Genomic DNA, 1,144,631 nt, shown 5'->3' with positions numbered 1-1,144,631 from the left:
AGTGATTGTCTAACAAAACTTTTAATAAAGTTTTATTTTAAAAAAATCAACTTCTTCGAGACTTTTTTTAATAGTTTTCAAGCTACAGAAAGCATTGTAAATTGTAATAAATCTATTACAGAGTGGCAGAAGCCACTCTGTTGTTATAGTTAGGGTGGCCGTGAAACTTTGCATACTTGCTTCCCCATTTCATTTTGGGAGGATTTGGGGGCATATTTATACTCTGTGTGCACTGAAATAGTGTAATTTGTTTTAATGCTATTTCAGCGCAAAATTAACTCCATATTTATATTTTGGCGCTAGACCCGTCTAGCACCAAAATATTGGAGTCAAAGTCATTTTTTGCCTGTGGAAAACTACCTTGCGTCAATGAGATGCAAGGTAGGCGTTCCCAGGCAAAAAATGACTCTAAGGCACAGGCACCTTATTATCCTCCTGTGCAAAAATGGTGCACGGGAGGGAGGTGGGCCTAAGTAATGGCGCTAAGCTTGCTTAGCGCCATTACTGAACGCCTGGGTCAGGGAAGGAGTTAGGGGACCTGTGGGATTTGTTCTGTGGTCAGAGACCATGGAAAGAGCCCACAGGTGCCCTTCCCTGGCCCCAGGGACAACCCCACCAACACCAGGAAGACTCCCAGGTAAGTAGAGGTAAGTATATTTAAAAACAAATGTAAGTGCCATAGGGGGGGCTAACTTGGGTCCCCCTACATGGCACTGGCCCCAATGGCAGGAGTCATGTCCATGAGGGTTGAGCACCGAAATATGGCGCTAATCAGGTTAGAGTCATTTTCTTGACTCTAACCTGACTAGTGCCATTCTTTGAGGCACTACCTCTAGTTTTCCCTAAACCTCTCCCACCCGGTTAACGTAAACTATGTTGACGCTAACCAGGCCTTACCGTCGGATACCGTCATTCTATACGTTTCTCCAACTCCGCACCAGTGAAGGCAGGGGCCCTTTCCCCAGTGACTCAAGCCGTGGTTACTTCCAGACACAGGTCACAGCAGCACTTGCAGTGTAGGTCCTCTCCTGTTGAAGGTCAGGTAGCAAGTGAGTGAAAAGATAGAAAATGGCGGTCACGTCTGCGGCGGTGTGTACCGTCACCGCTGGCGTACATCACCATTGGCCACTGTAACCCATAGAGCCCAATGATAACCAATGAGGAGTTGCACGGCGGTACTCGACCGCCTCCCGCAATGGCGCACAACTTCAGCGGCATTACCTCATTTCCACCTGACCCTCCACACAGGAAAGGCCTCTGCCATTTTTGGGGGGGGGCAGGCCATGGCACCTAATGGCGTCAAAGCCGATATAAGCACATTTAGGGAATAAACATAAAGATACTGTTTCTGTCACAACATGCCATGCATTGTACATTGAGGAAATGTTAAGAACTGACCAGATGCTCATTGTTTACCCCCCCTAGAGTACAACCGCTAAAGATGAATAGGAGATGGAAATATCCCTCCGTGTACAGGCCCCTGGTGGACTTGGCAACAATGGAGGACAGGCACATTATCCTCACCTACGGACTTGATAGGGCCACAATCCAAGAGCTGTGTGCCCAATTGGAGAAAGACCTGATCTCAGGTATCCGTCAGCCCACTGGGAACCCCCCTCTTGCGCAAGTTCTATCGATGCTCCATTTCTTGGCGAGTGGCTCCTTCCAAGTGACAGTGGCCATGGCAGCAGGAATGTCCCAACCAATGTTCTCAAACGTTCTAACCAGAGTGTTGTCTGCCCTGATGAAACACATGCACAGCTACATCGTTTTCCCCCAGGTGGAGGATTTGACCACAGTGAAAGCTGACTTCTATGCAATGGGACATATCGCCAACATTGTTGGGGCAATTGGTGGTATACATTTTGCCCCCCGAGAAATAAACAGGTGTTCAGGAATTAAAAGAGCTTTCACTCTATGAATGTGCAGATAGTGTGCCTGGCGGACCAGTACAGCTCCCATGTGAATGCAGAGTATCCTGGGTCTGTGCATGATGCCTATATCCTGAGGAATTGCAGCATCCCATATGTGATGGCTCAACTCCAGAGGCACCGGATGTGGCTAATAGGTGAGCACATGGTCCCCACCCAGTGTATGTTGGTATATGGTTATGGGGTTGGCCCTAAGGGTGAGTGTCTGGCTAACAGGTATCCCTCAAAATTTACAGGTGACTCTGGTTACCCCAATCTCTCATGGCTACTGACCCCAGTGAGGAATCCCAGGACAAGGGCAGAGGAACTTTACAATGAGGCACATGGGCAAACAAGATGAATTATAGAGCGAACCGTTGGCCTCCTGAAGGCCAGGTTTTGGTGCCTCCATCTAACAGGTAGATCACTGTGCTACTCACCCAAGAAGGTGTGCCAGATCATCGTGGCATGTTGCATGTTGAACAACCTTGCCTTGAGACATCAGGTGCCTTTTCTGCAGGAGGATGAGGCTGGGGATGGACACGTGCCAGTGGTGGAGCCTGTGGACAGTGACAAAGAGGAGGCAGAGGATGAGGATGTGGACAACAGAACATCTATCATTTGACAGTACTTCCAGTGACACACAGGTAAGCCAATGTAACTTCATCTTCCATTGCAGTTTTGTGTTGTAAATTATCACTGGCAATATTTCCCACTACTATGGCCACTTACTGTACCCTTTGACATGTCTATTCACAGATATCTGTGCCCTACTCTGGCTCCTGGTGTATTGACTGCAGCACAATACCGGTCATACCTATGTATACCTACTGTACAGTCTACTTGCAATGTCTACAGATTGTGAAAGGACTACATACTTAAATCATTTGACACTACCTACTTGTATTTTTTAAAGTGGTGTTTATCTACTTGCTGAAAATATAATGGGGATGTGCATTGGGCCGTGGTGATGGTGGAGGAATGTCCAGGATAGAGTCCATTCTATGTGGATCACAGGTGCATTGTCCAACGGGGCATAGGAAGAGGAGCAATGGCAGTTCAAGGTGGACAGGGTGACAGAGTGGGACACAATGGTGATATTCAGGAGAGTCTTATTTCCTGGCGGGGGTCTTGGCAATTTTCTCTGGCTTCTGCCTGGATTGCAGGGACCGTTTGCGGGGTGGTTCTCCTTCTGCAGGGGGAGGGGTGCTGGTGGCCTATTGTTCCTGTGTCGGGGCCTCCTGTCCACTAACGTCAGCAGAGGTGGAGGGCTGTTCATCGGTTTGGGTAGTGTCAGTGGCCCGTTGTGTGCCACTTCCTTCCTCATGGTGTTGGCCATGTCTGCCAGCACCCCTGCAATGGTGACCAGGGTGGTGTGGATGTCCCCCAGGTCCTCCCTGATCCCCAGGTACTGTCCCTCCTGCAGCTGCTGGGTCTCCTGCAACTTGTCCAGTATCTGGCCCATCGTCTCCTGGGAATGGTGGTATGCTCCCAGGATGTTTGGTGAGTGCGTCATGGAGAGTCGGTTCCCTGGGCCTGTCCTCCCCCTGTCGCACAGCAGTCCTCCCAGCTTCCCTGTTGTCCTGTGCCTCTGTCCCCTGAACTGTGTGCCCACTGACCCCAGGTCACAGATCATCCGGTGTTTGTGGTGTGCCCTGGGGTCCCTGTAGTGGTGGACACATTGCTAATTGACGTGTCCTGGAACAGAGGTATGGGCCCGCTGGGTGGGTGCTGTGCTGGTGTTTCCTGAGGCGGGAGGCTCTGTGGTGGTATGGGACTGTGGCTGGGTAACCGACTGTCCAGAGGTCCCTGATGGGCCAGGTTGGTCATCCTGATCCAGGAGAGCAGAGCTGCTGTCATCACTGTGGGCCTCTTCTTGGGGGGGACTGGATGTTGCTGGCACCTCCTCTCCGGTGACGTTAGGTGTGGGACCTGTGGGGATGTAAATGCAGTGTTATTGTTTCTGTGTGTGACATCTTGTGCATGGGTGTGTTGCCCCGTATGATTGTAAGTGTCCTGTGAGCTTTGCTTTGTGTGAGTAATTATTTTGTGAGCTAGGTGACTCTCTATAGTGTGCATGCTATGGTGTTGGGTGTCCCTGCAGGGCTGTGAGTGGTGTCCATGCATTGGTGATGGATGCAGTGCTGGATACTGGGATGGGTGGGTTGTGATGGTGGGTTGTATGGGAGGTGGTGGAGTGATGGGAGTGAGGGTGAGGGTGAGGGTGAGGGTGGGGGTGTGTGATGGTGTGCAGGTAGGGGGGTGAAAGTAGTAAAGATTTGACTTACCAGAGTCCACTCCTCCTGCTACTCCTGCCAGGCCCTCAGGATGCAGTATTGCCAAGACATGCTCCTCCCATGTTGTTAGTTGTGGGGGAGGAGGTGGGGGATCCACCGCCAGTCCTCTGTACAGCTATCTGGTGTCTTGCTACCACGGAACGCACCTTCCCCCGTAGGTTGTTCCACCTCTTCCTGATGTCATCCCTTGTTCTGGGGTGCTGTCCCACGGCGTTGACCCTGTCCACGATCCTCCACCATAGCTCCATCTTCCTTTCAATGGATGTCTGCTGCACCTGTGATCCGAACAGCTGTGGCTCTACCTGGATGATTTCCTCCACCATAACCCTTAGCTCCTCCTCTGAGAACCTGGAGTGCCTTTGTTGTGCCATGGGTGTAGTATGTGTGGTTGTGTGAGGGTGTGTGAGGTGATGTGTTGGGGTGTGTGCTGTGAGGTGCGTGGATGATGTATGGGTGATGGTGTTCTGTGGCTCTGGTTCTGTGGGTGCTCTTGGTGTGTCTCTCTCTCAGTTGTCAATTTCTTTGAGTCATAAAGGGATGTGGGTGGTGTGTGTAGGTGTTTTATAGTGGTGTGTGGGTGTGGTGTGTGTATGAGTGTCAGGTGTGTGTAGTTTGAATTGTCCAATGTGGTGTTGTCTTGTATGTGAATGTGTATTTTGAGCGCGGCGGTATGTACCGCCAATGGTTTACCGCGGTTGACTGTCCACCGCGGTGATTCGTGGGTCATAATGCTGTGGGCGTAGTTCTGTTGGCGTAACAGTATGGGTTTTGGTACTGCCAGTTTATCACTGACCTTCGGGCTGGCAGACTTGTGTTTGTGTCCGTATAGTGACAGATTGCTATGTGTGGGTCATAATATTGGTAGTTGTATACCACGCAGTAACTGTATGTTGGCAGCAGTCGGCATGGGAGTAAGCGGGACTTACTGCCAATGTCATAATGAGGGCCATAATGAATTGTGTGCATCTTCATCGCTGTAAGTTTTCTCTGCATGCCCTGGGGCTCACAGAATAAAAGAATAAAAGTGGTCCAACAAGCCAAGCAAAACCATCTTTCTTATGCACCCCGTACCACAAAATGAAATAATTGCCCTAGCAGTCAGCCACACAAACTGCTATTTGGATGACATGATAATTGGCCACTAGGAAAAAATATAATGATCTTATTTTTATAAAAAGAACAATGATTGCCTTCCATTCACTTTTGTCTTCATATGTAGCACTATCCAACAAAATGTAGCAAGCAGGCCCAAAGAATAAACTAGATTGCATATGTAAAGTTTCAGACTTACTACATGAAAAACTGAAAGACCCATTTATTGTCACCTGCTAATGGAAATCTATAAACAAATTTGTAACACATAGCATGCATCTTAATCTACATATGTTTTCTTTACATGCTCTTTGGCTTACAAAAACACTGTGCCTAACTAGGCAAACAAACAATATTTTCCTTATGTACTCCTATGCAACAAATTGAAAAACTGCCCTAGCAATGAGCCCCACAAACTACTATTTAGATGACATGATATTTAGGCACTTTGAAAAAAAATAACAATCTTCATTTTTATAACAAGAACAATGATTGTCTTTTGTTCACTTTGGGCTTCATATGTAGCACAATCCTACTAAATGTAGAAAGGGAACCCAGAATATAAACTCAACTGCATATGTAAAGTTTCAACATTACTACATGAACAATTAAAATACACATTTATGGTCACATGCACATGATTATGTAAACCAATAAACAAATACATAATCTGATTGTCATTCTGTAGTTGTACTTAGTGTTTCCAAAGATCAGAAGGCCTCAGATATTACCTCCCTAATAAGTTGCAACCCATTTGATAAATCACCACAAAACTTTCCAGACCTATAGTATTTTCTAAATTTGGAGATGAGGTACATTTTTGTGGTGAAACGTTAAGAGGGTGCAAAGATAAAAGCAGGTCTCAAATCAATGCACTGTACATAGACTATTGCATTTGACATAGCATAAAAGCAGCAGGATGGATTTACATTAACGTTGGCAGGATTAAACATTAAGGTGAAGAGATGATGCTTTTCGGCTACGGCATTAAAGTAGGGTAAGTATTTTTTTAAGTTATAACGCATTTAAAATTATTGACAAATGTCACCACAGTGCTTTGATGGAATTTCACTAACTTTTGTGAAACTACCACAATACATGGCAGTAAACTTAACTAATAATATATAAATCATTTCCCTACCTAATACCACTTTCATAAAGTGTAATTGTTAGGGGACCTACTGCTTACTTATATCTAGGGCCTTAACACTGAACACAGTCAAAGTGCAGTAAAAGCAATATGGCTGCCTTTTCATTCTAAAAATATAGCCACTATACAATGGTTTGTCCTTGCCATGTACCATGGTATACTACAAAGTTATTCCGGTATACCATGGCCCAAAATATGAGTAAGGACTACCTGTATTATTAGATCGTGGTATCCTTGCATCACTCATGGATTGGTAAATCTGGAGAAATGGAAGAGAGAGCAATTTGCTGCTTTGCATTACTCTGCTCTCCATAATCTACACTGCTACTAAATTTCATAGACGTCCATATGCACTGACTTTGTAGCCACTCCCCTATACACTATTCCTCTCTACACTACTCTGTGTCTCTTCACTGTTCGAAACTCCACTCTATGCCACTCTACACTATCACACTCTACACAACACCACTGTTCACTACTCCAATCTGTGTCATTCTATTGTATGCCACGCCACTAGACACTACTCTGCTATACACTATTCTACTCTGAACCCTTCTACTGTATGATACTCCACTCTATTAAACTCCACTGTATGTCCCTGCACTCTACATCACTCCACTGTACTTTATTCCACTGTATGCCACTCAACTGTATGCTACTCTACTCTATGCCACTCCAGAGTATGGCACTCCACTCTAAGCCACTTCATTCTACCCTGTTTGATTGGACCCCACTCCAATATATGCCACTCCACTGTATGCTATTACACTCTACCCCATGCTACTGTACGCCTCCTCAGTCTACACCACTCCAATATACGTCACTACAATGAACACTACTCTGCTATACACTATTACACTCTATGCCACTCCACTGCACAACGCTCTATACAACTCCACTCTATTAAACTGTACACAACTCCACTCTACACTTGTCCACTTTACACTATTACTTTGTAATCAACTCCATTCTATGCCTCTTCCGTGTACACTACTCCACTATATGCCACTTCGCAAAACAGTTCTCCAGTATTGCTATTCCACTGTATGCCAATCCACTGTATGCCACTTCACTCAATGCTATTCCGCTGTGCGCCACTCCATTGTATCGTACTCCACTGTATGCCACACCAGTGAATGGCACTTGATTGAACAAAATGGAAAAGTGACCTAGCAGTTTGCTACACAAACTACTATATGGAAGACATGATAATTGGCCATTAGGGAAAAAATAATAACAATAGTCAGTCAGTCAGTCAGAGAACTTTTTTCGGTAATTGCCATAAAAGTGCATACAAAAGACACATATTACGAATCTATAAGTATAATAACAATAACTTTTATAACAGTCATTGGCTTTCGTTCACTGTTGGCTTCATGTGTAGCAAAATACTACTAAAAATAGCAAGGAAGCCTAAAAAATTAACTACACTGCATATGTAAAGTCTCAGAATTAGTATACGAACAACTAAAAGACGTGTATGGTCACATGATTATGTAAACCAATAAACAAATAAATAACAAATACAATAGATAAAAAGAAACAAAGCATATTAAGGGGGTCATTCCAACCCTGGCGGTCGGTGTTAAAGCGGCGGCCAAACCGCCAACAGGCTGGCGTTAAAAAAAAACGCAATTCCGACCCTGGCGGAAACCGCCAACAGAGACCGCCACTTTAACACTCCGACCGCCACGGCGGGACAAACAAACAGTGCGGCGGTCACCGCCAACAGACAGGCGGGAGACAATGTACCGCCCACCCTATCACAACCCACCAATCCGCCACCTTTTCCGGGGGGGTAGCCCCGCTGATAAAAACACGGCGGAAACAGACATTTCAAACGGAAAACGCTCACCTCCATACACCCCACGAGGAATCAGGACAGCATGGAACCCGAACTCCACATCCTACCAGCCATTGTCTTCCAGCTCCTCTACCAGGAGCACGAACGCCGACGCAGAAGACAACGGTGAGTACTGCACCTACGACACAGGGGAGGAGGGAGGAGAAAATATTACGGGCACACACATACGCGATACACCCACCCCCACCCTCACCCACTACAACACAGACATCAATGCATAGAAATACATCACAGTTACCCCACCAAACCCCCCGGAAGAATGCAAAGGCAAAAGGAAATGATTATAAATATAGAATTATATTGTAAGACTGAGTATAAAATATATCACACATCTATAACTTTATATACATAAATTGTCAAGTCCGATATGTCTATCAGCCATTGTTCGTGGGCCACTGGGCCAAAACACATGGGCAAAGCCCACACAGGATACCTGCCTCCAACGGAGAGAACACTGCAGGGGCATCAGATAGGAAAACTACAGGCACCTCAGGGGGAAGGTAAGGGGGGGCACCTCAGCCAGATGAGTCCACGACGCCAGATCCATGAGGGGCCTCCATGGCCACTGTGCCATCCTGGGGAGTGCAAAGCCACAGTCTCACAAGTCTCTACAGTGGGTGGGTTGCCCACTGTGCCATCCTGGGGAGTGCAAAGCCACAGTCTCTCAAGTCTCAACAGTGGGTGGGTTGCCCACTGTGCCATCCTGGGGAGTGCAAAGCCACAGTCTCTCAAGTCAATATCAGTCTCCACTGGTACTGGAAGGGGACTAGTGCCCAGAGTGCTTTGTGCAGCCCTGCCCGACACAGATGCGGGCCTTCCCCTTCCGCCAATGGGCTGCGGTTCTTGAGATGAAGGGCCCTGTTCAGCGGTGCTTGAGACGGCGGTGCCCTGTTCAGCGGTGCTTGAGATGAAGGGCCCAGTTCAACGGTGCTTGAGACGGCGGTGCCCTGTTCAGCGGTGCTTGAGATGAAGGGCCCAGTTCAGCGGTGCTTGAGACGGCGGTGCCCAGCGGAGCAGTGCTTGAGATGAAGGGCCCAGTTCAGCGGTGCTTGAGACGGCGGTGCCCTGTTCAGCGGTGCTTGAGATGAAGGGCCCAGTTCAGCGGTGCTTGAGACGGCAGTTCCCTGTTCAGCGGTGCTTGAGATGAAGGGCCCAGTTCAACGGTGCTTGAGACGGCGGTGCCCTGTTCAGCGGTGCTTGAGATGAAGGGCCCAGTTCAGCGGTGCTTGAGACGGCGGTGCCCAGCGGAGCAGTGCTTGAGATGAAGGGCCCAGTTCAGCGGTGCTTGAGACGGCGGTGCCCTGTTCAGCGGTGCTTGAGATGAAGGGCCCAGTTCAGCGGTGCTTGAGACGGCGGTGCCCTGTTCAGCGGTGCTTGAGATGAAGGGCCCAGTTCAGCGGTGCTTGAGACGGCGGTGCCCAGTGGAGCAGTGCTTGAGATGAAGGGCCAAGTTCAGCGGTGCTTGAGATGAAGGGCCCAGTTCAGCGGTGCTTGAGACGGCGGTGCCCAGTGCAGCGGTGCTTGAGATGAAGGGCCCAGTTCAGCGGTGCTTGAGACGGCGGTGCCCAGCGGAGCAGTGCTTGAGATGAAGGGCCCTGTTCAGCGGTGCTTGAGACGGCGGTGCCCTGTTCAGCGGTGCTTGAGATGAAGGGCCAAGTTCAGCGGTGCTTGAGACGGCGGTGTCCAGCGGAGCAGTACTTGAGATGAAGGGCCCAGTTCAGCGGTGCTTGAGACAGCGGTGCCCTGTTCAGCGGTGCTTGAGATGAAGGGCCCAGTTCAGCGGTGCTTGAGACGGCGGTGCCCTGTTTAGCGGTGCTTGAGATGAAGGGCCCAGTTCAGCAGTGCTTGAGACGGCGGTGCCCAGCGGAGCAGTGCTTGAGATGAAGGGCCCAGTTCAGCGGTGCTTGGGACGGCGGTGCCCAGTGCAGCGGTGCTTGAGATGAAGGGCCCAGTTCAGCGGTGCGTGAGACGGCGGTGCCCTGTTCAGCGGTGCTTGAGATGAAGGGCCCAGTTCAGCGGTGCTTGAGACGGCGGTGCCCTGTTCAGCGGTGCTTGAGACGGCAGTGCCCAGCGGAGCAGTGCCTGAGATGAAGGGCCCAGTTCAGCAGTGCTTGCGATGAAGCGCCCAGTTCAGCAGTGCTTGAGACGGCGGTGCCCAGTGCAGCGGTGCTTGAGATGAAGGGCCCAGTTCAGCGGTGCTTGAGACGTCGGTGCCCAGCGGAGCAGTGCTTGAGATGAGGGGCCCTGTTCAGCGGTGCTTGAGATGAAGGGCCCAGTTCAGCGGTGCTTGAGATGGCGGTGCCCAGCGGAGCAGTGCTTGAGATGAAGGGCCCAGTCCAGCGGTGCTTGAGACGGCGGTGCCCTGTTCAGCGGTGCTTGAGATGAAGGGCCCAGTTCAGCGGTGCTTGAGACGGCGGTGCCCTGTTCAGCGGTGCTTGAGATGAAGGGCCCAGTTCAGCGGTGCTTGAGACGGCGGTGCCCAGCGGAGCAGTGCTTGAGATGAAGGGCCCAGTTCAGCGGTGCTTGAGATGAAGGGCCCAGTTCAGCGGTGCTTGAGACGGCGGTGCCCAGTGCAGCGGTGCTTGAGATGAAGGGCCTAGTTCAGCGGTGCTTGAGACGGCGGTGCCCAGCGGAGCAGTGCTTGAGATGAAGGGCCCTGTTCAGCGGTGCTTGAGACGGCGGTGCCCTGTTCAGTGGTGCTTGAGATGAAGGGCCCAGTTCAGCGGTGCTTGAGACGGCGGTGCCCAGCGGAGCAGTGCTTGAGATGAAGGGCCCAGTTCAGCGGTGCTTGAGATGAAGGGCCCAGTTCAGCGGTGCTTGAGATGAAGGGCCCAGTTCAGCGGTGCTTGAGACGGCGGTGCCCAGTGCAGCGGTGCTTGAGATGAAGGGCCCAGTTCAGCGGTGCTTGAGACGGCGGTGCCCAGCGGAGCAGTGCTTGAGATGAAGGGCCCTGTTCAGCGGTGCTTGAGACGGCGGTGCCCTGTTCAGCGGTGCTTGAGATGAAGGGCCCAGTTCAGCGGTGCTTGAGACGGCGGTGTCCAGCGGAGCAGTACTTGAGATGAAGGGCCCAGTTCAGCGGTGCTTGAGACAGCGGTGCCCTGTTCAGCGGTGCTTGAGATGAAGGGCCCAGTTCAGCGGTGCTTGAGACGGCGGTGCCCTGTTTAGCGGTGCTTGAGATGAAGGGCCCAGTTCAGCAGTGCTTGAGACGGCGGTGCCCAGCGGAGCAGTGCTTGAGATGAAGGGCCCAGTTCAGCGGTGCTTGGGACGGCGGTGCCCAGTGCAGCGGTGCTTGAGATGAAGGGCCCAGTTCAGCGGTGCGTGAGACGGCGTGCCCTGTTCAGCGGTGCTTGAGATGAAGGGCCCAGTTCAGCGGTGCTTGAGACGGCGGTGCCCTGTTCAGCGGTGCTTGAGACGGCAGTGCCCAGCGGAGCAGTGCCTGAGATGAAGGGCCCAGTTCAGCAGTGCTTGCGATGAAGCGCCCAGTTCAGCAGTGCTTGAGACGGCGGTGCCCAGTGCAGCGGTGCTTGAGATGAAGGGCCCAGTTCAGCGGTGCTTGAGACGTCGGTGCCCAGCGGAGCAGTGCTTGAGATGAGGGGCCCTGTTCAGCGGTGCTTGAGACGGCGCTGCCCTGTTCAGCGGTGCTTGAGATGAAGGGCCCAGTTCAGCGGTGCTTGAGATGGCGGTGCCCAGCGGAGCAGTGCTTGAGATGAAGGGCCCAGTCCAGCGGTGCTTGAGACGGCGGTGCCCTGTTCAGCGGTGCTTGAGATGAAGGGCCCAGTTCAGCGGTGCTTGAGACGGCGGTGCCCTGTTCAGCGGTGCTTGAGATGAAGGGCCCAGTTCAGCGGTGCTTGAGACGGCGGTGCCCAGCGGAGCAGTGCTTGAGATGAAGGGCCCAGTTCAGCGGTACTTGAGACGGCGGTGCCCAGCGGAGCAGTGCTTGAGATGAAGGGCCCTGTTCAGCGGTGCTTGAGACGGCGGTGCCCTGTTCAGCGGTGCTTGAGATGAAGGGCCCAGTTCAGCGGTGCTTGAGACGGCAGTGCCCAGCGGAGCAGTGCTTGAGATGAAGGGCCCAGTTCAGCGGTGCTTGAGACGGCGGTACCCTGTTCAGCGGTGCTTGAGACGGCGGTGCCCAGTGCAGCGGTGCTTGAGATGAAGGGCCCAGTTCAGCGGTGCTTGAGACGGCGGTGCCCGGCGGTGCCCAGCGGAGCGGTGCTTGAGATGAGTGTCCTGGTCAGCGGTTCCGGCCCAGGCATGGATGTCACTCGCCATCTGACATGTGGCTGGCGGGGCCTTCCTGCCCATCTGTCTGGTAGCTTGTGGGGCCCTCCTGGGCTGCAGTACCCGGCCTGTGGGTGTCCTCCTGCCCACCTGGGACGTGGCTTGCGGGGCCCTCCTGGGCTGCAGTACCGGGCCTGTGGGTGTCCTCCTGAACACCTGGGATGGGGCTGGTGGGGCCCTCCTGGCCAGCTGGCCTGCTGCCGGACTTGTCGGGCGTGCTGCCCTTCCCACCCTTCCCTGTACGCTTGTGGCCCTTTCCCACCTTTAGTGGTGTGCCAGGTGGCACCCGACTTCCTGCCGGAGCCAATGTAGGGATTTTGGTCCCTGGGGTCTTTGGTCTCTCGCGCCGGGCACTGGCAATCTTCGGATGCTTTTCCAGGGGTGGGCTGGCCGTGCCTTGGCTCCTAGCTGAACTGGATGCCTATGAGGGTGGGGGACTCCACAGTCCATGGACAACAGTCTTTACAGGTCCCGGTTTTGTGGTGGCTGAGGTGCTGATTGGAGTCTTATGAGATGGACGGGGTGGGGGAGTTGTTGGAAAGAGGTTAAGGTTGGCAAGGAAAAGCAATTTGGAAAGAGAGTGACGGGTAGGTGTAGTGGGTATGGGAGTGGAGGAAGAGGATGTGGTTGTAGGAGTGTGAAGTCTGGTGTCTTTGGGTGCAGGTGCTTGGGCTGGAGGCTGTCGTGAGGTGGATGGCTGTTGGGTGGGTGGCTGTCTGCGTTTGTGTAGTTTGGAAGAGGGGGTGACAGACACACTGGGAGAGGACACAGTGGACGTGTAAATGGTAGTGGGGGTGGTGACTGCACGTGTGCAAAGTGTTCTGGTGGGTGTGCTGGTGATGGACGTAGTGGCTGAAGATGTTGTGCATGCAAGTGTGAGTGGAGACGTCACAGGGAGGGAGGAGGGAGACGAGGAGATGGGGGACACAGTGGAGGCAGTGGCTGTTGGTATGTCTGCATGTGGATGTTGCTTGTGTGAATGCTTGTGTGATGTGTGGTGCTTATGTCTGGATGAGCTTCCCTTGGGTGTTGAGGTGTGTGCAGGCTGGTCTGATGGTGTGTCTGGGATAGGCAGAGGTACAGGGGATTGGGTCTGGGTGGAGAAAGTTGGAGGGGGGAGGCTAGAGACAGGGACAATTGCTGCCGTCAGTGCTGAGGCCAGAGCGTTGAACGATCGCTGATGGGCAGCCTGACCCGAATGAATGCCCTCCAGGTATGCATTACTCTGGTGCACCTCCCGTTGTACACCCTGTATGGCATTCAAAAGGGTAGACTGCCCAACAATGATGGTCCTCAGGAGGTCAATGACCTCCTCACTGAGGGCAGCAGGGGCGACAGGGGCAGGGCCTGAGGTGCCTGGGGCGAAGGAGATGCCCACCTTCCTGGGTGAGCGGGCACGGGGCAAACGCTGAGGGGCTGGTGGGAGGGCAGTGCTGGTGCGCTGGGTGGCGGCTGTACCTGTTGTTGCGGGGGGCACGGATGTTGCCGCCACCACAAGGGAGCTCCCTTCAGAGGACGAGTCGCTGTCACTGACATCAGCACGAGTCCCCGCTGTGGAGCTCCCCTCGCCCTCGTCCCACTGGTGTATTCGGACTCCGTTGCATGGCCCTCCATGCCCATGTGGGATGCAGCTCCCTCGTGCTCCGATGCCACTTCTCCTCCGCCTGATGATGCTAATGCACACATGAACAGGAAGACCACAAAAAAGGGGGGGTGGAAGAAATAAAGACATGTTGAGTGCATGGATTACCGCTACCGTTGGCGGACAAGACAGACACAGAAGCCCCCTGCACTACGCTACGCACTTGGGGTCCACTACGCAATCCGTGGGACATGGCCTACAAGCCTATGGACGACAACTGCACACATAGATGACACAGGGCCATGGATACCTGTACTTGGCACCCTACAGAGGTGGGTGGCGGGGGCACAGGGCCATGCCTTACGGAGGGGCCTAGCCTACAGAAATTGCCCTGGCCTAGGGATACCCACAGCCCTCCTCCCCCACCCAGACACCTCCACTGCGCGCAAAGTCAGCAGAATGTATTTGTACTCACCCCCTTGTGTCTGCTGTGATGTCCTCACGCACCCATCCAAATCGGGGTAGGCCACCGCCAGGATCCGGGACATCAGGGGGGTCAAATGACGACTGGCACCCCTCCTACGTTGGGAGGCCATCCCCAGCTGAGCCTCCGCCGTCTTCCTGCTCCAGCGTTGGATGTCCTCCCACCTCTTCCGGCAGTGGGTGCCCGGTCTGTTGTGGACCCCCAGGGTCCGGACGTCCTTGGTGATGGCACGCCAAATCATGACTTTCTGGTGGGCGCTGACCTATGTGACATGTACAGGGAGAGAAAAATTGTCATCACCTTCTGCATGCTCGATGTGAGTGGCCCCCCATCCCCACCCTTGCCATGTGGCACATGCTCTCATCTGTCGTTTGATGCATGCCTCAATCGCTCCCCTCCCCACCATCTTTCATCCACCCCACTCAATCCAGGCATTGCCCACTAAGCATGGTCCCAGTGTACTTACCTGTTAGTCTGGAGGACCGTAGAGTAGCGCATACTGGGGGAGGACCCCATCCACAAGTTTCTCCAACTCCTCCGCAGTGAAGGCAGGGGCCCTTTCCCCAGTCGCATGAGCCATTGTCTCTTCCAGACCGAGGTCACAGCAGCACTTGCAGTGTAGGTCCTCTCCTGTCGAAGATCAGGTATCAAGTGATTAAGCAGATAGAAAATGGCGGTCACGCCCGCGGCGGTGCGTACCGCCGGCGCACATCGTCATTGGCTCCTGAAACCCATAGGGTTCAATGTTAACCAATGCGGCTTTGCGCCGCAGTCTTCGACCGCCTACTGCCGCGGTGTGCCACGCCAGCGCATTGACCTCACATCCCACTGTCGCACTTCACAGGTCAGGCAGCCGCCATTTCAAGGGCCCACATGGCCTAATTACCAACTGCGTCACACATACTTAGGCCTTGCACCAACACTCATACAAGCCATTCAATGCATTGGGAATCGTGTCATGTGCAAGCTGTGGTTACGTACCTGTGGGTTGATTGACTCTGTGCTCGCTGTTGTCCTTCATAGGCACCGTCCGCTGGGACATGCGAGGAGATGGGGGAATCCTCCCGTGTACAGACCGCTGGTGGACCTGTCGACAATGGAGGAACGACATGTCATACTCACATACAGGCTTGACCGAGCCACTATACAGGAACTGTGTGCCCAGCTGGAGCCAGACCTGATGTCACCCATCCGCCAACCCACAGGGATCCCCCCTCAAGTGGAGGTGCTGTCAGTACTCCATTTCTTAGCAAGTGGGTCATTTCAAACAACAGTGGCCATATCATCAGGGATGTCCCAGCCTATGTTTTCCAAGGTGTTGTCCAGAGTGTTGTCTGCCCTGCTCAAACACATGCGGAGCTACATTGTTTTCCCTGAGGTGGGTGATTTGCCTACAGTGAAGGCTGATTTCTATGCCCTTGGACATATCCCCAACATCATAGGTGCCATTGATGGGACACATGTTGCTTTGGTCCCCCCCAGCAGGAGTGAACAGGTGTACAGGAACCGGAAGAGTTATCATTCCATGAATGTACAGATGGTGTGTTTGGCAGACCAGTACATCTCCCATGTTAATGCCAAGTTCCCTGGGTCAGTGCATGACGCGTACATCCTGTGGAATAGCAGCATCCCATATGTGATGGGTCAACTCCAGAGGCACCGGGTGTGGCTATTGGGGGACTCTGGTTACCCCAACCTGTCATGGCTACTGACCCCAGTGAGGAATCCCAGGACAAGGGCAGAGGAACGATACAATGAGGCCCATGGGCGGACTAGCTAGGTGATCGAGCGAACCTTTGGCCTCCTGAAGGCCAGGTTCAGGTGCCTCCATATGACAGGTGGATCCCTAATGTACTCACCAAAGAAGGTGTGCCAGATCATTGTGGCCTGCTGTATGCTTCACAACCTGGCTTTGCGCCGTCAGGTGCCTTTTCTGCAGGAGGATGGTCCAGATGGTGGTGGTGTAGCAGCTGTGGAGCCTGTGGAGAGTGAAGAGGAGGAAGCCGAAGAGGACGACATAGAGAACAGGAACACAGTAATACAGCAGTATTTTCAGTGACACACAGGTAAGAGTACACACCAGCATATTACATTTACTTAAAGACTCCTACCTCTCTACTGTCTGACTTTTTCCCCCAGTGTATGGTAACTGTGTTGTGACTTTCCCTTCCGTTTTCAGAGATGTGGGCCCCACTGCGTGACATCTGCTTTGTTTCCCCATGGACTACAGCTGTGTGACAGCGGTTTGTTGGCATCACAATGTGAATGTACATTTTGGCACGGTCGAGGGTTATATATGAATTAACTTTATTCGATCAGATGAGTCTTGTTCCCTATATCTTGGAAGTTTGCATTGCTTGGGGTAGACTTTATATATTAAGAAGAAGCAACAAGTGAGAATTATAGTACAGTTACATCTTACGAGAAAGGATTTTCAGTAGTTCTTTGTGAAGATTTTGATGTGGGTTATTTTTAGTGATCTTTTATGGATGACTGCCTTCCCCAACTTTGCCTATGCTGTTTTTGTTGCTTTTATCAAGTTCAGGAGGGACAGCTTTGTGGCATATGGAGAAAATGTTCCCTGTAAATATTCTTTCTCATGTGTGGCAAAAGAATGTTTGCATGCACACTTTTCTTGCTTGTGTGTGCAACTGAGTGATGAGATGTGCAACTAGGCAAATCGACCAGCTACCACTTGAATGTAGATAATAAGCATTGGCAATGCCAATGCATCTTTCTTTTAAATGAATGTTTCTCCCTAGGCACTTATTGGTTTAGGCACTTAATAAGCCATTCTACATTTACTCAGTCACCTGTACTTGAACTTGTGCATCCATTAGTCACATATTCATTCTTGTATTCACCAGTGGCATAACAAAGGCCCTCGCAGTGTGGGCCCTCGAGCTCCAGGGGGCTCCTTCAGCATAGTACCCTGGCCTGAGAGCTCGGAGTGTGTCCAGAGGGGCGCCTCTATGTACTTTGCAGAAGCCTCCTCAAGTTTCATCCCACTGGCATTCACTCACACAACCAGAATATAATGCATTAACAGATTCAGCCACAAATGAAAGATAAATGAACAGAATAAAAGTAGAAAAAAGAAAACATACTATTGTCTAAAAATGGTAAAGGTATACTTCCAATAACAAAATTAGACAAAGCAGCAGATGGAAGTCTTGCAATGCTATTGTACATTGTAAATAAACAATGTTATGGTGCACCACAAACAATTATAAATGAGTCCAAATCAAATTTTGATTGTTCCATTTCTTCTTTATTTCGAAACTGCTTAAAGCTTTATGTTCCAAAAGTGCCACAATAACAGATACACAGACAACGCGTTTTGTTCACTTCATGAACTTCTTCAGGGGTGTAATAAAAAAACAATAATCAATTTTACCCATCCAAAATAAGAACCCTATACACACCCATGCCCAGTTAAAAACGACTTAAAAATCAGTGACAAATACTCAAACAAGACATGGTGTCAGCTTCAACAACTATGGTGCATCTATATTACTTTTGATCACCACATATGCCCTTTTACATCGGAGGAAATGTTGCCCACCGTAAACAAATAAGGTACAAAAAGATCTTACAGCATAAGCCATTTTTGCTGCAAAGGAAGAACTTTCAAAGACAGTCATCAGACCCAACTCTGTACTGCATTCTTCCAACCATTGCATTTAATGAAATAGACTGTGCCTGCTTTGCCAGCCTCCGCTTGTCTTTCATTTATTTAAGGTAAATCCGCATTTGAGCAACATTTTTAGTGAGCCAGCCAGGAGAGATTGGTCTTCCGAGCTTAGTTCGCTGAATCTGCCGGGCGGAGGTCCATCCTGAAGCCGCCGTCAGTAGGTAAGAGACTACATTTAGGGCCAGATGTAGCAAGGCTTTTGCGCCTCGCAAACAGGGAAAACCGCAAAAGCCACATCACAATGGCCACTCCCATTTTGCAAAATGGGAATGCAAGTCGCAAATAGGAAGGGGTGTTCCCCTTCCTATTTGCGAGTCGCATCGCGATGCAGAATTGCTTCGTGACCGCGAACGCGGTCGCAAAGCAATTCGCAGTTACCACCAGTGTCACACTTGTGGTAACCCATTTGCAAAAGGGAAGGGGTCCCCATGGGACTCCTTCCCCTTTGTGAATGGCCCTGAAACATTTTTTTCAGAGCAGGCAGTGGTCCTAGGGACCACTGCCTGCTCTGAAAAAATGAAACTGACACGTTTCATATTTTCATTTGTAATGCATCTCGTTTTCCTTTAAGGAAAACAGGTTGCATTACAAAAAAAAAAAAAATGCTTTATTTAAAAGCAGTCACAGACATGGTGGTCTGCTGTCTCCAGCAGGCCACCATCCCTGTGAGTGCTGCGACTCACAAGGGGGTCGCAAATTGTGACCCACCTCATTAATATTAATGAGGTGGGCCTTTGCGACCCCCTTGCGACTCACAGATGGTGTCAGGGACACCATCCTGCATCCGGCTTTGCGAGTCGCTCAGACTCACAATGTGCAAGTCACAAATCCGGAATTTCCTACATCTGGCCCCAAATCCTTAAGCCCAGATCTAAGAACATTTTGTGCTTCCTTTGCACCATTTTTTTAATGCAAAAGCAGTACAACCTAGAGCCATATTTAGATTTTGTAGCTAGAGCAGTCTAGTGACAAAATTTCTGACTCTGAGTCATTTTTTTGGTGCACCACCTCACCTTGTGTCATATAATGACAATGATATGCAAGGTAGGCGTTCCTCCCAAAAAATTATGCTAGCCTGCTAGCGCCATATTTACAACCCAATGGAAAAATGACACACGCATAGGACTGGGTCCAAAAAATTACGCTTATTCTGAATAGCATAACATTTTTAACACCTGGTCAGACCAGGCATTAAAAAGAGTCCCAGCCACAACTACATAAGGGAAACACACAGAAGGAACACTGTCAAGCAACTAGATACAATGAACCTGTTACTCCTACAGCTCGGCACCCAGAGAAGACGACAGATATAACAACAAATGCCACCAGCACCACTGCAGCAACCTCAAACACCACCACTGCAGCCACAAAGGCAGTGCAGAAGGAGTGAGAGGATATTTCACCAACGAGCATCCATCCTTGTCATGTGGGAAGAAGAGGTCATCAGACTCTATCGTCTGCAGCTGGAGTCCATTGTACGGCTGCTCCACCACAATGTTCCTGACATCACCACAAGAGTGGAAAACCACACAACCATAACACCCATGACCAGACTCCTGGCTGTCCTACACCTGCTGGACTAAGGATCATTCTAGACCACTGCTGCACAAGTGGGTGGTCTCTCCCAACTATCCCTTTCTGCCTTCCGTCCTATGGTCCCAGACACTATCATCCGTCTCATACCACACCAAATCTGGATCCCCAATACACAGCAACTACAGCAGGAGACCGAGCAAGTATTCTATCAAATTGCTGGGTTCCTGTATGTGCTGGGTGCAATGGACTGCACCCATGTCCAACTTGTCCCTCCTGCTACAACCGAACACCTCTACAGGAACTGCAAACATAAACACTCAATCAGTGTAAAGGCCATTGTGGACCACCATGGAATATGCTCCAACATACTCACAAAAAATCCCGGCAGCGTCTCTGATGCCTACATCTTCAGACCCTCAACTATCAACCAACTATTCCAGGATGGACAATATGGCAGTGCCCTACTCGTGTGTTAGCCAACATACAATTCTTAGCACAGACAACACACCAAACTTGTGGGACAAACAATACATACACCACACCAAATACACATGGACAGGGAAAATCAGATGTTTTGACAACAGCACGTCACATGCCACACTACACCGTATTCAATGCACAGTTCCTTCACATACATCCATATGCACAAGTTATTTGCACCACCTGACTGACACTTTACATGATGGACAGGTGGAGCTATGTCCCCTTTGCATGCAAAAGCTAAGGTCAAATCACTACGTGTGTCCACAGGTTGACAACAAAATACAGATCCTTCACACATTACACTTACCAAGGAATAGGCCAGCTATGTGTCTTGCATTGCGAAGCCCCACGAGGATGGCACAGTTTTCCTCGGCCTGGGCTGAGCATCTATCTCTTTTTGAGCGGCTACACTGCTTAAATTATGCCGTCCACTCGGCGCGTACTCAAGCCTCTGCCGACAAATTGGGCAAACTTTTAGCCTGGCTGACTAGGTGCGATTGAGACTGGGGCCGGTAAATTTGCTTGGTGACTGGGAACATGCTCCACACCTCCTCAGAGATACACTCTGAGTTTATGCAGTATTATAGGGCACTCTATGGCTCAGCTTTTGTGTCAAATCAGCAGACCTGTGCAGACTTCTTCTCATCAATTCTCCTACCCCTCCTGACGGAGGCCCAGCGAGACACATTAGAGGAACCACTGGAGCTCTCAGAGATCCAGAGCATTATACACGACCTATCCGCAGGCAGAACTCCTGGCCCGGACAGTCTTCCGACTGACTTCTATAAAACCTTCTCCCCTATTCTCGCGCCCCATCTCCTCCGCCTATATGAGAAATCTATACAGAGAGAATCTTTGTCGGTATTGCAGGACAAGGCGCTACTGGTATCACTTCTCAAGCCAGGCAAAGACCCATCGGAGCTTGCTCATACCGACCGTTGGCAATGCTCAAAACAGATTATAAAATACTAGCTAAGACACTGGCGACACGTTTGGCGCCCATGATCTTGGGTCTTGTCCACTCTGACCAAAACGGATTTGTGCCAGCACGTGATACTTCCCATAACAACAGGCAATTATTCTGCGTCATGCACTACTCGAGGAGAGACTGGCCGATGGCGGGATGCCTGGTCCTTGATCTGGAAAAGGCTTTTGATTAGTTGGAATGGCCGTATCTTTTTTAAACCTTACGATGGTTTGGCCTCGGACCGCGCTTCCTACATATGGTTAAGCTTCTATATACCAATCCTCAGGTCCGGGTCAAGACGGGTAGGAATATTTCGGAACCAGTTGGGGTGTGTAGGGGCACAATACAGGGTTGCCCCCTTTCCCCATTGCTGTTCTCCCTTGCTATGGAGCCGTTGGCTGTGGTACTGCGCAGCCGAGGCTCCCATTGGGGTGTTGCGCTGGGCGACGGCCTGCACACCGTGTCACTGTACGCAGATGACCGTCTACTGTACTTTAGGGACATTACTCAGGTCCCTCCAGTGGTGGGGACTATTTAACAACACTTTGCGACTCCCTCTGGCCTACGTGTGAACTGGGCAAAGTCCTGCCTCTTCCCCTTTGACCCTGATCTTCCGAACCCGAGGTTGTGCCTTTCTTGTATCGATGTCCCTTGGCAGCCACATACGTTTAGATACATAGGCATTCACAAGAGGATTTACATGATGGAAATCTTTGAAGGGCGGTGGCGTCCACCCGGTCTCAGATTACCTTTTGGCAATCGCTGCCACTCTCTGTTGCAGGTAGAGTTGCTCTTCTGAAAATGATTGTATTACGACGATTACTATATTATATCTCCAATCTCCTATACATACCGGTCAGTTTCTTTAAGGAAATGGAACCCAAATTGCGCAAGTTCATTTGGAATAAGGGACGCTGTAGAGTTGCGCTTAAGAAGCTCTACTTGCCTTTGGAGCAGGGTGGACTTTCGGCACCCAATCTAGAGCATGATTACTTGGCCTCTCAGATCCAATGGGTGTCCAGATGGTTGGCGGGACTTCATCTCTCTGACACAGCGACTACCACAGAGCCCTGGTTTCTTGCACGATTAACGCACCTCTTCCACCCTCTCACTCACTCGGCGCCGCCGGAGGAGTTTTTCCTTAACGTGGCACACCGACATTTCCGTAGATCCTTACAGCTCACAAAGGGAACCGTCCTGTTCGCCCCAGCTTTGGTGCTGCTGGGCACACCTCGTGGCTCTGGAAACACATCTGTGGTTGAACTCCGGACGTGGCATGCTGCAGATCTGCATACACTGGGCGATCTGTACAGTGACGGCAGGCTGACTCCGTTTTCCACCCTGGTCGCCGATGCAGGCCTCCCAGTGGGACAGTTTATGTTGTATAATTCATTATTGAGTTAATTATCGAGTAGGTGGGGGGACCTAACGACCGTTCCTCCAACCAATTTGCTAATACAATATATGCAGGTCATGGGACAGGGCAGACATCTGAGCAGGTGGTTTACGGAGGCACTGCGAACTTATATCTCACATGAACACGGAACGTTGCATGCTGCCTGGAAGAGAGACTTGGGCGCGCCGTTCACGGACTCGCAGTGGACACCTGTTCTATCCAGCCACACAACCATTCCCCGCAACTCCAGATTTCAACTCATACCATTCTACATTATTCACAGGGCATATCTTACACCAGCTCGTATTAACAGATACTTCCTTCGCTGCGATGCAGCCTGCCCCCGTTGCAAACATTTGGACACAGATGTCCTGCACATGTTATGGTCCTGCCCCCTATTGCATAGTTCTTGGGGAGCTGTTGTCGATTGTCTGTCAATATGCACATTGTGCACACTGTTACCTACATGAGAGGCCTGCATGTTGGGTTTGCTTCCTAGAAGCCCACGCCACAAAAATACCGCAAGATTTTTAGACCTGGGGTTTATAACAGCCAAACGGTTAATAACCCGCAGATGGAAAGCTGCTGAAGCACCAACCGTGCTGGCCTGGAGACAACCCTTCCTGACCTGGGTGGGGGCTGAGGGAGTGGCGCTGAAATGGGAGGATGCGTTAGGCTTGCGTAAATACCCCTTCTCAGACAGTTGGGAAATGATGTTATCCTCTCTACGTACTCCAGAGACGGACTCTGACCCAGCGGAGACACTCTAGCCTCTTAGAGCAACCCAGTGATCATAAATCACTGGAGATACTCTGTAAATGTTACTGATACACTTTGGGGGTCATTCGGACCCTGGCGGTAATTACCGCCATGGCGGAGGTCGGCGGTAGCACCGCCAACAGGCTGGCGGTGCACCGCTGGGCATTCTGACCGCGGCGGTTCAGCCGCGGCCAGAAACGTAAAGTCGGCGGTGTCCCGACGACTTTCCGCTGCCCTTGAGAATCCTCCGCCGCCATGGGGATTCTGACACCCCCTACCGCCATCCAGTTCCTGGCGGTTCTCCCGCCGGGAACAGGATGGCGGTAGGGGGTGCCGCGGGGCCCCTGGGGGCCCCTGCAGTGCCCATGCCAATGGCATGGGCACTGCAGGGGCCCCCGTAAGAGGGCCCCAAAAAGAATTTCAGTGTCTGCCTAGCAGACACTGAAATTCGCAACGGGTGCACCTGCACCCGTCGCACCTTCCCACACCGCCGGCTCAATTCTGAGCCGGCGTCCTCGTGGGAAGGGTGTTTCCCGCTGGGCTGGCGGGCGGACTTTCAGCGGTCGCCCGCCAGCCCAGTGGGAAAGCCAGAATGACCGCCGCGGTCTTTCGGCGGGAACCGCGTGGCGGGCGGCGACCGCCGTCCGCCGCGGTCAGAATGACTCCCTTTGTATTTACTTTACTTCCATACCAAACATTTGGCTCGGGAAAATGACGATGCTGAGCACTTGGATCTAACTTACATGTTACACGCGCAGATACTTCTGCACATCATTCGGGGAACTCCACATACACGAAGGCATTGTAATACTGACATTGAATATTTAAATTCAAAGTACTCCTTTGTTATTACATGTTATTGTTTCACTTGTTACTATTCTAGGATCGGCATTTATATGTAAGTATACAATTGTGTTTACTGTCACACAGAGCAACAAAAGAGTAACAAGATAATTGGTGATCTGTGTTTAGACCCAGGTGACCACCGAATCACTCCAAGATTCACTGATGTTACAGCTTCGAAAAATATTAACGATTGTAATGTGTGGAGCACAAGTTCGGGTAATTACTATATTAATCTTCTATATTTGATGTTTACATACATACCATTGCTGATAAGGCCCACAAGCTTGCAAAATGTATAACAGCTGCACTTATCTAACGTATCACAACCAATACCGCCATTTATTTGCGCCGTGCGGGCGTCAAATTTATACTTTGATGCACGGCGGCGCAAACCACAGGTGTGAGTCATTTTTTTTTACTCAAACCACTGCATCACGTCGTAAAGGAAAACAACGTTAACGCAGAGAAAATGACTGTGAGCCGGTTTACAATGCCGCAAACCGGATACGTGCTGTTTTTTTACACAATTGCATCAAAAAGCGCCGCAAACACTGCAAAATGTGCATAGGAGAGCCAAAATGGATCCCAGATGATTGCACAGATCCCAGGAAGATGACAACAGAGCAGGAACCAGCCAGGACGACCCACACAAGACCCAGGACAGGGAGAAGAAGAAAAGAAAGTGTTGCTTCAGTGCAAAGGAGTAGGAAATTCTGGTGAAAGACGTGACGGAACACCAGCACCAACTGTTTGTCACCTCAAAGTTGCCAATTTAGTAGGAGAGAGGTAATATGGCAACAAATTGTTGACAAGATCAACAGTGTGGCAGAAGTTAGGAGAACAGTCATCGAGTGCAAGAAACGCTGGCATGACTGCAAGCGTAGGACCAAGGAAAAGATGTCCAGGAACAGGAAGGCAGCACTGCAGACTGGAAGTGGGAGTCCAGCACCGCAGGATGCCCTGGACAACATGGAGGAGATCGTCACAAGAATTCAAGGACAGGAATGCACAGACTACCAGGAGACAACGCAAATGCAGGGTAAGTCGCATGGGGAATTAAAATGCCTAATTGTTAACTGCAACCGGGAGGGGACATACCTACTACACAATGCATGTAAGTCATGATATTCAGGGCGTGGCATGGGTAAAGGGGCACGGCACGGGGCATGGCCCGTTCAGAGGAAACCTGGGGCGCAGTACTACACTACACCAACAACCTTTGCATGGGGGTATGCTGCCATGCCAAGGATGATGGAAAGGTAAAGCCAGGCCAGCAGGGTAGGGTACAACGTTAAACTGGCCTGCTGTCACACGTCAGCCTGTATTCCCCCTACATGAACTAGGGCCCAATTAACAATCTCAGGCCATATCTGCAAGTGGAATGTAACATTGACAACAGTTGCCACTACCACCTCTGCTGTGTGTGCATGTCAAGTAGCTAATGGCAGTAACATCCCCATGGATCAAATACACCTAAATTAGAGGGTTCAGGATGACAATTTTATCAATCCCCTGAAATCAACACAAATGTTCCAATCCTGTCAAATGTGATTGTCCAGAGTTGTTACAAACATCAGCCATTGTCATAAACATTATGAGGTACACAGCACTAATGTCATACCCATGCTGCATATGTCAGAGTCCACCCTATGCCTGGGTCACAATAGCTTCAATGACACCATGCAACATCCCAAATGTCATACTGCTCAGACAACAGCATTGAGGAGGAGGACATATGTAACTGGCTAGTGAAATACACCTGCACAGTCAGAGGAGGAAATGGAACACTGCTAGGACCATCAGTGCAATCCAATGTAGCACACATTTCCCAACATCAGCAGTACACACTAACAATTCTGACACCCATATCGTGCCATGCCAGTGCAATACATAGTATATGCTAGGTCTCAGCAAGATATAGGTGGATGTGAAATATCTGAGGCTGGGACAGTTCCAGAGTGTTAAGTGTGGTGCAAGTGCCATCAAAACACCCACAGCCAGTGAAAGGCCTCACCATGAGAATGGAATTAGACGGAGGGTTGAGTAGGACAAGAAGGTGGCAATTCACAATCTGGCCAGAACCAACACCTAGAGGATGTGATGCAGACACGTCCACAAACTGACCACACTACATGTGACATGCAGGTGGGGCATAGGCCTGGGAGAATGCTAATATGAAAGACAGGAACAATGAACAGGAACCAAGAACACAATGTTAAAATAATTGTAAGGCAGGCATGTCACATTACAAAGCCCACAACACAGACACACTAATTGTACCATATCTCATTGCAGAGGACGATGGATCTCCTGCAGATATGCCTGTAATGGACTTCCCTGATGACATGGATGACAAGCTGACAAACATCAGCCACCAGATCCTCCAAGATGTCCTTGAAACCCTCCAGAGCCCACCTTCAGTCACAAGGAGGAGCACAGACACCGCAGCCATCACAGAGGACCCACCCACCACCCCAATTGTACGACCTGCCAGCTCCAACACAGCTGAGGACTCTGACGACCCTGGCAGCAGCTTTGAGCGAACTGTAGTTGGAGTACAGCGGGAGCTGGCCAAGGAGGTTCAGGTGGGGATGCAAACTATGGCAGCCAGCCTGGAGGGGGTGCGTCTGTGCATGATGTCAACTGAAGAACAGGCAGCAGCTATGCAAGGGCAAACAACAATCATGCAGGAAGTTGAAAAAAGGTTGAAGGAAATCAGCACAGCTGTAATAGAGTTGACCCAACACCTACAACAACAATACTGTCAACACGTGCACGAATGCAATATTGAACCCCCTCAGGGCCGACCTGGCTGCCTACTACCGTGATGTGGCTGCTATTCTTAAGAACCAGCAGCTCCTCCTTGCTGCAGTACTGCCCTTAAGACCCCCACCGTTAGCAGCTACTGGGATGTCTGACTCCACGTCTTCAAATACTGAGGTGTGTGTTGCCCCTTCACAACCACCACCACCAAGGGCAGAGGAGACAACACACACATGAGAAGATGAAGAAGTGGAGCAGATCACCTTCACCCGTAAGAGTACCCGGTAGCACTAGTCCCTGCCACATGGCCACCTATCACCAAGGTCCTGTGCTTTGTAACATGCCAGTCTTGCAACAACTGTACTCAAGCACTGTTCTTCAACTCACTGTTTATCTTGTCAGCCTGCCCTGTGAATGTCTCTCACTAACTGATTGGCAAATCCTGTCCCTCTGCACTGTCTGACACTTCACCCCAGCATGTCCAATGATATGTCCTTTTGCACTTATGTAGCATCACAATGGAAGATATCACACTAATGTACTCACAATCATGGACAATGTACATATAGCACTACAGCACTTTTAAATAAATAGCACTTACACAACAAATTTGTCTCTGTGTAATGTGACACATCAACCGTGATGGCCATCAGTAATGTTAACCTGAGGTCAATGAGCATCGATTGTCTAGACACCTGACCTGAACAATTTTTGGCTGATAACTATGCACAGTGGCCTGGCTTGTACCATCATCTGCCCTTCCTGAGGGTTATTTCATAGCAAAATAGTAACTATGCACCAAAATGCTGTGTTGTACAGAATAACGCCTCCTCAAGGGATGTCTAAGCCAGAAAAAAGTCCATTCGATTGTTACTGAAAGTCCAAACTTACGTATGTGACATATTAGCCAAATTTTACCAAACACAAACCAAACAGCATGAAGGGATATGTATGAGTTACCATACTAATAAGTAACCGTGCTGAACATTGTAACAAATGATAGGTGTGAGTTATGTATACCATACTACATGAGGGGATACTACCACTCACCGTATAAGGATTTGCTGGGACATCAGGCTGCAGGCAGACTTTACACAGTGTCCCCAATACCAAATGTGGTAGCAAAGTATGCAACCTTGAAAACATATAGCACCAAATAACCACACTTTGGGATCCATAGTAACCGCGAGTGGTGGGTGCAATGGATGGCCGAATCTTAGCTAAGTAGCTTTAGTGGAGCTGCCAATGTAACAGCTCAGTTGGGATATGGTTGCAGCATGGGACACAAAAGCAAATACCAAAGAGACACTGTTCACTCATGGCAAGGCCCTGATCTTCAAGCATGTGACACATACTGTAAAGGGTTACCTAGATATTTATTAAACAGTAAAAACAGAAGTGAAAACCAGGGGAAACACCCAACCTATTCTACTCTAACTACACATTACCCACAACTGTCCCTAACTAACCTAAGCTAAACTTACTTATCACATTTAAAGAAATGATCTAAACATCAAGCCCCCCACCCCCCCTTATGAGACGGGGCACATGGAGGACCACAGATACTAACCTAAACACATACTATCTTATACTAAACAAAGATATATATATATATATATATATACACATATATATATATATATACACATATATATATATATATAGATAGATAGATAGATAGATAGATAGATATATTATTTGTTTTATATATATTTTTTTCATTTTTTAAAACACCAAAACACCAACATTGCCCACACACACACACCCACAAACATAATAAAAACAGTTGAAACAAGTATGAAACCCCCACCCCGACCCACTACCACTAACTAAACTAAACTAACAGCCTGTACTAACCTAACACTAAGCCCCCTAAACCCACTAAGTTAAAGAACCAGGAAAGAGGAGGGAGGGGAGGGAATCATGTCGAAGCCTACAAGTTGGCCCTCCTCAGGGTCTTTTTAATGGCACGCACCCTCCAGTTGACTTGTGCCACCTCCTGCTGCAGTCTGGTCATTTCCCGTAAGACACGGTCCAAGTTCCTTTGCATCTGAGCAAAAGCTGCAGGGCCTATGGCTGCAGCAGGGGTGGTCTGGATGCCAGTCGATGACGTATGGCCCCTTGTCGGTGCCATGTCCATTGGCTGAGGCGCAGGTGGTGCTGTGACCGGTCCTGGAGCTGTTGCTGTAGATGGTCCAGCAAAGGTCCCAGCTGCTATTGGGGCTACCTGGGTGGTAGTGGTGGTGCTGGTGGTGGTAGCTGTGGTGGACACGGAAGGGACCCCGTGTGCAAATGCCCTCCACACTCCGGAGGCTCTCTCATGCAGATATCGTCTTGCCATGTTGCGGTACCCAGACTCCACCTCCAGAATGTGGCGGTAATGCATTGCCCTGCATTGAAACTCTCGAAGCTGGATGGGAGTCATATTGGCTGCTGTTAAGACAAATAGAAAACCAAACATTAGGTACTGCATTGTGTGAAATGACTCAAAAAGAAAATCAGACAATACATCTAATGTACCTGTAACAGCCCATATCATCATAAAGATCACTGATAGTCCCTGAATAAATACATGGCAAGCCAGCCTACAAACGTCCTATCATCAAATAGCACATCCAAACCCTACAAGATGGGTAACAACTGGAATGACTTTGGCATCATAGTTCTGCCAATTGTCAGCTACAAATCATGCTGCATATCCTCCACCACTGGCAGGCCAACAAATTTCTATGTTCTGGATGGCAATCTAGGGCCACAAGATCTCCGAGTTTCAAATGGACTTGCCAGTATAGAATGCATGTGCCAATCATGAGTGGGTATCCTAGGTTTGGACAAGTGATTTACTGATTTACATGTCTGTGTACCAAACTTGGATCATCAGTCCTCGGTACACTAATCACAACCCTATGCCTGTGTCTGAGGTGGGGGGGTGGACATGCAACTAATCATTTCTAACAACAAGGACACCCAGGAAGCTTTGGAAAGCTCTACATGGTTTTGGCCAACACACCACGGGTAAGGAGGAAGTCCAAATAGGATACACCCAAACCTTGGACAATCCCATCAACACTTATCTTTGGAAAAGCAGACCATTGTCTACATCATTCCCTACCAGTAAGCCATGACTTACAACAAACAGATAGATGCAAGCACATTTCTGGCCATGAGCTGCATGCACACCTAGGCCATTGTACTCAAGTGCCTCATACTCGTAGCACAACATGTGGAGCTACATGCTGCTAGGAAGTTAAACATACAGTCCAACATGTTCATTAGTGATTATGGAAGCTGAAGTCTGTGGGTAAGACTTTGACATCTCTATTATGTGAAAATCAGGGTCTGACTTGCTGACTAATTAACTAATATGGTACACTGCTACATTTTCTGATTTCAAGTTTTATCCACATAACTCATCCCTATTCACATTGCCATGCCTACAGGACTGACCTAGGATCCTAAAATATGCCAATAGGATAAGGATTGCCCAACTCAAAGATGGTGATATAATGATACTCCACTCAAGGAACAAAACAAATGATTGACCAGCGCATCACACCTTGCTATGTGTCCAACACACAGGAGTCTATCACACATCATCAGCAAACACAACACAGAACAGAAATATCAACACTTACTGGAGATGTCTGGGTCCGCAAATCGAGCCACCTCTCCAATAGTGTAGGGTGCAGGTCCACCTGTAAGGCATGGAAGGGAGAAATGTGCTCAATGTATGTGCACTGTACAACACTTCAAAATACAAATACTATGTGTAATATTAACTCGGAAAGTCAAGCCTCTCAGACATGATGATACTGCATCCTACATACCACTGCAAACATGTACAGACCCAGGCACTCCAGTGAGTAATACAAACATATCCTCACACATGCAGTGGCCCTAACTATCATGTGGTGGCAAACATGTTCCTTCATTGGTGAGCAGACAAAATCATGGAGTGAATTCCTCTCATCATGTGTATCCATGAGAGACATCCAAAGCCACTTTCCGTGAGGACTACAATACCAGTCACCCGACATTGTGACTAAGACCAATTTTAGACACACAGTTACAATGTACAGAGGGCCATCGACAGTTGTCAGCCCTCAATTTGTATCATTTTCTTCATTTTATGTGCCACAGCTATGGTGAGTTGCACCAACCATAGAGATATGAACCTGTGTGCATACCTTTTGCCAGCCATCCCTAATTGAAAAGTGGCACTACAAACTCAAAATATCATTCTAAGATGTTACCTGAGGTAAGCTATTACTTGTTACGTATGTGTCAGAATCCAGTTCAGACATGTATCCGAAAACAATTGAGGGACACAATATCTACGAAAAAATTCTGGATTTCCAATATATGTTTGCTGATACACTCACCGACCACACCTGAAACATATGTTTGAGCCAAATTGCCATCATCAACTGACGTGAAGCCAGCACTAATTTTCAGGCTCCTGTTGTGTTTAGAAAGTTAGTCTATCTATTGCGTCAACAAATTACGGTAATGTGTAGGAAAGTTGTATACCTCACAGGCAACTTTGGCTCATATCTACACCTAATTTGCACCGCTTTTGTGTTGCTGTTTGACACAAAGGTGGTGCAAACTTCCAAAATACTATTGTATTTTGAAAGTTTGCGCCGCTCTTGCTTCAAAATAGGTCACAATTGCGGTGCTAACAAAGTAGAAATATGGCCCTGTATGTTTCACTAGCATTCCACAAGTTCAAAAACATTGCCAGCAGAATATGAACAATTCAGCTTCTGTCACTACAGAGCATTTAAACGTGCACATTACTCTGATTTGTACTCACCAACAGGGCCACCAATTACAATCCCAAGCTGTTCCAGCAGATCTTGCTCCCTGGCAACAAGGTCAGCCCTGCGGTGCTTCAGCTGGAGGTCATTTTGCAGTGTGTTGTATATTCTCTGCAGATGGTACAACACCTTTGCCCACCGGAGCCTCCTTGCCTCTGTGTGATAGCCTTGGATCACACAACCACCTGCCTCTATCATCAGGGGTAGGAAGTGGCACACCAGCCAAATAAACCCACCCAGCTCCTCCTCTCCCATCCTGCCAGGACGAGGCCTTCCCAACATTATTGTACCAAAAATAAAGAGGGGATAAAGGGGAACAAAGGAGAATAGAGGGAAAGTAGGACAGGAAAATGCAAAAAAACTACAAACACAGCCCAACTATACCCAAACTACCACTACCCACAACAGACTCCCAATACAACAAAGACAAATGTTGACAACACAACTGACCACAAAAACACTCAGACAGGATACCACAGACAGTTATAATACTCAAAAAGACAATTTAAAGACCACACTGGAGACAAAACCACAAAATGCACAAAGAGACAGGTCTATACACAGCCGCACAGTCAGGAAATATCACAGACTGCAAAGTGAAAGTGAAAGTTCACCCACTGTACCAATTCTGTAAACAGGATATCCTATTACATCCCTTCCTGCCTCAAATGTGGTGCGTTTTTATTGTTATGCGTCAAAATATGATGTGCGTCATTTTTTTTGCCGCACATGATAAGAAATAACCCCGCATCCATATTGTTAAATATGTGTTATACTTAACCAATTTCCGGGGGGACAGAGAGGAAATTACCGCTCAGGGCCAATGGATGTTTCAGGGCATTGTGCGTCATATTTCGATGCATATGCATAATTTTTAGACGTATGTGCGTCTTTTTTTGACACATTTGCATCACAATTTCTGTCATTAACAGGGTTTGGGTCATTTCTCATTTTGAATGGGACATGACAGTTGTGAAAATACAGAGATAGGCTGATTGCACCCACATTGGGCATTACGGTGTATGGACACATGTGACAGATCTTCCTACTGCGGACCATGATCCTCTACTTGGTGTACCGGATTTTCACGCATCACTGATGCAATACATGGCCAAACGTGTGGGATACAATTATGTATTACCCAGTTTGGGCATGTTTTGCATCAAGAGAGGATAGCAAGGCGACGCAACTCACTACAATAACTCAAAGCCTATGGGTCAATGTGTGTGAATTGGCTACTACTATTGTTGTTGACCCACTGTGAGAACATCACAAGATGCATTTTTGCTAATCTGCTGGTACGCATGTGGAGTCAGTGTGTCCAACCCTCAGATGCAAGTCAGTGTGGAAATGAGAGAGGACATGTGTTAGTCATACACATAGCAACAACTGCTGTGTGCACTTCCTAGCTTTTTTTAACATAAACACCACCAATGACAAAGCATGCACAGGATAGATAGCAGACAGTTGTTCATGTCAATGTTCCAAAACTTAGCCATCACATGTCCTGGAATGTTGGATACTACTTCCTAGGCACTTGTTTGTTATCCACCATGAGTGAGGCATGGGATCATACAAAGTGGGTACCGGGTTGGTGACAAGTAGTCACTTATATAATACACAATTGTAATGTTACGCCACAGTTGGAGTCATATAAATGAGCCATGTCTCTCCTGTGGCAGTGGAGGACCAGCAGACCAAGCAGCACATGTTCACATATGTCCAGTGGTAAAATGCACAGATGTGTCTGATTCATGTGTGTAGGCCAATGTTTAGCCTGTATAATTATTGGGGTCTATTTTGTCACAGTTACGTGCAGGTCTAGTCATGAGTCTGTGGAGCTATTTCCTGCATTTACAAAGTATCCTTCTCTGATCAATAGAAGAAAAGCCAATGGGGATTTCAGAACACAAATGGGGATGGTCCAACCCTGTCACTGCCGATGTGTTATGAGACTGTCAACAGGGCAACCTTGGTTTGCTGACAAAGTTAATGTCTGTGGAATCGTATACCGGCAGGTTTCCTGACAACATTTGTACACAGGTTGGCCTTTAAAATTCCCACAGCATCTGGGAACATCAGTGCCTCTGTGCTGATTACTTTCATAGCTATTCACCACACAAGCCCCATCAATATGTTGGGAGCAATGTGAAACAGCGTGTGGACTGTCCGGGTCCTAACATTCGTAGACATTTCATGCACAATATCTGACGTTGTTTATTGTGCTGGAGGCACCATACCCAATCCATGCATACAGCCATGGTACACTGTCACAATTTATAACTCATGCATACATGAGACCCAAACAAGGGATAGGCCCTGATTCGGCTAGTTAGAGACAAGTTCCCCCCTCCAATGGTGCAATAAATAAACTGATTATGCCATACGATGTATTTGAGTTTGCATTGTAGACCCACCTGACACAATACCCCAGGAGAATTATGAGGGTTGGGAAAGCAACTATAATACAAATGTAGGCCCAAGGAACCTTTAGGGTAACGCTAAGACATCAGCCAGTCAGGCTCACAGGATGCAGGGTCAATCAGGTTCCAAACATTTCACAAGGTAAATACACAGTGGTCAGACTGAGAGTGGTCAAAGGAGGAACAAGACAGTGGAAATGGAAAAGTGTGTTTGTCCTGTGTGTTGGAAAGTAACACATTAACCCAAGGGCTGTGTTACACACCTGATTTATAATGGAAGGCATAACAGTGTTATGGATGAAATGGCAGCTTCTATGCTGTTCCAGGCAGCTGCAAGGGCAGTGCATGTTCAAATGGCTGGTGTCCATGGAGGTGCTCACGGGTGTGTGCAGCATCAGTCTCTCACAAGTCCTGTAGGTGAGATTTAAGTTCAAAGGGGCAACAGTACCTTTCACATGGGAACCAATGTACAGGTGATAACAGGGCTTAGAGACTACAAGCCAGTGCACTATTTAACCTGACGTCCATGCAGACAGAAGTACAATGACTAGGGCATACCATACTAAAAAGGGTAGGACACTGGATTTACATTGCGAGTCTGGGAGTTGTAGAGGAGGGATTATCTGGGGACACATATTACCATTCCAGGAACCTCTGACAAAGGGTGGGGTGAGACCGGGAACATGTGTGTTTCAGGACTTAGGACATGGGCTGCCATGTGCAGGGGATGTCATGTGAGCAATGCTAGTCATACCTGGGGCACTTGTGCTATGACTTTGCTGCTTATATGGACTTCTACTCACACACAGTCTTGCAAAGATAGGGGATGTAACAGTTACTGCTGTCAGGGGTCTGGTCATACATTCCTGTTAATAATGCAATAGCACATCCACTGCCTCATGTATCAGGCAATTTTTAACATTAGCTTAGTTGTGTGCCATATGCTGCAATGAACCATGTTGCCAACATGTCTGTGTGAAATAGGTGTGGTCCTCTGCTATTGCCCTTCAAATGTGACATGTCCAGGATATATGTCATTTACAATGTGAGTGAATGTGGCTGTACATTCATATGCATCTAACTAGTTTAGCAATGTTCTGTGTCCTAATCGGTATGTCATCAATGCTCCATGAGGCTACACTCTGATTCTGATAGTTAGAGATAATGTTATGCAAAAATGATTATCCAGACCATGATATGGTGATTAGTATAGGTTTTTATTTATATATGGTAAGACAGTGGTGATGGGTGAGTAGGGTTAAAAGAAATTTTGGGTAATATGTTGTCTCCGACGCAATCCTGCAGCTGTGTTTGGATGGCCCCCCTCATGTTGATGGCCAGCATCCTCCTCTTCAGGCATTTGTGGGACGGTTTCATATAGGGGAATGTTCCTTCTTACAGATATGTTGTGCAGGATGGCACAGGTCAAAATTATTTTGCACAACATTTCAGGTGAGTATAGGAGGCTGCCTCCGGTGATGTCGAGGCACCTGAATCTTGACTTCAGGATGCCAAAGGTCCTCTCAACTATGATGCGTGTCCTCCTATGTGCCTCATTATAGGCACGTTCAGCTGCAGTGCTTGGCTTGGCAAATGGGGTCATAATCCATGGCTGGATCCCATACCCCTGATCAGCTGAAAGAGAAAATGAGTGAGAACATGTTGATGTACCTTGCCCCATAAATATCACTTTGCATGGCAGTAGTTCTCTTGTGTTGTCTGTGACTTATTGGTGTTTGTGTCGATTCCTAGGCCTCCAGGATGTACCATCAGCATTGGGTTGTTTCCTTATCTGAACAGGTATTTGGCTGTTGACCCGATATCAGCAGTATTTTTGTAGAGTTACAGTACAGTGTGTACTCACTTGCATTGTGACTTCTGAAACAGGTGTCCCTGTGTCTTAACTGGGGTGAGATGATAGTTCCATACACATAATCAATTCGACAGTGGTGGTAACACGGTTGCATCTATGTACCCTGGACATCCCATACAATTTGACATATGCAATAGATAAATTTAAGCATCAGTGATACCCTTAGATTTTGCAAGATGACAATGTGCAAAACATCTCCATACGTTGTGAGCACTGACGTGTTAACAATTGACTATGCACTAATTTCAAATGTGTGACAAGTTCACTGCAGACCTATTTCTCTGCCCTTGCCAAGTCAACTTAGGTTGTTACGTGTTCCTATACTACTGAACATGTTCAGGTTCCGATGGCTAACTTGGTTGTGAGGTTGTCATTTAGAGTTTCAGAAGGTCCGTATGGCAGCACATCTGTTGTGTGTGTGTTAATTTGTCGCAATGCGTATGTGTAGGAATGTGCACTTTCAATATTGTCCAATCAAGATTTGTTCTTCGCACAGTCCACTTGCTTATTGGTAATGTGCAATGTGAGAGCAGGAGTGATGTGAGATATTGGTACAGCCCCAATGATTGCACGTGACCTTCATTGGAGTCATCATCATGCTATGTGTGGTGTGGTGTTTGACCTGCAGCAAAAAACATTACAAACCTCTTGCGCAGAACGTATTGGTTTGAAGGGTATTGGATTGAATGTTATTGATGTGATATTGAAAGTTTAATCTTCCCCGATGTACTGCCAGTTGGGGTCATGTGTTTGTCATTGTGTTGTTTTACATTTTTCCCTCGTGTCTGTGGAGTGGCATCTGTTGTTATTTGGAACTGTCATTTGTCCCTAGGTGTGTCTCCGATTGGGTGAAGATATCAAACATGCCTAGCGGTGTCACAACCTCAGTGTGTTCCTGTCCATGTGTCGATGTCGTGGTGTATGTGTTGTGTGTCCTAGAGGGTTGCTGTGCAGTGTTTATAGAAGTACGTTTCTGTACTTACGTAGTCCATTTCCATATTGTCCATCCTGGAAGTGCTGATTGATGGTGCAGTGACGGAAGATGAATGAATCATGAACACTCCCAGGCTACTTTGCCACGATGTTGGTGATCAATCCCTGGTGATGTACAATGGCCTGCACATTGATTTAGTGTGTGTGCTTCCTGTTGCAGTATAGATGTTCGGTTGCAGCCGGTGGCCAATGCGTATATGTGTGCAGTCAATGGTACCAAGGACGTGTACGAAGCCATTAATTTGGTAAAACCCCTGGTTTCTCTCTTGCTGCTTCTGCTGTGTGTTGGGGAAGCTGATGTGGCGGGGTGTGAGTGAGATGATGGCATCCAGTACCTTGGGTAGGAAGGCGGAGAATGATGGCTGTGAGATCCCTGCAACCAGGGTGCCAGTGGTTTAAAAGGAGCCACTTGCCAACATGTGTAGTACAGCTAGCAGCTTGGTTTCTGGTGGAATGGTGCGGGGTGTCTGCAAGGTGGGTGCCAACTGTGGCTTAATGTTGCGCAGCAGCTGCTGAATGGCTTGCCAGTTAAGCCTGTACCTCTGAATGATGTCTTGTTGGCGGAGTCCCATAAGGGTTGTCCTGGTGTGGAATATCCTCTCCTGCCTTCTGCGTTGCCTTTGAGGTGCCTGCTGGTGTTGTGGAAGCTGCTGTTGTTGGTCCTGTGCTCTGCGCCTGTGCCTGCTGGATGAAAAGCACCTACATGTCTTCCTTTTGGAGCTCTGCTGTTGCTTCTGTGAGTTTTCATTAAATACAGGTGTGTTTGCCCCATTTTAATGCCTGCCCTGACCCAGGCGTTATTTTTTTACGCAAATCGGACTGTGCTTCATTTTCCGCCTCCGCCTCTCAGCCGTGAGTCATTTTTGCACGGTAGCATAAATAAGGCGCACAGGTGTTTAAGTCATTTTTTGGACGGGATCGCCTACCTTGCATGTCATTAACGCAAGGCGGTTTCCCGCATCCAGAAAATGACGCACACGGCGGGATTTTGGTGTTCGCGGGCTCAGGTGTCAATGTTTAAATATGGTGTGCGGTTTGCGCCGATTGTGCGTCAAAATCTTTGACGCACATTCGGCACAAACAGAGTACATATATGCTCCTTTGTGTCTCAACCAACCTGCATTCAAGAGAGGTCAACAATGCACTGGTTGAAGCCAATTTGCACATTCCCCTCTTTGTACCTTGTGTCTTGCATATACATATTGAAGTGCTGAGAATGGAACACACATGTGCAATGGTACAAGGGTTCATGTTTCTCAGGCACAAATGTATCTGTCCATGGCGAGCTTCACAACTGTGGAAATTTGTAAAGTAATGTTTAAGGATGACAAATATGACGCTGGGGTATTGGTAGTCATGGGTGTGTGTGTGTTCCTTGAATCATGTATGTGCAGAGTGACACAGCAAGGACACAAATGTAACAAGTACTCATTCGCTCCTACTGCAACATCAGTGTCATAATGTTTTGAAGGTAATGTGGCTGATAGAGGCAAGTATTGCCACATCATATGTCAACATTTGCACAATGCAAGCATCGTGGCCCTTTTAAACCCTGGTGCCACATGATGCCTTTGCCAGGAATGATGAATGCAAGGTGTGTATTCCTGCAGTAGGAGGCACACAAAAAATGAGCATTTAAATCTACTAGTTTCCACTGCGCCTTCTTGCCGGTGGAAGCTAACTGGCTGTAGGTGATGCAGGGGGACACCTCCTCAGGGACCCTCCCCAGGTCTATCAGTTCGCAAAGGAGGAGCTTCCGCACCCCACCACTCCTTGTCCCCACACAGAAGCCTCTGATGCCGTCCCAGTTCCACTCCTGACCGAGGCGCTCAGAGCGTCCAAATCAGAGTAGTCAGTTGAATGCATCAGAGCATATGGGCAGTCAGGTCAGAGGCAACAACCAGAGGTCCAAAGGTGTCTCAGCTTATGGTAAAGGGCCCTAAGCCGGGTTAGTAAGCATCTTGCCAAGGCGGGCCACAGCAGGGTGCGCCAACCGGGTTACCTCCATGAAGAGGAAGAACTGAGCACCCCCTCGCTACTATTGTGCTCCCCCAACTGCAGCCCAAATATCCCTAGGCCTTCTTTCCAGTTAAAGGCCCACAGTGCCATCTCCTCCCTTTGTGACCACGCAGCTGAGACCCCGATCCCGCAGCTGATCTCATTGGCACTGCTTCAAGGTGGGGAGGTTAGCCCTCAGTTCTAGTAGGTCTCAGGATCAAGGGCCTTTATGTGCACGCTGTAGTAGGGGGCAATGGAGATCCACCCTCCCTCTAATTATTCCCTTCCAGGACACCACCTGTGTCAGTGAAGGGTCTCACAGTCAGGACTGGGTAGCCCAGAGCACCCCCAAGTGTCAGTTCATGGCGCGTGGGGCTCGGGTAGCAGCAGTGGGGCTGCCACGGCCTGCCTCAAGTTCAGGGCAATAGTTAGAGAGACTGCTCCAGGCCTCTGGTCCACTTCTAGGTCCACTGGTCCACCAGTTCCTTTCGAGGGTGGGGGGAGGCATTCAACCAAAGTGCGCCCTCGAGTACCCGTACTCCATGGCCAGGCCCACCACATGAGTCAGGTCAAGCAAAGGCCCTCCAGGACTCAAGCATCGCCACATCTTCTTCTCGGGCTTCACCCAGCGTTCACAGTGGCAGTGGCCCTCCAGCATGCACAGCCCCAAGTGGTGGAGGCCCCAGTCACCACCTTGCTTTACTAGCCACCACAGTGGTCCCGATTACCCAATGCAGAGATAGGGGCCCTCCGGCACGTCACCGTCTCCCAGGGTCCCCAATCGCCGCTCTGCTGCTTGTTCTCAGGCCATTCGCTGCCCCGGCAGGCCACAGCAATCAGGTCAGGTCCGAGCAACAGCCATTTGAGGGCATTGGAGGTCACGGCTCGGGCAGCAGTCAGCTCAGCTCTCTTCTTCATGGCAGGCCAAGGGCACCAAAATCAGCTGCCTGCCCACACTTCAATGCAAAAGTATCTAGTGATGTCTTCTGGTACCGCTAGACCCTGTCAGGATGGCAGACGGTGGCCGATTAATGAATCAGGAGCAGGAGTTATAACTCGCCACATTGGCGTCTGGCCAGGCCCTCCCTGTTCTCCAGTAAAGATGTTCACATTACACCTATATTATAATAATTGTTGCTGAATGTTAGAAATGAGGTCTTTGGTTCACAGTAAGGTTACCCCCTGTTCAAGCAAGGACCCTCACTCTAGTCAGGGTAAAAGAGAATCAACCTCAGCTAACCCCTGCTTACCCCCCTTGGTAGCTTGGCAGAGCAGTAGGCTTAACTTCAGAGTGCTAGGTGTAAAGTATTTGTACCAACACACACTAACTTAATGAAAACAAGACCAAAATGACAAAAATCCACAATACACAAGTCAAGTTATTAATAACAACGCAATGAGAGTATTTAAGTAGTTTTAAACACACACTAACACTGCTAGCGTGAAAAAGTACCTTGGGTGCGTCAAAAATAACCCAGCACGGATGAGTGTGCTTCAAAAAGGGCTTGTGATGCGTTGATTCCACTCATGAGAGGGACCTTGCGTCGTTTCTCCTTTCCTCGGGTCGGGCGCGTTGTTTCTTCTCTCTGCAGAAGAGCGATGCGTCGATCCGGTCAGCACTCTCGGGTCCGGACAGGCCTTGCGTTGCCTTTACACGCCCAGCGGTACGTGAGTTGGAAATCCAGACGTGCGATGATCTGAAAACCAAGCAGTGCGGGTTACGATCTCCCAGCCTCCATCAGAGACTCTGCGCATCGTTTCTCCTGCTCCGTGTGTCGATTCTTCGATCGCGGAGCTGGCGGTGCGTCGTTTCTTCAGCCACAGATCAGAGTTGCGTCGATCTTTTCCATGCACGGTGCTCTGTGCGTGGATTTCCTATTCTTTAGGCTGCCAGCTTATCCTTTCAGGATCCCAGGAACTGGATGGGCACCACAGGGCAGAGTAGGAGTCTCTCCAGAGACTCCAGGTACTGGCAGAGAGAAATCATTGCTGTCCCTGAGACTTCAAACAACAGGAGGCAAGCTCTAAATCAAGGCCTTGGAGATTTATTCTCAAGATGGAGGGCACACAAAGTGCAGTCTTTGCCCTCTTACTTTGGCAGAAGCAGCAACTGCAGGATAGCTCCACAAAGCACAGTCACAGGCAGGGCAGCTCTTCTTCCTCAGCTCTTCTCCAGGCAGAGGTTCCTCTTATTTCCAGAGGTTTCTAGTTTCTAAAGTCTGTGGTTTTGGGTGCCCTTCTTATACCCAATTTCTCATTTGAAGTAGGCCTACTTCAAAGTAAAGTCTCTTTTGAATGTGAAATCCTGCCTTGCCCAGGCCAGGCCCCAGGCACTCACCAGGGGGTTGGAGACTGCATTGTGTGAGGGCAGGCACAGCCCTTTCAGGTGTGAGTGACCACTGCTCCCCTCCCTCCTAGCACAGATGCCTCATCAGGATATGCAGGCTACACCCCAGCTCCCTTTGTGTCACTGTCTAGTGTGAGGTGCAACCAGCCCAACTGTCAAACTGACCCAGACAGGGAATCCACAAACAGGCAGAGTCACAGAAATGGTATAAGCAAGAAAATGCTCACTTCGTAAAAGTGGCATTTTCAAACACACAATCTTAAAATCAACTTTACTAAAATAAGCATTTTTAAATTGTGAGCTCAGAGACCCCAAACTCCACATGTCCATCCGCTCCCAAAGGGAATCTACACTTTAATCAGATTTAAAGGTAGCCCCCATGTTAACCTGTGAGAGGGACAGGCCTTGCAACAGTGAAAAACAAATTTAGCAATATTTCACTTTCAGGACATATAAAACACATTACCACATGTCCTACCTTACCATACACTGTACCCTGCCCCTGGGGCTCTCTAGTGCCTACCTTAGGGGTGTCTGACATGTAAGAAAAGGGAAAGTCGAATTTACAGTTTAAACTGCACACACAGACACTGCAGTGGCAGGTCTGAGGCATGATTTCAGAGCTACTTATGTGGGTGGCAAAACCAGTGCTGCAGGCCCACTAGTAGCATTTGATTTACAGGCCCTGGCACCTCTAGTGCACCTTACTAGGGACTTACTAGTAAACCAAATATGCTAATCATGGATAAACCAATTACATACACATTTTGTAAAGGAGTACTTGCACTTTAGCACTGGTTAGCAGTGGTAAAGTGCCCAGAGTAACAAAAACAGCAAAATCAGAGTCCAGCACACATCAACAACCTTGGGAACAGAGGCAAAGAGTTAATAGAGACCACACCAAGGATGAAAAGCCTAAAACGTGTCCCCCCCCAGCTGAAAGTGGGAAGCAACTACCCAACCTCATGGGAGTTCTCATCACTAAGGCGGAAGAACCTGGACAGACCATCAGCATTGGCGTGTTCTGTACCAGGACGGTGTTCCACTGTAAAGTCCATCCCCTGTAGGGAAATGGACCACCTCAACAGTTTTGGATTCTCACCCCTCATCTGCATTAACCATCTGAGGGGCCTGTGGTCGGTCTGAACTCGGAAGTGAGTCCCAAACAAGTAGGGTCTTAGCTTCTTCAGTGCCCAGACCACAGCAAACACTTCACATTCTATGGCACTCCACTTATGTTCCCTGGGTAGTAACCTCCTGCTAATGAAGGCTACGGGTTGACCTAGGCCCTCTTCATTAAGCTGCGAGAGTACTGCTCCAATACCATGCTCTGAGGCGTCTTTTTGCACAAAAAATCCTTAGAGTAGTCAGGTGCCTTCAGCACAGGTGCTGTGCATATAGCAGCCTTCAGGGCATCAAAAGCGTTCTGGCAAGCCTCCGTCCAGATCACTTTCCTGGGTTGCTTCTTAGAAGTCAACTCAGTTAAGGGGGAAACAATGATACCATATCCCTTACAAAACCTCCTGTAATATCCTGTGAGACCTAAAAAGGCTCTCACTTCAGTCTCGGTCTTGGAAGGCTTCCAAGCCAGAATTGTGTCAAAATTAGGCTGTAGGGGTGCCACCTGGCCACTCCCCACTTGGTGTCCTGAGTACACCACAGAACCCTGCCCTATTTGCCACTTGATTGCCTTAATAGTGAGGCCTGCCTTCTGCAGGGCCTCTAATACTCTCCAGAGGTGTTGCAGGTGTTCCTCCCATGTGGAACTAAACACAGCAATGTCATCCAGGTAAGCAGTACTGAACCCATCCAGCCCAGCCAACACCTGGTTGACCAACCTCTGAAAGGTGGCAGGGGCATTCTTCATCCCCAATGGCATCACTTTAAATTGAAAGTGTCCATCTGGGGTAGAGAATGCTGACCTCTCCTTGGCCCTCTCAGTTAAGGCAATCTCCCAGATGTTAAATAAAACATACTGAGGTAATTGGCAGCTCCCCACCAGTCAATGAGCTCATCAGCTCAGGGGATGGGGTGTGCATCAGTCTTGCTGACAGCATTGAGTCCCCGGTAGCCACATAGAACCTGAGTTCTGGAGTGGCACCAGGTGCAGCAGCCATTGGGACTAATACCACTGGGCTGGCCCAAGGACTGCTGGAGTGCTCAATAACCCCTAGGGCAAGCATTGTAGATCCTCATCCTTAATGCATGCCCTGACCCTGTCAGTCACCCTGTAAACCTTCTGTTTAATGGGTGTACTGTCCCCAGTGTCCACATCATGTGTGCACAAGTGTGTGACTCCTGGGATCAGGTAAAATAGTGAGGAAAACTGTCCCAACACGTGGCGACAGTCACCTTGCTGCTCCTCAGTCAGGGAGGGGGAGAGGATCACTCCCTCCACTGACCCATCGTTTTCTCCTGCAGACAGGAGGTCAGGAAGCGGCTCCCTTTCCTCCTCTACCCCACCATCTGTTGCAAGGAGCATTGACAGCTCAGTCTGCTCAAAGTGTGGCTTGAGGCAGTTGACATGCAGGACCCTTAAAGGGTTTCTTGGAGACCGCAAGTCCACCAGGTAGGTGACTTCACTCTTGCGCTCCACCATCTCAAATGGCCAAGTCCACTTACCCTGGAGCGCCCTAGGCTCCACTGGTGCCATCACCCACACTTTTTGTCCAGGTTGAAACTCGACCAGAGTGGCAGTCTGATCATACCAGTGTTTCATGTCCTTCTGGCTTGCTTCCAGGTCACCCTGAGCGAGAATCCTGAAGCGGGTAGTCTGGTTTCCCAAAGCCAGCATGTAACTGAATACATCCTGGGGGGGTTTACCAGGAGCTTTCTCCAAAGCTTCCTTAACCAGACTCAAAGGTCCCCTCACAGGGTTGCCATAAATCTGCTCAAAGGGACTAAACCCAAGTCCCTTTTGAGGCACCTCCCTGTAGGCGAACAAAAGGCATGGCAAGAGGACGTCCCACTTCCGCCTCAAGAGCTCTGACAGGCCCATGATCATGCCTTTTAAGGTGTGGTTGAATCTCTCAACCAGACCATTACTTTGAGGGTGGTAAGGGGTGGTGAACTTGTAGGTTACACCACACTCCTTCCACAGAGACTTCATATACGTGGAAATGAAGTTGGTAGCCCTATCAGATACCACTTCTTCCGGGAACCCCATGCAGGTAAAAACCCCCATCAAAGCACGACCTACCACAGGGGAAGTGATTGATCTCAAAGGAATGGCTTCTGGGTACCGGGTGCATGGTCTACCAAGACCAGGATAAACCTATTGCCCATGGCTGTCTTGGGATCCAGAGGCCCCACAATGTCAATGCCTACCATCTCAAAGGGAGTACTGACAACAGGCGAAGGCTGGAGGGGGGCCTTACAACTAGGTAACACACAGCAAACAGCATGAATGGATGTGTATGAGTTTCCATACAAATAAGTCACCGGGCTGAACACTGTCACAAATGATAGGTGTGAGTTATGTATACCATACTACATGAGAGCATATTACCACTCACCTTATAAGGATTCACTTGGACATCAGGCTGCAGGCAGACTTAACAAAGTGTCCCCAATACCAAATCTGGTTGCAAAGTATGTGACATTGAAAACATACATCACAAAATAACCACACTTTGGGATCCATAGTAACCGTGACTGGTGGGTGCAATTGATGGCTGAATCTTAGCTAAGTAGCTTTGGTGTAGCTGGCAATATAACAGCTCAGTTGGGATATGGTTGCAGCATGGGACACAAAAGCTAATACAAAAGAGACACTGTTCACTCATGGCAAGGCCCTGATCTACAAGCATTTGACACACACTGTAAAGGGTTTCCTAGATATATATTAAACAGTAAAAACAGAAGCTAAAACCAGGGGAAACACCTTACCTAACCTAAACTACTCTAACTACACATTACCCACAACTGTTTCTAACTAACCTAAGCTAAACTTACTTATCACATTTAACGAAAGGATCTAAACATCAACCCCCACGCTCATATAAGACGGGACACATGGAGGACAACATATACTAACCTAAACACATACTATCTTCTACTAAACAAATATATATATATATATATTTTTTTATATATTTTTTTAAAACATCGTATATATCCACCCACCCACCCACACACATAATAAAAAAAAGTTGTAAAAAGTATGATACCCCCAACCCCACCCACTACTACTAACTAAACCAACAGCCTATACTAACCTAACACTAAGCCCCCTAAACCCACTAATTTAAGTAACCAGGAAAGAGGAGTGAGGGGAGGGAATCATGGCTGAGTATAAGCCTACAAGTTGGTCCTCCGCAGGGTCTTTTTGATGGCACGCACCCTCCGATTCACTTGTGCCACCTCCTTCTGCAGTCTGGTCATTTTACACAACACGCGGTCCAAGTTCCATTGCACCTGGTTAAAAGCTGCAGGGTCTATGAGTGCAGCAGGGATGGTTTGGGTGCCAGTGGAGGAAGTATGGGCTCTTTTCGTGCCATGTCTGTAGGCTGAGGTGGAGGTGGTGCTGTGACAGGTCCTGGAGCTGTGGATGTTGATGGTCCAGCAAAGGACCCTGCTAATGTTGGTGCTTCCTGGGTGGTAGTGGTGGTGCTGGTGGTGGTGGCTGGGGTGGACACGGAAGGGCCCCCTTGGGCAAATGCCCTCCACACTCCGGAGGCTCTTGCATGGCAATAACACCTTGCCATGTTGCGGAACCCAGACTCCACATCCAGAATGTGGCAGTAACGCATTGCCCTGCGCTGAAACTCTTGAATCTTGATGGGAGTCATATTGGCAGCTGTTAAGACAAATAGAAAAACAAACATTAGGTACTTAATTGTGTGAAATGGCTCAGGAAGTAAATCAGACAATACATCTAATGTACCTGAAACAGCCCATATCATCATAGAGATCACTGATTGTCCCTGAGGCAGTACATCCCAAGCCAGCCTACACATGTCTTATCATCAAACAGCACATCAAACCCCTAAAAGATGGGTAACAACTGGAATGACTTTGGCATCATTGTTCAGCCACTTGTCAGGTAAAAATCATGCTGCAAATCCTCCACCACTGACAGGCCAACAAATTACTATGTTCTTGATGACAATCTAGGGCCACAACATCTGTGAGTTGTAAATGGAATTGCCAGTATAGAATGCATGTGCTAATCATGAGTGGGTATCCTAGGTTTGGACAAGTGATATACAGATTTACATGTCTGTGTACTAAATTTGGATCATCAGTCAAAGGTATACTATTCACAACTCTATGCCTGTGCCTGAGGGGGGGGGGGTGGACAAGCAACTAATAAGTTCTAACAACAAGGACACCCAGGAAGCTTTGGAAAGCTGTAAATGGGTTTGGCCAGCACACCACAGGTAAGGAGGAAGTCCAAATAGGATACACCGAAACCTTGGACAATCCCATCAACACTTATCTTTGGAAATGCAGACCATTGTCAACATCATTTCCTACCAGTAACCCATTACTTACAACAAATTGATAGATGCAAGCACACCTCTGGCCATGAGCTGCATGCACACCTAGGCCATTGTACTCAAGTGCCTCATGCTTGTAGCACAACATGTGGAGCTACATGCTGCTAGGAAGCTAAACATACAGCCAAACATGTTCATTAGTGAATAGGGAAGCTGAAGTCTGTGGGTAAGACTTTGGCATCCCTATTCTGGGAGAATCAGGGTCTGACTGACTGACTAAATCACTAATATAGTCCACTGCTACATTTTCTGATTTCAAGTTTTATCCACATAACTCATGCCTATTCACAGTGCCATGCCTACTGGACTGACCTACAATCCCAAATTATGACAATACGATAAGGATTGGCCAACTCAAAGATGGGGAAAAAATTATACTCCACTCAAGGAACAAAACAGATGATTGACCAGCACATCACACCTTGCTATGTGTCCAACACACAGGAGTCAATCACACATCATCAGCAAACACAACACAGAACAGAAATATCAACACTTACTGGAGATGTCTGGGTCCGCAAATCAAGCCACCTCTCCAATAGTGTAGGGTGCAGGTCCACCTGTAAGGCATGGAAGGGAGAAGTGTGCTCAATGTCTGTGCACTGTACAACACTTCCAAATACAAATACTATGTTTAATATTAACTCAGAAAGTCAAGCCTCTCAGACATGATGATACTATATCCTACATACCACTGCAAACATGTACAGACCCGGGCACTCCTGTTAGTGTGACACACATATCTGCACAAATGCAGTGGCCCTAACTATCATGTGGTGGCAAACATGCTCCTTCATTAGTTAGCAGACAAATTCATGGAGTGTATTCCTCTCATCATGTGTATCCATGAGAGACATGCAAAGCCACTTTCCGTTAGGACTGCAACATCAGTCACCCAGACATTGTGACTAAGATCAATTTAAGATGCACAGGTACAATGTACTGAGGGCCAGTTGTTAGCCCTCAATGTGTATCATTTTCTTTATTTGATGTGCCACAGCTATGGTAAGTTGTACCAACCATAGAGATATGAACCCGTGTGCATACCTTTTGCAATCCATCCCTAATTTAAATGTGGCACTACAAACTTAAAATATCAGTCTAAGATGTTACCTGAGGTAAGCTATAAATTGTTACGTAAGTGACAGAAGCCAGTTCAGACATGTATCCGAAAACAATAGAGGGACATATTATTTCTTGAAAAAATCTGGATTTTAAACATATGTTTCCTGATACACTCACAGACCACACATGAAACATATGTTAGAGCCACATTGGCATCATCAATTGACGTGAAGGCAGCACTAATTTACAGGCTCCTGTGGTGTTTTCAAAGTTAGTCTAGCTGTTGCGTCAACAAATGACGGTAATGTGTAGGAAATATTGTATACCTCACAGGCCATATTTATACAAATTTTGCACCACAGTTGTGCTGCTTTTTGACACAAAGGCAGCACAAACTTACAAAATACAATTGTATTTTGTAAGTTTGCACAACTCTTGCTTCAAAACAGGCCACAATTGCGGTGCTAACAAAGTAGAAATATGTCCCTGTATGTTCAACTAGCATTCCACATGTTCAAAAACATTGCCAGCAGCATATGAACAAATCAGCTACTGTCACTACAGAGCATTTAAACGTGCACATTACTCTAATTTGTACTCACCAACAGGGCCACCAATCACAATCCCCTGGTGGTCCAGCAGGTCTTGCTCCCTGGCAACAAGGTCAGCCCAGCAGTGCTTCAGCTGGTGGTCATTGCGCAGTGTGTCTTAGATTCTCTGGAGATGGTACAATACCTTTGCCCACCAGAGCCTCCTTGCCTCTGTGTGATAGCCTTGGATCACACGACCACCTGCCTCTATCATTAAGGGTAGGAAGTGGCACACCAGCCAAATAAACCCACCCAGCTCCTCCTCTCCCATCCTGCCAAGACGAGGCCTACCCAACATTCTTAGACAAAAAAAGGGAATAAAGGGGTACAGAGGAGAATAGAGGAAAAGTAGGACAGGGGAATGCAAAATAACTAAGAACACAGCCCAACTATACCCAAACTACCACTACCCACAACAGACTCCCAACACAACAAAGACAAATGTTGACACCACAAATGACCAAAAAACACTAAGACAGGATACCACAGACAGTTATGAAACACAAAAAGCCAATTCAGAGACCACACTGGAGACAAAATCACAAAATGCACAGATAGACGAGTCAAAACACAGCTACACAGTCAGGAAATATCACAGACTGCAAAGTGAAAGTGAAAGTACACCCACTGTACCAATTCTGTAAACAGGATATCCTATTACATCACTTCCTGCCTCAAATGCAGTGCGTTTTTATTGTTATGCGTCAAAATATTATGACGCTTACAGTCTGTGCGTCATTTTTTTTACACACATGATTAGAAATAACCCTGCATCCATATTGTGAAATATGTATCATATTTGACCAATTTCTGGAAGTACAGTGTGGGAATTACCACTCAGGGCCAATGGATGTTTCATGGCAACGTGCGTCATATTTCAACGCATATGCGTCATTTTTTGACGCATGTGTTTCTTTTTTTGACACATATTCGTCAACATTTCTGTCTTGAAATGGGTTTGGGTCATTTCTCATTTCTAATGGTACATGACAGTTGTGACAATACAGAGATAGGCTGATTGCACCCACATTGGGCACTACAGTGTATGGGCACATGTGACAGATCATACTACTGCAGACCATTGTCCTCTACTGTTGTACAGGATTTGCACTCTTCACTGACGCAATAGATGGCCAAACGAGTGGGATACATTTAGGTATTACCCAGTTTGGGCATGTTTTGCATCAAGAGAGGATAGCAAGGTGACCCAACTCAATACAGTAACTCAATGCCTATGGGTCAATGTGTGTGATATGGCTACTACTATTGTTGTTGTCCCACTGTGTGCCCATTACAAGATGCACTTTTGCTAATCTGCTTGTATGCTGTGGAGTCAATGTGTCCAACCCTCAGATGCAAGTCAGTGTAGAAATGAGAAGACATGTGTTAGTCATACACATAGCAACAACTTCTGTGTGCACTTCCTAGGTTTTTTGGAACATAAGCACCACCAATAACAAAGCATGCACAGGATAGATAGCAGACGGTTGTTCATGGCAATGTTCCAAAACTTACCCATCACATGTCCTGTAATGTTGGATACTACTTCCTAGGCACTTGTTTGTTTACCCACTGTGAGTCAGGCATGGGATGGTACTATGTGGGTACCCTGTTTGTGACACCTAGTCCCAAATATAATACACAATTGTAATGTTACGCCACCACAGGAGTCATATAACTGAGCCATGTCTCTCCTGTGGCAGTGGAGGACCAGCAGACCAAGCAGCACGTGTTCACATATTTCCAGTGGTAAAATGCACAGGGGTGTCTGGTTCATGTGTGTGGGCCAATGTTTAGCCTGTATCATTATTGGGGTCTATGTTGTCACAGTTACGTGGAGGTCTAGTCATGAGTCTGTGGAGCTATTTCCTGTATTTACAAAGTATCCTTCTCTGATCAATAGAAGGAAAGCCAATCGGGATTTCAGAACACAAATGGGGATGGTCCAACCCTGTCACTGCCGATGTGTTATGAGACTGTCAACAGGGCAACCTTGGTTTGCTGACAAAGTTAATGTCTCTGGAATCGTATACCGGCAGGTTTCTTGATAACATTTGTACACAGGTTTGCCTTTAAAATTCCCACAGCATCTGGGAACATCAGTGCCTCTGTGCTGATTACTCTCACAGCTATTCACCACACAAGCCCCATCATTATGTTGGGAGCAATGTGAATCAGCGTGTGAACTGTCCGGGTCCTAACATTCGTAGACATTTCATGCACAATATCGGATGTTGTTTATTGTGCTGGAGGCACCATACCCAATCCATGCATACAGCCATGGTACACTGTCACAATTTATCACTCATGCATACATGAGACCCAAACAAGGGATAGGCCATGATTCTGCTAGTTAGAGACAAGTTCCCCCCCCCATGGTGCAATAAATAAACTGATTATGCCATGCAATGTATTTGAGTATGCATTGTAGACCCACCTGACACAATGCCCCAGGAGGAATGTGAGGGTTGGGAAAGCAACTATGATACAAATGTAGGCACAGGGAACCTTTAGGGTAATGCAAAGACAGGAGCCAGTCAGGCTAACAGGATGCAGGGTCAATCAGGATCCAAACATTTAACAAGGTAAATACACAGTGGTCAGACTGAGACTGGTCAAAGGTGAAACAACACTGTGGAAACTGAAAACTGTGTTCCTCCTCTGTGTTGGAACATAACACATTAACCCAAGGGCTGTGTTACACTGCTGATTTTTACGGCAATGCATAACAGTGTTATAGGTAAAATGCCAGATTCTATGCTGTTCCAGTCAGCTGCAAGGGCAGTGCATGTTCAAATGGCTGGTCTCCATGGAGGTGCTCACAGGTGTGTGCAGCATCAGTCTCTCATACGTCCTGTAAGTGAGATTCCAGTTCATACACATCAAAATAGATTTGGAATTTTCTGTGTCCTAATCTGTATTTCAGCAATGCTCCATGAGGCTACACTCTGATTCTGATAGTTAGAGATAATGTTATGCAAAAATGATTATCCAGACCATGATATAGTGTATAGTATAGGTGTTTATTGACATATGGTAAAACAGTGGTGATGGATGAGTAGAGTTAAAAGAAATTTTGGGCAATATGTTGTCTCCGACGCAATCCTGCAGCTGTGTTTGGATGGTCCCCCTCATGTTGATAGACAGCATCCTCCTCTTCCTCCTCTTCAGGCATTTGTGGGTCGGGTTCATATAGGGGAAACTTCCTTCTTACACATATGTTGTGCAGGATGCCACAGGTCAAAAATAATTTTGCACACCATTTCAGGTGAGTATAGGAGGCTGCCTCCGGTGATGTCGAGGCACCTGTGTGCCTCATTATAGGCACGCTCTGCTGCAGTGCTTGGGTTTGCAAATGGGGTCATGATACATGGCTGGATCCCATACCCCCTGATCAGCTGAAAGAGAAAATGAGTGAGAACATGTTGATGTACCTTGACCCATAAATATCACTTTGCATGGCAGTTGTTCTCTTGTGTTGTCTGTGACTCATCGGTGTTTGTGTTATTGTGTGGAATCCTAGGCTTCTAGGATGTACCATCAGCATTGGGTTGTTGCCTTATCTGAACGGGTGTTTGGCTGTTGACCGAATAACAGCAGTATTTTTGTAGAGTTGCAGTACAGTGTGTACTCTCTTGCATTGTGTCATGTGAAATAGGAGTCCCTGTGTCTTAACTGGGGGGTGACATGACACTTCCATACACAGAATCAATTCCACAGTGGTGGTAACACGGTTGCATCTATATACCTTGGACATCCCATCCAATTTCACATATGCAATAGAATTATTTAACCATCAGTGAGACCCTTAGATTTGACAAAGTGACAATGTGCAACACATCTCCGTATGTTGTGAGCACTGACGTGTTAACAATTGACTATGCACTCATTTCACATGTGTGACAAGTTCACTGCAGACGTATTTCTCTGCCCTTCTCAAGTCGACTCAGGTTGTAACGTGTACTTATACTACTGAACATGTTTTAGTTCAGATGGCTAACTTGGTTGTGAGGTTGTCATTTAGAATTTCAGAAGGTCCGTATGGCAGTACATCTGTTGTGTGTGTGTTAATTTGTCACAATGCGTATATGTAGGAATGTGCACTTTCAATATTGTCCCATCAAGATGTGTTCTGGGCACAGTCCACTTGCTTATTGGTAGTGGGCAATGTGAGTGCAGGAGTGATGTGAGATATTGGTACAGCCTCAATGATAGCATGATGATGACTCCAGTGAAGGTGACATGCAATGTGTGGCATGGTGTTTGACCTGCAGCAAAAAACGTTACACCCCTTACACAGTACGTATTGGTTTGAAGGGTGTTTGATTGAGTGTTATTGATGTGATATTGAAAGATTAATCTTCCAAATTGTACTGCCAGTTGGGGCCATGTCTTTGTCATTGTGTTGTTTTAAATTGTCCCCTTGTGGCTCTGGAGTGGCATCTGTTGTTATTTGGAACTGTCATTTGTCCCTAGGTGTGTATCCCATCTGGTGAGGATATCAAACATGCCTAGCGGTGTCACAACCTCAGTATGTTCATGTCCACGTGTCAATGTCGTGGTGTATGTGTTGTGGGTCCTAGAGGGTTGCTGTGCTGTGTGTATATAACTGGGTTTCTGTACTTACCAACAAGTAGGCCATTTCCATATCGTCCATCCTGGAAGTGTTGATGATGGTGCAGTGACGGAAGATGAATGAATCATGTACACTCCCATGATACTTTGCCACGATGTTGGTGATCAAACCCCGGTGATCAACAATGGCCTGCACATTGATGGAGTGTGTGTGCTTCCTGTTGCGGCATAGATGTTCGTTTGAAGCAGGTGGCACAACGCGTACATGTGTGCAGTCAATGGCACCAATGACGTGTACGAAGCCATTAATTTGGTAAAACCCCTGGTTTGTCTTCTGCTGCTTCACCTGTGTGTTGGGGAAGCTGATGTGGCGGGGTGTGTGTGAGATCATAGCATCTAGTACCTTGAGTAGAAAGGCGGAGAATGATGGCTGTGAAATCCCAGCAACCAGGGCGCCAGTGGTTTGAAAGGAGCCACTTGACAACATGTAGAGTACAGATAGCAGCTTGGTTTCTTGTGGAATGGTGTGGGGTGTCTGCAAGGTGGGTGCCAACTGTGGCTCAACGTTGCACAGCAGCTGCTGAATGGCTTGCCAGTTAAGCCTGTACCTCTGAATGATGTCTTGTTGTGAGTCCCAGAAGGATTGTCCTGGTGCGGAATATCCTCTCCTGCCTTCTGCGTTGCCTTTGGGGTCCCTGCTGGTGTTGTGGAAGCTGCTGTTATTGGTCCTGTGCTCTGCGTCTGCGTGTATGCTGGATGAAAAGCACCTCCATGTCTTCCTTTCGGAGCTCTGCTGTTGCTTCTATGTGTTTTAATTAAGTACAGGTGTGTTTGCCCCATTTTAACACCTGCCCTGACCCAGGCATTATTTTTTTACACAAATCCGGCTGTGCCTCATTTTCCGACTCCGACTCCCAGCAGTGCGTCATTTTTGCGCGGTAGCATAAATAAGGCGCACAGGAGTTTAAGTCATTTTTTGGATGGGAATGCCTAACTTGCATGTCATTAACCCAAAGCGATCTCCCGCGTCCATAAATAGGCTCACACAGTGGAATTTTGGCATTTGCGGGCTCGGACGTCAAATTTTAAATATGGTGCACGGTTTGTGCGTTGAAAATTTTGACGCACATTCGGCGCAGACAGAGTTTAAATATGCCCCAAACTGACTGAGTTGGACCAACAAATGAAGTACTGAAGACTTTGTACTAAATTTGGGAAGCAGGTTGTGTACTGTGATTTGTCAACTTGTATTTTGCATGAATAAAAAACTGCGGCCTTTTGCACCAAAATTGCAGCTTTAGTGGTCACTAGAAGGATGGTAAAAAGTTGCACAGAAGATGGCCAGGAAGATGAGGGGACTCGCCAATCTGGGATGTGTTTAGACAGGAGCGCTGGCGAAGCTCAATAGGGAATTTCTCAGTACATCTAAAAAGTTGCTCACTTTAGAATTTGACATCAAGCCTTTAGCAGATCAGTAAGAAAAATTATTTTCTCGTAAAACTTTGCGTCTATTTCGAATATTATACAATAATGAAGTTTAGAATGCCTCAAAGACTTGGGAATTTTTTTCCAAACATAACACATCTGACTGCAGTGGGATACTAAAGGCGAAATTGTGTTGTAGCAAGAAAAGCATTCACATTAATGGTTTTCCAACAAAGCAATATATTGCATTCACGTCCTTCTGATTACAGCCTGGATAATCAAAGGCAAATCTTGTATTGCAGTGTGAGCTTCACACATGAACAGAAAAAGGCAGGAACAGTGCTCTGACAAGTTTAGTCATGTGAGTGACAAAAATAAACCAACAGCCATATTTTTTTCAAGACGGAGTGTCTTTTTAACTGAGCTACATTTTCTTCATTCATTTTTAGTGAGCCACATGCATCACGAAAAGGCATCTGAGGACACAAGTTTCAAAACATAGAAACTAAATTAAGTAAATCTAACATGAGGGAAGCTCCTTAAACAAATATTTTTCCACCACATTCAAGTCGTCTACTATGTTCCTTTCTTTAATTACAGTGTCACCCAGTTCATGGTCCTGAGGAGATCCCAGCAATGAGGAGTTGGTATAAGTAATATGGGCAAAAAAGGAACCTGATGAAATAGAAAGAAAATCTGGGTCCCCTCTTTAAAGGACATACAAAGGCAGTTTCTCTAACCCCTAGTTGTGTTCTGTAGGAGTATAATGAAAAGTTAAAAAACGTACTCTTTGAACATTTGAATCAAGAACTGGGACATTATCAATAGTGTCATTACATATGTGACATTTTAATCTAAAACAAATCATTTGTATATACATTGTTATGATTTAAAGTTATGATTTGATTGTTGGTTATTGTTTAGTGTTTTTTTTTTTTGTGGCAGCCTTGCAAAGCAGCTACCTGAGGTTCACAATTGGTTCAGGTTACCAAAGTTTGACATGTTGTATTTGAATCCATTTGTTATACATTTGTGAAAGGTGTAAGGGAATAAATCTGTGGCCACGCTCATTAAGTTTTGTGCCAACTGCACAGAATCAAATGTGTTGTTAATTAACGTCAGGAAAGGCAACTCTCGTTTTCTATGACTTTTAGAAAGTTGCCATTTTCTTAGATTAGCCACTTGGTGCCTGCTGCCTGTCTCTGATCACTTGTTTGGCGTGGATGACGGGTGGTCTTTGTGTATTCCCTCTAAACAGCCACACACATAGGGACCTTAAGTGTGAGAGGAGGGGAGAGAGAAACTGGCCAGAGTCTCACTTACACCTGTGAAGGCTGTGCCCTGTCCCCACACAAAGGGTTGCATATCCCCCTCTCGTGAGTCTGGAGCCAGACAGGAAGGGCAGTACCTCTGTGCACTTCAAATGCCTGTCTTTGTAGTCTCCCCCACTTCACAGGCCCAACTGGATATAAATACTGGAACTCTGACACCACCAACTCAGTACACTTCTGGACCTGTCAATGCTCTGTCAGGAAGAAGGACTGCTGTGCTGCTGAAGGACTGTCAGTCTTATGGACTACTGCTTTGCTGGACTCCTGCCTTTCTGTGCTGCCCTGCTGCCTGCTGTTACCCTGCCTTGGTGAGAAGGACTGGACCTGCATCACTTAAACCCACAGTGACCCCAAGGACTAGTCAGATGGCCTCCTGATCTGAAGTCTCAGGGAAATAAGAGGCTTCCAACAACCCTACCCCCACACCTGGACTCTGCCATCTGTGAGTCTGCAGCCTCACCGCATCTCAGAACCGACATATCACTGGTGTTGCATGGGAAAAAGGAGACGCATCCATTCTACAGCGTGGTTCAGAACCAACACATCGCTCCACAACCCAGATTTGAGGTACTTGTGTTCAGCGGACCCAACTAGGTCCCTGTAGCTGGCCAGTGCTATCTCGCAGTCACCCTGAACTTTTAACTTTGCCCTGGTCTGGCGTGATCAGATATCCCCGATTTACGCTTATTGCTTCTAAGCACTATTTTACAGTTTAATCTTTAAAGATTCATACCTCAGGCTCTATTTATTGGACTTTTGTCATTTTGGTCTTGTTTTATTTATTACATATAGATCTAATTTTCTAACCTGGTGTGGAATCTTTTTTTGTGGTGTTGTCACTGTTTTACTGTTTGAAGTGTTGCATAATTACTTTACACATTGCCTCTAAGTTAAGCCTGACTGCACTGTGCCAAGCTACCAGACGGTGAGCACAAGTTAATTTAGGACTGGCTGATAAACTGACTAAGATAGTGGTTGCTGCTTGACTAAAGTTTATATCCCAGTCATTCAACAACCTAAGTTCTAACAGTGCCCCTTGGAAAATGAGTGCAGTCTCAGAAGTGCCTAGTTAAGATGGCGGTATATTGAAGTGGAATCAGTGCAACAACTTTAGCTGGCACACCACAAGTTGGTCTCAACTCAGCCTTTCAGGCGCTTGCATTGGCCCCAAGCAGAAACACTGAAATACAGCGATATGACTTTAGCCTTTTCTGCATGAGAGATGGGGTAATATCCTCCCAAACATAATGTATAAAAGCAAATTTGTTAATAGATAGAAAATACTGAAAACTTGTCTGCTTGATCAATGGTCCATTCAATTTACTATTGTTTGAAAACTGATTCCTTGTTTTTTCTGTTCCAGAAAGTGCCAAGATGCTTTGATAACATGCACTTTAGAAATTAATAAACATAATGAAACATTATATTCTCCCTACGTGACTGTGATGATATGGGCACCATTGACATGGCGGCTATCTTAAAAAAGGGTATTTCCCTCATATTCCAATGCAGTTTGCATGGAAGGTGATTTCAGTATGTCAGCACTCTAGCTCTTTCACAATTTCTCCTTGTTGCTAAGGTGGACTCCTTTGCCTGTCAGTGTTTGTATCTTCATGAGGCAGCCTCAGATGTATAGAGGCAAAATGCCATTACTCGTGATTACTGACATTCCCATCACTGACTGTCCTATTGGCCTATTGGCTGATCCCAAAAAAGGAAAATAGACTGCCAACAAAACAAGTGCCAACGGAGGTTGACCCAGAGTGCATTTCTATGTATTATATTTTGCTTCTTCGTTACAATAGTATAGGAGACCTAAAAAGGACAGACTCTCAAAATTACAGTAATCAAAAAACAGGGCAAGGGTACACTGCAGACCATTCAGATCAGCAACAGGAAGGGCTATTGTCAAGTATTGGAAATTGATGGAGCAAAAACAAGAGTATTAAGGTTTGATAGTCGATAAATAAAACAATAATACTGAAGAGTAATAATTATAGTTTTTGATCAATATTATTGCTCATAATTTGCTTCTTTTCTTTCATAGAGGCAGTTTTTCACAGAAGGTGTACTATCAAAAGACAATTAATTTTATGAATTTTGCCAGCGAACAGGGGGAGAGCACCCCAAAGACTTTGGGGGACTGACTGCAGCAACACTAAAAGTTTGACACATGACTCTTAGAGCACTGGGCTGGACTGGTAAGATTACCCAGGCTACTCTACGTTGGGACACAGCCAGTCTGGGTACGCTTGGTAAGCAGCTTTACCAAATGGCATCTAATTGGCCTGTCTAGGGTGGGAGACCTCTGGAAACATGGGCAGGCCTCGAAAAATCATAAAACTTTTACTAGGCCTGCAGGTCAAAGAACTTAAATAATAAACACGACCTAACTCTAATGTACTTGACCCATAAACAGGTTTCAAATTACGTGATCCTAGGCAAATATTTTATTTTTACAAAGTTCTATTTTTCTTCATTCTCTCATATGAATGCATCTTCAAATATGTGAATTCAACATTTCTGCTGTACAAAAAACTTTTTTTTTGATTAAATAGACTAAACGTTTGCTCCATGTATAATAAGAATCTAGCCGAAATATAGGGTACACATGATCCATGACTTTCCTCTTAGTTTACTAATAGCATTGACATCAGGCAGGAGTGTTTCTCAGTTTATATTTAAATACTCACTTGCAATATATTGCCAAAGCATGATGTTGTAGAACACTGTCATTTACACTGTCATTTACAGACATTACACATTTTCAAGAAATGTCCAAAAATCTTTCCACTAACATGCAGCTTTACTGATAAAGCTAAATAGTTTAATAACAATAATCTGTGAAAATTGGGTTTCAGAAAACATATTTATAATTTGCACATTAGCAAGTAAAGTGTTCTGATTTGTTTTCATCGTATTAAAATATTTGTTTATCACTCAGAAGTACAGAAAATAAGCTTTCACAACCATTGAAATACATTTTGAAATATTTGTACAGTTAATGTAGTTATTTAAATGTGTGATAGGAAAAACCTGACACCCTGCCGCAGCTCATTTCACTCTGTTTTTACAGCAGGTCAGACAGGTCACATTACAAAATCCTGGAACTCTGCAGTCAAAAGGGAAAGTAATCATCAGAAGGCAAACTGACTTTTGACCTTTGTCTCTGAAAACAGTGCAAATGTGGCAAGGTAAGAAGAAAATTAAAAAGGCGTCTTTATTGCTCCCTCACTTTCTGATTAAATAGAACACCTGGTCTTTGTCAACTCATCAGAAAGGGAGAGTAGATTCTAAAAATGTCTCGACCAAATAAAATATGACTCGCCACAGCAAGTGGGTGCATATATTTTTCGAGGCTTGAGGGGGAGCTATCCCTTTCCAGGATCTACAGACAGACTATCACCTAGCTCCAATATATTGTGACGTACCCGGTTTGAGCCGCACAGATCATATCTAGGTCACCCTTTGCTCAAGGTGGCAAAGCGCAATATTGTACGGCTTTGGGCACTGAGTCACTGCCACGACTTAAAGACTGGAAAACAGATTTGGACTGGTGCATGTTGGCAGAGAGGGTGGTGTACGAAGGGAGGGGATGTTCGTGTAAGTGGACCAAAATGTGGGGCAAATAGAATGAGTATAGAGGAAACCTGTGTGTAGCCGCGACTGAGCCTGGCATTGACCTAATAAGTAGGGTTTATATTGCTTTCTTGGGAAGTGATGGATTGGGGAGGGCTGGCTTTCCAGGAAGAGTCAAGAAAATGTGAAGGAAAAGTCTCTTCGCCTCTTTTATTATGTTCAATTTGTTGCAATTTAAGATGTTCTTCTCTGCTTTGTGGTGTTTTGTATTGTACTAACACATAAATTAATAAACAGAATTTAAAAAAAGGTTTGCCAGCAAACTGATTCAGAAGTTAGGTGGATTGCTTTGTAAAATGAACCTAAGTGTGACAAGACTTTCAAGAGCACCAATTGCATATCATATATAACAAGGATATCTTTAATTCCTTAATTCTTGCTAGGTGGCTGGCTAACATTCTGTCCTGAAGAAGATTTATAGGGTCACTTTTACTCACCATTTCTTAAATTTCTTCCTCTGTATGATAACTAAGAAATGAAAGGGGCATGTAAATACAATATCATTACATTACTTCAGAGAGGCACTGTTTAACTAACTGTTTTCACTAGGGGAGTTCCATACAACAGTTACAACTTATAAAAAATAGCAAAGCAAAATGGATTCCACTAACTGTTAAAGAACAGAAGAGCATGGGACTTGCTGTCCTTGAACTGAGAAAAGCCTGTCCCTCTCCCTCTTGTACCCACGACAAAGAAATAGACTTCATCAGGGCTGACCTCTCGTTCAAGATAGAGGGACACAACAAGTTTCAATAGGCCTTTTCTGGAACTGCAAAGTTGACCAGTTCCAACTAGACCTGCCCTGCAACCTCCTGCTGGTCTCTGCTGAAATGAGTCTGGACACCCAAGTGCTTTCCTAAGGTCCTGAACCCGTGGCTGTTGTCGAAGTGTACTCTTCCTAACTTTTCCAAAAATTTGGGACTAGAAACAGCTTGCCAAGTCAATCTGATGAAGATGCATTGTTGCTGGGCCAAACAATTAAGTTTCTCCCATTCAGAGCTTTTCATAAGCAACCCTCTATGCCACTCTATGACACTGTACTCAACTCTACGACACTCTACATAATTCCCCCTTCTCCACTCAATGCTACTTTACTCCACTTTACTCTATAACACGCCACCCTACTCCATTCTATGACATTTAACAACCTGCCACTCCACTCTGTGACATGACACTCCACTGTACGACACTCCACTCCACACTACTCAACTCTATCCCCCTGCACTCCACACCACCCACGGGATGCCACTCCACTCTACGCTACTCCACTCACCAGCGCTCTACTATGCATCACACCACTCTATGCCATGTTAGTCTTGACCACTCCTCTCTACAGTATTCCACTCTAAGCCACTCCATCATACTCCGCTGTATGAAACTCCACTGTATGACACTACACGCTCCAACAGTCTCCTCCACTGTACTCTTTGTAGCTCAACTTGAAGATTTTAAACACTTTTATATTAAAATATTTTAAAAAATGAAATTCAATTATAAAAACAAAGGTTAAAGCTTAGTTATAGTTAGGAAAACGTTATTAATTCTTTTTATACAAACCAAACTTAAACTACAGAAACATTAGAAAATCTAAAGTTATATCATACTGTATGATACACCAATCCACTCTACTCTATGACACGCCACTCCACTCTTCTCTGTGACATGCCACTCCACTCTACGGCACCACACTTTGACACTCCACGCAACTCCACTGTATGACATTCCACTCCACTCTATGTCTCTTCACTCTAGGAGACTCTATGAAACACCACTCCACTCTACTCCATGACATGCCACTGCACTCTACGCTACTCCAGTCTACAACATCCTACTCCACTCTATACCCCTCCACTTTACTCCACTGTACAACATACCACTCCACTGTATGACACTGTAATTCATTCTATGCCATGCTACTCTATTCTACTCTTTAACAAGCCACTCCACAACATGCCACACTACTCCACTATCTGACGCCAGTAGACCGCTCTACTTTATGCCAAGCCACTCTATCCAACTCTGCTCTACTCTATGCCACTCTAAGACACTCCACGTGACTCCACTCTAAGATACTGTAAGAAATGCCATTCTACGATATGCCACCCCACTCTACTCCATAATACACCACTCCATTCTATGGCACTCCACTATATAACATTATACTCCATTCTATGCTCCTCCACACTATGCCACTTTACAACACACCACTCCACTCTATGCCAGTCCACTCTACAACACTCTACTCCACCCTGTTCCCCTCCACTCTAAGCCAGTCTACCCCACACTACAACATTCCACTCTGTGACATGCCATTCCACTCTATGACACGTCATTCTACTCTATGACAGTCCACTCCACTCCACTACACCTGGTGCCACTCCATTCTACGACATGCCACTCCACACCTCTCCACTCTAAGACACTCTATGACATACCACTCTGTGACACACCTCTCCAGTCTATGGCACTTGACTGTACTCTAAGACACACCAGTTCACTCTGCAACATGCCACTCCACACCACTCTTAGAGACTCCACTTCACAACATACCATTGCACTCTACGCCACTCTAATTTCTACTCCTCCACTGTAAGACACTCTACAGCATGCAAATCCACTCTACTCTACATCATGCCATTCCAGTCTACAACATTCTATTCCACTCTTTCTTCTCCACTCTATGCCACTCTATCACACTGCATGGCATGCCACTCCACTCAACTCTATGACACACCACTCCATTCTACAACACGTTACTCCATTGGATGCTATGCCACTCCACTCTATTCCACTCTACAACACTTTACTTCACTCCATGCCACCATACAACACTCCACTCTATGCCACTCCATTCTGCTCTACTCTGACACTCAACGTCCCTGCACTCTTTGATATTATACTCCACTGTATGCCACGTCACTTTAAAACACCATAATCTACTCTGTGCCACTCGTGCCGTTGTACTCTATGCCACTCTATAACACTCTACTCAATTCAGTGACAATCTACGCAACTCTGTCTATGCCACTCCATGCTACTTTACTCCACTGTACTCTATGCCAGTGGTTCCCAAACCTTTTGACTCCTGAGGACCCCGAATGAATCATTACTGGAAGCCGGGGAACCCCAGCAATTGGTACGATTTAAATTTCAAACATTAAAACAGTAATTCGCTAAATATATACCAAGTACACACCAAACAAATACTCAAATTACTAAAGATAAAATTCTTTTATATTGAAAAAATATGCAAAAATCGAAACATTTTATTGGGAAGGTTGGTGCCTCATCTCGGCAACTACCTTGCAATGTTTGGTTTTATTTAGGAAAGGTGAATTCTCAGGTCAGATTCTACATTTCCGGAGCGATTTCTGTTTTTATTTTTTAGGTATGCAAGAACTGAGAAAGCTTTTTCACATAAATACGTGAAGGGGAAAGGAAGTAAATCATGAGGACCTCTCATCTCTCCCTAGCCTCTCTGTCACATGTACTTAATTTGTTTTATAGCACCTCTCATACCACTGCAGGGTGTCAGGGCACTTTACAGGGGACTGCAAGGTGTAGGATTCACGTCATCCACACTGGTAGGCATTTTCTAAGAGTGCTTGGTCCAGAGAAGCACAAACTTAGAATTCAGAACACAGCACAGTGATTAGTGATGAAGTTAGCACAGTGCTTAATGTAGGAGGCTGGACTGGCTTGTAGTGAGTACCAAGGGGTACTTGCACCTTGCACCAGGCCCAGTTATCCCTTATTAGTGTATAGGGTGTCTAGCAGCTTAGGCTGATAGATAATGGTAGCTTAGCAAAGCAGCTCAGGCTGAACTAGGAGACGTGTGAAGCTACTACAGTACCACTTAGTGTCATATGCACAATATCATAAGAAAACACAATACACAGTTATACTAAAAATAAAGGTACTTTATTTTTATGACAATATGCCAAAGTATCTTAGAGTGTACCCTCAGTAAGAGGATAGGAAATATACACAAGATATATATACACAATAGCAAAAATATGCAGTATAGTCTTAGAAAACAGTGCAAACAATGTATAGTTACAATAGGATGCAATGGGGAAACATAGGGATAGGGGCAACACAAACCATATACTCCAGAAGTGGAATGCGAACCACGAATGGACCCCAAACCTATGTGACCTTGTAGAGGGTCGCTGGGACTATTAGAAAATAGTGAGAGTTAGAAAAATAACCCTCCCCAAGACCCTGAAAAGTGAGTGCAAAGTGCACTAAAGTTCCCCTAAGGACAAAATAGTCGTGTTAGAGGGAGAATGCAAGGAAAACACAAATCAGCAATGCAACAACGATGGATTCCTGTCTGAAGGTACCTGTGGAGCAAGGGGACCAAGTCCAAAAGTCACAAGCAGCTCGGAGATGGGCAGATGCCCAAGAAATGCCAGCGGTTGGTGCAAAGAAGCTCTTACTAGGCTGAAGAACTGTGAATACTGCAGGAACGACAAGGGCTAGAGACTTCCCCTTTGGAGGATGGATCCCCCACGCCTTGGAGAGTCGTGCAGAAGTGTTTTCCCGCCGGATGGACGCCAACAAGCCTTGCTACACGCAAATCGTGCGTTTGGCGTTTTTGGACGCTGCTGGGGCCCAGGAGGGACCAGGAGGTCGCAAATTGGACCTGCAGAGAGAGGGGACGTCGAGCAAGACAAGGAGCCCTCACTGAAGCAGGTAGCACCCGGAGAAGTGCCAGAAACAGGCACTACGAGGATGCGTGAAACGGTGCTCGCCGAAGTTGCACAAAGGAGTCCCACGTCGCCGGAGACCAACTTAGAAAGTCGTGCAATGCAGGTTAGAGTGCCGTGGACCCAGGCTTGGCTGTGCACGAAGGATTTCCGCCGGAAGTGCACAGGGGCCGGAGAAGCTTGCAAAGTCGCGGTTCCCAGCAATGCAGCCCAGCGAGGTGAGGCAAGGACTTACCTCCACCAAACTTGGGCTGAAGAGTCACTGGACCGTGGGGGTCACTTGGACGGTGTCGCTGGATTCGAGGGACCTCGCTCGTCGTGCTGAGAGGAGACCCAAGGGACCGGAGATGCAGCTTTTTGGTGCCTGCGGTTGCAGGGGGAAGATTCCGTCGACCCACGGGAGATTTCTTCGGAGCTTCTGGTGCAGAGAGGAGGCAGACTACCCCCACAGCATGCACAAGCAGGAAAACAGTCGAGAAGGCGGCAGGATCAGCGTTACAGAGTTGCAGTAGTCGTCTTTGCTACTATGTTGCAGGTTTGCAGGCTTCCAGCGCGGTCAGCGGTCGATTCCTTATCAGAAGGTGAAGAGGGAGATGCAGAGGAACTCGGCTGAGCTCATGCATTCGTTATCTGAAGTTTCCCCAGAGACAGAGACCCTAAATAGCCAGAAAAGAGGGTTTGGCTACCTAGGAGAGAGGAAAGGCTACTAACACCTGAAGGAGCCTATCACAAGGAGTCTCTGACGTCACCTGGTGGCACTGGCCACTCAGAGTAGTCCAGTGTGCCAGCAGCACCTCTGTTTCCAAGATGGCAGAGGTCTGGAGCACACTGGAGGAGCTCTGGACACCTCCCAGGGGAGGTGCAGGTCAGGGGAGTGGTCACTCCCCTTTCCTTTGTCCAGTTTCGCGCCAGAGCAGGGGCTAAGGGGTCCCTGAACCGGTGTAGACTGGCTTATGCAGAATTGGGCACCTCTGTGCCCAACAAAGCATTTCCAGAGGCTGGGGGAGGCTACTCCTCCCCTGCCTTCACACCATTTTCCAAAGGGAGAGGGTGTCACACCCTCTCTCAGAGGAAGTTCTTTGTTCTGCCATCCTGGGCCAGGCCTGGCTGGACCCCAGGAGGGCAGATGCCTGTCTGAGGGGTTGGCAGCAGCAGCAGCTGCAGAGAAACCCCAGGAAGGGCAGTGTGGCAGTACCAGGGTCTGTGCTACAGACCACTGGGATTATGGAATTGTACCAACAATGCCAGGATGGCATAGAGGGGGCAATTCCATGATCATAGACATGTTACATGGCCATATTCGGAGTTACCATGGTGAAGCTACATATAGGTAGTGACCTATATGTAGTGCACGCGTGTAATGGTGTCCCCGCACTCACAAAGTTCAGTGAATTGGCTCTGAACAATGTGGGGGCACCTTGGCTAGTGCCAGGGTGCCCTCACACTAAGTAACTTTGCACCTAACCTTTACCAGGTAAAGGTTAGACATATAGGTGACTTATAAGTTACTTAAGTGCAGTGTAAAATGGCTGTGAAATAACGTGGACGTTATTTCACTCAGGCTGCAGTGGCAGGCCTGTGTAAGAATTGTCAGAGCTCCCTATGGGTGGCAAAAGAAATGCTGCAGCCCATAGGGATCTCCTGGAACCCCAATACCCTGGGTACCTCAGTACCATATACTAGGGAATTATAAGGGTGTTCCAGTAAGCCAATGTAAATTGGTAAAAATGGTCACTAGCCTGTCAGTGACAATTTGGAAAGAAATGAGAGAGCATAACCACTGAGGTTCTGATTAGCAGAGCCTCAGTGAGACAGTTAGTCACTACACAGGTAACACATACAGGCACACTTATGAGCACTGGGGCCCTGGGTTACCAGGGTCCCAGTGACACATACAACTAAAACAACATATATACAGTGAAAAATGGGGGTAACATGCCAGGCAAGATGGTACTTTCCTACACAACCCCCCCCCAAACGAAGGACAATAAGACTAGCCATTACCTGATGAGTCTTCATTGTCTAAGTGGAAATATCTGGAGAGTCCATCTGCATTGGAGTGGCTACTCCCAGGTCTATGTTCCACTGTATAGTCCATTCCCTGTAGGGATATGGACCACCTCAACAATTTAGGATTTTCACCTTTCATTTGTTTTAGCCAAAGTAGAGGTTTGTGGTCTGTCTGAACAATGAAGTGAGTGCCAAACAGGTATGGCCTCAACTTCTTCAGAGCCCAGACCACAGCAAAGGCCTCCCTCTCAATGGCAGACCAACGCTTTTCTCTAGGGGTCAACCTTCTACTAATAAAAGCAACAGGTTGATCCTGGCCCTCAGAATTAAGTTGTGATAGGACTGCCCCTACTCCTAATTCAGATGCATCAGTTTGGACATAGAATTTTTTAGAGTAACAAGGGCTTTTCAGGACAGGTGCAGAGCACATGGCCTGCTTCAGCTCCTCAAAAGCTTTCTGACAGTTTGCTGTCCATAATACCTTTTTAGGCATTTTCTTGGATGTGAGGTCATTAAGAGGGGCTGCAATGGAGCCATAGTTCTTAATGAACCTCCTGTAATACCCAGTGAGGCCTAGGAAGGCTCTCACCTGAGTCTGAGTGGTAGGGGGAATCCAATCAATAATAGTTTGGATTTTCCCCTGAAGTGGTGCAATCTGTTCCCCACCAACAAGGTGTCCCAGATAAACCACTTTACCCTGCCCTATCTGGCACTTTGAAGCCTTGATAGTGAGGCCTGCCTTTTGCAGGGCCTCCAAAACTTTCCAAAGGTGGACCAGGTGATCATCCCAGCTGGAGCTAAAGACAGCTATATCATCCAAATATGCTGCACTGAAAGCTTCCAGCCCTTGCAGGACTGTGTTCACCAACCTCTGAAAAGTGGCAGGTGCATTTTTCAAACCAAAAGGCATTACAGTAAACTGGTAATGTCCTCCAATGGTAGAAAATGCAGTCTTAGGTTTAGCATCTTCTGACATTTTGATCTGCCAATACCCTGCAGTCAAATCAAAAGTGCTTAGATACTTGGCAGATGCCAGTGTATCTATTAGCTCATCTGCCCTGGGTATAGGGTGAGCATCTGTTTTGGTTACCAAGTTGAGACCTCTATAGTCTACACAAAACCTCATTTCCTTCTTTCCATCTTTAGAATTGGGTTTTGGTACCAGTACCACAGGAGAAGCCCATGGACTGTCAGAGTGCTCAACCACTCCTAGTTCCAACATCTTCTGAACTTCTTGCTTTATGCAGTCCCTGACATGGTCAGGCTGCCTATAGATCTTACTTTTGACAGGTAAACTGTCTCCAGTATCTATAGTGTGCTCACACCAAGAAGTGGTGCCTGGCACAATGGAGAAGAGTTCTGAAAATTGTCCTAGGAGATTTATGCAATTATCTTTCTGCTCAGCAGTAAGACAATCAGCCAAAACTACCCCTTCCACAAGAGCATCTTGTTCTGTGGAAGAGAAGAGATCAGGTAGAGGATCACTGTCTTCTTCCTGTCCCTCATCTGTTGCCATGAGCAGGGTGAGATCAGCCCTGTCATAGTAGGGTTTCAGGCGGTTGACATGGAGCACCCTAAGGGGACTCCTGGCAGTGCCTAAGTCAACCAAGTAGGTGACTTCACCCTTCTTTTCAACAATTGTGTGTGGACCACTCCATTTATCTTGGAGTGCTCTTGGGGCCACAGGCTCCAAGACCCACACTTTCTGCCCTGGTTGGTACTGAACCAAAACAGCCTTCTGATCATGCCATTGCTTCTGGAGCTCTTGGCTGGCCTGAAGGTTTTTACTGGCCTTTTTCATGTACTCAGCCATCCTTGATCTGAGGCCAAGTACATAGTCCACAATATCCTGCTTAGGAGCTTTTAAAGGTTGTTCCCAACCCTCCTTTACAAGTGTGAGTGGACCCCTAACAGGGTGTCCAAAAAGAAGTTCAAAGGGGCTGAAGCCCACTCCTTTCTGGGGTACCTCCCTGTAGGCAAAAAGGAGGCATGGTAGAAGGATATCCCATCTCCTGCGGAGTTTTTCAGGGAGTCCCATAATCATGCCTTTGAGAGTTTTATTAAATCTCTCCACCAGTCCATTTGTTTGTGGATGATAGGGTGTTGTGAACTTGTAAGTTACACCACACTCCTTCCACATGGCCTTTAAGTATGCAGACATGAAATTGCTTCCTCTGTCTGATACTACTTCCTTTGGGAAGCCCACCCTGGAAAATATTCCCAGGAGGGCCTTTGCCACTGCAGGAGCTGTAGTGGTCCTTAAAGGAATAGCTTCAGGATATCTTGTGGCATGGTCCACTACCACCAAGATAAACCTATTGCCTGAAGCAGTAGGAGGGTCAAGGGGGCCAACTATGTCAACCCCTACCCTTTCAAAGGGAACCCCAACCACAGGCAGTGGGATAAGGGGTGCCTTTGGAGTGCCACCTGTCTTGCCACTGGCTTGACAGGTTTCACAGGACTTACAAAATTCTTTTGTGTCCTCAGACATCCTAGGCCAATGAAACAGTGGTACCAATCTGTCCCAAGTTTTCATTTGACCCAGGTGCCCAGCTAAGGGAATGTCATGTGCCAGTGTTAGGAGGAACTTTCTGTACTCCTGAGGAATCACTAATCTCCTGGCAGCTCCAGGTTTAGGATCCCTATGCTCAGTGTACAAGAGGTTGTCCTCCCAGTAAACTCTGTGTGAGTCACTGACATCCCCATTAGCCTGTTTGACAGCTTGCTGTCTGAGACCCTCTAATGTGGGACAGGTTTGCTGTGCCACACTCAGCTCCTCTCTGGCAGGCCCCCCTTCACCCAAAAGCTCAGCAGTGTCTGCTTCCAGCTCCTCTGGTGTAGGTTCTGCACAGGGAGGGAATTCTTCTTCCTCAGAAGTAGAATCCACTGTAGAGGGAGGGATAGTAGGAAGTGGTTTGCTTCTACTAGCCCTAGCTTTAGGGAGCACTTGGTCCATTGTTCCAGGATCCAAGCTTCCCTGTCCTTTTTGCTTTTTGGCCTGAGCCCTTGTCAAAGCAAAAATATGCCCTGGGATGCCCAGCATTGCTGCATGGGCCTCCAACTCCACATCTGACCAAGCTGATGTCTCCAAATCGTTCCCTAATAGACAGTCTACAGGTAAATCTGAAGCTACCACAACTTTCTTTGGACCAGATACCCCCCCCCAGTTGAGATTTACAACAGCCATGGGGTGGCTTTGTGTTATGTTGTGAGCATCGGTTACTTGGTACTGGTGTCCAAGTATGTGTTGTTCAGGGTGCACCAGTTTCTCAATCACCATTGTGACACTGGCACCTGTGTCCCTGTAGGCCTGGACCTCAACACCATTTATTAGGGTTAGTTGCTTGTACTTCTCCAAGTTATGGGGGCAAGCAACCAAAGTGGCTAAGTCAATAGCCCCTTCAGAGACTAAAGTAGCCTCTGTGGTCTCCCTAATCAGACCAACCCCAACTAAATTACCAAAAGTGAGCCCAGCTACTCCCTTGGATTGGCTATTAGTAGGTTTGCTCCCACCACCACTGCTATTAGTAGGGACACTAGGTGTAGCAGTAGGGGTTGTAGTGGTAGGAGCTGTGGTGCCTTTCTTTGGACAACTGGGATCTGTTGTCCAATGGCCTTTTATCTTACATAAATAGCACCATGGTTTCTTTTCCTTGTTCTGATTAAAGGAGGATTTGGGCCCACCACCCCCACCAGAGTGTTTTTGTGGGCCTGATGAAGACTCATTTTTAGATTTGTCCCCACCCTTGTCAGAAGACTTACCATCCTTCTTTTTGTTGCCATCTTTGTCACCCCCTGTATGAACTTTTCTGTTCACTCTTGTTCTGACCCATTTGTCTGCCTTCTTTCCCAATTCTTGGGGAGAGGTCAGATCAGAGTCCACCAAGTACTGGTGCAACAAATCAGACACACAATTATTAAGAATATGCTCTCTCAGGATCAAGTTATACAGGCTGTCATAATCAGTAACTTTACTGCCATGTAACCACCCCTCCAAGGCCTTCACTGCCTGGTCAATGAAATCAACCCAGTCTTGTGAAGACTCCTTTTTGGTATCTCTGAACTTGATCCTGTACTGTTCAGTGGTTAAGCCATAACCATCCAGGAGTGCATTCTTAAGAACTTGGAAATTGTTAGCATCATTTTCTTTTACAGTAAGGAGCCTATCCCTACCTTTTCCAGTAAATGATAGCCATAGGATAGCAGCCCACTGCTTTTGAGGGACATCCTGTACAGCACAGGCCCTCTCAAGTGCAGCAAACCACTTGTTAATGTCATCCCCCTCCTTGTAAGGGGGAACTATCTTATGCAGATTCCTGGAATCATGCTCTTTTGCAGGATGACTATGGGGAATACTGCTGCTGCCACCATGGGTATCTAAACCCATTTTCTGTCTTTCCCTCTCTATTTCTAAAGACTGTCTATCCAAATCCAGCTGTTGCTTCTTGAGCTTCAGTCTGGTTTGCTCCACTCTCAATCTATTGAGCTCCCTTTCTAACAATCTGTCATCAGGGTGGGTGGGAGGGACATTTCTAGATACAGAGGTATGATGGGAATGAACAGAAGGAGACCTGTCCCTTACAGAGGGCACCCTAACAGCTTGGCTACCAGTATAATGTGAGAGCACATCATCAGTATGATGTGATTCAACCTCTGTACCAACTATGCTAGACTGTCTAGTAATGGGCAGGCTAAGAAGTTTCTTTCCTGAACCTTTTCCTGGGGGAGTCCCTGGATCAGATTGAGAACCATTAGCTACTTTTTCCACAGATTGGGCACTTATGGCCTTATCCTGTACTCTAAGCATATTAATTAACAGTTCTAAGGAAGGATTCTTCCCTACACTCAAACCTCTCTCTATGCAGAGACTCCTTGCTCCTTTCCAGCTAAGGTGATCATATGCAAGTTTGGACAGTTCAACTTTTTGGCCTGTGCCAGACATTTTTAGAGAGAGTTAAAGTGATAGACAAAGAGAAAAAAAAGTTTTCAGAACTTTTTGGAAAGACAGAAAAAAACTTTTTAAACTTTTAAGAACTTTTTGAAAGTTTAGAAGTACTTTTCAGCACTTAGAAAAGAGTGAAAAGAGGAAATGCAAAACTTTTTGTCTATGTGTATATACACTGACCTTGTTTTGTATATTTTTCTCTTATGAAAAGTACAATGACAAGAGTGGTAAGTAGTCTCAAGCACTTATCCCACCACTGCACAACCAATGTAGGAGGCTGGACTGGCTTGTAGTGAGTACCAAGGGGTACTTGCACCTTGCACCAGGCCCAGTTATCCCTTATTAGTGTATAGGGTGTCTAGCAGCTTAGGCTGATAGATAATGGTAGCTTAGCAAAGCAGCTCAGGCTGAACTAGGAGACGTGTGAAGCTACTACAGTACCACTTAGTGTCATATGCACAATATCATAAGAAAACACAATACACAGTTATACTAAAAATAAAGGTACTTTATTTTTATGACAATATGCCAAAGTATCTTAGAGTGTACCCTCAGTAAGAGGATAGGAAATATACACAAGATATATATACACAATAGCAAAAATATGCAGTATAGTCTTAGAAAACAGTGCAAACAATGTATAGTTACAATAGGATGCAATGGGGAAACATAGGGATAGGGGCAACACAAACCATATACTCCAGAAGTGGAATGCGAACCACGAATGGACCCCAAACCTATGTGACCTTGTAGAGGGTCGCTGGGACTATTAGAAAATAGTGAGAGTTAGAAAAATAACCCTCCCCAAGACCCTGAAAAGTGAGTGCAAAGTGCACTAAAGTTCCCCTAAGGACAAAATAGTCGTGTTAGAGGGAGAATGCAAGGAAAACACAAATCAGCAATGCAACAACGATGGATTCCTGTCTGAAGGTACCTGTGGAGCAAGGGGACCAAGTCCAAAAGTCACAAGCAGCTCGGAGATGGGCAGATGCCCAAGAAATGCCAGCGGTTGGTGCAAAGAAGCTCTTACTAGGCTGAAGAACTGTGAATACTGCAGGAACGACAAGGGCTAGAGACTTCCCCTTTGGAGGATGGATCCCCCACGCCTTGGAGAGTCGTGCAGAAGTGTTTTCCCGCCGGATGGACGCCAACAAGCCTTGCTACACGCAAATCGTGCGTTTGGCGTTTTTGGACGCTGCTGGGGCCCAGGAGGGACCAGGAGGTCGCAAATTGGACCTGCAGAGAGAGGGGACGTCGAGCAAGACAAGGAGCCCTCACTGAAGCAGGTAGCACCCGGAGAAGTGCCAGAAACAGGCACTACGAGGATGCGTGAAACGGTGCTCGCCGAAGTTGCACAAAGGAGTCCCACGTCGCCGGAGACCAACTTAGAAAGTCGTGCAATGCAGGTTAGAGTGCCGTGGACCCAGGCTTGGCTGTGCACGAAGGATTTCCGCCGGAAGTGCACAGGGGCCGGAGAAGCTTGCAAAGTCGCGGTTCCCAGCAATGCAGCCCAGCGAGGTGAGGCAAGGACTTACCTCCACCAAACTTGGGCTGAAGAGTCACTGGACCGTGGGGGTCACTTGGACGGTGTCGCTGGATTCGAGGGACCTCGCTCGTCGTGCTGAGAGGAGACCCAAGGGACCGGAGATGCAGCTTTTTGGTGCCTGCGGTTGCAGGGGGAAGATTCCGTCGACCCACGGGAGATTTCTTCGGAGCTTCTGGTGCAGAGAGGAGGCAGACTACCCCCACAGCATGCACAAGCAGGAAAACAGTCGAGAAGGCGGCAGGATCAGCGTTACAGAGTTGCAGTAGTCGTCTTTGCTACTATGTTGCAGGTTTGCAGGCTTCCAGCGCGGTCAGCGGTCGATTCCTTATCAGAAGGTGAAGAGGGAGATGCAGAGGAACTCGGCTGAGCTCATGCATTCGTTATCTGAAGTTTCCCCAGAGACAGAGACCCTAAATAGCCAGAAAAGAGGGTTTGGCTACCTAGGAGAGAGGAAAGGCTACTAACACCTGAAGGAGCCTATCACAAGGAGTCTCTGACGTCACCTGGTGGCACTGGCCACTCAGAGTAGTCCAGTGTGCCAGCAGCACCTCTGTTTCCAAGATGGCAGAGGTCTGGAGCACACTGGAGGAGCTCTGGACACCTCCCAGGGGAGGTGCAGGTCAGGGGAGTGGTCACTCCCCTTTCCTTTGTCCAGTTTCGCGCCAGAGCAGGGGCTAAGGGGTCCCTGAACCGGTGTAGACTGGCTTATGCAGAATTGGGCACCTCTGTGCCCAACAAAGCATTTCCAGAGGCTGGGGGAGGCTACTCCTCCCCTGCCTTCACACCATTTTCCAAAGGGAGAGGGTGTCACACCCTCTCTCAGAGGAAGTTCTTTGTTCTGCCATCCTGGGCCAGGCCTGGCTGGACCCCAGGAGGGCAGATGCCTGTCTGAGGGGTTGGCAGCAGCAGCAGCTGCAGAGAAACCCCAGGAAGGGCAGTGTGGCAGTACCAGGGTCTGTGCTACAGACCACTGGGATTATGGAATTGTACCAACAATGCCAGGATGGCATAGAGGGGGCAATTCCATGATCATAGACATGTTACATGGCCATATTCGGAGTTACCATGGTGAAGCTACATATAGGTAGTGACCTATATGTAGTGCACGCGTGTAATGGTGTCCCCGCACTCACAAAGTTCAGTGAATTGGCTCTGAACAATGTGGGGGCACCTTGGCTAGTGCCAGGGTGCCCTCACACTAAGTAACTTTGCACCTAACCTTTACCAGGTAAAGGTTAGACATATAGGTGACTTATAAGTTACTTAAGTGCAGTGTAAAATGGCTGTGAAATAACGTGGACGTTATTTCACTCAGGCTGCAGTGGCAGGCCTGTGTAAGAATTGTCAGAGCTCCCTATGGGTGGCAAAAGAAATGCTGCAGCCCATAGGGATCTCCTGGAACCCCAATACCCTGGGTACCTCAGTACCATATACTAGGGAATTATAAGGGTGTTCCAGTAAGCCAATGTAAATTGGTAAAAATGGTCACTAGCCTGTCAGTGACAATTTGGAAAGAAATGAGAGAGCATAACCACTGAGGTTCTGATTAGCAGAGCCTCAGTGAGACAGTTAGTCACTACACAGGTAACACATACAGGCACACTTATGAGCACTGGGGCCCTGGGTTACCAGGGTCCCAGTGACACATACAACTAAAACAACATATATACAGTGAAAAATGGGGGTAACATGCCAGGCAAGATGGTACTTTCCTACACTTAATTTGTAAATAAAAACGTGCTGGCCCAAAGCCCTACTCTTAAACACGCGGCTGCTGCAATTAAATGTGGGTACACAGAATGCAGAGGCAGCAAAATCCTGAAGCCATATCAGTACTCTTCAATCCATATAAAGCCACTCCCTGCCACTTCAGCTCACTCTAGCAGGTTTTCTACTTTCTCCCTTTGTGGCGCTTTTTCATTTTTCCCCTCCTCCGTCTTTCCATTATGTGTCTTTTGCTCGCAGTAAATGCTTGAAGCAGAAGAATAAGCCCCGGCCCTCAAAAATAAGTGCTGGTGCTCAGCAACAGAAACAACAAGCACAAATTAAGCACTGTGTTAGCAAAAGAATGTATTTCTACACAAGCAAATCTTTTTTTAGCAGCATAAGGAAAATGAAAGACTAGGAAAAAAACAACTTTCTAATTTGTGCTATACGGTTTGCATGCAGCTTTTAAATGGCAGTTCACAGCTCACTGTGCTAGATTACGATTATGAACTGCATAGTAACAAAATAATCTCTGTGACAAAAGCAGTAAACCACTGTGCCATGCATGTTTCGTTGCATGAAACACATTCTTTGCAGCAGGCACATTAACCATCTGTGCTACCTTTGAGTCAAAACTGCCACTGCACAAAACTCCCATCTCCCCAGATACATTAATCACTTGAATTAGCTTGATGCTTTTACTTTTGCAGTACACGGAGCTGCATTTAAAACTGCTCAACAAAGGAAGTAATAAATATGAAAAAACACACGCACGTGTTTGTCAGAGGCCTCAGCTGGAGAAGTGCCTTTCTCCCAGTCCTGGCCTGCGGACCCCCTGGGAATGTGTCACGGACCCCTGGGGGTCCGCGGACCACCGGTTGGGAACCACTGCTCTATGCCACACTACTCTATTCTACTCCACCACTCCACTATAATCTACAACCAGGGTTGGATTTAGGGCGGTGCAACCTGTGCCACTGCACCGAGCACTGGCCTCGGTGGCTACTGAGTTGTCAAATATATTTTGGATTTCAAAGCACCTTCTGCAGAGTTCCTGGCCTTCAACAAGCTTCAGGCAACAATAAAATTGTCAAGATAACCCTAGTGATTAATGACTGTTTGGGAGAGATCAGTGTTTTCTGTAGTGGACGTTTTGACTCATTTGAAAGTAGCAGAGAGGGTTAATATGCCTGCTACATATGCCATGCAAATCACATAAGTACATTTAGTGTAGATAGTTCAGTGGGTTACTGCTTTTGTCAGAGAGCTGCTTTTGTTATTTGCAGTTTATGATTTACAAATCTATTATAGCACAGTTAGCTATTAACTGTCATCAAAGATCTGAATGCAAACTGCAAGAAATAGGGAGGGCCACTGAAATTATGCAAGAGGATGGCCAAATAATGCAACGGGTTTGAGTAAATTATGTGCAAGCAAAGGCAAATTATGCGGCGTACTGAACACATATTGTGATAGTATTACTTCATTATTTTGTAATTTGTACACTTCTTAACACTCTCTAGGAACTGTTTGCACCTCACTAGCACCATTTTAACACCCAAATAGCAATAAGCAACAGAAAGGTGAACACCCAAACCTTGCAACAGGCCTTCCACTGTAGGATAGGGTGCTATGATTTTTTCAGTATCCTAATGTTGCTAATTTGGCAAGAAATCTATTATTAGTAAAGCTGATTCCCAACGACGGTGTTACATTTTAACTCCTGAGTTTGTGCTTTTCCCAACCAAACATTCTTAAACTATACTGCCTACCAGTATGGATGACATGTGAAGTCTGCACCTTGTAGTCCTCTTTGTCTTATGTAACATTTCCTATGCGCTGATTTACACATGTATGATTCATTGTGTCTGTATAATGTGTGTGATATAAAGGGCTCTGACAATACGCTGGTTGAGTAGCACTAAAAAGAAAAAGAAATACATGTGAGAGCGTGGTTATGGAGACTTGATGGGTAGTATTGGAGTGTGGTAGTGAAGGAATTTTTGAAAGGGATGCGAACAATCATTGTTGCACCGGGCGCCACGAGCGCTAAAGCCGGCCCGGTCTACAACACACCACTCCACAGTCTGCCACTTCACTTTAGGACGCAATACTCCGCTTTACAACATGCTACACTCCAACCCCCTCTATGACATGCCAGCCCACTCTATGGTGTTCCACTCCACTCACTCTAAGACACTGACACACCCTGTATGGCACACTTCTCCATTCTACTACACAAATTTGTGATACATAGAAAAGGTTCTCATCCTGTGTTGGGAGCATCTAGTTATGCCCCGTAGATGGAATAATGTGTACACAGTGGATTTGGAAAAATACCAGGCCTTCGTATGTCATTAGCTGAGGGTGGTTAGGACCCACGGTGGGTCACAGACTTGTTAACTTGACACCTTTGGGCAATTCTAGATAGCTCCAAGTCAGAATCCTTAGCACCAGCAATGTTCTTTTCAGCCATTGCATACAGCGAGGGTCCTTGCTCATGCATCGAGAATTCTATGGTGAACGTATGGCAGGGCGGGAGGAGAAGGTAGGGACTACTGCCAAATCGTTTTTAAAGTTCAGGAAACCTTCTTCATAAAATGTTTCTAAAGGTTTGCATTTTTCCTTTGTCACTGGTGATTGAGAATGCTGAGGCTCAGGTCAGCAGATTCCATAAATTCCCAGCTAGAACAACCATCTATGTCCTGCTGTGTCCACTGCGTTTAGCAGAGAGTATTCTGTTGCTTCCTAGGACTGAGGATCCGGAGTGTTCCAGGAGGCTGAGAAGTACAGAGGACTCCTCCCCAGAAAATCTTGATGGCATAGACACGTTGATTGGGCGAAAATACCAAAGTTCCTGGTGCAGATGAGCTGTGGGTCAGATTACCGTGCTAGATGAGTGAAAACTGGTGGATGCTCCCTGGGGGTTGGCTGCATGCAGAGTTCAGACAGTGAGAACGCAATGTGATAGGTGGGTAAGCAACTTTGGAGGTAAGTGCCACGAGAAGTGAGGGAGAGCCTAGGGTTTTCCTACCACACTGACAGGACTAGTTTTACCAATATAAGGTCTGTCCAGCTTGTAAAATATGTGAGCTGCACCATGGACTGTGAATTATGTGCTTTCTGCAGAGCAATGACGTCAACCCTCTCTTTCCCCACTGCTCTAGTAATGAAGATGTGTGGCTTGTGTGAGAGATGCTTCAGCAGACAGGAGCCCAGTGGAGACTCGTGGATGGTCAGTTACATTTGAATTTTTGTCATTCTACAAACTATTATTGTCCTGGACACAGCTATGTCGTCTTCCTATATGCTCTACAAGCAAGAGCCAAGTTGCCCAATGCTGTTGGATTCGCAAGCAGTGGAAATGGGTAGAGGAGGAGCTACAGGCCTGCTGAGATCTAACTGGCACCAAGCTCATCATGTACTAATTCCCTGCTCTATAGCAGATTGTGGTGATCTGAATCTGCTCCCTTCTCGGCCTTGAAACATTATATAGCTGTACACTTGGGTTCTGTAGTGTAAACAGCCGTCCAGGTGGAGCTGCGTATGGGATTTCCTTGATGTGTTGCTTTGGGTTCTTGGGCTTTGTCAGTCTTCGCTCTGGATGGCAAGCTGCCACTGATGTAGCCTGTGGGTTGTATATGTGACCCTTACATCCTTTTCCTCTGAAACCCAGTCATCATGTCCCTGATGATGGTGTGTGACAAGAGTGGGCTCTTGACTATTCAGAACAGACAGGTCAAGTTTGCTACAGTGGTCCTCATCTGATAAATTGTTGCTAGCCAGATGGGCTAATCAAAGACTATGCTGCAGTTTCGCCTCTACAGGCTTCATTCTAAAGACCATCAGCGGCACGCAATCCACTGTGGATGCAATTCTAGCATTTGCATTCGATAGATTGTTCAAATATAATGTTGGGCTGAAAATGGTGAGTCACCTGGGTCAGGTTGCATGTGTTACTCCTCCTAGGTTATAATAGGGTGGTCCTGAGGCAGCACAAATCGTTGGAAGAAAGCAAGAAAAAGTTACGACCAATTAAGTCAGACTATATGCTTATTAATGCTGTCAAACTGAAGGTTGTCTACCATTTCTTTTATTCTAATTAAAAAAAACCTAGAGGTGGATTTTAATTGGGCTGCAGAACATAAGGACCTTGTACAACTAGTACAGTTCTTTGTTTCCTCTGCCGCTGACAGTATGGTCTCAGCAACGCTGAAGGGAGCACCGCTAATTTAAGTGGGAAGGCACTGCTCTGGAGCAGAAGAAAGGCCTCACAGAGGGTCAGAGGCCTCGACATGACTACAACTCCTCTAGCCTCAGAGAGTCCTGCATGCTTTGCTGATGGGCGAGGTGTCCGGTGGGAGACAGACTCTTGGGTGTTGGCTTCCAAAGCAATGGAAATATTTATAAATAAGCTTGTTTCATACACTGGCACTCATGATTCATTAGCTTATTTCTGACTATGCAACGCCTCGCTTTATTACATTGGTAGATCCAAGGGTGTTACGAAGGCCAGTCCACCCTGTGCGGTGTGGAGGGGGGGGTGGCAACCCTCCATGTGGCCCCCAAATCCTCAAGGGGGGGCCGCATGCAGCACAATGTCAATGCGTATTTGTGAGATATGGGAGACTCAGTCCCCTCATCACATTATGCGAGGGGGGTGGGGGCATTCATTTTCCATTACGCCATTAGGCAGATTACGTCGCTAATGGAGCATTCCTGCACTCTTTGGAAAATAGTATATGTGGTTACTGCACTTGTTCAGCTAGCTGCTTTCCTTGATTAGTGTGTTTGATCTCAGTATCAAGACGCTTAGGTGTTGAGTGATAGATCCTCCTGGATAAGACGTGTGGTGGAGCTGGACAATATTTTTTTTAGAAGTCATTTAAAGAACTGTTTAGTAGTTAATTAATATGTTGGCATGCTCTGCCTTCACTTTTTGTTATCGGTCTCTCTACTGGGGCCCAGTGGGAACAACACTTATAACTTCTGAAATTACGTTACTTTTCAGAACATGGTGCTCGTTATAGTTAGTGTTGTCTGGTTAGCAAGCTGAATGAGTTCTGCTACTTATAATAATTTGAAGGTGTTGGATACATTGTAAATAAAAGTTATAGCTTTAGAATTTTTAAAGTTTGTGTAGTTTAAACTTTGTCTGTATAGGGAAAATAGGCTTTTCTAGGTATAACTATGCTTTAACCTTTGATTTTTTTCATTAAATTCAAGTTTTTTTTCTATTTTTTATTTTATAAAAAAAATCAACTTGTAGAGTCCAGTGCCGCAAGTGGAGAGTTGTTTTATGGAGTGTCGAACAGTACAGTACAGTGGAGGACAGTGTTGTAAAGTCTATTGTCATAGGCTGGAGTATAGTCGATTGGAAAGTGAGTGGAGTAGTATAGAGTGGAGCAGTATATCATACATTGTAGAAAAGTGGTATTAAGTGTAGTGGCATGGCGTCTCATAGAGAAGTCAAGTATGGTACACTCGAGAGCAAGTTGTACAGTGGAATGGCATGTCAAAGAGGAGAGTGGGGTGTTGTTGATTGTCAGAGTGGAGTATAGTGTTTTAGAGTGCAGTAGGTTGAAGTAGAGTGTCAGAGTGGAGTACTGTCAAGTGGAGTGTCGAGGGTACAGTGGAGGAAAGTGTTGTGGAGTGCTGTGCCATAGTGAAGTGTCGAATTGTTGAGAAGTTGAGTGACATGTCGTGGAGTGTCGTGTAGTACAGTGGTATAGAGTGGATGGGCAGTTTTGCTATACTTTTGACTGAGCAAAGATATACACACTGAAAGGAGTCGAAAAGATTCCCTGCAATGCACTACTTAATGTGAAGAAGACATTTATAATAGCTTTTTGCAAGGTTCCTGAAGGAAGGTTTGAATAGTAAAAAAGTGTACTTTCAAAATGTGCATCAACAATGTAAGACCATGTATAAAGAAAATTCAATCTATGAACATCAAATATATACATGCACGGATACAAACACATATTGATATATATTCATACACAACGCAAAGCAAATAATAAAATTCATCACCGTAGGGCCTGTCAGATGCTTCATCGTTCTCATGCCAGCAAGAAGATTACCCCATTCAACTGCGAGAAAGCGATCTCGACCCTCATGGGGCAAGTGTCAGGCATTTGACGTCCAATCCTGACCGAAGTCTCTGAATTCACTGCCACTGAGCAGTGCCATCTTTTTATATCCGAAAGAACCGTAGAAAGGGCTTTCTGGAAAACCCCTCCCATAAAAAAGAAATATGGAAAATGCTGGCGGATGTAGGTCAGAGTTGAAAGAAACAGGTTGGAACTGGCCAGTTTCCCAAATTGTCTCTCTCAAGGCCAAACCGTTCCCTACTTGCACTAAAAAAACATCAGTCTGGTACATTCTTATTGTGCTGACGGCCTACCTCCTCCATATTGTGATAATATTTCCTAGCTCTTCGGTGAGAAAGAAAACATGCAGAAATAGAAAACACGTTACATAACGGGTTTGTACGAAAAAATACTCACATCTTTAACGTGGCAGTGAAGCTAAGCTGAACACAAAATGGAGTCTAGGCTGAATACAAAATGAAGTCTATAACCAGTGACCACTAGAGTGACAGTGGGCAGCTAAGCCAGGTGCAAAGTGGTGTGACACGACATCAGTGGTCAACACACAAATATCACTACATGGGCATAGAGTATAGGACAGTGTAGAGTGCTGTAGAGTGGAGTTGCATTGAGTACAACAGAGTGTGAAACAGTGGAGCTGCATAGAGACAATTGTTGTGTAGTAGCATAGAGAGAGGTAAAGTCTCATACACAGGAGTGGAGTAAAGTACAATAGAGTGTGCAGGTGGGTTGTAGAGTGGTATGGAGTGGAGTGTACTGGTGTAGCATAGGTCGTAAAATGTTATACATTGGACTGGGGGTCTCAGAGTGGAGTGCTATGTCATATAGATGAGTACTATATAGTGGTACAGAGTGCTGTACATTGGAGTGTATGGGCATAGAGCAGAGTATAGAGTTCGAAAGTGGAGTGTCCTGGGATAGAGTAGAGTAGAATGTCAGAATGCCATGAAGTGTGGTAGACATTTAAAGAGTGGAGTTATATAGAGTGGAGAAAGTGCCACCCAATTGAATGGCAAAGAGTGTAGGGTGTACACTATAGTAGTGTCAAGTGGATTAACAAAGTGGAGAAGCACACAGTGGAATAGTGTACAGTGGAATACTGTACAGTGGAGTGTAGAAGAGTGGAGTGGCATAGAGTGGAAAAGTGTAGAGTGGTGTACAATACAGTGGAATCGGAATAGAGTGGAGTAGGGTACAGTGAATTAGCGATGAGTGGGGTAGCATACTTTGAATTGACATAGTGCAGAGTCAAGGAAACAAATTTCAGTGGCATATCAAACAGTAAAGTGGAGTGCTGTGTCATATACTGCTGGAAACTGTTGTAGAGTGTTGTGCAATAAACTGTACGGGCATAGAGTTGAGTGCAGATTTTGACACTGGAGTGTACGGAGATTGCATAGAGTCTAGTAAAGTGACACAGAGTGTAGTACAGTTTTGTAGAGAGGAGTTATTTAGAGAGGGAGAGAGTATACTGAAGTGGCTTAGGGTTAAGCAGCACACAGTGATATGGCATAAAATTGAATAGTGTAGAGTGGAGTAGCATACATGAGAGTGGCATACAGTAATGTGGTGTAGAGTATAATATCATAAAGTGTAGTACCGTACAGTGGAGTGATGTAAAGTGGAATAGTGTATAGTGTAGTGGCATACAGTGAAGTGGTTTACACTGCAGTGTTGTACTGTGGGATGGGGTAGGGTGTAATAATTTACAGTGAAGTGGGGTAGAGTGGAATACCATACAGTACAGGAGCAAAGATTGAAATTGCGTACAGTGTGATACCATGGAATTGAGCAGCATACAGTGCAGAGTGAAGTACAGAGTGGCATAGAATTGAACAGCATGGAGTTGAATAGCGTAGTAGAATCGCGTAGAGTGGAGTGGAGAGGCAAACAGTGGAGTGGTGTAGACTGGAGCAGTGTACATTGGAATGATGTAGAGTGGAGTGGTGCCCAACGGACTAGCATAGAATGGAGTGGTATAAAGTGGAGTAGCGTATCTTGGAGTGGCATACAGTGGAATAGCATAGAGTGGAGTGCTGTATCGTAGAGTGGCATAAACTGGAATAACATAGTGGAATAGCATATAGTGGAGCAGCGTAAAGTGAAGTGGCTTACAATGAAGTGGTGTAGACAGGAGTTACATACACTGGAATGGGGTAGAGTGTGATTTCATCTAGTGGGGTGGTGTACAATGGAGTGGTGTCCAATAGAATAGCATAGGCTGAAGTGGTGTAGAGTGGAATAGCATATACTAGAGTAGTGTATAGCTGAATGGCACACACTGGAGTGGTGCACACTGAAGCATAGAGTTGAGTTGTATATAGTGTAATAGCATAGAGTGGACTGACAGAGTGGACTTGTGTACAGTGTAATATCATTGGTTGGAGTAGCATAGAGCAGAGTGTTGCACATTGGAGTGGTGTACAGTGTAAAAGTGTATAGTTGAGTAGCATACAGTGGAGTGGCATATAATGGAGTGGCGTAGACTGGAGTGGCATACAGTGGCATGGACTAGAGTGTAATAGCATACAGTGGAGTGTTGTATATTACAGTGGGGTCCAACTGAATACTGTAAAATGAAGTGGTGTAAAGTGGAGTGCCATACACTGGAGTAACAGAGTGGAGTAGCATACAGTGGAGTGGCACACAGTGGAATAGAGTGGAGTGGGGTGGGGTAAAGTAGAATTGCATACAGTGGAACAGGGTAAATTGGAAGAGTGTCTAGTGAAGTGGTGTACAGTGGAATGATGTAGACTGGAGTGGCATACAGAAGTGTTACATACAGTGTAACAGATTAGAGTGGTGTCTCGTACAGTGGAACAGCATATAGTGGAGTGGCTACAATGGCATGGTATATGGATATATGTGAAACTTAGCAGCAACTTAGATTATGGTGTGTAGAGGAACACAAAACAGCAAATTACTCTGCCTCGTGTTTCTCCAGATTTACCAATCAATGCAGGGCTACAGATGGTGGCCTTGCATTTCTTGTAAATCTGACTTAAGCATTGTATTCCCCATGCAACACCATGAGTGATGCAAGGGTACCACAATCCAATAATACAGATAGGCCTTCTGTGATAACTTTGCAGTATGCTGTGGTGCATGGCGATGACAAGCCAGTATATATTTGGGTAATGGCTGGTTTTAGAGAATGAAAAGGCATCCATATTGTGTTTACTACACTTTAGCTGTGTTCGGTGTTAGAGTCTTAGATATAGGTAAGCAGTAGGTCCCAATCTATTACCACTATATTTAAGTGGCAATAGGTAGGGAAATCGATTTATATTTTTTATACTATTTAAATAGGTTTCACAAACTTTTGTGAAATTGCACAAAAGAACCGCAGTGACAGATATCAGGTAGGTATTGTTCATAACTAAATCAATAACTATGATATTTCACAGCAGTAACCAAAAAGCATCATCTCTGCATCTTAATGTATAATCCTGCCAAATTTTATGTAAATCCAGTCAGCTGTTTTCAAAGTACATCAAATACAATAGTCTATGGAAAATGCATTGGTGGAAAAAAACATTTTGGGAACCCCTTTATATTTGCACTCCCTTTAGGATTCATAACAAAAACCTACATCATCTCAAAATGTAGAAAATGCTAAAGGTCTGAAACATTTTGTGGTGATTCGTTAAAAGGGTGGTAACTTATTAGATAGCTAAAATCAAAGGAATTCCTTTCTTTAGGAATAGTAACTGTAGCTACAGGGTGGCAAGCAGATTTAATGCATTTGTTTTTTATCTGTTGTATTTGTTGTGTATTTGCTTATTGGTTTACAAAATCATGGAAACATAAACATATTTTTTAGTTGTAATTCTGAAGATTTACATATGTAGTCTTGTTTATTTTTTGAAAATGGGTACTGTTAGTAGGAGTGTGCTACACATGAAGCCTGAAGTGAATGGAAGCCAATGATTGTTGTTATAAAAATTAAGATTATTTTTTTCTATTGGCCAATTATCATGTCCTACATATAGTAGTTTGTGCAGTTCACTGCTTGGTCACTTTTCAATTTTGTTGCACAGGAGTACATAAGGAAGACATTTTTTGTTTGGCTTGCTCAGCACAGTTTTATTTTGTGAGCCAGAGAACATGCACAGAAAAACTTATGTGGAGAAAGATGTACTCTATTTGTTATGTTTTTGTGTATAGGTTTCTACTAACAAGTGACCATAAACGGGTCTTTCAGTTGTTCATGTATTAAATCCGAAACTTTACATATGCAGTCTTGTTTACATTTGAACTTACTTGCTACTTTTAGTAGGGTTGTGCTACATCCGAACGCTAACGTGAATGAAACACAATCATTGTTATGAAAATGTACATTATTATTTTTTTCCTAGTCCCCAGATGTAATGCCCTTCAAATAGTGGTATCTGTGGCTCACTGCTAGGTCAATCTTTTATTTTGTTGTACAGCGGTGCAAAATCAAGATGGTTTTTGTTCGGCTTGTTGGGCACTTTATTTCGTGAGCCAGAGAACATGCAAAGTAACGTTATGTAAATTAAAGTGTATTCTATTCACTATATATTTGTTTATAGGTTTCCATTAGCATGTGCCCATAAATGTGTCTTTCAGTTGGTCATGTAGTAGATCTGAAACTTTAGATACGCAGTCTAGTTTATTTTTTGGGATTCCTTGAAACTTTTAACAGTATTGTGCCACAAGACATTATTGAGTTGAAAACCTTGTAACTTAATAAATACTCTACTTACATGCTGTACTCAAAGGAATCATCTGCACACCGTAATATATAATGCTGGCAAATTTCTCAAAATCCGACTGGCCATTTTCGTACTATGTGAAAGACAAATGTATATGTAAAATGCATTGGAATTCAAGCCTGTTTTGGGACCCCGCTTTATTCTTTGCACTGCCTAGGCCAAAAGCTGTGAATGAATCAGGGGCAGCAGGTCTACAAAGTTTAACTGACATATGTCAAATGGGTGCAAAGTTATTAAGTGAAAAAAGTAAAAATAAATCCTATCTCTGGTCACCCTAACTAACAATGGAGTGGCTACAAACACTCTGTAATATTATATACAGGGAGTGCAGAATTATTAGGCAAATGAGTATTTTGACCACATCATCCTCTTTATGCATGTTGTCTTACTCCAAGCTGTATAGGCTCGAAAGCCTACTACCAATTAAGCATATTAGGTGATGTGCATCTCTGTAATGAGAAGGGGTGTGGTCTAATGACATCAACACCCTATATCAGGTGTGCATAATTATTAGGCAACTTCCTTTCCTTTGGCAAAATGGGTCAAAAGAAGGACTTGACAGGCTCAGAAAAGTCAATAATAGTGAGAGATCTTGCAGAGGGATGCAGCACTCTTAAAATTGCAAAGCTTCTGAAGCGTGATCATCGAACAATCAAGCGTTTCATTTAAAATAGTCAACAGGGTCGCAAGAAGCGTGTGGAAAAACCAAGGCACAAAATAACTGCCCATGAACTGAGAAAAGTCAAGCGTGCAGCTGCCACGATGCCACTTGCCACCAGTTTGGCCATATTTCAGAGCTGCAACATCACTGGAGTGCCCAAAAGCACAAGGTGTGCAATACTCAGAGACATGGCCAAGGTAAGAAAGGCTGAAAGACGACCACCACTGAACAAGACACACAAGCTGAAACGTCAAGACTGGGCCAAGAAATATCTCAAGACTGATTTTTCTAAGGTTTTATGGACTGATGAAATGAGAGTGAGTCTTGATGGGCCAGATGGATGGGCCCGTGGCTGGATTGGTAAAGGGCAGAGAGTCTGACTCAGATGCCAGCAAGGTGGAGGTGGAGTACTGGTTTGGGCTGGTATCATCAAAGATGAGCTTGTGGGGCCTTTTCGGGTTGAGGATGGAGTCAAGCTCAACTCCCAGTCCTACTGCCAGTTCCTGGAAGACACCTTCTTCAAGCAGTGGTACAGGAAGAAGTCTGCATCCTTCAAGAAAAACATGATTTTCATGCAGGACAATGCTCCATCACACGCGTCCAAGTACTCCACAGCGTGGCTGGCAAGAAAGGGTATAAAAGAAGGAAATCTAATGACATGGCCTCCTTGTTCACCTGATCTGAACCCCATTGAGAACCTGTGGTCCATCATCAAATGTGAGATTTACAAGGAGGGAAAACAGTACACCTCTCTGAACAGTGTCTGGGAGGCTGTGGTTGCTGCTGCACGCAATGTTGATGGTGAACAGATCAAAACACTGACAGAATCCATGGATGGCAGGCTTTTGAGTGTCCTTGCAAAGAAAGGTGGCTATATTGGTCACTGATTTGTTTTTGTTTTGTTTTTGAATGTCAGAAATGTATATTTGTGAATGTTGAGATGTTATATTGGTTTCACAATTATGCACAGTAATAGTCACCTGCACACACAGATATCCCCCTAACATAGCTAAAACTAAAAACAAACTAAAAACTACTTCCAAAAATATTCAGCTTTGATATTAATGAGTTTTTTGGGTTCATTGAGAACATGGTTGTTGTTCAATAATAAAATTAATCCTCAAAAATACAACTTGCCTAATAATTCTGCACTCCCTGTACACATATCTATCTATAAATAGATAGATATTGAGATATATGTGGTTAAACACAGACATAAATATTTACAATTACATAATAATATGAAAGGTGAATTTAAAATTATTTTAACATTAATTTTACTTTAATTATAAATTAAAGAAATCATTAATGTATAAACATTTTTTATTATCAAAAATGATATACTGCTAAAAATGTATGGCCAGTTTTGTAAAATGCATATTAGGTTATTATAGCTCATAATATTAGTTAATAATTAATATTTATTTATCATATCCTTTTTAAAAAATATGTAGTTCCGAAATGTATTAGATCATTATTAAAAGATAAATGTAATGTTTAGTTTTTTTGGTGGTAATGGAATTTTAGGATTCAGGGATGAGTAGTGCAAAGGGATATTAAAGGTTTTTTAAGGGTTCAGGGATTGGTAGCGTACAGGGGATATAAGCTATGTTTAGGGTTTATGGAAGGGTAGTGTACAGAGGTAGGAAGGAGCTGTTAGGATTCATGGATGGGTACTGCATAAAGGTTTTTAGAGTTCCGGGCGGGTAGTGTATAGGTGTACTAAGGAGTTAGGGTTCATGGACAGAGTATGGGGTAACAGTGGGTGTTTAGGGTTCATCTGTGTGTAATGTATAGGGGTAGCATTGGGTTTTTAGTGTTCATGAATAGTATAATTATATTGTGATAAAAGATAAATATGATTAACTTAATATAATTTATTTTAAAGTAACTAGTACTTAAAATTAAATAAATATTAGCATAATGTCCAATAATTTTAATTTATCATTAGTTTAGTTGTAAAAGTAAATGTATGCCTATGTATATTTAAACATACATATGCAAATATATATATATATATATATATATATATATATATATATATAGCTATGTATAGACACATATATATATATATGCGCAAAAGAGGTAGGGGACCATGGATAGTTCTACATTCTACAACACTACTGAGACTCTAGATGCGCTTACCTCAAATATCTGCTCTTCTAGTAGAGATTTAGGGCCAGATGTATCAAGAATCCACTTTGCGATTCTCTAATAGCGATTTTTAAGAAATCTCTATTTCAGAGTCGCAAAGTGGTATGTATCATATTTGCGATTCGGTAATAGCGATTTCTTAAAAATCGCAAATGCTATTACCAAATCACAAATAGCGATTCTGAGCCCATTCGCACCTATAGGCCTGTAGGCCCATATTTGCAAATTTTTGGCATTTCCCAAATTGCGAATTCGTAACTGGAATTCGCAAGTTGGAAAATGCAAAACCCCAGGGTGCTGGGGGCCTAAGGCCCCCTCTGCTGCACCCCAAAAAAGTATTTAAAGACATGTAAGGCGCACACATGGCACATTTTTTTCATGCATTTTAAAAATTTGCACATGGTTACCACCAAGTTGTATTTGGTGGTAATTGCGATTCCTTAATGCCCAATTCGCATTAAGGAAAAGCTTGATATGTGTGCTTAAGATTCCTTTTTTAGAGAATCGCAATTTCCGATTCTCTAACCGGGGTCGCAATTTTAAGGAATCGCTATTTTAGCGATTCCTTAAAATTGCATAGCAAATGCCTTTCATACATAATGAAAGGCATTTTTGCATTCGCAAACGGCCATTGGCACCGTTTGTGAATGCAAAAACGCTTGATACATCTGGCCCTTGGTCTAGTTCAAAAGTGTAGCTGTCACCAGACCTTTTGTAAGAAACCATAAGAAGCACTAATTGGAGAGGGGCTTTAGCTCTGCCCAAATGTTAGTAGGCTTATTTACATGATATGAATGGGCAGAAATTGTATGCTTTCTTAGAAAGAATACTTGTATTATACTCCTATTGGCTGTTGGAGGATTCCCCACACCTAATATGGCCATCACATTAACGCATGTTGATGTGGCAGCATGCAAGGGAAACTCTTGTTAGTGCTGCAATTCCCTTGGATGAGAGAGAGAGATCCTCAGCCAAGACTGCTATCCCCTTGAAACTAGATTAGGGAGCTGTCTGGGCTTTTGTTTCATAGCTTGTTAGGTATATAATCTCAGGATACCTAGTTGCAAAGGAAACCCTGTTGAGCTGTTTCTGTGCAGCCATTTATCTCTAAATAGCATCTTCTGTCATGCCATATTGCCTAATTTCAGTTTACTTATCTTTGCAAGGCACGCTGCAACTCAAAAAACATATCTCACTCACCCACAGATTGTAGCAGTGCCTCTTGGGATCATTAGTTCAATCCCCAGCACATAACAAATGACAAATGACACTTTCTGCTTCACTAGAAGTTCTCATTTGTGAATATTAGAAGCCTGTGATGGTGTCTTCACTCATGTGCTATACCAGCCCAGCTCTTTTTCCTTGTGCGCCACCTAGTTGCTTTTTATTTACGGCGCCCTCTTACTTTGCCTGTGCACTCCCTGTAGAGCCCTAATTGACTTAAAAGAAATCAGGTACGAAGTGCTCCCTAGCCTACCTCTGCCTTTAATTTTTTTATTTTCTGTGAGTGGATTAAATAAAAGTAGGCATTGCACCAGGTTCTCTGGTCCATGTTCGGAGGAAGAGACATCGACCCACTACATCCTTTTTTTTCCCATTTGAAGCCTCACTGTTTGTGGGCATTCTGAAAGCTTCCCTGGGAACTCCACCCAATCTTCACAATACCTCAATCAATTCTACCTCCCTCCACTCTACCCTACTCCAAACTACATGACTCCAATCTACTCCACCACAGTTTATCCAACTCCAACGTAATCTACCCCATTCTATAGAAGTCCACCCCACTCTAATCTACCACACCCTACCCAACTCCAATCTAACCCACCTCACTTTATCTGACTTCACTCAAAACCATCCCAATCTACCCCAATCCAACCCACTTCAATCTACTTACTTCCAGTATATCCCACTTCACTCCAATCCATCTCAATTCACTCTACCCCAGTTTACTCAACTCCACACCAAACTACCCCACTCAACCCTAATCTACTCCACCCCAATCTACCCCACTCCACTACCATCTACCCAACTCCAATCTACCACAAACTATGCCATTCAAATCAACCACACTCCGCTCCAATGTATGCCACTCCAATCTATCCCACTCCAACCTACCACAAACTATCCCATTCCAAACTACCCCAATCTATCACACAACTCCAATCTACCACACTCCACCCTACGTCAATCCACTCTATCCCAGTCCACTCCAATCTCCTACACTCAGTCTACTCCAATCTACCCCAGTCCACCCAACTCCACCCCAATCTACCCCACTCTACATCAATCCACCCTATTCCAATCTATCCTACTCTACCCCACTATACCCTTCCCGAGTCCAACCTACCCCACTGCAACCTACCCCAATCTCCTCCACCGCAATCCAGTCTATCCCACTCCACTACGAACTAATTCAATCAACCTCTCTCCAATGTACCCCAGTTCAACCCATTCCCCTCCAATTTACCCTCCTTCACTCCAGTATACACCCTCCACTCTACCCATCTCCTCTCTACCCAGATTTACCCATCTCCCCTGCAATCTACTTTACTCAATCCAAAGCTGCCCCACTCCAAACCAGTCTACCAAACTCCAGCTCAACCGTCCTTGTTCAACTTCAGGCTACACCACTCCATTCCAGTATACCCTAATCTACCCTACTTCAATTTACTCCAATCTAAAACACTCCATCCCAATCTACCCCACTCCATGCTACCCAGTTCCTCTCCATTGCAATCCACTCTACCACCTGCAAACTAGCCTACCCCAATCTATCCACCATACCCCACTCCAGTTTATGCCACCACACTCCAATCTAGCCCAATCTAATCCACTTAACTCAAATCTTTCCCAATCTACCCCACTCTACTCCATCCTACCCCACTCCACTCCAACCTATTCCAATCCACTCCAACCTACTCCAATCCACCCCACTCCTCCTCAATCTACCCCACTCCCCTGCACTCTACTCCACTCCAATCTACCCCAATCCACCCAATCTGCCCCACTCCACCCCACTTTGCTTCACTGTACCCCAATCTACCCCACCTCACAAAATTCTATCCCTCTCCACTCTACCCCAGTCCAATCTACCCAACCACGATCGAACCAACTCTAATCCAAACTGATCCACTCTACCCCCAATCCATCCTAATCTACCTCACTCCAGTCTGCCTCATCCCACTCCAGCCTATCCCAATCGACCACATTTTAATCTACTCTAATCTACCCAACTCTTACCAGCTCTACCGAAATCCATTACAGTCCACCCCACTCCAATTTACCCCAATCTATCACACTCCAATCTGCCCTAATCTATCACACTCCACTCTGCCCCCAATGTATTGCAGTCCATGATTCCCCAATCCAACATTATCCCAATCCACCCTACCCCATTCCATTCCAATGTACCCCACTCCTGTCTACTCCACCCCATGTATCCAACTTCACTCCAATCTCCTCCACTTTACAACAATCCACCATACTCCAATGTACTCCCTCCTGCCCCACGCCAATCTACCCCAATCCACTCCAATGCGATCTAATCTACCTCACTCCACTACACTCTGCCCCACTCCAATCTACCCCAACTCGACCCACCATTCCAATCTACCCCACTCCAAACCACCATACTTGACTCCAATCTACCCTATTCCACGCTACCCCAAACTACTTTGTTCCACTCCAATCTAACCCACTCCACTGCAGATATACCCCAATCCATCCCAATCTATTCCACACCAATCTACTCCACTCCACCCCAATCTACCAGACTTCCGCCATCTACCTCACACCACTACAATCGACCCCACACCACCACAATCGACCGCCCACCACCACAATCGACCGCCCACCACCACAATCTACCTCGATCTACCTGACTCCAATCTACCACAGTCTATCCCATTCCACTCTACCACACTCCAATCTACTTTTATCTACCCCACAACACCAACCCAGCCAACTCTAATCTACCCCACCCGACTGCACTCCATTCTACCCCACTCCAATCTATCTAAATCTACCCCACTCCAATCTAAACTACCCCAATCCATTCCACTGTGATCCGGTCTACCCCACTGTACTACAACATACTCCAATCCACCCCACTGCAACCTAACCAGTCCACCCCATGCTACCTGATTCCACTCTACCCCACTCTAGTCCAGTTTACACAGCTCCTCTCTACGCTAATTTATCTGACTTCACTGCAATCTGCCTCACTCCATCCAAATCTACACCACTCTACTCCACTTTACCCCACTCCAAACTACTCCAAGCTACCACACTGCCCTTTATCACTATCAACCCCACCTCCGGGCTACCCCAATCGACTTTACCCCAATCCACTCCATCCTACCCCCTCCAGTTTACCCCACTCCACCCCAATCTACCCTACTCTACACCAATCCAACACACCCCACCCTACTCCATTCTACACCACCACACTCTAATCTACCACAATCCACTGCACTGTGTTACAATCTACCCCACTCCACCGGACCCCATCCGTCCAACTCCACCCCAGTCTACCTCAATCAACCCATGTCCACCTGCAATCCACCCTACACCAATCCTTCCCACCTACCCCACTCCAGTCTACACCACCACACTCCAATCCAATCTACCCCACTCCACTACAATCTACCCCAATCCACGCCACTCCTCCTCATCTACCCCGTGTAGCTACACTCTACCCCACTCCATTCAATTCAACTTCATTCCACCCAATCTGTTCCATTCCACCCCAATCTACCCCACTTCGCTTCACTGTACCCCAGTCTACCCCACTCCCCTCTATCCCAGTCCAATCTACCCCATCCCACTTCAGTCTACTCCAATCTACCCCATTTCACTCTACCACAATTTACCCTACTCTAACCCACTCCACCCAAACCATTCCAATCCACCCCACTCCAATAAACCCCACTCCAGTCTACTCCACCCCAATCCAATCTATCACACTCCACTCTGCCCCGATCTATAATACTCGTCTCTGCACCAATCTATTGCAGTCCTTGATACCCCAATCCTATTCTACCTCAATACACTCTACCCCACTTCATTCCAATGTACTCCACTAGTCTACTGCACTCCATCCCATGTATCCAAATCCACCCCAATATACCCTACTTTACAACAATCCACCCAACTCCAATGTACTCCAATCTACCCCACTCCATTTTAATCTATCCCAATCTATCCCACTCCACTCTACCCAAATTCACTCCAATCTACCCTATTTCACTCTATCCCAATCTACTTGATTCCACCCCAATCTAACCCAATCCACTGCAATCTACCTCACTCCAACCCAAACTACCCCACCCTACCCCATTCCGCACCAATCTACCCCAATCCATCCTAATCTACCACACTTCACCGCAATCTACCCCACACCACTACAATATACCCCACTCCACTACTATCTACCTCGATATACCCCACTCCAATCTACCACAATCTATCCCATTCCAACCTACTACACTCCAATCTACTCCTATCTACCCCCACCACAATCCATTCTACCCCATTCCAACCTATTCCAATCCACCCCATCCCACTCTAAACTACCCCATTTCACTCCACTGTGATAGTCTACCCCACTCCAGTACAACATACTACAATCTACCGCACTACAACCTACCCAGTCCACCCCACTGCCCTCTAGTCGTTTACACAACTCCACTCTACCCTAATTTATCTGACTTCACTGCAATCTACCTCACTCCAACCCAAACTACCCCACCCTACCCCATTCCGCACCAATCTACCCTAATCCATCCTAATCTACCACACTTCACCGCAATCTACCCCACACCACTACAATATACCCCACTCCACTACTATCTACCTCAATATACCCCACTCCAATCTACCACAATCTATCCCATTCCAACCTACTACACTCCAATCTACCCCCACCACAATCCATTCTACCCCACTCCAACCTATTCCAATCCACCCCACCCCACTCTAAACTACCCCATTTCACTCCACTGTGATAGTCTACCCCACTCCAGTACAACATACTACAATCTACCGCACTACAACCTACCCAGTCCACCCCACTGCCCTCTAGTCGTTTACACAACTCCACTCTACCCTAATTTATCTGACTTCACTGAAATCTACCTCACTCCATCCAAATCTACCCCAGTCCACACCACTCCACCCCAATCTACCCCACTCTGCTCCAATTTACCCCACTCCAATCTACTCCAAGCTACCACACTGTCCTTTATTACAATCTATCCCACTCCATGCTACCCCAATCCACTCCATCCTACCCCACTCCAATCTACCCAACTCCACCCTACCTAACTCCATCCCAATCTACCCTAAACTACACCAATCCAACACACCCTACCCTACTCCAGTCTACACCACTGTGCTCCAATATATCCCAATCCACTGCTCTGTGTTACAAACTACCTCACTCCACTGGATCCCATCCATCCCACTCCACCCCTATCTACTCAACTCCAGTCCAATCTATTCCCTACACTACAATCTACCCGACTCCATGCCAATCTACCCCACTCCACACGAATCTACCACACTCCACCACAATCTAATCTACCATAATCTATTCCCCTCTACTTTACTTCACTCCAATCCAATCTTGACTCCTCTCCACCTCACTCCACTTCAATCTCCCCCACTCACTCTAGTCTACTCCACTCCAATCTACCACAATCTATCCCACTCCAATCTACTATAATATTCACCACTCCAATCTACTACACTCTACCCCAGCCTACTCAACCACAATATACCCCACTCTGCTCTACCCAAATCTACCCCACTCCACTCTGATCTAATCTAATCTAACCCACTCTATCCTATTGAACTCCAATCTACCCTACTCAACTCCAGTTATCTCCATTCCAATCTCTATCTCTCTCCAATCAATCTACCTCACTCAACTTCAGTCAACTCCCCCACTCGACTCAACCCCGGTCTACCCCACTGCAATCTACCACAATCAGCCTTATTCCAAAATACCCCATTCCAATCTACAATCTACCTGACTCCACTCAAATCTACTCCAATCTACCCCATTCTGCCCAATCCATCTCAATCTAGCCCACTCAACCCATCCCACCCTGTCCAATCTACCCCTTTCCACTCCAGTCTACCCACTCTACTTGAATCTATCCCAATCGACTCCATTCCAATCTACCTCAATCCACCCCAAACCATACAACACCAATTTATAGTACCCCAGCCCACTCTACCCTACCCAACTCCAGTCTGCTCTCCTACTGTTTAATCTACCCTGATCTACCCAAATCCACCCCAATCTATCACACTCTACACCAATCCACCCCACTTTACACCAATCCAACCCACCCTACCAGACTCCAATCGACCCTACTCCACTCACAACTATCCCAATCTGCCCCACTCCTCTCCAATCTACCCCAATCCATTCTACTGCGATCCTGTCTATCCCACTTCAATGGACTCCAATCCACCGACCTTCCCATCTACCCCACTCCACTCCTTTCTACCCCAATCTACCCAGAGCCAGCCCAATCTACCCCAATTCACTACAATCTACTTGACTCCACTCCAATCTTACCCACTCTACTGCACTTTACTCCACCTCAATCTATCCCACTCTGCACCAATCTACCCTGATCTACCCAACTCCAACCTACAAGCTACCCCACTAATTTCTACCCCATTCCAATCTACCACACTCCACTCCAATCATCCACATGCCAATCTACCCCATTCTATTTCACTCCACTGCAATCTACCCCACTCCATCCCAAGCTACACCCCTCCTTCTCAGTCTATTCCACTCCCCAGCAATCTACCACACTCCATACCAATCTACCACACTCACAAATCTAGCCCACTCCACTCTACCCTGATCTACCCCATTCCAACCTACAAGCTACCGCACTCCATTCTACCTCACTCTAATCTACCTCACTCCACTCTACCACACACCAGTCTATTCCAATCAACCTCACTCCATCCCAATCTACTCCACTCCACTACAATCTAACCCAAGCCACTACAATCTACTCCACTCCAATACAATCTATCCCACTCAAATCTGCCAAACTCCACTCCATTCTAACCCATGCCACTCAAATCCACTCCAATCTATCAGAATCTACCCCACTCCAATCTACCACAATCTACCACACCCCAGTCTACGCTACACCAATCTACCCCACTCCATCCCAATCTACCCAACTTCACTCCAATCTACCCCACATCTCTCCAATATACCCCGATCTACCCAACTCCAATCTACCCCATTCCAATCTACCACACCCCAATTTATCCCACGCCACACCAATCTACCCCACTTCAGGCTACCTCAATCTACCCCACTCCAATGTACTCCAGGCTACCATACTCAACTCCATCCCAAACTACCCCACTCCATGCTACCCCAATTCCATTTTACCAAACTTGTCTACTCCAGTATGCTTGAATCTACCCTAATCTACCCAACTCCACCCCAGTCTACCACTCACTCTACTCTAATCCATCCCACCTACCCTAGTCCAGTCTACCTTATTCCACTCACATCTATCCAGATCTGCCCCTCTTCACCCCATGAACCCCAATCCACTCCAATCTACCCCACCCCACCCATTCTACCCCAAACTACCCAAAGCCAATCCAATCTACCTCTACTACAATGTACCCCACTCCACACCAATATATACTACTCTAATCTATCCAACTCAATCTACCCCACTCCACTCTATCCTTTTCAACTCTACCCCAATCTACCTAACGCCACTCCAATCTAACTAACTTCAATATACCCAACTCCATCCCAATCTACCCCACTCTCTCTACCCCCACTCCACACCAATCTACCCCACTTCCCCAATATACCCCACTTCAATTTAACCCAAGCTAACGCACTCCAATCTACCCCATTCCAATTTACCACACGCCTTTCCAATCTATCACACACCAACCTGGTCCCATCTATCCCACTCCACTGCAATCTATCCCACTCAATCCCAATCCACCCCACCCCAATTTCCCCCACTCCGCTACAAACTACCCCACTCCTCTACAATCTCCCCATCTACCACAATCCACCCTATTCCAATCTACCACACTCCTTTACAATCTATCACACTCCAATCTACCCCACTCCACCCCAGTTAACCCACCTCCACCCGAATCTAGCCCACTCTGCTCCAATCTACCTCACTCCAATCTGATCCACTCTAATCTACTCCAATCCACCATACTACACTCATCCCAATTTACCCCAGTCCACTCTACCGCAATCTGCTCCAGTCGACTCAATCTACTCCACTCCACCCTAATCTACCCAATTCCAACCCAATCTACTCTACACCAACATCCACCCCACTCCAATCTACTCCAATCCACCCCACTCAAATCTACACAAATTCACTGCAGTGTAGCCCAATCCACCACAAAATCTCCCACTCCAATTTACCCAACTCCACTTTACCCCAATTTACCCAACTCCCCTGCAATACACCTCACTCCTTCCAAATCTACTCCACACCAGTCTACCCCACTCCACCCCAATAAACCCCACTCTAATCTACCCCAATGTACTCAACTTCAATCTTCTCTAATCAACCACAATCCACTCCATCCCAATCTACTCCACTCCACTCCACCCCAATCCAATCTACCACAATGCTCTCCATCCTACCCAACTCCATCCCAATCTACCCAACTCCATCTCAATCTACACTACTTTATACCAATCTACCACACTCTACACCAGTCCACCTACCCCACTCCAGTCTACACCACTGCCACTCCAATCGACCACAATCTACTCTACTCCACTCAAATCTATCCCGATCGACCCCACTCCACGCCAATCCAATCTACCCCAGTCTAGTCCACTGTGACCCAACCTACTTCACTCCACTGGACTCCAATCCACCCACTCCATCCCAATCTACCAGACTCAAACCCAATCTACCCCACTGTATCCAATGCCAATCTACCACACTCCACCCCAATCTAACACACTTCACCCCAATCTACCACACTCTAAACTACCACAATCTACCCCACTCTACTTCACCCCACTCTCCACTCTCACCCTGCTCCAGTCTCCCTCACTCTACTCCAGTCTACCCTACTCAATCTACCACAATCCACCCAACGCCAATTCTACCCCAGTCCACTCCACCACAATCTACCCCTCATTCTAATTTACCCCACTCCACTCTACCCAAATCTACCACTCAGCACTCGAATCTAACCCACTCAAATCCAACATACCCCACTCAAGTCCAATCTAACCCACTTACCTATCTACTACAATTTACTTCATTTAACTCAATTCCAATCTCTATCCCACTCCACTCCAATCTACCACAGTCTATCCCATTCCAGTCTGGCACAATCAGCCCCACTCCAATCTGCCCTGCTCCACTCAAATCTAACCCACTCAGCTCCACCCAAATCTATACCAATTCAGCACAATCAACCCCAGTCACCACCGCACACCACTCCGCTCTGCTCTGCTCCAATCTACCCCACTCAAAGCTACCCTACTCTGATCTACTCCAATCTACCCTCTCCGCTCTACCGTAATCTACCCCACTCCAATCTATTCTACTGCACTCCAATCCATCCCACTTCAATATAGCCCTACACAATCCATCCCACTCCAATATACTTCGCCCCACTAGATGATACTGCAATCCATTCTACCTCAATCCACTCTACCCCACTAAAGTCTACTCCAATATACCACACCTCAGTGTATCCAACTCCACCCAATCAACCCAACTCTACACCAATCTACCCCACTCCAATCTACCCCACCCCAATCTACCACACTCCACTCGAAGCTGTCCACTCTACCCCAATTTACCCAACTCAACTGCAATCTATCTTACGACATCCAAATTTACCCCACTCCACAGCAGTCTAGCCCACTCCAGTCAAATATACCCTACTCCAGTCTCTTCTAATTTACCACATTGCACTCCATTCCACCTACCCCACTCCACTGTACCCCAATTCACTTGATCCTATCCCGCTCCAATCTACCACACTCCACCCCAATCTACCCAACTCCACCCCAATCCACCCGAATCTACCCCAATCCACTCCACTGTGATCCAATCTACCCCACTCCACTGGACCTCAATCCACACCACTCCATCCCAATCTACCCCATTCCAATCCAATCTACCCCAGTCTACATGATGCTGGTCTAATCTGTCCCACTCCATCCCAATCTACTGCACTCCACATCAATCTACCCCACTCTACACCAATCTACCCAACTCAATCTACCACATGCCACTACAATCTACCCACTACAAACTACAATCTACCCCACTCTACTTTAGTCCATTCCAATCTGTACTCTCATTCAACTTCGGTCTCCCCCACTCCAATCTACCACGATCTACCCCACTCCAATCTAACCTACTCCACTCTACCCAAATCTACCACACGCCACGCCACGCCACTCCAATCCAATCCAATCCAATCCAATCCAATCCAATCTACCTCCTTCAAGCCCAAGCTATTCCACTCAGGTCCAAGCTACCTCACTCCACTTACATCTGTTCCAATCTCTATCCCACTCCACTTCAATCTATTTAAGTACTCCCTGGTCTACCTCTGTCCACTCCAATCTACCAAGGTCTACCCAATTCCAGTCTGCCACATTGGGAGATCGGAGTGGATGGGTACCACCCTCCGATATACTCCGAAAGACCCTACTCCACACAACTCAACCCTAGTTTACCTAGCTCTATAGCAAGCCACCCCACTCCAAACTACCCCACCCCAATCTCCCCCACTCCACTCTACCCATCTCTACTCAGATTTGTCCTAATCTACCCCACTCTACTCCAAACGACTCCCCTGTGATCCAATCTACCTCACTGCGCTAGAATCAATCAGTTAATATTTGTAAAGCACTGCACTGTCACCCTTAGAGGAATCAGGGTGCTGAAGCTGCTGTGTCTCCATCAAAAAGTCCGGCACTGAGTTCTCTGTTGCAGAGCCAAGTCTGGAGTTCTTTCCTTTAGTCAATCAGAGAAGGTGCTGTTCGATGGCAAAGGGATAGGCAGCAAGGTAGGAGAATGAGAGGCACCTGCAGCAGCAGTGATGAATGTGGGGAGTGTGCGCTGGGGTGAGTGAGTCATCTTGAGGGCAGGTGGAATTTCAGACCATGGTTGAGGTTGGATGGTCCTTGATCGTGGAGGGCTTTGTAAGCAAGCGTTAAGATCTTGAATTGCCATCTCTTTTGGATGGGGAGCCAGTGGAGGTCTCCGAGATGGGGGGTGATGTGGGTCCTTTTGGGGAGGTCCAGGATGAGTGTGGCCACGGTATTCTGTATGGCCTGGAGTCTTCTGAGGAGCTGGGTGGAGATTCTGGCGTAGACAGCAGTTCAGACAGCTGGCGAAGAGGGTCTGGGGGACTATCTTTCTGGTGTTGGTTGGGATCCATCTAAATATTCTGCGGATAATGCAGAGGATGAGGAAGCAGGTGCTGGAAGCTGTGTTGACTTGTTTCATGGTCAGCTGGCTGTCTAGGATAATGCCCAGGTTGGGCGCATCGTATGTCTGTGTGGGTCCAAGTTCTGTTAGCTACCAGCTGTGGTCCCATATGGTGGGATTCTTTCAGGAAATCAGGACCTCTGTTTTGTCAGAGTTGAGTTTGAGGTAATTGTCATCCATCTGACTACGTTGGTCATAGAGCTGCAGAAGGTGGTTTTGGTGTTGACAGGGTCCTCGGTGAGCAGTGCGGCATCCATGCTATGGTTGACTTGAAATCTAGATTGCAAGGCATCAAGTACGTGGTTTTGATCCAGGTTCCTGGTGAGCTGTTGGTTGATGGCTTTCTCGAGGACTTTGGCTGGGTAGAGGAGCAGGGAGGTCAGGCAGTAGTTCTTCAGGTGGCTGGGGTCAGCGAAAGGCTTCTTTAGGAAGGGTTGACCCCTGCATGTTTCCAACAGGTGGGGAAGGTTGCTGTGGAGATGGAGCTGTTGAGGATGCTGTTACGTTATGTACTGATTGGGTTGCGTCTGAGGTTAAAGAGGTGGTAGGGCAGGGATCAGTGGGTGCCCCGGGGTGGATGGATGACATGATGGCTGAAGCATTCTGTGTGGTGAGCAGGGACCAAACAGTGATCATTGGGTTGGCATTTGCAGGTGGGTTGAAGTTGTCAAGGTTGAAAGTCTGGCTGGGGTATGAATTTGTTGCAGATGATGGCAAGCTGTGGAAGAAGTCCAAGACGGTGTTGCAAATGGTGTTTTCTGTGGCTGTTGGGTTGGAGAACTCCTTGACTATCTTGGAAGAGTTCTCTTGTGTTGTTGGCCACTGTGCTACAATCTACTTCAATCGACACCACTGAACTCTACCCCAAACTACTGCGATCTACTACAATCAACCCCACTCCACCCCTTAAATACCCCAGGCCACTCCAAAATACCCTACTCCACTCCAAAATACCCTACTCTACCCTACCCAAATTTACCTGACTCCCATTCAATCTACCTCACTCCACCCAAATCTACTCCACAGCGGTGTCTAGCAGACTCAAAACTCCCCCATGTACCCCACTCCAATCTACTCTAATCTACCCTGCTCCACGCTACCATATCCACTCTTCCCCAATCCACTTCAATCTACTCCACCCCAATCTACCCAACTCCACCCCAATCTACCCAACTCCACCCCAATCTACCCAACTTTACACCAATCCACCTCACCCTGCCCCAATCTACAAAACCTCACTCCAATCTACCCCAATCCACTCTACTGGGATCCAATCTACCCCATGCCACTGGACCCAACTCTACCCCACGCCAGTCACATCTATCCGACTCCACTACAAACTGCCACTCCACAACAATCCTCCCCACTACACTACAATTTACCCCACTCTACTACAATCTATTCCACTACAATTTACCAGTCAACCTACACCACTCCACTATGATCTACCCAAATCCAATCTACCCCACTCAAATCTAGCACAATATACCCTACTCTATTTTACTCCACTCCAATCTCCGCTCACTCCACTTTAATCTCCCCCACTCCATTCTATTATAATCTACCCCACTACAAACTACTACAATTGACCGCAGTCCACTCCACCACAATCTATCCCAACTCACTCTACCCAAATCTATTTCACTCATCTCCAGCATACCCCACTCAACTCCAATCCACCCCCCACTCCAATTAACTCCATTCCAATCTCTATCCCACTCCATTCTACCCCAATCCACACCATTCGAGTTTGCCACAATAAGCCCCACTCCAACCTACCCAACACCTCTCAAATCTAAGCCACTCCACTCCAATCTAACCCACACCACCCATATCTATACCAACCCAATATAATCAACCCCAATCCAGCCCACACCACCCTGCCCCAATTTACCCCACTCCAATCTACCCTAATCCAGTCTACCCTAATCAACCCCACTCCAATCTGCCCCAATACACCCACCTTTTATTTACCCCACTACAATCTAACTCACTGGTATCCACTCCATCTGACTCCAAGGTACCACACCCCACAATACCCTAGTCCACTCTACCTCAATCCACTCTACTCCACTTAAATCTACCACACCCCACCTCAGTGTATCCAACTCTACACCAATCAACCAGACTAAAATCTACCCCATCCCAATCTACCCCACTCCACTTGAATCTATCCCAATCTACCAAACGCCACACAAAACTACCCATATCTGCTCCACAGCAAACCAGTCCACCCCAGTCCACTACAATTCACTCCTATCCACCCCACTTCAACCTACTCCAATGCACCACAATCTACCCCGCTCCACTCTAATCTACCCTAGTTCACTCCAATCTACCCCACACCAATTTACCCAACTCCACTCTACCAGACTCCACTGCAATCTACCCCACTCTACACCAGTCTACGCCTCTCCACTTCAATCTACCCCACTCCAATCTCCTCTAATTTAGCACATTGCACTCCATACCAATCTACCCACTTGACCCGGATCCAATCTACCCCAATCCACTCCACCCTAGTCTACCCCAACTGCACCCCAATCTACCCTACACCAATCCATCCCACTTTACACTAATACACCCCACCCTAATCCACTCAAATCTATCCCAATCTACCCAAATCCACACTACTCTGCTACAATCTACTCTACCCCAATTTACCCCACTTCACTGTAATCTTCCCCACACCCTTCCAATCTACCACTCATTCTACCCCACTCACATTTACCCACTCTGCTCCAATTTAACCCACTCCACTAGAATCCACACCAATCCACCCCAATCCTCCAACCCAATCAACCCCAACCCCCACCCCAATCCACCCCAATCTACCCCACCCAAATCTACCTTAACCCATTCCAATCCACCCCACTCTAATGTACTCTACCCCACTCCACTATACCTCACACCACTGCAATGTACCCCACTCCACTGTAATCTACTCCAGTACCATACTACCGACTCCAGAGGCACCAACTGCATTCACACACACACACCTAGATTGGCTATATAGACTCTGGGACTAAATAAGCATGGTGAAGCTGACGGACACGGTTGAAAAGAGATTGCCCCAATTTGATAGAACATGTTGTTTGTCCCACCTCACAACAATATGTGGAACTAACTTACCCTGCTTATCTACAGATCCTCCGCCCCACAACCATGGAGTCAGTACCGGCCTAACTTCATACATTACAGAGAAGCATCAAGGCGTGATCCATATCACGCTCTGCATCCCAGTTTCATCGCTCTAGACACCTACTCTGCAGTATGGGTACACATCTATTTTCCTTATGTTTCTTTATCTATCTTTATTCCTTCTCTCTATTGTTCCTTACAGGCCAGTGGATGTAGGTGAGAGGTATGTACTGTTTATAAAATCAATAAAAATATTTTAACCCACTCCATTCCAATCTACCCCAATCCACCCCACTCCATCCCCAACCCCAACCTATCCCATTTCAATCTACCCCATTCCATCCCACTCCAATATACCACAATTTACCCTATTCCAGTATACCCCAATCAACCATATTCTACTCCAACCTACCCAACTCCAAGCTACCTCAATCCACTCTACCCCACTTCAATCTATTCCACTCCTGACTCACCTACTCAATGCCATCCCAATCTACTCCACTCTACACCAAGCTACCCCCTTGCAATCTACCCCACCTTGCTCCATTCCAACCTACTCTCCCCTCCCCAATCAGCCCCACTTCACCGGACTCTATCCCAATCAACCCACTCCAATCGACCCCACTCTACCCTAATCTACCAAACTTCACTCCATTTTAACCCACTCTACTGTACCCCAATTTAACCAACTCCACACTACCCCAATTTACCGACTCCACTGCGATCTACTTCACTCCATCCAAATCTACCACACTCCACCGTAATCTACCAGACTCCACACTGCCCCAATCCATTCTACCCCAATCCTCTCCATCCTTCCTCAATCTACTCCAATCTAACCAACTCTACCTAGTCTACCCCACGCTACACCAATCCACGCTGTCCTACCCTACTCCAATTTACACCATCCCACGCCAATCTACCCACTTCCACTCAAAACTATCCCACATTCCACTTCAACCTAACCCAATCCACCCCAATCTACCCCACTCCACCCCATCCCAGTCTACCTCACTCCACCACAAGCTACCTCATTCCACTAGACCCAATCAACCCCATTCCAATCTACCAGAATCTATCCCACTGCACTCCAATTACCTCCACTCTAGTCTGCACTCTACCCAACTCTACTCCACTCTAATCTACCACACTCCAATCTACTATAGTCCACCACAATCCAATCTACAACAATCCGCCCCACTCCACTCAAATCTACCCCATTCCAACTCTGCTCAACTCAAACCCACTCAAAGCCAATCTACCCCAGTCCCATCTACTCCACCCCTCTCCAATGTACCCCACTCAAATCTACCCCAATCTACTCCACTCCAATTTATCCAATCCAATGTACCTCAATCTACTTCACTCCATTCCAATCTACAGCACTCCGACTCATCCAACCTACCCCACTCAACTGCTAGCCCAATCTACCCCACTCCAATTTACCCCATTCCACACTACCCCACTCCACCCAAACATACCAAGCTCAACTACACCCCAGTGTATCCAACTCACCCCAAACTACCCCACTCTACACCAGTCCACCCCACACTACCACACACCTCTCCAATTTAGCTGACCATTCCAATCTACTCCAATCTATTCCAACCAAGCTACCCTAAATCACTCGTCTAATCTACCGCACTACACTCTACCCAAATCTAACCAATTCCACTGCAATCTACCATCCCACTACTGCAATTTACTCCACTGAAATTTATTCCACCCCACTGCTATCTACCACACTCCATCACAATACACCCTACTCCAAACTACCACTCTCTTCCAATCTACCTCTCTTCCAATACACCCCATTCTCTTCCAATGTACCCCCACTACACCCCAATCGACCTAACTAACCTATCCCACTCTATTCCAAGCTCCCCTAATCCACTACACCCGTTTACTCCAATACAATCTACCCCACTCCACTCTACCCACATCTAACCAATTTCACTGCAATCTAACCCCACTCCATCTCAATATACCCTACTCCAATCTACCCCACTCAATTCTAATCTAACCCACTCTACCTCATTCTACTTCAGTCTACACTACACTCTACCTCAATCTATCCCACTCCAATCTATCAAAATGTACCCCATTCCAATGTACCCACTCTACCCCACTCCAATCTACTCCATGCTACCTCTCCCACTCTACCCAATCCCCTCTACCACACTGCAGTGTACTACAATCTACCCCACTCCTGATCAATATACAGAGCTACACCCAAACTACCCCACTGTACACCAATCTACCCCACTCCATTAGTTTACCCAGTCAACCCTTTACTTTACTCCACTCTGTCACTCCACCCCAATCTACTCAACTCTACTCCGCTCCAATCCACTCCAACCCAATCCACCACACTCCAACCCAATCCACTTCACTGGACCCCAATCTACCCCACTGGACCCCAATCCACCCAACTATACTACAATCTACCCCACTACAGCCTAATTTACCAGACTGCACTTCACTCCAATCTATCCCACTGCACTCCAGTCTACCCCATTCCACTTCAATCTACACCAATGCACTCTACCATAATTTACTGAACGCCATCATACCCTAATCTTCTCCACTCCAATATACCCCAATTCACTTCATTCTACTCGTCTACTCCGCTTCACTCTACTCACCCCAATATACCCCCCTCAACCCCACTCCACCCCAATCTATCCCACCTCATGCAACTCTAATCTACTCTACTCCATTCAATCCCATCTCACTCCAGTCTACCTCAGTGCAATCGACCCCACTCTTTCTCCACTACAATCTACCCCACTCATTCTCCCCTAATCTACCCAACCCTACTCCTATCTAACCAAGGCAACTAAAAAATTACCCAATTCACCACACTTCAGCCTGCACTACTCCACTGGACCCAATTCCAGTCCACCCCACTTCACCCCACCACATGGCACTAACTTATAGCCATGCTGAGCTGGAGCCACATTGGTGTACAACATGGCTAAAACAAATTGTCAAAACCAATAGCTCTTAAATGTGTTAAGAGTTATTGGTTTTGACCATGTGCCATACTCAGTGGTGGGGTTCAGTTTTCTGTGTGTAGTACCCAAAAGTGTGCCCGTCTACTGAAGCACTCAATTAGGGGTATTTTAAGATAATACTTTCAGCTATTTTTGCAAGTTACAGCGTGCACAGTTGTGTACTGCTGTTTGAATGTATTGTATGTAAAAAAAAAAAATCAGGTGATGTCTATATTCTTTTGCTTGGGTCATAATTGCATCATTTTTCTACCATGCAGTGCATGGTGAGAAGTGTATTAGTGGTGTCTGAGTGAATGGTGTTCGTGAGTTGTTGGTAATAACAGGGTGAGCAGTGCATGTGCAAGCTGAATAGTATGTGCAGGGAGAGAAGTATGCAAGTGCGTACGGGCAGTGATGAATACCTGCAGTGTGAGGTGTGCGTACAGGGAGAGGTGTATAAGAAGTGGGTGAGTGCTGGGTGAGAGGTGTATGAGTGGTGCATGAGTGAAGGGTTATAGGGGATGAGTGCAAATTAAGGTGTTAGATCCAGGATGAGCAGTGTGAACCTGAGGTGTGTGAGCAAAGTGTGCATGCAAGGTGAGTGTGCGCAATGAGAGGTGAGCTTACGTTAACCATCTCCTTCGGCTGCCATTCATGTAGGGGGGCTGAATGTGCGATTGTGAAGATGACAAGACGCGCCCAGTTCTGGAGTGTGGGGTGGCTGGCAGTGGATGTTGGGGGATGCAGACAGGATGAAGTGTAGTGTGCTGCCTTTTCAGTGAGTTAGGTTAGTGGTGTGGGGCTTCCTTCATGGTTTTATTGCTGGAGTCACCAGGCAGAGTGAAGCCTCTGAAGAAAATGAGGGGTTGGATGGAGTCAGAAGAGACAAGTTGTGATATGTTATCTATGAAGTCACTGTTGGTTTCTGGTAGTCCATAGAGGAGATAAAAAGGGGCGATTCTGCATGCTAAAAGAATAAAATGTCGAGCGATTACCTCAGAAGACTAAGGTATGTCTTATGCTGAAGACAGTGCAGGGCCACACCGACATCTGTATGAAAGTCACAACTCCAATTTTGCATGCGCTGTATCTGTTGGATGCTATCCAGATAGAGGGAAATGCCAAGAATCAATGTGGAGGAGGGGCAAACAAGATTTGTGTGACAAAAACAGCACCTGGCTTGTGGAGAGTGATGATATTATCGATGTCAGGTGTAATTTATTGTAAAGTGAGCATTGATGAGCATTAGTTGAAGATAGTCTAATGTGAGTTATCTATTCTAGTGAGTGGTTTGTGGATGAGGTTGATGGTGTTAGATGTGCAAATATGGTGAGTATTTTTGTGAGGTTTTGGTGTAAGTGAGAACCGTGTCTGTAGTGGCGTTTGAGAAATACATGATGATAGGTGGCTTACTGTAGGAGCAGACGTTCTAGCTCTGGGCCTTTCAGGTTCAAACAGGTGAGGTACATGTCTTGGTCACCCTTAGGTTTGTCTGCCTGGGCACAAGATATCCTGTGGGCTTGCCTTTGATGGCTGTGGAGGGTGAGGAAATGCCATGTCACTTTCTTGACAGATGGATGATTTGAAACAGTGATGCCACTTTGTGTTGAGATGTGATGCAGGGATATCCAGAGAGGGCTTAAGAGCAGTGCTGGGAAAACTGGCACAGCTGCACTAAAAGATGTGATGTGAAATTTCCACTAAGGTTGTGCCTTTCATCTATTACAAACCTGGGCACTAAGGTGCATTGAGGCATACAACAGGTTATTCACAATAACTACAGACAAAGAACAGTGGCATCACTGGTTTTGCCTCCCTTTGGCATCAGCGAGCCAAAGAGCTTTAATACAAATTGTAAGACTGTTGAAATAGTTTACCCTTTAGTCAATAGCCCATACCAACTGACAAGTCAATTCTACATTTTAAATTCTTTCATGATTAAACTAGCTTGGGATGGAAAGCAGCGTCATATTAAATGGCTATTTGACCTTGCTGTGTTTACTGGGTTGGCTCACAGTGCCCAACTGGAGCTATACCACCTGCGTGCACAGGACCATAATGCAGACAAGTGGTACCATCCTGCAACTTATCTGCCTCAAACGGTGGTGAAACAGGATACAGCTCACTCACGCAACACAATAAACAGCACCATAGTAAGAGACCTACGGACATGTTTGACAATGTGGCCTTCACTAGGTGGGCATGGCATTTCATATGTGACATGAGAATACCATGCTATATGCACTGGTCCTGCCACTCACAGAAAACTCTGCTATGTACCATTTACCCTGGAAGTAAAAGCAAAAACCTATTTGTTAAGGCTGGGATTAAGTAGACCGGGAACTGGGAGACTTGTTTCTAGAATGTGCATTTCTGTCTCTTCATAAAATCACATCCCAACTTTGTTGCACATCACTGGGCACCTCCCTTTATTAATTACTTGCAAGCTAACTGCTAAATTAAATTTACTATACTCTCTCAGGAACGTTTGCTACCCTTGGTAGCATGATTTCTAACCACAGCAGACAATAGTCCCTAGACTTTATAAATTGATATAGACTCTATATCAATTTTTAAAGTCTAGAGTCCGAGGTCTCCCAATTTGTCCAGTAGTAGGAATAAATGGGAGAGCAAATTAGGCTTAAAATAACAGATTAGCTGATACTGCTGTGAACACACTGAAGACACATCCTTTAACAACAGGTACCCTCTTATCCAATACAAACTTTTTACACAAGTCCCATCACGCACCAAAGACCAGTGTGGCAAGAGGCCTGGAGGCTGCCTTAAGATGCCTTTATAGTTATCAGCAAGAGATGCTAAAATGCTAAACTGCTGGACTGAGGAATACAGAGTGGTGTCTCTTACGACAAGAATGCAACCTCACTAGACCTGCTGATGTCATTGCTGGGCTATGTAAAAGATATATCAGCTAAGCTACGCAAATGCACTGTTCTTGCCATACTGCTCACTCGATTTTCCATCATCCACCTGCACAGAAAGTGACATTAGTGGTTTCCCACCCTCGTTCCTCCCTCTGCACGGGACCTACTTAATGATGGCTGCAACTCATACTCTCCTTCTCGAACAACACTTCCCAAACACAAGAAACAAGTTCACCTACTGAACCAAAGTCGCTAGCTGGATGAATATCAACTGTCTCAAGCTCAACATAGACAAAACAAAAGTATTGATCTTTGCCAAGAACTCCTCACTATGGGATTCCAACTGGTGGCCAGCCAAACTCAGACCCACACCTACACCAGGAGCTTCGTAATAATCACTGACCGCAAACTAAACATGATCGTGCAAGTCAACAATGATACTGAATCCTGCTTCCCAACCCCGAAGATGTCAGGGACCATCTTAGAATGGGTCCCAAGCAACACAGAAAAAATTGTCACTCACGCCCTCGTCACTAGCAAGTTGTACAACAGGAACACCCTTCACACTGGAATCACCAAGCATCTCACAAGAAGACTACAAAACATCCAGAACTCAGCAAACAGACTCATCCTTAACCTCGCACAAAGGATGTACTTCACGCCTCAGGGAGATCTACTGGCTTCAGATACACAAACATTCTCATTTTAAGTTCCTCATACACTACCCAACTTAGGACCCACCTAACTGAACGGTCCCATCTCCTACGACCAACAGCCCAAATGCCTCAGATCTGCAGGAGTAGTCGTGCACATTCCACGCATACGCAGATTCTTATCAGGAGGATGGGCGATCTTATATTCCTGCTAAAGCATGGACCCACCTCTCCCTCCACATCAGAGCCTCCTCTTCTCTTCTTGAATTCCATAGGAAGGTGAAGACCTTGTTTCAACTAACAAACCTAACATGTGAAGAGCTAGGCGCACAAATACACTTGGTCAACGCCAGGGTACCACTCATACAGGTGATAGTGCTCTTTACAAATGCACATAACATTCCCAGCATTACCATGGAGTACTTTCCTGGATGAGATCTTGAGATGCTGGAAATTTGAAAATGAAAAAATTAATAAAACATACGGTTACCCAGCTTTTCAAGAAATAGCTAGTTCTTTTTTAACTGATGAAACAATTTAATAAATGAGGCAAGAAGCACTGGAAACAAGGAATTACATTTCAAAGTTATTACCACAAACTCCATTGTATAAAGTCAAATTACAGAACTATTCATCAATGTATTGAGGCATTTTAAAACCATTAAGCAATGGTGATCTAGCTTTTATAGTTGCAGTTTTTCCCCCTCAAATAAAGATAAGCAATTCCTTTCTCATAAAGTTTAATTATTTTTTGTATAAGTAAGTGACATGATTAGTAACCGATAAAAAATAAAAGAATATTGCTACCTGGGTTAATTCTGTTTCAATAAATAAATCAGTCCAAAAGGCTTTCGGAGCTCAATTATCAATTAAAATTGTGTCCTCGGCAGAACCAGAGTCCTTATTGTACTTCTCTTTCAAACGTTCATCAAAAACTTTGCATATTTCCCAACACATTTAAATGAGCAATGATCAAGACAGCTGAAGAGTTTCCAGCACCAAAATAAAGGTCTTCAGTCCGTAAACCCAATAGTAGAAATACATTTCATTTTGAGGGCAGGTCCTTAAGGAGATATTCAATGAACTGAGAATTTGTATGGTAAAGGCAATATTGTAACAGACTTCAATTCAATGTGAAAAAGCATGATGTTTAGCTGACAGATTTGTACTTGATCCAGAGATTTGACCCGCGCACCTCAAAGGGTGGTTCATTGGCAAAGATATGGTTACCCAGCTCTTCTAGAGCAGGTTCTGGGTCTGTGGTGGCAAACTGTGCTGCTTCTTCAATCTCTTTCCTTACTTCAACATCAATTTCCTGCAAAACAGATGAAAATGCATACTCAGCCCTTTCAGAAACAAGCTCAACTTTAAACTTTGTTACAAAGTCTTTTTGATAAGTTGTTGTGGGAAGTGTAAACCTCAACAATTTTTATATTTTTCCCCCAACATAAAATGGTTTTCCTAAATGTATCAAGTTTTGAAATTGTTTGTTAATGTGTCAAAAAAGCTGTTTTTTTTTTTTTAAGGAAATTAGAACACAAAATCTATAAATCAACATGAAATTATACGGAGGACAGACTGGAAAATCCATATTTCATATACTTATGTACATAGTTTAAATAAATGAAAATGTGCATCACATATTAAAGTGCATACCAGCAAGGCTATTAAAGAGCACTACATGCATACATGGACATAAGAAGACGGTAAAATGGTTGATAGCCAAGAAATGATTCAGTGCCAAAACTTCCCAAACTCTAATGTTCCGGGTGGCATTGTAAGATCAGTATACATCCCACAGATAACAACAAATTGGGACCACCACTCCTGCAGATGAGGGGAAATGATGTCCTGTCAGGCACCTGCAACACAATCATGCTACAAGTACCAAGTAATACAGAACACTAACAAATAATCAATGGATTTCGGAAGAAAAATCAACTATAGTAAGTTTGGAAGAGGGGAAAAAGAGCAAAACCAAACAATTTGCTTGTTTCTCTGACAAACTCCTCCCAATATGACTATCTTGAGGTTGTTACAAATAGATAATCCCCAACAGCCTCGACGTACGGGCAGGAGAAGCATTAAGAGTTTGCGTGGAAACCCGAGGCATATTATCTTTTGGAGGTAGAGCAAAGAACTAGATCTGATACGGATACTTAAGACAGGAAATATTCAGTATCTTGTGCCCAAGGGTAATAAAGTTGTGTATCTCCTCACTGAGTCTAACGATCCATCCACCTGCCAGATACTGTTAAAAAGTGTTTAACTTTTTAACTTCTGTGGACACCCACATAATAATTACTAGAATCCAGGGACCATGCTGAATAATTACTGCAGTCTGGGGACCCCCACTGAATCACTACTGGAAGCTGGGGAAACCAGCCTTAGCAATTTTGATTAATTGAACGACAAAACAATATACAAGTGATGCCATCTTTTAATTTAAAGACAAACGTAAAGAAAAAACATAAAAACAACATCAAATACTAGCAGGAATAAATCTGAGATGCATCGAACCGACCCATAACTGATCACTGAAGCTTATCTATAAATCAAAATTTTTGAATATTTTAGAACAGCAAGTGATAAGGGTTGTGTTGAAAGAGAGCCACATAGCTACATATTCTAGGATAGTTATTTTTCTTCAAGAAAATTACAAAGTATGTCTCCCTCTAAGAGGGGAGTAGGGCAGCTTCCATGTCAAACCAAATAATAAAGCTTATAAATACTGCAGTGAAAATAGTAGACCCTATAAGATTCAGAAGGCAGTGAGTCAGGGCTTTCCACTCTGACCTGTGGTTTTGCCTTGCTCAGTTCTTGCAATAGAGATTCTAGTATGTATCTGTGCGTCGCCTTATCTTAGAGGAACTACATGGCTCCAAGAAGGTATCTATTTGGTCATTTGTAGGCGAGCAGTTATCCTTGTATAAATGGTAATGGAGTGAATGAAATGTTTTAATGAAGACATCCATGCTCTAACTTTCAGCCCCCTCAGAGTCAAGAAAAACCTTAGCAAAACTATTACAGATCCGTTCTTTGACGTGAAGTGCCAAGGTAGGACTCACATTTGAGCATTTTTCAAAGCAGCTATGTCGTAGGTTACAAGCCACCTTAAACCATAAGCTTTTCTAAGGAACACTGACTGTCTCTAGCTTTTTTTATAAAGTAACCTCCACTTGCAGGTTGACTGCACGATTCTGTCTAAAGCCAAGAGGGAGTCTCAAAGTTATTATATCGCCAATTTGACACTTTCATCCCTTTGGAAGATAAATCTGAGGATAGCACCCCTAACCACAGAATTTCGACAATCCCACAATACGCCAACTAGAGAAGAACCCTCATTCTCGTTAACAAAATCTTTCAGAAATGTTGGTTGTACACGTGTGGAAATTCGCATCTATTGCTATTGTTAAATTGATATCTTCACACAAGGTTAAGAGCCCCTCCCACTGAGCCATTTCTAAAACAATCTCCTGAAAATCGGGTTAATCATTATTATGTGCAAATAGGATTTTGCCAACTCTAACTATGAGGCAACGCCCAGTCTTGCACTTTATATAAATAAATTGCCACACATTGTTTTTATAAAGTCAACTACTCTTACCTGAACTAACTGCTTTGTAGCTCACTGTGCATTAAACTCGAGCCGGTGCAATTTGTCTGGGTCATGCTTAGTCAAATATGCTTCTTGAAGGCACACGATTTCTACACCAATATTTTACCAAACAGTACATATTTTTGATATAGTTCTTAAATCTGTTAATTTCTATATAAAAACAGAAATACCGTTCTTTCTAGCATCATTAACCTACCTGGGCTATTCCGAAATCAATGACCTTCACCAAAACAGACTTGCAAAATCAATGAGTTCGAGTGATCGAGCCAGTGCAAAATGACCTCACTGTTCAGCTACCTCCTAAGGTGTGTTGCTATGGAAGGAGAGGGTCCCAGCTGTAGCTAGACTTGATTTTCGTTGTTTTTAGAAGTGCAATACACAAACATTTAAGTCATCTGAAAGGTGGCATTGCTACCATACATCTAACCACCGTCATCAACAGTGTTTTCACCCACCTGCCCTACTAGATTATTCAGCCTCAATCAGCTGAATGTCCTTTGCGATGTAAACCTTTCCTACTTTCTAACTCCAGCCGCACCACAGGTTTAGCATCTAGTTCATAAATTTGAACATTATGATTATGCCACATGCAAACGTCCTATGTAAACACTAAGCAGGAGTGTGAAGGGGAGAATCATCATACTGCCCCACACCCAGGTAATATTGAGGTGGACATAAAAAGGTGAAGATGTGCCAGTTTGATCCCCTCTTTCAATAAGTATGGGATCCATTTCTTTGCTGTCTCTCCTAGTTCTATTGAATAATCATTCTATCAACAACAAATAATCTCTATACTGAAAGCAACTGAAAATCAGACTAGAAACTAACCCAGACCCAGGCTCCGTGTTAGCCTTACACACCCGGTAAAGCAGTCTAAACCTCAGAACAATTCAAATTCTTGATTGGTTGGACTAAATACAATGTGTTCATTACAGTCAGCACCATACTTTCCATGACTTTCCCCACATACCCAAAGAATTGCCATGCTTGGAACATAAATTTACCATTTACACTAGCAGAAGACTGGAAATTTGTAATAGTGGTATAGTTATTACATCCTTCATCAATCCATGCCTGTAGAACAGACGAGCAATGTCAGAGAAAGGACTGCTGACATACGTTGCTGCAAAAAAAACAGGCTTGGGCCAAACGGAGAGAAAAAATATTTTCTTTAAAAAAAAAAATTTAAAAAAAGAAAAACACTTGCCTACTTTTTATTTTAGGTGAAGAAAACCAATTTTGACTGAGGCTACCTTCTGTTAAGTAATTTTACAAAATGTGCATGTTGTTATTAAGGATTTTTAAAGGAAGGTCAATCAATCAATTTATAAAGTGTGGCTAATCACCCAATAGGGTATCCAGGCGCTTTCAGGTCCTGAAGGCTTATTCGAACACCCAGGTCTTGAGGGCCATTTGGAATTTCAGAAGTGAGGTGATGGTCCGGAAGTGTGTGGGGAGGCTGTTCCAGGTTTTTGCTGTGACGTGAGAGGAAGAGGGTCCTCCACTTCTGCTTCAGTAGATGCGTGGAGTACGGGCAAGTGAAAGGGAGGCAGAGGGTAGTATTCTCGACGGTTGGTGGAAGTTCAGGCAGTGGTTAATGTACCCAGGTCCTTGGTTGTGTAGAGCCTTGTGTGCGTAGGTCAGCAGTTTGAATTGGCACGAGCAGTCTGGCTGTGGAGTTCTGTACTGTCTGAAGTCTCTACAGGAGGTGCATGGAGATTCTTACGTATAGGATGTTGCTGTAGTCCAGATGGCTGGTGATGAGGGCCTGTGTCACGATGCATCGTGTGTAGAGGTAGCAACTTTAAAATCTTACGCAGCATGCACAAAGTGAGGAAGCAGGCCGAGGAGATGGCACGGATCTGTGATTTCATGGTGAGCTTGTTGTCAATGATAATTCCGAGGTTTCAGACGTGGTCGTAGGGAGTGGGTCCTAGATCTGATGGCCACCAGGAGTCATTCCTTGTGTCGCTGCTGCCAAAGATCAGTACGTCCGTCTTGTCGGTGTTCAGCTGCAGGCAGTTGTTCTTCATCCAATCAGCAATGCTGGTCATGCATCTGTGGAAGCTGGTTCTGGTGGTGGAGGGTTCATCAGTGAGTGAAGGGGTGAGCTTGGTGTCGTCTGTGTAGGAAATTACGTTGAGACCGTGGGACCTAAAGATGTTGGCCAGCAGGGTAGTATATGCGTTGAAGACCGTGGGGATAAGCCCTGGGGGACACTGCAGGTGATCTCCTTGGGTTTGGAGATGAAAGGTGGGAGGCATCTTCTGCGTTCTTCCGGTGAGGAAGGAGGTGATCCATCTGAGTGCGCCCCCTTGGATGCAGAAGTGGGGGAGTCTTTTGATGAGTATGTGGTGGGATACAGTGTTAAAGACCGCCAAGAGGTTAAGGAGGATCAAAGCTGCTGTTTCTCCTTGGTCGAGGGGGGGTTTGGATGAAATCGGTGGCTGTGATCAGGGCAGTTTCGGTGCAATGATTGCTGTGGAAGCCGGATTGGAAGGCATAGAGTAGTTGGTTCTGCTCCAGGGATGTTATGAGTGGCTTGCTTTTCCAGTACCTTTGCTGGGAATGGAAGCCGGGATATTGGCCTGTAGTTTTTGAGTTTGCTGGGGTCGGCGGAGGCATCTGGAAATGTTTTGGTGCTGAAAGAGGTGTTGAACAGGCCGACCCTTTGTTTTCCAAAGTTGAAGATGTAGTGCGGGCATGGGTCTGTGGGAGCTCCCAAGTAGATGGATTTCATGGTGGAGGTGATGTCCTAGATGGAGACGATGTTCCAGGTGGTCAGTATGTGGTACTTGCCGATTACTGTGGTAGCGTATCTGTTAAGGAACTCCATAGTTATTGTAGGAAGTTGGCTCTGTATGTGCTATTTCAAAGTAAGGAATAGCATGCACAGAGTCCAAGGGTTCCCCTTAGAGGTAAGATAGTGGCAAAAAGAGATAATACTAATGCTCTATTTTGTGGTAGTGTGGTCGAGCAGTAGGCTTATCAAAGGAGTAGTGTTAAGCATTTGTTGTACATACACACAGGCAATAAATGAGGAACACACACTCAGAGACAAATCCAGCCAATAGGTTTTGTTATAGAAAAATATTTTTTCTTAGTTTATTTTAAGAACCACAGGTTCAAATTCTACATGTAATATCTCATTTGAAAGGTACCGCAGGTAAGTACTTTAGGAACTTTGAATAATTACAGTAGCATATATACTTTTCACATAAAACACAAATAGCGGTTTTAAAAGTGGACACAGTGCAATTTTCACAGTTCCTGGGGGAGGTAAAGTATTGTTAGTTTTAGCAGGTAAGTAAATTACCTACAGGGTTCAGTTTTGGGTCCAAGGTAGCCCACCGTTGGGGGTTCAGAGCAACCCCAAAGTTACCACACCAGCAGCTCAGGGCCGGTCAGGTGCAGAGGTCAAAGAGGTGCCCAAAACACATAGGCTTCAATGGAGAGAAGGGGGTGCCCCGGTTCCAGTCTGCCAGCAGGTAAGTACCTGCGTCTTCGGAGGGCAGACCAGGGGGGTTTTGTAGAGAACCGGGGGGGACACAAGTCCACACAGAAAGTACACCCTCAGCAGCGCGGGGGCGGCCGGGTGCAGTGTGCAAACAAGCGTCGGTCTCCCATTGAAACCTACAGAGAACCCAAGGGGTCTCTTCAGCGGTGCAGGCAGGCAAGGGGGGGGCTCCTCGGGGTAGCCACCACCTAGGCAAGGGAGAGGGCCACCTGGGGGTCACTCCTGCACTGAAGTTCCGTTCCTTCAGGTGCTGGGGGCTGCGGGTGCAGGGTCTTTTCCAGCCGTCGGGACTTTAGGATCAGGCAGTCGCGGTCAGGGGGAGCCTCGGGATTCCCTCTGCAGGCGTCGCTGTGGGGGCTCAGGGGGGACAACTTTGGTTACTCACGTTCTCGGAGTCGCCGGAGGGTCCTCCCTGAGGTGTTGGTTCTCCACCAGTCGAGTCGGGGTCACCGGGTGCAGTGTTGCAAGTCTCATGCTTCTTGCGGGGATTTGCAGGGGTCTTTAAATCTGCCCCTCTGAAGCAAAGTTGCAGTTCTTTTGGAGCAGTGCCGCTGTCCTTGGGAGTTTCTTGTCTTTCTTGAAGCAGGGCAGTCCTCTGAGGATTCAGAGGTCGCTGGTCCTTGGGAAAGCGTCGCTGGAGCAGGTTTCTTTGGAAGGCAGAAGACAGGCCGGTAGGACTGGGGCCAAAGCAGTTGGTGTCTTCTTCCCTTCTTCTGCAGGGGTTTTCAGCTCAGCAGTCCTCTTCTTCTTGTAAGTTGCAGGAATCTAAATTCTTAGGTTCAGGGGAGCCCTTAAATACTAAATTTAAGGGCGTGTTTAGGTCTGGGAGGGCAGTAGCCAATGGCTACTGTCCTTGAGGGTGGGTACACCCTCTTTGTGCCTCCTTCCTGAGGGGAGGGGGGCACATTCCTATTCCTATTGGGGGAATCCTCCTTCTACAAGATGGAGGATTTCTAAAAGTCAGAGTCACTTCAGCTCAGGTTGCCTTAGGGGCTGTCCTGACTGGCCAGTGACGACTCCTTGTTTTTCTCATTATCTCTCCTGGACTTCCCGCCAAAAGGGGGGGCTGTGTCCAGGGGGCGGGCATCTCCACTAGCTGGAGTGCCCTGGGGCATTGTAACACGAAGCTTGAGCCTTTGAAGCTCACTGCTAGGTGTTACAGTTCCTGCAGGGGGGAGGTGTGAAGCACCTCCACCCAGAGAAGGCTTTGTTTCTGTCCTCAGAGAGCACAAAGGCTCTCACCGCATGGGGTCTGAAACTCGTCTCTCAGCAGCAGGCTGGCAGAGACCAGTCAGTCCTGCACTGAACAATTGGGTAAAATACAGGGGGCATCTCTAAGATGCCCTCTGTGTGCATTTTTTAATAAATCCAACACTGGCATCAGTGTGGGTTTATTATTCTGAGAAGTTTGGTACCAAACTTCCCAGTATTCAGTGTAGCCATTATGGAGCTGTGGAGTTCGTTTTTGACAGACTCCCAGACCATATTCTCTTATGGCTACCCTGCACTTACAATGTCTAAGGTTTTGCTTAGACACTGTAGGGGCATAGTGCTCATGCACCTATGCCCTCGCCTGTGGTATAATGCACCCTGCCTTAGGGCTGTAAGGCCTACTAGAGGGGTGACTTACCAATGCCACAGGCAGTGGGAGGTTGGCATGGCACCCTGAGGGGAGTGCCATGTCGACTTAGTCATTTTCTCCCCACCAGCACACACAAGCTGGCAAGCAGTGTGTCTGTGCTGAGTGAGGGGTCCCTAGGGTGGCATAAGACATGCTGCAGCCATTAGAGACCTTCCCTGGCATCAGGGCCTTTGGTACCAGGGGTACCAGTTACAAGGGACTTACCTGGGTGCCAGGGTTGTGCCAATTGTGGAGACAATGGTACATTTTAGGTGAAAGGACACTGGTGCTGGGGCCTGGTTAGCAGGGTCCCAGCACACTTCTCAGTCAAGTCAGCATCAGTATCAGGCAAAAAGTGGGTGGTAACTGCAACAGGGAGCCATTTCTTTACAGTTATGGGTTGGGATTTGAAGATGGTCGCAATCTTGTTGTGGAAGAAGTGGGCAAGGTTGTCTCACAGCTCCTGTGAGGGTGTGATGTTGTTTTCGCTGGCAGTTGGGTTGTCAAATTCCTGAATTATGTTGATCTCCTCTCCAGCTGTTTGCGGTCTCGTTTCGCTGTTCTAAGATCTTGGGTGTACCAGCTGGTCTTTTTGGAGCATTTTCTCTGGATGTTGCTCTTGATGGGGACAATGCTGTCTATGCAATTGGTGATGTAGGCATTTAAGTTTTTCACTCCCTGTTCCCTGTCCGCACAGCTGGTCTCTGAGATTTTGTTCCACCTCGGGTGGGGGGGGTGCTGGTCATCCTCGGGTGGAGGTGGGGGGGCCTGGAGATGCTGAAGTGGACAATGGAGTGATCAGGCTATGTGAGTTCTGTAACATGACCGTATTTGACGCGATTGCTGGGGATGAAAATGGGATCCAGCATGTGTCCTGCGGTGTGTGCAGGGTCGTGGATGATCTGGGTCAATCCGAGGCTGCTCATCCTGTCGAGAAGTTGTGCAGTGTTGGTGTGGAAATTTAGGTCAACGCGGAAGATGTAGACTTTAGAGTCTAAGGCTAGGGGCAAAATTAAGTTTGCTATGGTGTTACGGAAGCTGGAGTGTGGGTTTGGGGAATCGGTATGCGAAGGTCCCTCTAATGGTTGTTTTGTTGTTCATGTGGAGCTTGAAGTTGAGATGTTCCATGAGGGGTGGTGGTGATGGAGCACTGCATGGCCTATTTGCGGATGATGGCTGATCCTCCTCCCGGCTTGTTGGTACAGTCCTGGTGAGGAGTTGCATGAAGAGAGGTACTGCTTCAGTTGAATTGATCACCTTGACATGCTGTCTTGTCGCATATCTGGAGACAGCATTCCTCAAAGATATTATTTTATAAATAGTTTCATCAATCATCCCCACAATTTCCGACTTCGAATCTGCTTTTCTACAGGTCCTTTTTTTTCCCTATTAGCTGGACCCATTTGTTTATTTGCTGGCCAAAGAAAAACATTTGTTACAGGAGTGGTACTTCTTTTCTTTTGTCAACTGAATATATGCAAATTTCACAAACAATTCAGACGCATCAACATTAAATGTATGCACAGACTACTATTAATTGTTGATGACTTGTGAACTACTAGAGCACCTATGTTTAAATAAATTAAAGGCTTGTCATAACATGATGTGTGTGGGACTCTAAGTGGAAATTGTACAATAAGTAATGCGTTACTGTTGAATCTGACAGCCCTAGGGTTGTCATCCCACAACTTTTTGCCTGCCCCCCTCCACTTTTCTGACACTGGCTTTAGGGCTCTGCACAATTTACCACTGCTAACCAGTGCTAAAGTGCATATGTTCTATCCCTTAAACATGATAAAATTGGTGAATTCCCAATTGGCATGTATGATTTACTTATAAGTTCCTACTAAAGTGCACTACATGTGCCCAAGGTCTGCTAATTAAATGCTACTAGTAGGCCTGCAGCACTGATTTTGCCCCCCACATAAGTAGCCCCTTAACCATGTCTCAGGCCTGCCATTGCAACGCCTATGTGTGCAGTTTCACTGCCACTTCGACATGGCATTTAAAAGTACCTCTCAAGCCTTAAACTCCCGTTTTTATACATATACGTCACCCATAAGGTAGGCCTTGGGTAACCCATAGGACAGGGTGCTATCTAAGTAGAAGGCAGGACATGTACATATATGTGTTTTACACGTCCTGTTAGTGGAAACCTCCTAAATTCATTTTCCACTACTGTGAGGCCTGCTCTTTTCATAGACTAGCTTTGGGACTGCCCTCATATACGTTTTGGTGGTAGATTCTGGTCTGAAAGGTGTAACCAGGTCATATTTAGTATGGCCAAAATGATAATAGAAAATCCTGCTTAGTGGTGAGGTTCGTTTTATATTACTATTTTAGAAATGCCCCTTTTAGAAACTGAGCATTTCTCTGCACTTAAAACCATGTGTGCCTTACAGCCTGTGTCCAATCAACGTTTGGTCTGGGCTGGTTGACAGCTCCCTTGTGTATTCCACCCAGGCTACCACAAACACAGGACACTCAGTCTCATCTGCATATCGAATGGGTCTTCCTGGGCTGGAAGGGTGGTGGGCCTGACACATTTCAAAGGCCAGTGGCCAACCCTCACACAATAGACTGATCAACCCCATGCTAGGACCCTGGCAAACAGGACCAGACTGAAAGGGGAACTTCTGCATTTCAAAACCACTCTTTGAAGTCTCCCTCACTTCAAAGGCATTTTTGGTATATAAACTGGGTCTATGACCCCACAGACTCAGACACTTCTGGACCTACATTTGCATTCTGTCAAGAGGAACTCCCTGGCTACCCAAAGGACTCATCTGGACTGCTTTGCTGTAAGGGACTGCTGCCCTGCTGTTTCCCTGCTGCTCTGTGACTTTGCTGAGAAGGACTCTGTCTTCCCCAAAAGTGCTCTTCAAGGGCTTGGATTGAGCTTGCATCCTGTTTTCTGAAATCTCAGGGCCAAAAAGGCTTAATCTCTTCAGGAAACTCCTTCTGCGTAGAAAATAGATGCACCGCCTGCCGAAACTGACACAAAGCCTGCACTGCGAATGAGAAATTGCCGCACAGCCGACAGGAAGGACGAAGCCCCCTACTTCCCAAATGGAAATTCGACAAAGTGCCTGCCTTGAGACAGAAAATTTGATGCATCGCCTACCAGATCAACGCAGTGCCTGTGTCTTCTTCCAGCGCATCAAGGATTTTCCTTGCATCGTCCCTGGGCATCAGAAGATCCTCGCATTGTAGTGAGGAACCAAGACTGCTCGTCAAAAAATGACACTATCCCCTTGCAGCGTGAAAGGAAATGACGCATCGTCTTGTGCCACATTGGAAAATCTGACACACCTCATTTTTCCATGCTTGTCCTCCTCTACTGCCTCCGTTTGGCATTTTTTATGCATACCAGGTAGTGTGTGTAACACAGAGACAACTGTTTATTTATAAAGATTAAGACTCTTTTCATCCTTCTAAAAAGTGATATTTCAACTTGTGCTTATTGAATCTTTTTTGGTTTGACCTTATTTTATTGAGATAAATATCTATTTTTCTAAACCTGTGCGCTGTTGTCACTATGTTACTGTATGATGTATTGCACAAATACTTTACACATTGCCTTCTAAGTTAAGCCAGACTGCTGAGTGCCAAGATACCCGAGGGTGGACACAGGATAATTTGGATTGTGTGCAACTTACCCTGACTAGGATTGTGGTTCCTACTTGGACAACGGTGTACACCTCTGCCAACTAGAGGCTCCATTTCTAACAGTTACATACTCATGAATTTTAAACAAGATGTATGTGAGGAAAATGCTATATATGATTAATGAGGCTATTAATGTTTGGAGTATAAATGCCAGTGTACCCCATTTTCCTCGCAGTGTAGGCTCTCTGTCTTTGTGTTAGCAGTACGGCAACGGTCTTGTACCATGCCTAAGAAGTTTGGACTATCCACCTCCAGATGGATTGCTCGGTGACCGGTGTGCCCTTGTTGGTTTGCACAAATGAGATAGAGAGCTGGGTTGTTTTCCTGATGTTCCTTGCTTCTTTTAAGTAGTACGATATTACATCTAGTGTGTAGGGTCTTTTCTACTTACATCTTTGGGCTTTAGGAGAAGGTTGTTAACTGCAATGTTTAGTAGACAAGAAAGTGGGAGATAACCTTTGGAAGAAAGGTTTGTTCTCATAACGACCATGCAGTCCATGTTCACTTGCACGTGGGTTCCTGTGTTCTGAGTGCTTGTAACTCTGCAACTCCTCATAAAGAAGTGACAGTGAATAAGAAGCCCGTATAGAGAGTTAGGTGCTTGACATCTGCTTTGTGCATTGGCTGAAATGGGTTCATTATGAACTGGGTTAACACCAGGTTTAGGTTCCATAGAGGTGCAGGCTCTGCTCTTGGTGCAGATATTCTTTCTGCCCCTTCCAGCAACTAGTAGATGACTGGTGCATTGAAGAAACTTATTACAGCAATTCCTTTAGTGGGTGCGACTGTGGCCGAGAGGTGCACCTTTAGAGAGGCGTATGATGATCCTTCATCTAGAAGATGGGTGATGTATTTGATCACAGTGATCTCCTGTGCCCAAGTAGTCGTTGACCACCTGTTTCCTACACCAATGTGTAAATCTGCTCAAATTTGCCATGTAGCACCCTCTTGTGGTTCCTCTTCTGCCCGGCCTCCTTGAGAACCTCCATAGTTCTGTGTGGTAGGAGTAGGTGGCCAAACTCTACGTCCTCAGGAGCCAAAGCTGCTAAGCTAAGGGTTGTTGGCACTGGGTGGTTTATCTGATGCCCTTATATAGTTAGCATGTGCTGTTGAAGAGGCAGTTTTATTACTCTGCCCTGTGCCATCTCTACCAGCTTTGACAACCATGTTTGTCTGGCCGACTGGGGACCGATCAGTTTTAGTGTCATAGAGACCTGTTCGCATCTATTCAGCATCAGATGCATCATTGGAGCTGCTAGAAAAAAGCATGCAAATAGCCCTGATCAGTGTATTGAGAGGGCAGTCCCCCTCTGACATGTGGGGAGATTACCTACAAGCAAAGCTTTGGCATTGGAAAACACCTGTGTTGGAGAGAATCACAGATAGATTTTTCCCATCTGTGGAAGATGAAGTTCACGATTTATTGCTTTAGTTCCCACTTGTGTGAGGAGTTTTCTTGTCTGCTTAGCCTATCCGCTTCACTGTTCACTAGGACAAGTGGACCACTAGTGATATCCTCTTTTGGATGACATAACTCCATATGTCCTGCACTAACTGGATGAGCGCTTGTGATTTTATTCCCTCCTATTTGCTGAGGTAGACCATTGTGGTTGTATTGTCCGTTTGAATTTGGACCACTTGATATGTTTTTGAAAGCTTTCAGTGCCAAGAAAACTACTTGATTTTCCAGGATGTTTATGTATTTGACCTCTGATGTTCAGTTTTGCCCCATGCATCCTCAACCAGGTATGGAATACATCCAGGATGATGGCTTTTGTTAGAATTGAGGTTTCTGCATGTCAGAGCATGTACCGGTACAAACAGGAACCATCACTTCTAGTCATGGTGAGCTAGATGCACACTTGGAGATAATCTGTGCTCACCCTTTGGTAGCCTAGTGCAGAGCAATCACGCTTTTCTAAAAAGGCAATGTGCAAAGTATTTGAGCATCACAAGTACACACAGTAACACAATGAAAACACCACAAAAGACTCCACATAGGTTTGGAAGAATAGAGAACAAGACTAAAACAACAAAAATCCAATCAATGGAAGTCGAGAAATGAATTTATAAAGAACAAATTAAAAATAGTGCTTACAAGTCACTAGCTTTCAAAAGGTCAAGGCAAAAAGACTTGGGGAAGACCATCCCTAAGGATGCCTGGTCTAACAGTCACTGAGCGAGCTGGGTGTTTGAAAGGCCTGCTCACCGTGGTGTTCCGTCTGTTCCACCACTATATCTCTTCCTGTACCTTTGCAGTGCCAACAACTAAATACTTTCAAATTCCAGTTGTCCGTAACCACTGTCCTTGTAGCCACTTCTGAAGTGGCCTCATGTTTAACCGTGCACAAGGTAAAAGGGGATGCACAATGCATTCATTCTCTTTATCTTCCCAAATGTCTTCACTATCAGAGGTCGTCCCTTTTGGTAGAAGTGATTTTGCTGTACCACAGCTAGGGTTGGAGATGTCTGCCTGCGCCATGGCGAAATGTGCCCACCTTTGCTATTCCATTGTTCTCAGAGTTTTTGGATCAAATTCAGCACGTGCTGCAACCCTCTTCGTCGTGGTCTTTAATCAGACACAGGTTGCAGACTTTGTGGCTGTCCTTTTAGGAGTACATATGGTGGCCCTTCAGGCAGTATCTATAGGGTGTATGTTCCATCCCTTTTACCTTCACTGTATAAACCATAGTTGTCAATGTCTCTAAGACAGTTTGCTTTTTGTCAGTGGAAACAATGTCCCTTCTTTAGCGTTGTTGGTGCAACAGTTGAAGTTTCTCTGAGGTTTTTCCCCAAAAATGCTTGGTAAGAAAAAAATCATGTTTGTCTAATTATTCTGTGTCTTTGCTCTGCTTTCTGGACCAAGAAAGAGAATCTGAAGATGACACCCTCAGAAGCAGGTTTCCTGGGGTAGGGGCCTGATGTTCCAGAATGAAGGACTAGTATCCCCTATGGTCGACACCACACAAAAAAAGAGAAAGGGGACTAAGATGAATTATAATTCCAGACCCAACCACAAGGGAGTGGAATAATGTACAGCATGTTTATCCAGAAAAGATTAATGTTTCATAACAATGTTTCCACAATTTAAAAAAAAACAAAGTGCTGGGCACATCATAAGATGCTCACTTTAACACAAACTAATGCCTTTAACAAGCTTTGGAAATAAAGAAGGTTAAAACTGAATTATTAGGGTGTGGAGGTCTAGGAATATAAACTATAAAACTTGTGCATAACAATGGAAATGACTAACCCATAAAACACGGATCATCATTCACAATGATAGTATGTTTACTATCGAAAGACTTTTTACAAATTCTATCCACAAGCTCTGTAAATTCAAGCTAAGATTGATAAGGCAAAAGTACCAATTCTATTTTATAAGCAAACAATCATACCTTCAATTCATCCACACTTGCAAGATTGTTGTTTAACATTCTGTCCTTGAGAAGAGTTATAGGGTCGCTTTTACTTCTTACTTCTTGAATTTCTTCTCTTGTGCGATAACTAAGAAAGAAAAGCAGATGTACATTTTACGTCATTAAAGAAGCTGATTTCCTTAAAGCTCTTCTGTGAAGCGCTCAAAGGGTAAAAGCATAATGCAGCAACATAGGTGAACATGATATAAACATTATAATTAATCTAACAAATACATCAAGCCTAAGTCATTTAACATTATGATAACTACGGCCTTTTATTCAAAGTTCTCCTCCAAAGTAAAGAATGACAGTAATTGCACGTCTTATGTCCATGGCATATGTTATGGATTGTATCATATATCAAGCTTACCTGACTCCAGGGTCACTCATGCTGTGCCCATGGTAACGATATGTCTGCAGCTCCATCAAAATAGGACCCTGCAAGTAGCAAAATATAACATAATTAAGCACAACAGCCTTACCCAGAAAATTCGCAGAGCTGAAACTCGTAATATTTGGTAAGCATATCAAAAGGTTATTTACTCTCCCATATGTTCCTTGGAGCTTGGAATAACACAACCGATTTCTACGTCAGGGTTCAAGAGAATTCATTTGACATTAGAAATTAGCTAAAAAGAGAAAAGGGGTTTTCTGCCTATCTCTTTCCACCCAAAAGGATAATTTAAAAAAAAATCTTGGACCAAAAAATGACTTATGAAACAGTAACTGGTACACATAGTACATTTCTCCACAGCCAGTTTACTTGATGATTTATTGGTAAAACTAGTTTATGTAAAAGTTTGTCTGTGAAATAAATTATCCTTAGTGGACCCTGCATGAGAAATGGAAGCTCGTCCTATCATGTGTTGAGACTAACCTTCACAATTACTTTTCCTTCCATGCTTAACACCGAAAAGAGATAGTACAAATGGATTACTCTAATTTGCTTATTTGATGGCTTGTGTGGGCTTTACTTTCCTGTTGTAACTTTAGAAATGCCTTTCTGTGTCCTTACACGCTCAAAACTGTGTGCGTTTTCCAGCTGTTTCCCTCATGTGATTATGTGCCCCACCCCAATCTCTGCATTGCTCTGTCTCACCATGTCCTTCTATGTTCTATCTCCTGTTTCCATATTTCTCGGACTTGCAACGTGCTTCTGTGCTTCTCTAGGCTGCTCTGTCTCACTGTGTGCTACTCTTCCCTCCACCGCTGCTCTCAGTAGTGCTTTGTTTTGCTGTGTACGTCTCCGACCCTCATGTGTTGTTTCCATGTCCCGGGTTGCTTCTCGTGACTCCTTGTTGCTCTGTTTTGCCACTTGCTTCTGTGCTTCTCTCCTGTATCATTTGTCTTGCTGTGTACTTCGCTACCCATAAAGTGTGGTTTCTGAGCCCTCATGATACTTCCACTCCGCCCAAGTCTCCCATTTTGCTTCCCCTTCCGCCTGGCTCCTCCATTTTGCTTCCACACCCCATCTTGTTTTTTTCTTTTTAGTTACTGACCCTAAAACCGCTCATGTTATTTTGTAGGTGGTAGGTGTGTGGTGCGCATATGCATAAAAAATGGTACAGTAATCTGTGTGAAAAGTTTTTTTTTTTCTCTTTTCAATTCTTTAGCCATGTTGCACAGCGTCAACTTATTGGCAAGGCCAATAGGTCCCAAAGCCATGAGACCTACTGGTTTTGCCAAAGCTTGCTGTAAATAGCCATTGTCATTCAATTCAGCCAAGATTGTAGCATTTAATATTTATTCATAGTTTCAGTAAACACTGTTAAGCTGGTACACCACCAGGCAAGGTCCCCCGGTCAGTGGAAAACTTCTCAAAAAGAACTGGTTACATCTAGTTAAATACATCTGTGGTTCCATCAGTGTTTAGCCATAACTGAGACTCCGAGAACCTTGCAGTGATCAGCAGTTCCTTTCAATTTGGACTACTGCTTTAGACTGTGTAGGAAAGTATCCTTTTTGGCATGGTTACCCCCACTTTTTGCCTGCTGTCAGTGTGTTTTGACTGTGTTCACTGGGATCCTGCTAACCAGGACCCCAGTGACTGTGCTATCTCCCTCTAAATTTGGTTGCCTAGGACTTAGCATACCCCGCAGTTGGCATACTGGTGTCTCCCATATAAGTCCCTAGTATGTGGTACTTTGGTACCCAGGGCATTGGGGCACCAGTTATTCCCCATGGACTGCAGCATGTATTGTGCCACCCATGGTAATCCATTCAAAATTTGTCGGCAGGCCTGCCATTGAAGCCTGCATGAAAAGGTGCATGGTCCCTTTGACTACAGGTCACTGCACCAGGTCACTGTAAGTCACCTCTAAGGCAGGCCCCTCTAGCCCAGAGGGTGGGGTGCAGGTACCTGTGTGTGAGGGGACCCCGGCCTAAGCAGAGGTGCCCCTATGACATCCAGCTACATCCCCCTGGACTTCGTAAGTGCGGGGAGGCCATTTTACCCGTGTCCTGCTACACAATGGTAACTTCGAATCTGGCATGTTTGTTATCAAACATGTCAGAATCATACCTCGATACCGTTGCCAGTATTGGTTGTATGATTTCATGCATTCTGGTGGCTCCTTAGAGGAACCCCAGCAGTGCTCTGACCAGTCTTCTAGGGTTTTTCTGGGCAGCCCGCACTGCTACCACCCCTCAGATAGGTGTCTGCCCTCCTGCTGCTTGACTATCTCAAGCAGAGGAAGGCAGAACAAAGGATTTCCTTTGGGAGACAGAGGCAACAGCCTCTCCCTTTGGAAATAGATGTTACTTGGCGTGTGAGGGGTAGCCTCCCCAAGCCACCGGTATGCTTTGAAGGCCACATTTGATGCCCTCCTTGCATAAAACAGTTTGCACCAGTCCAGAGACCCCTGGTGCCTGCTCTGGTGCGAAACTCGACAATGGAAAGGGATGTGAACACTCCCCTGTCCATCACCACCCCAGTGCTGGTGCCTAGAGCTCCTCCAGGTGGCCACTTGATTCTGCCATCTTAAATCCAAGATGGGCAGAGGCCCATGGGAGCATCTGAATGGCCAGGTCAGGCCGGTGACGTCACAGCCCCCTCCTGATTGATGGTCACCCTGAAAGGTGACCAATCCCCCTTTCTGGGCTATTCAGGGTCTCCCTTCCGGGTGGGTCTTCAGATTCGACGTGCAAGATTCCAGCAGGACTCCTGTGCATCATCTACTTCATCTTCTGGCCACCGGGACAGCCACTGGACCCTTCAGGAACGGACAATCTGCAACTCCAGCGATGACTACGCTCTGCAACATTGTTTGTCCGCCTCCTTCCAACAACTGCAACATTTTCCTTGCTGTGCATCCTCCGAGGGTGACGAGTCTTTATCCTGCACAAGATGCAAGAAGGAATCCTTCTTGGAGCGAAGTAGTCACTCCCCTGCATCTGCAGGAACCAACATCAATAACTGGCTGCGTGGATCCTCTGTCCTCCGGAGCTGCGTGGATCCTGCATCACAGGTGGTGGTCTGGATTGGTCCCCTTGATCCTCTCTACCAGCTCTTCAACTTGGGAGACGGAAAGCCCTTGCCTCTCCTTGCAGGAACGTACCCCTGTGCTCTGCAACTCTTGCAGCTACCAAGGCTTGTTTGTTCCTCCTCCAAGGGATCTTCAGGCTCCGTGTAGCCTCGGCCTCCAGAACTCTACCCGCAAAGCAGTGTCCTGCCTGCTGCTTCAGCGACATGGGACTCCTCGCTAGATGTGCTGAGTGGGCCTCATGGCGACTGCTGTGTCTGCTGCCTCTTGGTCGCCTGTAGAGGCTGCCTGTTCTTCTTGTGACTCTCCCAGCTGCTGAGGGTCACCTCGGACTCCCCTCCTTGGGTCGAGTCCCCTGGGCCTTGCTGGTCCTCTTCAACCTTGCAAAACCTTCCTCACCGACTCTTGGATTTGCAAGGCATGATGGTAGTTTTCCAGCACCACTGACTGACTGCATTACGACCACAGACACGGGTCATCACTTGCATCACTTCTTGAACTTCTCTTCTGCTACTGTGTTGCACTGCTGACTTTCTTCATCCACTGTCGACCTGGTCCTGCATCCACAGAAAGGTAGGTAGGGCTCCTGACACAGCCGGACACTCCAACTCCACCTTTGGTTTCTTCTGGTCTTGCACAGTCCTTTTCCAAAGTTCTCCTGTTGGTTTGGGGGAAACACCAGGTACTTACCTCTTCTCTCCTGGTCACGAGGGGGGGCACCCTGGTACTTACCTTTTGGTGTTCCTAGTTCCTCCAGCTCCCCTCTACAGATTCCATTTCCCTGGATGGTGGAATGCTTTCAAATTGCACTTACTTAGTACATGGTTTGGGCTCCACCAGGGCCTTCCCTATTTTCTATTGTTTTACTGTTTGCTATTGCTTTCAGTGCTAATCACTGACTTCTAATGTGTATATAAAAGTGCATTTACTCACCTCCTAGTGGAGTATTGCCTATTCAGTATTTTAGTATTTGTGTTACCATAATAAAGTACCTTTATTTTTGTAACACTGTGTGGTTCTTTCTTGTGTGCAAGTGCTGTGTGACTGTAGTGGTATTGCATAAGCTCTGCATGTCACCTAGATACGTCTTGGCTGCTCATCCATAGCTATTTCTAGAGAGCCCTGGCTTCCTAGACACGGTCTACACCTCACTAACAGGGGACACCTGACCTGGTATGAAGTGATATACACCATAGGTGCTCACCATACAGCAGGCCAGCTTCCTACGCACTGTAACAAACACTTATTACATGTTGCAAAAGCTCTGCTAAGCCTATTCTCGCTAGAGAAAAACATGTGTCAGCAGAGTTCTCAAACCTATTTGTGCAAAATTTAGGAAATAAATCTAAAACAAAAAAATATATATTTCATTTCTTTTAGACAAAAAGAAAGACAACCAACAAATCTTTATTATAACATTTTAACCACTTTGCTATAAACAGCTCAAATAATATCATTTTCACTTTGAATGTCCTGATTTCATAAGCAGGAGGGTCCAGCACCTGGAATCTCTAACTACCATCACTAATTTTCAATTAGACCCCTTGCAGCCAGGACAACTAGAAGCATAGATTCCCTTAGCTCTCAGAAGTATCCAGGTTGATATTAAAGGTGACAGGATCTAGCACAATTCTCATCCATGGGTTTCGTGACCTGCCACACTAGCAATGAAGGGAAATACATCAGAACTGCAGGGGTGGAGCATATCTCTTGCAGTTGAGCAGTCATTTCTGTGCCTCTACATCATAATACTTATTGTTTCTTGGGGCTCTTGAACACAACAGACCTACATAATGTAGGGAATGGGAGCATTAGCCTTTTACCCGTGAGAACTAGAAATCAACCAGACATTCAGTGTAGATCCGATTCAAAATCCAGTACATCTGAAAACACCCCTGACTGGGGCTATTGCAAAAGGTAAGCTAAGTGTGCGGGTGACAGGGTAGAACAATTCCTGAACCTTCGTGACTCAGTGGAGGCCGGTGTGATAAATAAGAACAGATGCACAAATGCATGCTAAAGGTGGATAATAACAACTGATAACCACTAGAAGACCGGCAGGAATCAAATCTGGAACTGTAAGAGATGCAAGAGCATCGTAAAGAGTAAACAATATATCTTTCTGGTCGAAGTAAGAGAAGCTCACTGAATGACTACATCCCCTATCAAGACATATACACAAATACGAGACCATAAAGTAGAGATGAAAATGTTTTACCCCTTGTTTTACAATCAGGTGGGTACCTCAAGTTTCTGCATCGAGTCAAGTAAGTCCATGCACGCTAGAAAACGAAAGCCTAGTATTTTCAATAACTGCATGAATGCCAGAAAAAAAAACAAGAAAAAGGTTTCCGCAAAGCAACTCAAAACACACACATGCACAACTGTTCTACACCACCCAGCACTATTCAATGGAAAAAAGGGGACATGAAGGAATTAGAATCTAGGATGCATGCTGCATCTCCTTGCTTTCTACATTAATTGCACACTGTTACTTAGATATAGAAGGGTTGAGCACTGTAGGCTTTGTTATCAAAAGAGAGCAATACATGATCAGTAAAAGCAGTTTCTACTGTTCATCTACGATCAAGACGCATTTGTACTGTATCTGCAGTCATGAAGTGGTATGCCAGTTGGTACAAATAACGTTAGATGATTCGTCATGGTGTCTCTCTCCAAGAAGCCCCAGCGAGTCTATCATTTGTCTTTCCAAGGATTAAGGGGTTGTGTGGTTCACAAGAAGAGGAGGTGGGAAGTAGGCTGTGAACTATTTTTTCCCTTGAAGAATTAATGCCGTTAACAGAATAGAAGGATATAAAAAAATAAATGTATTGTTCAGAAGCAACTCACCTTGCCAGACCTGCAGTGATCAGCAGCAAACTTTGTAGCCTCTCTGACACACAACACGTCCATACCATCGACCTAGCAAAAGAAAATAATAAATACAAACACAGTGAGCTATCGTTCAAACGAAATGTCCATTGTCCACTAAAGCTACTTTTAGTAAGAAAAATAAAATTAAACTGCAGTCAGTTCCAAATGTAGAATATATTGATTCTTCGTTGCAGCAGTGTTTTAGGCACATTTGATTGTTTGGAGCAAAATCAACTGTTCTTAGGCATAAGCAGCAAGTGAAAAAATAAACCTCTCGCAATAAAAATCTTTTTTTAAAAAGCACAAAACAAGCACATAAGGAAAAACCGAAGGAGAACCATAATTTAGAAACATTAGAATATGTAATGAAACTTCAGCGAAAACTATAGAGTACAGTAGAAAGAGAAACAATGAATCTAACAGCAGAAACTACTTCGGGAAGTTAAAAAAAAAAAAAAAAAAAAGCTAAAAAAGCTGGCTTGCACACGGTTTAAAAACAAACATCTGCAAAGCCAATTGGTCTTGCTTTGTTGATCTATTGGCTTTGCTCAAGTGTTTCACAGATGCAGTACAGTATTGGCAAAGCATGACGATGTATGTGTGCCCATGAACTGACGCAAGTGGCCCTTTTTTTTTTTTTTAACATTCACCACTTGGGTTTGCATATATAAACAAGCATTTGCAATGCAACAGGTCTCCGATTTTCCTGAGGTAGAGCTATTGGCATTGAAAAATTCAGAACTGGACTTTTCTTCCCAAATAAATTGGTCAACCCGGTCTCATAATTTTGTCTTTTCCTGTCATGTTTTGGTGGTCACTGGTGGCTACTGACATCAGAAATCACAAGCCCTTGAGGAGAGACGAGATGATTTCACTACCTTGAGTTATGTAAACGTCTGAATATAAATTGGAAAATAAGGCTGGAAAACTATTTTATTTTTATTTTAACAGAATGAAAAGTCTTTCAAGCATTCTTGCCTCACGTTTCAACAAGCAGAGCACCCTGAGAAGATTTATGGCCCTAATAAACGAGAAAAGTAATTCCCTGTGTGTGATGTCGTGAGTGCTGGCAGGGAGGAGCCCTAGAGAGGGAGACTTGAGATGCAAGGCTAAGCAAGTTTCACATCATTACTTCTAGGTTTAACTACCAGAAAGGGCATATTGTGGATTTTGTGAGCAGTGAACTAAACAACTGGGTCATTCTTTTATAAAACAAGCTTATTTTAGGAGCTAGAGGTCAACGAGGACAGCACTGGAATAAAACCAAAACAAATGACAGTGACGTGGGAGGAGATGGGAAAAATAAAATGCTGCAAAAAAAAAAAAAATTAAAAAAACGCAGGCAGCTACCAGCATAAAACACCCACAGTGAAAGGGGAACACCAAAGAAATAACAAAAATAGTCAGTCACAGCAACAGATAAAGAAACCAAAGTAGAATAATACAGTAGTTGGTCACTGCTCTGAAACTGAAAAAAAAAAAAAAAAAAAAAACAGAAAAAGGCAGAACTGGCCCCTAGAGAGCAAGAATTTTTTAAGGGCACTACAACCAACAAATGAAATCGTTTTAAGCCATAAGAAGTAAACTTAAAGTATACACGTGGTTGAACGCTCAACCTAAAAAATGAAATGGTGTTAAAACAAAAGTGCTTTTGGCATTTTGGAGCAGCCCCGCAAGCAAAGGGCACCTGCCACACACTTTGAAATAAACAAACAAACAAATAAATAAATAAAAATCTAAATTACCTCGATTGTGGGGGAGGAGTGGGTGTGGACAAGCAATGAGGAGTGGGTGTGGACAAGCAATGGAGAGTGGGTGGGAGGGAGGGAGCCACTAAGGCACCCACAACTGAAACTGTATTCAACTCCAGCTACTGCACAGAGGCAGAGGAGGTCATACACTAGGCCTCCAAAATACATTTACCCACTCCTACAAAGTTAGTCCGAAATCCAGCAGAAAAAATGTAATATACACATCCCTCAGTGTGTTATGATATACACCAATTTCACAACAGACACTGCTCTCAATCATCAGTTATTTTCCAAACTAGACGTAGGGCCTCATTACGAGTTTGGCAGGGGGGATTACTCCGTCACAAAGGTGATGGATAACTCACCCACCGAATTACAAGATCCAGAGGATAAAATGGAATTTGTAATATGGCGAGCGGGATATCTGTCATCTTTGTAACAGAGTAATCCCCTGCGCTAAACTTGTAATGAGGGCCTTAAAGCTAACACTTACATGGCTCAGGAAACTTCTGCAACGTTCAACAGGACGAATCCCATGTTGGTACATTATTACCTCACCTGTTTTACGCATTACAGTTTCTAAAATGGAGTGCAACTTAACCTTTCCAGTGGGCATGCTTGCCCCTAACCATAATAGTTATTTTTTAAATTATTATATATGCAATCACATTTTTATATTGTTACATTGGTTCAAAAGATCTACTTGTATAAAGCACATTCCCTTCCTTCGATACAAAAGGTTCTTTGAGATTTGACCTACAATTGCTGATTTAGGTTTTAATTTCTAGTTGTGGCATCTCGGACTTGCTTTTTCCTCATCATTTTTGTTGTGCTTGGGTTTAGGTTTGTTCCCAAATTATGCTACAGGACCCGGGCTTTGCAGCAAGCTGCCGGGATAGGCATGGCTGTGCTCAACCAGCATTGAATGGGGATCTTTGCCATCAGGCACAATCCTAGATCCAAGAGCACAGGAGAAACTTTAAGACGGTTCTCATTTATCCAATCCATGCCCTCAATCCCTACTTTCCTATGCTGAACTAGCCGTTTGGAGTTGGCAGTCTACTCAAAGGAAGTACCTAATGTCAGAACCAACAAAAACAGTGAAACAGTGATTAAGTAATGAGATAAACATTGTATTGCTCTCGCTCCCCAATTCAGTCACAGTTTCACTTTTTCACGACACAACTGTCAGAAGTTTCATGTCCAGGACAGTAACCAAGGGCAGTCGGTCTATATGAACACTGAAATTTGCCAGGAGTCACTCTCATGGTGACCTACTGCTGCAGGAGACACCTCCTTGGCTCAACTGCAGCGTTCTGAACTGATATGTCTATACTCCAGTGTATCACTCTGGGTTTACTAGAGAGGTGAATATCTTTCTTCAGAATCCTTTCTCTTAGCAGTGACTGATGAAAAAAAGATTAGCAGGGCCTGATATATTAAGATTTCTATTAAGAAATCGTAAATGCAGGTAAGGAGCCCCCTCATTGCAGATATACCCCTGCTTCTTCTTACCCCACACAGAAGGGGAGGCTTTTGAACAGCTCCTGACAATAGAGGAGCTCAACAATGCCCTATCAGAACTCAGCCCGGGCAGAACTCCAGGCCCATACACGTTCCCCACGGAATATTATCACAAGTTGTGTGCATGCATTGTGCCCCCTCTCCTAAATATGCTCCTATTGGCAACTTCCTCACCATCACTGGACCTGTGTGATCCTGCTGAAACCTGACAAACCCCCAGACCAACAATCTTCTTACAGGCCTATTGCTCTCATTAACACGGAGGTTAAACTTTACGCTAAACTACTAGTTAGGCTAGTGACTGAGGTGCTTGTCCGCTTAATCCACCGGGCCAATGCAAATTCATCCTCCGCAGCACTTTACACTGCATTCGCTGGGGTCACCTTGTTCTAGCCCCGGGGTCTCCAACCTTTTCTGTAATGAGAGGTACTTGTGATCAGTGAAAATCATTGATCTACTCAAGGCTAAGCAACTCACACATTGTTACCAGACACACCCACACCCAGCTTCATTGACTTTAAGCCTAATGTCCATAGAGCCTGATACTATGGTTTGAACAACTTACTTTGCCTAGGGGCACTATGACAAGACTGCCAAGTGTGTCAGTTAGAGTGTGGTCTTTGAGAAAATATGAACATGTGTGTAAAGGAATGGGATTTATGTGTTTGAGTGTCTGAGAACCCGTGTCATTGGGCATAGGACATACCTTTCACCACATGCACCAGAGTTACATGTATAACATAAACCCACAACCATTTTATTAAACGGGGGAAGTTTAAAGTGCAGACAAATGTTCTGCAAGAGTGTTTATAATATGGAAATATTTTCTGTACTTTAAATTTCTCCCGCCTAAAATAATGGCTGTATTTCTCAGTTATAAATATGGCACTGTGTCTACCAGCCAGTGGGAGCAAGGTTCCTGCTGTGTGTAAAGCCAACAATTTGAAATGGGAGAAAATTTAATTGAAGTGAACTTTATGTTGATATGGATTCCCAAAAACAAAATGGTTACTTGCCAGTAGGAGTAGTTTTGCAGCTTGGATAGTATTTCTGGATTTACATGTTGTGCATTATTCCGCCATCTAGTGGTTGGATCCAGAGTTGTCTTTTCTTCTGTTTTTCTCTGTGTGTGTCATCGACCATCATTTGGTGATATGACTAGACCCTCTGTGACGTCAAACAGCACCCCGGATGTTTCTGCGCTTAATCTCCATCTTCGGATTCTATTTTCTTTTTTTTTTTTTTTTTGGCATACTTCCTCCTAGTTATCTTCTTTCCCACCTGGTTGAGTCATCTCCCATTTCCGGGAAGGTGGGTCAGACATGTGAATTAAGCCAACAGTTAAAGCTGCAAAACTACCCCTACTCATAAGGAAACATTTGGTTTTACAGCATGAATTAGTTTCTGGATTCACATGCTGTGCATTAGATTGTTTAGCAATACCCCTCCCCATGGGTTGGTTGGGATGGAATGTGAAAGTGTTTGCAAACAGGGATTTTAGTATCTTTTATCCCACCCGCGCCTCTTTGTTCATCTGAATGTCCACACAATAATGTTTTCCAGTGGTGTGTGGTGACACCCATGTTGCTGCTATGCAGATTGTGTATATGGGTACGTTTGCTAGGAACGCTAGAGCTGCACCCATTTTCCTTGTTGAGTGGGCTCTTAGGCGTGTGGGCAGCATCATTCTTGCCCTAGAATAGCAAGTCTGTATGGTTTTCACTATCCATTTTGAGATTGTTCGTTCAAGTACTGGGGAACCCTTGGTTGCTTTGGCAAAAGAGACAAGAAACTGTTCTACTTTATGAGACTTCTTTGTTTCTTGCCGAAGAACATTAAAGTCTACTTATCTTCCAACGGGTGTAGTTTTTTTTTCTTTCTTTTTTTTACTGTGTCTTCAGCTATTTGAAGAAAGATGGCAGCTGAATATTTTGGTTGACATGAAAGTGGGTCACCACTGTGGGTAGAAACTGAGTTCTGAGAACTACTGTATATTTGTGCATCTGCAGGTATGGTTCCTGTACTGTTGGTGCTTGCAGCTCGCTCACTCTGCGTAATGATGTGACTGCAACTAGAAATATTGTCTTGAGTGTCAGTGGTTTTAGATCTATCCTGTGCATAGGTTCAAACATGTTTGTCATTAATTGCGTTAGCACAATGTTTAAGTTTTGAGCTGGAACTGAGCTTGGTGGTGCAATCCTTTTTGCTCCTTCCAAGAATCACTTCACCACTGGTGAGGTGAAAAGGCTGTTCCCTGAAGTGCTGTATAAGCTACTATTGCTGCCATGTGTACCTTTAAGGATGGATAGGTTAACCCGGTGTCTAACAGGTGAGTGAGGTAAGCCAATAATGTTTTCTGTTTTGTCCATGTCTCCATACTTGTGTTATGTGTGCACCAGTGGCTGTATCTGTTCCATTTTGCAGCGTAACATTTTCTGGTGGCAGCTTTCCTGGTTTCTTTAAGGATTTCCATTGTCCTGAGCAGTAATTGTAGATGCTCAAATTCAAGGTACTCAGGATTCAGTATTTAGGAGTCGATGGGTGGTACACTCTCCCCTCCTGTATTGTCAGCAGACCCTGCTATGCTTAGATTGCCATCATTTGTTCCCTGGACGCCTCTATTAAGTCCGAGTGCCAGGTCTATATGGCCCATCGTGGGGCTATGAAAATTAGGTTTGTTCCTGTTTGCTTTGCTTTTTCCAGCACCTATGCTATCAGAGGGATGCAAGGAAAAGCATATGCCAATCTTCCTGACCTGTTTACAGGCACGGCATTCCCTTCCGACAGGTCGTGTTTAAACCTGAAGGCTACGTGATAGCATTTAGCATTTGTGGCTGTTGCGGAGAGTATACTGTTGGTCTCCCTCAGACTTTGAATATTTTCTAGGGTGTTTCTTGTTTTAGGTCCCACTTGTGGGAGCGGATTTCTTGGCTACTTAGTCTGTCCGCCTCCATGTTCTGTATCCCTAGAAGGTGGACAATTGTAGCGTGATCTGGCTTGCTATTGCCCATTTCCATATTTCTTGGGTTAGTTTGATCAGGGTGAACAAATTTGTGCCTCCCTGTTTTCTGAGATAAAACATGGTTGCAGTGTTGTCTGTCTGTATTAGTATGGTCTTGCCTGGTATGTGTGCTTGGTAAGCCCTCATGGATGGAAACTGTTTTCATTTCCAGGTAATTCAAGTGTTTCAGCACATCAGTGCTGTTCCACTGTCCCTATACCTTTAGGTTGCTTGTGTGAGCTCTCCAACCTTTGTGCGATGCGTCCGCTGTGATGCTCACATTTGGAGTTGGTGTTTGATTGGTCTCCCATAGGTCACGTCATAATTTCCACCAGTGTATTTCCCTTTGTATTTTTGTTGTGACAACCACGAGATCCTCCTAACTCCCAGTGGCTTGTGACCATTTGTTGCAGATCTATTCCTGGAAGGGGTGCGTGTGCAGTCTTCCTTGTATATGCCAGTGGTATGCAAGATGCCATCAAGCCCATTAGTTTCATGGCAGTCCTCACTTTTCAGAGGCTGATCCCTCTTGTAGAAGTAAGTCTGCTTTGCAGTCACCTTTAATCTCTTTGGTACTGGGTATGTTTTTGCTGTCCTTTGGTATAAGGTTGCTCCCAGGAACATTGATACCCGTTCTGGTTGTGGAGACAACTTTTTTCTGGTTTATTGTGAAGCCCAGTCATTGCAGAGTGGCGATCACTGTTTAAATATACTTTAAGCATTTTTGTTTTGATTGTGCCTTTACTAGCCAATAGTCCAAGTATGGGTAGACATGGATACCATGTCATCTTAGGTGAACTGCCACCACTACAAAGCACTTCGTGAAGACCCTTGGGGCCGACTTTATGCCGAATGGTAGCACTCAGAACTGGTAATGTACCTTGTCTAATACAAAATTGAGGTATTTCTTGTGTTTTTGATTCATAGGTATGTGTACGTAGGCGTCCTTTAGATGTAAGGTGGCCATATAATCTCCTTTCCTTCAGTATAATATTATTCTTCGGGAAGTTGTCATCGTGAAGTGTTGGGTACGAATTAACTTGTTTATGATTCGGAGGTTTAGAATTAGTCTCGGGGTTTCACCTTTTTATTTTATTTTTTAGACCAGTCCGTATGGTGAATAGTTTCCCTTGTTTGCCACCTTTTATGGTTCTCTTTCTATGGCTTTCTTTTGTAAAAGTTCTTTGACTTCTTTACAGAGCTGAATGACCTCTTGACCTCAAAACCACTTAGGTTTTGGGGGAATTTGAGGTGGCTCTTTGATTAGTTCTATACATTATCTGTGACATATGTTCAAAACTCAACTGTCAGAAGTGATTTTCCCCACTCCTGTGAGTAATCTCCTATTCTGTCTCCCACTAGCGTTTTGTGGTGGCATGTGTTGCTGCAGGACTAGTCACTTGCCTGTTGTTCCTTCCCCTCTGGCCGTCTGGCCCTTTCCCCTCCCTCATCTACAAAAAGGCTGCCTAGCAATAGGTTGCCACTGCTGGTAGGATGTTTGTTGTGTGGCTTGGTGTGAGCTGTCCTGTGCCTGCTGTGAATGGTGTTCTGCTAGTGGGCCTTCAAGATGCTGTTCCTCCTTTTCTGAGGGAATCGCTGGAGTTGTAGTGTCCCCGTTGCCTTTCCCGTTTCATTATATTTTTTTGTTGTTTCAGGGACTCATCCACCACCTGTTCAAACAGGGCGTCCCCAGTGAACAGCATGTTAATTACATCTTGACTAGATGGTTTATATTTCTTCTCTACTCTGGGGGTAACAGCCCTTGCAGTGGCTGGCTTACAGAATGCCTCCTTCCCCTGGTCCAATATCCGGGGGGGAATGGGTAAAAAAAAATTCCCTTTGTTTGATAGCATTAAGGTTTCAAGGAGAAAACATGACCACACAAGCTTCTGCAGCCCTCTTTATGAGAGGGACAGGTCATCTGGAGCAGATAACCTAGAAGGATAGTTGTCCACACCTTTTTTGGGGGTCTGGGAGTCAAGATCGTGCCCCACTTCTTCCTCAAAGCCTGTTGTCTCTTTGGGCTCCTCAAGTTCATAGAGTTCTTGCTGCATCTCTTCATGAGGTTCTGGTGTTGCTTGGGCCTCCAAGGCAGACTGGTCATCCTCCATCTCAGTGGACGTCAAAGGCTTGGCTGGGATCTGAAAATCCTTCAAGGGGTCATCAAACTCCTTTCTTTTGAAGGAGTGCTACCATTGTGGTCTTCTGCCTTCTCTTTTGACCTCGAGTGGTCTTCTCTCTCGCCCCCTCTAGGACCGGATGAAGTTGAAGGTTTTGACATTGTCTCGTCTCCATCAGTATCCCTCAGTTGGGATCAATGTGGGTCCTTGGGTTTCAGCTGGCCTAAGGTTGAGGAGTGTTTCGATGCTGAGGCTGCCTTATGGTCAGTGGTTTTGCTACCTTCAGCGGCTTCTTTTCAACATCCTTCTCAGCCCTTTTTGCTGTTTGTACCCTCTCAGACTTGACCTCATACATCTCGACATTCAACTACCTTTGATGTGCTGTCCCTGCTTCTTTGACGTTCTCATCGTCGTCGCTGGACAGGCCAAGGTCCTTCGGCAAAAACTGTGTCTTCTGGGTGCTGACCTTTGTGGTGTAATGTTCCAGTCTCTGTCTTGAGCGTACCTTTAGTATTTTGAGTACAAATGCAGGGACGGCCTTGCAGTCTACGTCTCGGTGGTCTTTTGGGGGACAGATTGCAGACTTCATGTGGGGTCTCTCTGGACAAACCTGTGGTGGCAGTTGAGGCAGAATTTAAAGGGGGTGTTTTCCATGGCCCCTATTTGCCTTCATTCTCGGTACACGTGGCTGGTACCACCAGTATCCCTCGTCGGATGGAAGAGAGAAAAGGGCCCCCTTCTTTCTCATCGTCTTCCCCCTCGTGGCCTTAGACGACTTGGTTTTCATCCAAAAACATTCATTTAAAAAAAAAAATTTTTTTTTTTAAAAACTTTTGGTGCTCCTCCGTTGCTTTCAGTCCCAGAGACAGAAAAAAGAATCTGAAGATGGTGACTAAGCACATGAACATCCAGGGTGCTGTCTTATGCCAGAGGGGATGAATATACCACCAAAATGGTGGTCGACGAAGCCCATAGCACAGTGGTTCCCAAACTGTGCGCCGCGGCACCCCGGTGCGCCGTGACAAGTTGCCTGGGGCGCCGTGCGCATTTTTGAAAACATGAAATGCCACACTTCAGAAATGATTTATGAACGCGGTTTATACCAGCGTAACTTACGCAGGGAGGTAATTATTTTCCACTCGAGCAGTAGACATTAGCCTTTCATGTCAGGGGGATTACATGAGCCCCACCTGTCAACGTCTTGCTTTATGGTTTCACCCAGCGTGGTTACGTTCTTCGGCATTTACAGGCGCGCAGCAATTCAGAGACTCCGAGAGCCCCCTCATCATTCCAAGTCGAATTTCAGCTACTTTTGTCAGGTAATTACGGTAATTATTATCGATTTTTGGAATTTGGAATCTACATTGTAGACTCAGTGTAGACCTTGGAGAATATAACTGCGTGCACATATGCAAATGTTCTGCTAGGTTCAAAGGGTGAGTGTGCATTATCTTCGACTTCACACAGAATAGGGGGGAACGATTACGATGCATAAATGAAACTCGCAGAGTATCCCTTCTCCTCTCAAGCCTGTTCATAACTCATTTCTCTCTGCTAGATGGGGACTCTGATGACTGGCATGGAAACGGTGATAGCAGTAAGCCATTTCCCTTCCCTGCAAGGAGGCTATTATTCCGCATGCATAGGCCATTTGCAACAAAGGTCGCTGCAAAGTCATCCACAACACAGCCCAGGTTTACACAAACTTTTAACCCTCCCACGCTTCACCCCATTTATTTTCGCTCTCGTGCCGGTCATAATGCCAGAGCACACGTGTGTTCCTTGCTGGTTGTCACTGGCCCAGATTCTGTGTCCTCGTGCTCAGCTGGGAGGGCGGGAAGAGTCTCTGCCAGGGAGGGCGCTCCCAGCACTGAGTGTGGAAGGGTGTTTGTTCGTGTTTGTAATACAATCCCTGCTTAATTTGTAAAGGAATAAGTGCCAGGGTCCAACGTTTTGATTAGAACCTGCAGACTAACATAACTGTTAATTCTCCCGGAAAACAAACGCTTTCAAATGACAGAATTTTTTTCTTTCCAAAACACAAGACTAGTTAGGCCACACATTACAAAGGCGCTCGTGCTCATCATTATACACTTCTTAGGAGATTTCCCATACAAATTTCCCCAGGTAAGCAACATGGCTATACGACCGTTAAAGTCAGGCTGGACTATGCCCATTGGAGCAGGGTCAAGACTGATTTGCTTATGGCTGAATACAGTACAAATAGAGGTGGCACAGTGTGCAAAATAAAGATGGACTGGAGGGATGGGGTCCTGAGTAACTGCTAGTGGTTGAGATTAAATCAGGCCTTTTTTTTCTGTATACTTCAGTGTGCAGGCAGGGGCCCAGGTGTGGGCCCCTGGCACATTGTGGCACTGGAGCCAAGCAATATTTGGCTAGTGATCCCTAATAAGGGCAAAACCAGTCATGAGTTGTGTTGTGCTCTGGTTAAAGGGAAGAACTGGTCAGGCAGTTTGGGCTGCACTGTTCACACTCTTCACATTGGAGCAGGGTCAAGACTGATTTGCATATGGCTGGGACTAAAGACTGAAGTGGCACAGTGTGCAAAATAATGATGGGCTGGAATGGGGTCCTGAGAACTTGCCAATTTCCTACTGCAGCAGCTCTCCCCAGGGATGTTCAAGGAGTAGTTCCTAAAGAACGTTTTAAAAAAGTAGAATATATTGGCAATTTAAAAAAAATAAAAACATTTTCAAGCACATTGGCTTGCACCATAGTTGTTAATGCCTTCACATATTGCCCCTATCATCTTCTTGATGCTAAGAATTGCACCCTGCAGAAACCACCCCTTTTCTCAAGAAACTGCAGAGTGGGAGTGTGAACGACATTGCTTAATTTGTAAATAAAAATGTGCCAGTACCCAAAGTCCTCCTCTTAAACATGGGCTGCTGAAATTAAATGTGGGAAAACGGAATACTGAGGCAGTGTAATACTAAATCCATCTCAGGCCTCTTCAATGATTTTAAAACCACTTCCTTCCCCTTCAGCTCACTCTTGAAGCTTTCTGTTTTCTACCATTGTGACACTATTTCGTTTTTCTCTTCCTCAGTCTTTCCCTTTCTTCTCTTCTCTTCTACGTGTGAACTGATTGGCATCTTTATGATTGACAATGAAGAGATTTTTAATACCGAGTTCAAGTTCGTCTGAGCAAAGTGAAGTCTCAGGTTCTTCAGAGAAAAAAGAGGATGGGAAGCGAAAAACCAAGTACAGAAAGTATGATGACAGGTATCTAGATTATGGTTTCACATGTGTACAGGTTAATAATGAGGAGCGTCCTCAATGTGTAATCTGTTTAAAAGTTTTTGCTTTAGAATCCATGCTTCCAAGTAAACTAAAGCGTCATCTTGAAAGTCTTCACCCAAATGTGGTTGGAAAGCCAAGGGAATTTTTCCAAAGAAAACTAACAGAAGCCAAGTTACAAAAGACCACTTTCTCAAAACAAGCCAAAGTTAACAGTAACGCCCTCTTGTCTTCTTATAAAGTGGCCTATCGTGTTGCACAGTGTAAAAAACCACACACAATTGCAGAAGAGCTGATTTTGCCTGCTGCTGTTGATATGGTAACCATCATGCTTGGCGAAGATGCTGGTAAACAGCTGCTCAAAGTGCCTCTTTCTAATAATACTATCAGCCGGAGGATAAACGATATGGCTGACGATATTAACGATCAGCTCATCTGTAACTTAAAAGGCAAAGACTTTGCACTCCAACTGGACGAGGCAACAGACAACCAAAAAGACACCCATCTTATTTGCTATGTCAGGTTTGTTAATGAAAAAAAAATAGTTGAGGATTTGTTGTTCTGTAAGGAAATGAAAGGTGGAACTACCGGTCAAGATTTGTTTGCGGTTGTGGATGATTTTATGGTACAGAATCAGATTGACTGGGAGAGATGTGTTGGAGTTTGTACAGACGGGGGTCGTTCAATGGCTGGATGCTACCAAGGACTTCAAGCTCGCATACGGTCTAAAGCACCTAATGCTATTTGGACACACTGTATAATACACAGAGAAGCACTAGCAGCAGGAAACCTCAGTGAAGAACTGCATAATATTCTGAAAATAGTCACCAAAGTGATAAATTTTATTAAAACAAGACCAATGAAAGCAAGATTTTTTGCTAAGCTGTGTGAAGACATGGGTGCCGAACACTCATGCCTCTTGTTCTACAGCAGTTCTCGATGGCTGTCTCTCGGTAACTCCCTGCTTAGGGTGTATGAGCTTAGGAATGAAATATACTCATATCTACACAATGATGAACATTGTTTTGCTGACAAATTTATTGATGCAGACTTTCTAATACAAATGGCTTTTCTTTCGGATCTTTTTGAAAAACTGAACACACTGAACAAGTCCTTGCAAGGTAATAATACTAACATCTTGCAGCTCTCAGACAAAGTTTCAGGGTTTAAGAAAAAAGTAATCCTTTGGAAAGGCAGTGTAAGCAAAGGTGACAATAAATGTTTTCCTTCATTGGACAAGTTTCTGCAAGACAATGAGATGGCATTAAAGGAGGAACTGAGGACAGTTTTTGTTCTGTATTTGTCACAACTGCATTTTTACCTTCAGAAATATTTCCCAGAGGATGAAGTGGAGCCAATAAAATGGGTGAGAGACCCCTTCAATACTGAGATACCTCAGCATTTCAATAACGAGGAAGCAGAACAGCTCATTGACATTTCAAGTGACTCAACATTGAAAGTACAATTCCAGTCTCTGTCACTGCTTGAGTTTTGGTGCCAAACTCAAGATGAATACCCAGTGATTAGCAAGATTGCCCTGCGTGTTTTGATCCCGTTTGCTACTTCCTACCTTTGTGAAGCTGGTTTCTCAGCAGTTGCAGTGATAAAGTCAAAATATAGGGCAAAAATTCACCTTGAAAAAGAAATGCGTGTTGCGATCTCAAAAATAACACCAAGATTTGAGGAGCTTTGTAAAGAAAAACAAGCACATCCATCTCACTAGGATTTTCCAAACATAGGCCTTTCTATTTTGTTCACATTCAGACTCCCTGTTTTTTCTTGTTCATTAAAAAACATTTACTACAGAACTTTGTTGTGTGGTTAATCTTACATGTGTTCAAAAAAGGTTGCTAATTCGTGGAAACATTTTTGGCTCTTGATATTGTATTGTTTCTGACTTAACTGAATAAAAAAAAAAAGTAAACAACTTGTATTTTTATTTTGTTACCAATATGATAATACCTTCATCGCCTACATCCCAATTATTTGCAGGGAGAAAATTTGAAGTACTCCTGAGGCTGGGCTTACATCGCCCACCCGAAAAAAAATTGTACATAATGGGGAGCCGCGGGAAATGGCCAATGTAGGTGAAGGGAGCCGCCGGTCGAAAAAGTTTGGGAACCACTGCCATAGGAAAAAAAAAAAAAAAAGAAAAGGAAAGACAATTCTGGACCCAACACCAGACGTTGGAATAACGCACTGCATGTGAATCCAGAAAATGATTCATGCTGCAAAACTCATCATATAAATTTTCTCCCACTTCCAAATCTCATATTTTAAAACAGCAGCTTGGGGCGTAAATCTGACTGAGCACAGCTCATGTCCATGCTCTGCTATTTGCAGCACCATGATAATAATGTAGAATAAACACAACCTCCCCTTAACTTTAAAAATAAATGTGATGCTGTGCTTATTAAAAATGAAGTCAAGGTTGCTAGCTACTATGAAGGTGTTTGTAAGCTACTAGCAGCTCACAATCAACTGGCTGGAGGCACCTGCTCTAGCTAGATTCTGGGTACTACACTGTGCCACAGCACTGATGCTGCTCAACTTCGAAAAGGCCTTTGATTCCTTGGATTGGGCCTTTCTTCATGAGGTATTTGTCAAAAGGGGACTGGGAGTCCGTACTCTGTACATCAGGCTACACTCGCAGGTGAACAAGTGTGGTCCCCTCCAGATTCTCAATTAGCCGGGATACTAGACAGGGATACCCTTGGTCTACCCTTATTTTTGCCCTGGCTATTTCTACTCTCGAGGTATTTTGGGGGTGGGGGGGCTTATCAGGACTGACAGTGAACTATTACAAACCACTACTGGTCCCTCTTAGAGGAGACAGAGACAAAGAAACCTGGCACCCCGCCTTGTCAATCAGACCCCTTAGGTTCCGTTACCTAGGGATCCAGATGACGTAAGAGCCAGACCCAGCTGGAGTCTTAATCTTTGCCCCCTTAATCACACAATCCAGAATGATCTAGACAGATGACCTAAACTCCCACTCAATATGTTGAGAAGGGTGGCCCCGTACATAATGATTGTCTGCCCACGACTCCTTTACATGCTCCAGAATTTTCCCTTCCTCATCCCCACTCGATGGTCTGCTGCTATACCCTACGGAGCATGGAAATTTCTCTGGGCCAATAAACGTCAGTGGATTTCCTTAGACGAATGTGCCTGATGTGACATATGACAGCATTATTATTGGGCAGCACACACTGTAGTGGTAAATGACTTCCTTTAGGGGAGGGATTTTATTCATCAGCTTTGATAATCTTATGGGTATGATTTATGGTATGCTGACCCTCTAAGTCGTTTTCCTGAAAAGGGCAGTCTGGGATCGGCGGCTGACACTGGATACTCCACTTTGAGAGGGCGGATGCCTACACCAAGTGGCGCAACTCGAAGGGATTAAGGGGTGGGACCACATCAGCATTTCCTGATTGGGCAACATCTGGGTGGGCGACCACATTAAATCTTTACAGGACCGCCAGAGTTTTCCCTCCGCAAATTGCAATTCTTAAGATACCACTACCTTCGTCACACACTCTACGGGTACTGGGAGGTGCTGGCCCAACTCCTCAAATACAAGCCCTTGGAGGCCTTGCTACTTATGGATCCACTGGCCATGGAGGACATCTTCCAGACCTACAGAGCCCTGGTAACTTGTTCCTTATGTATACTGACACACTTGAGGGAGCTTTGGGAAGGGTGGCTGGGCCTGCTGGAAGAGTAGGAGTGGAGGGAGGTCTGCATGGCACCACAGACCTTTGTTATTTCAGCAAATCAATTGCCTCCACTGCTCCTATACTCCACCCAAGCCCACAAACTTCCTCACCCCGCCTACAGTAGGTGTGGGAGGGACATAGGAGACTTATCACACAGCTTGGGTATGTCCCATCATTCAGCGGTATTGGCTGTCTATATTTGCTGCCATGTCAGCGGTTCTGGGTCAGAGCCTTGAGGCATCACCAAGGGTTGCAATGTTGGGACCGGTGGGAGACAGGGGAGGCTCAAGGAGAAACCAAATCAAGGTGGGGCCAGGTACACTGTCAGCAAAAATAGAAGTGGCTAAATATTGGAAGTCACCAAAAGCTCCAATGATGGAGTGGAGGGCAGACATGGACTACTCCACAAAATTGGAGAAACAGATTTATTTAGCCCAAGGCTGCTCAACGGAACACCAGAAGATATGGGGGAAATGGTGGGCTGACAATGAACTAGATAATACAACTGTGTGTAACCCAAGGGGCGAGGCAAGTTGAATGAAGGCAACCACCAGCATTGTACCAAAGAACAAATATTAAAGGGGTACAGACACACACTGAAAATAGTGTTGAATCAGTTTAATAGTCCAAGATACATGCTTCATCAGAATGTTGATTTATTCTCCAGATGAGTGGCTAACATCACTGGCATGGTGGCCTGTTGGGTCAGCAGACCACCATGTCTGTGAATGCTTTTAAGTAAGGCATTTTTTAAAATTACTGACTTTTTTTCAAAAAGGAAAATGGGCTGCCTTTAAAAAAGAAAATGAATACTTTTATAAACATTTTTTTTTTTTTTAAACAATCAGGCAGTAGTCCCAAGGACCACTGCCTGATCATAAATTACGTTTTCGTTCACATTCACAGAGAGAAAGATGCCCCTTGGAGACCACTTCTTGTCTACAAATGCTTACCACCACTTTTGATTTGAAAAATTAATGTTTTGCAACTGGATTTTGGTTGCAAAACATTACTACAAAAGCTAAAGAATCTGTATTTTGAAGGGGTGCCCTTTACAACCCCCCTTCCAAATATTGTTTCTATATTCATTCTAAAAACCCAAACTGTGATTTGGTGACATATTACCGAATCGCAATATTTAAAAAAGCCATTTTGCAGTCACAAAGGCTCAAATTTGACCTGCACGACCATGAAATCGCTTCATACATCAGGGTCTTGGTGTCTAGCATGGTGGAAGGCCGTTCTAAGACATTCTGAGCTATTTATGCCTCCACCCCTTCTGGCACAGGAGACTTTAAGGAATATTAGTACCATGTTATTCAAAGCTCCACAGTATCAGTGCTGTATTTGTAAAAGAAAGAGTGCTGGTTCCCAAATCACTGCTCAGATGCATGCCGCTGGTGCAACTGAATGTTGGCACCTGAATACCAGGGCTGCTAGTCCTAAATATATCTAATGCCTCTTTAATCCACTCCCAGACACTCTTGGCCCCTTTATCCCCAGGTTCCTGTTTTCTCCCTATGTGACAGTTTTTCAGTCTTTGTCTTCAGCCGTCTTTCCGCTTTGTGTTTTTTCCCTTTCTTGCTCCACGTAAACAGCTGATGCTAACAAAAAAAATAAGTGCCGGTCCCCAAAAATCAGTGCTGGTGCCCCCCAACAGCAACCATCGTCTCAAATTTAGCACGGTCAAGAATGCAATTGTCATTGGGGAGAGGATTTTAGGGCATTGATAAAAACGTAACTCGAGACCTATAGGCTGTGCATTACTGGGTCGCATACGAAAACTCTCTTATCTGAAAGAGTGCTTTACTTGGGACTCCAATATATAGTGTTCTTGGTGATAGGCCGTACACTTACTTCTCAACATCGCCAAAGTCTTTTTCATGGCTAGACTACGTTTTCATACTAAGCACTGATGTGCCCCAGGTGTCACGGGGGTATCTTCCTCTGAAGCTTATCAGACAACTCACCAGTACAGTTAAAATGACATTGCTCGGGAGGTCTGAACACAAGATATGGCGGCTAAAATCGTGGTGATAGACTACAATGATTTTTTTATGTACTTTTGGGAAGAGACTGAGTCTGATCTGTGTCTTCAGCTTGCACGCTTTGGGAGGGCCTTAGAGCTGTTACTAGGGGGAAGGGAATGGCATGCCTTCTCAGAAAGGACAGACAGGGAGCTTGTAGTAAATGACCTGGAATCAAATACGCTTGCCTTAGAGTGCAAGTTTACTTCGACAGGAGATCACACTGCTTTGTCAGCTGGATTCTTCATTTGACCTGGATGGTGCCACAGGGGAGCTTATATGAGACCAAAGACAAAGCAGGCGAGTTGTTATGCCTGCTCGTCAAAGAGTCTATAAATTCTTAGCTGGAATCCAGGATTCTTCCAGGGAGCTGGTATATATGGCATCAGATAAAGTCAACTGCTTTACCACAAACCAAACTATAAACAATTATATGCTACCTTCCCTTGAGTGGGCACAAGGCAAGAGACTCTGATTTCTGAGTTGTCCGTGTGACTCAAAAGTGCAGCAGACTTTGAAACCTTGATTTACGGCTAACAGCAGACAACTTCAAAAGGCTGTATCACCTGTAAAATGGCGATAGGTTGCCATTCTACCTTTCTCACATCACACTCGTTGCTTTGTCCAACTTTTAAATTATTGTGTGTGATATTTCTGCACCTTTAACTTAACTACATTTGCTTCCCATTAAGAACCAACAGTAAGATAGCTCGCTGCTGGGTTTGATTTTACTTTGATCATTGGTCTTCTCTTTGAGAGCGACACAGAAAGTGCACATTCTAATGTTTATGCCTACCACTCCCCCAACACTAGTATGGCAGACAAAGTCAAGGAGACTGCCATCATCGTACGACTGCTAAAAACACAAGTGCCCCCTTTATGGAGCTATGTTGCATTCTATGCTAAATGCATTCCATGCTAAAAACGCAAATATATTTGACGATTCTCCTAACCTGTCCTTTTCAGACTACTCCAGCCTTCTTAACTTTTGTAGATTCTCTACATTTTCTATCAAAGACATTTCTGCCTCACTGAATTGTATCAAATCAGGCTCTCAAATAGATTCTTGTCCAACTAGAAGTTTTCAACCTCACCAGGGATACAATCTGTTTTGTCTTCACAGATAAATGTAATCCCTCTTCGAGATCTGCCATTGTTCCGGATTCTTTGAAACATACTTTTGTCATTCCACTTCTAAATGCAGCTGACCCCTCCATTCTACGTAACTTTCATCCCATCTCTGTCTTTTTATCGCTGCCCACTAAAATACTGGTAAAACAAGTCAAACAACTGTTCAGCTAACTTGAAACTAACCTCTTGCGAGAGTGCAGTCACTGGTTTCTGCGGCAGTAACTGAAAGAGCAACAGATTCAGTGCTGTATGACGAGCACAGACATACACTAGACCAGGGAGGATCCGGCCCAACGGTTGTACGACACCTTACAGCAGTGGTTCCCAAACTGTGCGCCGCGGCACCCCGGTGCGCCGTGACAAGTTGCCTGGGGCGCCGTGCGCATTTTTGAAAACATGAAATGCCACACTTCAGAAATGATTTATGAACGCGGTTTATACCAGCGTAACTTACGCAGGGAGGTAATTATTTTCCACTCGAGCAGTAGACATTAGCCTTTCATGTCAGGGGGATTACATGAGCCCCACCTGTCAACGTCTTGCTTTATGGTTTCACCCAGCGTGATTACGTTCTTCGGCATTTACAGGCGCGCAGCAATTCAGAGACTCCGAGAGCCCCCTCAGCATTCCAAGTCGAATTTCAGCTACTTTTGTCAGGTAATTACGGTAATTATTATCGATTTTTGGAATTTGGAATCTACATTGTAGACTCAGTGTAGACCTTGGAGAATATAACTGCGTGCACATATGCAAATGTTCTGCTAGGTTCAAAGGGTGAGTGTGCATTATCTTCGTCTTCACACAGAATAGGGGGGAACGATTACGATGCATAAATGAAACTCGCAGAGTATCCCTTCTCCTCTCAAGCCTGTTCATAACTCATTTCTCTCTGCTAGATGGGGACTCTGATGGCTGGCATGGAAACGGTGATAGCAGTAAGCCATTTCCCTTCCCTGCAAGGAGCCTATTATTCCGCATGCATAGGCCATTTGCAACAAAGGTCGCTGCAAAGTCATCCACAACACAGCCCAGGTTTACACAAACTTTTAACCCTCCCACGCTTCACCCCATTTATTTTCGCTCTCGTGCCGGTCATAATGCCAGAGCACACGTGTGTTCCTTGCTGGTTGTCACTGGCCCAGATTCTGTGTCCTCGTGCTCAGCTGGGAGGGCGGGAAGAGTCTCTGCCAGGGAGGGCGCTCCCAGCACTGAGTGTGGAAGGGTGTTTGTTCGTGTTTGTAATACAATCCCTGCTTAATTTGTAAAGGAATAAGTGCCAGGGTCCAACGTTTTGATTAGAACCTGCAGACTAACATAACTGTTAATTCTCCCGGAAAACAAACGCTTTCAAATGACAGAATTTTTTTCTTTCCAAAACACAAGACTAGTTAGGCCACACATTACAAAGGCGCTCGTGCTCATCATTATACACTTCTTAGGAGATTTCCCATACAAATTTCCCCAGGTAAGCAATATGGCTATACGACCGTTAAAGTCAGGCTGGACTATGCCCATTGGAGCAGGGTCAAGACTGATTTGCTTATGGCTGAATACAGTACAAATAGAGGTGGCACAGTGTGCAAAATAAAGATGGACTGGAGGGATGGGGTCCTGAGTAACTGCTAGTGGTTGAGATTAAATCAGGCCTTTTTTTTCTGTATACTTCAGTGTGCAGGCAGGGGCCCAGGTGTGGGCCCCTGGCACATTGTGGCACATTGTGGCACTGGAGCCAAGCAATATTTGGCTAGTGATCCCTAATAAGGGCAAAACCAGTCATGAGTTGTGTTGTGCTCTGGTTAAAGGGAAGAACTGGTCAGGCAGTTTGGGCTGCACTGTTCACACTCTTCACATTGGAGCAGGGTCAAGACTGATTTGCATATGGCTGGGACTAAAGACTGAAGTGGCACAGTGTGCAAAATAATGATGGGCTGGAATGGGGTCCTGAGAACTTGCCAATTTCCTACTGCAGCAGCTCTCCCCAGGGATGTTCAAGGAGTAGTTCCTAAAGAACGTTTTAAAAAAGTAGAATATATTGGCAATTTAAAAAAAATAAAAACATTTTCAAGCACATTGGCTTGCACCATAGTTGTTAATGCCTTCACATATTGCCCCTATCATCTTCTTGATGCTAAGAATTGCACCCTGCAGAAACCACCCCTTTTCTAAAGAAACTGCAGAGTGGGAGTGTGAACGACATTGCTTAATTTGTAAATAAAAATGTGCTAGTACCCAAAGTCCTCCTCTTAAACATGGGCTGCTGAAATTAAATGTGGGAAAACGGAATACTGAGGCAGTGTAATACTAAATCCATCTCAGGCCTCTTCAATGATTTTAAAACCACTTCCTTCCCCTTCAGCTCACTCTTGAAGCTTTCTGTTTTCTACCATTGACACACTATTTCGTTTTTCTCTTCCTCAGTCTTTCCCTTTCTTCTCTTCTCTTCTACGTGTGAACTGATTGGCATCTTTATGATTGACAATGAAGAGATTTTTAATACCGAGTTCAAGTTCGTCTGAGCAAAGTGAAGTCTCAGGTTCTTCAGAGAAAAAAGAGGATGGGAAGCGAAAAACCAAGTACAGAAAGTATGATGACAGGTATCTAGATTATGGTTTCACATGTGTACAGGTTAATAATGAGGAGCGTCCTCAATGTGTAATCTGTTTAAAAGTTTTGGCTTTAGAATCCATGCTTCCAAGTAAACTAAAGCGTCATCTTGAAAGTCTTCACCCAAATGTGGTTGGAAAGCCAAGGGAATTTTTCCAAAGAAAACTAACAGAAGCCAAGTTACAAAAGACCACTTTCTCAAAACAAGCCAAAGTTAACAGTAACGCCCTCTTGTCTTCTTATAAAGTGGCCTATCGTGTTGCACAGTGTAAAAAACCACACACAATTGCAGAAGAGCTGATTTTGCCTGCTGCTGTTGATATGGTAACCATCATGCTTGGCGAAGATGCTGGTAAACAGTGAATAAATAGTGAATACTATCAGCCGGAGGATAAACGATATGGCTGACGATATTAACGATCAGCTCATCTGTAACTTAAAAGGCAAAGACTTTGCACTCCAACTGGACGAGGCAACAGACAACCAAAAAGACACCCATCTTATTTGCTATGTCAGGTTTGTTAATGAAAAAAAAATAGTTGAGGATTTGTTGTTCTGTAAGGAAATGAAAGGTGGAACTACCGGTCAAGATTTGTTTGCGGTTGTGGATGATTTTATGGTACAGAATCAGATTGACTGGGAGAGATGTGTTGGAGTTTGTACAGACGGGGGTCGTTCAATGGCTGGATGCTACCAAGGACTTCAAGCTCGCATACGGTCTAAAGCACCTAATGCTATTTGGACACACTGTATAATACACAGAGAAGCACTAGCAGCAGGAAACCTCAGTGAAGAACTGCATAATATTCTGAAAATAGTCACCAAAGTGATCAATTTTATTAAAACAAGACCAATGAAAGCAAGATTTTTTGCTAAGCTGTGTGAAGACATGGGTGCCGAACACTCATGCCTCTTGTTCTACAGCAGTTCTCGATGGCTGTCTCTCGGTAACTCCCTGCTTAGGGTGTATGAGCTTAGGAATGAAATATACTCATATCTACACAATGATGAACATTGTTTTGCTGACAAATTTATTGATGCAGACTTTCTAATACAAATGGCTTTTCTTTCGGATCTTTTTGAAAAACTGAACACACTGAACAAGTCCTTGCAAGGTAATAATACTAACATCTTGCAGCTCTCAGACAAAGTTTCAGGGTTTAAGAAAAAAGTAATCCTTTGGAAAGGCAGTGTAAGCAAAGGTGACAATAAATGTTTTCCTTCATTGGACAAGTTTCTGCAAGACAATGAGATGGCATTAAAGGAGGAACTGAGGACAGTTTTTGTTCTGTATTTGTCACAACTGCATTTTTACCTTCAGAAATATTTCCCAGAGGATGAAGTGGAGCCAATAAAATGGGTGAGAGACCCCTTCAATACTGAGATACCTCAGCATTTCAATAACGAGGAAGCAGAACAGCTCATTGACATTTCAAGTGACTCAACATTGAAAGTACAATTCCAGTCTCTGTCACTGCTTGAGTTTTGGTGCCAAACTCAAGATGAATACCCAGTGATTAGCAAGATTGCCCTGCGTGTTTTGATCCCGTTTGCTACTTCCTACCTTTGTGAAGCTGGTTTCTCAGCAGTTGCAGTGATAAAGTCAAAATATAGGGCAAAAATTCACCTTGAAAAAGAAATGCGTGTTGCGATCTCAAAAATAACACCAAGATTTGAGGAGCTTTGTAAAGAAAAACAAGCACATCCATCTCACTAGGATTTTCCAAACATAGGCCTTTCTATTTTGTTCACATTCAGACTCCCTGTTTTTTCTTGTTCATTAAAAAACATTTACTACAGAACTTTGTTGTGTGGTTAATCTTACATGTGTTCAAAAAAGGTTGCTAATTCGTGGAAACATTTTTGGCTCTTGATATTGTATTGTTTCTGACTTAACTGAATAAAAAAAAAAAAGTAAACAACTTGTATTTTTATTTTGTTACCAATATGATAATACCTTCATCGCCTACATCCCAATTATTTGCAGGGAGAAAATTTGAAGTACTCCTGAGGCTGGGCTTACATCGCCCACCCGAAAAAAAATTGTACATAATGGGGAGCCGCGGGAAATGGCCAATGTAGGTGAAGGGAGCCGCCGGTCGAAAAAGTTTGGGAACCACTGCCTTACAGCGACGACTAACACAGTATCACATAACAGCCTGCGTCGCCACAGCATTCACAGTCTTAGCTGGGGCTGGCCCTCTCTTACTCTGCCAATCACCATTTCCCCTTTATGCTTCTTGACCTTTTCTATTTCCTTTTGGCATTCCACCGAGCTCCTGTTTGCGGCCCATCCTTTCAATATTTATATTACTCCCCTTGTCTCTTTAATTCACTACCTCCGGTTTTCAGATCATGTCAAACACAGACGATACAAAAATTATTGTTCTATCTTAAAAAACATTGTGTTCGTTCAACGATGATTCTGTGCTTCCATCACTAATGAAAGCCAGTTGCCTTAAGCTAAACAATGACAACATAGAGGTTCTGATGTTCGGTAAACAATCCTTCCTTTGGTCTGCCTCTTGGGGCCTTCTGATAAGATTTCTGGTCCAGTCCCTGCTTTTTCAGTCAAAAATCTGGTTTTTGAATTGATAATTGTCTGGTGTTTTACTCCGACATCAATCAGGGCGCAGCTATATGTTTCTTACTAACAAGGACTCTGATGAAAATGATCCCTCTTTTACCTGAATCCACTTACAAGACTGAAGCAGGGTAACAAGATATGCCATAGTTATGGCAATAGATTGTCTTAGAGGATACCTGCTCCAATCCTTCTGGAGGTGCATTCCCTTTAGCAAAAAGATCTCTATTCAAATCTCTTTGTTAGGTCTTAACAGCTTTATCCAATAATGTTCCCTCGTATCCGGCAATATAGCCAGTCCAAACTTTGTGCCCTCTATGGTCTGCCAACCCTAATTTAATCCACATTAACGTGTATGTACCATAGCCATTTCAGCACACTCCTTCTAGCCATCAGCTAAACACTGGAACTTTATCCAACAGAACTTTACACTCTATTCAGGAAAATAAAACTCGACTATCTACAAAAAAGATTCTCCCTCAACTTAGGCCCCTTCAATTACTGCTTAGGACCAGGATGCCTTTTGGGTAACTGCACTTTAGAAATTAAATGTAATTCATTCATTAATTTATATCTGATGTACAGCCTGGAAAACATTCAGGCACAACAAGGCATGGCGTCAGACCGGAGCAATTGGCTGTGGAAAGTGTGCATGAATTTCTGAGAGCAAGTGCCTTGATCCAGCTACAGTTTGAAAAGGGCTCCAACTCACTTCATTGGGACTTTTATTCACCCAACCCTACATAAAAATTAACTTGGACTCCCCTTTCTTGGCCTTTGCCAAACTTCTATATTAACGTCCTTGGGTCAGAAAATACGTTAAGGTAAAGTTTGGGTGGAAAGCAAGACACTCACCTCAAATGTCTGTTTATCTAGCAGAGTTGTTAAGCATATGATTAGCTCAGTGCCATACCTAAGGTTTGAGGATCAGTGGTTACCTTTCACATAAGCTGGCTTGGGTTCTTACCTAGTGGGGGATAGAATTTGGCTGGCCGATTGAAACATCACAAAATATTGGTGGTCATAAGAGGCTCCAGCGCTGGAGAGATTGAGGGGTATGGACCGCAGAATTAACATCAAGAAGCCAATATTTCAAGTCACCAGGTACTCCCACGAAGCACACAAACATTCGGTAGCCACTGTTAGAATAGTTTTACAGTACATTGAAAATGGCTGTCCTGATGTTTTGTAAATTGTAAGCGTAGAGGAGGATTTGACATATACCTGTTCTGAGGCAAGTGTTCTGTTTTTTTTTTTTACACAAACTCTTAAAAACATTTATTAATATATATGTTTATATACACACACAGACATAACAGTGATGGGACTCAAGTACTTCAGGGCAGCTTGTAAATAGTGGTTGTAAACTTCAAACCAAATTTCTGCGACCTGCACAACATTTTGCAATGTGAATGATGACTAATACGCGACTTATGACCAATAAGTTCATAACATTTATATTTATAGGCGCCGCACAAAACTTCCTGTCTCATGAATAGTAACAAGTCAAGATTAGATTTGAAATCTCCTCCAAACCGAGACGGAGGTGTGGAGGCCTGCAAAGGACTGCAGACCTTCTTTCTAGATTTTAGATTTGTGACAAGAACGCATCTTCTAGTGCGGCCCCCCTGACCTTTACATGTGGCCCTCTGGTGTACAGTAGCACTCTGCTGCTGTTTACTCAGATAGATGCTATCAATAAAAAAAAGATGTTAAAGAAACAGGCTAGTGTTTATTTAAAGGCTAATTTGTGTTAAAGAAAGGAAGTAACTTAAGTCCTGCATCCCTTAACTTTGGGAGCATCTTCATTCTTAAAGCCAGCTTGCAGCGAAGTGTAAACAAACGATTAAGTCTCTTCAAAATTCAAAAAGTGTATGTAATTCACACGCAGAACCTTTTCAGTTTAATACATCAGCGCATTGAGAAGTATCGTTTTAAAAGTGATGGTTTTCAAACATGAATTTAGAAACATCAATACTTCACCCTACCCTGACGACAATGCCAATAGTAAAATGTGGCAAGTAGATTGCCATGTGCATCCTTAAGATGATCTGGGTTCCTATTAAAAAACATTATAGTTTTTTAAATCAAACATAGGAGATTGGACATCCTGAAGTCATGTATTTTTTTAAGGTCCTCTTTATGTGATAATGAAGGGAAAAGAAATAAAAGTATTGCCTAAGATCACACTATTTGGTAAAGTGGGGAAGCCAGGATTAATCCCAGGTTTTCTGGTTTCACATTGTGCAATTCATCAACTACATGTATATGCTTTGCTTCTCCTACACACACCTTACCATCAATGCCCCCCCACATCCCAATCCCCGGCCTGACCACACCCCACTGGCATCAATGCGGCGCTCGGACACATCACATACCACACCTTTTGGCCCCTGGGAAAATGTTTGTGAGTACCCATGTTCTAAAGAGGAAAAAACAGCTAGTAACATTTAAAGGGTAGTTGCTGTTATTAAAGAGTTTTCCATTTCAAAATGAAATGGGGGAAGCAGGCATTGTGTTTGCCAAGAACTGATGCGTACCCCGTGACTCCAGAATAGGAGAAGGGACCCTCCTTTCACGACACCTCTTATCTGCAGTTCATAATGGATCGCAAAACAACTTTTGTGAGTCAGAAATAGTTTTCCTGCTGGTTAAAGCGATTTTGTAAAACATAGCAGAACACTAACTGCTGCAAAGCATGACATTTTCCAATTGGAAATCTTTCTTTTAATACTAGGGCCTTGATTCCTAAACAACTGAGTGATTAAAGCCGGACACTATCTATTTAGAGAATAAAATCTTAGAATGCATACTGAAAATATATCGTTTTTTTTTTTTATCATTACCAAGTAAGAACACAAGATCAGTATCAGTTATTTAAAAAAATTAATTAATTCAATGAACGTTTAGGTAGATCATTATATCTGAAAGCTCAAGAAAAGTGCAAGACGTGGTAATGTGCTAAAATGGGCCTGCACTACAGTGAAAATACGAGGCAGTTCAAGACTGGAAAGCAAAAATGTTATGCACACTCATACTTACTCTGAGACCTGGAATGTAGTCTCCTCTCTTGTAGTAGTCTGTGCTCGCTGCCGCCCTCTCCACCGACGTGCCCATACCGTATCTGTTATTTTCACAAATGAAAATGCATGGCAGTTTCCACAATGCAGCCATGTTATAGGTTTCAAAGATCTGGCCCTGCAAGTAACAACAGAAGACAAACCTGGTAGCTATTGTATAATAGTTTACAGTTCCCACATTAGCAGGAGACACTTCAACACTCATTTTCATTTTTCGATATGTAATAAGGAGACGTGAAAATAGTACCTGTACTTCTTCATTTCAAAGGTTGTCTGATTTAGTGGGTAATAACTGAAGTAGGTGAATTATTTCCAAAGACCACATTTTAGGTTAGCAGCCGGTTTTGGGCTTGGGTTCTGATAACAAAGGTTGCTCATTTTCTGGGGAAGGCATTATAAATAATTTTCCTATGCCAAAATAAATACAATAAAACTTCTCCGAAGCTAGATATTGGTGAACTGTACTGCATGTGTTTCCAGTACATTCAATTAAAAGAAAATAATATTGAGTTTAGAAAGCTTAATTCACGTTTTTTTCATACTATATGCACATTTTCTGAAATAAACTTAAACACCGACCAAACAGGTATAAAATGGCCTTCGCCTGAGAGCACAGCTAAATGCCAATCTGCTGTCTTTAACATAATAAAAGAAAGATAGCTTACCTGATTCGCTGCACCATCACCGTATAAGCTCAAACATATTTCATCTTTGCCAAAATATTTGCAGGCTAAGGCAATACCAGCTCCAAGAGGTACCTAAAAATTAATCATAAGACAACACTGCTGTAGTCAACCACATCAGTTACTTAACTTACTCTCAAGTATTCAAAAATAGAAGGAACATATCAACATTGTGGGCACCCATAGGTTTCCTCCCTGTGAGACCTGGTCTGAGTGCTGGGGCATTCTGCTGTTCTTGGAAAGTGTCCGTAGCAGGTACTGGCATTTATCATTGGCGGCCAAGGGGTAAAAATATTATTGCACTCAAATTGAATAACCCAGGTATGACATCTGGGCACTAAATTGTACAAGGATGATGATGTCAAGCATTCAAGGTTTATTTTAGTAGGGGTAAGGGGCAAGAAACTCAAATGCTTCATGACAGAGTAATTAACACTGTTAGAAATAGGGTTTTTGGTTGGCAGTCAGGTTACCCCCTGTCCAAGCAAAAGCCCTCACTCTAGTCAGGGTAAGTCACAAACAATCCAAGATTATCCTGTGCCCACCCTCTGGTAGCTTGGCACGAGCAGTCAGGCTTAACTTAGAAGGCAATGTGTAAAGTATTTGTGCAATAAATCATACAATACCACCATATAGCACCACAAAAATACACCACACAGTGTTTAGAAAAATATATAATATTTATCAGGATAATTGTAGGTCAAAAAGAATAAAGTTGCAATGGGAAATTGTAGAGATATCACTGAAAAATTATATAAAGTGTCTTAAGTCTTTAGAATATAAACAAAGTCTCTTTCAAGCACAAGTACCTGGTTTAGAGTGGAAAAATCTCCTCAGAGGGCCACAAAGGAAGAGGTGCGTGGAAAAAGGGTGTGTGCGTCGATTTCTCCCCAGCACACACGGACTCGCGTCGTTATTTTCCACGCGGGGAAGTCGTGCGTCGTTTTCCGGCGCGCGGACAGTCTCTTTCTGTGGATCAGAGGGATTACCAGATGTCCCGGGTCTGTGCGTGGATTTTCCTGCTTGTTCTCCGGCTGCGCGTCAGTCTGCGGGGCTGCGCGTCGAAATTACGATCTCACGGCAGGCGTCGCGTCGATTTCTCCTCAAGACGTCTGTCTGCAGGGCTGCGCGTCGAAATTACGATCTCACGGCAGGCGTCGCGTCAATTTCTCCTCTAGAGGTCGGGCAGCGTTGTCCTTGCGAAGCCATGCGTCGGATTTTCGGTCGTCCCAAGAGCGTCGCGTCGATCAGCGTCAGTGTGCGGCGTTTTTCTCGCCGCAGAACAAGCTGTGCGCCGAAATTTTCGGCGCACGGAGCGTCCCAGGGAAAAAGATAAGTCTTTTTGGTCCTGAGACTTCAGGGAACAGGAGGCAAGCTCTATCCAAGCCCTTGGAGAGCACTTTCACAGCCAGACAAGAGTTCAGCAAGGCAGCAGGGCAACAGCAAGGCAGCAGTCCTTTGTAGAAAACAGACAGGTGAGTCCTTTGAGCAGCCAGGCAGTTCTTCTTGGCAAGATGTAGTTTCTGGTTCAGGTTTCTTCTCCAGCAAGTGTCTGATGAGGTAGGGCAGAGGCCCTGTTTTATACTAAGTTGTGCCTTTGAAGTGGGGGTGACTTCAAAGAGTGTCTAAGAAATGCACCAAGCCCCCTTTCAGTTCAATCCTGTCTGCCAGAGTCCCAGTAGGGGGTGTGGCAGTCCTTTGTGTGAGGGCAGGCCCTCCACCCTCCCAGCCCAGGAAGACCCATTCAAAATGCAGATGTATGCAAGTGAGGCTGAGTACCCTGTGTTTGGGGTGTGTCTGAGTGAATGCACAAGGAGCTGTCAACTAAACCTAGCCAGACGTGGATTGAAGGGCACAACAAGATTTTAGTGCAAAGAAATGCTCACTTTCTAAAAGTGGCATTTCTAGAATAGTAATATTAAATCCGACTTCACCAGTCAGCAGGATCTTATATTACCATTCTGGCCATACTAAATATGACCTTCCTGCTCCTTTCAGATCAGCAGCTGCCACTTCAACAATGTATGAGGGCAGCCCCAATGTTAGCCTATGAAGGGAGCAGGTCTCACAGTAGTGTAAAAACGAATTTAGGAGTTTTACACTACCAGGACATATAACCACACAAGTACATGTCCTGCCTTTTACCTACACAGCACCCTGCTCTAGGGGTTACCTAGGGCAACATTAGGGGTGACTTATATGTAGAAAAAGGGGAGTTCTAGGCTTGGCAAGTACCTTTAAATGCCAAGTCGAAGTGGCAGTGAAACTGCACACACAGGCCTTGCAATGGCAGGCCTGAGACCAGGTTAAGGGGCTACTGAAGTGGGTGGCACAACCAGTGCTGCAGGCCCACTAGCAGCATTTAATCTACAGGCCCTAGGCACATATATAGTGCACTCTACTAGGGACTTATAAGTAAATTAAATAAGCCAATCATGGATAAACCAATCAATAGTACCATTTACACAGAGAGCATATGCACTTTAGCACTGGTTAGCAGTGGTAAAGTGCTCAGAGGTCAAAAGCCAACAACAACAGGTCAGAAAAAATAGGAGGAAGGAGGCAAAAAGTTTGGGGATGACCCCGTCAAAAAGCCAGGTCCAACAAACACATATTAGAACATTCTGCCCTCTAGTGGCAGAATGTTCTAATAGCCTTATAGCCCTTTGTAGCTGGGCTGTACCGGCAATTAAAGCCCTGCTCCCTTGTTAAAGGCCTTTTCCTTCGGCTCGGGCCTTTAACGCAGGAGCAGGCCTTTAATGGCTGATATAGCCCGCTACAGGTTGGGGGCTCTAGGCTTTAATACATTTAGTGTGTAGTCAGAATGATTGCTTCTACAAAGAATTCGTACATGTTTACACAGAAATTCAACAGGGGATTTAAAAACATCACACACACACAAGATCCGACCAAACACCTTTACAGCATGTGCTATATTTTTTACACTATAGCCTCTAATAATCATGCTACCAGGAAAGCATAGGGATTTTGGAAGAAGCATTTGGGTTTACTATAGTTGGTCTATGCCCATTCACTCCAGAGTGCAGAGATGCCAAACAGAGAAACAGTAAATGAAGTTGGACATATATTTTCTGTCCTTGTTTCTCAATAGCCATGGGGAAACTTCTGCGAACCTTTGTCAGTATGGCTGAGGTGTCCACAAAAACTGCCCAAAAAAAAAAAAAAAAAGCCCAAAAGGGCAACATCACACAAGCCGGAAAAGGGGCTTGCAATAGAGTTAGAGTTAACGCATATCCAGAATCTGGAGTTATGGTGCACCTGGCACAGTTGCTGTGGGCCCAGTTAGTGCCTTTGGTTCAATGACCTTGCATGCCACTGGGTGCTAGTTGTAGAAGGCACAGACAGTGAGGTCCTCCAGAAATACCAAACATCAAGGGTTCACCTCTCTGAACTGGTTAGTGTCAAGATTTGTGGCTTACAGCAGACCCTTGTGAATGGTGCATGGACTACACCCACATACAAACCAAACAGGAACTGGATTCATGGGGTCATGGCCACCCACAACTTGACACATGGATACACTGGGATTGGTTAATCCAGACCCATGCCATCAAATTGAAGCCAACAAGAAATTGCCATAAAACCTGGGGCGAAAAGAGAAGAAAGACCCCTCTGCAGATGAACTTGGGTAGGTACAAATGCTACAGAGGTGCTAGGCCAGTCGCTGGCTCGAAGAGCCAAACTGATAAGGAAAACTGAACGGAATTTACTGGGAAGACTCAGGCATGTCCTCTAGCCTCCAGGAATACACTAAAAGGACTGTGAACTTGAGAATAAAGTCAACTCCCAAGGTAAATGGCTGCCCTAAGGCTAGTACGAGACCGCAGTAGTTACCATCTGAACTCATTGGGGTACAAATCAGGCGCACGCACCCACTGAGAAAACTTAGATTCTACCGAGAAACATCTACCAAAAACATAGGACATTTCCATTACAATCAAACACAGTCAGGTGCAAAGGGAGAAAAACAAACCAAAATATTGAAATGGACATGGTGGCACAGCGTTTCCAAGAGAAATGTATACTTCTGTCAATGCCTTGCTATGGACTAAATAACAGCATGTTCATTATGCTCACAATCTACAAGCATTGACAACTCAAAATACGTTTGCAAGCTAAAATGTAATTTAATATCTACAGTAAATGGGATAACCGGAGTTCAGCTACATAAGACAGACTTAACTTTAACGTTAGGCATGTAATGAATTGCAACACACTACCTTATTCAAATAATTATGCCATTTATTCAGGATTCGCTTATCTGGGTTCAATTTCTATTTTTTATTAATAATCGGTGTGTTTTTTCATTGTGTTCTAATGTTTACAAAACATGTTAAAACCAATGGTTAAAAGCGATTATTCTTTTTTAGGTCCACAAAAACATAAAAATCATGGGGGCTAGTCTTTTTCCAGTATATATATATATGTATGTATGTATGTGTGTGTATATATATATATATATATATATATATATATATATATAAATCAATTTGGCATTCCACTTCCTTTCCCTTCTCCATTCTTATGGTCAATTATTCCTTCTTTTGTGCTTTTAAATCCGTTATTAGCACATTTTCCATGAAATTGATCTTAAAATTAACTTTGTTATTATTTCCCGCTTCTTTATGCCTGCTTTATTGCTCAGTACTCAAACTACTATTTCCTACACTCCAGTCCCATACCATGTCCAGGATGTGAATGGATTGTGGTATGTTTACACCTCATTGAAATCTGATCGCAGACGACAGAAGGTGAATGGTCAGCATTTAAAAAAACCTTCCTGTTGCTCCATGCTTCAGACAAAGCTCAACTAAAGTTTTTCAATTAGAACATGAGATATGCATTGTGGCTTGCTGTGGGCTCTGTTATTGTAAACGAGATCCACGCTGCTGTATTTTTGTCTCGAGATAGCAAGAAAATACTGTGATAATAAACATGGTTTTACAGTCTTAGACTTATTTCTGCTCTGCACTGTGATGGGGATAAGTCTGCCAATTAATTATTATGCATACTCCTAGCTATAGGGTCTTTGGTGACAGCAATCCATACTGCTGCATAAAGAAGCAGCTGTGGAAGTAAAGAAATTCCTCGACTTAGATGATACAATCAGACATTTGCATGTGTTGCTGACATCATGAATAACGTTTATTTTATATTGTTGGATTGTGCCTAAAAGTCTTTGTGTTCATTTGAAGGCCAGTGCCAGGACCACTAAGCCCAGAGTTTCACAATGCATATGGGCCTTTGTTTATTTGAATTGTTTACACAAGATGAATCCTTACTCACTAATTTCAAAACCCCAAGAGGGTACGCATTGGATAATTCAGTAATACCGTGCAAATAAATTGATTGACACCATTAATAAATGAAACAGTTACTATGTCTTTTTTATGTTTGGTAGCGAAAGAGCAGGGCACAGTGTACCAACTTTATTGTATTTCTTACAATTGTTCATAAAGAATTCTGAGAAGCAATCAAACAATGACGTGCCACAACTAAGGTGAACGATCTCAAGTGCTAAACACTCGTGGTTATCAAGTGATGGTCAAGTAAATACAGAAATTGACATTGAATATTTAAATTTCACACAATGGGCAATATTTTAGGACGCCGACTCAAATTAAGTGGTGAGCAAACGTGGAAAATACTCCTCAGATAAATCTTCCACTCTGAATGTACAATGGGGCTAAGTTGGTCAATACTTTTGCCCTTCCAAGGTTATTTTAAGAATATAAAGTCCATCATTCTAGGCCATAATATCGCCCATCAACGCATTTCGAACTCAGGACTTGGGCTGGAAAGATCGTATGGTAGAACAATAAAACATATTTTAGACTTAATTGAAAGTGGGAGGGAGAGATAAGGCTTGTCTTAGCTGTAGATGAATAAGTCTATTACTTATTTTTCGCAAAGGATCATAGGTTTTACTAAACAAAAGAAATGGACATTAGCCCAATTATTGTACCTGACAGTTTATACTCTTTTCAAACATCATCTTACTTATTCATTTAGTATATGTTCATCAAAGTCAGCAGTTTAGCAACAAAGAAACATAGGGGAACAAAGTTTTTTAGTTGAGAATGGGTTCTTCAATTAAGCGTTAAGCATGCAAATGTGTATACGTGAGCCCACACACTCTGTTCATCTTTCGTCAAGGGTCAGCAGGATGCACTTCATAAAAATAAACAGGGGAGCAAAACAGTTAATATCAAACCATCATCAAATTGTCCAGAGGTACTGTTGTAAATAAAATGGTTGCACGTTAAAGGTCCGGACATCTCACAAATTAGAGGGGTTCTAGAGACGCCTAGTTGCGAGGGCCGTATGGGACATAATTATGCTTGTGGTCATTGCGTGTATCTGGATCACATGAGCTTGTGTGATCAATCAGCATGTTTAGGGCTTACGTCAAGTGTTATTTTTTTGCAGCCATGACCTGCTTCACGTGTCTCTCCCACCTCGAAGTAAAGGAAATAAAAAAACAAGCATTTGCAATGCAATAGGTCTCGCGTTTGCTCAAGTTAGAGCTATTAGAGTAATAAATTCATAACTGGACTTTTCTTGCCACATAAATTGAAAATGAAAGGGAAAACAGTTGACGTAAGCAAGTCAATTCACAGTGCCACGGCCACCATGAGTGCAAAGGAGAGACAAAAAAGGAAAAATATAAGTTTGCTCGCAGTCAAACTTATCGGCAAACGTGCAGCTATCCATGTAACTGGGTCGATGGCCAAGGGGGTAGCAAAACTGCCCCAAGGAGTGACAAACGTAAAGCATTTAACAATGATAAAGGATTTTGAAAGGCAAGTCCACAAATGATTAATAGTGATGGGCTTGAGGTGGGCATGGTTAAAAGCCCACACAGAAAACAGCAAGTCAGAAAAGCAGCAATCCTGCGCTGCTATGCTTGATCGAAAAATAGTTTTTACAAACTTCTGGGCAATTCATCACAGGGACAATTTTTTGTACCTCTGTACATTTTCAAGATTCATTTAAAATACTAAAGCCTTCTTTTTAGAGACTTGTTCAAAACACTACTATTTTTTTAGATGTAGTCCCTGTGATGACTGTCTCTTAATTGAACCAACAGTACATGTAGAGGCTGAAACTGATAGGTGTAAAGCTACATGGATAGTTTTTGAAGAAAAACTGTATAATGCTGGCTATGAGGAATATATTAGAACTGCAGAAATCCCAGACATTTATAAAACAGTCAGTTGGTGGACAGACATTTCACAGGCTCTGAATTTCAGACATTTCATTTAGTCCATTTTGAATGGTACTGTACTTAAAAATCAACATGGGGTCCTTCTTAAGCAGGTCTCTTTCCGTATCAGCTCCTCCGGAGTCCTTTTGAACAGCAAAAATTACTGATCATTTAGGCTCATGGTCGCCATGCTGATTGTCAATATAATGCTTTCCCAATGGCGCAGTCGCCCCCCTACATTTGAGGCAGGATTTGTGCAGTCCAATCCGTTTCCAACCCTCCTGACCAGTCTGTCCGATGTAGAGCTTTTTGCAGAGGCAGAGACTTCGGTACACCACGTTTTTCATTTTTGCAGTTAGAGAGGACACTATGCACTGTTTTGATACCTTAATATTTGAATACATGGCCCTCAATAGTTTGGGTGCAATAAGAACAATCCCAACAGTGGTAGTCACCCACAATAAGTGGAAGATTCAACAAGTCTCTAGGTTTTTCACAGATTCAAGGAAGGGAGGGGTGTATGCTTGAATGACTTGATCCTTAAAGTTTCATCCCCTCTTAAATGCAAATATGGGAGTTGATCTTGGATTCTGTAGTGTTGATAATATCTGTCAATTCTGCCTGATGATTTTCTGAAACTCATCTCTAACTGTGCAAATGGTGGTCAAACACCATATTCTCAAGCATGTTTTTCTCTCCTTTCCAATAGGGCCTCTTGCAGCATGCTCTCTAAAGTGAGTTTAAGAGCTTTTTGGATAACCTCGTTGAAGTAATTTGTTTTTCAACGGTTTAAGGTTGTCTGAATTATACTTTAGTTGTGCAGATTTTCTGAACTCCTCATAAACTACCCATGTGGTAGGCTGTCTTGCACATTATGTGGGTGATTGCTGTCATATCCTAAAAGGATGTGTTTGTTGTCTTTGTGTATAAGGTGGTGAGCAACTTGCCCTCATCTACAAAGATCGTGGTGTTCAGGAAAATAAGGATTTTTTTTAATCATAAGAAATGTTGAACTTAATGTCCGGTGTTCACGCACAGAGACACACACACACACACACACACACACACACACACACACACACACACACACACACACACACACACACACACACACACACACACACACACACACACACACACACACACACAGAGTTGCCCATATGCAGACTATATCGTCAGTGTAACAGAGCAATGAAGCCATATTGTCATGAAGGGATAGTTGTTGTATAAGGAGAAATGTGTGTACAAGCCCAAAATGGCCATTTCAGGTGCAAACAGAAAACTCATGGCAGTTCCTTTGATCTGGAGGTAAAATTCACCATTATCAGAGAAAACATTCCTGGTCGAGGACAACTGGGCAAGCTTAAGAATGAATCTGACGGAGCCTCTCCCTTTTATTCAAATATAGCTACTTTCAAGGCTTCTTGGGGGATGTTAGTGTAACATGAAATGACATCCAGTGTTACAGAAGCTGAGTGGTTGCGTCAAATGAAATGCCTTTCACATGATTAATTACATTTGTGGTGTCTTGGATAAAGGATCTAGCAGTTTTGGGAAAAGTTTTTAAAGAAGAAATTGAGAAAGGTTCAAGGTCGGAGTCACATCCAGAAACAATTGTCTCCCAGGAGGTTTGTGATCGTCTTTATGGATTCTGGGGAGGAAATACAGTACCGGTGTTCTCAGATTCTTGTTCATAAGATACTCCAATTCTAGCTATCTTTATCAATGCCCTTATTTCAGAAGGGTAGTAATGATTTCAATCAGTTCTTTATGTGGGTCAGTGTTCAGTTTCCAGTAGTAGTTGGTGCTAGACACTTGGCGTATCCCTTCTGCTAGGTATTCATCTTTGTTCTGGACCACTATAGCACCTTCCTTATCTGCCACTTTGATCACCAGATTCTATTTTTTTTCAGTTGATCCAAGGTCTATGTTAATGACTGAGATAAGTTTTGGCTTGTAATATCTTGATTTCTGTTCCAAATGTGAAAGATTTGCCAGAACTGCAGTCTCAAAGGCTGTGATCTGAAGTGGCATTTGAGAGCTTGGGGGTGGGAAGCTTGATAGGAAAAATTACACCACTGGAGAAAGAACTTACAGTTGATTTGCTGATAAAAGTTTCATTAGAGATGTTATGGATAGAATTTTCTATAAGGTGTACGACCAGTGACGTGTGTGTATTTCCCACGGTTGTTACGGTCTCATTCTTCCTCAGCCTGTCCCTAAAAAAAAAAAAAAAAAATGCTGGGGAGTTTGTCTGTTAAAGTTTGTACTGGTAATACCTTCTCCCAGACCCTGATCTGGGTTTGATTTAGATGATGAAATATCCAACAAGGTGATACTCCTTTGCTGAAGCCTTCCTCCATAGTCCGCTAAAGACCTTGAGGCCTTTAGCCTTGTGTAAAAATCTTCTCGAAGGTATGGGTAGGTCTTATCTGTCTTATATCTCGTCTTATCCTTTTCCAACTTAGTAAACTTCTGATTGAGAGTGAATTCTTTGAACTCAATTTGTTTTTCAACTATTGCCAAAAATTCCTTGCTGTCAGACCAAAAAAAAAAAAAAAAAAAAAAAAAAAAAAAAACCCTTACCTGTTCCGGATCTTCTCCTCAAACCTGAGAATCTCTTTCAGTTTTCTCTCACAAATGCACTAAGTTGGTGTGTACTCGGAGAACTTGTGATTTATCAGTTTGGTTTTAGCATACGATTTTCTGCTTGCTTCTCAGAATTGTTATAAACGACTGTAATTCAATATCAATTGATACACCGTGCCCTGCTCTATGGTTACCAAATATAGCAAGCATTTGCAATACAATGAGTCTTGCATTTGCTTTTGTTAGAGCTACTGGTGGTGTAAATTCAAAACTGGACCTTTCTTGCCACATAAATTGGTCAACCCTGCTGCAGAATTTGGTATTTTTCTGCACATACAGGGAGTGCAGAATTATTAGGCAAGTTGTATTTTTGAGGATTAATTTTATTATTGAACAACAACCATGTTCTCAATGAACCCAAAAAACTAATTAATATCAAAGCTGAATATTTTTGGAAGTAGTTTTTAGTTTGTTTTTAGTTTTAGCTATGTTAGGGGGATATCTGTGTGTGCAGGTGACTATTACTGTGCATAATTATTAGGCAACTTAACAAAAAAAAAAAATATACCCATTTCAATTATTTATTATTACCAGTGAAACCAATATAACATCTCAACATTCACAAATATACATTTCTGACATTCAAAAACAAAACAAAAACAAATCAGTGACCAATATAGCCACCTTATGGAGCATTGTCCTGCATGAAAATCATGTTTTTCTTGAAGGATGCAGACTTCTTCCTGTACCACTGCTTGAAGAAGGTGTCTTCCAGGAACTGGCAGTAGGACTGGGAGTTGAGCTTGACTCCATCCGCAACCCGAAAAGGCCCCACAAGCTCATCTTTGATGATACCAGCCCAAACCAGTACTCCACCTCCACCTTGCTGGCGTCTGAGTCGGAATGGAGCTCTCTGCCCTTTACCAATCCAGCCACGGGCCCATCCATCTGGCCCATCAAGACTCACTATCATTTCATCAGTCCATAAAACCTTAGAAAAATCAGTCTTGAGATATTTCTTGGCCCAGTCTTGACGTTTCAGCTTGTGTGTCTTGTTCAGTGGTGGTCGTCTTTCAGCCTTTCTTACCTTGGCCATGTCTCTGAGTATTGCACACCTTGTGCTTTTGGGCACTCCAGTGATGTTGCAGCTCTGAAATATGGCCAAACTGGTGGCAAGTGGCATCGTGGCAGGTGCACGCTTGACTTTTCTCAGTTCATGGGCAGTTATTTTGCGCCTTGGTTTTTCCACACGCTTCTTGCGACCCTGTTGACTATTTTGAATGAAGCGCTTGATTGTTCGATGATCACGCTTTCAGAAGCTTTGCAATTTTAAGAGTGCTGCATCCCTCTGCAAGATATCTCACTATTTTTGACTTTTCGGAGCCTGTCAAGTCCTTCTTTTGACCCATTTTGCCAAAGGAAAGGAAGTTGCCTAATAATTATGCACACCTGATATAGGGTGTTGATGTCATTAGACCACACCCCTTCTCATTACAGAGATGCACATCACCTAATATGCTTAATTGGTAGTAGGCTTTCGAGCCTATACAGCTTGGAGTAAGACAACATGCATAAAGAGGATGATGTGGTCAAAATACTAATTTGCCTAATAATTCTGCACTCCCTGTAGTTCCAGTGGCCCCACATATAACTAAGGGCCAGATGTAGCAAAGGTTTTTCCCCATTCTGTGTCTATGGGAAAAAGTGTTCGTACATATGGCCCTAAATCACTTCCATTTACCTTCTTCCTCTATCTGCTGCCAAAAATGAAAATGTTGCCATTTAGCATTCTAATTTAAATCTGCCATGCTTATTCCAATAGAATACAATTTTCACCACCATCAAAGTTGCTGGCTGGCTAACAATTCCCCCCCCAAAAAAAGACGTTAGACAGCCACAGAGGTGTACCAAGAGAAAAAACTAGAAAGGTCACCCAAACATATCAAGAGTGTTCAGAGTGTAATAAGGATATTAAGTTGGCCTGAATTATGGTCACAACTGCAATAGGGAGAGATTAATAAAACATATAAAATTATCATATAAACCCAATAAAAACATTTATCAGAAATAAATCTTTGACAAATGGAATGCTCAGAACAGCCCCTAAAGGACACTAAAATTAAAATAGCATTTGTAAGAAACATGGTCATGTAACCATATAGTTATCCCCTAGAAGGCATAACCACATTAAAAGAAAATGACTGAACATAATGCAGTCATTCAGAACCAAAACACAATAATGGAAAGATATAGCACAATTCTTCTGAAAAGGCCACAGTGGAAAGACTATTCCACAAAAACTCCAAAAGGGAAGGTGCGCTTTGTTCAGAGATTTGCATTGCCAAAGTTAAAGCTCATGGATGCTGCACTCAGGACGACCACCTACAGGGGTTTAGCAAACAGCATAATCTAGAAGAACATTCCAAAATGGCTCACACAAATTAGGAAAGCAAATCAGTGTGATAATAAAGACAGCGTTTGCGTACAACCACGAGTGCAATGTCACAGCAGGCAGGAAATGGCATATACAAGCTGGTGGATCTCACTTGTCTTAAATTAGCTTAGTTAGTTACGTTCTGCTGCTGAGATCTGTATTAGACCCGTGAGTCAAGGGTTTATTTCTCACCTTTCATCCATCGATGTGGATTTCAGAGTGATAATAACATCAGTTAATTAGGGCGATTAAACAGCGAGGTTGGGATTTGAGTCTATATATTTAAGTAAAATTGTCACAGTCTGGCTCACTCTGGCAGAAAACTTTACGGCCATCATGATTTTTAAAACCCTCTTCCACTGCATTATTTTACTGGCAGTTCTGATTTTCTAAATTAAACGCAGAGAATTAGACAGCAAGAAGGCTTTTAAAAATTCCCAGGTTCAGCACCTAGGGACAGTATAATCTGAAGGCTGGTAGTCACTTAATGTGTGAGGAATTTCCAACAATACCTGTTGGTTTCCAAACCCACTTTTTTCCAGTGTGGGGGGGGGGGCTTCCAATGGGGCTGGTCTTCCATTGCCTCTCTGTGGATGCCATTTGGGGCTCTCTTGGTTGTTTAGTAAGTGTCCCATTAGTTTGAGCTTTCATATGCATCTGGGAATACTTGATATGTCCTAATAGGCCCAAATGAAACACATCAATTGTAATTTCCAAATATGATGCTTTCTGCCCCTAACCATAGTAAGCACATGCACGCTGCATCGATTTACACACTGTCTGCTATACCCATGCTCATGTGCATTCTGTGCCATATGCTTACACCATTTGTTCCAACTTCAGCACTTCACCAGACGAGTCCCAACTAGGACAAACTAAAACAATGCACTCCAAAGGCCCTCAAAGTATCAGAGGCAAATCCCCCAGAGGTATGAAGAGCTATATATATAAATATCAACTGAGTGACAACTTACTGGGCAAACCAGAAAGTACTTTTATCTTTACGAATAGTAGTAAAGCACTGTATAAACAAAACTACAAAGAATGTGTTTTATCTCGCAGACATCTTGGTTACTTTACGCCCAGCTATGGAAATGACCCCCGATTCACCTCGCAGTATAAAGTAAACCTTGGACTCATCAGCACTCCAAGGGCTGCCTAACGCACATGCAACAATAGATGCACCAGAACTTCCTCTATCTGGGTGCCTCCAACACAGATGTGTTGCGCATGCGTCTGGCACTAACTTGTTCCGCTATGAATGGCCATCCTCACTTATGTTAGGATTTTGAGATTTGTTTTGATATATTTATGCGATTTTACTATCATCCTCTGTATGTCAGAATATGAAGCACAACAATGCCTTGTGACCACAATATGGTAGTCAGAATATCAACAACCCAAATGTTGTGGAAGTAATTGCACATAGGTAACAGAAGACGCACGTATGTGTGAAGTTAAATATAATACACCAACATATACATACAAATACTTACCTTCACGATATTTCGGAAGTCAGTATTCTAGCTATGATATTTTGGGAGCACAATACCCATATTCTTGTACTATAGCTTCATATCTGTTGTCTCGTTAGTGTATGTAGGGAAACCTGAATCAAGATAATCATTTAAAGATTCAATGATGAGGGAGATGGTGTGTGAATTTGTATCTTAAAGATGTGTAGCCTGTAAAGGAGCAAAAGTAAAATGTTCAACTTGGACCTCAAAATTAGTTGAGGCAAAATGGTAAATGTGGTTTGGAAAAATAATGATTTCCGTTTAAATAACAAAAAAAACTAACTTTTTTCAAACGTGCATTTTACAAAAGGAAATTAGATAGGATTATGAAAATCTGTTGATTCCGGTCTTTAATTGCACAAGTTATACTGGAGACTGTAAGAGGAATACAAAATATGTACACAACCATGAGTCTGCTCTGTAAAAGTCGGTTTAGTTGGAACTCGTTCTTAGAAAAAAGAAAAACCCGTTTAGGCTCTGTGTTTGCTTTCTGCGGAATAACTGACCATGGGTTGGAGGTCGTGGGTGGCCCACAGGCCACAATTAGATAGAGGACACTGGGCTGCTACTTTCTAATCTACCTCACAGAGTCAGAAAAGATTTTCACAGACGCCAGCACCGTGGAAACGCCTAAGTGTCACCTAGAGTGCACAGAAGAAAAAAAATATATATCACTAAGCATTTGAAGAGTGAATATAGATTAGTCAATGCCGCCATCTTCTGGTAATATGCAGTAAGTGCTTCTTTGGATAGAATGTTCTCACTGTGGCTGATAACGTTAATGCTAATACATTTACTGACCTCGAAAAACTCCTTTTCCTTCAAATATAAAAAAGTGGCACGTCCGCCATGGAGCACGCACGAAAGCATGCAAAGCGCTCCAATACCGGCGTTCGAGTTTGCGCTGCATGAAACTTCAAAGCGATATGACGGCCATGACCGCGAAGGAAAGAGACAAAAGAAAACAAGCATTTGCAATGCAATGGGTCTTGTATTTGCTCAAGTTAGAGCTATTAGCGTTGATAATTCCTAAATTGACTTTTTTGCCACATAAATTGAAGATGAAAAAGTAAATCAGTTGACATAAGCGAGCCAATTCAAAGCGCCACGGTTGTCATCAGCATGAGCGTGAAGGAGAGACACAAAAGAAAAAAAAGAAGTTCACTCTCAGTAAAACGTATCAGCAAATGTGCAATTATCCATGTAAGAGGGTCGATGGCCAAGGCGGTAACAAAACTGCCCCAAGGAGGGACCAATGTAAAGCATTAACTAATGTTAACAAAGGATTTTTGAAAGGCAAGCCCATGAACAAGTGATAGTGATGGGAGTGTGGTGAGTTTGCTTGCAGTAAAGCATATCGGCAACTGTGCAATTATCCATGTAACAGGGTCGGTCCTCAAGGTGACAAAAAGGAAAGCAAATCAAACAAAGCAGCCTCAAGGCGGGACGAACGTAAAGCATTAACTAGTGACAGTAAGGGATTTTTATATGGCAAGCCCTCAAACGAGTGAAAGTGAGGTGGGCGTGGTTAAAAGCTCAAAATACTCATCAACATGGCGGAAGCGCTCGACCTTAAAAAAAACAAAACAAAAAAAAAGGCACAGTAATGGTTTCATTTATTGGTGTCAGGCAAATTATTTGCATGGTATGTCTGAATTATCCACTCTGTACCCTCTTATTAACGTTTGAAATTGATGTGCAAGGCACCCTTCTGTTCAAATAATTTGTTGTGTGGCCCAGCCTTAGTCCAGTTTTATATGGGCCCAACCTCATTTTTTGTTATTTGAAAGCAGTGCAAAAATTGTGCTCCTCTTGGACTTGGGAAAGACTTGGCCAATGCAGTTTACCTTTGAGGTCTCTGCATTGTTTACTGACCTAATATATTTTTCATCTTGGGAGTAAGAACAAGCGCCGCTCAATACGTTTCCATTAAATATGGTCCAAGGGGCTTGTACTGGTGATTTTATCAAGTGTGAAGCATAGTTTGAGGCACCATAGGTTCAAAGTTGAATTTTGGCTTGTTGACAAGAAGGAAGAAAAAGTTGAAATTGATGATCCTAGGGCAGTTTCATAAACATATTCTACTTCAATGTGCAGGCTCAGAATGCATGTCCTTTCTTCAGTTCAACTGTTTTCATTATCAGAGCTACATAAAAGACAATTATGCGGACCCATCACTTGCAACATACCTGAGCTCCCACAATGCCATTGCCACCATAGAAATGATTTGCATACATGTGCATTGAGCCTCCTTTTCCTTTGGCACAACCTCCTTTTCGGCCTTAAGTAGACAAAAGAAAAAAAAAAAAAAGAACAGAAGATTTAGACCTTAACCCACCCTCATCATCAACACCATCATCCACCTAGGTAACACAGCACACGTCAATGTTATGAAATAATTCACAGCAGAATCAGACTATGGTCAGGCAGCAAAGATGATTATAAATTAAACACCAGTTCCCCCCTTTTATATGCATGGAACTCACTAATAAAAAAAATAGACACAAGGATTGTGGTGGATCAACCACGTAAGAATTTAGACTGCCAAAAGAAAAATAACAAATGAAAAACTATGGCTGGAGCAATGGAAACTAGACCTAGGGTAGTCCTGGTCTAGTTTGGAATTTTTTTTGTCAGGCAATTTATGAGAAGGCTTGCCCAGATACGCAGCAGTGTTACAATTAAAAGTCATTTTTTTGTGCGCCCCAATTTTTGCCACATCATGCTGGAGCGCAGGTGCCGTTTAAGACAGTTGATTAAGCCATTTCAAGAGGCAGAAGCCATTCTGTTATCCCCAGCACGCTTAAAAACAATAGTTAAAAGGGAAAGATTATAATCTTTATTTCCGAGATGTAGACTAAGGAGTGGGGGGGGAGGAAGAGGTAGAGGGGGAGGGAGAGGGAGAGTGTGTGTGTGTGTGTGTGTGTGTTGGGGGATGTGGCAGGCAGACTATGTTTTGTGATTAACGGTGATTGAGTGAGGTCATAGCGACTAAGGAGGGGGTTTTCTTTTCTCCTTAGCATTCAGGTTTGAAGTATGATGTTAAGCTTTAGATGCTGTTTGCTTTGGAGTTCTTTATTAGAGGGGTGGCAAAGTTGCATGGTAATATGGGGGGCTATAATTGATAGTTATATAATATTTGCAAATTGGCCTGCCTCTTTTAGGGAGGTGTCACTCGTGTTTTCCTTGCCTTCTTTGCTTACAAGGTTCCTCTTGATTTTTGAGGGTTTTTACGCAGGGGGAGAGTTGGCCGCGGGTACACACAGGAGACATCACTCAGGCCATGCGTGGCTTGACTGCCTAATGTGGTTTGAGGGGGATAGGGACATGGGGTTTCAGGGGGTAGAAGAAGAAGTGGGGTGGGAGTCAGGCAGCTGGGGGCGGTTGTGGGTTGAGATTCAAATAAGTGGGGTGGGGGGCAGGGAATTTCCAGGGATGAATAATGGATGCGAGATGGCAGGTCTGAATATTTGTGCAAATAAATCAGGCTTACGAGCTATAATGAAGGATACATTGGGGGCAGTTTCAGTAGCATAGGTTATTGGAAGCAGTGTTATTATGTCTAATCTACACATAGCTACGGTTAATATTTGCAGCCTGAATGATGGGGTAAACGAAGGAGCGCAGATGAGGATATGAAAGCTCCGAGGGCAGATATTTATTACCTTCAAGAAATTTATTGACGGGGCTAGCAGGAAACTGCTGGAAACTTTAGGTTTAAATCTAACAACGTGCACTACCCAGGGTATGAAGAGTAGGAGAGTTGCTGTCCTTGCTAAAAGTAAGATTTGTGGGTTCGGCCATAGTGTGGCTGACAAACATGGCAGATGGGTAATTACAGAATGTGGATATCAATCAGGATCTTTCACATTATGTTCATTATATGGCCCAATTTTGGATGGAACAGGTATTTTTTATTTTTTTTCCACTAGAGCTGGCACTTTGGCCTGCACCTTACGTGCTTTGTGGTGATTTGAATTTCAGTAGGTCTGGTGGAACTTCTAGGTGTATATCGAGCATCTGTACCGGGCTTAAACATCGGGTATATAGGGCTCTTAAGAGCCTTGGGAAAAGGCGTTGGTAAATGTAGTCCAAAATGAAAGCCCCAGACCCTGGTTATACTCACTATTCAGCTCCCCACGGCCCCTTAGCTCAGCTCAATACATTTTGGTAACACCGGATTTACTGAAGGGGAGCCAAACAGAGCTATTTCCTCCATTGAAGTCTGGCCCTTTGAGAGAGGTCTTCTAACCGACTCTGCCTATATAGAGCATATAAAAGGAATAGATCCCAGAGTTTTTCAGCTTAAATCGAGTAAGTGCATCAGTTGGGGTGATCCGGGATGCCTTTATGGCAGGAGTTCATGGAGAAATGCTTTGATTTAGCCAGAATCGCCAGCAGTGGTATCAATCACTTATCAAAGGGCTGTATCAACAAGTTAGTACAGCTGAAGCTCAGCAGACTGCAGCAATAGTTTCCAGGAAAGGCCCCTCTTTTGCTCAGTATGAGACAGCTAGAGCCAAATCAAGATTGAATGAGATTACAGCAGAAACTTTTTTTTTCTAGAAGACAGGAGTGTTATGAACACAATGAACGTGTGGGCACATCTTCGCAATTCGAATTCAGCAAAAAGTAGCAACAGTATTGGACCTCTGGCACTTTTTGCAGGGTCATCCCCAAACTTTTTGCCTCCCTCCTTCTAGTTTTTCCTGATCCGTTTCTGTTGGCTTTAGGACTCTGGGCACTTTATCACGGCTATCCAGTGCTAAAGTGGATGTACTCTCTGTCTAAACTGTATTGGCGATTGGTTTATCCATGATTGGTATATTTGATTTACTGATAAGTCCCTAGTAAAGTGCACTAGAGATGCCCAGGGTCTGTAAATGAAATGCTACTAGTGGGCCTACAGCACTGATTATGCCACCCATGAGTAGCCCTGTAAACATGTCTCAGACCTGCCACTGCAGAGTCTGTGTGGGCAGTTTGAACTGAATTTTGGCCTGGCAAGTGTACTCACTTGCCAGGCCCACACCTTCCCTATTACTACATGTACGTCACCCCTAAGGTAGGCTCTAACTAGCCCCATGGGCAGAGTGCAGTGTATTTAAAAGGTAGGACATGTACTGGTGTGTTTTACATGTCCTGATGATGAAATATTGCCAAATTCGTTTTTCACTAGTGCAAGCCCTATCTCTCCCATAGGTTAACATAGGAACTGCCTATAAATATTTTTTTAAGTGCAGTTTCCCATTGGGAGCAGATAGAGATTTTGAGTTTGGGGTCTCTGAACTCACAATTTAAAAATAATTTTTTTGGGTAAAGGTGGTATTTAGATTGTCTGGTTACAAATGCCACCTTTATAATGTAATTGTATTAGAGGTCAGTGCAAGGGAAAAGTAACCTAGACATTCACGAAATATAACCAACTTAAAAATAATTCGAAAAGATCTCTATGTACCATAAATGTCAAACAAACGAGATTTATTTTTCACACATAATATTAATTCAGATTTTTTTCGGTATAAATCTTGTAATAACATAATTTTTAGTAACAGAGTATCATATTTTACATTTGTTTAGGTAGGTGCTCCTAAAAAGCAGTGAAAGTGCTAAAGTGCAAGTGAGTGACAGTGATATATACAAGTAGTGCAGAGTGTGGTTGTACGAAAAATATGGACGCCCAGTAGCTTCTACAATCCAGGAAGCTCTGAAGTGTCACAAAATGTCTTTATATTTATCTCATCTACTCTTTGGAAATGTGTCGACGTTTCGACCCTGTAATCAGGTGAGTCAGGGAGGGGTCATCATCAGGACAAGAGTAATTGCATTGGAAGCACCTAAGTTCCAGTGTAGGGAATAAATTAGAATGTGGGCATTTTCGTGCTTAACCATTCTGTGCCTCTGCCTGGCTGCTGAATACAGCTCTGGATCAAACTGACAGTTGGGCTGTTTGTAATTTCACTCTAAACAGTGACACAAAGGGAGCTGAGGTGTCCTGCATATCCCAATGAGTCTTCCTGGGCTAGGGTGGGAGGGAGGAGCTGACACCTGCACTTGAAAGGGCTGCGCCTCACCTCACCAATACAGTCTCCAACCCCCTAGAATGTGGCTGAGGCTGGACAAGGAAGAGATAGGGTCTTGTGCACTACAAAGACTTTATTTGAGGTTTGCCGACTTCAAAGGCAGAAATGAGTATAAGTATTGGACTGCTGACCCCACAATTTTAGAACACTTCTGGATCAAGCGGAACCACTGCCAAGGAAAAGAGCTGTGAGGAGGAGTACTGCCCCTCTGCTGTGTGTGCTTTGTTGGGTTGGCCTGCAGTTGCTGCTTCTGCCTTAGCGAGAACAAAGAATGGACTTTGCTGCGTATCCTGCTTGTGAAGATTCCCCAAGGGCTTGGACTGAGCTCTGCCAGCACCTGGGCTCTCTTGCCGAGACCCACCTGACTTGCCAAGAAGTGACACATTCAGTCCCTGGGCCCCTGGAAGGAGAAGCTTTCAGAACCAGAGTGAAAATCAACACATCGGACCTGAGCAGCATAAAAATCGACGCAGTGCCTGCACTGTGGCTAAAAAAAAAAAAAAAAAATAAATAAAAAAAAAACACATCGACGCAGCACCAGTAAAAACAACGCATCGCCAGCCCAGCGCAGATGCATCGCTGCCGTGCATCCGGATTTTTCTTGTGGCGTCCCTGGGTGCCAAAATCTTCAACATCACTGCACAGACCCGAGGATGCTCGTCTGGAAATCAACACTTCGCTTACTCGGCTGGAAAAGAATCAACGCACAGCCTCACCTGCGAAGTAAGGAATCGACGCATCACTTGCTTTTCCGAAGCACGCTCGCCCATGCGGCTTTATTTTTTACACATACCAAGTACTTTGTGCTAAAACAACGCATCCATTGATTTCTATGAACTAAGAGTCTTTTAACTTTAAAAATTAATATCTTTGCTTGTGTATGTTGTTTTTTTTTTTCATTTTAGTCTTGTTTAATTTTGCTATTTGGTATTTTTTCTAAACTGGTGTGGATCCCTTTTGCGGTGTTTTCACTGTGTTATTGTATGTGTTTGTGCAAATACTTTACACATTGCCTATAAGATAAGCCCGATTCTGGTGCCAAGCTACCAAGCGAGTAAGAAGGGGTTATTTGAGCTGTCTATCTAACTCACCCTGACTAGAGTGAGGGTCCCTACTTAGGATGCAAACTCACTGCCAACTGAAGATCCCATTTCCAAGAGGCAGGATATCATTAGCGAAATTAAAAATGATCAAGCAGTTTGAGTTTCATATCCAGCAGATATACAAGAAGTTTTTAGATGGTATTATGAGAAGTAATACAAAGCCCAACTCCCTGCAGGGTAAGAAAACTTGCAGCAATCTCTGAACCTCATTCTAGGACCAGGATTTCGTGTGGGCAGATTTTTCATCACAAGACACAAGCAGCACTTCAAGGACTCCCCTCTGGGAAAGTGGTAGGGACCGTTCAAATTCCTATAGAAATGTATAAAGTATTTTTTATGGCGCTATTGCCTGATATGCATGAGCTCTTTCTTTAAGTGAAGAAAGGTCAAAAGCTCCCTGGGTCCTGGGGTACTGCGCATAGGTTTGCCTTTTTAAAGAAAGGGAAGGTACTGTGTGATCCCGGCTCTTATGGGCCAATAACTTTAACAAACAGCAACACAAAGCTCTATTTAAAAAAAAATATTGGCTGGTTGGTTGGGCCGTATTATTTCTAAACTGTTCTCTATAAAGCAGCATGGTTTTATCCCTGGGAGGGGAACCACTGACCATATTCAGCAGGAATTTGCTCTTTTTGATGCAATGAAAGAAGCATGTGAGCCTGTGGCGTGCCTCTATTAGATGCTGAAAAAGCATTTGACAGGGTTGCCTGGGATTATCTTTGGAAAGTCATGGACTTGTTTGGCCTGGGCGGGCGCTTTATCATGGCAATTCAAGTATTATACCACAGACCTGTGGCTCATTTGCGAACAATGGGGAGTAAATCCAGGGTAATCCATATTGAGAGGCGGACCAGGCAAGGTTGTCCTTGCTCTCCCCTTCTTTTTGCGCTCTGTACTGACGCATTTGTCTATATGCTTGAAACGGATTCTGCTTTATATGCTAGTTAGATTACTAGGGTGGGGCACAAAAATCTCAGCTTACGCAGACAATATAGGAGTGGTAACTGCAAATCCAGGTGTGGTGTTGTGTAATATTGAGGAGCAATCGGCTAAGTTTGGTATGCTGCCGAGCTATCTGTTGAATAGAAACCAAATGCAATTGGTAATGAATAGTCAAACTGAAAACCGGGATCTGCGGGTGGTTGAACACGCAGTTTATTTAGATGTCAATAATAGTGCAAATCTGGATCAGATAGTTAAGTTTAATGTTTACCCGATTATTGGGAAAGCTAAGACTTTGGGAGATGGAATAATCTGCACCTGTCAATTGTGAGTCAATGTAACATAGTTAAAATGCTATTTTTACTCAAGGTTCTGTAGCTTTTCTGCTCAATTCCGTTGAGTTTGAAAACTCCTGGTTTAAGTTAATTGATGCAATGATCTCTAGGTTTTTCTGGGCTTATGGTAAATTAGGTAGGCCGAACAGGTATTTGTCTCTACCCAGACAGAGAGAGTGGGCTGGGCCTCCCCCCTAATCTCAAGCTGTATCAACTTGCTGCCGCCTTCCAATATATGCATCTGCTGGTAGAGTGCGGAGGGGGATATGGGTCCAGGCCGTATGTACCACACATTTATGAGCTTCTAACTGGAGAGGATGCTAAGGGCTGCCTGTTAAAAATGTCTGAACTCAGTTATTACAAAAAGTGTGGTTTAAAACGTTAACTGCAGCGTTCAAGAACTGGGCTGGCTGGCAGAAAACTACCAGGCTAGGTAAGCTCGATTGGTATATCTCTTTACAAAATGTGTGCAACTTTCTGGCATGATCCCCGTTTGTTAAGGTGGGAGAGGCACGCGCTTGCCAAAATGGGGATTTTTTTCAAGGGCCTTATTTGACATCATTTGAGGAGCTTTGGGCCGGATTTGACATTAGCCCTAGGGATTTCTTCACATTTTTACAAGTTCGAGATTTTCTGCATGGAAAGTCGGGGGCACTGCTGGATTTTCCAGGGCACCCTTGTTAGATATGTTATTAGGTCATGTGGAGTGTACAATTAGTTGTATGCAAGCTTGAGTTCTGACACCCCGAATTAAATAGAGAAACATAATACTGAATGGCAGCAGAGACTTGATTCCGGGGACTTCAGCTTTTACGAGCCTGTGGAACTAAATTCTTCTTTACTCCGATCCTCGAGTCTGCAGGTTCAGCAATATAAAGCAGTATTTGATTTATACTTCACCCCATCTAAGATAGCCAACTGTGGGTGGTACGGAGGGTGTAGATTGTCAACGGTGTCAAGCTTTGGAAGCAGATGTGATCCACATGTTTTGTTCATGTTCTCAGCTAGATGTTTTTAGCTCTGAGGTTTCTAGATTTCTGGGGGAAATCCTCAGCATCAACCTCGTTCTGACAAAAGAAATTATGCTTTCTGGGATATTGGAGGCAGGTATGGATAGAGCCGGGGATTTTATATGGCCATGGCAGTATATCGAATGTGCATCACTTCAGCTTGGCTGGGCCCTCAGCCCCCCTTCTTTTCGGCAATGACAAGAGCTGTTGTTCATTTTTCAACTGGAATTTGCGTTTTATGAGCATAACGGAAGGAAGGCCAGGTTGAAAGGGGAGAAGAATTGGAGACATCTGTCAGACTGAGTTCACGCTCGCCGACGAGCCCTGTTTTCTTCATGGGAGGAGCTGCAACAGAGACTAAAATGTTTTTTGCAAAATATTTGTTTATTGGATTTTTAAGTCTGATGATGTATTTGGGATGAATCATTGAGTCTGATTCAATTCCTGCTGGGTATGCCCTTCGACAAGTTTGTTTTTTGATTAAGTAAAATATTAAAAACTTTAATAAAGATGATTTTTATTTATTTTTATAAACAAAAAAAAGAAAAACTATTCCTTCAAAGTGTCAGAACATATACTCTGGGAAGGTAAGAAATCAATTCTTTACAAAAAAAAATGGATTCCTCCAAAAATCAAGATCTTTTATGTATGTTTTAGATAATTGTACCTCCATTGGATTGTAGAGCCAATAATGTCTCAATGTGCTTATGACAAATGTAAACATTATTTCGAGTTGGACCACGTGTCAAGGCAGTGCTCAATCAATGTCTACTATGTAAAAAAAAAAAAAAAAAGAACAAAAAAAAGAAAAAAAGCCTGGACGAGCAAGAACTCCTAAATATTCAACAATGTGGAAACTACAGTGCTTAAGCTGGTTGACACATAGGTCTTTTTAATTCTTATCATATAGCTAAAGGGTGTCGCTCGAAAACCCCAACAGCAGAAATATACAGTTCAGAAATATTGGACTTTCGTTTGGCCAATGGAAAACATATGAACGTATCAGTCAGGTTATGCTATGTGCAAACATGGTTTTTAGACAACAAAAAAAAATTGAATTCCTTTTACTTGCTGATACAGTTTTGTGAAGCGATGCTGCCCTATCTTTGTACGATTCGGTGCAAGACTGTATGTCCCAAACTTACACCTGATAGCTTGAAAATCATGCAAGCCCAATATAGTTTCTCCAGTTTTACTTGCTGAGACTGCAGACATGGGCTCTGTAGAGTTGATTCCCAAAGCACACGTCTGTTTGTGAGACTGGCTAATTCTATCCCACCTATTGTTGTGAGAGACTGACAGAGGTGTCCATGTGAATTCTAGTCAAAGTCACAGGCCTTTCTACTGGACACCTGTTGGGGAAGGGAGAGCAGTCTAGCAGTATACCTGGTGCATTGTTTTGGTTAGTCCCACCCTAAGCAGGGCCCTTTGCCTTTGTCATGTCTATGACATAGGGATGCCTGAAGTAAGAGTAAGTGTCTGTCTGTGTCTGTGTCTGTGTGTCTGTGTGTGTAGGCGTTCATTGAACTATCGAGGTCTACGTTGCATATTTTGGTCGAAGCCACTGTGCAGAGGAGACCCTGTCCTTTGGAACATGCAAACCAGTATGTGCACCACTCCGGTCTCCCTCCTCCAAATTAGATGATCTGAAAGCCCTATAATCCCTCACCCTTTTCCTGCTTGTGACCAATATTCCACTATGAGATAGCCTCTCAGAAAGGAGTCACCCGTCAACTATCAGTCAGACTAAACCGGTCTGAGGCCACACAGCAGGGCAGCATGCCTAAAGACAGAAACAACATGGTTTGATTTTGCCTCACCTTGTCTGGAGAGGCACCAAGGTGCCTAAGAGGTGCAAACTCTTACATTGCCATACATTTAAGGAAATTATTTAGTCCAGCAACTACCTCTGGGATCTTAGATTGCTGGTGAGCTGGTAGAGAGCCGGACGGAGGGGACAGTGATAAAAGGGTAGGAAAAAGCCTTCATCAGACGTAAATGAGATTCCGGGGTGGGACAAAATGCACCATATTCACATTACTCACTGGGTCCTTCTTCCAGAGATTAGACAGGGGGGTAAATAGACTTGAACAATGTACTGCCACTAATCCAAGTACTCAGGGTGTCAATTCAGATTTTTATGATATGGCGGTAATTCAAGAACCAGAGTTGGAAGCGTTGTGGGGTGATGTATAGGAACATGAGAAATGTGCAGAGTGAATACGTTCTTTAATACTCCATCCAGACTATAAAGGTATGTGCCCATCAGTAAGCTCCAACTACTAGAGGTGTTGTGGATACAATACATAACTTGTGGTGATGCTGTAAGTTGTCCTCATTTAGGAAGGAGGTTCTTGGAGCACTGAAAAATATGCTTATATCTTTGCCCAGCAACCACAGAGGTGGTATGTCCTAGAAGGGCTTTGGTCTCGCCATCTCTGAAGGGTGACAAAAAATGCAATTAGTAGACTGCATCACTGTCTCTGTGGCTGAATTGTTGCTGGCATTCTATGGGAAGAAAACAGAACACCAAAGGGTCGTTACTGGTGGAGGTGTCTTTTGTCCATCTAGACTACGGAGTGGCTCACCTTTGAAGTTTACTTGAAACAGTGCATTTTTCAAAAGACTTGGAAAACAGTGCCACACTATATGTAAATCTTTGTCTGTCTTGCTTTGTGAAGCTTTGAGATACAGGCTTATTCATGTGAATAATTGTCTTACACTAGTCAATACATAGCTGTTTTGAGTACTGGCGTCTGTGATGCACTTGCCTGTTGAGTGAGAGGGGTGGCCGAGAGAGAGAAAGAGAGAGAGGGATGGCCTGTTCAAGACGTTCTGTAATCTGCAAATTTTATGAATGCTGAGATTAGATGATTAACCTTCAGTTATCATGATTATTTGTGCGGAGGAGAAAAGATGTGGAGTTATATAGGAGCAGTTTGATTTAGTGAAAATGTTCTTGTGCCAGTAATTGTGAGGGGGAGTTCCTGGAAGTGAGAATAATTGCAAGGGTTTACAGTCCTCTGTAAGTGAAAGAACACTCATGGCCCTTAGCAATCGGTACCCAATTCACACAGTTAGCAACAGAAACTGGGAATCACTTAACCAATCTTGACTTCCTTAGTAGATGTGAGCCAATCACTTTAGTGTGCAACTCAAGATATTACATGTGGAGTGAGTGGGAGCCCAGCACAATACAGTACTCCAAGCAACAATGAAGTGCAAATTTCCAGTCAACAACTCTGTGTAAATGGAGCTCAATTGATTAGCACTTATGGAGTACGAAAGAGTGACTTGAACGAGGTATTCCAGCACCACGGATGCTAGGATAAGAAAAAAACAGTCTCAGTATAGGGTTAAACAAGAGGAGAGTCAAATCTTATGAGAGCTGCAAAAGAATTTGATTTATTATTGTTTTACGACGAAAAGAGGAAGAGGGCTGCAGTATGTTGCTGTCTGGTAGGAGAAAGATCTACTGAACCTGGAGCACTGAAATCACCACACAACAGCTGACACAGGTCTGAGAGTACAAGGAGGTATCCATCACTGAGCGATGAAAAGCAGTGCAGGCGACCAAGAGTGCTTTGTGACAAACACATAGGACTTCAAAACTGCATGTTTGTGCACTGAGGAACAATGTAGCCTTTGCTAGCGCTCAGAGGATATCTTGCAGGGATACTGAATACAGCGTGTGATGCCATATTTTAGATCATCTGTATGGCCTGGAACACATATTTAGAAAAGTACAGATAAATTGTGTTGCCATAAACCATGGGGCTAGAGCGATGGTTTTAATGTTTTAATACATGTTAGAGTCAGCAAAAACAATCATTTTCCTGAGGGGTTTTAGTGATAGCAAATAAAAAGGTACCAAGATTATTCATCTGGGGGTTTAAAGGCAACTTTGTGATCAAAACTAATCTCTGGATTACTGCTTTGAAGGAAACTCATTGAGAAGGGTCATAGGTACAGGACCAAAGGGGGCTAGTGTTCTCCAATCCCAGGTATTTCCATGCTCTCCGGGTTTTGGCAGCAGCTCCTACATTAACATAACAGTATCTATAGGCTGGCAGAAAATGTAAAGTGTAATGCACAATACACAATAATACTAAGCAATATGCCGGTGTCCCAGAATATAATACAATGAGTCCGGGTTCTCCAAAGTGAAAGTGGTAAACAATACAATAGAATCAAAAATACTACACGAAAGGCGAGGCCACTGGCAAACAACTATCATTTTCATGAACTACCCTAAGGCTCTAATGATCGTGAAGCACGGGGTTAACACAGGAGAATATGCAAGTAGAAGACAAAATGGAAATACAAACCTAAGCCAGCAAGAGGAACATATTCACCTGCGAGGCAAGTGGACAGTATGCCTGAGGTTGTACACATACTCGGTGGTATGCCAACCTTGGAGTAGCAAAAGGCACACAGGAGCACCATCTGAAGAGCTCACACGGCTCAGAGGGGGTCACAAGAAACACTAAGGTCCATGGATACAGCTATATGGCAAGGCAACTGGGAGCTGGAACACTTTGATCAACAAAGACAAGCGAGCAATGATGAACCTGATAAAAAATAAAAAAGGTGGAGCAAAGAGTAGTCTGTTCGCTGGGCTAAATTACTGTTATCCCAGATATAGTTGCATGGCCAATCTTTTGGGAAGCTATTCTCAGTCACTGGTGTGGGGTGTGAGGAGCAGAGGATGTTTAAGAACAACTGTTGTCATCAAGGCTAATACACCTCAGCCTGCCTTCATCTCCTGCTGTGGGGTATATCAAACTAAGGTTTACTTCAGGCTCTCAGTAGATGCAGGAATCTTTTGGTCTGGCTCGGGGCTTCTACACAAGGCACAAGCAGTAGAAGATCAGTCAAATGGAGCTTTAGCTGGTTTTGTTCTAGTCAGAATGAAGTTGGCAGAAGCAGGCTCCATACATGAATGCAGTTCAGAAACACTGACGTCCGGTAGGTCCAACTTCAGTAGCAGTTCCGTGAACTGCAGGGAAGTTCTTATCTATATGGGCAAACAATGGCAGTAGGCAGCGGACCAATGCCAATCAGGATACATTTATCTTCACAATTCAGAGATGTCAGATAACCACATTTCAGATGCTTCCTGAACACAGATGCAACTAACATGAAGAATAAAACCAAGGGGAAATTGTACAATTCACCCTATTACTAGCTAAGAGACGTATGAGATGTAATCCAATAAACTGGTTAACACTTAAGAAACCAACACTAGAGCACGGAGTTAAAGATGTTGCCGAGTGGACTCTGGTAGAAGAAATGTGTATGAAAATTGTTAGAACTGATTAAAAATTGCAGGAGCTCAACACCTACAAAACACTATCTGGGAACTTGATCTATCCACATATTGCTTGACCACCCCCCACCACCACCATATGAACCTTTCCATGTTGTGTTACAGTAACAAAATCCAGAAATTACAGTAAAATGTGTGCATCAGAAGAACAAGTACTATGCTGATGAGTTTTTGTTAACTTTATAAACCTGAAGGCACTTGTGGTTTGTTGTTTTATAAAATTCAGTCAATCTGGGTCAGTTGCCCTCCACCCCCTACACAAATGTTTGGGATAGCAATAGCCTTCACCTATGTGAAGAGCTCAGTCAGACCCCACTCCGGCCTTTTCTCTCAATAAACCTTGTGTTTTCTCTCCAGTTTAGCATCACCAAAGAGAAAGGTTAAATGAGGTTGTACTCTGTAAGCAACACCTCCATCTTGTGAACTCCATCAGTATATTTTGACAGATACCCATAACTTAGGCCACGCAATTCTTTGCCATAATGCATGCACACTGTTTGTAAAGAGTCACATCAGCTATAGCTGCATGTTATTGGTCGCAAACATATTTAATTATAGCATAGATGCTTGTAATCAGTAACAGCTAGAGGTTATCGGTTGCAAACATTATCTTTAATAAAACATACACACTCATGAAGAGACTGTGGATCCTTTAAGCTTCAGTTTTCACAAAGAGGCTGTAGGCAGTTTCTTTGTGTGGATCGGAGCACCCCAAAATACTACCTTTCATCTGATTCCACCCTGGGCTTGGTCAAGTGGGGTAATGCAGTGAAAGCCTTCAGAACACAGGTTGCAGAAGTCAGGGGGTCTTTCCACTCAGGGCTGACTTAAAAGGCATCTTTTATTCACTTAATCTGCAACCCCTCAAACAGTTGGCAAAATTAAAAATCAAAGGGAAAAAAACACTGGTCAAGGTAAAAATGGCAAGGACATCAGCTGCACCTGTTTTCAAGGAACTTACTTCCTTTTAGTGATATTCCCTGTACGATATATACCACTGAACTGTGCCATCTCTTAAAAACCTTTAATAAAAATCTATTTAAAAATAACAATGAAACCACTCTTATTGCTCAGGCTTGGCCACAAGAGGAGGATAAGGAGTGCCAAATTTGAGTAGGTGAGCATCACCTACACTTTTCTGCTAACCAGAACTCTGTATGTGATCTCATGGGCTGTGGGCCTGGTGAAACAGAAAAAAACATATGCTCCATTGTGCTTGCTACCTGCCTAACAATTTAGCCGATCCATGCCCAGACATAGAAATTCTGTCATTGGTCAAAAGATTCACAGCAAATGTAATGGATCAGGGCAGGCCATGTTTAATAGGTGGCAGAGTAGGTCATGAAGTGCATTATCATGTTCCTGACCTCACTATGCTGCCTACTTGCCTCTTCACTGAAATGACTCTTGGCAGAGGCACGCTTGGAAGCACAAAACTGTCTGTGGAGAACCTCCTAGTGCGGCACACTTCCTCATGACTGCTCCACTACTGTCCTGTACACGGTCCTCCAACAATAGTGTTCAACTACTGGCTCCATTGGTACTGCAGTGGACGTTCCTCACCAAGAAAAAGCTGGGAAAATGTACAATGGAGGTGTGCGAGGTGGGAAACAGAAGGGAAGTGGGACAGTGCCTTCCTTGGAGGTCATCGACAGATATTTTTTTCACAATTTAAGTACTGACAATAAGTATGGGCTACGTCAGCCAGTATGTTGTTCAGGTATTGTCATCACCCAAGAACAACCGCACAGACCACAAAACCCTAACTCCAGTCAGACTGGGTCTAATTCGAGAAAGCCTGGGAAACCGCTTTGATGCTGGTCATGTCAAAAGAAGAAGACCTATGTGACTCACAGAGTAGCGGACTGCACCCTATAGAAGTGACTGATTCTGAAAAGAGTCGGGTCCTGCAAAACTACTAATGCAAGTCTGTCTGTAGGTCTTTCCCATCAGCTCACACCACCGGCACTGCCTACAATTTCAATGGCTTAATGTGGTTCAATGTAGAACTGATATCAGAGAAATTCCCTAAAACTCGAACAGTAAACTTATATAAATATTTCCATGTTAAGCATGTCATACAGTTCTCAGCCCCCTTCCATTGTCACAAACCTGTAAGCTCTGCTAGAATTTCTTTGACTGGTACCCCACGAGTGTACGTATATCCGTGAGCACGGTAGGCTGTTATCAAATGGTCTGTTGGTTTGATTGCAGCCTCGAGTCCAACACAGCATGCTTCCTATAAGAAATACATTTAAGTTTGAAATAACTGAAAGCTTCAGTGTAAAGTCAGTAACACAAATAACATTCATATTTCGGTCAGTTAAGCATACTCAGTAATCAAGTGTTTTTGTTGCAACAGACTATGTCTGTAGAAGAACTTTATCCAGTGCCCCGTGGAAATGCTACTTTTAAAGTCTCCTCTCAAAGAAAAGGAATCGAAGCTATGACGTCAACAGACAATATGCAGAGGGACTATGCAGAGCAGACTGTGCAATGTCACAGAGAGCCCAAAGAGGTATTTTAGTAAACACTGCATGCGAGTTTAGCTAACTTAAGACATCCACAATCTTCTTCTGCACCAATTCAGATCTCACCTTTGCTCAAACATGCTAGCCCAGAAAAACATAAGATCTTAATCTCTTAAAGCCATTTTACTCCCGTTTTCATAATCGCTAAAGTTACTGCAGACAAATATTGGAACCATGGTTGTCTTCAGGATGAGCCACAAGTTACTGGTGACTTCTTACAGTAAGACAGCACCCACTTACAATTGGAAACGAACAGTGGGCTGCCTATAGGGGACACGGTGATTGGCATAAATCAAGAACACTATTACTTACAGCATATCCGCTCTACAACTTACTACACTAGTACTTGAACTTTATTCCGTGCACCGCCACGTGTATCATACATCCTGACCTACGGCTCCTACATATTGTATAACCTGCACCACTTTTCTTTACTCCCTGGAGATCAAACACTACCCACAGTGCCATCTACACCACTACCAACAGGATCTATACCTCCAAATATATTTTACAGTGCTACAAGTCCATACCAAAAGCAGCATGTGCAAAAAAAAAAAATAGCATCCCCTTGCACAGGCACAATCTCTCTCTGTACGTAATGGAAGTAAAGTTACCTCTAAAATATTATTTGGAGAGATAGCTCTCTTATCAATAAATTGGGTACATCCCTCCAATGTTTTATAAATGGGAGACATTTTCGAGTTAAGAAATGTGCTGGGTCAAGACTTGCAAGCAGAAGGCACCACCCCCAGGTAACGCATCAAATGCTATTCACATCTGTCATACTTGGTATCATTTTAACACGCTAGGTATTCTGTCTTAATACATTTTCCAATTGGGCTGAAGGGGTTTGTCCTGCTGGCAAAGTTTACACAAAGTGGTTCTCTATTTAACTCCACTTTCTCACAAAAAAACAGGTTTGAAACCTTTAAGTTCAACTGACACCCAAATTCAACAACAGTCTGTGATATTAAACCAGGGAGTCTGTTTTGTCACGCCTTCCGCATCCCCCAATCTACAAACTCTCTTGAAATATCCAACTGTGCCAAAATTTTCTTGTTCACTTTAGCAAAATTAAAACACCTATAACAAATGAGCATATTAGACATCTATATAAAGCTCACAGCCTCTCATGTACACCAGAGAACAATGTTGATCTCCTACTTACTCACACCATGTGATACAATATGCAGAGATCATGTGGCGTTGAAGAGGACCTGATGATTATCTGAGCAATCTTCGATTTCTAGTACACTGTGGATAGTTGTTTTTTTGTAAATAAGCAGGGTTTTGACAATTTGTTTTGGCATAACACAGAAACTGTATGATTTTTCTCCTTTACTGCTCTTTAAAGCGTAATATATTGGCAGTTCTCTTGGAACCAGCATTACTAAGTACAATCATATCTGTACATGTGGTCAATAAGAGTGGGGGTGTGGTCGCACAAACTTCAATTTCATCAATATTTGGAGGAAACACACATATCAAACTAAATGTTGAGCTAAGAAGACATCGTAGTCCTTGTGTATGAAGATAAACATGTTTCTGACGGGGAGCTAGCTACGACAGCCTGAAGAATGCCATTCGTGGATTTAGCTTCCTCTAAATATGAACGCTGAGGATCTAAGGCGAAATTCCATGAAGAAACTTGGAAGCAGTTGGGACATTTATATTGAAACACTGAATTTGGGCTCTGTCTGAACACTGCTTGCCTTCGAAAAGTACTGTCTTCACACAGCAATATCTTATTTTTGTTATTTGATATTCAGTAGCATTTTAATCGCTTCTGAAGAACATGCACCATGCAGCCTACACCCTTGTGATGTTTTGACCATTTTGTCAAAAAGGTCCATGCTCTGTTTTTCATACCTTTCATTTTTATACAAGGATTAACGTTTAGTATCCCGACATGCAAGATGACTAGATCAAAATTAATTGGCCCATACTGAACACTTCTATATCACCTAGAATCAAAGCCTAACTTAGGCTATCAAGAGTTCGCAGTTGGATTTGACTGCAGAAAAAGACATGCAACCCAAAGTAGTTATTCAGATGTGTTTGTGAATGAGCCATGTTTTCCTGAACTGGTACAAACCTGACCATCATACAAGTGGCAGAAACCACGAATAATCTTCTGCTTGTACAGCTGGTCTGATTTTAGCTCCATTCGACGAATTGTTTGCATTGTCTTGTAGTACTGTAGGCCCTCCTCCCTAGTCAGGACAGCTTGCACTGGAGGACCTTCTTCCAGGCGGTGAATGTCAACTTTCTGCAATAAAAGATTTAAACAATCGCATTATGAAGACAGGTTTATTAACATTACTGAAAAATGCTGCTGCCATTACTGTGTGCCTTTGTTATAGCCTTGAGACGTTGGTTTCAAAGTCCCAAGACGGTCATCTAACAATAGGTATCCACAACTCAATATTCTTAGAAAAACAATACCAGGCACAAAAATCATACAACAGACACAATTAATCATTGTTACAGATGCCTCACGTCTCTCTAGTGTTTAGGTCACGTTCAACCTTGGTTATCAAAACAATGCAGGATCTCGCAGTAGCACCTCAGGGACCTCATACCACTCAAAAGCTTGACAATGTTTAGAACATCTTGATTAAATTGTTAAGCGGGAAAAGGAAAATAGCTTGTATTTATCCTTCTGCAGCAAGTGGTTCAATACTCCACAAACCCAAATGATGGTCATACTAAGATAGAAGCAAAGATTGTCAAGTATTCACAATTTAGACATCCAAAGATCTGCAATTAAATCATTTTGCCAAAACCCCGACTTTTTGTTCTGTCAAATCAATGTTTTAAATTAATCCTGATATTATTTTGATAGTAAACAGCTAAATGAATTATGACTGAAAACATACTTCCTGGTTTGCCTCCAAATGCCTCTTATCTGTTGCATGGTTGGAGAGAGCTTTCTTGTTTATCATTCATAGGTTTTTTGTTTCATTGCCTTTTTTACATACTCTTGATTGTGTCCCACCAGCAGAGTTATATTGTATGCCCCCCCAATGGTACACCTGCTTCTCGAGCTGCAAAGTAAAGCTGTTGTAAAACAGACTGCAAGGCTGGGGATGTGTTGTGTAGTTTTGTCATTATTTTTCTTTACAGTGACTACTATGTACAAAATAAATTTTGGATATTTGTTCATCTTTTCAATGTTTTTTTTCTGGAGCAGCCTTGACCCCAAACTGCATTTTTTCATTCCATAAAATAACTTTTCGATATTTTGGTTTCAGAGTTATAGCGATTCTGTTCTTCTAACCTTCTGCCTTTTTATTAGAGCCACTGGGTTACTGTTCACCTTAGGATGATTTCACTCCTACTAAAGTTCAGTAATGTATAGTCATTGTTTTGAGACTATGACTACAATATTTTTGCATGAAGAGAGGCGTAGAGTATATTTCATCAGTCGTTTCCAACTGCTTTATTTGAATCCTCGCTTCAGTTTGCGCTTATGTTTTTCTATCATATGTCAGTCTTGCGATCAGATGTTTTTGTAATATTCAAAAAGTTACAGGATGCAACATTCATCCATTCTAATTAACTTCAACAATGGTTTTCACCAGAAAGCAATCCAAAACAGATGTACTGTTTCAGTGGCTCCATACTTGTGGTGCAATTCATCTGATAATGGAAGTTAAAAAGGAAAATATAGCCAAGTTAGAAGTTATACCCATATCAAAATTAAAAACAAAATCCCAACTCTTTCCCTGCTAAACAAAGTCTTCTTAGAGCTCTGGTGGAAAAGACTACCTTACAATTTAAGTCTGCCTGGTTACTGAGCGTCAAGTAAAGCAGGTATTCTACTTGGACTTAGGAGTTTACTAGCACTTCAACAGAAAACCAAGGTTGAATTATTGGACGTTACACCTACATTTAAATTAGGTGTAGTGTCCAGGTCAGTGCCACTGAAATTGCTTTTCCTAGTGGAGTATCTCATACATAGGTGGTGAAAAGTGGCGCTCACAGGGGGTGAGGGCTACTATTTCACAGTAGAATATATCAATTGATAGGAATACCTTCACCTAAAATTCAATGTATTATATGTATATATTTCGTATTCATCCACATGTCTTAGGACTACATATATATATGTATCTCCAAACCAAGCAGCTCCACTACAGAGCCATGGGCACGCTTGGATTCCACCTCCTCACCCCAGCATGACGCATTTTGGCAAAGTACCTTCTTCAGATGCCAGTAATTACAGGACACACGCCCACTAGTGTTTAAGTACGTTTTTACTCCTCCTTCAATTAATTAATGATTACAGACTTCATTTCCCATAATGCACCAAGCCGGATATGCTACCACTCTGATTTTTCTTAATTGTTTTTACACAGTCCCAATCATATTTTCTCTCAGTGGATAGTAATACCAAGAACATTTTGGTTTTGGGCGCTTAGCTGTACTGTAATGGCAAGTGCATTCCCAGCCTCCATCTCTTTCTTACTCAAATTTCAAAACGTGCATGTGTCCCTTCATCAGTAGTTCTAATGATCCATTTCACTTTGCCCCATCTCACCCCGAGACTCCTCACACAGCCTGGAAACGCCGATTATTGTAATCTGCGCCACTTCATGTAAATCAAGTCCTGTCTCCGCAGCAGGCATGTGTTTGAAAAGGGGACAATGCGGTTCAGGTAGCAAACAAAAGTACATTCACACAAATGCTGCTCATTGTTACCGAACTCTATCAGGTGGGTGCCTCCTTCGTGCAAGCAGCACTGCACGTAATTAATGTCCAAACCAAGCAGCTCCACTACAGAGCCAGGGGCACTCTTGGATTTCCACTTCCTCACCCCAGCATGACGCGTTTCGACGAAGTACCTTCTTCAGAGGCCGGTAATTACAGGACACACGCCCACTACTGTTTAAATACGTTTTTACTCCTCCTTCAATTCATTCATGATTACTGACTTTATTATATATATATATATATATATATATATATATACACACACACACACACACATACACACACACACACATTACGTATTGTTGTATGAAAAAAACATTTAATTCAAGTGCTTTTGATTGGGTCAATATACAACTTATTGGTAAATAGTATTTTACAAAACACTTGTTGGTTGGCAAGCTAAGTGTAACGATGAACGATGATTATTTCTGAAAACGGTCACATATTTCTTTTGACTATTTGGACTGCCTTGCCACTTGCTATGACTGTTTGATGGAGGAAGGCACTATAAAGAACTTTCAGAAAAGCATGCGAAAGAAGTTACAGATGAGTCATCAATTCAACTTTTATTGTGTAGGTATCATTTTAGAACAATACTGTTATAAGGCTTTGTTTACAGTGTGTTTGAGAGGCTTAGAAAGTGCAGAATCAAGATACCACAAGATATCAGACTATAGCTTACCGTGACAGTATCTGGCTAAAGAGCAAATGCAGCAAATACTGCGCAAAATAGGAGCACAGTTGAGGACAGTATGTGCAGCAACGAATATAGTGACAACTTGCACTACATTTTATTTTGGTGTGTTACTGATGCACGTGGAAAACGCATAGATTTAGTTTTCAATTCATAATTGCAGGGGAAAAAACACTTTTTTTTCTCTGTAATAGGAGCGAGAAACAAGCATTCAATAGTAAACTTAACAACCAGATCCATCCTAGAAACGTCTCCAAAGAACTAAGCTATGAAACACTGACCAAGGGTTTTTCTGCTATACAAAGATAAACGTCTCCTTGGTAGTGTATCTTGGGCATCAGTGAGATGGTACCTTTGCCCCCTTCTTTTAATACGATTTCACCTCCTCAAAGAAACATCAGCATTCTTTTGCACCCAGTGATACAAACTGTCACTCTATCCCAGAAGGAATGCACACCCCTGCCATAGTCTTCCAACTTCTTTCTCTCCATCATCACTCCATCCCAGCGGCAGTTTGGTAATTAAGGACAAGCCACAAAAGGTACTCAACTGACCCAAGAAGATAAATGCAGACCAATGGGCCTTAGAGGACAGATGGACTGATTTTGGTTAACAGTAGTAACTTGACCACAAAGTAGTAGTTTTCCCCAATCGACAGACCTGGCAACAGCAAGTCCAGAAGGCAGGAATGACGACAGAATCAATATGCCTTGAAATGCCCTTAAGATAACTTATGGGACATGGCTTATTTTATGCCTGGATTTGTAGTGCTCTCCATACAAAAGTCTACCATTATCAACAAGTTCCTAGGTTTCAGAACTATACAACAAACCATAAACATCACTTGAGCCTGCAGACTTTAGAGCCAACCAGGTAACCATCAGATGTTTGCAAAAGATCTATATTTTTTGTTTCCCTCTGCAAATAATGCCTGTATTTTTACTTTAGTGAGGTATCCCCTATTCCACAGGTGTCACTATATTTAAATAGCTCAACAAATGGAATCAGACTGGAATATTTCCATAACTATGTAATGAAGCTAGTCCGTAAAAAAAACAGTTAATTGAAGTTTATGTTTTAAGGTGTGATTGTCAGTTTTGCCAATAGTCTTCCCAAGACACACTGCAATGCACCATCACATTGCTACTTACTCACTCAGTGTTCACTAATCTTACCTTAATGTCGAACGTGGCTTCACTTGCAAAGTCTGCATAGTTGCGTGATGCTACCACCACACGGGTTACCTACAAAAAAAGGCAATTAAGCTGAAGAATCCTGCTCAAACAGTTGTACTGTGGCATCAAAAAAGCAGTCACATGTAAGTTAATGTTTATGCATACGCAAGAACTACAAAGTTTGTGATCACTGTCTCTTAAAGTTCAGGCAAAAAGCAAAATGTTGGTGGGTGAATCGATTGTTAACTTGTGCTTGATATTTTTAAGAAATATAAATAAAAGGTTAAAAAACAAAAAAAAAAAGTTACGATATCCATAAATAAGGTAACAAAAAATAGCACTCAGTTAAAACCATAAGACAAAAAACAAACAGGATGAATCAGACTTTTATTTTTTTTAGATTAACCTTCATCATGACAAACCCCAATATACTTGTCCAATACCTTATAAATCAATTGCTACATGGCCAGACCTAGAATACTCTTACTGAGCCATTTGTCCAGCCATAGGCACATACAGACTATATACAAAACGTTATTAACCCCCCAATTAGAGGGAGATTTATCTGCATCTGGGCTTCGTGCAAGTTCTTCATGGAAAGTAGCCCTAGTGATCAGAAATGATTCCTCAAATATTTCCTGCACTCTGTGATAGATATCTTTCAAGAACACAATTGATCAAAGACTCCCATTTATAGCCACACTTCCTACATTTCTTCCTGTCTTCGATACCACGTACCGCGTCCTTCGCAGCTGAAAAATTGGCAGCAGATAAAATATCTCTTAAATGTTTGTATCAAGAAACTCCAGCATGGTCGTATCCCAAAATACTAATGAGGGGATAACAGCTGCAATTGATGTTTAGTTAAACTTAGCTTCTTATGGTTCTCAATAAAACATCCTTTTTGAAAATAACTTTTGGCTGAGTTGTGAAACAGGCATCGAAGATGAAGGAATGCTTTATTGTCTTTGAAGCGGCTATCCTTAAACCACTACTTTTCTTCAATTGAAATCTCTTGCGATGACCATTTACAAAAGCATTAAAAATAAATGATTTACTTTCAGTATCCCAATGTTAAATAGTATGGTTGCCCACTTCTTTGCCTCTCTTTTACTGAGAAAAATAACCAAACAGCAGGCCATCCTGTTCTGCTATCATCCAATCTATGTAATCAGAGGCAACTCGGTTAGGGTGCAGTCTGTGCAGCCGGTCCTCCTTAGAAGGATGAGGACGGGATTCAGAAGGATATGAAAGTGACAAACTGGCCTCCTGGGGGGAGGGTGGGGAACACCATCTACGGTATAAAGGAGAGCCAAGTAAGCAAGACCAGCTTGTGTGAGTAACATGCTGCCAGACCAAACTATCTGGCGTTTTAGGCTTAAGGAATCACTACCAAAAAGACAGTCTTGGGAGTCAAGATGGAACATTCGTGCATCAGTTAAAAAAGTGATGCCATGAGGAAAGCCATAACAATTTTAAGCCTATTCCGGAAAACCAAATCTCCATGGGCAAGTGAAGTGTGCAAAGATTGCAGCAAAAACGTGATCAGTCTGCTACAAAAGATCTAATTTGTCAAAATATCCATAACAATGGTGCGCTACGACTGCAGAGGACAGAAGGGGCAAGACAGTTTAAGGGACTCCGCTCCTAATCAAGATTTGAAAGACCAGAGCTCAAGATTCCCCATGTGAGCTGAGAGATTACCCTAATGCTAGACCCACTGTCTGAGTAATCATTGGAAGGCACTTAAGTGACACCAAGATTGAGATAGTAGAAAGATGCATGATCCATCAAGCCTAAAAAGGTGGCGACCCTTCAGAAACAGAACCGGCACCAGAGTCCAAAATATAGGAATTATATCCTAAATGTCAGAGCTCTTCTGTGATAGAGGAAAAGCCCTGAGACAAGTAGTGTCCAGGGAATCAAAAAGAAGCACTCTCTGATTTAGGGTGCGGTGGGACTTCTGCTGGATTTTGGAGAAACTCAAGCGATGTAAAAAGGTCAAAGTATGAACCAAATGGTCCACCAGTAGTGGCGAAGTGCCTTTACCGACAATAGTTTAAGAACAAAAATACATGGGCTCTTACTGAGGGAGGTTGCCACCAAAGCCAGTAACTTTGTGTAGATTTTTAGAGCGGCCTTAAGACCAAAAGGTCAACTGTATGGCACACACACAACACGTTTTCTATTACCAAGTTAGCTTACAACCGGAAGTCCTATTAAGCTGCCCTTGAAAACGACAGGTTCTGAGTTGAAGCAGTTTGTTTAACCTCAAATCCTCCATTACTAAGGGCTAGTTACTGCTGAGAACACCACTGATTCCGTGAAGTCCTTGCTGGTCGGAAGACAGAAGCCAACCTTACAATTTTTTAAACAAGCATGAACTTCGTACGGCTCAAGTCTCACTTTTCTTGCATTTTAGAGGGAAAACGAGTAAGAAGAACTTAACAGTTAATGTTTGAGTTGCATGTCACAACTGTTTATTCCCAGAGTAGGACACTTCGGCTTTTTGTCGTACCCCATTCGCAGAACAGTTCTGGAGTGGGAGATGCTCATCCCATCGAAGTAGTGTTAAATCAAATTGGTAGAATCAAGAAGTGTACACGTAGGACTTCAGGGCATTCGTACTATTCTAGAAAGCACTTTAGGGTAGGAAATTATGTCCATGCTCAAAAACGGATTGGGAACAACTGCTTTAATATTTCTCATTGGGGTGTTTATCTGATCTTAGATTACCTCAGTATGTACAGCATGTCAATCAAAGTAGCATTACTCACGTCACTTTTCCACTATACAAACAAATGACTAAACATACTAAAATTGTTAGACTTACAGATCCCGAACAGTTGAAACGTCCATCTTGTCCTGATAAAAGAATTAATGCTAAGAGGGAGAGCACATGTATTGGCCAACCCAGATCCATAAAGATGCAGAAAGTCAGAGATCAATGCTCTATAATATAGCCTATGATATTTGGCTCGGCTTTTTAATACTGATGAATTGATGCGAGAAAGGATTATGTAAAAATAATTGTGTGTCTTCGTCATCGCTATTGCCCCAAACTAAGTTAAGGCTGAGTGCGTCGAAGACCAGACATTGGGTTTCCAGTGAGAAGGTGGCATTCTCTAAATGTTCAAACTCAAGTACGGGTTAAAAAGAACACCAGCCCTCCTTCATGTGTGTCTTGATGAAGGTAGTTATGCTTTTGTGCAGGTTTGGGTCTGGAGTCCGTGACTAGGGGAAAACTGGTACTATCGTCGCAAACTTGCACTACACAACACTGTTTTAGAAAACAGTAGTCAGCGGAGTACATCATAAATTGTTATCACTGTAGAGAAGAATTGTGCATTACACAGGTGCTTAAATTGGGCTTTGAAACTAACTGGCATATTCTCTTCTGAAACTGAGACAGAAGGTATATGACAAAGGATGACCAACACTGAAGGAATCTGTGCAGCATGAGGTGTCAAGACATAAAATGTATCAAAATGAAATCAGATTTTTTTTAACAAAAGGCTAAATGTTATGAGTAAAATTACCATTACAACTTACTGTTAAATTACTTAACAGGCATGTTCCTTCTTTTATTATTTGCCGTATTGGTATTAGCCTACCAGAGGTAAAGAATAAAAGACTGAGTACTGGAGAACGCTATGGAATGGACAGCACAGCTGTTTTGTCAGTTCTGAAGAAGGCAGGACATTTGCAGCTTTGTAAATTGGCTCTTTACAGTTTAGCAAAAGTTTATTTAGAAGTAGGCTGTTGATCTTTGTTGAGTTTAGGTGTTGGGGCATTGTGACTTGTACTCGTCACTCAACGCTCGACCTTTAGAAAATAAAGTTTATTTGCCAGGGGATTGTGTAGTTGCCAGATTTAAGCCACTTTATTTGTCCAAAAGATTTCTTCAAGTCAGAGAAAGAATGAAATACTGAGACAGGCAGTGAGCACCTTGGGGCAACAACTATGAGATGCCATGGGAAAGGCATACTCCCTTGTGCTTTACTGTCTGAGTCCATTAAGTTTTGACAGTTATGCAGATATATGTTTTAGGGATACCTGCAAGTTCTATTCTGAGACTGGTGCAAGTCTCTCACCTACACTGGAAAGCTAAACGCACCAACAAAGCCAATCAGTTCAGTGATGGCTGCCAGCCCTTTGGCTTTGTCAGTGCTTATTTTGCAGTGGCTTTTATACAATACTGTTAGGCAACTGTCTAGCCCTCGCCAATATTGTAGGAAGTTGGCTCTGTATGCACTATTTCAAAGTAAGGAATAGTATGCACAGAGTCCAAGGGTTTCCCTTAGAGGTAGGATAGTGGCAAAAAGAGATAATACTAATGCTCTATTTTGTGGTAGTGTGGTCGAGCAGTACGCTTATCAAAGGAGTAGTGTTAAGCATTTGTTGTACACACACAGGCAATAAATGAGGAACACACACTCAGAGACAATTCCAGGCCAATAGGTTTTTGTATAGAAATATATATTTTCTTAGTTTATTTTAAGAACCACAGGTTTAAATTGTACATGTAATACTTCAAATGAAAGGTATTGCAGGTAGGTACTTTAGGAACTTTGAATAATCAAAATAGCATACACAGTTTTCAAACAAATCACATATAGCTATTTTAAAACTAGACAGTGCAATTTTCAACAGTTCCTGGGGGAAGTAAGAGTTAGTTTGTTTTTGCAGGTAAGTAAACCACTTGCGGGGTTCAAGTTTGAGTCCAAAGTAGCCTACCGTTGGGGGTTCAGAGCAACCCCAAAGTTATCACACCAGCAGCTCAGGGCCGGTCAGATGCAGAGGTCAAAGTGGTGCCCAAAACGCATAGGCTTCAATGGAGAAGTGGGTGCCCCAGTTCCAGTCTGCCAGCAGGTAAGTACCCGCGTCTTCGGAGGGCAGACCAGGGGGGTTTTGTAGGGCACCGGGGGGGGGGGGGGACACAAGTCAGCACAGAAAGTACACACTCAGCAGCACGGGGCGGCCAGGTGCAGTGTGCAAACACGCGTTGGGTTTCCAATAGAAATCAATGGGAGACCAAGGGGTCTCTTCAGCGATGCAGGCAGGCAAGGGGGGGGGGGGGGGCTCCTCGGGGTAGCCACCACCTGGGCAAGGGAGAGGGCCTCCTGGGGGTCACTCCTGCACTGGAGTTCCGATCTTTCAGGTCCTGGGGGCTGCGGGTGCAGAGTCTTTACCAGGTGTCGGGATCCGGGAAGCAGGCAGTCGCCGTCAGGGGGAGCCTCGGGATTCCCTCATCAGGCGTCGCTGTGGGGGCTCAGAGGGGGCAACTCTGGCTACTCACGGTCTCGCAGTCGCCGGGGAGTCCTCCCTGAAGTGTTGTTTCTCCACAAGTCGAGCCGGGGGCGTCGGGTGCAGAGTAGCAAGTCTCACGCTTCCGGCGGGAAACGCAAGTTGTTTTAAAGTTGCTCCTTTGAAACAAAGTTGCAGTCTTTGGTGAACAGGGCCACTGTCCTCTGGAGTTTCTTTGTCCTTCTAGAGCAGGGCAGTCCTCTGAGCATTCAGAGGTCGCTGGTCCCTGGGGAGAGCGACGCTGGAGCAGTGTCTTTAGAAGTGGAGAGACAAGCCGGTAGAGCTGGGGCCAAAGCAGTTGGTGTCTCCGTCTTCTCTGCAGGGTTTTTCAGCTTAGCAGTCCTCTTCTTAGGTTGCAGGAATCTGAGTTCCTAGGTTCTGGGGAGCCCCTAAATACAGAATGTAGAGGTGTGTTTAGGTCTGGGAGGGCAGTAGCCAATGGCTACTAGCCCTAAGGGTGGCTACACCCTCTTTGTGCCTCCTCCCAAGGGGAGGGGGTCACATTCCTATCCCTACTGGGGGAATCCTCCATCTGCAAGATGAAGGATTTCTAAAAGTCAGAGTCACCTCAGCTCAGGTTGCCTTAGGGGCTATCCTGACTGGCCAGTGACTCCTCCTTGTTTTTCTCATTATCTCCTCCGGCCTTGCCGCCAAAAGTGGGGCCGTGGCCGGAGGGGGCGAGCAACTCCACTAGCTGGAATGCCCTGGGGTGCTGTAACAAAGGGGGTGAGCCTTTTAGGTTCACCGCCAGGTGTTACAGTTCCTGCAAGGGGGAGGTGATAAGCATCTCCACCCAGTACAGGCTTTGTTACTAGCCACAAAGTGACAAAGGCACTCTCCCCATGTGGCCAGCAACATGTCTCGAGTGTGGCAGGCTACTAAAACCAGTCAGCCTACACGGGTAGTTGGTTAAGGTTTCAGGGGGCACCTCTAAGGTGCACCCTGGGGTGTATGTTACAATAAAATGTACACTGGCATCAGTTTGCATTTATTGTGCTGAGAAGTTTGATACCAAACTTCCCAGTTTTCAGTGTAGCCATTATGGTGCTGTGGAGTTCGTGTATGACAGACTCCCAGACCATATACTCTTATGGCTACCCTGCACTTACAATGTCTAAGGGTTTGCTTAGACACTGTAGGGGCACAGTGCTCATGCACTGGTGCCCTCACCTATGGTATAGTGCACCCTGCCTTAAGGCTGTAAGGCCTGCTAGAGGGGTGACATATCTATACTGCATAGGCAGTGTGAGGTTGGCATGGCACCCTGAGGGGAGTGCCATGTTGACTTACTCGTTTTGTCCTCATCAGCACACACAAGCTGGCAAGCAGTGTGTCTGTGCTGAGTGAGGGGTCCCCAGGGTGGCATAAGATATGCTGCAGCCCTTAGAGGGCCCATGGTACCAGGGGCACCAGTTACAAGGGACTTACCTGGATGCCAGGGTGTGCCAATTGTGAAAACAAAAGTACAGGTTAGGGAAAGAACACTGGTGCTGGGGCCTGGTAAGCAGGCCTCAGCACACTTTCAAATCAAAACTTAGCATCAGCAAAGGCAAAAAGTCAGGGGGTAACCATGCCAAGGAGGCATTTCCTTACAAATATTTTGTAAAAAAAAAAAAAAAAGCAAAATATATTTTTGGTCTCAAAAAGCACATATTGACATAGTAGTCCCTGGCACTGAAAGGAACTATTTTGTGTCTGGATGTGCTTCTTGTGAAAGGGCAGAATGTCATCACTCACAGTGATGTTAGCCATGTCTGAAGTGTGCTGACCCACTCCTCATGCTGTCTGATTTAGCATGCAGAATAAAAATGTAAATGACTATAACTGACCAATGGATGAAAGGTATATGGTATATAATATATATATATATATATATATATATATATATATATATATATATATATAAATAAACGTAGTGGCAGTAGCCACTAGGTAGTTATAGTTCGGACCATGCTCCCATAGAAAAAGCATTTTTTGACTTGCCTATTTCTTTGGTGCCATTTGAGGAATCTTCATAAAATGTGCCCAAAAAAAAAATGTTGCGGTTATTCTTGTGTTGCGGAAAGTGTTGGGATGATTCGTCATGCGGGGGTAAAACAAAAATAATTGGTGGTTCCCATGTTAATTTCCAAAGGACCTTTAGACAAGTCTACAGGCCTAAGTACAGGATGGAATTACACCAAATTTGGCAGAAAGGTAGCTTTCAGTACACAGATCACGCTTTTGCTTATTTGGTGTAAACCTGTTCAGTAGTTCTTGAGAAATTTTGGAAAATCCAAATATGGATAACTCTTTCCACGGCGACCGCATGATTATTTTGCAAATAATATGCAAATATGCCTGCGAAAAGAAGCGCTTTAATTGGTTGACCGCAACCTGATAAGATAGTTGCGGCCGCCATTTTATTTCACAGGACACAGGCCCCGGGGATGAAATTCCAAATTGAAAGTGGCATAAGGGATCAGGGGTGTGATACAGGTGTATTTTAGGGGCCCATTATCGTTTTGAAATAATTTGACGCCATGTGCGATATTCCCGAAAATGTGTGAATTTCACAAAATATAAGTGAATATGGAAAACAATTATAAGAAAAACCACAGACTCACTCATAAACTAATTCATTCACTCATACATGCACTCAAGAGACTGATGCACCCACTCATACTCAAACATCCACTTACAGACCCCACTCAGACACTCACATACCCACACACAGATTCACTAACAGAGACAGGCCCTGTGGCCAACCTGCGCTGCACAAGGCCAAAGGCTGTGCGTGGCGCATGGTTGGGTGGTTATAAGGGCTTGGATGCAAGGCCTGTACAGCGGGGATTGGAATAATGTATAGTAATTCAAATTACTTCACATTTATCATTGATGAGATCTTGTATGGTATCTTTGATATTATCACTGCAACATTTGCAATACAATTATTGATAAGAAAACCGTGCATGGCAAGGGCACGAGTAATAGTTATCTTATGGGGCGAGTTATGGTTAGTTGAAAGAACTATAACTGCCAAATTTCTATGGTTTTGTACGAGTAAATTCAGAAACTAACTAGAACCTCGCTGCAACCTTTGTTTTTTCAGTGAATATATATATTACCCACACATAAATATCCACACACACATACAATAAATAATTTTACTAAAATCAGTAGGTCTTGCTAACTCCAGACTTAACAAGCATTGGTAAATCCAACAGGCCTTGCCTTTGGGACCAAGTGGCTTTGCCTCCTGATTCTAGCTATGCTGTATAGTATGTAGCATGGAAGAAGAAAAAAGAAAAAAAAGAAAAAAAAGAAAAAAAAGAAAAAAAAAAGAAAAAAAAGAAAAAAAAGAAAAAAAAGAAAAAAAAGAAAAAAAAGAAAAAAAAGAAAAAAAAGAAAAAAAAGAAAAAAAAGAAAAAAAAGAAAAAAAAGAAAAAAAGAAAAAAAAAAGAAAAAAAAGAAGAAAAAGAAGAAAAAGAAGAAAAAGAAGAAAAAGAAGAAAAAGAAGAAAAAGAAGAAAAAGAAGAAAAAGAAGAAAAAGAAGAAAAAGAAGAAAAAGAAAAAAAAGAAAAAAAAGAAGAAAAAGAAGAAAAAGAAAAAAAAAAGAAAAAAAAGAAGAAAAAGAAGAAAAAGAAGAAAAAGAAGAAAAAGAAAAAAAAGAAGAAAAAGAAGAAAAAGAAAAAAAAGAAAAAAAAAGAAGAAAAAGAAGAAAAAGAAGAAAAAGAAGAAAAAGAAGAAAAAGAAAAAAAAGAAGAAAAAGAAAAAAAAGAAAAAAAGAAGAAAAAGAAGAAAGAGAAGAAAGAGAAGAAAGAGAAGAGAAGAAACCCATGCTTTTTAAAAAAAAACAAAAATAATAATAATAATAATCAAGTGGGGAGAAGCAATGAGGGCATGGTGTAGAAGCAACACTGGGCAAAGCCGGTGAAGGGAAGAACACGATTGTTTGGGGAGGAGGGGAGAAACACACAGAAGCAACATGTTCCGGTGGGGCTTGAAATAACTTAAGGGTCCGGATGCAACTCAGGGGGCATGGGGGAGCAAACCGCCGAGATGGAGCGCAACTGGAAGAGATAAGGTGAGATAAGCATTGGAGCAGGCAAGAGGCAGAAGTACACAGGAATACAGCGTGGGGGGGGGGGGGGGGGGACACATGAGGGCAAGAACATCACGAAAGGGTGAGGGGGGAAATCAGGGAGAAGCACAGAGAGTGAGCAGCACAGGCCCAGGAAGAAAGGCACACTAGGAGGCAGTTGGAAAACACATGCACTCTTATAGAATGCTTCAACAAAAAAGCTAAAAGTAGCCCCTGAATAAAGTGAGCAGTATAACAACACAGAAAAGCATCTAGGTTCCAGGGGATCTGCAAGAAGAGGTTGAAAGACCACACCTGCTAACGAATAAGAAGCAAGCAAATGAAAGTGACAAAGTCAACCAATGGTAAGCAATGGGCGGGTGCTAAGCCCACTGTAAGCTAACAATACGTCTCACAACAGACAGCACATGCTTTGTCTAGTTGACAAGACCTTAAAATGGAAGTGGATTGGCTTACTTGCACAAGGGATGTCTTCTAGAAACGTCATTCTGACAAACAAATAGCCCCCGATTTTAATGCGACTTCTTTTATTGCTGAAAGCAACACTTTTTGGGCACACAAACAGGAATATATATATATATATATATATATATCATAACTGTTATGACGAACTTCATACTGGGATTCATTTATTAGAATAAAGTGACTTTATCAATTCTGGCGAATACCCAGTAAAGAGAAAAGTGTAAAATGAGCACTGAGGTTATGAAACAGAAAATGTATATGACCGATGTTGTGACAACTAAATTGTCATTGGTTATCAGGCAGGCAAATTAAAATGGTCATACAAAGACATTTTAAATTGATACGCTGATCATGATCAGTCACTCATGGAAAGCGTGGAAACGTGCTCTGCCCTTACCTCACTAACTGCTTCCTGAATCAGCAATCAATAAAAAATAAACAAAAAAAAAAAGGAAGAAATTAACTTCTTCATATAGATAGAATTTCCACAAACAGCTAAATAACATCTGTTAAAATGGCAATGTCTGATTACTAAAGTTAATTGTGCAAACTGGTTTGTAGTAATATGAAGTGAAAGAATGATAATACAAAGACTATTCATGTAACACTCAACTTTAGGCCTTGTCTAAAGACCGCTTTAAGTGTTTGGGGACAGGTTGTGTCATTTCATCACACACATAAATCTTTACAGATACTAAAAGGGATTTTGAACATGCCCTTTTAATCAATGGTTATTGTAGTACAGCTGGTACTGGCTACCAGGGTTGTCCATTAACGCTTTACCAGCCTTTGGCATTTAGGGCCTCATAATGAGTTTGGCAGGTGGCGAAGGCCGCCCGCCTAACTTGTTCCTCCAACAGGCCGCCTGTGTGGCCTGAACACCGCCGGCCCTATTAAGAGTTCACTGCAGGGCAGGCTGGCGGAAACAGCGTTTCCGCCCGCCGGCCCTGCGGTGAACAGGGCCTTAACCTTGACACCGGCTCCTAATGGAGCCGGTGACAATGTGGTGGGTGCAGCAGCACCCATCGCGCATTCCATTGCCCGTAATTCAGGCTGTGGAATGCGCGATGTGGCTGTGCATGGGGGCCCCTGCTCTGCCCATGTCAAGTGCATGGGCATTGCAGACCTCTCCCCGGAGACACCCCCGCCGACACCCCCATTCCACCAGCCTTTCTATGGCAGTGTAACCGCCACGGAAAGACTGGCGGTATGGGGACTTGTAATCCTCAGGGCAGCATTGTCCTGGCTGATTGCAACCAACGGGACCGCCAGGCTGAGTCAGCGGTCAGACTGTGGAGGCTCCGTCACAGTCATAATGTGGCAGTCAGACCGCCAGACTCATAATGAGGCCCTTAGTGTATATGGACTAAATAAGAAAGAAAAAAAAAATCCACAAACACTGACATTTATGCTTTACTTTTTTCATTGTATAACATTTTTAATGCCTTGATTTCCACCTATTTGTTTATTGGGATGGCAGTCACCTTTCACCCATCTTGTCTTTCAAACCTCCCCCTCTGCTCCCCCACCCACATATAATCAGTACTCCGCTCTTGGTTTATTTACTTTATTTCCGAGGGCCCGGCAGCTGCTGAAAAATGCAACCAGGACACTCAGTTAACTTTTAAGCAATAGATGTGCTTGATCTTTTTTTTAGTTTACCATTTTGATGTTGGAACAGTAAATATAAAAGTCAAATGGTTGCAATACCAAGATTGACATGGAGTGCATACAGACGACATGGTACATGTCTTGATCCAACGGCGCGACAATGCCTACAACCATCGGCAAACTAAATGGGTCATCTTTCAGCTGTAAAAGGCAAGATTTATTCGCTTCACCAATGTTTGCTTTTAAAATGGCACCTTATCAACAAAATAGGCCTGGTCAGGGGCCAAGCTCCTCCAACAGAATGATATTTAAAAAGAGACTAGCCTTGCAAAGGGAGCGGAAACATCTGTGCCAGATCTATGGTGTGGCTATTTTCACTCTACTTAAGGGAAAACTGAAAACATACAGAAAGTGCTGAAGTAAGTCAGAGGACCATTAGTCTGAAATTGTTAACAAAATGCAAACAGGACCAATGCTATTTATTCACACTGGAAACAGTGGACACAATCAGATTTGTTTTACATGGTGTGTGCTTATTAGATATCTACAAGATTGGCCTAAAGGCTGCAGCACCTCTCAGTGTTTCGGCCTCAAGCAATTCTTGAGGATTCTGGTTTTGCATCAATTAAACGTGTTTTTCCTTACTTTGGGATATTCCATCAGTATCGCCCTGTTCCCACTTTCAGTAAAGCAAAGTGAACAAGCATCTGCAAATCCACTGCTTTTGGCCTTTGTTGTCAATAGTTTCAGTGTAATGAGTATAACCTATTGACCAATTCTGCAGTTAAATGGAACTGTGAATAATAGGTGCTAATATCACAAAATTCAGTACTCCTAATAGTATCAAACTTGAAAGTATGAAAAAATGAGTCTGTTGTAAGATTTAAACTTGTGACATTCAAGTTGCTCACAAAGTTTCTTAGTAGGAGCATTAGCCCAGATTTACTTGAACTGCTAACACTGCTGGCTAAGTAATTCAACCGCAGATAGGTCAGGGATTTAAAGCATCATCGGCAGAGATCTATGTTAAGCAGCAAGACCCAGCACCTATTGTTGCACGCAGATAATAACTACGTGGAGTACAAGGCATGCAACTGCAGTCATTCTGTCAACCTTGAAAAGATGCAGGCCATTTAGGTCCATGAATTCCAACCTCAGTGCACAAACCTAACAGAAAAAGATAACCACTAAATGTTTTTTTATTAGGGTTGGAAGCTGCGTACCACAGATTTCATGTACATCTATACACCAGATAAACCCTAACCCAAATTTCTTGACAGCGACTGGGACATATCACTAGCAGGGGAAATGCTATTTATTATAGAAACACTAACATCCTGAGCCCCCATACTGTGATGGGAACTTGATACTTTTACACTACACACATCATTGCAGTAGCAATCAATCAATCACCAGAGTTTTCTTTCTGGCACTGGAAACTGCCATTAGCAGATCCCAGATATTTGCTATGGAGCATGAACCTCTTTAAATTATCTTACTGCCACTGGAAAGGCTGACCTTCAGGTCACACAGATATTAACTGCATTAAAATGACATGCTATATTACTGGTATCAGAATCTGTGACTTGCAGGTTACACTAAGATCTCTGCTGCAAGCGAAGAACCCACTGTGCTCTCATGTTTGGATGTAATTGATAATCTGAAGAATATATTTTTCTTTGCCACATATATTTTAGGTCACTGAGCTAAAGCTAATTTATGTTAAGATAACTGTGATGGAATGTCAATGTCTGGTGCAGGTCAGACCCTGTCAAAAAGTCAGTACAGCTACAACAGTGCAGGTCAGTACAGATTTGCAGTGCGAGAGCCCTCTAAATGTCTTAGTACTGGGATATCTGTTCATGGTGTATGTGAAAAAAGTGAATTGTGTAAATCGCACAGAGGTCATATAGCTAGGGACGTTACAGGTTAATATATATGTGCGTTATAACAGCCATAGAAATGTCTCTATATTGGTGAAAATCAAAACATAAAGATGTCGTCAGAGCTCTGTGTATGTTTTAATACTGAATATCAGCCCATTGAGCAGTTCAGTATGCACATTCATCACAAGAGCTGTGTGAATATTTCACTATTAAGATTTCCCTTCAAGGTGTAGGTCAGTGAACAGTGTGTAGTTAAAGTCCTTAGAAATTCTTAGGCATTGGATAGTAGTGCACCCAGATTCTAACCTAGTCATAGGTTTGGATAACATTACTCCCATGCTGCAGTAATGCAACAGAACTGTGTGGGGTGCACTGGTGCTGTTTTCACATTCTGTGGAATATCCAAACCCTCTCCTCACATTAGCAGGTTCTCCCTCATAACCCCTCTCCTCCCTGGAAAACAGTCAGTGACCACCTCCAACCGAGAAGCCCCCAATATGCCCCTTTATTTCACCTCCAACTGTTCCCATTTAATGCTTAGGAGCCTACAATCACACAGTCTACTGAACAGTTTGCAAACATTCACCTGGCCAAATAAAGCATTACAAGGTAACAGAAGCGACAGCCACGGTCCTAATGGCTTTCAAACATGTCAAAGATAATGATATAAAAATTACAGAGCTTCTATGTGGCAACCACTGTACTGTGACAGTGGACTTATACCAGCCTGCTCCACATGTTCTCTTTCAGAATAGCCTGGTATGATTTCCTGTTAAGGAACCTTATGGGATGAGTCCCTTGGTGGGTTCTATACATGACAGGGTGCTCACTGACAAAGTGGTACACAATGTTGGGTGACACTAGAAGCAATGCTCCTTTTATTATAGATAAATACTGCCCCTTAAATAGGAAATGCCATGACGAACGTCTGGTGGCAGCCAATTAATACATACTGAGTACAGGCTTTGATTTTACCTACACCCCAGCATTGAAACAGATTACCATTGAATGGATAGGGTGTTGTAAAGGAGTATTTGGGTGCATGAGATATGGGGTAGCCAAAACCGCCCACCTATTGTACTGAATTTGCTCCACAGGGCTTAGTGGTAGTCAGAGGTGCTGACTTCCTTTTCACCTGTCTGCACCCCTGTGTCGATATTTCCTTTACCCTCCTGCCACCAAAAACAACTGGTGTGGGTCTGTGTTGAAATTATACATGTTTGAATGAACGTGAAGGATCTTTTTTATCCACCTTAGGAGGACCAATCTAGGTCCAGCTACAAAGGCGTCACTAATGCAATACACCTAAACAAATAAGAAAATATGTCCATGCCCCACCCACATCATGTAACAATAAGGTGATGGATGGAATGCATGACTTACTCTCAACCACTGGCACTCGCTCAAGCTGCATCCCAGTCCAGCGTTTTTCACCCATCGTGACATCTTAGTTTGGACCCAGCAAGGTGCAAATCAGTCTTGACCCTGCTCCAATAGGAACGGTCCAGCTCGAATTGCCAGGCTAGGCCCTCCCTGAACGGAAGCATAAGCAGCCCAAGACCGGTTTCTCTCGGATAAGTGTGTCTACTGATCTGCATATGGCTGGGCCCAAACTGAGTTGGCATGGTGGGTAAAAAACAATGGACTGGGATGCGACCGAGTGATTGCCAGTGGCAGAGATTAATTCAAGCATTCCATCCATCACCTTATTGTTGTGTCCTGCTCTGCCACGATATCAGAATCTGATAACAACAACTGGCTGGACTGAGGCCATCTGTTTACAATCTACAGAGTGAGTGACAGTTTTCCTTGGTAATTGATTGCCATGATCCTGTGTCATAAAATGAAGGAAATGCACACCTGAATGATTGACCCCCACAAAACTTTACGGATCAAATTTTGAACTTGAGTGCCTTGAAGTCTAGCTGCCACTGGTTATACATGGAACCCCCACTGTATTAATAAGAGGTTTATCTTTTGGCTTGGAGGACATCTATGCTGAGAAAGGTTGAAACCAGAGGAAGGAACTTTGGCCGCTTCCAGTGGAGTGGAAGAGAACATACCCCAGCTCGCAGAAAAAGATTTTTACTGCTGCAGCAACCTGAAGAAGTGTAAGAGCTAAGCCATGTAGCATGGAAGGAATATGCTATTCCTCGAGCCAAAGCCCAGGTTTTCAGTGTGCTGCCGTGAGGCGCTTTTCAAGCCAGAAACTGCAAACACCATAAGCATGCCAAGTCTGCCCAAGAACACACCTGCACCAACCACCAAGACTGAAGAGTGGGAAGGAGAAGGAAGTCACAGGGTGTAAAGATGTTCCATCCAAAATGTATACAATTAGCTTTATTGTAGTCACCCCAGACAGCAGGGACATTGCCTTTTTGTCTTCAGTCTCCAGTGCCCTGTCATCAACCGCCCACCTCATCACTGGTTCTAAAACACAAAACCTAATAATGTCAAGATACTTTGCAAGCAAACACTACAAATATTTCCCTCCTTACATAACAAAGAATAATGGATAAGAACAATTGTCCTTAGTAAATGTTGTTCTCCCTCGTATTAGTACGAAAGTACTAAATCCAGTCACATAATCCTGTAATTCAATAACATATTTTGTACCTCACGGTCCCAATCCAGATTACTTGTTCCTGCCAGCTGTATCACCCCCAGTTTGACCATGTTAAAGCTACCAACATTACCAGCTAGATGATAATTTGATGTGGTGTTATATGTGATTACATTCTTCTTAAAATACCTCTTAACTACATCTGACACAAATTGTGTACTATTTTCACTGATAATCATCTTAAATTGGCAAAAACACCTTGTCCATAAATGTAACTACCATGTTAAGCATTCACATTTTCCACAGATTCCAGCTCACGCAACACTGAATATCCATTGGTACTATTGAAGAAACATTATCTTCATGCCACACTGGCCTCATGATATCAATTTCAGTCTTCTACTATTGCATATTAAAACATCTGATGGGACATTTAGGCACTCTAAATGGTACCTCAGACTTATCTGATCTTTCACACACTATACAATTCCTTACTAGTCTTTCAAATTCCATGTTGATGCCAGGCCACCAATACCACTCTATGACCCTTCTTTTTTATAACACCCAGATGACTTTTATGCATATATCCAACAACTTTCTTCTCAGTTGTTGTGTGCTAGAAAATAAAACTCTTTCCTACTCCTGGTATTCAGCAAGATTGTCACATAAATCATCTTACTTTGAAGTCAGAGACAGAGAAGTAAACAAGCACCCTCAGGAACACAGCGCTTGACATTTGACCTCAGTATTCAAATGCACAGCAAACGTGACGAAATAAGAACAAGATTAACAGGCCTATTCATAGAAAGGGAGCACTCAGGAGGATACTGTAAATAGGGTTTGGGCAAGGGAAGGTACAAACTCAAGCTGGACTACCTAAAATAAATCAAACCAGTAAATGGAAAGAAGGAAAAGTGCCTCAATCTGACCACAAAAATTGAGACCATCAAGTGTCAGCATCACCTCAAAGTTTAACTATCTCCCCCACTAAAGAATCAAATCTTGAGTCTCGCGTTTGCATTCATGTGTCATTGTATGAACTAAAAATATGTAACCGAGTGACGCACAGAAATGTTTTAGACTGCAGCGTTGCATAACCAGAAAAATCAAGTTGTGAAGAACGTGCCACCAAGAGCTGAGGAAGAACTTTATGCCACTAACAATTTGTACCCCCATTAGCTTAGGCACTGCTCTCGGACTACTTTTTAGAAAACAACCCTAAATTAGGCAAATATAGATTATGCCAGCCGCGGCCCGTCCTTTAGGGCAGAGGGGCCACACACCCCCACCTTTGCCCCTCATGAAGAGTAGCTGTCAGGCTGAGCAAAGGTCAGCCTGACAGACACTCTTCATGTTCAGCTCAGGCAGACTCCTAGCTCCCGGAGCTGAATTTTGCTGGGCTGAAGGAGGTCTACTATGGGCATGTCCTCAGCTCAGCAAAGGTGCTCGAGGCCCTCCCACTGAGTGACAAGTGGAAGCGTCACCCATTGACTTTGACCTGGGCGCTTCAGGTTTAAGCCCTGAAGCGCCCAGGGCAAGTGACAGTGACACCTTGTCACAGAGTGGGGTCTCACTGACCCCATCCCACTCTATGACGAAGTTGGGGCTGCTGCCTTCCCTCACTGGCTGATCTAAGGTCAGCCAGTAAGGGAAGGCAGCAGTCCCTATCCTCCTGGGACCTCCGAGCTGAAGGAGGGGGAGAGTTTTAAATGAATGTTTGGTGCGTGCATGTTTGAATGTTGATGAGTGATGTGCATGCGTGTGTGAATGAATGAGTATGATGCCCGCCCCCCCCCTCCCTCCTAAAATTACCGGCCGCCACTGGATTATGCCTAAACCAGCAGCCTAGTAATTTATAAAAAGAATCACCCGGCCCTGACGCAGACCCTAGCCTATTTGGGCTATATTCTATATTACTAAGCAAATTATGTTTAACGGAAAACAATTCTCATCTTTTCCTTTAAAATTATTACACTGCCTCAACACTAATTTATTGTGAACAAGGCTTTAACTGTTTAATGTTAATGATTTAACCTCCGGCAACCAATCTCAAAGACTTGACATTTCAACCTTGCTATCGGTAAAACACTTAAATCTACGTTTGTACCGTTCTTAGGATAGGACAGAAAAATTCCCAACCCCTAGTAGCACACCTTCGGCCGTTGATGGGGCGCTAACAAATATAAAGCAAAACAACTAAATTAAGACACACTAAATACAGACATTAATTAGTACTATAGATAATTGCGTCCCACCCCACACACAGCAAATGTTAGGAGGGGTCCTGCCGTAAGGAAACCAACCAACAATCTGCAGAAAGCTTTGGAGAGGTTAAGGAAATATATATATATATATTTTTTAATCACATAAAGAATCTGGTCTCACGTATGTACAGACACTTACAGGGTGCTGGGCTGGGCCCCGCAACACTCGGGAGAGGACTGACAGCATCTTCCGCATTGACTGCTCCAGGCAAGTACCGGGAGCTTCGGGTACAAACTCGTCCGCTCTCCGCCCTTTAGTTGTCCTCCGAGAAAACCCAAGCGCGTACTCGTAGACGGGAAGGCAAAATTCGGCGCATACTCAGAAACAGCAACCAAGAACAGCATTACACGCAGACACCGCCGGCGGTGCTGGGCGGAGCTGCGGCCATCTTAAAGGAGCAATGGGACGGGATAAATATACTTGCTCACGAAAAGCCTCGTATTTTTGCAAGGATTCATATTAGAAACAGTATTACTGAGCCCATTATAAGACCGAAAGCAACTCAAATCATAATTTAATTAATTCTTTTAATTACGAAAATACATGGCTGTTAATTATAGTAGTTGCTGGTTTGATTCAAAAGGGAAGCAAATAATTTTGAGTTATACACCATGAGCAGAGATTCTGTCTCCAATTCTGTTTATCTACCGCCAAAACACATTTTTAAGATGGCTGCTGAATTTCTACCACGATTTCAGCGCTAGGCCACACTACTCTGTAACTTACTTGTCTGTTCTTGAATATTAGGTTACAAATCGACCTTGCAATGTGCAGCCCCTCGTCCGTTTCTAACTTTCCAGCTCTCAGTGCTGCGCATAAAAATAGACCCCTCACGAAAGGGGATTAAGATAACTAGGTTTGCATCCTGGCTATTATTTTAGGGTAAAGTAATAGCGATTGCTGTTTGTTATAGAAACAAATCATGTATGGCACGTCTACGTGTATTTTAAAATTAAAATAGGCTGCATTTACAGCGAAAAAATATGTTTCATATATTGTATGACTGCTCATTACGGTTCTTGGAATTCATTCATTCTGTAAACGATTCTATCATACTGAGCTCTATTTTTCTTTGTTTATGTTGGATATTTATTTGCATAACAGAGAAAATGTGCGTGATAAGATGTCCGCCTTGTTTGCTATAGTCTATCTTCTGTTTAATTCGGGTTAATATCCCTTTGTTAACGCAAATGACTTAATCAGAAATTATTAATGAATGTTTATGTGTTTTGAATAATGAATTTGATAGAAAATGATTAAAATAGAGAAATAATGTGCACGTTTGAAATTGTGACCTTGGAGAATGGCCATGAGATTTCACGAAATGTACTAAATGAGTGATTAACATACATGAAATATTGAAAATGTACTAGAATTATGTAGTAATATGTCATATTGAGAGTTATAACCTATGACTTGCAATAATTGTAGGCCTTAACTTAGCGAGTGTCTTGGCCTAGTCATGCCCGGCCCCATGCAGAAAGCTGAATTTCTTAGCGTCTAATAGAAAAATGCTGACAAAATGAACTGACCGTAAACTGCTCATTGTTTCAATAAAATGTTTAACTAGACCTTCTTTGAGAACTGATGGACAGGAGATGATGTTTTTAGTAAATGTAACTAATAATGTGTAACGTGCAAGAGATGTACTTTCTCAGGACTCGAACATTGAAGGCACTTACAGGAGAAGAAGATGCAACATTTTTGATACCTGACGAGCCGGATGATGAGGACATCGTAAATCAGACCAATCAACAACATATGAACTGTGAAATATTAGAATACATAGATTTGGAATAGTACAACTATTGGGTAGAGTCATAACTTATGATTAATTGACCAATTAAAAATTGGGGGATAGTCTGGGTAACTTTGATATAACAACATGACCGAAAGGAGAGGTAGAGAAGAAGAGATTGATGCTAGGGGAGCGAGACTACGAGATCGTAGAGGTGATTCAAGATTCTGTCATTGGGCTTATACCCTCAGAGAGCCTGATGTGATGCTGATTGACTGATGACCTGAGGACGAAGACTGACTTTTACTGATCCATAAAGAGGATAGGTAAATATAACAATGTAACTGAATTATATTATTGTGCCTTTTCTTTCTAGGTACCAACTGCGCTGTCTAATAGTCTTCTTAGCTAGATGTTTTCAAAAAATTCCTGTTATAAATTGTTTTTGAATGAAGTCCCACATGCTGATGCTAATCTGGTTAGATGAGGTTTTCCTTGCATGACGTTGACAGATTACAGAGATAAATGGTTGACGGACTAAATTGCTGAACTTCATAATACAGTTTGACTTATTGCTCTTGATTCGTTTGTTGGCCAATGCTTATGCTTTAGTATGTACCCTGATGCAAGTTTTGATTAGGTTATGTTTTTGGCGCCTTCTAGTAAATTGAGACGGATTTTGAGTGAGGTGAATTGCGTTGAATTAATCTCATGATTTAGTATTGTAACTAATAGGGAAATAAAATCACTAAAACGTATAACGAGTTGTGGTTATTCATGACTGAAAGGTCATAGTATGACGTTCATTGATTCATTATTAATGGTGACTAATGTTTATTGAGTTTTCTGTATTGACTATTGGGAACACTGACCATACCCTAGCTAGGGCACTCCATGCAAATCAAAAGGTTCATCGACCTATGCGCTTCCCCTTGTAAGTTTTCTTATTAAGGACCAAGCGCGCTAACACCTGCGCCCCCCATTCTGGACTGCCGACCCCACGGGAATTTATCCCGAAGTGCGTGAGAGGCACTTGATGCCAGTGTCGTTCACCAATCGTAGCCCTTCCGTTCATTTTTGATGGCGCTTACAACCCGCAACGAGGCGTTGAAATTGCGAGGCAGAATGTAGAGTCAGTTGAAATATTTCTTGAAATTAATACTTTTTTAAAGATTTTTTTTCTTCACTATAACTACCAAGTTTTCTTTAAATGTGGGTGGGCACGTGTAATATTCCTAAATTTGCAGAGTCCCTAAATTGATTGATGAAAATAAGTGTTCAGCTGTTCTTTTTATGTGGTGCCAACGAGAATTGATGCTAACAAAAACTCCTATTCTGAGAGTGAAGCATATAGCAGAGGTCGTCATACTGTTTTGCTCTGAGATTTCCTACCCAAAATGTTTTGAAGTGGGGGCCCCCCTCCAAAACTTAATAGAAAGACTTGGGGGAGCAGGAAGGGGCAGGTCTGAACACATTGGGTGGTTCTAAGGAGACCATTTCAAGGATACTTTTTTCTTCAACTCATAATCCACACTAAGTGCGAGGCTTTTAAAATAGCAAATATATTTTAAAAAACTGACAGACTGAAAAAGCACTACTCCCTTTATGTGTGGTCTTGTGAACCCCTCACGCTCCTGGGCTGCAGTGCAACTGCAACCTATGCCCTAATGATAACTGCAGCACTGAGCAGCAAGGTATCCGCTCTATCTTTTTCACCCCTTCCCCATGAATCCTGGCCATCACTCCAATCTTGAAAACACACTGCCCCATTCAGAAGTGAGATCCCAATGTTACTCGCTTCTTTGCAGCATGGGTGCCTTTAGCACTAATGCTCTCCTTGATGTCTCTGTGCTATAGTAAGACAGTCATAATAGTGATTCAGTGGGCCCTTCACACTCCTGCTTCCAGTGCCAATGCACCAGCCTCATCAATGAGAGCCGCTGCCTTGCAGGGTTGGAGTGAGAAGGTGGGAATTTGGGCATTGAGGCAGTGCCTCAGAGTCGCTTGTGGGCTGGTTTTTAGGACCTCTGTAAACCAGCCCAAGATACTTACTTTCTTTCCCAGTCTCTGTGAGGCCACTTTAATGTGGTGCCAGTACCTCAGTCATTCCCCTGCCATGCTGTAAATTGCGGCTGGAGGCCAGGTATTGCTTTCGCCTTTGGGGCATTCTCACCTCGGTGCCCTGCCTTGTGTGCCTTGGCTGGCCAGAAATAATGTCATCCCCACCGGGCCATCACGTTTAGGCCATGATGGGTGTAGGGTGGGTGTATGAAGCGGCCTGCTTGGGGGCCAGGTGATTTTGTGCCATGCTCACCTAAGCCCCACTGGAGCAGCAGCAACGTGCTTTTACTGCTACATAAATTGAAAATTAAAAGTAATAGAGCAACATAGTAGAACTTTATTGCTTGATTAATAAAAATCATTGCAATATAAGACAAACGTGCTACAAATAATAAAATTAACACTTGCCAATAAAACGTGTTAAAATAAAAAGAAAAGCCGAACAGCTAAAAATAATTTCTAACCTAAATAAACGTTTAAATGGAATTTTTAAGAACTAACCTGCAGTAATTTTCCCTAGTCCGCCTTTTTTAATTTCTTACGGAGCAGTTATAAAAATGTTACCTCCCTACAGCAAAATTAAATTGACTCACCCTAGAGCCGGATTATTACCGCCGGTCTGCATGAGCGGATGTTATTAGCTATAAAATCATGTTTTAACAATTTTCTTCTTTCCAGACCGACCTAAAGCGGGACAAATGCAAAAGACATGCAGCAAAGATTCTTGGCTATAGCCACATAGGTGGCATTTTTGTTCGATATATTAGCCTTTCCAGGAAGGGCGTTTTTCTTTGGCGTCAAAAATCCCAAGTGATATAGCAGGAATTGATGTTTGGTGTGAACAGAAAAGTGCTCAGCCAAATACCCCTGTAGGGACAATGTCTAGTAGGACCCTTCGTCTGTGATGAGCGAGAGTGAGCGAACAGTAATGTTAACTAATCTGTTAAATAAATTCGGTCTTCCCAATATTACGCTTCCAGACTTCTTCCATTCCCAGGCTAATGATGACCTGGCTTAGGTAGCTTCCCCATGTCCCTTTCATATTACCAAGTTGGTGCGCCTGCACTTCTTGCCAGCAGGAATAGAGTATTGAAGATTTCTCTGCCGCACGTAACTTCCATGATGCTTTAAGAAAGCCACCCTAATGCTGGAAACTTAGATTTTTTAAGCCCATTTCCAGTCTAACCTGTGCCTGGGAGGTATTTTTCGGAATGTTAAAAACGGCCTTGTATGTTTTAACCTGACTATTATTCGGAGCACCGATTTCTCAGGGCCCTTCAATATTTCAGACCCATAGGACATGGCTGGAAGCAGCTGTGCAGACATAATTTTTAATAAATGGGACCAGTTTGAGCAATCCAGCTTCTTTTTGAGCAGGATAAAGCTATATGTTAGTGAGATGGCCTTTGCCTTGATCGACTAATTGACGCTTCCATTTCAGGCGTGGTTCAAGATGGACTCCTAGATGTTTGCACGACTGCACCATCTCCACTTTTTTCTCTCCCAGGTACCAATTAAATTGATTATAATTTGCCCCAAGGAACCTTATCAGTTTAGTTTTATCCAGATTTATATCTAGGCCTTGCTGGGCCATAAAAATGTTAAGCGCTGATAAAATTAGTTGCAAAACTTGGGGGGTATGGCTCAGCAGGACAATGTCATCTGCATATAGTAAACACCCAATTTTCTCTGAACCCAATGCCGGGGGAGGACTATTCATTTGTGCTAACATGTTGGCAAGGTTTGCCAGGTACAAATTAAAGAGAATTGGTGCCAGAACACAACCTTGCTTTAGGCTAGATTGTGTAGGTATTCTATTCGGTAATCTTGAACCGTCTCCGATTTTAATCTGGACCCAGGTATCAGTGTAGAGATCTACAATGGCCCTCAGTAGGTTGTTGGGGATACCCCAGTTAGCCAGCTTAGCCCATAACCTTTCCCTGGGATCCCGGTCAAAGGGCGAATTGGGGTCAATAAAACATGCATAGAGGTCCAACTTCTTGCAACTAGCTTTTTACACTATAAAGGAAAGTGCAATTAAATTTGATGATGTTCCCATACCTGCCCTAAAGCCTGTTTGAAACCTTGAGAGTAGCTTGTTTTCATCAGTCCGGGCTTGAAGATACTGCAGCAAACATGAGCCGTATAGCTTGACTTCTACATCAGTGAGGGCTATCAGCCTATAATTTGAAGGAAGAGTGGGATTTCCGCTTTTATAGATGTTATGTAGTATACTGCCTCTCCAAGCTTCTGGGATCCGGTTAATGTGGAAAATAGAGTGGAAGAGTGGCAGAAAATATTGCGCCCAATATACTGGGTCGGCTTTGAAGATTGCATTCAAAGTCCATTTGGTCCAGCTGCCCCTTCGGACTTCAGTTTCATGACCAGACCGACTAGTTGTGCTAGTTCCCAAACTTGCTTTTGATCATCCTTTTCGGCGATGTCTAAGATCCTACCCTTATCTTGGAAATTTAGCCAGCCGATTTAAAGAGCCATGCCATGAGCGTGTAGGAGCACACAAAAGGAAACAAGTTCGCTCACAGTCAAACGTACCGGCAGTTATGCAATTATCCATGTAACAGGGTCGATGTCATGCAAAGCACTCGACTACTGCCCAGCGCGATCGCGCTGCTTTTGAAATAAAAATAAAAAGTAGACCAGAAGCCATGCGGAAAACATTCAGCCTCATATGTTTTCAGTAGTTGGCCGGTGCACTCGAGGAGGGCTAAGTACTGGAAAAGGCATGACGTATGCATGCCTTTCACACATTAAATCAAGCGATTTTTAAAAGTCAAGCACACGAACCAACAAAACTGATGGGTGTGCGGTGGGAGTGGTTCAAAGCCCACAGAGAGATTACAGCAAGCTTGTGCGCTCGACCCTAACAATGACTTTTATCTTATGTAATGTAACTGGCGCTCATGTAAATTGCGCCCATGCCTTTGGGCAGAGTTCACACTATATAAAACTACAAAAAAGATCCATGAAAGGGACGATCAGGGAATGTGGGCCACATTTTTTGGGAGTGCCCAGGCCTAATTGTGATCCCAATCCAACCATGCTGCCTTGCAAAGCAAGCAGCCTTCACTGCCCCTTGTAGTCCCCCACCCATTAACCTTTCTGTCACTGTTCTCAGGCCGAAGTTAAGGTGTTACCTCTGTTTCAATTTTCTCTCTCTTGGGGCATTGATCCATTGCCCAAAAAACACTGGCATGGCACGGGTGCTCTGAGCCCTCATACAAGCAAGAAATGATAGTACAGCTGCCATAATAAGGGTTTATTTGGGCCCTCACACTAATGGGCCCCAATGCCACTGCAGCACCAATGATACCTACTCCTCTGCCCATTCCACTGTATCATCAGTCCTATGCCTGAGACCCAAAGTAGACTCCTTGCCCCTTTGTGTGAAAAAGGTGAACATTCCCACATCTCACTCCTTTGTTGCGTGGGACCTGTTACCTGTACAGCAACATCGATCTGGGCCCCAATGCTAACAAGGAAAATGGCTCAGCACCCCAGGGCCTAGAAACATATCTATACTTGGGGTGAAGTCACCCCCCCAAACCACCCCTAGAAATGTTGATCCAGTGCCAATGCAGCTGCTGTACTAATGGTAGTGATGGCCCACATTTCTCAGCACTTTCAGGGGATCGCTCTGAGGAAGCGAAGAAGCTGTCTCTGCACAATGGTAAATGAAACAATGAGATTCAGCATAGCATCTCCCTCTCTGGGTCACTATTCTGAGGCTCCAGACGATCAAGGCTTTGAATAGGATCCTTTTTGGCCTCCTCCCTGCAACCCCCTAGACTCACCTGAAAAGACATCTGCATGTAAACAGGTCGAAGTTGGCTGGATGTATGTGAACCAGGTGCCCATGTGTTTTTAATGTTACAAAAACACTTCCAGTACTTTTTGTTAAAAACAGTCATCCCTGAAGTGTAAATTGGGACCTGGAGGTACTGCTGTCTGGAAGTGAAAAGGGGTGGGTCTAAAGTGCTTTAATTAATGGGCTTACATGAAGCATCATAATGACAAAGATTTATTATTTTGAGAGGTAATATACAGTCTGGGTAGCTATTACTAATATGTATCCTTCGAAAGCACTTGTTTTAACATATACACTAAATCATAATACTGGGTGTAATATAATTTTAAAATAATGACTAACGTATTTACAGTGCTCTCTGGTACATGCTGGGACCTCATAGCACTATAAATACACAAGTCACTATTACCAACTGCACCAACCAGGATTCCTTTTTGCAACTCTGGCCTCTCAAACAGACAACTGCAGTTCTCACATAAACCAAGTGACGTAAAATGTAAAACAGTGCATTTCTCACCAATTAGTTTAATTTGCATTTATTTTTCATTTAAGGCGCATGTATTACTATATGCATTTGGCACTATACAAAACACTTAGAGGGTCATTCTGACCCTGGCGGCCAGTGGCCGCCAGGGACACCGACCACGGGAGCACCGCCGACAGGCTGGCGGTGCTCCAATGAGCATTCTGACCGCGGCGGTTCAGCCGCGGTCAGAAGCGGAAAGTCAGCGGTCTCCCGCTGACTTTCCGCTGCTCATTGGAATCCTCCATGGCTGCGGAGCGCGCTCCGCAGCCATGAGGATTCTGACCCCCCCTACCGCCATCCAGTTCATGGCGGGAAAGCCACCATGAACAGGATGGCGGTAGGGGGGGTTGCGGGGCCCCTGGGGGCCCCTGCCGTGCCCATGCCAATGGCATGGGCACGGCAGGGGCCCCCGTAAGAGGGCCCCAAAATGTATTTCACTGTCTGCCTTGCAGACAGTGAAATACGCGACGGGTGCAGTAGCACCCGTCGCACCTTCCCACTCCGCCGGCTCGATTACGAGCCGGCATCCTCGTGGGAAGGTCGTTTTCCCCTGGGCTGGCGGGCGGTTTAACTGGAACCGCCCGCCAGCCCAGGGGAAAACTCGTAATACCCGCCGCGGTCTTTTGACCGCGGCGCGGTAATTTGGAGGGCGGGATCCTGGCGGGCGGCCTCCGCCGCCCGCCAGGGTCATAATGAGGCCCTTAGTTTGATTCAAGAAATTAGCTAGCGCTTAATGGGATGCCAATTATAAAATGTCTTGGTGCTCAATGTGGAACAGGAGCAAGAGCCTCCAAAGCCCTTTCCCATGTTGGGGAGAGTTCATGGTATCAGGTCTCTAGGTTTCCAACAACTTTTTATCTGTACTGTACCTTGATGTGTTTCATTAGAAATATTGTTTTCCAAGAAGATCTCCCAACTCAAAATATGTTCATACCTGAAGTGATTTGCATGGTGTCTGTATTAAAGAAGTTAAAGTTTAATATGCTTGTTTCTTTTCAAATAGCCATGCACAGCTTTCTGCATGTTCCTTGAATTACAAGTTTGTAGTGTACTGACGAACACACCCTTATAATATGGCCATGCATCCACACTTAGTGGGAGCAGTGGGTGGCCACCAGAAATAATACATGGACCTCCATGGTGCACAGGCCATCTGTCCGGGCAGACTATAGTGAGTGGTGTTTGGTATTGGACCCCAGGTCTTCCTGAGATGGGCGATCTCCACACTTCTCTACAATGGCGATTATGGGAGAGGACTCTGATTCACACCTGATACGGGCACTGAGCTATATCTCACCTTAGGGACAAACCAGCACTATAGTTTTTTTAAATAAGATTTGGATTACATCTGCTGCATTGCCTCTTGGCTGAACCAAAGGGTTGGAACCGAGTTGAAAGTCTAGAGCTATGCAGCTGTGATTCCTTGTCAGAATAAGACACAGTATATGTTGAAATGTACTGTGAGCCCGCTAGGGCACTCCAACAAAAGTATATTTTACCTCTATAGAGGGGGAAAGACTTTACTCAAGCTAGACCTGCTCTGACATTTTTACAAATTCTCTAGAATGGTCCTATAAGTTGTAATGTTGCCTGTGTTTTTAATTTGTGCAGTTAGACTTAGATCTGCGAAGACCACCTAATGTTTTGGTATTAGTTGATATTTTTGTCTTATTTCAGTAATGAATGATTCAATTATCCTTTTATTTTAAATTGTATCTTAAATCTTCATGTTTATTGGGTCTATTGTGAATTTGATGGCCTCAGTGATTTTTGTTCCAGTATTGATTACTATAGTATGTTTTACAGCATTAGTTTGCACATTTACTTAAACTTTGCTCTGTATCTTTTATGGTTTTAAGTAACCGCATAAAGATTTCACGATGATGAGTGAAAGCGAACACATGAAAGGGGAAGATGATCCTATGTGCCCCCCGCAAAAGCAGGAACATCAAGACTGGACCCAGTCCCAACAACTGCACTGGCACATCATCACTTCCCCAGCAAGAATGCTAGAGAGCCAAGTTGGTGGGGTCACAAGTAATCTGCAGCCTCCATTTAGTAACTTGCAGATCTGGCAACGTAGTGCTGAGGTTGTGTGTATGGTTAGCAACGCTCAATAACTACTTTTGCATCTCCATTTTGCAGAGGAAGAGATATTTAAAATGTGCAAAAACCTCACAAACACATTGAATGTAGATGATTATGAAGAGCCTGTGGCAGGACTCAAATCTCTAGCTGTCAAATTAATCCAGACTTTGAACAATTCAAGCATCAACAAGCGAAGCATCTAGGCAACAAAAGCATTGATGGGATTTACACTCAGTTGAGGGAGATGGGGAACACATGCACGGAGGAAATTATCATGGACCGCAAGCCTTTAGTACCTCTCTTCAAAGGCATTACTTGTCTGGCACTACACAAAATAGAGAAATAGCTCCTCCAGCTCTAAAAGTATCGATTCAGCGGGGTCCAGTAGCCCTGGAGAATAATCAAAGAACCAGAGTCACCAAATATTGACTATTACTGAGTACACTGTGAAAAACGCATCGCCTTGGTGACTGAAGCAAGTGGCCCATGAACCATTTTATGACATGAAAAAAGTTAAGCTTCTGCAAATGATCCCACCCTCAAGTTAGAAAGTGACACAACACAAGGCAGCTCCTGGAAGACATTTCTCACTCAAGTAGAAGATAGAGACACAGGCAGTCAACAGCATTTTAAAGCCCTTCGGAGGGTATGAGATGAGCTTACTGGAGCCTCTGACAGACTAACTGCGTGGACACAAAAAGCGTTACTATACAAGTGTTAGAGCACTGTGTTGTCAATATATAAAGATGCGGATCCAATGTAGTTTTGATGCAGCATTTACTGTAGATAAATGTAGACACAATCACAATACGAGCTCCCTGGGTAGTGTTTGGCTCCCAGGCCCTGGTTGGATAACCACCCTCAATCGAATCCACCAGGCATTCTTAACATGGAACTGTCGGCATGAGGAACATGCCGAGAATTCCATGAATACAACATATCCACTCCCTTTATACAAATAAAACAAACAAACAAATTAAGATATACAATAAGAGTAACACAAAATACATGACAACATATCACATAAAATAATCCTACAAATATCTTGGAATTTTTCGACACCTAGGACCTAACTCATGTGTAGGAGAATCACAACTGGTGATTGGTGTCTGCCCATCACTTTCCCTGCAAATGTGATTATTCTGTAACAGCTCCTCATCTGACATGAGCAAAAAGCTGTCGCAACCATCAGCACATTCACTTCTGTTGTCAACGCCTCTTTCCTCACCCCCTCTACTATAAAAGGCAACTTTCCTTTTGTTCCATCGTTGACCGTTCTCCAACACAACATGAAAATCATGAACTTCCCTCACCTTATATGGTCCACGAAATTTCGTAAGCCCTCCTCTAATGCATCCGGACCTTATTTAAAAAAAATCTCCTTTCTTTAAAATGTTCCCAACGTTTGACATGGGGACTACCCTCTTACCCTTGAACACCTCCCTTTTCTCTCTTAACATAGACATCCATGAGTGATTCAGTTTTGTCCGAGCCTCCCTGCCTCTCATCACCATGAAGGGTATTTTACCTGTTCCTCCATTTTCAGTCGTTCTATACGCCCAAACTAAGTCATTCACCATATCGCGTACATCTTTCCCACTACTCAATGCCATTTGGATAATGCCTTTCACCATACGGTTACTCCTCTCCACTATACCATTTGCTTGTGGATTGTATAAGGAGGTGCAAGAATGACATATCCCACATGATTTTAGAGGTTAATTGTGTCCCATTATCAGTGATGACCTTTGCATGACACCCTTCCTCCAGAAATATTTCTTTCATCGCTTTAATCGTACTACTGGTAGTAATTTCTCTTAAAATGTTTACTGTCAACCATCTTGAATGGATATCCACCATAACCAATGCACAGCTCAATCTGAGGTAACCCCTCCAAACGGGCCAATAAAGTCCATAAACACTGTGCCATGCTTTCCCAGGGTCTGATATCACTCCAAAAGCACTTTGTTTCCCAACCTTTAACCTCTTTCCACCTTCCTTACAATCAGTAAACTTCTTAACCCAAAGGTCCACATCACTATCAAGTCCTGGCCACCAGAAATGTTCCCTCAACCTTCTCTTAGGGTTTGACCCTAATGGCCCTCATGTGCTAACTTAAACAATTTGATTCTTAAATCCTCAGGGGGAATAAATCTGCAAAATAATGTTATCAGCTGTCAATGACAACTCCTCCAACACCTTTGCAAAAGGACGAATTTGGATACTAAGAGTACTCTCTCTTCTCCCTCCTTCCTTGATCAATTTAATCACATCATTCATAATCACATCATTCTCCATTCTTCTACACCATTCGTTTTGGGAAATTGTGCCCCAAGTACACTCTAATACATCCTCAATACTTGCCACTGCTCCTTCCTCCTCACACTCTTGCACACTCTCACCATCGACTTTTTGCCAATCTTGTGGTAGGGGAGACAAACAATCTGCCCTAACATTACTCCAACCCTGAATATATTCAACATCAAACCGATATTCTTGCAGACGAGCCGCCAACCTGGCCAATCTTGCTAAGACCTTGCCTATACCTCCCGGTAACAATACCCTCAACAGTAGTTTATGGTCTGTGCGAAGAATAATTTTACTTTCCCACACATAGGTTCTAAAATACTCAATCACCCCAGTAGCAGACAAAATCTCTCTTTCAATCACTGAGTAATTTCGTTCCGTTACAGTAAAAGATCGGGAGGCAAACGCCACAGTTTTTTCTTTCAGACCATGCATTTCTGACAAGATGGCCCCCAAACCAATGGCACTTGCATCAACTGTAATGGTTGTTTTTGCATTCACGTCAAATGGTACCAAAACTTGTGCCTTACACATCTCATCCTTTATGATTTGAAACGCATCGTTTGTTACACGCCCCACTGCAATTTCTGTCCTTTGCGCAACAGCTTCCTCAAATTCTCTGTCTTGTCCACAAAATTTGGTATAAACTTCGAATAATACTCAATCAACCCAAGAAATGATCTAAGTTGTTCCTTATCCTGAGGAGAGGGAGCATTTTTAATTGCATCTAACAAACATTTTTTTGGCCTGACCCCCTGCTCAGTTAATGTGTATCCCAAGTACTCAATCTCACTCACCAAAAACTTGCACTTTTGTTTCTTTAACGGTAACCCTGATTTTCTAATCTTGTCCAAGACACATCCTAATACACTGTTATGTTTCTCCATGTGTCACCAAACACCAAAATATCATCCTGAAAATAAATTAAATTTTTCATTCCCCTGAATATCTCTGTAATCATCCTTAGGAATACCCCTGCAGTAGAAGCAAATCCCAATGGTATCGTTGTGCATTGGAAGATCCCCTCCATAGTAATAAAGGCCGTAACCCCCTTAGACTCATCATGAAGTTTGATTTGGTGAAATGCGCTCCTAAGCTCAAGCTTAGAAAAATATCTCCACCCTTGTAACAACAAAATCAACTCATTGATATTTGGTAACGGATAGTTATCCACCACAATGTTTTGATTGAGCGTGCGAAGGTCAACACAAAATCTTAAACTACCATCCGACTTTCCCGTTATAACCACCGGAGAAATCCAACTAGAAGTTTCAATTGGCTCAATAATATCCTCCTGTGCAAATTTTGAGATCATCCTACTCACTTCCTGACAAGCCGAAATTGGTACCTTTCTTAATTTATGTTGAACAGGGATTGCATTTTCTTTTACCACAATCTTATGTACATAACCTTTAAGTTCCCCCAATGTATCATTGAAAACTTAGTTATATTCATCCAAAATTATGTCAATGTTATCACCATCCACTAACATAACATTCTCCTTCGCTCGTGGATCTATCTTAATGTGAAGATCCTATTGAAGATGCCATCCCAGAATCGGTGGTCAATTGCTGGCCACATAAACCTTACCATCAATATGTATTTTCCGAAACTCAATCTTCGCCAACATATATCCAAATATGTAACTTTTCTCACCCTGGTAACCTCCTGGATTTATGCCTTTAGGCAAAAGTCTTACACCTGGCCACTCCTGTGAAAATAATTCTTTAGATATAATTGTATACAATGACCCTGAATCAATCATTAGTTCTATATTCCTGCCTCTTATCGTAAAGTTCGCTGAAGGTCTATGTGGCTTAATGTCCCCCAGCACTTCCTTGTTTTCTACTGACAAAACTCTATCCAATCCTTCTTCAAGTGTTCGATGATTATCATGCACCATCCCCACACTGTACTTGGTGTCTTACATACAAGCAAAATGGCCTTTTTTCACACTTCATGCACTCTTTACATATTGCAAAACATGTTTTAGATTCTGAATTGGGAAACTTGCGCCCACATCTTGTACACAGCTTATTCACATTTTCCCAGCATTACTGTGAATAGTTTTGCTATTATGTTTACGTGCTGAGTTTGTACCTGCCAGTACATCATTATCCTCACCCCCCCACTTTACTTATACAATTAACATCAATCCCATCTGCATTGTCCTTTTCCTCCATGTCTCTCATACAGTATTCTGACTGTTCAACAACCTTTGCTATTTCAATAGCATTCTTCAACATAGGATTTTTCACTGCCCACCATCTCTCCTGCATTTTTTTACTTCAGCATTGTACGATTAATTGGTCCCTGATTAACTCATCTGCCATTGTTCCAAATTGGCGTCTGTTGGACAATCCTCTCAATCTAGAAACAAATTCATCAATACTCTCCCCTGGTTTTTGGGGTTGTGTATAGTATTTATGTCTTATCATAACTATATTAGATTCTTTTGCAAACCGTTTTTCCAATCTCTTTAATGCCGCGGTGTATACATCCATCATTTGTTGACCTTCTTGTTGTAATATTTGAGGTAAGTATTATAAAGTCTGCTGTCCTTCTTGGCCCAACGTACTAAGGAGAATTGCTTTTTTCTGAGCAGGTATCTAAGTCTTGTCCATCCAGTGCCACTAATTAGTTTTCAAAAATGTCGACCCACTCTTTCCAAGAAATAGTTGGATTACCTGATTGAGCCAAAAATGGGGGTGGTGGTATTATACCTTGACTGTTATTAGCCACTGAAGCTGTTGATCATATATGTGATATATATATATATATATATATATATATACACACATATATATATAACCAATCCTTCTGACGTTGACGCGTTGTCCGAGGTGTCACAATGGTTGCTGTTAGGCTAACAAGCGTCTCCTAGCAACCAATCCTTGCTGCAATGAGCACGCTCCACTGGAAATGCCAGCCGTAGAGGAGTGCGCGAGGTAATAGGAGCACAGAGCACCGCTCGCGCTCATCAGCACACGTTTAAATAAGCAAGCCTCCGTTCATTTCCAGATATTCGAATAGAATTAAAGTAAGGAACAAAAACAGTACCTTTTGTTGTTTTTTTTTTTTTTTCAATCCGAATGGAAGAATTAAATCTTCTTGTGGGTCCGTCATTCCTCAGGACTATGTCTACTCCCGCTCGATCCGCCACAGTTAGCTAGCGCTCGTCGAACACAAAGTTGTTGTGAATATATAAAAAAAAGCAGCAGCATCAGTCCAAAAACTTGGGGGTGTTCATGGCATGCTTTGTTAACTTTCAGCTGAATCTACTTGATCATAATCAGAAGGCTCAAGTTTCCCAAGTACGTGCGTGATTAGCTTGTCCAAGTCAGCTTTTTAGGTCTCTCTTTTTCTTTATCTGTTACTGTCGCGCTGCGACACATGGCACGACATGAACACTCGGCTTTCGCTGCAGCACGCGGCGGTGGGATGCGCCGTGCCCACAGCCTCTCCTGCATTACTCAAGGCCCCAAATTAGGCATGGGGCATCATTTCTCTTCTAGCGTGGCTGATAGTGTTTACCCCACTTACCTTCTTTCTGTTTCTTTCTCTTGCTGTCGCCCTCATTTTTTCTCCCTTTTTTAATGTTTTTCCCTTTTTCCCATAATCCCCCTCTCTTCCCAGCATACCTTGGTTCCCTACTCACTATGGTGCCTTGTCTATTGCCTTCTGTGTATTGTTCCCTATCCAATATGGTGTTGTTTTACTTCCTGCTGGTCGTTTCCTGTCCTGTGGGTATTTAAGGGCTGTGATTCTTTTTCGTCTTGCGCTGCAACACTTCCTTTTGGATGGTGGTCTTCGCTCCTTCTCCTTTGCATCAGATACTGGTTCCGCTTTTTGTTTCAGTTTTTTCCTGTTTATTTTGGGTCTTGTGTTCTGAGATTATTGATCTTTTTGTTCTATTTACAGGAGGTCCTTTTTGATTTTTTCCCCCTTTTTAGGTTTTTTTTCCCTCTGGCACTCCTTCTGAAGGACACGGACTGCCCTTGGCGTTCCCATCGCCTGCAGCACCATGGCTACCAGAAAGATTCGCCCCTATCTGGGCCAAGGCAGAACCTACAAGAATAAGAACCTCGTCACTCGTTCAGCGGACTCCAGGCTGAAGCAACAAGTAAGTCGTGACAGTTACACCACAAAATTGTTTATCTGAAAAATGTATACAATATACACGTATATAATGAAGCTTTTAATGAATTGACTTCATCCATTGGTCGGTTAAGTTGTCATTCACATTTGACTTCTGCCCACCATAACATATTGCACAGGTAAGTGAGTCAGCCCACTTATTTCATTATCTTCCTTTACTGTGAGTGACTGCACAAAGCCTGTACATTATTCATATCCTCCTAAAACAATTCTTTTTTCAGGGACATATCTGGTTCAGTGTTTTTTTAATTTTGTTTATTTTTTACTGGCTATTTATTTGACCTGTGATTTAGCTTTCCAGTTAGATGACAATTAACTTTCTGTCTCCTTTTTTAAGTGCTGTTCTAAAGTGATTAAATGGAAATGTAGAATTGCAGCTGCCTGTGATGTGAGTGCCTGGTTTGGTGGTGAAATGTATCCTGCCTACGTCATTAATAAAGATAATAAAAAGAATGGCAAAACTGAAATTGCAAAGCTATCCATTTGGCACCAAGGGGTTTTCAAAATGAAGGCATAAACTACATGAAAAGCTGCGCTATGCAGCCATGGTTGAACATGTTGAAGGACTGGTCGCTCAGTGCTTGGACTGCCAAGCTACAGAGGTCAGGATCTATCTATTCCTGTGATAACAGAGGAGGCCTGTCAGGAATCCTGGAAACAGGTGAGTGTAGATTTCTGTGCTCTGCCAGAAGGTAAACTGCTTCTCTTGATAGCTGACTCAAACCCCAAATACAATGTATTAGAAATAATTAACTCCTCTTTCTTCAAGCAAATTTACCCCAAGCTTGAAAAGGTCTTTCCTGTGTTTGGAGCACCATCTTGGTTACAAGACTGAAATTAGGCTCTTGCTTCAAGAGGCTTATGTTAAAGATTACTTGACAAAGCTGGATATTCAGCACCAAAAAAATCACATATAAACAAATGGATAAGTGGAACAATTTTTGAGGTTCTTAAAGTTATTCATATAGGGGTTGAACACCAGTGGAACATTGAAGCTGCAGTACATCGGTTTTTGAGAATGTATCAAATCTACCCCAGCACACCTTCTTTTTGGGAGACTATAGAGTATGTGTTACTGCATGACTCTGAGTGGGCTTCCCCCACAATAAACAACACAATGGCAAAATGTCGAGGGGTGAGCAACAACATGCATGCTAATAGGAATCAAAGCTTTCAGCCCAGTTAACTAGCGGTAGAAGACCAAATACCAAGTCGGGATCTTTGCCATGGGAGTGAATTCAGAAATTTTTATGAGGTGGCCAGTGTGCAAGGAACTGTGGTCACTTCAGGAATAAACATTGCCAATGTAGCCATAAATATATCTTTAAAAGGATGAGGAATTCTCAAGAAGGTGGGATCCTTCAAAACTCTGTGGTGAGTTCAGAGCATGTTCTAGAGTGGGAAGGAGTGGCTGTGCTCTGTGTCAGTTACCAGAACAATACCCAGGGAGAGCGGGAGAGTGACCTGAGACCTAATGTGCCCAACAGTGCTGTTGTGGGGGCAGTATCAATAGACATAGACCCAACATTGCCCTCCAGTTGTGCTGGTAAAAGAGGGGGCGGCTGATAAAATCTGTGGTGAAATCCTCTGCCCTCAGTGAGGCAGAAAGAGTTGGTATTCGACATGTAGTAATGTCACTGGGTGGTGTTTGGGCTAATGTTTGTGTTTATTGTTAATAATATGGGAGATTGTTAAGGGATGTAGTGTGCCAACAGGCATACCCTTGTGGAGTGGTTACGCATCTAAGGCCTCTGGAGACGAGCACGGCCACCAGAGACAATAAAGGGGACTGTATGGCGCACAGGCTATCAGTCCGGATGGAGCATGTTGGGTGGTGTTTGCTATCAGTTATACTATGGCCTCAAAAACTTTCCAAACTGAGCGGTCTCTCCACCACTCTGCGTGGTTCCTGAATATCTTTACCTTTCTGGTCTGCATTTAGACTGGTTTGCAAAAAATGTTGGTTGGTGTGGAGACTTCCTTTTCTATCTTGTATCCCATTGTTTGCACAGATCCTCAGAATGAGAACGGTTGGTGGAATACCTGTTTAGGTTTATTCTCAGTAGGAGAATGTGTGGCCTGTCCATTTCGTGGCCCTAAAACGTAGGGTCAATGGATCTACTTATTCAGTATGAAATGCGTTTTTATTTAGGTACAGATAGCCCCACTCACTACAGAACTTATAATCAGATTCTTCACTATATTCGAGGTCCAGCCAGCGACTCAAGCCAACCATAACTTGCAATATATATATATATATATATAGCAAGTGTATTTCCAGAGTATACATTCATCCCAGGGAGTCCTGTTTGCACTATTGACAGATATCAGGTATTTGTTAACACAACTCAATAATACAGATTTATTGACCTCAGTAGGCTGAAAGGCTGAGTGAAATCATTGGAGTTCGAACAGATCTCAGGAGTAGATGCATTTCTCCACCAAGACAGTGTTTCCCAGTTGCAGAACATGATTTGTTTCTGACTCATAGCCAAGTGTCCTCAGGGGTGAAAATAAACCTTTCAGTTCAATTGACAGTGTAACCTAATTAGTCACACATTAAAATCCAGAAGGCGGTACTAAAAGGTTCAAAAGTTTATTACAAATGAAGACCAAACTGATATAAATTAATCTCAAAAGCATTCTTTATAAGTACAAAATCACCAAAGGGGAGGTAAAGTGTAGAAGGAAGTTAAATCATATAGTTAAATCATATAAGCATAAGATAACAACAATTTCAGTTGAGGCAATACAAAAGACGAGAAACAGAATCGGATGAACTGTATAGATATGTTGGTCTTCTTGCCTGATCATTAGAGAAAATAAATTAACCTAAATATCCTAAACTAAACTAAAAGGAAATCCTGTTTAGGTCTTGGTGAATACAGGAAAGTGTCAGTATGACAAAAACCTCAGTAGAAGTTCTGATAGAGAGTGGTTGCATAACATAAAGCCACACACAGGACTAAAGAGTAGAGTGGTCTGTATCTTTCAAATCTGAAGGTAATCTGCCATTGCCTAACTAAGTGAAAACCAATTAAACCTACAGAACCTTTGAGAAAGCCACGTCATCCACACCAGTATCTTTCCATCTTCCTAGCACAGTTGAAATTGGCAACTCCCCTCAAGTTCTCATCCTGGGAATCGAACATCAGGATGACCTTGAATGTTTCCCGCCGTCTGGTACACAAACAGAAGTCTTTTCTTCTCAGTTTGTTAGTGCTCCTTGTCCTTGCCAAAGTATCCTCCAGTTGACCACTATCTTCAACACACAATATGCCTTTCACTAACTGTAAACTTGCACAAAGACACCTGCAAAGAAAGAACATTGCAATTCAAAGAAAACTCCACATTGAAGGTTAAACACAACATACCAAATATTTCAGGCCTTTGGTTATGCTAACTTGATAAAACATCAAATGCACATTCAAAATACATGATTATAAGTGCATCCTGCAATTATAAACGAAAGCAGGAATTATAATTGAAACGCAATTCAACATAGCAATATAAATAAAATACATGCATATAAATGTGCATGAGTACAACAATTCAACAAACATTAGAACGCATACATGTAGTACTAATCCTCTATTGTGACGGCTCCTTCAATAATACGATTTATGTGCTCTGCTTTACACTACTAACTTTAAGGCCCACAATATATGTATTGTTGATTACATTATTATACCACTCCTATAAACGCATTGTGATACAACAAAAATTATGCCAGAGGCTTTGAAACTGTCTGTAAATAATCCCACACTGTATATCCACACAACGCGCATTCTTGATTTCACCTGGATCAGCAATGAGCTGTTAAATCACTGTAGCACTTTCATCCCCTCATTGCATACTCATTTATTTATTATGTACATCACATTCTTACATACATGGCAATCTTTCTGACCAGGCTGCTCTTCAAGAGTTTGATTCCTCCCATCCACCTAAATGTGCATAAGCCCCTAAGATCCAGATGTTGATCAAGTGCGTCTTTAACAAGTAGAAGTCCACCTATACCCCTTACTAGCTTGTCAGTAGATAAAATCTATCCCCTTTGATCAGCTTGATTAGAACATCCCATACTAAATCCAGTTAGCACTTGTGTTGCTAACCCATTTATGGATTAAATAATACAATGGACACAATACAGTTCCTTTCAAACTGGATAACTAAGATCAGTTTTTTTAATAAATGATTTTATTTGCATTTTAAACAGACATGTCAACATGCCCCGTCGGTCAAGGGGACAGTAAACGTGTGGACAAAAAGCAAAACAGAAGGTGGTCTTACAAATATAGCTTAGCCGTATCATATAAACTGAGGGTGGGGTTACCATCACATTCCCGTGTGTCATCCCAAACGTTTAACATATTAGTATTCATGTAAAGTGTCTTTGCCACCTACATGTTGTGTATTGTGCATGAAATGATTTGCCCTCCAAGAACCCCACACCCTAATAAATTTCCTTGGACAGCCGCAGGCTTGATAAGTCACTTTCTCTGCCATCATGTAGAGATTCATCCCTGCCCTCTATTCCGTCAATGTGGGGGGTCTCCGTGGATCCCCAGTGTTTTGCCACATCTCTCTTAACTATCACCAAGTCAGGTTTACTAAAGAGGAGTTTAGGGAACAGCACGTTGATGTCTGTTGGGATGCCCAACAATACATAATGCGGATCAGCCAGGATCTGCACATCGAGGACCTCCCCAATTTCTCTTAGATTGCTAGCCCACTATTTCTGGATATGCGGGCATAACGTATGCAAGAAGGTGCCCCTGTCCGCATCGCATGCAGGTCCGACCTGGGGCTCTCCCCATTTTGTGGAGTCTTGCCCTGTCATAGTAAATTCTATGCAAAATTTTAATCTGTATTAGCCATAGTCGGATATGTAAAGCCACTTCATATGGGTCCATAAGGGCATCTAGGGGTCCCAGGTCATCCTTCCACCTCTCTCTCAAGCGTTGTAGCATGTCAGGCATGTTGTTATTCAGGGTTTTATATGTCCATGATATAGCCTTCTCCTCTACTTGACCAATAAGGAGCCTCCCTTCTAACTGGGGATAGCCTGGAGGCTCGATATGTCCAGGTTTTCTGCCTGGCAGGCAAGTGTTTACCGGATGTATTGGTATTATTGTCTGTGAAAGGTGATATTCTTCCCTTAAGGCGTAAATGTCTTCAGTGCTCCTTCTTTTATGAGGACTCGCAGTTCGGAAATGCCTGTTATGTCCCATACTTGGAATCCATGAAGTTTCCTCAGCTCTTTCAAATAGGTGCCCTCCCATAACGGAGTTTCCCGTGTGAGTTTCATGTGCAAACCTATCTTTCTCACTGCTTTATTCCATGCCTCTGTCGTTAGTTTCGTGGTAATCAAGAGTGACTGTCCCCCTTTCCCTCCGTATAGGAAATGTAAGTGCCAGTTATGCACAAATTGACCCCTCTCCAATAGGTACTTTCGGTGATCCCCGGGTGCATGCTCCCAGTTGTTACGCGCTATGAGGTGCGCTACCCAGTAGTATGGTCTATATTCAGGCAGTGCAATTCCTCCCATTGTAGGGGTTACGCTGAAGTGTTTGCAAAGATATTCTGGGATGTTTCCCACCCCAGAGGAATGTACGGACCACTCGATCTATCTTATTAAAGATGTCTTCAGGTAGGCACACTTAAGTGTTTTGGCAAGAATATAATAATTTTGGGAGAGAAATCATTTTAAACATTGCCTCTCTACCGAATAATGTTAAGGGAAGCTTCTCCCATCGGTCAGAATCTTTATGGAGTTCTGCCAGGACCCTCAGGATGTTTTGTTCTCGATATCTTTAATGGTCAAGTGTCACCTAGATTCCCAGGTAAGTGAAGCCTTCCTTATCTATTTGCAGGTTGTCTGGAGGTACAATCTGCTTGTGGTGACCCCTCACCTGGTAGAGGCTCGAATTGGCCCAGTTAATTCTGTATCCTGAGTAGGATCCATATTCCTTGAATGGGACAGAATCTGGGGAAATGTTGTTCGTGGACAGGTGACATAAAGAAGGACGTTGTTCGTGGGCAGGTGGCATAGAGGAGGATGTCATACGCATACAAGGAAATCTTTTCTGCATCCCCCCTTCCCTCTTGTATGTGGAAGCCCGAAATATCTGGTTGTGTGCGAATAATACAGGCCAGGGGCTCAATCGTGAGGGCAAACAGCAGTGGTGAGAGACACTTCCCTGACTGCCGCCCGTTTACCCGGACTACTGCTATTGGGTTTGTGTGCAACACTGTAATCCACTCCCTAAACATGGGACCAAATCTGAACTTTTCTAGTGTTTTCATCATAAACGTCCAGTGGACCATGTCAAACACTTTCTGAGCATCCAGGGATAGCAGGAGATGGAGTTCCTCATGCTCCTGTATGGCATCAATCCAGGCATGAAGCCTACGGAGATTGAACCTCATCCATCTTTTTGGACATAAAGCCTGTCTGGTTCTGGTGGATCAGGGATGGTTTGACCACCACTAAAGTGTGGCAAGTACTATAGCAAGGATTTTCGTCTCTATATTCAAAAGTGAGATCGGATAGTAGGAATTACATTCCCTCTGAGGCTTCCCCTCTTTGGGAAATACCACTATTGTGGCCCTTTGTGAATCCCATGGGAGCATTCCTTTCTCTCTGCCCTCCTGAAACATATTGAGAGGATAGGGGCAAAGAATATCAGAGTTGCTCTTGAAGAGTTCTACTGGAAGGCCATTTGGCTTGGGTGTCTTACCAGCTTGCACTGCGGCCTTGGCCACATTGATTTCTGGCACGTATATTTCCTGATGTAAGGAAGCACTATCTTATGCCGATAAATGTGGCTGGGGTATCCTGTCCAGATTGTTCTCAATTAGGGATATGTTGTGTCTGTGGACATCTGCATATGGTAGAGTTCCTTGTAGAACTTTGCAACTTCAATGGCAATCACCAGGACAGTACTGTAAGTAGTCCCATTGGCCTCCTCAATGGTATGTACCCAACACACTTCCCGCCTCATGTTTCCCCAGCTAAGCTAGAAGTTTGCCTGTTCTATCCTCTGCTTTGTATAGGCGGTGTTGTATCACCAAATCTTGGGATTTTGCTTCTTGATGTGCTAATGCGGTGATACTCTCTTCGCAGGGGCATGAGCTTACCTTGGGTGTGCGGATCTGTTATAGCCCTGGGGTCTTTTTTCTAAGTCAAGCTGTTTTTGTTTCATTTTCTCCATGTCTTGCCTCTCTCGCTTTCATTTTTATTTTATGATATTTTGGGCCCTATCTCTGAGAATTGTTTTATATGCCTCCCAGATCGTGATTGCAGAGGCCACAGGGTCTTTATTTTCATTATAGTTCAGTTTCAACCCTCACTGCCTGAGCTATCCCCTCATCTTTTAACACCCATGTGATAAGCCTCCCTTCTTCTTAGGGTGCCGGGTCCTAATTGCAAGCTACAGAGGGGAGTGGTCTGACAGTCCTCTCGCTAAATATTCTGCTCCTCTATCACAGTTACCTCACCGTCAGGGGCCAGGATATAATCCAGAATTGAGAAGACTCTGTGGGCCCCTGAGAAGTACAAGAATTGTTTCTCCCCAGGGTGGAGGTGTCGCCAGAGATTAGTCAAGCCTAGGGAGGCCACCATGTCGGCTAGCGGGGTTCCACGTGTGGAAGTTGCTGTGTGTTGTGATCAGTCCATCTCAGGGCTAATTACATTGAAATCCCCCCTATAAAGTAAAGGGGCTAGTTTGATTCTAACAGGACCCCTACCACCTTAGTGTACATCTGCTTTTGGAGTCGAGGAAGGGCATAAACACTCACTAATGTCATCTCTTGCCTGCCCCATCGCTCTTTGACACAGATGTACCGGCAGGGTCTTCCCAGGTTCTAGTCATCTTAAATGGGGGGATTACTTGAGTAGGAGCGCTCCCCCTCTGGACCCGGTGGTGAGTCCTGCATGTTCTATTACAGAGTATACACCTCTAGCAATAAAGGTATAGTGTGGATCCTTGAGGTGAGTTTTCTGGAGGAGAACTATGTCTGGCTTGTGCCTTTTAATATATGGGGCTACCAACCTTCGCTTGATTTTATCACCCAGATCATTAACGTTCCAGGACAACACAGTGTATCTACTGCTCTTAACCATTAGCTATGTGTATTTGAAATTTGCTCTGCATGGATGAACTTTCCCCAACTTGTGGATACTATTTTGACCTACTATTACTGTGTAGTTTTTATTGAGCAATCATTGTCCCCATACCTCTAAGGATAATGCAACCATCAAACATATAAACTCCCAACACCCCCACCCCCAACTGTTCTCTGCAATTTTGGACATCCCCAACCAAAGAACTGTTCCGCAGAGAGGCTGGAGAGGTCTGTACTCCTACCCTACCCATACTAGATTACCACAACTTAAGGTGTATGTCCACTCTTCGAACCTAAAACACCAAAGGGTAGTCACTCAATGTTTTATGCATCTGGTACAGCTGTTGTGTCTGTGGCTCAAGCAGATGCTGCCAGTTGAGGGAGGACGTAATTCTAGTTCAGTGCCCCAAGATTAATTGGTAGATGGCCAGCGTAGCCAACCCCACTTAAGCAAGTGCGTCATCAGTGGGCAATGAGATTTCACAGTCCATCGCCCCTTCTTCCAGTCGGGCTATGGCTGACACCAGAGGATGCATTGAGACAGGGATCGTGGCTTCTTCGTCTCTAGATGTATCACCTGTCTGAGCTGTTTGCTGGCAGGTCGCTTTGCATCTCTTCATGGCTGTCATGGCACTTTCTTCCGAATCAGAGGGCTGCGTGACTGGTTGCGTTGCGGACCTGGAATTTTGACGTCTAGAAGGCCTACGCTGTGAGGCAAAGTTGTGTTCTCCATTTTGGGATGACTGCTGTGGTCTGGAGGGGAATCTGCTTTCCTCCTCGCATCGCTTGTGGTTAGTCTTGGCCTCTTTTTGAGTCTCTCCCTGGCCTTTTCTGGAGATTGGAAGAAATAAGCCTTACCTTGGAAAAGGACTTTCAGCTTGGCTTTGAAAAGAGGCATGTAATGTAGGTGGAGAGTGCGCAGTTTGGCTTTCATCGCGTCAAAGGTGCGTTGCTGGCATTGAACCTCCCTTGAATAATGGAGAAAGATTTGTATCAACAAACTTTCATAGTGCACCTCCCTCAGCTTCCTGGTAATTTATAAACCATTCTATCACTGGCCCTGGTGGGGTGCTGGGTGGTGGTTTATTGCTCAGCGCGCGGTAGGCGCATTCTAGCATAAAACAAGGTGAAAATCTCTCCTTGAGGAACACTTGGTTAAGTCTCTCAGGAACTTTATTGTGTTCAGGCCTTCTGGTCTCTTTGGGAATCCCACAAAATGTAAATTGTTTCCCCGTGCCATGTTTTCTGTATCTTTGAGACACCACATCACATGTTTATTGAGTGCTCGAACCTCTGTGACCTCTTTTGTGATGGCGTGCAAAGGTTCCCTTTTCAGCTGTTGTCACTCTTTCTGCTATGCGTTTCACAGGTCTTGTTGGAGGAGAGAAACCTCCATTCTGACTTCTCCAATCCCACCCTCCCAAGGCTATCCAGAAGGATGCATCAGTGTAACGTTGTCCGGACCTGTCTGTGCAGGTGGTTGTCCATCTTCACCTGCGATTGATGAGACCACTGTAACATACTTCCGCTTACGGGGTGAGGGGTATTGTTCCTGGTCTTTTGTCATGGCAGCAGAGTACTCTGGAGAATGCTCAGATGACACTCAGTTAGTGCAAGTCGTTTTATAGTCGCATACCTATGCGATCCGTTCCACCCCCTGTCCACATGGGACTATTTGAATGTACAGGTCTGGACGGCTAGCTCAATTTGTCTAGGGCTACTAATGTGGCTGGCACAACCAGTGCTGCAGGCCCACTAGTAGCATTTGATTTACAAGCCCTAGGCACCTCTAGTGCACTTTACTAGGGGCAAATCAAATATGCCAATCAGGAACAAACCAATCAACAATACAATTTACACATATGCACTTTAGCACTGATTAGCAGTGGTAAAGTGTCCAGAGACCTAAGGCCAACAAAAACTGGTCAGAAAAATTAGGAGGAAGGAGGCAAAAAGATTGGGGATGACCCTGAAAAAAGGGCCAGGTGCAACAGGACCAGTGGGCCATCTGAACATGGGCCGTGGATGTCGGGTGCAAAGTGGCTAGGACTCGTCGATCCGGAGCAGTTCTGGAGCCCTTTTTGAGGTTGCTTTGTGGACAGGGCTGCTGTTCTCAGGAGATCTTGGTCCTTGGGTAGGCAGGCAGTCCTCTGTGGGTTTGTAGAGGTCACTGGTCCTGGAAGATGAGTCTTGAAGCTAAAGACAGGCCGGTAGGGCTGGGGCCAAGTCAGTTGTCATCTGGAGTCTTCTCTGCTGGTGTGGCTCTTCAATCCTTCGTTTCAGGTCACCAGAAATCTGAAGAGCAAGGTTCAGGGGTGTCCCTAAATACTAGAGTTCGGGCTCTTACAGGGGTCAGTGGGCAGTAGCCAATGGCTACTGTTCCTGAGGGTGGCTACACCCTTCCCAAGCCCACTCCTTTTGGGGAGGGGGGCACATTCCTAACCCTATTGGCTATCCTCCTCCATAACAAGATGGAGAATTGTACAATGAGGGGAGGTCCCAGCTGAGGAGGTCACACCTCCTTGAGTTTACTAATTTTACCGTCAAATCTGCCACCAAAAGTGGGGCTTGGCCGGGGTACGGGCATCTCCACTAGCTGGAGTGCCCTGGGGCAGTGTAACAAGAGGCAGTAGCCTTTGAGGCTCACTTCCAAGTGTTACAGTACCTGCAGGGGGGAGGTATGAAGCACCTCCACCAAGAGCAGGCTTTGTCCCTGACCCTAGAGAGCACAAAGGCTCCCACCTCTTGGGGTCAGAAGCTTGTCTACTAGTGGCAGACTGGCACAGACCGGTCAGCCTTATAGGGTTGTGTGAAATACAGGGGGCATCTCTAAGATGCCCTCTGTGTGCACTTTTCAATAAATCTAACACTGGCATCAGTGTGAGTTTATTGTGCTGAGAAGTTGGATACCAAACTAAGCAGTTTTCAGTGAAGTCATCATGGAGCTGTGGAGTTTGTAATGACAAACTCCCAGTCCGTGTACTCAATATGGCCACAGTGCACTTGCAATGTCTAAGAATGGACTTAGACACTATAGGGTCATATTGCTCATGCAGTTTTGCCCTCACTTGTGGTATAGTGCACCCTGCCTTAGGGCTGTAAGGCCTGCTAGACAGGTACAGGTGAGTTACCTATGCCACAGGCAGTGGTTTGTAGGCTTGGCACCCAGAGAAGGATGCAATGTCGACTTTACCATTTTCTACCCACCAAAACACACAATCTGGAATGGCAGTGTGCATCTATTTGGTGAGGGGTCCCTGAGTGTGGCACAATACATGCTGCAGCGTTTAGAGACCCTCCCTGCCATATGTCCCTTGGTACCACTGGCACCGTCTACAAGGGGCTTAGCTGTGTGCCAGGGGTGTGCCAATTGTAGAGCAATGGTACAGTTTAGGGAAAGAACACAGGTGCTGGGGCCTGGTTAGCAGGGTCCCAGCACACATACAGTCAAGTTAGCATCATATATCGTGCAAAACGTGGGTGGGTAACCATGCCAAAAGGAGCACTTTCCTATACTACCCCCTCTTAAATGAAAGTGGATGAGACAAACCTTTCCCAAGAGATTCTTCATTGTCTAAGAGGACATCTGGCATGGGCAGCCCCAGGTCTATGTTCCAATGTAAAGTCTATTGCCTATGGGGAGATGGACCACCGCAAAGATTTAGGTTCTCACCCTTCATCTGCATAAGCCATCTGAGAGGTCTGTTGTCAGTTTGAACAATGAAGAGAGTACCTAACAAATATGGTCACAACTTCTTCAGGGACCAAACCACAGCAAAGGCCTCTGTTGCAATGGCACTCCAATGATGTTCCCTGGGGAGTAGCCTCCTGCTAATAAAAGCATCAGGCTGGTCATGGCCATCATCGTTGGTTTGGGATAGGACTGCTCCTATCCCATGTTCCGAGGCATCAGTCTGCACAATTAACTGCTTAGAGTAGTCTGGAGCTGTGACAACTGGTGCTGAGCATAACACCTCCTTTAAGGTGTCAATGGCGTTTTGACAACTAACTGTCCAGTTAACTTTCTTGGTCATCTTTTTTGAGGTATGTTCTGTGAGGGGGGTTATAATGGACCCATTTCCCTTCACAAACCTCTGTAATAATAAGTCAAGCCAAGGAATGCCCTGACGTGAGTCTGGCTGGTAGGAGCTTCCAAGTCCAGAATTGTCTGGATTTTGGGCTGTAAGGGTTACACTTGGCCTCCACCTACAAAGTGGCCCGAGTATGCAACAGTGCCCTGCCCTATCTGGCATTTGGATGCCTTAATAGGGAGGCCTTCAGATTGCAGGGCCTGCAAAACCTTCCCAAGGTGGACCAGGTGGTCCTGCCAGAAGGAACTAAAGACAGCAATATCATCTAGATATGCTGCACTAAAGGACTCCAATCCAGCAAGGACTTGATTGAACAACCTTTGAAAGGTGGCACGGGCATTTTTTATACCAAAGGGCATACCAGTGAACTGATAATGCCCATCATGTGTGAGAGATGCTATATTTTCTTTTTCTCCTGGTGCCATGTGAATATGCCAGTACCCTGCAGTCAAAGGTACTGAGGAATTTGCTGCACCTAGTTTGACTATCAACTCATCAGCCCTATTATGGAGTGAGCATCTGCCTTGGTGACAGAGTTGAGACCTCTGTGGTCCACACAGAACATCATTTCTTTCTTTCCACCATGGGGATGAGGCTTGGGGACTAAGACCTCTGGGCTAGCCCAGGGGCTGTCAGAGGGTTCAATAATCCCTAAATCCAGCATCTTGTTGACTTCAACTTTGATGCTCTCCTTAACTTGGTCAGGCTGCTGATAGAGCTTGGATTTGAAAGGTAAGCTGTCTCTAGTGTCCACATCATATGTACACTAGTATGTCTGTCCAGGGGTTAAGGAGAATAGATCTGCATACTGCTGCAGGACTTGCCTGCAGTCAGCCTGCTGTTGGGCAGAGAGTGTCTGAGTAGACAACTCCATCAACTGACCATCTTTAGGGTTGTGAGTGAGGAGGTCAGGAAGAGGTTCATTCTCTGCTTCCTGATCCTCATCAGTAACCATCAGCCTAGTTACATCAGCCCTGTCACAGAAAAGCTTGAGAAGGTTCACATGGATCACCATTTTGGGGGTCCTGCTAGTGCCCAGGTCTACCAAATAGGTGACCTCACTTTTCCTCTCAAGGATGGGCTAAGGGCCACTCCTTCTGTCTTAAAGTACCCACAGGCCCCAGAACCCAAACTTTCTGCCCTGGCGTAAACTCCACCAGTGCAGCCTTTTGGTCATACCACTGATTCTGGAGCTGTTGGCTGACCTCAAGGTTTTTGGATGTTTTCTCCATGTACTCTGCCATTTTAAAACGTAGGCCTAGTACATAGTCTACCACATCTTGCTTAGATTCACGGAGGGGCCTCTACCAACCCTCGTTCACAAGAGCAAGTGGTCCCCTAACAGGATGGCCAAACAGAAGTTCAAAGGGGGAAAACCCTACTTCCTTCTGAGGCACCTCTCTGTAAGCGAAAAGCAAGCATGGACATGCCACCTTTTGATCTTTTCAGGGAGCCCCATGATTATGCCCTTCAATGTCTTGTTAAACCTTTCAACAAGTCCATTGGTTTATGGACTAAATGGTGTGGTGAACCTTTAAGTCACCCCACACTCATTCCACATGTGTTTCAGGTAAGCTGAGATGAAGTTTGCACCTCTGTCAAAAATCACCTCCTTATGAGGGCCTTGGTTACTGCAGGGGCTGTAGTAGACCTAAGGGGAATTGCTGCAGGATACCTGGTAGCATGATCCACTACTACCAGTATGTATTGGTTTCCTTAAGCAGTGGGTAGTTCAAGTGGACCCTCTATGTCCTTTCAAATGGAACCCCAGCCACTGGTAGTGGAATTAAGGGGAATTTTGGGTGGCCACCTGCCTTATCACTGGCTTGGCAGGTGACACAGGAGCTGCAAAACTCCTTCACCTTTTGTGACATATTGGGCCAGTAGAAATGGCTGACTAGCCTATTCCAAGTTTTGGTTTGGCCCTAATGCCCAGCTAGGGGGATGTCATGGGCTAGTGTGAGAATGAATTTCCTGAACTGCTGAGGCACGACCACTCGTCTGGTGGCACCACGTTTGGGGTCTCTGGCCTCAGTGCACAAGAGTCCCTCCTCCCAATAGACCCTGTCGCAGCCACTGAAATCTCTATTTTCCTGTGCAGCAGCTTGCTGTCGCAGGCCTTCAAAAGTGGGACAAGTTCTCTGTCCCCAGCACAGATGATCCCTAGAGGGTCCCCCTGGGTCCAAGAGCTCAACCTGGTAAGATTCAAGACCACTGCCTGTTTCAGGCCAGTAACCCCAACCAATTGTAAGGTTACTATAGCCATGGAATGGACCTTAGTTACATTATCAGCATTTATAACTGGATATGTTTGTCCGGCCAAGTACTGTCCAGGGGAAACCAGTTTTTCTGTCACGAAGGTAACAATGACACCTGTGTCCCTCAGGGCTTCTACTCTAGTACTATTAATCAGGGGATGCTCTCTATATTTGTTCATATTAGAGGGGCGGACAGCAAGAGTGGTAACATCTACCACACTCTAAGAGACTAAAGTAGCTTCAGAATGAACCCTGATTTGCTCTGGGCACACTGTAGATCCCACATGGAGACTGGCTATACCAGTGCTAGCTGGTGCAGTACTAGGGGGATTCTTTTTGGGACAGGCCAAGTCTCCAGTTTGGTGTCCATTCTGCCTACAAATAAAAACCCAAGGCCTTTTTGTGATCAAAGTTTTTACCTTTGTACCCAGGAGTGGATGATGAAGAGTTTTGGGCCCAACCTCCTGAGCAGGTTTTTGGGGGGCTTTAAAAGACTCTTTACTTTTATCCTTAGGTGGCTCACCACCCTTTCCTTGGGGAGGCTTAGTAATCCCTTTCTTTTGGTCACCCCCAGTAGAAGTCTTGGTCACCCTGGTCTTGACCCAGTGGTCTGCCTTTGTTCCCAATTCTTGGGGAAAAATTGGACCTAGGTCTACCAGATATTGATACAACTTTTCATGGAAGCAGTAATCTAAGATCATAAACAAATATAGAGCCCATCATAGTCATGCACTTCACTCCCAGTTAACCAACTATCTTGTGTTTTCACTGAGTAGTCTATGAAGTCAACCCAGGACTGGCTTGAGGTTTTGTGAGTCCTCTCTGAACTTAATCATATGCTACTCAGTGGGGAGTCCAAAGCCCTCAATCAGGGTAACCTTCATCAGATCATAGGACTCAGCCTCTGCTCCAGTGAGTGTGAGGAGTCTATCCCTAAACTTACTAGTGAACAGTTCTCAAAAGAGAGCTCCACGGTGAGACTTTTCACTTTTCACATCCCACAAGCCCTCCCAAAGGCTGTGAACCATTTGGTGATATCACCACCATCCTCATACCTGGGGACAATCCCTTTGGGGATTTTAGGGTCATAAACTAACTGCTGCCTGTCCCTAGGTATTATGTTGCTGCCACCATTAATGAGTACTAGGCCCATTTATGATCTCTCCATCTCTATAGCTAGGAGCTGACTCTACAAAGCTGGTCTTTTGGCCGTCCTTGCTAAAAGGAGGTCCTGTTTACCAAGGCTGCCCTCAGTGTTCCCAGAAGAACCAGACTCCCCTTTGGGAGACCCAGGTCCAGTGAGTACTATCTTTGGTGTCAGGGGCACAGAGGCCCTGTCCTCCCTAGTTAGGTTATGAGGGGGGAGGCCACCCCCCTTATCCCTAACTTCTTCCCCATCTGAGGGGAGGTCTTCATCCTCAGCAGGGTGTTCCTTTGCATACTCTGCCAAGAGTTCCTGGAGTTGGAACTTGGTAGGATTGGAACCAGTTTTAAACCTTTTGAGACTGCAGAGGAAACTTAGCTCTCTCATCTTGAGATGGAGGTAAGGGGTCCGCTCGAGTTCCACAGCCATGTCCTCTGAGCTGCTCATTGTGTTACTACGGTTAGGGATTTATTTTAGCAACTAAGACTACTTCTAGGTACTTTATCCCTAACATATTTTTTTTTTAAACTTAAAATGAAATGCTAAAGGGGACTTAACCAAGGCCCTACATGACTTTTAAAAATTTTGAAAAATTGACAGTTCAAAAATCAATTGAATCTTAAGACAATTTTGGAACTCAGTTGTGCGATCAGATGTTGGCTGAGTAGTACGGCAAATGCAAAGTCGTAGACCCCACCACTGATCCACCAGTGTAACAAGCTGGCTCTGCATATACTATACCAAAGTAAGGTAAAGTGTGTACAAAGTCCAATGGATCCCCAGAGGTTTTATAGTGGCTAAAGTAGGTAATACTGAAGCTCTCTTTTGTGGTAGTGTGGTCGAGCATTTAGGCTTATCAGAAGGTAGTGCGAAGCATTTGTTGTACACACACAGTCAAGAAATGAGGCACACAATCAATGACTAACTCCAGGCTAATGTTTAATATGTAAATAAATATACTATGTTACTTTATTTTTAGAACTAAAAGGTTTGTTGCAGGCAAGTACAGTTCAAGAATGTATAGCTTTGACTATCAAATGCACTTTGTTTAGAATTCACAGGTAAGTAACACTTTTCAGTTTCAAAAGTGGACACTGCAATTTATCATAGAAAGCAATGCAGTCCTAGGGTCGGAAATGTATTAACACAATTTGCAGGTAAGTACTCGACTTATGATCCCAGCCCTTCCGGGGTTAGGGTGTCCACCAGGCAAGGTTTAGGAAGACACCACAGGTGCACCACCAGCAACATGGGTCTGGCCGTGTGCAGAGGTCAAATTTGGTGATGGGCGCTCCATGGAATCCTATGGAGGCTTGGGGTGCTTAGAAGAAACCAGCTTGCAGGTAAATACCCGTGACTTCAGGGCACAGACCTGGGGGTTTAGACCAGCACTGGGGGCCACAGGTCAGCACCCAGCCTCAGCGGCATAGGGGCAGCTGGATGCAGGGTGCAAACAGCGTTGGGTGCCCAATGCTTTTCAATGAGGGAACCCTGGAGGTCACAAAGATGCTGCAGGCTTGGTCCAGGGAGTCGACTGAAGAACACCAACTGCTGGACAGTTACGTAGAGTGCCCACTGGATGTTGCTGGAACGTTGGTCGGTTTCCCCAAGACCAGGGGCTGCAGATGCGGGGCTACCTTTAGGCGCCAGGAAATCGTCACCGGATCTGGCCACGGTCAGGGGGGTCCTCTAGATTTAGGCTTCAGGTGTCATGTTGGTCAGGAGGGGTCAAACCAGGGTGGACTTGAAGTTGGAATCAGCTGCGGCCCTTCTCTGGACCAGTGGACCACGTGTATACTGGCCCTGGGGGTCGGGTGCACAGTAGGCAGGACTCGTGGATCCAAGGAAGTTCTGGAATCCTTCCTGGAGGTTTCTTTGTGGGCAGGGCTACTGTCCTCAGGAGATCTTGGTCCTTGGGTAGGCAGACAGTGCTCTGGCAGTTTGTAGAGGTTGCTGGTCCTGCTGGATGAGTCATCTCTTAGTAGTAGAAGTCTTGAAGCTGCAGACAGGCCGGTAGGCTGGGGCCAAGTCAGTTTTCGTCTGGAGTCTTCTCTACTGGGGCAGCTCATCCGTCCTTTTCAGGTCACCAGGAATCTGAAGAGCAAGGTTCAGGGGTTCCCCTAAATACTTGATTTAGGGGTGTTACAGGATTCAGAGGGTAGTAGCCAATGGCTATTGTCCCTGAGGTGGCTACACCCTTCTGGTGCCCACTCCCTTTGAGGAGGGGGCACATTCCTAACCCTATTGGCTATTCTACTCCAAAAGAAGATGGAGGATTCTGCAAAGTTGAGGTCACCTCAGCTCTGGTTACCCTTGGCGTGGTCCCAGCTGAGGTGGTCACTCCTCCCTGTTTACTAATTTTCCCACTGACCTTCCGCCAAAAGTGGGGCTTGGCCCAGGGGGTGAGCATCTCCACTCATTGGAGTGCCCTGGACAGTGTTACAAGAGACAGGAGCCTTTAAGGCTGTTTTGCTTTCCTTTTATCTTATGACCGAGCTGACAAAACTTCTCTGGAATGCACTTCTTAGTTTAAAGAAGACATTTATTATTATAACTTCACCACGAGGTTCCTGAAAGACAAGATTAGTAGGTTGGAAGCACACGTTTAAAAGCAGTCACAGCAATGAAGGCAAAATATATCAAAGTACTTCTCAATTGCAATGTACACAGCAAATACATGTGATTATATTATAGCATAACTTAAAAGCAAAGAATAAAAGTCAAAATTCATCACCGTAGGGCCTATCACTTCTCGTCATCTTTCTCATGCATGCAAGTTGATGACTCCTGTTCAACTGCGAGAAAGAGATTTTCCACCCAAACGGGAGGTCAGGCAGCTGACGTCCGCTCCTGACTGAAGTGCTGGAAAATTCCCCCTTGCTGCTGCCCAGGGACACTGTCTTATACATCAGAGTGGGAACAGAACAAGAGTTGGAGAGTGGCCAAGTCTCCAAACCTCGCTTGTTCCCAGGGCTGAGTAGAGAGGAAAACACAAAATATACGCTCTCTTATCACGTTGGGGTTCGGTGTGAACACAATACGAAAAACACAGCTTTGTCTACCATGTGGAAAAACACAGCTCATCTGCAGTGTGTCAACTGCAATGTCGAACTCCACAATAAAGCCAATAGGCAGCTAAACTGAATACAAAATGTAATGTCTTATGCCTAGTTAAAGCCAATAGGCAGCTAAACTGAATACAAAATGTAATATCTAATGCCACGTTAAAACCAATAGGCAGCTAAATGAATACAAAATGTAATGTCTAATGCCACGTTAAAGCCAATAGGCAGCTAAACTGAATACAACATGTAATGTGCTACTGATGAACATTGAACAAGTAATATCATAAAGTCATTGGTCAAACACAATTAATGGCATAACATATTCACCCTATGACCAATGACTTTCTCTTATTCCAAACAAAAAAAAACAAAAAAAAAAACATTATAAGCAAATCAGATTTGAATGATAAAAATAATCACTGTAAAGCAATGGAAGTGGATTACCATATTGATCTCATAACCTTTCAAATCAGATACATCTACAATGAAAAGACTGAAGCTTATATACTCTGATTGGGATAATAACTGATTGAATAGTGTCTCTAAAGCAGCAAGTTGATGTAGCATGAGTTCTACTCATGTAAAGGTACGCTGTCCACCTGAAAGGTTTGCTGGAATGTAAGTGAAAGTCAGGGTTCCACACGAAAAAACACAGACAGTTAACTGGCAATGTTGCTTAGTTCCAGTGGAAGAATGTAATCAAACACGTTGACAAACTTTATATTGATCCCATTTAGAACTTGAACTGAAGGCTCCAATTGCGCAAAATGGATTCATGGGGTTTGTACTTTAATCAATCAGGTTCAGGTTGGGGGTGCGGTCCCTCCCCCGACCCCACACGTAAACACCTGAAGGGAGACCACACAGCACACTCATGGTCAGTGGCGAGTTGTGGTAGGATCTGCAAAAGAAAAAAGTATGACTTTTCTTGCAAATAACATTTGTCATCTGAAATGTGCCCTTCTTCTTCCTTTTTTCCTTGTTTTATAATCTTGTGGCCCTTTGTTATGATTTCTGCAGGTTCTGGAGGGCCATTTGGGGATTCAACCCACACCTTAGCACTGAGTTTTTTATCTGCTGCACCACAGCTTCCCTTTCCTTGCACTGTCAGAAGGGCTGGGGCAGACTCCTTCTTTACCAAACCTCCATTCACTGCACTTATGACAAGTTGGGCAATTCTATCTCCAATCTGTATGAATGAATCAGATTCTCTTCTAGTTATCAGAATAACATTGATTTCTCCTTGGTAATCTGCAGCAATCACTCCCCCTAAAACCTGATAAATTTGCTATATCTGTCCTGGTAACTTTCCTCTCCCCAACTGATCTTTGACTGTTTGTGGGACAGATCTCTGTTGTGTGTGCTGACAAATAGGACATTGCAAAATCACTGTTTTTATCAAATCTAGGGGAATGTGCTTCTCTCTAATCTCTGCCCACCTGTAAGTGGCTTTTTCTCCCAGATGTCCACATTTCTGGTGCACCCACTTAGCCATCCCCACCAAGTCAGAATTCTGGGTTTACACTTCTGTATTTGCACTTTTCTCTTTAACTTCTGCATGGGAATTGAACTAGTTATGTAAAAGCCATGTGGAAAACCAAACGGCTAATCCATTGGCAGTGAACCAAGAATCAGTGTAAAAATGACACGTCTCAAGCAGCTCTTGCTTTAAAGTCTGACACACATTGTACAACTCTGCATATTGTTTACTTTTTCCTTCTCCTGTGGTAGACAACTTTTCAGTAACTGGATTGTATAACACTGCTTTCCATTGTATTTTAGTATCCATGCATTTCAATGAACCATTAGTCAAACAAACACGCTTTCTATCCTCAGGGGACAAGAATTCAAATGGTGCACTCAATTTCACTGGTGACTCTTTTACCTGTGGTACTCCCTGCACCCTCTCCTCATCCTGTAAAGGGGCTTGTAACACCTGTTCATGTAGGGCTGCAGTGACTCGAGCCCTGCTTTGTATGTACCAGATCCAGTGTATGATACTAGCCTCTTGTGCCTGTCTTATACTGTGAGATTTAGGTGAACTCATCACCCACTGCAAAATTGGCAGTTCATGTTTCAGAATTACATTATCATCTAATGTTATTTGCTCAGTATTCACTAGAGCCCAATAACAAGTCAAAAGCTGTTTTTCAAAAGGAGTACAGCGCTCCACAAAGTCAGATAGTTTTCTAATCCAAAGCTCCAGGGGACCCTTGTCCTCCCCGATTCTGACCCATACTCAAGGTGGCATCAGTGTTTCCCTCTTGCACTGTGCACAAATCTAAAGTCTGTTGAATTATTTCATTTGCCAAATCAAAGGTACGCAGCTGCTTCATACTCCCTTCAAAGTCATGTTTTTTCCTAGTGACTTTGTACCAAAGTGTTAAGATTTTACTCAGATGAGGGCTATACTGTTTCCAAAAATCAAACAAGCTTGTGAAACTCGGTGTCTCTTGCTTAGTGCAAATAGTAAGAAACTCTAAAATCTTTTGTTTTACCTGTGACAACATCTGCCTATTTTCTGGATTCCACAGAATTCCCAGAAACTGCACATTTTGCGACAGTACCTCTGCCTTGTCTGAATTAATTTTACACATCGTACTTCGCAAAAACGGTCTGAATATAACATTCTCAACTTCATGCTCAGTGTAATCTTTTAAGGAATGCATTTGAACTCCTGCCAAAAACTGTGGGCTGCTCTGCACACGGAGATCTACACTCTGCTCCTGAGACTCACACTGGCCCCCACCTTTTTTAACCTCCTCATTACTGAAATGGGGAAAGCCAGATTCTCCAGTAACAACTTTATAAATTTCAGTTTTATCTTGCAACAATTTGTTCTGGCGAATTTGCTCACATAAATTCTCATTTTCATGTTCTAACTGCTTACATCGCTCATGCATTTTTTTGTAAGCAGACAAAAGTATCCAAACCCTTCAAATCAAGAACAAAAGGGACATCATTTCTTTCAAATAGCACATTTTCTAAATATGAAAACACTTTTGCTTTATCCGAGCACTTATCCCAAGACTCACAAAGTCCTGATAAATAAGAAAACATGTTTCTCACAGCACCATAAGGCAGTTTAACTTCACATGCATTTTCAAACTTGGTCTGCCATGCTTCTTTAATTCTCTAAACAACAAAAACAATTACACTTTTAAATCGTGCACCTCCAATCTCTAATTCACCTCCCAGACTGACGACTAACGCCTAAATGTTTTGCTTTCCTTTTATCTTATGGCCGAACTGACAAAACTTCTCTGGAATGCACTTCTTAGTTTAAAGAAGACATTTATTATTATTACTTCACCACGAGGTTCCTGAAAGACAAGATTAGTAGGTTGGAAGCACACGTTTAAAAGCAGTCACAGCAATGAAGGCAAAATATATCAAAGTACTTCTCAATTGCAATGTACACAGCAAATACATGTGATTATATTATAGCATAACTTAAAAGCAAAGAATAAAAGTCAAAATTCATCACCGTAGGGCCTATCACTGCTCGTCATCTTTCTCATGCCTGCAAGTTGATGACTCCTGTTCAACTGCGAGAAATAGATTTTCCACCCAAACGGGAGGTCAGGCAGCTGACGTCCGCTCCTGACTGAAGTCCTGGAAAATTCCTCCTTGCTGCTGCCCAGGGATACTGTCTTATACATCAGAGTGGGAACAGAACAAGAGTTGGAGAGTGGCCAAGTCTCCAAACCTCGCTTGTTCCTAGGGCTGAGAAGAGAGGAAAACACAAAATATACACTCTTTTATCACGTTAGGGTTCCGTGTGAACACAATACGAAAAACACAGCTTGGTCTACCATGTGGAAAAACACAGCTCATCTGCAATGTCTCAACTGCAATGTCGAACTCCACGATAAAGCCAATAGGCAGCTAAACTGAATACAAAATGTAATGTCTAATGCCACGTTAAAGTCAATAGGCAGCTAAACTGAATACAACAGGTAATGTGCTACTGATGAACATTGAACAACTAATATGCGCAGTGGTGAAACACAAAGTCATTGGTCAAACACAATTAATGGCATAACAAAGGCTCACTGCCAAGTGTTGCAGTTCCAGTAGTGGGGACGTATGAAGCACCTCCACCCAGAGCAGGCTTTGTCCCTTACCCTAGAGAGCACAAAGGCTCTCACGCCATGGGGTCAGAAACATGTCTACTAGTGGCAGGCTGGCACAAATTGGTCAGCCTTACACTAGAGGGTTGGGTGAAATACAAGGAGCATCTCTAAGATGCCCTCTGTGAGCTTTTTTCAATAAATCCAACACTGGCATCAATGTGTATTTATTGTGCTGAGAAGTTTGATACCAAACTTCCCGGTTTTCAGTGAAGCCATCATGGATCTGTGGAGTTTGTAATGACAAAATCTTAGCCCATGTACTCAATATGGCCACACTGCACTTAGAGTGTCTAAGAATGGACTTAGACACTGTAGGGGTATATTGCTCACGCAGCTATGCCATACATGTGGTATAGTGCTCTCCGCCTTAGGGCTGTAAGGCCTGCTAGACGAGTCACTTACCTATGCCACAGGCAGAGGTTTGTGGGCATGGCACCCAGAGAAGGCTGCCATGTCGACTTTACCATTTTCTCCCCTCCAACACACACAGACCCTCATTACAACCCTGGCGGTCGGTGGTTAAGTGGCAGTAATACCACCGACAGGCCGGCGGTAAAAAAAATGGGATCATGACTATCATGACAACACAGACAGCCACTTTAACACTCCGACCGCCACGGCGGGCGCAACAAACACTGCAGCGATAACCTCCAACAGACAGGCGGAAGACAATGTACTACCCACACTATTACAAGGCACCAATCTGCCAGCTTTTCCGGGGCGGTACCAATGCCATCAAAAGCCCGTCGGAAACAGTACACAGAAGAGAAACCACTCACCTCTCGACAATCAAGGAAGAACTAGGACACAATCGAGCCCGAATTGCAGATCCTACCCACGTTGCTGTATCTATTAATACACTACGAAGTGGAAAGAAGGCGGTGGCAACGACGGTGAGTACTGCACCTAGCACACAGGGGAGGGGGTTAGGGAAAAGAGAGTGACACACACACGCGGCACTCAACACCCCCACCCACAACAACATACACACACACACATCCAATAACATCACAGATACACCCTGTCACTCCCTGGAAGAACGCAAGGACCAAATGAAATGAGTTTAACTAGTGTAATATTCGAACAATCAGATAGGTCAAGAGAAGAGCAAATAAGCAGTTTACACAAATATTTATAGCAAGTACTCAAGTCCGTACACTGTCCCATGAAATGTCCGTGGACCAGTGGTCCCAAAAAGCATGGGCGAAGCCCACACATGACCCCTGCCTCAAAACGGAGAGAACACTGCAGGGGTATCAGGTCAAAAGAAGCACAGGCACCTCAAGGGGAAGGGGAAGGGGGCACCTCAGCCGGATGATGGTATGACGCCACTGCTCCTCGAGGGGGCTCCATACCCACTGCTTGGTCCTCGGGAGTGCAAAGCCACAGCCTCTCAAGTCTCTCAAGTGGGTTTACTGCCCACTGCTTGGTCCTGGGGAGTGCAAAGCCACAGCCTCTCAAGTCTCTCAAGTGGGTTCACTGCCCACTGCTTGGTCCTGGGTAGTGCAAGGCCACAGTCTCTCAAGTGGTTGACATGTTCCACTGGTTCTGGGGGGGCCCTGTGCCCAGAGTGCTTCATCCTGTAAAGGACTGTGTGAGCGGATGCATTTCTTCACTGGTTCTGGAGGGGGCTTTGTCCCCAGAGTGCTTCATCCTGCCAAGCACTGTGTGAGTGGGTGCATTTCTCCACTGGTTCTGGAGGGGCCTTTGTGCCCAGAGTGCTTCATCCTGCCAAGGACTGTGTGAGTGGATGCATTTCTCCACTGGTTCTGGAGGGGGCTTTGTGCCCAGTGATGCAGCACCTGGGGTGTGACAGTTGACATCCTCTCACCTGGGTGTCTTTGCCACGCGATATACCTGGAACAGGTAGCATGATACTCCATGGAGGCAGAGCCACACGCCATCCTGCGGCGACTTAGGCTGCCAATTGCTGGTTCGTGTCAGTGCTGGAGGTGGTGTCTCAAGTGGCGTGTCCAGGACATCACCTGCAGACTCTGACGGCTGCACACTGGGGATGGTGCTGACGTCCAACAGAGTGGCACCGGCTGTGACCGTGGCGGTGCTGATGGTGGTGCAGGTGGCGGTGTCTGCGGCAGAGTTGATGCCAGTGCTGGCCATGGTGCAAGTGACTGTTGTGGTGGATGGAGACACCATACCGTCTCCGGCAGCCTCGGATGGCTGATCCTTGGGGAGGATGCTGCAGACTGACGTTGTGGCAGCGGTGGTGCAGGTGGAGGTGCAGGTGGCGGTCGGAGCGGCGGTGGGGACTGTGGTGCATGTGGCTGCCATCCCTGATTTGGTGGTCACCAGCCCCTCACCAGGAGATATCGTGCCCTTTGTCTTGTCCTTCCCCATCTTGACAGTCACTGCAGGGACCTTGGCACTGTCCACTTGGTGTTTGGGTGAGGACTTGCTGGGTGGGTGGTGTGACTGTCCCGTGCTGGAAGCCGGCCCCTTTTTTTACCTTTGCAGGTGGTGGAATTGGGCAGTCCTTCTTTTCTGTTGGTGGCACACTGGCAGCTCTGACGGGTGCCCCATTAGATCATACTGGACTAGCAGAGACCACAGTGGATGCAGATTTGGGGGCTGAGGTGCCGGGCTGAGATCTAGACATCCTGGCCCTAGGGGAAGGACGGGGGGAGGTGTAGGGAAGAGGTCAAAGTTAGCTAGGAAACGTTTTTTAGACACACTGGGATGGGAAGATGGAGGGGTGTGGGAGTGGAGGACGAGGTAGTGGTTGTAGGAGGTATACGTCTGCTGAGTTTGGGTGAAGGTGCATGGGCTGGAGGCTGTTGTGAGGTGGACGGTTGTTGACTGGGTGTGTGCCTGCGTTTGTGTACTTTGGGAGAAGGGCTCACAGACACACTGGGAGAGGACACAGGGGACATGTGAATAGTAGTGGGGGTGGTGATTGCACATGAGCGGTGTGTAGTGATGGGCGTGATGGTGATGGAGGCAGTAGCTGATGATGTGCATGCATGTGTGAGTGGAGATGAGACTGGGAGGGAGGTGGAGGACGTGGGGGAGGGGGACACCGTGGAGGAAGTGGATGTTGATATGTGTGCATGGGTATGGTGCTTGTGTGAGTGCCTGTGGGATGTGTGGTGCTTATGTTTTCCTGAGCCACTTTTGTGTATTGATGTGTGTCATGCTGGTCTGATGGTGTGCTTGGGATAGGCTGAGGTAGAGGGGATTGGGTCTGGGTAGTGGAAGTTGGAGGGGGGAGGCTGGACACAGGGACAATGGCTGCCATCAGTGCTAAGGCCAGAGCCTGAAATGCTCTCTGTAGGGCCGCCATGCCAGAAGGAATGCCCTCCAGGTATGCATTTGTGTGCTGAAAATGCCTCTCGACACTCTGAATGGCATTCAGAATGGTTGACTGCCCAACAGTGAGGGATCCCAGGAGGTCAATAGCCTCCTCACTGAGGGCAGCAGGGCTGACTGGGGCAGGGCCTGAGGTGCCTGGGGCAAAGGAGATGCCCACTCTCCTGGGTGAGCGGGCACGGGAAACACGCTGAGGGGCTGCTGAGAGGGGGGTGGCGGCTGTACCTGATGTTGGGGTGGGCACAGAGGTGTCCGCCACCGCCAGGGAGCTTCCATCAGAGGAGGAGTCGCTGTTGCTGGTATCCCCTCCTGTGCCCGTTGTGGAGCTCCCCTCGCCCTCCGTTCCACTGGTGCCTTCAACTTCCATGGATTCACCCTCCAGGGCCATGTGGGATGCACCTCCCTCCGTCGCCGGTGCCTCTGCTGCTCCGCCAGATGATGCTAATGCACACAACGACAGGGTGACAAAACAAGAAGGGGGGGAAAGACAGAGAACACACATGGTCAATGGCAGCAACACCACTACCGTTGGCAGACACAACACACAGGGGGCAGCCCTATGCACTAGGCCATGCACTAGCAGTTAGTAGGAAATTCACTGGGCCATGGGGTACAATGCCTAACACCATTTGCTGAACACCTGGAACCCACAGGAGCCTGGCCAGTTGTAGATGCCCACTAAAAATATTGGGGTTGGAGTGCCCCAGAGCCTGCCCAAAAAGGGACCTACCCTGCCATGTTCGCCCTGGTCTAGGGGAACCCACAGCCCACATCCCCCACCCAGACACTTCGTAAAGCGTCCAGAGTCAGCTTAATGACATTGTACTCACTGTCTTGTGGCTGCTGTGATGGCCTCAAGTGCCCATCAAACTCCGGAAATGCCACCGCCATGATCCGGAACATCAGGGGGGTCATGGTGTGACGGGCACCCTTTCCACGTTGGGAGGCCATCCCCAGCTGGGCCTCTGCCATCTTCTTGCTCCAGCGGTGCAGGTCCTCCCATCTCTTGCGGCAGTGGGTGCTCCATCTATGATAGACCCCCAGGGTCTGCACTTCCTTGGCGATGGCACGCCAAATATCCTTCTTCTGGTGGGCGCTGACCTAGAGGAAAGCTACAGGCAGAAAGGACATTACTCACCCATCTGGACTGTCATACTCATTACCAACCAATTCCCACCCATGCCCTGAACCACATACATTCACCATCCTCACATGCAGCCCTAAGCCCCCGCATATGTATCTTCCATCCACACAACTCCAAACAGGCATTGCCCTCGCATGATGCTCACAGTATACTCACCTGTTTGTCTGGAGGACCGTAGAGTAGCGTGTACTGGGGAGGACCCCATCCACCAATTTGTCCAACTCCTCCGCAGTGAAGGTAGGGGCCCTTTCCCCAGACACTCGAGCCATTGTTGCTTCCAGACAGAGGTCACAGCAGCACTTGCAGTGTAGGTCCTCTCCTGTTGAAGTTCAGGTATCAAGTGAGTGAACAGATAGAAAATGGCAGTCACGTCCGCTGTGGTGCGTACCATCACCGCCGGCATACATTGCCATATGCTCCTGGAACCCATTGGGCCCAATGATAACCAATGCTGAATTGCGCGGTGGTCTTCGACCGCCTACCCCGACGCTGCACAACGCCAGCACAGTTACCTCATTTCCCCTTGTCCCTCCTCACAAGTCAGGCAGCTGCCATTTCAGGGGGGCATATGACATGGCACCTAACTGCGTCACAGCACTATTTGGCAGATATACGGACTAACTATGCCACACATGGATTTACTAACGTTACTGCAAACACACTTGTGCAACCTATGTGGTACATGACCCTCTGCTCACCGTTCTCCATAGGCCACATCCGCTGGGACAGATGATGAGATGGCGTCATCCTCCGGTGTATAGAGCCCTGGTGGACCTGTCAACAATGGAAGACAGACACATCATTAACACCTACAGACTTGATCATGCCACAATCCAAGACCTGTGTGCCCAATTGGAGCGAGACCTGATGTCAGCTATCCCCCATCCCACAGGAATCCCCCCTCTAGTGCACGTCCTATCAGTGCTCCATTTCCTGGCAAGTGGCTCCTTTCAAACAACAGTGGCTATGGCATCAAGGATGTCTCAGCCAATGTTTTCTAACATTTTGACCAGAGTGTTGTCTGCCCTGCTGAAACACATGCACAGCTACATTGTGTTCCCCCAGGTGGAGGATTTGCCCACAGTGAAGGCTGATTTTTATGCCCTGGGACATATCCCCAACATCATTGGTGCCATTGATGGTACACATGTGGCATTTGTTCCCCCCCGCAGAAATGAACAAGTGTACAGAAATAGAAAAGGCTACCATTCGATTAATGTGCAGATGGTGTGTTTGGCAGACCAGTACATCTCCAGTGTGAATGCCAGGTATCCTGGCTCTGTGCATGACGCCTACATTTTGAGGAATAGCAGTATCCCTTATGTCAGTGGTTCCCAATCTGTGCGCCGCGGCTCGCTGGTGCGCCATCAAAACTAGCCAGGGGCGCCGCACACAGTTTGGGAACCACTGAGCTATTTATAGCCCTTGGGCCAGTTCGTACAAAATAAAACTACTCAGTTGTAGCAGCTCTTTTTTAATTTTGTCCTTGAGCGCCCTCTGGTGGTTAAACACAACTAAAGGGATTCTATATTTCACAATATTTAAACAGTTATGTTATAACTACATAAAAATGAGACCTGCCCATTTTACTAGGGTTACCGTCAACCAATATTTTCCCCTTACTAAAAAACCCTATGCATGCTGTAATTAAACTACTGTTACATTTTTATTTTTTACAGTTATATATAGAATTACAATACCTTCATTGGCGTCATCCCAATTCTTTTCAGGGAGAAAAATGGATGTACTCCCTAGGCCAGGCTTACATCCCCCACCCGCCAACAAAAAGTAACATAATGGGGAGCTGCAGCCAGTGGCCAATAGATCAAGGGAGCCGTGGGTCGAAAATGTTTGGGAACCACTGCCTTATGTGATGGGCCAACTCCAGAGGCACCGTGTGTGGCTAATAGGTGAGCCCAAGGTCCCCACACAGTATGAGTAGGTGTTTGGTATGGGGTAGTCCCTAAGGGTTAGTGTGTGTCTAACAGTTATCCCTTGACATTTGCAGGTGACTCTGGTTACCCCAACCTCTCATGGCTACTGACCCCAGTGAGGAATGCCAGGACAAGGGCAGAGGACTGCTACAATGAGACACATGGGTGAACTTGGCGTATTATTGAGAGGACGTTCGGCCTCCTGAGGGCCAGATTCCAGTGCCTCTATCTAATAAGTGGCTCCCTATACTACTCACCGAAGAAGATGTGCCAGATAATCGTGGCATGCTGCATGTTTCACAATCTGGCATTGCGACGCCAGATGCCATTTCTGCAGGAGGATGAGCCTGATGATGGTCTTGTGGCAGCGGTGGAGCCTGTGGACAATGAGGAAAAAGAGGCAGAGGAAGAAGATATTGACAACTGAACGAACATCATCATGCAGTACTTCCAGTGACACACAGGTAAGAGACTGTAACTGCTCCTCACATTTCTGAATACTGTAGGGCATTGTATAAGTCTGCATCTTAACCTCCGTCTATGGACAGTGACAGTTCACTTTGGATTTCGATTTTTCAGATCTGGGTACCTCATTCTGCCTTCTGGTATATGTACTGCTGCCCAACAACTGTCATACATTGGTATGAGCAAATGAACATTTACATTGCTATTTGTTGCTGATGTTGTAATAATACATTTGTGAAAGATCAACTGACTCCAGATTGGTTTGTGATTAAAGGGTGTTTATTTAGGGACTAATGAGTATAGAGGTATGTGCAAGGGGCTGGGGTGATGGTGGAGGAAGGTCCATAATAGTGTCCAGTCTCTCGGTATCAAAGGTGTATTGTCCGATGGGGCATAGGTTGGGGAGTAATGGCAGTTCAAGTTGGACAGGGTAACTGAGTGTTACAGAAGGGTGACAATCAGGAGGGTCCTATTTCCCAGCGGATGTCTTGGCAATGTTCTGTCTTCTGCCTGAATCGCAGGGACCGTTTGTGGGGCAGTTCTCCTTCTGCAGGGGTTGGGGTGCTGGTGGCCTGTTGTTCCTGTGGCGGGCCTCCTGTCCACTAGTGCCGGCAGAGGTGGAGGGCTGTTCCTCGATTTGGCTAGTGTCAGGGGCCCTTTGTTGTGCCACTGCCTCCCTCATGGGTTTGCCTATGTCAGCCAGCACCCCTAATATGGTGCCCAGGATGGTGTAGACGTTGGTGAGGTCCTGCCTGATCCCCATGTATTGTCCCTCCTGCGGCCGCTGGGTCTCCTGAAACTTGGCAAGTACCATGCCCATGGTCTCCTGGGAATGGTGGTATGCTTCCATGATGTTGGATAGTGCTTCGTGGAGGGTCGGTTCCCTGGGCCTGTCCTCCCCCTGTCGCAGAACAGTCCTCCCAGCTTCCCTGTTGTCCTGTGCCTCTGTCCCCTGAACCGTGTGCCCACTGCCACTGACCCCAGGTCCCTGATCATCCTGGGTTTGTGGGGTTGCCTGAGGTCCCTGTAGTGGTGGACACACTGCTGATTGACATGTCCTGGGGACAGTGGCATGGGCCCGCTGGGTGGGTGCTGTGGTGGTGTTTCCTGCGGGGGAGGTTCTGTGGTGGTTTGGGACTGTGGCAGGGGAACCGACTGTCCAGAGGTCCCTGATGGGCCAGGCTGGTCATCTTGATCCAGGCGTGCAGAGCTGCTGTCATCACTGTGGGCCTCTTCTGTGGGGGGACTGGATATTGCTGACACTTCCTGTCTGATGACTTTGGGTAGGGGTCCTGTTGGGGTGTAAATGCATTGTTATTTTATCTGTGTGTGCCATCTTGTGCAATTGGTGTATTTCCCTCTATTACTGTGCTTGCACTATCGCCTTGGCCCTTGTGTGAGTGGTGAATGTGTGCCCTGGGTGAGTCTCTCTAGTAAAATTAACTAAAGTACACTGTTCCATAAAGAAAGAAAAATACAAAGATACACGGGGCTAATGATAGTCAGAAGAAATAGGAGAGCCCTCACACACCCAATAGGATGTCAAGCTTCATCACTGGGCAACCTCCTCGTCAGACCGGCGCTGCAATTTATTTTGCTGTAAGGGGTTGTGGGTATTTTGGGTGTGTGTTTTATAGTGATGTGTGTGTGTGTGTGTGTGGTGTGTGTGTGTCAGGTGTGTGTAGTTTGAATTGTCCAATGTGGTTGTGTTTTGTGAATGTGAGTGTATTTTGAGCGAGGCTTTGTGTACTACCAATGGAGAGCCCTCACACACCCAATAGGATGTCAAGCTTCATCACTGGGCAACCTCCTCGTCAGACCGGCGCTGCAATTTATTTTGCTGTAAGGGGTTGTGGGTATTTTGGGTGTGTGTTTTATAGTGATGTGTGTGTGTGTGTGTGTGTGTGGTGTGTGTGTGTCAGGTGTGTGTAGTTTGAATTGTCCAATGTGGTTGTGTTTTGTGAATGTGAGTGTATTTTGAGCGAGGCTTTGTGTACTACCAATGGTTTACCGTGGTTGTAAGACTGCTGCGTTGACTCGTGGGTCGTGATACTGTGGGCGTATTCCTGTTGGCGTAAGGGTGTGGGTTTTGCTATCGCCAGTTTATCACTGACCTTTGGTGTGGCGGACTTGTGTGGGTGTTTGTATAGTGGAGGAATTCTCAGTGTGGGTCATAATACCGGTTGTGGATTTCCACTACGGACACGGTGTGTTGGCGGCTGTCGGCACGGCGGTAAGCGGGATTTACTGCCAGGGTTGTAATGAGGGCCACAATCTGCAATGGCAATGTGCAGGTTTTTGGTCAGGGGTCCCCGAGGGTGGCACAATAGATGCTGCAGCCTTCAAAGACCCTCCCTGGCCATAGGGCCCTTGGTACCACTGGTATCTTTTACAAGGGACTTAGCTGTGTGCCAGGGGTTTTGCGAACTGTGGAGTAATGGTACAGTTTAGGGAAAGAACACAGGTGCTGGGGCCTGGTTAGCAGGATCCCAGCACAGACTCAGTCAAGTTAGCATCAGATATCAGGCAAAACGTCGGGGGTAACCTTGCCAAAAGGGGCACGTTCCTACAGGCCAGAGCTGCTATCCCACTGCAATACCCATTCCTTGTCGCCAAAGGCACCATGACCAACATAAAGCTAATTTTCCTAAATGTCCAAGAGCTCAACTCCCCCCGTAAGTGTGGACAAATATGGCGCTTTCTTCTCCAGCAAGATCACTATATCATCTTCCTGTATGGGACACATGTGCTTAGGGAAGACTGCCACCGCATGGCGGACCCCAGATACGTTTGCCAACATTGGGCATTCAATGATTCTAAAACATTGGAAGTTGCTATTGTATTTGAAAAGGGCTTCTATAAAAGATTCTAGGGACTCAAGCAAATGGTCTCTAACATTGATGGTGGAGAGAGGGAGGACCATTTTGAACTCCCTTAACCTATTCACCCCTAACCAAGCACAGGATGTGTTTTTTGCAGAGGGTGCTCAAAGACCAATTAGGCGGACCCTCAAATCTTTTGCCACCCTAGGTGCAGAATATGGCCTCCCCTCACGCCAAGCCTGGAAATACAAACAACTACACCACTACCTCAATCAATGCCCTGGCCCCCTCCCATGGTCCCTACCATCCTCCCCAGTGCTCTCTTATCTGCAAATGTGGGCTCAATATCATGGGGTGATGTCAGGCCTTCATGCACTCTTGATTCACCATCTTTTCTCCCTACCCCTCTTAAACACTCTCCGTACCTCCTGGCAAGCAAGCAAACCTTCAAACAGAATTCGACACAGAGGAATGGGCAAAACTCCTGGAGGCCCATGATCACGGAGCCAGGGAAGCATGCATGAAATTCTGCCTGTTCAAAACACTCCATGATTGGTATTGGACTCTGGCTAAACTGAAAGCGGCAGGCCTTGTGCTCTATGGCCAGTGTTGGCGTTGCCCTAATGCCCACTGCAACTTGGTACATATCCTTTGTGACTGCCCCTCAACCATGCCCTACTGGGAGGCAGTGGGAAGGTCACTGTGAGAGATCCTCCCTCTCCGGGTCCCACTCTTGCGTGCTCTGATCTTCTTACACAATACCGCTAACATCCCTGCACTGACCCACCCGCAAGCCCACTTACTCCACACTGCACTCGCTATGGCTAAACCTTGAGTCCTTCACCACTGGTGCTCCCCAACACCCCCTGCCCATGATGAATGGCTCAGAGCAATGTACCAGACGGCGACATATGAATGCACCATCTACATCCTACAAGACAAAGTGGATGTCTTCCTAAACACCTGGGTACCATTCCTACAATTGACCAGGGACTGATCAAGACTGTACACTGCTGCCTGGTAGCTATTGCCCCTGACTCCATTTGCCCACTCCCTGCCTGTCCTGGCCGTTCCCATACCCTTCTCCCTCCCACCTCTTCTGCCCCCTATCCCCACCCTCTTTTTCTCCCTTCCCACTCTGCTCTTACCTCCTTCCCATCGCCCAGACTTATCGGTCTTTCCAGGTCCCCCTATGTTAATGTTAGTGTGTTATAAGGTATCCAGATATTCCTCAGGCCCTCAACTGGCCCCCTTACTCCTCCACCACTATCACATTACGCAGGGCCCTACTGTTGTTCAGCTGGTATGCCCTACCCCCATTCAACCCAGCTTCTTTCCTCTCGCCCTGATGATGCATGGTGCACTTACCCCATGTGTCCAAGCAGACTTTGGGACAGTCACCGCCTCACCCCTGTGGATGAGACACCTGCATGAAATATCCGCCCTCTCCTTCTTTGCAGCAGGAGCTGTGTCTCCTGTCCTCTAGCCTCCCCCGCATACATCAGCATATACCCCCGACTAGGTTGTCTTCTAACCTCCCCTCTCAGATTTGGACCCATAGCAGCCGTATACAAAGTGTCATTGTATTGCCATTTCTTGAGCTTCGATTATGCATCTGTGACTGATGCCTCCTACTTTGTTGTACTGGATATGCCTTTTTTTTTAATTATGCTTTGATTATATATTCAATAAAGAGTTGCAAAAAAAAAAAAAAATACCAATAAGGCACTGCTAAGGTGGACCTTATAGTGGAGGTAGATTTCAACCTAGTCTGGGACCCCAAGCGTGACAGGAATACAGCACATTTCTAGGGAATGGGAGCTATGCCTGGACTACTTAGGAGAGGGCTGTTGGACACTGAACTGGTCTATGCATGGCGTTACCTGCATCCAGACATGAGAGACTACTCCTTTTATTCTCATGTTCACCTTTCCTATTACCGTAGTGACTACATATTCCTTGCACTCTCTTATGAGAGGCATGGACTCTGCCAGATATCTGATATCTCCATCTCGGACCATGTTCACTATGAACTTACATAGGCACAATACATGGACTGTTCACATGGCCCCTGCCGCTGGCACCACCTACGCATCTATTAAGGAGGCAATATCCCTATGCTTTGGGACCACTTTAAGCAACTATAAGAAGTGTCATCTCCTACTTCGCCATAGCTAGAGCTCGAGAGGCATGCCTGTTCGAAGCTAACATCACCACTGCTTGGAATGTACAGACAAGCATCACCCCTCAACATGTAACAAACTGCAGCTGGCTGTGCTGCGGGGCCAACTACACCAGGTAAGCAAAACAGAACGGTCCCTTCTGGAACTCAAACAAAAGTACTATGGTGGGGTTGATAAGGCGGACACCCTCTTATCCCGCAGATTGTGACATCAATACTCCCACACTCATATTTCTAAAATCCACATAGAGAACTCTGGCTGGTCAGTTGGGGAGTCGGACAAGCAAGAGGCCTTCAGGGCCTTCTAACAGCTCCTTTACACTAACTGGTCAGGAAGACCAATCTGCCATCAACTTCTATCTCCTGGACTGCACCTGACCACTCCTAGACCCTTAGTCCCCTCAGGAGGTGCCGTTCACAGCAGCAGAGCATAGTACAGTTCTCAGGGAGCTCCCTGTAGGGAAATCCCCAGGCCCAACTACCTTCTACAAAGTCTTCCTTCCTCACCTGAAAGATCACCTGCTTAACTCCATAACTCTTTTACTCACGCCACTGGTCTCATGCCAAGGATGTCCACTGAGAAAATCACACTCGTTCCCAAGCCTGGCAAAGACCATACTACCCTCTGCTCCCCCTATTGACCAATAGCATTGTTGAATACTGACGCTAAGATTTACACTGGAATGTTGGCAAACCGGCTCGAGTCCCAATTGTTGGGTCTCATAGACCTGGACCAAGTTGGTTTCAGTGAGCACAGACAAGCTCCTGATAGCATCAGACATCTTGCTCATTTAGTGGAAAAGGCCCATATGCACAACATCCCGGCCTTCTTTCTTTCCCTGGAGGCCGAGAAGACATTTCATAGAGTGAGCTAGGCCTCCTTATGGATGGTTCTCCAAAAGACTGATCTGGGTCCCAACATGATTAGCAAACATGACTTCCTATGCAGCTCCTTCAGCAACCATCTGAATAAATGGCCACGCTGCCCAACCCTTCAAACTACACTGTGGCACCACCAGTGTTGTTCCCTTATTCCCCTTCGCCCTCGTTGTGGAGCCTCCGACTATCCAGTTAAGGGAGGCCGGACCATCACCGGCATTCCCTTTAGGGGACACGACCATAAAGTCCTACTCTTTTCAGATGATCAACGGCTTTCCCTGAGGGAGCCAGAGTCCTTCCTTCCCATGGTAGTCCAAAGCCTACAAGCATTTGAAGCAGTGTCAGGATATAAAGTTAACAGGCCAAATTATAAGTCTTTAATCAAAATATGCTGTGGCAATTGCTCCTGCTCCTATGGGGGCTAGCCCCCTTCCATTAGGTGACTAATTCCATCCAATATGTTTTCTTTACCATCACAAACTCCTTACAGACATGGGCTCGGGACAAATGGCAGTGCTGCCTCAGAGCCCTCCTGGAAGATCTTAGGCACTAGAGGCCCCTCCATGTTTCCTGGCTAGGTATCAGAACCATTGTAAAAATGAATATCCTACTTGGACTGCTTTACCTCTTCTAGTTGCTTCCAACCCCAATCAATCAATCAATCAATCATCAGTTATATAGCGCAGATTATCACCCAGGCGGTCTCAAGGTGCTAACTGGGAGATGCGGGTTAGTCGAAGAGCCAGGTCTTGAGGTCCTTCCTGAACTGAGCCAGCGATGAGGACTGCCTGAGGTGGAGCGGTATCGAGATCCAGGTCTGTGCGGTGAGGTAGGAGAAGGATCTTCCTCGAGCCGTGCCCCTCCGGATCCTGGCAATGGTGGTGAGGGCCAGTTGCGCTGAGCAGAGTTGACCTAGTGGAGTTTAGAAGGAGAGGCGGTGATTGAGGTAGGCAGGTCTGATGTTGTGGAGGGCCTTGTATGCACATAGGACATCAAGCGTATGCAAAGAGATCTCTGATCTTTATTTGGAAAGGGAAACAACCCCGCTTCTCTAATGCCCTGCTCATGGTCCCTAAGAACTGTAGGGGCCTTGCCTGCCCAAACCTAGATTACTACTGGGCAGCTAATTTGCGCTACACCTCTGAGTGGATGGTCAGAGAGAGTGAAAAGCACTGGCTACGTATGGACAGAGTGGTGGCCTTTACACCATTGAGGAACCTGGCTTGGCTCCAGAAACAGCATTCTCCCCGTAGCACATAAGTAGCAACCCGGACGGCTCTTGACATATGGGACAGGCTAGCGATTGGGAGAGGCCTGACTACTCCCCTCTCCGAACACCCCAATAGCATGCAATCCTGACTTCTTACCCACACTCCCCCGGGCTCCTTCCTGGGCTGGGAAACGGGCGAATGCAGGATCCTATAAGACCTCTTTCAGGGATTGACAAACAATCTGAGCAATGCAAAACTGAATTTAGTATCCCCAACATGCTACAACACCAATATTTCCAACTGCGCATTGTCCTCCCCCCAACACTTTAGGGACCACTTGGCCCCTTACTCCCTTTAAAACCTTGGTCAGCAACTTAGAAGGCTCCTAATGCCTTATTTCCAAAATGTATGACATCCTGCAGCAATCCTTCTTGCTCTCTATCCACCCATATCAAATGAAACGAGAGCTTGGACGTATTCAGGGCATTTCACAAAAACAGTGGGAGCTTCTGTGGCGTGAAATTCCCAATACCCACCCCAGCATACCCCAACAAGAAATGGCATACAAGATTATGCTACAATGGTATTACACCCCGCCTGCTTATACTCTATATACCCCACAACCCCAGCTACTTACGGAACGCAGGTGGGAGATTTCCAACATATATGGTGGTCATGCCCTTCCATCAGTAAATTCTGGAAATAATTCTTAGGTCACATCAAGAACACACTGGGGTATCCGATTCTGGCAGATTATTTCTCAGTTTTTCTATGAATACGTCCTGTATCACTAGAAGCACTGACTCATGCAGATTGGTATCATGCACATCATAGAAAGGGGGCAGCGAAACAGCTCATAGCTTAGCTTGGAAATCCTGCATTGCCCCTCCTGTAGTGACCTGGTTCACACAGCTATGGAACACCCTAACCATGGACCAACTGTCCCATAAACTCTCACTCTCAGAAAAGAAATTCACATGCCTCTGGCAGCCCTTGATTGACTACATGTCCCGGATAAAATATATCTGCTTCCTCCTGCCCAGTCTTCGTGCTCCTCACTTGTTTGGTTAAATGCTTCACATGGTAGCAGTGGTGCCTCTGACACTGATGAGCTGTACAGAGGAGGACACCCTTGGCACCTACGGTACTCCTCCCCCTTTTCTCCCCTCCTTGCATATGACGGCACTGTTTCTTTTGCTGCATAGCTGGAGACTTGTTTATTAGGTTTCATGTTCTTTTATGAACTATTGGACCCGTTGGCCTTTGTTCACATGCCCAGTTGCCGCTAGATATATTCCCACAACCTTTCTTCTACTACTTTCTACCACCACACTCTTGAGGGGAGAAAGTGTGATACACAACAGCCTGTACCATCCTGATTGCTAGACAGGAAACACAGAGTCTGGGTTATATTTAACTCCTGCCCGTATACGCCATGGTATCCTCCTACATTCCCTCTAGATAATCTCTTTTACCACTGACTTGTTACAACTCTAATTTACCATCTCGTTGATTGTATCGCGCATGCCATGTCTGCGAAACACCGTAAGTGTGAACATATACAAGTAAGCTTTTGGCTCGACATCTGTTTTTTCACAATATTTCTGTATGTCACTGTACTGCTTGATGAAAACTCAATCAACAGACCTAGAGTAAAACAAAAATGCTATTCCACCTGGCCGAAGGCTTTCGCTGCGTCTAAGGTCACAAGGACCATTGGTAATGCCTTCTTTCACGTCCTCTTCAAGATCACATGGCTCACTCTATGCATATTGTTATGGGTTTGCCAGTTTTTAATTTTTTTTGACTGATCCTTGGAGATCAAATCTAGAAGAATGTGTTGTTATCTTGTGGGCTGGATTTTAGCATCTATATTAAGTAATGTGAGTGGCTTATATGATGAGCAGAGTCAGGATCCTTATACTGTTCATGAATTGGCGAGATTGTAGCTTTAGCCATCGTTGATGTCACATCTGACCCCTGTGCAAAGGTATTATATAATTTGATGAGGTTTGGAGAATGTTTAGCAAAGCCCTCTGGTTAAGCCTTATTCATTTTTATGGCTGCTTTAACTCCTTTCTCTGGCATGGGAGATTCCTCTTCATTTTGGAATTAAGTTTGGCAGTTGACATTTGTTTAAGTGTTAGAATGAGCAGTCTCTGAGAGTAGATCATGGTGTATGTTGATGTCCTTTGGTATTTTATGGTGTTGTCATGAAGCAAGAAGGGGCACTCTTGATTGCATCTGGGGATGAAGTCAGTAAGAAGCAGGTGATGGCATTGTTTGACAGGTGAATCCATGGCAGCATCTGCAATCCGAAGTAGAGGGCCCAGGCGGTTAGAAGACATGTCCTGCTTCTTTGCTGTTTCACCACTTCTGGAATGTCGACATTACCACCTAATACATCTCCGGGGCTGGATTATTGTGTCCATTTGCTTCATTGTTTGAGTGTTTGAGCACAGCTCTTAACAAGGTGCCCCAACTCATGAAGGGGCGGCTCCTCCTCAGTGGTGGAGGGGCGTTGTCCCCCTGAATGAGCCAGTAGATGAAAAATATAACAATAGCTTGCTATTATTTTATTTTTCATAATTTTTCATCTGCTGGCTCAGCCAGCAGCGTGTACATGGAGGGGCGGGTCTAAGGCTGGCCAAACACACATGTGCACTTAGGTTTCACAAGCCCGGCTGTATACACAGAAACAGCACAGACCCCAGGCTTGTGTCTGAGCGGCGGTCCGAGCCATTCAGACTAATCCTGATGCTGCTTTCATGCTATACTTAGCATGTAAGCTGCACCACGATTGCTGAGGAGCCTGCGCTGGTGTCCCAGCGAATGCTAGGACACCACAAGAGGAGCGAGATGGCTGGTGGTAGTGAGAGATCGGAGGTGCAACGGAACCAGTAAGTGTTTTCTTCTTTTTTTAGTTTTTAACGTTGTTTCCCCGTTCCCCCCACCCCTCCTTGACATATCCGGCGGCCACCGCTGATGTCTTGTACTTCACTGGGTCACCAGCACTCCACCCCTACAACAGTGGAACTATTGCTGAAATTGCCATTGGGGTGAGGGGTGCCCCACATATTTGATGGCTGTCCTTTCAAAACATAGGTCCTACCTCTTCACACCAATCTCAGACTTTCCTGTTCTGTTGCCCATCGAAGCTACTCCTATCTTCTTGCATGGATTGGCCAGTCTTCTTTCCAGGCCTCCTACCTCCAGCCTGACTTTGGCTCTGCTGCCTCATCACCGGGCCTCAGAACAGAAGGGCACCTCTCCAGTGGTCCTTGGGGCCCTCACGGTACCATTTTGTGCAAATCAGCAGTGAGAACAAGAAGCATCAAGACACATCCATTCCGTTTTCCCTGACAGGAGAGGAGTAGTCGTTCTTTTTTAGTGTGCAATAGTGAAGGATATTCTTGCCGTTTTCTCTAACAGGAGATGAGTCGCAGTTCTCTTTAGTGTGCAATAGTGAAGGCTAGTCTCTCCGTTTTCCTTCACAGCAGATGAGCAGCAGTTATTTTTTTGGCGTGCAATAGTGAAAGATATTCTTGCCAGAATGATTCATTTAGCATCACTGCTTCGCTAAATTAGACCGAGTGGAGCAGGCCCTGCCAGAGGCTCATCAGTGCACAGTCATGTTAATCTATTGTGGCCATGCACACCGTTGCAATGTTTCGAGTTCAGACAAGTTGCTTTTCAGTGCATCATAGTGTCTTCTCACAGGGCCGCACCTGATGTTTTTCCATCAAGATGCTAAAACCCATGTTTATTATACACTGTTACAGTGGCTAGAAAATGCTGGACCTGACTATCTCACAATTCCAGGGTTGTACCTACCAAGACATATGTGAAAAAACAGTGGTTCCTTCATGGTTATTTGTAAAATACTCATTTTTGCAAGGTCATTATAAATTATACCTATAGAAGAGGTATAGGTCAAATCAAGGATACAAAACAGGTGCCCAAAAAGAACGAGGTAAACATACTAAAAATGTTAATTAAGAATACTGCACAACAAAGTGCTACAGAGAAGGAAAACAATTGACAGCGTGGTGTGCTAGTGTTTCAACCATACAAACAGTGAATAAGAGTGGATTCAGCAGGTAAATCAGTTAACAGTTGCCTGACAAAAAGTCATACCCAGAGTTTACAGGGAATTTTTCTATTAAATCCCAGAAAGAACCATTGACTGTCCAATTGGAGCAGGTGCTGTCGTTTTGATCCAGGAAGTAATTTATGATGGGCCATCTTCAGGACGGTGTACTTGAGGAGCAGCAGCACTTAGCTTAAAATAATTTATGAGCAAGGAATAATTTATAAGCAAATTCGGAAGAGACTCTCAAGGCGCTATGCAGAGTGAAAGGTCACCTATTTACAGCAAAGCAAGTCGAAGCAGCATTACAGACAGTCACTGTCTATAAGCGGTGGGAATACAGCATGTCAAATATGCAGATTTGAGGTAAAGAAATGGCGTGGAAACTGCACAGGAAGGTACTTTTGACCCTGCACATATTATTTCTAGATAAGAGATTTACCCACTCCTTTCATAAAAGTTATAAATAACCTCCATGCAAGAATTTGGCAAACATCATTAGCATATTGTAAACATTATCTGGCAAAACTCACTGGCAGCACAGAAGTAATTAACAGTTTCACATGTACTGTAACATACGCCACTGGTAAATGGACAGGGAAATACTGTGTGAAGTGTTACGCATGCATGCAGCAAATCTGGTGGTCTCCTGGTTGATGAGAAAGAGCAGGTGAGTCAAAGTGCATTGTCCAAAAGGCCTTTCTTCCTGGGGTCTACCCTCAGCAAAACAAGAAATAAAGTAAGGGGATGAGCTGCTCCTAGTGATCCTTTCCTAGATGTCAGACTTGTCAACCAGCTGCACTCACGACCACCTCTCTGGCCGATTGCCTTGCGAGATAGAAACCCATCTCCTATGGCCTCACATTTGTTCTGACCTCCTGCTGTGACCTGCACTGCTCTGATTGATCCCTAGGGGTGCACCTTGAACATGTCCATTGTACCACACTAGAATTTCCTGCAGAATGTGTAATCTTCAGTTTTCTAAATCTTCCTTCCTGTTTGTGGAAAGTCCCAGTTGAGGTCACCAACCAACCTGACTCCAAAAGATTAAGCAGAATTGTTCTAGTTTCACTTTCCATGAACTGTTACATCCTGAGATCTAACTGTCCAATGGGTGTACAGGAAACCTGAGCCACAAATACCTCTTTGATATGTGTAGGGAGTGACACTCAAAGCAGAGATGGTCCGGATTCAAAACAATATTTAATTGCATAGCTTGTGATCAGTATAGGGAAAGGTGCGGAAGACATTGTGAAGCAAAGGGTTAATTAGTTTGAACAGTGTAGATGAGTGTGATGCCTGCTGAAGCCAGAGCAACGTGGACAAATTCACGATGGTGGCCTTCAAGCTTGTTTTTTTTTTATGACATTCCGTAGATCAACTTATTTGCAGCTGCATGTGTAAGAAACAGGTTGTGAAGGAGATTCAGTCTCAACCTTGAGAACGGGACCACAGTAAAAGATGGAATGAAAACAATGGCCAGGGAATGGCAAAGCAGCCAAGAGACATGTACTGATAACATAGCTAGAAAATGCTGGAAGGGGATAGAATCCAAGCTTCAGGTTACTTAAGCACTGAAAGGCGGGTGAGGGAATTGAAGCTTGCAGATGGAGTTGTGAAAACTGTCATCTTCAGACCCATCGCTGCCTCCCTGTTGTGCCGTTCAGAGACCGTGACGCTTGAGGGGGAGAGAGGTCCAAGCGGGCGGTAGAGGGCTTCCCAGCATTTCGTGGACTAAGTTAAGTTCCACCCAGGGATGAAAGGCCTTTGTTTCTCTGCTCTATTATTATGATTGATTATTATGCTTGCACTGTGTTTATAATCTGAAGTATTCAGCTCGTTTATATTTTGCTTTCTGAACATCGTAGTGTGAGCCTGCTGCAGTAATTGAAACATACATTTTGGTATGCAGTTAAGCAAAGCTAATCTGAAGAATTCAGCTTGTTTATATTTTGCTTTCTGAACATCGTAGTGTGAGCCTTCTGCAGTAATTGAAACATGTATTTTGGTGTGCAGCAAATCAAAGCTTATCTGAAGTATTCAACTTTTTTATATTTTACTTCCTGAACATCCTAGTGTAACACATTTTGGTATACAGTTATTCCAAACTTATATCTGTCAATGAACTCTTTGCTCATATATATACATAGATGCTCTTTGTAGTGTATTCAAATATATATAGATGCTCTTTATTGCTATTTTTATCCTGCCATTGTTGAAGTGGTAAATTCATACATTTCCCTGAAATTCTAGTAAAGCTAAATTGTATTCATAATTGGCGTGTGGTCCTTCATTGAGCGTCCTTATTGACTTATACGGAACAGGTGTCAACCAATCACCTGGATAAGACAGCTTGTCTAGAAGCACTATCCACACCCTGCTGTTGTGAATTTAACACTCCAAATCCAGGAACTCAGGGCCATATTTATATTTTTTGACGCAAAACTGCGCCAACGCAGTTCTGCGTCAAAAAGTTTAACGCCAGCTAACGCCCTTTCTTAGCGCCACCTGGGCGTCAAATTTATACTTTGACGCACTATGGCGCAAACCACAAGTTAGAGTCATTTTTCTTTTACTCTAACCATTGCGCCACGTCGTAAAGCAAAATGACGTTAACACGGAGAAAATGACTCTAATCCGGTTTACGACATCGCAAACCGGATCCACGCCTTTTTTCCCCCGCAATAGCGTCAAAAAGCTGCACAAACATAGCAAACAATGCTAAGGAGACCCAAAATGGATCCCAGAAGCCAGGCGAGACCCCAGGGAGACCCCAATCAACCAGGAACCAGCTAGGAGGACCCAGACAAGACCCAGGAGAGGGAGAAGAAGAAAAGGAAGTGTTGTTTCAGTGCAGAGGAGCATGAAATACTGGTCAGAGAGGTGACGGAACACCAGCATCAACTTTGTGTCACCTCAAAATTGCCAATTGGGAGGAGAGAGGCAATTTGGCAACAAATTATCGACAAGATAAACAGTGTGGCAGAGGTATGGAGAACAGTCACTGAGTGCAAGAAACGCTGGCATGACTGCAAGAGCAGGACCAAGGAAAAAATGGCAAGGAACAGGAAGGCAGCACTGCAGACTGGAGGTGGGAGTCCAGCACCGCAGGAGGCCCTGGACCAGATGGAGGAGATGGTGGCAGCCGTCATCCCTGAGGAGACGGTCACAGGAATTCAAGGACAGGACAGCACAGACTACCAGGAAACAACACAGATGCAGGGTAAGTTGCATGGGGGATAAAAATGCCTAAATGTTAACTGCAAGCAGGGGTAGGTACATACCTACTACACAATGCATGTCAGCCATGGAAATCAGGCAGTGGAAAGGGCAAAGGGGCACGGCACGGGTGCATGGGCTGTGCAGGGGAAACCAGGGGCACAGCATAACACTACACCAACAACCTTTGTATGGGGGTACTCTGCCATGCCAAGGCTGTTGGAAAGGCCAAGCCAGTCCAGGAGGGTAGGGTAGAACGTAAAACTGGCCTGCTGTCACAGGACAGCTGGTATTGTCACAATATGAACTGGGGCTCAAATTCCAGTCTCAGGCCATATCCGCAAGCGGCATGTACCATTTACAACAGTTGCCACTACCACCTGTGCTGTGTATGCTGGCCAAGTAGCAAATGGCAGTTAGGTGCCCATGGATCAAACACACCCAAAATAGAGGGTTCAGGATGACAACGTTATCAATCCCCTTTAATTCCTAACAAAGTGTAAATTCTGTCAAGTGCTCATGTCTATAGGCGCAATAAACATCAGGTATTGTTGCTTACATTATGAAGTACACAGCAGTAATGTGAATGCCCATTCCAGGGTTCACCCCGTGTCTGTGTTACAATAGCTGCAATGCCACCTTGCAACATCTCAACTGTCATACTGCTAAGACAACAGCATTGAGGGGAAGGACATATGTGTCTAGCTAGTTAAACACACCTGCACAGTCATAAGAGGAAATGGAACAGTCAGGCCCATCAGTGCAATGCAATGTAGCACAAATTCGCAAACTTCAACATGACACACTGCCAATGCTGACACCTGTATCATGCCATGCCAATGCTATACATAGTATGTGCTTGGTCTCAGCAACATATAGGTGTATGCAAAATAGCAGAGACTGGATCAGTTCCAGATTTTTAAGTGTGGTGCAAGTGCTATCAGAACACCCACAGCCAGTGCAAGGCCACACCATGATAATGAACTAGACAGAGGGTTGAGTAGGACAAGAAGGTGGCAGCATACAATTTGGACAGAACCTACACCTAGAGGATGTGACAGACAATTCACCAAACTGCCCACACTACATGTGACATGCAGGTGGCGCATAGGCCTGGGAGAATGCTAATATTAATGACAGGAAGAATGAACAGGAACCAAGACCACAATGAGCAACTAATAGGAAGTCAGGAACGTCACATTACAAATGCCACAACACAGACACACTAATTGTGCAATATCTCATTGCAGAGGATGATGGCTCTCCTGGGAATATGCCTGTCCTGGACTTCCCTGATGACATGGACGACGAGCTGACAAACATTAGCCAGCAGACCCTCCAAGATGTCCTTGGAACCCTCCAGACCCTACCCTCAGTCACAAGGAGGAGCACAGAAGTAGCAGCCATCACAGAGGACCCACCCACCACCCCAATAGTACAACCTGCCAGCTCCAACCCAGCTGAGGACTCTGAGGACATTGGTACCACCTTTGAGAGGACTGTAGTTGGAGTACAGCGGGAGCTGGCCAAGGAGGTGCGGTGGGGATACAAAATATGGCAGCCAGCCTTGAGGGGATGCGTTCGTGCATGATGTAATCTGCAGAACAGGCAGCAGCCATGCAAGCACTAATATCCATCCTGCAAGGACTACAACAAAGTGTAAGGGAATTCACCACTGCAGTAAGGGAGTTGCCACAACACCTGACACACTAAATCTTTCACTGCATGCACGAATGCGATCATGACCCCCTCAGAGCCGACCTGGCTGCCTACCACAGTGATGTAGCTGCTATACTCAAGAACCAGCAGCTCCTCCTTGCTGCAGTAATGCCCTTAATAGCCCCACAGTTGGCAGCCACTGGCATTTTGACTCCATGTCTTCAAACATTGAAGTGTGTGTTGCCCCTTCAAACCCACTACCACCGAGGGCAGAAGAGACGACACACACATCAGAAGATGAAGACGTGGAACAGATCACCTTCACAAGTAGGAGTATCCAGTAGCACAAGTCCATGCCACATGGGCACTGTGATCCGAGGTCCGGTGTTTGTTAACATGCCAGTCTTGCAACAGCTGCTCACATGCACTGTTCTCCAGCACACTGTTTACCTTGACACTATGCTCTGTGATTTTCTCTCACTACCTCATTGGCAAATCATGTTCCTCTGCACTTGATGACACTTCACCCCAGCATGTCCAATGACATGTCCCATTGCACTTGTGTAGCATCACAATAGAAGGCGTCACACTAATGGACTCACAATCATGGACTATGTAATTATTGCACTACAGCACTTTCAAATAAATAGCACTTACACAGCCACTTTGCCTCTGTGTAATGTGACACATCAACTGTGTAGGAGATTAGTGATGTATGTCACATGTCAATGGCCATAGAATGTCAATACAACTGTGTTGAAAGATTGTGGGCTGATAACTATGCACTGGGGTCTGGATTTATCATCATCTGCACTGCCAGAGGCTTATTTCTGAAGTAAATTGAAAACTAACAGTATAATGTATAATGGTGTGCTGGACTGAAAAAGTCAGCTTCAAGGTAGGTATAAGCTGAAAATAAATGTGCCCAAAATTCCCTTCAAGACAATCTTTATGTATGTGACATCTGACTATAAACTTTCATCACACACACACACACACACACCATACAGCAGGAATGGATGTGTACAAGTGTATGGACAATTATGTAACCTGGGAGTTCAATGTAAGAAATGATAGGTGTGAGTTATGTATACAGAACTTCATAAGATTATAACATCACTCAGCTTATCAGGGTTCACATGAATATCAGGCTGCAGGCAGACGTCCCATAGTGTCCAAGAATCCAACACAGGACTCAAACGATGACAGATTTAAAAACACACCAACCTTTACAACACATTGGAAACCGTAGTTAACTTGCGTGGTTGGTGCAATGGATGGAAGATGCATAGAGAAGTAGCTTTGTTGTAGCTGCCAATGTGACAGCTCATTTGGAAGTGGGAATAACCATGTCAAGAATGGGATGTGGATGCAGGATGGAACACAAATGCAAATACTAAATTGACACTGTACACCCATGCAAAGGCCCTGATCCCCAAGCATATGTAAAACTTTATTATATCACTATTAAAGGAAACTTAAACTAGGGGAAACACCTTAACTAACGTAACCTATTCTAACTATACATTACCCACAACTGGCCCTAACTACCCTAAGTTAAACTTTTTTTTATATAACCAAATTTTATTGTTTTCAAAGAATTATGGCAACAACCTTTTAGCACAGGTACAACCGGACAATTCAATTGTAGTACATTTACTATGTGCATGTTTTTCTTTTCCTTTCGGGGGAAGGCATAGGTAGTTCCTTGATCACGCTCAGTGAGGAGGAGGAGGAGGGTGGTTCGATCTTGTCTATGACAGTGTTTCGAGCCTTGGGCCCCATATTTTTTCATATTTCCAGGGACATCCTTTCGATTCGTATATTTGTTTCTCTTGGATTGCGCACCAGTCTACCCCCTTTCTCCATTTCTGCAGGGATGGGCCGGCAGGCGAAGTCCATGCCGCGGCTATGTCTCTTTTGGCCACCAGCAGAGCGGTTCCGATGAACGCTCGATTGGTTCGTGATCTTAGTCTCTCCTCCATGATTCCTAGTAGTACCATGGAGGCGGAGAGTTGGAGTTTCGTTCCTATTGTCTTGTTTAGTTCATTTAGCATTTTTTCCCAGTAGATCTGCAGCGTCGGACAAGACCAGACCATATGGAAGAAGTCTGCGTGTTCCATGTCACAGCGGGGGCAATGGCTGTTCGGCCATATTCCCGCCCGTGAAAGTCTTTTGGGCGCAAGTATGCTTTGTGTAGGTAGTAAAATTGTATGGTGCATAGTTTTGCTGATATGGCTAGGGTTTTTGGGGCTTCTAAAGCTTCTGCCCATTCCGAGTCTTCTAAAGCCCTGGTCCAGGTCTTCCACCCCGTCCTCATCGAGCTCGCGTATCCTGGTGTATTGTTAATCAACATTCTATATAGTTGTGATATCCCTTTCCCTCCCATGTTTCCCATTAAAGTTTTGGCTTCAAGGGGGTTAAATTCCAGTAGTGGGTTTTTGGGGAGCTGCGTTCCTATGGCATGTCTGAGTTGAAGGTATTTAAAAAATTGTGTTCGGGATAGTTGGAACTCTGTCTGTAGTTCCTCAAAGGATTTAAGCGTTTCTCCCTTCCATATGTCTCCCACCAGTGAAATCCCTATTTTATCCCATTCTGTAAATCCCTCCAGTGTGGCGGTGACGTTCATCCATTTCTCTCTCCACAGCGGGGTCTGTAGGGTGATTACTGCATTCCATTGGGTGTGTCTCAGTGCAGCCCGCCATGCCAGGAGGGCGGCTCTAGTTGTCTCGCCCATACATTGGGGAAGAGGTGTACCGTACAGCGCATCCAAGATGCGTGGGAAGCCTAGGGTGTTTAGTTCCATTTGGTATGCTGGGTCTGACCACCCTCCGTTGAACCAGTCATGTATTGTTAAGATCTGTGTCGCCAAATAGTATAGGTATGGGTCAGACATCCCCAGGCCTCCCTCGTGCGTTCCCTTCTTGCAGTGTTTTGTGGCTACCCGGTGTCTGTTCCCGCCCCAAAAGAATTGTAGTGTCGCTGTTTCTAGAGTTCGAAACCATGAACGTGGGATAGGGAGGGGGAAGTTCTGAAAGGCATATGTTATTCTGGGTAGAATCATCATTTTATATAAGGCTGTCCGCCCCATTATGTTCAGTGTTAGTGTCTGCCATTTTTGTAGGTCTGTCTTGACTCGTGTTAACAGCGAGTCTACGTTCTTTGCCCAGGTTAGTTCCGGTAGGAGGGTTACCCAGACACCCAGGTATTTAAAGCTCAGTCTACGGAGGGGTATTGTGTCCTGCCAGTCAAAGCAGTCTCGAGTATGTGCCAAAGGGACCAAAGCCGATTTGGCTGGGTTCATCTTCAGGCCTGAGGCTGTTGCAAAGCTCTTGAGGAGTTGGAGACTGCGTGGGCCAGATGTGCTTGGGGTGCCCATATAAAGTAATACGTCGTCTGCATATAGAGCTATTTTATTTTCTGTAGAGTGTTTCCATTTCCAGCCACAATATTCCGGGTCTGTTCGGAACATCTGCACCAGGGGTTCTATAGTTAGGGCAAAGAGAAGGGGGGATAGCGGACATCCCTGTCTTGTTTCCCTTCTGACTTCAAAGAGTGATGATAGGGTTCCATTGATTTGTACTCGGGCCGAAGGGTCCGCATATAACGCTCGGGTTAGTTGACAGAATCTCGGTCCCAATCCCGCCCTCTGTAGCGCAATGAATAGGAAGTTCCAGTCTACGGAGTCAAAAGCCTTCTCAAAGTTAATAAAGAGCAGTGCTAAGTCTCTGGGTAGTTTGTGTCTTTCATCGAGGGCCACATGAAGGCGGCGAATACAGTGACGGGTGCTGCGGGCTGTCATGAACCCACATTGGTCTGCGTGGATCAGTTGTGGTAGTACTCTTTTGAGGCGTGTTGCGAGTATGTTGGCTAGGATCTTGACCTCGCAATTGATCAATGAGATCGGTCTATAGTCTGCACAGTGTGATGATGGAGGGTTAGATTTGGGGATCACTACTATGGTGGCTTCATCTAGCCCTCTCAGGAAATGCCCCTGTTGTTCTACTTCTGTGAAAAGGGCCATTAGATGTGGCATTAGCTCCTTCCTGTATTTCTTGTAGTATTCTGCTGGGAAGCCATCAGGGCCTGGGGTTTTTCCAGCTCTCAGTCCCGAGATGGCGTTGCTTATCTCTTCTTCTTGCAAAGGTTCGTCTAAGATCTGCGTTTCTGGAGGGGGCAGACTGGGCAGGGGGATTGTGTCTAGTAGTCTACGGCCATGGGCTGGGTCGACGGAATCTGAGGCCTTATACAATGTTTTGTAATATCGGGCAAAGGCCTCTGCTATATCCTGGCGTTTCTCGACTTTGCTTTTTTTCTCCATCCCATATTTCGGAGATAATGGCTGAGGCTCTGTGGTGGGAGATCAGCCAGTGTAATAATTTCCCTGTTTTGTCCCCCCATCCATATATTCTGGCTGTGCTTGCTCGCCAGAGAGCTTTTGCTGCTTCTAGGGACAGATCTCTGATTTCCTCTCGTTTCAGGGACAGCTGTCTTGCGCCCCTTCCGTTGGGGTTCTCTTCTTGTGCTAGTTCTAGCTCTGCTGCTTGTTTCTCTAATGATTCAATATTTTGAGTTTTTTTGTCGTTCTAGCTTTCTTATCAGGCCTCTGGCTGACCCTCTCAGGACAGCCTTGCCTGCCGCCCACAAAATGCCAGGTGAGGAAACCGATCCCTCGTTCAGGCCAAAATATTCATTTTGTGCCTCTTGTAGCTGTTGTACGAATTCTTCGTCTTGTAGGTACCAAGCATTTAATCTCCACATGGGTCGGTTTGCCCGTCGGGCCTGACCCAGAGCTATGCGTAGTGGTGCATGGTCAGATATGCCTCTTGCCAGTATTTCAATATGTGATGTGGCACCGCAGTCTGCACTGGGTAGTAGTATCAAGTCTATTCGGGATTGCGAGCCATGCGCTGCTGAGGTGTGAGTGTATTGTCTGTTGTGGGTGTCTCAGTCGCCAGATGTCACTGAGTCCCATTGCTGTCATCCAGTTCGTAAGGCCTGTCGCCATATCCCATCTGTGGGTGGTTATTGGGCCTTCCACGGCTAATTTAGAGTTTGGGACTGCGTTAAAGTCGCCTCCCATAACAGTCAGTCCTGAGGGTAGGTCTAGGAGGATTTGTGTCAGTTCCTTAATGGTTCCTCGTTGTAAGGTTGGGGGAATATATGTACTAATTATGTTGATTGTCATTCCCTCTATTGTCCCAGTAATGGACACGAATCGGCCTTGTTTGTCCTTCCAGGTCTGTATCACCTTCAGGGGGAAGGAACGGTGTAGAAGGATCGCTACTCCTCTCGAACCCCTCATGAACCCGGCGTGATATACTCTGTCAAATCCCCTTCTCGATAGGAAGGGGCAGTGTTCTCCGGCCAGGTGTGTTTCTTGCAAGAGAAGTATCTCGGGTTTGTGCCTATGTGCGAAAGTGAACACTGCCGTGCGTTTAATCTTATCTAGCAGCCCGTTTACATTCCACGAGATGGCCTGTGTTGGGTGCATCAGGGTTTGATTGTAAGATTGTCTTGGCTCTGTCTTGCGGGCGTGGTTGTTTTAGCTTCAGGGTGCCTCCCTCCCCTGTCTCTCCACGTGTCTTCGAGAGCTGTTTTGCCTTTTCCCCATTTGTTTGTTGGTTGTCCTGTGTTTCTGCCATTTTTAAAATCAACAAACTTGTCAACATGACAATGAACAGTGTCTTACCCTTTGCTACTAGGTGTAGCGTTTGATTCCCCCAAACTCCCTCCCCACCACATACTTCCTCCCAGAAGCATCTGTCGCCCTTACCCCTGACCATCGCACCTTGAACCCGGCGAGATGGTATATCAAACTAAACTAACTAACTGGTTGAGCAGTGGTGGACCCCTTCATAGTGTCAGATCAGTGCATTGAAGGCGTTTGCTGGTGTTATTTGATGGCAATACTAGTATTTTAGTTTGTTCGCCTTTCTCCCTCTCCTCTCTCCTCTTCTAAAGACCCCTCTCAGGCCCCTTGTTATATAATCGGGCTGCAGGATAGGTCTGTGGTTCCCGGCGAGTCGGCCCCGGCCCGGGGCGGGCTCTGTTGTTTCGAATCTCTTCCATCTTCTTTTCCATTAGCTCTCTGTGGTGATCTTTGGCCTCTCGGGCTAGTAGGCGTGGGAGCCGCTGCCGTCGACGGAGAGTGCGAGCGGGAACTCCGTCCCCCTCTGCGTCTTCTCTACCTCGTGCAGTGTCCCTTAGTAATTGCTCGTTTTGGTCGATGGTTGAGTTTGTTTCCGTTCAGTGCCCAGTTTGTTCCCCGGTCTGTCTGAGTGGCAGCTCTTCTGTTAGCCATGTCCATGCCGCGGTTGGCTGTTCGAAGAAGTGTGTTCTGTTCCCATAGGCTACCCTCAGCTTCGCAGGGAATAGTAGGCGGTATTGGATGTTCATTGTTCTTAGTTTTTGCTTGACTTCTAGAAAGGAGCGTCTCATTTGTTGTACATCTTGTGTGTAGTCAGGGAAAAGGAGGATTTTATCTCCATTACAGAGGATATCTCTTCTGGTGCATGCTTCCTGTAGGATCATGTCTCTGTCTTTAAAATTGAAGAGGCGGAGGATTACCGGTCTTGGCGGGGATCCTGGTGGAGGTCTCATCTGAAGGGCTTTATGTGCCCGCTCAATAGCGAACTACGGGGTAAGACGGTCCTTCGGAATCCAAGAGCGAAACCATTCCTCCAGGTACTCGGTAAGAGACGCTGTGGCGCTGTCTTCTGGGAGCCCAACCAGTCTGAGGTTGTTCCGCCTTGATCTGTTTTCAGCGTCCTCTGCCCTTCGGTGCAGCTCTGCCGTTCGAGATATGAGTGCGGACACTTGTGTTTTAAGGGTTTTTACCTCGTCCTCCACCGTGGATATTCTAGCCTCTGCCTCTGTGATTCGGGCTGTGGCATTGTGTAGGTCTTGGCACACTAGAGTCACTTCTTCCCTGACCTCCCCGACTCTGGCCTCCACTGCGGCCTGGGACGTGTGGATGGCCTGAAGGATTGTTTCTAGGTCTCTGGAGGTTGGTGCTTGGTTGTCTCTTTCGCCCGGGTATGGGCCTCTGTTCGGGGACCCGTTGCGTTTGTGGCATATTGTTCTGTCTTTGTCTGGGCTGTCGATTGTCTTGATGTTTTATCTTTGCCCATGGTTTTGTTACGTTTTTGGCCGGGATCAGAAACCGCCCTTGTTTAAGTTCTTGTTGTCTCTGTATATCTAGTTATGGCTGTTTTCTACTTCGATCTGCCTGGTTTCACGCGCAGTGGGAGATTGACCGATCTTTTATGATTGATGGTTGGCTCTGTGTCCCTTCTTCCTTGTGGCCTCAGTTTGTAGTGCTCGAGCTGTAAGTACAGGAGCCCGAGGGGCAACCCAGATGTTGTGCGTTTTCTTCCCCCCTTCTCTCCCGGAGGAGAGGGAGATGAGGGGCAGATGATGGCAGAAGCAATGAGGGGGCGAAGGATTGTCTATTCAGAAGAGAGGGGGCTTTTCCGTCAGAGTGTCAGTGCTTCTCCCCGGGTTTCAGTCACAATGGGGACCCCCCCGGCCCAATACCTCTGTTTTGTGGTCGTCTCGGTGATGGAACTCTTCCCTCCGATCCACCGTCGCAATCTGGGGCAATTTGCACGTCCCGGCCCCTGGCCTCGGCCCCCCGGCCGGAAGGGGTGATGCAGGAGAGAAGACGGGGGACACGGCCCCCTCCCCAGGATCTGCTGCAGCGGGTTCCGCTCTTTTCCGGGGCTTTCGCGCCTCCGGCGCTCTCGGCTTTTCTTCGTGGCCGGCCGCGGGCCTCAAACCCTCAGGTCCGCTGAGGCCCTCTTGTGCCCGCGGCCCGGGCCGCTCTCTGCCCCGCCGCGCGGCTCGATTCTGGGCCCCGTCTTCCACGTTGGGGAGGTGGGGGGAGGCAGGGAGCAGGTAGGAGGCAGCCCCAGCCCCTCTCCCCGGGTCCGTCCCGGTGGGTCCCGCCCTTGTCCGGGGCCTCCGATGTTCCCGGCCACTCCTCGCGGCCGCGACTCCGTGGGTCTGTCTGAGCCTCTGAATCGGGCTCGGGCCTCGCTTTTTTCTCTCGTCTCGGGGCAGGAGGTCTTGGCATCCTCTCGACGGGAGGGAGCTACCTAGGGGAGGAGGATTCCAGGCAGATTCAAGGCGGATGACGGAGGGGTCCGGAGCACTATGAAAGTGCGTCTGCCATCTTGACGCCTTGGCCACGCCCCCACCCTAAGTTAAACTTACTTACCACATTTAACTAAACACTCTAAACATCAACCCCTCACACCCTTTATATGACGGGACACTGTAGGACAACATATACTAACCGAAACACATACTAACTTATCCTAAACAAATATATATATATTTATTTTCGTATAATTGTTTTTTATACACATAAACCCCAACATCATCCCCCACCCACCCACAAAAAACGTCATAATATAATACCCTCCACCCCAACCCACTTATACTAACTAAACTAACAGCCTACTCTAACCTAACACTAAGCCCCCTAAACCCACTAAAGAAAAGAATGAGGAAAGAGGGGGGAGGGGACGGAATTATGGGTGAGGATCCAAAAGTCAGAAATTGGCCCTCCGCAGGATCTTCTTAATACCCGCAGTCTCATGCTGCAGCCTGTCCATCTGGCGCCACATACGTTGCTTGTCACGTTTTAGTGTCTGGAATTCTGTCATGTCCACTACCGCAGCTGGGGTTGTCTGAGTACCACTTGTAGAAGCTGGTGCTGGTGCCATGGTTGGAGGGGGAGGTGCAGGAGGTGCTGCTTGTAGGCCCTGGGCTGACGAGGTTGAGGGACCTGCTGGAGTGCCTGTCATTCCTGGGGCCACTGTGGTCTGAGCTGTGGTGGTGGTGGCAGTTGTGGGCAATGCTGGCCATCCTTGGGCAAATGCCCTCCATACCCCTGTGGCTCTCTCATGTCGATATCTCCGTGCCATATTGCGGAACCCAGCCTCCACATCGAGTATGTGGCGGTACCTCACTGCCCGCCTCTGAAATTCCTGTATCTCTTGGGCATTCATGTTGGCAGCTGTAAAAATAGAGACAGCCAAACATTAGTGACATCATTGTGTGATACATCTACAGATGATATTCTAACACTTCAGCAAAAATAGCACATACAGTCCAAATCACAGTACAGATGATAGAAGGTCCCTGAGGAATGACATGCCAACGCAGCCTACCCATCAACTATCTAACAGCACAGCAACGTACAACAAGGTGTGTACTTAATTAAATATCTGTGCATATTCTACTGCTATTAGTCACATAACAAATGCTGCAAGTACTCAACATGTGCCAGGCCAACTAATAACTATCTTCAGGATCAAAATCAAGGCACACAAGACCTGTGATTTGTCTATGGAACTGCCAGGATGGTAGGCAGTTGGTAATCATGAGGGAGCATTGTAGTTTGGAACACATGAATGCTTGAATTACATGTCTGTCATCTACACTGTGATCATCACACCTAGCTACACATATTTTCTAGCCCTAACCCTGTGCCTTGGGGGGATGGACATGCAACACATACTTTCAAACATCAAAGACAACCACGAAGCTTTGGACAGCTGTCAATGGGTTTAGTCAGTACACCACAAGTAAGGAGGTCTGCCAACTAGGACTGAATCAACCATTGGACAATCACATCTATATTTATTTTTCTAATTGCGGAGAATTGTCAACATCATTAGATCTCACTGACACCTTTCCAAAATCAAGCACATTGATGCAAGCACCCATCTGGCCTTGACCTGCATGCACGTCTATGACATTTCACTCAAGTGCCACGTAAATAGAGTACAACACGTGGAGCTAGATGCTGCGGGAAAGTCACCCATGCAGTCCTACATGTTCATTACTTAACAGGGATGTGCAAGTCTGTGTGTAAAACTTCTGCATCACTGGTCTGTGTGAATTAGGGTATGACTTGCTGACTAAATTATGACACTGGTCACCTCCAAATTAATTATTGGCATACATGTAGCAACAAATCACCTTGTTCACCTGCCCATGCCTATTGCGCAGAACTCGACTCCCAATGTATGACTCTCTGCCACAGAATGTCTAACTCTACCATGGAACAAAATGTCAACCTCCAGTCAAGTCACATATCAGATCACGTGCCAGCACATCATACCTTGCAATGAGTCCAACACACAGAAGTCAATCACACAACAGCTGCAAACACAACACAGGACAATCATATTAACACTTACTGAATACGTCTGGGTCCGCAAATCGAGCCATTTCACCAATTGTGTAGGGGGCTGTTCCACCTGTAAAACATGGAAGGGTGATATGTGCTCAATGTCTGCTCACTGTACAAAACTAGGAAAAACAAATCACTGTGTGTGACATTTTATATGATAGAGCTGTACATCAGGCATGTAGACACCCCAACAGACGTACTACTGCAAACATGCATTGACACTGTCACTCCAGTGAGTGATAGATACACATATGCACACATGCACTGGCCCTAACAATCATGTGGTGCCAAACATGATTACTCAATATTGTGCTTAATTCTATCCAGAGGGTACTCCATTTCATCATTTGTAATTGGGAGACACATGCAATGCCACATTCCTGGTGCACTGCAATACCAGTGACTCAGGTATTGTGGCTTGTGCATCAAGGGACAATGAGTAACTGTGTGATGCTCATGTGGGTTGATTGCAGTTCAGGAATTATTGTGCTTTCAGTGGTCCATTATATGTGTGCCAGTGTTGTATGTAGGCTACAAATGCCACATTGGCAGTGTACCCAGAGCCCCTATGACAACATGATGTCAGTGATCCTGTGTGTTACTTCATGACAATGTTCCTCTAAACATGGATTGGCCACTTATCTGATTCTAAACAACAAAAAGATGTATGCTGACAGTGTCTAATTTGATCATCCGTGACAGAATGTATGGGCACTGGTGTAGTCATTGCACTTGAAATGTGTTACTCTGGCCCCTGTGTACCTATATCAGGTATTGTAAATCACACTTTGCCAGATTAATTAATTTAGAATTGCCAAGTTGGGTGATCAGTGGTAGTACAACCGAACTGACACTGTCTGCTAATTAAAACATGGGTTAGCAAATGTCCTACTTCTGTAATCATGATGAGGTAGGTCTCTATTTGAATGCACCTTGGGAATGGCGGCACTCACAGGAATGCTGGCTTGCTGATCTTAGCATACCACCATGTCTGTGATATCCTTCATACTGAAAAGTTAATAATTGTACATATGCTGCACTATATCAGCAGGGGTGTACCAAAAGTAAAATAACAACCTATTTTGTCACTTAAATGGTATAATGGAAGCAGTCAGTGGTCCCTTGCACAACATCATGCTAATAAATAGTTTGTGACCATGCATTCACAAAGAGCAGGGAATCCCATGATGAGCCATTCACTTTAAAAAATTGTTTGGCTATAAAGTGACACAGATGGTAACTGCACTAGCTCAGTACCAGCAATTGCGCCCAAGCCAAAAATGTTGTTGGGCCCTGCTACTCAATGATAGGATTTCAACGCCTACTCTGAAAAGCTACGAGATGAACCTGTTTTGTGCTACTGCAATCTGGTAGCATCCTGGCACAATTGGGTTTGGCCATGTGAAACATTTTCTGTCCAGACGTAAACACACAGAAACAATTAACTTAGGGCCAGATGTGTCTTTTTTTTTGTGTTGCATTTGCTTAATTTGTTTACGCTACAGCTACGGAAATTAGAAAAATTAATTTGATTGTAGCAAGTGTGCTATACATTTGCATCCAGAAATAATGCAATTGCAGCACAAACAAAGTAGAAATATCGTCCTAAGGTATTAGCAGAGGTTAGGAAGAGCTTTGTACGTATGGCCATGAATACTGTTCAGACATGGTATACAAAAACAGGGGATTAAATTGGTTCCTTGTACTAGCATGTGAAATACACCCCATTCAATATTTTTTGACGCATATGCATGAAAATTCCCCCGCATTCAAGGATCAATACATTTTAAATGGATAACCATTTTCCTGGGGTGCGGTGTTGGAATTAACGCTAGGGACCAATTGATGTATAATGTGTGTGAGTGTAATTTTTTAACCCATATGCGTTATATTTTGACGCATAGGAGTCTTTTTGAAGCGTTTGCGTCAAAAAATCAGTCTTAAACTGTGTTTGTGTGATTTTTCAATGTTTTACATGCATGCACCCTATAACCATACAAAGATAGGATGGTATGACCTGCAATGTGAGTTCTAGTGTTCGGGCACATTTGGCAGAACATACTACTGCGGCCCATAATACTCATGTTATTGTGCATTGTATCTTAACTGATGCAACAGCAGCACAAACTTTGGAAATAAAATTGGTATTTTCTAGTTTGAGCAGGTGTTGCATCAATAGAGGACAGCAAGGCTACACAACTAAACAAATAGACTCACGGCCTGTGTGTTATGTCTGTGAATTTGCTGTTCAAATTATTGTTGTTCCTCTGTGGGAACGTCACGAGAAAATGTTTGCGTAGTGTGCATGTATGAATGTGTTATAAATGTGTATAACCATCAGATTCCATTCATTGAGGTACATCAGTCATGATATGTGTTTGTTATATCTGTTGCGTCTTATGCTGTGTGTACTTCCTTGACTTTGGGGACAAAACATTTCCCATGATGAACTATACACAGGATAGATCGAGGACGGTTGATAATGGCTATTTCAGATATGTTACCCCTCACATGTAATGAAATGTTGGATACATCTTCATGGTCGCTTGTGTGTACAGTACCTATGAGTCCATCATTTGAACATACTAGGTAGGTACAGTGTTTGTGACACAGAGTCTCAAATCCAATCCTAAAATTGTTATGTACACCACAGTTTGAGTCATATAAATGACTTATGTTTCTCTTGTGGCTGTGGAGGACCAGCAGACCATGCTGCATGTGTTCACATATTTCCAGTGGTTCATTGCACAAAGGTGTCCAGTTCAAGTGTGCGGCCATGTGTACCATGTGTCAGTATTGGCCTCCATGTTGTCACGTGCAGCTCTAGTCATGAGTCTGTGAAGCCAACCCTCGAATTAACAGAGTATCCTTCAAAGCAGAATTGACCAAAAGCCAAAGATCAACTACCGACACACATGGGGATAGTCCAACTATGGCACTGCAGAACTTTTATAAGGCTGACGACAGAGCAACATTGGTGTGCTCAAATACGTTATGGATCAGTAATGGGAAATAGGCAGGTTTCATCACAACATTTGTATACAGGTTGGGCTCTAACATTCCCACTGCAACAGGAAACATCAGTACCCCTGTGCTGATTAATCTCACAGCTAGTCACCACGCAAGCCCCATCAGAAGGTGGCAGCAGAAGTGAATCTGTGTCTGGACCGTCAAGGCACAAACATGTTTTGTCCTTCCATACACATTAGCAACCCTTGTTTGTTGTGCTGTAGGCACCGTACCAAATCCATGTATACAGCCATAGCACACTGTCACTGTTTGGCACTAATGAATACATGCAAAACCAGACAAGGGATGGGGGCTGGATTAGGTCATTTGAATACATGTCCCAGAACAGAATACGATAAGTAAACTGATTAAACTATACTGTACATTTGAGAATTCATCGTCGACCTACCAGACACAATACCCCAGGAGGAAAGAGAGGGTATGGAAAGCAACTATGAGACAAATGTAGCCACAGGGAACCTCTATGGCTAATGCAAAGACTGGAAGCAGTCTGGCTAACAGGATGCAGGCTCTGTCAGTAACAAACATGAACAAGGCAAATACACAATGAGCAGACTCTGACTGGGACAAGCAGGAACAACACTGTGGGAACAAAAAACAGTTTCTGCTGTGTTCTGCACTATTACACAGTCCCCCAAGGGCTCTGGTACACAAGTGATTTGTACGCCAATGCACCACAAGGAGATTAAGAAAATGGCAGCTTCTAAGCAGTTCCAGGCAGCAGCAATGGCAGGGCAGGTTTAAATGGCTGGTCTGCATGGAAGTGCTCACAGATGTGTGCACCTTCAGTCTCTCACAAGTCCGGGAGTTGAGAATCAAGTTCAAAGGGCCAACTGGACCTTTCACAGGGGAAGCAATGGACAGCTGATTACAGGTCTTACCGACTACCAGGCAGTGCATTATTGGACCTAAAGTCCATGCAGACTGATGAACTATGATTATGGCATGCCATACTGAAGAGGGAAGCACACAGGAGTCAGAATGGCAGTCTGGGTGTGTGTAGATGAAGATTCTCAGGGTACAGATAGTTTATTTACAGCGCCCCCTAGAGAAGGGTCGGGAGAGACTTAAAACATGGCAGTGGCAGGACTTATTACCTGGGATGGACTGCGGAGGGCATGTCTTGTGAGCCATGCTTGTCATACCGGGGGCACTTGTGCTATCCCTTTTCAGGTTTGATGCACTTCTTGTCACACATGCTCCTTGCAGAGATAGCTGATGTCACACTTACTGCTGTCGAAGGTCTGGTCATACATTCCTGTTACCAATGCAACTGCACATCCACTGCCTCATGTATGAAGCACTTTTTTACCTTATGATTGATGGTGTCTTAGTTGTGTGTCATGTGCTGCAATGGGCCATGTTGGCAACATGGATGTTTCTCATAGCTGTGGTCCTCTGATATTGCCCTTCAAATGTGAACTAGACAGGATATATGTCGTTACCACTGTGTGTGATGTTTGCTGTACATTCATAACCATCAAATGTGATGTGGCTTTTTCAGTATGCAAATGTGTACTTCTGCAATGCTCCATGAGTCTAAACTCTGACTATGATTCCTAGGGATCATGTGATGCATAAATATTTACCCAGAGAATGATTGAGTTATGAAGTGAGGTTTTTAATTACATATGATAACAAAGTGGTGATGATTACTATAGTTAGAAGAAGTTTTGTTCGATGTGTTGTCTGCAACGCAGTCCTGCAGCTGTGTTTGGATGTTCCCCCTCATTTTCACGGACAGCATCCTCGTCTTCCTCCTCTTCAGGCATTTGTTGATCCGGTTCGTAGAGGGGAATGTTCCCCCTCACACAAATGTTGTGCAGGATTGCACAGGTCAAAATGATCTTGCAGACCATTTCAGGGGAATATAGGAGGCTGCCTCCGGTGATGTCCAGGCACCTGAATCTGGACTTCAGGATGCCAAAAGTCCACTAAACTATGGTGCATGTCCTACGATGTGCCTCATGATAGGCACACTCTGCTCCTGTGCTTGGGTTGGCAATTGGGGTCATCATCCATGGCTGGATCCCATAACCCTGATCAGCTGAAAGAGAAAATGAGGGTAAGTATTTTGTTGTTGGTGGTTGCACGGTGCTTGTCACTTTGCATGGCAGTTGTTATCTTGTGTCGTCTGTGACTCATCTGTGTTTGTGGTATTGTGTGGAATCCTAGGCTTCTGTGATGTTCTTTCTGCATTGGGTTGTTTGACTATCAAAACTGGTGTTTGGCTGATTGACATATCATCAGTGTTATATTTAGAAACCTGCTGTTCAGTGTGTATCTCCCATGCGTTGTGTAATGTGAAAGAAGTGTCCGTGTGCCTTCACTGGAGGCGACATAATACTTCCACACACACAATCGATTCCGCTGTGGTGGTAACATGGTTGCACTATATGGCCTGAACATCCCATCCAATTCAACATATATAATCGTAGGTGAAATGCAACAGTGAGACCCTTTGATTTGGCTAGGTGACAATACACAACACATCTCCATAGGTTGGCAGCACTGAAGTGTCCAGTATGGACAATGCACAATTATCCCATGTGTGAAAAGTTCTATGCAAACCTATTTTTGTGCCCTCACCGAGTTGGTTCATGTGCAAACGTGTACCTACACTACTGAACTTGCTCCAGGTGAGCTGGCTAACTTGGTTGTGGGGGTGAGGGTTTTAGTGTAGGAAGGTCCATCTGCCTGTGAATCTGTTATGTATATGGGGAATTGTCTCAATCAGTAGGTGTAGCAGTGTGCACTTTGCATTAGTGTCACATCCACATGTTTTCATAGCACAGTCCACTTCCTTATTGCTAGCTGGCAATGTCACCCCAGGAGTGATGTGAGATGTTGGTACTGCCTCAATAATTCCATGTCACCTTCATTAGAGTCTGCATCATCATGCTATGTGTCTCATGGTGTTTGACCTGCAGCAACACACATTACGCAATCCTTACACAGGACGTATTGCTTGGAACGGTGTGGGATTGATGTTATTGATGTGATATTGAAAGGGTCATCTTCCAAGTTGTACTGCCAGTTAAGGCCATGTCATTGTCACTGTGTGGTTTTAAATTGATCCTGTGTGGCTCTAGAGTGGCATCTATTGTTATTTGCATCCGTCATTTTCCATAGGTGTGTATCCCACTGGGTCAGGATATCAAACATGACTACCAGTGTCACAAGTCAGTGTCTTCCTGGCCATGTGTCAATGTAGTGGTGTATGTGTTGGGTGTCCCACAGGGTTGCTGTGCCGTTTGTATATTGCTAGGTATATGGACTTACCGACAAGAAGGACATTGCCATATCGTCCATCCTGGAAGTGCCGATTGATGGTGCTGTGGCGGAAGATGAATGAATCATGTACACTCCCAGGATACTTTGCCATGATGTTGGTGAACAATCCCCGGTGATCAACAATGGCCTGCACATTGGTGGAGTGTGTGTGCTTCCTGATGCGGTATAGGTGCTCAGTTGCAGCAGGTGGCACAATCCGGACATGTGCGCAGTCAATGGCACCGAGCATGTGCGGGAAGCCATGAATTTGATAAAACCCCATGTTTGGTCTCCTGCTGCTTCTGCTGTTGGGGAAGCTGATGTGGCACAGTGTGAGGGAGATGATGGCATCAAGTACCTTGGGAAGGAAGGCAGAGAATGAGGGCCGTGAGATCCCGGCAACCAGGGCACCTGTGGGGTGTCTGCAAGCTGGGTGCCAACTGTGGCTCAATGTGGCGCAGCAGCTGCTGCATGGCTTGCCAGTTTAGTCTGTACCTCTGGATGATGTCATATTCCCTGAGGCCCTGAAGGGTTGTCCTGGTCTCGAATATCCTCTCCTGCCTTCTGCATTGCCTTTGGGGCCCATGTTGGTGTGGTGGTAGCTGCTGCTGTTGCTCCTGTGCTCTGCGTCTTCGTGCATGCTGCATGAGTATCACCTCAAGTCTTCCTTTTTGAGCTATGACGTTGCTTGTGTGAGTTTTCCTTATTTTAACACCCTGACACAGGTGTTAAAATTTGTTGCAAATCAGGATTTGTGCCATTTTCGGCTCCGCCTACCAGACGTGCGCCATTTTTGCACATTTGGATAAATATGGCGCACGGGTGTGTAAGTCATTTTTTGGACGGGAACACCTACCTTCCATCTCATTGACGCAAGGCGGTTTCACGCATCCAGAAAATGGCGCACACTGTGATATTTTGATGTTAGACTGGTCTAGTGTCAAAGTTTGCGCCAGATTAGCGTAAAAAAAATGAAGCTAATCCGGCACAAAGGGAGTAAAAATATGGACCTCAATGTCCAATCTGGGAAATAGGGATGAGGTAACGCAATACTTGCTCATCCGTGTCCGAAAGGGGCCATCCTCAGAAAACGAATATGCCTCTTTTCAGTGGTGGTCGGTGACCCTCAACAGTGGAGGGTTATTGAGTCACTGCCAGTCCAGTAGCAGGCACGGTAAAAAAAATCACAATGCTTTTAGGCTAGCAATCAAAAGCTCTTAATCATGTCTTGGTATTATAATGGGCCATGAACAAGAGCTCTGGAATTAAAGCTGAAGCCAATGTGAGTTTCTCACAGTGCCTGTCAGTGGGCCCAAAGGAAATAAAAAAATCTAATTACCCATGCTCCTCGATGTGATGGCACCTCATGGAGCCTCAGCAAGCTCCCTTCTCCAAATAGCAACACTGACTTCATGCTGCAGCGCCAGGATTGGCTGGATCAGGCTGCCTTGATGCTCCAGCAGGCACAGAGGGCATTTGCCTACTCTCCAACAAGCTGTCTAAGACAGCTAGATGGAGAAGTTTACACTGCGCATGCGAGGATGGCTGGCTCAAGACAGCTGACCAAACTGCCATGCGTAGTGTAAACTGGTTGAGTGATCACCACTTCCCTGCTGCCAGTCAGCAGCAGGCCCGGCAACCCAAACACTGCTCGGGCTGGGAGCAGTGAAAAATAAAGTGGTAATTCTTTTTATTACCATTTTATTTTCACTGGTTTGGAACACTGGCAGCAGGGGGGGCAACGCTCCTCTGCCCTAATTGGGAGGTGTGGGGGGGGGGGGCGCTGCTGCCTCTGTACAATTATCCCTCAAGGATCAGTAAAATTAGAATGGGGCTGAAGTGTCACGGACACCAGGGACTGTATTATGTTGGGACAAGCACTTGTTTTTGTGTGCAAGGTGTCCTAAGATCAAAAATATAATTTAGTTTTCCTCCAAATTAATGTATGAACTTCAGACAGAGCAAGTCAGAAACAGAGAGGCAATTCCTCCTCGTTGTTTATGACCTCTTCTGTTTAAAGTTTAAAGTCCATACATTAACTAAGAGAGATGAAAGTTATATCTTTGAGCTTTAGACCCTGGCATGCAAAAAAAATAAATATATATATATATATATAGTGCTTGGCCCATCATGATAATGTGCAATGGGCGCCAGGAAAGTGCACATTTTATTGCGGAAACCATTCTTTGAGAGAATTTTAAGTATTTATGGTGAACTTGTGATCCCAAGTGCAGAACTGGTCTTTGGCGGTTCCAGGTTAAATAAGGATAGTTTTAGTTTTGTGGTGAAAACATGTGCAAGACGTTCACTGCTGACACAATTAAACGAAAAACAGACTCTGTTTGAGGTCTGCAGAGAGGCAATGATTCAATACTTTGTTACTGCTGTAAGACCATAACCTGGCTGCACCATTATGCTTCCTAAAACATAAAAAAGAAGGGGTAGTTATTTTCCTTTTGTAACGTGTAAAACGAATTGTTAAACGTGGTGTACTGAAATATATTAGTAAAAGTGCACAATGAAAGTTAACCTCTATGCAAGTCACACCAATACCTGCTTGCAAAAATGTCAATGTTGTAGTATTTTAGAAATGTTATTCTTTAGAATCATTTTATATATTCAACGAGTTAGACATTTAAATATATTTGAACCAAAAGTATATTTGTGCTCATTTTAGTTGGTCGGAGTGAAGGCCACATTCTTTTTGTATGTTCTTATCTTCAATGTGAAAGCTTGTTTTTCCAAAGCTGCAGGTGCTGAAGTTAAGAAGGAGCCTGTTGTGCATGAAAGATAAGAGGGTCTGAGAGAATGCTATTGAATGAAAGTGGTATCCTGGCACTGACAAGTATAGCCTTTGGGATTCCGGAATGCAAGGGTGTATTAAGGTTGGGAGACAAAGGCTTCGGAAGAATGAATTGTTAATCATAACTGCTTTACAGTTTTTTTTTTCAAAATGAGAGTTTTTGTGATGATGTCATCATACCTGGAAAAACCAAGATTTAAGAGTAGTTTAGCTGGTGAGGGATTAAGACTCTCTCTGCCTCTTGCTCAGAGCGGAAGCTTTTGAGGAATGGACCTCATACTCTCTATGTGACTTTATGTCACTGCACCACTCTTAAACAGAATCCTCTACTGAAGTTCTGTTTGCTAACCTTTTTCGGACATTCCTTTAGTACTCAAATAGTTTAGGAGCTAGATTCAGTGGTTAGGCAAGAGAACTTAATTTTAGAATCCAGACATCAAGTAATGTTCATGATTTTTTGCATTGTTGCTATTGAAGTTTTGTTTTTTTTATATGTTGATTCGATTTAATATTGTGCGACGCCTTAACTCACCATTGGTAATTTTGTAACTCTATACTACAGTTTTGAGACTCACTTATGTAACTTTGGCTTCGAGTCTGTAATAAAGTCCTTTGAAACTTTAATTTGGACTCAGAGGTTTAATGTGTGACTATTGAGTTACACTGTAATTGGTTTGAATGACTGGGTAAAATTATCTCTTCACCCCCTCGCAACAGAGAAGAAAATATTAATTGTGAAAAGATAGGGCCCCAGGCTCCATCAGATAGTAGCAAAAGAGAATGGCTCTCTTTCAGAATTGAGGAGAACTGGAATTAGGCTCTAGAATAGTTAGTCCCTAAAGCCCAAACACTAGTGTCCATGCCCAGAGTTCGAGAATCTGCGAAGTTGCGGAGGATCAGAAGAGAGTTGTACTGGCAGCGGAACAGTGAGTATCAATAGGAGTGCGGAGTGCATCAGTTTGCATTTAGCTTGCAGTGATTGTGAAATTGGATGGTGTTTTGCAGAGATTGGTTCCGAAGTGGTTCAAGATTCCGGGATAGTTTATAAGGTGTAAAAGACACCATTTATAATGGCTGCTGAGTGGTTGTCTTTGTTGTGAGACATGGTCAATGGCTCGGTTAAAATAGAGATTTACTTTGCATGAGTGTTAGACAAATTGCTATAGTGGATCTCAATGCGCAGAGAGAAACTGTACTAATTTAGATGTTACCCCGCAGGTTGAGGTCTCATCAGAAGTGATGTTGAATTTTCTTGTGTAATTGAAACTGTTCATTCTTTAGTGAAGCAGACAAAGGTTATTGTGTGGTATTTTGTATGCGTGTGATATTTAGGAGTAAGCGTGCTTGCAGATTGTAAAGGAGGAGGAACTGGTGTGAGGAGCGAGATCAATGTCACAGTGCGCTGCACTGGTACAGGTTTGTTGGTGTGGTACTGGTCTACTATTGGTGGGCAACTTCATAAGGTGCTGCACTGCGATTGGTGGTTGGGTCAGAGCAAAGTGATACTGTGCTATTTTTAATTGAATTGCAATATTGTAAAAAGTTTTGAAACATGAAATACTTTAAAGTTATGCAAGATATGTTTAGTAGAGATGTGCATATTCCCCGTAGGGAGGGAGAAGTGGCACTTCTGGAAGGTATTCCAGGTCACTATAAAGCGATTATTGCAGGGCTTCATATGTGCCTCTGGCTTGTTCAGCGGTACAAGATCACAGAAAAGGATGGTCCATTGAGATTCTCACAATATTGCACATTTAATTTGAGAATTATTGAAAATTTGAGAAGATTGTTATATGAAATTAAGCCACCTCCTAGACCCACACAATGTGAAACACTTAATGCTTGGGAACGTGCTGCTTATGTGATAAAAAAAGAAAAATATCAGGGCAGAGTGAAGTAAGCTATAATGGAGAAGGGTAAAGAAAAACGGATCAGAAATCGATGAGAGGAAACAAAAAGAGCCTGAAGATATGAGTATGGAAAGCAATGAAGTCTCTGGAGTTTTTTGGATGTGTTACTTTCCGGGCATCCACCTCCATATAATGAAGTTAGGGATGGAAGCAGAAATCAAACTGTTGGTCCTACTAATGTTGCGACAGCTTCAACTGAGATGACTCCTAGTCCTGTGGGAGTTACTGCCACTAGTGTACCCTGTGATTTAAGATGTGAAGGTTTGAGACAATGTGCCTCAGTTGATCCAACAGTGAGTGCTGTTGATGCCCTTACAGTCTCAGTTACTATAAGACCGATAGTTCCTATGTATGAAACACAAGTTTCTGGGAGGAATCCGTAAAATGCGGCTGAACCAAACAATGCTGAAAGGCAGAGTGGAGTTCCAAATACTTTAGGCGTTAGGGTGTTTGTTTCTTTAGTTCCAACCCACACTAGCACTACATGTGGAGCGAGGGCAAATACGACTTTAAATATATCAGGATGCACTTCGACAGGAACATGTCAGAATTTCCCCGCACATAATCATTTTGCACAGGAACCACTTTTGAATTTGGGAAATGGTGTTCAGGGAAGTGATTCCACACATAAAATTCCTGTGGTGGCACAATCTATTAGTGCAAAGGAGATAGATGATTGTTTACAATTCTTTAATGGAAGCACCCTTTCCAAGGAGAGTACTAGTTCAGAAATAAGTCACAACGCTTCCATCAACACCGAGAGAGAGGACTTTAAATGTGACAAAGTTGACAATAGAATTGGATGCAACGATAGATGGGAATTTTGGCTGGGAACAGCTAGAGACCTATCTAGAAGATGAACTCGAAGTCATGTGTAGAGATATTACTGAGCGAGCAGGCCAAGTTCATGATAAATTGGCAGAATTGGCTCAAAAATATGAGGTAGACTTAAAAAAAAAAACAAGGCTTTGCAAAGAAGCTATTAAGTGTGTTTCAGCGAGAAGGACATTGCTGATATGAGAACTCTAGGATTAGAAACTCAGGTTAAAGAACTGATTCAGAACATTAGAAGATGGAATGAATTAGATTCCAAATAGGCAAAGAAGAAAGAGGTGAAGAAACCAGGTGAACCGTCACCGATTGGAGTAGAGGGAGGTGTTACAACCTTCCCCTTGAGAGAAGTGCCTGTTGGTGGTTATATTCATGTGCAATGGAGTCGAAGTGATCTTGCATCGTTTACCAATGAGTTCCCAAAATTATGAGTGAAGCCAGTAGAATGGTATGAGCAGGTTGAAAGATTTGTGAAAATTTCACAGGTGTTGTGGACTGACTTGAATACATTGTTTGAAATTGTCGTTCCGAGTGACTTGTGGACTGAGCGGAAAATAGCTGTTAGATGGCCTGAGACAGAACCGACTAGGAACGTAGTGACTAAGAGTCCTTTGCTGTTGGTGATGAAGAAATATCAGGAGGTCATGACATTCCTGAAATGGAAGGTACCTCCTCATGATGTTGATTGGGTCAAGACTGATAGAACAACTCGAAAATCGAAGGAGACAATCTATACTTACTATGAAAGGTTGTTACAAGCATTTAAACAGTATAGTGGTAAGGAGACTTTAGAGGCAAAAGATATGGGACATTTTGTATTGGGGTTTGTGAGAGGATTGAGGCTAGAGATAAGTCTTATGATTTGGCAGCATTTAATTTTGTGGTTGATTAAGGGGGTCATTATGAACCCCGGCGGTTCAGCCTGCCATGCCGGCGGCGGGTGAAAAGCCCGCCACCGGCATGGCGGGCTCAAACGCCAGATAATGAACACATGGAGGGCTGCCATAGGTGGCCCTCTTCCACCACCAGGCTGCCTCCAACAGGCAGCCTGACGGTGGAAGGAATCATTATCCGACAGGGCAGCGCTGCTGCCCTTCGGATAATGATCCCTACTGCCCCCAGCCTTTCCCTGGCGGGTTCCCCCGCCAGAGAAAGGCTGGCGGAAGGGGTGCTCCGGGGCCCCCCTGGTGTCCCCTGCACTGCCTATACACTTGGCATGGGCAGTGCAGGGCCCCCTTTGCAGTGCCCCTACCGTACTGGGGCATTGACAGCGGCTTCATGTGGAGCAGCCGGCAATGTCCCAGTCAGGCATTCTGCTGGGCCGGCGGGCAGATACAATGTTTCCACCCGCCAGCCCAGCAAAATGTTCAAAATGCGGCTGGCGTTGTCCCGGGGGGCTGGTGGTCAGTTGAATGACCGTCGGCCTGAACACGGAGGTGAACTCCGCCATGTTCATAATGAGGGCCCAAGTCCATTGATGAGATTTTGAGTTAAGCTAAATATTGCCATGAAATAGAAATGAAACAGAAAAACTTCAATGAAAAGTTGATACTTGCCCAAATAAAAGCTGCTTAAAGAACTACCCAGATGCCCCTGGCTGTCAACAATGACAGCATAATGCAAGGTGTGTATCAGCAGCCACAGAATCCAATGCAAGGTAGAAGTTGAGGAGTCCCACTAGATATTAGTACAGGAATGGATGTAAATAGTCTAAAAAGGTCAACTCCTTGTCACCTCTGCAATAAGCTGGGACATTGGCAGCAGGAATGTCGTTTAAATCCAGCAAATCAGGTCCAAAATGCAGGATTTGTGCGTTCTCAGAATAACAATCCTAACCAGATGCAGGGTGCGCAAAGACCCAGGAGCCAAATTTTTAATGTGCCCCAAGCTCTGGTAATGCAAGTTCCGCCCTCCCCTGATGCCACAGCAGAATGCTGTAGGATCACACCAGAATATAAATCATGGCATGTGAGTGAATGCAAATGAGGTAGAGGATAATATTCAGTTTTAACAGTTCCCTTTGTTTGACTCAGGTGAAAGAAGTGGCTCCAATTAGTCAGCCTGACGGTGCCTGAGAGAGGAAGAAGACAGTGAGCTTGGCACAGCCTCAGAGATAGACTAGAGCATACCATTGATAGATAGTGAAGTGGATGGCAGTCCCGTGTCATTTTTCATGGACACTGGTGCTACCTATTCTACTTTGAGAACAGTAGAAGTCTCAAACCTACCCCTATTGGGAAAAACAGTCCAAGTGTTTGATATGTAAAATAAACAAATGACAGCTCAGCAAACTATCACAGTCACAGTAATAATATGATCTTTTGAAGACAATCACAAGTTTATAAAATGTGATTGCAGTCCAGTGAATCTCTTGGGAAAAGATTTATTGTCCAAACTGAATTGTGTCATCTATTGTACTCCAGCAAGGATAGAGGTTGATACCCAAGATGAGGAAGCTGTCTTTAAGTTTATGAAAGGTGAGATGAGATGCATTGCACCTTATTGACTCTTACAGTTCCCAATTTGCCTTCAGATTTGAGAGATAAACAGTGAGACTTGAAATGTGGGACTTTTCAGGAAAGGATATTGGACTGATAAAAGGTGTAGAACCTGCCTGGGATACTGCTAGACCAAATGTTGAATTTCTGAAAACCCCACCGTACAGTTTGACCCCTGAAATGCTTGCTCAAATAACTCCTGTAATTGAGACCATGACGCAAAAGTGAATTCTGAAGGAGATCGTGGAAGCACTTGTAACTCCCCCATCATGGGTCTTCGGAAAAATGGAAAATACAAAATTGTACAGGACCTTCAGAAAATAAACAATATTGTTGTCCCTTGTTGCCCTGTGGTACCGAATCCAGCTGTAATATTGTTTCAGATTCCATGTGAGGCTGTTCACTGTCACTGAATTGTGTCAAGCCTTCCTTTCAATACCATTGCATGAGGATAGTCAATTCTTCTTCACTTTCTGGCTCGGAAACAGGGCTTTGGCATGGTGCTGAGTTCCACAGAGGTATACTGAGTCACCAACGATTTTCAATCAGATCTTAAAGAACATTTTGGAGTCCTTGGTCATGCGATGCAATTTGGTCCTGATTCAGTATATTGATGACCTCATGGTGGCGTTGAATATCCAATAAGCTTTTAAACAGGATATCATTGCATTACTGAGCCTCCTGGCTGAGAATGGACATAAAGTATCCCCTGGAAAGATACAATATTGTCAAAAACAAGTTCAATAGCTTGGTCACCACATTGAGAAAGGATTGAGAAAGGTGTCAGAAGAGGATTTCAGCAATACTGAAAATGGGTCCACCAACTACACAGAAAGGAGTCAGGATGTTTTTGGGAATGGTGGGCTACTGTTGATAGTGGATACATAATTCTTCCCTGGTGGCTTAGACTTTACAAATGCTGACACACAAGCATGTGTCTGATCTTGTACCCTGGGACAACAATTGTCTTGTGTTTCTAGAGCTGAGAGAATGTCCCTGTCATGCCCCGGCTCTAGGGATGCCCGAATATAACAAACCTTTTGCACTATTCTGCAGTGAGATGGAGGGCTGTGCTCTCTCAGTGCTGACTCAAACACATGGAAATTCTAGGAGACTGTGGTGTATTTTCCGCCATTTTAGATCCTGTTGCTTCTGCATTGCCTGGATGTTTAAAATCAGTAGCTGCGGTTGGCACTAGCATAGAAAGGCGAGGAAATATTCTCATGGGACCTCCATTAACTGTGTACATTCCTCATTCAGTAGAGTTTTTATTGACTAGAACCAGAACGCAGCACCTAGCAAGTAGTTGACTTACTAAGTGCATACAGATTATATTGGCCTCAGAAAATATGACAATCAAACTTTACAGGATTTTGAATCCTGCTCCTCTGCTACCAATAGTGGATCAGAGAACCACTGAATATTGTGAAGGGGACCACAATTGCCTTGATGTCACTGAGCTTTATCCAAACCAAGACCAAACATACAAGATGAACCATTACCGGAATCTGATTATGTCCTTTATGTTGACAGTTCATGCTTGAAAGACAATGGCGGAGGTTTGAGAGCAGCTTATGCTGTTTGTATTTTGTCTGGAGTTGTCAAAGATTCTTGGCTTCAAGGAATATTTTCTGCCCAAGTAGCTGAATTGATTGCTCCTAATAGAGCATGCTGTGTCTCTGATCAATTGACAGTGACACTCTTCACCGATAGGCAATACAGGTTTATTGTCGTTCATGACTTCGGACAATTGTGGTCTCAGCGAGGTTTTATGGCATCCTCTAGATCTCCGATCCAGAACAGCAAACAAGTGAAAAACCTGCTTGACACATTACAATTTCCTGAACAGGTCACAGTGGTCAAGTGCCCTGCACATCTTTCTGGAGATGATCATGTGACATTGGAGTATAGATCTGCTGGTGAGGTAGCCAAATACTGTACCCATAATGTCTGTACCTTTAATGATGAATTCACAAATAAGGGAACGGATGGCGCTAACTTTCACCTTTTGTTGACAACAGCTGATATTTGGGATGAGGTGAAAAGGCTCCAAGAGGAAGTGTCTGAAGAGGAACAGCAAGGTTGGGTCAGGGCAGCTTGTGTTCAAAGAGATTATGACATTTGGGTTTCAATGGATGGAAGACCAGTGTTGCTAAACAGCCTGTTATCTGCTATGGCTCAACATTTTCATGGCCCTGCTCATATTGGTAGGGATGCTGTTGTGAGATTGTTCAGACAGACTTGGTTCAATCCTAAATTTAGATTGACGGCTGAAGCATTGTGTCACCAATGTTTTGTGTGTCAACAGAACAATGTTGGGAAGAGAACTGCAATTACATTGAGCCACAAAGAAAGGTTAGGAGAATGTTTTAACAGAATACATATGGTTTTCATTGAGATGCTGGTGTGCTAAGGATTGAGGTATGTTTAGTTATTGTGTGCATCTTTTCCTATTTCGAGCAAGGCGTACCAACTAGGCGAAATGATAGTCTTACTGAAGGCAAACTGCTGTTGAGGGAGCTAATGCCTTAATTTGGCTTCCTGACCTCTTTGGAATCAGATCAAGGTACTAATTTCAACAATGAGGTCCTAAAATTGTTATGTGCAGCATTGCAAATTGAGCAGAGATTGCACTACAGTTGTAGACCTGAGGCTTCAGGTCTTGTTGAGAAAGTGAATGGCACACTGAAATTGAGATTGGCAAAGGTGTGTGCTTCGACATCCTTGAAATGGCCTGATGCTTTGCCCCTTGTGTTGATAGGTCTTCAGAGTCTACCTGATCGAAAGACTGGGCTACCCCTCAAAATCCTGATGGGGAGGGCAATGAGACTGCCAGCAATTCCTGCAAATGCAATTGTGAACATAAAAGATGATATGGTCCTAGAGTATTACAAAGGTCTAAGCAGATGTGGTGAGTTCTGTGTCTTATCAGGTCGGATCAAATAGAGCTTCTCTACTACAGGAACAGCGCCATGACCTTAGTCCCGGTGACTGGGTCTTGGTGAAGAAACAAGTCAAAAAAACGTGTCTGGAACCTCAGTGGCGTGGACCTAACCAAGTGATCCTAGTGACCACGACTGCTGTGAAGTGTGGAAGTCTTCCCTATTGGAGCCACATTTCCCATTCTCGCAGAGTTGCTTGTCCCATTGATATGACAGCACCTGTCCCAGAGGAACCATTTGTGCAAAAAAGACACCAGAGCGGGTCAGCCAAGTTGTCAGGCATCAAGCAGAGCTGGAAGTAGCACTCAATCAAGCTGAAGAGGGTCTTGATCAGGTCACAATTTACTCTGAAGCTGAAACAGTAGTCTTGTTCTGTGGCAAGTGAGTCAGAGACAGAAGAAGGAACACGTGCTGGAAGAAAGTGAGTAGAAGCTGGAGACTGTCGGCCCAGAAGACAAGAATGAGGAAAAGTGAGTCTGCTTAAAGAGCGTGCACCACCGGCAATTGCTGAGGAAACTGAGAACTCTGATCTGAGTGGAAGTGAAGACAAGGTGTGGCATCGAGAAAGTCCAAAAGAACAAGAGTCCCTAGTCATAGTATTCTTCACCTGAGTGGACATACTTTGCAAATGCCACAGATCAAGAAATCTGGGAGTATTGGAGTCAACATACAAGTTCAGCTGAACTTCCATGAACTGAATTTTGTGATTGAACTGTATATTGAACTTTCATTGTCATCTATGAATTTATTTGTGTGCACATTATAGACATTTACGTTGATTAGGATTGTGAGTCTGGAAGATTTCCTAGGCCCCAGTAGAAGAAAGAGGGTTGTCACTTAGGAGAACACGGAGTAGGGGTAGGGAAGTCTCATGAAGATTTTATACTGTTTATAAATGAACTTTTTAACTTTCTTTTGCTGCATGCATTGGTGAAATCAAAAAGAAATATTTTTCTTCTGCCGTAATTGCTTGATAATAGATCTGATTCTAAATGCATAATGGAGCTAAAGAAGAGAAATAGATGTAAATACATAGGTGCCTTATTGCTAATTTCTTTTATAATCCTAATAATTGTGCAAGGAGTGTTTTCGCCCACCAGTCCTATAGCAGAGGAAATATCTTCTAGTGATCCCCTCAAAGTTAATAATTCTAAGAAAGGTAGTAAATAACATGAGAAAGCATTACACTTAGATGGATCTAGGGGAGATTATTCTGCAAATGTATGTTTCTGCTTATTATATGAATATGTAAAGACAATGGAAGCGAGGGTTTGCTATGTTTCAGAAGGAATTACTTATTATATTCCTGTAATTCATGGGATTTCCTGTAGTCTTCTGTTAATGTCCTGTCCCATAAAACAAACTTATCAGTATTATTTTTCGAACTATGATTTAGTTCTTTCAGCGACCCTTACCATTTGAATAGATGTCTAGCTCCCTTGGGAATAAAAATGATTGCAGGATTTTTCAAACCGGTTTCCACCCTAGACACAGTTTATGCACACCAACACAATTTAACTTGTATATTATCAAACATTGAGAAGACATTTCTGAATTTAGTTGAGAACTGAAGAGGGTTGGAAGTCAGCTCACAGTTAAATGAGCATTTCCGGAGTCAAAATAAGTGGACAAAGGAAGAACTAGAACATTGGTTAGCTGGAAGCTTGGCTGCCTTACCTCTAGACTGGGAACGCAAAGGAAGATTGTGCATCTGGATAGAAAGATCTGAGATTGATAATGTGTTTGTGGGGAAGGGTGAGTGTGAACACACTTTTGAGGTTAAGGGAACTATAAGTTGTATTTGGATGGAGAGGATGCTGTTATCCTCAAGTTTTGTTTGTTTGTGGAAAACATGCATATTTTAGATTGCCAAAAGGATAGTATGGAATGTTTTACTTTAAAAAAATGTTTTTTTATTGATTTTACAAGGTAACATCCATTGCAAAGCTCGGTAAGGTCAGTACACAAACCGCATGTGTAGTTCTGCAATATCTAATTAGCACAACATTTGCAGTTATATTGTCCAAATATGTGTCATAATATAGGGTTTCTCTTGTGTGGCCTTACTCTTCATGCATTTGCAACAGGCGTACGTAGACTAAATTCCAGTCTCTTCCTAGTACACTTCCCATTCCCGTTTATGCCCCAGAGTACAATTCCAAATTTCTCTCTTCCTCAGTGGTGTGCTATCCTCTTTGCTTACCGCCTGCGTTCCAACCACCCATACCCTTAGTCCTCATCCCTTGTTACAGTCAAGTTTCTCTGTGGTCCTGATCCATCAGTAGGGAATCATCAGGGTAGTCCACATCAGGTTCTTTGAGGTATTCAACCATGTAATTTCAGGCACTTGCTGTGTCAATAGTGCTGTGCCCTCTCCTCGTTTCTTGGAACAGTACTGCTCCCTCGTAACCTGCCCATGTCATGATGTGCTCTTTCTATTTGCGTCCAAGAGGGCTTGTGGTGGCCTTCCATTTCAATGTAACCTCTCGTTTTGCCAGGATTAGGGCCAAATCAACAAATTTATTTGTTATCTCATGCTTAGACGGTTGAGGGAACCCACATAACAGACAAGTCAATGCAGTGCAGGGAAGTGTTCTATCCGTTACCTCATTAATAAATGGTCACCACTTCCTCCCAGTACTCCCGTAGTCTAGGGCAATTCCATTCCATATGGAGCATTTCTGCCCCACACAGTGCAGCCACCCTATGTTTGGTAGGCCATAGGTTCACATAATTTTACCTGGGGTCAGGTAGACTCTTTGTAGAAAGTAATAATTAATTTGAACCAAGCGTTGCGGTAGACTGTATAATTGATGGCAAGAATGGTGGCCCACTGTGTGTTGGTATTTGGGATTGCAAGGTCTTCTTCCCATTTCTGACGCAGCTCATCAAGTGGGGTGTTAACATCTGCTCTAAACGCCCAATATGGGATCGTGACTGCTCTGGAGGTTCTGTCAGTCCCTTACCCCAGTGGTTTTGCACTGTTATCAGCATTGCTCGATGTAATCAGAATTGTCCTGGAGGTAATTCATAGGTCTCTACTATTTCCTGAAAGGAAAATAATTTGCCATCTTGGAAGAGATCACCCATGCAGGTTATGCCATATCGTGCCCATTCTAGTACTCCCTGTAGATCCCCCGTCCCAGTTATAGTCCCTAGGGCCTGCAATGGTCGGTCCAGTGAATAGGGATTGGAGATTTTACTGCGTCTTAGGCAAGGCAGCCAACCATGTCTAATCATATGGAGTTCCCCAGATTTCCCCATGGCAGTTCTTTTAGGTAACAGGAGAATTCCCAGTAATGCACTTAGGGTGGAAGTTCCTTCTAGGAGCTCCTTTTCAGGGTCCATTCTGGTGTGAAGTAATTGATTGAACCATTGAAGTTAGGCTATCAAGTAGTAGAGATTGAGGGCAGGTGCGGCTAATCCTCCATCTTTGGTGGGAAATTGCCACTCTGCGGCTGCCCGCCTCGCAGGTGAGTGCCATCATCAGTGAGTTTAGGTCTGTAAACAGTTTGCAGGGGATCACTATCAGTCATATAGTAAAAAGTAAATTAGGTGAGGGAGTGCCACCATCTTTGCTACTGTTATGCGTCCCACCACGGACAAGGAAAGGGTTTTCCAAAACTCTACACTAGTGCATAGGGCCCTAAGGGCTGCACCTGTGTTGCCCTCCAGGACATCTCTGAGGTCATGGTACACCCAGACCACTAGATATTTCATGCAGGACCTTTCGCACATGAGGCCACGTAGGTCCTGTGGTCTGGGCATATGGTGATTTGGGGTAACACCAACGATTTTTGCCAGTTTATGCAAAGGCCAGATATGTTGCCGAAACTCTCCAGTATTGAGATAGGTTCCGGGAGGTCCCTTGTGGCATTGGTGAAGAATAAGAGCATTTCATAGGGGTATAGTGCTGTTTTGTGGGAGGTACTCTGGCTGTCCAGCCAGCCCTTGGTGCGAAGATCCCGTGTGCACTCTGCCTGCCAGTGGATGGAGTGCGATAGCAAAAAAACGAAAGGAGAGGGGGGACTGCCCTGCTTGTTACTTCTCCTAAGTGCATAGGAATTGGAAATTACTTTACCAGTTTGCATGCGTGCCAGGGGCCCGGTGTAGAGGAGTTTAGTCCATTGAGTAAATCCAGTTCCCAACCCCATCTTTTCCACACCCTGGTGCAGGTAGTCCCATCTCAAGCTGTCAAATGCCTTTTCTTTGTCGATTGATATTATTGCTGTTTCATTTTTCTCAGGGCTGGCCATTTTCAGAATGGAAAACAATCTGCGTAGGTTCATCGCTGTGTTCCACCCAGGGATAAACCCGCTCAGGTCAGGGTGCACGATCATTGCCATATGCATGAGAAGACGGGAGGCCAATATTCGGCTCAGTATTTTATAATCCACATTTAGCACCGACAGTGGATGACACGATCTTACATCCTGGGGGAGTCGACCTGGTTTTAGTAAGGAGACCACATGTGCTCCCCAAGTGGTGGTCGGTAGTCGACCAGTTTCTCTAGCTGCTGCGAATAAGTCTACCAGTTTAGGAGCCAGATCCTCAGAGTAAGCTGCATAGAGCGGAGAAGCCATCAGTCCCCTGGACTTTCCCCCGAGCTACTGCCTTGATAGCTGCTCACGCTTCTTTCACTGTTATAGAGCCTCCATATTATTCAGATTCTTTTGCGCTGATGCGCAGCAATACTGCAGGTTCCAAGGACGCCATCAAGTCATCTTGCAGCATTTCAATGGGGGGGGGCTATAATCGTGTATAATACCTAAATCTATAGTTTATATCCTCCCGACTCCGACTTAACCTCTAGTATTTGGAAGTGTCTAGAGGTGGGGTTGGTGAGCCAGGCCAACAGGGTCCCCGCTTTATCACATTCTGCACGGGTCTTGATAATGTATTCACGATGATCAAAGCATCTGACTCTTTCGAGGCATATTGCTAATTGTTCTTTTGCCTCAAGAAGTTGTTGTTGTATCACTGGGTTACCAGGGCGAGCTTCCTCTAATGTCCTTCGCTCTTCTTCTTGCGTCTTCACTTCCTGTGTGGGTATTCGTCAGACCCCCACTACCTCAGATATACATTGACCCCTCAGTACAGTTTGAAGGCATCCCACTCCATCAGGGGGATGCCGTTGAGTGCTCATTCTCTCATAAGTAGTCCATAATGGCCTCACCAGCCTCCGCTGGAATGCTGGGTCATCCTGTGCCTCTGCCCTAAGTTGCCAATCTGGGATTCTAGGATGCTCCCTCTGCCAGTCTAAAGCTATCAGTATTGGGTTGTAGTCTGATACTGTGCAACAGAAATATTCTATGTGCCTAACTGTTCAGTGCACCTCTGGTGAACAAAGGTAGGTGTCTAATCTAACATGTGAATCATGCACGCCAGAGTAAAAGGAGTAGTCTGAGACCCCGGATACATTCTCCGCCAGGAATTTATCAGACCCCACCTCTGTTGCCAGTTGTGGAATGTGCGTGACAGTTGCACCATTGGGGAGTCAGCCAGTAGTGGATGGGAGCGCTTCAAGGCAGGGTCAGTGACACTATTAACGTCTCCTCCAAGAATAATAGGTTAAGTCAAGTATATAGCCAAAGTGCAGGATAGTGTGTTGAGGACCACCACCCCCCCTCCCCGACATGGCGTATCTCCCATTAGGGTCAATACGTTTGCGTGTCTTCTGAAAAGGGACGCCTAGTATAATCCAGATCAGGACCTTCATTGCAAAAGCAGAGTGTGTCTTGGCATATACCTGTCCTCTCCAGTGCTTCTGGAGAGCGTCCCTCTACAGGCTCATTAGGTGGGTCTCTTGTAGGATGGTAATGTGGGTCCTATGTCTCTAAGTATGCATGAACTTTGTATCGTTTTGTCATGTTATTTAGTCCCCTGACGTTCCAACTAATGACCTTACAGTTCGGGGGGGAGGTGGCCATGGCAGGAGATTAGGGCAGTATCTAAGCTTCCTGCCCCTCAGGGAGAGGGCAGGTACAGGTTGGGAATGGGCAGCCCACCATCCAGGGATCCGGGAAATGGAGAAAGGGTGGGGCTGTACCGCAATAAAACTTTAACAACCCAACCCCCCGTCCCGAGGATGAGAAGTAAACTCACCCCCATCCAAACCATTTGCTGATAAGACAACATTTGCACAGGTCCCATATGTGTGCTTCAAAAGTGGGGGGTTGGGGAGAGGCTATCTAACAGGCACCTCCCAGCTTCACTTTCCACCATATATCTTGCTTGCTTTTAAACCTGGCCATTATTTGATGTGTAACTTTTGGTTCCAGGATAGTTGAATTGGATACGACCCGGTCTCTAGAATTCACAGACAGTTGTCGCTTTGAGCAGTTTGCGCCCTGTGCAGGCGTATCCCTATGAAGCGTTTTGAAATTATGATTTTGCTTCAGTAGGTATTAATTTTCTCTATGCACTTCTGTTTGGGTCCCATTGTCCTCTTTTTGTCCTGGATGCACTTTGGTTTGTGGATATGCTTTTAGTATTTTTCTCACTTAGATCTTCATTTTTCTGCCAGCTTAGGGGTACCTTGGGCTCAGTGGCTTCTATGTTTTTAAGGTGGTTTTCACTTGTGGTTTCTGTGACGTTCTTGTTTGTTTGATGTAACACAAAGGGCTTATTTTAGCATTGAGAAATTTCTGATCATGCTTTTTTCTATATTTCAAGGATAATTTTTCTTTGTTTGTCTATTAGGTACTTCTTTCTCCCATGGTCCTGAAGAGGCCCGCAACTAACAGGGTCTGAAACGAATCAACCTTTTTATACAGGAGGGGTTGCTTGAACTCTTAATAATACCAATAAGGCGTTGTCTGGAACACATCTTTTTTTCAACAATGGATAGCAGTATCCCTCTGATGTGTCCATGATGCAACTATCTCTTTTGTGGATTGTTCTACAGACTGGAGTCTACAACCACACCTGTTTGGATTCAAAGGATGATCGGAGTACAAGCTCAATGAACTGAAATTGTTTAACAATTGTATCTGTTTATTTAAGTAGTTTTCTATATGTGTTCTAAGTTATTTAAAGCTGACTGATGTTTTTTATGTGTCACATGATTTACTTCCTTAACCCAGGCTACTGCACCATTCTGATGAAGTATATTTAAAATAGTTTTAGAAATGGATTGTTTCTTTCAGTGACTAATTCAGGGATTCACTGACATACTAATGATGATATTATTTTTCCCTACTATTAAACCATATTTTTTTACATATATCTCTGTTTGCCCAGGTTTAGTGGGGTCACTAGGTTAAACCCCCTACTTTCCTTTTGCTTGCGTTTAAGGGAGAGAAACATCAGAGATACAAGAAGTATTTGAGGCCTGATCTGAGTCAGAATTCACCAAGTCATCGTCCCCTGTGTCTGACGGGGGTGGAGTACTCCCCAACGGTATCTGCCACCCCTCCTCCACATCTATCCGACACTCTTACAAAGCCTGTGATTGGGATGGATTGCCCTTGTGCCAGTTTTTGCTGTTCTCCATTGAGGATGTTCGACGTCTCACTGTGTATTAATGGTGGGAATGCCCTCCCGACGAGGGATCTGCTCAATCCATTCCCACGTCTGCAGCAGGGAAGTTAAGACATGCACCAAGTCATCTTAACAGACCCTAACAGAGCAGGGAACAGCATTGCGTAAGTGATGCCCAGTTTCTTCAGATGTGCTGTGGTTTCCGAGAAAGAGGCCCTCTACAGTTGCGCTGCTTTAGTGAAATCAGCAAATATCATGACTCTGTTGTTTTCAACTGTTATTTTTCCATTCCGTTCCGTTCGGGCCTGGGCTAAGATATGATCCCTGTCTTTAAAAAGTAATACTGTGGCGACCACTGGCCGCAGGCCCTCCCCAGGAAGTGGAGGCCTGGACGCCACCTGGTGGGCTCGTTCAAGCACAAAAAATAGAGAGAGGCCCTCTGGTGCAAACTTGGTACGGAGACAGGTCTCTAGACAAGAGGTCATGTCAGTGCCAGGGCCCTCTGTTCATTCAGAGAATCCAACAATCCAAAGGTTGTTTCTTTTTGCTCGGTTTTCAGCATCCTCTGTTCATATTTTTAGTACCATCACCCTGTTTTCCATCGCCTTTAGTTTGTCGCTCACTGAGGTGACTTCTGGGTTTTTGCCTGCCAATGTTCGCTCCATCGAAGTGACTCTCTCCGCCAGTTGTCCGTGGTCATCTCTGAGGAGTCCCAGGTCTATAACCATAGTGTCTATTAAGTCCCAGATCTATAACTACAGTGTCTATTTTTAGTTCCAATGCCTTGCAGGAGGCATCTATAGCCTGGAATATAGTGTCCAGTATTGCACCATAGCGCCCTTGTAGATCAGGTCCCTCATCAACAGGCATGGTTCTTGGTGCAGAGGCAGGAGTGCCCCTAGTTGGGCTGGAGACTCTTATTTTGTTTCTTTGAATATTTTCCCATCGCAATGTAATACTGATGTTTGCTGGAGGTACATTACAGCTGTCTCACCTTGGATCCGCTGTTATTGGAGTGGCCCAGGCTCAGTTGCACCCCCCCAACCTGTTTATCCAACTCGCACCACAGTCCCAGGTGCAGGGGGGGTCAAAAGGAGCTCGTCCTCTGAGTCAAGAGGTTTCGGGCAAGGGTACACACTATGGTTTGCCACCACACTAGGTGTGGGCGGTGAGGTCTCCTGCATGATGCTCTCCAGGGGGCATCAGTGGGGACACTTTGCGGCTCCCCTAATAGCCAAATTACAAACCCTAGGTCGCCTTGTTCCACTCCGGCCTTGCGGTGGGCACTTCAAGATGTCACTTATGTTTTCAGTGGGGAGCCATGTTGAAGGAAGGGCTGGTGGTGGTCTTTTGGTGTCTGTAGGTCAGCTAGTTAGGTGTTGCGTGGCTTCAAGTTTACCAACTGGCACATGGGGGAAGGGAGTGAGTTGGGGATTTCTTTATACTCCAGAGCTCTCCGACAGCTGCAGTTTCTACCCCAACAACGTTGGTCAGGGGCCAATCCAAGCGCCTTCAGTTGAGGCCCCTCTCCTACTCCTGTGTCATTTTCACTGTTATTGTTCCTCTCGCTGCCTCCTGTTCTCCATGGTTTGCCACTCCAGTTATCTTCCCACCTTTGAGGTCACCAAATAGGCCCCCGTTTGGGAGTAGCACTTGGAAAGCTGCCCCCTCACCGTATGTGTTCACTGCGGCGCACCTTTGGCACCATTCCCTCGTAGCCAGCCTCTCTCCCTTTGTGCATACGTGCACATGCCGGCTGCCGGTCGCAGCTCCCAATGCTAAATGAAGTCATCCCACCCCAGGTAAATGCAAGACAGGAAGCACTGGGCTATCGCTCCCCCGTCGGAGAGCAACCGTCAATCAGGAGCTCATAGGAGAGGCTGCTCGCCACTCCGCTCCAAGGCCTAGACTCCCTGGTTTCTGCTTCCCTGCTTTGCTCCACTCCTCTGGACAGCCCAAGAGAGACTGAGGTGGCCCCAAAACTCAGAGTCATCTCATGTTCAAGCACCATTGCTGGCTGGGACGCTCGCCGGCATTTACTAATGGGCGCAAGCTCCGGCTGCCACCATCATGATTCGTAAGCTCTAAACCATGCAGCTCCACTTCTCATCCTTTGTCTCGACGGGGATCTGTATCTTGCAAACAGGAACTCCTCATCACAGAGGGTAGGTTAGTGGGTGCCCACACTGATTTTTTTTTTTCGGGTGAGATCATCTTCTGGCCTGCAGGATGGGTCTAGATGGTGGGGTTTGGCCGCAATCTCTGCTGATCTGCTTTCTACTGCATTGGTGCCAAGCCACACCCCCGCCCACATGAAAAGTGTTATTTGGGGATTCTTTTTCCAAAAGTCTATCATGTGGAGCATTTGACATCCTGTTTAGACTCAAGGTTCTAGATCTAAGTGAGGTGTGAGTGCAGGAAAAGTGGTAGAAGACATTTTTGGTGCTTTGAGACATCTCTAGGGGTGATTTTGAAAGATATGAAAATTAGAAGACTGTCTACTATGGTGGATAAATTAGCCACCAGTACTGCTGGAGCGTTACTGGTTGTAAATTCTGAGGTGATAGCTATCAGATCAATGGTTTTGCAAAATCGTCTTCCGTTAGACATGTTGCTTGCACAAGAACGCGGAGCCTGTCAGATGCTTAAGGTCCAGCAATTTTGTACCATTATTCACAATAAAAGTAAGGATTTGCAGAAGTGTATCTGGAATATTTCAGGGTTGACAAAGGATTTGAAAGAGTTGGAAGTGACTAGTGTGTGGGAAATGATCAGGAATGGATTTCTGCCTTGGGTAGATGGTTTGGAAATTTGGGAAGTGGAATTGTAGGGTTCATGTTCAGACCATTGCTGATTATTTTCTTAGTGGGTCCTTGTAGGTGCTGGGATTGCTGCCGTTCCACAGAGGGAAATCCTCAACAGTAGCCCCTCGAGGCGGTACAGGTTGCCTTCGGGAGGAATGCCTCCTAAATTACCATAACCCTTATAGTAGGTGCACTGGTGCTCCTGGGGCCCCCTCCTTTGGGCCCACATATAAGTAGTACACCAGGCACCTCTGTGGAACTGAGTACCGTACTCTTACTGATAGGAGCGCAACACTCACCTTGCCCATGTGGGCTTGCAGTTATTCTGTGTTCTGGTGATGCTGTGGGGGTTTACGGGCAGTACATGGAAATTATTCCCACTAGGTACTTATTGTGAGATGTTTTGGTCAATCCACATATACCTATATTGGAGAGCCTTTGGACTGATTATCATCTTTTACTGCTGCATGACCGGAGGCCCTGATACATGTCATGATGATACTTGCACAATAATTATGCTATCTACTGATACATGTTGTTCATGAGATTACTGTGATAACCTACCTGCTGTGCCTCATGCCCTAATGTGATGTGTCGCATTTTTATATTTGCCTAGCCAAGATAGTAAGTACTGACTCAGGATTTGCATTGTGCGCACACTATTTATGAATAGTGTCATTTTGGCCTATGATTTATCCAAAAGATACAATATATATGTCTATATATTTTTATATAATCCTGTGTGTGGTCTCCTTTGAGATGTATTTATTGTGTCACTAGTGTAAGTGTGTTGTGCAAACGCTTTACACATGACCTCTGGGAATAAGTCTGACTGTTCTGTGCAAGCTACCGGGGGTGAGCACAGGTTATCTTTGGTGTCTAACTTGTCCTGACTAGAGTGGTGAGTTCTGCTTGGCTGAGGTGCATACCCTAGCCTACCAGAAAGCCCATTTCCAACAAATCATTTTATATATTCAACAAGTTAGACATTTAAATACATTTGAACTAAAAGAAGATTTGTGTTCATTTTAGTTGGTCGGTGTGAAGGCCAAATTGTTTTTGTATGTTCTAATCTTCAATGTGTAAGCTTCTTTTTCCAAAGTTGCAGGTGCTGAAGTTAACAAGGAGCTAGTTGTGCACGAGAGATAAGAGGGTCTGCGAGAACGCTACCGGACGAAAGGAGTATCCTGGCTCTGGCTGGTTTAGTCTTTGGGATTCCTGAATGCAAGGGTGTACCAAGGTTGGGAGTCGAAGGCTTCGGAAGATTAAATTGTTAATTATAACTGCCTTACAGTTTTGTTTTTCAAAATTAGAGTTTTTGTCATGATGTCATCATACCTGGAAAAAACAACATTTAAGAGTGATTCAGACTCTCTAGGCCCCTTGCTCAGAGTGGACCTTTTTGAGGTATGTACCTCATAATCTCTATGTGGCTTTATGCCACCACACCTTTCTTAAACAGAATCTTCTACTAAAGTTTGGTTTGCTAGCCTTCCTCAGACATTCCTTTAGTATTAGAATAGTTTAGAAGCTAGATCCAATGGTTAGGCAAGCAAACTTAATTTTAGAATCCAGACATCAAGTACTTTTCCTGATTTTCTGCATGGTTGCTATTGAAGTTTTGGTCTTTTATCTGTTGCTTCGATTTAATGTTGTGCAACGCCTTAACTCTCCATTGGTGTTGTTGTATCTCTGTACTATGGTTTTGAGACTCATCTATGTAACTTTAGCTTTGAGCCTGTAATACAGTCCTTTGAAGCTTTAATTGGAATTCTGAGGTTTAATGTGTGACTATTGTATTAAACTGTAATTCATTTTAATGACTGAGTACAATTATCTCTTCACCCCCCAGAACAGAGAAAAAAAGATTCATTGGACACCAGATGAAAATATAGGGCCCCAGGCTCCATCTCTGCCATAAATAATATCCAATGATTAGCTAGTCACAGAGCTGCTAGTTAATTGAAGAATCCCAATCTCATTTACTGAAGGAACAAAAAGGGGACAATATGTGTTTTGCGAGAAAGACTTTGCTTCATCAGGGCCATGTCATATACAGAAAGTGACCAAAACCAGTAATAAAAGAGTAATACAGTATGGAAGTAAAAAAGAAAAAAAGGTCATAATCACTTAGGATGCACATATTCGTACTGTATATTAAAAAGTGTAAAAAACATATCATCTGGGCAATTCACCATATGAACAATTTGGTAAAGTAGATCCGGAAGAGAATGTGCAAACACAAACAGAAACCACCCATAGGGCAAAGGAGAACAGCTGTGGTGTCCAGTTACCCTATTATAAATGATTTCATAGAGATAAGTGTCTTTCTCTCCTTCACCACGCTAGAAACACAACTCAAGTTAAAAACAGCACTGTAGAGAGAAAGAAAAGGGAACTCAAAAAGAACAAAGGTGGAGGTGAAGAAAAAAGAAAGAATAAATGGTTTTGAGATAGGAGAAAAACAACCAGAGACTCCCTGAAACATTATTCCAGCATTATAATAAAATTAACGTCCAACGAGAATCATTCCAGTATTTAGTTATTAAAACGCAACAAGCAAAAACATAGTAAAAAAAACCTATTGGAACCATAAAGGCAAATAAACTCATCACTATGTTATATCCGTATCGAAACAGCATGCTACCTGACAAAACTCCTGCCGTTTATAATAACGTGTAAGTAGTAGTAGTTGTGTAACTAGCACTATGCCACTTCCACTCAGTGCAGAAGCAACTAATATTACATAAATCATCAGGATCGCAAGAATATCGGCAGTCTGATGTAACGAGGCACCGCTGATCCACACAACAAGCCAATAGACTAACCATGTTGATAGAAAGAAAGCGTGCCACTATGACCGAAGCTTGTGGGTAATCATCACCTGAGGCCATACCACAAGTGCTCAAATGCAAAGTAAACAATACTGCTTATCAGCATGATAATCATTACAAGTATAAATCACAAAGTGCAGGGCCAACTATTTAAAAGCAAACGACCGGCGCGCCCATTTAAGAAGAACCTCCCAGTGTTTGCTGTATGACGTGACTGCATAAACGTGCAATTTGCCAAACTAGTGTGCTCAAATCTCACCTTAATAACTCTGCCATTTTTCTTATCATAGATTGCCTTAGTAATTCACTAGAACACTCACAAGATGAAAAAAGATCAGTATCATCAACTCAAACTGTGTGTCAATCTTAGCACATTTTTTGCATCAACAAAACACAATTGTAATCTAAATTCATCCAACCTATCTGAAAACCCCAAAGTGATGCCCTTTTGGTTGAAGAACTCTCTTGCCACCTTTCAGCAGCTGGTGAACCATGTTCTTGCAGATTTGGAAGAGTTCTGTGTGGCCTACTTGGATGATATTGCGGTTTCAGCAATTCATGGAAGGACCACCTGAAACACCTCAAACAGGTGTTGGCAAGTATATAGGAGGCAAGACTGACCATAAAAGCAACTAAGCGTCAGGTAGAGCAGTCTTTGTAGTCTACCTTGTGCACGAGGTGGGAAATGGGAAGATTCACCCATTGGATGCCAGTAATCAGTCTGTAATGGAGTGGGTGGTACCTCCTACCCAGACTGAAGGTACTGTGTGGCAAAGTATGGAAGTATAGTTGCCCCATTGACTGTTTTTACCGCTAGGAAGCAGCCAAAGAAGGTACTATGGACTGCAGACTGTCAAAAAGCATTGGAAGAAGTGAAGAAGGCGCTCTATTCTGCACCAGTACTGAAAGCGCCTAACTTCTGTCAGCCTTTCATTGTACAGACGGATGCCTCTGACAAAGCAGTTCGAGCAGTGTTAGCTCAACTGGATGACAAACGTAGAGAGTGACTGGTAGCATTTAGTGCCAGGAGATCACTACCCAGAGAATAGAACTGGGTGGCTATTGGGAAGTAGTGCTTCGCCCTAGTGTGGGTCTTGCAGATGTTCCACTCAAATTTGTTTGCCACTAAGACTGTGGGGCAAACAGATCATAAGCCATTGAAACGGTTAATGGGTATGAAAGGAGTGTGTCCTAATTTGTTGAGATGGTCTATTTCTTTGCAAAGGTTAGACTTTGCACTGGAGCACAGAGTCAGATTTAGCCACACAAATGCTGACACTTTTCCTCCTGTTTTACCAATCTTGACTACCCAATCTCTCCACGTTAGGAGTTGGAGCAGGATGTTCTGATCTCAGAGGGGGGTTTGCTGGGACAGAAAAGACCTCTACTTGGTAAATATGTGTACCCCTGCCCTGAGTGCCGAACTGTACTGTTGTCTCGATCCCCAATGCTGATTTTTGTTGTTATAGGTGAATACAGACTGTGCTATTGAGCCATGACATAGGCCTGTCCTATGAAATGCCATTTTGTTTGATGGGGAGGGGTGCTCAATGAACTACCCTCTTAGTGATGGAAGCCAACAGCCTTCACCAGGAGTAAAGCAGCACATGCACAGTGGTGGCAGCATACCGTGTAGTGATTAGTAGCAGCGAACAGGAACTTTATACCCTGTGTCAATGGAGTGAGGCCTACAGGCTCACTCACCTTACTGAAAGTGCCTCTGCTGCGTGCTTAACTCACCCTTGGCTTATATCGGGTAGATGTGTGGTACTGTATAGCACAGGAGTAGTGAATCTGAGCTGGGTGTATGTGCACCTGGGGAGGTGATAGTACAGGGATAGAGAAGTACTGGGTACTGTATGTGTGGATAGCACATGTACTGGATGTATGTATGCCTGAGAGGAATACATTACATGGGAGATGTAGTGCTGTGCAGTACCTGTGCAGTAAAAGTGTGTGCTGGGTGTATGTGTGCTTTTGTGAAGCATAATACATGAAGGGTGAAGTGTTGTGTGGCGCGCACATGTTGAATGTGTGTGCTGGCAGTCTGTGTTTGTAAAAAGCACACCCTGTTTACACATAGAAAAGCTTCAGCGCTGAACTGTGTACACAGACGGAGGGTGTTTGCTAAATGCATGTGTACATATGAAGGTACAAGGCATAGAGGTATCATAGCGGGACCAAACGAGTGCTGTGAATGTATACTATGTAAGTGTGCCTAGAATGGTACAATACAAGGAGGACCCTAGGTTCCATTTTGGGAAGCGCGCTGGCATCACCCAAATAATGGTGGCTCCAGACTGGGCACGAAGAGTCTGATATCCTGAGGTATTGAGCATGGCCATCGATCCTCTGATCAGAAAGCCCCTTCGGGAGGATCGTCTGTCGCAGAAGCAGGGGACGGTTATCCGACCAAACCTGTCCAGTCTCCGCCTCCTTGCGTGGAGATTGAACAGCGGCAGTTGACAGCTTTTGACCTTCCACCTTAAGTCTGTAATATCATCTTGGCAGCCCGGCATCCCTCCACTAAAACGGTATACGCCTGTTGTTGGAAGAAATTTGTGGCATGATGTATAAACAAGTCTGTTGATTCCCTCTCTGCACCTCTCTCAGAGGTTCTCCTCTTTATTCTCTCTCTTGCCCAGCAGGTCTCTGCTCTAGGCACCCTCAAGGGATATTTGTCTGCTATCTCTGCCTTCTTAAGGCTACCAGATCAACCTTCTCTATTCAAATCTCCCATTGTTGGTAGGTTTTCTAAAGGCCTCAGATATGTTTCCTTCTGTTCCGTTCATAATGCCCCAGTGAGATTTTAATTTGGTCCTCACATACCTCATGTTTGCTCCTTTCAAGCCGCTCCAAAACTGTCCTCTGCGGCTCTAGACCCTTAAAACTGCCTTCTTGATTGCCATCACTTCTGCTTGCAGAGGGAGTGAGCTTCAGGCTCTTTCTTCGAAGACACCACTCCTAGCAGAGCATCCTGACAAAGTGGTGCTTCGTAACAGGACTTCCTTGCTTCCCAAAGTGGTGACACCTTTTCACGAAGGCCAATCTATCACCTTGCCTACATTATATGCACCCTTATATGCACCCCCACATCCCTCTCATGAGGAGGAGAGACTCCACCGTCTGGATCGAAAAAGAGCATTGGTGTTTTACCTAAATCGTACCAAAGATTTCCGGGTAGACGATCAACTCTTTGTGGGTTATGTGGGTGCAAAGAAAGGAAAGGCGGTGCAGAAGAGGTCCATCTTGCGATGGGAGAGTCCTCTCCATCAAAATGTGCTATGCTTTGGCAAAAAAAAGCATCCCCCTGAGGGTTTACGCACTCATTCAACCATAGCAACTGCTGCTACCACAGCTTTAGCACGTGGAGTTCCAGTCCTGGATATCTGCCAGGCGGCAAAGTGGGCATCTTTACATATGTTCACCAAATATTACTGCTTGGACAGTCAGGTCCGCAGAGATGGCTACTTTGGCCGTTCGGTCCTGCAGGACTTTTCGGTGTGATCTTGGTTCGCAGCCCACCACAGGGATGATATTGCTTGGGTACCTATTCTAAGGAATCTGCAACTTGAAGTCTCTATCAGATGTACAAGTTACTTACCTTCGATAACGATATATCTGGTGGAGACATATTATAGTTGTACATTTCTTACTGACACGCCAATTCTTCCCGCACTGCGAACTGATGTCTAGGGACAGGAACTTCCCTTTCAGGGCCCTAGTTTGACGAGCCATTCTCAGTGTTTTTCATGGCTCCACGCTACAGACGTGGAAAGTCGTGAAAAGAAACTAACGTCAGTGCAAAGGGATAGCGTCTATAAATGACTGCGAAGTCATCATGGCGACCACAATGCCAACGACACCTGCGGAGTCGACCAACGGCAGCTAACGGTGCGCAGGGGAACTGCTTGAAGAAAAATCTCCAGATCCAGTCTGACGTATTGGGAAAATTCTAAGGTAAGGAATCTGCACCTAGAAGTCTCTATCAGATATTCATTTATTGTGTGCACTTTTCACATTTTGAGTTTAGGGTCATGTTCACTGACCTGTATCTACACAAGGGGAGTCTTGACTAATCCACCCCTTGGTCACCTCCATACAGAGTGTTCTGAACTTGCTAGGCAAACTAAATAAACTGTAGCTCACACCTTCACCATGCTTTTACCCTTTCATATTACATCACTTATAGCATGTTAATTCATAACATTCATAATAAGACTCATGTCAATTCAAATGACATCATCTATTAGAACACTGTGCATGCTAACAAGGTGAGTTATTGTTGTTTTAATCTGCCTGAGCTTAGCATACTGTACAGAGGTGTGCAAGTTATAGAAAGTTTCAGGTGGGGCAGAAATTATAACTTTAAATTATAACTATAACCTTCTAATTTCTAAGATTTGTGCAGTCTACATTGTTTTTGTATAGAAAGAAGAAATTATGTTTTCCTAACTATAACTCATCTTCAACCTTCATTTTTTATTGAAAAAAAAAAATAATATATATATATATGGTAAAAAACCTACATACTTGTTCTTACCTATGATTGTAATGTCCCATATGATGTAACTCCTAAAGGTAGCAAAACTCACTTATGATGTTGCGACTCCTGATATACTGGCTGCACCGTAATGCCTCCTAATGTACTACCTGTGAAGTAAAGGCAGTACCCCTTCCCCCCATTTTGTTGTCTTATATTTACTAATTTGCGCTGGTCTCATTGATAGTTGGCTGTTTGTATTTTGCAAACTGAGCATTTGATCAACTACTATCTTTGAGCCAACATTTGATTATATGGATATTGTGTAGAGACGTACTCCTGATTCTTTCCAAAAGCATCAGCTGTTTTCCTTTCCATTTCCTGAATTTGACAGCGTGTAGTAAAGAACTATCATCCTTATATTACAGCTTGTTTTCTTGAGGCTGTAATTTGCTGCCTGAAAGTACTGAGGAGAGTTTTATTAATATATGCACAACCGCAAGAACATAATAACAGTAAATCAACATGTGGTTGAAACAAATACATTATTTTGAGGAGGGAACTGTGCATATGCTAACATTAGCTAATGTAGGCCTCGTTTTGAAAATAGCTGGTGCTGTTTACAGTCATTTTTCAGCATGTAATTTTACTACTATACCCGGCTCTGCTTGTTCATTTTCTGGATTATATTCCAAGCTTCATACAATTATCAGATTTAAATGACTAATTTACTGATTCATAACCATTTATTTTGCCTTCTCTAATGATTAAAACCTTTTAGGTCATCTTGCAGAGAATTGGCACAAAGTGTCTCTTAAGAAACTCCAGTACTGTCAGAAGGAGGTCATATATTTGGGATACCACACTGATAAAAGAGTGAAAAAGATGCCCAAAGGCTGCATTTCCACAATTCTGAGAATGAAAAAACACCACCACAAATCCTGGTAATTGTTGGCTATGATTGTCAGTGGATTCCTAATGTTTCTGTAGTGGAAAAGCCTCTACAGAGGCCTACTCACAATTAAATGAGTGATCTAGTATCCTATAAATGCATGAGTGCCTTCCCAGAGCTCAGAGACAAACTCTGTGGTGCACCAGCACTAGTAATACCAGATTATGAATAATATTTTTTCCTCGTCTGTCATGAATGCAACTGGTGTGCATTGTCAAAGACCCACAGAGAAGTAAAACAGCCAGTGGTCTACTTTTTTGCCACACTAGATCTGGTGGTAGCATCACTTCCCAGTTGTCTGAAATCAGTTGCAGCTGTCTGTGTGGAGATCCAACAAAGTGAAGGGACTGTGATGGATTATACTCTTATTATGATGCTTCGTCACACAGCTGAGATTTTACTGACAAAATATGAAAATATAATCTTGGAGGCTGAAAACATTTCTATCAAAAAATGCGATGTTTTCAACCCGAAACACTTTTGCCAGTTACACGTTATGGAAAACAAGAAAGTTTTGACCATGATTGAGTGGATGTCACAAAGTTATGTACGCAGCCAAGACCAGACATATTGGGTGTACTACTCAAAGTGACCGATGTAACATTATTTGTAGATAGCTCTTGTTTGAGAGACCCTTATTGAATACTGTGAGCAGTATATGCAGTTTACTCCAAATTTAGTATTGTGAAAGCATTTAATTGAGAAATTTAACCTCAGCACAAGTAGCTGAATTGATTGCCTTAACAAGGGAATGTGTTGTGTCCAATGATACGAGTGTTACGATCTACACTAACAGCCAATATGGTTTGCTGTGGTCTATGAATTTGGGCAGTTCTGATCACAAAGGGGGTTTATAACATTCTCTGGTTTCCCAATATGTAATGTAGTACACATCTTCCTAAAGCACTGCAGTTGCCCATTGAAATTTCCGTTGTAAAATGCAGCACATACAACAATGGAAATTACGTGGTCACATCGGACAACCAATTAGCCAATCAGGTGGCAAAATAATGTACTCGGATTCAAGCTCATTCAAGGTAGGTGCACCATGTAAAATGGACAGTGACCATGTGATCAATATGTTCTTGATAGCAGTTCATTCATTCAATGAGCTCAGAGAACTTCAACGTGATGCACCTGAGCATGAGAAAGAAAAGTCAGTAAAAGTAGAATGTATCAAAGATGGAAGTGAGAATAGGGTTTCAAACAAAGGCAGGCCAGTATTACCAGATTCCATGTTGTCTGCAACGGTCCAACACTTCCACAGCCCAGCTCATGTTGAGAGTTATGGAATGATTCACACATTTCCAAAATATAAGCTTGATCCTCATTTAAGGCCTATGACTGAACACTTGCATCAGCAATGCATTACATGCTGGCAGTTAAATGCTAGCAAGAAAACAGCTGTGACAATGAATCACATCGGAATTTCTGATGGCCCATTTAATCAAATGTAGTTTGATTTCATGGGATTAGCTGTGTGCAACAGGATTAGGTATATTTTAGTCGTATCTTTAGTGTGTCTTTTTATCCAGGTGAGCTGAGGCATACCCAACAAGGAGTGATAGCTTTACTGTAGCCAAACTATTATTGAGCACGTTGATTCCTAGATATGGCATGCCAGCTTCTTTAGAATTAGACCATGGTCCTCACTTCAAGAATAATATCATGGACCTATCCCTGTAGTCCTAGGAATCAACCTGAAATCCCACTGGAGTTACAGACTAGAAGCACCAGTAGTTGTTTAACAACTCAAGAGTACGTTGAAATCCAGGATTATGAAGGTGTGTGCCTCCACATCACTCAAATGCCCTGATGCACTCCAACTTGTTTTGATGAGTCTTAGAAGCCCACCAAATAGAACAAGACTCTCTGCCAATGAACTACTGATGGGCAGAACCATAAGAATTTATTCTGTCCCTACAGCTCTTGAAAACATCAAAGATGACATTGTTTTGAGTATTGCATAGGACTAGCTGATGTGGTGTGTTTATCTCTCGCCAGGTCAACTTGGTGCACCAACAGAGAGGCAGGAGCAGTGCCACAACCTCAACCCAGGAGTCTGGGCTTTGGTGAAAAGCACGTTCTCAAGACCGATCGTGAGCTTCAATGGAAAGGCCTCCACCAAGTAATCAGTGTGACTAACACAACTGTGAAATGTTCCACTGTGGATTCACAGGTTGTAAACAAAGAGGGTGACAGAAGCTGATAAAGAAGCGGTGACAACAGCCAATGATTCACAGAGTCAAACCACATGGGATGTGTGGATACTGAAGGAAAAGAAGCGCAAGGTGAGTCTCTGAAGGATGAGTGTCAGCAGGTCCAGTCCGATCAAGCTCCACAGCTACATGGGCAAGATCAAGGCAAGGTACTCAAGAGACTCAAATCCATAGAAACAAACCGAGGTAGGGATTAAAGCTCTGTATCTCCTGAACCCCAGTTGAGCCTTGGTTTTCTGTGAGGGGCAAAGATGATCACATCATTACAGTCCTCAACCTGTGGCAAATGAAGTAAGGTTACCAGCAGTGGTCAAAAATTGATCTGAAGACAAAGATGGTCACAGTGAATCAGAACCAGTTGTAAGCACTTCAAGTGGAAGAGTAATGTAATATAATTATTTATTGTACAGTTAATGTACACCATTACAGGACAACTATATTTTTCAGTGTACAAAATATAAAACTGTGTATCATATAAAACATGACATTTCATTAAACTGTACTCAAAATACAATTGAGCAGCAAAGAATACGCTTTTTAAAATACCTTTATCTAACCATCCACTCTATTTCCCATTGCAGGGGTTTAATCCTATAATGTAAGAATTATACTCTTATAAGACAACATTTTGTAATACTCATAAAAAAGTAAAAACAATCTATCTCAAACTAATAACATTTGTGCAAGATTGCGCATGTGCAACTCTAGCTAAACGGATTAATTCAACACACTGCATGTGACTGTTGTTCTGATTACCTGATTACAAGGCGAAAGAAGCGGAGTGATATTCCAACTTTATAATAGGCTGAGACACATAAATCACTAATACCTAATTTCCTATCTGCAACTTTTAATAAGTTTGTCATATGGAAGTTCAGTATTGAGTCTGTTGGTCTGAGACATGCAACTATTGCATGCATACATGACCGCATACCTCATTGATTAAAAAGATACTTCAGCAGAACCTTCTTTCTTGCATAAGGGCTGAACAAATGCATTAAAAATGTATAAGGTTCCTTTCTCCATTTTTACATAGGCTGCAACTCTCCGTTATTGACTCCTTTTTCCAAAAGTTCCTATTTGTTTCACCAGGCAACTTCCCTACTCTAAAGTGCATAAAGGCTGTTTTTAAAATGGATGACCATCCCGTCTCGAAGTACGATTGCCATCTCATAGTCTTGTACTCGTTCAGAATTCCCCATGCATGTGACCTTTTCAATAATAGTTCTTTGTCCTTCAACAGCGATATGCTCTTCATATTTTCATTTACCACTTTCTTATAAAATGCTATGGAAGGGGCACTTTCCAGGATACTCTGTAAACTTAAATAATGTATTGCCTGCTCAATGTAAAGGAGTGAAAGAAGCCCAGCACCTTGTTTGTGTTTCTTGCCTGAGCCCTTGGCACAGTTCATCCCCCTTCTCCACTCTTATTGTGTACCAGGTCTTTGCATAGGCCCCTTTCCTGGCTATTAGCTGATTTAGGGCCAGATGTAGGTAGTGTTTTGCATGGCACAAACTGCGAAAATCGCAGTTTTTGCCATGCAAAACGCGCATCGCGATGCTCATTCACATTTAGCGACTCGGTACCGACTCGCAAAATGTGAATGCGACTCGCAAATAGGAAGGGGTGTCCCCTTCCTATTTGCGACTCGCACCGCAATGCTAAATTGCTTTGTGACCGCGAACGCGGTCTCAAAGCAATTCGCAGTTACCACCAGTGTCATACTGGTGGTAACCCATTCGCAAAAGGGAAGGGGTCCCCACGGGACCCCTTCCCCTTTGTGAATGTTGCTAAAAATGTTTTTTCAGAGCAGGCAGTGGTCCAATGGACCACTGCCTACTCTGTAAAAACTAAACCAAATGGTTTCGTTATTTTTTTGTATTGCAACTCGTTTTCCTTTAAGGAAAACGGGCTGCAATACAAAAAAAAAAAACTGTTTTATTTAAAAAGCAGTCAAAGACATGGAGGTCTGCTGTCTCCAGCAGGCCACCATCTCTGTGAGTGCAGAGAATCGCTATGGGGTCGCAAAATGTGACCCACTTCATTAATAATAATGAGGTGGGTCTTTGCGACCCTATAGCGATTCGCAGACGGTTTCTGAGACACCGTTCTGCATCCGATTTTGCGACTCGGAAATTGCGAGTTGCACCGACTCGCCATTTCCGATTCGCAAAATCGGACATTGCTACATCTGGCCCTTAATATCCTAAATTCCAGGCGTGCTGGAGACACATGTAATGGAAGGTGAAAGAGTTGCCTATACACTTTTGTTATAATTGTATTTATACATATTGCATCTCTTCCACAAAAGGCTTCACTTCCGTATGTTACGGTTGGTACCAGCTTAACTTCTATAACTTTTAATAACGGTGAAATATTTGGACCAACTAAAGATCTTTTTAAAGTGCACAAATCCAAGCCCAAAGACATACTTTTTCTCTTTAGTTCACTTTCATGCTGACTGAAGGTTCCGTGGTCATCAAAGAGGATTCCCCAGATATATATATATAGGTCCTTACCTGCTCTACCGGTGTGCCATTTAAGAACCATTTGTAATTTTTCTTGATCCTGCGGCTACATTCCGTTTCCTTTGTCTTATTTAGATTCACTGTCAGTTGTTGTAGCCGTACCTCTATTTGGCTAAGCAGGATAACATCATCCGCATACAGCATATTAAAGAAAGTCAGTGAACCTATCCTGGGTGCATGAGAGTTAACTATAATGAGTTCTGTAGGTAAGTCTGCTAAAAACAGATTAAATAAATAAGGAGCCAGGACTCAACGTTGTTTTAGGCTCTGGTAGGTTAGAATTGTTCTGGATAAAATAGTGCCACCCCAACACGTATCCTAACCTAGGTCTCAGTATTTAAATGCTGAATTGCATTTAGAATACGGCGGGGAATGCCCAGGAGTGATAGTTTTTTCCAGATCAGATTCCGATTTACAGAGACGAATGCAGACTTAAAGTTGACATAGCAGAGATAGAGGGGTTGCTTTCTATTATGCTGCTTATACATTAACAACAATAGCAATTGTAAATGTGTTGCTGTATCAACCTTTGTGTAAACCCCGGTTGATTTGCTGGACTAATTTTATTTTCCACTGCCCAAGTCAACAAATCTCCTAATAATAAACTCGGAAAATGTTTAGCTTCGATGTCTTGAAGTGTTATCAAAAGATAGTTTTCCGGATGGTGCATATTTCCTTTCTTAAATATAGGGTTTATTATTGACCCCTGCCATGAATTCAGCACAGTCTGCTGTTGTAGTGCACAAATATAGACAGATGTTAAAACTGGCACCCAAAATTTTAGATTTGACTTAAAAAGCACCTGCTGTAGCCCATTTGTTCCAGGGGTCCTATCTAGCCAAGCACTTAGCAATATTTTATTTATTTGTTTCCCCGGAAAACTACAGAGGGCCACAACATCAGTATCTAATTTCACCTCATTGCTAATGTACAAGTTACTTACATTCGGTAACGACATATCTGGTAGAGATATAGTCTAGTTGCAGATTCCTTACCTTAGCATTTCTCCCAGGCGTCAGACTGGATCCTGAGATTTTTCTTCGAGCAGTACCCCTGCACGCTGTTAGGTGGCATCGGTCAACACAGTGGGCGAAATTAGCCGTCTCTGCGAACCTGACTGTCCATGCAGTAATGTTTGGTGAACATATGCAAGGATGCCCACGTTGCCTCCTAGCAGATATCCAGGACTGGAACTCCACGTGCAAATGCTGTGGTAGCAGCAGTTGTCCTGGTTGAATGAGAGGGCAAACCCTCAGGGGGTTGCTTTTTCGGCAAAGCGTAGCACATGTTGATGTGGGACACTACACATTGTCAACGACATCCCACCTTCCCGAGAACTCTGCAACGCCCTGTCCACCTTCTTCCATCAGAAGATCGCCGACATCCACAACAGCCTCAACACCACGCCTCCGCTAGACCCCACCCCCGACAACTCCTCCAGGGCCAACCGCCTTACCACCTGGACCCACGTAGACGACGCCGAAACCTGCAAGATCATGAACTCCATTCACTCAGGTTCCCCCTCAGACCCATGCCCACACCACGTTTACAACAAAGACGACTCTACCATGGCACCCCAACTTCGAAAGGTCATCAACTTATCCTTCGATACCGCAACCTTCCCGGACAGCTGGAAGCACGCCGAAATCCACGCCCTCCTCAAGAAACCCAAGGCAGACCCCAACGACCCCAAAAACTTCCGCCCGATCTCCCTCCTCCCCTTCCCAGCGAAGGTCATCGAGAAGATCGTCAACGCGCAAATCACCCACCACCTCGAGGACAACTCCATCCTGGACCCCTCCCAGTCCGGCTTCAGACGCAACCACAGCACCGAGACTGCTCTCCTCGCCGCCACAGATGACATCAGACAACAAATGGACAACGGCGAAACATGTGCCCTCATCCTCCTGGACCTCTCCGCAGCCTTCGACACAGTTTGCCACCGCACCCTACTTACATGCCTCCACAAAGCCGGAATACAAGACAAAGCCCTCAACTGGATCTCCTCTTTTCTCTCCGGCAGAACCCAGAGAGTCCGACTCGCACCCTTCCGCTCCGAAGCCACCAACATCATCTGCGGCGTACCCCAAGGCTCCTCTCTAAGCCAGACGCTGTTCAACGTCTACATGGCCCCCCTCACACAACTGGCCCACCAGCACAACCTCAACATTCTCTCCTCTGCCGACGACACCCAGCTCATCCTCTCCCTCACTAAAGACCCACTCACCGCCAAAGCCAACCTCCGTGAAGGACTGCATTCCGTTGCCGAATGGATGAGAAACAGTCGCCTGAAGCTAAACTCCGACAAGACGGAAGTCCTCATCCTCGGACTCACCCCCTCGACATGGGACGACTCCTGGTGGCCCACCGCACTGGGACCCGCACCTAAGCCAGCCAACCACGCACGCAACCTCGGCTTCATCCTCGACTCCGCCCTCACCATGTCCAAGCAGGTCAACGCAGTTTCCTCCTCCTGCTACAACACCCTCCGCATGCTCCGTAGAGTCTACAAATGGATCCCGACGGAGACCAGAAAAACGGTGACCCAGGCCCTCGTCAGCAGTAGACTAGACTACGGCAAGACACTCTACACAGGCATCCCAGCAAAGGACATCCAAAACGCCTCCGCCCGACTGATCCTCGACGTACCCCACCGATGCCACATCTCCCACCACCTGAAAGACCTCCACTGGCTCCCCGTGGACAAGAGGATCACCTTCAAGCTCCTTACCCATGCTCACAAGGCACTCTACAACGCCAGACCCGCCTACCTGAACAACAGAATCAACTTCTATGTCCCTCCTGCCAACTCCGCTCTGCCAACCTCTCCCTCGCCATCGTTCCCCGCTTTCAACGCAAGACCTCTGGCGGCAGATCCTTCTCCTACCTCGCCGCAAAGTCCTGGAACACCCTCCCCGCACCCCTGCGGCAGACCCAAGACCCTCTCACCTTCAGGAGACTCCTCAAGACCTGGCTCTTCGACCAATAGCAGCTCCCCCCCCCCCCTCAGCGCCTTGAAACCCTAACGGGTACGTAGCGCGCTTTATAAATTTCATGATTGATTGATTGATTGATTGCAAGATGGTCCTCTGCTGCACCACCTTTTCTTCTTTGCACCCACATAAGCCACAAAGAGTGGATCATCCACCTGGAAATCTTTGGTACGATTTAGGTAGAACGCAAACGCTCTTTTTGGATCCAGACAGTGGAGTCTTTCCTCCTTATGAGAGGGATGTGGGTGTGTGAAAAAGGTAAGCAGGGTGATAGGTTGGCCTACGTGAAAAGGTGTCACCACTTTGGGAAGAAAAGAAGCCCTGGTACGAAGCACCCCTTTGTCAGGATGTACTGCTAGGAATGGTGGCTTCGAAGAGCGAGCCTGAAGCTCACTCACTCTGCGAGCAGAGGTGATGACAATGAAGAAGGTAGTTTTAATGGTCAAGAGCTGTAGAGGACAGTTGTGGAGCGTCTCGAAAGGAGTACACATGAGGTATGTGAGGCCCAAGTTCAAATCCCACTGGGGCATTATGAACGGAATAGGAGGAAACATATGTGAGAGTGTAAAGTTTACTCCAACAAGATTCTTCTTTTCCATAAGTTTTCTTTATTGGAGTTATGTAATCAAGACACCTTCAGCACAACTCCAACACAACCTTACTGATCCTCGCCTAGATCCTTTCTCCCCACAATTCCGTTCCTGACATCAGCTCCCCACATCATCACATTCTGAATTCCATGAAAGAGATGTCTCAAGGTATAATGAAGAGTGACATCTTTACACAGAGGCCTTTAAGTAACCTTCCAATAATGGGGGATTTGAATAGAGAAGGTTTGTGTGGTAGTCTTAAAAAGGCAGAGATGTCATACAGATATCCTTTGAGGAGCCAGGAGCAGAGCTCTGGCCAAGAGAGAGAATAAAGAGGAGAACCTCTGAGAGAGGTGCAGAGAGGGGATCAACAGATTTGTTGATACACCATGCCAAAAGTTTCTTGCAACGACAGGCCTATACCGGGAGGGGTGCCTGGCTGCCAAGATGACATTACAGACTTCGGGTGGAAGGTCAAAAGTTGTCATCTGCTGCCGCTTAATCTCCAACACAAGGAGGCGGAGACTGGACAGGCTCGGGTGGATGACTGTCTCCTGCTGCTGCGACAGAAGATCCTCCCGAAGGGGCAGTCTAATCGGATGATCGATGGCCATGCTCAACAGCTCGGGATACCAGACTCTTTGTGCCCAGTTCAGAGCCACCAGGATGACTTGGGCCTGCTCTTGCCTGATCTTCTTTAGAATTCTGGGCAGAAGTGGTATTGGCGGGAGGCGAGCAGGAGGCCTGAGCCTTTCTCATGATGAAAAGCGCCGCCGAGTGAGTGCTGCCTTGGAAACTCCAGTGCACAAAACAGCTGACATTGTGCGTTTTCTGCAGAGGCAAACAGATCTAACCAAGGCTCTCCCCACTGCTGAAAGAGATCTTGTACCACCTCCGGATGGAGAAGCCATTGTGATCGACTGTGCATAGGCAGCTGAGTTTGTATGCTCCGACGTTCAGAGAGCCCGCCAGATGTTGAACCACCAGGGAAATCCCTGGCATTCCAGCCATGCCCAGAGGCGAAGAGCCTCTTGACAAAGGGTCCACAACTCCACTCTGCCCTGGTTGTTGGATTACCACAGGGCGGTGGTGTTTTCAGTGAACACCTACACCACTTTCCTTTTGAGAGAGGGAAGGAATGCTTTAACAATGCAAGTCAGATCGCCAGGAGCTCCAAAAGGTTGATGTGCAGCCCGGAATCTACTGGAGACCAGAGGCCTCTGATCTCCGCCTCTCCCATGTGGCCACCCCATCCCAGGAGTGACGCATCTGTCACTACTGTGAGATTTGTTTGGGGGAGGGAGAGGGATCTGCTGTTGACCCAATCTGGATTGGACAACCACCACTGCAGGTTTTTCCCTCTGAGATCTGAACAATGTCCGAGAGATTCCACTGATGCTGCGGCTATTGGAACTTCAGGTCCCACTGCAGAGCCCGCATATGCCATCTGGCATGTTGAACCAGCAGGAGGTCATGAGGGCCAGCAGCCTCAGAGTCATTCTCAGGCAAATCCAGGATAGAGGCTGAAACATTGGTATCATAACCCAAATATCCTGGATTCGCTTTTTGGGAGGATAAGCCCGAAAATGCACTGTGTCCAGAACAACTCAGATGAAAGGGAGCGTCTGAGAGTGAGTCATGTGTGACTTTGGCATGTGTTTATTGAACTCCAGCAAATGCAGGAGGTTCGTCGTAGTCTGGATGTGGGGGACGACTTTCTGGGGCGTGTCCGCCTTCAACATCCAGTCATCGAGGTATGGGAAGACTGGAACCCCTAACCTGCGCAGATGAGCTGCAACCACTAACATCACTTTTGTGAACACCCGAGGGGCACTGGTGAACTAAAGGGGAGCACAGTGAATTGAAAGTGCTCGCGACTTATCAAGAATCTAAAGTAATGTCTGTGGGTCGCAGGACGGGAATATGAATATAGGCGTCCTGCAAGTCCAACGCTAACATCCAGCCTCTAGGGCAGAAAGGACCTGAGCAATGGTTAACTTCTCCTTCTTGAGGAAGAGACTGAGGGACTGGAGATCTAGGATAGGGCAAAGGTCCTTGTCCTTTTTGGGCATCAGACAGTAGAGGGAATAACAACCACAACCAACTTCTGGCGGAGGGACTCTCTCTATGGCTCCCTTGGACAAGAGGGCCTTGACCCCCTCGTGGAGAAGTGCCATAAGATCCTCCAATAGATGATCGAATGATGGTCGCATGGTTAGAGCAGAAGTCTCGAAGGGGAGGGAGTAACCCCTTTGGATGATTTGTAACACCTGTCCGTGGTAATGGATTCCTAGTGGGGCAGGTGATGACGAATCTTGCTGCCAACTGGTCCCGGATATTTTGATGGACTAGGAAGGTTTGGAGGCAAGGGAGAGGCAGGGGGTGGACTGAGTGGCCCACAGACTACCTGATCCATGAACTTGTGGGATCCCATGTCTGTGCCCATGTAGGGTCAGGAATTGTGGGTGGGTCAGCGCAGTCAGATGGCGGAGGGCAACCGTCCTATTCACAGGAGCCCCTGTGGTGGGTCTGGACTTGGTACCCTGAAGGATGGCCTTAAGTGCTTCGTTGAAGGAAAGGAGGGGTTAAGAGTTGGAGGCCCCAGGCTGAAGCATTTCGGTCAGGAGTTTCATCCTGACCTCTACAGAAGGATGGTTGATGTCCAAAACCTTAGCAGCCCTTCTCACCACCACTGAGTATGACACTCCCTCCTCCGTAGCCATGGTAGAGGGAGAAAGCATGCCAGAATCAGGGGAGGTATCCAACCTGCTGGCATCACCCAAATCCTAAACCCAGTCCATGTCAGGGTCAAGCTGGTAGTCTAAATGATCCAGTAACCCCTCTACAGTATCCCCGTAACCATACCCATTAGCAATAGGAGTCAGGATCAACCCTGGGCCCAGGAGAACACATGGAAAATGGAATCGGTATCGAGCAATGCCGTTCTGGCTCTGGGTCGTTGAGAATTAGTATCGAGTTGACGTCGATTGTGGGGCCAACCGATGTCAGGAGCCTCGACGTCTGACCTGACGGCGGGGAAGGTCGCGTTGGCATGACCGACTTCGGGACGGAAGCAGATCCGGAGGTGCCCTACGGATTCGGGGCCAAAGCCAATGACTTGCAACCCGAGGGGGCCCTCACTGACTTCCAAGGGCCTGAGGGCGCTGAGGGTGGGTTCGTCTACCCAAATATGAGGTGCATGGCCTCATAAAATTCCTTGAGTTGGGCAAGTGTGCCGCCGGCTCCCGAATAGTCCGGGAGGAGTAGAGCGGACCCAGACGGAGGCTCCAAAGACGGAGGGCTAGAGCGTCGACACTCTTCCCGCATCGCATCGTCCGAATGATGGAGTTAAGTCGAAGAACATTTGGCTTTCTTCAACTTCTTCTTCTTGTGACCCGAGTATCAAGATGACTTGGAGACCGGGAACGACACGCAGGCGAGTCCCAGGCCGCCATGAGCTTTAGGGACCGGTCCCTCAAAGCCTTTCGAGTTCATGGCCCGACATTTAGAGCACAACATCGGGTCATGGTCACACTCCAGACACCAGAGGCACACGAAGAGCGGATCTGTCACTGACATCATTCAGTGACAGGAGTCACAGGGCTTAAATCTCTTGAAGCATCAAAAACTCGTCAAAAACAAATCGACAAAAGTGTCGCAGTTAGTCAAAAAATGACTGGGGTAGTTCTTCTCCGGATCTGCGCGTAGGCTGCCGTGGAAATTAAAAAAAAAAGAAACTGATGTCAGCTCGCCAGGGTGGTGCCTATATACCACCGTCATCACGGCAACAACACCCGGGGAGTCGACCGACGCCACCTAATGGCGCTCAGGAGTACTGCTCGAAGAAAAATCTCCAGATCCAGACTGACGCCTGGGGGAAACTCTAAGGTAAGGAATCTGCAACTAGAAGTCTCTATCAGCTAATGAGTTTATACCTCTCTACCTCCTTTGCTATAGGGGATATATTTTAAAACGTTCTGTAACATAGTTAACCCAACTCTCCTTTGATACATTGGAACTAACTGTTGGGACAGCAGCACGATTTAGATTATTTGTTAACTTCCAGAACTTCCTTGAGATTTTTTGTTTTGCTACATATAGCACCTTTGCCCAGAGATATATTTTGCTCTGATTCTTTCATTCCACACTACTTTGTTTATGGTTTTATTTAATTCGCACAGCACAACTTTTTAACTCCTGGATTTTTTCTATTTCACTTCTTTCTTAATACAAGAAAAGAAACAGAATTTTTATTCTCTCCTGATCCAAGCAGAGTTCTCTTCTTCAGGGTATTTTTTGGGACCTGCTTCCTGCTTGATTGGCCATTGTTGTTTCCAAAAAAAGAACCCACTGAGTAACTTGATTCTTATGTTGGTGGCAAAACACAATTTTTACACAGTTTCTACTAATTCCTTAGTTTGATCTTTTAAAGACTCTGACCATCTAAGCCTCTGATGATTTATAGTGCCCTCGGCTCCCTACAAGGATGAAGCTTTTTGTAAATACTTTGCTTGAGAGGAAATTTCTATTCTTTGCTGGCCATGGTTACTGCTGACTGTTTTTCTGATACTATACGATATAACCAAGCCCAAAAGAGACAGCTTAACAGTTGTAAAGTCCAATATGGAAAAGTCCAATAAGGAAATCGATGAAGTCGAGTACTAAGTCCAATCAGGAGTGGTATCCGACTGATACCTGCCATTTAGCACTTCAATGCCTAAAGATTCTAAATCCTTTATCAATGTAATCGCCCTGTGATCTAAGGACCTTCTACTACTGTCCCTGATTGCTTGTGGTGGAACTGACCAGAGATAGTCTTGCTGGAGTATCTAATCCTCATGTGTGAATTGACTCATTAAGTCCATATTCAAATCACCTCTTATTCAAATATCCGGAAAAAGGGGTTCCTGCAGTTGAGCCACGATCACGTTAAGGAGCTCAGATACTGTTGAGGACTTTGGGCCTCATTACAACTTTGGCGGTCCTTTCACAGGACCGCCGAAGCCGCTGCAGGCAAAAGACTGCCAGTAATGGATGTCTTTTGCCCGCCATATTAGGATGTTTTCCCCCGCTGGTCCAGCAGAACACTCAACACAACATTGATGCTGGCTCTTAATTGAGCCGGCGGCAATGTTGTGGTGCGTCGAACGCAGTGCAGGGGGCCTGTATGAGGATTCCAGGGAGGTTCCTGGTCTATATCGGATGTTCTAGTATGGCATATGCCAAATAACGGATATGAATGCGTGTTAAAGGGTATTTATTATTTTGTCCTTAACAGTACATCTTTTGTAGTTTAATTCAGTTAATCCGCCACTTATTTGTCTTTCTTGTTCTCCCTCTCCTCTCTTTCCAGGTGGTTCCGGTTCTCTGGTAAAGGTCAGCACTTGGTCATGGTCAAAATACAGAGTAGAACGGGGAGAAAAGGAAAGAGAAAAGTACCAGTGACAGGTAAGTCCGTTTGTTCAGTATGTGGTGTTTTTCGGAAAGAAAGGAAAAAAAAATGTATAGGGGAGGAGTGGACATTATAGTGAAGAGGGTGAGTGTCCAAATAAAAAATATATATAGTACACAATGTGGCTGCATGCATTGTGCCTCCAGTCATGCACCAGTCAACATGATTCACCGGTGAGGATATTTCACTTCTTATAAATCCCCTCCTTTATTTATATAATAATGTGGGAATATAGCCCACCTTCTAATTCTCCTGCTCTTCCCACCTCCTCTTTCCCCTTTTTAATGAAGACGATGCAGAGCCCTAGAATCGGGGACGTACCTGGGACGCGGCTGGGTTCTGGACTCTGTTTCTGGGGACCTCATTCCCTCTCTGTTGGGCTGGTTCTTCTGGGGATCCTTCCTGCTCCTTGTCTGCTCCGGTCCCTCTCCCTCCTGCTTGGCAGTTCAACTTCCTCGCTGTGCCTCTTCCTGACTCTCGTGCTTCTTCTCTTTTTCCTCCTCTTGTCTTGTCCTCATGTGGCACCTTGCTGACTCTTTCCGGCTTTCCGACACCTGCCTTCTTTTCCTCCCTTCTGGCGTCTTCTCCCTACTCATCGTTGCTGCTCGGCGTCTTCTTCCGTCCACCTCGTTGGCACTCAGCGTCTTTTCCCCTTCCTCCTCAGCATCCGGCCTCCCTTCCTTCAACTACCCCGCGTTTCCTTCCAGGTTCTTTTTAACGTCCCAACGTTGGGATGCGTGGTTCTTTCTGACCCCCCTGGGGGCCTCTGCTGTTGGGTCTGACCCTGTTTGCACATGTACGTGGACAAGGCTTAGCTCCCGGTCACAGGTCCCCAGGGCCCCCCAACACCCCCATTCCGCCAGCCTTTCCATGGTGGTGTATACCGCCATGGAAAGGCTGGCGGATGAGGCCTCATAATCCCCAAGGAAGCCTACCCTGGTGGAATACAACCACCGGGACCGCTTGGACTGATGGTGTTGGCGGTTTGACCATTGGGCTGTCGGACCGCCCTGTCTGCGGCGGTTCGACCGACATCGTGGGGATGGCGGTCTTAAGACCACCAGCCTCGTAATGAGTCCTTTGTTTTTACATTGAGGGGTAGATAAAGATTTATTATATATAGCGGGATTTTGCGGTCTTTTTTTCCAGTTTGTAAATTTGACCACTAAGATATTATCATGTTTTAATTTCACCTGGCCAATCTCCAGCTTTAATGCTGTGTTCAAAACCGGGACCGTTTGGACTGATGATGTTGGCAGTTTGACCGTGGCAGCTCTGCCATGGTCATATTTGGGTGGTCGGACCGCCCTGTCTGTGGCGGTTCGACCGACATCGCAGGGCTGTCGGTCTTAAGACGGCCAGTCTCGTAATGAGCCCTTTGTTTTTACATTGAGGAGTAGATAAAGATTTATTATATATAGCGGGATTTTGCTGTCTTTTTTTCCAGTTTGTAAATTTGACCACTAAGATATTATCATGTTTTAATTTCACCTGGCCAATCTCCAGCTTTAGTGCTGTGTTAAAAAATCACTAGCCGTCCCTTTGGGCATCAAAGATTTTTATTCTTCACTGCTGGACTGAAGAAGCCCACATTCCCCATTATTTCAAATTCTTCGAGAGCCTGTTTCTTGAAGACTTATTATCTGATTTCCTTCTAGTAATTGTAGAAGGTCTTTTTCCTGAGTTTTAGTTTGAACACCATTGATATTCCATGAACAGATCGTTACAGTGTCATGCTGGAAGGGGACTTGTTGATTATTTATTATATTGCTCCTATTCGATCATGTACTTTGCTTGCCATGTAGTGCCGCAGTTAGCCATCCTATGTTTACCTTTATTCCCCTTTTTTAGTAGATGAGTGGCATGGCTCTGAAGATATATCTGTCTTCCCATTTGAGGCTCTCAAAACGGAACATGGCTGTTTGCCCCTATCATGCCAAAGAGCAGTTGAATTAGCTCTTGCAAGTGTGAAGAGTTTATCATGAAGAAAGCTGAAAGAGGAGGTGGAAAAATAAAAAAAATATTGAAAGGAATGGAAGACCTATGGCAATTGAGGAAGAAGAAACAGAGCAAGCAAGGAAAGGTATCATGGATGATGAACAACCAAAGGTCAAAAGACCAACAAGACTTAGAGAGCCTAACAGAAAGTATGTGTATCCTGAATGGTCATATCTAGTTGATGTCCAGTAAACTGAACAATCAGATGCAGAAATCATTGATTTGACAGATTGTCAATTTTTCTTTGAAGAGCCTCTATGAACATGAACTGTTTAAAGCTGCACCAATCATTCATTAATAGTTTCCTGATTAAATACTTAACTGAGATTGAAACTGAAATCTTTAGGTTGGTCCCTGTTTTGTTTTGTACCTTAGGCATCCAGTCGAAGATGGTAGAGTTTCCTTCTTGGAATACATTGAACACGTAAACTAACTTCGCAGTTTTATTGAGTTTTGCACTGTAGAAGTTAGGGTTTGCTTTTTTTTTTTTACTTTTAGAATTTTTCGTAGAAGGAACATGGCAAATAGCAAAGAAGACCTGCTGGAAATCCTTATAACTAATTATAGTTGATAGATATGAAATTCATATTTATAGTTGACCTTATAGTGGTATCTCAGCACTCCATTTGGACATGCCTCACCTCCAAATAGCATTAACCAGACCCTAATGAGGAGTAAAAATGATGCAACGTATGTATAGACACAATTCTGTAGGACAGCAGTTGCTATAGATGTGCTTCCCTACTGGTGCCAGACAGAATGAAGGAGTTGGAAGAAGCCAGCTAAAATCAAAGAAAATTAATTCAAAGGGAAGTAGTTAACAACAAAAAAGTTACTTTCTTGCTTTAATGATCTTTCTGGTGTATACATGCAAATTCCTCACCTTTAGAACAATCCCAGGTGTCACGCTGGATCAGAAACTTCAAAGCTCCCATGTTACCGGTAGGGTGCTGGCTTCATCTAGTGATGTCATTGAAGCTGTGTAGTGCCAGTCCCTGCATAAAACACAATTTTCAACCCATTTTTCCCAAAAAATGAGTGATGGACTGACATCAATAGAGTAGTGAGGTACCACAAACTTAAAGTGGAGCCTTATTAACTTTCCCTATAACACATCCATCAAACGTGGAGGCGGGCAAGTCAGTGAGTTGGAGTATCGACCATGAAGATTGACAGCACAGGCAAGTAACTTTTTTTTCTGATGGATACTTCTACCAACAGTTTCCTCACTTGAAGAACAGATTTCAGAACAATATCCTGGCCTTGGAGGAGGGTTGAAGGATGACTAGAAAAGGAAACCCTGAAGAACAGCTCTGGCAAAGTGGCCGTCCCTATGCACCTCAGAAAGCAGGCAGTAGTACTTGTCAAAAGTGCGACACATACAGCAGTGGAAATTACATGGTCACATCGGACAACCAATAAGCTAGTCAGGTGGCAAAATACTGTACTCAATTCCAGCTCATTCAATGTAGGTGAATACAGGCAAGGCAGCTAAGTACCCCTTGACAGTGCATATTACACAATCTCTCTGAACAAGAAAAAAAGTGTATTGCAGGACCTGAGGCAGCTTAGCCTGGAAAGGGTCTACATTTTTTTTTTTACACACATCATGCAACAAAGTCACGTCTTCTGCCAGAGTAAGCAGATTTGGTGGAGACAATACCAGGCATGACAAGATGATGTCTCCCACCTCCAGTGGCAGCTGAGAGGAGCTCAGATGTCCCTGCCAGATCTCCAAGCAAGTAGGTGGAGGATTCGGAAATTGGGGTAGAGAACCATTCCCCCTGTCTGGCCTGAATGGAAGTCACAGCAGGGTACAAGTGGAGAAGCACAGGAGGGCTTCTTAGCCAATCTGAGGTGATGAGACTGACGTGGGTCTGGTCTAGTTGAATCTTTCTGAGTACTCAAGGAAACAATGGTTATTGGGGAAACGCATAATGCTTGTGAAAGTTCCACCTCAATTAAAACGTGTTCCCCCAGAACTCCCCTCAATGGGTACTGGAGGGCTCAGAACTGCCAGCACTTCTGAAGAGAACACCACTTGTGCTCGGCAATATAATGCCAGCTCAGGCTAGCTGGTCTGACATTCAGAGACACTGCTAGGTGATTAGCAATAAGCCATATCCCTTGACTGTGTGCCAAGGCCACAGTTTCAATGTGTCCAGGGAGAGAAGGTGAGACCTTACTCCCTGCTGTCAGGTAATCCATCAAGAATCTCTTGGGAGGAAGGCCTTGAGCACAGCTGAATCGCTGCAGTTCTAACAGATTTATGTTGAGGACCTCTTCTTCCTGAGACTAGAGGCCTGCGATCTCCAGAGCATCAAGATGGGCTCCCCAACCTAGGGTGGAGGCATCAATACCTACCGTAGGTAAGGTCGGTGGGGAGGGGGCATGTCATCAAGTTCAAATCATTCCCCTGCCAAACCACTTCTGCCGCAGCAGTGGGGGAAATCATGGTGGAGGACGACAGGTCTCCACTGTACTGTAGAAACAGCCTGTGAGGTACCACTGGAGGGCCCTTCATGTGCCAATGTCCATGCATGACTAGAAGAATGCAGGAAGCCAGCAGGCCTATGAATCTCAGGACTGGAGCTGTTGCTTCTTGCTGGAAAGGTGGAACAATTTCCTGGATGTCTGTGATCCTTTGCGATGGAGGGAAGGTGCTGAGAAGGGTGGTGTCCAGTATCAACCCTATGAACTGGACTTGTCGGGAAGGCTGCAGGTGAGATTTGGGCTCTTGATTTGATAATCCCATGTTGAAAAGCAGGAATCAACCTCTTGTGAATCGGCTCATGTGCCATCATCTGGCCTGCTGACTGGCCTCCTCTCCATCTCCTTTAAGAACCACAAATGAGCAACTACCTGATCCTAAAGGGTCACATGCCCAACCACAACTAGGCACTCATCTTTCAGGCCGTCCTGCAGCTACTCTTCTTCTCTGTTTACACTTCAGAGGGCCCACAACCACATGGGAACCGGGCTCCCAAACACAGTGGGCTGTGGTTTTATGCATTTCTGAGCCTCCAGCCACAATGATTCACTGTATGTACCTTTTGTTTTGCCTAAGCCTAGAGTGACCTTTACTCTGCATTCACCCTTTCTTATGGTCGAACGAAACTCTCTTTCTTGATGGTGTGCCTGAGTTACTCTGGCTGTGGAATGCAACTCTGGCAACAGCTCAGCTCCAGGAGCCGCCTCACCTTCCTGTCAGAAACGTGCATATTTTGCAGCAAGACTACTGGAGTGCAGCCACCATGTACTTCAGCCCTGCAGTGCCTGTCTTGCAAGATGTGTTGCCTCTGAGATGATATAAAGCCTAGTAACATAGGGAAAGTTCAGGAGCACCAAGAAGACTCATCTACTCTATTCTCTAACAGGCCATGCCTCCTAATACCAAATAGGAAACAAAAGGTATCAGAAGCCAAAAAAATCAGAAGACCCTTTAGGCATTTGTGAACTAGAAGCACCTAGAAAAATATGCTGTTTAGGTATAGGAAGACAAATAGACTATACTGCTTACGACCCTTTGAGCATATATCTACCCCACTTTTGGGCAAGAACAGTATAACGTGCAAAATGGCAGGTAACCCTGGTAAAAACACATCCTTCTTTTTTTTTGCAATCTTGTGTCACCTGCAAGCCTAAACCAGTTTGATGATGGCTTTCTAGCTGGTAAAAATATCTCTTTATGAAGCGTGTAATGTGTAAAACATATATTATATCTGATAGAGACTTCTAGCCACAGATTCCTTACACTAGAGTATTCCGCAGGCATCAGACAGGATCTGGAAATTTCTGTGCAAACCCCTTTCACGCTGGTATGTGTCATCATTCGGCTCTGTGAAGCAAAGTTGACATCGTCCACTCTGTAAGTGACCAGCGCGGTGCCTATATGGGTGCCAACCTAACACGCTGACCTGGTTTCCTTCTTTTCTAAGCCATCAGCACAGATCTGAACAAGCTCCCCTCACTCATTTTATGACTGAATTATTTCAACATTTTGTCGAACTCTACTGTAGCAATCTTTTTTCATCTTTTTTCAGAGATGTACCCAATGAAAAGTACTGTGTTAAAGCCTTGTGGAGCTTATCATCAACATATGACGGTGAGAGACCCCCACTTGGTGTCTCCGTGGTGCCTGGAAAGGAGCTAGAACTCTGCAGCCTCCGTGGAGTGACAGAGGGTGAACCCGAAGGCCATTTGAGAGTGAGTCATAAAGCTTTTGGTTATTGGCCATAAAAACTCTGGGTGGCTCCAAGTCCAGTTTGCTAGGGAGGTCTTGGGACTGCTCCTGGAGTCCCTAGCTTAGATCCTTGTTGTGATCCCTGACTTCTTCAGGTACGTTACATAGAAGAAAGTCAAAGCACTCTTCGACTTCTCTGCGTCACTCCCATCTTCGGACAATGCGAGGGGAAAGATGCCACAAAACAGGGCCCCAGCTCTCAGGTTGTTCCTGTGCAGCTCTTATTCTGAGTTCTCAAGAAGATCAAGAATGACTGGACCCAAATTATTTCAGTGGCCATGGACGGGGCAAGGAGATTTCCTTAGAGGTTTGCAACATGTTTCCTCCAACACGCTTCATTATAACCCAGTGGGACCTCAATTTAGTCCTCTCCTTTCTGCTCACAATTTGAACAGATGTACAGTTGCCCTCTAAGACTGCTGACCAACTGTCTTCCTTTGGCGTTCACATCTGCCAGTAGTGTTACCTAATTGCAGGTGCTTTCATTTAACCACCAAACACATCCTTCTAGTTAGACAGGATGTTTTTTAGAACCTGACCATTCTTTTTGCTGGTGCTGGTTACACCTTTTCATGTTGGGTAGACCATCAATATGCTGACTTTCTTCGCACCCCCTTATCCTAACAAGGAAGTGGACAGACTCCACCACCTTGACCCAAAAAAAACCACTGGGGGTCATTATGACCTAGGTGGTTTGTGTAAATGTGGCGGTAGTACCACCAACAGGCTGGCGGTACATACCGCCACATTATGACATCGATGGGTTGGCTGAAGCCAACCCGCTAATGTACCACACCGACCGCCATGGCGGTAGCAGCCACTGGGCTGGAGATAACGCTCCCCCTTCCAATCCCCTCCCCATACATGCACACTCACAGACACACACCATGCATTCACACACTCGCTCACACAGGCATACATGCATTCATACACGCATGCATCCATTCATTCACGCACACATCTGTACACACACATTCATACTGACGCACATAAACATTACCATTCATACATGCATTCTCACACATGTGCACACACACACACGCAAACAACACTACACACACATCTGCATACAGGCACACACTCACCCATTCATGCACACAACTCCCCCCAACACACACAACACCCCCACCCCCTCCCCTGTCGGAAACCTGACTTACCCGTATCCAGGGAGTCTTCCGGCCAGGGACAGGGCGCTGCTACCACCAGCAGCACCCGCCAGCAGAACACCGCCACATTATTTTTCATAATACGGCTGGCAGCACTCTACTGGCGTGGCGCTGCTGGTGGTAGCAGCACCACCATAACGCCGTCCACCAGTATGGCCACAGCCGGACTTCCACCCTTCTTGAGGCGGAAATCCAGCTGTGGTCATATTTTGGCTGACGGATGTTAGCCACGGCGACGATCTTTTGGCAGCCACCGCTGCAGCGGTAAGCGTCACTTACCGCTAATGTTATGAGGGGGGCCACTATCTTTTTATATTGATTGCAACAAAGACTTCCTGGTGGATGATCTACTCTTTATTGGTTTTATGGGTGTAAAGAAAGGTAAAACAGTTCACAAAAGGTCCATCTCCTTATGCATTGTCCTCTGCATTAACATATGCAACAGAAAGGCTAAAGAGCAGCTCACTGAGAGCGTAAGACCTCATTCTACCAGAGTTAAACCAACGACCACAGGGTTGGCGAGACGGATCTCAGTTCTGGACATCTGTCAGGCCGCCACATGGGCATCACTGCAAACGTTTTCTAAACACTACTGCCAAGATAGTCAGGTCCAGCATGATGGGCATTTTGCCCATTTGGTCCTCCAGGACTTGTCAGTGTAACACAGTTCGCCGACCCATCTCTGGGGAGAGGCTGCTGTGTTATCTATTCTAAGGAACCTGCGTCTAGAAGTCTCTATCAGATGAATGCCTTATCAAGTAGAGACTCTACATAACTGCAGATGCCTTACCAGCCCTTCTATCCTCCCCGTTCTGAAAACTTTCTTTATTTCACAGTTGCAGAGATCCTTCAGGGCCTCACCTTGCACACTAGTCATTTCTCCCTAGCTTAGCTCCATGTTTCTGGTGCAGAAATGCAATCAAGAACTCATATCAGCCCATTCGGGTGGCTTCTATATAGGAACCGCATTTGTCAATTCTGGCACGGATGATGGCTACAACACAACACAGAACCAAACTATACCACCTACCAGCACTCAAGGGGATTGCTAAAAAAAATGTCTGATCCAGTCTGATGCATGGGGTTTATTCTAAAGGTAGGGAATTTGCTGCTAAATGGAGGTAAGTAACTTGTTTTTCTTAACCTCAAAGTTTTGGGAACTACAGTTTATATTTTTAGTTGCAAGAATCTGCTCACTGATGAACCAAAAGATATCCCTGAAATTAAAGTCCCACAGAGGACAAACACTCAGATCATGGTGGACTGAGGTCAGGACCACCTGGCACCAATTGATGGAACAAGAATGATTTTTGCTTGCTACCTTTTATCTTTTGAACAACTGCAGCAATCAGAAAGACCGTGGATAATGCATTATGATGTTTGTAGTCCCCAACAAGATTAAAAGTACCACTCAGAGAATTCCCCCATGTAGGAAAGTACCATATCGCCTGGCATGTTGCCCCCATATTTCACTGTATATATGTTGTTTTAGTCTATGTGTCACTGGGACCCTGCCAGGCAGGGCCCCAGTGCTCATAAGTATGCGCCCTGTATGTGTTCCCTGTGTGATGCCTAACTGTCTCACTGAGGCTCTGCTAACCAGAACCTCAGTGGTTATGCTCGCTCTGCTTTCCAAATTTGTCACTAACAGGCTAGTGACTAAATTTACCAATTCACATTGGCATACTGGTACACCCATATAATTCCCTAGTATATGGTACTGAGGTACCCCGGGTATTGGGGTTCCAGGAGATCCCTATGGGCTGCAGCATTTCTTTTGTCACCCATAGAGAGCTCTGGCAATTCTTACACAGGCCTGCCACTGCAGCCTGCGTGAAGTAATGTCCACTTTATTTCACAGCCATTTACCACTGCACTTAAGTGACTTATAAGTCATATCTAACCTCACCTGGTGAAGGTTGGGTGCAAAGTTACTTAGTGTGTGGGCACCCTGGCACTAGCCAAGGTACCCCCACATCATTCAGGGCAAATTCCCCGGACTTTGTGAGTGTGGGGACACCATTACACGCGTGCACTGTATATAGGTCACTACCTATGTACAGCGTCACAATGGTAACTCCGAACATGGCCATGTAACATGTCTAAGATCATGGAATTGTCACCCCAATGCAATTCTGGCATTGGGGGGACAATTCCATGATCCCCCGGGTCTCTAGCACAGAACCCGGGTACTGCCAAACTGCCTTTCCGGGGTCTCCACTGCAGCTGCTGCTGCTGCCAACCCCTCAGACAGGTTTCTCCCCTCCTGGGGTCCAGGCAGCCCTGGCCAGGAAGGCAGAACAAAGGACTTCCTCTGAGAGAGGGTGTAACACCCTCTCCCTTTGGAAATAGGTGTGAGGGATGGGGAGGAGTAGCCTCCCCTCTGGAAATGCTTTGATGGGCACAGATGGTGCCCATCTCTGCATAAGCCAGTCTACACCGGTTCAGGGATCCACCAGCCCTGCTCTGGCGCGAAACTGGACAAAGGAAAGGGGAGTGACCACTCCCCTGACCTGCACCTCCCAGGGGAGGTGCCCAGAGCTCCTCTGGTATGTCCCAGACCTCTGCCATCTTGGAAACAGAGGTGTTTGTGGCACACTGGACTGCTCTGAGTGGCCAGTGCCAGCAGGTGACGTCAGAGGCTCCTTCTGATAGGCTCTTACCTCTCTTGGTAGCCAGTCCTCCGTCCTTGGTAGCCAAACCTCCTTTTCTGGCTATTTAGGGTCTCTGCTTTGGGGAATTCTGGAGATAACAAATGCAAGAGCTCACCAGAGTTCCTCTGCATCTCCCTCTTCACCTTCTGCCAAAGGATCGACCGCTTACTGCTCAGGACGCCTGCAAAACCGCAACAAAGTAGCAAGATGACTACTAGCAACCTTGTATCGCCTCATCCTGCCGGCTTTCTCGACTGTTTCGAGGTGGTGCATGCTCTGGGGGTAGCCTGCCTCCTCTCTGCACCAGGAGCTCTGAAGAAATCTCCCGTGGGTCAACGGAATCTTCCCCCTGCAACCGCAGGCACCAAAAGACTGCATCACTGGTCCTCTGGGTCCCCTCTCAGCACGACGAGCGTGGTCCCTGGAACTCAGCAACTCTGTCCAAGTGACTCCCACAGTCCAGTGACTCTTCAGTCCAAGTTTGGTGGAGGTAAGTCCTTGCCTCCCCACGCAAGACTGCATTGCTGGGTACCGCGTGATTTGCAGCTGCTCCGGCTCCTGTGCACTCTTCCAGGATTTCCTTCATGCACAGCCAAGCCTGGGTCCCCGACACTCATTCCTGCAGTGCATAACCTTCTGAGTTGTCCTCCGGCGTCGTGGGGCTCCCTTTTGTGACTTCGGATGGACTCCGGTTCACTCTTCTTCCAAGTGCCTGTTCAGGTACTTCTGCGGGTGCTGCCTGCTTCTGTGAGGGCTCCCTGACTTGCTGGGCGCCCCATCTGTCTCCTCCTCCAAGTGGCGACATCCTGGTCCCTCCTGGGCCACAGCAGCACCCAAAAACCTCTACCGCGACCCTTGCAGCTAGCAAGGCTTGTTTGCGGTCTTTCTGCGTGGGAACACCATTCCAAAGGAGAAGTTCCTAGCTCTTTTCTTTCTTGCAGAACTCCAAGCTTCTTCCAACAGGTGGCAGCTTCCTTGCACCCTCAGCTGGCATTTTCTGGGCTCCTGCCCACTCTCGACACTGTCGCAACTATTGGACTTGGTCCCCTTGTCTTACAGGTACTCAGGTCCGGAAATCCACTGTTGTTGCATTGCTGGTGTTTGTTCTTCCTGCAGAATCCCCCTATCACGACTTCTGTGCTCTCTGGGGGTAGTAGGTGCACTTTACACCTACCTTTCAGGGTCTTGGGGTGGGCTAATTTTCTAACCCTCACTGTTTTCTTACAGTCCCAGCGACCCTCTACAAGCTCACATAGGTTTGGGGTCCATTCGTGGTTCGCATTCCACTTTTGGAGTATATGGTTTCTGTTGCCCCTATACCTATGTGCTCCTATTGCAATCGACTGTCATTTTACACTACTTGCATTACTTTTCTTGCTATTACTTGCATAATTTTGTTTGTGTACATATATCTTGTGTATATTTATTATCCTCATACTGAGGATACTCACTGAGATTCTTTTGGCATATTGTCATAAAATTAAAGTACCTTTATTTTTAGTACTTCTGTGTATTGTGTTTTCTTATGATATTGTGCATATGACACCAGTGGTATAGTAGGAGCTTTAAATGTCTCCTAGTTCGGCCTAAGCTGCTTTGCCATAGCTACCTTCTATCAGCCTAAGCTGCTAGAAACACTGCATCTCCACTAAAAAAGGAATAACTGGACATGGCACAAGGTGCAAGTACCTCTGGTACCCACTACAAGCCAGACCAGCCTCCTACACCCCAACAAATCAAGATCAGCAAAAGAGATTGCACTTCCTTTTCATAGATGTCAAAATCAGGTGTACCTGTAGAATATCCCACTTATAGAGGCTCTCTGAAGGTACTCCATGTTCAGCTCCCAAATTGCTTTACCAAAGGCAACTTTTAAAGTGGATGTGCTTTGCAGTTCTTGGTGCCTGCAAGATGAATGTGCAAACTGCCACTTCTTTCTCAGTGGCCGAAAACGACATTGTCCAGGCACTGCATTGTTGCAAAACAACCAGGACTGGAGACAATTGCTCCCCTCTTACTTACCACGTGCACTAGTAACATTTTGGCAATGAGTACATGAATATGTTGCCTTAATGCGGAGTGAAAGAAAGTGACCAAATCTATCCCGACAGCTCCCAGCCCCAAGAAGTTGACACAAAGACAATGTTTCTCCTAATTCCATTGTTTGTTCACAATCTGGTCATCTATGGGCATTTCCAACCAAAGTGGGAGGTGTAGGAAAGTCCACATTTTTGCCCTGGTCACCCCCACACATTTTGGACAGATACTGGTGGTTACTGATTCTTGGCTATGTCCTGGGTACTGCTTACCAGTCCCAGGGCCAGTACTTTGTGTAAAGTGGATTTGCAAATTAGGCTAATTATAATTGGCAAAATTAACCTACCTATAAGTCCCTAGTATATGGTAGGGCATGCAGGTTTAGGGACCCCCAGCATAGGTAGGGTGCCCGTAGGTGCACTGCAAAGGTGCCCAGTGTCATTTTAAAGGTAGGCCTACCTTGCTGGCTGCTTTTAAACTAAAGTTATATGCACATTCGACTTTGGAATTAAAAGTACTTCCAAAGTCTTAAATTACCTTATTGTTACATATAAGTCACCCCTAAGGTGTGCCCTATGTGCCCCTTGGGTTGGGTGCCATGTAACTATAAGCAGGTCCTTATAAACATTGTTTTATAAGCCCTGGTGAGGTAAAATAGCCAAATTAGTTTTTCCCTACAGTAATGCATAAGCTAGAATGTGGAGAGTTTATTTTAATTTACAAATTCCCCCTAAGTGTCAGATACCTCAAGTTTGGTATCAGGTTAATTGTTATAATAAATCCCACAACTTTCAATTATTGGATTTAATATAACTTGTTCAGGTAAAGAGTTTTAAACACTACATAAAAAAAGTTGCCAACTTCATCTCTGTAGTGCTCTTCTCTGATTGGCCAGCCTCTGCCACCCTGGCAAGGCTGCCTTGATGAGGTGTGAAGTGGCCTGGGCTGTACACAAAGAGATGTGCATGGGGGAGATGTGCTCAGCAGATGGGGAAGCAGGAAGGGGGAGGCCTGCCAAACTGATCTTTGAAGGCAGGGAAGGAAATTTAGAGCAACCCAGCACCTCCCACACATCCTGCAAACCCAGACAATTAGATGCCCTCTTGATTAGATTAGGAGAGGGCAAGAGAGGGGTGTGTTTAGGAGTTTTAGCCACACCAGCGGGTGGGCTCAGCAAGATGTAACCTCCAAAAATCAGCTTCAGCCATGATGGATTTTTAAAGAATGTTGCTCCCTGGGATTGATTTTTGCCACACTTCCCAGGAAGTGGGCATCACAGGGGGAAGGAGCCTGCATCTGATTGGAGAACCAGGACCCCTCTGTTTTTCACCCAGGAGCAAGTATAAAACTGGCAGAGCTGCACCCACACCTCAGATCCCTCCAAGGAAGAACAGAAGAAGGACTGCCCTGCTGGACCCTTGACCTGCACTTGGACACTGCCCTCTAAAGGACTCCACCTGCTGCAAAATTTGGCTTCACCACAAGAAGGACTGTGTCTGGCTTCAACTGTTTTAAGGAGGGACATCCTGTTTGCTACAAGTGAAAATGTGCTAACCAGAGTCCCCTACACCAACTCCTGAAGAAACTGACAAGCTGACCACTGTCTAGTGGCCAATTTGGAGTTTGCACCAGGTGCATTCTAGGAGGTGTAGTCTGCACCCTCAAGGAGCAACTCAGAGCTTCTGGAAACTTGGGGTGAGCTATGGACTCCAAAAGAACCTTAAATGACCTTCTGGAAGAAGATCCAGACGTTTGGAGAAGTTCGGAGACATTTTTGGAAAAAGTTCCATAAAGGGACTGACCCGCCGCTGCAACTCTAGCCGGCTTGCCTCAACCGCGACCTGTCCTGACTTGCAGGTTCGTCCTGGTGAAGAAATCTCCTAAAAAGTCAGAACGTAGAAAGTTGACCGGGTTCTCCCGCACAGGGTATCTGAAGAGGGCTCCAGGGACGTCGGCTCAAGATTCAGGTTTGCCCCGGTCGAAGGATTTTCATCTTGAAAAATCATAAAAGAAAGAATGTAGAAATCTTCACAAAGGGCTCCTGCGACGGGTATCCGAGTTAGGGCTCCAGGAGTTCGGATCGGACTAGCGACTTTGACCCACTGAAGAAAATCTTCAAGAAAACGACTAAGTCCGAAGGTAAACTTTTGACCAAACCCTCCCGCTTGCTGTAGCCGAGCAGGGCTCCATCGCGGTCAGCCTTAAACTTTGACTCTGCCCCGGTCGAGGTCCGACCAGATTGGCGCTATTCGTTTCTAATCGCTAACATTGTTTTATTGTTTAATAATTCTATCTCCGGTTCCCTTTATCCGATTTTATTCGTTTTGGTGTCATTTTAAAGCTAAAAATATTTCCTGTTGTTATAAATTGGTTTTGAATTTTTAAACTGTTTCCTGTGTTTTATTTAATTACTGTTTTATGATACTTGAATGCTTTATGCTTTGTCTCCTAAGTTAAGCCTTGTCGCTCGTTGTAAGCTACGAAGGGTTATGCTGGGGTTAATTTACTGAGAGCTAACTGAACCTAGTGGGGGTTAGTGGCCTATTGCTAAGTGTAGGTACTTACCTGCCCTTACCAATAACCCATTTTCCAATAAGAGGCATCTATTACAATTCTGATTTGGGGCCAGTGCGGTCTGAACAGTTCATCTGCAAGGCTGCAACCAACATGACAGAATAATATAGATCCTGGATGAGATGAACAGCATGTCATGATGATGCCTGAATTACTTAAAAAGACAGCTGTTGCCCTTGTAGGGCTGTGTGTTAGGCACTTTCTCCCTATGAAGCGAACACAGGAAGGGTGGGTCAAGAGAGTCAGGTGGATTGGAGGTGGATTCCACGAAAAACAGGAGGCAGCATCTTTAGTTTATCATTTTGAGGACCTGTTAGATAACTTCCCTCCATATTTGGAGAATCCCCTTCACAATTTGCACATACAAAATATCATGCAGTTATGAGATAAGTTGCTTAAATGAAGTCCAGAAAACATGAAGCATGCTTCAAAAAAATACTGCCTAGAAAATGCAAGGATATGCAGAACTACGTGCCAAGTATAACACAGCATTCAGCACTATTTCCAAAATGGACCGATGATGCATTTTGCACTAAGAAAACAGCAACAGAACATGACAGCAGCAGCCGCTCATTCTCTTTTTCTCTACTTTTGTGGCAGGGATTTTTGTACCATTTTTCGCCAAATTAATCTCAATAGCTTGAGCGAGCATAATTTTCAGTAATTCTGCTTCATAAGAGTAGTGCAATATTACTGAAATTACTTCGAATACTCCAGTGTAATTTAAATATAGCACTAGCCTAGTTAATACTGCAGTCTGATGTTTTACTTTGTTCTACCTTTAAATTAAATATATATAATATACAGAATTATTTTACATTTATATTTGACCTAAACATATTTTTACAGTTGTTTCAAGTTAATAATTTTTTTTTATCTTTCCCCATACTTAAACCAAGGGAGAATTCTGCATATCTACCACCAGGCAGAGGGATCCCCATGGTGAATATAGGGAAAATCTTGAAAAAAAATAGTACAAATATTTTTATGTTAAATATTAATGTACATAGATTTTCTATAACCAAGCCACTTACCTTCGGTAATGCTCTTTCTGGTGGATACTCTAACTGAAGATTCCTCACCTTTTGAATATTCCCCAGGAATCAGACTAGATCCATAAATCTTCAAGTATGCTGATAGGTGGTGCTGTGCAGCTATTTCACGCAAAATCGCTGCACACCGGTAAGAGGTGTATTGTGGTTCTGCACCAATGTTGTTCTGCTCCTTATTCTTCTGACTTATACTTCAAACTGCAGATTCCTCACCATTTGAACAGATACAAAAGTACTAACTCAGACCAAAAATTCCCACACGACTGAGCACGCAAAATGCCCCTCTCTTCTGACTTGGCTGTTTAGATAGTAGTGCTGTGTGAATGTACGAAGTGACACCCACGTAGTAGCCTGAAATCCAACTGATTGAGTCTCTCCTCTGTCTTTGTGGGGTGAGATGGGGCGAAAAAAGCTGGGAGGGTGATGTTTCACATGGCATAAAAAGGAGTTACCACTTTTGGGTGAATAATGGCTCGTTTTCTTAATACTAGCTTGTCTGGATAGAATGTCCTGTACTACAGGGTTCTACCATTGGCCAGGACGGGGGGCTACGGGCTGCCAGTCCCCCCCAAGGGACATCCCCCAAGACCACATACTGCAGGGTTCTACCTTTAACCTAGACTGGGGGCTATGAATTGCCAATTTCCCAGCTGGGAAAGGGACATCACATCACCCAGGACCACCTGGAGCGGGTGCACTAGTGCCTGCAGGTTTACAAGACCAGCATGCCATTAATCACAAATACACGTTTAATTTTTCGTTGAGGCCAGTGGTAGGGTCATGCTTCTATAATCTCATGGTTAACCATTAAAAAGTAACTGTACCAATACGAGATGTGAGAGGGCACACAAAATTAGTGTGAATATCCTTCCTGTTAGCACATCCTAATACTGGGAACTATCCACCTGAACAATGTACTTTTCTACAATGCCTTTCCTTTCTTTGCCTCAGAGAAACCCACAAAGACCTAATTGTCTACCTGATGATCTTTGCTGCGATTCCTCCTCTTTTGAGGGGTGAGGTGGAGCAAAGAATTTCGGCAGTCTCACATCAAAGGGTGTCAGAACCTCTGGTAGAAACGTCTCTCTAGTCCTCAACATCAATTTTTTCCTGAAAGGTGGTAGTGTAGGGTGGATGCCCTGGAAGAGCCTAAAGCTCACTTGTGTGACAAGCTTAAGTTATTTCAACATGACAGTCTTCTTGGTCAGGAGGCGAGAGGACAGCTGTGCTTCGGCTCAAAGGGGCTGCACATGAGAAAAGTGAGGACCAGATTGAAGTCTCACTATGGCATCTCAAATGGTTTAGGGGGAACATAAGAGGTAAGCTTTTAAGAAATCTTACCACAATATGTGAATTGAATAATGATAGCACATCCAATAAACGCAGAGGCCAAAAGATTTAACAAATAACCGTTAACAGTGCCCACTACAAGACCTTGCTGGTGCAAAGACAAATCGAATAATATATCCAACAGCTTGGCCTGCAACAGGTCTGTACTATGGGTGCCACACCAAGCAACAAACTTTTCCAGTTTACAGCGTAAACAGACTTTGTTGAAGGATGCCTGCCTGCTCAGATGACACCCACGACCTCATGATGGTGATGGAATGTAGGCAGCTGCATAATCTCCAACATGGAGATGTAGATTGCGCAGGCCAGGCTGCAAGACCCTGCCCTGCTCTTGCAACAGAAAATTCTACGAAAATGACAGCCTTATCTGAGGACAGATACTCAAGCCCATAAGTTTCAGACACCACACTCTGGGATGTCTTTGGCCTGGTCGTTCCTAATCTGCTCTGGAACTCATGGCAGGAGAGGTAGTGGTGGAAAGACATAAAAGAGTCTTGTGCCCCATTGTGGATGGGATGACTCTCTGAGATTTGAAAGTCTTTTTTTGGAACTCCATTGGAACTCCAGCTGCTCTGATAAGGGTGGAAAATGCAGTGGGTCTGAAAAAAATGGCAGGACTTTGAACTGTTGAATGGTCCATAGGCCCATCCTTTGGATGCTATGGTCTGTCACCCCAGGACAAAAAGTGACTTGAAGGCTGCTGCTGGAGGGGTAGGGGACTGAACAATGACCCCAAATCTAGCTGGAGGGGGGTGCTGTTGCTCGGACAATGGGCTCTGTGGCAGCCTGGAAGCAAAACCCTTGGTGAATCCTTAAAAGAGGCAACATTGTTGGGGCTACTGCCTCTGGGGGTGTGGAGACCCTAAAGGAGCATGCTGTGGCTCTGCTTTCCTGGATGTGCTCTAGTGCATATTCAACCTTCTCCCCAAATAGGCAAGAACTCTCAAAAGGGATATTCATGAGTGACACCTGAACATCACCAGAGAAGACCATGGATCTCATCTATGAGTGGCACGAAGCACAAACTGCACTAATACTGAATGCTGTGTGTTTGCAGCCAGTAGTATCCTTTTCCAATCTTATGATGTATTTGGCCATGTCCAAGCCATCCTGAATAGTTTGTGCCAGGTGTGCATGGAATTTCTCTGGAACTGCAGGCATAATCTCTGCGACCATGTTTCATAATGTGTAGGAACACCTACACAGCAACGAGCTGGTACTGGCTGACTAAAGGGCAAGAATAAATGACCAGAAAATCTATATACTGAAGTCCTCAATTTCTTCCATTCTTGATGTGAGAGGTTTTAGGGAATGAGTTGGGATTAATCCTATTAGTAGGTGCCTTGACTACCAAGCTCTCAGGAATAGGGGGTTGCATACAATCGTAGGGTCATCTGGAGCAGGTCTCTGGTTTAGTGCTGCCTTTCTATTCATAGGTTGACAGGAGCAAGGTTGAGCCCCAGTACCCATGAGAGTGTCAGTAATGGTTTACTTAAATGGCTGCAAAGGCTAGAACAAGATATGCCTAGGCTCCAAGACTTCAGTGATAACACTGGTTTCCCCTCAACGGATGGCAATTGTAAGTCCAGGACTACAGCTGCACATTTGATGACTTCTGATGACTAAAGTAAATGAGCCTATCTCTGCCCTTGACAGGCCGGGGGAGAACCCAGTCCCATCCAGTGTCAAACCAACTGTGTCTAGGAATTAATTCCCACCATGACCAAAAGCTGGATGTCTTTGGTCAGAATCTGATCTAAAAAGGTGTTGCAGCACTAAAGGACAGTTCCGAGGTGAAGGTGCTGTTTGTCAGAATCAGAATTAACTAGGGCAAGGTGAATCACACATGTTTAAGGATGCGTCCTTGGACAGGAAGAAATTGGTTCAGAACCTTCCTCCAGCACTGGCAGTGTTGAAGAGGCATAGATGGTGCAGAGGATAAATCCTTTAGAGGTAACCCGACTGGAGGCCTCCATAGATCCATGCGGCTGGAAGGCACACCCAAAGTGTAGAGATTCACAATGTCGCATACTTGAAATTCTTAGTATCTCTGCAATATCACTAATGGCTCATTAAATTCAGGGTGAATATAGGTAAGCAACGGAATCGGCTTGGGCTAGGGATCAAGGATGGCACCAAGGGGCCTCTTGACCTCCTCACACCTTCTCTGAAGGAGAGTTGCGATGCTGGGACAAGGCACACTTTGACTTCTTATGCTTTTTCTTGGACTATGAATTACTAAAATAATTACATTGCCTTGAAGATCTGTCACAGGAGCAGTTCCAAGAGCAGGATGGGGTCCGTGCTCTTGACTTGGAGCAGAGCTTACGCACCTTCCTGCATTGTTCTGTGAAGCACATCTTGGCTTCCTGATCGCTTTTGGGTGCATTAGGCCACACTCCTTACACGACTAAGTCATGGGCTGAACCCACATACAAGAAACATATCTTGTTGGTATCTGTCACAGACATCTACTTGTGACAGACCCTACAAGGTATAAAACCACTAGGTTTAGGAGGGGACGTTCCTTTGCACACTTTGGAAAGAAATTTGAGGAAAAACTTGTCAACTGATATAAAAAAATACAACCTAGGTCCGAATCTGCATATGAACATGTGCAAAGAAAAGAACTGATGTAAGCTCACTTGGGTGGCTCTGCAGCTCCGTCATTTCCGTGGCACAAGTAGGTTGATGCAGAGCCACACAATGCCACCTATAGGCGTGCAAAGGTAATGCTGGAAAATCTTCTGAGTCAAGTCTGGCGCCAGGGGACATTCTAAAGGTGAGGAGTCTGCGGTTAACAGAATCCATCCAAAAGTGAGTTTTTAAACATCATCTTAAAAATATTCCTGTCCCCTCCGCTCCGACAACAGTGCAATTAGTGAACTAAGAGGCAAGTCAGCTGTCATGTTTGCTCTAAATACGGCCTAGATTCTTATTATAGATGGAGCAAAATTATAGCATATAAAATCAAACTTAAGAGGTTTTTGTACAACGCACACCCTAAACTCAAGTATTTCAAAGTGCTATCATAAGTGGTAATGAAGAGGTGAAATAAAATATTTTTACAGGATCACTTAATTTGCAAGCAGGGCAGCCGAGACTGATACCAGGTTTACTTCTGTCACACCGTGCAGTTCAGCCGCTAGATCGAGATATTTTTCTGTTTCCCATTTTACATCAAAAGTTAATTCTTTGTCTTCATTGCTTGGTACATGAGGCTACAGCATGGTGGCAGGCAGAAGCCACAATAAAGTTCAGCTCGTTTTGGGCTCAAGAGGACCTCGAGCTTTGCCACAGCCAGGTTCGAGTTTTCAGTGGGTAGCCCACCTCTAACAGCATTTTATTTAAAAAAAAAATAATACTATATATATATATATATATATATAATCACACACACATATGTACACACATTTTAAACGTGCCTCTTCCTGCAGTGCTACGCACCTACTTTCCGTCAGTTACCCATCACTACTTCAAAACCAGAACTTCAGAGGCAACAGTTAATTCTGCTTCCCTTCCTCCTTCGGAACTTCCAAGATTATAAAAAATCTGTTCCACTGATTGTTTTCCAGGTTGGTTCACCCTGCTTGGCTCACTGTTATACGTAAAGCATTTGCGCGCCTCTTGGTGAGGCAGTGCTATTTACAAAAAAAAATACATAAATCAGTTCATATGTGCAAGAGCTTATTTTTCAAAAGTAGAATACCCCCTTTAAAACTAGCCAATGACATACGAGCGCAGCAGGGTCAATGATAAGTGATTTCCTGCTGAATGATGAGAGCAGCATTCCATAGGTCTAGTTGTTTATATTTTGGCACCCATCGCTCTTCGTACATGTAAACACAGTAGCATGCCACCAAGTGTATAATAAATTCACAAGGACACGTTATGATGAATCTTAACGTTTAATGACCATTGGGGGGACTGCTGCTGGCGATATTCACAGTGGACCAGTTTGACAGTCAGCTTGACTCCACAAGGCTGCCACATGGACTGGCTCGCTATTACGATAGATGAGGGGTGGGAAAGGATTTGAAGACACGCAGACAACCCCAGATTTGGCCTGGTAAGGTAAGTAAACGTTTGAAGTGTTTCTGAAATATATATGCACGCAAATAACTGGTCGATCCAAACAGAGGAGGGAGAAAGCAACATTATGGAATCCAGACGCAGCAATCGAATAATGTGCTTTCGGTATCAGTTATTGGGATGTCTGAGGTTACGTACTGGCTGGAAATGAAACACGAGTGGAGCAAGTAACTAGACATTAAGGTGAACAACTGCGACATGTACAAACACACCTTGACACAGCACTGAAATGCTCTATGAGGAAGCAGGTACTGACACAGTACCAGACTGTGCCGTTTGGTCTAGGCTTCAGCAGATTATTCAGAAAAGAGGCCGATGATCTTAGATGTCTTAGTAAGCTTGACTCCTGAGGTTGCCTGCCTCAACGCTACATCAGATACCATGAAGCAAGCACAACTTGCCATACAACTCGCTTATTTTGTGCCTGTGGGAAACAACAACCAGAGAACCGTTCTTTGAAAGGCTTTAATTGGTGATCTGTCATAAGGAGGTCTCCAAGCCCGACCCGCTGTAGGAAGAGTCCGCACTGGACGTGCAGCGCTTGTTTGAGAAGCCAAAGAAGGACGGGAGTTTTAAGTAGTCGCCACCACCCCAATGTGTAATCATCACTTTCCTGGAATGAGAACTGGACCTGGAGACAGCGGTCCTGCGGTGGTCACCGCTCCGGTAGCTGGGGCTCTGCAGAGGTGCAAGAGGTGTGAACTCTGAAACGTGGCCCGGAGACTGCCTTGAAGCATCCTGTCAACAGGACAACAATAAGGACACATTATAACAACTGTCAATAACACTATACACACATGCTTACCCATTCCCCTAAGGTAACCGAATTACACATACTATTTCTGTGTTGTACCATTTGGCATTTGGTGCTATGTGAAAATGGCATGCTTGTAACAATACACCAGAGCTAATAAAACAAAGAAGAGCTCTGTTCGCCTATCTACCGCGCCTGTACCATCGTCAGAAAGCAGGACATCTGTGCCAGGTTCAAAATTCATGGTGGAGTACTGAACTACTTAAAGTCTTTGAACCCCGAAAATATACTAAATGATCTAAATAGTTAATATTGTTGATTTCACAACAGGCCTTGGGCCTTGTGAACTATTTATTCCACTGTACCCACCCTATTCTCTGCATGCTAAACAAGGGTTATTGCATTTCAAAGCACAACCATGAATTTAACCGCTGGTAATGCCAATCCCAATCAACTCTGGAGTGAAAAAATAACAAAACACAAGGAAGACTTAAGCTGCATTTTAGAGTAAGTGTAACTGATCATGGTATTTTGCTACAATTTACAAGATCAGGTCTTCATCTGATAACTCTTGCTATTAACCTCATAGGCCCAAAATGCAAATTGCCTAGAAGATGGGCATTTTGTGAGAAAGGATCCTCCCAGAAAGCTCAGAGTTAGCTCAGAGTACAGAAGACATTTCCTACCTGAAGCCTAAACATTCAAGAGCCAAGCCTTTGACTTTAGAGATGCGGGGAAGGAGACAAAACAAGGCTTAACCTCTGCCTTCAGCATTAAACTGAAGAAGATGCAGGATTTTGCCCGTCACTAAACATAGACTAATTATTAATCTAAATTAACTACTTTTGACATATCACTACAGAGACAATCAAGATCATACTGCAAAGTTTCCTGTGTCTTGGATTGTCATTTTACTGGACACCAAAGAAGAGAGTGATGAGAGCAAACGCAGACTGGCTCACCCACTTTACCCGGAACTCATCTCCCAATAATCCAAATCACTGGTTATCCTAACCTACATGTTCCTGGAACTTCTTGTTGTGGCCCTCCTCAAGGACTTTGTTGAAGGTGGGGTCCCTGGGAACACACTGTGGTACAGATCTAGGCATCAATCTGGGTATATTGCCATGTCTGCCAACTGGATCTGCAGCAACCTTTCATCTGCAGTCACCTTTGAGACATCCTCTAAAACCAGCACTGGTCTGAAAGATCCATAGCCAACTGGTGTTAAGTGGATTGGCTGAATGCTACTGCACTTGCTTAGCCAGAACCTGTTTCCACTGAATTGATGGAAATGATTATTTAAGGATGAAAAACGCAGCTTTACGCTTGAGCATACTGAATGAATTGTATGAAGTCCCCTCGTATTTTGAGATAAACAGACCCCCTGAGGTACTCAAATGTTAGAGAACAAGAGTTTAGGGCTGAGTATAGCATAGAACATCACTTCAATAAGGAACGAAAGTGGTGCCAAATTTGTTGGAAAATAGCCCATATGGACTGGAGCTTCTTGCTGGGATATCAAAGTGACCTCGTCTATTTCAATTTTAGCCAAAGAAGATGTGAAAGTTTAGGACCAGTTGGAAGCTCTCCTTGCCTGGACTAACATGAAGATCCTCATCTATTTATTGCCTGGAGGTTCAGATTTGCCTCTACCGGGAAAATAAACCTCATGGACATTTCAAGAAGAAGACCTCTTATTATGACCGAATTACAAAATCATAATCTCCATGTCAGTATATGTGGGAACAAACATGTTGGAAGTCCACAGTGCACAGACCGGCTTTTCCTAGAAAAAGTATTTGGTTATGTTCTCTAAGGTTTAGAGCCAAGCACACATTTTTACTACTCCAATACACTACTGATTGAAGCACTGGCCTTTTGACTCTTCAGGAGCAAGCTTGTTACCTTACTAGTGAAGAAGGATCTCTGTCGTAGTGCTGACAGGTATGAATTATTACCTGGAAAGGGTCCTTACCTTATCCTCCACATCCAATATTTAAGCAAAGGATGGCATAAACCACGTTACAAATATTTCTAAATAGAAAGGGAAGGAATGGTTTCTTACCTGTAACTCCAGTTCTCTCGTAGGGGTATTTCCATGATAGTCATAAGCATTGAATAGTTCCGCGCGCCTGCGGGGACCCCGGAGCACTGATGTGAAGTATATTCTTAAGTGCAAACACCAGCCGTTTAAAGAAAAGGTCTGTCAAAAAAACACTTAAGAATAACATTGTGCAGCCTATGTGAATAGCTACACAGGCCAAATTGTTGAAAAGAAAATCAATAGTAGTGTAAATTCATGTTCAAACACCTATTTATTCTAGAAATGTAATAACAAATACATTCTCATACTTTATTTACACCTCTGATGAGAATAAAACAATGCAGGGCAGTGTAGCCCATAGGCTGCCATTATACAGAATGTAAATAGAGCTGTGCCTTTAAGAAAAGCAAAGTCTTCCTGTTTCCCATCATGCACAGCAAAAGGCAGTTGCCTCAGTTCTTTTTTGGAGGCTATTACCTGACATGAAGAAAAAACAAAACATTTGTTGGAGTACCCACCTCCATAATATTCATGTTCTATGTCAACTCCACCGGGGAGGAGGGAGGGTTGCTTATGACTATCATGGAAATACCCCTACGAGAGAACTGGAGTTACAGGTAAGAAACCATTCCTTCTCTCGTAGGGGATTTCCATGTATAGTCATAAGCATTGAATAGAGTAGCAAGCCCATCCCCATAACCGCGGTGGAGTCGATATAAGAATACTGAGAAAAACATGAATCATGCAAACAAATTCTTGAGTAAAGCCTGTCCAACCTGAGCATCTGCCCTAGCGTCTGTATCAAGGCAGTAATGCTTAGTAAAGGTATGGACCGACCTCCAAGTGGCAGCCTTGCATATTTCTGCCAAAGGGACATTTCTCATCAAGGCTACAGTAGCTGCTTTCCCTCTGGTCGAGTGGGCTTTTGGTCTACCACCAAGGGATTTGTTTGCTAACTGATAACATAACATTATACATGAAACAATCCACCTGGATAAAGATTGTTTAGATGTGCCCAAACCTGTTCTGATTGGGCCATAGTTAATAAAAAGCTGTTGTGATTTTCGTAAGCTTTTTGTCCTGTCCAAGTAAAATTTCAATACTCTCTTTACATCCAGAGAGTGCAGAGTTCTCTCAGCAGGAGTAGCTGGATTCTGAAAGAAAGTCGGTAATGAAATTGTTTGGTTCACATGGAAGTCGGAGACTACCTTAGGTAGAAATTTTGGATGAGTTCTCATTACCACTTTTGCAGAATGAAAAACCGTGTAGGGTTCCTGAGCGCAAAGGGCCTGGATTTCGCTGACCCTACGCGCTGAAGTGATTGCCACCAGAAAAGCAGCTTTCCATGTGAGATGCTGCAGCGATGCCTTGTGTATCGGCTCGAATGGCGGCAGCATCAGACGTGATAAGACAACGTTCAGTTCCCATGGAGGAGAAGGCTTTCTAATGGGAGGAAAAACCTTTTTTAAACCTTCTAGGAAATCCTTAATAATCGGAATCCGAAAAAAGGAAGTTTGTGAAGGACTCTTTCTGTATGCTGTTATCGCCGCCAAGTGAACTTTTATTGACGACAGTTGTAAGCCCGATTTTGCCAAACTTAACAAGTATGGTAAGATAGATTGTTCTCCACAAGAAACCGGGTCAATGTTGTTGTGTAAACACCAAATGCAGAATCTCTTCCACTTGCTTGCATAGGCTGATCGTGTGAAAGGGCGTTTTGCTTCCCTCAGAATTTCCATACAGTCCTGAGGTAAGTTCAAATGTCCATATTGCACTAGCTCAGGAGCCATGCTGCCAAACTCAACGATGAGGGGTTGGGATGAGATATCTGCCCTCTGAACTTCGTGAGAAGGTCCGGGCGATATGGTAGCCTGATGTGTGGTTTGAGTGACCGGTGAAGAAGGTCTGGGAACCACCACTGGCGTGGCCACTCCGGAGCAATTAGGATCATTTTGGTCTGAGCATTGGACAGCTTCTGGAGAACTGCCGGAATCAGGGGAAGCGGTGGAAAGGCGTAAAGAAATGCCCCTGACCAGCTTATCCATAGGGCATTCCCCAGTGTCCCTGGATGGTAATATCTGGAGGCGAAGTTTTGGCATTTTTTGTTTTCTGGGGTTGCGAATAGGTCTGTAGAAGGGGTACCCCAGAGTGCGAAAATGGAATGAACGACGTCGTCGTGTAGTACCCATTCGTGGTTCTCGCTTATTACCCGACTGAGGGCATCCGCTTGAACATTCTGGATGCCGGGCAGGTGAGTTGCCACTAGCGACAGGTTCCTGGCTAGAAGCCAATGCCAGATTGTCTGGGCCTCTCTGGATAAAATTCTGGACCTGGTGCCTCCTTGTTTGTTCACGTAGTACATAGTGGCCACGTTGTCTGTCTGAAGAAGGAGAGTTTCCGTTCTCAGAGAGGGAAGGAAGGCTTTGAGCGCAAGGTGGACTGCGCGAAGTTCCAGCAGGTTGATGTGATAGAGACTCTCTTTCTGTGACCACTCGCCTTGGACTCGAAGATGTTCCATGTGCGCCCCCCATCCGAGCAGTGACGCATCTGTTACGATGGTTTGAGATGGAGGTCGTTGTTGGAACGGAATCCCCACCAAGAGATTGCTGGGCAAACACCACCACTTGAGGGATTGTAGGGTGTGAGGAGACAGCAGGACTTTGTTCTCCCAATCGTCCCTCAGTTGACACCACTGATCCTCTAGATTTTCCTGCAATGGTCTCATATGGAGACGAGCATTGGGAACCAGATGGATACAAGACGCCATCGAGCCCAGTAGAGAAGCTATTATTCTTGCAGTGGCTTGAGGTCTTTCCTGCAGTTGTTTGCACTTTTGGAGAATCTATAACCGTCGTTCCTCCGAAGGAAACACCTTTCCTAGCTTGGTATCTACAATGGCCCCTAAGTAATGCAACCTCTGAACAGGTGTTGCTGTTGATTTCAGAAGATTGACTTGAAGACCAAGTTTTTGTAACAGTTGTAGAGTCCATTCGAAATGCTGCTGTGCCTCGAGATAGCTGGAGGCCTTTATGAGCCAATCGTCTAGATTGGGATAGACGAATATTCGCTGTTTCCTCAAGTGGGCGGCTACTACCGCCATGCATTTGGAAAAAGTCCTTGGCGCTGATTTTAGGCCGAACGGTAGAACTGCAAATTGGTAATGGCGTTTTCAGACAGTGAACCTTAGGAATTTTCGATGTTTCTTGGCTACTGGGATATGGAAGTAAGCGTCGCAAAGATCTATCGCACATAGCCAGTCGCCCTGACGTAAATGTGGGTAAATTTGGTGTAAGGCTAACATCCTGAATTTTTCTTTGCGAATCCATTTGTTTGCTGTCCTCAGATCTAAGATGGGACGAAACTCTTGTTTGTCTTTTTTCTGTACAAGGAAATATCTCGAATAAATCCCCTTCCCATGTTGGCTGATGGGAACGGGTTCTATGGCTCTTTTTTGCAATAGGATATTGACCTCTAACTGCAGAGCTTCGAGATGGTGGTTGGCTGTTTTGGGTGGAACAGATGGTGGAGAACTGGTGAATCTGAGAGCGTAACCATGTCTCACAATATTCAATACCCAGGCGTCTGTTGTGATGCGTAGCCACTCGTCTAGATGATTTGAGATACTTCCCCCTACCGGAGTGGGTAACGGAGGAGGGGGAAGCAAAGATTCAGGGCCTAGACGTGGGAGTTTGTCGAGGTGTCTGGGTCTGAGGTGTTGAACGACCCCTTGTCGACTTTCTGGAGAAGCCCCTCTGATGCTGCTGCTGCTGCTGTTGCTGAGGGCGTGAAGACGACCAATGTGGAGCCTGATACCTGTGGGTGAACAGTCTTCTTTGATATGGGCGGAATCCCTTTCGCTGTTCTTTAGGTCGCTCTATGCCTACCGCTTTTAAGGTATCCAGCTCCGACTTCATTCTGGCCATCTCATCATCGGCATGAGAGCCGAATAAAGTGGAGCCTGAGAAAGGCAGGTTCTGTATCCTCTGCTGTGCTTCGGGTTTAAGCGATGTAAGCCGCAGCCATGCATGTCTCCTGAGCGCTATACCATGAGCATAGTTATGTGCGGATAGAGTTGAAGCATCTGCCGCAGCACTTATGATCTGGTTAGAAACCATTGCTCCCTCGCTCACGACCTCTAGGAAATCTTCCCTTTTGTCCCTAGGGAGATGCTCTGAGAACTGTAGTATAGAGTCCCAGAGGGATCGATCATATCTCCCTAATAAAGCAGTGGCACTGGCTGCTTTCATGGTGATAGATGCCGTCGAGCATACTTTTCTTCCTGCAGCATCGATCTTTCTGCTTTCTTTGTCTGGGGGAGCAGAGGAAGACGGTGACGTCGAATGCGATTTCTTCGCTGCCACTATAACTACCGAGTCTGGTACTGGGTCCGACCTCAAGAATAGAGGATCTTGCTCTGGTGGACGGTACTTTTTAATGAGTCTGGAAGGAGCAGACTTTGTTGTAGCCGGCGTGAGAAAAATGTCCATTGCCGGTTCAATAAGACCCGGAACCAGTGGAAGTAAAGGTCGTGAAGATGTCCTTTGATGCAAGGTCTCAAAGATTACTGATGTCGATTGGGCTGGAGCTGCTAGCGGGATATTCAGCTTGGTTGCCCCTCTCACTAAGACCTCCTGAAATGTGTTGACATCATCTATGGGAGACACTCTTGGGGATGGTGAGTCTGATAAGGTTGGAGAGTAGTCTCGTGTGGACGATGAAGAATGTCCATGATGTGATTGACGACGGTGCCTTGAGGTAGATGTACGTCTCGAGGAATAACCAGAACGCCCTGCAGATCGCGTTGGAGTCCTCGGAACAGGTTCTGGAGGAGGCGCCGGAAGAGGAGCCGTAGGTGTTACCGGCGTCTGTGGTAAAGGCGACTGCCTTTGTGAGAGCTGTGGTGATGCTGGAAGTAGGATAAGCGAGGCCGAGGATTCTGAGGTTGTATAAACCCTTCTAGGCCTCTTAGATGGTCTTCTCGACGTCGAAGCACTCCTCGACGTCGAACTGCGGTGACGCCGAGTGCCTCTAGACGTCGACTCGTCTCGCCGCTGAGAACCTCTCGCCGCTGAGAACCTCTCGACGACGAACCTCGACGTCGGTGCAGTGACGGTGAACGCCTCCGACGGCGAACACTCTCTCTCGACGGCGATCTCCCTCGCCGTGTCGACGGCGAGCCCGACTCGGATCTCCTTGACGTGGACTGTGTTCGCCGTGTCGACGGCGACCCAGATCCTCTCGACGTCGGGTGTCTTCGCCGCCTCGACGGCGAAATAGCTGTCGACGGCGAACGATGTCGTTTTCTCGCCGGCGAAGCACTCCTCGACGGCGAACATGTTGGCGCCGTTCCCTGCTTCGACGTCGACGCTCTCGACGTCGTCGGAGATCTATGTCGTTTTTCAGCAGGTCTGGAAGGAGTCATGGAGGAAACAGGTTGAGCCCTGGTAGAAGTCTGACCTTCTCCTCGCTCTGTAGTGGAATGGCCACTTTTTCTCCTGTCCTCTTTCGCCTGGAGTCGGATCTTCTCTCTGTCACGAAGGGTTCTTCTAGAGAAGGTTTTACAGATGTCACACGACTCCGGTTTGTGGCTGGATGGAAGACAAATTATACAGACCCTATGTGGATCTGTTTTAGCCTTCTTTCTTCCACAAGAAGGACATTTATCAAAAAGTGAAGGCATTTCTAACTAGAAAAAACTCAAAATTCTGTCAGAATTTAACAGAAATCAGTAGAAAATGATCACTCAAAGGTAAAAACGTCGAGTGAAAATGAAATTCAGAAGATATTTCAATGAATTTCTGTCACAAAAGCTTTTGTGAGGTAGAGCTCAATGCTTCAGGGTCCTGTCAGCAGGAGCCGGAAAAAAGAACTGAGGCAACTGCCTTTTGCTGTGCATGATGGGAAACAGGAAGACTTTGCTTTTCTTAAAGGCACAGCTCTATTTACATTCTGTATAATGGCAGCCTATGGGCTACACTGCCCTGCATTGTTTTATTCTCATCAGAGGTGTAAATAAAGTATGAGAATGTATTTGTTATTACATTTCTAGTGTAAATAGGTGTTTGAACATGAATTTACACTACTATTGATTTTCTTTTCAACAATTTGGCCTGTGTAGCTATTCACATAGGCTGCACAATGTTATTCTTAAGTGTTTTTTTGACAGACCTTTTCTTTAAACGGCTGGTGTTTGCACTTAAGAATATACTTCACATCAGTGCTCCGGGGTCCCCGCAGGCGCGCGGAACTATTCAATGCTTATGACTATCATGGAAATTCCCCTACGAGAGAAATACATTTATTTGTCTTTAAGTTAGTATTTCATTATAAAATGTTTTCTCATTAGTTATCACGATAACTACACTTCTGCTTGGGTGGTGGGTGGTGGTCGGAATTGAGACAAGCAGGCCTTTTCTTATATCCAGGTAAGGTGATACCATTCAGAACAACTGCGTTCAGAAGTGAAGCAGAGCTCTTCCTTAAACAAGAGATGTTTAAATCCAAAAAGCTAATGTATTTTTCAACTGAAACTGCCATTATGGGAATAAAAGATTTAGGGGGTTATTACAACTTTGGAGGAGGTGTTAATCCGTCCCAAAAGTGGCGGTAAAGTGACGGATATACCACCAGCCGTATTACGAGTTCCATAGGATATAATGGACTCGTAATATGGCTGGTGGTATATCCGTCACTTTTGGGACGGATTAACACCTCCTCCAAAGTTGTAATAACCCCCTTAGTTATTTTAGCTGAGTGATCGTGATGTGCTCTGGTGTTTGTTCTACCAAAAGGGAGTCCATAAATGCATGATGGCTTAATTTTTGTCTAAAAACAAGTATCAATTAGGAAACCTATGGAAGACTGAACAAACAATAATTAGTCATTTTAAACCATCTATGACTACTAATTAATACTCTCCATGAAAGAAGCAATAAGAAAAGCAAGGGTGTCCTCTGAACGCAAGTCTTTTGAAATGGTAAATTTATCTGGGATGGAATAGTTGTCTTTAGTGGAACAGAGCAACACACACATTTCAACTTGGGTCAGGAATATAAGAAACATACTAATCTGGAATTGTAAGAGATGCTTAACGCAAGTAGGCAAACATAGCTATTCAAGTTGGCAAGTCTAATGCCACCTAGTAGAAAATATCTTAAAAACCATAAGTAAGCCTATGGAATTAAAAACTTTATACAGTCTCATGTTTACACAGACAGAAAAATTGGATGTTTGCAGACTAAATTCAAAATTTAACTCATTTAAAACAAATCTTTCTCTACACCAGAAGATAATGAAGCTAAATATAGGGACTCCAAACGAAAATGCAATTTAATGCCTTTGTATCAAACCATGTGGATGTTTTAGCTAACAAGAACTTAAAGGTAAGTAAAAAGATTTAAATTTGACAGGAAATCAAAACGTTGCATCTTTAAAATTAAACATAAAAAAGAGAAATAAATACTAATAGTATGCTGCACTAAACTGACAGAAGAGGCTGGGGGATCATGAAACTACTTACTGCAATAAAGTGTTATATGAGTAAATAAATAAGGAACCTAATAACAGATTCTTAGCCTGTGAATCAGCTAGAAGGTATGACAAAGATTTACATCATCCTGTATGTGGCAAAGACCAGTACTTAGATAACTGAGAACATAAGACACATACAAACAGTTATTAAGCAACTCAGAGAGGGCAGAAAGAGAACAACGAAGATAACATTCATGCAAGTAATATGGCTAGACTAACTGATGCATTATATGCTGCAGTACTGATTGTTTTGAAGAGTGAGTGTTCATTACAAAGGAGCTATCAGTCTGAATACAGATATGATTGAAATCCAACATTGAGGGACATCTCCGCCAGACTAGATGCACCTTAAAAGAATCCACAAAGTTACGGAAGAATAAAACAATGGCTATAGCAAGAAAACATATACAGTTTTATTATTCCTGTCAGATCAGATACATGACTCCATCACTGGAACACTACTTTGCCATTATAGAGACATCTCCTGGCTTCGATACCATACACAGAAAAATATTTATTGTAGATTGACTTAACTACTTTGCCCGTGTAGTGCTCTCTGGAAGACACGCTTAGAGCAAATTTGTGCTCCTGATCAGATAAAAAACAAAGTTATACATTGTCCTCCATAAAAGAAAGAATACTTGCTTGCTTGGATTAGTACTCCCCTCTCTTGTTAAAACCAGAATGTGATTATAAGATCGTAGGTGAATCGGGCTCATTTTTAAACAGTTTAGCACACAGTGTGTTTACATTTGGATACCTAAAATCCAACTAATACTGAGGTTGTGAACTTATTTATGGAAGAACTGCTCAGTTTCTGTGGCATGGGTTCATAGTAAAAAAAGGAGGAAATGACAGCTTTGCGAAATTTGAAAACAAATGAAAAGTCATACATGACACTGATTAATAGAGTGACAACAAATTGTTTTTACCTAAATGTTTATTAATACATTTTATTAGTTTTGGAACTTAACATTATCACAAGTACAGTGAGACTACCCTGTTAAAACACTTGCAGAGCTAATTAGTCAATAATGTCTGGTCTAAATGCAAGTGGACAGAGAAGGAGTAGAAGAGGCACACTTTCTGCCGTACTAAATTGAAATTAGTTTATAATCTGTAGCGTCCAAACAAAGGAGATTTATAATCAGAAGGACTTAATTACATAAACTCCTGCTTCTTCACTGTGTACGACTCCCATATTTAATGGCCTAGTAATTATTTCTCTGGAAGTGTTTTGTCCTCCACTTTGACAGGAATAGAGAGCTGGGGCCACTAAAAATCTCAAGATCCTTTCCCACAGCATCCAAAAGTGAAACCAGGAAGTGGGCTAGGCCAATCGACTGAACGGTAGGTGGCATCTTAAGGGAATTATTTGATTTCATCTAGCCTCAGGATAATTAGATAGCACAGGTTATTATAACCCACACCCACCAGGACCCTTCACTTTATTTGTCAAGGAGATGTTTGCTCTTGTAAGGGCTCAGATATTCCTGGTCTATTCAGGAAATTGCACTGACCATTTCAAAATATCAGCAGCGTTTTCTACCACCTCTATTACACTAGCAACATTCTCACATATCCTATCACTTGATCCATTTTTGCCCAGAAAAACGTTAAATGAAAACATGCCAATAAGATAAAAATGGAAGCTACAACTGGATAGCAATGTTTGAGGGTAAGTATTCCACTTAGGGCAAGGTTTACAGACAACGTTTGGAACAATCCTAGATTTGGGGTTCGATAAACTTATATTTTTGAACTAATGGTTAGGGATCAGGGCCACAGCAATAGTCGGAGATAAAGTTAGATTCAGAATCCGGTATGGGTTAAATTTAATGTGAGGCTTAAATTAGGCTCAGGGTAAGGAACAGAGTGTTGGTTAGGGTATGGTTGAGCTCCTGTTAGGGGACAGAGCTGAATAAATACTATGGTTTGCATATTTCTAAAATATTTTAAAAAGATCTTGAAAACATTTATAGATGGGGAGGTGGCATTGAAAGCAAATACTGTTTTCGATATTTATATATTTCTAGTAATTGCAGTTTTAATGCAAAAAACAATAAAAAGAAGCATTTTCACTGGAATGGATTTCAGTGAAATTAAAATTCAATGAAATATGTTTAGGTTAAATTACAAAGAGCCCTTCCTCACAAGTACATAAACTTTGGTGCTAGGACTTTCTACAATATATATATATATATATATATATATATATATATATATATATATATATATATACATGAAATATGAGGTTCATTTACTTTGAATAGAACAATTAAGGTGGATCGAGTTTAAATATTAAATCAGGAATAACTTTCATGCATTGTTACGAATGTGCCATTAACAAGAGTGGCTGTGAGCTTGTTTCTTTGAGCATTAAAGACATATTTTGAAGTTAGAGGCAAAGTCTTATTAGAAACGTATAGTTCTTGGTCACTATCAGAAGACTGGCTTAAATCTATAAAATTAAAAACACTAACAATATTGAATTATGATGATAGAAAACCAAATGGTAGAACACCCAGTAATGTCAAATAATAATGTGTTTTCATGCACAACACCGTGAATTCTTGTATGTTTATATAACAGTATAACCCAATTAGACCAATAGGTGAAAGAATAAACATCATTGCTTTAAGCATGGATACTCAACCATTCCAGCTTTGTGGAAGATTGTCTTTTTGTTTTAGAATCCTTCAGACACCATTCAAAGTCATAGATTTTTCCATCCGTCTGTATATATTAAAACCTACATGGATTGCTTCTAGGGATGTACATTAAGCCATGTGTCTCAATCCAGACATGCCAGTACCAAAAGCCTATGTTCTCTAAAATGAGCTTAACACCAAAACTACATCTCTCACCTTGCATTATCAACATTCAATATTCACAGGATTAGCATCCCCAAAAAGACGTTAGACTACAACATGTAAGTGTCAGAACTTTTGTTATCCAAAGATATCCTTCATTTTGCATAGAGAAAAGGGAATAGTCATAAGGTGTCCAAAAACTGTTAAAAAAAAGGGTTAGGTATCTGGCATTGCTGCTTTAAGACTGTTTCACTGCTTTACAAGAAAGACATATATAGCACTTAAATTACATCCACACAATTGCTAGGAGAATCATTAGTTATTTAGGTGAAGAGAGTTAAATCACAAAACATGAAGGCATGGTGCACTATTAAATGAAAGTGTTTGAAAATGTGCTGATTTTTTTAATAGCACTTTGGTGCTGACCCCTGCCCAGAGCTAATGCTCTATAAGAATATATTCTTCTAGAGTTACCTACCCTTGATTAGAATAGATTCTATCTACACTTTACTGACTAAAATATTTCTTCTATGATTAACAACTGCAACAATATAAACGTCAGCATTGTCTCTGGACCAAAGTGCAGAGTAATGGCAGCTGGCAGGCAACTCCAAGACAGATGACTGGCAGTCCTTTACATATATGGAAATATACCCAGGCAAAAAATGATTGAATTACTTTTCCTTGTACAGCAAAAAAGGCATGAAACAGTGTAGAGACTGCATACCACCAACGTTAGAATGGGCTTTAAAAGCAACAGTTATAGCTATTTTGTAGTAGAATTATCATGAAATAATGTGTTATATATGGTTTCCAATAGAAGCCATGATTTTGGACATGGGTTTTACTACTCTAATGTCAGAGTAGTCAAACCCGGGCTTGAAACTCTGTGCTCTGGCAGAAGTTGATCTGCTGCTTCATTGAAAATCCCAGGAAGCCAGTGGAACACTAGGTGACAGTCCTGACTTTTGTGGGTCTCTGCAGATCTGAAAGAGGGGTCCAAGAAGGAAAGTCAATTGCTGCTTCCCCTGTCAGTGCTGATAAGACTGGGTATTCCAGGCCTTGCTGATAAAGAGTCCTTACAGAGCCATTCTCAGCACTGCATTCTCTATCCAGTGGAGAGTATAGGGTAAAGTCGGGTGATGGAATACAACGAGGATTGTGGGTGAAGGTAGCCAGATGCCAGCTGAGATTTATATATTTAATATTACGATGCCTAGAGAAAGGAGAAACCATTGGTGGTGTGGGATGCTGGGAGGATGTCAGTTATTGGGTTATTTTTTATTATTAGACTGAGGTTGGGGAGGGTGTATTCAAAGGTGGTGTGGAAGGGCCTTAATAATCATGGTATAATTCTGTATTTTGGAGAGAACAGGTTATCAACTAGATTGGCAGAGTGCCAGGTCTAGTCTGTGTATTTGGGGTTTGGGAGGGCACTAACTAGAATGGTGGTCATGACCAGGCAGCATAGGATATTGGGTAAAGGTTATGTTTTAAAAAGCAGGGGAAGAAGACACATTTCCAAGACTTCTTTTCCTTTGTGCACATGCTCCACAGATCAGTTGTGCAGAGAGGATGATTTGGGGCCTTTATGGAACAAACACTTCTGAAAGCGCTGCTGTCAGTAACATAGAAATTTCCATTTTGGGTTTTCAAGTGACATCATCGACAACTTGAGCTTCCCTCTTGGTGTCCATTAGATGTTATTTGGTACCCTTCTTTAGATAAGAAACCCATTATAGACAAATACCCATTTACAAGCATTTATCTTTGATGTGCTGCCTGCTGTTTTTCTTGTACCACTCACTGAGAATGTTTTGAAACAGAACATTTTCAAAGAGGTGGATGTTAAACTGTTTATGCAATGTTTTAATTTTGGTCTCGTTGTGAATGCACAGCCAAAGAGAATTCTATAGGATGCTGCAAGCTATTACAGTTTTTGCCATTTAGCCATGCTGCACAGAACAGGGGCTGTATTATGATCTTGTTCTGTGTCTGTGCATATGTGAAGGAGGTACTGTTGCCATTTTTGGCAAACTTACTGTCTACTGTGCATAAAGTAACTAAGGTACAAACACTACAAGCTAGAGCTTGAGCTGCAGAGAAAACAAATTGAGAATACAAAGTGGTGGCTTCCCCTCTGTGCACAAACACAGAATGTGGTAACAATGTCGTCTATCACGCAACATAAAGGTATTGTAATAAACCTTAGGAAGCTGAATACGTTTATGTGACATGTTGAGAATGTACCCCATACATTTTACTTTACACATAGATCTATAAAGTGAGTAGCCAACAGAGGTTTTAGCACCTAGTTCAGGAAACATGATGCTATACTGATGCCTGGAATCTGATGTTAGCTTTTGGATCCACTATTCTATCCCTGTACATGCTGCCAACAGGTGCCTCTGGCAAATTAAACAGCCCAAATATGAGTTATGTAATATTCTGGCTTTGGTCTACTGATTAAGCTACTGAATAACTCTGAATCAACTACAATGCTTGTCTGTCAGCTTCAATGCTTTTGGCGGCTTTTCAAGCCCTATTGTGATCCAGTTGTGCATCTGAACTAACACCCATCAGCACATTTTTAGAGGTGAAATCTCTGTTAGGAGTTAGATAAAAACACACAGATATGTTTCACAAAATCAACTTACCTGGAACACAAAAATATGATTGGGTGAAAAGCAACATTGATGTAATGACTTGTTTAGTTTTGGCTATGAAAACTGACAAAACAGCAAAAACTTTGGAGGAAAAAACTGACATGGGTTCAAAGTTCCACAGCACAGCAAACAAAGTTTTCGAACGGGCCATATGTGCAATACGATTACCTAGGATTGATCTAATTTGCCTCAGCCCGCGTAAGAGGTTCTTCGAGAAGTGGCCCGTCACTGCCAGACACTTCATTATAAACGGCTGTACTTTTCATAATCTTCTGCAAGGATGAGGAAAAACATTGAGTACTGCTAACTGTAGAATGGAAAGGCAACTGAATGGCCACCATCTGCACTCTTCCATGAACCGTGGAAGAGCCGCTGAGCTACCTGTCTCAGCCCTCCATCACTCGAAGCAGGCCTAGTTCTGAAGTTATTATGAATACAGTTGGAATAATATGGCACACGCCTTGCTGTATGGTGGGCAATAAGACTCAGGAGAGAGAAAAGCCACACTTACTATAGAGGGTGCAAGGTCTCATTTGCATGCAGACTGTGGCAAAGGGTCTAAAGCAGTGGTAATTGCAGGAAGGGCCAGAGAAGCAAACGAGAGCTGCTATGAGGGGTACAGTAAAACTGCCCTTGTTTTACAGAGCTAGAACTTAAAATGGCTGGAGTATAGGGAAATGGAGCCACCAATGAATAGTGTTACAATATGATTAACTTTAACATTGTAGAAACAATCTGAAACATGTAAGAAAATATTACACCAACCTAAATAGACTTTTATAGATGTTTTAAAATAAGCGTCTTAAAATGAAACAAAGTAATTTACTAATATGAAGCATGGCAATGTTGAGCAAGATATGTAGTTTAATTTGCACAAACCTTGCAGTTAGTGGAAAAAAAATGAAAGACAACTTTGATCGGTTCACAGCCTCAGAAGACATACTGTATCTTATTATGGAAATGTGTAAGAGAACAGTATGTGCCGTAGCTTTCCAAAAGAAAGGTGCTTTACACGAAGATGATTCCTCCAAAGCTTTTGCAGCCCAACAGAAAAGGTTACAGTGAACACTACACAATGTTAACGAATTCCATGCATAGTATTAATATGTGAAACTGCACACCACGTGTTGCACTGGGTTGTCACTATAACCACCCTAAAATCACATAAAGCAGAAGCAAGTCAGCTTCACAATATTTAGTCATTTGAGAATACCATTAGCGATGGGTACAGAATGAGCATGCAGTCACTATATAGCTACAAAATGGAAACTGCAAAGGAAAGCAACATGGCTGGTCATTCAGACCACATGATTGAATGATCTCTCACATACTGTTTGGTACTACACATAGCTTTGATACTTATAGTTAACACTCAGGCATGATAAACATGGTTACTGTAGAACACGTTAGAATGATTAATGGGCTGCGTTGCTACAACAAACTGTCCACCAGTTGTGGATTAGAAATGAAATCAGAGCAAGCAAAGTCCAGCCTGCCAACTCAAGAAATGGAGGTATTTTTCAAAACACATTTTAAAGGGACAGCTCGAAAATAAATTAAAAAGCACGTTAAAGAAAGCATACCTGTATACATTTTACTCCTGAAGCAAGAATAACAAAAACATCGGTGGCCTATTCTCTGAGTGAGCAAATAAACTGTTTTAGCTGACATATTATTCCCAAACAACACAGTGTATACCACAGCTTCTCCATGGGGCTTGGTTCTGGACAGAAATTACTTCATTGAACTTGTAAAGCGCATATTTCTAGTGATTATTGTGTTTTAGAATGCCCCTCCTTCACACTCCTTAGTTTTCACAAAACAGAAAACGAAGTATTTTAGTTCCCCAGCATTCTGCATGCACATCAGCCATTTTCTATGCACGTATGCATATGCGCCTTATCATAAAGCATGCATAAACAACACGAATAAGGAAACGGTGTGTGGCGAAATGAAAAACTGAAAATGTCATTTATAGGTGATGAGAAAAAAATCGAAGTTAAAGTTAAGTTACAGCTTCAGTGACAAATCTTGAGAGGGCGTTTTTGGCGTACAATCTATAAATATTTGGACTGTCAAAAGTGGACTCGCCCGATGGAAAATGGCTGCAACATTCGAATAACATGAATACATTTCTACCAGAGAATATGTATTGCCAGGACGTACAGATGAAAGGATAAGACAAGGACATTGGGAAAGATGCGCCCACAAGGTTTACACCATTTGTTCATGCTGTGTGGCTGGGGTGAAAATGGAACTATCCCACCATGCAAACGATTAGAAGAAAAAGTGTTTCACCTTGAATTCCATTAGTAAGAAATATTGCCGGAGGTTTGAGAGAGCATAAAGATGGTGGACTGTTCGACAGAAAGGCACGTCTGTTTAGTCTGTGGTTTCCCCAGAAGGTTGGAAGAGGTACCCATGTGCATCGTTATTTTTAAGCAAAGGAGCAGTTATGTAGGCAAAGCGAGGAAAAAAGGAAATAGGGAGAAGGAAGAGAGAAACACAAGGGATAGAATGGGTTAAATAGCAGACACTCTAATGCATAACAGTGCAGTCAAAAATGTTCCATATGCCAAAGGTTGGAACGCCCTCAATAATACCTCGTTTCACTCTACACATATTCTAATAGTTCAGAAAAAAAACAATCTTCACCAGGTCTGAATTATGTATGTATTCTGATCCAATGCACAGTTTTTATTTTGATTCTTACACTGTCCAATGCCTGGGTTTTGCAGTGGCCTACCTTCCGCCCCACGTGCTGGAGCTACACGGGTGTAGCACGCAAACAAACTGTATTGCATATGGAAACTCGAGAGACCAAGGATTTACAACAAAAAACGTCGACCCTACCCAACTCGATCTCGCCAACAGAAGCATGTGCGTAGGTTTCCAGTGTGATCTTGAAATCTTCATTGTGAGATGCTGTCAAGAAACGTAGTTGAAGAGTGTGGGGCTACAATGTAAATTCTCCAGGGTGGTTTGCACCACCTTGAAAGAGCTCTCTGCTTTGGACCAACATAAGATGTTCCTAGAACCAAGTCACAAGCCTACATAGACAAAAGGTAGGCCACCGGAGTAGCCATGAGGATAAAGTTTTCACTGCATTTGAGTACTTGTGTTAAGAATTTCTTATTTGCTTACCAATCAAAAACCTTGTTGTATGGTTATACTTTTTTTTTTAATTACCGAAAAGTTTTGCCACAGTGACTAGAATGAAACGATTTTCTAATGTGACATCCTTTAAAGGTGTTGTACATCACTGGTAATTGGAGACTAGTTCAAATTATTTGGTTCAGTTTGCATGTAGATTTAAGAAAATGGTTTGAAAAACGGAGAGGCAACAGCGAGAAAGGATGCACGTTTCAGGATAAGGACTTGATGTAGGAGTAGATGAGAGTTAAAATCAGGGTGCAAGTTAGGGTGAAGGTTGAGAGTAAGGTTAGAGTCGCAGTGCGCTTCTGATATAGAGGTAGGGTTAGTTCAACAATGACAAGTTTATCATAAGAATGAAATTTAGGGTTAAGGTAACGGGATCAGATTAGGGCTTGGGTTACAGAAAGATGTATAGTTAGAGTTAGGGTGAGGGATATTTAAATTAAGGGTTTAAGTTAAGGATTGGATACGGTTTAGGTTAGAGTTAAACACGGGGATGAGGAAAATTACATAATTTGTTTTTGAACTTAAGTTACGTTCTAACCAAATGATATGAACTAATATTCATTTTAAAAGAGTGACCCATTCTGAACCATCTACAAGGGTACCTTTGGATTAGCAATAGATGCTTTTCTCGTGTGTTCCTTGAAAGCTTCACACAAAATCCCACAGACTCATCACATGGGCACATTTCACCAGGGAGAGAGATAGTACACCATTACACAGGTCCTTGTGCTCCTAAGGCCAAATGTCACTTTACTTAATTTCAGTAAAATGTTCTATCGTTCACTGTGTAAATGACTGGGTGGGCATTCTCAAAAATATACAATGTTTTATTTACCCAGCCAAAGCTATATGGACTGTAAACGGGGTTGAAAATAGCAAAGATTGTATATTACAACCCCCATGACAAGCTTTGAAAGAAAACTGGACGGTAAGAAGCACTGATTTACAAACTCTCACAAAGCAGAGTTTTTTCCTGACTGACTACGCAGTCTAAAGCATCTTTCAGTATGAATGAGAAGGATGCAGGATTACTGTAGTCTGAGTTTTTGAATACATTAGATTAAGCAGCCTAGAAGTCAGAGTACTTAGAGTTCTTGTTAGAAGTAGAAATATTAAATGTATTCGTGGATTTGCAGCACTCAACAACTGAAGGTGTCTCATGACCTAAGCAGGTCCTCACTGCTGACAGAAACGTGAACACACTCTGCATTTTACGGCAGAGAGAGGGGCTGTTCCACAGGTCTGTCATCAATCCTACTGCACTTTCACCATCTCATTTACTACCAAGTGAACCTGGGATGTGCCGCTCAAAAAACACCCTAGCACGACTGAGAAGTTGAAGGATCCAACCGTTTACATCACAGTGATCGCCACAAGTAGGTGGTGGATGGCATAATTCCTTCATGGCTGGAGGCTGGCAGACCCTGCTTTGTGGGATCAGACCTTATACGCTTCAGCTATAAACCAGAGGGCATAGCGCCACAAAGTCAATATTAAGAACATGTAATGCCAAAGTGTGAGTCTTAGGAATCTGTGCTGACAAATGAACCTGCACAGATGGGCCATTTTGCACACTGTAGATTCTGTAGAAACTGTAGCTCAGGACTACAGCGCAGCCTTTCAGCACTTAAAATAAGGACCCATTGTATGTTGGTGAAACAATGGAACGTCATTACCAGGATATGCAACATTTATTTCCTAAACAGGGCATCTATATGCTGAGATGGAGCTAGCTGTCTTTTCATCTTTATCTAATAAAGCCTTTCTACTTCGTGAAGTAAGTGCAAGAAGGGTTGTAAATCTCTAAATATACAAGAAAGAAACTTACAACAGTGAAGGAACTTAGAAAATAATTACATTTTCCAACTTGGGGGAACTCTCAGGCAGACAGCAAGACAACCAGAACATATGCATATTATTTTAAGACTTGAAAAGTGAGATGACTAGTATATAACATTTATTCGTTATGGGCAAGGGCTTTTTTTTTTATCCAAGCACTGAAGCAAACCAGTTACAATGACCTCATAACATAACCAGGGTTGGGGCCTGGTGGGGAGTGCTTGTAAAGTAAGTTAACGAAAAGTAGGACATTTGCAAACATGAAGTCATGCAACGTTTCCATACTCGGTACTTCAGATTCACATCTTTTGTAAATCATATAAAAATCAGAGATATTTCCAGGATTCAAGCAAGTAGGTCAGACTGAGCATGTGCTCTGGAATGCCGAATCCAGAAAGCATGTGATGTCCTCCATGTTGCTGTCCTTAACACTGCATTACATGAGCGGGCCTCTACAAAGCCATATATCCAATCTTTGTTCTGGTGGAATGAGAGTAGGTTCACGATAAATTTCTGCAGTGGGAGATGAAAGAAGCAACTTATAGATCTTGTTTGCAGAAGGTCGTGCTCAGTCTGAGAAAAACATTCTTTGTGGCTTACTGTTATAGGGCCGATATCAAATGTTAAAATAATGAACAGCTTCTTTCTGTTCAGTGCATGGCTAGACTGACATACCCTTTCAGTGCAACAGCACAAGATATACTGACCTAGGGAAATTGTCTTCAATACTGTTGGTTCATTAGTGTATGTGGTAGAAATCATCACATTTTCTAGGACCCTAGTTCTGAATCTGGTGCCTATACTGTGCAAGTGATGAAACTATCCACACCATCAAACTCATCCCAGCTTCTTACCAATCAGGGAAAATATATGCCCAAGTTTGTAAAATCAGTGTCACTCCCGATCGTGATTATCTTAAAAAACCTCCGTTTTTTCTAGGCTGAAAGTAAAACATTATGAAAACTGTATTCACTCATACACCACAATGTGTATGGAATTAATAGTAAAGTGACCTCCTTGAGTGATCCAGTTTGATCCAAAAGATATCTAAGTCAGGAGGGGACTCATTTTAGTGAAGTATATAAAAGTGAGATATGCTGGTTGTAGGTGCAGAAATCAAGTGAAAGATATACATGCAGAAAATCGGAATACTGAGAACATTAAGTGGTGAAGTGGTAGTTTTCTCAACGTTTGGGAATATTTCCCAGCTTACAAGACCTGCATTAAAAAAAAGGTTTAATCAGATTGTAATATTAGAGGTACAGAAACAAATTATATGCACAAACTAACAAATGCCCAATTCGTGCCAGTGTCATCAATGATGTAATTTCACAGGTTATGAGTGATTTAATAAGTCAGGTCATAAACAAGGCATTGCGGGGGTGCAAGTCATACTTGGCTTATTAAACCATAACCTGTGAATTTCAGTGTTTTCATTTTTGTTTTTTTACCCTACTTCAACACCTAACTATAATGCCACTTTCATTTTTTTTTTCAGTAAATGTCTAGCGATTTTTAACAATTCAATTCAATTCAAAGAAGCTTTATTGCGGCTACAAGAGCCAAAAAAGCGCGAGCAGTAATAAATACAAATAAATGCACATGATAAAATAAAATTGCAGGTAAATATGGTGATAAAAGGGAATGAAATATAAATAAAAATTAAAATGGAATAAAAATGAGATAGAATAAAATGGAATGAAATTAGAAAAAATGAAATGAAGTGAAATGCACTCTGCAGGATGTTGGGACAGTCTTATTTGGAGTCTTTGTCCAGGAGAGTTTTCCCTCTAATAAGCCAACTAGCTCCGAGGAATTTGGCGATAGCGATCACTAGCGTTGGTCTGGTGTCTGATCTAAGGATTCGCAGAGCTAGCGCAGAGCAGCGTGCTCCCAGTAGTCTGCATGCCGGGGCCAGCCATTTCCTACGGGGGGCAGTATACGCGGGGCATGCAAAAAGGAGGTGAGGGAGATTCTCCACGGGGGCTTTGCAAGCAGGGCATGCGGTGGATTCGTTGTGTGACCAGCTGCTGGTGAAAAGTCTTAATGGGAGTGTTCCAATGCGGAGCTGGAAGTACAGTTTCCTTTCCCTTGGGGCCGTGATTAGGTCCCAAAAAGTTTCGTACTTGCATGACTCTTTTAGGTTGGCAAAGTCACAAGATAATGTAGTGTGGAGTGCAGCCCGAGTGTCTTCGTTGTTGGCCCTTTGCCAGTAAAGTTTCTTTAGTTCGCTTTTCGAGGGAAAGACTGACGTGGCTGGTGAGTTCCAGAGATCATCGAGCCCGATAGAGTGGAGTAAATCCTTGATGGATCGTAGCCAGGGGATTCTGTGCAGGTGATCGGCTTTTAGGATGACCTGTAGAGCTTCGGTGAAGATGACAAGTTCCGGAGTGGTCCAGAGACGCCGCCAGTACAGCAGAGGTCGCAGGCGGGCTTTGTGACCAATGCGTTTGATGCCGAGGTCCTTGAAAAGAGGGAACAGTGGGGTGCTTAGCGGAAGGGACACAAGGTTTCTTAAGAAGTTGTTTTCAGCGGTGGTTAGGTCTTGGGTTTTGGTATAACCCCAAAGTTCAGCCCCGTAGAGCGCTGAGGAAACTGCCTGGGCTTCGTATAATTGTAATGCTGGGCGAATTGGTTTTGTGTGTGAGAGGTGGAAGTTTTTTAGTAGAGCCCCAGTTGTTTGTCTTAATTTAAGGGCTTGTTTTCCTATGTGTGGCTTCCAGGACATGTTGTCAGTGAGTGTTATGCCCAGGTAGCTAAAAATGCCCACCTTCTCGAGTGAGGAGCCCTCTAGAGTAAATTTCCCTTTGAAAGATCTGTGGGGATTAAGGGTCATTAGTTTGGTTTTCGTTGCGTTGATTTCGAGTCCCTGGGATGAACAGAAATGCTCGAAGCACGCAAGGAGTTTCCTTAGACCACTAGGGGTCTTAGATATCAAGAGAGTGTCATCGGCAAAGAGTAAGACTGGGATTTTTTGTGTGCCAAGTGAAGGTGCGTCAGCCTGCAGACTGAGGAGGGAGGGGACAATTTCGTTGATGTACAGGGAAAAGAGGGTCGGGGCAAGTACGCAACCTTGCCGCACACCCCTAGAGACGTGGATTCTATCGGTAAGTTGGCCCTTGTTGCCCCACCTGACTTGTGCGTAGTTGTCCTCGTGGAGTCGTATCAAAATGGCAAGGATGTGTTCCGGGATTCCCATCCGAGAGAGAGTGACCCACAGTTTGTTGCGAGGTACTAGGTCAAAAGCAGATTTGAGATCCACGAAAGCTACATAAAGGCTGCCTTTACCGATGAACACTGTTTTCCAATATAATAATAGGAATCTGAGGGCTTGATCAGTGGTGGAAATCTTCTTTCGGAAACCGGCTTGGAGGGGGCTAAGGATATCGTGGTCAATTATCCATTCTTCTATCTTCCCTAGGAGGCAGTGGCAGAAGACTTTTTGGACACAGTCAATTAGACTAATGGGTCTATAGTTACAGGGAAGAGATCTGTCGCCCTTTTTAAAGATTGGAATAACAATGGCCGCTTTCCAAGAGTCGGGAATTGGCGCCCCAGATGCTATTGCGTTGGCTAGAATGGTGAGATATCTTGACCAGGATGCTAGGTCTGTTGAGAATAGGTCTGCTGGGACGCAGTCTGAACCAGGGGCCCTGCCGCGTTTTAGAGTGCTTAGAGAGTAAGTTATATCACTTTGGGAGAACAACAGGGGTGCTGCGGTGGTTGGTGCTAACGAGTGAAATAGGAGGGGGCCCGTACAAACAGAGGTGGGGCTATCATGATCAGGGGAGTACAGACTACTAAAGTGGGCTATCCAGTCTCTTGGGGCAATATTGGTTGTGATGTCCAAACCACTGGTTTCGGGGCCTCGCGCTGCCAGGGACCAGAACAGACTATAATTTCTCTCGCGCACAGCGTCGCTGAGTGATGTCCACCATTTGCTATCTTGATCACGCTTGGCTATGCATATTGCAGATTTATAGGACTTCCTAGCTACGCGGATGGCGATGGGGTCCTTGGATTTAATGGCTTGAACTAGGCGCTTGTTTAGGGACCGGCACGTTTTGTTGAACCAGCGGTGCCTGGCTTTGGGTCGTTTGTCGTCGTGGGCTGGGGGTGCTGAGAAGTGGGTTGCAATATCCCTAAAACAGGAGGTGTGGATTGAGCTAATTTCCTGGTGGGGTGTTGCAGAACCTGCCTCTAGGTCCCTTAGTGTGGATTTTAGGGTGTTGTTGGCAGCATTGATGAGTGCGGGCCGGGCCACAATATTGACCCATTTTAGGTGTCTTTTGTTGTTGGCCAGGTTAATACCCTCGGGTGCTACTGCTGCGGGGTTAGACGTGGCTGGGAGGTTACCTAGGGCTAATGTGTGGACAGAAAGAGGGTTGTGATCACTTTCGGTCCTTTCGATGATTGTCATATCGATGACTAGAGGCCATAATCTTATATCGAATAGGCAATAATCGATTCTGCTGGTGTGGTTCGTTTTGTTGTATGTGTGACTACCGTTGGTGTCTGAATTAGTTCTGCCATTTAGCGCCCTGAGTCCAAACTCCATGGTCAATGATTTGACCTGAATCGCAACCGACGTCCACCTTTTGATGGGTGCAATGGACAGGGCGGGGATAGACCAGACTTGATCTTCCTCGCGGGTGGACCTGAGATCGTCCCAGTCAAGGGGTTCGAATGTGACGTTGAAGTCCCCAGCCACAATGGTTTTATGATGGCGGGGATAATTTTGTAAGAGGGCTACGAGGGCGCAGAGGGTTTTGGAGACTTGACCCCCCCGACCCCTCGAGCGTAGATATTAAAGATGTTCACCACAGAGTCAGGCCCAAAGGATAGACGAAGGCCTAGCAGGTCGGGAGAGGCGGTAGGTAGCTGTGATATATGGCAGCTAAGTGATGTTTTGATCCAGATGGTCAGACCCCCTGAGGGCCTGCCTCTCGTGCTGGCCACAGCGGGGATGTGGAAATTTGAGTAGCCTGTTCGGAAGAGTGGGTCGAGTGACCATGTTTCCTGTAGGAGACATATGTCATGTTCGTCAATAAATGAGGAGAAGGATGGAAGGGGAAGAATAGGTTTCAGACCTGCCACGTTCCATGAGACAAGTCGTACCCCAGATTGTGACTGAGTTGTCCTACCTAAATGCCCGGGGTTTTTGAGGTTGGCTGTCAGGGGTTGGTTTGGCAGATGTGGCTGGGGGAGCAGGGATGGGTTGATGCCAATGTTTGCCCGTGAGGTTTGTGGTGGTTGGTGATGTTCCTCTGTTGGAACAGGCCTGGTCCTGATCAAGGAGATTCTTGCGGGCCTAGACAGCAGCTCTAGGTTTGGTGGGCAATGTGCCTGCAAGATGGGTGGAGCATCTTTGTCATGATTGCTCGGTGAGCCGGAAATGGTCGCGGTATCATGGGTAGGGGGGTGAATACATGGACAGACAGTGGTGGGGTAAAAGGAGGATCTGGGGGTGATGGATGTTGGAAGGTTGCAAGGTTTGCCTGCATAGATTTTAGGTGGGGCTGTGAGTCAATCATGTTTACCAAGAGGGGATAGGTTTTCTGCCGGGTGGTAACTCTGGCGTTCCTCGTGGAGCGTGGGTGACCTGGGCTGTTTAAACTGGATGCGTGAGTGTGCAGGTGGGCTTGTTCTTGCGTCTAGGGCCACCAGATTGTTCGCCATGGTCCTGTTCTTGAGTGTCAGTTTTAGGATATCAAAGTGAGTTCCCGGGTCTGGCCGTCGTACTACGGTAATTAGGTCCTCACGTATTCTGGATCGGCAGCCTCTAACATGGCGAATCCAGTGGATTGCCTTGTTTTTGATAGAGTCTACCCCTTCCTTGCGCGCCAATGTGGTTAACTTGGGAACGTTAACCATTAGAACTATATTACCTAAATGGGACTGGTCAGTGGCAGGTTGCGTAGAGTATTTTGAGGCGGTGTTGCTCATGGGTTTGAGGGTATTATGATAGATGTCTAGTGAATTTCCTATGCCTAAATTGTGGAAGAGGGGAGACTGGTGGGAGTTCATGGTCTTTTCTTTGGTAGGGTGAGGGCCAGCGTGGCTAGAAGCAGAGGAGTTGGGCGAGTTTGTTGTGATGCCTGATAGGATTGGATTTTGGACAAGGTTACTGGTGGTCGTGTTATTTGCGTGGGTTAGCTGTTTTACTATTGCAAGTAATGAGTTAACCATATGCTTGAGTTCTGTGACTTCCTTCCTTAGAGCTTGTATGTATTCGATATGCTGTGGGGTTACATGAGGAGAGTGCGTGTTGGTTGCTGCTGGCCCATCTGCCAGGGTGTCTGGGTTGATGTCGTCGCGTGATTCAGGGAGGTTGGTTAGGGGATTGAAGCGGTTACTGAGCTGGATGGAATCGTTGATGGCAAGTGGTAGGTCTTCTGCTAGGGAGGGGGCCGCATGGGTGATAACGTTCCTACTTTCACCCGCCCCTGTAGTGACAGTAACTTGTTGCCCACGTTTCATGAAAATCTCAGCGATTTTCATGGAACCTTCCTTCCTGCTAGTTGAAGTGGGCCCCTCCCCAGTTGCAATAGAAATGTTTCCCTGGGGGCTAGTTAGTATTCCGTTGCATTCGCCCAGGAGAGAGTCGATTCTATCCATAACGCAATTGCTAGCAGCATGCTTATGCCTTTTTCGCTTGGCTTTTAGTACTGCCCCGGCCCCTGCCTCTATTGCTTTCCTTTTGCCCATCTGGTGTTAGTGTAGGTGCAGGGTTAAATGATAAGGTGTCAGATTAAATGGAGCAGCTGACTGGGGAGACAGAGTAGGAACTAGCAAAAGGGACTGAGTGCAATATGGCCTTCTTGGGAGATAGATGTTAGGGGGGAGGCCCAGCCCAGCCTCTGTCAGCCGCTGACGGGCGCAGGACGGGCCCGCCCTTGGCCCGGGCTTCGCCCGGGCGCTGCCCGCGCGCGTCCCGCGACGGCGGGAGCGCGAACAAGTTTTAAAGGGCTCCTGCCCCGCCTCCAGAGATCACACAGCGCTTCCCGCGACGGCGGGAGCGCGAACAAGTTTTAAAGGGCTCCTGCCCCGCCTCCAGAGATCACACAGCGCTTCCCGCGACGGCGGGAGCGCGAACAAGTTTTAAAGGGCTCCTGCCCCGCCTCCAGAGATCACACAGCGCTTCCCGCGACGGCGGGAGCGCGAACAAGTTTTAAAGGGCTCCTGCCCCGCCTCCAGAGATCACACAGCGCAGCGATTTTTAACATGAGTTAAAATTATATTACTATACCCAACTATAGCATCTGTTAGACCTGGCATCCTTGGCGTGGTCTCCCCTGTCTTTTTTGCCTTTCCTTCCCATGTTTTGACTGTGTGCTGGACCCTGTTTTTAGTACTCTGGCCACTTTACTACTGCTGACCAGTGCTAAAGTGCAAGTGCTTCCTATGTAAATTGTATGTGCGATTGGCTTTTCCATGATTGGCATTTCTGATGTACTAGTAAGTGCATTGTAAAGTGCACTAGAGGTGCCCAGGGCCTGTAAATTAAATACTACTAGTGGGCCTGCAGCACTGGGTGTGCCACCCACATGAGTAGCCCCCCTGTAAACATAGCTCAGACCTGCCACTGCAGTGTCCGTGTGTGCAGTTTTAAACTGTCAGTTCGACCTGGCAAGTGTACCCCCTTGCCAGGTCCAAACCTTCCCTTTTTATACATGTAAGGCACCCCTAAGGTAGGCCCATGGGGAGGGTGCAGTGTATGTTAAAGGTGGGACATGTAGTGATGTGTTTTACATGTCCCAACAGTGAAATACTGCCAAATTTGTTTTTCCCAGTTGCAAGGCCTATCTCTCTCATAGGTTAACATGGGAGCTGCCTTTAAATATCTTTTAAGTGCAGTTTCCCTTTGGGAGCAGATAGAAATGTGGAGTTTGTGTTCTCTGAACTCACAATTTAAAATACATCTTTTGGTAAAGTTGTTTTTTAAATTGTCCATTTGAAAATGCAACTTTTAGAAAGTGGGAATTTTCTTGCTTAAACCATCCTGTGACTCTGTCTGCTTGAGTATTACATGTCTGGGTCAGACTGACAGCTGGGCTGTTTGCGAATCCCCTTTAGACAGTGACACAAAGGGAGCTGGGGTGGGTGTAGCCTGCACATCCTGATGGGCCATCTGAGCTAGAGTGGAGGGAGGAGTGGTCACTTACACCTGAATGGACTGTGTCTGCCCTCACACAATGCAGTCTCCAACCCACTGGTGTGAGTTTGGAAGAAGGCCTGGGCGAGGCAGGAACTTGTGAACAACAAAGACTTTCCTTTGAAGTTTGCCTACCTCAAAGGCAGAAAGGGGTATAAGTAGTAAACCCAAAACCCCAGATTTTCAGATTACTTTTGGAACCAAGAGGAACCTCTGCCAAGGAGAAGAGCTGAAGGAGGAATATTGCCCATTTGCCTGTCACTGTGCTTTGCTGGGTTGGCCTGCAGTTGATGCTTCTGCCTGAAAGAGGGCAAAGACTGGACTTTGTGGTATATTCCTGCTTGTGAAGAATCTCCAAGGGCTTGGACTGAGCTTGCCTCCTGTTTTGAAGTCTCAGGGCCATCAAAGACTTCCTCTGCCAGCATCTGGACTCTCTGCTGAGACTCCTGCACTGCCAAGTGGTGCCACCCACTGGGCCTGGGCCCTTGAAAGATGAAGCTGGTAGAACAAGGACTGAAATCCAACCACAGGAAACCATGCAGGGAAAATTTTGACGCACCACCTGCAGCGCGGCTGTGAAAACAATGGGCCACCCGCCTTGCGGCTGAAATCGATGCATCATCTGCATCGCGGCTGGGAAATCGACGCATCACCTGAATCGCGGCTGGAGAAACCTCGCAAACACCCGCTTGCGGCTGCTAAAAACAACGCAAACCCCACGCAGCGTGGTTTTCCATCACCATGCAGCAAGATTTCTCACGCATCGTCGCTGGGCTTCTAAGTTATTGTGAACCTGGGTAGATCCAAGGTGCACTATTCAGAAATTGACGCAACGCTCTGTTGCGGGAGAGAAAAACGAAGCATCACCTACCCGACCGGAGAAGAAACGACGCACAGCCTCACTCGCAAGAATCAATGCATTGCTGACTTTTCTGACACACGCTCGCCCGTGCGGCTTTAATTTTGATGCAAAACAAGTACTTCGTGAAAGAACAATGTTTCCATTGTGTTCTATGGAGTAAGAATCTATTATTTTAAAAATTCATATCTTGACTTGTGTATGTTGGATTTTTGTTGTTTTGGTCTTGTTTGATTTTAGAAAACTATTGCCAATGTTTCTAAACTGGTGTGGTGTCCATTTTGTAGTGTTTCACTGTATTACTGTGTATGTTGATACAAATAGTTTACACATTGACTTTGAGATAAGCCTGATTGCCTGTTCCAAGCTACGAAAGGGGGTGAGCAGGGGTTGTCTTAGGTCTATAACTCCCTTATCTTGGTTATAGTGAGGGGCCCTGCTTGGACAGAATGCAAACTGACTGCCAACCAGGGACCCCATTTCTAACAGCATCATTTTAACCTTTTATTATTTCAGTGAGTTTTTAGGGTTTTTAGAACATAAAGTACAATCTTATTACCACACCTAACTATAACGTCTCGTTAACCTTTGTTTTTTTCAGTGAATTTCTGAGGCCAGGTCCTGTGCCCAACACTCCACAGCTTCCCAACCCCATAAGGTACGGACTTTGGCTGTGCACAAGGTTTGTTGAGGGGCCTCACTGAGGCCGTGTCCTGCAAGCAACACGGCGCAGGTAGCTAAAGCATAACGGTTGGTTAGCTGCAGGCAGCCAATCTCCCAAGGGCATCTATCCAATATTTTTGGCATGTAATTTAAAAAAAAATTCCAGAACAGTGCAGTACTTCAATGGTATTGTGTTTATGAGTCACCTCCATGGTCTCTGCAGGACTACCGCAGCACCTCATGGAAGGGCCGCACTGGGACCCCTGAAAGCAGCATGGTACCTCACATGCATGCCACACTGGGTCCTACAAAAGTTTTTTTTTACTTTGGCCCAAGCGAGCCCACCTCCCAAAAGGGCCAGGGTATCTATACTATAATATTTTAACATATTTTCTCATTGTTGAATATATGGTGAACAACTTGTGACAAAGCCCATGCCCAGCGTTTTATAATTACATACAACATGATTTGCTTTAGGCAAATCTGAGAGTATTGTGAATTGCTGGCTTCAATTAGAAACTTTCAGCATGAAGTATTCTACATACCACCTGCACTAAGGCTAGGCTATCAAGAAACTCTAATATTATTGTCTGTGGGTCAAAGTTCCATCAAAAAGTAAAATCCTCTCTGGTAACGCTCCTAGGCCTGCTACTTGTGCAAGATGTGCCACACATCGGTTTCACTATATTCAGTGCATAGTAAGTGTTTATGGAGACGACTATTGTTAGAAATGGGGTTTCTGGTTCACTAGGGTTTGCAACTAAGCCAGGCAGAACCCAACACTCTAGTCAGGGCGCATATGTCAAACACCATAGGTTACCTGTGCTCACCCCCTAGTAGCTTGGCTCAGAGCAGCAAGGCTTATCCTCAGAGGTCATGTTTAAAGCATTTGCGCAACACACTGACACCAGTGACACAATAAATACACCACAAAGGAGACTCCACACAGAGTTCTATAAACATATATATCCTATATTGTAAGATATTGTATGGATCATGGGCCAAGAACACTGTAAATCTCAGATACAGTGCATACATTATAGACCAATATGACATTTCTCAGTGATTGCTTTGTCACTAGACAATTGTCCCAAACATAACCATGAGGACAATAGGATAACTACTGTTAGGCTACAAAACAACATGAAAGAAACCATTTCTGTGCATATCATGCAGTCACACTCTATATCTCTCATTATCCTGACACTGTAAGACACGAAATGGCATATTACAGTAAACAATGAGGGCATTTACTGCAGCAGACAATGACTGGAAAAACACAAGTCATCGTAGTTGTCCAGCCCATGCAGGACCTCATGATTACACAACTCCGTGCATCACTGCACTCTGATGCATGGGGGGTACTCCTACATGGGACATTCACCATGCCACCCCTAATGCGATGTATGTGACTAACACAGAGGCCACCAAAGATGGAGGGCAATAATCGGGGCGATCCTATCTTAGAAAATGATAGAACACTGGGACACTTGGACTCCTATTAGGGTCTATACGGTAATGGGGAATCTCCTCAGAAGGACTGCCTTTGTCACAAAACGTATGGCGCAGGACTCTCTGTGCACTAACTATATACTATATATATGTAAATCCTGGGTGGTTACATGGAAGCGAACCCGGGCTTCTCCCTCCGAGTTCGCTACAATGGTTTCAAACCTGCCAAAAATGCTCCTGGGTGCTGTCACTAGGTAAGGGAGGCTGGGGGAGCACACACAGCAACATAGAGCGGGGAAACCCTCCAGGCCTCCCATGGCAGAATCGCGAGGCAAACAGATGCCAGAAATAGTGTGCATGTCGGGGTGAGACCTCCTCTTGGGCCTCTGTGCTAAAGGGCACAAGGCCCCCACACCCTGACCTCGCAGGGCCAGGGGGCACCCACAATGCAGGTTACGGCACGGAGTTCCCCGCTGATCTCCCTGCATGCAGAGTTATAAACAGCAGCAGGCCGTGTGTGTCCAGGACTGCTACCGGAATAGACACACAGTCCTGTCAACATGGTTGATGGCAGGTTGGCCAACGGCACCAAGAGGATCCTTCTGGGCCATTAGCAGCCTCCTGCAGATATGGGGCCTGGGTAGCACCAGCAGCCCTCAAGAACAAGGCCCACTTTTCCAAGGGCTGATCCAGCAGACATGTTCCTCGCATGCTGGGCCAACCAGGATTGTCAGGCAACAGGCAGCGCTTGGCCACACTACTGACCTCACCAGCAAACTAGAAGTAGCACTTAGTGCACACCGAGTTCGGCAAAAGAAGAATAAAAATGTATGAAGCGCTCACCAGGCGCTAGGTGGGGGGGGGGGGGGCAGGGGTGAGGGAAAACAACACATTCCCTGCACAGGCTTGTGAAACCAGAAGCGTTCACCATGCACAAGCTTGCAGAATCAGGGCGCTGCCCAGGCGCTTTACTTTCAGGCACAAGTACAATATATAGCACTTTATTTGGAGGCCAGGCACAGCAACTGAATGCCAGTAGTTTCACCCTGGCCCCTGTGAGAACACTAGTGGGGAAAACACAAAGCAGGGAGGCCAGCACAGCTAGGTAGCTGGCGCTTCGTCCTGATAGTCCAACAGTGATTGGGGGACCCCCATTTGTCAAGGAGAAGCTGGCAGTAGGGCAACAAGCAGAAATGTAATCCAGGTGTGTCCTTTCTACCATCCAGCAGACACCAGGCAGCAGGGCAACAATCAGAAGACCAGTCCAGATGAGTCATTTTGCAGCTCAGGACCTCCTTCTTCTGGCAGAGATTCAGTCCCAGTTGCCAAAAGGCTCTAAAAACATGGGGTAACAGCCCCTCTACCTTTACTCAATATGCCCATCTTCTAGAAGGTATGAGAAGGTTCCAGCCAAATCTGACCTGTTCCAAGATGATCCCTTCTCCTACACCCTGGCTCCAGACATCAGTAGGGGTATCCAAAACTTTGTATAAGAGCAGGACACAACCTTTTCAAGTGTAAAGTGTGAAGAACCCTCCCTCTCTCCCAGCCCAGGAAGACCATCAGTTTGTAGATGCACTCACATGTAACCCTGTCACACCTAACCCTCCCTGATGGATGGCTGTCTGGAAAGTATGCACAAAGTGGAGCTGTCACTCTGCCCTAGACGTGGATTGGAGTCGGGTTGCAAAGCACCAAAGCTACAAGCACAGAGAAATGCCCACTTTCAAAAAGTGCCATTTCTAAAATATTAATGAAAAATCCACCAACACCAGTAAGCATGATTTTTCACTACCATTCAAATCATAGCAAACATGCCTGCGCTATTCCTTATAGATCAGAAATTCCACTTAGAAGTAAATAAAGGAATTCCCAATGCAAACCTATGAGAGGAGCAGCACTCACAGTAGTGAAAGAAAAAGTTTGTCACTACTAGGACATGTAACACATACAAATATATGTCTTACCTTGTACATACACAGCACTCTGCCCATAGGGCAATCTATGGCCTACCTTAGCAGTGACATAGGTGTAGTAAAAAGTGAGTCTAAGACTTTGCAAACAGTTTGACTTTGCAAGTCAATGTAGCAGTAAACTGCGCACGCAGGCACTGCAGTGGCAGGTCTGAGACAACTTTGAAAGGCTACTTCTGTGGTTGGCGCAATCTGCGCTGCAGGCCCACTAGTAGCATTTAATTAACAGGACCTGGGGTATATGGTATACCACTTTCCAAGGAACATACAAACAAATTAAACAAGCCAAACATGTGTAACCCAATTATACCAAGTTTTAGGGGAAAGAGCACATGCACTTTAGCACTGATTAGCAGTGGTAATGGGCCCATAGTCCCAAAGCCAACAAAATGAGGGTCAGAAAAATAGGAGGAGAAAGGCAAAAGGTTTGGGGATAACCCTATTGAAAGGGCCATTCCCAACAATTATCCACCTTGCAATCACTATGAGGTAAGCAGTTATCAGAATCAAAAGACGCGACAGAGCTTTGCGTTGGCTCAAATCGCAAATGTGTAGACCAAACTAAGATCTCACAAATGGTTTGGGTGGAAACCTGAGGGGCAACCCTTGCAAAAAGAGCATCCCAACAGGCTTTCTGAACAATGATGGTTGAACAGGTAACCATGAAAAAAGGCAAAGACGGCTGACAAATAATCTTTAACATTAGCCAAAGCAGGTCACATATGACAAATGATCTTGTAGGGGGCATACTGCAGAGTGGCAGACCACGTGACAAGTTTCTTCAAGTGTCCAGCATAAATAGCTTTGCTAGATGGACACCTAGCGCCCAAAATGACATCCACTAACTCAGGAGGGAGGTCAAAACCAGTCAACTGTTGTCACTCAATTTTCATGCACTGAACTGTAGGTTGTGTGAGCCCAGACGAAGGACTATGTCTAGCTGTTGGGACAGAAGATCCTTCCAAAGTGGCAGCCGGAACAGATGCTCCTGGCCAGAAGTTCAGGTACCACACTCTTCTGGTCCAACCAGGAGCCAAAAAGGTGACTTGGGCCAGGTCGTTTCTGATCTTCTTTAGAACTTAGGGCAGGAGAGCTAGAGGAAGGAGGGCATTCAGAAGCCCCAAGCTCCACACTAAGTGGAAAGGCCTTGGGAACAGAAACCTGCAAAAGTTTGGACACCCCCCGTCCTCTCCAGTGGGAAAAAGAGCTGGAAGACAATCTGAACCACCTCTGAGTGGAACTGTCAATTGTGATAACTAGGCAACGACAGCTAAGTCTGTCCTTGCTGATGTTTAAGGACCCTTTCAGGTGGTATACAATCAGGGGAATGCCCTGATGATTCAGTCACTTCCAAAGGCATAGAGCTTCCTAGCAGAGGCCCATTCATTACCACGTGGTTGTGGAGCTGGCCAAGAGGTCCTACTCCAGTCCCCTCATGATGGACAGAATGAAAATGTCACTTACCCAGTGTACATCTGTTCGTGGCATCAGTCGCAGTAGATTCGCATGTTCTGCAATAGCTCGCCATCTGGTGTTGGGCCGGAGTGTTACAAGTTGTTTTTCTTCGAAGAAGTCTTTCGAGTCACGGGACCGAGTGACTCCTCCTTTTGTCTCCATTGCGCATGGGCGTCGACTCCATCCTCGATTGTTTTTCCCCGCAGAGGGTGAGGTAGGAGTTGAATTGTAGTAATAGTGCCCATGCAATGGAGTGACTAAGTATGCACTTATTTAAGGTTGAGATGATACATATATAAATAATTGAAGGTAACTTCCAAACTGCTACAGGCTCCCGGGGAGGCGGGTGGGCACATGCGAATCTACTGCGACTGATGCCACGAACAGATGTACACTGGGTAAGTGACATTTTCAGTTCGATGGCATCTGTCGCTGTAGATACGCATGTTCTGCAATAGACTAGTAAGCAGTTATTTCCCCAAAAGCGGTGGATCAGCCTGTAGGAGTGGAAGTAGTCTGAAATAATGTCCTTAATACAGCTTGACCTACTGTGGCTTGTTGTGCGGATAACACGTCTACACAGTAGTGCTTGGTGAATGTGTGAGGCGTAGACCATGTGGCTGCCTTACATATTTCTTGCATTGGGATGTTTCCTAGAAAGGCCATGGTAGCACCTTTCTTTCTGGTTGAGTGTGCCCTTGGTGTAATGGGCAGCTGTCGTTTAGCTTTAAGGTAGCAGATTTGGATGCATTTAACTATCCATCTGGCTATACCTTGTTTTGAAATTGGGTTTCCTGCATGAGGTTTTTGAAATGCAATAAAGAGTTGTTTAGTCTTTCTGATGTTCTTTGTTCTGTCAATGTAATACATTAATGCTCTTTTGACATCTAATGTATGTAGTGCCCTTTCAGCTACGGTATCTGGCTGTGGAAAGAACACCGGAAGTTCCACTGTTTGATTTAGATGGAACGGTGAAATAACCTTTGGCAAAAATTTAGGATTGGTCCTTAGGACGACTTTATTTTTGTGTAGTTGTATAAAAGGTTCCTGTATAGTAAACGCCTGAATCTCGCTTACTCTTCTCAGGGAAGTAATGGCGATGAGAAATGCCACCTTCCAGGTTAGGAACTGTATGTCGCAGGAGTGCATGGGTTCAAAAGGTGGACCCATAAGTCTAGTTAGGACAACATTTAGGTTCCATGAAGGAACAGGTAGTGTTCTTGGTGGTATAATTCTCCTAAGGCCCTCCATGAATGCTTTAATGACTGGTATTTTATATAGGGAAGTTGAATAGGTAGTCTGCAGGTATGCAGATATTGCTGCAAGGTGAATCTTAATGGAAGAGAAAGCTAGGTTAGATTTTTGTAAGTGAAGCAAGTAACCCACTACATGTTCTGGAGTTGTGTGTAATGGTTGTATTTGATTAATATGGCAGTAGCAAACAAACCTCTTCCATTTACTTGCATAGCAGTGCCTGGTGGATGGCCTTCTTGCTTGTTTTATGACTTCCATACATTCTTGGGTAAGTTGTAAGTGCCCGAATTCTAGGATTTCAGGAGCCAGATTGCTAGATTCAGCGATGCTGGATCTGGGTGTCTGATCTTTTGGTTGTGCTGTGTCAACAGATCTGGCCTGTTGGGCAATTTGATGCAGGGTACCACTGATAGGTCTAGCAGCGTTGTGTACCAGGGTTGCCTTGCCCAAGTTGGTGCTATCAATATGAGTTTGAGTTTGCTTTGACTGAGTTTGTTTACCAGGTAAGGAAGGAGAGGGAGAGGAGGAAAAGCGTAAGCAAATATCCCTGACCAGTTCATCCATAGGGCATTGCCTTGGGATTGTTTGTGTGGGTATCTGGATGCGAAGTTTTGGCATTTTGCGTTCTCCCTTGTCGCAAACAAGTCTATCTGAGGTGTTCCCCAGAGTTTGAAATAAGTGTTCAGTATTTGGGGGTGAATTTCCCATTCGTGGACCTGTTGGTGATCTCGAGAGAGATTGTCTGCGAGTTGATTTTGTATCCCTGGTATAAACTGTGCAATTAGGCGAATTTGGTTGTGAATTGCCCAATGCCAAATTTTTTGTGCTAACATGCTTAACTGCGTGGAGTGCGTCCCTCCCTGCTTGTTTAGATAATACATTGTTGTCATGTTGTCTGTTTTGACGAGAATGTATTTGTGAACTATTATTGGTTGGAAAGCTTTTAGTGCTTGAAAAACTGCAAGAAGTTCTAGGTGATTGATATGCAGTTTTGTTTGATGTACGTTCCATTGTCCTTGTATGCTGTGTTGATCGAGGTGTGCTCCCCACCCTGTCATGGAAGCATCTGTTGTTATTACGTATTGTGGCACTGGGTCTTGGAAAGGCCGCCCCTTGTTTAAATTTATGTTGTTCCACCACAGAAGCGAGAGGTAAGTTTGGCGGTCTATTAACACCAGATCTAGAAGGTGACCCTGTGCTTGAGACCACTGTGATGCTAGGCATTGTTGTAAGGGCCTCATGTGCAGTCTTACGTTTGGGACAATGGCTATGCATGATGACATCATGCCTAGGAGTTGTAATACCATCTTTGCTTGTATCTTTTGTGTTGGATACATGCGTTGTATGATGGTGTTGAAATTTTGAATTCTTTGTGGACTTGGAGTGGCTACTCCTTTTGATGTGTCTATTATGGCTCCCAGGTATTGTTGTACCTTGCGTGGCCGAATCTTGGATTTTGTGAAATTGACGGTGAACCCTAGTTTGAAGAGGGTTTGTATGATATGATTTGTGTGATTTGAGCACTCTATTAACGAATGGGCCTTGATTAGCCAGTCGTCTAGATATGGGAACACATGTATTTGCTGCCTTCTGATGTGTGCAGCGACTACCGCTAGACATTTGGTAAAGACTCTTGGTGCGGTTGTTAATCCGAAAGGCAGTACCTTGAATTGGTAATGTATTCCTTTGAATACAAACCTTAGGTATTTCCTGTGCGATGGGTGAATTGGTATATGGAAATAAGCATCCTTGAGGTCTAAAGTTGCCATGTAGTCGTGCAGCTTTAGCAATGGCAATACTTCTTGTAGTGTGACCATGTGGAAGTGGTCTGATTTGATGAAAGTGTTGACTACTCTGAGGTCTAGGATTGGTCTCAGTGTTTTGTCCTTCTTTGGTATCAGAAAGTACAGTGAGTAAACTCCTGTGTTTATTTGTGTGTTTGGCACTAATTCGATTGCATTCTTTTGCAATAGTGCCTGCACTTCTATCTCTAGGAGATTGGAATGGTGTGTTGTTAAATTTTGTGCTTTTGGTGGTATGTTTGGAGGGAACTGTAGAAATTCTATGCAGTAACCATGTTGGATAATTGCTAGAACCCAAGTGTCTGTAGTGATTTTCTCCCATGCTTTGTAATAATGACCTATTCGTCCCCCCACTGGTGTTGTGTGGAGGGGGTGAGTGACATGTGAGTCACTGTTTAGTAGTAGGGGTTTTGGGGCTTTGGAATCTTCCTCTATTTCTAGGGAATTGCCCTCCTCTATATTGTCCCCGAAAACCTCCTCTATACTGTCCTTGGTAACTGGACGGTGTGGCTTGTGAGGTGCTGGCTTGTGTGCTTTGACCCCGAAACCCCCCTCGAAAGGGCGTTTTACGGAATGAGCTGTAATTCCCTCTGCTCTGCGGGGAGTAGAGTGCGCCCATGGCTTTGGCAGTGTCCGTATCTTTTTTGAGTTTCTCAATCGCTGTGTCCACTTCTGGACCGAACAGTTCTTTTTCATTAAAAGGCATATTGAGAACTGCTTGTTGAATCTCTGGTTTAAATCCAGACGTTCGGAGCCATGCATGCCTTCTGATAGTTACAGATGTATTAATTGTCCGTGCAGCTGTATCTGCAGCGTCCATGGAGGAGCGGATCTGGTTGTTGGAGATGGCCTGTCCCTCCTCAACCACTTGTTTTGCCCTATTTTGGAAGTCTTTGGGCAGATGTTCAATGAGATGTTGCATCTCGTCCCAGTGGGCTCTGTCATAGCGCGCAAGTAGTGCCTGGGAGTTCGCGATGCGCCACTGGTTTGCAGCTTGTGCTGCGACTCTTTTACCAGCTGCATCAAACTTGCGGCTTTCTTTATCTGGGGGTGGTGCATCTCCAGATGTGTGAGAGTTGGCCCTTTTCCTAGCTGCTCCTACAACAACAGAGTCTGGTGGCAGCTGTGTTGTGATGAAAGCCGGGTCTGTAGGAGGCGGCTTATACTTTTTTTCCACCCTTGGTGTGATTGCCCTACTTTTGACCGGGTCCTTAAATATGTCTTTTGCGTGCCGGAGCATACCAGGGAGCATAGGCAGGCTTTGGTAGGAGCTGTGGGTGGAGGAGAGTGTGTTGAACAGGAAATCATCCTCGACCTGTTCTGAGTGGAGGCTTACGTTGTGAAATTGTGCTGCTCTAGCCACCACCTGAGAGTACGCGGTGCTGTCTTCTGGTGGAGATGGTTTTGTAGGGTATGCCTCTGGGCTGTTATCTGACACTGGGGCGTCGTATAGGTCCCATGCGTCCTGGTCTTGGTCCCCCTGGCTCGTGGTGGTGTGAGCTGGGGAGTGTGATGGCGTTTGTGCTGGTGAAACGTTAATCACGGGCGGAGGAGAGGGTGGTGGTGTAACTCTTTTCACCACTTTTGGTTGTGGTACTTGTTCCGCCTGGAACTCCAACCTTCTCTTTCTCCTAATGGGGGGAAGGGTGCTTATTTTTCCTGTCCCCTGCTGAATGAAGATACGCTTTTGCGTATGGTCCGCATCAGTTGCTTGTAGCTCTTCCTCAAACCTATGCTTCTGCATTTGGGAGGTTAGCGAGTGCTCTTCTGTATAAGAGCCTGAAGCTGGGTCGCTTGCAGTTTGTTTCGGCGTCGAAACTGTGTCTGCGTGTTTTTTCGGCTCCGAGGTGACTTTTTTCCTTTTCGGTGCCGAAACCTCTCGGCGTCGATCTGTTTCGGTGCCGCTGTCTCGGCGTCGAGCCGTGTCTACACCGGCATCTCGGTGTCGAGGCTTGTCTCCAGCACTTTCTCGGTCCCGAGAAGGCTGCGTGCCGGTGTCTCGACCGGAGTCGGACGATCTCGGCACTGTTTGGGCCTTTTTCGGTGCCGACGGTCGGTCACCGATTTTATGGGTTGAGCCATGGCCTGGTGGCAGTGGCGTCCCCTGGGCCTTGTAAATGTTTCTTTGTGTGGTTTTCGACGTCTTACTCACGGTTTGTGTATCGTCGAATCCTTCGGAGTCTGAGTCTTGGATCGAGAAGGTACCTTCCTCTTCCTGTTCCTCGAACTCCCGTTGGGCTGTCGGTGCGGACGCCATTTGAAGTCTTCTGGCTCGACGGTCTCGGAGTGTTTTTCGGGACCGGAACGCACGACAGGCCTCGCAGGTGTCTTCGCTGTGCTCAGGTGACAGGCACAGGTTGCAAACCAAGTGTTGGTCTGTGTAGGGGTATTTATTGTGGCATTTGGGGCAGAATCGGAACGGGGTCCGTTCCATCGGCGTTCCTCAGCACGCGGTCGGGCCGACCAGGCCCCGACGGAGGATCGAAAAACTACCCCGAAGGGCACCGGAGCTCTTCGATCTTCGATGCGGTGTTGAATCTAAGTACGCCGATCCCGAACGCAACAATACCGACGAAAATCTTCCGAAATTAACTATTTTTTCCGTTCCGAAACTCGGAGCGACAGGAACACGTCCGAACCCGATGGCGGAAAAAAAACAATCGAGGATGGAGTCGACGCCCATGCGCAATGGAGACAAAAGGAGGAGTCACTCGGTCCCGTGACTCGAAAGACTTCTTCGAAGAAAAACAACTTGTAACACTCCGGCCCAACACCAGATGGCGAGCTATTGCAGAACATGCGTATCTACAGCGACAGATGCCATCGAACAGAAAGATTTCAGTGGCAGGAGAATTGCCCAAAACACCAACAACTTCATATAGAGGGGAGTCCTGTGGCCTCCATCTCTCCCAGATGACCTCCCCACCACAGCAACAATCCATAGATCACTAATGTCAGCTCTAACTGAGGTTGAGGGAAGGATCAAAACTGCACTGTATCCAGAATGGCTTCAATGAATTGACGCCTCTGTGAACGAGTCAGGTGTGGCTTCGGCACTTTGGATGAGAACCCTAAAGATAGGAGAAGGTTCAATGTCGTCTGGAGGTGGTCCATGACTGACTGAGGCAAGCCTACCTTCAGCAGTTGGTGGCCAAGGTATGGGAAGTCTGGTATTCCTAAGCTCCAAAGATAAGCAACAACAACAACCACCACTTTAGTGACTACCTGAGGCACACTGGTGAGGCAGAAAGGGAACACAGAACAGCTTGGGGTTGCAGGGCATGGATATGAAAGTAGACATCCGGTAAGTTCAACTCCAAATGCTTGGATCCATGTTAGATAGGACTTGTATAAAGGGCAGTATCTTAAACTTGTCCAGTTTCAGCAAGAAGTTTAGAGGGCAAAGATCTAAAATAGGATGACGTCTTTCATCCTTTTGCGGCACACAGAAATAACAGGAGTAGCATCCAGTCCCTATTTCTGATGCTAGATCCCTCTCAATGGCCCCCAGAGCAGTATGTTGCCCCAGAGGGCCTGGACGTTGTTTGCTGGACCCCCGATCCTGACCGATCCTGACCATAAAACACTGGGGTGTCTGTTGCTGCAGAAGCACATCTTAGTGATGCATTTACTAGAAGCCCAGAAAAGAATGAAACTTCTGGGAACTGTGCAGCATGGGAGCTGAAAGACCAAGAGAGTTTGCTGCAGCTTTACTTTGTTTGAAGGGCTCCAGGCCAGATTTGCTTTGCCCCTGAAGGAAGAGGCACAATCAAATGGCATGTCCATTAGTGATGAATGGACATAGCTGAAAAAGCCTATGCACCTTGTCCATATATGACGTTGAAGCACTACATGGGTACCAACCACTCTACCCAAAGAGACCAGATCAAATGACTTACTTCGCAGTGTCCTGTCTGTCTTGTATAATTTGTGTCACATTGGCACAAAGTTGCTCAGGAACTGTTGGCAAAATCTTGCTGGGCAGAGGTGATGTACATATCAACCAGACTTGGCTAGAACTGATTACACCTGAGTTTTAACATAGAGTGGCTTGGGCAGAGGAGGATTTGCTTCAAAATCCAAAAAGACAATTTGTTCTTCCTCTGGCAGTGATGCCATCAGAAACTGTGTCAATGTGCAGCGAAATCGGTGAGAATGTCAGCAACAAGTGAGAAATCAGGTTGAGTAACACAAGCTTGTTGCAGCAAGGAGAGTTGGAGACGGAGACTTGTACAATTAAGAAATCAAGAGCTTTAGTGTACAGCTCCACTTCTTTGTTTCCTATGTATACATACGTAGTCAAGAAGCCCCCCAGGAATTCAGCCTACATCTGATTTACCTCAGGGGCAAGTGGCACCAAATGTTGCACTATGACCATGTCAAGTAATTCTTTTTCTATGTCTCATCCATCTTTGTGCCAGATCTGGAAATACAAATGCCCTTTTTCTGTACTGTACTGACTCAACAAGGTAACAGATACTGGAGGATGTTACATCAACTTAGTATTTTGCTTTCTGGAAGGTTACTCTCTCTCATGTAGACAAGTACAAGTAAACCACATTGCTCATGTAAGGGGAAGATGGTTCTAAAATAGAAGGGTCATCCCTCTTGTCAGTTACTATGACTATTTGGAAAACAGTACTGAGAAAGATTACGTTTTATTAATAAATTAGCTGCACAGAATTAGCATATGGCAGCTAATAAATCTGCAGTTTAAAGGCCTAACAGAGAAAATAACGGAGAAACCAAAACATGCAACTTTAAAATCTGTTGGACATTTGTACCTATTAGTTGAATTTCTCACACTACATTTAATATTAAAATATTTTACATTTATATTTGAGTGAATTATTAATAAATATTAACATGAAAGTATTATTTCAAGTAGAAACAGTAAAAATGAATTTTATCTTGAGTATTAAATTAATTTAAATTAAATGCACTTATGACGCTTAGAAATAAATGCATATTTGAAAATTGCTTTAACACAACATGAATAATGCTTAAATAAATAATTTGCTTTGCAAAATTGATTTGAATTTAGTGGTGCACTATAGGCTTTATTCATGTATTAATTGTAATAATGTGCATTAGGCTTTCTTAAAATGACTAGGCTGGAAAGTTAATTTTGCCAGTAGTCATGGAAAATTGTAATCGTTTTCATCTTTCTCTCTGACCTGAATTATTTTCTCTAAGCAGAAAATGTACTGTTACATGTTCTATTGTATTCCAGGAGAAGAGCATGTTTCAAGGTTAGCTAACGTAACAATATTTGTTCTAGCTTCTAACTTGCACAGGAAAATTCATGAAGCTTATGTGAGAGAATATTAGCTTAGTTTAATTGACTGCCATGGGAAAGGAAATGCATGTTGCAGATTATTAGAAAATGAAATATTCAATGAAGTCATAGTAGAAACAATGAACATTTGCAGAGACAATGTCATAATGTATCAGAACTTGGTGGTGCTATCTACAGAGATTGGATGCTGAATTCAACACCCAAAGAGTGCTTACCGGATGGACCAATGGATGGGGTTTGGCTATTTTAATTAGTGAAGAACTTTAAAATTGACTTCAGTTCTCCTCCTGCCTTGTAGCTGTCCAGAACCCTGTGTAGGCCTGCTGTCCCATTCTGTCTACTCTAAGCCCCCAGATGAATTTTCTCATCCTAGTCTTAACTACCCTATTCTGTTATGTGGTTCTGTACTAATAAGGTCAACTAATTCTGAACTGCTGATCTGTCCTATATGCATCTCCTGTTCTGCACTGTCCTGATGCTGCTGCCAACTGATGCCAGAAGATGGTGAATGCTCTATTAGATGAATCAACGCTGTACCATGAGGCGAGGTATAACTAAATGTGGTTTCTTGTTTTCCCTTTTTCAGTTAGTAACTTACACCAGCATATTTTTATAGTGAGTTACTTTAGGTAGCTGTTTTCCAAATTATTTTTGTCTTCTTTTGTTTTTGATTTTGCCCACATGTTAGCCCGTCCCCACACATGCAGGCCACAATTCTGGTTAGTATTTGGAATGGCCCAGCCCTGAAATTGATTGTTAAAACTGTATTTTGATATTTACTGATGCCACCATCATCTGCTTTGAATTCTAGCAATAATGTTCATTTTGTGTTGTTGCTAATCTATATTATTCTTTTAGAGTACCTAACAGTATTGCTGTTTAGCAGGCTGAGTCTTTCCAGGCGTTTCGGTCAGCCTATGGTTTTCATGTATGTTTATAACGTGCTTTTGCACATCATTTATTTGACAATGATTTTGGGATTGTAATAAAGCTGTGAAACTACATTCAGTTTGGAATTTTGTTTAGTGTTGTATTATTAATGGTGTTTAATATTGTTTATTGGGTTTTATGTTATTGAATTGTGGTTGTTTGATCCTAACTACTGACTTCTTCATCAAGTCCAAAGATTCAATCGACCTCTGAGGGTGAGTATTTAGGATGATATCTCACCTGTGAACACTCCAGCAGTACTTAACTTGAAAATCCTGTCCCAATTCCTGGGTCTTATCTCCAGCAGCCCTCTCAAAGTCACTGAAGGAACTTGTTTTTTTTATGATGAACAATGGCCAGGCAGACATCATACAAGTTTGCTAAAGAGCATCCCACAGTCAATCCGGTCAGATATTACGTAAAATATAACCCATAGTTGTGACAGGCCACAAAATGTTTCAAGCAAGCTCTATAGAGGCAGGGTCAAGTTGTGAGGAGGGATGTGCCTCTACAACAAAGCCTATGTTCTATTTGGCTAAACATCAACATTAGTTGGTGTTTTGGTGACAACACAATGTGGCAGTAGCTCTCAAAGGGTGGGCAAAGGAAAGAGTCAAGCACACAAGTAAAGCAAGTTTACATTATCACAAACTTTGCCTTGCCCTTTTGCACCAGTCATTGCTAGTGTGACATGTTGCGTCAGGGGATCTTCCCCATAATGCAAAGCTTGAATAATGAATGTGAATTTCCATGGCATATCGTGATCAATGTTGATTGCATGTGACAATGTTGACTTTCAAAAACACAGATTTTTAACATAAAAAAGCAAAAATGTACACTTAAGAAAAAAATTACTATACAGAACTACCCCACGAAATGTGCATTTTGACGACTTTTGAAAAGAATTCCTAAATCCAACAAGACCCATTTCCAATCTATTTTAAGGCTGATTTGAGTTACCATTTTAGCTTCAGTTCTAACATATTTAGGGTCACATGCACCATGGTGGGATTAGGTGCAGATCGAAATTTTTGTAGTTAGGAATGTTTGTATAGTCCCTATTTTGAAAGCATACAATTGTGTGGTTTAGAGCGACGGTCTATATTTCCACAAGTCACCCCAGTGAAATGATAGTTTACAGGTCCACTGAACAAATGCCTACGCAGGGCATTCAGCATCTATTAGCCAAGAAAGAAACATCGTAGCGGGATCTGAGAAATTTACCTGGAATCAATCTTTGACCTGCAACAAATTGCATGTGTTTAAGTCAGAAAGAGGGCATAACTTTAGAATATAAAGTATCTTCAATCCAGTAGGAGCTGAAGAGCACCATAGGTAACATCAACCTAGGCAGAGAGAGATGGGTACCCACGGATGCCATTTATCTACCCCTTCATCTTGGCTCTCCCTTCACCTACCATGGTTGCTTGGCACTAAAATAAAATAAGCAGTGGACACAGCACTAAAAACCTGCATCAGATGGCTAAAGTGAGGATGGTAATTTTTTATGCTATAAGAGCACTGATTTAAGGGGTAGTTAGCACAGTTATCGGAGTAAGGTGTAGCTATTTTACAAATTCAAGGGGCTCATGGTTTGTGTCTAGATTAGGGACTGGAAATGGCATAATGCAAATCTCAGGTGAGTTAAATTATCAATTCACAAATAGAGATCCTAATAAATATTCTAGGGTTAAGTCACAGAATGGAAATATTAAGTGCTCATCTACTATTTGGTAAACTGCCAAAACCTGATCAACACTGCAAACCCCACAGGGAAAAGGTATAATGCAGTGGTTCCCAACCTGTGGTTCGAGGACCCGTGGGTGTCCTGGAAGCCTCCTCAGGGGGTCCGCGACTGCTTAGAAAATTAAATAATATTAACAGATTTGTTTTCAAGCATCAGTAATGACTCAGTCGGGTTCCAGTAATAATAAAGCGGGGGTCCACAGAAGTCAAAAGGTTGGGAACCGCTGGTATAGTGGTTTGCAGTGGCGGTTTGCAGTACCTAACTCCAACCTCACACTGAGGATCTGAAAGTGTGCTGCTCCCAAGAGGCTGGTGGAAAATACAAACTGAGAATGTCTGAAGGGCTGACAGTCTATCTAACATGAACAGTTGTATGGAGCTGGAGGGCTGATCAACATGATCAGATAAAGAGAGGAATCTTAAAGACACACCCCTTTCATATCTACCTCCAATAGTTCAACAGGATTAGATTTTTATTGCCCCATTTAGGATTTTAGTCTTCTTGCCAATTGAACACTCTTGCGATTTTATCTCTGAAATATAAAAACATGTCTACACAATTGTTGTACAATGCCTTTCGGTCACCTCAGAGCAGTAGGGTGTGGAGCAAACAGTTTTTGTGAAAAAATGGCTGGCAACGGTAGAATGTGGCCAGGTGTAGACATGGCCTAACTGTCAACATTATCTAAAAAATAAAGGGCCACATGTACGAAAAATAGGATTTTGCGACTCGCAAAACCTTATGTACAACAGTGTCAATGACACTGTTAGAGATTCGCAATATTCATGAGGTAGGTCGCAATTTGCGACCCCATCGGGAATGGCCGCCCTCACAGGGATGGTGACAGCAGACCACCATGTCTGTGACTGCTTTTAAGTACAGCAGGTTTTTTTTTTTTTTTTTTTTTAAATGCAGCCCGGTTTCCTTACAAATGCATTTCAAAAACAAAAAATGAAAAGTCCGTAGGACCACTGCCTGCTCTGAAAGAATGTCGCTGCCATTCACAAAGGGGAAGGGGTCCCATGGAGACCCCTTCCCGTTTGAGAATGGGTTAGCACTAGTTTGAAACTAGTGCTAACTGAGATTGTTTTGCGACCGCATTCAAGGTCACAAAACAATCATATATGGGACTGCGACTCGCACCCCTTCCTAACTGCGACTCGCAAACCCTTTTTGTGATTCGGTAAATAGATTACCGAATTGCAAAAATGGGTCTGTACATCCCACATTGCATTTTGCACATTGTAAACGGCCCAATTCGCAGTTTTAGATGTGCAAAATGCTTCGTACATGTAGCCCAAAATTCTTAATTTGCAATCCCTTCTCTGAGTAATCAGAAAAAAATATATATCAGAATTATTATTATATATAACCTATATTGTGAAAGGACCAATCCCTTACCCCTTTGTTCTGTGAAAGGAGAAAGAGTAGAATGTCAGAGGAACTGTGTGTCCCATCCGGCCACCTTTGCATTGTACGTTTTTTAACTTAAAAAGGATGGCTCCTGGCTGGCAATGTTATCTTGATTCTACCAATTCAATAACCCCAAATCTCTAATTGAGCTGCAGAAAGGTTTTGTGCCTGCAGCATTTATACTTTCGGGCAGAACTCAAAGCCGCAGAGCATGACTCCTAGACCATATAATGCTGTAAAGGATGAATACATAAGCTACGCTCCTTGGAAAAAATAGATCAGTTTTAGCTTTCTTATTAAAATTATTTCAACATTGCAGGCCGACAGTATATTCTGCATCATGTCGTCTTTGATCTCCTCCATGGCATACGAATCTGAAAAACAAAGAGTCTTGGATTTAAAATGTAATTAAAACTATTTTTGGCAGGAACGTGGACTTCACCTGGATTTTTTCTGTTGACGTTGGACATAACTGTCTACAAAGGACTTTCTTCAGCACATCTGGAAGGAGGCTGATGATAATTAGCATAATGATACCCAGCCAGGCAGGACCACTTGACAGCATTTGCATGAAGACGTAGTACATGCTCTGGTAGTTGAGGAAAGGCCTAAACAGAGAAAAAAACACAAAACAGAAATTAATACTCAAGCGAGGGACATACATGTGACATTCAAAGAACAAGCTCTGACTTTTCCAGTGGTGAATATCAGGGGGGCTTGAGGAACAGGAGATTCATTTTATAGTCGAGTCTTTCTCCCAATCAAGCTGTGTAAAATGAGGATGGAAGACCATAAGAATCAACTGAACCTCTGCCCAAACCAAGCAGGTTAACCTGGTTTACAATGTTCTTTTCTTGTTAGCTGGAAAACCACCCTTTGCAATCAGGGTTAATGTCACCCACTCCTAGATTTTTAGGCAACAGCCCTTTTGAAGCCTCCAATTAAAGACCTAGGTTTAAGCAAAATTGTAAAAAAACCTCCAAAACCCAGTGACTCAAAAGGGTCAGGTGGCTTATTGTGACAAAGGCTGTATCAATATCTTCCATTATGAGAATTACCAAAAAGGCCCATTGGTCAAATTGTCATGGATTCTCCAAAATGGAGATATTGGCTGCTTTGAAATGCTATTGGGTAAGAAACCTGATGTTCATATGGGCATTAGTGGGTTTTGGTGCTTGGATGTGAGGTAAACTACACTACATGTGCTAAAGCAATTGTGAAGCAGATGTGTAGAGAAGTAAAGAGCACAAAGGGGCAAAGGATTGTGGTAAAATGTATTGAGGCACTTGGGAAAGTCCCTGGTAGCCAGAACAGTTCTTCCAACTGCAGTAATTCTGTTAAAAGAAAATGTAGCAACTTGGTTGCAGAAATCCTGTGTGAATCTGACGACAGTGAGAGCCCAGGGAGGTCTTAGGAGCAAATGAACTGTTAAAAAAAAGGTTAGATCTGCCATAAGTGCTCCAAGACATAGGCAGTCTGCTTAGGCCAATTTTTAGGTAATAGCGAAAGGATGGTAGTTATGGTCTGAACAACAGCAGCCTGGTGAAAGCTTTAAGGATCCCACTGGGATTCTATGTAGAGGACAGGAGAACTGCTGCATGCAAGCATACCCACCTTAACAGACTATACAGCCGGGACAAAAAACAATGTTTAACAACCAGGAAGGGAAAAGCAATAGGGTATATGGGCTGTAGCATATGAGATGATAACAGCTACTAAGAGGCGAGTACAATCGCACATCACGCTGGCAATTTTTTAAAACTTTTGTTTGTTTTATGTTATAAACCTTCTAAATCGCATTTTAAGAAAGGGGGGGGGGGGGCTTCTTTGAATTCACATGGCCATTAGACTTTAGTGCTCTCTGATCCACGTAAAATTCTGCCAATTGTGTGGAGGGAGTTTTCCAGAGTTGCCACTTCCTACTTTCCAATTGTCAGCAACATTTTGGGCAGGTAGGCCGTCTAGGCATCAGCTCCTTAATGGAAACTCCTCTAAAAGTTTAAGCATGGCACGAACGTGCACCAGGCGTGCCAAAGGCAAGCCCGACTTTGCTTGTCAGTGCCTGGACAACGCTTGAACTCCTGTTCCTCCGACTAACGATCATGGATCATGGTAACCCATACCTCAAGGCGTTACACTTCTTCCGAGTTACACCAAATATGTACTAACCTTATCACTGTTAGCCCACCATTTTGCTGCACCAAGTGGCTGCCCATTCCATAGGGGAAAGGTTTATTTGCTCCAGCGAGACGTTGGATCTTTCGCTCACCTCCTTGTATTCAAACAAGAAAAAGATGCTGGAAGATTTTAAGCAAGACTTAAGTATCACCTGCACCACTTCCACCAGTTCTCCCCATGGGCTTGAGAACTTATGCTGCAATGTCAGATCCATAGTTAAACACTCAACCCAAATATGGGATCTCATTGCAACCTCAACCCCTATGATATGTTTCTTCACGGAGACCTGGCAAAATGTCTCGCTCCCCTCCATCTCTGTGGCCCTACCTGAGAATTACTTCTTGGTTAAACTCGATAGAGATTAGACCTGGAGGCGATGTGGCCATTGTCTTTCACAACTCTCTGAATGTAGAGATGGTTGACACCCTGCCAACAGACTGGGTGGAACTGTGTATTTTTAAAATTATAATCTCCACCATGGACTGAAGGAAGGGGGCGGTGGTCTACCACCCACCTCAACCAGAGGCCAAGCCGCCTGGTATTTAGACAATTTGCGCCTGGAAAAATAAAAGTGCAAATGGCTGTAACAAAGGTGGCGCCTAACCAAATACCTTCTGGACAAAGAAGCTTACAGGGATTTGCTCTGCAGTTATCACAAAAAATTTAAAATAGCCCATAAGCACTACATATCACAAAAAATTAACCAAGCAGGAAATTCTACAAAAGAACTTTTCAAAGCCATGAATAATTTTGTAAAGCCTTGTTCTTGTAACCATGTCATCCCGGCCTCACAAATACTGTGCAACTCACTGGCCTACTTTTTGAAAAAAAGATCTAGACCATCTATAAAAAAAACGTTTCTGTCAACTATGGACAGCTGGAGGAGAGAGTTGATTTTGATCAGCCTTCCCTGAATGCCACCTTTGGCCTGGACAAATTTGAGACATGCCCGCTGGAGCAGAGGATGCTGGCCTGTTCTAGATCTGGCTCTCCTTTGGATTTATGACCCCTAGGATCACCTCCAGCTTAGCCCATTCCCTTGCACGGTTAGTAATGGCCCTTTATTATCTTTCATTAGCCTCAGCCAAATTCCCGGCCGAATAGAAATCTGCCCAACTACCTCCAATTCTAAAAAAGCCCACCACCAATCCAGAATTTTTTTTTCAGCTACTGACAGATCTTGCTGGTTCCTTTGCTATGACAAATGATAGAAAGCTATATAAATGAAAAACTTGCAGTTTCCTGGAAGAGCACAAGATCCCTGACCCCTCCCCATTAAGTTTCAGAGCGATGCATAGCTCAGAGACCGCACTAGTGGCAGTCACTGATACCATCAGACTGTAACTAGACACAGGCGCACCCGTCGTGTTGGTCGTACTAGACCTATCTGCGGCCTTCGATACAAAGCCCAGGAGCTCTAGTCATCTGATTGGTGGCCTGCTGAATTTGGTCTAGCCCCTTTCCCATAACAGGTGGTAAAGAACCTTGGCATCAAACTGGATCCTATTTTATCCATGGAAGACCAGGAAAGTGTGATTTGTTGCACCTGTTTTCCTACAATGTGCCTCAATAAGAAAATACTTTCTCTGGCTTCCCTCTGCTTCGAGACAGACCCTAGTCCAGGCCTAATCACAAGGCACATCGACTAAGGGAATTTGCTAATAACAGTCTGCTATCTAAACTCCAAGTAGTGCAGAACATGGCAGCTCGGCAGATCAGCAACCTCCCCTGCTGCTCCTCCTCTGCACCCATTTTGAAAGTCTTGCACTGGCTGCCCCTTAGAAAAAGCACCATCTTCAAGTTATGTTGCTTGACCCAAAAGGCACTTAATAATTCATTACCTTCTTACTTGTACTCCAGTCTCCGTCACTATCAACCTACCAGGCTTCTTAGTTCCTCAAAAAAAACTTTATTAAGGATCCCTTCCAGATTTTGAGGCAGATCTTTCTCCTACCTGGCCCCATTTCACTGGAACAAACCCCTCTGCATAATCGTACTTGAACTGATTTTTCCAAATTAAAACAAAATCTAAAGATGTGGATGTTTTAATTCTTTTGCATCACCTCTGAGTAGCAAGCGCTGAGATACTCCTTCAGGAGTGACTCAATGCACAATATTAAGTACCAATAATGTAATGTAATGGGAAGGCACTGCCATTCTCACCCTCTTTTCTTATTTTAAGAAGTATTTGAATGTATGATAGTAAAGTATATTGCCATGTTTTGCTAAAGCAGCAATGGCATGGACCATGTCATTGCCCATACAGAACAAGACATAGGTCATCAAAAGTGTAATTGCTGCTGCCTCCTCTAGTGAGACATCTGTTTCTTCCACAAGTAATATTTTACAAATGTATGTCGGAATAACGCATGCTGGAACAACGCATGCCGAAACAACTACTGTGTTGTTACCACTAATGCCTTTACCACAAATTCCTTAACAACGATTTTTCATTTTAAAGGCATTCCTGGTAAAATCATTAGTGAATTTCAGCATGCGTCCTCCCGGCCCCCGACCCTGCCCCTAAAATTACTGCAGACCCCCCACCCCCACCCCTAAAACCATCCCAACCTCCCACCCCTGCCCCTAAAACTACTCCAACCCCTGCCTCTAAAATTACCGCCTCAGCCCTGCCCCTAAAACAACCCCAACTCCCCCACCCCGTCCCTAAAACCTAAACTACCCCAACCCCCGACCCCTGCCCCTAAAACCATCCCAATCTCCCACCCCAAACCCTAAAATTACCCCATCCCCACCCCTAAAACCACTCTAACCCCCCCACCCCTGCCCCTAAAACTAAATAATCTTCCTGTAATGATGTTCCACCTTTTCCAAATTTTCAAAGATTCCAAAGGATAAAGAGAAGTGCCCTTAACTAAAGGAAAAGGGGTGATTACAAAATGAAAGCTCCCTTTACAATGATCCAGCAAAAAGTTGGCCTCAAGGAGCTGTGGAAAAACAAGTGCTCTAAAACGCCCGCCATAGAAAACATGCATTAACAATCTTACCAGATAATTCCTCCCCAGAGTAGAGAAAAAACAATGTAGAACAGCAGTGATCCCCAAATCACAAAGTGGTTTATCCAAGTCCAGTAGTGTGTATCCAGTGCAAGCTGAAAAAAAAAATCACAAGGTTCCACTGGCAGTCAGACAAGTTATTTACATGTTAATAATCAGATTACTGAACTGTAGACAGAACGAAACCTCCTCATTCTATGGTCTCTAGAGGATTTGTCTTCAAATTACAATGTAATGAGAGCTAGAAGTAAGGACCAGTAATGTTCAGGTACCCAGGATTACCTAAACTGTGCCATTGATCCCTATTGTAAATGGAGGCTGGGTATGTGATGACGCAGGAGCCAGCTATCAGTCACCGACATCCAATAGTGAAGTAGCTGCAGTGGCACTGAGGCCTAGGAATGTGATGGACCCCTTACCCTTGCTTGCTGTCGGGCTTCTCAGGGTAAGCGGTGTTCTTCCCACAGACATAATGGCATGTCTTCTAGGAAGTAGTTAGTAGGGACTTGGAGGTGGTTATCAGGAATGGATTTGGAGGTTAAGATACAGACGGGAGTCTGTGAAGGGTGATAAGCCAGTGCTGATGGTACCAGTACTGTGGCCTAAGCATAACTGGCAAGCGGTTGTTTGACATTTATGGATCATTTAATGCCCTGCCAACAGGCGCTGTTTTTGGTTTGATGGACGTAGATTATCATTATAAGCAGCTTTCTCTTACATTTGTGGAGCACATAACTTTCTAAGTGGTTGTGGAATGTTGTTCGGTGTATTTTATAAGGAGACTTTCCCGGGAATGAGTATGATGGACTTTGTTGTAAAGTTAATTTGGAATTACTTTTTATGGGAACGTGTCCCTTTCAGTGGTGGAAGGGAAGCATTCCTGTGTCATAAAATTGTCCCCGAAGGGTAAAGAAAAAGAAGCCAGAGGAAAAGGAGATACAGATTGTGAAAACCATAACTGATGGAAGTATAGGGGAAAACAAATGCGTTCACAAATTAAGATTTAAAAAGGAAGGTGGTTCCTCGTAAGTTTTTTTGCAGGTGATTGATAATCCTGTATTCTCACTGTTACATTAAATAGCGACACGCGTGACTAGTGACAGTGTAGTGGCTAAAGATAGTAACATTTGGAAAGAGTTGGAAAAGTTGCCAATATGAGGGCCATGACTCTGGTTGAAACCTTACTCAGCAGTGATCACATTTGAGGTGTAGATAGTGTAATGAATACTCCACATATGTTGCACCTTGGTGGAAGCTGGGAAAGTGAGTTTTCTACTGTTAATTCCTTTCTGTTTGCTGAAGAGTGCGCGAGTGTTGTTATGCAGTGTTTGTCTGAAAATGTACACGTATGTTGGCTAGTGTGGGTTCACAGCATGACTTTAGCTACTCTCTTTCCAGTGTTTACAGTGCACTGCTTAGCTCTATCCAGAATGTCCCTTTGTAACTTACATAACTTAGTTTTGTTGCCGTCATGCAAGAGTTCTGCTATTTGAGTTAATGCTGGAAGTCGCTGGTTAGGCCTTGAGAATGCGGTCTAGAGATACCCTGTTACTAAACCACTTAATTCTGGTTGTGCACCACTTCCTTCGGATTCCACTCCGACATCGCTGCAGATATCAGCCATGGCCAAGACAAATATTAAACAGTTGGGTTAAGAGGGCACAATAATCAACAGGCTAACCTTATGTTACTCTCTGCAGCTCCAGATGCCATAACTTGACACTGATGTCTTGGAGGACTTCATGGTCTTAGCACTGCGTTGGACTAGGACAACTGTGAAATCACAGTGCAGGAGCTCAGGATCTTCAGGAGCACTGAAGGGCTAGCTTTGAAGGGTTCAATTCATGACTGAAAGTACTACACTTAATCTTCAGAGTGGTGGTGAAGGCGGCAGTCTGGTTCAGGAGAGTTAACTCTCTTAAGGTGAGGAACAGCTCACTGGAATTTTTGGCGGTAGCAATTACACCCTCGGGGTGGAGTATTTTGGCTCTGTGTGTGGTAATTGTTTAGCCTTGAGTATAAAAAAAAATCTGCAGTCACAGGAGGACTTGCATTTCGTACAGAGCCTTCTAAGAGCCCATCTGAGTCATTTAAATGAAAGAAAAGTAATTGTTGAATCATTTGATAGTCATGGCGTTTTGAGATCTTCAGCTGCAATACTGAAGGGTGTCACTACATTCAGGGCCTGGGTCAAAGCATTGTCAAGAACATTAAGTTAGGTTAGGTTATATTTTATTTGCATAATTAATATTGAGTAATTCAGATATCCTCCGAGCATTCCATGGTGATAGCAGAAAATACTAGTTATTGTTTCGATTCCTGAAATTGGATGAGGTGACTATTGCATTTTTGATGCTGGGCAAGTCGCATTGTTTATTTACCATATTAAAGGGGATCAGGTAAAATTATGTGACCAGAAGAATTGCTGCGGTTTCAAATAATTATATTCATGTCGCTAAATGCAGCAAGACAAATATACGGCCTGCCTCATGAGGGCACTATTGTAATAGTGATTTCAAGTTAAGGTAGCCCATACCTGCATTCTTTCCTGCATCTGCAAATGGCGAGGTTAGTTAAAAACCCACAGTTGCATAATAAAGGAGCTGCATTTCATCATAATCAAATAGTTGCCAACAGAAATGCGTGAATACTAAAGAATAAAATAAGAGTAAGACACAGATAATCGAAATGATTACACTCAAACACCTGAAAATAGAGTAAATGGATGCTGCAACAATATTGAGCAACAATCGAAGTATTGGGAAATAATCGAAGTCTTGACTAGAATCAACAAGAAAAAAAAAGACAGAAATGTTAAAAAACGGATAAAAAGAGCAAAGGAATGGATATTTAATATATTTTGAAAACCTTCTCTATGCATGTACTATTGTATCATAGTCAAACGTATTTAGTGTAGTAAAAGTTACATCTATCCCCCGCCACCAGTAAGGCGCCTGCTACAAAACAGCTCCAATCACGAAGCAGCTCCCAGGGTGCAGGCTGTGAACGGTAACAGAACTCAAGTGTCAGAGCAGAAATAGAACACCACACTTAGTACTGCTTAGAAGTAAGAGTACTTCTAATTCCTGACCTTTTTATTGAACAAGTTACTTACTCTCGGTAGTGCCTTACCTGGCGGTAACTATGGGCCTGATTTAGAGTTTGGCCGACTGATTTGTCCGTCACAAATGCAACGGATATCCAGACCGTTGTATTGTGATTCTCATAGGATATAATGGGATTGTAATATGGCAGACGGGATATCTGTATGTGACTGAGTAACCCCATCTGCCAAACTCTAGATCAGGACCTGTATCTAGGTGCGGATTACTTACACTTGAATTCTCCCCAGGCATCAGATGGGATCCAGAAGATTTTTCATGAGCAGTATCGCTGGGTGGTAGTAGGTAGTGTCAATCGGCTCCATATCTGTTGGTGTCATCTGCGCGACGGAAATTACATCACGGTACAGGCGCGTGTCAGCTTCTTTTCATGACTTTTCACGTTAGAAGCATAGAGCCATGAAGAACACTGACTGGTAGTGTGTCAAACTAAGGCCCTGAAAGGGTCATCCTTGCCCTGCAGGAAGGATGGGTGGATCAGTAAGGAATCTGCAGCTAGATCTAGTCTCTACTAGATTAGTTGTTACTGAAGTAACTTGGTCATATAATAGAGACTTCTAGTTGCAGATTCCTTACCTTTGAATAGATACCCAAGCAATGCCATCCCCTGAGGCGGATCTGCAAACCAATTTCAAACGAAGAAGTCCGGCAGGACTGAACAGGCACAGTGCCCATACCTATGGACCCGACTGTCCAGGTAGCAATGTTAGGCAAATGTGTGCAGAGATGGTCCATATTACTACCTAGCAGATGTTCAGGACCGGAACTCTGTGTGCTAATGCAGTGGTCACCGCTTTGGTGGAATGAGCTTGCAAGCCTGAAGAGGTTGCTTTTTTGCAGTGCGTAACAGATCTTGATGTAGAATATGACCCAAAGAGAGATGATTCACTTCTACACTGCCTGACCTTATTTCACACCCTCAAACCCCATGAAGAGTTGGTCGCCCACCCTAAACATGCAGGTACAATCAAGATAGAACACCAATGCTCTTTTTGTGTCAAGGCAATGGAGTCTTGTCTTCCTTAGAAGGATGTGGGTTGCTTAAAAAGGAGGCAAGTTGATTGACTGACCTACATAAAGGTGTGTGACCACTTTTGGCAGAAAAAAGGCCCTTGTGCGAAGCACCAGTTTGGCAGGGTATATACAGAGGTAAAGCATCTTAGATGGCAAGACCTGCAGCTCACTCACTTGACTGGCAGATGAAAGTGCCACAAGGAAGGCTGTTTTCAGTGTGAGAAACCTGATGGACAGTTGTGGAGAGGCTCGAAAGTAGCACACATCAAAAAGGTTACAACCAAATTACAGTCCCACTGGGGCATAATGATTGAGGAAGAAGAGAAGAGATGAGAAAGGCTTTTGATTAAGTCAATGTACAATAGAGGGCTTAAACAAAGAGGGTTGATCAGGAAACCGCAAAAAGACAGAAATTGCAGATAAACAGCCCTTAAGATTGCCCAAGGCAGAGCCCTGCTGGGTAAGAGAAAGGATGAAAAGTTAAATGGCTGAAAGGAGATCAGAAGACTTTTGTGGGCACCATGAAACCAATTTCTTCCAATGGCTGGCGTACACCATTTTGGTGGAGGGACACCTGGCTGCCAAGATGACATTTCAGACTTCAGGAGGAAGGTCAAAAGCTGTGAACTGCCCCCAACCATTCTCTACGCAAGAAGTTGGGGAGTGGATAGGTTCGGGTGCACAACCCTCCCCACTGCTGCTGTGACAGAAGATCCTCCCGAAGGGGTAGTATGATCGGAATACTGATGGCCATGCTCAGAAGATCAGGATACCAGACTCTCTGTGCCCAGTCCGGAGCCACAAGGATGACTTGGGCCTGGTTGTTCATGATCTCATCAAGAACTATGGGCAGGAGTGAAATGGCAGAAAAGCATACAGGAGGCCTGAGTTCCATTCAAGATGAAAAGGGTCTCAGAGTGATAGCCGCCTTGGAAACTCCAGCACTAAAACTGCAGACAGTGCTCGTTCTCGGCAGAGGCGAACAGATCTAACCAACGCTCTCCCTACTGCTAAAAGAGACCTTGCGCCACCTCCGGGTGGAGATGCCATTTGTGATACGCTAGGCATATTCAGTTGAGTTCATCTGTTCTGACGTTCAGAAAGGCCGCCAGGTGTTACACCACCAGGAGTATGCCCTGCTGTTCCAGCCATGTCGGAGGCACAGAGCCTCTTGACAAAGAGTCCATGACCCCATCCTGCCCTGTTGCTGCAATACCACACGTCGGTGGTTTTGTCCATGAACACCTGCACTAGCCGCCCTTGATGGAGGTTAGAAAAGCTATCAATGGCAGCTGGATTGTTCGGAGCTCTAGCAGCTTGATCTGGAGTCCAGATTCTCTCAGAGACCAGAGTCCTCTGATCTGCACTTCTCCCAGATGGCTGCCCCATTCCAGGAGTTTCGCATCTCACTACTGTCAGATCTGGTTGGGGAAGGAGAGGGATCTGCCTTTGACCCAGTCACGGTTTGTCAACCATCACTGCAGATGTTTTGCGGCTACTTCCGAATTCAGGACTATGTCAGAGAGATTCTCCTAATGCTGCGCCCATTGATACTTCAGGTCCCGCTGCAGAGCTCACATGAGTCCTAACAGCCTCAGATTCAGTCTCACTGAAATCCAGGATGGAGGCTGAAACGTCTTTAGCAGAGCCTGAATATCCTGGACTCGCTGCTCTGGAAGATAAGCCCGAAACTGCACCATGTTCAGAACAGTTTCCATGAAAGGGAGCATCTTTGAGGGAGTCAGGTGTGACTTCAGCACGTTTATAGTGAACCCCAACGAATGCAGCAGGTATGCTGCAGTCTGGAAGTGGGAGTCCACAGCCTAGGGTGAGCCCACCTTCAAGAGCCAGTTGTCGAGGTAGGGGAAGACTGGAACCCCTGATCTCTGTAAATGAGCTGCAATCACCATCATCACCTTGGTGAATACTTGAGGGGCTCTGATAAGGTCAAAGAGAAGCGCGGTGAACTGAAGTGCTCTTGGCCTATCATAAACCACAGGTAACGTTTGTGGGCAGGCAGGATGGGGATGTGGAAATATGTGTTCTGCAAGTCCAATGCTACCATCCAGTCTCCTGAATACATGGCAGACAAGACCTGAGCCAATGTGAGAGATTGAGGACTCGTAGATCTAAACTAAGTCGAAGACGGATGACCTTTTAGAGAGACAAAAAGTAGCAAGAATAACAACCACAGCCTACTTCTGGCACCAGAACCCTCTCTATGGCTCTCTTGGCAAAGGCAGCTGTGACTTCCTTGCGGAGAAATGACAGATGATCCTCCATCATCCGATCGTTAGATGGTGGCATGAAGGGAGAATTAGTCTCAAAGGGGAGGGAGTAGCCCCTTTGGACAATCTGCAAAACCCACCAGTCCGATATTATGGCCTGCCAGTGGGGCCGGTGGTGGAGAATCCTGCTGCCAACTTGGTGCCCATCATGGTAACAGGGGCAGAATAGGTGGGTACCGCACCCTTGTCCACATACAGGCTGGGAAGCAGGGGCGGCATGGTGGCTGGGCAGGATTTGGCACGACTGGAAGCCCCTGCCGTAGCCACGAAATGAGCGAAAAGCAGACTGGGAAGGACAGGGGGACACCACGAGGCCCAAGGACTTGGCCAAAGCCTGAGAGTTCTTGAAGAACTCGAGCACCAAATCTGTCTTGTCTCTAAGGAGATGGGTGGCATTGAAGGGCATGTTCATAAGGGAAGCTTGGACATTGCTCCGAAAAGCCATAAGTCCTCAGCCTGGTGTAGGCTCAGGGTCACTGCTGTGGAACCCGTTCTATGTACGGGTTTAGGGATTATGATGTGGAAACTCCCAGTTGCAGCACCTCTGTCATGAGATTAGTCTTGACTGCCACCAAGGGAAGCTGAAGATCTAGGGCCTCAGCTGCCCTCCTTACCACCCCTGCGTAAGAATCTTCTTCCTCTGTAGCCACGGTAGAGGGATAAATAATACCAGTATCTGGAGAGGTATTCAGTACACTGGCTTCACCCAAATCCTCATGCCAATCCATTTGGTCCTCATAGAGCTGGTATTCTATAGGGTCCAGCAACCGTTCCCAGCCTTTCCTGAGGCATAGCCCAATGGAACAGGGCTCAGGCTTCGATCTAGGACGCAAGGCTCCTGCCAGCGTTGGAGTTGGCATCGGGTGACAACCATGCAGCTCTGTGTCAGAGTCGGGGATGACAAAAGGGACGGAGCCAACGGTTCCAGGAACATCGGCAATGGGACCTGCATTAGGGAAGGTCAAGATGTTACAACCTGCACCAGTACGGATCCAGGACTGGAACCCTGGGGGCCCATCGGTGCCAAGGCCAAAGCTGCCTGTGTAGAGGGGCCCCTCTGACTTCATGGGACCCGAAGGCACGCTGACTGAGTTGGACTGCCCAAAAATAAGGCGCATGGCTTCATAGAACTCTTTAAGTTGGGCTGGGATCACTCTGGCTCCCAGAAAATCTGTGAGGCGCGAAGCTGGCCAAGGTGCAGGTTCCAGGGGACAAGGCATAGAATGCCAGCGCTCCAGCGTCGCATCAGCCGACTGACGAGGAGAAGTCAAAGACAGCTTTGACTTCTTGCTCTTCTTCTTGTGCCTCGATGTACCCAGTCATCCTGAGGACTTGAAATGAGACGAAGATGACTTCAGGCTCCGCCTCCAGTCCTGGGACGTTCCCCTTGACCAGGACCATGACCTTTGCGGAGTCGCATTCAGGGCTTTCATCAACTTTAGGGACCACTCCCTCAACACCTTTGGATGCACGGCCAGGCAATCGGCGCACAACCTCAGGTTGTTGTTGTGCTCCAAACACCACAGACAGAGGAGGTGCAGATCTGTCCCTGACATCAGCCGGTGACAAGCACTGCAGGGCTTAAAACCAGTCTTGTGTAACAACATCCTCAAGACACCAGGAGGTAAACCTCAAAAATGGTCGACAAAAGACCAGTCAAAAAAATAACTGAGGGGTAGCTCTTCTCTCGGATCAGCGCTGGCTGGCACAGAAAGAAAAAAGCCGACGTTGGCACCCCTGTGTGGTGCCTATTTAAGTATATGCAATGTCATTTCTGGTGCGAACGACGCTGACGGAGTACAAAGAGCTGATCGACGCCACCTACCAGCATGCAGAGGTACTGCTCATGAAAAATCTTCCAGATCCAGTCTGACACCTGGGAAGTATTCAAATATAAGGAATCTGCAACTAGAAGTCTCTATCAGATCTTCCATCTCCAACACCGTCACTAAGGTGCAGATAATGAATGGGCTAATTCAGACCCTGAGGGCTGCAGTATAACCAGGGCTGATAGTTCATTCCAATTACAAATTTTCTTCTGGAACTCCGCAAGCATCCGAATTTACTGGATGTTTTCCATCAGTATATTTCTAGAGGTAAAATCTGGAATGTACTGGGGAAATTCTGCAGGGGTAGGGTTTTTTGTGCGAATTTCAGAAATCAGATCTCTGCTCAAACAGGAAAGGTTGCAGCAACCAGAATTGAGCCCCACAATCTGCAATCAAGACCTATTTGTGGCAAAGTGTGCCTCTTGTGATCGCAGTGATTGCACAACTAGGTCCTTGCTCAACTTAACCTAGACCAACTTATTTAAGGGCATCGGTGAAATCAAATTCACTGAACTCATTAGAAACCCATGCAGCGATTTACCTTTAGCGTAACTGTAAACACCAGTACTGTAAACACCAATGTGCCAAAGGTCCAGTTTCCCATCATCTGCACGAGAAAAAAATACAATAGTTAATTACTGCATACGATAAAAAATCTCGGAAAACAAATTAAGACTTGAGCGTGTGCAACGTCTTGTATTTGCTACGAAGCAGACAACACAAAAGAAGGTATACAAAGTCTGAAAAGATATTACACTAGGCAACCCTAGGAACGAGCCGCCCATCGGATCCCCCGACCCCCACATATGTTTAGGCACTTCTACTCCCAAACATAAACACGTGCCTCGCCCAACTGCCTCTTAAAGTTCCTGCGACATATGATGACCACGTTTGTGTTCTAAGCTGTAACAGAAATGCAAAGCTATTCAGCAGGTTTAAAGGTGCAGATTAGTGGTGTCTTTGTTAGGCCTTTCACGAGCTCACTACCAGAGAAGTTAACTAACCACGCACTACCTGCGGGTCGCCTAAGGTCTGAAGACACACAAAGGTGACAATATACGTTGCAGAACAACACGAACTTCCGTGAATTACCTTTGAATATACAATACTGCCGAAAGTTGGTATTATAAATATCTCTATTCCTTGAGTCAGAGATTACATTAACACAGAAGGACTTTTTTTGTAAAGAACCGAGCTCCCATATCAAACTAGTTATTTTGTATTACAGGGAGGCTTATATGCAACGACGGAGCTACTCTGCAAAAAATCATATGCTCGTTTCGACGGCCCTGCCAAAGGGGTAGGAAGGGTAGTCCGGAAAAAAAAGTCAGCTTGAAATAAAGGCACAGAGTTAAAGAGGTAATGGTAACACATCTAGTCAATTACATCTTATGTTGCCCCTGGTAGCTGCCACCTTGAATCTGCAAGGGAGCACTATCAAACCACGAAGGACTGACTTTCAGGCACCTTTCAAATAAAAGAAGAGTCTTGAAAAAACAAACATCAGATTTGGAGTCTTCCGGAAGTCTTTTATGTCTAATGAAAATAACAGCGGCTTCTTTTCATCTTATGAAACAGGCCCACAGACATCAAGAAATATAGACCTTCTGACACTACAACAAATAATGTTGCAATGTACTAGACAAGGTGTTGCGGTGTATTATCTAGAGCATTTTGACTTCTGTGAACCCCCAGTTAAAATACCCTCACTGGATCATTCCTGAAATCTGGGGACCCCCACTGAGTACGGAAGCCTCAGACCACGGCCTAAGTAATACTGATGTTTTGAACTGCAAAGTAATATACAAAAATACACAAGCATTCAAAAAAGAAATACAAATGATAAAGTGTTGTATTTAATTGACATATAAAAAAATACATAAAATTGTAATTTAAATGGGAAAGGGTGGCACTTTTCTCAATTCAATTGATGCTACCCATCATCCATTCTATATTCCGTTTGATGCAATTTCACTGCTCTATCTGAGGATACTAACTTAATTTTTACCTATTTCAAATTCATTCACAGAAGTTTATTTCAATTTACGTTCTGCTTTTTTATTTATAATCACGTTATTCATCTGTTAATATTATTTAATGTTCTAACTAGTCACGAATCCTTAAGTGGGTACCGCAGGGGTCACCGGAACACAGGTTAAGAACCGCTGATCTAGCGCTGCTGTGACTATCCAATGTATTGCGTGTACTAGCCCCCTTTATTTCAAGACTATATTAACCACTTGCCAAGCAAATACAGTGGCCAGTACGGAATGAAATATCAATGTATGCTTTAGGGCGCTAGATCTTTATAAACGGACTAAAATAATGTATAGTTTTGGAAGTAGGGTTTGACAAAGGCATTGATAAATGTACCTTTGAGATCGAAATGTTCTCTTCTGGTATCGAAGGTCAAAGGCAATACAATACTATCTATTGGGGTAATTACTTTTAGTTCCCATAAAGTGAGTAAATTAAAGCAATGTCTAACACTGAAATGTCTTCATGTTATATAATAGGGCTTTAGGATGCGTTCCTCCACGAATTACGTGAAACAAACTGGCCTTTATTACGCATGCTGGTGTTGCCATCTAGTGGCACAATGTTTAATAATCACCGAGGCTGAAATGCTTCTCTGAAATATTCCATTGCTCTGAACTTGTGTGCTAACAACTGAGGTTTGAATCACAGACTAAATTAACATGTCATTAGTAAGTTCTCGTTCTTTGTCTTTAAGGTACTAAATCAGTGATTGTTGAAATCTTTGTAGAAATAAACAATGACTAAGCATTAAAATTCTTTAAAATTAATAATAAGCAAATTGTTAAATAAGATGACATTCTTAAATGGTTTATTCACGTGCCGAAAGTTGCTTTTGACAAAGGCAAGCGCGTGCTGAAAACCTAGACTTTTTAACCAGCATTTCACGTCGTTTTCCTTCATATTTTTGACCCAGAACAAAGAAAACATTTTTTGTACTTTCAGAAACTGCAGTCGTCTGTTTTTTGCTTTGTTTTGGGTAAGGGAAGCTTTTTTGGAAGAATGAAGGCCCAAGTGAACGACGTATATCGAGCATTCCTCGTGCCCCATTCACTAAAAGCTGGCGCCACTAAGTGAAAAAGCTGGGTTTCTCCTACTTGATTGGCTTACGGAAGGATTTCAAGAACAACGTTTCTTCACACGAGAGCGTAGTAGGCGACGTCTGTCAGCTGAGTAGGTAGGAAGCACTGAAAAGGTATGCTGAGTGCAAAGCCTCCCGACTCAAGGGCAATCAGGCAGTGCCCGATTGGCTGGTCTGACAGATGAGTGTGTCGGCTACTTTTTCTGGCTGTTTGTGGGCCTGTTTTACTGTCGCTGGGTTGTTTTTTCCTGTTGATTTCCCTGATATTAAAACAAACATTGCCTACAGCAAGCTCAAATCCATGGTGTCTTCCATACCTTGCAAAACATTTATATGGCGTATCTTCACAAAGCCACAACTGCCCAAATTTGCAAATATTTAGGAGTCTAATTCACTAATGGGGTGTTGTATGTATTCATGCTTATACGGTTGTGGTTGTTACACTGCGCATCTCGCGACGAAGCACGAGATGCACAGACCAGGTTTATAAGACTAGATTGAATATGTTCAAAGGACATTCGATGTTATGGGTTCTTGTTGTTGCCTGGCGATCAACAGAAACACCTGAGACAAAGAAAGAACGTCTCCAACTTAATCCAGTGCCTGTCTTTGTCCGATTCATTACCTTGGACTTTCTAGCTTAACAAGGGGACACTTTTATTTTGGTGTCCTGGCTAATTGTCTGCCCCACCCCGACCCTGCTCACAGTCTTACAGCATAGTGGAAGGTGGCCGTGGAAAGTATCGAACAAAGACCAGCTGACCTTGGCTGCAGTAAACGAGTTGCTGTAAGTCACACTTATGTCTCGTTATGAATTTCTGGAGGTGGTGTTCATATACTAGGCGACCGAATAAACAAGTCCTACTTGCAACACCACCACCAGTGGGCGGATGACCAGTTAAAGCTTTAATTGGCCTTTAGGGAAAGGGCTAGGTTGGGTGGCCAACTGGTGATTTAAACAAGGAAGGCACGGTGAAGTGAACAGACTGGGGGCTTCATGAGGATGTTTCACTGATCTGTCTCTGTTAAGTCTTGAACTGAGCTACAAGGAATGCAACGTTCCGTCAACGCTAGAAAGGCGTGGCAACCACAACTAACAGGCACTGCACTTCCAGGCAACTAGATCTCAGTACAGCGATGATTTCCACTGGACCTCGCGACCATCAAGAAAAGCAGCTTTATTCTGAAACAATCTTGATTCAAAGAGAGACTCTTCACAAGCCAAGAAATAATCTCTGGATATGGAGGAGACGCTGATCCCTAAGCATGCTCAATGAAATGACCCAAACCCTGGTACTATAAAGGAAAATCTTTAGCCTTGATTGGTGGCACTTCCGGTGCCAGGGGCAGGCAATGGGAAATCCACTAAAATGAAGCATTGTCTCACTTTTACGGCATCCTGGAAATTAACTGTCACTGGAATTGCCTACCTATTTTTTCTTTTTAATATTAGGCCCCTGCTTCCACTTATTATATTAATAATGTCAGTGGTAAAACAGCAGAGAGCTACACCAGCAGTGCTTTATTTGAGCCAGAGTATACAGGTGGTGCCCATCCGCACTGATTGTTTGGGGGCTGGCATTCGTTTTCCCCAACATACTTTGATCTGGAGCAAGACTGAGAAAAGCACAAAAGGGGGAAGGAGGATGAAGAGAATGATGTAAAATCAGTGATGAAGTGATAGAGCAAGGATGAAAAAGAATCTGAAAGTGGGATAAGGAGGCAGGGAGTGTCCAGTGGTGGATAAAACAAGGCAGGAGATGGAATCAAGAATACAGAGCCTTGGTATTCGGCCTCCTGACTTTCAATAGCGAGGGCAGGTCACTGACGTCTGAGCAACATTTTGGGCCCCGGCCATTGTTCTTTTACAAATTAGGCACTGTACCCTACCGGTTAAACTATTCCTGTGGAACACTCCACTGCATTTTCCTGGCTGGTTGGATCTCTTTTTAAATGGTGGCTTGCCCCATTCAAATGAGATCTGTCCCTTTTCACCACCAGCCACGAGATATATTTTGGTATTATAATGCAGGAGGTGGAAGGGAAAATGTTGCCCAGAACATTATCAAACCTTTTGCTGGTCTTATTTCGAGCAGAGATGTGTAGGTCTGGGGCTGGGTGGGCTTGTGGCAGATAAACCTCTGGGGTGCACATAAGTGTGGGGCATGAATGAGAGGCCCTCTCCCTACCCAGCGTATTGAGGATGACACTATACTGCCCTTTCTACTCTGCAGAAATATTTCCGCACTGTGGTTTTGTTGGTTAGCAGGTGGAAATTGCTTGTTGGCTGGTAAAACTATTCCTCTCTGCTGGGAATTGCTGCTCAGTGAGAACATTTAATGCCTCCACCGGAAGGTTGTACCTGTACAGTTTAGAGAACCACTGTGCCTCGGGATAGGAGCCAATTCTCTCTGTCTGAAGGTGTTCCATTAATATATTCAGGGAAGATAAAAAACACTAGATCTCAAATACCAAAGGAAGAGTTAGGTTGACTTAGCTTATCTCACAGTCATTACAATGAACACAGCTTTCCACTTTAGAAAGGGAAAAGGTCGCACTTGGTTTTATAACCATTGTAGTTAAGGGTTTTGTTATCGATTATACAGATCAACTGACATGGGACCTTCAGCTGCCACCTGTTAATTAAAACAGGCATTGGCAAAGCAAATCGGTCTCACCTTCCGGCTTCTAATGCAGACCCACTGTCTTTGCCAGAAAAAGGAGAAGTGAATAAGAAAACACATCAAGCCCCAAGGAGTGCTAAACGCAAAAGAAACAAGTAGTTCCCTGAATGTGATATATAAATAACCCATTTAAGAGGATGGGACATACCCTGTGGTCTAAGGGAGGGACAAATACAGGAAGAGGAAGGAGAGCCATTAAATAAGAAGCAAGCACATGAGACTGACAAGTGAGCAATTGGGTGATTCAAATGGCATTTTAAGTATTAGTATTAGTATTGTCCACAATACATGTTCGAAAACAGGTGAAAACCAAAAAGGAACATATGGCCGGGCAACAACTTTTTTCAATGTATATGTCTGTGTAATGATGGTTGTACAAAAATAAAAAAATGCACTTTCGTCCTCTGTGTTAAGTCCTAAGAAAGCTTCCATTTTTTTTATATTAGAGCTAAAGGCATTGGACTTTGGAACTTCACATTATTTTGCTTCTAAACTATCACGGGATGTGCTTGGAATTCTAGCAATTTTTACTACACGCTTTAGGAAATTATAATCTCATGGTTGAAAGACAGATGTGGTCACTGATTTATATTCACTGTACGTTAATATCAAAACACTCTACGACATTCAAGGAAATGATTACTTTGCTGCTTGTGATACTCTGTACAAGCGCTACAAAATATATTACTAACTTAAATCTGTTTTTTTTCCACACGCTTTTGTAAACCTGATTACATGGTTCACTAGCACCTGCTGTAGTTAATGCCAATGCCGCTGTCACCATGTCGGTGAACATGCTCTACGAATTAACTGACAAAACATGCATTTTTATTTATGACTTAAAAAATGAGAGGTAATAGTCCCAAGTGCACAAATACTGACTATTTTTACCGCTTTGGATTGATGGGAAGTGGAAAAAGGCAAAGCGAAGAAAGGCAATAAAAGCCCAGTTCAGCGAAACAAACGGATGAGCTGGAGGTGTGGGGAGGAGAGAACACCACGAAGCATGCATGGAGAGGGGTGTGTGTAGTTGGTGAGGAAGAAACAGTGCACAAGGGGGAGCGCAACAAAATACATGTACTCCCATGCAGTGCAAAAGGCAAAAGAATAAAGAAGTTCTCCGAATGTGAGCAGTGAAAAGATACAAGTAAAGAAGCCACCCTCCAAGTGACAGACAAACTTAAGGAGAGGAAGGAAAGCAATCGAATAAGAAACAAGGAAATGACAGTGACAAGAAAGCCAACCAATGGTAAGCAAGCAGCTGGTTCTTAGCTCACTGTAAGTTTTGTATATGGTCCACAAATGTTTTTTTCACAAATATACCGCTAAAGGCTTTTTGCGGGTCAGACCCAGAAGCAACTGATTGTGCCAACTTACTGCTTTACATTGCCACAGAGGACTTCAAAAGCCCCCATGCTGAAGTCAAATTATACATTGGCAGCTACATTTTTTTTACAGTTTTATGCTACGCTTGCAGGGCCTGCTATTATAATTGTCATTTGCAAAGAAAGAATGGGGTTCTGAAACACAGACACAACCCTTCCCTGAGATTATACACAGATAAAGATGCAGATAGATTGTGTGTTTGACAGAGAGCAAACTACCCAATAGAAAACAACAAAAGATGGCACTTAATGTAAGGTGTGTAGCTCCACAATAAACAGTTTTGATGCTTAATCAAACAGAAACTGTAAGCTGTGGTTATAACTAAGACATTTTAAAGAAAATTACCAGAAAGTACATGATCCTTGAGGAGTAAAGTCTTCATCTGCTCAAGTACTGTCCTAGATTTGGTGCCCTCCCCATTTCAAATTTTTCTTGCAGGTCAGTTCTAACAGCCAAACCATTTCATGCGGATGAGGTCAGTAGTAATACTGAATAAACGTGATTGTCCTGTTCTGGGGCCTTGCAACGCCTTTCATGCACCTACTGCTTGTGTTATACCTGAGGAGCTTCAAATTGTTCAGAAACAACAAAGCTTTGAACCACTGGAAAACTGTTTCTTTTTATACTAGGTTTCCTCTTTTCTCTGCCAGCTGCACTATGTTTTTTACTCACTCTACTGATGGCATATTTTGTGCTATGCAAGTGGTAATTGACAAAAACCTCATGTACTGAGGTTTCTTACACATTACTCAGACAGCCAGTTTCAGGTTTTTAGGCCTTCAGATAGTGGTCACACGGGTAGTTCAGTGTGATCTGGATGCAGTCATGGATGAAAAAACTTAAATGGAATCCTACTGCAGTAAGTAAAACCTCTCTGCTACAAACGGTTTATGAACTCAGTTTATAATCAGCGGCAACGCCTCCATAAGAACGGAGGATCGTCGCCCCTCAGCTGGAAAGCAGGGAACACGAAAAATAAAATAATAATAAAGAACCAGTTACTTACCTTCTATAACACTTTTTCTGGTGGATACACTAGCTACCTGTGGATTCCTCACCTTAGGAATTCTCCCAATGCGCCAGCATTCAATGGAAATTTCTTCTCCCCAGCTCTCTACGTTGACGAGGATGTCACAACTGCCCGACTCCTACGTGACTCCGTCTGACGTCATCGTGGCAAGAAGAGGTCCTCGTCGGCCTACTGACATCAATTTTCACCATTTTTTACGTGCCTTTGAGGCGAACAGGTGATTACCGACATCACATACTCAACATAAATACATCGATCAAATATAATACATAATATTAATAATAACAAATATAAACAGTAAAAACAAATATATATATATATATATATATATATATATATATATATATATATATATAATTATATAAAAAATGTATATACATATTCACCCAAAGAAAAACTTGGTATGACCAGACAGGCAACGGGGAGGCGAGTGGAACCGTGAGGAATCCACAGGTAGCTAGTATAACCACCAGAAAAAGCGTTACCAAAGGTAAGGAACTTGTTCTTCTGATGGATACAACTACCTGTGGATTCCTCACCTTATGAATAGAGTCCCAAAGCAGTACCGCACTCGGATTTGGGTACCTGAGTGGTCACACCAAGAAATCCTGCAGCACCGACCGTGCAAAATGGCCATCCCTCCTAACCTCCGCGTCCAAGCAATAATGCTTAGCGAAAGTGTGGAGGAAAACACAAGTTGCACCTCACAAATGTCAGCCACTGGAACACCCCTAGCCAAGGCTGAAGTGGCAGACTTAGCCCTGGTGGAATGGGCCCTGAATCCAACAGGAGGATCCTTTGCCAAAGAATAACATATTTTAATACAAGGAATGACCCACCTGGACAGCGTTCTCTTATGGATGGCCTTGCCTTTCTTCTTCCCCACATAGTCAATGAAGAGTTGATCGTCCACTCGAAATTTTATGGTCCTTTCAATATAAAAGCTTAAAGCCCTCCTTAGGTCAAGCTGATGCAGTCTCTCCTCCTCTTTCGATGGATGGGGAGGAGGGTAAAAGGACGAGAGTGTGATGGATTGCCCCATATGAAAGGGAGTAACTACCTTTGGTAGGAAAGCCGCCCTGGTTCTCAGCACCACCTTGTCTGCATGAAAAGAAGTGAAAGGGGGTTTTACACTAAGAGCGTGAAGCTCACTCACACGCCTAACAGACGTGATGGCTGTGAGGAACACTGTCTTTAAAACCAAAAACCTTAACGGGCAAGAATGCAAATGTTCAAACAGTGAACCCATCAGAAAAGTGAGAACCAAATTCAAATCCCACTGAGGCATAACAAAAGGAGTGGGAGGAAACCTATTAGTTAGTCCTTTTAAGAACCTTACAACTATAGGGGACTTAAACAAGGAAGGTTGGTCAGGTAGACACAGAAAGGCCGACAGTGCCGATAAATAGCCCTTGACAGTCGCAACTGCACAACCTTTCTGCGCTAAGGACAATGCGAACAATAAGACATCTGACAAATGGGCTCGTAAGGGATCAATTTGCTTCTCTCCACACCAATCAACACATTTTGCCCATCTGCCAGCATAGATAGACTTGGTGGAGTGTTGCCGGCCGATAAAATAACGTCCACCACTTCTGGTGGGAGAGAAAAGGAACTCAGATTGCCCTGTTCAATCTCCAGGCATGAAGGTGCTGGCTCTGGAGGTGGGGGTGTAGAACCTGCCCCTGTGACTGCGAGAGGAGGTCTGCCCTGTGTGGAGACGGAGCGGAGGGCACAGTGAAAGCTGGAGAAGATCTGTGTACCACACCCTTCTAGGCCAATCCGGAGCTATTAAGATGACTTGGGCGCGGTCTTGGCGAATCTTCCTCAGAACCGGAGGAATCAAGGGTAAGGGTGGAAACACGTAAAGCAACTGGCCGTGGTCTCAGGACATCTGAAACGCGTCCCCCAACCCTCCTTGCACCAGATACTGGAGGCTGCAGAACGACGGGCAGTGTGCGTTCTCCCGAGTGGCAAACAGTTCTACCCCCACATCTGGAAGATGTAACGGATCAGGTCTGGATGGAGCCGCCACTCGTGATCGGCTGAGAAACGCCGACTGAGACTGTCCGCACACATGTTCAGAACTCCGGCCAGATGGTTTGTTACCAAGCAAAGCCGATGGTCCTGAGCCCAGGACCAGAGCCGCGGAGCCTCTCTGCAGAGAAGGTACAACCCTACTCCTCCCTGCTTGTTTATATACCACATCGTGGTAGTGTTGGCAGTCAGGACCTGGTCCGACTGACCGCAAAGGGAAGGGAGGAAGGCCCTGAGAGCCAGAGGTATCACCCACAATTCCAACAGATTGATATGAAACATCTGTTCCACTGGAGACCAACGACCTTTGACCTCTAACCTCTGGGTCCCCTAGATGAGCTCCACACCTCAGAGTGGAGGCATCCGTTATAACCGTGGCCACTGGAGGCGGTAGTGAAAACGGCCTTCCTTGGGAAAGGTTGCCATCCACAGCCCACCATTGCAGGTCTGTTGCAGTGTCTCGAGAGATCGTTATCAACTCCTCGAGATCCCCTTTGTGCTGAAACCACTGCCTGCAGAGGCATCACTGAAGAGCCCTCAAATGCCAGCATGCATGAGTGACCAACAGAATGCAAGAAGCGAACAGACCGAGCAGACGTAGGACCTTGAGAACTGGAACAACCGCTCCATTTCGAAACATTGGAATCAACGCCTGTATGTCCCGAATCAGCTGAGGCGGACGAAAGGCCCGATCCAACGTTGTGTCCAGTACTGCCCCTATGAACAGGAGGCGCTGAGATGGCTCCAGGTGAGATTTTGGCATGTTTATCGAAAAGCCCAGATCGAACAACAACTGGGTTGTCATCCGCAGGTGATGCAACTCGAGCTCTGGAGACTTGGCTTTGATCAACCAATCGTCCAGGTAAGGGAATACCGCTATTCCCTTCCTCCCGAGACTTGCTGCAACCACCACCATCACATTCGTGAAGACTCAAGGTGCGGAAGTAAGACCAAACGGAAGGACCGCAAACTGGTAGCGTTGCGACCCCACCACAAACAGGAGATACTTCCTGTGCGACTTGAGAATAGGGATATGAAAGTAAGCATCCTGCAAGTCGACAGACACCATCCAATCCCCTTTGTTCAATGCCTGAAGCACCTGCGCTAGGGTCAGCATTTTGAATTTCTCCTGTTTGAGGAACCAATTCAAAACCCTCAGGTCCAGGATAGGCCTCAAACGACCATCCTTCTTGGGAAACAGGAAATATCTTGAATAACAACCCCGACCCCTTTCCTGCTCTGGAACCAACTCCACTGCACCTTTTGATAAAAGGACTAGAACTTCTTGCTGTAACAACAGCAGATGATCTTCTGTGCAAAAGGATGGGCAGGGAGGGATGGGAGGGGGAAACTCCCAAAAAGGAAGGGCATAACCTTTCCCCACAGTATTGAGGACCCAGGAGTCTGATGTGATTAACTCCCACCCGCAGAGAAAATGAAATAACCTTCCCCCTACAGGAGAAACATGAGACGTAATGGGCGGAGAACTAAGGCTGCTTTCCTTGATGCACCCTCCCCGGAGGAAGAGGCAGGGTGCTGCTGGGTGGCCCCTCTTGTTCTAACTCTACCCCACCCTCTAAAGGATCTATAGGGCAGACTTGAAGGTTGCTGGCCTGCCAGTTGGGGTCTCCCATGAAAGGAAGCTCCTCGCCCGAAACTCCTAAACCTCCTAAAGGATCTGAATGGGGTGGCAGTGGAAGCCTGCAGGCCCAAGGACTTGGCAGTAGCCCTACTCTCCTTAAAGCGCTCTAATGCAGAATCAGCTTTAGCCCGAAACAATTTGTCCCCATCAAAGGGCAGGTCCAAGAGGGTCGTCTGGACATCCGTCAATAACCCAGAAGACCTCAACCACGCTTGTCTTCTAGTGACAATGGAAGTGCCCATCGCTCTGGCCACAGAGTCTGTAATGTCCAGTACCGACTGTATAACCTGCGTAGCTGCAGTCTGAGCATCCGTCAGGAGCCCCTGCATCTCCAAAGGCAGATCCGGCAGCACAGCCATGGCCGCGTCCATCAGAGCATGTATGTATCTGCTCAAAACACAAGTCGCATTGGCAGATTTGAGGGCCATGCTACATGAAGAAAAGGTATTTTTGGCAGACTGCTCCATCCTCTTGGTTTCCCTGTCTGAAGGCGTGCCACGGAAGGAACCGGGAGCTGAATGAGACGAGCATGAAGCCTGTACCACCAAACACTCCGGAGTTTGATGTTTCGACAGGAAACCCGGGTCTCCCGGCGCCACTCTATACCTCCTTGCAACCGATCTGCTAACAGCAGACAAAGTCACAGGCTTCTTCTAAACTTCCAGAATAGGCTCCGTAAGAGCATCATTAAAAGGCAGAAGTGGCTCTGCTGCAGATGAAGCAGGATGGAGGACCTCAGTTAAGGTATTAGTCTTAACCTCTCCAGATGGTAGTGAGAGGTCCAGAAAATCTGCCGCATTCCTTACCACAGAATGAAAAGAAGCTGACTCCTCTGTAAACTCCCCAGGAGAGGCTAGATCCCACTCAGGGGAAGTATCTAGTCCACTTGCAGAGTCCAAACCCTGATAGTCCCCCAGGGGCTCAGCAATGTCTCCTTCCTCCAGGAGTTGCCTCTGATACTCTTGCTCCTCTAAAAGTCTGAGAGCCTATCTCCTTGACCTTAACCTGGTCTATATTCTCGGCGTCGACATGGAACCCACCGACGTCAAAGATCTTGGCTGACGTGGATCAAGAGACATAACTACGGCTCCATCCGACGCCGGAACCGAATCCATTGGCGCCAAAGACACACGGGCCCGCTTCACCGGTGTCAAATGACTATGGGGCGACGTCATCGGCACCATTGGTCTCGCAGGTGATGTCACTGGCATCGAAGGTCTTCCGGGCGACACCAGCGGTATCGGCGCCGGTGCAGGACCAACACCCTCCGCAGGGCAAAAGGGCATAAACGGCACCGGTCTATATGGAGCCCGAGTGCCTATTGAAAAGGCCAATGGACCTGTGGGACCAGCCGGTGCACCATCAGGGGCCATAGAATTAAAGATGTTAAACATGGCATTTAAAAATGCCACCGGGTGCGCACCTGGAGCCGGGAAGGCTGGATAGCCCTGTTCCTCCTGTGGCGCCGGTGCCGGATCCGGAACGTCCGATTGCGCTCCAGATGAAAAGCGAGTATTCTCCTGAGGCTCAACCACCTGGAAGACTGAAGGTGCCGGAGAAGCTTGAGGACTCCGAGGTGATGAAGTCGCCGCTGGACTAATCTCCCACGTCGCACGATGCCGACTTGATGGAGACCTCGATCGGGACTGACCTCTATCCAAACGAGGCCGGGAATCATGCCAACGCAGTTTCTTGTGCGACCTCGAGGATTTTCCAGAAGAAGACCTGCGATGACTCCTATGTTTCTCCTTCTTCTTTGCTTTGACCAAAAACAGTTTGGCTTCCCGTTCCTTGAGCGCCTTTGGGTTCATCCTCTGGCATGAACCACACTCCTCCACATCGTGCTTAGAACTCAAGCACCACAGGCAGTCATTGTGCGGGTCCGTCACCGACATGTGCCCCCGCACTCCCGACAAGGCTTGAATCTGGGTTTTCGAGGAGGAGACATTGTAACCTACAATTAACACCTCTGGTAACAGTAACTCCCAAGAGCTAGGAAAAAAACGTTATGCTTCGAAGGCACGGAAAAAAGGGAACTGACGTCAGAACGCCGACGTCAGACGGAGTTGTGTGGGAGTTGGGCAATTGTGATGTCCTCGTCGACATAGAGAGCTGGGAAGAAAAAATTTCCGGCAAATGCTGGCGCATTGGGAGAATTCATAGGGTGAGGAATTCACAGGTAGTTGTGTCCATCAGAAACAGGTTTATTACCATTTTATTTTCGTGCTGGCAGCAGCAAAGCCTGAGAGCGGGGCAGGAGCAGTTAGGAATAGGGTGCACTTTAGTTTAAAGTGTTCATGCCACTTTGGCGGGCTGTCTTGCGACGGCCAGCCTGACATGCGCACATTAAACTGTCCAACCCGAGCAGTCTCAGACAGCTGGGTAAAGAGAATGCACAGGCCCCGTGCTTCAAGGAGCACCGAACCAGCATGCTCCAGCCAATCTTGGGCCTTCCCTCATGCTGCCTGAACAGCATGAGAGCAGCACCAGGACTGGCTCTCGGACTTGGCGGCTTGTGCCGGAGGAGTAGTGGTTAAGTAAATCTTATTTTTTTATTTAATTTAACTCACTGACAGGAACTGTGAGAAAATCGCAGTACCTTTAGTCTCAACTCCAGAACTCTCAATAATGACCCGTTAAACAAACGGATTAAAACAGACCAGGATTGAGAGATTTGGCTTTGAGCCTAGGGGCACTGCTGATTTAAATCAGTGCCTGTGTGTGGGTTACATATTACCCTGTCCCTTGTTTTGTTTGCTGCTGGCCGCCACTCTTTATAGTATAAGTAGTAGGAAAATAAAAATGCACTGCCTGCTACTCAAAGAACAGAAATGGGTCTATCTGAGATTCTCAGCAAAACAGATTCATGAGGGGGTTGTTGGGTATGGCCCGGGGAGCTCCTACCTTCTTAATGCATGAAGAATTGAATTCGCCACATGTTTAGGATACAATCAGGTTCGCCACTTTGCCTTTATAGATGGCAGCTTGGAGCAATGAATCTACATCCCTCCATCCGATCGATGGTTGCCTTAGTTGCGTCATAAGGTTCTGTGGCTTGCGCACGTTAAACACCTGTCTGCCTCCATCGGCAGACCTGATCTGTATACCTCCTCACAAGTGATGGACAGGAGTGAGCGCGTAAAAGTGAAAACGGATTAGGTTTTAAGTGCCAAGGAATCGAGAGAAAGTGTGGCCATGGGTAAATGCACTTCGAGAGACTACATGGTTATTAAATCCATGGTTAGGCCGCAACCATACATGCCACTAGTGAATAATCAGTGGGAAAGATCTCTTCCAAATAGGATCTATCGGGAGTTTTCTTTGTTTTCCAGCTGGTCTGTATCCAATATCCCAAACGTAACCTTGCCCTTGTGATGGCTCTTCTAACAAAATCTCTTGAACGCTTTATTTCATTCTGTATTTATTGTGCGCTGTTTCGCCATCGGTTTTTGTTGCCCATTCTAAAGAAAAATAAAATAGGGGCCTTCGCCAGTACAGGCTGGCCTTTTATTTTCTGCTATGCTATCAGAGCTGGCAGTTTGTTTTGTAATTGCAGCTTTCTTTAAAAAGGCCCTTTTATGGCGTAATTCAGCAAACGATTCGCTTGTTATACGTTTATTAAAAATTGTATGTTATGTGCATCTAACCTCGTATTTTAATCTTCAATATTGCATGTCTTACTTTTTTAAGAGGAGATATATGTGTTTAGGTCAATGCATTCTATAAATGCTTTTATCTATGTTTCTTTTATGGCCTATACTTGTGCCGAATAAAGACAGAAAAAGGGAAAGATTCATGCTATGCAACATAAAATAACGTTCTCAGAGCTGGATCAACTTCTGGGACACTGACCATATATATCTGATGTTTCCTAATCCTAATGCTTCATGGATCATCTTTTCTCAGTGAGAGGGGCTGCCACGACTTACCTCAAAGCCGAACAATAGGTTCATGGATACAAGTAGATGCGTGATTTTGAGTAACTTATAGAGAGGTTACGGCTACAAGAGTTTGTCTGCTATTTGGCACCACAGGTGTTGGATCGGCCTCTGGCTTATTTCTCTTCTACTGACATCAGATTCCACTGCGGCAGCCGTTTTGTATTTAGTTCACATTTACACTGTAAACACTGCAAGCAAGGAAACCTTTGTGTTGTGCAAGGAGTTTCGGTTTAGTTCACATTTTCAGAACACATACTGGATTCTTGGAAAATGTGAACTTGAACACAACCACAAAAAATGAACTCGTTACTGGGCAATGAACTGAAAAAAATGGGAATTTGGTTAAATGGCCAATTTTTTTTACCCAAAATGCAACAGAAACGGTTTCTGAACTTCGGAACATTTTTTTACATTCGGTCGCCATTTTACATGCTCAGTTATTGCACAAATTCAAGTTTCTATGTTTTGCCTCATAAGGAAAGACAGAATCCAATGCACTGTACAATGAAAGACTGCATTCTGTATAAATAAATCAAGCTGTGCAGCAATGCCAAATGAAGGACACAACACACCATTTGCTACTGAGAAAACACTACATACATAAAAAAATATCATGACAGATTAAACATTGCAAACTACAGTGGAAAACAGGCACGTGGACTTCACACAAGATGGAAAAAATAGAAAGGGCAAAATACACACCATCAGGAAGTACTCCTCACACGTCCCAATTTATTTAAATGGAATGTTGCAGCAAACTGAACTAACTCTACAGTCATTCTACTAACTAAAGATGGAGGAAAGGGTGGAGCTACCACATGACATCACGCCAGAAATATGAGTTGTGTGATTTTATTTCTTCAACAAGGGGGGAGGGACACGGCATGACACAACCGCTGCAGTCTTACCATGTACGTGTTGGCTGTCATTAGCTGTGGGGTGGGAGGAGAAGCAAGGAGCAAAAGGAAACACAACGTGAAGCAAGATACAAAAACAGAACTCAAACGATGCAGATGGATAAATAATATACACAATGCCTATACATACATGAGCAAAAACCAAACGTGCAAACTAGAATTAAAATAAACTTAGAAATAACGGTAAAACAAAACGTCAAGAATGTTAAGAATGAAATGCAGTGGCTAACCTTTGCAGTAAGCAATCAACCCACCATTTCACGTCATTACAACATAATGTGGGCTCGCGGAACCTACCATTTGATATGAAGCTGTGTAAAGTCTAGTTAGCGGAATCCGGGGAAGGAGAGTGAGCTCTATGGTCATTACGTTACCAAAAAACTCAAATTCAGCGAGTTTCAATTCAAACCCATGTAGCAGCACTACTTCAAAAATAAAGTATAAAGTCCTAGAGGAAACCTGATTCGGTGCACCTAACAGAGGGAAGTCCCTTTGCATATGGCTAACACCTTTACGTTCCTCAGTGTACATTTCCTTACAACTCTTCATGTCAATGGCCTGGCGTTCAGTTTTCGGTTTCAATAGAAGTTCAGTGTACTGATGCTGCATAGAGAGATAATTGAACATCACAGTGATGGTAATGATGTCATGTGGCATCAGCAGTGTTTGCTCTGCGGTCTTTGTCAATGATGATGGCAAACTTTCTCTCCAAGGTACCACTAAGTAGCAAGCTTCGCATGCATAATCGCCCTGGTGTTAGTCTCGCTGAGTAACAGACTAATGTGCTGGGACATTTTCTTTCCAAAGGACTCTTAACATCTGATGCCCTTTCCCTTCAGTGATTTTGCCACCAGGACCGCCACACCACGCGCTCTCATAAATGAAGACGCTGCTGATGTTAGTAGCGCTGTATTGGCTATCACCAGACCTTGAAACAGCAAGCTCAGAACGTGGTTTCCCCCAAAGCTCTTGTAAGCGTTTGACTGCTGGGGTTCATGTGGAAAAAATACTTTGGTGGGGAATGTGTAGTTGCAAATGTGGTGTAAATGTCCTGTATTCCTGTGAGGAAGTCAGTGCCTCGATGGACGGCACCCGAAGGGTGTTGGCCAGAACTGAAGTATTTCTTGACTAGATGTACATTCGTCTGCTAAGCGCTACTGACAGTCAGTTACCAATCAGTGCCCCAGAGTTGACAACCTGTGCAGAGGTGATTGGGAAGTCAGCTGGGCAGGCATGTTCCTGGCATTCGACGCATCGTCCTTAGCGATAGGAACAGAAGCAGGAATCAGGAAGGAAACTGATGCCAAAATAAACTGCACTGAGAGAAGAGATATTAGAGCAGTATGTGCAGAAACTGGTTCCTGTGCTGGACGAATCTGCCCAAGTATGAAAATCAGCTGACAAAGCTGATGTGTTATCCTTATAAGACAAGAGTACCATGAACAGGGGAGGAGGGAAGAGACGAGAGGCCGGCATTTGGTTAGATCGTATGAAATTTCTTGCAACTCATATCTTTCTATGAACAATCACAGAGAAATTTCACAGGAAACAGAGGAGTTTGACCTAAAATTCTGAAAGTCCAACACTGGTAAGAGACTCCGTGATGGGAATGGTATCATGATCAGCAACATACCACACCCATGTAGAATTACCATTAGATGTCACTGCCCCAAGGCTAATTCAGAGAAAGTTTCCATTTTCACTATAAGGAATATAATTGGATGCACTAGGACTATGCTTTTATTAATATCCACAGCCAGACATGCATCATCTGAAAGAACAAGTTACTTAGCTTCGGTAACAAAATATCTTGTAGAGACATATTCTAATTGCAGATTCCTTACCTTAGAACTTCCCCCAGGCTTCAGACTGGATCCGGTAAATTTTCTTCGAGCAGTACCGCTCTGCACACCATCAGATGGTGTTGGCCGGACCCAGGTCCATTGCTGGCATCACAGTCGCCGTGATGATGTCGCGGTCGTATATAGGCTCCACCCAGGCGCTCTGAAGTCAGTTTCTTTTCACGACTTTCCACGCCAGAAGCACAGAGCGATTAAGATCACTGATCCTGGTGCGCCAGAACTAGGGTCCTAAAAAGGGAGAAATTAGTTCGCAGAGTGGGGAGGAAGGGTGAGTCAGTAAGGAATCTGCAACTAGAATATGTCTCTACCAGATAATTTGTTACCAAAGGTAAGTAACTTGTTCATGTGGTAGAGAATTCTAGTTGCAGATTCCTTACCTTAGAATAGATGCCCAAGCAATAACATCCCCGGAGGAAGATCTGCAAAATAAGATCATTGTAAAAGTTCTGCAGGACCGCACAGCCAAAGTAGCCATCCCTGCGGATCTGACTGCCCAGGCAGTAGTGTTTAGTGAACGTATGTATGTAGGGTCACCCACATTGCTACCTGGCAGATGTCCAGGACTGGAACTCCGCGTGCTAACGCAGTGGTTGCAGCAGTTGCTCTGGTAGAATGAGCACGCAAACCCCTAGGGGGTTGTTTCTTAGCCAATGCATAGCACATTTTGATGCAGAGAACAACCCATCTAGAAAGGGCCCTTTTCTGCAACGCCTGTCCGTTTGGACCTGGTTGTTCTTGATCTTTTTGAGAACTCTGGCCTGAGTTCCACTTGAGGTGAAAAGTGTCGCTGAACATGTGCCACCTTGGAAACTCCAACACACAAAACAGCTGACATTGGGCGTTCTCTCCTGAGGCGAACAGATCTAACCAATGCTCTACCCATTGCTGAAAGAGACCTTTCGCCACCTCTGGATGGAGATACCATTCATGATCGACCATGAATTGGCGCTGAGCTCGTCTGCTATGGCGTTCGGAGAGCCTGCCAGAGGTTGAACCACCAGGGATATGCCCTGACGTTCCAGCCACGTACAGAGATGCAAGGCCTCTGGAAAAATGGTCCAAGACCCGACCCCGCCCTGCTTGTTGCAGTACCACATGGCTGTGGTGTTGTCCGTGAACACCTGCACCACTTTCCCTTTGAGAGAGTGAAGGAATGCTTTCAATGCAAGCCTGATCGCCCTGAGCTCCAGAAGGCTGACGTGGAGCCCGGACTCCGCCGGAGACCAGATGTCTCTGATCTATGCCACCCCCATATGGCTGCCCCATACCAGGAGTGATGCATCAGTCACTACTTTTAGATCTAGTTTGGGAAGGGAGAGGGATCTACTGCTGACCCAATCGCAGTTCGAAAGCCACCACTGCAGATCTAGGCAGTTCCCTCCGAGATATGGACCATGTCAGAGAGATTCCCCTGATGTTGCACCCACTGAAACTTCAGGTCCTCCTCCAGAGCCTGCATTTGCCATTTGGCATGTGGCATGTGTGACCACCAGGATGCAGGAGGCCAGGAGGCCCAGCAGCCTCAGGGCCATTCTCAACAAAACCCAGGACAATGGCTGAAACATCAGTATCATAGCTTAAATATCCTGGACTCGCCATTTGGGAGAATGGGCCCTAAACTGAATGGGGTCCAGAACAGCTCTGATGAAAGGGAGCGTCTGAGAGGGAGTCAGGTGTGACTTTGGCATGTTTATAGTGAATCCCAGCGAATGCAGGAGGTTCAACGTAGTCTGGAGGTGGCAGACGAAAGCCTGGGGCAAGCCCGCCTTCAAAAGCCATTCGTCAAGGTAGGGAAAGACTGAAACCTCTAGCTGGCACAGATGAGCTGCAACCACCGCCATCACTTTTGTGAACACCTGAGGGGCACTGGTAAGGCCAAAGGGTAGCAAGATGAACTGAAGGTGCTTGTGACCTATCACAAAATGAAAGTAGGCAGGATGGGAATATGAAAGTAGGCATCCTGCAAGTCCAAAGCTACCACCCAGTCTCCCGGGTTCAGGCCAGATAGGACCTGAGCCACAGTGAGCATTCTGAACTTCTCCTTCCTGAGGAAGAGATTGAGGAACTGGAAATCTAGGATAGGTGTCCTTTTTGGGCAGCAGAAAGTAGTGGGAATAACAATCACAACCTACTTCTGGTACAGGGACCCTCACTATGGCTCTCTTAGCGAAGAGAGCCCTAACTACCTCCTGGAGAAGTGCCAAGTGATCCTCCGTCATCCGGTTGTAGGATGGTGGCATGGCCAGAGAGGTAATCTCAAAGTAGAAGGAGTAGCCCCTTCAGACAATTTGCAAAACCCACCTGTTTGTCGTGATGGATTCCCAGCGGGCCGGTGTTGGCGAATGCTGCCTCCAACTGGTCTGTGATGGAACAACGTACTAGGAAGGTTTAGAGGCTGTGGCGGGGGGGGGGGTGGAGCTTTTGGACTGGGTCGACCTCTAGCTCCCTGATCCACAGGAATGTTGGATCCAGCATCCTCATCCACAAAGAGGCTGGACAGCATATGCGTCATGGTGGCTGAAGGGAAATGGTTGCAGCTGGGTGCCTAGTCCGTAGCCACAAAAGGGCTGAAAAGCGGACTGAGGGGGACGAAGTGCAGCTGCCAGACCAAGGGACCGAGCCGTAGCCCGGGACTCCTTAAAGCGCTTGATCTGAGTCCAGTTTGTCTCCAAAGAGAAGGGTGCATTTGAAGGGCATGTCCATAAGCGATTGCTGGACATCCCCCAAAAAGTCAGATGTCCTTAACCAAGCATGGCACCGTATGGGGCCACCGTCAAGGCAACCAATGTGCCTAGTGAGTCGGTTGTGCCAAGCAGCATCCACGTGACCGTATCCCATAAAGTATGAGAGTAGCAGCCCAAAAGGCATGCAGTGTTCACAACCACAATGCCAGACTGGAGGAAGATAACATTTTCTTCCCAAGTTGGTCCAGTCGTTTTGATTACCTGTCCAGGGTTGTGGAAGGGAATGTACCAGAAGAGGAAGAAGCCTGGAGAACCAAACTCTCAGGCATAGGATGTTGGGTCAGGAATTTAGAGTTGTTAGGTGCAGGCCTATGGCGGCGGGCGATTGTCCTGTTGACAGAAGCCCGTGTGCTGGGTTTAGACTACGTCCCCAGCAGGACAACAGTGAGGGCTTCATTGAAGGCAAAAGGGGTACAGACGTAGAAGCCCCAGACAGAAGCACCTCAGTCAGTAGGTTAGTCCTGACAGCCACAGAAGGCAACTTGAGTCCCAGGACCTCAGCCGGTCTTCTCACCACCACTGAATATGAAGCTTCCTCCTCCGTAGCCACGGTAGGAGGAGAAAGCATGCCAGTGTCAGAGGAGGTGTCAAGACCATTGGTTTCACCCAACTCCTGAGGCCAGTCTACATCAGAATAATCTACCTGGCATTCCAAAAGGTCCAGTGACCCCTTCATACTCTCACCGTACCCATAACCATAGTCATAAGGGTCAGGATCCAACCTGGGGAATTGTTGAAGTCGGAATTGGCATCGGGCGATATCGTTCTGACTCCGAGTCCAAATCAGGATGGGGTCGACGTTGATGGATGGCCCAACTGATGTCGGGAGCGTCGACTTCTGTACTGCCACCGGGGAAGGTCGCAATAGCAAGACCGGTGTCGGCTCGGATCTGCATCATGGGGTACCCTCTGGAACAGAGTCTGAAGCCGCCAGCGCGAAGCCGGAGGAGGCCCCCGGAGACCCTACTGGGCCCAAAAGCATCACAGGAGGATCAGACTGCCCAAAATCAGGCGCATGGCCTCATAAAACTCTACTTGTTGGGCAGGGGTGGCTCTGGGTCCCGGAAACTCGGGGAGGCGCAGAGCCGACCCAGAAGAAGGCTCAGAGAAAGGAGGCCTAGAACGATGATGATCCTCCTGCGTCACATCATCCGAGTGGGGTGAAGTCAAAGAACGTTTGATTCTTCTTTGACTTCCTCATGACCCAAATTTTCCAACGATTTGGAGTGGGACAAGGACGAGTGGTGATGGCTCTGCGAGCAGTGTTGTGATTTTCCTCTTGAGCGAGACCGGGGGCGACGTGGAGCCGAGCATGGGGCCGCCAAGAGCTTTAGGGACCGCTCCCTCAAGCCTTCAGGTTAATGGCCCAACACTCCGAGCACAACTTTGGGTCGTGGTCGCGCTCCAGGCACCACAAGCACATGAGGTACGGAGCTGTCACCAACATCATGTTGTGACAGGAGTCACACAGCTTGAATCTGGTCTTCCAGGACGACATGCTGACGCACCAGGTGGTCAAAAAAGTTCAACCAAACGTCAAAAAGTCATTCAAAAAATAATTAAGGGTTGCTCTTCTCCAGATCTGCGTGTAGGCTGGCACAGAAAGAAAAGAATAGACATCAGCTTACTGAGGTGGAGCCTATATACAACTGTGATGTCATCACGATGCCAACGACGAACGCAGAGTCGACTGACACCATCTGACAGAGTGCAAGGGTACTGCTCAAAGAAAAATCTCTGGATCCAGTCTGACTCCTGGGGAAAATTCTAAGGTCAGGAAACTGCAACTAGAAGTCTCTATCAGATATGATTAATTAACTGTTACTGTAGCTCTTAGTCACTTCTATAACCTCCAAGTACTGTGATACCACTGGTTGGGATAAAAGGGCAGAATGGATTTCTGCGAAGGCCCCAAAAGAAATTTCTAACACTTTGGCATCAAGATAGTCAATCAGAACCTTTCTTCAGAGCTTCCATAAATCGTATGGTACATTTATTAGGGATTGAGCACATTTTTATGGGTCCTGACATTCAGAGACAATAGTCAATCCTTCAAATGGCACACCTATATTTTGTAATTTGTACTTGGCGATAGCAGGTGTAAGGAAAGCAAACTTGCCCTCAACTGCTCAAAGTGACATGGAGTGTGAAATGTAGACACTTATTATTTGTAGACATATGCTTCCAGTATCCATTTATGTCACAACTGACGCCTCAGAGCCACTATGAATACAGACGTAGACATCCTATGTTTGCCCATATCTTCCTGAACTGGGCAAGACAACTAGGCCTAGGCAAAATTTGAATTACTCCAGAGTATTTGGTGTGTTATTCAAAAGTACCAAAATTACACCATTCTACCGCATAATGTAATTTTAGGGAGAAATCCGGACGTGAGATGTACCACTCAGGGCACTTTTTAACATGGGGAGCATTTCAGATAAATTGTTTTTACCCAAGCCACCATTAGGGTAATTTTGGGCAGAAAATTTGAAATCCAAAGATCAGTAGTAGTGTTTTGAATGCAAGGGCCTACTCGCATTGAATTTGAGTTTCAGATCAACTGGGTTGAATTTTATTTTTACCCAAATGGACACTTTTGGTAACTTTGAGAGTGAGAGATGCATTTGGCACAAGTCTGCATCATTGCGTAGTAATTTCATATAATTACAATACCAGAAATTATGTGAGTGACACCAACCTCTAGGAATAACACCGACCACTAGGGCTCTCTGACTCATAGTCATAATACAGAAGACCACTCCCCCTCTTCCAGGAATTATACTCATTCAAGGGCTGCTCTTGTTGAACCTGAGACCTTAAATATGATTCTAGTGCAGGATCAGTCCACAGCAGGTTTTTGTGTCTGTAAAAAAAATGCACTGCCAGTTTTGACCTTTCACACTTCAAATTCAACAAGGACAATACACGTTCTCAGCCTTGGGGATTGCTTCCACTGCACTTAACAAGGCTAGTCATCTCAGATCCCAATTCCATAATAGGTATGGCTGGGGATTATATAAAGATTAGAAGTATGGTATCAACGCATTTTAATACATTCCAATAAATTCAGAAACCCATTAACAAAATATATACAAAACTGCATCAATGATTTACTGGGAAATCTCGAAGTTGTTTATATTATGGTGGTTGAGGACAATCTTTACAGAGATTGGGAAAATGAACTAACCAATCTGGTGTAAAACATCCAGCGGGTCTGAGTAAGATATAATTGATAATTTACATTGATCCTGGCCTCTTTGCATTGTGTAGTTGAGTGAAATCATTGTTATACATTCAGCCATTACATGTTTTTATAGTCTTTATATTATGATCCGAGTTTTTAAAATGTTGTATTGAATTCCTAATTGTTCTGATTACGTGAATGACTGTGATAAAAGTAAAGCCATTACAACAAATGTGCATTTCAACGCAGAGCGTTGTTCTATATTTATGTCTACTGTTGGGTGATTTGATAAATAGATCATTTATTTAATCCTGAAAATGTATGTGAACATAGGTATTCTCAATATTCACAAGGGGTTTCAAAGAACTGACTGACAACTATTAAGATGCACAGGACACCGCCATGCTTGAAACTAGATGTTAATGAACAATCTGGCTCTTTGTGGAAGATGGGACACCCATTTTTGAAGCCAAGAATATGTACTATAAAAAGTGCCTGGGTGCCTAGCAACCCAGCTGTGGACGATCTTATCTAGGCTACAGCATATCCAAATGATGATGTAAAACCATCTAGCAGTGAAAACAGTTCAGAACTACTTCTACCTCGAACAAAAGTGTACACAGAGCCAGTTTTGCACAAGTGCATTTTTGGCTTGAGGAGTCGGTGTAAGTATAGGAAAGAAAAATTAAACTTGTAGCAAAACACTTCTGTGAAAGTGTTGGTCTAATAAAAATAGACACACATTGGTGAGCGCGGGGTTTAAAATAAAGCTTCAACTCGTAACAATAACAACTCTCATAATTTCTCTTGCTGTCTCAGTATTCCACTGTACCCTGCTGCAGTGCTCTTCTGAACCTATCACACTGTCTCCCTGCTTAATAACTCAATCAAATGTATCCTTAAGCCAATAATCTCTTCCCATGTGTGCTTATTTGAAAAACGAGGCAACTACCATAAAACATTGAGTAGTGAAATGAATTGCAATTTCAAAACAATTTTCACAGAATGGAAACACTTTAAATATATAAGACAACATACAGGAAAGCTAAAGAAAGTTCTGAAAATCTCATTCTAAAGCAGCCCTCTCCAGCAGCATGTCTTCCAAGCTGGCACATTCAACGAGCTAGGTTAGCACTCTTGTTTAGTAAAAAATAAAACAGGCTCTTTACACGTGGCTGCTATAGAAACAAGACATAGTGCTATGTGGACTGTGACTGTGATGAGGCTTGTCTCAACCCTCAGGATATGGATCTCTGGAGCCAAACATTTTGGTACTGAACTGCCGTCCTATTAATAATGGGTGTTGTTTTTTAAATTACTCCTTCTCATGACACTAACAGGCTTTATCTTGGCCCATTAACACTTCACTTCTGAAAAAGGGACTACATTGCACAAAAAGGACAGTTCTGTAAAAGAATTTCTGTCATGTACCTAGAGTGACTTCATAATTTTGACACAAAAGGTCTATGAGGAACATGTAGATTTGTATGTCGCCGCTCTAAACTTCCAAACCTAGTCATGAGAAGAATTTAGCTGAAAGTACAAAATAGTGTGTGTCTCGGAGGGAGAATACTTAAGAGAACACAATAACATAAGACAACCAAATTGAAAATGTACCAACATGATAAACTCAATTGTCCTTCTCATGAGTCGTGTCCATAGTATATTCTCTAAAAAATAATTTGATATATTGAAGCTGTTTTAACAGATGTTGGAGTACATACTGAAATGCTTGTCTTGAAAACTCAGAACTTTGAAAAAATTCAGCTATTACAATTTCATTAAAATCAATGCCCTAAAATCAGTCAATTTTATTCTTAAAACCACTGTGGGAGAACCATTCTTGCTTGGAAGGCAACTATGGAAACACAGTTGTTTAGCGGAAATTCAGCCCACTGTTTCTGGGGTGTCCGGCACCAGTAAACTCCAAATGGCTGCAAATCCCCTCTTTTATTTCTATTAAGAAATTAACTGTTAGAGAGGAGGAAAGACCAAGCACAGCATGAAACTACCAGGCAGAAGGAACAACAGACAGGAGATAGATAAAAAGGTGCAGTCAGTGAACACATCAAAGTGTAACCACGAGTGGACACTGAGTGCAGAGGTTAGCTTAAAGATATATATTGTTTTCAGCCTTCTTAGCAATAACATAAACGAAGGGACTCAATACAATACAAATAATCTTTAAATATATGCTCACAAAGTTACAGCACTCTGATTTTTTAAACAAAAATTAGAAAGTAGAAAATAACAAAAATGAACCGCCCAGCAGTTTGGTGAGCAAAACGTACGAAAACACATCTTTCTTTTACAACAGTTTTGCACCACACTTTTGATTTCATTAGCAGGTAGGTCCAACTCACGTTATCTCATTTATTATTCAAACAAAACAGCAAATGGAGAGCAGATTGACCACTAACCTGTCCATTGCTGGTTATTGTCACACTGTCAAACAAGAAATATGCACCAAAGAAAAATACCACTGCGTCAAACAGACCAAGCAATGTCCAATAAATGAACAACCGCCAGCGAAGTAGTGCATTTTTGGCGATATCCCTGTAAAATAAATAGATATTCCAATCATGAGGAAATAAAAGCTCAGTGGCAGACAGACAAATTGTTACTGTAATATAATGTAAGGAAAAAATGTACTTACTTTTAATTGAAGCTCTCCAACGTTAGTATCTTTCAGAAATATACATGCTTGTATCATTTCACATTGTTGAGTCGGGAGTCCCACAGTATCATTACAATAGTAATAAGCCCACATTTCCATAGAAACACAAAGAAAAACATTCACTTCAGTACCCCCTTCACTTCATTTGAAATGACCCAAAGTCTAACCAATGAGGTGCGAGGACTTTGAATTCCATGATTTGAGAGGCCATCAAATCGCTGGTTTTCAATAGCATGAGTCCGAAAAGATAAAACAGAAATCCTCTGACCAGCGAGGGTCACATGTGTATCTATGAAATATACCAACACCGTATAACCACAGTTACAGGTAAATAACCTTTTTCTTCTCCAGCATTAGATCATTCACATATTCACATGCTTGAATCAGAGTAGCAATCAGTGTGCAATATACAATACGGATAGTAAAAGAAAAACACTACAAAACAATGTCAGACAAAACACTGATTCAACCAATTGATGAAGGGGGAAGACGCTTACGTATAAGCAAAATGCATTACAGAACTGCCTTGTCCAAAGTTGACTTGCTGAACCCTTTCACATCCAGTCAGCAGTGCTTCACAAAAGTGTGGCACCTCTTACACGTCGTTGACCTATAAATATCATATAGCTGTCAGTGGCATACAGTACCACAGGTGAAGCTACACTCTTCAAGAATGAGCAAACCTAGAGGTCTCCAGTGGAGGCCAGCTCTAAAATACCCAAGCTGTCAAACATGTGATTCATTGCTTAGAAATTAGTTTTCCTCTTTTAAGATAGCCAAAGGCTATGGAAAATTGGTCTGATAATCTGAAACATTTAGTGATGTTAAGATAACATTTCAAACACCTTGAAATATGGTAAATGAATACTTCTTTCAGCAAATGCCAAAGTCAGAGCATGGCAGACGAATAATCCATCACGAGCATGATGGACAACCTCCTCTGTATTATTAGTGCATTAGCATATAATGACCGGATCAGGGGTACTATTAAAAAAATTCTAGACCCAGTCTGACACCTGAGGAATATTCTAAGGTATGGAACCTGTTGTTAAAAGTCTCTATCAGCTGTTGCTGACAGGCATTAATTGAGACTTTGACATGTTGCGCGTGAGACTCCTAGATCAGATCAAAATTACAGTCAAGCTTTCATAGAAGATTTGGCTTCATGGGACGACATACGTTGACTAGCCATGAAAAAGTTGGTGTCCCATTTTCCTAAAACAACCCGCTACAGGGAACTTACACTTTGAAAAGACCCTTGGTTCCGAATTGAGATTGAATGGCAACGCTTGTATTGACAGTAGAATCCAGTTCTTTTGAACTGTAGGTATTTACAATAGTTGGCATGCATTAGGAATTGAAAAGAAGGAGGTGTCCTGTAAACTCAATGATTTTATGTATTCACCATCACAATGACCATTCTGAAAGACTGTTTGTGTAGTATATGTTGCTGTGTCATAGGTCTAAAATAGGTCACCATTCCCCATATCTCTCAAAATAAGAAAAATCTGTAGTATAAGGCTTTATCACTGGGATATAGGGACAGGTTCTATTGCTCCCTTGGTCATCAGAGAAAAATATAATTTCTTGAAATAGTAGCAATGTTGATGGGAGGTTTTCTGAGTGAGAGTAGGTGGAATCCTTCACAGGAATCCAAGTGTATGTCCATACTGGACCAGACCTAAGGCCCACCTGTTCCCAGTGGTGATAAAAAGTAGAGATCCTTCCTCCCACTAAACTGAATGGAGGGGACAAAATATTGGGAGCAGCTGGGCCCCGCATCTTATGAGTTCTTGTGTAATCAGCCCGTTTAAATTTACCTCTGACTTGTTTATGGGGTTGCTGTTTGCCACAGTAAAAGGATGTTGCCAATTTATTTTGCTTAGGTCAGTAATATGGCTTGCAAAAATGAGGTAACTGTTGTGCTGGTATGATGAGGCCCTTTGCAGCTGACAACCACCTTTAAATGATATCATACACATGCCTCTCGCAGCTTGACAAGGCATTGAAATCTGTGTTGCAGAACATCCAACGGTCCGGCAGAGTTTGATGTTATCGCCTGTAGAGCTTCTGCCACATGAGGTCTGAACAGCTGCTCTCCATCAAACTGTATATCAACTACGTAGTCATATGTCTTGGGTCAGAAAAACTGCTGAGACTAGTTGACTTGGACATCTTAGGACAGCAGCTCCCACTATATGCATGAAACCCGGAGTGGCTAAATCCAGCCCTCTGTCTGTTATAGCCGCTGAAGGTTTCTCCCCCTCTCTTAGAATGCCTGTTGCTGCCTCCTTTTTAGCTTCTGTAGGAAGATCTAAAAACGGTGCCATGCATGTCAACATCCTGGCCTATGCACTTGCTGCCCTGCTAGTGTAGATGGACACCTACTTTCCAAAACTGTTAATCTGTCTTCCTTCCCTTTTGGGAGGGTAGTACAGAGAGAAGTGGAGTTGTGTGACCTTCTTTGTTTTGTGCTTTAATATGCAGTCAGCTTGAGGCTGACCAGTCGGACATGCTGGAGTATTATCTGGTGCCCAATTTTTTTTATCTAGATGAGCGACTAGTGCTGCAACGGATGCAAGAGCTTACATTATACTTACTTCCTCTTGCCAAATAAAGCCATTGGGTATTGTTTGTGCAGTTTTCCAAGTTGCATCCTTGAATCATTTAGGAAACAGTGCAGTTCTGTAAACCTTTTGGAGACCCGCTCTACCATAAAATGGTAACAAGCAATGTCCTCTGGGGGAGAATCTGTATGGGGTGGAATAGGTTCTAAATGATGGTACAATACAGTCACTCCACTCATCAGACTGACCCAAAGAATGTATAATGGTTATAATCAGATGCATCCTTGCGGAGGAGGAGGTGGTGGCAATAAAATAAATTATGCTGGAGGCTAAGGAATTGTCCTTTTCAAGGGTGCTGTCTCTGATCTTGGGTGCACCGCAGGAGAATGCAGATGATATGGAGGTGGTTTTGTGTCAGGTGTTGCTGGAAACTTGGTAAATAATCCAACATCATCTAATTAATTGAGTGATAAGATCTTCAGAGACACTCATCACTTGCTCCCTCCTATTATGAGGTTCCTCATAGTATTGGTACAGTTGTAATGAGGATGACCACACCCGCAGTGTGATTCGTCATCACAGTTGTCTTTATATCTGCCAGACTGATATTCCTGAAGTTTCCGATGTTTATACTGGTATGCCTGGACAAAGTCATCCTGGCATTTGGCATGGAAACTAGTAGCCATCCAAATGAGCCTTCATCCTGAGATTCTTCATTTGTTTTAAGAAGGTTCTTAGGCATACAAGGTGAAACCTTGCCTGGAGACTTATCCTGTGGCTTCAGGGGAATCAGTGGGATAGCAGATATCTTAATTGGTGTTTCTCTGAATTGGCCTGATTGACAAACTGGTTGCTGGTGATGCAGCTGTTGCCATCTAGAACATAATGGACAGAAGAAGGGCAGGTACTGTTGAAGACAAAGGTCCCATCAAGGATAATTTGATGACAAGTTTTGTTGATGGTGCAGTTGCCAATGGTAGCTTCTTTACAGGAAATGCAACAGGCCATGCTGTAAACGAAGTAGTGAAGGCTGATAATTCTTTACTTAAAAAATATTTTGAAGCCTTTTTTTTTTTTTAGCAAGCAGTGACTCAGAATACACTTTGCTCAGCCTGTTTCGCAATTTGTCAGTCTTTTTGTGGCCCTTCTGGGTAGTTTATCAGAAATGTACAGTTGCCGTCTGTCACCGTTTGTTCTATCAGATTTTTCAGCTCTCAGGTGTTTTCTGAGGGGTTTTTCTCTCAGAGAGAGACTGCTCACCTGAAAAAGCCACTTCTAAAGCTTTCTTGCTCTGTAGTCAACAGAGCACGTGACTATCACAATAACTGGTGGTTTTGGTAGAAAAGGTGTGGCAGCTCTTTCATTCATAATTGTAAGTCTTCCATTCTAACAGAAAAAAAAATCTTACCGAGTTACAAGGCAGGACTGTGGCCTCACAAGAGGAAATGATCTGTTTTGAACTGTTACCCCATGAATGATAGGCTGAAAAGAAATGAACAAAGGTTTCTGAGCAGAGCTCAGAAAAATACTTACCTCCTCAAGATGTGTGGTTGCAAATCGGAGGTATGGAGGCCACCTGGGGAGTAGAGTTCAGAGTGCTCGCACCTCACTTGTTGGACTTCAGTCATTTCCAATGACATCAAGAAGGTTCTTTTTTTTTTTCAATGGAAATTTTGGCTTTCTGCTGTAGTGTTACTGAGGGACTTGCAACTCAACCACAGAGAATGATTTAAGTATTTAAATCTTTGAAATATCCAATGCTAGACAACTGACTTACATATTGCCTAGCACCTGGGACTGTAGCCCAGATTACTTCCAGGAGGAATTTTACAGCCATTTAAAAACAAATAACTGCAGCAATAACTGTAATCCTACGGAAATCCTGGGAAATTATTTTCACAATATTTTCTCGTAAAGAAAGTTACCAATTATACTTGGGTTTACACGAAGATTTTGTGATGTAATAACTGTCAGAAAATTTGAAATGCTAATGACAATGCTTTCTCCTAATGGATTCTACTCTCATCATATTGACATTTCTGAATATTTTTTATCTGAAATTACTTGACAATGAAACTACAAAAACACCGGAAAGTAATGTATGTTTGTGAAGAGTACCTTGCTTTTAAGATCTTTGCATTCATTTTACACTGCAGTCTCCACATCTTTATAAAATGACAGGCTGTAAAATCAAGGACTAAGAGCCTGATTTAAATTTCGGTGGACGGGGTACTTCCTCACAATGGTAACAGACAGCCCGTCTGCCGAACTATAAATCCCATTATTTCCTATGGGATTTATATTTCGGCGGACAGGGTATCTGTCACAGGTGTGGCGGAGTAACCTGTCATCCAAAATCTAAATCAGGCCCCCAGTCACCAAGATGATAAAAATATTGACTAAAGGGGTATAGTAGCATCAACAGCCCAAACTAAGTTGCAGGTTTGCATTCTTCAAGTTGACAAACAGATCTCAGATATAGCCATTTCATCAGAAGCAATTTCTTTTTGTAAAGATTTTATTTGATGTACACCGACGTAGAGCTGAAGTAGGAATAGCTCACTAAAAATCGTAAAATGGTAGAAATATTGTTTGTTAACATTTGTTAATCATGAATTTGTACTTGCTACTGTACTGGTTATCTATGAATTACTCAAAAGTCAAAACAAATCTTTATTTTACATATCAGAGAGACTAAAAAAAGTGCAGAAATGTTTTAAAAACTTTGTGAAGCATTGAGTTGTGGTGGTGTACAGTAGATTTGAAAAAAGATCCAACAGTAAAAAAAAAAAAAAAAACAACATCATTGAGCATATGTAAAAAAAAAATACAAAAAAAAAACGCCCACTCTACACAACTTATAAAATTATGTTTCCATAACAAATGTAATAAAAAATGTTTAGTGAATCCCTGACAGCATTTACAGAAAAAAGAAAAGTGCAGTAAAGTCTGGCTTTATACCTTATAGCATAGGCATGTGAAAATACTCAAGCTAAGTTTTGCCTGAAAGGGAAGCACAATAAGTTGTGAATCGCCCCAGATCAGAATCTGAATAGTAGAGCTCTTTCCCAATGAGCCAGACTCAACTTCAAATGGGTCTCAGTACCAGAGCACATTGGTATGGTGGCATATTCTCTCAATGTAGGTTTATCTAGTTCATTTCCTTCTCGAGACAAAACTCATGGGCCTGCTACAGATCTTGGAGGTCTTACTGTCATTAGTGGATTCCATGTACTCAGTCAAATCGACGGAGTACCGCCTGTCGTATTTAGATGTCAGCGGTTGGTAAACAAACTGCCACAGCAGCGGTTTCCCAATGGTGGCCGACTGGACTCCACCGCCATTGACCTGGCGGTATACCGCCGACCTGATTTAGATGTTCCTGCTGTACCGGCATGTGTGACGGAGGGCGACAAAAAGGGGGTGTCTCCTTGGATATATGTGTTGATATAAGTGTGTTACATACAATGTATGTGACTACCTATGTCAACACATATTCCAATCCCAAGAAAAACAAAAAAATACTTACATGTATGTTGACGGTCAGATGGTGTTCGACGGTACAGGCTCACCCCTTTGTGTACAAGTCCCATGTATTTGTCACCTTCCTGTCCGGCGACAACAGGGTCAGTGTCATTTGGGGTGAAGTGTCAGCAGCAATAGCAGGAGTCCTCCAGCCATGTCCCAGTTGAAAAGGTAAGAGAAAAAGGGGGATAAGGTGGGTTTTCACCCCCAATCAGCCAGCTTTGAATTGGAGGTGTTTCCGCCACAGTCGGCCTGGCGGGAAGGCACTTATAAATCAGCACAGTGATAACAGTGGCTGCAGTCCTGACGCCAGCCACTGTTTCCTACTGTGCCATCCACAAGTTTTGAGATTCTTGGCAGAGTCGGCGGGACATAGGTGGTCTGTTGGCTGTGGTCCTGCCAACATCTAAATCAGGTGAGCGGACCACCAAGCTGGCCAATGGAAAAACCGTCAAAAAAGTGGTGGCAGAACTGTTACCACCAACAACTAAATATGGCCAATATTTTCTAAAAATGCTCTTTTGACCCATACCTTGTCTTTCAAACAAACTAAAGAAGGATTTTGAAACAGGGGGCACGCAGCCCAAAATCTACAAGTTCTCTTTGAGATGTAATAATCATAGCATTTTCAAACCTTTATCACAGGTTAAACAGTCATTACTGATCGATTGATTATGAGAGCTATGGAGGGTTTAACTAAATAGATATCCACAGCATTAAGAGGCCATGTTTAATAAAGTCCTCAAAATGATTTGGACCAAGCTCCTCATGGCACAGATAGTGTGCGGCGCCATGTGATAAGTAAAGAAGGCATTGACAAAAACAATTCTGTTCCTCTTGAGGAACTTGTCATATCCCCATACCCCAGCTCCATAAGCTGCAAATGGTACACACTGTAGCTTATACATTTCTAGCATTGAGATATTAGGGTTACCCCCCGCCCAGTGATGTTGAAAAATTGAACAAAGCACCCATCACTTGATTATAATTTCAATGTCTTACGGACTCTCAAGAAGAGGGAGAATCAACGGTTACCGCAAGGCATGAAAAGTTGGAGACTGTTTCTAATCTGCTGTTGTTAATAGTATGCAGATTAGAGCTACTGGTCCCACAACAAATTATTTGAGATCTGGTCAATTTGATACCAGGCGCTAGACTCATCATAAAATGAGGAAAAACTGCCAGCAAATCCCTGAGCGCCATAGTAGTGGGGGCCAGTAGGACTGCATCATCTGTGTATAGTAGAACTTTGCACTTGTATAGTGCACTACTCACCCATTAGGGTCTCAAGGTGCTGTACGAATACCGCTGTGGAACCCCTCCTGGCTTTTCCCTGTGAGGCGCCCACTCCTGGACAGCCCCAGGGTAAAACCAGGCATCCAAGCGCTGCCAGGGCTGTTGTAGAGATTAAGTAAGCTATTGCCCAGAGTTACAGAGTGGGACCTAATAATTAGATTAGGCACCGAGGCGAGAATTATCTGGTCCAAGGGAATTAAGCCCAAGACCCGCTGAGGCAGGAATTGAACCCTGGCCCCAGGCCAGATCTCTGCATCAGGGTCTGCCGCTCTAACCACACTTCTCCACTCCACCATAAGAAGATCGACACAGCTGTTCACCAAATATGAATTAGGTTTCTATATGGAATAAATAAAAGTGGGGCAAGTACACAGGCTTGAGAAACACCTCTTTCCAAAGCGAACAAATCAGATAACTCCTTATTGGGGAGGAATCTCACCTTAGCAGTAAGGTTACGCTGAAAATCAAGGAGAACATTTGTCAATGCTGGGTTGAGGTCCATGTCAGATATAATAAGTCATAGCTTAAACTGTCTGACTTGTTGAAGGCACCAGATAGTGCATATAGGCTACTTACACTGGCTGCATCACACAGTGGTATATTTGACTAAGAACAATTTGGGGTCTAGGCATTTCTCCACTGGGCCTAGTCACTCTCTAAAACCATACTTACAGGGACTTGGGGGGGTTAGGATGCTCACACTGCTCAGATTCAATTAAATTGTCTTCCATATTAGCTTCAGGTAGCACTTTTGTAAGGCCTCAAATGAATGTTCCTAATCATTTTTTTAATCTCTGTTTTTCTTCTTTTCAAGGTGCACTTATAATGTCCAGAGCAGATTATGACCACCTAGGTAATTCTTGGATGCTAGATAAAGTTTCAAGCAGGCAGCTGTTTTGTAGAGGTGTGAAAAAAATCAATTTACTATTTTTCATAATATGTACATACATTGTTTTTACTTTGCCAGTTTGTAAAGTTTAAAGATGGCTAAAACAAAAGGTAAAAGGAAGAGGCACAATTTCAAAATGCCTGAACCTCTTACAGTCCATTTCCTGCTGAGTCAAACATATCAAAATGTGGGCTTTCTGGCAGAGATCCCACTCTACTGGATTGGACTTCCAGCACCAGGGAATGGGATGTATGTAGCTACAGTGTGGAAGGTATTGTATTTCCCCATTGTAATGCAAGGCTAAGAGAAGTTCAGAGTAACAGAAGGGCCAATGCTTCTTGCTCATCAGCCTGTAGCTATCTGGCAGGTCAACTGATTGCAAGGAACTAGGGCTGGGGATGCTAAACCCGACCTTAGGTCAAGGAAGGAGGCTTCACCCAAAGGCAAAGATTCCAGACTCTGCTGGTAAAGTTTTCACCTCACTCATCCATAGTCATTTTTGTAAATTGTCTAGTTATTTTGATTTCTGATTGTATTTGAAGCTGGTGTTAAAACCAAAAGCTTGCACTCAGGGTGGTTTAGATGACAATGCTTGCAGCTCCCTCGCCCCGCAGGCAGATGTAATGGCCACAAGAAAGGATGTTTTCTAAGTGAGAACCCTGAAAGGACAATTGTGGAGAGGCTTGGAAGGACAGCTCATCAAAAATGTCAAAACCAAATTCAAATCCCACTGGGGAATAATAAATGGGGATGGAGGAAACATATGAGTAAGGCCTTTAAACCCCCTATTATAAATAGGTTCCTTAAACAAAGAAGGTTGATCAGGCAACTTTAAAAAAGCAGAGACTGCAGACAAATAACCTTTGAGAGTGCCCATAACAGAGTTGTGCTAGGCCATAGAAAGTATAAATACCAGAACCTCAGAAAGAGGGGCAGAAAGGGGGTCAACAGACTTGTCCGTGCACTTTGCCACAAACTTATTTAGACGACAGGCATATACTGTTTTGGTGGAGGGACGCCTGGCTGCCTAGATTAAATTACAGACTTCAGGCAGAAGGTCAAATGCTGTCAACTGCCGCTGCTCAATCTCCATGCAAGAAGGCAGAGACTGGATAGGTTTGGGTGGAGAACCCTCCCTGGTGCTGTGACAGAAGATCCTCCTGAAGGGACAGTCTGATCGGAGGATCGATGGCCATGCTCAGTAGCTTGGGATACCAGACTCTTCATGCCCAGTCTGGAACCACAAGAATTACTTGGGCCCGATCATTCTTGATCTTCTTCAGAACAATGGGTGGTATGGACGGAACATCATACAGGAAGCCCGAGTTCCACTCAAGCCGAAAAACGTTGCTGAGCAATTGCCCCCTTGGAAAGTCCAACGCTCAATACTGCTGACATTGCGCATTCTCTGCGGAGGCAAACAGATCTAACCAAGGCTCTCCCCACTGCTGAAAGAGACCATGCACCACCTCCGGATGGAGACGCCATTCGTGATGGACTATGCATTGTCAACTGAGTTTGTCCGCTTTGATGTTCAGAGAGCCTGCCAGATGTTGAGCCAGCAAGGAAATAACCTGTTGTTCCAACCATGTCCAGAGGCGCAGAGCCTCTTGACAAAAGGTCCACAACCCCACCCTGCCCCGCTTATTGCAGTACCACATGGAAGTGGTGTTGTCTGTGAACACCTGCACTACCTTCCCTTTGAGAGAGGGAAGAAATGCTTTCAATGCTATTCTGATCGCCCAAAGCTCCAGAAGGTTGATGTGGAGTCCGGACTCTGCTGGAGACCAGATGCCTCTGATCTCCGCCTCCCCCAGATGGCCACCACCATCCCAGGTGTGACGAGTCTGTCAGTACTGTCAGATCTAGTTGGGAAAGGGAGAGGGATATGACTCTGACCCAAACACAGTTTGTTAGCCACCACTGCAGATCTTGTGCAGTTCCCTCTGAGATCTGGACCATGTTGGGGAGATTCCCCTGATGCTGCGCCCACTGGAACTTCAGGTCCCACTGCAGAACCCGCATATGCCACCTAGCATGTGTCACCACCAGGGTGTAGGAGGCCATGAAGTTCAGCAGCCTCAGAGTCATTCTCACTAAAATCCAGGATAGAAACTGAAACATCGATATTATAGCCTGAATATCCTGGACTCCCCTCTTGGGAGGAAAAGCCAGAAACTGCACTGTGCCCAGTACAGCTCAGATGAAAGGGAGCGTGTGAGAGGGAGTCTGGTATGAATTTAGCACATTTATAGTGAACCCCAACAAATGCAGAAGGTCCGCCATAGTCTGCTGGTGGGAGACGACAGCCTGGGGCGAGCCCGGCATCAGCCAGTCATTGAGATAGAGGAAGAGTGAAACCCGTGATCTGTGAAAATGAACTGCGACCACTGCCATCGCCTTGATGAATACCCGAGGGACTCAGGTAAGGCCAAAGGGGAGCACGGTGATCTAAAAGTGCTTGTGGCCTACCGTGAACCGCAAGTAACATCTGTGGACAGGTAAGATGGGGATATGGAAACAGACGTCCTGCTACCATCCAGTCTCCCGGGTCCACGGCAGATAGAACCTGAGCCAGAGTGAGCACTTTGAACTTCTCCTTCTTGAGAAAGAGATTGAGGGACTGAAGGTGTAGGATAGGGCCGAGGCCCTTGTCCTTTTTGGGTACCAGAAAGTAGCGAGTATAACAACCACAACCTACTTCTGGTACAGGAACCCTCCCCATGGCTCCCTTGGCCAAAAAAGCAGTAAGTTCCTCTCGGAGAAGTGCCAAGGGATACTCCATCATCCGATTGTACGATGGTGATGGCATGGAAGGAGGGGTAGTCTCAAAGGGGAGGGTGTAGCTCCTTCCGACTCTTTTCAAAATACACCTGTCTGATGTGATGGACTGCCAGCGGAGCAGGCAATGGCACATCCTGCCTACAACTGGTCTCTGGTGGTGAATCGTCAGCCTAGGATGCTTTGGAGGCAACAGCTGGAGGGGGTGGGGGGGGAGAAGAGGGGGTGGACTGGCCAGGGAGCTGGCTCCCTGGCACAAGGGTGGTGGATCCCACTTCCCCGGTCATGCAGAGGCTGGGCAGTATGCGCAGCACAGTGGCTGGAGGAAAATAATTGTAGCTGGGTGCCCCTTCCAAAGCCACAAAAGGGGGTAAAAGCAGACTGAGGGGGATGAGGAGCCACCGCAAGGCCCAAGGACTAGGCCGTATCATGAGAATCCTTTAAGCGCTCTGCTTTCTCTCCGAAGAGACGGGTGCCATTAAAGGGCATGTCCATAATGTTAGCTTGGACATCCCCTGAAAAGCCAGACATCCTCAACCAGGTGTGGCGCCTCAAGGCCACTGTTGAAACAACCGCTCTGCCCAATGAGCTGGTCATGTCCAGTTCACATCGGATCATGAACTTTGTTGTGCCTCCCCCATCAGCAACGGCTTGGGAAAGTACAGCCCAGGCCTTCTCTGGGACCTATGGCAGCATTTGTGCAACTGTATCCCACAGCATGTGGGAATAAAAACCCAAAAGGCATGCTGTGTTCACGGACCACAATGCCAGGCTGGCAGGTAAAAACATCTTCTCAAGTGTGTCCAGACTCTTGGACTCCATATCCAGGCGGGTGGAGGGGGGGGGGGGGGAAGAAGCGCACTGGGAGTTGGAGGCTTGGATGACCAAGCTCTCAGGGGTGGGGTGTTGGTCAAGAAACCTGGGTCACCCCTGCAGAGCAATGGCGGTGGGTAATTGTCCTGTTCACAGGAGCCCCTGTGCTGGGTTTGGACCAGGTACTCAGTAGGACATCTGTAAGGGCTTTATTAAAAAGGAGCAGGGGAGCAGGGGCTCCGAGGCGGAAGCCCCAGGTTGAAGGACCTCTGTCAGGTTAGTCCTGACTGCCACCGAAGGCAGCCCGGGGTCCAGAACCTCAGCGACTCTCCGCACCACCATTGAATATGAAAGCTCGTTCCTCCGTAGCCACGGAAGGAAGAGAGAGCATACTAGTATCTGGGGAGGTGGTGTCCAGGCCACTGGCTTCACCCAGGTCCATACGCCACTCCATGGGGTCTTGGAGTTTGTATTCTAAAGGTTCCAGAGACCCCTCCCCTTCCTCACCATAACCTAGCCCATACTATTAAGACTCAGGATCCAACATAGGAGGCGAGGCCCCTGCCGGCGCATTGTACAATGCCCATCCGGCTCCATGTCGGAGTTGGCAATGATGATGGGAATGGCGCTGCCCGGGGGCATGACCAGTGGTGATTTGAATCCATGAATGGACCCGCTGGGTGCCCTTGGAGCTGAAGCCGCTTGCCTGGAACCCAAAGGGGCATCTTCTGACTCTGAGGGGTCCGAAGGTGCGCCAGCAGAGTTGGACTGCCCAAAAATGAGGCGCATGGCCTCGTAAAAACTTTAGGTGGGCAGGGGTCGCTCCTGGAAACTCAGGGAGATGTGAAGTCATCCCAGGCGCAGGCTCTGCAGATGGAGACCTCGATCAACGATGCTCCCTTGTCTCATTGGCTGACGGACAAGGTGAAGTCTAAGAAAGTTTCACCTACTTCTTATGCCTTGACTTACCCCAACGTTCCGAGGACTTGGAGTGGGACGAATAACAGGGGGATTCGCGACCGATCCCAACACTTTCCTCTAGACCAAGATCAGGACTTACACAGTGCCGGGCGCCAGGCTGCCATCAACTTCAGGGATTGCTCCCTCAAAGCCTTTGAATTCATGGCCCAGTACTCGGAGCACAACTTCAGGTTGTGGTCACATCCCAGACACCAAAGGCACACGAAGTGCACATCCATCACAGATATCGCTTGAGGGCAGGATCAGCAGGGCTTGACCCTGGTCTTAAGCAAATACATCCTTCAAAAAGTCAAAAAAAGACCGAGGGGTAGCCCTTTCTTCAGATCAGCGCTGGCTGGCGCGAAGAGAAAGAACTGACGTCCGTGCACTGGGGTGGTACCTATATAGGACTTGTGAAATCATATCTTGCATGGGCGATGCAGACGACGTATGCAGAGCCTATCGACGCCACCTAACGGCGCATGCAGGTGTACTGCTTGAGAAAAAGCTCTGGACCCAGACTGACGTCTGAGAGAAATACTAGGGTAAGGAATCTGCAACTAGATGTCTCTGTCAGATAATGTTTTTTTTTTTTTTTTTTAAATGTACCCTTAGTGAAACAGAAGAAAACAACCAATGTCATTTGATCTAGGATATGAAAACGATTTTTTTTTTTTTTTTAAAGAACACATCATAAAAACGTTTTATCTGGGAGAGGGAAGATGTCTGTGCTTTAAGAGAAATGTACAGTGGTGAATAGATAGATGTTAGCTGCTATAGTAGTAAAGTATGTATCCAGTGAACCACACGATGTTAATATCGGAAGAAAAAAAACTTTAATATCGAAGTGTGCTATAGCGGCCCAGTGACTGCTAGTGATTCTCAGAACTCATTACGAGATTATGAACAGTCAAGGGTCAGAGATAAGGCAACGCTTAATACAACATCACTGTAAATCTACTGTGTGTTTTTAAGTAGTCAAAATATTTCGTAAAGAAATCAGTTTGAAAATTACATATTGTAGCTAGTGCAGACAGACGTTTGGATGTCAGTTGAAAAAATAATTGCATGAAATCTAGAGAAACGTTATTTCTCTGATAGTGGAGCCTTTGCACAAACTACTGACCAGAAGCTTTTTATAATACAATATAATAAATATTGTTACAGGTGAGAAGATGTTCGGTTACACGAGTTGTGCTTTTCATGGCTCTACACAACGATATTATATGCTGATTTAATTGTATGTAATTCTTTATTTGATTTAATTGGAAAATGGCAATAGGATGTTTTTCTAAAACATGGATGTAATTTAGGGGTGGGCAGCTGTTGCTACTGCTACTCCTACGCTTGCACTTTGATAACTGGCACTGTCCTAACTATACTTGGTATTACAAGGTTTTGAAGGCAGATGTATGAAAATAAACTAAAGAGATGTATTCTCTGCTTTACTTTCAGTAGTTTCCACTCCTTGGTCTTCCCTTGGCTACCCCAAGCAAATATGAGCCTGCTGAGAAGGTAGGGGTTGGCAAATAGGTCACCTTTATGATGCCATTCGGGACGTCCAAGGTTCCAGGTGATAGGTACCCTGAAGGATGTGAATGAAAACAAGAGCAATGACTCTTACCTCTGGTGTGATGCACTACAATGTTATAACTGGTAAGATGCATTTCAACCAACTGCTCTTATACTATATGACCTGCCAGTGTTTATAGTTTATACGGGTATTTTTGTTACATAAAATCAAAAAATGGGTGATTAGGGTGACTGACCTCACTTCTGTAATGCCCGATGAATTGATATTCATGGTACAAAGTAAAGATTTCTATACTGTAAATGCGGAAAGACTTATCTGTGAAAACTGTGTTAAAATGTGAAAGTACTCCTCCTTACTATGGCCAGATGCATTAATAATAATTTGTTATTAGACCACGCAGATAATGTAACAAACATGCAACAGTAGATGCATAATTAGGTGTGTTTGGTCAGAAGCTTTGAAGTGAAAACATTAGTTTGATACCATCGTCCGGCGGATGGAAAATAGATCACCTTGTAAACTGTAAAAAAAAAAAAAAAAAAAAAAAAAAGGAAAGCTCAAAACTACAATCAATCCTTTGTCAAGGAAGCCAAACAATTATAGACTGACATTATGGATTTTCACCGGAGCAATGAGGTCGAATTCCCAAACTAGGAAATAATAGGTCCAGTTTGAAATGGGTAAGTGGACTAATCCATACCATTCAAGGGCATGGACATTAGAAGAGCACTACATCATACACTCGGTGCATAACCCAAAAAAAGCTGCAGGAGCCTGCAGTTTTTCTTACGAGCCTGTCACCTTTGCTGCCAAATGCAAAGGGCTGCTAAATACAAAGGGTGTTTAATTCTGAATTCACCTTATGTTCCTTCGTCTCACACCAAACATTTTCTGTCTCTATATAATTTTTGCAGGTTCATTATCATTGCTCCTTCCCCCCTTTGTCACTGTTATTATACTATTTCTCTGATTTTTACCTCCCAATATTGCCTTTCGACCTCTTGCTCTGGGACAAAGCATGATGATGAAAAATAAGTCGCAATCCCCAAAGATAAGTGTTGGTGCCCATCACTGCAACCACTTGCACAATTGAGCAGTGGCCATAACATACTTCAGGCACATCCTTTCTGCCCTGCTAGCCACCTATGCATCAATCCCATTTAATGTAAGCTTATTTTAAAAGGACCTTCGAGCGCAAACTGATAAACACTTCAAAAACCCAAGCAGTCAGGAATCAAAATTCAAATGAGTAAGGCACTGCTGCTAGATGGGCAACCAAGGAAGGCAAAAAGGGAGCACGACAGCCAATATGCTAAAGTCTAATCTCCCGTGCTAAGCTCAAATACCGAAATGCCCTTAAACTCAATTCTTAAATGTGCCCTTACATAATTGTCAGAAGGTAATGTTCCCTAAAACAGGTTAAAAATGATAAATCTCTAAATTCTTCCTTATCCCTAGCCCCTAGTACTTCAAGAAATTGAATAAGTAGTTCAAACATGTGATCTACATAACTGCTCCTCCTTAACAAACATTTAGTTACTTAAATGAGACTTGAGCCACCAAAGAGGACCCTATGATTTTCCTGAGAGAATCATTTCAATAAATAAGACCAGGGCGCTTTCTGCAAAAATGGCCGATGTGGGCAGTGGTTAGACTGCCACAACCAGTTTGTAGCCTGGCCATCAGACTGTAATTGAGGCCTAGGCTGTTGCTTTAGCGTAACCGCAATGTAAAGTTAGGCCTCCTCACAAGTAAACTCAGTCAACCTGATGTAGAACACTGTGGAAACAACCCACCTTGATATTTAGATGTATTACTTGGACATTAGTTATTTCCCGTGATGGCTAACTCAAATATGTTCCCATTGACGTTTGTGACTTCAGACAGGATTAGGAAAAGGTGTCAGCAGCATGAAGGGAAGTCGCTATGTTCGTCACATCAGTTCGTCAGATATTAAGATGGAATCCAGTCACTACAATTTCTGCAAATATTGGGTCTTGCAAATGGGCATGCATGAGCCTAACTTGTGCTGTGCCAGCTAGAGTTAGGAATTAGAATGTGGACGCTCTCAGCTCCTATTAGCCGCCTTTGCTAGACTTTCTGGCTCCTGCTATTCTCAAAGTTTGCCCCTCCATGAGGTACAGTGCTCAAGGTTCATGACACTTGAGATTTATTTTCTTAAGTATGTTTATTTAACAAGGATTGTTAGGTAAAATGTATCACACGACTGCAGTAAAAGCAGCCTGCTGATGCTCACGCGTGAGGAGAAAACTCGCATAAACCCGGACAAAAACTACTTTGAGGAAATAAAAACAAATAATAATGAAGGTGGCAAGCAGTACCAAAACCGAAAATCCCTTAACTAATAAGGCATAGACATAAGTTTAAACTTTTTCCAAAAGTGAAGATGCTTGGAAAGGATGCGCAAATGGATAAACGCATTTCAGAACCAAGGCACGGAATTAAAAAAAAAAAAACTGGACCAACGCTTTCTGAAAGTGCCATTTCAGTACTTTCAGTTTTACAACAAATGAAGAGAATGACCAAAGCCAATTAAAATTACAATAGTCTGTTACTGTGTGACTTCTACAGGCTCTGTTGTCCATAAATACATAGAGTTAATCAAAATATTTAAGAAAGTTGACCATGCTACGCCGACATATGCAACTGGATGCACGTGCTGTGGTCTTCTGGTCAATTAGCTAAATACTGGCAGGCTATATTCAGTCCTTTATGTGTCTGTTCCAATTGAGATATTAATCTAATATGCAAAATCGGCTCTGTTAAGATAATATAAAGTTTAATAACTACTCGGAAACAGGTCTGAATTTGTTTTGATTGCTATGCTTCTGGCTCAGTCAGTCCTTACTGCTGATAGGAAGGCAAATATTCCACCACACTTTCAAACCTGGCAGTTCAACTGGGAAGAGAAAGAAGAGTGGACTACTGTTTTAATTTTTTTGAACAATTTGCTAAAAGATGCTCCAGAAACTACAGGCTTTGTGATGAATTCCTTATTATTAATGTACTTAATAGCACTTTACAATTGATGATTTCATTAAACTGCGGAAGAAGGATAAGGGATCGAGGGATTTTGACTTATTTTTGTTTATTTGATATATACAGTCCATACAAAGTCTTTGGCTGATATGCTGATTAGACCCTGCTATATGCTGAAAGGCATTTTACCTAAAGAGAGCCAATATTATAAATTCTATTTTGTATTTTTCTAAGCATCTAAGTTTAAAAAAGACTTCATTAACTAAGACTTCTCTGGTTATTCTTCTCTTTTTTGGATTTTCGTAACTCCCTTTCAAGCTACACTTGTGCTAGTGCTCTCAAATAAAGACCATGCCAACACTCCCTAATTTGATGCACCTAAATATTTTACACAAGCTCAAACAAACCCATAACATTGTGCCAAGACTGCATCTTCAACTTCAGCCATAGGACCACATCATACTAGCTCCACAGTCTCTCCTCTGGCTTCCTTTGGCCAAATACATCTTCTGTAATATCCTTTACATCATTCACTGTCCTCAGCATGTAGTACGACCTTCAATGCGTAATATGTAAAATAAAAAGTGCTGGTGCCCAAAACGCTGCACAGATGCCTGCAGCAGGCGCTATTAAATGCCAGCACAACGAAAACCAAGACTGCGTGTTCCTAAATGCACTTCAGGCCTCTTCAATCCACTGTCAGAAACTATCTACTCCTTTATCTCTCTCTTGCAGGTCCTGTCTTTCTCTGCCTCCTTGTTTCTCCCTTGTGTGTTTTTCCCCTCTCTTCCTCTTGGGAAATATCTAATGAGGAAAAAAATGTTTCGGTCCCCAAAAACAAGTGCTGGTGGCCCCCATCAACTTGACTTAAGCACCAAGGATCTGTCTTCCTCCAGAGGAAATAGCAACTGAATCAAGACAGAGACAGCTTTCACTCAAATATCTGCCTCCAAATAAAAAATTAAAAAACTTAACTTCAACAGATTTCGACTACGAATAAATCATTCCCAAACCAAACTCCAGAACAACTACCTGCGTTGCAAACATCCATGGTAATCTTTTCTTCGGCAGGACCATGAAGACATGGCTGTTCCCAAAACATGTCCCCACTGCCAACACCCAGAGCACTAAATGTACTACACCCTAGCTAGAGGCAATTTTAACCTAATCCCATTACAACATGAAACCTAAATCACCTGTTGTTCTAAGCAAAATACATACATATGGTCCAGATCCAAAGTGTTGTGCACCCATGCGATAAGTACTGATATAAACTCTTCAAACCCCTCCCTATGACCCTTCCTTAGTGTCTCTACATTACTCCAAATAGCTTCCTCTTGCCCCTGCACTATGCCTGCCAAGTTGGCCACAAGCAGTTGCCACATATCAGCACCGGTCAACATGCATGCACACATCTATTTGCTTTCAAATGACAAAGATGAGAGCTCTGCTGCCCGCACTTGTGGCAACGCTGAGTGGCATAAATGACAATAATAAAATGTAGCCTCCTTTCCACCTCGTTTTCTGCCACATTTATGTTGTTCATGTGAGGTTCCTCCAATATAGTTTGTCTGCAAAGCAATGCACTGACATTCTGTGACAAGTTGTACGGCAAATGAATTAAATTTGTATACTGCAGCATTCAAATGCTATTACCTGTACAGAGAAGGGTCTCTCTTGAGGATGTCCACACTGACATGTTGTTCAATAAGGCTGTACAACAGGATAGGGAGGGACGTGAAACTGATGTTGTACAACGTAAGATATGCTGTATCATATAAAGGCTGTAGAGAGAGAGAGAGAAAGGAACAAAAAGGTGGTTTGAAAAACCACTTGCTTTTAGTAGAATAGTAAATTACACAAAACATTTCTGATTTTAATGAGAATAATTTTACCAATTAGTACACAAAAGTTGAGTATTGAAATTGCTGCACACAATCATTCTAGTGAGTTTACTGGTAAAACCCTACACTCACGCTGTCTGCTTATACTAACCACCAAATGAAAAATCACCTTTGCGGTCTTGGAGATTACAACAAAAGATTTTCATTGAGCCACAGAAGTGTACTATAGGAACATAAGGGCTGTGCTTTAAATTATCTGAAAGATAACCAAGGTTTACAGCTATTTGTGTAGCTTAAATTAATAAAATTACATTTTGATATTCCAGCTACTAAACTGGAGAACGAGAGAGATTGCAATAAAGGGGGCAGAGCAAGGCCAAGAGGGAGAACATAGACAGCAACAGGCTAACATGGAGAATGATAAATACAGCAGGAAAAAGAATGGAAGGAGGTGCGAAACTGACAACAGTATGACCAAACGGCAACAATAAGTATGAAATGTATTTATTCAACAGCTTTTAATTGTGATCCGGATCCGGCAACGGTATTGAGGCACCCATCATAGAACTCATTTGAAAAGTCAAAATACACTAAAAAGGGGCATGATTAGCTCGGATGTCAAATAAGAGGATTCATTCAAGAAAAGCCTGAATAAGAGGCCATTCAAGACTATAACTACACATAAGTGACTGACACTGCATAATGTACATGCACATATTTAAAGTTATACGTTATGTCAGTTTCCATAGGAAGCGCATATTTTGTTTTGATAATTACTTTGGCACAACTAGACAAAACTTCACAAAACTTTCCAAAAGAAAAGTTCATCCACTTCAGCTCCATGCTGGAAGTTTTGGGGTGATCTGTCAAGCTGAGGTGAGAAAAATGGGAGGTCCCAAAATCCTTCTTTCTCCATGCAATTTTCATAGAGCAAATTAGACAATGATACAGATAACGCAGCTGAACAGAAAGTACAACAAATTTGGCTGAAAGCGAGATCTTTACTCAGAGAGTGTGCGCTCTCTAATTTGGTTCAAGTATGTTCATTCATTTTAGGGAAATAAAAGTTATAAAAACAGTATCACGCTGGGCTGAAAGCTGTGATTGGCTGGCAGCAGCATGTGAAAAAGTTGTTGCCGCTGCCATTACAGGGGCTCATTATGAACACGGCAGGATTCCCCGACGGGTTAATGCTGGCGGTCTAAACATAGACCGCCAGCCCCTAGAAGACCCAGATGGCCCTATAATATACATTCCACTGGGCCGGCCGGCGGAAACAGTGTTTCCGCCAGCCGGCCCTGCGGAATGCTGGGCCGGGACATTGCTGACGGCTGCACTTGGAGCCGTCATCAATGCCGCAGTGCTGCGGGTGCAGCAGCACCAGTCGCACATATCACTGCCCATAAATAGGGCAGTGACCTGCGCGACGGGGCTGTGCACAGGGGCTCCTGCACTGCCCATGCCAAGTGCATGGGCAGTACAGGGACCCCCAGGGGGGCCCCGGAGCACCCCTTCCGCCAGCCTCTCCCTGGCGGCGCAAACCACCAGGGAAAGGCTTGAGGAACAAGGGTGCTCTATTCGGAGGGCAGCGCTGCCCTGTCGGATAGAGAAATCCGCCATCGTCAGGCTGCCTGTCGGCAGAAGTCTGGCGGTAACGGAGGGCCGTTTGTGGCGGTCTTCCCTTGTTTATTATATGGCAGTCCAGACCGCCATGCCCGTGGCGGTAATTTACGCCGCCATGGTGGTCTGGACCGCTATGTTCTTAATGAGGCCCTCAGTCTCCAAGACCTGAAAACTAAATCAAAAACAGATTAAAAAGGGGCATGGTAGGGATACCCTGACACCCTATCCTTTGTGGGTAGTTAAAAATTACAAAACTGCGGTCATAAATACAACTTGCAACGCTATGATGTACTGCATATGACTGCACATATTACGTCATTGATGACATATGAAATCTACAGTGGTTTAAGTAATACTTATGCCAGTTACATATAACTATTGAATTTCAGTGTTTTTTTTTTGTTTCTAAACATTAGTTTTTTTATTATTAGAAGACTACATATAAATCTACTTTAACCTTTTGTCCTTTCAGTGACTCTCTAAAGTTTTTTTTCAAAGTAAGTTAAAATCTTACTAACTTATTTACATATAACTCTAGTTTAACCTTTGTTTTTTTTTCAGGTACAATGTTGCAAAGATTTGGAGTTAAGAATAATCAAATGCATGCTTACATACATACCCTAATCTTGACAATATAGTGTTAACTAATATTCGGGAGTCAATGTTTTGTAAATTCATGCAAAAAATCTGATAGTACACTTACCCGTCACAATTAGATCCAAGGAAAGGTACGTCACACAGGTATGACCTAGCAAAAGGCCATAGCTACTTTACCTGGATACAAGAATGCCACTATTAACTGTACAACCAAAACACTTCTGGCAGAGATGGAAAAACTGTTTTTTAGGACGAGGAGGCCTCCAGAGCAACGCCCTAGATTATCTAGAAACTGCAGATGGTTTAGGTTTATGCTCTTTCACTAGTATGATTAAAAGGCTGACTGAGTGCTTCTCAAGCGCTATGGATGTAAAACAGCAAGAAAACTGTAGGCGACAGCAGACAATGAAGGAGGGAAACATTATGTTGCTTAAGCATCAGAGTTCAACTGAGTCCCACTGTCACAGCCTTAAAAAAGAACTGAAGGTTGCTCTGGTGGTCTGGAGCATTGTGGGATGGTAAAATCTCAAATGCCCAGAAAAGTGCAGCAAAGCAAAAGTCTTTCTACTGCCGATTTCGAATGACATAGCCATTTCCATGATTTCGATGAAAAATATTTGAAAAACAATGAGTGAGTAGATATTAGAGTACTGTGACCTGCCTACTGGTGTGGAAGTATTCTTAAAAGTATTAATCCGAAGGATCCCGTGCTGGAAACTAAAGTGTGGTAAGTTATTTGTGGCATGATAAAAGTGGTCATTCTTGAGAGGGTGAAGATATGCACTCTCTCAAGTAATATTCCAAAGCCTCTATTTTTCCTTTCACATAATAGTTTGGGAATTTTACCCTTAGGAGCACGGTTTCAACCTGAAAAAACTAAAGGGAAAGGAAATTGTATTTTCTTCTCCCTATGTGAAATCATCGTTTTTACCTGAGAACAGGGCAACACACAAAAAGAAAGAGGGAGAGAATAATTATGGAGATCTTGGCTTCAATGAATGGGAATAAAGCATCACTTTTTGGCCATGTTTCATTTAATTCATTTACGTTGCAATGGATTATAACAACAGAGGTAAATTCTGTAACAATTTCTCCAATGTTTGTGTGTCTCATTGATTTGCATATCTCCTTATAAGAGGGAATTATGAGAAAGAACTGTATCTCACTAACCTGTTGTGAAAATCCACAGAAGAACTGGTACAAAAACTGAGGAAAAATGAAGCAGACGTTCTGAAAGAAAACAAATCATAAAATTAAAGAAATCCAGAAATGTAATAATGGGCTCTCAGTAAGTTATGATATTTTAAACAATGAATGTACTTGCATTTCCTACCTTATAAAAGAAATATTGCACAAGCTCTGATATTCTAACATAATAAAAATGTCCATGAACAAGAAGCATTTTTTTCAAATGCTTAAATTTAGGAATTGCATAATCACTGTTTCTTGCGGCTTGGCGGCCTTCTTTTCCAATGACACCTATAAAAAATAAATGATAAAAATAAATGACACCATCTTTTTCTCCTTCCAAATGTGATTTTTTTAGATGAAACTGTTGTGTTTGAGGGAAAACATTATATAACAATATTAACTGTTTTATCATGATATCTTATATTGCAACTTCTGGGGTGGTAATCTCGGAACTGATATCATGTTTTCAAAAGGTTGTTTAAAGTACATTATAGTAGCCAATCAAAACCATGCCCCTTTGAGCTATATCCCAGCTTTCAGGATATTGAATATTTATGAAATGGCCAAACCTTGGCTAATGACGTAACTGGCGGATTGGATCACTTTCCGAATAAACCTACAAACTAGTATCAGAGCTGATGCTATCTATGAACAACTAAATTTAGCAAGGTCTTTGGAATGACTCAGCACTGCACTCATTTCCTTTTTTACTACTAGATTGAATTTGTTCTTTAAGATGAAGTAAAAATACAGTTTATCTTACCAATGCCAACATGTGCTTCTAGAATCATGCTGACATCATTTGCGCCATCGCCGATTGCCAAGGTAATTGGCCGTTCCTTGGAGGTTTTGATCAATTTTACTATCTGGAAAAGAATGATGATTCATATGATCATAAGCTAACCAACACATTCTGCTGCAGGGATGAGCCAAAATTACAGCACAAATTGAGGGTCCTTTCTGAATGCGAGCAGATTAAATCATAAAGCACTCAAAGCCACTGGTGTGTTGGTTGAATCGCTGAACAATCACACTCTAAACTATCGAAAAAAGCGTGTAAATTACTAAAAACACTAAGTCCCAAATGAGTTTCTACTTTCTTGCTCACTCTGATTTTCCGAATGGAGACAAACACATCGTACAAGAATTATTGTTTAGGGAATGAGCTACAGTATGTTCATGTAGTATTCACTGACCACGAGTGCAGGAATTTGTGGAAACTTTCAATATTTCTGCATTTTTGATTGTAGCTCGATATTGCACAGGTGTGTTTTGCTGGAAAGGACTGAAGCACATTTAAGAAAGCCTCTTTCGTGATTATCACATAGTAGACGTATTTGCCCCCTACCCCCGTCTCTGGTAATCCCAATTGTCAATATAGCTCTTGCATAAATTAAGAGTTCCTATAAACTTGATTTACTGTCCAATTCCCCAAAAAAGAGAAAAATGAGAGCATCTTGTATTTACACCTACTATTTGCACACTGTTCATAATTGTTTGGATTTTCAGAACCTCAAGGGACATGCCTCAAAAATTTGGTCATGCTCTAATATTCCATTAGTAGTCATATTCCCTACCCATGCTCCTGATGGCTGTCTGCAGGAATAACTCTGACAGAAATTAGTTTTTTCCCTTTTAAATCCACATTAAACATTCTACATAAAGAACTGAATTCCTCTACAATAGCAACATTTGTGAATGAGGGGATAAAGCCAACCCAGCCATTCATATTTCAACTGCATCACGTGGTGCAGCACCGGGTACCCCAAGTTGTCTGATGATGAGGTGCTTGTAACCATTCATTGTCTGCTGAAAGCATGAAAGCCAAGTCAACGATCTGGCAAAATTCCACTTGTTGGCACTACCTGGATATGTAATACTAAAAAGGCTAACATTTTGTGATGTACAACTAGCATAACACACATCATGTGTTTGCTGAATCCTTTTTTATCTTTCTCTTACCTTAAGGTTGGTCATCCAGTCAATTTAGAAATGAGTTGGATACTGACTTAGTTTTTTATAAACACTGTTAAACCCTTATCCCGGTTTACAGGAGTTGGATGAATCTTTGTGCTGATGATTCTGCCACTCTCAAATCAAGTCAGTTATATTTCACACAGTGACATTTTTAGATGTGAAGAGGATAAGTCTGAGTGCTGAGTTTTAATTGCAATACTAATTTCTAACAGGTATGAGTGGCTGCAGGAGAGGAAACAGCAGCAAAACCAAGAACAAGTATTTCAGTATTACTGTAATATTGAGTTTTACTGTCTGCTGACTAGCTATGTAGAGCTCTTAAAAAAAAGGCAACAGTAGGTAAAAAGAGTAGACATACTTCATGTTTATAATACATTCCACATATGCAGTGGCAATGTATGTCTTTTAGTGTACAAACAATGAAGCAGCATTGGTGTACGGGTTCAGCAAACCCAGATCATGTCTGCTTGCAACAAGGGTGTCTGTCTGGTGTGCCTGGTTGTGAAATGCAGTCTGCATCTGACCTGTGGCTGTCACCATGTTTGGTGGACCAGCAAGGGAGTAGGTCTGATGAATAGGCTTATTGAATGCGGTCTGCATCTGCTTGGTTCTGTGGTCATGATTGGTGGACAAACGCTGTACACATCTTCTTGTTAGCCTGTTTCACAAAAGGCAAAATGGTCTATACATACGCACTTGGCACTTGAAGGAGCCTCATACGAAATGAGATCGGGATTGACGGAAATGAGTTTGTGGGTATGCACAAGTTTAAGTCATTAGTATTGTATGCTAGATGGTTGAGAGTATGGGTATATTTTGCTTGCATGTGAATATATGTGTGTGTCTGAGTGTAGGTTTTTCGGTGCTGACGTGTATTTGCACGAGCTTGTCTGCGTGTGCATGCGATTCTGAGAATTTGAGATGTGATAGAGATGACTATGCATGTATATGTAGTTGTAGAGGGGCCAACCCTGGTATTATGGTAGACAACACATGCATAAAAGTGGGCATGTTGCACATTATGGAGGATATCGAATCCATACTTTTGGCTACTCACAAAACTTTACATTGCCTTAAATGGAAATAAACTAGGCATACCCGACATCTGCTGCTAACCCTGACATGTAGTGGACATCTCTGGATTGTGATTATGATACGTAGACACTTAAGGTATAATCTGCTACAGTAGAAAATGTGAGTGTTTGACGAAAAGGACAAGCTGATCTGTGTGTCCTCCAACTAGTATATTTACTTGAAATTATAAGGTGTATTCACTGCTGCAAAGACCATGTTTTCACAAAATAACAGGCCTCGTCTGGGGGTGGGGGGGGGGGGGGGGCAACTGAGTTTATTTGCCCAAAATATTTTCAGGGAAAAACGACCTGCTGATACATGATGAAAAATCATTTATTTTTCGAAAATGAAATTAGGGACAAATATGCATTTTTTAGTATTTGGAAGTTGATATGTAGATTTAATTCAATCTGAGTTAGGGACTGTTAGAAATGGGGTCTTTGGTTGACAGTCAGGTTACCCCCTGTTCAAGCAAGGACCCTCACTCTAGTTAGGATAAAAGAGAATCACCCTCAGCTAACCCCTGCTTACCCCCTTGGTAGCTTGGCAGAGCAGTAGGCTTAACCTCAGAGTGCTGGGCGTAAAGTATTTGTACCAACACACACAGTAACTTAATGAAAACACTACAAAATGACACAACACCAGTTTAGAAAAATAGGAAATATTTATCTAGACAAAACAAGACCAAAACGACAAAAATCCAACATACACAAGTCAAGTTATGATTTTTTAAAGGTTTAAAATAAAAAGAGTCTTTAGGTAGTTGTAACACCACACTAGCGCTGCTAGCGTGAAAATGTACCTGGTTTGCGTCAAAAATAACCCCGCACGGGCGGTGTGCGTCGAAAGTAACCCTGCACGGCTGTGTGCGTCGAAAACAACTCGGCACGGCGGTGCGCGTTGAAAAAGCCAGCCACACGACGATCCGAAAGTCCCGCGGCGCAGGGTGCGATCTCTCAGCCTCCGTCAGCGATGCTGCGCGTCGTTTCTCCTGCTCCGGGCGTCGGTTTTTCGGTCGCGTTTCCTGCGGCGTCGTTTCTCAGCTGCGGAACCGGCGTCGCGTCGTTTTCTCAGCCGCGATCGGATTCGCGTCGATCTTTTCTCCGCACGGTGCTCGGTGCGTGTATTTTTGTCCTTAGGCTGCCAGCCTCTCCTTTCAGGGTCCCAGGAACTGGAAGGGCACCACAGAGCAGAGTAGGGGTCTCTCCAGAGACTCCAGGTGCTGGCAGGAAGAAGTCTTTGCTATCCCTGAGACTTCAACAACAGGAGGCAAGCTCTACATCAAGCCCTTGGAGATTTCTTCTTCAAGATGGAAGGCACACAAAGTCCAGTCTTTGCCCTCTTACTCTGGCAGAAGCAGCACTGCAGGAAAGCTCCACAAAGCACAGTCACAGGCAGGGCAGCACTTGTTCCTCAGCTATCAGCTCTTCTCCAGGCAGAGGTTCCTCTTGATTCCAGAAGTGTTTCTAAAGTTTGTAAGTTTGGGTGCCCTTCTTATACCCATTTTAGTCTTTGAAGTCACCTTCCTTCAAAGGGGACTCACACCTTCTTGTGAAATCCTGCCTTGCCCAGGCAAGGCCTCAGACACACACCAGGGGGCTGGAGACAGCATTGTCAGAGGCAGGCACAGTCCTTTCAGATGAGAGTGACCACTCCACCCCTCCCTCCTAGCAGAGATGGCTAATCAGGAAATGCAGATCACACCCCAGCTCCCTTTGTGTCACTGTCTGGTGTGAGGTGAAAAACAACCCAACTGTCAAACTGACCCAGACAGGGAATCCACAAACCAGGCAGAGTCACAGAATGGTTTAAGCAAGAAAATGCTCACTTTCTAAAAGTGGCATTTCCAAACGCACAATCTCAAAATCAACTTTACTAAAAGGTGTATTTTTAAATTGTGAGTTCAGGGATCCCAAACTCCACATGTCCATCTACTCTCTAGGGGAATCTACACTTTAATCATATTTAAAGGTAGCCCCCATATTATCCTATGAGAGAGAGACAGACCTTGCAACAGTGAAAACGAAATTGGCAGTATTTCACTGTCAGGACATATAAACCACATTACTATATGTCCTACCTTATCCATACACTGCACCCTGCCCTTGGGGCTACCTAGGGCCTACCTTACATGTAAGGAAAGGGAAGGTTTAGGCCTGGCAAGTGGGTACACTTGCCAAGTCGAATTTACAGTGTAAAAATACACATACAGACACTGCAGGGGCAGGTCTGAGACATGATTACAGAGCTACTTATGTGGGTGGCACAACCAGGGCTGCAGGCCCACTAGTAGCATTTGATTTACAGGCCCTGGCACCTCTAGTGCACCTTACTAGGGACTTACTAGTAAATCAAATATGCCAATCATGGATAAACCACTTACATACAATTTCACACAGAGAGCATATGCACTTTAGCACTGGTTAGCAGTGGGAAAGTGCTCAGAGTTCAAAAGCCAACAGCGACAGGTCAGAAAAAAAATAGGAGGCAGGAGGCAAAAAGACTGGGGATGACCCTGCATAAGCAAAAGTCCAACAGGGACACTAAGGCCCTGATTCAGAGTTGCGCAATACTGGAAGCATAGTCAAATCACAAGCAATTTTAGCACTACCATGCACTAAATCGACACCAGTATCGTGCAATTACAAGTTAAACCTGATGTAATAGAGAATTACCATATAGGACAACTTTTTCCAGTTGTGAAACCACACAGAGTTTCCAATTCTACTGAGTTCAATGCATTCGTATACAGCTAAATATATGATCGGACCTATGGGTGGCTTGGGTGGGATTAGTGAAGGGAAAGCAAAGGTGTCTTCTGATGGGGGGAGGGATTTGTATGTTCCCACCATCAGGAAAAACACAAGGAATGACGCTTGACTGCAGCCAAAGGTTCATGTGATTTTCCCACATACAGTATATTTTAGTATGGTTCTCCCACACTTGAAAATAATGGATGTGGAAAAAACCGATCTGCTTTGAATCCGGAAGAGCTGAGTTTCATTAGGTAATGCCACTCTGCCTGACTTGTAATGAGGGTCTGAATTTAGACCCGATGCCCTCAATGCCAGGGTTCACTTGATATTTTATGACCCACTTGGAGCCACTGAATCATCTCTATTCATACACATTTTTAAGACAATGTCATTACTACTGCTGCCTGATGCCTGAGCCTATAAAACTGATTTAATCTAAAGAATATGTTGGCTCTTGAGTCTCTGTAGTATGACAGCTCTACTGTCTGAGTGTTTAAGATATGTCTACAATGAAGGAGTTCTGATGTTTATGGCCTCAGATTATCTGCACATTTCAAACAAATTATCTGTGACATGAAAACATGTTAGTGAAAAGTAGAAGTGAAGGCAGATGTAATATCTCCATTGAAAATATAAAAGGATGCTCTGTCAAATTCCATACACTTTCTATTTGAACTGCCTGTAGAACTTAGGACCCTTTAGATAATTTTGTAGGTAGACTGAAACCAAAATAAGCTATTTTCTGCAAACAATTTGATGGGAAAGGAGGCTGATGAATCAACTCACCAGCACTGCCTAGTTTTATGCCCTATTAGTTTCAAAGGTCACCATCCACCACAAACAGTGACGAGAAAAGACTTGCCTTTATGACAATATCACGATCACAACCTATTTTATTTAACACATCTTTCATTTTTATTCCAGTGTGCCAGATTTGCAAAAATACAAACCTGTGCTTTTTGCAGGGGCGCCATTCGACAGCAGAGCACCGCACTGCAGTTTCTGCAGATCTCCAGGAAACATTCCCTGTAGTTGCTCGAGCTGCCGCCTTCTCTCGACTTCATAATCAAGGACAATGTTGCACCATCAATGATTAAACCGTAGTCATGCATATCAGTTGAGAACCTGAAGGGCACAGATATCTTTCCAATTAATACCTAGGGATGTGTCTGAGCAACACATGTTCCACAAATGAAAAGGGCGACACTACAAGTCTCTGCAGTAAGAATCTAGTGATAAATGTCTTCAGGTGTGTGCCTGTACTACTTACAAAAATATTCAAGATTGTTATCCCAGTCAGAAAATGTCAAGGTTATACCACTTATCCACATGCTGACATTTTTAGAAAGAATCTCACCCCAGCTTTTAAATTAAATAGTCAACAAATATTTTAAGACGCACCAGGAGAAACAATGCACTCCTCAAGAACATGTACACACCCCATCTGCAGAGTAAGGCATCTGAAGCAAGGCACGTGCAAAATCACGTTGGTATTTCGTTTCCCTTGGAAATGTGTCTTTTTTGGAAACCACACTAGGTCATACCACATTGCATCATGTTGCTTAACTACCGTGTTATGTCGTCAAAATATTACATCTCCTTTATAGATAAAGCTTTTCATTACATTATCTACATTATCTGTACAACAGTCTGAGACCAGAACCTGTAGGAACAGTGTAAACGTACAGGTAAGTGTGATGTTGGAACCGGTAAGTCTTTACCCAGACTGGCTGCGCTAGTGCGTGAGCCTCTGACATCTGCCTAACCAGAGGGATAGAGCCTGACAAACACTGCCGAAATCAGCTCCTGAAGTCAGACTTGTTTAGCAAGACTACGTATATTTGGATATTTCACGTGGGTCCCCTCCAGAAATGTTTAAAGGCACGGGCAATTGGACAGGGCCCCCAACATCCATAAGGACCCCTGGAAAAGTGAACTTTCTCTCTCTGTTTCTCAGCACTTTCTACTTCTGCATGGCAATGCCGCTCCTCTCGTCCTACCTCTGCCTCTCTATGCACAATGTCATCTAAAGGAGTTTGGGGCCCCTGGTAAGGCATAGTCCAACTATATTTGAGTCACTCCCGTTTCTGAACGTTTGTTTGGCATCAAGCGAAAAAGGGTAAGAAAATTCAAAGTTGTTCCATACAGGAGAGCCCAAATTCTGCCTGCTGAGCGCCCCAAAAATCTTTATGACAACATTGTTTCAGAACTAACTGCATTACTTGTTGTTTTGAACCAGTGTGTTTTGGCAACTGAATCTGAAGGAGGAGCTGTACATAGTTTAAAAGCCTGTTTCAGACCTCTTCAGACAATGCTACATGTTGTACAAAGTGTGCCTTTGCTTCAGTCTTACAGCATAGCCAGAGCTGTATAGTCTTTCAAACTAAGGTTTTCATCTGTGTGGACTAATCCGAAAAGCAAAAGTTCTGCTTTATGAACAGGACCTGCTGCTGATTTTACATAGATTCGTGTCCAACAGCTCCTAGGTGTGACTTCTAGACTCCGCAAACCCCCTACAGCTTCCCCCAAAAGGCACTCGCTTGCAATGCAGTATCCGAAGGTGGAGCCACATATTGCACCAAAGCCGCTTCCAGTTCTCCCCAAGCAGTGCACTATGGTAAATGCACCACAAGGTAGACCTTGCACGGTCTCCCTTATATTGCATTACTGGCAATGTTTGCCATTGCTTAAACCGCAAATTGCAGCCATCGTTGTACAGCCTTTGGCAGAATGGTGAAGCTGGTGGACGGCCTGCAGGCCTGGAGTTAACACTGCTGCGAGGATGGGCACTAAATGCACTGACTGTGGTGGAGTGATACAGACTTGTGAACAGTTCACAACTCTACTTTCAGATGCTGCCTTTGGACAACTATACTGTAAAATACACAGATGGACCCAGTTTTTCCCAAACATTTATCAAGCTGAAGAAATTCTTGAAGCCCCCATGAAGAGAGTTGGGAAATAGCTTGTTTATCACACTAGATTACAGGTACAATTTGAGTCCAGAATTCAAAAACATCCAGAACTGTTTTGGGTTCCTAATTCAGCCTTGCTCTGATCCATCCATGGACAAATAACATCTAGGGGCAGCTCCTCCATTACAGTGGAGGAGCGTAGCCCCCCGCCAGCAGCAGAAGCTGCAAACCTTTCACCACGAAGGGATAATAAACAAGGTTTATTATCCCTTCGTGGAGGAAGAGGTGGCGCCACAGGAGTGACGCGCACCGAGGGGAGTGCACTCTGCACTCCCCTCAGAGCGCATGTGTGTTTGGCAGGCCATCTCAGTGTCAGGATTGGCCTCAGAAGGAGGAGACAGAGGAGAGAAGCGGCGCGTGAGGAGCAGGTACATTTTTTTTTTTTTAATTAATTTTAAGACCCACTCCCGCATGCCACCTCCCCGCCCCCTGCGCGCTGCCCCCGCCCCCCTCCTCATCAGGGAAGTGAGCCGCAACTGATAACATCACATTCTTTTGGGGTAATCTATGCATACTGCAAAGGCTGTCTTTCTAGTGGTCACAGAGGCTTCTTCATTGTAATCAGGCTTCACCTGATAGGAGTCATCCCCTTCCTGAGAAAACTCAACATTGTGCAACAAATGTCCTTTTATTGGCCTACATGAACGCAACTGAAATGGCAAAGGAAGTGTAGCTTCTAGTGCTTCCATTTGCACCCTTCAAAAGAAATAACATGTTTAGTTAGGACACTCATGTTAAAATGAACATGTTGGGTTTATCCAGTTAGACAAGTTAGCCAGTTACTTCATCGTAGTGCATGGGGAGCTAATGTGCAATTACACTTTTTTTTCTTAAAGTGACATAGTGTTAATTTGTGCAGTGATACTCCATACAGGCTAAATGTCACCCCTTTGTAGGTGACAAAACTGTTACGGTGTACAAGGTCAGTACTGGGCCAAAGATCTTAATAAGGGGTATGTAGGGAAAAAGATTTGCATTGCTTGCCATACACTTTGTTATGTTTGCCCACTACACACTGAGCTGCTCCTCCCAGTGCACCCTGCACCATGCATAATAATAATCATTACATAATTCTTTGCATCTCACACTGCTCCTCACTCTGCACTCTATTCTCTTTGTCACTTGGACCCTTTATTGATTCCCTAAATTTCCACCTTGAACTCTCCCTGATTGTACCCTGCACTAAGCTACACCTGGTACTGTGTCCTGGTCAATATTCGCCAACCACCTCATCCAAACTCATCACTAAACTTAATTAACATAGGGCAGAAGAACAGCCAGCAGTGCACAAGCTTCCCAAACACAAACAAAGCTACCGGACAGGTGACGGCAGGCTATGAATCTCCACATACACAGACACAATACAATATGTACGGTAGTAGTGCAAATTTACCTGCACGTGGGAAGAAAGCATCTTCTACAGTTACCCAAGTACTACCTCTTCTTTGTGTTACTTAAACTTTCAAACATTTTTCAGCCCAAAACAACACCTGGGATTTACAATGCCATTTCTTTGCCATTAGCACACCTTCAGCGCTCTGATATCTTGGAGCTGCCAGCCACAAGGACTGCGACCCCCTTCTTAAGGTATCCTTTCCACAGCCCTAGCAGAAAGCTGTAGACTTTCATCATCACTATTTAATTGATTGGGATTTGAGTAATCCTTTCAGTTTGCGCTCAAATGACATGAAAACTCTATGGGACACGCAGCTTCTTATCTCTGGATTTATTTTCTGTGCCTCAACCTTGTTTTCTGGGTGCTATATGCGGGGAAACACACACTTCTGAAAGCCAACATCTTCCTTGACTCCAGTAACGTCTTTAACTGAAGCTTGCAAGAAGCCTCTTCCTTACACCAAAAGATAATTTTCTTGATGTCCCCCATCTTGCGATTCAGTGCTCTCCATTTCAATTTCTATTTATTTTACCCGTTCTACAAAATCAAATAGTGTTCTGGAGTTGGACTTCATGGTCTTATAACTGCCCTTTAATCAATGTATCCGAGCCTATAGATGCAATTTGTCAGTCCATTTTCTTCCTTGGCCAAAAAACAAAATAAGCTCACAGCTTACTTTATTAAGTTGACTAGTCTCAGAAACCAATCTGCAAGTTTGGGAAACCTTCATACCGGATTCGGTAATGTGCTCTATTGTTTCATTCGTGGGAGCCTAGCAACTGCTGTAACTAAAGAACCAGAAGTCCACTTTGTTGGTCACTCTTTCTGCATCCAGTGGCACCACTAAACTTTTAGCATTCCCAGCACTTACTGCAGCGCCAATTCAACCACACAGTACACGGTGGTAAAAGCCGGCATCACTTTCTCTTTCTCTTTGTGGGCATACCCATTCGTGGGTTCTTAACACTGTGCGACCTGGACCCCGTGGTGAGGGACAGCTGCCAGTTCCAACATTACTCATAAGGCTTAGCCTGATACTGAGGGTCAATGCATTTCTCCTGGTCATCGCTCCGGCTTAACACGAAGGAGGATAAAAGAGAGTGGAATGTGTGGTACTCCCCCTAACACCTCCACCTGCAAGTAGAGTATTTAAGCAGACACAGTCACAAGCCATTGCTTTCTATGCATGTCAGAAAACAGGGCCGATGACAGGATTTTAAAAGCCATGTAAAAAGGTGGATTTTGTCACATCCTCTCGTGTTACTCTGGCTCTATTAGATGTTTGATGATTCTAGGCACGATCTAGTGCTCAAGGCACCATACGCAGCTGGAGGCACTATGGTTGCCAGCTCTCTACTTTAAGCCCACTTCTCCTACATTCGTGGAACACTTGATGTCATTTTCTCACACTGGAAGCTTAAAACACAATACATACCCTGAGAAGTCCCTGGGCAAGCTGTCGCTGTGCCTCAGGACAGTTTTTCTTAGATCAAAAAGAACGTCGTGCAAACTCTGTTCTTCCATTTTCTTTGTTGTCAGCTCAAGGAGTTGTGTGCTTCTTCTAAAAAGTTTGCAGGCGTAGCATGTGGCAGCAGCAGTCTCCATTTTGTCTCCCGTCAGGACCCAAACTTTCATGCCAGCCTTCTGAAGAGCTTCAATCGTGTCAGCAGCTTTTTCCTGCAACCTGACAACCGTTTTTGAAAATAGGAATCAAGATTGTGGTTAGTGAAATCAATGAGATAGACGCAACAGATTGAGCTTTGAGCATCATAAAGCTTGCACAGAATGTATGTAGAATTGGTTTGACACTGACAAACCTTGCATGCGGGTTTTAATTATTTTTTTTGCAAACATATCCAATAGGCATTACAAGTGTAAGACTAATAAAATATAAAACAGTCTCTGGTTACAGTTGGCGTGCATATGTTAAAATTGTCAGTAAAAACGACCCATTACAAAACTAATAGAAAACGAAATTAATGTAGAAATTAAAGCACATATCGGCTACCAGCCCTCACACTGAAGATCACTTATTTTAAGGCAGATGTGGGCATGTCCAGGTGTAGAATATGCTGTCACTCACAATGAAGAGAGCCAATAGCTAAAGTAGGCTAGCCCACGGCCTCATGTTGTAGACCGCAGTGGGCATAAGCGAGCTGTGAATGATAGCTGAATAGACTAACGAATGTAGAGGACTCATCGAAAGCCCCTCTATGTATACATATTTCTGTGTATTTGTATTATGTTTTTTTGGAAAACTTGAGGCTGGCAAGATCGCTTAGGCTATATCTCAGCCTGATCCTAAAAAAATGGCCGCAAAAGCCATGTGTTTTTGTTTTTTGTTTTTTTTAAACAAAAGCAGCCAGTGCATAGTTAAGATGACAAGTGGCTGACGGTAGCTTCCCGGACAAAAGAGTCCAGGTGTTCGTCTCCCTAAACTGCACTTACATAGTAAACAAAAAAAAACCAAAAAAAAATAAAAAACATACATTTCACTTGTGTTCCACAACTATTCAGACATGGGCATACAGAAGTATGTTTCTCACACTCGCTGCAGGAAACAGAAAAGCAAATGTTGAACATTTAATACTCCAAGAGATGTAGTGAAAGTTTTCAGTACCTGATTTCTAGACTCGGAAAACTAAGCATCCTTTCAATTATTCACTGTTGAAACTACATCCAGTTCCAGGATTTCTTCAACAAAATTGTGTTAATGTACACAGTTTTTTCTCCAATATTAAATATATTCCGCAGCCATCGTTTCCTGCATAGACTCAATACAACAGTCACTTCCGCTCTGGCACAATGCACTCCATGATGCAATGTTTTTTCCATTGAATTTGGCTGTTGGTGTGTCGGCTGCTCTTTCAAAGATGCACTGTTTTGTGACACTTTACGGACTATTATGAAATCACATGGAGTGTCTTCGACAAGTTTAGCTTTCTTTAGATTCTCTACTCAAACGGTTCAATGCAGACCCGCAGGATTAAGAAACCTATAAAGGAAGCTGCACTTCTATTCTTCCCTGGTAAAACATTGCTTCTGAATATTATCGTGAATAGTACGTTCAGCAACCAACTAAATCAAACTGAGATTTCAAAAAAAAAATCTAATTTCATATTTGGTATATTTCGCCTTATGGCTTGTGCTGGCAGAAAGAAACAGGTGAGCTGTCACGGGTGGGCACAAACAGATGATCAAGGTCATGTCTACCACAAAAGGGGGCGGGTGAGGGAGGGTAGTTGCAGGGACGGAGGAGGGTCTTGCAGTTGGGTCCACGTCTAATTCAGCGACACAGAGGTGGGAGTAGCCATGGCCGAAAGGGCGATGCATGCCCAGCCAGCGAGTGTTAAAGCTGCAGCTCAGTTTCCAAGGTCTTCCGAATTTTTGTTTTGTCACATTTGAGTAATTATAAAGATTACAAGCTAAACTGCGTAACGCAGCTTCGTCTGTACACAAATTAAGTATCTAGGGCACCATTAAAAAAAGTTGAGTAGTTACTTCGAGGCGTGAAAAAGGTGCCAGATTTATACTCTGGAAGATGGAGTAATCTCTGTTGGCCTGGTGGACGACTTAATGTTCACAAGGCCAGGACTATTCTGTCTGCCAGTGCTTTAGAAAAGACCACCAAGCTGGCGGTCATTTCTAAGCAAGACTTTCTTTTTGAAGTGGTGTCTTCTTTTTGAAAATAAAAAATAAAATGCTCCCTTTGCCAAGGGAGTCGTCTCCCATAGTGCGGGCAGCATTTAGTAGTATTCACTGGCCCTCACTACCAGGGTTTTCCTGGTTGTGATGGGAAGTGAAAACTGACCTCTAACTACCATCTAAAGGAGGTTGGTGGAATTAAAGATCTGCCTCCAAATGCCCTTACTCCTAAAAGCCATCGGACAGGTTTTATCATGGTGGAGCCCGCTGTGATTAAACCTAAGCTCCACCGCATTTAAATTTGGTGGATGGACTATTATCTTGGCGGTATGTATGCTCTATCTCTGTTGAAAAGTACTATACATTCCGCCAAGATATAAATCAACCCTAAAGTTTCTAACTTATCTCCCAAAGTAGTGATGTTTATGGAATTTGGTGGTTGGCGAGTGGATACAGCGTAGAACGTGACATTAGCTTTTAAGAGTTGGTGCCTTACCCAATTACATTTGTTTTATTGTACAAATCTCATACTCTAACTGCTGGCAAAACAAATTGCAAGTCAGTGCCTCCGCTTTCCAAGTCGATACTGTATCCTGCCGTCTCGGCTTCGGACTTCTTGCTTTCTTTACACAGCCTTCTTCTACAGTCTTCCCAGTGGGACCAAAGAATGTGCTTTTTAGAACTAGAACAGTATGAAAGTGATAGCTACTGTTGAGTTTAGCAAACATTCTTTAGCAGTGTCACAAACATGGCCAAACTCGAATTCGACTTTATGCATGTTTCGTACAATGCCGCAATCCACTTCATAATCTTCTATATGTGCTGCTGCCAACATCATTGAGCCAAGATGACCATGTCCAGAAAAGTATGTTTTTAGTACCAGTAATTGCTTGGATGACTGTTAGTGGTACAGTAGAGATCACAAACAAGTGATCATATCAGAAAAATAATATAGGGGGCATATTTCTGTGTCACTGATCATGCACAACTCAGGTTTAACAACTCTGTTGTGTTTAATTATGTAAAAAATAATTACTGAATAAAGGTATAATCTCTGCTGAAGTAGTTCGTGACCTGGTGTCAGTAGAAGGAAGAAACAAATAGTGAGGCAGTCCTTAATCAGCAGGGGCTTCCCTTGCGGCACGGATGCTGCCAGCAAACCATGCATTCGCCCAATGAGGTCTGGTCGTCTCTAGACATTCATGGAACTGCATCCTCCTCTAATATGCCTGGGTTTGCTAAATGTTCACTGTTGTATCAAGCACATTTAGCTTACTTGCCTATCACTCTACTCTGAAGGGTTGTTTAATATTTTAGAAAAATTACATGAAAAAACTTTATCAGAACACTCAAATTACATAGGTTGTAGAAAAAATAATTTGTTTTAGTTAAAACAAAATCACTAATTACTTTTTATAATTACATTATAATTGAGTACAGTTTTAAAACCATGCAGTTTCAATGATGATCTCTATACTAGCCCTGCTGGCTAGCTTTGAAGGCTACGTATGTCTAAATCTCAGGCAAACATAGGGAAAATGAAACCGTTGCTTTCCAAGAGGCTGCCCTGAAGTGACCTAGGGCGGCATGTTGTTCTGTCTCAAAATCACACATCATAGTAAGGAGTTTTCAAATTAAATGTAAAGAAATCCAGACCACCGACGCACCTAGCTTAGTAAAGGAATAACATACTCAATCTAGTCAAAACGTCCAGGATATCTGCTCCAAATAAAATGAGACAATACTTCACCTGTCTTCAACAGCGGTAGCACCAAGGAGAATAAGGTCTTGCTCTATTTGTTCATACGCCTCGGCCAACTTCTTTTCCCGTTCCTGGAGCGACAATTTTGCTGCCTGCAGAATTTTGAATGCCTTTTCGTACTCTTCTGGTGTGAATTTCTTGTAGGCAACACACAAAGTTCTCAGTCCTTCCTAAAGAGAAAAGTCACAGTTTTCAGATTTAAGGGCCACTTGTAATGCACATGCAACTGGCATTCAGAAAAGTCTAAACATGTGTAACTATGTTAATAATATTCAACATAATGAGGGACTCAGTTTACACAATCATAATTAAATCGGTCCCGTCTATTTTTTGTTTAAGTCTCTTATTTCATTCGTCTTTGTTGAAAGGACGTGCATGCACATATTTCCCCATCCTATACTACCTACTAATTAGTACGATATATTTTCATTACTTTTCTACGTAATTAATAAACTACAATTCTACACTTTCTCTTTGCTGTTTTTACTTATTTTTGTTGTTGCTGTTTAGAAAATAAGACGAGCCCTTGAGCTGTATTTCAGTCTGTGTCCACATTAATACAGCCATTTAGAAATGATTTCGACAATCAGTTTACATGCATTTTATTATGCACAATTCAGGACTGAATGTTTCAGTTCAATATTAAACAAAATTTAATATAAAATCTAAATATGATGTGGAGGGTACGAAGTTAATTCCTCCAAATAAAGTGACGATTGTTTTTATGTCTTAATTCTTTTCTTTTCGTTTACACTTTAGTAAAACGTACGTTCTGTGGTCAGTACAACAAATGAAAGCTGTGCTATTTAATTATAAAGAGTACATTTTTAAGGGTAGTATTACTTCCATTTGTTACTGCCGTTTTCATTTGTTAACTTTGCTGCAGATCTTTTAAGTGGACATTTATCATTTAAAATAAACATTTCCTTTTCTCCTAGGGATTGTGCAGCTACAAGGGTTCCAGCCCCCTCGTTTCTGGCACCCAGCTCTTCCAACAGCTACATGAAACCTCGGGAAAGAGTCATTTAATCCCATAGCTTTTTTCATATTTACGCTGATGACACCCCGGTTAATTTTGCAGAAGAGTGCTCGCTCAGAAATCGCTGACAGATTTATCAGTTGTTTGAAAGAGCTCAGTACCTGGGTGGAATCTACCCAACGTACATTAAACTCACAACACATAAGTGCAGGTAGCAAGGTAAAAGGTTTATAATTAGAGGCATGGAAATGTGGCCAAAGCAACAGGGGTCTTGTCCAATGCCAGTTCAGTTTTTGCGCAATTGGGGTTTAAGTCAGACTACCACGCTCCTGGTACCCCAAGTCAACGCCTTCTCTTATTCATTTCTAAACTTCAGCTGTCTAAAATGACGACTACCTTTCATCTAAAGGTTCTCTCACTAGAATCACAGAACTGACTGATTCACCCCTGGGCTATGGGCAACAGGTGTTATTTTGGCCTAAACAAAGGTAGAGAAGCACAGCTTCACGTGAGTTCTGCAGCCAGACACCTGCTCCATACTGTTCAGCAGCAAACTGCACGGACTGCCTATCCAGGGCAATGCACAGCTGTTGGTGAATCCCCCACGGCCTTAGAGGTAAACTCAGCAGAAGCACTAGAACCACTGCTTGACCAATCCAATCCGCTGCTCCAGAGAGAAAACTGGGCCATACATTCTTGGTCATCACGTGTAAGCTGGTGAAAGCGCTGCCCTACTAAGACCTCACTAAATTCAAGAGAAAAGTAAGACCTGACTGTTAACCAATATGTTGAGACTACTTTTTCTCCTGACAACAGTCTGCACACCCCTAGGCCAAGAAATCGTGTTGGTGACTGCTCTGCACTTTACAAATAACAAAATAAAAATACAAATAAGAAAAAATAACTTTTTAGAAAACACATCAAGTCACCTCCCTGTAATCCCCCTGACCCAGAAGCGAGCGCTGAACAATCCTACATCTAATTCCAAAGAAAGAAAAAGAAAACAAGAGCCCATTTAATTCTCTCGTTAAATGTTGGCCCAGCAAGATAGGTCGTCACTGATTACATCTACTGTGATCTGAAGGCTGCAAGTTCAATTGTGCCATTTTCTCGAGGTTGAAACAGATTACCAGTAACTTTTGCTTCTGACGGATACTTCTTCCTGCAGATGCCTCATTGTAGACCAGATTCCACGGCAATTCTCTACTTAGGTGGAGGGTTGATGGATGATTACACCAGGAAGATATGTAAGGCCAAACTAGAGAAGTGACCATCTCTTCGCACCTCTGAATCCAGACAGTAGAGTTTTGCAAATGTGTCTGGGGAGGCCCGCCTCACTGCCTTACAAATATCTGCAACTGGAAAACCCCTTGCAAGTGGAGAAGTGCTAGATTTGGCTCTGGTGGAATGAGCACGGATCTCTCAGATGGCTCTTTCTTGGTCAAGGCGAAGCAAGTTTTAATGCAGAGTATGATTCATCGTGATAGTCTTTTTCTGAACCGCTTTTCCCTTTTGGCATCACAGAAGTAATAAAGAACTGATAATCCATCCTGTATTCCTTGGTGCAGTCATTGCAGAAGCTGACTGCCTGCCTAGGATTTAAGCAATGCAACTGTTCCTCCACCTCTTTTGTGGGACGAGGGAAGGGATAAAAGGTTGGAAGAGTGATGAATGGGCAAGATGGAAGGTGGTAACAACATTAGGAAGGAGAAGCAGCCCTGGTTGGCAACACAAACATATCTGGGAAGAAGGTAATGAAAGGGGGACGGCTGCTAAGGGCTTGTAACTTACTGACCCTGGGGGTAGACATTATTGCTGAAACACAGTCTTGAGAGTTAACATACAAAGGATACCACAGTCAAGGGGCTCAAACGGAATCTCCATAAAAAATAGGCAAGGTAAATTTAAGTCCACTGAGGAACCAGAAAGGAAGTGGGAGGAAAAAGGTTGGTCACGAGGGAACTAATGTCATCTGTGGCTGCGAGCAGGGCGGTTTTGATGCTCTGGTTGGTTTTGAATCCTGATTGGGAGACGTCCAGGATGTTGTTGCCCTTGATGTGTTGTTGAAGCAGAATTTGTATTGCTTTCTCTGCGACTTTACCTGGGAAGGGTAGCAGTGAGATGGGGCTGTAGTTCTTGAGGTTGGTTGGGTCAGCTGTGGGTTTCTTTAGAAGAGGGCAAATCTCAGTGTGCTTCCAGTCTTCGGGGTAGGTTGCTGCTTCTAGGGAACAGTTGATGGTCTTGCAGAGTTCTGGTGCGCCCACGGCACTAGCCTTGTTGAAAATGCAGTGTGGGCAGTGGTCAGTCGGGGCTCCGGAGTGAATGCTGCTCATGGTCGACAGGGTGTCATTGTTTTAGTTTCAGTGGTGGGCAATTTATGGTCCAACACCCCAGCAGCCTTTAGCACCACTTTATAGAGGTCAACAACTCCTGAGGCAGGTGGCCCAGTGGGGTAGCCCATGGTCAGCTCAGGCAATGTGCTCAAATCTCTTTTGGATGACAGGGGATCTTGGATTGGGACTGCAGATTAAAACACCACTGGATCTGAGTCAGTCCTATAAATCTCATGGAGGCATACTCTGTATGCTTCCTCTTTCAGAAGCCTATGGGTGTCTAGTTGAGAATGAACTCATGGCGAGTTGTCTGGTTGTGGCGGTAGTGGTGCAGTATCTGGGGCCGGAGGAGGCAGTAGTGGTGGAGTTGGACACAGCAGTGGTGGAGGAGGTATCGGCACTGCCCATGGTGAAAGCTGAGATGTCATGAAGCAAGCTGCAGGATCGAAGCAATATTGCATTGGCTCCCAAGGACAGAGTGGAAAACACTGCGGCTCCGCTGGGCCCAAAGGGGCACCAGATGATATTGACACGTTTTTGACAATTGCATACATAGTGTTGAGAAACGCTTCTGGATTCACACCTGGTGCAGGGAAGTCAGGAAACACCAGGGCTGGTGTTGGATGAGATGCAGGAACTGATGCTAGAGGTCGACCTAGACTCAGTCCCATGAGGGAAGCAGCGCTGCACAGAGGATCCTCAGAGGAGATAAGGACGTGCTCTGGATCCAAAGGATAAGGTCCTGTGTAGATGAAGACTGAGGGGGCGACATACATCAAGACTGCTTTTTGTCCTTCTTAAATTTTCACCTCTTCTTACGAGAACAGGAGCAATGAGATAGTTTACGGCGATTCCTGTCATCCTTTCCTCCGGCCATAAACACTTTGGCCCCGCTCTGCTTAATGAGCTTTTGGTTCATACTTACGCATGAGGAACACAACTTAGTGCTGTGGTTAGATCCTGTTATTCCTTGGCATGGTTTCCCCCCTAATCTTCTGCCTTGAGATTTCCTGTTGTTGCTGCCTTCATTTTTGCTGGCCTTAGGATTCTGCACACTTTACCACTGCTGAACAGGTGCTAAGAGCTTGTGCTCTTTCCCTAAAACATGGTAACATTGGCATATACCCAATTGGCATATTTAGTTTACTTATAAATCCCTAGTAAAGTGTCCTACGTGTGCCCAGGGCCTGTAAACTAAACACTACTATAGGGCCTGCAGCACTAGTTGTGCCACCCACTTAAGAATCCCTTTGAAAATGTCTTGGGCCTGTCACTGCACAGCCTATATTTACAGGTTTAATCTACCATGTTGACCTGTCAAAATAACCTTCCTTTCAATACACATAAGTCACCCCTAAGGTACGCCCTAGAGAGCCCCAATGGCAGGGTGTAGTCTATCTACAAAGTTGGACATGCACTTTTAAGTATGACGTGCTGGTAGAGAAAAACTCTTACATTTGTTTTTCACTACTGCAAGGCCTATCTCTCCCATAGGATAACACTGCAGTTGCCTTATTGCATTTTAAAAGTGTAACTTCCAAAGGGGAAGAGGTAAACCCTTCACGTTGGTGTCTCTGAAATCCTAACTTAAAATCCTAACTCATGGTGAAGTTAGATTTTAAATTACAATTCTGAAAATGCCACTTCCATAAAGATGGCATTTTCTTGCCTTAGCAATTTGGTGCCTGCAGGCTGGATCTAGCCACATGACTTGGTGTGGTTGGCAGCTTGGGCTTTGTATATTCCATCAGGAAAGACACACACAATGGGAGCTTAGGTGTCACTTTATGGATCATAATTGGGAGAATGGGAAGGAGGAGTTGGTCCAAGCCTCACACATGAATAGGCTGTATCCTGCCTCCACACAAATGGCTGCATATCCCCTTTAGTTAGTCTGGAGCCAGGGCAGGAAAAGCAGGGCTATGCACCTCAAGGGCATTTCTCTAGAAGCTTCTCCCCACTTAAAAGGAGAATCTGTGTATAAACAGAGAAACTCAGACACCACCACTTCAGTATAATTCTGGAACTCTGAATACTGTGACAGGAAAGACTGCTGTGTTGCTACAAGGGCAGCCATTCTGCCAGACTGCTGCTCTGAAGGAACTGCTGCCTTGCTGTGCTGCCCTGCTGCCCTTGAGAAGGACTGCATCTCCTGAACCCAGAACCCATGGTGATTCCCAGGGCTAGTTGGCTGGCCTCTGGATCTAAAGCCTTAGGGACATAACAGTCTTCCAACAACCTTGCACCTGCACCTGGACTCTGCCACCTATGAGTCTACCCTGCCAAGCTCTGCCATCACAATCCTGAACCCTTGGAAATGGGCCTAAGGTGCTTGCTAGCAGAACGGATGCATGGCCTCTGCTGAGCGACGTATCCCTGAGCAGAACTGACACATCGCCCCTGCTGCATGGTCTGAGCCCGATGCAAGGGCCTGCATCATCTCTGAAGTCCTCAGAATTGAATCAGCTCCCCGAAGGCATAGCCCATCCACAGCCCAGGTCCGTGTCCCTCATCAATTGAAGCCTCGACAACGATGGACTTTGCATCACAACCTGCAGCTCCTTCAAACCAACACAATGCCAGACACATGCCACATCCTCGACATCAGATTTCGCATTGCAAGCCCCATTGAGGGGACCCTTGACGACGACGCAACTGGTCATCTACGCAACAGGGCCAAACCACAGCCTCGCCAGCTCTCACAACCAAACGCATCACTTTGACTGGGCAGCGCATCTGCAACACGGCTCCACACAATGCTCCGCAACCCGGATTTAAGGTACTCTGCTCAGCAGCCCTATACTGAGTTCCTGTAGGCGGCCTGCACTCCATCACAGTCGGCCTGAACTTGTGAATTTGTTCCGGTCTGGTCCGACCAAATATTTTCAGTTGGTGCTTTATAGTTTGAGGTGGTAGTCCACAGTTTATTATTTAAAAATTCATAATTCGAGTTCTACTGATCAGATTTTTGTCGTTTTGTTCTTGTTTTATTTAATCAATATAAGTTCTATTTTTCTACCCTAGTGTGGGATGCTTTTTGTGTGGTGTTTTTACTGTTTGAAGTGTTGCACAAATACTTTAAACACGGCCTTCAAGTTAAGCCTGGCTGCTATGTGCCAAACTACCAGGGAATGAGCATGGGTTCATTTGGGATTTGCATGTGCCTTCCCCTGACAAGAACTGTTATTGCTGCTTCACCTGGGCTCACACCCTAGTCAACCAACAACACAAGTGGATGCAGGTGCACACCGATGCAGGTGGATGCGTGGACAACCGTTTTGGAATGGGATTTCGGATAGAGAAAAGCCACTGCAAGATGGTCATAGATTGTGCACATGTGCTGAGACATACTAGCTGTTTTTTGACATTTTCAAATTATACTTCCAACATGGCCAATTGCCGTTTCAGAACAGTAAATTAGAATATATTTGTAGCATGTGACAGAACGAAAAGAAAAATTTGAACAGCCCAGAAGTATACAACACATTAAAAAAGGCACATTGTTTAGTTACTGGAGGTGCAGGGAACAACAAACGAGGACACAAGTGGCCCATCAGCAGTGTATAGCTGCTGGGCCTTCACAGGAAGAAAAAAATATAGAATAAAAGGTGGGGTGAGGGGTTAGAAGAGCAGAGGAAGAATTGTGGGTGGTCTGCAGTGAGGAATACATAAAAAGTGATGAGTAGAATTCTTGAAATAATCTCAGCCATTGGTAATTACTTGGGCTACATCCCAGGCCATTGTTCTTTTTTCAGCTTTAGCTGCTAAAATTAAAACTACATTTCAACAGGAACAGTCCAGCCAAGCTGCCAGGCCAAGTCCCCTCTGAACCAAAACAAAAGCAACCTCAGATCAGTTTTAGCCTACTTGGCCTCATCAGTAGGGCGCAGCTTGGTTCCAGTGGCACAGTGAGTAAGGGACCACATTGGGTATGCCCACTGCGGTTAGGGTGTCACACTGAGGAAGCCAAAAAGGTGATTAGTGGAATGCTAGGATTAATGTCACCGACTTGCACTTATTTGGGGCACCCCCAGTGCACCATTTTCCCCATCATACGACCTTAGTCAGGATCCAGCCATATGTGAATCGGTCTTTGTCCTTCTCCAATAGTAACAGTTTAGGTCAAATCCCAGGAAGGGGGGGTGGACGGGTTTAAAAATACTAAACAAAGCAAGAATGCGAGAGACGAGAAAAAACACACAGACTGCCATGGAGTGGGGAAAGAAAAAGAAAAAAACAGTTCCAGGATTGTGAGAAGTGGAAGGATACAACTTGTCAAGTCAGAAACACCATGCTCCAGGAGAGGCACAAACACAAGAAGAGGAAATAAAACCATCAAATATAAACAAAGACATACTGTCAAGAAAGACAACCAATTAGAAGCAACGGGCTCACATAACGTCCACTCTATCTGATGTATTAAACATAATAGTTCTTCAAAAGCAATTAGCTAAAGGATGTCTGCAGGTGAGAACTAAACAATTATTTATAAAGCTTATAATAGGTCAGGCTTGCATTTCGAGTCTGGGCTAAAACAATAAAAAAGACTGCTGAAGTTATAAACAAAAAAACAAAAATGTTTTCAGGATCATACATCAATGAGAGAAAGAATTTAATGTGTAATGATTCAATGTATGTCTCATGTGCAATACAACCACTCATGCAGTGCCATAGAAGTGCCCAAAAGGACACAGAGTGATGCACCAAACAGTCAATAGCATGATATGAGAGAGAATGTATTCTTCTGATTCTTCTAGATAGAGAAAAAGCCAACTCTACCTATCTTTTGAAGAGTGCGCAACAGAAAGTGATGCATACACAAACACTGTAAAACTCCAGGGAAGGGACAAACAAGAAAAGGAAGAAAAGAAATTAGATAATCCAGAATGTCAACCTATAATAAGCAATGGGCAGACCAAAAAAACAACTTTATGTATTGTACTAATCAGACTGTGTAGTTATTTTCAGTACTTGTAGTTTTTTAATGTATCAACAATATTTACCAAGTAATGTTTCTAGACATCTGAGCAGGAAAGAAAGCAGGCTCTGGAGCACATTCTTACCCTTATTTGTAAGTAGGCATGGTTTAGTGGTTACATTACAGGCTACTGATCAGGGAGACCAAGGCACAATCGTGAAGCCTACCCCTTCACCCTAATTTTTAGGTCGAGCGCACAAGTGCTTTGACCTGTTGTAAGAATTGTGGGCTTTTATTCGCACCCACCTCACACCCAGCACTTTCACTCGTTCGTGGGCTTGCCTTTCAAAAATCACTTGTTATCATTGGTAAATGCTTTACGTTTGTCCCGCCTTGGGGCGGTTTTCTTACCACATTGCAGAAAATACCTTGTCACATGGATAATTGCAAGATTGCTGATACGTTTGACTGTGAGTGAACTTCTTTTTCGTTTTGTGTCCCTCCTTCGCACTCATGCTCATGGCGGCCATGGCGCTTTGAATCAGCTCGCTAATGTCAACTAATGTTTTACACTTAATTTTCAATTTATGTAGCAAGAAAAGTCCAGTTAGGAATTTACAACGCCAATAGCTCTAACTCGAAGGAATGCGAGCTCCATTGCATTGCAAATACTTGTTGAACCATGCTAAGCCTCAAAAATCACATTCTTCAGCTCAGCTACCTCTCGAAGTTTGAAACTCTTAAAAACAAGTGAATCCCCAGTAGTATTATACTGGATAATTTATATAGAGCTTCATACCCTTGAAGAAGCTTCTAGGCGATCCAATTTGCAAAAGGTTGTTGGGAGTTTATTCAGAGAGCAGGTTGTTCGGTAAGAAGTAAGAATGGTACGATTATATTTAACGTCTTTCTTTGTTCGATTAAATGAGCACTGAAATGTTCCAATGCCCCCCTGTGATGGAAATGTCTGCACATAACAATTCATTTTGGCTGGGCCACTACTGTAGGAGCCACAAGTGGTCCTGGTGCATCCTTTTGCCTAATGCTATTTCAATTGCCAATCACTGCCAGAATGGAATAGGAAAAATATGATCCCTACGCCCTGCTGCACTATATATAAACACTTCACATAAACAAGGCTGTATTTATAAGTTCATCCCGAAAGGGCTGACATACTCTGAAGCTCTGCATTTTACAAATCTGGACATGCTTAACAAAGCTCAATTAGTTTACCCAGTGGTTCCTAACCTTTTGACTTCTGTGGACCCCGATTTTATCATTACTGGAACGGGGGACCCCCACTGAATAATTATTGGAATCCGGGGACCCCCAGTTAGTTATTACTGAAAGCTGGGGACCTAATCTGTTAATAATATTTAGTTTTCTAAGCAGTCGTGAACACCCTGAGAAGGCTTTGCGGACCTCCAGGGGTCCCTGGACCACAGGCTGGGAACCACTGAGTTAAACCATTTGCTTTGAACCTCTGCTGGAACTATGAGGCTGTAGGTTTCAATCTGTGCAGAAAACAAAGCCGTCGCCTTCTAAAGTTTATTAAATAAAAAGGTATAACGAGAGATCAACATACATGAACTGTGGTTTACAGTGCTATGAAGCAGCAAGTCTTTATGTTCGCCTTTGCTAAGAAGGCTTCAGAGAACAGTCCCAACTGGAGTCATCGGAGAAGAAGGAGTCAGGCTTATTTATCTCTTGTTTGGTTACCCATGACATTTCACTACTGTGGAAGGTGTTTGTGCTTCTGGGCATGTACGTCAATATTAATTTACAATAAACTATTCAAAATAATACTGTGATCATCTTATTGTTATAACCTCTAAATGGTATAACTGTAATGTAATTTGACAGTGATCATGACCATGACCATGAGCCATCTATAGCTTGTGCAGAAAGCACCCAGGGCAAGTGCTTTAATTGTAAAATAATTAGTGCCAGAGCCCAAGATATTTCTCAGGAGGTCACTGCTGCTTGCAATACCTAGGGTCCCAGCTAGCACTGCCAACCACCAGTACCAACGACACCCACTTACCATTACAGTCCTACAAATATGACAATTTGGACTATACTAGATGACCCAAAGCTGCAAGAATGGCATGAGCACCATGCCATTATTACTTTTTAATCATATATTGGATTTCTGAACACTTTTCCCATGTGCTTTTAAAAAAAATGTTTTTCAAAATATAAACTGACAGCGCAACCATGTGGTGGCCTGCCATAAATTTGTGCCGGTGTTATGAAAAAAGTGCCAGTGCTGAGCACCGGTACAAATTAAGTACTGCCTCTACTTCAAAATGGCATTTTAAGACCAAAATGACAACAAGATATGCCTTCTCATGATCACAATCTCTTTGTCCCAAAGTCCAGTGTCTAGAGGAATCTCTGGTGCACCACTGTCCTGCTCACAGACTGTAAATCTAACCACAGGATCCATAGGCGTCAATTCACCAAATTCCCAGGGGAAGCGGAAATGACATCACATGCCCTTTGCCCCTGATGATGTCAGAGGAAGTGATATCATGATACTTTTGGACAGCAATAAATCAGAGGGAGTGACATTGCACAGCGTTTCGACTTGATACCATTACAGTAAGTGATATATTTGACATTTAAAGTTAGACAACACAAAGAGGTTGGAAAGCCTCTTCCAGATACTCTATGAAATACTCTAAACAGAAATGTATTTTCTTAAAATCCTATTGAAAATGCTACCACATACACTGTTGGTATACAGGGAGTGCAGAATTATTAGGCAAGTTGTATTTTTGAGGATTAATTTTATTATTGAACAACAACCATGTTCTCAATGAACCCAAAAAACTCATTAATATCAAAGCTGAATATTTTTGGAAGTAGTTTTTAGTTTGTTTTTAGTTTTAGCTATGTTAGGGGGATATCTGTGTGTGCAGGTGACTATTACTGTGCATAATTATTAGGCAACTTAACAAAAAAAAATATATACCCATTTCAATTATTTATTATTACCAGTGAAACCAATATAACATCTCAACATTCACAAATATACATTTCTGACATTCAAAAACAAAACAAAAACAAATCAGTGACCAATATAGCCACCTTTCTTTGCAAGGACACTCAAAAGCCTGCCATCCATGGATTCTGTCAGTGTTTTGATCTGTTCACCATCAACATTGCGTGCAGCAGCAACCACAGCCTCCCAGACACTGTTCAGAGAGGTGTACTGTTTTCCCTCCTTGTAAATCTCACATTTGATGATGGACCACAGGTTCTCAATGGGGTTCAGATCAGGTGAACAAGGAGGCCATGTCATTAGATTTCCTTCTTTTATACCCTTTCTTGCCAGCCACGCTGTGGAGTACTTGGACGCGTGTGATGGAGCATTGTCCTGCATGAAAATCATGTTTTTCTTGAAGGATGCAGACTTCTTCCTGTACCACTGCTTGAAGAAGGTGTCTTCCAGGAACTGGCAGTAGGACTGGGAGTTGAGCTTGACTCCATCCTCAACCCGAAAAGGCCCCACAAGCTCATCTTTGATGATACCAGCCCAAACCAGTACACCTCCACCTTGCTGGCATCTGAGTCGGACTGGAGCTCTCTGCCCTTTACCAATCCAGCCACGGGCCCATCCATCTGGCCCATCAAGACTCACTCTCATTTCATCAGTCCATAAAACCTTAGAAAAATCAGTCTTGAGATATTTCTTGGCCCAGTCTTGACGTTTCAGCTTGTGTGTCTTGTTCAGTGGTGGTCGTCTTTCAGCCTTTCTTACCTTGGCCATGTCTCTGAGTATTGCACACCTTGTGCTTTTGGGCACTCCAGTGATGTTGCAGCTCTGAAATATGGCCAAACTGGTGGCAAGTGGCATCGTGGCAGCTGCACGCTTGACTTTTCTCAGTTCATGGGCAGTTATTTTGCGCCTTGGTTTTTCCACACGCTTCTTGCGACCCTGTTGACTATTTTAAATGAAACGCTTGATTGTTCGATGATCACGCTTCAGAAGCTTTGCAATTTTAAGAGTGCTGCATCCCTCTGCAAGATCTCTCACTATTTTTGACTTTTCTGAGCCTGTCAAGTCCTTCTTTTGACCCATTTTGCCAAAGGAAAGGAAGTTGCCTAATAATTATGCACACCTGATATAGGGTGTTGATGTCATTAGACCACACCCCTTCTCATTACAGAGATGCACATCACCTAATATGCTTAATTGGTAGTAGGCTTTCGAGCCTATACAGCTTGGAGTAAGACAACATGCATAAAGAGGATGATGTGGTCAAAATACTCATTTGCCTAATAATTCTGCACTCCCTGTAATACAGTATCTTTAGATACAGGGTTGGGATCATGCTGCATTATTTAAGAAAAAGTGTACAACAATGGCAAAAATGCTGATGAAATCACCCAATATCAAATATATATTATATAATGGGAAGGTCACAGGCATATAGTGGTCTGCACAAGTGTAATTAAACATTTGTTTTAGAAACTAAGGATGCCAGACATGGAAAGTAGGTCACAGTTCTAATTAACGCAGGTCATGTTCTCCCAGCAACCACTATCCCACAAAATGGCTTAAAACGTTACCTGGGTGAAAGGCCATTACACTTTCCTTCCAAAATAACTAGAAGTAATTTCTTCAGATAAAAGTTCACATCACCAGTAGAGTATTTGTGTCGATCAATCGTATGCTTGTTCCCCATTTAGTGTAGTGACAGTATTTTGAGTGGAGAAGTGTTGGCCTCAGAGTTAAGGGTTGCCTAGCAGTAGAAAGACAAATGCTACTATCAAGGAAAGAGATATTGGCTGCCATGCTGATGATGAATGACTAATGAGAAGAGACTAGGTGGGTGTCAAGAGGTACTTTGATGAATGGAAACCAAGATGCTGATACACAAATAAATTATGATGCTGCTTGACTTCACTCAAAAAGAGAAGGTCCGAATAAATGGAACAAACAAAGGAGGCAAGTCTTGTGTGTTCCAAGGCAGAATGTTATCTGCTGCTATGAGTAGCTGGGGTTCTGATGATGTTTCGGCATCTTGCGGTGAAGAGACTGACCCAAGGGTAGGTTGCTGCTAGTAGTAGTATGAAATCAAGATGGTGGCTGACAGGGAAGCATACATAGTTTACATATATCCAGATAGGATACTAGTGGCTACAAGTAATAGTTGGCTGTCCTTGAGCTTGGCAGTCTTGAAGAAAAAAAAACTGTGGGCTCAATTCACAAAGGTAAACTTAGAAATTTAGTCTAAATGTACCAATTATGGGTATTCACAAAGGTACATTTGTGAGTAGTAACTTTATAGGATGGAGCCTCTGCCCTAAGTGCAAAGACTCCACCTGAGTAAAGTTACTATTGTAACTTTACCTTTGTGAATACTCAAAAGTAGTAAACTTAGACTAAATGTCTAAGTTTACCATTATCATTAGGGCCCAGCATGGGCAGCAAGTGTTGCTTGGCTTAAGGGTTAAGATTCCGTTTTTACAGCTAGTATATTAAAATCATGATTTTACCCCCTCCTTCTCAAAAATAATTTGAGAACCAATGGGAGAGAGCAAGTGAGAAATGTGAGACATAGCCAGTGAGAGGAGAATGAGAGTGTCACATCTGGGAACATATAATGAAGAGAGGAAAAGACGAAAAAAAGAAAACCTAGAGAAGAAATGAGAGGTTCACATGTGTGAGACAGTGAAAGAGGTGAAGATAAGAAAGCTGTACCAGGAAGATAAATAAAGGGAAAGAAAAGGAAGAAGGAAGAATCCAGAAAGTAGGTATTAACAAGAGAGACAAGAAATGATTGAAAAAACAGAGGCAGAGATAAAGAAGAGGAGAGTGAATTAAATATAAAGAGTAGCTGGAAACATCGAGCCTAAGGAAAAGAAAAGTAATGAGTGAGATTGAAAAATACAACAGAGAGAAAAAAACTGTTAGAGACAGATGTTTTGGAAAGTAGAACAGAAGGACAAATGGGAGGGAGAGCATCAGAGAAAGGAATTGTAAACGAAAGGAAAAGTTTTGGAGACAGGAGTGAAAAAGGAGATAAGTTAAAAGAATGGAAGTGTGAAGGGACAAAAACAGATAACATGAAAAATCATAAAGAAAAGATGAAACAGGAAGAGATGAGAAATAGAAGAGTTCAAATCTGTGAGAACGTGGTCGGGGGATACGGGGAGAGAGACGAGTGACAGAAGAAAATGGAGAAGAAGGAGAAAGAAAAGTTGGTGAGAATGGTGAGGGGGCTGAAAATGCTGACAAGGGAGGCAGAGAGTGAAAAGAGAGATGGAAAGAGAGCGTGAGGCACAGTACTATAATATCACACACCCCAAGGCCTGCACATTTAAAGTTATTGCACCTCAGGGCGCATGTTGTAAAATGAAACAAAAGGACTGTTGTACTTTATTTGGAGCATGAAACTAGTAATTTCCCATAGACATGAATTGTGTTGTTGGAGGTGTTCAGAAGCGGGTCCGGAAAGGCAATGCAGGGGCATTCTTTTTTATCTGAGGCTGACACACCTACTTTTCCAACTATTTTCCAATGCATCAGCTTACTCATTTGAAAGACCTGTATTACAAAAGGAGGGCAGCAGCATCACTGCCACATTCTAGTATGCCAAAGACGTTCAATAGAGAAATTTGAATTCTCCTCTTCAAGCAATACCTCTGAAAATAGTTATAGAGCACGGTACTTCCAGGTACTCAATGTTCCAAATACCCTTCCAGCCTTACCAGCAAAACAATGCCCCGTGGTGAATATGTCAAACTTTCTTTTTTTTTGTTGCTGAAACTGATTCACTGTTAAAATCAATATATCGTTATGAAGTTCTTTAAGGACTCGCTAGATGTCTGAGTGGCAAAGAAATAACAGCATTGTGATGCAAGAGCTTGCCTTGCATGAGTAAAAGGTTTCACAACTTTAGTACAGCAGGACCGGTACTTTGCTCTCCAGCAGACTCTTGGTGCTGTCAGGGGTGGGAAGGGTGAGAGAGGGATAGTGAATGCCCTTATGCACCACTGTCCCTAAGACTCAGCCCCTGCACTGTTGTTGTCAAGCCTGAGTGCTGCAACCTCTTTTTAAAATACATGTTGCATTCTCTCTTAACTCCTTTGGCCAAACATGCTGTTTTAAAGTGTAGTTTGTGATTCAGCATTCCCTGCTGTGTGATCTAAAAAAAAAAGGCTTTGGAGGGGAGACTTAACAAATTGATGTGTGCATGGTATGGCCCTGTTCTGGCATGAGCCTATCCGCCTATCCATAATAAGGGTCCAAACCAGCATGATCCACCAACCAGGTGGACTTGAGGTAGCCTTTGAGATTAAGTAATTTGAGCTAGGCTGGATTACCATGGGTGTGCTTGTGACCCTCCTCCACTCCACTCACTTACTAGTGACCAAGAGACCACAGCCGCTCTATTTACTGTGTAATTTTGTACCACCGCTTACATACCTTCTAGTTCTCTTACAGAATGTACTTCAGTGCACCTGCACCCTACAATACTCTGACGTATGTACAATGCGATTATAAAGGTAGGGAGGTCTCTAAAAGGAGCACGACCAAAGGAATGTAGCTAGGGATCCTTTCCAAGCGGTATGGCCCATTTAATGAAGGGTTTTGTTTAAAATATGTGAACAAGAATCTCGCACGTCATACAGTCGGTGATTTAAACAGTGTTTGTGAGCGCGGGTGCTCTCTGTGAGTCTATCAGTCATTGCATCCAGGAATATTCAACGACAATAGTCCTACGCCTAGAACAAGGCAGATGTATTGGCTTTGCCTATATTTGTTAGCAGTAACAAAATAATGAGTAACAACAATGATTTTGTTGTGAAAATGTTTCAATTCTTAAAATATGAACTGTGTATTAATCATTATTAAGGTCTGTGGAGGCAGCAGTGGTCTTCGGAGTGTCTCAGTCATTCCCATTCTCCCTGGAACACAATGTTCATCTGCAGTCTCGCTGCCAGACACTTCTAATCTTTTACTCTCCACATCTTTTTGAAATCCTTTATCCACATCTCACACATAATCTATTTCCTCTTCAGCAATGCCTTTTCGCTCCCTTCTTCTACAGCTACTTACTTTCATGTCTCCTACTTCACCATCCCTCATACAGACAAGCCACACACGCACCTGTTGGCGCTTTTTTTTTTAAGTTGTGCACATCCTTCATACACTTTACCACATTTACAACTCATACATATGTGACCAGTACAAGCGTGTGCTTCAAAGAGAGGCCAAAGACTGGATGTACTTGTACTCTGTATGCCTTTTGGATCCACTGACAGCCACGGTGACAAACTCGATTTGCGCTCATCCCGCTCCCTATCCCTCACATAGACGCCTTGAGATGTCTCAGTTCAAAGTATGCACGATACAAAAGGCATATGCTTCAGAAACATAGCAGCTAGAAAAAGCAAATACTAAGAGGGAATGGAAGGTGAAATAAAACGTGAACAGGGACTGCATCGCTGGCATGAATTACCTTAAAGGTAGTTGTAGTCACTGTTGGGAAATTGATCAGCGCCTTCTGCCCATAAAGTTAAGAATACGAAAATATGGAATGATAGGGACCTTGGAACCCGTTTCAAAGCTGCCCCACTTAAAGCCCTATTAGAAGGAACCGAGGATGGCATAAAGTTATGCGGCGCACCAAGTCCCTTACATTTACATCCAGGCCTCCCACACTGTGTGCAGCATGATCACGCATTCTGAACAGAGGTAGGCATGCATTTGGACAGAAGAAGGAGCTTCTTGATTAAACATTCCTTTTGAAAACAGCCTTCTAATGTGCACCAAGGACGTCATTTAGAGGGGCCAAGGGTCGCAGCTACGACCTCCAGCGTACCACTTGCAAGCCCTGGAATTGTAGTTGCGACCTCTTGCCTCAGAAGTGGCGAAATCAGTGCAAGGAACACATGGGCAACTTGTCCTTAGGGACACCGGTTGTCCTCCAATCTACTGCTTTTGTCATTTTTTTTATTACACAAATAGTGAATATCATTGTAATAAAACATGGAGTACAATTAGCTACACAATAACCCTCCCTGGCAAATGAGGTAGGTAAAAATGATTTTAAATGGAGGGAGGGAGGGTGGGGGTGAGAAAGGGGGAGACAGAGAGAGAGACAGAGAGAGAGAGAGAGAGAGAGAGAGAAATTGTGTGTGATATTACTCCCTCTACCCTTGGTACACTGACGTTGATGAGGTGCGCTCAAAAATAAGCAATTTCAACCCTAATTAAATCACTTCTTCCCATCAGGGTTAAACGCGTTCACCTACACCGCTTTTCTCCAGTAAACATATGAAAATGTTATGACTCCTTAAAATGAAACCAGTATGGAGTACCCCCCCTACCCCGTTGTAAACGCAGGGCCTGGGGTGACCGCTGCAGGCCGTGTGCTCAAGACTGAGCGGATGTTCCGAAGACAGCCTCGCCGTGCAAGCGCACTGCCTAGGGGTCGCTGGCGAGCCCCAACTGGCGTCCCTGATAGGACCCCACCGCATGCGCATGAAAGGAGCAGCCCGGTAAGAGGAAATGATGAGACCAAAGGTGCAAGCAAGGACTCGCTGACACTCCCTAATGCTTTATCTCACACTTTCAAGTTCTTTTTCATCTGTTTTCTTTCTTTGTCGCTGTTTTTCACTCTTTTTTTCCCTTTTTCTTATCATCATTTTGTGGTTTTCTCTCATGCTCTGGGTCAAAGTTTGATACGAAAAATAAGTTTTGGTCCCCAAAAATATGTGCCGGTGGGCCTCACCACTAACCACTGGCTCAAATGAAGCACCGGCATGCACAGAAAAAAGCAGATGGGTGGGATGAACGAGAGGAATCAAGGACCCTGCCAGACGCACACAAAAGGAGTGGACTGGTCAGATAAAAAAGGAGCAATGACTGCATGCAGGGGTCTGCCAGGAGCATACGGGAAAAAAACAGTCCAGCAGAGGAAGGAGAACTGAATTAAGGAACAAGCCAGTCTTGCTTGAAAGGAATGACCTGGGTGGAGGTTAAATGAGCAGCAAGAGTTAAATGAAAGACCAGTGAAAAGAGACACTAGTTCTTGAATGTTCGCATCTGTGAAATGAAATGGGCTGATACCAACATTGATGGGCAGCTATCTTAGTCAATGTTTAAAGTCAGCTATGTCACCGTAGCCAGTGTGTGTAAAAGGATGTTCAAAATCCACTCTTGTACATGTAGATCTGTGTCTATGTTTGTGTTGTATGTTGGTTTGTCTGGAGAAAGTGTTGTGTGATGGCGACAGTTCTTATCAGGCAGTTGATCCTATCCCTAACAAGACCTGAAAAAAAGTTATTGTTCTGGTAAATAAGAGTCTATAAAACCACTTGCAGACCCAAAAACAGAATCAAACCTGGTAATCAACAAATGATGCTGGGTTCACCGGTGTATAGGGAGGATCTTAACAGAAGAGAGTAACGAATAAAAAATAAGAAATTCCACAACAATACTGTGTATCACTGGTACCGTACGTGATAATGTTTGAAGCTTATGTATACCATGTTCTCCACAGATGACAGTAAAAACAAGCATTTGCAATGCAAACGGTCTCGCGTTTGCTAGAGCTCAGGCAATTAGCATTGTAAACTCCTAACCGAACTTTTCTTACCACATAATTTGAAAATGAAAATAAAACAGCCTCACATAACTAACTGGACTTGTCTTGCCATATACACTGAAAATTTAAAGTTTCACATAAGCAAGCTGACGGCCGCCATCAGTGCAAAGCAGACACACAAACGGAAATAACAGTTTACTTGTAGTGAAACCTATCGGCAAAAATGCAATTAACTATGTAACAGGGTCGATGTCATGCAAAGCACTCGACTTCTGCCAAACGAGATCGCGCTGCGAAAAAACAGAAAAAGTAGTCCACAAACGGGACGGAAAACATCAAGCCTCGTATGTTTTAAGTACTTGGTCGCTGCGCTCGAGGAGGGCTAACCACAGGAAAAGGCATGACGTATGCATGCCTTTCACTAATGAAAGCAAGAAGATTTTAAAAGGCAAGCCCACGAACCAATGAAAGACACTGACGTGACATGGGCATGGTTGAAGCTCGAAGGCAGATAACAACACGGAACGGAGCGCTCTGCGCTCCTCGTAAAAATGGAGGACACAGGGAGAGACAATGAAATTCTAGCAAGGAGAAGGAAGTTCAGAGTATCCTCAGGGATATTTTGGGTTACCCATTTCTCACCTACCCAGACTTTATACATCTGGGATTGGGGAACCTGAGCATGAAAACCATGGCCCACACAGAGAGGAAACAGAATTTAACATTATCCAATAGCCACTAATCCAATGAGAGGCTCATGGGAAAAGGTGAATGTACCAATGACAACTTACTAATACCAGCGATCAGGGAGATAATGTTGATGGAATAACTAACTCATTCCAAAGACAAAGACTGACAGGTTCTTGTATATATCGGGAAACCCGTTTTCAACGATATGTCAAAGAGAACAGCAGCTATCTTCATGCCTAATCATAAGGAAAGCATCAAATCTATGTCCATATTCTTTGCACATATAATCTAATAGAGACCTAGACTATATGTACGGGGAAAGTGGCAAACGAACAAGAGGACACAAGCACTTCATGAATACACTAAATGGGGGTGCAGAATACTTTGTGGCGAGTGTGCCTTAAAGTGAGAGATTTCAGAGAAACAAAGTTGTCTCACGTTTTGTGGTTGATTATTGAATTCTATGATGCATCCCATACTCCTGAAAACAATAAAACGTTTCAAACAAACACCACTGCTGAAAGATTTCACGAATTTAGATTGTTTGGCAAGTTCGTGATTTGTTTTACAATACGTTCTCAATAGCTGCATGCACAGTCCTCTTTCCAGCTTTGAATACGGAGCCAGATGAGTGCCAACTAGTTGTTTTCACTCCAAGTATTACCTAATCACGAGTGCTGCACGCAAGAGAGACAATTTCCAATACATATAATGTATGGATCATTCCAATTAAGGGATCAGTTTAGGTACATCTTTTATGCCTGAAAAACGCCAGTCACTCAACAGTTTTATCTCATGGGCACGCCATATCAACAGAGCACGCCCGTGGCTCTGCAGAAAATGTTAGGAGGAAAGATAAATAATAAATTATTCTTAATCTTACCACCGCATTGCGCTCAACTCTTGATCGGATTTGGTCCACTTTGCCCTCTCTGACTCTGGGAAAGATGGAGGAGTCTGCCCCTTTGCAGAAGAGGAAAATATCACCTGCAAAAGGATAACGGGCAATTCATTCCAGTCTGATGCCGGACAGTCACTTTGAACTGAACAGCGAACGAATGAAATAAGTCAGACACAGGCCTAGTGAACCAAAGACTGTAGATACCTTTTCGAAAATAAGAAAAATCATAACAATACTTCCAAGAAGGATTATGTTCGCATTTCTTTAATTACCACAATTCAAGTTCCGGTTGTATTAAGCATTGGGCTGCTCATTTTTCTGCACAAATGATGACTGAAAACAAATGCAGAAAGAAGGAAGGAAAAACATACAGAGGATAATAGAAATAGGTACAAGAAAAATACAAGTATAAATAAAAACATAATTCAAACCAAGATCAGAAACGTACACATTAATTTTGCACAGTCTTGCTGCTGGGTCATTCTACAGGGATAGAACACAAATTTGAGATAAGTATGGGTTTAGGGTTGCTCGACGTGAAGTCCTTTGGAATAAAAAAACGTGACCAATAGTTCACTGCAGGGCAAAAATACTGCATAAGTGGCAGAAGAAGGGCTGGGTACAACGAATTTAAGAAGGGCTGGATTGGTAAATTCGGGCTAGCGGAACATGACATAAACGGCCACTATGGTCAGCACGGCATCCATTTCTGAAGCAAATAAAGCAATTCCTCTCATTTTAATAAAAACATATATAGGCATGGAAAACCGCTATCCTTTTAAAACACGTCCACTTACGTGCAGCAAATGCCCACATTTAGATAACAGCTGGTTAAAACAAATATTAGTTTTTTTCGAAAGATGTATCCAAACTTCTGCAACCTCACTAATGGTACTCGAAATGGCTCGAAAGGGTAAGGGACAGCTCTTCTGGCACCAGTTATTGGTTCACGTGATGGTTATGGTGGGCTGCCTGCTAGCACCCAGGAGGCACGGGCAGCTTTAGTGCTGGTCAGAAGTTGCCAGTTAGAGACTGGCCTCTGGCCAAGGGTTGTGCTGTCTCCCATTGGCTGGGTGAGGTCCCACACCCGGTCTTGTTGCTGTGAGGTGGCGGGTGGGGTGGTGTAAAACGGCACTCTGAGGCCGGGACACTTTGCTGTTTACCCTAAGTGTCTTTCTTTGGCCCAGGACTCTTTCTAGTCTTGGGGAAAGAGAGGTGGCAAGATTGAGTTAATAAATGTCAGTCTCACTGGCTAAGGACGGGGGCTGTACCTAGTACTTTGGAGGGTGGAAGGAGAATCTGTGGCATTGTGGTGACTGAGGAGGCAGCAGGAATGTCGAGGAGAGCATGGCAAGCTCCCCCTGCGGGGCTGAGGGTGGGGATAGGGGCAGGGGCAGTGCTTAATTTGTCAATAAAAACGTGCCGGTGCCCAAATCCCTCCTGTTAAACACGCGGCTGCTGCAATTAAATGTGCGAACACGGAATACTGAGGCGGCGTAATCCTGAAGCCATCGGGGGCCTCATCAATCCATATAAAGCCACTTCCTGCCCCTTCAGCTCTCTCTTGCAGCTTTCTACTTTCTCCCTTTGTGACGCTTTATCATTTTCCCTTCCTCCGTCGTTCCCATATGTGTCTTTTGCTCACAGCAAATGCTTGAGGCAGAAGAATAAGCCCCGGTCCTCAAAAATAAGTGCTGGTGCTCAGCACTGGAAACAGCAAGCACAAATTAAGCACTGGGCAGGGGTGGTAGGATCTAAGCTTTGCTCCGAAGACAGCTGAGCTCGAACACTGGCCCACTTGTAATGGCCTCCAGGGGGTTCCTAATCTCCCCCCCCCCCCACCCCCCTCAATCGGAAACCGCCCCGGGCCACTAATAATCAGAGCCTGAAAGATCTTTTACCTGTGCATGCCAAAAGCCATTGGGAGCCAATATATCGTTTGTGCCTGCACCGTTATTGCCATAAGCTTCATCCTGGCACTAGATCCCTCCATCTCTGGAGCTAGCTGATGGCGCTTATGGGATGGAGGGGCAGAGGCCAGTGGCACGATTACTTCGAACTGGGAATTCAGAAACGTACAGTCAGAGCTTCATGCAATGCATGGTCGGTTATGGAATGAGCTGCGCTTCTTTGTGGAACACCTCTGTCCTGTTCCCTCCCATGCAATAGCTCCTCACACTTAAAGGAGAGAGAAAAATAAAGGAAAACCATTGGCAGCAGAACACACAAAGCAATGATGGCAGCTGGATGTGAGATTCAGCCGTACTATTGTCCAAATCACACATATTTGGACTGCAGCACGCAGTGCTTAAGTTGAGCCGGTGGGTGCCAGTGAGGGCCACGGCACTCATTTTCAGGGACCGGCACTTCTTTTACCACATCAGTGACTGGCCGCAAGTAAAAGGAAGAAAACAAAACTGAAAGAAGGAGAAGCTGTCCATCATAATATGGGGGAAGCAGGAACCTGGCCGAGTGAAAATATGGGGCTGGGAGTGCCTGGTGTGGGTTACAGAAGCCTGAGGTGGACTCTAGGCTACGTAGCCTTGGTACTGGGCGTCACTACTTAATTCGGAGCAGAGCTTTGGGCACCAATACACTTTGTTTTACAAATGAAGCACTGGCAGTGTGTAGGGGAGGAACCTTTAGGATGCTGGGCAGAGGGCATGATGTGAATTGATCTATGAATCGTCATGCTGTTTATTAGATCCACCACAATGTCTTTATAATTGAAGGAGGGTCAGGAACGTTTAAGCCTATCTCGAAATAAACGCCCCCGACTACAAAAGCACTAGCCAATAAGAAATGCAGTTAGACAAGCCCAAAAATACCAAAAAGCGATCAATTAAACATTGATACTAACAAGTAGAACGTGATAACTGTACCTGCAGCGGATCTCACAATTACACTCATTCTCCTTCTTACTGAATCAAAACTCAAAACTTCTAATTGTTCAAACCTGGAAAACATTAAAAGATATGTACATTTTTAACATGGTTCTCTGTGCTTAATTTTGAATATATTATCCGTTTTTATTAAAAAGATGTTAAATGGAGCACTGCAGTGTGCCCATGTTACTGACACAACATAGTTAGGGATGCATATGATAAACCTGAAAAAACAGTATGTTAACATAACGATTTATACACATTACAATAGCCACACATTCTCATTAAGATCATGTTATATTTTATCATTAAAATCATCAGTTTATGTTGACAGCTGATACGACTAGGCGCCTGAACATTTGCTGCACAGTCCGCATTTCACCACTACTAACCAGCTACACAAGGGCCATGCCACGGTCTTGTGGTGGCAACAGGTTCGTGCATAATGAAAACAAGTTAACTTCACTGTTCATCAGATCCTGGATCTCGCCTCAGAGGCTTCACCACAAAGCAGCACATGAAACTTAAGTGTCGGCAAACGCTGCTGGTGGGAACAGTGTGAGCCCATTTCTGCTGGAAAACAGACGGAAGAGGCAGCTATTTCGAGCATCGGACGAGAAAGATTAATATTGAGGCAGCCACCGCACTAATGGAAGCCTCCTGAATTCCTCATTTTGTGAGGATCATGTATGTACGTGGGATGTCTGTAGCATGCAGTGCCTAATTTGTGCTTGTTGCTTCCGGTGCGGAGCATCGGCACTTATTTTTCAGGGCCGGCGCTTATTTTTTTGCCTCAAGCATTTACTGTGAGCAAATGCCTCATATGGGAAAGACGGAGGAAGAGAAAAACGGAAAAGCGTCAGAAAGGGAGAAGACAGCAAGCTGCAGGAGTGAGCTAAAGGGGCAGGGAGTGGCTGTAAACTTATTGAAGAGGCCCAAGATGGCTTCAGGTTTACGCTGCCTCAGTATTCCGTGCTCGCACATTTAATTGCAGCAGCCATGTCTTTAAGAGGAGGGCTTTGGGCACCGGGACGTTTTTATTTACAAATTAAGCACTGGTAGCATGCGCCTTGCCAGTGGGCTGCGAGTGATAACTAAAGCAGACGACACTCTGTAGAATGTGCACAAGACCATGTGACAGCGTAGAAAAGGAGCAGGCATGAGGCCACTGCTTCACTGGACACCACGGTCTTTCTGAACCAAATATAAGGCTGACAACGGGAGGAGTGTCGCACCATAAAGGTGAGACCACAAACAGGCGTGCTTGCGCGCAACCGAGTAACAAAGAGGCTCACAGTTTTAGATTATTTCTCGATAATTTTGCTGACATTAGGCTGTGGTCAGCAACTTGAGCAGAAAGAGGAATTTCATTATCATCACAGCTGAGACCAGCAATACTCATAGGAGTGCTTGAAATGGGTATGTTTGTCATGCATCTTACCTCAGATGATCCTGCAGACCAGCAACTGATTACCCTAAATCAAAGAGAAGGGAGAGCTGCTGGGGCGTCTTCAAGGCTGGAGTCTGTAGTGGTGCTGAGGATACTGAGGCAGAAGTGGTGGTTTCATTTGTCCATGGATGTGGCATGAAAGGGATGCGAAGCTCCAAGAGCAGAAGACTGACAAGATGAGCCACCAAAAGGAGTGATATGATGGCCCATGAGACCTTTAGGAGTACGAATCAGGACAAGGAGAAGTCCCTATCAATGTCATCATGTTCTCTAGCATAGGAGTATCCCAAAGTTCAAGAAATGATCCCAGTCAGTAAGGCTGGAATGGGAATCCCCGCAGAGCACCAGGACTCAACAAAGATGGGCATGCTCTCTGTCAACCATTTACTTGGTACCAGTGTCTTCCTAAACCACCCACAAGGAGAGTGGTGTAGTAAAGACCTTGGAAGTGTCTTTATTGTAAAAGTTATCAGACCCAGGCACGGCACAGGGGACCGCACAAACAGCCTGCTCTGTCTCCAACAGCCATTGACAGAATCCTATGCATAAGTTTCTACATTACCACATAACATTTTTGGAAAAAAAAATGAAACTTCAATTTATAATACTGGCTAATTTGTTTTGGAGACAACAATAACATATGCACGCTGGGACATTATGTACAATAAATAGTTATTATTCACAACAACAATCCTTTAACCTTGTAGCTTTGGGCACTCTTCTACCACGCCTACCATATTTCTCTACATGGATACTTAGGTCAAATTGATGTTTGTGTTGCTGGTGGTGAATGCCCACATAATTTTATTGGTACACACCATCTATTGCATTTCATCTCTGAGACGGACAATCATATTCCTGCAGCAACCAATTAAAGTTTCCTGTAAACTGTTTTTCTCATTTTTCACAACGCACAGGTACATCCTGTTTCCTTTTGTAGAAAGCAACGCCTTTCAGGTTCCATGCCTTAACATCACTAAGTAATATCAAGTTACAATGTTCTTTTTTCACTCTAAAGGGTTGGTAGAGTTTACTTTAATCTTTCCAAAGCAATTAAACTTCTTACTCTCACTAGTCTCCTATCTTAATGTCAACTTGTTTATAAATAGGTTTATCATCATCAAATCTTTTGTAGCAACCTTAAACATAAGCTAAATTCCTCTTTGCCACTTCTTGTGGCCAATTCACTATTCTACATCTGGGCAGCCAACCTAAATTGTCTTTTGAAAACAGTGTTCTCCTCATCAGCTCAAAAGGGCTATGACCAGTGGATGAATAGGGATTTAAAAATCAAATCCAAAAGCCTTTGGGCCTGATTTAGGTATTGGCAGACAGGTTACTCCATCACTACAGTGTCGGATGTCCCGTCTGCAGAAATCTAAACCCTATTAACGTCCTATGGGATTTAGATTTAGGCGGAAAGGATATCCGTCACCATTGGGATGGAGTAACCCATCCGCCAATATCTAAATTAGGCCTTTTATTTTGAATATCACATGCACACTTCTAAAAGTACAATATAAAAACAAAGAATTCCAAAATGTCCAAAATGGTAACATTAGTCAATCAATAAAACAGAGGATCTTTAAAATGGTAACGTTTTGCAATGCTGGACAAGAGATTAAAAAATAACCTCCAACATGCAAACAAATAAACGTATCTTTCAGCAATTGTACAAAAATACAGAACTTCCCAATAGCTCATGGAACTGTATCTTTTAAAAATAGGAATTAGAAATCATTTAGTAAAAACAGTATATTATTTACAAAAAAAACACAAAACGCAACAGGGACTGGCTAGATCTTTTATCGCAAGGGCAGGTAAGTAAATCAGCAACACTGTATTGGCCTACCGGGAAACGCAACAAACACTGGATTGATCCATATTTGAATATAAAGAAAAGACCACGTTCCCAATAACAGGATACCCACGTTAAATAGGGATCCATTCCTACAACAGTTTTTAAAAAACACATGTTGTTTTGCATGCATCTTCGATAATTCAGTCTCTTCCCTGGCAATTCACATGTTGTCAAAGAAGAATTTCTGAATACCAAACTTATTTTTTTAAACTATTACCAAAGGATTAGAAAAAAAGGATTTGCTACATAGTTTCATAAACCAATTATGGGCAAAAGCCAGCCATGGAATATACATACCCTTCTCACAGGATAGACATTCCGTGATAATGAATTGATTCAAAATCGCATTAGGGTTAGACCAACTAGAAACCCAAAGTTTAAGTGGTGCGAGTTTAATCATGTCTTCGATATAAGGAATAGCCAGTTCCTCGTGGCAAAGATAATTAGGGATACATTGTGGCAAAAAAGGAGGCTTCTTAGCACATTTCCTATACCCCATATCCCAGCCCTCTAGGGAGCTATTGGAACACACTGATGATTAAAAATTTCACACATTGGTGAGTCTGTCTTTCCGCCAAGGGGGGTGGCAAGATTAAAAAGACGACCAATAACAGGGAGTTAGTTTTTATGTCCACAAAGTATGTAGAATTCTCTCCCTCAACTCATATCACCATTGCTGACTAACTTTATGATGCCCTTGATAAGCTTTTTAAAATGCTCCACAGCACCACTGCCTGCTGGATGATAAACAGAAATTGTTTAATGCAATAATCTGTACTTTTTCAAAAAGGTTTGGAAAACGTCTGAACTAAACTGAGGGCCATCATTGCTCAAAACTGGTTTTGGTAAACCCTCCTTTAAGAAAATATCAAGATAACGCACAACTACACTAGAATCTGCTTTAGTGACTATAACAATATCTGGCAACTTAGAGAAATGATTGAGATTGACAGTAATATGCTTTGGCTCTCAGTCTCACAAATGGGAGATGTAATGCCTATGCCTATTCCTTCCTATGGCATCTCAGGACTTTTACTAGGATACAAAGGTAGATCAAGTGCAGTCAATGTTTTGTCTGAATTATTACAATTTACACTGTCTCTCTTACCCTTCTTTCTATTGCTAAATCTGTAAGTGGCCATCAGTTTGAGTGTTTCATACTATTCTTAGCTTTAGCACCACCAAGTTATCCTTCATTGTAGATGTCTAACAAACTTTCTGGAGGAATTATTTTGCCATTTTCCATAATCTTACGTTCAACAACTGAAAGCTCATGCCTCAATTCCCAAAATGCCAGGATGTGTATGACAGTATTGCCATTGTTGCAGTTATGTACATGCCACTTGCCTTGTGACCTATTAGAATAAGGGTTTGAAAGATTAGGAACAGTGATAACCTCACACCTAGCAGCTTTGAACATTTAGTGTGTTGATATAGGACTGACTATCGTAGATTGCCCTTCAAACGCTGTCCTGGTGACTCTTCCTTTTGGCCACAGTATACCACGCGCCTTGCTGAGGTACTTTGATAATGTTCTGCCAACACATATCACCATATAAAGGTATTCTGAACAAGGACACCACTTGTGGCACGTATCTGTGAAATAATTAGGGCAAGTAACAGGAAAAGCAAAGGATTGTTCTTAAGTTCTTTTTTTGTGACTATGGCCCTCATTACAACTTTGACGGGCGGCGGAGGCCGCCCGCCAAAGTTGCGCCGCAGGAATACCGCACCGCGGTCTGAAGACCGCGGCCGGCATTCTGAGTTTCCCGCTGGGCAGGCTGGCGGCCGCCTTAAGGCCGCCCGCCAGCCCAGCGGGAAACAACCTTCCCACGAGGACGCCGGCTCGGAATCGAGCCGGCGGAGTGGGAAGGTGCGACGGGTGCTACTGCACCCGTCGCGTATTTCACTGTCTGCTATGCAGACAGTGAAATACAAGCGGGGCCCTCTTACGGGGGCCCCTGCAGTGCCCATGCCATTGGCATGGGCACTGCAGGGGCCCCCAGGGGCCCCGCGACACCCCCTACCGCCATCCTGTTCCTGGCGGGCGAACCGCCAGGAACAGGATGGCGGTAGGGGGTGTCAGAATCCCCAAGGCGGCGCAGCATTCTGCGCCGCCTTGGAGGATTCTGACGGGCAGCGGAAAACCGGCGGGAGACCGCCGGTTTTCCTGCACTGACCGCGGCCAAAGCGCCGCGGTCAGAATGCCCTAAGGGGCACCGCCAGGCTGTCGGCGGTGCTCCCGCCAACCGCGAGCCTGGCGGTCACAGACCGCCAGGCTCGTAATGAGGGCCTATGTTTTTAAAAACACCCTGCTTTTAAATAAAAATAAATTAAAATAATTTTTCAGAAACTTAAGAATTTGGAATATTTTAACCGTTCAACTCAGTTTACTGAGTTTAAAACAGTAAATCGAGAGCAACAATTTGCAACTGAAAGTTTAATGGTTGGATAAATTATTGTAGTTTTAAATGTAACTTGAGAATGAACATTTCTTTATAATCATTTCTATCCTTTAGCACATTGAACACATACATTATGGGAAGGGGATGAGGGGCACCTTTTATAGGGAGAGTAAGATTAGAATATTCACTAGTACACAATTTAACAGCTAATGCCAACATTTTAGAAGAGGAAAGTGGGAGACTTCTGCTGAAGCCTTAATTGAGTCTATTGTCATTTATGAGGCTTGACAGTTTGCTACTGCTGGATCGGATATTAGAAAAGCAGATGCATGATTTTGTTTTCCTTACCTGTCAGGAGCACGGAGAAAGCGCTATGGCAGGCAGAGTGTTTGTGTAAAAAATGTTGTGCACTGGCCTGCAGGAGCAGGTTACTAACATTGAATACTACAATTCTCACTAGACCAATCACCGTCAGCTGAAGCCTGTTGAGGAATCTGATTTGTGAATGCAGGAATAGGGAGACTAACCTTGAAATCGGAAGTCTCCCACCTGAATCGGGAGGACTGGCATGTATGCTGCAGGGTTGAGACAAGGTTTCTGATGAGGAAACAAAAGTTGCATAGGTGGAACGCATGAATTATTTTCATCCATGGGGAACTACCAGGGGCTGCAGAGTCCATCATTCTTTTGCTCACCATGTCTTCTCAGACAGGAACCAGCCAACTGCAAATCAGTCTTGGTCCTGCTTCACCAGGAACAGTCCAACCTGAACTACCAGGTCCCCTCTAAATAGGAACACAATCAACCCCAGAGCAGTTTTGGCCTACTTAGGTGTAATCAGGTCCATATAGCTAAACATCGCACTGGGGAAACAGAAAAGTAATGGTTGAAATGTTAGAAATACTCTCAGCTTGCAGGTAATTACTTGGGCCACATCACATTCCATTTTGTTTAAGGGGGCATGGCAGTTCTGGCCCCACTGTTCCTATTGGTGCAGGATCAATGGCAGGGTCCTGTATGAATTGGCATGCTGAGTAAAAACAATGGAACTGGATTGAGGCCCATAGTAATTAGGAATGGCTGAAATTAATTCAAACAATTATCACTTTTTACCAACTGCTTTCATCAGAAATCAAATGCAAAACTATTTAGAAGCATTGGTAAAGACCATAGGCTAGATCACGATTTTCAGGTAGAAGCCAGGCCTCCTTTTTATGGGCGAGCGAAAAGCGCTCAGTCCATTCAGTAATCTCTCTTTGGGCTTCAAACCATGCCCATGTCACGTCAGTCACTTACATTGGTTCGTGGGCTTGCCTTTTACAATCCGCTTGCTTTCATTTGTGAAAGGTATGCATACGTCGTGCCTTTTGCCGGTGTTTAGCCCACCTACACAGCACCAGTAAACTACTAGAAACATACGAGGCTCGATGTTTTGAGCCTGGGGTCCGGACTACTTTAACTGTTTATTTCCCACGCAGCGCCATTGCGCTGCATTCTACATAGTGCCATCGCGCTGCGCTTTTTTTTCTTTACACCGCTAATAGCTCTAACTCGGGCAAATGCGAGACCCGTTGCATTGAAAATGCTTGTTTATTTTGGCTTTACTTAGATAACACATTCATCATCAGTGTATCAGGAGCAGTTGCTCGATGCTCAAAGGTGTGAGAGGCTTAGTTAGATTTTTAGAAAGTGGTGTAATCTGTTTCTGTTACATTATCTCTGTCCTTTACAGTTTCACATTACCCCATCAGGTTGAGAGCAATATGTGCTCACTGTCTGATTTGCAGCCGAGCTGTGGCTAGTTGCCTTGGGTGGAGACATTTTACAGGAAGGGTATCGCTTAGTTCTATTAGATTTACTCTGCATGGGAGGGTTATTGTGGAATAATAAATGGAGCTACAGATAGCGGACTTCTGCTGAGGCAACACGTCGGGCAGAGAGAAGATATACTTCTCCTGGAGTAATACATACAGTGGGCATCTACATACGAGTACGGAGAAGGTAGACATCTCCTGCGCACAGGGACAGTACACCTCTGCTGAAATAACGTATAGGTGTAAAGGGAAGGCAGACCTCCTCTGGAGTAATACATATGGAAACAAGGACCGCAAACCTCTGCTGAAGTTATATGTGAAGGAGAGGTATGCTAGACTTCTGGAGAAAAACATGGGGGCCACAGGAAAAGTGGACGACTGCAGGCTTAATACATGAATGAACACGAAAGGCAGACTTCTCCTGGAGTAATCCATACAGACACAAGGACAGGAATTTTCTGCTGAAGGGGAGTACATGGAAGGCCGATCTCGGCTGGAGTTAAAGGCAGGGTGACAGGAAAAAGGAGGCCTCTGCTAGTGCAGAACATGAAGGTACAGGAAAAACACATTCTTGGAGTGATACCTATAGACACACGGACAGATGATTTGTGTTGGAGTGATACAGTGAAATATAGGGAAGGCAGACTTCTGCTGGAGTAATACATGAAGTGACAGAGGTCATGTCTGCCCAAGGTGGTTTGGCCCCAAACACTTCCGGCATAAATGTTAACTCTAAGCTCTTAAAGGCTGAGACCTCCAAGACTGAGATTCTTTTAATCTATTATGCTAAGTAATACACAGGACCTCAGAAGGAAACAAGAGGAAGGGGGATATTTGGAGAAACCTCCTGCTGGAGAAAAGGATTTCAAGAGGCCTGAAGAAAGTATCCACCAACTGGAATCCCAAGGTGCTCAACATTTTTTCATCCAGAGGAAAAAGAGTGATCTCAAGAATGTTACAGCTTACTGAGGGTCTAGGTACCATGGATTCCAAACATGTACAATGGCTTCTGAATTAGTTGTAATCCACACTGGAGAGAAGACCTCCTTCAGATCCGGAAGCATGCAAGGGAACAGTAGGGGGTCCTGATGGAGGTGCAATAGAGAGGTCAGATGTAGGGAAAGAAAACCAGAGGCAGGAAATGAAAGGAAGTTGGTGGAGTGCAGAGCAGTGAAGATAAGCTGGAGGAAGAAAAGGAAATGGATTGAGATTTTAGAACTGATAAAAGAGAATATAGTCAAGAAATTGAGAATGAAGGGAGGGGCGAGGACTTACAGTAATAACTGTTGCTTTTGTCCTGGAGATATTATGAGGTGGTAGAACTAATGTACAACTTCTAAAAGCTGATAACATCCCAATGTGACTTAAACCTTGATTTTCATCTCCCTTAAGGTGCCAGCAAGGGAACAAGCCTAAAGAGATCAGAAACAAGTGTGTAGACTGCACATTTAATAGAAGGAGGTTACAAGGGTTTGCCAATCTATTTCTACCGGTACAGAACATGACACTAGCAGGCCCTGTCACACGAAGATTGATCACTTAATGCTAATCTATGGCAACACCAACCACAGTTGAGACAACTGCAGGGGGCGCAAGTTAGAAGAGCATGTTAATGTGACCCAGAGATGGAAGAGGTGACACTGGAATCCTGTCATGGTTGAAGCATTACAAAGTGGTCCAATTATACATAAAGGATTAGCCAGGGTACCAATGATAGGTGAAATGGGTAAGCAGAGTGACTGGCTGGTCAGGGTGTTCAACTGGCAGCTGATAAGGTTAAGGTTTCTAAAAAGTGCTAGTAAGGGATTGATTGGTTAGACTGAGAGTTGGAGAAGGCGGCAGGTAGGTACAAAGAACTAATTGACCAATTATATGGGTCAGAAAGCAGCTGCAGAAAAGATACAGAAGCTTGAGCGATTAGACAGGGAGTAAGAGAATACAGGGAAGTTAAACCAGGACATATCATGAAGCAGTTAAATTGACAACTAGAGAATGGAGGGTGGGGTAGACATTGAACTAGATGGACGGATCAGTGCAGTAGACTGTCAGCAGCATCGCTGAAAAATGGCTTATCCAAACCTCATTTCTGAAAACTCCAAGCTTTTGTTGCTGTGTGTGGTGTGTATGGTGATATCGGGTCTTCGCAGGCAGCCTGTAGTCAATCCTGAACAGAACAATCATGAAATGAACAGCAGCAAGGAAGTTCATTTTGAAACAGAGCAATTTCAAAAAAATTATATTCATAAATGAGGCTCACAAAGATTCCTTGTCTACAGACCACATGCATGTCTACAATTGTTGATATTTACACAACCTTTTAGCACAATATACTTATGATCATGGGTTTAGCATATAAATGTGTATTAAAGTAACACCTGTGATGGCAGGATGGACACTTAAAGGGTTATCTAGACTTAGACAGCACACCCTTCAGATGACCTGGCCTCTGCCCACAACGCAGAAGATCAGCTACCAAACACAGAGATCCCTGCCTTCCCGGGAGTGTTACCGAAGATCAAAAAAGGGTCATTAGCCTCATTGCTTGTGTTCTATATCTGGATCAGCAATGCCACCCAGCACAGATGAGGGTAGGGAAATTAAGTCACGGTAGCCAAACCCTAAGAAGTGAACTTGTGCTCCTGTGGTGGACGGACTGTTCGATCCCCATCAGAAACACAATGGTTCACTCAACTCTAAATTAGACAGGTCAACAGACTACAGAAAAGCAGGAGCTCTGTCAACCTATGGTAGAGTTACCCTCTCTGCCAAACTCAAAATGACTCCCTTAGTACTGGCATCAAATTGCAGTAGCATTGCAATATAAATTATTCCACTGAATGGTTCAGGTCTGTTTGCTTTTGAAACTATTTTAATTGAACTAATAAATTAAAATTTGTTCTAATGCCATTATGGTCAATTACATTTTTTATTCTCCGACTGAAGTGGGACCAGCAAAAAAATCTACAATAGAAAAGACTAGAAAAATGATTTTGATTTATTTTTATTCATAGCAGTAAACCATAGCAACAAGAAATAGACAGTCTTCTAGGGTCATGTATTTTCCCATCACTCAAAGGTACTCTGCTCAGACTGAGAGTGTGTTCTTTATGGGGCAGATTTAGGAAGAGGCACCACAAAGAACAGAAGAAAAAAGTAACCATACTGGTTCGAGGCCTCCCACAAGTCACCTCTTTAAGTCAGATCTGCAAGCTACACAATTAAATTCCAAATGATGGTGGTACTGATCGACTTCCTCTGTTTCACCCTTTGAGCAGGTGGAAAGAGTTTATCCTTGAGGATAAATATCTAAAACCTCAAGTTAAATACCTACCACCTAAAGCTTTGCTAGAGATCTGGTTAGTGTTTGAGAGTGTTATTGTTTCTCTATTCCTTCAAGCTCTGTCTCACTGAGTTTGGCTCCCGAGAAGAATGCTCCAGTACTGTAGAGAACAATAGACGGGGGTCTTACCAACGACATCAAAACATACATCACAAACTAGTTTCATTTCATTTATTTATCTCTCAGTACATATAGCAATTGACCACATGACCCCTTCTGTCTTTGCCAATTACCAATTTGAAGTCTTAAGACCTAATAGAGCCCCTCTGGATTATACCCACAAGGTAAGTATTCTGAACCATTGATTTCTAGTGTACAAATTTACAATACCTGACAAAATGTATTGTTTACGTTGTAAGATACAATGATGTTTCTTCAAAGAAAAGCAAAGAAGGAGACAAATAACTTATAGCCAAGTATCACACTTGTTACAACCATGACACGAGGTCTGAATAGAATTGTATCTTCTGAATTACTTCGTTAATAGACACATAGTTTGACTTTTCTCATGACCAGTGCAACTATTAAAGAAACACTAGTCAGGAGTGTTGTAATACTAAAACAAACAAATTGTCCTTATACTGAAGAGGTATCAACATAGGCTTCTCACCATTTCTTCAACTCCCCAGAATAGGAGCACAATACAGATTAAGATCAGCTGTTATCCCAAAGAAGATTGCCGGTATACATGTTAAGATTTCAAAGTACACTTACATACAGACTATTTTAGCATGAAAGATAATATAATTCAATACTTAACACATATAGCTGTCCATGAGTGAGGTCACATCTGGTGTGATCATGCCCCAGGCCATCCCATGATTAGTGTGGGAAGAGGGAGGAAGGTCTAATCTAGTAATGAGCAATAAATGTCATGTAACTCTGTGCTGTACTACTGGAGTAAATATATGTTTAACGTAAAAATAGGCATTGCAGCAAATAACTGACATTACAGCTCCAGGGCCCTTCCACTTGTATTCTGAACAGTACAACTTTTGTTATTTGTTTCTGCCAGAAATGAAAAGTTTACCTCTGTTATTTGGTCAGCCGCCACCTAAACGTCAGGCACCAGAACTGACAGGTTTTTTTTTTTTTTTTTTTTTTTTTAAATCAGCAGAAACACTGGCACTTGATATTAGCTACAACCTGATGGTATCATTTTTATCGGGAGACCAAGGGGCACGCTGGGTTGTAGAAAATTGGTGCCGGCTCAGTGATCCAAGATAGAAATGTGAGGAAAATGTGTTTGTTTTTTTTTAGCTAAATTTGAGGTTTGCAGGAGATTCTGGGTAGGAAACGTTGGGGGAGCCACACAAGGCACATCTCGCTGGACTCTGCTAGGTGTCTAGTTTTCTGAAATGTCTGGGTTTTGTAGGTCAAAACCGCAGGTTACCCCCTTGCAAAACAAAGTTGTTTTGCGATAAATAATTTTGATGTCTCCACAATTAGTTTTGAGTCATTTCCTTTTGCGGGCACTAGGCCTACACACACAAGTGAGGTACCGTCTTTATCAGGAGACTTAGGGGAATGCTGGAGGGAAGGAAGCTTGAGGCTCCCCTCAGATTCCAGAACTTTACATCACCGAAATGTGAGGAAAATGTGTTTTTAGGCAAATTTTTAGGTTTGGGTGACAGAACCTGGTGAGAGCCCAACAAGTCACCCCATCCTGAATTCCCCTAGGTGTCTAGTTTTAAAAAATATCTGGGTTTGGTAGGTTTCTCTAAGTGCCGGCTGAGCTAGAGCCCAAAATCTACAGCTAGGCACTTTGCAATGAACACGTCCATTTTCAGTGTAAAAATGAGATGTGTCCATGTTACGTTTTGGGGCATTTCCTGTTGCGGGCACTAGGCCTACCCACACAAGTGAGGTACCATTTTTATCAGGAGACCTGGGGGAATGCTGGGTGGAAGGAACTTTGTGTCTCCCCTCAGATTCCACTACTTTCCATCACCGCAATGTGAGGGGAAAAATTTATTTTAAGCCAAATTTTGAGATTTGCGAAGGATCCTGGGTGACAGACCCTGGTGAGGGCCCCACAACTCACCCCATTCTGGATTCCCCTAGGTGTCTAGTTTTAAAAAAATGTACAGGTTTGGTAGGTTTCCCTAAGTGCCGGCTGAGCTACAGCCGAAAATCCACAGCTAGGCACTTTGCAAAAAACACGTCAGGTTTCAGTGTAAAATGGGATGTGCCCATGTTGCGTTTCCTGACGCAGACACTACGCCTACACACACAAGTGAGGTACCATTTTTATCGGAAGACTTGGGGGAACACGGAATAGAAGAACAAGTGTTATTGCCAATTGTCTTTCTCTACATATTTGTCTTACAAATATAAGACAGTGTGTAAGAAAGAAGTCATTTGAGAAGTGGCCTGTGATTCACATGCTAGTATGGGGACCCTGGAATTCAGAGATGTGCAAATAACCACTGCTTCTAAACTCCATATCTAGTGCCCATTTCTGAAATATATAGGTTTCCTTGATACTTATTTTTCACTCTTTATATTTTACCAAATTATTTGCTTTATACCCTGTATACAATGAAAACCCATTTCAAGGTGCAGCTCATTTATTGGCTCTGGGTACCTTGAGTTCTTGATTAATCTACAAGCCCTATATGGCTGAAAGCAAACAAAAAGTAAAAATGGGGTATGTCCCAGTAAAATGCCAAAACTGTGTTGAAAAATGTGGTTTTCTGATTCAAGTCTGCATGTTCCTGAAAACTGGGAAGATGGTGATTTTAGCACCGCAAACCCTTTGTTGATGGCATGTGCAGGAAAAAAAAACAGATGCTTTCTTCTGCAGCACTTTTTTCCCAAAAAAACAACAACTTCTAGCTGTATTTTGGCTAGTTTCTTGGTCTCCTCCAGGGGGAACCCACAAACTCTGGGTACCTTTAGAATCCCCAGGATGTTGGGAAAAGGGGCGAATTTGGCTTGGATAGCTTATGTGGACAAAACGTTATGAGGGCCTAAGTGCGAACTACCCCAAATAACCAAAAAAAGGCTAAGTACAGGAGGGGGAAAACGCCTGGCAGCGAAGGGGTTAAGCATTCCTAAGGCTGGAACTTTTTATTTAGAGTCTGGGAGCACAGGAAACTCTAATGGTTGGTGCTATGACTGTATATTTTGTGGCCTAAAGTGGTTTAAGAAAGACACAGACACAAGTTATTTTGATTTAATAATGCTTTGTTTAAAGTATTGCTCGCACTGATTCTGATAAACACTGCAATGCTTTGTTGACAATAGTGATTGCATGTAAAACATGGTTACTGATTTCAGTGATAGTAGACTGGCTTTTGAACAGGTGATTACCAGTCTTTTTAATGTGGCAAACCGCCTTGGCAAAGCCAATAGACCTGCTTTATTTATAGTGGCACTCTATTAAATTGTAATGTGCTATCTGATGTAGGTGTGGTACTGTGATTTTTTAGGGTCATGAACCCATTATGGGTCAAATGTGATTTCAGAATGCCACCAAAGGGACGTCCACCTGCCTGATGTATATATTTGTAAATTAGTGCACAGTATTAAGCACTGTGTGTAATAAATGCACTATTCCTTCTAAAAAGTAAAAGCGCAGAACAGATAATCCTTTATTGGGTGTTTTTATTGCGAGACAGTGAATGGCGATTCCTAGCCCACACCACCACCACGGAGTAGGCCTTGGACTGCGCTGCTTTGCTAACTTGAGAGAGGCAAGCACTAAAGTGCGTGCTTGGTTTCCAGTGAGGGTATAATTGTAGACCCATTACTTGCGCAGGCCTCACATCCTGCATGTCTAATAAGCTGATTTCTGTACAAGGACTATTTCTCATTTTCTGATCCTGATTCCAGATAAATTCATTTTCTTTATTTGTGCAATCGTTTTTCTTTTAACCTTGTTTTATACATTTTTCAAGCACTGAAACTACAACATGTAAAGGTAATTACGGTATAAGTATTTAGTACATACATCAGGCAAAGTACAACAGAAATGTGCAATCCTACATTGCCAGTAGTTGCTTTTAGATAATCAGTATTCAGCCTAATCACAGTACAACTCTTTTATATACAGAAACGGTTTTATGCACACATTACAGTTTTACCTCAGTTATGTGATGCCACTCTACCTAGGGCATGCTCTTCATCTGAATGTCTAAGAGCTACGTATATTCCACGGGTTCCCCTTAAGTTGAGGATCTTCAGTTCTGAATAATGTTCCTCTCTCTCTTTGTACTAGGGCAGACTCTTTCAACCGGTCCTTAATCTTAGAAAAGAGATCCTTCATCCAGCAATACAGCAATCTTCTTTTTGCTAATGATAATATTCCCCCCAAACTCCACACAGGCTTTGGGATCTGCTTCTTGTAGCCTAGCCATACAGTTAATGGTGGGCATTCTACTCTGACCACCACAATGTGCCCAGTGATTTGTGTCACTTCCTCCCATTAATGCCTGACCAGTGGGAATTCCAAGACAGATTAAAAAATCCTGCGGGTCACTTGTGCATCTTCAAGGTTGTGTTGATTTATCCCGGTCTATTCTGTGTCAGTAACTAGGGTAACATCAGAGTCTTGTTTAGAAATTCGAAATGTATCAACTTATGTCTCTAGTTAATGCACTAATTTAGTTGGGTGCAGCAATATTTCCATACTTCTAGGTGGATATCAGTCCCTAGGTCAGTTTTCCACTTGTCAAGGGCTTCAGATTTAGGGGAGGTGCAAGACTCCGTATACCCTGAATATAGCCTTGATATCCAACCCCGCTCATTGGAGTTCGTAATTAACTGGTTAGGCAGAGGGAATTCCTACCGCTCATCCCGGAAGGACGGCCAGCAAGTCGCTGTAGCATGCCGCAATCAGAAGTAGTCAATAATGTCTATAGCCGCCAACGACCAATCCCCTTTAAACTGGTTAAGTATAATGATTTTGCCATTAATAAATAATTGTTGTGGACTTGTTATCCTGGCATTTGTCAGTGTGCATACTACCTTGATCGAGCATCAGGAGAGGCTAGGATTATTGGGGAGTGGGATATCTAGTGATTATATGTGTGTCTCCCCTTCCCTGTTTGCCTTTGCACATAGTGACCAGTTGTACAACACACAGATCAAACAGTCTGCATTGGTTTCGGATGTTTTGCAGCTACTCAAGTTCATAACTCTCCCTTCTGAGCTTCTTTTATCGTTATATGGGACTCAGTAGTTTGATCTGTACCACAGCCTACGTAGTGAGACTGTGCAGCATGATAATACCTTTCCATTTCTGGCACAGCAAATCCCACTGTCATGGGGCTATAAAGTGAACGTCTCCCAGTATACCCTACACCACTCTGGCCAGAGATGACCTCAACTTATGGAAGAAAGCACCCCAAGTGGTATAGGGATATTATACAATAGGTATAAGAATCCAGGCAGTACCAGCATCTTGAGCAAAGCTATCCTGCCCGCCATGGAAAACTGCAGCATTATTCATCCATCAATCTGTTTGTTTAATCTTACAATTAAAGATCCCCTATTTTCCTGAATAACCTGTTGTCTGTCTCTAGATAGCATTATTTCTTGCAATCTAGCACATCCACTGCACAATCACAAAGCTAATCTGATTGTTGGGGTTTTCGAGCAGCTCCTGTCAATGGAACCATTTAAGACATTGACCAATTAATACGTAAGCCCAATGTTGCACAATAGCGCAGCAATTAATTTATATTTGGTTCAAGGCAGTGTTTGAAATGGAAAAAAGAAAGTGCCGGTACTCTGTGCTAGAGTACCTGCTTGTTTTCTGAGAAGTGCCGGTACTCTCCAATTAAAGTATTACGCTTTTCTTGGTATGTGCCGGTACTCTCCCTCTCAAAATAAAAAAGTGCCGGTACTCAGTACCGGACAGTACCGGCCCATTTAAAGCACTGGTTCAAGGTGTGTTTTGAGATTCTTCACAAATTGCATTCAATCATTTTATATTTATTTGGGAAGCCAATTCCTCTGTGGGAATGTTTACTTTATTAGTAAGTTGTGGGGGGCTCAATGGAAGGGCAAATAGGAGGAGTGATAGGGGGAATCCCCACACAGTGCCTCCGCCTACCTGGAAGAATTCAGGACTCTTAGTGCAATCTTAACCTGCCACTGGTGCCCACATAACTTCAATTTCCTTTGCTGCTCGTTTTTTCAAGCCAACACTAACCAGTTAACGAAACTTAAATTGTTGGGTATGGATTCATATCAGTCTAACAAATCCTGGCTTGTTTTCTTATTCTTTATCTCTTTATTTATATTGTTTGATGTAAATAAAAGTGAGAACTCTTCCGCTGTTCTTAAATGCTGTCACCCTGGTTAAATACGGTCTTGAAATCCTACCACCTACTGTTATCTTTTGGCTCAATACTTCCTTGTTTTTCTATGGTGTGTTGTGTTGTAGAGATCAGGTATACATAAAAAGCCCAATACCTTGGCTCCAGAGTGCTACGTAAGAATGCTAAATGATAAGACCAATGTGTGATCTGTTGTATCCTTCCTGGTCTGTGTGGATCTGGCACCATTCTGATCTGCAGTATGGTCTACAATGTCCACACTTAACAGATAAGTATTCCAACCCTAAGCCAAACTGGCCTTGTTATGTGGTCTGCCAGATGTTAAGGGCTTCATTCTGCAACGACGAAGAAGACAGGTTGTGATCTCTTGAGACACGGCAGAAAGCACAATGTCCAGACACATTGTAAGTGGCTGTCAAAAATGATGAAACTCGTCTCTCATGAGTAGATTAATAGAGTTCAAAACTAAATGTCTGTATCTGAACGTGTTTGGGAACTCTTTTTGAATACATAACCCTATTCTTGCTTTGCGCTTTGATATTGTAGCTTTATTAGTTGCCACTGTTTGGGTATTAAGTAATTACTATATGTGAAAGCCTCCGGCTCTTCCCAAGGGACTGAGCGTCAGAGGACCTTCGCCCTACACGAATTCTTGTTCTGAATGTCTCCTCCAATACTCTTAGCCTCTCATTTCAGTCCTTTTTAGAATTATTACGGCAACCACATGAGCTTATATCTCAGATATTTATTTCTTCTTTCTGTCAAACACGGGCACGTGTATATTTTCTCCCCAACAAATGAGTCCTTCTGTGAGCCTTTTACCTTGTCTCCCTCTCTGTCCCACCTCCCTTACCTTATTCACCTCTCTCCCTCTCCCACTGCAGCAGGGGAGTGTCCCTGTGGGTTGGAACGCATTCCAATTGGTCGTTTTCCCAAGCTCTGGATAGCTATATGTTTATTGGTTTAAGAAGGCTGTGTACACCGCAGTTATATTATCAATATTCGATGTTTACCTTGTAACTAGAAAAAAAGAGAGATATTCGGATAAGAATATTTCCTTGCCTGAACAACTGCCTTGATGCAAGGTTTCATGAAGCGCGTTTAAAACTTTAGCAGCCACTGCAGTCCATAATTTCTCACATCCAATGCATTCTTAAATTCTAGGGCTTTAAATAAAACGTAAACATATTTCTCTTTCGCATCTAGACTTTTATGTGTGTCACGCTGTGCATAAATACAGGGTCAACGAGGCACCCTGTGCGCATCTCGCCTGCAATCCTGAGTTGTAACTGGCCTTGTCACAGCGCTGACAGGTTTCACATTAGCCACCTTGTCAGTTCCAAAGCAAGGCAGAGGGTTATCAAATCTGCAGTTAGCGGAGCCCACCTGCTGCCTGCCAAAGCAGAGACAATATAGCGGGAGCATACTCCTCTTCAGCAGCACAAGATGGAAGATCTACAGCCTGCTCCTTCGTGTAATAAGGCCGCGTCCATCACTCACAGACTTCTGACAGGCACCGATTTGAAATCCTTGGCAGCTTTCGATTTCAAATGGCACGGTTCTTGCAAGCAGAAACCACTCCGTGATCATAATGCACGTCTAAAAATATATATCTTTAACAGTAGGGGTGGATGGGCGAAAGTTGCATAATTTATTTTCACGAATTTGCGGGAAAATTGTGTTTACTGCAAATTTATTTAGCATGAAATGTGTCCTTGTATCCAAAATGGGCGCCAGGAAGTATTTTGGGCTAAAAAAAAAAATAGCACTTAATCGAGGGACACGAACAGTAGCCGCTAGCGTTTTGTTAATTTACGGAGTTGAAATGTTCCCGCGATAGGACACGAAATTATGCAGCGCGCCATAATCTGAGGCATTTCGTGTAACATTAAATGCCGACCATTACGAAAAATAACGCCAGCGTAATTAGATTTTCACTCGGGCCTAGTTAATACTGTATTTTGAACACACGGCTAATCATTTTTTTGTAATCAAAGCCGTGAAGCATGTACAACCCACGCATGAAATTATTTTTGGAACACCACAATGAAAAGTCTTTGCACAAACGTGTTTGGGATTTCGAACAATTTATCAAGGCAAAGAAACAAGGCACACAAGAGAGAAAGTTCATGATAGGGGAGGAGAAAGAAGGAAGCCACAGACATCAGGGCGGCGAGACCAGTGCAGCCGCACCTGGGGCTGACATTTGTGGGGTAGGGTGGAGATTGGGGGAGGTGGGCCCTGTATTTAAAAATATCTTATGGGTATAAGAGCAAGAGAACTTCCTTGTGCTTCCAGCAGTTTTTAGGCAACAATAAAAATGTGAAAATAACTCTGGTGATTAATGTTCCTGCTGGTGAGAGATGGAATTTTGACAGTTTTGATTCATTATAGGTGCGCAGAGGGTTAATGTGCCTGCTGCAAAGATCGTGTACCAAGCAGGTCACAGAATTGAGTGTGAGCGAACTAAACTATGGCTTGTGCTATAAAAAATATATATATATGTCGTAGAGGGGCTATGGCGAGATGAGGGGCACTGCAGGAGTGTGGTTGTGAGGGAACCTGTGGAGGAGGTCGTAGTCGCACTGAGTGCCAGCAGTGCTAAAGCCGGTCCTGACAGAGATGTATGAGTGCATTTATAATGGATTTAAGAGTCATCCTCTTCCCTCCCCCACCAGCACCTCTCTCTCATTAACGTGACGAACAGCATCTCACATGTCACTTGTTGGTAACACATCAAACAAGCCTCATCAAACCAATTGAAGTACTTCGTCGCCCACCTTGAAAGCACTTCAAGCCTCTTAAACAACCATGAAGCGTTATGTAAACACTATTACAATACAGTAAAATAATGAACTGTGCCGCTTGGTAGGAAGACACCAGTAGGTTAGTGTGCGGCATGTGAGTACATTGGGAGTTGGCTGTCTAGTGGGCATATAGCGCTCCCTCGAGTCATCGTGTAACCCTTGGCTCCTCTGGTCACTCCATCTCAGGTTTGTCACCTATTTCCTCCACCCTCTCTCTTATAGTTCTTCCTTATACCTAATCCCCTTGACCCTCTGCCTCCTCCTTCCTGCTCTATCACTTGTCCATGACACTTAGTAGCTGGGTTGTTCTTTCAATCTCTGGCCTCTTTCCTCTGGGCACAATTCTGAGACTGGCTTAAACCTTGTTTATGACGTTTTGCTTTCATTTGTTACTTGCTGATTCTTTGTAAGGTGTTAAACCCAACCCACTCTGTGGTTCAGCATGCTAACAGGTACTCCCATGATCTTCTTTACTGAGATCTGCTTCACCTGCTTCGGTCTGGATCTAACCAACACGCGTTTCATCAGATTGGTGTAACCTAGGACTCTGTTAGGGCTAGAATAAAGTATATAATACGTATCTTAATGTACTATATAACCCAGACACGTATGCTGTTCGCTGAATATCAACAAGGTCAGGAGATATATCCGAGAAACAAAGCCCGTAAATGAAAAGTATTGGATAGAGTCAGACTGAAACATGTGAAACAGAACTGTATAAAGAATATCAATTCTTGATCTGAATGTTTTTTGAGTGCCAGCATTCTATGTTGTAACTCGGGAACCTTTTTCTCGAACTTGGGGGTGTTTGTGTGGCTGCCCCACCCCCTCATTTGCTGAGCACTGAATTCTTGAACATAGACATTCTTACTACACAACTTACCACCTGGGAAGCGAGCGGCAGGCATTCCTCTGGCCACCAGATCCTGTGTGACCTACTCTTTTGAGCTGCACTTTATAAAAACGAGAAGAAGAAAAAGACTGCTTAATGAAGCTGGGAGTCGTAGTGGGAAGTCGGGTTAGAGTGGGGCATTTCAAGGGGGAGACAGCCTAATAAAGATGAGCTGGAGGTCAGCTTTGGGCAGGGAGTGCATGACGAATTGTGTCGCCTCGGATGTCCTTTTTGAACAGGGGGTTTGGTATTGATGGCGTTAGCATTGCTGCTGTTGAAGAAGAGTGAACGGTGGGGAGGTAGTTTCTGAACAACTTACAACAGGATCAGCATGGTTCACAGATCGCATTAGTATTCATCAACAGTTTGCCCTAGAACAACACACACTTCTGAAGCACAAACAACGAGCTATTCATTATTTAAAACAATATGACCGATTAAAGTGAAAAGCCTGTTAAAAATGTTCAGATATGTATTCGAATGCAAATATTACAGAGGGTTCCCAGAGTGAACTGCATGGGGCAACTAATATAGTTCATAAAAGGGTGCATTTTTATTAATAATGATTTTTTATTAATAAAGAATAACAAATCAACTATGAGCAGTAGGTCTCTATACATGTATCTGTGTGTTTACCATTCATATCAAATATTATTGTGTAACAAGATATACTGCTCTCTGCTTGGTTAGGGCAGATAATGTTCATTCTGCACACATTTCAACGGGAACATCGGTAAATGTTCTGATGGATAAATACTTACTTCTCAATGTCATTATCCCGGTTTGAAATTTCCATGAAATTGTCTTTGAACCTCAGGAATGTAAAACCCAATCTGCAGAAGCAAAAAAAAGTTTCAGAAGTCAATAACCTCAAACTGCCACAAACAAGACGACTGTGCTTAAACAAAGGATGTAGGACAGAGTATAAAAATGAATTAAAATAAATGAAACATTTCTACCCATTGGAAGCAGCTTTCCATTGCAGAACGCAGACATGAATAAACCAATGATTATGATTTCTTAATAGGAAGACTTCCTGGGAGATCCCATAGGTCTTAGAAAAGGCAACGCTTTGCAATGGGAAGCCGGTGTAAATCCCTAAGGCAAGGGGGGCAGAGAAGCAGTGATGCAGGCCAGGAATCAGTAGGGCTGCAGCAATTTCAATAACCTATGGATAAGAGATCAAGTAAAGAAAGAAACCTAAGTTGAGGGAGTTGCCATAATTAGTAACAGATAAACAGTCTAACCGCTTTCAAGAGGAAGAGGAGGATTGAGCGTGTGCAGTGTCTGGATACAAAAGAAATAGTTCTCAGAAACACAGCTGATGAGTGGAGAAGGAAAGGGTCTGAACAAAAAGGAAACTTAAATTTGCTAAGCAGCTGGAAGAGAGAGGTACGCCAACCTCAGAGACCAAGAAAAAGAGGGCTAGATGGTCGGACAGACCATGGTGAGCATGTTATCTTCAGTTTGAAAAGATCTATAGAACTCATGATGACTAACACTAGGCCCCCTGAGTGGTAACTCGGTCTTCTGGTGCTGAAGCAGCAAGCAATGATTCACAAGTCCTTCGCAGCAATCCAAACCCAGGCTTCCGTCTGCAGATTACACCAGTCTTGTCTAATATTACTTCACCTATGCCTACTGTGGCATTTAGGCAAGGTGTGTTAAAGACAGCAAGCCATGTTATCAAACTATGCCTAGAGAACACATCTTGTAATTATGACTCAGTATTCAATATCAGTATCAAATTACGGAGCGCACCTTCACCCGAAGGGTTATCTCAACGCTAAGCCAGAGAGGCCAAGGGCATACAAGTGAGTTGCACGACGTAAACGGAGGCAATACAAATTCATTTTTAGCAGCTTCCAAAAAGTTAAGTTGTACCGAGTATCTATTAGTGCAAATGCACTCCTCACTGGGCCACCTAAACAGAAAAACAGCTGCCCTTTTAGCAGCTTCACTAAATGACATGGGTCTTCAGAAGAGCTAATGAGGAGTGCAGCGACTGCATAGGGACCTAGCACTGAAATGTATCAGAAACAAGGAGCCTAGCACACAGACCCTTCAACATGCATTTTAGAGAACATTAATTTATAATCTATGGTGGATATGCAACTAGTGCACTGCCTAGAAATTGAAAAATCCCAGAGATGATTTAAGAGAATTCAGGCAGCTGCCAAATGTACCCAGTGAAAACTTGCAAGAAGCTATTTAAAGAGTGTGAGAAATTGGGTTGCTGATTAACGGGGTGAGAGCCCTGGTCAAGCAGGAACCACAATCTTAGTCAGGGTAAGGAACAAGCCAATTCTAAATAAACCTGTGCTCAGCTCTCTGTTAGCTTAGCACAGTGCAGCCAGGCCTAACTTAGAGACAATGTGTAAGGTACTTGTGCAACCCTTTAAAAAGTAATAAAGTAAAACATTACACAAAAAAGAGTCTACTCCAAGTTGGAAAAATAGAGCAAAATGTAATAAATAAAACAAGACCAAAAATGCAAACATTTTATTAGTAAAACCGGGAGATATGAATTTTCAACCAAATTTAGTGAAAACAGCACCAAAAAGAACAAAGCACCAACTCGAGATAGGTGGTCACGCTGGACCGGGTCAAAGTGACACTTTCAGGACGACCGCAATGGAGCACAGGTCGGATACAGTCACTCGGTTAGGTCTGTTGAAGTTTATTTTCTCAAGTTCGTGCCAAGAGTCCTCTTTGCATTGAAGAGGCCGCAAGGAGCAGGGAGAGCATACAGGAGGCAGTTTTGGCAAAGTGCGAATAGCTGGTCGGCATTGCGGGTGGGTGTTGCTGGAGCTTCACATTGGGGATCCCCACGAGCGGTCGATGCTGCAACTCGAAGAGTCAGACTCATGGAGCATTGCGCTGAATTGCGGTGCAAGTGGGGAGGTCTTATTGCAAACTGCCCCGTTCATAGTCGAGCCCAAAAACTTGAATTCAGCTCCCATGAGACACACCAAGGGTCCAGGACCTCAGAGACACCACTTAAAGGTCAGGTAATTACTGCATCTGGGACTGGGGGCTGGTGAAGGATGTTGGGGTGCCTTTTATGTTCCTGAGGCTCAGATCAGGAGGCGAGCAGAGTAGCTCTTATATTCACTCTAGTGTCCAGGGTTCAAGATGAAGTTGCAAGTCCAGCCTTTCCTCCACAGGCAAGAGGGCAGCAGGCAGCAGAGGATGGCAGCAGTCAAGCAGAGTGGCAGTCCTTTTAGCAGCACAGCAGTCCTTCATGTCAGAGTATCACACGGGTCCAGAAGGGTACTGAAATGTTAGTGTCTGAGGTCCTTTTCTTATACCCTGGCACCCTGGTTCTGGAAGGTGGGAGAAGCTTCTAGACAGTGTCTTTGAAGTGTACGACATTTCCTGCCTCCTCTGCCTTGGCTCCAAGCTGGCTGAAGTAACAATGTGAGGTCTTTAGGTCTATGTTTATGACAGCTGAGCACAAACTATTCAGTTTTAAAATATCTGCCCCCCCTCCCCCATACTATCAGCAGATGGCTCATCCTGGCACACCTAATTCCTCTATTGTATGACTGTCTGAGAGGAATTCACAAATTCTGTCAGTTACACCCAGTCATGTGACCTTGGCCTACAGGCACAAAAGGGCTAAGGGCAGGAAAACACCAACTTTCTGGAAGTGGCATTTTCAAAATTGTATGATAAAATCCGACTTTTCCATAATAGAGGATTTATCATTACAATTTCGTAGACACCAAACATGGCATAACGACCTGCTCCCAATCGGGAATTACAGCTTACTAAATGTAATAAAGAATCTCCAATGTTATCCTATGGGAGGGGTAGGCCTAAAAGTAGTGAAAAACAAATTGGGGAGTTTTTTTCCTATAAGAACATGTAAAACTTAAAAGTACGTCAAACATTTTAATTACAAACAATCCTGTCCAATGAGCTACCTAGGGCCTACCTTAGGGGTAACTTATTTGTAATAATAGGGGAGTTTAAGGCTTGTCAAGGGTTTTAACTCCAAATTGGCATGGCAGTTTAAAACTGCATTCAGGCTGCAGTGGCCAGCATGAAACATGTTTTAAGGTGCTACTTAAGTGGGTGGCATAATAGGTGCTGCAGGCCCACTGGTACCATTTAATTTACAGGCCCTGGGTTTATGTTATACCACTCTACAAGGGACTTATAAGTACAATAAATATGCCAATTGGTATAAGCCAATTAAACCATGTTTAGGGGAGAGCGGGCACAAGCACCTTAACACTGATTAGCAGTGATAAAGTGCACAGAGTACTAAGGCCAACAAAAACACATTCAGCAAAGAATTGAAGAGTGAAGGTAAAAAGGCCAACTGGGAGATTCAATAGTGTGCCATTTCCATAGCAGAGTTTTGATTTTAGCAATTCCTGCATGGCAAGCACTGAATTGTTAAAGTCAAGATATGTATAGAAATGTTTAAGAAATAACAGAAGAGATAGGCTGTTCTAAATCATCACTGTGCATGAAGTAGAAAGGAAAAGCTTGTTTGAGTGGGAGAATAATTCCTAGATTTTCCTCAGCACCAAAGGTCCAAGTATGAATGCAAAAACGTGCCCAGACTCATATAAATGCACCAACGATTATGTCCACTATTTTACTAGAGTGTTGTTTCACTTGCCTAATTTTCACAAAGATATAATTCTCTTTCATGCAGCTGGTGAACTTGGCTGATACAGTATAGTTACGTCAGAAGAGCTTCAGAAGGGCTTAGGTGTAATTTTCACAGTTGTACAAATGTACTGCACATGAACAAAGGAAGACCAGGAGGGCAAAATATACACAATATGAAAAGGGGCGGGAGTGAGAAAGCCATGGCAACATCAGACGACTGAGGAGGACAAGAATGGTAAAATAGATATGGATGCAAAATGGGGTGACAGAAATGAATAACAAAACAATGAATAATTCCTTGATCCCTATTTCTTCCAATCTTGTCAAAAGGATAGCATGGTTTACAGTGTCAAAGGTAGCTGACAAAAATAATGAACGGAGGACCACAACACCACCATTATCAAGTTATAGGTTAATGTTAACCAACTGTCTGTTAAGGCACATCCACTGTCGCAGACTGTACTTTGGAGAGTACTGGAGCTATTCAGGTACTGCTTCTTTCAGTATCTCGGCATGAAATGAGACTGAACTAAAGATGGACAATCCTGCAAAGTGAAGCTTAATTTTCTTTTCTTTTCCTTTAATCAGAGGGGTACCTTTAGCATACTTCAGTGAAGTGGAAACCACGCTAGCTGTCAGGGAACTAGTTCAACATTTAAAGAAACATGGATCCTTTCACCATCGCATTTAAGATCCATTTGAAAATAAAAGTAAGCATGGATCCAGAGACAGACAAAAATTTACACCTCAACATTAACTCTTTAAACTGCTCAAAGGTCCAAAATGATAAAGCAATTGATGAAATCACACAATAAGGGCAATTTTATTCACCAAAAAAATAGAGAGAGAACATCCTAAATCGGAACAGTGAAAACAGTTGCTACATAGATGTTATAAGGGAGGAATAATCTGGGGGAGTACTGAGGACTACTATAGTTCAACCATAATCTAAACAATGTTCTTCAAGTCATTACCTGCAGAGCAAGAAGTTGACAATAGTAGGTACTTGTCACTACTTGTACAGATTAAGTTGAAGAGAACAATTTTAGCACATAGAAGTAATCTCTGCATCCATTTCCTTTCATGTAGATGCTGCACATTTGAAATCTTTAGAGGAACCGATTTGCAGAAGATTTATTTTATGATACAGTAATAAAAGGAAAGAGCAAAGAAAACCCAGAAGGAAATCTCTATAAGTTGCTGACGACAAAAGACGGCTATTCAGACACATCACTGAGAAGAAAACATTCCTCAGCAGTATGGATCTTCAAAAGTACAATTCAAACATCAGATTTTCACATGAAAAAGAGATGTTTCATTATAGGTGGTTTGGTGGTCCATATATTTAGAAAACATCAGTAAGAATTTATGGACTCTGCAAAAAACTATAGGGATGGGATATGGCAGTTAGAAATTACTTTTGGGATTAGTGGAAAACAATTTCTGATGAGTGGTCATCTCTGTGTGGAAACCCAGTAAAACAGAATCACGTAAACTGCGGTGAAATATTTCATTATTTCACAGCTATGTAGAAAGCATAACCAAAACGAATGTTCAGATCTTTTAGCATTATATCATTATCATACCCAACTGCTAAATGAGGGAGAGTGATACACGACAAGGAATGCCTATCACCACCTGGAGGACAAACTTATGATTTAACAATAATAGCCTTGCAATAAAATCACTTGTTTAAGATCATATTTTGTTACATATTTTTGTAACTGATGACAGAGTCAGCAATGATTTGAAAAGGTTCCTAAGTAAACCAGGTCTATGTTTTATAATCAAGGCCAGGCCGCTGAATATCTTTAGGAGTGGCCAGATCCTGCATTTGTTTAACTGTAAATCAGATTAACTATCACCGCCAATGGAAAGGGACAAACACATGCCTAATTAGCAATAAATTCACACAAACGTTGGACAGGGTTCGACCCCAAGGAGAACAACTAACCAACAGCTACTAACAGGGAATTATAGCTAGAGATAAGGCTGACTAACCAACATATGAACTACCACAAAATGTTATAGATTTCCCTTTATAATACAGTAATAAACATGCCAAATGTTTTCTAGCTTTATATTTACATCAAAAGTTTTAAAACACATGCCAAGTATTGAAAATGTCACAAACCCAGTGTACATCTGTTCGTGGCATCAGTCGCTGAAGATTCACATGTTGTGCATAGCCAGCCATCTGGTGTTGGGTCGGAGTGTTACAAGTTGTTTTTCTTCGAAGAAGTCTTTCGAGTCACGGGACTGAGTGACTCCTCCTTTTGTGTCCATTGCGCATGGGCGTCGACTCTATCCTCGATTGTTTTTCCCCGCAGAGGGTGAGGTAGGAGTTGTATTGTAGTAATAGTGCCCATGCAATGGAGTGACTAAGTATGTACCTATATAAGGTTGAAATGATATATATACAAATAGTTGAAGGTAACTTCCGAACTGCTACAGGCTCCCGGGGAGGCGGGTGGGCACATGCAAATCTACAGCGACTGATGCCACGAACAGATGTACACTGGGTAAGTGACATTTTCAGTTCGATGGCATCTGTCGCTGCAGATTCGCATGTTTTGCAATAGCTCGCCATCTGGTGTTGGGCCGGAGTGTTACAAGTTGTTTTTCTTCGAAGAAGTCTTTCGAGTCACGGGACCGAGGGACTCCTCCTCTTTGTCTCCATTGCGCATGGGCGTCGACTCCATCTTCGATTGTTTTCCCCGCAGAGGGTGAGGTAGGAGTTGTTTGTTAGTAATAGTGCCCATGCAATGGAGTGAATAAGTATGTACCTATCTAAGATTTAATATATTTACAAATGTACAAAGTTGAAGCTAACTTCCAAACGGCTACAGGCTCCCGGGGAGGTGGGTGGGCACATGTGAATCTTCAGCGACTGATGCCACGAACAGATGTACACTGGGTAAGTGACATTTTCAGTTCGATGGCATCTGTCGCTGTAGATACGCATGTTGTGCATAGACTAGTAAGCAGTTATCTCCCCAAAAGCGGTGGCTCAGCCTGTAGGAGTGGAAGTAGTCTGAAATAAGGTTCTTAGTACGGCTTGACCTACTGTGGCTTGTTGTGCTGATAGCACGTCTACACAGTAGTGCTTGGTAAATGTGTGAGGCGTAGACCATGTGGCTGCCTTACATATTTCGTGCATTGGAATATTCCCTAGGAAGGCCATGGTAGCGCCTTTCTTTCTGGTTGAGTGTGCCCTTGGTGTAATGGGCAGTTGTCTTTTTGCTTTAAGGTAGCAGATTTGGATGCACTTAACTATCCATCTGGTTATACCCTGTTTTGATATTGGGTTTCCTGCGTGAGGTTTTTGAAATGCAATAAACAGTTGTTTAGTTTTTCTGATGTTTTTAGTTCTGTCGATGTAGTACATTAGTGCTCTTTTGACGTCTAATGTATGTAGTGCCCTTTCAGCTATGGAATCTGGCTGTGGGAAGAACACTGGTAGCTCTACCGTTTGATTTAGGTGGAACGGTGAAATAACCTTTGGCAAAAATGTAGGATTGGTCCTTAGGACTACTTTATTTTTGTGTAGTTGGATAAAAGGTTCTTGTATTGTAAACGCCTGAATTTCACTTACTCTTCTTAGAGATGTGATGGCGATGAGAAATGCAACTTTCCATGTTAGGAATTGTATTTCGCAAGAGTGCATAGGTTCAAAGGGTGGACCCATGAGTCTTGTTAAGACGATGTTGAGGTTCCATGAAGGAACGGGTGGTGTCCTTGGTGGTATAATTCTTTTGAGGCCTTCCATAAACGCTTTAATGACCGGTATCCTAAATAGTGAAGTTGAATGGGTAATCTGCAGGTATGCAGATATTGCTGCTAGGTGTATCTTAATGGAAGAGAAGGCCAGGTTCGATTTTTGTAAGTGTAGTAAGTAACCCACTACATCTTTTGGAGATGCATGTAATGGTTGAATTTGATTATGATGGCAGTAGCAAACAAATCTTTTCCATTTGCTTGCATAGCAGTGTCTAGTGGATGGTCTTCTGGCTTGCTTTATGACTTCCATACATTCTTGTGTGAGGTTTAAGTGTCCGAATTCTAGGATTTCAGGAGCCAGATTGCTAGATTCAGCGATGCTGGGTTTGGATGCCTGATCTGTTGTTTGTGTTGCGTTAACAGATCTGGCCTGTTGGGCAACTTGACGTGGGGTACTACTGATAGGTCTAGCAGTGTTGTGTACCATGGTTGCCTTGCCCACGTTGGTGCTATCAGTATGAGTTTGAGTTTGTTTTGACTCAATTTGTTTACTAGATATGGAAGGAGAGGGGGAAAAGCGTACGCAAATATCCCTGACCAGTTCGTCCATAGGGCATTGCCTTGAGACTGCCTGTGTGGGTATCTGGATGCGAAGTTTTGGCATTTTGCGTTCTCCTTTGTTGCAAATAAGTCTATTTGAGGTGTTCCCCAACGTTTGAAGTAAGTGTTTAGAATTTGGGGGTGAATTTCCCACTTGTGGACCTGTTGGTGATCTCGAGAGAGATTGTTTGCAAGTTGATTCTGGATCCCTGGAATAAACTGTGCTATTAGGCGAATGTGGTTGTGAATTGACCATTGCCATATTTTTTGTGCCAGCAGGCACAGCTGTGTCGAGTGTGTCCCCCCCTGTTTGTTTAGATAATACATTGTTGTCATGTTGTCTGTTTTGACAAGAATGTATTTGTGAGTTATGATTGGTTGAAATGCTTTTAATGCTTGGAAAACTGCTAGTAGTTCGAGGTGATTTATATGCAGCTTTCTTTGATGTACGTCCCATTGTCCTTGTATGCTGTGGTGATTGAGGTGTGCTCCCCACCCTGTCATGGAAGCATCTGTTGTTATCACGTATTGTGGCACTGGGTCTTGGAAAGGCCGCCCTTTGTTTAAATTTATGTTGTTCCACCATAGAAGCGAGAGGTATGTTAGGCGGTCTATCAACACCAGATCTAGAAGATGACCCTGTGCTTGAGACCATTGTGATGCTAGGCACTGTTGTAAGGGCCGCATGTGCAACCTTGCATGTGGGACAATGGCTATGCATGAGGACATCATGCCTAGTAGTTGTAATATCATCTTCGCCTGTATTTTTTGTGTTGGATACATGCGTTGTATAATCTTTTGGAAATTTTGAACCCTTTGTGGACTTGGAGTGGCTATTCCCTTTGTTGTATCTATTGTGGCTCCTAGGTATTGTTGTACCTTGCACGGCAGAATGTGTGATTTTGCATAGTTGATGGTGAAACCGAGTTTGTAGAGGGTTTGTGTTGGACTTTTGCTTATGCAGGGTCATCCCCAGACTTTTTTGCCTCCTGCCTCCTATATTTTTCTGACATGTTGCTGTTGGCTTTTCCACTCTGAGCACTTTACCACTGCTAACCAGTGCTAAAGTGCATATGCTCTCCTGTTTAAATTATATGTAAGTGGTTCATCCATGATTGGCATATTTGAATTACTAGTAAGTCCCTAGTAATGTGCACTAGAGGTGCCAGGGCCTGTAAATCAAATGCTACTAGTGGGACTGCAGCACTGGTTGTGCCACCCACATAAGTAGCTCTGTAATCATGTCTCAGACCTGCCACTGCAGTGTCTGTATGTGTATTCTTACACTGTAAATTCGACTTGGCAAGTGTACCCACTTGCCAGGTCTAAACCTTCCCTTTCCTTACATGTAAGGCACCCCTAAGGTAGGCCCTAGGTAGCCCCAAGGGCAGGGTGCAGTGTATGGATAAGGTAGGACATATAGTAATGTGGTTTATATGTCCTAACAGTGAAATACTACCAATTTCGTTTTCACTGTTGCAAGGTCTGTCTCTCTCATAGGATAGTATGGGGGCTACCTTTAAATATGATTAAAGTGTAGATTCCCCTAGAGAGTAGATGGACATGTGGAGTTTGGGATCCCTGAACTCACAATTTAAAAATACATCTTTTAGTAAAGTTGATTTTAAGATTGTGAGTTTGGAAATGCCACTTTTAGAAAGTGAGCATTTTCTTGCTTAAACCATTCTGTGACTCTGCCTTGTTTGTGGATTCCCTGTCTGGGTCAGTTTGACAGTTGGGTTGTTTTTCACCTCACACCAGACAGTGACACAAAGGGAGCTGGGGTGTGATCTGCATTTCCTGATTAGCTATCTCTGCTAGGAGGGAGGGGTGGAGTGGTCACTCTCATCTGAAAGGACTGTGCCTGCCTCTGACAATGCTGTCTCCAACCCCCTGGTGTGTGTCTGAGGCCTTGCCTGGGCAAGGCAGGATTTCACAAGAAGGTGTGAGTCCCCTTTGAAGGAAGGTGACTTCAAAGACTAAAATGGGTATAAGAAGGGCACCCAAACTTACAAACTTTGGAAACACTTCTGGAATCAAGGGGAACCTCTGCCTGGAGAAGAGCTGATCGCTGAGGAACAAGTGCTGCCCTGCCTGTGACTGTGCTTTGTGGAGCTTTCCTGCAGTGCTGCTTCTGCCAGAGTAAGAGGGCAAAGACTGGACTTTGTGTGCCTTCCATCTTGAAGAAGAAATCTCCAAGGGCTTGATGTAGAGCTTGCCTCCTGTTGTTGAAGTCTCAGGGATAGCAAAGACTTCTTCCTGCCAGCACCTGGAGTCTCTGGAGAGACCCCTACTCTGCTCTGTGGTGCCCTTCCAGTTCCTGGGACCCTGAAAGGAGAGGCTGGCAGCCTAAGGACAAAAATACACGCACCGAGCGCCGTGCGGAGAAAAGATCGACGCGAATCCGATCGCGGCTGAGAAAACGACGCGACGCCGGCTCCGCAGCTGAGAAACGACGCCGCAGGAAACGCGACCGGAGAATCGACGCCCGGAGCAGGAGAAACGACGCGCAGCATCGCTGACGAAGGCTGAGAGATCGCAACCTGCGCCGCGGGACTTTCGGACCGTCGCGTGGCTGGCTGTTTCGACGCGCATCGCCGTGCCGAGTTGTTTTCGACGCATATAACCGTGCAGGGTTATTTTCGACGCACACCGCCCGTGCGGGGTTATTTTTGCCGCAAACCAGGTACATTTTCACGCTAGCAGCGCTAGTGTGTTGTTACAACTACCTAAAGACTCTTTTTATTTGAAACCTTTTAAAAATCATAACTTGACTTGTGTATGTTGGATTTTTGTCGTTTTGGTCTTGTTTTGTCTAGATAAATATTTCCTATTTTTCTAAACTGGTGTTGTGTCATTTTGTAGTGTTTTCATTAAGTTACTGTGTGTGTTGGTACAAATACTTTACGCCCAGCACTCTGAGGTTAAGCCTACTGCTCTGCCAAGCTACCAAGGGGGTAAGCAGGGGTTAGCTGAGGGTGATTCTCTTTTATCCTAACTAGAGTGAGGGTCCTTGCTTGAACAGGGGGTAACCTGACTGTCAACCAAAGACCCCATTTCTAACATTGGTGACCAGCGGTCGGGATTGGACTTGTATTTGTACTTGACATACAGTAATTAAGTGTACACTACTGTTTTGATCTCAGACCACTACGTGACCACATACTACTTGTCTTGTGATTCTGCTTTTTGTTCTCTGATGTCCTCCTGGAAGTATTGATAATATTTTTGGACTTTGGTTTTTGGTTGTGAAGCCTTTGCAGAATGGAAGTCAATTTCTGGCACCTATTTATGTATAAAAAGTGGCAGCTTAAAGCATTTTGCATGGAAAGGGGACTGGCTGTGAACAGGAAATCCAGAAGGGAGGATCTTGAGTCAGCCCTGTTTCAGTATGAATTGAAACGTTGTCAGGCAACACCACCAAATGAGTCTGAGGAGGATGACTACTCCGAAGAGGAGGAAACAGAAAGAGATGAGTGGCTCCTAGCTCGAATCCGGAGTCTGGAAGAGCTAGATGCAGAGCTTGAGAGGGCTGAGGAGGAGAGAGCCTTAGTCCTGGAAAAAGAAAGGATTGCAGCTCAAGAGCTGAGCTGTGAAGAGCTGAAGCTGGAGGCCATGAGGGCTGAGTCCAGTTCAGATGGTGGCAGCAAAAATCTTGTATCCAGTACTGCTGAAGAAGTGCACATGCCCAGAGATGTGGTGCCCTACTTGAAGGAGGGAGTTAACACACGCCAGGAGGTTCAGGGGTATGAGGTAGCTCCAGTGATGCACAGGGTCCCTGAGGTGGATTGGGGAACTGGCATGGGGAGTCATATTCCTACTGGTGGGAGGGACACTCTACTGACTCTAGTTGAGAGTGACAGGGAGAGGGGTTCCCCCCAGGTAGAAGTCCTGGTTATGGAGTGTGAAAACATCCCAGAAGAGTGTGGGTTGAGTGTCAGGGACAGTCAGGTACTGTCTCACCAGTCTCAGGAGGGTGATGTGGGGTGCTTTTTCAAAGCAGAGTCACTGGATGGTTGGGTGAAGGGTACTTTGGTTAATTCATGTGAGGGGCTGAGTGATGTAATTGCTGGAGAGCATATGTCTAGTCCTTATTTTCCAGAGCTATGCCAACACCAGGTGGAGTGTGAGTTCTCTGACCCCAGGGAGCTTACAATGGAGGCAGACTTCTGGGTGAGTACCAGAGAGTCTGAAGAGGCATTTGGGGGTGCTCCTGAGAGGAGTGGTCTAGGTAGTTCCCAACCAGGTAAGGTAGGGAAGGATTGTAGTGTCCCAGGTAGGTCCCAGTGTAGTGGGATGGGTGAGGGACCCCATGTCCAGTCTCAGAGGAGAGGGAATGGGGATGGGTTGAGGCCCAAGGTGCCCGAGATCCGGTCCCAGGTCCTGGAGGGTTCCCTGCGGGAACCCCAGGAGGGGAGCCTAGCCTGTACCATAGGGCCATCTGTTGAGGGAGACCCCACAGTGTCAGGAGAACTTGGGGGGGCGGCTGTAGCCAGCGTCCCACCAGTTCTGGTGTCTGGCAGTACCACTCCTAGTGAGGGGTTGCAGAAGTCCAGACAGAGGGTTGAGAGGGGGTTGCGGACCCCAGTGGAGAACCTGGAGGGTCAGGGGTCAGCTCTGAGAGCAGAGCCCCCCATGAATGACCTTGGTGAGACCATTTCTGGGTTGGGGGGAATCCAGACTCTGTCAGATGGGCAGAGGTCAGGAGACCTGCGCCAGCCAGACTCTTGTGTGGCCCTTCGGGACAGTGTGTCCCTTGAGGGGGGTAAGTGTGCCCCCCTGGAAGTCCTGGTGTGCCAGGCAATGGTTCAACCGCAGGGTGGTGACTCTGGGTTGAATGATCAGGTTCAGGGGGTAAACTCTGACCTGATGGGGGGTAAGTGTGCTCCCAAGGAAGTCCTGGTGTGCCAGGCAGTGGTTCAACCGCAGGGTAGTGACTCTGGGTTGGATTGCCAGATTCAGGGGGTAAACTCTGACCTGATGGGGGGTAAGTGTGCTCCCAAGGAAGTCCTGGTGTGCCAGGCAGTGGTTCAACCGCAGGGTAGTGACTCTGGGTTGGATTGCCAGATTCAGGGGGTAAGCTCTGATCTGGTAGGGGGTAGGTGTGCTCCCCAGGAAGTCCTGGTGTGCCAGGCAGTGGTTCAACCGCAGGGTGGTGACCCTGGGTTGGATGACCAGGTTCAGAGGGTAAACTCTGACCTGGTAGGGGGTAGGTATGCCCCCCAGGAAGTCCTGGGTTGCCAGGCAGTGATCCAGTCTGTGGGTACAGACCCTGGATTGGGAGGCCAGGTTAAGGGTGTCCCCCCTGACCTGGAGGAAGGGGCTACTGCTAACAGTACCCCTACCATGTTGTCTTCTGGGGGGGCCGCTCCTAGTTGGGTGGTTCAGGACCCCAGAAGAGAGGGCAGGGGGAGGGAAGCCTCACCCCTGGCCCTGGTCCAACCTGAAGGTACAGACCCCAGGTTGGAGGATCAGTTGCAGGTTAACATCCCTGCACTGATGGAAGAATTGTGCAGGACTGCTTCTACAAGCACCCTGACAGTTTTGGACTCTGGGGGTGCCGCTTCTGCAGGGAGGGTACAGAGCCCCAGAGGGGAGGACCAGGGTCAGGTTGTCATCCCTGACCTGGTGGAAGAGAGAGTGGTCAAAGGGTGCCAGGCACCTGGGGCTACCACCCCCCACTCTCCACAGTCACAGTGGTTAGAGAGGCCTGAGGTCGGGCTCTCATCCCTGACAGTTGTCTGGGGCCACTGTGGCTTGCTGTCCTGGTGGACAGAGTTGCCCCTGGGGGGGGGAGGACGAGAGTCACACCCCGGGGGTGGAGTGGGCAACACCACTGTGTTGGCCCTGGTGGTACTATCTGCCCATTGCAATACATCTGTGAGCAAAGTAAAGTTAGGTGTTGCACAGATGGTGTCTGTAGATGTGGAGAAGGGTTCCCCATGGGTTAGCTTAGTGGGCCCTGAGAGTATGGACAGAGGGATCCAACTGGAGTCAGGAAGGCGTAGAACTGGAACATGCCCCTGCTGTTGTGGGCCTGGGTCCCTGTTCTATCGCCCCAATCAGGGAAGTACATCAAGGTATTGATTGTTCTCCCCTGGCTTTAGGCTGGTAGGGGGTTGTGTTGGACTTTTGCTTATGCAGGGTCATCCCCAGACTTTTTTGCCTCCTGCCTCCTATATTTTTCTGACATGTTGCTGTTGGCTTTTCCACTCTGAGCACTTTACCACTGCTAACCAGTGCTAAAGTGCATATGCTCTCCTGTTTAAATTATATGTAAGTGGTTCATCCATGATTGGCATATTTGAATTACTAGTAAGTCCCTAGTAATGTGCACTAGAGGTGCCAGGGCCTGTAAATCAAATGCTACTAGTGGGCCTGCAGCACTGGTTGTGCCACCCACATAAGTAGCTCTGTAATCATGTCTCAGACCTGCCACTGCAGTGTCTGTATGTGTATTCTTACACTGTAAATTCGACTTGGCAAGTGTACCCACTTGCCAGGTCTAAACCTTCCCTTTCCTTACATGTAAGGCACCCCTAAGGTAGGCCCTAGGTAGCCCCAAGGGCAGGGTGCAGTGTATGGATAAGGTAGGACATATAGTAATGTGGTTTATATGTCCTAACAGTGAAATACTACCAATTTCGTTTTCACTGTTGCAAGGTCTGTCTCTCTCATAGGATAGTATGGGGGCTACCTTTAAATATGATTAAAGTGTAGATTCCCCTAGAGAGTAGATGGACATGTGGAGTTTGGGATCCCTGAACTCACAATTTAAAAATACATCTTTTAGTAAAGTTGATTTTAAGATTGTGAGTTTGGAAATGCCACTTTTAGAAAGTGAGCATTTTCTTGCTTAAACCATTCTGTGACTCTGCCTTGTTTGTGGATTCCCTGTCTGGGTCAGTTTGACAGTTGGGTTGTTTTTCACCTCACACCAGACAGTGACACAAAGGGAGCTGGGGTGTGATCTGCATTTCCTGATTAGCTATCTCTGCTAGGAGGGAGGGGTGGAGTGGTCACTCTCATCTGAAAGGACTGTGCCTGCCTCTGACAATGCTGTCTCCAACCCCCTGGTGTGTGTCTGAGGCCTTGCCTGGGCAAGGCAGGATTTCACAAGAAGGTGTGAGTCCCCTTTGAAGGAAGGTGACTTCAAAGACTAAAATGGGTATAAGAAGGGCACCCAAACTTACAAACTTTGGAAACACTTCTGGAATCAAGGGGAACCTCTGCCTGGAGAAGAGCTGATCGCTGAGGAACAAGTGCTGCCCTGCCTGTGACTGTGCTTTGTGGAGCTTTCCTGCAGTGCTGCTTCTGCCAGAGTAAGAGGGCAAAGACTGGACTTTGTGTGCCTTCCATCTTGAAGAAGAAATCTCCAAGGGCTTGATGTAGAGCTTGCCTCCTGTTGTTGAAGTCTCAGGGATAGCAAAGACTTCTTCCTGCCAGCACCTGGAGTCTCTGGAGAGACCCCTACTCTGCTCTGTGGTGCCCTTCCAGTTCCTGGGACCCTGAAAGGAGAGGCTGGCAGCCTAAGGACAAAAATACACGCACCGAGCGCCGTGCGGAGAAAAGATCGACGCGAATCCGATCGCGGCTGAGAAAACGACGCGACGCCGGCTCCGCAGCTGAGAAACGACGCCGCAGGAAACGCGACCGGAGAATCGACGCCCGGAGCAGGAGAAACGACGCGCAGCATCGCTGACGAAGGCTGAGAGATCGCAACCTGCGCCGCGGGACTTTCGGACCGTCGCGTGGCTGGCTGTTTCGACGCGCATCGCCGTGCCGAGTTGTTTTCGACGCATATAACCGTGCAGGGTTATTTTCGACGCACACCGCCCGTGCGGGGTTATTTTTGCCGCAAACCAGGTACATTTTCACGCTAGCAGCGCTAGTGTGTTGTTACAACTACCTAAAGACTCTTTTTATTTGAAACCTTTTAAAAATCATAACTTGACTTGTGTATGTTGGATTTTTGTCGTTTTGGTCTTGTTTTGTCTAGATAAATATTTCCTATTTTTCTAAACTGGTGTTGTGTCATTTTGTAGTGTTTTCATTAAGTTACTGTGTGTGTTGGTACAAATACTTTACGCCCAGCACTCTGAGGTTAAGCCTACTGCTCTGCCAAGCTACCAAGGGGGTAAGCAGGGGTTAGCTGAGGGTGATTCTCTTTTATCCTAACTAGAGTGAGGGTCCTTGCTTGAACAGGGGGTAACCTGACTGTCAACCAAAGACCCCATTTCTAACAGTTTGTATGACCTGATCTGTGTGGTGTGAGCACCTTGTCAGTGAGTCGGTCTTGATTAGCCAGTCGTCTAGATACGGGAATACGTGTATTTGCTGCCTTCTGATGTGTGCAGCCACTACTGCTAGGCACTTTGTGAAGACTCTTGGTGCAGTTGTTAAACCGAAGGGCAATACTTTGAATTGGTAATGTATTCCTTTGAATACGAACCTTAGGTATTTCCTGTGCGACGGATGTATTGGTATGTGGAAATACGCGTCTTTGAGATCTAAGGTTGTCATGTAGTCCTGTTGCTTTAGCAATGGTAACACTTCTTGTAGCGTGACCATGTGAAAGTGTTCTGATTTGATGTAGGTGTTTAGTGTTCTGAGGTCTAGGATTGGTCTCAGTGTTTTGTCCTTTTTTGGTATTAGGAAGTACAGTGAATAAACTCCTGTGTTTATTTGTGTCTTTGGTACTAGTTCTATTGCGTTCTTTTGCAATAATGCTTGAACTTCTATTTCCAGAAGGTCTGAATGTTGTTTTGATAAATTCTGTGCTTTTGGTGGTATGTTTGGAGGGATTTGTAGAAATTCTATGCAATAACCATGTTGGATAATTGCTAAGACCCAAGTGTCTGTAGTTATTTCCTCCCATGCTTGGTAATACTGACCTATTCTTCCCCCCACTGGTGTTGTGTGGAGGGGATGAGTGACATGTGAGTCACTGTTTGGTTATAGGGGTTTTGGGGCTTTGAAATTTTCCCCTATTCCTAGGGAATTGTCCTCTGTATTGGCCCCGAAAGCCTCCCCTTTGGTACTGTCCCTGGTAGCTGGACGGTGTTGCCTGTGAGGTGCTGGCTTGTGTGGCCTGACCCCGAAACCCCCCTATAAAGGTTGTTTTGCGGAAGGTGTTGTAAGTGCCTCTGCTCTGCGGGGAGTAGAGTGCGCCCATGGCTTTAGCAGTGTCAGTGTCCTTTTTGAGTTTCTCAATTGCCGTATCCACTTCTGGTCCGAACAGTTGTTTCTCATTGAATGGCATATTGAGCACTGCCTGCTGTATCTCTGGTTTAAAACCAAACGTTCGTAGCCATGCGTGCCTTCTTATAGTCACAGATGTGTTAATTGTTCTTGCAGCTGTGTCCGCTGCATCCATAGAGGAGCGTATCTGATTATTAGATATGTTCTGTCCTTCCTCAACCACCTGTTTCGCCCTTTTTTGTAGCTCTTTGGGTAGATGCTCAATGAGGTGTTGCATCTCGTCCCAATGGGCTCTGTCATAGCGCGCAAGTAGTGCTTGAGAGTTAGCGATGCGCCACTGGTTTGCAGCTTGTACTGCGACTCTCTTTCCGGCTGCATCGAACTTGCGGCTCTCTTTATCTGGGGGTGGTGCATCCCCAGATGTGTGGGAGTTGGCTCTCTTGCGAGCTGCTCCTACTACGACGGAATCTGGTGGCAGCTGTGAGGTGATGAAAACAGGGTCTGTGGGAGGTGCCTTATATTTCTTTTCCACTCTTGGTGTTATTGCTCTACTCTTGACCGGCTCCTTGAAGATTTCCTTTGCGTGCCGAAGCATTCCTGGGAGCATAGGCAGGCTTTGGTAGGAGCTATGGGTGGAGGAGAGGGTGTTGAATAAGAAGTCATCCTCGACTGGTTCCGAGTGTAGGGACACGTTGTGGAACTCTGCTGCTCTAGCCACCACTTGTGAGTATGCTGTGCTATCTTCCGGTGGTGAGGGCTTTGTAGGATACGCCTCTGGACTGTTGTCCGACACTGGGGCGTCGTATAAGTCCCAAGCGTCTTGGTCCTGGTCACCTTGGCTCATGGTGGTGTGAGCCGGGGAATGTGATGGAGTTTGTGCCGGTGAAACGTTAGTTACAGGTGGAGGAGAGGGTGGCGGAGTTACCTTTTTCACCATTTTTGTTTGTGGTGCTTGGTCTGACTGAAACTCCAGTCTCCTTTTTCTCCTAATAGGGGGAAGGGTGCTTATTTTCCCTGTTCCTTCCTGTATAAAAATACGTTTCTGAGTGTGGTCCACTTCGGTGGATTGCAACTCTTCCTCAAATCTATGCTTTCGCATCTGAGAGGACAGTGATTGCTCCTCTGAATAGGAACCGGTAGTTGGGTCGGTTGCGGGTCGTTTTGGCACCGAAACCCTGTCTGTACTCTTTTTCGGCTCCGAGGTGACCTTCTTCTTTTTCGGAGTCGAACCCTCTCGGCGTCGATCTTCCTCGGTGCCGCTGTCTCTGCGTCGAGCAGTTTCGGCTCCGCTATCTCGGCGTCGATGTTTTTCAGCAGCACTTTCTCGGTCCCGAGAAGGCTGCGTGCCGGTGTCTCGACCGGAGTCGGACGATCTCGGCACCATTTCGGCCTTTTTCGGTGCCGATGGTCGGTCACCGAATTTATGGGTCGAGCCATGGCCTGGTGGCAGTGGCGTCCCCTGGGCCTTGTCACTTTTCTTGTGTGCTGGCTTCGACGTCTTACTCACAGTTTTTTGGTCGTCGAATTCCTCGGAGTCCGATTCATTGATCGAGAAGGGTTCTTCTTCCTCTTGATCCTCGAACTCTCGGTGAGCTGTCGGCGTGGACGCCATCTGCAGTCTTCTGGCTCGACGGTCACGGAGTGTTTTTCGGGACCGGAACGCACGACAGGCCTCGCAAGTCTCTTCACTGTGCTCAGGCGACAGGCACAGGTTACAGACCAAATGTTGGTCTGTATACGGGTATTTGTTGTGGCATTTAGGACAGAAACGGAACGGGGTCCGTTCCATCAGCGTTGTTTTACACGCGGTCGGGCCGACCAGGCCCCGACGGGGGATCGAAAACTACCCCGAAGGGTACCGGAGCTCTTCACTCTTCGATTCGGTGTCGATTCTAACTAAGCCGATCCCGAACGCAACAATACCGATGTAATTTTCCCGATATTTAGCTAACTTTCCGTTCCGAAACCCGGAGCGAAAGGAACACGTCCGAACCCGATGGCGGAAAGAAAACAATCGAAGATGGAGTCGACGCCCATGCGCAATGGAGACAAAGAGGAGGAGTCCCTCGGTCCCGTGACTCGAAAGACTTCTTCGAAGAAAAACAACTTGTAACACTCCGACCCAACACCAGATGGCGGGCTATGCACAACATGTGTATCTACAGCGACAGATGCCATCGAACACAGTTTTTCTTTAATTGGTACATCTGTATACTAATGCACAGATTACTCTGAAATGTTAGCACTATTTGCGTTGATGGGGTGAATGCACAGCCAACCACATATTTTAAATGTGCTCTTGTTCCACTGAGAATAGTATTGCCCTTAGCTTCTAGGCTTGTCATTGGAACCACAAAATGCCACTGTTTCACACCCACACTCAGGTAACTGCACTAGCTTTCCATGGAGGCAAGAACTCTGTTTAAGCTGGCTTGATTGACTTACTAAACTCAGATCCTACAATAACCCTTGTGTCTTGTCTCTAAACTTGACTTAAAGGCATTTCTCAAAATCCCCCAGGAAATCCTTTGCATGTTGTAACTTCTTTAGCCAGGAAGGAACGCACCTCCAACCAGGCTTTCCCAATAGCTGAGCCCCCGACTTCGAAATTGTCTTCCTTGATAGTCAGACACGCCACCTAGCTTTTCTAGTAGAGTTGACCATCAACGTTTTACGTTAGAGTTCATTTGTTTTGCTGTCATGATTGCTATTTTTTTGATATAACTGTGTTGGTACTGTGAGCTTTTTGTTCAGCCCTCATCAGCAGCAGGTAAGATTTGTGCTACATAAATTAAAAAAAAAAAATGAATGTATAAAAACGTGTCTCTCTATGTTGAAGGTCTTTTATTCGTAGGCCTAATTTTAAGTATAAGACATTCAACTGTTTCTGAAAGCAGATTTAGAATCAATTGATACTTTATTTAAAGTACTATCATTCAGTGCCATATTTGCTTCCTGGGAGTTAAGATCTCACACGTTGCACAACATAAGGATGACAATTTTTTTTAAACTTTGCAATTATCAATATCTTTTTATGAAACAATCAAGAACAACATATCAACACAGCTGCAAACATTGATAGTGGAATCGCTTTATTCCAAACAAATTACCATTTATTGACAAAATCTCTACTAATAAACACTTTGGCCATGATTTAGAGTTTAGCAGACAGGCTACTCTATGACAAACGTGACGGGTATCCCGTCTGCTGTATTACGATCTCCACATGCGGTTATGGAATCGTAATATGGCAGAGGGGATATCCATTACATTTACAATGAAGTAACCCCCTCCACCAAACTCTAAATCAGGCCCATTCTCTTTACAATGTTAGCAAAGTAGTGCTATATTATACCTCTGTACGCCCTCCACCAAAGCGACTTCATCTGGCGAGGAGGAAATATACTGTTGAGTGGTCTTCTTCAAACCATCGATAGAGTCATCCTCCTTGACTTGGACTGTGTGACAAAGACAGAGAGCTCGGAAAAAAAGCTCTTCCCTCTCCTGGTAAAGAAAGATAAGCAATATTTACTTTGAGTTTAAGTGCCTCTAAAACAACACAGTAATAAAATGTGAGATAAATATCAGTTCTAGATACTTATGAGCCACACCCAAGAACACATTTTCTCCGGTGTTTTCATGCATGTAAGAAAACATTTCATTTCCTAAACCGAACTTTTCACCTGTCCCCCTTGAGGTGAAAATAACATTAATGTCAACACCCAGGATAGCATTTGGTATACTTCTTCATACAGCTTTTCTGAACTCTTTTCTGCCTACTGCATTTCAAAGAGAAGTGACACCCTGTCAGTGCTTCTGATCCAGAAATGTATGATGGGGTTCTCAAAACCTACATTATGTTCTGACAGCATGTGTCTGGTTCAGATCCAGTGGATGAGAATTGACATATTGACATATTGCTTTCAGAAGAAAATGGTGCTGAGATAAGAATTTGGAAGTTAGCTGTGATTCGGTTATGCTTAAAGAAGTTAGCTGGCTAAAGAAGTTCCATTTCACAGATATTTCTTTGTCAAGTAGGTCAGCACCGCTAATGCTATTAGGTTTATCTTTATTTACAGCCAGAGGCTAAGGTTATGTAGAGCAATGCGCTAAATTGATCTCTTCAATAGGCTTTTAGATGGTGAAAAGAACATGTTCATTTTATTAACAGTTGATGCTATTCTTTAATTTGACACTGGACTTGTGAGATGATGCTTTATATGTACATGCAGGATTGTATTAGGGACATTGCTGCTGTAACTGAACCTCTTTGAAGTGAGGCTCTGGTGTCCATATTATTAGGATTCTTACATCCTGTCAATTTACGAACATTGAAAATGGCAGACTTTCCTGATTTCTCTATGAAATACACTTGGTTCTCTAGTTACTGAAATGATTACATTTTAGTTTCATCTGCAATCTTTAGTCTCTTTAGATCTTCTAAAATCATTATAAGGACATAGTAAGGACAAAGAGTGACTATGCAGCTCAATGGGTACTCTTCTGCAATACTTTTGCAAGACATAAGAAACATAAAAAAAAAAAAAAAAAAAAAATAAATAAATTAGCACTTGTATAGCGCACTACTCACCCGTTAGGGTCTCAAGGCGCTGTACTCATACCGCTATGGAACCCCTCCTGGCTTTTCCCTGTGAGGCGCCCACTCCTGAGCACCCCCAGGGTGAAGCCAGGCATCCAAGCGCTGTTGGGGCCGTTGTGGAGATTAAGCAAGCTATTGCCCAGAGTTGCAGAGTGGGACCCATGAATTAGATTAGGCACTGAGGCGAGAATTATCTGGTCAAGGGGAATTGAGCCCAAGACCTGCCGAAGCGGGACTTGAACCCTGGTCTTGAGCCAGATCTCTGCTTCAGGGTCTGCCGCTCTAACCATTGAGCCACACTTCTCCACAGGGAAGTAAACAAAGCTAATGGCTTTCCAATATATTTCTTGGACCAGATCAGTTTTAGAAGAGTTTATGAAACAGATGAGTACAAACAATATGTATAAATGAGTGTCGAGCTCTGTTGCCAGGTTGTATTGAGAGGGGAATCAATCCATCAAAATGTTGCACTGCTTTGGACACATAACTAAATCTATACTTCAGCACTCTACCATTTCCCAAAACATCAGAAAATCAGTTCAATGTATAAGAAAGTGTTAGTTCAATAAAAACCCAAGAAAGCAAAAAAAGGCTTTTGAACAAAAACTTTAGAAAGTTTAGTTTATCCTTTATTTTTCATAGTTAAAAATGGTTAAGTTATTAAGGAGAAGTTATAAACGTAAGTATGGAAAACCAGGAGGGGTTGTACACATCAACAAAGGATAACAGCAGCTGAAATCTGTAGGTCTTATGTGATATATGATGTGCGCAATTCATCCCCAGAACATGGTTGGGTTTCTGACATCAAATTTTTGTACATGGACAATGCAGACAGCTAGGAAATTCCGTGTATGTCAACTCTTGTTAAGACCCTCTATAAAGTAAAGCTATCTGTAAGATCATCAAAGCGTCTGAATCTCATGACACTCCTCGTCCTTAGGGTCTCCTAAATATTCTCTTTAAGGCCAATCTAGAAGTGTGTCCACTTTGGCTGATTAAGATGTTTATTCGGGCATATACATTCCCAGACTGTTTTAATTTCCTAGCAGGGCTCCATTTTGCCTCTGGCCTATAAAAAGGGGGGCCCACCTTGCAACAAACTATAGGCTGATTGATCTGTTAGACGTTGAGGCTAAGTACTATACATTTATATTAAACTTGATACCATGGCTAAAGGGAATAATTTAATTCTATTGTCTCAAAGAGAATTTAGAGCAAACAGCAATACAACTGTTAACATATTGGCATTAAGAATGCTAACCCATGACACAGTTAAGGTGAAAAAACAACTAATTTGTCTGCTTTTTTTTTTGTAACTATCGGATGGCTTCTGACAGAGTGGATTACACACTACTGGGGCCAAGTTATCAAAATGGCATACACACAATCTGCTATTTTGAGTCATCAAGTCGTTATACTGCAACATGTGGGTCCAAGTTAAAATGGCCCACAGTGGGCATACTTAAAGCAGGATTATGACAAACAGAGGACTCCAGCAGCAGGGCACACTAGCTCCCTTGCTTTTTAATCTGGATACTGTTAGTTTAGTTGGTGCCAATGTGGTGTAGGAAAGCCCCCCCATTGCTTTTATTGGGAGTTTACTTGAATGACACAGAAAACAATATATATACACACACATATATATATGTATGTATATATGTATATATATATATATATGGCTTTATGGACAGAAGTGCGAGGTTTATTCACGTCATACTTAAACTCACTAAAATTAAAAGTTGTATCAATGATATTGCCATTTGCCAACTTTATGATAACCTACAGTTAGGCCCATACTTTTCTCTGCAAACGTTTGACATATCTGAGCTGCAGTCTAGATGCCTTCCCCGGCAGATTTGGGTCCAGGTAAGAATGACTTCAATACAAGGATGATGTGCTGGTGCTCCGCTTAGCGACTTCTACCATCCAAGGTCAAAATAAACTAGAGTGCAATTTGCAGCAACAATCACTCAAAATGATGTTATAGTGTATGGTTTGTTGCTACTCAATATGTTATACTGGCAAAACACTTTACGGTCAGTAATTTGGCATGAGAAAGTAAAATAGCATAATCTGTGCTCTCCGTCTTTAGAATGCTTAACAAGCATTATTAGTAAGCCAGTAGCTCTCGCCTTTTAATGAGAGTAGCAACTTATTGGTTTTGCTAACCCTTGTTTGTAAAGGATTGTTTAAAAAAGTAAAAGCTAAAAATAATTTTAATATACCGGAGGAAACGAAAAGAACATGTATTAAGGTACACCAGAACTGTACACTGAATTCAATATATTCAATCCTTACAGATGATTTGGTTTATTTTTCAAATACCTTTTATTTGGAAAATTAACAGATTTTAAAAATATTAAAGAAGTGACCGAATCTAAAGAAAAATGCTTGCCAAGGCCCAATTTAAGATTCACAGGACTGAAACTGAAACAAATGCATGGGCCATTTGGTCCTCTGCCTTAGAACATAGGGCAGATTTATGGACATTCAGAAGAAGAGATATTCCCTTTTCGGTCATGCTAAGTACACCTTCTGCTTCAAACTCCTGCTGAGGGAGTGTAGTAGCCACCATCTCCCCTGGCACTATAAAAAGCATCTCCACTTCTGTCCAGTTTACTTAGACTGGATCACCAAACCACACCTGGGGAAAAGCTCCCTATCAATGTTTCATGAATGCTATCGGGAACAAACCTATCAAACAGGTGGGAAGCAGAATTAGGCAGCCACCTAGCAGTAGGCAACATATTGTTTGGTAATCCAGGTAGAAGCTGGCTGGCAATTTGCTTCCATAACGAGTAGCTGCTTCAGGGCCAGAATGGAGTAGGTCGAAATTCATAAGATATTACACTTGAGCACAAATGGTTTGGCTGTTGTCGTTTTCTGCAATTTAATCAAGCGGTTTGGTACGGCATCTATAATAATATACAATACTCAGCAAAACTGTCAATGCTAACTTTAAAAAATGTGACTTCTGAACCTAAAGTCCTATACAATGCGAACTTGGAACTTTAACTGTTGATTACAGTAAGCAGTTTTACAATCTGTATTATTAATAAATGCACTCATATGTTTATCTACATATTAGAGTGTCTGTGTAATCCTCAAATAAATGCACAGTAAACAAAACTACTCAACTGTGGAAAATGAAAAAGTTATGATACTTTAACACTCTTACCAGATAAACTAGGGCAACCCCAAAAGTATGAAGTACGTCACCTTTGAATTGTCATGGACTCTGCATCCTCAAGGAAGCTTCAAGTGGATAAACTCTTAATGTAAGCTTTCCACATCATGAAGACACAGTCACATTTTGCCCCATCTTGTATTTCTTAAAAAGGTTCAAGCACCAACATCACTCATACTCTCAAAAAACGATTACACATATGGAAACCATGGGGCCCCTTTCTCACCCATGATAAAGAGAATTCAGAACTAAGCCTCAAGAGTTCTTCTACATGTAAAGACACGTACATACATGTACCTTTCCCCGAATGCTCTCTCCCAGCTACTGAGTGCAAGAAGATTTTAAGCTATTATGTAACACTTAGAAGTCAATAAACAATACATTTCCAGAATTCCTCCAGATTAAAATAAACAAATACTCTCACACTAGGAAATTACATACTAAACTAGCACCATGATTAATCATTCTACCTCATTTAAAGAGAGCTGTTGGTGACACTACTTTTGCCGTACATGCTGACAGATTATGGAACTCCCTCACTTAAAAATTAGGAGCCTCTAACAGCCATCTTGAATTCAGAAGAATGCTCAAGAACTCACTACCTGATCATGGACAGCCTGATTAAGAATCCTCTATAATGGGACACAAAACAAGAATAAATCCTCCTCTGTATACAAACCGAAACTCTGGTCAATATAATGTGCAAGACTGCAATCAACATTGCCTATGACAGATCCTCACGACAGATCTTCCTCCCCGAGTAGCCAAAGGCACAAACAAAAGTACTATCAAACACAGTTTATTTGTCTACAACCACTAGCTCAGGATTGCATGAAATTCTACAAACTTCCACTGTTGCATAAACATTGCACAAAACAAAAATTAGTTTGATTATGACCATCAAATACCTACCTATGAAATACCTACCATCCTCTGTTTGTCCTCCTTCCCTTATTAAACTCCTATATAAAACTGCATGCCATTATTCAACTCCTACACAAAACAGCATGTCCTATGACCTACTTTTCAATATGTATTTGGGTGAATTGCCCTCCTCGCCACCTACAGCCCCATAAGACCTTCCTGCTCACAAACTGGTTTTCAATTGCCTGGACTCTATTCTCATGTACCTTACATATTCCCAAATCAATGCCCTAAATCCTTGCCTACCCAATGTCTCATTTGTACGAACTAACATATCTACTAAATTGATCACTAACATTGAGTTCTAGGCTACCATCTTAAACATCATAAAGCCCTTCAGTGCCTCTTCACAGGTATTAATACATGCAATTACAATACAATTACTGTGCTTCCTACACCTGAAAGCAAGTGGTAAAATACATTAAAGAAGACTTATACTCAACGTCTGGATTGCCAATGTGACACCAGTACAACTGCATCCAGTGGGTTCCAATTTCCAATTTGTGCATGTTTATATGAAATTGTTTCAGACCACATCTCAAGATTATAATGTGAGCTGACCAAAAGATATGACAGAGGCTAAAATGAGCTCATAGGGTAAGCTGCCTTTCTCAATGAATGGCTGAATCATAGTCATAAACGTAATGCTATCAAAGTTTGTGTGTGTGTGGGAATACTCCCTACTTTAGGTCCTGACATGTTTGCAGGATTAAACATGATTTTGCCTTTCTATGGTGAGTTAAGGATCAAGAGTAAACTGAGAAGTATTGCACCAAAAACTATGCAAGTGCTGGCCTTGCTGGCTGCAGGATAGTGAAGTGCCACTGTGCTCCTCTGTTAATGGATGTGATCATTTAATTTAAATCACTAGAAACAAGAGGGAACATAGAGCTAATCCCAGAAGTATGTCTTTCGAACAGTGCTTAATTTGAGCTGGTGGTTGGGGATGGGGGCCACCAGCATCCATTATATGGGACTGGCACTTATTTTTCTTCATCCAACATTTCCAGGGAGCTACAGAGGAAAAGCACACACCGAAGAAAGAATGAGAAAGAGAAAGATGGAAATACCTTCACAAGGGACAAAAGAGGAACCTGCAGTGAGATAAAGGGGAAAGGAGTGTCAGGAAGCTGATTAAAGAAGAGTGAGGGGCATTTCTGGTTCAGCAGCCATGATATTTGGCGTGCCAATGCCAGACGCAGGCTTCTGAGCAAAGATGTTGGAGTGTCAGTGTGGGCTACAATCCTTAGATTTAGAAGAGGGGTGCTCTTGGAGATGGGTGCTCTTGGAGATGACTGTTGCCAGAGCATATTTGGGATTTTGGTGTGGATGTATAGCAATAACCATACACTTCACGTTGCTCCTTCTTTTGCTTCTGACACTGTTAACCACTCTGTGCTCTTTAAGAGGTTTTAATGAGATAATATCTGTGTAACAGAACTGCACTAAACTGTAACAGTTATTTTCCAGACTTGAATACTACTGCCATTTATATGTCCAAACTCTCAGCGTATTGTCTTTTTGTAGCACACGGAAGCCTTTGGTACTCCCTTGTCTCTTTTTTAATGTTTACCTCAAACTACTGTTAATTTTAACATACACATTTGGAAAATGTGTGTCTAACTATGAAGATGATATGAAGGTGCTTTCCAAACTTACTTCCCCCTAACCAGACAACATCCTGATGACAACTGTTACCTGGATGGACAATACTCACTTTAAAATAAATTCCCTCTGAAACTGGGAACATTGATTTTAGGAACCTAGTTGGCATCAAGGCCCACCATTTTCTGGCCTGAAAAGATTGGAACCTGTTTTGTTCTTGTGGAACAAGTATTAAGTCTGCGTCCAACACTTGATACAGATTTCTTCCTTAAATGAATAATAAAAAAAAGAAATTTAAAACCATGAGAACATGTTTCCATATCTGAGCTATTTCCATCGATTTCAAGCTCTGGCAATGGCTTGGACTCTTTCTCCAACAGCATGTACATGGGGGATTCACAAGTATCATATTATTCAACTTCAGAAACTGTACTACGTCCTCAAACTGACTCCTTATACCCTAAAATAATTGATGTGTCTTATACATCAGCCTATAAATAGATGATACCCATGTTTTGTTTCCAAGAGAAATTTCAGTACATTCCTTCTCCAACCTTACATTGATGACAGCTTCTCGCGTATTTCCAGTTTCAGGAAAATCTGACCTGGTGGCCATTCCTTTTTCATATTGATAGCAAAAGGTTGGAGCACCATATCCAAAAGCCATAAGCTAATAATAAACACACACCACTCTTAAGGAATTCTTCAAAATAGCTGTATGTCCAGAATGAGACCTAGTGAGTCTTGCTACCTACTACTTGCAGCAGTGTATGAGAGTAGCTAAACTTAGGTAGTCTTCGTACAAGCCACAAATTGTAAATAGCGGTCGTTGTGTAGACCCTACATGAAGAAAGGGAGGAAGATCTCCGAAATGGCACAACATTTGTAGGCCTGGGCAAAAGTATTTAAGAATGTTTGAAAAAAGCTATAATTGTCAGAAACATTGAGAACGCATTAATCCAGAAAGGACAGTGATTGGATGGACTTTTTTGAGGAACCAAAGATACATAATAAATGTACCTTCCAATGAGGCACCCATGTGGAATACACATAATACTGAACTGGTGAAGTAAGACTAGTTTGTGACATCAGACATTGATTTTGGTTGTGGCTACTAGGAGAACAATTACATGCGTCCAAAGCATACACAAGTTGATCAATGTCACATTTGAGAAAAACAGATACTAAACAGCTGGCAGCATATTTATAGACCAAAAAATGCCCAAAACCCACAATATCATATTGTATGAATACACATAAGTTTACTTTTTCATTGGAATACAAAGATTGAGCAGGTGGATATTTTACAAATAATCACAGACAAACAAAATGAGATTCGTACTTTTCCACCAACTCCAGGTGAAGAATCGATCATATCAATGCCTGCACAATCGTGGAGGATTTGACCATTGCAGATGACATGGGGTACATAGATGTGTCCCTCAATGCAACATTCAATAAATTCCATGTTGTTTTCCGTTAATGTTCCAGTTTTGTCTGTAAAAACATACTCGACCTGCCAAAATGAACAGAAAAAAGCAACATGAAAGGAAAGGCATCAGTTGAAACACAGATTCGTTTTGCTAGATATAATCTGCAGAATATGTATAAAAAGTGCTAACATAAATTACATAAAGTTTAGTAAGCACATGCTTTTGGGGAAGCATGAAGCCACCGAAGAAATGTGTTGACAGTGATGAGGGCAAGGTTGTAAGCAGAGTCCTAAAAGTGCACAGCACAAATGATGTGGCAGGATTTTCTCTGTTAGAATGCCAAAATGTGAGTGTTCTAGATGAAGAAAGTTGAAACTTTATTTCTCTGGAAAGAGGATCCAACAAATAGACCTTTCAGGCTTTAATGAGGGAACATGTCATATGCATTCTCCACCCTCATTACTGCAGGGTAACATTGGGTTGACTTACCCAATATTTACCAGCAAAAGTGCAGGTCAACCACAATTATGCTTAAATTTTGGCATTCAAGTTATCTCCGACTTTTGCTATGGTCATCCATAGTTCCTATCAACAGCACTTTGGAAGAAACCCAGGACCTGCTAATTTACAAAAACATTTGGCTGACATTGACCGTTTTTCTTCACTTTCATTTAATTATGGTTTTGCCTCTAACCCGTCACCCGGCTTCCAATAAAAATAAAACACAATTCAGCTTTAAAACAGCTGTATTCCACCACTTAGCCTTTGTCATTGACCCGCCATGAAAATAAAAAGCAAGTGATAACTTTCTTCTGCTCTTTAGTTTAATTCCTTCTCAACCCAAAAAGTAAATACAAATATCCCAAATCACATTATACAGCAATGATGCCAAAGGGGTTTTGCGCAGAAACATGGATGGAGATGCGTTTGGGGAGGAGGACTCTATCGAAGGCATAACTAGCTCTTTTCAACCAGCTACAAAGGAATAATGGGGATCAATAAATTATTTACAGGTAGCCAGGTTCAGCATGGTTGTCTTTAATTCATAAACAGTTTTTTAAAGGATATTTCCTGTTGTCAAGCTCGGAACGCATTCCTTTGGCCTTTTCCTCTCATCCAAGAACTAGATGGGACCTAAATACCACCCTTGACAGCCATCTCAGACTCCTTAACCGACTGGCAGTGAGTCAGTCATCTGTGGAACAAGTCTGATTCGATGTTCTTAGGATTCTTCTAAAGAACAAAAACGTTTTCTGTAAAGGAATATAGTTAGATTTTTAACCTTTTACCACAGACAGGGTAACACTGTCACTGAAAAGGAATGTGGGGTCTCAGTTGCAGGCACACTGTTCTGGAACCTTGCTCCTGTCCCATGTCACAATAAAATTCTAATTCTCTGTTAACAATTTTACCTTTTTTGACCGCAGAAACCTGGCTCCAGATAATACCCGGATAATACCCATCTGACATTCTATACATTGCTATAACGTCTTCATGAACTTCCTGATTGTGACATGGGACCTTTCTTCCCCTCTGGCACCAAGAAACATAGGATGGGTTCTATTCTGTGTCTACAGGGCATGGTAAGAGCATCCTTAACCCTGGTCAAAATAATAGATTCTATGAAGGACTCGCTCACAAAAGGCATGGAAGTCTTAGTTCTGAGCAAGTTCTGAGCATGCCATGCTTCAACAGCCCGGCAGTAAATTGGACAGATGTTTTATTTCTATAGTCCGCATTCATCTTTTGCTGAAAGAGCAGACTTCCTGAGGCCTAGGTTGACTGTGAAAGATTTGAGAGCCCTGGTTATTCCCGTTTGCCAGCTGGGCCCTCCCGGTGCTAAACAGAAAAAGTCGAGTCAGTGGCATCAATAGGTCATCATGTTTCTTGCTGTAAATAGTCGTAATAGATCAGTGGCAATTCATCAGGACCACGGGACCAAATCTACACCGTGCTTGTGAAGTAATGTGGAATATTAATCGGAAGTGCCCAAACACATAAGGTATACTGGAAAGTTATACCTTTTGTTGTAGAAAACTAACCCAATTAGGGTCAAGAGTTTTGCCCCTTCGAATCAAGACAGGGACCACACTTCGTTTTGCGGGTCAGGAATGGTTAAGTAGCGCATACTCTGCTTCATAAACTACCCCATCTCTGCCACCTCGGAGGCAAGCGCCAGTCCAACAGGGAGCACACCCGATGATGAAACATGACACCCATTTGGGTGTGTGAGGGCTCTTGCTCCTAAACAATCGAATGACACTTTCTGATTTCTCAGTTCGTAACCAACCTGTTTATTTCTATACCTCTTTTTAACAAGGAGGAACTGCATACTCCATTTTTGAAATATTAGATTAATTGGGAGCAGGTATGCTGGATCTTCATGCGCTCTCTGTCTCTCCTCTTAGACAGCAAGAGTAAAAATAACACAAAGCTAGACAGCATAAATAAGTGCAAATCAAAATAACGTTTATGCTTGCAACAAGTGAGAAAACAGCCTAAGAAGGGCTTTTCAAACTGGTATTGGTATACACGCGGTGAAGAACCCATCCTATTTAGTGGTCATATACATTTAGTGGGAAACCAATATCATTAGTTGTTAGTATGCATCTAGGGGCAGAATGCAGGTCCCTGCAGCCCTTGCTGCACAGGGAAGCCCTCAACCCTTTAGGGTGCCCCAAACCTTCAGGTGGCTCCATTAAGCCCAATGTCAATTCATATCCATGAGATATGGGAGACTCAGCAGCCCCTTATCACATTCTGCAGGGGGCCCCATCATGTTGTGTTACGCCACCGTATGCATCTGTCAGAAACCCTATTTAGATGTAGGAAATTGTGACACTGGAGACAATGACCTACCCAACTGGTAAAGAAATTAATGCAAGCAAATACTAATAACTACGAAGTCAAGGTCTACACTGAAAAGTGAGTCGGGGTCAATAACTAAAAAAGCTTTTGATCTCAGCATCATTCCTTTTTTGTGTGTTTAGAAGCAACTGTCTAGTCCAGACACAGAGGTATTCATGCCTTTATGAGAGTAAAGCTTGCCAGAGTTCTTTGAATTTTGGAAAGTAAACGGTTTGGACAATGTTGAGCACTCAAATGTCTTTGGTGAAGTTTTATGATGCTGGAATCAGGTATTACCCTTTTCCATGGTGTTTGCTGGTGTGGCCAAAGAGGATCATTACTGGAGGTTTTCCAATTGCTAGTTCTTCACCAAGCTACCGCTGTACTGTCTATTTTACTTTTTTTAACAAACTCCTTTTTTACGACCTACTATTTTATGTTTATCTCTCCTGATCTTCGTCTTGGGAATATTGTAGTTTGAAATATTTCACATGAGAACTAAATGACAATACTTCAAGTTTTCTTTTCGATATGAGCAATGAGCTCAAATCTATTCTAAGTGCACATGTAGGGTATTTTGGAACTTGAGAAGAATCATCTGGTGAATTTAAATAGGATGGTCTTTGTCTTCATGAGGTGTGATGATGTAATTTAATATATCCTTCTTCACAACAAAGGGAAGGAAAGTAAACATTGAGCTGCATAAATTGGTACAAGATCAACTGCATTATACTGCATGTAGCAAATTCCATAAAAGATCCGCATCATAGAGGAGCCAATAATTACTTGACAAGGGTGAGCTCAAGAGGAGTAATCAAAGCAGAAAGCCTAAGCATACTAGAATCAAGCGTTGAGCATGATCGATGAAGGATAAAGCTGCTTACGAAACTCCAAATAATTAGGTATAAAAATACAACATAAAATGCATATTTGTTATATTTTATTTGCAAGGCATGCACATTTTTTAAATTCCTTTCTATCATGATGAGAACCATTTCTGGTACTTCAGAATATTTATAGTCCCCCAATATAAAAAGCATATTAAAAAAATGTTAGTAGCCATTTTTTCCATTCATTTTGATGAGAGCAAGGAGCAGCGGATGAAAAAATATGTGGGAACTAAATCTGTTAATTCACTCACACACTTGGAAGGAAAAGAAGGAAAGCTTAAGCTGTATGCTTAAGAAATATACAAACCATTCTGATTAAAACTATGGGTAATACCCGACAAAGAAATCATTCTTTCTCATAATAAACTCCAGGGCTTTCCATCAAACTATTAACATGATTTATCAATCTGCCCACAATGAAATTATAAAAGTACCGTTTTGTATCCACACGATGTCAAGAACCCCCACTGAAGTACTGTCAATAGTACCACCATCAAATAGGAAAATACCTGTCCTAACTCTTCGTTGAGGTCAGACGTATTTACTAGGGGCCCTTCTCCTGTTGCTTCATCAAACATTTCTTCATCCCAAGTCAAGAAATAGGACCCCAGGAACTTCTGCATCTCAACAGTAACATACATGGACACCGGAATGATGTAGTTGAAAAGAACCATGAAGGCAAGGAAGTCTGTGAACGATCTCAGAAACTGCAAAAAACAGATATGTTGAGTTAACAGACAGTAACTTTCAAACACTGCTTTTTTGTTTTTCAATGAAGCATGAATTCTTGCAGCGAGAGACACAAAGTGACAAGAGACAGTTAGTTTTGATCAATCCGCATTGCAAATTACCAATTAGTTGACAAGTGTTGATCATTCTGCACTGCACATTACTAATTAGTTGACAACTGAGAGTTTATTAAGCACAAACACACTAGAAATAAAGTCTTTGGATTCAGAGTAGTTGTCTCAAAATACTCTACATTGCGTCCTCCAACTATTCTGTAACAATCCACAAGGTGAGGAGCGTATCCAGACAACATTGTTACAATGGATCTTTCTTTATAACAAGAACCTATTTCAGACAATACAAAGGGACACCTATATACAAATCTATAACTGAGGCGGGCCTTATACTGACTCAGTCAGGTGCTATTTGCCTAATCATTATGCATAACCAGGTGCACATTCTCCATCAATAGGATGCTAAAACAAACCCTCCCAAAATGTCCTCCCCAATTGATTACACAAATATATTTAACTAATCTTAATCAAAGATATGGGTAACTGAATTTTAGATAAATAGTCTGGTGATACATAAACGCATTTATGGTGCTAAGTAAAGTAAAAGATAACACATTAAATAGACATTCTGCATTTCATGTAATTTTAGATAACAAGATATGACAAGGTCTGCAAGCACAAGAAGAGTGTTAAAATGAACTTGCTTTATAAATTTTACACCGGTCTACCATGCCTGAAAGTTTTGAAAGGGGGGTATTATGCGCCTTGTCTTGATAGGATACGTTTTAATGGCAATATCGTTAAAACCCTTCAGAGTTATGTTATTCTGTAGTAAAATTGTGAAGTAAACACCCAGGTGGGAGAAGGGGAAATATGTGAACTTCAGCAGGGAACTATCTATGGAATGCCTTTGTCAGGACAAAAACAACCACCTCAGAGTTCAGTATAGGGGCCAACCAACCCAGTTATTTCTACAGAAGGGGTACAGCGAGTGTGAATCATCCGGTATTTAAAAAGTGTCACCCATCCTTGCATTTACAAAATGAACTCCTGTGATAAAATACGTGGTCTTATCGGAGGTTTGCGGGGCCAGTGAAGTCAACTTATAAGGGAGTTGTATAAAGCCCTATGTGTAGATTTAGGTTACTTCAGAATGTCGACGTTTATTATAAAGTACATAAAGAAGAAAGAGGCAGAGTCTTGGAGCCTGATCAGATAAGTGGCAACTGTAGCAGATCTTTGTCCATAACAACCTTGAGTGTCTGCAGTCCTAAACCGAAGGCATACCACAAAATTTAGTTTTGAGAAGTTTCCTGTACCGGACGTGATGAGGTTCAGAGATCAGGCTGAGCGTGAGCGCATTCCACAAGCTTGGTCCTTCAACTTCCAGGAAACCCTGTAATATGTTTGTTAATTTATCAGATAAGCTGACAAACAGAATTTCCTGCCAGATGTGTACCGAGGGAACAGCTCCTGCAAGTTTCCAGAGCATTTGCCCCTCTGCGTTTTATGAACGGTGCAGAGGACCTTGGATTTATTCCTGATATAATCTGGGAGCCAGTCTTCTCTATCAGGGGCAACTTAGAAAAACGCCTGATTTCTCAGTCAGTCACCAGTGCTACAAATAAATGAAAGTATTTCGAAACTCATCACTGACGTGGCATCCCCCAATTTACGACCAGTCCTTAAAACAAGGGCTTTGTAATGGCTGAGAACACCCTCTACTAAAAAGGTTTTAAACTTATAACATTGTTGAAGGGCGTCTCAGCAGATGGCCACAGCAGTGCCCATTTAATGAAGAGTTTAGTTTTTGTAAATGATGCAACACATGTCACACAAACAAAAGATGAGGGGAAGATGCCTGCAATAAGTCTACCCAATGGCAATTGCTCTGGGTAGCATTCCAATCCATTGTTCTTTTGCGCACCATGGTGCCTCAGATTAGACCTAGCCATATGCAAATTAGTCTCGACCCTGCTCTAATAGGAACAGTCCAGCCGGAATTGCCAAGCCAGGTCCTCTCTGAACTGGAACAGAATTAGTCCAAGACTGGTTTCACCCTGACTGGGGCTCTTCAGTCATTTGCACCTTGGATCTAGTGGCACAATGAGCAAGGGACCAACATCCGGGCATATAGTGACGTAAAGTCCCTAAGGTCCGACTCCATTCTGGTCAGGCCCCCAACTCCATCTCAGACCACACTTCTCCCAAATTCGGCCAATTCAATGTAATATCAGTTATAAACAATAATAGCATAAATATTGACTGCCCGGATCATTTGTAAAACTGAGTGTGTCAAGTCATTCCAATAATGACCTACATATAACACTTGATAAGACACCCAGTCTCAAACAAGTGTTCCATTGGCAGAGCCATCAAGAACCATTTCTAAATAATTCAGTAAAGAAGGGTAGTTCGAATTGACCTCCCCTCGTCTCCCATCTTCTTAATGATGTATCTAGGACCCTTTGTTGCCCATAATCTATGTACCACATTCCTTAAATATGTCAGAGGCTTTCTTCCCTGATAATGTTCAGTATTTAAGGACCACCATGCGACTCCTTAGGCAGAGAGGTTCTTTGCCCCTGATTATCGTGCAGGACACCTTCTGAAGATGATCTTGGTTGACAATGATAAGAGGAGAGTACCCAAGGGAGGCTGGTATAACAGAGAATGTTTGCCTTTCACAGAGAACACTTCCTCCATGGCTCTTCCAGTACTAAGTTCACCTGTGTCATCCGTCGGTGGGAAAGCAAACCTTGCAGAACCAAGTATTGAGAGGGGTTCTGCTGGACTACAGTAAACTTTCCCATTCAGCATTGATGCACTATACTAAGTTCACCTGTGTCATCCGTGGCTGCGAAAGCAAACCTTGCAGAACTACGCCAGTCGTAATTTACACAACAGTTGGCAACTAACAGGGGGCCTGTATCTTATGGTTACACCTCCAGTAGTTTCTTCACTATTCACACACAGCTGTAGATCTGTCAGTACAATATAGGGCTTACCAAGTTATGGAAATCCCTTTGACTTACCAGGAACATCAGAACTGGTTCACTGATCAACTACCACACATGTACAGGAATGTCCACCTAGGACCACTGAGCTATAAAGGGGCTACTGAGTCAGTCTTGGTTGGCTACTTGGCTGTTACCAGTCCTGATACATTTGCACTTGCAAAGGTGGTCAGAGTGTTGAACTACACCGTTGCCTTATACAGGAGACTGATGCAGTTCATACAGCACACCTGAGTTCTCACAAAGCTCTCAGAGCAGGACCAGTAACTCCAACACAAGTATAAGTTATTAGCCCTGAGACTATTATTGCTATCATGGGTAAGGCACCAGTAAAGCTAGGTGAGATGGCCTTCTGGATTGTTCAAAAGATCAACCAGTAGTAAGGTGTGTATCCATAAACCATTCCTTTGGATAAACATAGGAGTTTAACTGTGTGTCTTCTTCTTGGGATGTTGCTACCAGTAGAGGAGTGTAACGTCTGGGGAACTATATTTGCAAGCATCTACATTAGTACAAATGGCACGCCATCACTGGCAGTACTCCCCAATGTACAGAAACAGATACAGTGCAGAATCTGCTCTAGACTTGGGTATGAAACTAATGGGAAACTGTTCACAGTTTTCTCTATCATCCTAAGTAATATTAAGGTAAAAGCTTCAGTTTTGGGCATACACCAGAAACTGGAAGCTGTGCCAATTCAAGACCGTGGATGGGAACTACCTAAAATAATCCTGGATGTGTACATCTCTGTGAGTTATGATAACTTATGTACACGAGCTGTTAAAGCACATTTACAACCTAGAAGTAACACTAAGAGTTCCGTTAAAGAGAAATCTGCAAATGGAAGGAAAGAAGAGACAGGGACAAAGAGAAAAGATGGACTGGATCACATCATCTCCGAAATCCAGTAGAGGTGGTTACAAACTGAGTGATTGCAGGAAAAGTTAAAAAGCCTGAACAGTATCAGCATTCTTATAGCCACACTTCACGTACTTTTCAGGACACTGGCAGTAAAGGAAACAAGAGAGGGAGCCGATTCAAGTATCGAAGAAAGGAGGAGTATAGCAGCAAACATGAAGCCGGATGCAAGACTCACTTCAGCAGGGAAGAGAGGAGAATGGATCAAACTCCAAAACCCTATAAAAAAAAGAGGATGCCTCTGAAAGTTCTGGATGCAAATCCAAGTGATGAATATGCATGAGTTGAAACTCCAAAGATGTAAGTTCTCCTAATAGGGTTTATGATTTGAACACACAGAGTGAGGGTGACATACCACACACTATTAAGGCAATAGTCACAGCTATCAGAGGACTGTGATACCATACTAGCTGAAGGAGACTAGTCTCCGGTCTTTCTTAAAGAAGCACCAGATATCCGGAAGATTTACACCAGTGATACAGAAGCCAAGCAGGGTCGGACAGAGAATCTTTTGCACATGTTATTCCTTTATGCAGTGAGCCACAAGTACAGGCTCAATACCCCTTGAAGCCAGAAGTCAAATATGGCATTGAAACAATACTAGATCAACTATAGTATCCGATCACATAAACACTTCCACGAACATGCCCTTTTTTCCCCATTTCCAAATCTGAGGGTTCCTTTAGGATCGTCTTAGACTATAGGAATTTGAATTCATATATGTGAACAGAGGAGCTGCAACATGAGCATAGCACAGGTGAAAAAAAATACAAAACAACACTGGATATTTCCAATGGTTACTTTAGTCAAAAGGTAGCGCCTGAAAGTACATATCTAACCGCCTTTAGTTTTAATGGGATCCAATTTTCATTTCAATGTTTACCTATGGGTTATAAGAACAGCATAGGCTTACTCCCAGCACACATTATGGCGGTCTTACAACCAGATCCAGAGGTATTATCATATAGTGATGATATCTAACTCACAGATGATGATCAGATTTACACCGGACTTGAGCAGATAGGGTGGTCATCTTGTCAACCTTCCATGGTTATAAATTTAATTTCGAGAAATTGAAGATCGCTTACCTGATGGCGACCTTCGTAGGATACAAATGATCAGATAAGGGCAAGGGCCTGGCATCTGATTTTTGGCAGACATGTGCTACGGTGCAGCCTACCTACACAATGAAGACATTGCAATCCCTGCTGTGATTTCTTCACTTTTGGCCTACGTACTATGCTGAGCGAGTGAAGTTCCTCTATGACCCGATTTCTCCCATATTTCAGTAGAACAATGGACAAATGCATACATTGCTATCTTGTGTACTCTGCAAGAAAATAAGTTACTTACCTGTAACTGTAGTTCTCCAGTATTAGAATCTTTCATAGATTCACATGCTTGAATCATTCCCCGATGTCCAGATGGGAGTCCCCGGTATCTTAGAAAAGTAATGTCCCCATAGACATACCAATAGAGGCTTTAGGCCTTAACTTTAAGTAAGCTACCCTAATCCTTATGTAAAAAAGGACCAAACTTTAGAGTCCACCAATCAGATTTACCCACCCTCCAGAATCTGCTTGGTAGAAGCTCCAGTCCCTTAGATTTTCCAAGCACAGTGCGCATAATTAATAAGTTACTGAGCGAAATAAGGTGAGCTTCGCCAGGGAGGTGGGTAGGTCACATGTGAATATATGAAAGATTCCAATACTGGAGATCTACAGCTACAGGTAAGTAACTTATTTTCTTACTCCAGTATTGGAACTTTCATAGATTCACATGCTTGAATCAGACTAGAAAGCAGTATTCTTGCCACATTGCATTCGTAATGAACTGAGGGAATAGCTTTATGCTACTTATTCCATGTCATAGAGAATTTAGATACACCATCATGCAGAACCCCTGTATTTATGTATATCCATATATATCTGCTTAGTTCTCTCTATATATCTATATTCCTATATCTATATGGAAAATGTTACTTACCCAGTAGAAATCTGTTCATGGGATGTAGTGCTGTAGATTCACTTGCTGTGCATAAGTCCGCCATCTAGTGTTGGGCTCGGAGCGTTACAAGTTGGTTTTCTTCAAAGAATGTTTTCGAGTCACAAAATCGAGTGACTCTTAGTCTCGGTAATACTGCGCATGGGCATCGAGTACTTTATTAGATTGTTTTCCCGCAGGAGGGTGCAGTAAAGAGTATATAGTTTCATATATATAGTAAAGAAAAGAAGATGTCCATGCAATGTATGTGCATATTTACAACCTATTATACTACAAAGGCTACAGACTTCCGGGGAGAAGAGTGGGCGCATGTGAATCTACAGCACTACATACCACGAACAGATGTCTACTGGGTAAGTAACATTTTCCGTTCAATGGCATGTGTAGCTGTAAATACACATGCTGTGCATAGACAGTAAAGCAGTCCTCCCTTAAATCAGCGGTGGCTAATAGGAGTTGTAGTTGCTTGGAATAGTGTTTTGTGTACTGCCTGTCCAACAGGTGCTTGTTGGTGGGATAAGACATCCACACAGAAATGTTTGGTAAATCTGTGTGGTGTAGACCATGTGGCAGCTTTACATATGTCTGCTGTTGGTATTTTGCCTAAAAAAGCCATTGAAGCTCCTTTTTTCCCAGTGGAAGGAGCTCTAGGAGCTACTGGTAACTGTCTTTTAGCTTTAAGGAAGCACTTTTGAATGCACTTTATTATCCATCTGGCTAATCCATTTTTAGAAATAGGATTACTTTTGAGAGGTTGTGAAAAAGCTACAAATAGTTGTTTTGTTTTCCTAAACTCCTTTGTTCTTTCTATATAATACATACGAGCTCTTTTAACATAAAGGGTATGAAGATTCCTTTCAGCAACTGAATCTGGTTGTGGACAGAAGACTGGCAATTCCACAGATTGATTGATATGAATATGTGAAACCATCTTTGGTAAGAATTTAGGATTTGATCTTAAAACTAATTTAAGTTTATGAATTTGAAAGAAAGGTTCTTCTAAAGCGAATGCTTGAATTTCACTAACCCTTCGCAATGAAGTAACAGCTACTAAGAAAGCTACCTTTCATGATAAAAAACTGGTGACTACAAGAATGCATGGGTTCAAATGGTGGTCCCATAAGTCTTGTAAGTACAATATTAAGGTTCCACACAGGTGCTGGAGGCACTCTAGTTGGAATGACCTTTTTAAGGCCTTCAATAAAGGCTTTAATAACAAGAACCCTGAACAATGAGATTTGCTGTCTGTTTTGAAGATAAGCAGCTACAGCTGTTAGATGAATTTTAATAGATGAATATGGCAAGTTTTTTTTTTGTAAATGAAGCAAGTAACAAACAATATCTTGTACTAGCGCTTTAAGTGGATCAATAAGTTTCGGTTGACAATAGCATACAAAGCGTTTCCATTTAGCTGCATAACATTGTCTAGTTGTAGGGTTTGCACGGTTCTTTTATAATATCCATGCACTCAGATGGAAGTTGTAAATAGCCAAACTCTATGACCTCAGGAGCCAAATTGCCAGATTGAGTATGCTGGGATTTGAATGTCTGATTCAACCCTTTCTTTGAGTTAACAAGTCTGGTCTGTTTGGCAGCTTGTGATGTGGTACTACAGACAGATCCAATAGTGTTGTGTACCAATGTTGACGTGCCCAGAGAGGAGCTATGAATATCATTGTGAGTGAGGTTTCTTTCATCTTTTTTATCAGAGATGGAATTAGTGGGAGAGGTGGAAAAGCGTAAGTAAATATTCCTGACCAATTCATCCGCAGAGCATTTACCTTGGGATTGAGGGTGTGGGTACCTGGAGGCGAAGCTTAGGCATTTTGCGTTTTCTTTAATGGCAAACATATCTATGTCTTGAATTCGCCACATTTGAAGATATAGCTGAATCACCTGTGGGTGAATTTCCCATTCATGGACTTGTTGATGCATCCTGCTTAACAGGTCCGCTAGTTGATTGTGTATGCCTGGAAGATACATCTGCTAATAACTGGATCCGATTGTGAATTGCCCAGTTCCATATTGTCTTTGCTAAGAGAGATAATTGGGACGAGTGTGCCCCCCCACCCCTGTTTTTTCAGATAATACATTGTGGCCATATTGCCTGTCCATATCAACACTATTTTGTGTGTGATTTGTGTCTCAAAAGCTTGTAATGCTAGGAATACTGCTAGGAGTTCCAAGTGATTTATTTGAAAAGTTTGTTGTTGTGAATCACACTTGCCTTGTATGGTGATGTTGTTGAGGTTTGCTACCCAACCCATCAGTGATGCATCTGTTGTGATTATAGTCTGAGGCACAGGGTCCAACAACACTAGATCCTGAATTTGACCCTGTGTTTGAGACCATTGTCGAGAAAGGCACTGCTGTTGTGGCCGCATGAGCAATCTTGAATTGGGAACTATGGCTATACATGAGGCTATCATCCCTAAACGTTTCATCACTAGCTTTACTGTATAACTGTGGTTGTATTGCAGTTGAGATATGAGATTGTGGAAAGCTTGGATCCCTAGTGGGTTTGGATATGCCAACAATGGTTGAGTGTTCAGAATTGCTACCAGATACGGTTGTATTTGGAATGGTTGAAGAGGAGATTTTTGGTAATTGACTGTAAATCCTAACTTGTGTAGGATATTAATTGTATATTGATTAATGCTGATAACAATTCTGTTTTGTTGTGGCTTTTATGAGCCAATCATCTAGGTATTGGAATACATGTATGTGTTGCCTTCTGAGAAATGCTGCAACCACTGCTAAGCATTTTGTGAACACCCTTGGTGCTGTTGTTACCTCGAACGTTAGCACTTTGAATTGGGAGTGCTTTCCTGCACTTAGGTATTTTCGATGTATTGGAATGTGAAAGTAAGTGAGATCTAATGGTGTCATGTAGTCCTGCTTTTGTAATAGGGGAAATGACATCTTGTAGAGTGACCATATGAAAGTGTTCCAATAGAATGCCTAGATTGTGAGGCCTGAGATCTAAGATTGGTCTGAGAGTACCGTTTTTCTTTGGTATGAGGAAGTATAGAGAATATACTCTTGATCCATGTTAGGATATAGGCACTATCTCCATGGCTCCTATGATGAGTAGTGATTGTACTTCTTGTTTTGAGAGAGTAAAATGTTCCTGAGTCATTCTGTGTGAACGAGGGGGAATGTTTGGTGGAGTAGAGATGAGTTCTAGGCAATAACCATGTTGGATACTTGATATAACCCAGTGATCTGTAGTGATGTTTTGCCATTGAGAGTGGAAATTCACCAGTCTCCCTTCTTCAGGAGATGTATGGTCTGTGCGGATGTTTAATAAGTCACTGCTGTATTGATGTAGAGGAACCTCTGGAAGTGGTTGATTAAGCCCTTCCTTTGTACTGAGATACTCTATATGATCCTCTGAATGAGCCACTATTAAAGAAGCTTGTTCCTTTTTTGTGTTGTGAGGTAGATGGTTCTGTGGTTCATGGTTTGAAACTACCCCTATACTGTGGCCTACGGAAATTACCTCTAGTAGGTGTGGTATATAAAGAACCCATGGCTTTTGCAGTTTCTGAATCTTTTTTAAGTTTATCTATTGTGGTATCCACTTCCTAGCCAAATAGATGTTGTTTATCAAAGGGCATGTTAAGAACTGCTTGTTGAATTTCTGGTTTAAATCCTGATGCCCTAAGCCATACATGTCTTCTAATGATTATTCTGGTGTTAATGCCCCTTGCAGCTGTATCAGCTGAATTAGTAGCACATCTAATAGTATTATCAGAAATAGCCTGCCTTCCTGTCACTATTTGTTGCCCCCCTTTTTTGTGCTCTGGTGAAAGATATTGCAATAAATCGTCCATTTGATCCCAAAGAGCCTTGTCACACCGTTCAAGGAGTCCCTGAGAGTTTGCAATCCTCCAATGATTAGCAGCCTGTCAGGCCACCCTTTTATCCAGCTGCATCAAACTCACTACTCTCTTTATCTGGAGGAGGGGCATTTCCTGTAGATTGACTATTAGCCCTTTTCCTCGCTGCACTCACTACTATAAAGTCAGGTGGTAATTGTGCTCTAATAAAAACTGGGTCAGATGGTGCTGGTTTATATTTTTTGTCTACCCTTCGTGTAATATTTCTTGCTTTTACTGGTTCTTTAAAAACATCTTCAGCATGTCTAAGCATGCATGGAAGCATAGGGTTACACTGATACTCCGTCTGAGTAGATGCAATGTGTTGAACAAGAAATCATCCTCAATAGGATCAGTATGTAACTGCACATTATGATATGCTGCTGCCCTGGCTATAACCTGATTATAGGCAGTTGTGTCCTCAGGGGAAGATGGTCTTGCTAGATACAAATCTGGGGCATTAGGTAAAATAGGATCTGTATCATATAGCGGTTATGGATCTACATCATTTTGAGGATCGGTGAAATCATCCTTATGTGGTGATATAGGTGAGACATGTGGTGAAAACTGTGCCAAATGTGTGGGTGAGGGTGGTGTTGGTGGTGAAATAGGAAGATAAGGATAGCGAGGTGGTGAAGACTGCAGTTGCAGTGTCTTATGCTTCTCCTTTCACTTACGGACTTTAATTGGTGAAGACCCAGCATCTAAAGTCTCTTGAAAAGTCAATTTTCTTTTGGTTGCTGGAGGAGGAGATGCTATAATCCTCTCCGTTTCCTTGTTTATATGGATCTTTCTTTGTTTGGCATCCATAACCTCTAAAATAGGTTGAATCTCTGAAGACTCCTCAGTAATTGAAGAACGTTTACCACTGGTATCTGTCGATTCCGGAATTTTGGTGGAATGCTTGACTGGAACTGAAATTGTCGGCTCCGAAGGTGCTATTCTCTTTTTCGGATCCGTAGCGGAGCAGTCCGATTTTCAACTCAGCACCGAAAGAGGTGCAGCAGGCTATTTGATATTTGATTGAGCGTTGGTCTTCCAAAGGTATTTTTCAGGTCCGACTATGGCCGGAAGGCAGTGGAGGACCAAAGACTGATGTAGGAGTCATTTTTATTGTCTTTGTTTGGTGTAAGGGGACTGCTGTACTCACATACTGCGCCGGTGTGATGTCCTCATCTGAGTCTCGATCCGAATCGGAACCCTCGATGGAAACTGCTACACACTGCTCCTCTTCTTCTTGCACTTGTTCTCCTCTGAAAATGTCGGGTGTGTGTTCTGCCGACTTGGACGCCATCTCCATCCGGCGTACTCTCTGGTCCCGAAGAGTCTTTTTTGGATCAGAATTATCTGCATGTGTTAAAGGTCTCCTCTCTGTGTTCTGGAGACAAACAGAGGTTGCACACCAAATGTTGATCAGTGTAAGGAAATTTTGCGTGACACCGAGGACAGAAATGAGACAGAGTATGTTCCATGAGCTCACATTATTCAATCAAATAATGTCTTGAAGAACGCCCAGAAAGGGTGAGGTCGCCCCTAAGGGCGTCAACTCGAGCCAGACGATTACAATTGGATCAACTATCGACAGTAAGAAAACGCAATCAAAACAATACTGACGTTTTATAGAAAGTTTAGAAAAGTTCAGAGTATACCGAACGGAAAAGTCCCGGAGCGAGAGGAAACACGTCCGTACCCAACAGCGGAAAGAAAACAATCTAATAAAGGACTCGATGCCCATGCACAGTATTACCAAAAGGAGGAGTCATTCAATCTTGTGACTCAAAAATATTCTTCGAAGAAAAACAACTTGTAACACTCCAAGCCCAACACTAGATGGCAGACTTATGCACAGCATGTGTATCTACAGCTACACATGCCATCGAACATATATGTGTGTACTCTTCCAGGTAGCAGCTCTGCAAATATCTCGTAGACGTACACCTGCGAATAATGCCATTGAGATCAAGACAGATCTTGTAGAATGGGCAAGCACTAAAGTCTGTAATGGTTTGCCAGCTAATTGGTAACAAAAGTTTATGGCAGCTACTATCCACTTAGCTATGCCTTGTTTTGAAAGAGGTTGCCCATTACGAGGAGCGCTATAAGCCACAAAGAATTGTTTAGACTTGCGAAAGTGTTTGGTCTGCGCCAAGTAGAACTTAGTGCATCTTCCAACATCTAGTGAGTGAAGAGCGCCCTCTGGTGGTGTTGACGGATTCGGGAAGAAAACTTGAAGACCAAATGCTCATTGAGGTGGAAGTTCAATGTTAATTTAGGGACAAACTTCGGGTTTGTGTGAAGGACTACCCTGTCCTCTTTAAATTGAAGGAAAGGCTCTTAAATAGCAGGGGCCTGGATCTCACTGATGCGTTTGGCAGAAGAGACACAAGAAGAGCAACCTTCCAAGATAAATATTTTAAGTGTGCTTTGTGAATGGGTTCAAATGGGTGTCTCATGTGTTGAGAAAGTGCCAAGAAGGCAGGGGAGGTTTTACTGGAGGGAAGACCCTAAATAGTCCTTTGAGAAACTGAACTGCTTAATTAACCTGGAGGACTATAAAGAAGGAGACATTGGGGAATGTCTGAAACGAGATATGGCCGCCAGGTGTACCCTAATGGATGCATGAGCTAATCCTGAAGATGTTAGATGAAGGAGATATGGTAATATCTGTTCTGGTGCTGAAGATAGTGGATTTATCTGTTCTTTCTGGCATCATTGACAAAACCGTTCCCATTTAGAAGAATAAGTCTTGTTTGTGCTATCAGCTCTAGCCTTCAAGGGTATTTTCCTACATTCTGGATGGATGTTTAGATGGGCGAACTCATTGTGTTCAGGAGCCAGGACGATAATTTCAGTGACTTGGGGTCCAGGTGTAGGACTTGACCACCATTCATTGTCAGGAGAGCCAGCGAGACCTTTAGTGGAAAGTGATCGCTCTCTGCGAATAGGTACCAGTCCGAGAACCAATGTTGGCAAAGTCAATATGGGGCTATCAGGATTAATTTGCTGGTTCCCTCTTGATCTTTGTGAGAACTCTTGAAATCATGGGAATGGGTGGAAAAGCATAGGGAAAAATCCCGCACCATGCCATCAAGAAGGCATTCCCTCACGACCCCAGATGGTGATCACAACTTGAGAAGAAGCGGCATTTGGTATTCTGAGGGGTAGATTGAGTTTGCCCCATCTTCTGAATACTTGGTTGAGTGTCTTCTGATTCAATTACCACTTATGGCAGGATGATGTGAACCTGCTGAGTGTCCGCTATCTTGTTCTGTTTTCCTGTTGTTCTGCTCTTAAACTCACCCCATTTTGAATAGCCCGATTCCAAATATTTTGAGATTCTCGAGGCAGAAGAGATCTCGTTGCTTCCTGTTTGTTCAAGTAATACATTGTTGTTGTATTACCTGTACGTATGAAAACAGTAGATTGTTTTATTCTGAGGAGAAAAGCTTGTAGACCCAGATATACTGCTTTGAGTTCCAACAGATTGATGTGACATTTCCGAAAAGAGGTCTTCCACTTTCCGCTGACCTGCAGGTCTTGAAGATATGCCCCCCATCCATCCAGAGAGGAGTCTGTGGTAATGACTAGCGGAGATCATTAAAGCATAAAAGAAAGCCTACTGTAATGTTTGGTTGTTTTTTCCACCAGTGAAGTGCCTCGATCATGCGTGGAGTTACTGATATAGTGTAGTTGAATGAACCTGTCTTTTGAAGCCACTGAAGGTCTAATTCTTCTTGAAGGGGTCACATTCTTAGGCGACAAGATGGAAGCAGCTGAATGCATGAGGACATCATACGTAACAGAGACTTGTAGTGGCATACTGAAATAAACTTTTTTCTTTGTATCAGGCTTGCTAAAGACATGAGCTTGGTTTGTCTTTCCAATGTGGGAGCGGCCTTGTCTTTAATTGTGTCTAATGTCGCCGCCAGAGAATGTTGTTACTTTTGTTGTTAAGAACTTTGATTTGTTCCAATTTAGAGTAAAACCCAGTTCATTGAATAGGGCTATGCAAACCTGTGTTGACCTGCGAGATGCACGGATTCACTGTGCTTTTTGAGCCAATCGTCTAAGTACGGAAATACTTGGTGTTTCTGTTTCCATAACCATGCTGCCACTGAAGCTAGACACTATGTAAATATCATGGGGGCTGATTTTAGGCTTAAAGGAAGAACCCTGAACTAGAAATGGCTGCCGGCTACTGTAAATCAGAGGATTTGTTTGTGGGCAGGAGAGATTGGGATATGAAAATATGTGGCTTGTAGATCCTGGGTCGCCGAAACGTCTCCGTGATTCAGATGTAGGAGAATATCCTGCGATGTCACCATGCAGAAGGACTGACGTTTGAGGTATTTGTTGAGATTTCTGAGGTTGAAGATAGGTTGCCATTCTTTCCAGTTCTTGCATATTAGAATCCTCTTCCCTTTTGTAAGGAAGGAACTCTTTCTATTGCTCCTTTCCTTCGCATGGTCTTCACCTTCAATATGAGCTGCTTTAGATGTTTTGAATGGAGGTATGTGGAGGATGCAGAGGCGGAATTTAGGTAAATTTGAAGGTGTGGCCAAACTGAACTATCTTTAATACCCACTGGTCTGATGTTATTTCCTGCCATTTTTGTATGAACTAAGATATTCTTCCTTCTATCATTAAAAACGGTGCCAAAGAGGTAGCCAGAGCCTGTAACTGGTCATTGGCAACGACTTGTGTCTTTTCACTGATGCATTGCTCTACCCCCGGCTGGGGGGGGTTGGGGGGCAGCCTATTTGGGCTGGTTGCCTTTGCTAGTACTGCAAACAAAACTGTTGAACTGACGATGCGTCGGAAGGGTAGCGAAGGTGCTGAAATCCCCCTTAGTAAGATAACATGCCTCCATCCTCCAGAGCCACGAAAAGGCAACTTTTTAAACTGAAGCATACTCAGTGATCCTGCCGTGTCTGTCTTAATCGCTTTGGAGACTTCGCTTCCTCTATATGTTTGATAAAGATATGCTTTAATGATCTCCGCTAGTCATTACCACAGACTCCTCTCTGTTTGATAAAGAGAGCCTCTTCAGCAAACGGAAGATCCAAGATCTTATTCTGCAACTCTGGTCTAAAGGTGGTAGCCTTAAGCCAGCCTCACCTTCTAAGCAGTGTCGCACCAGCTAGTTGTCTAAAAGCAGTGGTAGCAATATCCACAGTGCAGTCGATGATCTCCGGTGAGGTGCACTCTCCTTCTAGCAAAATCTTTTTTGCTTCTGCCTTTGCCTCATCCTGAAGCTGGTCAACATATGTCAATATCCGTCCACAACTGTCTGTCATATCTACCAAAGCCAACCAAGACGTTTGCCACCCTAACCGTAAGCCCAGAAATAGAGGAAAACTGCTTTGCAATGTTGTCTAATCGTCTTCCTTCCTTAACCGGCTGTGTCGTAACTGGTGTAGATGGATTCTTAGAGCGCATCTGCGCCACCTGAGCTATTACTGAACTCACTTTCGGATGGTCAATTGGGCACAATGGGGCATCTTCCAGGCTTTATACTTCTTGTTCAATCTTGGTAATATGGCAATTACTGTAGCCCGATTCCTCATAACTTTTAAGTCCGCAGGGGTAAGTGATGGAGATGATGGAGTAGGGATTAAGTAATTAGCCCATTCAGATTGTGTGTCCCGAACCTCTTCTTCTTCCCTCTTCTCATCTGAGGTATCCGTGTCCTGCAGAAATGTTCTCTGCGGGGTACTCCTTACAGACTTTGGCAAAAACGTCAATCTCGGTGCTGGAGTGGAAGGTTGAGTTAAGGGTGGTAGAGATTCTGTTGGATTTTTTTTCCACCTGTGTAGTCATTGAAGGAAACCTCTTTCTGTAGTCAGATAACATAAGTTGGAGTTCATTAATAAGCAAGCTGGGAAGACACACCATCTCAACAGGATAAAACCTAACAATTTATCGTGCATATACTTAATAAGGGAAGCCAATGAGGTCATGCTACTGGTGGCCTGGTTTATACAAACAGACTAGGAATTATGTTACTGTGTGACATTTGCAAACAATTAATCCTTCTCCTGTCAAATGACCTTCAGCAGCCCCTCTTTCAGTCACTGATATTCCCTTCTGGGTAATTTACTTGGACCATATTGGTCCAATCCAATCCGCCAACCAATAGCGATACATGTGGGCTGCAATTGATTCATGTTCTTGATTCCTATAGGTGTGCTCACAGAGAAATGCATATGTTTCAGAAACAGTAAAAGATTTTCAGTATCTGGTGGCAACTGGAGCAGTTCATTTATTTCTTTCAAATGCCGGTCCTGAGTTTGTCTCCAATGCTTACAGTGATTCAATGTCTGCTCTGGGAGTTCATCTGCAATTCAGCAACCCGTTTAGAGCGGAGTCTAATGGCGTTGTTGAATGGGCCAATGACAGAATTAAACAAGCCTTGACTGCTAGGGTGCTACGTTGAGGTCTTAGTTGATAGCATAACCTGTCTGTGGTCCAGGGAGCACTGAATATCTTGCCTAGACCAGTATTGCGGGGATACACTCCATACGAGTTCCCTTCGGAGGTGCTCTCTACATGCCTGGCTTAGATTATCCTGGGAAGGTGGTGAAGAAAGAAATTGGAGTTGGAGAAACATCTGAATGTTTTACAGGATATCCAAGAAGTCAGAGACAAGCTGTCCAACATGAGCCACTCTGACACCACCACCTGTGCAGAGAAGATCATGACTGCTGCTGATGGGAGTGTTCCCAAAGCTGGGGACCTAATCCTGGAGAAAATAAATCCACAATAACCATCCTACAGACCACCTCTGACTGTTCTTGGGGTAAAAGGCATAAAACACCTCTGACTGTTCTTGGGGTGAAAGGTATAAAACTCTTATTCTGCATCCTTTCCCTGGCTCACGGAGAACAGACAAGGTCCATCGACCACGGGAAAATACATTATTTTAGCAGTCCCCTACATCTGACCAGCCCAGCGGACAAGAAGTATTCAGAGTAGCATCTCTCAACCTCTCCCCACTCTGAATACAACACCCCTCTAACAAAACAGCACCACTAGCTTGAGTTCCCAGCCGGGGACTACTCAGAAGATCAATACATGCAGAACATTGAGTTCATCAAATAAACCTGAGATTGCCATCACCACGGTCACTACTATTCAACACAACTACATGGTTTACTGTGAACTCCCACTTGATGCAACATCACTTGAAATAGTGCCCTTTTCGAAAAACTTGAGAGCCCACTGACTTTCAGATTGACTCTTGATATGCTTTTGAAGATTTTGCAACTCAATCTACAGTCACTCACCGCCATAGTTTGCTTCCCACTTACTAGTGGCTTTGTGACAGGTACCTGATTACACTGTGGTCCTATGTTTGGACCACCTGGGGTACTTTTCTTTTCATCCTCTGGCTGACAATGAAGTTCATCGTTCTACTACTATTAAATGGACATTTCATTTCCAGAAGAACAATTGCATCCCCTACGATTTGCAAACAGCCCCATTCTTCCTGCCACAGAGCTCAAGGAGACTTCTACACTGTCAAAATCACAGACTATCCAGTGTCCGATGACAGAGCTCGGAAGAAGGGCTGTATTAGATTATGAGGCCCACTAAGACAATGCAATTACCATACGTAATTAAGGTGTCAATGAACTGCATTATGACTCCTGGTTCCGTTTCCGATGAGTGAGATACAGACACTTTTAAACAAATGATGTTTGACTTGCAGGCATATTCTACTTTGAATGATGAAGATCCTCATTTGAATTCAACTAATTATCAAGAAATGTATTGCTATCACCATTATGTACATTATTAAACGTGTAGGAATAGCTATCCAAGGCAGATTTACAGATACACACAATGGGAACACTGGAAGGCACAGCTTCCTGATAGCCACCCTAAGTCTTCAAAGAAATTCCCCTACTTCCAAAGTGAGGACAGATCACAGCCTTTGGCTTTCTATTTTTTGAAGGAGCCACACCAGTTTAAAAAAAATTCTACTCTATTGAGTTTAATTAGAATCTGGCTATCTAGGGACATGAGTATTGGAAAAGTAACAGCGATGAGAAAAGTATTTGGGGAACCAAACTTTGGCAGATCTTAATGCTGTGTGTATGATACTGTGAACAGCGAAATAGGTTTATTGTTACCACAGTGCCCCATATCCCTTCCCAGGGATGGTTAGCAACCCAAAAGCAATGACTTTATTTCAATTCTGTATTGAGTGGAATTCTGTGGGACTAAAATAACCTGCCTTTCACATTCAGCGCTGGTGTATCAATCTAAGTTCACCTGCGTCTCTTGTGGGTGGGAAGCAAACCTTGTGGAACTATGCCAGTCACAGTTTATGCAACAAAAGCTGGGTCTGATCTGAGGTGTTATTGTGTGCAAAGGAACGATGAGTTGGAATGCTACCCAAAGTGATTTGCCCTTGGTTAGACTTTTTGCATGTATCCTCCTATCACCTTTGTGTGTTTAATGCAACACGTATGTGCCAATTGTCTAGGAAGAACTATGATTCCTGTGTGTTGTCATGTTATAACTCATTTGCACAGGACTCCTACACACTTACACAAATGCTTCTTAGTGCCTTAGGAGGACACCACTGTGAACCCTAACAATTAACAGGCATATAGGCCAGAACATTCTCAGTTAATAAAAAAACAGGTTATCAGCTTGCATCTAAAACAGTAAGGAAAATATTACTCACACAGTAGACACCTGTTTGTGACATATAGTAGAGTCACATGCTCTGCATACTTCTGCCATCTAGTCTTAGGTCCTGATGTGTGCAAGTTGTTCTTATTGAAGAAGTCTTTCAAGTCATGAGGTTGTGTGACTCCTCCGCTTGCTGGTAATGTGCATGGGCATCAAGGATGTATGTCCATGGGAAAGAGAAAAAAATAGAAAGATTACTGCAATGGTCACAGGTGTCCAGGGAGGACGGTAGGCACATGTCAATCTACAACACTGCATGCCACAACAGATGTCTACTGGGTAAGTAGTACTTTTAGTTCAAGGCATGTGTTGCTGTGGATACACATGCTATGCATAGACTATAAAACAGTCCTCCTTAAAGAGGAGGCTGGCTTGCAGCTGTTGCAGTGGATTGAAAAAGTGTGCAGTGTACTGCTTGACCACCTTTGGCCTGTTGGAACATATAAAGTGGCCCAAGTGTGTTCACTGCATAACTGGCAGGGGAGCTCTTGATGAGACAGTCGTCTAGATAAGAAAAGATGTGAATTCCCTGCTTTCAAAGGTGCACGGCCACTACTGCAAGGCACTTTGTGAAGACTTGGGGAGCTGTAGAGAATCCAAAGGGGAGTACTTTGAACTGATAGTGTTTGCCATTTACCACAAACCTGAGGTAACAGATGCATTGGGTGTGTAAGCATGTGAGAATGTGCATTCTTCAAGTTGAGTGCGGTCGTAAAGTTGACCTGCTGCAGATGTGGTATAATATCCTGGAGGGTGAACATATGGAAATGTTCTTAGACAATGTATTTAGTTAGAGGCCTTAGGTCGAGGATGGACCTGAGGGAGCCATCTTTTTTTAGGTATTAAAAAATACAAGGGAGCACACTCCTAACCCTTGTGGTTGAGGTTGTACTTCTTCGGTGGTGCCTTTGAGAAGGAGGGACTGTACCCCTTCCTTGAGCAGTTTTATGCCCTCTGGTGAGAGTCTGTGTTTGCAGGGTAGTATTGTGGGAGATGAGGTAGTTAACTCCAAGCAATAACTTTTCTGTACTATGTCCAGCACCCACTGCTCAGAAGTGATGTCCCACCATACGGGTAGAAACTGTTGTAAATGACTCCCAACAGGTGTTTTGAGATTGGAGGAGCATGAGTGGTTAGTCAGGGTTTGGTTGATGTGGTAGGGGAAGCAATTATTTCCCCTGTAGGAGCCTCTAGAATAACCTCTACCTGAGGGTGCCTAGTTTTGCAGACAATTGTATGTTGTGGAGATTTCAGGGGAAGCCTGTTGGAATCTCCACAGAAGGACGTGCAGTGGAACCTCAAAAAGTGGGTGTTTGAAGTGTGCCCATCGCCTTTGAGGTCTCATTGTCTTTTTTCATTTTCTCCAATAGTTGATGCACCTGGGTCCCAAAAAGATGTTCTCCATCAAATGGGAGAGCTAACAAGTTCTGCTGAACTTCAAGCTTAAAGCCTGATATGCGCAGCAGTGCATGTTATTTGAGAAAGAGGCTTGAGTTGATGCCCTGAGCAGCTGTGTTGGAGGCATCAAGGACACATCTTACATTTGTGTTTGAAATTAATTTCCCATCAGACACTAACTCATACCCTCACTTACAGTGTTCTTCGGGGAGGTACTGGAGGAGTTCCTCCATTTCGTTGCATGAGGCTCTGTCATACCTACTTAAGAGATCTTTGCCAGTAGTTAGCAGACGGAGCTGATACCCTCTGTCAGGCAGGAGGGCTTCTACAGTTGTTTGGGAGTTAGCCCTCTTTATAGTCGAATCGAAAGAGAGTCTGGTGTAAGCTGACTTTGAATGTAAAGGTGGGGGTCAGAAGGGGATATTTTTTATCTACACAAGGAGATATCACCCCTGCAAGGACAGGGGTCTGGAAAATCTCCCTAGTGTGTAGCAACATACCTTTTAACATAGTCCGGTATTGTGCAGTGTGTTTTATTGAGAAGAGTGTCTCAAATAAAAAAATCCTCCTCTTTAGGATCAGAACAGAGAGGAATCTTATGATAAACTGCGGCAATGGCAAACAGCCACGGTAAGTGGAGGAATCATCTGGTAGGGAGGACGAGTTGGGTCAGATCAGGGTCAGTGTCTGCATGGGGCTCAGCATTGTAAGTGTCCCAGGGGTCTGGCTGTGGTGAAAAAGGAATTGGTTCTTCACCCTCCAATTCCTCATGGCATGTTTGAAAGGGGCTCTCCATGTGAGGAGTGGGGTGGGGGGGGAGAGAAGGTTCCTGCTTAGCCTGTGCTGGTGATGGAGGTGCGGGTAATGGGCTGGTTCGATTTCTTCCTTGCTTTAGGAACTGAGGCTTCATACAATTCCTCCTGAAAGAAAGCTGTCTTTTCGGTGGATTGTGGCAACTTTAGGTGATTGAGTAATGATTTACCCCATCTAGGGATGAATTTTTAAAAAAATTCTGACGGGCGTCGATCTCTTCTTTGAGCCGATGGAGGAGTGACTCGACCACTTTGGGGCCAACTGTGGTGGTGGGTGTCTTCAACGCCAAAGGCTAAGGCGCCGATGTTGGTTTTGGTGCTGGTGGGGCTGGTGCTTGTATATGTTTTGGTACTGACATTTTGCTTGAAGCTGAGCCTGTCGTGGTCTGAGCTGAGCCGACTGACTTGGTAGGTTTTTTCAGCACCAAGAAGCGGCAGAGAGTTACATCTGAAGTTGATGATCAGTGCCTGCCATGGTCGGAAGGCAGTAGTGGCCCGATGGAGTGTTTCTGATGCTTTTGGGTCATTGTTCAGCCTTTCGAGGAGGTCTGCTTTGTTTAGGAGCTTTACTGAGGAGGGGGACGTTGTGTTCTCACAACTTTCTGGGTAGCTGGTAAGTCCTCTGGTGAGTACACCTCTTTGTTGGCTGCAGACACCTTGGCATGGTGTTTCGGATGAACTTTTGCACCAAAGAGTCCCACAGGATCTTTGCTGCCCCTGTGGGACATCTCCAAACATTGGGCCCCATGGCCACGGAGGGTCTTTTTAGATCTGGAGGAGCGGCAGGTGTCACAACCAAGCTGGTTGTACTGTAAAGATTATATACCAGATGAAGGTAGTCTGTGGATATTTGGAATGGCATCAAGGACAATACCTACAGGACATTTGTTCCAATATCCTTGCAACATTGCATGGAACAATTCAAAGATCCAAGAAACAAAGGCCCCGAAGGGTAAGGCCCATAGGGGGCGAGACCCATCCCAGAATCACCCAGAGGAGATCGATTCTTCGACGCGATATGGAATGAAGAAAGGGATGGCATTCTAAACAACAATACTGATGGTCAGAAGTATGGTGGGAGCCGAAAGAGTACCAACACTGATCTCAAATAAGAGCACAGAAGCACAAGTCCAAACCCTATGATGGAGAGAAAACAATGGAGTTGATGCCCATGCACATTACCAACACAGTGAGTCACACAGCCTCGTGAACTGAAAGGATCTTGGAAGAAAAACAACATGCACACATCTGACCCAAAACTAGATGGCAAAAGTATGCAGAACATGTGTATCTACAGCCACATATTCCTCAAACATTTGTATATGCTCATAAACTCAAAACAAGAGAGAGTTCCAGTTTGGCTGCAGCTGTAGAAAAAGCACAGTCTCTGTAAGTGCATACTCGTCCTAGTAGTGGCAAGAAGTAAAAACTGGTATACAAATCTGAGGGAGTGTGACAGTATATTGAAGGAAAGTTATTGGGCCAGTGAGGAAGGTGATCGGAGCTTTTTGCAAGCGCTTTGATTGAAGCACTCTGAGCAAGTTTCAGTCAATTTAAGACTATAGGGGTCATTCCAACCCTGGCGGTCATCGACCGCCAGGGTGGATGACCACGGAAGCACCGCCAACAGGCTGGCGGTGCTTCCCTGCCCATTCTGACCGCGGTGGTAAAGCCGCGGTCAGAAAAGGGGATCCAGCGGTTTCCCACCGGATTTCCCCTGTCTGGGCTGAATCTCCATGGCGGCGCTGCAAGCAGCGCCGCCATGGAGATTCCGACCCCCTTCCCGCCACCCTGTTTCTGGCGGTTTTTACAGTCAGGAACAGGATGGCGGGAACGGGTGTTGTGGGGCCCCTGGGGGCCCCTGCACTGCCCATGCCACTGGCATGGGCAGTGCAGGGGCCCCCTAACAGGGCCCCAGCATGATTTTCACTGTCTGCTTAGCAGACAGTGAAAATCGCGATAGGTGTAACTGCACCCGTCGCACCCCTGCAACACCGCCGGCTCCATTCGGAGCCGGCTTCTGGGTTGCAGGGCCTTTCCCGCTGGGCCGGCGGGCGCCCGCCGGCCCAGCGGGAAAGCCAGAATGGCCTCCGCAGTCTTTTGACCGCGGAGCGGCCAATTGGCGGTTTCCGCTTGGCGGGCGGTGCCCGCCGCCCGCCAATATTGGAATGACCCCCTATGTCTAGAGATTCAAGGTAGACTGAATTAGAGTAGTCAAGACAAGACTGAATGACAGAATTAACTATCGGCATGTATACAAAAGGGAATCAACTAAGGATAGAATTTCTGCACCTCTGACTCATAGGATCAACAAGTTTGGCAATTTTATCTGGCCATAAGCTTGTGTTCCATTATGCTACCGATGAAGAAGAGGTCATTAATTTTTTGCTTTTGATTTTATGACTTTTGTAAGTGCACTCTGTCAATGGGGGTCCAAGGTTGAGGGTTCAGTTCCCATCAGACCTTTGGGAGATTCTTAAAATAAACTGAGGTAGCTTATTATTCCTCCAAATAGCCTACCTTTTCTCTGCTGACAAACTGTCACCATCCTCTGATATTAGTTAAAACAGTTGAAGAGAAATTTAATTTTACATAATTGAGAACTGGTAGTAGGTTATTCTTATCGCAAAGTTATTTCATAAGTCATTATGCATATGCCTTATTTACATCTGTAGCCTTTATATCTCACTAATCAGACAAGTAATCACATATAAAACATGATCTATGATTGTGCTGGATGTTACAGGCGTGCCCAGACCAACACGCCAACCCACAACCTTATGAATGGTAGTCTGTACCTGGTTTCTTTGTCTCTCTGATTCAGTTTTCTGGTTATACCAAGGATCATCCCGATTAGATGCACTCTGCCAGAAGTACTTTAGTACTGTATCTATTAGAGCTTTACTGATAAGGATACAGAGGTAAACGATCAGGAATGCATTCATTGACCTAAGGGAAGAGAAACAATTGTATTATCTCATATGTAGACTTACATGCCAAATGTTAATTCAAATGAGATGTCAAGGGCCACAATTACTTCAACTTTCAAGATTCAAATTCGTAGAAATCTGATAAGAACTCAATTAGCAGTATTAAGCAATCATTTTAATGCTGAAAATATACACATGCAATAACAGGATGTAATATTATGCAATATAGTCAAAATTTTAAATAGCTGGCGACTCTCATATTGCAATTTAGCAAAATAAAAAGCATGAAACATATTAAGACAGGCATACATTTATGAAAGGGCAAGACCGTATCACATAAGATTGAGGTTTGACTGACTATACATCAATACAATGAGACAAATGATAGTAATCATTTTAGTGCCTCATCTCTAACTTCAACAAAATTCCGAACCTTTCAAGCACATAATAATGAATTATGCTGAAGGACACAGAGGGCTTGAGTCATAAAGATTTCACTCAGACTTAGTCTTAGAATACTCCTGGCTTACTCTTTGAATTCAGGAGTAACACCAAAGTAAGGGAAAAGTAAGGGACACTCACTCATAAGAATATCTTTATGAATCAGACCTAGAGAGTTCAAATAGGCTACCATGGTCAACTGCTCTGAATCAAAACTACTAAAACACGAGTCTGCAACAGCACTTATTTAATCTCTTTCTTTATGACAAACAAACTGATATGGATCAAGTTGAAAAGTTAGAGTGAAACATTGCTGAGTGCACAACGAAATAACATGGTAAAGCAAGCTCATTCGACATTAAAGTAAAGACCATCAAGATGAAGGGCATTGAGTGGTGCGGGGTCATGGATAAACCTTCAGTGCTGGGGGTTGTTTACATTGACTCAGAAACCCTTGAGTCCTGTATTTAAAAAAATAGCAAAAAAATAGTAACAGAATGTATTTGAATAGGGCTTACATCAGCCTGATAATGATGGCATTAACAACAAACTGGAGACACTCGACTCTGGAAATGGCTGTGGGTTGACACTTTCTGTTCTTGACTTGGTAGGGAACCAGTGCACATACCTTTATCTGCTTTGACACAGCATAATGTGAAAATAATTTGTATTCACATGTTTGGTCATCTCCCCTTGGAAGCAAAGGAAACTGACAGGTATACAACAAACCGTCCCTCACACCTTACCAGAAAGAAGCCAACATAGAGATGTGCAATAAGTAGTATCAGAGGGTTGCAGGTCATTGGTGAGTACATTCTCTGTCAACTGCTCAGCCAGCACAAAACAAAGACATAAAAATTATTTTGTATTTGACTTAGCCTACGACCCTAATTTTCAGTAGCCCATCTGCAAACGCGAGAAGCAAGATATGAAAGCTGCATACGCACATGAAGGTTGAATACCGCCATGGCTAGTACAACCCAATGATAACCCTGATTCACGCTGACGGGAGATATCACATACCCTAGTAGGAGAAGCTCCCTGGATGGTTTGGTGCGCAACCCCCACTGTTCAGAACATCATGCCCTTTTGTATTAGTTCTCCCAGGGTGAAGAAGTGGATGAGGTGCGTGAGAACATTAGCATGATGGTGAGAGAATAACTGCATATAGAGCTTATTGATATTTTGTATTTTTTTTCCAATACCTTATGGCATAAAGGGCAGAGAAACTATAAGTACATTATAAACACAGAATATAGGCATGTTATCAAACTTTATACAGTAACAACAAAACGTAGGCATTGTAGAGAGCATCAAGATAGAAAACAGAGGCTAGAGGTGAGGGGGGTCAGGGATAATATAGGCCTCAGTCAGACATGAATATGGCATACACAAGTGACAGGTAAAAGGATCACCCAAACGAATCTGGAATATTCTTTGGCCAGTGACCAAATTAATTTATATCAAACACCAAAAAGGTGATGGAGGGATCCTTGCAATTTATCTAACCACCAGTACCTGGGCAAGATAGCATCCCAATCCATCATTCTTTTGCCCACCATGCCACTTCAGTTTGAACCCAGCCATTTGCAAATCAGTCTTGACGAGTCAGCCAAAACGTCCAGGCCAGGTCCTCCCTGAACCGGAACATAAGCAACCCAAGACAGGTTTCAATCTGACTGAGGCTCTTCAGTCGGGCGTAGCTTGGTTCCAGTGGCAGAGTAAGCATGGGACTCACATTTGGGAAAACCCTTTCCATTGAGTTGGTACATCAAACACACAAAAGGTGATGGGAGGAAGGCTTACAATTTGTCAAACCATTGGCAACCGCTTGGGATATCATGACAACCCATCATTCTTTTTCCCACCATACATTTCACAACCTCCTCTGATGAGCAGAACTAGTGGGCACTAGCGACTGCTATCAGGTAAACAGACATCAGCAGCATTGCGCAACTGGGTTGCATCCACTGAAGAAAAGGTTTTAGGGCGGCGGGCTTAGTTCTGGCTTGACACACAATCCAGCAGCCAAAATACTTTTCTCAACAGAAAGATTTTTAGGTCCTTCCTGAATCAGCCTTTATTCTGTTGAGACCTTTGGAGATGTTGAGAACATTCCACAGTCTGGGCTGAAACACAGAGAGTGCCTTTTCTTGCATTTTTGTCCTTATAAAATTATTGGGGCAAACAAGGAATAGTTGGCTGAAGCTCAATAAGTGTAGTTGTAAAGTACACTCCCAGTGGTTTCTTAGCTCTATATAACAGATGTTTATTGTTACGCAAATCAATGGTACTCATTTATGCTACTTCAAGTGGATAAAAGGAAAAGTGGACCCCCTTGGATTTGAACATGTGACCTGGGGTCAAACATAGATACCTAAAACGAATCAATCAGACCCAGCTGAAGGAGCATGTCATGAACCTCAGATGAAAAAGCTAATCTCAAATTAGCTGACAGCCAGATCCCAAGTATCAAGAAATGAAATAAAGCATAGTGATAATTTTTAGACAGCCAAAAAGGCCAAATCAGGTTTGGGTAGTCACACAATCACGTGCTGTTAAAGCCAGGTGGAAGTAGCTCAGTGAGGTTTTATAACACAGATCGTTCAGACCTCTAGAGACTCTGCTGAAAGATTAGTTGTTGACATAATGGTCCACAAAATAGCACTAGTGTTGGCAAAGCCAACAGGTCTTGCATGAAACTTATTGGCTTTAAAAAATGCTTTTAACCCCAAAATGGGTGCTATGTTTGTAGTTGGCCACTTTGCAATGTACTGTATTATGCTTTAAGATGATCCATTCAACAATGGCTGTTGCAGATTGGAGCATGCATGGGCAGCCATCCTGGAACAGTTAAAAAGCTTACCCACTTTTTGTTTTTTACTCTTCTATCATGAAGGTGGTTTGATGTATTTAAAACAAAAATGTACACGGGTGCAATCTTCTTCACAGCAAGGAATATGAAATGACTCACTGCAGAAATGCATTTATGCCTGTACTTTATTTTGGGGCATGACCTACAAGGGTGAGGTTGCTGCGCAGAGTTAAATTTCATCTTTACAATCTAAAAGGCAACTTTAAACGGTATCAACCTTGTTAAAGCTCAGTTGTAATGGTTAGTGTACAGAAATTGGCAATGCATAAAAGACAGAAGCATTTAAAAAACTAAGCGCCACAATAACTACCAGAATCTTGACACACTGCTGATTCGAAACATTTGCAAAGTCGACAGAGATTCCTGTTAAGTTGTATTTGCCTACCACACAGCACCAAGTCTCAGTAGAGTAACTCAGCTTTGTAGAGTCTTCACCACTGGTACTTGCGCAAAAAAAGAAAATACTGGCAATGTTAATTATCTTACTAGTTGCAACACGAGCACCATTAGTTTAGTGCCTAAACTACAAAGGAAGTGGGAAACATATCACTCTGCAAATGTCCTCATCGGTTCAACATACAACTCTGAAAATGGCACACAATAGCTGTTTAAACAGTAAAAAAAACGCATGCTTCAGAGATGGAGATGTGGACAAAAAGTACACTCTAAAATAAAGCAAACTGAATAATAACCCTAAAAGGGTTAAGGGTAGGCTCAGGTTTTGAGAATGGAGTATCTTGTCAGTATTAAAGGCAAGGTGCACTTCCTGTTATGTTGCAGGGATTTCAGAGTCGGATCAACGATTACATCTGGGGATTTTTACCAGCTGCTTTCAAAGCTTATCTGGGGCTTTAAGTGAAATGCAATCCTCTAACACTCTAACAGCTACAAGGCGAAGGAATACATGAAACTCTTATCAACGCAAGTAACATACTGGATTACACGTCCAGTTTAATTTGTGTTCCACAACATAAATGAGATGAAAAATGAAACAGATTGCTTTTCAGAAAATTGTTTTTGTGATATTTTGTGGTGTAGGAATATTTAATTTTTCGAAATTAGTTCCCCGGTCACTTTTCCGCTGCAAAACTCTTAAAAATGTGTTTCTCTCCATGTCGTACATCGTCAATGTTCCCCCTATTTTTTTTTATGTATTTTAAATATGCACTGAAGTTGTTTCTTCTCTTCCTAATAGGTGGATTACTTAAATGAGTCCCCTCATTCTGTACATGAAACATTCACATTAGTCTTTAATTCTAACACGATTATTTCCATCCTCTACACGCCTATGGTCCCAATAATACCTGCTGCATTATTTTTGCTTCGATTCCTCAAAAGTCCTGTCCTGCGAGCATGCTTGAGAGAATCACTTTAAGTCACTTCTAAACAGAACAGTCCTTTGCTGTCTCTATATTCCAACAGCAACCACTACATAGTGATCATGATTACTTTTTAATCTAAAAAAGTTGGTTCTCTGAATAACGTACAATCCATTGTCTCGTGAAAAGTCTCCCCTGAGTGAGGTATTTTGTTCCCCTATTTTCCGAAAACGCCTTATACATTTATTGTGATAGATTCTTGCAGCTAAACTATAACAGCACTTAAAATTGCACTATGTGGCATAAATAACGTATTTTTCAGTTGAAGGTTTGAATGCTGGCCTACAACTTTGAAAGGAAAACGTGTGCGTTTCTGTATTTTTTTAATAATGCCATATTTTTTAAAAATGAAATAGGTGCATCGTTTCACTTTCTTTCTCATCTTTTTACTATGTGGCTTTATGATCACTATATGTTGTACTGACGCATGCATTAACACAAGATACAACTAACTTGCCTGCATGTCAAACACACACTGCAAGGTGGGATATGATTAGAACGTGCATATATCATTGTACTGAGGAATATTGTGCCAGTAGGTAGTTGTGCTGAGTTGTTAAAATAAAAATAAGTCGTGTATGGACCATTTTCGTCACTTTGGTTTACTGACCACTTTGTAAATTATGCAAGTTTACCTAGTCATTAAAATTCAAATTTTGCATCGAAACAATTAAAATTACTTTTAAAATTACTCAAATCTGTTGATTTGGGAAAAAAAAACATTTTGCAGTACAACTGAAATCTCTTTATCAAAGTTTTGTAATACAATTCCTTTCAGATAATTTCGATACAGCAATTTAGGTATGTTAATCTGGTTTAGCTCAATTTAATTCCATCGAAAATGAAATTCCTATTAACTGATTACCAGTAGAAACCCCATATTTGACACACAATGGGTATTCAGGTTTCCTAAAGAATACAGCCTAGCTCTACATTATGGAAGGTTACAGTAAAAGTCCTTTGGAAAATTCAGAGTTTCTTGGAGGTGGCGGTACACTTCACTTTTCAAGGTCACGTTCTTTCTTGCCAAAAGACATCAGAGCATCATAGTCTTCTTGTCGATCAATATATACCAGGAATGCTTAAAGTGGAAAATGCCAGAGTCCTGAAATAATGTCAAAACTCTAAGCAGCAAGAAGGAAGAACAATCTCAGTTAATGAATATTACTTGAACACTGCGAGAGCTTTGTTCACTACAGAGGAGGGAATCAATAACCTGCTATGCGAAACTAAATACAAAATCAATCCAAAGCAAAACAACGTTTTAATACAAAAGAAAAGTTTAAATAAATGACAAACGTCTTAACACAAGCAGTAAAAACGATGATCAAACAAGCTGCGTAATCGGCGTTTCTTTCCAAATGTTCCTTTACCCTTTGTGGTTCTTGCAATTCACTGCAATTTATTTACCACCCACTCAGTCTAAGTAACGTTTGGAGCCTTGATTCTTTTCCTGGTATTTCGTGGCAGGGGTAGTAGGCAGTGAAAGACAAAATGGTCCAGGCTTGGAAATTTAGGAACGATCTAGAGTTCAAGGTTGTGGACAAGGAGTCTCATTAAGATATCGAAGAACCAAAAGCAACAAATATAACAAAAATGCCTTCCTATAAATCCAAAAACAACAAGGTTATGGATACAATGCTCAAATTAATCTCAGTCACTGGCAACCGCTTGGGCTGCATCACAATACATCGTTCTTGCCCACAATGCCACCTCAGTTTGGACCCAGCCATATGCAAATCAGTCTTGAACCTGCTCCTCATGGGGACAGTCCAGCCCAAACTGCCTGGGCTAGGTCCTCCCTGAACTAGAACACAAGCAACCTAGAACTGGTTTTGCCCTAGTTAGGGATCTTCAGCCAGGTATAGCTTGGTTCCAGTGGCGCAGTGAGCCAGGGACCCACATCTGGGCATACCCGGCACACTTAGGGTGCTACATGCAAAAACAATAAGGTGATGGAAGGAATTCTGAAATTAATTTCAGCCACCGACAATCTCTTAGGGCCGCATTCCAATCCGCTGTTTTATGCCCACCATGCCACATCAGTTTCAACCCTGCCACATGAATAGCAGTCTTGACCTTGCTCCTAATTGGAACAGTCCAGCCCTAACTGCCAGGCAGGTCCTCCCTGAACCCGAACACAACCTAGGACCGGCTTCACTCTAGTTAGGGCTCTTCTGATGGGTATAGCTTGGTTCCCATGGCACAGTGAGCTTTAAGAACTGCTTTGCTGTCGGAAGAAGAAATATTGGACCTGCTTGCCTTGAACCCAGTATACCCAGAGAGACTCCATGGGTCAGTTAGCTGACCTCCTGTGTGAGCCACATGGACACAGCAAGCTTCAGAGGCACCCCTGCAACTGCTCAGTGGACCAGCTGCAACTGGACTTGCCTGAACCTACCTGGGCGCTTCTGCTGGCCTCTGCACGAGTGAGTTCTGATCCCAAGAAGTGCCTCCCAGCTCTTGGACCTTTGGCTGGGATCAGTGGAAGGTCCTCCAGGAAGAAACAGTGAAGTTGGAGTCCCTGCAACAGCGAACTGACCCATTCATGCCGAAACTCTGCTGCCCATGATGACGACCAACGCAAGGCTCCAGGATGACCTGCTCTTTGTGCCAAGTGAATACCCAGAATGACCAACAATGTGAAGCTCCACTGATGACCAGATCATCACGCTATAGCAATGGCCATCCAGGATGCTCGACCTTCTGTTCATGGCAAAAGCTTTCTCCTTGCGGCCTCCTCCAACGCGAATGGAACTATTTGTTCCAGACTTAAATGTCCGTGTCCAGCCTGGAGTCCTTACAGTCAGTCTAAACTTGTCACTTTCCCTGAGTGTACTGTGATTAGATGACCTTGGTGGCACTTTGTGCTTTTAGGTGCTTTTTTCACTAAAACCTTTAAAATTGAGTATCTCCACTTCTACAGATTGGATTTTCGTTAATATGGTACCATTCTAATTTTTAAAATCTACTCTAAATTGGTCTATGATTTTTCTTGTGGTGTGGTTTCACTTTATCACTGTTTAAGTGCTGCATAAATACTTAGGGTAATTTACTGTGTTTTTGTGGTTCATCCTGATGGATTGTGGTTGTTTCTTGAGTGGGGCTTCCACTTCTCTCAATCAATAACTCAATTTCTTATACACATGCTGTTCAGTCTTTTAACCCCTTCGCTGCCAGGCCTTTCCCACCTCAGGTGCCAGGCCATTTTTTGGCTATTTGGGGCAGTTGGCGCTTCGGCCCTCATAACTTTTTGTCCCCATAAGGCACCCATGCCAAATTTGCGTCCTTTTTTCCCAGGGGATTCTAGAGGTACCCAGAGTTTGTGGGTTCCCCTGGAAAACACCAAGAAATTAGTCAAAATACAGCGATTTTCTTTTTTTTTTTTTAAATGGGAAAGAAGGGCTGCAGAAGAAGGCTTGTGTTTTTTTCCCATGAAAATGGCATCAACAAAGGGTTTGCTGTGCTAAAATCACCATGTTCCCAGGTTTCAAGAACAGGTATACTTTAATTAGAAAACCACATTTTTCAAAACAATTTTGGCATTTTACTGGGACATACCCCATTTTTACTATTTTTTGTGCTTTAAGCCTCCTTCCAGTTAGTGACAGAAATGGGTGTGAAACCAATGCTGGATCCCAGACCGCTAAACATTTCTAAAAAGTAGACAACGTTCTTAAGCAAGGGGTCATTTGTGTAGATCCTACAAGATTTTCATACAGAAAATACCAGTTGAAATAAATAAATATTGAAATTGAGGTGAAAAAAACTGCCATTTTCTCCACGTTATACTCTGTAACTTTTTCCTGCGATGTCAGATTTTCAAAAGCAATATACCATTACATCTGCTGGACTCTTCTGAGAGCCAATAAATGAGCTGCACCTTGCAATGGGATTTCATTGTATACCGGGTATACAGCAATTAATTTAGTCAAATATAAAGAGTGAAAAATAGCTATCAAGAAAACCTTCGCATTTCCAAAATGGGCACAAGATAAGGTGTTGAGAAGCAGTGGTTATTTGCACATCTCTGAATTCCTTGGTCCCCATACTAGTGAATTACAGGGCATTTCTCAAATAGACGTCTTTTTTACACACTGGGACAAGGGGCAATAACACTTGTTCTGCTATTCTGTGTTCCTTCAAGTCTCCCAATAAAAATGGTACCTCACTTGTGTGAGTAGGCCTAGTGACCGCAACAGGAAATGCCCCAAAACACGACACGGACATATCACATTTTCCCAAAGAAAACTGACCTGTTTTTTGCAAAGTGCCTAGCTGTGGATTTTGACCTCTAGCTCATCCGGCACCTAGAAAAACCTAGTAAACCTGGGCATTTCCGAAAACTAGAGACAGGGGAACCCAGAATGGGGTAATTTGTGGTGCTCTCACCACGTTCTGTTGCCCAGAATCCTTAGCAAACCTCAAAATTTGGCAAAAAAAACACTTTTTCCTCACATTTCGGCGCTGCAAAGTCCTGGAATCTAAGGGGAGTCACAAACTTCCTTCCACCCAGCGTTCCCCCCATGTCTCCCGATAAAAATGGTACCTCACTTGTGTGGGTAGGCCTATTGCCCGCGACAGGAAATGCCACAAAACACTATATGGACACATACAAATTATCAAATACAAAACTATCTGTTTTTGCGGAGGGGGGCACCTGCGTTTTTGGTCTTGGGCTCAGCAGCCATCTAGGGAAACCTACCAAACCCAGACATTTCTGAAAACTAGACACCCGAGGGAGTCCAGGGAGGTGTGACTTGCGTGGACCTCCCATGTTTTTTTACCCAGACTCCTCAGCAAACCTCAAATTTAGCTAAAAAAAAAAATCAAATTTTTCTACATTTCTGTGTGGGATCACCGCATCTGCACAAATTTCCTACCACTCAACGTTCCCCTCAGTCTCCTGATAAAAATGATACCTCACTTGTGTAGGTGGGCCAAGTGCCTGTGACAGGGAAGAGCCGAAAACATGTTAAAATTGAGGGGGAACCAAAGTGAGTCCAAAAGGGCAGTTTGGAAAAAAACTTTTAGGCTGACAAGTGGGGCGGAATTTTTAATGGGTATAAATGCGACAATGCTGGGTGATAGAACCTTTCAGAATCTGCAGGAATCCACAAAATTGCTATCACAAAAATGTGGGAAAAAGGTGTGATTTCAAGCAAACTTCGAGGTTTGCAGGGCATTGTGGGTAGGAAAATGGTGCAGGTGCATGTGAAGCTCACTGCCCCCAATGGGGGCAGAAATGGCCTAAAATAAAATTGCCACCTAGGGGAGTGACCCTTGCCTAAGAGATTACTCCCCATTAGTAAATAAATAAAAAAATCTCTGGTGCCTAGTGGTCTCTGCCCCCCTTGGGGGCAGACAGCCTAATTAAAATAGGCTAATTACAGTAGGCCGATCTGCCCCCAGGGAGGGCAGAAAAGGCCTAATTAAAATTGGCCCCCTGGGGAGCGGCCCTTGCTCCCCTTATGCATAAATAAATTTAAAAAACATCCCTGGTGTCTAGTGGGCATTTCGGCAGCCCAATCAAATGCTCAGAGAGACATCAAAGGAAAGGAAAGGCCTTTCCTTTCCTTTGATGCCTCTCCCCCGTGATCGAAAGAGAGATGCTTTTGTATTTCTCTTCCGATCTGTGCTGAAAGCTGAGCCTCCAGCGTGGTGGGGCGAGAGCTAACGCTTCCCCCGAGGGTCCATACAAGGACTTAACAGTTACATCCTGGGCACTCGAGCGGTGCTGCCCAGGACGTAACCGTTAAGTCCCAGGAACCCAAGGGGTTAAACCTTCTTCAAATATTCTACACTGTACAGCAGGAAATAAAGCCTGAGCATGCCCAATTTTATTTGAAGAGGGGTGCAACGTAATACTCCATCTAGGTTTTATCTAGCATCTTACCATCCATACATGATAATCACAGTATGTCCAATAAGTTAGATAATTAGCTTGACCCACAGCTGAAGTCTCTCATGGCCATGACCAGAGAGAGAGCAGTCAATCAATCAATCAATCAGGGATTTATAAAGCGCACTACTCACCCGGTATGGTATCAAGGCGCGGGGGTGGAGGAGGTGGGAGGGGTGGTAGAGCTACTGGTCGAAAAGCCAAGTCTTGAGGTGTTTCCTGAAAGATAGAAGGTCTTGGGTCAGGCGGAGGTGGAGTGGTAGGGAGTTCCAGGTCTTTGCGGCAAGGTGAGAGAATGATCTTCCTCCGGCAGTTGTGCAGTGGACGCGAGGAACGTAGGCGAGGGCGTGGTTGGCGGAGCGAAGGTTGCGTGTGGGGGTGTGAAAGGTGAGTCTGTCGTTGAGGTAGGCGGGCCCTGTGTTGTGGAGGGCCTTGTGTGCGTGGATGAGGATTTTGAAGGTGATCCTCTTTGATACTGGTAGCCAGTGTAGGTCTCTGAGGTGGGGTGAGATGTGGTCGCGGCGTGGGATGTCCAGAATGAGGCGGGCGGATGTGTTCTGGATTCTTTGCAGTTTTGTTTGGAGTTTGTTTGTTATTCCTGCATTTAGGGCATTTCCGTAATCCAATCGGCTACTGACCAAGGCGTGGGTGATGGTTTTCCTGGTTTCGATGGGAATCCATTTGAAGATTCTGCGGAGCAGGCGGAGGGTGTTGTAGCAGGAGGAGGAGATGGCATTGACCTGTGAGTCATGCTGAGTGTGAAATCCAAGATGAAGCCCAAGTTGCGTGCGTGACTGGTGGGTGAGGGTGCGGATCCTAGGGAGGTGGGCCACCAGGAGTCGTTCCAAGCTGAGGGGTTGGTGCCAAACATGAGTAATTCTGTCTTGTCTTTGTTTAACCTGAGGTGGCTTGATTCCATCCAGCTGGCGATGGCGTGGAGTCCGTTGTGGAGGTTGTCCTTTGCAGTAGTGGGGTCTTCCGTGAGGGAGATGATGAGCTGAGTGTCGTCAGTGTAGGAGACTATGTTGATGTGGTTTGTTCGTGCGATGTTGCCGAGGGGGCCATGTACACGTTGAAAAGTGTGGGGCTGTGTGAAGATCCTTGAGGGATGCCACAGGTGATATTGGAGGCTTCTGATAGGAATGGCGGGAGGAGGACTCTTTGGGTCCTGTCCATGAGAAATTATGAGATCCAGTCCAGGGCTTTGTCGCGGATTCCAGCGTTGTGGAGGCGTGTGCGGAGAGTGTTATGGCATACTGTGTCGAAAGCTGCGAAGAGGTCCAGGAGGATGAGTGCTGCTGTTTCTCCTTTGTCAAGCATGGTCCTGATGTCGTCTGTTGCAGCAATGAGTGCGATCTCGGTGCTGTGGTTTTTGCGGAATCCTGATAGGGAGGTGTTGGGTGCCTTGTTGTCTTCCAGGAACCGGGATAGTTGATTGTTCACGATTTTTTCGATGACCTTGGAAGGGAAGGGGAGGAGGGAGATTGGTCGTAGTTCTTGGGGTCGTCAGGGTCTGCCTTAGGTTTCTTTAGCAAGGCGTTGATTTCTGCGTGCTTCCATCTTTCTGGGAAGGTGGCTGATTCAAAGGAACTGTTGATGGTGTGGCAGAGATGGGGGGCGATGATGGTGTTAGCTTTGTTGAAGATGTGGGGTGGTCAGGGGTCAGATGGTGATCCGGAGTGGATGGTGGCCATGGTATTCGCTGTGTCTTCTGTGTTGACTGGGGTCCAGGTGTGGAGGAGGTGGGTGTTGCTTGGAGCGTAGGGTTCGAGAGTGTTTGTAGTTAGCTGGTGGGACTGGGAGATGAAGCTGTTGTGGATTTCTTCTATCTTTCAACGGAAGTGGGATACAAGTGAGTTGCAGAGCTCCTGTGATGGCGGGGGTTCGTTGGAGCAGGCCCTGGGGGTGGATAGCTCTTTGATGATGCCGAAGAGTTCTTTGCTGTTGTGAGCGTTGGTGTTGATGCGGTTTTTTAAGTGGGTTCTTTTGGCGGTGCGTATCAATTGGTGATGTCTGCGTAGGGCCTCCTTGAAGGCGATGCAATTGGAGGTGGTAGGGTCACGGCGCCAGCTCTTTTCCATTCTGCGGCATCGTCGGTGGAATTCCTGTAAATCTGGGGTGAACCAGCTGGCCTTGATTCTGTGTGGGGTGTTTGGGTGTTTTTTGAGCGGTGCAAGTGTGTTGGCACAGTCTTCTATCCAGTGGTGCAGGTTGGTGGCAGCTGTGTTGGGGTCTGAGGTCCTGGGTGGGGGGGGCTGGGCGAGGGTGGAGATCAGTTGGTCCGTGGATATTTTGCTCCAGTTGCGTCGGGGCGGTTGTGTGCAGTGGTGGTGAGTGACTGGTTTCTGGTAGGAGAAATGGATGCATTGGTGGTCTGTCCAGTAGAGTTCGGTGGTGTGGCTGAAGGCGACGTGGTTGCTGGTTGAGAAGATGGGATCGAGTGTGTGGCCTGCCGAGTGGGTCGGTGAAGTGACAAGTTGCTTGAGGCCGAGGTTGGCGAGGTTGTCGATTAGGTAGCAGTGTATTGCCAATGTAGGCACTTAATCTCAATTCTTCTCTAGGACGAGTACCCATGCCTCAAAAGAACCTCCTAAAAGCTGCACCTGAGAAGAGGCTTTGGAAAAAATGTAATGGATGTTAGAGTTGTTGCTATGTGGCTGTAAGAAACAATAACTCAAATGACTGTGTCATAAGATCATTACAGAGCTGTACTGAGGTTTAAGTGTAAGCTCAGTGATACTACTTTTCCCATTTATGTACTTTCTACTGTACGTGCCTCTGTACAAATAAATATTACAGATTTTGTTCCTTATATCAAAACATCATTGGCTGGGCATTCAATTTTTATTACAAGTAATCTATTTTTTACAGTAGCTGTAAGAAATTGGGTTACTGGTCAGGAGGTGGCTAACCACCTTCAGTAATCATCACACTCCTTGTCAGGATAAACCCTCAAAGTCAGTAAATTAATCTGAGCCCAACACCTGTGTAGATATGACACAGAGCACATACGCTTAGCTTAGGGCAATGTGTAAAGTATTTTTGCAGACCCAAAACAGTAACAAAGTCAAAAAACAAGACAATAAAAATCCCAAACTGAATTAGGAAAACTAGAGTAAATTTTAATAAATAAAATGACACCAACCACAATGACAAAAATCCAATTCAGGGAACCGGAGACATGCATTTTGAGAGTTTTAGATAAAAATAGTACCAAAAAGAGTTAACTGCCTACTGCTGTAAACTAGTTGCAGTAGATCAGGACCTAGGTGAGATGTGAGCCGACTGTGATGGAAACAAGTCAGATATAGAAACCAGGTTCAACCTGAAGGGAGTTATTACCTTGGAACTTAGTCTTGAATATGGAAGTCAAAAATATTCAGTGGGTCAAGGCAGCAGGCTTTAGCTGGAGAGGACTCCACAAGGCTGGACAACCATTTGACCTGGTCCCAGCAAAGGTACTGGTTTTGGCAGCAAAAGCTCAGAGCCGCAGAAATTTGAATTTCTTACCCAGGTCAAGATTTCTATTTTTGTACTGAGTCACTTTTCAAAGTTCAGAATCCTCGAACAGGACAAAGCTGCAGGTTGCACCCAAAAAGGGATCCACAAGGACGAACACCTTCTCTGCGAGACACTGCTGAATTGTATCTGTTGCTGTGGAAAAATTGGAGAAACCTTAATCTTCAGTCCAGCAGATCAGATCAGCATAATATTACCACTCCTCAGGAAGTCTTGCAATAGAAAGTTTCCAAGTCCCAGATTTCCAGCGGTGGTAGGAGAAGTCCAGCCAAACACAGCCATGGGTTACAGGACTTCAGGTGTAGCACTTGGGGGTCAAGACTCACTCCAGCAGAGAGCAACAGCAGAGTTCAGGGTCAGTACAGTTGCAACTAGTCAGTTGCAAATTTACCTCATATAGCTATGTGTATCTCTGTAGCTTGAAGAGGAGGTAAGCCTTATGACCACTGGAGGCCCCTTTATTGTCCTGGGCACAAGAGGGAGAATGTCCAGTCCTTCTCCCGTCACAAACAGCAGGCTCAGTCCTTTTCCTCAGTTACAGTAATGTTCTGAAGACTGTGATAGGTGATGACATATGTATGTCTGGTACTAGCTTGTGGGTAGGGGGTGACTCCCTGTCTCTCCCTAACAAATAGGGCAAAAGTTCTCGGAGTATCCCTATCCACTTTTTCAACAGTTCCTGTTTGCTGTACTGCAAAGAATCCCACAGTGCCCATCACTCCTAGAATCCAGACCAAAATGTTGAAACCCTTCTTCCCTTGTGCAAAGGCCAGATGAGTGGCCAGGTCCTCTTATGAGGTCATTTCAAACCAGTTCTTGGGGAAGCTCTCCCCACAGGGTTTGGTGCCTTATCACCTGGGTTGGCAAAGGAAGAGCCTAGCACAGGTGTCAACTGACACCTGCCTGTGACAGGGAGGCCCACTTGATGTAAAGTTCCTGAATACAGCCCATAAAAGTTACTTTGGTGGAGAATCAAACACACCTCCCCACACCAAAGCCTTTGTCTCTACTTTCGGTGCAGTTTTCAATTTTTCAGTTTCAGGGCCAATCACCAGCTGGGTGACAGTTGGAAGTTTCATGTAAATGTAAATTAGTCTTTAGAAGTTTCAAGAAGGAAAAGGTAAGTTTCTAAAAGTAATTGATTTTCCTTAACATTTATCAAAAATCAAAATTCAACATTAAGTTGGGTTTTTAATAAATATTTAAATATTATCAAATCATGTTTCTAGCTGGTCCCTATCCTGAGATAGCAGAAGCTTGCTAATGTTTTTCTATGGGCCAGGAGCCAGCTTTCCTACAGTGACAATAGATGTTTGGTACTCACCACTGTAAGGACAAGTTAAAATTACATTTCTAACTGTCTGACATTTACATGGCACACCCCTGCCTTGTGGGATACAATGTCTACATAGGAGTGACTTATTAATATTTAAAATGAAGGGATACACCTATCAGCAGGATTTATTTTGACAGGCTGAACTGCAGGTTTTACACTGCTCTAGTCAGGATACAATAGTATCCCTGAAGCCATGTTTGTACTGTCACTGTAGTGGAAGCACAATAGGTTCTGCAGCCAACTCGCAGCATTTAATGTCTCTGCCCTGCGTACACTTTGTCCCATGTACTAGGGACTTAAAAGCAAGTTAAATATGCCAATCAGGAGTATGCCAATTCAACCACATTAAAAGGGTAGAACAGGCACTTTGCAACTAGTTAGCAGGGATAAAATGCAGAGTTCTACAGCCCGCATAAACAGGCGGGCAGAAATCTGGTGGGACACCACACAAAATATGGTCACTTCCTACAGTAACTAGGTCAGCCTTTCTCACCACCTTCTTTGAGCAAACCTTTACTGCTTGATCAAGCTATCCCGGAGTGCCAAGGACACCTGGGAGGCCAACTTTTTGTTACAGTCTAAGGACTTAGGCCCTCATTATAAACATGGCGGTCCAGACCGCCGTGCCGGCGGTGGTGGAAATTACCGCCACCGGCATGGCGGTCTGAACCGCCATATTCCAAACACAGGGAGAATGCCACAGGCAGCCCTCTGCCACCGCCAGGCTACCGTCCCCAGGCAGCCTGACGATGGCGTAGTTCCTTATCCGACATGGCAGCGCTGCTCCGGATAAAGAACCCGTGTTCCCCAAGCCTTTCCCTGGCAGTTTCCCCCACCAGAAAAAAGGCTGCCGTAAGGGGTGCTCCGGGGCCCCCGTGCACAGCCCCGTCGTGCAACTGGTGCTGCTGCACCCGCCGCACTGCGGCATTGACGACGGCTCCATGTGGAGCCGTCGGCAATGTCCAGGCCCAGCATCCCGCTGGGCCAGCTGGCAGAAACACACTTTCCGCCAGCCAGCCCAATGGAATATTCATTATTGGGCCGGCGAGGTCTTCAATGGGCTGGCGGTCTGTGTTTAGACCGCCAGCATGAAAACGGCAGGGAATCCTGCTGCGTTCATAATGACCCCCTTAGTTTTGTAGGAATCTCTTGCAACCACATTTTGTTATTGTTGGTTGGTCCTTGCAGCTGCTATGTGGTTGAATGTAGAGATCTGGAGATAATGGAGGCAGCCACTCGTCATTCCCCATTGATGAATTTGCTATCTTCATTGGTTTATGGAGACACCATGTGACATGCCTCAAGTTCCATTCTGGAAACCCAGGCATGTAATCCTTTACAATGAGGTGAAAATAATGTACCTAGCTAAGTAGGCAAGAATGTTAACCTGTCTTAGGCAGTTCTCTCTAGAAAGAGATTTAGGCCTGTCTGCCCAGGGGCACAATCATGTTTATAGCAGCTATAATGATCCTTACATCATTTGCTGCTTCAGACACCAAAGGATCAGTCATTGCTTGGGAAAACGGTCAGAAAGTATTTTGAACATCTTGTATTTTCTATCATTGCCTTAAGGAGGGACCAAGATACGTGGTGGCCTCACTGATTGGCAGAGTGTAAGTGCATCCTGAGTATGACCGACTGAAATAAACACTGAAAGGCAGGGTTCAATGGCCCTGAGGGCTGAGCAGGTTTATTATCTAGCAATTTAGTCATCCACAAAAGAAGCCTCTGGAAAACACTAGTCTCAAGTGAAACCACTCTTGATATAAGACTACAAGCAAACTCAAAATGGATAAGGCAATCTGAGTAGTACTGAAGGTTAATCAAACATGGGTGTCTCACTATGTCCTGGGTCCAGAAATAAGTTTCAAAAAATCATCCAGAATCATGTCCAGTTATCTATTACACAAACATTAGCAACATCCTCAGATGCTAGGAGAAGTGGCATGACAGCTTGCTTCCTTTGAGAATTGGACCATGTGTAACAGTACAACTCCCAGAGAAGACAAGAGTGCTCTTGGAGTTGGCACTCACCCTGGGGCCAGCAAATGCTCCAGATTATACCATGGTGACATTAATACTATCATTCCTGGAATGCAAAGTAAAACAAGCTTTGGAAAAAAAACTAAGGGGGTCATTATGATCCCCGGCGGTTCAGACCGCCATGCCGGAGGCGGGAGAAAAGACCGCCACCAACATGGCAGTCTGAACCGCCATATAAAGAACAAAGGGAGGGCCACAATAGGTGGCCCTCCTCCACAGCCAGGCTGCCTCCGACAGGCAGCCAGACGGTGGAGGGAATCATTATCCGACAGGGCAGCGCTGCTGCCCCACAGATAATGATCCATTCTGCCACCAGCCCTTCCCTGGTGGGTTCCCCCCTCCAGAAAAAGGCTGGCGGAAGGGGTGCTCCGGGCCCCCCTGGGGGCCCCGGCACTGCCCATGCACATGGCATGGGCAGTGCAGGGGTCCCTGTGCAGTGCGCCATCGCACAGGTCACCGCCCAATTTACGGGCTGTGATCTGCACGACTGGTGCAGCTGCACCCGCCGCACAGAGGCATTGACGGCGGCTCCATGTGGACCTACCGGCAATGTCCCGGCCATGCATTCTGCTAGGCCGGCAGGCGGAAACACTGTTTCCACCCACCGGCCCAGCAGAATGTTCTTTGTGTGGCCGGTGGGGTCCCAGGGGGGCTGGCGGTCAGTTAAATGACCGCCAGCATGAACACGGCGGTTAACAACGCTGTGTTCATAATGAGGGCCTAAGTCTGGCCTTAGCTCGGGTGATAATTATTTACTTATATTGAAGCCCATGCCACACAAATACATGGAAAAAAGGAAAACTTGCAGCAACCTAAACATTACAGCCACTTGCTTACAATAAAAAAAAATTAAAAAAATTATATTCACTCATATTTCCACTTTAATAGTGATGTTTTTACATAACAGCCATTTCAGTTGTGCCATGCTCTTTATTATCATTATTAATTAAGTTTGACTTGATAAATTTTACTACCAAATCAAGCAAACATCGAAATCAGCTGCAATGCTATATTACCACTTAATCACTTTATCACAGCACTTAAAAACGGAGACAGAAATGTAATTGGCATCTAACTGGAAAGCTAAAGAGCAGGCCGAATAAATAGCCAGTAAAAAACATGTAATAAATAAAAATTTAAAAACACTGGACCAGATTTGTCACCGAAAAAAAGAAATTCTTTTAAGGAGGATATGAATAATGTGCACAGGCTTTGTGCAGTCACTCAAAGTAAAGGAAGCTAATGAGATCAGTGAGCTGACTCACTTACCTGTGCAAAATGCTGTGGTGGGCAGAAGTAAAAAATGAATGACAACTTAACAGACCAAGGCATGAAGTCAATTCACTAAGAGCCCTCTTATATACATGTATTATATATACATATCATACATATACAAAACAATATTGTGGCGTAACAGCTAAAGAAAAAGAGAGACCTAAAAAGCTGACCCAGACAAGCTAATCGTGCATGTACTTAGGAAACTTGAGCCTTATGTTTAACATCAAGTAGAGAACCAACTTGATTCAGCTGAAAGTGAACAAAGCATGCCATAAAGCAAATACCATGTTGTAAGGAAATGCCTTTTTGCATGATCACCCCCACATTTTTGGACTGGTGCTTCTGCTTTTTCGACTCTGAAGGTGCACTGAGGCCTGCTAAACAGACCTCGGTGCCAGTGCTCTGATCCTTAAAATGGATATCCAGCAGAGCAGTTTCTAACTGCTAACTCAACTTTGCCATTTAGAGTACTGGCAAAGCCCAAACTATCCTTTTTAATATTTATAAATCACCCCTTACACAGGCCTATTGAGCCCTAGAAGCAGGGTGCATTACGTTAAAAAGTTGGACATGTAGATTTTAACTTCAAATGTCCTGTCAGTAAAAACCCTGCATTTCGTTTCTATTGTGCAAAGGCTATGGTCCCCCAGTTAGAGAGTATAGAACTACAAGCTGACAACTCAGCAGTGCTAACATCTGAATTGGACTAGTAAATATGATACTTCAAGATATGCTCAAGTCGAATTTAATGGAACGTTTGCACAAGTGGCAACTTTAGTAAGAGGCCATATGGTTGCTCAATAGTTTATAGTGACCATTAATGGCTGCTAGCCACGATACAGCCTTCTGCCCTGCTGGGAGGAGGTGTGAACGATTGTCTGGAAGGAACACAAAGGGCCTGCTGTTGGGAGAAGTGTGACTTCTCCCTGTCAGCTAGGCCAAACAGGGTGTGAGGCCAAAAAGCTAGCTTGAAGGGCAAGCCGCCTTTGAATTGTAAACGGTGGACACACATGAGGGGCTGCTCATTTGTTCTTGCAGACAGGATGGCATTGAGGACAGAGAGAGAGAAGCCATTGTTAAACTGTATTTTCTGTAGGTGTGTTGCCCTCAGATAGCCTCTGGGGTGAGATACAGAGGTCCACACATCAAGAGAAGGGGTATGCTATCTTCGGAGTCGGCAGAACAGTGCATTCTGTGAAAGTTAGATGCCACACTTCACAGGAGGTCATCACTAGGCAGGAGGGGGCCTAGAAGCCCATTGGCTAGTAGTCACCACATCCCAGAGGGCACTAACTGGGCATAAAAACAGCAACCCTGGCACTTATACTGGACTTCAGTCTGTAATCAAGAGTGGACTGAAGAAAGACTGCCCTGCTGTTCCCTGGGCCCAGCAAAAGGAGGGTGCACAAAGGCTGGACTGCAACTGTTACTCATTGGGCTAAATGCAAGGACTGCGCCTGTGACTGCGCCTGTGGTACTCTGCTGGAGAAAAAGTCGTCCCTGAGCCTCAAACAGAAGTGGTGACTCCAGGAGTCAGTTGGCTAAACTACTGGGCCTCCGAAAGCTGAAGTAGCTTGTTGTGGCAAGTTGGTAGCTATGAACGCTTGACCACCAAAGTGCAGCCTAGGCGACTGAGTCAAGACCCTCAAAAGGTGGCACCTGAGTCTGCTGGACCTGGTAGAGTCGTTGGAGTGCAGTGTGATGGCTCTAGTCCGAAGTTCGCCCCAGTTAAATGGAACCACTGGCTTCACTGTAACCAGTGATCAGTAGCAACTGGTGTTCAGCAAGACTTCAACCGGACTTCGACCCCAGTAGCCAAACTCACTCCACCATAACCGAGGACCAAGGAGTAGCCCCAAGAGGGCCCCTGTCATTGGATCGGCATACTTCCACGTGATTACTGTATCCTTTGCATTAGGACCACTCCATTTAAGTCTATGGCAGTTTACCCACAGGGTCTGGAACTGGCCTAGAGACTACTTTCACTGCAAGCTGACTGTCCAACCAAGCCTCTTTGGTCCCAGTAACTTGATCCCTGCTGGAGTTTGCGGGCCAAAATGGGCCAGAGTAGTGCTTTACAACTTTATAAAAGTTTTCCAAAGTTTGTCTGTGACCGTGATCAATTACAAAATACAAAAGCAGTGATTTATTATTCCTTTAAAAAATCATATCTCCGGAACCCTCTGGTGGATTTCTGTTATTGAGTTATCATTTTAAAGATTAAAAAAACAACCTATTTTTTGTTGTCATGTTTTTTCATTGCATCGTATTTGTTTTTTATACAGATTTGTTTTTTTTAATGCTTTACACTTGTTCTTTTTGAAGACTGTCTGCTCAGAGCCACAGCTATCCGGGGTTGGGCTAAGGTTTTTCAAACTAATTGACTGGATGCAGTACAAGTAGGGAGTCTATTACACGATTAAGTCTCACAACCACTCCAAATGATAAACCGCTTTCCTCAAACATTATTTAAGTACAAAGATACTCAACTTAACGAGGACATGTAAACAGCTGCATTTTTTCTTCCAGCATCTGTGGTATTGTGAAATAATTCTCAGGCTTTCAACATAAACGTTTTGGAAAGGAACCAGTTTGTGATTCAAAAATCATACATGCTTAGTAATTTTAAACTATATCCAAATAAAATTATGGCACATGTTTTAAGGCACCCACAGAAAAAAATGATAAACTTTACTTTTCAACCGCTGATCGTTTCTGTGATTTTGATTGGTAATTTAATGCCATCTTGGTTTCCATGCCTGTGTATGTGGCCACACCTACGAAGAAAACAATTTAAATTAAAAAAAAAAAGCAATGTTTATGAAGACATTATCCAAGACATCTAAGGGCAATGGCATAGCAAAGTTAGGCAAAGTGCTAAATGCAACAAGGAAAAGGGCACCAGCTGATGCTCCATCCCACCTGCTCTTCCCCACCCCTCCCACGATCATGAAGTTAGGGTACCCAGGGCAGTTCATAAACCAGAATGTGCAAATTCCATACCAACAGGTTTACTAACTTTCTTTCAATTAAGATTTAACTGATGTTCTACTGATTTACATCACTAAAAAGATATTTGTAAAAACTCCTGTGTCATGAATATTAATAAGGTAGGTTGCATTTAGCGAACCTCTGTAAGTGGGTGCGAGCATAGAGACGAAGGCCTGCAAGGGACAGACACCTCATTTCCCTGTGTTCACATTCCATACATGTTGAAAATAAATGCTAAGTAGCTGTGTGCCTGACAGGAACAGGTGCTCCTTAAAACATATTGTCCTGCACAGAAGACATCAGAGGAGGGTGCAGCTGTCCTACCCAATGTTACATCACACGATTAAAAAAAATGAAGATCTCTCAATAGGAAAGCTCGTTTGCGAATCAGTTACTCCCCCAACTCAATGGTCGGTAACTGATAAATGGTCTGCAGATCCAAATGCAGTCACAAAGCATTGATACATGGTGTTGCAATTCACAACTAGCCCTCACCTAACTGCAATTCGGAAAAGGTTGTAGAACTCTTTTTGTGAGTTAGAAAAAAATGTCAAACTTGTAAAAAGGGTTTGCTACATTGCAAAACACTAATTTGAGGTCGTAATTCCTGTTTTTTGTGTGAATTAAACGGGCCTCCCCCTCCAGTTTCGTCACGCCACTGCGAAATGTAAGTGAGAGGAGGGCTATGGAGAGTTGCCATAGGCGAGGGACACGTTTGCTGGGAAGTAGTGAGGGAATCCGAGGAGGAGGTCATGGGGAGAGAGCGGCAAAAAAGATTGTCGCACAGGGCGCCAACAGCGCTAAATCAGGCCATGTAAGTACTTCCATCTCAAAGGGCAGGCGCATCTCCCTAAACAGGACATCCTTTGTGGAATGACACACACCCGCGTCATGCAGCAGGACAACGCTGCAAGAAATATTACCCACCCGCATTCTTCAGTAATTCAGCCTCGACGGGCTGGAGTACAGGCTGTGCTATGGTAAGTGTGATAAACGTCACTGCTGTATCTTATCTCCCCTTTATTTTGTTCTGATTCCTTTATCGCACCAATATAGGCATCTAGCACACACTTTATCGCGGTCTGCAGCAGTCATTATGTTAATGTGAGGTTAGCAACAAGTCAGTACTGATATCGTTATCTCTGAGCTGTCATTGGCAGCGGCCCCGATCCAAACTACAACAGAATACACGAATAAAGGAAACGTCTGGCCACGTGATCTGTCCCATTCAAGTCGCCACCCCTTTCCCACCCGTCTTTCTGAATAATTCAACGAACATATTTACCGAATATTCTCTCTGTGTTCTTTAACGTAGCCCCCCTGAGCAGCAGATTTTCAGATCCTAAAGGCCTGTGCACATGAAAAAGGACAAACCAGAGGTGTGTGTGTTAAAAGGTTAGCTTATGGAATTAAAAACAACACGTAACATAAACAAGAAGAACATCGGATATTTTTTGTACACCCGACGTTTCAGAATATAATGAGAACTACTCAGCTGTAGGCCTAACAACACAAGTACGATCCATAAAGTTGACAGTTTTAGTTCACTAAATGGGTTGTTCCGTTAACGTTTGTCCTTTTGCTCTAAGATTCTCAGGGTGGTCTAGTTTAGTGCACACTCCATATAGACCCATCACCAGTGGACAACTATTTTACCACATTTAGGGCCTGATTACGACCTTGGCGGATGGGATACTCTGTCACAAATGCGACAGACATCCCGCCCGCTGTTTTACAAGTTCCATAGGATTTAATGGAACTTGTAATACGACGGACGTGAAAGCCGTCATGTTTGTGACGGAGTATCCCACCCACCAAGGTTGTAATCAGGCCCCTAGTGTCCCAAACATATAAATTTACCAGTTGAGGATCATCTTCAAATTTTTTATGTCCTTTAAAACATACTTCACTGAACATGGCATAAAGATTGAAATATCACCATTAATTAGCGATCATCACATAGTACTTGTCTACTTAGGGGAGCAGATTTTATACTGCATTTGCACTTTCAACATGGCAGCCAAGTTATCAGAGTCAACATTTGTGAAACTGAACAGGGGCACAGCTGTTTTACAATGCTTACATTGTTAAGGTAGTAGTTATTTGGGTCGAGTCTGCGATAGCATGCACTAGCACATGACTATCGCTGGGGAAATGCTGTTGTATTTAGAAAAGGGTATGGAGCCCACCAGTTGCTGATAATTTGTTTGCTTGCCTGGCACACTTCTTTATGGCCTCATAATTGGCCACGGGTGGTAAACCATCATTTTCGTTCCTGCCCGTGGTGCAGGAACCAAACAATGATTGATTCAGCTTAATCAGTGCCCATCCGCTGCTCCTGATGTGATTGGTACTATTTTGTTATTTTTAACTTCTAATGCCCTGCAAACAGAAGGCGCATGACTGGCAAAAACATGCTCAGCAGTACAAACAAAATGTAAAAGTAGTATTTTCTATAGTTAACTTTTTGTTTTATTTTGACAAGTCTTTTCTCACTTTTCATTTTGTTTTGGTTTTTGGTGGTGGGCGCTGATCTCAAAAGATTACTAATATCTTGCTCTAAATATTCCAAAGCAACATAATTTCTTTCTTATGTGTAATTTTCAAAATTATGCTTTGACACAATTGTGCAGAACGCCCCAATCCACCCAACTCCAATCCAAACCACTCACCTCAACCCACTACACTCCAATCCTCCCAATCCTCCCCACTACACTCTGCACAACTCCAATACAACACTATGGCCCTCATTATGACCCTGGCGGTGTTGCACCGCCAGGGCCAACGGGGGCGGGAGCACCGCCGACAGGCCGGCGGTGCTCCCTTGGGCATTCTGACCGCGGCGCTTTGGCCGCGGTCAGAAATGGAAAACCGGCGGTCTCCCGCCGGTTTTCCGTTGCCCATTTGAATCCCCCATGGCGGCGCAGCTCGCTGCGCCGCCATGGGGGATTCTGACACCCCCTACCGCCATCCTGTTCCTGGCGGTTCGCCCGCCAGGAACAGGATGGCGGTAGGGGGTGTCGCCGGGCCCCTGGGGGCCCCTGCAGTGCCCATGCCAATGGCATGGGCACTGCAGGGGCCCCCGTAAGAGGGCCCCGCTAGTATTTCACTGTCTGCATAGCAGACAGTGAAATACGCGACGGGTGCAGTAGCACCCGTCGCACCTTCCCACTCCGCCGGCTCGATTACGAGCCGGCTTCATGGTGGGAAGGTCGTTTTCCCCTGGGCTGGCGGGCGGCCTTTCGGCGGAGAAAAGTCAAAATACCCGCCGCAGTCTTGCGACCGCGGTACGGTATTTTGACGGCGGGACTTTGGCGGGCGGCCTCCGCCGCCCGCCAAGGTCCGAATGAGGGCCTATGTGCCCCAGTCCAATAAAGCCCCATTTCAATCCTGAACAATCTGCCCCTCTCCAACCCAAACCAATCAGCCCCTCATCAGTTCAGTTCACCACACTATAATCCAATCCACCTCACTCCATCCCAATCCACCACCCTACAATCCTCCCAACCCACTCAAATCTGCCCCACTCCAATCCAAAACCATCTGTCTCACTCCAATCTGCCCCACTACAATCCAATCCAATCCAATCCATCCCAATCCAATCCATTCCACCTCACCCCAACCCACCCCACTCTGGCCCATTTCAAACTGCCCCACTCCAATCCAAAACAATCTGCCCACTCCAATCCAAAACAATTGTCCCACTCCAATCCAAAACAATAAGCTCCACTCCAATTAGAAACAACCTGCCCCACTCCAATCCAAAACAATCTACCCCACTCCAATCCGCCCTACTCCAGACCGCCCTCTACAATCCGGCCCACCTCATCCCAATTTAATCCATCCTACTCCATCCAAATTCACACCATTCCAATCCACCACAATCCACCCCAATCCAACCCAAACCAATTCAATCTACCCCAATCCAGTCCAATCCAATCTACTCCACTCCAACCCACTCCAGTCCAACCCAATCCACTCCAATCCAATCCAACCCATCCCACTCCAATCCAATCCAGCCCACTCCAATTTACCCTCCTCACTCCAGTCCATTCCACTTCAATCCAATCCAGCTCACCTTAATCCTCCCCACTTCAAACCAATCCACTGACTCCACACCAATTCAATCCATCGCACTCCACACCAAACTAATCCACACCACTACAATTCATCCAACTCATTCCAACTCACTCCACACCAACCTCCATGCATTCCACCTCACTCTAATACACCTTACCACACCCCTATCTAATCCACCCCACTCCAATCCAGTCCACCCCACGGCCCACCATTTCAATCCACACCACACCAATCCACTCGATCCACCACTCCACCCACTCTCTTCCAATCTATCCTACTCCACCCTAATCCAGTCCACCCTAATCCAGTCCACACCACCCCAGTTCAGTCCACCCATGCCACTCCAAGCCAATCTATCCCAATACAATGCAATTCACCTTAAACTACCCCACTCCTGTCCAATACAGTCCACCTTAATCCACCCTACTCCTGTCCAATCCATTCCAATCCACGCTACTCCAAACCACTTTAACCCAACCTGCACCACCTGAATCCACCCACCAATCGAATCCACTCACACCAATCCAATCCACCCCATTCCAATCTTTCCCACTCCAATCAAATCCAGCACACTCCAGGCCAATCCACCACAATCCACCCTACTCACATCCAGTCCACTCCAATCCAATCTACCTCACTCCACCATACCTCACAAAATGTGTTCCACTCCAATCCACCCTATCCCAATCCAATCCATGCCATCCCAATCCAATCCACCCCACAACAATCCAATCCACCCCAATCCAGTCCAGCCCAGCGCACCCCACTCAATCCAATCCACCCCACTCCATTTATTTCCACCCCACTCCAGTCCACTCCACCCCAATTCACCCCACTCTAGTCCAATTCAATCCACTTCAATCCATTCACGTCTAGTCCACCCCACCCCACCCCAATTCAATAAAATCAACCCAACTCCAATCCACACCACTCCAATCCATCCCACTTCACTCTAATCCACCTTACTCCACTCCACTCTAATCCACCCCACTCTACCCCAATCCAATCCACCCCACCCCAGTTTAATCCACCCCCTCCAATCCATCCAGCCCACCCCACCCCACTCTAACCCAATCCAATCCACTCCAGCCCACTCCAATCCATCCAGCCCACCCCAGTCCAATCCATCCCACCCCAATCCAATCCACCCCACTCCCATGTACTCCACTCCAATGCACCCCACTCCAGTCCAACCCCCCTCACTCCAATTCAGTGAATCGGATCCATCACAGTCCAATCCACTCCAATCTACCACACTCCAGTCCAGTCTAATCCACCCCACTCAAAAAGTAAATCCAATCCACAATACTCTAGTCTTATCACTTCAGTCCAACCCACCCACCCCAATCCAATCTAATCACCCCACTCCACTCCACTCAACCCACCCCACTCTACTCCAATCCAATCCACCCCACTCTATTCCAATTCACCCCACTATACCAATCCATTCCAACCCACTTCACCCTATTACACCCCACAACCTGCCACTCTGCCACTGAACTCTACTCTCCTCCACTCAGCTCTACGACACTCTACTCCCCCACTCCACTAACTTTCAGTCACGCTGAACAGCAGCCACACTGATGTACAACATGGTAAAAACATATTGCCCAAGCTAATAGCTTTTATATTGGCGAAACATATTGTTTTTTTATATAGCATCCTCTTGCAGAGGTGAGATGAAGATACAAAACGTGGCACTGTACTTCTAGCAGACTAAGAAAGAGACCTGTAATATGGAGAAGAGGAAGAGTTGTCTCTGTTAATGGTTTTTTTCATCAATGAATTGCAGGTACAGTGGCACTTTAGGCCGAGTCTTGTCCCCAGACAGGGAAAAAAACAGATAATTTTATGGTGGATATAATCCTTTGTCCCTCCTGTGCTAGGAGTAACAAAAGATGATTACATTCTCCTCCTCTTTTTTCCTGTCTCAGACAGAGCTGAGTATTCGGGAAAAAAGTAATTATCTGGGGCTTTACTGGGCTTGAGCCTCCAAATTACATCATGCCGATTTCCCTCTGCCTGGTTTGAGTAAATATGTAGGATAAACGGGGAGCATGATGGAATCAATTCCTGTCTGCCAAAATGGAAAGGGTTGTCAATTAATCTACTAGCAGGAGGAAGGTCAGTAGGGAATATTGCCTCTCACTTTGAAAAGGCGAAACCGGGTGCTCACAGAGGTTAAGTGATATTTCAGGTTCCGAGGGGTGTGAAGGCGAAGGAATGCTGTATTCTTTTGCTACTGACTGCGCATGCGCAGAGAGTTCCTCTTTGAAGCAAGGACTCAGAGTACAGAAGTTCACCAGTGAACATATGTTAAGTTTAGTTTTCGCCCTGATGCAGATAGAAGCGGCAGAGGACTATGAAAGGATTCATTTACAAGCAGTAAGAGCTCTGTGGGTGAACTTTAATTAATGTTATTACGATGACGTTAATTGTGGGAGATTTTCAGCATATTTATCTGTAAATTTGGTGATTAAGATGACAAAACATACTAGAAAACGCTGGCTGTTGAAGTCCTCATCGTCTATGTCAAGAAAGCCCTTCCATGAGGGGAAATAGTCAAAGTAGAGGTCTGACTGGGAAGAAGGGCTCAGGAAAATTGTTTTGGAGACCATCGCTTCTCTTAAGGGGAAGTCCAGTCCTTATCCTCTTAGCCTTAGGGATTGTGGTGTGCATCTGCAAAAAGATCTGCATCAGGGGATTCTGATGAAAAGGAAATTCACTCAAGGAACAAGGAGGAAAATGTATTGATAAAGACTTGGGGCCAGATGTACGTAGCTTGACGTTTGTAGTTTCCTTCCTAACAGCAACTTTTAGCAATTTGCTATGAGGAAATCGCAAACAGCTATGTACAACAGTGTGTTTAACACTGTTATGATTCCCAAATGGGTCCTAAGAGACCTGCCCCATTAATATTCATATTAATATTCATGAGGCAGGTCGCAATTTGTGTGGGAATGGACACTATCACAGGGATGGTAGCCTGCTGGGATCAGTAGACCACCATGTCTGTGATTGTTTTTTAAATAAAGCAAAAAATTTTTTGTAATGCAGCAATTTTCCTTAAAGGAAAACGGGATGCATTACGAAAAGAAAAATGAAAAGTGTTCTTGGGAAAAAAGTTTCATAGGAACAGTGCCTGCCCTTAAAAAATGTTTGCATCCCCGTTCTCCCTTACTTTTGTTGCCCTGACTGTGCTCCCTTTTACTTTCTGTTCCCTCGTCTCGCCTCGTCACCCCCTCGCCGCCTGTTTTCCCGCCGCCGCGTCCCGGTAGCTCCGCCCCCTTGCACCCCATTGGCCGCCCCGCTCCCACCTCCCAGCTGCTCCTCCCTCCCTCTTCCCCTCATATGGAGGCCGCGCAGCGGGCACGCAGCGGACGCACCGAAGGCGCGCCAAAGGCAAGCCCGTCTGCGCCCGTCCGCGCCTGGACCGCGCCCAGCGCCAGACCCCTGGCCCCCGCCGCTGCCAGCCTACCCGCCGGACCTAAGCCACCGCCACCCTCCTCGCACTCAACACCAGCCGGATCCCCGGGTGCTGCCGAGCCGCCCCAAGACGCACCCACGGACCCTTCGTCTGCCAATCCTGCAAGTTCTCCTGCATACGGACCCACACCGCACCCGTCAAGCCAAGCACCAGCAGCAACCACCTGAAGTGCATCCTGCTCAACACCCGCTCCATCCACAGACACGCCGTGGAACTCTGGAACCTGCTCGACACCACATCTCCAGACGTCGCCTTCCTCACAGAAACCTGGATGAATACCTCCTCAGCACCCGACATCGCGATCGCCAACCCGGACGGATACAAGATCACCCGGAGGGACCGCGTCAACCAGACAGGAGGAGGCATCGCCATCGTCCACAAGAACACCATCCGCATCACGACCAACTCCGACGACACCCTCACAGACGCCGAACATCTTCACTTCCAGATACACACCGACCCCAAGACCACACTCAGAGGCACCCTCATCTACAGACCCCCAGGACCCCGCACACAATTCAGCGAAGACATCGCAGACTTCATCAGCCCACACGCCCTCCCCTCCGCTGACTACATCCTCCTAGGGGACCTCAACTTCCACCTGGAGAACAACAACAACACCACCACCACCACCCTGCTGGACAACCTCGCCAACCTCGGACTCAAGCAACTGGTGAACACCCCCACCCACTACGCCGGACACACGCGTGACCCAGTCTTCTCCTCCAGCAAGTACATCTCCTTCAGCCACTCCACCGGACTCCACTGGAAAGACCACAGCTGCGTCCACTTCAGCTTCAGAAAAACCACGACTCACCACCACCCACAACAGGCTCCCCGCAGGAGCTGGAACAAGATCACCACCGACCAGCTCTCCACTTCACTGAGCCAGAACCCTCCCGCCAGCTCAGCGGACCTCAACCAAGCAGCCAACAACCTCACACAGTGGATCACCAACTGCGCTGACAACCTCGCACCTCTGAAAACCCATCCCATCAGGCCCAACAGCAAGAAAGCCTCCTGGTTCAACAACGACCTCAAGAACTCCAAGAAGAACTGCCGCACCCTCGAGAAAGCCTGGCGTAAAAACCCGACTACAGACAACATGACCGCCCTCAAGCACGCCTCCCGCAAACACCACCAGCTGATCCACACCACCAAGAAGACAGCATTCAAAGAACGACTAGAAAACAACGCACACAACAGCAAGGAACTCTTCAGCATCGTCAAAGAGCTCTCCAACCCCAGCGCCGGAAACAACGACATCACTCCCTCACAAGACCTCTGCGACTCACTCACCTCGTTCTTTCACCGCAAGATCGCCGACATACACAACAGCTTCGGCGCACAGACCACGCACCCAACCACCAAACCGACGCCCCCCAACACCACCCTCCGCGCCTGGACCCCGGTCAGCACCGAAGACACCATCCATACGATGAACACCATCCATTCCGGATCACCAACCGACCCATGCCCCCACCACGTCTTCAACAAGGCCGACTCCGTCATCGCACCCCATGTCCGGGACATCATCAACTGCTCCTTCAACACCGCCACCTTCCCGGAGAGCTGGAAGCATGCCGAACTCAGCGCCCTCCTGAAGAAACCATCAGCAGACCCCACCGACCTCAAGAACTACCGCCCCATCTCGCTCCTCCCGTTTCCGGCCAAAGTCATCGAGAAGACCGTCAACAGACAGCTAGCCGCCTTCCTCGAGACTAATGGATCCCTCGACCACTCGCAGTCCGGCTTCCGAGCCAACCACAGCACCGAGTCCGCGCTCATCGCAGCCACTGACGACATCCGAGCCCTGCTCAACAACGGGGAAACAGCGGCCCTCATCCTCCTGGACCTCTCCGCAGCGTTCGACACTGTCTGCCACCGCACCCTAGTGCAGCGCCTCAGCAACATCGGAATCCAAGAGAAGGTACTAGAGTGGATCATCTTGTTCCTCGCCGGAAGAACCCAGAGAGTCCGCCTCCCCCCGTTCAGATCCGAGGCCACCGAAGTCATCTGTGGCATACCACAAGGATCATCACTCAGCCTCACCCTCTTCAACGTCTACATGAGCCCCCTCGCAGCCATCGCACGCCAACACAACCTCAACATCATCTCCTACGCCGACGACACCCAGCTGATCCTCTCCCTCACCAACGACCCAGCCACCGCCAGAACCAACCTGCACGAAGGGATGAAAGACGTAGCCGAGTGGATGATGAACAGCCGCCTGAAACTGAACTCAGACAAGACGGAAGTCCTCATTTTTGGATCATCACCCTCTGCCTGGGACGACTCCTGGTGGCCCCCTGCCCTGGGCCGCGCACCCAAACCAACGGACCACGCACGCAACCTGGGCTTCATCCTGGACTCCTCCCTCTCGATGACCAGACAAGTCAACGCCGTCTCATCATCATGCTTCAACATCCTACGCATGCTCCGAAAGATCTTCCGATGGATCCCCACCGACACCAGGAAGACGGTCACCCAGGCACTCGTCACCAGCCGACTGGACTACCGTAACACCCTCTACACCGGAACCACGGCCAAACTACAGAAAAGACTCCAACGCATCCAGAACGCCTCCGCACGCCTCATCCTTGACATCCCCCGACACAGCCACATCTCCGGACACCTGAGAGACCTGCACTGGCTCCCCGTCAGCAAGAGAATCACGTTCCGTCTCCTCACCCATGCACGCAAGGCCCTCCACGACCTGGGCCCCAGGTACCTCAACAACCGCCTGACCTTCTACACTCCCACCCGCCAGCTACGATCGACCAGCCACGCCCTCGCCGCTGTGCCACGCATTAGAAAAGCCACCATGGGAGGAAGATCCTTCTCCTACCTGGCAGCCAAGACTTGGAACTCCCTCCCCATCCACCTCCGTCTGACCCAAGACCACCTCTCCTTCAGGAAGCAACTCAAGACCTGGCTGTTCCAGCAGTAGCGGTTCCCCCTCCCCCAGCGCCTTGAGACCCTCCGGGTGAGTAGCGCGCTTTACAAATTTCTTGAATGATTGATTGATTGATTGATTTGCAAAGTGGGAGCGGTGGTAACTGGAAATGTTTTGGGACCGCATTCCCAGAGGCAAAACATTTCTACATACCAGTGCAACTCGTGATTAAGAAGGGATGCCCTTCGCACGCCATTTTCTAATAGTGAGTCGCAAACCCTATTTTGAGAGTCAGTAGCTTATTAGCGATTAGCAAAATAGGGTTGGTTCATGGTACAAGGCCATTTAGCGGTCGCAAAAGGCAAATTTTGCCACTTGCGACCGATAAATAGCTTTGTACATCCAGCCTTACTGACAAGTATCCTGTCTCATGTGCCAGCGAATATGGGGTTTGCTTCTTCAAGTACTCCCTCGGGTACTACTATGCTCTAATTTTAGAAAGCTCCTATTTGTACCTTCTTAGTCACCCTCACGTTTTAGAAATGTACAGTTCCCGCCTCGCCTTATGTCCTGCTGCTGCCTCATCTCTCGTTGTCGCTTCGGAGGCTCCCACTCTCTTGCCATGAATCCCCAGCTTCATCAGAATATGCTGCTTTCTTTTTTTCCAGTGGTGCCACCTTTCATCCCCACTCGCCGACCCAGAGGATGCATGCTGTGTCCAGCCCCTCTATAACTACACAGCCAGACCCGAATGATTCCTTACAGTCTCCTCCATCTTGAAACCACCTGCTCAATCCGATTTTCCACAGGCAAACTCCTTGCATCCACCACTTCACTCGCCTCCTCCACAATGTCGTAACATAAGCCCTTGCGGAGCGGGAGGGGACCCTAGCTCCAGGTGGCCAATCAACACAGTGCCCAGGCCTGAGAGCTCCTGTTTGAGTCAAGGAGGGGTGGGGTGGGGTGGGGGAAGCAGGGGGAGGCGCCCTCAAGTTTTGTTACGTTACTGCTCCTCCACCAAATCTTCATCTCCTTCAAGTATTGGACTTCTAGAACTGCCAAATTTCAAATGTTCTTGTCTTGTTGAGGCTTATTTCGTATGTTCATTCCATGCACGGGCATTCCAGAGCTGATAAACGGGCTCTATACTTACTCTGAACTTGTAACTGGTGCTTTTGAAAACACTAGGAAGGGGAAAATTACCACAAAGAATAGTTTTTGGCATCCTAGAGTCTTAGCAGGCTGGAAACACAAACTTTAAAAACGTTTGTTGTAAAAATTCTCATAGAAAAAATATATCCCCCCCCCCTTTTTTTTTTTTACTTTGGCGAATATATTTTTAAAACATTATTTGGTATGGAGGAGGACAAAAAAAGGGTGCACTGTACAGATGCTATTACAATGCAAACTATACTGTCATTTGAGACAGTGGGAGGATTCTAGTGCACAAATTATTTTTACAAGACCTGTCCTGGTAAAACAGGAATACAGTTATAAATCTGAAAAGGAACTCAACCATGAATAGATTCAACACGAGTTACTTCACTTGTGCTAAAGAGATATGTACCTTACAATGTGACTGATCAAATTAAGAGAAAAGGCCTGTAAGGTAGACATGTGACTGCGCCACTCTGACTCACAGTGCGTAAAAAATGACTTTTGTAACAGCAAGGCAGGCGAGTAGGGCTGTGGGTGGGGAATATGGTTAATTTGTTTGTTGTTATTGCTTATGGCTTTTATTTTGCAATTCTAATTATATTGTCATGTTATCAAGTCAACAAATGTAACGTGATTTTCTCGCCATCCTTTTGTTTTTTACATAGCTTTTCTCGATGACTGATATCTGACACATCCTGTCTGTATTTAGAAAAGCTCTTATTGGTTAGAAGATGATTCAAAATGTTATTATTTGATGTAATCTCGATATGCATTTTTCTTCAAATGCAATAAAGTACGTTTAAAAAAATAAATACAAAAGTTAGACCTGGATCGATAATTTCCATTGGTGCAAATTGTTGTAGCCCACTTCTGGACAGGCCACCTCCAGGGAAGCTTTGAGCACATCTTTAATGGGAAGCTAAACTATGTGGATAAAGAACTACTTACGTGCAAAGGTGAAATACAACAAGATGCTGCTTGTGACACAGGGTGGGGGCATACTGTGATACTCTGAATGGTAGACAGAAAGACGGGGCAAAGGAAACGGGGGTTCCCTGGAAAAAGAGGGTAACAAAGCAACATTTCTAGACCTGCCTCTTGACAACTTGAAAACCCGCTAAACAACAATAGAACAAGGGATACTTACAAGGACAGTAAGTTTGATCTTACAAATGTAGCAAAACTGAGAATGGCATGAGTTTGGAGAGACTTCGAGGGGGCTGAATAGCTCTAGTTCAGTGGTTCCCAACCTGTGGTCCGCCTCCTCAGGGGGTCCGCGGCTGCTTAGTAAAGCAATATTAACTGATTAGGTCCCCAGCTTTCATTAATGACTCAGTGGGGGGTGCCCGGATTTCAATAATGATTCGGTGGGGGTCCCTGGGTTCCAGTAATAATAAAGTGGGGGTCCACAGAAGTCAAAAGTTGGGAACCACTGCTCTAGTTTATAATTAGCAGTGATTTTTTTGTGAGAGGAAGGGCTGCCTAATGGATGAAGACCAACCTTCCTGTAAGACAAGCTATAAAATGTGGAAAAAGTGTTGACATCGAATCGGAGCAGCACCTTCAGGGCTCTGTTCTTTAGAATAAAGAGTGCAGCTGTATTCAGAGCCTTACAGTTGCTGGCCTGGCCGCATGGGTCAACCTACTTCTCATTTTTTGGAAACACTACAAAAGCTGAACTCCTATTTCTAACTCTGGAAAAATGTCTGTCCTGAATATCAGAGGCACTTGAAAATGGGAACAAATGCACATGGGCATAATAACGGGTATCCTTATTTCCCGTAACTACCTTTATTGAAAACCTTAATAAATATGAAGACAATTACATCTGTGCCAAGAAGGTCAATAACCATTTTTAAATGTAATCTCATCTCTTACCTTGCAACCGTCTCATCTCGCTCCTTGTAAATATTTATTCTACCAACAAACCTGCAAAGCAAATACATTACAAAAACATGTTTTAAATGGTAACGCGCTGTTTTACCAATTTGAACAAATTGTCACATGCACTATCATCAAAATCTACTTCTACAAACAAAGCATGAAGCAAGGCGTGGCACTCAGTGAAAGGGGCAGCAATAAGTTAGTGTGGACTTCAACTGCTGCCTAAGGCTGGTTTTATGTCCAAACCTCTCTCAACTAATTTAATTCCAAGCATAATATGTCAATGTGTGGTTATCATGCCCTCTCTTATACTCTGCATCCTGTCTTCTGCCCTCATTTTTTAAACTTTGTGTATTGCCACAGTTACAAATATTACTCCACACACTCTTAACATAGAGCCAGTCTGATATTACAATACCCAACCCTAAGAGTAATGATAACAACAACTGTAGTGACTGCCCTCTGCTAGTAGTACTCCAGTACAGGTCTGGTCCCTGGTATGGTTGGAGTGTTGGTGCCTCTACCAGGCAGCCACCCCACCCCTTCTAATAGGGTGATGTAATGATACGCCATCTTAGCAAAAGGTTAACTAGGATTCGCTAGCTATGTGTGGAATGTGCTCATATAAGTGGTATTAGCACATTGGAGCCAGACGGGAAGGAAGAGGCGGTCAGCATACAAGGCTCCATAGCCTTTGATACAGTTTTGTTTTTAGCTCATTTCAAATAAAGGCCAGACAGAAAGGGAGTTTACATCATCGTCTTTTGTTAATTTCTTTGGCATAGAAAGAAAGGAAACTACAATAAAGCTTCTTTTGCAATCAGCTATCTAGTTAACATAGCAACAGAAAGAACACATCATTGAAGGAAAAGGAGCCTTGAATAGAGCCCACCTTTCATGTCCATGAAACAAAAACAAATAGCCGATCCCCACAGTATTTATGAGATAGAGTCAGGAGGAAAAGAAAGATGGGGTGGGGGCGGGGAAGAGGGAGCATACAGGAGGGAAGCGTGAGGGTGGGAGATGAGAAGGTGGAGAGGACGAGGAGCATAGAGCGGTCCCACAAAGGCTCTTCCCCTCTAATCTCGCAACTTCTCTGCATTCAAACTTCACAATGAACTACCTCAGCGTCCAGGTGCTGCTTCCCTTAATTTTGTTTCCTAGTTACGTCTTCGGTTTCCCCTCGGCACACCGAAGGAACCTACTCTACATGACCTAACAGAACTGCTTTTACCATCTTTCTTCCAACCTAACCTCTCTTGTTGGCTCCTTCCCTCAAGCCCAGCACCTTCATGTTACTTATTTCCTATCTCTTCGATATGCCCCCTTTATCCATCTTTCTTACTCACTCCTTCCCTTTGACATCCTCTGTCTCCTTTTCGTGCCCCTTTCAAAGATCTTTCCTGTTTCTCCTTTTATTTAATCTTCTCTACCGCTCCCTAAACTCACCTTACCCCCTTCTCATGTGCCTTAAATTCCTCTTTCTTGTGCAGTCCTCTGTCATATCCACTTCCTCTCTCTTCTTGATTCCCGCCTCCCTTTCCTCTCTACAACTTTCATTTCGTTTTTTGCTCCTTGTCATGCACTTTGTTTCCTACTTCTTTTCCACAGAAGCACTTTGACGTGCCTCCAAGCAATGTACATGATATGTCATAACATAAAGGCACTTGCGCTCTGCATTCCATCTTAATAGATGCATTTTGACCATGTGACAAACATATACAGGGAAAAAAAAACTTTACAATTTCTAGTGAAGAGAGAAGGGTCACAGAAGATTTCAAAACATGCTGGAAACAAGCTTTCCCCCTAGAAGACCCCACAGCGGGTGTCACCCATCAAATAAAATGAAGACACAAAGGATCACCGCCATCATGCTAACTGGAGTCACTACTGATATAGGTCTGTCTGCTTCAGAGCAATGAAGCTTCATTGGTGAAGGTGCCACTGTTCATTCACCAGATGAAGAGAATAGGGAAACAGATTAATACTCGGGTACTACACGCGTAGGGAGGATCTCAACACCAAAATCTCTTGGATTGTAAAGGGATCTCCCCATAAGCAGCAGAGGAAAAAACAGAATGATTTAACATGTTAACCATTTTTGCCATTATAAAATAATAAAAAGCAACAACACATAAGACTGAAATCTAAGTATAGCAAATGAAAAAGCATCTACTATATTGAGTAAACTGTCAACTACAGAAGCTGGGTGCACATGACACATCGGGTGACATTAGATAAATCTATTTACAGTGGAAAGGAAACATTCTCTGCAATCTTCTATAAGCTATATCAAGCTAAATCCCAAATGAACTATGACACAAGCAGGATATGTAGGTATCTCTTTGGACTATTTTTAAAAGGCTTCCAAAATATAAATTCTGAAATACCTGCAAAAGATCAGAATATTATAATCTAATAGCCATGCACTTACAAAACGACTGCTCCAAATTAAATTCTCCCATAAGTGCTCCATCGAGTATGGTCTTGTGAACCATTAAAATGGCTGCAGACTGTAAAATCTCTCTTGTAATCCAAATTCTAATTACACCTACACAAGGGTTCCCCTCAGGTGTAGCACGGGTAGCCCTAGGGAGGCGATACCGCCACTTCATGCACAGAACCACAGACTTTCTAAGGCATGGGCAGAGTAGGCTCTGGGGGTCCCTGATAGAGCCAGCTCTGATCTGCAGAGAATCTTGCTATGGTGCCCTTAATTAATTCTTAAACTTTGTTCCTTTCATATATTTTTTGATGTGGGTGATGTTTAAGAGTCTATTACAGTAATTCGGCAGAGAAATGTTGTGTTTATGTTTCATGCAGCATTCATAAAATTAGTTTTTAGATCAAAACAGAATCTTATATATGAAAAATGAGAGCCTGTCACAGAGTTTATTTGTAGTAACATTAGTTAGCTGCTGATGTGTTACAATATTGAAAACACACGTCACTATCCCTTAATATTAGACGCAAGCACATTTAGAATTAGTGTGTCTGTGCACTGTCAGTGAACTGGCCAAAGGGGACATGAAAGAGCTGAAATTGGATCATAAATGCAAAGCTGTTCCAAAACAAAATACGTTTGGCACAGGGCCCCCAAAGCCCTTAAGATATCCCAGCATAGAACACAGTGAGTACTGAGGTATGTCGCCTGGCTGCTGTGGAAGGCTCGGCACTGGAGTGTGGGAAGGAGGACTGTCTCTCCCTCGCCTGCTGAAATAGATGGATTTGTACTGGAACCTTTGTGCATAAGGACCACTGCTGCCCTACCAAAAAGCGATCTGTGGGTGCAAGGCTGCGGATTTAATATTGCATTCTGAGCACAAACCTGAGAGGAACCAATTAGTAGCTGCCCACTGCGGTGCTAAAAACGCCCCTCTACCAGTCGATTTTTCTGTGCCATTGTTCCCGCCTTATATTTAAATTTGAAAGCTCTTTTGGAGGGAGTCAGCCCCGTATCTATGTTATTCATTGTGACTGGTTAACAAAGTGTAAGCAGTTTTAAAATCCTGTGATCACTTTGGTGCGTCTGAAGCAAGACTCAACAAGACTCAACAAGCATAGGACAAATGGGTGAAGTATTTAAAGCTCGTGCCAGGCCCTCTAACCGTGTTTAGAATGGAAGGTTTTATATGACAGAATGCATAAGAAACTTTCAGTAAAGAGGAACATGAGACATGAGACATAAGTCAAAGATCCAATACAATGATCATACAAAAAACTGCAAAAGCATGACATGATGCGCAGGCTCATGGGTTTACGTAAAAGAACAATATGAAAAAGACAGTTCGATGTGGTAGAACAAATTACAAAAACTTGCCATCACATGAAACCAACTGGTTGAAATAGGATTACACCTAGAAAATGATGCATACAATATAGCCTTGTCATGTCCTGCTTGCACTGCTTCACGTCTGATTAACATTCTTCAAACATTTCAAGGAATGAAGAACAAAAGGGCATCCTGGAGGGCACCAAATGTCAAAAGGCTCGAAACACTATTTTGAAATGTATTCTACTGTCTCCTAGCTCTTCAGAAACAAGGACTCTACCACAATAAAATGATGGTTCTGTTGGATTATATTTAAAAATGAATTAATGAAGCACTAAGTAGCATTGGAACCGAACACACTGGCATTGCCCGGAGCTGGTATGAAGATGAAGGGCCCAGCACCTTTAACCATGGGAGCATCCACTCAGAGCCCAGATGGCATCATTCAGTGAGTGCTTGATGGAGCTCTTGTGTAGAAAGGGTGCCATATTTTAGAATAAAAGTAACAGTAAATGGACTCCTTGAACAAAGGCTTACTATCAGGAGGAGATGGGACTCTAATCAAAATAAATGGTATAAACAACTCGCTTTCATAATGCTTATCTGATCCTCAAACACTAAGTGACAACATAGGTATAACCTTTTCTGCTGCTTCTTCTTGTGGTGTATCCTCAAATATTAATGAAGCACTGACTGAATGTCAGTGTGGCAGAAATAAATCATGCCAGCTCAATGCTGGCATCTCATTTGAAAGAGGTCTTATGTCTACAGACAGCCTAACAAAAGTTGGTCTCCTTTAAGTTAAGGGCTTTGGGATCCATATTCAATCAAACTGCAAATACAACAACAAATAAACTACTTGTGAAGATGGAAGACTGACATTTGGTTCATGAAGTTTCTCTAAGGCTTGATTCCACTTTTGGGTTCAACGGTCATTTAAAATTGGGAAGGGTTAAGGGAAAAAAAATGAAAAAGGTTTGTATAAGAGCTTTAATTTCCAGCTCCCATACCCATTTTGTATGGGAAACGTTAACAGCGCTGACAACTGTCGCCACTTCAAGAAGTTCATATCTGCTCCCTAAATCCAAAATGAGTCCATTACCAGGACAGTTTTATTTAGATGTGGTTTCTGCAGTAAGACATACCCAATAGAAGACTTGCTTGACATTTGCCTCATTATTCCATGGCCAGGGTTTGGTAGCGCAAAAAACAATATGGTGTGAAAAGCTTGCATCAAAGAGCAAAGGGGATACCAATTTACTTGCTCTGATCCAGCTGGCTGCTCATAGGTGGAAGAAAATGTTCTCCTTCTTCCAGCTCTTCAAAACAGAAAATCTTCTCAGTCTTCCAGCTCTTCTCATTAGAAGAATTATTAATTCAGAGGCAAACCATCTAGGCCTGGTTATCCATCTTCTCAAGACTACTGCCCCTTCTGGCAGAATTTTATTACCTTGTGCAGGAAATTTCAGAAACTATTTGTCGACTAATTTGCAGCCAAGGGGGCATTGGTCTCTATAATCTTTACCCTCCTATGAGATATTATGTTAAGTATTGTAGTGAAAGCCAAAATGTAGTTGAAGAACCTCTCTAGGACTTAAGCATATGCCATACTCCCAGATGACTAGTCTATCACACATGAAATCAAGTTAAGGTCCAAGACATTTGGATATTATTAGTCACAAAGAACAAACTGAGTTCCAAATGTATTGAGTATGGACTATTTAAAGTCATGTTTCAGTGACTTGAAATTAGATAGGTTTGAACTACAACTTTCACAAAATGGCAGTTCCCTCAGATTCACCCTGTATACTGATATCACCTTGAAGAGGGCAACCTAGTTCCAGCATCCTCTCCACCTAAGATAGTGAAACAATTCCTCCAACAAAGTGCCTTCAGAACTGCCATTCAAGCATCTAGATGGAAGCAATTCCCCCTCCTCAGCCGGGCAGACTCTATATTGGGCCTACATAATGGCATCCTTCATGCAGCAGCATGCCTCATCAATGTCCTGAAGAACCCCTATCCTGAGAGAACCCCTATTTTGAGGAAACTCCACTGATTGCTCCTGCTAGCCCTCCGCATCTTCAAACCAGCAGCATCAACTAAAAGGTCATTACAGTCAGCACCCCTGCTTATCTATCTTACAAGCTCATCTTGTCCAGTGGCTCCAAGCCCTCTTGCAGCTACGATACCATCAGACGGGAGATGAAGAAGTGAAAAAAGAAAAAGCAAGGCATCATGCCTTAGCCATTCATGCATCCAGTATCTGGAACTATGTCTGTACATCTATCAAAACCACTTCAACATGCTCCAATCTAGAAATCAGCTGAATAAACATCTCTATAAAGAACACTGCATCCTGATGAAATAACAATCTACTTTCTCGGTTAGAAATTAGCTACACCTTATTCACATGTTAACTATCCCTTTGTCTTAGACCACGTACAGAGTTTCCTTCCCTTTCTTTGCCTAGATTTGCATTATATAAGTAACACATACATATACATCCATACATTCTTACATGCAGTTGCTTGTTATGGATCACTGACAGAATATCAGAAACAAAAATATTGTTTGGACAGAATATCACTTCACAAATATCGAGGATTAAAATATCAATAAAGTAAGTGCAAGTAGGCAGGTGTAAATTTAGTATTCTTAACTTAACATCTATGTAGCTTGACAACATATATTGTCAAGGTACGTATATGTGGAGTTATATATGGTAAAACTTTGCTTACCTATAGAAACGTACCTTCAAAATATTTCTGGCCTGTATATTCTTGACACAATATTTTGGTTTCTGATATTGTGCCTGAACACCTCTTGTAAATACATTATATCTGTGTAGATCGCATAGGTGACATTCTCCCTGTATAGGCCCTATAGGGATGAAAATGCACAGATAGGCAATACAGATCTCTTCAAATTTCTGAATGTGACAGGACGGTATTCACTGGGGAGACCTATACAACCTAGCAGACCAGTTAAAAGCATAACTTCCCTCGAAAATCATCTAGAGATGTCAACACAAACACTGGGTCACTCTTCCTACAGAAGTGACGGAACATGCGTTAGACTGAGGCCTGTGATCCATTTGTACAAGCATTAGGGTCCTGTCGATACTGAGTTCTGAACATGCATGGTTAGCAAAAATGTACGTTTTTTAATCATGGATTCCAACTTGGGCACAAGGTATTCTGCACCGTCTGCTATTAAGGAGCAAATAACACAATTAATTATGAACTTAATACATGTTTTGTTACATTATTAACTGTTGGGTGACTACTGCTCACTCTTCTATATTACATCAACAAGGAAGGAGAGAGAAACTGACTCTAGATGCCAAAAATTATACGTTCAGTTCCTGATGTACACAGTCGACCATCGTCCTCTTCTCAGGCTTTGGTACCTACCAGATCATAACAAATGAATTTCCACCATCCAGAAGCACAACTAACACAGCATAAAGGAGAGCTAGCTCTGCCTAAACAACACTAAGGCTGAAATTCTCAGAGTAGGAAGCCCTTCAGAGCACGGCATGCTTTACTAAGAACTTCCCAATCCCGATTTCATTTGGTCAAGAACTTAGGAGTCTGGTTTGATTAAAATGTTTCTCTTAAACAAAAAATCACCACAGTGGACTCAAATGTGAAATGCAACCTCGTGCAACTTAGAAGGATCCTACTGCTGCTCCAGCTCCGACACTGAATCGAAGGGACCAGGGCCCTGATGCTCCCAAGTTCCTTGTATCCTAGAATTCTCATAAGTTTATTGTATGAAAACCTAAACATTTCTTTTTGTTTGTACTTTGTTTTCATCGTCTTCTAATGCCATTCATATCAATGGTTGCATGAGGGTGTTTCAGGTTATAATAAATATTCCAAAAAATTGTTTATCTCTTACCATTCTGTTCTATTTCATTTTGTGTATAAATCATGCTACTTCTGTTGAACAGATGCATTCTGTTTTTACGTTCAAAATTCCAGAGTCTGAGAAATAGATGGAACTGGCAGCGAGAGAGAGAGGAATGGACTCTACTCTTAAAAGAAAAGTACCTTTCATGGGAGATCCAGGGACTACTGATAAGGGACTAACTCTTAATAAAACCAATATGTCTTTGCAAATACCTGAAAGAGTTAACTTTCACAAACCTGTTTCTCTCGCACCCAAAAAATATGTTGAGTGTTTCTTCTACTATACCCAAAATAACCTATAAATTCGGCAGTAATCAGATAATACATAAAGTACCCAGGTTGCCAAGGGCATAATTTTAGATAATAGCTATGCATATCTACCGGTTAGACTTTTTTTTTTTTTTTTTTACAACTGGAGCTCTGTGCCTTAATGCAGCAATGTAATTAACCTATTCCTCACAGAGTGGTGTTCTACACTCTTCCAAAACCACTCCGCACTTTGGGAACAACCTGTTAGGCTTGCATGGCAAAGGCATCGCATGGAAATGCAGTCCAGGCAAAATAAAACACATTTCCACTCTATGTGCAGCTGAAATGAACACTTACCTTTATATTTTGGTGCTCAAATGTGCAGATTAGATGGTTCAATCACTTTGGTGTTTACATTCACAGAACTGGAAAAACAATTGCGCTTTTTAGGTCGAGCCTAGGCAGCACACATGCGCTGTTTGCAAGGCATCCTATATTCAGTTTATGGGCTTTAACCACACCCACTGCTGCCATTTGTTCTTTTTTGTGCTGGCCTTAAATGCTTCCTTTTAATTGGTGCATTTTTCCAAAATGTCCCTCCTTTGTGTGCTTACTTACCTCCCAGGTGATTTCACTAAGAGAATATTTTTGTTGGCCATCACACTATGTTCACACATGTTCACGCTTCCTCCTGTTACAGCGTGTGATGGCCCCTCCTCCTTCCTCTTGTCTGGGCATTGCAGCCTTAGTGTTATTTTGGTTGTCCATAGCAATGTGTTCACACCACACCAGTGAAAACACTGTGTTTAGAAAGGCACCGAACGTTTCAGGTTTTGTTTTTTCTTGTGCCTTTGCTCTGGCATATTTAATTGATTTTCTTCCAAGCCACTTTTCCCTCCACTGCTGTTTTAGAAATAATTGGCTTTGTGTGCATGTTTTGCACCCTCTGGCAGACACATACTCATCCACTTTTAGTCTTCCTCATTCTAAAGTCCTCTAAACAGTGCTACAGCTGCTTCTCTAGTCCCAGTGGTAAATCCTCATTCTTAATCCCATAGGTGGTGCTGCTAGCTGCTTCTCTGGTCCCAGGGGTAATTCTGCATTCTTAGTCCTGTAGACAATTCTGCAGCTGATTCTCTGGTCCCTATGGTAATTCCTTATTCTAGGTCCTCTAGCCAGTGCTGCAGCTGCTTCTGAGAACGCTGCATCCCAGTGGCCATTCCTCATTCTTAGTCCTCTAGAAAGTGCTGCTAGCTGATTCTCTGGTACTAATAGTAATTCCTCATTGTAAGCCCTTTAGACAGTGTTGCAGCTGATTCTGTGGTGGTAATTCCTCATTCTTAATCCTCTAGAAGTGCTGCTAGCTGCTTCTCTGGCCCCGCCTCATTCTAAGTCCTCTAGGCAGTGCTGCTAGCTGCTTCTCTAGTGCTGTCAGTACATTCTAAGTCCCCTGGGCAGTTCTGAAGCTGTGTCTCTGGCCACAGTGGTAATTCCTCATTCTTAGTGCTGTAGATATTGCTTTGAGCTGCTTCCCTGGTCCAGCAAGTAACTCCTTCATTCTAAATCCTCTAGGCTGTGCTGCAGGTGCCTCTCTGTTCCAGTGGTAATTCCACATGTTCATCCCTCTAGACAGTGCTGCAGCTGCTTCTCTGGTCCAGTCAGTAACTCCACCATTTTAAGTCTTCTAAGCAGTGCTGCAGCTGTGTCTCTGGTAACAGTGCAAAATCCTCATTCTAAGTCCTGTAGGCAATGCTGCAGCTGCTTCTCTGTTCCCGTCAATAACTTCGCCCAATCTAAATCCTCTAGGCAGTGCTGCAGCTGTGTCTCTGTTCCCAGTGGTGATTCTCCATTCTTAGTCCTCTAGACAGTGCTGCAGCTGCGTCTCTGTTCAAACATCCACTACACTCTAGTATGAAGCACAAAAAGGCATGTCCCCGATTTAGCCAGTGAAAAGAAAGCAACACGTTCTCAACCCTATGCAGTAGGTTTAAGTTGTTTACTTATCTGAGCCTTATCGATGGATCCATACATGTGAGTATTTCACAAGTATTTACCCTTTTTTACTGTGCTGTTTTTATACAATGCCCATGTCACCTCATCAAGTGCCTTGGCTCACCAGTTCCCATATCATAATTGCCTATATGCCGCAACCTGACAATATTCTTGCCTATTTATAAACTCTGCATGTCCATGAATCTAATATGCCTCGCCTTCGTTTGTTTCTAAACAGGGCTGCAATATTTAGCTTTGTTATGAGAATTGGTAACATCTGAAGAAGTATTTTTTAAATTCAATCATTTTTTACAGCAACCATCTTCACCTTTTTTAGCATGCAAATTAGATCATATCTGTTCTGATACTGCCCTGTGAAAAGTGGAATCTTGCATGGCATGAAAAATATCCTTACAGAGGCAGTTTTAAAGCTGGCATGGCAAAGCGTTTTGCATTGGGGAGGGTGGGATGAGATCTCATGGTGATGTCTGTAGCCTAAGGGTTATCTGTAACCTTCTAACCCCTGGAAGCTGAGATAACCCATGACACAACAGGCAGTTCTGTTGTATTTGAGGAGTTTCACTGGCATGCTAAGAAGCCTACCATATTCGCCCAAAACAATGGGACCTATCTCAACAATTTAAGCAGTATTAAGCCACATCTATTTATAAGTTCACTCATAACTATATTCTTCATATTGTTAGGTTTTGGTTGACCTAGGCATCAAATAATATTGTTAATCATTCACCCGAAACAGATATACACAAGGATTTTTAAGAGATGGGTATGGATTATCATCTTCAGGAGCCAACATAACTAAATCTCATTCTATCATACTCTGAAATCTGCCCACACTATGCTGCAAATGCCAGTAGTCACGCTGGATATTAAACGATTAGGAAAATACCAGCATTCACTAGTTGCAATTTCATTTTAAGCACCATTTTCATCTTTCTCAAATTAATTACACAAAGTAGGAAAAATCTATGGACGAAACAGAATGTTGCAGCTTCAAATTCAGCTACTTCATTTTAGAATTAAAACATGTTTACAAAACATTGTAATATGTAAATTCCAACAAGAATGTGCTTACTTATAGAGATCAGGCTGAGGCTGCTCACACTCTATTGTAGCATGAAGGGTGTCAATGTCTTGTTCTGTACGAAAGGCTTTGGTATCCTGGATGGCATAATGTGTCTGGAATGAGGAAAAAGGTTCGTCTGAATGCACACAATTTAAACACTAAAAACGAAAATAAACAAGGCTGGCACACTATTTATAGAATGTGAAAATATGCACTATCGGTTTGAAGGTTATCCTAATATAAAAACCTATCGACAAATACAACTTGAATGTCACATAACTTTATTTTAGTAATCAACCGACAAGACAGAAATCATATTCCTACCCTTGATTTCCATTGTAGTGAACATCGCTCCTCTGTCTGCACAGAGCACTCCCACAGCCTTCTGCCTGTTGTGAATGTGATCCAGGAGTAAGACGCTATGTGTTTCAGACATTCTGATTAGCTGTCCCTCGGACTGTTTGGTTTAACCCAGGGCTACATGTTATTTAGTGGAAGGCCATGCTATCAGATAAGGTGAAACTACTGGTTACTTCAGCAAATCAGACCGGGTATCCTTGAACCAATCAGAATTGTTCCCTACGTTCAAATTATTGTAATTGTCCAGGAGGCACCACAACTGAATGAGTTTCCAGATTTGATGCATAATGCTGTTCGTGGGCATTCACAACAAACGGTGTGATGTCAATGATGAAAAATTACAATGCAGATTTTGGATAAAGACACACTGAGGTCAGGTAAAATCGGAATAAGTGCAGCGGCAGCTGCCACATATGTCAAAAGGGGGGCAGGAGGGACGACGGGGGACGACAGGGGAAACAATGTTTAAAAAAACAAAAAAAGAAAGAAAACACCGTTTCATTAGCGCCGCCTGTATACCGCCGCCTCCAGCCACCTTGCTCCTCTTGTGGTGTCCCAGCATTCGCTGGTACACCAGCACAGGCTCCTCAGCAATCCTGGCACTGCTTACATGCTAAACATAGCCAGTTATGGCTCCCCCCCTCCCACACTCAACACTGGTAACTGACAGACACACACACACACACACAGTAAGCAGTGATAGCACAGCCTCTGGGTTGGCAACCCACACAGGTCAATTGGTGCAGGGTCTTTCCAGGGGCTGTGTGCAGTGGAAACTGCTGGCGGAGGGTTAGGTGAAAGGCCTTGTCTACAGACAGGCCGTGCTTCCAATCCCTGCTGTGCAAGGACAGAGGCCATGCTGTACGACCAAACCCCCTGCACATGGTCATGAGGTGGAGAGGCTATTTGTCTGCAGTGGGTTGGGCGCAGGTTCTGGCATGAGGGCAGGCCCTATACCCCCACCTCACTGCACATGGCCCAAGGCTGTGTGCAATGGGGGTTGAACACCTACAGCGTTTTTGGCATAAGGTCTGGCCAGAGGCCAGATGCTGCACCCAAGCCCCACTGAGAACAGGCAAAAGGGATTTGCAGCTCGGATTGTTGCTGGTTGTTTGGGAGGACAGCCTGACCTCCAGCTATGCCCTACAGCCAACCCCCCGCTCATGGACAAAGACCATACACAGCCAGTGTTGGCTTTCTGCAGAGAGTTGTGGCTGCGAGGGCTGCCAGGAGGCATATACAAATATATACATAGGAGGCCTTACATTGAAATTGTACGAATAATAAAGGCATAATTTGATCTCTTTTTTAAACCATCAAAGTGGGTTCTAAAAAACACTTTGTGATTTTAGACATAAAATGTAGTGTAGTAAGGGTTTTAAAAAAAGTGAGGGTGGAAGAACTTGGAGAGATGCAGAAAAAAGAATTTCTTATAACATGGCTGATAAAGCACTAATTTTTTTCTCTACACAACTTATCACTTTCCTATATATGGTACAAAAAAATCTGACAAGAAGCAGGGATCAGCGGCATCCTGTTGGTCCTGCAGTAAATCACCTAGAAACATCTCTCCAGAACGTGTGGCATACTTTGAGATGGAAGACGATGTACCTGCCCCTTTACGATCTTTCGTTCTTATTTCCTCAGCAGTAAGCTCTTTCTCATACTAAGCATTAGGATACATAAGTATGGAGGGTATTTGAAAGCTGTACTTGCCCGTTTCTATTCACATAGAGGGCAGCCAACAAAAGTACATGTAAGTAATTTTTTCATTATTCAAAAGAAACTAACTATGGATTTCAGCGGAGACTTGGAAACTTCAGTTATCAAAACCTCAAGTTCTTCCTCTTCTTGCTCTGGATTTCGTTGCTCCTGTTCTTCCTATCTAAAAGCCTATTAAAACTGGAAATAGTTCTGCTTCCCTAGAAAACAAATCTACAACAAAAACTGTAGCTGTCTAATTTGCTTCAGGACAATGCAATGGCAAGCTGGCAAATAAAATGTGTCAAAAACAACATAACTGTTTAAAAGGGGATGAATACATTGTCAGGAAGCAATCAGGTCCCTGCAATGGTCCATAAAAATGTGCACATCCTACACGGATCCTAGAAAGTAGGCATGGGTGTACGCCCTCAGTTTGTGGTACTTGCAATCATGAATCCCACAAAGCTTACCGTGAAAAAAATAACCTATAACGTTACATTTGTGAGTTTCAAATCTAGTTTTGATCATGTCTAATTTTCTAATACTTTAAACGATAGAATTTCATATCAAACATCGGTACACTGAATGGTCTACCTTCTAACATCGACGGGAACCACAAATCCTAAGAATTCAAAAAGAAAGAAAGGTGTGGTTGGTAAAACACAGACCACACATTTATTTGTAAAAAAAAAGTCCATCCCCTGTAGAAACAAGGACCCCACCATTGTGTAAACTTCTTTTTAAATACAGCTCTGCACAGAGGAGGAGATTAAAAGCTGCAAAGCACAGCATCTTGCAAAACAAGCATGTGTAAGGAACAGAGGCAGCAAAGCCACGACCCAACAGATTCTACACAAAGCCAAGGGAGCTTCTGCAGCATGGGGAAAGCAAAAAACTGATTTTAATGCCCACAGCTGTGAGACAAAGTGGCAGTGGCGGTTTTCCCATTAGGGCTCCAGGGCTACACCCCCTTGCTATAACAAGAGTAAATAATAGTCTTTTTATTCTCTCCTGGTATAAAAAGAAAATGTTGTCCAGCAACATCCTAAGAAAGCTCTGCTAGTGAGAATGTCTCATGACTGGCGCAGGTGTACAAAGGCGCCCAAACCAGCCATCAAAGATTGTCCGGGGCTGGTGAAACCCCCAGCCCTGCCATCGGCCCTTGGCACTCCTCAGTGCCTCCCAATCTGTGAGGTGGTAAAGCGTCACAGCTAAAGTTAGCCACGGGCATTGTAGGCTTAAGGTCTGCAGTGCCTGTGGCTCCATGTCAATCAGCCATTCACCCCAACCTTTCCTAATTCGCCACAGAGTTGGGAAATGGCGGGTGAATGACAACAGACTAAAACCTCGAATTTGCAACTGCGCAGATTTAAGGTTTTAACTTCAAGTGTCTGAAGCTGAAAAAACCATCAGGTGTCAAACGGGACCTGCACAGGCAGCAAGGTAAGTAAAAATGTTTTTAAATACTGTATTTGTACGTATGAGGGTTGTGTGTATGTGTGTGCCCATGAAAGGGTGTGTGTATATGTGAGCATGTCTGTGTGTCTATGTGTGTAAAGTGAGAGTAATGCTGAGTGCCACTGAATGAGTGAGTCAAAGTGAGGACAATGAATGACAGGAAAAGTGTGTGCAAGTGAGAATGAATGAGTGAGGGAGAATGACAGGGAGTGAACTGAATGTTACTGAGTGTGACACTGAGTGGGTCAAGTCTAAGTGAATCTTAGTTTAGTCAGAAAATGAGTGAGTGAGGCAGTGTGAGAGTGAGTGAGAATGAGTGAGTTTGAGTGAGTCACAGTGACAATAAGTGAATAAGAATGAGTAAGACTGAGCGCATCAGTGAGAATGAGTGGGACTGAGTGAGAATGACTGAGGCTGTGAATGAGTAAGACTGAGGCAAAGTGAGAGTGACTGAGTCAGAATGGGTGAGACTAAGTGGCACTAAGTGTGAAGGAGTAGTACCAAGTGTGAATGAGTGAGACTGATTAAGTATGACTGAGTCACATTGAAAATGAGTGAACTGGAATAAGGTAGACTGAGTGAATCATGAAGAACGAGTTAGTCATGGAGTGACTTATTGAAACTAGGTGCAAATGAGTGAGAATGAACAAAATGTATTGAGCCAAAATGAGGCTGATTGAAACCGAGTGAGATTAGGTGAGTCAGAATGTCATTGAGTCAATCTGAAGGACTGAGATTCAGTGGGTTGAGAGTAACCGAAATGAATGAAAGTGAGTGAGTCTGAGTAGGAATAAGTGTGAAGAATAAGTCAGTGAAACTGAGACAAAGTAAAAGTGACTGCAAGTACAAATGAGAGTACATTTCTAAAACCATGTTAGAGTGAGTGAGTGATTAAGACTGAGTGCAAGGTTAGGTAAGCGAGCCACTGAACTCAACAAGCAAGTGAGTCAGTCTCGCTCACTGGAATTCAAGCCAAAAACTATGCTCCACCACTTTTAATCGCTACCCACCACCACTGAAACTAAGCAGCTACAAAAGGAATCCTAGACCTGGCAAAATTTAACACATCAAAGAGGTGAAAATAAAGTCAAGGCCTGCAAGGTAACTTGCACACCTCGTGACTAGGTACTAAAAAAGAGAGTATGCAGACATGTACTCCTTTGAAACAAAAAGACCAACACAACATGTCAGAGCAATGCATCCAAGGAACTCTCCAGTGTGAAAGTACAAAGTAGGAGGCAAGAGGAAGATGAAGTAACAGAAATTGCATGGCGCAACAAAGAGAAATCTGATCCTAACTGTTGGCGTTAGCAAAATACTGTATCTCCTGCAAGAAAGTTATTTTCTCGGGCAAACTAAATGAACGTACCATGTCAACAGCAATGCATCTACATGTTAAGAAGCACTATAAAGACTTCTGTTCAAGCCTGAATTAAATAAGCCACATACAAAAAAATTTATAAACGTTGTTTACAATTAGAAACTTGAAAAATGTTCTGTTACAAAACCTACAAAAATGAAAATATAAAGCATAACATAAAAAAGGTTAATTAAAAAATGCTAAAAAAAATCATTATTGAGGATTACGTATCTTCAAGGCTGGGTGCTGCATGCATAGTGAGGGTTAGGCGTCTATGGCTGGCTGGGTGCACATCCTGGTCTTAGGCCAGCCAATGCCGCTAAGTACTGCACCACATGGCCAAATGCTGTCTGCAGTGGGTGTTGGCTGCCTGAGGGAGTTGAGTGCAGAGACTTGGTTGCAGATTAAGGCTTAGAGTTCAATTTGTGCAATATGATCAAAAACGTCAGAAATGTGTTTAGTCAAGGCCACCATCAAGGCCTCCAACAAAACCCCACTGAAAGGCGGTAATTGGTTGGAAGATCAAAGACCAGGCTGCAAAATGCCTGTGAACAACTTTTCCTTAGTCTTCACAGTAGGCATCTGAAACTCTAGCACTTCTACGGCTTTGTGAACTACCACCACAAAAGAGGTGATCTATTCGGAAGTGGACCTGATCGGGAGTCCAATTCAGCTTCCAGAGAGCTGTCAGGGACACCAGCATTTTCTAAGTTTAAGACTAATATAGTCAGAGGAGACCAAACTGTCAGCCTCCTCATTGCTGCCTTGATCCCAGGGAACATGCTAGCATCAGGCCACTAGCATCAGAATCCGATTCAAAAAGTAACCTTCATGGGTTCAGTCAACCCTGAGGAGGGCCATGTTGGCATATGTTTAACTGGAGGTCATAGCAGATCCACGGGACCTAATGGTGCTCCATGGTAACCCAGAATCATCTAAAAAGAAGCCTGCAACACCTCCTTGAAGGCCCCTACCTATTGCAGCGTTAATAATTACGCAGGACATTTTGGGCCCGTCAGCGCTAAGTATGAAAAGGGAAACGAGTTTGACAATGGTGGACTCAGATCTTTAGAACAATGACTGTGCAACCTTTGCCTGGAGTGGTAGCGGTGTGGAGGAGTGTATGCTCTTTTAGATTTTTGCTGTGCTTGTGCCTAGACTTGTTTTTTTAATTTAATCTTTAACTTACCTGAGGATGGCAACCAGGACCAAGAGCAGGACTGGAACCGGTCCCAGGACCTTGAATCTGACTAACCATGCTTTATGCGTTACATGGTGTATAGCATTGTCTCACACCCCCTGCTAGCAGGGAGGAGCATCAGGGAGCACATGTCATAGGGCTTTAAGTCATGCTTAGAACTTAAGCATGATGGATCTGGACCAACATCTGTTTTCTGCAGGCACGCCATGTTTAATACCTCTAGCCTTCAGAGGGGACATTTTTCCTCTGCACCTATCAATAGTAGGTTTTTGGGAGATGGCAAACACCAGCAAAAAGTATAGGAATGGAGTTCCAAACCAGTGTCAAACGGTGCGGAAAAATGGAACTGCAATCAGCATATAGAGATGGGGCATATGTACAGCTCTGCATTTTCACTTCTGGAGGCGGGACAAGGTTCCAGCAGAGTCAACTGTTCCAACTATCAGCACAGAGATCTGTTGTTGGAATCATTTTCGAATCCAGTCTCGCACATGGGGAAATTTAAAAGGCATGGAGTCAGCTGTTTGATATGTACATTCCACGTCTTTGACCTTAAACTTGAATCCATAAACTGGAAGTCTCTTACAGGGCACACTTACCGGATGCAGACGAAGCATAAGAGGGCAGGATGAGCACACCCTGACCTCCAGGCCCATGTGTTGAAAAAATACGAAAATGGGATATTACTGCAATAATGATACCCTTCCAACCTATAAATCCAAACAAAATGTTTTCACTAGAAATCTCAGATAAAACAATACAAGATGAAACACTTTATCGTAAATCACCCACAAAAATGGAAACAAGGCCCATGCAACAGGGAGGCAATCAGAGATTAGTTGATGGAAGGGAGAAACTAACAATGGAACACGGAAACAATAACATGATTAATTTTCTGTGTGTCCAGCAAATTAATATGATAACTGAAATCTAGCCATTCCGTATCTTAGGCAAACACAATCTGATGTGGATAATTTGTTATGTTCCACTGGCAAGTCGCCTGCTATGTTCATATTTGTGGCAAATACAAGCTAGTGAGATAGGAATTTTGACTTGGTGGACACATAAAGGCTGTGACCCTAGGTTGTTTACTGGAACAGTAACAACATTTCAATTGTCTGATGCCTCAAAATAGTTCACTGAAGACATTAAATAGACAATCACAAAATAATTGATCTTCTGTCGCTCTGAGCCACACTCCCTTCGAAGTCTTTTAGGAATATTAACAATATAGATTACCTTGTGGCTAGATTCTCCATCCAGACTGGCTGTTGTAACAAAACATGTCCCGTCCATTCTGCTTGATGATATAAGAATTAAATCGCAGGGAAATGTTTCATCTTCTTTGACCATCACAACATCGCCAACCTTCATAAGAAATCAAATCAAAAACCAAAATCATTTTTCGCTTTCAGTGTCTGGACAAATGGTGCATATTCAACAGAGTGATATTTTTCAAACGTGAACACTGGTTTGGGCCGGTTCATTGGTTTAGAGGATTACTTTAACCCCACATATCTTGAAACCCAATACTGTAGCATCATAGAATACTTTTACACACTTGTCACTACACTGTTTGGAGTGCAATACAATTTCTCAACCAGAAGAAAAAGTTAGTGAGTGAATACTAGTAGCATTCATCTTTTTCAATGCACAATTGTCGTTCATATGACACCACCTTAATGACTATCAATGCTGTTAGAAGTTTGCAAATTCTTGTGGACACTCCACTGAAAAGATTTCTGCATGACTGACCAACACATTAGGGCAGTAATTCCTCACCAGCATGGTTATCAGAGACATCCTAGAAAACAAAACCAGAGTAAAGTCAAAGCTGTGGTGGGTCTCAGTGAGACAGGTTACAGTCACCAATTTGGATGGAAAACCTGCTACATTTCTCATTTTATGGTGAGCCCTGCAGTTTTCTACTTGTCCAATCTAGATGGACTTCCACAATGAAGCTCACTGCAGGGGAAACACAAAGGGCTTATTTGTGATCCCATATAAAATTAGGATCTTCACTCCTCTCACTGGAGCAAAAAAGAGAGTCGAGGGCTATATATCAAATAGGTTTGCATAAAAAAAAGATTAAAAAGGTAGAGTGACAAAAAACTAGGCAACGAAGGAAAGTAAACTGTTCCAAAGAGGTGAAAAAAGTAGAAAGAATGCATTCAGTTTGCGATAGTATGGTTAGTATAAGGAAGGTGTTACAGCTATGGTTGGAGTTAGGGTCAATGTTAGGATTGAGGTGAGGGGGTTAAGTTTATGATTTGGGATAGGGTGGGAGCAGGGGAACTTGCAAGGCATTGTGTAAGAAGATGAAGTTTGAGCAGGGAGACTTGGTGAGGTATCCCCCATAGAATGACAGAAACAAGATGGTGATGAAAAAACTAAGCTTAGGGTCATGGTTAAAGAGAGAATAACTGGGGTCAGTTTAAACATTAATTTAGATCCATGTACAATTCACCAATGTAGTTGTCAGAATTCAAGGTTTTTACCTCTATAGTTTCCCTATACACACATTAGCTACAACCTTTTTACTTCTACTTTTCTGAAATCTACCCACAGATTTATGCTTCATGATGAAAAGAGCTTAGTTAACTAACTTGTTTTTGTCTTATAATTACAGCCAGTGGGCTCAGACTTTGCAGCATACAGGTGCTCACAACCATGAAGGTAGATGGAAACATATTCTATTAGCAGCAGGAAAGTGTGGTTAAAGAAACAAAATTGTCATGGGAGGGCTAGGAAGAAGGACCACATGTTAGTCACTGCCTGTGGAACCCATGACAGACATGCAGTACTTCCCTGGGTGATTGCCTCAGTCTGTCATAGTGAGGTGAAACCAGATCTGAACTCCAGTGACTCATGTGAATGGGATTGAGCAGACTCTATCTGAATAATTCATCTTGAAAATGTTCTGGGAACAGTCGCTGCTGGCACAGTGTACCACCAGCATACTCAATTGTAATTATCGGCCTACATTAATATTGTGTCCAGAATATCAACAATAACAATATTGTGCCAGTAAGAATATTTAGCTGGCAACAGAATTAGTATTCTTAATTCCACGTCTACTAACCTTGACAATGTATACATAGCACCCTGCTCTCAGCTTCCAAAGCATGATGGAAGGACAAACGATAACAGGGGCCTATTCGCACAACTTCACAGCCATTTTGGAATGTTAGTTTGGATTTTAATATGAAAACAAGCATTGGCAAAGCTAGTAAATCCTACTTTGTTGACCTACTGGCTTTGCAAATTCTTTGGACAAGGCTGTGCAGCATGAAAAAAAAAATTAAAGTAAAATCTATAGGCGCACAGGTGATGATGTATGCTTGTGCATCCATCACCACAGTGCCTTCTTTTCATTTGGCTATTTAAGATGGCAGGCGACTGGGAAATGTAAATAAAAAAATAATTTATTTGGTGCAAAAGCACTTTTAAGGTTGCACGTACCCTGGCAGCAAATATCAGTTGTTGGGTCTGTCAAAAAATAAAACCTACTTATTGAGGGGTGGGGGGGGTCAGTGAGAGATACGGAGGAGTGGGTGGGGAAGCTACAGAGAAGCAAGTGGGGGAAGAATCAACGGTGTGTGGGCCAGGGGTTCAGGAAGTAATGGAGTCGTTAGCAAGCACTTTTTATAAAGTGGAGCAGGCTGACAGCTAATAATAGCTGCCGGGCTCTTCCAAAAAGTTAAAATATTTTATTTTATTTAAAGGCCTGTCAGGGGTAGGAAAGTAACAGAGGATTGAACAGGTAACAGGTGAAATGGTTTTTGGAGAGTGGGAAACTGCACAAGAGAGAGAGAGAGCACCACAAATACATGAAATCTCATGGAAAACTTAATGAAACAGAAAAAGCAAATCCCTAAATGTGAGCAGTGATAGACTACACATCAGAATGATGGTAAAGAGACTATGTTCCAAGGAAGGGACAAACACAAGAATAGGACGGCAAGACATTAAGTATATAAGGAGCAAGCAAATGTGAGTGACAAGTAAACCAACTAATCGTAAGCAATGTGCAAGCTTTAAGCCACTGTAAATTTTGGCACAGTTCACAAAAAACAAGTTACTTACTTGTGCCCTGTAGTTCTTTATTATCAAAGTCTAATAGACATGTTAAATAATTCCTCAAGGGCATTTCAAAGGTTATTCGCTAGTGAAAAGGCCACCCGTTTCATGGCGGCAGAATACGTTTCTTTTTCAATGAATAGCCTGTTCAATCCTTTACATAAAGCAGACTTTAAATAACAATTCTGGGAGATGGCTTTAGAATTGGCCTTAACATCCACAAGAAGAGTTGGTGAAATTCAAGCTTTAATCACTAAAGAGCCACATTAGTTCTGAGATAACAAAGTCATACTGAGGATAAACCTATGATTCATTCCAAAGTACCATCAGACTTGCATCTTAATTAAACAATAGTTATCAAGGCAGTTTTCCAAAACCCTACTGATGCAGCAGAGATAGCACTTCATAGTCTAGATGTCAGACAATGCATCAGGTTTCACATTGAGAGAACGTAGACATCCAGTAAATCTGACCAGTTTTTAGTAGCTTATAGCCCACACAGAAAGGGTCATATGCTATCCAGTCTGAATGTTGCATACTCTTTCTCAGCTACCATAGTATTTTGCCATTAAAAGGCTAGATTTCCTTTAGACGGAAGAGTTAAACACATTCCACAAGAAGTATGGCCATATAAACCGCCCTGTTTGCTGGTGTGCCCTTGTTAATCATCTACAGAGCAACTACTTTTACTGGATATTACAGTCTGGATTCAACATTAATAAATGATGCAGCAGTGAGACAGGCAGTTCTTAGACATCTTTCATATTGACGTGAGCCCATTTTTCTGTCTACCTGTACGTCCGATTCCCACAGCTGCTTCAAATTTAGTTCTTTCCATTAACATTTTAGGACTACTGCTTGCTATTCTAATTCAAGCTTATGAAACTATAAATGATTCAATAACCGTACAAAAAAGCAAGTTAATGAGCTGTACGCTGTAGCTCTCCATTCACATGTAACCCATCCTTCTCCCCAATTCAAGCTCACCTCTTAAAAATACCTCAAATATAGTACTTTCACACTTGTGCAGAGAAATCTGATTTATGGTGGCCGTGGAGGGAGAGGGTGTTCTCTGAGCTGCTTTTTGATTGGCTAGAGTTTGCTTCTTTTCACATGCGAGCGGCGAGTCGGAGGTACCTGGCAGCACTTGCCTGCCTGACGCCAGGTTTCCCAAGGTTCCTGGGGGCTGACGAGTCATCCGAGTAGCAGAGCAGCCCGAGCGGTGAAGTGTTTCTAACTGGAGGGCACGGAGCGACCAAAATAGTAGGCAGAGGGAGAGGTGCGAAACCCTACAGGTGTGGGAACTGGGGCCTACGATCTGTAGCAACTGACCCTCAACACTGAGAAAAACGATCATGGGTGGCTGCAGGGCAACGGTGTCCTTGTTACCTGGCTGCCTAAATCCCCCCAGGCCTAAACCTGGCCTGGGGACAGGGGGCAGCGACGCAGGTGGAGTGGAGCTGGCTGGATGACGAGAAGCATGCAGCGCCACCAAACTTCCACATAACTGTTGCCCAGAGGCCCTGTTGTTCTCGAGGGCTTCTCCAATGCAGTTGCGGCGGCCATACTGATTGGCACCAGTTGAACTGGACATCCTGAGCTGGAGCACTGAGGTGCCGCTCAGAGAAGATGGACTCAGGTCGGATAGGACTAGGAAAGATTTAGCGCTCACCAGGGAGCGCCATCCACCACACCTAATTCGACATAGTGTTGCAGCACCACACCCCCCTACATCATGGGCAAAGCATTGAAGATGAAGGAGGGAATAGAGCAAGGGGGCCCAAGAGGACTGCGCTTGCCGTGCTCCACAGTTGCAACCCTCACATCACATACTTGCGCAGATCAAACATTAGAAACAAAATTGGACACCATACTGCAGGCCATAGCAACCTCTAGGGAGGAACTAGAACTTAAAATTGATATAACAGAGACAGATCTGGGGATACTACAGGATGACCACAAAAGGCTAGCAGACCACGTCTCCTCCACGGAACGCACCATGGAGAGTACAGCAACAGAGGTCCACCAAATCAGAGACCGCGTGAATGCACTGGATGCCAAGATAAAATCGCTTGCGGCTGGAGCAGAAGACTCAGAAAATAAATTCAGGAGGAGCAATATTAGAATTATCGGCCTTCCGGAAAGAACTGAGGGAACAGGTGCAGACATGGCTGACTTTTTGGAGCAGTGGATCCGTGACAACGTAGTGCATGAGGGTCTATCCCCATACTACGCACTTGAACACGCCCACAGAGTGCCGTCCCGGCTGCCACCGCCAGGCACACCTCCACAGCCGGTCTGAAATCCTGGTAGAAAAGTTGTGTAATGATATTTCCAGACTTTACTATGGAAATCCAGAAACAGAGAGCCTCCTATATGGAGGTCAAACAGAAATAGATCAATGGGAATATAATACGCCTTGTTATTTCCAGCAAAACTCAGAATAACACATGATGGCAAGACACTATTTTTTACAACCCCCCAACCGCTTTGGCAATGGCAAGATTCAAACCCTATGAAAACTTCTGCAGATCCAAATAAACCGAAGCGCAAAAGGACGGAATGAAGAGTGGCAAAGGAAAAGAGTAATGCGACCCCGACCCACAGCCAGGCCCTGCATTCTGAGGGGCACTCCCGCTGTCCGTTGCAGGCTGCAGCATTGTGGTAGCTAAATGGCAGTGCCAAGGCTACTTTATTTATTTACAACACTACCAATATTTCTACCAAAATTATTTTTTCAGGAACTGAACACAATACTAATAGACCACATATTGGGGGGGGGGGAGAACGTGCTGCCCCAGACATGGAATTATAATACCTAGCAGGTCAATTCCAATGGTTTGTGCAGTGGCTGGACATGTGGCGGCAGGCAGACATGACATTACACTGTAGGACCCCTCCCTATCTCACATTGCTTAGTATCCTGTTGCCACCCAAATTGTCTCACCCTGGCGACACAGCAGAATTACAAGTAATACGATGCTGCTGGCTACGTAGTCTGCAGCGCACTCGGACGAAATCTCCTTACACACCTGACCTCCCGTTGAGATGCTCAGTAACTTTACCAAGTGGGCAGAATCTGAGAGGGGTGCTGAGATGGGAGGAACAGGGTGTCACCACCTTGGGAGATGTGTACACAGATGGACAGCTTATGCTCTTCAAAGACCTAACAGAGAATTATGGGTTACAGCAGGGTCAATTTCTACTGCACAGAATGATAGCCACTAAAATCAAATAGCACTGGGGAGCAGGACCATTCGAGCCGAAAGCTCATTTGGACTGCCAAACTTTTTGTACTATAAGTGGCAAGATCAGAGCAGTCACCCAACTATACAATGCATAACTAATGGATACACTAACCCCACTGGATTTCCTGTACCCTAATTGGGAGGGGGACCTCGGACTCACATTAGACGAAGGGAAATGGGCCTCCATCTTATCACACACCAATATAATATCTAGAAACACTTGTTTTAAATTGATAAACTTCTATATACTACACAAAGCTTACCTCACTCTGGATAAAATAGCTTGTATGCTTAATATTGATAACACCTGTTGCCCCCAGTGCTCTGACCCCAAAAGCTGATTTTTTTCAGATGATGTGGGTCTGCTCGCAGATGAAGGAGTTCTGGGAGGGAGTATTCCACTGTATAAATGAAGTGACAAAGACGGGTTGAGACTACTCCTATGAATGGCTTACTGGGGGGTTTCCTGCGCCCATATTCCTCTAAACCAACTACAAAAGTTATAGACTTTGCCCTCATCTTAGCCAAAAGAAATAGAACAATGCATTGGAAGTCATCCAAGAGCATTATAATCCTGACATAGCCAGAAGTTGGGATCGGCTGACTGAATGTTTGAAAACTCCGGATTTACCCTCCCCAGATAGCTCCATGTCCCCTACACAACATGTGGTTGCTGAAGGAAAAGGGATCACATAGACAAGAAGATATATTACCTTGATAAAAGGCATGTTATAGAATGGATCGGGTGACTAGGGCGATATCATTGATCACATGAGTAGAGAGTGTAGCACAGAGTGTAAGATGAAAATGTTCAATTGTTGAGTAGACCAGGAGAGTTGCTAACTTGACTTAAATTAAAATATAACATTGTATGATGATAGTGATCACTGTGTAATGTATTACTGCAAACATCTCTGGATTGTGTTTTGAGTAAAATGCTAATAAAATTCTGTTTAAAAAAAAAAGGAAAGTATTCAGGTCCGTACATTTTTTACTGAAACATATGTTAAAATATTTACTATTTAAGACCCATGCTTAAGTGCTGCACAACAGTAACTTTTCAATTCTTTGTCTCATTTCTAAGCCCACAAATAAAGTAATGCCCAATGCTGTCTCTTCCTGAACGCTCTATGTAAACAAGGACCTCGCATCACGCTTCTTGCGAGACACAGACTCCTTCGTACCACAACAGCAATTGTGCTTTTTTAAAGAGAAAACTAGGGCAGGTCATTATAACAATGTGTGCAGAAAAGCTGGAGACAAGAGAGCCAGCAGAGACGACAGGTCGAGCTTAATGCCACAGTGGTACCAGGAGAGGAAGGGAACTAAAGCCTTAGACTATGATTGTCTAAAAAGTGTTAGCAGAAGCGGGTCAGAGAAGAGCACTTCGTTTTTTCAGAGACTTCTTGTACCCCTTCCTTCGCCAACATGCCTGTGAGGGCTTCTACTGTATGTATCTCAGGGCTTATTTTAAAAGGTCATTAAATATGCTTCAAAATAAATCTTTATGAATACAGTACAAGACTGCAGATGAAGAAGATGCTCACTACGTCTCCATATCTGCACCAGTGGCGTAACGCAAAATGATGGTCCTCCTCTCCCCCACACAATGTAAGGACGGACCCTGGAGTCTCACCTATTATTACAGATATTCATTGGCCCTGGCCTGAACGGGGGACCATTGAAGGATTGAGGGGGCCCCTGAAGGGGTGAGGGTCGCTCTGTGCCGCAGGGGCTTGTGTTGCATCCCTGATTTGGCTAGGGTACATCTTTGTGGCTCTTGTACCAAATGGTCACAAAAAAACTAATGAAGTAAGCTTTTTGAGGCACACCTTTTTTAACATGGCTCATCTGCAAATCAAAAAAGAGTCTAATAAGCTCAATACATCCATAGTATGGTGTTGTCACGTTTGCACCTTTACTTTTTACATTTTACATTTAGAACAACTGAAAACACTTGCTTACCCGTAACTTCCGGCTTTGCTTCCTGACTAGCTTGCCATGTTGGATTACGTGGACAGCGTACTCGTTCATTGCCTTGTCTGCTTTATGCCGTAGCCAGTCTTCATAGCCCTAGAAAACCGTCAACGGAAATCAAAATGACCTTAATTTCATTTGTTTTTAATTCATTTCATTCGTTTTCAATATTGGTCATCGTGTCCTCTAAAACTAACAAAAACAATCTGATCACCTAAGAATCAAAAACTGTGTTTGTCAAAATGTACTACATATTAAAAGACATTTATATTTGTTTTGAGTGTGAAACTTTAGTAAAATCGTGGTGCACAAAGTGGAAATAATACTAGTTTCCAAAGTATGCCTGTGGCATCACTTCCTTAAGATGCCCTTCTTCTTCCGGATACATTTATTTAGCATATAAACCCAACGTTTCTCTATCTAACATTACACCAGCTTAAGCTTTCAATCCCTGCAAATAGATAACATGGCCCTTTGTGTTTTTAGATTTGTAGGTCTGGTATTAGTCAAGACCTTTTGTTTTTTTCCAAAAATGTATGTGCAATATGCATATTTAAAAGGGCTTTCAGTCAACTTTCTTTATCCATTAGTCTGTTGGTGTGTCACACATATTTTGCTTCTGCCAACTACAGAATACAGCATAGGGTGTCAGTCCACTTCAGCCACTGGGTAACTTCATTTTCAGTGGCTGCATTTTGCCCTTTCACAAGGAACAAACCAACACACAAGTAGTTCCCTCCAGGCCAGTGTTTTTTTTGTTTTAATGTATTACTTTGATGTTGCCAGTGGTTAAAGTCCGATTTGACAGCAGAACACTTTATACCAGATGGCAGCACAGGTCATTTTCACGCTTTACCAGTTTGTGTTTCCTGCCAATGCCGTTGTAAATTCCTTCTGAAAAAGTATTTTATCCGAGAAAGGACACTCCAAAAGGAATTTCACAGAATACCAGATTGTGTTCATTTGAAACGGTTCTTATTAATTTATTGAAAACTTCACTATTATACATTTGAATTGAAAATTGGACTGTTCTTCAGAACACGTTCATCCTGGACTCAGTTTTACCAATGGTTCTTTAATGAAAATTTATCAGGGAGAAAGCCTTTATTGTGGTTAGTCTCCAACACTTTTGTTATTCCTTCTTTCTTTCCTTCTTCGTTGCTTTCATTCCTCTTTCCTTTCTTTACCTTTTGCTTACATTCTTTCTTTCCATTTTCATTCCTCTTTATTTCCTTTTATTTTCCATGGCTTCTTTTCATTTTTTTCATTCCTTCTTTCCTCCCTTCTTGCTTTTCCTTTTATTCTTTCTTGCCTTTTTTGCGGGAACAGGGTCATGACTGATTTGCATATGGCTGGGTCCAAACTGGGGTGACGTGGTGAGCAAAATAACGATGGATTAAACCCAGCTCGGTGACTGAGGGTGAGTGTTTGAAAAGTTTCAACACTCCGTCCATCATTTTATTTTGTTTTGTGATGTTGCTTTGTGCGCCCTAAGTGGCAGGGGTACGCCCAGACGTGGGTCCCTTGCTCGCTGCGCCACTGGATTCAAGCTAGCCTGGCTGATGAAGGGTGATACCCAGAAACAGGTCCCAGGATTCTTGTTTCCTGTTCAGGGAGGACCTGGCCTAGCAGTTCGGCTGGACTGTTCCGATGGGGAACAGGGTCAAGACTGATCTGCATATGGCTGGGTCCAAACTGGGGTGATGTGGCGAGCAAAATAACGATGAATTAAACCCAGATCTGTGTCTGGGGGTGAGTGTTTGAAAAGTTTCAACACTCCGTCTATCATTTTATTTTGTTTTGTGATGTTGCTTCATATCCGAGTCTCCATTACAAAAATATTTTTTTTGATTTTTGGAGACACACAGATGCAGTGTATTTGTCATTACAGACTGTCCAGTTTTCCCGATATAGGTCTCAACTGCTTAATTAAAAAAAAAAAAAAAAAAAAAAAACCTGTGGAGGAGCCCAAAGTTTATCGCAAGAACCCAGGGTGGTTGCCACATAAGGCTACTTAGTTCTGATTCGACTTCACCTCTCTTTCTTACACCAACCTCCACTTCCTCTCAGACTCACACATTCAGGTTCTTTGTCATCTCTGCTTTTTCCCATTGGCACTGTCTTCCTATCTTTTGCACTTTTTTGCCTTTCTCTCTCTTGGTGTGTGTCAAACTCTGATGATGAAAAACAAGTCCCAGTCCACCTAACATGAGTGCAGCTTCCCATCACCTGCAGCCACGTAGTATCACCGATACAATCTTTGTCACTCTTAAACACATTTAGCTCTTTTTCTGTGCACCCTCTTTTCGTTTATCGAGACATACTCTGGGCTACATCGTGGATGTTAGGTAATCTCACAAATAGCCTTTCAACCTCTATTTCACCACAGAATCACACACTCATACACATTGTATTTCCCAAGAATCCATTGTGTACTCCTTTACATGGCCCTTTTCTTCTACATATTTAATTACCATTTATATAGGGCCATTCGCTTCTGATGGATAGAAAAAACACGAATGCTCATCTGACACCTAGTGAAAGCAAACCTCTTTCCATGTTTGTCTAAAGGAGATTGGAAGTGCTGCTAGCTATATGACTCGCATGAAATGAGGATTTAACTTCTGATACAAATACATAAGTGTGTGTGTGTGTGTGCAGCACAACCTTGTCCCTGACATCTTATGAATTCGTGTTCTGGAGCCAAGACATAGATGACTGACTATTCAGAGTGATTCAATATCTTCAAGAACACCACCTTCAGTGACAATGCATCTAGGTATTTTTTATGCATGGTTTAAAATAAGGGCTTATGAGTCCATTCAAATCTGTGTTAAGATCCCAAATTGTAGCCATTTATTTTAGCTCGTTATAGTAAATATTTTAGTTTGTCTATACAGGCATTTCAAAACCTTTAAACACAGTTCTCTGTTGCACGATTTTTCACACTGCAAAGAGAAATCCCTCAATCTATATGACCATGCCAATGATGAAAAGTGTAGCCTGTTGGGATCCTTAGCCAACAGCCAACAGGTGGCTGCTTCTCATGAGGTGTCTCCTATGTTCTTCTACATTACACACATCTATGAAGCTTTACATTATTAGCACCCTCTATGAACCAGGTGGAACTAGTCAGACACCCTTAGCTAAATTGTTAAAATCTAAATGGTGCTTTCCACTGTGAAAATGTAGCACGCAAGGTGTTGAAACGAGGGGTTCATTGTTTTGTTTAATCCTGACAACACAATTAATGAGCGATAAAGAAGGATATGAAATGTTTCCGGGGGTTTTACCTGGTTTTATCAGTACGACTAGTAAGGTATCATTGCTGAAGGAAGGCAACGGTTTGTAAACATTCTTCAAACAGCTGTGAAATATATGGAGCCAAGATATCGGAAACATCTTTATAAAATTCTATTGATAGGCTACCCAGCCGAGGTGCTTTGCCCAATGGGAAGCATTTAATTGCCATAGTTTTCTCTTCCAACATGATAGGCCGGTTCAGGTATCTGTGCCTTGGGTCATCCATCCATGCCAGAGGAATATCATTTAAGTAACCTGCTAGCCGCACACAGGTAAAGAAGGACTAGCCTTCTTGGGGGGTCCTTAAATAGCCCCCTACCAGTCTGCGGCGGCTGGAACCGGCCCACAGCGAACGCCGGCCGCACGACATGCCCCCGCTGGACTGATTTCCACCCCAACGCCTCGCGAGGGCGGAAACCCGGCCGACCCCAATGCCATCCCGGCGAGACTGTAGGCGAAATGGGAAAAGGGGGAGTGCCCCAGGGTCTTGAAGGCCACGACTCCTAACGGGCCGCGCCCCCCCCCCCACTTCAGTGCAGGCGCTTTTCCCTAGGATCCGAGGCCTCCAAAACGGCCCACACTCCCCCCGCCAGGAATACACAAGGCGACAAGCTTTTATCGTTGGAAGAGGTTATTTTTTTTTTAAAGACATATTTCAAAACATCTCATAACTTCAACGAGCCAAAAATTTCAATAGCAAGTATAGCAAGGTTAATCACATAAGAAAACAATTGTATTTACATGTTAACGAGAAATTCTTGTGACTATAAATCAATCTGACAGGATCCTTCCTGTCCTGAACCACCATTTGGACCACACAGGTGACCCATGTCTCACCTGTATCCGTAGGAGGGACGGTTACCCTGACTACACAGTACCTTGTCCTCAAGTTTCAGGTTCCGCCCCCCCTCCAAACACCAATCAGCCCTGGGGTGTAATGAGGGGATCCAAGAGCTGGAGCCCCATGTTCTCCCCCAGCGATCTGAGGTCTCTTACCCCCTGATCTGTTGTGTACATCCGCTGGTTGGCTCAGAACTTCAGGATCCTATCCCAGATGTCCTCCTGGGGCCCCACCTTGGGGACCCCCTCCTATTGTTTCTAGTCACATTTATATCTCAATTTCTGCCACAAGGGCGACCAGAGCCCAAAAGGTCCTTCGCCCTACCCCCCCAAAAAGAGGCTGCGGGCAAACCCCCACATGTCACAGATAAATTGATCGGTTCCCTCATCAGATAAATGTACCTGGTCCTTGTAAAACATGTGGGCGCCCTTCAACAGTTTGTGGGGGATGTTCCATAGGCGCCCCGGGCCTGGGCAGAGTTTTGCCATCTCGGCATTAAGCCGGCGAACTAACACATTGATGGTCCGAGATCTTATCCCTGCCACCCACTTCCGACGTGGTACCATGTGTGACCAGGCGAATGCTGCCCTTGGGAATTGCTTTGCCACTCTTGTGATTTCAAGGAATACTGTCTCCCTAAGGGCCTTTCGGCCTAAACACACTAAATCGTTGCCCCCGAAGTGAATGATGATTAAATCCGGAGACTGCAGTCCCCCACATCCTCTCGCCATATCGACCAAATGTTGTAGCTGCGTGATGCCTCCTCCACCAATGCCGCACCACCGAAATGCCACGCTGTCCATGTCTGCCGGCTTCGACCCACAGAGCTGTTGCAACCGGTACGCGCCCGACGAACAAATGAATGCCCCAAAACCCAGACTACTCGCTGAGACATTTGACTGAAAGAAAAGAAACATGCGCGTGAGACATCACCACCAAGCAACCCGTCCACCGTTACACCAAATCTGGCCTGATGTAACGCTTGTAACACTCTGACGACCTTCGACCTATGTTTTTTAACGCAGCTGCAGGAAGGCCTGCTGCCGCCGCTGCCGTGGGCGCCCCAATTCTAAATGAATGGGATGAGTACCCTTTGTGATCCACACCAATTGCCTTTAGGGTCAACTTAAAGACTTCAGAGAACTGGTAGCGCGATAGGCAGTCTCCACTGGGGTGAATGAACAAGGCCGGAGAGCCCGTTGTAGGGCGGACTGCAAGATAACTGTTTGTAAGTGACACAGGGCATAAGGGGAACCAGGCGCTGCACAGAGCGTGATTCGCGTTCCTTTTTTAAGCTGGTCGGTCTTTGATTTGCGCAATGTTATGGATAGCGACCCGGTGCATACCATCACGTCTCTCTGCTGCAAACCCCCCATGTGATCACCCTTGGAAGAGCCCACCAACTCGCTGATGCGAAAAGCCCCATAAAAAGCCAAAGTGAATGCCACGGCGAATAATGCCGCCTCGGCCGGAGAAGGGCAGACGTCGTGGAGTGCCCTCAAAATCCTTTCCAACAAAGGGGTAGTGACGGGACGCCTGGCATCAAAGTTACCTGGGGATCCCTTGGCCCACCCCAACAGGGCCTGTCTAATAATAAATGTATTCAGAGGCCTCTCCAAATTACGTATTTTTGCGAAAAAACGTATCGCCGCCAAGTGGGCCTTCGCACATGACACAGGACGCCCTATGCTTCGTAAGTGTTGTATGAACACCCCAACTGCAGACTCAGAGAATGTATCTGCAATAAGCCGCGACCGCAAAAATCGCCTGTAAAGGAAAAAACTGTTCTCATAAGCTGCTTTTGTGCGAGGAGTCAGGGAGGGTGGGGCACCAATCTTCCACAGAGATTCTGGGAACTCCGTCATCTTCTCCATCGCCTGAGGGTGATACCGCATAAAATCCTGCATTAATGATCGAGACAATGCGTCAGCTGCGTTGTTATGAACCCCGGGCACGTGTTTTGCCTTGAACGTAATGTTGTACTTAAAACAAGCTAGAACTAGATGTTTTAACAGTCGCAAGACCAAAGGGCATGAAGCCCCTTGGCAGTTGATAACTTCCACCACCACCATGTTATCGGACCAGAAAATGACCACCCTGTTCCTTAATTCCTTTGCCCAGATGTTAACAGCGACCACAATTGGGAATAGTTCTAGGAAAGCTATATTCTTGGTCCACCCCCAACTGACCCAATCTCCAGGCCAATCTGCCCTACACAACAGTGAGCCCAGAATTGCCCCGAAACCTATGCTACCCGCTGAGTCAGTATATAGGCCCAGCGTGGGGCTGGATATCGCTTTTTGTGGCCATATGACAGACCCATTGAATGTCCTTAGAAACAGATCCCACAACCTTAGGTCATCCCTTCGCTAGACAGCCGAGTGTGGTGGTGTCTTTATTTCAGTCCCGCCATTGAGCGAGCTATTGACCTGGAAAACGGGCAGCCCATGGGGATGATCCTCAGAGCAAAATTCAGCTGACCCACAAGTACTTGTAGCTGGTGCAGGGTCACCTTTTCTTGAGCCAGAATAGCCCTAATGGACTCTTTGAAGGCCAGCAACTTATCCAAAGGTAAGCGACACTCCCCTGCCATGGAGTCAATTTCAATCCCTAGAAAAGTGATGCAAGTAGAAGGGCCGATGGTTTTTTCGGGTGCCAAAGGGACACCGAATTCTTCAAACAAAGCGATTAATGCTCAGAGGGCCCACCGGCACCTGTCAGAATTAGGGGGGCCCAGAATCAGGAAGTCATCCAAGTAATGGATGACCTCGCGGTGCCCAGTAGGCTGCGAGAACACCCACTGAAGAAAGGAGCTGAATTGTTCAAAATAACTGCATGATATACTACATCCCATGGGCATGCATTGATCGAAATAATATTCCCCCCGGAATTGAAAACCCAACAGGTGGTAGTCATCAGGGTGAACTGGAAGCAGACGGAAGGCAGACTCAATGTCGGTTTTCGCTAACAGAGACCCCCGACCCAACGCCCTAACTTTATCTACTGCATTATCCACTGACGCATAACGGACCAAGCAGAGCTGAGGATCAATGGCGTCGTTGACTGATGATCCCTTAGGGGCCGATAAATTGTGAATCAGTCTGAACTGTCCTGGTTCTTTTTTAGGCACCCCTCCCAACGGGGAACACACAAAACCCGATAGCGGTGGGCACCTAAACGGGCCGGCAAGCTTGCCCAGGGCCCTTTCTTTCTCCAGCTTCCTGGCTACTACTGCAGTGTTCTGTGAAGCAGATATCAGGTTCTTATAGTGATTCACAGGAGAAACATTAGGGGCGGGTATCCTGAAGCCAAAGGAGAATCCGTTAAGAAGTACTGATGTTGAATCCAAAGAAGGGTAAGCCTGCAACCAAGGGCGTACCGCTTCTAACCTAATCGGGGAGGGCAGCGGGGGATCAATTTGATGGTTTACTGGGGTCCCGACCCCGCTCTTTTGATTTCTTGATACACTTTGATTCAGGGTGGGAGGGGTGTCCGCAAAAGGAAAAATTATGTCTGAATTTGCATGTTCCTGCGGGGCGTGAACACGTCTTTCTGTTGAATGCCCAGCACGACCCTTTCTTCTCACCGGACAACTGAGTCCGAAAGGGCTGCCTCCCTGGGTCCTTGTTGTTAACGCATTCGAGCCACACATTTACCTCTGTTTGATCCCACCCCATGGAAGGATCCTCTACCTTTGCCCAACGAAAATCTCTATCGTATTCCAACCAGGCCAGCCCCCCATAAGTGTGGTGGGCTTTCAATATTTTATTAGCATAATAAATCAAAGAGGTGCCCAATTCTGTTTTTTTCTCTAAAAGGATTGACATAAAAACGTTAAAACCAAATAGCCAATTTGTGATGTTCTCCTCTATTTTGGGCTTCCTTTCTACGTAGGAGGATGACTTAGGTTCTTTCTCCTTCACTTCAATCTCCCTTCTTTTTGCCCTTATTAATGAAAAGATGTCCACAAAGTCCCCCTTCCAAATTTTTTCCCTCACTTCCATGCTAACGTGAGCTGCCAGCTTACCTGGTCTGGATAGTAACAAATCTGTCGCTCCTTCCTTATTAAGGATATCCGGACCTGGAAGCTTGCTCGAGCTGGGCAAGGCGGTTTGAACCAAAGGGGGTGAGGTGAGACAAGTGCTCGGTGCTGGGGCGACACTCGGCCTACTATTTGAGGCCTGCAAAGGGATTGAAGAGTGCGCTGCCACTAGTGAGTCTACTTGGCGCTTTAAGTCTGCCACTGTATTCTGCCAAGAGTCATTCGCCCCACACGGTGTTGTGGGCGGTGGCACGGTGGTAGCAGGAGCACTAATTCCGGCCAATAACTTAGACAATTCCAATAGTGCCGATCTGGATGGATCCTGATCCTGTGCCTGGGGTTCGGGCAAGCGCACTGGCGGGGGACCCGCTGGTGCGGGAACAACTACACCCGGGAGAGGGGTGAGTGATGGCCCGGGCTGAGCTGGAGGAGCTAAGGCCGCCAAGGATTACGTATATCATCTAGGACCCCTTCTATACCCATGCCCGAAGGAGCCGTGGTGCCCGAGGTAAAAACGTGAGGCGCGGGGGTGGCACTGCGGGCAGGGCCGGGGTATCAGGCAAGATAATCTGTGCTGGCAGACTAACTGCTGCGGGGGCGTCGTAATGATAGTGGCCGGCACCTGCGCTTTGCCATTCCTTCTGCGCTTAACCAGGGGGAAAGCCGCGCTGGGGGCCACGTGGGACCGCTTTGGGCGGGCACCCCTATCTCTGTCCCCATCTTTTTTAGGACCCTCAATGACCCCACTGGTTTCCTCACTCCCCAATTTTCCCAAGACTAACCTCAGCAGCTGGGATATCTCTGGGTCGCGCTCATTCCCTTTTTGGGTGCTAGCCTTCTTAGGTGAACTGCTAGTATGGCTACTAAACCTGAGGGAAAATGTAAAAGACTATCTATCTATTAATATAACCCCACCCTTTTTTTTGGGGGGTGGGGGATGAACCTGAAACGAATCCAAAATACAAGACAGTCAAACACAAGGATCAATAAGATAACCCTTCACAAATGCTCTCAATTTTTGACAACCTCCTTAGGCATGTGTGTCACCCCACATAACTCAGGGACCTGAGGATGCAACTAATAAAGCCCCTTGGTATATCCGCTTTAGAGTTTTGCAGTTATTCAGATGCTCAGTTTCTAATAAAACACTGCCCCAGAATCAATGCGGCAGAGTCCCACACGGCAAAGTCCCACACAATGCCCAAATTAAAAAGGGGGGGGGGGGAGGACTTAAACCCCAAAAACGCCAAAAACTTGCTCTGTTCCTTTAAGACGCTAAAAAGGAAACAGCTGCGCGCTGCGTATGCTTGCCCCACCACACTATCGCTGCAATGCTACACCTCTGATCCTAGTAGCTTAATACACGAGGGCGCTCCTGCAAAAAACCCTCGGCGCACGTCGAGAAATATCATTTACGCGTTGCTGTACAAGGCACGGCAATCCCAAATATAAAGTAAACGAATGGGTTACCGTGGCCCCACAGACAAATCTTTAATTTAACTAAAATTGCGCCCCAACTGCCCAGGAACGACTCAGGTGGGCCACGAACCCACCACCTTCTCCCTACGCGATGCAGCAAGAAACAGCTTCGCGCCCAAGACCGGCCCACAGGAAAACAAGGGGTTGGGGGCCTGGGTTTATTTCCCCCAAGCCACTAACGAACAATGCGTCCCCGTGTACCCAGGCGACCTGCCTCGCAACACGCACTCGCCGTAGAAGGCAGACAGCACATCAACAAACTACAGCGCGCTATAAACCCCGACTGCTAAAACTCACCTCAAATGAAAGAAACTCCCGACCCGGTCCAAAAGCGGCGCCGCCTGAGTGGAACAGCCTCTAGCCTCCCTGACCAAAGACTCCAGGTGCCGGATTTGAAGAACAGGAATCAGGAAAATCGCGGGCTGCAGCACAGGTCCGGCCGCCGCACACAGGTAAAGAAGGACTAACCTTCTTGGGGGGGGGCCCTTAAATAGCCCCCCACCAGTCTGCGGCTGCCGGAACCGGCCTACAGCAAACGCCGGCCCCACGACATGCCCCCCACTGGACTGACTTCCGCCCCAACGCCTCGCGAGGGCAGAAACCCGGCCGACCCCAATGCATTCCCGGTGAGACTGTAGGCGAAATGGGAAAAGGGGGAGTGCCCCAGGGCCTTGGAGGCCCCGACTCCTAACGGGCCGCACCCCCCGCACTTCGGTGCGGGCGCTTTTCCCTTCTCTATCTAACATTACACCAGCTTAAGCTTTCAATCCCTGCAAATAGATAACATGGCCCTTTGCGTTTTTAGATTTGTAGGTCTGGTATTAGTCAAGACCTTTTGTTTTTTTCCAAAAATGTATGTGCAATATGCATATTTAAAAGGGCCTCCAGTCAACTTTCTTAAACCATTAGTCTGTTGGTGTGTCACACATATTTTGCTTCCGCCAACTACAGAATACAGCATGGGGTGTCAGTCCACTTCAGCCACTGGGTAACTTCATTTTCAGTGGCTGCATTTTGCCCTTTCACAAGGAACAAATCAACACACAAGTAGTTCCCTCCAGGCCAGTGTTTTTTTTGTTTTAATGTATTACTTTGATATTGCCAGTGGTTAAAGTCCGATTTGACAGCAGAACACTTTATACCAGATGGCAGCACAGGTCATTTTCACGCTTTACCAGTTCGTGTTTCCTGCCAATGCTGTTGTAAATTCCTTCTGAAAAAGTATTTTATCCGAGAAAGGACACTCCAAAAGGAATTTCACAAAATACCAGATTGTGTTCATTTGAAACGGTTCTTATTAATTTATTGAAAACTTCACTATTATACATTTGAATTGAAAAGTGGACAGTTCTTCAGAACACGTTCATCCTGGACTCAGTTTTACCAATGGTTCTTTAATGAAAATTTATCATGGAGAAAGCCTTTATTGTGTTTAGTCTCCAGCACTTTTGTTATTCCTTCTTTCTTTCCTTCTCCGTTGCTTTCATTCCTCTTTCCTTTCTTTACCTTTTGCTTACATTCTTTCTTTCCATTTTCATTCCTCTTTATTTCCTTTTATTTTCCATGGCTTCTTTTCATTTTTTTCATTCCTTCTTTCCTCCCTTCTTGCTTTTCCTTTTATTCTTTCTTGCCTTTCTTGCGGTTTTCTTTCTTTCTTTCCTTCTTTCTTTTCTTTCATTATTTCTCCCATTTCCTTTTTCCTTTCATTCTTTTGTTCCTTCTTTTTCATTTTTTCATTACTTTTTCCCTCCTTCCTTTCATTCCTTATTTCATGACTTCTTGCTTTCTTCATTTCCTATTTCCTTCTTTTAGTTTCTGTTTTTCTTTCATTCTTTCATTACTTCTTTCCGTCTTTCTTTTTTTCATTACTTCTGTCCCTTTACTTCATTTTGCCTTTCCTTCATTCTTGCTTTCTCTTGCCTTCTTCATATCTCTCGTTCATCCTTACTTTCTTTCATTCCTACTTTCTTGTTTTCCATCTTTCACTCCTTCTTTCCTTCATTGCCTTCTGTCTCTTTCCTTCCTTGTTGCTTTTTTCTCTCTCTTTTTCCTCTTCCTTTCAAACTTTCTTCAATTAATTCTGTCTTCCTATCTGTCTTTTTATCCTTCGTTTTTTCCTTCTCTATCTTGCCTTCTTTCTTCCTTTCCTGCTTTACTTTTTTGATTATACTAAAACAGTGACTTACAGAAACACTTCACTCATTTGGCTGTGGTTGTTTCATTCACATATTTCCCAAACCCACTTGAGCATGCATCGAGGGGAAACTCGTCACCCCACTTCAGCCATTGGCTGACTTTACTATGAGATAAGGAATGCTGGTCTTACACAGGGAAGATCTCCAAAGTAGTTCCCTAGTTCCCTTCAGTGCCCGGGAATGAAAACTAAGGGAATGTTTTTTTTTTTTTTTAAGACAAAAAAATATTTTTGCCTTTGGTCAATTTTTTTTAGATTGAAAAAACGTCTGGCAGCCTCTCAAACAATACAGTTTTGCAACAACTATGCAAGACAAAATAAGGATTGGTAAAAGGCTGGTGAACGACACCCGACCTATTGTCTTTGCCAACGCTTGTTAATTAGTGACTTCATTTCAGAGTCCAGCAATACAAAAGGATGATGGACGGAGTGTTGAAACTTTTCAAACACTCACCCCCAGTCACAGATCTGGGTTTAATCCATCGTTCTTTTGCTCACCATGCCACCCCAGTTTGGACCCAGCCATATGCAAATCAGTCTTGACCCTGTTCCCCCTGGGAACAGTCCAGCCCGAACCGCAAAGCCAGGTTTTATTTTATTTTGTGATGTTGCTTTGTGTGCCCTAAGTGGCAGGGGTATGCCCAGACGTGGGTCCCTTGCTCGCTGCGCCACTGGATTCAAGCTAGCCTGGCTGATGAATGGTGATACCCAGAAACCAGTCCCAGGATTCTTGTTTCCTGTTCAGGAAGTACCTGGCCTAGCAGTTCGGCTGGACTGTTCCGATGGGGAACAGGGTCAAGACTGATTTGCATATGGCTGGGTCTAAACTGGGGTGATGTGGCGAGCAAAATAACGATGGATTAAACCCAGATCTGTGTCTGGGGGTGAGTGTTTGAAAAGTTTCAACACTCCGTCCATCATTTTATTTTGTTTTGTGATGTTGCTTCATATCGGAGTCTCCATTACGAAAAAACTGTGCAGGAGCCCAAAGTTTATCTCGAGAACCCAGGGTGGTTACCACATAAGGCTACTTAGTTCTGATTCAACTTCACCTCTCTTTCTTACACCAACCTCCACTTCCTCTCAGACTCACACATTCGGGTTCTTTGTCACCTCTGCTTTTTCCCATTGGCACTGTCTTCCTATCTTTTGCACTTTTTTGCCTTTCTCTCTCTTGGTGTGTGTCAAACTCTGATGATGAAAAACAAGTCCCAGTCCACCTAACATGAGTGCAGCTTCACGTCACCTGCAGCCACGAGTATCACCAATACAATCTTTTTTCTGTGCACCCTGTTTTCGTTTATCGAGATACTCTGGGCTACATCGTGGATGTTAGGTAATCTCACAAATAGCCTTTCAACCTCTATTTCAACACAGAATCACATACTCATACACATTTTATTTCCCAAGAATCCATTGTGTACTCCTTTACATGGCCCTTTTCTTCTACATATTTAATTACCATTTAAATAGGGCCATTCGCTTCTGGTGGATAGAAAAAACACGAATGCTCATCTGACACCTAGTGAAAGCAAACCTCTTTCCATGTTTGTCTAAAGGAGATTGGAAGTGCTGCTAGCTGTAGGACTTGCATGAAATGAGGATTTAACTTCTGATACAAATACCTAAGTGTGTGTGTGTGTGTGTGCAGCACAACCTTGTCCCTGACATCTTATGAATTCGTGTTCTGGAGCCAAGACATAGATGACTGACTATTCAGAGTGATTCAATACCTTCAAGAACACCACCTTCAGTGACAATGCATCTAGGTATTTTTTATGCATGGTTTAAAATAAGGGCTTATGAGTCCATTCAAATCTGTGTTAAGATCCCAAATTGTAGCCATTTATTTTAGCTCGTTATAGTAAATATTTTAGTTTGTCTATACAGGCATTTCAAAACCTTTAAACACAGTTCTCTGTTGCACGATTTTTCACACTGCAAAGAGAAATCCCTCAATCTATATGAGCATGCCAATGATGAAAGGTGTAGCCTGTTGGAATCCTTAGCCAACAGCCAACAGGTGGCTGCTTCTCATGAGGTGTCTCCTATGTTCTTCTACATTACACACATCTATGAAGCTTTACATTATTAGCACCCTCTATGAACCAGGTGGAACTAGTCAGACACCCTTAGCTAAATTGTTAAAATCTAAATGGTGCTTTCCACTGTGAAAATGTAGCACGCAAGGTGTTGAAACAAGGGGTTCATTGTTTTGTTTAATCCTGACAACACAATTAATGAGCGATAAAGAAGGATATGAAATGTTTCCGGGGGTTTTACCTGGTTTTATCAGTACGACTAGTAAGGTATCATTGCTGAAGGAAGGCAACGGTTTGTAAACATTCTTCAAACAGCTGTGAAATATATGGAGCCAAGATATCGGAAACATCTTTATAAAATTCTATTGATAGGCTACCCAGCCGAGGTGCTTTGCCCAATGGGAAGCATTTAATTGCCATAGTTTTCTCCTCCAACATGATAGGCCGGTTCAGGTATCTGTGCCTTGGGTCATCCATCCATGCCAGAGGAATATCATTTAAGTAACCTGCTAGCCGCACACAGGTAAAGAAGGACTAGCCTTCTTGGGGGGTCCTTAAATAGCCCCCTACCAGTCTGCGGCGACTGGAACCGGCCCACAGCGAACGCCGGCCGCACGACATGCCCCCGCTGGACTGATTTCCACCCCAACGCCTCGCGAGGGCGGAAACCCGGCCGACCCCAATGCCATCCCGGCGAGACTGTAGGCGAAATGGGAAAAGGGGGAGTGCCCCAGGGTCTTGAAGGCCACGACTCCTAACGGGCCGCGCCCCCCCCCACTTCAGTGCAGGCGCTTTTCCCTAGGATCCGAGGCCTCCAAAACGGCCCACACTCCCCCCGCCAGGAATACACAAGGCGACAAGCTTTTATCGTTGGAAGAGGTTATTTTATTTTTAAAGACATATTTCAAAACATCTCATAACTTCAACAAGCCAAAAATTTCAATAGCAAGTATAGCAAGGTTAATCACATAAGAAAACAATTGTATTTACATGTTAACGAGAAATTCTTGTGACTATAAATCAATCTGACAGGATCCCTTCCTGTCCTGAACCACCATTTGGAACACACAGGTGACCCATGTCTCACCTGTATCCGTAGGAGGGACGGTTACCCTGACTACACAGTACCTTGTCCTCAAGTTTCAGGTTCCGCCCCCCCTCCAAACACCAATCAGCCCTGGGGTGTAATGAGGGGATCCAAGAGCTGGAGCCCCATGTTCTCCCCCAGCGATCTGAGGTCTCTTACCCCCTGATCTGTTGTGTACATCCGCTGGTTGGCTCAGAACTTCAGGATCCTATCCCAGATGTCCTCCTGGGGCCCCACCTTGGGGACCCCCTCCTATTGTTTCTAGTCACATTTATATCTCAATTTCTGCCACAAGGGCGACCAGAGCCCAAAAGGTCCTTCGCCCTACCCCCCCAAAAAGAGGCTGCGGGCAAACCCCCACATGTCACAGATAAATTGATCGGTTCCCTCATCAGATAAATGTACCTGGTCCTTGTAAAACATGTGGGCGCCCTTCAACAGTTTGTGGGGGATGTTCCATAGGCGCCCCGGGCCTGGGCAGAGTTTTGCCATCTCGGCATTAAGCCGGCGAACTAACACATTGATGGTCCGAGATCTTATCCCTGCCACCCACTTCCGACGTGGTACCATGTGTGACCAGGCGAATGCTGCCCTTGGGAATTGCTTTGCCACTCTTGTGATTTCAAGGAATACTGTCTCCCTAAGGGCCTTTCGGCCTAAACACACTAAATCGTTGCCCCCGAAGTGAATGATGATTAAATCCGGAGACTGCAGTCCCCCACATCCTCTCGCCATATCGACCAAATGTTGTAGCTGCGTGATGCCTCCTCCACCAATGCCGCACCACCGAAATGCCACGCTGTCCATGTCTGCCGGCTTCGACCCACAGAGCTGTTGCAACCGGTACGCGCCCGACGAACAAATGAATGCCCCAAAACCCAGACTACTCGCTGAGACATTTGACTGAAAGAAAAGAAACATGCGCGTGAGACATCACCACCAAGCAACCCGTCCACCGTTACACCAAATCTGGCCTGATGTAACGCTTGTAACACTCTGACGACCATCGACCTATGTTTTTTAACGCAGCTGCAGGAAGGCCTGCTGCCGCCGCTGCCGTGGGCGCCCCAATTCTAAATGAATGGGATGAGTACCCTTTGTGATCCACACCAATTGCCTTTAGGGTCAACTTAAAGACTTCAGAGAACTGGTAGCGCGATAGGCAGTCTCCACTGGGGTGAATGAACAAGGTCGGAGAGCCCGTTGTAGGGCGGACTGCAAGATAACTGTTTGTAAGTGACACAGGGCATAAGGGGAACCAGGCGCTGCACAGAGCGTGATGCGCGTTCCTTTTTTAAGCTGGTCGGTCTTTGATTTGCGCAATGTTATGGATAGCGACCCGGTGCATACCATCACGTCTCTCTGCTGCAAACCCCCCAAGTGATCACCCTTGGAAGAGCCCACCAACTCGCTGATGCGAAAAGCCCCGTAAAAAGCCAAAGTGAATGCCACGGCGAATAATGCCGCCTCGGCCGGAGAAGGGCAGACGTCGTGGAGTGCCCTCAAAATCCTTTCCAACAAAGGGGTAGTGACGGGACGCCTGGCATCAAAGTTACCTGGGGATCCCTTGGCCCACCCCAACAGGGCCTGTCTAATAATAAATGTATTCAGAGGCCTCTCCAAATTACGTATTTTTGTGAAAAAACGTATCGCCGCCAAGTGGGCCTTCGCGCATGACACAGGACGCCCTATGCTTCGTAAGTGTTGTATGAACACCCCAACTGCAGACTCAGAGAATGTATCTGCAATAAGCCGCGACCGCAAAAATCGCCTGTAAAGGAAAAAACTGTTCTCATAAGCTGCTTTTGTGCGAGGAGTCAGGGAGGGTGGGGCACCAATCTTCCACAGAGATTCTGGGAACTCCGTCATCTTCTCCATCGCCTGAGGGTGATACCGCATAAAATCCTGCATTAATGATCGAGACAATGCGTCAGCTGCGTTGTTATGAACCCCGGGCATGTGTTTTGCCTTGAACGTAATGTTGTACTTAAAACAAGCTAGAACTAGATGTTTTAACAGGCGCAAGACCAAAGGGCATGAAGCCCCTTGGCAGTTGATAACTTCCACCACCACCATGTTATCGGACCAGAAAATGACCACCCTGTTCCTTAATTCCTTTGCCCAGATGTTAACAGCGACCACAATTGGGAATAGTTCTAGGAAAGCTATATTCTTGGTCCACCCCCAACTGACCCAATCTCCAGGCCAATCTGCCCTACACAACAGTGAGCCCAGAATTGCCCCGAAACCTATGCTACCCGCTGAGTCAGTATATAGGCCCAGCGTGGGGCTGGATATCGATTTTTGTGGCCATATGACAGACCCATTGAATGTCCTTAGAAACAGATCCCACAACCTTAGGTCATCCCTTCGCTAGACAGCCGAGTGTGGTGGTGTCTTTCTTTCAGTCCCGCCATTGAGCGAGCTATTGACTTGGAAAACGGGCAGCCCATGGGGATGATCCTCAGAGCAAAATTCAGCTGACCCACAAGTACTTGTAGCTGGTGCAGGGTCACCTTTTCTTGAGCCAGAATAGCCCTAATGGACTCTTTGAAGGCCAGCAACTTATCCAAAGGTAAGCGACACTCCCCTGCCATGGAGTCAATTTCAATCCCTAGAAAAGTGATGCAAGTAGAAGGGCCGATGGTTTTTTCGGGTGCCAAAGGGACACCGAATTCTTCAAACAAAGCGATTAATGCTCGGAGGGCCCACCGGCACCTGTCAGAATTAGGGGGGCCCAGAATCAGGAAGTCATCCAAGTAATGGATGACCTCGCGGTGCCCAGTAGGCTGCGAGAACACCCACTGAAGAAAGGAGCTGAATTGTTCAAAATAACTGCATGATATACTACATCCCATGGGCATGCATTGATCGAAATAATATTCCCCCCGGAATTGAAAACCCAACAGGTGGTAGTCATCAGGGTGAACTGGAAGCAGACGGAAGGCAGACTCAATGTCGGTTTTCGCTAACAGAGACCCCCGACCCAACGCCCTAACTTTATCTACTGCATTATCCACTGACGCATAACGGACCAAGCAGAGCTGAGGATCAATGGCGTCGTTGACTGATGACCCCTTAGGGGCCGATAAATTGTGAATCAGTCTGAACTGTCCTGGTTCTTTTTTAGGCACCCCTCCCAACGGGGAACACACAAAACCCGATAGCGGTGGGCACCTAAACGGGCCGGCAAGCTTGCCCAGGGCCCTTTCTTTCTCCAGCTTCCTGGCTACTACTGCAGTGTTCTGTGAAGCAGATATCAGGTTCTTATAGTGATTCACAGGAGAAACATTAGGGGCGGGTATCCTGAAGCCAAAGGAGAATCCGTTAAGAAGTACTGATGTTGAATCCAAAGAAGGGTAAGCCTGCAACCAAGGGCGTACCGCTTCTAACCTAATCGGGGAGGGCAGCGGGGGATCAATTTGATGGTTTACTGGGGTCCCGACCCCGCTCTTTTGATTTCTTGATACACTTTGATTCAGGGTGGGAGGGGTGTCCGCAAAAGGAAAAATTATGTCTGAATTTGCATGTTCCTGCGGGGCGTGAACACGTCTTTCTGTTGAATGCCCAGCACGACCCTTTCTTCTCACCGGACAACTGAGTCCGAAAGGGCTGCCTCCCTGGGTCCTTGTTGTTAACGCATTCGAGCCACACATTTACCTCTGTTTGATCCCACCCCATGGAAGGATCCTCTACCTTTGCCCAACGAAAATCTCTATCGTATTCCAACCAGGCCAGCCCCCCATAAGTGTGGTGGGCTTTCAATATTTTATTAGCATAATAAATCAAAGAGGTGCCCAATTCTGTTTTTTTCTCTAAAAGGATTGACATAAAAACGTTAAAACCAAATAGCCAATTTGTGATGTTCTCCTCTATTTTGGGCTTCCTTTCTACGTAGGAGGATGACTTCGGTTCTTTCTCCTTCACTTCAATCTCCCTTCTTTTTGCCCTTATTAATGAAAAGATGTCCACAAAGTCCCCCTTCCAAATTTTTTCCCTCACTTCCATGCTAACGTGAGCTGCCAGCTTACCTGGTCTGGATAGTAACAAATCTGTCGCTCCTTCCTTATTAAGGATATCCGGACCTGGAAGCTTGCTCGAGCTGGGCAAGGCGGTTTGAACCAAAGGGGGTGAGGTGAGACAAGTGCTCGGTGCTGGGGCGACACTCGGCCTACTATTTGCTGGGGCGACACTCGGCCTACTATTTGAGGCCTGCAAAGGGATTGAAGAGTGCGCTGCCACTAGTGAGTCTACTTGGCGCTTTAAGTCTGCCACTGTATTCTGCCAAGAGTCATTCGTCCCACACGGTGTTGTGGGCGGTGGCACGGTGGTAGCAGGAGCATTAATTCCGGCCAATAACTTAGACAATTCCAATAGTGCCGATCTGGATGGATCTTGGTCCTGTGCCTGGGGTTCGGGCAAGCGCACTGGCGGGGGACCCGCCGGTGCGGTAACAACTACACCCGGGAGAGGGGTGAGTGATGGCCCGGGCTGAGCTGGAGGAGCTAAGGCCGCCAAGGATTACGTATATCATCTAGGACCCCTTCTATACCCATGCCCGAAGGAGCCGTGGTGCCCGAGGTAAAAACGTGAGGCGCGGGGGTGGCACTGCGGGCAGGGCCGGGGTATCAGGCAAGATAATCTGTGCTGGCAGACTAACTGTTTCGGGGGCGTCGTAATGATAGTGGCCGGCACCTGCGCTTTGCCATTCCTTCTGCGCTTAACCAGGGGGAAAGCCGCGCTGGGGGCCACGTGGGACCGCCTTGGGCGGGCACCCCTATCTCTGTCCCCATCTTTTTTAGGACCCTCAATGACCTCACTGGTTTCCTCACTCCCCAATTTTCCCAAGACTAACCTCAGCAGCTGGAATATCTCTGGGTCGCGCTCATTCCCTTTTTGGGTGCTAGCCTTCTTAGGTGAACTGCTAGTATGGCTACTAAACCTGAGGGAAAATGTATCTATTAATATAACCCCACCCTTTTTTTTGGGGGGTGGGGGATGAACCTGAAACGAATCCAAAATACAAGACAGTCAAACACAAGGATCAATAAGATAACCCTTCACAAATGCTCTCAATTTTTGACAACCTCCTTAGGCATGTGTGTCACCCCACATAACTCAGGGACCTGAGGATGCAACTAATAAAGCCCCTTGGTATATCCGCTTTAGAGTTTTGCAGTTATTCAGATGCTCAGTTTCTAATAAAACACTGCCCCAGAATCAATGCGGCAGAGTCCCACACGGCAAAGTCCCACACAATGCCCAAATTAAAAAGGGGGGGGGGGACTTAAACCCCAAAAACGCCAAAAACTTGCTCTGTTCCTTTAAGACGCTAAAAAGGAAACAGCTGCGCGCTGCGTATGCTTGCCCCACCACACTATCGCTGCAATGCTACACCTCTGATCCTAGTAGCTTAATACACGAGGGCGCTCCTGCAAAAAACCCTCGGCGCACGTCGAGAAATATCATTTACGCGTTGCTGTACAAGGCACGGCAATCCCAAATATAAAGTAAACGAATGGGTTACCGTGGCCCCACAGACAAATCTTTAATTTAACTAAAATTGCGCCCCAACTGCCCAGGAACGACTCAGGTGGGCCACGAACCCACCACCTTCTCCCTACGCGATGCAGCAAGAAACAGCTTCGCGCCCAAGACGGGCCCACAGGAAAACAAGGGGTTGGGGGCCTGGGTTTATTTCCCCCAAGCCACTAACGAACAATGCGTCCCCGTGTACCCAGGCGACCTGCCTCGCAACACGCACTCGCCGTAGAAGGCAGACAGCACATCAACAAACTACCGCTCGCTATAAACCCCGACTGCTAAAACTCACCTCAAATGAAAGAAACTCCCGACCCGGTCCGAAAGCGGCGCCGCCTGAGTGGAACAGCCTCTAGCCTCCCTGACCAAAGACTCCAGGTGCCGGATTTGAAGAACAGGAATCAGGACAATCGCGGGCTGCAGCACAGGTCCGGCCGCCGCACACAGGTAAAGAAGGACTAACCTTCTTGGGGGGGGCCCTTAAATAGCCCCCCACCAGTCTGCGGCTGCCGGAACCGGCCTACAGCAAACGCCGGCCCCACGACATGCCCCCCACTGGACTGACTTCCGCCCCAACGCCTCGCGAGGGCGGAAACCCGGCCGACCCCAATGCATTCCCGGCGAGACTGTAGGCGAAATGGGAAAAGGGGGAGTGCCCCAGGGCCTTGGAGGCCCCGACTCCTAACGGGCCGCACCCCCCCACTTCGGTGCGGGCGCTTTTCCCTTCTCTATCTAACATTACACCAGCTTAAGCTTTCAATCCCTGCAAATAGATAACATGGCCCTTTGCGTTTTTAGATTTGTAGGTCTGGTATTAGTCAAGACCTTTTGTTTTTTTCCAAAAATGTATGTGCAATATGCATATTTAAAAGGGCCTCCAGTCAACTTTCTTTATCCATTAGTCTGTTGGTGTGTCACACATATTTTGCTTCCGCCAACTACAGAATACAGCATGGGGTGTCAGTCCACTTCAGCCACTGGGTAACTTCATTTTCAGTGGCTGCATTTTGCCCTTTCACAAGGAACAAATCAACACACAAGTAGTTCCCTCCAGGCCAGTGTTTTTTTTGTTTTAATGTATTACTTTGATGTTGCCAGTGGTTAAAGTCCGATTTGACAGCAGAACACTTTATACCAGATGGCAGCACAGGTCATTTTCACGCTTTACCAGTTCGTGTTTCCTGCCAATGCTGTTGTAAATTCCTTCTGAAAAAGTATTTTATCCGAGAAAGGACACTCCAAAAGGAATTTCACAAAATACCAGATTGTGTTCATTTGAAACGGTTCTTATTAATTTATTGAAAACTTCACTATTATACATTTGAATTGAAAAGTGGACAGTTCTTCAGAACACGTTCATCCTGGACTCAGTTTTACCAATGGTTCTTTAATGAAAATTTATCATGGAGAAAGCCTTTATTGTGTTTAGTCTCCAGCACTTTTGTTATTCCTTCTTTCTTTCCTTCTCCGTTGCTTTCATTCCTCTTTCCTTTCTTTACCTTTTGCTTACATTCTTTCTTTCCATTTTCATTCCTCTTTATTTCCTTTTATTTTCCATGGCTTCTTTTCATTTTTTTCATTCCTTCTTTCCTCCCTTCTTGCTTTTCCTTTTATTCTTTCTTGCCTTTCTTGCGGTTTTCTTTCTTTCCTTCTTTTCTTTCATTATTTCTCCCATTTCCTTTTTCCTTTCATTCTTTTGTTCCTTCTTTTTCATTTTTTCATTACTTTTTCCCTCCTTCCTTTCATTCCTTATTCCATGACTTCTTGCTTTCTTCATTTCCTATTTCCTTCTTTTAGTTTCTGTTTTTCTTTCATTCTTTCATTACTTCTTTCCGTCTTTCTTTTTTTCATTACTTCTGTCCCTTTACTTCATTTTGCCTTTCCTTCATTCTTGCTTTCTCTTGCCTTCTTCATATCTCTCGTTCATCCTTACTTTCTTTCATTCCTACTTTCTTGTTTTCCATCTTTCACTCCTTCTTTCCTTCATTGCCTTCTGTCTCTTTCCTTCCTTGTTGCTTTTTTCTCTCTCTTTTTCCTCTTCCTTTCAAACTTTCTTCAATTAATTCTGTCTTCCTATCTGTCTTTTTATCCTTCGTTTTTTCCTTCTCTATCTTGCCTTCTTTCTTCCTTTCCTGCTTTACTTTTTTGATTATACTAAAACAGTGACTTACAGAAACACTTCACTCATTTGGCTGTGGTTGTGTCATTCACATATTTCCCCAACCCACTTGAGCATGCATCGAGGGGAAACTCGTCACCCCACTTCAGCCATTGGCTGACTTTACTATGAGATAAGGAATGCTGGTCTTACACAAGGAAGATCTCCAAAGTAGTTCCCTAGTTCCCTTCAGTGCCCGGGAATGAAAACTAAGGGAATGTTTTTTTTTTTTTAAGACAAAAAAATATTTTTGCCTTTGGTCAATTTTTTTTAGATTGAAAAAACGTCTGGCAGCTTCTCAAACAATACAGTTTTGCAACAACTGTGCAAGACAAAATAAGGATTGGTAAAAGGCTGGTGAACGACACCCGACCTATTGTCTTTGCCAACGCTTGTTAATTAGTGACTTCATTTCAGAGTCCAGCAATACAAAAGGATGATGGACGGAGTGTTGAAACTTTTCAAACACTCACCCCCAGTCACAGATCTGGGTTTAATCCATCGTTCTTTTGCTCACCATGCCACCCCAGTTTGGACCCAGCCATATGCAAATCAGTCTTGACCCTGTTCCCCCTGGGAACAGTCCAGCCCGAACCGCAAAGCCAGGTTTTATTTTATTTTGTGATGTTGCTTTGTGTGCCCTAAGTGGCAGGGGTATGCCCAGACGTGGGTCCCTTGCTCGCTGCGCCACTGGATTCAAGCTAGCCTGGCTGATGAATGGTGATACCCAGAAACCAGTCCCAGGATTCTTGTTTCCTGTTCAGGAAGTACCTGGCCTAGCAGTTCGGCTGGACTGTTCCGATGGGGAACAGGGTCAAGACTGATTTGCATATGGCTGGGTCTAAACTGGGGTGATGTGGCGAGCAAAATAACGATGGATTAAACCCAGATCTGTGTCTGGGGGTGAGTGTTTGAAAAGTTTCAACACTCCGTCCATCATTTTATTTTGTTTTGTGATGTTGCTTCATATCAGAGTCTCCATTACGAAAAAACTGTGCAGGAGCCCAAAGTTTATCTCGAGAACCCAGGGTGGTTACCACATAAGGCTACTTAGTTCTGATTCAACTTCACCTCTCTTTCTTACACCAACCTCCACTTCCTCTCAGACTCACACATTCGGGTTCTTTGTCACCTCTGCTTTTTCCCATTGGCACTGTCTTCCTATCTTTTGCACTTTTTTGCCTTTCTCTCTCTTGGTGTGTGTCAAACTCTGATGATGAAAAACAAGTCCCAGTCCACCTAACATGAGTGCAGCTTCACGTCACCTGCAGCCACGAGTATCACCAATACAATCTTTTTTCTGTGCACCCTGTTTTCGTTTATCGAGACATACTCTGGGCTACATCGTGGATGTTAGGTAATCTCACAAATAGCCTTTCAACCTCTATTTCAACACAGAATCACATACTCATACACATTTTATTTCCCAAGAATCCATTGTGTACTCCTTTACATGGCCCTTTTCTTCTACATATTTAATTACCATTTATATAGGGCCATTCGCTTCTGGTGGATAGAAAAAACACGAATGCTCATCTGACACCTAGTGAAAGCAAACCTCTTTCCATGTTTGTCTAAAGGAGATTGGAAGTGCTGCTAGCTGTAGGACTTGCATGAAATGAGGATTTAACTTCTGATACAAATACCTAAGTGTGTGTGTGTGTGTGCAGCACAACCTTGTCCCTGACATCTTATGAATTCGTGTTCTGGAGCCAAGACATAGATGACTGACTATTCAAAGTGATTCAATACCTTCAAGAACACCACCTTCAGTGACAATGCATCTAGGTATTTTTTATGCATGGTTTAAAATAAGGGCTCATGAGTCCATTCAAATCTGTGTTACGATCCCAAATTGTAGCCATTTTTTTAGCTCGTTATAGTAAATATTTTAGTTCGTCTATACAGGCATTTCAAAACCTTGAAACTCAGTTCACTGTTGCACGATTTTTCACACTGCAAAGAGAAATCTCTCAATCCATATGAGCATGCCAATGATGAAAAGTGTAGCCTGTTGGGATCCTTAGCCAACAGCCTATGGGTGGCTGCTTCTCATGAGGTGTCTCCTATGTTCTTCTACATTACACACATCTATGAAGCTTTACATTATTAGCACCCTCTATGAACCCTTAGCTAAATTGTTACAATCTAAATGGTGCTTTCCACTGTGATTATGTAGCACCCAAGGTGTTGAAACGAGGGGTTCATTGTTTTGTTTAATCCTGACATCACAATTAATGAGCGATAAAGAAGGATATGAAATGTTTCTGGGGGTTTTACCTGGTTTTATCAGTACGACTAGTAAGGTATCATTGCTGAAGGAAGGCAACGGTTTGTAAACATTCTTCAAACAGCTGTGAAATATATGGAGCCAAGATATCAGAAACATCTTTATAAAATTCTGTTGATAGGCCACCCAGCCGAGGTGCTTTGCCCAATGGGAAGCATTTAATTGCCATAGTTTTCTCCTCCAACATGATAGGCCGGTTCAGGTATTTGTGCCTTGGGTCATCCATCCATGCCAGAGGAATATCATGTAAGTAACCTGCTAGCCTCTCTGTGCCTGAGCTCAGTTTAGATTCATGCAAGTTGGAGAAGTAGGTGGGAAAACTCCAAAGGATCTCACCAATATCCACACTGATGTGACCTCCACTGTCCTGAATGATTTACCCTAGCGCCCCCCCTCCTTTTCTACATGGTCCTGAATACTTGCCCAAGAACCGTACTTCACACTATGTAACTTTATTATATTGAGAGGTTTTTCCCTATTCTGCTTAAATACAGTTAAGCCTAAAGTAGATTGTCAGCCTTGTTCAAGTTCTTTGAAGTCTACACATATGGGTTCTGAGTGAACAAAGCAAATGATTGTGTTTCGAAATGAAGGCCCCAGAGAATATTGTTTTAAATGCTTTCCACACCGTACGCATCACAGGAACAGAGCCTGTATTTACTTTAAAATACTCCTGAATGTCTTGACTAATCTCGTCTCGAAACAATTCATCTTTTAAATTTTCTGGCATCGATCTCCAAAGCATGGTTGTCATGGATGTATTCAGGGCATGCAAAGTCAGCAGCACAGGGGAGTGAAGAGTTCTGGCTAAACAATGTATGTTTACTACCCATGTGCTCGCATCTTTCAATGACATCCAGTAATCTGTCCTAGCTCACATATCATGAGCTGTGGATATAGGTGTCTTTTAACTGAGACGCAGTTAGTCAACGCCGAACGGTCCAACAAATCATGGTCAGTAATGATGACCTAAAGGAAGCAGCTGCAATGTCCTCCCACCTGGCACAGCTTGGGATCTGACTAGGGTAGGGTTGAATACTACACTGAGGTCACAACCCCACAATAACATTTTTGGGGATAGTGCAGTCATCAAAGACCAAATTGCAGAGGAAAGAAATGGGTTATCAATATTGGTCTCATCCGTGTTAACCAGCATGGTATGAGTGCTAGCTAGAATTCCATGTACAATGACATATCTACCTTAAGTGTTTTTCACTAAATGTATGTGATGAAACTGTACTCCAGTTTTAACAAAATCGCCACCTCTCTGACATGCAAGAATATGAAAAAGCATATATGTGACTCAACCACTTATTTCCCAGTTGTTTCTCTGGGGCTCTGATTAAGTAGGTTTTCTGCAGAAGCATGACTGAACTTTTGTTTCTAAAAAGGCAAGCATACACTTGACGCATTTTATGTGGTTATTTTGTCCCCAAATGTTCCATGCCAGAAAATTTAACTTTCTTCATTTTGAGAAAATGATTCTATACATAAATGCAGAATCAACAGTGTAAGAACTCCATCCACATCATTAGCAGTGATGCAATTGGTGCAAAAGGAGAATAACATTGCTACTAGATAATGTGTGTGTGTGCTTGTATATGTTTATTTCACTCTTGAACCAAAGGGGGCACAGTACTAACCCTTATATACTGCTGCCTTGTAATACCTATTGAAAATGACAGTGTGGGAGGCCGCACAACAGCAGTTTTAACAAGATCACATAATATCTTATAAACAGTTAGCAAAGCACTTCCTGGTCAAGGGAACATCTGTAAATTGTAGTCTGTGTCACTGTTCAGGGTTTCATCCTCTTTGTGATTTGGCACTGATGTTGACCCACCCTCCTGGGTGATATTTTTCATGAACACGAACATTGATCTAATTTCGATGTCACAAAGATCTTCTGTTGGCCCTTATATCTGATCTGCAGGCATGCTGGATAAAGCATGGCATAAGAGATTACATGTTTTAGATGCTCTGTTTTTTTCATGGGTATTAAGTCCTTCCTGGTTGCACAGCAGCGTAAATTCGGGAAAAAAATAAATGCTGCAGCATTGGTAGTTCAAATTTTGCTTCTCGCACAGCATGCACAATACTGAATCCGAGTCACAATAATTTAGAAGCTTGGCAATGATGAGATGTGCCAGCGCTCTTGTAGATGCCTGAAACAGAGTGCACGGTGTGAACGCTCCACCGCCAGGAGGTGTTACAAGTTATCTGCATCAAAAAGGGTAGTGAGAACATTTTTCAAATATATTTCCATTGGTCCCATGTTCGCTGAGCTGGAGATGCCAACAATGTGCAAGTTATTACATCTGGATCTTGCTGCGAGATCTTCATTTTTTTGCGTTGATCACGGCCAAACCTTTTCCATGTGGAAGAATTTATCAGTCTTTTGCTTCAGATCATCTGTATCACAGATTTGCTGTTCTGCCTCATTTAGCTAACCTGAATCTTTATCTACCTTGCTAGCCATGGCTTTGACAAAATGGTTGAAGGAGTCTATTTTACTCTCAATGGATAAGAGGCTCCTTTGCATTGCTTGCAACAGTGATCTCATTTCAATGTCCGATGAAATAGTGTTAATGTGGGGCATTGCTCCAGCTTCAATCTCCAGCAACCCAATTTATTTTTGTTTTGTGGGATTTAAAGGGGTGCCTGGACTCCTTAATATTGGCTTTACCCAATTCAGCAATCCAAATGTGAAGCACTGCAGAAACCACCCTAACAACAACTACAAGCGAAGGCTGTCTAATCTGTCACCCTCTTTCAATATTCTCCAACCCTTTAGTTTGTTCCCCCCAAGTGTAAGGGACCCAGAAGATTCCCAGTGCAAGTGGCGAGTGGCCCAGTCTGAGCCCAGCCGTGCAAGTCCAGTCTTGGCAATATGAATAAATTATTGTGCTACCCGAAGGTAGACCGCAAACCACAGCACACCACAAATATCAACAGCCACAGTACAGATCTGATTTCAACCTCCACGATGTATTACTCAAGGTATTACTTCCCCACGTCCAATCCGTGTACAACTGGAGCCATCCCACATATCTTGCATATATAGGCACAAGCAGAACTCAATTAATTCCTGTGATTCAGGGTGCAGCCATACATGTGGCGAATGCATCTGTCAGGTCGGAGTGGGGTTTCACTGAATAACACTGGAAGGGAAGGAGTTCTTACTATGATTGCACAATGGTAGTTTCTCCCCTCTTGCTGAAAAATTGATGGAGATGTTGATGAGCCAGTGGGTGTTTGATCTGCACACCCAGCATAGCCTCCACTCACTACAGGGTCTCCTCACCTCAATAGCAGCGCAAGGTATAGTCTGCAGGCCACTACCACACTCACCAACGACAGCCTCCAACAACTGCGGCTAAAGCCCAATGAGCGCAACATTGGCCAGATTAGGCCAAGACCAGAGTCACCTTAGTGCTGCTGTAAAAGACTTGGATGACACTCCCAGTCTGGTATTCTGATGTCATGGAGGCCTTAGTCACCCAGGGTGGCACCGCAAAGAGTTCACACTGCCTGACCCAGCCTTATTTGTTGTTGCCGATTTAACAGTTTTACTTGTGCTTGAAACCCGGGGGACAAAGTCGAATCCATGCTTAGTCAGAAGGATAAGTGCTGTAGCTGGATTTTAGAAGATTTAACCCTGGCTTGTAAAGCTGCACTAAGGTGTGGCCATCTTGTGACTCGCTTTCTAGTGCTCCGGCCTAACTTTATTTGCTTTGCAGTTTATTTTTTTCTCATTTGACAAAGTATGTTCCCCATAACTAGCAAAACGGAGAAGGCTGAGTCATATTTGATTCTTTTCAGCATCTTTTAAAAAAACAATAGACTCTTTTACATCCTCCCCCTGAAAGTCTGAAGCCAGATCTTAGACAACCTTTCCCATCACTGGAATACTCAGGCTGGCAAGATCATAGTACAAAGTACTCCCAAAACCATATGTGGATGCAGTTCTGCTGTCAAAGCCAAAGTGAAAGTGAAAGAACGAGGAATTGCAGTAGTAGAAGGAACGTAAGCCTTTATTCTATCCATAAATTATTTCAAAAACTGACATTCTTGAGAAAGGAACAGGAATGCAGAAAGCCCTAAATTTATAATCCTTGCTGTAGGCTTTTAAAATTGCAGCAGAAGAGGATATATTTGTCCAAAGAGCCATCAGCCCCTTCCATGACAAAAGCTATATTTCGCATCGCCTGATGCAGCAACTCAAACAAGGCAGATACTTAGATCACAGTGTCAGACTTTATGTTTCACAGTGCAAGCAAGGTTCTTGAAGAGAATAATCTGACTTGATTTCTAAGCGTCTTAGTGGTATGAAATATAACTTGCCACCTCTTTTAAATACCAGAACACATTTAGAGTTAGTAAGACTCAGCATATTCTTGCACAGACGTGTTTAGAATGTTGATCTCTATTCCTTTACGTAAAGGTCATGGAGATTTACCACACACACACAGCAAAAACAAACATGATAGAGACATAACTGTAGAGTTTTTCATGTTTTAAATAATCACCAGATATCTACCTTAAAACATACGACAAGTGGAGACTGACCCAGTATCACATGTGAAATGGTAATAGTTTCTTACAAAGTAGTGAACGTTTCTCTAACTTAATTCTCAGACACCCAACCGCCAGGTAGTGATCCTGCAACTGTTCTGTGTCACAACAGTCACCACAAAAGGTGAGTGTTCAGCTATATCCCTCGAGTGTTCAGCTATATCCCTCGCTCCGTAACCCGTATTCAATGTTGGGAATCTCAATTATTGGGATGAAGAAGTAGTATAGTCTTCAACAAGGTACTCTGGAGCAGCTATGTAACTTCAACCCACAGACACCTTAAAACTGATCTACTACACTTCACAACTTTGAAACAAATGTATTTCACGTTGGACATTGGCAACTGCTGAAGACTTATCAAGGTCGGAAAAATGCAACTTTAAAGCAGTACTAATGCGGGAAGAGCTCACATTTTAAGACACCTTCAGGGGGCAAGCATTCAAACAGAACAGAGATCATAGTGACTGATGGCAGTGAAGTCCTCTGGAAGTCCTCTCATGTGATATCTCGAAAGGACACTTCTGTTATTGCTCAGGATGTATAAAAGTGTGGCCACTGAATGTGGCCTAGACTTGTCTGTAACACCAAAGACAGATTACATGTCTATGTATATTTCCATGCAAATGTCCTCACTTCTTGTTACATGAAAATCAAGTTTGGTGCTAGCAAGCACTGTATCCTCCCACCTGGACAAGAGAAAAGCACTTTTAGGGTGAGCCAAAGTATCTCATCAGATAAATCCTGCTCCTTATTAACCTGTCAGCTTAAGCGCAAACTCCCCTAAGAAAGCCTCAATAAACCTATGGTGTGCTTTGCCTTATTCTCTAGCAACTGGTAAAGCAACATATCCTACTTCTGGGCATGGCTATTTCTAAAAAAGACATTTATCCAAGAGGGGACTCTCATACTGCAAAAATACACACACACTATCCTTCTTCTTCAATGAGATCAAGTCCTCAAAACTTAATACACTCACAATGTAAAAGAAAATATGACGCCTTTTCAATTCTGGTCTCCTCTTTTGGGAACACTCCCAACAAAATTAACAATAAAATTATTAGAGTACAAGAATGTTGTAAAGACATGGGTTGTTGCCACATAGAACATTTAACTGGACGTGCTTTTGAGCTGTAGCTTGAAATTTCTTTTAAGTGATTGTGTGTAACAAACATACTTAACTCACCAGTGTCAGAACTGGCACTATAACATTTTATAAATAGTCACAATTGATAATTCTGTTCATATTTGCAATGATAAGGCATAAATGTTAGAAATACCACTGGACATTGTAAGTTTGAGTTACTTCTTACAGATGACTGAGCGTGGACCATCATAAAATGATTCCAAGATTCTAAGGGAATAAAGGTAATAGTATTTTGGTCACTGGTGAATATGCACGCATACCTGGAACAAGTGAAAACAAGTGCCCACCTCAATACGACACAGGCTGCCAAAACACGCCTTGAGCACCAAGGTATGTTAATTTTTTTGCAGAAAACAGCACACAGCATAAACCATGCAAGTAAACCAATGCCTTATATGAAATCCATAGCATTTATTTGCAAGTGATGCTCACCTGTTTGATTGCTGTTACAGTGATCACAAAAAAAAGTGGAAGCCCGCTTGTCACAGGACTTGTTGGAGTGTCAATAATTAACTAAAACAAAAAGAAAGGCACATATTACTAAAAGCTTCCATTTTCAACAGTTCAGTCACTTAAACAGCCATACTCCTATTTCTCCAAATTGAGACACAAACTTAACTATTCTTGCTTCCAAACCATAGAATTAAAAAAAATTGTGAAAATTTTGCTGAATACTGGGGAACATATAATGTGTATAATGTAGCTAAATCTTCCACATATCATTTGATGGATACATTCATACAGATCAAGAAGAATCCAAATAACTGCCTTGCATGAGTTTCTCATGTGATCCATTATATCTTTTTTTTTTTATATATATTTGTAATTTATGTTTTCAAAAGCAAATAAACAAATACAATATACAATTAGACCTTCTTCAGTTGGAGAGAAAGATACATTTCCTCCATTTGTCTCTATACAAGGAATCATAACAAAAGGGAATATTGACTTAATACATCAGTCATTAGCCATGAGCCAGTTCCGAAATTGACCCCAGACCACGTTCCCTTTCCTTATGGCCAATCTTCCCTTCCGCTCATACAAGGAGATCTCCAGATGATATATGGATATTAACCTGCCCAGCCACTGCTGCCAAGATGGTGGTAACATGCTCAACCATACAGAGGAAATACATAAACGGTACACTGCCATAGCAAGAAAAATGAATGCCCTCTGTCGTCCCCTTGTTTGTTCTGCAGCCCCTAGAACCAGAATTTCTGGGGTAAGAACCACCTCATACCCCAAAATTTATTTTATTACAAGTTGCATCCCATCTATCAGTGTCTTTAATTCTCTGCAGGTGGCAAACATATGTATTACATCTGTTGCATGATCCCCACACCTTGGACAATCCCCACACATTGGACAATTTTCCTTGTGACCCCCCCACTTAGCAAGGTGGGCTGGTGTATAATACAAGTTAAACACAGTTTCATAATGTTGTGCCTGTAGAGACGAGGATAGTAGCACAGTATGACCTAACTCGAGTGAATTAAAAAAATTGACCCTTCCATCGACCAATTTCCCGCTCCACCGTTCACTATGCTTCTCCAAATCATCAGGTTGCTCTGCCATTAACAAGGAGTAAATTACTTTGATAGTCAGATTCGATTCTCCCAGAATGTGTTTTAACAGTTGATTGCTTTTAAACCCGTTGCCCCCCCGTTTTCTTGCTCAGAAAGTCTTGCACCTGTAAGAATTAAAAGAAATCCCTTTGTTCTAAAGCAAACCGTTCTTGGAGACTCGTGAATGTCTTGATTTCAGCATTATCAAAAAAGTCCCCTAGCCTCGCTACCCCTTTGGAGGCCCATTTTGTCATATAGCTGTCTTTTAAAATGTCGGGGAGCGACAGGTTATTCTTGATTAGGGTATAATAGTTAAATCTCCCAAGCCCATTCTTTGTTCGCCAGGGCCGCCAACATTTATAAGCCGCCTCTAGTACCTTGTACCGTGTTTTCTTATAGTACCCTGGTTCGTGAAAAGTTAGCAATCACCCCTTTGAGGCAGAGCCCACGAGCAATTCGTATATATTAGGGATATAGGGGCTGCTTTCCCCCTTACTCTCCCCTGGTCTGTACCCCCATAGTGGGCGCATATATTGGAATGCAGCTGCCAATTGGTATAGCTTCAAGTTAGGCAAAGCCCACCCCCCCCCCTTTCGCGAGGTAAGGACATAAACTTGGCCGTCCTTCTGCACTTGCCATATGCCCAGATGAATCTCATAATTATCTGTTCTAGGTCTTCAAACCGAGCTTTTGTAAAGATCAGAGGTATGGTCCGGAATAGGTACAGTAATTTGGGAAGAAGAATCATTTTGACCATATTACACCTCCCTATTATGGTCATGTGCAAGTTGTTCCATCTGTGCATATCGTTTCTAGCTTTAACCATTATTGGATCCAGATTCATGCTGACAATTTCTCCTACCCTTGGCGAAATACTGATACCAAGGTATACTGCCTGCTCCACCCTCCGATTGTCCTGTGATTTCGTAAATTGATTAACCAATAGCTGAGTTTTGGTCCTATTTAATAAATACCCAGAGAATGACCCAAACTTAGTAGTAATCTCTTAGATTTCTTTCAGTGCCGTATCCGAATTGGAGGTTATAATGGCAATATCATCTGCATAGGCCAGAACTTTTGTGTCCCACCCATATCTCTGTACCAGAATAATCTGCTTGTTTTCTTCGAGCTGTCTGAGCAGAGGGTCTATATATAGAGCAAACAGCAGTGGAGAACAAGGGCATCCCTGCCTAGTGCCTCTCACCACTTGGATGCAATCGGACTGCCCTCCCATTAGTTGGATTCTTACTACCGGTGACTTATACATGGCCTTTATTGCCACTATGAATTGTTCTCGAAAGCCATATTTCCCCATGACTTCCCAAAGGTATTTCCAACTGACTCGGTCAAATGCTTTCTCTGCGTCAAGTAGGGCCACCGCCATAGGTTCCTCTGCTACTTCTGTTGCATCAAACAGCGCAATAACTCTTTGAATATGTTCTGCCGTATCTCTACCAGGGACAAATCCGTGTTGCCGGGGCATTACCAATTTCCTGTTTACTAAGGATAAGCATGCAGCAAATATTGTAGAATATAATTTGGCATCGCTATTAATTAATGTTATCGGCCGATATGAGGCCGGATTCTGAGGGGCCTTCCCTTTCTTAAGGAAAACTACCATATTAGCCATTCCCCAAGAGGGCGGAGTCTTTCCTCCACTCTGTACCTGAATAAACAGCTCGAGCATCAGTGCGTGTAGCTCTAATTTAAAGGTTTTGCAGAACTCTAATGGAATTGCATCGGGCCGGATGCTTTGCCAGCAGCTAGTTCACTAAATGCCTCATCTATTTCTAAACTGCCGATCTGACCCTCCAGTTGCGAGTTATCTTCTTCTGAGATTGTATTAAACCTGATGGGGCGAAGAAATTCCTGCATCTCTATTGCCGAGAATCCAGCTGTGTCATTATATAGGTCGGTATAATAAACCTGGAACACTTTCCTAACACCGTCATTATCTGTCACTATTTGTCCCTGTTGGTCTTGAATCTCTCGGATCACCCCTGCTGCGGCTTTATGGCTTGCCCTTACTGCCAACAGGTGGCCAGTTCTTTCACCATAGTCGTACCTCTCAGATCGTTGCGCAAGATATTTCCCAGCTACTCTATCTGCATTACCCTTGTTTATTGCTGCTCTTGCTATAGCAATTCGCTCCTGGATGTTCTTCGTGTCTTCCTCCCTCTCTATAACTGTAATCAGCTGTAATTCTAGCTCTCTAAACTTCAGATGAGAATCTCTAATTTTCCTTTGGGCTTTTCCTTGTTTACTCAAACTGAAGCTTAGGGTTGCTCCCCGTATCCCTGCTTTCAAAGTATCCCATACTATTTCTATAGGAGCAGAACCTCTGTTAATCTCTAGAAATTCCACTATCCAGTCCCTCACAAATTCCAGGTATTCAGAATCACTGAAAGCCCCCTTTCAAAGGTCCATCTCCTGGTTTTATGTTCTAGACCATCTAATTCCAAGTCCAATACCAGTGGATTATGATCCGACATAACTCGTGGATATAACTCCATGCTAGCCTGCGACAACAATTCAGAAGATATCAGAAAGAAATCTAGTCGGGCCAGTTTCACATGAGGGGCAGAAAAATAAGTGTACCCCGGACCTGGATCGCGCAGCTTGGCCCAAGCATCCACAAGACCTAGCTCCTTTTGCAATCCTACCATTGCCTTAAATACTCGAGGCTTCCGCCCCTGATATTTCTTCACTACGGGCTCTAAGAGATCTTGTAAACCGTCCCAGGACCCATTGAAGTTAAAGTCTCCACATAAAATATACGGGGTCGGCCAGGCGGTTAATTCTACAGCCATGGTGTCAATTACCGTTGGATCATCTAATACTGCCCCATATACAGAACACAACGTAAAGCTACCTTCCCTATATAAACATTCTACAATTACCCATCTTCCATTCTTATCCACCTTCCGCCTAGCAAATTTCACTTTATTGCTCCGATCCAATATCGCAACCCCTTTAGTTTTCACCTCTTGTGTTGAACATACTATCACTCTCATGCCAAGTGACCCTAGTATCCCTCGATTCCTATATTCTACATGAGTTTCCTACAAGCAAAAGATATCTGCCCTGAGAGTTTTTAGCTCTTCCATAACTTTCCTTCTTTTCCTGGGATCATTTAGACCACAGATATTAATAGAAGCTATACGGAGTCTGGTCATTTTTAGCTCTTTCTACCCTCCCCCCACTTTCTCCGCCTCCCGATCTTTCTGTTTGGCCTTTTACTCCTACTGTGCATGCTCTTACATAGACCTTGCTTTCTCTCCCTCTCTCTGGTTCTCATATTCTGCTTCTGTTCCAATCTTTTATCCCCTTCCCTCCCCTTCCCCCCCTCCTTCCCGCCTCTCATCCCCTCCAGGGCCCCCCACCCCACCACACACCCATCTACCCCCCTCCCTCCCCACGAGGGCTGGCTGGGGGCCCCCCCCTCTCAGCCATCCCCTCCCTTTCTTGTAGAGCAATCAAGCCCCCTTGGCCCGAGTGTTGGTGAAGTGTAGATGCAGGGTGCCCCGCCCACCACCGAAATCATTTATATCTAAAAATACATCATTGTTTTAACTCCGTCACATATTCCTTTGCCTGAATCTCTGACGTAAACCATCTCACTTTCCAATTAACCACCGTCTTCAACCGAGCGGGGAAATCAAGTAAGCCTCTCCCCCCTTATCGTAAAAGTGGTTGATCAACTGTCGGAGCCGCCATCTCCACTCCACAGTTGTATGACAAAAGTCTGGTCGCTTGAAAAAGGTTACCCCTTCTACCTGTAGCGGGTTATTAGGGCGTGCTTTATCAAAAACTGCCTGATGCAGTAAAAAATTCCCCCAAAACACCAAAATGGCTCTAGGATATTTTGAGGGCGCTGGGTGCGCCTCCTCCCTCCTGGTCCGGGGAAATCTATGAACCCACTAAATCTCATTATTCCAATCCCAATAGTTCAGTTCAGGAAAAGCCCCCTGCAAAAGCTTGATCATGTAGCCCCGAATGTCATTTCCTTCCAGCCCTTCCTCTATCCCCAAAAAGCATAGATTATTCTTTCTCTGCCGGTTCTCCAAATCTTCCAGTTTCCACATCACGTCAGTCATTTGGTTTTCCTGCATGGCATTCTGTTGTTTCAGCGTATCAACTTCCTCTTCAACTGCTACTATCCTCTCTTCCATTGTGCATAGTTTAGTTTCTATCTCAGTGCATGATTTTGCAACCTTACGCACTGATCCTTGCAGCCGTTTTGTAGCCACTCTGGCTCGACGACTTTCTATCCGAGTTTCCGTTTGAAATTCTTTAATTGAGTTGAATATTGATTGTAGCATCCCAGAGTCTGTGTTCACTGCGCATATATCGCTCCTTGCAACCTCAATGTTATCTCCTCTGTCACTACTCCCCGGCAGCTGCTGATCGCCCATATTTGACTTATTCGTTGTGCGGGCTACATCTGTTAGATTGATACTGGAGTAATCCCATTTCAGAGTCCTGCTCCCGCTAGATGCGGAGAGTTCTGTGCCCTCCTGTGATCCAGACCTTGTTTTGGTGCACTTGCGCTGGCGCCGCTTTTGCCGCACTGTGAGTTTGTTATTCGATGAAGCATTCCTCTCCTCCGAGGATATGCTGCTACCAGAGTCACTAAGGCTGTGCCCCTCAGCGCTACTGAATTCCAAATCCTCTGTTAATTAATAAAATTTATCCCCAGTATCTTTCGACCAGTCCAAGATTTTCATCTCCTTCCCATTGCTCTTGTCACTTTCTCTTAAACTCTGCGTCCTGCCTTGCTCTTTTACGCTGCCCCGTATTTGCTTTATATTACTCAAATCTCCTCCTTGTATTTCGGGCACATGCTGATGCGCCGGGGAGGTTCATGACTTTTTTCCATCATGCAACTGTCAGACCTTATAATTCCCGGTTGGGATGATCTTTCCTTTCCGGACTTTTCGCTGGAGGCCCCCCCATGTGTACTTTCTGTAGAGATTTGTTCCCCTCCCGACAAGGGAGTTAAAAATTTAGTTTCACTTCCTTGTGCCCTTCCAGCCAAGAAAGAAGTGATAGTAGGCTGAGTTTTGCTCTTCCCCCTATTTTCCGCAGGGGGGGGTTATGTTATCATCCAACTTAAACTCTTTACTTTGGCCAGTTATGCTTCTCCCAGGTTGCCTCCCCACTATTGAGGTGGGCCATCTGTTTGCCCCGGCCAAGTCCCCTTTATCTTTTCCTGAGCGCAATGTTTTAGCATTGTCAGTCTTATCTCCGGGGTTCCGAGGCATTTTAGGCGCCATCCTTACTTTTACAAAAGGGGGGAATGATTTCACCAAGCTGGCTAGCCCTACTATTGCTGCTATCAGATTGTGTGCTGCGTTGTATATCGCACTTTTATAATGCCCTTAGTAGTCCAGGAATGGGTACATGAGAGATTAATATTCGCCTCCGTGATTAATAACATTGGGGGGGTCCTAGTTTGCAGACGCAGCTCACCATAGACCCTCTGCCATCTGAATCTACAATCATAAATACCTTGGAATCTAATAGTTTAGTTTTTTTTCCCCCTTTTTTATATTTGAGAAGGGAAATTAGTCTAAACTAACGTGCTTTCAGGAGTCTCAGTCAATCATTCAATCCACTTTCCCCCCCTTAGCTTACTTGAAGTTACTTGAAGTTACTGCTCCTCCTTCTTGCAGAGTCTATAGTTGAAAGCGCAGAGCAGGCAGGCAAAGATGGAAGACTGCTTCGCCTTTCTTTCTAGGTACTTCTTTTCCTTTTCCTAGGTGTATTATTCAACGTAAAGCTGCAGGGAGCAGTTAACTGGGGGTAGCCGTCAGGGCCACTTCCACTTGTCTTCCCCTGCTTTCCAAAAATTCCTGGGGGGAGGCCGGTGCTTCCCCCCACGTAGTTTTCACTCGGTGCGATTTGTCATGCCAGAGATCGAGGCCAACAGCCGGAGAAGCGTTCTCAGCCTCCGATTATGCCCACGGGGCCGCCCCCGGCGCGCTCCTCTCAGCCGACCCAGGTCGCGGCTTAGCCTGGAAATTCATGGAGAGGGGGGCTTCCCCTCTCGCTGCTCCTCGTGTTCGTAGCCGCATCCTTGCTCCTCCGCGCTCTTGCGCCGGCGTCCGAAGTCGGGGTGGGCGTGGCCGCAAGGCTGCGTCCTCTCTACGCCTCCACCATCTTGCGCCTTGTGATCCATTATATCATAACTTTTATATTTCGAATTTTTAAGTTTCATCCATCTTGGAAATTTGCTTTGATCAATAAAGGTTGTGACAATGGACCACGAAAATATACTGGTTCAAACCAACTGACTAGACTACTTTAGGTCTATGTGTGAATTAATCTGTCAAATGATATGTGCCTCATATATGTAAATATATAGTCTTTAACAGCGTTGCCTCCCCTGCGCATGACCGCCGGTGGGGCCCGAAATGTAACGTGCGGTGATCGCGTCGTAAAATGCACACTTTCCTCCTTTAAATGAAGAAAGAAAGGCACTCCGTAAAGCGAAATTAACTTCCTAACTTTATTCCTTTAAGTTAGAGAGAACAGGAACACGTTTGGGCACACAATGCCTTTAGCAACCTGCTCATCGCCATATTACCCAATTATTTATAACCACACGTGCTTACCCACAGACATAACAAAATAAAATCCAGCCTTATTTTAACAAAACATAATCATATCATTGACATTAATCAAGGGAACTGACTATTTTCAAGTTGTAGGATATCTTCAAATTTTACTATCGTGAATACATCCAATTCATTCACAATGAGGTGAATATGTGTGTATAACGTACATATAACATACATTTAACATACATTTAAGTACAACCAATAAGTGATATCAGGTACTGTGCAAAGGTTCACATAGCATTTCCTAGCCCCAATATGTGCAAGGCACTATATAAAAGGCTCTAATATTTTATATTACTTGATCGTACATAAAAAAGCACAACACTATATTCATGCTGCTCCATCTACGAATATATAGAAATGCAAGTTTTCATAATATTCATTCTTGGGTCTTGATGTAATTCCAAATATTGAATTGAGCCCAAGTGGGCACCATACACCACAGTGTTGTATATATATGTACACAAATATATACACACACACACACACACACCTATGAGTATACACACACACACACACATATGTGTATATGTATATATACATACGTATATTATTATTATATATATATAGGTGTGTGTATATATATATATATATATATATATATATATATATATATATATATATATATATATATATATATGTATATATATATTACTCCACACAACTCCACAAAACTCTATAGTAACTAAGTAGTTCGCCAAGAGAGTTCCTGATTTTTTTGGTGTGTAGTAGCAGTTCAGCGCAAACAGTCCCAACTAAGCCCAAATTTTACTTTGAATTTAAATATTTCCATAGAGTGTACTTTGCAGCATTGATCATACGCAAGACATACCCTTCAAAACCCAATAACTGCTCACAGTGCCTGGCCGAATTAACTACATATGATTTGATCCGGTCTCGTTTTAGTGATATATAGGGAGTAGGTGCAGCTCAAAGAGAACGGTGGAGGATAAGCTGGTGCGTCTCTCGTAGAAGTACTGTTCTTTGGGATTGCTTGCACTTGACGACGAAACTTTCAAAACTGAGACATACATTTTTGGCACTGTGCTTGAGAGCAGCCAAAAGGCACACCGAAATCCACTGGCTACAGCAGAATGTGCATGTGCGGATGGGGGGGTGTTGCGTGTGTATGCGTGCAAGTGAAAAGGTGTTGTGAGTGTGAGTGAGTGTCAGGGTGTGCGTGTGGGTGCCTGTGTGTCAGTGTGTGGAAGTATGTGCGTTTGGGTGTGTGTGTTTAGCTGGGGGGGGTAAGTACTTACTACAGTGAAAGAGGGGTGGGGTGAGAATGGTGTACGGGAAGGGTGGCTCTTGAATGTAGGGAGTGGGGAGGAAGAGTCGTCTACCGGTAACAGGAATGCAAATTCCTGTAATCGGTAGCCTTTCTGCTAAGTTTTTCGTGAACCATGGCGGAAAAGGGACTCGTAATACCACCAGCGGTCTAAGGTGGACCGCCGGGTTGGAGAGGCTTATCTCCAGACCGGCGGTCCGACCACCCTGGCAGTAGGAACAAGAAAGTGGCGGTTTGGCACTGGCCAAACCGCCACACTCGTAATATGCTAGTCCACACTGCTGGCTTGTTGGCGGTGGGACCGCCACCGTGAGCCTGGCGGTCTGAAGACTGCCAGACTCGTATTGAGGGCCATAGTGATATGAATAAATAAATACTTGCAGGGTGGCCAAAGTAGGAGAAATTCTAAGATGCCCCTTAAGGTTCTGTGTGCAGCGAAGGATATAATTCCTCAAAATACTAAACAAATCCTGCTGGATTGGTTTTTGTATTGTCAATCTAGTGACTCATATGGTCAGGTGCAGCTCCTTCACTATAGCGAAGGTGCATCACCCCACTGGCTATGAGCCATCAGCTGAAAAATAAAAACATATTTTATCATTGTTTAATTTTTCAGCTGCTGACTGAGCTAGCATGTGCTGGGAGGGGCGGGCTGGGCCATGGGAGGAGGAGAAGTGGAGTTGAGTGCACTTAAGTGCGCATGTCAGTCTGGCCGGCTGTGTTTGGCTGGCCAAACTGACATGCACACTTAGATTTCTCCAATCCGGCTGTGTTGCACAGCCAGATTGGAGAAACAGCACAAACTTCAATGCACTGACGAGCGGCAGACCAAGCCACTCAGACCAATCCTGGCGCTGCTCTCATGCTAGGTATAGAATGAGAACAATGCCATGATTGCATGGGTAGCCTGTGATGGTGTCCCAGGGACTGATGGGATACATTACCATTAGGAAAGAAAAGGAGCTAGGTGGACAGAGGTAGTTTTTTTAATTCTATTTCCACCCTCATCCCCGTCCCACCCCTAAAGACTTGTGGTGGCCACCACCACATGCAGGGAAAACTTTCCCCATTCTAGGTTATCTTGGCAGTGCGTTGGTAACACATATTTGCCTGGATTTACTGGTTAGCGACTGGTTGTTATTCTAGCTCACTGGGTTTGTTTTCTTTCTTAAGCAAACAAAAAGTGAAAAAAAGGAACACCAACTCTATGCAGAACCCATGTGACCTGACATGATTGTCCTATGTAGGTATAAAACAGAGTTTTTTGGTGGCTCTAGTGGACTCATACATCCACCACAGGGATCTGTGATTGACATGGTCAAAAGTTCGAATTCCACAAGGTCCACTCCAACTTACATCCTCCAGAGAAGGATAAAAAGAGTACCACTGAGGTAGAAAACATTAAACATCCGTCAGTTTTGTGCCTAGCTACCCATTAGGATTAACGCAAATGTGTGTGTTAGAAGTAAACATTATAGTTATGGTGTCCTCTGCATAGCTGCCAAGTTTTCAAATGCTAATGCGTGACATTTCAATGTGTGACATTTAATTGGTTTCAGTGCACTTATGAGTGACATTTACCTGCCAAATGTGCAACATTTAGAGTGACACTTTCTTATGAATACATTCAGTCACAGGCTCGGACTCCGTAGTACTCTAATACAGTCGCAATTATCCCCAGCAACGTCAAACAGAACTCAAATCTGTTTGTCTCTGGTTTCATAAAAAAACAATTAGGCAGTAGACAGGGGGACTGAGAAGGCATATTCATAGCCTCCGAATACAGCGCTTGGGGATCAATTTTATACAATATGCAGCAAGTAAGTTTTAGAGATCAGTCTCCTTTTGTTGTAGATTTGTAGCATGGCTTTTTTGGCAGGGTTCCTCATTCCACTCGCTGCTTTTCGCAAGCAAGCCAATTCATTTTTTGCAGTGTGTGCACCACACTGCTTGCAGTATGTTAAGAACATGCATTCTCGTTCTATGTAGAACAACCCCTGGCATTTTCGTACCTTAGAAAAATATAGTTAAATGAAGACAATTATGCCTCTGGTTGACAGCAAAATATAAAGTGGAAAGGCAGCCTAGTGGATTAACCCCTTCGCTGCCAGGCCTTTTCCCCCTCCTGTGCCGAGCCTTTTTTTGGCTATTTGGAGCAGTTCGCGCTTAGGCCCTCATAACTTTTTGTTCACGTAAGCTACCCACGCCAAATTTGCGTCCTTTTTTCCCAACATCCTAGGGATTCTAGAGGTACCCAGACTTTGTGGGTTCCCCAGAAGGAGGCCAAGAAATTAGCCAAAAAACAGTGAAAATTTCGTTTTTTTAAAAAAAATTGAAAAATGGGCTGCAGAAGAAGGCTTGTGGTTTTTTCCCTGAAAAGGGCATCAACAAAGGGTTTGCGGTGATACAATCACCAGCTTCCCAGCATTCAGAAACAGGCAGACTTGAATCAAAAAACCCAATTTTTCAACACAATTTTGGCATTTTACTGGGACATACCCCATTTTTACGATTTTTTGTGCTTTCAGCCTCCTTCCAGTCAGTGACAGAAATGGGCATGAAACCAACGCTGGATCCCAGAAACCGCAACATTTCTGAAAAGTAGACAAAATTCTGAATTCAGCAAGGGGTAATTTGTGTAGATCCTACAAGGGTTTCCTACAGAAAATAACAACTGAAAAAGAAAAATATTGAAATTGAGGTGAAAAAAACATAAATTTTTCTCTAAGTTTTACTCTGTAACTTTTTCCTGCAATGTCAGATTTTCGAAAGCTATATACCGTTACGTCTGCTGGACTCTTCTGGTTGCGGGGATATATAGGGCTTGTAGGTTCATCAAGAACTCTAGGTACCAAGAGCCAATAAATTACCTGCACCCTGCAGTGGGTTTTCATTCTATGCCGGGTATACAGCAATTCATTTGCTGAAATATAAAGAGTAAAAAATAGCTATCAAGAAAACCTTTGTATTTCCAAAATGGGCACAAGATAAGGTGTTGAGAAGCAGTGGTTATTTGCACATCTCTGAATTCCGGAGTGCCCATACTAGCATGTGAATTACAGGGCATTTCTCAAATAGACGTCTTTTTTACACACTGTCTTACATTTGGAAGGGAAAAATGTAGAGAAAGACAAGGGGCAATAACACTTGTTTTGCTATTCTATGTTCCCCCAAGTCTCCCGATAAAAATGATACCTCACTTGTGTGGGTAGGCCTAGCGCCCGCGACAGGATATGCCCCAAAACACAACGTGGACACATCACAGAAAACAGACCTGTTTTTAGCAAAGTGCCTACCTGTAGATTTTGGCCTCTAGCTCAGCCGCCACCTAGGGAAACCTACCAAACCTGTGCATTTCTGAAAACTAGAGACCTAGGGGAATCCAAGATGGGGTGACTTGTGTGGCTGGGACCAGGTTCTGTTACCCAGAATCCTTTGCAAACCTCAAAATTTGGCTAAAAAAACACATGTTCCTCACATTTCTGTGGCAGAAAGTTCTGGAATCTGAGAGGAGCCACAAATTTCCTTCCACCCAGCGTTCCCCCACGTCTCCCGATAAAAATGATACCTCACTTGTGTGGGTAGGCCTAGCGCCCATGACAGGAAACGCCCCAAAGCGCAACGTGGACACAGCCAAATTTTTTAAGGAAAACAGAGGTGTTTTTTGCAAAGTGCCTACCTGTAGATTTTGGCCTGTAGCTCAGCCGCCACCTAGGGAAACCTACCAAACCTGTGCATTTCTGCAAACTAGAGACCTAGGGGAATCCAAGATGGGGTGACTTGTGTGGCTCGGACCAGGTTCTGTTACCCAGAATCCTTCGCAAACCTCAAAATTTGGCTAAAAAAACACATGTTCCTCACATTTCTGTGGCAGAAAGTTCTGGAATCTGAGAGGAGCCACAAATTTCCTTCCACCCAGCGTTCCCCCACGTCTCCTGATAAAAATGATACCTCACTTGTGTGGGTAGGCCTAGCGCCCGCGACAGGAAACGCCCCAAAGCGCAACGTGGACACAGCCAAATTTTTGAAGGAAAACAGAGGTGTTTTTTGCAAAGTGCCTACCTGTAGATTTTGGCCTGTAGCTCAGCCGCCACCTAGGGAAACCTACCAAACCTGTGCATTTCTGAAAACTAGAGACCTAGGGGAATCCAAGATGGGGTGACTTGTGTGGCTGGGACCAGGTTCTGTTACCCAGAATCCTTTGCAAACCTCACAATTTGGCTAAAAAAACACATGTTCCTCACATTTCTGTGGCAGAAAGTTCTGGAATCTGAGAGGAGCCACAAATTTCCTTCCACCCAGCGTTCCCCGACGTCTCCCGATAAAAATGATACCTCACTTGTGTGGGTAGGCCTAGCTCCCATGACAGGAAACGCCCCAAAGCGCAACGTGGACACAGCCAAATTTTTTAAGGAAAACAGAGGTGTTTTTTGCAAAGTGCCTACCTGTAGATTTTGGCCTGTAGCTCAGCCGCCACCTAGGGAAACCTACCAAACCTGTGCATTTCTGCAAACTAGAGACCTAGGGGAATCCAAGATGGGGTGACTTGTGTGGCTCGGACCAGGTTCTGTTACCCAGAATCCTTCGCAAACCTCAAAATTTGGCTAAAAAAAACACACGTTCCTCACATTTCTGTGGCAGAAAGTTCTAGAATCTGAGAGGAGCCACAAATTTCCTTCCACCCAGCGTTCCCCCACGTCTCCCGATAAAAATGATACCTCACTTGTGTGGGTAGGCCTAGCACTCGCGACAGGAAATGGCCCAAAACACAACGTGGACACATCACATTTTTTCATAGAAAACAGTGCCTACCTGTGGATTTTGGCCTCTAGCTCAGCCGGCACCTGGGGAAACCTAGCAAACCAGCGCATTTTTGAAAACTAGAGACCTAGGAGAATCCAAGATGGGGTGATTTGCGGGGCTCTGACCAGGTTCTGTTACCCAGAATCATTTGCAAACATCAACATTTGCCCAAAAAACACTTTTTCCTCTCATTTCGGTGACAGAAAGTTCTGGAATCTGAGAGGAGCCACAAATTTCCTTCCACCCAGCGTTCCCCTAAGTCTCTTCATAAAAATGGTACCTCACTTGTGTGGGTAGGCCTAGCGCCCACGAAAGGAAATGGCCCAAAACACAACGTGGACACAACATATTTTTTCACAGAAAACAGAGGTGTTTTTTGCAAAGTGCCTACCTGTGGATTTTGTCCTCTCGCTCAGCCGGCCCGGGGGGGGGGGGGGGGGGGGGGGGGGGGAATGCCCTAAAATAAATTTGACCCCCCCACTCCCCCAAACCCCCCCTGCCCAGGAGCGACCCTTGCCTACGGCAGATTGACCTAAAATCGACCAATCTGCCCCCAAGGGGGGCAGAAATGGTCTAAACACAGTTTGCTCCCCAGGGGAGCGACCCTTGTCTGATGGGTCGCTCCCCATCTCTAAAAAAAACAAACAAACAAAAAAAAAACACAAAAAAAAAAATCTGCCCTGGCGCCTACAGGTTTCTGCCCCCCCCTGGGGGCAGAAATGGCCTAAAATAAATTTGCCCCCCGAACCCCCACCCCCCCCGGGAGCGACCCTTGCCTACGGGGTCGCTCCCCCTGCGTGACATTGGCGCCAAAAAAACAAATCCCCGGTGCCTAGTGGTTTCTGCCCCCTTGGGGCAGATTGACCTAAAATCGACCAATCTGCCCCCAAAGGGGGCAGAAATGGTCTAAATACAGTTTGCCCCCCAGGGGAGTGACCCTTGCCTCATGGGTCGCTCCCCATCTCTAAAAAAACAAACATACAAAAAAAAAAAAACACAAAAAAAATTTGCCCTGGCGCCTAGAGGTTTCTGCCCCCCCTGGTGGCAGATCAGCCTAATAATAGGCCGATCTGCCCCCAGGGGGGGCAGAAATGGCCTAAAATAAATTTGCATCCCCAACCCCCACCCCCCCACCAGGAGCGACCCTCGCCTATGGGGTCGCTCCCCCTGCGTGACATTGGCGCCAAAAAAACAAATCCCCGTTGCCTAGCGGTTTCTGCCCCCTTGGGGGCAGATTGACCTAAAATCGACCAATCTGCCCCCAAAGGGGGCAGAAATGGTCTAAATACAGTTTGCCCCCCAGGGGAGCGACCCTAGCCTGATGGGTCACTCCCCATCTCTAAAAAAACAAACATACAAAAAAAAAACACACAAAAAAAATTTGCCCTGGCACCTAGAGGTTTCTGCCCCCCCCCCTGGTGGCAGATCGGCCTAATAATAGGCCGATCTGCCCCCAGGGGGGGCAGAAATGGCCTAAAATAAATTTGCATCCCCAACCCCCACCCCCCCACCAGGAGCGACCCTCGCCTATGGGGTCGCTCCCCCTGCGTGACATTGGCGCCAAAAAAACAAATCCCCGGTGCCTAGTGGTTTCTGCCCCCTTGGGGGCAGATTGACCTAAAATCGACCAATCTGCCCCCAAGGGGGGCAGAAATGGTCTAAATACAGTTTGCCCCCCAGGGGAGCGACCCTTGCCTGATGGGTCACTCCCCATCTCTAAAAAAACAAACATACAAAAAAAAAACACAAAAAAAATTTGCCCTGGCGCCTAGAGGTTTCTGCCCCCCCCCTGGTGGCAGATCGGCCTAATAATAGGCCGATCTGCCCCCATAGGGGGCAGAAATGGCCTAAAATAAATTTGCATCCCCAACCCCCACCAGGAGCGACCCTCGCCTATGGGGTCGCTCCCCCTGCGTGACATTGGCGCCAAAAAAACAAATCCCCGGTGCCTAGTGGTTTCTGCCCCCTTGGGGGCAGATTGACCTAAAATCGACCAATCTGCCCCCAAGGGGGGCAGAAATGGTCTAAACACAGTTTGCCCCCCCAGGGGAGCGACCCTTGTCTGATGGGTCGCTCCCCATCTCTAAAAAAACAAACAAACAAAAACACAAAAAAAAATTGCCCTGGCGCCTAGAGGTTTTTGCCCCCCCCTGGCGGTAGATCGGCCTAATACCAATAGGCTGATCTGCCCCCAGGGGGAGCAGAGATGGCCTAAAATAATTTTGCCCCCCCCCCTACCTCCCCCTCCCAGGGAGCGACCCTTGCCTACAAGGTCGCTCCCCTTGCATGACGGCGCAAAAAAAAGATCCCTGGTGCCTAGTGGTTTCTGCCCCCCTTGGGGGCAGATTGACCTAAAATCGGCCGATCTGCCCCCAAAGCGGGCAGAAATGGCCTAAATACATTTTGCCCCTCCAGGGGAGCGACCCTTGTCCAAGGGGTCGCTCCCCATCTGTAAAACACAAAAACAAAAAAATCCCTGGTGCCTAGTGGTTTCCGAATCAAAATAGGCTGATCTACCCCCCAGGGGGGCAGAAATGGCCTAAAATAATCCACCCCCCCCCCCCCCCAGGGAGCGACCCTTGCCTAAGGGGTCGCTCCCCACCTAATAAAAAGAAAACATCACAACAAAAAAAAGAAACAAAAAAAATATCTCCCTGGTGCCTAGAGGTTTCTGTCCCTAATAATAGGCCAATCTGCCCCCAGGGGGGGCAGAAAAGGCCTTCCTAAAAAAATGCCCCCCCTGGGAGCGACCCTTGCCCAAGGGGTCGCTCCCTTTTGACAGCTTAATTCCCCCCAAAAAAAAATCCCTGGTGTCTAGTGGGGTTTCAAAAGCCGGATTGCAAGCAATCCGGCTTTTGAAACCTGTGAGAGACTTCAAAGGGAAGGAAATACATTTCCTTCCCTTTGAAGCCTCTCGGGGCCTCCCCCAGTGATTGAAAGAGAAATACAAAAGCATTTCTCTTTCAATCTGGGGGAGACCCTGTGACTAATCAGCGCGCGCTCGCGCGCTGACGTCACAGGGGGGGTTGGGTGGGTCGGGGGTGGAAGGGGAAGGGCTTCCCCTTCCATCCCTGACTTTGGGGGGTGGGGGGAAGCACACAGAGGGAGCGAGAGCGCTCCCTCTGGGCTGTGTGCCGAGGACGTATGTCCTGCCATTTGATAAAGTTTGTTTTGACCAATGACTTTGTGTTTCACCACTGCGCATATTAGTTGCTCAATGTTCACCAGTAGCACATGGTATGTTTTGTTCAGTTGAGCCGCCTATTGGCTTTGACATGGCATTAGCCATTACTTTCTGTATTCAGTTTAGCCGCCTATGGGCTTTGACATTGCATTAGTCATTACATTCTGTATTGTGCCTATTGGCTTTGACATGGCATTAGCCATTACTTTCTGTATTCAGTTGAGCCGCCTATGGGCTTTGACATTGCATTAGCCATTACATTCTGTATTCTGCCTATTGGCTTTGACATGCTGTATCCAGTCTAGCCGCCTATTGGCTTTGACATTGCATGCCTATTGACTTTGACATGATGTATTCAATTTAGCTGCCTATTGACTTTGACATGCTATTAGATATTCTGCCTATGGGCTTTGACATGATATTATACATTGCATTTTATATTCAGCTTAGATGCCTATTGGCTTTGACATGATATTATACATTGCATTTTGTATTCAGCTCAGCTGCCTATTGGCTTTGACATGATATTATACATTGCATTTTATATTCAGCTCAGCTGCCTATGGGCTTTGACATGATATAAGACATTGCATTTTGTATTCAGCTTAGATGCCTATTGGCTTTGACATGACACTAGACATTGCATTTGATATTTAGGTTAGCTGCCTATTGCCTTTAACATGACATTGCATTTGATATTTAGGTTAGCTGCCCATTGCCTTTAACGTGGAGTTAGACATGGCAGTTGAGAATCTAAGCTGTATTTTTCCAAGCTGTGTTTTTGCACCAGAGAACCAAGATGTTTTGCTCTCACAGTAGACTAGACCTGATAAGAGAGAGTACATGGGCGTCGTTTCTCTTCCCTTGAGCTTGGGAACAGGAGTAGTCTTGGAGACCTGGCCAGTCTCCAAAAGGCTTGCTCAGTTTCCCAGGTCTGAGAGGAGGGGGCACACCTTTGTAACGAATGTAACAGGCTGCAGAGAGTCAGATTCGAATCTGCCGGACCTCGTGCTGGAGCTTGGCGCAGGCTGCCAGCAATCCCGTGTGGGTAGATGAATCTCTCTTTCTCGCGGTTGACAGGGGTCCTCAGCTTGCACACCTTAGAAAGATGAAGCTGTGAATAGTTCCCACACGGTGAAGTATTTGTTTTGCTTTGCATTCAATATCTTATAAATATAACCTGCTGTGTATATTGCAAACTGATATATTTTGTTTGATTAACGCGGACTTGAAAGCTACTAATTCGTCATTCATTCATAAACATTGTGGTTGGGGAAGAATAAAATAACAATAAAAGTCTTCTTTGACCTCACAAGTGCATTTCTGTGGTGTTATGTTAGTGCTTAGAAACTAAATAAGAGGAAAGCACTACAACGTAGTGGTTACGTCCTCGGCACAGCAGCACTGTGCCGCAGGACGTAACCACTACGTCCGCGGCACAGAAGGGGTTAATGTACATGCTGTAGAGATGAATGAACTTCAATGCAGAGTATGACTCACCTGACTACAGCGTGCCAAGAGAAGTGTGTCCCTGCTGGGGAGTGCGTCTATCAGGCTGAGTTTCAGTGCGTGATTTCTCAAAGCTGGACTGGAGGGCCTCCGAGCTGCAGGAGCAGGGAGTACTTGTTAGGCTCATAAGGTTTCGGACGGTCAAATCCTGAGCTGCCAGAGAGCTCAGCTGTGTATGACTTTTAGGGCTAGCTAGTGCATTCAACTTGTCCTGTGCTAGCCAGTCCTGCCAGAGAAGAATTTCAACAGACCGGCACAAGCGCTAAATGCAACTATGTTATTGTTGCTGCTAAAAACACAATCAGAGCAGACAAATCTCGGTTGTGTGTGTGTGTGGTGGGGGGAGAGGGGGAGAAGACAGTGGGAAGATATGTGCTGTTCCTGGTAAACATCCTGCATCATGAGTGACTGCTATTCGCTACGACCACCACTACTCAGGAAATCTGGTTGCGAGAGGTGCAGCGCCACTTGCTAGAGCGGGCAAAGTGTGCAGAAAACTATCCTGAGGTAGTTTGGAGCTACCAGCATCGGACTGTGCTGGTGTACCTAAAACAGTAGATGCCAAATCCCACAGAAGGCTGGGCCTGCCGCTTGCTGTTGTGTTTTTATTGTCCTAGAACCCCTGTCATTGAGTGAAACTGCCCACCACCACATCCACACGTGTCCTGGAGGCCACGCCTAGCCAGAGCAGATTTTAAAAAATACAAAAAAATGCACCACTGCGTGTAAACAAGTAATCATTTATTAACAAAGTTGCAGTCTCAGACAGAACCACAGCAATGAGTAAGGCCCGCTGGGCAGCAACTAAAATTACCTGCGGCTGGAAGCTGCAGCGCACAGCAAGTCGAAGGGCGCGCAGAATGCTTTTTCTAATGCGGCAGCGTCTCATCACACCTAAATGTCAAGGAGCTGTGAATGCGTGCCTAATTCATTTTAGAGCAGTGATGCAGACACTAGCACTACAATGTATTAGTCTAACCCCTGATGCGTGGTGCTTGGCAGGGCCGAGAGGCTCTCGAATTGGATTGAATCAGGTTAAAGAAGCAGTGATAGAATATACTGCACAGGATTTGAGGAGCATGCTTCGGGGGCTGAATACCTTTTGGTCATTCATGGAGTGGTCATGAGAATTTTAGCATACAGCTACCTGTGGTGGGAGCCACATGCAGATCTAAAGCGGACAAAGGGGGCCAACAGAAATTTGGGAGGCTGAGGCCAACAGGGTGTAGACTTGTTTTGTTTCACCACAGCCCAAAGGAGACAGGACTGTAACAATCAGTTATCTACTCTTTCCTCTGGACATATGAGTACTTCGCCCTATCTACCCCTTACACACTCCACTCCACTCACTGTTTGACATTTTACGAATGACGATCAGGTGATCATGTGCTTTTTAAATGTACCTCTATACTGCAGGCCTTAGTGGTTCATGGGTGGAGAGGCACCAAGCTGCTAAGTGCTGATCTTATGTAGGAATTACTGTGTAGAGAGGCAAGCATACGTAAACAATAAGACCAGGCTATGCTTTCCTTACTTTTTTTTCTCCACCCAGCACTGTCACAAGGCTATCCCGATTCTGACCGAAGGTGCTTGGAGTCCTGATGCTGAAGGAAGGGCATAATGCAACAAGTGAATGCACGAGCTTTACCAAAGCATCCTATTCAATGGCTTTTCTTTCTCTTCTTGTGTTTGAAAATCAGATTGACAAGAAAGCCATACAACGGTGAGCATGGGCTGACCCAAAGCCCACTGTAAGTATTGGTATTGTACATGACTGATCTTCGACAGCAGACACCTAAAAACTGTCTGTGGCCGAGATCTAAAAAAAAACAAAAAGAAGATTCGGTAACAATACAGTCAGAATGTGGGACCCTGGTAACTATGATCCAACTTAGTTCAAAGAAAGGGGAAAATTGAGGCGTGAGGGAGACCGAACATAAGTGGAGGTGAGACAGGTAGAACAAATGTGCTGTGTGCTTGTGCTGAACTATTTAGACACATTTAAGCTCCAGGAAATGGCTCACTGAGTTGAATGTTCCCTCAGAAACAGCAATTAATCTGAAAATCTGAAATCTGACTCCTAGCAATGCAAATCACCTTCTCCTTTCACAGCTACCATAAAATGGTTGTTGGTGAGATTTGTTCTTTACAGCAGATGGCAGCACTGTGGCATGAAGCACTACATATAATCAATAAGTTATTATTATTAATATTAATTTTAAGGGCCCGCTATAATGCGGTACAAGTATCTCACATCTATGGAATGGAGGACAACCTTACACAAAATGCACTGAATTTTAGATTACTGACGGAGATCATGTACAAGCACGCACATACACAAAGCCCAGAGTAGGTAGGCTTATAATTCATTTTGTTGATCATTGACGATTTTCGAAGCAAGGGAAAGAAAAACATTTAGAAAACTCTATAGAAAGCAAAAGAAAATGACAATGAGATGCTGAAAAAGCAACAAGAAAATACCTCACATTATTGTAGAGGAAAAATAGCTATTGATACTCACGTAAAAGAAATATGAAAGGGAACAAGTTAAGGGTGAAACATGTTACTCAAAAACACAAAAGTCAAACCCAAAGATGACAGAGTACACAAACATCAAGGGCTACTTTGTCAAAAGCTATACACAAATGCAAAAAATGGATGCGTGTGAAACAGGTCTTAGCCTGAAGGAAGTATTGATGACCAATTACTATTATCCACAATGGACAATAGAATATGGCAATAGTGCGAAACTTTAATTATTGTGATAGTTCCCAATGAGCAAACACAGCCTGATAAAAGAGTATAAAGCATCTAACTGGTTTGTTACATACGTAAGAACCATAAATAGAGCTACATGTCATGATTGTAGGCGTAGCACTAATCTAACCTTCAAAAGAATTTTCTTGAAGAAAAGCCAGATTTTAAATAATAAAGCTCTGTGAACATTTTGGGGATTCTGCTGCATTCTTTGACTGATGCAGAGACTTTACTGCCCACCTTCAATGTCCAGCTTTAAGTGGTACTTGACATCTACCTTCCAATTTACACAAAAACATCAACCATGCAGGAAGGGAAGATCCCTGGTTCTGGTTAAATCGAACACTAGAATGCCATTTAAAACAATGGAGGGGCACAATGCTATTACAGTGGTGCAGGGTTGTTGCCAAGATTCCTTTGTCCTTATCTGCAGCCTTTGGGTCCTCCTTCATATGGAGTGAAAACAACCAAAACCTACTGGCAGAGTAGGACTTGCCTATAGGGCAGTCAGGCAGAGTTTAAAGGGTAGATCTGACACTTCAGTGTTTGGGTGTTTTTTTCACTATTTTTGGCCATATTTTGACTGTAGATTTCTCGAATATCACACCAAACATTGCCAGCATCAGGCACAAATGCACGTGGGTCTCCCACAACTTGGAAAACACAAACACATTGTATCTTTACAAGTTCAAAACTGTGGTAATTTGACAATGTGGCCCACATTTTTAGCTATCTAATTCGCTAACGGAGGACACTTTTAAATTGGTGCATGGCCCTATTTTCTTTCTCAGACCAACTGACCCTACTGGCACAGAATACTTAACAGAACCCTACCTTACAAAAGCAGGGGTCCCCGAAGGATCAATCATCTCACCTTTGCTTTTCAACATCTACATGATATCTTAACCAGATCTGATCAATGATTTCCATCTCACATGCTACAACTATGCAGATGACGCACAAATACTACTTAAATTAGAATGCCCCAAAAACATTGGAAACTCACAAATCTTCAGTTGCCTCAGAGCCGTTGATCAGTGGATGACCTGGAGCCATCTCAAACTAAATACCTCCAAAACAGAAATACTCATACAGTATGTGGTGACTGGAAAAATTATGACCCTCGGTGCGTCTGGCCTGACGATCTCGGACCACCTTCTCAATTATCCAAGGAAGTTAAAAACCTAGGAATCACCATGGAATCCAAGTTAACTATGAATGCCCAAGTGGACAAATTAGCACAAACAAGCTTCATCACACCTTGAAGACTTTACGACGCATCTTCCCCCACCTCGGATTTCCACACAAGGTGCAAGCTACTATCTCGCTTGTACTAACCAAACTGGATTATGCCAATGGCCTCTACCATGGACCATCTCTATCTGTTATGAAACAACTACAAAGTATCCAGAATTCCGCAGCCAGGCTACTATTACATGTAAAGCTGCAAGCCCACATCTCCCCTGCCTTGAGAGCACTACACTGGTTATCCGTTGCCAGAAGATGCACTTTCAAGCTGCTTTGTATCACCCACAAAGCTATACATGGAACAGGACCGCTTTTTATCAGAAACAAAATTACCAAATACATCCACCAAAGAAACCTCCGCTCAAGATTGGCACCCCGCCTTCGAACACCACCATACAAGAAAAAGACTATAGGTGGTACATCCTTCTCCGTCCAAGCAGCCAAACTATGGAATTAATTACCCCCAACTATAAGAGCCACAGATAACTTTCTTGTCTTCAGAAAACTACTCAAGAGTTGGCTCTTTCCCTCATAATCACCATATTCAAACAACTATTAACTGCATATGCCTATGTTGATAAATATTTTTTTAGATTATGTGTATACTTCTATTTATTTATAGTTTCTTTAGAAAATATGTATTGCTACTATGTCATAACAATAAAATACACACACACTCTTTAAACCTATAAAATATATATATATATGTGTATGTATGTGTATGTGTCTATGTTGTTTCTGTGCTTGGCATGTTCGTGGATCATTGCATGGCTCCTGGGTGGGTTGTTATACTAGATATCTATGAATTCCTGGTCTCATCTTATCACACTTATCTACTCATCTCCTGCTTTTATCTCACCCTGCTACTATGCTCTCCCTAACCCTTCCACATACTCTTCCCTCCTCCACCCCCCTTTACTCATCCCAAGCCTTTGGGTTGAGTAAATGAAGGATATACTCACAATTAACACTTCTGGATTTCTTTCCTCCTCCACCCCTCCATCACTCCAGTCAATCTAACTAACAAAATCTCATATCCATAGCTCAAATTAACTCATAATAATACTAAAACTGTACTCATTATTTCCCGATACTAATTCATCACTAATTCTTGTTGGGTTCCAGAGTAGCGTGCTACTCATCGAAAAGCACTTCAACGCCTCGTCAGGGGTAGTAAGCGCTATATAAATATCATTACAATACAATTACAATGCAAAGTGCCAAACACTGGGCCTACTGCAGACAAGGCATGGCAGCAGTATATCCTCTTTCATTAGACAGGATAACGCATTGTGAAGTGGAAATGGGTAATTAGTATAGCAGACAAAACAGTTACTCCTCCCAAGATGCTAGTTAGTATGTGTATATTATTTTCCATATTAGTCAGTTGCAGTGGCGGCTGGTATCTAAGAAAAGTGGCGGGCAGCGCGGGGGAGGAGGCAAAACCAATTTTTAAAAAATTAAAACCCTTACCTGCCGCTCGTCACCTTGGTGCTCCTGTGCACAGGCTCCCAGACTCCCCAACGCCAATCAACACACTTCTTTCATGCTGGTAATACTATTACCCAGCATTAGAGAAGCGTAGGGATTGGTGGGAGCAGGCTGGTTGTGCACTCCCAGAGGAACTGGGAGCCAGTGCCTGCTGTTCTCAACCCGGCACTGCAGCTAGGGTTTGAGAGAACTCAATGTGCATCGCCGTTTGACCATCCTAAGACAGACAGCCAAACAAACATGGAGCCCACCATTCTTCCTTCAGTGCTGTCATCGTCATGGCCCCACCTCTAACACTCTTCTTGTGAAGAAAAATTTAATGATAATAAAATAATTTTATTTTTCAAGTTTGTGTGCTGGCAGGGGGATTGATGCTCCTCCGCCATAACAGAGAAGCCGTTGCTGGTCAGTTGTAAAACAAAAACAAAAAAATTATGCATGTTTGAATCGTTAAAGAGAAACAGAGAACGCAAAAGAAATATCACTTTTCTGTGCAACCCCTTTCATATAAAAGACATAACAAAAATAAGTGTGAGGTTAACAACGAGGTGCAGTGTGAAAAATGTGAAAAGCCAAAAAAGGAGACAAAAGATTACTCAAAAGATAGTGCATTTTCCCCTGAAAGCATTTAAACAAGCAGCTGGACAAACTTGGGGGAAATTAGGTGAACAATACATTAAAGTTTGATACACAACAGGAATGTTATAAACCACTTGCATGTAGTTGATTTTTCAGCCTGGCAGGATAAATCATGTGGCCATCATCAAGAATTAGATATATTTGGCATCTGACTGATTTATGGATTAAAAAAATATATAAAGTTCTTTATTTTTAGTTTAGCGCATGTGCTCTGTGCTCCAGTAACAACTTAAAAAAATGGAACAAGCAACTCTGGGAATTGGGCAGAGCATGGTCACCTAGCACCTATTTTGTTTAATAACTTATCCGAGAATATATGGTTGCATACAAAAAGTAATATTTGTAATACTTTATTTGTTTGTTTGCAATTGGCTCATTTGAAAAATGATACTCTCATAGGAAATTGTAGTATCTTGAGGAGCTACTTTATACGTCTGCAATGCATCATGAGCACAGTACAAAGACATGCATAGTTTTTACCCTGTGCAGTTCAAGGACACAGGCAACGTACGACATGCAGTACTTGTTGGGCATACTATGAAACAATCAACCCTAGTAGCCATGACCTATATGGTTCATGCTGGCCAGCCCACAATCTGTATGTTCTGCTCGCAGACCACATCCTTTGACAGAGGACAGGGCAAATTGCATGGGTGTACATACCACACAGTCTGCGCTAAAGCTTGTCCAATATGAAGAGTACATACTTGGAGTTAGCCACAGATCATGTTCTGTCTGCACTGTGCATACAGCCACCTACTGGGCACAGAACATGCAGCATGGCCACAGGTAGTTCAAGATAAATAACTATATATATATATATATATATATATATATATATGTACACGCACTGCACAAAAGGCGTGGCCTTGCCCTATGAACAGTGCATAATGGTAGCATAAAGTCAGGGTTCTGTGTCAGCGACACAGTATGCAAAATTTAATCAGATTTCCCATGCTGGATTGTTTATGACTTTTTATATTTTTTGCCAATCTATTTGTACATTTGAATCTGGAAGACACTGTGACTGCATTTTAGAATACAATATTTATACAGCTCTAGTTGATAGTTACCTCAAACTATTTATTAGCAATGGGAAAAAAAAAAAACATGTTTTTTTTTTTTTTTTTTTTATTCAGACCACTACTTAATTTGAACCAGTGGTTTCCGGTGCTCGGCACTGACACTTAATTGTCAATACCAGCACTTTTGACAGTCTGCCACATGGTGGCACTGTTTGTCTAATTTAGAGACAAGCACAAAAACAGATGTTTATTAAATGGATATACATTCAAAATGACTAGTACCTGCGAAGAGTATGAATTGTCATACTGGTAGGAGTGTGAGGGTTAGTAGTTGTGTTGTTACTGTCACTGGCAGCACTGGCAGGGGCCATGTGTGGTGCAAGCTGCAGTGGCCTCCTGATGAGAGGCCCAGTCACTTATTTCTTTTAAACAAATTACGCACTAATTCAGACCTCTCCCATGCTTCGCTTTTGCCTGTTTCTCACTCTTCCTTTCTGCAATATCTACTGGCTACAAGAACTCAATTTTGAAGCACACAAAGACTCTTAGAGGAAAAGTTATTTAAGCAGCTGCTTCACTGACAATCAGAAAGGTTCTAAGTCAGGCACTCAAACTATGATGCTAGGTTGATCTGGTCTCAAGGTGGTGTCAAAAGACACCATGTTGTATTTCCAGTGTCCTTGCACCTTTTTGTAAAACTTACTACAAGGTTTTCCCTATCAGCAGCATCACATGTACCATCAAATGAAAAGTCAATGACTCAGCAAAGAGGTAAACTAGGGGAAGGAACAATTAATCAGTTCAGATAAGGAGGGAGCGTTCATCTTATTGTTACTGATAAGTGTGCTTCCCAGCATGGGCGTAGGAAGTGTGGGGGATGCGAGGGACGTATCCCCCCCCCCAGATTTTGGAGGGTGGGGGACACGGGGGACGAAGGTGGGGGGGACAAGAGGACACAATAATTTCCCCTCTCACATCTATTATTCAGAGGGCCATAAGCGCACAAAAGCGCTACTTATAATAGCCGTGTACCGACCATCCTCCAATCTGATGGTAACAGAATGAAGGTGAGTCCGGAGGACCCCTGAGCCCTCTGCCCTTTTGTTTGTCCTGTTCACAGCTGTGGGCATTAAGGGTGCTCATAAGAACAAAGGGCACGTCACCTGCCCCCTTGAAGAGGAGCACTGCAGGATGCCTTCAAGAGGATCTGCAAGACAATGAGGAAGATCTAAAGAGAGAACAGAGTCCCACTCAGTCTGGTGCCTACAGGCTAGAAAGGAGACTGTGAAACACAATATTTGTATTTGCCTAAGATCACACCAGATGGTGAAACAGTGAAGTCGAAATTGGGTCCAGATTTTACCCTTTCCCACAACAATTTAGCTATCAGAAGGGTATATTTTTCTAAGATTTATGCTTAATGCTTTTTTATCTAGGTAATGAAGGGCTTGATTAAAGTGTGGCTAACAGGGAGAAGCCATATTTCATTTTGGGCCGTTATACCTAGTGTTATTATTTATGTTGTTGTTATTGTTACATACTTAAGCATATTGAAGTATATTATCTTTCCTTTATCTTTTCTTCACTCTACTCTGAAACAATCTATGCTATGCCACTGCACCCTACATCACTTTTCTCCACTCTGTGCTACTCTACGCCACTGCAATCTATGCTGTACCACTCCACTCTACATCGCTCTACTCTGCAGCACACTACACTACGCCACTGCAATCTATGCTATTCTACTCTAACCATTGTACACTACACCCCTGCACTCTGCCAGTGCACTCTTCACCACTTTACTCAAAAGCAATTTACTCTATGCCACTGCACTCTATGCCAATCTACTCTGCACCACAGCACTATATTCCACTGCTTTCAATGCCACTGTACTCTGCGCCACAGCACTCTAGGCGACTGCACTCTATGCCACTCTACAATACACCACTGTACTCTGCGACCCTCTAATCTGCAACATTACACTCTGCCACTGAACTCCACAACACTCTACTCTGCACCACTGCATTCAATGCCACTGTACTCTGTCCCAATGCACTCTTTTCTGCACCGCGGCACTCTAATCTACTCTACACCACTCCACTGTAGGCACTTCACTCTACTTTGAAATCATCTCCTCTATGCCACTGCAATCTACGCAATTCCACTCTTTGCTATGCCAGTCTAATCTACCCTGCACCACTCCAATGTACCCTGCGCCACTCCAATCTGCTCTGCACTGCTCTATGCTACTGCACTCTACATCACTATGCTCCACTCTGCAACAATCTACTCTTCACCACTATACTGTACTCTGCAGCAATCTACTCTATGCCACGGCACTCTATGCAACTCTATTCTACTCGGCACCACTGTACTCTAAGCCACTCTTCTCTACTCTGCATTACTCTACATCACTGCACTCTACAGCAATGCATTCTATGCCACTCTACTCTACACCACTGTCCTTTATGACACTCTGCCCTGCAACACTGCACTCTGCCACTGAACTATACTCCTCTCTACTCTGCACCATGGCACTCTACTCTGCACCGCTCAACTATATGCCATTCTACTGCACTCTACACCAATGTACTATATGCCACTACACTCTACTCTGCATCACTGCACTCTACACCAGTCTACTCTACCTTGCACCACTCCACTCTACCGTGCACCGCATCACTCTATGACACATCACTCTGAACCACTGCAATCTATGCTGTGCCACTCCACTCTGCTCCCCTCTACTCTTCACCACTCTACCCTACTGCACTGTACGCTAAACCAGTGCAGTCTTCGTCAATGCACTCTACACCACTTTACTGAAAACCAACGCACTCTATACCACCACACTCTACACCAATCTACTTTGCACCACTGTACTCTATGCCACTTCACTCCAGACCACCCAACTCCTCTACATGACACTTCACTCTGACATTACACTCCATGATACTAGACTCTGACACTCTATTCCATTAAACTCTAACACGTTCTCCACTCTGTAACTCCCTACACAACTCCCTATACGCCACTCCATTCCACTTTACTCCACTCTATGCCACTCCACACCACTCTATGCCACTTCAATCTACGATACTCTACTCAACACCACTGCACAACCCTCTATGCCACTCCACTATACAACAATGTACTATGCTCAACAGCACTCTACCCAACTTTCTCTATGCAAGTTCACATTACTTTACTTCACTCTACTCCAGTTCACTCATATTTATGCCTTTCCACTCTACGACACTCTGCCACTCCACTCTATGACACTCTATTACACTGTGACACTAATCCACTCTACTACTACTTTATGACATTGGCGCTTGATTAGAGATTCCGATCTCCATTGATTGCCTTGTCACTCATATGAGACGTGAGTCAGATTTATCTTGGCCGTTTTGGTTACAAGCACTCTGTAACCCTTTTAACTCAAGCTTAACAAAGGCTTAGGATGATCCTGATACTTGTCTAGGGGATCGAAATATCGCCGGCCAAAGTACCTTGACTTGAATTTGTGATATTGTACATAAGTTGGCATAAGCATAGGTAATATGAGCTAATGACTTCTTGATTCACTATTTGAGTCCTTCATGTAAAAGTGGGTGTATAAAAGCTTGTAAATCATTATTGTGGATGCTTACCTTGTAGGAAAGTAGCCTCTTTCTAGCTTGGTTACCCCCACATTTGTCCTGTTTGCCAGTGTGTTTGAGTGTGTCTACTGGGGTACTGCTAATCAGGACCCCAACAGTTATGCTCTCTCCCTTAAATTATGGTTGTTGCATACTGGTAACTCAGTATTTCACCCAAGAGTGGCATACTGGTGCCCCCTTATAAGTCCCTCTTATATGGTACTTGGGTACCCAGAGCATTGGGTTTCCAGGAGATCCCTATGAGCTGCAGCATTTCTTTTGCCACCATAGGGTGCCCATGCAAAGGCTTCTGCAGGACTGCCATTGCAGCCTGCGTGAAAAGGTGCATGCACCCTTTCACTGCCAGTTACACTGCACCAGGTCACTTATAAGTCACCCCTATAGCAGGCCCTCCAGCCCTGAGGGCAGGGTGCAGAGTACCTGTGTCTGAGGGCACCCCTGCACTAGCAATGGTGCCCCCACGACCTCCACGACCATTTTCCCAGACTTCAGGAGTGCGGGGATGCCATTTTACACGTGTACTGGAAATAGGTCACTCCCTATTCCCAGCTACATAATGGTAACTCCGAACATAGGTATGTTTGGTATCAAACATGTTGGAATCATACCCCAAGGCTTTTGCAAGCATTGGTTGTATGATTTCATGCACTCTGGGGGCTCCTTAGAGGACCCCCAGTATTGCCATTCCAGCCTTCTGAGGTCTTCCAGGCAGCCCCAGCTGCTGCCACCTCTCAGACAGGTTTCTGCCCTCTTGTTGCTTGAGAAGCTCAAGCCCAGGAAGGTAGAACAAAGGATTTCCTTTGGGGGAAGGGTGTTACACCCTCTCCCTTTGGAAATAGGTTTGGAAGGGGTAACTTCCTACCCCAGGCCACTGGAAATGCTATGAAGGGCACATTTGGTGCCCTCCTTACATAATCCAGTCTACACCAGTGATTTACTCCTGCTTTCCTGGGCTCTGAGGTGGGTTCTATTACTTACCTTTGGTATTTTCTAATACTCCTGGCGCCCCACTACACACCACACTTGCCTAGGTGGGAAACCGACATCCGCATTCCACTTTCTTAGTACATAGTTTGTGTTTCCCCTAGGCCCATTTCTAACCATTGTGATTTTCACTAATTGTACTGTTTTCTATTTTATTGCTATTGCTGCATACTAGTGTATATAACTGGTGTATTACTTCCCTCCTAAGGGAGTATAGTCTCTATGGTATTTTTGGCATTTGTGTCACTAAAATAAAGTACCTTTATTTTTGTAACACTGAGAATTTTCTTTCATGTGTGTGAGTACTGTGTGACTACAGTGGTATTGCATGAGCTTTGCATGTCTCCTAGATAAGCCTTGGCTACAGCCACCCCTAGAGAGCCTGGCGTCTAGGCACTGCCTACATTTCACTAATAAGGGATAACTGGATGTGGTATAAAGTGTAAGTACCATAGGTACCCACTACAAACCAGGCCAGCCTCCTCCAAACCACTGTACTATATAGGTTACTTTTTAATTTTTTCTTGTAATTGGCGACATTGGGTCATCCAGATAACTTGTGTAATGCCCGAATACCAGTCTTTCTCGATTTCCCCTGTTGATGTTTTCCCACTACATTTGATCTTTTATATTTTGTTTGAATAAATGCATAAAACATTCCATTTGCATACTACTTTAATATCATTGTTTATGGGAGTGGTGTTGCATTTATTTCCAGGGACCCCTGTTCCTTCAAAGTTAAGTTTACTGCTCCATTCTAGGACACTCTACTTACTCGATGACACATCATTCTCCTTTATGCCATTAACTTTGAGCCATGCTAAATAGTAGTCTCACTAGTGTACAGCATGGCTAAAACACATTGGCAAAGGCAATAGAACTTACATAGGCGAGACCTATTGGCTTTGCCACTGCATGTTTATAAGGTATGAACTTTAAGGTGACTTGCAATATCCTTATGTACACAGGGGGTATTTTACCCCATATAATACATGGTCACACCACCAAATTTCCCACAAACCACTTAAAACCTTAGTGCATAGGTTCTGTCATTCAAAGCTATTAAAGTAGAGCAGAAGAAAGAAAAGCAACATTCAATTTTTTGCTTTAAACAGCTTTATTAATTATGCTCCTTGACCTGATCTGCCTTTTACCTTGGCTGCTAGCTCTGGCAGAAGGCATTGTAATGTCAGAACTCGACTGTAATAACCCTATCATAGTCATTTTCTGATGTCTTTTCTTTATAATCAGTGAATGTCTTTTCTTTACACGCTGTGACTTTGTGCATCACAAACAGCCGTTTCTAAAGAAATTAGTGACTGCAGTTTATACAAAGATTAGAGAATCCATGTTTATATAGACTGTAACTCCAAGAGTTTCTTCGGTTGAAATGCTTCTAGTTATGACTGATGTGGAGCTGAGCTTCCCAAGATCACACACAGGAGTAGAAGTGTTATTAGAACTATGGTTTCCGAGCACAGTTTACAACTATTGTACCTAATCGCTTTTGATCTCTCCAGCGCGGTTCCAATTGGCATGAAGGGCATGATGGGTGTGGGGCGCAAAGGGTATGTTCTTCCTTTTTACCCTCCTACCTTGATTTGCTTGGTGCATGAAGATGCAAGGTTAATTAACATGTTATTTTCACATTTGAGCTAATTACTTTGTGAATCTAAACAATAAAACATACTTTCAGATTGTGAAAACATGCCTTCCTTTCTCCCTATTTCACTTCCAATATATATGATTGTGTATATTTATCGGAGCCTGCAGTTCGTAAACAACGAGCGATTTGTATAGGGTTGATTGAAAGTCCCCAAGGCTGTCCCTGTCCCCCCCAGAAATGTATTGTCTCCTACGCCCCTGCTACCCAGTACTTGTGATCCTGCTGACACAGCATCATATTAGGATGTCTTCTGCTAAAAGAATACCTGGAATAGTTCAAGTTATACAAATTACCTATGACAATGCACAACTGCTCACAACATGACTAATATATCCTCTAATCAAAATAATATCACATGAGGATATGCTCTTCAAATATCACGTGGCTGTGGCATGACTCCATACTCAACCATTACAACGATCTGGCAGACTGGGTTACTATGCAGCTTCCCGATTCCCAGCTTGGTGCTTGAGCACCTACGATGGAAGGACGTTATATTTGCTGTCTGTGAGGGAATGGGATCCACTGCCAAAACCAAAATAATCTTCACACTCTGGTGCACCGTACACCATGCCATTAGCCCGCAGGAGCCAGGCTACCCAGCTGTTAAATTAAAGGGGTGAGCCAGCTCAGGCGGGCAAGCCTTTCACCTGCAGTGAGATGCAGAACCAGTACTGGGGCGGGACTATTTGAATCCTCTTTTTTTCAGCATACTATTGGAAATTAGGTGTAGGCATTTTACAATGATATTATCACTGTAGTTCAGGCTAAAGGGAGAGATGGCTAAAGAAGGACTAAATCCCCTCAGGACAACTGTACAGCATACTTCCTGCTACTAAGGCCCTTGGTACAACAATTTCAGTTGCCCGTTAATGTTTGCCATAGCTGTTAAGGTCCCTCAATGGAGTGGTGACCTGAAAGGTGACACTCAAGGAGACACTAAGAACAGACAATGTACTTTTGGTAAACCAAGCAAGCACATCTTTACTAAAATTAGGAGAGTAAAAAAATACATTTTTAGGAACTTACCTGTACAAGAAATATGATGAGAAAATAAAAGTTTGCTATTCTTCTGAACTGTTCAAACAGGTTCTTTGGTACAAAGTTCCAAAAGGTATACTGGAAAAAAACACAAAATAAAGTGTTAAATGTTACCAGCACTTACAGCGCCCTTTAAAAGTAAATAGCCAGTATAACGCAATATAATGATGCTTCAAACTAATTTTAACACAGATCGAGAACGACAGAGGCGGTAATCAAATTGATTAGAATGGAGGTGGCTGCAGATGGTTTCAATCTATCAATTTTGTAATCTGTCACTTGTCATTTTATCCAAGAAGTAAGCTGACAGTATATTTACACCTCAGGAAACTCTAATCAAATGGCTATGCGTGATTTTAAGAGAAAAAATATCCTAATTTACATTGAGGGATATTATTGAACTAAGCGTGATTTAGATTAATTGAGAGAGGAGACAGGCAAACGATCAAGACAAAGAATAAGAAACAGTTGTTTGCCCCAAGTGGACATAATAAATGCATGCAGGCCATTCTCAGTAGGCCATTTTGTTAAATGTATACAACTTGCCAAGAGCCTCTTGGAGGGCATAAATGTAAGCCAACAGGGCGAACAACCACATTTTAGATTCTGCAGCTAAGGGTTTAATTTGTCTTAATGTAAATGTTTCATTTATATCGGTTTTAACATGTTTAACTGTAATTTGAGTGAAGTTTATAATTATGTTGGTTCTCACTGCCATGATCATTGCTAATTTATCTATACCTCAAGAGTGGAAAAAGGCAAAATCCACCTTCACTGAATAATTGGTGAACATTAATATGCCATTTTTATGAAATGGAATCTGTTATCTTAAAAGCTAAGCGGAAAACAGAAAAGGATAAATGTGACTGTCAGAAACCTAGGGACAACTGTTTAGAGGTGAATAACATATATATATATATATATATATATATATATATATATATATATATATATAGTATTTTTCTTTCATATGTCTCATGCTTCAAAGAGATTTTATTCACAAGTTAATTAAAATCATTGCATGAAAACAGCAATAGTGAAAAACTGAATGCATATTCATGTTTAGTGAAACAAGTTGATAATTGCACCAATTTAAAAGGCATGATAAAAAGAAACCGTGGTCAGTAAAGAATTAAACAGAATTAACGAGGATCATCAGTTTATAAGACATCATTTTTTCTTGACTACTGTCAAAAAAATTGACAATGTTAGTAGTTAAGCTGGTATTCTTCCCATTGGCGGATTCCATAACTACTTGTCTCCAGGTCCCCATTCTCCTAGGTTAAATGGCTGGCGCTGTTAAAGTCTCTGTTCTGAATGAAGCACGGGGCACACCCAGATCACATGCAAGATGGTTTCCTGCACCTGTTATGCCCAGTGCTTAATTTGTGCTTTTTGTTTCCGGTGCTGAGCACCGGCACTTATTTTTGAGGGCCGGGGCTTATTCTTATGCCTCAAGCATTTGCTGCGAGCAAAAGACACACATGGGAAAGACGGAAGAAGGAAAAACTAAAAAGCGTCATAAAGGGAGAAAGTAGAAAGTTGCAGGATGAGGTGAAGGGGCAGGGGCGGCCGTAAATGGACTGAAGAGGCCCGAGATGGCTTCAGGATTACGCTGCCTCAGTATTCAGTGATGGCAGATTTAATTACAGCAGCCTCGTGTTTAAGAGAAGGGCTTTGAGCACCGGCCCCTCTTTATTTACAAACTAAGCACTGGTTATGCCATATGCATCACTTATCGCTGCCCTTAGCAGACCTTTTGAGTCCCAATTCCAAAGTAGGGAAGCTATCAAAACTATAAGCCATGAACTTATTTTTTGTGAACTTGGAAAAGTAACAGTCCAGGTACGACTGACGAGCTTAATTAAGCTCGACAATCCAAGCAAATGACCTCTTCGCCAGTTTGTTCTTATCTTGCATATATGACAGCTTTCGCACACTTTTATTTGTGTGCATCTTGAACTCACCAAGTGACACTGATGTATTCCAGAGATTGATTATATGTAGGCAGTTGACACATTCTAGTAAGTATTGCCTGGGTCTCGAGTTCCTGGCTCGGTTGCGTAGTTTAGCCCCACGCAGTTGATAGAGTGTGTCCCCTCCTGAAGATCTTAACTTAACGTAGATTTTCACAAAGGCCCCATGTCTTGCATTGGCTTGTTCGACGATTCCATATTCTAATCTGACTTGCGCTGGAGACGCATTGCATGCTAGCCAGAAAATTTGACTTTAGGTATTTACATTTATTGTTTACAATAGTTTATTTTGCAGCCACACAATGGTTCGTACCCATATGAGATGGCTGGCAGTAACTTTGCACTCGTAACCTTCAGCATGTTAGTGTTTAATTCGGAGGTTTTAGACTTTTTTGATCTTTGGGTGTTGTTCCTCGAGCCTGTGACTACTTCCAAAAATTTGAATTTGTACTCCTGGAGTATTTTGTGGTTATTCAAAAACCAAGCCCCTACTAATCAGACTTTATGCCAATTGGGGCCTCTTTGGTTTTCCTGAGGTTGATTTCATAATTATTTGCTTTGGTGAACTCATACAATTTCTTGAAAAGCTTTTGTAGACCTACTTTGATTCTGCTTACCTTAAAGACATTGTCAAAATAAAGCAAGCTTGTCAGGGGTCTTCCTCCCAGTTTTGGTGGGTGAGTGTTTTCTTTATCCAGCTCAACTAGCAAGTCAACTATAAAGATGTTAAATAATGCAGGTACCAACACACAAACTTTTTTAAGCCAATAGATGTGACGACCTTGCAGGAGATCTTCCTTCCATCACCCACTCTGACCCCCATCCTTATACCTGTGTACAGTGACTGGATTCTGCAAGTTTTTACCAAGTCTTCATTCTACCTATGTGATCAAACACTGCCTTAAAATCAACAAAGCAAGCATGCAGACTTGACTTTGTTTCAAAGGGATTGGTTCATCATAATGATTAAACCTGTTAGATTTGAAAGTGTTCCCATTCCTGGATGAAAGGCCATCTGATTGAGGGGGATTAGCTGGGGTTCCTCAGCCCATCTATTGCGGTCGAGTAATAAATAGGAACCCCGCAACGTATTTTGCCTCATTGTCACTGGTTGCATTTAACCAATAGTTGGCTGTATTCAATTTAAGCCCTCATTGTAAAAAGGGTGGAGATCACATAGTGCCAAGTGTCAGGTACATGTTCATTTCCCAGACTAAAGATAAATATGGGAGTTAGGTTTTGTGTCCAGAATTCCAGATTGGTTTTAAAGAGTGCTTGGGGTAACCCATTTGGGAATGGGGCTCCTTCTAATCCTACTTTTCTGTATCAGTTTTTCCAATTATATTGCAATCTTGCTCCTTATGTCAGCTTTCTGTTACATAAGAGGGATATGCCTTATTCTTTATGTTTTGATTGCCAAGTGGGAGGCAGTATTGTTACATGAAAGTCAACCATCTTGTAAAACACCAATTTTGTACTCCTGTGGTAGTAGTGAGTGGTGAGATAATTTACCCAGGATGCCGGTATTAGATGCTTTGTGTTCTTCTTTATAGATTATTGTTCACTTTTCAAAATTCTCTTGAATTTCTGTTTCTACTTCTTCCACTTTTGCCCAAAATTAGTCATTGAAATCTTTTTTGCTAACCAGACTGATTCCTTATATTCTTGCCTGTACTTTCGGAATGTTGCTATTTGAATTGGATTAGTAAGTATTTTCTTTAGAACTGTGTGCTCTTGGTTCTTCTTTTTCATCAATTTGAGTTCATGAGTGAACCATTTGGGTGTGTTTTTCATCAGGAGTAATTGTTGAGCTTTGTTGAATTTGAGTAAATCAGTTGGGGGGGTTTCTGTGAATGTATCCCAAGCCTTGATGGAGTTGGTTACCAGGTTTTAGCCTGTCATCAATAATTGAGTGCACAGAGAAATGATGTCATTAGATAGTGAACTGTCACATTTTAGTCTTCTTAGATTGTCTCAGAAGGCAGAGTTCAACAGACTTTTTGCCTGAGAAAGATATAGGATACTAGTGTGTAGTCCAGTCGTCTGCAGGAGATGGTCAATTTCTGAGCAGGAGTCAATGTTGAAAAATGAAATGAGCTTGCACGGCGGGAGCAAGACTACAATGAAATTGAAGTGTGAACAACTACTGGCGTTGATACGAGTCTGTGTAGGTAGTTGTTCATCCGGCAATCTTCCTTTCAACCAATTATTGCAGCAGATGTTGTCAAAATATTTTCACTTGATTTGTCAAGCTTTCCACATGGAGTAAATATGTGAATTGAGACCTCCCATATATAGTCTTGCACTGCCATTGATCACCTTCATGTGGAAAGTTTAAAAAAACTTTCTACAAACTTGAATTAAAGTGACCCAAAAGGATGAACTCGGCATTGTTGTATTCAGCTTTGAGATCTATCAGTAACTACTCTAGTTTAGCCACAACTTCATGCTTTTCAGTTATTGCTGGGTTTATGTATATATTCAAAATGATTAGGGGGCTACTGAGCTTGAATGACCACCACTTTACTTTTGCTGCCAATATCCACAAAACATTTAACTGGAATTGGGTAGCCTTCATGTTAAGATGTGCGGAAACATAGATGGTCAGTCCACTCTTAGTATGCCTTTTGCTTTGGATTTAGTGACAAAATTATCAAAGTCAGTGTATCCCGTAAGTAGAATGGAATTCAGCAACCACATTTCTTGGAGTAGGATCATATAAACATATTTGCAAACTTTATTGATCTATTGGTCTTATGGCAGATCTGGCAAACCACCCAGGTTCCAGGAACAGAGTAATAAGCATTCAAGATTTTGTTCCTCACTGGCTGGTTCCAGTGCCCTGGCCCAATTTCATTTTAAGGGTTGACCAAGAAGGGCTGCTGGTAACCAACCCCAGGTCATTTTTCAGATCCTCCATGCTGGAATTCTCTGAAATTGTGCTTCTTTGAAACCTGGACTGTTCTTCTTTGATATTCACGCTTGTCATATTGGATTTCTCAGAATGGAATAAGGAGTGGATCTAAACCACCATGAGAAATTGTTGACCAGGCTTAACTGGTTTTCATTCAGCAACATGGAGGGATAGGCCTCCTCTGAATATTTAGGAATGTTGAACTTTAGAAGATGTCTCTCATTGCACAAACCTTGAGTGCTATTGCTTTGTGCTCCAGCTTACTAGCGCTGATTCTGTGTATAAGAATCCACGTGATGGCACAAATGAGACAAACGCTATGTCGACGAAATGTATGTGTTGAAGCGCTGAGAGACACTTTAACACCTTGATAATGTTTCCTTGATTTAAAATATCTTGGCACTCCCTGGAGACATTTTCTGGCATCAGTAATAGCTCCTTGCTTTTGGTATCACTAAGCTCGTCACCACTCCTTTCCTTCAGTAGAGGTATCTGTAATGCACTACTATTGTTTTTAAGTTTACCACTAGGCTGGTGGAAACGTGATTCCACCCCTGTACAGTGATACCAGTGATTGGGTGTCTATCAGAAACTGAGATGTTAAAATAGTTTTTCGTTTTCCTTATTGCCTTTGATAATACCATTAAAATGTGGATGGTTCAAACTTACAGTTTCTCTCCAAGTTTTTTTTGGGCTATCCTGATGGAGGTTATTTGCAATTCGAGCTACCTCGGATTGAGATACATCGTGGTACTGCTGGACTGACGTACTGTTTCCCTCCTGTGACCTACCCATGTTTGGTACATTGTGTAAGCTTACTGATCTGATGCCACATTTCCTTTGTAAACTGGCCGACGTGCTTGATTTGAAGAACTTATTGCATCGGCTTGTATTGCAGGACTTATAATTATTATCAGGATCACGGATTGAACTAACAGCGCTGGCCTGTGCTGTATGACTTGACGTTTTTGTGTGGTGATCACGTTTGGAATTGCCAGCTGTCCTCTGGGCTTGTTTCAGACGCTTCGGTGCACCAGGCTGATCACATGACAGATAACTACAGACTAAAGTTTGGTCCACTTAATGGGTTCTAGTGTCAATTGTATTTACCAGTGTCCAAAGATTATTTCCCCCCTTTTGAAGGCTTTTCCAATGCTGCTTTGTTAGGACACTATTTTGGTTTGGTTTGGTTTGAATTTGCACTTTGTCACTGGTTGGACGTGGTGCTAGCACTGCTTGCGTTATGTTTCCTGTCTGGATTTTACTATGAAACTCACCCTTTAACCCCTCCCATGCCAGGGACGAGCTGGTCTCGTCCAGGCACACGGTTGCCGGGTGCCTGGGACGAGATCAGCTCATCCTACACCTGGCCCATACCCCCCAGTTGGGGATGGAAGAGGAAATCGCTTCCCCTTCCCTCCACGACCCCCTACTCCATCCCACCAGTGACATCTGATGACGTCAGCACGCAAATCGCACGCTGAACTCATTAGAGGTCACCTCGGATCTCGCTCCCGGAATAGAAATGCTTTTGCATTTCTCTTCCGACCGGGAGGTGGGGTGGGAGGGACAAGAAAGGAAAGGAGAGACAAGAAAGGAAAGGAACCTTTCCTTTCTTGTCTCTCACAGCATTTCTGCTGCGATCGGGCAGCAGAAATGCCCACTAGTCACCAGGGATTTTTTTTAGGGATTTTCAATAAAGGGAGCGGCCCCTTGGGCAAGGGTCGCTCCCTAGGGGGCCATATCATTTTTAGGCCATTTCTGCCCCCCCTGCGGGCAGATCGGCCTAATATAATTAGGCTGATCTGCCCCTAGGGGTGGCAGAAAACCCATAGACACCAGGGCTAAAAAATTGTTTGTTTGTTTTTTTCTTTTATGTGTAGGGAGCGACCCCTTAGGCAAGGGTCGCTCCCTAGGGGCCAAATTGTGTTTAGGCCAATTCTACCCCCCTGGGGGCACGTGGGCCTAATATATTAGGCTGGTCTGCCCCCCGGGGGTGGGGGGCAAAAAAAAACCTAGACACCAGGGATATATATTTTATTTTTAATATGTGGGGTGCGACCCCTTAGGCAAGGGTCGCCCCCTGGCGGCCAAATTGTGTTTAGGCCAATTCTGCCCCCACTGGGGGCAGATGGGCCTAATATAATTAGGCTGATCTGACCCCGGGGGGGCAGAAAACCCCTAGACACCAGGGATATATTTTTTTATTTTGTATGTGGGGAGCGACCCCTTAGGCCAAGGTCGCTCCCCAGGGGGCCAAAATATTTTTAGCCCATTTCTGCCTCCCCCCTCCACGGGGCGACTTTGGGCAGGGGGGGGCAAAATATTTTTAGGCCTTGTCTGCCCCCAATGGAGGCAGATCGGCTAATATAATTACGCCGATCTGCCTCCAGGGGGGCAGACACCTCTACACACCAGGGATATATATATTTTTGTTTTACTTTATGTTTTTATGTACGGGGAGCAACCACTTAGGCAAGGGTCGCTCCCCTGGGGACAAATTGTATTTAGGCCATTTCTGCCCCCTTTGGGGGCAGATCAGTCTATTTTTGTTAGGTCACTCTGGCCCCAAGACGGCAGAAACAACTAGACACCAGGGATTGGTGTGTGTGTGTATGTGTGTGTTTTGTTTGGGGGAGAGCCCCTTGGGCAAGGGTCGCTCCCCATGGGGGCACATTACTGTTGGCCATATCTAGAAGGCCCATCTGCCCCCACGGGGTGCAGAAAGCTCACCAGAGAAGATTTTATTTTTCAAAATAGAAGGGTGGGGTTATGGCCATACCCCCACCACAAATAAGTGGGCCAAAGTTGTTCTGCCCACCAGGGGGCAGATGGGGCATTTACCCCCGATCCACACCCCGGGGGGGCAGAAAGTCGACTAGATGCCATGGACTTAAACAAAAACAAAAAATAGTGGGGTGGTAGCTACCAACCAGTATGGGCCTGGTTATGCCCCCACCTCAACTGGAGGGGGTAACAGTCTTTCAGCTCTCCCCCGCACATTAAAACATCTTATCCCACGGCAAGCAAGAGGACATTTGATTAGTTTGGGTTTTGGTTTTACATTTGGGCCATGAGACCTTGGTAACTCTCCACAAGACCTAGACACATCTGAAAACTAAACGTGGTTGATTCCAGGGTGGTGTGCTTCACATGAAGCCCGCACCATTTTCTTACCCACAATGTCCTGCAAACCTCCAACTTTGCTGGCAATCACATACTTTTCCCAACTTTTTGTGATGGAATCTTCCGGAATCTGCAGGAATCCACAAAATTTCTACCACCCAACATTGTCTCATCTATACCGATAAAAATTCTGCTGCACTTGTCAGCCTAAACTTTTTTTTTTTTTCAACTACCCTTTTGGGCCCGCTTTGGTTCCCCCTCAATTTTGACATGTTTTTGGCTCTTACCTGTCACAGGCACTTGGCTCACCTTCACAAGTGAGGTAACATTTTTATCGGAAGACTGAGGGGAACGTTGGGTGGTAGGAAATTTGTACCGGTGCGGTGATCCCACATAGAAATGTGGGACAAAAGTGATTTTTTTAGCTCAATTTGAGGTTTGCTGAGGATTCTGGGTAAGAAAACATTGGGGGATCCACGCAACTCACACCTACCTGGACTCCCTCGGGTGTCTAGTTTTCAGAAATGTCTGGGTTTGATAGGTTTCCGTAGATGGCAGCTGAGCCCAGCAGCAAAACGTAGGTGCCCACCCCACCCCCCAAATAAACAGGTAGTTTGGGATTTGATAATTTTGATGTGTCCAGATAGTGTTTTGGGGCATTTCCTTTTGTGAGCATTAGGCCTAACCACACAAGTGAGGTACCATTTTTATCAGGAGACTTGAGGGAATGCTGGGTGGAAGGAAATTTGTGGCTCCTCTCAGATTCCAGAACTTTCGGTCACCAAAATGAGAGAAAAAAGTGGGTTTTTTGGCCACATTTTGAGGCTTGCAAAGGATTCTGGGTAACAGAACCTAAACAGAGCCCCACAAGTCACCCCATCTTGGATTCCCCTAGGTGTCTAATTTTCATAAATGTGCAGGTTTGGTAGGTTTCCCTAGGTGCCGGCTGAGCTAGAGGCCAAAATCTACAGCTAGGCACTTTGCAAAAAACATGTCAGATTTCAATGTAAAAATGTGATGCATCCATGTTGTGTTTCCTGTTGCGAACATTAGGCCTACTTATGCAAGTGAGGTACCATTTTTATCGGGAAATTTGGGGGAACACAGAATAGCAAAACAAGTGTTATTGCCCCTCGTCTTTCTCTACTTTTTTTCCTTCCAAATGTAAGATAGTGTGTAAAAAAGACATCCATTTGAGAAATGCCCTGTAATTCACATGCTAGTATGCTCACCCCGGAATTCAGAGATGTGCAAATAACCGCTGCTTCTCAACACCATATCTTGTGCCCATTTGGGAAATACAAAGGTTTCTTTGATACCTATTTTTTATTCTTTATATTTCACCAAATGAATTGCTATATACCCGGTATAGAATGAAAACCAACTGCAAGGTGCAGCTCATTTATTGGCTCTGGGTACCTAGGGTTCTTGATGAACCTACAAGCCCTATATATCCCACAACCAAAAGAGTCCAGCAGACGTAACGGTATATTGCTTTCAAAAATCTGACATTGCAGGAAAAAGTTACAGAGTAACACGTGGAGAAAAATGGCTGTTTTTTTCACCTCAATTTCAAGATTTTTTTTATTTCAGCTGTTATTTTCTGTAGGAAACTCTTGTAGGATCTACACAAATTACCCATTGCTGAATTCAGAATGTTGTCTACTTTTCAGAAATGTTTAGCTTTCTGGGATCCAGCATTGGTTTCCCACCCATTTCTGTCACTAACTGGAAGGAGCTGAAAGCACAAAAAAATCGTAAAAATGGGGTATGTCCCAGTAAAATGCCAAAGTTGTGTTGAAAAATTGGGTTTTGTGATTCAAGTCTCCTTGTTCCTGAAAGCTGGGAAGATGGTGATTTTAGCACTGCAAACCCTTTGTGGGTGCCATTTTCAGGGAAAAAACACAAACCTTCTTCTGCAGCCCTTTTTTCCCATTTGTTAGAAAAAAAACGAAATTTTCACTGTATTTTTGGTCTCCTTCAGGTGTCCTTCAGGGGAACCCACAAACTCTGGGTACCACTAGAATCCCTAAGATGTTGGGAAAAAAAGACACAAATTTGGCGTGGTTAGCTTATGTGGACAAAAAGTTATGAGGGCCTACGCGCAAACTGCCCCAAATAGCCAAAAAAAGGCCTGGCACCTGAGGGGGAAAAGGCCTGGCAGCGAAGGGGTTAATATGTCTCATACTAAATGCTAATTACCCCCCCCCCCACCTCCCTCCCACAGTAGAATATGCTCTGTATACTTGTATTTTGTATGATAGTTGTTTTAATTATGTTTTCTTTATTTCAGTAGACGACCTTTAAAAAACGAACACTAATTGTAAAGATTTGTAATAACCAACATTAATTGTATTTGAATGACCACTACATCTATGTACAGCCAACTTCTAGGAGTGTTAAGAACTGTAGAAGCAGGCATTATCTTGTCATAATTGACTCTTAGCCAGGTATGGGGTACTTGTCACAGCTCAAGCTAAGGTGGTAGCCACATAAGTACCCACTATAGTCTTTTACAGTACTAGAGAGGCATGCAAGCGCATCTTACAACGGTACTGAAAAAACTTCCCATGAGTTTCCATGCCTGCCATGCTTTCCTGTAACACTAGCATGTTCCATCCGTGGATCCTCCTAATGAGCAACTCTATCGAACCTTTTTCCTATCCCAGCTACCGAACACCCCAAATACACAAGTTGTGCCTGCACTATTACGATACAGAACCATTAATACCTGTAATAAAATAACATCCTGCATTCATATTGTGGTGAATAGCTATCCCAACCTATTCATATAGTCTCTGTAAAAGATCTGTGACAAAGGCAGATTTTATTCGATATTTGTACCACAACCAAAAGTACATTTACTGGGATTAGAGAGAGTGGCAGTGTTGGAACTGAAGTCAGTCAGTAAGTTCATTCTTTATTCGCTGCATTTCTGCAGCACCAAAGCACAAAGACAAATACAGCGGCCAACAACAAAGCTAATACATAGTAAAAAAAGAATGTTAATAAAAGTTAATAAAAGTGATTAGTAAAGAATTTGAGACACGTAATAGGGAGCGAAAACACGTCAACACTTGCATTACGCTCGCTCCCCCCCCCCCCCCCGTGCAACTACCGAATTTTAGTGTAAGTGATCATAAAAGTTGAAATAAAAAGAAACCAGCCTTCATCAAAATACACTTAAAAGTGCCACTAGAGTGCTACACTCGTAATACACCGCCAGTCAGCTAGCTGCAATCCTTCTTACTTTCAGTTCCTGCCAAATGAAGCTCACCACCGAGTTGCACGCCAGAGGACACTGCCATTGCTGGAGAAATGAAAGCGCTGGTTTACACTGACAAAAGTTAAGTAGTTTAAAAAGAGGCAAGAGCATCATTTTCCTGGGTATTTTGTAAAACGGTCAAAAAATAACAATATGTGCAAGCTTTACTGAACAGATTTACCATCACAGGGTCTGGGGGCCAATTCCGAAAAGGAGTGGCAATTCGATGGCTATCCCACCATAACTGGAAAATAATTAAAACGGAATCTTGCAAGCACAAAAGGATGCTGATTATTCCAAATCATGGCTAGAAACAGTTGCCAACCTCCCTGTGCAAAGAACCGTTCAAAACTAGACACTTTGGGTCTGTTAATATCGGCGGCTTCTCAGGACGCCAGAGCTTTCTCCATGAACTTCCTTATCAGCCTTCCCTTGGACCAAATGCAACAGGCCCTGGGGCAAGTAAATAACTGGGGTAACACAATGTCTTCTAGAGTCCCTTTCACATACACTAGCCACGGCATCTCCAGAGCTGCAGACAATTTTAAACCTTCTTTGATGACCGTACGATTTAGCGGGGCAGATTCCCTGGCCCAAGTAGATCGGCAGAGCAGAAGCAGCGCTAGTTTAATTTTATTCTCACTGTAGGGCATACACAGCTCCTCATGGCACATGGAGGTGGGGCATCCTCGCGGAACGGCTATCACCCTTTTGAAACAAGCATTTTCCACCCGCTAAATCCCAAGAGTGTCCACCACACCCCATCTACGAGCCCCACAGGTCGCAGTAGACACCAATTTAGCGGTATAAACATCACCAGCTTCTTTACAGGTTTGGTGCCCAGTTTTTTACAGAATCTCTGTAGCTCAACTATGGTCTTTCAAGCACAGCAATTCTGTTAGACCCCATTGGCTTCCATGCGTACTTACTATCAAACAGGACACCAAGATACGGAAAGGCCGCTGTCTCCACAGCTCTGATATTGTTGATGTGAAATTATGGAATTTTCTTAGGTCGCTTTTCACACCTCATAATAAATATTTTATTTTCATTGACCTGTAAATTGAGGTCATCATCCATTCACCCCTGTAATGCTGTGCCCGTTTTTGCAAATGATAATGCATCATCAGCGTAGAGCATAATGGGGAGGGGGGACGGGTTCCCAAATAAGGGACAGTTGTAAGTCTGGAGGTGAGTGCTGCCTCAATTCTATCTTAAAAGGCATACATCGTTTTCTACTTTCCATTTTTGAGTGCTGTGACCAACTTTTCCAAGGAAAAGAGCTGAATTATATCTCAAGTGTCCAATGATGTTTGGATAACTGCAAAACCCTAAGTGGCTTAAAAGGTCTCACGCATTTATCTTTTTTCTTATCTATAATGATTAGATTTTAAAACCGTGAAACAGACAACTGTGTAAATGTAGTATCTAAATACACCCTAGGCCTAGCCGCCGTCTCTTATACATGTCACAATGTCCTGGAGTGTATACAAGGATCCAGTGCAAAAATATAGTCAATGTTAATCACACACAAAAATCAGACTAGCACAAATCACCTCTTTTTGATTAACAACGCCATATGGAGGATCTGGGACAGGCTCACAAAGCAGTTCATGTGTGCATATTGTGAAAAAGCGCAATTGTGCGTGGCCACCTGTACAAAACACATCCTGTAGTGCAGGCTTTACAACATTTACGCACATTGATTTTTCCTTTTGGAGGTGGATAACAACTGCCATTGTACGTTTTCCTTACCTATGCAAGGATCGTGTAATGGTGGCACTGCATTTCAAAAGGCTGGTTCTCAGGATTGGGCCAGTGGCCACAATGGCGTGAGGGGCGAAGAGCAGCCATTATGGTGGTGTAGGAGAGGGCAGGAGATTGTGAATATGGAACATTCCTAGAACAGTGCCTTACCATCTCTACCACCTAACCATCTGCTTCAAGTGAGACACCAGACAGAGCAAGAAGAAAGGGTGGCCTAGCGCTTCCATTCTTCAAAACCAGTTAATGAAATTGAAAAGACGATTTAGGACGATAGACAAGAACAATGTGCTTTATCCCTGCCACCTTGTTTTATATTACACTATTTGGTTTAAGTGGAGGAGGTGGGGCTGAAGACGGAGTCTCGAACCCCCCTGCTACCACTATTTCACACCGAAACCCAACAATCACACTGAATTGGGCATTGGCGAAAGAGCGCAAGGCACATCCTTTTTGTACAATCTCCACTGTCATTTAGGTGTAAATTTCATATTTGGGTTTGAAATGGGGGTGCAGAGAATCAAAACACAAGAAGGAAACAAGCGTTGTGACTGGGGATAAGAAACAGCACAGTGTTTCTGAATATACCCTTGATAATTAAATACAAAGTAAATCTCCCCCACTGACCCAAGTGTTTGCCCACCTATTCCACCTCACCTTATCAGGCTGAAACATTGCCCTCTCGAGGCCCACCTACTCCACCTTACCTTTTCCAGCTGAAACAAGGATTGACCAAGCAAACAGGTTTCACCTTTATAATGAGTGTGATGAGCTGCTGGTCTTTCCAATGTTTATCAGCATTGTTTGTTTAAAAAAAAAAAAAAAGTAAAAGAAGAACATATTTCACAATACTGGAAGTAAAGTACACTCATATCTTATGGCATCTCAAAAGTGTACATTAAATTCAGTGTTTTCAATTTTTATTAATAGGTTTTTTATTTTAGGTCAAGCGTACCAGACAGTGTAGCTGCCTGGTTGGAAAATACCTACTGTGGGCTTTCAGAAAGCTTATATGGGCTTACAGCTCGCCCACTGCTTACAAGTGGCTGACTTTATTGTCACTCTCATCTGCTTACTTCTTATTTGATGCCGTTCCATGTTGCAGTTTGTCAATCTTGTGTTTGTCCCTTCCCTGGAACATAGCCTCTTTATACACTTTTCTACTGTTAGAAAACTACTTTTTTTCTTTAGCTTAAGCATTCCATGCAGTGGAGGTGTATTCCAACTGTCTCCCTCCTGTGCTTCAATCCTTAGTGCTCTACGTTGCTCTCTCTCACTGTGTGCTTCTATCCCCCACCTATGCTCTTGTTTCCTCTCTCTTCACATTGGAAACTCTACAGCTCAAGAAAACTTTGTGCATGTTAAGCACACAAATTATATCATCATAACACTGTGCCAATAAGAAGTGAAGAGCATACGCTTGAAGGGTGGGATAAAAACATATGGTGAATGTACCTAAATGAAATAAATTAGAACCTTTTATAGATACATATGTGTATAACAACAATAACGGTAGTTAGAATAAAAACATACATTTGCCACGCCAAAATCTCTAAACTTGGCAGGCTGGTGCAAAGGTTAATTTTTTATTGTCTGTTATTACAACCATATGGCATAAAATTATAGAGACCAAAAATGTGGCAGCCTTCAATATTATTTAATAGAAAAATAATCACTGCATATAATGTTAACTGAATTGTATGGATCCTTCCAAGCTGAACTTAGTACTAGTGAAACCGTCTTTTAGTTTTAGTATACGTAATAACAAAATTTGATCCTCAGTGGCACAAGGGAAGGGTGTGATTCGCCTTGGACTACTGCAACCTGAAAACATACTTTAAACACACAATGTATCAAAAAAATATAAAGAATGTAACGAGGAAAGCATTGGCAAAAAGTCCCACCGGCACTGGCACTGAAGCACACCTGTTTAGGCAGATGTAATCAGGCAAAATGTTACTCACAGTGCAGGAGAGCCAACAGCTGAAGTGGGCTGACCCATTGCTTCACGCGGTGTGCTGTGGTTGGAGGGAGAAAAACGTGAATCACTGCTCATCAGAGAAAACACCAACTATACACACTAGGCATTTCATTGTGGTGACCCTGGACTTACAGACATAGCTGGAATCATCAACACTGAGATGAACTGTTGTGGAGGTATTACACATTGTGATTTGTTTGAGAGTAAAGAGTTAATTTACTTTGAAGACCTAAGGTGGTTGGATCCTATTACCAAGGCATATTTCATGGTGCAGGAAGACATGGTGAAATGGCCAAAAGACTAAGAGGGTGTGACACATGAGTCGCAGGTGCATTTGTTTCTCAATGCACCCTTTGGTGTGAAATGAATCTAACTATTACTATGTTATACATAGGCTTAGAAGACATGAGCAAAGTGATGCTTACATGACCCATGATTACATGGTTTGCAATTCTAGATAGAGAAATAGATAATGTTGCATGGTCTAAGATATTTTCTGCAAAAGACTCACAGAACTAGAGATTTAAACTGTTGATCCAGCAGAACATTTAGACGAAGGCTGTTTGGTACTGCTGAGGCTACAAAGACCATGGGCACTCAATAACTGCCTGAGAATTAGTGCAGATGGTGCCAGTTTTCTGCACATCGTGGTCTTTCCTAGGTATTACCCATCAATGGAGTAAAATTACCATGCTAACCATCTTTGAGAAAGCACCTCTTTTTGCATGGTGACCTCTATTTTTTATGGAATGTTCTGCTGTTTTTTTAACTCATCACACTGAGGTACTGCTGTCCTGTCTCCAGTGCATGTGCTCTGGCCTGTAAAACATGGTCAAATTTACTAATCCCCACTGACATATTTAACTTTCCAGTAAGGCCACAGTACATGATGAACGAAAAGACATCAATGGCACAGAAAGTTAAATGTCACCTGTAGACTGCAGCACCTATTGTGCCATTCACTTGACTGACATGGAAAACATTGTGACAGGTCTACACATGAAGCCTGACTACTGCAGCTTTTAAACCGACAGGCTCCTGTCAAAATATACCATTATCACAAAACGGAAACCCTACTTTTAAACATTTAGAAAGCCACTCCTAAGTAGGCCTTATAGCCCACAAGGTAGGCGCCAGGTACTTAAACGTGGAACATGTAAAAACAAAATGTTTGAATGTTCCTACAGTGACAAGGCCCAAATAGTTATTTTCACTTGTTAGGGCTGTAGCTGGTTCTAAGAAACATCTAAAGTACAGTTTAATATGTTAATTTTAAATACTAGTTGGAAATCAGCTACAAAGTTAGTACAGCCACTGTTTCTAAAATATACAAAAAATCAAATTCAATGGTGAAGCTGCAATTTGATGAATATTCAGGATTTCTTTTTTAAAAAGGTAATACTTTCCCTGCTTGAAGCCCCTGCAGGCTAGTTAGCATTTGCCTGCAAGCTGATGGCCTGTCAGTTATTTATAAGGTGTGAAATACTGCTCACTGCTCTCTGGGCACAGACAATGGCTTGGGCCTGTCACAGTGGCTTGAGGGAGGAATGTGACACAGCTTACCACAGGCAGGGCAATTTAATAGAGTCAAGGAACTTCCCTAACTTAAAAGGGCCCAGGAGCAGACCTGTACTTTTATAGTTTAGTGATAAGGGAAGCAAGAACAATGAGAGGTATAGAGAGGTGTCTTGATCCCAAAACAGTCTTTAGCCTTCTGGCTTTAATTTCAGTAGAGGATGGACCAGGCCCCAAAACCATTTTAGAGTAGTTGAAATGGACAGATAGCTCATTACAGAAAACAGACCCCTAGGAGTGCCACAAGCTACCTCCCAGGGCCGGAAGGTTTTGCCACACTGGATTTTACAGAAAGTTCTACACTGAGGAATAGTTTGTAATGAGGCAAACAGGATGTGCTGCATAAGTGGAACGGTTTGCCCTTGGGAACTTTATGCCCATCGGTCAGGGAGTGCCCAGGAGTTACCCACACCCACTGGCTATGAACTGAAAAAAAGTAGAACCTCGCACCTAGCTGCTCAGAAAACTTTCCGGGCTTATCACAGAACAGAAGAGGACTGGACCTGCTGTTTGCACTGTGAGCAGACCAGAAGAGATGGCCATGCTTCCACCTGCACCCAAGACTAGGAAGCGGACTTCAAGGGTTAGTTGGCTGGCTTCCTGTGTGGCTACAGGAATATAAGCTGCAAGTGGCCTTATTCCTTGATAGGTGGTTTCTGTTGAAGTGGGTCCTGTCCCTGAGGTTTTCGAAGCTTTAGAGCTGTTGCAGAGTTGGAATTCTAAAAACCTCCAGAACTTCAGAGGAACGTCGTGCCAAAGGTATCACATTTTGACATGACTCTGGGTGACACAAGTCTAGCTGTTCCCCACTGGAGGGGTTTCAGGTAATAAAAAATAGTAAGGGCTTGATTATGAGTTTGGCGGTTGGACGAGCCAATGGACAACCTCGCAGGGATGAGACCTCTGTCAAGCTGGTGGCCTCACCCCAGTCATATTACGATGTTCCCACGGGGTTGACCAGTCGGACCAATGTAGAAGTCTGAGCTTAGAAATCTTGACTGGGTGAAGGCACGAAAAGTATCCACCGATAAGGGGATTTTGTGGCTGCAAAGTTTGAATTTCTCCTGCTCAGAGCTTTTTCCGCCAAAACCAAAGGTTTCTGCGAGACCTCAGGACCTCATCTATTGGTTATATGGCTTTCAGAGGACTTCAGCAGATACAGTCTTTAATGTTGCCCTACTGGAGGATTTTGACTTTCAAAAACAAAAAAAGGATTACATCCGAAGGTAAAAACATTTCATCAGGACAACCCGGTTGGTGTGTCCCACCTGTGCTCCATCACAGTAGGCCTGAAAATGTGCCTAGGACTCTGTTAACGATGAACAGTGATTTTTGGTTGGCGCTTTACTTTTTATTGCCACTTTTCCCTGAAAACTTTATAAGTCATGTCTCTAGTTCCCCTTTTTGCCTTTTTATAGTTTTTCTGTCATTTTTCTTATTACATTTTTCTTAATGATTAGAATTTGGTGGTAGAACTTTTATTGAGGTACGTTTTGACCTTTTGACTGTATTAGCACTGATAAATACTTTGCACTTTTTACTAATTTAAGCCTGTCTGCTCTTTGTCATACCTACCACAGGTTGAGTCAAAATTTTAAAATGTTTAAGTAGTGTGTTTGACATGAAAGAATTATGGGATCTACTATTTTGGTAGCACTCACACGATCCCCAACTAATAACCCACTGTCTTAAACCATCGCTGACCACAAATCATAACAAGCATTTTCAATGCCACGGGGCTCGCATTTGCTCGAGTTGGAGCTATTTGCGTTGTAAACTCCTAACCTAACTTTTCTTGCCACACAAATTGAAAGAAAAAAAACACAGCGCGATCGCGCTATGTAAAATGCAGCGTGATGGGGACTGAAAACGAAAAAACTGAGCGCGATCACCCTATGTAAACCCCAGCGTGATCACGCTGCGGGGAAAATTAACAGATAAAGTAGTCCGGAACCCAGGCTCAAAACATCGAGCCTCGTATGTTTTTGGTAGTTTACCGGTGCTATGGTGGCGGGCTAAACACCGGAAAAGGCATGACGTATGCATGCCTTTCACAAATGAAAGCAAGCAAATTTTAAAGAGCAAGCCCAGGAACCAATGAAAGAGACTGACCCGACCTGGGTGTGGTTTGAAGCCCAAAGAGAGATTACTTTGTGGACGGAGCGCTTTGCGCTTACCCATAAAAACTGAACCTATGGTGTGCTTAGTGGGATTAATGCCCATATCTAAAAAGGATAGAGCTGAATTTAGATTTTTCAAATTGGCACTTTTGATGGCCCCAAGGTACTTTGCTATGCATACTAAGTGCCCAAAATGTCTACTGAAAGCTAAATAATTAAAATGGGCTGAAGCTCAGAGTGCTGCACTATGCAAGCAGCAAAAAAAAACAAATAAATAATGTCAGTACAAACAAGTGTGACAATATTGTACTAGCCTGACACTGGAGAATGAGCCTAGACAGTCCTAGATAATAATGTAAGCAAATGTCTTAGGCAGCGGCCACAGGTGGGTCTCAAAGTATCCTTGCTGTATTTTTGGTATTGTGTTACATTATTGAGATTGAGTTGCTTGTTGAGATGGGAGTGAATGGTGCCAAAACACTTGTTTACTTCGCATGTCCTTGAAGACTGTGATATCTTGGGACTGTCTACATAGTTTTGGCAGAGAATATTCTCTACCATCCTGTTATATGTGGATTTACACTGCAGATGTGAAATGTTTTGTAGAAACCAACAACCTGTGCGTTTTTTTACGGTTAGCACTTGATATGTTCTTTTATATTACAAAACTTGGCAAAAAGATTTTTAAAATGCATGCATATATGTATGTATTTTTTGTTTATGAATTTTATAACTACAAGAAGCTAGCAAGAGAGCAAAAGATGTCTCCAGACACGACCCAAAAACAGCCGAAAAAGACGACATACTGTCTTGCAAGTTTAAAAATCACACTTTGTAGTGGAGTTAATTAAACATTAACTGAAAGCGAAGAAGTGATAGATGAAATAAAATATTTCACGTTTGAAGGCTTGATCATGAAGAGCCTGAAAGCCTCTAGTGGCTAAAAAGGACTTTTGCAGAGAACAAGGAAAAATATAAATATGGAATATTTGAGAAGAAGTGGTGGAAAGGGAGAGTTGGGACCCACAAGGCTGATGTTTATGCTGAGGCATCTGAATGTTTATAGAAATATGGCAGTTCAGGCTGGACTGTTCCCATGGGGAGCAGGGTCAAGACTGATTTGCATATGGCTGGGTCCAAAGTGGGGTGGCATGGTGAGCAAAAAAAGATTGATTTAACCCAGACCTGTGATTGGGAGCGAAGGTTTGACAATGTTCAGCACTCCATCAATCTTTTTGTGTTGCTAAAGTCGAACTAGGTAGCCACTGTATACCCAGACATGGGTCCCATGCTCGCTGGCCACTGAATTCAAATTAGCCTGGCCGATGAGGGGTGATACCCTGAAATCAGTCCCAGAATGCATGTTTCTGGTCCAAAGAGGACCTGGCCTGACAGGTCATGCTGGACTGTTCCCATGGGGAGCAGGGTCAATACTGATTTGCATATGGCTGTGTCCAAACTGGGGTGGCACGGTGAGCAAAACAACGATGGATTTAACCCAGATATGTGACGGGGGCGGGGGGTGGTGAGTGTTTAAAAAGTTTCAGGACTTTATCCATCATCTTTTTGTGTTGCTTGAGAGAAAAAAGGGCCAATTGGTGAGTGCAAGCAGAGCAGCATACAAATTCTCCTCGCTCAGTCTGGGGCGATCTGAATCAATTGTGTTTCCCACACCTTCCACAGAAACTTTGACAGAAACAGAACTATTGTCAATGTATATGGCAGATCCTTTGACCAACTGAACCTAAAGCCATCCCACAGGGAACCATTCAGACAGACGTCTATAGCATAAAACTGAGGACACTTCCTGTTCTGGGCAGTGGCTAAGAGATCCATGCATGGGCGCGCCTATCTGGAGAAGATCATTTCCATCACATACGGAGTGAAGTTCCCATTCGTTGTCCTCTAAAGAGAGGCAACTTAAAGCATTTCCTCCACTATCGGAGAACTGAAGGAACAACCCATCACCAGACTCGAGGGATATATCCACCAGTGCAGATCTGGATGGACTTTAAGATTTCCATCTGAACTGACAGGCAACCCTGTTGGTGCCACTGCTTTCTCAAGCACCACTGAAAGGGTCCTCATCAGCTATCTAGTGTGAGGCACCAACAGGATGTACAAGGCCGTCAGACTCAGCAGGTCTAAGACCTGTAAAACCAGGGTCAGTTTCTAAGTCATAAACACTACAATCATATCTCCAATATCCCAAATCCTCTGATGAGGAGGATAAGCTTTTATGGAGTTCATATTCAGTACCACTCCTATAAAGCAGAAGTTGTGGAGAAGGGTCGTAGAGCACCAAAGATGTTCCTCGACCAGCACCAAAGAGCCTGCTTTTACCAGCCAGTCTCCTAGTACAAAAATACATTGGCTCCTACTCTCTGTAGTGAAGCCACCACAACTGCCAACACTTAGGAGAGAACAAATGGTGAAGTTGTTTTGCAAAACTGATAGTGCTGGGGCCACATGGCGAACCCCAAGTAACACACGTGGGAAGGGAGAACTGGTACATGAAAATAGGAATCCTGGACTATTCTGGACTAAGCTGGGACTGCTGTGCCCTAGAGCAGAACCTGGAGGAGGGGAGAGGGGCTAAAGAAGAGAAGAGAGCCCGAGAAGGGAAAATCACTGCCGATCATCTTGGAGATCAGCCTGCTACGTGACTGTGACTTAGGATGCTGCTTAGCACAAAGTAGAGCTTCCTTGAATCTCCCACCCGAAGGAGCAAAGGAGAATGGAGGGTAGAGAAGAGGAGACGGAGAGAGCTTTCATGATAGAGTGAGTGGGGCAAAGCAGGTGTGTAAAACAGCAGAGTACTGTAACTGTTAACAACAATGTAGTCATAACAACTCACTCAAAACAACACTGAGGGGGTCATTCCGACCCTGGCGGTAAACCCCGCCAGGGCCGTGAACGACGGAAAGCACCGCCAACAGGCTGGCGGTGCTTTCCTGCCCATTCTGACCGCGGCGGTAAAGCCGCGGTCAGAAAAGGGGATCCGGCGGTTTCCCGCCGGATTTCCCCTGGCTGGGCTGAACCTCCATGGCGGCGCTGCTTGGATTCCGACCCCCTTCCCGCCAGCCTGTTTCTGGCGGTTTTTACTGCCAGGAACAGGATGGCGGGAACGGGTGTTGTGGGGCGCCTGGGGGCCCCTGCTCTGCCCATGCCACTGGCATGGGCAGTGCAGGGGCCCCCTAACAGGGCCCCAGCATGATTTTCACTGTCTGCATAGCAGACAGTGAAAATCGCAACGGGTGCAACTGCACCGGTCGTACCCCTGCAACACCGCCGGCTCCATTCGGAGACGGCTTCTGTGTTGCAGGGCCTTTCCTGCTGGGCCGGCAGGCACTCCCTTGGCGGGCGCCCGCCGGCCCAGCGAGAAAGTCTGAATGGCCCCCGCGGTCTTTTGACCGCGGAGCGGCCAAGTGGCGGCGTAAGTTTGGCAAACTTGGAATGACCACCTGAGTGTCTTTTGAGACAGGACTCTACATCACTTTTTGGGAACTTGAAACTCTTTGAGTTTTGATGAGAACTTGGACAGCAGTCAGTAAATGAATCAACCTCTAAATAAATAACAAAGCTAGCCTTATAACCACCATTTACTGTTTCAGACATCTGTAATTGAAATGGCCAATCATCCATGTCACCTCATTAAATAAACCATCTTTTGTAATAAGGTAGTCTTGTAAGCCTGCTTCTGACAGCCACTGATGCCCAACTGGCACATCTCCTGAGAGAGCAACAACGTACACATTTACATTTTTTGAATATTTGTTCTGGTGATTGGATAACCAACTCACTCATGCCACGCAGCCATTTTTTCCTAAACACCATTTGACCAAACTACCAAAAAGAACAAGCTAAGCCAATGCGGATGAAATAATGGCAGACGTTTATTACATTCAATTACTTTCATAACCACAATGTAAGCAGCATAAGGCATCATGTTTCAAAATCACATCAGCATAATTCTCAAAATCAATGGGCATTCTGCTGCTCTTTGAGTTGGCCTGCTGAGCCTCAACTCCTCATTGCTAACCTCCATTATGGCTGCATGTGGGGTCCATGTGCGTCTCTAATTTAACAAACTGTGCCACAACAGCCGGGTGTGCCTGGGCCCATGACTTGCTCTTTCTGCGATTAGATGCCCAATTTCCCCCTCTACTGCTCTCCTCATTTAATCTGAGCTCCCCAACTGTCCAGCTCTGGTTGGCTGCTTAAATATTGCTATGTATTAGTGGCTGTCCTGGGCACTAGCGCATTGTCTATCAGGGCACTTAAGTGTGGTCTACCGATCCCCACAACTTCAGCAGAATTTGTATCATCTGTCAGTCAGCATTCAGGGACAGCTCCAGAACCTCCGGAGCTGCAAGTCAAAGAGAGCAACTGCAAATGAACTACCACTTCTTGACATGTGCTTCGTCCTGAATCCCATGTTTGCCTTGAGCTGTGGCTCCACAATTTGCACAGCAACACAAGTATGCTTGGGTAGTCTGACATACCGTTGTTTAGGAGCTAGTCCACAGCATGGTTGTCAGACCACAGGGTGATCTTCTTGTTGTGTAATTAACTCTACCTTTCACAGACAAAATGTTTTTATTGAAGCCTGTTTCCCTCCAGCTGACCACGCCATGCCATTGCACTCCATACTGTCCCCATTACTGCCAAAAAACCTATGCTGTCTGTTGCATTTATAAAAAACTGTGCCTTCTTGGATTAAACCCATGGCACCTTCCAGATCAGTGTGCCATTAAAAACAGTCAGAAATCTATTGAATATCTCCAAGTCCTGGAGCACCCAGGCTCTCAGCCTCACGTGGTGAGGTATCTGTGTGACTCTAGAAGTTAGCTTTGTCAATCACCTAGCAGAGCCTTTAAAAGCTGGGATCACACGTCCCACAAAATTGAGTTTACTAAACAATTCCTGTATCTCTCTCAGGGTTATCTTACTTTTAATTACTGTCCTGCTAATCACATTGTGCATTTCTAATTGGTTTCTCTTTTACCAATCTTCAGACCACTTAATTGGAATCCAAGGATTGTCAGCTTCGTTGTGGAACCAACTGCCCCGTCCTGAGCTAGCGGCACCTCTAGCAATTTGCCAAGTTCTAGCAAGGCATTGCACTGGCCACCACCAGGGCTACCCACGAACAGAAAGCCATCCAGATAGTGGATCTTGCCTCCTTACAGATGTCAAGTGCATACTGCCCACTCCAAGAATGCATGCAACACCACAAAGGTCAGAGCATAATAAGAAGCAGCCCATGAGCAAGCATTTGTCATAGTAAATTTTCCCCTCAAATTGGAAACAAAGCAAGTGAAAGTTATCCAGGTTGACTGGAAGCGAGCGAAATGCTAACTATATGCTTTTATTATTAATGCACCTCTGCTGACTGCCCTCACCGCTGCGATGGCATTCTTCCAGCAATGCGTAAGTTACAGAGCTGTTCTCCTGAGTGATGCAGTTATTGACAGGACTACCCTGAAGGTAGAACAAAAGCAGAATCAGCCTGTATTTGGCAGGTCTTTCTTGGGTAGCTTCAGCTCGCGGAGATAGTCATCTATCCTGCTAAAGCCTTAGTGCCAGATGTAGGAAAATTGCAAATTACGACTTGCAATTTGCGAGTCCTTCCGACTCGCAAATTACAAGTCGCAATTTGCAATGCAGAACGGTGTCTCAGACACCGTCTGCGAGTCGGTATGGGGTCGCAGAGACCCACCCTCATTAATATTAATGAGGTGGGTGGCAAATTGCGGCCCCATACCGACTATAGGCACTCGCAAACATGGAGGCCTGCTGTAGTCAGCAGACCTCCATGTTCGTGACTGCTTTTAAATAAAGCAGTTTTTTTCTTTTTTAAGTGTAGCCCGTTTTCCTTGAAGGAAAACCAGCTGCACTTAAAAAAAAAAAAACGAAACCTTTAGTTTCGGTATTTTTTCAGGGCAGGTAGTGGTCCCTTGGACCACTACCTGCCCTGAAAAAATAGTTTTGGGTCCATTCACAAAGGGGAAGGGGTCCCATGGGGACCCCTTCCAATTTGCGAGTGGGTTACCATCCACTTCAAGTGGATGGTAACTGCGACACCATTTGCGACCGCATATGCGGTCGCAAATGGTATTGCATACCACTACGAATCGCAAATAGGAAGGGAACACCCCTTCCTATTTGCGATTCTGAAATGCATTTTGCAAGTCGGTCCCGACTCGCAAAATGCATTTCTGCATTGGAAACACGCACTTGCGAGTCGCAAACGGCAGATTTTGCCGTTTGCGACTCGCAAAGTGTTTCCTGCATCTGGCTCTTAATTCTTTGCAAAATGTTCTCCCATAGTAGTTAGTTATTTTACTTTCTTTCGACTAAAAGCCATAAAAGAAATACATCATGAAATACAATAAAATGAATAAAAAATTCATAGAATTTCATACATTTTTTATTTACATCAGTAAGTTTCAAAGACTTAACATAATCTAGTTAGCTAATAATACCTTATGTTTCCCAAAATCCTCTGTGCAATACGAGCCTTAGCATTCTCATTGTACTATATATTTAGACCAATCTGAACTCATTTAATTGAAAGTCTTTGGGATATCCATTATTGATCTAAGTTTCCATGCCCACTGCAGAAACCTAGAAACCGCAAATATAATGACCTCTTGTGTTTCAATTTTCATGATCCTCAAAAACTCCCAGTAATGCCTCACACCCATAGTTATCCCTTAGTACTTCCGAGCGCTCTGTTACTGAGTTCAGATTATAGCTGTTTCTTGCTTCTTTCTGACTCCTGTATGGTATTTTAAAGCCCTCTTCAATGCCTTTCACAAGATCCTGTGCCTCCTATGTGGTAGGATATTCATTCAGCAGCCTCCGTAACATGCCTTTCTTGATGTGTGTTGGGTCTAAATGTCCGACCCCTGCTCCATCTTTGGCAGCTCGCCCCGCTATTTTATCCCCGAAGCCATTTCTCTAGCTGGACGGATGTTCTTCTCTTCATTACTTTTAGACTTTGTTTTAAAAAAAAAAAAAATGTCTTTGATTTTCTACACTTGCTGCTTCTGTGACCTTCCCCTGCAAGTGCAAAAACATGCCTGAATTTAGATGTCACTCCCCACGTGCAATCATCTTTTCCTGATTTTCAACAGCTTGCCACTTGCATGTCATTATCTTGAAAGCCTCCAGACAGTTCTCTATGTGTCACTGCTTCATGGACCTGCATCTTTCTTTCTTGTTGTGAAGCAATAAATCAGACCCTGTTGGCTGCACTTCCCGCAATATCAATGCACTTTTTGAGCCACATTCTTTAATTTATAGATAGGAGAATTATGATAGATAAATCAGTTGTGTTTGACATCATCAGTGGTTTTCCAGGAGTGGGCCTAAATGATGATGTAGCTGGCTGTCCAGCCAATGTGGGGTTTGAATGTGCCCCTAAACATGCTCTAGATAGGTCTATTCAAGTGTCCAAGGATGCATAGTTGGTCATCCAGAGCCCATAGACCGAGCTATCCCAAGTAGTGCTATGATATGATCATCCATGTTTAACCCTGCTTGCTGCAACCCACTACACAGCCCACCATGCAATGGGTTGGGCCTTGCTAGGAGAAGCCCTTGTTGCATCTCTGGCGTGTGTGTAGTGCTCCTGCTCCCTATCCATTCCTGCACAATGCTTTAATGCAGGACATCTGGGGCCTGCCCTGAGGAATGGTGGGCCATGTGCAGTGTTCCCCATGGTGTAGTTGTGCCATCTACTTGATGCCAATTCCCCAAGTTAGACCTGCCCAATTTACTGTGCCCAGCAATGCAAGGCCTGCCCCAATGGTGCTTAGCCATCTGTTCTTACTTGTCCTGTCTGGGCAGCACTTGGCTGAGCTCTCAGGTTGCCCCAATTTGCTGACTCCTCTACTTTGTTGGGACCCTGTGCAATGAAGTTGCTGCTCCAGGCCACCGAAAAGATTTTGCATCTGACCTAGAACACTGGTATCCAGTATGACTCGTTACTGCCCTCGGGACCCGATGCAAGGTACAGCCTGTTGCTAGGCCTGTTGCGTTGCTTGCCCAGTTCGCCCCTACCAAGGCAGGTTAACTGTGTCTCCTGCTTGCATGCTATAGGACTGTTGCACAATGCTTTGGCTTGCTTGAGCTGCAATTGCAACTATTGTTGCCAGTCTGCCCTGCGTGCCTGCCCCATGGATCCTTGATTTTGTAGCCAGTTTTGTCACTGATTGATGTTCCAAATGTTTGCTGCCACAACTGGCTGCCCTATTCCAACCACTTGGGCAGTGCTCTGCTTTTCCCCATTTATGACACCCAACTGAATTCACAATTGTTTGTGCAAGCCAGGACATTGCCTTCCCCATATCCTATTCAGAGACCCCCCACCACAATGCATTACCCATTATCTATGCATGCCCTCCTTCGCCCATGCACTCACTCTGCTGCAACTGAACCCGTCTTGCCCCGCTTGTGGTGCAGGCTCTAGCCCAACACTGCTGAAGTGTCTTCAGTCACTGCACTGATGGCCTCTTTTTAGGTTGAGTCTAGGCAGCGTGCAAGTGCTGTCTCTCGCCATGTTGTTATCTATATCTGTGGGCTTGCAACACACCCAATCTCACGCCCATCACTTTCACTCGTTTCTCGGCCTGCCTTTCAAAATTACCTTGATTTTGAGGGCAAATGCTTTACGTTTGTCCCGCCTTGAGGCTGCTTTATTACCACCTTGGAGACTGACCCTGTTACACAGAATATTGCACAATGGGCCATTTTAACTTAGTGTGGTGCATTACTTTTTTCCTTTGCCTCGCCGCTTGGCGCTGCGTGGCTGTATGGTGTTTCTTACTCTTCCTTGTATTGGGCATGCTGCTGTTTCTTTGCCATGTCTGCGCCCAAAGGCTGCAAGCTGGAGGGAGGGTTCTTTTTAATGTATTTTTTTTGTAATTATTTTTTAAAGGTTCATATAGCGCAAACTCGATCGGAGGAGCACTTTACATGTGAACGTGAAGTTTCATATAACTAGACCTCAATCTGAGGAGTGCTTTACATGAGTTCCATTTCACAAGTTTACCAGTTGAAGACTAAACAAACTGGAGCATTTAACACAGAAAAAAACACAGAAATCCTCAATGCGGCTCTCCCAGCACAGCAGGAGAGCAGATACTACAATATTCACTGCACTTGGGAAACTCTCCCCATATTGCTTTGCGGGCATTTCTTTTTCAAAACATTTTTGCCTAGAACTCAGCCTGTGGTGGTCCTACAACAATGGGACCACCACCAAACTGTTCAGCACGACACACTCATTCTGTTCAGGTTATCTCTGGGTGGAATGTTTGTTTTTCAGCTGGGACTAGTTGTTTTTTTTTAGGGCCTTGTTTGTAATAGTATTGCAGTAGGCCTACTAGGCCTGAAAATGTGTAATGTACTATGCCCTCTAGGGGCTAAATATATGGTTACACTGCATTACATTCTGCCATTCTGTTTTTATGTGGGTATGCTTTCTAGGGGCTGCTATATGGTTACATGACCATGTTTCTTACACATGTTATTTTTACAGTAGTGCCCTCTAGGGGCAGTTCAGAGCATTACGGTCAAGATACTACAATATTTGCTGCATTTCGAAACTCACCCCATAATGCTTTGCGGGGCATTAGTTTTACAAAACATTTTTGCCCATAACTCATCACACAATGTACTCATTATGTCTAGGTTAGCTCTGGGTGACCACACTAGGTTGCGAGGGAACCCCAAAATAATAATAATAATATAAAAATATAATAAATAATGGCAATATTTTCATTTTTTGCTGCAGATGCAGGAAGAAGGTAAATGGAAGCGTGTTTGTGGCTGAGAGGACCAAATTATGCGACAGGGTTAACCAATTTATGTGGCAAAAGTCCAGTTATGCATTTTCTCGCCCCCGGGGTCTGGTTTGCCAGCCTTGCACCTCCGTTTCAGAATAAGGAACAAAGCAATTTGCCCTACGAGCAGTTCTGCTTTCCCAGAATCTGGCTTCCAGTGCACCGCACCCAATTTGGTGTTCGATACTGCTAGTTCACCAGGATGGGCTGCTTCTTTACTCGCTATAAGGGAAGCGTGGGGTGTGAGTTGCTCTATGCCTTTTCCCGTCCTCTCCTCTGAGCACCCAACCGACCTCCTAATTTCTCCAGGCCCTGACGCACACTTATTGATGGGTGAAGGCCTGATGCAGGAGGGGGCTCATCCTGGTCTTTCAGCCCCCAGTCCCTCCTCACCCTGGGTAAGCTTCCATGTTAAGTTATGTTAATTTATTTTAATCTTATATAGGCACAAATCGCCCCCTAGAAGGGTATCTCGGCACTGTAAGCAGAACGCAGGCAGAATAGAACTCTTAGTTAATATAAAACTGTCCTGAGCAGTTTCCTAAAATTGATATGTGGTTCTCCACTTCGCCAAGGCTCTCAAGCTGTTCTACGTGGCCACCATTCCTGCCCTCCTCCTTGTGCAGCTGCTTTCCTGCACCACTGCAGCTCCACTTGGAGTTTTGGTCACTTCGAAAAACATTCCCCAACCACGTTTGTTGATCCACAGCTCTGGTCCGACATCCTCTAAGTGTTGCTGCCTTCTCGACGGCAAGGGCTGTGCACCCTCTTCTAAAAGTGCAACACCCCGAATGGATGTCCTGGTTCAACAGGAACTGTGCAATCGCATCTATGCATTCTCACGCCACCTTGCCTCATCTTTCAATTGAAGAAGGCCAAATGGTGCCACCTGCCCTTCTAGGCACTGCACCATTCTCTCTGTGTCTAGGAGAGCTAGGCCTCTGCCCAAACGACGACGACAATAGCAGATGAAGGGCACTAAAGCGCCCTGCAGAACGGTTGACCAAGTCTACGAGCTCAAGAGTACAATTGTCATTTGTTTTCTCGCAAAACACCACTTTATCTGGAAGAGGCAGCACAGTCGTTTACAAGCCATTATTTGTTAGGCGTTGATCACGGGGTGAAAGGCTTAATCACTGGCAAGAATGCCCAGATCGTTTATTTTGTTTTGGGTGCCTGGTAATTGGTTTGCAGTGATCGAGGCACTCGCTTAATGGCTTATTCCCGGCACCCCTGGACAAATCTCTTCATTTACAGAATGCCTGAGCTGAAAACAGTGCTTGCCACCCTCGGTCCTTGCTGCGTCTGCCATAATGCACTATTTTGCTTCTGAATGATGCAAGTACCTATCTGCAAGTAACGCATGACAATACATAAAAACTGTCGAGAATTTACTTCAACGTGACGAATGCAGCGCTGTTCGGGTTTATAAATACCCAGGTCACCCGAGGGAGCCATTAACACCTGCTACACAGGCCCAGCTGGCAAGATAAGGCCCTGTGCCTAAGAGAGCCAACAGCCCAAGGGTAGAATTGTGTAGCAACCTTCGTGAGCGATGACTATTTCGTTAGAAACCACTGAGCCGCCGCTTCCCATCTAACTCGAGTGGTTCCATCCTGGCCGGAAGCCGGGGCATGCAATTTATCGAGGCCAAAACAAGTGCGTCAGTTGTTACTGCAAATGGCTCTTCCTATGGCGCTCTGACAACAACCTTTTGAAGCGCCACGTTCACATGGTCTCTGCGCAGTAAGGCTGGACTAGATCACCACAGACAAGGTCAAAGGGAAGTGGGAGGTGCCCAGTGTACAATGTCAAATTACAGCAATATCATGGGCAAACTTTAAATTCAAAGGAAACATATTATGGAAAATGAATCATTAGTACTAGAATGAATCGGAAAGGGTGTTTTCCTGCACGCAAGCTTTTGTGCGATCATTCATTCATCCACCCGCAACGGGAGCAGCGGGAAAGAGTTTAAATAAAGGCTCAATATAACTGTGAAAACACAAGCTTTCACATCGAAGACACTAATTATGGCTTTGCTACACTTGTACATACCCCAGTGTACCGCATAATTTGGGGATTTCAACCAAAAAAAAGAAAACTGTTTCTAGTTCAAATGGATTAACAATTACTTAAATTGAACAGGCAGGCGTGGTTCTGGTTCCCAAAAGAGGCAGACGCTGGTCACCTTTCAGCTGTTTACTGCTGCATTCAGGTTTTAACCAGTGTCCCCAGAGCTGAATACGTTGTCCGGATACTTGCCCGTGTAACTTTAACGGCTCAATGTATGAACTGGTCGGGCAGCATGAAAAACACGGTGGCATATTTAAATGAAATTTAAACAAGGTGTAAACAATCATTCCCTCTTTGTCAATACAACGTTTTTTCTTTGTGCACATTAATTTTACACCACCGGTACTATTCTCGAAATTAGTTAATATGGAATTCTTTCTCAATATAAACATTTTGTATAGTGTCAGAATCCCTTTTGCATTATTGCTTGTTAAAAGGTCAAAAATGATATTGATATAATGCAAAGGAATGTGCCAAGTAATATGCCTTTCAATGTAGGACAGTTAGACATCGCCGCTACATACATCTGGTAATCAACTGCTGCATACATTTCAGCAGACTCATTTCAGTTGGAAACTGGGAGTGTACAGGAATGATTTGAATGGCCCCTTTCTTCATTCCTTTCGAATATTGTTTATCCTGACGGTTTGCGCCTTTAAGTCTGGGTAAGATTTTCACCTTTGTGTATGTCATGTGGGGAGAAGCAGGTTGAACTTTGGAAAATTAATTTCCAAGCTGCAATATTTTTCCTTTTGAAAGGTGAGGTAAAACAGCTTACAAAACCTTTAAAAAATGGGAAAGTTGTTCAAATTTTAAAACCTTTTTCAAGAAACTACAAACGTTATTTGGACAAAAGGTTTGGACAATTTTAACTTTTTTTCTTTTAAGTTATACTTAATCATATAAAATAAAGTTTGGTTTGAGAGGCAATATTTATTGAAACTATGCAAGACTTGGATCTCTACAGTTAAGCGCCTGCTGCGGAGACCTATGACTTGCAAATCACAAGTGTGAATCCAATCCAACTCAGCTGTTTATTGTTTTGGTGTTGAGAAAGGGAACATCACTAAATTGGCTAGTAATTAGGCGAAGGATGAAGTTTAAATTACACCAACGTAAATGCATAATTTTGAGAACTCTACATAATGATGCTTATGCACAATCCCTGAAATTATGAAGATTTTGCCACTTTGGGGAAATATACTGCCATTTGTAGCAAAATGAAAGCGCAGGAATGATGCAAATAAGCAGTGATTTTCCTGACATTTCGCTTAGTTACGCAAAAATAACCACACATTGTGCACATCCCTGATAATAATGGCACCTATGACTGGGAGTGTAAAATACCAATTCCCTTTGTGAAATGCACAATATTAACAATATGAATATCCGCCTTGTTACCAGAGGATGATAGCTCATGTGGTTATTTTGGCTCCTGCAAGTATCCGTGTATAATTCACAGTTCACAAGAATAACTCGGCCTTTAATCCTTTCAAATTGAATAGAAAACCAAGGAATAATAGGCTACCCCAAATTGTGTTTTATTATGAGTGCGGTAACAGAATTACATCATCAGGCCATCTGCCCTTAGCACTCTACAAATAATTTGCAATACTCAAGGACATTATTCGTATTGAGGTTGATTGTAGTTTTAGAGTCCAGGCCATTCGGATGCCTCAAGCATGTTTCCAGGGAAAAGGCAACACCAGTTTGCAAGCTCTGTAAGTGGATGACATTGCCCTTAGCAACAATGATATTGAAACACGGGTGTGCAGCACCAAAACAAACCAATTAGCTGGAAAGTCTGTGACATTGGTAACATTGGTTCATTCACCTAACTGTCTGGAAGCTATAGTCGGGCCTTCTTGTCAATTTGTCCACCAAGTGCAGGTTACTTACTGTACCCGTTAGACAAAACAAACTCCTGACCCATTCCCAGTTTATCAAGATTATGTCATGATTATGAAGGTCTTTGAGTAGAGTAACAGACAAATTATATTTAACCAAGGGGTAGCTGCTACAGCCTCTAAGAAAGAGCTCATGCCTGAAGACATAAAAGGTTGTGGAGATGGTAATCGAGGAGGTGTAAGATTTAGGTGTGGCAGGATTCTGTGGGCTACAGTCTTGTATAATGTAATCCATCATTTTTGTTTAGTGTTTTTGCTGTAAAAGGTGGTGTGTTCAATGAAATCTTTGTGATGTTTTGGCATAAAAAATATGTTCCTTAGGGAGGTAGTGACAATACAGTGATACAATTTGTGGGTGAAGGGGAGTGCAGTCAACCTGCCTTCCTAGGAATGCACATCATATTGCTTGCAAGTTAAGAAATACTGTTGACATTCAACCCTGAGGGCCAAGTAAAATCTCAGAGCAATTATGTTTTGTGGCAGTGTTTGGGAACCTCTTATCGATCATCAAATCTAAGAATGCCTTTCTTGTTAAGAAAAATATAAAATGCGAGGAAATCTCACCACCGCAGACATCAGCAGAAAGTATTGCAGAGTTGTATGCAGAGTAGGTGGGAGTTCACAGAAAAGAGGAACACAAGATCAGCAAGTTTAAAAAGGAAAACATAACAAATAAATCCTTGAAAAATTTAGACACAGCACACAAGCACTCACATACCCCCACTCCTACTGTTAGCAGGAATGCTGTTCAGAAAATAAGAGGTGTAGGAAGCTGGCCTAGCGTGTGGTGGGTACCCAGGGTACTTACACCTTATACCAGGATCGGGTATCCCCTCTTAGTGAAGTGTAGGCAGTGTCTAGAAGCCAGGCTCTCTAGAGGTAGCTGTGGATGAGTAGACAAGGCTCATTTCGAGACATACAAACCTCATGCAATACCACTATAGTCACACAGCACTTACACACATGAAAGAAACACTCAGTTGTACAAAAATAAAGGTACTTTATTTTTGTAACACAATACCACAAAAAAACTAGAAAGGCAGCTTTCCAATAGGAGGTAAGTAATACACTAAATATATACACTAGTAATCAGAAATAGGCATAGAAAAGGTTAGAAAACAGCGCAAATAGCATTAACCAATAGAGACCCTAGGGGGAGCACAAACTATATACTATAAAAAAAAAAGGAATGCAAACACAGGACCACTACCTAGGTAAGTAAAATATTTAGAGGGGAGCTAGGAGTACTAGAAAACCACAGAGGTAAGTAACACAGTACCCCCCCAGCGAGCAGGAAAGCAGGAGTAAGTCACTGGAATTTCCCCAAACCACCCAAAAGGAAGAAAAGAAGGAAAATAACTCATTCAGGGAAGACTGCAAGAAAACCAGCGGTGGATTCCTGAAGAAGAAGACCTGTGGAGAGAGGGGACCAAGTCCAAAAGTCACAGTGGAGTCCAGGAGGAGTGCGAGCTGATACCCACCCACCTGTACTTGCAGGAGTTGGTCGACGGTGATGCAGAACAGGTCAGCACTGCAGCCCTGGAGCCGGGGAAAAGTTCCTGATGGATGCAGAAGATGTCCCACACTGGAGTGAAGGTTGCAGACAGCATCGGTGCAGGAATTCCTTTTAACAAGCCTTGGCAAAGGCAAACTCGCAGTTAGTGGTGCTGCCGGGAACAGCAGGGCCCAGGAGAAGTCAACCCAGGAGGGGGAGTCACAGGGGACCCTCAGCGTCACATAGAGTCCACAGGAGCAGAGGCAGCACTTACAGGAGTCCCACAGGAAAGGGACACAGTAGTCGCAGAAGTAGCCCACGCAGCACTACAGAAGAGAATCCCACACCACCGGAGAACCACGCAGAAGGCTGTGCTTTGCAGGAAGGAGTGAGGGGGTTGGAGCTGCACGCAGCCTGAAGAGCCCTTGGAGGATATGCCAAAAAGCCCTGCCAGCTGCAAAAGATTAGGTGCACAGGGGTACTGTCCTGCATGAGGAGGCAAAGGCTTACCTCCACCAAAGTTGGACAGCTGGCAGAGAGGGCCAAGAGGACTACTGCGGGTCACCACCTGTGATGCAGGATCAACGCAGCTCAAGATGAGGGGAGATCCACACAGCCAGTCGTCGTTTGCTGTAGGTGCCTGCGGTGGCAGGAGCGTGACTCCTTCACTCCAAGGGAGATTCCTTCTTCTTCTTGAGCAGGCTGAACAGTTGCTGTTTTCTGAGGATGCACGGGCGGGGAAATGTTGCAAAGGTGGCAGGAGTCGTGGAAACAAAGTTGCAGAAGAGTCTTCTTCGTCGATTGCAGTGTTGTTGGTTCCTGGAGGGTCCAGTCGCAGTTCCAGTGGCCAGAAGTCAAAGTGGAGGATGCAGAGGAATCCTACTGGAGTCTTGCAAGCCTTATCTGAGGACCTACCCGAGAGAGACCTTAAATAGCCCTGAAAGGGGGATTGGTCACCTAACCAGGTAAGCACCTATCAGGAGGTGACTCTGACGTCACCTGCCTGGCCTAGCCACTCAGATGCTCCCAGAGTTCCCTGCCAACCCTGGGAACAAGATGACAGAACCCAGGGACCCTCTGGAGGAGCTCTGAGCAAAACCCCTGGGGTGGTGATGGACAGGGAAGTGGTCACTCCCCTTTCCATTGTCCAGTTTTGTGCCAGAGCATGGACTGGGGGTCCCTGAACCGATGGGGACTCAGTTATGCATGGAGGGCACCAAATGTGCCCTTCAAAGCATACCTGTAGCTTGGGGAGGCCACCCCTCCCAAGCCAGTCACACCTATTTCCAAAGGGAGAGGGTGTTACCTCCAAGAAAATCCTTTGTACTGCCTTCCTGGGCTTGATCCGATCTAGCAGCAGGAAGGCAGAAACCTATCTGAGGGGTGGCAGGAGCTTGGGGTGCCCGAAAAACCCGTTAAGACTGATGGTAGCAATGCTGGGGGTCCTCCAAGGAGCCCCCAGAGTGCATGGAATCATACTTCCAATACCTGCAACAGTATTGGGGTATGATTCCGACATGTTTGATACCAAACATGCCCAGGTTCGGAGTTACCATTATGTAGCTGGAAATAGGTAGTGACACATGTAAAATAGCATCCCCGCACTCACAAAGTCCAGGAAAATGGATCTGGAGTTTGTGGGGGCACCTCTGCTAGTGCTGGGGTGCCCTCACACAGAGGTACCTGCACCCTGCCCTCTAGGCTGAGAGGGCCTACCATAGGGGTGACTTACCGTGACCTGGTGCAGTGATCTGTAGTGAAAACGGGTTTCACTCAGACTGCAATGGCAGCCCTGCAGAACCCTTTGCATGGGCTCCCTATGGGTGGCAGAATAACTGCTGCAGCCCACAGGGATCCCCTGGAACCCCAATGCTCTGGGTACCCAGGAACCATATACTAGGGACTTACATGGTGTACCAGTATGCCAATTGTGGAAAGAAAAAGGTACAGTTACCAATTTGGGAAGGCAAGAGCATAGTCACTGGGGTCCTGGTTAGCAGGACCCCAGTGAACACAGTCAAACACACTGACAACAAGCAGAACATGGGAGTAACTATGCCAAGAAAGAGGGCACTTTCCTACATGTGGTCTAAGGTAGTTTTAGTCAGAAGTGCAGAAAGTCCGATAAGAAATCCTGGGAACAGCACAACAGAACACTCACACCTGGGGAGGAAAGGTTAATGTTTTAAAGTTCTGTTAGGACTGCAAGATAAGGGGAAAGGACATGAGTTGAAGGATGCAGGTAGTGTGATGTCTACATGGTAATATACCAGTAACTTGTCTTATTCTGTGACTTGTTTATTGCTTTTTAAGATAATGTGCATGACATCATTGTGTTTTTTTAGTATAAAAGGAGCTGCCTGCGAGCAGTACTTTGAGATCAGCTTTAGTTCGGCTGAGCTGACTGACTTACCAGCCGTTGATTAAACTTATATTGTATTGCCAACAGAAGGGTGTCCTCATTTGTTCTCAGTTAACATTCTCAACAGGAAGTACATGTCACTGGCACACTAAAGGCTGGCGAGCCAGTGAAAGCTTGAGCCAGGCTCAAACCTGGCTCTGGATTAGCTCGAGATCCTTTTTGAACCTTGAGCCCATAACGAGCCAAGCTTTCATGTGGGTTCTTCCTGTCGCCACTCAACCCCCCTTCTACCTGGAATGTGGCATTAAAGTCAGAGCTGCAGGCTGTAGAACCGGGGAACCAGGCTGGAATCTCGGTGTCAGCTCAACATAATGTGTTTTGGGGCAAATCACTTAATCTCCCTATGCCTATAAACAATGCATGTGATCTTGTGTAATGTAACTGGTGCTCCTGTAAATCTCTGAGCCTTGTGTCGAGTTCACACTATAGTTAAAACTACAGAAAAAATGCACTTGTAGGTCAAAATAAAGCCTTAAACTGAGGAAAGAAAAACAAGTACCCATTTACTCACTGATTTGTAGAAAATGAAACCAGACAACCTGGCTAAATTGTGGTTTCCCTGTGTAAACTGTGTGATCTTAGATGTCCAAGCTTTCACATGTTAAAGACGTACACTTTTTTGAATTTTAAAGAGACTATCATATTTTTCATGATATTTGTTGTACGATTTACATAGCAAATATTTTCATCGCACAGCTCATGCATGGGCTATAAAGTCTGAGACAGACCCTTGGTTACAGCGCAGGCTTGGCTCTCCCTGTTTAACTTGCTGGCTCGCCCACCTCTACGGCACACCTGTTTTATTAATCTTTCAGGAGGCAATGGAAATGAAAGGCTACCTACACAAAATGTGTCCCACAGGTTAACCAGCTTTGGGGAGTGGCTTATTAGCAGAAGCAGCCCTTGAAGCTTGGCAGAGTTATAGGGTGATCAAAAGACAACTGGTGCATCTAAGAACCCCAATACCATCACAAATGGGGCTGCAAATTCTCACCCCAGAGTCACAACAGCTGGACCACAGGTGAAGGCAACACTGTCTCCCATTCTTGTGGGAGTATAATTATAGGAAAAAGTATGATAAAACATTGCTTATAACTTTAATATAATGTATAAGAGAAGAGCCTTTCCTGCATGCAAGCATTTCTTCAAGTCAATCAGTCTCACAGTTTTAATAAAGACTGTGGCAAAGTTTTCAAATAAAGGCTCAATATTACTTGAGAGAAGTAAAAGGTTTCAAACTTATTCTGAGTGTGTACACAAGTTTTTTTAAAGCTCTAGTGCCTTCCCATATATTTTGCATAGGACGTTTCTCCAAAAGAATGGGTGAGACTTGCCACTGTTAAACTAACTAGAAACACTTCACCTTTGTTTTTAATTTAAATTTAATTCTCTGCCCCAACATTTTGTTTGTACATGGCATAAGTGCAGTAGAATAGAGATGGGAGCTGGTGTTAAGTGTGGTAGAATAGAGTTGGGGGGCTGAAGAATCTTGGAAGATTTTATCAGTTACAACTGTTATTTAGGCATATTAAAAAGTTGAGCATAGACAGTAAGTTATAAAAGCATTTTACAACTGTCACAATCAATTTCAAAATAAAGGTGGTCTTCCTTAACAACATTTATGAGAACTTTTTATGACATTCATAAGTATCGTGCCTGAAGCAGAGATTTAGGACTTTCAGGTCATAAGTCTGAACTTGTTCTTGGCCAACTTATCTGTTAATTGTTCTGAGGTGGATAAAAACAGCTGATAAAGAAATCGTAAGAATGATACATTTATGATGTGCACAATACTTGAGTATGAGGCTCACCTTCATGGGAACCTTTATCTCTACTACAGCAGCAAAATAAAAAGTAGAGAAAGCATGAAATAGCCTCTTCTCCTTTTCCACATCCTCCTCCTGCCTTTCCACATGGCTAAGGACTTGATCAATGCACTAGCAATGGGAAAAATATGTTATTTTAATAGATTCAATTAGTGAAGTTATTTGGCATGAGGAAATTTGTCAACTTATCTATTATTGGGCAAGAATTACACGACTGTTGGAGCATTTTTTAATCACTTGTTATTGAGGTGAACACAGGCCTTAACATTTAAGCTTTATATCAATGGGGATTAGATACGCAGCTAATGTCTTGCGAAGGTCAACATGTAATTCCATTTTGTCTGAATGCTAATAGGGTGTGGATAATGGTATATTTCTGGACACTGAAGTTGGCTCGCTAAGTGAGTTGAGAAGTTCATGTTTTGTATGAGGGAGATTTTCCAATCTGTAAGGAAGGAAGATTGAGGTTGGTGTCAATATCTAGAGAAAGACTTGTTTTAATTAAGAAATCGCTGGTCTTTGGTGTAATGCTCACCTTTTTATCTGTTCTGCGTTAAAGGATATTGAACTGCTGGTAGGTGCAAGAGGGCCGACTACAATGCGAGTTTTGATCAGTATAAGAGGTGTATAGTGTGGTGCCAGAACATCTGCTGCCACATAGATTTCAGGGTGTGAATTCAGCTTAATATAGCATAATACTTCCTGCTCAGCTTTTACTGTCACCTTAATTATGTTGAGAGTTTCAATAACAGTAATCCTGTTAATAGTAGTACAAGGCTGGAAATATATAGAGTTGTGGTCAGAATGAACTTTGTCCAAGGTTCCTTCTTTACTTTCCGCGACTAACTTATCATTGTTCAGATGAAAGTGGAAGTACTGACTCTGATTTGTCTGTTTAGGGCTGTCTGACTTTATGTGGCAAACACTGTTCATCTTGTCAAGCTTGTTGATGTGGTGCGGGTCACAGCCATAGTCAGGAGTCAAACTGTGTTCGCAATTAAAAGAAAAAGGCAAAAAACAGGTGTGCTGAAACCCAGGGACTTTCCTGAAAACAACCTCGGGACTCCAAAAAGTCTTAGTAGCTCTTGATAAATTCAATGAAGATGATAAATTAGCAGTCGACACTACTAAGTCAGTTGTTTTAGTACTCAGAAACAAACGGAGTGAAATAAAAAAGCTGGAAAATCTTCCACACCCTGATCGAGATTCTTTAAAAATATTGCTACTTAGGGATATGGACCGTAGCCACTGAATCTGCCAACAAACACTGGGTATGCCTGAAAGTGAAAGCTGTCTAACTCTCATATGCCTTACGCTGGCTACTTAATCTAGAGACATCAATGTTTACGCCAATACTTTTTTTATTTTTTTATTTTTTTTACAATTTTGTTTATTGGCATTTAGGGGGTTATTACAACTTTGGAGGAGGTGTTAATCCGTCCCAAATGTGACGGATATACCACCAGCCGTATTACGAGTGCCATAGGATATAATGGACTCGTAATACGGCTGGTGGTAAATCCGCCACTTTACCGTCACTTTTGGAACAGATTAACACTTCCTCCAAAGTTGTAATAACCCCCTTAATGTATTACATATCCATTCGTTCATATTGCCAGAACTTAATACTCAGGATTCTTAATTACATTGCTATACAGCCTGTAGGTATCCATTACGTACTTCACAAAACCACAGTCACAGGATGACCAATATATTATTCACTCCTTGGCATACAAAATTATACTGGCAAAGTCTTAAGCCTTCTCAGGTTCTCAGTTGCCTATTTGTGAGACAGGGAGCTGGTAATCACCCCGGATAACTGCGCAGGTATGCCTGTCCTTCGTGTGTGTGTAAGCCAATAACACAATAGAAATAAACAAAACAGTATTACCAGTTAACCCAGCAACTTGCCCAGACTTCCAGAAATCACGTGTGTGGTGTGCAGTTGCATATGCCGACCCTCTATTACCAGGGGGTGGGGGGGGGAGGAGGAGGGGGCAAGAAGGGGCAGACCGAGGGGGAGGCCCCGCCCATGACACAGACCAACGGCGGTCAGGTCAGTGCTAGCTCTCATTCATCCCGAGCCACCCGTGGTCAGGGCCCCACCCGAGCCCTCGTCTGCAGCAACATCCAGCATTTCCCATGGGGGCGATCAGTCGGCGCCTCAGTCCCCTCATCTCTTCTCACTGCAGTACTCTCTCCTCTGCCCTCACCCAGTGAGTAACGCCTGCCACCCATGTGGCCAGCCGGGGCCCATACTAGCTTTTCCAGGCCATTGCCACTCTCCTGCACGCTAATACTAATGCCAAGTCTGCAAATCTATTCCCCACTTTTTTAATTAAGGGCTTGTCAAAAAGGGCCAACAAACATACCGCTGGCCCATCATTGAGATGTCTGTGTAAAACGGTATTGAGACGGGCAATCACCTCTTCCTAGTAAGGTCTTAACGTTGGACATTCCCAGGTCATGTGGCGAAGGTCCACATCGGCCAACCAACTTTCGCGGCATGCTCCTGTCGTCACCCCATAGATCTGGTTAATTCTGCGCAGGGTGAGATAGGTCCTGTGGAAATAGTTATACTGTATAAACTTCAGTCGCATATTACGTGAAATCTTGTGTGCAGAGGTTAGAATCTTATGGCATTCGCCATCTGTCATGGTTCTGCCTATATCAGTGTCCTATTAGAGTCGCAGTCCATCCAGTGGTCTCTCAATCATCCCATTTAATGCCTTATAAATCCAAGTGACCATGTGTGAACCTCCACCCACAACCAGCATAGTCTGGAGGGCTGCCGCCGTAGGTGGTTCCCCACTACCATCTCCCCACAGTTCCTTCAGAGCCCGTGCTACAGCCTCATGAGTCGGGAATTGGCCAGCAGGCAGAACCTTTTGATCTGCCAGGTCCCGAAGAGGATCAGCATCCCTCCCTGATAGCAGTCGCCCACCGTGGTGATCCCTGCTTCTGTCCAATATTTGAGTTGTCTGGAGGTGAAGGTGGACCCAGTCGTACCACGTGGAATCCCACAAGGGGCAGCGCAGGTGCATAGGGCTTAATTGTGTCTGTTCTCTGAAGGGCTCAACGCCACGCTGCTAGAGCTGTAGATACCAATATGTTCGGTCTGGGCGGTATTGGTTTCCCCCTGAGCAGTCGTGCTATGAATTCGTTCCCTTGCCCAGCTTCGCCATCCAGCGTTGTCTCCTCTAAGTCTAGCCCATTTAGGCATCGTGCCGGCCATTGTAATTGAGTTCAAAGTAAGGGGCTCCAAGTCCCCCCTCTCAGGCGGCAGACGAAGAGTCCCCAGTGCCACCCGGTGACGCCCCCCATCCCATATCGGTTAGCGTTGTAGAGAGTCTAGTGTCAGAAACCACGACCCCGGGACAGTCAGCAGAAAGTTGGTGAAATAGTAGAGGAGTCTAGGGAGCATCACCATCTTGGAAAGCGTGATCCTGGACATAACTGGTAGCTTTAAGGAGCGCCAGAAAGTTACCTCTGTTTTCAGAGCCTGGTATGCTTTCCCCAGGTTGCCCTCCCGGAGATCCTTTCTATTATGATAAATCTGGATTGCCAGATACCGAAATGTTCGGGGAGCCCATTGTACATCCACCGGACACGAGAGAGGACGCGCCACTCCCTCACGCATCAGGAATATATACATCTTTCGTCTGTTAAGCCGTAAGCCCGAGTGTGTACCAAAATCTTCCAGCATCTGGAGCACCTGCGGGAGCACAACGCTGTCATCCCGTACGTAGATAAGGAGGTCGTCTGTGTACAATGAGATGATGTGTGGGACCTCTCCCCTCTAATCACACCCCACTCCCGTCCCCTATTCCGGAAATTCTCCGCCAGTGGCTCTACTGCCAAGGCAAAGAGTAGGGGCAAAAGCGGGCAGCACTGCCTGGTCCCCCTATAGACTTCGTTGCTGGCAGATATCATGCGTCCCGTTTTGACTCTGGCTATACGTAGGGTATAGAGCAAATTTACCCATCTCCCCACTCCGCTCCCAGGCCCATGCGTTGCATCACCACCTCCAGGAAATCCCATTGTATCGTTTCAAAGGCCTTTTCCAGATCTACAGACACTACCATACCTGTGGGATCATGTGGGGGTTTTTCATCATAGAGGAGAGTGTAGATCCATCGTAAATTATTGGATGTGTTTCGCATAGGGAAGAACCCATTTTGGTCCTCATATGAGGTCCCTCATGGGGGAGTAGCCGGTTCGCCAGCACTTTGCTGAGTATCTTGAAGTCGGTGTTTGGCATTGAGAGTGGGCGGTAATCAGCAGCCATCGCCCCGTCCCGCCTCCCCTTGGGTAGGGGTATCACCAACGGCTCCCTAGCGGAACAAGGTAATTCCCACTTCTCATAAGCCTCAGTGTACATCTCTACCAGTCGTGGTGTCAGTACTCCCACGAACCTTTGGTAGAATTCAGGGGGGAGACCATCAGTCCCTGGGATTTTCCCAGTCCCAAGGTCTCTTATAGCAGTCTGCACCTCCTGCGCCGTCACCGGTGGCCCCAATTGTTCACTGTCCGATGCTGCGATTCAGCTAATACTTAAGGGGGTTAACGCCAAAAAATTCTGTCTACTACATACAAGCTGGCAGTCTTCCTAGGGAAAAAAGTAAAATGCAGCTGTGAGCTTCTCTGGCAAAGAACTGACAAACTACCTTTCTTGTCCTTTGGCCAAAACAGTGAGACATTTTATCTGTATCCGCTTTCTACGCACACCTCTATTGGAATTCAGGCAGTCGTGGTCAACATGCAAGGACTACTCAAACATTGTAATTTATGCAATTACAACACTGAATCACTGATACACATTGTTTGCACTTGTTCGGATCTTCTACCAAAGATGGCAAAGAATACTTTTGATTTAAAAAGAGCATTGCTTTTGACAGATGCTCTGAAATATGTAATGAGCAGAGAGGATCTCCAAATAACCACATGCCTTGTTAAATGAATAGACGCTGCCCTGTCACATCTGGAAGCTAAAGAGCCAGGCCCATGCAAGCAAAGTGACCACTGATCTGATTTTAAGTTAAATTATAAACAGTTTATTATCATAGTTTCATGTGAAGGACCATTTTAGGCTTGCCGCTATAATGTCTGTTTTAGCTTTGCCCTTGTAGGGCATGATAAAGGATTCTAATGGTTACATTTTTAATTAACCGGATGGATTTTATTCATCAAAATTAGACTGTTTGAATACTATATTCTTGTTACTAATTTCAATGCTCTATGTATTGTATATTTTTAATTAATTCTACAATAATCAGTTAAATTATTTAGTTAATTTAAAAATATTCTATTCTGCCTATAATATGGATTCACTCCTGTAAACAAGAGGATTCGTTTTGCTCTGCAAAGCCTCTACAACTTCCCCAGATTGAGAGTCCTCTCCCAATTCCTACATCATGCCACATGACAATGCAGAAAAGAGGGCACACTACAAACTTAAGGTCATTACTTATATGCCTATCCATTTTATTGTCATGACTCACTAACATGTTTTTCTGCTACACCACATGCCTCTCGTCCAGTTTTCAGCCTCGTGTGGTCCCCCTAACTCAACTCCCAATGGCCTGTGGGAGATCACCATCTATTTAATACTAATAAAAAGTCACTTTGTTCAACATAAAGACCATAAAAGCAAATAACACAAACACTTCCACATTTCACACTTTCTCTTATTGCCACACTGATTCTCTTTATCACATTTAGTCCAGCCACAGTGAATCTATGACTAAGTACTGATATGCCAATATTAAATATACTGTGTGTTATATTAGTTCATTTTTGTTGCACCATCATTCACCTCTCACTGAGTGCACTCCCCAAATGTGTTTCCAATCATGGCCTGAATCAGGGCTTCAATAATTATTTATTGCTGACAATAAATCAATAAGTACCTGCCACAACCTTTTGGTAAGAGAGCTGTTAAGGGTTAAGGCGCTGAATAACGTGCCTGTCATAGTTACCTGCTTGCAACCTGCATGTCATTTCCACATGGGGAACTTGGCCATTCATGTTTGTGAACTAAAATGAGTTCCACTGACATGGGTTCTAATGAACAAGTTACTTACCTTCAGTCTCTCTACCCAGATAGTTTCTTACCGAAGGTAAGTAACTTGTTCATCTGATAGAGACTTCTAGCTGCAGATTCCTTACCTTAGACTAGATACCCAAGCTATAACTCCTGGTGGTGGGACTTGAGGATATATTTCACACCAGGAAGTCCTGCTGGACTGAGCGGGCAAAATGCCCCTCTCTCCTCACCTGGCTATCCAGGCAACAGTGTCTCGCAAACGTGTGCAAGGAAGCCCACGTTGCTGCTTGGCAGATGTCAAGTACCGGCACGCCACGAACTAACGCAGTGGAAGCAGCTTTTCCTCTGATAGAGTGAGCCCTTAAGCCCTCTGGAGGCTGCAACTTGCCCAAAGTGTAGCAAATCTTTACACAGAGAACGACCCAGCACGAAATGGATCGTTTCTATTCTGCCCAACCCCTCTTTGCGTCAATGTACCCCACAAAATATTGGTTGTCCACCTGGAACTCTTTTGTGCGGTCAAGGTAGAACAATAACGCTCTTTTGGGTCCAGCCGATGGAGACCCTCCTCTTCCTTAGAGGGATGCGGTGGTGCAAAGAAGGTGGGCAGGGTGATATTTTGACCCAGATGGAAAGGGGTCACCACCTTGGGGAGGAAAGAGGCACGAGTTCTGAAGACTACTTTATCAGGATATATCGTGAGATACTGTGCTTTCGACGATAAAGCCTGCAGCTTACTCACTCTCCTGGCAGATGTTATTGCCACCAAAAAGGCTGTTTTGATAGTGAGCAGCCAGAGAGGACAGTTATGTAAAGGCTCAAAAGGAGCACTCATTAGGAAAGTAAGAACAAGATTAAAATCCCATTGGGACATGACAAAAGGCACAGGTGGAAACATATGCACAAGCCCTTTTAAAAATCTTTGTACGATGGGAGACTTGAACAAAGATGGTTGGTCGGGCAAGCGTAGAATAGCCCATAAGGCAGCAAGATAGCCCTTGAGAGTTCCTAAGGAGGAACCCTGTTGAGCGAGAGATAGACTAAACAAAAGGACATTAGATGGAGAAGAAGAAAGAGGATCAATAGACCTCTCTGTACAATATGAAACAAAACGTTTCCACCGGCAGACGTAAATCGACTTAGTAGAAGGACGCCTGGCTGCCAGAATCACATCACAAACTTCAGAAGGGAGGTCATAAAGAATCAACTGTCGCCACTCAACCTCCACGCATGAAGCCGCAAGGCTTACAGGTTCGAGTGAAGAACCTTCCCCTGCTGCTGCAACAGAAGATCCTCCCGAAGAGGCAACCTGATTGGAGGACTGATGCTCATTTTGAGAAGCTCTGGATACCAGTCTCTCCGTGCCCAATCCGGAGCCACTAGGGTTACTTCGGCCCAGTTGTTCTTGATTTTCTTGAGAACTCTGGGGAGAAGTGGTATGGGTGGAAAGGCGTACAGGAAGCCTGAACTCCACTCGCAACAAAAAGTGTCGCCTAGCGATAGCCCTCTTGGAAACTCCAACACGCAAAACTGCTGACACTGTACGTTCTCTATGGAGGCGAACAGATGTAACCAAGGCTCTCCCCACTGCTCAAAGAGTCCTTGTGCCACCTCCGGATGGAGATACCATTTGTTATCCACTAAGCATTGTTGGCTGAGTTCAGCCGCCCTGGCATTCAGAGAACCTGCCAGGTGTTGAACCACCAGAGATATACCTTGCTGTTCCAGCCATGTCAAGAGACGCAGAGCCTCTTGACAAAGGGTCCACGACCCCACACCGCCCTGCTTGTTGCAATACCACATTGCAGAGGTATTGTCCGTGAACACCTGCACTACCTTCCCTTTCACAACAGGAAGAAATGCCTTTAATGCTAGTCGGATCGCCCGAAGCTCCAACAAGTTGATATGGAGCCCTGTTTCCGCCAGAGACCAGAGAACCCTGATCTCCACCTCTCCCAAATGGCCGCCCCATCCCAGAAGTGACGCATCTGTCACTACTGTGAGATCTGGTTGGGGAAGGGAGAGGAGTCTGCCTTTGACCCAATCGCAGTTCACTAACCACCACTGCAGAGCCTTTGTAGTCCCCTTTGAGATCTGAACAACGTCGGAAAGATTTCCCTGATGCTGTGCCCATTGGAACTTCAGGTACCACTGCTGAGTCCTCATATGCCATCTGGCATGCTTGACCAATAGGATGCAGGAAGCCATGAGTCCCAACAGCCTCAGAGTCTGTCTCACCGAAATCCAGGATAGAGGCCGAAACATCGGTATCATAACCTGAATATCCTGGACTCGCTGCTTGGGATGATAGGGCCGATACTGCACTGTGTCCAGAACAGCGCAGATGAAAGTGAGCTTCTGAGAGGGAGTCAGGTGTGACTTCGGCACATTGATAGTGAACCCTAGCGAATGCAGGAGGTTCGCTGTCATCTGGAGGAGGGACACGAGAGCCTGGGGTGTCAGTCTTAAATAGCCAATCGTCCATCTTTGTGAATACCCAAGGGGCACTGGTGAGACCGAAGGGGAGCACGGTAAACCGAAAGTGCTCGTGGCCCACCTTGAACCGCAAGTAACGCCTGTGGGCGGGCAGGATGGGGATATGAAAATACACATCCTGACAGTCCAACGCTACCATTCAGTCTCCTTGGTCTAGGGCAGACAAGACATGAGCAAGAGTGAGCATCTTGAATTTCTCCTTCTTGAGGAAGAGATTGCCGTCCCTTAAATCCAAGATAGGGCGAAGACCCTTGGTTTTTTTGGGTATCAGAAAGTAGCGGGAATAACAACCACTGCCTACTTCTGACATTTGGACCCTTTCTATAGCACCCTTGGCCAAGAGAGCCATAACTTCCTTGTGGAGCAAAACTAAATGGTCCTCCATCAGCCGTTCTTTTGTCGGAGGGATAGAGGGAGGAAAAGACTGGAAGGGGAGGGACTAGCCCTTCCGTATGATCTGCAAGACCCATTTGTCTATTGTGATAGAATGCCAGTGAGGGAGATTAAATTGAATCCTCCCTCCAACTGGGCGGACATGGTCCTACAGAACCACACTGGGAGGGCTTGGTCGCAGTGGAGGGGGGCTGTGTGGTGGCCGACCGTTGACCAGACCCTCTGCGTCTGATGGTACCTCGATCACGTCCTCTCCCAGGATGGTGTGAAGCCTGAGGATGGTGGCTGAGTTGTGCTTGGCATGGTACCGTGCCCCTTCCGATGGCATGAAAGGGACGGGAGACAGACTGCTGTCGAGCTGGAACTGAGGGGCCCAAGGATCAGGCCGTAGCTCGAGAATCCTTAAACCTCTCAAGTGCGGAGTCTGCCTTCTCACCAAAAGGGCGAGAGCCATCAAAGGGCAGGTCCATCAAATATGATTTGACATCCCTTGAAAAGCCAGTTGCACGTAGCCAGACGTGGCGACGTTGGGCCACTTTCGACAAAATCGCTCTAACCAGCAAGTCAGTTGTGCCCAATCCACACCTGATTGTAAACTTGGCTGCATCTCTCCCATCCTTGACAGCCTGGGTGAGTGTCCTGTACGCCCTGCGGAACCTGGGGCAGCACCTGTGCCACTGTATCCCATAAAGTATGGGAGAAACGGCCCAATAGGCAAGAGGTGTTTACTGACCTCAATGCCAGGCTGGAGGAAGAAAAAGTTTTCTTTCCAAGCTGATCTAGCCTCCTGGCTTCCCTATCCGGGGGAGCAGAAGGGAAGGCACCACAGGAAGTAGAGGCTTGGACCACCAAGCTCTCCGGGGTAGGGTGTTGGGTAAGGAAACTAGGGTCGCATGCAGCAGGTCTATGGCGGCGGCTGGCTGTCCTATTCACAGGAGCCCCTGTGCTGCGTTTGGACCATGTTCCCAGAAGGACGTCCGTTAGGGCCTCATTGAAGGGCAACATCGGCTCTGATGTAGTCACCCCCGGCTGAAGCACCTGACAGGAGATTTGTCCTGACTGGCACCGTGGGCAAGTCTAGGTCCAAGACCTCAGCAGCCCTACGCACCACCATAGCATAAGAAGCTCCCTCCTCCATAGCCACATTAGGAGGAGAGAGCATACCAATATCTGGAGACGTGTCCCGTCCACTGGCCTCCCCTAGATCCTCATACCAGTCCTGTTCTTGCTCCAGGTCGTACTCTAAAGGGTCCTCAGACCCATCCTGCTCCTCTCCTGTGCCTGGCTGTTCAGAATAAGGCTCAGGCAATGATCTGGGCCTAAACGGCGCCGTCAAAGTCAGAGTCGGCATCGTTCCGGCTCCGGATCACCCGGAATGAGGATGGGGCTACCACTGGTGGTCGACGGTAGTGGAGGAAGCGTCGACATCGGGACCGGCGCCGGAGGTGGTCGACTGTGTGGGACTGGTGCCAGTCCAGATCCACTATCGGATCCTGGTGTCCCCAAAAGCGCTGAGGCTGAAGTCGCCGACGTCGAACCCAATGGGGCCCCTGCTGACCCCATGGGGCCTGAAGACCTACCCGAGGTTGCAGCCCGCTCAAAAACAAGGCGCATGGCCTCATAAAATTCCTTTAGTTGAGCGGGGGTCGCTCCGGTCCCCAGAAAAGGGGGAAGACACGGAGTCGGCCCTGGCGACGGCTCTGCTGAACCACGCTCGGAACGTCACTGTTCCTCAGATGCCTCATCGGCCGACAGGCATGGCGAAGTCGAAGTCCACTTGGACTTCTTCTTCTTGTGCCTCTTACCTGAGTGATCAGATGACCTCGAATGCGAAGAAGAGGACATGGGGCTCCGGGAGCAGTGCCGAGACCTCCTCCTACTGCGGACCGTGACTTCCTCGGAGTGGCAACGTGTTGGGTTGGGTCGCAAGAAGTGTGAGGGATCTCTCCCTCAAGGCCTTCGGAGCCATGACCCGACAGTCGGAACATAAAGTCGAGTTGTGATCCTTCTCCAAACACCAGAGACACACTCTGTGTGGATCCGTGACCGACATGGTGCGATGACATGCACCATACCGTTTGAATCCAGTCTTTCTAGAAGACATGCTTCAAACAATCGAGACGAAAAACCTCGACGTCCGTCGAAGAAAAGGGTAGCTCTTTCCGGATCTGCACTTAACTGGCACGGAAGAAAAAGAACTGACGTACGCGTGAGTAGGTGACGTCTATATAGACAACCGTGTAGTCACAGATGGCTCCAACAAAGCTGACGACGCCACGCGGAGCCGGACGACGCACGCGTATTCGAACGACGCCACCCGACGGCACGCGCGGGGTACTGCTCAGCAGAAAAATTCCAGATTCGAAGCTGACGCCAGGGAATTCAAAGGTAAGGAACCTACAGCTGAAAGTCTCTATCAGAGAACACCGGTTATTAGTACAACAAATATTTCAGATCTAGCTGTATTTGAACCTCTTGATAGATATCTGCAGAGGGCACCAAATCCTCTGAGCTAGCCTATCACAAAAGTTCCAGTTGCCAGAAAATCTACCAGGAGTCTTCCGTTATAGTAAGTATAAAGTGCTGACCCTACGGCCATTATTTACAGCTCCTAGTCTTTTGCTTTGCTCACATTGTTGATGTAGGGTTTCCCCCACCATCCATAGGATAGAAGGTAGAGTTTTATTTTAATAAGTAATCCAGTAAGAATGATTTCATTCTCCCAGCCATCCCTATTTTTTTAATCGTTTTCCCAATCAGTATGATCTCCCTCACTAGTTCATCATACATCACTAAACTTTAACTGTTAAATTACAAAATTTGTCATGCATGGCAAATACAATTGTTTACGTCTGGCTTTATAGTGAAGTTATCGCAAAGGCCTATTGCTCTAATTTCTATAAGATATACATAAAGTGGGGATTTGAGTCCTCCCAGGTTGGTACATCTCTATCACCTCATTTTATTGGCTGTTTGGCGAATCAGACCATCTTGAATGGAAAGTATGCACTGTGGTGCATGAGGGATTACTTACATTTAAAGTATACTGAAAAATCACACTTTACATTTTTATCTACGTGATGCATTATAAACAAGAAAGCAATGTTTTTTCAGATAGCTTTTTCACTGCAGCCATCTTTTTTATGTCTTGCCCAGCACTTCTACAAAGTTTTATTGGCATTGTCAACAATTATTTTATAGTGTTTACAGAGCCTCTACTTCTCGCTGTTGCTCTGGCCATATGAATACATACGTTCAAACAATCCAGACATGGTTTGGAAGGTGCATTGGAGCAACACTCACTACCAGAATAGCAGGCAATACACATGGTGTAATAGGGCATGCGATCTATGCACAGTCATAAGATTGGTGGCAGTTTCAAGACACTGTGTACCGAGTCCACTGCCTAATTCACATTTACTGCTTGAATATTAAGTGGAAGGAGACAGGAGAAGAAATTGGAAATCAAGTAGAGAATTTTGTTGAGTGCTAGTTTGGGATCTTAAAGCTGAATAAGAAATCCGAGGTAAGCAAATTCAAAGAACACATCTTGTGTGAAGAGGAACCCATTATCAAGTTTACAAACAGTGGCTTTGCCTCGTTATTCTGTTGAAAAAAGTAGGCAAATAGGCAAAAATCAAGTATGCAGAAAGAAATAAGGTTTAATTTCCAGCTTTCAAATGAGTGAGATGTAGGCACTCTTTTTAAGAAAAAAACAATTAAAGTGACGAATGAGCATTAATACAGTGAACTTTTATCAGGCTGTTGGCAACAGCACATTACTGACCCCCATAAATAATTCTAAGAATGCTCAGCATCAACCATTACACCTAGCTGTCAAGAGCATAGGTCCTTCTTTGAAAATCCAGCCAACCTTACGGAAAAGGTCCAGCACAACAGATTTCATATGCACTACCTCCGAGATGTATGATGTTTTGTCATTTATTGTTCACTTCAGAGACCCTGTTGCCACCATTGCCAAATCGTGACCATATCCCTTTCTTTTGCTGACTTTTGAAGTAATCCCCGCAACATCTGTATGTGTTCCATTTTATTCTGTTTGTTATATTTTTTTAGACAATGTATTCACAGCAATATGTATCTCTGGACTTTACAAATCTATGAAACGATTAATGAATGTATTCCTCTTGCATTCGTATCTGAAAGTAAGGAACGTGCATTTTTCCTTGGTAAGAGTTTGTTTGGTAAAGCAATAGAAAAGATCACACTCGAAAGACGTTTATCAATTAGTTAATTGCATTAAGCACACAACAAGTGGCAAATGGGTTACAGTCACATTCGACTGTCTGCAAAAACAGAACATTCTGCCATAGATAATGTATAAATACCATGCATGATATAATCAAAGATCCGTACTCACTCTTGAACGGGGCTCTAGTGTGTTTATCGCCAGGCCAGAAATTATTCAGTTGGCCCAATACTTTGTTAAGAATTTAGGTTCTCTGAAGGCCCAGTTATCTGCACACTTCCTCAAGTCATTAATGCAAGGCATTTCTAAAACTTCATTCATTGCGACAGAATCGTCATCAAAGAGGGAACTCTTGGAAAGTCTTAAATCATCCACAACCTTTACTTCACAATAACTACTACTAAGATCAGTGAGAAGTACACACGAGGCAAATGCCTAAAGGGTTCAGTCTTCCCGGCTTCTGGCCAAGTTAGCGCGAGATATAAATGTGCAATAAAAAAATACAAATTATTCTTTTTTTCTAAAACAAGAAAGCTGACTAGCTTAAAAGTAACACTGCCCGCTTATTGTGCATAAAGGCTGTCCATTTAAAGATAACTACAATTTAACTTATGCCACCTTTATCTCCACGTTGCACAATCTTTAATTAAAAAAAAAGACAGTTTATTCTCGACTGCCCCCGCCAGCCAAGCTTTCTCTGCCATGCTACCTCCGCCCATTTCCCAGCTACCCTTGCACTGCCATAGGATTGCTAGGCAAGACTTGCTGTACATTAAGCATCCTAAAGGACTACCCTTAAGGGATACTAAATAACTAATACACACACATTAAATACACCATAACTTCTTCTACTGTGTAGTTTAAAAAATATATATATTTCTGAAGCTAAAGAAAGTCCCAAGAAAGACTAAGGCTCTAATCTATATACGACACAGAACACATCACTTGAGTAATGAACTGGGTCAAACAGTTCCAGCCAAACGCTCTCATCCATAAAGAACAATTTTCTTTATATAAAAAGAAACCTATAAAAAAACATCACCTGAGGTATGAGTTACTAGTGTTCTCCTCAGATTCAACAGATGAAAATTATCCTTCACGGTTGGGAGGATCCTCTCATTCCACTGAAGATATTAGTAAAGAAAACAGTAGAAAATGGTCGCTGGCTCAACTAAGCAGAACATGTTAAGGCAAATCCATCCAAATCACTGTCCCCGAACTAAAATCTAATGGAATACTTAATGTCTATCCTGTTCAGTACACGAACCTATCCCACAAGTACTCACTGATTAACAGTAACAGGTCAAATCGAAGATGTCAGCTAATCACTAGCTTTCAACCTCCCTAGAATGCATCTTTTTATTACTAGGCAATCGTTGAATCCCAATTCCGACTGCACCCACTACCAACCGAACATTTTTAATAAAGCCTAATATGTTCCACGCACTGGTAAATGGCTGATTCAAAGAATGCTTCAATCAGAATAGGAACTAGCCAAGTGACCGTCTGTATCAAACAATCCTATGACTCCTAATAGCAATAAACGATTGCCCTTGTAAATCAGAGACGAGTAATTTGCTCAACTTTTAATAGTCTGCCTGCATTTTGTAAAATGCCTTCGCATGCAAGGGGTCGGACCTGACCCTCAGTTAACAACTACAGTGGGATAGGAATATACAGTGGACTAAGGAATAAGTGCTAGTGCCCACAAGTCTGCTCAAAAGCCACACACAGTGCCATCAAATATCAGTGCACAGAACATCAAGGCTGCGTGGTATTGAATCCACCTCATGCCACTTTTAATCCACTATCATATACTTCTTGCCCACGTTTCTAACTCATGCAGGGTCCTGCTTTGTCCCTTTGTGAGACTTTGCTAGTCTTTCTCCCCCTCCTTTGCCCTTTGCGTGTGTTCCTTTTCTTGCTCTCCATAAACATCTGATGAGGAAAAATAAGTGCAGATGAGTCCACTGGCAACCACCAGCTCAAATTAAGCACTGGCTGTTTACTGCTAGCTCAGGTTCACTTAACTGGACAACCTCTCCGAAGTGCACCAAACATTTGAGCCATTTACATCAGTCAAATTATAAGCAAGTAAAAAAAGTACAGGTTTAGTCACGGTACTGCCAGACAAAGAAATTTGTTATTCATAAAGATTACTAGTAATAGATGTGTAAATTAATGCCAGGGGCCAGATCAAATCAGGTCCATCAGTACATAATTTTCACAATATTCTAGGCTGGGCATTGAGCCATCCCTTCAGTGCAACGTACTCCACGAGGGCCAAAACAGTGCCAGATTTCCACAATAACAACCTAGAATGAACTTATTTACAATGATGTAAGCGGAAATCATGGACATAATTGTTATCCTGAAAACCTCACACGGATCTGGCCCACTTAGGCCAAAGTCAATCACCCTTAAACCTGCATCCAGCCAGAGTCAGTAAGAGGGGCTCACCAAAGCTGGGCGGAGCCTGAAGCAGCTGATTAAGGTTATGAGGTGAAAAACTTTTTCATGTTTCCAGATTGTGAAAATGAACATTATTTTCACCAGCTTCCACTAGCTCATGCTAGGGTGAGGACCATTCACACATTTGTGCATAGTTGTTCCTAGGTTTCACGCAGTGCCAGAAGAACACTTATAAAAAAACTATTAACATAAGTAAATGAGTAGTTTTTGCTTCCTAAGCCCTTTAACCCTCAGGTATCCAAACTATGCAAATGGAACTTCCTAAGTCAATGGACCTCTCAAAGCTAAGCTTTTAGTAACTAAGAAAGGTCTTCATTTTAATATGAAATGTGGCAACTCATTACTCTGTAAATGAAGTTTACACTAATTGCTCTGTAACTAACTTGAGAGTAGAACTAGAAAACGTGCCTCCTCCTGCTGGGTTAGATGACCGAAATTGAATGATCCAGGACACATGACTACAACGTCATACCTCCACCCCGCCCCTAAAGCTTAATTACCATAACTTGTTATAGTAATTAATTAATTAGGGGGCACCTAGCAGCAAGGTGAACGATGTCAATGCAATGAAAAAAAATAGAATCACCCCAGAAGAGTCTCAATCATCCAGTTCAGATTGCTTTGTTATACAGGTCACCTCAGTTGGTCACAGGTCTAGGAATACACTATTCTAAGTTCTAGCCGCATGATGCAAACCAATAAAAGGCCTTCTTACACTGCCAATTGTTAATCTGACTCTGGATGCTATGAGAAGGGGATATAAATTGACGATACATGTTTTTTAAAAAGCCTGTTCAATCCTTCAACACTACTCTTTTAAGAGTATTTCTGGATCTTTGGTTAACTGTTTGACAAGTTTTTAGTAGACCTTTGTGGCAACTATTACCTTGCTCTGTCCATCGTCACAGTAAATGTAGTAGGGAATAAAACGGCTCACATAGTAAATGTTAATCAGAATAATTTGCTACAATTGCAGCCTTTTGTGGTATTAACAATCTGCTACTCCAGATTCTTATAATAAATAAACCATTGATAAGGTGAAGCTGGACCTCTGTACTCCTTTGCAAAGTGGTTGAAATGTTTTAACTTGCTTTGGATCCTACTAACAAAGGTCGATTTTTTTTCTGTGTCTAGACCCGGCCACTATTTCCACGTACACATGCCAATGATGCAGTGTGTGGCAAAGGGAAGAACTGTCTTCATGCGCTAAAAGATTAGCCAGGCCTCATCCACACTGTAAGAAAACGCAACAGTCTGCACACTTCCACAGAAACCTGAGTAGTTGTAAGACTGCACCTAAGGGAACCATTCAAATAACCTATTACGAAGATGAGAACAATTCATTCAATGGCTTTCAATGGTTCCCAGCTGTTCCATTCCAGGCCAGGAACTACAAAGTCATATTCCAATAACGTTTAATCAATATGAACTAGTCAACAAAAACGTACTTGAAGGAATCTCACTTCATTTCTGCCATTCCGTCTAATCCATGACATCCCAAAAAATGGTTTACTCATGAGCTACATTAATTTAGGCAAGGACCCAATTTATTTTACTTTTTAGTGTGATTATTTAAGCTCATACGTCCCTGATGGCAAGGAAAACATTATCACGACAATGTTCTACAGTAAGGAGCAGCCCTGTTCCTACTATTCTTCAAATATTATTTGAAGCCCGTGGCCTCACTTTTGCATCAATGTATCTTAATGCAGACTATGCACAGGAAGAGGGTTGATTGATGGCAAAATAAGGAAATCCTGCAGAAAGGATCTGGCAAAGTGTCCATCTATACACACTTCCAAGCTTTCAGGCAAACTGTACTTTATCCTTCAAGCCTTGTGTATTTTAGTTCACACAGAGCATCTCTAAAGTGATAACATTTTAATTGCGAAATCAGCAAGAACAAAAACTCTGAAAATATTTGTCCCATAAATTAATCAGAAAACTGTAACTAGCAATCAGGCCACACAACGCATAGGTTGAAAAACCTGAGACACACATTCTGTAAAAGGTACTTACCTGCGGTCACAATCTTTATAGTGGGCACTCCACCTGCAAATGCCTCACCTGAAGAATAAGCCCAGGTGTCAGACTATATCACGAAACTTCAAAACTTTGACTTCGCCAGTAGGGGGTACTGGCTTTTTCTTGATGCCGCAAGTGGCATCAAATGAAGTCACTGAAGCCATTTAGCGTGCACTAAAGCTAAACAATATCAGTTTCCATCCATTTGATCCCAATCTTGAGGGCGGGCGGATGGGCTGACACCTTCAGAGTGCTACAGTACCAAAACAGTTTTGTAAGCTTATTAACTTTCCCTATAACATATCCATCAGCAGGCAGGTGGGACAGATTGGTGAGGAATCAGCATGTAAAACAAAGTAAGCACTAAAAAGATCTTTATCGCAGGTATCTTCTGACAGATACTTCTAGCTGCAAATTCCTCAACTGTAGAAGGTATTCCAAAGGAATACCCTCCACAGGAACAGGGTTGACAGTTGGAAAGATGATGAAATCATGCAGGACAGAACTGGCAAAGTGTTCGTCCCTATGCACTTCACAGTCCAAGCAGTAATGCTTCGCAAAGGTGTGCATGTATGCCCAGATCCACTGCAACTCCTCCGGCAGTAGAAGTAGTTGATTTAGCTGTGGTGGCCTTGATGCCTTCCGGAGGCTCCTTCCTTGCTAAAGCATAACAGGTCATAACTGAGAGGATGATCCACCTAGACAATGTTCTTTTCTGTACCACTTTGTCATTTTCTTTTCAACAGTGTAGCCCATAAAGAGCTGGCTATACAGTCGTATGTCCCTAGTGCGATAGAGGAAGTAGCTGATCACCCACCTTGAATCCAACCTTTGGAATCACTCCTCCTCATTCAAGGGATGGGGTGGTGGATAAAAGGACAAAAGGGTGATGGACTTATTTAGATGAAAATATGTCACCACGTTTGGCAGGAAAGCAGCCTTATTTTGCAACAAAATTGTGAAAGGAGGTGATAAGTTAGATCATGCAACTAATGCACACATCTAGCTGAGATAATTGGCATGTAAAACAATGTCTTTAATGTCAACATTATAGAAGGAGAACTACGTAGAGGCTAAAACCGAGTCCCCATTAGAAAAGGTAAAACTAGCTTAAGGTCCCACTGGAGTAAAACAAAAGGTGTTGGAGGATACATATTTGTTTTGTTAACCCTTTTAGAAAACACAACACAATTTGGGACTTCAACAAGGAAAGTTGGTCTGGAAGATACAGAAACACAGACAACGCAGCAAAATACCCCTTGAAAATCTCAGCTGGGCAAGGGAAACTGAAAATGCAAGACCTGGGACAACTTATTCTGTAAAAGTCTACATTGTTGTTTGTGCAACAGGCAACAAAGTTAGTATATCTTCCAGAGTAAACCGACTTAGAGGAAGGTGCAACATACAGAAAGTAGGATGTCTACCATCTTTGGTGGCAGCTGAAAGAAATTCAGATGTCCCTGCTCAATCTCCACGCATGAAAATGGAGGCCTCTGAGACTGGAGTGCAGACCCATTTCCCACCCCCCCGACTGGGAGCTTCAATCCGAATGGTAGCTTGACAGGTAGACATAAGGAGAAGTGCTGATGGACTGAACACCCACACTTCTTGGCCAGTTCCACGTAAGGAGAGAGACTTGGGCCCAATCTTGGCAAACTTTCCTCAGAATTCAAGGAATCAAGCATATGGGAAAAGCATAAATGCAGCTGAAATTCCACCTCAACTGAAATGCGCCCTTCTAGGCTCCCGTCAACAGATACTGGAGGCCATAGAACTGCCGGCACTTAACACTTTTCCAAGGAGGAGATAAAGTTGACCTGAGGATTGGCCGCTTAGGCAAAGATGTTCTGGCCGACCTCCAGCAGCAACCGCCACTCATGATTGGTGTTGGCACGGAAAGTCCCTTGTATGGTAAAGAACATGTACCCGTGCTCTGATTGCCCTAGCTGCAGTGATATCTGGGTCCTTGGTAATACATTTTGGTCATGGGAGAGCTAGGATCATGCATGTGCGCCATGGTCTATGCCTGTCTCATGGATTGTAATCTTGATTAGACCAGGAAGGGTGCCCAAAGCGCTACCCTCAGGGGGTGAAACGCTACTATAGGTAAGAATTATTTTTACCTTGACGCATGACTGAGGCAAGCAGTATGGATGATAGGGGAGTTTGGCACCATCCTAACTAGGTAGGGGAGACTGGCCGATGATGAAGCATGACAAAAACAAGTGGGTGAGACCTTTAAGTCCATAAAGGCCTGCTTGTTCAGGAAGACTAGTATGAGTGGTCCTCATATCTGTAAATTGGGGGATTTCCTATGAAGCAGAGGTGAGCTGCTCCTGGCTGCCCTACTGTCTCCACCTGGAGTTAAACAGCACAAGCACAGTGTTTGTAGCATACCTTGTTTTCAATATTAGTAATTAGTAGAGTAAACAGGCCTTTATACATGTGTCAATGGAGTGGAGCCTTCTGACCCACTTGTGTAAAGTTTCACTGCTGTGTGGTAAGTCAACCTTACCTTGCATTGGTTTGTATGTAGTGTCAGCCACCATGCATGGCAGCATGTGAGTGCAGTAATGTATGTGTGCTTGTGACTGGCACAATACATAGATGTCTCTCCATTTTGGGAGATCCAGGGTCTACTGGAGGAGCATTTGGTGGTAGAGGAATCCCACAAGATTCTAAGAGAAGTCACTGGTCAAATGCACATGGACATATCTCAGGAATGAGATGGGCTGGTAAGGTAAGGGAATCATAAAGGGCTGGGGGCCTTTGTAAATTTCTGGTACACATATCACCGAGATCCAGGTGTGATTTTGTAGTTACTCCTATGGCCCGTGTTTGGGGCTATCAGATTTGGAGACTCCTGCTGTGACGGACTGATCTCCAGTTAGAGCACAACAGAGGAATGGGCACTTTTAAGTGGGCAACCCCTAGAACACAGACTTCAAAGACAAACACTAAATCACATTTGTGTCTGGAAATGGATTATAAAAAGTGGAGCTTGAGACTCCCAAATTGACAAACTGAAGCTGTACATCAGCAGGGAGAAGCTCAGCTTAGGTTCTGCCTGTTTGGACCAGGCCTAGGACTGAGGATCTGCCAATCTACCCTGCTGGGTGATGGGACATCGCCTAGATGAATCAAGACCACCCCACCTGAAGCCTGGAGCACCAGCTTCTGCCTGACACAAGACTAGAGGGCCCTGTGAGGCGCTGAAGATTTCTTGGTGATACTGAGGTTAAGTGGGGATCCTGTTGAGTCAATCCTTGAAGCAGAGTATGAGATTCAGGACCATGTCAGGACAACCAAAGGAAACAGGCCATCCACCCATGTGTATTGTTCATGACCTACATATGCCAGGTAGGAGCTTCAGGAAATCTTAATGGCAGTCACCCTGGTGCAGCTCTGTGGTGAAGATAGGGCTGTTTCCCTATACAGTGTTGTGACCCAAAGACAGATGCTGCCTGAAGTGTACACCTTGCAATTCCCATATGCCAGGATGGTGCTGCGAGGAATCTTGAGAGCTGTAAAGCTGGTCCAGTGCTGTGGTGAAGAGAGGGCTGTCACCCTGCACAGTGTTGTAATCTGAAGAGGGACGCGGCCTTGAGTTCTTCGAGTGAGACTCCTGTATGCCAAGTGTGAGCTGCTGAGGAAGCAGAGGGCTGTTACGTGTAAGCTGTGTGCCACTGGTAGTTTGGAGCTGCTACTGTGTCATTGGAACTCATGTACTAACCCAGGTCTGCCATCGGAGCATTCAGTACTTACCGCAACAACTGGGGAACGTCGTGGAGGTCCAGAACCTGCAGCGGCTGCAACAAGGCTTCCACTCAATGTTGGCACCAGCCTAAGTTCACTTACATCAGGGATTACTAAACTCTCCTGGGCTTTCCATCTCGTCTCTAACAGGAGCAAGTAAGATTGCACCTCAAGTCTACTGTTCAGAGACTCTGTCAAGTAAGGGGCGGTTAGCCAGATCAATTGGAGGTATGCCCAAGACCACAGACAGCCTACTCCTGCCGCTTTTTCACATACCATATCACTGTTGAGTTGTCCATCACGATCTGGATAGACAGACCTTGGATGGAGGGGAGGAAGGCCTTGAGTGCTAGACAAATCGCTCAGAGTTCCAAAAGGTTCACATGAAGTACCTGTTTTTCCAGAGGTGAAACGCCACTAATCTCCATATCCTGCTGTGTGCTCCCTATCCTGAGGTGAAGGCACCCATCACTACGGTGGCCATTGATGACGGTGGCAAAAAGGCCATTCTGCAATTCAAGTTCGCCTAATTCTTCCATCAGACTATTTTTGCTGCAGTGCTGGGGAATATCACAATGAAGCCTGACAGGTCTCCTCTAATCTTTATCCACTGCTGTGAAGGCACCAGTGCTGGGCTCTCATATGCCAATGTGACAATGAGAATGCAGGAAGCCAGCAGACCCAGGAATCATAGGACTGGAATCTGCTTCTCCTGTGTGAGACTTCCTTTACATCTGCAAGCCTTTGAGGACGAGGAAGTAAGGCACAGAGAAGAGTGGTATCCCCAGTATGGAGCCTATGAACTGGATTCCCTGGGGTGAGGGGTCAGGGGGGCTCAGGTCAGATCTTGTCTCATTATGAAAAAGTCCAGGTGGAAAAGTAGGAACACTGTTGACTGTAAACAGTTGTAGGAAGTTGGCTCTGTATGTGCTATTTCAAAGTAAGGAATAGCATGCACAGAGTCCAAGGGTTCCCCTTAGAGGTAAAATAGTGGTAAAAATAGATAATACTAATGCTCTATTTTGTGGTAGTGTGGTCGAGCAGTAGGCTTATCCAAGGAGTAGTGTTAAGCATTTGTTGTACCTACACATAGACAATAAATGAGGTACACACACTCAGAGACAAATCCAGCCAATAGGTTTTTATATAGAAAAATATATTTTCTTAGTTTATTTTAAGAACCACAGGTTCAAATTCTACATGTAATATCTCATTCGAAAGGTATTGCAGGTAAGTACTTTAGGAACTTCAAATCATCAAAATTGCATGTATACTTTTCAAGTTATTGACAAATAGCTGTTTTAAAAGTGGACACTTAGTGCAATTTTCACAGTTCCTAGGGGAGGTAAGTATTTGTTAGGTTAACCAGGTAAGTAAGACACTTACAGGGCTTAGTTCTTGGTCCAAGGTAGCCCACCGTTGGGGGTTCAGAGCAACCCCAAAGTCACCACACCAGCAGCTCAGGGCCGGTCAGGTGCAGAGTTCAAAGTGGTGCCCAAAACACATAGGCTAGAATGGAGAGAAGGGGGTGCCCCGGTTCCGGTCTGCTTGCAGGTAAGTACCCGCGTCTTCGGAGGGCAGACCAGGGGGGTTTTGTAGGGCACCGGGGGGGACACAAGCCCACACAGAAATTTCACCCTCAGCAGCGCGGGGGCGGCCGGGTGCAGTGTAGAAACAAGCGTCGGGTTTGTAATGGAAGTCAATGGGAGATCTAGGGATCTCTTCAGCGCTGCAGGCAGGCAAGGGGGGGGTTCCTCGGGGAAACCTCCACTTGGGCAAGGGAGAGGGACTCCTGGGGGTCACTCCTCCAGTGAAAGTCCGGTCCTTCAGGTCCTGGGGGCTGCGGGTGCAGGGTCTCTCCCAGGTGTCGGGACTTAGGATTCAAAGAGTCGCGGTCAGGGGAAGCCTCGGGATTCCCTCTGCAGGCGGCGCTGTGGGGGCTCAGGGGGGACAGGTTTTTGTACTCACAGTCTTAGAGTAGTCCTGGGGTCCCTCCTGAGGTGTTGGATCGCCACCAGCCGAGTCGGGGTCGCCGGGTGCAGTGTTGCAAGTCTCACGCTTCTTGCGGGGAGCTTGCAGGGTTCTTTAAAAGCTGCTGGAAACAAAGTTGCAGCTTTTCTTGGAGCAGGTCCGCTGTCCTCAGGAGTTTCTTGTCTTTTCGAAGCAGGGGCAGTCCTCAGAGGATGTCGAGGTCGCTGGTCCCTTTGGAAGGCGTCGCTGGAGCAGGATCTTTGGAAGGCAGGAGACAGGCCGGTGAGTTTCTGGAGCCAAGGCAGTTGTCGTCTTCTGGTCTTCCTCTGCAGGGGTTTTCAGCTAGGCAGTCCTTCTTCTTGTAGTTGCAGGAATCTAATTTTCTAGGGTTCAGGGTAGCCCTTAAATACTAAATTTAAGGGCGTGTTTAGGTCTGGGGGGTTAGTAGCCAATGGCTACTAGCCCTGAGGGTGGGTACACCCTCTTTGTGCCTCCTCCCAAGGGGAGGGGGTCACAATCCTAACCCTATTGGGGGAATCCTCCATCTGCAAGATGGAGGATTTCTAAAAGTCAGAGTCACCTCAGCTCAGGACACCTTAGGGGCTGTCCTGACTGGCCAGTGACTCCTCCTTGTTGCTTTCTTTGTTCCCTCCAGCCTTGCCGCCAAAAGTGGGGGCCGTGGCCGGAGGGGGCGGGCAACTCCACTAAGCTGGAGTGCCCTGCTGGGCTGTGACAAAGGGGTGAGCCTTTGAGGCTCACCGCCAGGTGTTACAGCTCCTGCCTGGGGGAGGTGTTAGCATCTCCACCCAGTGCAGGCTTTGTTACTGGCCTCAGAGTGACAAAGGCACTCTCCCCATGGGGCCAGCAACATGTCTCTGGTGTGGCAGGCTGCTGGAACTAGTCAGCCTACACAGACAGTCGGTTAAGTTTCAGGGGGCACCTCTAAGGTGCCCTCTGTGGTGTATTTTACAATAAAATGTACACTGGCATCAGTGTGCATTTATTGTGCTGAGAAGTTTGATACCAAACTTCCCAGTTTTCAGTGTAGCCATTATGGTGCTGTGGAGTTCGTGTTTGACAGACTCCCAGACCATATACTCTTATAGCTACCCTGCACTTACAATGTCTAAGGTTTTGTTTAGACACTGTAGGGGTACCATGCTCATGCACTGGTACCCTCACCTATGGTATAGTGCACCCTGCCTTAGGGCTGTAAGGCCTGCTAGAGGGGTGTCTTACCTATACTGCATAGGCAGTGAGAGGCTGGCATGGCACCCTGAGGGGAGTGCCATGTCGACTTACTCGTTTTGTCCTCACTAGCACACACAAGCTGGCAAGCAGTGTGTCTGTGCTGAGTGAGAGGTCTCCAGGGTGGCATAAGACATGCTGCAGCCCTTAGAGACCTTCCTTGGCATCAGGGCCCTTGGTACTAGAAGTACCAGTTACAAGGGACTTATCTGGATGCCAGGGTCTGCCAATTGTGGATACAAAAGTACAGGTTAGGGAAAGAACACTGGTGCTGGGGCCTGGTTAGCAGGCCTCAGCACACTTTCAATTGTAAACATAGCATCAGCAAAGGCAATAAGTCAGGGGGCAACCATGCCAAGGAGGCATTTCCTTACACAACCCCCCCCCCAAACGAAAGAGGATGAGACTAACCTTTCCCAAGAGAGTCTTCATTTTCTAAGTGGAAGAACCTGGAAAGGCCATCTGCATTGGCATGGGCAGTCCCAGGTCTGTGTTCCACTATAAAGTCCATTCCCTGTAGGGAGATGGACCACCTCAACAGTTTAGGATTTTCACCTTTCATTTGCATCAGCCATTTGAGAGGTCTGTGGTCAGTTTGAACTAGGAAGTGAGTCCCAAAGAGGTATGGTCTCAGCTTCTTCAGGGACCAAACCACAGCAAAGGCCTCCCTCTCAATGGCACTCCAACGCTGCTCCCTGGGGAGTAACCTCCTGCTAATGAAAGCAACAGGCTGGTCAAGGCCATCATCATTTGTTTGGGACAAAACTGCCCCTATCCCATGTTCAGAGGCATCAGTCTGCACAATGAACTGCTTAGAATAATCTGGAGCTTTTAGAACTGGTGCTGAGCACATTGCTTGTTTCAGGGTGTCAAAGGCCTGTTGGCATTCCACAGTCCAGTTCACTTTCTTGGGCATTTTCTTGGAGGTGAGTTCAGTGAGGGCTGTCACAATGGATCCATATCCCTTCACAAACCTCCTGTAATACCCAGTCAAGCCAAGGAATGCCCTGACTTGAGTCTGGGTTTTTGGAGCTACCCAGTCCAGAATAGTCTGGATCTTGGGTTGGAGTGGCTGAACTTGGCCTCCACCTACAAGGTGTCCCAAGTAAACCACAGTTCCCTGCCCTATCTGGCATTTGGATGCCTTGATAGAGAGGCCTGCAGATTGCAGAGCCTTCAAAACCTTCTTCAGGTGGACCAGGTGATCCTGCCAAGTGGAGCTAAAGACAGCAATATCATCAAGATAAGCTGTGCTAAAGGACTCCAAACCAGCAAGGACTTGATTCACCAACCTTTGGAAGGTGGCAGGGGCATTCTTTAAACCAAAGGGCATAACAGTAAACTGATAATGCCCATCAGGTGTGGAGAATGCTGTTTTCTCTTTTGCTCCAGGTGCCATTTTTATTTGCCAGTACCCTGCTGTCAAGTCAAAGGTACTTAAGAATTTGGCAGCACCTAATTTATCTATGAGCTCATCAGCTCTTGGAATTGGATGAGCATCTGTCTTGGTGACAGAATTGAGCCCTCTGTAGTCCACACAAAACCTCATCTCTTTCTTTCCATCTTTGGTGTGAGGTTTGGGGACTAAGACCACTGGGCTAGCCCAGGGGCTGTCAGAGCGCTCAATTACTCCCAATTCCAGCATCTTGTGGACTTCCACCTTGATGCTTTCCTTAACATGGTCAGACTGTCTAAAGATTTTGTTTTTGACAGGCATGCTGTCTCCTGTGTCCACATCATGGGTACACAGGTGTGTCTGACCAGGGGTTAAGGAGAAGAGTTCAGGAAACTGTTGTAGGACTCTCCTACAATCAGCTTGCTGTTGGCCAGAGAGGGTGTCTGAGTAGATCACTCCATCTACTGTGCCATCTTTTGGGTCTGATGACAGAAGATCAGGGAGAGGTTCACTCTCTGCCTCCTGATCCTCATCTGTTACCATCAACAGATTCACATCAGCCCTGTCATGGAAGAGCTTAAGGCGGTTCACATGGATCACCCTCTTGGGGCTCCTGCTTGTGCCCAGGTCCACCAGGTAGGTGACCTGACTCTTCCTTTCTAGCACTGGGTAAGGGCCACTCCATTTGTCCTGGAGTGCCCTGGGAGCCACAGGCTCCAGAACCCAGACTTTCTGCCCTGGTTGGAACTCAACCAGTGCAGCCTTTTGGTCATACCAAAACTTCTGGAGCTGTTGGCTGGCCTCAAGGTTTTTGGTTGCCTTTTCCATGTACTCTGCCATTCTAGAGCGAAGGCCAAGTACATAGTCCACTATGTCCTGTTTAGGCTCATGGAGAGGTCTCTCCCAGCCTTCTTTAACAAGGGCAAGTGGTCCCCTTACAGGATGACCAAACAGAAGTTCAAAGGGTGAGAATCCTACTCCCTTCTGTGGCACCTCTCTGTAAGCGAAAAGCAGACATGGCAAGAGGACATCCCACCTCCTTTTGAGTTTTTCTGGGAGCCCCATGATCATGCCTTTTAATGTCTTGTTGAATCTCTCAACCAAGCCATTAGTTTGTGGGTGGTATGGTGTAGTGAATTTATAAGTCACTCCACACTCATTCCACATGTGCTTTAGGTATGCTGACATGAAGTTGGTACCTCTGTCAGACACCACCTCCTTAGGGAAACCCACTCTGGTAAAGATACCAATGAGGGCCTTGGCTACTGCAGGGGCAGTAGTCGACCTAAGGGGAATAGCTTCAGGATACCTGGTAGCATGATCCACTACTACCAGGATATACATATTTCCTGAGGCTGTGGGAGGTTCTAGTGGACCAACTATGTCCACACCCACTCTTTCAAAGGGAACCCCCACCACTGGAAGTGGAATGAGGGGGGCCTTTGGATGTCCACCTGTCTTACCACTGGCTTGACAGGTGGGGCAGGAGAGGCAAAACTCCTTAACCATGTTGGACATATTGGGCCAGTAGAAGTGGTTGACTAGCCTCTCCCACGTCTTGGTTTGTCCCAAATGTCCAGCAAGGGGAATGTCATGGGCCAATGTTAGGATGAACTCTCTGAACAGCTGAGGCACTACCACTCTCCTAGTGGCACCAGGTTTGGGGTCTCTGGCCTCAGTGTACAGGAGTCCATCTTCCCAATAGACCCTATGTGTTCCATTTTTCTTGCCTTTGGACTCTTCAGCAGCTTGCTGCCTAAGGCCTTCAAGAGAGGGACAGGTTTCTTGTCCCTTACACAGCTCCTCCCTTGTGGGTCCCCCTGGGCCTAAGAGCTCAACCTGATAAGGTTCAAGCTCCAAAGGCTCAGTTCCCTCAGAGGGCAGAACTTCTTCCTGAGAAGAGAGGTTCCCTTTCTTTTGCTGTGTTGCAGTTGGTTTCCCAACTGACTTTCCTGTTCTCTTGGTAGGCTGGGCCATTTTTCCAGACTCCAGCTCTACTTGTTCACCCTGTGCCTTGCACTGTGCTCTTGTTTTCACACACACCAGTTCAGGGATACCCAGCATTGCTGCATGGGTTTTTAGTTCTACCTCAGCCCATGCTGAGGACTCCAGGTCATTTCCAAGCAGACAGTCCACTGGGATATTTGAGGAGACCACCACCTGCTTCAGGCCATTGACTCCTCCCCATTCTAAAGTAACCATTGCCATGGGATGTACTTTTCTCTGATTGTCAGCGTTGGTGACTGTGTAAGTTTTTCCAGTCAGGTATTGGCCAGGGGAAACCAGTTTCTCTGTCACCATGGTGACACTGGCACCTGTATCCCTCAGGCCCTCTATTCTAGTCCCATTAATTAAGAGTTGCTGTCTGTATTTTTGCATGTTAGGCGGCCAGACAGCTAGTGTGGCTAAATCCACCCCACCCTCAGAAACTAGAGTAGCTTCAGTGTGGACCCTGATTTGCTCTGGGCACACTGTTGATCCCACTTGGAGACTAGCCATACCAGTGTTACCTGGATGGGAGTTTGGAGTGGAACCTTTCTTGGGACAGGCCTTGTCTCCAGTTTGGTGTCCATGCTGTTTACAGCTATGACACCAGGCCTTTTTGGGATCAAAGTTTTTACCCTTGTACCCATTGTTTTGTGAAGAGGCTCTGGGCCCACCCTCCTGTGCAGGTTTTTGGGGGCCTGTAGAAGACTCTTTACTATTTTTAGTTTTGGTTGTCTCATCACCCTTCCCCTGGGGAGTCTTTGTGACCCCTTTCTTTTGGTCACCCCCTGTCGAAGTCTTGGACACCCTTGTCTTGACCCAATGGTCCGCCTTCTTTCCCAATTCTTGGGGAGAAATTGGTCCTAGGTCTACCAGATGCTGATGCAGTTTATCATTGAAACAATTACTTAACAGGTGTTCTTTCACAAATAAATTGTACAGCCCATCATAATTACTTACACCACTGCCTAGAATCCAACCATCTAGTGTTTTCACTGAGTAGTCAACAAAGTCAACCCAGGTCTGGCTCGAGGATTTTTGAGCCCCCCTGAACCTAATCCTGTACTCCTCAGTGGAGAATCCAAAGCCCTCAATCAGGGTACCCTTCATGAGGTCATAAGATTCTGCATCTTTTCCAGAGAGTGTGAGGAGTCTATCCCTACACTTTCCAGTGAACATTTCCAAAAGGAGAGCACCCCAGTGAGACCTGTTCACTTTTCTGGTTACACAAGCCCTCTCAAAAGCTGTGAACCATTTGGTGATGTCATCGCCATCTTCATATTTAGTTACAATCCCTTTAGGGATTTTCAACATGTCAGGAGAATCTCTGACCCTATTTATGTTGCTGCCACCATTGATGGGTCCTAGGCCCATCTCTTGTCTTTCCCTTTCTATGGCTAGGAGCTGTCTCTCTAAAGCCAATCTTTTGGCCATCCTGGCTAACAGGAGGTCATCTTCACTGAGAGCATCCTCAGTGATTTCAGAAATGTGGGACCCTCCTGTGAGGGACTCACTATTTCTGACTAACACAGTTGGAGACAGGACTTGAGGGGTCCTGTTCTCCCTATTTAGGACTGGAGGAGGGACACTGGCCTCCAAGTCACTAATTTCTTCCTCTGTGAGGTCATCATCAGAGGGGTTGGCTTTTTCAAACTCTGCCAACAGCTCCTGGAGCTGAATTTTGGTAGGTCTGGAGCCAATGGTTATTTTTTTGATATTACAGAGAGACCTTAGCTCCCTCATCTTAAGATGGAGGTAAGGTGTGGTGTCGAGTTCCACCACATTCATCTCTGTATCAGACATTATTTTGCTAAAAGTTGGAAGACTTTTTAAAGAATCTAAAACTGTTTCTAGAATCTAATTTCAAACTTTTAACAAACTTTTAAACTCTAAAAGACAATGCTAAACAGGGACTTAACACACAAGGCCCTAGCAGGACTTTTAAGAATTTAGAAAAATTTCAAATTGCAAAAATGAATTTCTAATGACAATTTTGGAATTTGTCGTGTGATCAGGTATTGGCTGAGTAGTCCAGCAAATGCAAAGTCTTGTACCCCACCGCTGATCCACCAATGTAGGAAGTTGGCTCTGTATGTGCTATTTCAAAGTAAGGAATAGCATGCACAGAGTCCAAGGGTTCCCCTTAGAGGTAAAATAGTGGTAAAAATAGATAATACTAATGCTCTATTTTGTGGTAGTGTGGTCGAGCAGTAGGCTTATCCAAGGAGTAGTGTTAAGCATTTGTTGTACCTACACATAGACAATAAATGAGGTACACACACTCAGAGACAAATCCAGCCAATAGGTTTTTATATAGAAAAATATCTTTTCTTAGTTTATTTTAAGAACCACAGGTTCAAATTCTACATGTAATATCTCATTCGAAAGGTATTGCAGGTAAGTACTTTAGGAACTTCAAATCATCAAAATTGCATGTATACTTTTCAAGTTATTGACAAATAGCTGTTTTAAAAGTGGACACACTGCAATTTTCACAGTTCCTAGGGGAGGTAAGTATTTGTTAGGTTAACCAGGTAAGTAAGACACTTACAGGGCTTAGTTCTTGGTCCAAGGTAGCCCACCGTTGGGGGTTCAGAGCAACCCCAAAGTCACCACACCAGCAGCTCAGGGCCGGTCAGGTGCAGAGTTCAAAGTGGTGCCCAAAACACATAGGCTAGAATGGAGAGAAGGGGGTGCCCCGGTTCCGGTCTGCTTGCAGGTAAGTACCCGCGTCTTCGGAGGGCAGACCAGGGGGGTTTTGTAGGGCACCGGGGGGGACACAAGCCCACACAGAAATTTCACCCTCAGCAGCGCGGGGGCGGCCGGGTGCAGTGTAGAAACAAGCGTCGGGTTTGTAATGGAAGTCAATGGGAGATCTAGGGATCTCTTCAGCGCTGCAGGCAGGCAAGGGGGGGGTTCCTCGGGGAAACCTCCACTTGGGCAAGGGAGAGGGACTCCTGGGGGTCACTCCTCCAGTGAAAGTCCGGTCCTTCAGGTCCTGGGGGCTGCGGGTGCAGGGTCTCTCCCAGGTGTCGGGACTTAGGATTCAAAGAGTCGCGGTCAGGGGAAGCCTCGGGATTCCCTCTGCAGGCGGCGCTGTGGGGGCTCAGGGGGGACAGGTTTTTGTACTCACAGTCTTAGAGTAGTCCTGGGGTCCCTCCTGAGGTGTTGGATCGCCACCAGCCGAGTCGGGGTCGCCGGGTGCAGTGTTGCAAGTCTCACGCTTCTTGCGGGGAGCTTGCAGGGTTCTTTAAAAGCTGCTGGAAACAAAGTTGCAGCTTTTCTTGGAGCAGGTCCGCTGTCCTCAGGAGTTTCTTGTCTTTTCGAAGCAGGGGCAGTCCTCAGAGGATGTCGAGGTCGCTGGTCCCTTTGGAAGGCGTCGCTGGAGCAGGATCTTTGGAAGGCAGGAGACAGGCCGGTGAGTTTCTGGAGCCAAGGCAGTTGTCGTCTTCTGGTCTTCCTCTGCAGGGGTTTTCAGCTAGGCAGTCCTTCTTCTTGTAGTTGCAGGAATCTAATTTTCTAGGGTTCAGGGTAGCCCTTAAATACTAAATTTAAGGGCGTGTTTAGGTCTGGGGGGTTAGTAGCCAATGGCTACTAGCCCTGAGGGTGGGTACACCCTCTTTGTGCCTCCTCCCAAGGGGAGGGGGTCACAATCCTAACCCTATTGGGGGAATCCTCCATCTGCAAGATGGAGGATTTCTAAAAGTCAGAGTCACCTCAGCTCAGGACACCTTAGGGGCTGTCCTGACTGGCCAGTGACTCCTCCTTGTTGCTTTCTTTGTTCCCTCCAGCCTTGCCGCCAAAAGTGGGGGCCGTGGCCGGAGGGGGCGGGCAACTCCACTAAGCTGGAGTGCCCTGCTGGGCTGTGACAAAGGGGTGAGCCTTTGAGGCTCACCGCCAGGTGTTACAGCTCCTGCCTGGGGGAGGTGTTAGCATCTCCACCCAGTGCAGGCTTTGTTACTGGCCTCAGAGTGACAAAGGCACTCTCCCCATGGGGCCAGCAACATGTCTCTGGTGTGGCAGGCTGCTGGAACTAGTCAGCCTACACAGACAGTCGGTTAAGTTTCAGGGGGCACCTCTAAGGTGCCCTCTGTGGTGTATTTTACAATAAAATGTACACTGGCATCAGTGTGCATTTATTGTGCTGAGAAGTTTGATACCAAACTTCCCAGTTTTCAGTGTAGCCATTATGGTGCTGTGGAGTTCGTGTTTGACAGACTCCCAGACCATATACTCTTATGGCTACCCTGCACTTACAATGTCTAAGGTTTTGTTTAGACACTGTAGGGGTACCATGCTCATGCACTGGTACCCTCACCTATGGTATAGTGCACCCTGCCTTAGGGCTGTAAGGCCTGCTAGAGGGGTGTCTTACCTATACTGCATAGGCAGTGAGAGGCTGGCATGGCACCCTGAGGGGAGTGCCATGTCGACTTACTCGTTTTGTCCTCACTAGCACACACAAGCTGGCAAGCAGTGTGTCTGTGCTGAGTGAGAGGTCTCCAGGGTGGCATAAGACATGCTGCAGCCCTTAGAGACCTTCCTTGGCATCAGGGCCCTTGGTACTAGAAGTACCAGTTACAAGGGACTTATCTGGATGCCAGGGTCTGCCAATTGTGGATACAAAAGTACAGGTTAGGGAAAGAACACTGGTGCTGGGGCCTGGTTAGCAGGCCTCAGCACACTTTCAATTGTAAACATAGCATCAGCAAAGGCAAAAAGTCAGGGGGCAACCATGCCAAGGAGGCATTTCCTTACAACAGTGCAACATCACTTCTAGTGACCCGGCTTTGATCTTCCAGTTGCCCAGATACAGGTAAATTAATATACCCAACCGTCTGAGATGGGCCACAACCACTGCCATCACCTTAGTGAAGGCTGAAGGTGCCTACGTTAAGCCCAAAGGGAGGACTGCAAAAAGAGGTAATGCGTAGAACCCAACACAAATAGCAAATACTTCTGGCCATAGGTTTCAGATGGGGAAATACACATCCAGCAGGTCGAGTGATACCATCTACTTTCCAGGTTCTAAAGCCAGCAACACATAGGCTAGGGTCAGCAACATGAATTCTCCCTTCTCCCTTTTGAGGAAGAAATTCAGCTTCCCGAGGTCCAGGATCTTACATAGACCGCCATCCTACTTGAACACAAGGAAATTAAAGAAGTAGTATCCTTGCCCTTTTTATTACCCTGCCAATAACTCTACCACTCTTTTCTACAGGAATGCTGCAATACTTTGCTGAAGGATGGAAAAATAGTCTGTTGGAGGAAAGCTGGGGTGGAGCCTGAAGGAATGGAAGATTGTGGTCTATTCCCATTATCAGAAGGACTCATTGGTCCTAATTAATGACTTTCCAGGACAGCAGAAAGGAGGACACTCGCCCTCCCACAGGCTTCAAATGAGGTAGGGGAAGAGACCAAAGACTGCCCTCCTGGGAGTGCAGGGGAAGGAAGAGGATGAGGAGGAGGAGGAGGAGGAGGAGGAGGAGAAGGAGAATGAAGAGGAGGCTTGCTGGAGGGATGCCTCAACCCATGTAGTGTCAGACAAGCGGGTCCTGGGGCTGTTGTGTCTGAGCCTCATAGGGTTGCCTCTGCCAAAAGGAGGAACTTATGGCAAATGTCCTAAAGCAGCAAAAAATCCTGTAGCTCTTTGATGTTACAGCTGTTGAACACCCAAAGAGTGGACAGTTGCCTTGGCATCTGATCAAGACCGAAATATCCCTCGATCATGCCACACAGTCCACTATTTTCAATCAAGACTTCATGATGTGCCAAGAAGCGTGCTGACGATCACAAAAGACTTACTGAAAATGTGTCTGCATCTCTTCAGGAACATGAGATACCAACTGTTGGGCCATATCTCTCAGGGCATGTACGTAGTGGGCCAACAGACAATTTGCATTCAGTGATTTCAGGGCCATGCTACCAGTTGATGATATTTTTTACCCTCATGCTTCTATCCTGTTGGATTCTCTGCCAAATGGGACTGAGATAAAAGTGCCTTGTGCAATCCCTGTTGAGTAAGATGCCTAAATGACCTGGCTCTCCGGAGAAGGGTGAGCCAAAAGAGAAATGAGGGGTCGCCAGGAACAGGGCAATAGCATCTGCCCACTAGTCGGTTTATTACAGGCATAGAGGATGGCTTCTACCAGGCTGCTAAGACAGATTACACCAGAGCCTCATTAAAAGGCAGCAGGGGCTCAGACAAAGGTGTCAATGAAGGCGGACCTCCATTCAGTCAATTATTTTTATATTCACTGAGGGCAACTGTAGGTTCAAAACTTTAACAGTTTTCTTTATTACACAGTGTAAAGACAAAAACTCTGGTTTAGGGGATCCGGGAGGGAGTTCCATGAACAATTCCAGCAAAGTGCCCAGGCCATAGGCAGAGACAGTTTGGGGATCTCAAAAGGGTTTTCACCCCGTCATCATCCTGGACTTACAGAACCAAAGGGTCAGAATCAATACCAAAGAGATTTTGGATAATTCTCCTATAACACTCCTCTTCCATACACTTGTGAACCTCCCGTCTAGATCTCTTCTGAGGATAGGGCTCAGCAGTGAAAGCAGGAGGTGCAGATGGGACCGAGAGCCGCTCGGTGGAGGTGGTGGAATTGGCAGTTTCGTGGGCAGCTTCAGTGCCAATGGTGGACCACATTGTTGTACAATGGTATGAAGGTTGGCCCCATTCTGTATGGCACCACACGCATAAAGATAAGGATACCAAAGGGTGCTCCTGGTACAGGAGGTGCACCTGAAGCTGAAGGCTGCTAGGCTTTTGGTGACAATGCCGAACATGGCATTAAGAAACACAGCTGGGTCTGTACCCAGTAACTCGTGCTCTGGAATGAGGGTGCTGGAGTCTATGGATCCTCCAGGATTGAAGCTGGTACCAGGAATTAAGGTATTCGTGCCAGTGGAGTTGGTTCAAGTTTCAAGACCTTCTCAGGTACAGGCACAGAGCTGCCCAGACTAGGATCAGATGGCTCCACTATTACTAACTTCGGCTCCAAGGAAGAAGATCCTATGGCAGTTTGAGGTTATTTGGGAGACTTATTCTTCCAGAGAACTTTTTGTGCTTTCTATGCTTTTTTTGTTTTACCTCCTGCAGAATGGAAAGAACAAGGCCTGGAATGGGGACTTGCCTACCGACACCTCAAAAGTTTTTAAGGTCCTGGGTCATAAACTGTTTGGCCTCTCAGTCCATGACTGTTTTCGGAAGCGTACTAAGGATGATTCAGGGACGGGACTCAATGTTTAGGAGGCAACATAGCACTGCACTTTCAAATTCAATTTCTCTGCGAAGGGAGCTCCAGATCTGCATTGAAGGCATGGAAAACGGAAACCGATGTAGTTGTTAGACCGGTGTGGGCGTTATATGGCTTTGGTGACACCACTTTCAGCGTCAACTCAAAGCCAGGGCATCTAAAGGTGACGTAAGAGCTTCGAAGTTTCTATATCCAGTCGGACAACTGCAGGTAAAAGTATCCATCAGAAGAAGTGTTACTTATTGTCAGCTTTACACTAACCAAAATAATTTATGGAATCATGCCCAGATATAGTTTGCAGTCAAACATGCTATAGAAAGCACAACACCTCTGCAATGCAAGTTAAACCCTAACAAGGGTAAAATATGTAACATAAGAATCCACAAAAGTAAAACAGTAAAATTTAACAATGTATTTTCTGCATAGGGCTTAAACTGGCATATATGGTCCCTACAGCTTTGTGACTGACCTGCCAGCATGCTGCTGTTGTGGAGTAAACTACTCTGGCCACCACAGTGGAAGGCAGTCCTAGAATTATTTATAGTGTAGGTTCTGAACTGCATTGCTGCCCCCTTTCCTGCCTTCCCCTCACACACAATGTGGTCATGGAAACGTATCCCCAATGTGAGGGCATAGTAAGGGTCTTACATTTGAAATGTCCTTCACAAGTTTGTAATTTCTTTTAGCGAGCAAGGTATATCAGCTATTTCTTTGTGAAGACCATCATGGTTACTATGGCAATCTTTCACCAAAAGAACACTGGTAGAAATTACACTGAAAGAACTGCCCTAAAATGGGAAGCCATTCCATTGGTTTCCAACAAATGGAACTTAGCAGAGGGTCTTCCATAAGGATCACTGGCATTCACTGCCCCCACAAAGGGGAAAGCAGAATAGGGAAAATGGTACACTTGCCTTTTTTCAAATTGATTAAAGTGTTATGCTAACTATTGTTCTGGATGTGATCCTTCTCCATGTGACAAAGTGAACCAAAATCTCTCCATACACAATCCCATCTGCTAATAACACTCCAAGTGATGAGGATCAGTGCTTCTCGAATTCCAACAGAGGATTTGCTGCACACATACCATTGCCTGTTGGTGAGCATCCTTTGCTGGCATGCACCCTGTTGTCTCTGACAGTTGGCCTTGGAAAATTAAAATTTGCAAGACATAATGCATCAGTGCTCTCTGTAGCACTCTCCAAGACTGCTTACAGAGTTTAGTTCATTTACTGGCTTACTGGCTATCAATTATACAACACAGGTTTTGCCAAGGGGCAGATGGAGAGACCATCATTAAAAGTGCACCGAGGTTAGCAGTCATATCCATTCGCTTGGGTCCCATGCATTTAAAGAAAAGCATATAAAAGAGATCAGCTGTCCTATCATTTATGTTATCCGGGATGCTCCAGAAGGTGGAATTTATGTACAAATGCAAGCTACTTGTTGATTACAAGAACACTAAACAGATATTTTACATGAGGCTTTTAAAATCACATGTTAGCTGAACAATTTCAACTGTTTTGATAACCAACAGATCTCACCTTTCAATGATGTTACCTGACCTTTTGGCTTTGCCAGTATTTTTGCCTATGCTGTTCTGCATTAGCAAACAAATGCCTATTTATCAATATGAAACACCATCAGCAAATAAATAACAAGGCAATGAGTCATGCACAGACAAGACATCAGACAAGCATATGGAATTGTCATCATGCTATTGTGACACAGCATTATGTGAAAGCCATTATGTGTTTTGATTACTTTACCATGCCAAGATGGTAGACAAACACCTTGGAGCGGTAAATTTTAAAAAAATATATATAAAAAGAACTCCAAAGCCCTTTTTTATTTTGAAAAAAGGAGCAACCATGCAGCAAATTGCAGCTGCTGGGAATGTATTTATTTTGATAAAGAATGAAATGAGAAGCAACAAGGGAGCTGGTTTTAAATGCATATATGCTACTCTTTCACCTTAGGGGTCATCTTTGTCCCCCTCGACCAGTATTGGGAAATATTTTGGATTCACTTGATAGGGCGACTTTAATACAAATCCTGGATGGGTGAGAGAAGCAACCAATGAGCCATGGTTGAGAGGAATAACAAGATGGAGAAATTAAGAAATTAAGGGCTGAAAAGGACTTCAGTAGGAAAGCAACACAAAAGTGAGAGAGCATGAAGTCTGATGCACTCGCCTAAATTTCCGAAGAAGTACTTCCCAGAATGTAAGCAGTGGAAGCACAGAAGTCATCAAATCAAAAGAATTGTAAAGAAACCTTGCTGCAGGGGAGAGACAAACACAAGAAAAAGCAAAGCCATTGAATACAAAGCATGCAAATGAGACTGATGCGAAAGTAAACCAATGGCAAGCAGTGGGCTGAGCCAAAGCCCACTGTAAGTATTGGCTTTATCCACAATAGGTCTTCAATGGCAGAAAGCTAAAAGATGCCTACAGACAAGACCCACAACTAAAATACAGGGGCAGGAAATATGAACATTGTAAATCATATATGATTGTTTTCTCCCAATTGGAAAGGTAGAATTAAGGTAACTCATGATGATACACAGTCGGGAATGTAGAGTAAACCCTATATTCAGTGGTATATTCAGTGGTTCCCAGCCTGTGATCCGGGGACCCCTGGGGGGTCGTGCAAAGTCTCCTCAGGGGGCCTGCAGCTGCTTACAAGATTAAATAATATTAACAGATTAATATAGTGTACATAAATGAAGTGGCTAAATGTACAACTTAAACTGATTTTAAAATGTACTGTAAATGTCAAGGAATGTGAAATTGGAGGCTAAAAATTAAATTAGTATCCTGAGATCGATTCATGGGAGCAATGGCGGTGCATCAAACAGAACATAGCATGGACGATGTGTGGCTTCAATAGAATTTAGAAAAGCTTCATCCTTTCTATTAAAATATTTGTTTTTATGTTTGTATTTATATTTGCTTGCATATTAAATAACATGTGCTATCATTTGTGCATGCGTTTGATGAATGCTTGTTTCTGTATTTCTTCTTGTTGGACCAGACCCTTTTTGTTGGTTCATCCCCAGACTTTTAGCGTCCTTCCTCCTATTTTTTCTGACCTCTTGTTGTTGGCTCTAAGACTCTAAGCCCTTTATCACTGCTGATCAGTGCTAAAGTGCAGGATCTATCCCATTTAAAGTTGGTATGATTGGCTTACACCTAATTGGCACATTTAATTTACCTGTAAGTCCCTTGTAAAGTGGTATCCCTATACCCAGGGCCTGTAAATTAAATTCCACTAATGGTCTGCAGCGCTGCTTGCGCCACCCACTGAAGTCGCCTTTCAAACTTGTCTCAGGCCTGTTAGCGCAGGGCCTGCGTGCACAGTTTTCTGCCACAGGGGCCTGGCATCTAAATGTACTTGCCAGGACCAGAACTCCTCTTTTACTGCATATAGGTCACCCCTAAGGTAGGCCTTAGCTAGCCCTATGGGCAGGGTGCTTTGTATGTTGAAGGCAGGACATTTGCCTGGTTGCATGGCCTGTCCAGGTAGTGAGAAACAGCCTATTCGGTTTCTCACTGCTGTGAGAGCTGCCTTGCTCATAGGACTGCATAGGAAATGCCCGGCCTTTTTTCTAGGGGGTATTGTCTGACTGAGGAGGGGTAGCTGTTTGGAATGGTTGTAATGGTAGTGAGAAATGCTGCTTACTGGTGTAGGTGGATTTAAAGTGCACATTCTTCTGTGCTTGTGACTCTGGTGTTTTGCAGTCCACGTCTGGGGCAGAGTTGGGCTTTGTGCATACTTTTCAGACAGCCTGTACACAGGGGGTGGAGGTGTCACAGAGGTGCATCTGCATTTTGAATGGTCTTCCTGGGCTGAGAGAAGGGGAGGCGGGGCACACCTGCATTTGTAAAGGCTGCGCCCTGGCCTCACACAAAGGGCTTGTTTACCCCCAACTGATGTCTGGAACCTGTGCTGGAGGAGAAAGGGTACACTCCTAGAACCAGTTGTAACTGGTTGGAACCTCTTCTCCCCGTCTTTGAAATTGCTTTGCAAAACTGAATATAAGTACAGGAGATTTTCCCCATGTAAGGTACTCAAGAAACATGGACACAGAATGTTGCTGGGGGTACTTACCAGGAACTGCCTTATACTGCTGCTGCTGTGCTGACCTGTGGCCTGCTGGGTCACCTGGAGGAACTGCCACATTCTGCATCCTCTTTGTGCTGGCCTGTTGCTGGGCCCTGCTGCCCTGTGCTCGACTTTTGTGTCCTCAGGGCTGGGAGCTGTGCCCCCTGACAACTGCAACTGCCTTGCAGCATGATGAGCACTTTCTTTGATCTGCTGGAGTGCATGGAGTAGGGCTCTGCTGGATGTCCATGTCGCGCATTGAGAAGCTCTCTCTTTTTTATGAGTACGGCGCCTTGACAGCACCTCTTCTTTCATGTAATCTGCGCCTTGACAGCGCTGCTGCCGAGGAGATTCACCGCTGCAACCCGAGCATTCCTCGTGGTAAAGCACGTCAGAAGTGCACTAGGTTCAGTGCCCAAGGGGCACAGGCAGGCATCCACTTTGGTGCCTTTACCACTGCAGCCCAGGAAGGCTGTAGGAAGCTCGTGCACCGCATCCGGTGCGGGCGCAGTTGCCAGAGCAGGGTGGAAGCCTCATCGGAGGCCCACTGCTCCAACAGGCCCCCATTCCTGCTGTGAGGTTCGCGGGAAGCCTCGACGGAGGCCCTCCTGAGTGTGGGAGTCGCAGGTGGGGTGGAAGCCTCATCAAAGGCCCCTGCACCGCTGGACCCTTTCTTTTTGTTCCTCTGCTCACGCGGAAGAGCCAGTCGTGGCCCCGGGGGGGGGCCGCAAGGACAGTGGGCACTCAAGTTCAGACACGGGCCCCAGGAGTGACCCCTACATAAGAACGGAGGGGGTGCTTGCCGCCCACTCCCTTTCCCCAATCACCAGGCGGCCCCTGTTTTGACGCTGAGGAGCACTGGGGGCCCCCTTCGCCCTAAATTAAACAGGGAGTGGCCCTATTGTAAGACATTAGGAGGACGTGAGTTTGGATAATTTGCCAGGTACGCTGATGCACCATATATTTTCTGATGACTCACGAATGTTCCTGTTACAGGCATTTATGCTGATATGTTTTCTGCCTATGACTTGCCATGTGTTTGCTAATGTTCCTGTTATGGGCATTTATGCTAATATGTTCTTATTACTTGCCATGTGTTTCCTGATGTTCCTGGTATGGGCATTTATTAGGATCTTATGACATGTGCTTTACTGTAGTAATGTGTTTCCTGACTACTGCTTATATTGCAGAATAATAAGTAACCTGCATGTTATATGTGACTACTGCTGATTATTGCAGAGTAACCGTACCGTGTAATGTTCTGACAACTGCTAGGGTAGCAGGGTATTACTGACGAGTTGTGTTTGGTCTAAGGATGTTGTGTACAATACAGTTTATTTTTATATAACTTGGTGTTGTTTCCTTTGTGGTGGGGATAGTGCGTCACATGTGTTGTGTGTGTTGGGGGCAAACGCTTTACACATTGCCTCTGGGGTAGGCCTGACTGCTCATGCCAAGCTACCACTGGGGTGAGCAGGGGTTATCTTGTGTGTAACTACCTCGCCCTGACTAGAGTGGGTGAGTTCTGCCTGGCTTAAGAGTATAACCTAGCCAACCAGAAACCCCATTTCTAACACTTGTGTATTGTTTTGTGTTTTAAATCATCAACAATGTTTAGGCCTGGATCCCTGGCTTCTAATAATGACTCAGGGTCCCCGGATTCAGATAATGATTCAGTGGGGTTCACAGAAGTCCAAATGTTGAGAACCAGTGGTGTACAGTACACACAGTAAAAATACAAGCCCAAAATTGAATCTGATTTCTTACACAGTTGGTCATGTGAGAAGCACTTTTGATGTTATAGCTTGATATATAAAGAAGTTCAACAAGTGCTTTGTGCTGACATTCATACAGTTAAGATTGGGAAGAAAAGCATCTTACCTTTGCAGAGACTATTCTGTTGTCAGGATATCTTTGCAGAATATACGCATCTGTGCCAGGAGGGGGTTCTCGATGTCCAATGTAAATTGTGCGATTGTCTACCCAATCCTCTTCCCCAGCACACTGTAGTTGAGAAAACAAAACATTATTGAAGCCCAACTCAATTTTATTCACATTTAACAACAAAACTGCAAAGCTGCGGCAAGGTACCACCTACTTCTTCTTGAAGAGTCTGTAAAAGCTATCAATAAAAATAAGAACTGAGATGCAAAACGTTGTCTTTTGTGCCTTGCTGTCCCTTGACCAGAACTATTTTCCCACATATGTAAAAGGACAATTTGATAACAAGCTAATGCAGTGTGACTCGGGCATTAGGAAAAGAGGTTGTGAAATCCTAATGTTCGCAAAAGAACTGAATCATTAAATGACACTGGTAAACACAATGTACATTCTGCTGTAAAGTTAGTCTTCTGCAAAGCTGGTCAAAGGTTTGTAGAAAATCTTCACACCTACACCCTAAAACCAACCCGGCTAAATGTCATTGGACAGCAGGTTTCTATGAGACAACACTGGAAAAAGGTTTATGAAAAAGATAGGTACAGAATTAACTCACTAGAGTGAGCTAGGATAAGTCTTCTCACCGTGTGGTGTGTGCTAGTGGTTAATTGCATAAAGGACTAACTGAAAACACTTTGTGGCTAAAATTTCCTATCACATAGCCATGGTTGTCAAATACCGGAACATACCTGACTAAACCAACCTCACATTCTTTTAATAGACTACCTATAAGCAAGATTCTATAAATAAGTACACTAGTACCTCAGTACATTTTACAGTAACTCATTGTGCGGGTAATACAGTTGCTTTTAGCTAATAAGTCGCTCTAATTTAACCGTTCGGTCTGGTCTTTAAGCTAGTGCCACCAAGCAATGCATTTAAGTATAGAAAAAAGTTATGGCTGGAATGCCTGAATTCCCAGTCAGTGGTAATCACTCAGGCAGCATCCAAGTACATTGTTATTTTGCACATCATTCTACCTTATTTTGGACCCAGCCATATGCAAATCAGTGAACAATCGTGCCCAAACAGCTGAGCCAGGTCCTCCCTGAACCAGAACTCAAGCAACTCAAGACCGGTTTTGCCCTGATTGTGGCTCTTCAGTCAGGTGTAGCTGGGTTCCATTGACACAGTGAACACCCAGGTCTGGGCATACCGGTTGCACTTAGGGCATCATAAAGAAGTATACCAAGCAATGCATGGCTTAGGAGGAGATATGGAAGGCAGGGATTTCTGGGGCTGAGGATAGTGATTGGAGTTTCTCTTGCGAGTGCACTGAAGAAACTATTACTCATCAAACACAGTAGGTATATATATCTCTCTGATATATAAATCCTGTGGATCTGCTATTTTTATTTGCCTTTCACCTTTTGACGCAATCCCAAAATAGTTTGGCCTCTGGGTTTGTAAATACATATATAATAGCTGTCAAGGCAGCAGATACTGTTACTGGCTATGTAACATGTCTTTCCGAATTGCACAATTGTAGGTTGATCATGCAAGCACTTTGTCCTGCACTGTGGGTTTTTAACCACGTCCATCTCATTCCCATCACTTTCATTCGTTCCTGGGCTTGCCTTTCAATTATCACTTGATGTCATTGGTAAATGCTTTACATTTGCCCCGCCTTGAGGCTGTTTTTGTCACACCTTGCAGACTGCCGCTGTTCACTGGATTATTGCACAGTTGCCAATATACTTTATCGAGGGCACACAGTTTTTTCATTTGTCTCTCTCCTTCGTGCTGCATGGTGCTAACAGTACAAACAGGCACAACAGCAGGAACTTGATCGGCGGTATTGGAGCGCTGGTCACATTGTTCAGTTACGCATCAGAGTCATTTCTCGTGGCTCTCCCCTTAAAATACTTGAAATTGGTAAATGCATTACGTAAACCAGAAATCCTCAAAGCGAAAGCGGCTTTCCCTGCACAGCGGGAGAGCAGATACTACAATATTCACTTCACTAGGGAAACTCACCCCATAGCGCTTTGCAGGACATTACTTTTGCAAAACATTTTTGCTCATAACTCAGCCTGTGGTGGTCCTAGAACAATGGGACCATCACCAAAATGTTCAGCATGATGCACTCTTTCTGTCTAGTTCATATCTAGGTCCCCATGCTAGGTTAGAGAGGACCCCAAAATAATTACCCTTCCCACCATTCAGTGCCCTTTTAAGCACTCTCATGGCTGTAATTTTTGTTTTATAGCTGGGAATAGCTTGTGTTTTAAGGGCCTTGTTTGTAATACCATTGCCAGAGGCTGGTACCCCTGAAAATGTGTAATACATTATGCCCTGTAGGGGCTTAATATACAGCTATACTGCATTTATTTACTGCCATGTTATGTTGGTGTGGTCATGCCACCTAGGCGTTAACTATATAGTTACATGACCATGTTCCTTACAAATGCGGTTTTCATTGTGGTGTCCTCTAGGGGCTGCTCTCAGCATTACAGTCATATCAACATACTAAAATAATTGTGGCACAGAAATTTGCCCCATAATGCTTTGCAGGGCATTGCTTTTGCAAAACATTTTTGCTCATAACTCAGTCTGTGGTGGTCCTAAGACAATGGGACCTCCCCAAAACATCCACCACAACGTGCTCTTTCTGTCTACATCATCTCTTGGTCCCCACACTATATGAGTGGGGGACTCCAAAATATTAACCCCCTACCACCATTCATTATCTTTCTAAGCTGTTGCATGGCAGAAACTTTTGTTTTACAGCTAGGAGAAACTATGTTTTATGGGCCTTGTTTGTAATATCATTGCAATACGCCTGCTAGCCTTGAAACTGTGTAATGCAATACGTCCTCTAGGGGCTACATATATGCTTACACTGCATTATATTCTCCCATTTGTTTTTCATGAGGTTATGGTCTTTAAGGGCTCTCTGTATGGTTAAATGACCATGTTTGTTCCAAATGCTATTTTTATTGTGATGTCCTCTAGGGGCTATTCTGAGCATTGCAGTCAACATACTATAATATTTGCTGCACAAAAACTCGGCCCATAATGCTTTACAGGGCATTACTTTTACAAAGCATTTTTGCTCATACCTCATCCTGTGGTGGTCCTATGGCAATGAGACCACCTTCAAAATGTTCTTTCTATCTACATCATCTCTGGGTCCCCACACTAGGTAAATGGGGACCCTAAAATAATAACCCCTCCCACCATTCAGTGTCTTTTAAGCTTTCTCATAGCTAGAAGTTTTGTTTTACAGCTGGGAGAAGTTTTGTTTTAAAGGCCTTGTTTGCAATATCATTGCAGTAGGCCTGCTAGCCCTAAAAACACCCTCTAGGTCTAAGTATGTGGTTATACTGCATTACTTTCTCCTTTTTGTCATGGAGTGGTGTCCTCTAGGGGCTAACAAAATTGCTACATGACCATGTTTCCTACAAATGATATTTTTGTTATGGTGCCCTCTAGGGGGGTGTTTTGAGCATTACAGCCAAAAGTTTATTTCTGATAAAGGTTTATATGATAATAGTATATGTTTTAATAATCTCTCCTTAATACAATTATGACCATGATTCAGGCCAACTTCACATCCTTATTACACTACGACTATTTGAACACTCTTTATATGTTTGGGTGACCCGTCTAGTTTAGCTCTCCTCTCTGCTGTTTTGGGTCTTTTGGGGGGGGGGGAACTGTGTTAACCAGCCAGCAGCTCTGATGGTGAGGTAGTGAAAGTGGTATTTTATTGGAATTAGCATGGCAGATTTAAATTTGGATGCTAAATAGAAACATTTTCATTTTTTGATGCAGACAGAGGAAGAAAGTAAATGGAAGTGCTTTACTTATATTCAGGGCAACTGGAATTATATGGCAGGAAAAGACGAAATTATGAGACAGGGTTGCTTAATTTATGTGGCAAGAAATGTCCAGTAATGAATTCACAATGCCAATTGCTCTAACGCAAGTAAATACAAGACCTTTTGCATTGCAAATGCTTGTTAGTGTTGAAAATAGCACAAACTGTATCTAAAAGGACGGTGTAATAAGCATAACTGCTAACTCCTGCTGAGTCTTCAAGTTCATTTTTTCAGATAATACAAAAGAGGAGCACCCAGGAGTTAATAAAATAAACATCTATAAACATTACTAGCTTTCACTTAACAATATTAACTTGTAATTTATTTTGAAGCTGAACATAAAATATCAGTTAAACAAGTGATGGTTCACCAACAACAGACTGAAATCCAAAGAACAAATGATGAATGAAATCTGTATTGTAGGACAAGACTATCTATATAAGAGTTCTTCTATTCATCACTTGCGCTAGTCTCATACTGTATTTGGATTCAGGTTCCTGCTTCTCTAACAACATTGATATTCATAAATGACAATGTAAGTCGTTGGAGCATCAAGGCTATTCTCTAGAAGTTAAAGGAATTTATTTCTCCACTTTGAAAAAAGCATGTCTCATCTTCTCAAGTTCCATATCATATGCTTCTTGATTTCATCTATCTCAAAAGTCTGTTCTCAAGCCGATCGGTTCAGTGAAATTTAGATGGTCTTTAGACCCCTGTCAGGTTGTATTCATATTATTGATTCTATTATTACCGCCCTCTTCCATACTACCAATTTACTGGGTTGTGCTCGAGCTTAATTTAGGGCAGGACATGTTACAGAAACTGCTCTTGCCACGGTCCAAATGTTACTGAACAGTGGTGGCTCAGCTGCCTTCATATTACTAGTTCTATCTGCCATCTTCAACAGCGTGTCCTGCACAGTGTTTTTGCATAGATTACTGAAGGCCAGAGTCAGCGACATGGCCTGATAGAGGCTCTCCTCTGTATTAACCAATTGCAATCAGGCTTTTAAACTAGCAAATTGTACTTCTCTGCATAGAGCTGTTACTTGTGATTCCTTAGGGGTCTTCTGTGAGTTCTACCTTTTTCGACACATTTATTTATTTATTACACAGTGTCAGTCACCACAGTGTAGTTATAGTTAAGTCAAAGTTTCCCTATAAAGAGTGATTTTTGTTTGGCTAATAACATTGGTGGTATTCAACAGACCTACATTAACTTTCCAAAGAACAAACCCTCAGCTCTTTCATGGAAAGATTCACACCGAAGTGGGGATCACAAAAAAGGGGAGGGGTCCCCAAAATGTTGTTTTCCCATGTGAAACTTGAATCTCTAATATAGAAGAAAAAGCTGAACAGAAATACACCAAATTTGGCAGAAAGTTAGAACTTAAGTCAGAAAACCTGCTTTGTGTGATTTCGTGTAAATCCATTCAGCCATTGGAGAAATTAGCATTCAAACAGGTGGTTGGGTGGGTTATAAAGTTATGTATATTTGGATGGTCCCTTGATACTGAAATTATAAAAAATAGGACCCTCTGATTAGCCGAGGGAAATCTTTCTATCATTGGTCAGTTCTGTACTATGGAAGAGGTCCTGATACCATGCTACCGAGTGATCTTTTAGTATGGCAGCAACATGGAAGAAAATGTAGCTCTCGTCATTGCAGGGCTCCGGAACTCGCCTCGTGTGTTCTGAAAGCGTTTTTGAAACAGGGTATAAGTGGACAAGCTAGAGAAACTCTCACTCATGGGTACTTGTGAGGAGGACTATGAGGTACCTGAAAACAAATTAACCAAAAACAAAACAAATATATGGTTTGGGTCCCCCTGGAACGTTGGTTGCAGGGCCTGGTCAGAGGTGGAGCGAGGCAGGTGCACAGCGGAGGCAATGAATGAATATGATCTAAAAAACCCAGCAATTCACTAAAAAAATAAACAAAAGGCAAAGTGATGTTAAACTCATGTTTAAAAAACAAAAAAACACTAAAATGCACAAGGTGTAGTTTATATGATTTAACTACAATTGTTCTACCCCACCATGCAGTGCTTACAACCTCACACATTGATTCACTCATGACATGTTAAATAACATCACTGATGACATCTCAAATGACATAATTGATGACATCAGCCAGGACTTGAAGTAATTCAATAAGCTACACTTGTGGCCAATTTTCAACTCACCTTAAATATATTACCCACACATGACCCACAATTTTAAGTCAAATGGTTTACAGGTATGAGTTTGCCACTGAAAAGACACCATCTGCTAGGTCCAATGGGAAACGCTACAGTCTAGTAAAATAGGCTACACAAGTTCCTGAGGGTAGCATAAAGGCTTACAACTTAGAGCCATGCTTACATTCCCAGTGTGAGACAAAACCCCTCAAAGTGGGACATCCCTACATTCTACATTGCTACATTATTCCACAATTGTCGATGCCTCCAAATCATCAATGAAGTTCAAAAATAAACATCCACTACTTATAAATATCCCTGTTACATAGAATTTGTCTGAACAACCCTATTAGAAATATTTAACATGGGCTCATGCATAGATACCCACTGGTGAATAATTTATTGTCAAAAGAAGCTTCTGTCTTTCTTGCTGATATTTTTTAACAGACTTTGGTTTAAGCTAACACTGACCATGAAACATAACTGTGAAACCCAAATGAGATGTGCTCAGCCTTTGCCTTGTTTGAAATGGAATAGCACTTGCAATCCACTTTTTAGTGATGTGTAAACAGTGCACCATATAACCTTCAACGTGCACAGTCGCTCTTGCCTGAAAGATTCCGTGCTGTGGATCCTCATGTGTATGCTCAGTAACTCTATAATGTATTTGACTATGTATATCACAATCGCTAGGGTGTTATTAGTGATTTCTTAGTGATGTCATCATTGATTTCAGCAGGTCAAGAGAGATGTAATACATGAGGTCATAAGCAGTGCTTGGAGGGGGAGCAAATTATAATTAGCTCAGTAAACTAAAACCACTGAATTTTAGTGCTTTTAGTAAGTAAAACATTAATTTATTATCTCATTTCAACACTTATGTATAATGTATAACTATATGCTTGACTTCGCTAACTGGATGGTGCTTGAATTTGCTGACTGGATGATCTTAAACTGAATCGTAAACTGAAGACTGATTCAGTTATTCAGATCTGTTACTTCTACCTCGTCTAACTGTTGGTAGCCTGAGCTGGGAAACAGTCACACACCAGATAGATCTGGCCACAATCTAGGTGCCATCTTTGACAATTTACTTCCTTTGCCACTCATATCTTCTAACCCACTTCTTACTGTTTTTTTACTTTTAAAATACTGGGGAAGGTTCTGCCTTTTCTAGAGAAGGATACACGTTCCACTGTCATCCAAGCACTAGTTGGATTGAGACTTTATTATTGTTATTGCCTTAGTCTTATATTGACAAAAGCTGGTTCAGAAGAGTGCGGGAAGTCTTCTGCTTAATTTGCCATATTGATCTAATTTCTGTCCATATCTAAAAACCTTATGCTGCTTGCCTGTTAAAAACAGTTGATCGTTATATGTCTACACTTCGGTCAGAAAAAGTTATATTTCCAGTCCAGCTCTCCCATGATCATTTTAACTAATCGTCTTTACAAGAAGGCTCGACAAGATGATGTCCCCATTCGCAGGTCCTTGACTCTTCACATACACATTCTCTCAACGAGTAGCCATCTCCAGTACCGATAGGCCTTTAGAACCAGGCTTTTTATTATGCGATCAGCTACTCTTTCTGTCAATTAACTGTATCCGCGAAAGAAAATTTCGTCAGGAATTGTGCGTTTTATAAACCTGACAAATAAATAAATAAACGGCACCAGTAACAATCTCACAGATCGCTCTGGAGACTTGCTCCCAGTAACGTGGAGAACATTCGGCTAAAAGGAGTACATATATTAGCAGCTGCAGCATTTCACGTTTAATATAATGACGGAGCACAGCGAACCACAGAGACAATGAATCCAATAAGAAGCACATTCTATGCGGCCCCGGGGCTGTGACGCAGACAGGATTTCTGACACCAGGATGATTAAACCGAAACAGAGTGCAACGCATACACAAACAAGTGCACCCAGTGTAAATCTTAGCTTCCCCAGGCGCCTTTACTCCACTTAAAGCCGCTGTAATTAAACAGTAATCGGTTTCTATTATTAGTACCATCAGCGCTGAACACGGGTTCATTTTCCACTCGCTAGTTATAGCGCATACTCTTAACCACGACCATGACTGACCTAGCGGTTGATTCCACCACTGGAGAATACACTGGTGGTATCCAGCCATTTGAAATATTAAGGTTAACATGCATCTAATTTGCAGAACTGACTAACATGTAATGTGGGGTATGTCTAAGCACTTGACGCCTGTTTAATTTTTTACTAAATGTCTCCATGAAATCCAAGTAAAAAATCATAGTTTGCCGATCCAAACTGTTGAGAACTCGCCTGGGGAGAATGCTGGGCTACAAATCAATGATAAACCATGGTGGGAGGAAAATTGACAGCAAAGGAAATTCGGACCCTTGACCAACTACTTATTACATGGGGATACTAGGTGTTACAGGACTTCTGCAGAGAATTTGGCCTTGCAGTATTGGTGTTACAGGAAAATACGTAGCTGCATCTGAAGTTGATCAAGACGAATAGCTCTAGAGCTTCTTAGTTCCCCACCTCAATACTTGAATGGCTCTGACAGAGAAGGGTTTAGTACTGGAGATGTGTAACCTTTTAGTACAGGGCACTTCATTTTCCACCAATAGAACCTACCACTGGGTTACACTTTTAAAATATTTTAAACAAGAATTATTATAATTTAAAGTGGAATTCCATCAAAGGTTGTGCAAGAGTCTAACAGCATGCATTTGTAGTTCAAAATATTACACTTGATACTCGCTGCTGCGATGTTTGCACAGGGCTGGCCAGTTCCCCACTGACACTTACTGGAGGTGTTGTGCACCACTTTGTGATATAACTCCCACTGTGACAAGCTTCGACATTACTGTCAAGTTGTGTGGTCAGAACTATTGCGTATACACTCTGTACATCTTACCTCATCCATCCATCCATTTAGCCCTAAAACATGATGTCACAAATGTCCTGGACTTGACTTCTCTGTCCAATAGATGGCTAACAACTTCACTGGATTTTCAGACACTGGATGAAAGTCACCTTATCACTATAGGAAAAATGGCTCATGGTACTAGCTAGGATCTCTAAAATTAAAGAATCCTTTAAAAAAAGAACGATAAAATGTCTTGTAATACATAGATCCAAGGTGGGTCAAGCAATAACGGATTACTGATTGCTCATTAAAGGGGAGCAATATGCTACAGCTCTGTCTCTTGCTATTCATTTTTGCCACCTTCTCACACCACGTTCATCTTCCCCACCCGTAAACACCCTTAACTCTAATTTCTATCCAAGGTACTTCTGCATAAATACGAATTGTAACCTAGCAGGCAAAACTGAATGCTCTACCTCTCATCTCCTCCCAAAACCCCTCGACGAAAAATGTGTACCGAGTTTTGTATGTTAAAATATGTGAATGGGACCTGAATATGAGAAGGCTAATAGTTTCATTCTGAAATGCTTATATGTGCAAACGTGCCATCTGTTATTCATACTGCTAGTACTCTATGTAAGTCACATTGTTGCAGCTATTACACTAGGCCTTTCTCAGTTTTAGGCTATATCCCTTGATTGCCTTTTCGCTACTTCCATTTCCTCTTTCTTTCACTGGTGTAGGGATGATATACTGGGATTGTCTGCCACCTGTTTAAATCTTGCTTCGCTCTATGGGATAGATTTATTAATGTGCACCTGAAATATGCTTAATATTCAAAATATTTGATATAAAAAAATGAAAAGTTTTGGTGCAATAGTTCTGTTTCCCAATCGACTACATCCTTTCCCACCTTCTTTTATCTGTCACACCATATCAACTCCTGCAAAATTTAATTATTTTCTGTTTTGATTACATCTGTATTTCATTTCTGAATCCCAATCAGGAATTCTCGCAAAAATTGTTAGTCACAGCCAATTTCAGAGGAGGGGAAATTAAAAAATACCAACACAAACAAAAGCAAAATATTTCAGCATAGCAAAAAACACAAACAAGTATGTAATCATATTTTTAGGTTGCCCACCGCACGCCCATCACTATCACTTGTTCATAGTCTTGCCTTTCAAAAGCCCTTTGTCATCATTGGTAAATGCTTTAGGTTTGTCCCTCCTTGGGGTAGTTTTGTTACCACGTTGGCCATCAACCCTGTTACATGTATAATCGCACTTTTGCTGATACATTTGCCAGCAAGCAAACTTCTTTTTCCTTTTGTGTCTCTCCTTCGCGCTCATGCTCAAGGTGGCCGTGGCGCTTTGAATCAGCTCGCTTATGTGAAACCGTTTTGCTTTTCATTTTCAATTTATGCGGTAAGAAAATTGCAGTTAGGAATTTACAACACTAAGAGCACTAACTCAAGCAAACGCAAGACCCATTGCATTGCAAATGCTTGTTTCATTCAGCTGTAGTGTGCTCAGCTGCTCACACTCCTCGCCTTCTATGAAATTTCTCACCAAATCTGTTTTCTTTACCCTATCTGCTCAGCTACTCCCTCAACCCCACTCCTAACATATAGTCAAGCACACTCATTCCATATGGACACCTATTTATATACCCACATCCACTATTGTTTGGGACCAAGCAAGCGAAATTCATCAGGTAAAAGGTGTATAATAAGGGTGTAACAAAAAGCTAAATCTCTGTAGTAGTGCATTTAAATAGACAAACTGTGCTTGGTCATTAGATTAAGATCATCTGGCTCATCGGAATTATCAAGAATCTTTGCCACTGCAACATGGCTGAATCACACTCCATTCGAAACAAAGAATCAGGTTCCACCTTTATCACAAATTAAGCATTAGTACTCTATTCCACTCGAAACAATGAATTATCAGCAAAAAATGCACTAACCATCAACTCAATCAAGAAAATAAGGGGTCCTTAGATTCAAAGCATCTGGGAGCAGTTCCATCAGATATAACATACAATTTAGCATGCAGAATATCTCACTGTTTCATATTTTCTAGTCTACTATTAAATATTTCTGTCAGAGCCTTTCGTGGTTAATTGCTTCAATGTGACATGGGATTCCAGAGCTATGCAGACGCCCAGTTTTACTTTCCTATCAGGTGAGAGGTTTTGCAATGTCACTGGTCTTCACATGAGTCCCTATAAGTTCAAACCATGCCCGGTATTGGTTGAGTTCCAGTTTAGGGCGGAAAAATCGTGGCAGTTCAGGTAGATTTTCACATGAGGGGTGGGGTCAAGGCTGATTTTTACAATATTTTTAGTTTATTATTTTCTGTTTACACACACATACACACACCACACTCCACAAAAAATGATCTAAAAATCAAAAGATGAAATGGAATGTGCCCACTGTTATTACCAGTGGATCAGATTGATTGAAACATTTGGGGTTGCTATTGGTATGATGAAGACCCCAAACTGACAAGCTTTCTCTTTTGGGCAATACATTTTGCTTGACAGGAATCCAACAAAATACTTCAAAACTGTAAAATGCTTAGGTTATCTCTCGAACAAAACACTAGAAGTGGAAGCTAAGGTCAGCATTATTGTTTGGATCAGCCCTCTTCCAAGAAAATGTATCTTTCTGGAAAACCCTAAGGAAGCTACTGTGGAAGAAGGCACAGCAAGGGTGTGGCTGGGGTGGGGGAATGGTGGGGGGGCAAGATAAGGATGAAAATTAGAAAGTACTGAAGCACGGTAATACCAGAACTCTGCTGCGGGGGCTGGCTCTGGTGCAAGAGAAAAATGTCCCACAAGTCCTAACACAAGATGGATCTACCAATTAGTTGTTCAACCTAGGACAGATTTTGTGCTTTTAGGAGAACTTAATGGAAATCCTCACTCACTTCTCGCCAGCAAGGTTGATAAGTATCAAACTTCCAGAAGTCTTTACTTGTTCAAGACGTGGACCCTTTCAGTACTCTTAAACAATATCTTACATGGGTGGCAAATTCTAACACCAAACAGAGGGGATGTTTTCCATTTACAAGTAAGTGGAGATGTCAAACAGACCATCTTCAAGAACAAAGGCATGAAGTATTTGAGCAAAAACATCTCCCAGGCTACAATTCGTAAGGCTCAGTCATGTAATTATCTGTCAAAAGAGAATCGATACATAACGAGAGGAAATTGAAATCGATACAAAATGCTTCTCTAATGCATTCACAATACTTTTCGAAGTACACGTCTAATGGGACACTGATCACGAGCTACTGAACACATGGACACATTGAAAGATAAACAATGCTAACGAGCCATACAATATGCTTATTACTTGTTTGTTGGGACCTTTGGGACGTGGCATAGTCATGATTTCAAGATTCTCTTTTGGCAAAACAAGCCTAAGAGAATGTACGTCTAATATGCTTGTGAGGATATTCATTGCGAGGAGGGCAAGAAACCAACCTAAAAGCACATTATGTGTGCAACAGTAACAATGTAGACACTAAGAGAAACAAACAAGTCAACGCATTTCTGGAACTATCAAATATCTGCAGATAACATACAAACCATAGTAACAATGATGTGAAGTATTAGAAGTTTGAAACACTCTGGGACAGGCACATGGTATTGGATATTTTGTAGACTACAGATTATGGTATATGCACTCCTCTTTCTAAAAAGATGTTGACTGTAGATACTGATGAGTCTGGCAAATGGTGAATCGGTGTATCAATGTTGAACATCGTTGAGTATAGTATTTATTTGAAGTAATACGAGATACAGATTTTAACACTCTAATGTTTTTCCTAGGCATTTTAAAGATAGATTTTTTTCAAAGTGAAAATTATTGAGAACAACAGCGTCAAATTATCTCTTATTCTGAGATGGAATCCCAAGCTAAAGACTGAGATGTGATGGTACAAGTGTGCACATTTTTATAGCCAAAACATTTTTTCCCGTGAGATTCCCAATGCTTAGTTTGCAAGGAAAAGCAATTAAAAAGAAAAAAAAAATATCTGAATATTTCACGTAATGGAGAAGCAATGCTACAGAGCTTCTATACGGAAGTGTGTTTTTATTGGCTCAATTCTCAGTATTTTGTATTTAGTACATGTTAGAAATGGGGTCTCTAGTTGGCAGTCAGTTTGCACCCTGTCCAAGTAGGGACCCTCACTCTTGTCAGAATAATGGAGATACCCAGCTCAGATAACCCCTGCTCACCTCTCCCCCTTGGTAACTTGGCACGAGCAGTCAGGCTTATCTCCGTAGCAATGTGAAAAGCATTTGCACATAATATAGTAATACAGTGAAAAAAACACAAAAGGACACCACAGTATTTTGAGAAAAATAGCCAATATTTATCTGTGTGAAACAAGACTAAAACGAGAAAAATCCAACATACAGTAATAAAGATATGAATTTAGCAATAATTAACTTGAAAAATATAGTGCCTTGAAGTTGATAGCTTTGTCTGGGGCTATCACGGCGCCATGAACAACAAATCCAACAGTTCAGGCTGGCCGCGGTGTCGCAGGCAAGCTACGGTGTCGGGAAGACCTACAAACAGTACCTTGGAAATGTAGGGCATCGTGATCCTTGCAAAGAGATCCAGAGTGCGGCATCACATACGTCGGTTCCAGAGGTCTGTGCAGGGGGCGTTGAGCCCTTAAAGTCACACGCATTGCAGATCGAACTCCGGGCTGATGACGAAGTCAGGAGTGCTGGTGTTGATGGCGTCGGGGCAGCGGTGCGTAGTAGGTCGATGTGATGTGCGGTGCCCACAGGTCACGGTGCAGGCAGCGGCTCAGTGACAGTGTCCTGCGGCATCGGTGAGACCAGGGCTGCGGTGTGAAGCGGGATAGTGCGATATTCAGTGTCTCAAGGTTACGGTGCAGGTAGTGGCGTTGCAGTTGCAGAAGCGCTGTCATCAGTAGATCGAAGGCGGGCACGCGTGCAGGCTCTGTGCGGCGCCCACGAGTCACGGTGCAGACAGGGGCATCTGCTGATGACACTGGCGTCAATGGCGCTGGCATCAGTGTACCAGCGTTGAGGTGCGGGACGGTGCTTTGTGTACCTCATGAGCGGAGACCACAGGCCACGGTGCAGGCAGCAGCACTGGTGTCAGCGTGGAGCAGCGTCATCGGGGATGCCAAGGCTGCAGTGTGAGCAAGGCGATGTGGAGTGCGTGGCCCACAGATCACTTGCAAGCAGTGGCTCGGTGACAGTCAAGTGGGAGCGTCGGGGAGACCAGGGTTGCGATGTGACATGGGGCACAGCTCAGCATGACGTCGTCCGTTCACAGTGCAGTCAGTGGCGTCTTTGATGGCACTGCAGTGGTTTTTCTTCTGTTGCAGCACACAACTACAGTTCCCAGTGCTACAGGTAGATGAAGCTGAAGTCTTTGATATCCCTGTAACCTTCAACAGGAGGCAAGCTCTACTCCAAGCCCTTGGAGAAACTTCACAAGCAGGATATCAGGCAAAGTCCAGTCTTTTCACCCCTTAAGGCATAAGCAGCAACTGCAGGCCAACCCAGCAAATCACACACAGCAAAGGGGCAGTTCTTCTCCTTCAGCTCTTCTCCTTGGCAGAGGTTCCTCCTGATCCAGAAGTGTTCTAAAGTCTGGGGTTTTGGGTCCACTACTTATACCCCTTTCTGCTTTTGAAGTAAGTAAACTTCAAAGGAAAGTCTCTGTTGTTCACAAGATCCTGCCTTGCCCAGGCCTGGCCCCAGACACACTCCAGGGGGTTGGAGACTGTACTGTGTGAGGAAAGGCACAGCCCTTTCAGGTGTAAGTGTCTGCTCCTCCCTCCCCACTTTAGCCCAGGAGACTCACCAGGATATGCAGGCTACACCCCAGCTCTTTTTATGTCACTGTCTAGAGGGAATTCACAACAACTCAGCTGTCAGTCTGATCCAGATATGGAATACACAAGTAGGCGGAGGCACAGAATGGTTTAAGTAAGAAAATGCCAACATTGTTTAAGTGGCATTTTCAAACTGACAATCTAAAAAACAACTTTACCAAAAGGTGTATTTTTAAAATGTGAGTTCAGAGACCCCAAACTCCACATCTTTATCTGCTCCCAATAAGAAACTGTGCTTAAAAGATATTTAAAGGCAGTCCCCATTTTAACCTAAGAGAGAGATAGGCCTTTCAATAGTGAAAAACAAATTTGGCAATATTTCACTATCAGGACATGTAACACACACCAGTACATGTCCTACCTTTTAAATACACTGCACTCTGCCCATGGGGCTACCTAGAGCCTACCTTAGGGGTGACTTACATGTAGTGAAAGGGAAGGTTTGGGCCTGGCAAGTGAGAACACTTGCCAGGCCAAAATTAAGTTCCAAGCTGCCCAAACAGACTCTGCAGTGGCAGGTCTGAAACATGATCACAGGCCTAATCATGTGGGTGGCAGAATCAGTGCTGCAGGCCCACTGGTAGCATTTGATTTACAGGTCCTGGGCACCTCTGGTGCACTTTACTCGGGACTTACAAGTAAATCAGATATGCCAATCATGGATAAACCAATCACCAGTACAATTTATATAGGAAGTTCTTGCACTTTAGCAGTGATCGGTAGTGGTAAAGAGCGCAGAGACAATAAACCAGCAAAAACAGAGTCCAGCATACCATAAAAACAGGAGGTCAGAAGGCAAAAAGACAGGGGAAACACGCCAAAAGATGCCAGGTCTAACAAGACAGAAATTATTAAAAGATAAAAACATACAATCTCCATAATTTAAAAAATACAAATCCATGTTATAAATGAGCTCGAAAATAACAGATAGAAGTTTTCACAGTGGAACATTTGCATTATCCCAAGCAAACAGAAAACCAGATGAGGTGGTCAAGCTTTCACCTGTATCGCTCCTAAAGCGTGGAAGGATCTGCTGCTACATATAAGAGCCTCCTCCTCTCGTCTTAAACTCTGCAAAAAGCTGAAGAATTCCACATGGAACTGAAGACCTGGCTTTTGCAGTACTTCATCTATCAGCATGAAAAACTGCAGGGTATCCATGGCTGGCTTTGAAAATCCTACCATGCTAACATTTATAGCCATTTGTAACAAACTACATTTCTGCAACAGTGGATCCTTGGGTGAATGTACCGAAAACAAAGGAGGTGTGTGCACACCAGACTATCAGTTTCTTCTGCCAAATTGTTAGTCTAAATGTATAGAAATCCACGCTGGATTTACCGCTCCACCAGAGTAACATTTCTAGTCCTATCATAACAACACTGTAACATGATTACTGTCATACGGATTTAGGATGCCACAATGTCCTGCACCATGAGCTCTGTTTCATCAACACTGTCTGCAATTAAATAGCACCAGGGATTATAAAGTGCAATTGTGAAATTTCTGTAAAAGTAAAAAGTCTTCATGAACCATAACTATCACAATATCATCCATTTTACCAGAAGAGCAGCAACATAGGCTCACAATTTCACTATAATGTCACAGAGCATGAGAAATGGAGACGTTGACTTGAGAACTATTATTCTGTCACTGCTTCACATTATTTGAGGTGACTTCTCTACCCTAGTCTGAAAATTCAATACAACAATTTTATTTTGACAAAGATGACGGATGTGAAATTATGCTTGCTTTAAAACCACAGACTTTTGAAATGATCCCTTTAAAAAATGTTACAGATGCTGTGTACAATACAGAGCATGATTACAAGAGTTGTGCTCTGGCACAAACAGAGCCAACTGAGGAATAATTCTGAACCTATCAACACACATTTAAAAAAAAATGATTCTCTGGTCTGGTTTCTGTATATTCACAAAGGTCATAATGTCTGGGATAATGTAAGCTTTGGAAGACATCACTGCAAAGTTTGGTACTTACCGTAACAGCTTCAGAAATATTCCCATTTTCAGGGTGTCTTGGAGAATAGAGTGGCAGAAGATGATAACCTTCTGTTAAAAGTTCCTATTGCACAAATTTGAAAGCCAGAGGGGTACCTCTGTGGAATATACCAACTTGAATAGTATTAATTCTATCAATAACATACAGAGTTTTAAGTGTTGATCCAATAATCCAATATTGCAGGAGTTATTTGCACTGACGTGATATGGGGTAATTATTGTGTCCAGTCTCATCTTCTTCCAGTTAGAACAAACCTCTCTATAATGCAGTACTACGGGATGCACCAGCTGTATTTTAAATTGGTAGGCCTGCATAAATTCTCAGAGTAGTTGTGTTCAGCCCAATTTTACTGGGGTCATGCCCAGTAGATTAACTTAGTACTAAAGGAAATATACTCTTTTTGGAGAAAAGGGAACTGGCAGGTGTCTCTCACTCTCTCTCCAGCAAGTTATGCTCTGTCAGACAAGGTGTTTTGTGAGTCAAACAAACCTATTGGAGAATCTTTTATCTGAAGATGATGATAAAATGGAGCCCGCCTTTAAACCCACAAATCAGTACACACACCTAATGACTGATATTTCACTGTTATATGATTAGTTTGCAATATTATTCCACAAATCATGCGTAGCAGAGTCCTCATAATTAAACAACTCAGCACATAACATGCAGAGGAGGGTGAATGCGAGATGGGCCCCAATCATATTTTACTGACCTGTTGGTCTATTTTCTACCCAAAGTGTCTGATTACTGTCAGCCATACAAATAATATGGCTGTATTTGTGTACTAAGCCTGAATTATGTCAAGCTATGTCTTGTTTTTTTGTATACCTTACGAAGTCAACAGGTCAGTAGTCGAGTACAGACATTAAGCATATCCACTCAGCAACTGATGTGTGTCCCTGCAGCAGTACCTTCTATACCTTTATCACCAATTATGTTTTATGGCATGAGGAGTGGTCACTAGTGCTCGATTCCAGCTTACTTACAAAAATTTTGAACAAACAATATCTCCTTGCAGAAGTATATGAAAGCTACTGCCACTTTTCTCTTCTTTCTTCCAAGACGGATGTCTACAAGGAAAGGTTTCCTTCTCTACCTTGTTAGTTTAAACGGTGTAAGAATACATAGGGTTTATAAACTGAAAGCATGACGATTGAGCACACATCGGCTCTTCTAGGCCCTACGCCTATTGCATAGATTCTCTAATATTAATTGCAGTCGTATTTACAGTGTCTTATATGTAGCACGTATTATTAGACGACAGTCCTACCACACATAGAGAATTTCTTTTAAACTTGCTCCCATGTTGTATGAGATATGAAGTGGGATATTTCTGAATATTATTGATGTGTGGGGGCACTTCACAGAGTATTCAATGTCACAAAGACTGCTTTCCTGAGCTCAATTTGAGACCTTAACATTTCTATCCGTGCATATCAGAGGTTTAAAACATAAGGGGTACCACAATTGCTATAATCTCTGCACCTTTCAAAGAAAATTATGTCACTACCTGCTGCAGTTTGATATTATTGGTGAGAAGTGTTATCACAGTGCCCCATCATTGAAGCCAAAAGTTCAAAAAGACCAAACGATGGACGGAATGCTGAACAATGCAAACATTCACCCCACAGTCACAAAGATCTGTGTTTAATCCATTGTATTTTTTGGCCACCACGCCACCCTAGTTTGGACCCAGACATATGCAAATCAGTCTTGACCCTGTTCCCCATGGGAACAGTCCAGCACGACCTGCCAAGCCTGGCCCTCCCTGGACCGTAAAGAAGCATCCTTGGACCTGTTTCATGGTATCACCCTTCATCAGCCAGGCTAGTTTGATTCCAGTAGCGCAGTGAGCATGGGACCCCCACGCCCATCTGGGCATACCCTTCCCACTTAGGGCGACAAAAGCTAAAAGAACAAATGATGGACAGAATGCTGGACAAAGCAAACATTCTCTCACCAAGATCTGGGTTTAATCCATCATTTTTGGCCCACTACCCCAGTTTGGACATTCAAGGCAGCACTAGCACTAGCAAGGGCTGGGATAGAGGTTGTTTCCTAAAAGAAACTGTCAAAAAAGATGTGCACTGAGTATACTGCACCAAAATCAGCAGTATAAGAATATATATGAGAGAGAGAGAGAGAGAGAGAGAGAGAGAGAGAGAGAGAGAGAGAGAGAGAGAGAGAGAGAATGTGTCCTGTCTTCTGCCTCAGCTACACAGTAGTAACTATGACAGTGAACGCAGACGCCACCTCAGGCTGCAGCTCTGCCCCACAGCACAGACTAGAGCAGCAACATGCAGAGCTAAGCTTCGTATATCAGCATTGAGATAAATTTTCCAAACTCAGCAAATTTCGGCTCATCTACATGAACTCCTCCAGGTGTGAGACACTGCAACACACGTGGTTCCATCCTGTCACTAGCAGACTTCAACTGAAATATGAAGTCCCTGGACGTCTCTCTGGCAGACAAAAATGTCAAGATCCATCAGTCTGTACAATGTGCTCTTTCTAACTACATCATCTCTAGGTCCACACACTATCTTAGTAAGGACTCCAAAATAATAACCCCCACCACCATTCATTATCTTCTTAAGCTCTCTCATTGTTAAAACCTTTGTTTCATAGGTGGGAGAACTGAGGTTTTATAAGCTTTTTCTTGTAATATCATTGCAATAGGCCTGTTGGCATTGGAAATGTCTAATGCACTATGTCTTCCAGGGGGTAAATATATGGTTATGCTCCATTAATTTCTCCCATTCTTTTTTCATGTGGTCATGCTCTCCAAGGGCTAACTGTATGGTTACGTGACCATGTTTCTTCCAATGCTACTTTTGTTGTGGTGTTCTCTAGGGGCTGTTCTGAGCGTTGCTGTCAACATACCATAATATTTGTGGCACGAAAACTCACCACATAATGCTTTGCATGGCATTACTTTTACAAAACTTTTTTGCTCATAATTCAGCCTGTGGTAGTCCTAGGACAATGGGACCACCTTCAAAATACTCCATCTGTCTACATCATCTCTGGCTCCCCACACTAGGTTAGTGGGGGCCCCAAAATATTAACCCCTCCCACTATTCTGTATATTTTAAGCTTTCTCATGGCCAGAACTTTTGTTTTACAGCTAGGAGAAGTTTTGGTTTAAAGGCCTTATGTGTCATATCATTGCAGTAGGCCTCATAAGCGCTAAAACCGCCCTCTAGGTGCTAAGTATATGGTTACACTGCATTACTTTCTCCAATTATTTTATTTCTATTTGGTTATGCCCTCCAGGGATTAACAATATGGTTACATGACCATGTTTCTTACAAATTATATTTTTGTTATGGTGTCCTCTAGGCACTGTTTTGAGCATTACAGTCTAGTGCCCAAATTATATTTCTGATAAAGATGTATATGATAATAGCATATGTTTTAATAATCTCTCCTTATTACAATTATGACCATGATTCAGGTCAATTTAACATCCTTCTTACACTATGACTGTTTGAACACACTTGATATGTTTGGGTGACCCTTCTAGTTTATTTTTCCTCTGTGGCTGTCTTATGTCTTTTTGGGGGAATTGTGTTAGACAGCCAGCAACTCTGATGGTAGGGTGGTAAAAGTGGTATCCTATAGGAATTAGCATGGCAGATTTAAATTAGAATGCTAAATGGCAACATTTTCATTTTTTGCTGCAGATACAGGAAGATGATGAATGGAAGTGGTTTAGTTATATGCAGGGCCACTGGAAATTTAGGGAAGGAAAAGACTAAATTATGAAGCAGGGTTGACCATGTTATGTTGTAAGAAAAGTCCAGTTATGAATGTACAATGCCAATAGCTCTAACTCAAGCAAATGTGAGATCTATTGCACTGCAAATGATTGCTATTGTTTGCAACTGTAAAACGGCTAAGTACGCTATAAAACTTTCAATAGCTCTTTTTATATGTGAGATGTAATGCAGATATAAGGGCTTCGTGATAAAACTAAAGACAAAAAAGGTATTTGTGTAGTGTTCACTTGTTGTTAGTGCGTTCTGATAAAATTATCCATCCTTTAAATAACTGCTTAGCCCTTTCTCTAAAACGCATCAAATGGATTTTGTATCTGAGACAGATTCAGAATGGCGGGGTGAAAAGTATCCCAGTACAAGTCATTCTACAATACAGAGCAGGCTGAATCTAGGAGAGTTTTCGATAGGGCCTACAATAATCTTTTAAAGACGGGCGCGCTGCCACACTGATTTATTACTACATTTCACAAATTGACCGCTGGGCTATTAGGGAAGTGAAGAGAAAAGTCTTAATTGTTGGGATGTAGGCTGCACTGCTGAGCATAAAGACAAGGCTCAGATTCCAAAGAGATGACGCAAAAATACAAATACATTTAAATCCACTTCTTCCATTAAAGGGGAAAACATATTAGCTCCATTTGAGCTAACAGCTGTCTCAGCCCACACAGCCCCTGTGTACTGACAAAGAATGCTCATTCAAATACTACATGCATTTCAAGTGTACAGATACTTTAAGCCAATGCGTGGTAGGTAGGCATCCGGATTAAAGAGCTCCTGATCAATCACAGAAGACTCTACAAGTCAAAAAATACAAAGTCGTGCTGTTTTTTTCCTCTACACATATCAAGTGGGACCTGCTTTGATCAATTAGTTTTAAAAATCTGCGTTTTAAGCATTTTTGATACGATATACAACAGTTTTTGCGCACCCAAACTCTAAAGATGCACATAAACACAGATTTGTGAAAGTAAATTACGTATTGTTATTTTTAGAGATTCAGGACTGGAAGACCTTTAGTCGTATAACGCACATAGGTAAAATAGGGAAGCTGAAAGAATGGTGGACCAAACATGATCCTATAGTAAGGTAAACACTGAGACTCGCTGCTGAGAAATGCGGTGATATGCACATCATCGGATCGGTTCAACTTCTGGCTTGGACAGTTCAGACTTCTACTTCTGACGTCACTAAACTGTGAACCATTCAACAGAGTGACAGTAACATATATTTACAGTGTCTCGAAATTACATACGTGCAGTTAGAAGCTATACATATATAATAAACAGATTATTGCTATTAAATTCAGTGTCTGGGGCGGTCATGTGGGTGTCCCAGAAGGAGGTGTGACCTGCCTTGAAAACGGCAGCAAACATAGGAACATTCATAAGTCTATGGGCATTGACAAACAACGTGCAAGGCGTTTCCCTCCCTGGAAAAGATTCTTCCGCTGGAAGAGCAATTACATCTTTTGATGCAAATGTATTTTTCTGCACTGTCTCGTGCAATTTTCCACCGAGTGAAAATTTCACGTGAGTATATTTTGTACTCTTGGAAAGACACTCCATAGATTTTTCTAGGATTCTTCGTGAAGCCCATGAAAATTGGAAATCTGTTCCAAACGTAAAAGTGATTCTGTAGAGAAAGATGTCCGAATTTGGGAAATTGGGCTTTGAGAAACTGACCATTCAGAGGCATTTCTTATGTTAGAAAATGCACTTGAGGAACAGGCATTCACTTCAGGGATTGCTTCTAACAAATATTAGTCACAATGAGTCATTGCAAGACTGCTATTCAATAGTGCAATGGAACGATTTGTGGTTTATTTGACTAAAGAAGGTTTAATTAAAAGTGAATCCTGTATTTCACAATATCCTGGTACCACACCCAGAGAGTAAATGACTTAAGGCAAAGAGCGGCTAGAGTGTCAGAACTGAAGGCATTCTCTTTAATCCACTTCAATTAACTCTTAGGAATTAAGCTGCCTCTCCTGCACACTTTACAGAACACTTTAGGTTTCTTCCACCCAGTTATTTTCTTCCCCTTTTGAGTCTCACTGTTTGAAAGCTCGAGAGCGCATTGTATGACAATGTGTCCACTTTTATTATAGTTTTGCTACAGACAGCCTCAGCTGTCTTTCACAGACCGCACAATAACCAGTACTTTATTATATACTTTACAGTGGGCTTTGGGTCTCCCTGTGCTGATGGCTGGGTGGGTTCAAGTCTTTTCCAATTCCATACTCCGGGTTTCAGGGATTTCCTCCCGACTCATGTGTCCATCACACCACTGCTACATTTTAGTTTCACCCTTTTATTATTGGAGGGGCGTGTCCTTCCACTACTGACATAGTGAAACTAATGTTCATTTGTATGTTCCTATGGCGTTTGACTTTATGCATTCAATTAGATAACAGGGCTCTGCCTCTTTTCCCCTTTTTTCTGCCCCTGTAGGTTGCTTCTCGTCCTCCTTTACTTGTTTATCCTGCTTTTTCTCTGTCCCACTCTTACAATCCGCTGCACTTTCTCCCCTTTCGGAGCCTGGATAAAACAAAGAAGGTCTGTCTGCCACAGCATGTACTGGCTTTGTCTTTGCCAAAGCTGGTACAATGGTGGCCATTGTGTAAGTGTATTATGTTTGGAAGCCTTATTAATCTTATTCCGTTCCACAGTGGTCGTCATGTTGCTTTCAGCCATGGTACTGTGATGCAACATGGCGATCATCTTGGAACAGAAAAATAATATTAGGATTTATAAACACAATATCACTCCAAGATGGCCATTTGATGTTATTGTCTTCACAAATGCATGTGCTACAACTGTATAAGCATTTTCACAGCCAAAAGCAACAGGTAGCAATCTTTTTTTTTCTAATTTTACAAGCAGTGGCAAAGTGAGCCCGACTGTTTTTGTAGGTGCTTGTTTTTAAAGCTGGTAATTCCTTGGGTGCTAAGGACGTGCTGGACACATCCTCTGCATTGGCGCATGGGTGTTGAGGATGGGTCCAGTACGTCCTAAGACTCCCATCCCTGACATCAGCGTGCACACAGCACGCCAATGTCAAAGGCATTAGGGAAGTGCTGGAAGCAATGACTTTCAGCACGTCCAGGAAAAAGATAGGTTTTTGTTCCTAAGAGGGTTAAGGAGAGCAGAGAAACACTGGCGGAAAGGAAAGAAATTTTCCTTTCACCAGTGTCTCTCAGCACTGTATTCCTGCTGTGAGACTGCTGGCGGGACCGCGAACGCGCAACAGGAACGCACCCACTATGCAACAGGGATATTTTTGTTGTTGAAGGGAGCAGTCCTTTGGGCAAGGGTTGCTCCAAATGTTTGTCACATATTTTGGCTGTTCTCTCCCACCCAGGGGCCATTTTGTAGGTAGGCCTGCTCCAAAAGTTGGCAGAAAACTAGACACCAGGGACTTTACTGTTTATGCATACTGGGGAGCCATTCCTTGGGCAAGGGATGTTCCCTATTTTTGGGGACATGTTCTGGCTGTTTTCCAGCCCCACCCCTCCCCCGTTCCCACCCGCGGGGGCATGTTAGACATTTTTTAGGGCATTCAACACCAAGGAGGACAGAAAACCACTAGACACCAGGGATTTTATTGTTGATGTATGCTGAGGAGTGACCCTTTCGGCAAGGGTCGCTCCCCATTTTTGGGAACCTGTTTTGGCTGCTTCGGCCCCACCTCAGCCAGATGAGGGGTGATACCCCGAAACTGGTCTCAGGATGCTTGTTTCCAGTCCAAGGATGACCTGGCCTGGCAGTTTGAGCTGGACTTTTCCCATGGGGAGAGGGGTCAAGACTGATTTGCATATGGCCTGGTCCAAACTGGGGCAGCATGATGAGCAAAGAACGATGGATTTAACCCAGATCTGTGACTGTGGGTGAGAGTGTGAAAAGTTTCAGTACTTCATCCATCATCTCTTTGTGTGTTGCTATGTTTGCCCTAAGTGGATACGGTATGCCCAGACACACTGTGCCACTGGATTCAAGCTGTCCTGACTGATGAAACCGGTCCAAGGATGCTTGTTTCTGGTCCAGGGAGGACCTGGCCTGGCAGTTCAGGATGGACTGTTCTCATGGGGTACAGGGTCAAGACTGATTTGCATATGGCCGGGTCCAAACTGGAGTGGCATGGTGAGCAAAAAAACAATGTATTTAACCAAGATCTGTGACTGGGGGTGAGTGTTTGAAAGGTTTCAGCACTCCATCTATCATCTCTTTGTGTGTTGCGGTCTGACTGCTGTGTCAGTCCTGTGGGCTTATGAAAATGATGGGCCCTTGAATGGCACTGTTTGTTGATGTGAGTGTTTTCAAAGTGTGGGTCTGAGGATGGAGGTGTGAATGATTGTGTATGTGACGCATGAAAGGTGTATGATCTGTAAAGCGGTTGGTGCCATGTCGTGGTTTTACAGCTCACAAGCTGCAAGTCACTGGTACAGTCTTACTAACTTTAAATTTCTTTACTAACAATGATTTCTACATTTTAATTTTAATAAAATCGTTGGTTAGTAAAATGTATGTTTACTTTTTACTCACCATTGTGCCCACTCCGACCAGCGCGTGTGTGTGTACTTGAGTAGTAGATGGTGATGTCTTTTCTGTCTGTCTCTGCCAGGGTGTGCATTGTCTCTACTGAAAATCTACTAACCCCAGATATTTTCATAAACTGGACACCCGGGGGACTCCAGGGTGGTGTGTCTCGCATGGATCCCACAAGGTTTTTTCCCCTCGAAGCCCTTGCAATCCTCAAACATTGGCTAAAAACACACATTTTCTACATATTTCTGTGACTCAAAGTACTGTAATCTGTGGGGAGCCTCACACTTCCTGCCACCCAGAGCTCTCCCAATAAAAATGGTACTTCACCTGTGTGGGTAGACCTGGTCCAAGATGCAATGTGGCAATATCAACAAAAGGGGGAGCTGCAGTTTTTGGGCCTGGGCTCAGGGGCCACCCAAGGAAACCCACCAAACCCATTCATTTATGAAAACACACTCTGGGTAGTACAAGGTGGTGTGCTTCTTGTGAATCCTACAAAGACTTCTAAGCCACAATGCCCTGCAAACCTCATAATTTGCCTTGATTTGCACATTTTCCTTGCATTTCCGTGACATATTCTTCCAGAATAATAGGGAATCCACAAAATTCCTCCACTTGTCCCAATAAAAATGCTGCCGCACTTGTGTGGCTGGGCATAATGCCATTGACAGAAACTGACCAAACTAAGTGGGAGCCTCACCCCCTCTGTTGTTCCTGCCATGGGCATTTTACCCAGCCACACAAATGAAGTGCAATTTTTTATTGGGAGACTTGTGAGCAGCAGTACTGGTAGGACATTTTTATTCCTTGCAGATTCCAGAACTTTCTATCAAAGAAGTGTGAGGAAAATGTGTTGTTAATCAAAGCTTTATGTTTGTAAGGGCTTCTGGGTAAGAAACCCAGTGAGAGCCATGCAAGTTACTCCACCCTGGATCCCCCAGTACCTAGCTTTATAAATGTGCAGGTTTGCTAGATTTCCCTAGGTGCATGCTGAGCTAGGAGTCAAAATCCACAGCAAAATCCACAACTAGCCACATTGCAAAAAAGGGGTCCGTTTTCATTGAGAACCACCACTGAAGCTCTAACTATAAAATGTTTTGTAGCCTGCATACCATTTTAGAGTTACTAGGAACAGTGAAGGCACTTTGGAATTCTCAAGGCCTACACAAAAGGCTTTAATGAAATGCAAAATGTGTTCAACCAATTCATTAAGCACAGTAAAATGGTTTCCTCATGATGAGGCTGAAGGAGCTAGAGGGGACTGCCTAAATATACAATGGTGTACTACACTCACAAATTAAAAAATAAGTTAATTACATAAAAGCCACAATGGCAGTTTTATTTTAATTAATACTTTTAAAAAAATCAATTAAATATTGGAAACATATTTTTGTTATTAATCAATTAAGAATTGCGCGCTATGAATAGAATTTACAATTTGGGTTTGAGGTAGCGTGGTTAAGGATAAATGTTAGGACTGTTCATTGTCTTTCCTCAATTTTACATTATTGTTTTCAAAATCGTCAAAGCAAAATATAACATTATTCATCATTATGGGTCCCTAAGACAGTGCTGGAAAGGAGCCAGAACAATCCAGTCTCCAGATCTGACCATTTTACTCATGTTGTGACCAAGACCCTGGCCGATTTACATAAATCCTCCAAAGTGTGTCCTCTGAGCTCCGCAAACACCATCGCCTCCCGCACACACTGACAGAGACTGGTGAGAGGTTTTCTGCTACCCTCCCAGTTTGCCAATGTACATACACTTAATTCCAACCATTCTTTTTGTCCAAGGTCTTTCGTGGCTAGGACCAGGTGTATGAAGCAAAGGGAACCTTAGCTGGATACTGACCTATTGATAGCAATAAACAGAGTGGGCTCTGGGTCCACGACACTGAACCACTGGCTTTCTTCGGCCAACCTGTATTTGCCATTGACTAAACATATATATCTTGGCTCCGCACAGTTGAGTGTTCAGCTCTCACCTAATGATACTGTCCGTTTAAGTGTATTCTTAAGCCTTTCTTCATTCAACTGTTAGCAGTGTACTGTGTGAGGGACTCATTTACAACTATTGTGGTCTCTGTCCTTTCCTGCTGGCTCCATCTTGTGTCTTGCTTTAATGTGCTAGCTTCCACTACTGTGTTAACCCTTTGAAGTGCGCCCCCCTTGGCTTTGCCAGAGCTTGTTGGTTTTGGTCACAGTGGCGCAGAGGTCACCCTGCCCACAGTACGCAAGTGCGCAGCATGTCCCTGGTGTTCAGTTTCAAACCTATTACCAGAGGAAAATGCACTACCAACAAAATGGTTATTACACGATTTTAAGCAAAATGTTAGTGTCCGGTTTCTGTCCTAATGCATCGTGGGGGAATGGTAATGCACAATTTGCTTAGTTAATACAAATAATCTAATTGTAAATCGCCGACGAGCCATTAAATTGCACTACACGCAGCTCAAAATTCATCGTACCCTGAAACAAACACGATTGTTTTGCCAATGACCGCGCCATTTTAGCTTCAGGATTGGCCGTAATTAAATCAGACATCTCGATAAATTAGAAACACCGTGTTCAAAGAGCAGGTGAAATGATTCGCAAGGAGCCAGGCTGGGGACCTTGTAGTAAAACGGCTCGGATGGGCGTTTTGCTAATCTCAACTGATGCCCACTCGAGGGCAGAGATGCGACCTGCTTTATGACAATGTGGTCTGACGATTCTATACAGTAGTACTCTAGAACTGCCTCTAATGAACTTGTAGTTAAGAGAAATGAAAGGTCGTTTTAAAAAAAAAAAAATAATAAGTACAATGGCAAGATGTTGTTTAATCCTTTACATTAAAGAATACATTTCGTGTGGTGCCATTGTGTTGTTAAAAATAAAGAGTTTCATAGAAGTTGTTAGAGCGACACTAATGTCTGTTTATCAGTGTTATTATATGTTATTATTGGAATATAGCTTTTGGTGTCCCTGTGAGGCTTGAAGGTGTGGCACAAACTTGTTGCAGCAACATGTAGAAGCATCTTATGCCTTAAATAGGATGCGAAACGAGTGTGTGCGGGTTAGGATTACAGACTGCAGATACAAACCAAAATACAAAGTAGCTTAAAGTCACTTGAAATCATGGTTCGTGGAACAGCTAATCTAGCTCCTTACTACTGTAAGGGGGTCTACCTCCTACAAGCGAAGCCAAGGTTAGTGGATATATGTTTTAATGTTCTCTTGGTGTAGAAAGCGCATTTGTAACATGATTAACCTAGTTTTTGGAGGAAGAGATTGGAGGTCATGTTCGTGACCAAGTTTTTCACTTCCTTCAAGGAGGTTTGGAGCCTTGGGGAATTATGGATGCAGTTTTTACATGATCTACAGGAAAGGAACTCTGTTTAGTACTAAGTTGCAAATGGCGCTGTGACACTTAATTGTGAAAACCTATATAAGCAGTGAAATACGGTAAGCAGAATGGAGGAAGTGTTACAATACGGGCTTCGTCTGTGAGGGAGGACTTAATCCAACTAAGGACCGAGCCACGGACCAACAGCTGGTGTTCAAGAGTCAACAGCTGACAAGAAGTCAAGAGTAGGGTAGCAAATCCATTTTTTAAAACTGTTTTTCATTTCGTTTATGTTGAAGTAATCAATGACACGATATATTCATGCCATTACATATCATATTAGATGATGTTAGTGTATCACAGATTTACATAAGAGTAAATCACGAAAAATCAACATTGTTTAAAGAACAGTCCCCGATGAACAAAGAAACAGAAATAAGAAGTTAAACCTGAAGCCTGGTCTGATGTCCAAAATTAGGCTATATCCAACTGTGTGAAATGTCAAAATCAATGAGATGTAAGATTGATATTTGAGTAACTGAGCAGGCATTATTGTAGCCCAACTGAGGTAACTCATGTAAGGACTCCCCTTTCACATATGGTTATTAGTGTGCCAATAGGGTGGCGTGGCTGAGCTTTGTAATGTTCACAATTTTAAGTTGTCACCATAGTAACTAGTTAAGCTGGACAATACGGAAGACCTCTCACTGACGCATGGAGTCATCATTTTGTTGTTCCCCAAACGTAATTAAGACCTCATTCCACACCTGTGCTATGGGTTGTTTCCAAAGGCCCCTCGCCTCCTCTCTCACAAAGGGGTCAGATTCCAGCTGTGACCACCATGTTACTGTGATATGCCAGGAAGTGATTCCTGGAAAAGAAGGGTCTTCCAATGCATGATGAGTGTATGCTGTATGAGGACGAAAGCCAGGCCCAGGAACCGACAGTTAACTTGTGGAATCACATTCTCCTGGATCCATTTTGGGCCTAGTGGGCCCTGTGATACACAATGAAAATACAGGCCTGCTTCTGTTGGACACCTTACAATGTTGAATTAGCTAGGCCTTGAAGAAATGTCTATTGTGCTTGAAACGCATTATGTTGCAAGGCTTGCTAAACTGCTAAACTGACGGCCATCACAAGACACCACCGCACGCTAGTTTTCTAAATCCTCACTGCTAAAAGTACTAACGTATGCACTTAAGGTTCCTCTTTCTCCACATATAGATGTATCACAAGACATTGTATTCAGAGGACATTGTGCAAGCTTCTTGTCTATGATTCTAACCCTTATGTGGAGCGTTATGAAGAATAAATGATTAATTTTGCTATACAGCACACGTGATTTATCATACATTAATATCAAGAACCAATGAAATGTATTAATGTGTCTGCGGTTTAATGCTATAAAAGATCATGCATTACTTCCTTGTTCAGACTATTCGAGCATGGTTTGCATGTTCAGTCTCCGTGTACACGTATCTTTGTGATTATCATTAAAGCATATACTTCTTTGGAGGTGCAGGCTGGTCTGTGGTTTTGTATCCTGATTCCCAATGGACAGAATTGGCTTCAACAAACTTTCCCAGTTTTGGGGCATGTGTAGAAACCCAGCATACAACACTCCAGGCTCTGCAAGTCATGGCAGCCTGTGACAAGTGTAAATATACAAGTTACTTCAAGCCAGAAGGTGGTAGCGATTAGGCAGTTTCAAAAGATGTATTTAATGTCTGCTTTATAAGTTTGACAGTGAGGGCATGTAGTGTTTGTGGTAGATTTTCCCAAGGCATGCCTGTGTCAAGTGAGCCCTGAGTAGGTGGGTGAAATTGAATGAATTGAAATCTGGCATTTCATGATATCTTGTAGGGGTGAGTGATTATCGTGTCAAATTCCTTTTGTGTAAAGATGACTCACATTAGCTTCTCATTTAGCGTGTTCGGAAGAGGGGGTGGGTAAGATCGGTTTGGAAAGGCTTGCTTATGTTATGTCCCAAACGACCCTGAAAGCTGCCTTAAGGCATTTATATATCAGAAACGGGCCCACTGAGAAACTGTACTGCTCAACCAATAAGTCAAAAGGAATAAGATTATCATCCTAGAATACATCTCCCAAACAGTATATGCCTGAGTCATACTAAGCCTCAGCCAAGGGGGGGATTAATGCCCTGTCTCGAACAGCGGATGCTATGGAGTAGGATCCCAGGAGCATAACCTATTGTATCGGAGAAGATGATTAAAGCCCTGTGATACCAGTCATGCGCTATACGAAAGAGGCTACTAAAGTATTGGGGTGGTGGCATTAGGTAAAAAAACCTGGCAGATTGTGGGAAGTAGCAACTCGAATAGAACCAACAATGTTTTTAATTTCACCAGAGATGGCAATCGAGAACCTGTGTCTCTTCTGGGTCGAAATTCTGCTGGTCTGTCTCAGAAGAGCTTGCTTTATTAAAAAAAAGGTACACATGTGAGAGAAAGTGGTCTTTTCAATCAGCTTACATATGAACTTCGTTGGATACAAGTCTGTAATTTGCCAGGTTAGACTGATCAATTCCCTTGCTTCTTAAGCACAGGTTTGAAATAAGATGTTTTAAGGACACTCAGAAATGGTTCATATATGGAGAAATTAACCTCTTTAGTATGGATGGTGTGATGCTAACAGGTTCCACAGTGCCACTCCAGTGAAGAGGGCAAGAACAGCACACCCTCCTACTAAAGGGAGGAAATCCCTCCAGTGTTTGCAGCAGAGGGATTTCCCTTTCATACTCTTACTTCGGGCTGCTTCAGAAGTTCTTCCCTTGCAGACCAAAGTGTATTTTTCAAGCTTCAGTAATGCACAACCTGCAATGCATGCCAGCATCACTGAAACTGAAAATGAAAGCAAACGGTCTGGCAGTTTTCAGTGTGATTGGTGCTTAGGGACATAGCACATCCTACCTTCCAAAGCACCAATAACAATAGGAGAGGCACTGTTGGAAAGAAGAGATTTTCTCTTTTCCAATGGGGCCTGTCAATAGTGGATACTCACTTGGGGATCACCGCAAGAGGATGGGTCCTGAGCACCTGAGCAGGGATCCATCCACTAGCAACAAGGGATGACTTCGGGGAATTGGGGGGGAAGGGGGAACACCATTGTGGCAGGGCCAATGGCTCTCATATCAAAAAGGATATTTTAAGTCTTTCTGCCACCCTGGAAAGAGCGATTGGAGGGTTACCCCAACCTTTGCACTACAAGAGGCAAAAAAGCCCAATAGGCACCAAGGACAGCCTATTTGAGGACTTTTTTTTTTTTTTCTTAATTGGGCATACTTTCCCAGTCAGCAGTGGGTGTACCTAATTAATGGTGCAACCTGGCGTGAACAAAGATGTGTAATTCAGGCTGAGGCCTTTTTTTTTTTTTTAAGCATGAGGTGGCTGTTTGTACACCCTGGCATCAGGGCACAATCCCCCACCACTTAAGACCAAACAGACTTTCTGCCCCTTTGGTCCCAGGGCCCAGAGCCCAAATACTATAGCCATTCTACCCCCTTCAGCGGGGAGATTATCTAGTGTCAAGATGTATGACACACTGCCTAGACAGCCAATGACAGCACACCATTCCTCTTTTAGACACCAGTCTCTGTAGTCTAGTGGCCTTTTGTGCCCCTGTAGCAGGAAGATGGGGGTGACCCTGGCAGCCAGGGATCGGGGTGTACCCCAGTGTCAGAACTGGCAAGCACTGCACCGCATTCTGTTTCTCACTTTTCATGAGTGGTTTGATGGGGGGTTTACCCTTCATGGAAATGGCAGATAAGAATTAACAACCCAATCTGCCCAGCTATGGCATCAGAAAGTCATTGAGATCATTAGGACAAAAACAAGTTAAAAAATATATATATATGGTGGAGGTCAGTTTCTTTCTGGTATCAGACAATACCCCCCCCTTTGAGTCCCTGAGTCCAAGCCAGTTTTTTTTTTTAACCTTTTTCCTTCTGTTCTCGAAGGGCAGATTGAGGTTTTAGCCGCTAATATGCTCCACCCAGGAATGCAGAAAGTCCACTAGAGAAAAAACGGAGAAAAGGAATGGGGTGGGGAGTAGGAATATCTTGTTTTCGTGCCACATCTCCGTGCATCAGACAGTATTTCTGCCTATGCCAAGAAACCCCAAATTCCATTTATTTGCCTTGAATGCACCCCTACAGAATTCAGGTTTTGGGTTGGCTGGCAACCAGGTAATCCTACCAACCCTGGCCTTTTTTTTAAGTTATAACTGCAGACCAAGGTAAATGGAAGGTGGTCTGTCTTGTAGAGAACCAGCATGTATTCTAATAAACAGTGCCACACAAACATCAAAACAATGCCTACAAGCAGCCTATTACTGCTCTCTTTTCATGGGAGATGATTGCTGTATTAGGATCGTGAGGTTAGCCAACATCCGGGAGCCCTACTAAACCTGGGAATTTCTGAAATCGGAGACACAGGGAAAATCAGGGTGGTGTGGCTTGCATGGATTTTAGCACGTTTTCTTACACAGAATGTTGTGTAAATGTCAAAACTATGCCTAGGCCGCTTATCGCTCTATTTTTATAGGACAGGCTACTGTATTTGGATCCTGGGGTCATCTGCCACCTAGGGAACCCTATCAGCCTTCTGCATTTTTTTTGACAATAATCTTTTAATGATATTGTTATGAAAGAATATATAGGATACATTCAAAGCATATCACATTACAGAGAGCCCTTTTTCATAAGGATAGTTGCAGTCAATCTCTGCAAGATGAATAAAGGGAATGAAGTAAATAAACCACAGCATGGGATCAATTACAATTGCATGTGGGTAAATCAACTTGTACATATGTCTATATTTACACATGCTACATCCTGAATTTGATAAGATGATTAGAGAATTAGCATCCCGAGAAGTCATGCAATGGTAAATTGTGTTCTCCTCAATAAAGGTTGCGTTAGGAGCAAGATACTCCATTTTCTTTCCCATTTAATGTATAGCTGTATGTGTCTACCATTTCTGGCTTTCCCTCTAAGAAACTGGGCCAGCTTTTAGCATTCTCCACTAATAGAAAGAGAGAGACTCATTTAGGCTAACATGACTAATTAATATTGGGTATTACGAGTCAACTCCTCAGTCCAATTCTTGGTACGTGCCTAAGTCCACTACTGGTAAGGACTAGTGACTTAAGGTTTGATTAGGTTAAGTCAAAGGAGGACAACAATCATTCATAGGCGCCATCTCTGACAATCTTGGTTAACCGTTCCTTGTGTGATGGTGTAAAGGGCCTCCTCCAGCGACACAGAATGGAAGTCAGTAAGACGGCCGTGGAAGATGCTAGCCATCAGTGTCTGCTGTTTCAGGGGACTACACATTCTGACATGTCATGCAATATAGCCAAGTGATTCTATGGGGATATCATGATATCATAGCCCAAATTTCCACCCAAAATGGTCTAATCTGGACAATGTCAAAGAGCATACGGGTCAAACCACAACTGTGTTTTGTGCATCTCTATTATTCTGATTGTTCTGATTGTTGCTGGAGGCATGCTTTGCATAGGGGAAGAAGTGTCCAAAAGCAACTATGGAATACCTTAAAATAGGAACATTTAAATCAAAAGAGCTTGTCTTTGGACATTAGCAATTCAGACAAGTCTTTTGTGTTGTTTTCATCGCATAGAATGTCTTACCAAAACGTCTTACCAAAGTTTGAGGCTAACAGTAGTTGAGTAAAATAGGTATTGTCTACGAGCATCCCATATAAAAATGAAACCACTCCTCTGAGCTTCTAAAATTTATCAAGGTATGTTTTCCCTCTGGATGGTTGCACACACTCTCTTCGTAAAGGACTGCATTTGCAATGGGCAAGTTGAATATATTTCCAATGGTGCAACAAGCTAAGGCCGAATTCAGTTTGAAGATTGCAAAAGGTTTTAATGGAATCAATGTCAAGAATATGCTCCATTAATTCATGTCGCCCAATCCATAGTGGAACCTCCTATAGTCAGTCCTGTTGTTCTATACTGGTGCAGAAGCATAGGCATAAGGGTTTTGTAGACTATTTTCCAGATTGAGAGCATGCAAGTTGCTATAAGGTTTGCAGTGACTGGTCAAAGTGCCTTTACTCTCTTTAGGATGTTTAGGCTTCTGTCGCCTTCTAAAAGTCTGCAGTACCTATCTAAAGGATGGATCAGAGCTCAAAGTAGATTAATTAGGAAAGGTGGTTGGCTAGATATTAAGTACCCAGACAGGAGTAGGTCATCAGTCTCCGTGTGAACATGTACCTTACCAAGGATTATCCTCAGTTTTATGTTGCCCCAAACAAAGGACTTGATGTTTGAATTAATGTGGGTGGGAAGTGGTTTCTGAATGGTAATCAGTAGTCTTCTAGACACGTTTTGAAATCCCCTGGTCTGCCACCATCTTGACACCCTGAAGTGTGCCCCAAAAAGATAAATGAAGTTGAAACCATCTTTCAAAGTCAGTGCATTTCTTGGTCATCGTGGTAGGATATTGTCTTTTCCCATCGCTTCTTCAAGGCCGCTGTTCCGGAGTATACCCAGTTTGTGTGAGCCTTTCTGGTCCCAGCAGGACCTACTCATTGCTTCACATTTCCCATCAATTTATTTTGTAGCCTGAAAACGGCGAGGAGTCAGTCACTGACATTAATGCAAGTTGTGATATATAGAGATCAGTGATAGTCATAACAATATTGTATGCACTGAGGAAGATTTGTAAAGGCTCCATTTAGGACAGCATGCCCTTAAATCAGATAAGAGGATAGTATAGCAATTGCTAAGGGCCTTTGGGCCAGGTGACGTAAGGGAGGGGACAAGGGGCATCCATCACTTTGTCAATATGAGATGGGCTAGAATCCCCTACAGGTTACCATCACCATTGACCTACAGTACATCTATTGAACCATGGATAGAAACTCCTGATACACTCCAAATGTGTCTATGACTCAGAATAGGTACAACCACTCCTTCATACCAAGCATCAAAAGAGACAGTGAGTGAATCCTCCCCCAAGTCTCTGGCTTCCCAGAGAAGCTTAGCAAGCATCCTCAGATGATTCCTGGATGACCATCCAAGAAGGCGGCCGCATGTGAGTGGTGAATTAAGGAAGGGATGATACTACATAGCCTGGTGGCAACTATTGTAGCCAGTATTTTAATAGCTACATTGATTAATGAAATAAATCTATAAGTTCAGTAGTCCAGTGAATACTTCCCTTCCTCGAACATGAGCATAATGGTCACTCCACTGGAAACAGGTCATAAGGAGTCAGAGGATTCCACATCCTTAAAGGTTTCATACAACATGGGAGCAACCCTAAGCATTTCTGAAAATTAGAGACACAGGGTAATATAGGGTGGTGTGACTTTCATGGACCCAAGCACACTTTTTCTTACCCTCAAAGCCTGCCCAATATCCAAGTATGGGTCAAAAACACAGTTTTCCCACATTCATTTGTTAGAAATCTCTGGTACTTCCAGACAATGGCAAAAGTATTGCCATACCGCATTTCCGCATCCCAAAACAACACTCCAGGTGTGTTGTTCAGCCTGAAACGTGACAGGAATGGTCCTAAACTTAAACATGAAGACGATTTTAACACACTGTATTTGACTTCCCTCTATTTAAGAAGACAAAATGTATAACGAAATGTTAATGTCATCAGTCTTGGCTATCTTCTTTAGTTATGGTAAAATATCTAACATAAACTTTTGAAATAGGAATTAAATATGTTTCATTAGTATTTCTACAGTGTATATTAAAAGAGTAGACACCAGAGAAGTATGTAGTAACAGTTAAGCTAATTAAAAAATGCTTAAAATGTCAGGTGCTGAGAGGTTCCTTGAATTTTACTGGGAAGAGGTAAACTGAAATGAGTTTAGACGATTGAAAACGGATGGCACAAATGATCCATCGGGAGCATGGTTTTATTGCACTTTTAAGCAGAAAACTGTTACATGCATGTTACATGCAGCTACGTTCCTAACTCTCTGTGGAGTCCCCCCGGGCTAAACAAATAGGGGACTCTAGATTATTTCCAAAGACATTTGGAGTTGTAATTCTCCAGGCAAGAGAGAAAATTAAGAAAATTAAGATAAGGTTTTCGGGCAGAATTTTACGTTCAAAGAGAGGAGTTCAAGGAAGGAAAACTTTAGAATCACGAGTGGGAATATCAAGGACTGTGAATAATCATATGTTTCCTTTCACCACAATGAATGATTCGCTACTGATAGAGAGACTGCTAATTCCAAACTTCCTAATAAGAATACTATGGTATTATGTAATATTCATATCCAAGATCTCCAGCATTGGACTTCCCTTTCTCCAACTGGAATAGCTGATTCATGCAAACAACTTGGTGAGTTTTTGGAAACTTATGCTACTGTAATTTTCCAGTAACAGACAGTTTTAAGACTCCGAGTTTTAAAACCTCTTTTGTAGAAATGTAAATCAGCAAACAGGCAAAGAATATTCCAAAACAAAGGTTTGTAACCTGGAAATTAGATGGACAGCATTTGGTTAATTAGCTTATATGGATTGATGGAATACATTGTAATTAGGAGGACAAATAAGATGTTTCTATTTCTTTCCACATTTTGGCAGTTCCTTTATTATAAGGTTATTTTGCCTGAGTTACTCACAATACAATTATTACAGATCAGTGGCTACATTAAGGACCAATCATGGGCTGCAATTATTTAAACTTTCCGTAGAAACGTCTGACCTCAGTTGAGAGTACTGTAGACACAAAGGATGCAGGTCAAGTGAAACAAAAGCCCAAAATAACTTTACACAGGGGGATAGGGAAGTAAATTTCATTAGGAATAGATTCAAGAAAAACATAAGGAAAAATGAACAAATAAACGAGACAGGGTGCTGGTGCAAAACAGATTCTGAAAGCTGGGTGGCAGATGTTCAACAACTAGAAAACTAGGAAAAACCTACACAAGAAAAGGAGTTGAGAAAAAAAGATCATTTGTTCTGGGGAGGGTAAGCAGAAGGACATTATTTCAACATTTTTAGACATAAATCCCTCAACTTCTACACAAAGAGAGATGAGGTAACTACCATGGGAAAATGCATACAGAATAGCTACTTTGTGGTCAAGGGAGGGGAAATCGAATATATTATGCCCAGCACAGCACCTTGAGGGGAAATTCAGTTAATGCTACTGGTTTTGGGGAATGAAAGAAGAAATTCAAACCATGTAGAGTGGAATGCCCACAAAGGGGTCTAATATCGGCTATGAAAAAACATTGTTGGAACAGTACTGCAACCCCCATTTAGACACAACATGCAATTTTGTGATGGCTCTAGGCTCTTGGAGCTATTCTGGTACTTCCATTTATGAGGGGTGCAAGGTACCTCCCAACAAACATTTGCCTTTTCGCTGTGACTGACCCATGCAAGAAAGTAGCTGCTCAGCATCTTCTGCATCATTTAAATGATTGAATGGAGCAGCACCACATATTATTGTCTATGAAAACTGCTGGCCCTATCCTAGTAGTTCATCTACTTTGGATGATGTGATAACTTTAGCGGTTTAAGCTAGATGGGCCTTGGAGTAGTTCACAGAGAAACTTTTGTTGCATCCTTGTGGACTAATCTGCTTTTGCTGAAGTTCAGCTTTATGGAAAACCTTATCGCAGTGGGGAGTGCCTGAAGGCTATTAAAACAGATAGAGGTTAAGTGTATGGAATTTTAAGAAAAGTGCCTCTGAAAATCATGCATTTCCAGGAGTGAGTTTAAGCAAGGTTGTGTGCTTGCCATGCCCTAGTTTAACCTGGAAGAATCTGGTTGACACAGCATGGGGAATCTGGAATGAAACACTCTGGAATTGGGTGAAATTAATGCGTTACATTTAAAAGATCTATGAATTTAGATGTGCTCTAATTATGTACAGAAATGTGTTCTATTTGCAATTATTGTTTGGCAACTGCAGCCCAGTAGTGGAGTCTCAATGTACAATTATAACATTAAAATCAATTAAAAAAACTAACAGTGGATACTGCTTATTTGCCTCTATACATCTACTTAGGGCACCCCATTTCCAACAAAAAAATGACTATGGTCACACCGATTATGACAGCTTTGAAACAATCAGTTCTAACTTGAAAAGGCAGCTAGTGATTTGGATTACAAAAGTATACATATAATAGTTTTGCCAGCATGGTTCAATGGAGCTGCAAAAGAAGCTTGTAAATACTTGGTACTTCTTAAACTAGGATTCATGAAGTGAAGTGAATGTTACAGGGTACTTATATGTACTGGTTGGCTGTTATGTCCCCCCCCACAGAACACCCACCTCCCCTCTGTACCCCAGGATCCTGCTTACTAACCTTAAAGTCTGCAGGTTATGAAAAATGACTGCGGAGGGAACATTTTAGTTGCATTTGTTGTAAGAGTACTACTATACAATTGTGTACACAACATTTTTGAGCAAAAGGTATCTGAATTATTCTTATCTTAATAAGCTCCCGGTCTATTACAATACTGCTTCAGAATCCCTCAATACAGCTTCCCAGCAAAGACAGTTTCGAAAAGCTATCCATGGGAATACTAGGAGGAGCTTGGAGTAATACACTAGCTTTAAAAAAACAGGCAACCATAGTCGCGTCATGTGATAAGCAATTCACTACTGAAAGAGATGACACAATAATGCTATTTACTCTTGTGTTGGCATCCTTAAAGGTACACAAACAAGTCTGAGGCATATGGAGCTTTCTCTTCTGAACAAGTGTCACACTTAAGTAGCTTAAGTTACTTTTCATGTTTTTCATGAACCACTCCCTAGTCTTGAAATATTTTGGCTTTATTATTATTAGTTATGGTGGAGTGCAGTGAAGAAAGGAAAGGGGGCATGTGACTGAAAAACGGCTCCTAGCTAACGTGTTCAAATAAAAAGAAAACAAAAAAGAAAAATGTTAATGTTTTTTAATGGGGAGACTGATGGTACTGCCAAGAAGTGACTTGTAGAATAATTACTATGGTGATGAGCACAGACCTTCATCCCTGTCTGATAGAGGGCATATGGTTCACAGGTATTGGATCTCCATTACAGAACATCCATGTGGTTGAGGTACCACAACAAACCATCTCACCTTCACAAAAAAGTCCTTCACCTAATTTCACCCACTCTGAAAACCCTGCAGAACTTCTTTGTCAGTAAGTAAGCGCTGTTACACGATCCCGTTCGAAGAACTGAGGCACAAACAACTATCATTAATTTACTAAATTAAGCCATCAATAATTATTCTCAGTGATGTGGTAGCACTGATTGGTTGGACTTAAATTCATGACAGCCATTAGTGTGGAGGATAAAACTGAACTGTATAAAGATGTGGATTTCTGTGCAAATGCGTATGCCTGCAACTGGAGAATTTTTGATTACGTACATTTTGGGAAAAAAATAACGAGGACCACTGAGAAAAAAGCTGCTAAAACATAATTGTTTTTTTGCATATGCTGCAGCAATACACAAGTTGATTAAATAAAGGACGATCTAGTAGATCATGGCAGTGAATTGATGATGGCAGACGACCTCATAGCACCAGTTGCAGATGGACAGGCATAGCCAGGATTTTAATCATCTGTTATGTAAACCAAAAGCCAATTGGAATAGTTGGCTGTGTTTTCGGGGATTTTCTAATGCTTTGAAAGTTTCAATCATCTGAAAGGGTTAAAGGAAGTGAGTTCTAAACGGAATAACCTTTAGGATGATGTGATCTCCCCTCCATGACGTTTGTTGCCTCATCGGGTGCATCTATACTGGCTGGCCAACTTTTGGCCTCTGGCTGTCTGATTTGGCACCATCAGACGGGCTAGAAAGAAGGGTGACAGTCCTTGAGGTTGCCTTGTGTACAAAGCATCACCTACTGAATTGGACAATAGGCTAAGTCCATAGCCTGTGGAGAATCATGGGAAGGAAAGATGTGGACAATGCACTTCAGGCCAAGGTGAAGCCAAACTTAGACCAACACAGCTTACAGGAAAAATAAGAAAATATTACCCTAGTCACAGTGAACGGTCGGCTACATAGAAGACCAAGGTACATGACCTGCGTGGGCTATGGCCAGACATCGGTCTCATGATCACTGTACCTAAGGATCCACGCTGCAGATCAATGATAAGGCCCAGCAAGGCAGAAATCAGTCTGAGGTTGTGTGTATTTCCTGTTAAGATGAGACCTGACCTGGCAGTTTGGGCTGAACTACTCATATAGAAAAGGATGAAGAAGTGCATATTGCTGTTCCCTATCTGGAGGGAAATAGTGGCCAAAACAAACCAATGAATTGGAATGCAACCAGAGTGATTGCCAGTGGCTGAGACTTTTACAATCAATACACCCATCTTCTGTTCCCATTTGCAAGGGTAAGTAGAGGTGGCGAAAGTGCTGTGTGGAAAGCGAACATTTCCCTTGTTGTTTTCTGACTGCACAGAGTATTGGAGGCAGATCTTCTGCTCAATGGGTGGGTAAACACATAAAAAGCACAGTTGGTGGGACTTTAAAATGCATTTACCTAATACCAACTGCATTAAGGCAAATGTATTGGAGGGATCTCCGACTGTAAAGCACTTCAAAGCAACGTCCCCAATAGTAAAGTCTGACCGCACAGACTTGCAGCACTGGCTTACAGGGTCCTCCTGGTAGCAAACGCCATACAGAAACTCTCCTGTTCAGAAGGTTTATTTGAAGAGCACAGACATGGACTGACCAATGCAATTCACTTAATGCATTTACCGTTGATTATAATGGCTGGCCCCTGACACTGCAGGTGCCACAAGAACTGCTCATTCCTCGCATTCCTCAATGCTCAGAACAAGAAACCTTTATTTTGCAGACCATTGTTTTTCAATCTGGGAAACAACAACGAGGAATAAATGTTGCCCATCCCTAGGTGCTAAGTATTAGGGGCGTGCCCAGAAGAGGCTCCTGTACCCACTGAACTACAGAAACCAAGCTGCACCACACTGAAGTGGTCCCACAAATGCAGTGTTCGTTTTGGAGCATGACTAAGGATGATTCATATGATTACTCCTTGTCTACAGAGAATTGACTGAATTGGGGCACAATCGATTGTCTGCGGCTAAGGCTTCTGCCGCTATCCTTCTGGTGGTTTGATGTAATTTGGTTAGCACATTCGCCAAATTCTTTTTGCATCCTCTGAAGTATAGTTAACCCTCTTAAAAATTCCCACTTGCACTTCAGCAAGACCTAGACGTATCAAGTGTTTCATAAGAACGTCTCAGAAGTGATTGTAAGGCTCAGGATATTCAATTATTTGCACAAGAATGGAATGCATAAGGCCAATCACTGCATTAAAGAGCAGTTGCTGTTTTTACTTCTTACAATAAGTAACAGAGGTCTCTCAAAACGTAAACGCATATAAGTGGGCAAGCACTCAATGAAAAGCATCCTTGAAAGTAAGTCCATTCATTTAGGATATTTGACTAAAGAAACTTTGTGAGGGAGCGGCTGCTTGTGCATTAAAAAACAAATGGCACAATGAAATGAGAACAGAGAACTATGCAAACACTGCAATTTTACAACAAAGCACCAACCACGGAAGAGCGACTTACTCAGCCAATTTATTCATGAACTACTGAATGCAGATATGCGATACTGCATTGAAAAAAATGTGGGCAAACTGACAGTTCTTAGTTTTTTACTACTCATTAGTGATAATAAGACAGTCAGCCATTACAAAATGTGCACACTAGTGGCAACTTTTCCCATGTTGGAGTATAGTTTCTTTTGTTATTCTAGCAAGGAAATCATCCCACTACTCAAGATTTCACAAACAAACTGGCAACTCATTACACAACCAAGGCAGACACATTGGACTCCTATTTAAAACAGAAGAAAACCATCAGCACCAGCCCCTTTCCTAAAATCCCCTCTAAGATAAACCAACCCAGCCTCTACACTCCTTCAAACAAATATCACAAAGTGAATTTATGGATTTGGTCCAAGCAAGCAGGCCTTCCGGTTGCCCTTCTGAGCCTTGCCAACCTCAGATCTTCAAGAACATTCTTTTATCTACTTCTATTGCCACACCTTTAAGAAGAATCATCTATAACTCTTTAACTATAGGAACTTTTCCTGAAAACCTGAAAAAGGCATACATACGTCCGTTATTAAAGAAAACAAACCTACACCCGCAGGACCCCAACCACTACAGACCAATCACAAATGGACCTTTCCTGGGCAAACTGACAGAAAGAGCAGCATTAGCCTAGATGTCAAAATTCATTGAAGACAATTCCATACTTTCAGACTACCAAACTGGATTCCGCCCAGGAAGAGGCACTGAATCGGCACTCATAGCAATCTGGGATGATCCTAAAAACACAGCTGACCGCAATGGAGTTGCTGCACTACTTCTCTTGGACCTCTTGGCTGCCTTTGATACTGTTGACCATGACACCCTAATTCAAAGACTCCACAAAGCCGGAACAGAAGGGACTGCTCTCAACTGGATTACATCCTACCTTCAAAACAGAGCTAATAATATCTACTCTATTCTCCCCCCTCTCGTACAAACCCTACCTCACAAACGCAGGGGTCCCCCAAGGATCAATCATCTCACCTTTACTTTTCAACATCTACATGATATCATTACAAGAATTGATCAATGATTTTCAACTTACATGCTACAACTATGCAGATGACACACAAATACTAAGACATTGAAAACTCACAAATCTTCAGTTGTCTCAGAGACGTTGATCAATGGATGACTTGGAGCCATCTCAAACAAAATGCTTCTTAAACAGAAATACTCACATGTGGTGAGTGAAAAAATAATGACCCACTGTGCACCGGGCCTGACTATCTCGGACCACCTCCTCAACTATCAAACAAAGTTAAAAACCTTGGAATTACCATGGGCTCCAAGTTAATAATGAATTCTCAAGTGGACAAATTAGCATGAACAAGCTTTATCACCTTGAAGGCTCTTCAATGCATCTTCCCCCCACCTCGGATTTCCACACAAGGAGCAGGCTATACTATCTCTCTTGTACTATCCAAACTGGATTAGGCCAATGTTGTCTACCATGGATCATCTCTAACTATTATGAAAAAACTACAACGTATTCAGAACTCTGCTGCCAGGCTATTATTACATTTACCCACATATTTCCTGCCTTGAGAGCACTACACTGGTTACTCGTTGCCAGAAGATCCACCTTCAAGCTGCTTTGTATCACACACAAAGCTATACATGGAACAGGACTGCTTTTTATCAGAAAGAAATTAATCAAATAAATTCAACAAAGAAACCTCCATTCAAGATTGGCACCCTGCCTTAGAACACTACCATAGAAGAAAAAGACAATAGGTGGTACATCCTTCTCCGTTCAAGCAGCCAAACTATGGAATTCATTACCCCTAAATATAAGATCCACGGATAACTACCATGTCTTCAGAAGACTACTCAGGAGTTGGCTGTTTCCTTCATAACCACCGTATTCAAACAGCAATAGACTGCATGTGCCTGTGTTGATAAATATTTTTAATCTGATTATGTGAATATTTTAGATACGTATAGTTCTTTAGGAAATATGTATTGCTACTATGTCATGACAATAAATTATACACATACTCTTTAAACCTGTTTAACAAATGTATATTTACTCATGGTTAAATATATATATATATATATGTGTATGGTATTCTATGCTTAACATGTTCATAAGTCACTGCATAGCTCCTAGATAAGTTGTTATATTAGATACTTAAGAATCCCTGCTCTCGTTTTTATATCACACTGATCAAATGTTTATTATCATAAGCATTTCGCTATTCAAAAATTTAGGAAAGATAAATAAATGTTAGAAAAGTACACTTATTAATTAACTTCAAATATTACAAATCTTAAAAGTCTGTGTTTTCACAATACTACTTTTCCTTATCATATTATTATACCCATTATAATATTCATTGAGCATATATTCCCTTAATATGTATTTACATATCTATTTATTTCCTACTGTAGAAGAGAAAAATTAAACTAAAAATAAAATTTAAAAAACTACAAATAAAATTCAAACTATAAATAATTAAATTAACATAAAAATAATAATGAATAAATAGAAGAAAAATTAAAATAAAAATGATACAAAATGTGTATATATATACATATATATATATATATATATATATATATATATATATATGCATACACATGCACAATACAAGCGAGAACCCTAGGTAGTTCCAAAATTTAGGTGGAGAGCAGCTTCAGTAAGAAGCACTTTACAACACCAGTGACACTCTAGATTTGCTCACCTCAAATGTCTGTTTATCTAGCAAAGTTTTAAAGCACAGGATCAGCATAGTGCTATCCATGCTGAGCTAGATAGAGACAAGGGGGGTCATTCCGACCTTGGCGGGCGGCTACCGCCGCCCGCCAGGCAGAAACCGCCATGTGGCCGCAATGCAGCCGCACTCACGCGGCCCCCATTCTGACATTCCCGCTGGGCCGGCGGGAATGAGGCTGCAACACAGGAGCCGGCTCCTAATGGAGCCGGCGGTGTTGCGGCCGTGCGACGGGTGCAGTTGCACCTGTCGCGAGGGGGCCCATGCCAGTGGCATGGGCAGTGCAGGGGCCCCCAGGGGCCCCAGGACACCCCTTACCGCCAGCCTCTTCCTGGCGGTGCAAACCGCCAGAAACAGGCTGGCGGTAAGGGGGTCATAATCCCCAGGGCAGCGCTGCCCTGGTGGATTATCACCGCCGGGGCATAAACGGCGGGAAACCGCCGGCCCCGGTGGTGCGGTAGCGCCGCGGTCAAAATAGGGAAGAAAGCACCGCCAGCCTGTTGGCGGTGCTTTAGTCATTTTTGCCCTGGCGGTCTCGGACCGCCAGGGTCAGAATGACCCCCAAAGTCTTTTGCCATTTGTACAGCAAAATCTTTAAGCATAGGATTGACACAGTGTCATCCTCGCCGAGCTGTAAAACGACAAAAGCCATTTACCACTCCAGACACAGTATTACAGCTTTGGACTGGTCAAATACCACCCAAGCCAACCTGGAATGTGTAAAGCAACTCATGACACGTGTTTCGCTCTCATTAGAGCTCTTCAGAGGTGTTTACCTTTGTCCAGACACAAGGGAGCACCAGTATAAACCAAAACAAGACCCTTTCAGGGTTATAGTGACGCATAAATTATGCAAAAGAGAGGTAATACCTCAAGTGGCCCTAAAACAGTTTGCATCTGATTTCCCCCTTTAGGGATGATTGGGATTATTGGAAGTGGAAAGTTGCCCTCGAGGAATACCTTACGGCAGCTGAAATCTCAGAGGCCCTGGGTCACTTACAATCAGGAAAGATGCTGGGCCCAAACAGATTCCCAGTGGACTTTTGTAAGTTTTATATGAATACATTTATGGACCTACTCGAGGAGATTACGCAAGAGGTGAAAGAAAAGACACTGTTGCCCCTTGACTTGCAGGAGGCTGAGGAAGTGGGGATTCCAAAAATAGCACACCGCAGAACACTGCTCTTCTTATCGCCCTATTTCTCTTTTGAATACTGAGGTCAAGAACGTAGCAAAAGCCTTGAGGAATCAGCTGCTTGGGTGACTCCCACTTAGCTCCGTTGGGACCAGTTGAGGTTTATGCCCCGTCAAGCAACTGAACACAATATACGGTGGCTGCACAATTCCCTGGCACACAAATTAAATGGTCTGGCTGTGGTACTCTTCGCACACATTGAGAATGTGTTTGTTTCAGTGGACTTGAGTTATTTATTCTCTCTGCTGCAATGCCTTAACTCCTGGCCTAAATTTACTGCATATATATGACTGCTTACAAGGGTGTTGCGGCCAGAGTCCACATGGGTCATGAAACTTCGGACCCCCTTCCAATACAAAGGGGGATAAACAGGCGTGCTTGCTGTTGCTCTCCTTTTCACCACTGTCAGAGCCACAAGCTGAGTGGCTCCAGATTGACATGCAGCTGGGGGGACCTGAGTGGGAGGAGTGTGCCTCAAATATAGGAGCCCTCTGTGTGAAAATGTTCTGATTTTCTTGAGGGACCTCGAAAGGTCAGGCCCAAGCAGACTTCAGATTCTTTTTCGATATTCTGCAAGACAACTGGCCTATTTAAAAATGTGACTAAAAGTAGCAGGTAACCCACTTAATTATTCAGCAACTACCACCTGACTAAGGACGAAACAAACCTGATGGTATCAGTGGTTACTTGTATAAAGATCAGATACCTAAGAGATGTCTATGAGGCAAAGTAGGGACGATAGGATACCCTCAACTACAGGCCAATGGGTGCTGAAATACAACTGGTTTAGTGGAATAGCAAGTGGCCCCCTTATATAAGCAATAAACATAAAATATGGCACCCCAATGTGAATTTAAACAAGCATTGGCCAGTCCAATAGTTTTGGCGTTTATGTGGTAAAGCATGCAGGCACAGGCATGCACAAATGCTGTGGGGTTATTAAATGGTGGCAATAGTGCAGTGGTGTTAGTAGCAGTGTTGTGGTAATGGCAGCAGTGAAAATGGAGGCAATGGTGGTTGATGGTAGTCGTACAGGTGGTGGGGATATTAGCTCAAAATAGTTTTTTTTAAACCGTTTTTAAAAATCCTACTGCAGTAGAAAAAAATACAAGAGGATTGATTTCCATGTTTGATGCAATGAGATAAAGAACTGAATGTGTCATAGTCCAGTGTATTTGTCGGATACAAAATAGTCGTTTGTATCACAACGCAAGCAATCCATTGCAGAGAGAATGATAAAACAGGCAGCCAACAGCATGTACTGAGGGTTTAATTCTCTTCTGGGTGGAACCAAAACTCACTCAATGCACATTTTAAAGAACTGATAATGGCTGCACTGACAAGTCACAGTTACAACCTTCCAGCAGTGTGCTACCAGTATACTTCTGTTTATTAAAGAGACATATTCCAATCATGAAAACATTAATTAAGCATCGGATATCAATATCCTTCTTTTTCCATATGAATGGAAATATTTTTGAAAACATATAGGTTGAGTTGTTCGTTTGTGGGGGGTCGAGGGTGTTGGACAAATCACTTTTCATAAAGAATATCATTCGCCAATAACTGTACACTAGCAAAAGTTCAAATGAACCTTTGAGTGGGCATGGGTAGAGTGATTGCTGGGTGGAGCATATGGGATCTGGCATGGAAGCCCAAGAACAATAGACCCCTTAATGTTTATTTCAGCACACCTACATGCACACGTTAGAGGTCTGGATTACCTTACACGACCTACCTCAGAGGTTTCCATCAAACCTCCACCATTACCACAGCTTTACATCTAGGCCCTTTTGACAAATGGAAAGCCAGCAACTGCTTAACAGTCTTGGATTTCTTTTTAGGCCTAGAAATACTCTACCTTCTCAACTGAAAGCCAGCAGAAGTTCCATTTAGACGAGAGAGAACGTTATCATTACTTACAGCAAAGACAGTGGGTAATGCATCCTGAAATTAAATTAGTGGTTACTCGAGATATCACCCATTTTAACAAGTCTTTTAAAAATGAAGGGGTTATAAAGGGTCGTACAACGATACTTTACTCCATACACTTACAGGCGACCAATATTTTGCCACACCCTTACCTTGCCAACTACTCTACAGTTCTTGGGAAACCAACAGATTATAAACAATGCACACAGTTTACACAGCACACTGAGTAGAGAAGCACTCTATAAAATAACACGATTGGTATCTCTACTAAAAGAAATTGGCGACCCAGTGTGCCAGGAGGGGCAGCTGTGGTGAGGGAGAGTGTAGCGGAGAAGTCTGGGCCTCAGGGGAGAGTACTGCAGGAACACCGTATGGCAGAAAGGGCTGTTGGTACTCAAGTATCCAGAAATTCAGGTCCTTACTTGGATGGAAAACTGTGGCTGTGACTGGCGAGTCAAGTCCACACACTAAGGCCTGCAACTGACTGGACCCCCAAGGACTACTAAGGACTTCATCTGAAGCGTCATACCCTCGCAGGGCTGCAGTTGGGAGCCAGAAAATCAAACCCACCCCCAAGAAGATTTACCTCATCTTCAAGGAGTGGGAGCAGCCCTAATCATTGGGACAAGCCGCAGGCAGCCCCAATTTGTTAGCGCTCACAGCGAGGGCACTTGCTGCACCGCTAAAAGCTTCCATACAACACCTGCTATCGGTGCAGTGGCACCATAGATACTTTTGACTAATTCCTGAAGAGTCAAAGGGGATTTTGTGAGTACAGCCTATTAGTAAACCTTCCATGGATGTGCAGTCACTAGAGAATGGGGAAAAACAGACCATGGAATCAGGATGAGAGTGGGATTTGCCTCACATCTACCTCAGCCCCAGCCTCAAGAGAATTGTATTATTGCTCATGAATGTTGTTACTCAACTGAATGTGTAGAATTAGAAATTACATTTTTCTTTTTGTTATAAAATTAAGTATTGAACTGGACTTTGATTTACTGCTTAAACTGTGTGAACTCTAAGTTATGAGTTGTGTTCAATTACATGTATCTACATTTCTCCTCCAAGGGAGCCTTTGATTGCTCCTCCTGCAGGTTGGGCCCCGGGACTTCACGAGTAAAAGGCCTTAATCACCACGGTTGGGCCAAAAATCCCCTGCATGGCCTGTGGCCCTCTCAAAGGGGTTCTGGCAGGGATGTTAAGTTACTGTTTATTAGTGTGCTGTAGAGATGGCTGAACATGCTGTATTAGTAGTTGTCAATCTGTGTTGCAAACAAACTTGTACCAACTTATTTAAATGATAAATTAATGTATGGGTGTAAAAAAAAAAAAGACTTCCAATGTACCAATCGGGGGTTGAGACCAGTGCTCTCATGGTAAAGAAAACATGTTTCTGGAAGATCATAATAATTATGTGAATCTTGCCCGAGAGAAGTGCTGGGAACCCTTGACAAAGAAAGTAAAAAAGCAGTTTGGGGAACAAAATCCTTTGGAAGGAGAAAGTTTTGACGATGCAAAATGGAAGTTAAAAAGGTGTAAACTACAAAAAGTTAAACCATATGGAAGATAAATGTGAAGGGTACTGGCGATGCTACACAAAGGCAACGTACTCTTACATGTCCCCATTTGATGTTCTACAATGGATAATGAAGAAAACAAGTGTTCCTACATGACCGGAGGTTTGTGTCACTAAGATTATAGGTTAAAGATGATGCCTTGGGTAACCAGTTCATGAAGGTGGGCTTGTTGATGGATGTATGTATAACTGAACTATGATTACAAATTTGGGCAGAGGAAACCCATATTGTGAACAGACTGCCTTTTGGCCAAGCTTAGTACATTTCACTGTTGTTTTTTACTCCGGAATGTTTCTCAGAGGCCCATGTTCTGAGGCACACAACATTTTAGGTCTCATCTACCCAACTGCCTTTAACTGTCTATAGCTGAAATCCTACTATGGAACGAACCAACAACTTACTGTGGGCTTAGAGCCTGCACATTGTATACTATTGGTTGGTTTTATGGTCACTGTAATGAGCTTCTTTACATTGGATGGATTGATGTCTCTGCCTTGTGTTTTTCCCTTTCATGCATTTGATTGGCTGCACAACCCACCGCACTGTTGCTTCCATATCCCCACCCACACCTTTGTTGTCCCCCTAGAAGTAAAAGTAAATGTTTTCACTTTTTTGTGTGGTGTGGGATGGACTTTTGTGTGCCACCACTCCCTGTTCCCTCCCACAACCAGCTTTTCCATTGCAACCCTATCCTCACAGTCCATTACAGATATTTTCATTTTCTTTATTATCTTTTTGGAGCCATTTGCTGCTGGGCCACTTCAAGTAATGTCTGCTGGGAGACACTTGATGTTCAACTGGCGTGCAGCAGACACATCAAAAACACTGCGAGAAGGGGAGGTTAAAAGGGAGGTAAAAAAATCAGAAAAAAAGGAAAAGATGGTAATCAAGGCACAAGGAAGGAAAAAGTACACCTAACATACAGTTTCCAGAAACCAACAAAATTATGCTATCTAGAGGGTAAGGTAGCAGGGTGGTTTTGCCAAGGATATCCTTATTTATGGGTCACTTTATTAGAGCTTCTCTTTTTATTTCCTGCTCCTGTTCCCAGCCACAAAGAGACATCTTGTACCTCGATGTGATGGGCACTGCAGACCTGCCAGGCTTTCTCCGGGAACACTTGCTGCTGCCACCAAAGCATCAGCAGGCACACCCTGCACTACTGGCAGCAAAGACCGCTGCCTCACCAGTGCACTTACTAGGACCTGCTACAAAGTGCTATAAAGTGCTTATGCAAATATTTCCACGTGAGACAGGGGCCAACGGTCCTGAAATGAAAATATCGCATCTTCTGAGATAAGTGCACGTCTACAATATCTGGTGATTATTAATAAAGCTTGAAATACAATTTGTGTGGCATTCAATGCTCGTTGAAAAGCCTTAGATGGAATGAAAATATAAGTGCAATCGCAGCACCAGGAGGCTATGTTTCTTGGAAGAACTCCATGCAGTTTAACTTGCCATTAGAGGAGCGATGTATTTGGCCAAAAGGACATAAAAAATTCAGATTATCAGCCCACCTTCATAACGTTTTCTTGTTTCCTAAAACTTATCATTAGTGACATTTAAATATTCCTCCTCTTCACTTACAGGTGAATCCATGCAGTCGAACTTTGGCTTAATTTTGGGAAAAAATAAAAGCCGGGCCCCAAACATTTTCTTAGGATCTTGCTGAATGCCTAAGATTTTAAAAGCTAAGGCTTCCTAATCTTCATTCCATTGTATCCCTCTTTCTTCCACCCCCTTACACTTCTTGCCACTTTGTGTCACTCTTGTAGGTTATTTTTCAACACTGATTTCTGTCTTTGTCAAGGTTTCCTATGTTTCTTTTCCTCCATGTTACTACCATTAAGATTTTTCTCTCTCTTGCTCAGGCTCAAAGTTTGATGATACAAAATAAGTACCAGTCACTAAAAATCACTGCCAGTGCTCACCACTGGCAACCACCACCACAACCTAAGCCCTGGTCTGAAGACTTGCACCCACAGGTCAGAAATCAACACAGATTATCTCTGATGTGCATTAGAGTTGGAATCTATATGCATGATTCAAATTCCCAGTCATGGAATCTAGCCCTAATTCTAATATTAGATGATCTCCCTTCAAATATGTTAGCAAACCAGATAAACCTCAAACCTTCAAATGCTTAGAGTGTTATATTATACTGCATTTTGGCGCAAAGGGGAAACATCACATGGCATAGCTGCGCAAAAATCAAATGAAAACAGGACGTCCCAAAAAAACTGGAGGTACAAGCAGCTGAGCCTCACAATTGCAAGAGGTGTTACAACACCAAAATTAACAGTACTCAAATTATCAAGCTAAGAACAATGGAAGACTGAGTTTGCCAGGCCTGAACTCAAACTCATGAACTTCTGACCAGATCCATTATCATTAGCGAGCATGCAACTGGCTGAGTTCAGTTTAAAATTATTCTATACCCAGGGCTCTGCCTGTGTAGCTGGTGTTGAGTAACATCCTATTAAACGTCGAACTTACAGGGCGACTCAAAGGATTTTGGTGCAGAAAGCAATCATAAGAAGGAGCCCAAATTTGTGACATCATGCCAATTCCTAGTATTTATTACTTTATTTCGGTTTTTCAAACAACCATAAAAGCAATATAAACATAGTTGATAAAACATTTACATACATCAATAGAATGCAATGCATTGTATTTACATAAAAACAATAAAATTAATCATATACAAAAAAATCAGTTCTTAAAAACAATTACTATAATACATATTTTTTTAATCACTGCCCTAATTCGCCTGCCCCTAAGAGCTTTTATGTACGAATTCTCCATGTGCACATGTGAAATCTGCAGACAGCATAAATGATATGTTCAGGAGTGCCATCTTTTAAGATTCTATTTGCTACCCCGAGGCGGTATATCTAATAACTTGCATACTGGAATAATCCAACTCCTCCAGGGAGTAGCATAAGTTGGGCGGAAGAACAGGAAATGCTCTTCTGTTTCTGGGATAGTCAAGCGAAATGGGCAATTTGATAATTGAGAACCTTGCTTATCCCATCTGCTTGTAAAAGATGTCAAGGGCAAGGTGCCATATCTGGACTTCATATACAATGTTCTCACATATGGGGGACTAATCCTATCCAAATAAGATTCAAATTCATTGCACCATTTATATGATTGGAATTTTTCACTTAGGCTGTCCCCATTTTGTTCATTCCAGATTGTCACATTTTATAATCCCAATATGACTGTTTCAATTTGAGGAGGATGCTTTTCTTTAGGGCAGTGGGTGTTTCCCACACTTCTGGCATCACTATTTCTATACTTCACAATTTAATTTTGCTCAACCACGGGGTTTGCACATGTTTATCAATACTAAGGAACTCAATCATTGCTTCCTTATAAGAGGCCAATTCCTCAGTGGACCACAAAAGTACCCACTAAAATAATAATTTTAAATTAATTCAATGGCCTATTCTTTGCCATGGAAGATCCAGACAAAGGAGGATAAGGGGAATACTCTGAAGAAGGGAAAGCAATGACCTCAAAAATGTATATTGCATAGGCGTAAGTACAGACACATCAACACATCACCAAAGCTCAGCTCCGGATAAGGCTCCAGCCACAGCAGTAGCCCTCTATGCCTCCAGGGCCAGAGATACAGCACCACTAGAGGTGCCCTTGTGCTTTCTTTCTATAGCAGCGGATCTTTGGAGAAGGACCGTCACCAGTGGTCTATGAAACGCATATATATATATATATATATATATATATATATATATATATATATATAAATATATATATTTCATAGACCACTGGTGGCTGATGTTGTACGCGTACACAATCAGTGATTACATATGTATTTCCGAAAAAAGTGCTGTCTCTATATTCAAGGGTCTCTATTGATCAAATGTTGTACTAAAAGGGTAAACAGCAAAGTAAGCAGATACATATCGCCCATAATGTAGGTTTAACTTGGAAAGCACATTTACCTTGGAGAGCACATCAATCAAAATCGTTACTTCATGCAAAATACATGATGGACCATTCTGAAGAAATGATATGCATCTACTCAAGCATTATATAGCCTCAACCCTGCATACTGCTTTCTTCCCATAAAATGCTTGAGTTCGATGTTAACAGCGACAGGAAGGTTATGTTAATCGTGTCCCCAATTTCGGAGCTCCAGTCTCTTATGCTAATTTGCCTCTATATTAGCTGTAGCAGGTAAAATGGTTCACCAAGTTAATGCTCGCTGCTAATACTGGACACTAATATTAAGGTCAGAAGGTTCAAACTCAGCAAGGCAGACTCTGCCTTCTATCCTCCTAAAGTCAGTAAACTGAGTAAAAGTACCATCTGATGCTTATGGACCATAGAAACGGCAAAAGTGTTGTAGTGAGTGTTTTACGTAATTTCCAAACTTCATTTTATGTAGTCACAAGCAAGTCAATAAAAGTGCAGAATACCAGGAACAGAAAGATCTTGTACAAGTGGACATACTGGTGCTCAACCACGGGGGTGCTAATGTCATGGAAAGATGAAATAACTGAACATGGTGGCTGCTTACACACTTTAACACTTTTGAGGGTAAAATCCACATCCGCCATAGGACTCACAAACTGAAAACCGGCGATATGACAATAACAGGAAATTAAGAAAAATTGGGCTTTGCAGTGAACTGGCTGCTTCCTCCTCCCATACACTACTACAAGAACGTGACTTTAATAATGTGTCACAATTCAGCTACACAAATTGTGGCTTTGTGAACTGTAGCGTTCTCACCGGCACTAGGTTTTCTTTCTACACTAATCCTTTTGCTATTTGCTGTAGAGTTCAAGAGAAAGATCATCAGTAGAGGCCATATTCCAGCCTGTATTGATGATATTGCAGATGAATGGATTCTGGAGACAGGCTTGAAGGCCTACGAGTGGATTCTACTACTTTTATTCTTCTATGAAGCTGCCAGCAGTAGAATGACTACAGCCATGATGTGCGACACTGCTCCAGGGGATAGTTGGCAAAAGGCTGTGGCAAAAAAACAATTACCTAAGGCCTGATTAAGAGCTGCAGTAGCAGCTAGCGTGGAGATCTGTTACTGGGTGGGCTGAGCCCAGCGGATAGAAGTTGTGGCAGTTCATTTGAGTGCTAGGCATAACTGCTGAGCACCACTTGGTTACAATAATATCCGCCATCGAGCCTCGAGCTGACCCCTGGATACTGTTAGTAGCTGGTGCTTTTAAATTTATGGTTAGTATCTCACATCTATTATCACACTTATCTCATGAGCTGAAGTATTTACTACATCAGATAGCTAAACATCCATAATGAGCTAGATATACACAATTCAGTCGTAGGATCTATCTTGGGGTACAATCTCATGAAAACATTTCCCTAACGTAATTCAGAGGCCGGTTTGCCTTTAGTCTGGAATAAATCCTAGGGTGGTTCTCGTCATCAGTAGATACCCAGTCAAGTAACTATGGTTGAAAAACCTTGGTGCTCTTGGTGATAAATGCACCATGCTGCATCTGTGCTATGTCAAAGTGGTAGCAGTGCTTTTCCTGTCCACTTATTTTTTGGAGGACTGCCTGGGTCAGAACTACCCTTGTGGTTCGCAGAAGATGCTCATCTTTTGAACTTCTGTCATGAAATTCGGAACTCATATTAGCCCTTGGATTACCCCCTTTTCCCAGAGATGAAGGTTCAGATTCACAAAGCCTCTATCAATAGTGCTTGCTTATATCAATAATTACTGGCAAGCCCTGATGAGGTATATGAAAAACATATGTTTAAAAAAACTGGGTAAGAGCTGAACTCACAAAGTAAGGAATTTCATGAGAGAGACTTGGAATAGACAGCCTGTAAAACTATGCAGACATTGCCTGTAAAACCTGCAGAGAATGACAGGAGGAGCTATTTTGAAACACTGTGCAGAAGTAGACAAATTAAAGGAAGATGGATGAAGGAGCATCAGATAAATGTAAGATAAACAGATAGAGACACACATAAAAGAGCAGCCATGGAGCTTAGAATTTACACAGAGACAGTGAATAAAGAAAGCTGCTAAAAGCACAGATAGTCATAGAACATCATGGGAGTGCAGCCACCAAAGTGATAATTATATAGCCTGCCTAGATTGAACTGTTCACAGGAAAATAAATGATTCTGACGTTTATGCAAATTCTACTTAGTCTGAATTGTGTTGCCAGAAAAAATTAAAAAGGAATATTAGCCAAGTGTGATTTACGTATATCATGAGCTTACATTATTTGTCTTAGTCTCTGATCGCTTGATCTTTGTCATTCACTTCCTATGTGTCTATGATTTTCCTTTGGTCTTCAATGTCGCTAGCAATTCCTCGGTGACTACAGTAATGGATTCAAGATGTCCAGTTACTTATGCGTGTAATACATTAGTTGCCTCAATCCTTCTGCTTTAACAAACAAAAACTTTCTTAACATTGTCTATCAAAGTTGGAGGACTCAACAGCCCATTTTAAGGTACAAGGGTGCAGAAACTGATTCCAAATGAGGCTGTAGATGGCAAAGTATTTCCAGATGACAGACTAAACACAGGGTATAATGGTCACATCCAACTGACCCCATTGTCAAACTTGAGGGGCTTGCAATATATATAAAAGAGATTCAAATGTGGTAAGTGTATACTTAGTTAGAAGAGCATGGCTAACTCTTTATGCATCCAAACAGGGTGACCCTTCATTTCTCAAGGACCAAATTTAGTGCCCTAGTAAACAAAAGAAAGTCAGTAATTTAAAGAGACAGAGGATTATACCTATGATTTTCGTAAAATTGCACAAAAATTCATTTCATTGTGCATGAAATCTATGAAAATCACAGATTTTCAAGCATATAATTAACATTTACTGGCAGATGTTATTAGTTTTGTGCCACAGGGCACCTAGTTTGTTCTTTCCACATGGAAAATGTGTAATCCTTCCCATAAATCCCACAAAATGTGGGTGTGTTTGAAGAAGGTTTACCCTTAACTTCCACACTAAAGCAAGCATATTTTAAGACTGAAGTTAGGCGAGCGAACTGAGTTTGGAGAATCATTCGAATTTTGTGTGACTACCTACAAAAGTAGGACTGTTCACCACATTCCCAAAGTCAAACTCACCGACCTCCCTTAAGAATAAACATGCAGCCAACGCTAGGATTGTGAAGGCTGCATTCCAGCACTGCACCAAAGTGACAGATTTTCCACAAACAGAAATGAGATGTTCGGAGGGAAAATTTATGAAATCAAATTCTTAAAAAATAAAAATAAAATATTTGGCAAGTATGAACCGAAATCCAGCTTTTTGCAATAACTGGTATCACTGAACGTCACAAAAATTGTTATTTAGATTCATAATATTTACCAGTGATTAATAAAGGGAAGCTTATTGCTGGTGGTGGTGGTAGGGGGTGGAAATTGGCTTTCAAATCCTACATTGATTGAGCAGGTAAGGAGGCAACAAAGTACCTTTAGCGAAAGGATGTTCTCCATCCTAGGTAAGGACTGTGAGAAAAAAAGAGTCCCTTATTTTTAATAAACAACAAACACATGGATTTTTCAAATCTGTCTGAAATGAGTCTTTGTACCTTTGATTCCAACTTTATTTTTAATAAAATAATGGCTGATATTTATATACGGTTACTCCAGGGATAAAAACCTTGTTATTTATGTAAATATGGTTGTGAAATGGTAAGGTGCATTCTCAATTTGGAACTATTCATTAGCATACAGGGACTGAAATCCTTAGCTTTGCTGGAAGTATGAACAAACAGTGCACCATACCGATACAGAAGGAAAAAGGAAAACTTTTCAGGAAGAGTAGTGACTGGGATACTTAGATGCCTTCACTTTCTACAAAAAAACAAATATACATGCGACACACTCTAGCATATGGCACACATTATATGGTAAAACATGTAGAAGTCCCCCTTATGCTTTAACTAATGTGTTTCCAACTCCTCACCTCCATGCGGAGATGGTCTCTAGGTCATGGGATTTTAATATGTGTGACTCCGCTACTGATGAGTCGCGCATCCTCTGACGAGTCGGATTTGCTCTTGATCTGCCTTGTAATCCCTTTTCAATTGCAATTACATATCCCGTGCCGGCAAATTTACCTTCCTGCTGGCAAGTACACTTACCCGTCCTGATGCCGGTAAGGTGTACATCTTGGGTAGTTTAGCCATAAAATGAAATATGAAATGTCAATAATACAATTATCTGCTAAAACATGTAGACGTCCCCCTCATGCTTTAACAACTCCTCAGCTCCATGCGGAGAGGGTCTCCAGGTCATGGGATTTTAATCTATGTGAATCCGCTACTGATGACTCGGATTTGCTCTTGATCTGCCTTGTAATCCCTTTGCAATTGCAATTACATATTCCGTGCCGGCAAATTTTGCTTCCTGCTGGCAAGCACAATTACCCGCAATGATACCGGTAAGGTGTACATCCTGAGTAGTTCAGCTATAACATGAAATTATGAAATGTCCATAATCCAATAAAATGGTTCTACCCTGCATGTGGGTTTATTTCCATCGCTGCCGCAGGCTTACGTAATAGCATTATAAATAACAAGAGAGCAACAAAAAAACTGCTATTATCTGCCTTCATGAAAAAATTCCTCCATTGAGTCAGCTGCTTTAAGCTTTTTAAACTTTGCATATGATTGACAAATAATGTAGTCAGAACATTTTGATGTCACTTTCCGTTCAGTTTGGAAAATCTGATTTAAATAAAATGGTGCAACCGAGAATAGCCTTTTAAATATGTTAATATGATACTGCCCATATATATATGTATAGCTGTGGCGTAACATCTAGCGACAGCCTGCATACCCCTTCACCCTCCACCAGCCCTTGTGCATGTCACCTGTTCTGCATGATCCCCCTTGAAATCATGTGGCCCGATTGGTCTCCTCTCTCAGTACAATATTCTGAGCACTTTCCGACTATAGTGTTGGTTTCACAGCTAGCTGCTTTATTACCTTTGCTCCGTGTGCCTTTGGACTGCTCTAATCCAATTCCGAAACTTCTGCAACCTTTTCACATACACCTGATGGTTGTATCTGCAACCGAAATAAACATGTGCCTGTTCTGAATCTGTTTTATAGTTGCATTTTTAGGAGATTAGGCTCTCTAAACGCTCTTTGTACCATATATATATATATATATATATATATATATATATATATATATATATATATATATATATAGATATGCACACCTGCATATACACACACAGAAAAACACCAGTGTGTGGCAGTGTGCATGTGCACACCTTGTGCGCATTTCTCAGGATGCCCAGTGGACTCGAGTTTATGCTGTTAAATTGTATTCATAGACTATATCAAAATTGAAAAATACTATAAATAAATCAAAAATTAGGATCTCTGATATTTTGGCAGTCTCTGTTTTAGCTCGATAAATGTACAGAAAAGCTTTAACGAGGAACTCAAAAATGATACATGAAAGTAACACATGACCACCAATCAGAGGTCTTATGACCAGTTTTTAAATTCTTAACCTCAGGCCAAGATGCGATGAGGGGTTGCAAGAAAAGGAAGGAGAAACAATCTTTTGGAGTTGATGGTCAAAGCAAACACTTAGCCACCAAATCTGCACTTTTAGAAGCCCTCCCGTACGATGATTACCTGACGCAACCCCAAAGGAAGATTTTCTGATCACAATTGGGGGACACTTGGCTTAGTAAAGCTATCTTCTAGCACCTAGCATGCTCTTTGGAAGGGTGTCGAAGTTTGATCACATGGGGAAAACCCCATTGGCAATGCAAGTAGGTCTGGCTTTAAAAGACGACTGTATGCAATTGTGAAGCATTAAAAGTAAATAATATAGGAATGGATATGTATTTGGGTGGAAGGAAAGAACTGCACAATATTACTCTGTATATTAAAAGGTCAGGTGGTTGCACTGTCAAGCCAGACTTAATAACCCATGTAGGTTAATGACTGTCCTCCTCCCATCTCTCATCTCTGCTGCTGCCAGAGAAAAACGCATCTAGTTAACTAAGACATTTTAATAGCATTACAATGCCAAGTGTGGCCCTGAAGGTTCAAGCTCAGGCAGCTGGCTAAATAAATAAAATGATCACAGCTGCGTGCAAGGCAACCACTTTTTTTGTGGAAGTACACAACTTCTACACAATCAAAACATACTCCTAGCTCCCAATATATGGGTTGAGCCAAAGCCCCTCAGCTGGAGATGTTCACATAATAGTCTGGCGACATCTGGCTTACCTATCAAGAGAATTGACTGTTAATTAACAGGAAGGCGGCCTGTTGAATTTCAGCTGGCAGAACCAATGTTGGTTGGGTCATGCCCCCGAATCACTTCAGTATGATCTGTATAAAAAGCAATGATTATTTCCCACCAGCCTTTGCGAATTTGCAGGAGTTGCAAAGAGAGTGGAATGACACAGATGCATTGTGTTTGTTTAAGGAATAATGAGAGTAAGCCGTGACACAGCAGACAGTGTTGTCAGTTATTTACAAATTCCTTTACTGTGTTTTTAACAGGATGTTTTTGTTGCATTGTGTAAAGTGCAATGAAACTATCCACATTGTCCATATGTGCTTCCATGATGGGTGATTGCTGTTTCTTCTGGGTTGGGCCAAGCAACTCTCAAAATCTCAGTCAAACAGATAGGGGTCTCTGTATGCCAGGCCCGGGTAAAAATTAAATTACACTGCCTTAACTTTCTGAATTTTGGATTTTGCTTTCACCATTATGCCATTTTGCGTAACTACGCATCATTTATGGAATGCACGGTTTGCATAAACACACACGATTAAGAGAACACAAGTAGCTGCAGTTTGTGGTGTTTTTGTTAAAATGCATCCTTGGGCCAATAATTGACACAAGGACGCATTTAGCAGAAAATTATAAATCCGCAGCAAAATTCTGAGTAACTAAGCAAAATACTAATTCATATAATTACATTAAAGTAAATCAAATGAATTTGACACACCTCTAGTCTATACTGTGACTCTTTTCTATACAGAAGAAAAAGAAGACAAGCATTGGTAAACCTAAAAGGCCATATTTGCATTTTGTAAGGAAATGTCTCTTTTTGCATGTTAATCCCACATTTTTGGACTGATGCTGCTGGTTTCTCAACTCTGAGAGTGCACTGAGGCCTGTTAACCAGATTTCATTGCCAGTGTTAGAACAGGAGCCAAAAAAGGAAGGGAGAGGAGTTGGGACTTGTGGGCCGACTGTGGTGAGGAAAGAGGGTTGACAACAGCAACCAGAGTGAGAGATAATGGTTTGTGGAAGGTAGGAGTAGAGTGGTGTGGAGATGGTTTGTGGGAATGATCTTTACGGTCTGAGATAGGCGGTGGGCAATGGGTTGTGAGGGACATAACGGATTGTGGGAGAGTCCGGGGTGAGAGCAGTGATCCAAGTGGACCAGTAACGGGTTGGAGGGTATAATGGGTGGGTGGAGAGGGGGAACTTGGATGCGGTGCCATGCTGCAGCCAATTTCACCGCCGTGGGGTCATTCACAGGTTAGTAATATCAGACCCTATGGTGAATGCTTTTCAAAAGACAAAAGGTCACATGAACTTACACCGAAACTCTCCAGTAAAGCAGAGGTGAATTGGCACGCTAACAAAACACACTCAAGTGATCAATTTGCATTCAATCAAAAATGTGGTGAATTGGAATTTACCAAGGGGTGCTAGGTTACTCAACGTCTTTATACCTGCAATAATCTGATTCTGAAAAGTAAAAAATATGCTAGGAGTTTGGATTCCAACGATACAGTGGGTATCAAATGGACACATTTTAACTACTTTTTCTGACGTGAAAAGTGCAGAGTTAATTGGATTCTAATGTAAACATCCTGGCTTTAAAATACCTGGGTAGGATGGTTCAGTGCCCTGGGTGTGGTACCAAGGGGGCAGCCTTTCTGCCTTTCAACATTTGGCATGGACCTGCATGGGGGGGGGTGTCTATGATTTTTACAAAGAAGTCACAGAGCGCTGCATGAAACAAAGGAGATCCGTCTGGATCCATCTCTTTGGCAGTGTTTATTAGGAATTATTATCAAACCCAAAGAGAAAAATGTTCTATGGATTTATTCAGTTGGCACTGCTGTTAGCAAAAAGATCTGTAGCCACTGGCTGGATGGATACCAGAGTTCCCTGTATAGATACATGGGTGAGGAATGTGTTGGAGTGGGCAGTGACAAAGGAGATTCATATCAAATATACTAGAAAGGATGAAAATGTAGGCAGGGGACATTCAAATGTAGCAAGGATTGATGCAGGTATTCTTGGGTGTAAATGCCCTAAGGAGCAAACCAACCCTTGTGTTCTTATTATGCGATATAAGTATATGGCTATATCATTTCCGCTTTGTTAAAGAAGAAGAGATATCATGCAATGATCAGAATGTTTTTGTGGCATCAATACTATGTAACATGTACGGGAGAAACACAACTATTACTGTTTTATTTAAAAACCCTGTATGTTTCTTGTTATTTGATTTGTAGTTTTGTTGAAAAACGTGGTAAAATAAAAACTCTAAAAAAAAAAAGTTTCCTTGTTTCGAAACTCAGCTAATTGCCAATAGACGGTTCGAGTAACTTAATAAAGTTATTAGAACCACAAAGTCTAGTAACCTCCAACCTTCAATACATGTTCTCAGGTCCGGACAGGCCTTTTATTCCACTGGATGCCAGTTTTCAAAGCCCAGGGTCACTTCTTGTGCCTCTGTCACATTTCGGAGCACTCCCAAGGTAATTGCAGCAAGTACGAGGAGGTTTCAAGAGAATGTGAGAAGGAAGGAGAAGAAGTACGGTAGAAAGTAATCAAAGGGGAAGAGGAGAGAAGGCGAGAGAGAATGGATGGGTGGAAAGATCAAGACTGTGCAAGGAGACAAATGGAGAGGGGCTGATTTGAGTATTTTTTTACAGGTCTTCTTCTGGTTCCCCAGACCAGCCCTGAATGTTCGACATTCCGTAAGGGAGAGGACAATTTTCTACCTCTGCAAAATAAATAAACTTTAGCCATGGTGAAGATAGATGGTGTAATACTTTAGATCAGTGATCCCCAGCCTGTGGTCCTGGGACCCCTTTAGCATCCTCAGATTGATTTGTGGGAGCAGTGCAAGTGCGTCAAACAGAATATAGTAGGTTGATGAGTGGCTTCAATTGAATTTAGAAATGCTCTAAACTTCCTATTATTTATTTTTTTATTTACATTTGTTTGCAAATTAAGTAAAATGTATTATCATTTGTATATTTATTTGATGAGTGCTTGTTTCTGTATTTTTTGTGTACTGTTTTGCAGTCCAATGTTTAGGCCGGGGTCCCCGTGTTCCAGTAATGACTTAGTGGGGAGTCCAGGGATTCCAACAATGATTCGTGGGGGGGTTGCAAGGGGGGTCCCTGGGTTCAGTAATGAAGAAGTGAGGGTCCACAGAAGTCAAAAGGTTGAGAATCACTGCTTTAGATTATGGCACCTGCTGCTCAAAATAACATTGCAGAATTTTAATGTTATTCAAATACTTTTTTCTCTTTTATCATGAAAATAGGTGGGCTGTTTCACTAACCACTTGAATTAGACTTATGAGCTACTGGGTTAAATCTAGGAACACTGCAGAATCATCAAAGGGCTATAAAATGGGCTCATAAATAGGCAAAATGGCTTGGGGGCTTGGGATCTTTTGGAACCACAGACTTTGGTTCTTTTGGATTTTTTATCTTTGGACCCTTGGACTGATGATCCACAGGGGAAAAAGCAGAAGTTCAGAGAGGTGTCTGATCAAGACAGGGAGATAAAAAGACAAGACAAACCTGCTATATTGGGGCCACAAATTCATACAGGGGCACCGTGCACAGGGATCAAAAGCACAAGCAGTGTTGTGAGGTAAAGTAAAACTTTTTGATGTATTCCTGTATTAATGCCACTGCAGGTGAAAAGATTTATTATTTTTAGCTAATTAATTTCCCCAAAATGTCGATTCAGAGAACAGCTGCCAAGAGAAAGGACAACTGATCTGAATTTCAGATGTTTACGATTAGTCAAGTAGTTTCTGCTAACCATTTGGAACTAACGTTTATTATTTTCTACACAAGACGTACAAAATTAAAGGTGCCTCCCATGTTTAAAGCTGCCTTGGTCAACATTACATTGTTATTCAAAAGTGTCGTGCTGCGCACATAAGGACCAGATGTATCAAAGGATTTTATCCATTCTGTGTCTATGGGAAAATGTGTTCGTACATATGGCCCAAAATCCCTAAATGCTGATAACGTCACAGTTAGCTCAAGACTTCCTGTTTGTTTCAGCTCACCAGGAAAATTCTGTGATTATTTATTCATCCCACAGCACACGCAGGTACACACTGCCAAATAAAAATGCACAATGAATATTTATTGGGAGCCTAAATCGACAGATTTCAAATGTATTTAATAATACATGATTGTTTTCCTGAAGTGTTTACTCCTGGAGTCGAGTGGAGGTGACACGCATGTTACGCGAAATAAGTTAAAGCCATTATAATAATTGTGATGGGTAGCTTTAATGGCTGAAGTACCTACAGAGGTTTTTGAGTCGCAACTCAACATCTATTGTAGAATAGTGTGCAAAACTGATTTAAATTCATTTATTTTGAGGATAACATTAAAAAGCACTGTTCCATGTTTTCTGAGAGCAATAAATAAAATAGTAGGTGGTGATTACACAGATTGTGTACCTATCATTGGGCCCATATAGTAGGATTAGAATGAATTTCAAACACATATTAGAGCAAGCAGGACTACAGGGTTAACATATTGGTGATGCTGGAAGGCAAGACCAATACATGTTGATTATTTTTTTCAATGGTGTTAGTATATTCACACACAAATGACTCCCTCTCCTTTTTTATTCTATCCCCCCAGCTACAACCAATGCATTTTAAGTTACTCAGTGCAACTGAAATAGGAATAAATGGAGAGAAGCTGGATTTCTGGGGAACGTTGGCTTAGCTATGATCAAAATGAATTGTGTATTGAGAATTCTATCCAGTTGTATTAATTTGGTCAGTACGCCATCACTGTGTAACTCAAAGTGTAATGTGTCTGATGGTAAGATAACCAGAAACGAGAAAAAAATATGTCACAAAAGTATGATTGTACCAACAGGTGAGTAATCTGAAACGTGCTGTGTGATCTGAAGCAAAGGTTAACCTAATACCATTGAGGGAATACGTGAGTTTGTGGACAAAGTAAGTTTAATAAAGTATCAGAGGATAAAATACAAAAAAACAAATACATTTGGATATTGCGATGCAATATTATGGGAAAGGGTGTGTCTAAAATAATGTATAGATGTCTCATCAACAAGACACGATCATGTATTATTAGGGCTCCTGGTTTTATGGCATTTATATTTTTAACATTTCTGTCTGTATTCACCCATATATATTTTTTGACCATCTTATCTGTATTTATCCATATTTATTTTGTATTTTGTGGATAAATAAAGTTGTAAAATTGTACATTTCCATTTTATTTAACTGATAAATGAGCACTCATATTTTGATGTCAGTCCTGTTTTAGCTATTTTAAACTGCCAAATATAACATAAAAATACACGCAACGGTAAATGTTAGCATTAAACCACAAACATATGTAGACAAATGCTGTTATTGAAGGAAACGTCATCCTATTTTTAATTCCCCATGCTATCTGCTTATATGCTGGCCTACAATTTGTGAAAACAGCACGGAGAGTCATTTATCAGAAACACGATTTTCTGTGTTTATCTGCTTTTAAAAGTAAATGCAAACAGAAAACACCTTGTTTTCTGTCTGTATTTATCTGTAAAAATCAGCAAAGCAGAAAACTGAGAGCCTTATTTATCATCAAGATTCATTTCTGTTACCTCCCCCACCTCCTGCACAGGCAAATGTAGACATTGCTCTATTAAAATCAAGCCCATTTCATCTTTGCCCCAGGTCATAACTGTTGGGACATGAGCGTCCCCTGCATAGTATACAGGTATATTCCCCTGACCTGAGTGCAGAGCTGCATCTGGTACCTCAACTCTTGGCTGGGGCCCGGAATCATGATAATCAGGAATGTTTGCAGAAGCCTAGGCCTGTCTCCGACTGTTAGGTCCTAGACCTGTCCAGTGACCTGAAGGTGCACACCAACCAAGTCCTCATTGTGGCAGTGGATACTCTCCCTGTCCTGGCTATAGTGCATGGAACACTGGTGGCAGCATACCATGTTTTGAGAAGAGATGAGTAGTTTTACCAGACTAAGAAGAACCTGTGAATGCGGCAAATATATTAATTGCCTGTACGTAACTAGTAGCTTTGGGGCTCTCTATGGCTAGTGGAAGAAGCAGCTGGTGGCAGAGATGATAAGACTGTGGCTTAGTCATCAGTGTATTAGTAACCTACACCAGTTCCTAATAGTCATCCTCATTATCAGCAGTTACCTGTCAAAAGACAAGAGATTCAAATAATGTCCCTGACAATGACCAGAGAATGGTACACAAGAGCATTAGTCAGGGAAAACATGGGCACACAAACTAGCAAACACCAAACAATATAAAAAATAAATATTAGTAAAATTCTGTTTTGGTTTCTTCATCTGATCCTAAAATTATTATTGTCATTGATATAATAGCATTCAACTAAATCGATTCCTACTGCCTAAAACAACCTGTACAAGCTTTTGATAACATATAATCAATAATAAATCATTAAACAAAAAAATCGGATACAATACTACCTTACCTAGGTGGACAAAAGCCGACATTGACACGCCAGACAAAATGATCACAAATAATGAAAATTTAGCAACAGAAGCACTTAAGGACAGATAATGTGACTGAATCTTAACTGACACAAACAAAAAAAGTGCAAAACACACACCATAGACTACAAAATGCAATCAAGATCGATTTTCCTAACTAGCAAAAAAATAAAATCCTATTAAATGTATTTTTTGGCAGAAAACTAACTACATCGGTATGCCACATTTTAGTTGTTTACCAGACAGCAGTGGCTTTTATCATCATTGATTGCGAGTCTACTGGTGATGACCACAAAACAGTCTTGTGACAATTAGATGCCTGCATCAGACTATTCAACTGAGATTTAAAAAAAATTCTCAGAACAAAATAAAAAGGATGCTTCTTATTTAAATTATTTCTAAAATCCTCTGCACCTTTCACTGTGAATAAACTCACTGCGTTCTTCGTGGTGTTCATGAACTGGTTTGTGAAAAATAAGTTACCTAAGGTTGAAACCCTGCATAAGAAAATGTTTTGTTTCCCTCTTGGGCCTTAACCTTATGATGCATTTTGCACATACCTAATAAATTGTAGGTTTTCTACACAACATAAGATTTGCTGACTCGAACATGCTCCTAAAGGAATCGTAAAAGAGAACGCTCGTTCACTGGGTGTATTCGGGCAGGTTAGGCCCATCCAAACATTTTAATAAACGTCATTAAATTGCCACTTTTTGCAACAAATTTGAAACAGTACGAGCTACTGTGTGTAATGATATTACTAAGAAAAACAATAATCGAACCCGGAAGAAAAGATAACAGTTCAGGACAGAAAACAGTAAAGTTCATGGCTGGTGCTGCCCACTAGCAAGAGTAATCTGCACAGTGTAAAACCTCCTCCGTGATTTATTCGCTCCCTGCTCGGCAGTGAATCACCGTCGCTTATCGATTTACTATGTAATGAACTTCACAGGCTCCTGTGACGGGCCAGGTAACGCGGGCGGGAAGATGGAACACAGTAAAGTCTTAATGGCCTGTACCCGAGCTCGCACAGCATCCCGCATACTTCTGTAAAGTATACAGAAACCAGTCTCCTCAATGTAATGAATTATTTTGCCTCCATTATTTTTTATTTTTTCCCCCATTTTACCGTTACGTTCGTCATTTTAAATGCAGCTTCTAAATTAACCGTTTTTTAAATCTTTTTCTACAGCTGTATCAATCAAAACTGCAGAACCTTGGTTGCTTCCTTTCCTATGTCGTTGAAACCATCAAAGACTTTGATAAATCCAGTTTTTAGCACTAAAACTCGGCCATCTACCAACAAAGGATGCGTTATCACCCATGGGCTCCAGAATAATCTTTTTTGCGCATATTGTGCATATGTCCCACTCTGCTACCGGCAAGCAGAAAGCTTCTACGCAACCTTTTTAACACTAATGGAGCAAGAACATCCCGCCAAACCTTGCTTTTCTGCTTACAAGACTGAAGCCGCCCCCCAAGTAATAGCGCGCCTGGTAAAATGTATTATCATTGTGGAGCAGCTATTCAAAGCTGTTGCACAACCAACCTGTGGTACTATTACCCAAAGACGTTCCCTCCTTCATCTGCACTTTCACCACACTGGCACATTACCTTGTGTACGTCTGGCTAAATTTTATGTCAAGACCGGAGGCTCTTAATATGCGTTTCTTTTCTTACTTTAATCAATAGCAGCAGTCAAGAAACGTACTACAAATCCCAGGAGGCAAACAACGAAGAGCCAATGGGACTGAAAATGTAGTCCTAACAAATGAACCAATAAGGATGTATACATAGCATTATGACATCACTTTACTGCGAACAGCCCTCTTTTCTTGCTGCTCGCAGTCAAGTTAAGTACATTTTCACTGCTTTTCTCACAATTTATTACTTCGTTATTATAATATTGTTATTTCTATATATATATTTTAATTTACTAAGTGTTGCGCCGCTCCATAGCGTGTTTTGCTCCATTCCCGGTCGGCAAGTTGCCGCACTTCATCTCTGAGCGCTCCTCCTCACGCTCCGAATTTTCGACGTTTCTCTCGTCGCCTCAGGTAGCGGTCGACATTTCTACCGTGCCTAGGCATTGAGAGCTGCGTGAATAACCTTCTCCGCCCGCACTTTCAGATATTCCCTCAAAACATACCGTTCTTCTGCTTTCCGGGACGCAACTGCTTTCCTCTCTGCCTTCCTCCGAATAAGGCAGCATCAGCACGTCGCATAAAATTGAAATACCGCCCACAGGCGGAGCTTTGCTTTTTTCAAGCCCTCCCTCTCCCATTTAACCCTGTTTGTGCTGGTTTGCCAAGAAGCTTCAATTCAGCTTCATTCATTTTATTTTCAACATGGAAACAGATGGTTCTCCTTTGGAACAGGACATCCCTCATGATTTTGATCAAATTAGACAGGATCTTAGCTTCTTTATTAAAAGCTCTGTGCAACAAGCTGTTTCTTGCTCCATTCAGAAATTATCAAAAATGTGGAAACTTCTTTTTCTAATTTAATTTCCAAATCTATTTCGGCCCAAACTGCGGGGAATGCAGTCAGCGCCTCTCACCCACAAAATCACTAAATTTGGCGCAAAAGGACAGTGAGTTTTCCTCACACATGGCAGACAATGCGGTTCCTCAAAGGCTCCTTCCTAAGAGAATACAAATTTGGATACTGTCAAAACTTCTTTAAAACAAAAATCAAAATCAAAAAATATTATTCCTCCTATTGTAATTTCTTCCATCCCTGATATGGATGATGACATGCCTGACGTTGATTCAGATACATATTTATCTGACAGGGATGACGACAGTTCACTACCTTCCCCTCCTTCTAAAAAACCTAAGACTTCCTCTTTTCACTCTTCCAAGCCCAAACCCCTTTTTGACGCAGAAGGTTTACCTATGTTTGACCCTTGTCACATCCTTCATCCCAACTCTACCGAATGGACTCCCGCAGACCATGTGGGTGAATATGTTGCTGCCAAATTGTTTTCCCCTTTGGACAAGCAAACCAGGGCCAAGTTGAAATCCGAATGCCCTCCTCCTTCCCTTCCTCATAAATCCACTATTACGCCCTCGATCGATCAACCATTACTCACATTTTTCACAAAATTTGGTAAAGATCTTCGGAAAGGAGTTGACAAGGCATAGTCCTCCTGCCAGGACAAAGTTTTAGATGTAATTAGTCCCCTTACTCAAATTTTTGACTTGGCTGAGGCAGCCAGAATGGATAGTACGTTTATCGACCCTGAGGAACTCTCTTTGTGGGTTCAACGCTCTTTCTGCCGCCTCGGGAATGCCAATTCCACCCTTATCTATGAGAGGAGGAAAGGCCTTCTTCTGAAGCTGGACCCGAAATTAGTTAACTTATCAACTGTACATCTTCACATCAAGACTGAAGGGTTCATTTTTGGGGAGGCGTTCATTTAAGAACTGAGCAAATACGTGGCCACTTTCACATCGCTACACAAGGCTCAGCAATCCTTAAAGAAAATGTTCACCCAACGTGTTTTTGTCAGGGCCGGCAGAGGTAGGAACCAATTTGCCAGCCGCAGATACACTAACCAAGGTTCCTGTGGATTCTACAATCCATCCTAGCAGGAATATAGGCCACAATTCTATCCCCAGAGGGGCAGAGACATCCATTCCAGAGCCTACAGGAATTCCAGATCCTCTAACCAAGCAGGTAAGCCCACCTTTCGGAAACTTTCCGATAGGAGGTCGTCTTTGTTATTTTCTTCCAAAATGGTTGTCAATGACTTCAGATCCTTGGATTCTCAACACTGTTCAAGGTTACATGATAGACCTTTATTCAAGTCCTATTCATAAAGAGTTACCTCCCTCTCCTCGTTTTTCCACAGAAATGACCAATCTAATTTCTCTAGAAGTACAGTCTCTTATTCAAAAACAAGCCATCTCTCTTACCCAACCACATCCTTCAGGATTTACCAGCCCCATTTTCTTAGTTCAAAAGAAAAACAAGAAGATGAGACCAGTAATCCATCTCAAACATTTCAACCAGTTTGTGGTCTATCGTCATTTCAAATTGGAGACCATCCTTCACCTCAGAGATACGCTCCTTCAAAAAGATTGGATGGTCCGTCTAGACCTCCAAGATGCATATCTAGTGGTTCCAATTCATCCAGACTTCAGAAAATATCTCCAATTTCACTGGCTAGACCAACTATTTCATTTTACCTCTCTACCCTTCGGTCTATCGTCAGCTCCTTGGTGCTTCACCAAGCTCATGAAACCTGTAGTAGCCTTTTTGAGGGGTCAGGGGGTGAAACTCATAATTTATCTAGATGACATTCTCATATTGAGCCAGTCTCCCCAGTCTCTTCTTGCTCACTTAACTCTGACCTGTTCTCTTTTAGCAGACTTAGGTTTTATCATCAACAGAGAAAAATCCATTCTCATCCCGACTCAACTCATAGAATTTTTAGGCTTCCAAATAAATTCTCTTTCGGCCACCCTCCTTCTCCCGGCTGCAAAAATCAAATCCATAAAATCAGAAATCCTTCAAATCTTACACAGCTCACTCATCTCCCTCAAATCTCTGGCTCGAATAGTGGGCCTCCTTTCTTCCTCCATTCAAGCAATCTTCCCAGGACCCCTGCATTATCGGGCTCTATAAAGACTGAAGATCCAACATTTGAGGAAAGGCCTGTCTTATTCAGACATTATCCCACTAGACCTCGACTCACGTACAGAACTTCAATGGTGGATAGACCATTTAGACGCTTGAAATGGAAGAAGTATCTTTGCATCAGCCCCAGATCTTGTGTTAGTATCAGAAGCAAGCCGTTTAGGCTGGGGGGGGGGGGGGGGGGGGGGGGGGAAGTGGGCCGATGTGGTCCAGTCTCGACTGGAGGTACTTGGTCTTCAGAGGAGTCCAAATTGCATATCAATTGTTTAGAGATGCTTGCCGGCTCCTTTGCAATCAGAAGCCTAGCAAAGAACAAGGTTCACTGCGCTATCCTTGTCAGGATGGACAATATTTTAGCAGTCCGCTATATAAATCACCTCGGGCACAAAATCCAAACCCTTAGCAGAACTGGCCAAGAACTTCTGGGAATTTTGCCTTTCAAACCATCTTTCGGTTCATGCAGTGTATCTTTCAGGTTCTCTCAACTCAGTAGCAGATTGGCATTCCCGCCATCTTCAAGACTCCAGTAATTGGAAACTTCATCCTTCAATTTTCTAAAAAAATTCAGAACAAATGGGGCCCTTTTATAATAGATCTGTCTGCATCCCGCCTAAACACTCAGCTTCCTCAATTTCACAGTTGGCACCCAGATCCGTTAGCCTTGGCATCAGATGCCTTTTTTCAAGATTGGCCTCTTTCTCTCAATTATGCTTTCCCTCCTTTTATCATGATCAGCTGGGTACTATCACAACTCAGACGTCAGCAAGCCACCTTGGTTCTTATAGCCCCTTTTTGGCAATCCCAAATCTGGTTTCCTACCCTTTTGGAACTTTCTGTGGACTTCCCTTTTCTTCTTCCTTCTTTCCCGAATCTGTTGTTAGACCCACTTCACTGCCCCCACTCCCTCATTTTGGGCAATCTCCTGACCCTATCGGCATGGAAAATCTCAGGACTTCTCAGTCTCTCCCTCTCATTTTGTCAGAAGCTTCACAATACATTTCACAATCCTGAGCCCCAGGCACCAAGAAAGCTTATAAATCAGCCTGGTCTTTATGGCACAACTGGTGTTTGGAAAAACACATCAATTCAGTTTCAGCAGATGTGATTTTTGTAGTCAATTTCCTTGCTGCAGAAGCGAGAAAAGGCAAAGCCTTTCGCACCATTAACCTTTACAGATCAGCTATATCTTCCAATCATGCCTATGTGAATGGAAAGCCAGTGGGAGAACATCCTCTTGTCTGCCGACTTTTGAAGAGAGTAAAGTTTTCTAAGCCTCCTATGCCCAAATACAGTCAATTGTGGGATGTCAATGTTGTTTTAAAATTCCTTTTGTCATTGCCTGATAATTTAATGCTTTCTTTGAAAATGTTATCCGCTAAGCTAACAATGTTGTTATGTCTGATTTCTATTAAACGTCTTTCTGATGTCAAAGCTTTGGACATTTCCAACCGCCAATTCACTCCATCGGGAGTGTTATTTACAGTAGTACGTTGAACCAAGACTAATTTAACTTCAGTTTTCTATCCTTATTTTCCACAGCACCCGAAGTTATGTGTTGGACAATGTTTAAAAATCTATGAACAAAAGACTGCAGATTTGAGAACACCCTCTGTATCCCAACTCCTTATTTCTTTCAGGAAACCCTACAACCCTGTTTCCGCCGCCACTTTGGCTCATTGGGTCAAATGGATTATGTCCCTGGCAGGTATTGACACTTCAATGTTTGGGGCTCATTCTTCTAGAGGAGCTAGGGCTTCCAAAGCTTTCTGGGCTGGTTCCCGTCTAGAGGATATTCTTAAATCTGCAGACTGGTCAAAAGATAATGTATTTAAAGTTTTTTATTGTAAACCAGAAGATAATGTTTCATTGAATGTAATTAATATGCTTTAAACTCGCATAATAGGAGCCACCGGTCTTGACATAAAATGTAGATTTTCCTAGTCTAGGACAGAAAGTCTTAATTATTTTTTAAAGACACTGAGGCGAGTATTATCCCACCTCTTGTTTAATATTCTCTCCCTCCCTTTCTAGCACCATCATCCACCAATCAAACTTCCTCCTAATCCTTCATCCTTCGCCTCCAATGCCAGACTTCATGCTGCGTCATCTGCCTCTACAGTGTCATGGTCTACAGTTCCTGGCTTTCCGGATCTTCCTCATCTCAACAGATTTTTGGACTTATTTGCTTTTATTTTGGCTATTTTTATTCTTTGTTCCATTTTTCCTCTATTTAATTCTGCTTGATTTGTTTCGCAAGAAAATAGGGCTGTTCGCAGTCAAGTGATGTCATAATGCTGTGTGTACATCCTTTTTGGTTCATTTGTTAGGACTACGTTTTCAATCCCATTGGCTCTGTGTTGTTTGCCTCCTGGGATTTGTAGTGCATTTCTTGACTACTGCTATTGATTCAAAAATTAAGACTTTCCGTCATAGACTTGGAAAATCTACATTCCCATTTGGTACACACTAGCTCTTTCAGGTAGCATTAAGGACAATTATTGAAGGGTCCACGTACTGGCACTTCACTTTGTGTGCGTATGGCACAATTAAGGACAATTACTGAAGAGACCGCTTGTTTTTAGCACATCATTGTATCTTCTAACTGTTTTATACTGGTAACACCTGCCCACATTCTTTACTCTCATCTGCAAAGCACTAGCTCTTTTTGGCAGCACTAAGGACAATCACGGAAGGATCCCAGTGTTTAGCGTGTGTTTTTTAACCTTTTATAATGTGTTCTTTTATCATGTAGAGGTTTTAATTACCTGTATCATGATAAAAAATGTTTTACCAAACGTATAATGCCCATGGGTTTATAACCCGGCTTACCTGCAACTAGGTTGTATGGAAACAAGCACTAGCAAAGCCTATACCTCTCAGCCACAAAATCTAAATGCTTTGCCTATTCCTCCCTATGATCTCAGCGCCTGTGCAAGCACATGCAGCATTCAGCTTGTAAGGAATTTTCTTAAAGCAAAAGAAAAAAAAACATTAAAAAATGGCCGTCACATATGAATAAGCAGGCACAGCAGCCATCTTTCACATTCTTTTAGGTTTAAAAAAAAAAAATCATTATAAGATGGCTGCCGTGTGTGTGCATTCAAAGATGGACACATTTTTTAATTTACTGTTGCAATATGGAGGGTGGCCATTTTAAAGCGTAAATGGAAAAATTAAGAATGGGCATGATGCTGCATAAATGAGGGCAAACAATCATGCTAGTACCAATGTGCAGCAGGTGGACCTACACAAAAAATAATAAAAGGAAAATAGGTAAAGGCAAATGGCTGGATTTTGTGTGCAGCTGACAGATCCTTGTGTCACCTAAGTCCCAGATCAGTGGGAGCTAAATTGTGGGTCCACCACTGGTGAAATGCAAGAAGCATTTCCACTAATTTCTTTCAAACACAGTGTACCCAACTGCTGCTTAGTATAAATTGAATTAAACGATCCCTGGAGTCTAACCTTGTTTATTACCTTCAGTAACCCCGCCCTACCGCTGCAACTGAAACCAAACTCAGCTTAAAAGAACTACTGGCTGAATAATCCAAGCTGGTGGGCAGGTCAAGTTGGCCTTGGGACTTCTACACCACATTTCTTCTGTGCCACAGCCTCCCCACACCGTGTGCAAACCCACAGTAACATTTGTGTCTAGGGGCCAGGACAGAGAATTGAAAAGGCATATGATTGTCTTAAATTTTCACCCACACTCACAGGCTACCTCCTCCCGCTGGGGAGGCCGGAAATCGAAATGAGGCAAAGGTTAGTCCATATTCTACACCCCTTATAACCCTTAAAGTTATACGTTAGGAGATGTGGAAATAAGCATTGATTCCCTCAGTCATCTGCCACACCTGTTCTGCAGGCCACGGCAACCCCTGTGGATCCACATAATCCCTGAGAGTGAGTGACTGATGCGGTCTCCACTACACCTCAGCACATTGGTTTCCCCACGAGTTAACTTCCCTGGCATATGTGTACACCTCCTTTCTGACAAAATGGGAATCCTGGGTATGGCCTTGTGGACACTGAAACCACGTTTAGTACAAAAGAAGATGTCTGTATTATGTGTATGAGTGTAACGGAGTACATCCAGAAATCTACTTTTCTTTCGAATAGGCAATTTGCATGGCACAAACTCAGCAGTATTGAGGGACAGCTTTGCAACCCAGGGATGGCTATCCTTGGGACTACCTATGTCTTTGGGAAAACTGGGCCCTGGGAAATCCACAGATATTGCACACATACGCAGTTCAGGGTTTGTTGAGGTGCATCCATGCCGCCAAGATAAAAAAGGGCATTAGCATGATAGTGCTGGGATTGCCATGCTGATGTCCACGCCACCGATTCACCTTCCACTTGCCATGGTGCTAGGATGGAAGTATTTAGGCCTGGATGGAGGCAATGCCTCTACCCAAGTCTAAATTAAGTCTTTTATGTTCTGTGTGGCTACCCTGTCCGACAGTAAACAGGGAAACATTTCTGAAATAAAGGCAGACATTTAGATTACCAATTTTTTTACAGCAGGATTTTTTGGGGCGAGTGGGCGTGAGGGAACAAAGGCGTATTTGGTGTGGTTAACTTCCTAATAGCCACAAATATAAGGTTCTTGTTTTTCAACCAAATTCCCACATCTCCGTACTGATTTTTTTAACGCTTAGTTCTTTAAAAGAGCGGCAACAAGCAAGATATTCTACATTATAAGACAATGAACAGTTTTTCAACGTGAATGTGCAAGGAACATGTATTTAAGGATCGCACTGAAAGAATTGTAAACTACGTACTTAATCTCAAAATCAGCTTTAGAACAATGGAATGCCTTTCCTGAATGTCTTTTTCTTCTTTCTTTTCCAAGTGTTTCTTATACTTCTTTGTTCTTCTATACATTTTCACATGTTATAGGATAGCCTTCCATTCTCGTGTTATGGTTTCGTATGTTTTTATATTAATATTTTTCTAAATATGCTATTGTTTTTTCTTGCCTTTTACTACAAGGGCATAGTTATGCTTTGTTTATTCTATTGTTTATCCTTAATACAATTTATTAAACCACAAAAATGATGTGCAATGTCACTATCTCCAACTGTAACCGAGCAACCCCACTTGAGAAGGACAAGAATGCAGTAATATTTTTAAGTGAATTAAAGTTACAGGCTAAGTGCTGTTTTTGACACATAAACCACTAATCTAGGATTGTTTTCTAAACAGACTCATTGGAGCCAACGTCCTGACAGCTTATAAAAGGTACAAATGGCCCAGGGAAGAGTTGGGAGAGGGGTTACTCTTTCTATACACTTGTAATGTGACAGTGAGTATCATGCCATCCCCTCGGCCTGAACTACTGAAGCAGCGGAGATTACCGTGAATTCATCATTTACCGTGTTAAATAGAGCAAGAGCTATTGGCTTATTTTCCGTCGAGCAGAAGTAAAATAGCACTGATAAGCATTTCCTCTTCCCAGAAGGTCTCACTGGCTTTAGCAGAAAGCTTGTTAACTCGTCCATTATATTCCAGGACAAACCTGACAGGTCCAATTACTGCAGTGAAATGATCCCTGTATTACAAAAATACCCTTCCCTTATTGTGATTAAACTGTCTTCTATTCTTAGCATTTCGAAACAAATTTAACAAATTACATTTCCTTTCCATGCCCACCTAGAGGCTATTCGATCCTTTTCAAGAGTAATATCACATTTTTGAGTGCAATAGCGGGGTTGTGTGCTAGAAAGAAGGCCTTTCACTCACAGCGCTGCACAGGATGCATTTTATAAAAAGTTCTCTAACTAAACATGAATAATTTCTACCTTCAGTATGGGTTATTTCTTTTTATACTGAGCGGACAAGCCAACCCTCTTAGGATATGGTAAATGCCTCGACGTGCTTGAGTACGTTTTGATTGCTACGGAAATACTAATCAATCACATCCAAGTGCTTATTTTTTGTCACCTACACTGGCCTGCCCCTCTTGATATCCCGGCTGTGCCAAAAGAACCTTCATTTTTTTAAATGTATATAAAATATAGAATAACGTACACCTTGCTGTATATTATAAGAATAATGCAAGTTATAGTGAAGTTCCAGGACCGTATAGTGAAGGCAGAGTTCCTTTGTAAGACCATGGAACTCCAAGGCGACCTGCAATCTCTCTTTTAATGTAATGCAGAGGGTACTTTATTTCCTATAATTTGTGGTCACACCATTAGCCTTCCGATACCTCACTTAAGTCGTCTGTATTTTTGCTTTCATGCTCATTACAAACATGAATAATGAAAGCAGAATCTTTGCTGCAAAGGTAAACAAACCAAAAAGCAGTTAATATTTTTGCAAACTGTTAGAAACTGGGTCTCTATTTGGCAGTGGCTTGCACCCCTGTCCAAGTAGGGACCCTCATTCTAGTCAGGGTAAGGAAGTCATGCAGCTAAGATAACCCATGTTCACCCCCTTAGTAGCTTGGCTCAAGCAGTCAGGCTTACCTCAGAGGCAATGTGTAAAGTATTTGTACACCCACACAATAACACAGTGAACACACCACAAAAGTACTCCACGCAAGTTTAGAAAGCTAATATTTATGTGACAAAAATACCAAAACGACAACAATCCAACATGCACAAGAAAAGATATGAATTTTCAAAGATTAAATCTTAGTACAGCATTAGAAACATAATAGCTCCAACTGGGGCTGTCACGATGTCTTGGAGTCGTCTCCAACAGTCCGACGCCACTCGCGAGTGAGTGCGGGCTGGTCACAGAGTTGCACAGACCTCATTTATAGTACTTTGGAAAACAATGAGGAAACAATGACGTTGCACGGAGTCAGGGAGCTGAGGCGTCGCTGGAGCCGGTGGGCATTGGTTCCTTATTGCTACCTGGGAGGTGAGGCATCGGTTCTTTACTGCTAGACAGGGGAGGTGAGGCGTTGTTTCTTTACTGCTAGACAGGGGAGGTGAGGCGTTGGTTCTTTACTGCTAGACAGGGGAGGTGAGGCGTTGGTTCCTTACTGTTGCAGGGTCGGTGAATCCAGCAGGTCAAGATGCTAGGCATCGACTTTGCGGTATCGCGATCACACCACAGAGCCACATGTGGTGCAGCGGAGTTGGCGTCAGGTGTCACAGACATCATGGACACAGCACTCAGGATTCATTCAGGCTGCGGCAGGATTTCGGAGGCACTGTGGAGGCATCGGGGCTGTGTTGCAGGTCGTGGTCGCTGCACTCAGCAGGGACCACTGATCCAGTGCATGCAGAGGCACAGAGTTAGACAGCAGCACTGGTTCTGGAGTCGCTCTGGAGTCGATGTGCTTGGTTTCTTCTTGGTTGCACCAGAATTCACTCACAAGGACCCACAAGCTGGATTTGGCACCACTTTGCAAGTCAGAACTCTCAGCAAGAGTGCCCAGGTGCTGGCAGATGAAGTATTGATAGCCCTTAGACTTCTTAACAGGAGACAAGCTCAGTTCAAGCCCTTGGAGAACCTTTGGAAACACGATGTAGAAAGCAAAGTCCAGTCCTTTCACTTCCAGGACAGAAGCAGCAAGCAGCAGGCCAGCCCACAAAGCAACAGGCAGAGTGGCAGTCCCTCCTATAGCATCCAGCTCTTCTTCCTGACAGAATGTCCTCAGTCCAGAACTATGTTGTGTCAGAAGTCCAGTACTGATTGCCATTTCAGTCTTTGTAGTGCACAAGACCCTGCCTTTTCCTGCCTTGGCTGCAGACACACTCCAGGGGATTTGCGATTGCTTTGTGTAAGGACAGGCACAGCCCTATTCCGGTGCTAGTGTCAGCTCATCCCACCACTTTAGCTCTGGAAGACCTATCAGCCTGGTGATGGGCCATCAGGATTTGCAGGGCACACCTCAGCTCCCTTTGTGAGACAGGCTTCTTGTGTATTCACTCTGGACAAACTGTCATCCTGACCCAGGCGAGTATTCAGCAGACATGCAGAGGCACTGAATGGATAAGCCAGAAAATGCCCACTTTCTAAAAGTGGCATTTTCAAACTTATAATTCAAAAACCAACTCACCAAAAGATGCATTTTCAATTGTGAGTTCAGAGACCCCCAAGCTCCATATCTCTTTCTGCTTCCAATGAGAAATTACACTTAAAAGATATTTCAAGGCAATCCCGATATTACCCAATTGGAGAGATAGGTCTTGCAATAATGAAAACGGAAATTAGCAGTATTTCACCATCAGGACATGTCAAATACACCATTACATGTCCTACCTTTCAAATACCCTGTGCCCTGCTCACTGGGCTGCCTTGGGCCTACCTTAAAGGTAACTTACAGATAATAAAAGGGAAGGGGGATGAACTTGCCAGGTCTACGTGGCAGTGTAAAATTGAACATGCAGGCACTGCAATCGCAGGCCAGAGACATGTTTGCAGGGCTACTCGTGGGTGGCACAATCAGTGTTGCAGGCCCACTAGAAAGTATTCGATTTACAGGCCCTGGGCACATCCAGTGCCCTATATTAGAGACTTACTAGTAAATCAAATATGTCAATCACGGATAAACCAATCACCAATACATTTTAGACAGAGAACATATGCACTTTAGCACTGGTTAGCAGTAATAAAGTACCCAGAGTCCTACATACAACCAAAACAAGTAAAAAACATAGAAGGAGAAAGGCAATAGGTTTGGGGATAACCCTGCAAAAAGGGCAGGTGAAACACAAATGTATTTTAGAATCAGCTGAACGTAAATCAGATTTCCATTTGCACACATTGAGACTCCAGAACTCAATGGTAATACCTTACTGCAGTTAATCAGCTACAGAATTTCTTTACTACACACGACTAGAAAGGTCCCAAATCAACTGTAATGAAATTAGAGTTGAGCTTTTATACATGGATTGCAGGCTCTAAAGTGTTACAATAGCTATAACAACACAAATAATAATAATAACCATAACAATCTTAATGACAATAATAAAAGCAGTACCAAAAACAACAAAAGTAATCACAATCATGCTTATATTCATAATAATAAGCTTCCATGATGCAGCCTTCCAAGCACACTTCAACATTATTATTGGTCACAGACACATACTGTGCTAAGAGTAGTGTGAATGGGATTTTTGTGGGGTAGCCCATATAGCCAACCACCATATATCTCACACAGACCTATGCCTGAAGAATGCCACTGTTGTTACCTGAGCCCTGGAGATGTCTATCTTTACAATGGATGGAGGACAGGCAATATGCAGATTGTAGCAATGGATTGTAGCACTGGATGTTGCCTAGTGTTACCAAAGTAGAAATGTTGGCCTGAACAGCTGCGTGGTTGGCATCATTGCCCTCAATATCAATGAAAAGCTTGCCTGATGAACACAGTTTCCTTGAAAGTACACAGTAAAAACATAAGGCGCTTCACATCCAAGTCATGCAGGATTGTGGAAGAATGGGTGTGGGGGCATGGTGAGGGAATATAGTCAGGGAAACAATCTCAATCAGGTGAAACTTGCCCAATGATTTTGGGATGACAGAAGAATGTATTAGCAGAACCATTATCGTTCTTAAACATCATAATTGTTTCTGAGGCGCAAAGAGCCTGAAGTTCTGCATTAAGCAACTTTGATTGCTACTTAGATGCTTCTTTCACAGTGGAAAAGGACTCCTTAAACTTGTTACCGTAGGCTCCAAGGCTGCTAATTATGTCTTGGAGGTATCCACATGCACCCATATCAGACAGGCGGTGTGAAAAAGGCATGACAGCAAGCATTAACTGAGGACCCACTACTTGGAATACAATGACTTTGAGAGAGTAGCCTTGATAATCTGGGACTCCATGATCAAGAATGGTCTGTGTCGTAGGTGCCATGGATCCATCATGGCAAAAAAGTCCTTGTTCACTGGCGAGGGTCCCGGTGTCACAATGACAGCCCAACACACACCTTGAAGCCATAATAACACTTGACTGAATGCAGCTCCCTCTGGTAACTGATCACATTCTACTGATGTGCTTATGCATCAAGGTTTAGCTGTCCAAAAAAAGCAAGCTTACGAACAGGAGCCACCCAGATTGATATACAGAGAAATCCTTCATTACCGAAAGACTAAAATGTGCAAGCAGGACTGAAGTAAGAAACTGTACCTTGACAGTTGGCAATGTCGGCTGAGAGAGAGGGAATACCGCTATTGGTTCATTCTCTGGACTCAAGAGCTGCGCCAGGGATGATGGAAGCTGCAGCATGACTTGGAGCAGGAGGTGACAGTGATGGTCTATTTAGTACTCCACTTCACACTAACAGCCAACAAGAATACATCCAAGGAAAAGATAGAGTTGTACTCTCCTTCAGTTGTTCCCAGTCACATAGAACAGATGAGACAACCTGTCTGCAAACAAGTCCATAAAAGCTAATGAAAGAACAAAGGGGAGCATTTACTGGGGACTGTGTCTTGGAGACAGACTGCTCTTACCAGACTGGGCTGCTGACAGTCCAACTGCTGTGCCAAGAAGACCAGTGTCCAATCTCTATCAGTAGGACAGCAGAGCTGCATACTCCCTGGTCCAGGATGCCTGCAGTGTCACTATAACCTGTCAACAGGTTTGACGTGGGTGGATTTGCCAAGAAGATAACATGAGAGGAGCTGGTTTGTTTCCATGTGCTTCCACCTCTTCGTGCTACCTGTCTTCTTCGGGTATAATCTGGGTGTTTCTGAGCACCAGTGGAGACCACTAAGAGGCACAAGATTTGCTTAGTGTGTGGTGCCCTCCTCACTCGTCACCTCCACAGTCCATAAGTTGGGGTCAATACCACTGACGTGGTGTCATCCGTAGAGAGGCCTTTGCTAGGGCTTGGTCAGAGACCCACCACAGGAGGATTAGCCCACAATGCAAGTCACTAGAGTCACCACAATAGAAGGAGACGTGTGCCCTAGACCAGCACCCAGCTAAGGAAATGGGACTAGTCTTCTCAGTGCAACGACTCTGTAGCACAATCCAAAGAAGAACAGACAGACTTGACCCTTTTATGCTAAAGTGGCTTCGTTTTTATACAAATAAGGGGAGATGTGCTTTAGTACTTGGTGCAATGTAGTCTTAAGAGAACTGGATTTCGATCCGGAGGCATCCTCTAATTTCAGGCGCTTCAGCCAGTCCTCTAGGAGGTATTTACAGGGTCCAGCTTGAACACAACATCAGATACTAGAGGTAAATGGTCTTCAAGTCGAGGTATTTCACCTTCCCTGGTGTTACTGTGGAGAACTAGAGGAACAGAAGAGTTTTTTGGGGAAGAGAGATTTCTCACTCTCTGCAGAGAATTATGGGTGTTTGTTTCTGCATCTGATGGTTAAGGCCATGTGATTCTCTCATAGCGTTTTTCCTTACCATGAAATCTAGTGTGTAGTTCAGAAACAGTGCCCCTTACTCTGCCCGCAAGTTAGGCTGTGCCCTTGGGACATCGTATCAGTGAAATCACAGAGAGATCACATGTACACTGAGTGACTATTCTCCAAGCACAGAAGACCGTGGTTAAGTATGTCAGCTGCTTTTAACGGCTGATGGGATGACTCCCATGGCTAAAAGCCGAAGCGCCTTGGCATCAACTACCCAATCCGAAGGAAACGTATATGGAAGGAAAAACTGCAAATTAAGAGATACGAAAAGGACGCGAACAACAGGAACAAAGTCTGGATTTAACATTTTAATGAGCGTTGACAAGCAGGTTACAATCCCACACACTTAGATCGAAAAAAGGGCACAGGTCAGAGGGTGTACTAGCAGAGCAATGAGGGTAAGCCACTTATGATGTATGTATGCATACACAGTCCCTGCATTGAAAAGTCTGCACTCTCAAGAGTTACTCAACCAGTTTCCCCGCATGCCAATAATTGTAGCTTTTCAAAACATGAAAGCACAGCATCCTATCGACATCTACACACCTGGGAATCTAGACCCAAAGACCCAGTCTGGCAGTGCCTGCGTAAAGAAATGCAGTCTCTTTGTCAGTTAGGAAAGGCTTCCAGAATATTCCTCTTGCCTCACATCCAATCATGTTAGAATATACTTTTCAGCAACCCAATGAGTGCAGCATTTGTGAACGGGTCATGTGATTTCAGATATTTTCAATGACGAATGACCCCACTTTCTAATACAAATCGTAATCTAGGGCAAAGTCACTTTGAAAACGACCTTGACAGCAAAAGAGTGACATAATTCAGAGATGTTAAATATTATCCTGAAATGCTAACCTTTAGAGGGCAGAATGGTCATTATGTAAAGTCCCGTACCACTAAGGCTTGTATAACAGAAAATGAAAATGTACGATGAAAATGTCTCTCGTAGAACGGATTTCACTAGGGCTCTCCTTTCTGGGAGGAAGATAATGTTATTTACAGTTGGTACTTTTAAATATTATATAAAATAAGATTTTGATATTACAGACAGTGAGTTGCTGGTGCTTCATCCTGATCAGCCTTATGGTGTTTTTTGTGTAGAACGAGGAAAATCAGAGCCTGTACACTCGGCACTCCTGCCTCCATTTCACTTGAAGGACTTTCTGCTTGAACCTGCGCAGTGGAGGAAATGAGGGGGTTCCAAGTGGATCCCGGAAACTGTAGGAATTACTTAACTGGATCTGGGGCGGCCCCACTTTGTCTGCTTTTCATTTAGAGCTGCAACCTACATGGGTGACGAGCATTCTTATTTTCATTTCGAGTCAGCTCGAACACAAATGATTCACTTAGATGGCCATTAGCACTCCCTGTGTTCATCCAGGCTGGGAGGTAACTAGAGCAGTGGTTCCCAACCTGTGGGCCGGGGACCCCTGGGGGTCCGCAAAGCCTCCTCAGGATGTCCGCGGCTGCTTAAAACATTTAATAATATTAGGTATCAGTAATGACTCCTCGGGGGTCCCCGTGTTCCAATAATGATTCAGTGGGGGTCCCCGGGCTCCAGTATTGATAAAATGGGGGTCCACAGAAGTCAAAAGGTTGGGAACCACTGAACTAGAGCATAAACCTTCACACAAATGCCATTCAAAGAAGCAAAGACACTCAGCTATTTGTCACTTTATCTACCTCACATGTACTTCAGGGACAAACTATGTTTTAAAGGTAGGTTTTTGACTTTTTCCAACCCGTCTGTAAGAGATATGGATGCATATTAAGAGTGTCCGCTGTACTTCTCTGTGTGAGTAATTATACTAATAACAATTTGTACAGTATTTATTAATTTAGTTTTCTTTAATTACTTTCATAGCCGTACTCACTCCATTGTAGAGTGTCAGGGCGCTTTACATCATACAGATGTTATACAAATTAAATGAATCATACAAGTTGTAGAAAATGTTATATAAGATGATGAGGGTTACAAGGTGGAGGAATCACACATCATACATACTAGTATGCATTAGATATGTTAAGAGCACTTGTTCTGAGAACCATGAAGTCAGATTTAAAACCTGTATGGGGTCTATGGAGCAAAGTGACTGAAGTTGACTGTACAATTATGTATTTATCACTAGCCCAAAGAGTACTTTTTAGCAACCTTAGAATAATGAAATACTGAGAAAAATGGAATATGTTACTAACCCTGTAAGCATCTTTTCGTGGCATGTAGTGCAGTAGATTCATATGCCCTGAATACTCCTGCCACCTAGTGTTGGGACCAGAGTTGTGCAAATAGTTTTTCTTCTAAAAAGTATTTCGAGTCACAAGGTCAAGTGACTCCTTCTCTCAGTGACAACACGCATAGGCATCAACTCCACTGTTACATTGTTTTCTCACAGGCGGCTGAAGAAGGAGTGTAAGTAATGATATGACCATGCAAAATGTACATTTAGTGTAATCAGTAAATGTAAGTAACTGCAATGGACAGGTGTCCGGGTGGGGGGTGGGCGCATGTGAATCTACAGCACTACATGCCACAAATAGAATCTTACAGCGTAAGTAACATATTGTGTTAGACGGTGTGTGTGGCTGTAGATACACATGCTCTGCATAGACTGTAAAACAGTCCCCCTCAGAAGCTGTGGCTACCCTGTGGGTGTTGCAGTGGTTTGAAATAGGGAACATAGCAATGCCTGACCTACACTGGCTTGCTTACATGTTAAAATAATCCACACAATAATGTTTGGTGAAGGTGTGTGGTGTGGAACTTACAGCTGCCTTACATATATCAGCTATGGGAATATTACCTAAAAAGGCAGTGATTGCTCCCTTTTTCCAAGTAGAGGGTACTCTGGGAGGAACAGGTAAAGGTCTTTCAGCTTTGGCATAGTAAGTCGGATTGTGTTTTACTATCCATGTGGCTATGCCTCATTTGGATGCAGGGTTGCCTTTGTGTGGTGTTGAAAAGGAAACAAAAAGTTGCTTAGACTTTGTAAAAGTTTTAGTTCTATTGATGTAGAACATAAGTGCTGTTTTAACATCCACTGTATGAACAGCCCTTTCCGCAACAGAATCTGGTTGATGGAAAAAACTTGCAGTTCAATTGATTGGTTGAGGTGAAATTGAAACACTACCTTAGGTAGGAATTTAGGGTTGGTGCGGAGATCCACCTTGCCTCTGTGTATTTGGAAGAAGAGTTCTTCTAAAGGTTAGAGTTTGGAGCTCACTAAACACATCTAAGTGACGTGATGGCGACTAAAAATGCCACCTTACAAGAAAGGAATTGAAGAGGGTGTTGGGCATGGTACTTCTTAGAGAATGTTCCTGAAATGTTTTGCTTTTTTTCTCCCATTCTTTGCTGACTCCCTGTATGTGACCTCAGAAGTCTGGGCACTTCTCCACTGTATGGCACTCAGAAAGTAAAGCATGCGCCATTCCTACCTATGTTAGTAAGGGGCGGTTATGGACGTGATTGAGGTGCTGTACCCAGGAGGACCCTGTAAAAAAGGTACCCCACATACCCAGGGCAGGTAGGGCCCTGGCTACTACGGGGACATTGCACTTGCTGTGCCACCCACTCAAAGACCTGCTTTAAGCCTGATTGGATGGTCTTGCGTGGGCGCTAGTGCTCAGCGTGGCAGTCTGTATGCAGGGGCCAACCCTGAGTAGGCATTACCCCACTCCTGGAGGGCCCCGAAGAAGGGGCATGCAGTAGGCGTAGAGCAGAGATGGTATACAAAGATGTACTCTGCCATGGTGGGTAAGACCCCCATGTGGTTGTCCCCTACCTGGGGGAGGAGGGGGCAGCCGTGCCCATGGGGATGGGACGGTCATCTAGTACTGGCCTTTGCCCCCCTGTATTTGCAGGGTTGATATGCACGTGCATGTCTTCAACTGGGTGAGAGGTGGTGTTAACTTACGTGGGCAGGGCCAGCCATGGCAGGTCCTGAGGTGTGCACTTGTGCCAGAGGGCCGTTAGAGGTGCTGGGTCTTGCCCAACAGGCCAGAGGGTGCCCACTTACACAATGGTGGTTTTATGTATGTTGCCCCAGGCCTAGCTTGCCAAAACGTGCCCCTTTGCATAGGATTTTTTAAGATATATTTAGCCAGGCCTAGCTGAGCCTCTGCCCATGTGCACGCTGGTGAACATATATATATGCGGATCTTGGCATAGCTGGCCTCTAGGTGCATAGCTGGCCTATAGGTGCCTACCTGCACCAGGGTGCCCTGCATATAGTGAGTCTGGCACAACTTGCTAGTGTGTGCATACTTGCCTATGGGTGTTGCCATGGGTAGATGGAGCCTGGCTTCACTATTCTGTGTGTGCATACTGGCACACAAATAGTTTTCTACAAAGATACTGAATCTGGCATCACTTGCCTGGGTGTGGCCGGCTGCTGTGTTGTGTAACTTTCAGCTGCATGTGCATTGCGTGTGGTGCCCTGTTCATCACAGATGGTGACCCTCGGAGGTGCAACAGGAGTTGTGCCATACTCTGCCTTGTATGGCACAGCCGAACCTGCATCGAAGTGTGAGACTGAGGAGTCTGGTATGACTAAATTCACTGCATACTAGATGGTGTGCCCCATTCCAGGGAGGTATGAAAATTAACTTCCTTGTGTGACCAGATTGTCTAGACTGACTCAAGTCATTGAGCACTGGACATGGTTCCTCATTACAGAGGAGTGCAGGATTTACATTCTCTGTGGGAGCGTGTGGGATTGTCTGGTGCAGTTCAAGTTATCACACACCAGACTAGTGCCTCTTTCAAGGAGGTACCACACTGGGAATTGTCTTTGAAGTGATCGTACAGTCTAGTGCAAACCGGGTCATCAGGCCCCTGATGTTGTGATTCATTTTTGTGGAGGTACAGCACAGAGTACTTTTCACGCCGGATTGTGACCGTCTGCTGCAGGGCTGATATGTGCGTGCCTCCTTGTACAGGGGGGTACAGATATGGTAACTTTTTGTGTGCAACCAGAATTGTCAAGGGCCACTCAAGTCAACACGGCCCGACTGTGTGCCTCTGTTTCGGAGGTGCTGAAATTGGTAACTATTTCGAAACCTTGGATTGTCTGGCTGGGCGCAGCGGTGGCAAGCAGGCGGCCCCCAGTGACCCTCCCCATGTGTGTTTCAGACCTCTGAGTGAACATCCTACGGGGAGACCAAACGTCTCCTTGCTAGTTCTTGCCGGATCGGCTGTTGTCTGTCCTTCCCACCTCACCTTGTCCCCGGGATCCCTAAAAGCGTGACTTTGGCTGCGAACGGCCTAGTAACCAGGGGAAGGTTGACTAAATCTTTAGTTCATGGTGGGGAGGGATGGCTGAAGCTGGTTAGTGGGTGGAGGGTGGTTTGGAACCCAGGGCGCCTGCCAACACAGTGGTCTCCACTAGATGGTTATAAGGGTGCCGGAAGCGAGTGTGTACAAGAGTGTGTGTGTGTGTGTGTGTGTGTGTACACAAGCCGAGTGATAACCGTGGCACCGCATGGCGGTGAAGAATGGATGTGAGGGCGTGAGTGCAGGTGAATGGAATGGCAGCACTGTGGTGCTACTGTTCATGTTCTTCTGTCAGTGAATTTCTGAGGTTGGCATTATGATTTACTAGTGTGGCCTAGGCCACAGTGGTATGTGAAAGTGTTCCAAACCTTGTATGTACTTAAGGCTGCTAACATTGGGAACCAGGGTGCACCCTGAGTTTAGGTGCTACTTTGAAGTTGGTAAACTCTAGGGTGAACCTTGTGCTGACAACATTTGGCACCGCATGAGGGTGCAGGGAGGGAAAGTATTGTTTTCTCACTTGAACCTACTGTTGTTGGAGTTACACACAGCTAGGCTTAATATTGTGAATTCTATTGCTAAAAGTGATTTATGTCCAGATTTACACATGATATTCATGCTGTGTTGACAATGTGTGTTTTGAATACAATTTTTATGTACCTACACAGTGTGTGTAGTCTCATTTGTGCCGCTCAGCGTGGTTGTGCTGGGGAAGTGCTGTGACAATGCATTACACGTTGCCTCTGTGATAAACCTGACTGCTCTGTGCTAAGTAGCCCAAGTGCAGATTATACAGCAAGTGTAATCTCCCACCACTGAAGGAGTGGCAGGTTCTGCCTGGCTAGGGCCTTGCCTCAGCCAGCCGAAATGTGCCGCCTCCAACAGAGGGCATGAGTGTAGAGTTTCAAATGGGGGACTCATGAGTCCTGTGAGTACAACAATAAGACTCCAGGAAGGTGCAGGGGGAACCCTTTGTGGAATAAGGCATCTGAGTACTTCCATGAAGGCTTTAATGACTGGAATTTTTAAACAAAGAATGGTGCTGTCTATTTTGGAGACAGGCAGCTATAGCTAAATGTAACTGCATAGAAGTGAACGCTAATCCAGCCTTTAGTAAGTGAAGGAGGTAGCATAAACCTTGCACCATGGCTTTGAAAGGGTGAATTTGTTTTGTGTGACAATAGCAAACAAAACACTTCCATTTTGCTGCATAACAAGCCCTAGTGGTGGGTCTACATGCTTTCTTAGGAATGTTGATACATTCTGGTGGTAAGTTAAGGTAACCAAACTCTGACCTGAGGAGCCAAATTTCTAGGTCAAGAGTTTGGGGATCTGGGTGCCGGATTTGTCCGTGGTTCTGAGCGAGAAGGTCCGGCCTGTTGGGGAGGGTCCGGTGTGGAACTACAGAAAAGTCTAGTAGTGTTATGAACAAAGGCTGACAAGCCCAGGTGGGTGCTACTAGGATCATTATTAGAGAAGTCTGCCTGAGCTTCAGAACCAGGAATGGAAGGAGAGGGAGAGGCGGAAAAGCGCAGGTAAATATCAAAGACCATCTCATCCATAATGCATTGACCTTGGATTTTGGGTGAGGGAAACAGGAGGCGAAGTTTCAGCATTTTGCGTTTTCTGCTGTGGCGAAAAGACCCATTTGTGGGAACCCCCACTTTTGGAAGTATGGTAGGGTGACTTGTGGGTGGAGTTTCCATTTGTAGACTTGTTGCTGTGTCCTGCTGAGCAGGTCTGCAAAGTTGTTGTCTGTTCCCAGAAGGTATTCCGCTAACAGGTGAATGTGATGCTGAACCCAATTCTAGATGGTCCGAGAGAGGTGTGAATGTTGTGAAGACCATGTCTTCCCTTGTTTTTGTAGGTAATACATGGCTGTCATATTGTTCGTCCAGATTAGGTCAACCTTCAATCATATCAATCAATCATTATTTGTAGAGCATGACTTATCACCCCAAGGGGTATCCAGGCGCTGGGGGGACAACATTGCATACTGGCAGTCTCTCATCAAAAAGCCAGGTCTTCAGCTTTTTCCTGAAATCCAAGAGGGCATGGATGGTTTGCAAGTGGAGGAGGAGGTTGTTCCACGCCCTGGCGGCAAGGTAGGAAAAGAAGCAGCCTTCATAGTGGCTCCAGGTGACTCATGGGATGAGGGCAAGGGAGGATGACCGGAGTTCTCCGGTGGGTTGGTTGAAAGTCAGATGGTGGTTGATGTGTCTGGGTCCGATATTGTGGAGGGCTTTGAAGGTGAGAGGATCTTGAATTTACATTTCTTTTGCACAGGCAGCCAGTGTAGGCTTCGGAGGTGCAGTGATGCTGGCATGTCTGGGAAGGTCTAGGATGAGTCTTGCAGCGCAGTTCTGCATAGTTTGGAGGCGGTTGTGTAGTTGGCTGGTGACTCAGACGTAGTGTGTGTTACCATAGTCCACTCTGCTGGTGATTAGGGCCTTGGTCACCGTCCATCTGTCATCTAGGGTGATCCATCTGAAAATCTTTTGTAGCATGTGGAGGAGGAAGCAGGAGGGAAGTTTGAAGGTGAGTCTGCTGTCAATGATGATGCAGAGGTTGAGGGCCTGGTCTGTCAGGGATTGCCCAAGCGCAGCAGGCCACCGGGGTTCATCCCAGGGGGATGTGTTGTTTCCAAAAATGATCACTTCTGTCTTGTCTGTGTTCCGTTTCAAGCAGTTGGATCTCATCTACTCTGCAACGTTGGTCATGACACTGCTGAAATTGGTTCTTGGGGAGGTGTGGTCTTCTGAGAGTGAGAGGATGAGTTGCGTGTCGTAGGCGTATGAGATGATGTGGAGTCTGTGCTTCCATATGATGCCTGCCAATGGTGTCATGTAGGTGTTAAAGAGGGTGGGGCTGAAAGAGGACCCCTGGCGAACGCTGCAGATGATGTTCTTGGGTTCAGAGGTAACCTTGTAAGTAAGGTGAGATAGGAATGCTTTCAATACTAGGTGAACAGCTTGAAGCTCTAAGTAGTAGATGTGGAGAGATTGGTGCTTGGCATCCCAGAGGCCCTGCACTATAAAGTCCTGTAGGTGTGCACCCCAACTTGTCTGTGATGCATCCCTTGTGAGAGTGAAAAAAAGGCTGCCCCTTCAACAGGTTGGTGGTGCTCCACCACTGCAGAGAACAGTGAGTGTGGGGGTCTGTCAACACTAGATCCTCCAACTGACCCTATGACTGAGACCACTGATGAGATACACATTCCTGTAATGGAAGAATGTGTAATCTTGCGTGGGGAACTAGGGCAATGCAGGAAGCCATCATCAATAAAAAAAAACGCATGACCATCCTCACTGTGAATTGCTGGTTTGTCTGAAACTAGGGAAACACTGCCTGAGAGTTTTGAATTCTCATGGGATTAGGGTAGGCTAATCCTAGATGTGTGTTTAGGTGTGTCACTAAATATGGTTGAACCTGTAATGAATGCAGGTGAGACTTGGTACTCCTGACAGTAAACCCTAAGCTGAGGAGATCTATTGTCATCCGAGTGTGTTGCCCGCAGAGATGAGCAGTGTTTGTTTTGATAAGCCAGTCGTCCAGTTTGTCTTAGTAGATGAGTTGCTTGAACTGCTAGGCTTTTGAATCTCGGGGGCCGCAGTTACCGTGAATGAGAGAACCTTGAATTGGGAATGCTTGTCTGCCATGACAAACCTTAAGTACTTGCGATGATCCGGGTGTACTGGTATGTGGAAATAAGTGTCCTTTAGGTCTAGTGTTGCTATAAAGTCGCCATATTGAAGAAGTGGAATGACGTCCTGTAAGGTGACCATGTGGAAGTGCTCTGATAGAATGTATTTGTTTAAAGGGCTGAGATCTAAGATTGGCCTTAACATCCCTCCTTTTTGGGGTTTAGGAAGTACAGAGTATACCTCTGAGCCCTGATGTTGAAGAGGAACAGGTTCTATAGCTCTTTAGGAGAGAAGAGCTTGAACTTCGTGCTTGAGCAATATTTGATGTTCCTGCATTTGCCTGACCCTTGAGTATGTTTCTATTGAGAGGTGAATGCCTCTGAAGAGGTAAATTTATAGGCCCTACTGTAGGCTGGGTGACTAAATCTCCCCCAGGGAGCAGGTGTTTGCAGTGCTCCCAGGGTTTTAGCAGTATCCTTGTCTTTCTTTATCTTTTCTAAAGTAGAGTCTACTTGGGGGACTTAAATGATCTTTGTCCAAAAGCATTTTCAAGATAGCCTGTTCAACTTTGGGTTTAAACCAAGAGATCCTAAGCCAGGTGTGATGCCTAAGGAGAATATTGGAGTTTATTCCCATTGCTGCAGTGTATGCTTATCTAGACACACACAGTATGGAAGTGCTGGAGATGGTTTGTCCCTCCGTACCCAACGGCTGACCGATTTTCTATGCTTTTCTGGGAGATACTGAAGTAATTCTTCAGTCTCACCCCAGTGCGTGCAATCATAGCGTGCGAGGAGAGCTTAGGATTTGGCAATACGCCAGTAGTTAGCAGCCTGAGCTGAAACCCTTTTTTTCCACAGCATCTATCATTTTGTTCTCCTTATCTGGCGGCGGTGTGTCACCAGTGGCTTGGGAGTTTGCTCTTTTGCATGCTGTGGTGGCAACTATAGAGTCTGGTGGTAGCTGCCCTCTGACGAAGATAGGGTGCAAGTTATATTTTCTGTCTTCCCTGGGTGACAGAAATATTTTTAAAGACCGTAGCCCTGATAGGGTATTTAAAAATATTGTTGGCATGCCAAAACACACCCTTTAACAGGGATAGCTATTGAGTGGGCCTGTGTGCAGTGGACACTGTATCAAAAAGGAAATCATCCTCCAATGGCTCCTTGTGTAACTCTATATTGTGAAAAGCTGCTGCCTTAGCTATGATCTCTTGATAAGAGGTTGCATCCAGGGGGCAGGGAAGGGCAAGCAGGGTAAAGATCAGTGGTTATATGTATCATAAGTATCCCCTGGCTCATCTTCTTCCAGCCCCTGTACCCACCAGTGGCGACCCCTGAGGTGATATATCTAAGGGATCTTCAAGTGGAGAAAGTGGTGGAAGGGAATATTGTAATGGTGGAGGTGGAGGGACTTGGAAGGAAGGGAGGGCTGGTGGCCTTGTCCATAGGTGTGCTCTTAGGAGGAAGTGGCATGTCTAATGCTTCCTCCAAGACGAGCTTCCTTTTAGATGATGCAGGACAGGAAGCTTTTGCAAGTATACATTCAGTACCAACATGTATGTGGATTTTCTTCTGCCTAATGACTATTTTTCCTGCAGCTTGTGCAGAATGAATTCCACTGGTAAATCAGAGGCAGAGCTTTTCTTTGTAATTTTTGGCTGAGGTTTTCAGTTCCGAAGATATCGGCTTTGAGGGGTGAGGCACTGTCAGCGCCGAGGTGGTTAAGTTGACAGCAGGGCCCGAGCCTAAGGTTGAGTTGGTGCCAGACATTGATCTCAGTCTGAGGAGCTCAATGACAAAGATTTCGGTTTCACATGTGCTTTTGGCACCAGGCCCAGGGTTCGGGTGTCTAAAGCAGTTTTCTGGTGCTGATCATGGCTAGATAGCAGTGGTGGACAGGTGGTCTGAGACCAGCAACCAGAGAAGCTGAAGCTTTCTTGGTTGACTTGGTTTGGAGCACAGGATTGCAGTACTCACAGGTTGAGCAGATTGAAATTCCTGCATTTCGAGATCAAACTTGTGGTCAGAGCCGGAGCTTTTGTCGATAGAGAAGGCCTCCTCTTCTTCGATGGACGGTTGCTCTTGGGCATGCTCCTCACCGAAAATGTTGGGAATGTCGTTTATGGCTCCTTGAGACATCAAGGCGATAAGCTCTGTGGTCCCAAAGTGTTTTTTGGACTTGAAGGACTTGCAGGCATCCCAGTCAGATTCCTTGTGGTCTGGGGACAGGCATAAGCCACACACTGAATGTTAACCTGTGTCTGGAAAACTGGTATGGATGTCGAAGTTAGGTCCCGAAGAGCGGTGTTCTGAAGGGGCTTTGGATGAACAGAGTCAAACCAGTGGGACTTTCCGTCAAAGTGCAGATGTAAGAAACACGCATGGTAACAATATCAATGAAGTGGATAGAAAAAAGGCCGAAGGTCGAACTATGACAAAGTTGAAACACAGAGTGAAGGTACACACGTCCGAACCATACGACGGAGACAAAACAATCTTACAATGGAGTTGATTCCCATGTGCATTATCACCGAGACAAGCTACTCAACCCTGTGACTCAAAAAGACTTCTTTGAAGAAAAACAATTTCCACATCTCCAGACCCAACACTAGATGGCAGGAGTATACAGAGCATTTGTGTCCCTACAGCCACACATGCCATCGAACATAAGGTTCTTGTTATTTGCGTGGAGGTTCTGAATGATGGTTCATAACTCACTGTGCTGTTACAAGGGTTTTAACTTATGATCCAACGATAACACAAGGATCTCTGCAACACAACCAATAACACACTGAGCTAAGTAAACTACAAAGATCTCTGCAACACAACCAAAAACACAATGAGCTAAGTAAACTACAAATCAGTGACCACTATGTTTTACGTTGTGCTTTGCAGTTTATACCTGTGATTGGATGGCACATAGATCTCTCCAGCAAGTGCATTAACCATCAGAGTTATAATACCATTATTATACCCAAGAAACTGCTAGGTACATAAGGCTCTCCTCAGCAGGTGTCTTAACTCCAGTAGGTATTTTAAAACTAAACCTATCTGTCGCAATTAGTTTAGCCAGAACAGATTTACTGTAATATTAAAACATAAAAACACTCAGGAGAGAGAGGGAGAAAGAGAGAGTGTGCATATATGCACATACACAAAGCGAAGAGATGCAGTGGCACAACTTGAGAATGAGGGGCCCACCTCCCCAAAGTTACGACTGCCTTACCAGCAAACCGAGAGGTAGATTGGCCCAATTTTCCTGCTTGCACCAGGGCTTTTGGCACCCTTTCTATGCCAATGGTTAACTGTGCCCTGACAAAAACTAGCCTGCTAATCCCAATATAGTACGTTTTCTGACCGGTCACAGACAGTCGAATGAGGTTTATGCCAGCTACTGCCTGCATGCCGACAAGCGTCTCAGCGTGCTTGCACTAGCAGAGCAGCAACGCTTCATTGTTCACTGACAAATCCAAGACAGCCAAATTTCGTCTTACTGTAGATTTTTTAAATGAATATCCGAAGTCACTCTGGGGTCTGATCTCCGAGATCTGTAGGGACAAACCATATGATTTTCCTTAGGTCAACAATGGCTACAGCACTTGGCCAACTCATGGCTGGCATTCCAATATGGGTTCTGGAGTCATTCATAAGGATTAAAAAAAAAAAAAAAAACACAGGAGAGCGGTCAAATTTTGCATGCCCATGATCGAGTATCCAATCCAGATTTTTCCCTTTACATTCTGGGGCTGGTAGCCCTAGATTTATGACGGTATAAAAAGGACTGAGAGCTCCAAAATAAAGTGCAAAAAACCTGGACTGTATGAGTGGCTCACACATGGATTTGGGATGCAGATCTTTGAAAAAGTATGTTTCTGTGCGACTTAAAACATAGAACTTGTTTTCCTTAAGGTGATCGCTTTCTGCTTTTTAAGACCAAGGACGTGACACATTAATAGCTTTTTTATTACTTTCCAGTTCTACCCTTCATTTGGCTTTGGGTTATCATACCAGGAGGCAGCGTAAAAACTATCTGAAGGCACAACAGTCAAAAGGCTCTCACACACTATATGAAACATGTATCATGTAGCCAACATGTCCACACACGCCATTCAGGCCAGAGACTCTCAATTTTTTAAAGCAAAAAAATTCTTAATTTTCTACCACCTAAAAACACCTCCAATTCGATCCATCAATGAGGAAAATACATTCTCCCCAATTTCACTTTTCAAAATCTCCCTCTTTGCTCCTTCCTAATATTGACACACATGGAACAGTGTTCCCCGAACATAAAGTAATTAAGATATTGCAAATCCATACACTGCAAAGGTTCACAACAACATTGCGATAAGGTTATTCATCGGCCGTCATTAAAATTTCACGTAGGAGGGACAATGAGGAGGGGGACCTTTGGTAGTGAGGAGGTGGTGGGGTGATGAAGAAAACCTTAAATGAGGATGCTGGCCGAGAAATTATTTCAGTTGCAGCACCAATACACCTGGCATCCACAGAAATATTTTTTGGGGGGGCAGGGGGGATAATTTTAACTTCATCCCCACCCGCTGTGACTGGACTGCGGCGTCCCGAACTGTTTTTGGCAGAAACCACAGCCGTACTAGTGCAGGCAGCGTAACACTACGGCGACCATAGAACTACACTGCACTGTGAGCGGGCTGTACCTAAATCTGGGGGGAGGAATGGCGATACATTAGAAATGTGGACACCCAAATGTGCTTTAACCCCTTCTGTGCCCAGGACGTAATGGTTACGTCCTGAGGCACAGTGCTGCTGTGCCCAGGACGTAACCATTACGTCCTGTGCACAGAGCCCAGAGGGAGCCGATCTACCCCCAGGGGGGGCAGAAACCTCTAGGCGCCAGGGCAAATTTTTTTTTTGGTGTTTTTTTTTTTTTTTTTTTTTTTTTTTTTTTTTAGAGATGGGCAGCGACCCATCAGGCAAGGGTCGCTCCCCTGGGGGGCAAATTGTATTTAGACCATTTCTGCCCCCCTTGGGGGCAGATTGGTCGATTTTAGGTCAATCTGCCCCCAAGGGGGCAGAAACCACTAGGCACCGGGAATTTGTTTTTTGGCGCCAATGTCACGCAGGGGTAGCGACCCCGTAGGCAAGGGTCGCACCTGGGCAGGGGGGATTTGGGGGGGGGGGGGGGTGGGGGGTCAAATTTATTTTAGGGCATTCCCCCCCCCCCCCCGGGGCCGGCTGAGTAGAGGCCAAAATCCACATGTAGGCACTTTGCAAAAAACACCTCTGTTTTCTGTGAAAAAATATGTTGTGTCCACGTTGTGTTTTGGGCCATTTCCTTTCGTGGGCGCTAGGCCTACCCACACAAGTGAGGTACCATTTTTATGGAGAGACTTAGGGGAACGCTGGGTGGAAGGAAATTTGTGGCTCCCCTCAGATTCCAGAACTTTCTGTCACCGAAATGAGAGGAAAAAGTGTTTTTTGGCCAGATTTTGATGTTTGCAAAGGATTCTGGGTAACAGAACCTGGTCAGAGCCCCGCAAATCACCCCATCTTGGATTCCCCTAGGTCTCTAGTTTTCAAAAATGCGCTGGTTTGCTAGGTTTCCCGAGGTGCCGGCTGAGCTAGAGGCCAAAATCCACACGTAGGCACTGTTTTCTATGAAAAAATGTGATGTGTCCACGTTGTGTTTTGGGCCATTTCCTGTCGCGAGCGCTAGGCCTACCCACACAAGTGAGGTATAATTTTTATAGGGAGACGTGGGGGAACGCTGGGTGGAAGGAAATTTGTGGCTCCTCTCAGATTCCAGAACTTTCTGCCACAGAAATGTGAGGAACATGTGTTTTTTTAGCCAAATTTTGAGGTTTGCAAAGGATTCTGGGTAACAGAACCTGGTCCGAGCCACACAAATCACCCCATCTTGGATTCCCCTAGGTCTCTAGTTTTCAGAAATGCACAGGTTTGGTAGGTTTCCCTAGGTGGCGGCTGAGCTAGAGGCCAAAATCTACAGGTAGGCACTTTGCTAAAAACAGGTCTATTTTCTGTGATGTGTCCACGTTGCGCTTTGGGGCGTTTCCTGTCGCGGGCGCTAGGCCTACCCACACAAGTGAGGTATCATTTTTATCGGGAGACATGGGGGAACGCTGGGTGGAAGGAAATTTGTGGCTCCTCTCAGATTCCAGAACTTTCTGCCACAGAAATGTGAGGAACATGTGTTTTTTTAGCCAAATTTTGAGGTTTGCAAAGGATTCTGGGTAACAGAACCTGGTCCGAGCCACACAAGTCACCCCATCTTGGATTCCCCTAGGTCTCTAGTTTTCAGAAATGCACAGGTTTGGTAGGTTTCCCTAGGTGGCGGCTGAGCTACAGGCCAAAATCCACAGGTAGGCACTTTTCTAAAAACAGGTCTTTTTTCTGTGATGTGTCCACGTTGCGCTTTGGGGCGTTTCCTGTCGCGGGCGCTAGGCCTACCCACACAAGTGAGGTATCATTTTTATCGGGAGACGTGGGGGAACGCTGGGTGGAAGGAAATTTGTGGCTCCTCTCAGATTCCAGAACTTTCTGCCACAGAAATGTGAGGAACATGTGTTTTTTTAGCCAAATTTTGAGGTTTGCAAAGGATTCTGGGTAACAGAACCTGGTCCCAGCCACACAAGTCACCCCATCTTGGATTCCCCTAGGTCTCTAGTTTTCAGAAATGCACAGGTTTGGTAGGTTTCCCTAGGTGGCGGCTGAGCTACAGGCCAAAATCCACAGGTAGGCACTTTGCTAAAAACAGGTCTGTTTTCTGTGATGTGTCCACGTTGCGCTTTGGGGCGTTTCCTGTCGCGGGCGCTAGGCCTACCCACACAAGTGAGGTATCATTTTTATCGGGAGACATGGGGGAACGCTGGGTGGAAGGAAATTTGTGGCTCCTCTCAGATTCCAGAACTTTCTGCCACAGAAATGTGAGGAACATGTGTTTTTTTAGCCAAATTTTGAGGTTTGCAAAGGATTCTGGGTAACAGAACCTGGTCCCAGCCACACAAGTCACCCCATCTTGGATTCCCCTAGGTCTCTAGTTTTCAGAAATGCACAGGTTTGGTAGGTTTCCCTAGGTGGCGGCTGAGCTACAGGCCAAAATCCACAGGTAGGCACTTTTCTAAAAACAGGTCTTTTTTCTGTGATGTGTCCACGTTGCGCTTTGGGGCGTTTCCTGTCGCGGGCGCTAGGCCTACCCACACAAGTGAGGTATCATTTTTATCGGGAGACGTGGGGGAACGCTGGGTGGAAGGAAATTTGTGGCTCCTCTCAGATTCCAGAACTTTCTGCCACAGAAATGTGAGGAACATGTGTTTTTTTAGCCAAATTTTGAGGTTTGCAAAGGATTCTGGGTAACAGAACCTGGTCCCAGCCACACAAGTCACCCCATCTTGGATTCCCCTAGGTCTCTAGTTTTCAGAAATGCACAGGTTTGGTAGGTTTCCCTAGGTGGCGGCTGAGCTACAGGCCAAAATCCACAGGTAGGCACTTTGCTAAAAACAGGTCTGTTTTCTGTGATGTGTCCACGTTGCGCTTTGGGGCGTTTCCTGTCGCGGGCGCTAGGCCTACCCACACAAGTGAGGTATCATTTTTATCGGGAGACGTGGGGGAACGCTGGGTGGAAGGAAATTTGTGGCTCCTCTCAGATTCCAGAACTTTCTGCCACAGAAATGTGAGGAACATGTGTTTTTTTAGCCAAATTTTGAGGTTTGCAAAGGATTCTGGGTAACAGAACCTGGTCCCAGCCACACAAGTCACCCCATCTTGGATTCCCCTAGGTCTCTAGTTTTCAGAAATGCACAGGTTTGGTAGGTTTCCCTAGGTGGCGGCTGAGCTACAGGCCAAAATCCACAGGTAGGCACTTTGCTAAAAACAGGTCTATTTTCTGTGATGTGTCCACGTTGCGCTTTGGGGCGTTTCCTGTCGCGGGCGCTAGGCCTACCCACACAAGTGAGGTATCATTTTTATCAGGAGACGTGGGGGAACGCTGGGTGGAAGGAAATTTGTGGCTCCTCTCAGATTCCAGAACTTTCTGCCACAGAAATGTGAGGAACATGTGTTTTTTTAGCCACATTTTGAGGTTTGCAAAGGATTCTGGGTAACAGAACCTGGTCCCAGACACACAAGTCACCCCATCTTGGATTCCCCCAGGTCTCTAGTTTTCAGAAATGCACAGGTTTGGTAGGTTTCCCTAGGTGGCGGCTGAGCTACAGGCCAAAATCTACAGGTAGGCACTTTGCAAAAAACACCTCTGTTTTCCTTCAAAAATTTGGTTGTGTCCACGTTGCGCTTTGGGCCATTTCCTGTCGCGAGCGCTAGGCCTACCCACACAAGTGAGGTATCATTTTTATAGGGAGACGTGGGGGAACGCTGGGTGGAAGGAAATTTGTGGCTCCTCTCAGATTCCAGAACTTTCTGCCACAGAAATGTGAGGAACATGTGTTTTTTTAGCCAAATTTTGAGGTTTGCAAAGGATTCTGGGTAACAGAACCTGGTCCGAGCCACACAAGTCACCCCATCTTGGATTCCCCTAGGTCTCTAGTTTTCAGAAATGCACAGGTTTGGTAGGTTTCCCTAGGTGGCGGCTGAGCTAGAGGCCAAAATCTACAGGTAGGCACTTTGCTAAAAACAGGTCTATTTTCTGTGATGTGTCCACGTTGCGCTTTGGGGCGTTTCCTGTCGCGGGCGCTAGGCCTACCCACACAAGTGAGGTATCATTTTTATCGGGAGACGTGGGGGAACGCTGGGTGGAAGGACATTTGTGGCTCCTCTCAGATTCCAGAACTTTCTGCCACAGAAATGTGAGGAACATGTGTTTTTTTAGCCACATTTTGAGGTTTGCAAAGGATTCTGGGTAACAGAACCTGGTCCCAGACACACAAGTCACCCCATCTTGGATTCCCCCAGGTCTCTAGTTTTCAGAAATGCACAGGTTTGGTAGGTTTCCCTAGGTGGCGGCTGAGCTACAGGCCAAAATCTACAGGTAGGCACTTTGCAAAAAACACCTCTGTTTTCCTTAAAAAATGTGGTTGTGTCCACGTTGCGCTTTGGGCCATTTCCTGTCGCGAGCGCTAGGCCTACCCACACAAGTGAGGTATCATTTTTATAGGGAGACGTGGGGGAACGCTGGGTGGAAGGAAATTTGTGGCTCCTCTCAGATTCCAGAACTTTCTGCCACAGAAATGTGAGGAACATGTGTTTTTTTAGCCAAATTTTGAGGTTTGCAAAGGATTCTGGGTAAGAGAACCTGGTCCCAGCCACACAAGTCACCCCATCTTGGATTCCCCTAGGTCTCTAGTTTTCAGAAATGCACAGGTTTGGTAGGTTTCCCTAGGTGGCGGCTGAGCTACAGGCCAAAATCCACAGGTAGGCACTTTGCTAAAAACAGGTCTGTTTTCTGTGATGTGTCCACGTTGCGCTTTGGGGCGTTTCCTGTCGCGGGCGCTAGGCCTACCCACACAAGTGAGGTATTATTTTTATCGGGAGACGTGGGGGAATGCTGGGTGGAAGGAAATTTGTTGCTCCTCTCAGATTCCAGAACTTTCTGCCACAGAAATGTGAGGAACATGTGTTTTTTTAGCCACATTTTGAGGTTTGCAAAGGATTCTGGGTAACAGAACCTGGTCCCAGCCACACAAGTCACCCCATCCTGGATTCCCCTAGGTCTCTAGTTTTCAGAAATGCACAGGTTTGGTAGGTTTCCCTAGGTGGCGGCTGAGCTACAGGCCAAAATCCACAGGTAGGCACTTTGCTAAAAACAGGTCTATTTTCTGTGATGTGTCCACGTTGCGCTTTGGGGCGTTTCCTGTCGCGGGCGCTAGGCCTACCCACACAAGTGAGGTATCATTTTTATCGGGAGACATGGGGGAACGCTGGGTGGAAGGAAATTTGTGGCTCCTCTCAGATTCCAGAACTTTCTGCCACAGAAATGTGAGGAACATGTGTTTTTTTAGCCAAATTTTGAGGTTTGCAAAGGATTCTGGGTAACAGAACCTGGTCCCAGCCACACAAGTCACCCCATCTTGGATTCCCCTAGGTCTCTAGTTTTCAGAAATGCACAGGTTTGGTAGGTTTCCCTAGGTGGCGGCTGAGCTACAGGCCAAAATCCACAGGTAGGCACTTTGCTAAAAACAGGTCTGTTTTCTGTGATGTGTCCACGTTGCGCTTTGGGGCGTTTCCTGTCGCGGGCGCTAGGCCTACCCACACAAGTGAGGTATCATTTTTATCGGGAGACGTGGGGGAACGCTGGGTGGAAGGAAATTTGTGGCTCCTCTCAGATTCCAGAACTTTCTGCCACAGAAATGTGAGGAACATGTGTTTTTTTAGCCACATTTTGAGGTTTGCAAAGGATTCTGGGTAACAGAACCTGGTCCCAGACACACAAGTCACCCCATCTTGGATTCCCCCAGGCCTCTAGTTTTCAGAAATGCACAGGTTTGGTAGGTTTCCCTAGGTGGCGGCTGAGCTACAGGCCAAAATCTACAGGCAGGCACTTTGCAAAAAACACCTCTGTTTTCCTTCAAAAATGTGGTTGTGTCCACGTTGCGCTTTGGGGCGTTTCCTGTCGTGGGCGCTAGGCCTACCCACACAAGTGAGGTATCATTTTTATCGGGAGACGTGGGGGAACGCTGGGTGGAAGGAAATTTGTGGCTCCTCTCAGATTCCAGAACTTTCTGCCACAGAAATGTGAGGAACATGTGTTTTTTTAGCCAAATTTTGAGGTTTGCAAAGGATTCTGGGTAACAGAACCTGGTCCCAGCCACACAAGTCACCCCATCTTGGATTCCCCTAGGTCTCTAGTTTTAAGAAATGCACAGGTTTGGTAGGTTTCCCTAGGTGGCGGCTGAGCTACAGGCCAAAATCTACAGGTAGGCACTTTGCTAAAAACAGGTCTGTTTTCTGCGATGTGTCCACGTTGTGTTTTGGGGCGTATCCTGTCGCGGGCGCTAGGCCTACCCACACAAGTGAGGTATCATTTTTATCGGGAGACTTGGGGGAACATAGAATAGCAAAACAAGTGTTATTGCCCCTTGTCTTTCTCTACATTTTTCCCTTCCAAATGTAAGACAGTGTGTAAAAAATACATCTATTTGAGAAATGCCCTGTAATTCACATGCTAGTATGGGCACCCTGGAATTCAGAGATGTGCAAATAACCACTGCTTCTCAACACCTTATCTTGTGCCCATTTTGGAAATACAAAGGTTTTCTTGATAGCTATTTTTTACTCTTTATATTTCAGCAAATTAATTGCTGTATACCCGGCATAGAATGAAAACCCACTGCAGGGTGCAGGTCATTTATTGGCTCTGGGTACCTAGAGTTCTTGTTGAACCTACAAGCCCTATATATCCCCGCAACCAGAAGAGTCCAGCAGACGTAACAGTATATTGCTTTCGAAAATCTGACATTGCAGGAAAAAATTACAGAGTAAAACTTAGAGAAAAATGGATGTTTTTTTCACCTCAATTTCAATATTTTTCTTTTTCAGTTGTTATTTTCTGTAGGAAACCCTTGTAGGATCTACACAAATTACCCCTTGCTGAATTCAGAATTTTGTCTACTTTTCAGAAATGTTGCGGTTTCTGGGATCCAGCATTGGTTTCATGTCCATTTCTGTCACTGACTGGAAGGAGGCTGAAAGCACAAAAAATCGTAAAAATGGGGTATGTCCCAGTAAAATGCCAAAATTGTGTTGAAAAATTGGGGTTTCTGATTCAAGTCTGCCTGTTCCTGAAAGCTGGGAAGCTGGTGATTTTATCACCGCAAACCCTTTGTTGATGCCCTTTTCAGGGAAAAAACCACAAGCCTTCTTCTGCAGCCCATTTTTCCATTTTTTAAAAAAAAAACGAAATTTTCACTTTTTTTTGGCTAATTTCTTGGCCTCCTTCTGGGGAACCCACAAAGTCTGGGTACCTCTAGAATCCCTAGGATGTTGGAAAAAAAGGACGCAAATTTGGCGTGGGTAGCTTACGTGAACAAAAAGTTATGAGGGCCTAAGCGCGAACTGCTCCAAATAGCCAAAAAAAGGCTCGGCACAGGAGGGGCAAAAGGCCTGGCAGCGAAGGGGTTAAAAGTAAACGCAATTCATGAAAAAAGTGTCCTGAAATGTTCCCTCCTCAACAAGTTACGTGGAAGCGACTGGTCAGGATGTTTAGATCAGAACTCAGTAAAGTAAAATACTGCTGGCGAGTTCACAGTTAATAACCCTTATTATGTTTAAGGCCCAGTATCAGAATGAGTCTGTACAAGGAAATTATACAGGAGTTTAAAAATATCGTATTTCCACTGACACAGCCTCCGATTTTGAGCTTGATTTCTGCACACACGTGATAACCAGATTAAAGAGTGCCAGCATGATGTTGTGTACATACCTCTTAACTCATCATTGGTTGGAAGGTGAGGAATCCGAATAGAGAGTGGCAATTTTCAAACAAAATGCCTCCACCCATAGTCTTTAATAAGATTACCCACCCGAAAATCGCTCTTACCCGTCCAACGCTGTCTATCCACTAACTCCAACAGGCTCATCCTTCAAAAGCCTTTAATTGAACCGCCACGGAGACTCAAAAAGTCAAGTGCATTCAAGCAGCAGGACCACTATTTTCCATAGTTCAGCTGTTCAGTCTGCATCTTTCAGGAGTTTGGATTCACTGTTAATGTCCTGTACTTTTATTTATTTTACATTTTTACAGAGTGCTACTCTACCAGGAAAAGGTGTCTGGGCGCGGTATAGTGCACTAGAACAAATTAGAACCGATCACCCCTCATGTTCCGATCAATTGAGAACAGTTATGCACTTCAAAGTACAGGTGTCATGGTTGGAGAATTCGTGCGTCAAACACAATTTTCACTTTTTATCCCTTACTTTCGATTAATAATGAGGCCCGTGAAGCTGACAACGGAGACCTGCCTGGGTTTCGGGCTTGTGTTGCAATTCCTTTCTTGATAACGCAGGCGCGTGGAATGCGAAGCTTGTGCTGGCATGTGCTGGCCAGTCACATGATAGTGTAGGAGACGGTAAAACAAAACTTTCATTGAAGAGCAGCTGCTCAAACGCTTTTATTGATTTCTGAACGCAAAGAGGGAATGTGCTAGTACTGAACAGCATTCCAGGATATACAAGCTGTTCATGAAAAAAAAATACAAGTAAAAACTAGGACTGGCAAAGCCAATAGGTCAAACCCTTTTAAATATGTATGTAATACGTATAATTTTAGCAAAATCAAAAGGTTCGAGCTAACGTCTGCCTAAAAGGGAAGCTACCCACTGAAGTATGCAAGAGAAATCATACATTCCCCTTTAAAGCTGACCCTAAAAAGATAAGGCCAGTGGGGACTCGCTGGGGCAGATACCCTGTTAAAACGTGCCTCTAATGTGCCTCGCTTCCTGGGTGAAAATTGTGGATAAAGATTTGCATGGGGCATCTGGTGCATAAGGTCTTAATAGGGGAGCAGTTTACTCCTGCAAAAAAAAAAAAAAAAGAGGGTGAAATGGGCTGATACCTTATACTGGCCCTCCAGCTCAGAGCTTTGTAAATCTGTGCCAAAATCACCTACCCTGAAGTTTGATGCAGCGATTCCCACACACCAGCAGTACAGCATGTAGGCAAAGGTCACTGAAATGTGCTGAAAAACGGTCACCATCATCTACTGACACCGACTTGGTAAAATCTTCAAACTCGACTTTTTCAATGAATATGACAAATAATTTTATAGCAGGAGTTTCCAGTCACAATCAGAAATAAGAAATGACTCACTGCAGAAACTGCTCAAGTAAAAAAATAAGTCTACACACTCCTACCCTCTGTGTTGGGAGAAAGAACATGCAGATATTGATTTCCTTGTCACACTTTTACAAAAATAAATACATGAAAACAAAAGCACACACTAGACGATAAAAACAAAACCATCCACGCAGTATGACAACTACAAAACAATGACTGAGGTGTCTGACAGCCTTTCCTCTTCCACAAGGTTTGTGTCTCGAGATTACAGCATCACTAACGGATATCTCACCCTTACTGATTTTTTCTTATATATCAGGTACAACAAAATTAAGCTTGTGTATGCATTCCCTGTACCCGTTTACCCATTATACCCGATGTTTGTAAGGAAGACAAAAGGATTTACCCAGGATCCGAAATTGGATCAGAAATTAGATCAAATGAGGGAACTGCGATTCAGAGGAAGCTTTCCTGGTGCTGAAGTCTGCAGATAATCAGCAGACCAAATATCTCTGCTGCGTCACTCTGGCCACACTCCCCTAGCGGATGACTGCAGTGTGTAAGCGGCCCTGAATTTACACATAACTTTTCAGGACGAGGCATTCACTCTCTTAACCAAACTGACACCTCTGCCTCAAACACAGGTTTTATAGGCATGTCTGCTCAGCGATAACTAGGCCTCAAATTGTGTTCGATGCAAAGAGCACAACTGGAACAAAATATCTTTTGTAGTAGTTTTTACGTTTCCACCTAGAGCGAATTAGGCAGAAATTGCTCTTCCACAGTTTTTGCACTTCAGTTTCACATATATAAAAGCTGGTGTTAAAACAAATCGTAAATGGGTCTAAGAATAAACACATACATGTTTGCTCCACTCATTCCTAAAAAAAAACCTCTTATAATGTGTTAAAGCCTGGCTCAACTTTTTACTGTTCGACGGAGTGAAATACTAAATGATAGCAGGAGACTGTAGGCCTTCTAGATTTGCCTTAAAGATATATAGATAGCCTTACACCCGGTATTCCTGGTGTCTTTCTCTTGAAGAGCATCCAGGGCTCTCAGCCAAAAACACCGAGATTGCTCCGGTTTGGTCCATTGTGCCACAAATCCCCAGTTGTACTACAAAGCAGGCAAGAGTGGGTGTATGTGATCTCAAATCAGGAGTTTAAAACCCAGTTAAGCCAACTCATCATTCTGTTCCTTGGTAGTTAAACACTTCTTGTCTTTAGGTGGTAAAACTGAAGACAGGCACCATATGCAGAAAGTTAGAACAAAAACGCCACGATATTGAGCTATTTTCGGGGGTTATGGAAGGACACCTAGCCTGAGGCAATTATGGGTGTAGGAAGGGGGGTGAATACAGGGTGCAGCTGTGGTTGCTTTTTGGATAGGGCGCGATGCTCGTTAAGTGTGTTAAGTGCTGTGTTGTTTAGTGAGAGGACAGAAAGCCAGCTTATCAGGATTTTGATATCCACAAAATAGATATAAGAATTTTTGGAGGTCGGGGTTGACATAACATGCAGTGATGGGGCCATATTTGGTGATCTGAAGGAGGCAGGAAAACTAGGCGTAACGCTTTAGTTAAGAGTTGGAGTGTGGTAGGGCAAACGGGTATGGTACAGATCAGGGTTGGGGATTAGGCAGGAGGCTGGGTATGGAGGCAAGACATAAGTTAGTGGGGTGTGCCTGCTACCTAGGGTATTTTGCTGTTGGGGAGGATGAGGCAGGGGCCACCTGGAGAGGAGGCTGCATTATTACAGGTGTTGGCTTATTTAGGGGGAAATAGGCTACAGACTGCCATGGATTAGATGCTGCGGTTCTGGAAGAAGCCAGATACGGCTCTGCTCGACTTGGCCTAGTCTTCGGATCAGAGTCTTATCACAAATGTCTGTATGAATATAGCCATTCTCATTTTAAACATAACTATTTCAAAGTACAATCTGTGTGGCTGTAATAGTAAATCTATTTTTTAAGGCTGAACATGAAACATTACAAATGTAGCTGAACAAAATAAGGTGCTTTAAATGGTACAAAAAATGCAACTGTGTGACACAAAAGGTGCTATTTCCCCACACTCTTTTTAATCCATGTGGCAATATCCTGGATGGTCCAAGGGGTAGTGAGAAGAATGCATACCTTTAAAGAGGCAAGTGAAGACAAAAAATAATGTTTTATACATAGTATTGCATGTACAATGCCCTCAGACCATCATGCTTCAATGTGATTTTTCGAAGATCAAAACACTATGTTAAAAAAAAGGTAGGATTAAGGTACGTTGTTGACATTTGTTGAATTTGCCACACAATTATCACACTTACATTAAATAACATATGAGACACAATTCGTGGATGGCCTAGTGTCATCAGAAATTCTGTTGTGAGCAAGACACACCTGAGCGAGTTTGGTACTATTTTTTGATCAAATGTTTTAACTGCAAATATGACAAATCCAAAAATAGAGGACATCAAATGAGGCCAGACAATATATTGAATCAGAAGGCACGCCATTTCCCACAAGGTAGGCTCCCCAGTCAGTTGAATAGTAACCTCACAATCATAGAATAAATAATTCAAGTTTGCAGACACAAACGTAGAGTGTGTTATAAGCAAATATACACAGAACGTGATACAGAAAATCCCACCTGGAACGAGCCAGAAAAAAAGATGAGGCTCAGGGGTGGATTGCAACTGAAAAGGAAAGGGGATAGCAAGTAACAGAGGAATTGACTAAAATCAATCAATTTCCTACAGCAATACTGAAGCAAAGCGTCCAGGGAAATGGTTTTGAATTTAAATTGAGACAATACCGCTGAAAGAGCTTTAGCACTCGATTGCAGCTTAAGCAAAAGCAGCCAGCACTGTAATTGTTTTTGGGGATAACAGTTTCAAAGGAGCTTCTTTTCCTCCTTAGTATATACATTGTTGCTAGGGCACCGCCCATAGTAATGCCAGCTGCGGCAAGAAAGAACAGGACTTCTATTAAAAATCCTACACCTAATGCCTTTCCAAGAGGAGCAAGCTAAATTGAAATAAAAAATCATCTTACTAAATCAGGCTCGTGAAAGACTCTTCTTTCTAGTAGGACTTACCAAGGAAATTCAACCACAACTCCTCACAACAGAAAGAGTTACACTTGCTCCCTAACCCCATCAGACCAACTTTTTTTCCTAGACCAGCTGCATCACCTACAAGAAAATATAAGCATTTTCAATGCAACAGGTCTCGCATTAGCTTGAGTTAGAGCTATTAGCGCTGTAAAGAAAAAAAACGCTTTGCAATCGCACTATGTAAAATGCAGCGCAATTGCGCTGCGTGGAAAATAAACATATAAAGTAGTCGGAACACCATGCTGAAAACATCGAGCCTCGTATGTTTTTAGTAGTTTACCGGTGCTGTGTAGGTGGGCTGAACACCAGAAAAGGCATGACGTATGCATGACTTTCACAAATAAATACAAGCGGATTTTAAAAGGCAAGCCCACAAACCAATGTAAGTGACTGACATGATATGGCGTGGTTTGAAGCCCAAAGAGAGAATACAGAATGGGACGGAGTGCTTTGCGCTCGCCCATAACAAAACGGCACATCTCCACTTGTGGTCAAAAAGCTAGCCACCTTGAAGCTGACAGCGCCATACCAGGAGACAGGATATTTCTAGACGAGACTAGGAAAAAGTGCAAGGAAGAAAAACCGAGGTTTGGCAAAGACAATAGGTCTCAACTAAGTGAGAACTTTTGGCTTTGTAAATTGTTTTTAGACATGTTGCACTGTCAACGATGGCCATATCATAGCACTTTTTAGTTTTTCTCTGCTGAATATGGGAAAAAAATATTTTTTATGTTTACGTATTTTATGCTCTATTTGGCTCTTGCTGATGCAAAATCTGTTGGCTTTGTCAATGTTTTTTAAACAACGCTGTACATACAGCAGAGCTGCTGCTGTGCAGTATGCTTGAAAGAAAGAAAAAGTGCTATCATGCGGCCAGCTTTGACTGCGTCATAGTACTTTTATTTTTAATATCAACCATGTTGCAAAGCAACCATGATGATGTACAACATGGTTAAAAAACATTGAAAAATCCAACCAATATCGCATAGACCCATTGGCTTTGCAAATGCTTGTAATATTTTGATTGTATTTGTTTCTTCCTTTGTTTTAAGAAAAGTTTTGTTTCTCTGTCCTTTGAAATTTCCAATGAATGCAGAATAGTGTAAATATCTGATTCTACTGATGCCCTCTCTTGTTCAAAGTCATGAACAGATATGAAGGTTTGCTGGTGAGTACAGAGTTGCATAAACTGCATGCCTGCAAGTCTTTCTTCCTGGGCTTTTCGGAAACTCAGTTTTCAGCAGTGTTGGTTCCTAACCTGCGCTGCCTGCTACATTGTTACTACTAGCTATAGACCTTTCCTCTCTGGCATATTTTTTATATGTGATACGCTGGCAGTGTAAACATACTTGTTTATGGAATGACCTTGTCTGTGTTGGAGGGTGGAGAAGCAACGGCTGGAGGGAGGGGAGGCAAGCCACAACAATGGGAGGTGGGAGGGGAGGCAACAAAGACGGGAAAACAAGCAGCAACTGGAGGGGGGGGAGGAATGAAGTAAGCAACAACGAGAGGGGGCTTAATTAACAATGACAGAAGGGCAAGCAACAATGACAAGACTGGGAGGGGGATAAAACACAACAACTGCAGGGGCGAGTGTAAGCAACAACAGGCAAGTGACTACATCAAGGAAGGAACAATGATTGTGGAAGAAGGAAAAAAATACCTGGATCGGAGTACAAGCAGCGAAAGGACACCAGTATATCAATCAATCTATACTTGGTCCATGTTTGTTGGAAGGGACAATCAAGAGAAAGTGAAACCAACACAATGCCAATGAGAAGCCAGGAAATGAGAGTAACGATAAAGCCAACCAGCTTTTTTTTAAATAGGCAGACTCTAAGCCCCCCTAAAGTTTAAGTGGACAAAAGATCGTGCATGTGCTGTCTCGGGCGTGTCCTAAAAACAGCAGGCATTCCTTCTTCTAAGCAGCCAGGATACCTAACAGCATCAGAACCACTCAAACCCTCCTGTAATTCTGAGAGATACCGAAGACTCATCTATTCATAGAGGAAGATTCCACCACATAATAGAAAGTCACGTTTCATCTGCCTTTCTGTAAACTGTCATGAATAGTACCCTTGGGCCTCTCACACTTGTCAGTACTCTGTTGCTTCTTAGCTAAGTTCACACTACCCAAACACTCTTAAATACAGACTTAGAACTCACCAACCTCTACCCTCTCTTCAGTCTCTGAGGTAAGATCATATGGTATAGGATTCGCAAGGAGCACCAAAGGACATAGGGTTCCCTTGGAGTGAACTTAGTCGCACAGTTTATGCCACTGCAGTGAGGAAGCGGCTCAGATGAAACTTGGTTTCTTGTGCTACCTACGCACTATCAGAAGGGGCACGGAGAGCAGGGCAAACTGTGCTGAAGAGGATGAAGAAACAAAGTCAGTAAAACTCTGAAGATGGGGCCTAGAGTAGGTAGATGTCTCTTAGTAAGCATTAATGTTTGTTGCCTGCTGACAGTCTGCGTGAGAGGCTATGTGTCATACAAAGGCTGGACAGTAATGAAAATATGTAGCCAACTCTAAGTGGCCGTTTGGGAAGGGATCGAGAAAGGAAAGAATACATGGAAGAGTAGGGGCCGGATGACCATTAGAGTAGGGTGGCACGCAATGCCTTAGTAGCACCAGAGCCTCCTTAGCTTACCTGCCCATGGCGCCACAAGAGACTCAAGGCGAAGTTAAAGTTAACCATTGTGCATTCAGTCCACTGAAGCTCAAGGCAGCAAAAATTGAACACCAAATCTCGAAAAGTTGCTGTAACAGAGCCCTGGCCCAAACGGCTTTCCATCAGCCATCTTCAAAGAGGACAAATCATTCTGGGCACAGAACCTGGAGCCAGTCTTTGATAGCATCACAACTCTCAACATGATCCCTGCTTCATTCAAAGACTCTATTTCACTAATCTATAATGGAAGAATAACTCTTACCCCCAACTACCGGCTTATAGCGCTTCTTGATGTTGAGTCAAAATATTTTGCCAGTTGTCTCCTCAATGAACTAACATCCATGGCCATCAGAAGACGTGTAATCCTTTTCAAGCAAAAGACATTCCCAAACGCTTAATCCCTTTCAATAAAACAGAATTTTCAAAGGCATGGGGACTACATCAAACTTACTAAACGGGTCATTGCTGTTCGACCAAAAGAAAAATTGCCAGCCTCTTTATCTCTGTTTTATAGACTATAAAGTAGAATTTGACTGAGTCAATCGGAAGAGGCTCTGGAAAACACTTGCCAGTTGGAACATCCCTCAAACTTGCTGCAAGCCCTGATCCTTCTTCATACCGACACCTGGGTCAGAATAAAGCTGGGGGATGGAGCCCACCTGTCCAGAAAGATTCAAACCCAACAAGGCTTAAGGCAATTGCGTACTAGCCCCAAGCTCTTCAATCTTTTTTGAGTGACTTTCCATCTACCATAGATCAAGTCAAATCACACACTCCAAAGGTGGGGAGCACTCTTGTGCCACGCCTTATGTAAGCAGAAGCCTTTGTCTTGCTCAGTCACACAAAACTCTTGCCACTGCTGCTTATTCCATAAAAAACTCAATGGAAATCAATTTGAAGAAAACAAAAAGTATGATAATATGAAAACCTCCCTCCAGCTCCCAACTCTGGAATCTTGGAAATGAAAAACTGAGGAATACAAATATTTAGGCCTGCAGTTCGACAGACAGGGTTCCTCTAAGCAGCATATGGAGCACATGCGGCTGAAAGCCAACTCCCTTTAAGCAGCCTTTAAACGTCTAAAGGTAACAATTGCTACATCAACATACACACCCTCACTGAAGATAATACCTGGCAGACTACTGTCAACCATAGCCTATGGCAGCAAGGAGCAAAGAGGCAGAGATGCTTCCCAATTGGACAGGCTCATAATCAGGATTTCAAGTAGATTTTCCATTCCCTGTGTTACACGTCACAGCTCAGCTTAGCTGACATTGGAGTTTGGCCTCATTAAACAAACTTTGGCAAGGCTAGGGGAATTTATCAAGTTCTGCTATAAATTTTTAAAAAGCCTCCCAGAAACACTGTGCTACCACCTCTGGGAGGAAGTTGCCACTACATACTACTTCCCTGCTAGGAGTTACCTCACCTCAGCCTTAGCATCCCTTCCTTGGCCTAAATCAATTATGGGACTCAACTGCCAGTTAATACCAAGTTAAGAGCATCGTAAATAAAACAACCAAGTGTTCCTCTTTGCTGGCCAACAAAGGGGTCTTTTCCAAACGACGACACACTTGGTTAACAATAGCAACATACAAAACCCTACCACCTTCACCATACTTGGGCGCAGACATCAATGCTCACACTAAAAGGTCTTTTTTAAAATATTGTTTGGGTGGCTACAATCGCTTCTACATCTTCTGCCGCGGATACGTACTGACAGAACAGCAGCAAGCCGAGTATGCGGCCAAGGCCCTTAAACCATAGTTCACCAAATTTGCATATGCTAATCAACTTTGGAGGACCAAAAAAACATTAAAGCCAGCGTGTAGCATCAGTGGGCTACACCACTGTAGGCAGGCGGTTATAGCCTGTTTAGTCCTTCTGACATACAGATAAATTGCAGCTTGGTGAAATATCTGGCAGGAGTTGAACAGAAACTTAGAAGCTTGGCAGCTCAAAACAACCACGAAATTTTGATATTTTTAGCATAAGATTAGTTTTACTCTGCCTCTTTACTGTATCTTCATGCACAGGTGAGCACGGTCCCTTTACGCACTTTGAATTGATCAGACACTTTTCAACGGGTACGAGGGCAAGACGTTTTATAGACTTTTGGCCCTGATATTACAGTGACCCCAGTTTGAGCCTCTTGTTATGTAACTTCAGCGCTGACCCCTAATCGCTAAGAGCTCATGGACAAAGGTGCTTCGAAATAACTTTTAAGAGATTATAATATATCATCCCGGGGCAATTTATATTTTACAGTTGTTTTTTTTTTTTTTTTGTTTTTTTTTTACTTTGCCCAGACTGTTTTGTAACATCAGCATCAACCTCTATCTGTTAAAAGTTCATGGATAAAGGTGTTGAGAAATAACTTTTATGAGATTATAACATATCATATTGTGGCAGTTTATGTTTTATATTTTTCTTTACTTTGCATTTACAAGCCACAAACTGTTTTTGGTATTTTACAGTTTTTTAATGCATGTATTCGTCGGATGGTGCAGCAGCTTTAATTAACCATGTACTTAAACTTGAAACTTGAGTGGGGTGACCTAAAGAGGGAGAAGATGAGAAGAATAGAAAAGTACGGAGCAGAGGGCTTCGTGGTTTAGATTAGGTTTTTTTTCCATTTGATTTCCCTTTGGTCAAACAGACTACAGTTCTGACGTATTCCAGCTAAGACGAGCGAGTAACAAATCCAATCAGTTGGGAAAAAAACTGTGCTGCAACTGCAAAAAGAAAAAAAAAAAATACTGCAACTAAGAAAAAAGCTTGTAAAAAACACGCTAACTACTTTGCGGTGCCAGTAAGTAGTGGAACCCAGTTCCATAAATTCCGGGTTACTTTGACCTCTTGTGTCGTGCAAGGTGGCCCGCGGAGTTCAGAACTGAAATCAAAACTGCTGGTCGAGAAAAAGTGCAAGTGGTGTTTGTGCCAAGGGGATAGGGTGTTCTTTTCCTTATTACTTTTAGGGCAGACACGACGGAGCCACAGGTTCACGGAGAACAGAAAAAAGAGAGACAACCTGTCAATATGATGACACTTCGAGCTAGCCATAACTATCATTTTTGTAAAAAAATAGTTTAGTTTGCTAATCTATAAATTCTTGTTCTCCCTTTATATATTGCAAATGTGTTGGGTCTGGACACTGAGTAAACAGAAGACAGTGCATTCTTTTACTGCAAAGTGCGGATTAAATGTAACTCTTGGATATATTAGAGGAAAAGAGGAGGAAAACAGAAATGTAACATAACAACATGTCCTCTGTTGTCTTTCAAACAATATTTGTCCTATGTTCACTGGTCAACGGTAAAAAACACTTCGGTCTGAGTGCCTGGTTTGCGGAGGGCCACTGCAACTATGCAGCAATTGAGGATTAAATTACGTTCCACAGTTGATTGAATAATGGTACAAGAAAAGACATGTGGCATAGTGCGGCAAATCGTGCAGAAGTATTGTTTTGTAAATAACGGAAGAACATGGCCCTGGGCGCCTTATGGTGTCTGCGGCGGGTCTTGGCCTTCGAGGTCGCAGAAACGGAAGGGCAGGATTGTCGCGGGCCTCCCAGCCCCTAGATGAATTATTTCCTGAACTCCATTCTACTAGCACAAAAGTGCATAGTAGGAACTCTCCCTGGAGATTTTATGGCTTGTCCAAGACAAGATATGCAAGCCAATTATCCTTGCGTTTGAATCAATTATAAAGGGTACTTATTGGATATACAACTGAACTCTAATTACCAAAGAATTAAATGATTTTAGAAACGTCATGCAAAATGGCAAACGTCCGAGGTTTTCCGTTTGGGTGTTTCAGTCCAAGATTCCAATCAAAGACACTGCACGAGTCCCTCAGAAATATAAAGTATGTGCCCATTTGTGATCTACCCCAGAAGAAGAATTCAGAGGCTGCAATATTAACAGTGGTGACAGGTGTGATCAATGAAGATTAAACAACACTCCTCTAGAAAACAACTCAACTTTTATGAAAGAGGTAAAACAATTACATCTGCAAACAGTGTAGATGTGACAATGCATCCTTGTAAAAATGAGTTAAGTAACTGTGCTCACCAAAAGTAGCAGGTACTACCAAGAAACTCAGAAGTATTTCCATTTTCAATCCTGTATTACACTACCCATTGAGTTCAAACACAAGAATACCAAAACATTTAAGATTGAAAAATAATGATACATTTTTTGCAGATTTGTTTCACACTTAAGAATAATCGTGATGCAAAATGGGCTGGTACATGGACAAGCGGAATCAGCGTAGGAGAAAAGTGAATTTCTTAAGGGCGTACCGACGGCTGTAAATTGCAGGTCGTTAGGTAATGGAACCCCCATCAGGAGCAGGGTGACAAAAATAAGCTCAACTGCAGACCCTTCTCACCCAACCAGAGATAAATGGGGAGGCATCATCGGGATCCCCAACCAGCACAATATCACATCCCGTTGCTCTCAAACTCCACAATTTCTCCCGAAATCCAAGGTTTATAAATTAGTTGCTTTGGACACATTGGGCCTGACTTAGATCTCAGCAGATAGAATACTCCGTCACAAACGTGAAGGATATCCTGTTCGCCATATTACGATCTCCACAGGAAAGAATAGGATTCTAATACGGCGGATGGGATATCCGTCACGTTTGTGGCAGAGTATTCCCCTCCGCCAAGATCTTAATCAGGCCCTTAGTCTTATTTTGGCTACTTTTTACTTATCAGTCCCTATTTTGTGCACACAATGATTGTTGTCACATAATTTAACAAGATTAGAGTGGACAAAATCGTATTAGAAAATTACTGGCTAAATGTGAGTTGGCCTACACTGCACTGCTCTTCACAGCATGCACAGAGTCTCAAAGCTACGGTGAAACTGATGGCAAGTTAGTTTTGCCAGGTCTGGCAAGATCACAAGTGGAACTGCCTGTCAAAAGAAGGTCAAAATAAGCTCAACCATGAAAAAGTAAGAGCAAAATAAGAACACCCCAGACCATGCCTCCCAACAATGGGTACTAAATTAACATTTGTAGCTACTCCGTTATACCCTCATAACTTTGTTTGCACATTATCTCTAGGCATTTTTCTTATCAATGCATTTTGGGGTCCAACCACCTTTCCCCCCTTCCTCCTTCCTTTTGGCCTCGGCATTTTTTCTCTACTAGCTTATTTTTTCTTGCCCTGATTGATATCAATCGCAGTCCAAGCCATGGACTCTCTAATGACACTTGCAATTAAACAGATGCAAGAACGACTCCAAAGGACAGAGAAGAGGTGCTTCTCCAATGGTAAGATGACATGCATTTTGCTCATCCAGTATACCAATTTCCCAACTGCTTGACATTGTGCATCTATAGATTGAAAATATATGTAGATTTCACAACTCTAAGTTTGTGTATTAGCACCGATGAGGATATTTTTCCATACTGCACCTTCTGTAATAACGGATGTCATGGTCTACTCACGCCAGCCTACATCAGCCACATGGGTCATCCAGATAACAAAATGGAGTCAGAGTGCAGTGCTTGCTCTGTCTCTTTTCAGGCACAACCCTGGGAAAGGTGAAACTGGAAAGGGGAGAGGCTCTTTCATACAACAGTACCACTACCCAGTCATTTTTGACACAGAGCTTTTTATTATGAAGCTTAGTTTTGCTCTCCAAGTTCCTGACCCCACCCCCCCTAGTCAGTGATGCTGGGACAATTGTCAGAGTGAGGATGCTACAAACTGAAATCATATAGATTTTGTAAAATCCAGGCATTACACAAAAAACAAGTGTAGCAAATGTGCCACGCCCATTCAGCAGGAGAGTGGTAAGGGTGTGGTATGCAGCCGGTGGTGCTTTTTGGAGCGCTGGTGCGGTAGCGCACTGTCATTTACAGACAGCCCATTTTCCTTTGAAATGTTAACTTAATTTGCATAGGCATGCAGTTTACTGCTATAACTATATAACACACAAGCGATAATGTGTGCAAATACAGTTTCAGCGGATATTTATAATTTGCACATCACTAAGGGCCAGATGTAGCAAAGGTTTTTACCCATTCTGTGTCTATGGGACAAAGTGTTCTTACATATGGCCCCAAGTGTCTTGATTTGTTTTGACTCTATTAAAACCTTTGGTTCCATTACACTTCAGAATTACAAAAATGTACTTCATTTGTTCTTTTTTAAATGTGGAGTCTTAAAAAACTGACAGCTTGTAGCCTTTCCTTTTATTTCCTGTACCCAAGCAAGATTGTCACCTAGGTCACTTTAATAAACATCCTTTCACTATGCAGTCAGAGAAATAAAAGTTAACGCCAGTTTCCGAATGAGCAGCAGTTTGTCAGAAGACACAGCTTGACATTTGACAGCTGTCTTTGAATACAGAGCAAATGTGACAAGATTAACATAAATTTTAAAGGCATCTTTATTGTTCGTACACCTTCTGAACTCCAGTTTGGTTATTTTGGGGGGTCCCTCGCACCCCTATTTCCAGCAACCATGTTCATGGCACATGCTTTCACACAAATGCTGCAAACAGACCCAGAGTTTCAGGCTATACTGTTTTCACACTTCATTTCTGTAGGGTTAACTTTGCAACAGGTTTCAGTCCCCTCTTCCTTGGCAATGTATTCTCTACAATGAGAACCAACGTCAGCAGATATGATGTAGAAAGCCTATTTATTAAATATAGAGATTACATAAAAACATCAACTAAAGGATGAGAAGCAAGCAGGGTAAACCTTAAACTCGAACCCAAATTCACTGCAGGAGCTGAAGGTCGGAGCCACAGAAAGTGTCCATCCCGGTTTACAGCCAATGCCAATGTGCTACTACAGATGCTAGAGTTTTCAGTCTGTGTGTCCATATGCACATGCACCAGAAGTGTTATTCAGCATGTGTAAAGTCAACATATATGCCAAGGCAACACTCCAATGAGATATTTTCACAGACTGCCCTAAAAGAACTTCAACATTTAAACGTGTGGGCTTCTGTACTTCAGTATGTTTGGCTTAACTTACGCTGTCCTGTGTATTAAAACATTTATTTATTGGTGATTATTTGCACCATTTGCTATTTGTAGTCAACTTCCGAATGCCTTAGACAGAAATGGCGACAAACAGCGTGATGGAAGGAATGCTTGAATTCATCTCAGCCACTGACGATCCCTCCGACCACATTCCTTACCCTCTTTCTTGCACACTATCTCACTCTGGGCAGAGACCTGCCATACACAAATCAGTCTTGGTCCTGCTCCAAAAGGAACAGTCCAGGACGAAATGCCATACAAGAGAACAAGCAACCTTAATCGATTATGGTCTACTTAGGCCTAGTCAGTCATAGGCCCCAAGCACCAAGCCTCATCTACTTATGCCCCAATCTTTCACTATCCAGCTACTCCTCCTATCACTCGGGTACCTCTCTTATCACTCATTGACTTTATTCTGGTCTTTGACCCTGTAGAGAGCTTGGCTGCTTTTTGCTAGGTTCATGCTACAGAAATTCCATATAGTAACATACCATATACATCAGTGCGGTAAACCTTAGTTCTGTGACACAGTAAGCGTGAGACCCACTGGGCATACTAGTATTGGGCATACTAGTTGCACTTAAGGCATTTGTTTCAACAAATCTCAAGATGATGTAAGAAAATCTTGAATTAATTTCAGCCACTGTCAATCATTCGAGGCTGCATTCCAGCCCTCCTTTTTCACCCACTGGAATACTCTACAAAGAGACCCATTCGCAAATCAATCTTGGGCTTACTCCAACAGCAAAAGAAAGCCTGTGCAGCCAGGCCAAGTCCAGACGAAAAAACAAGCAATCCACGATTGGTTTTGGCCTACTTAGGCCCCGTCTGTGGAGTACAACTTTAGTCTTGTGGCAGACTGAGCACAGGACCAAGGCTGATTTGCATACGTCTGGTTATTGTCTGAAGTAGCATGGATAGCAAAAACACATAACAGACTGAGCGGAATGCGATCCTGAGGACTTACCTTTGACTGTGATTAATTGAATATTCCAACTACCACTTTTTGTTTTCTTAAGTGGAAACAGAACAGCAGACGAGTCAAAGAAGAGAGGAGAAAGACAGCACAGGTGCTGGTAACACAAGAACATTCACAGAGCCTGGATAGGTGCATTACAGAGCCTACGATATAAAGGAGGTATGAGATTTACTCAGAACAAGCCAATCATAGAATGTAATCTTCATTTCTTCATGGGGTAATCAGATGATATCCCCGTCGCTTGGTTAAAATGGAAATAGGGCCTTGGGTGGCAATCAGTCAGTGTTAACAGATCTGTCCTGGCATAAGCTCAAAGAAAGGCCTGACGAACAGAAATATTCCAGTGTGTGGCACTTTCTGTCTGTTATTGCTTCGGCGTTATGGTATGTGACTGATATTCTATACTCTATGGTACATGGAGGGATTCTTTGTGAAGTTTTTTTTTGTCAGCTGGAGCCCGTGTGAACTGAGGGGATGACCAGGTGCTCACCGAGGAACAGACCAGTTCATTTGGAGAGTGGAGATGTAACTTACAACACGGTCCTTCCGGCACTGCCCAGGAGGACAAAGTAGCTGCTGGGGAAATGCCTGCTTCATCAATGTTATAAGCGGGAAATAACTGTTTTTTTCCTCCTTAATATCCTGAATTTATGAAGCTGAAATGACTTTTCCTTCCAATGGCCGGAGACACCTGATTCAAGCAGCACTGGGAGAACAGCATGTACTTCGTATCCCTGTGTAGTATATACCAACAGGGAGAATTCCCTTGATTGTGGCAGTAAAGTATGGCGTGTCCAAAACAATGAACCAGGATCAACAACTTGTTGTGAGATTACAAGATCCTTTCACAGTAGTGGATCTCTTGTATACCTGTACGAATTCTAAATGAGCACCAAGGGCTCTGCATGGCCAAGAAAGTTAGACAAAGTATTTATTAATCACGGGGCCAAAGCTTAGACTTATTTTCAGAAATAATCAATTACAACCGTTCATCACTCGGGTACAAATTAGTTATTCGTGATTTTTAAAAAAATGGCAGATTATTACGTTAACCTTTAATTGGTTTTAATCAGGCAGCATGTCGTGGGCACACGTTTCTTTTTAGCTGAATCACCATTGTTTTCGTAATTAGTGTTTTCATCAGAAAAACCGGATACCCACGATTTTTGTTCGTAGAATGTATGGATATTCTTATTGTTCTCAAATTAGTTTGCAAATCCTCTAAACCAAGTAAGTTCTGCCTCAGAGGAGTTCGGAGCATGGCGAATGAAGACAAATGCCTCATTTTATTCAACAAAATGAATCAAAACCTATCTCTTCACATTTGGTGTGCAGGTTTAACATGGATTCTTTCATATTCTACTTCTGCGTTTTCATTCGGGATGGAGATATGAAACATTCTTTTTTTGCAGTTTACTGTGTAGCTGTAACTTTAACTTTCCAAATCCCGATCTGCAAAGTAAATTATCCTTGGTTATAAAGGATGCGTTCAGCTAACCTACATAGAATACACGTCAACATTTTACAAATGGCAAGCTGGAAATTTTGAAAAAGATAATAAAGGGGTATACATTTTCCCCATTGACATACATAGAGGTAGATGCATTTTTTGTCTGAAAAAAGTCAAACAAATCCATTTTTTACTGCAAAAAAATAGAGAGTCTCCCGCCAGAAACGACTCTCTTGATATGTGTAATGTAGTGCCTTTGAACAGACTATGGGCTTCATAGCGTGTAACCAGGCGCTACTATTGCACAGCTCAATGGAACTCAGTGTATCGTTCTTGAAAGACTGATAGTATGAGTGGCTCCGTCCAAGGCCTGCAGATAACACAAATAATATTTCTGCACAGGGTGCATAAAGTACCACATTGACAATATAACTGCTAGTCTACCTCTCCACAAATTGGCGCGCGAAGGACCACGGACGTTATACTGGGACTGAAAGCGGAATACATTCCCTTTGAAATGTGTGTAACGGGTCGGCATGGCGTGCACGGGCTGTCTCCGGTCTTGTCTGCTGCAAGCCGCACTCCCTGCTCCCCCAGAGGCCTTGGCCGGGCTCGGGGGCTATGCAAATGAGAGCGCCGCCGTCTCTTTCCTGTAAGGAGGAGGGAGGGCACAGATGAGCAGCGCTTGATTCACCGTTAATGGGAGAGGAGCCTCGAGCACGGCAGACGGCAAGGCCGGTGTCCTGATTTCTCTGTCCCGCGCTTGCTTTCAGGCTGCGGACCAGTCTGAGGGAGCCAGTGGTTTCCAGCCATGTCCGCGTGCAGCCGGCATTTATACTGCACTTATGTGGCGAATTAATTTCCTCTGCCTTCATGATAGATAATATATTTAGCCGACCTTTTAATTAGGAGAACTGTCACGCTGCCTCGATTTAAGACTTGCACACGCGCACGTTTTTAAGACGACATAAATCAGTGGAGCGAGTGATGCACGTTTCACACACATAAGAAGGGCAGCACGAAATACACCCCACAAAGCATCTTATACGAGAAAAAACAAACTAAGGTCAGACAAACCAAACAGGTGCTTGTTTGTATTAACAACTTGAGATCGAAGAAGATCGCGCTTTGCGTGCACACCTTTTGGATTATGTAAAGTACATCTTGGCGAATAACATAATTGCTCCATAGAGTGAAAGCACCTGTTTTTATAAAAGTCAAACCAACCACTTTATTACTGTGGAGGTGAAACGGTTATTTTTTATATGCTTTCCATGGTTTACAAAGTGCAGATTGTAATCCTATAAGGTTTTACAAGAGTTTTAAAAGTACAGGAAAATAGAAGACAAAAGTATATGCCGCGTGATACAAATAAAAGAATGTGAAGAACGTATTACTTTTTTTCTTCCTTTAGAATTTTTGTATCCATTTGCCTGGCGTTCACATATTTTTTAAAAACAATAAAATAAAAAAATAATAGAGGCTAGTTTTTTACACTGTACTAAAGGAGTATAATACTAGACTTAGACCCAAAGCTGATGTGTAGCTTTCCTGCTGCTTTGCAAAACCAAGGTGATGATCAAATTCTCGAATTAATCTTAGCCACTGGCAATCTCTCTTTGCCACGTCCCAGTCCATCATTTTTCACCCATCATGCAACCTCAATCTGGACCCAAACATAAGCAATCAGTCTTGACCCTGCTCCAATGGGAACAGTCGAGCCAGAACTGCCAGGCTAGGTCCTCTCTGAACTAGATCACAAGCAATTCAAGACAGGTTTCACCCTAGAACCATGGTACAGCTTCGTTCCAGTTACACTGGGAGCCAAGGACCCATGTCTGGCCATACCCAGTTCACTTAGGGCATCAAGTGCAAAAACAACAAGGTGATGAATGGAATGCTTGATTTAACCCCTTCACTGCCAGGCCTTTTCACCCTCAGGTGCCAAGCCTTTTTTTGGCTATTTGGGGCAGTTCGTGCTTAGGCCCTCATAACTTTTTATCCACATAAGCTACCCACACCAAATTTGCGTCCTTTTTTTTCAACATCCAAGGGATTCTAGAGGTACACAGACTTTGTGGGTTCCCCTGAAGGAGACCCAAAAATTAGCCAAAATACAGCACAAATTTAGTTTATTTAAAAAAAAATGGGAAAAAGGGCTGCAGAAGAAGGCTCACGGTGTTTTCCCTGAAAATGGCATCAACAAAGGGTTTGCAGTGCTAAAATCACCATCTTCCCAGCTTTCAGGAACAGGCAGACTTGAATCAGAAAACCATATTTTTCAACACAATTTTGGCATTTTACTGGGACATACCCCATTTGTACTATTTTTTGTGCTTTCAGCCTACTTCCACTTAGTGACAGAAATGGGTGTGAAACCAATGCTGGAACCCAGAAAGCTAAACATTTCTGAAAAGTAGACAAAATTCCCAATTCAGAAAAGGGTCATTTGTGTAGATCCCACAAGGGTTTCCTTCAGAAAATAACAGCTGAAATAAAAAAAATATTGAAATTGAGGTGACAAAAGCAACCATTTTTCTCAATGTTTTACTCTGTAACTTTTTCCTGCGATGTCAGATTTTTTAAAGCAATATACCGTTACGTCTGCTGGACTCTTCTGGTTGCAGGGATATATAGGGCTTGTAGGTTCATCAAGAACCCTGGGTACCCAGAGCCAATAAATGAGCTGCACCTTGCAATGGGTTTTCATTCTATACCGGGTATACAGCAATTCATTTGCTGAAATATAAAGAGTGAAAAATAGGTTTCAAGAAAACCTTTGTATTTCCAAAATGAGCACAAGATAAGGTGTTGAGAAGCAGTGGTTATTTGCACATCTCTGAATTCCGGGGCACCCATACTAGCATGTGAATCACAAGGCATTTCTCAATTACACGTCTTTTTTACACACTGTCTTACATTTGGAAGGAAAAAATGAAGAGAAAGACAAGGGGCAATAACACTTGTTTTGCTATTCTCTGTTCCTCCAAGTCTCCAGATAAAAATGGTACCTCACTTGCGTGGGTAGGCCTGATGCTCGCGACAGGAAATGCAACATGGACACATCACATTTTTACATTGAAATCCAATGTGTTTTTTTGCAAAGTGCCTAGCTGTAGATTTTGGCCTCTAGCTCAGCCGTGAAACCTAGCACACCTGCGCATTTTTGAAAACAAGATACCTAGGGGAATCCAAGGTGGGGTAACTTGTGGGGCTCTGACCAGGTTCAGTTACCCAGAATCCTTCGCAAACCTCAAAATTTGGCCAAAAAAAGACTTTTTCCTCTAATTTCAGTGACAGAAGTTCTGGAATCTGAGAAGAGCCACAAATTTCCTTCCACCCAGCGCTCCCCCAAGCCTCCAGATAAAAATGGTACCTCACTTGGGTGGGTAGGCGTAGCGCCCGCAACAGGAAATGCCCCCAAACACAACGTGGACACATCACAGTTTCCCAAAGAAAACATAGCTGGTTTTTTTTGCAAAGTGCCTAGCTGTGGATTTTAGCCTCTAGCTCAGCCGACACCTAGGGAAACCTACCAAACCTGCGCATTTTTTAAAACTAGACACCTAGGGGAATCCACAATGGGGTGACTTGTGGGGATTTGACTAGGTTCTGTTACCCAGAATCCTTTGCAAACCTCAAAATTTAGCTAAAAAAATACTTTTTCCTCTCATTTCGGTGACAGAAAGTTCTGGAATCTGAGAGGAGCCACAAATTTCCTTCCACCCAGCATTTCCCCATGTCTCCCGATAAAAATTATACCTCAATTGTGTGGGTAGGCCTAGTGCCCGCGACAGGAAATTCCCCAAAACACTATATGGACACATAAAAAATATCAAATACAAAACTACCTGTTTTTTGGGGGGGTTGAGGGGGCGCTCCTGCATTTTTGGTCCTGGGCTCAGCAGACATCTAGGGAAACCTACCAAACCCAGACATTTTTGAAAACTAGACACCCTGGGGAGTCAAGGGACGTGTGACTTGCGTGGATCCCCCAATGATTTCTTACCCATAATCCTCAGCAAACCTCAAACTTAGCTAAAAAAATCTTTTTTCCCCACATTTCTGTGTGGGATCACTGTACCGGGCCAAATTTCCTACCACCCAACGTTTCCCTCAGTCTCCCAGTAAAAATGATATCTCAATTGTGTAGGTCGGCCAAGTGACTGTGACAGGGAAGAGCCAAAAACATGTTGAAATTGAGGGAGAACCAAAGCGTGTCCAAAAGGGCAGTTTGAAAAAAAAACATTTTTAGGCTGACCAGTGCAGCAGAATTTTTATCGGTATAGATGGGACAATGTTGGGTGGTACGAATTTTTTGGATTTCTGCAGATTCTGGAAGGTTCCGTCACAAAAATGTGGAAAAAATGTGTGGTTTCCAGAAAAGTTGGAGGTTTGCAGGGCATTGTGGGTAAGAAAATGGTGCAGGGTGCATGTGAAGCACACCACCCTGAAATCAACCAGATGTTTAGTTTTCGGATGTGTCTGGGTCTTGTGGATTTTTCTACATGCCAGCGTCACAAAGTCAAAGAAGTGCAGCCCTCACCATTCCAAGTGGGACGATTTTGAGAGTTACCAACTCTCATGGCCCAAATGTAAAACTAAAACCCAAAATAATCAAATGTCTTCTTGCTAGCTGTTGGATAAGATATTTTAGTGTGCAAGGGGAGAGCTGAAAGACGGTTACCCCCTTCAGTTGGGGTGGGGACACAACCAGGCCCATACTGGTTGGTAGCCACCACCCCACTATTTTTTGTTTTTTTGAATTCCATTCCATCTAGTAGACTTTCTGCCCCCCCAGGATGTGGTTCGGGGGTATTTGCCCTATCTGCCTACTGGTGGGCAGAACAACTTTGGCCCCATTTATTTGGGGTGGGGTATGGCCATACCCCCTCCCTCTTATTTTGAAAAAAAAATCTTCCCTGGTCTCTGGTGGGCTTTCTGCCCCCTTGGGGGCAGATGGGCCTTCCAATGGCCAACAGTAATGTGCCCCATGGGGAGCGACCCTTGCCCAAGGAGCAGCCCCCCCCCCCCCCCAAACAAAAAAAACACACACACACACACACACACACACACACACACACACACACACACACACACACACACACACACACACACACACACACACACACACACACACACACACACACACACACACAAATCCCTGGTGTCTAGTGATTTCTGCATCCCTTGGGGGCAGATTGGCTTAACAAAAATAGGCTGATCTGCCCCCAAGGGGGACAGAAATGGCCTAAATACAATTTGCCCCCCAGGGGAGCGACCCTTTCCTAGGGGTTCGCTCCCCATACATAAAAACATAAAGTAAATAAAGATATGTATATATCCCTGGTGTCAAGAGGTTTCTGCCCCCCTGGAGGCAGATCGGCCTAATTGTATTAGGCCAATCTGCCTCCAAAGGGGGGCAGAAAAGGCCTAAAAATATTTTGCCCACCCGGGGAGCGGCACTTGCCCAAGGGACCGCTCCCCTTATGCGTAAGTATAATAAAAAAAAAACTCCCTGGTGTCTAGTGGTTTCTGCCCCCCCCCATGGGGGCAGATCGGCCTAATTATATTATTATGGCCTAGAAACAATTTGGTCCCCCAGGGAGCGACCCTTGCTGAAGGGGTCGCTCTCTAAACATAACAGAAAAAACAAAATTCCTGGTGTCTAGGGGGTTTTCTACTCCCCCCCCCACCCAGGGTGCAGAAATGGCCTAAAAATTATTTCCCCCCCCCCCGAGGAGCGGACCTTGCCCAAGGGGCAGCTCCCCTTATGTTCATTTAAAAAAAAAAAAATCCCTGGTGTCTAGTAGGCATTTCTGCTACCCGATCGCATCGCGATGATAAAGACTGCATCGTGGTACTGAAATAGGTCCTGAATCACTGAGCATTTGGGTGGGAAAATAGGAATTATGGGGCTAATGCAAGGTATTCAGACCTGAATAGGCCACTGGCAGAAGGTCTGCCCTCATTCCAGTGCATTTGCTGTTTGCACTTTTGCTTAAGACAGTCTCAACATAATAAATTGAGGGTGCCTGGGTGGTCCCATGCATAAAAGTACTTTTAAGCCACTGCTTAATTTGTAAAAGAATGAGTGAAGCTGTAAAGGGCTCTGCTCGGAAGCCAGAGGCTGGTGCTATTAAAGGTGGTGAATCCATCTCCTGCCTCTTTAATCCACTACCAGATATCCCTGCCCATTTATCGCACTCTTCCAAGTTTCTGCTTTTTTCCTTTGTGAAGGGTTTTCCGTCTTTCTCTCACTCCATCTTTCAGCTTTGTGCATTTCTCCCTCTCTTGCTCCTATGCGGACAAATAAGTGTGTCCCCAATAATGACTGCAGGTGGCTTCCATCAGCAACCACGGTCTTGAATTAAGCATTGCTTTATGCAGACTGTGTGGGGGCACAAATTGAACAGAGACACATTTGTAAAATAGTCCATTATGCAGCTAAATGGATGCAGTTGGGCAGAGATGGATGGATGCAAAGAAGCAGCCAATAGAATTAGGCGAGACATATTTACCCCACTGATCCAAGACATGATAAAGAAAGCCTCAAGTCAATAGCTGAAAGAGGTCATTCGCTTGAAGAAGGAGAATGGTTGAAAAGGGTAGACTCAAAGCCACCTATGCATTTTGTTGGCAGTACGTCTGTTTAAAATTGTACTGTCAAAATCTGGATCTAAAAACCTGTTTGATAATTCTGAGGACACATTTGTTTATAATTTACTGACATTTTTGGCCTGCACAGGCTAGTAGATATTTATGCAACAGACAACATATATTCGTCACTACTTCAGTTGAAAAAGGAAGCTATATTTCCCACTCACATTAGAACCCAAAGCAGCAATTACCCAGCAAGCAAACTGTATGCCCCCTGAATAGCGAACGCACAATATTGGTGGGGTAGAATATCACAGACAAGAAAATAACAGGTAAGTCCAGATTTTCTATACCAAACCCCATATATATGTTCCTGCAGGTACGCAGATGTGGAATTAGTAATAGTAAATTTATACTTCCTATTCGTAAATACCTTTCAATATTGTATCCTCAATATTCTTATACCAAGATATTGATGGTGTCGGTATTCAGTAATACAATCCAGGCAAATATACAAAATCAGCGATTTATATGAAAAAACTACATATCTTACAATACAGAGTTGTAAAGACAGAACGTCATGCTCTCCACCCCCGTAGAAACCAGTAGGATGGTGGAAAACCATAGCAGACGGGGACCCAACATTTCCAGACATACTCCCAGAATGGCAACGGCTATCATGCTGACCTCAACTACTTCACTTACACACCCAATAACATGCACGTACAGTACGGTATTAGACAAAACACAGTAGAGCCACAAACGTCTTTGTGACAGGTGGGAAGTAGACCTAGGGTATGAATTGACAAACGCTCAGTGGTTATTCCTTCAGCAGACTAATATCAAATCTCTGAATGGTAGACAGAGACCGATACACTACAAGTTCTTACACGGAAGCTACTGTACCTACTGGGACATAAAAACATGGGATTCAAGGTCGCGTGGAGTACAGGAGATTTGGACCCTCAATGCAGGCTTTATTCATCTGGCTTGGAAATGCCCGCTCATTATAGATTACTGGTTGCAAATAATTGGCAAAGACGATTAGAGTGGAGTTGACAATGGCTCCACTGGAGATTGTACCAGGATATCTTGAAGTAGTCCCAAGCCCTGCAGGAAATTCACAGCAGTTGCCCTGCTGCCAGCCAAAAGCAGAGTTTCACTATAGTGGGATGTATGGCAAAGCCCCATAGTTAGTGAGTGGGTCAAAGATCTCATCCTCTGCAATGCCTATTTAGGGGTACCCACAGGCATGCCCCCTCAATCAAGTTAACAAACCTGTATACTAATAACTATGTCCGAACATAACTTGGAATCTTTGTAATGGATGGCAAGCTATTTATAAATATATAAAAAATTAAGCTATATTGGGCTGTAAAGAACCGATACTACCCAAAGACGTCATATGAACTGTAAAATGACACCATATCACATCAAGATGCTTTATTAATGTTTTTGCCATAATGTCCGGACGTATATTCATGTCCGAACTGCAAAGTGTTATTTAAAAGTTTTTTACAAGTACTCAAATTCCACCCTTTTTAACAGTTCATATAAGTATAGATGAACTATGCAAAATAGTGATTGTACTCAAATCCATATAATCTTTCAATTTAACATAAAAAACCCTAAATGGCACTTTTGTGAAATCCGGATTCGAATGGCCAAATTAATTAATCACATAAACAGAACAGGAACTACACTGAGTTTCTGAGATAAGGAAACGTCTGTGTGCACTGTTGATGACAACTAGTTAGACTAGATTGGAGTAGCAGAGCTATAGTTGATATGAAACAATATGATTTGATATTCACAAATGTGTACTGAAATAACTACTGAAATCTGGTGAGCCGCGTTGATTTGAAATAAAATGAGACTGACGTTCCAAGGAACCCAATAACGAAAAGGTTGTGAACGTTCACCAAAAAAAAAAACATGCGAAGCTAAAATAGCCCAGGAAACAGCACTTGTGGGCATTGGTACACTTCCTCATGAAATGGCAATTTGTGCATGATAAACCCAAAATGAGAAACGAATCAGCGACGCACATTCAATACTAGAAAATAAACTTAATATTAACAGTTCTAAAGTCCTGCTTTGCCGGCAACTCATTTCCAGCTTACATCTTCCTTATGTGTATCCTTAAACACCACTAACCGATCACTAAATTTTGAAAACAGTAGTTTTATTGTAACAAGTGGTTGAAGTAGTTAGAGTCGGACCATTAGGAGTGCGCTATCCGTGCACTTCCTGTTTTGTTAAATGTTGACCACTGGAACTTCTTGTTGTTTTCTACCGAACCTTTCCTAGGAGTCTTCTCATTATTGAAATATCTGTAGAGATGAGTTATGCAACTTAAGAAGGGGGAGAGCATCCATGCCAGATTTTCAGGATATCCACACAAGGTAAATTTACATTAAAACACTTGGCATTTACTTAGACAGTGCCCATCTTTAAATATGACTTCTTTTGACACGGTCTGATTGATCAAATGCTCCTTTTAGCCAGACCTTAAAAAGTAACTTTCCTACTGTTCTTTTCAATGCTATCATTCTACAATCTAGATTTTCCTAGTCTCACGACGGAAAGTCTTAATTTTATTAAAGACACGGAGGCGAGTATTATGCGTTTCTTTTCTTACTTTAATAAATAGCAGCAGTCACGAAACATACTACGATTCCCAGAAGGCAAAGGAACAACAGCCAATGGGAATAGAAATGTGGTTCAAACAATGTACACCAATCACAAGTATGCAGAGGCATTGTGACATCACTTGACTGCGAACAGCCCTCTTTTCTTGCGAGAGAATCAATGAAAGTTAAACAATGGAACAATAGAAAAGAGAATAAGAATTGCCATAATAAAAGACAACACATCGGAACAAAAGTTCAAAATCCAAGGTAGCCAGGACGGGTACCAGTAGGTAGTTCCAGTGGAAAGAGCAGCTTGAAGAGTAGACAACCAAGCTGAGGTCCGAGACTTAAGTGGAAGCTTGAGTGATGGCCAGCGGTGCTAAAAGAAGGGAGGGAAGGATAAACAACAAAGTTACTAGAAGAGGAGGAATAATACTCGCCTCCGTGTCTTTAATAAAATTAAGACTTTCCGTTGTGGGACTAGGAAAATCTAGATTTTATGACAAGACCGGAGGCTCCTATTATGCGAGTTTAAAGCATATTAATTACATCCAGAGACACATTATTAATAGGTTTACAGTAAAATACTCTGAAAACATTGTCATTAGACCAATCTGCAGATTTAAGAATATCTTCTAATCGGGAGCCCGCCCAGAACGCCTTAGAAGCCATAGCTCCTCTGGAAGAATGGGCTCCGAACATAGAAGTATCTATGCCCGCCAGCGACATTAACCATTTAACCCACCTGGCCAGGGTAGCTGCCAAAACAGGAGAGTGGGGTTTTCTGAATGAAATCAATAATTGGAAATGAGAAGAGGATCTTAAATCTGCAGTCTTTAGTTCATACGCTTTTAGACATTGTCCAACACATAGTTTAGGATGATCAGGAAAATATGGATAAAAAACAGAAGATAAATTGGTCTTGGTTCAGCGAAACACCTTAAACAACACCCCCGTAGGTGTAAATTGTCTATTAGAAATATCCAATGCTTTAACATCTGAGATACGTTTTATAGACACTAGGCACAATAACATGGTCAGTTTTGCAGATAACATTTTCAACGAAAGCATGGAATTATCAGGCCATGAAAGAATGAATTTCAAAACAATGTTAACATCCCATAAATGACTGTATCTAGGTAAAGGAGGATTGGAAAATGTTACTCCCTTTAATAAGCGGCAAACTAATGGATGTTCTCCCACCGGTTTTCCATTGACCGGTACATGGTTGGCCGAAATAGCTGATCGATATAGGTTGATTGTGTGAAAAGCTTTACCTTTACTGGCCTCGGCCGCTAGAAAGTTGATGATATAAATCAAATCCGCTGAAAAGGGATCGATGTGTTTTCCCAGACACCAGCTGTGCCAAATAGACCAGGCTGATGTATAAGCCTTTTTTGTGCCTGGGGCCCAGGACCGGGAAATGTATTGGGAAGCCTCTGTCGAAATGCTCAGGAAAGATTGAGATTGCCCGAAATTTTCCATGCGGACAGGGTTAATAGATTGTCCATTATGAGAGGATGTGATTGGCCTAGAGGATCTAGACATAGATCCGGGAAGGAAGGAATCAAAATCGGGAAATCTATTGAAAGCTCTAGAAGAGCTGGGAACCATATTTGAGATTGCCAAAAGGGGGCTATGAGAATTAAAGAGGCTTGTTGACGTCTGACATGAGCTAGGACCCTGCTGATCATGAGGAAAGGGGGAAAGGCGTAATTGAGGGAGAGGGACCAGTCCTGTAAAAAAGCATCTGATGCCAAGGCCAATGGATCTGGACGCCAACTGTAAAATTGAGGAAAGTGGGCATTGAGGCGAGAGGCAAAAAGGTCGATTTGTAAAGGGCCCCATTTGTTGAGAATGATGTGAAAAATTGAAGAGTGCAGTCTCCAGGCGCTTGAGTCCCGAAGGTGACGGGAATGCCAATCTGCCACTAAATTTTGAGACCCCGGAAGGTATTCTGCATGAACCGAAATGTGGTTTGAAAGGCAAAATTCCCCAAACCCCATGGCTAATTCCGCCAGAGGTTTGGATCTTGTGCCCCCAAGATGATTTATATACTGTACTGCAGAGATTTTGTCCATTCTGAGGAGAATGGCACAACGAACTCGGTTTTTTGCAAGGCTTCTGATTGCAAAGGAGCCGGCAAGCATCTCTAAACAGTTGATATGCATTTTGGACTCCTCTGACGACCATGTGCCTCCAGTCGAGATTGGTCCACACCGGGCCCCCCAGCCAGAACGGCTTGCATCTGATTCTAATACTAGATCTGGGGCTGATGCAAAGATAGTCCTTCCATTCCAGGCCTCTAAATGGTCTATCCACCACTGAAGTTCTGTGCGCGAGTCGTCGTCTAATGGAATGATATCTGCGTAAGAGAGGCCTTTTCTTAAGTGACGAATTTTCAGTCTTTGAAGAGCTCTGTAGTGGAAAGGGCCAGGGAAAATGGCTTGAATGGAGGAGGAAAGGAGACCTACAATTCATGCTAGCGTTCTGAGAGATATCTGAGAGCTGCGTAGGACTTGAAGTATTTCTGATTTTATTGTCTTGATCTTTGCAGATGGAAGCAAAAGGGAGGCGGAGATTGAGTTTATTTGGAAACCTAAGAATTCTATAATTTGAGAGGGGGTCAGAATAGATTTTTCTCTGTTTATGATGAAACCCAAGTCTGAAAGGAGTGAGCATGTGAGGGATAGGTGAGACAAAAGGGATTGAGGCGACTGGCTCATTATTAGGATATCGTCGAGGTAGATAAGGAGACGGACACCTTGGGCTCTGAGAAAGGCTACCACCGGTTTCATGAGTTTGGTGGAACACCATGGGGCGGAAGAGAGACCGAAGGGTAGAGAGGTCAAATGAAAGTACTGGTCTAACCATTGGAATTGAAGAAATTTCCTGAAATGGGGGCTGATTGGAACCACTAGATACGAGTCTTGCAGGTCTAATTGCACCATCCAATCCAGTTGAAGAAGAGTATCTCTGAGATGGAGGATGGTTTCCATGTTGAAATGGTGATAAACTACAAACTGATTGAAACCCTTTAGGTTTATCACAGGCCGCATTTTTTTTTTTTTTTTCTTGAGAACTAGGAAAATTGAACTTGTGAAGCCCGTTGGATCGGGGAGGGTAAGAGCGATGGCTTGCTTTTGCAATAGAGATTGTACTTCTGAAGTAATGAGGGAAGCTATCTCTGCGGAAAAACGAGGAAGAGGGGTTAAGTGGGTCTGAATAGGGGTTGCATAAAGTTCTATGGTGTAACCTTGAACAGTGTGTAGAATCCAAGGATCTGCCGTGATTTCCAACCACTTTGGTAGGAAAAAACTGAGACGTCCTCCTACAGGTATAGAAGAAGGAATAAGACTTACTTGGCTGAGGAGAGGCTCTCGAGTTCCTGAAGCGTCTGGAACGGAAACCTCTTGATCGTTGAGGGTAAAATTGCGGCCTATACTCTTGGTAGGGTGCGTTGTGGTATCCTCTGGAACCTTGATAGTAGTACGAGCGGCCGGCAAAGCGGTTCCTGCCTCTGCCAGCCCTTGCAAAAACCCGCTGGGCAAACATCTTCTTTAGAGATTGCTGGGCTTTATCCAGCGACGTGAAGGTTGAGACATACTTACTCAAGTCTTTGATAAAAGACTCCCCAAATAGAGCACCGTCTGTGCAAGCATTAGGTTGAATGGTTGCCAGATGGACCAGTTTAGGGTCGAGTTTTAGTAGTAGACCCTTACGTCTCTCGTGTGTAAGAGCAGGATTTGCGTTTCCTAGCAGACAAAAGGAACGTTGAACCCACAAGGTAAGCTCTTCGGGATCGATGAAAGAGCCATCGATTCTAGCTGCTTCAGCAATATCAAAAATTTGAGTTAGGGGACCCATAATGTCAAGCAATTTGTCCTGGCAAGAGGCCCACACCTTGTCCACTCCGTTGCGTGGATCCTTGCCTAATTTTGTGAAAAAGGTCAAAAGGGGTTGATCAATAGAGGGAGTAAGGGAGATATTACCGGAGAGGGAGGGGCGAGGACACTCAGATTTTAGCTTTGCCCTAGTTTGTTTGTCCAGAGGGCAGTTAATTTTAGCGGAGACATATTGGGCAACATGATCTGCGGGAAACCATTCCGTAGAGTTGGGGTGAAGGATATTGGAAGGGTCAAACATCGGGAAACCTTCAGGATCTAGGATATTGGAAGATTTAAGGGCAGATGGTTTAGATTTCTTGGGGGGGGGGGGAGAATATGAACCATCATCACCAGAGGAGGACACATCGGAGTCAGAATCCGGGTCCGGAAGGTCGTCATCCGTATAGGGGATAGACGAAATTATCAGAGGAGCAATAACGTTCTGTTGCTTGGATTTATGTTTTAAATTTACTTTTGAAGTTGGTTTCCCAATGTCCAAATGTTTATACTCCTTGGAGGGAGCCTTTTGAGGAACCGCATCCTCTGCCACATGTGAGGAAGACTCACTTTTCTTTTGCGCCAATGTTTTTGATTTTTTGGGATTTTTGATGGGAGAAAGGCGCTGACTGCATTCCCCCGCAGCCTGGGCCGACATAGATAACATGTCAGAGAAGGAAAGTTCTAAATTCTTAGAAATTTTTTGCATAGAGGAAGAAACTGCTTGTTGAACAGAAGTTTTAATAAAGGCAGACAACTCGTGTCTAATCCATAATAAAGCTAAGGGAAAACAGGGACTTGAAGGGTTAAGAAACCCAGGAAAAAGTGCAAAGCTCAGCCTATGGGCGTCGCTAATCCTGCCAGACACAAGTGAACACAGGAGGAGGAGGAGGACTGGGGCTCCTGTGTGGAGGCAGGAGGTAAGGGTAAAAGGAAAAGTTTGACCGGGATAATATAATAATAAATTCAAACCAATGCAGGGTAAAACGAGCTCTCAACCTGAGCATTGGAAATATGGCTATTTACAGACAGAAAGCTGCGGCGAGTAGACGCGCTGTATCTGAGGCGCCGAGTTTCCTCAACGTGTCAAAATAACTGACGTTGAGGAAACCCGGTGGAATGAAGAGAGCGCGCGCTGACGCGCACAGCAGGAATTCGGAGGCGGTTGGGGAAGCGCGAGGGGCGCTACTAAGAATGCGGCAACATGCCGACTGTCAAAGGGAAAATACAAGGCAAGAGCGCGTTTGTAAAGCGCGAGCACAGCAAATATAAAATGCAATTATATATAAATAAAGAAGCAACAATGAAATAATTTTTACAACGGAGACAAGATAAAATGATACTTAGCTTGACTGCGAGCAGCAAGAAAAGAGGGCTGTTCGCAGTCAAGTGATGTCACAATGCCTCTGCATACTTGTGATTGGTGTACATTGTTTGAACTACATTTCTATTCCCATTGGCTGTTGTTCCTTTGCCTTCTGGGAATCGTAGTATGTTTCTTGACTGCTGCTATTTATTAAAGTAAGAAAAGAAACGCATAATAGGAGCCTCCGGTCTTGTCATAAAATTAGGTGTTGTGAACAAGACCACATTTTCTATTGTAGTAAAAGTTGTAATAAAGCCTCAGACTTCTACGTACGGCAACTACTCTGGACAACAAGCGCATCACTGTAGTTCCTTTCCCATTGCACAATCATCTGTCATTACTGCAACTAATTCGATTTTCAGGTATAGCTGGATGAAATTAATTACAGAGGGATAAAACACTCTCCCAAGGTCAAGAAATAAGGTAATCGAGTATGGATGAGCAAGACAAAAGGCTTACTTGGCTCAAACCAGCAGACCATGACAGTGCATTAGAAAATATTTTAAAACTGTTCTCAAGAGGCAAGAAACGTTTGAAAAGTGTAACAATAAGAGGCTACGAATAAAACTCCCAGAATGCTATCTGATTAAATGCAAATATTAGAAGAAGCTTGAAAGCAAGACTGATGATTCTTTGCTTTCAAAATAAAACGTTCACAGAAAAATGCAAATAGGAAAAACATGTTTTGCTAAACTACTGAGAAATTTTAGGTACCATTCTTTTGAAGCATCATTTAGTAAAATGTATTGATGCATGCTGGTATTTCCAAAAAAATATTCATAATGGAAAATCACTGTAATCCGTTTCAACAAGATTATGGGAAACATGAAAGAAAGCAAGCACTGTAAATGCCAACAGGTCAGACATTGGTGGTCAGTTTTTTGGTTTTGTCAATGTGTGTCTTGTTTTTACATGGCTTTTGTAAAAACATTTTTATGGAAGCTGCAGAGCCCTCACCACTGTAACAAACACTGGCAAAAAGGAAAATATTTTATGGTCTCAAAAAACACACAATACTGAACTGAACTGGAACTGAAAAAAAATACTTTGTGTGTAGATGCGCAGGTTGCTATCATTCACTGTGAAAACAGCCACAGATGGATATAGAGAGAGAGATAGAATCTTAATAAAACAAAAGGTCTTGGTTAACACCAGACCCAATTAAGGGCCCAATTATTAAAGAACGTCACAAAAGTACCCCAACCCATGGTATATGGCTTTGCATTAGTGCAGAATAACATATTTCATGAACTCACAGCTATTTACAAAAGTAGACAGAAAATCGTAAAACTAGAAAGTATTTGAGGGCTGTAGTTTAGCACAAGCAAATGTGTAGATTTACTCAAGTGAAAATCTATGGAGCATGTACAAGTTCACTCTCCCTCAACCACTTTTTTTTCCCAGCCATGAAAGAAGCTTTACTTCTGCCCCTGTCAGGAGTAAATTTCCAAACATGCAAGCACAGACACAAATGCGCATTCAAACTTGTGAACTACTGCTTACTGCTACCTCCAGCCTCAGTATTTAGATCTGCAGAAAGGTGGCAAAATAAGGAAATTGCTAGTATTAAAAACCTACTATTATATTAGTCTGGCATAATCTGAAATGCCTATGTCAGAGATCTTATTAATGAGATTGCTGCCAAAACTTGTCGCCGCACTACATGGCACCAAAAGGACAAGTGGATTACCTTACAGGACAATAAGATTTATGAAGCAACCTGTCCCATGGCCAAGTAGGTATTTTATTAAATACCACACCTCTGGTAAAGCATTACAAGTTAATAGCATGGAGAGAAATATGTATTTTTGTCGAAGTAAAGAACTGTAGAATAATATTGGTGTAGGTTAAAAGGACAAGTGACATTTGCACTGTCAAGCAAGACCTAAAAATCCACGTAGGTTAATGACTGTCCCCCCTCCCTCCCATCTGTGCTCTTGCCAAAAACAACAAATTATCATGTTATCTAAGACACTTTAATTGTCATGTGTGTTGCCCTGTAAATTCAATCTCATGCTGCTCGATAAATACAAAGATCACAGCTGTGTGGAGGGCAAGCACTTTTTTGTGGAAGCACACAACTTCTGTCCAATCAAAACATGTACATGTGACTCAAGATGTGGACGGAGCCAAAGTTCTTATTTAGTAATGCTCATATAATTGTCCGGCTATAGCTATGCTATCCATAAAGACCATAAAAAAGATCTTTCACAAAGTGTTAACTCACTAACGTCTCAGGCAACAAAAACATGAAAATACCTATCACAATTAAGCAGATCCACTGAAGGAACGACAAAGCAGTATCAAAAGGTAAGGATACAGCTGCTGCCTACTGACCATGCTGCTGGGTGCTTTGGTCTCAGAGAGAATTTGGGGCCTACAAAACACAATACCCTCCAGGGCGGCTCCATTGCGTAGTCAAGAGTGGCTCAAAAGGGTTGTTGTGAATGACGAGGCAGATCACCCATTGCAGTAGAACACAAAAGTATCCACAATAAATACTTATAACCAGCCATGGCAATGTCTTGAAAAGAAGTAACTCTAATCAACACCTTATGTTTCAGAACAGTAAACATTATGTAGAATATTGGTAAGTTTAAGACCCTAACTGTTAAAAAACGATTACCAAATTATGCTTTAACAAAAGGTTACAAGTTTAGCAGACTGGGGTGGGTACTGTTATGTATGTTGACATCGTTGTGCACTTGTCACAGATGCCCACTGCTGAGTGTATATGATTTCAGCACCATGGTTAGCTCTGGCTTCTCGTGTGCTGCAAGTGCTGGCAGTTGATGGGATACTGGGAGAGCCAACTGTCTTGCTAAGGGAGCCCATAAATCGGTACAAAGCTTCAACTTACGAACTGTTGGTCACAGTTTAAAGCTTCCTATGTAGGTGTAACCAGGGCAAGGGAGCAGTATATTTCCAGCCCACTTATTAATAATAGCACAGGGTGAACAACTTCCTTCTTGGGGATGAAGAGGGAGAGCACCGGCTCCTCAGCACTGTATAGATGTTGACTCATGCCATGTGCAAAGGGGATCCTGTGGTCTAACTACAGAGGGATTTAGGGACCAACTGGCTTCTTGACAATTGCATATCTGAACAAGCTCATTGATTAAGTGTAGCTAAAAGACACTCCTACTCCGCCCAGTCCAGAGACATATGATACACCATGCTCACACCACACCTTAGAGAGGCTTGAGGGAGTGAGGATGTGTCAACAATTTCACAACAAACATAAGAATGCAGTTGTTTGAACAGGCAAATGTGCTCACTAGGCAGAGGCAGTCAGCTTTTGAGGCTGCTCAAATGCACTTGATATATTGTTCTTTTTGTTTATTCACTATTTAACGATGATGGCTCTGTGTGGGCTGACGCAATGATTCATCCTTCGATTTGGTGAGATGACCTGGTTACCATTCAGGTTGAACTTCCAGGCAGAGAAGAGCAGCAGGGTCTTGGGTGGAGCTTCAGTCTTCATCCCAGCCTAGGTTAAGAGGCAGCTTGTAGACCTGGAATTCGAGACATTCACACACCCAAGTTGCAGGAACTCACACACAAGGCGAGAGGGGAAAAAAACGAGCCCTCAGTAGTGGGTGGAAGTTAGAGGGAACACTTTGTGGCAGTCACCAGACCTCATCACACTGCACCAGCTACAAAGTATCCCTACAGCAGGGGTCTTTAGAGGAACACTGGAGTTGATCAACAGGTGGCTCCTGGGGTCAGAGCCGCTCAGACAGGCCAAATGCAAAAAATCTAGATACTCTCAACAAGGAAAAGGCAAACAACATCTGATGCTGCCAACAGCAAAGAACATTCACAGCTACACATCACCAGATCAGTGGTGCTTATACACGTTGGCAGGTTCAAAGGAAGAGACGACCCAACAAGAAATCACACTTGTGAGCTGCAATTTCTCCAAATTCTTCTAATGGGCACATTAATCACCTATACTAGCTAAGTGGTTTTTGAGAAATCTAACAACCTTCTCAGTGCTTTTGGTGTCCAATATTCCCTCCCCATAGTGTCTTTTATGGTGATGAATGTCAGCAACACAAGTTGCGAGATTACCTTAAATATGTGATTAATCGATCTGCATTCAAATCTTCATTTACAGAAGTTGGCTCATGGCCACATGGATGGAGACTGGTCTGCTGAACTAACAGTTTTGAGTCGTGATTTTTCTAGATAGACCAGTGCCCTAAACTGAACCTACTAAGCAATTCATAGCTAGCAACTGCAGTTACAGGAATGCTAAGATCAGATTGCCTTCTACCAAATTCTAACCAGGCATACAGCATTTAATTATGGAATTGTTACTATAAGGATCACAATACAGTTGTGATTAAATCGGACACAAATAGGACGACTATTACAACAAGTTTTCATGCAACTTTCCAGCACCTTCTAGAAACTACTACGGTCAGGTTGGCCTATAGGGCAGTCTGGCAATGTCAGAAGAGCTGGTCTGACAGGCAAATCTGCGGGTCTTTTTTGACTGTTTGTGGACCTTTTTTATGGTCTGATGGGCCGGTTTGTACTGCTGACTTCCCTGATGTTATCGTGGATATTGCCTGCAGCAAGCTCAAGTGCTTGCAGTCTCCCATGGGAGACAGCCTTTACAATGCTGTCTTTACTAAAGGATGCCTTTACCATGCAATGCCTGTACCACGCATGCTTTTACAATGAAAGGTAAGCATACTTAGGGGTGGGTAGGGGCATAGGGTGGTAAGGATGATTTTAAGGTTTATGGGTGACTGCTGGTGTACGGTGGAACCAGTGTTTTTAGGGTTTAGGGGTGAATAAGGCTATACGGTGTTAAGGGTATTTTACAATGCCGTCTTTACTAAATAATGACTTTACAACACAATGCCTTTACTACGCATGTCTTTACAACAAAAGTTAAGTATATTTAGGGGTGGGTAGGGACACATGGTAGTAAGAGTATTTTTAGGGTTTAGAGGTGGGGAGGGGCATAGGGTGGTAAGGGAGTTTTTAGGGTTCAGGGGTGGGTAAGGGTATAGATTGGTAAGGGTATTTTTAGGGATTACGGTTGGGTAGGGCATAGGTTGATAGGGCTAATTTTAAGGTTTAGAGGTGGGTAGGGGCATAGGGTGGCAAAGTGTTACTAGGGTTTAGTGGTGGTTAGAGGTATAAAGTGGTAAGGGTGTTGTAGGATTATTCGGTGGGTAACAGGATACTGTGGTATTGGGGTTTTAGAGGCGTTTAAGAGCATAGGGTGGTAAAGATGTTTTAGGATTTAGTGGTAGGGGTATACGGTAGAAAGGGTGTTTTTAGGGCTAGGTAAAGGGTGTAAGGGTATTTTTAGGGTTATGGGGTGGGTAGGGGAATAGGGTGGTAAGGTTACAAAAACAAGGCGTGGGCACCTAAAACAGAAAAACTATTTTTAATAATATTTTCTTTTTCAAATGGGAGGGGCGGGGGTTGGAGGAGTGTCCTCCAATAAAATAAAGAAAATTATTGTTAAGCGTATATATATATATATATATATATATATATATATATATATATATATATATATATATATATATACACACACACACAAACATACACATACATATACAAAAAAAGTATGGGTTCACTTACCTTAGACTTACTTTGTGTTGTAAGGCATGCATAATAAAGGTATATGTGTGGTAAAGGCACTGAGTGGTAGAGGCATAGCGTTGTCATGTCATACAACCATCTCCTACACCTTGCAAAACTCCCGTAAAGCATATCCATACAAGTTCAGAACTACCCCCCAATTTGCAAATGTCAGCCACTTTTTTTCTTTTTTTTAGCTATGGGATTCGGGAATGGGGGCTACATTTATTTTGGTGCCCGTCTTATTTTCTGTCCCTGACCGATCCTGATAACTACATACAGCTGTAGTATTAAAACTCTAGGTGACCCGATTCTCAAATTGTTTTCTTTAAGTATGTAAGCACATTATCAACTCCATGTAGCAACTTGACTGCAAGAATATGGTCACGACTACCCAGACAGGCTGAAACTCTACGCCATTGCAAAAATGTCTTCTGCAGCACAATGAAGATGCGCTAATTGTGCATTATCCCTCTATCACCCACTGCTGAAAGTGCACGTAGGCATTGCTTAACAAGAGCAGTAAATCCAAAAAAGTACTTTAGGAAGTGAAAACAACTTCCTCCCACCTCTATCTTCCTGTAAGCTCAAGGTCAGTTTTAGGGACCTGGGATTGTTGTTCAATATCTGACTTTAACCCAGATCAGGAAAGTGAAAGGTAAAACGAGATAAAAGAAGGAAGAAAAGAAAGATAAGCAAATAGTGACAAAATGAGAAAGCCTGGCTGAAAATAATTTGCAAGCGGCGAGAAAGAGACAGGAAGAGTACGTTGGTGGACTAAAGAAGCATGAGGTAGAATCAGGAGGCAGAGAGGCTCCAAAAAACTGGGCCCCTACACTTTTTAGGGTCGAGCGCGCAAGCGCTCAAGCCCTTTCTCTCTGTGGGCTTTTAACCACACCCACACTTGCTATTCATTCTTTGTTGTGCTCGTCTGTAATGCTTAATTTTTATTGGTCCATTTTGTGAAATGTTCTTCCTTTGTGTGCTGAGTACCCTCCCAATGCGATATAACGAAGTGAACATTTCTGTTGGCCATCACACTACGTCACGATTCTTCCTGTTACAGCGTGTGATGGCCCCTCCTCTGGTTTTTGTTTGCCTTTCATCCCATCTAGACATTCACGCAGGGAGCCAATAACTCTCATGCTCACCCTCATGGCGGCAGTGGCGCTTTGAAACAGCTTGCTTCTGTCAACTGTTTTACTTTTCATTTTTAATTTATGTGGCAAGAAAAGTCCAGTTAGGAATTTACAACGCTAATAGCCCTAACTCGAGCAAACGCGAGACCCACTGCATTGCAAATGCTTGTTTTTAAACGAAGCACCGGCTGAAAACTATTCTGTTCAGGACAGACATCCTCACTTATATCTCGCAATCCTTTGTACCAGTAATAGGACTTTCTGCCCTAAGCACACTTACAGACTCACAAAAAACAGCTCATATTCGATGCTTCCATTCACATTCCAATATATTGAGTCTAAAATAACTAATTCATGTTACACAGAAACGATTGTTGACATTAAGTTACATTAAGTTACACCTGCAACACCAATATACAAACCAGTCACCAGCACAGAATGGCTTATGGCATAATGCTATTGCATAATTTCATGATTAATATTATAAAAGAATACCTCTACAACAGACTGCATATATTCTTAGTGCCTACGTTTAACATACTTGTGTCCACGACACGCAATCATTGCCATAGGCATAAAGATTGGTGCCTCTCACGGATGCCAACATGTTTTAAAATGCATGAAAAATACCATTCAATACATAATCAAGAGAGTAGAGTCCAGGGGCAGACTCTTGTGCTAAACATAGCAAAGCGAAGTTCTTTTCTCTTTCCAAACGGTCAATGCTAATGAACATATCCGTTCGGATGCTGAAACGTTCACAACAATGCCATTAGCATGCTTCCAATTCTTATGTGCATCACGGTAGAGCGAACCTATAGGAGAAAGATTGTCCCCAAAACCAATGAGAAATAGCTCCCCCCACATTCAATGCAAACAAACTAAGTAGCTGTCATGTAGTTACACTGACCATGTGAACTGCTTGCCCACATATACATGGTTGTAAGTTATTGTGGCTTCAGGGAGACAACCTAGACATGTACAACATGCAACTTTTCTAACTGCAGGAGAAGGTACTGAAATCATTTTAATTCAATGCACGGCAAGAAAACGACAGCCTAACAAACATTCCCCTTCAAATGGACCATTAGGATACTCAATTCTTGTCACAGACAAGCTTAATAATATTAATGGCTACTTACTATGTTGGATCTCCAGGTGTGATATACTGGGTCAAACAATTCAGGTTTAGCCAATTCCACGTCGATACTAACTTACACACTAGATGAAGTCAGCCACGGATGACTTACTATATACATCCAGCTCAGTTTCCAGGAAGCAAACGACAAAATCTAACACACTCATACCATGGATTAGGAATGTTATTCTTCTACGACCTCACGCCTCCTTATCTCCTTATGTTGTTCTTCAATGTTCAAACCTTCCTGGCTGTGCTCAACGAGACCAATAGATATGTAAATGAAACAAAATAAGCTACCACTGGGCTGTCCAGGTCTGCCACAGCACAGATCTACCCTGCCAGGGTGTTTAGCAAATATGCTTCTTTAGTTACAGTTCCAGCAAACATTCATGGACCAAAAACAATTGTCCCACTGTGCAGTTTAGCCGTGCAGCTGAACACAAAAGACCACTCGCCTGGGGTGAGTGTCTAAATGTATTATGGAACAGATGCTGCAAGCACATGTCCGTGAACCATTAGGAACCAAGAGGACTGTGTAGTCGATGTTCCTTTATATGGAAGGCCCAACTGCCACTCGGTTGTGGCTGGACTTGGACAAACATACAGAAGGTAACTGCTGTGCACTTACAGTGGGCCACACCAACAGAGGTGCAATCTTAAGACAAACAGAATGCCAGTTATTAGAATTAAATCAATTGACAAAAATGTATCACAATTCTCGATTTTTTCCAACATCATTATTTCTTAATAGGTTTCTCGGTTTAGAATTTGAACTGCGTTTTTTGTTATTTGATGAATGTGGCAACACGGGGAAGCTGGATGCTTTGATGACGCATGTGAACTATAGTATAAAGAAATACATTATAAGGGTAGGATAAGGCTTCGTTCAGGTGGTATTTTATAGCCCTCACTTACATTGGAGGGTGAAGTTGTAGCTGGGAGCAACTATGCAGCTATGTGAACCCAAGCATTCCCAGGGAATTCCATGAGCTAGACTAAACAGGGAGGAGGGAACATTTCCATGGATCAAAAGGACACTGGTTTCAAGTGAGGGAGGGGGGGAGACAAAAGGAAGAGACCAATGCATGACGGTCTTTCCATGCACAGTCATCCATTTGCCACGAGGCGGGCTACTACAGTGAATTAAGCAGGAGGAGACCAGAAATATTAGATAGTTTGCAAGTCATTACCATTAGATGTGATCCCTCCAGGATGGAAAAGAGAGGCAAATGATTCTCCTGCCAGATTTATATCCTCCCGCCTTGGACTTCAGGATAATTTTTTACAGTTGGCACAGTAATCAGCTCCTAAAGCAGGGAACAGGCATCTTCTGGGTAAAGAATGAGTACGTTAAAAAAATATCAGTCTTCAAGGTTTGCTCTCTACGCGTAGGTATGGGGAAAAAAGCCTGGCCATCCTCAAACGCTGTGCAGGTCTCTTCAAGGTCAACACTGGACACAAAAAGGCTGTGTGTTCACGACTGAGCACGTTTTAACTCCTAGTTTCAAAACATGCATTATTATGACTGAACCAAGTCCCTTAGATCATCCATCCTGTGCTTAATCAGACGACTACTCCCACGTGTGAACAACCTCTCAAGAGAGCCCCGTTACGCAAAACACTCAAGGCTATGTAGTGCAGGAGAGTACAAACAAGAACTACAGATCTACAATATTCGCTCCTCACAAAAAAGGCAGTTGGAGGGACACACTGGGACTTACGTTATGTTATTTTTGCAACTTTATATAGTACAAACTCGGCCCAACGGGGTTGGAGCACTTTACGCAAGTGTAACATTACACATGGTCAGATTCACTATATATTTTTTTTAGGCACGGGGAGATTAAGTGATTTCCCTAGAATCACAGGACGTTGAGTCGACGCCGTCACTCAAGCCTGGTTCCACAGTTCCAAAGTTGGCCACTCAGGTTGTAATGCCGCATCCTCTCCCCAACTACCCGCAAGCTACAACACAGCTGCCACCAAAAGTACCCAACAAGAATTTCAAATCTTAGGGTAAAGCATAGAATTCAAAAATAGCTTGTGCACGAAAGCACTCCACTTCCAATTAGCAACCATGATTTGCAAATTTGGTTAAAGTTGGTCACTCTGAACTACACCTCAAAAATGAACAAACGCAACAGCCATAAAAGAGAGAAGAAAAGGACAGAACAAGTTAGATGTTTGCCTAAAGCTACAGAACTGTTCACCTTTCGAATGTAACCTTGAGCTACAGTACTAGAAGTGTCACCTTTTCTGGTGAGCACTAACTTGCATATAGCGTGCAATGCAATCGCATCAACAGCCATTTCACACTCACGCCAGATTGTGTTTGTTATTCCTATCCATTGTAGTGCCTAGATGAAACCAAAAATACATAAAATACTGAAGCTTCTGCAGTGCTCCGCGAGGTAGCAGTTGGGCCTTAGTTCCTTTCATAATGAACAGATGTCCACAACAGTAAAACGACCAGCAAGAGAACAACTAGTCAGGTTCTTGTTAGTATTTTCACCAGAGAGTGCAAGGAGTGCTGGTGCATGGGCTCTAATTATCCTAATGTTCACCACCCTATCGTGGCACTACGCTGGGCAAAAGTGTGGGTGCGTGCACTTATGTGGAGGAGTCCAGACTCCATTTCCCTCACCGTGCCACCTTTATTCTAGCACCAACATTTACATCAAGGGAAAATAAAACTAAAGCAAGTGTGTTGCACAAAAAATGGCTTTCCTCTCTCAAACTGCATTGGGATAGGTGCCTGGTGCTGTCAACTTAAAAGCAAAGTAAACAGAGTGCTATGTGCACTTGTACGATAAAAAACACAAAGTAAATGTACCAAACAACACTTCAAGGACATACCCTCTGAACAGTGCTGGATTGAAGTGGGATAGAGCCAGATCACAAATCTGGCAGCTATTATTGCGTTGAATTGTAGTATCCTTCTGGCCCCAATCAAAAATAAACAGAATTTGTACTAGTGTAATTTGCCAGCACCGGGACACAATTCAGCAGAGCCCCCCAACAATTTCTGCTTTCTCTTCGGAGCAGCAAGGGGTCTTTCTTCATTTGTATTCCGGCTGGGCTCGAAAGAAAAGTCCAATTTAAGGGGCAATCAACCCTCCTTTTGTTGGAGTATGATCCTGGCTAGGAGCTATCTGAAGCCTAACACCTAGATGCCGCTGCAATGGACGGGAAACAAAGGCACACAGCTTTTCAGAACTTCATAGGTGCTGAAGAGAAACCAAGACTTGGAGGAAAGCTTTTAACTGTGTTCAATCCCTGTCTCTAAGAGATATGCATGCACTGTAAGAACGTCACATGTATCGGTCTGTACAAGTATTTACATGAATAACAATTTAAATAACACTTCGTTTTTTATTTCATATTAAATAATTATACACTGACAATAAATCATAGAAGTGTATAAATCAATGTATAGGTTAAGACAATGAGGGTTTCAAGGTATAGGAGTCACACATCACCTTTACTGGCAGGGATTATATGTTAAGAATCCATGGCCAGGAGAAACACAAAGTCAGGATTTAAAACATAAGACAGTGCTTGTAGTTATAGTTATGGCTACCCATACTTAGAACACTTTATTACTACCCTAAGAAACCATTTTAGCAGCCTTATAATTACAACAAATTGAGATAAAACAATATGAATCTAAACCTATGCCTTGCACTTTACATGCAGCTCTTCGATGCAGGTTCAGATCTCACTGTGCTATACTAGAAGGACTGCAATTTATGAACTGCGAGTCTTAAATGGATCTCGGTTTCAAAAGCAGCAGCCCACTTATCTAGAGATATAAAATAGAGATCTGCATGTTAAACAATATGCTTTGGAGAAGACACATTAACCCTCTATGCTACATTATGAGTTAAAACTGTGACTAGGCAAAACACAGAGCTCTCCAGCAAGTGCAATAACCACCAGAGTTATCTTACCAATAATATTCCCTGAGGTTTATTGAGCATACAAAGCGCTTTGCGGCAGGAGCCTTAACCCCATAGGGATCTTAAAATGTGCCTTTGCAACTAATATAGAACAGACTTTATTTCTCCCTGTGGTAAATTTCTTTATGGCAGAGTTTTTTGTTTTTTTTAATTGTAAGTTGACTGTTATACTGCTTTTCATGACTCCACCCCTTGTGACTCCACCCCCGTTTTGTCAAACCTTGGCCCCCAATATATGGGTTCCTGGAGTAAAGTTATTCCAGTTCCAGAACTGCCTCCAAAGGTGCCCAATTATTAATTGTATTCCGATTCAAACAAGGCTCAGCTCTCCTGCAGTTCAAGAGGCACTCTAACCATTAGGAATGTTGAAAAATATATGACCAGGCAAGAAACACACTAACATGCAACCACAGAAAATATCAACCAATGAACAAGATTTGAGGGGATATTAACAGAGAACATCTGGTGCCTAAGCCACCAATTCCAGTGAAAAATTTACCTTTCAAAAACACTGCATGGCTCATCACAATTACAAAAATCTTTGCAAAGCTTAAAACGCTTTAGATTTTTAAGGTAAGCATAGGTCTTGAAGACATCTTTAACACCAGCACTGAATTGCAGTTACAAAGCCAAGGTACCCATGAGAGCTAAATTTACTTTCTGTACCAATATAAATTCTCCAAGAAAGAACCACAAACTCTGAAAAATAATTAAAATATGAATGTTCTCACTTTTAATAAATATTTTAATTATAAAGTATCTTAAGGAAATTGGGTTACAAGTTGTGTGGCCTGCACAAATCATAGGTCCACTATTTCTCCATACTAGGAACCAAGCACCCCACTGTAGCATTTGACTCCCAGGGTAGCAAGCAGAGCAGTCCAAGACCTACTCAGGGGAGGTGCCATGGATAGGTAATTAACATTCACTGGCACGTAATAATAATACTCAAATGATTGTCCAGTCAGTGCTTTTTATTTAGAAAAAGGGAAAGTACATATATTACACACACACACACCACTAAATATTACATAGTAACTTATAAATATGTTAATAGGCAGCTGAAAAGTACCACAGAGGACATTGCATAATCACCTCTGACCCCTTGAAGGGGTCACAAATACCTATAAGTCTATTGGCTTGGTCAAAGTTTCAAGATCAACAAACCACATGTTGAAGACATCATTTTGTAAGTAAATGCCATCATCAATAAAAAATAATCAGGTAAAAATGCACTTATTTGTGTTAATAAAGTATATTCACTGGCATCCATAATCATCCTTAATCACTACCAACATTATTAAAACAATAAAGCATTTGAAAACGAGCAAAACATGTATCTAACTGCTTTTTATTAACTTTAGCCATGAAAAGGTCATTATAAAAACAGGCCATATAGGCAGGGCCTCTGTAATTATGCAATTGTGTGTGTGCGATTTTCACATAATTACAGATTTGCTGCATTTGTCACACAATCCGTCATCTGCTGCATAATCTGCAGATTTTAACAACAACAAAAATGTTTTTACCTCAAATGGGTCAAAGGGTACTAAAAGTGCAGCAACACGTGCTGCCACAAAGTGAAAGACCCTTTGCAAAACTTGGCAGTCACCTTTTTGATGCTTATTGCTACGTTTGGGTATTAAAATGGGCCCAACAAGGTGCAACCAATGCCCACAGTTATCAAGTTTGAAAGTGTTGAAATAATGAACTACTATTATTACTAAGTGCTCCACATTATGCTCCATAATTTGCCTTTCCCTGCTGCATAATTTACTAAACCCATGCGCATAATTTACTAAACCCTGCCGCATAATTCCAATGGCCCTCCCTATAGGGCATCCTATTTTGATCACATAACATGCAACCACAGACTTAACCCCTAGATGGCACTGTACAACATGTACCTTTTTTAAACACTTTCAGGCCACAATAAATGCATCTACAGAATAAGCACCTAGACAGCGCTGAACTCCCATCTGTAGAACAGACACTTCAGCCTTGAGAGTGCTTTGAAACATCAGGAAACAGTCCAGAGGGATCATGGTTTCTAGGACCCCGCAATCATAGGGTCAAGTCCCTTACAAAACAACTTTTGATGGGGGAGCTGCTGCCCTCTAGCAGCCCACTAATGCATCCTTTACACTGATGGTGGTGTCCCTGCCATCCTGGGGCCACCACAAGAAGATAACATATATAAATGAAAAAGCTCCACAGGGCATTATGGGCTGCTCCAGCCGGAGTTGTGACTATTTTAACAGGGGCTCTTCCGCTGTGCCAGGACAGCCCCAAAGCTTTCTTGTTGAGTACTTTTTTTTTTGTTTTTGAGGACTGCCAGGTCCCACATGGGCACCCCTATGCCTCCACTCACTGGGGAGAGTGTAGAAAGCCAACTCCTCACTGCCCGCTCCTCTGCATTTGACAGGGGGATTCAGCAGCTTCTTCTTCCATGCCCTCTCCTGCAGGCATGGATTTCTGTAATTTTGGTGGCCGCCCAATCTACCCAGACACTGCCATGGGGAGTGAGGCAGGCCCACCATCACTTGGAGTGGGGGGGGGGGGGGTTGCAATGGTGCTCTCCCTTCTTCCTTCTTTCAGGGGTCGGGCCGGGGGCCAAACCTCCTCCTTAGCAAATACAGCCCAGGAGATAGGGCCATGGGCCAGAGAAAAGTCTGCGGAGGGGGCCCCGTGCATGCTCCCTCCCTGGTGAAAAATTACAAATAATTGTACTGCGCTGACCCCTGGGCCCTGGCCATCCGGGAGGTAACTTCAGATAAGGGCACGCTCCGCTGTCCTGAGGGATCAAAGGTCACCAATCTTCAAGACGCCAGAACTCGGGCCTTTTTGGGTTGATATGGACAATCCTGGGCTCATTTTACTCTTGCATACCTCTTCACCTCCAAAGCGGGGTAATCCACAGTGAGCTGGCTCTCCTGGTTCCAGGCGCCAGCCTCCCTTCTGGCCTTTGAGTGCAGAAGTCCAGGGCTTTACCCCAACTGGTTCTTAGGAAGTGTAGGGGGGGGGGGGACAGCCTTACTGGTCCTTCAGGAGACTCACTGGCCCTGGAGTCAACTCAGAGAGAGTCCTTAGTTCTTTGAAGAACTTCTAGTTGTCCATGGCAGCCCCAGGGTCCAGCAGCAAAGCACAAAGAAATCACCAAGCAATAGAGAATCTCTACCATGTGCAAGAGTTTTTAAGGGGGATGGAAGGTTCCAAAAGTCGGGCACCTCTGGCCAATCCTAGGGTGCCACATCATCTCTCCACCCCATCCCAACCCTCCTGCACAGCATGCTTGGACAGTTCAAAATGGCATCATCCAGAAGTCACTTTTCACATCTCCTCTCGCTGACATCAGGGCCATGCTCACTAAATCTTCAAAGGGGAGACTCTTCCTGTGTTGGCTTCAGAGGTCTGGGCTCATTCCTTTGTTCAGTGGGCTTGGACAGGCCCATCCCAGGTAGTGTGCCAGCTACCTTACTGCTGCAGTTCCTTCAGCCCCACGCCTTTCATCCTCAGAAGCTGGTTGAAGCACTGTTAAATGCTCCCTTGTGTGAGGAGGCCTTTGTTGCTTCTGCTGGAGAGAAATGCAATTAAGCTGGCACAGATGGCTGACAAAAGGGCTGGACTCTGAGCCTAAGCTGAGGCAAAGAAATATGGCAATTCTGGATGTCCCATAACTTGTAGAGATATCTTTTTGGAACTTGCAGATTTGATTTTCCTCGCACAGGTTACACCCCATTTCGATACGTCACTAGTCTCTGTAGGCCAAAGAGAAGAGAAACTGCACTTTCAGGTAGTTTCCTCCATGTGTATAATAAAGTCTGACCTGTAAGAAACTAAGCTACTGATCAACGGCAAGGTCGCACTCTTACAATTTGGCAACGGGTGACATCTTAATTTCCCCCCAATACAATAGCAGTTACTGGCTCCACTGGGATTACAGATCCCACGGGACTACCATATGTCTGGTGTTTTTACCCGAATAATGTGCCTGTTGAAAATTAAAGCAGGTACTGTCTCCGATTCAAATACCAGGCTAAATACACAGGAATTGATACAGAAACAAACCATTGCTTTCCGTAGTAGGATTTGGGGGCTGACAGCAAGGAGGGGTCGAGGGAACCATTGCTCCCCTCATAATGAGCTCTATAATGTACATGGTCCAAAAACTATAACAAACAAGAATTGTCGGGGGAGGCCCTGCTAACCATATTATCCTGTGCCTTTTCTTCTTACAGGAGGGTAGAACCCCGGACTGTAATGTTCAGAACGATGAAGCTGTGCGACACGTTACTGGTGGGCTGACCACAGTACAACAAACACTGCAACATTTGACTGCTGAAAAGAGATTTCACCATTCCGAAATCACAAGCAAGTGATTTCCGTTCCCGTTACTGGCCAATGCTAGGACTCTTTGGCCTGTCACCCACTCTTTACTGACAATGAGTCCACACAAATATATTATACAGTTAATCTGATGCCCTTACTGGTTTCACCATAGGTGGTTGCCTAGATCTTCATTCCCATATCACTGCCCCTGACTGACACCATTCTGGTTACCCGTAGCACGTGTTAGCATTGAAGAGGGTGGGGGCCAGGTCAAAGGGCAGTTTTGCAACTTAGTATTAAAGGACAACAAAACCATGAATGTGTCAATAACAGCTTGATTCATTGAAACTCAGTGGCTTTCAACCACTTCCCACTGAGTAGAGGAAAACAAGTGAGGCTGCAGCCTGATGGCATGGGTCTTATAACTAGCTGATGTACATCCAGAGAACAATATGTGGAAACTGGCAGAAAAAAATTACCAGGTCTGAGGGAACAAAACGATACATTCTGCATATCAGATGATGCAAAATCATATTCATATTTCATAGACCAATGCAAAAAATAAGGAAAAAAAGTCTCGAACTGCACTCGCTAGGTTTTTTCCACATTATTCAACATTTAGGAAATATGCTTGATAAAGAATGGCCTTGATCCTTCCTTGGTGACATCGCTAATCAGGGCCTCTGGAACTACGCAGCAGGAGAGGGCCAAATTATGCGGCAGGGTTGAGTAAATTATGCTGTAAAAAAAGCTAATTATGCTGCATAATGAGGCACATTTGGTAGTAGAATTAATCAATTATTTCACCATTGTTAAACTTGGACGCTCTGTCTGGGTATTGGTTGCACCTTATGAGTATCAGGTTAATACCCAAATATCGCATTAAGCAACAAAAAGGTAACACGTCTAGATTTGCAAATGCCTTTCACTGCACAGCAACAAGTGTTGCTTCAATTTTAGTAACTTTTGAATCATTTTAGCTAGAAGCAATTTTTTTAGTTATAATCTGTAAATTATGCACCAGATGATGGATTATGTGGCAAATGTGGCAAATCTATAATAATTTGAAAACCGCCACAACTGCACAATCAAATAATTCCAGTGGCCCTTGCTATAATTTACGGGTCCTGATGTCAAAGGTCTTATCTCCCTTCCCACACATCTCGTTGGAGCCTTTCTGTGTCCTGATTCTAGGGTATCGGTACCACCCACATATTGTTTTTCTCGTACCCCGCTTTGCTTAGATGTATACCCAACAGCGCACACGCTTGCTGCATTCAAATACAGAGCGGCTTGAGTTACGATGCAACCCAGTGAGATGGGTTGGATGGCTTCCCTCCAAATACTTATTATCTATGTGCCCAGGGCAGTAGCCTTCTTTAGTGTAACCCATTCGGTGGCACTGGGGCTGAGGGTTACGATGGGTTCATTACATCCCAATTATGCTGCCCAGCCTTGCGGTTGGTGGGGCGACTTAACTTGCTTGTAATAGGGCCCACGGCAACTATGCTACACCAGTCAGGGTGCTCACTGTGCAACACCACCTACAACTGCTATCATGACTCAAGAGTACCTCTATGCCAGTGCTATTGTTTTAGTTTCTTTACGGTAATACCGCCTGCCACTGTGAATTTGCCTAGGCCCCATTCATTCCTCTTTACTTCCTGACATTTCAACAAGCATTCTCTCTGCCTGGAAATTATATTCTGCAAGCAATTTGCAATAGCTTTACACCTGCATAAAATTAACAAAATGTGCATAATCTATGGATGGATAAGAAATTTGAATTATTCAGAGAAAAATCTGCACCTCACATTACTATTAGTAGTGTGCAACATTTGCAAAAATTCTGAGAAAAGTACGTGAAATTAAGCATAATTACGTGAAAGGCAAAACAGGTATTTGGTGCTGTATTTTAGCAGGAAATGAGTCCTTGAATTTTGCACTACAGAAGGGCAAAAAACACAAGCACAGTAAATAACAGCCGCTTGTGTCCTGGTCGTTTGCATTGTTCTCATGTCCTTGCGCTATATTTGTGCCACCAAAGCACTGTAATTACGCGAAATGGTATAATAGTGAATTTAGCAATTTTCACGTAACAAGCATGATGCTAAATAGCACGAGATTGTACTGGTGTAACGGAAGTCTCAGCCTGGCATAATAAGCACCATCACTGCCTATGACGTGCGTCACGTGAGGGTAAGTGGTAGGCAAGTTACTGGTAGCGTTTTGCTGGGCATGCAGTGCATGCCCAATCTCTCTGTCCATCAACGCACAGCCATTAAGATTCTGGTTACTGTGCTCGTCTGAAAAATCTACAGTTATATATGGATCATTTTACGCACCAGACAGCAGAAAATGCACTTTAAACTACCCTGGTGGCATCAGTCTTGTCATCCTCCTGTCATAAACAGAACAGCGAAGCCAAACAATGCTGTTGTGTACATTATTTCCTACATAATTGAAATAAAAGCCAATTCGCCTTCCTTTATGTCTGCAGAGACAACGAGTCTGCCACAGGCCCATTAATTAATCATTCGCTGGCTCCTGTCCTGTTACTAGAAGACAGAGGTTCAGCCTAAATGCTCAATAAGCTCGGAAAATAAACAAGTCACAAAAAAAGAAAAAGAAAGAAAACAGCCCTTCCCGTTACCCTCAAATTATGTGCTTCCCTAGGCAACGTTCAAAGTCCATATATGTTTGAAAAAAAATAACTCACGACGACTGAGAAACGTGAAGGCAACAGCAGCACATTACCGGCGTTTTGCAGTGTTTTACATACTGTACAATACAGGTGGCTAAGCCTGTGCCCGAGGGCTTCCTTTTTTGGTAGACAGAGTGACAGGTAAGGCCGATGAAGCAATTCAGCCACGCCGTTTTGTCAATTGGCAAGGCTGGAACTGGAAGTAAGGGACTGATGTGTCAAAGGGGTTCGTTCACCCATTGTGTGTTCATGTGGAACGAGTAGGCCTTCCTCGTTCCAGTGTCACTCGTTTCGGTCACTTCGCCGAACAATGTGTACATTTATATGTGTGCGGGAGCGAATCTAGCGCTAGAAAGCAAGTATACTGGTGAGGTGCTCGGTATCTGTACAGTATTAAACTGTATTGAAACTGCATTTATATAGCGCGTATTAGCCCGGACGAGACGTTGAAGTGCTTTACGATGAGTAGCACGCTACTAGGAGCCCAACTTTAGTATTCTTTCCTTGGTTATTGGAATTCATCTTGTGCTCTCGAAAGACAATATTTCACGCTTTTACTCCAGTTTCTTTGTCGCACACAAAGGACTTTGGTGTGATCATCAGAGGGAATTATGCAAGAAGCTTGATAGAATGAATAAATGTTGTTACATTGCAGGGATATGGTTTCAAAGAAAGAGAGGTTACTCTATTTACACAGGAGACACGTAGAAGGGAAGGAGAAGAACATTCAAAATAAATATGGGAGGAAAAAAGTAACTCAATTTTTGTCATGTAGGATTTTAGGAATATAGGAGGGTGATTTTTGCATTGCATGCAGTCTATGGATATAAACATGCAGAAAGAAATACATTTTAAATTGTACTGTAAAGCAATGTGGCTTTGTGTCATGGGTACAACACAGTTTTCTGGAGACACTAACTTTCAAGAGGTGGCACATACTTGCCTGTCTGCAAAAAGCAACCCAAGTGCTTTACACACCCCTTTACGAACGACCACCAAGCAGCGACATTTAAGCATATCCCAGAGCCCGTAATCACCATTTGACTTCGACAAAACCATTGAGAAAGCTCTTGTGCGCATCAGCCAGCTTGCAAAACCAGAGAAGACACTTGTGCGCACCTACTTCAGCACAACACAGCATGACTCGCCAGCATTCATCACTGACATCTTTCGACACAACCAATAAAGTGTAAATATCATCAGAAAGCTTTAGCGTCATCAAAACCAATAGCAAAAAAAAACCTTTAGGAAGCAAAACAGGCAGTCTATGCAGAGCTCTGAATTTTAAATCAATTAAATGAGAGGTGCTGCTTTCCCGATCAATGCTTGTGTCCTGTGTACGGAAACTAAAGAGAGGTCTACAAAGCAATAGATATTCTATTCCTGGCGGGATATGTGCTGGTTCTGGTATATTACTGCCCAATCCTTGACATATTTTGGGCATTTATGACAACTTTGATATTTCTTTCAAAACAAGGACTCGCCCCTGTCATACTGTTTGCATTCCTGAGGGGATTCTGTCTATTCCTGGAAAATAATGGTGCATCACTGACACACTGAGCGGTCTTAATAATATTATGACTTTGCTAAGCACACAGGTGGCCCATCCTTGGCATATTGTGAGCATTCCTAAATACATATATACTCTATATCGTTGGATTTCTTAACCACCTTCTTGCTATTTTGTACGCATAATATGGGCCCATGTTCATCTTATAGAGAGGGCTCTTGATAGCACTAGGGCTACCTCACTTAATGTAGTGGCCAACTGCAGACATACTATAGGTGTTCTTTTCGTTTTGGCTTTTCCTATCAAATAGGAGATATACTGACCTACTGTGGACATTCCTGACAACATTAAGGTTATCCCTGGTGTAGTAATGGCCCATCACTGACAACAATCTGGATTTAGCTGGCACAAGAGAGGCCCATACTAAAACTATTGTGGCGACTCTGGATACAGTTGTGATGGTTTGTTGCACAATAATGACAATGGCATATTTGTGTCCATCCTTGGCTCAATGTACCCATTCTTGACAGAATTCTTGAATAATGGCGGTGAAAACCACAGCAATTTGATGAGCATCCCTGGTATCTGAGGTGAATGATGCTGCTGATGATAAACTTAGAACTTGCGCCACATCATGCACTGCTTATTACCTCATATTACATCACTCATATGACATATTAAATGGCATCACTGATGACAACAGTGATGACATTTCTGATATCATTGATGACAATATGCAGTCACAGTGACAGTGTCCTATAAGGTTTCAGTAATGAAGTAATTCAGCAAGCTACAACTGTACGCAAACCCTCCTTTCTACCACCAATTAAGTGATAATAAAGTTAACCTTCGACCACAAGCATATCTGTCAAGTCACCCACATCTTTCTGCTGGTATTCACCTAACTAGCAAACAAAATGCCCCCATAGGTTTTAATGGGGATCACCACCTTTTTAAACATTGAAGTTCCTTGAACAAAGAGCTTATAACAACTGTTCACCCTGATGCAATCTCCCTCTTAACACATTCATATGACCGCCAATTTTAAGTCAATAGTTTGGCAGGTATGCATTTGCCACTGATAAGACACCATCTGCCCATTCCTATGAACACCACCCAGTAGTTTGATAAAATCCACAATAAACATTTCTCAGATCAGTACAATGGCATGCAACGTTCAAGCTATGCTTCCAACCCCAGTGTAAGTTATATCAACCTTTATGAGGGTCACCCCTACATTGTTAAATAATGTACAATCTACAAAGCCTGAAAATCTTTAATTTTGTCCTCGAAATAAACAATCAACACCTTGTTAAATAGAATTTATATGTAGCACTATAATACAACTATTTAACGTGGGCATCTACTGGTGAATAATCTATTGTCACTTGAAGCTTTGGCTTTTTTACTGATTTCTTGCAGCAGGCTTTTAGCCACAACTAACTTTGAAACATGCATCTGCAACCCACACCAGGTGCACTCACCCTTTACCTTAACATACAGTAAAACTTGTACGCCAAATTTTACTGATTTGTAAACAATGCACCATTTAATTTTCAGAATCAAAACCACACTTGCCTCCAGAGTTTATGCAATTTCTATTTTATGTACCCACACGTGCACACAGTAACCCAGTTTTAAATATAACTATTGGCCCATTACCAACAACTTACTTAAAAAAAAATAATCATGTAAGTGTTTATGGGGTAATGTGAATAGCAGTAGAATGAATGATGTTATTTGAGATGTCATCAGGGATGTAATCAATAATGTCATTTGAGATGTCACCAATGACATTATATAACATGTAGTGAATGATATGAAATGTGAGGTAATAAGCAGTGTATTAAGGAGGCACACGTTAGAGTTAGTTCACTAAACTAGAACTGTTGAATTTCAGTGTTTTTACTGTAGGTAAACATTAGTTTTGATCTCATTTCAAAATCGAACTATAGAATCACTAACTATTTTTACAGTGAATTTCTGCATTTTTTTTTAAGCTATGATATTATTAGCATTACTGACTATAACATCACTTTAACCTTAACATTTTCAGTGAGTTTTGGTGTTTTAAAAAAAAAATCATATTCAAAGTTCAGCATACACCCAACAGCACCCCCCCCCTGCCTTTCATGCAAGGCCTCCGGCCAGGCTCTGCCCTCAATACCTGGTAGGCGTCCAAACCGAACTAAGCATGGTCCTGCTTTGCATAATTTATCCAGCACTCTAAGTCTGAAAGGGTATTTTGTCTCTGCATATACATACATACATGTAATACATTGGTAGTGCCAGTGTAGCTAAAGTTAAGACTGACTTTTCATAGGAAAGGCATTTTTTTCTTTAATTATGTTGGTCTCATTTGACGAACCTGTACAAATCTTTCCCCAAAAAAGTTTTCACTCACTCCGGCTCCTTCATGAAATGTTTTGCACTGATCCATCAAGTGGGGGGTGGGGTAAGAAAAAAGGGAATTCCAAAACACTGATTTCCCATTTAATTTTCATAGAATTACAGAAACAATGGCTGAACAGAATACCACCAAATTTGTCAGACGTTTAGAACTTTACTCAGAAACCATGCCCTTCATTATCTGGTGTAAATCTGTTCTGTAGTTTTGACATTTGCATTTAAAGAGGTGATCAGGTGGCCTGGCTATGAAGGGGCTAATCTCCTGGAGCAGTTAGTAATATCAGGCCCCACTCCCAACCCTCCAACGTGTGGCCGACCCCTGCTGGGTTTCTCTGCATACAAAGGGTTGGCATTTGGTCTGCTTTAGAATATGATCAAAAAGCCCAAGAAATTAACTGGAAAAAACAAAAGTTCAAAGTGACATTTTAGTTAGGTGCTGGAATGAGGCATGAGTTAACATTAAAAAACATGGAAATACACCAGTTTCTGTTTAGTAAAAAATAACTACTGATCCCTCATGCATTTATGACTTCACATATTGTGGATCACTTATGAGTTGTCAAAGATATATATATATATATATATAACAAGAATGTGGATTGAGTGTTTGAGCAGGGCCTGGGCCTGGCACCGAAAGCAAGTGCATTATGGGGGCAGAAGTTACAGGTTTTTAACTAGCAAGTATATGACATACATATATACATATACACACACACATACACAGATACACACGCAATAAACAGTATCATTCATTTAGCCCTTTTTCAACCGTTAGTCTGTTTAGCTGTCTTTCACATTTTGTTTCAGCCCACTTCAGCCATTGACTTTCTTTACTCTGAGTGATGACTTCTTGCTTGTGTACATGTCAGCATCTGCCTAAAAATTATTACACTTCAATACCAGTGTTGGCCGGCCAATTACAGCTTTTGTGTACCTCTTTCATGATTTTTGCTTTATTTATTTTTGTGATGGGACAGTTTTACAATTTTTGCCAAACATCTGGACACCATCTAGAACGTCCAGTATTTTAACTGTTCATTGCTTTTAACCCACTTTTCCTTACAAACAATTAAACTCTTTAATTTACGTTTCTTTAAGTTTTCCTACTTAAGACTAACCAAATATTTCTCGATTATCGACCCACAACTACAACTTTTTCCCCATTGAGCATTGTAGAGAGAAGGGAGCACATCTACAAGGGCTCTCCTTACTGAGCTATCTAGTGCCTTTATAGGTATAAGAGCTGTCTTCATTTTCTGGTTAACATTATCAGTGCTGCCTGCATGTTTCTAAGCTGCTTGCTTTTTCCAGGAATAGCCCGTGGATCAAAGGATTTAGGCTAGCACTTGAAGTCTGTCTGGGACTGACGTGCATTCACACTGTGTTTTAAATTACTATGTGTGTAGAACTTGCTCCTCACTCAGTTTCAGTATTATTACAATAATGTTGTCAACCGTCTAAGCCAAATGCTCATCCCATTTATCCAAAGTCAAAAAATCAAGTTCATGATAGCCGCACACACAAGTCATATGTGTGTTGGGCCCCCACACGTTACAAGAGTGCTCATGTCTTGCAATTTCACGATTTTCTTCTTTTTGTTACCAAAAAAGAAAAGCTGAGAACTACAAGGCTTAAACAGGGTGTGTTTTAAAGACTTTAAAATGGGGTTCCTTTTCAATTTCATAAGCCTTCGGGAGCTTGACAGGGGCTGGGGACGTGAAATCATGCTCACAATACTGGCTTCCTTCAGCCTAGTCAGAATAGGCGGAATATGAATCTTTTAAATATATGTCCAGTTCTACTCAAGTTGACCATATTAATTGCACTTTCACTTCCTTCCTCATTCATGGCGTTTATTTTTTCAGCAATAGGCAGAATTCCTGTCTTGTCCATATTTATTGATCATGTCACCAATGCTTATGCTAGAACTTCTGGCATACTTTTATTCATTTGGCATCATGTCTGCTTGGCATATATTGCCACAAGCATTACTGGGCCATCTCTGAATATTCATTTTGTTGGCATACACTCACCCAGCATTCCGCTGACCCAGTGGCTAGGATGAAGCTGTGTAGCTGCTATAGGTTTAGGTCAAGCCTAGGCAGCGGCATGCACTGTCTTTGAGACATGCTTTATTCACTCTATGGGCTTTGGGCACACCCCTTGCTTTCAATTGGTCCTTGTAGTGCCCCTTATAAAAACCTTGCTTTTTTAGGGTCCATTTGCTGTCTTTGTCCCGCCTTTTGGCTCTTTGTTTCCACCCTGGAGACTGACCCAGTTACATGAATCAGTTCACTTTTGACCATTTAGGTAGGTTTGGCACCCTACTTCTTTTTGTTTTGACTAAGCTTACAGGGCCGTCCACCCACCACCTCCCACCCATTGCTACGTTTCCTGCTCGTGTCGGCAACCATTGCTGCTTGCAATTCACATACCCTCTTAAAGAGCAGGAAGTTTGTGTGGCATGTTTGAATTGCACAAACTATTTATTTGTATGATTTGGGAGGCCGCGTGGCTTTTATTTTATCAGCACGGCATCTGCTTCAGGGATGCCACGCTTCAGGTTGCAATCTTCTTTCCTCACCGGCGTGGTTTTGTGCATGCCTTTATCTTGTTGAATGTGCTCTGCATTTGTAAATATTGTAATTATATGGGGCATTTAAATGTTTAACTTGTTTTTCTTACCCCACCCCCCAGTACACCTTTCCTGGAGGAAGAGCTCTATATTCAAGTACGGGCGGAACCACCCAGGAGCTAAAATGGGGAGAACAACTGGGGTATCAGGATATATTTTTATCCTGACTAAGAGTTGTCAGGCAGAAAGGCTGTTTTTTTTTTTTTTTTAAATAAGAGAGCATAGGATCATATGGCACCTTTCTAGAGAGTTGTGTTTGACACACAGATATCCCAAGACAAACTGACAGTCCCTTGAAACCTAGAATTTCTCACTGTAGTGGACTAATCCATTTGCAGTCGCCATGCTAGTTTTATTGGTGGATGGTGGGTGCTGCCTGGCTGGTTGCTGAGGCTTGGAAAACAGAGCTCACCTCATGTTTGCCGCTGTTTATGTGTAATGTTTACAGTTAACACGAGGGTGCTCCCCCCTCAGGATCTGGTAGCAGCTGGCTAATGCCTGCCTGCCTGCCCGCCCGCTGTGTGAAGCAGCAGCCTGAAGCGCTCTGCATGTCCTCATCCCTGCCCACCCGCCATGCACACCTGTCAGCCCAACTGCCTGCAGGCCGGGTCCTTGGCTCTGCCAAGGCTTGGTTAGAAACTGTGCTGATTTCCTGCATACCTTGGGCAACCAAACTGTGGAAATCCGGGGGCCTGCTCTCCATGCATGGAAACCTGTATGGCACCGTTCAGGATCAGGACATGGTGCACTGGATGGTGTGCATGGCATGTGTCACAATGCTGGCCACAATTTGGTGTTCAAGGCATGTTTTAGTATGTAGGCTGTTGTACCCTTTTTACAGGGAATGGCAGGTTAGGCTTTGTGTGTTGCATGTTTCAGGCTGCTGGGCATGTGGCACAGCCTAGATCAAGGTATGGAGCAGAATTTATTCTCTCTGGTACGACATAGTGCATGTGGGGCAGTGCAGCCTTTTTTTTGCCTGGTGTTTTATGGTGATTGTAAGGCACGGTGTAGGGAAGCAACGCACTGTACCCCTGGAGACTTACCTCAAACCGCAATTGATAACAAAAAATACCCGATGTGGGTGTACCACTGTCTCACACTTACATCGCAGGAGGGTAGTTGGGGAGGTCTGGAATCGGCCCTGATCTGCTCAGTGTCCACAACTGTTTGGCTCCTAAAATGTTCTCAGTCAGAGAAACGCATTGGAAACAACTTTCTTACTGCTCGGGTCTCTCGGTATGCAACTAGACTGACAAAGAAACATGTAAAATAGAAGATTTTATTGCAGTCCCGTTTTACAGCTGCACCTATGAAGCTCTGTCCTGCCAAACACAGAGACCAGATTGTAGCCATGCTGTTCAGTTGGCAATAACTGCTGGCCACCCTCTTAGTCCCAAGGGCCCTTTTGGTGGAGAGTAATACTTGGTTAAAGTTGACGTATTTGTCTTTTGGGCACTGGCCCCAACAAGCGGACATTTTCAGGAGATGGGAAGTGTGCAATAGTTGTGGGGTTTTGCTAGAATACTTTTTTTTCGATTTTAGACCAGATGTATTTCTAAATATAATGAATGGCTAGGTTAGATATTAACTGACATGCAACATTTGTACTGTGAACTCCTTAATCCACTATATAAACCAGGTTGTTTCTAAGTATTCTTAGATACTTTTTGAATTAATTTGTGGAGCCATTTTACAGTACTGGAATCTATGAAATAATTTACCTTTCTGAGCCTAAACAAATATATAACATGCCAAGTATTACATTTTGGACCTTGTATGACTTCTTCAAGGAGGTGACTTAACTAGACTAAAGTCAAATTATTTTTAGGCATCACCTTATGGCTGCGAGCCCATGGAATCCCAATAAATAGGAGACTTGCTTTCGCGCATCCATTTTTTTTTGGTGGGGGGGGGGGCTGTTTCAGATAACGTGAGCCCTTGAGCTACTCTGGTATGGACCAGGTTGCTTGAGTGTCCGAGTGACGAGATAGGGCTACGTAGGCATGTGTTGAACCCTAGCTAAGGAGCAACATAGCGCTGAACATAATAAAGACTGGAGGGGAACTTTCAGAATCCTATACATAAGTGGGATTGGGGAGTTCAATAAACAGGGGAGTTCGCCTCATGATGAGGCCACTTTGGAAAAAGTGTCTGGAAGATTTGTTAGCGGCTGGGAATAACCAGGTCACTGAAACGTTTCGTTTTTATCTCCCTTTATAACTGGAGAAGTGAAGAAGCAAGCCTTATTGTTCTTGGGTGTTATTCCGGATATGGGGTGCATATTTTGAGAAGACTTGTTGCATGGCCTGTTTTGTTTTACGCATCTTGCTTTGTGTTGTGCTGTGTTGTGGCCTTGTATGCTGCCTTGGCTGAGATGGTGAGTTTAGGCCAGATAGAGTCGTGGTTGTTTCTACCATTTAGGTGGTGCGGCAGCTCTTCATTATAAGGCATGCATGGAAGGGAATCGAGTAGAGGCTCATAATTGTGTGAGTGATTTGGTTGTACTTCTGTGGCCGTTTGAGTAAAGGGCCAGGAAATAATTATGGTTGCCAGTGTGAAGGTTGTGTCACCATCCACGTGGGAAAGGACCACGGCATGGGCAGTATTTCTCAAGTCCGCTGTGGAAAAGTAGTTTTATTATGCACTGAAAAGATGGATAGTACTATGTTTTTTGATAGTTCTTGGTGATGTTGGTTATGAAGGTTCCATCTAATTAATTTGTTTTACTTAATGGCTGCTGAGAAATGGGGTGTGAATGTGTTTGTGTAGGACACGCCACATCATGCCACATAAGTCAGCATAATTTTACTCAACGCCACACAGAAACTGACAGAAGGTACAGTTTAGATGAGTGAGGGAGGGGAAAGAGGGGCAAATCAGTGTATGAGAGAAAGGACCAGTGAGAAAAAGTAAGGGGCAGCTGAAAAGAGGGACTCATTCCTGTAAGATGGGCACAACCAGCAAGAGAAAATAAAGGTTTGGGGACAGCTGACAGTTGTAGATTAGGGCATGTAAGTGAGAGGTGAACTGCAACTGCGGACACCAGTCAAATATTGAATCTAAATGGCTGGTTATACTCAAGCAGTGGTAGCAAAGAATGACACTCTAGTACTTGAGCACTGAACTTGTCTTGGAAGGCCAACTAAGCACAACACTTGCACCAATTGCCTGACCAAGTTCTTCTCAGCTGAACAGGCATGTAGGACTATCGTATCACTACTGCCATTCAGAGGGCCAGCCAGAACTATATTCTGTAAACTGTTAATCTAAAGCCAAAGAGGCATCATCCTGCAAGGTGCTAGGTGACATCGCCCCAGTGCGGTCAAAAACTGGGCCAGCAGAGTAATTTTCTTCAGGTTCTGCTCCTTGGAGAGACCCTGTGATGCAATATGGGAACAACTGCATGAGGCACAGTATTTTTCACAGTTTGAACAGGTAAGTAGAATCATAGCCATGCTATGAAACAGACCTTGCCCATGTTGTGGCAAAAGCCTCACTTCCAGTTGACAAGTTGTGGTAGGCATGTGTGCCTAGGCATAAGTTTTGGGCCACTTATAAGGCATTTATTGTTATAGATGGAACATTATTGTCCACTAAATAATATACAAAAGAGTTTTTTGTATAGTTTGCATCGTGAAGATTTATTTCAAGGCGTTCTCACATATAATGATCATGGAAAGAGAGTCATAGTGAAGAGAAGCAATTGCTCAGGGTCACACAGTTTAGTCATTCTGGATAGCCATGTTCATTTTCAGGCTGGCCAGGCTGGCCTGACTGGCCCATGCACAACTGATGATGCAAAAGTATTGGTTTTCCTGATTGCACTACAATGGCAAAAGAACATAGGTGATCATATCTGGAAGTTAAGAAACAACTCCCATGATTACACCTCAAGTACATGTTATCATTCCAAGTGGACCTGAAGGTCTAGCACAGTGGGAAATCTCACATGTTCACTGATACATTGACAGTATGGAAATGGGCTGAAGCACTGACACTCTGGTAGCCCTATCTACTGGTCATCCCAGAGCAGACTGAAATCTATACTGCAACAAAGGAGAAAAACACAAAAGGTGGACAGACCATTCACTACTCTGAACAAACAGAGGGCTGCAGCAGCAGTGGAGGCACTCCATGAATCGCTGGGCTTGACTGTCACCAGTGGCTTAGGAGACAGCACATTGGTGATTAGTGGCGACACAGATGACTTGAAAACTTCACTGCATATGGGACTCATAGGGGAAGCTCATTACTTATTCAAAACAATGATAGGTCACTGGCTGCTCTTAGTTAACTTGGGCTGGAATTTATCGCCTGTTAGCATTCCTCCAGGGAAAATTCAAGTGACAACGCTTTGCATCTTTTTGGGGGACTGTGAGGGATGCAAATTTGGAAATGAAGGTACATCAAGGAGCATGATAACTGAATCATAAGGGTTAACACTAATGACTCAGGGAGTGTTTATCAGGATAGTAATTGGGGCTCGAATACTGCTTGAAAGGGAAGTATGCAAGACAGAGACTGCCCAGCGTACCCTACTGAGGGATTCTGGGGTTGACATTAAGAGCAATGATAGATTACTAGCACGCAGGCGAAGGTACAACACAATCATACATAGATTAAACTGTTTTGCTTATAAGGAATTCATAGCGAAGCTACAATGAGAGGATGATAGATCAGGCAGGTTGTTAGCATGCTTCTTGATCTCAGAGGTGCCCTAAATTCCAGTGGAAATGATGTGAGGAGATAACCCGGAATGTGCACTATGCACAGAACAAGAGTGTGCACTATGAACAGTATGTTAAATACTACACCTCCTTGGATGCACAATCACGTGAGATACATGACACACTTACTGAAGTTTTAGGGACATCAGGCTGTCCTCATGTCATCAGAAGATCAAAGACTTGCTCTGGAGGCGCCACTGCCCTGGCTGAACCAGGACAAGCTGTAGAAGTGATAAGTAGGGGCAAGAACCCAGGGTTGGAACGCCTGCCAAACAAATTTTACTCAACATTTTATTTGGGGTCCAAATCAGTATGTTATGGTCTTGTGTAGTTGTGACCACACACTAATAACAGATTAAAGCTGACCCCCAGCACAGTTTGTTGCATTCTTTATTGAGGGATCCATCTATTGTCTCACTCCTCAGCTCTTGGAGGTCTATAACCAGGTCTGAATGCTACTCCTGCTTCCACAAATAAGGAATCTGGTAGTGATTCTGATCTTATGGTATTTCATAGTTGTGACCACCTACTAAAAACAGATTAAAGCTGGACCCCAGCACAGTTTGTTTATATTGTTTATTGAGTTATCCATCTATAGCCCGACTCCTCAGCTCTTGGAGATCTATAACCAGGCTCGAACATTACTCATGCTTTCACAAATGACAAGGAATCTAGTAGTGATTCTGAAATCTGACTGTTTGATATTTTTGCTAGGACTTTAAATACGCCACTCTCTATGATTAACATAGACTATAAAATCCGGCAGATGCTGATAGCAATAGATTGTTGCCCTTGCTCTCTGCCTTAGGTCATGATTAAACTGGCTTCTTTTTGGACAGGCATACTTCCTTGAACTTTAAGAGATTGGTCCAGTTGATGAAAGCCCTCCTAGATACTGACCACTTACAGCATTGGCATCATTTCCATGTTCAAATTATTGCAATTTATTTTTCTTTATCAAAACTACACTACCCTAAGGAAGCTCATTAAGATATTGAGTCTAACGATTAATCTCCCAAATGTGAAAGGTCTTAAGCTACATCTGATCATACAGCGTAGGACTGCTTCAGTCTATTAGACTCCTGGAAACATACGACTGAAACAATAGAAAAAGTAGTGGGTGGAGAATAGACTGTACTCTGAGGGTGAGCATGTGGGGACTGACAGCCAGAGCCAAATGAAGAAAGATTAAATAAAGATATGCAAATCTAACCATAGTGGTGCCAGGCCATGTCATGAAGATTAATAACAGCACTTGACAAAAGACCAAAAAATGGGTGGAAGCAGAATGTAAAACAGTAAGAAGTTATGCTATTTACATACATGGACCTGATATGGGAACCAATAATGTTGGAAACTGGAAGGCTTTCTGATGATAGGCTAGCCTAACTGACTGGCTCTCCCAACTGCATAACACAATGTACTGGTGTGTGAGTAACAATTATGCATAGATTATATAAGAGGCAGAAGAGAATCAAGGGATGGAAGACACACCCCTCACTGGAGAGGTCTACGACACTCAAATTTAAACTTTGAATGCATAACACTTACCACTGGTGAGGGGCCCATTTTATTTGGGGTCCAAATCAGTATCTTATGGTACTGCGTAGTTGTGACTACCCACTAAAAACAGATTAAAGCTAACCTCCAGCACAGTTTGTTTGTATTGTTTATTAAGGTACAAATCTATTGTTTGCACTTATGAATGGATAGGATATGTCACATGAAAAGTAAACTCTAAAATACTTTACTATGATATTAATTTGTCCTGTAATAATGTGGTTATTATGAGACTTTATCAAAATGTTTATTAAAAAAAAACCAATCATTTGGAACTTTGAATGTACTGCCCTGATATGGCTTACCTTTTTTTCTATTTGAAAGGGCATAAACAGTGCACTTCCCCTTATTTTAGTCATGTTCGAAACCTCCTGCTCGCAGAATCCTTCAAGGCTTCTCTTTGAGCCCTTCATTATTTACTCTTTACCTTATTTTGTTAGTTTTATTTATATAATCCTTTGGTTTCTCAGCAATTTCCTATGCAGATGATATCCTAAGGCTTATTTTCTTCAGCAATGTTCTGGGATCTGCCCAAGAGGAATTATGATCTTGCTTCCTAGTACTTGTCTCCTGGACCAAGTCGAAATAAAACTCAATAGTGACAACGCAGAAGACCACAATCCTTAGGGAACCTCCAGGGATACGGTCTTCGCTTTGGTGGTGGCAAACCCGGGCCAATAGCTCACTCTGGGTTGACCCAGCAAAATATCAATGGATTAAATTCCTGCTACTTTTTCTTATTCTTTTAATAGATCAAGCACATTTTTAACTTGCATTAACAAAATCATCATGCTATGCAAAATCATCCTTTTTCTCCACTCTCTCAGTCATAAGACTGCTGTAAATGTAATTACCTTCTCACAACTAAATAATGGAAAGTCTGTCTTTGGTTTCCTCCCTTCAATGTATTCAAAATCCTCCTGCATGCGTCATCTGAGGAATGCGCCCTTGCTTCACCATCTCTTCCTAATGTTTTACTGTCCATTGCATTCTGATTGCCAAACGATGTAGCTTCCATGTTGTGCCTATTTGTGCTTACCTTAAAATATGTAATTTGATTGTTTACCACTGTGTAACTGTTTATATTCCTTGCGGAACCTTATGCTTTCCAGCAGCCAACTGTCTGCATCATCCTAACAATAGACAGGTACTTATTGGACTCTAATCCTTCTTTCGCCTCTATGGGATCAAATCACTGGAACTCTCTGCCCTCCCGAGTTACAGAGACTCTAGCCTTCAGTCCTTTGCAAACAAAAATTAAACCTTGCTTTTTCCACATTAGTGCCGTTTCCACCTCTCCTTTAGTTATCACTCAGTGCCAGGCTGCTTGGTTGGGTAGAAATGCATTTTACAGATCATTTTCAATCATTCATTAGATTTCGTAGAAATGTGTATAAAATGCACACCTGCCACAATTTTTCGAAATGCCCTGTGGGTGGAAAGATGAAGAAACTCAAATATCTTCTAAAAGTATTTTGAGGGACTAATGGATTGAGGCCAATGCAATTGACCGCAGGTGTTATACAGCACATGATATGTCATTATTTGTTGACAAAACTAGAATTATAACCTTACGTTTCACATGAGAATAAACACATTAAATCGGAATTAAAATACAACATTTACTATTTGTTTTGCTAAAATTAATTGAAAGAGAATCCTAAACTTCCTGTAAATTTTGTTAAGTTCTCAAATACAAATATTAATGTTAGATGCCCAGTGTTCTTTAAAATTGCACTGTCATATATTGAACAAACATGATCCCATGCATTATACCACTACAATGACGAGATAATCCACAAGTATTTTGTGTCTGACTGAATCTGGCTCTGCATCCAGCATTTTAAGTGTTTGCCAGTCATTTACAATGCCAATAGCTCTAACTCTCGCAGATTAAAGACTTATTGCATTGCCAATGTTTGTTCTGTCATTCTTACAATTATAATTTGCACATCTCCTTTCTCCTGTACCCTCACCCATCACACCGTCAAGTGCTGTGGTCCGTAATATGATAGCCGCGCTGTGCAGGTCATAATGCATAACATTAAATCATTTCACACATAGGGGGTTATTCTAACTTTGGAGGAGGTGTTAATCCGTCCCAAAAGTGATGGAAAAGTGACGGATTTACCACCAGCCGTATTACGAGTCCATTATATCCTATGGAACTCGTAATACGGCTGGTGGTATATCCGTCACTTTACCGTCACTTTTAGGACGGATTAACACTCCTCCAAAGTTAGAATAACCCCCATAGTGTCAACACAAAAACAATATCCTTCCAAAAACACTCCCTGCAGTGTAGCTTGCTAGCCCTGTAAATACGTTTCTGCACCCCACATAGAGTTAGTAAGTACTACATAAATGCTACAATACAATAGGGCACCTTAGCCTCACAACGTGATCAACTTCTACCGCACTGTTATACTTCTACCACAAATGTTTGGTGCTATTGCGGGTATGCTTTGGACCGCCTCTTTGTTTATACAATATGTCACCACAAATCCCAACTACGATAAGAACCCTACTAGATTTTTCATTTCTCTTCAATGTAGTGACAAATCACGTAGTCACAGCCACTATGCTAATGTACCTCGATTATAAAAGACCCTATAAATGGCCTCCGAAATCACTCCAACTCAGGAGCAGAGATGTGAGTCCCACTTACAAACGACAAGCGGATGTGTCGTCGACTTTACTCAGATGGCACTGGCTCGCTTTCAAGGACGTGTCTAATTCTGGATTCTCACTGCTCGCAGAAGCCACACGCAGCACCGCAGAGTAAGACTTTACACAGTACAGACCGAGCAGAAAGGCCTTAAGGAGGCAGTAATAATGTAACAACACCTCCCCGGACACACGTGCCTGTCGGCATCTTAAAAATTAGCCTTAGCTGAAATTGATCCCTATTTCAACAAGCCCCAACGAAAGTTTGTGGCCTCGGTATTGATCTGAAGGAATTGTGCTATATGTAGGTATGTTTAGGGCACCGTCACTGGAGGTCAGCTTTTCAGAAGATTTTTCCCGTTCACATCCCAGTCATGTCCCAACCTAATTATCAGTAAGCCTCCCTTTAAATAGGTTGGTTGAAATCCTCTTTTGAATTTAGTATGGGATTAACCGGTGCCGGCAGGATACAAATCTGCCTTGGTTCGGTTTGGCAAGAATCCTCGGGTATGCAGTGACAGTACAAACCAGAGGAAAACTAAAGAAACGGACGAATGAAAAATAAGCGTATATCAGCCTCTATCAAAACCACGGGCTCACGTCCCGATAGGCTGCATCTAAAAGTAAATACTCGCACTCTGTACCTTTCAAGAAAGTGTTTGTTGCGGCTTCGGGATGACTGAAAGACTCAGCACATTACAACATGTTCCCAAACACAATTTGAGTGGTACAGAGAGAAAATGCCGCAGAGGATGTTCTTTTGTGCTATTGCTTTCAAAACGAGGAGACCTGTTTTTTGAGACGTTTGGTGGGAAAATGACATTTTAAAACCTGTTAAAAACATATCAAGAAAGCTAAAGCACAAAAATGACATCTGCGGACTGAAAGGAAAGATGGGGTGTCGAATTCTTCGCTGTGGTGTTTGCTTTGAAAAATTAAAGAGCGCAGTCGTGTTTGAGATTGGTTCAACTCGGATCCCTTCTCTCAGGCAGGATCGCGCTGCAGCCTCCCAGGAGCTCGACGGATAGGATTAAATGCAGCCACGTTACACACAAAGACGCGCCTGCCAGAGGAAATGGAGCTTCACGCTACCTGCACCTGTTGCCATGACAACTGCAGCTCCGGAGGGAAAGGGTCGCCCAGTGTCACTATGACTTGTAGCTCTGACTTACCTTCAACTGCAAACGTCCCTTCGCAATCAAGCCAACACAAATAAGGTATTACCTGGTATAATACCAACCCGTGGGAAGAGGCCCAACGTGGAACTAGAAAGCCACGGTACAAGAATTTTAAGTAATAGATTAAAACTGCCCTGAAGTAATCTTGTATTTCAGAACAAATCGGAATGTCCTATAGGTTCATAATTATTAGAACTTCTTCCTCCTTTCTTTAGACACATAGGTAGTCATTCTGACCTCGGCGGTAAAAGGCGCCTACCGCCGGTCAGAAATCCTCCATAATTCCGCCGCGGTCGCGGTAACCCGCCACGGTCATTCTGACCCGCAGCAGCCAAACCTCCGAAAATCCGACAGCCACAACAGACCGCCAGACCAGCGGTCGGCGGAAAAGTGGAGGTGACCAAACCTCCACCGTCACGCCAACAGAAATACGCCCATGCCATAACGACCCACGAATCCACGCGGCGGTCTTTCAAACGCGGTTTTCCATTGGCGGTACACACCGCCGCGGTCAGAATACACACAAACGAACAAAACTCAGCCACATTGGCCGATTTGAATTCCACACACCTGATACACATACACACACCACTCCCACACACACAATACAATATAAAACACACACCCACATCACCCACAAACCCCTTCGACCAAAATCCTAAAAGAAGCACCGAGAGACACATCAGCGATCACAGAATACCATCACACAGAGGCACACTACACCATCACCCACACAATATCCACACACAAAACAACACACACCACCACACTCAACACACTTAACTACACATACTCCACCCCACCCATCATACACACCACTCCATGGCACCCCAAAGACACCCCCGCTTCTCAGACGAAGAACTCAGGGTCATGGTGGAGGAAATCGTTCGGGTAGAGCCCCAGCTCTTCGGCACACAGATCCAATACACCAGCATTGCCCGGAGGACGGAGCTATGGCAGAGGATTGTCGACAGGGTCAACGCTGTGGGACAGCACCCCAGAAATCGGGAAGACATCAGGAAGCGATGGAACGACCTACGGGGGAAGGTGCGTTCCATGGTATCCAGGCACAACATCGCCGTGCAGAAGACTGGCGGAGGAACCCCACCTCAACCCCCACAATTTACAACATGGGAGGAGGAAGTCTTGAACATCCTGCATCCTGACGGCCTCGCAGGAGTCGGCGGAGGAATGGATTCTGGTAAGTTGAAGCTTCACTACTGCTTCCCCCCCACCTGCATGCCAAATCATACCCCAACCCTCACCCCCATCCTCGAACCCCACCCTCACCCGCACCCCCATCCTCACCCCCACCCTCACCCCCACCCCCAGCACACCTATTCCCTGCCAATGTCTCACCATCACAACCCACACATCCCAAAACCTAGGCCTGCATGCATCCACTAAGCATGGACACCCATCACCAAAGCATGCCCAATGCATATACACATCCCCCCCACAAGCCACCCTCACCAAAGCCCCCACACACGAATGCCAGCACTTGGGGACACGGGAACCCACAGATACACCCATATGCCACACATTGAAACTATAACCATACCTCTATACCCCTGCAGGACCCGACCGTCAACACACCGCCACGGAGGGCCCAGAATTCTCCACACCCCCCACCCAAGAGGCCGTCAGCGATGACAGCAGCTCTGTCGACCTGGACACTGATGACCAGCCCGGACCATCGGGGACCTCTGGACAGTCGGTTCCCCTCACACAGGCACAGGCCACTACAGACCCAAACCCCTCTGGGAACATCAGCACAGCTCCCACCCAGCGGGCCCATGCCTCTGTCTCCAGGGCGCGTCAATCTGCGGTGTGTCTACCACTACAGGGCACCCAGGATAACCCACCACCCCAACAACAACAGGGACCTGGGGGCAGTGGTAGTGGGCACACCGGCCAGGGGGCAGAGGCCCAGGGAAACAGGGCAACTCGGAGGGCAGCTGTGCGACAGGGGGGGGACGGGCCCAGGGAACCCACTCTCCACGAGGCCCTCACCACCATCATGGGAGCATACAACCGCTCCCAGGAGACGATGGCGACGGTACTGGCCCGGTTCCAGGAGATCCAGGTACTGCAGGAGGAACACTATCGGGGGTACAGGGAGGACATCAGAGCCCTCACCTCCACCCTGGTTACCATGGTAGGGCTGCTGCAGGAACTCATCAACACCAGGACGGACACTCAACAACAACAAAGGGCCCCTGCCACTAGCCTGGACCAAGAACAGCCAACCACCTCCGCAGGCGCTAGTGGACAGGAGGCCCCTGCACAACAGCAGCCCACCAGACCCCCACCTCCTGCAGGAGAAGAACCACCCCGCAAGAGGGCCCTGAGATCTCGCAAGAAGACAGAGTAGGATGTCAAGACCCCCGCCAGCAAAGGATACCACCTGATGTCATCCCACTGTCCCACATTGTCACCCTGTCCATCCTTGAACTGCCCATGCTCCATCTCTCCACAGGCCTATGGACAATGCACCTGTGTGACTGTTACTCTGGACTCTGCCATGGACATTCCTTCACCATAGCCCCCACCCACTTGAAACCACCCATCCCATTTTGAGCACTGAAATAAACACCTATTTTGCACAAAACTATCTGGAGTCTGGCTGTGATTTCAAAATATTGTAATTGACATGACAGTGCAAATATGTCCTTGTACATAGTGAAGTCAACAAACAGCTGCCACAAAGCTGTAGTCCATGGGGAAACGAAGCACAGGAAACGTAGTGGGGACCCCAGATCTGAAATAGGGAGGGAAAAGCCACAACTCAGTCATCATACACTGGGGCAAATAGACAGGCAGCAGAGATGCAGGAGAGTAGTTCACATTTACTAAATTATGTTTGAATTGTTACCTGTGTCCTATTGGAAGTACTGTTCAATGATTCTGTCCCTGTTGTCTGTTTCAGCCCCGTCGTCTTCCTCCTCGTCACTCTCCACAGGTTCCACAGCTGCCACAACACCACCGTCTCGACCATCCTCCTGCAGGAAAGGCACCTGGCGGCGCAAAGCCAGGTTGTGAAGCATGCAGCAGGCCACGATGATGTGACACACCTTCTTAGGTGAGTACATTAGGGATCCACCTGTCATATGCAGGCACCGAAACCTGGCCTTTAGGATGCCGAAGGTGCGTTCGATCACCCTCCTAGTACGCCCATGGGCCTCATTGTACCGTTCCTCTGCCCTGGTCCGGGGATTCCTTACTGGGGTCAGTAGCCACGACAGGTTGGGGTACCCAGAGTCCCCCAATAGCCATACACGGTGTCTCTCTAGCTTTTCCATCACGTAAGGGATGCTGCTATTCCTTAGGATGTAGGCGTCATGCACTGACCCTGGGAATTTGGCATTTACATGCGAGATGTACTGGTCAGCCAAACACACCACCTGGATGTTCATGGAATGGTAACTTTTTCTGTTCCTGTACACCTGCTCCCTGTCTCTTGGGGGAACCAAAGCCACATGGGTCCCATCATTGGCACCAATGACGTTGGGAATATGTCCAAGGGCATAGAAATCACCCTTCACTGCAGCCAATTCGCCCACCTCAGGGAAAAGGATGTAGCTCCTCATGTATTTCATCAGGGCCGACAACACTCTGGATAACACCTTCGAAAACATGGGCTGAGACATCCCAGAAGCAATTCCCACTGTTGTCTGAAATGACCCACTTGCTAAGAAGTGGAGTACTGACAGGACCTGCACCAGAGGGGGAATCCCTGTGGGTTGGCGGATGGGGGACATCAGGTCGGGCTCCAGCTGGGCACACAGTTCATGTATAGTAGCACGGTCAAGCCGGTAGGTCAGGATAATGTGGCGTGCTTCCATTGTCGACAGGTCCACCAGCGGCCTGTACACGGGAGGATTCATCCGTCTCCTCGCCAAACCCAGCGGACGGTGCCTAGGAAGGACAACATGGAGCACACAGTCAAGCAACCCACAGGTACGTACTCACAGCTTGCACAGTAAACGATTCTCTATGCAGTGAATGGCGTGTCTGAGTGGCTATGCAAGGCCTAGGCCTATGTGACGCAGTTGAAATTGAGCCATGTGGACCCTCGAAATGGCGGCTGCCTGACCTGTGAAGTGTGACAATGGGATGTGAGGTCAATGCGCTGGCGTGGCACACCGCGGCGGTCGGCGGTCAAAGACCGCAGCGCGAAGCCGCATTGGTTAACATTGAAGCCTATGGGTTTCAGGAGCCAATGGCGAAGGGCGCCGGCGGTGGCGGTACGCACCGCCGCGGTACGCACCGCCGCGGACGTGACCGCCATTTTCTATCTACTTATTCACTTGCGACTTGAACTTTCACAGGAGAGGACCTATACTGCAAGTGTTGCTGTGACCTCGGTCTGGAAGGGACAATGGCTGCTGCGCCTGGGGAAAGGGCCCCTGCCTTCACTGGAGAAGAGTTGGAGAAACTTGTGGATGGGGTCCTCCCCCAGTATGCGCTACTCTACGGTCCTCCAGACCAACAAGTGAGTTTAATTCAATATGGATTTGGGGCCACTGGCTGGCTTGGGGGCCTGGCGGGGGGCCTGGTGGGGATGGGGGGCATGTTGGGCCTGGCGGGGGGCATGGCGGGGGGCCTGGCGGGGATGGGGGGCATGTTGGGCCTGGCGGGGGGCATGGCGGGGTGCCTGGCGGGGATGGGGGGCATGTTGGGCCTGGCGGGGGGCATGGCGGGGGGCCTGGCGGGGATGGGGGGCATGTTGGGCCTGGCGGGGGGCATGGCGGGGGGCCTGGCGGGGATGGGGGGCATGTTGGGCCTGGCGGGGGGCATGGCGGGGGGCCTGGTGGGGATGGGGGGCATGTTGGGCCTGGCGGGGATGGGGGGCGTTGGGCCACTGGCAACGAAAATGCAGACAAACTTGAACGTGGTATTTCTCCCTCCCTGTACGTGTCACATAGGTCTGCGCCCATGAGAAGATCGGGATTTGGCGTGCCATCGCCAAGGAAGTCCGGACCCTGGGGGTCCACCATCGACGGGGCACCCACTGCCGCAAGAGGTGGGAGGACATCCGCCGCGGGACCAAGAAGACCGCCGAGTCTCTGCTGGGGATGGCCTCCCAACGTAGGCGGGGTGCCTGCCGTCAACTGACTCCCCTGATGTTCCGGATCCTGGCGGTGGCCTACCCTGATTTGGATGGGCGCGTGAGGGCAGCACAGCAGACACAAGGGGGTGAGTACAAGCATTATCTACTCTGTTGTCGCGCAGTGGAGGTGTCTGGGTGGGGGAGGAGGGCTGTGGGTCCCCCTAGGCCAGGGCGATATCTGTAGGCTGGGCACCCCCGTAAGCCCCTGTGTCCCCAGCCACCACCCTCAGTAGTGTGCCAGTACAGCCATCCCTGGGCCGTGTCATCCATGGGTGCAGTTGTCAACTCTAGGCGTGTAGGGCATGTTCCACGGAATGCGTAGGGGACCCCAAGTGCGCAACTTAGTGCAGGGGGCATCTGTGTCTGTCATGTCCGCTAACTGTACCGGTGATCCATGCACTCAAAATCTCTTTATTTCTCTCTCCCCCCCCCCCTTTTTGTTTGTCTTTCTGTGCTTGTGTGCATCAGCATCATCAGGCGGAGGAGAAGTGGCATCGGGGCAGGAGGGAGCTGCATCTCACATGGCCCAGGAGGGCCATGCCACAGAGTCTGACTGGACCAGTGAGACGGAGGGCGAGGGGAGCTCCACAACGGGGACGACTGGACCCTGCAGCGACACGGACACGTCCTCGGAAGGGAGCTCCCTTGCGGGGGTGGCACCATCCGTGCACCCCGCCATTACAGGTATAGCCGCCACCCAGCGCACCATCTCCGCCCTCCCAGCAGCCCCTCAGCGTTCGCCCCGTGCCCGCTCTGCCAGGAAGCCGGGCATCTCCTTCGCCCCAGGCACCTCAGGCCCTGCCCCTGTTACCCCCGCTGCCCTCAGTGAGGAGGTCATTGACCTCCTCCGAACGCTCATTGTTGGGCAGACTACCCTTTTGAATGCCATCCAGGGGGTGGAGAGGGAGGTTCATCGCAGCAATGCGTACCTGGAGGGCATTCATTCGGGTCAGGCTGCCCATCAGCGATCGTTCCAGGCTCTGGCCTCAGCACTGACGGCAGCCATTGTCCCTGTCTCCTGCCTCCCTCTACTAACTCCCTCCTCCCAGTCTCCTGTTCCTCTGCCTGTCCCACCCACACCATCAGACCAGCCTGCACACACCTCAACACCCAAGAGCAGCTCATCCAAACATAAGCACCACAGATCACGCAGACATTCACACAAGCAACATTCCGATGCAGACATGCCAACAGTCACTACCACCTCTGTGACTCCCACCTCCTAGTCTCCCTCCTCCCTCCCTGTGACGTCTACACTCACACCTTCATTCACCTCACCATCAGCCAGTGTTTCCATCACCAGCACACCCTCCAGTCCAGTCCGCACACGTGCAGTCACCACCCCCACTGCCATTTACACGTCCCCTGTGTCCTCTCCCACTGTGTCTGTCACCCCCTCTTCCACACCACACAAACGCAGCCACCCACCCACCCAACAGCCATCCACCTCACGACAGCCTCCCGCTCCTGCACCTGCACCCAAAGACAGCAAACTTGTCTCGGCTACAACCACATCCTCTCCCTCCACTCCCATTCCCACTGTACCTACCACTATCCATTGTCCAGGAAAATCTATCTCTCTACTGCTACCTTCTTTCCTGACCCTGAGCCCCCCCCTCCTTCTCGTCGGGGTAAGAAGAGCACCTCAGCCACCACCAGCCCTGCAGCCCCCTTGACAAGGGTGCAGGGGTATTGGAGCCCACCAGCCCGCAGGTCTGGATCTTCGCCCAGCAGCAAGGGGACAGCCAGCCCACCCCCTGGGAAGAGGAGCAGAAGGCGGAAGGGCCGCCGCCGGAGCCCGGGTTCTATATCCCCCCAGGACACTAGCCAGCCACAGTCAACAGCCACAGCTCCAAAGGGAGGAAAGGGCCACAGACTCCCGACTAAGGAGGGCAAGGGCAGCAAGGCGGAGAAGTCAGGCAGCAGGCTTGCTGCCCATGGAGGACCCGTCACAGCTGCCCAGGAGGAGCCCGCAACCCCCATAGCCGCTGCCCAGGGAGGAACCGGCACAGCTGCCCCGGGAGAGCCCACCACCCCCATAGCCGCTGCCCAGGGAGGACCCAGCCCAGCTGGCCAGGAGGGCCCCACCACCCACAGCCCAGGTGGGCATTGAAGGAGCACCATCCCCGCTGCCCAGGAGGGCACCACCAGGCAATGAGCAGTTGGCCATAGAATGGCCGCCGTCTCCAGCACCGCTCCACTGGGGACCGCCGTCTCAAGAACCGCTGAACTGGGCCCGCCGTCTCCAGCACCGCTCCGCTGGGGACCGCCGTCTCAAGAACCGCTGAACTGGGCCCCGCCGTCTCCAGCACCGCTCCGCTGGGGACCGCTGTCTCAAGAACCGCTGAACTGGGCCCCGCCGTCTCCAGCACCGCTCCGCTGGGGACCGCCGTCTCAAGAACCGCTGAACTGGGCCCCGCCGTCTCCAGCACCGCTCCGCTGGGGACCGCCGTCTCAAGAACCGCTGAACTGGGCCCTTCAAGGCAAGGACCGCTGAACTGGGCCCTTCAAGGCAAGGACCGCTGAACTGGGCCCTTCAAGGCAAGGACCGCTGAACTGGGCCCTTCAAGGCAAGGACCGCTGAACTGGGCCCTTCAAGGCAAGGACCGCTGAACTGGGCCCTTCAAGGCAAGAACCGCTGAACTGGGCCCTTCAAGGCAAGAACCGCTGAACTGGGCCCTTCAAGGCAAGAACCGCTGAACTGGGCCCCGCCGTCTCCAGCACCGCTCCGCTGGGGACCGCCGTCTCAAGAACCGCTGAACTGGGCCCTTCAAGGCAAGAACTGCTGAACTGGGCCCTTCCAGGCAGGAACCGCTGGCCCTTTGGCAGACGTGGCAGGGCAGGATCTGTCTCGGGCAGGGCTGCAGGATGTCCTCTGGCCAACATGCCTCCTCCAGTGGCAGTGGAGTCTGTTATGGACTGTATGGACTGTGGCTTTGCACTCCCCAGAATGGCCCAGTGGGCAGGCCCCCCACTGTATGGACTGTATGGACTGTGGCTTTGCTCTCCCCAGGATGGCCCAGTGGGCAGGCCACCCACTGTATGGACTGTTTGGACTGTGGCTTTGCTCTCCCCAGGATGGCCCAGTGGGCAGGCCACCCACTGTATGGACTGTTTGGACTGTGGCTTTACTCTCCCCAGGATGGCCCAGTGGGCAGGCCACCCACTGTATGGACTGTTTGGACTGTGGCTTTGCTCTCCCCAGGATGGCCCAGTGGGCAGGCCACCCACTGTATGGACTGTTTGGACTGTGGCTTTGCTCTCCCCAGGATGGCCCAGTGGGCAGGCCACCCACTGTATGGACTGTTTGGACTGTGGCTTTGCTCTCCCCAGGATTGCCCAGTGGGCAGGCCACCCACTGTATGGACTGTTTGGACTGTGGCTTTGCTCTCCCCAGGATGGCCCAGTGGGCAGGCCACCCACTGTATGGACTGTGGCTTTGCTCTCGCCAGGATGGCCCAGTGGGCAGGCCACCCACTGTATGGACTGTGGCTTTGCTCTCCCCAGGATGGCCCAGTGGGCAGGCCACCCACTGTATGGACTGTTTGGACTGTGGCTTTGCACTCCCCAGGATGGCCCAGTGGGCAGGCCACCCACTGTATGGACTGTGGCTTTGCACTCCCCAGGATGGCCCAGTGGGCAGGCCACCCACTGTATGGACTGTGGCTTTGCTCTCCCCAGGATGGCCCAGTGGGCAGGCCACCCACTGTATGGACTGTTTGGACTGTGGCTTTGCTCTCCCCAGGATGGCCCAGTGGGCAGGCCACCCACTGTATGGACTGTATGGACTGTATGGACTGTGGCTTTGCTCTCCCCAGGATGGGCCAGTGGTCATGGAGTCCCCTCGTGGATCTGGCGTCGTGTACTCAAGTGGCTGAGGTGCCTCCCCCTTCCCTTCCCCCTGAGGTGCCTGTCCTTTTTTCTTTCTGATGCCCCTGCAGTGTTCTCTCCGTGGAGTTCTTGTCGTGGGACTGGGCCTTGCCCCTTTGCTCAGGACCCCTGTGGTCCACGGACAGTGGTTGGACTACATTTAGTAGATGTATATATTTTGTACATAGTTTATTTATTTATTGGGATTACTGCTGTCCATTTTTCAATATATCTGCCCGTTTAAGATCTCTTCTTTTGGTCTTTGCATTATTTCGGAGGGGGGGGTTTGTGGGTTGTGACAGTGATCTGTGGGAATGCATTGATGTGTGTGTTGTAGTGGGTGTGGGTGGGTGGGTGTGTGCCGGTAATCTTTTCCCTCCCCTGTGTCGTAGGTGCAGTACTCACCGATGTCTTCCGCACCGCCGGGCGTGCTCCTGGTACAGGAGCAGGTATAGGAGTGCGGGGATGACCTGCAACTCGGGTTCCATACTGCCGGAATCTCGCGTGGAGTATGTGGAGGTGAGCGTTTTCCCGTTCGTAGTCTGTTTCCGCCGTGTTTTTATCGGCGGTGCTCCCGCCCCGGAAAAGGTGGCGGATTGGTGGGTCGTGATAGGGTGGGCGGTACATTGTCTGCCGCCTGGCTGTTGGCGGGGACCGCCGCGGCGGGCGGAGTGTTAATGCAGCGGGCTGTGTTGGCGGTTCCCGCCAGGGTCAGAATTGCATATTTTGGACCGCCGGCCTGTTGGCGGGTTGGCCGCCGCTTTATCACCGACCGCCAGGGTCAGAATGAGGGCCATATTTGCCTTAGGGAATGTTAAGAGGTATGTGGTATGGATGATATATGCATTGGAAAACTGAATGCACAATATATGGAAAAAAAAATCATGCACTTCAGAAGTGCCTTTGTTGATTAACGATTACTTAACCTAATACGAGTTGCTACACAACTTGAAAGCTTCCAGCACATTGGTGAGATACCAAAGTTTTGTCAGAAGCTTGCTGCTGGTGCTTCAAAATGCCAGAAGGGGTTGTTGAATACCAAGGCTACTTAATCTTCATCTACCTCATGTGTCTGTTTCACCACCTACAATTCTTGTCTCTTTATCTCACTCTTACAGGTACTGTTTCATCCCCAATTTACCTTTGCCACTGTTTTCTTATATTTCTCTTGCTTTTTCCCTTTCCTGCTTTTCTCGCCGGGTCAAAAAAATCCTGTTCCAAAAATGTGTGTACCCAACCCGCAACCACGTGCAGCAATTAAGAATAGCGCCGTCATAACTATCTCACCAAAAGTAATGGTACGATCTTATATATCTGTGTGTGTATCAGTGGCGGCTCTTCCGTTTGGACGGAGGAGCGTCAAACCCCCCCCCTCCACCAGCAGCTGCAAAACCTTTTAAAGAAAACAAGAAACCATGTTTATTATCGTTTTCTTTGAAAGGGGCGAGGCCACCGGGGTGTGTCCCTCTTTATGGCGCATGTGTGTCTGGCCTGCTGTCTGTTGCTGGGCTGGAGAGAGCCTCCACATACTCCCAGTCTGCATGGGAGCGCCCTGGCTGGGCACTCCCAGCCAATCCTGACGCTGCTCTGAGTAGCATCAGGATTGGCGCAGGGCAGGCTGGGAGCCTGTGCCTGCAATGAGGAGAGTCGAGGGACAAAGGAGCGGCGGAGGAGGTGATTTAAAAATAAATAAATTAAATGTTTATTTCCATGCCCCCCGCCTCCCTGCCCTGCCCCTTCCGCGGTCCGTGGGCCGCTACTGATATATATGTATATATGAATGTGATATGTGCAGTAAATTGGAAGCCTGTGTTCTGGTAGATTAATTAGACTCGTTCTTTGTATGTCTATCCTTTGATGTCTACCATCTTGTGCTCCATAACGAATAAACCAAGAAAAAGACCTTCCTGGCCTCAACCGGACTTGATTATTTAGTCATGCATGCTTGCTTTCCGCCTCTGTACAATAATGTGCAACAATAAGTACCTAATAGTGCTGGTTGTTCTAAGTCAACCACACATACCATAACATGGGATATGGAAGAAAATGTGAATACAATATATCTGCTCTCGTGGGTTAAAATCCTTAGCATTTAGATGCAATGCTCAAACGTTTGACACCCACTTATGCAGCAATATGGGGCACGTGGAGTCTTCAACAATAACCCCTCGTTGTTTAGCCAAAATCAGAACAGCTCCAAGACATCTGTTCAGGTTGAATACCTAGAACTATTTACAAAATAATGTTCCCCCAATAATTACACGCTGGCAAATTAATGCCTGTTTAAAAAAAAAAAAAAAAAAAAAAAAAAAATCGCTAGTCAGGAGACTGCTTTTTCCATAGGTCTTTCCTTCCTTTACCAAACGTGAAGCAAAATTAGGAAACTCAACATCTGCTGAAATTAGATTTTGACCCATCTGCAGGGACCAGCCATACATAATGTCCCTTAACATTTCCATATGTTAGGAGCCAAGAATGCTTCAAAGGTTACTTCCCACTCGTTTCACTTATTTCTAACAATACTCAATTGAAATGGAAACTATTTTAGGAAAATGCCTAAAGATAAAAGAGAATGGCGATATTTGCTAGTCACACATAATATATAACACCCCTATACCAGATACAGCCAACCACATCACACAGTACTTTGTTGATATTGCTGTATACAATATCCAAATTCAATAAAAAAGCAACAAACAAGTCTAGTAATTGTCTATGATGCAATGACTAAAATGATGCAAAGATGTGCAATTCCGCACTCGCAGATTGAAACAACTTTCACAGCACACAATTTTACAATGCCACAGTGATTTAGTCTATGAATATCACACTGCATTTTTAAAAGTACACCAGCTGACATTGAGGGAGAGATAAGAGGAGAAGAAGGTAAGTCGTTCTCAGTTGATATTCACATAAAAATAAAGGTGGTGGGACAGAGCTAGCAGGGAAGTGTGAACCATGTGCTCTTTGCACTAGCTTGGCAATGGATCTAGTCCAAAGCCATTCTTCACTGACCACTTTGAAGAGAAGTTCAGATAAGAGACTGAAAAAATAAAATATAGGATAAAGAGGCTATTAGATGGTGAAAGTTTCCATTGCTTCAATGAATCACATTGAGAAGAACAGACTCAATTTCACTGTGCAGCGATACAGCACAGCAAAGAGACAGGTAATGAGTATAGGATGGAACAACGCATGCCTGAACGACGCGGTCGGAACAACGACGAGTTGCTACAACTAATGCTTTTACCTCGAATGCCTTAACAATGATTTTTCATTGTAAAGGCATGCGTGCATGCGACTCCCTGACCCCCCACCCCACCCCTAAAACTACCTAAACCCCGCCCCTACAAACTAAAACTACTGCAACACCCCCACAACCTAAAACTACCACTACCCCCACCCCACAACCTAAAACTATCCCAACCCCCCACCCCTAAAACTACCCCTAACCCACACCTCTGCCGTTAAAACCTAAAACTAGGCCGACCCTCCAACCCGCCTCTAAAAACTAAAATAAGCCCAACCCCCACCACTGATCCTAAAACTACCACAACCCCCCACCCACACTAAAAGTTTAACTACCCCGACCCCCCACCCCACCCCTAAAACTACCGAGACCCCCCCACCCCTAAAACCTAAAATTACCTGGACCCACACCCTTAAATCTACACCGACCCCCACCCCACCCCTAAAACTACCCAGACCCCCGACCCGACCCGCCCCTTAAACTACCCTGACCCCCACATCCCCACCACTAAAAACTAAAATTATCCCAACCCCCATCCCGCCCCTAAAACTACCCGACCCCCCACCCCATCCCTAAAACCTAAAACTACCTGACCCCCCACCCCTAAAAACTAAAATTACCCCAACCCCCCTCCTCCGCCCCTAAAAAACTAAAACTACCCTGACCCCCCACCCTTAAAAACTAAAACTACCCCCAGCCCGCCCCTAAAACTACCCCCAACCCTACCCCAAGCCCACTTACCTGACCGCGTCCTCTCCGATCCTTAGTCTGTTTTCCTCTGCCTTAACCACGCATGTTCGTTGTTCAGGACATGTGTGGTTAAGGCAGAGAACAACAGAGTTGTTGCTCACGAAAGCGTTGTTCCGCTTTCGTGGACAACGTACCTCGTTGTTCGGGGTTCGTGGTTTAGGCTGTTTTCCCAGGTAACAGGGCAACCTTTGGGGTAGGTGTGGTTCAAAAAAAGACAAAATTGTGAAATGGTGCCATCATTTACACTGAAAAATGTTTGAAATTAAAGACCACATTTCTTCGAAAATATGCAAACTAGAAGATATCCCAGCATATTGTTCTATTGTCTCTTGACTTCCACATACTGAGATGTGAATCTGTACACAAATACAGAAAAAACATTTTTTGGGTGCCATCATAATCACGATATGCAACATACCTCTGCATTCACTATCTTGTTCATAACAAAGCAGAAATGTAGTGTGCAAATAAAAGATTTATTATTATACTGAGTGCTAAACAAAGAATGGAGTTTGAACCCTCACTCAATTATTGGTTTGAGGCAGTACACGAATGCCAAACCATGAAAACAGACATTCCAATCTACAAATACTCCAAAACATTTTAATAGGACCATTTCCCATGGAACCCAAGTTGTCTACTCCAAGCCTTGGAAAGAAGGAAGTTGCAGAATAACTACAGAAATAATTACCAAAAGCTTGCTCAAGTCTTTCTATTTCTGAAAAAATTGCATTGGGGGCCTGGGTGGTGCTGGAGCAATGTGGTCGCTCTACTGGAGATATCCAAACTATCCCCCAACAATGTGTAATTTGAAGTGTCATTGTCCTTTTTTCAGCCAAACACGCAACAGAGGTCATTGAGAGGTGTCCCAAGACCTTTGCAGCTGCTGAGAAACACTGATTGATCGGGTGGGACTGGGTGCAGGCCACCACACAAGTAGAGGAATGAGCCTGGCCATCTTGATTCCTGAAAGAGTGGGGAGGGACCTATCACAGAGACACGTAACCCCATATGGACGTCAGGACCGCAGTGAGGGCGTTATGTGCCAGGCAGACGCTTCGTGGGGTGCTGGCTCACCTGCAGAGTCATGGAAGGAGCCAGGTCAATGAGCCCCAAGGGGGTGCAAAGGTAATTAATGCAGGCCGGTGCGCAGGAGCTCCCCTGCTTGAGTCGACATTTCATTGTTAGCACATGGCTAGGACAAACATGAAAGGAGGCCCAGGCATGCTGGGTAAACTGGAGAACTGAGTGTATGCAGAGGGCCGGAGTGTGGGTTTAAAGAGGCAGAGCATGATTGACAGTATTACTTAGCCACAGAAACGGGGCAACAGTATATTTCAAAAGCATCACAGTGATTGTTAGCACGCGCCCTCACAAGCATTCTCAATGGGATGGGACAGAACAATACCTTAAGAAGGCCTGGGAGTCCTCAGCTGTGATGTTGCCTGCAGGGCAGTCCGGATGGCCGTCCTACTATTAATTAGGGAGAATATAGCGCAGCTATCTATTGTTAGATGCCAAGTGCCGCAATAGAGGGAGACTGGAAGCTGAGCAGTCTGGAGAAGGGAGATACTAAAAACTCTGTCAGGGCATGCTGCAGGTGGCAGTGAGCCATAGAGTTAAGTGACCCATTGCAAGCCAGAGGGGTACATAAAGAGTAAGGGCCTACCAACACCCCAGCACAACCTGAAATCATGTTGGTGCACCAGAAGGGCCATCAAAAGGCTTACAAGTAACACAGAGCCTCAGCCGGAGTTAAAGACTCCGAGGTGGCCAACCCTCACCACCACCCCTTCTGTCAACCCCCCCCCCCCACAACCGCTATCTAACGAGGACCTGCTGTTCTGCATCAGAGACATGCAGGACAAACATCCCCATGCTGACATAAAAACTGCAAGTAGTTAGAACTGAAGTGCAAGACTCTTTGGCTGGTCTATCCACGAACATTCAGGCCATAGGGGAGAGTCAGTGGCCATGACGTCATTACAAAATTACAATCCAATGCTGAAAAAAACAGAAAGAATTTTGGGTGCTAATGGAGGAAATATGTAGACCTAGAACATAGGTCCTGCTGAAGCAATATTTGTATACGTAATGCCTACATCTATATTTAAGTTTAAGGTCACACTGCAATACTGATAATGGATCCAGTAAAAAAAAAAAATAAGAAATTGTACACACGTACTGAAACGTTTAACAATATGAGGCTAAGTATAATGCTCCCAGAATGCTCTCTGATTAGATGAAAATGTTTCCAGAAGCTTGTACGCAGGAGTGATGATTCTTTGCTTTCAAAATTAAATGTTAAAAGAAATTCAAGTAGGGAAAAAAGATTCACTACTATGAAGGTTTAAGTGCTATTTCTTTGAGAGACATTTTGTAAAATGTATTGATTCATGCTACTATTTCCAAAAAATACTTCTGAAGGAAAATCAGTGTGGCCATTTTCAACAAGATTATGGGAAGCATGAAAATAAAGAAGCACTGGCAAAGCCAACCGATCCGACATTTTCTTGTGAGTCTTTTTTTTTAGCCAATGAGTGTCTTGATTTGACATGGTTTTTGTACCACTTTATTGTTGTGGGAGCTGCCAGGCCTGCACCATTGTAACAAACACTGTCAAAAAGACAAAAAAGGATTTTTGGTCTCAAAAAGCACACATTGCCACCAGTGGCATAAGAAAAGGCCCCACAGGCCCCACAGCACAGTACCTACCCTGAGTGTGTCTGGAGGGGGGCCTCCATGTTCTTTGCAGGGGAGAACCCCTCCAGTTTTCTTACGCCACTGATTGCCACAGTAGTTCCTGGCACTGAATAAAACTACTTTGTGTGCCAATATGCTCCCTGTGGAAGAGCAGAATGCGATAACTCACAGTAAAGCCAGGCGATAGAGAGAAAAATAGAAGTTTACTAAAAACATGTCTTTGTTAACACTAGACCTAATTAGGGACTCAATTCTTAAAGAAAGTCACAAAAGTGCACCCATGGTATATGTATTTGAATTAGTAGCTTTTGTGAATTCACAAGAACTTATAGAAGTAGACCAGGAAATTGTACTCCCAGGAAATATTTGTGAACTGTATTTTAGTACGAGCAAATATGCATGTGTAGATTTGCTCATGTGAAAATATATTGAGCGTTTACAAGTTCACTTACCCTCCAACCACTTTTTTTCCCCAACCCTGGAAGAACTTCTACTTCTGCCATTGTCAGGAGTAAATTTCCAACCTTTCTACCTTTCTCATTATGGGAAAAGATTAAAGAAGAGCTGGTGAAAATCCTTGAAGCATGCAAGTTAGTAGATTTGCAGACTCAAAGGCGTTCCAGCCCTGGGACTATTGCTTACTGCTTCCCCCAGCCCCAGTATGTAGACCTGTGGAAAGGTGGGAAAATACGGAAATTGCTATAGTAGGGATTGAAATTGCAAGTCTTCAGGCCCTGTTATAGTAGTAGCCATGGCATAATCATAGAGGCTATTATCAGAGGTCTTACATAATGAGATTGCTTCCATAATCTGTCGCCGCACTACATGGCACCAAAGGGACAAGTAGATTTTTTTTACAGGACAAGTAGATTTCAGAAGAAACCTGTCCAATGGACAGGTAGATATTTTAATAAATTCCACACCCCTGGGTAAGGCAGGCCCCCAGGAATCTGGCATTGTGCTGGCGCACAGAGTGGGTCCCTTGCTTGGTACCTGGCACAAGATCAAGTGTTATAAGAGCAAATCTGAGCTCATCAGAGACCAAGGAGGAAATCCTCAGAGCAGGACGCTGGCAGGCAGCCACAGATTTCCAGGACTGAATGATGCATCTACGCCAGTATATCTCTCAGGCTGCCCTGGCCATGAGGAAAGCATTATGTTGTATCACGGCTGAGCTCAGAAAAAAAACATATCAGGTACAGATGGCCTTTCCCAATGGCAATGATCTGCATGATTGAAGACAACCCTACACAATTAGATTGGCAGGGGAAATCAGATAATTCATTGGGGCTGTTATTAGAAAACTACCTGACGTTTAGGTGAAGAGACAACACAGGTCAGCAGGAAGGAGATGTAATATGGGTGAAGAAGCCCCATAACCCCAAGAGAGGAGGCAGCAGTAAATCGCTCCCCCATGCCCCATACAAATGACATTACAGTAGGAAGGGAGAGGCATTCCAGTTGCTGTGCCCTTTGGTACAAATCCAGTTATAATAAGACCTTATTTGCTGTAATTTGTCTTGGTATTTGTAAGGAATGGGGAGGAGCGGTCCACCAAGTTGTGCTCTCTGTCACACCCGATATATTCTCATAATGAAATGGTTGTTTTTCGGTTTCAGGATTCTTTTATTGTTGGGGGGGCAATAGGGTGTGGGTTAAAATGAAAATCTCAGAGGTAATACACAGCCACCCGCTAGAGGGAAAGAGGGGCTAGCATGGACCGCAGGCCAAGAAAATCAATGTTGATTTGATGTTTCCTAGTGGTTAGACTCCTCATGGAATGTGGGTCTAAGTTTATCGATTAAAAGACAGAAAGTGTGAAAAGAGATCTTGAAGGGGCAATTGGATATAGTATGTATTCAATATTCACACCTTTTCATGAAGGATAAACGTGTGATGTCACAGAGAACCTACCCCACACAATTCCAGGCTACATCCAACAGTAGGAAGGCATTTTGCATCATGTTTGACACTTCCATGGCTAGCAATCTGTAGAAGACTGAGGCAGCCACAGATATACGAAAAGGGGATACATTATTATCCTAGCTAAAATAATCACACAGGACGTTACCATAGCAAGGTCCTACGCACCAAACCAAATTTGCTTCGAATTCTCGACATTCCTTATTGACAAAGCAAGTGATGAAGTGCTGCAGGTGGGGATTTTCAATCTCGTTCATAATACTGAGGTCACCAAACATCCTCTAAACAGATACTCAGAAGTAGGATGTCTTGGCCCCCTCAAGTCATGCATACCAGAGCTAGGGCTGGCAAACATCTGGTGTGAGACTCACCTATGGAAAAAGCAGTACTCTTTCCTTACACAGTCACAGACCCAACACTAAGACTGATCTGGTCTGGAGTACAAGCACAGCATAAATCCAAATGGTTGAAACTGAAACAGGCCATATAGCTTTTTCGGACCACATGCCCTTAATATAGGACTTTAACTGAGGAGGAAGTTCACAGATCCCAAAAATGTGTGGTCTTTTGATCTAATGATTCTGAAAGCGGGTTTTATGTAAAGAAGATAAAAGATCAACTTCAGAAATACTTTGAGCTTAACCAAACAGAAATAAACCCTACCCCATGTTGTTTGAGACACATTTGGGGTAGTGATTTGGGGCAAGGTGACATTGTTAAGAGCACACCAGAGCCACAACTGGCCCTTACCAAAAGTAAATCAGAGGAGGATCAAAGAGCCAAATAACTGCAGTATATAGAAAAATAACTATTGTGTTTGAAACACAAAGTTTATTAAAAAGCTGATATGGCTGATAAGTTACTGTGCCAGCACTACTCCAAGAAGTCCACCTGAATAGCAAATGCATATCTGCAGAATGGCTACCTATCCAAAAAAGAAAAAGGCCAAAAGAGATGCATTCCAGGTCGTCTACAGGGACTAGCACAGCAGCCAACACTCAAAAGCCTGCAGGATTTTGGACTTTCTGAAGCCCATACAGCTGCATTCCTCCCACAGATGAGAGATGGCCTGGAGTGTGAGATCTCAGTGGACAAGGTAGAATGATTAAAAACCTTCCATCCAACAAAGAGCTAGGCCCTAACAGTTTACAAATGTCTTCTATGTAAGATTCTGAGGACTGCAGAGTCAAAACTTGACCTATCTGTGGAAGTCATTTCGCAAGTCTGGTACAGCTTCTGACTCTATGGGGGAAGAAGGTATCATTTTAAAAGCACAAAGCAAGTAAATAAAAGGATTGGTGCTCGTCTTACAGGCTCATATCGCTGCTTAGTGTGGAATTAAAGATATATACAAATGTCATCGCCAGCATAGCTGGAGGAATGCATGCCTACTTGGTTGACCCTAATCAATCGAGGTTCATTAAAAACAGGCTGACATGCAATAAAGTTCTGCAAAAAAGGTTACGAGCGATCCATTCCAATACTAACCCTTTCGGACTGAGTGAAAAAAAAATCATTCAGCCATGTGGAGTTGCCATTTTTGCATCATGTATTGGGGAAGATCAGAATGGTCATTATTAGACCTTGTCAGGATACACTGCACGCCTGGCATGAGTTGTCTAGGGGAAACAAAAAAAGAAATGTTACGCCTATATCGTGGCACACATCAGGTGTGTCCATTGTCCCAATTACTATATGCTTCTCAGCCAAGCCTCTTGCCCAACTGATCAGACAGACTTCAGAGGTTAGAGGCATGGATTTGGGTGGCCTATTGCATAAGACACACCTGTTTGCCAATGGTATTCTTTTGACTCGGATGAGCCCCGAAATCTCCAAACCCACAGGAATTCAAATCATACGTTTCTTAGAGGGATCCAGCAGCTTCCAAGTGAACTTTAATAAATCGGAAATTATGGGTATCCAGATTAACCAATTAATCAAAAGCAGGGTAGAGTCTGTGCCCTAATATAAGTAGACAAGGGCAGTATGAGATACTTCGAAGTTCATGTAACTCCAACTTTGCATGATATTGATGGGGCCACTTATGCAAACTTTACAAAATAAATTAGAAATGATCTGCACAGTCTCTTCATCTCTTCGACGGGCAGAATAGCAACCATGAAAATGTACATCTCACAGAGATTAAAGCATTTCTTCCAGGCTCTCCTTATGATAATCCCTAAACAAGAGCTAGAGTATTTGCAAATGCTTGTGCTAATTTTATATGGCAAATCTGCAGACCACAAATTTCATGTGGGGATATGCAGAGCAGGTTGAAGTCGGGGGATTGACTACCCTAACAATGAAAAGTACTACATGGCAGCTAAACTAAGGGTAGCCTTCAAGTGGCTGTCGAGGAAATGCAGAAATGTCAGTCCATTCATGAAACTGAAAATATTGGGAAGGCCCTCCTGGGAGTTGTTTGGAAATGCAGAAATGCAGTGACATGGAGTGCTGGCAAAACAAAACAAGAATGCAAGAGCTAGGGACCTTACAGCATTTAAAAAGCTTGTCACGTCATAACACCAGAAAAGGTCTGGTGTGCTCCATTTATACGACCTTACAGCTACCCAACAACCAAAAATGGCTTTTCATTCAACAATGGGAAGTTGTAGTGGGGAAGGAAATTACACAGAAGAAGAGAAGGGCCTGTAGGCTGATATCCTGAGTGGTCAAGGTAGGGAAACATGGTACAAAATAGCATTTAACTGATGTCAGACACAGAGAAACACAAGTTTAAGTTCCAGCACTATGATGACAAGAGCTGGAGGGGGTGCAGTATGGAGGACACAATGGAGTTTGCTGGTTCTGCCCAAAGACTGAAATATCATGGAAAGAAGCAATAAGCTACATAAAGAATATGGCTGAGTTTCCCACTCCTTCAGGACTCTCTAGTCATGCCCCTGGGCCTGTGGCCTATGCAATGTGAAGTCCTCACACTGAGTGCACTGACAATCTTATAGAAAATTCTACTGTCTGCAAAGTAGAACATTGCAGTTAAGTACAAGAAACCACTTGCACCAGAAATTATGCGGTGGTCATGAAGACTTTGGAGGCTGATGGTCACGGAACTGATCATGCACGACCAGCGGAAAAGATTTGAGATCACATGCAAACCCTTGATGGACTATTTTCAATCTGACTTTTAACTTAGTCATGCCAAGAACCCTTCAGACATTAAAACTTAATTGGAACACTCAAATATTGAAATGTTTGGAGCACCACAGCATGATGAGGGGGCGTAACAGAGGGAATCCTGGTCCTACGGCTGGTGGGCAAGCCCATAGTTTTTCATATGTGACATGTTAATCTGCGTTTGGAGGGGAGGCCCTTCGGCGGGCCAGCCCTGGGGAACTGCCTTACACTGTTCACTCCGGCTCCCAGCAGCCACCCTACCGACACACCTGATGCTCCTCAGAAGAGGCACACCTTTAAAAAGGCCTGACCCCTGCTGACGCTTTGCCACTGGAGCCCACTAGCCTCATTGCTGGGGTCCACAGCTCAAACCAAACACTGTTGGGGTGGGAATGCGACCAAAGTCCCCCTCCCCATGAGCTTCCAGAAGTAGATGCACTGCCTCCAATATGCCAAAGCTATGGCAGTCTAGCCCCAGAGTCTCACCATTACGATTCTTAGGTCCCTTGCTTTTCTCCCCCACAGAGCTACCTCTATAGAACAGTAAAGGCACAGATGTAAAGAGGCCATCATGCCAGATATTAGCTGAGTGGCGAGCCCAGGCCTGTTGCGCAGGAGCCATCACCTCACAGCAAGAAACCCCTTGACACCCACCCGCCACCCTTGTACGAGTGCGCCACCCTGTGTCCGGGGCATAGACCTGGCTGGCTGCCTTGCCCTCCTGCCACCCGCCTCTGGCCTGCATAGTTCGTGAACTGTTATCTACAACCATCAATGAAAGGCACCCAGATAACTTTTCTTCTTCACCTTTTTGGCCGGAGCCAGCACCTCGCTAAGGTCATGCAGCCATAAGGCTCTGACATTCCTGGAATAAATCTTGCTGGCCCTCCATCACTAGATCAAAGCAGTAGCTGCGGACTGAGTGGCATTCCAGGATATTCCTTGCACGCCCCAGGATACAGTAACTCATTGTATTTCCCCATGCTACTCTCTCGTATAGAACAAAAGTTGCCATGGGTTGCACCAAGGGTACGAGGCCCGCCCCTACACCAAGTCACAACAGCTCCCAATCAGGACGTGTTCAATCTGACAATTCACCAGATCGCACAGGAGTGGATTACATCCCAACTACAGCGCCAAGCACCCTGCCAGACAAACATAATGTAATTCTCCATGAAAGCCAGGAATCTAGGGAAAACATAGAACGTTGCATTGGTGTACTAGCGTCGGACTTAGGGCTGCACCGCGACAAACACAGCAAATTGTCCAATAGGGTCCAAGTTGCAGAAACAGAGTTTGCGACTCTTACTCCACAAGAAGCAGCCCACACAAATGAACTGGAGAATATGCGTTTGCAACAACACCTCTTACACAACAGGGCTAATAATGAAGAGAGCTGAGCGTGACGCAATAATGCGTTCATTATCGCACTGCTGAGGGCACAGAGTGACCCAATCCTGCACGGTTAATTGAAAACTGCCTGAGGACCAAGGGGGCTCCATAAGGACTCTCAGAAATGCTCACCCTGGAGAGGGGAACGGTACCCGCACACTGCCGACCTCCAGGAGTGCCTTCTAGGCATGCATCCTGAACTTTAGGGACAGAGACACTGTGCTGCAGAAAGCCAGGGAAAATGTTCTGATAGTTGTTGATAATCTTAATGTGTCCCCCTTCCCTGACTACACTCTAGCAGTTCAGTGTAAACTAGCATTGTTTGTTGCTGCGAAGAAACAACTCCGAGCGGAGGTCTTACCATATGGCCCAATGTTCTTGGCGCACCCGAGGAAGTACACGATCAGCGAACTCTGTTCTTTGATACCTCTTAGTTGGTGTGCGACCGAAAACCCAAATGCCCGCTGCCCCCCACCTCCAGAAACATCACACAGCTCCTCACAGCGTCCCCCTCAATGTCACCAGCCTCCATACAGAGCAGCCCCCCTCCTTAAAATCAATCAATCAATCAGGGATTTGTAAAGCGCGGCTGCTCACCCTTGAGTGTCTCAAGGCGCTGGGGGAATTACGGGGGGTGCTGAGGATCAGTCGAAGAGCCAGGTCTTGAGGTCCTTCCTGAACTGTGACAGGGTGGAAGACTGCCTGAGGTGGATGGGGAGGGTGTTCCAGGTCTCTGTGGCGATGTGGGAGAAGGATCTTCCTTTGGCCCTGGTTTTCCGGATGCAGGGGAAGTTGGCGAGGGCCTGGTCAGCGGACTGGTGTTGTCTGGATGGAATGTAGAAGGAGAGTCTGCGGTTGAGGAAGGCTGGTCTGGCGTGGTGTAGGGCCTTGTAGGCGTGGGTCAGGAGCTTGAAGGTCATTCTCTCGTCGATAGGAAGCCAGTGTAAGTCTCTTAGAAGAGCCGAGGTGTGGCTGTGTCCTGGGTCGTTCTTGATGAGATGGGCGGAGGAGATCTGGATGGGTTGTAGTCTTTTGCGGGTCTTGGCGGTGGTTCTGTCTGTGACTTCGACCAGACAACAATGACTCCTCCATCCAGCTCATCCAGCAGTGCAGCTTGGACTCTGAACTCAATACCAGTATGGCCCTCTTTCCCACACTGACGCCGTAATCATCAGACTGTAATTTGACCTCCCTATCATCACCATCTCTAACCCAGATATTCCACGCTTTATCAGAAGAGCCCAGCTGACAGTTACGGTCTTCTTGGTTACTCCAGTCCCATGTATCATATCAATGACTCATGCTATGCCTTTATATGTGGTTTATCTTTTCACACTGTCTCTTTCCTGTGGCACCCTGAGGAAAAGTAAGTTTCATTTTTTGATTTGCTCAATATAGGTTATCCAGTACTTCAGACTAGAGTGGGCCATCCCCAGAGCAGTTGCTCAAGTATATGCTCAGTTAAGTTAAGTTTTCTTTTTTGATCGAATGAAGGTTCATCGCTGGACTGAGTATTGGGATTTGATTGTTGGGTCTTTATCTTCTGTCATAAAATGTACATTCATGTTTGGGTGATATGGAGGGACCAGGGGATGAAGCTCATCTGCTAATGTTTTCACTTGCTTTTTAAATGTCGACAGTAGCAAATGCTTTTTAGATACTAGCATTGAATGTCAGGGGCATGGGCTCGGCTCACAAACGTCACCATACTCATTCCCAACTTAGCTATGGTAAAGCCCAAATTGTTTATTTACAAGAGACTCAGCTCTCCTCTGCCGAATCACTTACATTCCATAAGAAGTGGAGAGGGCAGCTGTTTGCCACTTCCTTCTTGGCTTTTGTACATGGTGTGGCAGTTTGGGTGCGGGCTGGAACACACTTTGGCTGCAGGCTGTGGATATAAATATCTGTTATGTGTTTGTTGGAAGATAACTGGATGGTAGCAAACACAACAAGATGATGGACGGAGTGCTGAAACTTTTTAAACACTCAACCCCAAGAGATATCGATTAAATCCATTGTTCTTGTGCTTACCATGCCACCCCAGTTTGGACCCAGTCATATGCAAATAAGCCTTGACCCTGCTCCCCATGGGAACAGTCCAGCCCAAACTGCCAGGTCGTCCCTGGACTGGACACAAGCATCCTGGGACCATATTTGGGAATCACCCCCTCAACAGCCGGGCTAGCTTGAATGCAGTGGCACAGCAAGCAAGGGACTCACGCCTGAACATACCATTGGCCACTTACAGCGAACAAAGCAAACACAACAAACCCTCATCCCCACTCAAGAGATCTGGGTTAAATCCATTGATCTTTTAGTCAAGACTGATTTGCATATTGCTGTGTCCAAACTGGGGTGATGTGGCTAGCAAAATAACAATGGATTAAGCCCAGATCTGTGACTAGTGATGAATGTTTGAAAAGGTTCAACACTCCGTCCATCATTTTATTTTGTGGTGTTGCAACCTGGATGGTAGACCATTGGTATTGGGTGGCGTCTACGCCCCAAACATGGGACAAGACATTCTTTCTACTGCAGCTCTCCTCCATGCTGGCGGACTGGTCCCACTTACCCTGGTTAATCAGGGAACACTTTCATGCGGTCATAGCCACAGATCTCAATCGTTCATGAAATGCGAGACTGGGCACTAGGGTGGTCAATATTGGATGCATACAGGGAGCTCAATATAAGGCTGAGAGACTACTCATCCAAATCCCCGCTACATAAACTGCACTCCTGTCTAGACTATATTTTCTGTCCCTTGCATCTATTGAGGAATATTACTGACTCCACATACCTAGGCAAAACCCTGTCGGACCACAACCCCTTGGAGCTAACCATGTCCTGGTGCAGGATCCCTACCCCAGCCCCCACATGGCGATTGCAGCCCCTCCAATTAGAGGACATTGTCTTCCAAGACACTCTGGCTACTGATATCACTAATTATTTTGTGGAAAGCACTGATACTGCCTCATCCCCTCTGATATGGTGGGAAGCATTCAAGGTGACTATACGGGGCATGTCTATTTCCACAACATTAGGGGTGTGACTCTCTGACTTACACAACATCAAACAAGTCGAAACGTAATTGGGAGAGCTAGAACGCGAGATGGCCCATGATGATTTCCACGCAGATGGTCTACAGGAGTGTTGCATTCAATATTAGGAACTCCTAGAGCACTTGAGGGTTATAGACAATACATACACACAAAAGTTACACACCAAGGGTGACAAGGCAGGAGCACTATTGGAACGTATGATCTGCCTGCAATTGTCCCTTACCCTGATCCTCTTGGTGTGCACACTCACGGGTCCCCAATACATGACACAGAAGGATATTAATATGGCGATTAGAGAATACTATGCTCACCTTTAAGAACCTCGCCCATCTTTGTCTCCCACTGTCATTACTACTTTCCCTGATGGCCTACATTTGCCCTGGGTACCAATGTCCCACATAGCAGAGTTGGGAGCCCCTCTAACACAAGACTAAATTTGCAGTGCAATAACGAAACTCTCATGCAATAAGACTCCCGAACTAGACAGATTATCTGTCGAATTCTACGCCATCTTCATAACACATTTATTACCAATTTTAGACAAATTGTATAAAACTTCATTAGAGACCGGCTTACTCTCACTCAAAAACTTGTCAAGTCCCTCCTCAAAACTGGCTGTGATCCAGTCAGCATGTCCTCTTACAGGCCATTATCTTTACTGTCAACCGATATAAAATATTAAGCTAAATCCTGGCAAAAAGGCTGCTCCCCATATTACCGGACCTAATCCACACCAATCAGAATGGGTTTGTCCCGCGCTATAGTACCTCCATAAACATTAGACACCTATCCCAGGTAATGGAGGTGGCTAAAGACAAATAGCCTCCCACATGATGCCTCTCACTCGACCTCCAAAAGGCATTCAACACTCTAGGTTGGGAGTATATGTTTGCAATTCTAACCAAAGTCGGAATTTCCTGAGCCTATATTAGATGGATCACACTCCTACATACAGACCCTACAGCACCTGCATGAATAGGCCACCACATATCTTGCACTTATCATATATTCCATGGCACTAGGCCGGGATGCCCCTATCCCTGCTCCTCTTTGTGCTGTCAACGGGGCCTCGGTCACAGAGCATCAGGCAGATGGTGCATATCACAAGGACCACAACACCATACTGTTTCTATGCATGCGGACGATACCATAATATACATACGTGACCTGACCATGAACCTTACACCACTCACCACCTTTCTTCACCTGAAGATGTCACTGGCCTTCGAGTTAATCACACCAAGTCCCACACATCCTCCTTTCAGGAGTGCACACTGGGAGATTCTATACCACTGGTCGCAAGTAACATTCCAGTAGCCTCATATACATTTCTTTACCTTGGTATACAGACATATAGATCCACCACAGATCTGTTAGATGGCAATGTAAATAAGACCATCACTTCCCTCCGCTCACAAATACGGTTCTGGATCACTCCACTCCTCTCAGTGGCGGGACGACTGGCGTTCTTCAAGATGGTGATGCTACTGCAGTTACTACTACTCCTAAGTAAAGCACTATCATACTAGAAACGGGCACTAACATGCACAGCAGCCCCTCCACATTACACACCTAACATACTGCTGCGAGGACTGCCAATACCAGTGGGTCCACTCGCGTCCCTTGTGCTGAAGCCCAGAGAATCTGCAGGTACACACATACTTGGTGATTGTTTGCGGTTGGAGAACTCATGCCACACCAGGACTTTATCCAAACTCGTGGCTTGCCAAACACTCTTTTCTTTTTAATCCATGCTAACATTTCCTGATATGTCAGGGACAGACTCCTTCATCTAGGCAGTAGATGAAATGGGTAATGGCAGGTAGCTGGTCAAATGGCTGTACAAAGGCCTATGTACACACCTGCACATCTCACTTGCACCCTTCAGAAATCGATGGGAAGAGGACCTTGGTTGTGCCCTCAACGACAAAGAGTGATGCTTTCTCATGGAATATATCAGCATAATCCCGCATAACTCCTATTTTTACTTCATTCAATACTGCATAGCGCTTATTTCACACCTCAGAAACTACATAAACTATTTCCCACAGTGTCCCCCAACTGCCTAGATGCTATGCTGATCCAGCAGATCTCTTACACATGCTTTGGGCACGTCTCTCCCTCAAGGCTTATTGGGCCAACGTCCAATCTGCCCTCGTAGACTTAGCAGGGGTATCCACACTGGAATACAGTGGAGCACTGTTTATTAGGCCTGTACCCACGACCTAAGCATTCTAAAACCCTGTCACACTTCGTAAACCTTGCCCTCCTGCTGGTAAAACGGCAGATTACCATACACTGGAAAACCCCTCGAGCCCCACTTACAACTAGCTGGGGAACTCCCAAGGGCCACACACTGCGTAGGAAGAAATACCGTGGACTTTGAAACCAGTCTGTTGCCTTAGTATGGGACGCTCTCATAGAATCATTCAAGTCCCAAATCGAGGATGACTAGGAACCTAGTGAAAGGAATGGAATTCACCTTGTGGACATTCCCAGTACCCCCTCAGGCATTGCCCACAACTCTTGCCTTGTGGCAGGGAGGGCTTTCTATTCTTGTGAAGGATTGTACGGGCCCTAAACCGACCCTACCCGATGGGTCTTGCCAGTGACACCCCCCAGACTCTCCTACTAATACTGTTCCCTATTGCATTACACATGACGGATAACTAGTTGAGTTTAGGGTGGGACTATGGTATTATCATTTCGTTTGAACTGCATTACCTCAGAAATAACATGCTTCACAAAGTATGGTTATCCCCAGCAGAGAAGTTACAATTTTTGATATACGTTGCCATCCATACTGCCTGATATGCAGTTTTTATCGCATATATTCCTGAATGTTTACAATGTACACTGTGACTATTGACTTGTCATGTGCCATGTCTCTTTTCATATATGGCAAAACTCAATAAAGTTTGTTTCAAAATCCGAAAAGAGTATGCCAACTCACTAAAACCCTCACTTTTAATGACAGAGGTCTTGTGCCCTGTTGCCAGTTGCTGGTGCCATTGGGATGGATTGTGAAGTGTGTTCCTCTCTGAATCGCAGAGGCTGCATGTGAGTGTATTCCTATCCTGCGCTCATCACATGCTTTTATACTGGAGCTGTAGTTTCCTAAACCACTTTAAAAGGTGGGACATACACGGAACATCTGAGTTTATCGGATAAACAATGTCATTACAATTTGATGGCGACGAGGCTTGCCGGACCAATCCTGTCTACCGTTTAAGTCAGGCTCGGGCTGCTGAGTGTAGGTTTTTTGTACTTGTGTTAATTATTCATTGCAAAACTAGGCCTGTAGTGCTAAGAGACAGTAAATCATTTATTTTTTGATCGTGACTGGGATAACACTGTATTAACCACTCAACGCTCATAGATTTTGTTTCAGTAGTACGAAGACGTATAGATGAGCGAGACAGACAGACAGACATTTACTTATTCTTAAACCACTTTCTTACTGGGCTAGGCAAAAATTGCATATTTAGTTGCAGCACAAATGCTGCCCACTAATAGATTAATGCCAGTGCATTTGTTGGGTAAGAGTAATAGCAAACTGCCCAAGCACAAAATAGCATACATCACTTTCTGCACATGAAAGATTTCCTAATAAGTGATGAAATGAACATACAATCCCTAAAAAGGAAACTCATCTTTGCATCAGGAAACACTGGCCCCTCGAAGGAGACAATGAGGCAAATGCAAGCCTGGCTGTTACTTCGGGCAGTCGTTACACTTGCATGGTGCACCTGATGCAATTCAGAAGCTTAGCATCAAAGGTCTGGTGTAACTGGCAAAGCGTAGACAATTCTAACTGCTCACAAAACCAATATTTAGTTAGAAGCATGGGTGTGGAAAGATGCGATCTCTGCATTGCAGGCAGGTTATTTAATCAGACAACAAACCTAACAGTTGTCTTCGCCAGGTAGCAGGCCTGAGGGTTCTCTCTCCAGCAGCCTCGTACTGGAGCATCCCAAGAACAGCTGGAAGGGCAGGTATTGAGAACGGGTCCGTTGTTACCCCACTGTGTTTACACATGGCAGCCATGGCGGAGAGGACCAACATTTTCTCGGGTCACAGCGGGTGGGTGGGGTCTGCTGCTCCCACCCTCCCGCAATACTGCCACCTGCCTCCAGTCATCGAATTGCCGTCCAAGTTCAGTAAACCTCTCACTAAGATGGCGGCCTGTTGGGGCTATTAGGAGCGAGGGGTACATGATTGGCGAGAGGAGCCCTTTCCATGTCCTGCTGCAAGCATACATGATGTGAACGGGCTTGCACTGCTGTGAAAGGACTCTTCAAAGTTCACGCATTGTACTAATGAAAGGGCTGCAGGAAGGTGAAGAGGAATTACTCTTTGTGGTTGGCCCAAAATGTGAATTACGCTGCCAGGTGAGGGCTCCCAAGCCCCTAAGCTGTGGCAGACAAACCGGACCTAAAGGGGAAGGAGCACAATAAATAAGGCAAATAAAGCAGAGCAGCCCCCTGCCAAACGTGATGGACTGGTAAGTCCTGATCTGCTGTCAAAATATTTTTTTCTATTTTTCTATTCAAATCTTTCAACAACAAAAAAATCCACTGAACACACATACTCCTTACTAATGACAAAATAAATAAAAATTGGTACATTTCCCATTCACCCCAACATATATAATGGCAACTCCCTTCACTCATGCTAGTCAGTCTGTGTCCGCTTAAAGTAGAATAGAGAGAGAATGAATAGCTCCAGAAAGCACTGATGTGTACATGAGCGAAAGAGACGCCAGTCACCTGAAAGGAGAACACACCTACCCCACCTTTTACCTTTGGAATGAGCTCACATAACCATACATTGTTGAAGATAAAACAGTAAATATGTACAAGACTTCTGACGTGCATTCTGGGATGAAAAGAGTAAGTCTTCAAGGATGAAACCAGCATGCACTTATACAGCACAAAGGACTCTTAGAACGACGTTATGGATTTTCAAAGCAATCCATCGGTAAAGCAGGGGGACGGGGGGGCGGGGTGTCGGGGGGACAGAGAGACATAAATAAGGGCGAGGAGACAGGGAGTCAACAAATATCACAGAGAAAACCATTTGAGAGCAATTGGGCAGTATTTGTTAATCGGAGCAGTTTTTCACATATACTTCTAAGCATTTTAACAAAACATTTTTAACGCTTAACTAATCACCATTATAGAGAGCAATACTGGGTCTACCCACCAGACTGCACGCGTGTGGGCCTAGGGTTTCCACCTCTTTCTGCAGCAGCTAGATCAACCTCTTACTTACACTATGGGATATGTTTGCAAGCTACCAACTGCAGCCAGGGCTGAGCTCATTACACAAGCAAGAGCTTTCAATGTGTATAGTCTTGGTAGCCACTGCAACAAAATGCATAACATTCTATACAAGGTTTCATAGACATGCACGTCTATTTAAAAACCTTGCCAAGAAAATATCCAGAACAATGAAATGGAGCACTACTGGTACTCAGTGGCAGGTCTCGGGCTGTCTTTACCACCCAGAAGCCAGATAAAACTAGCCTGTAAAAATCAACTGCCTTACATTCATTTTATTGCTGTAGGGTAGTCCCCTTCAGTCTACAAGCCACTGTACTCAAGCTTTACTTTCCAGTTGAGGTAATAAATCCTCTCACTCCATGAAGCTATTGTTTTTAAAAGAAACATTCAACACACGATTAATAGGCAGCTTGAAGGGTGTCTGATGCCGATTACATGAAAAGGTAGACTTTTACACCGTACGCAAGAGACTTTGTGGTTGAGGTTTAACAGCGGTCCGTTCTCGCTGCACATCTAACCCTGCTCTCCTTTGCAGTCCTGGAAGATGCCTGAGAGAGGACTGAAGATTTACCCCTGTAACATGCAGTGATCTGCAGTCCCCAGTCTAACGCTCAGGAAGGGCACCTCATTCTTCCATCCCTCGGATTTGGTAACTGGAGTACCATTAAATCGTGTAATAGTAAATCTGTCATGAAAAGTCATTAGAAATGAACAAGTGAAATAAGAAGCATCACATGAAATCTAGGTGTATGTTATTATTTGCTCAGTTACCTGAAAGTGATAATGACTCATGGAAGCTTAGGGATACAAGTAAATAGAAACTTTCGAACTGCTTGGGAAAACGTCAACAATAAAAAGCTGCCGCTTATGTTCAATGTCCTAACATTTTGTTATCCAAAAATAGACAGCAAAACAGGTCCATTAACAGGTCTATTACTAGCTAGTATTTCCCCAAAATACATGTATGTAAAAATATGTACTAAAGGTCTTAAAGGTACGGCTGTATTAAAAAACAAACAAATATCGAACAGCTAGTGGGGGGGATAGATTAACTTTCTGTAAAGAAATATTACAACTTCAATGACTACCTATTAATAAATTGCATCACAATTGCTTTAAAACACCATAGTAGTTGATACAATGCTGATTTATTTACTGCCATCTTTGTTTTCCGTATTGTGTCTACGTTATACACAGCTTGTTCTGCTCTCTCGCTCCAGATGTATTCAGCCTTACCGTGATGGTTAATAGATAAGTGAACAAAGTAACAGTACTAATATAGAGGGACCAAAGAATCACTAGGGACCTGTGGTAGTCAAATAACGAAGTGAACCTTAGTCGCTAGTACAAAGGTGCACAATAATCAATGCAACCAAAAGGTAGTTTTAATACAGACAAATAATGATGAAGTGAGTGACAGTGAAAGCATGTGCTCTCCAGAGGCATGAATCTCACACTATCACTTTATTCATACGTATGTATCATATAGTCAAGGCAAAAGCGGCCACTATAAATATAGTGCAAAATATTTTTGGGGATACGTAGCATAAGTCAAAGCCCTTTCCATCATGTTAAGAATATTGGGATCATCACCAGGACTCTTAGGTTTAGGGGGCCCACAAGAGAGTGAAAACTGCAGTCGTGGGCACTAGGAATGCAAGGAAGGTATGGTCTGCTTTGAAGGAGAGGCACGGCAGCCTTTGAAGGGAAAAGCCAGGCAGGAGGAGGAAGTGGCTGGCAAAATGTCCTGAATAGAAACACAATCGTGGCTGCAGTCTTGGTTTCGGGCTACGGCATGAGGAGTGGAGCCCACAGAGGCAGAAGTCCACTCTGGTTTCTGCAGTCTGATCACACACCGTCAGACAATTGTTATTCGTTTGTTATATGGGGTCTCATCTAGGTTTCTCGAGGACCATCCTGGAACAAAGCCTGATGATGAAAAATAAGTTGGGATCCCTAAATAAAAATGGCAGTGCCCTCCACATGCAACGTCTGCGCAAATTAAGCACTGACTTTAAGACTGCACATGCTATCTTGTATTTGATTTGGTTCACTATACCAGAGGGTGTGATTTTGGGGGGGGATCTGGTTGTGTCAGTCGACACAGAAGCCTCTAGTGTTGAGTATCAATCTTCTGTTGTACATTTAATGAGTTTATTTTCCATTCTGCAAGTTATTCAGTATCTCTGTCGGTCAGAACTTTATTTAAATCTGTGGATATGATTAATGTTGTATATATGTAAATGTTATTAGAATGTTGTACGTATCTTTAAAGTCCGCACTTAATTACCACACAATATATAACAACACATCGTGTAATACATTATTTAAAAAAACACTGGTAGAGCCAATCGGGCTGGCATCGGCTGCCAATCTTTCAGCTTTGTCAATACTCGTTTTGTTTTGCCACTGTTTTTATAAAACATTATTGTGGGAGCTGCTGTGCCTTTGCCAATATTATGCAAAAACACACAAAAAAGGAAAATACTATTTTTTGGTCCCAAAAAAGCACACATCGTTATAGGAGTCCCTGCCTGCACAGATGGGAACTATTTTGTGTGTGTAAGAGCTCCATGTGAAAAAACAATGGCTGAAGTGGGCTGACCCACTGCCCTATGCTGTAGGTAGTGGGTAGAACAGAAATGTGAATTGCACAAATCAGGGGATGAAGAGAGCTGGCTTAACGCCTTGGAAGAAAGAAAGATAGATGGATGAATGATAAAATCAAAATGTCCCGTCTACCACCAGACCTCATAAGTCTATTATATACATAATTGTATTAATCTACGGTTTTAGCTAACGCAAGATTTAAACAAGCATTGGCAAGGCCAATATGTCTCGCCTGCACAAGAGCAACGGCATTGCCAATATGTTTTAGCCATGTTGTACACCAGTGTGGCTGCAGTTCAGCATAGCTAAAGGTTAATGGGGTAAAGGGGAGGGGAGTGGAGTGTTGTAAAGTAGAGTAGAAAGGGATGTTATGGAGTGGCGTGGAGCGGTGTACAGTGGTATAGATTAGGGCGGAGTCCCGGGAAGTGCAGTGTATTGTTATGAAGTGGCGTGGAGTATTGTAGAGTATCATGGAGGGAGTAGAGTGTCAGAGTGGAAGGGTGTAGAGTGGAGTAGAGTTGAGTGGTGTAGAGTGGAGAGGTTCAGGGTTGAGTGGAGTGATGCAGAGGTGAGCAGTGTAGAGTGCACTCTACATCACAGTGGCGTGGAGTGTAGTGGGAGAGAATGCACTGGTGTAGAGTTGAATGGTGCAGTGTAACTGCAGCTGCGTAGTCTGCAGTGGCACAGACTGCAGAGACAGAGTTCAGTGGCACAGAGTAGAGTGGTGCAGACAGTGGTGTAGAGTATAGTGATGCACAGTAGAACAGAGTGGTGTACAGTGCATTGGCAGAGTGCAATGGTATAGAGTGGCATAGCGTGCAGTGGTGCAGAGCTGAGAGTTGAGTTCAGTGGCAGAGAGTACAGTCTTGCAGAGTACAGTGCCACAGAGTGCAGTGGCATAGAGTAGAGTGGTGAAGAGTAGAATAGAGTGGCTAAGCGTGCAGTGTTGTGGAGTGCAGTGGCTGGTGTAGTGTGGCAGAGAAGACTATAGTGGTGTAGAGTGCAGTGGTTTAAAGTAGAGCTGCATAGAGGGCAGTGGCCTAGAATAGAGTGGTGCAGAGTAGAGTGGCAGAATAGATCAGCACAGAGTGCAGTGGCATAAAGTTTAGTGGCAGAGAGTGGAGTGTTGCAGAATAGACTGTTGTATAGTACAGTGGTGTGTAGTAGAGTGGAGTGGAGTCCGTGCTTAATTTATGCTTGTTGTTTCTGGTGTGAAGCACCAACACTTATTTCTGAGGGCCAGCACTTATTTTTCTGCCTGAAGCATTTACTGTGAGCAAAAGACACAAATGGGAAAGACGGAGGAAGACAAAAATGAAAAAGCGCCACAAGTGCATTGGCGTAGAATTGAGTGGTGTAGAGTGGTGCAGAGTACAGTGGCGTAGAGATGATTGGGGTAGAGGACAGTGGTGAACAGTAGATTAGAGTGGCGTAGAGTGCTGTGATGAAGTGTCAGAGTGCTATGGTGCAGGGTCGATTGGCGTAGAGCGCAGTAACACTGCGTGCATTGGTTATGAGTAAAGTAGTCTACAGTGCATTGGCACAGAGTGCAGTGATACAGAGTAGTGTGCAGTGATGCAAAGTAAAGTCCAGTGGGGCAGAACAAAGTGCCACAGGGCAGAGTATCGTGCCATAGGGCAGAGTGGATTGGCGTAGAATAGACTGTTTCAGAGAAAAGTGGAGTGGAGCATGGTAGAGTACAGTGGTAGAGTAGATTAGAGTGGCATAAAGTGGATTGGCATAGAGTTCGGTGGCACAGAGTGCAGTGTTGCAGGGTAGAGATGCATAGAGTGGATTGGCAGAGAGTAGAGTGGTGTTGGTGCAGTGGCGGAGAGTGCAGTGGTGCATAGTAGAAAAGTGTGGGGTAGAGTGCAGTGACAGAGTATAATGGTGTATAGAGTGAAGTGACAAAGTGAAGTGGTTCAGAGTATAGTGCAGTGACGCAGTGTAGAGTGAATGGTGTAGTGTAGAGTGGTGCAGAGTAGAGTGGAGTGGCATACAGTGGAATATGCATGGTGTGGTAGTGCACTGCCATTACAGATAACATAACACATCTTCAATTAAAATGACTATTACATTTGCACATACATTCCGTTTTACTGGTAAAAGTATACAGTGCACACATAACATGTGGAAATGTCATCAACGTGTGTATTTGTTTGTTTTGATCATAATAAAATAATTGTTTCCTCCAAACAGAGCCAGCAAGCAGAAAGCAAGCAAATATGAATCACAAACCCAATGGTACGCAATGGGCAGAATGCATGCCCATGAAAGCTTTCTGAAATGTCCCCAAGCTTTCATTAGCAAATCAGACAGCTGTGCTGACTGGTAGGCGTCTGCCTTAAAAAACACCCTGCAAAGGGAGAAGAGACTCCTTCATGTTGTCAGCATAAAGCAGGTTCATGTTGTTCTGTTCTCACACTGCCTGCCAAGCTGCCTAAAGACTAACCTCCCAGCCATTCCGAACTAAATCACATTTGCTCCCCCACATTCCTAACATTTTTCACCTGCTGATCTCAGATTTAATATTGTGGCGCACTTGAAGCAAGGGCATGTAAACAAGGCCTAGCAGACTGCTTAAGCAGTCAACGCGTCACACGAGGATGATCTAATTAAAATCAGAAGACGAGATGTCACAAGTGCGTGTGCCAGAGAAAACCAGCAGACACGATAAACAAAGGGGTGAGCAGAGGAAGCCAATCTGAAGTTACAAGCTTGTTAGGAAAGAAAGTGGCAGTCACTACAAATGAGCCAAATCACCATGGCTGGAATTTCAACTGAAAATGCTTAATAGCAGGATAAAAAGATATTTGTTATCATCTTTAACTCAACATATTGCTGCGACTGGAACGTAGAAGTTCGCTGCTTCTTATTACACAATCTTGATTTAATGTTCATTAATGTGCTACAAACCCCTTGGACACTCACACTACTGTAGGCACTTTTAACTTTACACAGTTTCAAATTCCAGGGAAATGGGTGGAAAAGGGGAATCAGGGAAGAAATAAAACAATAAGGTCCTAATTCTGAGATGCTCCTATATCCCTATTTTACCAGTTATATATGCAACCACCTGAATCAGGCTGTGTTCAGCGGTCAAAAAAAATACTTACCAGTACTACACGCTGCTACCCGGTCACACGGTTGTGCTCAGACCGAATGCACTAACATCACATCAACTGAACTGCAGAAGCAATTTTCAACAGCATATAAATATTTACTAAGAACCACAGCACTCCAGCAAATATGTATAAAACAGTAATTATCATCTGTTCAGAAGTCAAACATTTAATACATTTAGTCTTTAAAAAAATTCCAACGAAGATTCTCTTTAGTAATAACCTCGTGATTTATTTATATAAAGAAAGTCCTCCTTGACTTTAGTTTGTTCCCATTTAGTCAGCTCATATAGTAACAACTCGTAGTCAATGTTTGCAATAACAGCCACATGTAGTCAATCTTTGCAATGGCAGCCAACACGTGTTTCATCACACAGTGACTTTTTCAAGGCAGCGATGTTAGAATGATGGGTACTGTACTAATGTCAGATCAGTCAAATGAGAAAGATGTGTAGAAAGGCAATTGCCATAATGTGGTCCAAAGACCAAAATTTCCGTAGTGTCCCCAAACTGGGCGAATTCCAAGTATTCCAAGTTGTATAATGTAGTTAGCAGTTTATAGGGCCATGATAAGTCCTGTTTCTCGTTAAGCTAGCAAAGCGTCCACAGTCAAAAGTTAACTGTCAATTTTCAACAGCAGTGGTCCTCCTCACTCGCCATCCTTCAACGACAAAGAACGGGCGCATAATGAAGCATCAAAGCTCCCCATACCCGTACCACTCATTTATTACCCAAATGTCCACACTTCCATTTTTGATTGTTGATTGACTCTTTGTAAGGCATGTGGTAATAATCACTTTCTTCAAAGTAAAAAAAACACAAACTTGCAAAAAAAAAAGTTTGGAAATGTGAAATGGGGGCTTAGACCAAGGTTTGATCGATGGTCTGTAACGAGTCTGCAAGTGGACAGTGTCTAACATTATTCAGAAATAGGTTTCTCATCTTATTATTGACCCCTGCACATTACACGTATATTTACGAGGGCTTGTCATTTCCTTCAAATTTACTATAAAAGTACAGCACACAAATGTTGAATGCAGAGAAATAGAGGACATTTATTATTAAACCAGAAATTTCAAGATCAAATATCAAAGCTCAAGATCAATTTTGGTTATTACGCCCCAAAAAAATATTAGACAAATATAAAATAAAATTGTGGCCTGCCATGCAAGGCTTTAATTTAAAAGACATGAGAGCTTTGAACAGCAACATCTTACATTCCATGGTTACAGGACATAGTGCAACATTGTGGACCAAGTTAAAATCCTTTGATAATCTGATAAGGTATAGCGGGTTGTGAGTAAAATAGGACAAATATACTGCACAATCTATATAGCATACCAGGGATGTGGAATTCCTATCGCCCGACGCCCAGGACATCTTGTTTGGGGTCAAGGGCAACAAGTTTTTATGTTTCCTTTGTCCTTGGGACAAGTAGGCCCAACCCCCTGCAGCACAAACCCATTGGCTGCCTGTTTACAGAGAGTTGAACTCTCTGCAGTTGAGGTAATGTGTTTCCAAAAGATAATGCTGTTCGAACTTGTATTTATGGTTCATTATTTGAAAGCCTTCATTATTAGGGTGCGTGCTGTAAATAAATGTTTTAAGGTCACACTTCACTACTGACGTTGGTTCCAGTACAAAAAAAAAAACGTGTACACACATGTTTGAAAAGTTTAGGCTAAGAGGCTAAGTATAATGCTCCCAGAATGCTCTCTGATTATATGCAAATGAAGTGTCATTTAGTAAAATGTGTTGATGCATGCTAGTATTTCCCAAAAATATTTCTAATGGAAAATCAGTGTAACCATTTTCAACACGATTATGGGAAGCATGAAAATAAACAAACACTGACAAAGCCAACTGATCTGACATATTTTTATAAGTCTTTTAGTTTCATCAATGCGTGTCTTGTTTTGACATGGCTTTTGTAACACTTTATTGTTGTGGGAGCTACCAGGCCCTCAACATTGTAACAAACATTGGCAAAACCCCCCCAAAAGGTTTTTGAACTCTTAAAGCACACGCTGCCACCAGCAGCATAACAAAGGCCCCGCAGCCGCCCTCCAGGGGCCCCCGTCAGCACAGCACCTGCCCTGAGTGAGTCTGGAGAGGGTGCTCCTCCATGTTCTTTGCAAAGGGGCACCCTCCAGTTTCGTTACGTCACTGATTGCCACTGTAGTTCCTGACACTGAACAAAACTACTTTGTGTGGCAATATGCTCCTTGTGGAAGAGCAGAATGCGATCACTCACAGTAAAGCCAGCCGAAAGAGAGAGAAATAGAAGTTTAATAAAAACAAAATGTCTTTGTTAACACCAGACCTAATTAGGGACCAAGACCCACATGTAGGTAGCTTTTTGCATGTCGCAAACAGCGACTTTCGCTGTTTGCGACGTGCAAAAAGCACATTGCGATGCACAAACCCAGTTTTGCGATTCAGTAACCTGGTTACCGAATCACAAAACGGGTTTGCGACTCGCAATTAGTAAGGGGTGTTCCCTTCCTAATTGCAACTCGCCGTGCAATGTAGGATTGTTTTGTGACCGCGAACGCGGGCGCAAACCAATCGCAGTTTGCACCCATTTCAAATGGGTGCTAACACTTTCGCAAAAGGGAAGGGATCCCCATGGAACCCCTTTCCCATTGTGAATGTCACTGTAAACATTTTTTCAGAGCAAGCAGTGGTCCTGTGGACCACTGCTTGCTCTGAAAAAATGAAACGAAAACGTTTCATTTTTCGTTTTTGTTATGCATCTCGTTTTCCTTTAAGGAAAACGGGCTGCATTACAAAAAAAAAAACAACAAAAACTGCTTTATTGAAAAGCAGTCACAGACATGGTGGTCTGCTGTCTCCAGCAGGCCACCATTCGTGAGGGGGTCGCAAATTGCGACCCACCTCATGATTATTCATGATGTGGGCATTTGCGAAGCCCTTGCGAATCACAGATGGTGTCAAGGACACCATCCTACATTCGGATTTGCAACTCGCAATTTGCAGGTCACAAATCTGAACCTACCTACTTGTGGCCCCAAATTCTTAAAGAAAGTCACAAAAGTGCACCCATGGTATATGTCGTACCCCTATAAAATATTTGTGAACTGTATTTTAGCGTGGGTAAATACGATGTGTAGATTTGCTCATGTGAAAATCTATTGAGCATTTGCAAGTTCATTTTCCCTCCAGCCACTTTCTTCCCAACCCTGGAAGAAGTTCTAATTCTGCCATTGTCAGGAGTACCTTTCTTATTATGGGAAAATATTAGAGAGAAGCTGGTAAAAATCTTTAAAATATGCAGGTTAGTAGGTTTGCAGACTCAAAGGCATTCCAGCCCTGGAACTATTGCTTACTGCTTCCTCCAGCCCCAGTATGCAGATCTGCAGAAAGGTGGCAAAATAAGGAAATTGCTACAGTAGGGATTGAAACTCCAAGTATTCAAGCCCTACTATGGTAGTAGCCCTGGCATAATCAGAGAGGCTATTAATTGCTGCCATAATTTGTCGCCACACTACATGGCACCAAAGGGACAAGTAGATCTTTTTACAGGACAAGTAGATTTGAGAAGCAACCTGTCCCCTGGACAAGTAGATATTTTAATAAATTCCACACCCCTGCATACTATGCATTTACATGAAAGTGAGTGGGATGAGATGACAGTCAAAGTACTGGATGGTGGGTGATAAGGCAGTCTTGATGGTGTGGCTTGTGACCCATTCTAATCTTCAGGATGGAAGAGAAGGACTTTAAGAACAATACTGAAAGCAGGGACCAAAGAAATTGCCTCATTTCACTCGAGAGGAGCTTCCACTGAAGAACGAGCCAACTGAGGTACAATGCGATTTAGGAACTGTAAAGCACTTATGGTTGGAGGTGTTCATGTGAGTAATGGATCTAACGTAAGTGAGAGTACAGGAACGTGCTACGATAACTTTATAGACCACAGTTCGAACTTGCACAGATTCAGTTTTTTCTGTCATCCAACTTGTACTTGATAAGAAGTGTTGAGAGGGAGTGTGTGGGGGTTAGGCAGGGTTCATGTAGTAGAGTAAATTATATTTTCCAAGGGGCAAAATGATAAAGTAGGAGGCCACTTTGGAGGCCATTTCCGTAATCAAAGTTATTAATGACCAGCGATTTAATAGTGTGGGCTTTGACTGTAGTAACAGACATTGGCGAACCTTACAGATGTTTAAAACCTGGTACTTGTAAGGACTGCAGTTTCAGACTGTACTGAGAGTCCTTACAGCAGGGGATGGAGCTAAAGGATCTAAATACAAAAGAACAGAAGCAGAAGGGTAGTTGGTAAAGAGAAAGCACGACATTTGATGATTTCAACCAGAGAGGAATTTAGCATTTGAAAGCAAAGGGCTAAATCAAAAGTTAAAAATAAAGAGTGAATATTATTTAAGAACTTAAAGACACAGGCTAATCAAACTTAAAATCTGATACACTTTTTCCAGGAACTCAATCTCTCTGCCCAACAAACGGGTGCCCTGTAGCTCATGAACACATTTACTCACAATACACTATTTCAAGGTAATCAAGAGTGGTGGAACAACTTCAGCTGTCAATGGGCCTAGACTATCCACCTTACCTCTACAGAGGATAACAACTAACTTTGCAGGAAAATTAAAACTTGTCTGTTCAAGGCTGCTTTTACTTAATCTTTCAAAAATCTGATTTCTCAGTGATCAAATTTTTCAGCTATCTGTGCTCTATGAGAATTAAGGGCCATATGTACGGACACTTTTCCCCATAGACACAGAATGGGTAAAAACCTTTGCTACATCTGGCCCTAAGTTAGCTCTGATCCCATTTCATGAAGGTCCCTGAAATTTGCCAGCACTGCGAGTCACTAATTCAAAAACCCAAAATAACTAAAACATGACATGAAAATAAAGGCAAAAACAAGGAACTTTCAGCACTTCATGGAAAGTCTGTGAAGAATTTGCACCCAATGGGCTTTAGCTATCATTAGCAGCTTATTACAAATAATAACTCAGTGCAATGCTGGTTCGGTTTGAAGCCAGAAGAGCAACACAACCAGAAATGGGTGTGATGAAAATGATACAATCCTCATTGTGTCAATAAAATACATTCTCTTTATGCCTTATATTTTTTTGCATTGAATACATTTTCTAGAATACAGAAAATTGATTTCTAACACAAGATAATATTCTGTTTCCTTTGACAAGAGCACAAGGACATGAAGTTTGGTAAAAGAAAGCTCTACTGTACTTCCACTGGTTTTGGGTCCAGCAGAATATATTTTTGTTTTCTCTGCCCAATACTACATTTTACTACTCAGCAATGTCAAAGGCTGACACTGCTGTCAAAAAGGTGTTCACAAAGGGATGTCTACTCTTGGGAGCCTCTGTCCATATCCATTTAAGTTAACACCTTAATACCCACAAAACCTTGAAGATTCTACTCATCTAACTATATCAGTTCATCAATTACTGATGTTGTACTTTTTACAATAGCGCCAAAACATCTTGTAGGACTGAACGTGCATTATACAAGCCAATTTAACACAATACTACATATTACTTGTTGGGAACTGTGAATGATGATGAGATCGTACAATGGCTACCTTCATCAGCAAACTCTTAAAATATTACAAAATTTAATAATAACAATGTCCATAACATAAAGCATGGTGCCTAATTTAGTGTGTGCTCTTTAAATGTAATTGTTTTAGAGAAGGCCATAAACTTAATAAAAGCAGAACAAGCTCCAATTTATTTGCAATTGTGCAGCATGTTATTTTTTAGTTTAAAATTTGTTGTATGGATGTCCTAAATCATGGGTACTCACAAACTTTTTCTCAGGGGCCAAAATTGCAGTATGGTTTGCGGCCGAGGGCCGCACTGAAGTGACAGCGGGGGGGGGCGCTTATAGGGGGCACAACCACCCCGCCCCCTTTTTCAAAACATTGCTAAACAATGCTGCATTTTGAATCCAGGTATACCTACAAACCTACCCCCGTAACACACACAATACATACACACACAGTGCATACACACACAGTGCCATCTGCACACAGCGCCATCTGCCCTCACCCATACCCTAGTAACAGACACACACAGCGCCATCTGCTCTCACCCCTACACCAGTAACACACACAGCGCCGTCTGCACACAGCACCATCTGCTCTCACCCCTACCCCAGTAACACACACAGCGCCATCTGCACACAGCACCATCTGCTCTCACCCCTACCCCAGTAACAAACACACAGCGCCATCTGCTCTCACCCCTACCCCAGTAACACACACAAAGTGCACACACACTGCGCCATCTGCTCTCACCCCTACCCCAGTATCACATACAGCGCCATCTGCACACAGAGTCTTCTGCTCTCACCCCTACCCCAGTAACACACACAGCGCCATACACACACAGCGCCATCTGCTCTCACCCCTACCCCAGTAACACACACACAATATTAAAAACAAATAAATAAATAACCAAAGAGCCTTACCTGCCTTAATAAAGCACTGTAAAGATGCCACAAATGTACAAGGGCACGGCAGGCGGGCGGGCGGCAGACGTGGAGACGGTGACAGGAAGCAGACAAAAAAGCCCCGTAAAAGTTAGCTTCAAGCGCTAACTTTTAAGGGGCTTTGGCTTCCCACCACTAGCCAGGATCGTCATGGAAACGCCATAACTAATGGCCGCCGTAGGTAAACAGAGGAGGGCCGCGGGAGCATGCGCGAAGTAGCCACTATTGCGCATGCTCCCGCGGCCCTCTTCTATGTTTATGTATTGTGGCCATTATTATATGGCATTTCTCGGACGTCTGCGGGCCGCCAAGATAGGTCCGTGGGGCCGCTGGCGGCCCGCGGGCCGTACTTTGAGTAACGTCGTCCTAAATAAAAGCAACCACTTTCTACAACTTGAAAACTAAATAACCTGGTTCTTACACAATAAATGCCAATTTTTGTAAAGGCCATAAGAGTGGCCAGAGGACACTACAGATGAGCTCTTTGAATATGCAAGTATTTTTTTGTTTTATATGTTGTAAACAGATTGACCATATAAGACGCCTGCGAATGTTTAAAATGTTCATTTCAGATCTTCACCTATAGAAGAGTCTACATATTTACTAAGAAATATGATAAAGCAAACAAAACCGCATCAGAAAGATGAACACCTCAATTTATCATCTTCATTAGACATGGAAGCAAAATAAAGTGAAACAGAAGAGGGACAGCATCTAGATTCAGTTTTATTATTAAAAATAAATCAAAAGCTATCAAATGGGAAACATTCCGAAACCTAGGAAAGACACAAGAACCCATAATAGATAAACCAAAGCAAACCAAGAAACTAGGCGAAAATACCAGAAAGTACTGACAGACGTTCAGAAAAGAACACGACTCAGTCAAAACAAACCCTGTTTATCTATTGAGCATACTACTTATTGAAACTCGCAGGCTGAAACTACACACAGGTGGTCATTCTGACCCTGGCGGTCTTTGACCGCCAGGGCGGAGGACCGCGGGAGCACCGCCGACAGGCCGGCGGTGCTCCAATGGGGATTCCGACCGCGGCGGTAAAGCCGCGGTCGGACCGGCACCACTGGCGGGGTCCCGCCAGTGTACCGCGGCCCCATTGAATCCTCCGCGGCGGCGCAGCTTGCTGCACCGCCGCGGGGATTCCGACCCCCCCTACCGCCATCCAGATCCCGGCGGTCGGACCGCCGAGATCCGGATGGCGGTAGGGGGGGTCGCGGGGCCCCTGGGGGCCCCTGCAGTGCCCATGCCACTGGCATGGGCATTGCAGGGGCCCCCGTAAGAGGGCCCCTACATGTATTTCACTGTCTGCTGCGCAGACAGTGAAATACGCGACGGGTGCAACTGCACCCGTCACACAGCTTCCACTCCGCCGGCTCGATTCCGAGCCGGCTTCATCGTGGAAGCCTCTTTCCCGCTGGGCTGGCTGGCGGTCTGAAGGCGACCGCCCGCCAGCCCAGCGGGAAAGTCAGAATTACCGCCGCGGTCTTTCGACCACGGAACGGTAACCTGACGGCGGGACTTTGGCGGGCGGCCTCCGCCGCCCGCCAAGGTCAGAATGAGGGCCACAGTCTTCAAAGCTATACCATAATGCTCTAATGCATTTAGGAAAGTTGACAACTAATGTGTCCTTCCTGGAAATAAAAGACATACATTTGCTGGATAATCTTTAAAATATAGATAATACAGCAGTCTAGAAGAACTTATGAAACCCAGCAAAGGAACTGGATATTGACATCTACCACTCGTAAATTGTCATCTTTGACCAAAATCCACATTCAATGCAGTACTGCCTACAGAACATTTAATAGATCTCTTTCACACAGCAGTCACCGAAGATCTTCACAAAGCCTTTTAGGGAGCTGAAAACAATACTTCTACAAAAGTATCACCGACCAAGAGTAGAAGGCATTTAAAAACTTAAGACAGAATGTTAATCTGGCAATAAAAGAAGCAGATAAAGAAAGGTACATAGTTATCCTCCATAACAATGTATACATTAAGAAGGAAAAAAGGCAATTACAATACAAGACATGCTACAGACGTGCTACAAAAAAAGGGACGTAATATGATAGGGCACTCCTCACTGCAAAGAGATGAACATCTCTCTTTATTAATCACCTAAGGAGGGCAACATTCTATTTACTCCCCTGAATACCGAAGAGATATTCCCACTGCCAGGCTGCCCCATAACACTGGGAATAGACTCATGATATTCTAGATTATGAGAGTAGGTAGATCAACAGCTGCAATCCTTCATATAACAACCATCCTTCAACTATCCTATATCCAATACACCAAAAATATTCAGAATAAATGACAGGATGTTAACTAGCAACCAGATTTCATCCAGGCTACAACAGACGTCATTATCTTTTACATTTTAATAAGGAATGAAGATGGGATCCAGGCCTTTAAGCAAACTCTATTAAATAGAAGTGCACATTACAAGGCAAGCCATATGATGATGCTAAACATTCTGGATTTAAGTGTTCACTATACCCTTTTCACTTTCACTGGAGAAATCTGTTTAGTACAACAAGGCACTGCAAAAGAAACCAAATATGCTTGCCCATCTGTCTGCATCTTTTTAGTGCTTGAAGAAATATACTGGCTCCCTTTGGAGGGAGAATTTCCTACTATACATTCCCTATAGATATATTGGGAAAGGTATATCAAGGATAACATACTTATTTGGCAAGCATAAATAGACACATCCAAGGAATATATCAGGAGAATGAATACTCTCAATTCTAACATTTAACTCACATCACAGGCTTCAAGAAATCAAGTCAATTTCCAGGCCTCATCATTTATGTCAAATACAAACTACAGACCAGACTTTATAGAATAGACACCACAGCCGACCCAATATTATGGGGAAAAAGTAGCCATCCACTCATACCAAAAGAGAATTACTTTGCATAAGTCTGAATTGTAGTGAAGAAGAAGTCTTTAAAGTTAAAGCCAAGGAACTGGTAGAAACATTTTTTAAGAATGGGGCTATGAACCAACCTTTTAAGGAAATAAAGTAAATAGGGCAATTCTCCCTCATGACCAAGAAACACGAAGGGAAAAGAAAAAAGGATGAGACAAAATTCTCCACCTTCTTCCATGAAGGACGTAACGTTATACATAAAGCACACAAAAACAAATGCATATTCTTACCATGAATCCAACACTATATCACCAATACCACAGATCTCTTTCAGAAAAAGTTTCATGCTCACCTAGGCGAGTGAGTGAGGGTTAGAACATCCTGAAAAGGCAACTCCTTGGACCTGGTAGTTGCCATACACAGAACGTTATACTATTTGAACAGAGTTTTACAATTTGGGAGGTTGTGTTATGGACCAAAAAGATTCCTTGAGCTCCCTCTTTTTTGTTATAGTTCCTAAAATGACAACACTATGGGCAGTCAGTTGTAACAAGGTGACTGTCCACAGTCAAATGTCAGAAGGGGTCCATGGAACCAGCTCACAAACCAACCTCACCCTCAGTCATGTCCAGTCAGGTCATTGCTTAGATAATTCAAGGAACCTGCACAAATCTCATGGTATGTAACTTGTAATGGAATGTTCTCATACACACTCAAAATACATTTCAACATGCAGCATTTCGTCAAGCTTAACATACTCCCTCTGTGTGACAACTGCTATGGCTACAGCGATGTACTTTTATTTCACAAAGTGCTTATAGAATTCTCCTACAATGTCAGAAAGGTATGAAGGTTCAGAATTACCAGCAATCCTAGAGCTGAAGGCTACTAATTTAGAGCTTGAGATTTCTGGCTGTGCTGCTGGAGGCCTATTTGATTAGGATTCACAGACAAAGACAAGTCTCGGTCAAATTCAGGTCAGAGTCTCAGTGGCAGTGTACTGCTCAACAGTCCTTAGGTTACTTCATTGTTTACCATTGAGGGCAAAGGACATGTACAATATATAAATCAGTCTGAAACTGTCAACTGGGCAGAAACACATGACAGGAGCATCAAAATCCAATTTGTAGCTTTTTAAACTGATTACTACTTCTTGGAACAGCTCCAAGAAATCCCTCGTTCCTCCCTTTGCAGATCTCTCAAAATCCTCCTACGAGGAAGGGCAACTGTGGTTTAGCGTGTGTAGAACAGCTAGGGTGCAAAGTGAATATTGTTCAAAATGAAGGTCCAAATAGTGGCAAATCTGTGTTAATTTCACTGCCAGGATATTGTGAGCACCCTAGTTTTGATAAAGGCTCCTAAATACACTATGAAGGAGCAAAATGGTTTACAAGTAAAGCCATTTTAATTTCTAACACTCAATGCATTTTCCACAGTTGTACATAGATATTCCCAACACTTCTTCTAAAAGCTGAAAGCTACCAGTTCTTCTGAGACATCACTCAGCACCATGCAGAACTGAGACATGATTTCAAGAGAATGACAGTCAATTCTCCAGTCTTTCTAGCACATGTAAAAACGAGCTGTGCTGCCTAATTAAGAGGTGACCATGAAAAGGTCTACATGATAAAACTTCAGAGGAAATCCAGAATCCTGCAAAACTACAAAGCAAGCACCGTCTTTTTTTTTTTTTTTTTTTACATTTCAGTACATCTTTAAAAAAAGAAAAAAACACACACACATTTGTTCTGCCAGCTGTGTTGGAAATAAAAGGTGTTAGTGCTCGTAAATCCGCGGGTCCTTACTCATAGTTTTTATGAGCCCACGTCCACATTCAAAAGCATAACACACTATGGAATTGAAAATCAAACGGGGAGGCTGGTAATATCCTTTTGACCAATGCCATGTAGTCTCCGACACCTTATCTACTCTGCATTGGTTTACACTGTGACAAAATAGGGAAGCAGCTTGTCGTACAACCCTTTAAAACTCTGTATACCATCCAATACCAAGGATTTCTGAAAAGCAGGCATTTTCGGGAATCTGGTGGAGGCTTGTATTATCAACACACTTGGGGGAACTGTTATACTTTCAAAAGATGCATACCTACCTGAAACTACTTAAGTCAGCTGCCTGTAAAAACCATACTCTGCATCTCTGGTAAATTAAGAATGGTATGCATAGATCTCCTGCCTGTCCAAAGCATGGAAATCCATGGAATGGTAAGGCGTGCTATTGTTTGACTAGGAAATCTAACACCTTCCCAGAATCAATGCGCCTTCTTTCAAATTATTGGAGCAACCTGCAGTGATATATTGTTAAAAGTAGTGATTCCAGGCAGCTCAAATAATGGTCACCCATTTTAATTCCAAAGAGTTTCTTGCTCTAGGAGCCATTTAAAATGTTACACATTAAACAAATTGTTTCAGGTGTAGGCTTACACTAATTACAGCCTTATGATAAACCCCACCGTGGCACATATTTTATTTTGAATACTGGGTGTCCATTAAGATGGATGTGAGACACTAAATTCTGCTTGGTCAACAACTTGTTCAGTCTAAAGTAGGCTTAGAATTACAGCAAATATTCAGTTTTACATATTTTATTTAACCCATTTATAAATGTAACGGTTCTTCTACTGTGAACAGCGCAGCTTCTCGTTTGAATGTTCTACGTCTGCCCATATTCATGAACATGACTAAAACGGTTCTTACGCCATATACGATATACCATATTTACACAAGCTGGGGCACTCTGTAATTAGCCCCCTTTTTACACTAATATTTGCACTGTAGCTGTTTTTAATTTGCAATTTGGAACCTTTTTGACTTGTTCTCTAAATGTATTGCATAGGTTTCTCTAAAGCCTGGCTGGCCTTGATTACATTATATAGAATTCCAAAATAAAAAAATAAAAAAAAATACTGTAAATGGCAAAATGCTGTGTTCTAGTAATTCTGGAATTGAATTGTGTTTACTTGGGAGCGAATGTTCTATTTAAGCACCCTCTCCATGCATCCAATACAATCCACTCCTGGTTCAGGTGGGGCAGGCCCCATGACCATCTAGCAACAGTAGAAATTAGTAATAAGGATGGGTCCAGCTTTCCACATCACAACATGGGTCAAAATCTACACACACAGCCTCCACCCAGTAACGCAGGAAGATAAAGAATTCCTATATAAATAGTTTACTCTCCTCTTTTTATGACCAAATATTTACTGTGGAGTTTTACTTTGGGAAGTGACCAAGACAACTGGACAGATATACCGAGTTCTGTTCCAGTACAAGCACCTAGACTCTGGTGTGCCCTGAGGGCAAACCTGAGATCCAATCCAAGCTAAGTAAGGTTCAAGTAATGTTTGAAAATCACACTATTTGTGTCTTTAATTGATCTCAACACAGAACAGGCATCACAAAATTAAAGAATTTCAGACATTCAAACGCTAACCTTCTAATCTAACTCTATTTCTGCTGAATACAAATACACAATCTCAAAAAGAAGGACCAAATCTTCTGTTATCTAAACTCAAGTGGACTGAGCAAAATCATAACCAAAACTTAAAATTGCCACATTACATTAGAAAATGGATTGCTTCATAAACCTCCAAAAATATTTTTGGATGAATGACTGTATTAGATATAACCAAGCCCTCCTCCCCTTACACTACTGAGCATTACCTTTACTCTGTTATATTCACACAGGTTGAGGAGGGCCGGACCCAAGACATATTTTTGAGAAATCTATGTAAAATAAATTTCCATGCGACAAATATACATGAAAATATTTTACACTGTTAGTGGTTTACTGGAAATAGGCATGAATCTGGCCTTCCCGAGTCCGATGTTAAACATCCCTACTTTAGAGAAAAGTAAGGCACATTTGAACTAAATAATTTTAAAACTGAATATTCCAAACAAAGGGGAACGAAGAGATTTGAGTTGTCTGCATTCCTGTCATAGCACGTAAGGCCTCTATGCAGATAAACATGAGGATGCCACCGAACAAGTGTTGCAAACACCTTGATCCTAAGCATCACAAACATGCTTACATGAAGGAAAAGGAGAGCTATTTCTGCTGACCCACTTAAGGATTCATTCCTGATGCCATTAGCCCCGCAATACATCATTCCTGCACACTGTACATGCGCAAGCAGAGGCAGGAACCCATTCACATATACATTAAAAGCTCAATGCAGAGCCTGGGCTTCACCGTCAGTGAGCGGCTGAGACTGTCAACGGAAGGCTGAATTACTGCTGCAAAATATGCATCTCAACCATATGTGCAGGCTGCAGGAGAACAGGTTTCTAATAAAAGCAATGTATTTCAATGCAGGGGGTGGAGCGTGAGATACTGGTAAGATCACTTTTAGGAAATGTACCATCTAGTCAGATCTGCTTCAGCATATGTAGATATCCAAGTGCCCAAGGTGTGGGGAGAAATATTTACTTGGAGATATAACACACCTTGCTACAGAATAGCACTATGGATACATAAACACATGACTCATTTCTTGGTGACATTACCGCCAACTTTGACATCGCAGACAAGCAAAAACAAACTGTAAGCAGGTCGATTTGCTAGGGCGAAGCTGAAAACAAAACCGCTTTGCTGTCCGCGTACACTGGTTCGTTACTTGATATCTCGCCATCGGCTCAGAGTGTCAAATAACGGTTTCTTGTTCAAATAATTCACATTAAAAAAAGCAGAACTGGCACTAGATTTACACAACGTTTTTCACCTTTCCACTTGTGTTCTCAGTACAAATTATCCTGGTCAATAACTGTCTAATTTTTGGCAATCGTATTCAAGGACAAGTACTGTTATTCCACCAGTACTGGCAATTCCTATTTTTGGAATGGGGGTACTGTCACTTCACAATAAGAATGTGCTACTTTAATAGGACAGCACAGGTATTTTTCAGTAGAAAGCAATACATGTGACAGAATAACACTGGTACTCCTATGCGAGACTGCAATACATCTAGCTGACCAGTTCAGAGACTTGGCATTACCTTAATACAGAGGGAGAAATACTCCTTATTTTGCTTTTAAACAATTAATTTTTCACACTCCCGGGGAAGAGGATTTGTTTCCAGAGCTCAACATATCCCTTATTAATGCCCATGGGTCATTCAGAATGTAATCCATATCATATATAGGAATATTAAAAAGGCAGATAATAGTAATGTTGTTTGCAGTCAGGAATATAATAGTTCATAATCACTAAAATTCCTTACAGCCCCCTAAGCTTGGTCTGATGGCTTATGTAATTAAAAATAAGAACCCATTTTGGTACCCATCTTATCAGTACCAAAATGAAAATGAAGATGAAAAGCTGCGTCTTTTATCATAAAACACCTTAAGAAAGAAATACAACTACATCTTTGTGTTAATGTGTCTGCTACAGTAAAATGCCAGCAACTACAAGGCACGCGGTTTGAAGCCCAGTAGGCCAACTCAGTACTCTATTCACGATGAAAGGAGAACCAATGAAACGAGAACCAATACACTGGACCACTCTGCCAATGGTTATTAAAACTACCAATTAACTGCAAGACTATAGCAACATAATCGTTCTAAAAAGCAAGCCTGCTACTGCTCAACGTTATCATGCCCATCCATCAGAGATCTTTTATTACAGGGTAGACAGGCCTCTTACGGGTGTAGAGTGTTTTGCATGGATTCTCCTTGTGTAGAAAGGCACCTGCCTGTAGGTAATGCTGCCACTTCAAGCAAAGGGGCAACTGCACGCCAACATGCTCTCAAAGGCGCAGAGTTTGTACAGCCTTTTGTGGCTGCATCTTTTTGTCAGTCGTGCTGCACAGTATAAATCCCATTTATTACACAACAGAAGACATAAAAAGTGGACCTATATATGTATTTATTTATTTTGCAGTGCGCTAAACCTGCGTCTACTAGATCTCTAAACGATGTTTCCATAAGGCCGAGTCAGACTCACGGTCGATCTCAAAAGGCAGTAGTCAGGGCATGGTTGCTTGTTGCAACTTTCTATAGTCAAGCAACACGAATAGGGACCCCTGCAGAGCAATGACGTCAGAAGCGAGCTGTGCTCTCTCCTTCAAGAAGTAGGCTGAAGCAGAGTGCACTTGTGAATCAAAATTCTCCTGGACTATTTTGTTTTGCATTGTTCTCTTCAACGTCACGAATCTGGGTGATTAGTTCAAGTACCCACTAAAGTTTATCATCTACTGCTGCTAGATCAGAGATTCTAGCTGGGACTGTTAGGGTGGGGAAGAGGCACATACTATTTTGTGCGGTCTTTAGAATATTTCCCTCCCAAGGGGATAGAGAAGACGAAAAGTACTTGTTATTATATTCTTTGTCCCACTGGCAGCCATAGGAGTTCTTTCAGAGCTGGTGTGATATTATCTGAAGTTCATAAAGTTTTACAAAGTTCAGCCGGTTGTTTCTATATCATATGGAGTTACAGATCTTTCTTCTTCGAGGCACCAGGACAGACTATGTTAAAGTAGTCTAGATAGGACAGGTTAAAAAGCTCTTTACATATAACCAAGAGATTCATCTGCCGTAGTAGCTGGCCCATTGAAAGCATGTCCTGGAAGGTATTGGTTTGTCCTACTTCTGTGATATGCTAAAGGAGAGCTTCATGTCAAACCAAACCCTTCAATGAAGTGTACCTAGTGTGCAGCACCTCGGGATAAGCAGATTTACCTTTTATTACCCCATCTTGGTGTCCATTTGTTTTCCTCCGTCTATTTATAGTGTCAGAAATACACCTTCTAAAAGTGATGCAGATGTGTCAGATTTGTGGTACTTTCACTCCAACACTCAAGTTCAGTTCTTTTTAGAAACGTAAGTAAACTTTTCAAAGGGGAGAGTAAGAATAACAAAATCGACCACAAAGCTGGAAAACATCAAGAAGTGAGTGTGAAATGTCTTACAAGCCAAAACATTTTTTTTTAAACTCACGTAACAGCAGTTTGTTAGATCATTTGATTCAATGTGTATGTTTGTGAGTCCGCACATTTACAGGTCATGAGAATCATTATTACTTCAGTGGAAGATAACATATCACATAGTCTAGACCAGTGGTTCCCAACCTTTTGACCTATGTGGACCCCCAGTTTATCATTACTGGAACCCAGAGACCCCCACTGAATCATTTTAGGAATCCAAGGACTCCCCACTGAGTCACTACAGAAAGCTGGGGGATCTAATTTGCTAATATTATTTAATATTCTAAGCAGTCACAGGCCCTTGAGGAGGCTTAGCGGACCCCCAGGGTCCCCGGACCACAGGTCGGGAACCACTGGTCTAGCCCTTCTCAAAACATCTGGCTCACAAGAGAACCCATGGAACTTACAAGGTCTCTCTTCATATATCTTAAAGTGTATTCAAGTTTTATTTTATAAATGTATACATGCTATCATTTACAATGGTAAATTGTTTCGCTACTACTTAGATGTTCCACACTTTCATTCAAAACATGGATGATGGTGCAGAGAACTGTAGTTTCCAGGTAAAGGATAGCAGCAAACGTGTAAGTAGTTTACCTCTTAGAGTCGTGAGAGAATAAACTGTCTGCCCTATTGTTGCCCAGTAACAAAAGAGCACGGATGAGTGGATTCTGATAGATGTGGTGTGAGCTAGAAATTCTTTCAAATAAGACAATGTTTTTTTAAGATGCTATTTATAAGTGTAAAAAGAACATACAAGCTATTTAGGCATAGATGGTTAGACATTACATAGTCAAAGCATTTTGTTATCACCTAGCATTTCATTTATATTGATGCCCGTTTCCCCGGCATTTTACTACTTACTGTACAGCTACATTACAGATTAATTCGCTTGTCTATTGTCCTGCTGCTTGGATCAAATATTGACATTCCAGTAAGAATGAATGTAAACACCGAACCACCACATATGGAATCACCTCCATCCAGAGTAAAGGTGTTGTTTGGTGTTTCTGAATAAGGAGGGATAAAATACTACCTAGTCCTTAATTTATTAGTGTTTCGTTCATGTTGGGTACATACAGGCACCTTAGCAGCCATAGACCATATGTAGGACCACATTTAATCAGACATAGGTTTCAATGTTGACAGCAGGTTTAAAGCTCAGGTTCTGGGGGCAGTGAATAAGTTAGGTGTCGTCCTTTACAATTTTGCAAGTGTGAGGAGAAAAGGATCAATCTCCATGGTGGGAGAAAAAGTTGGCATGCTGTGAAGAGGACATCTCCATCGAAAACCTCCAAAATTCTAACTCCATTTCGACTTTTGAGCAAGAATGCAATAAAGTTAATCAGACCTTAAGCATGCTTCTCAACATGACAGCAATTTGTTTACTGAGCCAGTACTAGCATTTCTCAGCAGAGCAGGAAAACCGCCTGCAATGCTACTCTCTGTAACACAGCAATACATATAATAATAGGGCAGCTCCATACCTTTCTGCAGGACTCCAAGAGATTAAATGGGGCAGCGGGCAGGAAGAAGTTACAGAGAAAAAGAAGTACCTAATCTGCACGTCTTTACACATTTCAAAGCCACACCATTCATGATGGTGGTTAATTAATGACCGTTTTCAACGTTAGACTCGATGGTATGTGCAACTGCTGAATGACCACCTCAGTAATGAATGGATTAAATATGTATGTGATTATATTTGTGGTTTTGCTCAATAAAATTAGGAATACAGTTTTCACCTATCTTAAAACATGACCCTCATACAGACACATCTTCGCACAACGAAATGAATGAGATGAAAACCCATAAAAACCCTGTGAACTTTTTAGATCATGCTTAAAACATCTGGAAAGATATTATGAAAAATGCATGTGGCGAGTCATGTGAGGACTTGTCCCGGTGATAATCCTCTAAAGAATCGTCAGAGCAAGTCATGAGACTTCACAGCTCACAGCACATGGGGGGCTGCCTTAATATAAGTTAAGGCTAAATACACTGGCATCCTATCTGGCTGAAGATTCCATCACATACTACTACTGTGACAAATAGTTGCAGGACTCGCAAGAAGTATGGAATGTGCAAAATCGTCAGCATAAGATTACAAAAGTTGTGAATTGAGCTAAAAAAATGCAACATCATGAATTTGAAAAACGTAGGGATATTTAAAATTAAAACCTATAAAATTATTTACTCTCTCAAAGAAAGTGCCATAGCTAAAGAAACTACATTGTGATTATTGAGGGAAAATAAAATACCTATATAGTTAATAAGGGCACAAAATGTGTCACCCACATCACAAAAAGGCATCAGTAGTCGAAGCAAACTGTAATTACAATAGGTGACAGCATCCAATCAACGTGTCATTAGTCATTCACTACATTTTAGATGGTGAGAGTAAAAATCGATTCATGGTTTATGCAGAAAACACAAAGAAACAGTAACGCTCCCACCTCAAAAGGCAGCATTGTCAATTCACCGACTAACCGCAGAACTTACACTTTAAGGAAGACTGTGGGTAATGACTAATCAAAATCTCATTCAGCTTCAATTAAACTTTAGACGCTAGTATTGGAGATAGTGGAACAGGAAAATAGTTTGTAAAAATTGTGTTGCTGGAACGCCTGTCTTCAACTACCTCAATAGGTCGTTGTTGGATGGGGATCTGAAAAAATACAGTAAGTCACTGCTTTCCGGGTATTTTGTGACTACTCGAAAGAGCTGAAAAGGAGAATAATACACGCTTCAGTACAGAACGTGCTTTACCAAATCCGTCAAAGCACATGAGGGAAGTTTATGAGCAACAGGTATGCGAATCTGTAGCGGTGAAAACAACTCGCTTTTCCTTTTTGTTGCAGGTGAACTTTTCAGAAGAGCATCTGTTGTGCAGGGCAGAGTACTGGTCGTCTTAGATGAGAATCACAGAAGCTATCGCCCACACCGCGCCACAAATATTAAATCAATCCACCAGGTATTTTGTGACCCTGGAGAAATTATTTTCATCCTTTATGATTATGGACAAAGACTTATATTATGTCGCAGAGCGTGAGATATCAGGCAAATCAATATAGCGGCAAGTGGGCACAGAGATGCCCAAACAAAGTGTGGAGCAGAACAAGTCATGCGTGACTAATGGCAGAGCAGGGGCACTGAAGAGGGATGAGCAGGGGGCACTAGAGTGGGGTTGGCAGGGGCATCGGGACTACCCTCTTCTGAAGCTTCAGATCTACTGACTTTACTTTGCCAAGACATTAAGAATACATGCGAGCATTCTAAAAGAGAAGAAAAGTGGCCAACTGGTAGAAAAACACGTTTTACTGTCTGGAGTCTACACGTAGGTGGAGGCTGACACTTCTCAGATGAGATGGCGCCCTGAGATGGTCCACGTGAAGCCCTCAATACCCCGCGCTCTCTTAGGGCATGATCCCCAGCCCAGAAAGTGCACCTACACGTGTAGCCGACTCAGGCCTCCCAGCTTACAGCCCTCGTAACTTTACTTAGGGATGCCCGGGTACTCACGTATCGGTTGATGAGGCTCCGCAGCCGGCTGCAGTCCATGGCTCCGGCTTCCAAGCAGAGCCTCTTCCTTATCGCCTCTTCCCTCGGTGAGCCATGGGCTTCTCTGACAGGCGGATGTCCCTGCTGTGGAAAACCCCAGGCACGAGGTTTACATCAGGATCCTCTCCAGGCAGATCGCCCCTTCTAAGTGGGAAGTGAAAGGTGGCAGACTGCTGCTGCCTCCGCCGTCAGGGGTCCCCCGTGCCCACTGGCTGCTTGGGTCCGGTTTCAGGTGCGCTGCCCTCTCTCGCGCTGTCCACCCGCCCCCCGCCACTCCCCGCACGGAGGTTCACACAGGCTGCCGCCGGCCCCGCCCTTAACCCCGCCTACTCTGGCTGGTCTGAACAGAGCACAATAGAAGGCTCCACCCGATAGGCTACTGAGGTATCTTGTAGATCCGGATGCGTCCGCCCGATTGGCTAGAACCGCCTTTTTCTATTGTTTATTCGTACCTCCTCGCGAGCGGCAGAGGAGAGTCAGAGTATGTTGCGTCAATGGCTGTCAGTGTGTGGTGAGCCCTTCGGGGCTTCTCTTCCGAAGAATGGTTTCCGGGTAGACCCTGGCTCGTTGCATGAGTGGGTCACCGAGTGTTACTTTGGCTCTGCAGCTACATTGGTCGGCAGACTCAAAAGCTACGTGCACAAAATAAAATATGGACGTACATATTTTTTTAATCATATGTCATCTTATTCAGATCGCCCACATGGCACTCCCTTACAGATCGCCCACATGACACTCCCTTAAACCTTTGGGTCTACAGGAATGACGGTAAATGGAGCTTTGCGAGTCACTTGTTGGTCCGATGTTGCCACCTGCTGCACTTATGGCCGAACTCTAGATTTTCTACGACACCTTGATTATCCTTTATTGTTCCTAGTTCTCATGAGTTTGGAGGAGAAACTATCAATTGTTAACGGAAGGTCAATGTTTGACATACTTGAGAACCCTGTATTAGTCAACGAGATTCAGAGGTGTGGCTGTAGTTTCAAGATTGTGGCTCTTTCATTTATTCACTATGCATATGGACATTACTGTGTTTCTGGTTCATTTGTTTTAGTGAATCAGAACGTCTTTAACAGCTTCGATGTATGTCCAATGACTGCATACTTTTAGAAAAACGTATTCTTTCCAACTTGCTGATGTAAGAACATTTTATAGAATTATAATTTGAGTGAAATATTAACACGAGAAAACGGCAACTTTACGCTTGATTCTACATGTACACACTGATTTAATATAATTGCTTTACAAACGAGTTGACCTTGATGTATAGAAGTGTGTTTTCTGAGTATATGTTAACTAGGCTACTGTCTTGACTAGGATGGAAGTAATTTGTCAGTCACCTTGGGCTTTCTCCCTTCACACACCCTCTCTCCATAAGAACTGCAGTACACAGTTAAGCTGTAATGAATTAAGTTATTTTCCACTGCTGTTGTTGTTATTTATGCTCAAGATTAACTTTCTCTAGTTCCGAGATAACTTTCTCATATTTCCATGTCTTCAGTTTTTTCACTGAGACCTATTAATTCACATAACGTTATTGACAGTGTATTTTGTTCTTTTAGAACATTTCCCAATGATACTAGCATAGAGGGTGCTGAATAATTATTCTTGTAGTGGATTACTGCTTAGGTGTTAAGGTAATGTGATGTTTATTTTTATTGTTCTCAGATTTGATTAAGAATTGATACATTTGCTCACACTAGGATGACTCTGCGAAAGTTCTAATTTTCTATGCAAGAATTGTGTGTAAAATCCTCAGTTGTAAGGGTGGATCTGAAGACTTGCCTGTTTTACTAGGGACGCTGTCTGATTCTTTTCTGATCTTGCTGCCCATTAAGACCTAGAATATTTTCAGATTTTGACATACTCTCTATAACTCTGCATTTAAGAGCCTTTATGGCAGCTAACTATGTACAGCTTATTTTGAATTCTGTAATAAAACCCTTTATTTTTTTTTATTAACCCCTTCAGTGCAGGTATCGGCCAATGGCAAACACCCACACCCCATCCCCATGTGTCTGTTGGCATTTGGCTGACACTGGTGAGGGCTGCAAAGTATCCTCCAGTGTTTGCAGTGGAGGATAACTTTTCCAGCAAGGGGCAAGGGTGATACAGAATCATTTCTGCTACAGCCCATGGCCCCCTCCTGCTCTTTTTTGATATCTACATTTTGCGAGACACACTGGCATTACAGTTTCCCACTGGTTTCAGAAAAGACAATAGATGAGTTCCTCTCCGACATCTGGTGGGGTTTTGCAGGGCTGCATTGCCTCCCCAGATTTCAAGGGAGAGTTCCCCCTTTCCAACAATGCCTTTCTGATTCTTTTTCCTGGCTGTGGATCATGGTCACTTACACTCACTCTCAAAATGAGGTTAGTTCACAAACAAAGCTTGCAGTCTTACTGGTCTACACGCACAGTTTGGGTAACACTTATCTTTGTACCATGCCTCTGCAGAGGTAGCTTTTTGCGTTTGCAGCTATACTGCATGTCAATGATAATTCCTCTTCATTGCCCCGGAACCATCTAGACCATGATAGGTTGTTCAAAATTTGGCCTATCACGGGACAATTGTCTGCCAGGTTTCCAGAGATTTATACTCCTGGAAAGAATGTAGGCATTGATTAGTCTTTGATCTTGTACAATAAGCGACTGCTGTTCGGGCAGTACATAACTGTAGGAAAGTATCCCATTTCTTGGCACGGTTACCCCCATTTTCTGCCTGTTGTCCGTATGTTTGAATGTGTCTTCTGGGTTCCTGCGAACCAGGACCCCAGTAGTTTTGCTCTCTCCTCTAAATTGTACCCTTTTCTTCCCACAATTGGCATACTGCCCCCCCCCATGTTAGTCCCTAGTATATAGTACTAGGTACCCAGGTCATTGGGGTTCCATGGGATACCTATGGGCTGCAGCAGTTATTCTGCCACCCATAGGGAGCCTATACAAAGGGTTCTGCAGGCCTGCCATTGCAGCGTGCGTGAAACGGGTGCATGCACCCGTTTTCACCACAGGTCACTACACCAGGTCACTATAAGTCACCCCTATGGTAGGCCCTCTCAGCCCAGAGGGCAGGGCGCAGTTACCTGTGTTTGAGGGTACCCCTGCACTAGCAGAGTTGCCCCACAAACTCCAGATCCATTTTCCTGGACCTTATAAGTGTGGGGACGCCACTTTATGGATGAACTGGACATAGGTCACTACCCATGTTCAGTTACATAATGATAACTCTGAACCTGGGCATGTTTGATATCAAACATGTTGGAATCATACCCCAATACTGTTGCAAGTATTGGAAGTATGATTCCATGCACTCTGGGGGCTCCTTAGAGGCCCCCCAGCATTGCTACCACCAGTCTTACAAGGTTTTCCAGACAGCCCAGCTGCTGCCACCCCCTCAGACAAGTTTCTGCCCTCCTGCTGCTCGATCTAATCAATCCCAGGAAGGCAGAACAAAGGATTTACTTTGGGAGAGGGAGGTCCCCCTCACTTTGTAAATAGGTGTAACTACCTTGGGAGGGGTAGCCTCCCCAAGCCACTGGTTTGCTTTGAAGAGCACATTTGCTGCTCGATCTGATCAGTCCCAGGAAGGCTGAACAAAGGATTTCCTGTGGGAGAGGGAGGTAACACCCTCTCCCTTTAGAAATAGGTGTGACTGGCCTGGGATGGGTAGCCTCCCAAACCACTGGTTTGCTTTGAAGAGCACATTTGGTGCATAAACCAGTCCATACTGGTTCAGGGACCCCCGCCCCTGCTCTGGTGCGAAACTGGACAATGGAAAGGTGAGTGACCACTCCCCTGTCTATCAACAACCAAGGGGTGGTGCCCAGAGCTCCTCCAGAGGGTCCCTGGGCTCTGCCATCTTGTTTCTAAGGTTGACAGGGAACTCTGGGAGCATCTGAGTGGCCAGGCCAGGCAGGTGATGTCAGAGCCCCCTCCTGAAAGGTGCTTACCTGGCTATGTGACCAATCCACCTTTCAGGGCAATTTAGGGTCTCTCTCTCGGGTGGGTCCTCAGATTTGGCTTCCAAGACTCCAACAGCACTCCTCTGCAACCTCTGCTTTAACTTCTGGCCTCCGGAACTGCGACTGGAACCTCCAGGACCCGACAATCTGCTTCCAAGAAGAAAGAACTCTTCAGCAACATTGTTTCCATGGCTCCTGCCAGCTTTGCAGCATTTCCCTTGCTGTGCATCGTCAGAAGACTGTAACGCTTCAGCCTGCACAAGAAGAAGAAGTAATCTCCCTTGGAGTGAAGGAGTCACTCCCTTGCAACTGCAGGCACCTACAACAAGCGACGACCGGCTGTGTGGATTCCCTCTCCTGCTGAGCTGCTTGGATCCTGTATCACGGGTAGTGGTCCGGAATAGTCCTTTTGGTCCCCTCTGCCAGCTGTCCAACTTAGGTGGAGGTAAGCCTTTGCCTTCCCATGCAGGACAGTATCCCTGTGCACTGCGTCTCTTGCAGCTTCCAAGTCTTGTTTGCATCTCCTCCAAGGGATCTTCAGGCGACGTGTAGCTCTAGCCCCCATACTTCATCCTGCAAAGCACAGCCTCCTGCATGGTTCTCATGCAGCGTGGGATCCTATTTTGAACTGCTGCGTTGGCTTCTTCTGCGACTCAGATGTCCCCGTCCTGTGAGACTCCTGTGTGTGCTGCCTCTGCTCCTGTGGACTCTCTGCAACACTGAGGGTCCCCTGTGACACCCCCTCCTGGGCTGAGTCCTTCTGGGCCTAGCTGGTCCCCGGCAGCACCTCTTTTCCACTAACCACAAGTTTGCCTTTGCCAAAGCTTGTTCCCTGTATCAACACCCGTCTGCAATCTTCCTTCCAGCATGGGGCTTCATCTGCATCTTTCAGGAACTCTTCATCAGCTCCAGGGCTACATTGTTGACCTGTTCTTCATCACCGTCAACCAACTCCTGCATTCACAGCTGGGTGGGTAGTAGCCCCCGCTCCTCCTGGACTCCACTGTGACTCTTGGACTTGGTCCCCTCTCTCCACAGGTCTTCTTTCTTCAAGAATCCACTGCTGGTTTTCTTGCAGTCCTCTCTGAGTGTATTCTTTTTCTTCTTTTCCTCCTTTTGGGTGGTTGGGGGGAAAATCCAGTGTTTTACTCCCGCATTCCTAGTCGCTGGGGGGTACTGTGTTACTTACCTCTCTGGTTTTCTAGTACTCACAGCTCCCCTCTGCACATTTTACTTACCTAGGTGCGGATACCTTGATCACATTCATTTTTTAAGTATATGGTTTGTGCTCCCCAGAGGGTATTGGTTATGGCTATTTACACTGTTTTCTAACCTTTTCTATGCCTGTTTCTGATTACAAGTGTACATATTTAGTATATTACTTACCTCCTAAGGGTGGGTTACCTGTCTAGTATGTTGGGGGGATTTGTTAAAAAAAGAAAGTACCTTTATTTTTGTACAACTGTGTGTTTTCTGTCATGTGTGTAAGTGTTGTGTGACTACAGTGGTATTGCATGAACTTTGAATGTCTCCTCAATAAGACTTGGCTGCTCATCCATAGCTACCGCTAGAGAGTCTGGCTTCTAGACACTGCCTACATTTCACTAAGAGGGGATACCTGGACCTGGTAAAAGGTGTAAGTACCCAGGGTACCCACCACACACCAGGCCAGTTTCCTACATTGGCGGTGCAGGGGTGGGATAAGCACTTGCAATTGCCTTACCACTCTGTCACTCAGTACTTTAAACAGGAAAGACCACCCCCTAGCTGGGGATATATGCATACACCTGGTTTCAGGACATAGGGCTTGATTACGAACTTGGCGGAGGGTGTTACTCCGTCCCAAAAGTGACAGATACCCTGTCTGCCATGTACAAGTTCCATAGAATATAATGGAACTTGTAATACAGTGGGCGGGCTATCTGTTGCTTTTGGGACAGAGTAATCCCCTCCGCCAAGGTCGTAATCAGGCCCATAGCCTCTAGGGTTTGGGTAAGAGAGGGGTCTAGGCATTGCCCTTGCTCCAAACGTCTGTAAGAGAGACTAGAAGTTAGGGAGGTTAGGCACATCCTACATCACTCTAACATGTTATTAGTACCTAGCACATCTCAGAACATGGGTTCTCAATATGAGGACCTTACCTTTTAGGAACTGAGTAAAGTGTGTAGGAGTAGGAAACTGCAGACAGGGAGGAACCCTAATAAGACTCTGCTCTTGGGACCTCTCCTTCAGGATGACCAGGATCAAGCTGGTAGCCAGGAGGAGAGGGAAGAAGAGACTGATTCTAACACCCCAGTGCTAGAAAGAAAAGATCTGGATACTGAGGAGGGTCAGGAGGGTCCCTCAGAGGATCACAGGGTCCCTATTAAACTTCCTAGTGTAGCTGGGAGCACTACAGGTAGTGCTAAAGGTGGCCATGTTAGTAGCCCACTTTGTTCCCAGGGGACTAGTTCAGAGGGTTACTGAGCCTAGGGACAGATCCTCATCCTGCCACTCTCATGTCACCTCTGTATCTGAGGGGACAAACTGCTCAGCTCCAGAAGATGACTCCTTAGATAGGGAACTTAGGAAACTGAAGCTGAAGAAGGCCAAGCTGAGGCTGCAGCAGCAACAGCTAGCCCTAGACAGGGAGGCCTTGGCAGACGGGAAGGAGAGGCAAGGTTTGGGGCTAGCACCCCATAGTGGCAGCAGCTTTGGTCTCAGGGACCCTAGGGTCAGGGAGGACTCTTTTGATTCTAGAAACCTTAGCAAGGTTGTTTCACCCCCTCCAAGGTGGGGGATGACATCCATAAGTGGTTCTGTGCTCTGGAAAGTTCAGAGGGTCTCCCAGTGACAGTGGACTGCTATCCTTTGGCTCGCTTTCTCTGACAAGAGTAGATATAGGCTTCTTACTTTCAGAGAGGAGGATGCTGATAATTACACAATTTTAAAGTCTGCTCTGTTAGATGGGTTTGGTATGACCACTGAACAGTACAAAATTAAGTTAAGAGAGACCAGGAAAGAGTCCTCCCAAGATTGGGTTGTTTTTGTGGACTGCTCTGTGAATACCTTTGAGGGCTGGTTACAAGGTAACAAAGTCAGTGATTATGAGGGTTTGTACAATCTGATTTTAAGAGAGCACATACTGAACAATTGTGTGTCTGATTTGTTGCACCAGTACTTGGTAGCCTCAGATCTGACATCTCCCTAAGAATTTGGATAGAAGGCAGACAAGTGGGTCAGAACAAAGGTGAGCAGGAAAGCTCACACTAGGGGTGACAAGGAAAAAGAAGAAGGTAAGTCTCAGGACAAAGATGGGGACAGAACTAAACCAAAAGAGTTTCCATCAGGCCCACAAAATTCCTCTGGGGTGGGTCCAAATCCTCTTCCTCTTTCCATAACAAAAAGCCTTGGTGCTATGTCTGTAGAAACAAGGGCCATAGGCCAGGAAACAGGTCCTTCCCTAAGAAAAGCACAAAAAACACTCTCCACTACAACCCCCACCTCTACCACTAGTGCCCCTAGTAACAGCAGTAGTGGTGGGCCAGGCAGTAATAGCTATTCCAAGGGTATAGCTGGACTTACTTTAGGAAGTGTGGTGGGGGCTGGCTAAGTTAGGGAAACTACTGAGGCTGTTTTAGTCTCAGATGGGGCATAGATTTTGCTACCTTTGCTGCCTGTCCCCTTAACATGGGTAATTACAGGCAGCTGCCCTTGATAGATGGTGTTCAGGCAGAAGCCTACAGGGACACAGGTGCCAGTGTCACTATGGTGACTGAAAACTGGTGTCCCCTGAGCAACACCTACTTGGTCATCAGTACCAATGTTGTGTAGCCATTTTAGTTATAGCTCCATGCATGTTATTTTAGCATACTAGGCCTGCCGCTGTGCACTTTCACCTAGATATATTTTATTCAGCTTTGTTTTATTATTCTTACAATAGCCACTTTTGCCGTCTTATTTTATTTCTCTCTGTCTAGCGGTTTTTGCCTAGGCCAGCACTACGTCCTTAAACAAGACATTGTTGCTCACTCTGTGCTTCTTTCAAGGCTGCAGTTAGATAGGTTGCCGGTGAACGTGGTACAAGTTTTGTCTCTGACATTCATAGAAAAACACACATCCTTACGTAGGGACATTTTCTCATAACATCAGCTGTTTTATGATAAAAACACTTCCCTGTCCCTTACAGGTTAGAGGGAGGTTCCAGCCAGAGAATAACGACTGTATGCTGATTGCTTAATGCTTTGCTACAGCTGCTTATGCTGACTTCAGGCATTTGCTCAGGTATGGGGAATTATGTCTTCCCAGGGGAACCTGAAGGGAAAGCCCAGGTAGGAATTAGTCTATTGACTCTAATGACAACATGGTAGTGTTATTCCTATGCTTTACTCCCCTTGTTACAGTTTTAATCTTGTCATGCTGTATCGTCCTGGTTATTGCAGCACATGCTTTGCTATCCAAGATGCAGTCGCTTCATTAAAATCTTATTGAAACATACACTGCCTCTGTTTGTCATTGTGTATATGAGACTAATGTAACTGAGAGAAACGGATGAGACCCGAAGTGACCACGATTTTCCTGAGAAATCAACTATGCCATGCGCTCGTCTGCCCAATCATCCCTACCCTTGGGTGCAGATGAGGCACTGCTAGTTAGCCGGAGAAAAACCCGGATTAAGGTGACAGGTGTCACTTGTAGTGGGCCAGATTCAGTCTCCCACACTGCAGGCGATTCTGCCGCTCAAAATCCAGTAGTCTAATTAGAATAATGAGAGCCTACGCAACACCAAGTGACTGACACCCACAACAACACTGTATACCACCCCATGGCAGATGTTGATTTCAGCTGGGGGGCTTACTGGCCCAAAGAAGGTTGTAGTGTCCACAGACTTACCTGTAGAGTGTCTCTTGAGGAATGACTTTGAGACTTCAGCATGGTCTGAAGTGGAGTTGGAGGCCCATGCAGCAATGCAGGACATCCCAGGGCATAATTTTGCTTTGACCAGGGTTCATGACAAGAAGCAAAAATAAAAAGGAATCTTGGAGCCTGGAACAATGGCCCAAGAGGCTTCCCAAAGCCAAGGGTAGAAAGGCCAAAAAGTTGCCCCCTACCCCACCCTCCAGTGAGGATTCCCCCTTTGAGGAGGAGGAATCCAATCCCTTTGTAGAACCTACACCTGAAGAGGTGAAAGCTGACACAGCTGAAATTGAAGGTGCAGCGGGCCTGCCAGGGAGGAATTCAGTAGGGCACAGTACACTTGTCCCACAATGGAAGGGTTAAGACAGCAAGCTGTCTTTCACAAAGCAGGGGATGTCAGTGGCACCCAAAAGGGGTATTGGGAAGACAACCTCTTATTCTCAGAAGCAAGGGAACCCAAACCTGGTGCCACCAGGAGGTTGTTAGTACCTCTGCAGTATAGAGAATATATGTTGACCCTTGCACATGACATATCCCTGGCAGGTCAAGTGGGACAAAGCAAGACATGGGACAGACTTGTCCCCTACTTTCACTGGCCCCATATGTCTGAAGATTCTAATGGGTTTTGTTGCTCCTGTGTCACCTGCCAAGCCAGAGGCAAGACAGATGGCACCCCAAAGGCCCCCCTAATTCCACTACCAATGGTTGGGGTTCCATTTGACAGGGTTATGGTGGATACTGTTGGTCCCCTAGACCCACCTACTGCCTCTGGAAACAGATTCATACTGGTTGTGGTGGACCATGCCACCAGGTATCCAGGGGTGATACCTCTAAGGACCATTACAGCTCCTGCGGTGGCAAAGGCCCTCCTGGGAATCTTCTCCAGGGTGGGCTTCCCAAAAGAGGTGGTATCAGGCAGAGGTACAAACTTCATAGCTGCATACCTTAAAGCCATGTAGAAGGAATGTGGTGTTTCTTACATTTTCACCACCACTTACCACCCTCTCAGCGCTTCAGAGAGCCCTCAGAAGACCAGCCAGCACCCACGGGAGTTCCAGAACACGGGGACAAAGAAGATGCAAAGTGCGGTCGGCGTAGCACTACACTGGAGGGTCCTACTCCGCCGGAGAACAACTCGGAGGATGGAAGGATGGAACAACTCGAAGGATGGAGTGCTGCTGGCCTGGGCTACGCTGTGCACGAGAACTTTTGGAAGTAGTGCACAGAAGCCCAAGGAGCTGCACAGGGGTATTGTCACAGCACGCGGAGGCAAGCTCTTACCTCCACCAAATTTGGACAGCTGGACCTTTGGACAGTCTGAGTCACTTTGGTCCGCCACCTGCGTTGCAGGGAGCATGCTCGTCACCAGGAGAGGGGTCCTAGAGTACCGGTTGTCGTAGAAGAAGGGTGCATGCTGAGGCAGGGAGGTGACTCCGTCACTGCATGGGAGATTCCTCAGTTTTTCTGGTGCAGGGTGAAGACAGGCAGTCCTTAGAGCGTGCACACCTTGGAAACTGTTGTAAATGCTGGCTGGAACTGAAGTTGCAGGTCACAGGAGTCGTCCTTGATACTTTGTTGCACTTAAAGATGTTCCTGGAGCAGTCTGCTGTTGATCCAACGGTCAGAAGCTGAAGCAGAGGATGTAGAGGTGTCCTGGAGGAATCTTGCAAACCAAAACTGAGGAAACACCCAGAGGAGAGACCCTAAATAGTCCTGAGAGGGGGATTGGCTACCTACCCAGTTATGTACCTATCAGGAGGGGACTCTGACGTCACCTCCTGGCACTGGCCACTCAGAGGTCTCCAGAGGGTCCCCACACCTTGGAATCCAAGATGGCTAATGCCAGGGACACACTGGAGGAGCCCTGGGCACCACCCCTGGGGTGGTGATGGACAGGGGAGTGGTCACTCCCCTTTCATTTGTCCAGTTTCACGCCAGAGCAGGGACTGGGGCTCCTTGAACCAGTGTAGACTGGATTATGCAAGGAGGTCCCCGTTTGTGCCCTTCAAAGCATTTCCAGAGGCTCTGGGAGGATACCCCTCCCATGCCTGTAACACCTATTTCCAATGGGAGAGGATGTAACACCCCTCTCCTAAAGGAAATGCATTGTTCTGCCTTTCTGGGATTGAGCTGCTCAATCCCCAGGAGGGCAGAAACCTGTCTATGAGGTGGCAGCAGCTGGGGCTGCAGTAGAAACCTCAGAGAGCTGGTTTGGCAGTACTGGGGGTCCATGGTGGAGCCCCCAGGGTGCATGGGTTTGGCCTCCGAATACCAGATTTGGATTGGGGGGGTCAATTTCATGATCTTAGACACCTCACAGGGCCATATTCGGAGTTACCATTGTGAAGCTACATATATGTATTGACATATATTTAGTGCACGCTTATAATGGTGTCCCTGCACTCACAAAGTCTGGGGAATTGGCCCCAGACAATTTGGGGGCACCTTTGCTAGTGCAAGGGTGCCCTCATACACAGTAACTTTGCACCTAGCCTTCAGTAAATGAAGGTTAGACATATAGGTGACTTATAAGTTACTTAGTGCAGTGGAAAATGGCTGTGAAATAATGTGTGTATTATTTCACTCAGGCTGCAGTGGCAGCCATGAAGAAAGGTTTGTCTAAGCTCCTTATGGCTGGCAAAATAAATGCTGCAGCCCGGAAGGATCTCCTGGAACCCCAATGCCCTGGATACCTAGGTACCATATACTAGGGACTTTTAAGGGGGGGTCCAGTGTGCCAATCAGAATTGGAATATGGAGTCACTAAACCACAGTGACAAATTTGGTAAGTGTAGAAAACATAAGCACTGTAGTTCTGGTTAGCAGAACTTCAGTGACACAGTCAAGCATACTGACAACACTCATAGGCCACAAACTATGGGGACTGGGGTCCTGGCTAGCAGGATCCCAGTGAGACAGGCAAAACACACTGACAAATAGGTTTTAAACTATGAGCACTGGGGTCCTGGCTAGCAGAATCCTAACGAGACAGTAAAAACACACTGACAAACACAAACAGGCCATAAATGGGGGTAACCATGCTAGAAAGAGGCTACTTTCTCACAGTCACCTATTTGGTGGACCTTGGAACTCCCAGAAGCCCCCTCAGGGTGCTTCATGTGAACCACCTTAAGCCCAACTAAGATAGGGCTGATCTGACCCTGTTCATGTCAACTGATGAGGGACAGGAAGAAGAGAGTGACCCTCTCCCTGATCTCTTCTCCACCACTGCAGCTGATGGCTCAGCGGCTGGAGTGGTCCTAGCAGACTGCCATTCTGAGTCTCAGAAAGAGGTCTGCAGGAACCTACTATGCCAGTTTGTCTGAACTGTTTTCTCTGACACCTGGTCAGACAACATTGTGTGGACACACCATTGACTCAGAGGACAGTTTGCCCGGTAGAAGTAAAATTTATAGGCAACCTGATCACGTTAGGGCTTGCATCAAAGCTGACATGCAAAAGATGCTTGACCCAGGAGTGATTAAGCACTCTGACTGCCCCTGGGCTAGCCCAGTGGTGCTGGTACCAACACCTCACTCCCAAAATGGGAAAATGGAGATGAGGTTCTGTGTAGATTACAGAGGGCTCAACACAGTCACAAAGACTGACGCTCACCCTGTTCCTAGGGCAGATGATCTGAAAGATACACTGGGATCTGCCACGTACCTAAGCACCTTTGACTTGACTTCAGGATATTGGCAGATCAAATTGTCACAGGATGGAAAAACTGCATTCTCAACAATTGGAGGGCATTATCAATTTACTGTTATGCCCTTTGGTTTGAAGAATGCACCTGCCACTTTTCAGAGGCTGGTGAATACAGTCATCCAAGGTTTAGAAGCCCATAGTGCAGCCTATCTCGATGACATAGCTGTCTTTAGCTCCACCTGAGATGCCCACCTGGTCCACCTCTGGAATGTTTTGGAGGCCGTGCATAATGCAGACCTCACTATCAAGTCCTCTAAGTGCTAGATAGGGCACGGGAAGGTTGTATATCTGGGCCACCTGGTAGGTGGAAGTCAGATTCAACCATGACAGGGGAAGATCCAGACTGTCTTCGAATGGACTCCCCCTACAACACAAACCCAGGTGAGAGCCTTTCTATGCCTCACTGGGTACTAGAGGAGGTTCATCAATAATTTTGACTCCATTGTAGCCCCTCTTAATGATCTCACATCTAAGAAGCTGCCAAAAAAGATTTATGGACAGCCAGCTGCCAGAAAGCTTTTGAGGACCTTAAGTAGGCCATGTGCTCTGTACCAGTGTTAAAACGACCTGACTACTCCAAAACATTCATTGTCCAAACTGATGCTTCAGAATTAGGGGTGGGAGCAGTGCTTTCTCAGCTCAACACTGAGGGCCAGAATCAACCAGTTGCTTTTATCAGCAGAAGGCTAACCGCTAGAGAGAAGCCTTGGTCAGCTATAGAAAGGGAGGTCTTTGCTGTGGTCTGGGCTTTTGAAGAAGCTGAGGCGATACCTGTTTGGCACTCACTTCATTGTTCAAACAGACCACAAGCCCCTTCTATGGCTCAAAGAGACGAAGGGAGAAAACCCCAAATTGTTGAGGTGGTCCAAATCCCTACAGGGAATGGATTACACAGTGGACCATAGACCTGGAAATACCCACTCCAATACAGATGGACTCTCCAGATATTTCCACTTAGAAAATGATAACTCATCTTGGCAGGGTTAGCCTTCTTGTCCTTCGTTTGATAGGGGGGTGTTGTGTAGGAAAGTACCCTTTTTCTTGGCATGGTTACCCCCATTTTCTGCCTCTCAGTATGTTTGTGTCTACTTGGTGCCTGCTAACCAGGACCACAGTAATTTTGCTCTCTCCTCTAAATTGTACTTTTTTCTTCCCACATTTGGCATACTGGTCCCCTCATGTTAGTCCCTAGTATATGGTACCTAGGTACTAGGGCATAGGGGTTCCAGGGGATACCTGTGGGCTGCAGCAGTTATTCTGCCACCCATAGGGAGCTCATACAACTTCTGCCATTGCAGCCTGCGTGAAATGGGTGAATGCACTCGTTTTCGCTACAGGTCAGTACACCAGGTCACTATAAGTCACCACTTTGGTAGGCCCTCTTAGCCCAGAGGGCATGGTGCAGCTGTGTGTGAGGGCACCCTTGCACTAGCAGAGGTGCCCCCACAAACTCCAGATCCATTTTCCTAAAGTTTGTGAGTGCGGGAACGCCATTTTAAATGTGTACTGGACATATGTCACTACCTATGCCCAGCTACATAATGGTAACTCCACACCTGGGCATGTTTGGTATCAAACATGTCGGGATCATACCCCAATACTGTTGCAAGTATTGGAAGTATGATTCCATGCACTCTGGGGGTTCCTTAGAAGACCACCAGCATTGCTACCACCAGTTTTATAGGGTTTTATGGGCAGCCAGGCTGCTGCACCCCTCAAACAGGTTTCAGCCCTCTGGCTGTTTGATCTGATCAATCCTAGAAAGGCAGTACAAAGGATTTCCTTTGGGAGAGGGACCTCCCTCTCCCTTTGGAAATAGGTGTAACTAACCAGGGAGGGGTAGCCTCCCCAAGTCACTGGTTTGCTTTGAAGAGCACATTTGCTGCCCTTCGTGCATAAACCAGTGCACACCAGTTCAGGGACCCCCAGTCCCTACTCTGGTGCGAAACTGGACAATGGAAAGGAGAGTGACTACTCCCCTGTCTATCACCACCCCAGGGGTGGTGCCCAGAGCTCCTCCAGAGGGTACCTAAGGTTGGCAGGAACTCTGGGAGCATCTGAGTGGACAGGTCAGGTAGGTGTCATCAGTGACCCCTCCTGATAGGTGCTTACCTTGTTAGGTGACCAAACCCCCTTTCAGGGCTATTTAGGGTCTCTCTCTTGGGTGGGTCCTCAGATTCGGCTGGCAAGATTCCAGCAGGACTCCTCTGCAACCTTTGCATCAACCTCTGGCCTCCGGAACTGCGACTGGAATCTCCAGGACCCAACAAGCTGCTTCCAAGACAAAAGGACTCTTCAGCAACATTGTTTCCATGGCTCCTGCCAGCTTTGCAACACTTCCCTCGCCTGCACTAGAAGCAGAAGGATTCTCCCTTGGAGTGAAGGAGCCATTGCCCTGCAACCGCAGGAGCGATGACCGACTGCATGGATTCCTTCTCCTGCTGAGCTGCGTGGATCCTGCAACACAAGTGGTGATCCGGAGTAGTACTCTTGGGCCTCTCTGCCAGCTATCCAACTTTGGTGGAGGTAAACCTTTGCCTTTCCATGCAGGATAGAACCCCAGTGAACCCCGTCTCTTGCATCTGCCAAGTCCTGTTTGGATCTCCTCCAAGGGAACTTCAGTCGACGTGTAGCTCCAGCCCCCGGCACTCCATCCTGCAAAGCCCATCCTCCTGCGTGGTTCTCCTGTGACGTGGGATCCTCTTTTGTAGTGCTTCTTGGGCTTCTTATGTGATTCCTGTGATTTGGTTTAAATACATGACGATGTGTTTTATGCTGTAGACAAATGCACATTAAGAGTGCATCAAATGGGGACGTTAGCAATTTAGAAAGTTGGTAGCATCTAACTGCTGCAATCAGAAGCTAAAAGCCAACACACTCAGTTTGTGAAGTATTTCCCCCTGAATGGCAGCACGTGTGCCCTGTTTATATAGACCTCTGGCTCCAGAGTGGTGAGTGCTGTCTGTGGCTCCCGTGGTGAGCAACTAGAGCATGGAGCAGGTGCCAGAGTAGCAGTGCTGGGCCCTGGGGTGTGACAATGGTGGCGAGGAGCCTGAAGGCCCAGGTTAGATCGTGGAGGAGAGGTGTGCTACTCACCAGTTCTGCAGGGATGAAGTCCAGGAAAGGCAGCAGGACGGAGTGCAAGGCAGCGGGGAAAAAAATATTTCTCCTCTACAAAGCATTGCACAGCTTCGCATTTATGGCCCCAGTTCCTGGCATTTCCTGGTTTTCATCCTGCATTCTCTCTGATTGGAGGACAGTCGTCAATGACGTTTCATTATTTTCCAATGTCCTCCAATCAGAGAGCCCCTTGAGATGCCACTCTCTGGAATCCAAAACGAAGAGCAAACGTTTTGGATTCCAGTTCAAGGCAGTTCCAGGCAGCAGAAGTGCGACTGGGGATGCGTGACCCCCTTTGATTGACTTCACGACCCCCCTGGGGGTCGCGACCCACACTTTGAAGACCGCTGCCACAGATTCTACTCTAATCAAGGGAAGAGGCAGGAGAGTTGTGTTTACTGCCCCCAGGGCCCATCTCAGTCAGCCCTCTGTTTTCCTACTTGCTTCATGTTGTACCATACAAAAATGAAGTATTGAGAAATTGACTGGGATGGAGGTGCCAGAAGATAAATCTTTCAGTGGCTGTGCATGAATATCTACCTTCCATGGGCCATTGCTTCACCAAGAAAACAGTCGTAGAATTTCTTTCCTCTACTTGAGGGAAATTATGGACTTGCTTATGGCCTGCTCGACATCTTTATGCACCGTCAGAGTGTGGTAGGTGTTCTGTTCACCGATTGACAAGTGCATTGTAGTCACCATATTCCACATAGTGGTGGACAGAACATCAGCCATGTTGTCACAGAGTACACTGTGTGGCAAAAAATGCAGTCTTCCCGAACACGTTTACCGCAGTGTGAGGATTTGGGTGTATTATATGGTATGGTTGTGCAACTTTACCACGTAATACACTCACAAAAACTGTTTTGGGTACAGCCAGCCTCATTTGCAAAACCTCTTGCGAGCTGTGGCTTCAACCTGGAAGACTCAAACAAAGGAACTATGGTAAAGCATTTAAAGTACCAAGCAACGAAATAAGAAAGTCACACAACACAAAAAAAATCTGACACCAATTTATAAAAATAGATTCTATGTTTATGAATTTTTAGAGACCAAGATGAGCAACTAGAGAACCAGAAAGTTCCGGAGACATAGCTTGCTAAAGAAAACATAAATTTCACTTCAACCACAAACAAGTATCGGTAACCGTAAAGTTTGCAAACTTTTAGAAGTTTATAAGAGTGAGTTCAGCTAATCTGGCCCAGCTTGGGCGACCAAATCCGACAGAGAGAAGGTCTGGGAGGCCAATAATGAACATTTGAACAGTTACCTGGTGACCAAAGCATTTTCCAGTCCACTTCCAAACTTTACAGCACAAAACCTTAGACTTCAATGGAGTGGTCCTGATGCTGCGAATGCAGGAGATGAAAGATGCTCAAGGATGCTGTGGTGCTGGGTGGTCATCAGGCGGTGGGGGTGGGGGCGGGGGCATTGCAGTTATTTCTCGGTCCATTGGTCAGGAGGAGTGACTTTGCCACAGAGGTTGGGGTCCCTTAAAGTCCTCTTTGAGACAGTAGAAGGCCAGTTGTGGCTGAGCTTTTGCTCTTCGTCCACATCAGTCCCAGCAATATCCTTTGTTTTGAGGCTAGTCTCCCTCTTGAGTAACCAGTCTAGACTCAGATGACACAACTGGATGCATCAGACTTAAGTGCATCTTTTGGCCATCGAGGAGTGGTCTCCTGGGGCGCCCAGTGGCAGTCAGCGGTTGTTCTCCAGAAGTAGCTACTGACTTGCTGAGTTAGGCTACTTTAGCTTTGATAGTTCGGTGTGGGTTCCAGGGGGTCAGCTGACTGATCCTTGGAGTCATTTCTTCGGTCTAGGGTTGGAGAGTGACTTTTCCCCGAGCAAGGAACTACAGACACAGTCCTCCCTTCACTAGCCCAAGGTGTGGCAGGTGCAGTCCAGCAGATGGTGCAGCCTCTCTTTGCCAAGTCCAGGGGTCAACAGCAGGTCTTCAATCCTTTCTACAGTTCCAGTATGATCAGCGGTTCAGGGTGCCATATTTATGCCCAGAAAGTGCCCTGGGGGATGATGCGGTCACTAGCCAATGGGTTACCATGTTTCCTCCCTCTTACTGACAACTTTTCATCTATGTGTGGCATCTAGCAATCCCAGAGTGCATTATTCTGCCGATTCTCAAGATGTCTGAACCCTTCCTCAGATGCTAGGTGCTTGGTAGCCCACCCTAGAGTTGTGGCTACCTGGGGCCTACACATCCACGGGAAAACCGGTTTGGATACTGGTGTCTTCTCTATTCCCGACACCAGCCTGTCTACCTAATAAAGTGTAGCCCCTCAAGAGTGCGATTGTCATTTGCCCACCAAACGGGGCTTCACCTTTGAAGCTCGCCTTTTGGGCTAACACCCAGAGTGGCTTCCTGCAAAAGGGAGGTAACACCTTGCCCTGTAGCATGTTGCTATTGTTCCTAAGCCGGGGAATCATTCACACTACTTCCCAGGAGGGCAGAAAGCTGTCTGGTGGCCAGTGACCGTGTGAGGCCACTGGACAAACTGGGTCAAAGAGTGGCAACTTTCTAAAAGGTGCTTTTCTATAATAGTGATATTAACTTTGACTTCCACATCAAGTCAGGTTTAATGCCAATAATTTGATACCTTGTAGTATCCATCTTAGTCATCTCATTCAGAAATTAGCCGGGCTGAGTGGTCAGCTGGTAACTCTGTGTTAGTCAATGGGGCTACTTACTCTTTCACAGCAGACGACAATTTGGACTTCTTGCTGTCTGAACAAATATATATAAAATACCTGTCCTACTTAATAATACACAGCTCCCTGCCTTAGGGCTGGCTAGGCTTTCCTTAGGGGAGACTTACATATATTGTTAAGGAAAGTGGGGGCTTTGCCATTGGTTTGAATGGCAAAGTCAAACTAGCATTATTACCACTGCCCTTCCAATCTGCATTGGCAGGCTGGGAGCCATTTTGTACTTTGTCACACACAGGGTGGCACAATCAGTGTTGCAGCCCTGGGTGGACACTCTGCCTTACATGCCCTGGGTACCATATACTAGGGACTTATAAGTAGGGCAGCAAATGCCAATTGGGGTAGCCAATTCAACATATACTTTGTAAGGGGTTAGAACACTGGCAATGAGGTCTGGTTAGCAGGCTTCAGTACACTGTGAGTCAAGAAACCTGAAGCATCAGTAAACAAATGGGGTGAACATGCAAAAAGGGGTATTTCCTTACACTTAGCTTCAAAGGTAGATATGCTTACCCAGCTCAAGGACTGTAAGCCTTGCATGGCAGTCTTGGACACCCCCAACTTGCGTCCACATACTGGAAGGAGTTGGATTTAGCACAGGGAGTGCACTAAAGGCACATGAAAGACACATATTCCTGAACCTCATGTGGCCATCATGAGAGCCATTAGTAAAGGATCTCCAGGCAAACCTTTGCAAATGTTTACAATATTGGTGGAGATGGATACCTAACAAGTAAAAACATGGTCAAGCTTTTTATTCATTTGTGAAGGATGCAAAGGCACCAACCATCAACATGTCTAGACATACGTGTTTATAGAGGTTTGTTTGTGGTGTGTTTGTATGCAAGTTGGTTGATGACTGGTTGAGAGGTTGTTTTGAATGGGGATTCTGTCCTGTGGCATATGAATGTGATGGGCCCTTAAATGGCGGTAGTATGTTCATGTGAATGCACTGATCTGTTGAATTGGGCCCACAGCTGGTGGATTGAATTTATATGTGTGGTACGTGAATGGCGTGTGACTGTACCATAAAATGGAAGGTGCCTTGACATGACTTTATGGCTCGCCTTCAGTTGTCTTGGTTTCAGTATGCAGTTACTGTGATACGTTTTTGTTTTTTGAAGCAAGCATTTTTGGAGGTGCCATAACCAATCAGAGTAAGCCGTGGATTAACTTAAAAAAATAACTGCCAGATTTATATCCGTGGTGGTAAGTATACTCCATCACAATGGCAACAAAGTTTCCTTACCGCCAAGATAATGGTCTGGCCTTCAAGATAATGGTTTGGCCGCCCAAGTTATATACAGTCGGATCATTGGTGTAACCATGGTGAAGACTATTCCATCTCTGGCATATTTATGGCCCAACTGAGTATGGGCCGTCTGAGGCTGACCTGTGTGTCAACCCACTTAATTTAGATGGATGGGTATACAGGTCAGTTTTCACTGCCCACTACCACCTGGAAAACCCTGGTGGTAAGGGGCAGGAAAATGTGTCTAATACCTCCTCACCCTGGGAGATACCTCCCATGGCGAGTAGGGCTCTTTTCTTATATTTTCAAAAGAGAATCCAGCATTGCATGGCTCCATCATGTTCATGAAGTTGTGTGTCAAACGTGACAGCAGCTCCTTCCAATGTTTTCGAAATCACCGCCAGCTTGGCAGTTATTTCTAAATTAACATTTAGAAATCCAGCATGTTTTAGCTTGCATTGTTTCTGCTCACTTTCCCATAATGCCCTACAAAACTTGAAAGTGGGTTCTTGTCTAAGATTACACATTAATTTACATTTTGTGTTAGAAGTTTCTGTAATCTATTAATATCCACAGTTTGACAACCAACCAGCCTTCCCATGTGTCTCCACATTCAAACTGAGCCCGATTTAGCACCCCAATTGGAAAATGCTAAAAACACAGATTGGACATATCATTTGTTTCACTGAAATCACCCTATTTTCGCAGTCTCTGTAGCTGTGGATTTTGGACCCTAGCTCAGCTGGCACCTAGGGAAACTTAGAAAACCTTTACATTTTTTAAAAGGCTTCTGGATACCTGGTTAAAGACACAAAAGTCACTCCCCACCGAACTCCCCTGGTTTTTTAGTTTTCAAAAATGAAGAAATAGTATTTTATTAGCTACATTTTGGCTTTTTTAGGGCGTTATGGGTAAGAAAAGGTGGTGTGATCCAATGCAAGTCACACCTCCCTGAATTTCAGACAAGTCTGCGTTTGACATCTAGCCATGGGTGACAGACATCCCCATGGGAAAAAATGTATGCTATCTGAATGGTCAAATTTCTCTGCAAATGTGCATTCAAAATACCCTTGTACCATCATGGTATCAGCCCAGTCCCCTCTGGCATGATATGGCCACATGCACAAGCAGGATATCGGATGCAGTTCTTATTGGGGGATATGCTAGAAGACAGACACAAGGCTGCATGACCCTTGCTATTCACCACAAAGGTAGATGTTTTGCAGCACAGAAACATGAGAGAACAATGATTTCTAACTCTGGTTTGAAGTTTGTGGGGCATAATGGGTGAGAAAAGATATTGCATTCCTCAAAAGTCAATCCTACCTGGACTTCTCTGGGTCTCTAAATTTCTCTAAAACATTTGCCTCCAAAATGCACTACGGGCTTCGTCTGTTCCAGTTTTGTAAGATATAGCCTTTCGTTATACGCTTTGGTTGTGGTTTTTGTCTTTTACTCTCCAGTCCAATGTGCCTACACAAATAGGATACTGTTTTTGTTTGAAGAATTGTGTGAATTCAGGACAGTATGCATGGCACAGGCTGCAAAAATAGTAATTTTACTAAATCTACTTTCATATTTGCATGCCATTCTGAGTATGAAAAGATGGTGCAGTTCCCACAAAAATCCTATCTACTGGGCTCCTCAGTGTCTCTAGTTTTCAGAAACATCTCATTTGGGCAGTTTCCCTAGGTGTCGAGTTTTACTGGGACCCAAAGCTGTAGCCAACCGCAACCCAGACTTCTCCGAGAAATCTGCATCCATTCTTCTTTGCCACAGGTGTATTTTTTTTATCCCTATTCTCTCATAATTTATTCCCATACCCACATATGGGATACTATTCTTATCTGGAATAGTGAGAAAACATACAATATAATATGAATGTTTTAGCATTGACAACATGTTTGTTTTTTCAGCACTTTTTTATCTGTAGTTTGTCATTTGCAGGGCATTATCAGTTAGAAAAAGTGGTTTAACACACACAAGCTACATCTCTCAGGAGTCCCCTATGCTATGCTATGATAGGGGATTTATAAAGCTCATGGCGACCCGAAGGCGTCCCAGCGCTGATGGAAAAAGAGAGTCACTGCACCATGACCAGAGGCGTCATCGGAAAGATCTATTCTTAAATAACCAAGTCTTCAGGGATTTCTGGTAACTCAACTTGTGGTTCATGGATCGACTGGCCAGGGGGAGGGCATTCCAGAACTTGGCCACATTAAAGCCAAACAACCGTCCTCCACTTCTAGCTCTTCTGATAGAAGTGACTGTGGCTAGATGTAACTTGGTAGATCTTAGAATCCTTTTGGGGGCGTAGGGGGACACCAGTTGGCGGGAGATGGGGAAAGGCTCTGGGCACCTTGAACTAGGATTTCAATTCAATCCTTTGGGCAACAGGCAGCCAGTGGGGATCAATCAAGCCCTGTCTGTCTGATTCAAACTTAGGTATCCCTAACAACAAACGTGCGGCTGCATTTTGCATGACTTGGAGTTTACAGATAACTGCCTCGAGAGCACCTAGGTAGAGCGAGTTACGTGAAAGAATCAGAGCCTGGATTACCAGCCTGCTCGAGGCGTGAGGGATTAGAGGCAGGATCTTGCTCAACATAAGCATGATTCGAAAACAGGTGGCAGACAGTTTGGTGGCCTGGGGTTCCATGGTTAGAGTTTTTTCCAGGTATGCCCCAGACTTTTTGTAGCATGTTTAGGAGCAGTGGGAGGACCAAAACAGGCTTGCCAGTCAAGGGCCCTTACGGGATGAGAAACGCTCCAAAGGATCATGAGTTCTGCCTTTGCTCCATTCAACTTAAGGCAGGGTTTATTCGTCCATCTGAAAACTTGCGTCCAGACAGGGTCCCAGAGTGAACATTGAGGGATCAATGTCTAGGACTAGTGAAAAAAAACAGCTGGTTGTCATCAGTGCAATAGACAATGGAAATCCCAAAGGGAGTTATGATATCTGCTAAGTGTTGCAGGTACACTTTAAACAACATAGGACTAAGAGAAGACCCTTGCGGAACTAGCAGGTGACCAGGCCTTATCAGAAACCTAAAAAGATCTATCCATCAGGAAAAAGCCAATCGAGTTTAGGGCTTTTCCTGTGACACATGCCTTACGAATCCTGTCCAAGAGTGTAAGGTGATTAACAGTGTCAAAGGCCGCACTAAGGTCAAGAAGAATAATAGCAACTGTGGCTCCTAGGTCCAATTTCTTTTTCACCTGTTCCACTACCGCTAAAAGAGTGGTCTCTGTGCTGTCCTTAGGCTGAACGCCGGTTTTCATGTGATGCAAGAATGAGTTGGCCTCGAGGAATTCTGAAAGAAGTACATTGACATATTTATTCCTCCACCAACTTGCTTATGCCTAGAAGCAAAGATATTGGGTTGAAATTCTCTGGGCATGTTGGAGCAAGGTAAGCCTTTTTTAGAATGGCTTTAACAATGGTGTGCTTCCATGGCTGAGGGACCAGAGCCTTCTCCATAGAGAGGTTGACAATCTTGAGCAGGGTAAGGAAACTAGTCTCTGCAACAAGAGCAAGAATTCTCAGAGGTGCAGAATCAAGAGGGAATCCGGATTTAATTTTGCTAAAGAGGGCAGCAAAAGCATCCAGGCAAAGGGGAAGACATTCCAACAGGTAAGAAGGATTAGACTCCTTTGTGACACTTGGGGAAAGTAAAAATAGGACATTCTGCCCTCTTTTGGAAGGAGAAGTAGATATCACACATTTTAGTATTAAAATAGGTGACCAGTGCCTTACAGTTGTCATTGGAGGGTTCAGAGAGTGGTCCATTGGGGTTAGATTCCAATATAGTTTTAGTGATATTAAACATCTCCCTAGGGGCCAACTCCCCTATCTTTGGTTTTGACAAAATGTCTAGATTTGATGGGATTCCCTGGGTGCGGGTGACCACATACAGAAACACTACAGCCAACCTACTGGACACATTTATTTAGGGGAAGAGTCCCAACAAGAAATTGACACAACTTAATTTCACATACTTCTCGGAACACAAAATTCACATAGTGTATTTTTTTTTCCTTGAAAGAACTGTGGGAAAGAAGGATGGTAGAACCTTTGCCTTTTTTTAAACTTTGTATATTGGCATTTAACCAAAAGACATCAACAAAGAAGTCAAACGGAGGAAAGATATGAGGGGGTAGGGACAGGAGAGCCAAGGCACACAACATACATCATCCCTTTACATCATCACAATATGATAATAGGTGAGACATACAGCTGATGAGAAGAATCTGCCATATTGGTCAGGCGTGCTGGCTAAAGGCACCATGACATCTGGCAGTCTGAGTTGTAGGTGTAGAGGGGGCCCAAAGCTCCACAGCGTGGTTCACTGTTTCAGGCGGGGTTCGTCTCCATGCTCATCCACACACCCCAGCTCGGGGGTGGCTTCACCCCCCCTGTGTCTCAGGTGCAGGTGAGACGTCAGCGGGTCTCAGATGTCCATTGGGTGAGAGCACGGGGGCATGAGCTCCCAATAGTTAGAAAGTTGTTACTGACAGTTTGCAGAATCCTTCAGCCAGGCATTCGCACTGGGCGCTGCGCGCTGGCTCCAGGGATGGCCACCCATCATTTGGCGAGTAGCAGTAGCATTCCAGTAGGACGTCAGGCTTCGGGGGGGCATCTTTACCATAAACCAGGAGTCCCATAGGAGGGTCTGGGATGGTGAATGGCCAGTGATATGGGCTAAAACGTCATACATGTCAGTCCAGTAGCCAGCCATGTGTGGTCAGTCCAAGGCCAGAAGTAGGAATGTGGCCTGTGGGATAGCACACCACAGGCAACGCGCCTCCTCTAGCAGGCCCATGCAGTGCAATTGTACTGGGGTCCAATACAGTCTCCCGGCATGGAAAAGGGCATCCAGGACCAGACCAAAACCCACTGTTCGAGCCAGGCCATCGCCCATAGTTTCCGCCTGAGCTCATCTATGTCGCAGCTGAGCTACATGGCCTGATAGTGAACAGGGCCATCGGTCCACTGCAGGGGGTAATTTGACCCAAATGATTTTGCACTGGCAGTGAGAGGATATAGGGTGGACTTTGCCCAGTTGATATTGATACCTGAATATCCGCTGAACTGCACTACCTCTCGTATTATAGGGGAAAAATTATTTTGCTGTTCCCTGACGTATTGCGTGACATAGTTTGCATACATTGACACCAAGATCCTTCTAGCGGTAAAGTTGAGCCCCCTATGGGCATGGTGCTGTCGTAGTCTGGCAGCTAGTGGCTCCATCACAATAGTAAATAAAACAAGGGATGGGGGGAACCCCTGCCTGGTCCCGAAGGTAAACGAGAATGGAGCAGACATCATGCTGTTGAGTTGAAGATGTGCAGTGGGGTAGGTGTAGAGAAGACGGACCAGATGCAATAACCGAGTGCTAAGCCAGAGTCTCGGAGGGGAGGTGGAATAAATACAGCCATTCCAGGGAGTCGAATCCCTTTGTGGCATCAATTTGAGTGCCAACCAAAGACAGCTGCAGATCAATGGCATACATGAGCGCAAACATCGTGCAGAGGTTATGCGCCGTGGGTCGGCCTGGCATGAACCCAGACTGATCCGGACGGACCATGTCCGGCAGCAGGGGAAAAGAAGATTGGCCAGGAGTTTAGCTAATATTTTATTATCGATGTTAATGATTAACAACAGACGGTATGAGTCACAGCGGTCAGCAGGTTTATCAGGTTTCATTATTGCCACAGTTACCATTTCACAGAGGGATAGTGGGAGCGTGCCAGTCATCAGGGAATCTTCATAGATAGCCAGAAGATGAGGGGCTAAAATCGCAGCATACTCCTTATAGAAGGAAGTGGTAAGACCAACTAGTCCTGGTTCTTTGTTCCTAGGAAGGCTCCTGATTACAAGGGCCACTTCTACCATGAAGGGGGCATCCGGATACAGCGGAATGCTTGGGTTGAGCCACATCAACTGTATCTTGTTGAAATAGGTGGCAAGAGCCTCTGTGTCAGGTATTACCACAGCACTGTACAGCTGGGAATAGAAGGATACCATGGTTGGCAGCGGGCTGCAGGCACCCTGTGGCTGACCTGCTTGGTTGTCCACTATCGCAACCACATATGCGGCAGCCCAGGGTTTCCGGAGCATAGTTGCCAGGGTCTTCTCAGAACAATCGCCATAGCGCCTCACAGTGGCCTTGCAGTGAAGATAACGGGTTTCCCCCTTAGCCTCCTCATCATACACTGATAGCAGCTACAGCTTGTGTATTGTGTGTTGGATAGAAGACAGAGTTTCAGAGGGCATTGGGTGCCAGGCGCCAGGTAAAGCACGTGTAATGGCCAGCGGGGAAGTCAGCTCTAGCAGGACAGGGGTGTGGTCAGATAGCATTTTGGGCAGATGTGTCACATCCATGGCCCATGTGAGAGCATTCCAAGTGAGCAGCCAGTAGTCTATGCTGGAACATGTGTTGTGTGCAGATGTGATGCATGTGCCGTCTGTGCTTTCAACATGTCTGTTACCAGACATCAGCCAGGGGTTGGGCACACATGAGTGTGTGGAGCTGTGCTGCGGTGTTAGGTTAGAGTCTTCTATAGGAGCTAGATCAGTCTGTAGTGTGGTCTAGAATGACATTCCGCCCCAAATAATGATCCTGGGACCCATGGTAGCGATTCAATGCCTTACCTCTGTAAAAAACTCTGAGCTGTCTGTGTTGGGGTCATATATAGAGATTAGTATAACAGGGTGTGTGCGTAGAGTGCCAGCAGCTATGACATAGAGTCCCTCCGTGTGACATATTTTGTGTTACATGCACCAGGACAGCCCTTTGCAGAGGAGAATGGCAGTCCCCCGGGCATAATTTGAGTACAGGGATATGTATGTTTCTGCATTCCACCCGTCACGTATGTGGGGGTGCAGTGGCTGGGGTTAAATGGAGCTCCTGGAAGAAGCAAATGTCAGGGCGATGTCTGTTGATGTATGCATGGACCAGCCTGACTTTCTGCCAGTTACTTAGAATGCGACTATTGCAGGTCATGTATCTGAGGGCAGTCATCCCGTGTCTAGGGAAGGTATAGTGGATCCAAGAGGGACCAAGCGAGCGGCACAGGCCCGTCTGAGTGGCCAGTGTGGCAGTGTGTGGTCTCGGCTGCTGTGGGTGAGGGAAGAAACAAACAGGGAAAAACAACCAACCCAACCTAGCCAACCCCCTTCCACTTCAACCTCAAAACTGACTGAGATTCTCAATTCCTTCCCCAAAACATCCCTAAAATGTAGCAATGGGGTGTGGGAGTCAACTCGAGGGGCATCAGGGAGCCGGGAAAGCTACCCAGTCAAGTACAAACTTGGTGGCTCACAGGCAGAGGAAAAACCCTCAGTGAAAGCCGATACAGGTTCATCAGAAGAAGCTCCTACAGCATTATCATGGCAGGGCATGTTGAGCAGTAATAGACTCAGCAGGTCAAGTCATGTGGTTCAATGATTGAGACGCTTGAGGAACCAGGGCAGGATGCCAGTTCAGTGAGTGAGATGCCTTGGGCTCAGCCGTTATCACTGAGATTGACAACATCCTGCGAGTGGGGCACCGTGTGGGGGCCAGTTCTGGAAGCAGTAAGTTGTCAGGAGAACTTCAATGCTGCCTTGGGGTTAGTGAAGTGACGAGGTTTGCCATTCTGCTGTACGCGGAGTTTAGCTGGGTATAGAAGGAAGTAGGGCATGTCTGCTTTCTGAAGGATGTGTTTGGCTGAAGGGAACTCCCGGCTGGCCCTCTGTACCATGAGCGTGAAATCAAGATAGAAGGAAAGAGCGTTGCCCTGATATTGGATGGAGTGATCTTCACACGCATGATGAAGGACGGTGTTGCAGTCTCTGTAATTGAGATGTCTTGAGACTATGGGTCGTGCTGTCACACCGGGAGGAGGCCGGCGGCCAAGTGAAAGATGGGGTCTTTCCACTATGAAGACCAAGGAATGGGCATTCTCGAAAAGTAACAGTTGCATGTGTTCAACATAGACCTCCATTTTGTCGATTGCAATAGAATCCGGCACCACTATGACGCAAAAATTGTTGTGCCTGGTGCACGCTTAACGATTCTCATTCTTCTGCTTAATAACTTCCAGGATTTTTTTATTTTTAAGAGGTGCTCTCCCGAGGACGCCTGTGTGTCTTCCACATCGGGGTGCAGGTCGCCAGCTGATCGAGGCTTCCATTGTGTTTTTCCACTCTCTCAATGCGAACGATGGGGCTGGCCAGTTGATCTATTTTGGTGTCTGTGGTACAAAGGGTATTCTTGACGGCCACTAGCATTTCTTTGATGTCCAGATCCTGCACTCTGACATTCTGGGACGACGACTCTGGGGTTGGTCAGTGGCTCTGTCATGTTCAGCATGTCACGTGTGGCATTTTCTGTCGACTGCCAATTTGAACTGAGATGCCTCCAGCTTTCCCATGATATGCTGTTGAAGAAGCGGCGATGTACTGCAAGGTCAATTGTCCTGAGGTCTGACAGTCCAGGGTCACGTGGAGCACCAGCAGAGGCACCCCCAGGTATCACTCCCAAGGAGGTTGATAGGGAAGCATAGGGAGTTGTGCAGGCCACCTTTCGGCACGTATGTAGTCGCTCTCAGTGTTTTTGATGGTAGGCTTCACAAGTCCTAGGGCTCCAAAGCGTCATCACCAGCCTCTTCTGGGACCCCATCTCACCCCATATCTGTACAGAGCCAACTGGGAGCACAAGCAGGCCCAGTACAGGTCACTGGGGGAGGACTGGGTCATCATCTAGCTATGCAGGGTACAACAGGCTGGGGTCTCAGATCTTCCCTGGTGGGGGGGGGGCAGCTCATTTAAAGGCTCACAGTAGGAGGTCCCCAGATTTCCCGCTCACCTGACGTTAAATGCGCATGGTCATAGCAGACCCCTCACAAGCGCGGCCCCCGAAGTACACTGGATACAGGAGGTGGCTGCCCACTCACCTCTGTTAGCAGCCCCAAGGAGAGGGCGCAGTTCCCGCCGCAGGCAATGTGGCTGCCGGAGTCTCCCTCACCTCTGGGGTGGTGTGGTGCACTTACTCAGACTGCCGGCAAGCACGCGGTTCGTGCTTCAGGAGCCCGCAGCAAGGAGCTGCAGTCAGCACACTCCCAGGAGGGAGCCATACAGCGGGGGTCCGGTCAGAATAGCCCTGATCCCCCCCACGCCCATCGCAGGAGGAGGTTGTTTTGCTTTCCAGGATCTCGCCCCCTCTCCTACAGGCCGATTTTCAGGCACGCAAGTCTTGGCCGAGGGCACGGCTGGCCTCCGACTGTGCAGCATGGGGGTGTCAGCTGCTGCACACTAAAATCACCAGCTACCCTCACTGCCTGGGTCCCCTACCAGCCTAACGGGGCCCAGTAGTAGCAATGTGTCCAAGTGGGTAACTAGCAGCCAGGCAAGGCACGGTTTTCACCCAGCAGCGTCCCTGGGCCCAGTTAACAGTAAAGATCTCGCCGCTGTGGGAAGAGAAGGGCCCGAGCAGCCAGCAAAGCCGCATCCCATCTCTGCTCCCCTGCAGGCACTTTAAGTGAACTAGTGGCATTTCTAGCTTTCTTAGGTGTTGGAGCAAAGTTTCAGTCCCATTAGATATCTGAAGTAGTCCTGGTACTGGGGATAAGTATAGGATTAGTGAGTCGGCAGGTAGAACCTCGCTAGGCAATGGCCATCTTGCAGACGGGCTCTCTAGCGCCATAGAACGTTTGTCTTTAGTAGCACATTTTCTGTTTTGCAGCATGTAAATGTGAGGAAAGTGTGCTTTTTGTCCCAAATTTGATGTTAGGCCTTATGAGTAATAAAAGTGGTTTTATCCATGCAAGTCATACCGACCTGGAATGCTCAGCAGTTGACATACCCACATTCTGGGCTAATTTGTCTGCTAGGCAGCACACACATCAACACAAGGCATAGAGGTGCTGTTTTTATCTGCAGATATGTGAGAACAGAGAATGGTTGGCATTTTGACACTGGGAACACAGTTTGTGCTTTATGGCACATAGAGGTGACAAAATAGAGCTTAGCTAAACCATAGTTTTACATCTGCAGGGCATTCTGGATAGGATTAAATGATGTGATACATGCAAATCACACATTCTTTGACTCTCCTGATATCTAGGTTTCAGAAATGTGTGGGGTTGCACAGTAACCTTAAGTGGTGGATATGGGGAGGAGCCAAAATGGCGGCCGGGACGGGAGCCTAGAATCTGAGCTCCGGCCCGTGCCCTCGAAAAAGTATCCCGTGGGTGCCCCCCGGACCGCTGTGGGGGGTGCGGGCGTGAGGGGGGCCGGCACAGACACCCGGCGACCCCCGGGACTCAGTGGCATCCGCACGCGCTGCGCCGCGGACGAGCGGAGGTGCAGGGCGAGGCAAACCGGCGGCCGAGACCGCGCGGGGCACTCGGGACAGCGCGGCAGAGCCGGGAAGCCGCGCGCCACGCTGCGGCAGGACCCCTGGCGGAATTCTTGCTGGAGCGGGGGGAGAAGCCGAGGGGGTGCCCCCCTTACTCCCTCCCCTACACGAGGGGATAGCAGCGGGCGTGGACCCGCGTGAGGGCCGCCCCTCCCCCACTGAAGTGAAGACTGCCGCGCCGAGGGCGGTGATCCCTTTCCCAGGATCGCAGCGAAGACAGCGGCGAGGCCAGTAAAAAATGGAGTGCCTGTGGGGAGGCCGTCGAGGGACACTCCTGACTCAATCCCCCCTCCCCCTCGTCCGGGTTGGGTGCGAAGGTAACAGCGGAGGCCGCCTGTGCGAGGTGAGACAGGCCCTGTGGAGTGCAGACAGTGCAGGGCCAGGTTTTTTTTTCTTCCCCCCCCCCCGGCATCGGAGGTACTGGACTGTCACGTCTCCCCCCTCCTCCCCCTGTGCTTATCGAGGGTGGGGGCACGGTGTCAGGCGATGCGGGGAGAGAGGGGCAGGCCAGGGCCCCCTGGGCAGACTGGAGTAGCCACCCTGTTAAACCGCCAGCAGCTGCTAGACCTAAAACCTAATGGAGTACGGAATCTCCTGCTAGCAGATCGGAACGGCTGTCCAGCTGAGGGACGGGCATTCAGCACAAGGATCATGCAATACTTCAATTGGCAGCTCCTCCTAGGGGGATCAAAGTGGGCCCACGGCCCCGGAGGGCTGGACAAGACCCGCCCCTCCGGGAGTACTATGAGCGAGGGGCGCCTGCGGGTTGCCTGGAGCTGCGCCCACCTCCTGCCCCCCCTGATCGTTGCGAGCGGCGGACTGGGCTGGCTGTGGCGCAAGGGGAAGTTCGACCGGCTGCCCTCTAAGGCCACACTTGAGTCTCGCACTACTCAGCAGGTGCACGAATACACGGCCCCGCTCATTGCGAGCTGCTCACCCGACGCACATCATGGCTGCAAGAAACAAATCCACGAAAAGCCAGGACCGTCTCACCCAGGGGCAGTCAATAAGTGACCAGCAGTTAGCACCAACTTTACAAGCACTGGAAACCACTCTGTAACCCGTCTCCACTCAGTTCGAAAAAGTGCTGCAAGCAATTATGGACACTAAAACTTCCCTGGAGAACAGGATTGACTCAGTGTCACAAGACCTAAACTTGCTAAGAGTGGATCATCGTAATTTAGTGGAGAGGGTAAAGTCAGCGGAGGCGGAGCTAAAAGAAATGAACCCTTCGGTCTTGGCAAATCAAAAACAAATACAGCGGCTGGATGCAGAGGTAAAAACACTTTGGCGCCGCGCCGAAGAGGCAGAAGGCAGATCACGGAGAAACAACTTACACTTTATAGGATTTCCTGAAAAGTCAGCAGAGCAGAGGACAGAAATATTCCTGGAGCAATGGCTGATCAAGGAAGTGCTAAACGGGACCCCATTGAAATTCTTTTCTGTGGAAAGAGTACACAGGATGCAGGGGAGACCCCGGCTCTGGGCCAGCCACCAAGACCTCTGATAGCGAGGTTCTTAAATTATAGGGACCGCGATCTTATCTTGCAGCTATTCCACAGCAAAGGCCCATTCAGACACGAAGACTCAGAAATCAACGCCTACCCAGACTTCACACAGGAAGTGCAAAGACAGCGCAACTCATTTGTAAGGGTCAAACAACGCCTCAGAGAACACAATATCAAATATGCACTGCTGTTTCCCGCAAAGCTAAGAGTAACATCGGATGAACGCACCCATGTATTCACCTCCCCCGAGGATGCTTGGACGTGGCTGCATGCTAAGGGCCTGGCACGATCCCAATCCGGAACGGAGGAGAAAGAGGAATGGTTGACCGCCCCAATGCGGAAGTGCTCCAAGAGAAGGCCAAAAGGTCAGCCCACTGAGGAACAGGCAGCAGAGGAAAGGGCAAAAGCCCTGAGGGCCACTCCGTTGCACACGCAAAACACCTTTGCGGCTCTGAGGGAGATCCCAGCGGACAGCCCAGACTCCGACTCGACCAGCTCGGCATCCGTGCTCACGGATTCACCTACGGGACCGAAACTCACTCCTCGAGCTGCGGACGAACTGTAGACGAGGGTTACCGCCCTCTTTCCTTTCCCCCTCTGGCCACCTCCCCCTCCCCCCCTCCGGCCGCGGGGGGTGACAACCTGGCTGAGTTTGGTTTGGTTCTGGTGGCTGGGTGGGTGGGGTGGGGGGGGTCCAGGGGTGCCCAGAAGCACAGGCAGCCTATGGCTGCGGAAAGATGTGGGCCCTATATACGGGCCACATCTGGTCGCTAATATGGCTGCCCAACAGGTATTCGAATGGACACCAGGTTTGCTGTGTGTTAGTGGGATTAGTAGTTTGATATTAGTTATACGTTTTATATTGGGTGTGAGTAGTGGGTGTGTAGGGGGAACAACAGTTAAGTTGAACTCAAAAGGTCAATACAAAATAGAGGAAATGCTGCTAGCGCTGAGACATAGGAGGGCACATTTAATTGAGCTGGAGGGGACCCGCGCGGATATAGCTAATGACGTAAGGAGGTGGGCAGGTGCTATACATACAATGTGAAATGGCGCTAAGTGCAAATCTCTCTGTGCACCAATATGATATAATTACGTGGAACTTAAGAGGGTTGGGGGCTCCTAGCAAAAGATATAGGGTATATGATCGCCTTAAACGACAGGGCGCACGTATAGCTATCCTGCTGGAGACACACTGCCTGGAATCTGACCTATGTGAGTTGCGCGGAAGATGGGGTGGACAGGTGGTGGGTACAACGTTCTCGGCATATGCCAGGGGAGTGCTGATTTGGATAGCTGGCGGGGTTCCCTTTGTTATAACTCACCAGACGATTGATAAAGGGGGCAGACATGTGGTACTAGAGGGGGTCCTGGACGGGAAGCAGTTGTCAATAGTCGGCGTCTACGCCCCTAACAGTCCTATAGTTGAATTCCTGGGTACACTCACCCCAGCATTATTGGTGAACCCCGAAGTCCCAGCTATATGGGGAGGTGATTTCAACAGTATCCCAAATGCAGAACTAGATAGGTCCAACAGTACCTTAAAAGCAACTCCAAACAGAACAGCTAGAAGCTTGGTTGGGCGGCGGATATGAGCATATTCGACTTATTGCCACGAAATACCCCCAACGGAGGGAATACTCATTCTACTCAATACCTCATAAGGTACACACAAGAATAGATATTATGTGGGGGACCCGAGATATCTGCGCCCTGATAAATAAGTCAGAATACTTGGCCAAAACTTTCTCCGTCCATTCTCCACTAAGAATAACTCTGAACTGGGGCAGGAGACGCTCACAGATCCCCACCTGGCGAATGCAGGGGGAGGACCTTCAGGACCAAGCGTACAGAGAAGGACTAAATGCAGCGGTGAAGCAGTACTGGGAAATAAATAAGGAATCAACCAGCTCCAGAGCATTGGAATGGGAGGCACACAGGGTCGTAGTTAGAGGGTATTGCATTTCAACCAGCTGGGGAGTCAGGCGCACCCTGCATGCGGAAATTAATAAACTAGAGAAGGAACTGGGAGAATTGGAAAAAGCGGTGGCAAGCAAAGTGGTCCCCTATATAACACTGAAAGAGGCACAAACGAAATATAATGAAGCAGACGTTCGCCTCCGAAAACACGACCATAAATACCGCTTAATGCGACTGCACGCGGAGGGAGACAGGTCTGGTAGGATGCTGGCGTGGCTTCTCCGCGAGAACCGGCAGCACCCCCCGATTGGATCCATAAAGGGGCACGCAGGTAAAATGTTCACCACGCAGGAAGAAATTAATGGGGCTTTCAGAGAGTACTACACTAATTTATACACCAAATGTACAACATGCACCCCCCTGCAACTGCGGTCCTTTCTAGAGGGCTCCCAATGGCACAAATATCGCTAACAGATAGGCAGCTACTAGAGGTTCCACTATCAATGGAAGAAATAGACAGAGCAGTGCTGCAGATGCCCAGGAATAAAGCCCCAGGCACAGATGGACTCCCAATAGAATACTACTCCACATGCTCGACACACCTAAAAACACACTTACTGAAAGTGTTTGAGGAGGCTTGGGCCAATAAAACCCTACCTCCTACATTAAGAGAGGCAATGGTGGTGGTCCTCCCCAAACAAGGGCGAGACCCCACTGATGTTAAATCCTACCGGCCATTATCTCTCCTGAACTTAGACTGTAAAATATTAGGCAAGATCCTGGCCAACAGGCTTGCCCCCCTAATGCACACTGTGATACATGAAGACCAAAACGGCTTTATCCCAAAACGCAATACCTTCTTAAATATCCGCAGGCTTCTAGGAGTACTGGGGGACACTCCCCCAGAGGCTCATGACGAGATGGTATTATCGTTAGATATCGAGAAGGCATTTGACACCCTGGAGTGGGACTTCCTGTTCGCCACAATCCAGGGCATGGGAATAGGGCCTAATTTTATACAGTGGGTACAAACACTGTACACCAAACCACAAGCCAGGGTAAAAACAGGCAGGGTCATATCAGATAGATTCCTAATTACAAGGGGCACCAGACAGGGCTGTCCCTTGTCCCCCCTGTTGTTCGCCATAGCAATGGAGCCGTTGGCCACCCGAATACGTGCTACACAGAGGAGATGGAGGGTGATTAGGAGTGGGCTGTATCACAGTATATCGTTGTATGCAGATGATGCGTTAATATACGTGCGAAATGGGCCTGAGACAATTCCTTTAGTAATGTCACTACTAACTAAGTACGGGGACTTATCGGGGTTGGTGGTGAATTGGGACAAATCATGTATATTTCCGTTAACTAGATGGTCCCCGGCAAGACAAGAGAATGCCACAGCAGGCCGTTTGAAATGGTGCTTTGACACATTCAAATACCTGGAGGTACATATATACCACAAAAAAACGAAGACCTTAGAGACGGGAATCTAGGGAGAGCGTTAACCTCCATGAGGGGGTCGCTAAGATTCTGGACCAAACTTCCATTATCGACCCTGGGCAGGGTGGCGGTGGCAAACATGCTGCTGCTGCCTAGGTTACTATATTACTTTGCGGCGCTGCCTCTCTGGGTCCCCAGGAGTTTTCTCAAAGCTCTGAATACAGTTTTACTGCAATTAATATGGGGAGGCGGCAGGACAAGGGTTGCACTCACCACCCTGCAGCGCCCGCTTGATGCGGGCGGGCTGGGAGCCCCTAACTTCGAACTGTACTATGCGGCCGCACAACTACAGTGGATACTGCACTGGTTGCACAGGCCAATACAGGCGGAGTCCAAATGGCTTTTAGCATGGCTGAACAGGGCACCACTGATTACATGGTTAATGAATAAGACACCAAGGGGGGCTCCCGGTAACCCGCTTATGGAGGTAGCGCAATCATGCTGGCAAAGATACATACAAAAGGGCCATAAAACACTCCCATACTCGCCACTCCTAGCATTAGGATCGATCCCGGGCTGTACTAATGCGGTGGGCTTGCACTCACTCAAGACTTGGACCGAGGCCGGGATAACGACGGTCGGGGACTGCTTTGAAGACGGGAAATTAATGACATTCTAAGCTATCCAAGCCCTAACAGCAGTGAACCCCGGGCAATTCCTGTCTTATTATGCAATAACGCACCTGATTCAAAAGACGTGTGCTGCAGGGGACGCGGAACCTGAGAGCTCTCCCACACTACACCACATGTTGCATTTTGACAACCAAACAAAAATAGTGACAAATCTGTACAAAATTCTGAGCAAACCCTCCGAGCTCAACCTAGAGAGAACAAGGGACAGGTGGAATGCAGTCCTCACTGACCCGATTTCGCAAGAGGAGTGGCTGAAAGCCCTCAACCACATCAGGGGGGTGTCCAGGAACCCCAGGTTTCGCTACACACACATCAATTACACGCACCAAACATACCTATCCCCAGCTAGGATACGTCGCATGTTCCCTGGGTCGTCGCCCGCTTGCCCGCGGTGTGGCGCCTCAGAAGTGCATTTCTATCATATGGTAGGGGAATGCGCTCACATATACAGGGAATGGAGAGGCTTGACAGAGGAGGTAGCGGAATTAACAGGCCTGACACTCGCAGCAAACCCCAAATCCTGCCTGCTAGGGCTGAGAGTCAGAGAAAAGAAACACAGACACTTACACAAGTTTGTAGACCTAGCATTCGTGTTATACAAAAGGCTGATCGCAATGAACTGGAAGGCATCCAGGGCCCCCGATCTGAAAGCCTGGCGCTCCCTCACACTGTGCTGGACTAGGACGGAGGCTTTGGTACTGAGCAAACTTGAATGCGCTGGACAACACCACACGGGAAAGGAAACTTGGGAAACACTGATTACCCGACTAGTTGCCAAAAACGATGAAAGGCTGCCTTGATACAGATGGAGATAACGGGAGAGTGTAGACTCGGCAGACACCCATCTAGCGCCAGATCATTTAACTCAAACCCGTAACATAACCTACGGGAGGGCTGGAAGCACACCCCCTCTCCTCAGAGACCGGCATAATTAACAATTGGTGCCCGGGGAGGAACACACACAAACAACACGCACAGAATGCACACTACCACGCCACACAAACAATCAGAAATAAAACGTGGCTCCTCTCCTCTCAGTATAATTAACAAGTAACATCAGGGGGCAACATCGCTCAGGTACCTCGAGATAGGATCATTGGTGCCAATCAATATGTTTCTCCAAAGCCACGCGGCTGTAAAATAGATATATTGCAGCAATATCTGACCTAAGTTTTGTTATGAGTAAGGTGGGGGGATTCAAGTGTGTTTAATTTGATGTATAAGTACTGTCTGTTCTACTATTATTGATCCTGTCATGACTACCTCCCCTCTGCAGCTGGTGTGGAGGTAGTGCTGCAATGTAACTGTATAATCCTATTAGTGTAAACATTAAAAACTTAATAAACATATTTAAAAAAAAAAAAGTGGTGGACATGCTCCGGGCCCAAACATCATCCCATAAATCACATTTCTCTTAAAACCTTGCCTCAAATTGCCCATGCCATGGTCAAGGTTTGGACCATGTCCTCTCCTGTACCATAAGCCCATTTACACATAAAGTACCATTTTCATGTGGAGAAATGTGGGACTGCTAATAGTGGGTTATTTGCAGTTGACAGCAAATTCTGTTGTTTTGTGGCCTAGAAATAAGATGAAATACCATTTAATCTGTAGTTTTAGGTTTCCAGTGCATTATTGGTATAAAAAAGTGGTGCTATCCATATTTCCATGGACTCCCTGTACCTCTAGTTTTCTAAAATATATATAGTTAGTGGAATTTCCTGGTGGCAGCTATCTCCGTGGCAAAAACCGTGACATTCCCACTGCTGCTTCAATAATTCCCATGTCGAGAATTACATGTGGTCCATTCCACACTTTTATCATATGGCCATCCACACACAGGGAGAGATGATTCTATTAGAAGAAATGTAGGAATGCAGGATTGTAGGACTTTTGCCACTGGTGTCAAACTTTGTGTTTTGTGGTGCTTAAAGATGAGGATTATTGCTTTCCTAGCTATTGTTTGATGTTTTCAGATTATTGTGGGTAAAAAAGTGTGGTGAGATCTATGCATGCAAGTGACACCTCATTGGGCCACCTTAAGTCTCTTAGGTTTTTCAGCCTGTCTGGTTTGGTAGGTAGATTGTATTCCCAGGACAAAACGCTGTAGTCATCTCTCAACTGCTTTCTGGGGTTGGTAGGTTTTCTTATGTGCAAGGGAGGCTTGTCCAAAGACTACAGCATTACTAGTAGGCCGATGTGTGTAAAGATAAACCCCCCAAAATCACATGCTCTACCCCCATTTTCAGCTCATTTCTGTGCTAGGTAATATGTCCATCAATTCAGAATCCTCTGAAATTACTCAGCTAAATCCACAAGAGACAACTGTTTTACCTCCTGAAGTAATTAGTGGGAAAAACAAATTCCAATATTAACAGTAACTGACAACTGGAAGAAGGTATTGAAACAGTTTCTACAGGTTGTATCAGTACTCATTCAGAGATGGATCCATCAGCACAATTGTGGTGCATTACAGGAATGAATTAACCATGTCACTGCTTTCCAACACGTCGGAGTGTAAAAAAAAACTCACGCCTCTCAAGAAAAATATCCTTACCCACCTGCTTTCCCCTAAAATACTACCATTGGAAAGCCATATTGGAGTAAAATATCTAGTAGGGACCACAATCAAGAACCACAACATGGAATCATCAAAAGGTTTAAGGTGAAGCACCGCACACAAGAGTTTTGAATGTGGATAGTGGGGACATGTGTCCTCAATGGATCACCAGAAAAATAACCAGGAATCAACCAACATTGCAAATGCAAGAATATTTGGCAGCAGACGTGAACCACAAGAACATATCTACCTATGAGATCACTGTGAATGGGAAACCACACAGAGTTTTGTACAGTGACTGCCTTCAAACACAGGTAAGTCAGGTGCTTTGTACTATGACAGGTCTGAATAAAATGTCTACATGATGACACCAGATGGTATCCATCTTGGTAAATAGACTCTGGAACAGGAGACAAGAATAGAGTCTTAGTTGCCAGTATTTCAGGAGCAAACATAGCAGAACCATACATAAAGGCCCCCTTTTCATAATTAGGCCTACAAACTCAAATCTAATTTTCCTTAAAACCTGACTCGAAAAAAACGAATGGTCAAAGGAAAGTGCTTCGGGTGGGTGGGATCTGCAATTGTGGTGGAGTTGCTGTGGTCATCACCTGGTGTGTATTTTATTATAAAGGGAAGTCGAAAGCAACAGTATAAAAGATGCGTGGGCAGATCAGAAATTAAGGTGCCAGGAAAGATAGAGCAACTGCTTCTTTGCTATAGGCACAGATGGGAAGGAGATTTAATTGGTCATTCAAAGCATAAGGTCTGCAAACAGGCTGGCATTCCAGGCCATGTAGTAACGTGGTCTGGGAGGGCCCGTGTCATACCGACCATATCAGGCCCCAATCTTGAATTGCACTTTGAATTTTCAAGATCTGAAAAATATAGAGTCAAAAACTTCATCGCTCATATATCAAATTCAAAACTCCTTTTTAATATCTCATTTAGATGCAATCTATGGCCGACAAGCTTGTCCGAATTCAGTGATTACACTTTAAGACCCTGCAACCTCGCCCCTAAACCGTCAGCCCTCTTTAACCAAACACAAGCAGAGAATCCTGACTGGCTTCAAATTTGTGCCCTGTGCTAGTTATGTCATGAAAACATTTATATGTTTTCCCAGAGACACGCGAAAATATAACGTTTGGACCCACTACAGAAAAAGCACAAAACACCATCTAGATCGATCCATCTATCTCCTTTTCCCCTTTTACAATCAGAGTGGAGTAAAGCATCAATCAGAAAAAACCCCACCAAACAAACATATGGTTTCAAGACCTGCCCCCTAACAGTAGTGCTCTCGCCTCCGGTCTCTCTATAGTATGTTGTCTGACAGGCGTTTGATTACTTGGCTCTTTTGGGGCATCCTAATTCATACTGAGATTGATCCGTCTAGGACAAGGATTAAATGGGAACTGAATGTGGACAGGGCCTTCTATGAGTCTGAACGGCTAAGATTGTAAAACATCCTCACAAATTTTCCTTCAACTCACGCTTTAAATATTTCAGATTCATGTTTTACAAAGGGACTACCGGAGTCTCATATTTCTGGAGAGAAGGTTCCCTGATTCTACTTCCGAGTGCCCGAGACGTCACACTTCCGCATTTGACATGTTGCATATGTTTTAGAGATACCCTCATCTGAATAGCGTTTGGAGTGGGGTGATAAAAGTTACCTTTCGACATTACTGGTCTGCCTTGCCCCGTGGCAGCTGAGCCTCTGCTGAGTCTCTTCAAGAGTTCCGCATCACCCGGGCAGAATCCAGATTTCTAGATGTGTTTCTTCTTCTGGCTGTGACAGCCATAGCGCTGAACTGGAGGAGCAGTCACCTCTCTGCACTACAACTGTGGCAGGGTGCGTACTAAAGTGGGCGGAGGCCGAGAGCATGGCACTGCACAGGGAGGAGGCTAGCGGCCTCCGTAGCCACCTTATTGTGGGCCTTTGGGATGGTAATGCTTATTAAAGTGCTTATTAGATTTGCCGCTTGTTAGCCATATTTTGCCTGCTGCTCCCTGATGTGCTGTGCCTTCCTGGCTGTGTCCCTGAGCATAGCCCCTCAATGATCATTTACGCTCCACCTCGTGCCCTCCCCAACCCCCCATTGGGCGACTAAAAACCCAGTGGCCCGTTAAACTCGGTGGAGAGTATGCTAACTGTTCTCTAAGCGTGGCTGCGAGCTATCCATACTGTGTGGCAGGATGCCACCCCGCACCCTTGTCCATTATTCTAGTTTACTCTCCACTCCCCCCCCCCCCCACACTCACTCTCGTGATTTGTTCTATGACTACTGTGGCTGTATATTGTTCTATTCCTGCAGTTTATTGTATTCTCTGGCCTCCACATGTGGTTGCACTATGAGTTCTTATGCCATACATTGATGTGAAATGTTGCATTGTTGCACCTCCTAATCTACAGCCTGCTAGCAGTTACTATTTCACCCTGTAACCTTACAGCTCATGTTGCTTGCCTTATCCTTACTGCAGTGCTGACCCATGCACTGGGCGCTGTGCTGTGGCCCCTGTGGTGCAATTCACGGAAAACCTAATCAAGATGTTTTTTTTTAAAGTAACAGCTCTCCCATATTTTATAATATATCACTAATATATTAAGTTGATGTTGACAAACCAGTTTAGTCCCAGAAATTGGCCCATTTTAAGTGCCGCTTCCTCCTCCAACTTCACGTTCTTTTTCTTGTCTTGCTTTTGATGACTTCTGCTGGATCCCATTTGTTGCCCGATTATTTGGAGCGAAACCCTACTTGTTCTCAAAAATGTAGTAAGCTATTGAGGTCTCTCCAAGATGAGCATGGAATCATCGGTTATGCACAAGAGATTCTTATATAGGCTGTAAACATATGCTGGTAGATCTGTTTTAGGAACTCCTTTATTAAAGACATGGATCCTGGAAGTGTTCCTTCTACAATGTTTGCCATAATCATCTTTCTCTAGAGGTGGTTTCTGCTTCAACTCCAAGCCAGTGCCCTCCTCCTTAGCTCACCCTGTTCCCAGTATGTGGAATTGTATACTAGGAAAAATACTGCCACCAGAAAGTGTTCTCCGGCTAGAACTAATGTATCAAAGTAGTATTGAGCAGTGCAATAAAGCAACTCAGAATATGGTGTCAAGGAACACTGCTCGTCAAATTATTGGGCTTTAACTCTGGCCATACTTTACTTGGCCATGTAATTTGACTTTTGAATATTGTGATAGAATTGAACCTTTAATTTAGTTAAATAAGGTAATTTTATTACAGTCCCGTTATTCACAAAATACCATCCCATTTTTAATTAAAAGTATTTTTAGTAAATACTAATGGCTGTCTAGATAAGGCTAATACTACGTTTAAGAAAACACTATTTTAATTGATTCTGCACTTTTATTGATATTGGCTCAGGTACAATGTCTGGCTTTAGTTTTAACCTCTTGGCTGCCAGAACTTTTCCACCCACAGTGCTAAGCCCTTTTTTGATTTTTGGTATACTTTGTGTTGTAGTCTTTATACTTTTTCCACAAAAGGTATCCACACCAAATTTACATTATTTTTGTTTCCCACATCCTCAGGATCCTAAAGGTGCCCAGGGTTTGTGGATTTGCCTGGAGGGTAAAAAGACAACAATCCAAAATATAGCTAATTTGTGGTTTAAAATGGTAACAAGTACTGTGTAATTGTAGGTTTTATATTCTTCTAAAAATGGTTACCTTGAATGGTTTGCAGTGCTAGGGTCACTATCTCCTCAGCATCCAGAACAAACAGAGTTACATAAAACATTTGTACTGCAGTTTTTGAATTTTTCCAAGTGGTAATGTATTTTTCCTTTTTTGCGGTTTCAACCTAATTATTTGGTGGTGTACACAGGTGTGAAGGCCATGGGTGAAGCCAGAAAGCTATATATTTCTGAAACTGTCAACATCAGGGCAGTACGCACTCTACGGGCGACTAGAATGCAAAAACCTAACAGTTTCAAGCTAACATAATTTATGCATTGTGCTGATATGATGTAGCTTAACCTTTTGCATTGCAGAGTTTAATCTTGAAGACTTATGTTCAGCATACATATAAATACTGTTCACATGTGATGTACTGCTGCAGGCTTTCAGACTGTGTCAGTGTGTGGTCCCCTTCCAGGGCCTTCTAGAAGCTTTCCCTGCAGCATGCCTGGGTGTGGTTTGTGGGCTGGGCCAGGACTCTATATAAGGGAGTCAACCCAGCTCCACGTGCTCACTATTCAGAGGTCCCGGTGCAGAGCAGCAGCAACTTCCTGAGCTCCTGTTCCGGCGGCCTACTTTGATCCTCGAGGCCTCGCCCTTTTTTCACTTCATTTGGTGATCCTAGATCAGGGCGGTAAGCGATTTGACTCTTGTGCGTGTGAATGTGCGCTTGGTCGTCTCATGGCATTTACATGTGGATACTCGAATTGGCAAGACGCGCAATTCTTTTCTAGTGCTTAATTCATGTTATTCATTGCGCGCTACCATTCCTTGGCAGTTACATGGTGGCATACGAATGGGCAAGACGCGCAATTCGTTTTCTTGTACTTCAACCCTTGATATTCATTGTACGCCACCATTCCTAAGGCAGTTACATGGTGGCATTCAAATCTGCAAGACGTGCAATTCTTTTCTCGTGCTTAATTCATGTTATTCATTGTGCGCTACCATTCCTTGGCAGTTACATGGTGGCCTTCGAATCGGCAAGACGCGTGATTCGTTTTCTTGTACTTCAGCACTTGATATTCATTGTGCGCTACCATTCCTAGGCAGTTACATGGTGGCATTCGAATCGGCAAGACGCGTGATTCTTTTCTCGTGCTTAATTCATGTTATTAATTGTGCGCTACCATTCCTTGGCAGTTACATGGTGGCCTTCAAATCGGCAAGATGAGGGATTCGTTTTCTTGTGCTTTAACCCTTGATATTCATTGTGCGCTACCATTCCATGGCAGTTACATTGTGGCTTTCGAATCGGCAAGACGCGCGATTCGTTTTCTTGTGCTTTAACCTTTGATATTCATTATGCGCTACCAATCCTAAGCATTTATATGGTGGTACTCGAAACAGCAAGACGCGTGATTCTTTCCCTGTGTGTAATTCATGTTATTCATTGTACGCTACCATTTCCTGACATTCGTTTGGTGACCTTCGAATCGGCAAGCAGCGCATTTACTTTTCTGTGTTAAAAAATCACGGTGTTCATTATGCACTACCATTCTAAGGCATTTACTTGGTGGTTTTCGAGTTGGCAAGTCTCATGATTTATTTCCCGAGTTTTAATTTGTGTTATTCATGGTGCACAAATCATTCAATGGTATTTTCTACCTATGTGAAAATCTGTAATGTGCGCAATTCATGTTCCGGCAAAGTGAGGGAACAAAAATTCAGAGTTCAAGATGTAATGTTGTGTGTTCTTAACATGTTTTCTCAAAACCTGATTCATATGATGGTTTAGAAATCATTCAGATTGTTTCCTGATCCTCAGGCAAAGGATGGTACTTGAATTTGAAAGTTGCATTTAACCTTTCTTGATTCCCTCACAGGTACCCAGTCATCTTGAAGCCTAGTCATTTTAATTCTATGCTTAAGTTGTCCATGTTTTCAGAATGACAATGTTTAGAGTCATAGTCTAGCATTGATTCATATGATAAAATTGTGATATTGTGTGTTTTAACCTTTTTGCTTCCTACAGGTCTCCTTCCCAGCTGTTCCCTTCCTAATCCACTTTTCCCCACTTGGACTCTCTTAGACTCTGTGACAATTCTAATCAGAGTATTGGAGCTGTCTTGTGGTGGAAGTGTTGGGAGCGTGCACAGACCCTGAGGATCTGGTGACTCTGACAGAAACCTAGACTTATTATAATTCTTAACTACAATGTCACTTCAACGTTGTTCTTTTCAGTAAATTTCTGTTTTTTTTTAAACAAAAAGATGTACATCACTGTGCTCAGCGTGGGCTTAGGCATAGTGTATGGCATGTGGCAAGGCCCTGGGCCCAACAACCCAGACACACCCACCCAAATATGATTATAGGTAGGTACATATACTGATACACATGATTATTATGCTTTCTAAAATGATGTAACAATTAATAAAAACTTTTAAAATGACACTGCATGTATATTCAAATATGGCAAAAAAATTCATGTCTGAGTATTTAGAGGATGTTGTTTATATACTATACATATGTGTAAGCATAATGGTTTCTGCTCGCCAGTAAGTAGTTATAGTTGTTGCCTAGTTTCCAGAGAAAGAGCGTTTTTAGTTTTGCCAATAACTTTGGCGTCGCTTGACGAATCTTCACAAAATTTTCAAAACTTATACTTCAGTCGGTTCAGCTGTCGTCATGAAAGTTTCGGGATGATCTGTCAAGCAGGGACCGAGAAAAAGGGGGGTCCTATAATGCATTTTCCCCATACATTTTCCCACAGGGATTTTGAACACGACTACAGCCCAAACTGCTGGATGGAATTACACCAGATTTGGCAGACAGCTAGCTCTTGGTCCAGAAAGCAGACAGCCAGCTCTTGGTCCAGAAAGAGTGCTTTTTGTGATTTAGTGTAAGTCTGTTCAGTAGTTTTTGAAATATTAGAGTTTAAAACATCTAGATATCTAGGGACTTGGATCCTCCGCGGATCTGACTGCCCCATGCTGATATCTGATTGGTTGCCAACACTTCAACAAGGAAGTGTTGGCAGCCATCTAGGGACTCAACTTCAGGCGAGTCCCACAAAAAAAGTAAAAAAAAAAAAAAGGGTCATGGTGGGATCACCTAGAGTCCCTAGCCTTCACTATGGGTCCTGCTAAAAAGCATTAAAAAAAATCTCAAAATAATTCATGGATGGATCTGCGAAATTTATCTGAGATTTTTTTTTAAAAGTGCAGTCTACCGCTCTTTTCCTTTTCTTTGCCGCTAGGTGGGCTAGGACCTGCGGGCATCAGGGTGTGAAAAAAGGAGGGGGGTGCATGGGGTGACCCTCCTAGGGCTTTTCACCTCCCCTGGACACTGTAAAATAAGTGTGCGGGGTCGCCACACGGCCCCCCACATCCCTGGGACCACCACCTCCCCAGGACCAAACAGTAAATTGTAATGGGGAGGCCTATACACCTCCCCCACCGCTCTGGGTACAGCCTCCCCACAGTTAAATATGATATTATTGCAGTGGGGCCCGAGGGCTGCCTCCTGCTATGGCCCAGGGTGGCAGAGAGCTGGCTGTGTCCACGGGGGCCTGGAGGCCCCCCTGGTCCATTGCACACTCAGTGCCTTGGGGGTCACCCAGAAGACATAGCTGGGCCCTAGGGGATGGGGGTCCCTGGGGTCGACATTGGCCCAAGGAGGTGGGCCACGCAGCCCCCCTCCTCTATTGAATAAAGACCAGGGGATGGGGTCCCCGTAGCCAAGATCTGCCTAGGCCCCATTGAATGAAGGCCAGGCCCTAGGGGATGGGTCCCCCAAGGCCAAAATCAGCCCGAAGAGTGGGGCTGAATGCCCCCCTCCTACATTTGTTTATTGCCAGGCGATGGGATCCCTGGGGCCAGAATCAGCCCCCTTCCCTAGAGTCCATGTTTCTCCTTTTAAATTGCTTAGTATGCAAATATGAAAATCATCTGTAAGCTGCACCGGCTTGGCCCTGCACTGTCTCCCTTAGTAGTATGCATATGTCTTCCTGTCATTTTGCCAGGATGGTGAACAGCTTACCAAAGGGCCCGTCGGTGCGTTTCCCACCAATTGTGGTGGCAAGATCATGATGCTGAGGAATATGAGCACATCTCCACAAAACAAAGAAGCATTTACGTTATATATGTAAGAGAAAGGACACTTGTTTACTGGAGATTTAAGTCCTGCAGTCTTGTTGGCCATGTTATCACAGAATTCTAGAGAAAGACGCAGCAGGAACAATCATTTTACCAAAACACACACAAGGTCACTGGTGACATTTCCTAGTGCTTCATTACACAGCTGTACTGTAGAATGCATACTGGACTTTTACCTATGGAGGAAGAGGGAACTTCACCTGAGTAGATATTTTGTGCAAAGCTGTGGACTCTTTTTGGTTAAAAGGGCAGGTGAGGTTCCTTTGTGGCTGAGTCACTCAGACAGCTACTGACACACCCACACAGACATTCACACACCCACTCACAGACTCGCTCAGGCACTCACACAGACACTTATTCCCCCATTCACAGACCCACTCAGAGACTCACGCTCCCACTCACAGACCTGCTCATACACTTGCACACCCAGTTACAGGCCCACGTATACACTCACGCACCCACTCACACACCCACTTAGACACTCATGCACCAACTCACAGATCCACACAGACATTCACGCACCCACTCACAGACCCTCGCACACATTCATGCACCTACTCATGCTCACAGACCCACTCCGAGACTCATGCACTCACTCACAGACCCACTCAGGAACTCATGCACTCACTTACACACTCAGAGACTCATGTACCCACTCACAGACCCAACTAGACACTCAAGAACCCACTTACAGACCCACTTAGACACTCACACACCCACTCACAGACCCATGCAGAGACACAAACCCACTCACAGATCCATTCAGACTCATGCACCCACTCACAGACCCACTCAAAAACTCACTCACTCACAGGCCCACTGACAGACTCATGCACCCACTTAGATACTGATGCACCCACTCACAGACTCACTCAGACACTCACGCACTCACTCACAGACCCACTTAGTTACTCATGCACCCACTCAAGACCCACTTAGACATTCACATACCCTCTCACAGACCCATTCACACACCCACTGACAGACCCACACAGATACTCACACACCCACTCACAGACTCTCACACCCACTCTCACATCCTCTCAAACCTACTCTCACACCCATACACTCTCACACCCACTCTTACACCCAGAGACACCCTCCTACACCTATGGGTGGTTATGTTGGTTGGCTGCAGAAGCCAGGCCCTGCGGCCAACCCCCGCTGCACACAGTTACAGACTATGTGGGGCAGGCTGGTTATAGGTGGTTGTCCACAGGATTAATGTATAGTACAGAAAATTACTTTACGTTAAACGAAAAAGAGAAATTCATTGAAAAAAACAAAGGTTACAGGGACATTATAGTTAGGAAATAGATTTTTTTTTTAAAATTGATATTCACTTAAAAACAACGGTTACAGGGAGGTTATAGTTAGGTTCTGAATTTACTCGCGAAAACTAGAGAAATTCAGCAGTCACATGCTAAAGGAAATCTATAAACACATATATAACAAATAGAATATATCTTAATCTACATACATTTTCTTTGCATGCTCCATGGATCACAAAATAAAAGTGGCCCAATAAGCCAAATCAAAAACCTTCTTTCTTATGCACCCCTGTGCAACAAAATGAAAAATTGCATTAGCAGTGAACCACACAATCTATTTGGAGAACATGATAAATGCCACTAGGATATTGTTTTACACAAATAGCAACGATTGTCTTTGATTTATTTTGCCCTTCATTTGTAGCACCATCCTACTAAAAGTAGTATGGAAACCCAAAGGATAAAGTAGACTGTATATGTGAAGTTTTAGATTTACTAAATGAACAAATGAAAGACCCATTTATGGTCACATGCTAATCGAAATTTATAAACAAATACATAATGAAAAGAAAACATCTTACTCCACATAAGTTTTCTTTGCATGCTCTGTGGCTCACAAAATATAATTGTGGCCAACAAGCCAACCAAAAATCATCTCCTTTATGTACTCTTGTGCAACAAAAGGAAAAAGTTACCCAGCAGTGAGGTACACAAACTGCTATACAGAGAAAATGATAGTTGGCCATTTGGAAAAAAAGTAAAATCGTATTTGTTATAACAACAGTGATTGCCTTTCACTCACTTTGGATTTCATATGTAGCACAATCCTAGTAAAAGTAGCAAGGAAGCCCAAACAATAAACTAGACTGCATATGTTAAGTTTACAAATTACTACATGAACAGCTAAAAGACACATTTATGGTCACATGACTATGTAAACCAAAAAAGCAAATACATAACAAATACAATATATATAAAAAAAGAAATCACATTAAATTGGATTGCCATTCTTTAATTATAGTTATTGTTAGAAATGGGGTCTATAGTTGGCAGAGGTATTTACCTTTGTCCAAATAGGGACCACAATCCTAGTCAGGGTAAGTCACACACAATCCAAATTATCCTGTGCCCACCCTCTGGTGGCTTGGCACTGAGCAGTCAGGCTTAACTTAGAAGCCAATGTGTAAAGTATTTGTGCAATAAATCATACAATAACACAGTTAAAACACCACTAACATACACCACACAGGTTTAGAAAAATATATGATATTTATCTGATTAAATTAAGGTCAAAACAATAAAGATTCAATAAGCACAAGTTGAGATATCACTTTTGCAAGATTAAAAAGAGTCGTAATTCTTATAAATCAGCAGTTGTCTCTTCTTTGCACAAAGTACATGGTTTGTGTCAAAAATAACACGGAGGAGAAGATGCATGTAAAAATAGCATGTACGTCGGATTTTCTGACGCAGCACAGATGATGTGTTGTTTCTTTCCACGCTGCAAGGGGCTTTGCGTAGATTTCCGTCATGCAGTCTTGGTTCCTCACTGCAATGCAGGAATCTTTTTGACGCCCAGGGACAATGCGTGGAATTTCTGGGCCTGGAGGATGAAGTCACAGGCATTGCGTCAATCTGGTATGGCGATGTGTCGAATTGTCTGTTGCACGGCAGGCGCTGCATTGATTCTTCACTCGGAAGTTGGGCTTTGTCGTTCCGGTTCAGCTGTGCGTCGACCAAGTATGGCTGTGCATCAAATTTCTGTCCGCAAGGCAGGCGCTGCATCAATTCTTCACTCGAAGTCGGTCTGTGTCATTCTTACTCGGCTGTGTGGCGATTTTCTCATCACAAGCCGGACTGTGCATTGTTTCCGGCAGGCTGTGCGTCGGCACACAAGGATTTCCTTGAAAAGATGAAGTCTTTTTGGCCATGAGACTTCAGAAAACAGGAGGCAAGCTCAATCCAAGCTCTTAGAGAGCACTTCTCAGCAAAGCCAGAGGGGAGCAGGGCAGCAGTCCTTCCCAACAAAGCAGTTCAGATGAGTCCTTTGGGCAGCCAGGCAGTTCCTCTTGACAGGTTGCAGGTTCAGGTCCAGAAGTGTCTGATTTGGTGGGGTCCAGGACCCAGTTTATATACCCCAAAATACCTTTGAAGTGGGGAAGACTTCAAAGAGTGGTTTTGAAGTGCACAAGGTCCCCTTTCAGAACAGGTCTGTCTGCCATGGTCCCAGTAGGGGGGTTGGCAGTCAATTGTGTGAGGGCAGGCCACTAGCCTTTGAATTGCAAGTGTCAGGCCCTTCACCCTTCTAGCCAAGGAAGACCCATTCAGTATGCAGATGAATGCAGATGTGCCTGAGTGTCCTGTGTCTGTGGTGGTCTGGGGGAATGCACAAGGGAGCTGTCAACCAGCCCTGCCCAGACGTGGTTTGGAGACAGGCTGTAAGGCACAGATTAATTTTAAGTGCAGAAAAATGCTCACTTTCTAAAAGTTGCATTTCTAAAATAGTAATATAAAATCCAGCTTCACCAATAAGCAGGATTTTCTATCACCATTCTTGCCATACTAAACATGACCTATTTACCCCTTTTCAATCAGAATTTACCGCTCAAACACTGTGTGAGAGACGACCTAATGCTAGCCTATGAAAGGAGCAGGCCTCACAGTAGTGGAAAACGAATTTAGGAGTCTTCCACTACCAGGACATATAAAAAACACCTGTATATGTCCTGCCTTTTACCTACAGAGCACCCTGCCCTATGGGTTGCCTAAGGCCTGCCTTAGGGGTGATGTATGTGTAGAAAAAGGGTAGTTTAAGGATTGGCAAGTACTTTTAAATGCCAAGTCGAAGTGGCAGTGAAACTGCACACCCAGGCCTTGCAATGGCAGGCCTGAGACATGGGTAAGGGGTTACTTATGTGGATGACACAACCAATGCTGGAGGCCCACTAGTAGCATTCAATTTACAGGCCCTGGGCACATGTAGTGCAATTTACTGGGGACTTACAAGTAAATCAAATATGCCAATTGGTAATGAACCAATGTTACCATGTTTAAGGGAGAGAGCATATGCACTTTAGCACTGGTTAGCAGTGGTAAAGTGCGCAGAGTCCTAAAACCAGCAAAAACAGTGTCAGAAAAGTGGAGGGAGGCAGGCAAAAAGTTGGGGATGACCACCCTAAGGCTGTCAGGTCTAACAGATAGGATTCCCAAAGATGGGATTCCATTTGGATATTAGCTCCTTAATAACTTTCCACCAGTTGGCGAATCACCACAAACCAGACCTATAGCATTTTCTACATCTTGAGCTGATGTACATTTTTGTGGTGAATGCTTAAGGAAGTTTAGAGAAAAAAGGAGGTCCCAAAATGGGGGTTTCCACCAATGCATTTTCAATAGACTATTGTATTTGATATAGCGAAAAAACAACTGAATGGATTTACATGACATTTGACAGGAGTATAATTTATGAGAAAGAGATTACCCTTTTTTGGTTCTGCAAGTAAGTATTTTTAAACTTATATGGCAATTAAACTTTTTGATATTTGTCATTGCGATACCTTCGCTGAATTTCAAACATTTTGTTAAACTACTACGTAACCCTACCTAGTACCACTTAAATAAAGAGGTAACTGGCAGGGACCTACTACTTACCTATATATAAGGCCCTAAACATGAACACAGCCAAATTGTAGTAAAAACAACATGGGTGCTTTTTCATTGTCTAAAAAGAGCCATTACTCAATTATATACTGGCTTGTCATAATCATGCACAACAGTATGCTCAGAAGTTATCACTGAATACTGTGGCCCAAATATAACTAATGCCTCACTGTATTATTGGATTGCGGAACCCTTATGTCACTCATGTCATAAGCCATCTAATGTTTAAGCCAGTATAAAAAAGAACGCAAGGCCACCATGTATGGCCCTCCGTTCATTGGTAAATCAAGGCAGTGCAATTCGCTGTTTTACGTTACTTTGCACACCATATTCTACATTGCTGCTAAAGTTCATTTACATCCATAGGCCACGCCACAGTAGCCATTCCACTGTATGCTATTTCACTCTACTCCACTCCACTCCTCTCCATTGTATGAGACTCGACTCTACTCCATTCCACTCTACGCTACTACACTGTATGCAACACCACTGTATGCCACTCAAGTCCCTGTCACTCCACTGTACGTCACTCCACTGGACACAACTCCACAATATGTGATTACACTCTATGCCATTCAACTGTACACCACTCTACTCTATTCCACTGTCTGCCACTCCACTCTACAACACTCCACTGTACACTATTCCACTGTGTGCCACTTCACTGCACGGTACTCCACTCTATGCCAGTCCAGTGTATGGCACTCCATGCTATGCTGCTTAATTCAATGCTATTCAAATGGATCCCACTCAAATGTACGCCACTCCACTCTATGCTTTTAAACTATACACTTACATTTTATGCCACTCCACTCTACGCTATTACTCTGTACACAATTCCACTCTGCACCACTCCACTCTATACTATTACACTGTATGCAACTCCACTCTTCCCCTCTTCAGTATACGCCACTCCACTGTATGCCACTCCACTGTACAATACTCCAGTTTATGTGTATGCTATTCCACTCTATGCCATTTCACTGTATGCCATGCCACTCTATGCTATTCCACTGTATGCCAATCCACTGTACACTACTCCGCTGTATGCCACTCCAGTGTATGGCACTCCACTCCACGCCACTTTATTCTCCAGTATTCGATTGGACCCCACTCCAGTGTATGCCGTGCCACTGTATGATATAACACCTTACCGTGCGCCACTTTATGCCAATCCAGGAAACACCCCTCTGTCATACGCCACTCCACTATGCACTATTACTCTGTACGCTACTTTACAATGCTATGCACTATTACACGCTACAGCACTCCACTGTACAACACTCCACTCTACGATATTACATTTCACAAAACTCCACTCTACACCAGTCCACTCTAAGCTATTGCACTGTATGCAACTTCACTGTGCACCTTTTCAGTGTACCCCAGGCCACACTATGTCACTATGCTATATGCTATTCCGCTGTACCCAATTCCACTATATGCCACGCCACGCCACTGTATGCTATTCCACTGTTTGCCACTTTACTGTATGCTACTCCAGTCTATTCCATTCCACTCTACCCAATTCCAATCTATGCTGTTCCATTGGACGCCACTCCACTGTAGGTTTCTCCACTTTATGCTAATACACTCTATCTCATTCCAGTGGATGCCAATCCAGTCTACACTGCTTCACTGTATGCCACTGCACTGCATGCTACTCCACCATGTGTTATTTCAGCCTATGCCACTCTACTGTACACCACTCCACTCTACGGTATTCCTCTGTATGCCACTCCATTATAGGCTACTCCACTGTACACCACTCCAGTGTTCGCCCCTCCAGTCTATGCCACTCCATTCTATGCTAGTCCATTGGACACCACTACACTATATGCTACTTCACTCTACTCCACTCTGCTGTACACTGCTCCAGTCTACATCAGTCCACTGTATGCTATTCAACTCTATACTATTCCACTCTACGCTACTATATTCTAGGTCAATCCTTTATACTCCACTCCACACTGCGCATTTCAATTGTATGCCACACCATTCTACGCTATTACAGTGTATACAACTTCAATCTTTGCCCATCTACTGTATTGTATTGCACTCTACCCCACTCCATTGTACCCTATTACATTCTACCCCACCCCACAATACACCACTCTGGTCTATACTATTTCACTGTATGCCACTCCACTGTATGCTTCTACACTATACATGATCACACTTTACACCACTCCAGTGAATGCTGCTACAATACATGGTATTCCACTATGTTACATCCACTGTACGCTACTCCACTCTATGCCACTCCAGTGTACTCTCCTCCACTCTTTATAACTCCACTCTACAAAACTCTACTACACTCTATGCCACTCTACTAGACTTTACTCCACTCTATCCCTGTACACTACACTGCCCAAATTTGCACCCCACTCTATGCCCATACACGCTATTGTACAACACTGTACTCCTTTCTATGACAGTTTCGAACACCCCACAACACAGCACTCAGCTCTACTGTGTGAGACCCCACTCCAATTTATAACATTGTTCTCATGTTAACACTATGCCACTCCACGCAAATTCACTGTACCCTACTTCACTCTACGTCACTCCCCTGTACACCACTCCACTCTATGGTATTCCATTCTATGTCACTCCTTTCTTCTACACACTACTGTCCACTGTATGCTACTCCACTTTATGGTAATCCACTCTGCCCTACTACAGTGCACGCCACTCCACTCTGAGTCGCTGCATTGTATGACACTCTCCTCCACACTATATAACTCCACTCTATAAAAGTCTACCACACTTCATGGCACTGTACAATATTCTTCTCCACTCTACCCCTGTAATCTTCACTGTCCAACTCTACTCCACTCTATGCCCGCACACTCCAAAGTACAATACTTCACTATACAGCACTTTTATATGACACATCACTCCACTGGACTATACATGACCCCACCCACTGGGGTCTTGTATAATAGAGACCTACTCAATGCCAGTACACTCCACTCCATCCCATTCTACTCTACGACAAACCAATACACACTATTGTACTTTAATCCACACTATGTTACACCACTCCACTGTACAAGACTTTACCTCACTCTACGCTACTATACAACAATCCACTCTACGCAGCTCCACTGTTTCACACACTACTATACTCTATACAACTTAACTCTACAACGCTCCACTACACTCTATGCCATTGTTCAACACTTTACTCCTGTCTATACCCCTTCATTCCATTGTACAACAGTGTACTATACTGTATGCCACTGTGCAACACTCTACTCCACTTTACTATTCTCTAGTGCTCTATACAACACTGTATGCAACTCTTTGTATGCCACTGCACCTCACTTTACTGCAGCTACTCTGACACAGTACTCTACTACTCCACTGTACACCAATCCACTTCACGCCACTCAATGCCATTGTACTCTTTAACACTGTACGGCACTCCACGGTACCACACTCTACAACACTGTACTGTACACCACTCCACTCTCCAAAAACCAACTAGACTGTATGCCACTGTACTGTGGCTTACATCACTTTGCAATACGTACCAAACACCCCACTACACTATACTGTACAACGCAGTACTCCAACTTATGAACCTTTACTTGACTGTATGCTACACCACTCCATGCTATGTTCAGTCTACAAAACACCACTCCACTCTGTGATACTTCACACCATTCTACACTACCCCACTTCAGTATATTGCACTCCACTATACTCTAGTCTGCTACACTTTATCCCCCTCTATGCTACAGTACTGTTCTTCGCTCTACGCCACTGCACTGTCCAATACTCTACTCCACTGTATGCAGCACCACTCTATAACACTGTACTACTACACTCTGTGGCATTCTATGACACTCTACTCCACTCTATGCCCATCCACTCTATGCCACTGTACTACACTGTATGACACTCAGTGACTCGCCACCCAGTTTCTCTCTACAATATGCCTCTCCACAATAATACGCAGCACTTCACTGTACTCGATGACACTCCACTTGATGATACTCCATTCTGATGCTCTACTTCACCCTACTCCACTCTAAAACACTCTACTCCACTTGTTAAAGAGGAAACAAAATGGGAAGAAGTTGCATCGCAGCCATTAATAGTGTCACAGAGTTAATATGTGGTGAAAGAACAGCGAAGGCCTGAGTTCCCAAATGATGCAAGACAGGTGAATAGTTCACTGGAAAATAGAGTGCATAATCAGCAAGGTCTTAGTTAAAGGAAAACCTGTGCTTGCGAGGTAAGAGGAATTTATGGTCACAGCACACAAGCACATATTCTTTGCTCTTGGTAAATTGAAAGTGTGACAAAAAAATGCGAGCAGGAGATAGGGTTAGCCAAGTGTACACAGAATCTGATAAGAATTTTTGGGAGCAGAGCAATTAAATAGACACGCATACACCTGCATATGAAACAAACAAATAGATGGTTTGTTAAGCATTGTTAAAATTACAATTAAGAATGTGTAGCGAAAGGGTTAGGAGTTTGAGGACACAGGTGATGTGTTTTTCTAGCGACAAATATGTATTTGTTGAGTGACCTATTATTTGAACTTTTGTAAAAAGAATTTTTTTCATGTAACTATATAAGGGGTTGTCAGTGAACAGTCATTTGAGACCAGTTGTTTACCTGTTGGGGATAGCTACTCTCCCTGACGCAACAGTAAGCCTGCTTTTTGCCTTGCCAAGAGAAGTCTTGTTTTTATTTATTTCAGTCGTCGAGCCAGATAGCAGAGCAGTATTAATTACCTTTAGCCGACTACTGCTGCTGGAATACCGCCTACCCCCACTGCATAGATTATTGTGCATCTATCATGAGGTAAGCAGACACTGTGTTGCTTAAGGTTCTGCCTATTCAGGAGGGCGGGTAGGACCCAGTGTTGCCTTCTTTAAGGTGAGGATAATGGAAACTCCGTTCCATGTTTTGTATATTATGTGACTTGTATCTTTGGCAATGGTAAACAAAGGTATAGTGTAAATAAGGTTATCACATGCAAGATCATGTACAAGAGTTACACAGTATTAAGTTAAGGCGCTGTGTAGTCGATATAGTGTTTATCCCAATAAAAATTGGAAGTGGTCAATGTGAAGGTTTCGAAGTTGGGAGTCCAATATGTGTTCCAATACTTTTGACATAGAGGGATGGGATGTAGGCTGATGTTGCTAAACATTACCTCCTAATACGATCTGAACCCTCAAGTCACCATCCTGGACCTAATGTCCCAAACTCATTCCATGGTCTATGAGATGCATGGTTTGAGGGTTAGGCTCTCTTGAGCGCTGAGGGAAGTGACCAGTTACTACTGTCTCAGTTTATATTTTAGAGTCAAAACAATTATGATTAACATTTAGAAGTAGCTAAAGTGTTTATATTTTTAAAATATGATGTGTATGAATTTATATAGAAATATGGCCACAGAGTGATGTTATTGTGTAATGTTGTTGTGACATATAGGGGGTCATTCTGACCTCGGCGGTAAAAGGCTCTTACCGCCGGTCAGAAGACCGCCATTCTACCGCCACGGTATACCGCCACGGTCATTCTGACCCACAACTGCCAAACCGCCAAAAACCCGTCATCCACGGAAGGCCGCCTCATCAGCGGTCAGCGATAAACTGGAGATGACCAAACCTCCACCGTCACGCCAACACAAACACGCCCATGCCATTACGACCCACGAATCCACGCGGCAGTCTTTCAACCGCGGTATTCCATTGGCGGTACACACCGCCGCGCTCAAAATACACACACCCATACAAAACACAGCCACATTGGACAATTCAAAATACACACACCTGAGACACATACACACACCACTCCCACACACCCATCACCATATAAAACACACACCCACATCACCCACAAACCCCCCCAAATCGAAATTCTGAGACAAGGCGCAATACACAGAGAGAGAGCACAGGGAACGCAAACCACAACACACACAGGAACCCAACATCATCACCCACACCACATCCACGCACACATCACCACACACCACCACTCACATCACCACAAACACCACCCCACACCTCATTCACACCACCCATGGCACCCCAAAGACACCCCAGGTTCTCGGACCAAGAACTCAGGGTCATGGTGGAGGAAATAATTAGGGTAGAGCCCCAGCTCTTCGGCACACAGGTGCAGCACACCACAATAGCCAGGAAGGCGGAGCTATGGCAAAGGATCGTCAACAGGGTCAACGCTGTGGGACAGCATCCCAGAAACCGGGAAGACATCCGAAAGCGCTGGAACGACCTACGGGGGAAGGTGCGGTCGATGGTGTCAAGACACAACATCGCTGTGCAGAAGACTGGCGGCGGACCCCCACCCACTCCACCCGAATTCACAGCATGGGAGCAAGAGGTCTTGAACATCCTGCATCCTGAGGGCCTCGCTGGAGTAGGCGGAGGAATGGACTCTGGTAAGTCTAATCTCAACTACTTCACCCCCCCCAACCACCAACATGCCAACCCACACCCCCACCCTCACCCCCAACCCCCCAGCACACATCCTCCCTGCCAATGTCTCACCAGCACAACCCACCCAACACAACACCAATCCCTAAATGCCAACACAAACCATGGACACCCATCACCTAAGCATGACCACTGCACATACCCATCCCCCCCCACAAACCACCCTCACAACTCCTCCCACAAGGGAATGCCAGCACTGGGGTACAAGGGCACCCACAAATCGCACGCCATGGCACACACAGAAGAAATAACCATACTCTTTTACCCCTGCAGGGCCCGAACGCCAACACACCGGCCAGGAGGGTCCAGACTTGTCCATCCCGCCCCCAGAACAGGCCCCCAGTGATGACAGCAGCTCTGTCGACCTAGAACCTGATGACCAGCCCGGAACATCGGGGACCTCTGGACAGTCGGTTCCCCACACACAGACACAGGCCACAGCAGACCCAACCCCCTCTGGGAATACCAGCACAGCTCCCACCCAGCGGGCCCATGCCTCTGTCTCCAGGACGCGTCAATCAGCATGTGTCCACCACTACAGGGCACCCAGGCTGACCCACCACCCCAACAACAACAGGGACCTGGGGGCAGTGGTAGTGGGCACACCGTCCAGGGGACAGAGGCCCGGGGAAACAGGGGAACTGGGAGGGTTGCTGTGCGAGAGGGGGTGGACCGGACCAGGGAACCCACTCTCCAAGAGGCCCTCACCACCATCATGGGAGCATACCACCACTCCCAGGAGACGATGGCGACGGTACTGGCCAGGTTCCAGGAGATCCAGGCACAGCAGGAGGAACGGTACATGGGGTTCAGAGACGAACTCAGGAACATCGGTTCCGCAATGGGGACCATCGTCCTGGCCCTCAACCAGATAGTCTCCACATTGCGGGACCATGTGGCACCCCAAAGGGCCCCTGTCACTAGCCCGGAGCACGAACAGCCTACCACCTCCGCCGGCGCTAGTGGACAGGAGGCCCCCACACAACGACAGTCCACCAGAACCCCACCTCCTGCTGAAGATCAACCACCCCGCAAGCGGAACCTGAGATCACACAAGAAGACAGAGTAGTATGCCAAGACCCCCGCCAGCATAAGATACCCCCTGATGTCATCCCACTGTCCCACATTGTCACCCTGTCAAACCTTAAACAGCCCCTGCTCCATCCTTCCACAGGCATATGGACTATGCACCTGTGAGACTGAGAACTGGACTCTGCCATGGACATTACTCCACCCCCACCCATCACCGTTTTACTATCATGGACCTATATGCAGCACTTAAAATAAATCACCATTTGCACTTCAAAAATCAGGAGTCTGCTTGTATTCTTAACAAATGTATTACACATAACGGTGCAATAATGTTCAGTTACATTGTGATGACAACATACCAATGTCAATAAGCATTAGTCCATGGGCAAACAAAGCAGAAGTCACGCTGTGGGTCATACAGCTCTGAAAAGGGAAGGGAAAGTCAAAAATCAGTTAAAAGGAACTGGGGGGAAACACAGAAAGTAGAGATGCAGGAGGCCAGAAGTAAATGTAAAATGGCGTGGGTGATTCTTACCTGTGTGCTACTGAAAATACTGTTGTATAACTGTGTCCCTGTTGTCCGTGTCGTCCCCGTCGTCTTCCTCCTCTTCACTCTCCACAGGCTCCACAGCTGCTACAACACCACCATCTGGACCATCCTCCTGCAGGAAAGGCACCTGGCGTCGCAATGCAAGATTGTGAAGCATACAGCAGGCCACGATGATATGACACACCTTCTTTGGTGAGTACATTAGGGATCCACCTGTCATATGCAGGCACCTAAACCTGGCCTTCAGGACGCCGAAGGTCCGTTCTATAATCCTCCTAGTTCGCCCATGTGCCTCATTGTACCGTTCCTCTGCCCTGGTCCGGGGATTCCTTACTGGGGTCAATAGCCAAGGCAGGTTGGGGTAACCAGAGTCACCTATTAGCCACACACGGTGTCTCTGTAGCTGTTCCATCACATAAGGGATGCTGCTATTTCGCATGACATATGCGTCATGCACTGACCCAGGGAACTTGGCATTTAGATGGGAGATGTACTGGTCAGCCAAACAGACCACCTGGACATTCATTGAATGGTAATTTTTTCTATTTCTGTACACCTGCTCATTGTCTTTTGGGGGTACTAAAGCCACATGGGTCCCATCAATGGCACCAATGATGTTGGGGATATGTCCAAGGGCATAGAAATCACCCTTCACAGTGGCCAAATCACCCTCCTCAGAGAAAACAATGTAGTTCCGCATGTATTTCATCAGGGCAGACAACACTCTGGACAAAACCTTAGAAAACATAGGCTGAGACATCCCTGATGACATGGCCACTGTTGTCTGAAAAGACCCACTTGCCAAAAAATGGAGTACTGACAGAAGCTGCACCAGAGGGGGAATTCCTGTGGGTTGGAGGATGGGGGACATCAGGTCTGGCTCCAGCTGGGCACATAGTTCATGTATAGTGGCTCGGTCAAGTCGGTATCGAAGTATAATATGTCGTTCTTCCATTGTCGACAGGTCCACCTGCGGTCGGTACACGGAAGGATTCATCCTTCTCCTCGCAAGTCCCAGCGGACGGTGCCTAGGAAGGACAACATGGAGTACAGAGTCAAGCAACCCACAGGTACGTTCACCCAGCTTGCACAGTACACAAATCTCTATGCATTGAAAGGCTTGTATGAGTGGCAATGCAAGGCCTAGGCCTGTGTGACGCAGTAGTAATTAAGCCATGTGGGCCCTTGTAATGGCAGCTGCCTGACCTGAGAAGTGTGACAGTGGGATGTGAGGTCAACGCGCTGGCGTGGCACACCGTGGCGGTCGAAGACCGCGGTGCGAAGGCGCATTGATTAACATTGCACCCTATGGGTCTCAGGAGCCAATGAGGATGTGCGCCTGCCGTCGCGGTACGCACCGCGGCGGTACGCACCGCCGCGGGCGTGACCGCCATTTTCTATCTGCTTAATCACTCGAGACCTGATCATCCACAGGAGAGGACCTATACTGCAAGTGCTGCTGTGACCTCGGTCTGGAAGAGACAATGGCTGCTGCGACTGGGGAAAGGGCCCCTGCCTTCACTTCAGAAGAGTTGGAGAAACTTGTGGATGGGGTCCTGCCCCAGTATGCGCTACTCTACGGTCCTCCAGACCAACAGGTAAGTACACTGGGTGCACGTTGAATGGGCTATGCCTGGGTTGTGTATGGTGGATGTAAGATGGTGGGGTGGGGAGCGAATGAGGAGTGCAAGGCACGACAGATGAGAGCATGTGCCACATGGCAGGGTTGGGGAGGGGGGGCAATCACATCTAACATGCAGAAAAATGTGGAAATTTCCTTTCCCACCCTGTACATGTCAAATAGGTCAGCGCCCATCAGAAAGTCGACATTTGGCGTGCCATCGCCAAGGAAGTCCGGGCCCTGGGGGTCCACAACAGACGGGGCACCCACTGCCGAAAGAGGTGGGAGGACATCCGCCGCGGGACCAGGAAGACCGCCGAGTCACTGCTGGGGATGGCCTCCCAACGTAGGAGGGGTGCCAGTCGTACCTTGACCCCCCTGATGTCCCGGATCCTGGCGGTGGCATACCCCAATTTGGATGGGCGCGTTAGGACATCACAGCAGACACAAGGGGGTGAGTACCAGCACATTCTGCTATCTTTACGCGCAGTGGAGGTGTCTGGGTGGGGGAGGAGGGCTGTGGGTGACATTAGGCCAGGGCGCTTTCTGTAGTGTAGTCCCCTCCTTTAGGCATGGCCCTGTGCCCCCGCCCCCCACCTCTGTAGGGTGCCAAGTACAGCAATCCATGGTCCAGCATCACCCATGTGTGCATTTGTTGTCCATAGACCTGTAGGCCTAGTCACAAGTACTGAGTAGTGTACCCCGATTGCGCGGCGTAGTGCTGGAGGCTCCTGTGTCTGTCCTCTCCGACAACGGTGTTGACAATGCATGCACTCAACCTGTCTTTATTTCTCCCCCCACCCTTTTTCTTTATCTTCTTGTGCATGTGTGCATTAGCATCATCAGGCGGAGGAGAATTGGCATCGGAGCACGAGGGAGCTGCAACTCACAAGGCCCCGGTGGGCCATGCTACAGACACCGAGGTCACCAGTGATACGGAGGGCGAGGGGAGCTCCACAACGGGGACCCGTGGTGACACCAGCGACACTGACACTTCCTCGGAAGGGAGCTCCCTAGCGGTGGCGGCAACATCCGTGCCCCCCGCCTCAACAGGTACAGCCGCCACTCAGCGCACCAGCTCCGCCCTCCCAGCAGCCCCTCAGCCTTTGCTCCGTGCCCGCTCGCCCAAGAAGGCGGGCATCTCCTTCGCCCCAGGCACCTCAGGCCCTTCCCCAGTTACCCCTGCTGCCCTCAGTGAGGAGGTCATTGACCTCCTACAGACCATCATTGTTGGGCAGTCTACCCTTTTGAATGCCATCCAGGGGGTAGAGAGGGAGGTGCATCGGAGCAATGCATACCTGGAGGGCATTCATTCGGGTCAGGCTGCCCATCAACGATCGTTCAATGCTCTGGCCTCAGTACTCACGGCAGCCATTGTCCCTGTTTCCAGCCTCCCTCTTCTAACTGCCTCCACCGTCTCCCAGTCTCCTGTTCCTCAGCCTATCCCATCCACACCATCAGACCAGCCTGCACACACCTCAACACCCAAGGGCAGCTCATCCAGACATAAGCACCACAGATCCCACAAGCATTCACCCAAGCAACATCCAGATGCAGCCATGGCAACAGTCACTACCACCTCTGTGTCCCCCTCCTCCTCATCTCCCTCCTCCCTCCCTGTGACGTCTCCACTCACACCTGCATGCACACCACCATCAGCCAGTACTTCCATCACCACCACACCCTCCAGTACAGTCCGCACACGTGCAGTCACCACCCCCACTACCATTTACACGTCCCCTGTGTCCTCTCCCACTGTGTCTGTCACCCCCTCTTCCAAAACACACAAACGCAGGCAGCCACCCACACAACAGCCAACCACCACACGACAGCCTACGTCACAAGCACCTGCACCCATAGACAGCAAACCTGACTCTCCTACAACCACATCCTCTCCCTCCACTCCCATACCCACTGCACCTACCCTTCCCATTGCTCCTAAAAAACTTTTCCTCTCCAAACTTGCCCTCTTTGCACCACCTGACCCACCCCCTCCATCTGGTAAGAGTCCGAAGAGCACCTCAGCCACCACCAGCCCTGCATCAAGTCTGACCATTGTGCACGGGTTTTGGAGTCCACCCTTTCCCAGCACAGATACATCGGCCAGCAGCAAGGGGACAGCCAGCCCCCCCCCCTGGAAAGAGAACCCGTAAAACCAGGGCCCGCCGTGAGAAGGCTGACACGGCTGCCCCCAAGGAGCAAAGTCGTGGCCCATCACCTGCCACAACATCAAGGGGAGGCAAGGGCCAGAGAGCCTCATCGAAGGAGGGCAAGGGCAGCAGGGCGGAGAAGTCAGCCAGCAGGGGCGCGGACCAGGAGGGCCCCACAAGCCCCATCCCGGGTGTGACGGAGGACACCCACGGGCCCAGGACTCCGTCACAGGAGGGTCCAGCAACTGCACGGTCGGAGGGCGACTAAGCAGGGAGTCCTGGCCAGGTCTGGCTCCCTTGATAGACAAGAAAGGCACCGCTGAACAGGGCCCCGCCGTGAAGACAGGCACCGCTGAACAGGGCCCCGCCGTGAAGACAGGCACCGCTGAACAGGGCCCCGCCGTGAAGACAGGCACCGCTGAACAGGGCCCGCCGTGAAGACAGGCACCGCTGAACAGGGCCCCGCCGTGAAGACAGGCACCGCTGAACAGGGCCCCGCCGTGAAGACAGGCACCGCTGAACAGGGCCCCGCCGTGAAGAAAGGCACCGCTGAACAGGGCCCGCCGTGAAGACAGGCACCGCTGAACAGGGCCCCGCCGTGAAGACAGGCACCGCTGAACAGGGCCCCGCCGTGAAGAAAGGCACCGCTGAACAGGGCCCCGCCGTGAAGACAGGCACCGCTGAACAGGGCCCCGCCGTGAAGAAAGGCACCGCTGAACAGGGCCCCGCCGTGAAGAAAGGCACCGCTGAACAGGGCCCCGCCGTGAAGACAGGCACCCCTGAACAGGGCTCCGCCGTGAAGAAAGGCACCGCTGAACAGGGCCCGCCGTGAAGACAGGCACCGCTGAACAGGGCCCCGCCGTGAAGACAGGCACCGCTGAACAGGGCCCCGCCGTGAAGACAGGCACCGCTGAACAGGGCCCCGCCGTGAAGAAAGGCACCGCTGAACAGGGCCCCGCCGTGAAGAAAGGCACCGCTGAACAGGGCCCCGCCGTGAGGACAGGCACCGCTGAACAGGGCCCCGCCGTGAAGAAAGGCACCGCTGAACAGGGCCCCGCCGTGAAGAAAGGCACCGCTGAACAGGGCCCCGCCGTGAAGAAAGGCACCGCTGAACAGGGCCCCGCCGTGAAGAAAGGCACCGCTGAACAGGGCCCCGCCATCTCAAGCACCGCTCCGCTGGGCCCTTCCTGTCAAGCACTGCTGCGCTGGGCCCCGCTGTCTCAAGCACCGCTCCGCCGGGCCCTTCCTGTCAAGCACCGCTCCGCTGGGCCCTTACTGTCAAGCACCGCTCCGCTGGGCCCCGCCGTCTCAAGCACCACTCCGCTGGGCCCTTCCTGTCAAGCACCGCTCCGCTGGGCCCTTCCTGTCAAGCACCGCTGAACAGGGCCCCGCCGTCTCAAGCACCGCTCCGCTGGGACCTTCCTGTCAAGCACCGCTGCGCTGGGCCCCGCCGTCTCAAGCACCGCTCCGCTGGGCCCTTCCTGTCAAGCACCGCTCCGCTGGGCCCTTCCTGTCAAGCACCGCTCCGCTGGGCCCCGCCGTCTCAAGCACCGCTCCGCTGGGCCCTTCCTGTCAAGCACCGCTCCGCTGGGCCCTTCCTGTCAAGCACCGCTCCGCTGGGCCCTTTCTGTCAAGCACCGCTCCGCTGGGCCCTTCCTGTCAAGCACCGCTCCGCTGGGCCCTTTCTGTCAAGCACCGCTCCGCTGGGCCCCGCCGTCTCAAGCACCGCTCCGCTGGGCCCTTCCTGTCAAGCACCGCTCCGCTGGGCCCTTCAAGTCAAGCACCGCTCCGCTGGGCCCTTCCTGTCAAGCACCGCTCCGCTGGGCCCTTCCTTTCCTGTCAAGCACCGCTCCGCTGGGCCCTTCCTGTCAAGCACCGCTGCGCTGGGCCCTTCCTGTCAAGCACTGCTCCGCTGGGCCCTTCCTGTCAAGCACCGCTGCGCTGGGCCCCGCCGTCTCAAGCACCGCTCCGCTGGGCCCTTCCTGTCAAGCACCGCTCCGCTGGCCCCTTCCTGTCAAGCACCGCTCCGCTGGGCCCTTCCTGTCAAGCACCGCTCCGCTGGGCCCCGCCGTCTCAAGCACCGCTCCGCTGGGCCCTTCCTGTCAAGCACCGCTCCGCTGGGCCCTTCCTGTCAAGCACCGCTCCGCTGGGCCCCGCCGTCTCAAGCACCGCTCCGCTGGGCCCTTCCTGTCAAGCACCGCTCCGCTCGGCCCTTCCTGTCAAGCACCGCTGCGCTGGGCCCCGCCGTCTCAAGCACCGCTCTGCTGGGCCCTTCCTGTCAAGCACCGCTCTGCTGGGCCCTTCCTGTCAAGCACTGCTCCGCTGGGCCCTTCCTGTCAAGCACCGCTGCGCTGGGCCCCGCCGTCTCAAGCACCGCTCCGCTGGGCCCTTCCTGTCAAGCTCCGCTGGCCCATTGACAGTGCCGGTTCTGTGTCAAGCTAGTGCTCACGCTGCACTCTGGGCACCCTGCCTCCTCCATGACCAGTGGAGTCTGTAATCCACCTGATGGACTGTGGCTTTGCACTCCCCAGGATGGCACAGTGGGCATGGTGGCCCCTTCGTGGTTCTGGCGTCGTGGACTCCTGTGGCTGAGGTGCCCCCCCTTCCCTTCCCCCTGAGGTGCCTGTAGTTTTGTCATCTGATGCCCCAGCAGTGTTCTCTCCAACGGACTCAGGTCTCCTGTGTGGGCTTTGCCCATGTGTTTGGTAGACATTGGCCCACGGACTGTGGATATTTGACACACTGAGCAGGACTTATTGACTATGTACATAGCTTTCGACTGTTCATGATTTTTGCTTTGATATTTCATAACAATAATTTTCCATGACTTCAATGAACCTAATTTATACATAAATTTAAATTAACATTTTAGTATGTCTTTGCATTTTTCAGGGGGGTTTGGGGGGTGTCAATCAGTTGTTGCTCTGCATTGGTATGTTGATAGTTGGGGGGGGGGCGTATGTGTGTGCCCGTAACCTTTCGTCCTCCCCCCTCCCCTGTGTCGTAGGTGCAGTACTCACTGTTGTCTTCTGCGCCGGAGTTCGTACTTGTGGTAGATAAGCAGGTAGACAAGAGCTGGGAGGATGTTTAATTCGGGTTCCACGCTGTCCTCCGTCCTCGTGGAGTGTATAGAGGTGAGCGTTTTCCCGTTCGTAGTCTGTTTCCGCTGTGTTTTTATCGGCGGGGCTCCCGCCCCGGAAAAGGTGGCGGATTGGTGAGTTGTGATACTGTGGGCGGTACATTGTCTGCCGCCTGCCTGTTGGCGGTGACCGCCGCGCTGTTTGTCTGTCCCGCCGTGGCGGTCGGAGTGTTAAAGTGGCGGACTGTGTTGGCGGTTCCCGCCAGGGTCAGAATTCCATTTTTTTGACCGCCTGCCTGTTGGCGGGTTGGCCGCCGCTTTATCACCGACCGCCAGGGTTGGAATGACCGCCATAATATTTAATATATGACTGAAAAGACAAATTGACAGATTTCTTGTTTGTAAGGACTTGTATAAGGAATTAAAAATATTGAGTAGACAGATAAAAGATTAGATTATAAAAGTTGCTAGGAATACGGGGGGGCTATGGAGACTCCCTTAGAACACATGCAAAATACCTTTCCAGGTGATCAGAAAGAGTTGCAAAAGTATTGTAAGGAATGGTTTAAGGCCACTCAGAGACATATGTATTCCTGGCCAAAAGAAGGGACATTTGATGATAAAATATTAGAACACATCATTACACATCTCAAGAGTAAATATGCAGGAGTTAAGTTACGTAAGCGAGAAGTCACCTTAGCCTTATGGCAAGTCTTTTTGTGAAAAGTCTAAGGACTCCTCAAATGGCAACACATCTAGTACCCAGTATGTACCCCTACCTCCATATGACTCTTTGAGTATTTCTCCTAAGGTAGCTGGTATTGATCCATTGGTGCAGCTATAGGAAGCTGCAGTGGCATTTGAGAATCCTGAGATTGAGACCCCTTCACAATCTTTGAAGGGATCCCTTTGTGTTTCCCCACAGATGTCAAAACTGAAATGCATGAGTACTCCCAACAAGTAAGGGTGGGTGGCTCTTTGATTTCAGGACAGTTAGACGCAGAGTTCACACTACATTTAGACACAGCCTCTCCTCAAGGGAGTAAAGGTAAAAAGTAGGGTCTGAGAGACAGTGACGTTCAGTCGCCTGTTTCATCACCAACATCGTATTTGTTACAGAAAAGAGATCTAAGAGAAAGAGTAGTTAAGGAGCAGATGTCTGCTCCTCAGCGGAGAGATGTAGATGGTGCTAAATAGAATGACTATGTACACAGGACTGTTAATATGGTGTGATGGCCAGTATCCCGTGAAAGAGATGAGGATTTTAGAAGGACAGAAGCTAACCTACCACCTTCGGAGAAGGGAAGTGTAATAGTTTCACCAGAGAGCGTTCAGGAATGGTTATCACAAAGTGAAAATAGAAGAAATGCAAGGGAAGCAAGGAGAGAAGGATATTGTCATAATTTGTCAGGATAGATTCAGGAAGGTTTTAGGAGGATGGTAAATAGAGTAGAGTCAATACATAGGTGTGTAGACAACATAGGTGAAATACTCTGATTTCCAGAGGCTAGGCACTCTATTTATGACATTAGAACTTGAGAAAAGGCCCCTCATTATTCTTAACCATACAAAGGGAGCAATGGGATTGCCTAATCACACCAACACTAGAGAAGGAGAGCAGGATGTGTTCTCTGAAACTAGGAAACCCCGAGCAACAGAGCTTGAGCAGTTTCAATTTCAGGGAACACATGATCAACAAGATCGCAGGATGGGATCTTATGAAGCTATAGGAGGATTGACAGTACATGACAGACCAATGCAGCAGATGAGTGTTCAATTAGTTCTACGTGGCACTGACCTCACCCCTAGTGAGATAGTTGCCAAAGGGGAAAACAGTTGGTACAGTGTTGTACCCTATGGGGATAATTTAGCTGTGTGGACTTAAGGCTTAGCAGATGAGTCCATGGCCACGGAAATGTTTTTTGATTCATGTTACATAGCAAATGCTGAGGATTACATTCTTTATGGTGAGGGAGATCCAGATTGGGACTATCACTATATGCGGAAATGTTTGCGCATATGGAAAAATATGCCAGACAGCACAACCCCCAACATCCTATTACTCCCATATATCAGATGCCCCTGATACGTAAGGGTCCTGGGGCACCCCATGATGTTCCTTAGCCACAAATGAACAAGGTGAATCTTAAAAAGTTGTTACCGCTGCTTACAGAGGGAGCAGGGGAATGGATTAGGTCTTTTGAGAAACAAACTGCAGGTATCACCCTGGCAGTAGGGAACATAAAGAGTTCACATAGCTCTCTTGTAGGAGACAAGACAGATACTGTTTTCCATAAGGTTGGAGTGAGAAATGTTACCCTCACTGAGACTAGGTGTGATGGTCCCCATTCAATTTAGTTCAGACAGGAGTTTGGAATCAGCTGTGGAAGATGTATCCTGATTGGCCAGGCATCGGGTCCCTCATGACTCAAATTATTGCAGCCGAGTAAGGACCCCTCTGAGTTTCTCAGTAGGATTAAATAAAAATGGATTCGAGAAGTAGGTCAGAGTGGGGAAGTAACCGGGGGAAATGCTGTATTGTTTTATAATGTGGTGAAGAAGGGTTTAACCTCTGACGTACAGGATAATCTTGATAATATAGTAGCACTGGAAGCTAAACCTTGGACAGAGATACAGGCGCACACATAATACATTTTTGCAAGAAGAAACAGGAAAAAGAAAGAAACAAGCAGGAGGTGACAGGGAAGACAGCAGCCAAGTTGGTGCAGCAGAAGTTGGCAAAAAGGGAAAAATGGAAGGGGCTCTAGTAACTAGCCACTACTCAGATAACTGCAATGTCTGTGGGATCGGTCCCAGTGACCCCCCAACAACTGTACCCACTACAGCAGTATGTGTAAGGGCACAAGGATGTAGCAGATGAGTACGAGGAGGTATAGGAAGAGATAGGATAGAGGCCCAGGGGATAGATCAAACATGTAATTATTGCCATATTTCATTAAAGATTACAGGACTAAGAGATGGGATGAACAAAATCGAAGGACAGGGGTTTACCGAATTAGCCAGGGAATACAGTAGTGCAGCCAAAGTCAAACCCACAAATGATATATGTACCTCAAACGCCACCAAAAAATGTGCAGCAACTAATAATGACTCGAGTACAACAAATACTGCCACTTCAAAGTTGCAAAGTACACACAATGGTGGCTCCACCTCATAGTGGACTGGGAGATGTGATTGTAAGGGGAGAAAACCCCTTCCAAACAATTTACATGCTCAATGAAGGTGCCCACCTAGTAGTCCCATGTGTCCAGTACTGCCAGTGACACACAGCCCAGATGAGGAACCTAATGTGAAGTCAGCTATCAATAACAAGAGGTATAAATTCCCCATAGAAACAGGAGCAACCTGCTTTTGTATTAAAGAGAGACCGTCCAATTTCAATTAGAATAATAGACACACAAGGATTGTCTGTGGTGGTAATGAGGGGTCCGTTTACTAAACAAATGGAAATAGGAGGGAGGTACATTGATGGCTGTTTACTGTTCTCTTCAGCTGCCCCGCTAATCTATTGAGGAGAGGTCTTATGGCTAAATTAAACATGACAATTCATTCTGAGCTTGATGGTACTATCATTTTTTTAAAACAGATTTTATTAGTTTTTAACATAGTAAAGTACTGTTACAATGTAGTCTGCCTTGAGTCGTCATTACAGGAGTATAAATACATTATTAATAAGTTGCATATTCATGCAGTGTCAATCCCTGTGAACTCCCACTATCCCTCCCACCCCATCCTACCCACCTCTCATATGAGCTGGGAAGTTACGCTATATAGTATGAAAACTTCCATGTCTTATACCCTAGTAGCGTTCCTCGGGGTAGAACTTTTAGGAGGTGTCCTGCCTAGTCTGTTGTCTTGTGGCAAGTATCATTGAAGGACTAGATGGGGTAGGTGGGACCTCAATCCGTGGCCTTTAACACACACACCTGTCCTGGCAAAGCTCCTAGCGAGGCCCCTTGTGAGGATGGGCCTGATTCCTTCAGGCCATCCACAAGCGCCTCCCAATTGCGGGCAGCTTCCATGTTCACGATACCATATTGTGCCTCCAGTAGTAGTATTGCCCCCTTGTAACTTGTCCATCTCTCCAATTCCCTGCACCAAATAGGTACCTGTGGTCTCCCCAAAGCCTTCTAATGTCATGTGATTTCACTTTTAGCTAGTATCAGCACTAGGTCTTGAAACCTACTGGTAACCTTGGTTTTTGAGATATGGGGGAACTAATGTAACAAGCGATGACCCAGGGCTTTGGGGACTTCTCTGTCAATGACATTAGAAACTCCCTGTGTGAGCTCCTCCCAGAATGAGTGAAGCAAACATGTGGTGAAACTCTGTGCCCACCGCACCACTTCTGGTACAAGTGGCATCCAACATATGAACACATTTATTGATGTGCCCTGGGGTGAGATAAGCCCTGTGGAGCACGTAAACATTAATCAATTTAAACATTGCATTCCTAGATACTATGGAGATTCTGCCCGGAATAGTGTTCCAGTCTTTCCCAGTGATAGGGGCCTACTAACAGGTCCTCACAGTCTCAAGAGGCTGGAGTGTCTTCTCTCAGTGCTCGTTATAAGCATGTAACAGCCTTGTAGGTACCTGAAGAGAGTGCCCGGCTTCCAATGCTTGCCAGAGGCCACCATTATCGCCCAATACAGCAACAAATGCCTCTTTGGTAAGTCAAAGTCTTTTTTAAACCCCTGGAACAGGAGGAGTGCCGTCTCCTGGAACAAATCATCTACTCTGTTGGCTCCTGCAGTTGCCCACTCGTCCAGTCCTCCCTATTGGCCCCTCTAGGGTAAGACCTTTAACATCATCAGTGGTAAGCTTTGCGAGTAAGAAACTAGAGTATGAGTCTTCTGAAAACACCGAACTCAGCATCTCCGCACAACTGTAAACTGTCCAGTTCCATTCGTCAAGAGGTGGCCTGTTCTCACCAAGACTCTGGTAAGGTCATCTAGGTCAGGTACAAATTGACCCACTATTTTCCCTGGAGTTTGCCTGCCCGCTAACCATGTCATATACCATTGTAATTGAACCGCTAGGTAGTACATATTGAAGTCAGGGACAGCCAGGCCTCCCTGGGATGTCGGGCGTTATAAGGTGGACAAGGCTACTCTCCTGCGGCCTGGGCTCCAAAGAAAGGCTATGATCAGGAAGTTCAGATCTCAAAAAAAAAATCTGGGGATCCAGAGCAGGGGGGAGTGGTCCCAAAACAGTACAGAAGATAGGGGTGCAGCCCCATCTTCAGCCGTGCCAGATGGCTAGCAATTGATAACAGTAAATTTTTCCAAAAATCAATGTGTCTTCAGTTTCCTCAATGCTAGGCCCAGATTCCTGTCTAATAAACTGGTCGAGTTATGAAAGATTTTGACCCCCAAGTATGACAGGCAACAAGGCTCCCAATGAAGGTCTCCAAGGCGCTCTGCCAACTTCCTTGCCGGGGAACAATCTGATTCATTTGTTGCTAGTTGACCTTAAAGTAACGCTCGATATGGACCCAAGTTCCTCTAGCATGTCCTTGGCCCCTGTGATGTCCCTCTCTGTGTCATTTAGAAAATACAGGAGGTCGACCGCATATAATGCTATGCGTTGATGTGTATTACCCATCTGTACTACCCTATATAGGGTTCCTGTCTTAGCCAGGCTGGCTAAGGGTTCTTTGGCCAATACAAAGAGCAGGGGCAAGATGGGGTAACCCTGCCTCGGCCTGTGCTCAACTGTACAGCTATCTTGAATGATCTGTAGCATACAGACTCTGGCAGTTGGGTCCTTATATAATTACCTAGTCCAGGACACAAAAGCCCTCATTATGACATTGGCGGTAAATATCGAATATCGCCGTGGTGACTGCCGCCAACATACCTCCGCGGAGATGAACATCCATCCGCCAGATTATGATACATACACACAAAACCAATTGAAACCAGCCACAACCACAAATCCACCAGACCCACTGAACGCGATAAACTGTCGGAACTAGCACCCATACCGTTACTCCACCAAAACAACGCCCTTCAAATAATGACCCATGAATCACCGCAGCAGACATTCAACTGCGGTAAACCATTGGCGGTGCACACCGCCAAGGCGGGAATGGCCACCTAAAAACAAGACAACATTAGCCAGAACAAAAAAAACAAACCTGACACAATTACACACACCCTCCAACGGCACTATAAAACACCCCCCACAACACCCACAAACCTTTGCAAACACGAGAAGTCCGCCACAACTTACCACATCAATCCTAGAGACAACTTCACACACATACCACAGCTACCCATTCATCCGTCATGCACCACACACCACACCCCACCACATCACACATCACCCTCTGCACAACACACACACACCACACAACACCCATGTACCTACAAAGGCACCCCTGTTTCACTGATGAGGAGTTGCGGGTCATGGTAGAGGAAATAGTCAGGGTACAGGTACAGCAGATCTCCATTGCAAGGAATATGGAACTATGGTGGAGAATCGTGGACAGGGTGTACGCCATGGGAAAACATCCACGCAGAAGGGGCGACATTTGGAAGACATGGAACAACCTACAGGGGAAGGTGCGTTCCATTGCAGCAAGGCACCAGCTCGCCATCAGGAGGACTGGCGGTGGACCCCCACCTCCTCCCCGACAGCTGGCAGCATGGGAGGAGCAAGTCTTGGCAATACTGCATCCTGAGGGACTCACTGGAGTAGCCAGAAGACTGGACACTGGTGAGTCACCATTTACAACCTATCACCCCCCATACCTGCATGCCATCTCACCCCCTCACCCAGACTCCCTTCACCCCACTCCATCTCACACAGTACACCACCCCAATGACCACACCTAAATGGCAACCCTTGCATGCCATACCCACTGCAAGCACATCCCTTCGACTCTGCATGCATACCCACCATGAATGCATGCACAGCATGTAGAACTGCCAATCCCTCAATGCATCACCCCACACTACCAAAGGTGGGAGGACAGCGCCAACATCACTGGGAAAGCTAGGAATGCGGAATATGTCACGGACAAGTACCCTAACACATCACTTACATCCCCACAGGTGCCCCATCCAATGTCTGTGGGGAGGAGGTGCCACGGCTACCCATCCCCCACCAGAAGATGCCCCCAGTGATGACAGCAACTCCGGAGGTCTGGATCTGGATGAACACCCTGGCCCATCTGGGACCACTGGTCAGTCGGCAACCCCATCACACAGCCAGTCCACTAGAGCACCCCCTCTGAATCTAACACCACAGCAGCCAGCCAACGCCCCCAGACCTCTGCCCCAGGACACGTCAATCAGTAGTGTGCCCACCTGTACAGGGACCCGAGTCAACACCACACAGGCAAGACAATGAGGGCCCTTGTGTCAGTGGGAGTGGGTACATCATTCAGGGGACACAGGCACAGGCGGCCAGGGACAGCCAGAGGACAGCTGTGCTAAATGGGGAGTACAGGCCCAGGGAACCGTTTGCCCAGGAGGCACTCACAAATCCTAGGACAGGATGGGTCAGGTGCTCAACATTATGCAGGAGAACCAGCAGCTGCAGGGGGACCACCAAGAGGTCATGCAACAATTGCAGGCTGTGAATACCACCATGGCCTCCATTGCAGGGGTGCTGGGTGACATGGCCAACATCATGCGGGAGTACACAGCACACCAGCAGGCCCCTACCACTAGCTAGTGTACTGACCAGCCCTCCACATCTGCTGCAGCTAGTGGACAGAAGGCCCTGCCACAGGACCTACAGGCCACCAGCACCCCTCCCCGTGCAGAAGGTAAACCACCCCTCAAACATTCCCTGTGACCCAGACAGACACCAGAGACAGTTGCCAAGACCAAGACTACCTCCAGGAAATGAGCCCTTCCAGAATGTCCCCCTTGTGTTCCATTGTGTCACCATGTCCACTTTGAACTGCCATTGCTCCTTTTCCTATGGCCCCTTGGACACGACCTGTACTACAAACAGACTGGCAGACTATACTGGACATATCCCAACCATCACCCACCCTATTGCACTTTGCATTGTATACCTAATTTATGAATAAACACCCTTGGATACAACGTGAGTAATAGTGCTTTATCTGAAAGAAATGTACAATGTATTGGACTGTATTGAACTGCATGATCCTGTAAAAATGTCCTGTAATGTGTTCATCCATCCTACATATGTGTCTCAGCAGTCTATACACATCACAGCATTACACTGTTGTAAACACACCAACATCTGCAATAAGGGAAGGCATAGGTGACAGTCAGTTGGGATGCAAAGGTAGTGACTGGCTTTATACTACAGCCACACAGCACAACACTTCAATGGAGAAATGTATAGTTCAACTGTCTTACCTGAGTGTCATTGGACATACTACTGTATGATATGTGTCCTGTTGTCCACATCCTCCTCCTCTTCTTCCTCCTCCTGGCCTCAGTGTCCACTGCTGCCGCAGGTGCATTGTCACCCCCCTCCTCCTGCAGGTAGGGCACATGGCATCTGAGGGCCAAATTGTGCAGCATGGAGTACACAACAATCCTGCAGACCTTCCCAGGAGAGTAGCATAGGGATCCACCTGTCTGATGGAGCACCTGAACCTGGCCTTCAGAAGACCAAAGGTGGATTCAACAATCCTCCTGGTACACCCATGAGCATCATTATACCTATTCACAGGCTCTGTTCTCAGATACCAAGCAGGGGTCAAGAGCCAGGACAGGTTTAGGTAGCTGAAGTCACCTGCAAGAAGTGAGGGACACACATTAGCCTTGCACAATGGCATGTGGTTTGACTCCTGTAGGCATACACTGACATACATTGGGTGGGGACTCAGGCTCACCTATAAGCCACACTCTGTGCCTCTGTAGTCATGCCATCACCTGTGGGATGCCGCTATTCCCCAGGACAAAGGCATCATGCACAGACCCAGGATACTTGGCAGTGACGTGGGAGATGTACTGGTCAGCAAGGCACACCATCTGGACATTGAGTGAGTCGAAACTCTTCCTATTCCTGTACACGTGTTCATTGGCCCTGGGGGGGACTAAGGCAATATGGGTGCCATCAACGGCCCCAGTCACATATGGTATGTGTCCCATTGCGTAGAATCCAGCCTTCACAGTGGGCAAATCATCAACCTGGGGGAATGTGATGTAGCTGCATATGTGTTTGAGCAAGGCAGCCAAAACCCTTGCAAGCACAATCGAGAACATTGGCTGTGACATTCCTGCAGCCAAGCCCACAGTCACCTGGAAAGAACATGTTGCCAGGAAATGGAAGACTGATAGTACCTGCACAAGAGGGGGTATTACTGTGGTGCAACGGATAGTAGGAAGCAGATCAGGCGCCAATTGTGCACACAGCTCTGTGTTTGTGGCCCTGTCCAGACGATAGGTGAGTATGATGTGCCTGTCCTCCAGTGTAGCCAAGTCCACAAGGGGTCTGTACACGGGTCCTTGCCTCCTCCTCCTATTCTCCACAGTGGTTGGTACCTAAGTGACCCAAAAGTAATAAGGGAGTGACAACAGGACCTATGGACACACAACATCAGGGTACACAGAGCATGTATGTATGTTGGACACTAGAATTGTCTAGGTGTGTACAGTTGACACCAATGACACACTTTTAAATTCAATACATGAGTACTAGCTGTAGGAAATAGAAACCACCTGCCCTGTATGCAGGGACAGGTGGAAGTGACCTCACTCCTCTGGCGTTAGGAGTCATGGCGGAAGGCGGTCTGCACCGCTGTGTAATCCCTCATCGGCTAACATGGGGCTTTATGGAGTACAGGAACCAATGATGATCAACACCGGCGGTGACGGTGTTCACCGCCGCAGACGTGACTGACATTTTCTTCCTACTACTTCACTTGATTCCTGACTTTCTACTGGACTACATCTCCGCTGCGTGTGGTACTGTGACCTGTGTCTGGTACCTGCCATGGCCCGTGCTACAGGGAAAAGGACCCCAGCCTTCACATCAGAGGAGTTGGAGAGGCTTGTGGATGGTGTCCTACCCTTGTATGGGCAGTTGTGTGGACTTCCAGACCAACAGGTGAGTACATCATGGGTACATTGCAGGTAGATGTATGTGTGTGCTGGCAGTGTGTCATTTGGGGGTTATGGCTGCAGGCAATGTGAATGAGGAGGTATGGGCATGTGTGTGCTTGATGAGGGGCAAACACTGTATGTGGGCTATATGTGTGACAGGCTGGATTGTATGGTTCATGGTGTCCCTCTGTCTGTGTTTCCTCTGCAGGTCAGCGCCCATCAGAAGAAGGGGTTGTGGCGTGCCATTGCCAAGGACATGCGGACCCTCGGGGTCCATAGCTGGCAGAGCACCCACTGCAGGAAACGGTACGAGGACCTGAGACACTGGGCTCGGAAGGCCACAGAGGCCCAACTAAGGATGGCCTCCCAACGAGGGAGGGGTGCCCGTCGGAGCCTTACCCCCCTAATGGTCCGCATACTGGCAGTGGCCTACCCAGAGCTGGATGGGCGCTTGAGGGCAGCACAGCAGCCACAAGCGTGTGACATTCATCATTTGTTGCCTGGCATGGGATTTGTGTGCAGTGTTCTAGTCAGTGGATGCCCCAATATGCCGGTTTAGCCATTCCTGTGTGGTCCAGCTTAGGTATGTTGGGTGGTATGGATATTTTTATTAGCTAGGTAGCTGGCTTTCCTGGCAGACAGGGGTTAGTTGGTCCCAGTTGGTGTGCAGATGGCAGTGTTTGGCTCCTACCTGCTGTAGCACCTAGCCACTGGTATGCCAGTGTGGTCCATTCTGCCCATTCTTAGTCCCAGTGAGTGATAGTGATGTGTATGCCATCTGTGCTGTTGGTGCTGGATTGACCCTGTGCTCCCTTTCTTTCTCCCCCCTCTCTCCTTTTGTCATCCTGTCCATATGTGCATTAGCATCATTAGGCGAAGGAGCAGGGGCATCGGCGAATGAGGGAGTTGCAGCCCATGGGACCCAGGAGGCAGAGTCCACCGACGCCGAGGGACCAGTGGGTTGGAGGGCGAGGGGAGCACCACAGGGGAGACAGGAGCTGATACAACTGACTGTGATTCCTCCTCCGATGGGAGCTCCCTGGTGGTGGACCCCCTCTGGGACCACCCCAGCAACTTCATTGTTCGCCACCCCTGTACCAGCACTGCCCTCCTAGTAGCCCCCCCCACCGAGTTGCCCGTGCCCAACCACCCAGGAGGGTGGACATCTCCTTCGCCCCAGGCACCTCAGGCCCTGCCCCAGTCAGCCCTGCTGCCCTCAGTGAGGAGGCTATTGAACTCCAGAGATCCATTTCTGTAGGACAGTCAACATTAGTGAATGCCACCCAGGGGCTGGCATCCCAGTTGCAGCATTGCAATGCCTTCCTCAAGGGTATTCACTGTGGCTTGGTGGCCCTACAGATATCATTTCAGGCTCTGGACTCCTCTCTGATGGCAGCCAGTGTCCCTGTTTCTTCCGTCCCCCTCCAACTACCTGTTCCCAGTCCCTCTCTCCTCTCCCCCAACCCATCCCACACACACATTCTGACAAGCATGCACCCAAAACAAGAGACAAGACTCGCACAGACAAACACAGGCAGCACACAGATGCACACACAACATCAGCCGCTACCTCCACTGTCTCCCCCTCCTCCTCCTCCCTCACAGTCATATCAGCACTCACACCTGCATGCACAGCATCAACAGTCCCAGATCCTGCCACCTGCACAGCAATGCCCACAGTCACCACAATAGCAGACCCGCAGACATGCACCCACACACCACATGTGCAGTCACCACCTCATGCAGCACACCCACCTCACTTGCAGACACCACCCCAACATCCATCCACACGTCCTGTTTGTCCTCCCCCTCTCTGTCTGCCCCCTCTCCAAAGACACACAAATGTTCCCACTCAGAATCCCAACAGCCATCCGCCTCACACACGCACACTGTCAATGCACCTGCACCCAAGTCCAGCACACCTCCTCCTCCTCCAACCACTCCCTCTACCTCCACTCCCATACCTCCTCCCACAACCCATCCCATTGGCCCTAAGAAGCTTTTCCTTTCCCGCCTTGACCTCTTCTCTCCCCCTCCCCCATCCTGCCCATAAGAAAAAAATCACACCCCCCCAGCCCAGTACCTCCAGCACAAAACCGAGCCCTGTTCCTCCCCTTGAGACTTCAGCTGCCACTAAGTGGCACAAGAGTGGCACTCCGGCCCCCTGCCCTAAGCCCACTCCTCTGCCCTCTAAACGGAAGGGCAAGGACCAGCCCCCTCCCAAACCCAAGCCCAAGGACTCCCTGCGAAAAAGAACCCCCCATTGTCCCCTGCCCCCTGAGGTACCTGCCTAGGGTTACCACGATACCCCTGCCCAGTGGAGTTACTGGGCTGTCAGGAGTCATGTTGGGCCTTGGATGTTGCCCTGTGGCATTGTGCTGCACTTGGACTGGCCCTTGGCCCTATCAGTAAATATTTGCATTTCCAATCTTGAGTTTGCTATACCCAAGGTATTACAGTGGTTGGACCAAAGGTATGTGTCCTGGCATTCTTTCCTTCTGGCTTATGTTGGTGTGGGATTTCTCTGCAGATTGTTCTGGGTGTGTGGTATGTGTGTATGATGTGTGTTGTGCGTGTGTGTGTGTCACTCTCCCTTCCTTCCCTCCCTTGTGTGCTAGGTGGCTGTACTCACCGTCGTTGCCTTCATCGGCGTTGGTGCTTCTGGACTGCCATTGCATGGTACAGTATTGGGAAAACTTCCAGTTCTGGGTCCATGACGGCCACAGATTTCTCTGTGTCCCTGGAGGTGAGTGTCTCCTTTGATATCATGTGTTTCTGCCAGGCTTTTGGTGACGTTGCTACCCCCCCAGAAATCCTGGCGGTCTGCTACTTCATAACATGGTGGGTGGATCCTTGTCTTTCACATGCCTTCAAGATTGCTATCACTGTGTTTAGTGGTTGTGCCGCACTGGCGGTTGGGGTGGTACATTGGCTGTCTTTAGGAGGGATCACTGCCATGGTCATAATTTGGCAGTCATTACCGTTGGCCTGGGGGCTGTACTACCGCCATCGCCGGTGTGGTGGACAGCTGACTGCCAATATCATAATGACCACCAAAGTCTCTTCCCAGGTGCATGTGCCTCATGATCCTATATTGGTAGCCCATTCCATGCTGTCAAATGCCTTTTTCGATGTCAACAGTGAGAACGACTGCCTTCTCTTTATCAGAGGAGATGTCTTCCAGTAGTGTCAACAGTCTCCTCACATTTAAAGCAGTATTTCTCCCAAAGATGAATCCTGCCTGGTCTGGGTGTATCAATTTGGTCATTAGCAGACGTAATCTGGTAGCTAAAATTATACTTACTATCTTGTAATCAATGTTTAATATTGACAATGGTCGATATGACTTGCAATCAGCAGCAGGTTTCTCCAGTTTAAGTAGGGCTACCACTAGTGCTTCTCTAGTAGTCTGTGGTACACTCCCTGAGTCCATGGCAGCCCTGTAGAGGTCAATTCATCTAGGTGCCAGTTGCCGAACATACGTGACATAGAACCCTGCCGGAAACCCATTGGATCCCTGTGTTTTTCCTGTAGCCAGACTCTTGATTGCCAGCTTGACTTCCTGCAATGTAATCTCCTCTCCCAACACCTCCGCCTCCTCCTCCTCAGTTAGTTGCAGGAGAGGGATCGATGTGAGGAATGTCTGGAGAGTTCCCTCATGTTGTGATGCATTGCTGCTGTATAGTTCGCTGTACTACCTAAGGAAACAGTCATTGATGTAGGCCTTATTCGTACTGCTACTCTGTTCAGAATTATTAAAGAAAGATGCTATCCTACTTAGGGTGAGACAGTATCCCCTTTCTAAAGAAGCAGATGAGGGCATTGCCCCTCTATGTAGGTGCTGTTAGAGCAAGGAGTAATTTACCCTGGAGTGTCTCCTTGTACTACCATGTTTTATCTGGTCAAGAAATCTAAGGGTAATACTTGGCTCTGGTAAAAGACCTACATCCACTGAACAATATAGTTTTCCTGGCCTCTGTAATTGTGTGAGACAATGGGTGATTACAGCACTTTAATAGCACCCTTGTTGACCTCTGTTAATCAGGTTAAATATATAAATGATAAGATAACGTGGGCACCAGAAATGAGGGAGGCTTTTTGAAAATTGAAAACTGAGATAACGAATGCCCAAGTTTTGGGGGCTCCTAACTACACTAAGGAATTGTATCTCTTTTGTCATTGCAATGGTCAAGTGATAACAGCTGTCCTTACGTAAATATATCCCCTAGGACTTAAACCCATTGCATACTTTAGTGGACAATTACAATCAGTGATGAGAGAACATTATCCCTGTGAGTAAGCAAGCTCTCGCCACTGCAGCCTTTGCAGTACAGAAGAGCATCCCCATTGTCATGGGGCACCTTTGACGCTCCATGCATTAAAATGCAGTGTTTGTTATTATTCAGAAGGCAAAGACCACTTCAACTACACCGAAAATATTAGGATACGACGTGATACTGTCTCTTACATCTTTGATGGTTGTGAAGTGTCATCTGGTAAATCCTGTGACATATTTAGCTCATCCTATATTAGATTCTGAGGATGATGCACATGACTGTGCGACGTATATATTCCTAATGAATCTAGTCAAGCAAATGAGGATCCTATTCCCTATAGTATTGTCTATTTTGTTGTTGATTCCTCTACTATCGACCAGGATACAGTAGTCAGACACACAGGTGCAGCAGTAGTCAGCGCACAACAGCATGATTCTTCAGACAGATTCTATATAGTGGAGCACTTAACACTGCCAGCACATTTCTGCAGCCCAAGCAGCAGAATTAATAGCCTTGATAGAAACTCTTAAAGAAGGAATGGGAAAAGTCATTAACGATCTATTCAGATTTAGCTTATGTAACTAGCACTGTGCAGTCCAGCATTATGAGTTGGAACACAAGAGCCTTATTGAAGTCAGAAGGGAGTCCTGTTATGCATAGGAATTTCTCATAGGCTTTAATAGATGCACTTGCACAGGCAATCCACCTCAGGCAATCTCCCACCCTGTCTCAGTTCAGGAAGGACCTCAAGACCTGGCTCTTTGACCTGTCCTCAGCACCACCCTGACCTCCCCCAGCGCCATGAGACCCTCACTGTGAGTAGCCGCGCTTTACAAATCCCTGATTGATTGATTGACCACAGGCAGTGGCAGTTGTGAAATGTGCGGAACATACAAATGGACAGTTTTTAGTGTCATGGGAAAATGCATTAGCAGAGTGGAAGATGCAGCTATGCGCACCCCCTTCTGTGCCATCAGATTCACAACACCCCTGCTTTACTGGCCCAGACTGCCTCGCTTTCCAAGTCTGAATCAAACGCTACCACAGAAAATGTTACACCCCATTATGCTGAGACAATGAATTTACATCTCCGTGAGATACAGGAAGCTGCTCCATCGCATGCTCTCCAAATCCCCATTGAAGGTGATAAATTCTACCATACCACTACCACAAAGTCCTTTTAAGGCTCTCCATCTCAACTTTGTGGATGTGATAGACGGGCGCAACAACTTTCAGTATCTCATAGTTGGGCTTTGTCCTTTTTGTCAATGGGTTGAAGTAGGACAGTGCGTCCGCTATGATGCTAAGTCAGCTGCTATGTTTCTGATTCGTAAGGTGATCCCCTGCGGGGGAGTTCCAGAAGGGATGAGATCTGATAATAGCACGCACTTTGTTAATGTGATTTTCAAATATCTCACAACAATGACGAACATGTTTATCATCCCCTGAACAACGGCTTACTGAGGAATAAGATTAGCACGCTATGTGGCACATTGCATAAAATGGTTGTACTGCCTACTAGCAGCACTATTTCCACTTAAAACATACCTAGTTCTGATCATCCACTGACATCCCATCAGATAGTGACAGGAAGAGTTATGAATGTGCGAATACCTGGAACTTGAAGTAAAATAGAGGGAGAAAGTACAGATGAAATTTTGAATTATGAAATGCATATTTATGTCACTGAGCTAATGAAAGCTTTAAAGTTAATTTCTAAACAGGTAAACAAAGAAAAGGAAAAGCGCACCACCTCTGAGGTTGACCTCCCAACTTTGCACATAGGCGAAAGGTGTATGTGATGATTTTGGTCCGTAAAGATCTGAAGTTCGACGGTCCTTTTACCGTAACAATGGTCACTTCCACTGCCCTCAAGGTAGATGGCAGGAAATCAGGGATCCATCTATCAGATGTTCAGATGAACCCTGCATCATGGAAAGCATTACCAGCAATGTAAATGGAATGGGGGTGTGGGGTGGAGAAGATTGTGACTGTAAAAACACCTCCCTCCCCCTCTGCCTGTGGACAATTTTTAGAACTAACAAAACAAAAGTTAAATATTTTTATTTCCTTTTTCCTTTTTGTCTTTTGACATTATCATTTCAACTATTACTTCTTTATAGTAATGTATATTTTAGCTCTAATATCATTCACTTGCTAAGAGAACTGTCTAATGTGTCTCATAGTATTCATAGTAGAATGTTAGATAATGTTATCCCAATACATGTCAGACATATTCTTTGTTGTAGATACATTTAAAACGTGACCGAAAGAATGTGAGCATGAGATAGGATTAGCCAAGTGTACACAGAATCTGCTAAGAAAACTTGGGAGCAGAGCAAGCTTAGAGGAATTTATGGTCACTGCACACAAGCATGTATACTTTGTTCTTGGTAAGTTGAAAACGTGACTGAAAAAATGTGAGCAGGAGATAGGGTTAGCCAAGTGTACACAGAATCTGATAAGAAGTCTTGAGAGCAGAGCAATAAAATACACACATATACACATGCATACGAAAGAAGCAAATAAATGGTTTGTTAAGCATTGTTAGAATGACAATTAAGAATGTGTAGAGAAAGGTTTAGGGGTTTGAAAACACAGGTGATGTGGTTTTCTTCCAACAAATATGTACTTGTTGAGTAATCTATTATTTGACATTTTGTGAAAAGCTTTGTTCATGTTACTATATAATGGGCCGTCTGTGAACAGTCATTTGAGACCAGTTGTTTAGCTTTGTGATGATAGTGACTCTCACTGTCACAACAGTAAACCTTTTTGTTGCCTTGCCAAGAGGAGTCCTGTTTTATTCATTTCAGTTTCCCTATAGCATACTCCATGACACCGTACTGTAATGTTCGACACATCATTCCACTGTACAACTTGCTGCTCCAGCCTATGATACTTGACCCCACTTATGAGACACCATGGCACTACACTCTATAACACTTTGCCACACTGTATGACATGCTACTACACTCTGCTGCACTTGATTCTAATCTACAACATGCCAGTCTAGAACAAAATACTTTACAACACTCTCCTTCACTGTACTGATGACACTCCACATAACAACTCCCCACTTGTGACACTGGACTCTACGATTTGGGACATATTTTTATTAAAAATGTTTAAAAAATTGAAAGTCACTGAAAAAACTAAAGGTTAAAACTTAGTTATAGTTAGGAAAACTTATTTTCCTTATACAAACCAAGTTTAAAGTACACAGACTTTTAAAATTACAACGTTATAGGTATAACTGTCACCTTCAAATGTATTTAAATAGCAGACTTTGTTACACTCTCTTTTCAGCTCGCTAACCAGACAACACTAACTATGACTCAGCACTCTATCATACACTGTGTTGTGACAAATAATGTAATTTGAGAAGTTATAGGTGTTGTTACGAATGCTATGATTTCACATGCTATAAGTCATGTAGTATGCAAGGGAAACAATTTATTGAAAAGGCATGGGTTATAGTTAAAGTAGTGTGGCGAGTGAGGTGACAAGACTGTGTTCAGAGGTGAACAACTTACAGTAATTTGAATGAGATGCCACAGCGAACATTTATCCCGACCATACTACGGCAATCAAAAAATAACAGAAAAACACTCTACCAAGTAAAGCAGCACCTCTGCACACTGAACCTCAAAGACACGTTATACTTCCTCCCAAACTGCGGGTGTAGTAGTGGTCTGACTATCACACCTCTAATTAACAGAAAACTAATAGTGAGTCAGACGAAATAGAGTCCATATGGTGCTCGTCGGTTTGCTGCCCTACTACATAGGACATTACTTCTACTGCTTATTATGGGGTTGATGCAGACACCATATGCACTATTGACTCACAAGGCTACTATGCGATTCGGGAAGGACCAGCTTTGAAATTCCATTAGCTTTGAAAAAGTCACGAGAGTGACGAAACACGTGATAGCTGTAGATGAAAGAATGCTTGTATTTTGAAGACGTGATCTTTCCACATGCCAATAAATGAATGGATTTTACCTAGTTTCTACGCTTCCTTACTATTTGGACTTGATGCTCAAGTTGGACTGTGTTTAAGTGCTTCTGGTATTTTTTTGAAACTTTGGTTGTGTGCAAGGAGCAAGACACACTTTTTCCACTCAGCCAGGGATGTCTAGGAATGGCTGGAGCTGGGAGGATATCCCCTTCCAGACCAAGTTGCTCAACTAGTGGAGCAGGGCTTGCAGAGGCAGAGATCGTAATGCAGATGATGCAGGGGCCCAATGGTGGCCCTGACAAGGTCCCAGGTGGAGATAGAACAGGCCATAGTAGTGGCAGATAACCAACAGCTTCACTCCAGAAGGTCAGGCAATAAATGGAAGGCTTTGTTGAAATACTTAGAAGAAAACGCCAGTAACTGTGGGGGCTCAAAGGAGAGCAATGGGCCAGTGGTCACTCCAGTGGCAGCAGACACAATAATCTGAGGTCAACGACAACATGAGATGGGTGAGTAGGGACTGCCAAGCAGCCTCAGCGGGGGGAGGGTTGCAGGATGATGGGCTGATAAGACAAAAGACGTCACAATCCAAGGGGCCAGGCCTGCCTGCCCCCTTTAACAATGTAGACTCATTTTCCAGATTAGAGACTTGTAAGTATATAGTGTTGTTGCTGTAAGGGAGCTACAGACACCTTGAGCATTAGAAGGAGGTAGGTTTAAATCCACAGCACAAGGAGGTTGGGTGGGGTGTGGGGAAGGTATAGGGAATTATTAGAGGCGCATCAAGACACCACCATGATGGATAGTTACAGACCCAAGCCAGACGGATCAGACAATGTCCACACATCATGTAGAATACTCGGGCCTCACCTTTAAGATGCTATCATGGAACATAAATAGCTGGGATGCAAACTAAAGAGGGGGGTTAATGTAGAAGTACCTATCATGACAGAACCCAGATTTAATTCTCTTTTAGGAGACGCATCTTGCAAGGAACACTTTTAGAATACTACACCACAGTACATATACCCTACTGGCACATGCAGGCTACTCACCGGGCTCGAGAGGGATGGCTAAGCAGGCTTGCCCATTGCTCCCCCTAATGGTGACTCACGCACGGGTAGATAAGATGGGTGGTCAGGCAACGGTGAGTGGTCAGTGGAACAGGATGAACCTGACCATGGCCACCTGGTACTTCCCCCAGGCCTACAGATGATGGGGTTAGACAAAAGGGTGCATGGCTGGTGGAACTGCTGGACTCTCTCCAGCTGTTTGGGGGAAACCTCAACCAGACTCATCATAGAGACAGAATGCCAAAATCAGGAGAATGACTGAGATAGGACATATGGGTCTCTTCCTGTCTGGACACCATGAGACTGGTGGACCTGTGGCAGGAGGGACACCTGGGGATCTGATAGAATACCTACAACTCAAACCAGATGCTGACCATGTCTAGACTAGACTATTCCCTTATTCCATGACACCAACTGGGATTTTTCAGGCATGAAGAGATACATGCACACAGCATATCAGACTATTTACTGCTGACTGTTGTCCTGCAGACAAGCATCCAAGGGGGGAGGGGAAGCTAAACCTCTGGGATTTAACTGCATGGGAGACTAGGAAACTGGTGGTACAGACCAAGACCCACTATTTTAAGGAAAACATAGGAACTGTATAGTCAGAGGTCACAATAGATAAAACTAACAAGATTGTCCTGAGTGGATGCCTCATTGCCCATGTCTCAGGTAAATATAAAGAGAGGGATAAGTAGGTGGAGGCACTTGAGTCGCAGCTGGCTCGGTTGGAAGTCGAATACATACTTAACTGTCCCAGAACTCGCAGGCAAGGTTGAGGTGGGGAAAGAGGAGTTCCACCACTTGCTCCATCAGGAAGCACCGGCGATGTATAGGGGAAAGTAGGGGAAGCTATATGAAGTAGGGAACAATGCAGACAGGCTCCCGGCACAGCTGACCAGAAAGGAAGAGGTATATTGCAAAAAAATGGTGCCCAAGGGGGAAGTGTTGCCCTTGACTTTCACGACAGTAGTTAGTTAATTCTAGAAATCTTTCATCTAGATAAGATTGTTGTGCAATTTATACATTTTATTCAACAAATTTGTATTTCAAAAACTTTGGGGTTCAAACTCAATACATTCAGGTGCTCCTCATAAATTGACGGTGCAGTGAAAGTGATTAAAGTGGAGTTAAAATGCACCAGTGTTATATACAATATGTACAGAGGTGTGGCTAAAAGAACCAGTGGTCTTCAAAATGACCCCTTGAAACCAAGTGTCAAAAGGCCACTAAAAATTTCTAAAGACAGTCCACATCTAATTAATGTCAATGTTTCGACCCAACATATAGAGTCCAATAAACAATGGGTCATCATCAGGACAGGATATTATTGTAAGTAGCACCTAAAGGCAAAATTGTCTATGGCAAGTATCCATTTCATATTGGGGCATGCCTTCCAAAATCTCTATGGGAATAGTTTCAAAACTCTGGGTTACCACTGGAGGTTCCTCCACAGATTTCCTTTCATATCTAAATAGTATGGAAATTCATAATAGAAGGTGTTGCTTAATCATTCCAAAGAATGCCAGACATGGCTTCTCCAACAGCAAAGGGTTGATCACTTCCAAATCAATCAATCAATCAATGAATTCTTAATCCAGCCCACTGGAGGACATCAACTTGCATCTTTTCCAGAAAGGAATAGGACTGACGATGGATTGCAGAGGTCGAGGGGAATTGGGGACTTAGCGCAAGCCTTGGCAAGCCCTTTAGATAACTTGTACCTACCTAGAGGTGGAGCCTGTCTGAGGTTCCAGCAACAAGGTACTGGCGCCCATGTTACAGGGAGATTTGATTGAGTCTCTCAATTAAGATTTGTCTGATAGGAAAAGTTCTCAGGACCAAACAGCTTTCCCCCTCAAAAAGTTTAAATGTACAAAAATGCATATCATGTCTATGTATAGTAGAGCCCTGAGGGAGAGGATCCTGCCCCAAGACCTTGGAAGGGTAACAATTGTTCTAATCTACAAACAAGGAAAGCCCAGCAATAACTGTGGTTCCTTTTGACCCATATCCCTCCTCAATTTAGAGACAAAAGTTCCTGTGAAGGCCCTTTCTAATTGCCTCTCACAGGTGATCAACACAATGGTTGCCCCTGATCAGTTGGGCTTCATACCATACAGGGCAACTAGGCATAAACTCTGCTGATTGGAGGGCTGCCTGGGGTGGTGCAATTGGATCGCTGAGCCAAGATTCCTTCTCTCTTTGGAAGCCGAGAATGTGTTTGCTTCTGTGGATTGCCCTATCTCATGGTTATCCTTCATGGTATGGGGATTGGTAGGAGGTTCTTGTCTTGGTGAGGCTGCTGTCCAAAAGCCCAAAGGCTAGAGTCAAAGTGAACAGAGCCTTCTCCATAGAGTTTCCCTTCGGAAGAGGCACAAGGCAGGGGTGCCCGCTCTCACCTCTACTGCTTACGATCGAACCTTTGGCATGCTGGCTGTGAACTGATGCACTACTGCATTGGTTGAGATGGGAACTCGACTGGGAAGACGTTTTGTCATTATTTACAGATGATATACTGCGCTACAGTGCTTAATTTGAGCTGGTGGTTTCCGGGGCGGGGCAAGCATTTACTGCAAGCACAAGACACATGGGAAAGAAGGAGGAAGAGAAAAACAGAAAAGGGTCACAAAGGGAGAAAGCAGTGAAGCTCCAAGAGTGATCTGAAGGGGCAGGGAGTGCCTGTAAATGGATTAAAGGGGCCCGAGATGGCTTCAGGATTATGCTGCCTCGGTATTTCATGCTCACACATTGAATTGCAGCAGGCAACTGCATGTTTCAGAGGAGAGCTTTGGGCACAGGCACATTTTTATTTACAAATTATGCACTGCTGCTTTACCTTGCTGACTCAGATCAATTGGTTCCTAGGGCACGAGATATCCTAAAGGTGGTTGGCTCCTTTTTAGGGTTGTGAATCAACTGGAACAAGTTAATTGCTTCCCCCCTCTCTAGGATGCCAACAGGCACAACCGAGTGGCTCTCCCTGATGTGGCAACTTAAGGGGTTTAAATACCTGGGAATATTTATAATGAAACATCAGAAACCTTTTCTGTTGTAGAATACTTTGTCATTTAAAAGCGAGATGGAACACTAAGAGAAGCTCCCTCTCTCATTAATAGGTAGAGCAGCTCTCTCCAAGATGATTTACCTCCCAAAGATTCTTTATGTTTTACTGAACAGTCTATTCCCAATACCTGAGGAATTCTTTCAGTCAGTGGCCAAGGTCAAGAAAGGCCTACTATTCAGAGGCGGGACCCTGAGAACAGCCTGGACAGCCCTCACAAGGAAACTGTTGGATGGTGGTATAGCCCTCTCTGACCTTTGTCTATACAACTGGGTGATCCAGTTGCAGCCAATTAATGACTGGGCTTTTTCCTCACAGCATGACCCCTCGGTGATGGCAGACAGAAGGGACCTGAAAGGGCATATCTGGCATGTATATTATAATAGGGGGCCTCACCCCTCTGTCAATGCCAACAGTAGTTGCATCCTGGCATAATGTCACCAGAGCCCTAGGATAGAAGGATAAATAAACACTAGAAACCTCCCTATAAGCCTTCGACCTACTGCAGGGTTTACAGGCTATAGACGTCCATGCCAAACGGGACATGATAGGAATTTCCAAGGTGGGGGACATATGAATGTGCGAGAGATGATACCCTACACAGAGCTCCAAGACCAGTATGAACTATCATGGGGGCAATACCTACTGTAACAGCATCTGCACCATCTCCTTTGACTACATATGGAGGCCTTGAGGGAGGCCCCAGAGGAATTCCCTGTGGAGTACAGAGTGTTGAGAGCTCCCCCTAAACAAACATACAGTGTCTAGACTATATGCAACCCTACTGCAGAATAGCGGTCCCCCATTGGACTGCCTCTGGAAGAAGTGGGAGGGAGAGTTGAGTAGAATGGAAGACGATGATTGAGGAGTGGCCTGTAGTTACCCTCGGGAAGCAGTTATAGGGGCCAGATTTCAATTGGTACAACTGAAACTCCTTCACAGGGCCTATTATACCTAATCCGCATTGTTCCAAATGGGTAGGGTGGACTCAGACAGATGTCTGAGACGGTGGGGACAGAGGGGAATACTACTACACAGTATATGGGATTGTGGGTATAGAGAAGTGACTCTCAGCGGCCTTGGACTGCACGATTGAGCTAACCCTCCAGCTGATGGCCATGGGCATTTGTGGTGACCAGCCCCTGGACAGATACTTCCTAGTTTTTTGCAATGTGGCATTATTGGTGGCAAAGTGCAACGTCATCAGAATGTGGGTAGCAGCGAAATCCTGAAGCAGAAGAACTGAGATGCTAACAGACTGGTGCATTTAAAAAAGATGGTGTACAAAGCACGTGGATGCCCAAAGAAAGTTGATAAAGTGTTGGGGCACTGGCGCCATGCCATGAATGACATACCTCGAGGGAGGAGTGGGCCCAGATTGAGCCCTGGTTGAGCCTGGGATTTATAGTTATTACCAGGTGATGGTAGTACTTGGGGTTTCTGTTCTAATAATTGGGACCTACATAGTAAGATTGGTGCCTCGGACAAGAGATTCTGAAACACTGTGGGCCAGATCTATCAAAATCACATTTTGCATTCTCTAAATAGCACATTTTAAGAAAACGCTGTTTAGGGAATGCAAAATGCTATAAAGAAAATAACGATTCCCTAATAGCGATTCCAACAGAATCGGAGTCGCTATAAGGAAATCGCTATTGGGGATTGCAACTCCATTTGTTTCTATGGGCCTGAAGGGAAATGCCCTAGGGGAATGTGTGTGCGAGATGCTACTTTAAAAATTTTTTTTTTGCATTTACTGCCGGTTGCTCAAAGTGAAGTGTGCTCGAGTGTGAAGCCTCTGAGGCAGATGGTTGCTGTCTTCCATGCATTAATAGGAGGTGATTGGTTCCTCGGACTCGACTGCGACTGAAGGAAGGGGACCCTGCCCGGACAGATTCACATTTGCACAACAGAAAGTACAAGCTATAGTACAAGCTACAGGCGGCGAGGAAAGAGGAGGAGTGGAGGTGTGGAGCTGGAGGAGGAGGATTGAAGGGTGAAAAGAAAGAAAGAAAGAGAAGAGCGAGTATTAGAAGTTCTGGAGAAGGAGGTGGCGGAGACCGGAGAGACTGGAGACTGGAGAGCAGGATACGAGTGCAGGACTCTGAATCAAGGTAAGGGGGGGGGGGTCTCACCCTCACCCCTCATCCCCCTGGGTACTTGGCTGTCTGGTTGCAGGTTTCTCCAGTCCCAGCCCCAGCCCGCCCCACCTGCCTGCCTGCCTGCCTCACACCGTCTCACACCGCCTCATTTTCACCTCTTACCGACACCCATTGACTCTCACTGCCTCGTAAGAGACCTGTAGAAGGCTTAAAGGTACTTTTCTCCTTTCTTGACTTCGATCGACTTCCTTTGACTTACAGGAGATATAAAAGATATCATAGTCATTGCGACTGTTGTTTGGCCTGGCTGCTGCTACTGCCGCTACTGTTGCTGCTGCTGCCTTGAAGCCCTGACCCAAAAGCCTACGGCAGGGGGTGCGGTCCAGGAGTGTCGAGAGCTAGGAGGATTGGAGGTTGAGTTGTGTTGGCCTCTCCACTTACGCCCTCCTTGTTCCTGTCTCCCTAATTTTCCTTGATGCCATTGTGATTTGGTGGTATTCTCCTACTATCTTCGACACTGCTTATATAAGAGACTGTGGTGTGCCTAGGACCACTTCGCAGCGATAGTGTGATCAAAAGAACAGGATCAACAGAATGACGTCAAAGCATACAAGAAGGAGTAGGTCCTTCCTTAATCGAGCATGTAAAAAAAATTAATCAAACCCCCTGAGAAACAAGGGGGTACAACAATTAAATATAAAAAGTCTGAATTCTGTTCTACCATTCTTTTTGAAGGATCCTGGTGAAAAAATAATGGTTATGGCAGGAAATACATCTGGTATTATTAACAAATCTTTTCAAGGTCCCGCTCAGAGCAAGGATCTGAATGCTCTGAGGGTGAGGGTACTATCATCATGGAGAGGTCTGCTGGCTTCGCTGTGTCCCCTCCCATGAGTGGGTCAAACCAGGTCAAAGTTACTGATTTCACACTCCCTGATATAGATCCAGATGAGGTGCTTGGCAGCAGATTAGCTACGTCGACTACACCAACAAGTCCCGTAGAAGAACATTCTAATATCGAATCCCCCATGCAAAAACTATTTGGTAGTACCCCTTCGGATCAGTTTTTCTCTGACTTAACTCCATCAGATACTCCGGATCTAGTGTGTCCATCTGTACAACAGGTAGTCCTCTCCGATTCTCTTAAATGCCTTGAAAGAATTTTAACTTCTATCCTAGAACTTTTGGAGAAAACGTTAAAAAACTCGGACCATACTAAAGACATTCTGGTCTCTATTTTAAAAGTCTTACTAGCAAATCAAAACATGAGTCATTCCTCTACAGAGCTGACTATGGCAACTAAACAAGAAACATTTAAGAGCTTAGCCCTGATCTCAAATGGTATTAGCCTGCAGTTTCTAAGTGTCGAGGCCTGGAAGATCACAGATGATAAACCCTCTCACTCTGATAGAGGAACTCAAGCAGGAAAACCACAGGTGGTTGAGGGAGCCACTACTACAGTAATTCAGGCGTCTGTAGAGAATGAGCTGTACTCCTTGGACAATTTGTTCACTAATACGAACTCATTTCTTAATACTTCTCCAATGGCTCATATTGCCCAGATGAAGGAAGCTGTCCCTAGTAGCAGCGCTGCACCATTCCCAATTTTTCTTCCTAAAGATCATCCACCCATAAAGCAGGCGGATCAAACAGAAACCAATATGGGTCTGGTCAGCAGAATATCAAAAATAAGAGGGAAAAAGACTGGAAAGAAAAGAAACCGGAGAATCCTAAAAAAAAAAGAAAGGAAGGTTAGGTTTGAAGAAAGAGAAAAGGGGGAATATACTGACATCATGGAAGAGGTCCCCCCCATCGAAGAACTCTCGGAATAGGACTGAGGGTGCGTGTATGGTTGTACAATCACAAGTCCAGGTTCAGACGGTTGAACCAGTGATACCAGTGATTTCACGTGCTAGATCGGACTCTACTATCATGTTCCACACTGATCTTGTCCACACCGTGGTCAAGGAAATTCATCCTGGATTAACTACCCTGAACGTGGGAGGAAAAATCAGAGGGGATAATGCCCTTAATGGGCTGACGGAGTTACCTGACTGTCTGGAGTTCTTGGCTATATTTGACCCAAATGAATGTTTAAATCGGTCGTTCCTATTATCATGTTTTTTGGAAATAGATGAGCTCAATTTAATTGAAAGTACCGATATTGTGAGGGTCTTTCCTGACCACAGTATGGGCAGGAGTAAGGCAAAGGTTGTTTTATTTTCTAAAAGTATTGTGAAATTAATCTTGGCTAATTGTGCCCAACTACAACGCAGGGATATAGATGTCATCCCAGTCTGGGAGAAGACAATGTATTCTGGTGGGCCATCTAAGACTCACGGATCAGATTCTACTAACTCAGTCATGAATTGGGGGGAAAATCTTCTCTTACCTCAGGAGAAAGTGTGCAAGTTTTCTTACACCAAGGTAATAGGGTAGTGAACGTTGTGGAAGGGCCTAAGCTACAGAGCTACGGTACCAATCAAGAAAACTGGAATTGGTTAGCGGGGGCGCTGAATAGACCTAAGCCTAGGGATAAGTTGAAGCAGCCATGTTACTAGCACTGGCCCTTCCTTGGTCTCCTGGAATGTTGCAGGTCTAGGGAAGGATCAGTGTAAATTACAAGTCTTGTGTTCAATGATGATTGATTTGATTTGCATCCAAGAAACCTGGTGTTTAAAAGAGTCCACCTGCCCGGGTTATACGGTTTTAAGCAAAAAGGCACTCCCTTCAGAAAAAGGGCATGCTAAAGGGGGCATCGCTATGCTTTTAAGTGACAGATATAATTGGGAATATGTCAGCCTCCCTGAATCTACAAATTTTTATCAAATAGTATGAGTACAAGTTAGGGGGGCGAAGGGTGGGAAAATACCTCTAACGATTGTAAATGCATATATCCCCCCGAAAAGGAATGGGATACTATATTACAACAACTCCTTTTCCAAATTCGTGCTATAGGTAATCCCATTAATCTAATTGTAATGGGGGACTTAAATTGTAAAGTTTCAAATACTATGCTTTGTTCCTTTAGCAATTTAGATAGGGAAAAGGCGCTGAATATCCCCTCTATCAGGTTTCCTCCTAGAATTAGGACAGATAAAATAGGTATTTTGTTTTTGAAAGGTCTAAGGGCTTGTGGCTGTATTATTCTTAATGGACGTTTCAATATGGATTCACCTGCAGCCCCCACCCATAAGTCATTCAAGGATAACTCCATTATAGATTACATCTGTGCATCGTATAACTTAGCTCAAAAGGTCGAGGACATGGCTGTATTAGATACTCTATACAGTGATCATAAAATCTTAAGGTTCAATCTAAGTTTGAAGTTAGGGCTACAGATTCGTGATCTATAAAAGGCGTAAACATAAGTATTAATGGAAAAAACAGGAGAATGTCCTGGAATACAGCAAAAATGCTATCGATTAAGCCTTTATTGGAGAACATCACGGGACATTTGGAGGTGTGGGGGAAAGATGTTTTAATACAATTTTCCAACTTAATAAAGCATATTACTTCACGTAAGCAGCCCGAGTGTAATATGATAAGAGTGGAAAAAGCTCAGCTTCCTATTATGAAACTGAATAGAGCAATAAATAAGCTAGTACGGCGACAATTAGTATACAAGCCTAAGGAATTGAATAGGAAATTAACAAAACTAAAGATAAGGAGATCGCAGTTGAAACTGACAATTCGGAAAAAAGAAGAGGACCTAATTGGGTGGTACTGAGGGAAGCGGCTCTAAAGAGAAATCTTAGATCATTCTGGGCTATTATTTCAAAGGGGTGCAGAAATTGTAAATCCTTAGCCGCCGCCCCGATAGCAGAGGAAGATTGGAAATTGTATATACAAGAGCTTTATGCTGAAAATCAGGGCGTTGATCCAGGGAGAAAGGAGACAGTAATAAACAGAGGTGGAGAAATGGGTAACACAGGGGCGCCAACAGTGGCAGAAATAGAAGGGATCATAACATCAATGCGATCTTCAGGTGCTATGGGCCTGACGAGATTCCAATGACCCTAATTAAAAGGAAGCCTTTGCTTTGGGCAAAACTACTACAACCAGTTTTTGGCTCCTGTTAAGCCCATGGTAAAATCCCGGAATCATGGAAGGGTAGTATAATCCTTCCTTTACATAAAAAGGGAGATAGATCAATACCGTTAAATTATAGACAAATCGCCCTATTAGATGCAACAGGAAAGATATTTGCGAAGAGTATCCTCTTGCAACTGAATGATTGGGTGGAGGAAAATGGTATTTTACCAGTGGAACAGGCAGGCTTTAGAAAGGCCCATAATACTTTACAATATCTTGATTATGCAAACTCTAATTGATAAATATGTTCAGACTAGGGGTGGTATCTTGTATGTGGCTTTTATCGACTATTCCACAGCATTTGACAGAGTGGATAGGGATATACTGTGGAAGAAACTTCAAGATCTAGGGGTTCCTCCTGGTCTTCTACAATTGGTCATTGTCCTACACTCATCAACCTGGTGTAAGATCTTAATGGGTGGAGAACAGGGACTGTCTTCAAAGGTATTAACAAAAAATGGCCTGAAACAAGGTTGCCTACTGGCCCCACTGCTTTTCTCTCTTTATATTTATGACCTTCCCACAAGTCTCAGGAACTCCTCCAGCGATGCCCCTGCGGTGGGGGCGGCCAATTGTGTGCTTACTGTACGCGGATGATATAGTAGTGTATGGCCTTACCCCAAAAGGCCTAAATCATTGCTTGGCCGCCCTAAAAATCTACTCAGATAGACACTACCTGAAAATTAATACAGCAAAGTCTCAGGTGATTTGCTTCTCTTGGAAGACAATTAGAAGAAACGTTTTGTATCCTTGGGTTATGGGTCAATACAAGCTGGAACAGCAAGTTTCTTACCAGTTTCTTGGTAAGATCTTTTCGACTTTGACAAAACATCATGATCACATTGGCTATAATACGAATAAAGCTCTTTCACTTGCCCAAGGCCTGTCTGCCTTCTATAAGGCAAATGCTAAACGTAATTTCTTACATTTACTATCGGCCTATCAGGTCAAGATCCCAGCCACTCTTTTATACGTGATAGAGGGTATTGATATAACCAAATGGGATTTTTTGGACAAGACAGAAGGCCGCATTTTGAGAAGCATGGCCTCCTGTAATCACGCAGTCTCAGGGGCTGCACTATGTCTTGAATTTGGCATAAGGAATATCTTTGTGCAAGGCCTTGTGGCAGTGATAAGAAGGGCGCATATCCTCATGCACAGTGAGGAAAGTACATTGAGAAACCTGGCCTACAGTCAGATCTTTAACAATCTGAGGGAAAAATCTGTGTTTTTCAGAAACTAAAGCAAAGCTATTCGGCTCTTAGAGCTGGACTTGGACATTTGTCCTTCAATTCCCTTTGCATCGCTAAAAGAAATTATGAAGGAAGTGTCATGGTCCAAAGGCTTCTTGTTGGACATGGATGTGTGTCGCCAAAGAAGAGGTTTAGAGAAGTTAACTAACTCCGTAACTATGAAAATGGTGCAACACTATTTGACCTGGAATTTAAATCATGGGGTGAGGTGACTGTGTATCCTGCTTAGACTTACTAGATTGCCACTGAGAGATCTTACCTCTAGGTGGGATGGCTCGTCTAGCATTTGTGATCTGTGTCAAAGTGGAGTACAATCTCTCTCACACGTTCTGTTTGTCTGTCCGGCTCTAGCCGCTCCAAGGAAACTTTGGATGAAACCCCTCTTCTTGCGGCTTAATACTAGATCATGTTACTCCCCCCACAATGAAAGATTTTGTTATAGGATTTTAAAGTTTTCCAATCTTTTTTGCAGATATTTTGAATTTCTGAGTTTTATAAAAAAAAAAATACTATTTTATTATGTATTTATAGGATTTGCCCCTTTTAAGAAATGTGTATTATCTTATGTTGAACTTTTATGATGTTGTATCATCACTGATGTGGATCTCCTTGGAGTTCCGAAACATTATAATAAATTGAATTGAATAATGCATTTTTTTAAATTGCACATGGTTACCATCAACTTGGAGTTGATGGTATTAGCATTTCCTAAATGCCCAGTTCGCATTTAGGAAATGCTTGTTACATGTGCATAGGGAATCGCAAATAGGAATTCCCTATTTGCAATTTCCTATTTAGGGAATCTCAATTTGTGATTCCCTATTTGGAGTCGCAATTTTAGGGAATCACAAAAAAATTGTGATCCTCTAAAATTGGACTGCAATGTTTTTCATACATTGTGAAAGGCTATTTTGCATTCACAAACTGTGAAACGCACTGATTTGCACCGTTTGCAAATGCAAAAGCTTTTGGTACATCTGGCCCTGTATGTCTTATGCCTCAAGTATTGTGTTGGTTCGCAGCAGGGTGGCTGCTTTCCACCCAGTGGTATAAAAAAACAACAAAAAGATTCTCCCCCCCAAAAAAAGAATATATGCCATGAGGGCTCAAATTCAGAGAACACAGACTGAAATCTGAATTATTTTAATGAGAAAGTCATCAGTCTAAATAGGCAGAGTCCTGTGAAGCTAACGAAAAATCTGTCAATAATGGACCAGGGTCTGTAGACGGTCAGGGAAAGTCTCTAGTTCACCCCCAAAACCAAAGGTGTTTATAAACATTTTAAGTAATAAGCAAAAACTGCAAATTCAGCATGGCATAGCTAGTGATAACACATAGTGGACAAATCAGTATGATCATTGTCACACAAATGATTATAACACTAACCCATTTCTAAAGTAGATGAACTCTTTCATTAGCTTCCACAGCAACAGCGTAGTTCAGAGATGTACAACACAATATAAAATACTTTCAAACAGAGGCTCCTACATTACTGTGCAAACAAGCCTGCATGGGAACTTCCAGTGGAAGCTCCATTAGGAATACACAGAAAGTTTTATTCACAATACAAGCTCTCTAAGGAAGATAAGCAATTATGTCACGGTGTCCTGTGCTCGGCAAAAACTATGAGAAGGCACGCAGGGAGACATTGATTGGGAGGGATAATGAGTATGAGTAAAATGAACAGAACAACAAGCAGCATCCATCCTTATAAAATGGTGTCTTAATGAAAATGTGGCATAATCAAACTACATTAATTAACACACTTCTAAACCTCCAAATAAAACTGTTTCAAATGCAACATTATTAATTCGCTGGTTACAAATATATTCAGTATAAAAATCATTAGTATTCAGAAATATTTTGTCTCCCAAAATTGCACATTTAGAAAAAGCTTCAACACTATTTCCCATTTTACATAAAGACTGTTGGGGCTACGCAAATCAAAAAATAAGATCTTCTGGGAGTCATTCTGAAGCCATCTAATGGCTTCAGCTTGGCTATTTCCAGTGCTTAATTTGAGCCAGGGGTTTCTGATGCTCGGCACTGGCTCTTAATTGTCAACATCAACACTTGTCTCAGTTTGCCACGAGGTGGTGTTGTGTGGTTAATTTAGAGGTGATCACAACAATAGTTAATTGCAAATTCAATATACATTAAAAATGTCTACTACCTGCTGCCAAAGCCATTTGTATAGCTTCGGGGGGCCTGAAATCGTTGGAACTGTCACACATGGATGAGTGTCATGGATAGTTGTTGTGGTGTTACTGTCCTTGGCAGCATGGCAGAGGCAATGTGTGGAGCAAGCTGCAGTGAACTGATGAGAGGCCTGGCACTTTTTTTTTATTTTACAAATTAAGCACTGGCTGTTCCTGTGATTATGGCGGTAACAGGATGTAACACATGTGAGAGGACACACATGAGGGCTTAATGTCTGCATCACAAAATCAACTAGTAACCAGTTTACTCTGTGGCATTTTAGCTAACGTGTCAGTTTATTTAGTGGGACGTCTGATTATTTCAGAAACGGGGCACGGGAGGGAGGAGGGTCGATGGCCTTTGTGCATGACTTACTGTGTTCTGTGGTTGCGCCAAATAGCAGACTGCTATGAGCCAGCAGCATTTTCCAGATGCATTATTTAAAAGCTGTAATCAAGCCCGGGTCAGAAATCCATCAATGTAGTGACTGCTGGGAGCTTGAAGCTGACATTGTATTCCATCATGCAGAGGGGTACATTTCCGAGAAAAAATGTACTACATGCAGTTACAGGTTTTTTACTGACTGTATGAGTGCACAGTGAGCAATGGTGTTATAGCCTGAGACACTGGAAGTAGGGGTGCAGGGGAGCTGTAGCATCCACACCATAAATGTGCTGTAATTCAGAAAGTGAATGAACAATAAATATGCCTTTATATTTTGTTTATATCTTGTTACATTTGCCAGAAATTCAAAGACAGGTGACAAATGTCAGGCTATGTTTTCACTTAAATTGTTGCTTAATCTTTTAACAAGTTTATTGGTGTTTATTTTTCTTTCTCTGACTGCAAAATTAGGGGATTTTTTAAAGCTAACTATCTGATAATCTAGCTGGGCTGAGAGGAAAGGCCAAGGGTTGTCAGATTTTTGTAACTCACAATATTTGAATTCCTAGCTCCTACAGACTACACCTATACCACTTTCCTGCTGAATTGGTGTTGCTCATTTGCTATACTTATTCTTTGTGTTTTGTTTGAATTGTTCACAATTCCTATGACTTCAGTGGTGTAACATTGATGGCAGCACCCTCACTCCAAAAAATTGTTCCAGCACCACTGATCATGGCGTGTCTCCCCAAAGAGAATACACACTATCAACTCTGTGCCCTCGTCCTATTTTCATGATCCCTGATTTTGATCCTTCTGGTATTCCGCATTCTTGGCCCCCAAGTACTTTTTTCCCTTTTGTTTCTTTTAATGTCTGGTGATGTGAGAGTCTGTAAGAATTACTTTTTCTACATGTGCTTCTCAATACATAGCCACTTCAAATTCGTCACATTATTTCAGCACTGTTCACTTGGTTTGTGTAAGATGAGAATATCGCCCTACTTAACCACCATCATCGATTACACTGCAAACACCGGCCTGACTGCACTAAGCTACTATTAATTGACCGTTGTATTCTCTTTTGTCCCAGTTGCTTCCCTGTAATGTGTTCCTGAGTCCATCAACGCAAACTCAGACCTGCCAGCTCACAGGGTGCCACCACGTGTCCCGAAAAGAGGGTTAATTAATCAGTGGCAGAGAGGTCGAGCTGGGAACCACTGCAGAAATGGGGTTTCAGCTTCTCTTCTGAGGCGCTGAGCAGCCGAAGGTCATTAAGCGGCGTGAAAAAAATCCCACAAGATCGGCAGCGACCTCAGCAAATGTTCCTTTTTTTTTCTTTTTTTTAAGTTGTGAGTTTGGTGACGGGAGGTGCAGAAGCCGATTTTAGGAAGTTCTTGGCAAGAGGCCCGGCCCCTTCAAAGACTCGCCCTCTCCTCATGCACTTATATGCACTTTTTTTTTTTTAAGTTGCTAGGTCAAGAACATGATATATGTAATGTCACCTGGTTTAAGTGTTAACAGTTTGATTACTTGTGTGTGCCCCCTTACTCTGATTTTTCTCCCTAGTTGCTACTCATGAGGTTAGCCATATTGTGGACTCAAGCATCCTGCTACCTTCCTAAATGAAAAACTTTTGAACTCCTCTCCATTCAGATATGCCTTTAAATGTCATCATCTATGCAGAAACCTGCTGAGTCAGTTACTAAACCAGCCCAACAGATCACAATCCAAGCTGGGCACAATGTAGGGAGGTTGGGGTGGTTGTCATGAAAGAGATGAGGTGGAAGAACTGGAACAATGAGATTACCAGTAAGTAGCCTAAGGACTTATTCATTGCAGGACATTCGCTGAGTCATGGTTAGCACCAATGGTAGTCCAATGGCAAATCTCCTACCTAATGGTTTCCTATGCTAATCTTTCTCCTGAATACCCTTTTAGATCTGTTTTGATAGCACAGTGGTCGCCAGAACTTACATGATCATCAGAAAAAAGTACTTGAGGGAGCTCTACTGGGAGAGGGGCTTTGATTCTTCCCAAATAATGTTTATCTTGAGCAAGGATTTTGATTGGGCAAAAGTTGTGGATTTCCCTTGGAAAATAGTGCTTGTATTACACTTTTCCCCTTGTGGGAAAGCTTATACTCAACACAGCAGGCCTGAGTTGGTTATGGTGACAAGCCAGTGGTCAAGGCTTTAGACCTTATCTGTTTATTATGAAAAGTTATGACAAAGGCAGTAGGATTGAGTTATTTATTGTGAAAAATATATGTTAAAGTCAGCAGGCCTCTGAGTGTGGATTCTTATTACACTGTGTTAAAACACATAGACAGTTATTGACAGGTACTTTGCCAGATAAAATCTCACAGATTACTATAGTAGTGAAGCTTTTTGGTAAAGATTACCCCTTGTGACAAATCCTCTGGTATAAGATTTTCACTTTCAGAGTCCTTGTTATGCTTATTTTGGAAGACTTGTATAGTATTTTGCCAACCATAATTTTGCACCTTTGTAATTTTAAGACTACTGAGAGAGGGGCTTTTGGCTGTATCCAAATGTTGATGCCCTTGTTTTCAGATTTTGATCGATGCTCACTACAGCAGCAATGAGTTTGCTATGATGACAAGCTGTTGATCAAGGCTATAGGCAGGGCTACTGGAAGTATGCAGCAGTAGAGGGCGAAATTATGCGCAGGGTTGCGTAAATTATGCACCAAGAAAAGGCAGTTTTTTGTGGCATAATGTGCCACATTTTGTAATAGTATGACTTCATTATTTTGTTATTTTCAAACTTAGTAACACTTTCTAGGCATTGGTTGCACAGCACTGGTACCAATTTAACAACCAAATATAGCAATAAGCAACAGAATGGTGACCAGTCCAGCTTTGCAAAGGTCCTTCTATGGCGTGGCAACACTTGTTGCCACATTTTTAGTAGCTTTTTTAAGCGTTTGAGCTAGAAACAAAATATTTTTTGTTAAAATCTGCTGATTGTGCGGTAGATAATGGATTTTGTGGCAAATCTATAAATACGTGAGAATTGCTGCCGCCGCACAATCGCATAGTTCCAGTGGCCTGGGCTGTAGGCCTCATCTGTTTATTATGAAAAGTCACAACAAAACATATGTTAAACCAATAGACATTTACAGGTGGAAAAGTGAGATAAAACTCGTGAAGAAGTATTTTCTTACTTGGAATCTCACAGACCACCATACTAGGGAAGAGGTTTAGTGCCAGATGTACAAAGCCCTCTTGTATTTCTTAACGGTCCGAATCAATATTTTGAAAGATTAAGAAATACAAAATTGCAGTTTCTTAAGTACCAAGGCCCTTAAGGAATTGCAAATTGCGATTTCTACCTTGTAGAAATCTCAATTTACGATTCCCAGAATAAGAAATCGCTTACAGGGATTCCTTATTTGCGATTCCTATTCTGATGTACAAAGCATTTCCTAAATGCAACTTAGGCATTTAGGAGATTCAGTTATCACCGACTTGTAGCTGGTGGTAATTAGGTGCAATTAAAACAAAAAAGCAACCCAAAGTGCTTTTTTAATTGCAATAGAGGACACACATGCCCCTTAGCCATATGTGGGCTCTACAGGTGCACCCCTACTTTTGGGGTACACCAAGAGAGACCTTTTGCTCTTTGCCATCCCTGGTTTTGCATTTCCTAAATAGCGATTTCTTAATAAGAAATAGTAGGAAATGCAAAACCGGCCTATTGACTAAAATGCAATGGGATTTCTTAGTACCGATTTCCTAATAGCAATTCCTACCTTGTAGGAATTGCTATTAGGATTGCTACTAGGAAATCAATAACTCTGTACATAGTGTTTTGAATTTCTTAAATAGCGATTTCTATGAATTCTTGTACATCTGGCCCTTTGTGCTGGTTACCTTTGTGAGAAACCCTCTGTTGGTTACACCTTGTTTCACAATTTTAGGAAGTGGTTTCTATGTATTGCCAACTATAATTTTGTACATATTTGTCATTTTATGACTGCTGTCGACTGTTGCCTTATGGCAAAGGGCAAAGCGTATATGAAATACAATAGGCCTGGGTCTGTTATGGTGACAAGTCAGTGATAAACCCTATACTCTGATTGGTTAATTGTAAAAAAGTTATGTCAGAGGCCATAGATCTATTCTTACTGTGAAGACTTAGGACAAACCCAGTAGGCCTGACTTATTTGTTGTAAAAATCAGATAATAAAGCAACTAGGCCTTTAAGGGTGGAGTGTAATAACAGGGTGTTAGAGCCTTTAGACAGGTATGTTGTTATGTGGACCCCCTCAGACTACTGAAGTAGGTATAGGTTTTAGTGTGAATGTTCCCATCTGGTTTTCCTTTTGATAAATTCTACGAGTGAAAACATTCACTTTGATAATCTTTTTTAACCCTCTTAGGAGAAGTTGAATATTGCTTTGCAACCTACAATTTGTTTATATACATATTTTTCTGAATGTGTGCCTGAGACTTGCCTTGTGGGAAACTATATGCTGAATTCAGAAGGCCTGTGTTGATTATGGTAACAATGCAAGATGAAGGCAGGCTACATGACTGATTGGTTCTTTGGGGAAAAATATGCCACTGCCTTTGTCTTTTATATTTATTAGGATAGGTTACAAAAAGGTAGTAGGCCTGGCAAATCTATCATGAAATGCACTTATTAAAAATAATAGGCTGTTTCACAGTGGTTTGCTGTTAGACTGAGTTGAAGGATGTAGAATGGTATTTTGTTACATGGAGGCTCATAGATTACTGGAGTAAGCAAGACTTTTGATGTTGATTACCACCTCTGACAAATGCATAGAGTTGAAAATTTGCAGTGGAATATTTCTAGGTAGACTCTTCAGTGGGGTTATGCATTGTTTTGCCAACTGTAATTTTACATACACTTGTGACTTTAGGACTTTGTGGGTAATGGTTGCCAGCGTATGTGCAACACAGAAGGCCTCACTTAGATGTGTTGGCAAGCTAGTGATACAGGCTATATGTCTCATTGATTCATTGGGTAAAGTTATGTCAGATACCTTAGGTCTCTGTTTATGATGGACAGTTATGTGAAAAGCAGTAGTCCTAGCTCATTTATTATAAAAACAAGATGTTTTAAAGGCAGTGGGCCTTTAAGAGTGGGTGATTATTACACAGTGTTAAAGCCTGTATGGATGCATATGTTCTCATAGATTACTATAATAGGCTTGGGGTCTGACAAAACCCTAGGAGTAGATGATTTGTACTGCAAGAAGCCTTGTTAGGCCTCTTAGGAACTCTAATTTTGTACATATTTCTCATTTTATGACTGTGTTCTTGATGGTTACATTGTAGGAAAGCTTATAATCAATATACTAGGCCTTAATGTGTTATGGTGATGTGGCAATGATATCAGATTACTGTACAAAGCGATGTTTTTCTGTGGTGGTTACGTCCTTTGACAAACCCTCCCGGTAGAAGATCTGCATTGCGATTATCCTTGCTAGACCCTCTGAGGAGGGCCTGGCAGCGTTAGTTGTCTTGTCAGGCCCTTATAATAAAAAAAACATTAAAAAGCCTACATTCATGTACATATGTAGAGGATCTTTAGGTCAATCTTATTCTGTCTGTCTGAGTCTCATTTACATTCTGCTTCTCCACATGGCATCATACTGCATGTGATAATGGGTTTGTTCATTTTTGCCATTGTCTCTAGTGCTCTGTGAATAACAACATTTTTCCTCATCACATGTACACATTCACTGGAAAACAAGTGTGCTTCGGTGTCTGGCCAGTGGCCAATCATTTAGTTTCCCAATTTTTCCTGTCTTAGGTCCCTTTTATGTTTTTCTTCTTTTTAGGTCTCACCTAGACATCACACCAGTGGTTTCTTCTGAACCTTTTGTTATCTATCAGTGGGCTTAGAGATTGTGAGTTGCTCACCAATCGTTGGCTTCATTATAATTCTCACTTGCTTGCTTCTTATTGGTCAACTGCCATAGGCTTCCTTTCTCTTTGTGTGTGTGTCTCTCACCTGGATCGTGGACCCATTACTCATGTCCTTCCACTGCTCATTTGTCTAGGCACAATTGTTCTTTTTAGCTTTAAGCATTCTATAAAAGTGCTTCATTTTAGCTGGCTCCCTTGTGTACTTCTTTCTCCTCCGTGTTCCCCTACTTTCTATTTGCTTGCTCCTGCCGTCCTCTTTCCTTCAATTGTACCTTGGCTTGCCAGCAACCTCTCTCCCTCGTTCCATTCTTTGTCTGTGTTTGCTTGCACCCAAACTCCCTCCCTCCATTCGCTTGTCTGCGTTGGCTTGCCCCCAGCCAGCCTCCCTCCATCTGTTGGTTCTCTGTGCTGGCTTACTCCCTACCATGCCTTTATTCTTAAGTTCATTGTCTGTGCTGGCTTGCTGCTGGTGTAAACCAACACCTTGTGTAAAAGAGACGTATTGGCCTTTCTCATGCCTATTTTTTAAGGAGTGTCCTGATGCTCCTTAGTATTATCTGGCCTTCTGGCTTGTTTCTCATTTCATCTGCAGTGTGTTGCATCCTGTGTGGCCACACGTTCTAAATTGGGTGGCTATCCTATAACGGTATTGATGGATCGTTGGGCCCTTTGTGCTGTCAAATTTCAAATTCCAGTTATACAATGAACATTTCGTGTCCAGTTGAGTGATAAAGGGAGTTAGCATTAGTTCATAACGATTTCAAATTAACAGTGTAACACATTAGGCTACCCAATGAGGACCAGGAATCAAGAATAAAGTTAAGGAGTTTTATTAAAAGTTAACAGTCAGGTTAATATAAAACAGACTCAAAAAGATGCTATAGAAACACAGAATTATGACCGTATAACCAAATCTCCTGAAGAAGTTTAGGCAAATTAGCATTAGGCAAACAAAACGTTCAGTTAAAGCAATACAGAAAATTAGCAGTGAAATCAGATGCTCAAAAAAGTCATTGGTATTCTCTCCTCAGCATAACTAGTATCTAAAGTCATCTAGTTTAGAACCAACATTAGTCTGAATAAGTAAATCAGGACAAATCCAAAAAGTTGGGTAAAAATGTTGAAAAAGGAGAAAATTCTATTGGCGCTTGCATATAAGTGAAGGTGTCAGCATTTTAGAAGCTTGGTCAAGAGTCTTCCAGAGAAAAAATTATATGAACTTAAGGGGCAAAAAGAGAAAACATAAATGCCTGTACCTCTCAAAGTCCAAAGGAATAGTCTCTCCTAGCAACCTGTGAGAGGACTATTTAATATTACACAAATTTTCTAAGCAACACCTCTCATTCACACCATCAGGGAGTCCAATATCTTCTCCATTCTCACATGTGAACTGCAACATTTGTGGACTGTCACAAACTAGTTTTGAGAACAATGTCGGCCTTCATCACCTGTGACTTTCTGATACGTTACTGAAAACAGACTGTCAGTTAACACTCTGTTTCTCAGGCTCTCCATCACTAATACAGCATCATATCTATTACCAAGCTAACAATTCCTGTGAACTTTCCTGCAAAGAAAAAGACATACTAGCAGAAATGGGAATATACTATTTCACGTCGAAAGAAAATCAGGCCTAGTCATGTCAAGTTTAAATGAATAGTTCAATAGTGCACATTTGATACTTGTCAGTTATGTATGCATAACTTACAAATATATGAGAATGTCAGTACGTGAATTCAAATTAAACTCATATTATGGTTTTAGATAAAAGCAATGCATTTCTTGAATACACAAGTATAAATACAACTGCAAACTACATTTTAAATGCAGTGTGAAAACATTAGTGCACACATTTACATACATTTTTCTTGTTTCTTGTGTAAACATTTCATTAATGTGAGGATGGTTTCTAGTTCATTTCAAATGACTATGTTTCATTTATGAAGGGTAAGGCACACAGTATATGATTTTCTAGTTCTACAGTGTATGCACTCCAGTATTGAGTTCAAGTGCAACACTTTACCTTAATAATGTTAGAATACACAAAGTATGTAGTGCTAAGTGCACATATATATTGAATATTTGTGAAGTGTAAGGGTGGAGCAAAAATGACGCTGCTCCATTCCCCCTGTCACATCATGGTATGAATCTCTTATCAAATGGACCAGTCAAATCCTCATAGGCATGTTCAAAAAGGTTTGTCTGGATCCCTCCAGCTGCTTCATGTCATCATAGTATCTGCTCTTCTCCTCTTTACTCCTTTCTTCATCTGTGCATGCTTGTATCCCTTGTAAACTCCATACAAGAATAATCCAAAAAGAGCAATTATCAATATGGGTCTCAAGATGCTTCCAACAGTTCCATTTCCTAAGTTACCAAACCGTCTGCCAACAGCAGAAATCCATTCCCTATTGCTTCTCATGTAGCTGTTGCTTCTAACCCTTTTACATATTTTTTCAGATCAGTAATGTTCGTAATATACTTATTCAGATCCTTACTGTTATCAGGGATGTAAGTACAGCACTACTGAACTTTTAACATTGGGCAGACTCCGCGCTCATTTCCTAGAAGGGCGAATAATGCAAGTCTATTTTGCAAAACCATAAATGTAATCTCTATCATCTCAGTATCTGTAACTAAAAATGCTCCAGCTATATTTGTAGGTAACTTTTCAACTACTGTGGACAACTTTCTAATCTTATGAGAATTCACTACCACTCCTACAGATGAAATAATTGCACCAAAAATATCTCCAACAATTTCACTAGCACTTCTTTTCCTTCTTCCATGTTCTCTCTTAGGGATCAGGATGTCTCACATGGTAGATTGTAGCAAAACCTACTCCCATACAACATGTTCCATACCATGTACTGGGGAACCTGTAAAAAGCATTTTTCCCACAAGCATAGTAAAAAGCAGGAATAATGGGATCCTCACCATCTAAATGTAATCCCCAATTTCCTTGAATTTCAAAAGTGTGGTCACATTCACTCTTACCTACCAAATGTGTATCTAATCTAGATTTTCTAGTGAATATACACAATTTCCCATGATGTTGCCAAGCTAATGCCAAAGCGGCTATATCTCCTGCTACTTTATGTTCAATATCCTCCTTAGCCCCAATTGGTGTACACGTGTGAATTTTAGCTTTGGCCATTATGTTTCTTCTCCTGTCTTCCACTGAATCTATAAATATTTTCTCCACATCTGTCAGTGTACAGGGTAAGTTGAATAAATGAGCATATGATGTGTCCAGTGCCATAGTAGGTTTAAAGAAATGTCCAACTCTTTCTAGTGTTTTAGTATCTTGTTGGCGATTCAAATGTTTCAGCAAAGGAATTTCTGAGAAACTAAGGGCCTGACTTAGATCTTCGCAGTAACAGTCCCACCATTGACTATTTGACTGAAAACCCGTCTGCCCGCCGTATTTAGATCTTAGTGGGCCCATGGGTGAAAAAGATCGCCAACGTCTGCCGTTACTGCCAAAAATCACCACCCACATTGATGGCTCCGTAGGAAAAAGTGGCTGGCTGCATAACTTTAGCCCTCATTCCCACCTAGCCAATCATGATGTGCATTCCAGCTGACGCGACTGAGGTGGCTAAACCCCCACACCTAAGGTGGCGGATTGGGAGGGATAAGAGGGCAAAACTCACCTTTTTTGGAGGTTTCACTTTCCTGCCACCATGAACCCAGTCATACAAGTCCTGCCGTTGCTGCTGCTCCTGCACCAAGAAGAAAATCAACCCTGTCATTGCCAGAACAGAAGGTAAGTCACTGTTATACCGGTCATCCTCAGAATTGTTGCTGTTCAGTAGCACTGGACTCAAGCTTGTTTATCAAAGGTTTACAAACAACAATACAATAATGTGCAATGCATATGTCTGTAGTGTCATACTTACAAAAATGTTTAAAAACACACTTTGAGATATCACTAATGTACGCATTAAAAAAACAACTAAAATATGCAACCTGTATTTCTCAGTATCACAAATGAGAGTAAGTGCATGGCTCGCACATACACAGAGATAACATCATCAGCAAACAATTCTTAACAATTAAAAAATAAGGCCAGCACAAAGGTATTCTCAAAAAAAGTCTTTATATGTGGCAGAGTTAAGTTACTTAATGGGAATTATGAAAAGTCATTCATAATAAATACAGCAAGACGTTAGCCCATGTAGGCCACAGTGGCTTTCAGGCCCATTACTCGCTTCCTAAATTTACTTCCAGAATAACCCTCCTCTGGAAGGGGCATCTATGGGGCAGACAGCAGGTACCTCAATGATGTTTCAGAGGGGTCATTGGGTTTGGGAGGGGCGGGTCTGGGTTTGGGAGCAGTGGGTTGGGATTTGAAAGGGGTCAGCTCAGAGCAAAAGAAGGTCTTCCTTGGGAAAATGGGTAGGGTGGTTGGGAGGGAGTTTGGGTTAAGAGGTAGAGGGAGTGTCAATGGCTGTTGTGCATATGTCTGCGAAGGTGTAGGTGCCTGAGGGTCTGGTTATGTGCTGTATGTTCTGCTTTGCGTTTGTTACTTATTTTATGTTCTGTGGGTGAGTGTGGGCATTTTTGTTCAGTGTGTGTGTGTGTGTGGATGTGTCTGTTGTGGAGGTGGTGTGTGATGTGGTGTCTGGGTGCGCTGGTGCATGTGTGTGTCGTGGTGGGTGTAGTGAATGCAAGTGTGCTGGGTGTGTGTGTAGGTGTTGGTGTAGTAGTGGGTGTGGTGTCTGCAGGTGTGCTTGTGGTGGATGTGTGTTTATGTTGTTGTTGGTGTGATGCCTGTGGGTATGCTTGTGGTGGTGGTGGGGTGTTTGGTATCTGCATGTATGCGTCTGTGCTTCTTGGTATGTCAGTGTGGGGAAGTGCTGCTTGGGTGCGTGCAAATGTTTGAGTGTACTTGGAATAGGACTGGGTGGAGAGATTTTGGATGGGAAAGGGGTTTGAGTCTGGGCACGAGGTTGTGGTGGGTGGGAGTCTGCGCTCAATGAGGAAGCCAGACCCTGGAATGACCTCTGTAGGCTAGACAGGGCACCCTGAATGCCATACAGGCAAGTCAGCATCTGGGTATTCTAACGGTCCAGCCCCTGGATGGCATTCAGCATTGCGGTCTGGCCTACATCAATAGTCCTTAAAAGATCTACACCCTCCTTATTGAGTTCAGCCTTGGACACCAGGGCAGGACGTAAGGTGCCTGCAGCGAAAGTGACACCATCCCTCTTAGGGGGGTAGTTGTGGCCAACTAGGGGAGGGAGCAACAGGGAGGGTGAAGATTGGAACGCGGATGTCAGGCGACGACGCAGGTGTAATAGTTGCTCCAGGGTCCGCCACCACTAAGGACTGGTGATCATTGGAGGCCTTTGAAGAAGATGTAGAGTCACTCATAGCCTCTGTGCCAGTCCCCTCACCCCTCATGCCACTGCGTCTCTCTGTGTCGTCCACACCTGAGCCACAGTGGCCATCTTCCTCCTCGCCAGCATGGCCGCTGTCACCTTCACCTTGCACAGATGATGCTGAAAAAACAGTTACAACAGTTTGAGGGTATCTGTGAAAATACAATTAGACATGATTTTGATCAAACATTTGCTCAAAGTCTAGAAATTCCCCATGCTAGCTCCTATATCATATATGCCTTTGTCTCTTATCCACTTGCAGTTTCCTCCATGACAAAGGGCTTTGACAGCTTGAGTAAACACATAGGCCTTGAGACATTTCTAACCCACTGCAGTACACAGCTAAAAAATATTCACTTTTCCAAAAGAGTCATGAGTTGGGCTAGAAATTGAATTCTCAAGATGGGATACTAAAGCATTCAAGTGATGAAACCTTCCATGTGCAAATGTCCCTTTAAGTATTACATTCCTCTCTATTATTGATTTCTCATCTGGACAGAGCTAAGGATACCAAAATGTTGTCTGGGGGATGTGTAACTCTGTCACCAAGGTGGACACATTCCTGTCTGTTGCAATCAATACAGTTTGGCATACAGTATCACATTGTTTGGCACAGGCTGGATTGCATGCACATTTGTGAAGGACTAAGACGTCATGTCAACTTACAACTATCCACATGAACTGACTAGAATTTTACTGCACAAACAGGTTTCAAATAAGTTCCAGATAAGGAATGATGCTACTGTACTCATTTCCAGTCCTTTTGGTGCAGATGCTCATTGTCATATTGTCATAGCACCAACTTACCAATGTCAAGTCTGATACATCAACTGCATCATAAGTGGTAAGTTTGCCATGTCACCAGTAACAGAGCCTACATTACCTACTCACATTTGTGAAGGAGCATCCCTCCTGAATCAGTCATAAAATGGGGTATGTTTGGTAGAACTGTCTCTCATGTCATAGAGAAAATGTAGGTACCTGTTTGTTCCCATGCAGCCATGTGTCTGCTCAGAACAGTACTTGGCTTGTTATGAGGAATCCAGTGGCAACCTTCAGCACAAAGCAATACACCAACTACCACATCAAACACTCTCTGATTAACTTACACTTCCAGAAATCCTCATGTGTGTTGGCTGTGTGTCAACCATCATTTTGATGCCATACAACATTGCTGGTCATTAAAAAGTTTAAAAAACAAAAATAGCTACAGACTATAACTTACCCCCTCGATGCTGCTGTTGGTTCCACAGTTGCCCATCAAGCTCAAGGCAGGCCACTGCAAGGATGCAGGCCATTAGGTGGGATCAGGGTGCCGCACACCCACTTGGATCATTGTGAGGACTGCCCAAGCTGGCCTTCTGCAGACTTACCCATTGAGCATCTGAGGTCCTCCCACCTTTTCCAGCAATGCAGGCTGCTCCGCTTATGTACCCTTAGGGTCCGCACCTTCTTAGCAATGGCCTTCCAGATTTCCTGCTTTTGATGGCCATTGACCTGTACGGATGATAGAAAAGAACAAGAAAATACATATTGAGTGATTTGGTTTGTCAGTAGTGCTGTGACACAATTTTGTTGCATCACTAGTATGCATTCACCAAACAGTAGATTCATCTTTTCCTAAAACATTTAGAGATTCCTAGGAAATACTGATTTCCAGTGATCGTTTAAGCACCCTCAACACTTTCTGTCTCCTCATGTTACCAATTCAGGCCTAAAACACCATCTAGGCTAGGGACAGGAAACATTTCCTGTTGTGAGACCAACTCCTGTAGACACAATCATTGTGAGGTACTAAAGGCTAAACAACCTATGTAATCCATATAACCACACACACAGCTAGTCAGAACCTCTGATTTGCATTGCATACAGTGACTAACGGCAATATGGAAGGGCAGCTATGTGTCAGCGAGAACAGGGGTTTTGGGGACTGTATGAACAAGTGGGTGTAGGAATAGGACATACTTGTATGAATGATTATGAGCCTGTGGCAATTGAACTTGCAGCACAAGAAATACCTTTCTACGTATGTGGCACCATGACATGTTTAACCCATACAGAGCATCATTTTTCACAATATGTGAGTCCCACTTGACAGGGCAGCATCAGAAAACTCCATAACTTTAAAACATTTTCTTCCACTTAACATCACTATCTTTTGACATTGGCTGTATGTTGTCACTCATACTACTGGTACACTGCCTACTGGCCACTGGTAGTAAGGGGCCTGCAGTGTGTCTCATGTACCTGGAATTGTGAGTTACATGGATAGATATTACAGCTTATGCTTTCAGGTGAATTTACATTTCCAGGCACAGACATTTCTAATGGTGGCAAACAACATTCTGTCCCCAGCTAAATCATTCAGTTCACTACACTCCAATCACAATACCTCCCCGTGAACAAAAAGGAACAAATTAGCCTGTGGACATAAAAGGAAACAGTTTCTTAGGGAAACATTTCCCAATCAGACATGTACCTTTTCCTCTGGGGTCCCATACAGCTGGCTGTACGGGGACAGGACCGCCCTGGCAAGTAGCTCCAGCACTTCGGTGTTGGAGGCAGGGGTCCTTTCACCTGCTTAGCCCAGGATCCTGGCTCCCAGAGATTGGTAACATGCAGCAAAAAACAAGGAGGTCTGTAGAGTTAGGCGGCAAGTGAGCTTTTTTTGTATGCTGCATTCAAGTACACAGCGGACGCGATCCATGATGGAGACGGACACAGCCATTGGCTTTCGTGCGTAGCCCACACACACGTTAGCCTGTGGCAGGGTCTGTCCTGGAGTGTTCCACCTACTACACTGTCAACCTTCGCCAATGCACGTTGGCTAGCCAGTGTCCTGACGACAATGTCAGGCAGTCGCTATTTTAGGGTGTGAAATAGTGTATTTTTAAATTCGTAGTGCGTGACTAGCACTCTAAATGGAGGCTAGTGTCTATACAAATGTCAGATATGAACAACACTGTTTTTGGCAAAATATGGCAAAATAAAAAGTGAACGGTTACTATGTTTGACATTAATAGTGCAGCGGGGGAAGTAATACCTCAGTTGATGGTATTTAAAAAAATAAATAAATAAAAATTAATTGCAAATAGTACATTTCAAATGTATTATTTGCACATAATTTAAAAAAGAAGAAAATGAAAAAAATAGCTTTGGAGTTCACAAAATTTGGTAACAATGTGTGTACATGTATTAAACAATGACATTCCTAATGTTACAAAAACTTAAGATGTGTGTTCATCATCAAAGTATGTTGTGCCTATTTAAGCTGATATTTTCTTTTCCATACATGCAGACCTTTGATCACAGGCATGGGTAGGCGACAACAGCCTCAGGTCTTCCAGCCATTTCCAGACCTTGCCACCATGGAGGAAAGGGATGTTATAAAAGGTTTGGCTAAATAAGCAAACTATCCTGGATTTGTGTCAGCAGCTGGAGCCTGATCTCCTGCCTCATGATAGGAATTCAACAGCAATAACACCAATAGTGAAACTCATGGCAGTACTTCATTTTGTGGCCACGGCTCTTTTCAGTACACAGTGGCAGTATCTGGGGGCATGTCCTAAACAACGTGCAGTGGTGTGCTACAAGAAGTCTTTGCTTCATTGATGAGACACACAAACAGCTACATCCAGTTCCCATGACAGCAGGATTTGGCCAATGTGAAGAGAGAATTTTATGGTTTAGGTGGACTATCACATGTGGGTGGAGCAATAGATGGCATCCATATAGCCTTAGAGCCAGTATTCCCAATAAACAGGTGTACTGCAAATGAAATAACTTCCATTCCTTCAATGTGCAAGGTGTCTGCTTACCCCAGTTATACCTCTCAAGTGTGTGTGCCTGCTTTTCTGGGCAACACATGATTCATTTGTACTACCGACAGCACCATACCCCTGCTGATGTCACAACTTGGACTGGAGAGGGCCTGGCATGTTGCTAAGTACAATATGGCTTGAGGATAATTTGCTTGAATCCAATTTTAGGAAGGTACAATGACTTGATATGATATTAATCTATTGATATGTTGCTTTCATGTAGGAGACGCAGCTTATCCTAACAGACCATGGTTGTTAGCGCCGCTGAGGATTCCAACAACGCTAAGGGAAGTCCTTTTCAATGAGATCCATGGAAGAACAAGGAGGCCAGTGGAGCTGGCTTTTGGCCTTTTCAATGCTAGGTTTAGGTGCCTGGACCAGACCGGTGGAGTCTTCCTCTACCCATCCGATAAGGTGTGCCAAATCACAGTTGTTTTCTGCATGCTCCACAAAATTGCCCTGGGAAGAAACATCCCAATAATTGCAAAAAAAGGGAGACCATGAAGAGCCACCATTTGAGGATGTTTAAATGCCCAATGAAGATGACAGTAGTGAGGAAGAAGGAATTGACATGCATCAAGATATTATTGACCACTTCTTCACCTGAGTGTAAGTTTAACTTTACGTATTATAACCTCCAATGTCAGAACAACTTGTGACATAGGCAGATCAGTCTGCAATGGTAATTGGATAGGAAAGGTCAGTTCAGGAAAGTCCAAGGCAAAGTTGTTAGTGGATCAGAATTTCCCTGCATTGACTACTGTGGTTATTGACATAGATTAACTTTTCTTGTGCTAAGTATGTGTGTCCTCCTAACTTGTCATTTGAGTCAAACTTAATAAGTGAAAAAAAAATGTATCCCTTGTTATTCTGTTTAGGGATGTCACAATGTCATCTTCATTTGGACATTTCAAAGTTGTGACATTTGTTGGTGATATGTTGCTGTTGAAAAGTACAAAGTGAACATTTGTTGATCCTGGGACAGACACCAAATTGGGGTGAACAGATATTCCACAGAGACAACTTGTACTGTGATTGAATGGAAGTTCAGGAGATTGTATCAGACTTGTGTACTGTATGATGATACCATCAATGCTCTCTGTGCCACGTAACTTGCTCAAACCACATGTATGTCAAGCCATTACATACTGTGCTTCCTTCACATTGGCTAAATATTCAATTTATGTTCAGTGGAGGTAACTGTTGATGTGTCTCCTCATAGTTGATAGATTTTCTTTAGCACACCACTGAAGGGTGGTTGTCATTGCACCAGATACTGCCACAGTGTCCTGTAATGGTCATATGGCCTCAAATTGTGTTACTGCTATGATATAGATTATTGGTGTTATTGATCTTGTATTCCTATTGTGAGGGCAGGAAGTATGGCTCCAACTGAGGTCATGCATCAATGATAGTTTGCCTATTTAATTTGATCCCATACAACATTCCCTTTCTTCCATGGTGTCAAGGTCATGGAGCGTCCACCACTGAACTGCACAGACTATTGGGGTTATGCATGGTTTTTTAAACTCAGCTCTGATTTGGCCTAAGCCTTGTTACCTACATATGTATATTACCAATACATTAGAAGTTTGATTTGTTTTGAGATTACTTCTTTGTCATTTCTAATTTTCCTTTGCAAATATTTTTTCCAAAGATTTGACTGAATGATGGTGGGAGAAGGACATACAAACTGAAATGCCGCAATTAATGCAATAACAGTCTCGTAATTTGTATCCAAGTCATTTCTTTGCATGACAACAAGGAACAGAAAGTTGTTTCAAGTAACGATAAAAATGAACTTAAAATAATTGTTCATCATGGTGGATGAAAGTATAGTAGTAGAGTCAAAAACAGTTTAGAACCCAATGTACAAATACACCTCTCCTCAAAAAATATAAATGTCTCCCTGAAATAGTCCACAGAACAAATGCTAGGCACACACTGGAGGAAATTAGGATCTGTGTCTCTTGGAGGTGGTGAGAGGGGCACAGGTGCAGGAACTGGGTTGGGTGGATCAGGCTCCTTCTATGACAAGGCCTCCCTGTCTGTAGCTGGCAGTGGTGTACTTGGTCCAGATGCAGAAGGACCACAGACAGGGGCAGATGGTATAGGAAAAGCCCTGCACATATGATGTTAGATGTCAAAAGGAACCCCACTGAGGGAGCTAATTTTGTCATTATGATTACGTATTTCCAACATGAGGTCCCACTGCACCTCCTTGATCTCTTGGAGCTCAGTAACAACCTGGCCCATCACGTCTTGGGACTGTTGTACTGCTCCCAAGACTCGGTCTATGGTGGTCTGGCTGATAAAGACACAAGTGGCCTTACTTTCCTGGGCCACTGATTCCCTCCCACAATGCTTATCCCCACTACCCTGTGCCCTGGAGGCAGTGTGCTCCATTCCACTGCCTCCTTGCACAGCTGGAGGCGTTGTTGGTGTTGTCTCAACAGCAGCCAGGACTGGGGGGGGGGGCACAAGATTGGGCTGAGTGCGACTCATTGGAGCTGTCTGGCAAGACATACCAGCTGGACCAGGCTGCTCCTGATCATCCAGACTTGCAGGAGTGAAGTTCTCAATGAAGGCATGATCCTAGTCTGGAGTGAAGGTGTTTTGAGTGGCAGAGGGTGGTACACTGGCCTGGGGTGTTGGACCTGAGAAGAAAGCATACAACATGAAATTATAATAATATGGTTTGTAGTTCATATGTGTCTTTAGCTACAAATGGTGCATCCTAAAATTGTAAACTCAGACAATAAGAATGATTAGGCCTTTGTGTGATTTTCCTTGTTTTACACATGCAAGCTGATTTACACAGATGCAAACTCCAGTGATGATGTTGTAGATATGTCTTGGAACACAAAATGTTATTTCAGTAATTGTACATTAGTTGTACCAGACATTCAACCCAGCACAGTGGTGAGTATATTAGAGTACTGGGCCATTCCAAGGCCTGGCAGGCTGTAAAACATGAACTGTGGTTCAACTTAATAGTAAAACTGACATTGGTCGTCATATTGACAGTGCAAAGTAAATTGTGTTTGGATACTACAAACAGCCTATAAATTATGTGAACATTTACATCACATTAATGTAGCTATGAAAAAGTGTCAACATGCTTGAGGTACACAACTGACATTTTCATCCAAAGCATGACACAGGTACTGTCAAATGCACAAGCTTTAGAGATGTGTGTACATTTGGAAGTAAAGGAAGGTAGAGCAACATCACATTGCACTATTGTTTTGCAGATACAAAAACAGGGCATCATGGAAGTTGTAGTCATCTGTTGACAACATAAACAATAGTTGTTAAAAAGTGGGTTACACATATCTATTTCAATAACTATACTGGAGATGAAACACATTTAATACACATACACACATATGGGCATTATGTGAATAGGTGAAAATACCACTTGCAAGCACTATACCTTCATGTGCAACTGGATGGAGTTTTGGATGTGTTTTTTTGTAATTAAAACAACACACATTGACAGAGAACAAGGGGCTAGGCAAATTCAGTGGATGATCCATGGGGAACAACACACAATCTGACTAAACATTTTACACATTGTTAAGAGAGATACAACCATAATGGATCTAATTGGGATGTAATTGGAATGAAACAAGTTATTTTGTGGAGTCAAGTGTAGGTATATCTGTATTGATAGAGGTGTTGGGCCTTTCTAAACGTCAAACCTATGGGCATGACTCCATTTGTGATTGTTGAGACATTGCTAAGTGCAACTTACCACTCTCCACTCCACCAGAGATTCCAGTCAAGCCTTCAGGATGTAGGATCTGCAAGACCTTCTACTCCTAGGGAAAGAGTTGTAAGGAGGGGCCAGGATAAACACCATCAGTCCTCTGGGACTACAGGAGATGCTTGGAGGCCAGGGAACGTACTCTCCCCGCAGACCATTTGACCTCTTCCTAACCTCCTCCTGTGTGCGCAGGTTATTAGATACAACATTCATTCTGTACACAATTCTGGACTACATTTGCCTTTTCTGAGATATGGTTGCATTTGAACTTGTGCTCCAAACAATTGTGGCTGTACTCTAATGATTTCACCCACTGTAACAGACAGTTCTCCCTCTGTGAAACCTGGATTTCTCCTCCCTGCCATAGTGAATATTTGTGAAAAAAAACTAGTGTCCAAAAATTTGAAGGATAATCTCCAAAATTACCTGTCTCCTGTTTGTGAATTCCTGCATCCAAATGGTCTGCTGCAGTGTGATGGCAAAGGGTCATGGTCTGAAATGGAGTGTATTTCATACTGGGTTTTGTAGGTGTTCACAATTGTTGCTGATACACCATTAGCACGACTATATTATCTAAATATGCTTTGCGGTGTCCCGCTGTCAAGACGGCGACAGTGGCCTATTCGTCAGCATTGGAGTCCACCGCGTCGACTGCAGGGTGCAGCTGGAGCGACAGAGTACACTTCGTTGTGGTGGTCTTTGACCGTCAAATTGGTGGTCTTTTCGGGTCAGTCGCCGACGCGGCAGTGAAACCCTCAAGACCTAAATCATAGTTTGAAAAGTAATATTGAAAATGTCCCTTTCCCAAGAATAGGCACAGCAATATACTCCATGACACACCATAAGTCAAAGGAATTTGGGGATATGTTATACCCTCTGCAGTAGATGCAGGTAATTCCATACATACATAGCAATTCTTAGCATCCATAGTGCCAACATACTCATAAAGCAATTTGGAAAAGACATTCAGTGAATAATCTTCTCTAGATGCAACAACATGTAAGTCTTTCACATCAAATAAAGTCAAGCCATCATCAGTGGGTAGTGGTGCTTTAGGACATCTGTAGGCCTTATGTCTTCTATACTAGAATGTGTAAATTCAATCCCATAAGCCAAGCAATTCATATTTAATAATATGTGTAGGAAGCTGGCTCTGTATATAGTATATCAAAGTGAGATATAGTGTGCACAGAGTCCAGGGGTTCCCCAGAGACTTAACAGAGGCTAAAGTAGATAATACTAATACTCTCTTTTGTGGTAGTGTGTGCGAGCAGTTAGGCTTATCAGAGGGTAGTGCAAAGCATTTGTTGTAGACACACAGACAATAGGAGAAGCACACACTCAATGACAACTCCAGACAAATGGTTTTTATATAACAAAAATATATTTTCTTAATTTATTTTTAGAACCACAAGGTTCAAGTTGCAGGTAAGTACCTTATAAGTTTTGTATTTCACACAGGTATCAACAGTACTTTGTTTGAAATAGGTAAGTAATACAGTTCTTGAATTATTGGCAATAATCTGTTTTAAAAATGGACACAGTACAATTTTCGGAAACAGTTCCTAGGAGGAAGAAATGTTAGGTCAGTTTACAGGTAAGTACAACACTTACAGTTTCAGTCTTCGGGTTTTAGAAAGTCCACCAGTTGGAGCTGAAGTTAACCCCAAACACCTACCACCAGCAACACGGGGCCGGCCGGGTGCAGAGGTCAAAGTTGAGCAAATATAACTTGGGCTCCTATGGAAACAGGGGGTACTTGGAATCAGGCCTGCCTGCAGGTAAGTACGTGCGGCTCGGAGGGCAGACCAGGGGGGATGAGAACAGCACTGGAGGGGCCACAAGTAGGCACCAAACACACCCCCTCAGCTGCACAGGGGTGGCCAGGTGAAGGGTGCAAACAATACGTTGGGTTTCCAATGCTGATCTATGAGGGTCCCTGGGGGTCACTAAGAGGCTGCAGGCGAAGTCCAGGGGGGTGTCTCGGGCACACCACAGTTGGTCAGGGAGGAGGGCCACCTGCTAAATGTTGAGGCACCGCGGGGATCGGTTTCTCCAAGGCCTGGGGGCTGCGGGTACAGTGTGTTCTTAGGGGTCGGATATCTTCGTCCGGAGCTTCGTGGTCTGTGGGTTCCTCGGGATTCCCTCTGCAGGCATTGTCGTGGAGGGGTGGAGAGGTCAAACCAGGGTGGGCACTTGCTCACAAGCGCCTAGTGACCCTCTCTTGCTGGTTGGACCAACTGGACACGGGCGGTGGGCGTCGGGTGCACAGGGGTCAAGACTCACGCATCCGGAGTGAGGTGAAAGTCCTTGGCTGTAGGTTTTCTTTAGACAGAGCCGATGTCCTTGGGAGTTCTTAGTCCTTTTGGGTGCAGGACAGTCATCTGGAGTCAGCAGAGGTCACTGGTCCCGTTGGAGGTGTCGCTGGTCTTTTTGCAGGTTCTTTGAAGAAGGAGACAGGCCGGTAGGGCCGGGGCCAAAGCAGTTGTCACCTTCCTTCTTCTCTGCTGGGGGTTTCAGCTTAGCAGTCCTTCTTCCTCTTGTAGGTCACCAGGAATCTGGTGAGCTGGGTTCAGGGAAGCCCTTAAATCCTAAGAGGTCAGCAGGCAGTAGCCAATGGGTCCTGTCCCTGAGGGTGGCCACCCCTCCTTGTGCCCACTCCATTTGGGGAGGGAGGCATATTCCTATCCCTGTCCAAGATGGAGGATTCTGCAGGGAGGGGGACACCTCAGCTCTGGACACCTTAGGGGTATCCTGTCTGGAGTGGTCACTCCTCCCTGTTTTCCCTAATTTTCCCACCGGACTTGCCGCCAAAAGTGGGGCTTTGTCTGGGGGGCATGCATCTCCACTAGCTGGAGTGCCCTGGGGCATGTACCTCGAGGCTTGAGCCTTTGAGTCTCACCGCCAGGTGTTACAGTTCCTGCAGGAGGGCAGTGTGAAGCACCTCCACTCAGGACAGGCTTTGTTTCTGTCCACAGAGTGCACAAAGGTACTTACCCTATGGGGTCAGAAACTTATCTGAAAGCGGTAGGCTGGCACAGTCCAGTCAGTCCTACACTAGCAGTTTGGCTAACATACAGGGGGCATCTCTAAGATGCCCTCTTTGTGCATTTTTCAATAAACCCCACACTGGCATCAGTGGGGGTTTATTGTGCTGAGAAGTTTGATACCAAACTTCCCAGTATTCAGTGAAGCCATTATGGGGCTGTGGAGTTTGTAATGACAAACTCCCAGACCATATACTCAATATGGCTACACTGCACTTACAATGTCTAAGAATGGAATGGACTTAGACACTGTAGGGGCATTTTCTCCTGCAGCTATGCCCTCACTTGTGGTATAGTGCACCCTCTGTTAGGACTGTTAGGCCTGCTAGAGGAGTGATTTACCTATGCCACAGGCAGTGGTTTGTGGGCATGCCACCCTGAGAGGGGTGCCGTGTCGACGTTGTCTTTTTCTCCCCACCAGCACACACAAGCTGCAAGTCAGTGTGCATGTGCTGACTGAGGGGTTCCCTAGAGTTGTATAATACATGGTGCAGGCCTTAGAGACTTTCCCTGGCCACCGGGCCCTGGGTACCAGGGGTACCTTTTACAAGGGACTTAGCTGTGTGCCAGGGCTGTGCCAATTATGGAAACAAAGGTACAGTTTTAGGGAAAGAACACTGTTGCTGGGGCCTGGTTAACAGGGTCCCAGCACACTTTCAATCAAAGTTGGCATCAACACTAGGCAAAAATTGGGGGGGGGGGAACCATGCGAAGAGTGGCACTTTCCTACAATATGCATCTACGTCTACAACTATTGTTAATAGGTTCCATGGCCTCTCTGAACTCAGACCATTTAGTAAAATGCAGCAACAGCAACATTTTCTCTGTTGATTCCCACTTGTGCAGTAGTGGCAAAGCAATATCCATGCAATGAAGTTAAACATTTTTACTTACAAAGTCTTTGTGAGTTTTTCTTAGCCCTACTCAGTGTTCTTCTAAATGACAACCCTATGTTGAATCTGCAGACTCAGACCTTGGTACTCTTCTTTATTCCCTACAAAGTCTAATTAAATGTCTCTAATAAATTAGCAGTTCAGAGTCCCTAATGTACACATCCAGGACACAGTGTCTCAGTCTGTTTAATGGCAGTACAATTCCAAAGCTCAAATCAGCCACGAGGTTCAGTTCAAGGAGGCTCTATTGAATTTGAATTGTTATAACAACATGTTCCAAATTCTTTTTCCCAGTCATTGGCAGCAAAGAATGTTCATTCAGCTGCGTAGTACCTGTGACAGGATACTCTTGCTCTCTTTGATCCCCGCACTACTGGCTCTTCATCATCACTTTCTCTTATGCCAGATTCTTCAATTTCTTCTTGAATAGTGTGTGGTACTCGCACTTCAGACAAACTCTGTCCTCTTTTTGGCTACTGGGCATAACTCACTTTACTGCAGCACTAGGTCCTTCATCAGGATCTGAGTTTGACACAGTCAACACTTCAGGATGAGACCCTCTTATCCTGGCATCAACTGTTCAATCAATCAGGGGATTTGTAAAGCGCACTACTCACCTGTGAGGGTCTCAAGGTGCTGGTTGACTGTTGACTCATTCAGACCCCACAAAGGCTGAACATGTGTTGTCCCAGGCTCTTGCTGGTTCCCAGCAGCTTGACTGACATCTTCCCTTTGTCTCTCTGTAAGCACCAGCACTTCAGGGAGAGGTGCTGTTATATCATCAAGAGGACAAGGATCCTTGCGCATTTGAGCTGCATGCATCCAGTTGTAGAGACCTCCACACTTTACAGCTGATGTAGTGAATAAGATAATCTGGTAAGTTCCTCCCCACCGAGGCTCCAAACACATTTTGTGTACATGTTTCTTCACCATAACCCTGTCACCTTGACTAAGATCATGGCACTGCTCATGACGAGGCGTAGCTGTAACCTCTCCAACCTGATGAGACACAGAACGCACCACATCTGCCAGTTCTTTGTGTTAATCAAGAACCATGTCATCTGTAATGTTCACAAGTGCATTTGCAGGCACAGCTGGCAATCTCATAGCTCTGCCCATGATGATTTCATATGGTGACAATCCTGTCCTCCTTTCTGGAGTACTACGAAGACTCATCACGCACAACGGGCAATGCATCAGCCATTTCAAAGAAGTGAAGGCACACACTTTAGGCAGTCTTTACTTCAGTGTCCCATTTAATTGCTCTACAAGACCTGAAACCTCAGGTCTGTAACTTCAATGTAGCCTGTGCTCCACATGCAGTGTTGCCCGCAATAGCCTCAAGACCTCATTGTTAAAGTGGGTCAGTCGGTCTGACTCTAGAGAAGTCAGGAACCTGAACCTAGTGATAAGTTCCCTTAACAGCAGTTTATGTACTGTAATGTTGTCATTTCTTCTGGTCGGGTAGGCTTCAAGCCAACACGAGAAGACACACAATCACCAAGACATATCTTAGCCCACTGCATACAGGCATTTCGATGAAGTCCATTTTTATCCTGTTAAATGGACCACCGGGTCTCCCTATGTGACTCAGCATTACTGCAGGTCTTTTGCCTACATTCACCTGCTGACATGTAACACATCTGTGAATGCTTCAGCCATAACTTTCATACCACTGTTTTTCTTCCCACTTAAGTTGCTCCATGATTATATCAGCTCCAATCCAACCCTGCTGTTCTGCTTCTGACACTTCATACTTCATCCTTCATTCCCAAGTATCTATTGTGGTTAACAAAAGGTTCATATGTTCCTTCATTTTGATTTTCACCATTCAATGTACAAGCACTTAGGGCATGATACTTAGCAACTTCATCAAGGTACCTATTTCCTAGAGTTACGTAATCATCTCCCTTGCAATGTGCAGAGCACTTCAAAATAGCAATCTGAGCAGGTAACTGTAATGCTTTTAACAGATTAATCACACATTCTCTGTTTTGAATTGGTGAACCTGAAGAGGTCATAAAAACTCCTTGTGACCAGAACTGTCCAGAGTTGTGAACAACACCAAAACTATACTGAATATCAGTGAAATGGGGGGACAGAACTTTTTCAGCAGCCGTTGCAGGATTATGGAATTCCCTCCCTTTTAAAATTAGGAATACCCCCATTCTTCTCCCTTTCCGCAAGCAAGTTAAAACTTGGCTATTCCAATCCTAATCGGGAGCTGCAGCAAAAATTGTTTTTGCCTTATAGCGCTTTGATTCCTTTAGTCAAAATGTGCTTTAACAAGTACACAATACATACATACATATCAGTGTATGCGGTCACTTTTACTTGGTCTGAAACAGCATTCTCTAGTGAGAGTGACCAATTCAGCCTCTTGTGCAGAAAACACTCCCTGGAGCTAGGAGGCTTCAATCACATCTGAGACTGTAAAAACTGCATAAGCAGCTCTCAGGCTTTCGTCATGGCCTTGTTAGCAGGAGCCATCAACAAACATTATAAGATCTGTTTCTGGTAGTGGCACATCTTGTACATTAGGTCTCAGCTTGGTGCACAGATAGTAACATCTAGACAGTCATGCTCAATTTCATCTTCAACATCATTATTTTCAGGAATTGGTAGTAAGTTAGCAGTATTCAATGTTGAACATCTTTGAGAGTGATATTACTGGCAGAAAGGATGATTTGCTCTTAGTCAACCAGCTGTTAGTAAGATATTGGGCTCTGGTGCGGGTCAACAGTATTTCTACAGAATGGTAAACAAAAACATTCAAAGAATGACCCATATTAAAGCTCTACCACTGTTGTACACCGACACCTGTTGCTGCAATGGTTCTAAGAGAGCCAGGCAAAGCAGCAGCTACTGGGTCAAGTGTAGCAGAAAAATAGGCACGTTACTCCAAAGATAAGGGTATTACTCATAAAGGGCTACAGTTGACTCCTCATTTGTCCATGAGAGTTTATTGAAGGAGGCAGGAGATCAAATCTCAGATTGTTTAAATGATGCCCTCTGCCGTAGTGAGGTCCTAAGTCCATTTCATATAGTGTGCAAATGAATTGCTGAATTTTTTACCTCAAAGAAGAAAGCAGCTTAAACTAAACTTCAGTGGTGGTTTGATAGCACCTGCTCGAGGGCTTATAGAAAGTTGGCGGATGCATTGAAGCAGGTCCAGCGGAATAGGGGGTTGGTGGTGCATCTCTGTTGTGAATATAAACAGGCCATAATTCAAAGAAAGAAGGTTATTGTGAGAGACGCCTGGGATAAACTATATGGAGCAAGTGTGAGCGGAGACACTTAGCTGTTTTGGAAAACAGTGAATGACACATTTCTAAACGGTGTACATAACTTCCCTATGAATGTTAATATCCTCCCCCAAAAGTGGGTTGAGCACTTTTCTACCGTATATTTTAGCAGTAAGGAGGTGAGTATGTTTTCT

At 44.4% G+C, this 1,144,631-nt stretch overlaps 2 protein-coding genes across 5 annotated transcripts; both read right to left on the bottom strand.

Moving 5' to 3' along the window:
- Nucleotides 1-111,175: 111,175 nt before the first annotated feature.
- LOC138250295 (pyruvate dehydrogenase E1 component subunit alpha, mitochondrial) lies at nucleotides 111,176-216,332 on the bottom strand. 2 transcript variants are annotated; one of them, XM_069205025.1, is made up of 12 exons: nucleotides 216,147-216,332; nucleotides 208,081-208,095; nucleotides 197,828-197,896; nucleotides 193,338-193,511; nucleotides 190,824-190,950; nucleotides 176,099-176,190; nucleotides 160,124-160,216; nucleotides 159,421-159,576; nucleotides 132,630-132,701; nucleotides 126,668-126,735; nucleotides 126,277-126,385; nucleotides 111,176-111,767 (listed from the first exon to the last, which is right to left on the bottom strand). In XM_069205025.1, exons 1-12 carry the CDS (start codon nucleotides 216,201-216,203, stop codon nucleotides 111,603-111,605), a joined length of 1,197 nt encoding a protein of 398 aa, XP_069061126.1. In that variant the 5' UTR covers nucleotides 216,204-216,332; the 3' UTR covers nucleotides 111,176-111,602. The 2 variants fall into 2 exon arrangements, with proteins under 2 accessions (XP_069061126.1, XP_069061127.1); XM_069205026.1 differs by lacking the exon at nucleotides 208,081-208,095 and having other exon boundaries at nucleotides 216,147-216,331.
- Nucleotides 216,333-359,262: 142,930 nt separating this feature from the next.
- ATP11A (ATPase phospholipid transporting 11A) lies at nucleotides 359,263-1,020,338 on the bottom strand. Of its 3 annotated transcripts, XM_069205024.1 has the most exons (31): nucleotides 1,019,997-1,020,338; nucleotides 793,736-793,858; nucleotides 714,169-714,258; nucleotides 681,128-681,208; nucleotides 649,988-650,095; nucleotides 641,934-642,062; nucleotides 634,621-634,724; nucleotides 623,592-623,642; nucleotides 611,378-611,442; nucleotides 609,797-609,878; nucleotides 588,197-588,347; nucleotides 564,432-564,629; nucleotides 560,095-560,268; nucleotides 551,792-551,940; nucleotides 531,048-531,119; nucleotides 509,428-509,501; nucleotides 506,528-506,631; nucleotides 486,145-486,326; nucleotides 482,185-482,433; nucleotides 477,329-477,503; nucleotides 471,335-471,437; nucleotides 470,714-470,859; nucleotides 470,551-470,610; nucleotides 466,973-467,100; nucleotides 447,695-447,830; nucleotides 437,473-437,496; nucleotides 421,268-421,333; nucleotides 412,465-412,568; nucleotides 407,721-407,886; nucleotides 375,444-375,547; nucleotides 359,263-360,203 (listed from the first exon to the last, which is right to left on the bottom strand). In XM_069205024.1, the coding sequence occupies exons 1-30, from the start codon at nucleotides 1,020,033-1,020,035 to the stop codon at nucleotides 375,455-375,457; spliced, it is 3,426 nt and encodes a 1,141-aa protein (XP_069061125.1). In that variant the 5' UTR covers nucleotides 1,020,036-1,020,338; the 3' UTR covers nucleotides 359,263-360,203; nucleotides 375,444-375,454. The 3 variants fall into 3 exon arrangements, with proteins under 3 accessions (XP_069061125.1, XP_069061123.1, XP_069061122.1); XM_069205021.1 differs by lacking the exon at nucleotides 375,444-375,547 and having other exon boundaries at nucleotides 359,917-360,203; XM_069205022.1 differs by lacking the exons at nucleotides 375,444-375,547; nucleotides 437,473-437,496.
- Nucleotides 1,020,339-1,144,631: the final 124,293 nt, after the last annotated feature.

The sequence above is a fragment of the Pleurodeles waltl genome, chromosome 8, assembly GCF_031143425.1.
Source record: "Pleurodeles waltl isolate 20211129_DDA chromosome 8, aPleWal1.hap1.20221129, whole genome shotgun sequence".
NCBI classification, from domain to species: domain Eukaryota; kingdom Metazoa; phylum Chordata; class Amphibia; order Caudata; family Salamandridae; genus Pleurodeles; species Pleurodeles waltl.
The sequence above is the reverse complement of the archived record's forward strand: the minus strand, read 5'-3'. Positions and strand labels throughout refer to the sequence as shown.

Coding starts and splice junctions, on each gene's coding strand:
- LOC138250295 (XM_069205025.1), bottom strand. CDS start 216,203: ATGCGGAAGATGCTGTCAGTCCTCTCCCGAGTGTTGCGGGGCCCAGCC. Junction 159,577..160,123: donor GTGATGGTGCAGCGAATCAG/GTAAGCTATCTT, acceptor TGTTACTTGCAG/GGCCAGATCTTTGAAACCTA. Junction 111,768..126,276: donor CAAGTGTGGATGAATTGAAG/GTATGATTGTTT, acceptor TCTGTTTTGCAG/GAAATTGATGTTGAAGTAAG.
- ATP11A (XM_069205021.1), bottom strand. CDS start 1,020,035: ATGGACTGCAGCCGGCTGCGGAGCCTCATCAACCGATAC. Junction 642,063..649,987: donor AGCAAAGCCGGAAGTTACGG/GTAAGCAAGTGT, acceptor TTTCTTATGAAG/GTTGGCGATGTTGTGATGGT. Junction 482,434..486,144: donor GCTACCGCTGTTGAAGACAG/GTGAAGTATTGT, acceptor AACGGTTGTCAG/GTTGCAGGAAAAAGCTGCTG.